This window comes from Equus caballus, chromosome 15, assembly GCF_041296265.1.
Source record: "Equus caballus isolate H_3958 breed thoroughbred chromosome 15, TB-T2T, whole genome shotgun sequence".
In the NCBI taxonomy this organism is placed as follows: Eukaryota; Metazoa; Chordata; class Mammalia; order Perissodactyla; family Equidae; genus Equus; species Equus caballus.
Window position 1 is genome coordinate 83,472,023 of NC_091698.1, and position 1,043,783 is coordinate 84,515,805.

The 1,043,783-nt window shown below is 42.5% G+C and overlaps 12 protein-coding genes and 7 long non-coding RNA genes across 52 annotated transcripts; 7 read left to right on the top strand and 12 right to left on the bottom strand.

The window, feature by feature from the left end:
- The first annotated feature begins 1,496 nt into the window (after positions 1 to 1,496).
- Positions 1,497 to 14,795, top strand: LOC102148679 (uncharacterized). 3 transcript variants are annotated; one of them, XR_288456.4, is made up of 5 exons: positions 1,497 to 1,588; positions 2,343 to 2,426; positions 2,722 to 2,892; positions 14,189 to 14,239; positions 14,564 to 14,795. It is a non-coding gene; the product is annotated as an uncharacterized lncRNA (long non-coding RNA). The 3 variants fall into 3 exon arrangements; XR_002800241.2 differs by having other exon boundaries at positions 1,512 to 1,607; XR_002800245.2 differs by lacking the exon at positions 2,343 to 2,426 and having other exon boundaries at positions 1,506 to 1,598.
- A 19,782-nt stretch (positions 14,796 to 34,577) lies between these two features.
- On the bottom strand, positions 34,578 to 163,789 carry PLB1 (phospholipase B1). The gene is made up of 59 exons (XM_014731235.3): positions 163,672 to 163,789; positions 158,435 to 158,644; positions 139,776 to 139,837; positions 138,433 to 138,496; positions 137,170 to 137,228; positions 133,713 to 133,753; positions 133,085 to 133,128; positions 130,070 to 130,160; positions 129,694 to 129,745; positions 127,854 to 127,940; positions 123,971 to 124,033; positions 123,106 to 123,185; positions 122,098 to 122,170; positions 121,093 to 121,188; positions 119,958 to 120,014; positions 114,105 to 114,176; positions 113,592 to 113,666; positions 111,436 to 111,499; positions 104,025 to 104,083; positions 101,926 to 101,999; positions 100,377 to 100,420; positions 96,197 to 96,305; positions 93,359 to 93,410; positions 92,671 to 92,751; positions 89,970 to 90,035; positions 89,530 to 89,630; positions 87,470 to 87,551; positions 84,776 to 84,880; positions 84,561 to 84,656; positions 84,256 to 84,327; positions 83,154 to 83,192; positions 82,296 to 82,356; positions 81,499 to 81,557; positions 80,504 to 80,577; positions 76,049 to 76,092; positions 75,387 to 75,495; positions 73,906 to 73,957; positions 73,442 to 73,522; positions 72,815 to 72,880; positions 71,898 to 71,998; positions 70,395 to 70,476; positions 69,589 to 69,693; positions 68,379 to 68,474; positions 67,766 to 67,837; positions 61,589 to 61,654; positions 58,501 to 58,561; positions 57,903 to 57,961; positions 55,588 to 55,655; positions 55,277 to 55,320; positions 54,962 to 55,061; positions 51,247 to 51,298; positions 50,185 to 50,265; positions 48,721 to 48,783; positions 48,127 to 48,221; positions 46,732 to 46,813; positions 45,579 to 45,683; positions 44,993 to 45,088; positions 38,784 to 38,858; positions 34,578 to 37,224 (listed from the first exon to the last, which is right to left on the bottom strand). The coding sequence occupies exons 2-59, from the start codon at positions 158,520 to 158,522 to the stop codon at positions 37,021 to 37,023; spliced, it is 4,401 nt and encodes a 1,466-aa protein (XP_014586721.2). The 5' UTR covers positions 158,523 to 158,644; positions 163,672 to 163,789; the 3' UTR covers positions 34,578 to 37,020.
- On the top strand, positions 36,335 to 43,280 carry LOC106781755 (uncharacterized). 2 transcript variants are annotated; one of them, XR_011426133.1, is made up of 6 exons: positions 36,335 to 37,212; positions 37,724 to 37,863; positions 38,414 to 38,674; positions 39,406 to 39,557; positions 41,162 to 41,247; positions 43,144 to 43,280. It is a non-coding gene; the product is annotated as an uncharacterized lncRNA (long non-coding RNA). The 2 variants fall into 2 exon arrangements; XR_011426134.1 differs by lacking the exon at positions 36,335 to 37,212 and having other exon boundaries at positions 38,414 to 38,716.
- A 13,698-nt stretch (positions 163,790 to 177,487) lies between the features above and the next one.
- LOC102148717 (uncharacterized) lies at positions 177,488 to 184,083 on the bottom strand. Of its 2 annotated transcripts, XR_002800247.2 has the most exons (4): positions 182,404 to 184,083; positions 180,595 to 180,719; positions 179,027 to 179,148; positions 177,488 to 178,203 (listed from the first exon to the last, which is right to left on the bottom strand). It is a non-coding gene; the product is annotated as an uncharacterized lncRNA (long non-coding RNA). The 2 variants fall into 2 exon arrangements; XR_011426135.1 differs by lacking the exon at positions 182,404 to 184,083 and having other exon boundaries at positions 180,595 to 182,338.
- Positions 184,084 to 223,473: 39,390 nt separating this feature from the next.
- On the bottom strand, positions 223,474 to 247,576 carry FOSL2 (FOS like 2, AP-1 transcription factor subunit). 2 transcript variants are annotated; one of them, XM_001501994.6, is made up of 4 exons: positions 246,632 to 247,576; positions 236,328 to 236,579; positions 231,241 to 231,348; positions 223,474 to 228,769 (listed from the first exon to the last, which is right to left on the bottom strand). In XM_001501994.6, the coding sequence occupies exons 1-4, from the start codon at positions 246,731 to 246,733 to the stop codon at positions 228,251 to 228,253; spliced, it is 981 nt and encodes a 326-aa protein (XP_001502044.1). In that variant the 5' UTR covers positions 246,734 to 247,576; the 3' UTR covers positions 223,474 to 228,250. The 2 variants fall into 2 exon arrangements, with proteins under 2 accessions (XP_001502044.1, XP_005600164.1); XM_005600107.4 differs by lacking the exon at positions 246,632 to 247,576 and adding an exon at positions 245,479 to 246,023.
- Positions 247,577 to 265,571: 17,995 nt separating this feature from the next.
- On the bottom strand, positions 265,572 to 278,371 carry LOC111768131 (uncharacterized). Its single transcript, XR_002800248.2, has 3 exons — positions 278,206 to 278,371; positions 277,716 to 277,922; positions 265,572 to 265,691 (listed from the first exon to the last, which is right to left on the bottom strand). It is a non-coding gene; the product is annotated as an uncharacterized lncRNA (long non-coding RNA).
- A 20,459-nt stretch (positions 278,372 to 298,830) lies between these two features.
- BABAM2 (BRISC and BRCA1 A complex member 2) lies at positions 298,831 to 719,345 on the bottom strand. Of its 3 annotated transcripts, none has more exons than XM_023619317.2 (12): positions 719,209 to 719,345; positions 715,232 to 715,383; positions 677,149 to 677,225; positions 632,930 to 633,024; positions 580,593 to 580,787; positions 558,409 to 558,483; positions 483,603 to 483,712; positions 389,801 to 389,900; positions 386,703 to 386,773; positions 383,792 to 383,874; positions 335,148 to 335,301; positions 298,831 to 299,212 (listed from the first exon to the last, which is right to left on the bottom strand). In XM_023619317.2, exons 2-12 carry the CDS (start codon positions 715,357 to 715,359, stop codon positions 299,149 to 299,151), a joined length of 1,152 nt encoding a protein of 383 aa, XP_023475085.1. In that variant the 5' UTR covers positions 715,360 to 715,383; positions 719,209 to 719,345; the 3' UTR covers positions 298,831 to 299,148. The 3 variants fall into 3 exon arrangements, with proteins under 3 accessions (XP_023475085.1, XP_001502067.1, XP_070091740.1); XM_001502017.6 differs by lacking the exon at positions 719,209 to 719,345 and adding an exon at positions 718,616 to 718,743; XM_070235639.1 differs by lacking the exons at positions 632,930 to 633,024; positions 677,149 to 677,225; positions 715,232 to 715,383; positions 719,209 to 719,345 and adding an exon at positions 622,751 to 623,436.
- On the top strand, positions 340,435 to 343,763 carry LOC138917706 (uncharacterized). The gene is made up of 3 exons (XR_011426140.1): positions 340,435 to 340,549; positions 341,083 to 341,143; positions 343,690 to 343,763. It is a non-coding gene; the product is annotated as an uncharacterized lncRNA (long non-coding RNA).
- Positions 375,885 to 376,664, top strand: LOC111768132 (uncharacterized). Its single transcript, XR_002800249.2, has 2 exons — positions 375,885 to 376,018; positions 376,457 to 376,664. It is a non-coding gene; the product is annotated as an uncharacterized lncRNA (long non-coding RNA).
- RBKS (ribokinase) lies at positions 718,222 to 808,474 on the top strand. Of its 6 annotated transcripts, none has more exons than XM_070235640.1 (8): positions 718,222 to 718,611; positions 743,129 to 743,261; positions 754,795 to 754,858; positions 755,800 to 755,862; positions 758,733 to 758,897; positions 765,843 to 765,934; positions 771,213 to 771,401; positions 806,559 to 806,771. In XM_070235640.1, the coding sequence occupies exons 2-8, from the start codon at positions 743,250 to 743,252 to the stop codon at positions 806,730 to 806,732; spliced, it is 759 nt and encodes a 252-aa protein (XP_070091741.1). In that variant the 5' UTR covers positions 718,222 to 718,611; positions 743,129 to 743,249; the 3' UTR covers positions 806,733 to 806,771. The 6 variants fall into 6 exon arrangements, with proteins under 6 accessions (XP_070091741.1, XP_001502121.2, XP_023475087.1 ...); XM_001502071.6 differs by lacking the exon at positions 718,222 to 718,611 and adding an exon at positions 718,764 to 719,216; XM_023619319.2 differs by lacking the exons at positions 718,222 to 718,611; positions 806,559 to 806,771 and adding exons at positions 718,950 to 719,216; positions 808,145 to 808,474.
- MRPL33 (mitochondrial ribosomal protein L33) lies at positions 808,396 to 816,901 on the bottom strand. 6 transcript variants are annotated; one of them, XR_011426136.1, is made up of 6 exons: positions 816,554 to 816,887; positions 815,911 to 815,929; positions 814,988 to 815,088; positions 814,478 to 814,609; positions 814,090 to 814,196; positions 808,396 to 808,696 (listed from the first exon to the last, which is right to left on the bottom strand). XR_011426136.1 is itself a non-coding variant. In XM_003363016.5 (4 exons), exons 1-4 carry the CDS (start codon positions 816,818 to 816,820, stop codon positions 808,647 to 808,649), a joined length of 198 nt encoding a protein of 65 aa, XP_003363064.1. In that variant the 5' UTR covers positions 816,821 to 816,864; the 3' UTR covers positions 808,396 to 808,646. The 6 variants fall into 6 exon arrangements, 2 of the variants coding, with proteins under 2 accessions (XP_003363064.1, XP_070091742.1); XR_011426138.1 differs by lacking the exon at positions 814,988 to 815,088 and having other exon boundaries at positions 816,554 to 816,884; XR_011426137.1 differs by lacking the exons at positions 814,478 to 814,609; positions 814,988 to 815,088 and having other exon boundaries at positions 812,644 to 814,196; positions 816,799 to 816,901.
- Positions 816,902 to 833,153: 16,252 nt separating this feature from the next.
- On the bottom strand, positions 833,154 to 840,289 carry LOC102149102 (uncharacterized). Its single transcript, XR_011426540.1, has 4 exons — positions 839,801 to 840,289; positions 836,386 to 836,520; positions 835,975 to 836,109; positions 833,154 to 835,753 (listed from the first exon to the last, which is right to left on the bottom strand). It is a non-coding gene; the product is annotated as an uncharacterized lncRNA (long non-coding RNA).
- Positions 840,290 to 886,371: 46,082 nt separating this feature from the next.
- SLC4A1AP (solute carrier family 4 member 1 adaptor protein) lies at positions 886,372 to 920,905 on the bottom strand. Of its 5 annotated transcripts, none has more exons than XR_011426141.1 (14): positions 920,230 to 920,883; positions 919,815 to 920,010; positions 917,965 to 918,087; positions 917,109 to 917,169; positions 916,642 to 916,781; positions 911,784 to 911,944; positions 910,938 to 911,007; positions 910,382 to 910,568; positions 899,742 to 899,853; positions 896,295 to 897,633; positions 895,510 to 895,596; positions 894,739 to 894,806; positions 892,739 to 892,808; positions 886,372 to 886,708 (listed from the first exon to the last, which is right to left on the bottom strand). XR_011426141.1 is itself a non-coding variant. In XM_005600110.4 (14 exons), exons 1-14 carry the CDS (start codon positions 920,881 to 920,883, stop codon positions 886,659 to 886,661), a joined length of 2,211 nt encoding a protein of 736 aa, XP_005600167.3. In that variant the 5' UTR covers positions 920,884 to 920,905; the 3' UTR covers positions 886,372 to 886,658. The 5 variants fall into 5 exon arrangements, 4 of the variants coding, with proteins under 4 accessions (XP_005600167.3, XP_070091743.1, XP_070091745.1 ...); XM_005600110.4 differs by having other exon boundaries at positions 897,402 to 897,633; positions 920,230 to 920,905; XM_070235642.1 differs by having other exon boundaries at positions 897,399 to 897,633; positions 920,230 to 920,903.
- On the top strand, positions 920,620 to 931,069 carry SUPT7L (SPT7 like, STAGA complex subunit gamma). 3 transcript variants are annotated; one of them, XM_005600113.4, is made up of 7 exons: positions 920,620 to 921,036; positions 921,318 to 921,461; positions 922,214 to 922,314; positions 922,925 to 923,543; positions 927,263 to 927,587; positions 928,572 to 928,809; positions 930,354 to 931,069. In XM_005600113.4, the coding sequence occupies exons 4-7, from the start codon at positions 923,131 to 923,133 to the stop codon at positions 930,614 to 930,616; spliced, it is 1,239 nt and encodes a 412-aa protein (XP_005600170.1). In that variant the 5' UTR covers positions 920,620 to 921,036; positions 921,318 to 921,461; positions 922,214 to 922,314; positions 922,925 to 923,130; the 3' UTR covers positions 930,617 to 931,069. The 3 variants fall into 3 exon arrangements, with proteins under 3 accessions (XP_005600170.1, XP_005600171.1, XP_023475093.1); XM_005600114.4 differs by having other exon boundaries at positions 920,638 to 921,036; positions 921,318 to 921,482; XM_023619325.2 differs by lacking the exon at positions 920,620 to 921,036 and having other exon boundaries at positions 921,329 to 921,461; positions 928,572 to 928,905.
- Positions 931,070 to 933,024: 1,955 nt separating this feature from the next.
- GPN1 (GPN-loop GTPase 1) lies at positions 933,025 to 950,702 on the bottom strand. Of its 2 annotated transcripts, none has more exons than XM_070235655.1 (14): positions 950,415 to 950,702; positions 949,223 to 949,316; positions 947,573 to 947,612; positions 946,699 to 946,765; positions 945,947 to 945,984; positions 944,176 to 944,254; positions 943,873 to 943,967; positions 942,890 to 942,935; positions 942,078 to 942,224; positions 941,274 to 941,356; positions 939,670 to 939,709; positions 938,961 to 939,051; positions 934,986 to 935,093; positions 933,025 to 933,737 (listed from the first exon to the last, which is right to left on the bottom strand). In XM_070235655.1, the coding sequence occupies exons 3-14, from the start codon at positions 947,578 to 947,580 to the stop codon at positions 933,652 to 933,654; spliced, it is 888 nt and encodes a 295-aa protein (XP_070091756.1). In that variant the 5' UTR covers positions 947,581 to 947,612; positions 949,223 to 949,316; positions 950,415 to 950,702; the 3' UTR covers positions 933,025 to 933,651. The 2 variants fall into 2 exon arrangements, with proteins under 2 accessions (XP_070091756.1, XP_001502194.3); XM_001502144.7 differs by lacking the exon at positions 950,415 to 950,702 and adding an exon at positions 950,058 to 950,251.
- CCDC121 (coiled-coil domain containing 121) lies at positions 950,177 to 953,591 on the top strand. 3 transcript variants are annotated; one of them, XM_014731238.3, is made up of 2 exons: positions 950,177 to 950,834; positions 951,293 to 953,591. In XM_014731238.3, the coding sequence occupies exons 1-2, from the start codon at positions 950,353 to 950,355 to the stop codon at positions 952,245 to 952,247; spliced, it is 1,437 nt and encodes a 478-aa protein (XP_014586724.1). In that variant the 5' UTR covers positions 950,177 to 950,352; the 3' UTR covers positions 952,248 to 953,591. The 3 variants fall into 3 exon arrangements, with proteins under 3 accessions (XP_014586724.1, XP_070091753.1, XP_005600168.1); XM_070235652.1 differs by having other exon boundaries at positions 950,213 to 950,472; XM_005600111.4 differs by having other exon boundaries at positions 950,214 to 950,838.
- A 2,724-nt stretch (positions 953,592 to 956,315) lies between these two features.
- Positions 956,316 to 986,759, bottom strand: ZNF512 (zinc finger protein 512). 2 transcript variants are annotated; one of them, XM_005600115.4, is made up of 14 exons: positions 986,517 to 986,759; positions 985,928 to 985,986; positions 975,964 to 976,148; positions 975,182 to 975,277; positions 974,814 to 974,897; positions 974,035 to 974,159; positions 973,428 to 973,514; positions 972,648 to 972,746; positions 971,879 to 972,046; positions 969,292 to 969,486; positions 964,024 to 964,125; positions 963,032 to 963,094; positions 961,795 to 961,893; positions 956,316 to 958,308 (listed from the first exon to the last, which is right to left on the bottom strand). In XM_005600115.4, exons 1-14 carry the CDS (start codon positions 986,544 to 986,546, stop codon positions 958,000 to 958,002), a joined length of 1,701 nt encoding a protein of 566 aa, XP_005600172.1. In that variant the 5' UTR covers positions 986,547 to 986,759; the 3' UTR covers positions 956,316 to 957,999. The 2 variants fall into 2 exon arrangements, with proteins under 2 accessions (XP_005600172.1, XP_005600173.1); XM_005600116.4 differs by having other exon boundaries at positions 975,964 to 976,145; positions 986,517 to 986,728.
- A 145-nt stretch (positions 986,760 to 986,904) lies between these two features.
- Positions 986,905 to 1,014,192, bottom strand: SPATA31H1 (SPATA31 subfamily H member 1). Its single transcript, XM_023618436.2, is given in 6 exon segments — positions 986,905 to 987,324; positions 987,327 to 1,004,125; positions 1,004,557 to 1,004,652; positions 1,004,862 to 1,004,916; positions 1,005,578 to 1,005,620; positions 1,013,983 to 1,014,192. Coding segments are annotated over 6 exon segments (17,535 nt in total). The 5' UTR covers positions 1,014,127 to 1,014,192; the 3' UTR covers positions 986,905 to 986,926.
- An 8,022-nt stretch (positions 1,014,193 to 1,022,214) lies between these two features.
- On the bottom strand, positions 1,022,215 to 1,043,113 carry GCKR (glucokinase regulator). Of its 7 annotated transcripts, none has more exons than XR_011426142.1 (20): positions 1,042,135 to 1,042,269; positions 1,041,685 to 1,041,840; positions 1,041,462 to 1,041,530; positions 1,040,765 to 1,040,833; positions 1,040,305 to 1,040,378; positions 1,039,890 to 1,039,956; positions 1,039,652 to 1,039,705; positions 1,038,568 to 1,038,662; positions 1,036,163 to 1,036,268; positions 1,034,845 to 1,034,963; positions 1,034,122 to 1,034,220; positions 1,033,789 to 1,033,886; positions 1,033,363 to 1,033,439; positions 1,032,888 to 1,032,984; positions 1,032,596 to 1,032,693; positions 1,032,418 to 1,032,501; positions 1,026,570 to 1,026,668; positions 1,025,865 to 1,026,014; positions 1,023,064 to 1,023,198; positions 1,022,215 to 1,022,611 (listed from the first exon to the last, which is right to left on the bottom strand). XR_011426142.1 is itself a non-coding variant. In XM_070235646.1 (20 exons), the coding sequence occupies exons 2-20, from the start codon at positions 1,042,192 to 1,042,194 to the stop codon at positions 1,022,441 to 1,022,443; spliced, it is 1,878 nt and encodes a 625-aa protein (XP_070091747.1). In that variant the 5' UTR covers positions 1,042,195 to 1,042,229; positions 1,043,007 to 1,043,113; the 3' UTR covers positions 1,022,215 to 1,022,440. The 7 variants fall into 7 exon arrangements, 6 of the variants coding, with proteins under 6 accessions (XP_070091747.1, XP_070091746.1, XP_070091748.1 ...); XM_070235646.1 differs by lacking the exon at positions 1,026,570 to 1,026,668 and adding an exon at positions 1,043,007 to 1,043,113 and having other exon boundaries at positions 1,042,135 to 1,042,229; XM_070235645.1 differs by lacking the exon at positions 1,026,570 to 1,026,668 and adding an exon at positions 1,043,007 to 1,043,086 and having other exon boundaries at positions 1,042,135 to 1,042,223.
- Between the last annotated feature and the right edge of the window lie 670 nt (positions 1,043,114 to 1,043,783).

A 1,043,783-nucleotide genomic window follows, 5' to 3' on the forward strand; every position in this document is an offset into this window, starting at 1 on the left:
TGTGTTGGAGAAGCGATGTATTGTGTTCGGAAAACATAATACACTGCATCAATATTTGACGAGGCTCAGGAGGTGCGGGGTGGTTGGCTGATCAGCTCTGCTGTGTGACTACAAGCTGTCCTGGGCCTCGTGTGACATGCCAAGGACCCATGTCCTCAGGGAAGGAATGGCACATTGTCCTTTAGGGAAAACCGCAGGCCTGATCTGCTTCAGATTGACTATCCTCTTTTTCTTGCTCTCCTATTTGAGAGGAAGGTGATACTAATACCTAGCAATTACTGACTGTTTATTCTGTGCCAGGCCCTTAGCAGATATTATCTCCTTTAGTCCTCAGAAGGCTCATTTTACAGCTGAGACCACTGAGGCCTGGAGAGTCAAGACACTTGCTCAAGGTCAAATAGTAAGTCGTGACATGAGGAGAGCCAACTAGCCAAGGAGAAGAGGTACAAGAGTCAGCCTGACCTCAAGAACAGGAGCCTTCAGAAGAGATGTTTTCACAAACTGGGGGCTGTGAACCTCTAGGAAATCTTAGGGAAACGGAAAAAGGATGGGAAGCCTTGTTCCCAAACACCTGCAGGCCCACCTTGGTCTTAACACAAGAATCATGAGATTGACCTTCATGCCTCCTTCAGTTAGCTTCCCTTCTCCCACGACTGCTCTCTTTGCCTAACCTGGACCTCTTCCTTTGAGAGCGAATATCATGACCCAGGAGCTTTCAGTTTTTTGTGAGAATGAAATAGTGTCTGAACTGCAGCCTGGAACAGCTCCCTCCTGGCCTGTAGACTAGGCAGGAGGCACTGATTCTCTCTTGGTCTGTTACAAAGTGTCCACCTCTCTGCCAGCTCCTCGTGATTGCTGCTGCTGGTGGACTGTGGGTTTGTTTGAATCTTGGATTTTCCCTCCTGGATGCCATTGGACTTACCAGTGCATCATTTTTAGTGTCCATCCCTGGAAGTCTTTGGGTCGTCCAGCCTGGGCACAGCGCTCTAAACTTATCTGGCTGGGAAGTAGATGTGGAGTGATGGAATCATGGATTAAACAAGATCATGTAGGCAAAAACACTCACCACAGTGCCTGGCCCACGGTAGGTACTCTATATGTGTTACTGGAATTTAATTTAAAATGGAAACATAGGATTTTAGTTCTGTAAAGGCACTTCAAAATTCTTGGCTCAAACTCTCCATTTTACAGGTGAAGAAATTGGACCCAGAGAGTTGAAGTAGATTGCCCAGAGTCATATGGGGCGTGATCTGGGTGAGCACTGAGTTCCTGGATTCAGACTTTATGTAACAATAATGCCCTTAGATGCCCTCTCCTACACTGGGCCCTGAACTTTATGGGACCCCCACTATGACCCTCCTCCAGCCATGCCTCTCCCTATGGGTCAGGAGTTTGCAGGGCCCAGGGATGCACCTGGAGCCCATGCACCTCTTCTAGAACATTCTCTGGCTACCTAAAGAATTCTAGAACATTGTCTAGGTACCTAGAGAATCTCTAGAGTACCTAGGATTCCCTGCCTGAATGGCCCCAAGCCTTTTTCCAGCTTTCTTCAGGCCTCTTTCCCTAGGCCATCCTACCAAAGGCAGAGGTCACAGCCAGTATGCCCAGTCTGTACAAAGAGTGGCATAGGGGTGGCTGTTAGTGGGGTGTGAGGATGGAGCTTGGGCATGTGGGTTGGGACACGGGCAGGTGGAGTAGGAGAGGGGAGGAGAAGTCCATGAACCCAGGGCTGAGCCTATGGGTGAGGGGGCTCTCTCTGTGTAGCAGAATTTAAGGAGGGTGAGAGTTCTAAATTTGAGCTTGGCCTTCTGAGTCATTGTGAATATGTATTTGTCAAGATAGGGTGGTATAACATATTTTGTTTGTTAGCTTGATCTATAACTTTTAAGTATTAGACCTATGTAAATGGGGCTCTGTTTGTACTCTTGTGCTGGGGTCCCACAAATGTTAGGGGTGGCCTGCTTCATGGTGATCTGTTATGAGAGCCCCAAGGAGAACTCCGTTTAAAAAGACAGAGAATCACTCACTGAGATGACTGGGAGAGCGAGGCTGCGTGTTTCTTGTTCCTAATGCCCCGTGGATGTTCAGACACATCAAAAAGTGCAGAAATAGCATGAGAAATGTGAATGGGCTGTAAACGGGGGTTAGAGGAATCAGCTGCACTGTCATATGAACATAATATCCATTCTTGAAAAGAGGCGACTCTTTGGCCTTCAGATCAATTTTGCCTTAAAATTGAAGGAACCTTTGAAAACGCTTTGAAGCATTCACTTCTAGGCCTTCATCCAGACCAACAAGGCCTCTTATAATAAGTAGCCTTTATTCTCCACTTCTCAAAACAGAGCTTCAGGGAGGGTGTGCAGTTTGACCCACATACATCTTCTTCCTCTTCCTTCTCTCTATGGATAATTTCCCAGACTCCAAAGGTGAGGAGATGGACTCCACAGGGAAGGGTTAGGTTAGAGCCTTCATTCTACCAGAAGGAAAGCCCTTGTCTGTGGCCCTTCTGCTTGTCTAGAAGGCTGGAGAAGCTGCCTGGCCACAGCTCTGCCCTCCTGCTGTGAGGTGAGCGTGCCCTTGGCTGTGAGGCTGAACTGGCAAGGTTTGTGGGAAGTGACACCCTGGGCTCTCTGTGCTCTCTGTGCTGTGCTCTCTGAAGGAAAACCTTCTTCCCTTCCCCTAACGGCACGTTCTGCTGTCTCTGTTTATTGTCTTGCCCAGAGTCCAGTTTCCAGAACTCCCTGGAGGATTCACGAGCCTCAGACAATGAAGTGCCTCATCTGGAGAGAAAGGAGGAGCACAGGGGTCACCAGAGTCCATCTGGCTGCAGTGACCTTGGAGTGACTATAGCTGCTTACTCCTGTTGACTGAAGCCACTCAGCAGGGCTCAAGGTCTGATCATGTTGCCAAAATGAGGAAGGGTGGAAAGAGCTCCAGCAAACCCTTTGGGGGAAGGCTGAGGGCTCATCTTAGAGGGTGGAGCCCGGTGACCCCTCACATAAGATCACACACTGCAGTTACTCCCCTTCAGCAAGAGAATGAGGTCAGGCAAGTTTGTGCCGGTCAAGCTACCCTCCATGATCTCTTCCCCCAAGAACCCAGATGGGTGCCTTGCTGTCCTGGTCTATTTCCAGCATTTGCCCATGTCTTCCAGCTCCCAGTGCCAACACTGGGCTTCCTGGATGGGTCCATCATACTACCCTCTCCTGCTACACCCTCAAGGACTAAGGTTTACACACACACAAACACACACACAATTCTCTGGTTGGCATTTCATTTTCCCAGAGTTCTATTTCCTAATCGGAGGCAGGAGAAGAGTGACCTTCCTGTTCCAGGGAACATGTGTTCACTTAAACGCTGATCCCTTGTTTCTTAACCTCCAGGTGAGGGATGTGCTGGTCCATATGGCAGGCCGTCCGTGAGAATTAGAGACAAGCACCTCTCCCTTGGAGAGGCTCGGGTCCTGCTATGTGGAGTTGAGTTTGGATTCTAGCTCCTACTTGCTCCTTGCTCGGGACACTCTTGAGCTTTAAGCTATCTCTCAACTGAATGTGCCCCACAGAAGTGATTCTAATGGGAAGGATTCTCGGCTGGGGAGGAGAGCAAGGTTTTGTGGGAGATGAAGCCTTGTAGTTACCCAGAAATCGTCTCATGCGGGAGCCTGTCTATTCTATCTACTCTGTTGCTGCAGGTGGGATGGGCCTCACTGGCTCAGACGGGTTAATTACTAGGAGCCCCTGCTAAGTGCCTGACACTCTCAGAAGCACTGACGCCCAGGGTGTGAGGGCCTTTACAGTGGGCCACATTTCTAGAAACAGGACCTTATTTGATCCAGTGACAACTTTGGGAAGTAGGCAGGGCAAGATGATTATACCCATTTTATAGATGAGAAAACTGAGACTCAAAGGAGGTGAAGTTATGTGCACACAGTCACTCAGCTCGTAAATGGCAATGTCGGAATTGTGATGCTCCAGTTTTACTCGTTCCACAGCTATGCCACAGTGCCTCTTACCAGACAGATTCACAAAGTCCAGCTTTCATCTTAATTTTCTAGAATGTACAAATATTTAAGGAGGGCTTTGTGTTTCCAAACTGTAGACTGTTTGCCTCACACATTCTCTCCTGTCTTACCAGCCGTTTGGACTGGATTCCCCTAACGATATTACACATCTGTTTAGCACTTAATGTTTTGGAGGGGCCTTTTCCCAACAGTCTAGTGAGGTTGGCAGGGCAGGCATTCTGTGCATGACAAATGGGCAAATGGGGCTCCAAAGAGGATGGCTGAACTGCCAAGCTCACACACCTGGTTTGGGACCAGCATCCAGGTCTTCTCATTTTCAAGTCCAATGAGCGTTCAGCTTTGTCATGCTGCCTCTTCCCCAGAGGGCTTAGGAAACATAAGCAGCTGCCTACAGGAAATATGCTTCACCTTCCTGCACAGACGCGGCGTTCCAGGAGAACTAGACTCCATGGAAACAGAACAGAGAGGGTGTGTGTGCGGCATTTCTTCCAGGCCCACTCCAGTTCTCAGTAAAAGCTGAGGCACTGCGTATTCTCATGGTGGGTCAATCCGCATCCATATCCTCTTGAGAACAGACCAGAATCATTGAATCATAGAATATCTAAAAAGAAGGGAAACCACAGAATCTTCTTTTTAGTCTAATGCCTTCATTCTACAGATGAGGATATAGTTTTTTGTCTTGTTTTTCAGCTTTATTGAGATATAATTGACAAAAATGGAAGATATTTAAAGTTACAGCATGGTGATTTGATATACAGGTCCATTGTGAAAGGATTCCCCCAGCAGTGAGTGAGTTAACACAACCATCACCTCACATATTGACCTTTGTTCTTGGTGAGAACATTTCAGTTCTTCTCTCTTAGCAAATTTCCATTATATAATACAGTGTTATCAACTATAGTTACCATGTTATGCATCAGAGCCTCAGACCTTATTCATCTTGTAACTGAAAGTTTGTACCCTTTTACCAACCTCTCCCTGTTTCCCCTACCCACAGCCCCTGACAACCACTTTCTGTTTCTGAATTCAACATTAAAATATTTTTTAGATTCTACATATAAGTGATACTATGCAATATATATCTTTCTCTGTCTCGTTCATTTTACTTAGCATAATGCCCTCTAGGTTCATCCATGTTGTTACAAATGACAGAATTTCCTTCCTTTTTTAAGGCTGAATAATACTCCATTGGATATATATACCACATCTTCTTAATCCATTCATCCATTGATGGACACTTAGGTTGGTTCCAGCTATTGTAAGTAATGCTGGAATGAACACGAGAGTACAGATAAGTCTTTGAGATAATGGTTTCATTTCCTTTTGATATACACCCAGAAGCGGGATTACTGGATCATAGTTCTATTTTTAATTTCTTCTTCTTTGTTGTTCTCAGGAAGATTCACCCTGAGCTAAGATCCATGCCAATCTTTCTCTATTTTTTAGTATGTGGCCTGCCAGCACAGCATGGCCACTGACAGAACAGTGTAGGTCTACGCCTGGGACCCACACCCAGACCACTGAAGCAGAGAGTGCCAAACTTAACCACTAGGCTATAGGGGCTGGCCCTATTTGTAATTTCTTGAGGAACCTCCATACAGTTTTCTCAGTGGCTGTACCAGTTTACATTGCCACCAGCAGTGTACAAGGGTTCCCTTTTCTCTACAACCTCACCAGCATTTGTTATCAGTTTGTCTTTGAAAATAGCCATCCTAACTGGTGTGAGGTGATATCACATTGCAGTTTTGATTTGCAGTTCCTTGATGATTAGTGATGTTGAGCACCTTTTCATGTACCTGTTGGCCATTTGTCTGTCTTCTTTGGAAAAATGTCTAATCAGATACTTTGCCCATTTTCTAATTGGGTTATTTGTTTTCTTGTTATTGAGTAGTGTGAGTTTCTTGCATAGTTTGGATATTAACCCCTTATTGGATATATGGTTTATAAATATTTTCTCCCATTCCATAGGTTGCCTTTTCATTTTGTTGATGATTTCCTTTAGATATTTTGTGCTCGTGGATTGGAAAAATTAATATTGTTAAAATGGCCAAATACCCAAAGCAATCTATAGATTCAATGCAATACCTATCAAGACTCCAATGGCATTTTTCACAGAAATAGAAAAAATCCTAAAATTTGTATGGAACCACAAAAGAGACCAAATAGCCAAAGCAACCTTAAGAAAGGAGAACAAACCTGGAGGCATCACACTTCCTGATTTCAGACTATATTACAAAGCTATGGTAATCAAAACGGTATGATACTGGCATAAACACAGGCACATAGACCAGCGGAACAGAACAGAGAGCTCAGAAATAAACCTACACATATATGGTCAATTAATTTTCAACAAAGGAGCCAAGAATATACAATGGAGAAAGGATAGTTGCTTCGATAAATGGTGATGGGAATACTGGATATCCACATGTGAAAGAATGAACTTAAACTATACACAGAAATCAACTCAAAATGGATTAAAAACCTGAACATAAAACCTGAAACTGTAACACCCCTAGAAGAAAACATAGGGAGTAAGCTCCTTGACATTGGTCTTGGCAATGACTTTTTGGATTTTACACCAAAAGCAAAGGCAACAAAAACAAAACTAAACAAGTGGGACTATATCAAACTGAAAACCTTCTGCTCAGTACAGATGAGGAAATAGTTTGAAGCTATAATAGAGACAGGTTAATGACTTGCTCAACGCCACCCACCTAGTGATGGGTAGAGGGCAGAGTTCATAGTCTCATGGTGAAGTTGTTAGCTTGCTTTCTTCTTACACATATCCACAGGCTGGAGATTAGGCCCTGGGAAAGGTGAATGGCTACTCTGAAGGAGGGCCAGGAGAGTGACGGGGTGAGGAACGTGGAATAGAAGGTTGGCCTCTTACTGCTTGCTCTCAGTCTGAAATCTGGACTCTGTTGGCTCCCCCTCATTCCCTACCACCTCGAAGAAAAAAAATCTCTACTTCTGTATTGACCTCTGCTCTCTGGGTGCTATCTGTGTTCCCCCCACCCCCTGCAGATTCCCACTTTTCTCTGGGAGAACTTTCCTCAACACATGTTTACTGAGCACCTATTTCATACCAGGCCCTGTGCCAGGCCGGGGGATACCCAATAAGCAAGATAGACATGGTTCAGACCTCAGTCTAACAGAAGCAAGAAGGCTGCTTAAAATGATTAATCCTGGCATTAATCAATTCTACAATTAATCCTGAGAATGCCCTGGAATCGGCATTCATAACTTGGTTGGGCTGTTAAGTGGCTCCACCCACCTGTTCTGGCTCCTGAGCTGCCTTTCCCAGCTTCTGAGTCTGAACACTATTCCTTGCTTTTTCCTGATGCCCAAGTTGGACCCCAAATCTTGACTTATGGGTGTCTACATGGATGACCACACCCTTGTGTTCTCCTGCTTCGCCTGAGCCTCTGAATTTATCACTGTGCCAGATATTGGGGATAGGATGCTGAACAAGTCAGACGTGGCCTCTCTTTGCAGGAATGGATGCTGGCTCCTGGCCTCTGCTCTCTGAACAGAACTAGCCATGTTTTCCCAGTTCACTCGGAACTGTTGAGCATTAGCCTTGGCTGTCTTACGTAGGTTCTGTCTTACGTGTGTCTTCCCTTTGATCTCATGTCAGTCTCTGCCCTTGACTTTGATATTTGGGTTCATGGTAACTGCACATCTCCTTCCCCAACGAACTGATCCCCAACTGAAATCTCTGGCAAGACAACTTCCTGCCACCATGCCCACCAGCTTGGCCTACCTCCTAATTCTGTTTCTTCCTGACCCACTTCATTTGAGGCAACCCATGGTCTGGAACTGACTCAACATCATAACAGGCCCTCAATAAATATTTATGAATTGAGTCAACTCCAGAGTGGTTCAGAAATTCCAAGAACCTCTAAAAGAATCCACAAGAGTTGGCTGTCGTCTAACAGTATGTTCCAAGTTGGGAATACGTCTCTTTCATCCCTGTGTTTCTCTGTACTCTAGAAGTTTAAAAGAAAGCATAGCACTTCTCATGGTGGGTGTGCGTCTGGGCGAGATCAGGGACAGCTCTCCACATAGGACTTGTGTATCTAGGGATAGTTGGCAGCCTCAAGTCCAGCTGTCTAGGGAGGCTGGACAGCCCCAGATATTGGAGGTGCTGGCATCAGGCACTGCTTGTTACTGGCTGATCTGGTGAGTTTTTCCTTCCCTTCACACTTCTGCATAACAGGTCTGCCCACACAGAAAGCAGAAACAAAACTGGCCTATGAGGCCCTTTGTTTTCTTTGAATCCCTCTTTCGATTTTTGCATGGGCTCTTCCTCTGCATTAGAAACCTTTGTTGGCATTCATGAACTTTCTTCATAACCACATGAGGTAGACGCAGACAACTCGCTTGGGCACCAAATCCAAAGCCCTTTGAAGCAGATGAGCAGGCTCCTGCTGAGGGGCAGCCAATGGCAATTATTTCTGCCATCTAGCTTGACTCAGCCACTGTGTCACTAACTGGAGCACACTCTGGTCCCTGCTTCAAATGAGCTTAGAACTTTTCCCCAATCCTGTTTGTGTCTTAGTAATTTCACACCTAGGATGAGAGAAAGATTTTGCCCTCTCTCTGAAAGAGTGGTTGAGCCTTTATATCCTGATAGGCGGCCTCTAAGATGGCCTCCAATGATCCCCATCTCCCACTATTCACCCTCTTGTGTAATCCCCTCCCTTTGAATGAGGGCTGGACTTATGGATATATTCTAAGAACAGAATACAGCAAAAAGGGTGGGCTGTCACTTCCGAGATTAGGTTATAAAATGACTGTGGCTTCTATATTGGACATCCACTTTTCCCTCTTCTCTTCTCCTCTCCTCTCGTCCCTTCCCTTCCCTTCCCCTCCCCTCTGTTTCCCTCCTCCCATTCCTTCCCCTCCCTTTCCCTCCTTTCCTTTACCTTCCTCATCTTTTTTCTCTTTATTTCTCTCTCTCAGCTCATTCACCTTGGGGGAAGCAAACTGCCATGCTGTGAGCAACTCTATGGAAAGGCCCACATGGCGTGGCAAGGAACTGAGACCCTCAGCCCATCAGCCTTGAGGAACTGAGGCGTGCTAACTTCCCCATGAGTAAACTTAGAAATGGATCCTTCAGCCCCAGTTAAGTCTTGAAATGACCACAACCCCAGCCAACAGCTTTACTGCAGCCTTATGAGAGACCCTGAGCCAGCATCCCTCAACTAAACTGCTCCTGGGTTCCTGACTTACAGAGCTGTGAGATAATGAATGTTTGTTGCTTTAAGCTGCTAAATTTTCAAGTAATTTATTATATGGCAATAGATAAAAATAATACATCCTACATAGGAGCTCCAATTACATGGCTTTCATTTCTTCACTAGCAACTCATTCATAACCTTCTTACCATCTGCCTTCTGTTCCCACCAAGGCTGCTGCTGGCCCATCAGGTGCTTTGTGCCAATTAAGAAAAGGAACTCATGGAGCTGGCCTGGTGGAGCAGCAGTTAAGTTCTCACATTCCGCTTCTTGGCGGCCCGAGGTTCGTTGGTTTGGATCCCCGGTGTGGACATGGCACCACTTGGCAAAAGCCATGCTATGGTGGACGCCCCATTTATAAAGTAGAGGAAGATGGGCACAAATGTTAGCTCCAGTCTTCCTCAGCAAGAAGAGGAGGATTGGCAGTAGTTAGCTCAGGGCTAAAAAAAAAAAAAAAAAGAAAAGAAGAAGAAGAAGAAAAGGGGTTCATTCCTCAAGGCACTTTTCTCCTTTTGGAAGGAAAATTGTCATGAACATCCATTCTATGGTGACTAGGAAGGCAGTAGTGCCCTGAAGATGGGTACCCTTTGTGCAGTGCACAATCTGCACCACTGCATGTAGTGACCTTGGCCCCACTCCTGCCAAAAATTCCCTGTCCAAGATCATCAGTGACTTGCTGTTTTGCAAATCTGATGACCTTTCCTTAGTTCTCTTTTTCTTTGATCTCTCAGTTTCACATGACACTGTGTACCACCCCCTCATCCTTGCAACTTGTAACATAGGATTGAAGGAGACAGAATAAGGACACAAGTGGTAAATTGCTAAGAAAGATTGTTTGGCTCCTACAACAGCCCCGAGCCTCAGCACAGCTATTTGTGAAGCCAGTCCTTTATAGTAATCTATACCAGATGTTGCCTGGGGTCTTCCCGCTCCCATTCTCGTGGTCACTCAGGTTCCAGCTTCCTGTCTCCAGGGAGTTCTTGTTCTTTGCTCTTGCCTTGGGCCTCTCCCTTTATTGCTACCGTGGTGTTGTGCCAACATGGAATTCATCCTTTATTCCTTTACTTTGTACTTAAGCCTCAAAAAGTTTGAGAAGACAGAAGGAGCAGACTTTCATTACAGATCACAGTGGACTAGAAGAGCCCTCTCTTCTCAGAAGTTGTCTGGGGACTCTGCAGTTCCTCCTCTCTGTTCTCTCACCCCTCCACTGACGCAGCTGTTTAACTTTCTCTTTTGTTAGCTTGTCTCCTACTGACCTCTGCCTCCAGCCATACCTGCTATCTGAAGGTTTATAAGGGTACTTTCCTATGGGAAAACAGTTTCCTCCCTAAGAGGAATTCTGCTCCCAGACATTAAGCTAAGGCTTTGTTTTAACACGCTTCAGTTCTTAAAGTGACCACAGATGGACCAAGTGTTAAAAGTCACCTCCCCAGACTGACTCAAAGAGGAGTGAGCAGTTTCACGTCAGTGACGATTCTTCTCTAGAATCCCTTCTCTCTGGGACCATTTATCGCCTTCCTCCTTGGCATTTCCCTTAGCCTGCTGCAGGCATTTTTTACTCTGCATTTCTCTGAATTTCTACCGTAGCTCAGAAACTGACTTCTGATTTGACGGATTCTCCATTGTGCTTCCTGTCAGGCAGTCTTTTGCTTTGAAAGTGATTACAGTGGCGTGGGCGCCTGAGTTGTTCTTCATGCACGCCCAGTCTTGCTGCACATGCCGTTTTCTTCGACCAGCTTTGGAAAATCCAATTTAGATGGTCACCACCTGCAGTTCCAGGCTTGAACTGAATGCTGGCTCAGAGACTCCTTTGTTAGCAAAACAGTTTGGCTAGACTTTGTTGAATAATCTCTCCTTCTCTCTCTCTGGCATTGCTACTTTCCAAAAGTTTCCTAATCATGTCACAAATTCTCTCCTTCTTTGGCTTTTGTAACACAGGGTCTTTCTTTCCTCTCCTCCCACCTTTCAGTCCAACTATCTCTCTTTCCTTTTTTAAAAAAATTATTTTATTGAGGTCATAATGATTTATAACATTGTGAAATTTCAGGTGTATGTTATTATTTATCAGTTTCTGTATAGACTACATCATGCTCACCACCAATAGTCTAATTTTTATCTGTCACCATATATTTGTGCCACTTTAGCCCTTTCGCCCACGCCCTTGTCTCTCTTTCTTTAGATCAGTTTCCTTCTTGTTCCTCAAAGGTCTGCCCTTGTTTCTCACTTTCCCCTCTTTCCTGGGAAACCTCATCTACTCTCGGGGTTTCAGCTATTACTTTTTAAAAAAAAGTTACTAGATATTTCCTTTATTTATTCATGTATGTATGTATGTATGTATGTATGTATATTTTACCATCTTAACCATTTTTATGAACCATGGTATGGTTCAGTGGTGTTAAATGCATTCACATTGTTGTACAACCCTTGCTACTATCCATCTCTAGAACTTTTTCATCTTCCCAAACTGAAACTCTCTTCCCATTAAACACTAACTCCCCATTTCCCCCTCCCCCAGCCCCGGCAACCGCCATTCTACATTCTGTCTCTATGAATCTGATGGCTCTCTGTACCTCATATAAGCAGAATCATTCAGTATTTGTCCTTTTGTGACCAGCTTATCTCACTTAGGATAACCTCCTCAGGTTTCATCCATGTTGTAGTATGTCAGCTATTACTTTTACGTGAGTGATTTCAAAGCTCTAGCTCTGGTCTTTACCTCTCTGTCAAGATTCACTTCTAACCGAGCTGCCTTTTGGATTCTTTAACATGGAATCGTTGCAGTTGCCTCAAAATCCACAAGTCTAAAACCGTGCTCATCACCCTTCCCTCTAAACTGGAGTTCCTAATTTCTATCAACAGAAATAAGTTTCCACAATCTCTTTACATCTTGGGTCATTTTTATTTTTTCTTCCTTTTTCTCTCCACATCAAGTTACTCCACAGTTTATAAACTGTCTATAGCTCTTTCTTGCCTATAAAATAAAGTCCAAGTCCTCAGGCCACTCACAATCTGGCCTTGAATTAGCTGGAATTAGGCTCAGTTGCATATGTCAGAAAAGCCAAAATAACGGTGCCTTAAAAATGAGACAGACATTTCCTTTCTCTCGTGTTAATGATTTCTGGAGATGGGCAGCCCAGGACTGGTACACAAAGCTGTTAGGGATCCAGATCCCTTCCAGTTCACTGCTCTCTCATCGCAAGAACATCCTTATCCTCGTGGTTTAAGATCCAGCTGGACTTCTAGCCAACACCTCTGCATTCCAGGCAACAGGATGGAGGAAGGGGTAAGGGGAAAGGGCACATGCCAATTGCTGTTTAAGGAAGTTTTCTAAAAGTATCCCCATACCATTCTCAATTACATTTCATTGGCAGGAACTTAGTCACATGGTCACATTTAGCTGCCTGGGAGAATGGAAAATATAGTCTTTACTCTGGGTGGTCCTATATCAAACTAAAAATTGGGAGTTCTGTTACTAAGAAAGAAGGAAGAACAAATACTGGGTGGGAACTGTCTCTGCCTCAGGCCTCACCTGTGCTTCAGAGCGCCCTCCGCCCTCTGCCCTCCCCACAGCCTCCTATCAACACATCCGCTGGAAGGGGGTTGTTTGACACTCGCGAGCACTCCCACCAGGCTGACAGCTCTTTAAGGCTGAGAATCTTGTCAGCTTCATTTTTGGAGTGCGGTATTTGGTGCAGGGCTTGGCAAGGAGAAGAGGCTCAAACAGTGTTTGATGAATAAACAGATACCATCGGACAAAAAATATAGGAGGGAGGGGCTCAGGAAAGTGTCCCAGAATAGTTGTGAAGCTGCTTTTGGGCAAATAATCCTGTCCTAGAAAAAAATAACAACAATACTAATAAAAATAAATAATGTCATACAGCATCATTATGCCATTTGTGATAACCTTATAAATTAGACAGGACGGATTCATTTTTTTCGCTTGACAGAAGAAATAACAGATTCAGTAATAGTGAGACACTCGCTGCTTGAGGTCACATATGCAGTTAGGGATGAGCAGGCCTGGAACCTGTGTTCCTTCACTCCAAGCCTAGTGTTCTCTGCCCCAGAATGCGGGAGGCCAGAGCAGACTGCTGAATCACGCTACCTCCAGTGTGTGGACCTCCACATTCCTTTGGCTTTGTAAATGAATGAAGTTCTGGAGGCCTGCTTCAGGAGGAAGCAGCAACTCGGGGAAGGCCCATAGAGGAACTTCAGAGCATGCCTTCCCCAGGTGGGGCTGCCCGACATCCGGCCACCACTCTGGCCCCTGTCAGTTGCCAGGCTAAGAACCTGGAATCTGCAGCTGCCTTGATTTCAGTGAGAGGTGTTGGGGCCCATCCCACATGGTGTGTTATTAAAGCGCCATAAAAGTCTCCTTTAATTGCTGATTGCCCCAAAACAAACTCAAGGACAATATTAGAGCCATGCGTCTGCCCAGGGTGAACAATGTCTCATATTGGGTGAGAGAGCAGAGCTGTTTACTTATTTTCCTGTCTGGTTGGTTCCGTCTTGGGCTCAGGATAGGCAAGTTTTGTAGGATGGGGAAGTGCTGGCTGTGCCTTCCACTGATTCAAAGCACTCTCAGCCACTCATTAGTGCAGTGGTTCACCAAAGGTGGTCCTGGGACCAGCAGCATCAGCGTCACCTGGGAATTGTTAGAAATGCAAATTCTTAGATTCCCTCCAAGCCTACTAAGTTAGGTGGATCCCAGCAATCTGTGTTTTAACAAGCTCTCCAGGTGATTCTGAGAAACACAGCTCTAGAAGGAGCCCAGGTGAACGTTGAAAAGGGTAGTAAGCAAGAGCTGGCAGTCTTTCTGGGTTGCAATGAGAGTCGTGGGGAGGCTGGGGAGGTATGTCCTGGCCTGTCTGGGGTATTGGCTTTGAAGAGGCCCTAAGGCATCTTTCCAGTGTATGTTGCATCCTAGGAGGAGAAGTCCCATCCAGAAAGAGGAGCCATGGCCAACCAAGGATAGCAGGTAAGGAAGCTGGTGGGGCCCCACTGAGGAGGAGGGTGGAGTAGCCAGCTGGGATAGGCAGGCCGGGTTAGGCATGCCAGTGCCTAATGTGCGGGCTGGGTCAGAGTCGATGCTGGTCTCAGCCAGGTGCTCTTATGCTCTTGGGTACAGGCCAAAGATTCTAAGCTGCTGGCTGTCAATGAGTTATCGCGTCCTGCCCCATTATTTGGTAATGCCCTTCATGGCTGCCTTGCATGAGCAAACACTGTCAATGAGCAATTTGAGTTCTCCATTCACTGTTCACTATGCCCGGCCCCTCTTATACTTCTCCTTCCCATCTTCCAGCACTCCTGACCATGGCGATGTGAGGGCATCACCTCCCATGAGGGGTACAGCTGGATGTTACGCCACACGCACTGTCAACCTCACTGGGCTTTCAGGCCATGTTTCACATGTCTGCCTCCCAGTGCTTTGTCATTTCAGCAACGGGAAGATAAATCAATACTACATGTGGTCAGGGACTGGAGTCCCTGAGTTAGATGTGTCATATTAAAATCAATAAATCATGTAATGAAAAGTTATTGGTGAAAAATCATTAATTGTCCCAGTGCTGTGATTAAATTCTGTAATTCTGTGTTTACTGTCAGGCAGTGAAAGTTCTACATGTTTTACACATTGATGCTAAATAATGTGTCAAGTCCTTGCAGCCACATCACCGTCACTGTCTGCACCTCTGAATAGTCGTGGCTCGATGGGCTGGGCTGGAAGGCAGGCTGGATTCTTAGCAATGGAAGTGGGGATGAGGTAGGTACTGGGACAAGGAGGAGTGACCCATTTGTGGAGGTGGATTCTGAGGAAGGTGGCCAAAAAATTCCTGTGTCCACATCGTAATTAGGTTTGGCAAATGATGAGGGTTTGCTAGGATCCAAGTATGGGACAAAGAAAGGGGAGTCTCTTGGCATAGACGAGAAGCAAGGGTAGGTGGGTAGCCACCCGAAAGTTCATCAGGGTTGGAACTGGGTGAAGCAAGGGCAAGGCTTCATATCAGGAACCAGCCAAATAGGCAGAGGCTCCAGGCCTAGAAACAGGCGCTACCTGAGAACCAGGGTGGTAACTGGATGGCTTAAAGAGGGCTAGTGGACGTGTGGGTGTCTGTTGCAACAGGTGTGTGGCTGGAAGCGTAACTTTATCCATGGCTGGTGAATGAGAGGCTGCACACCTGCCAGGATTGGGTCTGGATGATGAAAGTTATCACGTCCTGCAGGAGGCGGGACTGACAATGCCTGAGCCCCAATTCCACTGCTGGGAAACAAACTGGAGTGAGCTATCAGTTAGTTTCCGAGGATGTCATGGATTTTCCAAGCTTTAATTACCAGCCTCCGTTTCCCGTGCATGGCTCTGCTCCTGCCCTCCCTGGGGGAGGTTTCTGGAGCTTTGTTGGTTTCCTGAACTCAGTGGGTTGTAGACGAAAGTGCTTTGGAATCAGCCAGTGGGGCTCTGAGTTTTGGTTTTGCTCTGTGAATCTGGGTATTTCAAGGGAGTTTCTCTTCCTCTGGCTGAGCTTGTTTCCTCATCTCTAAAACGGTATTTATTCTGCTTTCTTCACAAATTGTATTGCGGTCATGAGAATGAAGGAGGTCAAGCACCACTTCATCACAGAGAAGGCTCTGAACCAACGTTAATTCCCTCTTGTTCTCCTCCCTGCTCCCCCATCTCAGCCTCTCTGTATTTTGAAAACCTGAGTGCCTTGGGTAAACACACGTTAGCCCATCTACGTCAACTTTGCTGTAAACAGGGGCTTGGAGAGAGGAAGTCTGTCTATATTTCTTCCAGTTGGAAAGCCGGAGGCAATTTTCTTTCTTTCCTTTCAGTAAGAGAGAATCTATGCTGGATATTCTATCCTAGAGATCAAGTTCAGTCCTCCTGGCATGGAGTCACACAACATCCATCGCAATTACAGGGAAGGTTGGGGTCTGGGCCTCTTCCAGGACGTTGATCACAGACAAGGAGTCTAGCTCTGGGTGTATGTTGGGGAGAACCGGGGTGGGGTATGGGCTCAGGCACTTGGATAGACCATCCGCTCTGTGCCACCAGTTTGGAACAACCCAATGCTGTATTCCCCTTGTAGGAATGAATTTCTAGAATCCGTGCCTCAGAGCTGGGATGTGAATTTGGATTATAGCACTTCAAACAGCCCTGCTTACTCTGTGTTCCCCTGTCCCCCCCGGAGTTTGAGCTGTGTTCGCTACTATTGGCAGAAAAGGAGAGGCCCCTTGGACCTTCAAAATGTCATGCAGCTGCAGAGCCACCGGCCCGTCAGCATTACAGCTGTGTTTAATCTTCCCAGAGCCTGGCGGCTGGAGGAGTCCCAGAGTCCTGGCGCCTGTGGGCGGGTGACTGACTTGCCCCAACTATGCAAAGAGGGTTCAAAAGGAAGAGTCACGTTACAAAGCTATAGATGTTCCTCAGTGCTGTGCGTCAGGGGGAGCTGATGTGTGTATGTCATCCTGGCTTAAAACAAACTTTTGAAATCTGTTGGATCCCAGTCTGTTGTTGTTCCATAGACTGGTAAAGTGCACATGGGAATTTGGGGAAGACAAGAGAAAATGGCAGGAAACAATAAAGGAGGCCTCTTCGGGATGATTCTGGAGGAAGAGGGAGGGAGGGGAAGAAGAAAAAGGGAGAATGGAGAAGGGCAGGAGGAAGGAGAGGCAGTCAGCCTCAGGTGAGCAATTCCGTTCTACCTACAAACAGTATGTCCCTACTGTATGCCAGGCTCTGATTCCAGCACCTGCAGTCATACTACGCTCTGCTGTCAACAGCAAGGTGAGGTGTCTATAGAGAAAATGGCACAGTGAATGTCCAGCGCTCTGGGCATCTCCCTGAGAGCAGCCAGGGAAGCATCTGCCCCGGCCTTTTCCATTCCTTTCGAGGCAATCACTCTTTCAGGACCTAGACTGTGCCGGTGGTGCTTACTGCCATTTCTTCAGAGTCTAGCTCGATGCTTGGCACAAGGTGAGTACATAGTAAATGTCCGTTGAATGAACAGGAATAAATACTTGGTTTCCTTCTGTGAAAGACAACACCAGAGACCATGGAAGGACTGTAAGCCCAGACGCAGCTCACCATATTGGTGCCTCTTAAATTCTTTTTAAATGATATGCTGCTGTCTTTGAAGATGGAGCAAGGGGTCTGGAGCCAAGGAATGCAGGCCTCTACAAGCTGGAAAAGGCAAGGAAGGGGATTCTCCCCTAGAGCCTCCAGAAGGAATGTGGCCCTGCTGACACCAGAAAAAAAAGGTGAATATTAATCGCCTAAGAATCTTGTTGCAATGCAGATTCTGTTTCTGTAGGTCGGGGGTGGAGCCTGAGACTGCATGTCTAACAAGCTCTCAGATGATGCCGGGCCTTGGGCCATGGTTAGGATCAGAGTGCTTCGTCTTTCCTAAGAGCTGGGCTGTCATCATTTACTGACTTAACCTAGCATCCTTCTGAGGTCAGAAGTAATGCCTCCCACATGGGCCTCATCAAATGGAGGTTAGAAAGGCTGAAGGCTACTTCACCAGAAAGTGAAAATTAGAAGGTTGGAACTAATAAGAATTTAGTTCCCAGCCTTGTCTGCAGCCTGCTGAGCTTGGAGTCCAGGACCAGACAGAAAGAGAAATCAAGCATGTCCACTTCTCCCTCTGCTGGCATCCTAGAACATCCCTACAGCAGGTGGGTCTGTGCCCTGAGGCCTCTGCAGAGCACCCCTTGTGACCAAAGCCTGCCTAGACTCCAGGAGGGTGGTCACTAGGATCCCATGGTCACCTGAGCTCAAGGGCCATTTTGTTAGGAGGTCTTTGCTGTGATCTGGGCCCTATGAGGTTCAAATTTCTTTTTCTAGCTTGGACATTACTTCTGGTAGTTTTTGGGCAGACCCAGTTATTCTCCTCTGGAATCCAAACCAGCTGTACACAATTACCATCACCTCTGTCTCCACCAACATTTGACCACCACCTCTGCCACTTCTGCTGCCGCCTCTGTCTCGTCTCCACCACCTCTAGTTGCAGTCATACAATATGTTAGTAGTTTTTACAGCACTATCACCATTGTCTCCAGGTAGAAGTATAAGGGCTGGAGAAACTAAGTTCTATATCTGAGGTCTCCTTGGAAGAGGCAAGGCTGGGACCCAGTGTCATCTGATTCCAGAGCAAGTGCCTTCACCCTGTGCCAGTGTCTCCTCCGAAGGGTCCTACATCCTTCTTCCATTCCAGTCTCATCAATAGGCCTGCGGCTTTTACCGAGGCAGGGAAGGCCTGCTCTGTGGAGAAGTGCAGATTCCTCCTTCCCTGGACACAGTGCTCGTCCAGCCAGAGAGGGAACTCAGATCTCCCTGATCCAGTGACCAACCCCATCAGGTTTATGGCCATGCTTCTGTGCCAAAGCAACAGGCTGAACGGGTCGCTTCACTCAAACCCTTAATCCAAGGGGGTGAAGTGGGGGAAGTGGGCAGCAATGTCACTGTTATTTCATAAGTTAAGTGTGTAGAGTGACCTTTGAAAGACATTTGTGTCTCAAACAAAACAAAACCTTCATTCCGCCCCCATCCTGAGCCTGTGATGTGGGCAGAATGACACTGTCATAAAATACTGATAATAATGCCTTACATTGTTATGGCGATGTGCACTTTCAAAGAGCTCATAGTACTTGATTTCGTCTTAATCCTCCTAATGCTATCTTTTAAGGTCGGCAGGACAGGTGGTATTCTCATTTTACAGACCAGAAAACTGGGTCTCAAAGAGGTCAAGGGACTTGTTCAAGGTCACAGATATAGGTGCAGAATGCAGATTGCCTGCCACCAATTTCGGTACTCTTTTGGTCACATCTACACACTGTGGTGGTCACTTGCCCCGGATACACAGTGTCACCATCCAGCAGAGACTTCAGATGGGGTACTCCATCCAAGCCCTGGCAGATTTATTACCAGCAACTGTCATTCCTTATTTTATTACCAAAAAACGCAACTCTTTAGAAAAACATCTGAAAATGAACAAAGTTCTCTGAGAGCTGAGTTGGCATCTGAGTAAGAACAAGACATGGAACACCCAGGGGAGGGGCAGGAATGCTTCTAGAGGGAAGGGCACAGGTACTGGAAACTGGCAGGTCTAAGGTCACACCCAGAGATAGCTGATGTAGGGAGCAGCAGGTAGGGGTGTGCCACCTGGCAGGCCAGGCTCAGGTCTGGAAGGGCTGGGGAGGAGGCGAGGCAAGCCCAGAGTGTGGATTTTAGGAAACCAGGCCCAGAATTCAGGAGAATTGTCAAGGACTTGTGTCTGGCAACAAATGGAGTCTGGGCAAAAAAATGGTGTGCAGGCAAGAGACCAAGGATATCAAGAGTGGAGCCTGACACTAACCAGGGTTGCATAAAGCAGAGGCTGTTTTCAGACTTCCTGTCCAAGACAGAACTAGGTTTAAGTGTTTAGGTTGGTCTGGATCCACAGGGGAAGGCAAGCAGGCCAGTGGACGGGAGGGGAGAACCCAGGAGGTGGAGGGTAAGGAAGTCTCCAACAATTTTTGTAGAGCTGTTTCCCAGCCTGACATTCTGCAGGACACTCTTTCATGTATTGCTTCTGAATGTGTCAAGATGGAAGGGTCTGTGCTCAATAAACATGGAAAATACTGGCTCAACTGAAGTTAAACAGGTTCCTTTCTTACAGGAGTTCTTGGCACCTTTAATTTGCAAATATGCAACACGAATTTCCAGGTGAGAACTGTTGAAAGCAGAGTTTTCCAAACTTTTTTGACCGTTCCTCTCCAACCATTTTTCTTTTTTCGTTTTTTGCCTTGGCAGACATGTTAACATCTCCTGGAACACAGTTTGGAAAACTCAGTCCAAATCTCCCTCATTTGGGCCAACAGCCACACCTGTAACACTTTCTGCTTCCCACACTAGGGCCCTGGCCTTTTCCCTCTTCATGAGTGTGCTGGAAGAAGCAGTGGTTAGAGTTAGAAACCTGAACAAGACAGCATTGTGATAAGCCCACCCTTTCATCTCTGATTTGGCATGTTTCCAGTCTTTTTAAAGCATGCTTATCACAGTCTAATATATTTTAAGGGGGTGTTTGTTGTCTTGTACACTGCGGTTGACAGCCTATTCCAACCGATGTGCCAAACTATACTGAAATTCAGAATGAAAGATCCACAAAGCCTGGGATCCCAGCCTTTCTCTGCCCCCCTTACTCACATAAGTGCTTAAGAACCAGGGACAAAGTGGAGTAGGTGTGGCCACACCCTGTTGTCCCTTTGGATTAGTCATTGTCCTACGTATAATCACAGCTATCTGGGCTGGACCTGGCAACGCTCTCTGATTTCTGTCTGGAATCCACTCCCTCCTTGTTTCTCCCGCTCTGGCCTCAGCCCCTCTGTGTGGGGAAGTCCTTAATGGTCACTGGTTCTCAAACTTGGACGTGCATCAGAATTACCCAGAGGGCTTTTAAAAATACAAATTGCTGGGTCCCACCTCCACAATTTTTTTTGTGTGTGTGTGAGGAAGATTGGCCTTGAGCTAACATGTGACAAATAGAAATGGCAAGCAACAGGATATATTGGAGTATATGAGGAAGCCATTTGGTGTAAACGTAATTCGGCCTGACCTTGTTTTTCCAAAAGGGCCTGACCGTGGCTGTTCAGCATGCGTTGTATATCTGCTTTCGACATTCCCTATGGCAAGAACAAAGGTCCTTGAGATAAAGGTGCAATTCCCTCCCCTTCCCAATGTTGGCATTCCCTTAAGGATTAAGCATCTTTCCTTAGGCTAGGAACTGATTGCTGTGCTGTGCCTACAGGGCAATCTTGTGACTATGGTGGGAGGGACATTTCAATGACATGTAAAGCACCCTCTTTGGGGGTATATAACCACTCTGTATACCTCACTTCTTTGGTGCCCTTTTTTCCTTCGGGAAGAAAGGCCCTGGGCCATGGTCCTCACATTTTAGCTCAGAATAAACTCACCCAAATTTTCATTTATGGATTGGTTATGGATTATTTTCGTTGACACATGGGTGCCCATCTTCCTCTATTTTGTATATGGGATGCCACAACAGCATGGCTTGATGAGTGGTATGTAGGTCCACATCTGGGATCTGAACCTGCAAACCCTGGGCCGCCGAAGCGAAGCACATGAACTTAACCACTATACCACCGGGCTGGCCCCCAGAATTTCTCATTGAATAGGTCTGGGGTGGAACGTGAGAGTTTGCATTTCTGTTAAGTTCCTATGCGATGCTGATGCTGTTGGTCAGAGGACCATGTTTGAGAACTACTGGTCTGTAGTTCCCAAACTCGTCAAAATCAAAATCAGCTGGGAAGCTTGGCTAAATGGAGATTCCTGGGGCTCACCTCAGCCCCACTGAATCAGAATTGCCAGGGGTCAATGTCTTGTCTGCCTGTCCCTGGCCTGGCCTCTGATAGCCTATTTCCCTCTCTCCCATGCTAGGTAGGGATACTGGGATGCTGGCCCCTCTTGCAGCAAACTTCCACAATTGCCCTTTGCTATAGAAACTCATCACCTCTAACATGGCTGGGAAAGTTGAAAAGGACTTCCATTTGCTATTGGATTAGTTTTAAGAAGGTTCCTATCTGGGTATATTCTTTTTTTTCTCTCTAGTGGAATTAAAACTATCATTTGCTTAGCACTTATAGTTTGTCAAATGTTGATCTACAAGAATAATCCTAGGAAGTAAGTATCGTTAAGCCCATTTTACATGTGAAAAGACTCTGGCTCAGAATGTTTAAGACACTAGCTAATGACTCCAAGTCCCATAATTTTCCCATTATCTAGTGCTGGAAAGAGAGCTCTAGGTGAGTGAGAACACTCAGATTTGGAGGGTAAGCTCGTCTCCTCTCTACCTGGGGGTAGGTGTGCAGGCAGAACTGATGGCTTTATCTGATGTTGGGCACCACTGTGGTGAGCCCATGGGCATCAGGCTGCACCTGAGATCAGGTAATTTACATACAAAGACGTCTTGATGGGGGTCTTAAAACGTCACGTCAGGGCTGGCCCCATGGCTGAGTGGTTACATTCGCGCACTCCAGTGCAGGCAGCCCAGTGTTTCGCTGGTTCGAATTCTGGGCATGGACATGGCACTGCTCATCGAGCCACACTGAGGCAGCGTCCCACATGCCACAACTGGAAGGAGCCACAGCTGGGAATATACAACTATGTGCTGAGGGTCTTTGGGGAGGAAAAAAAAAAATAAAATCTTTAAGAAAAAAAAAGTCACATCTTCAGAATTGAGACTAACAATGTGTGCAAGGTGGGCATAATTAGACATGCTGGACAACTGAACTGAACATACAGTTTTTAGTTGCACTTGCCACGTAAAACTTTGTTGGATGAATATCTTTGTTTTAAAAGTGAAGAAACTGGACTCAATAAGATTAGATAAGTTAACCAGGGTTATGGGGTTAGCAAATGGCAGAACTAGAATTTGAAGTCTATTGGACTTTAAAACCTGTGCTCTTGAAGTTAAAAAGATAAGCGTTGGTTAGGACGTGGAAGAACTGGGAAGCTCATACACTGCTGATGGGCATGCAAAATAGTACAACTACTTTGAAAAGCAGCCTGGCAGTTTCTCCTAAAGTTAAATGTGCCCCTATAAGATCCAGCAATCTCATTCCTAAGTATTTACCCAATAGAAAAGAAATATACACCTATACAAAGACGTGTACACAGTGTTGATGGCAGTTTTGTTTACAATAGTTCCAAATGGGAAACTAGCAAAATGTCCAACAACAGGTGAATGGGATAAATAAATGTGGTATATCCATACAATGGAATACTACGCAACAATGAAAAAGAACCATGAAAAATCACAAAATGGATGAATTTCAAAACACTAAAAAGGCCAGACATCAGGGTGCATACTCAATGATTCCATTTATATGAAATTCCAAAAGAGCTAAAACAAAACTATTTAGTGGTCCATGTACAAGGGTATAAAACAGGTTCCATTTTTTAATCTCTATTTTACAGCTGGATAAATGAGGCTCAAAGGCTAAATAGCTTGTCCAGGATTCCGCAGTCAGTAAGCTATCCTTCTCTTCTAGATCTTGGGCCACCCTGCTTGACCTCACTCGATTTGCTGGCTCCCTCTTCTCTTTGGGAGTGTTGGCTTGCTTTGCCCAGCACTTAAGCCTGGGCTTATTGCTTCCCTTTGCAAGTAACTCAATACCCTGGAAGGTGGGCCTCTCTGGGACTGTTCTGCCCCTGTTTTACATCTTTAATCTCATGTTATTTTCTTTCTTTTCCTACCTCTACGGTTCTCTCTCCCATCTCCTAGTGCTCCTGCTTGCTCTCCTCAAATCCCCTCTCCCTTGCTTCCTCCTATTTTCACTGTGTCTACACCCACATCTCACTGCTTGGGTGCGAGCTTTCTGCCAGCTTGTCATTCACAAACATTTTCTTTGGTAAAGAAACTTATCTGCCCCTCCTGAGTTTGACTGATTTAGGATGGCATGATGCCCAGTTAAACTTGAATTTCAGATAAGTAATGCATAAGTTTTTTTTAGTATAAGTATGTCCTGAATATAGCTTAGGACATACTTATACTAAAACAGTATTTATTTATCTGAAATTCAAATTTAACTGAGTGTCCTATATGTTATCTGGCAGCTCTAGCCCCTCCTGATATAGCCTCATTTTGTTAAGGAAGGACAGGGTTTTGACTAAATCATTAAGACTGTCTCTCAGGAAAGGGAAACAAGATGGCCCTTCTGGGTCTCTCCACCACTCATGCTCATCTTGTTTAAGCCTCCATCTCAAAGTGTCTCCTCATGGCCCCCTTTGCTCTCTGCCCTGTCCTTCATGAGCTCTGGACACCTTGCCTGTCTGTCTTACCCACTCACTGTTGTCTTTGTCATGTTGCTTGATCCAGCCTCTCCAGCCTTGCCCTCAGTATCTCTTCTGAACTCCAGCTTGCCTTTGATCTGGGTACATACCTTGCCCAGTCTGGCCATGCCCAGGACTCTACACTCCAGGATCAAAGTCACAGTACATTCAAGACATCAGTGCATTCCAGACCTCAGCTGGGGTCACAGCAGAAACACTAACTTGGACCCTTCACTCTTCCATCCTCTCTACCCATTACGTGTGAGTTACACGAGTAGATTCAAAATCATTGCCAGGGTTGAAACTGGGCAGCTCTCTGATCCACGAGGCTGTTTTCAAGTGGTTGCTGAATAAAAGGATTTACAAATATATTCTCAATTGACAAAGGGTAAAAAGTGGCTACATTTAGTTTGTCAATAAAATTCTGATGATTATTCCAGGAAAGAAACAAAGGAAATCTTATGTTAAGCTACCTGGTGAAATATTTTGCAATTCTTTCTATTCCCTTTGAGATTTTGCAGGTACAAAACATACACAAACCACATGGTCTATGGAAAACTAAATGAGATGCTGTCTATGGGATCAGTTGGTTCATTTATGGTTACAGCATCTTATTTTTCTTTCTGATTTATTGAGATATAACTGACAAAATTGTAAAATATTTAAAGTATATAATGTGATGATTTGATACACAGATACACTGTGAAAAGATTTCCCCCATTGAATTAATTAACATCCATCACCTCACATATTTACCTTTTTTTTTCCTCTTTTGGTGAGAACATTTAAGTTCTACTCTCAGCAAATTTCAATGATAAGATAGTCATCAGGTCATACATTACATCCTCAGACCTTATTTATCTTACAGGTAAAAGTTTGTACCCGTTTACCAACTTCTCGCTATTTCCCCCACCCCCAGGCCCTGGCAACCACATTTCTACTCTGTTTCTATGAGTTCAACCTTTAAAAAAATTTTTTCTTTAGATTTTACATATGAGTGATACCATGCAGTATTTGTCTTTGGCTTATTTCACTTAGCATAATGCCCTCCAGGTGCATCCATGTTGTTGTTTTAAGGCTGAATGATATTCCATTGTGTATATACACCACATTTGCTTGACTCATTCATCCATCGACGGATGCTTCCATTGTTTCCACACCTTGGCTACTATGACTAATGCTGTAATAAATATGGGAGTACAGATATCTCTTTGAGATAATGGTTTCATTTCCTTTGGATATATGTCCAGAAGTGGGATTGCTGGATCATATGATAGTTCTATTTTTAATTTCTTGAGGAGCCTCCATGCTATTTTGCATAGTGGCTGTACCAGTTTGCATTCCCACCAGCAGCACACAAGGGTTCCCTTTTCTCCACATCCTCTCCAGAATTTATCTCTTGTCTTTTTTGAGAATAGCTATCCCAACAGGTGTGAGGTGGTATCTCATTGTGGTTTTGATTTGCATTTCCCTGATGATTAGTGATGTTGAGCACCTCTTCATGTCCCATTGGTCATTTGTCTGTTGTTGGAAAAATGTCTATTCAGGTCCTTTGCCAGTTTTTTAATTGGGTTATTTGGTTTTGTGCTGAATTGTATGAGTTCCTTGTATATTTTGGATATGAACCTCTTATCAGATATGTGGTTTACAAATACTGTCTCCCATTTTGTAGGTTGCTTTTTCATTTTGTTAATGGTTTCCTTTATGTGCAAAAGCTTTTTAGTTTGATGTAGTCCCACTTGTTTATTTTTGCTTTTGGTGCCAAATCCAAAAAACCATTGCCAAGACCAGCGTCAAGGAGCTTACCCCCATGTTTTCTTTTAGGAGTTTTACGGTTTCAGGTCTTATGTTCAAGTCTTTAAATCGTTTTGAGTTAATTTTTGCGTATAGTGTAAGATAGGGGTCCAGTTTCATTCTTTTGCTTGTGGCAGTCCGATTTTCCCAAGACTATTCATTGAAGAGACTATCCTTTCCCCATTGTATATTCTTGACTCCATTGTAAATTAATTGACCATATATGCATGGGTTTATTTCTGTGCTCTCTATTCTGTTCCATTGATCTATAGGTCTGTTTTTATGTCAATACCACACTGTTTTGATTACTAGCTTTGTAATACAGTTTGAAATTAGGAAGTGTGATGCCCCCAGCTTTGTTCTTCTTTCTCAAGATTGCTTTTGCTATTTGAGGTCTTTTATGGTTCCTTACAAATTTTAGAATCATTTTTTCTATTTCTGTGGAAAATGCTGTTGAAATCTTGATAGGGAATTTATTGAATCTGTACATTGCTTTGGATAGTATTCACATTTTAACAGTATTAATTCTTCTAATCCATGAGCACAGAGAGTATCCTTCCACTTATTTGCGTCTTCAATTTTTTTCATTAATCTTATGTTTTCAGTGCACTGAGATCTTTTCTCTCCTTGGTTAAATTTATTCCTGAATATTTTATTCTTTTTGATGGTATTGTGAATGGGATTGTTTTCCTAATTTCTCTTTCTGGTAGATCATTGTTGTTGTATAGAAACACAATTGATTTTCATATATTGATTTTGTATCCTGCAACTTTACTGAATTTGTTTATCAGTTCTAACAGTTTTTTGGTGGAGTCTTTAGGATTTTTTATATATAAAATCATATCACCTGTGAATAAACAATTTTGCTTCTTCCTTTCCAATTTGGATGCCTTTTATTACTTTTTTTTCTTGCCTAATTGCTCTGGCCAGAACTTTTAGTATTAGGTTGAATGGAAATGGTGAGAGTGGGCATCCTTGTCTTGTTCCTGATCTTCGAGGAAAAGATTTCAGCTTTTTACAGTTGAATATGATGTTAGCTGTGAGCTTGTCCCATATGGCTTTTACTGTGTTGAGGTAAATCCTTTTATACCCAGTTTGTTGAGAGTTTTTATCATGAAAGAATGTTGAATTTTGCCAAACGCTTTTCTGCATCTATTGAGAGAATTATACGAAATTTGCCCTTTCATTTTGTTAATGTGGTGTATCATATTGATTTGCAGTTGTTGAAGGATTTTGCATCCCACTTGATCATGGTGTATGATCCCTTAAATGTATTGTCGAATTCAGTTTGCTGGTATTTTGTGGAGGATTTTCGCATATGTGTTCATTGGAGATATTGACCTGTAATTTTCTTTTCTTGTAGTGTCCTTGTCTGGCTTTGGTATCAGGATAATGCTGACCTTGAAAAAATGAGTTTGGAAGTATTCCTTCCTCTTCGACTTTTTGGAAGAGTTTAAAAAGGATTGGTATTAGTTCTTCTTTAAATGGTTGGTAGAATTCACTAGTGAAGCAATTGGGTCCTGGACATTTATTTGTTGGGAGCTTTTTGATTACTGATTCCATCTCCTTACTAGTAATTGGTCTGTCCAGATTTTTTCATGATTCAGTCTTGATAGGTTGTATGTTTCTATGAATTTGTCGGTTTCTTCTAGGTTGTCAAGTTTGTTGGCATACTCTTGTTCATAATAGTCTCTTCTGTGGTGTGGCTACAACATTTTAGAGGAGACAAAGCATTGATTGATTTTGAGCATTGGTCCAGAGGTAAAAGTGGGATCAGTCGATCAATCAGTACATCAATATAGCACCACTGCCTTGTGAGAACATCAGTAAAAAAAAAAAAACTGTCCTCTCAGAAATATAGTGAAGACACGCAAAGCAATGAGCAAACAATACAGTATCATATGTAGTGCAATTAAGCTGTTCATGTGCAGTCACGGTGATAAGCAAATTCAGAGGCTGGAAAGGGAGCAGAGGTCCTGGCTGGGAGAAGCGGAGGAGGAGTAAAGGAGAAGGCGTTCCCTGAAATTCCATCTTGATGACTGAAAAAGTGTTGAGTTCCAGGGAACAGAAGATGTGCCCTCCTCCTGTCTTCCAAAGGCCCTTCCCCAATCTGGGAGGTGCTTAGGAGGAAGCCAGGGTAGGGGACTGCTTTGCCATTGTCCCTAGCTTGGGCTCTCACTGGAAGGTTTCTTGGTAGGGCCTGGGGAAGGGCAAGGTAGCACATCTCTCTGAGGTGGCTGCCCTTCCAGCCCAGGGTGAAGCAGTTTCCAGGGGACCCTGCTTTTCAGTTCCTCGGCACAAGTAACACAGAAAGCAAGGCAGGCCAAACTACATTTAGAGGTCAACAAAGGAACAAACTCAGACTTTACTAAACGTGATTTCAGTGCAAGATCACCAGAGGCAGCTGTGCGGCCTCCCAGGCCTCCACTGTAGATGCCACAACACATCACACCATTCACTCAGCCTGTGGGTGAAGTGTGTGATTTAGGATAGAGCCGGGAAATAAGAGACACTGTGGTGTAGTGGAAAGAACATGAATTTGCGTGTGTGTGTGTGTGTGTGTGTGTGTGTTTTAAATCTACTTTATTGAGGAATAACATGATGCACTCATTTTCAATGTATAATCTAATGATATTTGACAAACTTAACCCCACCATAATCAAGATATAAAACAGTCCCATCGCCCAAAAGTTGCCTCCCTCATGCCCTTTTGCACTCCATACCCCCAGCGCAGGAAACCCACTCATCTGCTTTTTGTCACTATAGATCTGCTTTGTCTTTTCTAGAATTTCATATAAATGGAGTCACAGAGGACCTGCTCTTTGATATTTGGCTTCTTTAATGTTTTTGAGATCCATCCGTGTTGGTGAGCATCAGTAGTTCATCCTGTTTCATTGCTGAGTAGTATTCCATTGTGTGGATACACTATAATAGTTGATCCCATTCACCTGTTGGTGGACAGTTGGGTAGGTCCCAGTGTTGGACTATTATGAACAAAACTGCTATCAACATTTTTGTACAAGTCTTTGTGTAGATGTATGGTTCATTTCTTTTGGGCAATTACAGGAGTGTATTGTTGGGTCATATGGTAAGGGTACATTTAACTTTAGGAAAAACTGTCAAACTGCTTTCCCGGGTGGCTGTGCTATTTTTTTGTATGCCCATCAGCAGTGTCTGGGGTTTCCAATTCTTCCATATCCTTGGCAACATTTTTTGTCATTAGTCTTTTTAATTTGAAGAGCACAGGTTTTGAAGTCAGACGTTTCAAATTCTAGTTCTGCCACTTGATATCCCCTAACTTTGGATAAGTCATCTGATCTTAGAGTCCAGCTTCCAGTCTCATTTAAAAAATGAGAATAATATCTTCTTGAAGTGGTTGTGAGGATCAAAATATTAAAAGGTAAAGCATCTGGCTTTGACCACATGATTTATGCAAAACTTGGGATCCAGGCAAAGGAGAGGGAAAGAAGTTTGGGAGAGGGGAGTTAATTAACACGTGCCTCAATTTTTAACGTGTGCCTGAATCATTTGGCGTGGGGATGAGGCAGTGGGGTGATAATACTGGAAAAAAATTTAGCTGGAGACTTAGTTGAAATGCAAATTGCTGTCTGTGTGCATCCCTGGTAATTCTGACTTGGAAGATGTGGAGTGGGGCCCAGTAAGACGCACTTTTCGCAGGTTCTCCAGGTGATTCTGACGTCAGTGGAACTTGGAATGTATTTGTGCATATTCTCAAGAATGCTGTAGAAGGTATCTAATCACGCCATGCCTCTACTTAAAAAAAAATCCTTCCCTACTAAGTATAAGATACCATCAAATGCATCCTGGACTAAGTCCAACTCCTTAGCATGGCTTCCAAGTTTCTTCACAATTTCCCAGACTCAGATACTAAGGAGGCTAATACTAGGAGACATTGTTTCTCACCAAGGAAATTAAAAAAAAAAACTCCCATTCTCTTAAGAAAACATGGCACACATTAATGTGACACATGCACATCCTACGTCTTTAATAGAAACCAGTTTCGCATCCTGTTCCTTCTGATCAGTTCTGGATATCTCCACATTCCCCAAACATTTCACCATTTATCCCATGATGCTGTGTTGTGACAGATGCCATGACCTCCGCCCGCATTGCTCTGTCTCCCTCCCGTTGGAATTCCACCCTGCTTTCTAAGCTCACTCAAAGGTCCCATCACCTCTAGTGTGAAGTCTTCCCGAGCATCTCCTCGTTAGGTCTCAGGTGGGTCCTCGTATGCCCCTGTATCATAGCATTCACTACGTTCATTTATGTATCTGTTTCTCTATCTAGCTCAGTAGTTCTCACTGTTCATGTCCGCTAACCAGGACAAATAACAGAACTCCCCACCCCGCATGGGACACTCCGTGGTCATGCCCCATTCAGCAGGAGTCCAGAGACCAGGTTTAACATTGGACCATTCTCTCACTTAGGAAAGCACCTCCGGTGGCAGGAGTGTTAGAATGATGGATTGTAGTGATAACTGTGGTACTTTCATAATTGCTGCCTGGGACACAACACAGTTGAGGACCCATCCCCAAAGTAATGTATATAGGATGATCCATTAAAATGTCAGAAGAAAGTATTAAAATTTCTGCGTATATGCATTTTTAACCCAAAAATAAGGAAGCCATTAGCATTCCTAATATCTTATTTGTGGATTGACCCTGGCACTCTCACTCAAGTGTCACATGTCACATACTGTACAGGTGGTTTCCCAAGGATGGCAGGGTGGACCTGGCAGAGAGAGGCTGAAAGTGGCCCTTTGCTCAATCCTTCACTTTCAGTGAATGTGCTGTGATGACTGTCCTCCCAGGTCACAGAGTTAGCAAGGAACAGAACCAGAATTGAAATCTGACACCAAATTGTCAGACAAGTTAAAGCAACAAGAATAGCAGAGCTGACAGCCTTCTGACAGTAAGGGCTTTTCATAGCCACGTCATGTAATAAAAGCAATGATGCTCTAATCAGAGCTGACAAGAAGAGAAAACATTGAATTTATCAAGAAGTCGATATTGAACATGGATTTATACGCACCACTCCCTAGTGCTAATAAACCCTCCATAAGTGCATATGGTGCATTCAGATATGCGCTAGTGAAAGGAAGTCATATGGATTAGCAAGATGTTTAAAAACTAAGCATTCAGTACATGTCCACAAACCACTACACTTTTAAAATCAATGTTTGAAATCATGGGGCTCTGAATCCAACACCTCACAAAATTCACTAAACTTAATGATAGATAGTTAGAGGTATTTTTTTTCTCTTTTTTTTAGTTCTTTTACCAGCAGAGGCAAAGAGCCACATGCCATGATGGCTAAAATAAAACAAAGGAAGCCACACAGCACAAAAAAAATAGGTACTTGTTTGTGTACACTGTTGGAAGATGCAGAGAAAACATTGCCAAGTGTTATAACAAATTATGAAGCATTGGGAAATCTGGATAAAATATAGAGTAAAAAACACATCTTAGCCTATGTCATTTCTTGGATTGTTTCAATGATGAAATATACACACAGTTGCCATGTGTGTACCATTAAAAAAAGAAAAATGTACCAGTGCAGATTTATTTTCAACAGAAAATTACTTCTTTAATAAAAACAATGCTTTGAAAAATCGTGGAAGTGTGCTCACTAACAGAGTTACTGCTCTAACTGGAATTAGATTTCTTGCTAAGGATACAAATATCTGAAATTCTTTCATGCTATCACTTATTGGCAAGCTATTGTGGCAAAGCCAGGCATGCACAAAATGAGACAGGATATCATCAATGTGGCAACTGTAACAAAAACAAGACTTTTAAGTATAATACAATCCTCACAACATTTTTGTAATAAGATGGGGAGTCACCATGAAAGTGTTGTAAGAGCCATCAAGATTGAAGAAGAACTATGCATTTTTTAAACCAATAGACATCTGTTTCAAACTTGCTGACCTTTTCTATGATGACAATTGGCTGTCAGTATGTCACCTAGCAAATATTTTAGAAAAAAAAATAAACTCACTTCATGGAAAAGGAGAGGAAGCAATTGGTTTTTGAAGGTAACTTGTGGCGTGTGGTGTGCAAAGGAGCTTTTTAAAAACAAAGGGGATGGGAGTTGATTTTGAAAGCTGATGTTTGGACGTGTTACTACCGTTACGTGATTCTGCAGCTGATAATGATGAGCTTCATCTATAGAAACTCTCATATCTCTGTACATTTTTTTAAAAACTAGAAGGCAAACTTTTAAAACCTGTTTTTAAAATTTGAAGAGTATCAGTGGGGTTTGAACCCATTTGTGAAAAATGGGACACTTTCCATTTAGTTTGCTAAAGATGAAAAAGATTGCTATTAACGAGAAGAGTATTTAATGAGTGCTATTTAAACAAGAATATTTGCATAATTGAATGAGAATCATGATTGAGTCAGCACAGCCAACAAGGTACTTCTTCCATTTGGAGCTCGTGCATCCTTGTGAGGAATCTTTTTTCAGCTGTGAGAATCTTTGAAAGCAAGTTTAGAAATAAAATTAACCTAAAATGAGACCTTTAAATAGTTGTATCACAAAGCTTTAAATCAAGATTTTTAAAAGTAGTGAAACATAATCAAAATTCTCTCCTCCCTCCAAATATTACTACAGTCATGCGACGCCTAAGGATGTTTCAGTCAAAGCCGAACCTCATAGACAAGGGCAGTCCCATGAGATTAGTACCTTATGGCCCAGGCGTGTAGCAGGCTCTACCATCCAGGTTTGTGTACATGCACTCTATGACGTTCGCACAATGAGGAAATCGCTGCATTTCTCAAAATGTAACCCTGCCATTAAGTGATGCATGGCTGTATTTTAGCAAGAGCATAATGTTTATTTCATCATCCTGTTCTTTAAAAATTTTCTTTTCTTGAATGTTTTACAATTTATATAATACAGTAATGTATGTAATTTATAAATATTTCTGTATTGGGGTGCACTTCTAACATTTTTTGCAGGTACACAATCAAAAAATTGTGACAATCGCTACAGCAGTCTGTAAAACCCTTGGAGGCGACCTGTGTCTTCCTCATCGATGTTTGCTCATGGCCAGCCCAGGACATGTGAAATGAGGCTCTGTTCCGTAGGCTGCCCGGCTGATAGACTGAATAAATGAAGATACCTATTGGTAAAAGTGTTTCTGTCATAGGAAGAGCATAAATATCAACTCAGGGAAAAAAAGACAACAAATAATTGCTTGGCAGAGCGACAAAAGCAATCGAATAGAGTATGAAAACTGAGGAGGCTCCTATCAATAACACTAATAGTATCTAAATTTACGGAGCGTTTGCTCTGTGTCAGGCATCACTTTGTGCTTTACACCCAGGCTTTCCCCGAATTCTCACAGCCACCGTATGAGATAAAGTGCCAGCCCCGGGGTTGGTTTCACAGTCACCTGTGCTGCCTTCTAGAAGGAGGGCTGCCCTGGGGACCAGTCAGGAAACTGCGGCATTTCTTTGTCTCCCCAGGGCATCCCGGACCCAAAGAGATCCAGATCCTGGGCCCTGCTGTGTGAAATGAGTTACAAAAATAGAAGAGAAAGGTCGAAATTGAGCCTCCGTGTAAAATCACATTATCATTGATCTGGTGGTCACAGGAGATATGCTGTAAGCTATTTTTCCAGCAAGTGGAAAAAACCAAGCTGCCCTGTGGCCTCCCTTTGCGCAGGGCATCTCATGCCTGGGGCACCTTCCTCTCTAGGGGGTTGGCATCCCTTGGCCTCCTACTTTCCTCTCCCCACAGACGGGAACAGGGGTGTGGTGTGCTTGTCCCTCTGGTTTTGAGAGCACAGAGCACTAAATGGTCTGGGCAGGGCCAGCTCTGTGGGCATGTGACCTGTGAGTCACACAGAGCCCACGCTCAGAAGAGCCTATGCTTGGTTTAATGCCCTGCTGTCACTATCTTAAAATTCTCAATTTTTCAACAAGGGGCCTCGTATTTTAATTTTGCGCTGGACTTAATGCAACTGGTTCCGCATCTTGGTCAGGATGGGGTAGCCCTGGCTTGGGGGACTTGTCCAGCTGCACTGTGGTGGACCCAGGTCCATTTCAACCTTTGAAATCAAGTGTAGAACTCAACTTAAAAACAGACTTTGTTGTATTCCAGAGTCCCCTGGCAGAAAGGGCAGAGAAAGCAGCTGCCTCCCAGGTGATCCAGGGGCTAGGTGGTGAGAGCCTGCCCTCCTTTGTATCCTGGACCCTGAGATGTTCCCCAAGTTTAGGGCCCACTCAAGATGACAGCACCCGGAAGGAGATCGCACCATCAGTCTCTTTCCTAGGCCTTTTGGGATATCAGTAAAGACAGACAACTCAAAACTGAATTTAATGCTCAGAAAAGAATAGTCAGGCATGCCCTGTGGCCACCGTGTTCGCCTCTGAGTGTGGGACCCAGGGCTGCTGCCTCGGTTGTTCTGTCCAAGGGAGGGGTCTCCCCTTAGGTACCAGTATGACGTAGAAGCTGAGTGATTCTGAGCCTTTGCTAGAAGGCTGATAATTTTCTCTGAGACCGAGGTTGAAAACGTGTGGAGAACCAGAGGAGGTGACGCGGTGCAGAGGGCAGGACTCACGGACAAGCTTTCTACACAGATGAGAATAATTACAGCTCCCATTTATCAAGCCCCTCCTCTGCCAGACCCTTTCCATACGTTTTCTCATTTAATCTGCCAACAGTCTTTTAAGGTAGACATTATCCCTGTTTTATTACAGTTGAAGAAATAGGATCATTCATAAGAATTCAGGATTAGAATTCCTTTGCTCCTGTCTGATCCTCAACTCGCCTACGTCCTGTTCAGTGTGGATTCTTCAATCACTGAGCCTGACTGTGCCGGAGACTTGAACTGATCATGAAGAACGACGTTCAAATGACTGGAACATGGACCGTGTGGAATGCGTTTAGGCAAAGCCTCTATTTCTTCTCCTCCTCACTTTTATGTGCCTGCTCCCCCAGCACTGCGTGCAAGCATCCTGATGGCAGCGTGTTGTTGCTGGATGGTGCAGCCAGGGCCCAGTAGGGGTGGACTTGGGGCCTCTCCAGGAGGGCACATGTTCCCTTGGCGTACTGTAGTGCTAGCTGCCAGAACAGTGGATCAAGCTTATAGTGACAAGTCTTTGGACATCGCACAGAGATACGGGGGTGCACACTTGAGTGGTCTCCTTTTGCTGAAGCCTGGTGAGCCCTTGCTCCTACCTAACAGCGCCCTGTTGCTAGGGAGCTGGGCCCAAATTGGCCTGCTCCTGGGAGCCTGGTTCCAGGCCAGCTCGATCTGAGGCCTGCTTGGGAACAGCTTTTCCACCCTGGCCAGGAAAGCAGAGCTGGCACAAATGTTAGCTCAGTGACAATCTTCCTCAAGCGAAAAAGAGGAGGATTGGCAATAGGTGTTAGCCCAGGGCCAATCTTCCCCACCAAAAAAAAAAAAAAAAAAGCTGAACTCTTGGGTTTAACAGGTTATCTTTGTTGTGACACTGTGGTAAGCCAGGAACACAAGCTGGGATGTGGTGGTTCTTTAGGATATGTGTGATTCAGTCACTATGTTTTTTGGTCCATAGGAGGAAGTGGGAGTAGGTATGCTGTTCCTATCATACAGAAACAGAAATTGAAGCCCAGAAGAACACTGGGACTGGACCTCAATCCTCTGGGGACTCTCTCCTATTTTTCCAAAGAGAGATAAGATGATAAGCTTTCATGAGAGGAAGGCAGGCAGTCTTCATCCATACGTTACTGCCCAACTCCCAAACCTCTCTCTGCACCTCTCCACTTCCCTGACAGTCTGGACTCCATCTCAACTCTTCACGGGAGAGAAAACAACCCGCTTTCGTAGGTGCAGTATTTTAGAGTTAGAGCATTTTTATATACGTTTCTTGTTTTCCATCAGTGCCGTGAAGGAGGCGAGCTGGATGCTCTGATTCCAGTTTTACAGATGAGGTGTCTGAGAGACTGGGGTTCCGGCTGCTGGTGGGCTTTGCTCTGAAGGCCACATTCAAATGCTCTATCCTGTTCTTTGTCATCCCAAGCTTTGGGAACAGAGAGGTACTTAGAACGTAGGTAATGGATTCCTTTCGGTTTATTGAGGTGAAATTCACATGACATACAATTAGCCTTTTTAAAGTGAACAATTCAGTGGCATTTAGAGCATTCTCAATGTTGTGCAACCACTGCTTCTATTTTCAAAACTTTTCATCACGCTCTCCCTGAGTTTTTGTGCAGAATAAAAGAATCTGTAAGACATCGGCCCAGGGCCTGGCTCCTGGCAGGGGCTGAATGACTGCAGCCTGTGTTATCAGACTCTCTCTGGGTCTCTCTCAGAAACCTGGCAACATAGAAGGAGGAATTCTTTCCTAAATTCAGCACCTTGAGGAGACCAGGTTGAGGATATGTGAAGTATTCATGTCCCAATTCTTTTTTTGACGTTTCAAAATCGCTCTCTTCCAGGAAACTTTTCCCAAGAAATTCCTCTTATTCTCAAACAATCAGACACAGTGACCCACCGATGCCCCAGTACTGAATTACACTCTGTCGTGGAGCTTCTTGTTTTTCGAAGGAGTTTGTCTTTTCAGCCAGGCTGTGGCACGTGCAGCCTTGGAGGTACCACTGACTCAACGTTGTCGTGGGTACAAAACAGGTGCATAACAGGTATGTGTTGGATTATAGTGAGTGCTGGCCGGCCAGGTCCGTAATTCCAGCCACCACCTGGTGACCAGTGTTTTGCCCGTGTTTAAAATAGTAGGTTTGGTGACTGCAGGTATGCTCATTGGGTGCTGGGCTGGAGCCTGCCAGGTGCCGGTCTGGGCTCTGGTTGGCCATCACTTGGGCAGCTCTGGCTGAGCCAGAACCTGAAAGGCTCCAGCTCCCGCACCTGCGCTGGACAACAGATGCAAGGCGAGAGCTTCGACCAGGCTGACCCAAGAATAGAATGACTTTGGCCTTTATTTAAATTCGCTAATTACAGGAGCATAGGCCCCAGGCTCCAAGAAGTCGTGACTGTCCCTTTGGCTTCCTACATCACCCAGTGTCGAAGCAAGCGCTCTTCGTGTGGTGTCCAGGGGTGGCTGTGGTGGAGCGCTGGTGAGGAACATGGCTAGGAAATTTAGGATGAGCACCTGTACACGGCTGGGAGCCTAGAGGCCCATACTGTTCAGGCTCATTGGCAGATTTTCCCTCTGGCGACCTCGTATGGCTCTCCACACCATGACTGTGCCAACGCCAACTGTGAGGCCACCTCCTGCTGCTACTGGCACGGCCCAGGAGATCACCTGGGGGCCTGCTTCAGCCTGGTCTTGGAGTAGCCCGCTGTTCCTCAGGGTGTAGAGGTAAGGACTCTCCTGTGGAGGAGGAGAGGTCAGGGGTTAAGGGCTTCTGAAAACCATCCATCTGCCCACCTTAGGCTGGCTTCGTCCCCATCCCAGGAACGGTACATTTTCACATTTCACAGTTCATCCCTGTGTGTAAAGCTCCTTCCTCTACGCTGTGCCCAGACTTGCCGAGTGAGGGTGGGTGTCTAGAGTGGTCAACACCCAGCTATACCCTCCTGTGGGTTTCTCTCCAGCATCTCCTTTCTTATCAATCTGACTTTGAAAGATTGGGAACTGATAGGTGACCAGCGGACAAGACTCCTGGGAGCTGCCAGGGCCCCCACCTATGTTTCCTCTGGGCCACCAATGGACAGCTATTCACATCCTCCTGCCCCAGGAGGGCTGGGGGAGCAGGCAAGGTCAGTGTGGAAGGACAGCTGGTTCTGTAGGAGATTAGAGAACTCAAGTGGAAAGGGCCAGGAGAGGAGGCATCTGGGCCTGCCTCCCAGGATTCTTCCCTTCCTCTCAGGGAACATTAACAGAGTGTCGGCTGTGTGGACCCCTGTGCTAGGAGCTGTGACAGTACCTGCGGGTCAGACATAACATCTCTCATTGTCCAGCCAGAAGATAAGATGCGCTCAGAAACAATCGCATCACAAAGGAGCCTGGGTCAGTGTCTTATGAGAGGTGTAAACAGAAAAGAGAGACCAACGCAGGTGTGTGTCTGGGGGCGGGAACAGTAGCCCAGAGAGGGCAACATCAGGGCCTTGAAGGCTGTGAAGATTTTCCATTGTCGGAGCTGGGGGATGAGCTCCAGGAGGAGCAGATGGCAGAAGTAAAAGCACAGACACGGGCAATGGTGGAGCTTGTCTGGGAAGCGGCTCCATTTTCCGGGAGCAGAGCGTGTGTCTAAGGTGATAGAGGAAGGTGAGCCTCCCTCTGGACTCTTCAGGGGGCAGTGGGATCCAGGGAAAGGTTTCAGGCAGCCTTGACAAGACTGGAGTCACTTTCCAGGGAGGCAGCTCCACGTCTGGCCATGATTTTAGAAAGGATAGAGAAGAGAGAGAGGAGACCTGGGCAGCAAGTTAGGGGCTTTGTCAGTGGCCCAGGTAAGGGCAGTAAAGGCCTGGAAAATGGCAGTGGTGGAAAGGGAGGAAGAGGATTGCAGGCTCCTGGAGCAGACAAGGAGTCTTATTTCTCTTTGCCTCCCAACCCCCAGGTCCTACTAGTGTGCCCGGCATGGGAGAGCTCCCTGACGAGTGGTTAAGACAGAGGATGTGTCGGACCCCTCAGGGGTCATGGGTGACTCGGGTTCTGGCCAGTGCTCACTCATCTGCCTCCCCTGAGTGCTCTTCCCCGTCCACTCGGACCTGTTGCTTTCTCTTTCCCCTCACTCATGGCTGCCTACACCCTGAGGAGATGAGAAGTGTCAGGGGCAATGAAGAGAGGTGACATCTGAGAATGGTGGCAGTGAATGAAGGTGCGTGATGATCAAGCCTCCCAGGCGACCTTATGCCTCCAGGTAGCTATGTTACACCTCCCCCTCCCAGGCATCTGTTCCACACTGGACAGGCGGGACCCTTACTCACAGGAGAGGGGCACTTGAGTTTGGTCCTGCTGTGGGTGAAGTTGTTGGCTGTTGTCTTATGGCCTACTGGTTCCAGCTGAAGAGAGAAAAAGGAAAGCTTGATTCCTTCCAAAGCTGGAGAGACCTCCCTGTTGGAGGAAATCTTGTACCACATTCCCTCCCTTTGCAAGGTTGACACCAGCAAAGAGGCAAGAACCACAGCAGACACCAGCAGCCCTGGGGCAGGCGTTGGGCCTGACTTCTGACTCACTGAGTGACAGATCAGAGTCTTTCAGAGCAGGGTGGGACCCTGAGTCTGTGTCCTGGATTTGTTGAGGAGGACACTGAGGACCAGGAGAGAATGACCGGCCCACTGGCCACAGCGAGTGTGTGGAAGGGCAGGGCCCAGAACCTCCATCTCTTGCTTCCCTTGTGGGTGGCTGGGACCACAGACACTTGCATTTTCAATTTTATAAAATGGTAAAACTCATATTTAGCAACTTCCTGAAGTGCGTGAGGATAGTCAATTTCAGGAAAACTTTGAAAACATATTGGTTACCATGACATTGTTACTACACTTGGCTTGTCAACCTTAAGAAATTGGAGTTTTCTCACTTGAGCTACTTTGTATGTTTTTCACATAGATAAAAAGGTTTACTTGAAACATTTCTGGGAGCAATTGTTGTTCAGAGAGGTTCTGCTTAATACTTTCGATCCTGGGGCCCTCTGAGAATGAGCTGGAAGCTGGTTCCCAATGATATTCCGGGAACCCAGGAACTAACTGGCACAGAGGAAGGTAATGATCATGTGGGTATGATGACAGCATCAGTTTCTCCCTTTCTACTGGTTCCTTGCTGTCAGCGCACAACCTACTCTCTCTCCCAACCTTTAACTGCTCTCCCCTTCAGCCCACATCCCCTCTAGCTCCCTTTGCCCATCACTCCTAACTCTAGGAGGAGTTGTTTGTAGTTACTGTTTGCACTTCTCAACCGCTCATTCTAATGCCCATTCCAATTCGTCTCCAGTCTCTGTCACTTGACTAAAGCTCTGGTCAGGGTCACCAATGACCTCCATGTTTCCAGATCCAATGGTCACTTTTTTTGCTTGCTTGACTTCGTCTTGCTTAACTTTTCAGCATCATTTGTCAAAGTGATTGCCCTCCTCAAAATACTCACTTCCCTTGGTTCCCTGGACACAGCACTCTTCTTGTTTCCCCCTCCCTCCCCACTCTCTCCTTCTCTGTCGCTGGAGTCACAAGATGGAATGAATGGCCCGGGGCTCGGGAGTTGGTCCCACCCTCCTTTCCACTCAGTCTTTCTCCAGGAGCTCTCATTAATCCCATGATTTTGAATACCGCCTCTATGCTAACGACCCCCAGGTTTTTTCCTACATCTCCATCCCTGACCTACTCTGAGCTCCAGACTCGCGTATTGAACAGCTTACTGGATACCTCTGGGTGGATGTGTGAAAGGCAGCTCACACTCACCACATCCGAAATAGAGCCTTTATTCCCCCCATCCCAAGCCTATTTCTCACTACCACCTCAATCATCCACCCACTTTACTCAACCCCAAACTAAGGAGTCATCCTTTATTCCTCTTTTACCTCGTCCATCAGCCAGTCTAAAACATATCCCAAACCTGACCACTTCTCTCCTTCTCCATGCCATCACCCTGGTCCCAGTCACCTTCATCTCTCACCTGGACTCCAGAAGCTCTTTCCAATTCCATCTTTGCTTCCTTCCTTCCATCTCCACACAGCAGCCAAAGGGGAAACCCGATCATATGGCTCCCCTTTGAAAGCCATCCAAGGACCTGGCGCCTGCTCTTGCCCACCTCTTTGACCTTGCTCACTTCCCTCCAGTCACACTGGCCTTTATGTTCCTGAGACACTTCAAGCTCATTCCTGACTCCAGGCCCACACAGGTCCTATTTCCTCTGCCTGGAACATTCTGGCCCTAGACCTCTGCATGCCTGGCAGCCTCTTGACATTCAGTTCTCAGTTCATGTGTCACTTCTTCAGTGAGGCCTCCTTCTCCCCCACCACTACTCTCTTTCACATCACCTGCTTTATTATTTTCTTTTTTTGGTGAGGAAGATTCGCCCTGAGCTAACATCCATTGCCTATCTTCCTCTTGTTTTGCTTGAGGAAGACTAGCCCTGAGCTAACATCCTTGCCAATCCTCCTCTACTCTGCATGTGGGATGCCTCCACAGCATGGCCAATGAGTGGGGTAGGTCCACACCTGGGATCTGAACCTGTGAACCTGGGCTGGTAAAGCGGAGTGTATGGAACCTTAACCATTCGGCCATGGGGTCAGCCCCTCTTTTATTGTTTTTAAGCCCTGAATGTGGTCAGAAATTACCTTGTTGATTTTTTTTTCCTGTCTTTTCTCTCCTAGACTAGAAGTCCCATGAGAGCACGGATGTCTTGTCCCTAGCACCTGGAACAGCACCCACCACACAGTGGTGCTCAAGGAATAGTTGAGTGAGTGGATGGATGAACCTCAGTCATGGACGCCTGAATGGAGAAGCTCAGGGGGAGGGGCACGGGGCTAGCCACAGGAAGTGGAGTGGTTTTTCCTAGAACCCACCTTTCCTAAGGCAGACACGCCAACGATGTGGCAAATGACAAGACTAGGACAGGATGAGTGCCAAGGGTTCAGGTGGGCCTCTAGCCTACTCTGGGGATTCAGAGAAGACGTCCTGTGGGAGCTGGCACCTTTGAGTGTTGAGGTGGATAAGAGTGAGCCAGGAGAGGAAGGTCGGAAGGGCAGTCCAAGATGAGAGGATGAGCAAGAGCAGATGCACAGAGGCATGAGACAGCACAGGCGGCGCAGGGAACTTCAGTCCTTACTAGATTTCCAAGCGCAAATCAGAGGGTGGTGGGAGCGGCTGCCAGAGAGGTTAACTAGGGCCAAGTTCCAGAAGGCCTGGCGTGCTGTGCTAAGGGGCCTCCCTTTCTTCTCCAGGGAAGGGCGGGCCTTGGGAGTTTGAAGGCAGGAGTGTGACTTGGTCAGATTTTCATTTATACAGACCACTGTGGTGAAGAGATCTAAGGCAGCAGTCTGCAAACCCTGAGCAATAATATCAGCTGGGGAGCTTTTACAAGTCCTGAACCCTGGTGCTACCCCAGACTAGGTCAGAATTTCTGGGGATGAGACTCAGGCACTGATGTTTCTGTTTTTTGTGTTTTTTTTTTTTAAGTAAACTTTTTATGGAAACTGATGTACATAGAGAAACAAGTACAAATCATAAGTGAACAGCCGGTGGATTGTGATAACGTGAGCATACCCCTGTAACAACATCCAGACTGAGGAATAGAATATTACAGCACTCAGAAGCCCCCGGCTACCCTCTTCCCGTACAATCCACTCCCCAACTTGACTATTTATTAATTTGCTTAGTTTTGAAATTTATGTGTAACTTCATGTTGTTGAAGTTTGTTTATTCTCATTGCTGTAAGGTACTTCATTGTAAGAATGTGCCACAGTTTATTTATCCATTCTACTCTTGGTGGACATTCGGTGACTTTCCTGTTTGGGGATTATGAATAGTCTGCTATGAGAATTGTTGTATGTATCTTTTAGTGACCAGTGTGTACCTTTCCGTTGGGGATATATCAAGGAGCGGAATTCCTGGGTCACAGGGAATACATGTGTTCAGCTTTGGTGGCTATGCCAGAGTTTTTCAAAGTGATTGTAGGCACTAATTGTTTTTGAAAGTCCTTAGATGATTCTACGACACAGCCAGAGTTGAGAATTGCTATTCTAATGGCTGTCAACCTGGGGAGAGGGACACCAATCAGGATAATGTTGTCACCCAGCACCTGTTATGCAAATGTTAGCTGAGAGTGGGATTTTGACAGGAGGGAGCAAGCAAGCAGTGGAGGAATAGTTATCAGAAGAAGGAAGGAAGAATTTTATAAGAAGACAAAAGAAGAAAAAGGAAGAAAAAAAAATTCCCTAATGCTGCCGGTGTGTCTGGCTTTGGTTTTGCAAGTGTCTGGAGGAGGAGGCGTAATCTGTTTGCAGAGGAGGGGCAGAAGATGAAACGGTTTAAAGTGCGTCTGTTGCCGCGGTAGGGTACCCTGGGAGTGTCAGCCGAAGGCTGCAGACACTATGTCATGGGACTCTAATTATGAGACATGAATTCACTGGTTATATATGTGCTTCTCAGGGAGGGAGCAGGGAGGCAGGGTGCTGCTGTGACCAGGACACTAGGGGGTTAGACCAGGGTTCTAACACCTGCTGTGACACTAACTGGCTGTGTGATCCTGGGCAAACTGCTTCATGTCTCTGTGTTTTAGTTACAGAGCATTCTGGCTAGATGACTTCTAAGATCTTTTCTAGTTCTAACGGCCTATTATTTTACGTCACTCTAGGGGTGAGATTCCAGTAAGACGATGATCCCAAAATTTGGCATGATGCAACAGCTTTATATCTGAGATGGTTCTGGATGAAAACACTGGACTACATAATTATTTCCCCAAATTAAATAGCATAGGATAAGACTCTCTTAGATGATTTGTTTTGTTTTGTTTTTGTTGTTGTCTTTAAATTTGGGGTATGGCTGAGACAACGGCTGGGGGAGCCACGGACAGTCTCGTAGTGTTACCGATACGGCTCCATGGCAGTGTTCACCTTTTATTTTCAGATCTAAACCCCTCCCACTTGCCTTTATGTATAAAAGCCTCTCACCTGGGTCAATGGGGAGAACTACTGAGTTACTTTGGGAGAGAAGGCCAGAATCACATTAGTTCATGCGGAAAGAGACCAACAGGCCCTGTTGTGTTCATGTCATCAATACGGCCGTCAAACCCCAGGAGACTCCTGGAAGATCCTGGCATTGAGGCAGGCTTGGAATGCCACTAGAAGGAAGATCATACCTGATGGAAACGCTGGGAGGGAAAGGTTAAGGGCTTAGCGTTCCTGGCCCTTCTTGGAATGGGTGGAGTCCCCTGAGGTCTCTGGGGACAAGTGGGACTGTGCACAGATACCCATTCTTTGGGGGGATTTTGAAAGGAATGAAGTCACATGACTCGGCTACTGAAGGACAACTGGACTTCAAAACAAAAATTTACAAAGGAAACAACCGCTCTCAAGAATTATGAAGTGCAAAATTTGATTTAAAAAATTACTGTGGAGGTTGGGTGGGAGGGAATGCAAAGATTTTGACTGGAATTCAGAGTCCCGGGCTGAGGGAATTTGACAAAAGTTTTAGGAGTGGGCAGAATGTGATGTCAACAGGAGGAAACCACCAGAAAAACAAAATTAGAAGAAGGCTGAGTCTGCAATTAAAGGGGCCAAGGATAAAACCTGCTTACATGCTGTTCTGGGACAAAGAGGTTGCTAGAGAGGAGGAGGTAGTGTAGCTAAGGAGAGAGTCAATATTGTGAGTCAGCCGAGTAAGATACCGGACACGCTGGATGAGTTGACAGATTGGGAATATTTGCACAGTGGTGGTTGGCAGAGACACAGCAGGCCTGAAACCGCAATAAAAGGAGCAGGAGTGTAGGTTGTTTAGTCACTGTGGGAGAAATAAGGGAACACACAGGTTGGGGTGGGGACTGGTTACCTGCTGAGCCTAGATCAAGAGAAGGCATTGGATCAGAAAGGCATTTAGTTGCTCTCCGAAAAAGAATACAGCTATTGGGGTTACCGGTTGAGCTCTGCTCCAACGTAGCTGATTGTCCAGTCATAAAGGACAGAGGCGAGGCACAAGGCCAGGTGTCCTGTGTGTTCGTTTCATAAGGTCCCCTTTCCCCTCATCAGAAAGGACTGGAATAGGTGGCAGCCTGGGAAACAGGCTGGGTGGTTCTTTTCTTTTTGATGCTTAAAGAAATAATAGATGGGAAATTGTTGAAACTGGAGTAATGGGGCTGACATTTGTTGAATGCTAATTATTGTGCCGGGTAGTATGCACACATTATCTCAATTTTCTGAGATCTGTGTCAATTTCATTGTTTTTACAGATGTTGATAGAGAGCGCCAGAGAGTTCATTTGCCCAAAGTTACGTAGTAAGGGACTGCAGCTGATGTTTTCATTTAGTTTATCTGATTAAAGTTATCCCCCACCGTATGGGGGTATTACCAAAAGAATTGAATCTGTCAGGGCAAATAAGTTGTGCTGTTATTTTGAGCTTTGGGGAGAAAGGAGCTATGTCAGCCAGTAGGTTTTTCTTTGTGGGAAATAATATCTTTGGGTTGGCTCCTTGGCCCTCAGGCACTCACCATGTTGTTCCACAGAGCGATGGCCATTTCAGCATGACCACGTTCTGAGAAGTGGAAACAGTCCTCCGAGAAGAAGGTGAGGTCAGTGTCTCCTCTCTGTGACCAAAGGCAAGGGGGTTATCTTTCTGGGCAAAGGGAATGGCTGCCTGGCCCCCACATCCCTGAAGATACCCTGGGCATTTCTCCATTTGTCCTTTCAACTCTACTGCCCAACTGGCTTGGATATTGCAATTTTGGAATTTTTTTTTAAAACAGACATGAATTATAGCTACCCGCAGTCCATCCTTTTCCTTCAGCATCCCTTCCCCAATAGTTGAAAAAGAATAATATTTTTAGGAAACTTTCCATTCTATCCCAATCCACCAAATGGCAGGGCCATGCCTGGGGAGCTTGGTCGCTGTCGGTTTTCTCCTTATCTTTCCAAATTCCAATCATACCACAAAATAAAAAGAGGAAAAGCAGAAAAAGCAACCCCTTGGGAGCCCTCTCAGAGAGAGACGGTCAAAAAAAGCCCATGTAGAGAAGGAAATACATTGCCTAAGAATGACCTTTACACACGTGCCTCCCAGAACTGCCCACAGCTTACCTCGCTCAAGGGGACAAGAGTGTTCTGGAAGAAGGGCTGCACGACCACCGCGAAGTCCTCACGCTGCAGGTACTGGTGCTGGTAGGAGAACCTGGAAATGCCACTCTGGGGGTGAGGAGAGAGGCTGCTCAAACCTCTGGCAAGGCTGGACAGACAGCTTCTAGTCCTGCTGTTTTGGGGTGGATGTGCTAGGGCCAAACCACCCCAGACAAAGGCGACCTAAAGGGGCTACTCTAGTGCACACGTTTAGTCTGCACCCATGCATGACACCACCCGGTTCCATTCTGACATCTCTGTAAGACCAGACTGCTTGGGCCAAAGGCCGCCTCTGCTCCCACTGCACGAAGAGGTAAATTAGAACGCAGGGCTCCACTTCCAGCTCAAATGGGGAGCATCTCAACCTCAGCTCCCCTAAATGCCCATGAACTTGGGGATGAGTGTCTATGGTGGTTGGATTTACGGAGTCCCAAAATGCGGACCGTAAAAGGGATAGACAAGATGTGCTTATCCTCAAGGAGCTTATAATCAATCTGGGAAAATGAGACAAGATGTGAAAAACGTGAGAACCAGTGAAGCGCGGGAAGTTTAGTCGGGCGGAGCTTCTTAGAAGAGGGAAGATGACGTGCCCTGTGCATGAGATGGATAAGCTACAGAAGAGCTCAGGGTGGGCATGTCAAGGGAGGGGGCAGCAGGAGCAGAGATGGACCTGAGAAGGAGTGTGCTGGGGAAGCAGACACGAGAGGGTGAGGATATTTTGGGGTAGAGGTAAGTAGGGTGGGGCTAGGCCTTCTGTTCTGAAGGCTGGAGGGGACAAACTGGGCAGCGGACACTTCCCTCCCTCCACTGGGTGAGGGGGTATCTGGAACCATGGTTCTGCGGGACGGGTGGTGTCCACCACATGGAATCTACTCTGGGAACCAAGTCCTGCTCACCTGCTCACGCTGACCCTAGGCTGGGAGGTGGGGATTCTCCCAGCTTCCCCTCAGATTTCTCACTTGCCGCCCCCTCCCAGCCTTGGTGTTTGATACGCTTGGATAAATATTTCATGGGCAGTGATCTGTCTTTAGGGAGTGGCCTTCTTTCAGCTAAAGCCCTGCTCTGGGAGTAACAAGGACTCCCAGCTGGGACAGGAAGAAGAGGGGTGCAGGTTCACCTGGAAGTTCCAGTTCACTTTCTTCAGTTCTTGCATCTCTGAGGAGTTGTCCTGGGAGCGTCTGAGGCAAGTGCAGTTGCTCCTATGAGACAAGGAATCCTATGTAGGGGCTCCCCGGGGCGGCCTAGCTCAGTGCCCCAAGGAGGCTGATCACCCCTCTTCCCATCCCCTGCCAGGCCTGGACCCAGTGCTGCCTGATGTGGGAGGGCGGTAAGACACAGGTTCCTCCACCACACAGCCTTGGGTGACTCTTGGACCCAGGTCACAGACTCATAACTCGGCATAAGGTCCAACAGGTGCTTGTTGAGAGAAAAGGTGGAAGAGTTGGCGCCCGATGCCCAGGTCTCCTTGTGGACAGGCTGCCTATTCCCCTTCCCAAGCTAGTGGCTCCTGGAGTTTCTCCAGGGAAGGGATGGGAAGGGTGGAGTTTGGGGAAGGCTGCCACGATGGCCCAGTCTATCCTCATGTTCCTAAGGCCTTCCCATCTCTACCTCCAGCTGCTTAGGACTCTCCCTCAGGGCTCCAGAGTGGAGAGTTTCTTGGCAAGCTGGGGAAGGTCAACCAGCGTGAGATACCCTGATAAGGTGGAATGCAAGACCGGCCGACTCTGCAGGAGCCATTTCTATTCCCCAGCCAGTGGCTGCTCCACCTGGGAACCAGGTTCCTAGCAGAATGGCAACCTCCTGGTCACCTTCCCAGCAAATCCATTAACTCCTCAGCCCACTGCAGAATCTCCTCCCCCATAGCAGCCGCAGGAATTCTGGGTGACCCTCTGGCCTCAGAAGATGGCAACTTCCCGCCAGGGTCATGGCTGAGCTTTAATAAATTCCAGTCCCCAGCAGGAATTCTCAGATTGCACATCAGTACCTTAGCTCCAAGACTGGCTTTCAAGGAGAGTCCTATCAAGGATGTTATAAAAGCTATTTCCTGCGAGCCTACCCACTGGGGCCAGGCACCTCACATGCATTTTCTCTAGACCTCACACTTTCTTTGCAAGGAGGTATTACAGGTGAGGAGTAAGAGGCCCAGAGAGGTTATGTGGTTTGTGCAAGGTCCCACAGCTCCTAAGCTCATTGCACTTTGCTGCTTCTCAAACATGGAATAACTCGCTAAAGTTGGAGTTTGGAATCATAGACAACGTCAGGGAATCTTAAGGATCATTCAGTCTGTCCCATTTTATGGAAAAGCAAATTGGGGTCCAGAGAAATGAAGTGACTTGCATACAGAGGCATTCAATAATATAGAGGCATTTCCAAGTGGTTTTCCAAGCCCCTGGCCAGCTGCTGATGTCCAGCCCTCCTGACTGGTTCTGCCTGTGTCCGTCTCATCTGTTGGTGTCTGTGAGCCCTGTTCTCCCCAGCTGACCTCACCCCGGGACTGTGACCGCCAACTTACTGAGCTCCCAGTGACATGTAGCATTTCCCGCCTTGGCTCTGGTACAGGCCAGCCAGCTCCATGACCTTCACCACATTGACGAAAGCCCTTGGAAGCTGTGGGGAGCAGAGGGTGGGCTTCATTAGTTCCCAGCCAGTTGAGGGGGCGAACTGGCGCCTGCTGGAAGGAGCCTAGGGGATCATCTGCAGTGCAAATCCTCCCTCCCCAATTTTATCAATAGAGAAACTGAGTCCCAGAGGAGGGACGTGACTTGTATTATCTCACTGAATCTTCTTTCTCGCCCCCACTTTATAGATTGGGGAACAGACATGGAGAAGTCACATTGCTGGTAAGCCACAGTGCCGGGCTGCAAACCAGGCCAACTGGCTCTAGAGGCAAGCTCTTTGCCACCACTTAGAATTTCCCCCGCCGAGGAGCTCAGCAGCTGCCTCCACCCCATCCGGGTGCCCGCTGGCAGCGGGGCTCTGCTTGGCGTACATCTCACTGAATACAACTTGCCTAGATGCACCTGGAGAGGCACCTCCAGTGAGGGCGCAGACAGGCAGGTTGCTGGCAGGAAATGAGACCCAAGGACATGCAGCCGCTCTTTCCTACCTCATAGAGGATGTCCAGAGCCTGCTGGATGTGCTGAACATATTCCCCAGCTGAGTAGGCCTCCTGTGAAGAAAGAAGGGGGCTTTCCACACGCCCTGAGTTCCACTCTGTGAGGAGGACAAGAGTGGTCCAGTACCCAGCACAGGAGGGCCCTAGGGACTGGGATGGTGGCAGAGTGGGTACAGGGGCTTCGGTGGCACTGGATGTGCTGGGAAGCCCAGCCCTTGTTGCTGGTGGACATAGAGTCTTTGTAAGAAGTCATCCCTTGAGCCCTCCCTAGACAGCATGAGCAACCCCCGCCACAGCCCGCTCCACCGTCTCTCGAACCCAGAGGGATGCTGACAATGCTGGGCCCCACCACTTCTCCAGTCTAATCCATCACCGGCCTCAGCCTTCTTCACCCCCAATGGTGCCCCTGGGGACCATGCTGTCTCTTTCCTCGGGGCTTTGGCCCATGCCGGCCCCACCGCCTCCCTCTAACTGCCATCCCTTGTGACTCAGCTTGGGGGTCTCCTCCTCAGATCCATCTCCCGAGTGGAAGCTGCTTTAGCCCCTCCGAAACTGTGGCCTGAGTTAATCCTGGTTGTGACCTTCAGGTCCTTTTCACAGAAAGATGCTCTCAGGAGTGTAAACCTGACTGTTCGCATGAGGACAGATATTCGGTAGCAAGTAGGGGCATTTCCTGCACCAAGTGTCCACAGGTGGTTCTGGGGTCACTTTTGGCTTCCAGGCACTCCTGGAGTTCAGGACACAGTGACACTTAAATCCCCACGGGGTTTGGTGACTTCTGCCTCTGGAGTCTGGGCAGTAAGGGAGAGAACCCCTGTGCAGTGGAGGGTAATTCTCATCAGGAGAATTGGTTGGTTCTCTGAGCCACGAGGAGTGACGGATGCCTTCTCCCCTGCCTGTGACTGTCAGACATTCTACCTCCACCTCTGAGTCGGGGCAGCTGCCTTTTTCTGGCCAAATGAAACACAGGATGTCCCCAACTTAGAACAAGATGTATTCCAAACGTTACAACTTCCAAAGTTTGTAAGTCTGGACATATTGCCCCCTAGAAATGACGTTAGGAATGGGTTGGAGTCCCAGGCTGGCTGGCTGAGGATGGTTGACTGGTGGATGCCCCTGAATGGCTGCAAGCCATACTGTTGGGACCAGCTCACTTTTACCCAACCCCCTTTATGAACCTGTTTCAGCATCCCCCTGTGCACCCTCCCTCCCCCTGAAAAGCAGGGGCAGGGACTCCAAGCACCAGTCACCCATCTGGATACCAGACTGCACTGCTCTCCCAGGGGCCACTCAACAGTGGGAAAGGCCAGGTCTCACCTGGTGGGTGTGACCCTGGGGCTGCCTGGGAGAACAGGCCAGTGTGACTCCCCTGAGGGAGATTAGGCCTCTGGGCATGGACAATGACAGAGGTCAGTCACTCCTTTCTCAGGTTCCCAATGGGGTTGTCAGGCCTACCGGATTCTCGCAGTAATGACACAAGTCGCTGCTCCCGATGAAGAGTGTGATCAGCTTCCAGTCTTTCTCTAGGTTGATTTCCTGAGGGGACAGAAGACCCTGAGTTCAGGCATCACTAGGGCGCAAACGCAGGTGATGCTCACCAGACCACACAGCCCCCCAAGCGCCTTCCGCGTCTGGACCACAATGGAGAGAAGATGCCAGTGGAGCCTCCTTGCCCTCACCTTGGTGCTGGAGCAAGGGGCTCCACAGAGAATCCGTGTGTGTGTGTGTGTACATGTGTGTGGCTGCTCACACAGTGCGGAGGACTATTTTCCCTTCGAAATCCTCCTAGGAGAGCTGCAGCCTATACTGAAGTAGAGTGTGGTAACACACCCCTGAAATGTGATCTACAGGCCTTCAAAGGAGCCGAGGGCAAAAGATGCATCTACATAGAAGTGAAAGCCCAGAGCTGCCTCTTAGGGGAGCTCTTCAGGTCTGGGACAGTGCGGGGGAACAGGGAGGGGCCTGGAGGAAGAGCCCTGAGTGGACTGAGAGGTGGGTCGGGGCTGGGGGGCCCTCGGAGGAGCCCGCTTTCCCCTCAGCCACCACCATAATAGGAGTCCTGCCAGGAGCAGAATTCCAAGGTGTAAGCGTAGAGCGTTAAAAAAAAAAGTGCAAGTGAGAAGGGTTAGAGGGGCCGGTGAGTGGGAAGGAGGAAGGATTGGAATGAGAAACCTGTGTTTAGTAGCCAGCATTTACATAATAGGGCTCCAAGAAGCCAACTCTTGGGTAAAGTGGGAAACTGCCAGAGGCCAAGGCCAGCATCTCTGCCAACACCCCTCGGTGGTCTCTCCCTCCTGAGGCTGGCCCTCGGGGCAAGCATGCGGGAACTAGGGTCAGGGGGCAGCAAAGAGGGCATCTTTGTGGTAAGACCTGCTTCTTGTGGCTCATTTGGGCTCTCCTAAGGACAAGCCAAGAGCAGGAGCTGCTGAGGTGCACAGGGGCCTCTTTTGGGGCCGCTGCACCCACCCCAGCTGGAGACCCAGCTCCTTTCAGGGTGGCCCGGGGTCCTGTACTCACAGGACTGTTTTTCATTCGCTCCACCAGGTCCCGGGCCTGGGCCGGCATGTCCCTAGGCAGAGGGATGAGAAGGGACGTTAGAGCTGGCTCAGGAGCAAGGGCTCAAGCTGTAGGATGTTGGCCTGGCAAGCAGGTGCTTCAGGAAGAAAAATATCAAAAAGTTTATTCCTTCAGAGTGTATTGGAAGGCTTTTGATTCTCAAGAAATCCCAACCTAGTAATAAGGAGCTGCTGTGGACCTCAGAGCCACATGGATCCAGACCCTGGCAGGGGCTCGTCCAGCCACCTGCTTCTGCAGCCCATCCTCTGGCCACTTGGGGTGGGATCTGCTCGACCTTCCCACCAGGGATGTGCCCTTATGCCTCATCCAGCTCTTTGATTGCAAGCTGAGCCTGCTCAGCTCTTATTTGGCTTCCAGTTTTAAAAATAACCTTTTGTATACTTGACAAAAGTCATAGCCCTAAATTATCCCTCAGCTTTCTTCTTTCCAGACTTCCTGACTCCTCTGACCTTTACTTCTAAGTCCCACTCTCTGTTTCTTTAATCCTTTTGCTTTTCTTCTCTGTGGTTACTTTGGATTTCCACACCCTTCCCCATCTTCTCACTTTTTTCCCCTCCCAACAAAACAGGATGGGGAGACAAATATGGACAGGCTTAGTTCTCCCTTCATCTCCCAGATTCCTGCTGTGAATAAGGAAATGAACACTCTGGAGAAGAGTTGTGTGTCAATGGAATACTACTCAGCAATAAAAAGGAATGAGCAATTGATACAGGCAACAACACAGATGTATCTCAAAATAATTTTGCTGAGTGAAAGAAGCTAGACGAGGAAAGAGTAAATAGTCTATGATCCCATTTATATAAATATCTAGAAAGTTAAAACCAAACTACAGTGACAGAAAGCGGGTCAGTGGTTGCCTGGGGCCCAGGGAGTGGTGTAGAGACAGGAAGGGGCCGGAGGGAGAGACTGGTTACAAAGGGGCACAGGGAAACTTGTGGGTGTGATGTTTATAATCTTGACTGTGGTGATGATTTCACAAGCATATGCATGTGTCAAACCTATCAAATTATACACTTTTCATATGTGCACTATATTGCAAGTCAATTATACCTCAAAAAAGTATGTTTTTTTTAAAAAAAGCTGTGTATATGAGAATTTATGTCAGCAAAAGGATTCAGCCGTGGAGTCTTCTGTGGAAGAAGTTATAAAAGCAGTAACTGGTACAGGATGGGCATTTTAAATCTTTGTATGCCCATGACGAGCTGGGCACGTGGTCAAGCACACATAGTACCATCTTTGCCCTTGGTTCTCATTTACACACCAGGATTGTACCCCGTACACTATTGCTATTGATGGGTATATGAGAAAGCTAGAAAGAAAGCCTGTCCCCATTAAAGGCCACCACAGAAGTGCCTATAACGTTTTAATAGGTTTACTGTGTGACTAGGGGAATTCATGGGTGAGAAGCCCTCATGAGTACCGGGGAAGCTGGGAATGTCCACTTCCTCCCCTCTTCCCAGCCAGGTTCTTCCCACCCTTCAGGCTCAGAGCAAGTCCTATCTTCCTCAGGAGCCTTCTCTCCAAGTCATTTATCCACACCCCCGTCATTTCCTTTTCTAGTCCTGGTGCGAAGAGCTCTGCTCTGGGAGTTATGGGACCGGGGTTCTCCTTTCAGCTCTGCTACTAACTTGCTGTGTGAACTCACCCAAGTTACCAAAGCCTGCTAGGGTTGGATTTTTTCATCTTTTAAATGGAGAGTTTGGGCTGGATGATTTCTGGAGTCCCTTCCAGGTCTGCGTCTGTATTTGGACTGCCCAGTCTACACTTCACGCTTTTCTGTTCTCTCAGTTGTAGTCCAAGGTACAAAATCATTTCAGTCTACAATATTGCCATATGCAACACTGTTTTTTTTCCTAAAAGTTATATCCTGTTTGTTTAGTCTCCTTTCCCCTAGCATGGGACATCAGTAAGCTCTTTGTCTGGCTAAGGCAGGGAGTGCACCTTTTGATTCTTTAGTATCTTTTAGTAATAACACCTTGGGGTTCAGACCTTGGCAAGTGTTCAGTGAATTCTTGCTTAATGATTGATGGAAGGTAAATTAGATGTTGAATAAAACTTTGAAACGAATAATGGCAAACTTCTTTTTTTGCAAACACATTATATACTGTACTAAGTGCTTTCCATGGATTATGTCATTTAACCCTTACGACAACCCTGAGAAGTAGGCACTATTATTATCCCCATTCAGAGATGACAAAACTAAGACTCAGAGGTGCTAAGTGACTTGCCCAAGGTCACACAGCTAGCAAGTCTGGGAGCTGGGATCTGGACACAGATGGTCTGACCCCGGGCCTCATTATCTTCGTTGTTCTGCTGTGGTTTTATATTTCTCTTTAGGTGAACTCATCCTTACCCACACCGTACTAAAAGATAGAGTACAGATGAAGGAGTCAGAAGACAATTCTCCCACCTTGCTTACTTAAGTCAATGGCTGACTCTCCTTTCCCTGGCACCGGACATCAGAGACACCAACAAGAAGCTGCAGGTCTCAGCTACTTCCCCTGCCACTGATTCCGGTGGAAGCACCGAGCAACAGTAAAATAGAAGAGACAGCAAGAGAAGCAAAGCAAAGCAAGAAAGGGGAGAGGAGCTTGAATGTCAACAGACTAAGGAATCAACTCCCGGTTAATGAAGTCTGGGCTGTGAAATAATAATAAAACCATGATGATTACAATAATAATAATAATATTAATGGTAAGAACAGCAATTAGGTGTTGATACTACGCCCCCATGAAGCCGTTTTTTGCAGAAAAAATAGGTTCTTCCTGCTTATGACGTTGAGGAACTGACATTGCTTCCTGTGGCTCAGAGACTCCAGCGGAGCTGAGGGCCGGGTTACCGCGTCTGAAAGACCGCTCCCTGTAAACAAAGTGAGTCAAGCCGGTGTCGTTTCCCTGGTGATGTGAGCACAGCAATCCTTCTACAAAGCAGATACCCAGCACGCTCTGTGCTGAAAATCAATGAACGCCGTCAGGCATTTCAGCTTTAATTATCTGGGTTGTTGTCAACAACAGAAATCCAAGTGAAAACAAACAACCGCCAGGCTGTTTCAGGGGCCCTAACATCTAACTCCCTAGTGTCAAAATAGCTTTTTCAGAGTCAAGGACTCGATGTTCCAAGGCGAGGGGGAGAGAGGAAGGGCAGCCCTCTGCAGGGTCATGCCCTGAGTTCTCCTCCGGTGCTGAGAACCGCCCTGCACGATTGACCCCCTGGGCAGGGAGGTCGAGCTGAGGTCAGCAGGACGGCACCCGCAGCCTGGGGAGGACGTGCTTCCTGTCAAGCCACCTCAAGTGCTCCCTCCTGCTGCCCCAGAGAAGCAGTAACAGCTCGGTGGGCAGAGTGAAGGCTCTGATTCAGCCTGGTCTGAGGCTGGCTCCGCTGATAACTTGTTCTAATAACCTTAGGCCATTTAGGAAGTTGTCCAGCCTCAGGGCCTTCGTGCTAGTACCCATCTTGGAGGGCATGAGGATTCCATGAGATAATCTATGTAAGGGGTCGCCCAGGTCAGGCATGCACAAGTGCTCCATGCACAGCAGCTATTATTGCCCATGGCGGGCCAGGCTCCCAGACACCATGCTTCTCTCCTCCTCCTGTGTCCCACCCTGACCTCTCAGCCTTGCCTTCCACTCTCCCTCCCATATCCAGGTCAACTCACCGAGCTCTGGCCCCTTCCACTGCTACATTCAGTCCTGCCGTCTCCTCCTGTGTGCAGGTGGAGAACCCGAGGATGTGAGGGTTGAACTTCTTTAGAATGTCTTTTAAGAGAGAGGAAGCAGGGAACAGAGGTGAGAGGGAGATGGGCATGCAGTGTTGGGGCACAAGTGTGGGGCTGGGTGGTTCTGGGTCTCCAGGGCTGGCTGACTTCCCTCCTTGCAGATAACCTTCTCTTCCCTCACTCAGGGGAAGGCCCTGGCCTCAGCAAGGGGTTGTTATGGCCATAGTGATGGTGCTTCTCTGTGTTGCTACTTACTGGGCAGTGTGGTGTGGGTCTCCAAGATTCCATCCCCTCCAATGCTGGGGAAGAGAAAGTATATTTGTTAAGATCACCCTGACCTGCTGCTTCACATATCGTCATATTTATGAGTCACCACCAGAGAGTCTGCCCTGGTGAATCATTCCTATCACCCTTAGGACTGACATGAGCGTCAGGAGTCTCCTTGCATCTCAGCACTGGGGCCTGGGGATCCAGCCTTGTCTCTGAAGGAGTGACCCAGGAAACACACAACTTGTGCCTCTTCAGGGCAGTGTCATCAATTCAAACTGAGTGGAGAGCAGCCTCACCTCCAGGAAAGTCCCCTCCAGGACATGGGTAGCTCACTGGTGTTGCTTGGGCGGGCTCCCACGGCTGTCTGTGAAAGACAAAGAGAAGGCTCCAGACCTGTGCTCGGCCCAGGGGCAGGCGGACAGTGCTGGTGTAGCAGCCAGGACCTGGATTAACCTTTTCTGAAAATGGTACTGGCTTTTCTCCAGGCCGCCTCAATCTCTGAGTCGTGCTGACTCCCCAGTCCTCCACACACACCAGTAACCCAGTCCTGGGAGAACTAAGATTCTTCCTTCCCAACATCTCTAGCTCCCATCCCTTTCTTTTTGTTCCCTTTGCCGTATTCCCTGCTGAGACTCTCATCTCCTCACCATGGACAACACTGTGGCCTCCCACCTGAGCCCATCGTCTCCAGTGCCTGTTCCCGTCTCATCGGGCTGCTCACTGCTCTTCCCAGCACACCTCTTCCTTCACGCCTCCCCTTTCGGGGCGGGGGGGGGGGGGGGAACCTTCCAGTGAGTCTCCCTTACCTACAGGGTCAAAGTCAAACCCCTTCACCAACTTTCTGAGCTCACCATAATCTGGTTCCCACTGTTCTTCCCCTCGTTGATTCCCTCCTTTGCTGTCCACACGAACCTTCAGGTCTGAACAGATTGATCTGTCACCATTTCTGAAGCATGAGGGCCTTGGACCCACTACCCCATTACCACCCGCTCCATCCCTCCCAGGATGCTGAACTCTCACCTTTCCAGACCTTAAATCTCTAATTCATTCTCTAAGACCTTTGTCAGCTCCTACCTCCTCTATAAAGCTTTCTCTAAATGCCCTGTCTTTTTAACAAAAGAAATTCATCTTCAAACTTACAAGAATAACATATCTTCATCATAAGTAGTGAAATGATACAAAGATTTTTTAAAAAGTAATAATCTACCTCTACCTCCATCTTTTTATGTTTCTTTTTAAGATTGGCACCTGAGCTAACAACTGTTGCCAATCTTTTTTTTTCTGCTTTTTCTCCCCAACCCCCCGCCAGTACATAGTTGTATATTTTAGTTGTGGGTCCTTCTAGCTGTGGCATGTGGGACGCTGCCTCAGCATGGCCTGATGAGCAGTGCCATGTCCACGCCCAGGATCTGAACCAGTGAAACCAGGGGCTGCCGAAACAGAGCACACGAACTTAACCACTCAGCCACGGGGTTGGCCCCTACCTCCATCTTAATCTCACCTCCTGCCACAGGTTGTACATCCCCTCCTGGCCCCTTACGCACATATACACACCACCAGAGCTTATTAATGGTTAAGAATCTGGTGTATATCCTTCCACAGCTTTCACCAAAGCTTTCACGTTCACACCAAAATTAAAACACGTTCACACACGTATGGGGATATGGTATGTTTTTACAGAAACCAATGCCCTATTTTAAAAGCCCTGTATATCACCTATCTGATTATCTATCTACTTCTGTGTAAGTTTCTTGTTTTCCCGGCTGCACAAGTTTCTTGAGGGTTACAACTACGTCTCATACTCCTTTTCCCTCAGAATTGCTAGCAGAGTATCTGGCACACAGCAATCACTAAATAGTTGGCTAATACAATTCATTTAGTGAAACTGTACTATGTGCAGGAATTGGGTTCCTTCTGCCCCGAAGAACAGTTTTTTGTGTTTTTTTTTTTGAGGAAGATTAGTCCTGAGTTAATATCCACTGCCAATCCTCCTCTTTTTGCTGAGGAAGATTGGCCCAGAGGTAACATCTGTGCCCATTTTCCTCTACTTTAGGTGGGTCACCTGCCACAGCATGGCTTGACAGAGGTGAACAGGTCTGTTCCCGGGGTCCAAACCAGCAAACCCTGGGCCGCTGAATTGAAGTGCACAAACTTAACCACTACACCACCGGGCCAGCCCCAAGAACACATTTTAAATGGGATAGGGGGCGCTGGGCAACGTGTAGGTAAGACTCACCATACTATGAACCTGGGTAGACGGAAATGAGTTCTCTGATAGAGGCAGGCCGACTTGGGTGAGTGCCATACACACAGATGAACCGCCTGGGAGTGGCGGGAACGGGGATGGCTGGCTTCTATCTGGGGATGGAGGGGAGGCCTTGTGGAAGAGGTGGTGTTTGAGCGGGACTGTGGAGGGGCAGAGGGCAGGGCATTCTAGATTGCCTGGGGATGTCTTGTGGCTGCCTGGCTGTGTTTGGGTGCCTGACACTAGTAGGTTCTCAATAGAGTCAGCTCAGTGCTGAATGTGCAGCCAGTATGAAGAAAGAGGTGATTCTGCATAGGGCCCAGCTGGGTTCTGAGGTGCCCAGGCCTGGCTCAGCTCAGTACTCACAGTCAGGGAGTCACCCAGGGCGGCCACCACTTTGATGTCTGCTGGTTGGAGCTCATGGACTAGAGGAGAGAAGCAAAAAGATGGATGGTCACAGGGAGGTCTTCCTTTTAAAGTACAAACTTGACTAGGAGTCGAGATTCTGCTCTAGTCCCACAGGTCCCCATTATACTTATTTCCAGCCTAGGACTTTAGCAGATTTTCCCCTTTCATCCAAAGCAACCAAGGCACTGAAGGTAATAGGCTTGATGGCTATTGTCCATCTGAGAGGAGTCCAGTTCACACTGGAGGGGTCCAGGAAAGTTCCAGCTGTAGCAGTCATGAGCATAGGCAGATAGGACCTCAATCCCTGACTGTACCTACCTCACCAGGCAAGGAGGCATGAAGGGCTGCCATTGGGACTAAGTGGGGAGGCCCCTCCACATGGGAGCCCAGCAGTGGCTGCAGGCCAGCTTCTTGTGGGCAGCCCAGAATCTAGGTCTGCATAGCGTGGGAATAATCAAGGCCTACTGGAAGCTCTGGGGTGTATTTGTAGGGTCTCCCCCCAACCTGACACTTAGCAAGGCCCTCAAGTGAAGGAGGTGACGATGTTTTCACTCACCCGAGGTGGGAACACTGTTGGGAGGATTCCACTCGGTACACAGGAAGTCACTGCCCCAGTTCTAAATCAACAGGAGGAAAGATACGACGCCCAACACTCATTGTACAGGAAGGTTAGCTCCAGCCCAAGAAGGACTAGCTAAGGAATTTGTGATGGAGGCTAGAACTATGTCACTGTGGGGGATCTTGTTAGCATAAGACCTGTTAGTTGTAGATGGACTGAGAGGGAAATTAGAGGGGGGAGGATGGGTGTCTGCTTACCCCTATGCACAATACACGTAACGTGTGTGCACCCGTGTGCACACTCACATAGTCCTTCCCATCTCACCCTATCTCCACTCTTACACGGTGCCAGCAGGCATACCAAAGCAGGGGGGAAGCTGGGAATTCATGCTACAGGTGGTCTCCCAAAGGAACACAGATTTGGAAACCTAATAAGAGATTACAGATGGGTTTTGGTGGTGGTGTTTAACATTATGCTAATAGACACTAATTACAATGCTAGGACTGAAACAATAATTAGTTAAAATATTTTTAGGAAAATAACATGAAATTTTTACAATTGCAAAGTTCCTGGTTTCTGCATATCTTTTTATACGTGTGAATATCTTTTTGCATATTTAACTTAATAGCCAACAACTTCCTTATATGTGTATAAATAAATGTCTATACCTGGGCACCTTTAGTCAAATTTCCTGGTCCCTGGAATACAGAGCACCTTTCCAGATGCTGGAGGAAGGGATGGGGTAGGAAGCAGAGGGCACAGAAATGACCAGCACCAGCAAGTGGGGGAGAAAAAGAGCCTCTTTCCCAGAGTCCCAAACACCTGCATGTCCCCAGGAGGGCCTGAGGGACAAGGGCAGAGCTGGGTGCACAGTAGGGCTCCACAAACAGGTGTGGCCCAGTTGACTGATTCTCCAGGATTGTGACTGCCAGAGGTTTGGGAAGCTCCTCTCTTCTGTTTAGTGAGACAACAGCAGAGACAAGCCTTGGTAAAACACTCGCTTCACAAAGGAGCAAAAATGAAACTTCTTTTAAATATTATTGCTTAATCTGATGTAATTTAGTTTATCCCAAGGGATTGCTCAATTCCTCACACTGATGAATTCCTTCTTCTGTATGGAAGTTTTACTGAAATCAAGAACGTGCTTGTGTGCAGATGACAAATATCCGGGGAAAATGCAGTTAAAACAAAAAGTTCTATGGTTGTGAGCACTTTAGAAACATCCCTGATAGCTGGTGAGCCAGAGACAAGCACGTTCCAGGCAGATTAACAGACGCAGGTTGGAACTTAAGCACGCTCGTCTGTTACAAGGGGAGAACCACACGTGCCTCCTAAACCAGGGCACCCGAATCCCCTGGAGGTCTTGTTAAATGCTGATTCTGATTCTGAAGGACAGAGTTAACTCTCCTAGCAGCAGAAGCAAAGATACATGATTCTGTAAGACCCAAGAGGGCAGGCCCAGACCCACTTTGCTCACCACTGTATACCCAGCTCTTAGCACAGCACCTGCTCCATTTGGGCACCCAATACATAAATAATTAAACCAGCAAACAAATGCCTCATTGACCAGATGCAGCTGACATTTTGATTATAATGGATTTTGGTCAATGGTTTACCTGGGACCAGCCTCCATTGGGCTAACGTGAGCCTGAGAGAATCCAGAGAGGCTGGACAGTGGCATCAGCCCAGCCGTGGAGATGTTATGGTTTGTACCCCAGAGCCTAGCATCTGATAGTCTTCAGTAATTTCATATGGGTTAGTCTCAGCTCTTCAGCTGGCTTATAAAGGTCTTTCCTCAATCACTCCTGCTGTTCCCCAATCCATTTTCCGTACAGTACTCAGGGAGATCTTTTAAAAAGGCAAATCAGATCACTTCACTCTCTCCTGGGACTTCTAATGGCTTCCCACATCTCTCCAGCTGAAGTCCGACCATCTTACTCAGGGGTTCAGGTTCTATATGATCTGGCCCCCGACAACCCCTCTGATCTCATCATCTGGCTCTCCACCTCATTCACATGCCCTCACAGCCACTCTGACCTTCTTGCTCTTCCTCAGCCCCACTTCTGAGGCTTTGTCCTCCCTAGTCCAGCCTGGGATTCTGGCTCTGGCTCTCCACATAGCTGGCATTTTTTCATCATGCATGTCCCAGCTCAAATCTGCCCTCCTCAGAGAGGTGGGGCCTGGCCTGTACAGCTCATCAGAACTTGCCACTCCTCCCCTGCCCCATCACTCTTTCTTGCATCAGCTTCCTCAGAGCTGTCATCACTGTCTGAAATGATTATGTTTAGCTATTTATTCGATGTCTCCTCTAGTAGATTGTAAGCTCCATCCATCAGGGTGGACCCATCTGTCTGGTCTACTGCTCTGTCTCCCTGGCATGTAGTAGGTCCTCAGTATGGAGTAACCTCTAACTCCCCAAGGGCAGGACCACATCTGGTACTTCTCTGAATTCCCTCCAGCACCTAGCATGAGATTGGACATAGCATAGGTGCTCAAATGAAGCTCGCAGTTCAGCCCCAATCCTGGTGGCCAATAGACCTGGTCTGGACCAGATCCATTCTGCAAGGCCTGGTGTGGTCCAGGATCTGCCAGGCCATGTCTGGAGTAGCAGTCCCTAAAGCCATGAGTCCCAAATCCTTTGGAGTTCCTCAGAGCTAGAATGATTGACTTGAACCAAACAAGCCCTGGGGACCCAAATGGATATGTGTCAGCTTCCTGTTGGGCCCAGCCCCTGGAATTGAGGTTCTTCCCACTTGGCTTCCACCTTATAGGAACGTGATGGCACATCAAATTGCTGCCTCTCCTTCATGCCTTTTTGAAAGTCTAAGCTGCCTAATCAGAAATGATGTCTGTGCAAAGGCACTTCCTCTAGCTGGTTGCTGACATCAGGTAAGCACTTGAGAACATGTCAGGACAATCCTGGGACGTTCTGGTTCAGGAGTCCTTTCTTTACATTCCAATTTCTGGTATGTAAGGAGGGTACATTTGTGCCTAAGCTAACACTCTGAACCTGCACCACGCCCTGAGTCACTGGCAGGTGGAAATGGTTTCTCTCTGAGAGAGGCAGACATGCGTCAGGGGTTACCTCAATGGCTGGCTTGGTGGGGTATGTGTAGTTACTGTTCCGGGAAGTTCTCAGGAAGGAATCACTCTAAGAGAGAAAAGAAACCACAGGGAGAGGTCATCTAAAAGCATCAAAGACTGCTTAGGAAAGAAAGAATTAACAGTTCTGTCCTCATTTATCTAACAAGATTCTTCTGCATTTAAATAGAAAGAACTGTATAAACAGAATTTCATTCATTCCCTAGAGGGTTTTACATAACAGCTTTGGCAAGAGATGCACAATAAGAGGGCTTTGAAGGGTTCCACACACGTTCTACTCAGGGTCTATGCTTTCATTTTCCCCCCTCACGACTGAACATCTCCCTCGTCCTCAGAAGGATCTACTTTCTTTGCTTTGTAACTTCTCTGGCAAGAGGTTCACATCATAGCATTTTTTTTCTTTTCTGAAAAGTGTTATGCTTATCAATATATTTTCATATGTAATTTTTTCTTTTTGCCTCCTTTGAACTGTGTTGTCTTACCCCCTCAGGTTGGCTTCACACACTTTGGTCTTGTTCTTTCTCATGAAACACGATCTTCACTCCCTACTTGCCTATCTGTGTTACAACTGGCTTCCACACAAGCCTAGCCAGGAATCCGGGTCTCTTTAGTCGCAGGCGATGGGTCATCAAAGAAGGAAGAAGAAAGTAGATGAAGGATGAACAGGAGGAAAGCATGCTAATGAGAAAACGTAAAAATGATAGTGAAGCAAGAAGAAGTTAGTAAGACAGAGATCAGGAAGGTTAGTAAGACCGGGCCCAGGGCTGTAGACACGCTCACAAGATGTGCTCAGTGGATAGAAGGGCCGTGGTCTGAAAGTTCGGGAATAAAACGGGAATAAGAAGGAAGAACAAGAATGCTGGAGAAGGGGTCACTGGAGATCTGTTCCAGGGGTTGAAAACTGACTGCCCATGGGCTGGACTTAGTCAAGAGACATTTTGTTTTGCTTTGTTCTGTCCTGAATGATGGTTAAAAAAAAAAAAAAAAAAAAAAGGGAGGAGGACAAGGTAGAGGAAGAGGAATGGGGAGGCGGAGGGGGAGGGGGAGGGGAGGAGAAAGATCTGAATGCTCTCAGAAGAGGCCTGTTGTCTTGAGTTCTGGCCCCACCACGTCCCCTTGTCTTGTACAAGATCCCGTTTGTACAGTCGTGTTCCTGCCTGCCACTGCATCTGAATTTGCAACCCCTGAAAGGCCCCATTTTACAGATGAGCAGCAACTGAGCCCAGAGTAGGGAAGGGACCTGATGCAGGTAGAGAACAGGTAGTGAGAGCAGAGCTGGGGCCTGGCCTGACCTGATAGGCCTTCCTGACCAGGAATGGCCTGCTTCCATTCCTCACGCTGGGGTCAGGCTAACAAAAGACACTGCTGGTCAGACAGAGAGGAAGAGGAAGAGAGGGACTCTGAGGTCACCTTGGAGGACAAAATCTACACGTGTACAACTCCCAGCCCCCAGCGCAGACCTTGGCTCCCTGGAGCACCACACGTCTCTCCTTCCCTCTGAGTCGGGGTGTTCCTAGCTGAAACATGGACCAGAGGAGTAGTCAGGGCCCAGGGTGGGAAATGTGCCCTGGACCATATGTAACAGTGCAAGGCAAAAGAGGGCTCACAATGGCCTGTCGCCATGGTTAACTAGGCTCGTCTCTGGCTAACGTTATTTAGCATCCTCTGAGCATTCATCATCAGAAAAGACCAATCTGGGAGCATTCTCTAAACAACAGACCCACGTTTGCTAAGCACCCCATGTGTTCAGAGCACTTTTCTAGGTGTTAGGATGAGGGGAGGATACACAGAGGCTTACAACCCAGCCAGGCAGAGAGCATGAGAAGCCACGAGGCGGTGAAACACCAAAGAATAGTGTGTCCAGGTGGTGCAGTCATTGCTGAGGAGTGGTTGGAAGATCTGGGATGCGTGGTACTCAAAGATGAGACTCGGTGGGGATGGGTCGTTAATTATGGTTCTTCCCCCATTTCAAGGGAGCCCTGACTGAGCCTAGGGTCTGGGGGCTGAAGCTGGACCCAGAGTGGCCAACATAGGAAGAATCAGAGGACAAAGACCTACCCTGCCCTTCTGGAGTGCTGAGTCAAACTGGAGAGTCTGTTTAGTCATATGATCCAAGGGGTGGGGGAGGGGCCAGAGGAGGAGACTGAGTCAAAGGGGTCAGAGGTCAGGGAGACGCTGGAATGCAGCGGAGAGTGAGGCCAGGGCAGGGACAATGAGAGCAGGTCCAGGGCAGTGGCAGACGGGCGCCCTTGGGTGCCAAGGCTTGTTTTATTGACCACCGACCATGTGGTGTGTGCATGAGTCAGACTGGTTTAAAGGCCTGGAGTTGAGCAGACTCCATGGAAGAGGGATTCCGTTTAGTCAGACTGGCCCTCTTAGGCTAGGTTTGTGACACCAGTAGGGAGAAAGTGAAGCCAACTAAATGCCAGCACAAGGAAGTCTTCTTCTAGTTAGAGCCGTGCAAACACCGAGTGGCCTGCCTGAGGGGGCAGAGCCGGCAGCCACCTGATGTGAGTCACCAGTGTGAGTCAGTGGCTGCGGGAAAAGGTCATGTCATCTTGGCTGTGTTACAAGGTGTAGAGTTCCACAGGGAAGCGGTGGTGGTTTTCTTCTGCTCTGTGCTGCCCGGATCAAACTGGGAGTGTACAGTCAGTCCTGGGCACCAACTTACAGGGGGGCCATGTTCCAAGGAGTCATACCTACTCCATGAGACAAGGTTTGGAAGGCCCGTCTATGATAAAGGGTTGGGGGAACTGAGGAGACTCAGGGAAGGGCACGGTGGTGGGCAGGAGGAGGATGTAACAGTGCTACACGGAACAGCCTCTGATATTTCTTTCCAATTCCATTCCACTCCATGCCAAACGTGCTGGTTCACGATCTACTACGTTGATTTCACAACCTGTTAGTGGGCAGCCGCTTGGCAGTTTGAAAAGCACAGCCTTGAGAGGGTGGAAATTTAAGCCGAGGCTCTGGCGATGCCTTGGGAGGGATGTGCTGGGAGAATTCAGTTGTTCTGTGAGAGACTACATCAACAGAATGCCAAGGCCCTCCGCTCAGAGCCCAAGGTTGTATAATTCTCTGTAGTTTGGTGATGGGAAGGTAGGAGCAGACAACCTTCAACATACAAAGTGAGGAGGATCTGAACTGGGGTGGCAACAGTGGAAAGGGAAAGGGGACAGGTGGGAGGGAAGCCTGTCAGATGGGGAGCCTGACGTTTCACACCCATAGAACTGTGAAAACCGCACCAATCCTCACAGAACTCGGGAAGTCCTATGGCTCAGAGAGGTTGGGAAGACAAATATTTAGTTTCTACTTTGACACTCCTTGCTCAAAAGATTATTTTCTGAGTGAATGTTGGTTGGGTTTGAAGTGATGGTGAGGACAAGGCAGCACGAGGAGATTTAGAAGTTCAAGGCAGTAACAAGATAAGAGCGTCTGCCATACGTAATTCAAAATAGAAACACCTCCACACAGTAAAGTCAGTGGAAGGGAATCCAAAAAACCGCTGCTTTTTCTCAAAATAAAGGATTGAATGAAATACCCTGTGAAATTATTTCAGTTTCTCTCTCAGCCCCTCTCTCAGGTTCCCTCTCTTTGTTGACACCCTGATCAAACATTTAAGCTGCCTTCTGGGTAACCTTACACCATCTAGGGCAGCCAAGAGGGAACCATCTCTTCAGGGTTAGAAATACAGAGCCAGAGTTTGAGAAAGAAGTAAGAAATGAAGACAGATTGAGGAATCCTGGGCAAAGAGATTTAAACCCTGGAAATGGACAAATCTCAGAGAAAGGGGATGTGAAAAGAGAATAGGGCTCAGACATGAAAATTGCAGAATTTCCACATTTTCGAGGCTGGGAGAGGGAAGGAGGGTCATCAAAGGAGACTGAGAAGGGGAAGCAACTAGAAAAACGGAACAATCACAGTGGCTTTGTGTCCAAGAATGTAGTGATGAATGAATTTTGAGGAGGAGGAGGTGGTTAACTTCAACAAATGCTTAGAGAGGCCAAGAAGAGAGGTCAGGTCTTTCTACTGGTTTCTTCAGAGTCTGAGGAGCCACGGGCTACTGCCCCCAATTAGAGAAGGAGTGGACAGAGAGGTGATGAAAGCAGGAAGGGGACAACAGTCACAATCCACAGGGTGGCTAATGAAAAGTTGGCTGTAAAATAATTTGTCCAACTTGAAAGTCCAACAGAAATCCACAGAGCGCTGTCAAATGCCCAACCTTGCGCGCAGAATGCCCTTGCAGTTGCCTGGGGATGGGAGAGGAGCCGGGAGGAGGCTGAGAAAGCTTCCCAGTACTCACGTCCCTCTCGGCTTCCTCCTCCCTCCTGGGTCCTGCCTGTTGCGTCTATGTTTAGACACAGTTACAACTAAAATATGTGCCGCCTGGCCCCTGTCAGCTCACACTGAGACGCCGGTGGACTTTTATATAGCTCCAGGGACAAAGGAGGGAGCAGATGGGACCTAAGGAACGCAGAATACTACGTTGCCTGGTGCAGTGAACTTGGGCTGGCCAGCAGATGGATCCTGTTGGAATGGGCTCTGGGGTTGCCTAGCAACCGCTTCTCCCAGGCTAGCCCTCTAAGTTCCAGGAGCCTGGGTTTGCTCTCCTAGGCTCACTAAGGCTCAGTCAAGCTCTGTCCAGGGGGAGGAGCGGAGCCCACAGTGGCTTAAGCGCTGGGTTGAGCAGCACCCTTTCCGGGCTCCTTGCCTGGCCTGGGGCAGAGAGTGGCACAGGTTACCTTGAGTCCCATGGTGACAGGGCTCTCCCTGACCCAGTGCCTATGCTCCAACCTGGTACTTAATAAATGTTTGTGGGGAAGGAGAGCAAATGATGGCTCCCTGGTGTGGGTTGTCATTACTTTTACTATTTAATGAAAGGGAGTTGGCAAATTGGAGAGGGTTTTCTGTGGCTGATGTTCAGTATGACCATATGGGTTGTTAAAATATTGAAATGCTTACCTCCAGTATGGTTTGTAGCCACAACTCTGAGTCCCCAAACGCCCCCAGTATCCAGCTTGCCCTGGCTCCTCCCCTATCACTCACCCCCAGAAATGCTCAGGATCTAGCAATGAAAGGGCTTTCATCGGGCACAGTAGGGCCCTTTAGGACCTTGCCCCAGCCCTTCGGCCAGCAGCTGACCCTCTAGACAGGAGGCATCCAAGCTGCACTTGTCGTTCTATCATTTGACCATTTTCTTTGCTTCAAGCACTAGACCGGGTAACTGAGCCTTCTGCTACCACTGCCTGCACATCTGCACCCCTTCTTCCCGCTGCTCTTGCTCTCCCAATGGGGCTGAGGGTACACCAGGCCAAGACTGGGTGGGGAAGGCAGCAGACAGGGAGCATGGGTCCTGGCAGGGGTCCACTCTCTCTGGAGCCCTGGCGGACACATGGGGGAGCTGCAGGTCCATTCCCTGCCCTGCCAGGAGGGTGGGAGAGAGTGAAGCAGCCTGACCCAGGAGGGAAACCCAGCCTCCCAGATTGGGTCAGGCCCTCTGCTTTTATTGCCGCTGAGGGCTCCCTGGCCTCAGCCTTATTTGGTTAAAAAGCCATAAGACAGGGCCTAGAAAAGGGAGCCGAAGCAATGGGAATATGAACCTGCCCCCACCCCAGGCCTGAAGTCAAGTTTAACAACTGCTTACATTTTCCTCCTTAAAAGGAGCCCTGAGCTGAGTCTCACCCCAGTTATCGAGAGGCCAGTCCGCCTTGTCCCTCCTCCACACAGCTCCGGGGCTTTCCTCTTTGACCCTATCCCTGCTGGAAACTCTGCCACCACTAAGCACAGCTAGTGAGCCCAGCTGGGCTGGTTTCTCGCTGGGCCTCCAACCTGCTGTCAGGCTTCCCGTCTACACCAAGTGCGTCTGCTGGAGGAGCCTTCCTGTCAGCCTCTGGCTTCCTGACTCCCCTTCTCAAGAATCCACCTGTCTCACCTGATCCTCTCCTCTGCGTGGGCCCTGGCCCCCTCTCCCTGCTGCTTCTCCCATTCCTAAAGAAATAAGTGCTTCTGCGCTCTCTTCCCTCTTCATTCTCATCGACTTCCTTCCATCCTCCAAAGTCCGTCCACTCCTGGAGGAGGCTGTGGTGGAGGATGGAGGGGGCAGGGGGAGGTCTGAGCTCTGGGTTTCTGGAGAGAAACAAAGCAGGTCCTCCCTTATTACCTGAGTGGGGCAGGAGAGGGGGATGTCTGCTGGCAGGTCCAGCGTATCCATTTTCCTTCCTAGTGGTTCAAGCTGAGTGGGGAAGAAAAGGAGACACAGGTGTACTAATCTGTTTCTGCTGAAGCAAACACTCCCTGGCAGCATCCTGCTGTGGGGAAGCTCGGAACTTGATTTTAGGGGGTTTGGCTTCCACTCCTGGCTCTGCCAGTTGCCAGCTGTGGGATACTGGGCACGTCGCTTAGCTTCCCTAGGATTCAGCTTCCTCATAAACTCCTAACACCTCTCTTGCAGGGCTGTTGAGAGGCTTACATGAGACAATGTGGTGTAAACTGCCTGGCGCAGTTGCTGGCACATAAAAGAAAATGTTGAATAAATGTGAGCGCTCTGCCTCGTGTTCAAGTAGAGACGCTCATCACAGTTCAAAGCACGGAGAGGAGGGGCAGTTGATCCTGGGCCTTAAGGATTCCATATTTTCAATTCTATAGATTTCTACGGATGCGCCAGCCACCGCTCCTCTATTGCTTGCAAAGAGTCCGAAAACAAACTCCATTCTATAGGGGCTGTGCTTTTCTCTAGACTAGAACCCCAGAGAATGAGGGATGCCCCACTTTACCATGTTGACCCAGAGGGCTCTGGATAGCTGGGAGTGGAATTTCTGACTTGGGTGGATGCAGTCTGGGGCGAAGAAGGACAAATCCAGGTGCCCATCCTGAAGGAGAGAAACGTACGTCCTCAAGATCCTGTCGGCACAGAGGGTGGAGGGGGAGCCACAGCTGATCGGCCTGACCCCTGGGATTGACTACTCAATGCCCTCCTCCCCCGAGGGTGCTCCCCGCCATTGGCCTTCTACTGAGCCTGCTCACCTCAAGAGGGAGATCAGAGCAATCCCACAGACCAACAGCCTCAGGTGACCTCAAACCGCCACCCTCCTTTCTTGCCCCGCAATTCCCCTTATTTAATCAAAAAAGTGCCATATTTATTTTTAGGCACTTTTGTATAATGCCCTAGCCATGCCATGGTTGAGGGAAAGAGACCCGAGCCTCTGAGGAGGTCTTGGCTAGCCAGCTGGGAAAAGCTACTTCCCAGCCCTGAGCCAGCTGGTCCCAGTGGTCTTGGTGGGAAGAACAGGGCCGGGCCTTGGGGCAGACATGGGCAAAGCCAACGCCAGGGCAGCATGCCACCCTCCTCTCTCTTCAGGCACTCAGTGGCGCTCAAAGCTTCTTCAAGCTTCCCTCCAGGTAGGTGAGGCCCTTAGGACGGAGGCCCAGGTGCACAGAACCGAGTCCTCACCCTGGTCCACTCACAGAGTTCTTCTGCTCAGAGTGGAAGTGTCAGGTGGAGAGCACAGCGAGCGGAGAGACGGAATACCCGGCACCCTCCTTTATAACTGCAGTGTTGTGTGTGTGGCAGAAAGTGAATAATCTGGGGTTGGACACATTTAAATCTTGTGTCTCTGTCCCTTATTCCCTATACGATTTTTGGAAGGATATCTCACATCTCTGAGCCTCTGTTACGTGGGGATGCTAATGACCATCTCAAAAGGTAGTTGTGAAGATTTTATGTGTGGGAGGCACAGTGCCTGGCACGTAAGAGGTGCTCAATAAAACGGAGGCTGCTCCTGGCAGTAACCAGAACATCCCACGTCAGGCCGCCTCTGGAAATGCAGCTCAGATGCTCAAGGAGGCTGCACCCACTAGAACAGCATCTGGAGAACTGCCTGTGTCTTTCCTGTTTTATTCCTACTCTCATGGAAGCACTGTCCTGTCTGCCTTGAATTTCTGTTTCCCCCCAGGAGCCCCAACAGCGGGGGGCAGGGAGCATACCGCCAGGATGGGGAGCTGGATGTTGTGGAAGAAAGGCTGCAGGACCACAGAGAAGTCCTCCTGGGTGTCGTAGCGACCCGACTCCACCAGCTCACGCATGCTGCTCTGAGGACACACGCACGGGTGCCTTCAGCACAGGCCCTGGGCTGGCCAGGTGCCCAGTGGGGAAAGGGTGGGAGTGATGGGCAGGACCACTGCCCCCAGCTCCCTGGATGGAGTGGGGTTGGGGGGGGGGGGCTGACTCAGCCCCTCCCTTGAGAACACAAGTGCACTTGATTGCAAATCTCTTTCCAGAGAATTGAAAACAGGTTGTGTCACCTTTTTATTTTGGTTTTAAGTGAACTGCCAGCTCTCAAGGGCCAGGCAGGAAGTCCCACAAAGAAAAACCTGGGGTCTCTAGAGGGCCCCCAGGCTCGGGACACAACTGCCCTCCTCACAGCCTGCTTGTTGAGGAGGTGGGTGTGTGTGTGGGGGGCGGCTGGGCCCCCAAAGTGCCGGGAAGGGAAAGGGGTCCCTTGCGGAATCCAGGGCTACCGCCTTCTTCAGGCCAAGCATTGGGGTTAAGCCACCAAGGGCAGCTCAGCTATGAGGACTTTGCCGTCTGGAGTCCTTTGAGGTGACTCCAATCCCGGTATCTGAGACACCCCATCCAGGTGGGGCAGAGGAAGGGCCCAGGATGGCGAAGTCCCCCCTCAAACCCTGAACAGCTCTTCCCTTCCCTGGGTGCCTCCCCTAGGGGGCCCTGGGCTAGTGTGTTAGAGCAAGGGGGAGCAGAACACACAGAATGGTGCCCTTCCGGGTCTCACCTGGTAGGCTTGGGCGATGGCCTCCAACCTGGCCAGCTCTTGGGAGCTCTCCCGCGGGGTCAGAACACAGTTACACAGAACACTGCACAAAGAGGGGGAGGCAGGAGACCCAGAGCTGAAGCCCTGGTCAGGGCCTGGCTCTGCTGCACGGGGGCAGCTCCCAGGAGCCCTGGCTTAGGAGCACATGTGCCCTGCGGCCATGATGCACGTGCTGAGGGGCAGGTTTCAGGCCTGACCCGGGACCTGGAGAAAGTCCCAAGGGTGTATGAATGAGCACCCTCTCACATTAACGGAGTACAAGTATTGGGCTGCAGGCCCTGGGTCTGCAGAAAATTACGCTGAGCCAATGAATTTAGGCCATGAAAATTCAATGTCCAGTCTTTAAGAATTCATCCTTTGGTCCTGGAGCTGGTATTTTGGGGCCTCTGGTGCTCATGCCCTCAGACACCTCCTTGGTTCACACTAGTGCCCCACTGTGTCCTCTTTTGTTTTATTATGAGTTATTTGACATCCATAAAATACACTTAATGTTAAAATGATATCTCTAAAGTCCTCAAAACAGTCCCTGGTGCACAGTAAATTCTGTAAAAGTATTTGTTAAATAAATAAATGCACGTATAAGGTTGGTGGTCTGACGGTTAAGGTTCGGTGCTCTGACTGTGGTGGTCCACGGTCGTTCCTGGTCAGGCAACCACACTGTCTGTCAGTTGTCACACTGTGGTGGCTGCGTGTTGCTGTGATGTTGAAAGCTATGCCACCGGTATTTCAAATACCAGCAGGGTCACCTGTGGTGGACAGGTTTCAGTGGCGCTTCCAGACTAAGACAGACTAGGAAGAAGGACCTGGCCACCCACTTCTGAAAAAACTGGCCATGACAACCCTGTGAAGAGCAGCAGAGCACCGTCTGATGGAGCACCAGGAGGTGAGAAGATGGAGCCAAAAGACTGGGCAGGGTTCCGCTCTGCGGAACACAGGGTTGTGAGGAGTTGAAATGGACTCAACGGCACTAACAGCCACGTATAAGGTATGAAGAATAATAAAACACACACCTGTATACCTCTCACTCAGCTTCAGTAACAAAACACTCCCGATCTGGAGTTCCCTTGTGTCCCTCTCCAGTTCCATGCTTCCCCATAACGGTAACTGAACGTGTGCATCATTTCCCACTTGCTGTCGCGGGTCGACCACGAATGTACACATTCCTCTATGTACCCCCTTTTCACAGGCCGGGCTCCGCTGTCTCTTGAACACCAGCCTTGTCCCAGCCCTGGTCTCTCCCTCTGTGCTCCCCCACATCACAGAGGTTCCTGCTGGCACCCTGAGGTTGGGTAAGGGGGGCCACGGATCTGACCTCTGAGAAGACGGTGGTCCTGGGGCAAGACCCCCTTTCCAGACTTGGCTTCACGGACAGACCAAGTCACAAAGAACCCAAGGAGTCACCACCATGTGAGCCAGACCGGCGGTGAGCACTTCTCCGGCCAGGGGCAGCCAGCACCTGCCTACCTGGCCTGCTGTACCGGGCACTTGTCTGGGTTCCCCAGGAACACCTGCCGCACGACGCTGGGGCTCATGAAGTCCACGAGGTTGACCAGGGCTCTGGGCACCTGTGGGCAAGGCTGCAGATGAGAGAGGGGCCCCAGCGCCTCCTTCGTCAAGCTGCCTTAGGGCCCCAAGAAGGAGAACTGGCTCTAGGGTCCCTGTAGATCTCCAGCTGGTCATCCCTGAGTGGAGTTCTGGGGAGGCGTCTACACGGGGTTACCGCCTAGGGCCCTGCGCACCATGCCACTCACATGGGCTGCAGCGTGAACGGCGCCTCCTGGAGTGGGGACCACATGGCAGACCAGAGTCTAAATGCTGAGAGCTCAGCTGTGTTCAGCCATCAGTTAGTGAACTCAAAATTTGGTGAAATAGGTGCCCCGTCTGCCAGGACGTTAGCCCTCACCAGTTCCCTCTAGCCCAACCTGGACTAACTCTGCTGGGCGGGCTGGGGACTCCACCACTCAGAGAAGCATCTGGCAGTCAGAGTGCTCCCTCCTGGGCAGCCGGAGCAGCTTGTCCATGCTGGGTAATGGGGAGAGAACACGCTGCCGGGAGCAGGACCAGAGAGGGGCTTGCTCTCGACACACCCTATGGCTCAGAGTGCACAGTGCCCAGCCTGGGAGCCGACCAGCTGCTGCCACCAGGGAATGTCCCAGGTAGCGGTGGGGGGACAATTAGTGCACACAGTGCCTCCCCTTCTTCAAGCCTGAGGTCCTTCTGGGCTGATTCTGAATGGAGTGAGGCTTACCTTGACGGTAGAGCCCGAACTCCGGAAAGGGAAGGCGCCCATGCCCTTGGCTGTCTCCTTTACCATCTTCCCCCATCCACCTTGCCCGCACTGTGGGTGAGCTGTGTCCAGCTTGTGGGAGCCCCCCACCCACCTCTCTGTGCAGGATGTCCAAGGCGTTGCGGAGATGCTCAAAAAAATTGGCTGCAGAATACAGATTCTGGGAATAGACAGGAGGGCAGGGGAGGAGCTGGTTAGGGCAGAGGGCAGCTGGGCAGTTGTAGGCCCCCCAGCTGGCTCCTGCCCCAAGGACTTCTTCTCCCTCTCGCCTCCAGCTGTGACAATCTCAGCATGTTGAAATCTGAGGTGAACCATTGACTACTTGCTGTTGTCAAAGACGGGCCAGCCACAAGACTGGAGCTTTCAGCCACAGATTTAGTCCAGGAGCAGAAAGTGCAGAGTCCTCCTTCCAACCGCTTGGGGTTTGCAGCTGCTTCTCTTTCTGAATTCTCAGGAATTGTAAGAAAGGGGAGTAGAAGCACCATATATCTGCCACCTGCTGCCTCACACCACCTGGGATGTGGAGGTGGAGCCAGAACCCTGAGGCTCGTGGGGTAAGAAGTGTGTGAACATGTGTGCATGTGCGCGTGTATGAATTGTACGTGTGCAGGCACACACACGTAAGCGTGTTGGACAAGTCTAGGGACTGCTCTCAAGGAGGATCTCCCAGGCCTACAGGTCAAGGTCAGGGGCAGCGAGCAGCCTGGCCCACCCCTGTTACCGAGTCCGTGCAGTAGTCACACAAATCGCTGTTTCCAATCAGCACCGTGATGACCTTCCAGTCCTCATGGAAATTTACTCTCTACACAGAGGAGGAAAAGGCTGGATGATTCCAACAAATAAACAAAAATGCCACAGCTCTAGGAAATCCAATCAACCCTCTAAGGCTTCCTTGCCCACTTGAACTAGTAGAATCAATCTCAGAGCTGAAGGAATTTTAGAGGTTTATTTATAGACCACAGACTGTAAGGATGGGGAGGGACTTTCAAGGTCATTGTCACCGACAACAAACCTCCCATCATGGACATAATCTCCTCCAGCTGGCCTCACACAGGGGCTGCCCTACTGCTGCTTGAATGCGTCTAGTGACAGGGTGCTTACTACTTTTCATGGCAGTCCATTTCATTTGGGGACTTTAGTGGGTTAGAAAATCAGTGTTTAAAAATAACCATAAGTCTGACTCACATGGTCATCTTTCATCCTCTGCACCAGAGCCTGGACTTGGTTTGTAAGTTCCCTGAGAAGGAGAGAAACATCAGTCCTTCTGTTGAGGAACAGTGCCCAGATTTTTCCTCCTAAAGTGTCTGAACTGGAGGTTTCCATGGCATTATCCCCACTGCATGAGCTGGCAGAGGCTCAGGGACAAGAAGCGACTTGCCTGTTCTGGAGAGTTATTAACCCTTTGAAAAGCCAATTGTGTGTTAGTCCTAAAGCTGTAGTCACGGGTACTGCCAATTATATTTGTTGCTTATGGTCTCCCTTCTAGAACTGCACATGCAGAGTGTCTTTTAGGATTCCATGCTAGGAAACCATTTGTCACCTTTGAAGGACTGGTGTAGACGTTGAATTTAGACCTATGAAAGTTTTAGCATGCTTACCCTTTTCACCCCGGCTGCCAGGAAGCTGAGAATTTGATGTTCAGGCACAATAACCATAAAAATGCTTATATTGACCAGTTGCTTTCTCTTTTTCCCTCTTAGTGGCTGTGATTTTTATCTTCCTTGTTATTTGTATTTTTTTTTTTTTGTAAACTTATCTAAATGCTTCTTTTAGAAAGAGATGGGGAATAAATTTACACTGTCCATGTGCCTGGGTTTACAACCCCTAGAAGAACTAGATCTCAGGCACCCTGAGATCCCCTCTAACTCAGGCCGCTGTAGGGCCTGGGTGAGATGGATCCACAGCACAGTGTTCTCCCAGGACCTGGCAGTTGGACTACCTGTCCCCAGCTGTTTCTGTTACCAAGAAGGGTCTACCCAGACTGGGTGTACGGGTCTAGGGGCCATGCCCATCAACCAGAGGGTATGGGCCTGAGTAAGAAGATGACAGTTGTGACAGAGGCTCAGACGGCTGGGCCAGGGGCTGCACGGAGCAAGGAGACCCAGGCTGCTGGGGCCTCGAGGAGCAGGTGAGAGGTCTCATCGGGAGAGCATCCTAGAGGCTGAGCCATTCTGCTTCAGCTGCCTCTGGCTTTTTGCTTCTTGTTAGCATGAGAGTGGGCTAGGGACAGGACAGGACTTGTTGCCCCAGAGGCCCCCAGGACTGGAGATTCTGGCTTGTCCCTGCATTTGGTTGGCATATCAGGCTCTTTCTAAGGAATTGCCACTTGTGAGGCTTGGAGAGAGTGACTCTCTCCAGCACCATCATGCCATGGGAAGTTTGGAAACCTGGGGACGGCTGTCAGTTAGTCGAATGATTAGAACATGCTGCACAGGAAAGCAAGGCCAGGCGTTCAGCCTCCAGGGCCATGGCTCCTGTCCAGGCTCCAGCCTCCCAGCTGTGGCCTTGACCACAGGGGCGGCCAGGGGAGCGCACTGCAGAGAGCCCTGTAAATCACTGCTGCAAACAGAGAAATGGTCCCTTTGCACACAGTCAGTGCTACAAGCTTACAGGGACTACGTGCCTCCCACCCCCCACCCTGCAGACCCCCTCCCCAAATGCCGTACTCAGCCTTTGCTCCAGAAACAGCCTGATTGAGGAACGCATTTGTGGCATTGGCGTCACCCGTGCCTACCGCGTAGCCTGTGAGATTGCCGTTAAACTTTCGAAGGATATCTGGAAGAGGAGGGGGTGAACAGGGACAGGGGGCTTAGGACAGGAGGCCAGCATATCTCCTCTGGTCTAAGGTCCTGGGCAGAGGCAGGCCAGGGGAGGCAGGGAGGGGGGTGTGTGCCGATAGGAGTTGAGGCCTCTTGAGTTGAAATGACTCAATGACAGGACGGGCCAAGGCAGCAAGAGCCTCTCAATAGTATTCTTCTTCCTTTTTTTTTTTTTGCAATTCACAGTGCAGCTCATGCTCGCTGTCTCATTGGACTCTCTCTGCATCCTCTTGGCCAGTGGAAGAAACCTGAGGCTCAGAATGTTTGGTAACTTGCCCCAGATCACCTGGCAAGCACACAGAAAGGCCAGGGCTTGAACTCAGGTCTCCAGGCTCCAAATACAGCGTTTATTCCACCCCCTCCAGCCGCCTGTGCACCGGCCTCTTTTCCCATTTCGCGGTAGTCCATAAGGAAGATGTTATTCCCTCCTTTCTTAGCTGAGAGGCGCTCTCAGGAAGCCTGGGGGCCAGATGGGACGAGGGGACAGACTCAAGCCCCTGGCTACTTACTCGGTAAGGTGGTCACATTCTCCAGGGAGCCGTCCCCTCCTGAACTGTAGGGAGTGAGCAAGCCAGTGAGAGAGACTGAATCAATACAGAGTCTCTACGGAACAGCGCCCCCACTTTCCTTAGTGCCCACACCATCAGCGCCTGTAAGAGGTGCCGGACCCTTCTCTCCGTATTTGAGGGATACTGACAAAATTTGAATTCCCCAATGGGTTGGCTCCCCCCAAAGCCGGGATTTGAAGGCAAAAGAGAGCTGTTCCTTTTCTCCACCAAATCAGGAGGGAGAGCACTTAGCGGAGTACATACTTGGTGCCCAGCCATGAACTAGATTCTCTACTTTAGTTATCTCACATCTCCAAACAAGCGTACGACGTTGACGCACCTATCTCCATCTCACAGAGAAGGAAGCTGAGGGGCAGAGCGGTCAGTTAACTTTCTAAAGGAAACTAAAACCCAGAAAGGTAACTAAAAACCAGCTGGAGCCCGAAACCTTTAGAAAATGGATAAGCTCTTCTCTGCCCAGCGGTGAGGTCAGTTCCCCTGGAAGGTTCAGGGGTGGCCTCTCACTGCCTTCCACGCCCTAACTTCATCTAATCTAATCTAGTTTTACGGCCCTCAATCTAACGTCAAGACACACTCAAGAGTTCATTTACGTTCGTGCATTGAATTGAATACCTGTGGGAGACGAGGAGAGCAGTATTTCTGCTTTAATAAAGTCCAGTGTTCAGGTAAACTGTATTTACTGATGTTTTTTCTGTACTTCCCGCCCCCATGCCAGCATTTTACTCCAGGCCAACAGATTTTGAGAACGCAGCGTTAGCATTCACCCTCCAGGACATAGAGACTTCCAGAGGGCAGGCCTGGATCAAAGTCAGGGCTGTTCTTCACTCCAGGGAATGCTTGGAATGAAGGTGACTATTTCATACTAGAGTGGTCAAGGGCTTCCGTCCCAGGCTCAGCAGCGGCGAGAGGACACCGGGTGAGCCTGCCTCACTTCCTCACCCTGGTCTCTCTCCCCAACCTCCCATCAGAGGTCTGAACCTAACTGGGCTGGTGGTGCGGCATTTGTGCGAGCTTACGACTCTTTTCCAACTCTGCACGAAGCTGCTGCTTTAGCTGCTTCCTGATCCTTCTTTCTTTGGACTAAAAGCATTTAATCAACACTTTATACTTGAAAGGAAATTATAAATCCAATCACTGTGTTCTAACTCTGCCTCCTTTCCTCCTTCAATAAACATATAGAGATATACATAAACACACACTTACGCACATCAAGTACTTTCTACTGTGATTTCTCCTCTAAAAGTATCTTTGTTCTAGATGCCGGCCCTGTGGCATAGTGGTTAATGATACGCACTATGCTTTGGTGGCCCAGGGTTTGCCGGTTGGGATCCTGGGCATAGACCTATGCATCGCTTGTCAAGCCATGCTGTGGCAGGTGTCTCACATATAAAGTAGAGGAAGACGGGCACAGATGTTAGCTCAAGGCCAATCTTCCTCAGCAAAAAAGAGGAGGATAGGTGGCGAATGTTAGTTCAGGGTTAATCTTCCTCAAAAAGAAAAAGGAAAAAAGTATTTTTGTTCTAAAACCTGTGTGGTGGCTGATTAAACCAATAGTCTACAGACATCTCTCTCTGAACCCATTTTAAGTGAATAATTCCAGGAAAAAAGAGAGAATTATACAAATAAATATAAAGGGAACAAAAATATTTAAGTTCTTGTTTTGATCAGAACTACATGAAATGTGTTAGAAAACAGATCCATATGGAACATCTAATTTACATGAGACCCTTCAGATTAATGTAATTCATACTACACCATGAGCTCAAAGGCTGTCACCTGTTGTCATCCACAATGCACAGAGAAATACAGAGTAGATGCTCAACAACACTTGTTGAAGGAGTTTTGGTAATGTGAGATTGCACTCCTAGCGAATAACACAAAGAAATGCATTTTTTTGGTATGTAAATTTTATTTTGGTCCTTTGAATGATGCCAAACAAGCACACTTATTTCAACTGAAGAAGAAGCAACACACTAAGGACCCCTGGGCCTGCCACGCTCTTAAGCTGGCCAAAGCTGAAACCTTCCACTGGCACACGATCCTCACAGGCCAAGAGGCCTCAGAAACATTTGCAGCCAAACCTCCTTCTGCAGGTCCTGCTCACGGCCACCCACCTCCCAAGAATTCTGGGCCTACTCCCTCCCCCATCCGACTGTTTGAGGTCCTCTCCCTCCACTTCCTGTTTCCTTGGAGGAAGAGGCTCAAATTGCATTCTGAATTTACCAAAATCATTAATTGCCTAGTATTTCCAATCCAGAAGCTTTAACGGCTTCAGAAAACTGCTTTTCTCAGATCAGTCTACTACATGCCATTTTCTAGGGGATGCTAATAGGTATTAGGAACAAAGAGGGAGTTCTGGGATTAAGGGAAACACTGGATTAAACAGATATGGTTTAAACAGATTTCTTCATTGTAGGGCTTCAGCCTCTTTAACACGCTAACATGCGCATGAATTCCCCAGAGAAAAGACATGGTAGGTAATGTTTCCCCCCAAATACAAAGAATTTTACCCTCTTCAGGAACATGTCTGGGGCTAGTGTTCTATGGGACACACTTTGGGAAACACTAGTCTGTCTATTCCACCAAATGGGAAACTGTCTCTCAGACTCTGACCCAGAACTTCCATCTTCCATACAGGTGGGTCTTGGGACAAGTATTGAAACATTTAGAATAAAGGGTTTAAAGGGACAGCAGCCATTGAATATACAAAGCTTTGGAATTAGAACTAAAAGATTGAAACATTCGGTCTTACTGGACCTTACTTGTAGGAGAAACAGCAATGGCTCAAGGTTTCCATTGCTGCAGAGAGAAGGGTGAGCAGAAGATTGCCCGTTCAGATCTGGATACCAGGAACCTGTCGGGTTGAACTATTCGTGAAGCTGGGCGCATTACACCGCACAGCCCCGGACTGCAGCGCCAGGAGCAGCTCATCTCTCATCCGTGGGCTGGCTTGTCTACTTTATTTTCCGTTTCCCACTCTGTCATAGGAGGCCACCACCTTCTTTAGCTGAGACTAAGTGCGGCTGCCTCCACCTCAGGCTTTTTCTTGATTGTAATAAGTCTGCTTTCTCTCCCTCTGGCTTTTCTTTTGCTCGAAGCCTCAGTGGGGCAGAGTGGTCAGGAAGCGATGCTCTGTTTCCCTCACAGCCACTTAGAGACACTTGCCTGGCTGAGGGAAGGGGGAGGCCTGGGGGAGTGGGGGACCTGGGAGGCGTTCCCCTCAGCTCTCAGTGGGTACTGTCCTCGTGCTGCCCATACCCTGGGTCCTCTCCCGGGACAGCGAAGGCTGGGTGGGGACGCCTCTCTGCCAGCCGGGGAAGCCTTTCTCTCTGGGACTCTCCTCAGGGTTGACCCCAGAACCGTCCCTACATTGTTCCCTCTCACTTTCTTGGAAGAGACATTTCATCTGAATTCACTGTGAAGAAAAGGGAGAGGGCAAGGCCTCATTGGGCCACCCAACTTCTCATTAGCACTCTGCCCTCTGGTGGCTGGCTTTGTTCTAGTTGTTTTGAATTCTGAGCTAATCGCCAATGACTGTGAAGCATATATTAACACCAACTTTATTAGGAAAGAAAGAAACTTAAGAAAACCCACATCTACCCACTCACCTGACACACCGAGAGCTTTCTACTTCCAAGTCTGGGCTGCCTATTCTTGGCTATCTAATTGCTAATTTGTCAAGACGTAACTGGGGTACCCCATTCTCTGGGAGGCCCTCCTGTCCCTGCTGGCAGGGTTGGCTCCTCCCTCTTCTATATTCCTGCAGCACTCGGGCATCTTTGATTTTTAAGTAGCACTTCCCAGTTGAGCAGAAGCATTTGCCTGTGCTCCCCATACATCCCTCTCATCCACCGGCCCCAACGCCTAGGACCAAGTCGCCACATGAGAGAGCTTAGCAATGCCTGCTGGCTGTGATTTTTATCTTGGTTGTTTCCCCCTGAAGTGTGTGTTGCATTTCGGAGTTTTCTGGACAGATGTCAACATATACATAAAGGCAGAGGTGTGACTACAGAACGACATGAATAAATACAGATAGTAAACAGATGTAGGAGCATCTACATGTACACAGATACAAGCACACGGGCAGACGAAGACTCAGAGATTTGGTGATTTTCGGGTGCACTTCACATTGGATTTGTTGACCCAGGAGTCTGATAAGAACCCTGGTTTGCTTTTCTGCACAATTGAAAAAAAAGAAAAGGGTTGTCAACAGTAAAATATCCTATCTATTCACCATATTGTCATATCTTGCTGGAACATATAAATTTTCCTTCTGAAAGCCCCTTCAAGGCCTGCTCCTTGCTCCTTTGGTACCTACGCATTTGTAGGAGACAATCCCCCACCCAATCTCCATGGGTGAGCCTGCAGGGGGAGGGGGTCAAGGGTTAACATTACCTATATGACAGCCCCCGATACTGAGTGGTGACGTCAGGAAGGTCGTTTGGTTTGGAGCCAATTCCATTGCCAGCCTTTGAAAACACACCAAAATCCAGAGGAAAATCAGCAAGTCAGAGAAAAGGGAGGCTGTGCAGGCTCCCCACCCTCAGCGCCGCACGAGAGGCATGCTGAATCCGGAGGCAGAAGGCCCTGGGCTGGCCTTCCGAGACACTCCTTCTCAGCTGCGTGCCCTCTCCAAGCTCGGCGGCTTCCCTGCTGAACTGAGGCCACGCCCTGCGTATCTCACAGGATTGTTGTGATGACCAAATTGGATCATAGTTGTAAAAACCATTTTGAAAACTCTACAGTGCTTTGCAAACGTGCGACACTGTTATATTCTCACTACTAGCATTGTGCTCTTAAGTTCTTTCTGAGCACAAAGAAAGAGCGGATAGATGTGAGTGGACTGCAGTGGACAGATTTCTCATAAACGTCACATTTCTCCTCTTTCTCTCTGGGACATTCTGTAAGGCAATCTCATGGCCTTGGCGATCTGGGGGGTAAAAGGCCATATTTCTTGGAACTTAGGAGCAGAGCGTTAGCCACAACTGTGGAATCTTTGCTGCTTCCCGTGCAGATGCAAGAGGAAACAGACGTGAGGGTCTGAGCTGCTCATAGAGCATTATCCAAAGAGAGAAGAGCACCTACACAGGGATGTTTCGAAGACTTTTGGGGTCAACATGACATATTTTTGCAACTGTTAGGAAAGTTTTGTTAGATGTTCAAAGCCTCCAATATGTGAGATGATTCAGTTCACTCCTGAAAAAGATCTCCCCTTGCACACCTGATGGAGAAAGTGGCTGCAAAAGCAAATGATGGCAAGCTCTCGGACTGACAGAATCAGGATGGAGAGGGGATAAAGCAGAGGTCAGGAGTGCAGGCCCTGGAGTTAGGAGGCTGGGACCTGGAACTCACCGCCACCCCCATCCCACCTGGGGCCCAAGAGTCCTTACAGTCAGAGAATCCCCCAGAGCAGCCACAACTTGGATATCTGCAGGTCTCAGGGAGTGTACTGGAAAGACAATGGACACACTTGAGTCCCCAGGAAGGAAGAAAGAGGAGAGGTGCTGAGGGAGAGGAAGAAGAGGGGAGGAATGGATGGATGGTAGAGAGGGGAGAGTGGAGTCCCACCACCTTAGTGCCGGTGGCCACCTGGGATGCCATCTGTGACCTGAGTGCATGAGCGGGGGCACTAAACCATCTGCGATGATGCACAGCCCATTTAAAGCTGGGTTCTGGATTTCCACCAAGAATCTGAGAAATAATCATGTCGGGCCTTTCCCTGCCCCCACATCTCTTCTGAAGACTCCAGGGAACTTTCGAGCCCTACTGCAGGTGGCAGTGATTGCAGAATCTGGGGCCACAGGACAACCCACAGAGTTGGCTCCCTCTTGGGCCTCCCTGAACCCTCCCTCCCACCTCTCGGCCTCCCTGAGGTCACACCACAGGGCTGGGCCACTGAGCGGGGAGCTCATAGGGCTCCTCCACTTGTGTTCCCTTTAACGGGCTGAAGTGGGAGGACAGCACACAGTTCCTGGCCAGGCCACCTTGGGTCCTGCTGGGTAAGATGTCACTACAGCGTGGAGGGGGACAGAGCAGGGGCTTGTCACAGGCGACCACCAAGGCAGGAAGCAAGCACTGGCCATACCTGTGTCATTTAGTTACACATGAAAAACCTCGTCAGGGCACTCACTGGCCTGTAAGTCCTTGTGGTGGGACCCTGGATCCTGGTAGGTCCTCGGGGGCTTACCTGAGGTGGGCGTCGAGGGAGAAGGAGCTGTGTCCCTGCACGACAGCTGGCTCCCATGATCCTGAGGGCGTAGAATGAATCCCAGAATCTCAGAGGTGAAGGGACCAGAGAGAGTGGCTGAGCATCAGACTCACTCAGAGAGCTTTAATGCACAGACTCCTGGGCTCACCCTGCGGAGGGGCCTTGAAGAGCCTTTGAAGAAGGCCCCCGAGGTGATTCTGAATATCGGCCAGGTTGACATCCTCTAACCTAGTTCAGACTCCTCCACCATCCAGTGCAAGAATCAGGGCATCAACAAAATGACAACCCCCCGCCCCCGGCTTCTGCAGCAGCTTTATGAGGAGGATGGTTATCTGCATTTAGTCTTTTTTTTTTTTTAAAGATTGGCACCTGGGCTAACAACTGTTGCTAATCTTTTCTTTTTTTTTTCTGCTTTTATCTCCCCAAACCCCCCCTGTACACAGTTGTATATCTTAGTTGCACGTCCTTCTAGTTGTGGGATGTGGGACACCGTCTCAACGTGGCCTGACGAGCAGTGCCATGTCCGCGCCCAGGATCTGAACCCTGGGCCGCCGCAGCGGAGCGCGCGAACTTAACCACTTGGCCACGGAGCCGGCCCCTGCATTTAGTCTTTGAAGAGGCTGAGATTTGACTGGCCGGCCCTGTATCTGGCTGGTTACCAGTGGAGCTTACTCTGACATCCTCGCTGTCTGGGACTTTATAAAGAGTGTGAATCCCCTGTGGCTGCCCATGGGGAACTCTTGCCCAGATTCCCACCCCGCCCTTTTGGGCCAATCCCAGCTCAGGGGCTGCCCACTCCATTGGCTGCTGAGCCGAAAGGAAGCAACAAGTAGGTACCTGCACGCTGTTCTTGTAGGTGCTCAGAAATGGCCAGACCTGTGGGAAGAGTGGGGTGTGCAAGCACAGCAAAGTCAGCTTGCTTCCTGCACTGCTCTCCACTCCAACCCCCCAGAAGGGCTGCCCTCGGTATAAACACTTTCCACACTTTCAGCCTCCCCTGCTCCACGTTCACAAGCCCCTCCCTTCCAGGGTGACCACTGTGGGTTCCCTCCCAGCATGCACTGTGGCCTTCTCTGCAATAAACCCTGCAGAGGCTCCCAGGAACGAGCACGTCTGCTCTCCGCCTCCCACCCAGCTGGCTGTGTCACCTCTCTTTCTCAACCTTGCCCCCTCCCAATGGAGCACCACTTTCTGCTGATACAAGTCCGTGTCCCCTACTCCTTAGACTCTCTCAGAACTGCACGCCACTCCCACTCTGCAGCAGCCCGGGCCCCTTCCGGCTCAGGCAAGAAGAGTCAGCTGCTTTGAGGTCCTGCCCCAAGCACGCCCCGGCTTAGTGTTTCCCGGTCACAGGCCTGGACCCCTCTAGAAATACAGAGGAATTTGCAGAGGTCCAAGAATCTTTCTGACAATTTTTGAGTGAACACGAGGGTCTTGTTCTGATTTGCCTTCGCAGCTGACGTCTGCTTTCCTAGCTCCAGGTTCCAATTGACCCCCCTCCACCTCCATCCTGGCAGGTATTATTCCAGGTCTCAGTTCCTCGCTGTACCCATCCTGCCATGGAAGCAATGACTACATGAAGATGGGGTGTCCTCCTGTCCCATCCTGCCCTTGACATTCTCCCTGCCCCTAGCCTTCACAATGAGAGCTGGATGGTGCTGCCATGTCCCTCTTCCCAGCTGGAAAGAGCTGTGTGCAGCCCAGACTTGGGATTCTAGGGCCTCTTGGCCACTGGGGGGCTGTCATCCCCCGTAGTCCAACCAGACAGGGTACTGTGGATGGTTAACCAGAGTCTGGAATGGATGGGTAGGTGAACACAGCTGGGGGTGGGAGTGAGAACCTGTGATGAAATGAACTGAGAAGCCTTAATGAGAACCTTTAAAAGGCTGGAAAAGATGCTTTAGATAGACCCGTTGCACGGATGTGCTTTTCACTCTACCTGGTTTGGACATGCGATATTGATCTTGCTTTCAAAATTATGCTGTGTTGTCTTCTGGCCGACGGGTTCCAGCTAAACCAAGAAGCAGGAACATGGGGAGTGAGAAAGAGGTGGTGAGAATGGAAAAGTCAGGACGTAGGTCAGGGCTAAAGACGGGAGGGAGGGACAAAGGAAATGGACCTATCACTGCAGTGCTGGGGTGCTGGGGATCACACAGCCTGAGCAGTGGGCTTCTGAGGGCCCCCGAAAGCTTTCCAGAGTTTCTCTTATCAGAGGGAGAATGATGTCTCTTTCAGTCATCTTACCATGTTATTCCAGAGAGCACTGGCTGCATGGGCATGAGCCTTGCTACTGAAGTGGAAACAGTCAGGAGCGAAGAAAGAGCTGTCAGGCAACCCCTCCTGGTCACAGGGCAGAGAAGAGGGGCCATGTTAGAGACGTGGGACCACACAAGTGTCGCCCAGAAACAGCTGGGCCCGATCTGTGGCTCCCACTTCTCTGCGATGCTTGCTTTCCTTACCGAGGTCTTTGGCATGTCCACTTTTTCAAAGAACGGCTGCACGACCACTGTAAAATCTTCCCTCGTGTCGTATCGCCCACTCTCCACCAGCTCATGAGTCCCCTCCTGCAGGAGGAAAAGGGACAGGCTCAGGGGCTGTCTGCATCTGCTCAGTCTCTGTGCGACCTCTTCCTCCTCCACAGAATTAAACAGTCTGACCTCTGAGTGAAATCTGTGCAGCAAATCTCAACTGATAGGAGCCAGCTGGTACCTTTTTAGATCAGCCTTTATCTCTACCCCTGTCCCCACCCTCTGCTGCAATTGCACATCTTTGACCCAGGCTGTGGAAACGGGGAAGGTGAGGAAAAACCTAAGTCCATCAGCTTGATCCCCTTTTAAAATTTCTGATTAAAGACAGGGTTAGGGGGTTAAGTATTTTATTAAGTGACTTTTGGGGTAATCCTTACATTAATTTATTTCTGTCTTACATTTGTTCATAAACTCAATGGTGAATGAACAGCTATTTACATCGCCGGTGCATCGTGTGTGTGTGTATGTGAGTGTGTGAGCACGTGCTCCTGTGCACGCACACTTCTTTGAGACTCTCAGATCTGTTTAGGAGGGTCACAGAGCTGGCGCTCTCACAGCTCACACTTGGGCTCAGTTCCAGGAGACCAGTTATCTCAGGTCTGGCTCCCACTTCTGCCACCTCTGCCATTTCACTGTTTGCCACATTTCCACCATTCGGGGCCAGGACCCTGGCTGGAGAGCGAGCTCAGGCTTACATAGCCGGGAACATGAGTGTGGTCACTTCAGAAGACACCATGCATTTTTTTCCCAGGGTCAGCCAGAAAGAGAGCCCCTATACTGGGGATGCTCACCTCTGACCTCCCAGGAGAGTCTCCTCCAGTTACAGGCAGAGCCTTGAGTAAGGCAGAAGGTGCAATACCAGTAACTAGTTGTGTGACTTTCAGCAAGATGCTTTCCCTCTCTGGACCTCTATTTCCTCATCTGTAAATGGAGGATGTTCAGCAAGGCCCGGACTGTCCCTCAAATCCCTTCCAATGCTACTGGTTACTCTGTGGATCAGCCACAATGGCTCACAGCAGCACCAGGCACCTCTTGAGAAATGAAAGAAATAGTGTCTAGAATGCCTGGCACATGGTGGTTATTAATTGCAATGACCATCTCCAGGGAGAGTGATAGGAAGCACAGCTTTTACAGGAAGAAGGGCAAGAGCATTCTGAGAGAGGGCTTGATGGCCTCACGTAGCTGGGCTGTGAGCTTCTCCAGTACGCCAGATCAGGCTGTCAAGATCAGGCCTGGGAAGAGCTGGCCAATCTAGAGAGGTTGGGAAAGGCAATTTTGGTGAATAATTCTTCTTTTTGGCTGCCCAGCATCCGAACACACCTCCTATGTTCAAAAAACTCCACTGTATGAAGAGCAGCCTGCCTCCCACTATAGAAGGTGAGAAAGACAAATGCCGGCTTTCCCAATGCCCCTCACAGCTGGGGCATGGGCACATGCCCAAGGGTCTCCCAATTGATGCTCCCACCTCAGGCTTTGGGTTGGAAGCTAGTGTTAGAAAGATGGAGGGATGGCACAGAATCCATTCTGCTGAGGGTGAGAACTGCATCCAGTTCCTAGAAGCAGCAGTGACAGCGGTGTCCACGGTGTCTCCACTGGACTAGTTCTTTGGCCTGATTTTAATTCTTATGGCTTGGCCCCCTAGAATTCCATGATTCCACAATTTCTGGAGGGTTGGCCTCTGACCCCAGCTTTCCAGCTCTTCCAGATAGTCTGCTTAAATAACAAATTGGCTTACACTAACAAGAATTGCATAAGCTTTTGTTACTTGCACCCAAGAAGCTCACCTGGAACAGGTTTGCTCTCACGGCCATAACCTCGGCTTCCTTCCTTCCCTGCGTAGGGGCCTGGAGACACAGGCGCCTGCTCACAGCAGAAGGAAGTGCAGCAGGGGAGTCCCCAGAGGGCTGGGCAATGGGGTCTGAGGATTCCATTCCCCTGAGCCCTGATACCCTGGCAGCTAGGGCTGCCTGGAAAGTGTCTTCAGGGAAGCGGTTCCACTCCAAGGACTCCATGGGCTTGAAGCATGGACCCACCCTGGAAACTGTTTGCAACCCACTCCAGGAGAGCTGGAAGACTACCACCGTCCTCTCCAGTGACCAGACAGTTATGTGGGGGACACTCAAGATAGTCAAGGGAGTCAGCTGCTCTCGGCAAAGATTTGACGGGGAAAGTCCTAAAATGAATAACCCACAGCTGTCTAGAGATCATCCGCTGACTTTCTCTCTTCCTGTGCTCCCCAGTAACACCCATTCCCCTGGGGGTAGGGCAGAGGGAATGCAGGTTATCTCACTGAATCCTCCAGACCCTCTTGGGTGGACAGGCTTTCCCACCTGGGAGCTGGAAGCCGATCACACTCCCTATGGACAACTGGACATATTTGTTTCTGTGTGAGGCCAGGAACTGAGACGTGGTGAAGTGTGTTTAGCGCCTTGGCGCTACAGCCTGATTCAAATAAATTGAACCACGGTCCCTGCTGCCTCGAAGCGTGGCTTTAAATCTGCAAACTGGTCAGTGGCAACCTCACCCCCAGTCCGGGTCAAAATAACGTGAGCACGTACTCATTTCCCACCAGAACAATCAAACCACACAGCAGTTCCCGTGCGATCTGAGGACCTGCCCGCTTACCTGATACTTCTTATTCAGTTCCACGAGGGAGGCAAGTTCTGTGGAGTTGTCGTCAAACTTCAGGACACAGGGGCACAGAGACCTGTAGACCAAACCAAAGACATGCCCCCCACGCCACCCAAATCACCATCTGAACGCATGCTGCAGAAACGTCAGCTCGAGGTTCAGAAGATATTTGACTTGGAGGAATCAGAAGTCTGGGCTGCAGGGGGCCCTGGCTGGCTAGCCTGTCGACGGTACCACACGAAGCCAAAGAAAATTTCCCAGACCTGGATTTGCTCATGAAAATGATATAGCTACGTCTTCTGACATCTGCAGGAGTGACTTACGGAGCTGAGTTACCTTCTGACTTTCTGAGGACGATACTGCACAGTTATGGCACATCTCCTTCTACATCACAATGGTGACAACAATAATAACGGCTGACGCATAGTGAACATTTTCTGTGCCAAGAGCTTTATGGTATTAATCTGTTCAGTCCTCAGCTATTCTAGAAGTTGTATGATCGTTATCTCCATTTTATGGATGAGAAAGCTGAGGTCCAGCATGGTTAAGCAGCTTCTCAAGGTCACATGAATGCTGAGTATGGAGCCAGGACTTCAACTGAGTCTGTCTGTCTGAACCTGAGCTCTGAATCCCTATTTCTGTCCAGTCTGTGCCTCTGCCCTGGCTGGGCATCTTGTAGACCGGGCTTTTTGTCCAGGGGCATGAGATGGTAACAGTGTGGATGGCCCAGTGTAGCCTCAGCACTATCAAGGAAACCACGACCACTGAGACAGAAGCAGAGAGGTGAGGAGTGCAGAGCAGCAGAGAGGCAGCAGGACAAGGCGACCCTGAGTCTGCCTAGCTGGGCAGTGACTTGACCATTTCAGATCTGAAAACAGACCTGGCAAATACCTACTCTAAACCTTTAGCTTAATTGTCTAAAAACCCTGAAGTGATCGGCAGCAAGAGGCTTTTGAGTGAACTGCTCCGAAGTGGAATGAATACCCTGAACCCCCATGTGGCCCAGTGACTGGAGAAAGTGGGAGCCACAGGCTGAGTCAGCAGCTGAAAATAGCGTGCCCGACACCAGCTGCGTCAACAGGTATGTGTCATCCAGCAGCCGTCCTGCCTCTGCTCATAGCATCCTCAGGCTGTCCCCAGGGGACCTGTGCAGTCTGGGCCCCCCAGGTGAGGTTTGGTATGGATCTTTAGGGGAGCAGCCAAGATACCCCTTAATTTCCAAGAGCAACTCTGACCCTTGATAACCATTCATTCAGCAAATGAATGAAAACTCAGCACACAGCTGCTGGGCCCCTATGCTGTGCTGGCGTGACTCAGTTCAGGGCTATGGTGGAGAGGCACGTGAATAATTGCTACCTGATGTGCTCAGGGCTGTGGTGGGGTCTGTACAGAGCTACAGAGCTGGGGGACAGGGAGGGGGTGGGCACAGCCCCCTCGACCTGGGCTAATGGCACAGAGGAGGCCTTGCAGCAAAGAATGCCGTGAGAAATGTTCCTGCGTGCGTCAGAAGGACATCTGATTCCTGAAGGCCATGGAGATGTGTAATGGGAGAGAGGGAGCCACCTTGGTGTGGCTCTGGGGGTGGGGATGAAGAAGGCCTCTCAGGGGACTTCCCAGGACTGGGGTTCTCTGTTCTTGGGGAAAGAATCTGTCCTCTAGGCCCAGTGATTCTGACTTGGCCACCCTCTCCTCCAGCAAGTGACAACAGCCCTACATTTGTGAGTGTCCAGCCTGGAGCACCCACACCAAACAGAGGTTCCCTCTGTGCCTCACGCTCTACCCCTCCTTCCCTGGAGGACTGAAGGGTGTCCCAGGCCCCACGACAACAGAAGCTTGGTTGGGTTGTGAATGCATACTCGAAGGGTAGCTGTGACCCTATACTGGGGTCACAAAAACCCTGGATGTCCCCTCCGCTAGGCCTTGTCAGATTAGAAAATGGGGCGGTCTAAGCGCTCCTCCCACTTCCGCCTGGGTTTTCCAACCAATCAGAGTCACTTTCTGCTAAGAGTCCCATAGTAGCCCTTTCAGGAACAGGGGAGAAGCTTCCACCTCACCTGAGGATCAGCCTTGGGCAGCTGACACTACTCTCCTGGTACAGCTCCCTCAGGTTGAAAATCTGCAGCGTCTTTACCAGGTTCACAAATGCCCGAGGAACCTGAGCAAAGGCAGGATCAGTCCCCAAGAGGGTAGAGTCTGGGCAGCTCCAGTCTCTTATCTGGATCTGGGCCAGTTCCTCTGGCTGGATGTCAGGCCTACGGCCTTGATCTGTCGCCATCCGCCTCCTTCATCCCTCCCTCCCCTCTGCTCCCCATTGACCCCTATGTGTTCAGGCTACTGGGACCAGGACTGACAGCATGTTCAGTGCTGGTCTCCAGGGAAATGGGACCTTGCAGGGAGGTCTCAGCAGAAAGCCAGAGCCACCTCCAGGCTCGGTCTGAGGCCCAAGAAGGACTCAGTTAATCTGCTCAGAGGCTGCGTGACCCTGCCTCCGTACCTCAGCATGGAGGATGTCCAGAGCCTTCCCAATGTTGTCTGTGAAGTTCTGGAGAGAATAGCGGGCCTGCAAGAAGAGGAAACGTCTAACACCATTCATCACCCAATCTCTCTGCAGACCACGGTCGCTTCTTCCCTTGAGAGCCCTCCTTTCCGTATTTCAGCCAGAGTGGGCAACACTGAAACATAGGTTTGCCTTTGGGGCCTCAGCCTCCATACCCACCCCACGGTCCTCAGGCTTGTCTTGGCTGTAACCCTCAGGAAAACACCCTTTCTTCTGCATGGAGCTATGGAAAGCTCTGGATTCACTACATATCAACTACAAGCAGGGCCTTAGCTAAGACATATCACATCTCTGGGCCCCTCTAAAAGGGAGTGTCGGAGCAGTGGACCTCTAAGATCTCCTGCAGCTGAACATCTTCTGGTCCTATGGCCTGATCCCTTCTGTTTAGAGCCTTGAGTGCCTAGGGCCCATAGCCCAATCAGATCACTTAAGGAGATGAGACGCGCCCCATCCTAAACTTCACTCTGCTGGCCCCCTTTCGGCCAGATGTCCTTGTCTTCAAGTCCCATTGGAAAGTCTTCCTCTCTGTGTAAACCTCTCTGACACCCCCACCCCCACCACTCTGAATTCCCATGGCAGTTCTAACTTCAGACCTCTCTTCCATGTGCATCACTAGAACCACATCGCGCTGTTTTTCTCATCCTGCTATGGTGACTCTGTGCCTCCCTCCCCTGGTACTGGGAGTTCCTTAAGGATAGAGCTGCTTCATTCGTCTGCTTGGCTCCCAGCACAGTGCCTGGCATATAATACTTGCCAGCAAATGATACTAGAAATAAAAAATGTTCTGTTTATCAGAAAACACTGTAAACAATGTTAAATGGAAAACAACAAATAGACAACATATTTGACAAAGGGTTAGTATACTTAATATAAGGGGTTTTTACAAATCAATTTAAAAAAAGATAAACACTTTAACAGAAAATGGCCAATAGGCATAGTATGGGATTTAGTAAAAGGAAAAATTCAATTGAGCATTAAACAAGGGAAATGAAAGTTTATTCCTACCTAGTAATCAAATAAATGCCAATTTTGAAAACAAGATACAATTTTTCATTTACCAGATTAGCAGCTATTAAAACAAGTGATAACATACATTGCCAGCTGGAGTGTGGGGAAGTAAGTATAATTAGTACAAACATTCTGGGATCAATTTGCCATATGCAAAAGCATTAAAAATGTGCAGTCACCAAAAAATAAGATGGATGGACAGATAGATATGTGTTAAGGTAATAGAGCGAAATGTTAGCAACAGTGAAATCTAGGTGGTGGGTATGTGGGCATATACATACATATGCCAATTGAAAATTATTTCAATTTCTCAGTATATTCAGAAATTTTCATAATAAAACATTTTATTTTTTAATGTACATATGTACATATACATAATGTACATATTTTTTGCTTAAAAACGTTTCTACTTAGAATATATGCAAGGAAACAATTACGGATGTACATAAAGATGGATATTTAGCCAGTTATATTTATTATATGTTATTTATAATATGCAAAATTAGAAGTAATGTAAGCTAAGTATCCAATAATTGGAAACAGTTAAGTAAATTATGGTGGATCTATATTATGGGCTGCTTATACCATCTTTAAGAATTATTTTATAGAAGAATAAATATTGACATGGGAATATCTTCTCAATATATTGCTATTGAACAAAAGCAAGTTACCAAACAATAATTTCAGAATGATGCTACTTTTAGAAAATAATAAAGCCATTTCTCCATAGTCACAGAAAATGCTAGAGAGACATTTACCAAAATGTTACAGTGGCATTTCTGGATGTTGTAATTACAGAGAGTATCTTTTCCTCTGTACGTTGATGTGTTTCCTATGTGTCTTGCTTGTAAAATTTTTTTTAAAAACTATTATTTTTAAAGTCAACTGAATTGAATGTAAAAGGGATGCAGGTACGCCCAGCACAGGCAGAAGAGGTAGGAGTTACAAGGAGCTAGATTTGGGCTTAACACAAAGAAACACCACAAAACAATTTGCACCTGCTGCTAGTACTAATTAAGTCTACCTTGCAAATTAAAGAACTGCCCATTGGTGGGAATGTTCAAGACAAGAGCTGGGTTCTATGGAAGGGATTCCTGTCGTGGCTGGGAGACTGGTCAGTATGGCTCATGGGATTTCTTCCAACTCAGAGATTCCGGGGTTCCAGGAAGACGCACGACACCCACAGGGCAGCAGCCTGGCTCTTGGGTTCCCCATCAGCCCCAATGACTTGGCTCTGAACCTTGCTCAAGTGCTTGCGTTAGCAAATCCACTTTCCTTTACAAGTGACAGCATGAAGGTAGAGACAGCCAGTTCAACACTGGAGAAAGGAGCTGACTTAGTATCTATGAAGATGTGCCAGACTTTTCTAGATCATTGGAATGTTATCTTGCTTTCTAGAATGATATGGGCAGCCTCCCTTGATAGGAAACTTATTCAGGATCAATCTCATAATCAGTCCTGCTTGTCCTATCGAATCTCTCTCCAGAAGTGAAGGCCCTCTCCATCTCAGGGTTAATCCTGGGCTGGATCTAGGCCAGACCACAAGTCCCAACCCAGCTGTACTGCTCCAGCACCAGGGGTGGAAATCCTTCCCTGGGGGGAGTCTTGAGTTAAGGGCCTGGAAACCTACCGGGTCATTGCAGAAATCGCAGAGGTCATTGCTTCCTATAAACAAGGTTATTATCTTCCAATCTTCCTGAAAATTTATCTTCTGAAATGAAAAGGAAACAAACAAGTAAATGCCTTGCCCCAGAGTCAGGTCAAGGAAAATACAAAATGCTGAACACTAGCAGGGATGTATCTTCACACACCAGAGGATCTAGTGGACATTACTATTTTCCGTTCTTTGGTTTTGGGGTTCTGAGGTCATAGGTCACAGTCGTAGGTGCTAAATCATTTGTGTGTGGTTTTTTTTTCGTGAGGAAGATTTGCCCTGAGCTAACATCTGTTACCAATCGTCCTCTTCCCCCTCACCCCTCAAAGCCACAGTATATAGTTGTATGACCTAGTTGTAAGTCATTCTAGTTCTTCCACGTGGGACACCGCCTCAGCACGGCTTGATGAGCGGTGCTCGGTTGGCGCCCAAGATCCGACCCAGCAAACCTGGGCCGCCTAAGCAGAGCGCGCAAACTTAACCACTGGGCCACAGGGCTGGCCTCATTTATTGTTTTTTTTGAAGGTGGACTCTCTGGATTTGCATGTGGCCCCGTCCTCCCCACAAAGCTGACCCTCTCTGTCTCCATGGATTTCTCCTGGCCACTCCCTGTTCTGGGGCGTCTACCTCAAGTGGTCCCAGGTGGCACCTCCCCCAGACTCACCATGTCATTCTTCATCAGGTCCACCAGCCTTCTGGCCTGAGCAGGTAACCCCCTGCGGGCACACACAGGAAGAAGTCGTGTGAGGAGCAGGGACTGTGAAGCTGGGGCAGGGAGGGGACTCAGCAGAGAGGGTAGGAATCAAATATATAGCAGGAAAGTGGGACTGAACACCATGCCCTGTCCCAGAGCTCCCTCCCCATTCAGTCTCCACCGGGTGGGGCGTCCCGGCTGCTTTGGGAAGGGCAGAGCGCTCCACACATGACCAAGTGACTGTCAGTGGGATTGTCTTCTGATCGGCATATTGGATGATATACTTTTCTTGCTCTTCCAAGCCAGGCTCACTCAGGGCAAACAGAAGTCTGCATGTGTGTTTCATGCCTCAGCATGAGCTGTTTCTGCAGGTGCCATGAACACAGCCTCAAGGGTCCCCTTACTCTCAAGGTGACATGGTTGAGTCAGACACACTGGGTTCGACACTTAGTTGCCTCTTTCTAACTGTGGGAATGTGACTTAAATTCTCAGCCTAAAAAGACTGCAAACAGAGAGATAGACGCCCCTGGCTTAGAAGGTCAGTGGGAGCATAAATGAGACGGGCAAAGCAGCCCTGTGTAGTAAGAGCCACTGCTGGTGCTCAGGAGCAGGAGTTTCATCCCAGTTCCACCACTGATCAGCTCTGAGACCTTGGCAAAGTAACTTGCAAATCCTCTGATTTTTCCTTTGTAAAATGGGTGTGGTAAGCATACCTTCTTCATAGAGTTGTTGGGTAGATTAAATAAGGTGCTTGTTAAAAACTTAGAACAGTACCTGGCATATGGTAAGCATCCAGTTAGAAATAATCCTTTGAATTATTTCTACCATTCTCACCACCACCACCATCATCAATAGAGTCCCTGGCAGAGTGCCTAGCAGGAAACATTAGTTATCATTCTCTTAACTATTAGCCCAACTGACCTGGTCTTAGTCATAGTAGACTAGGTATCAGATAACCTGGGTGGGGACTTTGGGTAAGCCACTTAACCTCTTTGAACCTCAGTTTCCTCATCTGTGAATCTGAAGTTATCATGGCAGCTGCTCTTTCTATGGACCAGAGTTTCAGGATGATTATTCGACCTCTCTGAGCCTCAATATCATCGTTAAGAAAACATGGGTATCTGACCCTCTGCGTTGTCCATCTCACAGTTATTGTACGGAATACACAACGGATAATCAACACGAAGCTACTTTCTAAATTGCACACTGCTGTGTATGTGTGAGGGGTTATGACTGGACCTGGAGTAAAGCCTGCAGGGCACAAGGAAGGCAGACCACATGGTTGAGATGAAGAATTTGTTCAGGCCACTTCAGCTCTTTGTGCTAGTTTCTTCATCAGTAAAATGGGAATATTAATCCCTAACTCTTCCCTACAACCCTAGAGGACGTGCTTGGACCAATGGATGACTTGCACGAAAGGGCCCCAGGGCCTGGGAGAGAGCAGGGAAGAAGTCCAGGGCCATATTGATCACACTCCATGTTGGTTACTTGGTTACGCTCTCCTTCTTGGATGCCCTCCTGATCTAGTCATGCTTAGAGCTGCCTCCCCTCTTATACCAACAGCTGACATATGCTTGGAAAAAAGCCAAATTATGATAATATTAAAGTTAGCAAAGAATTGTAAGAAATAAATTGGCAGCCTTTCACCCTTCCCCCACAAAGGGAAACGAAGCCACGGAATTCGTTATAAAATCTGTTAGGTTTTGTATGATCTCTGCTTTGGATAATTTGTCACCTTTCCTGTCATGAATAAATGAGACAGTTACTCAGGCAGCTCGTAGCCTCAGGATGGTATTGAGAGCTAGAAAAATGATGTCAGGGAATTTAGGAAGCACAGGAATTCCCAGGAACTACATGGTAAAGTGAGGTTTGTGATTATTCTGGAAGGAAATTAGGATTAAGAAACAGAAAAGGTCTTTCCATTTATTTTTCCTAGATTGGGCAAGGCATTCACCTGTTCTCTGACTGGGCAGCAAACCCGCAGAAGCGCTCAAGGCTCTGGGATCGTGGAGAGAAATGGAACCGTAGGACCCAGGAGAGCCGACCCTGCTCTCGGGGACCTGCCACTCAGTGCCTACAGACCTGACACAGTGGTCCCTGGGCTCAGTAACAGTTTTCCCCAGGTGGGTCTTGCAGCCCTGCTGCCTTGTTGCTGGGACCACCATCCTAACCCAAGACGTGTGCGCCATTTACAGCTCACCAGGGCTTCACATTCAGCAGAGGACTGAGCCCCACACACGCCCTGCGGCAGAGGTTTGCAGCCAGCCCCATCTCCTAGGTGAAGCTCAGATGAGGCCGGGGGGCCAGGACTCAGGCTCAAGGCTTCCCCTCCCAGGACCAATGCTCTTCCCAGGACATAGGAAGGACACAAAGTCTAGAGCCTGAAGAGGCTGCCCAAAAAGCACGTCTGAGGAAGGGAAGGAGAGGAGCACACAAAAGAGAGCATTAACAAACACAGTGATAAGAACCGGGACTCCGATGAGCCCTCTGATGGCCATTGTCTTATATGGACACGAGAGTCCTGGACAAAGCAAGGTAATTTGCTCAAAACAGACACCTGGTATCACAATCAATTGTGACCAGTTCCTGGGGTAGGGATGGACGTGGGATAGCAGGTTTCTGTGTCCCACAGAAAGGGACACCCCCAAGAGAGCCCACCCTGTCCAGCCTCTGACCTTCAGACCCCTCCCTGGACCCCCCCACCCCCCCACCCCGCAGCCTTCAGCTATACACCCCTGTCTAGGCCAAGCCTCCCCCCCAGGTCCCCAGAGGATCTGTGCTCTTCACCCCCAGGGCTCCCCTGCTCACTCAGTTGTGGCTCCTGCCACGGCCTGGTTTAGGAAGGCTCCAGGACTGTTTTCGTTCCCAGTGCCAACAGAGAAGCCCATCAAGGAAGGGTTGAATTCCCGGAGGATGTCTGGAAATACAAGGAAGAGATGTGCTTAGTAACTACCCCAAAGCAATTTTCAAGTTCCTTTGATAAGCACCAGTGGGCACTGGGGATAAAGCAGAGCCCCACCCCAAAGCCCTTCCCCTTACTGTTCACTCAGCACAGAGAGAAAATGTGCAGCAGGCTGATGCTTAACCACCTGGCGGGACACACAGATGCTTAATGAATTATGGCTGAATGAATGTGAGTCTGGGTCAGGTGCTTCTCTCATGCATTTTCCTTTTTTTTCTTCTAAATACATAATAGCTTTATTGAGATATAATTCACAAACCATAAAATTCACCAAGTGAAAGTGTACAGTTTGATAGCTTTTAGTATATTCATACAGTTGTGCAACCATCGCCACAACCAACTTTAGAACATTTTCATCACCCCAAAAAGAAACGCTGTACCCATTAGCAGTCACTCCCCCTTCCCTCCAACCCCGTGGCAACCACTAATTTACTTTCTGTCTCCAAAGTTTAGCTTATTCTGGACATTTCCTATACACGGAATCATACAATTCCATGTCTTTTGTGTCTGGCTTCTTTCTCTTAGCATAATGTTTTCAACGTTCACTCACGTTGTAGCATCTAGCAGTACTTCATTCCTTTTCATTGCGGAATAATTGTCCATTGTATGGATAAACCACATTTTATTTATCCATTCACTAGTTGAAGGACATTTAGATTTTTCCCACTTTTTTTGGCTAGTATGAATAATGCTGCTATGAACACTTATGTACAAGTTTTTGTGTGGATTTCTCTTGGATATATACGTAGGAGTGGAACTGCTGGATCATCTGGTAACTCTGTTTAACCTTTTGAGGAACGTACAGACCTTTTTCCAAGGCAGCGGTACCATTTTATGTTCCTATCAGCAGTGTGTGAGGGTTTCAATTTCTCCGCATCTTCACCAACACTCGTTATCTGTTCGTCTGTTTTATCATAACCATTCCAACGGATGTGAAATGGCATCTCATTATGGTTTGATTTGCATTGATGGTGACTGATGTTGCGCATCTTTTCATGTGCTTATTTTCCATTTGTATCTCGTCTTTGGAGAAATGTCTATTCAGATCCTCTGCCCATTTTTATTTGGGTTGTTTGTCTTATTATTGAGTTGTAAGAGTTCTACTAGTCCTACTATTGCCTAGATACAAGTTTCCTGTCAGATACATGATTTGCAAATATTTTCTCCCACTCTGTGGGTTGCCTTCTTTCTTGATGGTATCCTTTAAAGCTCACTAGTGTTTAATTTTGTCCAACGTATTTTTTCTTATGTCACTTGTGCTTTTGGTGTCACATCTTAGGAGGCTTTGTTTAACCCAAGGTCATGAAGATTTGCTCCTATATTTTCTTTTAAGGGTGAGTTTTAGGTTTTAACTTTAGGTCTGTGATCTATTTTGAGTTAATTTTTATATATGGTATGAAGGAGGAGTCCAACTTTATTCTTTTGCATGCGGCTATCCAGTTATCCCAGGAACATTTATTGAAAGGACTATTCTTTCTCCACTGAATGGTCTTGGTGCCCATGTTGAAAATGAGTTAACCATAAATATGAGGATCTATTTGTAGATTCTCAATTCTATTCCATTAATCTATGTGGGCTATCCTAATGCCAAAACATGCCATCTTGATTGCTGTAGCTTTATAGGAAGTTTGGAAATTGGGGAGTGTGAGGCCCCTGAATTTGTTCTTTTTCAAGATTGTTTGCCTAGTCTGAGTCCCTTGAATTTCCACATGAATTTTAGAGTCAGCTTGTCAATTTCTACAAAGCAGCCGGCTAGAATTTTGATAGGGATTACTTTGAATCTGTAGATTAATTTTTTTGGGGGGGGCGGATATTGCCATCTTAACAATATTAAATCTTCTGATCCACGAATGTGGGATGTCTTTCCATTTATGTAGGTCTTCTTAAATTTATTTCAGCCATGTTTTGTGATCTTAAGAGGATAAAAGATGCACTTATTTTGTTAAATTTATTCCTAAGTACTTTTTTTATGCTATCGTACATGGAATTGTTTTCTTAATTTCATTTTTAGGTTGTTAATTGCTAGAGTATAGAAATACAATTGATTTTTGTATATCGATTTTGTGCCCTGCCATCTTGTTGAACTCATTTACTAGTTCTAATAATTTTTAGTGGATTCCTTAGGATTTTCTACATATAAGGTCATGTCTTCTACAAATAGAGGTAGTTTTACTCCTTCATTCCCAATCTTGATGCCTTTTCTTTCCTTTTCTTGTCTAACTGCCCTGACCAGAACCTCCAGTATAACGTTGAGTAAAAGTGGCAAGAGCATCATCCTGATCTCAGGGGAAGGCATTCTGCTTTTCCCATTAAGTGTGATGTTAGCTGAGGGATTTAGTAGATGCCCTCTATCAGAATGAGGAAGTTTCCTTCTATTCCTAGTTTGTTGGGTGTTTTTATTACAAAGAGGTGTCAGATTTTGTAAAATGATTTTTCCAGTCTATTGAGATAATCAGGTTGTATTTGTTCTTTGTTCTATTTGATATAGCGTATTAATTGATTTTTGGATTTTAAACTAACCTTGAATTCCTGGGGTAAATCCCACTTGGTCATAGGGTATAATCCTTTTTATATGTTGCTAGTATTTTGTTGAGGATTTCTGCATTTATATTCAAAAGAGATACTTGTCTGTAGTTTTCTTTCCTTGTGGTATCTTTGTCTTATTTTGGTTTCAGGATAATACTGGCCTCACAGAATGCGTTGGGAAGTATTCTCTCCTCTTCTATTTTTAGGAGGAGTTTGTGAAGAATTGATATTCTTTTCTTTGAATGTTTGATAGAATTCATCAGTGAAACCAGAAAGCCTCGGCTTTATTTGGTGGGATGTCTTAAAATTACTAATTCAATCTCTTTGCTTGTTATAAACCTATTCAGATTTTCTATTTCTTCTTGAATCATTTTCAATAATTTTTGTCTAGGAATTTTTCCATTTCATCTAAGTTATCTGATTTATCGGCATACACTTGTTCATAGTATTCTCTTATAATCCTTTATATTTCTGTAGTAATGTCCCCTCTTTCGTTCCTGATTTTGAGGCTCTCGTCTCCCCCATCCCCCTGGGTCGATATAACTAAAGCTTTGTCAATTTTGTTGATCTTTTCAATCTCATGCATTCTAACACCTTTACCACACTGGATCTACACTTGACTTTTCACTTTTTTACCTCCCCAACTTGGCTGAGAACTCTTGAGAGCAGGGTCAGTATATACCCCAGAGCCTCGCATATGCTCAACAAGTGTTTATGGACTAAATTACAATGGGATAATTACAAGAAAAGTAAATGAGAATGGGACCCATTAAATTCATCTCAGGCAAAACTACTAGCCAGAAGATTTTAACGGAAAAGAATGCAATTGTGACATTTACTGCATGTGTACTTTAAGAACAAGCACTGTGATGTGTATGCACGAAGAAGAATAGCAAGACGAACAAGGCAGGGCCCTTCAGAGAACGTGGGCTTTAAAACTCATTCCAAGCAGGTCCCTTGGTGAACTGATTGAAGGAAAATGTCGGGCCCCAAATATGGCTGGGTTTGCACCGCCTGAGCAAGGTAACGTCATCCCTTACTCCTGTAAGAGCAGCGTTTCGTAGAGCGACACACAGAAACTCAACGCCTTTGTATGCAGTGGTGCCTAATGCAGCCCGTGACCGGATCAATGCCTCCCAGAAAGGTGATGTGCGGAGAACGACAGGCCAAGCAGAGACAGGTGCCCTTCCCTTCTTTCTTGACTCATTTCTTAATAATGACTTGCACTAAGCTTTGGCGTGAGCTCTCCATTCCTTTCTTGCTCTCTTCTTTCGTTGGACACATACAATTTCTCTTAACCCCGCCCCCCCATCCCCCCCACAAAATTCTCCGTGGCTTCAACCTCTCAAGCAGCCGAGCAGGCCACGGCCTCGGAGAAGCAGCGCCCCCTGCCGGCCGCGGCGGTCCTCTGCCGCCCGGTTCCCTGCCACGCCCGCGGCCGCCGCCAGGGGGCGCTGCAGAAATGCGCGGGGCGGGGATGGGGGGGGCGCGCGTACTCACTGGGCAGGGTGGTGACGCTGCTCAGGTTCTGGTCGCCGCCGCAGCTGTGGCGGGAAGAAGACAGAAAGTGAAGGTCGACAGTGCCAGCGACGGCGAACACCCAGACACCACCAAGACAGACCTTTCTCCTGCTGAGAAACACCCTGGGGGCTTGGAGCTCGCCCTTTCCTCATTGTTTCAGGAGAAACATGGAAAACAAACCAGCATGCAGCAAGTCCTCTCCCCTCTCCCCACAAACGGCAGCATCCAGCAAGAAGCTGATTTAAACAGTCAGGGCTGACTTGGTTGATTTTTACTTTGACCCTCGGCATGGGGGCAGGGGAACTCAGTGGGCCCCCATCACCCCTGTCTTCCGAAGGACGAGGGACCCCTCCTTGGAGCGGAGCCCAGCCTTGCCCCACTGGCCACTGCGGCTGCGCATCGTCATCGTCTCTGAAGACGGTGAGGGGCTCTGCCCTCATCCTTCTCTTGAGAAAACCCGGTTTCTAAAGGGTGTCTTCTAGAGAGCATCTCATTTTCCCAGCCACTTCTAAAATTCCAAGGAAATCAAAGTTGGATGGGTTTCTAGACATGAAGACATGCAACATTCCAGAGTTCATTGGATTCCCTGCTTTTCCATATGCCCTCATTCTCTGCCAAGTATGTCTGGGAACATTTAGAAGGTTCTCAGAATGTTTGGAGTTTAACTCTGTGCAGCATCGCGAAGGACAATGCTGGGGATTCAACACTCGGGTTCCAGCTGGTGTCAGCGATGCCAGACGCCAGGCCGAGGGAACGCCACACCTGCCCTCTCATGTTTGGTGTGAGCCAGGAGTCAAAGCGCAGAGGTAAAGCAGAGTCCTGCTCCCTGCAGCTTGTGGCGGCCTGGGTTTGATTACAGAGCAGGAGCAAGCCTGCACGAAGCAATGCACCATGGGGGAATGCGCCGGAATAGGGGTCAGGAACCATCTGTTCTACTTCTTGTTCTTTTACCATCTGGCTGTGTGATCTTGGACAGGTTACTTGCCCTCTCTGAGCCTGGCTTTCTCATCTGTAAAATGAAGGCCCTTTAATAATGATGCCAGCTACCATTAATCCTACTTTAGGTCAGGCACCGTGCTGAGTGCTTAAATTGTCTACAATCCTCACAGCAGTGCTCAAGTAGTATTATTATCCCTGAATCAAAGATGAGGAGACAAGTTCAGAGAAGTTAAGTAACTTGCCCAAGGTCACACAGAGGTGGGCAGCTAGGATTCAGACACATCTCTGGTTCTAAAGGCCAGTGCCTCCCTCTGAGATTACTTCCCAGAGGGAGAAATGGAAGCTAGAGAAGCTTTTCCAACCCAAACATTTATGTAGTTTCTCCCCCAAACTCCTACTCAGGTCCCAGTTCTTGTTTGGGGGAATGTAGTGGTTTGGGGACATGGATAAATGTCTTCCTCAATTAAACCTAGAAGTTTCTCATGGAAAAGCTCATCCCTCTGCCAGAGGAGTTGTTATCTATGTGCTCAGGGGTCCCTCCTGCCCTGCGGTGAAGGTGTCTTCAGGGCCTTACCATGCCCTCACTCACCTCCAGGACAGGCCTCGATACTGAGTCAAGACGTCCAGCAAGTTCCCAGGTGTGGACCCGGCCCCGTTAGCTGCCTGAGAGGGAACAGCATGGGATGAGTGTCCCTTCCCGCCAGCCAGGAGGGCAGCGCTCTCGTCCTGGCTGGGGGGCCTGGGCACTGGAACCTGCAATCTAGAGAGTGCCCTGTCCTAATGTGCATCCTGCCTTTTCAGAGATGTGCGAGCTCTCCTGCTGGGGAGGTTGGAATCCTGGAGCCCTCCCCAGCTTGGCCTCACCTCGAGAAAACCCTGCCACAACCACGACCGAGTGACTCAGGGCTAGCAAAAGTGCTCTGAAAATTAGATTGCTGGGTCCATCTTTCAAAAGTACACTTTTCAGGGTCCCATTTTCCTCATTTAAAAAGTTCTTTTCTTTTTTTTTTTTGCTGAGGAAGATTGGCCCTGAGCTAACATCTGTGCCCATCTTCCTCTATTTTGTATGTGGGATGCAGCCACAGCATGGCTGATGAGTAATGTAGGTCCGCACCCAGGATCTGAACCTGTGAACCCTGGGCACCCGAAGTGGAGCGCCAGACTTAACCACTGGGCCAGCTCCTCCTCATTTTTTCTAAGTTGTGAAATATATCATAAAAGGAAGCATAGTGTAATCCTTTTATATTAATATATCTCCATATGTACAATTTAAAAAATAGTAATAAAATGAAATGCCTCGTACCCACCCCTCAGTTGAAGAAAGAGCAGCGTCTTTCAAAACCACAACCTGGACACACTCTGCAGGGGCATGTCCCTTGCCTAAAGCCTGTTCTTTCTGACCAGGGCTGGCCCAAAGGTCATGCTGAAGGCTGGCCTCCAGGCCGCCTGGGTGAAGGGCTGGCCTCCATGAAAGGCCCCAGGGTGTGATCCCTGCTCTCTGGTGCCCAGCGCCTCTGCTGCCTGCCTGGTATGTCACACTCAAAATGCAGCCTCCCCAGGAAGTCCTGACCAGCTGTGCTAATTCTCAATGACTCCTTATCCAGAGGGCATCAAGGAGACCTGGGCTTCTGGGAGGGGCGAGGGGGCCACACCCAGCAGGAAGTGGTAGGGATAAGCAGTGCTGAGGACCCGCCTGCCTGCCCTTTCCGGAAGCTTATGAGCAGTAGGGCCTTGGGGTGAAGAGTCGCCAAGAGGTCATGGGGCTACAGTACAAGGATAGACTTAGAGTCGGGACACGTGAGTTCTGGTCCTGGTCTGGCACTGCCAGCTATGCGGCGGTGGGAGCTCACTTCTCCCCCAGCTTCACTTTCTTTGTTGGTTGAGTTTAAGGAGAGTCACACTTGGCAGGATTTTGTCCAGGGGAGGATATCAAGTGAGATAATATCCGTGTGAATAGGCCACATGACATGAGAGTGTCAGCTGGTCTTTAGGGAGGTTCAGCTGGAGGCCCTGAATTCTGCTGACCCAGAGAACCGCAGCTGGACTGTGTGTAATGAGCCGCTACTGAACGGGAGCTTGTGTCTGGGACCCTCTGGGACCCTCCCCCCAGCTCTCTAAGGGCCCCCTTTTGCTTTTCACAGAGGGCTCTTTGCAGGGCCTGAGGCATCACCATGGAGCCGCTGCAGAGATGGGCTGGGATCGTTTTTAGTGGCTGCGTCTCTTCCGCTGACCCCTGTTCCCCCGGCCCCCCAGCACTTGTCCTGACTCATCATCTCTTCGCCCTCCCGTAACTTTCCTGCAGGGACGAACCAAAGTGCCAGATCTGTGAGGAGCCCACGCCTGTGGGTGGAGGGGGAACCTAGTTGCATTCCACCCCCGACAGGCGGTGTGATTTGGTGATTTGAGCTGGGTCCCTTCCACCACAGATGTTCCCTCTGGGGTTCCCCCACTTCCGGCTCTCTCCATGCCCTCGTTGGGAGAGGAATGACGAGGTTAGAATGGAGGTGGGAAAACACGGTGGGCGAGGAATGTGGGATTCCAGCATGGGCAGGGGGGTGGAGAGGGCCTGGGGATCAGGCCTGGAGAGGTGGCAGCCTTTAACGGGAGTGAGATTTTCTCTCTCCAGTTCTTATATTAGTCACAGTCTTTGCCTCTCCTGCCCCCGCCTTCTGTAGTCAGGTAACTCACCGTGAGAGAGTCGCCCAGTGCTCCGATTACCTTGATGTCCGCCAGCTTCAGCCTGTGAACTGAGAACACAAGCAGGAGTGAATGGAAGATCAGGGGTCCTAGCTCCTCTGAAAATAAGTGAAGACCTTCCAGAAAAACGGAAAGTTTTTAATAGCAATTCAGCTTTAGACAAAGATGTAAAGAGCCCGTCCTTGTCATAAGGCTCAGCCATAGCAGCCGTGGAGCCTGACAGCGGGGCTGCCCCTTGAGGGGCCTGGACTGGACGCAGGGTTAGGGAGCTGGAAGGTGGACCAGCCTTCAGAGCAGAGTCTGCTGGTGTTTGGTGAAACCTGATGCCACAAGGTGAGCAGTTACTCTCAGGGTGTGAAATAGCTCCCGGCAATGGGATTCGGGAGGAAGGAAGGAATTGCGGTGGAGATGCAACCAATACTTAATCTATTCTAGGATCTGTTGATATTTGGGATAAAATATTATATCATCCTATTAAAAAAATCAGCTCACTATTTGTAAAGTGAAAAGGGAAATGCTTTTATACTGCTATTTTTTTAAATCAAGGTGAAATTCACGTAACATGAAACTAACCGTTTTAAAGTCAACAATTCCATGGCATTTAGTACCTTCTCAATGTTGTGCAACCATGACCACTGTCTAGTTCCAGAACATTTTCATCATCCCCAGAGGAGACCCATGCCCATGAAGCAGCCACTCCCCACTCCCCTGGGCCCCTCACAACCACTAATCTGCTTTCTGTCATTGGAGTGACCTATTCTGGATATTTCATATAAATGGAATCATATAATACGTGACCTTTTGGGTCTAGCTTGTTCCACTAAGCATATTTTCAAGGTTCATCCATGTTGTATGATGAATCAACACTTCATTCCTTTTTATGGCTGAATAATATTCTATTGTATGGATACATCACGTTTTGTTTATCCATTCATCTGTTGGTGGACATTTGAGTTGTTTCCATCTTTTGGCTATTGTGAATAGTGCTGCTAGGAGCATCACGTACAAATATTTATTTGAATGTCTGTTTTCAGTTATTTTGGGTATATACTGAGGAGAGGAATTGGAGGGCCATATGATAATCCTATGTTTAGCTTTTTGAGGAACTGTTTTCCACAGCCTCATCCTATTTTTCAGCTCTTGAATTTAAGCACAGACTATGACGTAGCTAGGCAGCTGTGTACCCGTGTGACAAACATATTGACCACCAAGCAGTGACTGGATGCTCTGGGGTCTATGTAGTGATGGGAGATGGAGAACGCCCCCAAGAAGCTCACAGCTGATGGAGGAAATGAGAAACTTCCATGCTTGTAATAATTTATAGGCTGAGAACCTCTGAGAGCTATCAAGTGATATGAAATTTGGCAGCTGGAGCGATGAGTGACCCTTAGGGATGTGTCGGGGGGACGGTTCAGAGCAGGCTTCATGGAGAAGGTAGTGTTTGAACTCAGGATATGATGAGATAAGGTTGAAGGAGAGCAAGGCAGGGTGATGGAGAGAAAAGCATAAAGGAGGGGTACCATCTGGTAAACTGTGTGAGCTCTGTAAAACAGCTAGTCATACAGTTTGGCTTAAGTGAAGGGAATAGGAAGGAGACTAACAAAAAATAACATTGGAAAGGTAGGTCGGGGCCACAGGCCTTTTATGCCTGGCTGACAAGTGAGGAGATTAACATGAATATTGCTATATGTTTAATAACTTGCATCCATACACCTGTATCATATCTATCTAACCCTTTAGCTTATACACATATAAAAATGAATGAAAGTGCATTTGGGGACCACATCTAAAATTCCTTATGCCATATGTAGCTCTGTCCCCTCAAATCACAAGCTCACCTCCCGCTCCCCTGGAATACCTTAGTCCCATAGTTATCCTGACTTTGATGTAGCTCCATCTTTACTCAGATGTGCCTTCCATTGTCCCTGATGGTGCGATGCTGAACTAAATTGTCAAATAGCTTTCGTGCCTTGGAAGAAGTCTAATGCAGCATTTGTCCCAGGAGCAACCCACCCCCTCGGGGAGGAAGCCCATCATTTCAGCGGGTCATTGCTTAAGATGGGTAAACTGAATCTTGTCTGCAAGGAGGCTTTCTTGACAGCCATTCTTTGCCAAGTCGCTCTATAAAACATGCAGTGAAACAGAGAACAAGATGCTTTCAACACAACTGGACTACATTTAGCCCATTGTACCCATAAAGCATGGGTGTATAATTACACTTGCGTAGGAAGCTGTATTAACACTCAGTGGAAACAATGTTCAAAGGGACTGGAGATCCAGGTCTTGGCTCCTTCCGTGGAGACATCTTGTCTACCTGACTTCCATGCTGTCTGCAGATGGGGAACTGCCACCCCCACTCAGGATTTGCTCTCATTGGAAAAGTAAAAGTCCCTGACTTTTCCTATGACAGCATGCAAACTTACACATAGTTGTGAGTCTATGTACGCAAAATCTATACATTAGTGGTCCTCAAATTTGAGCATGCATCAAAATCATCTGGAGAGCTTGTTAAAACACAGATGGTTGGTCCCCAGCCTCAGAGTTTCTGATTTAGTAGAACTCGGGCGGGCCCAAGGATATATGTGGTTAGAAGAACAATATCAAATCACAAAGCCAGCTGCACACATTAGCACGCGTCCACGGGGCTGAGCCTGAGAACTTTAAAATGACCTCTTCTCAAAGAAAGCAGGCTGTGGGTAGGAAAAAAAAAAGCCAACAAAACAGAAAATAAGACCTCCTCCCCTCAACTCTAGAGGGTTTATTTTAGCTCCTGGTGATGACAGTCAATCACCATATTCTTGTTGCTGTAATGTGTGATACAGTGAATTTTGTGAACACTAGCTAGCGTGCAAAGGTGAGGGGGAATCTTTGGGGCTGATAAAATATGGAAGAGAGAGACAGATTTGCTTCAAAAGCACATTACTGTTTGATAAAGAGACAGCTGAAACTGGCCATTCTTGTCTCCTAAATTTGTAGTGGACAGAAAGGAAACACACACTCACTTATGTGCATGCATGTCTACATGCATGTGGTGTATATATGTGTAGACAGACAGATTGATGGGGTCGGGGTGCACGGGTTCTCATGTTGGTCATTCTGAAGGATTCCCTGCAAGAGATAATAAGTCAAATGAGCCAAGCCTGGATGGGAGGCATTTGACTTGTCTGGGGTTTTATTAACATAGAGCCCAACACGTTTCATTGGCTTAATATTCTGTAGATCTTGATTTGAGCTTTGTTAATGTCATCATGTATGACAAAGGCACAGCCTCGAAACACAGTAAAGCACTTTAGCAATTTCTCTCCTTGGGGAAAGAACTATTTAGAGATAAGATTAAATTTGTGTGGGCTGATTAGCTAAGCATTATCTGGTACAGACTGTCCACCACCTTGAAAGAAGTCGATAAACACACCATTAACTCATCAAGATTTCTAGAGAAGGGGCCTCTTATCAGAAGCCCATGCAAACTATGATGAAATATCAGAATAGCAAGGAAACAGTAGACTATAGAATTGGGGAAACTGCCCACTATACGTGAAAACTTACACCCAGGAGAAAGACTTGGCACTTTGGAGTTTTGTCTTATGTAACCCAGCAATGTAAACCCCCTGGGGCCTACTGAGAAACAACTTTCTTGCAATAGTCAGCTAGGGCTGCCCAACCCATTTGCTCTCTGGTTTGGGGGGCTCATGTGAAGACTCCTGCAATGGTGGTAAACTGCTGGCACAAGGTTGGAACCTTGTTTCTGCCTTTGAGTCCTTCAATGTGAGTTTATATGAAGAATTCTGTGCCTTGCACATGGTAGGAGCTCAAGAACGGTGTGAAGTTGAATGAAAAGCTAAGTGCGTGCCTCTGTATCAGGTACTTGACAGTTCTCAAAGCTGTGAACCATGGAAACTATGGGGAAGGGAAACACTTATTCATCCAGCCATCTTGGAGTGAGTTTGAACTTGCTCCGTAGGCTGGTCCTGCCTAGGGACAAGCAGGCTGTTACTCCCTGTGCTGAGTCATTACTTCCTGGTCACGGGCTAGGTTAAGTCACAAGACCCATAAGCAAGGGGTGACTATAGAAACAGCTTTGGGATCTACACTGGACATCACACTGCTGGCTCACAATGGAGTGAAACTCCTAATGATCACCCAGTGCTGTAACCTGGGTCTTTTTCAAATCAGCTTTTGAAAAGCTCATTTTAGCTAAATGGGTCAGATAATTGACATCAAGAGCTTAGAAAGGAGTCAATGGCTTCAAATAAATGAATGAGTTTTTCTGATTCATACTATTGGTGTCAGTGGCATATGATTATCTTTGTAGATCCCTATTTTCAACACTATGAATTTTTCCCTCTGCATGGAATTAGCAGCCTGACGTCAAGATAGCCATCTTCAATAGACAGCCCGCCGTGGCCCCTCTGGCTCCTTCTTGCCACTCTTATTTGTACAATGTTACTCCTTTTCTCACTGGGAAAACCTTAAGTCAGCTGCTAGACCCAATGTATTTTTCTTGGTTATCCCATCTATGTTAGGGCAGGACCATGTAGTAATATAAAATGATGCAAGTATTTATGAAGTTATAAAGCCCACAGGAGGCAGCACTTGGCAAATTGCATGTGTGCACTGACTGGGAGGAAAAAATTAGAAGCTTTTATTTTATTTTTTGGCTACCAAATACCAATGGTTATAAAAAACCCTATCTATCTCATACCAAAGGCATGGGAGTGAGGCACCAGGGCTGCCAGGGGCCATGGCCTGTTGATGGAGGTACTATCCTGTTTTGAAACATCTTTTGGTTAGCTATGAGTATCTGTGGATTGGCTTGAGAGAAACACCAGAAAAGGGGACTACAAGGAAGGCTTTTTTAAAAAAATAATTATGATGGCAAAATAGTTATTTTATAGATAGTCTTAGTGAAAAATTGTTTTAATGAAAGGCACTTTGGTCTAGTTGGTTTTTCAGATGTTTTTCAACCCTGAGAATTGTTGATTTGGTGAATTAGAATTACTCAATAATTCAGATTAGTTCAGCAGACATGTGCTGACCCAGCCCTGGGGGCCTAGTGGTTAAGACTCGACACTTTCACCGCCATGGCCCAGGTTTGTTCCCCGTCAGGGAACCACACCACCCGTCTGTCGGTTGTCGTACTTTGGTGGCTGCATGTTTCTGTGATACCGAAAGCTGTGCCACCGGTATTTCAAATACTAGCAGGGTCACCCATGGTGGACACGTTTCAGCGGAGCATCCAGACTAGGATAAGGGACTTGGCCACCCACTTCCAAAAAAATTGGCCATGAAAACCCTATGAATAGTAGCAGAGCAATGTCTGATATAGCACCGGAAGGTGGAAAGATGGAGCAAAAGACCAGGCAGGGTTCTGCTCTGTTGAACGTAAGAGTTGCTGGGAGTCGGAATCAACTCCATGGTACTAACAACAGCCATGTGAGTCATTGGTATAAAGATAAGAGTGACCCACTCTTATAACTATGTATCAGATGCCTTCATATTGATTAGAAATAGCAAACACCATCTCCAGAAGAGTGAACGACCTCACAGAAACATGACGATTATCAAGGAAAAATCATAATGTGGCCTTGTGCTGAGTCATTCTGCCTACCCTTGCTGTCACAAGTATGGTTAAAATGTCCAGTCATAGATCATGCACAGTAATGAAATGTGTTTTTCATTATTGTCCACTTATCTGGGGCCATTTTTCTGAATGACATTTTTCAAGTGAGACTCAGAAGTGCATCTGTGAGTGCTGCCACCCACCTGGAAGCGTGCGTGTCTTGGTCCCACGCCCACTTGGTTGGATCAAGGAGGCCTAAATCTACCCGTCTGCTTATTCTGACAGCTCCTATCACTAGAGTACCTCAGATCTCAAGGTCTTGAGATTTCTTGTGCTTACATCATCATGTGCTGATAAACACAGTAATCTTCAGGGTCAGGGAATAAAGAAGAGGTTCACATTTTATTTGGCTTTCAGATGTTGAGATACGCTCTCATGGATTGGTTGGTTATCATTGTTATGACAGGAACATAATCTAGAGAGATTGCAAAGCGCTTTATAGATCAGCCTTTCAGAATGATAAGATTAAAAAGGGGATGGATATTATTTCACTGTAAAGAGAATGGCTACAAAGACGTTAAGTTCTCTCTCTCTCTCTCTCTTTCTATAGACACGTACATATGTACCTACGTATACCTTTGAGTTTCTGCTGTAGGAGCGCCTACACATGAAGCTAATAATTTGTTTCTGCTGCTCACGTCCTGCTAGTAAACTAAGGACAGGAAGGAGCTCTCACCAAGCATGGGAGGAAAATGTCTGAAGACTGCATGTGTGAGATCTCTATCCCCTTTTTCATGCTGCAACTTAGAGCCAGAGTCAGTTATACAAACAAAGCTTTGGTGAGAAGATTTTGAACTTATTTGCCAGTAATTTGGCTTAATTTGAGGGTGTAGAGCTAGGATGTGTGTGGAGGGGTGGCTAACAGCCAAGGCAATTATTTGCTCTGCTGACACTCAGCAAAAGGAGACCATCCGACTGCAAAGATGTGCATCCCTGGAAGATTCCTTCTAGGCACTGTGACATCCCCAAACTTACTTTTCTCTCCTGGAAGGCACATAGGAGGCATTTGGCAATCACCTAATAAATGCATGATCAAGTGAACAAATCAACGAACACGAGTCACCCTCCAGAACCATGCACGGGCACCCATCACACTGTTGCAGAAATGCTCAGAGCTGATTTTTTGAGTCATGAGGGTCACCATACAGTCCTCCTGTGACCTCCCACGGTTATATGCACACAGCCCTCCAGGCTGGCCCGCCTGGAAGCAGAGGTTCGGCCTTTAGGCAGCCGTTCTTTGGGATGGTGTCCACTTAGAACATTCCAGGAGTCTCATTTTCATGACCCAGCAAGAGTCATTTTGGAAATACTGAGAATCAGTGAAAATGACACTTTCCTCAGACAGGGTGCTTTCCTGTTCTGTGTGGTGCTTGAGTGCATTCTGCATATGGGTCTGACGTGGAGTGTGGACTGGTTATTTTTGCTTCCTGCTTAAAGCTAGTTTTGCTTTTTGGAGAACAAATTCACTTCATCAAGGTTTAAAGGCAGGGACAGTGACATCAGCTCACTCAACTAACACTGGGCTCCTTGCAGAACATGGTGTGGCACACAGTTAATGCTTAGAAAATGTTTTCTGATAATGATGTATTTTGGTTAAAAAAATAATGAAACACAGGCATGAATTTACAAATGTAAATACAGAGCTACTTCTATTGTCCTTGAAACACCTCTCAGGTATGTCTCGGATTGTGTGGAAAGCCCTTGTCATCTTAAGGTTGCTCCGTACTTTGATGACTTGGGGCCTCAAATGAAATTAACAATTACTTGACTCAAGCCATGTACCTGAGGTGGGAATCGAGTCGGAGGGGTCCTTGTCAGGGCACTCGATTTCCGTTCCTTCTCTCACCTAAAATGAGACACACAAAGAAATAAGGAGAAATGGATCTTGCAATGTAGGTAACTGGGTAAAAAGCGGGGCCTCTATTTTGGAAAATATCACTTAATATAGAAACCAAAGTATCTTTTACGATTTCTTCCTCTCCTTCAACACTCATACCCAAGTATCCATGACATCCTTCCCAAATGCTCCCGATCCTGTCCCCTCTCCGGTCGTCCCTCTACCTCAGCCTAAGTTCAGGCCTTTGTTCTTTCTTGCCTGGAATATTGCAGGATTCACAGCATCACCGCTGTCAGTCCTGTGGCTTCCTCCCCAGCTTCTGAATCCATCTAGAGGACTCTTTCTCTCTCAACATAATATAACTAGGTCAAATTCTCAACTTGCCCAAATTCTCAGCCAAAAAAGGGATTTTTGTCTGTTTTGTTTATTGTATCTCCAGAGCCTAGAACCGTGCATGGTAGATGCTCATAAATCTTTGTTGGTTGAATCAGCACATTTCTAGTCTGTGTTAACATCAGCATACAGTCCACCCTCTTAGTGTGGCCTGAGAGGCCCCCGGACGTTCTGAACCATCAGCCCTTTTCTCTGCTCCCCATACTCTCCATACCTCTATCCTTTGCCTAAGCACTTCCCTCCACTCTCCCTTGCTCTTCCCCTCCCTCCATCTGCCCACACTCCCATCCGCCTGGCTCAACCTTACTTGTCCTTCAAGGGGGAGGCCGTGGGTACTCTTTGGGAAGCGTTCTCAACTCTCTCCTGTCTGTCAGTTGCTCTTCCTTGGGTGCCCAGAATACCCATGGAAAAGTCAATTATAGCACTTATTACATTGTGCTGTAATCGCTGGTTAACTCCACTACACCAAGTTCCTTGGGACAAGCAATGTATTTTATTTGTATTTTTATCTCCTATGACTGGTATCTATCCATTGTCCCACCCGCCCATTTAGTCATTCAACAAATAGTGATTAGGGACCTATTCTGAGTCCCTGCCCTCACGGAGCTTGCACTCTAGTAGTACACAGCAGGTATTCAATAAATGTTTCCTGAAGGAACGTATCACTCCTTAGATGATAATAACAGCAACACATACAGACCTCATGGCACGCCAGATACTATTATACATGCTTTATACTTATTAACTTATTACAATTTAATAGCAACTCCATGAGGTGGGACTATGAATATCACCATTTCCCAGATTAAAAAACCAAGGCAGAGAGGTTAAGTACCTTGCCCACTGACACAGAGCCAGTAAGTGGAAGAATCTGGATTTGAACCCAGAGCCAGTTCTCACTCACTGTGCCATGCTGCCTCTCAGGTGTATCCTCACTGCTGTGATATTAGTTAGAAAGTGTGGCACAAGTTGATAAATCAAGAATCTTTCACGCTGTGTTGCTCAGGCTTTGTGGTAAAGGCCCAGGTCTTCAGCTTTGCCTCTACCCCCTGGAGTAATCTCCCCCCTCTTTTATGCCATAGGGAGGCAGGGATGGCACTAGGACCGAATTTGTCTCTACCCATATCAGTTCCCAGTCCTCTGAGAACGAGGAAATGAGCCTTCAGGAGTTTCTTAGATCCTCAGAGGAAGGCAGGGTGCCCTATCTAACCTTGCCAGAAAGTATCAGAAAAATATTCATGAGATAAGCAATAAGCAAGACGTGAGTAAGTGTGAGGTGGCCTGGGTAGGTGTTGGCCAACTTCTGAGGCCTTTGGGCTCTATGCTGTCTGGTTTGAGGCTTCAACACATTTCTCTGCCTTTTCTTAACTTTCTCTTGGATTAAAGGCTCAGATGAGTTTAAAAGAACTTGTTAGAGATTTCGAAAAGGCCTGAAGAGTCCTGTCTTACATCAAAATAGATGGGGAGCTGGTAGTGCTGAGCACCCCAACACACCCCGTGAAGCAACAGGGTGCTGGTTACCAAGGCTGTTCTAAAGACGGAGCTTCAAGCACCAAGGGGACAGCCACACACTTGGTCCTTCACCCTCCCCAGCCTGCCCACGGGATTCCAGGACGTGAAGAACTGTGTGGAAGTTTCCAAAGACTCAGCAAGAGGATGGCCCCTGGTTCATTTGCATGTTTGTCAATCACAGAAAATCTCTCCATACCTCAAGCCTCTCATGGAGTTTTGGTGACATGGGCAGGTAGTTGCTGTTCCTGTAGGTGAACAGATAGGGATTCTCCTGCAGAGAAAGGTAACGTGTTGTAACCAAGACCCAGAAATCTATATCCTTTCATCCAGCAATGCCTTTGGCCAATTTGGAATATTCATACCTCTCATCCATTTATTTAGCAACATTAATTACACACCTACTACATATTAGGCACCCATCTTCACATTTGGGGCCAGATGAGCTGTGGCTTTGTCCCTACGTCCCTAGGCTACAGGTGTGGAGGGAGCCTCAGTTCTGCTAAAACAGCTTTCCTGGCCCACAGGTGTAAACCTTAGATGTGCCAAGTGTGCAAAGCTGTGCCCAGGCCCAGAAGAACAGCCCCAAGACTCCAATAGGGCTAATGTCTCAGCTGGGGAAGACCGCGCTTCACAGCCAAGCCCACGTGGTGATTCCATCTCTCTCCCCAGTTCAGCAAGCGATTCCCTCCCCTCCCTAGTCCTTGCCTACCTCAGAAGGACATTTCACCGGCCTCCTCTCTTTTGCGCTGAATGGCTCATCTTTCTGTCCTGCTGGCTCCATCTAGAAAAGAAAGTGATCTTTAGAACAGAAAAGCTTGCACAGGTGGCAGCATTCCAGGGTACCACTGAGAAAGAAGCGTTAGCCCAGCATTTCTCAGAGTTTGACTTTGGACCTGCAGCATCAGCATCGCCTGGGAACACATTAGAAATGCAAATTTCCAGCCCCGACCCCAGACCTACTGAGTCAGAAACTCGGGGGTGGGGTCCAGCTCTCTGTTTTAACAAGCCCTCCAGGGGAGTCTGATGCACGCTCTAACTGAGGCCCTCTGCACGAGAGCATCATTGATTCCTAGTCCACCTCCCCTGATGTTTTGGTGGTTGTTAGTGCCATGGAGTGGATTCCGACTCCTAGCGACCTTGCGTACAGCAGAGCAGAACCCTGCCTGGTCTTTCTGTTCCACCCTCTCTCCTTCCAGCGCTTTATTAGACAATGCTCTGCTTCTGTTCATAGGGTTTTCATGGCCAATTTTTTTGGTAGTGGGTGGCCAGGTCCTTCTTCCTAGTCTGTCTTAGTCTGGAAGTTCCGCTGAAACCTGTCCACCACAGGTAACCCTGATGGTATTTGAAATGCCAGTCCCATAGCTTTCAGCGTCACAGCAACACTCAGCTGCCACTGTATGATAACTGACAGATGGGTGGTGTGGTTTCCTGACCAGGAAATGAACCTGGGCTGTGGAGGGGAGAGTGCCGAATCTTAACCACTAGACACCAGGGCTGGCTTTCCTGAAGTACAGAAGGGGAAACTGAACACCAGAGAGGCTGAGCTGGGACTAGGACAGTGTCCTGGTTCCAACTAAATCTCCCTCAGTGGGTCACCAGCTTCCTGATCATCCAGTGGCCAGTTACTCAGCTTGACTTCTTATCCCCCTCCTGGCTGCCCAGCTGCTGGCTGGCCCACTGATCAAATTTCCCTCAGAGAGGAGAGCAGGGATGGGAGGGAGGGGCAAATACACAGCCCTTGTGTAAAGCTCCCCTTCCCTTTGTGGGTGTGAACCCATGGCTGGTCGGGAGTGAAACCCTCTGTTACCTGGGACCTGCTTAGACAGCCCTAAGTGAAGCCACTTATGGGTCCTGGGTCAAGTCCCATGTCTTAAACTAGGATGCAGGAACAGTGACATGGGACACAGCACAGCCCCCACACACAGACAACTAGAGTGTCCGGTGATTCCGGAATGAGTGACATGGTATCAGCTCTCATAAAGGCAGCTACTTTAGACGATAACTGAAGCCCATCTGGCAACCTAGGCAGAAAGTGTATGGTGCCCCGGCAGATGCTAAACTCAGGTGAAAGCATTGAAGGGAAGATGCAAAAATGAAGGCAGCTGAAGAATTCGATGGGGGAGGGTTTTATTTTAGTTCCTTTTGTGTTTTTAAATATTTATTATGTATATGTGAACACAAAAGAAAAATGCAGTGGCTTTGAGAGATCACAGATTTTCTTGTGCATGTGCCATTTTCCTGCCGCTTGGCACCCTCATGTTTGCTGTCAGTCCTAATGCCCACAGATGCTAGGCTCCCATGGCACCTTGGTCCCTCATGTCCCCTTCCAAGGACCTTGACAGGGGACAACAGGAGGAGGCTCCAGGATGGAGCACCCTGTCTGGCTCCGTGACAGGCTCTGCCATCCTCCACCAGGATTTTAGATTCTTCAGCAATATCTTATCCTGGCATTAGTGCCCAGTAAAGTAGAAGCAAGGAAAGAACTTTACCCTTCTCAGGATTGGCTTTTCAGCCAAATGGACAGCGTCAGATAAGAGGGTGTAATTAACCTTTTGGAAAAGGAGTGGCAACATTTTCGCTTAAGGCCTGGAGGAGGAACTGGGCTCCCCACCTTCTTTCAGTTTTATTCTGATGGTGGACGCTCCTAGAAATGGGAGGTCCCACCAGAATGTTCAGAGCTGCCTGAAAGGGAGCGTTTAGTGGGCCTGGGTTGGTGGCCCCATGTCGTCTGGCCTGCCTTCTTCTCTTCTCCCAATTTTCAAGAATTTAATCAATAATAGGGTCTGGAAAGAAACATTGAAAGAGCAACATCTTAATGGTTCTGGTAGAATGGACATAGCAAGGCCTATTTTTGAAGGACCTCACAGAAGGAAAATTCATAGATTTTCTCAACAAACTCATTAAGAACGTTGTCCTAAATGTCTCTTTATCAGTCACCCACATTTTTTCCTGCTGCCACTAATCCTCTTTACATTCACTCTGACCCTCTGTCCTCATCTATCTTCAGAGAGGATGGAGAATGATGCCACTACTTCAAATGATCCCTCGTGTGTCCCTCCTTCTCCTGCCACCCTGGGCTGCACACAAATGCACGTCCGCTCCAGGGTGGGGACGCCCAGAGCTGGTCTTTGTGCTGACTCGACTTTTCAGTCCTTTAATTGCTGACATCTCCTCTGCACAGCTGCCCTGCCACCCTGAAATTAACTGGACTATGGGAGGGATGACCTTAGACATTCTCTCCGGGGAGCAAATTCCCACTCGAATGTGAGCAATTGCTGAGTGTTCTCATCCTACTCACGGCTCTAGCACCTTGCACAGGGCTTGGCATAAGGTGGGGGTCAGTGATTGCTGGAAGGATCTGGCAATCAAGTTCCCCACAGGTGGGTCTGTTCAAAACTACTGCTGTATAAGAATTATCAGAAATTATTGAGGAAGAGTCAGAAAGGGCCTAGGGAATGAATTATGTCCCCAACACAAAATCCTCCTCAGCTTTGTGCCGGGAGCTCAGCTTCAGTCTGGGGCTCGTTCAGCTGGGATGGTTCCAAGTGTGTTTCAGAAACAGGGTGGTTCACCACCACTGCAGGCGGTGTGTGGGGTCTTCCTTTACTGGCCCTGGGAGCCTAACACACACTTTGAGGCTTGGTCAAGGGAGAGAAGAAGCTGGCATGGCCCCTGCACAGCCTCACCCACCATTGTGTCCTGGAGTGTGGTCAGGAGAGAAGCTGTTGTTAAAAAAAGAAATAACAGGCCCAAAATGGAGTCATGTGACCCCATGACAGCAAACCAAGACTTAATTATAGTTTCAATGCATCCTAGGAATGTGAAGTTTTTAACCGTCAGTCTGAAATGTCCTGATGAGCACTAGTGAGGTGATCTGCATAAAACCCCTGCCTTCCTTTCCCCCTCGAAGAAGGTATCCTGGCCTGAAACAATCCTTTCTTGTCTTTGCTAACAGCTTCCTTACCCCACCCTCCTTTTGCCTATAAAAACCTGCCATTTTGTACGCTTCTTCGGAGCATCCTTCGAATTGCTGGATGGGACGCTGCCCCATTCTTGAATCGTTGACTAAAGCCAATTAAACTTTCAAATTTACTCTGTTGGAATTTTGTTTTTTATCACAGTAGAACCTGGCCCCTGTGGTTGCAGCAATTCTGCTGTCCCCTCTGCTCCCACGCATGAGGGTGGCCCTCTGTTGGGGCTCTGTGTGTCTTTGAATGTGGGCATGGATGGACATATGTGGCTTTTACCTCTGTGGTCTCAGGTAAGCCCAACACAGCAGAGACTCACGGAGGTGGAGGCAGAGGCACGCCCGGCCTCCCTGTGTCCCTGGGAGGACACAGGAGTGAACCCAAGGGTGAGCCGCTCCTGTATTTTCCCAAGGCCCTCTGAGGCTGGCAAGCAGAGAATATGGAGGCCCAGAAAGACCATGGGACTTGCTATTCCATTCCCAATTTCTCATGGATTGACCCGTGCCTGCAGGAGCGGTCCATGTGTTCTGCTGCGCTCACTCTGGAGCTGTGGGATAGTCTGGATTTTGCCCATGAGGAAGCCAGGGGCAGACGCCTCTGGAGAGACCCCTCCCTCCTTGCTGGTCCCACTGCAGGACCCTTGAGGACTCTCACTGGGAAATGACTGGTGGTTGGTTGGGCAGGTAAATGCCCACCCAGGATAGCTGCCTCTTCCTCCTCAGAGCCCCTGTGACACCTACCGTGTCCCAGTCCTTTGGCCTCAAGTGTGACAGCTTCTGTTCCCCTCCGTGCACCTGCCCATCCTCACCCTCAAGTGGGTTAGGGGACACTGTGTGTGCTGTGTGCCCAATGAATGCACAGGACATCACTTGGGCTCAATACAGGCAGTTATCCCTGCTGCCACCACCACCTGTGACAGTCAGTAGCCAGAGGAAAGGAGAAAGAGAGGAAGAGGAGCCCTTTCCCTGGGGTCTGCTCTCTCCAGCGTCCTTCTGTCTGGCGTTCAAAGTGCTTCGTTTGTTCTCGGGGCCTCCTTATCCCCATGTTTCCTCTTGTATCAGACCAGCCTCCTACTGCCCCTTGCTAATGCATTTGGCTCCTTCTTTTCTCCAAGTCCTTTGCTCACAAAGGTCCTTTTGCCAGGGAAGGTCCACCCAACCTCCTCCGACACATCCCACAAAGCCAATTGGAATCCCATCCTCGTGGGGCTCTGACCTCTTGCCCCTGTTGCTTTTGGGTGCACAGTCCAGCACATTATCTTGTTCCTCTAGGTGACTGACCCTTCCACCTACACCCTAAGTTCATAAAACCAGAAGCCATTTGGTGTCTCCTGTATCTTGCTTGGACCTAGCATAGGGCAGAGCATATTGCAGGTGCCCGTGGCTTGCTTGGGAGAAAGCTGATGTAGGAGGAGGGGACAGGTTTGGCTGAGCTGGAATAATCAGCCCTTCCCGCTGGGGGGGGTGGGGGTGAAGGAAGGGCAGCCCCTGCAGGACAGGGCAGGTTCCTTTTCTCTGCCCTTCATAGGTGACCAGCAGAAAAGTGATTTTCTGGGGCAATATCCCACCCAAGGGTCAGGCTCACTAACAAGGGTCCTTGTTCAAAGAAATCCAATGCCTTCTCCAAAGGACAGTGTGATTCCATTGACCTGGCTATCTGGGGCCACTCCCTCCCCGCCCCCCTCCGCCCCTGCTCTCTGCCTTGGCTGGTGAGGGCTGAAAGGCAGCTGCTCATGGTCCTCAACTTAGCGCGTCAATTGAAGGTATGGAGAGAAATTTTTCTAATGCGAGGAAGAAGAAAACCAAGTTTCTGTCACTGGAATTCTAAAAATGGGACAGCTTGGACGGGGATAAAATAAATGGCAAAGTCAGGTCCCTGTCTGGTGCCCTGGAAATGTTCAGAGTTTTGACATTACATTCCATCCACTGACTAACCCCCAGAGCCCTGGGGGACCTTCGGAGTCTGGGAAAGCCTGTCATAGTTGCAGTAAGAAGGGCCAGTACATGCTGAGAACTCACTGTGGGTCAGGAGTGAGCTGCACGCTTGACATGTGTGGGGTCAGGCGTTATGATCTGGTTTTTGCAGAAAGGGAGTAGAGACCCTGAATTCACGCAGCTTGTGAGAAGTGGAATTAGGATTTGAACCCAGGTCTTCATCTCTCTAAAGTCCATCCTCATCCCAGGTACCACCCTGGGCCTTTGAAACCACACGAGGGCACTCGGTGTAAAGTAAGTGAAAGCTGGACCGGAATTGCAATGTGAGCCGGATCACCAGTGCCCCACTCCAAGTGAAGTCTCCCAGATGGACTCCCAGGGAACTTCCCTGCCTCCAGGAAGAGCAGGACTGAGGCTGCCCAGAGAGAGCCTGCCCTTGGGACCAGGAGGTGACACTCCCAGGCAGTGGCAGCTGGGCTGTCACAGGGCATGGGAGGATCCCTGGGCCCAGAGTCATCGGCCTGGGATCCTGCTGGTGCCCTGTGACCCCTCTGTCAGAGTAATGGGCAGGGCGGGCAGGGTGGTAGACGCCCTGCTCCTCCTTCTGTGGGCCAACGCCCAAGGCCAGCACGGTGGCCTCCTGGGACCCCAGACACTCACCATGTTGTTCCAGAGATTCAAGGCGAGTGTGGTGGGATCCTGGAGTGGCTGCTCCCCCTGAAAAAGAAGCAGATAAGGACCCCTGTGTGCCCCCAAGGATAGGCTGGACCTGCTGTGCACTTTGGGATGGGGTGGCCCTGATCCACGCAGACTCTTTCCCTCAGCCCCTCCCCACTAGTAATGACGGCACTTATAGGACTGCTGTTAGGGTCAGGCCTGCAGGAACACGTGAAATGTCTGGCTGCTCCTCATTTTCATGGGGTTCTCCATAAGGGAACCAAATAGCACAAGGAGTGGTGACAGGGAAGTGATTCGGCTGTGATCTGAGTAGGGGGAATGGGACCGAATATTCCTCCTCCCTTTAAACCACAATTTAAACATCGTTGGAGTCCTAGAGCGGCACGATGACTCCAACAGGGCCGGAGCCAGGAGCCGAGGGAGGGACTGTCCCAGACGCACAGCGCTGAAGCCCCAGAGGCGTCACAGAGACTTCAGTGAGCACATGTGGACCCCCACAGCGCTCGTGGTCTGAGTGGCCCCACTGGGGGGAGGGGCATGTGCCCAGTGACCTAGTGGGGAGGAATTCAAACTACCCTCCCTCCCAGGATGGATGTAGAGAGCATGCAGAGGGAGGAGTGTGGTGTGGTGTCCTAGAAATTCTATCCTGAATCATCACAACTAAGAGACACTGAGGGCTTCCCACGCACCAGGCGCTGCTCTGAGTTCCTCACATGTATTTATTCATGTGATCCTGACAACCACCCTAGAGGGATGGAATGTTGATAATAGACCTGATTTCACTGATGAGGAACCAGGGCACAGAGAGTTCAAGCAACTTGCTCAAGGTCACACAGCCAGCCCATTCCAGAGCCAGGAGTCTGGCTGGGTCCATGCTCTTTACCTCTAGGATTCTCTGCCTCTAAGAACCTGCCTCATGGGGATGTCCAACCCCCTGGGGAAATTGTCAGGAAAGTATAAGAATATTGCAGCATTTCCCTCCAGGACTATATATCCTGGGCTCAGTGAAGCCCAGCTGGGCTGGGGCTTCTGCAGTGGGGAGGGTGGGAGAGGGAGAGGGTATGGTTCAGGCTCCTTCTGATTCAGCTCCTGCGGCCTCACGGCAGCTTTCACTCACCAACAGGGCTGTCTCGTAGAAGAAGGGCTGGAAAACCACCGCGAAGGACCCCTGCTCGTTATACTTGCTGGAGGCCAGGAGACGTTCCCAGCTTTCCTGCAGAGGGGAACGAAGAGATGTGCACCCAGGAGCACGAGCAGAGCCCAGCCTGCCCATGCTCCACCCAGGGAGTCCTCAGCAGCCCTCTGTCAGGTTTACCCAGCACGTGCTGAATTCAGTGCTATTCGAAGCTCTTTGTGTCTTACACTTTGGGGCCCTTTGATTAAGTAAATTGGGTTTTCATCTTCCTCTGAAGCCCCAGCGTGACAGACCTGAAATACACCCTCTGGGAGGCAAAGGTGTGCACCAGCCCTGCACGTGGCCATGGCCACTTACTGTACTCTGTTCAGGGGTGAAGTTCTATAGAGAGGTGTGCCATTAACTACCTAAAAAATGTCATTTCTGATGTGGAAGAAGTGCCACGTAGATTAGTGTGTAACTTTCTTCTTAAACAAAAATCATGATGTTGATACTTAGGTAGGAACTGCACTTTGAGCTGTTTGCTGAGAGGGACGATGGCTTCCGCTGAGCCATCCTCACTCTCTTGGGGTCTCTTCTCTGAACTAGAAAGCACATCTGTGGGAGGCCTGAGTTGTCCTCGGACGGTAGTCTTGGGGACAAGCCTAGCTCAGCAGCCACAGATGCAGTGGTATGAGCAGTGATGACGACCAAAAACATTTCAGAACGAATCTTCAAGTTCTCCACTGTCTTTCACCTGGAGTACCAGCACTGTCCCCCACCCCACCCCTGCAGTAGTGTGGTCTCCACTTTACATGCAGAAAGTTGAATCATCACCCGGAAGTGAACTGAGAGCAGCTCCATGGTTCTTGACTCTTAGTCTTGAATTCAGTTGGAGAAGTTCTACATTAGCAAACTTGTACCCTAATTGTTCCTACCAGCCCCCCGTTCTCCTCCATGACCACCCGCCCCTGTGAGCCAACAGCCAGTCTCCCAGAACGGGCTCACCTGATAGGACCACTGTGCCACAGCCTTAGACAGCCTAGAGGTCTCTGAGCACCCATGGGGCTCTGCTGCAGGGCTGCAGGTGAAAACAGGCCGGAAGTGAGAGCGTGGATGCAGGGTAGGGCCATTCAGGCTGTCCCTTGGGGGAAGCAGGGGTCTGGGGGACCTGGCAGTTGCTTAGGGAGCGGAGAAGGAGAAGTTGGAAGTCTTAGAGGGTGTGAGTGAAGGAAGGAAAGAGAACAAAAGTTGAGGAGAATAAAGGGTAGAGTGGAGAGTTGGTACCTTGTGGAGATCTGGTTGCCCGGCTGTCCCTTCCTTGGGGTGGGGAAGGGATGTGGAGACAGCTCCCTCTCATCCATCTCCTGACACACCGCCTCCCCTCATTGCTCCTCACACCAGAAACCCACCCCCAGGTCCCCTCCCCTCCTCTGTGCTTCCTTCCTCCTCAAACCCTCCTCTCCTCTCAGCACTGGCCTCTCCTTTCTGTTGTCACTCCCTCCAGCTATCCCTGCCCTGACTTTTTCCATATGAATTTCTTTTCTGGGTGCAAAGCCAGAAATCCTAGGATTTGGGTTCAAGGAGTTTAAATTCTAGGAAAAATTTCAGAAATATATGAGAATCAAGTTCTGTGAAGATAACATACATTTAGGTTAATTTTTTTTCTTTCCAATTTCCAGAAGTATCGCTTCTTGGCTAAATAGATGTTGTGCCAAACCTGTTTTTAAAACTCTCTAATCATTCTGGTGGGGGTAGGCCATCTGGCACCACTTCAACCAGACTGAATATTTCATTCTTTAACTCAGTCCCCAAAACAAAACTTGGCAGAGGCCCTTCCCCCAGCCTGACTCTGCGCTCACTGGCCAAGATCTCGCACATGACGACTAATCTCTCTTGGCCTCTATCCTTTTTTGGCTCACCCTCATAGGACCAAAGCACATGAAGTACGCACACAGGGCCTGGTGCGTGGCAGCCAATCAACAAATGCTGGTCCCATTCCACTTCCCTTATTACCTGAGCTGGGTCCCCTGATGCCAGGGAGAGACCCCCATCGCCTCAGAGAGATCCACCAGGTTCACAAATGCTTTGGGGACCTAGGAGGATACAAGGGAGAAGATGAGCATTTGCAAAGTCACCATTGCTGTCCAGGGGCTACTCTGGAATCCCTGGTTTGAGCCCAGTCTGGGGGTCTCATTGAGCACAACAGGCCTCTCCTTGGTTAAACAGGTGGCCCCTTTGGGACATGTTTGGTTGGTGTCAGTCCAAAGCTGCCAGCTGTGTCATTCCAGAAATGCATCATTCACTGTCCCTCATGGTGGGCAGGGCACCTCCCCAGCACAGTGTCATCAGAGGAGCAGGACCACGGTGGCAATGGGACAGTAGACCCTCTCTGACTGAAAAGCCGACTCCCCAGGGAAGCCAAGGGGATGTGAGAGCCACAGAACTCCCCTTGGAGTCTCAGGACCTGCAGTGCTTATCATGGTCGCTCGAGAGAGGCCATCAGTGCCCCAGACTCAGTCAGAGAAAGGCCTCAGGAAAGAGGGGGCTCACCGAGTCCCCAGGGAGAACTGTGCTCCACTCCTTCTTCTCTCCAGAAGGCTCTCTCAGAAACATCCTTTGGAAGAGTGAAGAGCTCTATACCTGACCCGTTTTCATCAGAAAGGTGAGGAGACTGGCTCCTCCCGGGTTTCCCTTTCCCTAGGGTCTTGATCTCCCTCACAGGAGTCCACTTCCCCCATCCCAGTGGAGGCCATTCGAGAGAAAACCAGAACCTGCCCCACCCACCCTGGGAAGGGCAGCTTCCTTTTGGCTGCTGAAGGTGCCCGTGAGGAAGCTCTGGGTGTGTGTCCCACGGAGCTGGGGAAGCCGCAAGCCTCACCTCCTGGTGCAGGTAGTCCAGGGTTCTAGTCAGCTTGTCCATGCCACTCGTCACACGGCTTTCCTGTAAGAGGAGAGATGTGCAGAGTGCACATGGAGACCGGGGGGGGGGGGGGGGGGGTGGACACAGGGGTAAGGACGCCCAGGCTCACGGCCAGCCTGTCCCCCTCCCCCTCCCCTGGTCCCTCAGCTGAGGTGATGGTGGCAAAGGCCCCATCCAGACACCAGTTTCCCACAAACAAGTGTAGAGTTCCCAGAGCTTCCTGGGTTTTCTGTCCATTCTCTGATTTCCCCAACTATCACCCATCAGTAAAAACCAAACTCCCCCAGATGAGAAGTTCATTGTCAGGGAAGGGCAAACTCAAGGTCAAGGCAATTCTAAAGCCCACACAGAGGGATGGGAGATCCAACTTACTCCCAAAGGCTGAGGGAATCACTTTTATCTGAAGAAAATCTGTTCCAAAGGGGGAATACATTACCCCTGGATTTAAGGACCCAGAGGGGCTTCGAAACCTCTGCGTGGCATGATTTTAGCAGATCTCTCCCTGCCACATTCGCCCCAAGTAAGAAGAGGGCCCCCAAGACAGGCTGAGAGGGCTCCCGTCACTGGGTGGTGTTTCAAGACACCCCCTACCAACCCAATTCCTTGCAGGTAATGAAAATAAGCAAATGAGAGCACCCGAAAAGGTTTACCTTTTCAATGTAAACAAAAACACAAAAAACAAAAATAAACTTTACAACATGACAGACCCCTGAGCTGCCTGCAAACTGGCTGTCCCCCCAGGCGACTTGGCTCAGACAGGAAGACAGGAAGGCAGAGGAGCTGTTCTATTTCCTGGAGGGACGTAGGCAGTGTCTCTGGAGACAGCTGCCAATCACTGGGGCTGGGATTGCGCGGAGGGCAGCCCCCACCCCACGTCCCTGCCTCCGTGTGAGGTTGTCTCTAGAGGCCGGTGTAGCCGCTCTGTTGCGGTACCAGTGATAAAGCTTCAGACCAGTTTTCTTCAGTTAAGCGAGTCTCTGCCTGAGCATGACACTATGTGTCTCACTTTCCCTTCTGAAGAGCCTTGGGAAGTCCGTCTAGAAGCGTCCTCGCTGCCCACCTGCACCACATCCAGGGCACCCACCCTCCCCAGGGAAACCGGGGAAGCCCTGGGCGGTTCTCCCCTGAGGGCGCACCCTGCTTCAGAGGCTCCTCAGTCAGGGTGCTTATTCAGCACTGCAGAGTGAGTCGGGGCCACCCAGTCACCCCAGACACGGAATGGCTGTCCCGTGGGGCACCAGCTGTCCCTGTTCCTTAGTGGAAGACGTTATGCTCCTATAAAATGTCACTCCTGTATAGGGTCACGTATAATAAACACCTCCTTGAACCCAAAGTCAGGAAAAAGCTTAGTTCTCCAAATAACTTGCACAATTCTACTTATATTTTTTGACTCCAGATTCAGAAGAAGGCTGTGAAGCATGATGACTTTTGTCATACATTTATGACCAATTAAAAGTATGTGGTTGCAAGTGTGAATGAACTCAACCGATATATATCAACATGACTAGGTCTTGAGGGAATGTCACATATTGACAAAAATCATTAAGTTTGATAACGACAGATATTGGGAAGGTTGTAGGAAGCAGGTGCTCTCAGATGCTGGGGGGACACAAATGGGTTCAGCTACTCTGGAGGGCATCAGGCAGTCCCAACCAAGACTTAGAGGTGTATATATCCAATGAGCAGAAATGCCACGCTTAGGAACCTGCTCTAAGTACTTTTCTTCAAACTATTTTGACCACGACGACAGTGTGAGACATGTTTCACATTGCAACCTAGAACATGTATTTAAGTAGAAAATGAAGCAAAAATAATCACGAACCAACACTTGCTCTACTACATGCAATGAACTCTAATATTTTATAGTTTATAAATTTGGTTGTAATCTTTAAAACTGATTTTTGACCCACTAATATACTTCAATCTACAATCTGAAAATCACCGTATTTAAAAAAGCACACATCTTCAAGTAAATGAACAAGACTGTTTATAACAATGAGAAACTAGAAACACCTAAATGACCATCAATGGGATATGCAGAAATAAAATGTAGTGAATTTACACAATGGAATACTATGTAGCAAGTAAGAGGGATAAACTCAATCCATAGGTATTAACATGACTAGATCTGAAAAATAGTGAAAAAAATTGCTCAATAATACACATGATAGAATACTATTTATGTTAAATCTCTCTCTCTCATTCACACACACACGCAAAATAATATTAGGATTCATAGATATGTAAAAGGCTTGGAAATAAAAAGGGAGAGGATTGGAGGCGTTAGCCAAATGGTATTTTAGCTTTAATGGTAATGTTTTAGTTTTTCAAAAGAAGAAAACATTTGTACATTGCCTGTGTAACTAAAAGTTAATAAAAGTAAATAATGATAGATGCATGCACAGAGGAATGCATCACGTAGTCAAGAGTGCTTGAAGGCATATACATGAAAGAATGCAAGAATTCACACAGGAATGCTTGAATGTGAGATAAGGTATATGGAAGAACTCATGAATGAGTGTAGGCATCAATGAATGCATTCAAACGTTTAAAAAATCAAAGGAACGCTAGCAAGAACAAACGCATCATAAATACAATAGCATGTGCCTACACGTGAGAGAATGAATTTATGCATGAATATGATAATTTATGGACGGATGAATGGATGGATGGATGAGTAGATATAAGAGGAATGCAGCAATGCCTAAATACTTGTTTAAGCACTTCGTTCATGAATAAATGTTAGTATCCATCATGACCAGAACGAGGGCAGAGTGCATAATGACCAAAGTGGGGTGGGGCAGAGAATGAACACGGATTGTAAATTTCATTTGGCATGGGCAAAAACAGATGGTGAAGCAGAACAATAAACCTTCAATATCTGTATGCTACAAACCCAGGAGATCTGCAGGTATACTGTTCAACAAGAGCTGGTTAGGGAAGGTGGCCTTCCATCTGCATTTTCCCAGGGCCAAACATCACAAAAGGAATGGTATTTGATGGTGGGTCAGGAGTCAACGGAAGCATGGGGCATTTGGAGGAAGACAAGAGTGTATTTTGTGGGAAAGGGGTTCAGAAAAGAGGAGGACAGCATCTCAAGAAATTTCACCTATTCTTGTGCCACAGCCTGGCAGAGGTTCTGGAAGGTGGCTGAAAGGACAGTGGACAGGTAACTGGACGCCATGGCAGGACCACCTTGGTGGCAACCAGGCTTTAGTCTCCTGAAGGAGAGTCTGTGTGCCATTTATGTCATCACAGCCTAGATTTCTAAACCACTCCTTAGACTTTCAACTGATCCTAACCTGGACAATCTTCAAAAAAGACTTAAGTCATAGGTAGTCACCTACATAAATAATAAATAAAGCCACATTTTTCATGTCCTGTTCCCAGGAAAGCCAAAGTGCCTGGAAGACACAGTGGGCCTACAAAAACAGCAAGCTTCTCATTACAGCTAGAGTCTACAGGCCAAGAGGTTATGACCAGAGTACACAGCCTACTTTATTTCCAAAATTCGGTACTTACACGAAATCAGAGTTAAAACAGGTAAAATCATTTTTGACCGGGAAGCTGATTTTGCTCCGTTGCAGAATGATCTTTGACTCAGCTTATCTATACCTCAATTTCCTTTTCCTGACATGAAAGATGGTAGCTAAAAACACTGTCCCTGTATATGGTCCCTTGAGATCTTAGATGTCTATATCCATTTGTTTATCTTTCTGTCTATTTGCCTAATTCTGAAATAGGTGCCACCAGGCCCAGCCTGACAGGAGCAGATTTATTTCATTCACTCTGCTCCCATCCCCACATTTGCAACCCCTCTGCCTCCCAGCCTGCTGTTTACCTGTTGGGTGGAGGGACATAGGTGATCCTGGCTTGCATTACTGAAGAACACATTGATGAGCTTCCAGTCATTTTGAAAGTCAAGTTGCTGAAGAAAAGGGCAACAGCATGAAAAAGAGATAATGGTAAGACCTGACACCAAAAGAACATCTTTCTTTCTACGTCTTTCAATTTCGTAACCCACGGCCACAATATCATCTTTATGGGTTTTTCTTTTTAAAAGAGGAAGTGTATGGTAGGAATCTAAAGTTGTTTAACTCTCTGGAAGGAGATTTGGCAAAGTATATCGAAAACTTCTTTTTAAGGGCATACCTTTTGATCCAACAATTCCATTTCCTAAAATGTATTTTAAGGAAACAGGGATACGTGAAAGATTTACCTACAGTGAAGAAGCCTTGTTCATAAGAGTGAAAAATTGGAAACAACATAAATGGCTGAAATCGGGGACTGCTGTGTAAATTGTGGAACATTCTTAAGATGAAACACTGTAGCTATTAAAATGATGCTGGAAAATGTAATTATTGCCTTGGGAAATATTATATTGAGAAAAGCAGGTTATAAAAAGCATCTACATCTAGTAACATCCCTTTTTTATAAAATACATACAGATAAATGTGCTTAGAAAAAATATGGAAGAAAATATACACCAAGTGTTAGCAATTATCTCTGGGTATCAGGTTGAAGGATGGTTTTAATATTCATTTTGTTTATCTGTGTTTTCTGATTTTTCTACAATGAACATGTGTTACTTGTAGAACATTTAGGAGGCAGCCTGGTGTGCTTGAAGAGCACTGAACTGTGAATCACACTCTAGATTTTAGCTCCAACTAGCTGTGTGAAGTCGGACAGGTCACGTGACTTCTTGGGACTTCAGCCTCTTCCTCTGTAAAATTATGGGGCTGGATTCAGGACCTCCCAGTTATTCTCAGGAATGTTATGATTACTCCAGAAATTCTGGATTTCTCCTGTTACGGGGAAACCAACTCTTTACAGCATAGCTCCTGCACTTGTCACTGTCCCTGTATAACCTTGAATGACCCAGCTTTAATCCCTGAACCCTGGAATGAATGATGGTTGGCCAAGACAGTGTCTTCCCTCGGTTCCAGTGGTCCAAGCCCAGTGCCTGGTTAGAGCCAGCTTGGCAGCAAGGCTTGCCTTGATTTGATACTCGCCCAAGAGGAGAGTGTAAAAGATTGGAGGATGCTTGATACAAACTCATGTGAGTTACCAAGTAAAGAGTGTCTGAACTGCTAGGAGAGTGGGTATCAGGGCCCCAAGATGTATAGTACAGAGGCCTCCACCTAAGAACTAAAATGAGCATAGTAACCCATAATAACAGCAATCGCCACTTCAATGACAATGACAGCTATAGGCTTTCACTGAGCATTGCCTCTGTGCCAGGCACATCCAACACCTGGCTTAATCCTGAGTCTTGTGCTGCAGGCTCTTTTATTGCCCCCCTTTCATAGGTGGGGAAACTGAGGCTCAGAGAGGTTAAGCGCCTTACCCAACATCGTACAGCTAATAGGTGGAGAATTCAGGATTCACCCTCACACTCGTCTCCCTCTGGAAGCCAAGCTCTCAACCACCTCCCTAAGTGAGAAGTTATCTAGTCCACCGGCTGACTTTTGGCAGAACAGCATTGTGAACACAAGAAGAGGCCCTGTGTTAACGGCCTCCAGAGAATCCCAACAGGAAGAGCATTTTTGGTGCACCCAGGCCACACGGGTGCCGCGGTCAGGGCATGGTGGCCGCGGGGCCCCCACCGCCTGGTGTGTTTGGTCCAATTGCCCCACAGCAAAGCCAGGCAGCTCCAACCACAGCGCCAGCCGGATCCTTACCTGGTTCTCCTTCATGCTCCTCACCAGGTCTTTGGCCTGAATCCATAAGTCTCTGCATGGAGGGAGAGGGCAGAGAGAAAAACCAGTTAAATATAAGCTCGTTGAGGGCTGGAAGCTTGCCCCTCGCCCCAGCCCAGGTACAGTCTCTGAGCCTGAGGCTACACTGCACCACCCCTGGCTTCTGGAGGGCAGATAGTGACATGATTTTAAAATCAGGCCCATCAGGCAGACTGAAATCCACGCAGGAGACACATTTGACTTTCATTTAATCCAGATCTCTACTTTTAAGCCACTCTGATTTTGTCAGCACCCCCCAATTCTTCCTTCTAGATGCCTGGGACAGGATGAGCAGGAGAAAGCCAGAAAACGGACTTACTCAGCACCAGTGGAGGGTATCACTCTCTCCCTAGGGGCACACACGGGCCTCAGAACAGAGGGACTGAAGTGTCTGATGACGTCTGAAAGGACTAAAGAGAGAGCTGGTTTGAGGCTGTGGCCTTGAGAGCTCGAGGTCACCTGTGAAGACTGACCCCTCTAGGGTCAGGAGCCAGGGCTGCTGCCCCTTCCCCAAAGCACAGCCTTCACCCTGGTGGGGGGGGGGGGGTGGGGCGGCGGTGTTGGGAGGCCCCTGGAAGTGAATGGAGCTAAAAATGAGCATCTGTCAAGTGCTAGGCCAGGCCCACTGCTAAGTGTCTTATGGGGAAACTGAGGCTGAGAGAAGCTAAGCCACCTACCCAAGGCCTCAGGGCTAACCGAAGTCGCTGGGATCTGAACCAGAGCTCTCGGAGGCCAAAGCTCTTAACCGTCAGGCACTGCTGACTCCTTAGGGAAAGTGTGCTGGGACAGGGACCCGGCAGGCTGCCTCCTTGCCCCCTTCCTCCTGCAGAGAGTGACAGCGGGGCGGGAAAGCTCCGGGGAACACACATCCCAGAGCTGACAGCCAGAGGACCACTAAAAATAGCGCAGTCAGGAGCAGTTAAGTTGTATCTTGCTCCCAAGAGAGGAGAGGGCAGAACGGGAAGAGTGTCATGCGAGGGAGATGCCTCCGCCCCCGTCCCACTCCCCCTTTCCTTTCTCCCCCATCCGGAGTGCCTGGGGCTTTGTGGGTGCAGAATCCAGCTGACGCCACCGTGCAGGCAGCAGAGAGGGTAGTGTTGGGAGAGCTGGGCTGGAAGTCAGGAGATGGTCACTTGGCTTTGTCTCCTTGGGCAGCCACCTCAGTCACATGTGACTTGATCTTCATCCTCAACCCAAAGTAATGAGCTTCCTTTTCTGAGCCCTGACTGGCTTGCAGAAGGAGTCCATTCCCACATGTGGTGAGAGAACGGAATGTTCCAAAGCCGGTTGAAGACTGCAGGGGCAGCATGAGAGTGTGTGCGCTTGTGTGTGCACGTGAGGGGGCGGGGGTGCGGGAAGACCACGTTCCTTCCCTCACCTCAGGAGAGCCCATGAGGACAAATGACAAAACGCGAGTATCAGGTGGTAGGTTTTTGAAAGAGAATTGCTTTCCAAATTAAAAGTATTGGTATTGTATTGCTTCTTTGTGATCAAACATGACCTTGGATCTTTTCACACAAATCTGCCTGTCATTTTGTTTTAGGTCCGCTCTGTACTGGTCAGTCCTCGCTGCCTCTCTCTGAGTTCCCAGTGGGGTCAGAACAAAGGACACAGGCTGTGGGTCTGGACTACTTGGATTCTCTAGGGATCTGCCATATACTGACCATGTAACCTTGGGAAAGTCTGTTTACCTCCCCGAGACTCAGTTTTTCTATCTGCAAAATGGCCATGGTGGGCGAGGGCATGGCTAGATTGGAAGAGCTCTAAAGTTCTGGGATTGGGGGGGGGTGGGCTGAGCCAAATGGAGCTTGGGCCAACCCCACCATACAACTGCATGGACCTGATGTGCCTGGAGCACTTTCTCCTTGGAGGACCAGTTGCTCCTCTGCGGCTTGGCCACCCAGCTGGCTCCAGGTCTGGCACCCCATCCTCCCCCTTTCCCCTGCATTAGGGAGGCTGGATTCACCAGCAGCTACAAGTGAGTCCTGCCTTTGAGGACGTCCAGGCGCAAGATCTGCCCTCACTGCCCTGCCTTCCGCAGCGCCTCTGGCCAGGTGGGACTTCTGGTCACTCTGGGCTTAAAGAAGGGCAGTGAGGCCTTGTTGCCGGGGGAATGAAGAACCAAAAAATGGAGACAAATTGAGAAATCAGGCAAAGTAATAGCTGTATTTGTGGTTTCAGGGTCTAAAGTACATCTCCTCTTCCCAGACACCACAAATATATCACTTTCTTTCTTTCTTCCTACCATTTAAAGGTAAACAGGGCCAAGGCTGGGCAGAGCTGTGACCGTGAGTCACTCAGTCAGTAGGGGCCTCCTCTTTCAGAACCCGTTGACTGACCCTTTGCAAGGGGACTCCCTCACCTGTCAATCAGATCCTGGAGGGCTGCCTACCAGGCCTCAAGCCCCCCTGCTGGGTGGCGAGGGCTAAAGGCAGGGGCAGCATCTTATGCATCCCTGTTCTTGTGGAGAGCCTAATTGTGCCCAGGCCCTTGGTAAAATCAGTGGCTGAACTGACAGGGCCCTAGCCACCTCACTTACTAGTCTCAGCGGGAATGTCAGCTCAGCAGAGCATGGCATTGAGGTCTGAGTCTTCTCGCTCTAATTATGGAGTGAAAGGTGATTTCCTTGTTCTTGACTTGTGAGCACCAAGCATAGGCAACTCTACCATCCCACTAGGCTAATTCGGCCGGAGTTAAGGGCCACGGGGGTTTTGGGATTACTTAACAGAGTCACAGGGTATGTCTGATAGTAAACGAAGAAAAGAAAGCGACAGATAGCATATTCATAAGCACATTCACACATACAAAGGCCAAAATATTAACAATGATTATCTCTAGATAGTAGGATTACAATTGATTTTCATTTTCCTGAACCCAATTGATATGTTTCTTTCATAAGCAAGGGAGTTATTGCAAAATGAAGTAGGCTGAAAACCAGACCTGGGTCTTCTCCTTGAGGGTGTTGGGGGGAGTGAAGGGCGCACAGTTTCCCCAGATAAAGTGCTTCAAGTCCTGCCCGGGGTCCTGGGGGAGCAGGAGCCTCAGGACTCCGGCCCAGCCACCCCTGACCCCTCTCCCATGGCCCCTAACCTAACCCAATGTCTCCTGGCTTCTCTGCTCAGAGACCCTGGGGCACATTTCTCACCTTCTCCTTTGAAGTGTCCAACTTTTCACACCCTGGCCCCCTGTCTGTCCTCTCAGAACGCCTCCCCTTTCTCCTCAGGCTCTGTGAGGAAGGGGTCAATAGGGTACATTTTCTTCATTAACCCAAAGGCTGCTGTGTCAGGAGGGACAGGAATAATCCGGAATCTGACCACAAATGCACAGAACTCACCTGTCACCACTCCCAAGCACTCCTGCTGTGGCAGTTTGTCAGTCCTGTGAGCAGAAGCAAACAGGAGCGTCAGGCTGCATTTGTCGCCCACCAACCCTTTCCCTCTGCTGCCTGAGGTCTATTCATAACAAGCTTAGGCTCAGCCTTGCTCTGGTTCTGGAATTATCCTTCTTGGAGCCAGAGACACAACTTAGATGGCAATGAAATCACCAAAATGAGGTGAACAGCTCCGTCTGGATCCTCCTCCCCACTTTTCCACTCTGGCCCAAAGCTGGAAGGGGATGCAGGCCCCGGTGTAGAAGGGGCCTGCTCCTGGTCCAACCCCGCGCGCTTCCTCCAGAGCAGAGCAAGGAGACTGGTGGTGGGAACAGGAATGCCGCATTTGGCCTTTTCCACTTTTCTTCTCATTCACCCAGAGGAGCCAGGGGCATTCAGAGGCACAGGGAGGGTTGGATGGGGAGGCAGGAGGCTGGGTTCTTGTCCCTGCTCTGCCACATGTTCTAAGGGAGCCTGGAGTAAGGCATTGACTCCCTGGCCCTCAGGTTCCCCCATCAATGAAATACAGAGATGAAAGATCATCTCTGAGGCTCCTCTTGGCTCTATGGCTCTGTGGTTCTAGAATAGTTACCATTTTTGCTTCTCCACGTCAACTGTCCCTGAGTCTGGAGGCTGAAAAAGATACGAAGTGTGAACAACCCAGCCAGAGAAGGCGGCAGAGGCTACCCTGGGGAGACGCCGGCTGCCCGTCAGACACCCCCTCCCTCCAATAACAGGGGCCCTGTGGATGCAGAGAAAGGCCACACCTGCCCGCGTCAGCTCTGCAGGGAGGCAAGAATGCCAGACTTCCTCGGCAGTGTGCTGGTGGGAACTCAGATCAACAGAAAACGTGAACGTTTTCCAGAACAGAAAACAGGGGCAAGAGACTTATATTTAAACGCATCTTGAAACCTTATTAACATTCTACTTAGAAGCAAAAGAGATAGTTTTGTTGTGACCTTCCGTAATCTAAAATTTATTTTGTTTATTGTCTGTTTCTCCCGTCTAGAATGGAAATGCCATGAGGGCAGAATTTCTGTTTTGCTCTTGCCTGTGTTCCTTGGACATAGGACAGTGCTCGACACATCATAAGGACTCGATAAATATTTGTTCAACAAATATCTTTTGAATGAACAAAATAAGTTTCTGATTTTCCTCTTGGCAAAATGCTGGACAACACAGGACGCTCTCTGTTCCCTGGTTTAGGGCTGGGGGTGAGACATGGTCACCCTCCTGGGAATCGCGTCCTTTGCATGGTCCTAGGGATGCTTGGAGTCGTGCCCAGGACACAGAGAGCGTCCAATACCTATTAACTGTTGTCAGTAGTATTATTTTCACCGGTTCTGACACAAATTCTCTCTCTCACAAATCCTAGAAGATGGAGTCTCCAGGTGCGGTGGTGACAGGTGACAGCTGTGCCCTCCCTCCCTACACCCTGCCTGCTGCTGCTTCCCTTTAAAGAGCCTGCTTAGTCTTAACCACCCAGCTCAAAGGACAACCAGTCTTTAAAACTCGGTCACTCCTCTGGTGCCCTCTGGGGAGAGCAGGCTGACCGTGACTTTCCTCTGACTGGGATGGAGTCCTTTACTCCTCAATGAGAGGGAGTTTGAAAGGCAAAATTTCCAGGGAGGGGTAACAAGTTAAGCAACATACCATACTAAAATGCAAGTCAGGGATCACCAACAAAGACACAAGACAGGTGAAGTCATGAGGGCAGCTGGCCTCCTGGGGCGGCGACGAGGTGAACAGCCTGTGCCCAACCAAAGGGGATCTGACGGAAGGCAGAGCCCTTCCTCAGAACAAGCCCGATGTGGGGTGGGGAGGGGGTGTAGGGGGAGAGAACAAGAGCAACAAGGTGGGGAGGTGCGGGGAAGAGCTCAGGGAGAAGTCACAGAAAGGGAAGGCTGGGACAAACCCAGCAAACTCCTAGCTCTCCATTTTGCCTGCTGCCAGCCATTTTCTTTCCACACTTTTCATGGCCTGAATGTTCTGTGGCGCTGGAGACACAAAGCTGAATAAGACACAGGCCCTGCCTTCAAGGAATTTGATATAGTGGATTGTAAACTCCCTGGCATGGACAATGTCTGTGACTCTTAGTTAAGCAAAAAAAACCCCATAAAACAAGTCACAGATAGTCTATTGCAAAATGACCCTATTTAGGTTTCATATATGTGTGCACACACACTCTCTCTCACCCTACATATTGGAGCGTGTGTGTGTGCTGAGGCAGGAGAATCAGAGATGTGAAGGACATCTTTAATTTTTTATACTGTATATATGTATTTTGATTTTTTCTTATATTGAACATGCATCACGTGTGTTAGTTTGGAAATAATTTTTATGACCATTTACAAACCTGATCTTTAAAGTTCTCTGAGGAAAAGGGAGTCCAGAGCAATTAAACAAGTGTTCCTTATAGTCACAAGTGACTGTGCCTTCTTTACAGAAAGCTGCAGGAACTCAAGGCAAGACATCCGCATTATAGACTTTTTTCTTTTTAAATTCACCATCTTCCATTATTTTTCCTTGGCCTGATGTTTCTAATCTGCCAGGCGAAGTTCCTGACAGCCGTCTCTGGGGGGACAGAGGAAGGCAGCCTCCGAGGAACCGTGACTCCAGGATGGATCCTGAAGGCAAAGGTGCCTGTCAGCAATGAGCGCGATTCTGGGGCCGGGACAGCAGCATGGACTGGAGCTGTGTTCTGTGCCGTGGGCCTCAGGCTCATGCAGGAGAAAAGGGGAGCTGAGTGACAGGCAGGAGCTGTGGGCCTGAATAATTCATGAGCGAGAGAGCTCGTTCAGAGCTGGGACCAGAGTGGGAGTCATTGATTCGTTCAACTTTAGAAACCTGACTGGGGGTGGAGGTTTCCCTGCCGTGAATTTCCCCCCCAAGGTGGAAGAATGCGAGTCCTCCAGCGAGTGCCACACGTTCCGGGCCCTGGAATGTAACGATCAGCACGCAGAGACACACGGGCTGAGCAAAGTCAACGTGCTCCCCGTGACATGAAACCTCCTTTCTCATTTATTCCCATCTCCCCCTTCACATCTCTCCCACTAGGAAACCTCCACCTTCGCCGTCATCAGCACGCACAGACAGCACACGTGCAGTTTTACCACCCCCAGCACAGGTAGAATAAGACAAGGGTGGGAAGCCCCGCCTGCCAGATTTCTCTGGGCCCGAGGTCAGTTTTCTCATCTGAAGCTCGCACTTCACATACGACTGGCACTGTGCATGGGATGGTGGGCTGGGGTTGCGGTGAGGTGGCCGGCTGGGCCCAGGGGAAGGGGCTGAGGGTGCAGGGAGTACAGACTGCAGCTGGGATGCGGAGGGACAGTGGGAAGGAGACGTGGGGGGTGGGGAAGAGCACACTGGGGGGAGGGGATCGACCGGTTTAGGTAGGGGAGGTACAGCAGGGCTCGGGGGCAGAGCCCGGTCAGTGTTCTGTTCAGCTGGGACTCGGGGGGGGCGGGGCGGGGGGGAGGCAGCTGGCTGCAGATCTTTACTAAGACAAGGCCAGGCAGGATGGTGGGAAGCCAGGGCTGATCAGGGAATCACAGTGGCATGCTGCTCTGCTCTCCAACCCTCTTCTCTCCAGATGCCTCACTTTCTGCTCATCCCTCTCTCTTTCCCTCTTTCTCTTCTTATCGCTTTCTTTCTCCTTTACCTAACCATATAAAATACACCAATTAAAATTTATTAGCAAAGATGGGTGTATTTTTAAAAATTTACCATGTGAGTAAGGGCATTTTTTCTTTATCTCATAAATAGAGAGTTTAAGAGATTATTTTAAAAATTCTATGTGATCTTTGACTTAATTTATCAATGAGTTTAATTTATTAATGAGAAACTCCAAAAATTTCCTCATGCTAATATAAAGAGAGGCATTCATTTGATTAAAAAAAAAAAAGGACCCAGAACCCCCTAGATGTTAGGATTTCTCCCATTCAGAGAATGTTCTTCTCTCCCCAAATGAAACATTCTGCCTGGTTACTAGGCACTCATTCAGAGGGTCACTGTGCCTCCCACCTCCGTCTCTTTGAAATACTCACAGTTTCCACATCGCCAATGGCTGCCACAAATTTAATATCAGAAGGTCTCAGAGAGTGGACTGTGGAGACAGAACGCATGGAAGACGGTCAGATCTATATTCCCCATGGTGTGGGCCGAGGACACCAAATGGGAAGGGCAGACCCACATCCCCCAGCCTGACTCAGCTGCAGAGGTTGAGTCTGTCAGCCACGGGAGTGGAAAGCTGAAGACCAGGCAGTCGCTGGGAGCTCTCGGAACCCCACCCAAAAGAGGCTCCCTCCTCTCCGGAGGGCACAGTGTTAACTGGACTCACGATCTCCAAACGGGTGGCCCATGGAAGGTCACTCATGGACCTTGTTTTCCCTCTCACTTGCCCTCTTTCTGCCTTTCACTTCCCTCTGTCCCTTGGCTCTCCATTTCTGGGCCACTATTAATAAGTAAGAGGGCAACAAATTAAAATGAAAGCCACCTGGGTATAAAAGGGATCATGTTGGTGTGAAGATTTGCAGAGAACAGCACTCAAAGCCCATGAACACACACAAACATCAGATGCAAGCCTATGCAAATAGTCACCAGAAAGCCTCCATCACCCCCCAGGCCACCAGTATCTTTAGAATGAAGTCTCCCTAGAAACCACTGACAGCCTCCCTGGTCGTGCTATGGGGGCATTATAGGTAAACCTCTTAAAGAAGGTATTTCCTAAGAAGCACATCAATTTCTTTTTCCACCTACACTCTTTACAGAACAGAATAGTAAGAAGAGCACGCTTAGCTGGAGAGCCTGGTTGGTGCAACGCAAACATAAACAAAGCCATTAGACACAGTCTGCAACGCCGTCACTTAATGGGATAAAGCCTGAGAAGAGGACCAGCTCAACAGCAACATTCATGGCATCAACGGACTAGACAAATCTAGCCCATTATAGGAAAAAAATGTCTAGAGCAGCCACTGTGGCTACATTACAGGATCGGGGAAAGCATGTGGGGGATCAACCCACAACTTCTGTGACATTGTCCGCCCGCCTCAAGGTGAGCTCCCAGAGGTCACCTTCACCCAGGCAAGTCACTGTGGGGCCATGTTGGTTTTATCTCGGAGTGCTGTGTTGGGCTGTGTCCCTCCATAGAAATAACCGAGGGGGAAAAGGAGGAGGCGTGAAGGAGTAAAGATGAGGAAGAGGCAGGACTTGAGTGGCCAAAAGGTGAAGAGGAGTAGGGTTGGAGCCTCTGCCAGTCACATCAGAGAGAAGATGCTGGCCTTCCTGGTTCATGGCTCAGGGTCGTATACCTGACTTAGAAGGCACACTGGATCCTGACTTCTTTGGGTTGCATAACAGAAAATTCTTCAGGGTCTGCAACGAAACCAAACATCAGAAACATCAACTGCCTTGTATGGAAATATTGCAGATCTTGAAAGCTTGGTGTAGAAATGACCCTGTACTTGTTCTATCTAGGTTCGAAATCCAGAAATAACAATTGTGCTAGTCACGTTCTTCTAACCCTACCCAAGTCACCTGGTAAAAAGGGACATGTGTCTGTTGACAACGATTTTAGCAGGTTGCAAGTAAGGATGCCCCAAAACAGTGGGGTGGAGAAGGAGGGAAAATAAAAAAGAAGAATAAAAACCAATTGTTGGGATAATGAAAAAATTCTGGAGATAGATAGTGGTGATGGTTGCACAACATTGTGAGTGTACTTAACGTGATTGGATTGTACACTCAAAAATGGCTAAAATGGTAAATTGTATGTATATTTTACCACAATAAAAAAAGAAATTATTGAGAAGAGACTCAGTATATATAGACTAAAAAATTAAAAAGTCCATTCTATGCTATTATATTTTTTGTATTACCTACCTCCTCTCTTTTAATTTGATTATTTACACAAAAGCAGGTGTATGAGGCATTACGTTTATTTGCTGCTGGAAGCTGGGCAAACTTGAAAGTGGGAGACTCTCACATCCCCACTAGATGGGTGTGCCCTAAGCCCAGAGGGGCTGACAGCAGCAGAGGAGGGACTGGGTGAGCAGTGCCCGGTCCTCAAAACTACTCGGGCCACCTCAGATGCTCGTGAGTCCAGAGCAGCCTCTGCTTCTGTGAACCACATGGAAGGCTTTGGGAAGGGAGATCACATGTTTTCTCCCCAGAATTGAGAGTGGAAGGGGAAATGCTCCAACAGGGGAAAATGTGCAGTAAATCAGGAGCCTGACCACGTTCGCCATCATAAGAAGACACAAGTTAATTTCTCTTGAATTACTGATTGCAGACAGAGATAAAGCATTTACTCTCAACTCTTATCTTGTGGATGTTCTGGGAAGACCTCACCCAGATGCCTTCAGATAACTCACGGCATCTGCTTCAAGGTTCACAGAGATAATAAGCCCATTTATAACTCTCTTGGGACACTTCTGGGAACCGCCTGCTCGGTCTGCAGGGATGATGAGCCCCAAATTTCAGGAGACACGGTTATGCTGTCTCTGCCCTGCCAGGCAGCCAACAGTCCCTGGGGGAAGCTGTTCATTCAGACCATTCCCTCAAGGCCTCAGGGAGGGACCTGCCAACTTGCATCAAGACTTGGATTTACCCACTAGAAGAGAATCCCACCCTCCTCCCATGAGGGCAAAATCCTCACCTCTGGCCATAACTGCTCTTCCAATGTATTTTCTCCAGGAGAAGTATGGGCCTGGGTGGTCCCTAAAAGAAAGCAAAAATAGTTCAGGTTATTTAGCTGGAATTAACTCCCACCCAGATTTGTAGCTTTCATGCCCTTCCCCCCAGCCCTACCTATATGCCCAGCTCAATAACATCCTTTGTGTTAGGAAAGCCCAAATTCTATTCTTCCAACTATCACCTCCATTGTTTGGGACACTGTGCTTCCATTAATGCAGCCAATTAGGGCAGAATCCCCAGGCTCAGAAGCAAAAGTGTTATCTGGGAGGGGTCAGCAATAACCCTATATCATGCATAGGAACGTTGTCATAGATTCCTTTACTGTTTCCTTAGCAAAAGGCAGAACTCTTGAGGAAGGTAATGTTGGACAAAGAGCTGTTGTTGTTTGGCAAGGCAGGACAAAGCGGTGAAGACGCAGGACGTTCCAGGATAGTCTGAAGGGTGATGTGAGCTTAGGAGAAGAGCTAATCATTGGATTTCCGGCAGCCACGACCATTCACAATAGCTGGACAGGGATTGCGTTGAGGGGTCTCCCTGAATGTAGGCGAAGGGGAAGAGGAGGCAGGTAGAGAGACCACAAAGATACTATCCTCGTCCAGCTTACTTTAGGTCCACTTTTAAAACATTTAAATTTTTTTACTTTTTAAAAATATAATTTACATATGATAAATAGACTCATTTTAAGTATCCAAGTCAATGAGTTTTCCCATAACACATTTGGCCTTTTAAATATACAAATAATACCGTAGTACAATTAACAGCACTCTAAATAAAGAACCAAAAAATTGCCCACAGTGCCATTACCCCTACAACCCAAAGCGGTTTCATTTGTTCACGTTGTTCACAGTCTCATGTCCACCACCAGGCTCTGATGCGACACACTTCTGGTTCAGTTGAATCAATGTGGATGCAATTGTGTATCCTGTGAGCTCCCTTTAATGTTGTACTGTAAGCATTTTTCATATTGTTACGTAATCTTGATGCTTACTTCAACAGCTTCATGACACATTGATGAGACTGATATGTAATCAGAGATCCGAGTCCCTGGCTTCCTCTGGCTTCTCCCCGCCCAGTTCTCTGCCCAGGTGCACACTCCTTGTAAGGGCACACCATTCGAGAACCCCCAAACGGCATTAGGCAATGCAAAGGGAGGCTTGATTTCTCTTCTACCCCTGCCTTCTTTGGCAGCTTTAACTTGTTGACCCGGAAAAGAATTTATTGGGCATTTCAGGACGAGCAAGAATATATTTCCATTTCATACCCGCTGCGAGATCAGGCACTGATTTCCAGGTTGGAGCTCATAACAGGAATGATGGCTATGACCTCCTCCAGACCTCAGCGACCCTTCTGAAATTCCCAGCAGAAAGCTTTCTGGGCAGAAAGAGGCACATGATGGAAGGTGCAGAGGTGTGGACAAGAAGGAACACTGAAAAAGGCTGGAGCACAGGGTTTGTAACTGGAGGGCAGGGAGGGTTGGGCAAGGTAGATGAGGCTGCATGAACAGACAGCAGCTGGGTTGCGGGGCTGCAAATGCCAGGCTATCCCATGACCAACAGGGAGCCATGACCCATCTTTGAAGAGACGAGCATTAGGATGTGTTCTAAGATGATTGTCACTCTGAGAGTGGTGGGGTGGGTGAATCACCAGGGCAGAGATTTGATGCTATTATGGTATATTCTTTAACAAAAGAGCAAAGGCAATACAATGAAGCAAAGACAGTCTTTTCAACAAATAGCACTGGAACAACTGGACATGCACATAAAAAACTGAATCTAAAAATGCAAAAATCATTCTTAGCTTACAGATCATGCAAAAACAGGTGGCAGTCTGTATATGGCCCACGGGCGATAGTTTACCAGCCAGTCCCTGATCTAGACTGGTACCGAAGAGGTCATCAGGGTGAAATAGGAGGATGGCGTCTCTCAATAGCCCTCAGCCCCAAGAATGCCTGAGATTGACTTCTAGATTCCCAGGCTGGCTGCAGCTGCCATAGCTCCTCATGGGGCTTTGCTGGGACCTTCACAGGTAGAGGAACACAGCTGCTGGGTGCCAAATGTCCCCTCATTTTTGAGAAATGTCACCTTCAGAACATCTAGTCCTCCAGGCTCCAAGCCTGGGAGAAATATAAGATTGCTCCTCAAAGAAAGCCTTTGGTCCCCTGCTTTAAATAGCAGTTTTCTTAAAAAAGATTTTTATGACAGCAAATATACTCAGCATTCTATATTGTTTATAACATTTAAAAAATCAATACAGCAGAAGATCTAGCCCAGTGCCTGCACAAAATACATGTTGAAATATGTTAATTTTGATGAAAGGTACCGTCATTTCATTATCAAAACAATCCAGGGATACGGATGTCGTTACTAGTATAATTTTATAGCAGCAAAAGTTAAAATTTTTCTTTAGAGAGGTGGGGCTGGGTTGAGAGCTCCTATCTGCTGATTCTAGATCTAAAAGGTTTGAAAGGGGCTCAAAAGAGGCTGTTTTTTGAAGATTATCAATGGATTCCTACATCTTTTCCTGCCTCTGCTATGGAATCTTCAAGGCCTTATTTTTGATTCTACAGACATTCTATTATGCATTTCCACATTTGTGTGTGTGTGTGTGTGTGTGTGTGTGTATATATATCTGTTGAGAGCCTTAAAGTTAGCAAGAACTTGGGTGTCAAGAGCCGGAGACAAGAGAAGTGAAGAGAGTGAGCCCAACATTCGATGCTGTTTTTACTCTTGAAGCATTTGCCAAATCACGTTCAACAGAAATCAGCAGGAAAAAGGCTAATGTGCTGTGCAGACTTCAGGCAGTTCCATGGAGCTGGGGGAAAATACTGGAGTTCATGTCCATCCAAGAGGAGGGGCCCTGGTAAGCATCCCAGGCTTTCAGTTGGCACTTCAAAGAGCTAGTCCCTTGGCACATGGATAAACTTGAAACAGACCAGCTTCTAAAAGGACTGAAGCCCTGCTTTAATTGGTTTGATTCTTGCTTAGGTTAAGGTGATCTTCCCCAACCCAGCTGCCTGCCAAAAGCAAAAAAGTAAAGCCTTTAGGGAGGAAGATGGCACCATCCCAGAACATAAAATTATCTCTCAAATTTTTTATATATAATGACTGGATTTCAATTTAAAAAAATTATCAGGAGACAACACCAAATAATCAAAAACCAAGAGAGAGGAAAAAAACAAAACAGATAATAGACCAGTGAGAAGTGGTAGACTAATGTGGAATAAATGGGGAATATCCACAGCTTTGCTAGCCCGATGTTTGGTTTCCAGTTGGGGTGAGAGGTGAACCAATCAGATATTTAATGAGGCAATCCAGGAAATGAGAAGGGCTGAGGCATGCTCTTTACATCTTCCTGGCTGACTGGGAATCTATGCATGTGCTGCGAAGACCGGAAAGAGCCCCATGTCAGATTAAAGCTAAGAGAAAGTTGAGAATTGGCCGCAACTTCGTGTTCATTCCCCAGCCTACACACAGCTCAATCAACAGAGCCTTACAGGCTCACGGTGTTTGAGCACATCTTCTGCCCAAATCACTACTGATCACTAAACTGTGCAGATCCAGGGGTGACTCCTAGGAGGCCGGGTTAAAAAAATTAAAATAAGAATTAAAAAACTGAGCAAAGACCACAGTGGCTGCACACCATGAGAGAGACAGATTCCGCAGTTTAAGTGCAGGCAAGTTACTAAAAAACAAACCAACCACCCTCAGAAAAATAGGACAGAATTCAGAATTGCTAAATGTTATTAAACATGTCCAGTTTTCAACCAAAAGTTACTAGACATGCTGTGAGACTGAAAAGAGAGTCCCATACTCAGGAAAAAAGCAGTCAATGGAAACCAGTTCTGAGTCAGTCCAGATGTTGGATTTTGCAGGCAAAGTCTTCAAAGCAGCTGTTATATATGTTCAAATAATAAAAGAAAAACATGAAGACTAATGTTTCAATAAATAGAGGCTATATATACACATATTAAAAAAAGGAAATTCCAGAGTTGAAAAGTACAATAATTGAAATGGAATATTTGCTGGGTAGCTCAGAACCGACTTGACGTGACAGAAAAAAGAGTCAGTAAACTTAGAGATAGAGCTATAGAAAGCACATTCCTGAAAAATCCAGAGGAAAAAGATGGGAGGAAAATAAACAGAGGCTCAGAGATCTGTGGATACTGCCAAGCATACAAACATACAAGTAATATGAGTCCCGAAGAAGCAGAGAGAGAAAAAGGCAGAAGAAGATTTGAAGAAATAAGGACTGAAAACTTCCCATGTTTCATGAAAAATATTGAGTCACAGATCAAAGAAGCTAGGAAAAAAACCCAAAACTTTAGGTAGGGAAAACACAAAGAGAATTTTATCTAGACACATCAACTATAATAATTGACGTGTCTAGGTGTAGTTCTAAAGCCAAGGAAAAAATCTTGAAGACAGCAGGAGAAAAACAACTTTTCACATACAGGAAACCAACATAATGATTAACGACTGACTTATCATGGGAAACAAAGAAGGCAGTGGAGTGACACATTCAAAATGCTAAAAGGAAATGACCCCAGATGGAAGCATGGCAATATAAGAAGGGTGAAGTAGAGAAAGAATAGATATAAAGATAAATCCAAAATAATATTGACTCTATAAAACAGCCCACAGACTATTTTTGTATGGCTCTCTAGGTAGGAATGGTTTTCATGTTTTTAAAGGTTATTAAAACGAACAAACGAAGAATACATGATAGAGGTAACACATGACCCACAAAACCTAAAATATTTAGCAAATGGCCCTTTCCAGAAAAAGTTTGCCAACCCCAATATAAACAATAAAAATATGGCGTGGGGTTTAAAATATGTGTAACACCTTGCTGTGTGTGCAGACTTGGAGTAAATGGAGTTACACTGTTCTGAGAAGGTCTTTCCTTGATGTGGGAAGTGATAAAAGCACTGATTTATATTAGACTTTAGTAAGTCAAGGATGCATGTTACAATCTTAATGCCAAAATAACAAACAGCATATAATCAGCAAGCTAATGTTGGGCAGGGCAGGGTGGTAGAACTGAAACAATAAAACGGAATCCAAAAGAAGGCAAAAAAGGAGGAGAAAAGATCATAGAACAGGTAGGACACATTAAACAATAAATAGTCAGATATCATATTTAAACACAGTTGGGAAGATGAGAAAAGAGAACCTGAGGGGTGTATGAGAACCTCCTTCAGTATCTGAAGGCCTGGCCTTCTTCCATGTGGCCCCCAAACCAGGACTGGAACAGTGGAGACAGGTTGTCCCTTGGTAGAACAGTGGAGCTACTCAGACAAGAAAGGGCTGCCCAGGGCGCTGGTCCAAGCAGAGGCTGGGGATCATGGTGCCGTGTGGCACACACACTGGGCAGATGTTAGGACTTTGGACACTCCTGATCTTATCAATCTTGCCAAGCCTGTTTCCTCACCCATAAAGTGAGGTTGAACAACCAGAAGGACCTACAACTAGAATATACAACTATGTACTGGGGGGCTTTGGGGAGAAGAAGAAGAAGAAAAAAGATTGGCACCAGATGTTAGCTCAGGTGCCAATCTTTAAATAAATAAATAAATAAAATGAGGTTGATAATCTCTGCCTCATGGAGTCGCTGTGAGCGTTCAGTGCTCATACACGCAGCACAGCGTCCGATGTACGTGGTGAGGGTGCAGTAATTGGTAGTTACACTATTATGATTTCAGCATCAAGGAGGTAGTCGGCATAGACCGTCTTTCAGATCCTTCCAGTCTCAACATTCTGGGATTTCCTCATCTAACTAAATGCTCAGAAGTTCATGGTTTTAACTTGATGATAACTGCCTTGGGGTACCACAAAGAGGCTGTGCCTGGAATCTAAATGTGAAGTAGTTAGACCTGAAGACCCAGATGAAAACTTAGGACCCCTGGGTCCTGTCGCCACTGACTCCGGGAGTGACTTGGGCCCTCATTCCAGTTCTCTGCTTCCCCCCAGGTAAATGGGAAGAAAATTCTTGCTTATTCCCACAGCACCCCAAGGCGTTGTGGAAGAAATTGTCAAAGCACCTGTGGCATGATTAAGCCCCAACCACAGGATCCTAGGGGAATTCTTCCCTTTCGGAAGGTTGTTTTAGCCTCAAGCTCATGGATCTATGTACGGCCGAGAACTCCCTTAAAAAGTCCCAGCTCAGTAAGGGAGAAAAACCCTGTATTTTTCCATCCTGATGAGAATGAAGGAGAAAGACATCTGTGCACACTGTGAGAAACAGGTTTGGCTGAGATTAGTCATCCAAGTTGGACAGAGCTGTGACCACTTGGGTCCTGGAATCAACAAAAGGCCACCGGAGCATCAGGCCTTGGCTGGGTTGGGTCACACACAAGTCTCCCTTAGGGAAGCACCTTCTGCAGCAGTGCTTTCAACCCGTCACCTGCTGCCCAGCCCCCACACACAGACGCTCAGATTTGCTTGGGCTGGGCTGGGCTGGGGCTTGAGTACGCTGGGCACCAGCAGCTTTTAAACGCCCTTTGAGTGATGTTCATGTGCTTCCATGCTCCGAGGTCAAGAGCCCTGACTCTTCAAGAAAATTCAGCTGTGTTAGCCTAACAACTGGCCAGGGGTAGGTAGGGTGATTTCAAAAGCAAAATTAAAACAGCTCATGCACTATTAGTAGATTTCCTTTATGTTTTTCCAATTATACTGTGTCTGGAGCACAATTTTCCACCCCTGTCCCTGCCCTGAGGAAAGACAGCCATTTGTGACCTGGATCAAGCCTTAATCTCTCTGAACCTTGACTTCTTCATCTATAAAATGGGGATAAGACTGGCTTCCCTGCCTTCTTGATGGGGTTGTTGTGAGGATCAAAGAACAGGAAAGTGCTGTGTCACTAGGAGAGGGCTGTGCACACACTAGGGGTGACCTGTCTCCCTGGATGAAAGGCAGGAGCTTGCCCTGGGCAGTGGGGAGGACTGTCAAGGCCAACACATGTGGAATTGAGGCCACTCTTCAGCGTGCATTAAATTCTTGGGCTCTTTGAAAAGTGTAACATCCTCACAGCATCTCTAAAGGGTAACTAGAGGCAGGATTTATGACCCTGTTGGCATTTTCACAGGCTCAGAGAGGCTGGGCGACTTCCACCAGCTCAGACAGACCACATCAACAAGGGTAGGGCAGGCCTCGTGTCAGCACTGCCATCCACTCAGCAGGGGTGGTCCTGGTGAGCTGGGAAGGAGAGGCTCCAAGTCGGCCGGTGTTTGTCCCCTGTGCTCTTGGGGATTGTAAGCAAGTCTTTGGGGCTTTATCTGTCACTCATGCAGCACTTCATTCCCATTCACACCCAGGGCCTGTGGGACGCTGCTGTTGACCTGTGAGCAGGCACTGCACGTGACTATCTGTAGGTGCTGAGTCAGAAACCATGAGTCACGCTGGCTGCTGCTCCAGCACCAGAATTCCTGGTGCTCCAAGGAGCGTGTATGTTAGCGTCCCGTCAGTGTGATGCCTGGGCAGTCACATGCCACAGTCAGTGGAAAGTGACACTGAGGGCCAGAAAACTTTTCTGGGGTAGCTAGACTGACCTCTGAATGTTTGTCTTAGAATTCTAGAATGGCCCATGTGGGCGGATGTTTGAGGTCATCTCATTTAATACCTCAGGAAACTAAGACCCACAGAGGTTAGCACACTTGCCAAAGACCACTCAGCAAGTTACTAAAAGAGCCATGTGTGGAACTTGATTCTCCTTAACCTAGTCTGGAATGCTTTCCTTGGGACCAGTCTTTTTAGAAGAAAGTTACAAAAAGGCTTGTTATGTGCATTGTTCTATAGGCTGAATTCCCAGCACATGGAAACCTATTCTTTTGCCATGTCTACAAGACCAGTGTTTCCAGCTGCCCTTACCCATCAGTCAATCTAGAGTCATTATCAGAATGCCAATGAATGCTGTAGAATTAATACCATCATGACCTTTTGGTAGACATAACTTCTAGTCTGATGAGATTACAAAAATCATCAGAGACAATTTGGAAATTCCCAAACTACCATTCTCTAACTATTCCATGTCCTGTGCTGAGGACCACAGGGAGACACCAGCACCCATTACGGATTCCATTCCAAGCAGAGACCAGTGCGCCCTCCTGTCTCTATCCCGATGCTCTTCCAATATCAAGCATCATACACTCTGTGCCCCAAGAGAGGGAAGAAGGCTCTCAGGAGCATCCTAACAGGAGAGAGCATATTCAAAGTTTCTTGAGATTTTGCCCTTGGCTCATTGTATGACCTCAGACAAGGAATGCTCTGCTTTCAGATTGTATTTTCCTCAACTTCCTCATGGGGACAATCGAGGCAGAACCGGAGCCAAGAAGGAACAACCTAAAGAAGAGAGTCCCAGGATGAAGGCGAACAAGTGGTACCTCGGCGGTGGCAGGCCAGAGCCCTGATCCCTCTTATACTAGTATCTTCCACCATCACTCGCAGCTGCAGCTTTGCCTTGGCCACCATGGGCCAGAACTTTAAAGGGGACCAGGGAGCCCTAAAGCTGGATAGGGGCAGTAGCAACGATTAGTGAGCTCCAATAGGAGGGGAATCTCAGGGAACTGTGTGGAGGCCTCACAGTCTCCCCCATTAGGAAGGTTTCCTTCCAGAGACAACTGGAAGGTTCTGGCATGAAGAAGGGCGCATTGCCTGAGGACCACTATTTCTCACTGAGATGCAAGAATGAAGAGCAAATGGCTACCTAAGGCAGGAGAAAAGCACTCGGCCTTCCCAGAGCACAGCAAACTCCCTGCTGGGCCTCTTTCTAGGAGTGAGGCACACTGATTCACCAGTGTGTTGCCTCTTCCAACTCATGACTTTTCATGTCTGAAGCTAGCAGACTCACCTTGCCCAAAATACCACTTGTATTAGGCCACTCCTCTGCTGAAGAATCTTTAATAGCTCCCTACTTCCCACCACAGCAAACCCAAATTCTAGGCGTGCTGGGTGACCATGGGCCAGTCGCTTAACCTCTGTAGTGTTCAGTTTTTGTAAATGTAAAATAAAAGATTTGGAGTAAATCATTTTAGAAGTCTCTGTAAACCAAAAGACACTATGATAATCTCTATTCTTCTCGTTTGGGGATTTCAAAATTCCACTTTATCTAACTCGTCACCTCCCCCAACACCAACCCTGCACTCCAGTCCGGCAGGCCTGCTCCCAGCTCCTCAAACCCATCTTGTGGAGCCCCCACTTGACCTGTGGGCATGCTGCTCCCTGCCCTTGCATGCCCTCCTGCCTCCTCTGTGTTTCTCTCAACCCCACTCATCCTTCAGCACTCAATCGAGTTTCACCGCCCGCGTGAAACTTCCCAACCCACATTCATCTCTCAGTTCTCTGAATCCTATTGCTTTTCTTATAGCTACTTGCACCTATTTTGGTACTTAATTCTTCTCCAGTGATTTTATGCAGATCAGTTCTCTTTCCCCAGAGGGTTCCTTACATCTGGTTTATTATCTACCAGGCAGGCTCAGCCCACCTCGGTTCTTAGAAGGGTGCTCCGACAGTTAACTGACAGTAGCAAAAATGCAACTTGATGAAAATGATGATTGACAATAAAGTCCTAAAAATCTACAAGGTACAGATGACATGCCAAGAAAGTAGGACTCCGGAGCCCCCACAGAAAATCCCATACCTGTGCTTGCGGCTCCGAGTAGGAATTTGGAGGCATGTGCAAGTTGGAGTGGGGGTGGGATGGGGATTGAAGCATCTGACGTAGATGAGGGAGACTGCCACCAGAGTTCCAGGGGCGGCTCTGCCAGCAACTAGATATGCGACTCCAGCAACTCCCTGCCCTCTCTTGTCAATCACTGGAAGGACTTGGGCCCCCAGAAGTTCTCCAACATTGCTTTCTACTCTTATTTGGAAAGACAGTATTTCTAGAAGGCCAGACTGGCCACCTCCAGGAAGGACTCTAGGCCCTTGTAAAACAAACGCTGACTGACTTTACTTGTTCTGACACTGACAGAGGTATTCTTTTCCTCACACAGTGAGTTCACCCAGCTCCCACGTTTGCTTTGCAGTGACAGGCCTGGAATGGGAGCATTGCCAAGGCAACGAGTGTTCATTCATTAGCATGACGACCTCCTGGGGAACTTCTGACCCATTCCAGGAAAATCAAATTCTAGCGAAAATGGTATTTTTTTTTTTTAGAAACAGTGATTTATTGCCAATTTGCTTTTGCCAATTGCAGTTTGGAGATAATGATATTTTAGTGTTATAAACCCAAACTTTCAGAACAGGAATCTGTTTTCATATGTGTTGTTTGTTGAGCCCATTTTAAAGTGTAAATAAAAGCCCAGTGGTGATTCTTTCCTCCCTTGGGCTCGACTGTAATGCAGGGTGGTAGTAGAAGGCCCTGGCTCCGGACACAGACTCAGGACTGAATTTTGGCTCCTGTACTTATTAGCTGGATGACCTTGAGCAGGTTATTTTTGAGTCTCAGTTTTCTCATCTGTAAAATGGGGACAATAGTGCATCCTTCTTAAAGGGAAGTTGTTATATGTGTACAGTGCTTAGCATGGGGCTGGGCTGTTCTAGAGACCCTCACACTATGAGTCTAGTTTGAAGAGATCCTCGAATGGTAATGTCCCCAGTGCCTGACAGGATGACATTTATACAGTCTCTGAAGACAGATGTCTCCATCCTAGGCCTCAAAGAACCTCACAAATAATTTTTCAAGGAGTCTGAGCAGCACACAATAGAAAATAGCCGAGCACAGAAAGAAACAAGGTCTCCAGAAGCAAGAATTAGCAGGAAAAAATAGAGCAGAAACAGATCAAAGACTTCGGATACTGAAATTATCAGATAAAAATTATAAAACTACTATGTTTAAAAAAATTTTTTAAAAATGGAAGTAGACCATCATCTTACACCGTCACAAAAATTAACTCAAAATGGACTGAATGTAAGACTTGAAAGTAAGACCCAAAACCATAAAATTCTTAGAAGAAAACATAGGCAGTATGTTCTTTGATGCTGGTCTTAACAGTATCTTTTTGAATATCTTATCTCCTCAGGCAAGAGAAAGAAAAGAAAAATTAAACAAATGCGACTACATCAAACTAAAAACCTTCTGCAAGGCAAAGGAAACCATCAACAAAATGAAAAGACAACCTACCAATAGGGAGTTAATATACAAAATATATAAAGAACTTACACAACTCAACAACAACAAAAAACCCAATTAAAAACTGGGCAGAGGGGGCCCAGCCCTGTGGCCAAGTGGTTGGAGTTTCGTGTGCTCTGCTTCAGTGGCCTGAGTTCGTGGGTTAGGATCCCAGGCACGGACATACTCCACTCATCGGCCATGCTGTGGAGGCATCCCACATGCAAAGTAGAGGAAGATTGGCACAGATGTTAGCTCACGGCTACTCTTCCTCAAGCCAAAAAAAAAAAAAAGAGGAAAATTGGCAACCTTCCTCACCAAAAAAGAAAGAAGAGCAAAGGATCTGAACAGACATTTTTCCCAAGAAGATATATAGATGGCCAACAGGCACATGAAAAGATGTTCAACATCACTAATTATTAGGAAAATTCAAATCAAAACCACAAGGAGATATCACCTCATGCCTGTCAGAATGGCTGCTATTAAAAAGACAAGAAATAACAAGTGTTGGAGAAGACGTGGAGAAAATGGAACCCTCATACACTGCTGGTGGGAATGTAAACTGGTGTAGCTACTATGGAAACAGTATGGAGATACCTCACAAAGTTAAAAATAGAATAACCATCTGATCCAGCCATTCCACTTCTGGGTATTTATCCAAAGAACATGAAAACATAAATTCAGAAAGATATATGCACCCCTATGTTCATTGCAGCATTATTCACAATAGCCAAGACTTGGAAACAGCCTAAATGCCCATCGATGGATGAATGGATAAAGAAGATGTGGTATATATATTTGTATGGTATATATGGTACACATACACACACACACACACACACAGTGGAATACTACTCAGCTATAAAAAAGATGCAATCTTGCCATTTGTGACAACATGGATAGACCTTGAGGGTATTATGCTAAGTGAATAAGTCAGACACAGAAAGCCAAATACTGTATAATTTCACTCATATGTGGAAGATAAAACAACAACAACAAACAAATACATAGACACAGAGAATAGATTTGCAGTTACCAGAGGGGAAGAGGAGAGGGGAAGGGCGAAAGGGGTAAAAGGGGCACATATTTACAGTGATGGATGACAACAAGACTTTTGGTGGTGAACACAATGTAGTCTACACAGAAGTCAAAATATAATGGTGTACACGTGAAATTTACACAATGTTTTAAACCAATGTTACCTCAATAAAAAATTAATTAAAAAATAAAAGACAAATGTGAGGATATTTATAGGAACACAAAATTATTTTAAAAAGTAACATTGCAAATTTGGTAAAGAACTAAATATAAATTAAATTTGAAAAGTAAAACCAGTTTTCAAAATCTTCAATGATCAGGTTTGATAGCAAATGAGACACAAATGAAAGGATAAATGAGGACATGTCTCATAATAAATTATTAGAATGCAGCATGGAAAGACAAAAAGATGGTTAAATTGGAAGAGAAGCTAACGGGCATGGTATATAAAGTGAGAAAACCAAACAAACACTTAATTGGCACTCCAGAAGAAAAAGAAATGATGGAGAAGCAATTTTTCAAGAGATATTGGCTGAGAATTTTTTCAAAACTGATGAAAGATATTAGGATTCAAGATTGCTATAAATGCCCAGCAAGATTAATTCACAGGAATTAATGACATGGGAAACAAACCTACAACGTAGACTGTGGTGTACTTTTCCAACGACGGCCGTGGCATTTCCTCCCATCCTGGTTGCCCTTTTGAAACATGACTTTTACCACTCCTCCCCTCCAGAGGTGAAGTCTATTTCCTTTCGTTTGAATCTAGGCTATCCCCGAAACTTTCATTGACCAATGGAAGCAGCAGAATGACTCTTGGACCTAAGCATTAAATGGCCTTATTGCTTCTATTTTTGCTCTTTTGGGGCCCTGAGTCACCAGGTAAAGAATCTCAGGCTGTCCATATAGAGAAGGAGGCCATTGGAGGAGCACCAAGACACCCTTGTACCAAATCCCCAGACACTTTAGATCCTCCTAGTCGATCCTAGACAACATTATGTGGAACAGGAACAAGATGTCCCTTCTGAGCTCTTCCCAAATTGCAGATCCACTGAATTGTGAGTAAATAAAATAATTGCTGTTGTCAATAAGATTTAGAGTAATTTGCTATGCAGCAATAGATAACTATGACACAGAAGATCAGGAAAGTTGAAAATTAGTTCTTTGAAAAGACTAATAAGGTAGGCAAACTCTAGCAATATGAATCAAAGGAAAACAGAGAAGTCACAAATAACCAGTAATGGAAACAAAAAGGAGGCATGACTACTGCTACAGACATCAAAAAGATAATAACAGAAAATCATATATAAATTTATGCAAAAAACTTAAATTTACTTGAAATGGACACATTCCTAGAAAAATAAAACTTTCTAAAGTTTACTTAAGAAGAAATTAAAAATGCAAATAATTCTATAACCATTAAAAAATTTTCAGTAGGCAAAAATCTACCAAAAAATAATATCCCAGGCCCAGATGGCCTTATTAGTGAGTTCTACTACCAATTAAAGGAAAAAACATAATTCTATCCTTATTAAAAACCTATTCTAGAAAACAGCAAAATAGGAAAACTCCCAAATTCATTTTATGAGAATGTATAACATTGGTATCAAAATCCAACAAGGGCAGTGGAAGGAAAGAAAATTAAAGCTTAATCTCATTCATGAGCACATAATAAAAAAAAAATCCTAAAGAAATATTAGTAAACTAAATCTAGCAGTATATAAAAACAAAATGCACCATGACCAACTTGATTTTATTCCAGGAATGCATGGATGGTTCAACATTAGCAAATCTATTCATATAATTCAACATAATAATAAATCTAAGGGGAAAAATAATATGATTATTTCCAAGGATGCTGAAAAGACCTCAACAAACTTTAGCATTCATTCCTGATAAAAATAAAAACATTCCAGAAAATAGAAATTTGTGGATACTTCTTTAATGTGAAACACACGAACACACATATATATGTGTAAGTATGTATGATTCTCAAAGGCCATCATCTATGAATGGATATAGTGTAATTTCAGGATATATTGTTAAGTGAAAAAAATCAAAATGCAAAAAAAAGTGTATAGTAAATTATATTTTGTGCAAAAAGGAAGAAAACATAAGAATATATATTTTCAGAAAGAAATAGAGAAAGGATATGAAAATAGTGACATTAGTTACCAACAGGGCTAAGAATAAGGACTTCTCTGACTGTATCTTTTCACGTAGTTTTGACTCTTGAACCATGTTAGTGTTTTATATATTCAAAAAATAAAGTAAAATTAACGAGAATGGGAGAAACTCTATAACTGAGTACCAAAAGAGACAAACTCAGCTATATGTCAAATAACCACACAGAGAGAACAAAAGAAAAAGACCCAGTCCAAGTGATTTTAAACACAGCATTTTGATTATACACCCTGAGTGGATATATTCTAAGGACTAAAGAACAGCATAGAAATTGTGAGCTTCATTTGTTGATGGTGATGGTGGTGGTGTGGTAATTCCAATATTATGTTGAATGTATCATAGGATTCAGCAAATGAGTAAATTTATTGATGTTTTTGTGACCCTAATGTGTATTGTGGGAGAAGGACAATCCAAATCTGGAATGGGGGAAGGAGATAAAAGCCCAATTCTAAGAAAAATTAAAGATATTTATATAAATTCATTTTTTAAAAAAGAAAATTTTGTTTCTTAACTCTGTCCACTGAGAGGGCTTAGACAAAATGACACTCCAGCAGCAATGAACACCCTAGCACCCAGATCTTGGTTTCTAAACAAAATCCCCTACCAATTGGAACCTTGAAGAAAAAGCTAATTGCATGACTGAGACAGGGAAAATACAAGATTAGCCCAGAATAGCTTGTTCTGTAAAGTTAAAAAGTGCTTAAAAATCAGTGGGGACACAGGAGTCAGCTGGAAGGGTTTTTTCACTGGCCAAATCTGTAATAACTTGAGCATGAAAATGAATAATGACAGGACTAGATTATAACACACTGACTAATAAAAGAATCCAAGTGCATTTTATATTAAAAAGATAAAACGTAAAAAGAGTAGGGAAGAGAAGAGAATCTTCTTTTTATGGAGGGTTGTCAACTAATAACATTACAAGGAATGCTAGACATTTTAAAATCACCATTTTACGCTCACCATGGTAATAATCAGTTCAGGCAAGAATCGTCAGCGGATGCTCAAACCATTGGGTATAAGAATTGTCACATGATATCACAGTCTTTCCCTACAGATAACTTATAAATCACGTGGGGGAAGGTACCATTACAAGGGTGAAATCCAGCAGGCACCACCTTAACCAAATCATCAAATCTGATATCACCAATAGGGTATTCACCAACATCACGTGTATCCCCTAATGTGACACGTCAAGGACACAACAGGATCTCTGTTGTATTTCTGCCCAAAGAGTTTAATCTGATTCTAGCAGTAAAGACACAATTTGGCCAAATCCAAATTGAAGTGCCTACAACAAAAGCCAACCTAAATTTTTCAGTGACACAAAAGAAAGAAAAAGGCTAAAGAACTGTTCTAGATTAAAAAAGATTGAAGAGGCAGGACAAGTAAATGCAATGTCTTTGGTAAATCTAATAAGCTATGACTGAAAAAATGAACAACATAATAAAAAGCCAGTTAATTTAATTTATCACAATAGCAGATTAAAGTAATAAATCATACGATCATCTCAGTAAGTACAGAAAAAGTATTAGATAAAATTCATCATCCACTCATGACTAAAAAAAAACTCTTAGCAAATTAGGAATAAAATAGAACTTTCTTAGTCTCATAAAGAGTATCTACAGAAAAGTTTGTAGCAAACACCATACTTATTGATGAAACATTAAACACTTTCCTTTTGACCTTGGGAATAAGATAAGAATGCCTCCAACCATCACTTCTATGAAAAATTGTAGTGGAGGCAGCGGCCAGTACAATAAGGCAAAAGAAAGAAATGGTATAGAGATTGAAGAGAGCAACAAAACTGTCATTATTGGCAGGATTGTATATATAGAAAATTCAAAAGAATACACAAATAACTTATTAAAATTTGAGTTAATTGGGTTCAAAATCAATATATAAAATCAATTTTATTTCTATATACCAATAACAAACATTTTCAAAATAAAATTTTAAAAATCATTGTATCATACACAAAAATATCATATATCTAAGAATAAATTTAACAAAATACGTGCAAGACCTCAACAGAGAAAACTATAAAACTTCGGGAGGCATTAAAGAAGATCTAAGCACACGCTTATGGTTTGGAATGCTCAATGTTGTAAAGATGTCTATTTCCACCAACCTGATTCAGAGAATTCAAAGCAATTTCTATCAAAATTCTAATGGTTTTTTTTTGGGTAGAAATGGACAAACTGATAATAACATTTATATGGAAGTTCAAAGCCAAGTCACTTCCAAAGAAGAAGAAAAAATAGAAAGACTTGCTTTTCCCAAATAATAAAACTTACTACAAAGCTATAGAATTAAGACAATGTGCCATTGGCACAGGGATAGACAAATGGACTAAAAAAGGAGAATTTTGAAACAGATGCAAGCACACAGGAATCCTTAGATGTGAGCAGAGGTGTCTCCGCAGAGCTGTGAGGAAACAACTGACTTTTCAATAAATCATGCTGAGAAAACTACGTATCTACGAGACAAAATATATATAAAATTGGGTTCCTCGCTTATACTAATCATCAAAATCAACCCCACATCTATTAAAACAAGGTTCAAAGACCCGAATGAGAAAAGCAAATTTATAAAGCTTTTAGAAGGAAATATAGGATAATATCTTCATGACCTCAATGCAGGAGAGGAGTTCTTAAGAACAACACAAAGAGCACAAGCCATAAAGGACAATATTAAAAAGTTTAGAAATGGAGAGACCGAATATCAGACAGTGGCCAGACCATAGATGACAGTAGAGCTCTGACCCACACCTCTGCAGCGGCCCGTCCAGGAAGCTCCCCCACCACCCCTGCAGCAATCAGCCAGGCACAGTCGGGACCTGGTCCATGACAGCAGCTTCCAACTCAAGACCAACCAGAGGAAGCCAAATATGTTCCCCAAGTGAATCACTTAAGATGCCTCGCTTCTAGTTAGCCAGCCTCCAGCTTCTTCACGGCAACAGCCTCCAACCAGAGCACACCTGAGCCCCCGCTTTTTCACTATCTGGCTTTCCGACTCCCCTGCCTGCCTTGGAGTCTCTGTCAAATGCAGGTGACCGTGGCTGACTCCCTTGGTATAGCAACCTCTGAATAAATAGCCTCCATTTGTTCTCATCTGGGTGGTCTTCATTTATTTCCCCCAAATTAAGAACTGTGCTCATCTAAAGTCTCCATAAAGAGAATGGAAAGACAAGCTTCAGAGTAGAAGATATTTGCTGTACATTTTACCGAAAAAGAGCAAGTGCACAGCATGTATGAAAAACTCCTAAAAATCAATGGGAAAAAGAACAAACCCCTACAAAAATGGGAGACACACTTGAACAGGCACTTCACAGAAGAGGAATTCAAATGGTCACTAAACGTAAAGAAAAAAAGCCCCTCATTAGTAATTAGGAAAATGCAATCACCCTGTGCAGTCAGCATAGCAGCATTATCATTCTCCCCTACTGGCAACTCCCCATCTGGCACCACTCCCACCTTGCACCCTCCCCCTCAGGTTCAGAGAGGGCAAGTGACTTGTCCAAGGTAAGCAGCAGGGCTTGGACCCCAGCCAGGCCCAGGCCTCTGCCCCGCACCTACTTCTTTCCCTCTGGGGCCTCCAGGGGAAATGCTTCCCACTCTGGGCCCAGGCCTCTCATTTGGAGAGGGTGAAAGATTATCTTTAAGGCCCTTTTCTCTTTAAAAGATTCTGCCTTTCTAAGCAAAAGGAGGAAGGAAGAGCCAGGGGTCGAGAGAAGAGAGGCAGAGAGAGATTGTGGCCCAGACACAATCTTCTAATCATTAGCACCAGGAGAATCCAAAACCCTGGCTGGGAGCTCCCTCGTTTCAATCAGAGTCAACAGCACTAACGAGTGTGGGCAATCCTTTAGAATTTATCATCCTGAATTCTGCCTTCCTCTGTTCTTTTAGCAAAAACAAAACGAAGCCCATAAATAGTAATGATCAAAATGTGCTTATCATTAGTATATCCATTTCAAGGATGAGAAAAAACAAGGTTCAGGGAGGTAGACCATGCCCAAGGCCACACAGCACAAAGAACTAGAATCCAGGTCTTAGTGACTCCCGGCACCCACGCTGTTTCCCCCACCGTGGAGCTGTTGCCCTTCTTGAGAGCTGCCTCTCGCCCCACAGCCTTGGGCACTTAAACCTCAGCATTCCAGCCTGTTTGGGTCTGAACTGTGCAACTTGTGCTCATGGAAAGGACACGTTCCTCTCCCGAGCTCCGTGCCTAAGCAATGTGGGACACCAGCAGGGCTGACCCATCGGTTGTCCTCTGAGCAAATGGCAGACTTACCTTGGCCCAGAAGCAGGAGCAGCCCCAGGAGGAAAATGTGTGGTCGTAGCCCCATGCCAGAATCCTCCAGGTGTCTCGGGCCTTGCATGAACCGTTTCTGCAGATGGATGGGCTGTCACTCTCCCTCCTGCTTTTATGCTCCTCTATTGTCTGATTGTGCACTTGTCATAAATTTTACTGTGTTCACCTTTGAAACGGGGAAGTGGCTGGCTGTAAACGATAAATATTAACATTTAGGCAGAAGAGTTCTCGAGATAGATGGGTCAAAGATGGGTAGCGTGTGTTCTAGACAAAGGCACCAAAAGACCAGGACCACACAGCCCCCTTCATATGGCCTTCCAGGAGGGCAGGTGCCCAACAGATTGCCTGTGTCCAAGGACTGATCTGCTGGGAGGAACGTGGGATTGGAAGTTTGGAAGGGCCACAGCTGTGGGAACCAGGCGGGGCCACTCATACCAGGCTCTGTGGTGTGCTCTTTACATGTGTTAGCACTATTGGCACCTATTATCTACGTAACCTATTAGCAGCTGTGAAAATAACGGAAAAGGTAACCATCAAAAGTGAGAGATGAGGTCCATCGTTTGTTCTTAAATTTTGTTCTCTGATTTTTGCTTCTAAAATGTCCTAAGAGGAAATGTCCTAGAGGAGGGAAGATGCTCCATTTTAATTTTAGCAACAATCAGTAGAGGTGCCTTTTGGGAAAGGTACAGGCCCATGAACTAAAATCTTATAGGGATGCAGTCCATGCCTTACTCAGGAGGCATTTTGGTGACTGCAAAAGCTGAGTTCTTGCTATTGTCCGAGAATCCACAAGGGGGTGCTAGACTAAGCCTCAACCACAGGGCCTATGAGGATTAAAGCAGCACTGGCCTTGGAAGAGTATTTTCCCAGCTGGGGGTTACGACCCATCATTACACCATGAATTTAATTTGGTGGATGATCAGCCCATTTAAAAATATTAAATAGAATATAAAATATCTCAGGATATTGCATAGCATGAGCGTAAGTAATGTTTGGGAAACTTGTTTCAGCTACATGTGGTGATGTGATATGTATTTCTTAATATGGGTCACAGTTAAAAAAAATTGAAAACCACTACCCCAGAGAGTAGTAAATCAGGTCCACAAAGAAATCTATAGACTTTGAGGAAAAGATAACAGAGGTTTGTTTTTCCCTCTGGTTACAGATGCAGCTAGACCAAATTCCCTGGTGCTAGGAGCTAAAAGCAATGCCTGTGATTGATTTTGGGCTTTGCGAAGAAAAATAAGTATAAGTTAAACTTTCTAATGGTTCTGAACAGAGAGTGAGTCAACTTGTCCTCCTCTTTCAACAGGGAAAACCTAGTCCTTGGCTCTTGGGTGGGTTCTGCTAATATGATAGAAGTATGTGTTGTCGGTAGCCTGTCATCTAGGACAAGTACCCATTGGGGACAATTTTACTGAAGACACCCAACTGGCAGAGGAAGAGCCCCTGCCAGAACTGTGAGAGGAGTGGAACCAGAGTACTGTCTATCTCAGAATAATTTGCAGTGATACCAGTAATGCCCTGAGAATTGTCTGCCCCAAGTTTCAGCTTTTCTGAAATATCTCCTGGCCCTCACCACGATGGCCTTGTATGGCTCACTGCCGCATGGAAATAGTCCTGTGCTCCTCATGGGCTTCCTGAAGGAGAGGCTAGGCTTTTCTCTTCTGCCATCTTGGCACCCCCAAAACCCTTCCCTACTGGAGCGCCCAGCTCAGTGTCCTGCGCATACTGGGCCCTTATCAAATCTTCATTCGTTGGTTGAGTGTTCTCCAGGGGCAAAGAGATAACTGGTTTAACCAAGCCTGTATTCTCCAAGACCCTTCCCAGTCACAGAAGGAAAAGGAGGCATGGAGTAGGAATCTCTAAACCCAAATGTTATCCAGACGCCAGTGTTCTCATGTATTCAAAACAAAAGACCTGTGTACACACACACATTCAAAACATTGTCCAGTGCAAGTAACTGGGCTAATTTGATTTCCCATGGGCAGATGCTCTGCTTATGATCAAAACACTAAAGACAAGAAGAATTTAGTTAAGGAGTGAAAAACTGAGAGACAAAATGAAAAAGGGACCAGCAATTTGTATCCAGAAAAAATATAATTTTCAAATACTATAGACTTATTAATAAAAAGAGAAAGAACAATAGGGTCAATCCCAGCAGAACACACACTCGTGAGACCTGGCCTTCCTGTTCTTTGCCATCTCCCAGCAGATAGCACATTCCTGTCATAGCAGGCATTCGTTAAAAGTTGGATGAATAAATAAATAAATGAAAGAATAAAAGGAAAGAGACCAAGACTACTGTAAAAAGATCAGCTCAACAGAACAGAACAGAAAATATGAAAGGAATACAAATCATATTTTAGGACAGAAAACTGAGGAAAAAGAGAGAGGTATGTTGCCCAATGTCATGAAGCATGTTGGGAAGAAAGAATAGAGAAGCCACAGTGAGGTTTTCAGCTCATGGCTCTTTCCCAAGGTCACACTGTTATTCTCCCATGTAGTGACTTTCAATCCTGGCTGCACATTGGAACCACCTGGGGAGCTTTTGAGAAAAATACCTGTGCCTAGGCTTTACCCTTAGCGATTCTTTTCTTTTTTTTTTTGAGGAAGCCTGGCCCTGAGCTAACATGCATGCCCATCTTCCTCTACTTTATATGTGGGATGCCTGCCACAGCATGGTGTGCCAAGTGGAGCCATGTCCGCACCCAGGATCCGAACTGACAAACCCTGGGCCGCCGAGAAGTAGAACATGCACACTTAACCGTTGTGCCACCGGGCCGGCCCCTCCCTTAATGATTCTGATTTAACTCGTCTAGGGTGGGACTTGGGCATCAGTCCTTTTTAAAGTTCACTGATGGATTCTGATGTGCTGCCAGTGCTGAGGGACAAAGAGGGCTCCATCTCTGCTGTCACTGACAAGCGGAAGGTCCCCAGGACAAGGTCTGATGCCAGAACAGGCTATTGACAGTTGACAAAGTCAGACTGACGTGGCAGCCTCTCCAGAAAGAAAACCCATGGGAAAACACTGAATAGGACACTGGGACTTATCTCTCAGAGGTCAGGGAGTAGATGAGGAAAGGGTTGGATTCTAGCGCCTGGACAGCCCCAGTCATTGAGCACCAGGATGTGTAAGCTAAATTTCCAGATCGACCATGATTCCCCTCGTCACCTGCGGTCATTTCCCTTCGTCGTGTCTTGGTTTCCTGATCTGTGAGATTGACAGCGTGAAGTCCATTCTCTGATGTGCAGTGTGAAGAACAGACCCTTGGCAGTTGGGGAAGGAGTGAGATGAGCTGCCTGCTTCAAGCCCACAGGATACTCGCCCTCCTGCATCAGCCATTACTGCAGAGAAGGGCACTGTGACTTGCTCACCGCCATTTACAGAGGGAGCGTGAGACCCCCCCCCACAGCACGAGCCCTGACATCCTTCAAGTCACACAGCTACTCTGCCTGTTGGTCCCTCTCTTTTCTCTCCTTCCCACCATCTCCAGACCCTGAGCTCCCCAGACCCTCCAGTGCTTCCCAACCTCTATGCCTCCTAGCACATGGAAGATGGTGATATTCACACAGGGTGACCAGATGAGGCAATTTGTGGTTTGAGGTGATCAGCTGGGGGTCTTGGATAGCCCCAGGTACCTCCTGGCAGTCCTGAAGGGCCAGGGGATCAATGTCTTGGCCCATCTGTAGCCCTTAGTGCTCTGACAACCAAGTGAAGACTTCAATAGCATTCATTGAGCACCGACTAGGTGCCAGGCATCTCGCTAATCAAACTCATAGATGTTCCCTCATTTATACTAGCTATATTCCTCAGGGGTGAAAGGTCTCCACTAAGGTCCCTCCACTAATGAGTTGTAAAAGGAGCTTCTGGTCCAAGTCTTCTGCCTCCATATCCTTTAGTTTCTCCCCGGCGTGACTGAGAGATGGGCCTGGTGATATGGCCTTAAATGCCCTTCCAGAGGGAAGTCGGGGAAGGTTCTGGATTCTGCGTTGGTGGAGGGCAGCCTCTGGCTCATGCATCCAGTTTGGCAGGAAAGTCTGGCAATTTGACCATTCCCCTCTGGGTGCTGAGTCTGAGGGGACCACCCAGCCTAACCACAACACAGCCCCAGCCTGGGGCACTCGTTCACCTGCAGAGGAAATGTAGCTTCTCCTGGTGGGAGCACCAGAGGCATTGTCCTTGGTACCACCTCAGGAGGACAAGAGAACCAAACAGGAATGCTCTGCGACATCCCAGCTGGGTGAATGCCAGGCTATGACCTCCCCTCCCCTCCTAGGGAGAATCCCACCCAGAGGTAGGAAAGCAACAGCGACTGGGTCAGAACCGGGCAGAGAGCACCTTAACAGCCACCTAGTCAGTTCTCCTCCACCCCCACTGTACAAGAGGAAATTAAAGCAAAACAAGAGGCAGGGCTAGTCTGCAACTAAAGGCCTGAGCTAGGTTTTGGATTCCCTGATTCATGATCAGCGCTCTTTTGCACTCATCATGTAAGGCTGAATCACCTTGATCACCTGCTGCAGTGGTATTTTTAATCCAGTTTTACAGATAAGAAACTGAAAACTCAGAGAGGATTAATAACTTGCCCAAGGTTGCTCAACTACTAAGGGTAGAGCCCCGAGCATGTGCCTTCTCTACCACAGCCCAGGAGTGGACAAATTCAAGCCATAGAGACTCGGCACAGGCCTTGTCCTGGCACATACCAATATCAACATAAAGCCAGGGCACACCTGTCCATTTTGGGAAGAGGGTTCCCATGGAAACATGCTGGCATGGCCAGCAAGCACTGGCACAGAGGAGAAATTCTTCTCTGGACGTTCAAGAGCTGAAAGCCCATGTGGCAGGGCCAGTGGAGTGCTCTGGGGAGAGAATTGGGGAGAGAGTACCCTGCCCATCAAGGGAATCCTGCAGAAACTTCTACTGTGTGGCTCATCTTTCCCTTGCTCAAGTCCCTTTGCATCCCGTCTGTGAGAGCTGTGACCTGTTCTTCAAATCCAAAGGGAATAACCAAAGTCTCCCAGCCTTTCCTGGGAATCTCACGTGCTTCAGACCACGCTGGGAGGCTCCCAGTTCCCACAGCCCCAGCCATCGCCCGCAGACCCCACATGCCTCCTTGGCCTGCATTCAGAGCAGAGCACCTGCCCAGAAAGCTTCTCCTGGCCTAGGAATCCAGGAAAGAAAGAGTATCTCTCTACCACTGGCCAGGACAGCTTACCAGCTGGGGACATCCTCCATCCACACTGCCGCTCTGGAATGGGGCCTCTGGGCCTTCCGCTGTGAGGCAGGGGATTGCTGTGGTATGGTGTCATCAGCTTGCTCTATGGCTGGGCTGTCAGTACCCACCAGACACGTGGCGTTAATAGGTTTAGTAATGACGATGATGCACAAATGTGTTTGCTGTGCCAGCTCCAGGCCCACTGTTGACCTTTGATGGCACTACCTGGGGAGAGAGCTGTGCGAGTGGGTAGGGAGAGGGTGAAGGCTGGCCTCCGTCCCAGGGCCCTGAGGCAGATAGACCTGCCTAGACAGGTGGGGCCGGGCGGACAGATCTGCGCTAAGCTCCAGCCAACAGGACAGCCAGACTGGATCAGGCACAGCGCTGAGGAACCTTGTCACCTGAGGTTCTGTTTCCCAGTCACTCCATCCCGAGGGAGTGGCACTGCTGGCTGAGGCAGGCCAGCCTGTTGTTCTTTTCTTCCTTCACAGATTCAGGAAGGGCCTTATTCATAACTGGAGGGTTAGCATCCAGAAGAGAAAATCTAAGGAAAAGGGCTTTTCAATCTCATATTTTCTCCGTTCTAATCCACGCACATTTTCATACTATAACGTTTCTGAAAACAGACTTTGTCTTCTAACCCGCAGATATGTTTAGAAACTTGCTCTGGATGACACAGAGAGCAGGTGGTGATGCCAAAATTTTAATACAGGTTTTTCTGCTTCAAAGGCCAGTTCTCTTAACCCCCACACAATGCTTCCTTACTTTTGTTCATTTGGGTTTGTTCCTTAATTGACCCTTGGAGGCCTCCCAGGGGCCTATGTGGCCAGGAACCTGCAGGGATGTGGGTCTTAATCCCAGGCCCATGAGCACGGCTGGAAGCTCAGTGTGGTCGCTGCGGGACTCCGATGGCCCCTTCTCCTTCCCACACACTTTCTTCTTTGCTTCTGGGAGCCACCTGGAGCCAAGTTTCCAATTGTTCCTCCCTGTTGGCATTGAGATCCATGCTTTCTTAGCCAGTGTGAGACTCCAAACTCTCGAGTTCTGATATTTCTTCCCAGATTCCTATACCAGTCCCCGCAGGCTGGTCACCTCAACCCCTTCCCCCACCCAGGGTGACCTTTTAAAACACCTTCCACTTACTCATCCCCACCCTTCAATGTGGCTTCTGCTCCCAATGCTCTTCCAGAAATGCTCTAAGGTCAACAATTATTCAATCTTACTTGACATCGCAGCAGCATTTGACAGCTGACCTCATCCCTAGTCTCAGAAAACTCTGCCCTTGGCCTCCATGCTTCCGTTTCCTGTTTTCTTGTCTCCAGCTCTTCCTTCTCAGCCTCCTTTGCCAGCTCCTTCTCTGCTGCAGTACCTCCTCAGGACTCTGGCCTGGACCCTCCTCTCTCTCTCTGGCTTGTGTCTCAAGGTAATCTCGCAGCCCCTCTACGTATGGCTTCATTTAAAATCTATGTGTCAATGATTCCTACATTTCAATTCGAGCCAGCCCTCTCTTCTAACCTTCAAACCCCGTAAACTCATTCATTGACTCAACATTTCCACTTTGATGTTTCACAGGCATCTCAAACTGAAGGAGTTAAGAGCTGAACATATGCTCTTCCCCCACTCATTGGCATCCCCATGGGAAGTGGAAACAGTGGTATAGACAGACCCAGGACCCATTCCTGAAGAATCCCTCTGCTCAGCCCCAACAGACCATCAGTTGCTGAGTCCTATCAATCCTAAATCACCCTCATGAAACCCTCACGAAACCCTAAATCACCTCATGAAACCGCTGACCATTCTCCATCTTCACTGCCCCAACCAGGGCCCAGGCAGCCATCTGTGCTCCCGGAATGGCTGCGATAGCTGGCCCCATGTCTACTACTGCTTGTTCCAATCTAATTTCTTTTCCCACAGCAGCGTGAACGATCTTTCAGGTGCAAGCGTGATGTCATACCCTCGTATAAAATGCTTTCACAGCTTCCCACTGCTCTTTGGACACAGTCCAGCCATCTTAGTATGGTTTATAAGGCCTTGCATGTCCTCCTCCCCTCCAGCCTCAAGCCCACTCTCCCGTTCTTCTCTGACCCCAGGCTTATTGGGCTCTTTTCATTTCCTTGAACATGTCATCCTTTTTGCTACCTGGGAGCCTTAGCACGTGCTGTTCCCTCTGCCTGGAATTCTCAGGCTGCGCCAATCCCCTTCCCACCCCTTGGCCTCACTAACTCTCCTTCTGGGCTCCTTTAAATATCTTTTCCTAAAATGCTTCCTCTGGCCCAGTCAGGATAAGGCCCTGTCTCATGCTCCCTGGCCTTCTGTGCTTCTCCTCCACTGCTCAGCACACTTGGAACTGCTTCTTCAAAATCTGCCCTGTCTGTCTGATGAGAGCTCCAGGAAGGCAAGGACCAAATGGTTCGCAGATGTGTCTCCAGCACTTAGCACAGGGCCTGGCATCAGCAGCTGCTCAACACTGGCGACATGGAAGGAAATACCCAGACTCTCCAGTCGCTCCTCCAGAGGCCCTGGAGAACAAATCAAGTCCCACCTCTCAGAGGACTGACTACTCCTGCCCTCTCTGCAGTTCCATCACTTCACTTACTTCATCGCATCGAGTATCACAAAATTGGCCCGTTGGAGCTGTCTCTTTCGCTGTTGAGGGTGTGGCCAATGCTTCATTCATCTGTGCAACCCCCTGCACAGGCCCGAACATAGTGGCTTTGCACACAGAAGAAAACTGTGTCCCAAGAACGGCACTCGTGGGACTACAAAGAACACACTGCTGCACAAAAGAAGGGTGTCCCGCTTGGCCTCTGCCTGGCCCAGATAGCCTCCTACGGCCCCTAGACTTCAGAAACCTCTGAAAATAGTCCTCCTAAAAAAGCAGGAAAACCTGAGAATTTCCCAGTCTTGTAAATTATGGGTAGTGAACCAACCAAGGACTGCAAGTGTACTTGAAGGTCAGTCAGAGTCTCCCCATTTCCAACAATCCCCCCTAATAGGATGCTTGCCAATCAGAGACTGTCTCATCTTGCCTCCTTTTCTCTCTGTAAACCTCACTCTCCTCTCAGACGCCTTTGAGCCCCTGCTGGAATGAAAGTGACTGCAGATGGTTCCCTTGCGGCTGCAAGTTTATAAATAAACAGCCCAGGCTAATTTTGTCTCCGGTTTTGTTTGAGTTTTGACTGTCATCTTGGTGCTGTGACTCAGATCCAGCCTGACCTGCTTGCCACTGTGGACCTTGGCCCTTGCCCAGGTACACTGCCCCCCGGGCTGCTTGAGCCTCACGGCCCATGGAACACCATCCACATGGACAAGTCTCCACTGGACCTCAACTCTGCTGTCTTTGCGTAGAATTCCTCGGCTGTTTATTCACTTGTCAAATCCTGGTATTTGTGTTTGGTTAATGTTCCCCTTTGGGGCCGCGTCCTTGGTGATGTGCTTCCCTCTGTCCCTTTGTTCTGTGCTGTGTCCTTTAGTGTTATTTTGTCGTGAAGAGGAGGATCCTAGAGTGGAGCCAGTATCTTTCCTATCAGCTGGCTGTTTGAGGCGGGCTCACAGACCGAGAGTTGGTGGTTCTCTCCAGACCAGCACCCTCTGAGGACAGACTCTGCTATGGGTCACCAATAGAACCAAAGGAAATTGTCCTCCTAGCTGTTTGTCCTGAGAGCTTGGCTTTGATTCAGAGAGAGCGCATTCTCTCTCTCATGTATTCCACCTGTCGGGGTTCAGGTTGTTGGGTCTGTGTTTAGAGGTGACTGACCACTAGATCAGGGCCCAGACACACGGTTAGATGACTGTAGCTTTTGGCTGACAGTAACCAGGAGTCTTCTCAATCTAACCCGTGACCCCCTCTTGGAAAAATGGCTTCTGACAGGTGCCCCCAAAACTGCTATACCCCTGTACTTCTCTACACGGCAGAACTTCGCCAGGGATGATTTGGGCCTTCAGTGGATGCTTTTGGGGACACTTAATTTAACTGGAACTGCTCATTGGAGGGGTGCCTTAGAACAAAGCTGGAATAAAATTCCTCAGGCCCAAGGAGCAGCATTTTTTGATTGGTACCCTGATGATTCTAAACAGAATCCCAGTTCTTTAAAAAATTTTTTTGTCAAGGCTAAACAAGGAACTTGATGGCAAAGTATAAAATTATCTGGGCTAAAACAGCCTCCCTCATTAATCCCCCACCCTCTGGCACCCCCACTCTTCATCATCCCCTCTCTTCCACTTCCCCGCGGATCGGACCCTGATGCCTCTCCCCGTCTGTCTTTCTTCTCCTTGCCTGAAGCACTTGCCTTTTCTTAATAAGCCCCCTTACACTCCAAAACATCAGTTTCCTTTAAAAATACATCCTGTTTGAGAATCACACGTACCTTCTACCATAGAGTTTAAACCTTGGTCCCAGCAGAACTAAGAGCTATTGTCTGAAATTTCTGCAAACCCTGACAAGACAGACACCTCTTTATTGCAGAATTCAAAATCTGCCAGGGCTTGCCAGATCTCTGCTAAATTATCAATGAAAAAAGCTCACTAGACTAATCTGGGGTCAGACTTAAGGGATCTCAGTGTGCATGCTCAACCAGCAGGCTTCAAGAGAGCCCCCAAAACAGGTCAGAATTTACTAAGGGTGACTTCTGGGATCTTCCCTTTAAAAATTGATTGGAATCAAGGGAGTGAGAAGACAAAGTTTTATTTATCTTTTTAGCGTGGAGAATGTATTCCAGTGTTACCTCTATAACTAGAAATTATTTTTAAAGTGGAAAGGGAACAATCGGAACCTTCTAGGAGAGATACTGATTAACTTAGATTGACACCCAAATTCTGCTACTACACTATGAGCCATTTGCTTTTGGGAGCTTCAGTTTTCCTATTTCATCTCTAAAATGGGAATAATATCCTCCCCCAGGGTTTGGAAAGACTCAATGAAATGAATGAGACTCTTTGGAGGGCCCAACGGGCTGGACCTGTAAATATCAGGTTAGTGTCTTCTCCATGTCTTCCATCCACGCCTCTTCTCCTCCCAGCCTCTGTTTGTGCCTCTCCTGCTCTAGATTCTCCCTATACTTGTCTTACTCTCCTGCCCCAACTTTTTAACACATTCTTGCCTTTTATGATGCTCATGAAGTAGGATATAGGTGACTGTTCCTTTTGTCTTGGTGTTTGGGCTCCCAAAGGCCAAGAACAATTTAGTAGGTGCCAAACGTGCTGTACCTAACTCAGGTGCTGGACCACATCTGCTGTTTGAGGAAGAGTCTGGGAAATCAGTCGTGCTGCAATCAGCCCCACATCCAGGTCCTCAGGAGACTGCAGGCACACTGCCTTCAGTCCCTCCAGGGACATTTCCAGTGGGCTTTGTATCACCCCCACCCTCAGCCAAGGATTGAAGGTCTCAAAGAATTTGACAGATGTCCTGAGAACTTGAGGAGCACAAGAAGTGGTGTCTCAGGGCTGGCCCAGTGGCATAGCTGTTAAGTTCACAAACTCTGTTTCCATGGCCCAGGGTTTGCAGGTTCAGATCCCAGGTGCAGACCTGTACACCACTCATCAAGCCATGCTGTGGTGGCGTCCTACAGACAAAATAGAGGAAGATTGGCACAGATGTTATCTCAGGGACAATCTTCCTCAAGCAAAAACAGGAAGATTGACAATAGATGTCAGTTCAGGGACAATCTTCCTCACACATCCAAAAAAAAAGGAGTGGTGTCTGACCCCTGAAAAGTGTGAGAGGGAGTGGTAGGAGAAGAGAGAGCTGCCTGGAAGGGCCTGAGCTTCTGGGATGTTTGGAAAACCCCACTTTTCCTGTGTATCTCCTTTGCTGTCACGTCACTATCACGTGACACTTCTGACACCAGATGTGTAGGTTTTGTTCCCACACCAAGCAATTTTGTGACACCAGCTGAGTGTCCTACAATTCAACTCAATTCTGACACTATCTACCTGGAGATAGCATGAGATCCCACAGGTTAAGGGCTCAGTGCTACAGGACTGCCCCCCACACATACACTTCCGACACCCATCGCAAGTCCAAGTTGTCACCTGTGCTACAGAGGTTCTCTTGACTCCCTCCTGGGGTTGGACTAACATGCTAGAGCAGGTCACAGAACCCAGGGAAACAGTTCACTTACTGTTTACAAGCTTATTATAAAAGGATATAACTCAGGAGCAGCCAGATGGAAGAGATGCAGAGGGCAAGGTATGTGGGAAGGGGTGCACCACTCTCCCCAAATCTCTGCTTGTTCACTGACCCGGAAGCTCTCCGAAGGCCTTCCTTTGGGTTTTTATGGAGGCTTCATTACTCCCCTGTAGGGGTAGGGGAACTGAGAGTTCCAACCCCCTAATCGCAGGGTTGGTTCTCCGGCAACCAGCTCCCAGCCTTAGGTGACCTAGGGGCTTTCCAAAAGTCACCTTATTAACATAGCAAGAGACATCTTTATCGCTCTCATCACTTATGAAATTCCAAGGGCTTTAGGAGCCCTGTGCCAGGAACAGGGACGAAGATCAAATACATATTTCTTATTATAAATCACAATATCACACAGGGTTCGGTGGAGCAAGGATGGGTGTGAGGGCCAGATCCGAACCCCCCAGAAAAGGAACCTGAAAGGACAAGGTGAGGACTGATGGAGCCAGAGAAATCCCATGCGGGGACCCAGGAGCATGGCCTGTCAGAGCATCTGGTGAAAGAACCTCAGGAAGACAAGAGGCTCCAAGTGACTGCACACCCACCTCAAGAGAATCCAGCTGGGCAGTCTGCCGTGCCTGAGGACGGGAATGCTGGATGCAGCTGTACGAAGCCAGGCAGGCCCTGCCCTGCCCTCCCTCTCCTTTCTCACCTGCACCCTCCACCCTGCAGCAGCCTGGCTCTCCTAGAAGGGGGAAATCAGCAGAGAGAGCAGCCAGAGAAGACTCTTCTCCTCTGCCGCCTGCAGCTTCCCCAGCCTGACTGGGTGGGGAGACACTTCCAGTGGAACGAGCTGAGTTTGGTGTCCCAGGGGCCAGATGCTTCATTACATGAGCCTGACCAGACAAGCGATGGGAGCTGCCTGGGGGTCCCTGCGGGGGAGGATGGATCCAAAGACATGTTTGCAGGGGCTGATAAGAGAGAATGAAGGTTCTTTCTGTTTGTGCCATGTGTTCAGCACGTTCAGCAAAGCGGTCACCAGGGTTTTCACCAGCTTGCTTCGGTTAGCAGCCTACCTACGCTTCCACAGAGAGGAACCCAGCCTCCTCCGGGTGTCAGGCCTGCGCTTCTCTTTGCCTCCTTTGGTTTCATGCTGTGCAGCCCAGCTTGTCTGATCTGAAAATTTCCCCTGCCCTGTTTGAAAATTTCAAAACGCAGGTGACATGAAAGCTTTTCACCAGTGCCCCAGATCTTCCAGATACCAGACCCCGTGTGCCATGTGGGCCCTGCCTAGGAGCCCAGCCAGCCCACGGGCCTCTGGAATAGCAGCACCTGGCAACACTACGCCTCCCTGTGGGCCGCAGAGACCCTGCTGAGCACGGCCCGGAGGAGGAGCCTTCTCTCCCTTTGCCCCTCCTGGCTTCTTCTGCCAGTAAGACCCCACCTGCTGAAGGCCTCCTGGCTCCCTGTAATTGCCCCAGTGAGAAGGTGACTTGACAGAGGATGTGACTCAGTCTCCAACATGTGATAGTGATTTAAAGAGAACACAAGGGCTGCCACCTTGTGATAAAGGCTGGGAGTGGACTCGCCGTCCTCCTTTCTCATATTGCCAGGACATAAAACAATTCTTCCCCCAATTCAAGGCCAAGCCCCTTGGTCATTCTCTTTTCTGTCCCTGTGACCATCACCTCCCTGGAGCCTTATGCTCCAGGCCCTCTGGGCCCCCAGCAACTGCCCCCGTCCATTGCCCCCAGTGCTGGGCCCAGGTGCTTGCACTTTTCGCAGCACAGGGACAACACGAATCTGCCCCAAAGCTTGGTTACCAGAACCTGGAAGCGTCAGCCCTAAGAGAGCCTAAGGGTCAACAGGAGTTTCCTGAGCTCCTCCTATGTGCCAGGCGAGGCCCCTCACCTCGTGGAATTTATATTCTAGGCTGGTAGAGAGAGAAACATGAATTAAATGGTTTCACAAATGAATGTGAAATGTTGATATGGAAACACGTGACAGAGGGCCTCTCCCAGGCTTGTTTCGAGGCTCTGAGATTAGTGGGATTGTGGGGACTTCCAGGAAGGGAAAGGCCAGAGTGGCTGCAATGCAGAGTGAGGGGAGGCTGAGGCAGAGAGGTGCGCAGGCAGCAGTCAAGTCCTCATAGGCTCATAGGCCTCGGTAACATCTGGGCCTTTATCCTAAGAGAAACAAGAAGCCTAAACACATAGCATTGGAGATTGGACTGGTGGTTACCATTGGGGAATGGGGGTGGAGGGAGGGCAAAAGGGGCGATTAGGCTCACATGTGAGGGGATGCACTATAATTAGTGTTCGGGTGGTGAACATGATGTAATGTACACAGAATTCAAAATATGATGTACATCCGAAAAAAATAAAAATTTTAAAAGAAATAAAAAAAAAAAAAAGAAGCCAGTAAAGGGTTGTAAGTGGGGAAGAGACAGGATCTGCTTAAAGTTTTAAAAAGATGACAGACAGCTGTGTGGGGAACGGATATAGGGAGACACGGAAGGAAGCAGGGAGCCCAGGCAGGAGACTGTTCCCCCTGATCGGGTGACGGGGGAGGCCTGAAGCATGCTGGCGGTGGTGGAGATGGGAGAAGTGGCTAAAGAGATGTTCTGGAAACAAAACTGCTGGATTCTGCGTAAGAGGAAAGAAAGACGATGCCTCGATTTCTGACCTGTGCACGGCGTGGAGGGCGGTTCCTGCACTGAGTAGGGGTCACTGGGCAGGGATGAGGTTTTTTGAAAGAATGCTAAGGGAAGTCATAAACTCAGTTTCAGACACATTGAGTGTAAGGTGCCTTTAGGACAGACACACAAAAGTTGCTAAAGAGGCAGGAAGGTGGATGGATCGAAAACTCAAGAGAATTCTGGGCCAGAGCCAGGCGGGAGTTGGATGTGGTCATTCCAACTGTGGTGGGATGTCTGCCTAGGGAGAGAGGATAGAGGGGGGAAGAGAACAATCCACTGACTGAATCCTGAGGAACTCTGATATTTAGTGGCCGGATAGAGAAGAAAAAATGACAAAGGAGATAAAGAAAAGCTGGCCAGAGAAGTGTCATGGAGAGAAGAGCATTTTCCAAAATGGGGCAAAAATCTGAGGCTGGAAATCTGGGTTTTAGCAAAGGGGGTCATTGCTGATTTTAGTGGTGTTCCTCAGAGCCTTGTCTCAGGACCGGGCCCCTGGGCACCTATGCCCCACCTGGGATTTCTCTTTGCCCGTCAGTGGAGTAAGAGCGTTGGACCATCACCAAGGTCCCCCCAAGCTGAGCATCATTCTACAGAACCATCATGGTGGAGGTGTGCTTCAGCTCCTCCCTGGCTCTGCTCCCCCTGTGTCTCCCCACATCCTCTGGGTATGTTTTGGGGTGACATTCCTAGAGTCCCAGGGCCCATGTGTGGGTGGAAGGGAATTCCCACCCATTTGATGTTCTGTGAGTGTTGAGCCTTCTGCGAGCCAATTTTAGGCGGTATGTGGAAGACAAGAAAGACATAAGATTTGATCGCTACCCTCAAAGACCTTATCATCTCTTTGGGGAGACAAGATGAACATACAGGAAAAATAAAGTCTAGAGACTGTAAGTAAGAGGAAAGAACATACAAGTGTACACCAAGCTGCCGAGTGCAGCGTGAGGGCTTTTCCTGAGGGAAGGCTGCCTGGAGTAGGTAAACCTTGAGCCAGGTCTGGAAGAAGTAATGTGTGCTAACTGGAGGAGCTTGAGCAAAGCCATGGAGGTAAGCCACGTGCCAACAGACAAAGGGTTGACCTGGTAGGTCTGACTAGACGAGCTGGGGATTCCCAGAGATGGGATGGTGTGGGCATGGCTACTTCAGCCTGGGTCCAGGGCACACACCCTGGTCCCCTGTGCAGACCCTGGTCCAGCACATAGCCAGCACCACAGGTCCAATGCCACATGGGACAAGTGAAAGCAGATACCGTCCTGTAGGAACCTGCTCCCCCAAGAGTTGCCTCAGCTCTCACCAAGATACATGGACTCACAGACTCCCAGCACATCATAGCAAGATCAGGGTCTGAGGAAAATATTCGAGTATGGACAGTGTGCTTCTCACCAGGTGCTGTCCCTGCATCCCTCCAACCAAATCAACAGAGGGTCGTTTTCTCACCTTGACCATTCACAAGGCCCCTTTCTTCCTTTTCCCGTCAGCCTCACACCAGGCCCCTCGCGCTCCTCCCCAGGGTGGAGCGTGCTGCTGGGCTTCTCCCTGAGGTCTGCCTGCTGCACCTTCAGCCCAGGACAAGCTTCCCTGGGCTGCTTTTGTCTGAGAACACTCCACCGCCCACATGAGGGAGGCCACTCCTCCCCTCTTCCTCTTGCCTCCAGCCCACTCTCCAACATGCCCTCCTGCCTCCACAGTCTTAGTTTGCTTCTTCCCTTCTCTGTCATCACTTCCTCTCTTCATCATTGGGCTTTTCCTCAGTGCTGCCAGAATGGGCCTCTTCCCTCTTGCAGTGATTCCTGTGGCCTCTGGAAGGGGCACAAGCCCCTGGCCCTCGGCCCTCAAGGCCTTCCGCAATGAGCCTAAACTTTCTCTTCTGGCCTTATGTTAGAAGACTCCCTTTGAGCTAAACCACACATGTCTGGTACCACACTGTCTCTGCATCTTTGCTCAGGCCATACCTTCAGCATGGAATGCCCTCCTCCTGTCTTCATCTGACAAGTTCCTTCCCACCCTCCAGACTCATCTCAGACCCCACCTGTCTCATGGGGCAGCCACATAACATGCATATTAGTATGCACTTGGGGGTCGAAGACATCTGAGCTTAGTCTCTGCTTGGCCACTTTCCAGCTCTGTGCCCCTAGGAATGTCACTTCATGTCTTCTGAGCCTGTTCCCCAGTCTATAAAAGAAGAGGATGATCCATACCTCAGAGGGCGGAAGATTAAATGAAATCAGGGATATAAAGTACTCAGCACAGCACCTGGCTCCTGGCAGGGACTCAGGAATGTTTACTATTGGAGCTTGTTTCCAGTCCCTTCCCACTGCCTATGATCCTATGATCTCACTCTCCTTTGAAGCTCTAGAACATTTTTGGTCTCTCTGTCAGCACCCAAATTGGCCACCTATTATAAGTACCAAATTCCTCTAAAGCAGGAGCTCCTTTTGTACCCCTTTGGGTCTTATAGAAAAGGTATTTGTTGAATGGAAATGGAAATTGCTGATGGACCTTAATGACTCACCCTGGGAAAAACAACTTCCCTCTTGTTGGAGATGCCCCAAAGACAACAAAGGCCAGCACCTGTCTTCTGGCCACAAGGCCAGCTCACCATCTTGTCCCACACCTCATCTCAGTGCATTGGACCACTTTGGCCACTTCCTGGTGCCTCCTGTCCCTCCAGCACAATGACCTTGGGCAGGAATGGGCCTGGCTGAGCAGAGATGATCCCCAACAATGACCAAAGAACCTGTAGCCCATGGATCCTGCCTCACCAGCTTGGCCACTCAACATGGTCTCATCTCTTTGTACCATGAAGACTGAATGCCACACTAAGGGAGTTTCCTTCTCAAGGCCCCTGATGTTCTCTCCCACCAGTTGACCTCAGATGGAGCCACCTCCATCCATTAGAGATGTTAATGTTGAAGGGCCCCAATGAGCAGGAGGCAGGCTCCTGAGGCAGCTCAGGGACACTGAACAACCGCCCACCTCCTCCCAGTAAACTTCAAGCTCTGCCTACAAAGGAACATGTGAGGAGGATGGGGCCACACTGTCCTGTCACACTCTTCCTTGCCCCCAGACAATAGCTGTCTACTTCAGATGTCCATCCAACTCAAAGCAAAAAGACTCTGCTCAGGGTGGTGAAGCAGAGTCTCGCCTTCTTCAGCCCCCTTCCTCTGGAATGAGAGACTAAAATGATCAGACCAATCAAGGGTGCCATCCATACAAAGAGGCAAGGCTGAGCTCCTGTCCAAGGGGACGGGACCTTACTGGAAAGTTGAGTGGGGGATGAGTTAATCAGCAGGCCAGCAGCCTTCACAGCCTCGAGGATTCCCCAGAACCCCAAGATAAATTGCAATCTGTGTCCCTGAAAAACCACCCCGCCACTCCCCTTTCCCTCCTTGGTGACCCTCCTTTGGCCAAGCCAGGTGGCACTCCATGTCTCCCCCAGTAACAGCACTTATCTCCAGTCTTTGGATGATCACAGGTCTGCCTGAACACAGACGCAGAGCTCCTTGAGGGATGCCTCTCTATAACCCCATTTGCCAGTGGCTGCTGAATAAGAATGTGTTGAAATGGAGGAAGCCATGAATTCGAGGGTAGATTCATACCTAGAATGTGAACTTCCCCCATTGGCGTAAGGAAGAAGTAGGATGAAGGCTCCTTTTCCTGACATCCAAAACTCTGTCTGAGGGTCTCTGTTCTCCCTGTCTTCCGGGCCCCAAACCTCCAGCATCTGACTCCTTCGTCTTCTTGCCCTTCACCTCCATGAAGCCCTTCCTGACTGCCCAGGTCCCAGGGACAACTCCCCTCTCTGAACCGCCAAGCCTTGGCTGCCTGGTCCCTTCATCTGGTATGTGATTGGTCCTGCCTGGGTTCCTAATTATTTGCAGGCATGATTCCTCTCCCTATCCAGGACTGCAAGCTCCGAAGAGGCAGCAAGTCTGTGTTCTGCTTCTTTGCATCCTCTAAAGAAGAAGCACAAGGTGGGGCCCAAAGTCAGCATTTTGCAAATTTGTGAAATGACTGAGTGAATTGATGAATGGCTTAATTTCCAGGGCCGGGGCGGGGGGTTCACATTATCACAGAACTCCATACATTACCTGTGGGGCACAATGAACATCTTGTGTCTTCTCCAGAGCACATTTGTTGTGGTATGTGGCACATGTAGGACAGTCCCAAATGCTCCCCTCAGTGTGCACAGGACACTCTGGGCCCCTAACATCCCCACACCTTCTGAATGTCCTCTGCTCCCACTCCAAGTACATGTGTTTCTTTTACAAACCCAGCAAAGGAGAAAGAGCTCAGGGACTAAGAGTGGGAGCCTGATGTTGTTCCAGCTTTAGTCCTGACTTGCTGGGAGGTCTGGCTCTATATGCCTCATCTTTCTGTGCCTACGTCTTTTTCTTCTTTGTCTCTTTGTTATTGCCATGAAACACATGTTTCAACTTGCCATGTAGTAGGTGTTCTCTATCATTCTCTTTGCTTTCCCTTATGGTTGCAAAATGGCTGCCACACCTCCAAGCATCCCATTTTTACATAACAATGTCCAAAGGTAGAAAGAAATTGCAGCTTTTTTGGTGTATGTCTGTTTTTGTCACAGGCAATCTTTCCCAGAGGTCTCCAGCTGACTCCTCCTCATATCTCACTGGGTAGAACTGGGCCACATCATCACTACTCTTAAACTAATCATTGCCAAAGGAGATGAGATTATCATCACTGGCCTGGACCAAGCACAACTCACCTCTTAGGGCTCCTTGAACATATTGTGGACCAACAGCTAAACAAAATTGGGATTCTACTCACAAGGTAAAAAAGAGGAATGGCTGTTGAGAAGGCAGCCAGTGATGTTTCCCGCATCCCCAAGAGCTCTCAGGCCTCAGCAGCTTTGGTCCAATTGGGAGAACAGTAAGACCCGTTCAGTGGAGTACCAGGCAGTTCACTGGATGCGAAAGACGCATTTTGAAAACCTGCACATTTTAAAGCGCTTGTAAACTAAAATCACTCCGGACAACGTATGGTAGTAGTTTCTGTTTACCAGCTAAAGTTGTATTAACCATGTGGCAAAGCATAAACAGTTTACAATTCACTTGTAGGACCAGATTTCAGATTATGCAATTTGCGAAGAATTTTTAAACCTTTTGGAAACTCACATTATTTCATGTTTTGCATATAATACTTATTAAAATTTTATTACTATTTTAAAATAAAGTAATATAAAAAATTTTAGTAATATCTCTAAGGTGAGTTGCTCAGGCTGGCTTGAAGGGTGCGAGTGGGTGGGATGCTACAGTTCATTTTCCCAAGGCACTGGGAGAAGCCAGGGAACCAGCAGCAAGACTTTAGGCAAATTACTCTCTGCCTCAGTTTACCTGATTTGGTCAGCTAGCTGGTTGAAAGGTCCCCTTTTGCTCTAAAAGTCTATGAGTCTGTGGATCCCAAAATGAGCGTAAAATTTTATAAGCAACCACATTTTGACCCTGCCATTGCATGTTTTACATCTGAAAACACACAAACACTTCCTGGTTCACTGCTTTGCAAAGAGATCAGCAAACAGAGCCATCGGGAGGAGAGTCCGAAGTCACTCAGGAAGCCAGAGGCCAAGGAAAGCCTGATTTCCTCCTCCTCCAGCAAGCAGGTGGATTCTTCACAGGCAGTAGTGTTCCTGCCCCTGTGGTGGGGGTGGATGACGCCTTCCGCCAGGTGGTAATCCAGGCTCGATTGCTCTCTCCACCTGCCCAGAAAACACTGGTGTGAGACTCAGGTAAGCTCCCTCCGGCTGCCCAGATCACAGAGCAGCTGTTCCAAATTGGGCCCTGGCTGCTTGGAGAGACTGGAAGAAAAGGTGGGTGGGCCAGTGACCAGGGTCCACCCAGCCCCAGCCGCCCCAACTCTCCAGGTAGATGACAGAGGTCCAAAAGGAGAACAGAGGGTAGCAGTGGTTTGGTTTAGCCCAGATACTGCTGCCTCACACAACATTTTGAAAAAATTTTTGAATTAGTTGACATTTTAAAATAGGATGATTCTATATTTAAAACTTCCTATTTCTGGCTTCTTTTGAAAACGTGCGCGATCTTGAAACACGAGGGCCCACATTCCTGCGTGACAATAACTGGCCTGAGCAGAGCAACTGCTTCCCCCCTTAGCTGGAGCACGTGCTGCCCAGGCTCCTCTGGGCCCCAGTGCTGCCTCCTCTCCCTGTGGTATTGGAGTCTGAGATACCTGCTGCAGCCTGCAGATATTTAGCTCTTCCTGGGTGTCCATTCTCCTGCAGGCCTGGTTCCTCCCAGGATGCCAGCTTGTTGATTTCCCCAAGGGAATGTGCTCCGGAGGGAGGGGTGCCACCCCTCCTACTCCTCCATTATTTGTGCCTGCAGGCCACTCTCTGCTCTGAGGAGGGCTATTTGTAATCTTGGGCAGCATTGTTAGTCACCAAGCACTCAGGTCACAGGAGGTGAGAGCCTCTGTTCTCCGCCCTGGTGTCCTGCATGAGGAGGCTGGTGTCCAATTCTGAAGGCTTGTGTTTTCAGAGAAGCACCAACCTGTTAGAGACCCACCTGCATCAGGAGGACAGCGAGCTGGATGTGAAGGGTCAGGAAACCATGCCAAGCCAGGAAGGACGGACTGAACTGGGGATGTTTACAGAGGAGGGAGAAGACCCAGGCAACGTGATGCCCTCCTTTGAATATAAAAGGACAGTCATGTGAGCAAAGTTAGTTACTACTGTTAATGCACCTTAGTGCACAGAGACTATTAATAATACTAGGGAGAAATCTTTAGTGCTTACTCTGCCAGGCATTGTTCCAAGAATATGCATTGACTCACTAATTTTGAGACAAAAACTAAGAAATGGAAACCATTGGAAGACAAATCTTGGTTTAATTACTGTTGTCCAAAGATGGAAAGGGCTGCTTCAATAAGTTGTGAGCTCTCTGTCTCTGGAGGAATGCAAGCAGAGACTGGAGTCTGAGATGCATCAAAGGGGTGGTTGTATTAAATGAGTCTTCAGGTCTCTCTCACCTCTAACATTCTTTGATCCGAATACTTTAACTACCACAGGGACTAAGTGGAGCGCTGTCTGTAATGGATCAGAGAAGCAAAGAATGAAGTGGCAAGTTCAGCCTTGTGGCTCTCGGTTTGCAGAAAAGTTTGAGGTCAGGTTGAGGAGGATAAAGTGTACATTTACATAAATGTGCTCTGAAGTTCATGTATGCACAACTATGGGAATGGATAGATAGGCCCAGAAAATCAATTGTTATGAGACTTCTTGGGACCCTCCTGTGGCTCACCACCCTGTGAGAATCAGACAGACCAGACCTGATTAGTTTATATGGTTAAAGTGGTGTTTTCCAAACTACTGGTTAGAACCCATTTGAACTGAATTGAGTTATGAAATCAATTTGGTTGGTTGTAACTAGCATTAAAAAAAAAAAGAAAAATATCAAAGTACGTTACAAGTAATTCGTTCAAACTGTTTCATTAAAGTTTTTTTCAATAATGGGTGAGTACATATATAATATGTGTGAGCACTGAATTGTGATGTAAAATTGGTGAAAAATAGTTTGAAAGCTCCTAGTGGAGCTCTCCAGTGGGAGCACCCCTGTTCCGTGGGCCGAATCTTGTCTCAGATTAATTTTATCAGGTCAGGCTCAGAGCAAGATGCCAACCGAGTGCAGTCCTGATTGGAACAAGGTGACAGCCAGGTCCAGGATGAACCTCTGACGGGCTCTGTTCCCTGACTGAAGAAGCAGCAGCAGAAGGCACGGGCAGATCCCAGGCTTTCCTCAGGAAGATGCTGTCAGTCTTCTTGAATGAGATCATTCCCCTGAGTGTCCTGCCACTTGTAGACATGCCTCTCCGTGATGACAGCCACCATCTTGACACTTTCATATTGCCCACACTTCTCACCTCAGCTCAGGATTGAGCTGGCAGCGTCTGCACCCATGATGCCTCTGGAGTCTGCCCATGACCTGATCTGTTCCCTTGACCCTTCCATCTCAGCCCCTTCATTCCTTTCACCCAACACTGTGTAGGTGCCTGAGTTACGGCATAGAATTAGCTGCATAGTCCATACCCTCTCCCTCCAGGCTCCTGAATTACTTATCTGTTGAATAGAAATACTTACTATTATCTGCAAACTGAAGGAATGGACCTAAACAGGAACAATGGTGTGGCCTGTGGCAGAGCTGTGTTGGGCTGTTCTCCCTGTAGTAACTGGCCACCAGGAGCAGCTGCTCCTCAAGGACTCCCCTGGAAGACACCCCGGCCATCAGTTTCGTACGGCAGAAGTACTCTGCTGTCACTCACCTAAGGGCTGGACTAGGTGTAGATGTCATTTTACAAGAACTGGAGCTGGGGCAGAGTTATACAAAGACTTTTGCCTTTCATGCTGGAACTTGTTCTCTCACCTCCCATTTCTTTTGCCTTTCATGTTGGAGCTTGTTCTGTCACCTCCCATTTCTACCCACTCTGATTCATGGCAAGTGCCTTGAATGGGGATTAAAAGCCAGGATGCTGTATGGTTCATGCAGCTTGATCCCAGGATGAACTTGTCTTGAAGTCAAATGCCAAGAATAAATCAGCAAATGCTTCAAACACTCAAATTTTTCTACATTTTTTTTTTTTGGAATAGGTAATATATGGACATATTACAAAATTCAAAGGCACAAAAGAATGTAGACCCTTCTCAATGCAAGTGAAAAGCACATCTCCCTCCTGCCTCTTCCTCATTCAACCAACCCCCACCCACCCGCATGTGAAACGAAGGGCAGCAACAGTTCACCGTAGACCAGACACTTGTGTCTAAAGCCTAAATTATATTGATTGAAATAGGGAGACCCAGGCCTGTAGTGTATTGTGGAAAAACCTGGGTCCACAAAAACCTGGGTCCACAGGGTAAAGGGTTGCTCTTTGTGCAGACAGAGTAGACTATATTCTGGTTCATTCTGAACGAATAAACAAACATATTTCAAGCACCAGCTATTTGCTGAAACTAACCGTGACCGACATTTGTTGAACACCTACGAAGCCCTTACATATATTATCTCACTTCAACCTCATGATAACTTGGTTGGTGTGTGTGGATTGGCTTCCACAGCCCCCGTCCCATCCTCCTTCCAGGTGCCTTCCCACTGCAGAGGCTGGAAAGCAGCTTGCAGCCGAGGCTCTGGCTATGAATTAGGTTCCACCAATTAGAGGCACTTGCTTGAGTTTTGGAATGAGGAAGGAGGGCAGAAACTGTTTCTCTGATGCTTTCTGCACTAAACCCTGATTGATACAAAATCCGTTGGGCGGGTACTGTTATTACCTCTGTTTTATACTGAAATTGAGGTATAGAGAGGCTAAGTAACTTGCCTGGGGTCACACAGCTAGTATCCTCGAGCCAGGACTTGAACCTGAGCAAGATGATTCCTTTACTACAGGCTGCTGGGGGCTTTCCTAAACTTTCCCTTTTAATCTCGCAGGGTGGACTATGAATTACTATTATTTATAGATGAGGAAATTGCTTCTCAGATGAGTTTCTCATGCAAGGTTACATGGCTAACAAATGGAAGAGCCCAAACTGAGCCCTGTTTTCTGATTCCTAGTCCAGTTCTCACTCTACACTTCCAAACACTGCTTGAGCAGTTTCTTCAGAAGAACATAAAGTTTTCAGGAAAATTAGCAGTCGAAATGCCTGCCGGTCACTTTAGCTTAGCGGAAGATGCAGACGTGCTGTGAAAGATAAGCGAGAAGAGCAGGCCCTTCTGTGGCTCTCTCGCATCACACACGTCTGAGTGACGACCAGTGTCCCCACTGAGACTTTGAAATACAGCCTCCAAGTAGAAAATTTAACTTCCTGCGTGTCAGAAATGAAGTTCACATCGACCGTTTTCCTTGACATCAGTATGGTTTCTGCTGAAAATATTCCACAAAGTTGAACGGTCAGGCTTACCAAGAGGCATCCAAGAGATGCTTTTTACTCCAAAAGGACAGACTCTGCTTTCTTTTCCATGCTCAGGCTCCAGATTACACTGGACTTCTGTGAAACAAGTTTTAACCTAAAAAGGCATTTGTTAGACTCAATTCCAACTAGTTTTTATCTATTTCCAATACCAAATCCACCAACAAAAGGTCACAATTTGTCATCTTTGAGGGAATTCAAAACATGTAACTCAGATTTTAAAAGCAATTTAAAACAAAACAGAGTCCAAAGATATTTTGAGTTGTGGCAATACTCTTTGGAATAGCCTCCCAGAAGTTTTTGAAAGAATGGCAAAACCCATTTGGACTCAGAACTTATGATCTGTCTATTAAAATGAAAGTTAACTGCTTTGTAGTCATTTCTCATAAATAATAATGCTCCAGAGGGTCTATGACAATTCACTTTTGAAAGATTTATAACAACTGAATTTATCATTTAGGACGATTTTGGTTCTAAGCAACACAAAATCCAACACAAATTGGCTAAAAAAATAAAGGGGATTTCCTGGCCCGGTGGCGTAGTAGTGAAGCTCGTACACTCCACTTTGGTGGCCTGAGGTTTGCAGGTTCGGATCTCATGCACCGACCTACACACTGCTCATCAAGCCATGCTGTGGTGGTGTCCCACATATAAAATAGAGGAAGATTGGCACAGATGTTAGCTCAGAGACAATCTTCCTCAAGCAAAAAGAGGAAGATTGGGGGCCGGCCCTGTGGCCAAGTGGTTAAGTTCACATGCTCTGCTGCAGCGACCCAGGGTTCTGCTGGTTCAGATCCTGGGCACAGACACGGCACTGCTCATCAGGCCACAGTGAGGCGGCATCCCACATGCCACAACTAGAAGGACCTGCAACTAAGATATACAACTATGTACCAGGGGGGATTTGGGAAGATAAAGCAGAAAAAAAAAAGAAAGATTGGCCACAGTTGTTAGCTCAGGTGCCAATCTTTAAAAAAAATAAATAAAAAAACAAAAAAGAGGAAGATTGACAACAGATGTTAGGTCAGGGCCAATCTTCCTCACCAAAAATAAAGAAATAAATAAAATAAAGGAGATTTCCTTTGGCCTGCTGCTGCTTTGACTTCCCCCTATTCTGCATCCTCTCATGACAGTCCTCCCCACTCTCATCATATCTAATATGCAACAGCTTCTCTACTTGCCTCCAGTTGCTATGAATGAGCTGCTCGTGATTCTAAGGCCAACTCTCCCCTTTACACAGAGTCCTATCCCCTGTCTCTTGATACACCAATTATTCCTTCTCAACTATTCCATACTTTGGAATACAAACATGGGATAATTTTTCCTAATGTCAAAAATCAAAACAAAATTTCTCTTTATGTCATATCCCCCTCCAGCTTCAATCTCATTTTTCTTCTCTCTTTGATGGTAAAATTCCTTGAAAGATTTCTCCATGCTCCTGGACTCCAGTTCTTCATTTCAGTGAGTTCTGACTCAACCACTTGAACAAAACAGTTATTCTTCAATTCACCAATGACGTTTGTGTTCTTAAGTCCAGAAGCCAGTTCTTAATCTTCATCATTATCTGCAGCATTTGATACAGTTGACTACTCTGCCTTTTTTGAAATACTTTCTTCACTTGGACTTCAAGTCAACACTCTCCTGGTGGTTCTCTTTCCTCATTGTCCACTCTCACTTCACTTGCTTCGTTAATTCTTCCTCCTCATGCTGATCTTTGAGCACTACGGTACACCTGGGTTTCATTCTGGGCCTGTTTCTCTTCTGCAGGGAGACTCACATCTTGGTTGATTTCACCCACTCCCACGACTCCATACACCACCGAGATCATGCCAAACGTTAAGTGATTTCTCTCCGAAACCCAGGTGCATTTCCAACTGGCTAGTGAGCATCTCCATGTGGATGTCTAATGGACTTCTCAAACTTAAGCTGTCTAAAATGAAACTCCTGACATTTCCATTTCCAGGGCAGCTCAGTAAGCATCTGGAAAAACTCCTAGACAAACTCCTGAAGACAACTATGAAACAAAACTTGAAAACAACTACCTGAAGGCCCTGTAGAGTGAACAAAAGCAGGCAGTTTCTGGAGAGGAGTCAACATTTGGAAAAAGTGAATGCCTAGGTTGACTTTCCCATTTTGTTATGGCTTTTAGCCGGAAGATAGGCCAAAGTCAGGTCACACAGGGCAGATAAAATGATAGAAAATCTGCAGTCCTTCTGGCCTGAAGAATCAAAGAATAGAGTTTGAGCCCACCCCAGCCTTTGGAAAATGAGGGCCGGAATCCAGGAGAAGAGAGATTCAGAAAGGAAGAACCACACATTCTGTATATAAACTCTGTCCAATTCCCAAACCATGCATACATGACACAGGCTTAAGAGGCCCAGATAAAAATCAAAGAACTAAACTGAGACTTATACTGTGGCCCAAGAGACAGTTTACAGTTTGATTCAATTAAGTTAATTGCCTCCTGAAACAAACAAACAAATCAGCATTTTGGGGGAGCTATGTCACAGAATCCAGAGTCTCACAACTTAACAATCACAATGTCCAGAATACCCTAAAATTACTAGACACATAAAGAAAATGGAAAAGGTGACCCACACTCAAGAGAAAAGACAATCAACAGAGACTACTTGGAGATGACCCAGATGTTAGAATTAGCAGATCATAATTTTAAAGTAGCTGTTATAACTATGCTTCATGAGGTTAGAGATTATATGTTTGTAACAAATGAAAAGATAGGAAATCTCAGCAAAAGTAAACTCTATTTTTAAAAAAACTAAATGAAAATTCTAGAACTGAAGAAGACTATATTTGAAATAAAAAATTCACTGGATAGACTTAATAGGGGAAAGTCAATGACCTTGAAGTTAGATCAGTAGGAAGTATTCAATCTGAAGAACAAAGAGGAAAAGAGGTTGGAAAAAAGGGAACAGGGTCTCAGAGGCCTAAGAAATATCAAAATGTCCAACATGTGTAACTGGAATCCCAGAAGGAAAGGGGAGAGACTAGCAGACAGAAAAAAAAAATTGAAGAAATAGCCAAAATTTCCAACAAATTTGGTGGAAAACATGAATTTACATATTCAGGAAGCCCAGCATATCCCAAGAAGGACAAATACAAAGAAAACTTCCTTTAGGCACATTGTAGTCAAACTGCTGAAAACCAAAGATAAAGAGAAAATCTTGAAAGTAGTCATAAAAGAGATACATTACTTGTAGGAGAGAGAAAAAGAACTCAGATGACCCTGACTTCTCATCAGAAACAATGGAGGCCAATATTCAATAAGGGGTTAATATCCAAAATATACGAGGAATTTCATACAACTCAATAGAAAAAAACCCAAATAACCCAATTAAAATGAGCAGAGGACCTGAATAGACACTTTTCCAAAAAAGATATACAAACGGCCAAACATACATGACAAGATGCTAACATCACTAATCATGAGGGAAATGCAAATCAAAAGCACAGTGAGATACCCCCTTACACCTGTTAGAATGGCTATTATCAAAAAGACAAGAGAAAAACGCTGGTGAGGATGTGGAGAAAAGGGAACCCTTGTGCACTCTTGGTGGGAATGTAAACTAGTACAGCCACTGTGGAAAACAGTATGGAAGATCCTCAAGAAATTAAAAATAGAACTACCATATGATCCAGCAATTTCACTTCTGGTATATATCTGAAGGAAACGAAACCGTCATCTTGAAGTGATATCTGTACTCCTATGTTCATTGCAGAATTATTCACAATAGCCGAGGTATGAAAATAATGTAAGTATCCATCAACAGCTGAATAAAGAAAATGTGGTATCTAGATACGATGGAATATTGTTCAGCCTTAAAAAAGAAGGAAACCTATCTTTTGCAACAACATGGATGAACCTGGAGGGGATTATGCTAAGTGAAAGAAGCTGGACAAAGAAGGATAAATACTACATGGTATCACTTACATGTGGAACATAAAATAAAGAGTTGAACTCATAGAAACAGAGAGTAGAAAAGTGGTTGCCAGGGGTTGGGGAGTGGGGAAACAAGTTGGTAAAAGAGTACAAAGATGAGTAAGGTCTGAAAATCTACTGTACAGCAAGCTGACTAAAGCTGATAACACCACATTACATAATTGAAATTTTCTAAGAGAGGAGAACTTAAATGTTCTCACCTCGCCCCCCCCCCCCAAAAAAGGTAAATATGCAAGGTGATGGATATGTTAAATAACTTGATGGGGGAGTCCTTTCACCATGTATACATATGTCAAATCATCATGTTGTGCACTTTAAATATCTTACAATTTTGTCAATTATACCTTAATAAAGCCGGAAAAACAAAAAATGAAAAGAAAGCAGTGGACCAGTATCTCTAAAGAACTGAAAGTAAAAACTTTCAACCCAGAATTCTATATCCAGCAAAATTATCCTTCAAAAGTGAAGGTAAAATAAAGAAATTTCCAGATAAAGGAAAACTAAAAAAATTCACCATTAGCAAATCTTCACTACAAAAAATGCTAAAGAAAGTTCTCAGGCTTAAAGGAAACAATACAAAAGGGAAAATCAAATCATTAGACACTAATGAACAGCATGGGAAATGGTAAACACAAACCCAAATTCTTAGTTCCCGCTCCGCCCACCCAACCTGCTTTTCCCGTAGATTTGCTCATCTCAGTGATGGAAACTCCATCTTCACAGTTCCCCAGGCAAAACCCTTGTCATTAGCTCCTTCTCTCACACCCCAGTAAGTACTCTTGGCTCTACCTTCAAATCAATATATATTCAGAATCTGATCATTCTTTCTACCTCCATTGGCCTCTCTGGTCCAAGGCACGCAGTCTCTTGCCTCAATTACTGCAATAGCCTCCTAATCAATCTCCCTATTTCTACCCTGTGTACAGTCAATGGCACAGGACACAGCAGCCAAAGGGATCCTTTTAAAACCTATGTTAGTTCTTTCACTCTTCTGCTCAGCACTCTCCATTGTCTTCCCACCTCACCAAGAAACAAGAGTCCTTACCACAGTCTACAAAGGCCCCATGTGATGTGGCCCCTCCTATGGCTCTGCTCTCACTCCCTCCCTCTCTTGCTCGCTCTGATCTGACCACCTTGGCTTCCTTGCTGTTCCTCAAATACACCAGCATGTTCCTGCCTCAAGAACTGTGCTCATCCCCCAGTATTCTTCTCTGATATCTACAAGGCTAGCTCCCTCAGTTCTCTGCCTAAATAAGACCTTATCAGCGAAGTCTTTCCTAACCATCTTAAAGAAGCTAGCGATACAACACACACTCTTCCTCCCTTATCTTGCTTTAGTTTTCTTCATAACACTCATGGCCTTCATATTCAATTAAACATTTGTTGAATGAATGAATGAATGACACAGATACCTATAATGCAAGGCTGAAAGCTCAGACAAAGGGCTCTGAGAGTTCAAAGAAAGGAAACTATTATTTATTGAGCATCCTCCAAGTTCTAGCTCTGTTGGTTGTATCATCTAATCTTCATTACCATCCTGTTAAATAATGTATTGCTGTTAATTTACAGAGAGATCTTGAAGCCCAGAGAGGTGACGTGTTTGCCAAGGTCACATACATAGTAAATGATGGCAGTGGAATTCAAACCTAGGTCTTCATAATTTCACATATATTCATTGAATCATACAGCTCCCAAAACCCCATCCGGCTCAGGTGAGGGAAGGGGGAGGAAGTATCTGGAAAGGCTTTCTGGAGGAGGTGGTACCTTGTTCCTGTGAGATAATAGAAAATATATATATATTAGTCTCTGTTCCTGGTTCCTGGCACAGAGCTCCTGAAACCCTTGTAATTTCCTAAGTGATAAGAGCACTAGGAGCATCTTTTGTTATAATGTTTGGTCTTTGAGCCTGGTTTCTGACACAGAGTTCCTAAATCCCTTGGAATTTCCTGGGTGATAGGAGTGTCTCTTGTTCTGATGAGGTGACTCTTGGTGGGTTCCAGGATGGGGGTTGGTCACCAGAAAGACAAAGCCAAGATTAGAAGCCTGGAATTTTCAGACCCACCTCCTGTTCTCCAGAGAGGGGAGAGGGGCTGGAATTGGAGTTAATGATCGATCATGTCCACGTGATGAAGCCTCCCTAAAAATCCCAAAAGGACAGGTTTGGAGAGCTTCCAGGTGGTGGACACATGGAGGTTCTGGGAGAGTGGCGTACTCAGAGAGGGCATGGAAGCTCCTCACCCCTTCCCATATACTTTGCTCTATGCATCTCTTCCATCTTGCTGTGCCTGAGTTATATCCTTTTATAATCAACTGGTAAACAGTAAGTAAACAGTTTTCCTGAGTTCTGTGAGTCACCCTAGCAAATTACTCAAACCAAGGGAGGGAGTCATGGGAACCTCTGATTTATAGCCAATCGGTCAGCAGCATGGTGGACTTGCAACTGGCATCTGAAGTGGGGAGGTGGGCAATCTTGTGGGACTGAGCCCTTAACGTGTGGGAGCTGATGCTATCTCCAGGTAGGCAGTGTTAGAATTGACTTAAATTGTAGGATGCCCAGCCGGTGTGGCAGAATTGCTCAGTATGGGGGAAAAAACCACACACATCTGGTGCCAGAAGTGTTGCAAGTATGCTAGAAGTGTGAGAGAAAAGGAGACACACAGGAGAAGTGGGTTTTTCCTAACACAGTTTCCAAGGACAAGATATAGGCAGGAGGTTATCATTGCTCACGATAACAAGGGGTTGGGATGGAGTATGAAGTTGTTAAAAGGAGAGGGACATTGTAAAACATACGTAAGAGGTGAAGTGATAGTAAGAGCAACCTTTGCTGCTTCACAGTTCCGCCTGAACTTTCCAACAATTAGAGCTGTCCCCAAGTGGAGCCAATGATCTAGGGAGGCAATAAGAATGGTAACGCCAATGATCCCTCATCTAATAGAATGCTTTAGAGTTTACAAAGTACTCTCATACGTAATCGCTTCGTCGGTCCCTTGACAGCTCTGTAACGTAGGACAGGGCCAGTCTTATTATCCCATTTGATCTACGAGGATGCTGAGTCTCAGCTATGAGGCACCAACACACGTCTTTCCCCTTGGGGTTCAATGCTCTTTCAAGGTAGTGCGACTTCCATCCTTGAAGTGTTCGGTGGAAGCTGCAGGACCCCATGTCAGATTGTTGAAGAGGGGGGTTGTGTGGACAGCGGTGAAAGAACAAGATGGGCTCTGTGGACCTTATGATCCTGGTTCAATCTTTTCTTTTTATTAAGTTTTTTATGGTAGTAAAAAACACATAACATAAAATTTATCATTTTAACCATTTTAAGTGTACCTTTCAGTGGCATTAAGTGCATTCACAATGTTGTCCGCCATCCATCTCCAGGACTTTCTCAACATTCCAAACTGAAGCCCTGTCCCCATTCAACACTAACTCCCCGTCCCCCCCCCCCCCGACCCTGCCCCCGACAACCTCTATTCTACTTTCTGTCTCTATGGATTTCACTACTCCAGGTGCCTCATATAAGTGGAACCACACAATATTTGTCCTTTTGTGTCTGGCTTATTTCACTTGACAAAATGTTTTCAAGTTTCAGTCATATATAGCATTTATCAGAATTTCATTCCTTTTTAAGGCTGAATCATATTCCATTGTGCGTATATAGCAGGTTTTGTGTATCCATTCACTGTTGCTGCAGTCCAGTCTTGCTGACAAAAGGCAGAAGCCCCTTTACCAGAAACATTTTCCCCTTTAGGCTGCCAGCTGCAGGAGCAAATAGAGCAGCTTCCTTTCTCGCCACCCCGGGGGGCTCTCCCCAGGCAAACAGGGCTCTTTGCACAGAGAACTACCTGCTTGAGATCAGATTCCATTGTGAGGACCAGATTTCCCAGAAATTTCTAGTCTTCTAGAAGACAGGACTGTGTGAGGGCCACGCACTAGAACTTCTCTTTCCTTGAAGAACAGAAATGGCAGAATGCTCCAGGTCCTCTCCCTTCCCCAAACCAAGAAAATAGCTCAGCTGCTCAAGTTGCCTGGGGAGAGTGTGAGAGAGGTGGCTCACAGGGCACAGCCATCTTTTCTCTCTGCTTCCCTCATAACCCTCTCCCGGTCACACCCTGTCGGCTCAGTCATTGCCAGCAAGAAGCCAGCCAGAACAGGGTGGTGTGGCCACCTGTCGGGCACCGGGGGTAGTGCAGGCTTGGGGCCCAGAGAGGCCACAGCCTTCGCAGCTAGGCAAGCGGCAAGCACCACAGAACAACATTCCTCTTCCACCCCATCACTGGGGAATGGAAGGGCTTGCAGGCTCAAACTGCTGCAGGAAAAGCGAGATAAAAACCCAAACAAAAAAGCAAAAACAAAACAAAAGCAGCCCCTATATCCAGACAACGGAATTTTATTCAGCACTAAAAAGAAATGAGCTATCAAGCCATGAAAAGACATGAAGAAACTTCAATGCCAATTACTATGTGAAAGAAGCTAGTCTGAAAAGGCTACATACTGTATGACCCCAAATATCTGACATTCTGGAAAAGGTAAAACTATGGAGAGAGTAACAAGCTGAGTGGTTGCTCGGAGTTAGGAGGAGGTAGGAAGGGATGAACAGGTGGAACACAGAGGATTTTCAGGGCAGTGAAACTACTCTGCACAATACTGTAAGGGTGGATACAGGTCATTATACGTTTGTCCAAACCCAGAGACCGGATAACACGAGGAGTGAACCCCCATGTACTCTGTGGACTCTGGGTGACAACGAGGTGTCAGTGTAGGGTCACAGGAGGTAACAAATGTACCACTCTGGTGAGGGACGTTGATGGCAGGGGAGGCTGTGTGAGGAGAGGGCAGAGGTATGTGTGGGACCAGGGGGATTATGGGAACTCTGTACTTTCTGCTCAATTTAGCTGTGAACCTAAAACTGCTCTAGAAAATAAAGTCTATTAAAACCTACAAAAGTGCCTCAGACACCTGAGCTCTGTGTAGCAAGGAGGGCCACCTTCTCCGCACGCCGGTCACTCAGCTCTAGGCTCAGAAAGCCTTGCTCTCCCCAGGAGAGCTCACAGCCCCTTCTCTCTTCTGAGGAAGTTTCTTTTTCCCACCTGCAGGATGGAGAGGCTTCCGCTGCTTTTTAAGTGAGGAGTAGGGAGGGGCTCTCCGGCATCCTTCACGTCCTCCACTCAGTTCCTCGGCTCAAATGTCACCCCCTCACGAGGCCTCCCCTGACCACCCGAGCCCCAGTCACTCTCCCTTCTATTATCTTACCTGGTTTTCTGCCCAGCACTCATGACTCCCTGAAATTAGCTTACTTGCTTACATGTTTCTTTTACATCACCCCCTAACAGAATGTACACCCCACCAAGGCCGAGCCTTGTCCCGAGCCCAGAACAGTGGGTGGCACAGAGCAGGAGCTCAGTAACTGTTTGTTGACTGAATGAATGATTGTGTCACTGACCAGCTGCATAACCTAGGGCAAGGCAGTTAAACTTTTCTGGACCCCAATTTTCTCATCTGTAAGATGGGCAATTAGACAATCATTGAGCTCTCTTCTTGCTACAAAGCTCTGAGTGTTCTAGCAAGTATCAGAGTGACCTTGTTTTTCTACTCAAGGGCTCTGCCAGGCCGTCAGGTGACTGAGTTACTCAGGAAGAGAACTCCTAGTGGCCCAATGCTGCCTCACCTTTCAGGCTGGGTTTGTGGATGCAGGAGAGAGGTCAGAGTGTGTGCTGGGTAGGCTGGGGTGTGGGGCAGTTCCTGCCCTAGCACGTAAGCCCCAGACGGCAGGGATCTTGTGTTTACTTATCTGCATGGCCCGTGTGCCGAGAACAGTGCCAGGAGCACAGCATCCTCAATAGTTTCTGAATGAGCAAAGGAGCGGCGCCCAGAGCATGTGTTCCATTCTTGGGCGAGCGTTTGTTTGGGTTGTGTGGTATGAAAATAGCAGTAATAATCCCTCCCATTGGCGGAGCCCTTTGCAAAGTGTTTGCACAAGCATCATCTCATTTGACCCTCGTGACAACCTCCTGAGATAAGGACCATTAAGTGTTATTAGCCCCAGTCTACAGATGAGATAACTGAGGCTCAAAGAGTTTGACCTGCCCAAGGCCACATAGCTGGTAAATGGCACAGCTGATCTCAACCCCAGTTTTCTGCTCCAGACCCAAGGCTTGTGTGTGTGTGTTGCTGGCTGTGCAAAGCTCTGAGTGTGAGCAGGAGGAGGAAGCCTTATGTTAGAACAAGGCCCTAAGGAGAGAAAAGGTGAAGCACGAGGCTGAGCCTGTGGCCCGTACCTCGGGCTGGGGTTGGGTGGGGGGCTGAGTGAGGGGCAGGACAGTGGGCAGAGACGGACCCATCCTCCACCCCAACAGTGGCCGGTGACCCCGAGGCGGGAGCACCCAGAGAGACCGCTTGCCTCACGTAGGCCCAGACACGCACAGCTCCAAACAGGTCCTTCACGGGCACAGAGGCCAAGGATGTGGGCAAACTGGTTTGAGGACATAAAAACCAACACAAAGCTTTCTTCCCTTTCCCACACAAGGCCCCAGACCTGCCCTGTCATCCCTACACCACGGAGAACCCTTCAAAATGACATCTCCCCAGCCCCCAAATCTCCCTGACTTTGCCAGTCTCATATATGCCTCCTGAATCACACCTCCACACACACAGACACACAGAGTGCCCCCCAGATTTCTCCCCCTGGGAGCCCCCAAGCTGAGCCCTGTCAGGCCCTCACCTCACCTCACCTGTGGAATGCTTTGTTCCCATCCTGCAGGATCTTCTCTGTGCTCTCTGGTCCTGGGCACCTTCCCTCTTCCGCCCTCCAAAGCCAGCTTCAGTCCCTCTGCCCCGGCTCTGACCACACGGGCTTTCCACTAGATTTATCTGTCCGTGGGACTGCTTCCCCTGCAACTGCTGGCTCCCCGAAGGTAAGACTCAAGTCCCCCTACTGGGCCCCACCTGCTGCGGGGTCACAGATCCAGCCAACTTGCGTCAGCCCACCTCAAGAAGCCCTGGGGAGTCAGCACTTACCACACCTCCCTGAGGCCTGGCCCCCAGAAGCCACGAGGCCGTGATGAGGAAATGGAGGGGGCAGGGTGCGGTGGAAGCCTGGACAGGTGGCGGCCCACACACTTGCCTGTGTTAGTCACTGAGAGGGCCCAGCAGAGCAGAGGTCATCTCTAACCCTGGCGCAAGGGGGATGGACGGGTGGGGAGAGGGAGGGCCATCTGCAAAACCAGTGGGAAAAGGCACTGTGTCAAAACGTCCTTCTCTTGCTGGAAGGGTGGTTTTCCTTCCAGACTTCCCAACAACACTCAAAATCCCAAGGGGAGGGATGTCTTGATTAATCACGGGCTGATGTTTTGGGTTTGCTTTATCTGCCAACACACACTGAGCCCCACAACGCGCCCTCCTACCACGTGCCAGCCTCTAGAATTTAGAGTCCTCCTTCCCGCTTCACAAGGACCTTCGGATGCAGCTTCCTCTGATCACCCTGCTGGAAGTGGGCCCCCAGAGCTGGACCAAGTAGACCATTCTTACCACCAAGTGTAGCTAATGGTTATTGATCACATGTTCATTGATCACCTACTCTCCCAGGCCTCCTGCTAAGGACTTCACATGTTATCTCATTTACTTAACAGGACGGCTCTCGAAGATGGTTCTAGGATGTGGGCAGGGGGCACTTCTGACCTGGGTGGGGTGACCAGACGCCCCGATTGCCTGGGACAGTCCTATTTCATGTCTGTTGCCCCAGTATCATTATTATCAGAGCCCCTCCCTCTCTCAGAAGGGTCCTGATTCAGAAGATAAATGATAGCTTTGGGGGACTGTCCACGGGCCGCTGGGGGAGCTGTGTGTGCTGCGAGAGAAGGGCACGTGGGCTGTGAGAGGCAGACACTAGAGGGCGCCAGTGAGCTGCGCTCGGCTGGCGGGCTCCCTGCCGGCGCCCCGCGGGCAGCCAGCCACAAGGCCTCTCCGAGGGAGCGCCAGGTGGAGGCGGGGGTCAGGAGTGAGGTGGGACAGTGCCCAGCAGAGTCCTGGCTGAACTGTTTCCTGGTTTAGGCCCGGCCCGGCCCACCTCCTCTCACCACCCCCATCGGCCCAGCAGAGTCCCAGGGATCTGGGAATCCTTGAGGGAAGAGGAGTCCTCCTACTGCCTTCCCTCCTCCATTTCAGCCTGTCCAGGTCCCTGCCACTCTCTCCTCGGGCTCTCGGGTGTGGCATGGTCCACCCTGGGCTACAGACCTCAGACCACAGGGCCTGCTCTCCTGATGGGCTATGACTGGGCCGCAGATGGCCAGTCGGAAAAAATCGCCAGGGCAGGTATCAAGGAACCTCCACAGCGGTGGGTGTAGGAGTGGGGAGGGCAGGAGGCAGAAGGTGGAAGGCTGATAGCGCCTTGGGTTAGGAGTTGGGACCTGCCTTCTCCTCCTTGACCCACCCTCATTAGCTATAAGGGCTCAGGCGCAAGCTCAGGTCTCAGCATCCTCTCCGGTGGGGCTGGACCACTTGTAACCCACGAAGAGCCCACCATCCTGGCCCCACCACTGCCCATCCAGGACTCCTCCCTGCAATCGGATACGGGATTGGCCTCCAGGGGGGCAAACTCTCTGTTCCCGTTGGGACGGCGCCCTGGCCCCAGCGCCTATAACTCCTCTCCAGCTGCTGGACCTGAGATTACCGAGGCATGAAGCAGTGGGGAACAGCCCTGCTTCCTTCAATGGGATGCCCCAGGCCTCTGTTCTAAGTCCTCTCTCCCAGAGGAGGCCGCACAAAAGCAGGGTTAGGGACTATTAAAACCACACACTTTGGTGTCCAACAGACTGGGGCATGGGTTGCAGCTCTGATACTAGCTCTGTGACTTGGGGCACCTTATTTAACTTTTCTAAGCCCCAGCTGACTTACCTGCAAAAGGTAATAAGAGTATTTTGCAAGGCTACTGTGAGGATTAAGTGCAATAAAGAACATACAGTGCCTAGCTCGGTGCCTACCACCCCAGCAAGCAGGGCTGGGGGTGCAGGATGCTTTGAGCAGTGCCAGCAGGGCCTTCAGTCCCGACCCAGCTTTTCTCTTTGTAGTGAGGGGTCCTCATCTGCAAGAAAAGAACAAGATGGACTTTAAAACGCAATCTGGTACACACAGATGAATTTTCTGTTTGACAGTGACATCAATAGATGTAGGAAGTCATGGATGCCTCAGTGCCAACAATCTCAACGTTTTAAAGAGTCATTCATTTGTTCATTCAGATTACCATTCATTCATTCAATTTGTCTCAGATTACCACTGTTGTCCTGACAGAATAATTAATAGCCTCCTTTCACTCTTGAAGTGTCCCAGTTTGGATGATAAATTATATGGTCACCCTACCTACTGTGCCAGGACTGTGCCAGGTCCCATGCAGGCACTGGGGACCGAGAGAGTGATGATAATACAGCCTGTGCCCTCCAGGGTCACTGTCCAGTGAGGAAACAGACAAGGGGGTGCTGCTTTGTGGCCAACGAGCACCCCTCTGCCCCTTAAGAACTTATCAAGAAGCACCCTTTGATTTATCTACCCTTCTTGGGTTCATTTACTTTTACTTATTTAAAAACCAACTTTTTTGGGTCAATTCATCCTATACATTTTCCACTGGATACATGAGGTAACAGTCCTTTTATTCATTATAACATTATTTTTCTCCAGCCTTCTATTTTTCTCCAGAAGCTGCCTTCTATTTAGATATTTGTGGTATTTTTTTTTTAAAGAGTCACAAATATCCCATCTGTTCTCTTCATGATCCTATAAACATCAATTTTCCAGAAGCAGGGCCCTAATTTACTTTTTCATTCTCATGGAAAAGTACATAGCAGGAAAATGGCAGTGATCTAGAGGGATACTCTGAATGGCCAACTCTTCTTAACTTAAGCCAGAAACACCTCCATGACGTTTAATGAAATGGGAGGCGTCTTAGGGCAAAGGAAAGGAGGGCAAAAGAGGCAGGAGTGTCCCCTGGGGTTGGTGGGGGCTCATGGCTGGAGCAGTCACCTCTGGGCTCTGGCCTGATCATCTGAGTTGGGTTGGGAGAGGATGATCGTGGGCAGCCAAGCATGAGCGTGTGGGCGAAGGTGGTGCCCGCCCCACCCCCCACCGGACCCAGGGATGCCTCGGAATGTGGAGGCTTCAAGAGGCCAAATCCTTCTGCCAGGTTCCCACACCACATGCCCATTCTTGTCAGCCCAGGCCTTCTCAGTGAAACACCCTTCTCTTTCTCCCACCTACGTCCTCCCAGGTTCTTCCTGACTTAACTAGAGAGCACCACAGCCCCATGTTTGCAGCAGAGTCTCTGTGTCTGTCCAGTCCTGGGGATCTCACAGGAATCTTATCTGTCCCACCTTCTCATCTGGGGATCAGTCTCAGGATTCTACCTCATCATCACCTGAGAATCATAACTGGGTGAAAATCATGACAACACACCAGCCCTGGGGAGCATTGCCTTATTTAGATGTGCCACCCCCAGAGGAGGAAGAGAAGGAAGGAGGAGGAGGGGGATGAGAAGCAGATAGGAGCAAAAGGAGAAGAAAGAAGAAGGCATGGGTGATTCTGAGAATTAAGGGTAACTAGTGACGTCATCACGGGGAGTGTTTCACCCAGGTCAGTGGGTGGGGGTAAGGCACGGTGACTGGGGCCCTGTGACTCATTTATGAGACTGGCCCCCATATCTAGGAGAAGTCATTCATTTAGCAAGTCATTAATTCTTTCAACACACATTTATTGAGCTGTTATTATGTTGCAGACACTGGACTAGGCACCAGGTAGGGAGAGATAACTGACAGGACCCTGGGAACTCGTGGCCTGGAAGGGAAAGATGGTTCCACTGTAGAGTGTGGGTGTGCGGGGGTGGGGCAGAGGGAGATGTGACTGGAGGCCAGGGGCATGCCTCCACTCAGATGGAGTGGCCAGGAAAGACTGCCCCCCAGCAGGGAAGGGGAAGGTGGGGAGGGGATGTGTGGGATAAGTCGTGGGAGGAGTAGGCAGGAGCCAGACGAAGGGAGGGGAAGGGAGTTTTGGGCAGAGGAAGGAGCATCGTGCTTGAAGGCACGGAGGTTGGGGGTGGGGAGGTTTGGGGAACTGTAAGTAGTTCCTGAGAGGGTGAAGGGAGAGGTAGTGAGAAATAAGATGGAAGATGTAAAGGAAGGGAAATCCTAACAGAGTTAAGACGCTGTTCTCCAGGCAGTGAGGACCCCTGAACGTGTAAACCCAGGACAGCACGGTCAGATCCCCTCTTGGGAGAGGAGACCCTTCCTGTGCCTCTGACAGAAGGGTGACTGGCTCACTCAGGAGACAGGACTGGCTCCAGTTACGGAGCCCTTACAGGGGCCTGGCATGCGCTGGTGTTATCACACATCACCTCATGCCACCCCCCAGTGACCCACAGAGGTGCATCTGATTTCCCCCAGGAGACGGATGAAAAGGCTGAGGTGGGGGAGCCACTCGAACTTGCCCAGGCCCCCAGCCAATAGGTGACAAAGCCAGAATCAGAAGCCAGGGCTGTCTGAGCTCTCAGCTGCTTCCAAACCCAGCCACCAAAAGGCCTCCCTAGCACCTCCAGCCTGAACTCACTTTCCACGATATTTTACACCTCCTCCCTAGCCATGGCCAGTTTCAGGCGATGCCCTTAAAACAGCCAGGATTCACTGTGATGTGTGGCCTGCCCATCTCGACCCTCTTACCCAAGCCCTGTCTGATCCCATCATGGGATCGAGAGCTCCCAGAGTCAGGAGCTGGGGGGCTCCTACCTGTGTGGACCCCTATGCTCCTTGTCCCAAACCTCCACGTCTCTGGGGAAGCCACCAGGGCTCCCTCCTGGAGGAATTGGAGCCAGGTCCTCCTCTAGGCCACAGCCCACCAAGAGGATTGAGGGACCCTCACCCCTGGAATTCTCTTTGTTGAATAGGAAACACAGCTGAGAACCATGAGGATGAGCCCCTGGATACCAAGAGGTTGCTTCTGCATGAACCACAGCAGCATCAGCCTCGCCTAGGCCCACGGTGGCTGCAGTTCCACGTAGAAGGAAGGAAAGACCGTTTCCACCCGGCCTGGGGTGCTGCTATTGCCAATATTTCCTTGCTGGCAATAAATCCCTAAGCCTATTTTTGCTTCTCCCTCTCATGTTTAACCTTGGGTATATTTCAAGAGAAACGCCACTCTGCCTGCCTCCTTCTGATTCATACCCGCTGAGTTCATCAAAACCAGAATTATTTGGTAATAGCTGCTGGGTTTACTGGATGCCCTCCGGGATCTGTAAAAATCTCTGTTCCTCAGAAACAGGAAGTTTCAACAGGACGACAGAGGCTGGTTGCAAAAATCGCAATTTGAATTCTCTCTGCCTATTGGCGAGGCACGCTGTTCATGGCGCTTCCTCCCTGCAGCCCGGCAGCAAAGGTGGATTCAGCGCCTACTGTGTGCAGGGGCTAGGAACACAGACACGATTGCTAAAGTGGGCTCTGAATTAATTTGCTAGGGCTGCCATAACAAAGTACCAGAGGCTGGGTGACTTGACACAGAAATGTATTTTCTCACAGTTCTGGAGGCGAGAATTCCAAGATCGGATATCTGCAGGGTTGGGTTTTTTTTGAAGCCCCTCTTCTGTCTTGCAAACGACCACCTTCTCGGCTGTGTCTTCACATGGTCTTCCCTCTGTATGTTTCTGTGTCCTAATCTCCTCTTCTCCTAAGGACACCAGTCACCTTGCATTAGGGCCCACCCTAATGACCTTGTTTTAACTTAAAGACCCTCTTAAAGACACCCTCTCTCCAAATTCAATCACATTAGACTGCGACATATGAGTTTGGAGGGGACACATTTCAGCTGATAATAGGCTCTGGTCTCAAGAAGTCATTCCCCCATGACAACGTCATTCTCTCTGATCACGATCTGAGATTAGTCTGAGATGAGGTGGTCTAGGATATGTTTCCTATGCTGTTGGCGACTTTCTAAGGCAGGATGACTTGGTGGAATGAGCACTGAGCTGTCAGATCTGGATTCAAATTTTGCCTCCCTGGGTGATGTAGCCCGAGTTACGTAAGCTCTGAAGCCTCAGTTTCCTCATCGGTATAATGAAGATACTGCTACCCGCCTCACAGGGAATTTTTGTGAAGATCCAAAAAGTAATAGATGTAAAACAGCACAAGGTCCAGGAACCCAGCAGGTGCTCATGAAATGGGAGATCCGTTTCCAGGTGTGTTTCCTGCAAGATCTTCTTCCAAGGAACTAAGGATGCATTCCAACCTTTCTCTGGGGAGAAATGTAGCAGGAAACATAAGAAACTCAGGCACAGGGTTAAGACACCAGGTTCCTCGGCCAATCCGGAGCTGACATACCTATATGTAACTCCTAGGGCTCGGTCACCTCTCACGGTCTTGGCTGACCAGCTCACCAACTCTCCATTCTACATGTGGTCTCTTGGCTCTTCCCCCTGGTATTGCCTTGGAAGTTTCTACCCTGCAGACCGTCAAACCCCAGAGCACGAGGAGGGAAAAATGATCTGGAATTGAACCTCACCAGGAGCACCTACTGCTGGGACCTCTGTGAGAGCATGGTGCAGCAAAGGGTGGGGACAGCTGTCAGGTCCAGGCTGAGCCTAGCTTCGGGAAGCTGATCTTGCAGAGAAAAGAAGCCTAAAGGCTGGCAAAGCCTTCTGCTCAGAGGAAGCTCTCATGGTCCAGAGGTGCGGGGCTGGCCTCGTCCAGGGACCTGAGTTCTAATCCCAGCTCCCAGTGGTGGGACATTAGCAACTTGTGTGACCTGAGCTTTAGTTCCGCTGGCAAGGAGAAATGGGATAACATGCTAGACAAATGTAAGTTCATATCTTATTAATAAGTCTGAAAGGTACCTACTGGCATCCCTCCTCTGGGCGATGACACTTTCTCAGCTGACTAGGAATGAAGGGAGAAGTCCTATTACTTTGGTTTCCCATTTCCTTAAACTGCCAGCATTCTACAAACACACACACAGACTTACACACACCACACTTTGGACCAGATAAAGGATGTATCCTTTCTCAAAAAGAGTAGCATTTTCAGCTTTGGAGTAATAGGGATGAGGGCTCATTCTGGGCCACATTGCCTCTTCAACATCACCTCTCCCCTACCCTCCCCAAATTACTCATACTCCTGGAAACACGACCGATGACTTCGGGATGAGTAAGAGGCCCATGCGCGTCACAGCCCAACTGCTGGGAGGGTGAATGAGTTCAGTGCTCCCTTGAGCAGGGCTGCTTAGACATGTGCCGGGACCCTGTGCTAGGAGAAGGGGACCACAGGACCCTAGAGAGGAGCTAGGCTTTAATTAGCAATGAGCCAGAAGTCCTTTGACCTGTTCCCCTTATTGCAACCCCTGAGAGATGACGGCCTTCTCAGCATGGAGTGACAGCCCCAACACCTTTCTTGGCCTCCGGACAGTGGGTGCAGGGGCTCTCACTGAGCTCCAGGACACTGTGTTTCTCTGACCCAAGCACCCTGGGCCTCACCCCAGCACAGCCAGGCCTGGGGCAACCCTCAACTTGGCAGTTCAGCCTTGGCTGCTTTGAAAGGGCCTTAATCCAGGGCCCAACCTGCAGGGTGCGTGTGTGCAGTGGGTGTGTGTGTTTACTCTCTCCTGTACACCCTAGTCCATGGTGCCAGTCAAGCAACTATTTTTGGTCTATTTTCCATTTTCCATGTGTCCCATTTCTGAACACTTGGTGGAAATGGGATTACAGCAAAGGGATGTATTAACTCAAGGCATTTTGAAATGTCTATTTTACATTCCTGGAGTTAAGGTACAAGCTGAACATGCTAATATAAACCAAACAACATGCCAACAAGACTGCCCTGACACTTAATAAGAGGGCTGAAGCATCAGTTTCCCCATACCTACGATGGGCGTAGTCAGGACATGGATGGCATGGAAAATAACGCCAGGACTGTGAAGCACGAGGCAGCCCCACCTCAATGTTCTCTGCAACCAGGACAAGACGCTGCCCTCACTCTGAGCCTCAGCTCCCCAGACAGTCACTACCACGTGGGAAATGGAGCTCACCTCTAAGCTTTGCTCTACAATGATCTTGAGATATTGTTTGGGACCCACAGGGATGTCCTTTGAATTGCTCAAGACGAGAGTGATGCATTAAATGGAAGGACTTTATTAAGGCATTTCAGGACAGAGGAACTAGAACACAGAAGAACACATTATGAGGATGAATTGTTTGGTAGCATTTTGAGGTCCAATGAAGGGGCTGGAACATAAGTGGGGCAGGTAAACGGACCGGCCAGGGCGCCCCCTGATTACTCCCTGCCTGCTCCTCTCCCATCAGAAATGATGGGTCCTCTCCTCCATCATCCCTCTTTATTAACATTAACCTTAACCATATAAATGTAGTTTGTTACAATTTCCATATAAAGCCAGAATAAACCTTAAGCAATAAATTCAGATGTTTAAGAGATATTACTTTATTTCCTTTCCTATACTCAGCTGAGACACTTTTCCACCAGAGTGACAAAACATTTATCACAGTCAACTCATGACCCCCTTCCCCTTGTCTTATGGTCAGGACTGATTTTCTGGGAGGTTCACAGAGAGCCAATGCCTTGGGGGACTTTCTCAGGGCCGCCTGTCCATACCTCTGCTGGGAGGGTCATTGTTCCAACGCACAGCCCCGTCAGGGCACAGCTCTCCCTGGGCCACAGTGAGGGTCTAGGACTCATTCTGCTGCTCCTGGGCCTTTGGAGACTGGGGAGGCTCTGCAAGACTACCTCATGCCTCTCTGAGGTCTCAGTGACTCCTGAGATCCTAACCCCAGACACAGGGGTGCATAGTCACTCTCTCTAATTCCTTCCATCCAGCCTAGGGGATTTTTCTCTAGTCTTAGAAGGTTGTTGACTGGAAGTGGAGGGGGGAGCTGCTCTCTACCATGCTGTTTTCCCCAAACTTTTTGTCTCTATTCCCCTAAGGACTTGGGCTTTCAAAATCAAAGCCAGGAAGGCCCCCTTTTTTGTGTACCCTGCACCTTGGGATTGTTCTGTCAATCAGCACAGAACTGCTTGAGTGGTGAGAAGGGCAAAGGATACATACTGGAGGGAATGGGTTGGTATTTCAAAAACACGCTATCTCACAGAAGATTTTCACAGCCTGATATAAGACTGGCTGTAAAGCTACAGTACTCAAGACAATGTGGTATTGGCATAAGAATAGACAATGGGATCAAGGAAACAGAGTCCAGAAGTATATCATACACAGATGGTCAACTGATTATCAACAAAGGCACCAAGGTAATTCAATGAGGAAAGTCTTTTTAATTTTACGTGGTGTTAGAACAACCGAATATTCGTATATAAAAAAATGAGCATCGACCTTTACCTCACATCACACTCAAAAGTTATTTTAAGAAGGATTATAGACCTGAACACACAGCCTAAAACTATAACGCTTCTAAAGAGAACAGAAGAGAAAATTTTCATGACCTTGCAGAATGTAAGGTTTCTTAAACAGGTCACAAAAAGCACAAACCATTACAAAATATATATTGATAAATTGAACTTCATCAAAATTATTTTAAAAATCAAGACATTGTTAAGAAAATAGGCAAGCCAGTCTACAAAGAAGTATTCACAAAATATATATCTGACAACGTTCTGTTATCCAGAATATATAAAGAATACCAACAAATCAATAATAAAAGACAACAAAAAAAAGCAAACAGTAAATAAAAGAGAGAGAAAGATTTGCCCAGACATGTCACAAAAGATTACAAATGGCCAATAACAAGTGAAAATTGCTCAACATCACTGTGTTAATCAGGAGATGCAAATTAAAACCACTATGCAACAGCATTACACACCCACTGGAAAGGCTAAACCTAAAAAGACCAACAATACCAAATGTTGGTGAGGACATGGAATGACTGGAACTCAGACATTGTTGGTGGGGGCATAAAATGTTACAACCATTTTGGAAAACTGTTTGGCAGTTTCTTGTAAAGTTAAACGACACCTACCCTATGATTCACCAATTCCATTTCCAAGTATTTACCCGAGAGAAATGAAAACACATAGTCACAAAAAAACTTGTCCAAAAATGTTCACAGCAGTTTTATTCATAATAGCAAAAACTGGAAACAACCAAAATGTCCATCCACAGGTGAGTAAATAAGCAAATTGTGGTATCTTCATACAATGGAATACTACTCAGCAACAGAAATAAACAAACTACATGATGGTAGTTGCTACATGCTACATGACTGATAGTTGCTACGTGGCTGAATCTGAACAATAGTATGTTGAAAGAAAGAAGCCAGCACGAAAAAGTGCATGTGGTATGATTACATTTATGTGAGGTTCTAGAACAGGCAATACTAATCTATGATGATGGAAATCAGAACATTGGTTGCCTTGAGGTAGAGGATGGGGATTAAAGCATGGTGATTATAGTTAATAATACTGTAGAAACAAAGGGGGAATAAGACGACTTTGTGGGGGTGATGGAAATATACTATATCTTAACTGGTTTTGTGGTTACACGATGTACTCATTGAATCTTACACTTAAGATCTATGCATCTCACCATATGCAGAGTACACCTAAAAAAAAAAATGAAAGCAGTGGCCAGGGCTGGGGAGAGGGGAAATGAGGAGTTGTGTTTAATGAGTGCAGAGTTTCGGTTTTGCAAGATGAAAAAGTTCTGGAGATTGGTTGCACAACGTGAATATACTGAACACTTCTGAACTATACACTTAAAAATGGTTAAGAAGGTAAATTGTATGTTATGTGTATTTTACCACAACTTAAAGAAAAAACATATGCTACCACATACAACCTAACAAACCTTATGCATGAGGATTCAAATACAAACAACTTAATTTCTTAATACAATATTTATGTAGTATCTTGAAATAGAAGAGGCAAGGTAAATCATACGTTATGTATATTTTACCACAATACAGTATAAAAAAACCTAAAACATGCAAGCATTGCTGTGAGCCTGCTCTCAGGCACCCAAGCCCTAGCCCTCCCAGTGTTGGCAGTTAAAGGCTCCCAACAGTGTCACAACTTTCTATATTGCGCCATGACGGGTTTTGAAGGGGAGAAGTTCTCATTTGTTGATATGGCTTGTGTTACTGGGACAAAGAAGTTCCAGAACAACTTCCTGATGAAATCTGCCCTAAAGAGCCTGGTTTCTTGTGTCTCTGTATTGGGTCTTTTTCACTCTGGCTCTCCCCCATTCCCACCCCACTCCCTGGACCCGGACACCACCTTACACAGTCCATGGGTGGTGGTCAGCGTGACTGGGCCCCTCCCACATCTCTGGGCCCGGCAGACCTGGCTCAGTAAAGGGGCTGACCTGTATGGATACTGAGTCCTTTGGTCCACACCCACCACGTGAGTCTCCCTGACACGGGAGGCTGGGTCTGCCCACCTTCCCTTCTGTCCCAGGCAGAGGACAAGGTCATTCTGCAAGTCTGGCTATGACGCCCAACATCTTGCTTACTTTGCAGACATTCAGGAGAAAGTGGATTTTGGGGAGGGAGTCTTGAATTTTCCAGAGGTTGACCTTGCTCTCTATTTCCATCGTCGCTATACCTGTGCACTCAGACTGCATCTTCTCCACGCAGGCCAGCCCAGCGTCATGGTGGTGACTTATTAAGCAGTGAGCATGGAAGGTGGTGCTGGTGGCGGTGGAGCAGTAAGTGAGTGCCAGTGTGGACATGAAGGCCTCTCTGTAGGGCTGCCTCACTCTAGGGCTGAGGAACATCACGGACCCTTCAAACTTTGGTCTCTGCCCACCTTGGCTCCCCAGAGGACAGAGAGGGATGGAGCTGGAAGGTTCAGGAGACCTCTCCCATGAACCCATTTTCTGAGAACCTGGCCCCATAAGTCCAGCCAGTCCCCTAGAGATTTGTACATACAAGGAGAAGGCCCTGCCTCAGGTGTGTGTTGTGAGCAACAGGGCCGAAGAGAGGAAGTCGGTGAAGGGATCGTGATGAGCCCGTGAACCTGAACTCCACCGATGACACCATATATGGCCTTTGCCAAGTCTGTCATCTGTTAAAAAAACGTGTGTGTTGGGGGGACACTAGCTCAGGGCCTTCTTTCTAAGCTGAGTTCCTCAGCACTGGCGGGGCCTCTGCTCTGGCTATGCCAGTCCAGGAGCCAGACTGGGGCAGGGCTAGGGGGCGGGGGGCCAAGAGCTAACCCCCAACATGCGGCTGACTGCTAGGCGTGCTGCATGGCTGAGGGGTGATGCGGACGGTGGAATGGGGGTGGCAGCAGCTGTCAGGCCCAGGTGGGAGGAAGGCAAACAGAAAGGGCATCGTTGAGAAGCAGTGAATCATGAATCATGCTGTTCGTTAGCTCAGGCTAATTAAGAGACAAGCATCATGGCCACGGCGCTGGGCGATTCGTTAACACCCAGTTTTCACAGTCCCCATCACCCCTACTGATTAGGCTACCTCATCATTGGTCCTAAGAGTGCCCTGGGGGAAGTAAATGCTTTGGGGGTGCTAACAGACTCTCCTGGCCTTTGGAGTGGACTGCTGCCTTGTCAGAAAGGGAAAGAAAGCTGGTGTGTATTAAATGTCTTCCACGTGTCAGGTCTGTGTTAAAAGCTTTCTTAAGGGTTATATCATTTGGTCCTCACAGAACCCTGAGAGGTGGGATTCATCATTCCCATTTTGTAGATGGGGAAATTGAGGCTCAGCAGGAGGAAGGGACTTGCCTGAGGCCTCCTGTTGAATTAGGCGTAGCCTCTGTCCCCCTTCCCTCACTCCTTCTAAGACTGAAGAAACTATCCAGATTTTCTACTCTGATTTTCTGATTTTCCTCTAGACTTTCTACCCACACTTATGGCTGTCACCTACCCTAGCGATGAACCTCCAGGTCCTTCCCACAACCTGCTTCCCTTGCTGGAGATGGAAACTCCCTCCACTGAGACAGATGTAAAGGGATTGGCTGAAGAATGCTCCCCAGAAGAGGGAAGATGAGATTTCAATTTTTCTGAAATAAATTGGAAAAATAGGAGTATGAATAGCAATTAGAGTGTGTTGCAGAAGTAGATGGAAGAACGAGCTTAGCAAGTCCTAGAGCCTGAAGGGGCCATTGTGTCTGGAGCACAGGGACTGAGGCGGCTGGGGGGACAGGGAAGAGGTTTGCATTTTATTCCAAGGGCGTTTCCAGCAGAGGCGATGGTGTCCACCCACTGCCCCCTAAAGACTGGACGAGTGGTGTCAGGTGGGCAGCTCGACAGGGTCTGGGGCTCAGAAGAGAGACTGGGCTACAGCTAGACGGGAAGCTGTGCTGACAAGAGATCTCCCACTGATCACTTGATTCTTGGGATCCTCAGAGCCTGCCATAGTGAACCGCAAAACTGTCTGATGAAGGAAATGGCTGACTGACTATATTTATCAGATGCCCTCCCTGCGGCCTGGGTGCTTATGATATTTGGAAAAAGATTCTAGAGGAACAGTCTCTATTGCAGGCCCCATCCCACTGAGAAGTCTAGTGTTTCCAGTGTCTCACTATGTTGCTAGACCCAGCCGCATCCACCCGAGGTTCAGAAACATGTTTTTACCATCACTGTTTTCTTCTCGGGCCCACCTGCCATTTTCTTCTCCACAGCTTTCCTGTTGAGCCCTCTGATTCCACAATCCAGTTTCTAAACTCCCAGCCCACAGCAGGACCTGGAAGGCCGGGCCCCAGGTGCACATACAGCTATTTCGGCAATGGCTCTTGACTGACCCATGCCCACATACCAGCCAACCTCACCTCTACTTCAAGGCAGGGGATGCGGCTTCTTGAAAACAGAGAAATGTTCCCCCAAAGACACACGATGGTGAGTGGACAGCACCTTGCAGCTTCTTGGCCGTTAGTTGGAGGACTGATTTGGTCCAAATCTCCACGAGCTGCGGGAGATCTTAGTGACACCTTACACACGAAACCCCAGGAACCCCATCCTCCTGAGCGAAATTTTCAACACAGGAAAGGACAGCAGGCTGCTGAGCTGCAGGTAATACGTGTCCACAGAGAGCCAGAGAGCGGGGAACCCCTCCTGATAGAGGCGTGGAGGATGGCCAAGGTGTGAGGCCCCCTGCCCACAATTCCCCGTGATTGCAGAAGTCTCTTCCTTTTGAAAATCATGGGGAAGGGGTTTGCTGAGGGAGACAAGAACCCAGCTACAGTGTTGACATTCTACGGTCTTTGCAATTGGTGGAAATCCTAAAAACTTGCATCAGCTTTCCTGATACAATAAATTTGGGGATTTAAAAGTATTAGCATGATGTCGTTTAAATATTTAGAAACGTTCTCCACCCCCACCACCAAAGTTGAGTATTTGTTTTTTTAAAAATAAACACTTGGCAAGCATGCTGTGCCCCTGGCACAGGTGACTATTGTGCAAGCCGGTCCACCCACTGTTGTGGGTGGGGACCTGCCCACAGCTGTCGCGCTGCTCCTAACAACTCCTCGGGGCACACCCTGCTCATTAGGCCCCAGCCACGCCCAGCCGCCCAGACTCCTGGTTGAACCAGAATGCCAGGAGCGGGCGGAGGCTCCCTGAACCCTGAAAAGTGGGCTGTGAGGAGTTAATCCAGGCCTAGGGCCTCAGGCCCCAGAGAGCTGGGTGCTGGCCCTCAGGAGGTCCCTCAGCCATGCCTAGCACTGGCCTGTGGGGCCCGGGGTCTCTGTGGGGGCCAGGGAGCAGCAGGGGCCCCCCGACGGAGCCGGGCAGGGCTCTAGACAGTAAAAATAGCCACGTTTAGAGGCTGCCTCCCTCGGTGGAGAGCTGAGCTGTGTAGACATTATCTCACTCCTGCTCAATGTCCCCCCGGGCAGGTAAGGGATGGGACTTGTTCCTGCTTTATAGCTGGGAAGCCCAAGCAGAGAGGACGGGGCAGGCCGAGAGAGGAGGCCGCCAGCACAGCCCAGCACCTGCCCTGAGTCTGGCCACAGCTGGGCAAACACCCCTGCCAGCCCCTGCTGCTGTCCCCTGGGATGGGTGCTGGCACCTCGGGGTGGGCATGTGCTTCCAACGGAAAAAGGCTACCTGCCCCCGAGCCCCACCTCATCTCACACCCCCCTCAAGACAATCCAGACCTCACTCCCCTTCCTGCAGGGTCCCCCCTCGTTTGCAGCGCTGCCAGCCCCGGGGCACCATGTGGCATGAGGAAGGAAGGGGCTGCACAGCCCGGCCCCACCTGGGAAGTACGTCTCACAGGTGTTTCTGCTAACTCAGGATAAACCGGATTGGGGTTAGACGGGTGGCGACATGCTGCTATTTGTGGAAGCTCCCAGCATTTCTGCTCCCAGGACATGGGGAGGGTGAGGGTGGCAGCCATCTCTGCCCAGTCACAGGACTTGGGCCTGCCCAGAGAGCCAAGATGGAGTCACAGGCCACAGACTGGAGGCCCACAGTCTGCAGAGAGCCAAGGAAGCTTCCAGGAAAGAGCCCCGACTTGGGACATGGGAGGCCCCAAACCAGCAGACCCAGCCCAGCCACTATCTGGCTGGGATAGCCATCCCCTCCTGGGGCATCGTCTGTCCAATGAGGGGTTGGATTAGATGAGATCCTGTCACTTCATCATTCCTCCACTGTCATTAGGCTGGGTTCCCCTACTCCCAATCCCTCCATTGCTTCTCTCAATAAAATCCATTCTAATTGGAGCACTAGAATTAACCTCTGTCTAAATTGAAGGCTGGGCAGAGAGTGATGGTGGGCTGTGATGAGCAAAGGCTGTGCAGGTCCAGCTCTGGGTGGGCCGCCCCGGGGCCTCCCAAGAGGACAGAAGAACTGACTGATAGCCAGGGGGCCCCGCGTTTTACCTTCTGCCTGGCCCCCACCCCAAGCCCCGACCTTGTGAGTCTTATCCACTCTGTCCAGGTCTCCAAAGACAGGGCTAAGGCACTTGGGCCAGAGTCCTCTCCTGGAGACATGGGCACAGAGGGCCTATGGGGGTCATGTGGGATGGGGGAATGTGAGCCCCGCAATGGGGAGCCACTCAAGGTGCCAAGGACCAGCCACAGAGCTCGAGGAGGAGTCCGAAGTCCTCTTAAAGCCAGCTCTGCTCCAGACCTTCAACCACTGAGAAATCCCAGACCCAAGAAGCCCCAAGCTCCACAAGCCCCATTACTTACCACTTGAATTGGTTACTCATTCAAAGAGCATGTTTTGGTTAACAAAGCATTTTTCCATATGTGATGTCATTTGATCCTCATAACAACACAATAAGGTATTTCCCCATTTTATAGAGGAGAAAACTAAAGCTCAGAGAGTTTCAGCAACTTGTTTAAAGGATCCCAACCAGGAAGTGGTAAAACCAGGACAGGGAGACTGAAGGTCAAATCCCAAGGACAGTGCTCTCTCCAGGACACCACATCCCTCTCTCCAGGCCCTAGGGAACCAGAAACTCTCCACTGGGCCTCAGACAGTAGGATAAGACCCTCCTTAGCTAGCAAGGCTATGAATCTGCAGTCTAAAGGGTCCAGAGACCCACCATACTGTGCCCTGGGCCCATGTGCGGGTCCACAGAGGAGGATGGTAAAACAATGCCTCTCTGCAGCGAGCCTGGAACTCAGGGCAAACCTTCCCTGAGGATCCAAAGGGTTGGATTTCTTTCCTCTGCTAACCCCCACGATGTTCTTTCTTAGAAGAAGAGACTCATTAGCTGTCTTCTGATCTTGAAAAGCCATAGGGAACAGGCAATGGTCATCTTCTGTGGGGACCACGGATGGAAGGAGCAGGAAGCAGACAGGATGCAGTTTAAGGAAGGACCAGTGTAAGGATGAACTCTCCAGCTGTGAGAACTGCCTGAGGATGTTACTGGCTGCTTTGTAAGGTGATAAGCTCCCCGTTACTGGAGGAGTTCAAGCAAAGACTGGGTAACCATTCTTCCCTGGGAATGTTATAGAGGAAGTTCAACCACTGGGTTGCTGAGTGGGAAGAATGGACTACATGATACTCACATTTCTTCACACCAAGAACCTATGATCTGAAGTGGGAAGTATTTCAGCTTCTTTTGGGACCCTGGATTCCCCTTTTCACAAGTGCCATATTGGATCAAGATAGAGCTATTCAATTTCTCTACCTCTTGCTGTAACAGACTGGGATGGAGTTGGGAGATGGGATCAAGAAGCAGGGATGTAGGTGTATGGTAGCCCCCAGACAACAGCAAGCTGAGGGTGTGACATGAGAAGGTTCTTCTGGAGCTCCATGCTCTGAGGGCTGAGTGCTTTGAGGCCATCATTATCTGCCCTCCTTGAGAGGTAACTGGGATATTCCCATTAATTAGGGTAGCCAGCCAGAGTCCTGCCTGGGCCTCATGGGCAGCTGTCCCCTTTGCCACAGAGACCAAAATGAGTCAGGCCAGGTCAGGCAAGCTCCGCCCCGGCCATAGGTGTTGGACAGCCACCTGCATCCAGGAGACAGCTGGCCAAGTCACTGGCCATCTCTCCTTTGTAGCTGGCTGGGATCTTTCGTATTGAGGAGGAGCTCTCGTGGGACGTCTGAGTACCTGGAATCCAGGGTCTGCAACGGCAGGTGGAGAGCTTTGACACTAGTGTCCCAGCACTGTCCCTGGGGTACCCAAAGCTACAAAAGTGTCTGCCATAGTTCCCTAGGGGTTAGGAGAAACCAGGCCATCCTCCTCTTCCAGAAAGCCTCCCAGGATTGTGCTCAGTTGGTGAATAGAGGGCGGCACCTTTCCTCTACCACCGCCCCTCCTGGCCACCCACCTCCTGCTTGGTTTTTGGCTTTCTCCTGGAGGCATTCACCACCAACCTGAGGGGGAGAGGGCACAACCAGACTTCAGGCTTGGCTCAGCCTGGCCCACGTTCTTCTAGGAGCCCCAGGAGCTGCTCCCACTCATTCCTTCAATCAGTCAGTGCTTACTGAGCACCTGTGAACCCTGCAAACCAAAAAGAACAGACAACTCCCTCGTAGAAAAATGGACAAAGGACTGAACAGGCAGTTCTCAGTCCTGGCTGAGCCACCAACTTGCTGTGTAAATTTGAGCAAGTAACTTAACCACTCTGTGCCTGTTTGCTTATAGGTAAAGTTATGATAATAATGGTTCTAATTCACTGGGTTACTGTGGAGATTGAGCGAGATAATCCACATGTCATGGGGGAATTGTGTCCCCCTCAGATTCCTATATTGAAGCCCTAACCCCCCTTACCTCACAATGTGGCTGAATTTGGAGATAGGCCTTTTGAAGAGGTGATTAAGTTAAATGAGGCCAGTGGGGTGGGGCCCTAGTCCAATCTGACTGGTGTCCTCATAAGAAGATCCACCCTGTCCCCACCCTCCACCAGTCACCTGCTCCTGCCTGCTCCTATGCCCAAGGGGTGGCTCCGGCAGCAGGGCCCCCAGCACCAGGAAGGGGACCGAGTGATGCCCATGGGGGTGTGGTTATGGGTGTGGGGGTTCTGAATGGCAGTAGCCGTGGCCCCTGGGGTCGGGGGAAGGGAGAGGAGAGAGCAGAGGTTCCAGAGTAGCAGAGACGCCAGGAATCCCAGGCACCTGTGCTGGCTTTGGGTGTTGGAGACAGTTCTTGGGACCCAGAGCTCCCAGCTCTGTGTCACAGTGCCCAAGCGCCTGCCATTCCCTCCAGAGCTGTTGAGAAGTTCTCCATATGGAGTTACTCTCAATTCACTTCAATTGTACAAAAGATCTGCGTGCCGCGCTATACACTGGAGAAGGAGGGGATAGGTGTCACAAAGTCAGAGAAACATTGACGGGCCCGGTTCCCCTCGGTGGGGGGTAGGGGGAGGGTGCATCTGGATACTGATTCTGGCTGCAGGTCCAGCAGGCTGGGGGCTTTGGAACGCTCAAATCGCTCCTGGAGAGGGAGAGGTGTGCTGACGCCATTCATTCATTCATTTGGAGCCCAGACATCTCCCACAGGGAGGCCCATCTGCCATGAAGGGGGCCGGAACGTCCATGCAGGAAGCTCAACCAAACCAACCCAGTTTGCAGCAAATGAGCAACAGAGTTGGGAAATAGTAGCAGCCTGTGGTCTTCTGATTCCATTGCCGAATGAGGGTGGGGAGCAGCCGATTAGGGCGTGAAATGCAGGCTATCGATTCTTCTGATCAGAGAGGGATTCTCAGACAAGCTCTGACCAAGGCAGGGGTGGACACAATGGCCCCAAGGAAGCTCAGGCCTGCCGCGAGCTAGCTGTGTGGCCTTGAATGAGTTGCTTCCACTCTCTGGGCTCCACCTCCCTCATGTTGTAATAAGGAAGGATGGCTGAATAATGGTAGCATTAATCATTATCCAGGGCTTGCTACGTCTGAGTCACTTTAAGCCCATTATCTCACGTAATCCTTACAATAACTCTATGAAGTAGGTATTTGAATCCTCATTTTGCAGATGAGAAATTAGAAGTTCAAGAAGGTTAAGGAACTTGTGCAAGGTCTCTCAGCTAATGAGTGACACAGAGGGGATTTAAACCTGTGAATGGCCAGTTCCAAAGTCAGGGCTGTTCACCCCACACCGGGATCCCTTGGGGTCAGCTCTGTGCTCCATCTGCAGCACGAAGAATTGGGAAGAACTGCCTGGGTTCCTTTTCACTCCATCTCACTGCTGACTGAGGACTGGGCTCTGGGCCAGGTGTTCAGGGAATGGGGGGGGATGAACTCTGGCACCTCCACGACCCACACAACATCTCCTGCTCTCACAGGCCTGAGAAGGGCGACTGCTTTGAGTTTACACTGAACTCTTCTTTCCAAGAGCTTATTACACATAACCTTTACACGCTACCTTCCTAGTCTTCCACTCAATAACATAATAACTTCCATGAAAACCTCTACAAAGGACCTTTTCACCCAGGGCTCAGTTAATGCTCAGGACCACTCAGGCAAGGGATGTTATCATCATCATCATCATTTTGACAGTCACCTGAGGCAGCAAAGTGGCCAAGAGCTCACTGTGGAGTCGCCTGTGGCTCTTCAATGACCAACTGGGTGGCCTTGGACAAGTCACCCATCCTTCAGATCCTGAGCGTCCTCATCCGGAAGCTGGGGATGGTTGTGAGGACTAGACGCAGAGTGGCTGTGATGTTCGGCCAGTGCTCTGCTGGTGCAGAGTATGCACTCAACAGTGATAGCTTTTATTTTTATTTTTTTTCAAGTCCCATTTTTTTTAATAGACTTAATTTTTTTAGAGCAGTTTTAGGTTCACGGTAAAATTGAGAGGAAGGTACAGAGAGTTCCCATATCCCCCCTGCCCCACACATGAACAGCCTCCACCACTATCAACATCCTCCACCAGAGCGGTACCTCTGTTGGGACGGATGAACACGCATTCAATTGATAACACAACATGATCACCCAAAGTCCATGGTTTACATTAGGGTTCATGTCCTATCAGTTTTGACAAATGTATGATGACACGTGTCCACCATTATGGTGTCATACAAATAGCTTCACTGCCCTAAAAATCCCTATGCCCCACCTATTCATCCCTCTGCCCTCAACCCCTGGCAACTACTGACATTTTTACTGTCGCCATAGTTTTGCCTTTTCTAGAATGTCATACAGTTTGTAGCTTTTCAAATTGGCTTCCCTCACTTAGTAATAGACACTTAAGGTTCCTCCAGGTATTTTCATGGCTTGATAGCCCATGTCTTTTTAGTGCCGAATATTATATTCCATTAAATTCCACTAATTCTACTAAAATGTATTCCATTGTCTGGATGTGCCACAGTTTATGTATCCATTCATCTACTGAAGGACATCTTGGTTGCTTCTAAGTTTTGGCAATTATGAACAAAGCTGCTATAAACATCTGTGTGCAGTGTTTTGTGCAGACATAAGTTTTCACCTCATTTGGGTAAATACCTAGGACCACCATTGCCGGTTCCTAAAGAATATATTTAATTTTGCAAGAAGCTGTCAAACTGTCTTCCAAAGTGGCTGTACCATTTTGCATTCCCACCAGCAACAACTGTGGCTTTTATTTTTGTTCAGAAATGAAAAGTGACTTGCTTAAGATGACACAGCCATTAGTTGGCAGAGCAAGGACCCGAAGGCCACCCCTCTGGTCCCACGCTTTGGGTGGTTGACCGCACTGCCCCTCAAGCCAATGTCTTGCCCTCACAAACACACTCACACTCACGTGGCTTTGGAGACCTAGTTCTTGGCACAGATGTGTCCTGAAGCATTCCTCTTCTGCCCAGTCCAGGCAAGCCCGCCTTCTAGTCCCTGCATCTGAGAAACCTGTGATGCTCTTGCACAGTGCCTGGGTGCATAAGGGGCCAGTGCCCAGGTGTCCCAAGCTTACCTGTACCTGCAGGAGAACCAGGAGGTCCTTTCTCCTGTAGGAGCAGACCCAGCCAGCCCCAGCATCCAAGGAGTCACTATGAAATAGTAGGGAAAGAAATAGGGGGAAAGAAATAGCCCCCACACCCATCCCTCACTCCAACTCCAATTTCTTCCTTCCTCCCTCCCTCCTTCCTTCTTTTCTTGTTCTCTTTCCTTCTCTCTCTTTCTCTTTCTTTCTTATTGAGGTGAAATTCACATAACAAAATTAACCATTTTAAAAGTGTGCAGTTCAGTGGCATTCAGTACATTCACAATGTTGTGTAACCACCACCTCTACCTAGTTCTAAAACATTTTCATCACCCCAAAAGAAAACTCCGTACCTGCTAAACTATGGCTCCACCGTCCTCCCTCTTCGCAGCCCCCGGCGGTCACCAACCTGCACTCAGCGTCTCTGGGTTTACCTATTCTGGTAATAGAATAAACGGAATCACACATGTGGTCTTTTGTGTCTGTCTCAGACTACACTTTCTGTAACTCCTGAGGAACAGGAGGAGCAGGGGCCTCTTCTTCTGCCTTTGCCTCTGTCCCTGCCCTCTGGTCCACGTTGTCCTGTGACCCTGGCCCACAATGTCTATGGCCCAGCTCATCCGTTCTATGCCATTTCCTATCTCCTTTAACTACACAACCGGAAGACTTTGACGGTTCATAGATTCACTCAACAAATAGCTCATGGGCTAGCAGGGGAGACGGTAAAGCCCGTCATTACAACAGTGTGATAAGATACGGCTAGGGATTTTTCAGAGAGCAGGGAAGCCCAGAGGAGAGACGTGTAACCCCGATTCGGGGTGAGGATGGTCAGAGAAGATAACATGGAGGGGACTAGGGGCTCGGTCTATCTTGTTCACCCTGTTTTCTCAGCACTTAGCACAATTCCTGGCACCCAGAACAGGATGAATTAACTGGTAAACCAATCAATCAATACAGCTCTTGGCTAAGAGCTGAAGAATGAATAAGAGTTGTCTATACTGGAAATCAGGCATAGCGCATCTGCAGACTTGTAGGCAAGAGGATCAGCCCCTTTAGTACGCTGAAAGATGTTTCAGTCTAGATGATGTTGAGAGGGAGGAGGGACAGGTGGGAGGAGATGGGGCCAGATCATGCAGGGTCTTGGAAGCTCCATAAAGGAGATTAACTTTAACCTGAGTGCAAACAGGAACCACTGAAGGGTTTTAAGCAGATTTACAGTTTAGAAACTCATCTTTCTAATCTAGATTAGAGATTTTGATGACCTAAGGATGTGGCAGGCGGACAGAACAGACTGTTCTTGCTCTCCTGGAGCTGACGTTCCCATGGGGAACAGAGGAACTTACTGCAGTGCAAGGTGCTCTGAGGGAGGCCATGGGTCAGGGAGATCCTCCCCAAGACAGCGACCCTTAAATCAAGACCTGAGAAATGAACAGGAGTTAGTCAATTAAAGAGACAGGCAAACAGACTTCCAGACTTTTTTAGTGCTTTTACACCAAGCTTTTAGGAAGGTCTGAGCAAAATGAGTTGAAGAAGCTGAGGAAAAGAAAAGACCAGTGTGGTTGTTGTGAAAAGTGTGAGGCTAGGAGTTGATCAGATGAGGCTGGGGAGGTAGGCAGGAGTCAGACCCCAAAGAACACTCTTACACATTTTGGACTTACCCTGAGCAAAATAGGAAGTCTTCAATGATGTAAGCGGTATCCTATTTTGAAAAATAGGATTACTTGCATTTCTCTTTTGCATTTCTGAGCATGTGACCTTCTTTCTGGTCAGCACCATCATCTGCTTGCCTTGGAAGTGTAATTAGGATTATCAAAGAAAAAAACGCAGTAAGAGATAAGTAATATTTAGTTTCTGACATCCAAAATAAGATTTTTCAGCCAAACAATAGTCTTGAAAGACAGTGTTTGTTAAGGATATTCTGGAGGCCTTTAACTTCCTCTTTAAGACATTAAGAAGTGAGCCTGACAGAATTGATTGTAGAGTTTTACCTAAAGAAGAGAATGGAGGAGAAAGCCCTGATCTCTGGTCAGGAGGATATTGGGGAGGAGGCAGAGAGGAAGCAGGTGTGTCCTAATTGTCCATATTCCAGTTGAAGTCCCAGGGAGCGAACACTCTGAAGCTCCCTGGGGGGCATACTGGCCAATGCCCATTTCAAGGGTGGCCAGGGAGAATAATAAACCAGGAAGAACTTTCCAGAAGTAAAAGCCCAGAGACACAGACAACAAACAGAAGAATTCTTCCCAGATCGCTGAACAGGGTGCCAGATGGATTAACCAAGAATTTTACTCCACTGCCTGGAAGGGGGTCTTCGGTCCTCCAGGCCATTGGCACTGAACTTTTTAGTGTCTGATGTGTTCCCTATGCTTCTCTCTTCTGAATGGGAGTCTTTACTGCCCTTATCCTGTTCCTATTCCACCTGGTATATGGGGTAAGGGGTGGAGTCCTTTAGTTTATATGTCTTCAGACCATATGGAGCTACATCTGAAGCCAAAGGAGAGGACTGCACATTACCTGATGGTCCTGGGCCTTGATTGGCATGAGGCTTTGGGGTTGTCTCCCCTGGGGAGGGAAGGAGATGGTCCAATGTATGGGAAAAGGAGCACATGAATTTTTGGGTGGCCAAAGGGCAGACTATGGCAGAAACTGCTGGTTGCTTACCACAGTATCTATCTCTCCTTCTTTAATAATACAACCCCCAGGTCTATTACTAAGGTTGCATATTACTAAGGCTGTACTTAAGATTACACTTCTCAGACTCCCTTGCAGCTAGCTTGGGCCTTCCGAGTCAGTCTTAGCTAATAAAAAAATAAGCAGAAATATCATAAGGTTTTTCAGGGAGGTCTCCATAAAAGACAAGAAGTTAAAATAAACAGGGAGAGGGAAAGCGCCTCTCCCATTCCTCCATACTGCTTCTTGGAAAGCAAATATGATGGCTAGAGTTTGCTAGAACTTGAGCCATGGAAATTAGGGCCACATCTTGGGAATGGACAAGAAGGAAAAGCTGGAGGACAACTTCATGAAACCACCTGGTCCCTGAAACTTCATGGAACCATCAGACCAGCCCTCAACCTCTGGCTCCAGACTTTTATAAGAGAGAAGAAAACCTTGTGTGCTCGAGGTTCTGTTTATTTGGGTTTTCTGTCACAGGCAGCTGAAAGTAATCCTAATTGATATACCTCCATGACAGGCTTGTAGCAGATTTATATCATCAGTTTGGTGATGGGGCCCCAGAACCTGCAGCAGCAGGAAATAGACTGTGACCACACAAAATCAGCTTAGTGTTTTGGCTGCAGAGAGGGGATTAGAGGTGACTGCTTGTCCAGATGAGGGATGATAGGGCCTTGTATGAGGATAGTGGCAGCGAGGCTGGATAGAACATTCAGATCTGAAATATATCTAGGAGGTGAGACAGGGCTTGGTGGTGGTGAGAGAGAGAGATGAGCATTAAGGGCAGGAAGGAGGAAGCCAAAAAAATGGCATTTCAAAGAAGGAGTGGTTAGCAGTGCCGGCTGCTGGGTGGTGGTCAAGGAAGATGCAGGCTGAGGCGTGTCTGTAGGATTTGGTCACAAGGAAGTGGTCTCAGGGCAGTGGGCGTGGAAGCAGACTTCAGTGGGCGGATGCAAGAGAGGGAGGTGAGGAAGTGGGCCAGCAAGAAAAGATAACTCCTCTGAGACTCTGAGCTGGGAAGCTGAAACGGGAGGTGAGGTCAAGGAAGGGGCCCTTGGGGAGGTGAAGGTCAACAACAGAGTAAGAAGAGGAGGAATCTGATTGGCAATGGTCCCTGAGAAGAAAGAGCATGGGAGGACCCAGAGCTGGGTGGAGGAATGAGCCTTAGGGAGCAGGAGGGACCCTTCTCTGTTAAAGCAGGTGAAAGAAGGAAGGCAGGAGACAAGCTGATAGGTTTGTAGACTTAGTGGTGGCAGGATGAGGATCCCCTTCCAATGGCCTCTGTTTTCTGTGAAGTGGGAGATGACATCATCTGTGGAAAGTGAGGGGGTTTGGGGAAGGTTTGAGAGGCAGGAGGCAGTTTGAACACCCCTTCTGGAGGATGAGAGAGAGAACTGGCCAGGAAAACACAAAGGGCCGAGGCCCAGGCCAATTCATGGAGACATGAATTGATGGTGGCATCAGTCTGCAAAGTTGAGTGATTTTCTCCAGAAAGAAATTCCTAACCTGGGTCTACTCTCCTATCCAGGCTACAAGCTGCAGACCTGCCTCGAACCCATGCAAATCCTGCAAGCTGCTTGCGTTAATATTCTGAAAACTGATTTCAGAACTAGGCGTCCCTATCCCCACCGAGCTCCTCCTCTTGCCCCCCAGGTTTTATTCCTGGATCCAGACATCTTGGACTCCCCAGGAGTGCCTTTTTGCCCTCCCAACGCCGCTGCCAGCGCTGGCTCTCTCCTCGGCTGTCGGCAGGGCCTCCTCACAGACTCTCTGCCCCTGGCCTCCTTCCCCGCAACCTCCTCACCCCTGCCCCAGCCCCACCCCAGTCCTGCATGTCTGCTGCTGCATTAATCTTCCTGGAGTGTGACTGAGGCCGTGTCTCTCCCCCATTCATAACCCTTTGCAGCTCCCAATACCTCAAAATAAAGCTCTCATTTCCACTTACTTTTGGGGTCTCAGTTTAAACGCCACTAGTTCTGGGAAGCGCCCCCAGCCCGACTAGGGAAAATCCCGGTGGTGCCTGCACTCACGACACCTTACACATCTCTGAGACACTCAGTGAACGTGTAATCATTCGATCCTCCCCATTAGATGATGGCAGGGTGTGTATGCACATGTGTGTACGTGTGTGGGCTTGCTTCCGTGTCACCTCTACGGCTCAGAAGACACTGCCTGACACAAATAGGCACCACACTGGGCTGACTGACTGACAAAAAGACTCAAGCCTGTCATTAAGGCCCTCAAGAGCTCAGGTTAAAGTTCCATCATCCCCTAAATCAGCCCATGTCCAGATAGCCAATCCCCAAAGCTGCCCACACTTTCCTCCCACACGGAGTCTTCGCTCAGGCTGTTCCCTCTGCTGGGCATGCTTGCCCTCCACTCCATCTTGTACAGACGTCCACTCCTCCTTCCAGCAAAGGGCCCCTCCCATGGAGGAATCTTCTCTGAAACCCCCCACCTGCCATAGGCCAAACAATGAAAACATTTGACTATGAAGCAAAGAGGTATCTTATATAACACGTGTATAAATAGTGTCTCTTACAACTGTGTCCCCAATGGTGACTTCCATGGTGTCATGCACTTAGTAGGGACACAGAAATATTTTTGAACAAATGAGACATTTTCTCCCTCATACCTACAAGAATATGGCGGTGACAATCTCCATCTACACATTAACTTTTTAAATTAATTTAAATGCAATTCTCCTATGTTTATGACATGAAAAAGGTGTCTGTTTTCATCAGTCAACAAAGTCTGTCTTTTCAGGTCTATTCCATCTTTACTTGAGAAACAAATGCGTGCCTTATGCAGCAGGTCAAGGTAGCGACTGTATTTGCCAGTGTACCAGACATGCCACTGAGTCACGGGAAAGGAATTTCTCCTTGGAGCTGATAATTTCCACCACATTCAGCAACATTTGTCTCTTGAGCTTCTGAACAAGACCATGTATGTGAAGGCGTATGAAATCTGTGAAGCGCTAAAATTAAGAGGAAATTCTATCACTATTCATAGCTATTAGTTTATTTTCCATGCTAATGTCTCATGGTTGTTTTTAGTTCAGAAAATGGAGTCATTGGGATTCTCAAAAATGCTACCTAAATATAAATCCACAGAGACAGAAAGCAGATCACTAGTGGCCGGGGACTGGGGAGAGGGTCGAAGGGGGAGTTACTGATGATAGGTCAGGGTTTTCTTTGGGGTGATGAAAATGTCTTGGAACTGGATAGAAGTGGTAGGTGCAGAGCATTGTGAAGGTGCTAAATGTCGCTGAATTGTTCCCTTTAAAATGGTTACTTTTATATTATGTGAACTTTACCTCAATAAAAAAATTACATGTCACCTAAATAATGCTGAATACTTTCTACATGTCCTACAGGGCAAGGCAGCTACATTCCAAAACAGCCCCAGATCTAAGGTCCCACAGCACCCTGTAAACTTTGCCTTTGGCTAAGGAATGGGGTCCCCCATGTATAAGCAGAGCCTTGTCCTGCAAGTGTCCCCAGAGACGCTTGACTCAGCACCACGACAAACCAGGCCAAAATCGCTGAGTCTTGTATTTTGGGTTGTTTCCCCTTTGGCTGTCATAGGACTTGTGAAGATGTTCAGTGCGATTAAAGACTTTCTAGTTCCAGAGGTGGGGCCTGCAGTGGGTTTTATTTTTTTCCTTTAAACGAGTGGAAATTTCCAGAGACAACTTGCAGACTGTGGATAGAACCCCATACACTTCGCCAGGACTGTCTGTCCACCAGGGTCCAGCGGAGAGGAAGGAGGATCCTGGCTAAAGGGCAGAGTCATGGCTCCAGTGTCTCTTCACTCCAGGGAACTTCTGGGAAGGCAAGGGCTGACTGTAAAGAAGGGTGGGTGGACTTGTCCTAACAGCTCCAGCTTCTTGGGAAACAGTCGTTCTGTTGTCAGAGGAGGAACAGACTCTGTCAGCAAGAGCAAGGGCAGGTGCAAGAGCAGCGTCTCGGATCAGGTGTGTGGCTGGCCGGGCAGGGAGGCCACCAGCCCGCCTCCTCACTGGGGCCTGCTGCGTATGAACCTGGCAGGTCCCTGGGTTAGTGGGGGCTGGGCTGCCCACATATGAGCATCCCATCCATCCTTTAAACACACAGGGCCCAAAGGGAAATCACACCCTTCCGTTTCAAACATGGCATTGGAGCCCAGACCCCAGTGGCTATACTATAATCAAGTTGCATCCGTCAACTTTATGGCCAAAGTCTGTGGGTTTTAACTACTTAAGTTTCTTCCTTATTTTAGCACTCATACCTTTTCATATGCCTTCACCTACATGGTCCCATTCAGGAGCCCAAGAGACAAATGTTGCTGGATGTCTTGGAAAATATTGGCTCCAAAAGGAATTTCTTTTCCCTTATGCAGTGGCAGTCCAATGAACAAAAAATCCTAGTGATAAAGTTGTGTTCACTTGGGGAACTCTAGGTCCAGCAAAAGAGTCTAGTCCCAGGAATCCCTCACCAAGACATCTTTCCCGAGGGAGAGAACTCTGCTTAACCCTTGAAACTCCAACTCTGTTGGAAATATAATCAGTAGAGTTTACGATGAACCCAGGTCACTGAATGGGTTTGGACCAAGATAGACTAAACTTAGCAGTGACTGCAAAATTCCCCAACAGACCCTATTAGGTTTGGGAACCCAACAGAGGGGTCCCCTTATTGTTTCTTTTAAGACTGACAAGCTGTCTGGATCCTTTTAAGGAATTTACAGCTGCGCAAAGAAGCAGGCCTGCTTATGACTCCATCTAATAAGTGCTTGGCAATCATCAACCTCTCTAATTGCCACGTGGGTGAAGAGGTGGAAATTTAAACAAACGAAAGAGATTTTGAAGTGTTACTGGAAGAGGAAAAATGTTACGGAAGTGCCTAGGCATGAGAGGCAAGCACAGACACATGAGCACATAATTCTCTCTGGACAGCATAATCCCCAAGCCTGCAAAAGGCAACGGGGACATTCTGAGCATCTGCCTCCTTAACACTCAACACCACAAGGAGTTGATCAGTTGCTCAGGAAAATGCAGGTACTACCAAGACACCCCAGACTCTTTCTGTGCTGTCTACTCAGGCAGAAGAGGTCACTAGGAGGTACAGGGCTGAGACTTCTGAGTGCCCTGGGCCCTCTCAAGAGGGAAGGTAGGAAATAGTGTATTCCTTCCCATGTGGGGGCTCTTATAACGCCATCATTACTTTCCCCCTTCACAGACAAGGAAACCAAAGCTCAGAGAGGTTAAATGGCTTTCTCCAAACCTCAACAGTGGGGGCAGGCCTAAGATTCAGGGACCCTCCAAGTGTTCTTGGGTCCTCCAGAGAATGAGGTTTGCACGCTGAGCTTGTCTGAAGCAGATTTGGAGCAAGTGGTGCAATTTCAGGGCTAATTCTCACAGTTGCCAACTTCCACGAGCATTAGCTAATGACAGGTGTGCCTCTCTACCATTTACACTGCAAGGAAAGAGCCCCCAGCACAGATATTCCCACTCACTCCAGGTTTCCTGGTCTACGGGAGAACGGGGCCTGGGCTGACACTTCTGAGAGTTCCACACCTAACAACCTGGGTCTATTCCAAAAGGAAATCTGGAGATGTGATCATCCCTCTTATTGCACACTTTGGTTGTCTTCAGAGCCCTTTCCTGTGCATGATCTCATTTGACCACCTGGACAATCTGAGAGAGAAATTTAACTGGTTCTTTGAAGATTCTTGGGTTTCCAGAGTCAACCTATTCAAATAAAATACCCCAGGAAGGGCCAGTACCTTGTTTATTGGCTCACACCTTGGCAGCAGTTAACAGCTGGCCAAGAATCAGGCCCTGAGGAGTGGGAAACAGGACTGGGAGGAGGGGGAGAGGGTCAAGAGGAGGAAGCAGCACAAGAAGGGAGGTGGCCCCTCCCAATAGCCCACTCACAGCTTGGCAGAAAGAGGTTCCAGGAGAGCCATTCCCTGAGCCCCTCCCCCAACCCACCAGAGAGACCAACTCTCCCCACAAGGCCAAAGGTGGAAAAGACTAGAAGAAAAAGAGAAGTGACAGGAGAGATGGGAAGAAAAGACGGAACAAACCAACCATCAGAAGCTCTTCGATCTTAATTCATTTTATTCTACAAAATGCTACTCAATTAAAAGTGGAAAAGCTAACCAAAAAAAAAAAAACATCGCAAAGGAAAAAAACGTTTTAATATGTTCTTTCTTCCATAGCAGCGAGCTTTTTCTAACAAGCTTTCTTTAGTGCAAATACTGTAGGCTTGTATTACCGTAAAATAATGAAACAACAAAAAACACCACCAGAGATGCTTCAGAGCAGAGCAACTCCTCAATTTTCAAACCTGTACAAAGATTTTTGAACTCACGGTCCTGCCTGGAGAGGCGTATTTAGAAGCCTTTCCAATGCAACCATTTCACCAATACTTGAAAAAAAGAAAGAGGGTGCTCAGAAAGGTAATTCAATTCCCCATAGAGCGATAGGAATCTTGTACAACTTGTTTGCCTCCGGATCTTATAGCAGACTTGACGCCACATCATTGACATATCTCAAATACAGAAGCACGAAGCTTATGATTTTCCACTATATACCAAAATGCTATATATACATCTCCCACTGGAGGAAAGACACCCTGACACCTATTCTTTGTACAAAAGTGAATATTTTCTTCCTCGACATCAAGTAATCACAAACTAAAATAAATGGAATAAACTTTTAATCACACAGAGAAAATAGTTTTTGAGGAACAGTGTAGGATCTTTCGTTGTGTTCTCTTACAATGTAGACTTCTTGGTGACCACTGTCCCCAGAGGAATGACAATCCATCTTTAAAAACAACCATTTCATACAGTTTATACAGCACAAGTCACAAATCATTTTAGAAACAAAAAAGCATCATTAGCCTAAATTAAAAAAAATATAATAAAGAAGAAAGAGAGGGAGAGAGGAACTGGATATTTTAATGCTATCTGTTTCTATTCGGTCTTGGTACAACACAAAGATGTAAACATTTAAAATAAATAATAAAATAAACGTCAATTTCTTCTCCCCCTCGCCTTCCCATACCCCACTCAAAATTTGACCCAGCCCCTCCTGAACATGTGAGCACTGGAAAATTAAAACCCTTTATTGATGGATGGCTAAAACACTAGAAGCATGAGAAGATGTCAAATGAGTAGTGGGATGACTGGGCTTCCTTTTTAAAAGCAGCAGGAGGACGTGGGCACACCTGGAAATGTACACACCCACACACACCCACACACACACACCACACACACCCCAACCTGTCAATAAATAGTGAGATGCTAGCTTTTCAGATGAATGCCAAGAAGACTCAACAAGCAGAAAGTAGTAAGACCCCTCATGTTTTTAAAAGAAAGTTACACACACCACATCCTATTGGTCCACAAATTCTATAAGGACTGTGGTTACCCCTCCAACCATCTGAGAAGCGCAAAGGAGCACATCACAAGGTGGAGGGGAAAGAAGTTCCGAGGTGAGAGGAAATTGTAGGGGATGAGTTTTTGAAACAAACTTCGGAGTGAAGGCAATGTTGCCACAGATCTTTGAAGAAAGACATCTCACCTCCAGGTGTGTTTGTTTGCCCATTATTCAGGGACCTTTCATAAGGAATGCCCTCTACCCTTAGTCTCATCCTAAAGAGGGTAGACATATATAAAAGTGCCTGGCACATAGTAGGTGCTTAGTCTTTTCCTTCTTAAAGGGGCCACGCAGATGTCTGACCAGGAAAGGAAATCAACCTGAAAGTTAAAGGGTGAGATTGCAAGGGGCACTGTTGGTCCATCAAGGAAAGGGGAGAAAAGTCCCAATGCTTATAAAGTTCCACCCACCCTGAAGCTTGGAGCCTAGTGGTAGCAGAGAGAAGACTCCTTTCCCCAAAGCCTGAGAAAGGGAAGCAGCAGCCTCTGATGGCTCTTGGTTTTGAGACACTCGTGTGACTGGCCACCGTAGACACACCTGGCCTTTCATACAAGCAGAACAATGCTTTCTTTCCGAAGACCTCCCCAGTGAATTCTCTGCTTAGAGTTGGCTCCGGCAATTTCCCAAGCTTCACATGGGATCTCCTCTCTTTCCTGTGTCAGCAGCTGTCCCTATCCACCGGGCCAGGAAGAGGACTGTGCCCAGAGAGGCCAGCCAGGTGGCCAAGAGGACTGTGTGTTTCACACTAGCCTGTCAAGGAGTGCCTGCCCTATGCTGTCCCAGAGCTGCCTGCAGCCCAACTGGAGTCCACGCCAGCTGCCTAAAGGCTGGGGACACAGGGGAAGGACAGCAGCTCCCAGCCCAAGCACAGAGGCACCCCCACTGCAGCTGCTTCCTTAGCTGGAGCCACGGAGGAGGAAGCAGCGAGCCTGGTGTCCGGCGATTCCGGAGCAAGGGTGTGCGTGTGCCTGAGCTTGGAGAACAAGCCAGAAGGAAGTAACTGAGGATATGCACGTGATTTAGGTGTGGATATTCAGCCTTCCCCAAACCATCTCAGGCTCTGGAGAAGCCAAACCACCTTGGAAAACAAAGCCAGAGGGTCCTGAATGGGGACGTAGCTTGGAGACCTCCAAAGCCCTGGGGAGGGGCTGGGGTTTTGCCTTCTGCCGGTCCCAAAGCCAACACAGCTTGAAACCTGAACTAAAGCCAAACTCTGTCTCAGGAATGTCCAATCTGGCCCTAAGTCACAGATTGTGACCTGTCTTGGAATCAGCGCTGTGCAAAGTGGGGCATAAAGGGATTTTTAGAAATAAAACACCAGAAAGCAGCTTCATTTAAGAAATATATATATATATATATATATATATAGATGCACAAAGAAGCAAATCGCTCCCAATTGGCCACAAATACCTCTTGAGATGATTAAACCTTTCAGCGCTGAGCGCACCCGTTTTCTCTGCCCATCTCCTGCCACTCCTGGCTGACTTCTGCTTCTTTGATTAATCTGAAGCCAGAAACCCAACTACCCAGTCTTATTAGGTATGCCCCTCCCAGAACCTCTGGGAAACCAGGAAGAATGTGGGAAATAACACTTTTTAAGTATTTCTGGACAAAATCCTTTCTCTTTTTATCTCCTCTCTCTGCGTGGCCCATCCTTCCCCATGTCACTCCCAGTCATAGCGGGCTGTGTATTTAAGCACCCGCCGTCCCATTCCGTGTGTCTGGTGCATGGTAAGCGGAGGATGGACGTTAATAAGGACCAGCACTGGAGGCCTGGGTGTGTGCAGGGAACAGGTGAGCGAATGCATCACCACTCTCCCCGAGTCTGACTTTGCAACTTAAGCCCCACTGGGTTTGATTTAAATAACATCTATATAGTTTTAAGTTATCATACAATGATCTCTAGAGCTGAACCACAACAGCAGGGTCTCCCTCAGAGCACTAGCCCAACAGGGACCAGTTCTGGAAGGTCAGCGGGAGCCATGCCCTAGGGAGAAAAAGGCTCAGAGGGGTGGGAGGCAGGGACCACGCTGAGCTATGCTGAGCTCTCGAGGGAGGCCGGGAGGACCCCTTCCCCACCCTACTCCCACCCAGTGGGGAGGGGGCAACTCTCCTGCAGTGGGAAGCAACACATCTTATCTCCGACTTCAGCAGCCCCCAGGAATGGCGCATAAGCCAAAAGCCATGGCAACAGCTCTGGGCCAGCTGTTCACAGCTGGCTGACTGGACCCGAGGAGCACAATGGGATGAGGGGGTGCAGTACAAAAGAGAAAGCACTTGATCCATCAGGCAGCAGATGCCCACAGAGGGTAGAAAAGGCCCAGGCAGCCAGGGCAGGGCAAGCCAGGAGCCAGGGCTGTTGTGAGGCGGATCTCACTCCACTTGCCTTCCTCCTCGCTCCTCTGCCTCTCCATCCACAGCAAAGGCTCCTCTGAGGCTTGGGAAGGGGCCCCCGGGCAGCAATCTGGGGAGGGTCCAGGCCCACGCTCATTAAATCTCCATGGGTGGCATCACCCTGAGAGCCAGGGTGGGGGAGGGCGGAGCCAGCAGGGACTTGGAGTGATGCATGGTTCCTGGAGAGGGACGCCTCCCTGGTCTGGAGAGAAGGATCCAGGGGCAGAATGGCGAGGCAGTAATCACAGGAGACGTCCTGCTCAAGACACAGGGTGAAAGGAAGCTGCCTAGGACACCCATGTGGCTTGTTGCCACTATTTCTGGCCTGGTAATTAGGCATTTGGCAAACCCAACCCACGCCCCGGCTGTCTCACTCACACCCCATCTTCTGGCCAAGCCGCTCCTCCAAGAGCCGTCTCTGAGGATGGGGAGGAAGGGTCCTCTGAGCCTCCCAGTGATGGTGGCATCTCCTTGTGAGCTCAGGGAGCCCTGCTGGTGGTTCTGAAGATGGTGGTGGACCGGGGAGTGTCAGGGGAGGGAAGGTTCTGTATTGCACATTGACTGTCCCCTTCCGGACAAGTCAGCCCCAGTAGAAGAGTCACCTGCTGCGCCATCTCCAGAAATGAAGAGTTTTAATATGCAGACCACCCAGATGAAATGTCATGGCAAATTTGATAAAAACCAAGAAGCAGTGAAATTGACACTAGGGGAAGGAAGGGGCAAATAGAGGGAAGGTGAAACCAAAAGGCACTGAGCATGCTTGGTGGGGTGGGGAAGGACACCATCACTCCAGAGACATAGCGTAACAAACGGACAGGAACGGTCCACACCAGCTTTAGGCTCTTCAGAAGCCAGAGAGACGCCTGAGTCCACCAAACCAAGTCCTCCAAGCTTTTCAAGAAACAGGATTTGCTTTGCAAGATGAATGAGGGAAGAGGTCCCATGACTTCCAAGAGATATCCAAGTCCTCCGATGCCTCCCCGCCAAATCCCACCTGGGTCTCCCCAGAGCCAGGAAGCTCTCTGGCAGGGTCCCCCTCTTGCCCTCATGGTCCTGGAGCACTTGAAGGTGCTGGTCCCTGGGAAGGAGGCAGTGACGAGGACCCACTGGGAGCTGGGTTACAGAGCCAGCAGAGTGGGGGAGTTCAAGGAGTCTGATGACTGGTCCCCACTGCTACTGCTTCTTCGGTGAGCCTTGGAACAGGACTCAGAGGGCGACGCGGGCGACTCCTGCTCCAGGACGCTGGGGTAGGTGAAGACGAGGTTTGAGGTGCCCGGAGTGATGGCAGGCGTGGAGGTCACCACGATGGGGGTGTGCAGGGGCTCCTCCCCGTAGAAGCCCCCAGCGATGCTGATGGGCTTGATGACGGAGCGCTGGGCCTTGTCCAGCCCTGCTGATGAGGATGAGGGGCTGTCCTCCTCCAGGGGCTCCTGTTTCACCACCACGGCACCTACTCCGCCAACCCCACTGCGCGGGGGCTGCAGCCCAGAGGCTGGGGGCGATCGACGCTCCTCGGGGCTGATCTTGCACACAGGCCCATGGGCCACCAACATGAACTCCAGCTTCTCCTTCTCCTTCTGCAGCTCGGCAATCTCTTTCTGCAGGCCTGACTTCTCCTCCTCCAGCTCCTCCGTCTCCTACGGGGGGAAGAGAGGTGAGTAAGGGACAGCAACCTGCCAGGGACCTGCTAGGGAAAGGGCAGGGGGGCAGTTCAAATCCAGGCAAGAAAGGGAAAACCAGCAATGTCCTCAGGCCCAACCATGGAAGCAGCCAGCTCACACACCCGGCCAGAGCCCACCGGTTCTGAGTCATCTGGAGACTCAAAAGTCCTTTTATTTCTAAAGCTCAAGATGGAGAGAGGAGGAAAGCCGGCTTGGAGCAGACGTGAAATAAAAATCGTAGCCACCATGTTAGAGTGCGGACTTTGTGCCAGGCACCATGTTAAGCATTTCACAGGCAGGATCTCATTCGATCCTCTAGCAGTTTCTTGAAGCAGGTATTATCATTAACTCTTTTGCAGATGAGGAAATAGGTGCAGAGAGGTTTAGTAAATTGCCCAAAGTCACAGAGCAAGCAGGTGGGGTAGCCCAGATTTGACCCCAGTGTATCTGACTCCAGAATCCATATGCTACTATGCTTGACTGACTTGATGCCAGGATCCCCACCAGGCACCCTTGAAGGGGTGAGTAACAGTGAGATTTAGAGGCGGGTAGCACACATGAAGCCTGCCTGTGGATGCATACATGCTAAATTCTAAGCTGCACGACCGTGGAGACTGTCTGCACGCACAAGCCTGGGACCGTGCCTGGCTGGTAGGAAGTGCTCCGTCCGTCCTGGTTGGATCATCCCAGCCCCTCTTCCCTTTTCTGCTCTAGTGTCTGAAGCACATGTTTCAGGACTCACAGAACCCTGGGAGAACATTCAGTGCATCTGTACTTAACAGATGAGGAACCTGGCAGCCTGAGCAGGCATGTGAGGATGGCAGGGTCCCGCTGCAAGGACCTCAGCCCCCACCTTTCACACAAAGCCAGAGAAGCAGTGAATGCACGTGGAGGGAGTAGATATGGAAGATGAAAGGTGTGTGTCACCAGCCTCCTCGCAACTTTTTCCCTAACACAGATTCCTTTTCAAGAATGAGATGATACAGGCCGGAGCTTCACTAAGCAGAGTACAGCATATTCCGGAGTGAAAAAAAAGTTTCCATCTGTCTCAAGGGTCTGATGAACGTCATGAGCTTATGAGAGGTTTCCTGTGGAGGATGTGGCTCAGGGGCCTGGGTGGCTGGGCTGGGGGTGGGGAGGCGGGGGAGAAGGGTGTGAGGCTTCTGGAGGAGGGAGGGAGGAAAGCAGAGGGGCCTCGGAGGGCGGGGCTCTTCTGGGGCTGGTGGTAAGGAAGCACCCTGGGCAGACCCAGAGGGCCTGGCTCCTTGAAAGGTCAGCGGTGGGGCCGGCTTTCCTGGGGAGTCTCCCCGAGGAAAGCTCGTCACTAATGGAGCCACCTCTCTGGCATCAGAGAACTCCCACTCATCCTGCCCGTCTCTAACTAACATCTCCATGGCACATCCCTACAGGCATCACGGAATTCACACAGTGCACATTCAATACCCAAGAGCGAGGGCTCCAGGATGGACAAAGGGAAGCTGACACAGGTGCATGGCACCTGGGAGGATTAAATAAAGTGATGGGATGTGCAAGGTAATTTGTGCTTTCTAAAGCCACATCCTGCCTGGTCACTATAGGGATCACTGGCAGAGTCTCCCTCATCTCACTTTGAAAACATTCCACCCAGGAAAGTCAGTCCTGGCTTCAGGCTTCCTCCACATGGCATATGGCCCATCCTGGAAGGCTGGCTCTGGAGGGATTTATGTGACATCAGTCAGGTCAAGCTTTTGAGAGGGAAGGGCAGGGTCATGGGCCTCCAGGAATGGGCAATTAGGCAGCAGGGGAGAGGGACTCACAAGGGCAGAATGAGGTACCAAGGTCACAGCTTCAGGCTCAGCAGAGGTGAGGAACCCTCTGTCCTTAAAGGATATGAGAAAATCCCAAGACAGTACCACTCAGCTGGCACATGGCCCACCCCAAGAGACCCAGAGAGCATCAGGACGCCTGCAGAGGTGCGGGAGCCTAGACAGCAGGTCTTCCCCCTCCGCAGACCAGCTTGCTTAAGCTAGGCTGGCCCAGTACTGCTGGTGGCAGGCACAGGAGTGGCTGGAACCTTGGAAGTAGCCCCGGAGGGGACACATCGGGGCCTGCCCTGGCTCCTGCAGCCCGGTGATGTCCATACCCTCTGCCACCCCTCACCCAGGAGCCCCAGCAGGTCTGACAGCAGGGAACGCTCAGACCCTGAATGAGAAACAGTGCTGGCCCTGAAGAGGCTGTCCAGGTCTCTCTCTCTGGGCACAGGCTGGGGCCAAAGGCCACTTGCTCCCTCTCTTCTTTTCCTTACTCAGGGCAATGCTAAGCCATGTGCCCAAAGGAAGGAATGTTTCTGTCTCCACTGACTCATCTTAGGCCACTAGTGGGCAAGGAGAGAGGTGGGAGGGCCAGGAGCCCTGCGACTCTGCTCCAGCCCACCCAGAAGTGCTCCCACCCCACGCACAGCTCCTCACCGCCTGCAGCTTCTCCGTCAGCTCCCGACGGCGATTCCGGCACTTGGCTGCAGCCAGCTTGTTCCTCTCCCTCCGGATTCGACGCTTCTCTTCCTCTTCAGGGGACAGCTAAAGGCCAGGGTCAAGGATCACAATTAGGTTCAGGTAAATGGTTCACCAGCTTTTTGGGTTTTTTAACTGCATGTTAAGTAGGGCAAGAAGCCCTTGTGGGTCTGTGGAGGGAGGCAGGAAGACAAGAGGAGCGTGGCCAGGCTCAGAGGTCCCAGAACACGCAGCTCACTGCTGTCTGGCTTCCTGGGAGGGCACTCAGAGCTGAACCCACCCTGGAAGGTGATGTCTTGTGTTCGACGGGAGAAGAGGGCAGTGATGGGTCAGGGACTCACCAGCCCAAGCATGATGGCAGCATTTGTCATGTCAGCCCTGATTCAGCGCCAAGGTCAGAGAAGAGGAGCTGGGACTGCTTCCCCCAAAGTCCTCTTGTGTCAGCCAGGCCTGGCCCCACCCACTTAAGCAGCTTCTTCCAAACCCTGGCTAATTACTCCTCCCCATCACTCTGCCTGCTCTGCAAGCCTCACGATCCCCATTTGGTTAAGTAGCTGGGCCCAGAGTAAGAACCACCCGGGGGGAATGTTCTGCAGCCAGAGGGAGGTCCAAGCATGCCACCCCACTGCCGGCCTCCTCTGCCAGCCCTCAAGTGCCAGCTGCTCACGGTTGAACCTGAGGACTCACCAGTGTGCCTGGTAAAGCCTGAGGCAAGAGAGGATGGGAAAGAGGAGGAGGAGCCCTCAGACATGTTAAATCTTGCTGCCCACACATCCATTCACTCAACAACAGAGCACTTCTATGCACCAGGCAGGTTGGAGGGGTTTGAGATTTATCAGTGAACCAAACAAACAGAATCCCCGTGAGCTTACAATCCAGCTCCTTACACTGAGGCTGGTGAGGGGCCTGTGATTCATGCCCCAGGGCAAGAGTGCTGCTCCAGCAAGCAGGGCGGATGCTGTATCTACGTAGAGCCCTCCAGAGCTGGGACCCCAGTGCTCTTCACAGGCAGAGGAGACACAAGGAGATGGCTGTGGGCCAAGGCAGAAAACCACTCAAGCGCAAAGACCTTCCCATTCCGTTATCAGACATTAACGGCACATCTACTTTGTACCAAGTGCTGGGCTGGGGGCTTAGAAGATTCCAAGGGGAATAAGATCTGGGTCCTGCCTTCAAAGGATACATGGGAAAAAAGCCAAAGCCATTCTTTAGAGGAGATGACAGAAGCTGCCCCATCGAGGGAAGCTGCCTTGACTGCGGGCCACCCCATGATGGTGGGAGCCACTCCCCTGGCTGGGCCCAGGTCACAGTACCCAGGACGCTCCCTGCCGCCCTGTTGCTGTGACGTCTTGAACAGCAAAGCAAGGCAGAGCATCGGAGAAGACAATCTCATCCCTGTGAACACTGAGGTGACCCCATGGCCCCAAGGTGCCAGAACCCGCATCTAACGCTCCAAACACTGGCAGGAAAAACGTGTCAGTCGACTGCTCAGACCTGAAGTCTCTCTAAGGCATCAGGCCATCTGAGCACACAGAAGCTCATCACATCTTCTAGACTTTCAAATCCTCCTCCAACAATCAAGGCACGTAGCCCAGAGGGAGGCAGGAAGCCCCGCAGGCTGGGGAGACCTCCAGGGTCTCTTGGTATCTCAGATCTCTGCCTCCCAGGCTTTGGCTGAGCTGTGCTCCTGCTCATTTGCGTCTGCCTTGGGGACCTCCTTCACTCCAAGGACACCCTGATCATGCTCCATCACCTCCTCTACAGCGCCCCCCTCACTGGGATGAAGAGCAGGGCCCAGCTTCCCCTTTCCACGGGCTCCTCTCTCACTGTGTCCATTGCCCCCTGCAGCGGCCTCCAGGTGGGGCGCACGGAGCCTGTCCAGCCGTTAACATCCCTGTGAGTCTTCAGGTTGCTTCCAAAGACCTGATCTTAGGCTCCCAAATTTGAATCCTGGCTCCACTTCCCTTCTAAGCCCCATCCTCAGTCCCAGCCTCTGAAGTCTGCGGTCTCCCAGGGAGGGCCAAAGGCTCCACACCCTCTCTTCTGACAGACACCAGGCAGACAGAGAGCAACACTCAGATACAGTGGCTGTGCAGCCTTGGACAAATGACCGAACTCCTGAGCCTCAGATTCTCCATGTGTAAAATGGATTAATAAGACCTGCTTGGCCCTCCACAAAGTTTCTGTGATGATCAGCTGAGATGCAGTAGGAGAGCCCTCTCTAAACTAGAAAGTGCTAGAAAGAAGAAGATCCAATTCAGAGGTCTCCTCTCTGATGGTTTTTCTGAGTCCTGAGAGTCCAAGTGGACTGGAAACCCAGAGTCCACAGACTCAGGAACCTGCTCTGTGTGGGGATCAGCTGCCCAGCTGAGGTCATGAGGCCACTTGGCCAAGGTCCTGAATACTGGCTGCTCTTAAACCTGTCAACCCGAACTCACCAGAGTTACCAGGAGGGCCTGATGGCCTCGCTGCAGTCCTGGGTTCAGGCTCCCCTTGAGGCCCAGCCAGCCCCTCTCATCCCCCACTGATGAGGGGCAGAAAAGACAGAGAGCTGGCCGTGGTCCACCTTGGCCTCCCCTTCCCCCTTGGCAGCTTCTGGACAACTTCTGCCCTCCTGATCAGCCTAGAAGTCTCTCCCCTATCTGGTGAGGTGTGGGGCAACCTGAAGGAGCTGTCAGCATAGGAAGTGTTCAGGGGCAGTGACATCAACATGGTTACAGCTTGAGTGTGTCAGCACCACCACGTACTCACCCACAAGCCACACACCCTCCCCTCCTTGCCTCCTCAGTCACCGACACTGGCCTCAGAGGGAGCCTCCTCCGGCAGGAGGACGACAGTGAGGCACCAGGCTGGCTCCTGGTAACAGGCTCCTCCCCCTGGGGGAGGTCCCGAAGGCGGAAGTAAGCTTCAGAGAAAAGACCCGAGGCCTAGGAACCCAAAGAGTCCAGGTTCTAGGACGCTACCGCCCAGCTTCCTCCACGCTACCGGATGATCATCTGAACTTCTAACGTCAGTGGGATAAAATGCTCCTGGTTCTCTCCCTCCCTCTCAAAAAAAGGAAGGAAATTCTCCAGACGGATTGTCTTAGGGCACACCTAGGTGTTGTGATGGGAAAACCACAGGGCTGAAGGTCAGTGAGGCAGATTCCAGTCCTGGCTCTGCTACTAACTCACTGTGTGACTCTGGACAGGGCCCTCTCCTTTCTGGGCCTCAGTTTCCTCATCTGTAAAATGGGTGCAGAGGGAAAACTAGAAAAGCTGGTCTCCAACGTCTCTTCCAGATATAAACTTCTAAATTTGGTGTAAGTTAGGCCCAGAAAAGGAGGAAGAGTGTCCAGCACATCTTGCTTTGTTGTCCTGCTAGCCCAGAAGAGTCCCTCACGAGCCTGGCTCTCGCTCGGGGGTCACTCACATACAGGGAGAATCCAGCCCATCAGTGACTATAAAGTTAGGCACCTTGGACTCCCCGAAGGAAGCATATTTATAAAGGACATTATGGTCACTGCTCCTGCGATCGTTACAACTGCAGTCGTGGACAGCAACAGTGAGGGGAACACTGGCCCCCTGCCACAGCAGCAGAAGCTCCATGGCAGCCGTGAGCTGTAACCTGTGAGTGTCTGTTACCTACACTTCCCCATGTCACCCTGCACTGGGGCCTGCTGCTAACAGAACAAACCAGCACATAGCAGATACAAGGCCCAGCTTTGTCCTCAGAGGAACAGGGCTCCTGTGAAAGCTTCTGGTTCCTTGGAGCAGCAGTCCTTGTAACTCTAAGTATCCTGGGGACTACTGGCACTGGACCCCTGACTATCCACTGGGACCATGTTTGAAAGGTCCTTGTATTGGAACATTGTGGGCCAAGGGATGCCAGAGTGGAGGTGGACAGTGGTTGAAATGGGGAGGTTCCAATGCTGTAACTGGAGCAGTTCTCCAGGTAACATTTCATCTGAAAAAGGAATTCCATTACTAAAGTATTTTCCCTTCCCTTGGCATGGAATTGTAGAAAAAGCACGGCACAGGAAGTCCAGAGAACCGTGTTCTAGTCCAGACTTCCCCACTCACTTGCCAAATGGCCCCGGGCAGGCGTGTCTGGGCCTTGGCTGTGTCATCTGTGAAGGGGGACAGATGGGGCTCTTTGAAGGCTCATTCCCTCCTTTCTGGAATTATGCATGATTCCAGTTTCTTTCTCTGGAACCAGGGGGCCCATCGCTGCCCTGGCCTACTGTTGATATAGACAATGGGCCTTTTGAATATTGGGTAGATGCTGCTTAAAGAACAGAGGCCCCGCCACTTTCTGGCATCCTGCCCCGCCAGGCTGACTCCTTCTCAAAGCTGAGCCCCTTGAGGGAAAGAAGACTGATGCCTGACCTCCCACCCTCACCCCCCAGTCAGCTAAGCAGCTGAGCAGACTCCTCAGACCCCAGAGTCACTGCACTTGTGGAACGTGCATTTCAGGCACTTGAAATGGGCTCCTGCTTTGAGTTGGAGGCCTGGGACACTGAGAAGGAATGGCAAGGACCGCGGGCTTTACCGGCCTTGAGCATGACCCTCTAGGTCTGCTGGGTGTCTTGTCTGTACCAGATACCGCATGAGAGTTAAGGGTTAATCCAAAAGAGCTCCCAGCCAGGGTTCACTGGCTGCTCGTCACATAGCCCCTCTGCCAAGGGTCAGAGGACACCACCATACGCAGGTCCTGACAGTCCTTCACACTGACACCTTATCACTTACAACATGCTTTCCCACACGTGATCTCATTCAAGCAGCAGCAAGTCCTGGCTGGCAGGGACCATTATCCCCATTTTGCAGTTGAGGAAACTGAGACTCAGATTCTAAGGGACATGGGCAAGATGACTGAGCGAGGCCTGATCCTCAGGTCTCCAGCTCTGCCTCCAATGATGAGGGTCACATGCTCCTGGTCCCCAGCTCCCTGTTCTCCCAAGGGCTCCCAGAACATTAACCCTGATCCCCACCAGGGTGCATAAAAATGCTGTGTTCCAGGCCTTGAAAGCCACAAACGTGGTTCCTTCGCGCTAGTCTGAGCTATACCTGTTCATCTCTCCTCCTGCGGCCCACCGTGGTGCCAATGGTCTTGATCACGCCTGGTCTCGGGAGGGCCATGTGCCCGGGGACAGAAGCCAGGCCCGGCAGGGGGCTGTAGGGGTGCGAGCGAGGGTACGGGTTGGACATGGAGGTGATCACCGTGGGCTGCACCATCCACTGCAGGTCCTGGCTGGTCGTGATGGCGTTGATAGTGGGGATGAAGGCGCTGCCTGAGCCAGGCATATCTACCCGGAATTTCTGAAACGAGGAGAAAAATGTGATTGAGCCAATCAATACTGAGCAGAACAGGATGAGCAGAATAGGATAAGCGGAGCCAGGAGGCAAAAACCAGCAGAGAGTAGGGCCAGTGCTTGGGGGGCAAGGTCAGGACACCAGGTGAGCTTCTCTGGACAAGTCCAGGCAAGTCTTGCACATCCGAGACTCAGGGGAATCTTAACTGTTCCTGGAGCCTCAGATGGGATGCATCTCCTGACTGGTGTCCGGGGAACTCCATCCCCAGGTGGCTCAGGAGGATGCAGTCATATCCCAGTGACTTCTAGGACAGATGTGGTCCCTAGCAGCTCACACTCAGCAGGCCCTCTCTGCAGCCCTCCAGGCCAGCTATGCCCACATCTGCAGGAGGGCACCCACCTGAGCTCTCCCGAGCCCCTGAGCCATTTGTCAATTATCCCCCAGGTACCAGCTCAGGACACCTTGAGATTTGCACACCAATAGCTTTGGAGCAACAAAGACCACCAGGAAGCTTACTGTGCCCGCTTTTGTTACATTCCAAACAGGCTCAGGATGGGGCTGTGACCCCATTAGGGTGACATCAGGTCCATGAAAAAGTGTCCTCCAACCCATGAGACTGAAAAGTGGTAGCGTTTGTGGCTAGACTCCCCTTGCTGTCCTCGTCCCTCCTCCTTGCCCTTCACCTCTATCTTGCTTGGGACGGACACACTGCGTCTCTCTGTCTCTCTCCCTCTCTACGTAACTGTCTATCCAGGTTCACAGATGCGTCTGTGGGAAACTTCGGTGCTGCTAGCTCAGAGTTTTCTCCTTGTCTCTTAATTTATGCCCAGACCACTCTGCAGAGCTCTCTGGAACATGCTGCAGGAAGCATTCTATTTACAATATAGGATGATGACAGAGTACAAAAGCTAAAATGGGCCATGCTCCTCAGCAGTTGAGCTTGACCTTTCTTCAGGGCAGCTACTAGAAAGTGAGAAGAGGAGGGAGATGGCAAGGACCCCCACTTCCAGCTTTTCAGGGGAAAGCTCCCCTAACGGAAGCCTCCTCCGCAGATGACGATTCCTGTTTCCACAAAAACGTTCTGCAAGTCCTTTCTCCCCCAACCTGGCGGGTGAAGTGATGACAACCATCGTAACTCACGCTTACTGAGCACTTACTAATGACAGGCACCATGCTGGTGCTTAACCCGGATGATCTCACCAGTCCTCCCTCTGAGGTAAGAACCACCATTATCTCCATTTTTGAGGCAGAAATTTAGTCTTAGAGAGATTAAGTAACTTACCCGAGGCCACGTGGCTAATAAGCATTGGGGTCAGCATTCAAACTCAGTTCAGCCTGACAAGGAGGCCGGAGCTCTTAAGCACAGTGCTATAGAAGCCTCTGTAGCCCTGCTTCTCTCTTCTTCAAAATCCAGCCCCAAGTGCTGGTATCCACACCCACTTCCCCAGACAGAGCATCAGCTCATCCCTGCCGAGGGTCCCTAACATACCTTGCCTCTCACCCAGTAGACCCCAGCGGTCTGTTTGGCTCCAAATGAAATTCTGCTATAATCAGCATGGACGCTATAGCATCCCCTCTATTCTGGCTCAGTCGGACCAACCAGGATTAGAAGCATTAGCAGCAATGGCAGCTGCCACCACCACTGTCTTTACCCCAGTAACAACAGCTGGGTTCCTTTGTGTAATGTGAAGCTGAGAGTACCTCACTGTAGCTGACGGAGCTGGGGACCCTTCTCGCTCACTCCCCTGCCAGCTGTCTGCCCGCAGTCTGGGTGGTGGAATGCGGCTACCTCACCTCCCAGACTGCCCGGGCCCCCAGGCCAAGGGCACCCAGTGAAGAGAACCACCCAGCGCAGCGGATCCTGGGATCCCGTAAGGAACGCAGCCCAGTGCAGCAGATCCTGGGATCGCGTAAGTAACGCGGCCCAGCGCAGTGGATTCTGGGATTCTGTGAGAGGAGCTGCCCAGGGCAATGGATTCTGAGTTGCACCTCTGAAGGCAAAGACAACTGGGGTTTTTATCAAGAGCTGACTGAAAAGAAGCAAGTGTGGGGGCTGGCCCCGTGGCCGAGTGGTTAAGTTCGCGCGCTCCGCTGCAGGCGGCCCAGTGTTTTGTCGGTTCGAATCCTGGGCGCGGACATGGCACTGCTCGTCAGACCACGCTGAGGCAGCGTCCCACATGCCACAACTAGAAGAACCCACAACGAAGAATACACAACTATGTACCGGGGGGCTTTGGGGAGAAAAAGGAAAAAATAAAATCTTTAAAAAAAAAAAAAAAGAAGCAAGTGTGTACAGGTGTGCGTGTGTGAAGGCGAGAAGGGTGCAGTGAAGAAGGAAAGATCCAAGAGGGAAATGATCTTCAAGGAAAACAAAGGGACATCCAGGGATGGGCTGCGAGAAAGCAGAGTACTGAGAACATGCGGGTGCGGCCAGGGCGTGCAGAAGCACTAAGGCCCAGACAGCTGTTCCTCTCGGGCTGCTGGATGGCAGGGGCGGGATGGGGGGGTGCCTGGCTTTGAGGCCTGGCTCAGCCACTAAGTGCTTTGCCTTTGGCAAATGGCTGAAGACTCAGTTTACCTGTCTGTAAAGGGGAATAATAATACCAAACCCACTGCATTGTCCTGAGGATTAAATACGTAGTTACTTGGAATCACAAGCTATACAAGCACACTCATGGTTCTCAACCCTGGCTGTACATCAGAATATTCTAGGAGCTTTTTAAAAACACCAATGTTGGAGCCAGCCTTACCATTAGAGTTCTAAAATAACTGGTTTGGGGTGAGGTTCTGATACGGTATTTTTAAAAAATGCCTGAGGAGACTCTAATGTGCAGCCAGGGTTGAGAAACACTGCTCCAAACAAATGGAAGGTGGCGTCCTTATCATCACCACCATCATCACGCATCATTATTGTGTCTGCGCGCGCTGCACAGGGTGGTTCCAGGGAGAAGTGCCAGCTTCCCACTGCTGGGAAGCACCCAACATTTTTATTCCATTTCTCTCCCCAAGTCAGGTTCTGGGTTTGAAGAGCATGGGAGGCATTCAACATGATGGTTTAATGTGACCCTCCACCTCTGTGGGGGAACTGTCAGCTTTCCTTTCAGGAAAGCACCCAAGAAATTCACTCCTCATTCCAACAAACAAAAGGGCACCTGTTTCAGGCTAGGGGAAGCCAGCAAAAAACCTGAAGCAAAGTCTGGAGACTAAGGTTCCTTAGGAACAAGTGGACGACTCTCAGCCCCTCTCTGGGGGCCCTCCAGTCCACTCGCTCTGTGATGGCAGGTCCACAGAATGTGCTCCCCGGCCACCAGCCAGATTCCTTGCAGCAATGGCTTGGTCTAGACAAAACAAGACAGCAATAAAAACAAGGCAGTAGGTAATGACTGCCTCTAAATGCATGTACAACTTGTTTCAGAGGGAGGTAAAGCCATCTGGATAACACGCTGGCTCTAAACTGCAAGGAAAACAATGTCCCATCCCCAGAGGGGACTGGGGCTCTGATAAAGGAGGTTTCTGTCTCCCAGAGGAGCCTCTCTGAGACACACACACAAGTTTACGTGAGATCTGGCACATGTCTTGTCTCAACTCAGAAGGTATTATTCAGAAAGCGACACTGGGTAGGAGAGAAGAAGTGAGGTTAGGAGTTTGCGGTCCCAGAAGTTAGCCTGGCATTCTCCCAGGCCAACAGACCCAAGAACCAGTCCAATGTCATGTTGGGCATAAATCATGATTCTCTACGAACGGATTAGCGCTGAATAGAAACCAAGAGAGGGTTTCCCAGCTGCGGGTGAGGGCAGTCGGATCCCTACTTTGGCCCCAGGGTGTGCTGGGAGTGGGGGGATAGGGGAGGGGAGCCGGGACCTCACTTGACTCCCCTGGGGCTCTCCAGTACCCTTGGAAGCTCCTCCTCTAGGGACAGGATCGAAGATGCTAGATGGCTGTGTGGCATTCCAGCCTGGCAGAGCCTCCAAATGCCTCATTTAACTGTTGACTTCTGGGTGGGCAAGAATGCCTATAAAAGGACAAACCGGCCCCCACCGACCGCCTAGAGCAGAGTCGGGCAAACTTTTGCTGTAAAAGGCCAGATAATAAATATTTTAGGCTTTGTGGGCCATACGGTCTCTGTCTCAACTACTCAACTCTGCCATTGTAGCGTGAAAGCAGTCACAGACAATATATAAATAAATAGGCGTGCCTGTGTTCCATTAAACCTTATTTACAAAAATACTTAGGCCACAGTTTGGCAACCCCTGTCCTAGAGGATCTTTCTCATCTCCTATGCTCGGACTGGGGGAAAAAGAATAAAGAGTGAAAACGAGAAAGCAAAAATTCAGAACTGTTCCTCTAACTCAGGGGGCCAAAGAATGGACTCTCACCCATTAACTTCAATCTCCAGACCCGGAAACCAAAGTTCGAGCCCTTACAAGCCTTGTGGTGGGTCACTGGGCATCAGAAGTTCCTTTATCCTGCAGCACTCTGTATTTAAGGGTGCCATGGGGCTGTTCAGTAAGTGTGTGTGTGTTCTCCTCCCACTGCCTGTAAGAAAGACAGCTCAGAACACAAGGCCCTAGGGCCACTCAGCTTCATCAGGCCAGAGAGGGCCCTGCAGGCCCAGCAGTTGCTGATTTGGGAAAACGACCTCTCTGAACTCTGCAGCAGGGCCTTGGATTCAGAAATGAGGCTCACAACCATGGCCTTTTACAGAAGGGTCTAGGAAATAGAAGGAAGGGTCTAGGGTTCCCATTTCCTGCAGACATGGATGGGACATGGCTTATCCCAGGGACTCCTGAACTGCGCAGAAATGGCATTTGAGATGGAAGTTAGGGTTTGCATTCTTGGCCCATCCCCCTGGCCAGGCATTTCTCCATCAGACTGATTCTCGACTGGGCCAAGAAACACTCAAGCCATGAACCCCATGAACACCCGTGACCTGCCTCAGCAGGCAGGTAGGTACGCTTGTGCATGTCTGGGAGGAGACTCGGTTCTTTCTCTTAAGAACTACGTTTTTTAGATTCCCTGCAGGGGAAAAGGAAAATCCCAATGTCGCAGGAGACTGGCTCAGGGGAAGAGAAGGTAAGGGGAAATGCCACCTCATACGCCCCAGAATACCCCTGCTGAGGTCCAGTTTGACTCAAATGCTCTAGATTTTTACTGAATGAACTTGGGATATTCTCCAAAGCCTTCTATATGGATTTCAACCAGTCCTCACAGATTCTGCATTGGACATCACTTTCACCTTCCACCTTTCGTTCCTATCTGAGGAAAGCCACTTATGTCACAATGGAAATGGTTGCTAACAACTCATGATTTCTCCAAATTTTACAGTACACAAACACTATCTCTGGTGACCAGCCTGTCACCTTCTTCTCTTTCCCAGGTTCACTTGAAAGAACCACGCTATCCTCTGTCACCTAACTGCCAGGGTGAACAACAGCAGGGAAGAAAAGCAAAAGCAAGGTCAGGAAGGAAGTGGCCGATGTGGAGTTATCCCCAAGTTCTTTCCTCCCAGGACCCTTTTAGCCAGAAACCTACTCCAAAGCACTGGGGAACTCACTCCACCTTTCTGTGGACCCCTTGTGTACCCCCACCAGTCCCCGGACAGCTCTGCACTCGACGGGAAGGGCATACCTTCTCACTTTCCCAACACCACAGCACAGTGACTACGGCCATGGCACGGCTGACACGGCGCTGGGCGGGGGAACTCTTACATCTTCCCTCTCTGACCCAGTGAGTCAAAGAGGGATAGAGTTACCAAGTGGGGCTCGGAACAGATAGATTCACCTCAATCTGGGCAGCTGCCGTCATTCTGAAATGTTGTGGCCACCAAAACATACCACATACAACATGCATGAGACATAGCCACAAAATAATGATGCTACTTTCTTTTCTTACTTTCAACAAATAGACCAGAAAGTTAGCTTCCTGAATTCTCAGGAATTCGGTATCTTTATTCCTGTTTAACAGAGGAAGAAAATCTAAGGTATTGATGGCAAAGGTGCCTGCTTTGCTGTGCCCTGTCTTGGCAGCCGCTCTCCCAAGCAGACTCCTGGGACTGAGCCCAACAGGACTTGGGGTCGTGATCTGCTCTGGACCCAGCCGGCCCACCCAGACCTTCTATGTCAGACTTGGTTCTTTATGTGTCTGATCTTTTGATAATTTCCAAATATCAAATTCACCTTCAAAGGACAAAGATTTATTAGGGGAGGATTTCAAAAGAATTTGCTGAAGGCAAATCCAAAAGAGGGGTGTTGTAAAACCTTTTGAGTCTGACTAATAGCCACAGCATCCAAATAAGTATTTAGTCTCCTCAAGAGACAATTATGAAGGGGACAACAGTGATTTGGACGTATGAGTTCTGGTGGGTTTGGATTAAAATAGAAAAGAAAAATGAGGCTCCTAACTTGACACTCACCTTCAAAAATAAGGCGGGTAGAAATAAAGAAATGGAAATGCACTCAGGGTTTTGGTCAGGAAAATTCAACTGCCACTCAGACAATACATGATGGCTTTTTCACCCCGTTCACCATGATGAAAAAGTGAGGCTGTGTTCCACCATCAAGAATCAGTGGAACAGTCAAATTCCTGGGATAACCTTCTCTTTGATCGTAATCTACATCTTTAAGGTCAAGGCAAAAGAAAAAAGCACCAGAGCCTTAATATACACCTCCCACCTTCCCATAATTTCTGAAGACCGCCTCCCAACACACACCCAATTCCCAGTGTCCTAAAGAAACACATCAAGAAAACAAGTCTTGAGAATATGAAGAAATTGTGCTGGCAGCCTAATGAACAGACAGACACCAGAAGAGGGAAAGAAAAAAAGCACTCCTTTTTCAACCAGGTTTTATTCAAAACAAAACAAAATTTTAAAAGAAACTACATTTCGTAGTCAAGCAGTTCCTAGTTAACCACTGTTAAATATGTGGCATTTATTTGTCCTGAATTAAAAAGGAAAAATCCTAAGAATTCGGAAAACTCACCAAATTAACAGTCCCTGGGGCTGGAAAAATACATTTCCCGGCTAGTTCTTCTAAGAACGTCCCGTAGGGGGCACTAGAGAGATATGATTGGGGCTGACTTGGGAATCACAGTCATTTCTGGTAAAAGTTCTTTGATGTGAGGAATGTCCCAGCCTGGTACAGTTGGCAAAAGTTCACTCCGGGGAATTTTGTGTGTGCGTGTGTGTGTGTGTCTTGGGAAAGGGTGGTTGCCGAAGAGAAGGGCTAGTCTGGTATTCCTTTATTCTAAAAAGGAACTGTCTCCCTTGATTTATTTTCACAAGTTATCTGAGGAACAAATGGCAGCCTTGGAAAAGTTCTGGGTCTTGTTTTTGTTTTGTTTTTTCATTAAAAGGGGGCCCAGCTGATGAAAACAAGTTATGAAATGACCTATGTTTGTGTAACTGGCTGGATTGCGTAATGCTCAGGGCCTGAAACCGTAATAGTCCAGCAGCCAGGCAGGGCATCTATCTGGGAGGTGTTTTCCTAGGAAAGTTAGGAGAGACAGAAAACGACAACAACAACAAGAAAAAGCCAGGAGGGGGAGGTGTATGTAACTATTACTGACAAAACAGAATCACCAAAGACCAACCTTTGAGATTAAAACTATAACTGGAACAGGAAATATTTCTCATGCTTCAAGTTCCTGCCGTATACAAAAACAGAGGTTTTCACAAAGAGTTATCTGCCTGCCCCCCCAAGTCACTGGAACTCATGGCCATGTGTGAAGATCAAGCTTTATGAAGCGAGAGAGGGGAGGAAAGTTCTGGGTTGAGTAAAACTAGCAACAAACTTATCAGGAACATTGGACCCCACAAACAAAGAGATCAGGAAAAAATCATATCCACTTGCCCAAGGAAAAACCAGCGAGCACTCGTCCACTGATTGGCCCATTGAGACGCCACAAAGGAGGAGGGCCCATCACTAACTGCCGGAAAAGTAGCCCCGTAAAGGAAGCTGAGAGAAATAAAGTGATTACGGGTTTTATCGCATATGTAATAAAGTTACCTTGAGCCCGAGATCGGGTGGAGTCACAGCACAGACTTTTGAGGTAACAAAAGCCTCTCAGGTCAGTCCTTAGGACCACACAACAGCTTTGCTCAAAGTTGGAGAGATGATGGAAAAAACCACCCCCTCCCCCAGGACTGGACAACTTGTCTAAAGTGGCGTGACTTTGCCAGTCCCTCTGGCTTGGAAGCTGCTGGGCCGAACGGGCAGGCATATATTCGAGAACCCCATGCACTAGTTATTACTAATTGCAAAATCCTCATGTGTTACAGCATGCTAGGAATTAGCCAACAGCTGCTTTTTGCTTCGGTAATGAGGCCCCATTACACTCTGCTGGATGGAGTTCTCTTCCTTCTTCCTAGCACTGGTTTCCTGTCTGATTTTCTTCCAAAACAGGGAATTGCCTCCGCTCACATCCTGGGCTCAAAGCCCTAGTGACACAGATTATTGAATCGGGGCACTGATGTCCGGTCTGACTTCCCATCCAGGCCCCAGGGTCTGAGCAAAGACAGGCGGCGAGACTGCAATATTTCAATGATGACCGACACAGAAATGGCAATGAAAGGAAAAGACAAGAAATCAAACGATCCCTTTCTGATTCCAGGAGGAAGAGAGGGACATTTTGGGGTTTGTTGAATAGGAAAGTGAGGGAATGGGTATAAATGACTCCAATCCTTTGCCTAATGGTATTTGGATTCAATACAAACCACCAACGGGGCTGGAAAGCAAACAAAACCAAACACTTTCAGGACAAGATTTGAAACTCATCACCTTAGAGCTCATTATTAGGGGTGCACTGACTGCACCCGCAATGCACAGACTAGTCTCTCTAGAGTGGGTGCTTATGGGGACCAGGGGAGGTAGAGGGAAGACCCGGAGAAGCCATTTGGGGGACTCACCAGGTATGGGGAATCACTTTGGAACAAGGTGTCCCTCTTCAGATCCCGGAGAACTGTGTTTCCATTTTATTCTCCAGCAGAGTCCAGTCCTCCCTGGAAGCCCACCCCAGGCCCTCCTGGATGGCTGGCTTCTAGACGCCAAGGCCACCGCCTTACCAGAGCAGCTCCTGCTGCAGCCAACTTGGCCAGACACTCCGCAGATGGGACTGAGGAGGGCTTCAGGTTGTAGTGGCCCTGTGTGCTAAGCCGGCTCCCTCACAGACCTGGCGGGGCCCCGCTGCAGTAGGCAAGCACCCCAGCAGCACCTTTCTGGTATTTATAGACACACGGATCGCATGCACAACCCCTCCAGAGCAAACCAGTTCCACGGCTTTAGAAACAAGTTGTTTTTCTGCTTCCAGAACCACCCAGGAGCCCAAGCGAGATCTCTTCCCCCGACTTCTCTCTGCAGGCGTGCTTGCTCCAGATACCCTGGACCCTCAAGGCGCCCCTTTTGGTGTGAGTGCAGGCTCCTGCTCCGACCCTAACAGGAGACGTATGGGCGCGGGGCACCTAGGCGCCGCCCCAGCCAATCAAGGCTGACCTCCTCCTTCCTGACCTTCGCACCTGATTCCCAGAGCGGCAACCCTCGCCCTCACACTAGATTACTTGAAGGAGTCCAACAATGTTTCCTAGTCCCCAGCCTCTTTCAGAAATTAACTAAGACTGACGGAGAATACGAGAAGAGAGACGGCTTTCCCGCAGGAATAGGGTCCCTGGATGTCGGGAGCGGCCAGTGGATGCAAAGATTTTTTTGTCCACCACGGAGAGGGGAAGGGGGGGGGGGATTCCTGAGAGAGGCGGTAACAGGCTCCCGGGGACGGGGCCTCTAATTCCAGGAGCTTGTCTGGACGAGATGTAGTGTGAAGGAAAGGGTTTGTTGGCTCGTCAAGCCCACTGCCCGCTCCAGTTAAAAAAAAAAAAAAAAAAAAGTGGTGGCGTGGGATAGGAGGGGTGGGCAACACAAGACGAAAATCCAGAACTTCACAACGGTGGCCCGTGGGTATTTTCTCGCCAAGCCAAGAAAGGAGAAAAAAAGCAAAAGAAGCAGTGGCGGCGAGAGGAGGGCGGGGGTCCGCCCGCGCCGCCAGGTGCACTCGGGGCCCGCACCTACCTGCTGGCCGCCGCCGCCGCTGGAGTAGGACTCGGCGTGCGCAGGAGAACCGCTGCTGCCCCGGGATGAGGTGTCAAAGTTCCCGGGATAATCCTGGTACATGATCCGCGGTGGGGGCCCGAGAGGAAACAGGGTGTTTTTCTTCCCCCGCCCTCGCCGCGGCCGCGCACCGGCTGCTGCGCGCTCGCTCCCTGCCGGCCGTGCCTCCGGCTCTAGTCGTCGCTCCTGGACTTCTCCCCCTCGGCGGCGAGCGCGGACCGGGAGGCGACGACACCCCGGGAACAGTGCCCCCCGAGTGCCTCGCACTGCACTTCTTTCCTGCTCTACGAGCGCCGCGGGACCAGTTGTCCACCCAGTCCCTCCCTCTAAAAAGTCGGCGCGTCCCTCAGTCCCTCCCCTGCGCGCGCCCTCCCGCCCCCGCGCGCCGCCGGAGCCCAGCCGGGACCTCCGGCTCAATCAAAAACTGGAAATTAAAAAAGAATAGGAGCCTGGCAAGTCGCGTCTGCCAGATCTGGGGGCCCTCGATTTCAGACAGGGCAGAAAACGCGAAAAGAAAGGCTGCCCGCTGGGAGAAACTTCTATTTCCTCCTTTTAGAAAAGGAGCTGAGAATAAACTTCCTGTGGCCGACTCGCCGCCGGAGTTTCGGAGCGGCTCGGACACTTGTCTAGGGGAAGAAGGCAGCCTGCGCTCGTCCCGCGGCCCGCGGGGGTCACGCTGAGCCGGCGCTGAGAGGGACGTGGCCCCGCTCCCCGTGCCGTGGCTCCGGCGCCCGGACCTGCACCCCTTCGCCGGCGCCCGCTCCCGGACGGGCCTGCCTCGCCCGTCCGCGCCTCTCTCTCCCTCTCTCTGTCCCCGCCGAGCGCCGCTCGCTTGCTCGCTGCTTCGCTCCGAGCCCCTGCGCTCAGCCCGAGATGAGTCACTACAATGGCACGAGTTCAACTCACACTCTTTATTCTCCAGCCCCCACCATGTGGATTCACTCACGTCAACTCCAGACTCCACCTTGCGGGGAGGAGCGCGGGGGGGAGGGGGGCCGGGGAGAGGAGGAGGTGGAGGTGGAGGAGGAGGAAGAGGCGCGGGAGGAGGCGGGCGCAGAGCTCCCCTCCCTGCCCCGGCTCCCGGTCGCGCTGACGCCAGCCGCACACCCCGTGCGAGGAAGGAAGGCGGTGGCGGGGGTGGGAGCGGACCGCCAGCGCGTTTTGGGGGAGCCGAGGCAGCCCTGGGCCCTTCCTCACCCTCGCCCACCCCCCGGGCCCAGCGCCCTTGGTTTGTTCCATTGGCGCACGTTGCCAAAGATGGTCATTTGCGTTAGAGGATGCGAGTGCGGGTTCCCTTGCTTTCGGGTGACGTGGAGGGAGAGGGATTCCCTCGCCTGCTCCCGAGCGCGCCGCGGCCTCCCCTACCCACCTCCACCGCCCTGGGAAGGGGCGCGGGGCGGGGCCCCCGAGAGCGGCCGCGCGGGCCTCGGCGCCAGGTTTTAGAAATAATCACAGTCCTGAAGAGCGAGACAGGCGGTTCAGTGCGGCGCCACCGCCAGGCCGGGAGCCGGGCACGCAGAGCCGCTCGCAGGGAGGGCCCGGCCGCGCGCGGTCGTCGGCGCCCTCCGCGGCGCCGCCCGGTGCAGCAGGCGCCCCGGGCGCGCAGGGTTCCCGCGCCGCCCTGCGGCCGGGTCTTGGCGGGGCGCGGCGCCTCCGGGCGAGGTGGGCCAGCCTATTTTTCCCTCGGTGGCTGGCTGCCCACTGCTCCCCCTACTTTTTTTTCGGCTCTACAATTAATTTGTTAGGAGTAGTCTTGAAGACGAAATTAACCAGTCAAGACATTGCGGCCGCCCTCTATGCCGGACATTTGGGTCGCATCTAATAGGAGTAATCGGGCATTATAAGCAAACTCCAGGTTGTTATGTATTTTATTTAAAAAAACAGGGAAGGAGGGATGCCCGGGACAGGGTGTGCCCCAATGTTGTCTTCAGCTGTTTTGGAGCGAAGTTCAGGGAGCAAATAGTCCGGGCTCCTGGGTCTTCCCGCCTCGCTGGGCGGGGCGGGGCGAGGTGCGGGGTAAAGAGCACAGGCCTTGGAGTACGGACACCAGGCTGTGCTATTTGCGGACTGTGACTTTAGGCGAGTCCCTTAACTTCTCTGGGCCTCAGTTTCCTCCTATAAAATGAAGAGATTGGCACAGATGATGCTCTAAGGCCCTCGTCAGCTCTGGAACGTCAGTCCTGCAGAGATGACCCGGAGGAGCACTGTACCAGGAGTCAAGGAACTTGGGTTCTGGTCCAGGCTCTGCCTTAGTCTGAGTTTACCCAACTCTTAAGCGGCGTCATCTGTACGTCCACAAGGTCCTCGTGAGGACCCAACGGGAAGATGAGTGAAGACTGTGAAGAGCTATGCACTGTAACACATCACAGTTCCGGTCCTCAGTTTCCTTATCTATAAAGTGGGGGTGTTGCTAGGAAAGAAAAATAGAGCCAGGAACTCAACGCTTTCCCTGGGCTCTATATAAAGCGCTGGCGTTTCCGGGACGGCTGGCGGCATCTGGCCGCCCTAATGGCCCTAAAATACGGTAATCCCAAACAATACTCGGGGTCATTGTTTACAGCTATAAAACACATTCTGTCCCAAGCTCCATCCCCAAGGACGCGCGCGGCGAGGCGAGGCGAGGCGAGGCTGGCCAGACTCCTCGAACCTCCGCTGCTGCCCTCCGGGCAGAGTCTCCAACTTGCAGACCCAGGCGAGGGGTGCGGGGCAGGCGGATGCGCACACTGGCCGCGGTGCATGGGTTCTTTTTTTTTTTTTTCATCCCTGCGTCCAGCCTGCCGGGGTGTTTACACGCCTATTCCAGCAGGACTGAGTAAATGCAGTCCTTTGACGCAAAACCGATCAGCCCTTTCCCCAGCGGCAGCGGCAAAACCCAGAAAACTGGGGGTGGGGACTGTGTGGGGGGAGCACAGGAGAAGAAATCGTGACACTTTCTCACTCGCCTCTCCGTCTCCTGCGCCACACAGGCCCCTGGCCGACTTAGTAAGGTCTCGGGGGGCTGTAAAGGTTGGCACGGCCGGGGCGTCCAGGACCCTCCCGGGAGCAGGCGCGTGTCGAAGCGGCGCGAACATACGCGCTTTTGGTTTTCCTTTGAACACCAGTGACTACCTGGCCCTCCCCCACCCCGCGCTCGAAAATCTGGGTGCTTCTGGGTCTCTCCCACACAGTCCTTCCAGTAATGCGGGGGGAAAGGAGGAGGGGGAAAGGGAGCCGGAGCTTCCTCCGCGGCCTCAGCCGTCCCGGGCGCGCCCAGACCCAGGCAGGCGCCGCCGGGAGCGCGCGGGCGGGCGAGCGCACCCTCGCTCCCTCGTCAGCCCCCGCCCAGCCTGCTCCCCGGCCCTTTCCTTTCTTGTGGGTTCCCGTAAAGCCCAGCAGCCTCGAGACGTCTGCAGAGCATCACGGAATCTGTGCTGATGCAAGTCGCTAGCCTCCCTTTGGTGCGCCCCGGCCTGCCTCGGAGCGCTTTGATCCCGGCCTTCCCCTGCTCCAGAATTTGCGCTGGCTCCCTCTGCCCGCCGGGAGGCCTGCGTTCCGCAGTCGGCCCTCAGCTTTGTCCCCGAAGCGCCAGACACACGGAGCTGCGCCCTGGTGCTGCGGGGACTGACCGGCTGGTCCGGCTGGTGCCTCGGCCGAACTCTGGCTGCCAAACCAAGAGTTCAGCCTCCAAACAGAGCTCACTGCCCTCTACGTGGGGAATCATTCCAGGATCACTCACTTAGAAAGGGTCCTCTGGCTCCCCAGAATAACAGACTAAGAAGAATAGAGGCCCACTTTTACTGGGGGCTTACCAAAGTCAGGCACCAGCTGAGTCCTTTACAGGGATTGTCTCGTGCAATCCTCCCAACAAACGTTTGAGGTGGGTACTATTCCCAGGTTGCAGATGAAGAAAGTGAGAGTAAGGAACTTGTCCAGGAGAACTGGTTAGTGGGTTAGTGACCCAGTTGGAAGTGGAGCTGGGCCTCTGTGACACCAGGCTCTTCCTCTTACCCAGGACACTGCATGGCCAGCCTCCTACTGGAATGTCTTTGTTTCTCTCTTACTGGTCTCCAGAAAGCATGGACTTCATCTAGTGCATGACTTTGTCCTACACTTATAGGTGCTCCTTAATTCTCTGAGGAATCACTCAGCTAAGGCAAGGTCAACTGGAGTGAGAGCAGGGGAGGAGGTAAGCTGTGGTGGGGAAAAAAGTGTATCTTAGTCTGTCTTCTCATTGCCTCTCTGGGTCTCTGGGACCTCCCTGCCTTGCAGTTGCCAGTTTCCTCCTTTGTCCCTCCAGCTCAGTGTTTGGGCCCTGACTTGAATCCCAGAATGGCTGCCGGCTGTGGGCTGCGCTGGCCCGCACATCTGAGAGCTGGACAGTTCATGAAGCCCTTTCGCATACTTGGCCTCACTTGTCCTCACACAACATCCCTGCTAGGGATGTGACAGCAGTCGAGGTGACTCTGGGTTGCCCAAGAGAAGGCAAAGGAACAGAGAGGCAAGGCAGCCTCCTCAAGACTTCTCAGCCTGTGGGTGTCAGAGCCTGAACTCAAGCCTGTCTCACCTGACTTTGCGCTCAGCGCTCTGCCCTGACCCATGCTCCCAGCTGGACAGGTCAGAAGCAAACTCCATTCCTTAATGATAAACAGTCATCCATCCGTCATGCCTGGGCAAATCTGCCATCATTTCCCTAGAGGAAGTTCTACATTTTGATGATGTTTTAACATTTCTGAAAGCCAGCGCATCTTATAACCAATGACTATTTAATGTGGAAGCCTTTCTGTTTGTCTGTGGACCTCTGGATTAGTCAGGAGACCTTCAGGAAACAGACCAACCCGGATGGTTCAAAGGAAGAGGCCTTAATGGAGACTCTTGTAGAGAGGTGTGGGCAGGGCTAAGAGAACAAGAAGAAATCTTGTGACACCTAGTAACAGCTGGAAACTGCGACTGCTGCTAGGCTTGAAAAGGGGAGGAAATAGTGTTATTAGAGCCTAGTGTGCACTGGGGCCGTGGAAGAGCGCCACGCGGCAGGATGGAGAGAAGCAGCCACTGCCTAAGAGAGTGCTGAAGAGGTTGGGGGAAGGGATACCAGACCCATCTCCCCCATGTCCTCCCCACACCTCTGGCCAAAGGCAGTCCACCAACGTTGGCCTCCCGGGGCCCAGAGAAGGCCAAGGAAGGGTGGACGGTGGATCTGGTAGGGGTGGGGAAGCCACACTCAGCAGTGGGGAATAACCAGTGTAGATGCTGTTGAACCCAGACAAATCTGCTCATGGGTGGCATTTCAGGATGGGGGAAATACAGTCAATCTGTGAGTCTCACACCTCACCCTGAGTGGGGGTGAACGTCAGAATAACCTGCTTTTTCAAACCGCACCTCCCCTCCCTTTAAACTTCCCTGGTACACTGAGCCACTCATCTGGAAGAAATGGGTTGTATCCCTCAGGTGTGGGGGCAGAAGAAAGGTTGGGAACCACTGATCAAAAAAGATCAGCCTCTGGGGGAAAGAGACGGATGAATAAACAATGCTGACTCCCTCCTCGTGGCCTTCCATGACCTCCTTTAGATTCCAAGGGGACCCTCCCAGCTTCAGTATTCTGAGACATGACTTGTACTTTCATGCACCATGACTCCCATTTGATGTTTGGGATATACACCAAAGAGGAGAAATGAAAACAAGGGAGTCGAGAAACTCTGCCTCTTGAGGCAATTATAGTAGTAATATTAAAACTGAACATTCTGCATCTGGGGGGTGGTTACACCTATAAGCAAGGAAAAAATTCATCAGGATCAGCCCCATGGCCTCGTGGTTAAGCTCGGTGTGCTCTGCTTTAGCTCTTCTTCAGCAGCTCAGGTTTGGTTCCCAGGCGTGGACCTACACCACTTGTGGGTGGCCACGCTGTGGTGGTGACCCACATACAAAATTGAGGAAGATTGGCAGCTAACAGATGTTAGCTCAGGGAGAATCTTCCTCAGCAAAAATAAAGTAAAATTCATCAAGCTCTCCCCTAAGATTAGGGCAATCTGTTTACTTTACTGTATGTTACTTTTAATTAAAAAAAAAAAAAAAGCAGAGAACAACAACAACAAAACCTTTTCATTGCCTTAGACCACATTTAGAGTTGTGTTGAAGTTTGTGCAAGACTTCTCAGAAAGCATATGCAAATGAGGCCTTCCTGGCCACCTGCTCACAGCCCCTGGGAGACTGAGTAGTCACTGCCCTAGAAAGACTCTGCAGGAAAAGAGTACTTCCCCAGTTGTTTTTTTTTTTTTTTTTTTTTAAACCGGATACATTCCAGAGATAAAGTGAGCAGTGCTATTATTCAGAAATATCTTTATGAGTCAGAACAAAAGTTACCCCTGGTAGGAATGTTTGTCGGGTCCAGAGAGTATGAACAGGACAGCTTCCCTCACTTCTTCATCTGGGTCTAAGATCTGCCCAAGGAGAGGAGGCTCTGGGTTGGGCTTCAAGTTGGGAAACGGAGGTCCAAGGACGGCCCTGCTATGGCTGCCTCTGTGACCTGGGCCAAGTCCCTTGACATCTCCGGGCCCCTGCTTCCTTGTCTGCCACCAAGAGGCTGGACTGAACATAGGGTCTGTTGTAGGGCAAGGGAAGCACAGAGTCCTAAAGAAGGAAACTCGTTCCCACTGCTCCTCCTGCGGGGATGTCTCCTGCCAGGCGTCTTCACGTCCCACTTGGAAACACATCTCTCTCACCCTTGTCTTCTGAGGATCTAGAAGCAAAGGGGGAAGCAGCCATCCAGACCTCAGCATGAGCTTTCCTGCTCCTGCCCTACACCCAAGCCTAGGAGGCTCCATCACTTCTAACCTAGTCAGAGCCAGGGACCCTGCCAGCCTCTCATGCCATCTATCCGCCTGGCCCTGGGATTTGCCAGGCATGTACTGGGGAAGCAAGAGCATGAGAGAGGCCTGAGGCCTGGATGGGCCCTGCCCTCAGGCAGCTTACAACCCGGCTGAGAAGAATAAAGAGTAATGCACAAAATAGTAGGGTCATGAAGCAACAACAATGGTGACACCTATAAAAACCTTTTATAGGGCTTACCTTACCCCAGACAGTGGTGTAATTGAGTCATATATATGAACTCAGGTAATACTCACAACCACCCTATGAGGTAGTGACAATTATTATCCCCGGCCAACAGATGAGGAAAACTGAAGTCAAGAGAGGTGAACTCACCCAAGTTTCCAGAGCAAAAGAGAAACAGGGCTGGGATTTGAGCACGTACATTCAGGCCTCAAACTTCCAGTACGGAAGGTGTTAATGAATCTTCCTGTGAGCATGGCTCTGAACCGTTACAAACTGTCTCTATGCACACAGACACACCCCCCACCAGGATTTCCTCTGATCCTGTCCGCTGATGCAGTATCCTATGCAGTAGACAGGGCCCACATTACTGGCCCTATCTTCCAGATAAAGGAACTGAGGTTCAGGTGAGGTTAAGTCATGGGCTCAAGGTCACACCAGTTTGCATGTAGCACAGGGCTGGACCCCAGTGTCGTGACTCCCATGTGCCAGGCCTTCTGCTTTTCTCCTCTACACAGTGGGCCCACAAAGGAGCCCAGAGAAAGGCCAGGTGCTTGTTCCAGGGCTCCTTTCAGCTCTGTTGAATCTCTGTCATCTGGCTGGCCCACCACCTAGTCCCCCTTTTTCTGGTAAGAGTACCCTGATTTTCTTTTGGGGGACCTCCACTTCCCCATTCCACGTGCCATAGGTTGACCCTACTCTTGAGCTCTCGGGAAGACATAAGAACCCAAGATCCAGTGCTGGCCACATAGAGCACCCCTCTTCCCTGGCTGCACTTACTGATTGGTTCAGGATTGGGCAGGTGACCCATGACTGGCCTTTAAGAGTCAGACCTGAGGCTTTGGCTGAAGCCCTCGGAAAAGAAGCACTCTCTTTTCAACTGGGAGACTACATTCTTTACTACTGCTTGAGGGAGAGGTGGGAATAAAGCCAACCCAGAGGGCAGCAGGGCCATGTGATGGAGAACAAGTTTCTGATGACATTGTTTGATCACCTGAACATCGTTGTGCCTAAAGTGGTTGTACTCCTGGACTTTCCATTATACAGCAAGAAATTCCCTTTTTGGTTTAAGCCAGTTTGAGTTGGGTATCTGTCACCTGTAGCCTGGAGTCCTAACACACCAATGAGCACATAAAGAGCACCTACTGTTAGCACTTACTGTTGGCTCAACATTTCAAGAAAAACAAAGATAGGTGAAGAAGTGGCTGTCTTTAAAGACTTTGGAATCTAGTGAGGGATGAGAAAGATTCTCAAATAATTCTAAAACAAGTCAGGACATAATAAATGCTGCAAGGCAGCTGCCAAGGTTCTCTAGTTAATGCAGAGGATGAGAGCGCATCAGACGGAACCCATCAGAAAAGGCCTTGAAGATGGTGGCAGTGACACTGGTCTCAGGAGTCTGACGGGATGTTGACAGGTGAAGGTAGGGGAGGCTGCAGAGCAGACAGCATTAGGGAGGGTCCAGGTTCAGGAAAGTATGAGTATGCATGGGCAAGAATAAATTGATGAGATTGACTGAGACCAGGGGAACGGTCTAAAATTTGTAACCTGGGTGGGTGGGGGTTGAGGAGAGAATACCTGAAGGTATTCCCTGTGGAAAAAGAACTAGGCTTATGTGGTCTGGGTCCAGAGGACAAGGCTGGGGCTAATGGTGGATGCTGGTGTTGGGGGAGGAAGAGTTGACCTCAGCTAAGGAAGGTATTACTGCCTGAAAATATCCTGGGAAGTTTGAGGGAGATGTTCAAAAGGAGGCTGGGACTTGGTGTGTGTTCTAAAGGGGATTCAGAAACCAGATGGGAGTCTGAATCAGCTGACCTGACAGTTCTGTGAATTCTGCCCCAGACTTGGGAATCTCCTGTGGCCTGGATGTCATTCCAAAGGCAACGCTCATATGCACCAACTTGTGGAGTGAGGAGAGGAGGCAGGAGCATGATGGGGTCAGAGCTTCACCTGTAGCTGTGAATCTCTTTTATAAATACACAATTTGAGAATTTTCAATATGGACTGTATATTTATGATGCCCAGGAACTGTTTTTAATTTTCTCAGGTAGCATAATAGTATTCATTGTGCTTATGTAAGATAATATCCATGTTTTTTAGATGCATACTGAGGAACATAGGGATGAAATGACATAATGTTTGGGGTTTGATTTAAAATATTTCAGCAAGAAAAGGGGGGACAAATTATATATATATTTTTCACATGCATGTATGTGTACATGTATATATTCACACGTATACGTATACACATACATATTTATAAATGCATATATGTGCATGTATATATACTACACATATATACATAGTTGCCAAATGTAATGCTGAACAAAAGAAGCCAGACACAAAATGATACCTGTTGTATTGTTCCATTATATACATTTTTTTAAAAAAGACAAAAGGAATCTATGTTAGAAGTCAAGAGAGTAGCTGCCCTTGCAGGGTCAGGCAGACTGGAGGGGACACGTATATGTGTGTGTGTGTATGAGAGGGGGAGAGATCTGAATTGTGATATACATGTGAGAGGAAAAGCAGTCCGAAGCAAACATGACTCCTCCCTTGATAATTTCTTGAGAAGAGAGAGAAGACATGAGCTGAACTTTGCTTGTAAGCCTGTTTTCCGAACAGTTTTGAATGTTACCCTCAGGGGGGAGTTTTTTTTTTTTTAATGACTCAAGGGACATATATAATAGGCTGCAGCCTGAACTGGAAAAATCTAGCTTTAAGCTGATCACCCTGGTGGCAGGGTAGAGGAGGGAAGAGAGTGGGAAGAGCCCAGAGTGGAGACCGAGAGGAGAGAGGGAGCCAGGGACCGCAGTGGGCTGGGGGATGGGAAGAGGCCAAGTTCAATGCTCCCACTGGGGCAGTTCCTGCCACTCCAGCTGTCTGGGGTGTGCTCAGATGGAGAGGGCAGACCTGCACAGACTCAGCCAGACACCCCAAGGACGACACCCACAGAGTGGGGCCAAGTCTGCCAGTGCCCCTGCTGAACACCCCCTGGGTGTCAGCACACCCCGCCCTGACACCCTGTGGATCTGTTGCTGTGGGTCACTGGGCACATGGGCTGCTGCATGGGACCCGCACCCCCCCACGCCTCTAAAGACACACAGAGCCGGGAGCGGTGGCTCTGTTATCTGCACAAGCGAGCACATCATGCGATTTCCTGTGTGGGACACAGAAGCACTTGAGAGGGGAGGGGATGTTCCTGGAAAGAAGGAAGCAAGGAAGGAAGAAGAAAAGGAGGAAGGGACTCCACTGGTTTTTCTTTTGAGGTGGTTGTGATGTTTCTAGAAGCAGCCCTAGGTTTGTAGGCAAAAGACAGGGTTTGATTCCTGGCTCTGCCGCTCAGAGCTGCAAAACTTTGAGAAAGTCACTTCATCTCTACACGCCTAATTCATTCATTTGCAAAGTGGAGTGAAGGATGCTGATGTGTGCATAGTTCAACGTGCAGAAGAGGCCATGGGCTTAGATCAAAGAGCCCTGGGTTCCAGTCCTGATTCTGCTGCCTGAGAGCCAAGGGACGCTGGGAGGTTACTGCATCCCTCTGAGCCTCTCTTTCTTCCCTTGTGATGTGGTGACAGTAATAACATCAATCTCAGGGCCGTGGGGAGGATTATCATGTATGCATTTATCCAAATACCCATCCACCATCTATTTATTTATACTCTGCCTTATTCCCAAAAGGATTTCTGTAGTTATGGGGAAGAGTAAAGGAAGCAACGTGGGGAGGGCCTGGCACATGGTTAATGCTGAAAGCATTGCATTCCTTTCTCTGCCTCTCTTGCAAGGTCACGGTGAGGTTCAAATGGGAAAATGTTTCTGAAAATGTCTCACAAACTGGGAAATTCTGTACACATGAGAGCCACAGAAAGTGGGAAAGAAAGGAAGGGTTCAGGGAAGCTGAGGCAGGAATGGATGCCCAGCCACCTCACAAAGGAAGGGCTTGGGTTCTTGGAGCTCTGAGGTCTTCCACCCACCAGCTAGGGCTCCATATAATTAAAGCAGAAAGGGACTCTGGGAGGAGCCGTGGCCACAGGGTCCTGTAATGTCAGAGCTGGAAGGAACATGAGAGATCATTTAGTGCAACCTCACCACCGTTATACTGATATGGAAACTGAGGATCAGAGAGGGAAACAGGCTTGCCTCAGGTCACCCAGGGTGGAAGAGGCAGAGCTGGGACCAGACGTCAGTTTCCTGATGTCAAGAGCAGGGCACCATTTCCCCATGAACAGCAGAGCCCAGGGTGTTTTCCTCCCTCCGGTCTGCGGCACCCTGGAGCAGGTCTGCAGGAGCCTCACTTCCCAGGGTGAATTCTGGGAGCTTAAGGCAGGAAGCCTTGCTCCCCTCCCCTGGTAAGTGTGCCTGGGGCCCCACCCTGGCTGACGTGCCCAGGGGCTCTTGAGCAGTGACTACAGCCAGTGAATATAACCCACGGCCGAGAGCAAACACAGAGCCTTATTGTTAGGGACACCGATTACTGCACTGGGTTGGGCATTTATTTATTATCACATCTATTTCTTTTCATTAACAGAAGGCAAACATTCCCCACCCCAGTAACTGGAAGCCTACTACCTGTACCAGAGGATGGGTCATGTCTCTCCAGGCTGGGTTGAGAGGAGCTCCAACCTACTGACATGGTCCATCCATCAGATCCAACTCAGGTGAGGGTAGGAGCGACTCAGGTCAGACCTAAGGGAGAACTGCCCATGCCATCAAGATCCAGAGGCTGTGTGCATTACTACACAATGTTGAAAGCTGTGGGGTAGGATTGGGAGCCAGAGAGAGCTGGTCCTGTTCTTGCTTTGCCTCTTGACTTTTGGCAAGATACTAAACCTCCCTGACCCTGGTATCTTCACCTGTAAAATTGTAGAGGTTGTGAGGATTAAATACTGTCCGCGTGAAAGCCGCCAGCGCAGTAGCAACACCTGAGCGCTCCGTAATCAACAGACCCGAAGCTGCGTCTGTGAGCGCGGTGAGCCCGTAGCTGCAGACGAACTGTCAGGTAACAGGGACTCTGGACCAGGTGGATCTGAGCTGAGTGGCCCCTTCTGGGGTCTTAAAGACGGGAGAGGATAGTAGCCCAGGGGGAGTCTCACTTGGGGGCAGGGGAATAAACTTGGTGGCCTTTTCAGTCCACTCCATTCTCCTTATTTGGCTTCCATTTCAGCGTTTCTGGCTTTCTCTTGGGCCCAGGGTTGGAACCCCCACCCCCACCCATCCCATCCTCCTGCTTTCTGCCCTTTCCCCTTGAGACACACCCCTCAAGGCCTTCTCTTCCCCCACCAGCTCTGTCTTTCCCTCGGGAGGCCCAGCTATTCTTCTCCTCCCATTTCATAAAACCCAACTTCTTCGAGATTTGTTTTCCCCAGCAAAGGTAAAGCTAGAAGGGATTTAGTTGGGACCTTCAGCAAAAGCTTCAGGAAGAGTCAGGTTCAGAGGTGGTGTTACCTAACAAGGGAGGGGTTAGGGAGGGCTGAGCAGGTGGCGTCTGAGGGTGAGGTGAGGTCTGGACTCACGGGTGAGCGGGCCCTTCGGGGCAGAGTGGCGGAAATGCTCTTTCCTCCCCTGGCTTCCTCCCACAGGTGCCGGTGGGTTGGTGCCAGTCAGGGACCGCCTGGGGCCCCTGGGAGGAGAGCATCCCGCAACCTCACCCTGGCTGTCTGCAGCTTGGGGCAGGGGCTTCTCGTTTTCCAGATTCTTGACTCTCATCCTGTCATTGATCATTTGTTACCTCCAGCAAAAGGCTTCGCAACAACTCTGGGGATGGGAACCAAAGAGAATGAACTTGAATTCAACCATTTGGTTTGACCTCAACAGAGGCCTGGAAAAGACCCTCAGGCATCAGAGAGACCTTGTTTCCCAAAGCAGCACAGAAATTCTGCAGGGTGGTAAAAGAAGATGGTCATTGATAAAAAGACTCTGTGTCAAATAAGTCTGGAAAATACTGACTTAAATGGGTTCCTCTACTCAGGACTTCTCAGAGCCTTTAATTTGCCAGTGAGAATTGTGAATATTCAGGATGCATTTCCCAAAAGTGTCCATGGAAATGGTGATTCAGCCAGCTCTCTGGCATTATGGTGAGGAAACTGAGGCACAAGCTCCTAGGGACAGAGCCACCGTGAGTCAAGGTCTCCTGACCCCAGGGTCTGTGCACTATCCCTGACATCAGGACTAAGCTGGCTCATCCTTTTTCTTATTTTGTTTTTGCATTGTAACTGGGGGAGGGAGTAGTGGGAATAGAGAGTTTATTTATTTAGCTGTATTTTATGTGCTCTGAAGGCCAGAACTTGGGCCAATGGGCAGAGGTTCCTTTAAGTAGAATTTCAACTCCATGCAAGTAAGAACTTTACAATAATTAGACCTGTCTGAATGTGAACTGAGCCTACTGATGAGGTAGTGAGCTTCCCACTGCAGGAGGTGTCCCAGCCACAGCTGGCTGACCGCTGGGTGGTGTAGTGTGTTGAATGGTGACCCCCGAAAAGGGATGTCCACATTCGAATCGCCAGAACCTGTGAATGTGGCCTTATTTGGAAAAAGAGTCTCTGCAGATATAATGAAGTGAAGGCTGTCAACGTGAGGAGGTCATCCCAGATTATCTGGGTCGGCCCTAAATCCAATGACAAGTGTCCTTATAAGAGGGAGGCAAAGGGAGAGCACACACCCAGAGGGGAAGCTATGTGAAGATGGAGCAGACAGACGCTACCAAAGCTAAGAATGCTGTAGCCACCGGAAGCTGGAAGAGGCCCCGCCAACCCCTTCATTTTGGACTTTAGGTCTCCAGAACCGTGAAAGGATAAATTTCTGCTGTTTTAGGCCACCGAGTTTGTGGTAATTTGTTATGACAGCTACAGGAGACTGAAAGAGGCGAGGGTGCTGCCAAGGAGTGATAGGCATGGACGGGTGAGGGAGGCCTCACTTAATGACCTTTGGGGCCACTCCTGACCCTCTGCCCACCGGCCATCACCCCTCGATGACACCTTTGATTCAGGATTGGGAAAGCTGTGCCAGGATTGCCTGTCCCAGGAGGTGGAAGCCATCAGGGTATGAGACCAAGTTAGGAAGGGCAAATGGAAGCAGCTTAGTGGCCGAACCCTGGCTGGGGCTTCTCATAGCTGCCAGCAAAGGCACCACTTTGGTCTCTTTAGCAGAGTGTCCCTTAAAGTCAAAGAACCCCCAAGCAGCTTCCAGCCCCCAGTGGGTCAGGCCATCTCCACTGAGTGATCAGATGGCCTGTCAGGCAAGGCCATGAGAGGAGCTTCCGTGTCAACCAAGCTGGGTCCACCCTCTGTCCTCGGGTGCCCTGCCTCAGGGACAGAAATCAGCCCGATGCCACCCCCCACCCCCACAGATACACACAGGGAAGGAGGGCCAGACACTCACCCCTGCATACAGTCCGTTCTCTCACTCTGCCACACGCATGCACATTTACACGCACTCAGGGGCTCTGTCGAAACCGCCTCTCTGCCCCGAGACAAGCGATAACACGCCCGCCTGCCCGTCTCTTCTTGCCTTTAGTCCCTGGCACGGTACAGCCAAACCCAAGATGCAGGGCAAAGGAGGCACAGTTGCCAGGCAAAGGAGGAGGCTGTGCTTTGACTGTCTCAGCAGCAATCTGGGGAGACCTGGGGACAGGAGAGAGAGGGGCTGACGCCAATAACCCCCTCACAGCCACTGACTGCCCAAATGCCTGCAGCTGTTCGTAAAGCAAGTCTCTGCTGCTTTGTCCCTAAAGCCAAGAGCCCAGCCCATCGGGCACATCAGCGCCGGCTACTGCCTTCCTCCTCGGGGAGCAGCATGAGCTTTGCCCTCCGGGTCGAGCTAAGCGGGGAGCTGGGCAGGAGCCCCAAGCCTGGCACACCTGTGCGTGCTGTCTCACCGGCTCCCTGACAGCCCAGCTGGCCCTCAGGGTGGGGAAGACCCCCACCAGCCCCCCAGAGACCCTGGAGAGTCTTAGAGGTGGCGTCTCTTTACTTCCTCGTTCCTTCTTTCCACTTTCCAAATTCTCCACTGACCCCACCCAACGCACGAGTTCACGGGGAAGGGAACCATGGCACTATCCCCTTTCTGGGTCAGAAATGTTTTGTAACCAAGCCTTCGGGCTCTGTAAATGTTCGCTTGCAGGGCTGTTTTGCTTGGCTGGCGCAGGGTTGGGCTGAAGCCCCCCTGTCCTCGATTGCCTTCTTCCCCTCCCTTCACCACCCTAATTTCAGGCTCAACTGTGCATGTTTAGGGCTTAATTAAACTCTTGTCTTGCTTTCAGAATAGACATTTTCTGCCCCAGGGAGTTGCTACTGAGCTTTGTGAGGAGGGCAGGTCTGAGCAGGCTCTCCAGGGAAGATTTGCTGGGAGGGAGAAAGAACATCGCCTCCTGGAAGCTGCCAAGTGGTGGCCAAAGGAGAACCAGGAGGGCGGGAGGCAGGGAGGCCCCCAGCCTCAGCAAGGCCATCCCCAGGCACGGAGGGACCTCCCAGCCACTGCTGCCACTGCATGCCAGGCTCAATTATCGGGGGTCACACTGTCCAGGTCATGCTGTTCCCAGTGCCCGCCCTGCCCCGCCCTGCCCAGCCGCCAACAGCCTCCAGCACCTCCCACCTACTGCTGGCCGCGCCCTGGACTCATGATCTGAGATTCCTCCTGAAGACGCAGCCCCCACCCCAAGGGGCCTCTGGAGAAGGAAAAAGGGCCAAGGAAGTGGCCTCTGTGATCCAGGCCCTCAGTCCCTGGGACAGGCCTGCCTTGTACTGGTTCCAGGAGGGACTCTGTGGTGTGGAACTTTCTAGAGAAGCGTGCTCAGAGACACCTGGGTTGGGGGCCTTGATCTGCCTCTTACTATCTGTGTGTCCTTGAGCAGATTATTGCATCTTTCTGAGCCTCAGTTTCCTCATCTCTAAATTGGGAGAACTAGTATACCTCTCCCACAGGTGTGGAGGGGGACTGAAAGAGAAAGTAGGAGATAAAGCATTTTGCTAACTTAGGTAAAAGGCTAGACAAATATTAGAGAGTATTTCTATCAGGATTAAGCAGGCTGTGGGCAAAACCACTAATGGCGCTTTTAGCATTGTCCTCAAAAGATCCCTCCACCCTCCTCTCCCCACCCCACACCCTGCACCCCATCGCTCTGTGTGAGCACTGAGTTCCCTGAAGGCTTTCGCTCACCAAGACGGAGGCTGACACTCCATCCCCTGCATTTCTTTCCTTGGGCTTCAAAAGCCCCCTCAGGAGTTACTCCATTGGCATTCCCCACTGCTGTTTTTACCAACAGGGAAACTGAGTCAAGGAGCAAGAAACCCCTTATTGGGACCACACAGCATGTTTGTGGCAGGGGCTGGAGCCAGGTCTCCCGAAACCCTGCTCAGTCCCAAAGCTCCTGCCATTGTCATTGGGATAAATCTGCTTTCTAATGAAGTCTTTGAGCTCAGGCAGTGGCATCACTAAAAACAGACAAGATTCTGGAGAGTGTGGCTCTGAGTCAGGGTATTAGGGGCTGTCAGAGCTGGATGGGACCTCAGAGGTCTTCTAGGTCAACCCCTTGGAGCACTGGGCCCTGGAGAGGGGCAGTAGCTGCCCAGTCACATGGCCTGGCCTCAAACTCTCCCTGCCCTGTGCCGGTGGGGAGGTACCCCCTCAGCCTTCTGTCCCGGGAAGCACGGTCCTCCCCAGAAAGACCTCCAGTCTAGACATGGGAGGCTGCCCCAGAGGCCTGGAGGGAAGCCCACGGGGGCCACTGTCCCCAAGTGATCCCTGGTCAGCCCAGGTGCCCCTGCTGTTTCCATGCATCTGAGGACTTCCCTGTGGGATGACACAGAGCCCAGGACAGGAAGCTTCTCATCTTCCCCTGGGAGGACCTGAGCTGCTGCCTCCGAGCACTTCAAAGCCATTCCTCACATGATCTCATTCAGCCTCACTGGCTGTGGTTGGGAGGGTTTAGGGGGCTGGGGCCTCTGAGGACTTGGGGGTGGGGTGGAGGAAGGGAGAGGTTGTGGAAGAACATGGCTTGTCTAAGGTCACACCCTTAAGCAAGTCAGTTTCTCGCTGGAACCTCAGTTTCCCCACCTCTAAAATGATTGTGTTATGTATGAGTGACAATGAAGCAAAAGCAAGTTGCTTGGTCCACAGTAGGTTAGGATAAATGGTGGCTTCTTCTGTCAGCCACTTTCCTCATCTGTCAAATGGGAACATTATGCCCTACCTCACAGGTGGGACGAGACCAGGTAACAAAAGTCCCTTGTACGGAACCTTGGCGCACACAGTGCCCTAGAGATGTTATTTCTCTTCCAGATCACTAGACCAAGCCAGCAAAACCCATGCCTGTAGGCTTCCTCCTATCTCCCCAAATCTCCCCAGAGCCCAGTGGCCCAGACTCCCCTTGGCAGATCCCCTGGGGCCGGCGGGCTCGGAGGCTCCGTGCTGCCCCATCAGCCTGCTTGCCCACTGCCGCACTAGATGGAAGCCCACATAGTCTGAGCCTCTCCCGGGGGCCGGGGGCTGTGAGTTCTAACCCTCAAGGGGATTCCAACTTATTGTGTGGCCTCAAACCAATCTCCTGGCTTCTCTCAGTTTCCCCACCAGTAAAACAGGGCTAATGACCATCAGCCTCCTGACTGGGGTGTTGTGAGAATTAATTAAGGTTTGTAAAAGGCTTTGAGATCCATGGATGAAAGGCTCTGGGGAAGGACAGAGTATTATTATCCATTATTAGTACTGTTATTTCCATCCAAAGATCTTAAAGTCTCTTACAGACAGTAATTAGTACCTGGCAGGGATGTTTTCAGGGTGATTAGTCCCATTTCACATATGGGGAAACCAAGGCACAGAGAGGAGTTAAAGCAAGGCAGAGGGGATACAAGCCAGCCCTGTATTCCTAGAATCTGTTGCCGCCCTGGCTCTTGCACGCCCCCCCACCCACACCACCCCGGCCCCTAGGGTACACACGGCATCTTCCTTTGGACCAGTCCGCTGGGGTCCGTAGGGCTGGTGAAGGCCTCAGAGTCGGCACTTCATTACCTGTTCCCCTGACTTTTCCCCCCTCCATTTCGCTGTCCCCAGAGGGTGTGCCCAGGGGCAGCCCATCTCCAGTCTGGGTGGGCAGCAGAAGCTGGCACTGAGGGGACCAGAAGGAGGGCAGCAGCAAGAGATGGAAGCAGAGGGCATGAAGAGGCAGAGAGAGTCAAGACCCAGAGCAGCCCATTGCTGTGGGGCTCTGGGCACACTCTCTCCCTTTCTGTCTTAGTCCCCGAATTTCTCTTGTCACCTAGAGGGTGGGACCACTTTCAGGCTCTGGTGAGCCAAGGCCGTCTCTCTGAGCTATTTCTCCAGGGGTGTTCAACAGGGGAAGAAGCAAAGGCTCCGAGACTGATGAGGCAGGGGGTGCCAGGCTGCCAGCCCTACTGAGGGCTCAGGGGACAGGAGCGTCCTTGGTTGGCCTGTTCGGCAGGAGGCCCATTTGCTTCCTGGAGACAATCAGGAGCAACGGGTGCTTATGGCTGGCTCCCTGGTGCCCGATGTGGAAATGGTGATTATTAAAAAAAAAAAAAGTGTCCCAGAACTGGTATTTGAAGATAGGTTGCTCTCATTTGCATAATAAGCCATGAACCCAAGTACATAAAGTAAAATCAATGCATTAATGCAGCAAGCTGAAGAGGTATTCAACAGAAACCCAGCCCCAGAGCATGAATCCCCATCAGGGCTGCTGTGTCACACAACTCCAGGCACTTGTCCTGCTCCTCAACCCCATTCCCTAGGAACCAGAGCACTGAATCAGGGACACTGGTATTCAGCGGTGTGCTGGTAAATCTTTAATAACAAGCTCTCAACAAAACAAAACAAAACAAAAACCCTGATGTCTAGTGTTTGCCAATTTCCATGATGTAAATACTCTTACCATGGCTGACTTCAGGCTATCGATGTGGTATCAACCAGCTCATCAAATTCTTGAAACTCAAGCAGTTGGCTCTCTTAAGCTGGCTCAAGCAAGCTCTTGCACATTGCTGTCCCCTGAGACCTGTTTCCACAAGGAGAGAAGGGGTTTACCTGGTACCATAGAGAGGGAACTGGGGGGTCCTTTTCACCCAAAGTAGTTCCTTCATTGGTCTTTCTCAGTTACCAGAAATTCCTATGAAACCCTTGTTTCCAATAGAGCCCTGACACAGACAGAGAGGAGGGCTGAGGCCCCGCTCCCACAACTGTATTTGTAGGGCTCTTTCCCTAGATGTTTCCTTGAGAAGTGGCAGCAGGTTGCTAAGGACAACCTTAGATGGGTATTAGGTGGGTAGGTTTTGAGGAAGGGAAGGGAATATAAGAGGTGCAGGAGCTGGCGGAAAGAGAAGCCTCAGGATGGAGGCACTGGCTGGGAGCCTGAGCAGGGCATTCTGAGCCTGCCTCTGCCTCCAACTAACAAGAGAACAAACAGACTATTAAGGGAGCACAAGAAACCTTTTCAAAAATGACCTATAATATTCAGAGAAATGTGAGAAGCTACTGCATCCGTGAAATAAGAACAAGATGATATAAAAAAAAAAAGGTGCCATTGGAAAATAAAGGGCTCTTTGAAATTAGTGAGATAGAAAAACTAAAAAAAATCCAATAGAAAAATTGGAAGATAAACTTGAGAAACTTTCCCAGAAAATAGAATAAAAAGGCAAAAAAATTAGAAAAAAGGAAAAATAAAAAAGATAATTCCAGAAAAAGACAGTGGAGAAATTGGAGGAGAGAAGTCATCAAAGAAATAATAAATAATACAAGAAAAACTTCCCAGGACTAATGACATGGGTGACCAATATGTAAGGACCCACCAAGTGCCTAACACAATAAATTAAAAAAGACCTAGCCTGAGGAGCATCATTGTGAAATTTCAGAATGAAGATAAAGAGAAGAACCTAAAAACTTCCGGAGTGGAAAGAAAGAAGGTCAGAAGCAAGGAATCGGGAATTAGAATGAAATCAGACTTCTCAAGAGCGATGTGGAAAGCAAGAAGACAATGGAGCTATGTTTTTAAAAGTATGAAGGAAAATGATTTTCAATCTATACTCAAACTAATAACTAAGTGTGTCTGTAGAAAAATATATACAAAATCTCAGATATGTAAAATCTCAAAAAAAGTTTACCTCCTGTGAATCCTTTCACTGGAAGCTGTTATTTGATGTACTTTTCCCAAAACAAGGGTAAAAGGAGGAGAGCTAGGAAACCAGAAATCTAAACAGGTGAGTGTGAAGAGCAGTCTTAAATGACAGCTGTGTGGCAGTCACAGAGAGCACCCTATCCAGACTGGAGCCAAAGGATGGAGACCTCCAGGAGAGATGTCTCCGCGGGTGAAAAAGTCATGGACCTGACCTGGTACTCAGTGCACCATAGTGAGGGGAGTTTTACCCTCTGTCAGAAGGTTTGGGTTAAATGAACCATACTGCAGTGTGTTCAGAATAAATGTTAAGGAAGGGTGTAGAGGTAAGTTAGGGAAATTTGGAGAGGCCTTCATGATGGCCTGTATTTTCTCTGAAAAATAGGGGTTAGGTCATCTGACAAAAGCGGAGGGAGGGATAGACAGATGAGGGCCCGAAGCCTGTGGTACAAGTTTGGAAATTCTATCTCAGGGAAGAAAGGGGCAGTTAAGCTGACGTCAAAGACCTCGTGAGCGTTGGGCATCACACATTTGCAGTGGTGCCTGTTGGCAGAGCTGTGTGAAAGCCATCTGCAGGGGAACCTGGGATATTAGGTTTATTCACTAATAATTTATTTTGAAATAACTTCAAACTCATAGAAACATTTCAGGAACCGTACAAAGAACTTCTATATCCCCTTCACCCAGATTCTCTGATTAACATTTTACCACCTTTGGGCCGTGTCTCTTTATTTGTGTCTCTCTCCATATATATGTACAGATTGCCTTCTTTTTTTTCACTGAACCATTTGAGAACAAGTTGTAGACAGGATGCCTCATGACCCCAAAATGCTCCAGTTTGTATTTTCCTCAAACAACACCCTCTCCTCATTATCATCATTCAACCCTCCAAATTAGGAAATCAAATTAGTATAATGCCATCACTGAGCCCATGGACCCCATCCAATTTCTCCAACTGTCCCAACAATGCCTTCTCTGGTCCAGGGCCCAAGTCAGGATTCCGAGTCATATTTAGCTGGCATGCCTCATTAGTTTCCTTCCACCTGGAAGACGTCCTCAATATTTCCCTGTCTTTCATGACCTTGACGGTCTTAGAGAGTACAGGCCATTCACTCTGTAGGATGTCCCCCAGGATCCAGGAACCTGGATCTATCCATTGTTTCCTCGTGTCCACTCTCAAGCTGTGCATTCTTGGAAAGAACGCCACAGAAATGATGCTGTGGTCTACATAGGGCATCACATCAGAGGATGCGTTACTGACCTGTCCCACCCATAGTGATATTAACCTTGATCACCAGGTTAGGTTGGTGCCTGCCAAGTTTCTCCACCATGAACTCAACATCTTTTCCTTTGTCTTTTGTAAGTGTATGGTGGGGAGATACTCCAAGATGACACCAAAATCCTGTTCTTCATCAAATCTCTGCCCACCAAACTTTTCCCATTCCAGTCTTATTCAACCACAACTATGATGGTTGCCAAATGGTGAATATCTATTTCCATCACTTGTTCTACACTCTTTAGTTGGTATTCTACTGCAGGGAAGAATTTTCCTTTCTCCGTCATTTATTCACTCATTCATTTATATCAATATGGACTCATGGATTTTAATTTTAATCAAAAGGTTGTAATCTGTTGCCATAACTATTTAGGTTGATGCTCAAATTGTCCCAGATTTAGCCTTCAGGCATTCTGTGTCATTCTGACATGTCTTCATTATTCTTTGACTGTTTTCTGGCACAAAAAGATGTTTTAATTTCATCTTATATTTTCCCTGCTCTAGCCTTGGGATCAGCCATTAGCTCTTGTTCCTTTCAGTGGAGAATGCTATTTTAAAACTAAGATCTGGGCTCTAATGGCTTATTGCTCCTGGGGTATCATTGCCTCTAGGCAATTGCCTCCAACCAATAGCATTGGTTGTCAGTTCCAGAATAATATTAAAGAACAGTGGCAAATCCTGGCACCCTCCTCTTGTTCCTGACTTTAGTAGCAATATCCCTGGTGTTTCAGCGTCACACATGGTTCTGTTTATTAGTTTGATGTAGATATTTTAAAACCACATTAAAGAAGAATCCTTCTATTTCAGTTTTCAATAAATTTCCAGATTTCAATAAATTTAAGAGCTTATTTTTTTAAAGCAGGTATGGCTATTGAATTTTATAAAATACATTTTTTGGCATCCATCTAAATGGGCAAGTTGTTTTTCCTCTTTTGATAAATATTAATATGAGTTATAATATAGCATTTAACAGTGTTAAACCATATCACCTTCCGTGAATAAACTCTGTTTGATCAGGATGTACTTTTTATAATGTAATGCTCAGTTCAATGTGCTAATATTTTATTTAGAAATTGTTCATCAATATTCATAAATGAGAAGAGCCTGGAATTCCCTTTTCTTATTGTGTCGGTCGCATGCTGGCGGTGTAGGTGGGGTAGAAACAGAATGCAAGTAAGTGTACAACAGAAATGAGGGGTCCTGGAGCCATGGAGGGAAGGAAGGAGAAGAAGAGGGAGAAAAGCACGTGGAGGGGCTCCCTGTAAGGCACACAGGAGAGGTGGATGCGCAGCAAGTAGAGGTCTGAAGTGGGACTCTTAAGAATGGAGCCCTTCGAGGTAGGGTCAAGACTCAGACTTTGGCTGAGGGTGGCTTGCTGAAGGACAGCTGATAGCCATTGGGTTAGAGAGGTCAAGAAACTGTGAGGCAGGGCCGGCCCAGTGGCACAGCGGTTCAGTTCACATGTTCCGCTTTGGCGGCCTGGGGTTCGGCCACTTCGGATCCCGGGTACGGACATGGCACTGCTTGTCAAGGCATGCTGTGGCAGGCGTCCCATATATAAAGTACAGGAAGATGGGCACAGATGTTAGCTCAGGGCAGTCTTCATCAGCAAAAAGAGGAGGATTGGCAGCAGATGTTAGCTCAGGACTAATCTTCCTCAAAAAAAAAAAAAAGAAAGAAAGAAACTGTGAGGCAAGGATCTGGATGGACTGCCCACTTGGGTGTTGAAATCTCCACAGGTGGAGGCCAAGAAGTTGGCAAAGAGTCAGTGCCAAGGGCGTGGGGTCATAACCTGAAGGCCAGTGGAGATTGCAACAGCGGGGAGGGAGGATGGTGGTCTGGCTGGCTGAGAAGACCCCAAGGAGGAAGGCAGCTTCATTTTCTTGTTAATGAAGATGACATAGCCTGATACAGAACCAACGGTTCGGTGCTGCCCTGTCCTTTCCTGGGCTCAGGTGAAGAGGCGAGCCAGGGAAGGTGAAGGCCCTGCTCTGGGAGGCCAGGGTTGGGGAGGCAGTGATCAGGATGGCCAGAACTGCTACAGAGAAAGGGGCAGCTTTTTGAATCTCAACCCAAGGACCAGTTCAGTTCAGTGAGTTCAAAGATATGCCTGGCACAAAGTTAGCCTCGTGGACTCACTATTGTTATTATTTGTACTAAGTAATTAAATGTTCTTCAAGTGATGCTAAAAGGCATTTCCAGACACTGCACAAGAAATGTGACTGACACATTCTGCTCACAGGCAGACCTGGATATCTTTTTCCTCTTCCTCCCCTTTCCCATTTCCAGATCCTATAGGCAGCCTTTGGCATCAGCCAGTCCTGGGGCTCAAATCCCAGCGGCCCCACTGACAAGCTGCATGGACTTGGGCAAACTTGGGCCTCAACTGTAAAATGGGTAACGACGCCTCCTGGAGTCGGAAAAGGGCATCAGTGCTGGGACCCCCGGCCACTGAGTCCTGCCAGTGCCCTGAGCCCAGTACCGCCTAACATTGCAGGGTTGGTGGCCACTCAGAGCACAAGCAGATCCTGAGCAGATCCTGGGCAGAAAGGGGAAGAGAAAGAGGCCCCAGCCAGGGCCTCAATTCCTGCAGCCCAGACAGAGGAGCAGGAAGGGAAGGGGGGCCAAGGGTGGGTTTTTCAGTCCGTACAGGTGGTAATCCATCATGCCTTAGATCCAGGAACGTGATCCAGACACTGGGAACTCCATGGCAGAGGGGCAGTGAAAGGCGTGGGTCTTTTGCCTGTGGTTAGGGGGTGGGCTCTGTAGTTCCCCATTTAAGCCGGGAACTAACAACCAGACACTACCACAGGCCTCCATCCCACCCATTTCTGGCCATAGTCCTCATCCCAAAGGCTGTGCCAGGAGCTTTGTAAAGATGTTGGCCCTTCCTAGGGTCCCTACTGGGGTGCCCCTCCCCTGGGTAGGACCCTCATGCCTCAAGGGAGAGGGCATTTAGGAAAAGCCAGGGTGACCGTGGAGGCTTAAAAACACCTTATCACAGAGCCAGGGAGGGAAGGGAAAGGAGGGCAGGAAGGGTACAACTCCCTCAGCGGCACAAGCATCTCCCAGGGGAGGGTTTCTGTCCCAGGGCTCTGGTTGGTGAGTAGTAATGATGATGATATTAACACTCATTCAGCACCTAGCATGTGCCTGTATCAGAAGCCCCATTTCACAGATGAGGAAACTGACATTCAGAGAGTTTGACCTGCCTGAAGTAACAGAGTTGGTAAGTGTCAGAGCAGGATTCAAACCCAAATCTATGGAGCCCCAGGGTCTGTGCCCTTGTCCCCTCCGCATGCAGTGCACAAGTATTTAGTGAGCGTCTGGGGCGGGAGTGGGGTCAGGCAGAGGGTAGGGCAACTAGCACAAAGAGGCTGGACTCTGGGGCACGGACTGGATTCTCATTCCCAGTTTGACCACGAACTGTTGCGGGTCTCATGCAAGTTACTTAACCTCTCTGGGCCCCAGGTGCCTCTGGTGGAAAATGGGGAAAATAACAGTTCCCACAGAAAGGTGGAAAAGAGTAAATCAGAAAATGGAGGTGTAACCCAGAGGCAGCTGGGGTCTCCTGGGCCCCTGATGTCTACACAAGATCAGCATGAAAACCCCACACCAGGTTCCAAGGAATCCAGGGTGCTCCCCAGGATTTCTGCAGATCCCTCAGCATCGGGGTGAGGCAGAACCTTAGGTTGTGGGGGCCCCTCAGCCTCTGGGCCCCGCCTCTGCGTTTCTCTTTCCTTGCCATCCTGTGGGGAGCCAGGCATGGCATCTGTGCCCTCCTCTGTCTCCGTCAGAAGCCCTCTCCACTCCTGGAGGTGCGGAGGCGGTGTGTGGAGGTTTTTACTGAGGAGTGGACGGGGAGGACAGAGAGGCAAACAGCTTCCAACTGAGCAGAGTGCGCTCAGGTTCTTCCAATGCCCTGGGTCGCTTCACTGTGGGGACACTTGCAGCTGCCCTTCCCCCTGCACGGCCCCAAAGTCCCGGGCCTGGGCTTATCACAGGCTCCCCACCTCTGCCCTCACCCTCTCTCCCCCTAACCCCCCATTCCCTCCTGGTTGGGCCCTCTCCAGAGGCCTTTCCCTCTGTTAGGCAGCCCACTCAGCTTCCCCATCTCCTCCTGCCTGACTCCTTCCAGACCCTTCTCTGCACATCCAAGTCAGCCAGGTGCTCACAGAGCAAAATGACCTTCATCTGTCTCACAGAGCCACCTTCTTAGACAACAGTCTGGGTTGTCAAAAGGGGTGGGGGAGGCACAGGGGAAGTGATTTGCCTTTCCCATCATCTTTCCTGCTGGCAAACCAGCCTCAAGAAGTTTATGGTCTAGTTGGTGTAATAAAACCAATTCTTGTTCTCTGTTAAGACCGTTTGGAAATAAGATAAAATGAGCTAAGGGCTTTGCATGAACTCAGGGAGGGGAGCAATTTTAGGGAAAACAGGACAAGCGGTGGATTCTACCCCCACTGACGACTCAGTGTCTGGCCTCAGGAAGGTCTCACCTCGGGGACCTGGACTTTCAATTCACCTGTGATAGGGGAAGAGGGTGGGGGGCAGGACGAAGCGGCCTCAGAGGCCCTTCCTGGCTGCTCCCCCACTTCCTGGAGAAGCCGCGGGAGGGGTGATGAGCCCTACTTCACCCTCAGCCAAGGCACTGGGCTAACCCCTGTGGTGCATGCCACCTGGCAGCCCCTGCCTTTGGGACGCTGTGCTGAGGGGGCAGCCATGTGCACAAAGCAGCTGCAGGCAGAGGGGCTGGACACTCTTTAGACAGAGGAGTGTGGCTGGAGCTGTGGTTTGCACTGTGCACGAGGAAGGCCCAGGAGGGAGAAGTGGGACCTGCTTCCTGGCTCAACCACTGACTGTTGCTTTAAACAACTAGCTTCCTCTCTCTGTCTTGGTTTCTCATCTGATAAGAGGGGGGGCCTGGCTTCTCAGGAGGAGTAGGCTGGGGGCTGGCCCCGCCAGGGTGCTAGCCAGCACAGATCACCACGCCCTGGCTCTGTGGAGCATGCACAGGAGGCCCCTATTTGGGACTAGGACTTGGGAGACACCCCAGCTGTAGGAAGAGCTGCCTGGGGAGACAGGAGTGACTCAAGAAAGGAGCCTTTAAGGGCTTGGCCAGCCTCCAGACTCCACTCTACACGCAAAGAAACCAACATAAGAAAGGAAGAGAAATATCATAGCTCCAGGAGCCTAAAGTTCTAGAGAAGCAATTGAAATGGTTGCCCACAGCACCTTGAACATTCAGAGTGCACTTGGACCTACTCAGTGCCAGGCAAGGCCATACCACTCACCCTGATCACGCTCAACCTGACTTCATCCCCCCAAACCCCGTAGTGGTGTTTCAACCATGCACAACCACCACCAGGACCCCCCTCCTGAAGGACTCTGTTCACTCACACCACCAGGACACCTGACTTTGCCCCATCAACCTTGGGTTTTAAATGAATGAATGAATGAATGTTTTCAGCAATGAATAGTTATTTGTTGGCAGGCTCTGAGTTATGCCCCAAGTGAAGGTGCTGTGATGGCCTTCTCAGGTCCCCTTTGGTGAAGGACTGGTTGCCCCAGCTGCCGAGAGGGCTGATCAGCTGTCTGTCCCTGCAGGGATGGCCTCAGCTGCAGGGAGCTGCCTCTCCCGAGAACTCACCCTTTCCCAGGGCAGCGCAGCTTCAGACAGATGGACTCGAGCATATAAAGGCCCAACGCAGAAGGAGTCTGGAGGGCAGTTCTAGCTCTGGAACACGCATGGGGGTGGCTGAGGCTGTTGTTGGGGTTTCCTGCTCAGCACCCCTCTGCCCAGTCCTACGTCCTTGCCCCTTGTCCACAAGGCTTGATCCCAAGGGCACTCTCTAAGGAACATCCTACGCTCTAACTCCTTCTGCAACACAAACAAAAGAGAGTGGCCCTTGCTCTGGAGAGTGCTCAGTTTGAGAATAGAAACAACAACAACAACAGCAATAATAACTGTACAGACATTCCTAATGGCCAGGCCCTGTGCTGTGCGTTTTACATCCATTATTTCTGTATTAGGCAGGCCTCTCTCAGTTGAAAGAGACAGAAACTCAGCTGAAATGGTTTAAGTAAAATAGAGAACGTATTGGCTCATGTAACTGAAAAGTCCAGTAGACCTCTTGCTTCAGCCACTGGTGGATCCAAGTGTTGTCACAGTGCCAGGAGTCCGCATCCGCGGCCCTGATTTCCACGGTGTTGGCTTCAGTCTCGGGCACAGTTTCTCCATTTGGCAGCTGTGTTCGTTTCCTGCGGCTGCCGTAACAAATCACTACAAACTCAGGCGGCTTAACACGCAGAAGGCGATTCTCGCAGGGCCGTGGAGGCCCGAAGTCTGAAATCACGGCGTTGGCAGAGTCCGTCCCTCCTGGAGGCTCTGAGGGAGAAACTGGTCCGTGCCTCACTCCTAGCGTCCAGTGGTTACTGGCAAACTTTGGCATTCCTCGGCTTGGATAGGCATCGCTCCCATTGCTGCCTCTTATGCACCCTTTCCCAGTGTGTCTCTGTGCCCAGATTTCCCTTTTCTTATAAAGACACCACTCATTGGATTAGGGTCCACCCTAATCCAGTATGGCTTCATCCTAACTTACTTACATCTGCAAAGGCCCTGTTTCCAAATAAGATCACATTCAAGGGGCGTTAGGACTTGGGGGACATAATTCAACCCCCAACATTGGCTAAAGGCTCCAGCTTTCTTTTATCAGCCTAGCAAATCCGATGGAAAGAAAGTTTCAGTAACTCCAGAGAAAGTCCTAAGTATGATTCCCACTGGCCTGGTTGGGTCAACTGTCCAGCTCTGGAAATCTACCTCTGTGGCCAGGGCAACGGAAGAGTCTCATCAGCCAGGCCTGGGCCTTGTGCTCACGCTGGAACCAGGGAGTGAGGTCAGCCCCACCTGGACCACATATCCAACAGACACCCCAGGTGATACCACCAAAAGAGGAATTGACAATTAGGAAGGCCAAATTAGCAAATGCCTCTCAGCCTCCAGCACCCCCAGGCACCCTGCAGGGTGGGCCTTATTCCTATTGACTGAGTGGAAGATGGAAGCTCAGAAAAGTTAAGTGACTTGCAACTAGTTAATGAGATTAGAACTGAGCTGAGACTCTAACCCAGGCCTATCTGGCTCCCAAACTGGGTTTTCTCCCCAACGACTGAATGCCAAGAGTTCACAGAATGCTCTCCCTTGTGATGGGACAGTCAGGCAAATCCTCATGGAGGAGGTGGGTATTGGGCTGTGCCTTGAGGGGAGGGAGAGAAGGAGTGTCCAGGGGAGGGAGAGGCCTGGAGCCAGAAGAGCCCAAGACTTTCGGTTGAGGCAGAGGGTGCTCTCAGGGGTTGGGGGTGAAGGGGGGTCTGGAAATGTGTCTGAGGCCAACTGCAAGGCCTTGAGAGTCTTCTGTTTCCCATGGGCAATGGGGAGCCATTGAAGATTATGAGCCAGGAAGAGCCTTGGCCCTTGATCTGCTCACAGGGCATGGTCTACATGCTCCTTCAGGCAGCAAAATATGGGGCAAGGTTTAGGTAGGGAGGCCCGTGAGCAGGCTATCGTGGCAGTCCACTTAAGAGGTGATAAGGACCAAATGGGGCTGGAGAGGAGGGACTGGCAACTCCACCCACCACCCACCTAAGCCCCAAGCCTAAATCCAACACCGTCCCAGCCCAGCCCCCCAGCCCCTCCATTACCACCCTTCCCTGTGATACCAGCTTTATAGGATGGGTCCAAGGACCAGCTGGGACTTCCCTCACACTCATGTCTAGCATCAGCCCTCAAAAACCCCTCCAGCCAAACTGTTCTCATGACTGGTGTATGGGCAGACCTTGAAGTGGGCGAATCATCATGTCCTGGCCAGTTACATTCTGGCACCAAAGGCATTTCCACAACCAAGAGGGAGAGCTCTGAGGCCAGCTGCTGGGCCAGCTTCTCTGCTTCCTCCAGCCAACTGAGGGGAACAGGGATGGGGGACAGCTGTGCTCAGGGCCCCAGTGGACAGCGGCCCAAGGAGTGGGTACATTTGGCAATGGGCTCCTCTGCCTGCTCTCTGCAGAAAAGAACACAAACAAGGGGAGTCTCCCACTGCACAAAGGCCCACACCGAAGGGTGGGAGCCCACACGTTGCTGGGAAAACACCCTGGGGGCCTGGATTAGCAAGGAGAGTGGAGGGGTCACTCAGGTAGAGTCTATGAGCTAAGAGGTGGGTGAGAGTTGGGAGCTCCATGAGGCTCTGGCAGATGAGGCAGATTCCTATTGTCCTCCAAACTGGGCAGCAGTGCCCTCGTGAAGTGTGTGTGTGTTTGTCGTGTGCATGCATTTGCTCATGTGCATGCGTGCTCTGGAGGTTGGGGGTGAGGGCCAGGGGAGGGGGGTGCTTCAAAGCCTCCGTTCTCTGGAGCTGCCTAAGTCTGTGGAGATGGTCTCAGGCCACACCTAGAACCATACTCCCCTCAGGGGTCCTGGAGGAGACAGAGTGAGACACTTGCCCACCAGGTCCCCTAATCTTTCCAGTGACTCAGTGTGGGGTGCCTTGCTCACCTCTCCCCTTGCCTGCCAGAGAGATCCTCCTGGCATTTGAGAGAAGGGGAAGTGTGTGGGCAGCTCTGGGATTTCTCGGTGACCATTCCCAGGCCCCCTCCCTGGGGCACTTACTGCTCTGGCTGCTGGGAAGTGGCCCCTGGGAGGGGGCTCACGCAGCCTCAGAGGGAAGGCCCTTCATGTCTCAGCGACTTGGCTAATTCCAAGTTCCCACTGGTGCTGGAAGCTGCCAGCTCATGCTCCCCCGAGCACCATCTCCTGGGATGGCTGAGGGCTTAGCTTTAGGGCAGCAGCTCTGGGTCCCCAGTTCCCCGGTTTCCTCAGGTTCTGGAGGTGGGGAGCGGAATGGGATGAAGAGGAGACCCCAAGTTTCTCAAGGATTAATTCAAAATGGTGGAGAGGGAGGCGAAGGGGGGCCCTGCTCACTGCATTGTTTAATGCCATTTATGAAGTTTGAACCAGAAAAATATCCTATTCTCCTGAAAAGCTGACATGCTTCCTTTTATCAGAAAAGAAGAGCTTGACACCACCAGCAGTACATTTTGGACAAGACTGCCAGGAATTTGTGCGCAGATGCGGTAGCATGCTCAGCCCAAGGTTCTGGGACAACTCTCTCTTCCTCAACCCTAGCGTCGTATTCTTTTAACCTTACTTTAAAGGCCTATTATGTCTGTGTTTTCCATGGTGAGTCATCTCAAATCTATTTGGAAACAGGCAGGATAGAAGGAATGAATGAATGAGGGAATGAATGAATGAACGATAGCATTTACCGAGTATTCGTTACGTGCCAGGCCCTGTTCTAAGCATTACAGTATCGACTTACTTAAGCCTCCCAACAACCCTGTGAGAAGAGCTTATTAGCATCCCCATTTTACAGCCTAGGGACTAAGCGCAGTGAGAAAAAAGGCCTACTCAGGTCCCGCGGGCTGCCTGGCTCAGCATCCTCCTTCTTCCTGGCACTCTGCTGCCTCCGAGAATGAGTGCATGAAAAAGTCCATGAGTGCCAAGGAGGAGGAGGAGGATGACAGGCGACAGTGCAGGTGCTGGTAAGGATGGCAGTGGAGACGGTGGCACTAAGGGTCCTTCTTACCTGGCTGCGTCCTGCTCTCCCGTGAGAGGGTTCCTTCGGGCGCTACCATGGGGCAGCTGATGTGGTGGGAGGGTCCTGGTCCCCAGCTTGCTTGTGGCCTTGGATAAGTGCCTTCCCCTCTCTTGGCCTCATTATGCTCATTTGGGAAACGGTGGGATTCAGGGGTTTGGGAGGCCTTTCAGCTTAGACATGCCGCGGCTCTTCTTTCTGGTTGAGCCAAAGCAGAGGGTGAGCTCTGAGGGTGGGGCAGCCTGATCCCAGCGAGACCAGAGGGCATGAGATCAGGGTAGCAGGGCTCCAGCTCCGGCAGTGCTTGGGGCTAGGAGAAGGGCACAGGCCTCATGAGCAAATTGCCCTGTCCTCGCTGGGAACAGCTGAGCCAGAACCCAGCTGAGAAGGAGCTCAGAGAGCATCAGATCCAACCTTCCATTTTACGCACAGGGAAACACTCTGGGGAAGGGAAGAGAACTCCCAGGGCCCTGAGACTGACCCCCAGCATACGCAGGGCGGGCCCCCGGCTGCCTGCCTCTCAGTCCACTCTTCCCACTGCCCATGGATCTCTTTCTTTAAAGTTCCAGCCACCAGCCAAGAAGATTGCAGGCAAGAGAGACCCCAGAACATCTGGTTAGGCCAGTGGGATCTCCGGCTGATCCCTCAGGGCTTTGTGTGGTCCTGGGCCATGAGTCAGAAAAGCATCATTGTGACACCAACACAGTGAACTATGACTTCTGGGATCAAGCGGTTGCTTATGACTAATCCTCACACGTAAGGTGCCGAGTTGGCTCTGGGAAAGTAGCAGAAGAGGCTACGTCTCTTTTTGGTACCTCCCCTGGCTCCTGGTCCCCTGAGACCCTGTCTCAGCTCCGCACACACGTGGGTGTCCTCCACGCCAAGCTTGTCCTCTGCTTGCAGCTGGTGGTGTCTTGGGAAGGAGCTGATGGGTAATTCATATTGGGATGATGACAGCTGTGACAGGGGAGGGACAATCCCATAACAAAAGAGAGAACACCTGGGTTCTTGCTCCTGCACTGCCGTCAGCTAATTGTATGGTTGTGGACAAACCCTTTTCCCTCTCTGGTCTCAGTCTTCTCCTCTGTAAAATGAGAGGCTTGCGCTGGGCGGTCTGTACGCACTGACAGTGGGGGCTTATGAAGTGCTGCCTCCCCCATGGGGTATTTGCACTATAAAGGAAAAGAACTGAAAACGATGAGCCTTAGCCCAAACAACTGTGACCCCAATGAAGAAACGTTGGCATCAGGGGGCCCGTGAGAGGAGGGGTTGGGCCAACTCCCTGCGCTGAGTCCTCCCATCCCCTGCCTGAGACAGCAGTGTCTGTAGGCCCTCAGAGCAGGTCAAACCAGAGCTGTGGCCCCACTCTGAGGTAAACGGCCTGGGGTCTGGGACAGGTCAGTGCACGTGGACAGCCTGAGCTGCAGGATCAGGGATCTCACCCACCCTGAGCTTCCTGAGGAAAGCGAGGATCCTCCTGGTCATCTAGGCAGCTCCCTGTCCTCATTCAAGCTATCATTGACCCTCACTACATGGCCGGCTGCCCACCCGCCCACCAGGCTACCAGAACCAGGGCTCAGGCCTACTCTTTGAAGCCAATTTCCCCAGAGAAACCTGTTCAGAGCATTGACAGAGTAACAGAATGAGATTGAAGAATAGGGTTCATCTTAGGAAATCTCTTACCTATGAGGCAGGACACTGGACAGATGAAGAAACCCTGAGGCTCACAGAGGGTAAGGGGGCTCTTCCAGGTCACAGTTAGTGGGTGGGGGTTGCGACTTAAACCTGGGCCACAGGACAGATGGACACTCAGCCTGTCAGCCTTTGTGGTTTCGAGTTTGAAAGCCCAGAGCCGAGGCCCACCAGCCTCCTCTCCCTTGTCTGTGCATGGGGGTCATGTCTGCCTCATGGGGTCTCGTCTCCTGGGGTGTGGTTGAGGAGCTAACAGGATAATGGACCCCCATGAATGGTACTTCTTGTTGATACTATTATTATTATTATTATTATTGTCACTCATTCTGCCTACCATGGTAAACAGGATTCTGAGAACCTCAGAGGCCAAGCCCAGGACCTAGCGAGTGGCCCGCGGAGCCGCCCCACCCAGCGGGCCACCTTCCCGCAGCGCCCCAGGAAGCCGCTCTGCCCGCCTCTGACGCGCGGCCTCTCTGGAGGCCCTCTCCTTTCTTGTGGTTCCATGTTTGAAAATCTCCCTCTGTCCTCCTGGCCACGCTCTGACCAGAATGGCCCAGGCTCTCTGTCCCTCTGTGCACACGAGTGACTTTTGCTGAAAAGCAAATATCACTGGGGCACCCAGCCTCGTGGTTTCATGCTGTGCGGTTTACCTCATGACGTCATTTTCCTTCCTCCAGATAAACCAGAAGAGACTTTACTGCTCAAAGTTTCGGCTGGTCCTGGGGGAAATGGTGCCTGCACTGACTCCTTTGAAGGTTCAGAGAGGGCAGCTGGGCAGTGGCCCAGCCGGGGAAGGTGTCCCCAGGCTTGGCCCAGGGTCAGGGTGACCTGAGATGGCTGAAAGGGGTTTTCTAGCACTCTGGCAGGCCTTTGGTTGGCGTAGGCTCAGATGCAGTTCTCTGAAGGTGGGAATCAGGCTCAGGGCAGGAGCTGGGGCCCCTGAGGAAAGGCAGCGAGTGCCCCCTACCTCCTCCCCAGGGCTGGACCTCCTGGGCTCCAGGTGACAGAGCACCTGGCCCTGAGCCATCTTCCACGTGGGGCAAGAAGACAGCAGCAGCCTGAGCCCGGGGAGACCTCCCCTTCCTCAGACCAGGGCATACCCGTTCCCCAGTCTCCTTTGCTGCCAACCAGACAAGGGATGAGGTATGCCAGGCCCGGGGGATGAGGAAGGGGCTGCTCACATCTGGTGAATATCCACCTCATCCCACGCTCTGGGCTTTATTATCTCATTTAACGTTCCAACAACCCTTTGAAGTAGGTAATTTATAGAGTGCTCAGTTGACAGATGACAGACCCAGGGCTCAGAGAGGTTTAGGACTTGCCCGAGGCCCTAGTCAGCAATGGGCCTGGCACAGAGTGGATGTTCAGGAATGCATGTTGTGTAGAAAGGAGACAAGAAGCTACCTCTCCTCAGAGAAGCAGAGGTCTCCAGGGCTCACAGGACAAGACCATTTCTACTCGGAGTGCAGTGGCACTCCCAGCGTGAGGGGCCCTGACTGAGCTGGGGCCTCCTCACGAGAAGCTTGGATGTCAGGCTGGGGCTGGGGGCGGCCAGAGCAACAGAGAGCCATCTCCATTCAGATCCATCCACTGCTGGGGAATGTGATGGCCCTCTGCCTTCCCAGTGGGGCCGCACTCCCTTACACTTGATCCAGATTCTTACTGGGCCTCTACTCTGTGCCCAGCACACTCACTCTGCTGGGCCCTGCAGGGAACGTAGTGGATGGGTGGGAGGGGAGAGAATACAGAGACAAAAAGACTCAGGGAACCTATACTCTTCAAAGATAATGACAGGAACAATAGCCACTGCCACCGCCACCACAGTGTTCATAATCACTGTATTTACCCAGCATTACTATGTACCAAGGCCCACACAAAACATGTCACACACGTGTCATTTAATTCCTATTAAAAAAACAACCTGTGAAGTGGCCATCATTACCATTTTATAGATGAGCCAACTGAGCTTCAGTCTCTTGCCCAAGGTCACCCAGGTGGGAAGTCGCAGAGCTGGGATTTGAACCTGGGACTGTCAGACTGTAGCACCGTGGACCTGACCACAGCACACCAATAACCCAGACCCGAGGAAGAAGGACTTACGCTCCAGAAAGATGTGTTGAGCGTGCAGAGGAGGGGATACTGGGGAGCTGGCCCCATGAAGGGCAGGCAGGATTTAGACTGGCAGAGACAAAGTAAATGGCACTCCCAAGTGATGACCGCCATGAACCAACGTTCACGGTGCATGTGTGAGGAAGCTCAAATAGCTCCACTGGGACAGAGCCCAGGGCCTGGGAAGGTGGTGCTATTGGAAAGAGAGATTAGGGCCAGAGCAGGGCAAAACGGGTGCTGGGTGACAGCCCCCAACCTGGTTCAGGCCTGGGATCCTCTCAGAGGGTCAAAGGCCAGTCTAGGCGGGAGCTTCTCCAGCACCATGCCATCCTCCTCTACTCTACATCAACCTCCTGCATCCCTCCCTGTGGTCCAGATGCCTTCTCGGGTCAGCTGTTGGGATTAAGCAGTTCCAGAGAGGAAGGCCTGAGCAGCTCAGAGATTGTCAGTTTTGTGGGCTGAGCTCAAGATCTGGAGAATAATCCTAGCTGATAGAGCCCATGTGGGTGGTCTCCGGGAGAGCCTGGGAGGGAACCAGCAGGGCCAGCTCTGTCCTTGGCCTGGGCTCCCGGAGCTCAGCTGGAACAGGCGTGGTGTCCATGCTGCAGGCTGGGCTGGCTGCAGGGCCTCCAGACCCCCCAACACTGTCCCCAAAGTCATTGCTGGTCATCACAAATCACTCCTAGGTGGCCACAGCTGTCTGCCTGCCCCCTCTGCCTGCGGCTCCCAGTTGGGGTGGAGAGACCTTTCCTGCACTCCTGGGGTTCATTCCACAGCCAGAGCCCTGGACAGCTGCTCTCTGCCCCTGCCCTCGGCCACCCTCTTCTCTGGTCAGCCTGTCCTCTGCTCCTTTATCGTCAGGAGCTAGCCTCAGCTAAGTGGCTTTTGGGGCCCCAGAGTGGAAGCAGGCAGGACCCCAAGCTGGACTGCCAGGCCCAAGGGCAACTCGGAGGTGGAGAAGGAGCAGGGCCAAGGGCAGTGAGCCCTGAGTGAAGGCGCTGGGGACGGCGTCTGAGCCCAGCTCCCCCTTGCTCACGCTCCTGGCTGGAGGCCCAGGCTCAGAGCCGGCCTCACAGGCGGATTCGTGACTGAGAAACTGCCTCCTGGGCCCTGCTCTGGGTAGGAGGGGCCTGGGAAAGTCAAGTTGTTGGGCCTTCACAGCCCTGTGGGGCCTGCCCAAGCTGTGTGTGGCTGCTTGGGAGGCACGAAGAGCCATTTTCTTTATTAAGTGTCTGGGTGGAGATTGAAGGCATCAGCAGGAATGCTTTTCCATCATCCAGACTTGGGCTGGCGGCCGGGACCCAGGGGAAGAGGTTTGCCTCCTTCAGTCCTTCAGAATGCTCCTCACTCGCCCTCCTACCACCGTGATTAATCAGGGCCGCTCTGGGGGGTGGGTAGCTTTTTCCACACTGCCCTGCCATCCAGCTGCCCAGCTGCAGTGCCCGGCTCTGGAAACTGGGAAGAGCCAGGTCCCCAGGTCATAGTTGCCATCCCAGCAGTGGGCTGGGTGAGGCCTGCCCTGGGCCAACTCATAGACCAAATTTGGGTGACACAGGCCAGACATGTGGCCACTGCAGGCCCTCAGGCAACCTTGTGTGCACTGGCTGCCGTGGCCACAATGACCTCTCCAGTTGGCCAGCACGGTGAGGGTCAGCCACCAATGACCAGCCCCTTGACTCCTGTGGAAGCCATCCAACACAGCGCTCTGCATCCCGGCAGGACCGCTGCCCAAGGTCTGCTCTCAGAGAGCACGGCGCCCGTGTGGATCCCCATCCCTGGGCACTGCTGTCTGCGTCAGTGTCCCATCTCCCAACCTGGGCTCCCCAGGGGCTAGGGCCTTTTCAACTCATCAGCCTCCAGAGCGCCAAGCCCGCAGACAGGCTAAGCGTCCATCTGTTGACCTAACTGTCCCTTCCTCTCTACGCGCCCTGTGCACCCGCCTACTGAGTAGCCAAGCATGTCCCCTGGCCCAGAACACCCCTTCTTCTCCCTCCCTCAGGTTCCAACTCATCACCTCCTCTGTGAAGCCCTCCCTGACCAGCCTGGGGTCGCTCCTGTGTCCCCAGCATAAACCCTGGCCCTGCTGTGATGACTGTTCAGTGTGTCTGGGGCTTCCCAAAGGGTAGGACTATGTCCCTAGTCTTTCACACGCAGCCACCCCTCCACATCGAGGATGTTCTGTATGTTTGCTGTATGACTGCACGTGTGCAAATAAAGGAGCGAATTCGTGGGAGAACAAGTCAGTGGAGGGATAACGAAATGACTGGGAACATATGCGAATGGGGGAATGCTCTCCCAGAGTTCTCCATCCATCTTCAGAAACTGGGAAAAGAGATGGAGACAGCAAGAGTGTTGGGGACGCTTTTCTCCCAGCAGAGAAAAGGGTCTCCCACTCCTTCCCCTCCTGTCCCACCCAGTGTCCTGTATAGCTGGCCTCTCTGAACCCCCCGGGGCAGTTCTCCTCCCTGGCACAGGCTGGGAACAGACACGGGGAGCTCAGCACACGCCCAGACCCTGCGCCTGCTGGTGGGGTCTGTTTGCACAGGGTCATCTGGTTTTAATCCAGTGAAATCTTAAAACTTTCCACGGGAACATCTTCTATTTTAAGCTCCTCCCAGATGGGCTGGACAAACTCAGCCAAAGCAGGCTGTGAGCTCCTGGGCAGCAGCTGGGGGACTGACCACCCCTGGCTGGCCCCCAGTCACCACCACAGGCATGGCTGTGGGCTCCAGGACCTGGGCCCAGCTCCCCCTAGGCGTTGCAGGATGATCTTGTGCAAGTCCCTTCTTGCTTCAGGGCCTCAGTTTCCCCATCTATACAGCGTGGGGGGAAAAGCAGGGAGCCACATTGTCTGGACCCAAATGCTGGCACCACCCCTTAGTCAACGATGTGACTTTGGCAAAGTTACTGAACCTCCCAGCTTCCGTTTCTTCAGCTAGAAAACGGGACTATGCTGAGGAGTTGTTGGGATCACATGAGTCGATACCTGCGGAATGCTTAGCACAGTGTCCGGGGGATCGCGAAGCCTATGCTAAGTGCTGGTTATTACGGACCCACGATTTCTTATCTGGAAGCTTTGGTAGAGTTTATAGGTTTTTGGATTTTCAGAAAGGGAATATTAATACACATTCCAATACCGTACAGGATCCCGGAGCTCGGGGCAGCACCTGATGATCAAGCACGTCGGTATCTCCTTGTCAGCACCTGTGACCATTCACTGTAAGTGGGAAAAATGGAGACTACAGGCAGCCTCGTGTCTGATCAGGCCAGGTTTTACTGTAAAATAAGTTATGAGAAAAACTTTAGGTTTTCCGAGCTTTTGGAAGTTTGGAATTCTGGACAAAGAATTGGGGATCCTGTGCTGTTTTTATAATGATTTGTTTAGGAGGAAATGCTGAAATGATTTCCATTGCCCTGGGGTGGCTCTGGTGCCATGGGCAGAGGGGACAAGGGAAGCCCACTGGGGAGAGGGATAGTGGGCATCTTGCCCTACCCGGCTGGGCTGCCCACCCGTGGCCTGCCCTGGCAAGCGTCCCAGGCAGGCAAGGCCTCCACCAGACACCAACACTTTAGTGTGAATTAGAATGAAGCGCCCCTCCCTGCAGGCTGGGCACCCATGAGGATAAGGCTCAGCCAGCAGGCAGCAACCCTGTGTGCAGAAAATGCACCCTTCCTCGGGGCTGGCCAGCATCACACCAGCAAACCACACACCTGACAGGGTGGCCCTGGGGGCCAAACGGCACTAGCAGGGCTGACAGCATCCCTGCCCCACATGGACATGCTCTGAAGGCCCACCTGTGTCTGAGGGATCATGAATAATCTAGACTGCCTATGGCCTGGAGCTCTAGAAGGAGTCCCTGCAGGTCAGGCCGTCTATCTGGGGGCACCTGCAGCTGATTTCTCACCCACCTCTCTCCCCTGTCCTTCACTCTGGCCACTTGGGCCAAGGGGTGCAGGCTCAGGGCTCTGGGAGGAGGAGGGAATGGGCTTCTTTGATCTCAGAATCTGAGTGAGAACTCTGGGCTAATGTGCCCATGGGGCCATCTCCTCCAAGGCCCTGTCCTATAGGTGGGTGCAACGCCCTGGACGTTTACACGGAGCTTTATCGTACAGAGCACTTTCATAGACTCTGATTCGAATCTCTTCCTCTGTCATGTATTTCAATAAAACCAGGTTCAGAGGCAAAGTGACTTGCCCCAGGTCACACAGCAGCATTTGGCAGGGCCCAGTGTTCCCGCCCCCACATTTAGCGCTCTTCTCCCCACACCTCGCTGCCTTTCAGTCCAACACCTCATAGCTCATCAGTGGCTTCCCAGGGACATCTTCCTTGCTGGCTGTGCTGGGAGCTGGGGACAAATACCTGGCCAAAGGCAGATGCAGGAGAAGAAGAGTTGGGCACCAGCCCGGGGTTGATCTGGCCTCGGGTCCCAGCTGTGCTGGCAGGGAGGTGTCCTCTGCCTGCTCCACCTCTGGCTTGGGGAATTTCCCCTGGCTGGGGGAACACCTCAGCTAATAATAAAATATAAAGAGAAAACAAGACAACAGCCAGGGTGGATGAAGGAGATTAACGCTTATAAAACTGCTTTGAGCCCCTGGAAGAAAGGAGACACCAAACACAAAACACCATTCCCCAGCCTCTGGTCACCGCGGCCCTGAACCTCATAATGGAAGGGAGTGAAGGGGAGGAGGGGATGAAGGAGGAGATAGAGGGGGGAGAGGAGGTGTCTAGGCCCACCAGGCAGAAGGCAGTCACCTCTGTCAAGTCCACAGCTCATGGCATCCTTTGGGGAAGGGGGGTGGACACTGGCACCAGGACTCAAGGGGATGATCTTGCCCAAGGTCACATAGCTCACAAGGCAGAGGGAAGACAGCTCTGGCCCATGCTTGTATGTACTCACCGGCCTCGGGGCCCTGGGACACAGTGCACCACGGCATGGGCGGGGAGGCTGCCAGGCCCACTGCGGCTGGACTGATGCAGCAGCCCCCCTCCAGGGTAAGGGCAGGCCCAGTGGGGCTCTGGCAGCCAGGCTAGGGCCAGGGGCCTGGGTGGGAAGAGGCAGGGGCCAAAAGCAGGTGCCAGTGGCCCTTACAGGAATGGGCACAATGTGAGGAAACAGTCCTGGGGGCAGGACCAGCCTCTGGAAACAGAAGCAGAATCCCAGCTCCCAGGCCAGGCAGCAGGAAGGAGGAAATCGGCCCACGGCCTGGCCACTGCTCCCGGTGCCACAGCCCCCTCTTGCCCTCCCCGTGGGTGAACGGGCTCTCCAACAGTCGGAGGTGCAGGCACTGCCCAGAATGGGGCAGGTGACGCAAGTCAGGGCTGCAGGCGGTCCCTACAGGGTCTGTGGGAAAACCAGACAAAGGTGCTCCCTCTGGGCAGCTGCAGTCCCAGGCCCAGGTTTGCTGAGTAGATGGGGGGTTGGCCATGCGCTTGCCCCCTGCCCCTGCACAATGGTGCCCATGTCCATCCTCACTTCCTCACTGTACAAGGTGGTCCTGACCTGGAAGGTCCTCTGCAGATCCAGCACCCTACCCTGGGGCCTCCGAGGTCTTCCTTCCCACTGTGCTCCCACCCCTGCCCCGTGGTGATGGGGGCCATCCTGCTTGGTCCCTGCCTTGTCTGAGTCAAACAGGCAAGTGAAGAAGCACTGAACTGGGAGTTGGGCCTGACTGTATCCTCATTCTGGGTCCCTGTCTCTCTCTGGGCCTCAGTTTGTCCACTTATGTTAGCGTTGGACCAGACGGTCTCGATGGCCCTTAGGAGCCGGGACAGCAGGTGACCGTTGATAAATGCCAGAGTAAAGGCTGCCCACTGCGCCGGGTAAGGCTCCCTGCCACCCGCCTTTCCCACAGGGTGGCAGGAGCAGAGGCCCAGGGACCCAAGCACTGGTCAAGAGAAGCAGAGAAGGGGTTGAGGGTGTAAGGTGCACGGGGCGGGCTGGACGCCAGGCCTTTCCCCATTGCCGGCGTCTCTTGTGTCCCAGGGAGGTGACTTGGAAAGGGCTCCAGGTTGGGGGGGCACCATGACCCTTCCCAGAGTGGATGACAACCCGAAGGCCTCCCGACTCAGCTCCTTTCCTCCTCCACTCAGACCCCCTAACTCCCAGCCTGAGGCCTGTGAGAGGGAGCCTGGCATCATAGAGTTTCGGGGCTGACAGACAGAGCTCTAGTCTGGGCAATGCCCGTTATGAACATGCACTCACTCTTTGGGGCCTCCATTTTCTTGTCTGTAAAATCAGGATGAAAATGTTTACCTCTGAGGGTCATTTGAGGGCAAGAGATGATGTTGGTAAGGGTCCGACTGGGGCTGGCACAGGGTTTCTGTTTCTGCTCAGCAGATGGGAATCATCGCCATCAGCCAGCTGCTGGGCCAGGCACCATTCCTCCCGCCCAGCTGATTCCCCAGCATTCCCCCTCATCTGGGATGTTCTTTCCCCATTCCTGTCAGTCAAAGCCCCTAGGACGGACAAGTGCCATCTCTCCCAAATTAGGTTTTCTGATCCCCTAGCTAGAATCTATCCGAGTCTTTTTTACCTCAACACAGACTCTCCCTCTTCCAGAACTTCCTTGAAACATTGTTGCTTCTCTGTGTGGTATGGGAGGCAGGCCAGGTCTGATGCTTCTTGGAGGTGAGTTCTCAGTGTCCAGCACAGAGGCTGGCACATAGTAGGTGTTCTAGAAGAGGGTGTGGAGTGCCCCAATACTGAGGCCAGCAGCCAGGGCCTTCACGGGAGAAGCTCAGGGGAAGCTCAGGGAGACCTCAGCCATGTGCCGGGCCTGGGGATGGTACCTGGCCTTGAGTGAGCCAGGCTGGCACTGAGGTCCTGAGCTGCCCCCTGCAGCCTCCCAGGCTGGCCAGGTGTGGCTGGGCTGGTGGCAGGGGTGGGCTGAGGGCTCCTGACTGATAGTGATAATAGTAATAGCAGCTCCCATCCACGGGCTGCTTAATACATCCCAGGTATGTTATGTCCATTACCTTACCCAATCAGCACAACCAGCCTGTTAGGAGGTGCTGTTATCATCCCATTTTATAGACAAAGAAACTGAGGTTCAGAGAGGTGAAGGTCAGGTAGCCAGTGAGTGGCTTAGCAAGGATTTGCACCTCTTTGGCTCCGGACCTGGCCTCATAACCCTGACTGCTGGCTGCCTTCCCTCCTGGGGGTCTGGGCTATGTTCAAGCCAAGCCCTGTGTTCCCCCCATCGGCCCCGGCTGGCAAGAGGCTGGCAGAGGAGGGCATCCCCACCACTCTCGGAGGCTCCGAAGGCCTTCCCTTAGGTCTCGGAGCTCCTCCCACCTTCATGCCCACACCTGTCTGTACAGACCTGGGTTTCAGGGCACTCCCTGGTGCCCCCACCCAGGCCTGCCCCCAGGCCCGCTCTCCAGGCTGCTCCCACTGCCAGGGCATGAAGGGAGTCGGGAAGGCGGAGGGCCCAGGCTCCTCCCTGCTGCGGCCTCCAGGTGTGTGGCCTGGGCAGTGCCACCTTCGCCTGCTCATGCTCTGTGCCCATTGATCTCAGAGCTTGAGGAGCCGTCTCCAAGTGCTTCCTCATTTCCACTTCGTCCATTCACTCCTCTCCAGTACCCCGCCCCTGCTCAGTGCCCTCCCCTCACCCCCAGCCCCACCTCAAGTGCGATTCCCTCAGAAGTTGCCGGCCCAGCCTCCCTCTCCTCCTTCCTGGCTGACCTCCAGCCAACACACTGATGAACCTTCCTTAAGGATCACTTTGATCCTGTCCCTGCCCTGCTCACAAACCTTCAGGGGCTCCCTGTTTCCTCCTGCAGCAGCTGGACACCTCGGCCTTCCTGAGAAGGCCTTCATGAGCCAACCGTTCCAACGCCTGCCTCACATCTCCTCATTCCACACCCTCAGATCAGCCGGAGGCACAACACTCTCCTCATTGTCTCTCTGGAGGCACCTACCTCCGTGCTTCCTCCACCACCCTGCCAGAACCTTCCAGCACATTCTCCCACCTTCCCCTGCTCTGAAGTTTCTGAGGCATGAACTGGCCCAGCACCAAGCTCATTTCCCCCTGACATTTGTTATTTGATGGCTCTGCGTTAGTCTTGTCCAAGTGCCTTTCCTACAGTAGGTTTAAGTAATTATTCACGGAATATATTTGTAATAGGGAAAATCAAGAAATAAATCAAATGGCCAAAAATAAGGGAAGTGGTGTGAACTATGGAGAAATATGAAGTAGATATTCCAAAGATGGTGGTGAAGATTGTAGTGAGATGGCAAACACTTATGAAACAAGGTTAAGTAAAAATCAAAACAGGATACAAAATTGTGTTATATTGTTTTTAAACATGTTAAAAACGAATAGGAAGAAAGACTGGAAGGAAACTCCTTTTTCCCTCAGACCTCAGCTCGGATATCATTTCCTGCCACAGAATAGGTGTGAAATATTTGTTGCATACTGTCAAACACCTTCACGCTAAATGTGGTTATGTTAGGAGGACAGTTATGGGCGATTTCTGTTGTCTGCTCCTTTCATAATGGGAAAAAAGAAAGACATCAACACTCACAGTTGTGATGGGAATGACGTGGAGGGTTGGAAGCTTGTTGCTCTATGACACCTGTTCCCGTGCCCACCTTCCGGGTCACACCCACCTGGGGCTGATCCAGGGCCCAAGAAGCAGAGCTTTCAGGCAGGACTCATTGTGGGCCCTTCTCATGCACCCAGGGGACCCTGTCTGCCTGCCTCAGGTGCTCTAGAGCTGAGTGGGAGGAGAAGCTGGCCGACGGGGCACACCTGCTCTCTGTTCTCCCCTCCTCCTTGCAGGTCAGTGCCAGGGCAGTGCTAAGGGCGGCTGAGGGCTGGGGAGTGCCGGCAGGATGGGCGTTAGCACCCATTTCCTTTGAACTTTGTGGTATTTTCACCATGTCCTCAGGGCACCTCCGCCAGACCCCTGCCCCACCCTGGCAGCAGCGGGGACGCCGTGTTAAGTGGTGGCAGTGGCAAACTGCTTACACAGCTGTGACATTTCCTGGTTCCCTGAGCATCCCCAGGCCTTATCTGCCTTACTCTCAAAACCAGCCTGTGAAGAGGGCTCATTATTTTACAGACAAGGGACCCGAGGCTCAGAGAAGTTAGTGTCCTGCCCCGTGTGGTCTGAGCGGCCAGCCAGGACTCAGCCCAGTCCTCCTGCTTCTCTGCTCTTTGCCTGCCCCCTCTGGGGGTTCTGGATTCAGGGACTACTCTGCTGGTTGGGTTCTGGAGGGGTCCAAGGCAAGCCCACACTGGGCCTGGGAAAGGGGCAGGCTCCGGGAGGGGAAGTGGGGACCATGCCTTGCCCCTTTCACTTCCCTCCTTCAGGTCTTGGTCACCTCCTCTGTGAGGGCCTCCCTGACCACCTGGTGGAAAGTGCACTCCCACCCCTCCCTCTTTGTCTTTTCCACTCTTACCTTCTAACATCCCACACAGTTTACTATGTGTCTCATTCATGCTCTCTCCCCTGATGGGAATGGAAGCTCCACGAGGGCAGGATTGTTATGCTTTACCCACTGCTGTCTCCAGTGTCTAGAACAGTGAACGTCTGACATCAAGGAGATGCTCAATAAATCAATGAGTACGTGTGAACTAGGCATCCTGTACTCCTCACCCCAGTTGGAGAGGCCACCAGGATATGGAACCACCATAATGAGGAAAAGGGATAAAATATTTTGGGGGCCAAGAGGCTGAATCTGAGCCCAGCTGGCCCCTCCTCTAGGAAGCCGTCCCTGATTTGCCTGGGCTGGAAGTAAGCAGTGTGAATCTGCTGCTCTCCCCCGAGGCTTATCACTGCCTCTCTGTCAGTGGTGGGGGTGTGTACTTGTCTTATCTTCTCGGCTCTTCGGAGGCAGGGCTGGTCTTATTATCTGTATAGTCCCAGTGCCAGCAACAGAGGGGGGGCTCGACAGATGTCTGCCGAATGCATAAATAAGATTCAATTCCTGCTTCTCCCCGGAAGCAGCTCCCACCTCCGGAAACACAGAAAGTGCTCAGTAAATGTGTGGAAGGGATGGAGGCTTTCCTGGCGCAGCACCAGCTTTTCCGTTCTACTTTACGTCTGTTTATTCTACCCTAACCTGTCGGAGCCCAGACTCGTGGGCTCACCTGTGTCCTGCTCGCACTAGGCCCGTCTTGGTCAAGGCCCTTTGGCTCCGGGATGGCCCTGGGCCTCTCCCTACGGCCTCCGCAGGCCTGGCCACCCTTCCATGGGTGTGGGACACTCCTCAAAGTTTCTGGGGGCTGCTACTCTCTCTAGCCCTGGAAACCTGCTTCTCACTCTCGGGGCTGCCCATCAAGACCAGGACAGCTCACATGGGAGCGAGTGGGTGCCAGAGAGGGAGCGCCTCGTCTCCCCATAGCTGTGGGTACTTCTGTGGTACATCCACCCTCCTTCTCCAAGTAAACCGTGAACATTCCACGACCCTCTAGCCCAGGGCCTGGCCTGGGCAGACCAGGCTTTCCAATCTTTCCAACCTGGTCTGGAAAGCAGTAATGGGGGCCGTGACTGACAGTCAAGATTCTAAGGAAGGCTAATGTTTATTGTATGTTTACCAGCGAGAAGGAACCCCTGGCTAATACAGTGTTCTAGTTTTGACTGGAAACATGCCCCCTCAGTGAGGAAACTTCCAGTCTCATTGGAATCCCTAGCAAGCAAGTCCATAAGTCATTGGTTGAAAGGGGGGGAATAAATGATTACTTAATAAATGCACTTTAATAAAGAAAGCTTTTTGAAGCAAGGGGTGCTAGGAATTGGGATGGAAGGGAAGAGAGGAGAGGAGGGGACAGCGGGCCTGGTGGGGCCGGTGGAGGCGTGGCGGCTGGCAGACACCCCAGCAGGGAGTGGCATCTACATGACTGTCAGGCAGGGGAAAAAAGGATTTTTCTAATTGTCGCTTGAAGCTTAAGAGCAGCAACATGAAAGGAAAGGAAGGAGTAAAGAAGAGTCAAGGCATAAACTGTGCAAAACCTAAACAGCAATAACAATAAGAGAGTCTTCTCCGAGTACTTACTACATGCTGGCGCTGGTCTAAGCATGTCAGATGTCCAAACTCACTGAGCCCTTCGGCCAGCCCCATGACATAGTAGCCCCATTTTACAGAGGAAGAAACTGAGGTCAAGAGGCTTGTTCAAGTTCACGCCTCTAGTAAGTGGTTGAGGCAGGATTTGACTCAGGCAAGCTGGCTCCAGAGCCCACGGGCCTCATCTCCAACAACAAGCCAATTAGTCAAGGGCTTGGTTTCACTGAAGTGAGGCTCTAGTCTGGTTAGTTCCCCGAAGAAGTTACTCCCCCGCGGCTGCTGCCTGCTGAGTGCAGGCAGTTGGAGTGGGTGAGGTTGGGGGCCACTGCGCCTGGGTGGCTGGGGTGACAGCGGGCAAAGACAGAGGAGGTCCCGGAGAGGGCAGCCTGGGGTGTCAGCGCAGGCAGGAGGTCAGGAGAGACAGGCGGGGGCAGCTGGCTAGGTTGTGTAACCCGCAAGCCCACGCAGGCGGAGAGCTCCAGCGTGGAGTCAGGGCGAGGAGTCCTCCCCCGACGTGGGCCTGTGCTTGAGCCCTGGGGAGTGGGCACTGAGGCAGGATAAGGGGTATCAGAGTCATCTGAAGCCCTGGCTGTGTGCAAGAGTGGGTGTGTATGCGCTCTCAGCGAAGGAACCAGCGGGTGAGCAGTCTCCCCCAAGGGTGATCTGAACCTGGACCCCTCCCCAGGCATGACACCAGCCCCCAGCTGGGCTATGAAGTGAGTCCAAGGTAAAAATCTTTCCACAAACATACTTGAATTTATGTACCAAAATGACTACTTACTCCTTCAAAGTTGTACCCAGGGGAGGTGACACTCTTATTCTGCAGACATTGCCATACACAAACGATTTCTGGCCTAGCAGGAACTGCCATCAGAGCCCTGACGCCTTCCTTTGGCTCTCCGCTGTGGTGGCCTGCCCTAGTTCTCTGAAGGGTCAGAAGACCAAGAAGGCCGTGGGTATGAAGGACCCAAAACAGGACCTGGAATATTAAGCATGGTGCTCCAGAGGGCAGCTGTCACCATTAACACCCACCTACCACCTTGTTTCTAGAGGGTGCCTGGCACCCTCTTGGCTTCCACTCTGTAAGCACCTGCCCAGATCATTGGGAGCTAGGTAATTCCGTTTTGTAGCACAAGTGTGATCATGGAATTGAAAGGGATGGATTTTCTTGCGTGGCTCCTAAACTGGCTCAGAGGGCATATTCCAAAGAGAATCTTTGGAACGAGGAGACCTCTGTAGAGGGACTCTGCTCCCTGGGGGCTTAGAAGAAGGGATGATGGGCTGTTTCGGAGGAACGAGTGTCTGTCGCACCCTCCACACGCCACTTGGCTCATCCCAAGGTGGTGCAAAGGGAGCTGGCCCAGAGCAGAGGGTCATTTCGGTCATTCTTGGGTCGCTTGTGGGGCTACTTTATTGTCATAATTAGTCATAATTTATCATGACCCCAAGCATGACCTTGCAGGCTTGTAAAGTGTGGTTCTTCCAAAGGGATCAGAGAAGAATGAAGGAGCAAATGTGGGAAGCCTGATGAAGGGTAACACGAGCTATGTTAGGAAACAACCCTTGCAGATTTCATATTTAACCCGGAATAAGTTCATGAATCCTGCTGTCTTTGGTAATACCTTGGAAATTTTCCCTAATAATTGCAACAACTGTTTCCATCTTGTTTTCCTCGGATATTAGGCCATTATTTCAACCAAATATGTTCTGGACTTTTACCTGAGAATATGGCACAGGCTTTGAAGTCAGATTTTTTCCAGCTGTGGGCTGGTCCTGGCTTAGCTATCTGAAAGTCAGTTGGTATTTATATACATTTACACATCCATACAGTAGACCTAGCTGCGTATCCAGACTGCTTCAAGGTACATGTTAGTTGGATGCAGAGACACAGACCCCCTGTGGTGAAGTCTGGCCTGGGACCTGGCAGAGCTGGGCCTGACTCCTGCTTCCATCTGATCTCAGCCAGTCCCAACCACTCCAAGCCCCTCTCCTCATGGAGAAAATGGTGAAAACAAATACATGAATGTCTCATACAGGGCCTTGTACACAGTAGACGCTCAATAAATCTCTCTGCATTTAGGGAAGCTGGATAGGAAAAGTGGAAAGAAACAAAGACCTGGGTTCACTTCCTTTGTGTAGCAGGAAGGGGGATGGAAAGGGAGAGAAGGAGGGAGGCAAGGAGGCACAGAAAGAGGGGAGGCAGAGAAGGTAGGATAGATGAATGAATAAGTAAATATACCTGCTTGCTGTCCTTGGGTAAGTTATTTAACCTCTCTGAGGCTCAGTTCTTTATCTAGAAAATGGGGATAACAATACCTACCTCATTTAGTTGTTTTGAGGATTAAAAAAGACAACACATAGAAAGTAGCTAGTATAGAGTGTCAGGCAAGGCTCAGTAAAGGCAGCCACCACCATGACCATCCACCCAGCTCCCTATTTCTATTTGGCATCCGGTCTAGTCCCCTAATTTTCATTCTCCTTGCACTCCAGACAGGCACCATAGATGCATACAACAAAAAGGTGATGTTTCTTCTCTTGTTTTCATTTTATAAAGCACCAATTAATTATGATGCCACTAATGGACTTAGGTGCCACTTTACCATTAGCCGCTGTTCTTAACATTCATGTTAGGGAGAACTGTGGGCCGGGCCAGCCCCCAAGAACTGGGGCAGGTGCTAGGGCTAGTGCTATTTATAGGCCCAAGCAAGAGGCAAACCGAATGTGGTTGTTTCTCTGAAGGCTGTGACTTCAAAACAAGAGTCCATAGCCATCAGGAACCGAAACTGAGTCCGAAGCAAAAGTGACCTGCGCTGCTCTGATTTTCCTGCCTGTGGGAAAGCAGGGGCCGGGGCGAATAAGCAGGTCACTGGGTTGTCTGTGCTCAAGCACCGCCAAGCCTGAAGTCCCGTGGAGAGTTAAAGTAACACCCTGTGTGGGGATGGGGGTGGAGGGAACCCCCCCAGATACATGGAATCTCTCATAACTTACAATCAAGATGATTCATCATTTTGTCTTCCTAGTAATCTAGACGGGGTCACTCTTCCAAAGGCCACATTCATGGACAGGTTTTTTTGAACAGGGGCATTCTGTCTTTTTAGAGAAAGGCCAAAGTCAACACCAGAAATTCCTTTTTTCTGGTCGGCAATCATAACAGCCAATACTGCTCATTTTGGTGTGCCAAGCACTGTACTTGTTGCTTTATGTACTTTTTACATTTAATTCTCACAATCTGGGAGGCAGATATTATTTATTCCCATTTTATAGATGAGCAAAACAAAACTCAGAGAGATGAAGTAAACACCCACACGGGAGCCCACCCACCCCAGCAGAGGCTCCCAGCACCACCACCCTCCCTGCTCTTCCCCAGTCTGCGTCCCGTGGCCTCATGTTGAGCTTGAAATTGGTCATAGTGGGAATATTTACACCATGGAAACTGGCAAACAGCACAAATGAGGGCCCCCTCCTTTTTTTCCTTTTTTTTAATACCACTGAAGAACTGCGTGTTCACTGTTTGCCAGGCACTAAGTGGGGAGAGCCAGGATTCAAGTGCGTCTCTCCTCCTCAAGCTCAGATTCCTTCCAGTTTCTCCCCAGAAGAAAATGGGTCTTTTCTAATGGAGCACTGGCTGGCGGCGGGTGGTGGGTCCTGGGGAAGCCGGAAGGCTGGGAGGAGGCGACCTCTGGCTGCCTGGGTCTCTTGTGCCTCCTCCCGGGTCCCCCCAGGAGATGTGTTGTTCATATCCAGGTATTATTAGTAAACACATCTGAGTCCTTTTCTTTGTGCTGACCTAAAGACTCGACTGAAATTACAAGAGCTGAGTAAGCTGGAGACAGGATTTACGAGGTAATAATAATGTGCTCTCATATATGGCACTTTTCCTCTTCAAAGCCTTTTATAGCCATTTACTAATTAGTCCTCGGCTGCAGTCTGTGTGCGGGTACAATGCTCGATGCCCGGCTGAACTAGCAAGAAGTGCTTAAAAAACGTACAGTTGACTGTTGCCCATTCACAAGCACCACTTGCTTCAGTTGCTGTCAGGGAGAGAGAAAAATCTCGCAAACACTGGTTTTGAGTCCCTGGCACTTGAAACATGAAGTGGCTATTATCAATTTCTGTTGTTTGGTTCCCCCTAAGAAAATCAATCCAAACCCTCCCCCTGTGCTAAGAGGGCTGAAAGTCTTTCTAGAAACCACATACTCTCCATGCTCACAAACCTATACATAGTATATCATCCTTTACTGGGAAAGAAAAGCTCAGTCTCCATTTGTTTACTAGAGTCACGGATCTAAGTGAGATCTAAGTCAGGTTAAGTCCTGACTCTGGCACTGACTGGCTGGTGATTGCGGTCAACTCACTTAACCTCTCTGACCTTGTTTCCTCATCAGTGGAACAGGGACGACCCTACTCACTCTCTTACTTCACAGGTCTGCTGCACAGATGTGCTGAGATCCAGCATGTGACAGCACTTCCGAGTCAGACTGTGCCTGCTACGCAGACTCAGGGCGTATCATTGAGGATCAGGCCAGCCTGAGCATATGTGGACCCCTAGAGGTTGGCAGAGACACGGGGGCCATTCCCAGATCACACTGCCTACTACTGACTGCTGTCACCACTAACTGGCTATCTGAAACGTCAAGGGTCCAGGCTACGTGACCTCACCCCATCCCCCTACTGCCTCTGCTAGAACTGCAGCTGGACCTCCTACTTGGTCCAAAGCAAACCCTGACTCAGTCAACTCTTGGCTCTGCAGGCAGCGAGCCCAATCCATGTCCTTCCATGGTGGGGGCGTCGCACAGCAATTCTAAATGACAGTGTCATGCAGCAGAGAGTGGAGCTTGGCACACAACTGCCCTGAGGCAGAGGGCGCAGTCAGCTGGCCAGGGTCAGAAGAGACTCGAGCGGTCAGCTGGCTTGGGGGCCACGACCACCCGCTCATCAGAATCACCTGGGGAGCTCTGTCAGCCTCCAGAGGCCCAGGCCCGGGAGAGACTGTGAGTCAGCAGAAGTGCAGGGGGCCTGGAGCAGTGGTTCTTGAAAAAGCTCCCGGATGATTCTGACGAGGTGAGTCCTGCATTACACAGAGAGGGGACTTACTCAGTCACCCTGCCAGCTAACGGCAGAGCTGGGTGCAGACACAGGACACTGGCCTATTCTCTGTCATGGGAATTCCCAAGGTTTCAGGGCAGGGGGCAAAGTCCCCATGCGGTGAAAGAACCCAGAATTGGACAGATTCCAGCTGGTAGCCAAGCCGGGAGGTCTGTTCAAGCTGTTCTCCGAGCTCCTGAGAACATTCCTGGGTGCTGGAGAACACAGGAAGGAAAAGTGTCCCTCACCAGGCCTCACAGGGCCCCGAGCTGGTTCCCTTTCAGGCTCTCATGGGAAAATGGGGCTCCAAGAGAACAGTGCGGGCCAGGTGAAAGCCTGTGCAGGCCCTGCAGCAGGTGGAGCCGGGGCTTCACCTCCCCTGGGAAGGGAAGCAGGCTGAGGTTACAGCACAGGCAGCACAGGCCAGCTGCTTGTCTCTGTCACCTCTGTGCACAGTCCTACTTCCCTGTGATGAAAGCCTTTGGGATGGAATAAGGGTAAACTAAATGGCAACTCTCGTAAAGCAGTCAGGGTGGCTGTCACCTTGCGTGGAAGTTAAGGCAAGTGGTGTGATGGTCTGGAGAGGCCTGCCTCCCACTCCTAGGCTGGCTCCTCATTTGCTGTGTGTGGGGTGGAAACAAGATCCATAAATTTCGGAAAAACAGAGCTTGCTCAGGATATCTTCCCCAGCTCGTGCTGGATGGCTATGGATCCATCCTGAGGATGCCAGGATGGGCCCGGTTATCACATACACACCAGTGACAACCCATGAGAGCCAACCTGTGTCTTCTAGGTAAAATGTGCACAGTGATGCATAAGCCCAAAGAGCTCTCCCATCAGCCTAGGGAGGGGAGCCGGGAGGGGGTGGACTCACTGACACAGTCAGCAAACTTTAATGACTGCCTCCTGGGTCAGGATGAGCTGTGCAGACAGCACACACACGGAGGGAGGGTTGGCGGTGGAACCCAGTCGTTCCGTAGGCCAGCCTTGGGCCTGGCTGGCTGGGTGGCTGAAACCATGCAGGTTGGTCAGGTTCATTCAGGCAGCGCATTTTCCAATGGAGGACTGCCTCATTTGGGAAATGTTGGGGTGTAAAACACACACATACACACACACACACACACACACAGAGGACGCTAGTTTTAGGGGAAAAAAAGCAAAGAGGGGGTTTAATCTTAAAACTTAAAGGAGGTCTCAGAGACAAAGGCTTTGGAATAAGGGTGTGTGCATTTATGATGGCTTACTTTCCCTGGAAAAACACTGTCTCGTGATTTGTGATTTTATTTCTCCCAACTAAGAAATATACTGCAGGAAACAAGGAGGGAGGAACCAGAAGTGGGAAATTCAAGGATCCAGGTTACTGCCAGCCAGTTCAAGTTGAGGTTCCAGTTGGGGCGCACAAAGCTGCTGTGTGAGCAAAATGCTGCCATGAAGACATTCCAAGTGGCTTCCAGGAAGCGGCCATATGTGCTGACACGCATGTGGACAGAGCAGTCTGGCTGGCCACCTCTCAACACTGGTGTTTCCTAGAGCTTTCCATTGGCAAATGCTGCCTCCTGGAACTGAGGGACAAAGGTTTTGAAATAAGCCCTGGTGGGAAAGAGGGGGAGAAAAAAAATTGTGGTTAGCACAAACAACTTGAAAAAAAGTGCAACTCAAGAGCTTTCAACCTAACTCAGAACAGTTGTTATTTATTGTTCATGCATCTTGGGTTGGATTTTCCTTCCCTGCTGATGCAAAGCCCTGTGGATTTTTCCAAGGATTTTTCACTACTGTGCTATCTTGCATGGATACTTAGAGGGCCTGTATGCAGGCCTTCCTGCATGCCAGTTCTTAGTAGACATCAGTACTCAGGTTCTGTCTGTCCTTCCCCAGGCCAAAGACTAGGGCTTGATCCAAACTACAAGCCAGAGAGTGACCAAGCCAACCACCCAGTTGTTTTCATGATCTGAAATATCAAGAGGTTGCACTTTTCACTCTCTTGGATCTTTGACTCCATACAGACTAAGAGGGTCTAATAAATAGAATTTCCAAGTGATCCATGGTTTCCATTAATTTCCAAACCTATGTGTAGTCTAGTCTACTGGGAAGAAGGCCAGGCTGGGTATCAAGAGAACCTTCCATGGTCAGTCACAGACTAGTGACAGGATCTGGAGCAGACCATGTGGCCTTTCTGGTGCCCAGATTTGAATCTGTAGAAGAGGGCTCCACATTCTACTTCAGGAGAGGGGCATGTGCTGTGCCTGCTCTTAGAGGAGGAGACAGACACATAAGTGATACCAACTGAGGTAGTAAGGGCATTTCTGAAGGTCCCATGAGGCACTGGTCTGGGGCAGCCAGTGAAGGCAGACGTGGGGTAGGCATTACGGGTGTTTAGGCAAAGGATGGAGCAGGAGCAGAGGCTTGGGGGCATGGGACAGCTTGCTGTGAGCTGGGAACTACAAGCTCTGCCAGAAGACAAAGGGTGAGGTAGAAAGTAGAGGGCGAGGGAGCTGGAGAGGTCGGGGTGGGCACCCCGTGCCCCTGGTCACCCAGGCTTGCCTCCTAGTTCTTCCTCCCTCTCCCATATCCCATGAGATAGAGTAGTCACACCTTACTTCTCCAGAAGTGGCTGACTCAGAACTGTGACACGAACTAGGAAAGGCCACCAAGAAGACCTGTCACCAACAGTACTGCAAAGGCCTCAAACAGCGATCCTTCAGTGTAGGGGCAAGTAGCCCCACACAACTCAACAGGGTCACACAAGCAGTTATCAATGACACCCTCCCCCAACACCAAGTCAAGTGAAACCCCTTTCACGTCCCACCATGTTGCTCTGGCTTTCTCAGTCCTAGCCTCCACAGCCTCTCTGCAGCACCTAAATGTTGGCTCCCCTCTCTGGAAGCTCTCTTCCTGTGTCTTACACATCACAGACCTCGTTCTTCTCTCCTGCCCTCCCTGCCACTCCTTCCCCACTCCCAGAGGCACTCTCTCCTTGGGTCTCTTCCCATCCTGCTCTCCACTCCCCTCACACACAGTGTGGTTACTCTCAGGCTCAGATCATCTTTAGCAGAGAACCACCCAATCTGGGGCTCCAGTCCTCATTTCTCTCCCAAACTTCCAGTTCCACATTTCCAATCACCGGTGGGACATTCTGACCTGGATGTCTCTCTGAAATTCCACCAGTATGTTCCAAACGAAGTTTTCATCAATATTATGTATTTGAAAGTGCTCTGGCCCATTTGTACTTCTGTATCAGAACCCTCAGTTTCTACTTCTCCCTAAATCCCTGTGGTGAATTCATCCTGAAGGTTCTTCCTCTTCCTCTTCAATGTCCCTTTATCCGTCCTGACACTCCCTGGCTCCCAGGCTTGTTATTTTCAACAAACCACTGGAGGAGCCCATTTCTCCCCTGGACACAAGGCTTATTTCGCCTCCCTGCTGCAACTAGCTAAGGTTTCTTAGAGTGTGGGTCTGTCACGAACGCCAACCAAGATCACTCACGTTCCCTAGACTCGCAGAGAGGCACTCAATGATTTTCGCCATCTGCCTCCCATACGTAAAACATTTTTTTTGCTCTTTTCCTCCTTTATGTTTTTGGGATCATGCACCAATCCTCCGTCTTTGAGAAGCTAAGAAAGCTAAGATCCTCTCCCAGCAAAACTGCAAGTCAGTCTCCCCACTGCAACTGGGGGATGTCATAGTCCCCCTGAAGTGGTCCAGGATATGACCCTCACACCCCGCAATCTGGCCACTTGCTCTTCCTCACACATATTATTTTCCACCTCTGGGCTTTATTTATGGTCAGGCCAAATGCCCTTGCTCCCCTCCATCTTCCCTGGTCACCAGAAGTTTCTTTCCCTGCATGCAGATACTCTTTGTGCTTCTTCCAGGGCATGTGTCACATGTGCACGTGTCTTGCTGGCCAGGCTACACTGTGGGTCCTTGAAAGCAGGGAGTATATTCTCTTCTTGGTGACCCCAGAGCCTGCTCATAGAGAGCACTCCATGAGGCCTTTGTGGATGGAATTAAGGTAACTACTGATGGCTACTACTCTGTGAGAAGAAGTTAAAGCATGTCCATTACACACTGTTTAAGAAGGTGAGAAAGAGTAACCCTAGAAAGCAGACAAATGTAATATTTAGGTACTGAAGAAGAAAACGCAGTCCATTCTCAAACTTCAAAGTATGCCAACAATTAATGAAAAAGAAAGATAAAACACCTTCCTCCATCTACATCCTGCTCAACACGGTCCTGAGCCAGCCAAACCGTCACCTTCTCTGAGACTCATGACCTCAAAGCCCTGGCCCACCCACTGCGCCATGCCATAGCCGTCCTTATGGAAGGGGGACTGCGTGAGGTGGAAAGAGCCCTGGGCCCAGAGCGAGGCTGGAGGAAGAGAGAAGCCTGCGCTTTATTTCCCCATGGTGAGTAGGGGTGGGTCACCCACGCTGATATGACACTCACACAGGACAACCTGTGGGAAGGGACACTGTCAACTGTCCGCCGCCACCCAACATGAGGGATGTTCATTCCTCACTTACGTTTCACCTGCTGCTATTTCCCCAGCAATACGTGTGTGTTCCCTGAGGAGAGCCTGGTGGCCCTTCTCCAGAGGGTCAGAGACTGACAGGCTGCTGCCAGCCTCCACCGCATTTGCTTCACTGCTTGAAGTACACTGTGGAGTGTGACCCACCCCAACACCACTGGGCAGGATGGTGCCCCTTCCCCAAGTTACAGGTGAGGACACTAGGGGAGAGGCTGTGGGCCCTGTGATAGGCACCTGAGGAGTGAACGTGCTGGCCACTGATGAAACTGGCCCTGGGCACTGGGGCAGGGTGCTCTCTCCCTCTCTCTCTGTCCTCAGGCCCAGAGTCACACTATGTCCTAAAGCAAATCTTATCAGCTCAGTTTTTCCTTGGAAACTTCTGGGGGAAGGGGCTGCAACAGTACGAGTTCCTTAGACCAAAAGGTCTTGGCAAGAGCGAACATGCTTCACAGCGAGCTCTCTCCTTCTTCAGAAAGTTCTGAAGTTTCCTGTTCTCTCCTGGGCTTTCCCTGCCAGGGCAAACTGCGTGACGCCAAGGGGAAGCAGTGTGGAGAAGGGCTATTTAAAGGCCTGATGCCACCAGCTGTTGTCACTGAGTGCTCCACAGCTCAGAGCCTCATGGAGTTGGCTTAGAAGGGGGAGGAGGGCAAGGGGAAAGTGACAACTGGCTCCCCCCCATTTATAGATTTCAAGTGCTGTTTTAATTTATCTCACTTTTTATCAGAGAAAATGGAGAGCTGCCCAGAGTATAGCTTGCCAACAGCACTAGTTATCTGTAACCTTTTTAAAAACTCTGACCCACAGACCAAGTGTATGGTAAGCTTTAAAAGGGTAAGTGTGTTACACGGTGGGGGAGGGAAGGTCTCCCGTCTCCTTGTTAACTGGCCAAGAGGGCCCGCGGGGAGAGAGGCCCTGAGTCAGTCAAGCTCCTCATTCTGCTCGTGCTGGAAGGGAGTTTATTTTTAGACCAAATTAGAGCTAAATATGCCTCAGGACAACATGAGGTTCTGACCCTCTTCACTGATCCCAGTCCCTCTGCTCTGGGTTTTAAAAAATCACAACTCAGTCCAATTCCAGAGTCTCAAGTTAGGGGAATGAAACTTAAAGAACTGACCCCAGGCCGAGGCAGGGTAAGTTTTCCACGAATTCAGAGCAGGAGTGGCTCCGGGTCCAGGCCTCAGCTCACAGGCACGGCAGGGGGCCCAGCAGACAGACCCCTCAGACCAGGAGTCAGGGAACTGGGGCGCTCAGTGGGTCTACTTTTCTGGACGTTGGGTTCAGGGGTAAATCTCTTCCCTTCTCTGGGTGTCAGATCCCTCATCTACAAGGCAGGGAGCTGGGCCTGATGATCTTGAAGGCCCTGTAGCTGTGAAGGACAGGTGGTGTAGTGTGGGCTCTGCAGCCAGCCACACCCGGGCTCAAGGCCTGGCCCTGCTCCTTACTGGCTGTATTGCTTGGGCAAGTGACTCACTTCTTTAGCTTTAATTTCTCAACTAAAAAGGGGGAATAATGCTGCCTACCTTAAAGGGTAATCCCCATGAGGATTACATGAGATGGTCCAGCTAAGCACTTGGCCTGGCTCCTGGCATAGTAGATGATCAATAGATGTCAACCGTTACCATGGGGAGCAAGCTGGGTCTGAAGGGAGAGACTCTGAGTCTGTGGGAATAGCCAGAGCATGTGTGGCTGCAAAAGAGGGAACCCCTGTGTGGAAAGAGAGGTCCTAGGGTCCTTGCTCTCAGTTCATCCTTTCTCCTGTGGATTCTTGGATCACTTCTCACTTATCATATTAAACTGGCAGTTGGAGGCACAGAGATGACCAGTCTTGGGGTGGGACACCCAGCCAAAGTTGTTGGGATACTGTGCATCTCTTGAAACCAGTCCAGAGCTGCTAGTGGCATACGTGTGGTATCTAATGATGAGCTCAGCAGTGAGAGGCACACACATGCCTTGCTGTCTTCTGCCCAAGCCTGCTGGGTGTGATCCTGTGTGCAGCTCTGGTCAAAGGCTTGGTCAGGGAGAAGGTCAGCTGTGGGATCGAGAGGGATGTTTAAGAATCATGGGGCTCTGGCTCCCATGATGGGGGGTATTGAAGTTGGTCCAGTCCTCAAGTCCTTCTGTCCAGGATAACATGTACCACAAAGGGGAGAAAATGGGGCAGGTGGAAAGAGCATTGAACCATGAGGTGGAAGACACAGATTCTAGTCCAGAGCCTGGCCATTTTGTCAACTGGAAGTGGGACTCAGTTTCCTCTCCTGTAACAGGAAGATTTATACTTGATGATCTCTTAGTGACACCCAGTTATGGTTCTGAGATATCCATGTGACCTTGACAAAGTCACTTAATCTCTTTGTGACCTGATTCTTCCTCTGTTAAATTAGGACACTAGCCACACCCAGGGCCCAACACACCAGGGGCGGTGGTAGAGCCGTGAGGTGGTGGTGGGACGTATTGTTATTACCCGGGATACTTTTTCACAAACGGGGCAGGGCTAGTGATGAACACTGCAGGGCTCCGAGCAGACATTTAGTGGCTCCACAGGCAGTTGATGGAAGCTGTTCCTCTCAGCCATCCCTCTGCCCTCACACAGAGGGCAGGGCCCGTAAGAAGTTGTCAGGGGAAACAACGCCTGAAAAATTAAGTAATCTATGTGTTCTGGGGAAGGGGCACTGAAGAGAGTTCTGACAGGGCACCATCAGGGAAATCCTCAGCAGCCTTGGGCTGAAGGCAGTTAGGAGCCTTTGCTCAACAAGGTCTCGTCAACAGGGTTTCTCCATTCTTGAATTATTTATTCAATGGATCTTTTCAAAAGGATAAAAATCCATGAAATCAATATCTGAAAATCTGAATCAATACAACTTTAAGAAAATGAAAATAAAAACAAAGATAATAAAACCCAAAGAGGTTGGGGACTCTGTGGAAAGGGAAGGAACCACATAAAGCAGGTTAAGCTTTGCACAGCTGGCGCTCCTAACACTGTCGAGTGTGGCAGGAGTCATGCTCCCATTTTGCAGGTGAGAAAACAGAAGCTTAGTAAGTTTAGTCAAGACACCTGCCCAATGTTACCCTAATCCCAGTGCCACTGGAGCACATCTCCCCACTGGAGCACATCTCCCCACTAGCACACATCTTCCCACGGGAGCACATCTCCCCACTAGCACACATCTTCCCACGGGAGCACATCTCCCCACTGGAGCACATCTCCCCACTAGCACACATCTTCCCACGGGAGCACATCTCCCCACTAGCACACATCTTCCCACGGGAGCACGTCTCCCCACTAGCACACATCTTCCCACGGGAGCACATCTCCCCACTAGCACACATCTCCCCACTGGAGCACATCTCCCCACTAGCACACATCTTCCCACGGGAGCACATCTCCCCACTAGCACACATCTTCCCACGGGAGCACGTCTCCCCACTGGAGCACATCTCCCCACTAGCACACATCTTCCCACGGGAGCACGTCTCCCACTGGAGCACATTGTTCCATGGAAGCACATCATCCCACTGAGCACATCTTCCTACTGGAGCACATTGTTCCACTGAGCACGTCTCCCACTGGAGCACGTTTTCCCACTGGAGCTCATCTTCCCACTGCCGCATGACCACACAGAGGAGACCCTATGGTCTTGCTGCCTTTAGCCTTGTCTACTTGGGGCCTTTTATCTTGTAAGAGCCTAAATAATTGCCCTCTTCCAAAACAGGACTCAGTAATCTCTTTCTGGAATTTCAAGATGCTTTTCTTTGGGTAATCATAAGATGAGCCTTATGATGTTTGCTGGAGTTAGGCCAATCTAGTGGTGGGGTGGGATGGGGTGGGAGAAGTGGTTCAGGGACATGACTCTCATTGTCAGGAAATCAAGGACATATAAATCAAGTCAGAATTCATTTTTGCAAATAGAGGCAAGTTCCCAAACATCTAAGGCTCATTTCTTTTTCCAGTTTTCTTGTGCAGCTGTGACTTCAACTGGCACATGTTTTCAATCAGTCATATGAAAACCGATTGTGGTCTGAAAATCAAAGCAGCCCTGTAAATAGTGAAAGACCAGTCTCGCTAATCATTCCTCGTGGTCTTGCCTTGTCCTCATTGTCCTGAATGGCCACTGTAAATACTGACTCATTTGGGGTTACTCTCCTTGTGTCAAAAGGTCATCCTGATAATAGGATCTCTATAAAGAGACCCAGTTCTGCTTCAGTGCCCTTCACCCCAAACCTTCCAAAGGCCCCCGTGAAGACGGTGCATCCAACTCTGGGTGACTTGGTGAGCAAGTGACTGGCATGATGGAGCTTATTTTGTAGCTGTGACCTGGGCGAGGTCAGCATGGCTCTCTAGTGTGGTCTTTAGCAACAAACAAGAGGTTGTGACTGGTTCACGTACACAGCCTCCCTAAACGCGCCAACACTTGAGCAGGCCTGGTTTATTTTTAGGGGGTCTAAACTTGCAAAACAAGAAAATTAACACACTTGAGTGACACAAAGGCTTGTTATTACACTGAGAGCACAGTATCACACGCTCACAGCATCAGGCAGAGGCCCTGCCCTCAGCTAGAATCACTCTCCCCTCTGCTGGATTCCAGGGCACATGGGCCTCCAACCTCAGGTCCCGCCCTGGTCTTCCTTGAGTTTGATGTTGAGACAGGGTCAAGACTGTCTCCTTTGCAGCTCGGGCTCCTCGCCTGTGAGACGGCCGAGACCGTAGTCTCAGTGTGTGTTGAATTAAATCAACTGCTGTTTTAGGAGGACTTCAACAACCAACCAACTGGGATCCATTTCTAGACATCAAAGTATTGGGATGAAATCTGGCTCCTACTAAATCATAGGGTATTTTTAAACGCTTACTAAAACGATCAAAATTACCTAGTGGTTCTCTCCTTCTGAGGCCCTCTGAGGAAGCCCTCTGGAGCCTGGCCAGGTCCTCTGGGCTAAAGCAGCTTGCAGCTGGCTTCTGCAAATGCAGAGGCCAGACCTTGCTCCCTGGGGGCAGGCATCCCTGTTCCCTTGGCATCCCCTGGTGCAGTGTATGAGAAGGTGGAGGAGGACAGAAGATGCCAGCTGGCCAAATGAGAGGGAGGGACAGGATAGACCTCATGGGTTCCTGAGCTTCCCCCAGCCACAGAGCTGCCTCCTTCCTCTGGGCTCCATCTCTGCATGCATCTATCTATCATATTTCAGCCATTCTCCCCCATCCTACTATACGCTCCTTGACGGCAAGACCCACAGGTCACATTCATCCACTTCTGCATCCTAGCTTCTAGCATAGTGCCCAACACACAGCAGCCCAATATTTCTCAAACAAATGTAAACATTCGGCTTATTTAAAGATGTACTTTAGCATTATAAAATTTTGTAACAGAAAGAAACCTCAGAGGTCACATAGTCAAATCATTACAGGGAAGGGAAAACTGAGGGCCAGAGAAGTTGAGGGTCCCCCTAACACGGCACATAATTATAGCTGTTAGCACAGGTCTTCTTCTCTGTAAGCCCCTTGGGGGCAGAATTTGGGGATGGTTCATCCTTAGTGCCCCATGGGGCTCACTTTCCTTAAGGCCTCACAGCAGGTGAAGGTCAATTTGGTATATGAATGAATGAAGGAATGAATGCCCCAACGGGCTGACTTAAGGCCCCAGAGCTAGTAGGCAGAGTCTGAACCAGTCCTCCCTATCTCTACTCTCAGGCTGATGCTATTTTCACCATGAACCTACCTGATGAGAGGCTGGGGGGAGGGGTTGGCAGTGTGACCACTGAGAAAGGATGGGGGTACGCCTAGCTAGGTTGAGGCCAGATAGTGAGCGTAGGGCCCTAAGCACTGCGGTGCTGCCTGGGGCCTGGGACGCCAGAGCAGAGCTGTAGCCCTGTGGTCATCTTGTCTGCCTGTCTGCACCTGCCTGGTGTGCCTCAGATGGCAAGTGCCTCGGCAGCAGGCACTTCAAGTCCTCTGCTTGCTTTGCTTAGGGCTGCATGAGCAGGACCTCAGCACTGGCTGCTGCTGACGGCCATGCGGGGATCTCTCCACAGGCCCGGCCAGAAGGAGGGCTCTGGGGAGAAGCTGGTCGCCTGTCTGATGGCCGTGAGTCACTGCCAAGGTCACAGATTACCCTCCCCTTCTTAGTTAGCAAAAGGGGAAAAACCAAAGGACAGACCTTAAAGAGGAAATGCTTAGGGTCCCAGCCGAGCAGACCATGCAGAGTGTGGGTCCTGGCCAGTGTGGGGTCCAGGCCCCAAGTCTCAGCCCAGCGGGGATTGTGCTTCAAGGCTTCTGCTCAGCATTGCCAGGCATCAGCCTCCACAGGAAGGTGACAGACCTCCAAAGGACTGGGAGAACACTTAGAGATCAACTCTTTGGGGCCTAAAACCGTCTTCTCCTCCCAGAGAAGATCTCTGGGGCTTTTCAGTGTTGTTTGCCTGGTTGTCAATCTGGTTTCTCCCACTAGACTCTCAGGAGCTAGAGGCTGCAGCTCATGTCCCCACAGCTGCTCAGGTCCCAGCCTGCTCCTTTTGGGCACACCCTTTGGTCACTCCAGCACTGTGGTTGTCTGCCCTCCTCACTGGGTGTTCAGATATCCCTTGAAGATCTAGGGGAGGGGCAGCAAGGATGGCCATGACCCCTCTCCTTTTCAATCTAATCCCCCACCTGGCAGCTGAGATAATCTCCCCAGATGCCTGGCTCTCTGGGCTTACAGACGGAGAAGTAGCAATTCCAAAAGAAGAAACTGTTCAATGGGAGAGGGTGCCCAAGGCCTACCCTCCCTTCTGGGGTGCAGTGGGCTTAACAGGAACTTCAGGCGAGCTATGCTGGGCTGGAGTATGGGAAAGTTCCACGGCAGGCTGGCAGGAGGCAGAACTTTTGGCAGGTGGAGGGCCTTCTGGGTCCTCTCAAGCATGCTGAAGGGCGCTGCGAGGGTGCAGAGGAGCACAGGAGGAGGAGCTCACCTGCCTCCTTGGCTCACTCCATTCCGCAAGAGCCCAGGGCCCTGCACGTGCTGGTGACAGGTAGCTCTGTGGCCTTGTGTGCCAGTTACAGAGAGGGAGGGCAGGAAGGAAGGACTGGAAGGAAAGGAGGGACATACACACAACATGGATAAACGATACTCGCACCAAACAGGCTGGTTCAAGCGATGGGTGTAACCCATTAGTGGGTTGTGAAATCAATTTAGTGGGTCCTGATCATCATTAAAATAAAATGAAATAAAATCAGAGTGCATCATATGTGGCAAGGAGAAATATTTCTTCTTGAAAGTTTGTTTCAATTATATATGCTGGATTAGGATATAAAATAAATGTCTTATGTGGATTGTGGTTAAAATAGCCTGGAAGCCAGGAATATAGAGGAAGGGATGTGCCTACTACATGCTAGATGACATACTATTTGCTTTCATCTATATTATTTGAATTTACTCCTTCTAATAGGTATCAGGTAGCTATTATAATCTCTATTTTTGCCAGTGAGAAATCTATAATTCAAAGATGCAAAGTAACTTTTCTAAGATCACACAGCTAATAGGTGGCAATGCTATCTTTGAACCAAGAGCTACTTGACTCCAAAGTGCACATTCTTTCCACACCGCCACGATTTCCAGTGGAAAGAGTGCTGGCGACCGTGTGGGGAGGCCAGGGCTCCCCTCTGGGTCTGCTGTATGACACTGAGTCACTCCTCGGCTTCCTTCTCTACACCATGAGGGACTGAGATAGATGATTTCTAACTGTCTTCGATTTGGTGATCCTCCTCCTCCCAAACATCATTATAGCTATACTGTAGTCTCCTCCATTAAAACTGGAATTGCCAATAGCCCATAATGTATTTCAAGAGCTACTTGTTGCCAACTCCCATTACACTTACATTTGTTCTTACAATGCCCCCCCAAATGATCCTCCCTGTGTGTCCAGAGGTGTTGACTGGTATCTTTAACCCTCATCTAGGGACCTGCATTGAGTGGCTTTTCAGTAGAATTATGACTGTGATAACAAGGGGCAAAAGGGATGAACTTGACTTGCCTCTCGCTTGCCCATATGGTTCCTGGAAGTACTACTGCACCATAAAGAAGAATGAGGCCTACTCTGAGTGTCTGGGAGAAGGAAAGGAAAGCACAAGAAAGGCATTTGCAATCCACCTAAGTGTACATGGAAGACACCATAAATGCTCTCTAAATAATGGGCCCCAGAAGAGCAAAGGGTACCCCAGAAGGTTCCTTTAACATTAAAGTCATTTGGCATCTTAAAACTCTCCAGGTTGTTGAGAAGTACTAAGTTTGTAAAGTGCTATAAAACGGGAGGTATTATTACCCCAGTACAATCAAGCTGTGGACTAGGAATGGGGAGGCTTCAGCTGTGATCCTGGCTTGCTTCTCACTTGCTACGTGACCTTGGATGAGCACTTCACCTCTCTGTGTCCCAGATGCCTCATCTGTAAAGTGAAGGGATGGCTTCTAAGTTCACTTCCAGGTCTAATATACTATTATCCATTATTATTATTATTGCTTTGGTATCAGGCCAACCACTTTAGCCAGAGACAGTTTAAGTGGAAGCAGTAATTAATAAACGACCTCTCCCTGTGCTTTGCTAGAGGGGTTCCCTCAAGAGCTTTAATAAGCACGGTCAGAGGCAATGCATATGTCTGAGGTTTCTATATTATTTCCCTTTTGTCTCCAGATGTGACTTAGGACCCCAAGAATGGATGACCAGCATCCATCCTGGCCATCTTCCTTCCATCCTTCAGATCAACAGACAACCAAACATTCACTCATTCATGACTTGCTCCTATGCTAGTAAAGGGCTGGTTCCTGTGAGGATCAAGGAATGAACATGAGCAGGGCCTTGGCCCTAGGGGGACACACAGACATGACTCCTAGAGCAGAAAGCTGCATGCTAACCCTGGATGGGAGCTGGGTGGCTTCACTTTCACAGTTATGGGCCACGCCATCCTTGGCCTACTCCTTCTTACTGTTATTGCTCTGGAACAACCAAAGCAAACTTTCTGCCTGGAGTTTGCTTGCTTTTCTGCTCAGAGCTACGCCAGGGCATTATCCAGCAGGCCAGACGTCTAGCACCTTTAATGACTATAATAATAATAATAATTTGCATTTATACAGGTCTTTCATCGGGGGATCTTAAAGTGTATAGCAAACAATAATTAATTCTTCTTTGCAACTCTGGGAGCCAGCTAAGTAGGAGCCCATTTGCTCTGCAGGTAAAGGGTACTTTCCTGAACCATGCAACATGCTGGGGGTCTCCATACCTTCTCAAACGTACCCACCCTCAAGGCCTGGCATAAGCATCAGGCCCTCCACAGAGCCTGCTGCCGCCAACCCCAGCCCACAGCCATCTGTCCTACCCACAGCCATTTGTCCTGCCTCTGAAGCTCCATCGCACGAGCTGTTGAGCCAGTCATTTGGTTCTAATCAGAGAAACTCACAGTTGGAAGAGATCTCAGGATCCTGTCCAAGGCAGGACTTGCTCTTAACAGCACTTCTGAGGGGTGATGCTCCAGCCCCTGCCTGAACACCTTTCGTGAGCGAGAGCTCATGGCATAAAGGCATTTTTAACAGTTATAATGTTCTTCCTTCTCCTGAACTGAAATCTATCCCCTGGGAAACCCACTCATGGGTCCTACTTTTGCCTCCTAGAACAAAACAATCCTACATAAGTTGTCTGGGGCTGCTGGTTGATGTTTCCTGTATACACATGGTCTACTTCTGTGGTCATCCTTGGGCAGAGCTTGGTGGCTCATGCTCGCTGAGGTTCAGTGGCCTTACGAACTGAAGGATGGCCTTACGAACTGAGGCCTCCACCATGCACTCTGGGCCCCAAGGCCAGGCTGCATTCCTGAGCGCTGTGGGCAAGAGTTCCTTGAGTGTTGCTGGCTTGGGAGCCCTGGGTCTGCCCAGCTTTAAATGTAGCTCTTTAGATTTTTTTCTCCCTCTGGTGAAGACCCTAGAGACTTCTGTGTTCATTTTTGGGGGCTCTACCTCTATGACACAGAAATACTCTAGTTTTCTGTTGAATGAATGACTGACTGACTGGATGAATGAATATCCTTCTTTCCTAAATCTATTCTTAAGCTTAGGCAATAACTGTCAATTGCAGGGACTGTTTTTGGAGACCAAGGTGGACAATAACCTCTTTAGTTCTTTCTTTCTTTTTTCACCCTTCTTTATCAGAATAAATACTTGGTGCTAAATTTGAGAGAAGGATGCATCAAGTACTGAGCTGGGAAGTGTCATAAGGACAAGAGCTCCATGATCATCCTCCTCTCCAAGGAGTTAGAGACAAGGGAGGCTTCAGGACTGGGGCGGAGGCAGAGGAGCAAATGGGATCCTTTGCTAAGTTTATCTCAAAAAGCTATATCCAGGGCCGGCCCAGTGGCGCAGTGGTTAAGTGCGCACGTTCCGCTTTGGCAGCCCCGGGTTCGCCAGTTTGGATCCCAGGTGCGGACATGGCACCGCTTGTCAAGCCATGCTGTGGCAGGTGTCCCACATATAAAGTGGAGGAGGATGGGCATGGATGTTAGCTCAGGGCCAGTCTTCCTTGGAGAAAAGAGGAGGATTGGCAGTAGTTAGCTCAGGGCTAATCTTCCTCAAAAAAAAAAGCGCTAGATCTTCTGGGGAAACCGACAACTCCCTTGAATGATTACTGGGTCCTTGCTGGTAGCTCTGTGCCTGAAAAGACACTCACCCTCCCTCTGCCAAGAGTATATTGTTTGGGTGAGATTTTCCTCACAGTGGCCTACCATGGAAGGAATTTCGAGCATGCATCAAGGGCTGTTGTTTTCCTGAAACCTGTGCCCTGGTGAACATGAGGTCTGGCTTGTGGTGACAGAGCCTCATTCTGCTTTGATTTCACAGGAGTCCCGCTTTCTGCCTTAGAATCAGGGGTGAACATTTTTGGCTTGGATTTGGCCTCCTTCACTGAATTGGGGGATATTTGGGAGAAGAAAACTGGGTCAGAGAGGGAACCTGCCAGTGTCCCTCTGCGGCAAGAACACTCTGCAACCATTCCTATCTGATTTGGAGGGAAGAACATGGATTTCGGAGTCAGAGAGAACTGAATTCAAATACAGGTCTGTCACTTAGTACCTGTGTGTTTTGGGGAAGGTAATTAACCTCTCTGAGTCTCTGTGTACTTCTCTCCGATGGGCCCATAGGACTCGTGCAGTTGCTGTGAGGCAACAGTGCCAGACGCACCAGGAGAACTCACACCCTGTTAGGTTCCTCTCCTCCTTCCCTCCCCTCTCACAAGATAGCACACAAACACCCTCGGAGAAGCTCCTGTTTAATTCAACAAACATTTATTGAATAGCTCCTGTTTACAAGGGGGCCTGGGACACCTGGGACTACTGCCTAATAGTGCCTGCACCTAGCAGGCATTCAGAAGTTGTTGAGTAAGCAAATGAACTAACTTGGTACTTGGTATTTTACAGTTTATAATACACTTTTAAAACAACCACATTTTAATCCAAGCAACAATCATGTGTATGAAATAGATACCATTACTGTATTCCCACTAGATACATGAAGAAATGGGCTTGGAGAGAGTAGGTAATTTACCCAAGGTCAGGCACGTGGTAAAGGCAGAGTGGGGTCTGGATACCAGCCAGTGCTCTGCAACAGCCCACTGTCAGCCCTGAAGGGCCTCCTGTGCCTTCTGTGGCCACAGGCTTAGAGAAGGAAGGGCAAGCCTTTGGGCACCCACATCCCACTTGAAGGGCTCTGGCACCCTTGTCCCACTCGAAGGGTCCTGGGCACCCACATCCCACTAGAAGGTCTCTGGCACCCATGTCCCACTCGAAGGGCCCTGCTGAACTCTGCTCCCAGCCCCATGTCTGGCCATAGCCTCTGCAGCTAAAAGTGAGGGGCATCACCAGAAGCCTGGTGATTTGGAGTAGTAAGTTTTTTATCTATTTATTTATTTTTATTTATTTATTTTTGAGGAAGATTAGCCCTGAGCTAACATCTGCTGCCAATCGTCCTCTTTTTGCTGAGGAAGACTGGCCCTGAGTTAACATCCGTGCCCATCTTCCTCTACTTTATATGTGGGACGCCTACCACAGCATGGCTTGACAAGCGGTGCCATGTCTGTACCCGGGATCTGAACCGGCGAACCCCGGGATGCCAAAGCAGAATGTGCGCACTTAACCACTGTGTCACTGGGCGGGCCCCTGGAGTAGTAAGTTTTTAAAATTGGAAACATTTGCAGACTGGGAGATTTCCCTCTCTCAGGCTTGGGCCCCTGGTCCCATGCTAGAGTATGGGGCAATTCCCCAGTGTGGACTTCACAGGGTTACCCTCACCCTTCCCCACAGGGTGCAGCCCTGAGGCCTCCATCCCACTCTATCCCCCCTAGCACATCTTTCTAGGGTATAGAGAGAAGTGCTCTTGTCTACAAGGACACTAACCGTTCCCTAGCACAGTGCTCTGAACATTTTAGGGGCTCCAAACAGTGACAAACTACATTCCCTCTTGTTCCCAGTAGTCTTTCAGAACAAAGAAAAGAGAGAGGAAGCAGATATTGAGTCCTCAGCTACTGTGGGCTCCTAGCCTCTCTTTCTTCCTAATCCTCTAGCCTCTGAACTACTGGGAACCGCTGATAAATGCAGAATGAAAAGTGTGGGTTAAGAATCTTTCAAAATTTGCCCACATGGCTGGCCCAAATACAATCTCCAACGTGAGCTGAGAGGTGGAAATCAGATCTGACCGCAAAGCCGTCTCACCCATGCAGAGTTCATAACAGCCTTCTCAAAACCACTCTGACAACACACCCCGCAGAGGGGGGTGTCCTGGTGGAATGTCGTCACTGCACACACTGGGTAACGCGTAACCCAATGCCTCGGGAGTGAGGTCAGTTTCTACCACCATGAGCTTGTCTATTCTGGACCTCTTAACACATTTCTTTGTACTGTAGCATATTACCTTTGAGATATAACTGTGTGGAAAATCATGTGCATTCCTTAAGCTGAGCCAGTTTTAGGTCAGTAGTTGGCAAAGAAGAGCCAAGATGTGGGCTTTCCAAAATAAGCACCTAAACTAGATCAGGGCCTCTGGTGCCTGCTGGGAGAGGACCAAGTCTCTGTGCTCGTGGCCATGGGGCACCCATCTTTCAGTCCTGAGACTCTGAGCCACCCTTGAACTGCAGTGCTGCTGGTGGAGACAGGTATCAATGGGCATGCCAGGTCCAGCCCAGGCTGCTGTGGTCTCAAAAAACAAGGCCACGCAGAGTTAACCTGTTGTTGGCCAGCAAGGCCCCTGTGAGCAGACTCCACAGACTTCTAAGATACCAGGTATGAGGACTGGCTGCTGCATTTGGGGGCGCAGCTCGTGCCCTGCACACAGGCTTCTGGCCAAGGGAATAAGCAGGGGCTGAACTCTAGCCCCTGCTCCACTTGCTAAGCTGTGTGCTCTCCCAGGGTTATGTGCCCAGAGAAACAGATTTTTCTTCCCAAAGCTCCTTAGTTGAACTCTGCACCAACCCAACGGGGACAGTTTTCTCTAGTTTGCACAAAAGTTCTTTAAAGGCCAGTGTGGCCCTGATAAGAGGTCCCTTCACTTCTGTGCTTTGGCTTCTCTATTATGCATCTGGAAGGAACATGGGTATGGGCTGTACATCACTGGATGCAAAGTGTATAAATTAGAATGTTGTTTGTACTGGCATTGGGGGAAAAAGATTAGTTTTTGGTGCTGGCCCGGTGGCACAGTGGTTAAGTTTGCGTGGTCTGCTTCAGCAGCTTGGGGTTTGCAGGTTTTGATTCTGGGCACAGACCCATACACCACTCATCAAGCCATCCTGTGGTGGCATCCCCCATACAAAATAGAGGAAGATGGGAACAACTGTTAGCCCAGTGACAATCTTCCTCAAGCAAAAAGTGGAAGATTGGCAACAGATGTTAGCTTAGGGCCAATCTTCCTCACCAAAGGAAAAAAAAAAAAGGATTAGTTTTTTTCCCAGTCTCTGCATTTTTTAAGGCATCTTCAGGACCCATTACTGCTTTTCTCACCACAGCCACCAATCTACCCCATCACTTTGAGTTATTACTAGCCCATTCCACTGCTCAGACTTGGAGATCAAGGCAAACACAGACAGACCAGGGGTGGGGTGGGTTTGGGCAGCCGCACAGGTTCTCAAGGCAGCATTTGGCTCCCTTTCCTGCCATGGTTATCAAGCAGATGAATCAGCATTCTCTTCCATGTAGGTACAAAAGGGTGTCGCATTTTGAACAAGCCACTGAATGCAGTCAGACCTACACAGCTGGGGTGTCTTTTTTTCCAAAACTGGTAGACAGCATGGATGCCAGAGCCATCAGACCAATAAACAAACACAGACATACAGCAAAATAAGCCCCCACCCTTTGTAGATTTCAACAATCTCAAAGCCTGCTTTGTATTGTCACTACTACAGGGAAGACAGAGGCCCCGTTCTAATTAGCCCCTTATTAGTTACTACAGGAGCTCTTGCTGTAAAACAACTGCCACAAGTTCAAAAGTCATAGAAAGTTGGATTTGAAAATTCTAAAGATCATCTAGTCCAGGGATCAGCAAACTTTTTCTGTAAAGGGCCAGAAAGTATTTCCAGCTTTGCAGGCCATATACTCTGTCTCTACTCATATACTCATATATTCTACTCATATACTCAGCTCTGCGCTTGTAGTGAAAGCAGCCCCAGGCGATATGTAAATGAATGGGCGTGGCTGTGTTCCAATAAAACTTTATTTATAAAAACAGGCAGCTGGCTAGGTTTGCCTTCAGGCTATTGTTTGCTAATTCTTTATCTAGTCCAACCCCTCTATTTGCAGAGGAGCAGTGCAGTGACTCCTTCACCATCACAGGACTCACCCAAGACCATACAAGAACAAGACCTGCATGGCTTGGTGAGAATAAAAGAGATAACTGCTGCAGGCCTTAGAGCCACCAGTTTGGAAAGCCAAACTAGCCACTGGGATAACTGGAGACTTTGACTTATGTGGTTAATTTCACCAGTGAGAACCAAAATGCCAGTGGAAATCACAGGTTAAAATCTAACAGGAGGGGGCCGGGCCCAAGGCCGAGTGGTTAAGTTCGCAAGCTCTGCTTCAGTGGCCCACGGTTTCGCTGGTTCGGATCCTGGGTGCAGACATGGCACTGCTCATTAGGCCACGGTGAGGTGGTGTCCCACATGCCACAACTAGAAGGACCCACAACTAAAAAATATACAACTATGTACTAGGGGGATTTGGGGGAGAAAAAGCAGAAAAAAAAAAAAGATTGGCAACAGTTGTTAGCTCAGGTGCCAAGCTTTAAAAAAAAAATCTAATAGGATCAGGAAAGACAACCCACATATCAAGCTCAGCTTGCAGAGATGTAACCATCGCTTAGATCCTCATAAGTATATGTTGCGAACATTCATTCATCAGTTGCTTAAGGCAGTCTTAAAATGTCTCTGGTGAAGGGCTGGGAAAAAAGGGAAACAAAGACCTGGAGAACCACTGGCACTTGTCTGTGAACAATACGAGAAGAAAACAGCAAATTCATTTTTTCCAGTCAGCAGCTAGTCCAACATCTAACAGTGCATAAATGGTCAGAGAGGACAAACCCTCTCGTCCAGGGCTAAGAACAGGTTGTTTTGGCTGTCAAGCATTTTCAAAACAAGTTTTCTTGGTCTCATGACAGGTTGTGGCAAGAACAAGAAAATAAAAAGAGTGGAAGATCCCATGATCGCTGCTCCGGGCTTCCACGTGGGCTGGCTCTGCCTGCACGGTCAGGTTTGCTTTCAGAGTGTGCAGATAAAGCTGGTCTTAGGGCTAATACCACCTCACCAGTGGTACCATTTAATAAAGTGATTCCTCTAAGAACTCTCTGGCAGCCGGATAATCATCCCAGTCTGGGAGAATAGGTCAAAGTCACTCTTAAGCCCAAGGGTGCTGTTTTGCTCAAACCTACGCCCTGCTTTGTTTTAATTTTCACCTCATATTACGTGGACAAATTATTCCTCTGAAACTGAGGTTAAAAGCCATCTGCTCTGAAGTGGATTTTTCCATCTCAACCACAGAACACTTGGTCAGGGTGGGGCAAAGAGATCAGCAAGGAGGCACTGATGGGGAGGGCCACGATCAAGCTGGTCTTAGAAAGTGCCGTGAACTCCCCACCAGTAGTGATCTCGCTCTTAGGGGCTCAACAAACTGCCTGAAGGAGATGAAGAGTCAAGCATACAGCTGAGTGTGGCAGCGCCAGAGGACAATGCGGCCAAGGGGAGATCTAGACTACTGTTCTTAAGCAATCCAGAGAAAATGTTCAGAAATCAACCCAACAAGCGTGCTTGGAATTCTCAGATCCCCGAAATTATTACTGAATAACCCAAGGCAGCAGACCCAGACTTAAGTTCAGACTCCAGCTCTGAATAGCTGTGTGACCCGGGGCCAAGCACTTCTCTTCTCTGGGTCTTCTTTGTTTCTCTTCCAAAGTGAGGCAGTTGGATTGTCCTTCCAGGTCCAACACTGTGATCCTCGGACTCACCAGAGGAGGGGGCATTTTGTCAGTTACCACCACGCCTGCTAAGGCATCTCAAGTCACTCACACCACAAGAGACAGCTAAAGTGCCCACTTTTAGCGAGGTTCCTGGAAGAAACTCTGTGAAAGAGGGCTTGCTCTTATTCCATGAGATAAGTTATCAGACCACCAAGGCTGTCTTCATTCTACCAATTGTCTGGGGGAATGTTCTGGAGAAAGAGGGCCAAGGATATACGAGGACTGGTACAAGACATCCTTCCCCACTTTAGCCCTACTCCCACTCCCAAACACACACGGTGGGACCCATCAGTATTTAATGTCTCTCCCCAGGAATGATGTGAAGGCACTGATAAAGTCTGCTGCATGGAGCCTTTATCATCCAAGGGAGAAGACTAGAAGGCTGGTGAGTCCTTCTTCCCTAAATAGGCAGGCAGACTGTTCTGCCTAGTTCTTGAGCTGTCCCTCCATAGAGGATGCCCACATAAACTTAAATTTCAGATAAACAACAAATAACATTTTAGTATAAGTATGTCCTAAATAGTGCACAGAATATACGTTTACTAAATTATTTGTTGCTTATCTGAAATTCAAATTTAACTGGGTATCCTGCAAATTGTTTTTGCTGAGGAAGATTAGCCCTGAGCTAACATCTGTTGCCAATCTTCCTCTTTTCTTCGCTTGAGGAAGATTAGCCCTGAGCTAACAACTGTGCCAATCTTCCTCCACTTGATATGTGGGTCACTGTCACAGCATGGCAAGTGGTGTAGGTCAATGCCTGGGATCCAAACCTGTGAACCTGGGTTGCTGAAGCAGAATGTGCCAAACTCAACCACTATGCCACAGGGCCAGGCTTGGTATCCCGTATTTTTAATTGCTAAAAGTGACAACTTTAACTCTGGAGAACAAGCATGGGTCTCTGAAAGCCCTGGGCATTGAGGTGGTAAAGAGGGGATGAAAGGGCCCAAGACAATGTTCCTTTACAGTGTTCCATGAGCATGACCACAGAACTTAGTTTTTACTGCCTTTCTTAATATTTCGAAGGCCAAGACGGATCTATTATGATTTATATATCTATATCAAGGCAGATCATTGTATCAATATGTAATCTGTTAATTTAAGAAAAACCTTATTGCCTACAGAAAAAAAAGATCAAATGTCTGAGCACGGCAGTTAATAACAACAGCCACCCTTAACTGAATATCAACAATATGCCAGGCATTTAAAATCATTTTCCCCTTTCACACCCACAGTCCCCTGTGAGTGTGGATGGTTACCCTCATGTACAGAAGAGAAAACCAATGTCCACAGATGTAACAAAATAACACTAGAAAGTGGTAGAACCAGGATTTGAATTCTAGTTGGTCTGATTCCAGAGCATATGTTCCCTCCACCCTGCAGAACTCCGCTACCTGCCTTATGTGTTACTACCCTCTTCAATGTACACTCACCTACCTGGAACCCCTGTGCTTCCCGGCCTCTGGGCCTCTGAGCACTCTGTTCCCTCTGGCAGGAATGTCTTCCCTTCATCTCTACACATCAAATCCTACCCATTGCCAATGTCAGCTTCCTCGATCTCAGGCAACAGACATCATCTCCTTTCCTCAGGACTCCCACTGTGTTTCACCTGCACGTTGCACAGGTTGCTGCCTTATAAGAGAGTTATTTATGCAGAATTTTCATCCCACCTCTAGTTCAGTAAAGGCAGACCGTGTCCCACACATCACTTAATATGGGGCCTGATACCTACTTGGAATTCACTACATATGTACTGATGATCTGGACCTAATCAAAATGTCTGCCACTGTGAATCCACACTGGGGCATGCCAAAACCTGTGTGTCAACCAAGGCAGAGAGCCTAGAGACACTGCAGTTCTGAACAGACGGCTGAGCTTAGTTGCCTGGCGAATTTGGGATAACTCAGGCAATCAATCTGAGGAAGAGAGGCAGAGCATTATAAGAGCAGAATGCCAGTCTAAACATTGGGAAACACAAGGTATATTCTCAGTACCTATGCTAAATTAGTCTGTGACCTTGGACGAGTCACTTCACTTTGTGGGGCCTTAGTTTCATAATCTGTAAAATAAGTGTAATGGCAGGACCTAGCTCATAGGGTTTTTATGAGAATTACAGGAGTTAAAATATATAAAGCATTTACAGCTGTGCTAATGCAGTGTAAGATTTCAATATACATTTATTATTATTATCATTGATAAGATGATCAGGAAGGACTGGATGAACCATATCCTTTATTTTGAGAAAGCAACATAGTCTTGCCTTTACATATATGTTCCCATAAATTTCACTTTTCTGGATAACTGGAATGACAGTTTAAGGATTATCCAATTCCCAAAATGATTAATGATGGAAAATTCTGGTTTTCTAAATTTTGATTTTGATTTTTAGGAGAGCTGTAGAGCTTCTCCCTTTGCAATTCCAACTTCTACTCAGTGACTGAGTAGTTACTGCCATGGATGGCCCCATTGTCAGAATGGAATCTCAACCAGTGAGGGATTGTTCCAAAAATCAATTAGTAGGCTTTGTAGTTGGGGATTTTCAAAACAGGTGGATGAGTTTTAGCACCTGGAGGGCAGCAACCGTGTGTGTGTGTGTGTGTGTGTGTGTGTGTGCGTGCGTGGGCATGTGCGTGCGCACACGTGCTATGGTCCCCAGTGCTTGCACATACTCTGTATATAGTGTATATAGTGCTTAAGTGTTTGCTGAATGAATTACTAGCGATAACTGCAGAAACCATTGTTACGCTTGATTCTTAACATGATGGCTGCCCTAAAGCCTGCTCTTCTGATGGCCATGGCATCTCTACCTGGCAACTTAGCCCTGACCATCCAGGGCACACAAGCAGGCAAACCACTTTTTCTCCTCAGAAGTGATTTTGGATCATGGACTGGGCTAGATCACTCCTGCCTCATTTCTGCTTTTTTGGTTTCCATTTTCCATTAGGCATGACTAAGTGCCAGAGGTTCTGTCTGTCTGGGAAGACAATAGTCATTGGAATTTTTCGTCCTCTTCTCAATGCACAGCTCCCTCTGTTTTGGAGGCAGCTGTGAAGCAGTCTCTTTCCTTTGGCCTGCTCCATTACAATACCCCTTTACTTATTTTTCCCATTGATTCTAGTAATAAGTTTGGCCACAGGAATGTTTACCTTCCCTTAAAGGTACTCCATGTCATACTTTATAGTCTCAAAAGAGCTATTTCAGCTCCACACTACCCTGGGCTTTCCCCATGGCCACAGCAACCCTCAGCCTCCCAGGTGAGCCACTAGGAAGACAGTTCCTATGCCAGGCCACTCTATGGGCAGGTGGATGGGTACAGGCATGCAGGCATGCTAACCTCCACCCCTTGACTCCATTGTGCTGCTTCTGTGAGCAAGAGAGCAAGAAACATGCAGAGAAAAGGTGGGAAGTCAGAGGTGGCTTGGGCTGGATGCTGGACCAGTGATTGGAGCATAGGGTTCTAATCTCGGTTCTACATGGCCTTGAATAAGTTCTTCCAGGAAATACAAATGGTAAATTGAATGTCAAGTCTATGCCAATAACTGTGCTAAGAGTTTTATACCAAATAGTTCATTTAAATTAGACCATAATGGTTAATGCTTACCATACTTAATCTTGACTGTAGTAGATGATCTCTAAGGTTCCCTCCATGTTCCATGTCCTGAGACTGGCCCCCATTGTCATACTTACCTTCCTCGAAGAATTCCTGCTTGCTCATCCAGCTTAGCTCTGCTACTGGCCATGGAGTTTGCAGGTCACTGGAGTAGTGGTAACTGCCTCAGTACCTGCTCCCTGTTCCTGCTCACCTTTATAAAGCTTCTGTTTTTAACAAGGCATGAATCTAGTTCATTTTCACAGGTGGCCCCTGTGCTGAATGATCTGACAACAGACAAGACAGAATCCCATTTCTGCAGAAGCAAGGCCTCTGCTTGTCATTAATGATGTGCACAGACTGGACGGTTCTGATTGTTCTTTGATGCTTCCTTTTTTTCTAGAATTCATGCCTTAATGAGAAGTGATAGAAACAAGCGGCTTGGCCCTCCCGCCTTGGCTGGACTCCACATCACAAATGACAGCCCTGAGCAGCCCTGGCGGCACCTGTCAGAACCCAACATGCACATCTGAACAGTCAAGCCTGATTCCCAAGAAGCTGTTTTAACTTGACATCTGAAAATGTATTACATCTAGAATTATCTTACTGGGTGTGTGTTCAGGGCATATGTGTGCACGTTCTGCAACTGAAGTGTTCTATAAATATCAGATTCGGGTTGTACAAAAAACCATCACGTACATAGTGTACTTAATTCCATTTAGTAATGTTTTCAATTTGTGTCTGACCTCTGGCAACAGAGATGGAATTTTCTCAACATGAATAAAAAAGTATGCTAACTATCTTAAACACAATTTCACTCAAAATCCCAGAAATATATTAGAGCTTAGTGATCATCAGCTACTACTTTCAGATGAGGGTGCTGAGGCTCAGAAAGGTGAAGTGTCTCTCTCAAGATCACACAGGAAATTAATAATGGTCTCTAGATGAGTCCCAGGTCTCCTAACTGCCCAGCCATTATTCTTTGCTTTTTCTTTACTTACTGTATGTTTCTTCTTCCAACAGTTCAAAGGCAACTTTGGTTCCATTAATAAGCGTATGTTTCTACTTTGGTATCCAATAAAAGTCCAAAACCAACTGCTCTACCCTTTCCTTTCTGACTCTATAAGACATCTGTCTATTTTTCCAAGAAGGAAAACATAAGACTGCAAGTCACAAACAAGGAAGTAGGTGTACTTGGTTATCACGAGCATTTTCCCAATGGCTGGGAGGGATAATGGGAACCCAAGCCTGAGCTCTCAGTAGCTCTTACAAAGGCACAACTAAGTTCATTTCCCTGACAAAGACCTCTTGACCTTCCAGTTAGTCTTTCCACATGCAGCTCCTTCTAGCTTGCATGACTGAGCCCAAAAAGTAAACCCTAACCCTGTTTGCCACTGAGAAAGCAGGATGGACAGAAGGGGTTCAGGCCTTACAACAGCCCTCAAAGGGGCCAAAGAATGGAATCAAAGGAACCTCGGAACCCAGATGGTGGGTCTGGAAAAGATGGCCAGAGGGGTCCTGCTGAAGGGGAGCGAGGAGGCTGAGCTGGGCTGTAAACGCCCTGTGCCTGGTACAGCCTGGTCTGTGCGGGCTGAAAGGATGGTAAGCAGCTCAATCCAAGATGAGGGCTGTATTAGCAGTAATGGATGGCCAGGCTTTTTAGTGGAGCTTATCTTTTCACAGCAACAGATGTCAGGTTCTAATAAATAACATGTTCTCTCTGACCTACGCAATTTGGAGAGGATGCCTGGATGTCAGGCAGATCTGGATTCCTCCCCATCTCTGTTGCTCTCGCTTCTGAAAGGAAAAACAAACCTATTCCCTTGAAGATACTTTTCAAAATGATTCTTTTTGAGAGTTTGAGGATCCAATAATTCCATATGACTTATTTGCTTTATTTCTCTCTTCACAGCTTCTGTATTTCTAAAGCCAGGGGGAGAATGAGCTTGCCCACACAGCCCCGGGTTTGCGGCTGAGCGGAGGGCTTTGGCGAATTCGGCCGTCCTCAGTTCCTTGGTGGGCTCACCCCCACTGGTTCCTTTCCTGTCTTCTCAGGGTACTCGGATCAGGTCAGCCTGGGCCTGGAAAATTCCCTCTTCTCTCCTCAGGGGAGTTTAGCTAAGATGAGGTTGGGATTTTCTTAAAGGGAACTATTCCGAGGAAACTCAAGGCAAAACAAAAGAAAAAAGAAAACCCATGAATCATAGCAGACATTGGGCTCCCAGGTGCTGTCACTAAGGCCTGACCCAGAGGGGTCCCTGCGGCAGAGCGTCCTGGGAGCTCAACCCTAGCTGCTCTGCCTTCCTCAGTGCTCTCCCTGCTGCCAATGACCCTTCCTGCCCAGAGTGGCCCAGTTCTGCAGCTGCTCCCCCTTGCACAGGGGATGTAGGGGTGAGCAATCACAGCTGGTCACAATTCTTACCTTCCTGGTCGTCCCCATACCCTTGGGTGCCAGGTAGGAGCTCCAGAAATGCAGATGTCAAGGGGAGGGACGGGGTGAGCTGTGGGGTGGAGGAGAGACTAGTGGTCCAGGGAGAGGGAGAGGGTTACAAAGTCCCCACCGGGTTTTCCCTAACAATGAGTGGTGTCAGGATACCTGGGTTCCAAAGCTGGTTCAGCCAGGACTCCCTCCGGCCAGTTTACCAAGTACAGGGACTGCCTGACACCACGAAATCTCAGCAAAGACAAAGCATAATTTGAGCTGGCTTAAGGAGCTACCAACAAGGGAGCGAAGAAGTGAGTGATTAATTTCTGGGTAAACAAACACAAAAACAGCCTCACGTTATAACCGCTTACACTTCAGGAACACCCCTCCCCCAGCCTTACTCTAGCCCCAAAGAATTCTCAGGCCTCAGGGCCCCTGTGACTAGGAGGTGAAATACCTTCTTAGAACTGGGATTTCCTCACTGTGCTCTCTGGCATCCCAGGGGTCCAGAGGGGCCTCAGAGGCCACAGTAAGGTGTGAGGATGGGGAACAAATCAGCTGGGGAAATTTAACTCCTTCTCTTGAACCAAGGAGGGAAGATCTATTTTTATTTTTCTTATTTAAAGGACTAATGCATAAGATTGGATTGAAGCCTTTGGCAGTTAATGAGAAGTTGGAAGAAAACAGTGCCTTTGGGAATACTAAGGTATCAATAATGGAAAATAATTGATATAGTCCAGAATGTACCGTTTTTTTAAATTCTTGAAAGAGAAAGTTATTCTCCGAAGATAATTGGATGACAAATAATAAAAGTATGCATGGTGAAGTGTAACATATGGGAAATTATGGATTGCTTTCGGAGCATTCAGATGGGTTTCTAAATAAAAAAATAACATCTCTTTCTGACCTTGAGGAAAGAAGAGAAACAACAAATGGTTTGAGGAGGTTCAGGATGAATTACTCCCATGTGTTGACTGAGAAGCTATTTTTTGAAATATGTTTTAGTATTTCCATTTATATAATGGATTTAATGTGTGACAAGCCATTGCAGTAGGTAGTTTTGGGGTTAAATTCTATTCTAAGAACCTACTTAGGCCTCTAAAATCAATCTGATACTTTATACAATGAAATTCATGGAAAACTCACTCCGCATATTCATAGATTTGTCAGATTAGAAAGGATTATAAGAAATCATTTGATTCATTCTTCTAGACAGATGTAAAGTTATGTACAAGATACCAAGGTAGCTAACTGGTGGGTTCAGTTATTGTTTTTAAGTGATGGTTGGTTTTATGTAGATTAAACAACTGAAGGATGGATCTTTTCCCACTTTTCAAACTGGTTGTGCTGGCACCAAGTAGACACAACCACAGGGGAAAGCAGCCAGGAACAGCGCAGCCTAGAACTTAAGAATCTCTGGCCAAGTCACTGAGGCTTGGGGACTGTTCACCAGGGTGCATGTGGAGATAGCAATGCTGACTCTGCTATCTTTTAATGAAAAATCTTTTTTTTTTCCTCCAGGGATGATGCTGCTGATAGTTAACATTTACCGAATGCCCACCACATGCCAGACTCTATGTCAGACAATTCACCTACCTTACCATGTAGTGGGCAGAATTCTAAGATGACCCCCAAGATTCCTCATCCCCTGGTGTACACCTCCTGTATAATCCCCAGGGCTGTGAAAACGATGGATTTTGTCCCTGTAACTGGGTTATATTATGTGGAACAGATGACTTTAAAAAAGGGAGATTAACTGGTAGGCCTGACCTAAGCAAATGAACTTCAAATCTGGGGCTAGAGGTCAGCAACATGGAAGTCAGAGATTGGAAACATGAGAAGGATTTGATGCACCACTGCTGACTTGACAATGGAGGGGATCATGTGGCAGGGAATGGCCTCCAGTTGACAGCCAGTAAGGAAACAGGGACCTCAGTCCGATAACCGTAAGGAACTGTACTCTGCCAACAGTTTGAATGAACGTATAAGAGGCCATGGGCCTCAATGGAGATAGCAGCCCCAGCGGACACTGTGATTTTAGTTGTTTGGGACCCTGAACAGAGAACTTACGCATGTTGTCCCAGACTCCTGATCCATAGAAACTGTGAGATAGTAATTTGTGCTGTTTTAAGCTAAGTTTGTGGTAATTTGTTAATCAACAACAGAAAACCACACACCCCAGTTGATACTCATAATAACCCTCTAAACTAGCTTCACTATTTTATAAGGACACAGACTCAGGGAGATTATGAACTTGCCTAAAGTCACACAGCTAGTGAGTGGCAGAGACAGGTTGAAGCCCAGCTCTGTCTTGACTAGGGTCGGTGCTCTTAACTGCCACCTGCATTTCCTCTCTGTATTTATGTTACTTAAGGGCCAGGCCTCTGGGGAGGGAGGCTTGAAAAAGTGGTAAAGAAAATGGGGAACCCATGTCTTCTGGGTGTGGATGTGCAAAAAAGGTCAAGAGGCCGTATGCTGAGCTCTGACTCCACTAGAAGTTAGCTGTGTGACCTTAGGTAGGTCACTTAATCACTCTGAACCTCAGTTTCTTTATCTGCATGAAGGGCAGTGAGGGTTTCTGCACTACACCCCTCACAGGGCTGCAGTGATGATCCCATGAAGTGCGTGACGGCACACTGTAAAGGGTGCAGTGACAGTGCAGGCGGAGGTAGCTTTTTGTCCTGCAGGTGTAGCTCTCTTTCCTTGATGACTGTGAGTCTCGGGGTCCTCTACATACAGGTTGGATATGGTCTCTGATGGCTTGCTCTCAGGAAGACATTTAAAAATAAGTGTCTTTTTTGGAAAGGAAAAGATTCTCCACTACCTTTATTTGTAAATTACAGAATAAAATAAAATGTGATTTTTCTTTCTTTTCTTAAATTCTTTAAAAGTCAACTGACTGCTAAAAGCCAAAGTAATAACTATGTCTTGTGGGATTCATAAAATATGTAGAATGAAACACATGAGAATAAGATCACAAAGGCTAGTAGAAAGTATAAAGAGAATTACACTGTTTTAGGTTTCTACATTATTCTTGAAGTGTTATAATATTAATTCATGGAAGACTATGATAAGCTAAAGATGTATTTTAGTGTACTAATAACTAAAATATGATACAAAGAGCTATAGCTAAAAAGCCAACAGAAGAGAGAATGGTGTACTAAAAAAAATACTCAAATCAAAAGGAAGATTTGGAAAGGAAGAACAAAGGAATAAAAAATAAATATACAAATAGGGGAAATTAAACAACAAATAGAAAGACGGTAGACAAACTCAATTAGCTCATTAACTATATGAAATGTAAATGAACCAAATATTCTAATTAAGAGGCAGAAATTATCAGACTAGATTTAAAGAAAAACAACCTACAAAAGGTTTCCTTGAAATATAGACACAGATAGGATGGAAAAAAAGCATAAAGAAGAGATATACTATACAAAAAATAAGCATAAGAAATCTGGTACAACTATATTAATATCTGACAAAGCAGACTTCAAGTCAAAGAGTACTACCAGGAATAGAGAGTTATTTCATAATGGTAGAATGCCAATTTATCAAGATGACATAAGAATTCTAAATATATATATACCTAAATAACAAAACTTTAAAACACAAAAAAGCAAACATGTCAGAACTAAAAGGAGAAAGAGACAATCTAAAATCATAGGTGGAAATTTTAACCTCTCTTTTCAGTAACTGATATAATAAACACACACACACACAAACACAAATGTAAGGATATATAAGATTTGAATAACAATGGCAAGTAAGTTGACTTAATATGTATACAGAAGACCGTACATCAAAACTGCAGGACACACATTCTTTTTCTTTACCACGACAGAACATACGTTGGGGCATAAAATAACTCTAACAGATTTCAAAGGATCAAAATCAGAGATTATGATCTGCAACCAAAACCGAATTAAATTAGAAATCAATAACAAGATATCTAGAAAAATCCCCAACACTTGAATTTCAAACAGCACAATTATAAACAACCCATAGTTCAAAAAGAAATCACAAGGGATATTAGAAAATATTTCTAAAAAAATGACAATGAAAAACCACATATCAAAATTTGTGGGATGCAGCTAAAGCAAACCTCAGAGAGTAATTTGTAGCTTCAAAGGCTTATATTTAAAAAGAAGAAATAATTAAAATCAATAACCTACGCTTCTACTCTAAGAAGCTTGAAAAAAAATAAACTGAAAATAAGAAGGAAACAATAAAGATAAAAGCACAAATTAATAAAATAGAAAACAAACCATGGATAAAATCCAGAAGGTCAAAAGTTGCTTTTTGTAAAGATTAGTAAAATTCATAAACTCCTAGCTAGACTATTTTAAAAAACAGGGAGAGGAAAAAAATGCCAATTTTCACTATAAGGAATGAAAGAGGTTACATGACTATGGCTCTTACAGATATTAAAAGGAAAATGAGGGAATATCAGAAACAACCTTATGCCAATCAATTCAACAACTTAGACACGATGGATAAACTCCTTTAAAAAAACCCCACAACTTGCTAAAACTAACACAAGAAGAAATTTAAAAACCCTGAATATCCCTATATTTAGTAAAGACACTGAATTTCTCCCCACAAATAAAACTCGATCAAAATATTGAGGAAAAAAATAGTGCTGAACCTCTACAACTCTTCCAGAAGACAGACGAGAAAGGAAAACCTGCCAATTCATTTTATGAAGCGAGCTTAGTGCTATTAACAAAATCTGACAAGGACAACACAGGAAAAAAATTTCAGACTAATATCACTCATGAACATAGACATAAAAATCTTAATACAATTTTAGCAAAACAAATCTAATAATATAAAAAAGGATAAAACATGACAGAAGGGTTTATTTATCTCTGGAATGCAAGGTTGGTCCAACATTCAAAAACTAATTAATGTAATTCATTGCTTTAATAGAATAGAGCAAAACCATAGGATAATGTCAATAGCAGCAGAAAAAGTATTCTACAGAATTCAACCCCCATTCATGATAAAAACTCTTAGCAAAGTAGGAATACAAGGGAATTTCTTCAATCTGATAAATACATCACTATCAAACCTAATGCTAACATCAAACTTAATCTGGAAATACAAGGCCAGATGTCTGCTCTCACCACTTGCACACAACACTGTACTGAAGCTCCCAATCAGTGCAAATGGGTAAGAAAAAGAAATTAAAAAACATAAAGATCATAAAGATTTGAAAGAAGGATATAAAACTGTTAACAGATGATATGACAGTTTCGGTAAAAAATTCTAAGAAATCTATAAAAAAGCTATTAGAACAGTAGCAATAGTGAATTTAGCAATGTCACAGGACACTAGGTCAATACAGAAAAATCGTTTGTATTCCTATACACTAGCAACAACTGGAAAATAAAGTCTAAAGAAATCGTCAATTACAATAAAAGCAAAGACATTAAAAATATGCAAGGCTTCTACATTAAAATCTCAAAACATTTCTGAGACAAATTAAAGAAGACCTAAATAAAACCAGGTTCACTGACGGAAGATTCAACGTTGTTAAAATGTCAGTTCTTCCCTTGTTGATCTAATGATTCAATGCCACCCCAATCAAAATCTCAGCAGGGTTTTGTTTTTTTTTCTTTTTTGGTAAGGAAGATTGGCCCTGAGCTAACATCTGTTGCCAACCTTCCTCATTTTGCTTGAGGAAGATTGTTGCTGAGCTAACATCTGTTGCAATCCTCCTCCATTGTGTACGTGGGACGCCACCAGAGCACGGCTTGATGAGTGGTATGTAGGTCGGCACCTGCAATCCAAACCTGTGAACCTTGAGTCACCAAAGTGGAGCATACGAAACTAACCACTACGCCACAGGGCCAGCCCCTTAGCAGGCTTTTTTTTGGAGGGGGAGTTGGGGTTGGAATTGGCAAACTGATTTTAAAGGTTACATAGAAATGCAAAGGATTTAAAGTAGCCAAAAGAATCTTCAAAAAGAACAAAATTGGCAAATTTACATTTCCCGATTTTAGGAAATATTCGTGTTAGTATACAGATAGAAAAATAGATCAATGGAATAGAACAGAGTATCCAGAAACAGACCCACTCACACATGGTCAATTTATTTTGACAAAGGCATGAAGGTAATGCAACAGGGAAAGAAAAGTTTTTTTCAACAAATGTTGCTGGTACCTGGATATACATAAACAAAAAATGAACTTCAGCCTCTTGTTCATACCATACACAAGAATTAATTTGAGATGAATCATAGACCTAAACATCAAACCAAAACCAAAGCTTCTAGAAAAAACACATAGGAGGATCTCTTCATGACCTTGTGGTAGACAAATAATTAAGCATTAACATAAAAGGGAAACATTGATAAAAGTAGATTTCATTAAAAATAAAAATTTTCTGTTCATCAAAAGACACTGTTAAAATGAAAAAGGCAAGGCACAGATTGGGAGAAAATATCTGTAATATCTGATCAATATATAAAGAACTCTTAAAACTCAGTAATAAAAAGACCAACAACCCAATTAAAAACAGGCTAAATTTGGGGCTGGCCCCGTGGCATAGTGGTTAAGTTCCTGTGCTCCACTTCAGTGGCTGGGGATTTGCCGGTCTGGATCTCGGGTGTGGACCTAGCACCACTTACCAAGCCATGCTGTGGCAGCATCCCACACATAAAAGAGGAAGATGGGCACAGATGTTAGCTCAGGGCCACTTTCCCCGTGCAAAAAGAGGAGGATTGGCAGCAGATGTTAGCTCAGGGCTAATCTTCCTCAAGAAAAAAAAGGAAAAAGAAAGGCTAAATTTGAACAGACACTTCGCAAAAGAAGATATACCAATAAGCACATGAAAAGATGCTTAACATCATTAATCGTCAGGAAGTCAAAATTAAAAAACAGCGAGGTATCACTTTATCGCTTCTAGAATAGCCAAAATTAAAAAGACTCATGATACCAAGTGTGGGAAAGGTTATGGAACAACTGGAACCCTGCATACTGCCCGTGGAAGTGTAAACTGGTAATAATGACTTCGGAAAGTGTTTGTCAGCTTCCTATAAAGTTAATCATACACATACTCCCATTCTGTGGTTATTTACCCACAGAATTGAAAACATGTGGCTATAAAAAAGGCTTATATAAGACTGTTCATAGCAGCTCTATTAATAAAATCCCCAAAGTGGGAACAACCCAAATATCCATATACAGATGAATGGATTAATAAATTATGGTATATTCATATAATGAAATATTGCTCAGCAGTAAAAAAGGAATGCCATCACAGACAAATCTGAAATAATTTTGCTGAACACAAAAAACAGAAAAGAGTACAATCTGTATTATTCCATTTGTAAGAATTATCTAAAAGAGGAAAAACAGGGTGATAGAAATCAACAGCGGTTGTCTTGGGGGTGAGGAGACTAACTGGAAAAGGATAGAAGGTAACTTTGTCAAAACTCCATTCAAAGATACATTTAAAATCTGTCCACTTAATTGGATGTAAATTACATTGCATATAAATTACACTGCAATAAATATCCTTGAAAAGGTATGCAAAACCCCTGCCTTCAAAGAACTCACAATTTGATTAAGGAAATGAGACATATACAAAGATGTGAGAAATAAAAGAAAAATACGAAAGGGATTTCAAAGCAGCATATCACATATCACCAACAGTCAACCGAGACCAGGAAGAGGGAAAAGAGGTGCCTGCAAGTCAGCGCGGATGGGGAAAGCTATAAGGAAGAACGGTGAATGATGAGTAGATTTGAAGGGGCAGAAAGAGGGCAGGAGGAAAGGGGTGAGCAAAGGCACGGTGGGACAAAGCAGAAGCTAAACCCAAGGGTCTTCATATGTCCCCTCAGTGACTGACCCTTTAGATCAAGCCCATCCAATAGGGAGGAGTCATCTTGTTTTACACGATGAAGTTCACAGCCCTGCCCAAGGCCACAGAGCTTATAGGATTAGAACCTGCGAGAGGAACCGGGGCACGCATGACCCAAAAGCCTGTGCTCAGCGGTACAGGATATTTCACTTGTGAGGACAGAATCAGCCAAGAGCAAGAAGCACATGTTGTAGGAAACGCCCTGGTCATTGCCAGACCAGAAAGGGGCCTTTCTGAGTGCACATGTGCAGACTTTTGCTCTACAGGAGGGAATAAACAGCTGACTCCACTCAAAGGGCTGTACTGCTGTTCATAAACCGTGAGAGTGTTTATGTCATGGGCAGAGCTCTCCAAGTGAATTATAGCCTTTTACGCACTGTGTACATACAATATTTCACAGGACAAAGAAACAGGGCGTGTAAGGAATGCTGCAGTTGACCTTTCTCTCTTTCTGTCCTTTCTCTCCAACCTTCTGCCCCAATCTTGTCTGTACTGGAGGACAGTTCTCTGGGTGTGTTTATCCACCACCCGGCCTTCTGACACAGCCCAGGGAAGTTAGTTCGATTTAAGAAGGGAGCTTTTAAACTATTTCTTCTTCCAGTATGCGCTGCTGGCTTTCTCTTTTATTACATTTAAAATGGATCCATCTTCACTACAGTGGAAAGCAGATTTTTTTAACATTACTTCAGATGTTTTCTTTAGACTGGTGTTAACATAAAGCAAATGTCTCCTGCAACTCTGAACCAATCTGTTAAGATAAACAGGCTTCACTTACAATATTCTTATACTGAAATCACAGGCTCGTGGTCTGCAACTCCTTACAGACTCAATTCATACACGCTAAAATGTCTACTTAAGAAAAACACACACACACACACACACACACACACATCCAGACAGCTTTGCCATGGAAACCACAAAGACATGTCTGATTCAGACTCCATAGCACATACCACAAATAACAACCCATCTTCTGAGGGTAGATCCTATGTATACACAGGGAAAGCCCTGAAAATTAAACAACTGCAATATCTCAAACATAAAACTTACCTCATAATCCCTTTGTTCAAGTCTATTTCAAGATATATAAGTCTTAATCATTGTTACTAGTTATATTTGCATATGTTTGTTTTTTTCCTTAAACAGAATTTCAGACTTGGGCATCATGGATAAAGCAGGAGAAAGGGCACACTGAAGGTTCAGATAGCAACAGCTCTGGACTCCACATACGAATCTGGGGAGGTCTGGATTTCTAGAGAAACCACTCTGCCATTATTTAAAAGAGCCCCAATCCTGCTCTAGGTGGTCTTGCACCACAGAAAGAATAGGAGATGCCAGGAGGCAGCTGGGAGGGAAAGAGGTCTCATGGAGGAGGAGGCAAGAGCAAGAAGTCCTACGAATCAAGAGCTTCTAGGTCTGGAAGGCCAGGTTTTGTTAGCAGGTACTTTAAAACTGTCAGAAGTTTGATATGAGAAAGGCTTTGATCTCTCCTGTCAGGCTATAAATTCCATGAGGACATGGACAGTTTCTAATTTGTTTATCCCTGTATCCCCAGTGTGGAGCACAGTGCCTGGAACATGGTAGACGCTCAATAAATACTGGATGAGCGAATGAAGAGGATGTTTAACAGACATTCTTCATTTGTGTGATTCTTGGGATCTGATCATCTTTCAGTTGGGATCACAGGTGTGAGTGTATGGCTGTTCAGAGTGATAAAGTAATAACCACCTGCCACTCTAACTATGATTTATTTTTGGAAACTATGATTTTGATCCACTGTTGCTTCAATCTAGGAAGACTGGTGTTCTGGATACTAAAGTCTTACCTATAAAAAATACTGAGCATATTTCTACATTTACCTATTCCACATGACTGGTGAAAGCATTCCACAAAGAGGTTTGTGTGCAATAGCTGTATCTCTAAATTCTAAACTCTAGCTAACTGCAACTTCTGTCAAATTCCCAATCTACTTCCACAGAGATTTTAATAGTTCTAATCTATACGTGTAGCGATTTATTCAATTGAGGAAGATGAAGGCCCTATTTCGGGTAATGGCTGCAGAGATACAGTGAGGCATATAATTCACTGTGTACCTTCAAAGACATTACAGTTCCATATGAAACACTAGGCACTGCATCCATGTATTGACTACTAAGCAGAAATTCTATTTGCTTACTATCAGATGAAATTTTCCATTTTAAAAAATATGAAAGTAGCTGCCAACATTATCATTGATGCCATTTATCCACAATTCCAATTCTTATCTAGTATTTATTCTCTAATCTAAATAGAGAGGTAAATGTTAGATAAATCCTATCGCTCATCAAAAAAAAAAAAAGCAATCTATCTGATGAGGCTAGATTAAGGGTTGGCACACTTTTTCTGTAAAGGACCAAAACTTTGCAGGCCATATGTAGTCTGTTGCAACTACTCACTCTGCCATTGCAGCATGAAAGCAGCCATAGAAAATAAGCAAAGAAATGGGCGTGGCTGTGTTTCAATAAAACTTTACTTATAAAACCAGATGCATGGCAAGATTTAGCCTGTGGGCAGTAGCTTGCCAACCCCTGGACTAGATAAACAAAACGTTCCTGTTTGTAGGAAATAACAATGGTTTCACTTACTTTGCTCTTTTGGCCATTTCATTTCCATCCCATCTGGGGCTGTATGGATAATTTTTTTGGGCCTGGGAATAAAGCTGTCCACTGTTGGTAAAGTGATAGACGGACTGGAATGTGAGAGTCGGCTGGTCTCGAGGGAAAAACAGGGGCAGGTCAACTGCAAAGAAAGAAGAAAGGAAAAGAAAGTTAGGTCTTAAACGTATCTTACTACACTTTTTTGGCTAAATCTCAATGTTAGATACAAGATTCTATCAGAATCACAAACACTGGTTGAAGCTTAGGTAAAAGGTATGGAGAGAGGAACCAAGAAATACAAGGTGCCTCTCCTGCCTTCAAGGAGTTTACAACCTAGGTAGAGAGGCAAATGACACATAAATGAAAATTTAACTAATATGAGGCATAATGTGTAGGTGCTGAAGAATGCCATGAAACGGCTACAGAAGTTGGGCCCCTCTAGCCATCTGAACTTCTCCTGGCACTGACTCTGTCCAATATTCCATGCAGGAGTTAGTTATATGCCTATTTCAAGTCTCTGTTATAGCATAAACTCTTCAAAGGTTAGGCTGTGTCTTCCTCATCTAGAATTTGAGGGAAGAGGTGGGACACAGGCTGTCCTTAAAGAACAGATTTGGAAAGCGGATCAAGAGGGCAGGTGATAATCTTTCTATTTTTATAGGATATGGCAACTGGGCCACCAGAGAAGATAGAGTTATCGCTTAACTTCCAATCAAGCAGTGAATTTTGATATTCGGCAGTTTTACATTTTTTCATATGTGTTACCAGATGTATCTCCTAAACCAGTGGGAGCTCCTTAATGAAATGCAACAAGGACCAATCTGAGCACTACATATGTCTACTGTTAGAGTATTGACTGATTTTAATATTTGCTGTTAACAAGTATTATGTGCTTTATCTGTTCATTTTGGGGTTCTGTAACTCAATTTTTAAAAATGAAATGACTTCTGTTTTAAGTTGATGCAGACTCTCATTAAAAACATGAACTGTTGGGGCTAGCCCGGTGGCACAGTGGTTAAGTTTGCACGTCCCACTTCAGCGGCCTGGGGTTCACTGGTTCAGATCTCGGGTACGGACATGGAACCACTTGGCAAGCCATGCTGTGGCAGGCGTCCCACATATAAAGTAGAGGAAGATGGGGATGGTTGTTAGCTCAGGGCCAGTCTTCCTCAGCAAAAAGAGGAGGATTGGCAGCAGATGTTAGCTCAGGGCTAACCTTCCTCAAAAAAAAAACACACACACAAAAAACCCACGAACTGTTTCAATAGCACATTCCTCAAGACATATAACGTATATTTGTGTGAATGTTGTCCACTTCCAGGACAAAGAACAGGCATATTAATATATATAAAAAAAGAAGAAAAATGTGTATAGAATTTTCTAGCTTTACAGAATACTTTTACATACTTTACCTAATTTGATACTTATAATTCTGTGAAGCAGACATTATTTCTACCATCTGCATTTAACAGATGAACAAACTTGAGACTCCAAGAGGCGTATTAAACTGCTCATGCCGTAGCCGGGCAGAGGCAGGACTCAGATCGAGTCCAGGACTTAAATCCCAAGCTCCTTCTACTGGGCCATGTTGCCTCCTGCTCTTAAGCATACTGGTACAACCTGCTCACAACACACGCACTACGTCATAACTATAATTTAGTAAGCTAAAGTTTCTACTGTCAAGAATGTACAAGGTTCATCTGTTTGGCTACATGAGGCAAATATATGCAAAAAACCCCTCATACTACATAGTTACGCATCTATCACTATGCCAGTTGAGGGTGACATTTGACTTGGACTGGGCCCTCTAGGCACCCAAAATGATTTCTTGAAGGAAAAGTTAGGTTTGCAACAAACTTTAAAAGAAACAAGAAACAAACACTCGCCCAGTCGGCGAGGGCTCGCAGACCTCTGACTGTATGTGACTCTGACTCAGGGCTGCAGGGGGTTTCTATGCGTGAATCACAGCACCACCAAGGCAAAGCGGCAAGACTTTGAATGTCCACTCTTTAGTCACATTTTCCAATTGCCTCAGTGCATTTTCAATACATGTCTATTTGTGCCAAAACAGAGATTTAGTAATATATAGGAACAATACACAATATGAAAAACAGACTGACTCAAATTATAAATAATTCAATTCAAAAACCCTTTTGAATCTCTTCAGATTACAAAGCATGATCTATAACATCTTCAGTCATTTTGGATAAATATTGCTTTCTAAAATCAAGTTTATATCTTTTCTCATTACTTATTTCATTTCCTCCTCTTAATTTTAGAAAAAAATGTCTATTCGTGTATACTTTGACTTCAGTTATGATTATATTATACACAAATTTCCAAATATAAAACAAGACTCAGATGAACCCCCAAAGCAATCACCAATAGCAGTGGTAGAAAGTATTTATCATGTAACTTTCCCTTCAAAAAAGCAATAATTTTAAATAATAGAATTCAAAGGCAAAATTTACAAATTTAAAGTGAATATAGTCACCATTTAGTATCAAAGTAATACAGATAATACTGCAGGCTTCACGACTCTCAAGCTACTAGCCTTTTTAGGCTTTGAAATGCATTATATTTTTTTGTTCCTGTTATTTTGTTTTGTAGAAAATGAGTTGCTGGTTTGATATGCTAAAAAATGATTTTCTCACCTAGTTCTGAACCATCCACTCTGACCCCCTAACTGCTCAATTAAGATCAGAACAAATTCAAAATGTGAATGCAAATTTATTTACCTGGGCAATGAGTGGTTCTAATTTAAAAAAAAAATTGCCAGCCAGCTATATGCTATATGCTCATATGTACCAGGATTCCAAAAGAGCATTGATTACATGATTATTTCTCCATGGAGATTTTTCTAAAAAAGTGTAGCTGAAGCGAATATTAAAATTTGAACACAGTGGCTGAAATATTAGGGGAGCAGGAATGCTCAGAGTACTTCAGAGAGAAAATCAGTAATCCACATGTTAATTCACATATGAGAAAATAAAATTAGAAACATATAACTATCTGGCCCAATTAACTAAGCTGTATCCTATCAGTCAGAAGTCAACAAAAGGATGGCTTCTTTAAAAATGTTCTATGCATAAGAAAAAGTTAATAACTAAAATACTTACGAGAAATATTTTGCATTTTTCTTTTAAGAATGATTTGAATGGTACAAATTAGTCGGAATTAAAAAAAACCTAAACTTGTTTTCCTTATCCCCAAATGTTTTTGTCACCTAACATTTGCCTATAGGCTAACTCACAATTTTCTGATACAGAGTAACATAACGACTTTAGGCCTTCAAACAGCTGACTTCCTCTGAAGGGACCCTTGGAGTTCTAGGCAGTCTGGGCTCATAGTTTCAGCTATACCAAAACTGAAGATTTCAACCATTCGCTTCATTAGAACCCAATCCGCCTACTAGCTCAGGTTTGATTTCCGAAGTAGAATCATTCCCTTTGGTTCAAGTTATTCATTGTCAGTATTACTTTGACAGCTGCTCCCTATTTCCCTCCTCCTGTACACAGAGACTGGAATTCGGTCAGCCCTCCACCCACAGAAGGGATGGTCCTCACTTGTTCTGTATAATTTCAATAACCATTTCCGAAGCATTCCTTTCTTCAAGAACTTGTTGAAACAAGTCACACCCAAACACTTCTAATTCTGCACAACCTGGGCATTTCACAGGACTCATTCACAGGGCTCCGACGCCCTGGCAGAGGCAGGAATACTCAAGCTCTGCACCGGCTTGCCTCATGCTGGACAGTCGCTGCAGTGACGAGTTCCACTGGTCACAGCCCGGCAGCTGGTGGTGATCTCCAGGCAACCACCATCCCTTTGAGAGGGAGCAGAAAGCCCCTGTACACTTTGCTGCCTCTCTCTAAACCTTGCTGAGATTCAGATGGACAGACGCAGTTTTCCCTCCTCTAGTAAAGAAGCTTAACTGCCCCTAAATACAAATCCTTTCCCCATGAGAAGACTTCCCCATTAAAGTCGTATCTAAGTTCACAAGACTCTAGAAACTCCTCACTTCTCCAAAAACCTCCACAATGGAAAAATGACCCTGAACAGCCAAAAGAAACGCCACACTAAGTGTCTGATGCACAGGACAGCTGTCAGATACTCACTCAGAACATTTCAGGCACAGTTCTAACAACTTTGCTTATATGGTTTTTCCAGGAAAAAAATCTAATTATGGCAAGATGAGGACACGGCACATTAACAGCAAGTAGTGATAACTAGCAGTCTGACACAAAGGAAGGAGAGAGATTAATAACTAAAAGCAGACTCAGGAAATCAAAAAGAAGCCCAGTCTGGAGCCAGTGTGGGAAGAGAAAGCTCAGTCATCCCTCAGGCTATCGCTGTGCAGTAAGTTAGGTTCACCCCCAATCTTGGCAACCGTGGCAGACACTCCTGGTTGCCTCCCCAACAGCCATCCCTATCCTCGTTGTATATGGGCAGAGCCCTCCTTCCACTCCAGGATCTGAAAGTGCTGGATATTCACTCTCTCAGCCATTCTATAAAATCAAGGCATGGAAAAGTGACTCAGTTCTGCCAATGGGTCACAGGGGAAGGCGACTAGGGGTCTTCTGAGAAATATTTTCCTCTCTGATTAAAGACACGTGTAAGGAGAAGCCCCCATTTCATTCTTGCCTTAGATCTCATCACGTGAGATCTTGAGGCTTGGAGATATGCACCCATCTTGTGACCACGATAGGAAAGTCAGCCTGACATCACTGAGCTGCCGAATTCATCACCCCTGGAACTAGATTTCTTGTTAATGTGGGACGATTACAAGTCCTAACTATTTAAACCTCTTTTAATCAGGTCTTCCCAGACTTGCAGTCAAAGGCATCTAAGGAAATGTTGTTTCTTGCAGCTTCTAGTCAAGAAGGCAGGATAATTGTATAATCTATTTCAGAAATATTTCCACCAAGAATGGTTAAAAAACATTCAAGGCACATAAATAGGAAAGTTTTAGTTGTCTGGAAAATTCAGTTATGTGGGTCAGTTCAACCCTTGAAAATGCCAAACAAATGAGGGGTTAACCATAATTGCTTCCCTGGGAGTCACATCATCAAATATTTTCATCATTATTCACAAGTCAGCCATTATTTCATTTCTCTCAACCTTCCAAACTATATATTCCCGTGTTCTTGGGTTAGTAGGGAAGATATTCATGGATTCACTGTGTGGTGGTTATGGTTATGTCCCCATTTCCAATCCTCCCAGGCCTCTCCAGTTCCTCGAAGCCTCATTAGGATATAGTTTTAACCCCAGGTTGACTTGCTGTAAACCCTCCCTCCAACGGTGATTCCATCTGAGGTTGATTCTTCCTAAGAGCAGTTTGGACATATCTCATTCCCTGCTACTCCCAGAGTGGGCACACAACCAACTGGGTAAGTCTGCCATTTATTTACTAACCACCCCCAACCGTACTAACTACAACTAAACCTTTGAGACACAGGATTCTAACCACTAGAAAGTTAAACAGCACATATCCAAAATACTCACCTACAAGAAATATAAAAGTAAAGTTTTCCAATTCAGATGTATCCCTACTCAAGGCTTTAAAAATTAAATGATGTCTCCTTTTACCATAACTGCCTTTCATTTAAGTGACGGGGAGACTAAACTTCAACCAGATTTTGTTAAACTGGTTTCAAATTTTCACTATCTTTTGTGTGATTTGATCATGTAAACAGGTTACCTTTGGGGTTTTAATATTACCAAACTAAAGCCTGAAGTTTCTTGAATTTTGCTGTAAATTCTAAAAACTCTAATATGGGAGGAGATAGCATGGTAAGGCAGAAAAAAGCACAGTCTTTGGAGTCAGATAAAAATGGGTGCAAATGTAGCCCCACCATTTATTTGTGGTGAGACCATAGACAAAACATGTCATCTCTTTCAATCCTGACTTTCTCATCTGCAGAATGAGGACAAGAATTCTAATCTCACAGTGCTGCCTAAAGGACTGAATAAATACCAAGCAGGTACTAAACAAACATTTGTTTCCTTTCCTTACTCCTCTTCTTTTCCTGAGGTTTTCTTTTTCATCTGGCTTTACAGACTGTCCCATATATAGTGAAATTTTTGGTAACTACAGCATAAGCCTTCACAGTGCTTGACTTTTAACTATTTTGATGGAAATCTTCCTAAACTTTGTACATACCTTCACATCTCAGTAAAAATAATATACTGAAAATACTTTAGCCTTTTCTTGATGACAGAGAGCATATGAAAAAATCATTATAGGTGATGGCCTCAAGCGTTACGGAAGACTTAGCTTGCTCTTTCCAAATGCCTCCTACCTAAGAGCCACTCCTGCCACCCCCTACCCCTCATTGCCCACTGTTAAGAGCTGATGTGCCTTTAGTGTGGTATACGGAAGTCTCCAGGGCTCCCGGGGTGTGACGCGAAGCGTGCCCCCTGACTATAAACATCCTCTACTATGTTTCCTTTTTTATCCAGCTGCTTTTTCCTTTGCCACTTCTCACCAAGGCCAACCGTCTTAGTATTATCTCTCTCTCTTGCCTCTTCTCTTTTCTTTTGCCTACTTTATCCCACCTGTGTCTCAGGTCCCCAAGAGTCAGGTGCAGTGCCTCCCCACCCCTAGACCAGAACCTGGCTGGAGCAGGTGCTGGACTAATGGAGCGTGAGCTCTGGGTTGTGTGCCTCAGGCACGTTCAGACCGTCTCCTCCTTCTCCTGTTGTTGTTGTTTCCTTCCAGATTTTCAGCTGACTCAGAGAACTGAAGTTATAGGAAATCTGCCCCTGCTTATATTTTGTTTAGCAATTGCTTCTGAGGTACTTTATAGATACAAATTACTCATTCCAAGACTCAAGGGGACACACATAAAATTGTAAAAAGAATCTCAAGATGAAAGGGATGCCATAGAGTTGGCCAGTGAAGAGCCAGGTTCTCACCTTGCCCACATAAACGAACCCAGACTGAATCAGCTAGGCTTCTCCCCGACATCAGAGTTTCTCAATTCAAAGTGAGTATCGGCATCACCATGGAATGAAGATTGCTGATGCTTGGGCCTCACCTCAGACCTCTGATTTTTGAAAATAAACCTTGAGTGATTGTGATATGCCTCCCTAGATAGGAATCACTGCAAAGACTGTGAGCTCCTAAAGGCAGGGGCCATGAATTACTTATTCTAATACTGCCAGCACTTAGCACAGTGCATTGTACAGGACAGACACTCAAAGATGCTCGTTGAACTAAAGGAAAGGAGCATCTAAAGGAAATGCAATTAAAACTTCAGTGAGATTCCATTTCATACCCATTAGACTGACAAAAAATTTAAAACCCAATAATACTCAAGTGTTGTCAAGGCCGTGGAGCACTGGGAATTCTCATTCACTGATGAGAATGTAAATTTTTATAACTTCTTGTACAGAGAAAGTGAAGAAATATATACTTCATAACTCAGCAATTTCATTTCTAAAATACTGCCACATGTGCATAAGAAGATAGGTAGGAGAAGGTTTGCTGTCACATTGTTTGTGATAACAAAAACTGGAAAGTCCACCAAGGTGCGATTGGCTAACTGTACCATGGAATATTCAGTGGAGTGAGCTAAAGCTACGTGTACCGACATGGATGAATCTCGAGAACACAACGTTCAGTGAAAAAAGCAAGTTACAGATGAATACTGTTCAATACGTACTTACAAAGTTCAAAAACACACATGGATTATTACATACTGTTTGTAAATGTCTATGTAGGAAATGTATAAAAAGGTGCATAGGAACGATAAACACCAAATTAAGGACATCTAGGAGTAACAGGGTAGGAGAGAGGGACAGGAATGCACCCGGGACGGGCACTCAGGGGCTTCAATGAAAATGATGATGTGCTATTTCTTAAAAGCAAAGCAAAGCAAAAACCAGAAGCAATTAGCAAAATATTAAGATCTGACTAAGGGGGACACATGGGTATTTGTTTTGTACTCCTTACACTTGTATGAGCTTTAAGTATTTATAATTTTAAAAAGTTTTTAAAAAAACGAAGACATTGATATTCACAGCAACAGAAAACAATTTATATAAAGTTAAAAAAAAACCCCCCCAAAACAACAATATATTGCTTGTGGATACATAGTAGGTGTAAAGCTATTATAACATCAAGAATATGGCTCACAAAGTGCAGGGTAGTGGTTACTTGCGGGAGGGATATGCACAGGGCTGCTATGATACTGGCTCTATGCCCTATTTCTGAAGTCGAGTGGTTTTATTAGTCTTTAAAGTACATAGGTATGTTTTATATGATCTTTTTCAAATAAATACTACTTTTAAAAATGGGAGCAATTTCTACAACTAAGAGGGTCAGGAAAGCTGAATGGTCTTCAGGGGAAAAATGCCAAAGTGGTAAAGGAAATGAAAAACATAGAAGAAAAAGGTACATAAAACCCGGAATACAGCTTACAGATGTACCTAAGAAGAGGTAGACTGTCTTATGAGAATACTGTCAGGTTGGCAAAATCGGCAGGTCAGCTGGGTCCCTCCTGTCTGTCTCTTCTCTTCTCGCCAGATTTACTAACTGGAAGACAGAGTGCTGAGAAGAAGGAAGGTGTCCATGTCCTTGAGCTCTTGAGCTGCAAAGGGAGACCTGGAAAGGTAAACGCGCGACTGCAGCTCGGCATGTTCAGGCGATGGCTGAGGCATGCGCAGACGGTGTCTGTGCAAAGGAAGGGGGAACCCTGCTTGAGTGAAAGCTCTGCAGAGGAGATGGACTTCAAGTTGGTTCTAGAAGGTTAAAAGTGGATCAGAATTGAAGTCTGGGGAACATTCCATAGAGAGGGAAGCGATCAATAAAGCTTCGATATTGTGTAGACATAACAATTTCCCACTTTTTATTTGGCTCTTTTGTGATCACATATATTCAATTCAGAAAAGCCATAACCTGCCCTATTTTACCAATCTCACTTTCTTTCCTACCACTCCCCTCATTTTTGCATACGTGGAGAGGATTGGGTGATGCAAAGATGAGGGAAGCCTTCTGGCCTTGGGAAGCCCACAGACAAGATGGTCTCCCTACCTGGAGGGCCCTCCTTCCTTTTCTGAGTTTATCTGGGTTTCTGCTCATCAAGGCTCAGTTTGTAGGAAACACCTCTGTTCTAGAACTCTGAATGCTTACAACTTATACTCCCAAACAAGGCCCACTCAGGGCTGGCCCTCACCAGGCTGAAAGAAGGATATTAGTGGCTGAGGCCAGGACCAAGGGTCCCCCGCATGGGAACCCTTCCTTGTCCCTGTGCTTCTCTATCTGCTTCCCCTGGTCCATCTGTTCCCTCATCCATCACATGTTTAGTGAGCATACTCCATGTTGCAGGCCCCATGCTAGAAGTGAGGACCCACATTGCCTGGAAAGGGACAGCATGCTGCACTCTGCACTTCCTGCCTTGCCATGCCATCTGGTTTCTGTGTCCTCTGGGTACGCTTCCCATTTGGATCCTGGAACTTCCTCAGGCCTGGCTCCGTGTTCAGTCCCTTCAACCTGCTCTTGCTTCTGACTCTATGACACAGTCCAAGCCCCTCCTTCTTCCAGGAAGCCTCTCTTGCCTGCTCTGCCATTCAGTGATTCCTCTATCCTCCATGTCCACATAATCCAGTCTCAGTTGGACTGCTAACAGTTAAGTTTACCTGGTATTTTTTCATATCCTCCACATGTGTAATACTGGGCTAGACACTCAGCGGACAGTCTGTATATATCTAGCGACTGGCACAGATCATAAAAGTGAGGAAATGTTGACTGCACCAGACATGCAAGAAAAGAAACATGTTTTTATGAGATGCGGAAAGAAACTAGCAAGAGAGAATGCTATAAATAGCATTTAATACTGTTTTAACTTCTATCTTTAAAAGAATTTAGTCACAATAAATAAACTTTTGGCCTGGGAGGATTAAAAAAGAAATCTGGCTAAACTAGGGAAGAATTTGATTAAAAGAATCCTTAAATAAATTAAAATATAGCCAAATGCAAAACCCTTGACACTTAAAAACTGGGCAAAGTCTTTAAAGAATCATAAGCTTTTAATTTCAAAAATTCATGGACGATGTACCAAATGAAGATGAATAGAAGGAAAAGGACAAACGCAGTGTCTGTGGTTAAAGCAGGGGGACTGACACTGGTTAGTTTAAATTCCAGCATTGAAAAATTAGAACGTCCTGCCAGGTACAAATTTGCAAATATTATGACTACCCCAAAGAGAAGGTTGACTAACATGGCTTTATGAAGAAAAAGAATTCTGAAACTAACCTAGTTTTTTTTTTTTTTTTTTTTTAAGGATCTGGTTATGAGCTTTATATTCTAGAGAAAACAGCAACAAGTATCCGTTTTCACAAGCATTCCTGGAGCATCTACTACATGCTGGCTCTAGGGAGGCCAAGCTGAGAAAGGCCAGGTTCTCCTCCTCACGCTGCCAGCATACACTTGACCTTCATTGTTCTTGGGAAGGGAGATAAACATGAGGGTTATAATAGAGCTGGTAACCAGCACGGGGTATGAGGTGGAAGGATAATCCCTCTAAGGGCTTCCAGAAGGCTTATTAGATGAGCAGGGCTAAAAGGCAATTAGGCTTTTGACAGGCAGATGCAGAGGGAAGACTGTGACTGGGAAGGGAGGGAGGAAGGTGAGGGAATTCCGGGCAGAGGGAACAGCATTGAGCAGTCACAGCAGAGAGAGAGCGGGAATGAGGGGTGATCAGAGTAGAGGGAATACAGGATGAGAGGAGAGAACGCTGGTGCTGAGGGTCTCTGGACAAGATTTCAAAACTGTGGAGAGCTGTGAATAAAAGCAAAGGAATGTGGACATTTTTCTATGAGCAGTGTTACCCTTGCACATTTTTAGAGGAAATATCCCATACCACCCACTTCAGTGGATCAGATATTTTCCTAAAATTTAAATACTTCCAGCATAGTATAAATCCTCCACAATGGAGAATGCTTTAGAAAATATAATGCACAAATAAAAAATAAGTTAACGTTTATTATTAGTATTAGAGGAGAACCAGTCATTCATTTCTCAGTATGGGAACTTATTCCTCTTTATAAAACATCTCTTAAGACTTACTTGTTCATCCCTTATAGTCAAGGGAGGCTCTGAGCGGAGTCTGATAATGGACTGTTAGCAGTTTACAGGAGAAGTCCATTTTCTTTCAAACAACTCTAACTTCCCATGTGGACAATCCATACAGTAGGGCCCGAGATTTGAGATTGGGCATAAGACTGGGGTGGGACACAGTTTAAGTCAAATATCTGGCAGCGCTTGGAAACCATGCCCCTCAAGAGTGACTATGTGTTTCCTCATAAGACAGTGTTTGAAGCCCTGGTCACCATGTCATTCCCCTTCATGACATGCAGAAACCTTCACTGACCTATTTTTTATCTGCATGTTATACTTTCCAAGAATTCTCCATTCCAGATATACACTATGCTGGGGTATTAAAATTATAGGAAGATGATCCACGAGGTTAGGTGGAAATGCTCAAAGATAAGCCACTCCATTCTTTGGTTGCTTTAGGTTCAATTCCGTCTGGTGAGATGGACAGGAAATAGCTCATCTAGGTGAAGCTGAATGTTTAAGGGAAGAAGGCATGTACTCTGGAGGTGGCAACTCAGGTCCTACTCAGTAGTTGTATAACTTTGGCAGATTAACTGACCTTTCTCATCCATAAAACTGGACAAACTCTAACCTCCAAGTTGAAAATAAAGTATGTGGCGTAGTGTCTGCCACACAGAAAGTGCTCAATGAATGAAGGTTGGAGCCTAAAGGAATGCAACGGTATGGCGGAAAGAATATGATCTTCGGAATGTGACACATCTGCGCTTGATTCTTACTTTGCCAGCTACTACCTGGGTGACCTCAGGCAGTTTACTAAACTCTCTGAGTCTAGGTTTTCTCATCTTTAAAATGGGATAATACCTCCCTTGCAAGGCTGCTGGCTGGTTTACATGATATAATGAATATATGCAGAATACTTGGCACACAGCAGACATCCATAAATGATACCTGTTATTACTCACCTTCCCTTGGAAGCAATTACAAACACAAACAAACCTGGGTCTATATTATTTCTTTTTCCAGTCTGACTTCCAGATGAGAAAATACCACCCATAGATGAAAAGTAACCATGTTCTTTCAATTAAGCTTCTAATTTAGTTTTGCCCATGTTTTATTTGAGGCAAATTCAGGAGTCCTCAGGAACTCTTCAGTTTTAATTCTACAATCTTTTTCCTTCAAAAAATAAAAAAAATCATAGCTCTCAAGAATCGAAGGTCAAACGCCATTCTGCAGCAAAGTTGACCACAGACCAGCAAACACCGGAACAGAGAAACCTGAAGAAAACTTGGTCAGACAGCTTTCTTTGTGCTTTGATAATGCAGCAGTCTCCCCATTCTCACAGGTGCTTCTTTTAAGGTAAAGGCTTTTTTCTTTTTTCGCTCCACTACTTATTTGTGAGTGATTCTGTCCTCTGAAAAGACCAGAAATATAATCAATCTTCCTATATTTAAAGATTACTCTTTGGTCTGCGAATTATCCTGGTTTTGGTTTAGCTGCTGTTGTATCGGCCAGCTCCTGGGTCATTCTCTCTCCTGTGAGAATGGGTGGGAGGTACAGCAGGGAATGGAAATTCATCCTCTTCCTTGATAGCAATTCCAGTGAAAAATTTCATTTGAGATGAAGGTATAATTTGTTTAAAATGATGTTTTTAAACTGTCACATTCTCCTATCTAACTTGAATAAACTGTGTAAACATAACGTGATCATGTTGAGGGAAGCCCTTGACTTAAATGAGTTGGTTGACTTCTCCATCCAAACTTACAGGAATAAGATCATTTTCAAGCAAAGGTATTGGATAAGTGCTATCCTAAGGAAAGCATATTCATACCCTAAAACTGAGGATTTATTCTTGGGAACTCCAAAACTTTTTTCTTTTTTACTGTTTTTGATAGAAATATTTCTAAAGTAGATTTCACATTTACTGCTCCCATATCCTTTTTAAATGACTCAAAATCAAAATTATGAATAGTAACTCTTACAGTGGGCCACAGAGTCATGAAACTAGGCCTGAAACAGGCATGCTGGTCCGTACACTAAGTGTCCAGTGTCTGCTGTCTGTGGTTTCTTGGTTCCCTCCATTCTCACATCCCAGCCCAGGCTATGGGTTAAGCTATACCTTTACACCACATACCTTCTCTGGGAGGTTAAGCTGCCTGCTGGGGACTTGGGAACTAGTGGAGTAAGTTTACTAGAAGCTATGAGAGTCAGGCCTGGAGGGCTCCCTGTGAGTAAAACACACAGACTTTGTGACCCTTCTTTAGTCTACTCCCTTCTTCTTGGCTGCGTTTTCACAGGTTTGTTTATAGAGCAGAGCTAAGCTGCAGATAGGTGAGATATTTACTTAAAAATCTCCATGTGTATCACAACAGAGGACATGCTAGTTAAACCACAGTTCAGAAAGGGACCTTGGAAATCATCTGTCCATTCGGTAACTGAGAAGCCTGTGGTACAGAGCGGTGAACTGCTGAGCAGCCTCACAGAGGACCTGAGGGTCTTGACCTCATGCTCAGCGAGCTACACTGCACCAGGCCTTTGTAACCCAGTAAACCTCCCTGCAGGAGCAAAATAACCACGCTGCAACATACTTTACAGCATGACTTTGGGTTCTTCATTAACTCAAATTTGCAAAATCTCTTTCTATGGAAAACAGGCAAGGTGGTTTTTTGTTTTGCATTTCATTCTAAAAAACAATTTTTTTAAATGCTAATAAAAAGGAAGGAAATCAACATTTATTGAATGCCTACAGTGTGCTCGGTCCTTTCTGTCACACAATTCTCTCTTGCCCCTTTTTACTAGAGAGCAAGCCTGACCCTGGGGCCACCTGAGAACTTACTTGCAGCCATGAAGAGATGGGGCCAGGAAAGCCCTGGCCCATGGGGGTCTGGAGCCTATGTTCTTTCCACCACAAGCACTACAAATTAGATTTACTGCTTGTTTCTGACATCCTGGAAGGAGTTTCTACTCAGGGGCATTCTGGCTCATCTACCATCTCAGCCAGGGGTTATTATGGGCAAGTAAGTTCTCTGGCTGTTGATCAAGAAAGTGCATAAAACTCTAAGACTGACATGCACAGTCCTCACAGACCAGGAGGAGGAATATGAAGTGTTTGTCTTTCAGACTTAAGCTATGCTCAAGGGTACAATGAGCTCAGACTTCAAAAAATTTTTATTTTTGATGTTTCAATTTCCTTTTTTTCTTCCTTTTGATTGGGAAAATATTTTATGGCCACATCTAGGGGGTTTTAATGGCATTTGACACTGTTGCTCACTTCTGTTCTTCTCCCATGGTTTCCATAACACTGTATCGATCTGTACTTCCCTTCCTTTTAAAATGTTTACTGTCTTCTTTTCTCCGTCTGCTTAAGAGCCCCTCACTCCCAAAGCTCAGCTGAGGGACTTAACCTTGAAGGCTTGGCCCTCAGCCTTCCTCCTTTAGAAAGTCCCAGAAAGTCTCATCTATCAATATCCTCTGATGACTTTCATATCCTTCATATCCAAACCTCCGTATCCTTCTCTTACCGCTCACCTTTGATTCAGTCTGATAATTCCAGAGGCTCCATGAATGCCATAATACAAGCTGCATATTACGGCTTAAATACGTTTTTACACATATCGTCTCATCTGCAATCTTCAAGGTAGGCCTAATACCCATTTATAGGTAAGAACAGTGAAACAGGAACAGAAAATAGCTTGTTTAGAATTATAGTCATATGACAGAGCTGGACCTTGAATTCAGGTCTTCAGATTTTAAACCCAGGGGTTCTGAAGCCAAGTGGATGTTCTGCTGTCAACTAGGGAAGAATTATAGTACATGTCTGAAATAAAAGCCACAGCTTGCTCCTCCCATTCACTCACACACAGATTGGGTCTAATACTCTGCCAAGCTCAAAACCTTTGACTCCATTCTGCTATTTCCATCTCTGGAAAGGCTCACTGTTGACAGCACATCCTGGGAGGATTGTCCACAAGGCACTGTCCTACCGGGAGGGGACTGATGATGTTGGGGGGGCCACATTCACTTCCACCGTAAATAAACAGAAGTGGGAAGGTAGATTTTTAAAAATAGCAACCTACTTTACACAGCTGAATATACTCTTAGTTAAACCTAGGAACAAGTGCATTAGGTCTCCCACACCCACTTTAGGTCAGCCCCAAATACTAATCAATTCACACCTGAAGTAGTTCACAAAGCTTTCTCTGCCTCCAGGAATTGCTTTTCTATCTGTCCTACACACTGACGCCAGCTTAATTACCTTAATTCTACCCCTTGTTCTAGCCCGAGGGGACTAACCAAGGTCTCCCAGATAAAAATATCATTCTTGAATGCTGATGGGAGCAGCTCAGGGGAGGTCCTATCCAGCTTTTTCTTCTAAAGGTGTGGTACAGCCCATCAGGCTCTGGCTGAAAGACTAAAGTTTGAATAGAGAAGTTGAAGTTCACATATACAGAGCATTTAAGAACAGATGGAAAGAATCAGATAAGGAAGGAAAAAGAGAGGGAGGGACGTTCCAAAGGGCTTTAAAGTAAAGTACCTTAAACCTGGTTACACCTCAGCCAAGCCTGAGGTGGACTCAACAGTTAATCCCGTCTCATGCGGCCTGCTGCCCTTACCATCAAACAGCTATTCTCACCAGCCCCACCTTATTCATGACTGCTTACCAATACTCACTGTGATGGAAATTTCTTTGTTTCTATAAGCCAAATGGTTCACGTTAGGTATATTATTAATTGATTCCATGAAAAAACAGGTTTGATTCTTTAAATGTTTGACTTGTTAAGTCATCACTCGACCTTAGCTTATGGAACAATTAAACTGAAATCTGCAAAGGGGTGCCTAAGCAGGCACCAATACAGATCCAGAGGAGAGGTGTGGGAACCCCAAGTCTAGAGGAATGCTTTACCAAGTGGTGCCATATTTTTTCATGTATACACACATACACCTCTATATAAATACACATATGTGTATATACGTACGTATTTGGTTTAAGGAGCAGGGCAGTTTAATGTTTGTACAAAAAGAGAAGAGAGAGCTGCTTGTCTGAAACTCAAAGATGGTGACCATGAGCATTCCTGGGCATGGGGCTCTTGACTGGAGAGAGTTAAGGATTCTTTTAGCATAGTCATAGTATGACCTATGGGGTTTTAATTATTTAAAAGTCAATTATGATTTGGTATAAGAGTAGGACCAAATGCATTATTATAAGCCAAGTAAGAAAAGAGTATGTGAGTTTGTAAATTCATTATAAGCCTTTGAGTTGCCCTGTCTGCACTAAGCCCTGTGCTAAGGGGAGGGGATTCTGAGATGAAGCAAAAATTAACTCCACTCTAAAGGGCTCATCATTGGGGAAAGGCAGTAAACAAAATAATTACAGTATAGTGTGAGAAGTTCTAAAATAGGAGGATGGATTAAAGGCACTGGGGTTCAGGAGAAGAGACTGACTAGCTGCTGTCAGGCTTTGTTTTCTTTGTTTCATATGAGGCATTCTTCTTTAGCAGGTAATACAAAGTGAACAGTAAGATCCACGGCCTTGCTTTGCTGATGCACACGACTGCCGAACTGTCCTGAGGTGACTGGCGGACTAAACGTCAAGTCCAGGGACAACTCTGCTTTGCCTCCTAAGCTGCCTATTCACCTGGTGGTGGCAGAGAAAGCAAAGCTCAAACTCCACAGTGGCTCCCAGGGACCACTCAGTGGCACCCTGACGGTTTCACTCTCTTCCACATTTTGCTCAGGAGAGGCTGAACTCTAGGGCCAAGAAATATTGTGGTTGGACAGACTGTGCTGGTCACTGGGACCAGAGGACCAGAGCAGAGTGACAGGCCATTGGGCCTAATCTGAGGAGCAGGTGTTTCTGTGTTAGAGCCTCAGGCTGAAGTGGAAATGCTGTAGAGCTGTGCTTTGTAAATTCTCTGAGATGAGTAAGGCCTAGTTTGGTTTTGTTTTAATTTCCAATCTGTCACAGATTAATACAATAAAACTGAATGACTGAAAAAACCAGTTACGTGCTTGGATGTCACAGCAAGGTCAAACTGCTATACAAGGTTCTAAATGTTTACTCTCAATTTCTGTATGCCTCTTCACAGTCAGGTAATAAGCCCACGCTTTGAGAGGCACTGAAGTACAGCTTCTGATCAGAGTAGCCACAGATGTGCTGATGCATTCTGGAGCTGGGACAGGCCGGGCCTCTTTAGTAGCTCTCCTGGAACTCGTGTGCTTGTGGAGGTAGCCTACTGGGCAATCTGACCACCAGGTGAACTGTGGCTCTCTGAGGGTCTGGCAGAGTTCTGGACACTGACAAGTTCTCTACCGTGACTTTCTGTGCTGCCGAGGCTGCCTTCTCACTCACTGCCCCTGCGCAGACCCTAGAGACATCTTTTCTCATCCACCTCCTCCCTAGCTAACCAACCTCTCACTCTCAATGAGGCCCATCTTCCATTAAAAACAAAACAAAACTGTCCTCCTGACTCTTCCTAATGCCCTCTGTTACCCTGGATCCTCTTAAGACAGACATCCAGTCTACCACATGCTGGTTACCTCTGCTTTGACTCCAGGAGTCACCTTCTCATTCTCATCTCAGAATGTTCCTGCCACTGCCTTGTCTCAAGTGAAACCTGGCTTTCTCCCTTTGGCCACCCCCTTGAGTAGAAGCCACTCATTTTCCCATACCTGTCTACACACTCAGCCTTGCCCCTGCAAAAAAGCATCCCCTTTGAAGCTCCTACCATTTGGTTAGGTCACCTCTGTTGACTTCTTTGCTGTCATCTACTCAGTCTAGTGGTTACACACAAACGTTTCTGAGAATGTCTGCACCTGCTTCAAGCTTTCCTCTCCACTCTGATTTCTGTAATCATCTGGTATAACTTCAGCATTTACAAGGGCATCCTATCCAGTACCCACTTCCCTGTAGCCACAACCTGAACCTTCTCATCTATTTGTGCTCCAGCTGAAAAGTAATAACTTCTGAAACCCTACTCTCTGACCACAATTTAAAGAATTCATTCATTCAGAGACACTTTTGAGTGCTGACTATATTCCAGGCACTGTTAGGTGCTGATAATATAGAGATGAATTAAACAACTCTTGGTCTGCTGTGTCAGCTCTGATGACTATTCCAAAACTTCCTGTCTCTCTAAAAATCCTAATCCCATCCCTTTGCTCAGGAGACAATCCTGTTTAACTCAGAGAAAATGGACACTCAAGGCCAAATATCTCCATTTCCTGTCCCTTCCTCCCTCCCACACCTCTTCCCAATATCTGTCTGCATCCCTTTTCTTCTTTCTCAGAGGAGGTGGAGTTCCTTCTTGTCCAAAGCTTCTTCCTTGACCTTTGTTTCAAGTTCCATACTCTTAAGCCACTACTAGGGTTTTGCTATTTCAATGATCTCTCTAAATTTCAACCTCTCCTCCACTGGTTCTTTCTCATTATGCTGAAGAATCTCTTATCCCAAGAAGTACCCCTCTTGACCACTGCTCCTACAAGCTACAGCCCCTTCACTCTAATGCATGGATGTTTCTTTTACTACTCCAACAATGTGTACAATGACCACTAATTACCAAAGCAAATGCTTTTCATTCTTGTCTCTCTTGCCACTCCTGCCTTGCTGGTACCCCCTCTCCTGGTTCTCATTTTACCTCTCTGCTGATTCTTAGTCTCCATCCCAGAATCTCCTGCCTTCCACCAGCTGTTGCCTCCCTCAGCGTTCTTTTCAGTCCTCGCATTACAGATTCGCCCTGGGGCAGTTCCACCCATCCCGTGCTACGTGGATCACACACCTGCAGCAATCATGATGGCTCTTCCAAGCTTCTAGCCTCACAGTTTCGGCTACTCACCGAATACCTCCACCTGCTTATCACATGAACACCTCAAACTCAATATATTCAAACTCATTGCCTTCCCGCCAAATTCTGGTCCTCTTCTTAAATTTCCACTCTCCGCTCAGCTATCGTAGCCAGGAATTACATAGTAATCTGCAGTTTCTCCCTCTCCCTCACTCCCTAAATCTGAGTGTTCACTAAGTCCTGCTGATTCTACCTCTGCAGTATTTCTAGAATCTGTCCTTTGCCCTCCCTCTGACTCCCACTGTTGTAGTACCACATATTACCTTGCCTGGGCTAGTTATCCCAAGCGGTTTTCCAACCCCGGTTTCTTCCCATTTGAATTCATCCTCCACTCTGCCATTAGATCTATAGCGTAATTGAGATGTCACATCCTTTTTTTTTAATCAGCAGTGGAAACATTTATTTATTTATATTGAAGTATGGTTGACATACAATACTATGTTAGTTTCAGGTGTGCAACATAGTGATTCAACATGATACACATTACGAAATGATCACCACGATAAGTCTAGTAACCATCTCTCACCATACAAAGTTATTACAATATTATTGACTCTATTCACAGCCCTGTTTAAAACCCTTCCAAGGCTCTCCATCAGAAATAGGACATACTCTGAATTCCTTACATACAAGGATTTTCATAATCAGACACATTTCTTTCCTGTCTCATCTCCATTACTCCCTTAACTCACATACCCTAAAAATGCAATTTTATGAATTATTCCCAATCTTCTGAATGCATGACATCAGTCCATGAGCACATTGTTCTCTTTGCCTGGGACATCCTTTTCTTGTTATCTCCACAGCAAATTTCTATTTGCACTTAAGGTGCAGCTTTAGGATGTTTCTGTAAAACCCCCCAGTAGGGGTTTTATACACCTGTGTTATACTCCTGCGTATTTTCCACACAGTGGTTGTATTAGCGTATTTGCATATCAGGCTCCCCCACTGACTGCAGACATTTTAGTGCATCTCCCCATTTCTGTGACCACAGGGCCTAACACAGTCCACAGAGGTACTCGAATGTTTGCTGAGCTGACTCGAGTGTACACAAGGCTTTCTCTTTGACAACAGGACGAAATTTGTAACCTCTGCATGCCCTGACGTTCTTAGTAACGGTGCTACAGACGCAGCAGGTGAGGAATGAAGCAGTTGCAGAGGGAACTGCTGGTTGACAGGAGTGGTTAAAAGTGACTGTCAATGAGCAGGCGTGGGGCAGAGCACTCCCGCTTTTCCTTATATGTCTTTCTGCAATATTTGGTTTTGTAACCAAGTTTATGTTTCTTTGATAAAAAATAATAAATATAAAATTCTTTGTTGGTCGTGAATAATCTATTGAAATATCTACAAACTGCAAAGGACCATATTCTAGATGTTTGAAAGGACAGGTCATGTTCTGAGGGCTTAACTTGGAGCAGGCTGTGTAATCAGCACGTGCCAGTGGCAAGGGGGGGACCCCAGTGAGTGGCTGCACCCCCAGGGTCACCTGGCCAGCAGAGCCCTGCACCTGAGAACAAAGCAGCAGCCCCGCAGACAGAACAATGCATTTGCTTCACGAGTCTGCTTACACAGGGAGAATGCCTACCAGTGTGTATACACACGTGTGTGTGTGTGTGTTTTTCTTAAAAATATAAGAAACTACTTCAAGAAATATGAATTTTATTTCTTCTAATTCCTTACACAGGCACAGTGTAGGGGAGTAAGCCTTTGAAAGCTATTTCTGCCAGCTTTTGAAAACTAGAATTTTACTATGTCAGGCTGAAGATTTTCACACACAGACACACACACACAGACACATGCACACACTAAGATGGATGCCGGACATCTTAGTGCAGAAAGGGCGACTGAGAGGGCTACTGAGGACAGAGGTGCGCTCGGGTCAGGGACCCGGACAGGAAGAGGGTGGCACAGCACTGTACAACAGCAGATTGAATGAGCACATCAGCCAGCACGGATCACAGAGAGATTCTTCCAAAGGCCAGAGACGAAGATAAATCATCTCTGCTGGATAAATCCCGGCTAAAACACCAGACGGCTGTGGTACAAAGGCATATTTCGCTTTGGTATGTAACTTCCTCAGGACTTAACTACAAAGTGTATCAGAATTGAATTCTGGTGCTCTCTCTAAATGGGAGCTGAGTCACAGGGACCTCAATGCTGTGTCTGCAATCTAAAGTGGGTGACTCACGTCTGTAAAATTTTGAGAGAAAGTACCAACCGACCAGTTGCTTAGTCATCTTTTGCATGGATGCTGAGTTCATGAGTTCTGTAAACTATAATGAGCGATCTAGCCTTTTCCCATCTCTTTATTCTTTTCTAAACAGTACAAATTACATCTCTAAAAATAACTTCATCTATGCAAGTGCGTCACTCTGACCTGACAAGCTTCCACACGTTACCCAGCTAAACTGTAATGTTTACCTGTGAAGGTACAAACCTTACTGTCATATTAGCCCCTTTGCTTTTTTTGAGATCAAAATTTGGTGGACTTGGGGAAGGGAAGAGGGTTTCAGCAAATGCTTTAATGACAACAGGGTTTACTCCAAACCCTTGCCTTGGGCAGGGCTGTGAGGTAGGGTGAGGGAACGAATCCTTTGAAAACTATTTCTAAGAGTTTATGAAAAGTAGAATTTTAATATTTCAGGTTAAAGATGAATCAAAGACTCTGCAATTTTCTTTCAGTAAGGGGTGCTTATTGGTCACTGAAAGGGAAATATCAGCAATCTTATTCACTTTAAAATCCTGAACTGTGAAGTTAGGACATTTTTGACAAAAGACCCAGCCACGCTAATAAATGCATATGTATTAAACATTAATCTTTACTAGCCCTGTGGCTGATTCCCTCACCACGCCCTGGATTCCCCAGCCACACAACTAAGCTTTGGTACTCCACCCGTTTGCTGGTTAGCTGTCCAACCCTCAGGCCTGCCTGCTGGTCTTTAGCTTACCTTTCTGGGCCTGGTGTTGCCAGCTCTCACCAGCCCCACCCTAGGCCTGTCCCAGTTAGGCAATAAGTACAATGAATTTAATCGGAGGCAGGAACAGGTTACCTGCAAGGAGCTCATACCTTCAGAAATTAGGCAGCGATACTGAAATATCAAAGCGCTGTTAATCTACACTCTGGCTTCAGCAGAGCACACTAGAAAGGTTTCTCATCAGTGTTTGGTCAGGAAGGGAGTTACTGATACCTTTAGGTCTAGAATGTTTCCACTGCTGTTGCAGCTTCTCCTTTAAGAGACCAGACCACTTGGCCTCAATTGGATGGCCATGTGAACAGTCCCTCCCAGTACACACGGGTGCTCCTGAATAGAAAGATAAAATCACTGGCTCATTTGAAAATTCCCCAGGAAATGGACTGCAAAGCCCATTGCTTGGCTCTAACCAGGACAGAAGCTGAGTTACCTAAATCCCTCCTGAGTCTTGTTCACTTGACTTGTCCCAGGAAGGCCAGCTGGAGTCAGCTGGGCTCTGCTCTTCATCCTGGTGGCACTTACTGCAGCACGTCGAATCTAGCTGCTTCTGCTAGGTCTTCACTAATTCAGCCTTTGCCCCAAGGCCCAGTGTGGCCTGCACACCACCTGCAGGAGCTCTCCTTCACTCTGTACCCCACCTGTTGGGCTCTGTCACATTCTGGCTCCCCTCCAGCACAGTGTCCTCTTACTGCCCTTTCATCCCCACAAGTTTGACGTTACTTAACCTCTCTAAGCTTCTCTTCTCTCATTAGCAAATGGGGAGAATAACCATCTTCTCTCAGGGTTGTGATGATGTAAAGACACCCCGTAAATGTGAATGCTTTATAGGTCAAGTGTGCCCTGACCACCCAGCCCTCCCATCTCAGCACGTGGCTACTGGGCCACTGCCGAGCGCCTGACACTGCGCAGGGCACCATCCATAATAATAACTTAACTTAAAACATCATTGAGACATAGTTTTGGACCCTGGTGAGCAAATTAACCAGAAAAATAAAGCAAATACACATGACAATTAAAGAACCATCCAAGATAATATATGTTCAAGTCTCATTATTATGTTATTCAGATTGAGATGAGGGTGATCAGGTTAGAGAGAAAACTGGAGACAGATTTTAAGAAATGGTGCAAGGAAGATACGGAGGTCAGGAGAGACAGCAAAGAGGAGACTAAAAGTGGCTGAGGGAGAGCGAAAGCCTAATGGGTAAGGCAGGCCTGTTGACTGAGAGGGGCCAGTGGGTGCGTCTGAGCAGGAAAGAAACAAATGAAAGTGGTGTTTCAATCCGACTAATTTGGTGGCAGGGTACAGGGGCAACAGACAAACCAGCTGGCCAGTGAAATAATCCCGGAGTGAGGCGACTGGTTATAAACTAGGGTGGAGGCATGGGCATGGCAAACACAGGGATAAAGAGCACCTTATATTTCAACAGCACATCATGGTTTCCAATTTGCTTACATGTGATTTAATCCTCACAAAATCCTGCGAGGTAGGCAGCATAAGCATTAACCCCATTTTACAGATGAGGAAACAGTCTCAGGGTCAGTACGTGGTGAGGCTGGAACTCAACTCGGTTTTTCTGACTGTGAGGCTCTGTGTCATTCTCAAGACTAGCTGTGCATCAGACTTATCTAGGATGCTGTTTTTAAAACGTACAAGTTCAGCAACCAGCCCCCACCCCTGATTCTGACCCAGTAATGGAGAGGGGAGCGGGGAGGAGAAAGGCAAGGAGGTGTTCAGGTGTCAAAACTTTTCAAGGCTTTGAGGGGTTCTGATGTAGGGTAGGAACTGGAACCACACACTGCACTGCACTGCACCATGTGGGGCCCAAGTGGATAAAGAGGGTAAAAGAGAAGGAGAAATCACACACCGTTCCAAGGTTTGCAGCCTCAGTTCACAGAGTCCGGTCCTGCCGTTAAGAGCTGGGTGGAGCCAATGTTCAATCCAAGGAATCTGATAAAAACTGTCTCTTAGACCGGAATGTTGCATCAGCTCTCTGTGTTAGCTCCTATCTTTTATCTTCACCAGCCAGAGTAAAAGTCTTGTGGCATTCCAGAAGACGGAGTGAGAGCAGTGGCTGTGAAGATGACTTCCTGTGCTGAGGGGGCATTACGCTCTCCCAGTTCTGAGTGAGCACTGGTGCTGCTGGGCTCTCCTGGTCTCCCCATCTCCATAGCTTTCATCACTTCACATGCTACTTCAGCCTTGTCAGTCCCCAGTTCAAATGGCATCTTTGTGAAGCCTTCTCCAGCTTCCTCAGAACCTTCTTCAGTTCCACAGAACTCTGGAAGCCCCTATCCCACTGTGGGCTTTCTCGCTCTCACAGATTGCCTACTAGACAATGAGCAACTGGACGGCAGGCGCCATCTCCTATCACCTTGTACTGACAGGGGAGAGGCTCAGGAACTATTTGTTTACTCTGTGTGATGACCACTGACTCTGAACCAAACAGAATAAATCTCTGTCTAATTCTCAGCTTTTTGCTACACCTCCAACCACCCTTTGGAAGAAATGGACACTTCTATCAAGCCGCACCTTCATGTGCCTGTTCTCACTTACACTGAGGCCTGAATCCTTGAGTTGAGCCAAGTCAGCCTTCCCTTCTCTTTGAGCCTTTGCCTAAGCACTGTTGCCCCTTCTATTATATGGGATTCATCCTCCACTCCATTTCCCTCCCTAAAGCTACAAGCTTTAAAAGATTTTGCTTTAATGACCATTTTCCCAGGAGATATCCACATTATTAAACCAAGCTGACACAATTCTAAACCAAAGCAAAAAACTCGATATCTCATTTAGCTTGTATAACTTTATCATGAATAAGTGTTTGATATCTATTAGGCTTTCTGAATTACAGTTCTGAACATAGTTCAGTCATGGACCTCCATTGCTGCTTTTGTGAATAGTAACTGGTCTAAATACTAGAAGGAATCTCTTGTCTCCTGTTCATCGTACCATACCCCACCTTCAAAATGAAATCTTAAAATCTCTGGGATGTTCTCCCAAAAGAATTCTCCCAATTCTCTACCAGCTAACATAACTCTCCCTTCTCCTCCCCTCTTAAAATGCGTTTGTATTTGCTGTATCTGAACACTCTCTCTACACACATGCCAACCCAAAGTTAATGCCCTTGACAGTAGGAATCACCTTGAAAATCCACCATGTGCCTAGAACTAGATGAGTGATCATCTGAAATTATTAAATGTTACTGATTAGCATAAATGTCATAAGCTAAGGGTAATTACCAAGCTTGAGCATACATCCATGAAATTTGAAAACCCATGTTAAACCTGCCATTTTCAAACTGATAAAGTAGAGTCTTCTAATATTACATCATACAGTTAACCTGCATGGCTGGTTAACTAACGGTGCTCCCTTTTAACTAATAGCTCCAGAAAGGACAGACTTGGGCTGATACATGCTTTCTGTATTTATCTAAAATCCTTTCCAATACCATGGGATTGTCTCAGTTTCTACATGTCAATGGAACACTTGCTATAAAGAGCATGGACATTTACCATACTACCTGAAGTGACCTACAGATTCACCACAATTCCTATCGGCATCTCAATGGCATGATTTAAAGAAAGTTTTACAAATCCTAACATTCATATGAAACTACAAAAGACCCCAAATAACCAAAGAAATCTTGAGCAAGAAAAACAAAGCTGGAGGCATTACACTTCCAGATTTCAAAACATATTACAAAACTATGGTAATCAAAACAGTATGGTACTGGCATAAAAACATGCACATAGACCACTGGAATAGAATATAGAGCCCAGAAATAAATCCATGCATTTATGGCCAACTGATCTTTGACAAGGTTACCAAGAAAACATAAAGGGGAAAGGATAGTCTCTTCAATAAACGGTGCTGGGAAAATTGGATATCCACATGCAGAAGAATGAAATTGAACTCTTCTCTCACACCACATACAAAAATCAACTCAAAATGGACTAAAGACTTGAACATAAGACTTGAAACCATGAAACTACTAGAAGAAAGCATAGGGAAAAAGCTTCTTAACACTAGTGTGGGCAATGATTTTTTGGATATGACACAAAAAATACAGACAACAAAAACAAAAATAGACAAGTGTGATTGTATCAAACTAAAAAGTTGCTGCACAACAAAAGAGACAATCAACAGAGCAAAAAGGCAACCTATGGAATAGGAGAAAATATCTGCAAACCATATATCTGATAAGGGGTTAATATCCAAAATATATAAGGAACTCATATAATTCAACAGCAAAAAAACCAAATAACCCAACTAAAAACTTGGCAAAATTGGAGCTGGCCCTGTGGCCAAGTGGGTAAGTTCACATGCTCTGCTTCAGTGGCCCAGGGTTTTGCCAGTTTGGATCCTGGGCACAGACTTAGCACCGCTCATCAAGCCATGCTGAGGCAGCGTCCCACATAGCACAAGTAGAAGCACTTACAACTAGAATATACAACTATGTACTGGGGGGGGCTTTGGGGAGAAAGAAAGAAAGAAAAAAAAGAAGATTGGCAACAGATGTTAGCTCAGGTGCCAATCAATCTTTAAAAACTAAAAATCAAAATCAAAAAATAAAAAATGGGCAAAAGACTCAAATAGACATTTCTTAAAAGAAGACATACAGATGGCCAACAGGTATATGAAAAGGTACTCAACATCAATCATCAGGGAAATGCAAATCAAAACTACAGTGAGATTGGGGCCAGCCCGGTGACCTAGGTTAAGTTCAGCGTGCTCTACTTCAGTGGCCTGGGTTCAGTTCCCGGGGGTGGACCTACACCACTTGTCAGCAGCTATGCTGTGGTGATGACCCACGTACAAAATAGAGGAAGGCTGGCACAGATGTTACCTCAGGGCAAATCTTCCTCAAGCAAAAAGAGGAAGATTGGCAAGAGATGTTAGCTTAGGGTGAATCTTCTTCAGCAAAAAAAACAAACAACAAAACTACAATGAGATATCACATCATCCCTGTTACAATGGCTCTCAGCAAAAAGACAAGAGATAAGGGTTGGCAAGGATGTGGAGAAAAGAGAACCCTTGTGTACTGTTGGTGGGAATGTAAATTGGTACAGCCACTATGGAAAACAGTATGGCGGTTCCTCCAAAAAGTGAAAACAGAGCTACCATATGATCCAGCAACTCCACTTCTGGGTATATATCCGAAGGAAATGAAATCAGTATCTTGAAGAGACATCTGCACTTTCATGTTTGTTGTAGCATTATTTACAATAGCCAGAATAGGGAAACAATCTAAATATCTGTCAATGGTTGAATGGATCAAGAAAATGTGTGTATATATACACACACACAAACATATATACGCACACACAGTGGAATATTATTCAGCCTTTAAAAAGAAGAAAATCTTGCCATTTGTGATAAAATGGATGGACCTGGAGGATATCATGCTAAGTGAAGTAAGCAAGACACAGACAGACAAATACTGCATGATCCCACATATTTATATGCAGAATCTGAAACAGTCAAACTCACAGAGTCAGAGAATAGAATGGTGGTTGCCAGGAGCTGGGGAGGAGGGGGAAATGGGGAGACATTGGTCAAAGGGTACAAAGATTCAGTCATGTAAGATGAATACGTTCTGGAGATCTAATGTACAGCATGGAGACTATGGTTAACAATACTGTATTGTATACTTGAAATTTGCTAGAAGAGTAGACCTTAAGTGTTCTCACCACACACACACACACACACACAAAGAAAAGAAAAAAATGGTAACTATGTGAGGTGGTGGATATGTTAATTAGCTTGACTGTGATCATGTCATAGTGCATACATATATCAAGTTATATATCTTAAATATATACAATTTTTACTTCTCAATTATACCTCAATCAAGCTGAAAAAGAAGGGCATGGACATTTAAGAGGCTTGTTTCCTTCACAACGTGTTGACAGGTTGATCCCTCAAAATTTCTTTCTTTGAAAAAGAAAGCCAGGAACTATTTGAAGACTGTGACCACGTAACACTGCTGCAGTGGGAAGCGCAGCCGTCCCCTGAGGCCCAGCGTCATGAGGAAAGGAGGTTGGATCACTAAGGCGGGCAAGACCTTGAAGGAACAATCTCCCTGATGTGGCAGGAAGTGGCCCTGGTGGCAGGTGGTGGCTCTGGTCCAGCTTGAGGCTCAACCAGATCAAACACACCCAACCACCTTGCATTTACAAAAACCTCGTCACGTGGATGATAGGTTAAAACTCTAAGACCCTGGGCCTGTTTTCTTCTGAAGAATTCCATACATGTGAAGCAGCTGCCTCCTTTTATCTCAAACACTGCCAGACAAGTTAAGCATTCCACTGAGATCTAGCTGTCTTCTAAATTGGGAAAACCAAGTAAGATGCTCCACATCCTTTTTTATGTCCAAAGGGCTGGAACATAATCTGTATACGTCAACTTGGCATTCATGCACCCTGGGAAACAGGGCAAGAGCATACTACTATAAGAATCAAGAAATAATAGCACTACATCATTGTATGAGTAAGATACAGCAAGGCAGAGCAGAAACGGCTCAGAGTTGGAACATTTGAGACCTGATTTAATCGTTCTGCATTTACCACCTGCGGAATCTTACGCAAGTTACTATCCTCTCTGTTTCCTACCTTTCCATTTGCAGAACAGCAATCCTGATTTTTATCTGGCAAGACTGTTGTAAGGATTGCACAAGATAACACACATAAAATATCTAGCACAGTGATCATCTCGTAGTGAGTGTCCCATAAATGACAACTACTAGTGTGATTTGGAGTGAGGGCCAAGATACTTTCTCTTCCATGGAAACAGCAGACGATATCAAGAGATGGATGGAATATTCACGCTATCTGGGTGAACAGCAGGTTGACTCCTGGTTCAGGAGTGAGAAGACAAAGTTTAGGTACAATCACATACATGACCAATGGCAGCAGTGGCCAAAACCTTCTTCACAGCATAAAGGCCCCAAAGTAGGTGCCAGACACCACCACTTAAAGGGCTTGTTCCTAGATCTGGCCCTTTCTTAAGAGATAATTTTAATATTATTTTCTGGAACAGTGGGATATATTGATGATTTTCTAATTTTAAGTTCCATGAGGGAGGGATCATATCTTTTTTTTTTTTTAAAAGATTGGCACCTGGGCTAACAACTGTTGCCAATCTTTTTTTTTTTTTCTGCTTTATCTCCCCAAACCCCCCCGTACACAGTTGTATATCTTAGTTGCAGGTCCTTCTAGTTGTGGGATGTGGGACACCGCTTCAACGTGGCCTGACGAGCGGTGCCATGTCTGCGCCCAGGATCCGAACCCTGGGCCGCGGCAGCGGAGTACGCGAACTTAACCACTCGGCCACGGAGCCGGCCCCTAGGGGATCATATCTTACTTATGCACTTGATACAGTGCCTGGCCCAAGCAAGGGTTCAATAAATAATTTTTAATTGAATTAATGTAGTGAACTTAACCCTGTTTTCCAGGGCAAAGTAATGGAAAATAGCACCCTTGCAGCAAATAATGCCAAGGCAATATTCCTTCCAGCACTTTCATAATACGTATAGTTAGCCAAGTACTGCCAAGTACTATTAGTCAAGTACGGTCAGAGCCTCTGTAAAAAAAACAACAAGAAGAACAAAATCCAAAATATCTCAAGATGATTTTTACTGAATAGCCTAGGTTTGTTTTCAATCTTTCCACAGCCCATGTTCACATCTGTGGCCTCTCTTTTATGGGCTCTGGAGCTATAAATCTAAAAGAAGACAGATAAGGTAGGCACCTTGTTAAACAAAATCCCCACCAAAATGACAAACATTCAAACAGGAGTGGCCCGCCTTTATCTCGTCACCACCCAGTTTTGACGGAGTCTGTTTCTTTTTACAAAAGGTTTGCTGTCTGAGAAGTGAACATTTCACCCAGGAAACCAAAAGTCACTCCCCAGCTAGGTATTTCCCAAAGGAGTAGTACTGCCGGTTCCAGAGTGTGGCTGCTGAGCTAACCGGGTTGCTATAAAATGCCTTGATTTTTATCTGTGGTTGGACAGATTGGGTTTTTTGCTAACCTCAGTCCCTTTCCCTGGAAAGGTGGGTATGTATCCATATGCTGACTCATTCCGGGTGCAGAGAGCAGAGAATCCCCTACAGAGGGTGGAGAGTACAAATGCAGAAACTTGGGATGAAGAGAGGAGGAAGGGAGCGGGAAGGAGAAAACAACAACCCAGAGGACTGTTCTGGATTGATTATTTACAGACAGTTTGCCAGCAGCCAGATAACGGAGGGATCCTGGCTGGCAACTATCACCATGGTGCTTCCTTTAGGTCCTTCATTTTAAGATAAGAAGACTTGACATGTTTATTAAGTAATTTGGTTGCTGTGGAAGTTGGGCATGTACCTGTCGTGATAACTGTACAGCAATTACTCCTGTTTGTTACAAGCCTTAGCTTCTGTTTGCTGAATGCTGGATTTGGTTACATCTTTGTAGGTATGAGATACTTTGAAAGGGACTGCATTTAGTAAATTTACCTATATAAAACTTGCCTCTCATTGGGAAAGTTCACAATATAACTTTGCAGGATTTCTCTGCAGGGAACGATTTCTGCAGTAAACATCAAGACACGATACACATTCTGAAGATTCTGAAGATGACTGATTCAATGGATGAGGGTTACTGATTTAATGGAAACTGCAGGGGAAATTTAAGAAAACTGCACATGAACCCAATAAGATTTTTACCAGGGCACTGGGGCTGATCCAAACCATGGAGGCCAGCAACATTTGTGATCTCAGGTAGATCCAGTCCAAAGTGGGTCACTTTCACAGCATTAGGAACACTAATTAACATGAGTCACCTTTTCAAGTGATGGATCTGTTCCTTGTCACATTCTTATAACTAATAAAAATTTATTTTTACTACTACTAATTACAGTGTTCTAGTTCATTCTTTTAAAATTACCATAATATTTGACACGTATCAAAGATACTCGTAACACACACTCAAGTTCTGTAACATAGTGAAAAAACAGAACACGCATAAATCTCCACTCCTTCTCAGAACAAAGATACAACCTACAGGCTGAGGCCACCTGAGTGCTCCCTCTCTCTGTTCAATCTCCCTGCCTCACTCACAGAGAGAACCACTATCTTCAAATATCTATTTATCATTCCTTTGTTTTTAAAAATATGGTTTTAATGCATATTTCTGTATCCCTAAATAATATATTGTCTGGTTCTGCTTGTTTTTGACCTTTTTATGAAAAACTTCTATCATACTGTGACTTTTTCAGTCAATGTTAGGTTTCTAAGATTTCATCTTTATTGTATGTAGAGATAGTTTTATCATTTTCACAACTGTATAATATTCTATTGGGTGAGTTTAACACTATTTATTTATCCATTCCCCCATCAGCGAACATTTAGGTTTTTTCTAGTTTTTACCACAACTAACACCACCACCATGACTATTCCTGTACATGTGCTCCTCAAACGCTTTTCTTCCTGGGCATAGCCAAACAAATTTTTCAGCCATCCTGCAGTGAGGTGGAGACAAATGACTGGATTCTGACCAATGGATTATGGGTCAGAGGGATAAATGCCACTTCTAAACTTGGTCCCTACAACTCCTGACCTGTTGGCCTGAGGCAGAAGATGCAGTAGAGGACGCTGAGGCCATAGGGGATGGTGGAGTCACTAGACAGGTCCTAGAATGCCTTCATGAAACAGAGCCTTCCTCCCACTCCCTAAGGACCACCACTAAACTGATAGCACAAAAAATAAACCTTTACTGTGTTAGCCACAGCGATTGGGGTTGCTTGCTATAGCCATTAGACCTTCCTGACTAATACAACCTCCATTTCAAAATACATCAGTGTGTGTGTGTTTGTGCGCGCAGGCGCGTGCATGTGCGTGTACGATGGGGTCAAGTGTGGGGGAGGAAGGAAGGAAGGGAGGTAGGAAGGAAGGGAGGGACAGAAGGAGGGAGGGAGGAAGGGAGGGAGGGAGGGAGGTGTTGCTATAAAATGGCACCAGGGATCCTTATGGAGATGGAGATGTTCTGCATCTTGACCTTGTCCATGTGAATATCCCAGTTGTTGATACTGTACTATAGCTGTTCAAGATGTTACCACGTGAGGAAACTGGGTAAAAGATACACAGGATCTCTCTGATTATTTCTCACACTTACATGTAAATATATAATTATCTCAAAATAAAAAGTTTTTAAAAACCATAAAAGACTGTATGGTAACTATGGAGAAGTATTAATACAACTATGAAAAGCAGTTTCTCCAGTTTTTGGAAAACAGAAAAGTAAAGTGGCATTAGCTACAGAGGATGGCCCTTAGACCCAGATGTGTAACCCAATGCAAACCCTTTACCCTTGACTTCCTCACATTAAAAACAAGGACAATACCTGCCCCACCAACTTCATGGGGTTTTAGGAGATTCAAACTAAATGAGATGATAAGTGGGAAAGTACTCTGAAATATTGGAAAGTCTTACACTGGATAATGAAGAGACATTTCTAATAACAACTTGGGACTGACAGATGCATAACATAAACCCCACCTAGATTTATAAGAGCTGGAAAGCCACAGGTTCTGAGTCGATGTGTTAACTCAGTAACTAAGACTGAGGGGAGGGTAGGAGTTGTACATACATGGTAACAAGACATCAAAAATACCTGTTCCAGGTTCAGACAGGGTGTGTAATATGCTACTTCTCATGTAAGAAAGAAGAAAATTAAGAATATATACCTGTATTTATTTTAGTCATATAAAGAAACTCTGCAAGGCTGAATTAAAAAAACTAACAAGAGGAACAGGGTAGATTGAGCAGGGGTGAGGGTGAGACTTTTCACAGTGTGTATTTTTTTTAGCTAGGTGACTATATTGCCTATTCAAACAATAAGATAAAAAAATTTTAAAGGAATATTCTTAAAGAGGGTCCCTGTATTTTGGGTGTGTGTGTGAGGGACAGTTGCCTTAGTTGCAGGATCACGAAGTTAGCTGAGTGATATCACGGAGGTGTATGTGTGCCCACACACACGTGTGAAAGAACGAATGAGCCTGCATAAGCCAGAGAATTCTGGCCAAGCCCCACCTCCTTCCTGTGCCCCCCAAACTGGAAACACCCAGGAGTCATGGCGGTGGAATCAGCGCAGCATCTCCCCTGCTTCTCAATGTTCTGCCCCTTAGCTGACTTGTTTAAGAACACCAGCAGATTTCATTATATTAGGACCTTATATGGGGACGCTGAGGCGACCTAACTCACTCAACACGACAAAATGAGGTCAGAAACAGAAGCTGAGGTCTTTAGTCCCACTTCTGCACAATAATGACTAGTCAGTACCTCACTGGGTTACGCATGGCTTAAAAAACTAATGCTCTCAGAGTACCAAAGTTAAATCTGGGTGTTTCAAAAGACTTTCTAGCTGAAATCAAGAAGCAATTCTTTCTGATTGTGTTGGTTTTCTGTAGCCCCATGATCTCTGGAATAATGAAAACAATGAATGATGTTGGAGTAAACTGTCTTTGAACATTAGAGTGTATAGTCACTTTTTGTTTACTCTCTGTGGAGTCCACTGAGCCTGCAATCTTAGGCTGTTCACCTCCCAGAAGAATGAGTCTTTTGAAGTATTCTGTCCCCTTGGTTAGAGGCCAACTGAGCATGTTTTCATCTTCTTGTAAATACAGCGTTCAAGCCCTGTCCCATCAAAGTGGGTTCTACCTTCTCATTGACTGTGGTGGGACAGTTTGAACTGAGGGTTTTGGCCCACTCCATTCTTCCAGTATAAAACAAAGGCTGTGCCATTTGAAGACGCTTTGTTGAGACCACAATTCATTTCTGAGGTCTCAATCATACAAGAGTTTAAGGATAAACTTTGCAAATTCTTTTAATTTGTCTGACGCAGGAAAGAGTTTACAATACATATGAGGTTTCTAAGCTACAGTCAAATGAAAAATAAGAAATATTAGCACAGCCAAAGAGATAAAAAAAAAAAAAAGACAGTGCTCAGTGGCAAAAAGCCTCAGAGAATCTGACTATATTAGACTGTGAGCTCCTTTGGAAAAGGAACACGGCCCATTCAGCCCTATATCTTTAGTATTCAGCATGGTGCCTGGCACAAAGAATATGCTTAAATGTTCATGGAGTTAAATTCAGCTGTCACCTAGAAGTACATAAAAAAGCAAAACCCATTTCTACAAACGTTCAGGCTTACAAAGTTAAATAAGACTCTATGTCTAACCTGAAAGACTAACTGGAAAAATGCATGGAACTAAATCTATATCTTTACTGGGAAACAGAGTTGAGAGGAGACAATGGTTTAGGTCAAAGATTGCTGGGTGGTTGGCATTTAAAATGGGAATGTAATTGCTAGTTCCCTGGCCTCAATAACCCTGATAGATTCCCTTCTGCGATTATCTTCACTAGGCCCACCTGTATGCAAAGTTTGCTGATCACTGGCAGGTACTATGGTTTCCCTAGAGATAGGGAATCCTTAATCCACCTTTTCAACACTCGAGAAAGTTCAAAAGACTCACAGTACAAAGAGACAGATTCACAGTTGGGAGCATCAGAAGTTACACTGGGGCACCCTGTAGGACCTCATTTGCAGAAAGGATCTAGGAATTAGGATCCTTACCCATCATGCTTACTAGGGTTAGGATTCTCCTGATCACATATCTAGGGTTTGCTAATTGTTATAGAAGAGGCAGTGTCGTGTTGTACTGTGCTCCCCAACCTCTTTCAAATCACGGCATGTACTCAGAAAATGGCAGGATTTGTCACTGACCATGGGGTCCAGCTCCCCCAAGGACTGGAGTGATCAGTAGCCCATCCCCAACCCAGCAGTGCGCCCCAGCACGTGGACTGGGAAGCTTTAGTGAACTGTTGAGAATAAGAGTTCTAGAATCAAAAGGTGTTAACAACACATTCAAATGCTGTTTCCTTCAGCTACTAGCTATGGGACTTCCAGCAAGTTACTTTATTCCTAGGTGCTTTTGTTTCCTCTACTGTAAAATGGGCACAAGCAGCCATCTTAGAAGGTTGTTGAGAGATTTATATGGAATTACTAATGTAAAGTACTTAGCACAGTACTCTGCACAGAATGAGCATTCAATAAATAATATTATTTGCATATAACAATGGCATTATTATTATTATCATCTATCACTAGAGGTCACTTCTTATCTCAGTAAGCTCTGACTGAGAATGGATTAGATAGAGAAAAAAACGCCAGGTTGACTGAGACTGAAGAAAGGTTGCCAATAAGATGCCTACCTACTAATGAATTGTTTTTTTTTATGTGTTCAATTTTAAATTGTGATAAAATGTATGTAATATAAAACTTACCATTTTAACCATTTTTAAGTGTACAGTTCAGTGGCATTAAGTACATGCACATTGTTGTGCAACCATCACCTCCATCCATCTCCAGAACTGTTTTCATCTTCCCAAATAGAAACTCTGTACCTACTAAACAACAACTTCACGTTCTCTGTCTCCCCAGCCCCCAACAGCCTCTATTTTACTTTCTGTCTCTATGAATTTGACTGCTGTAGGTGCCTCATATAAGTGGAATATATAGTATTTGTCCTTTTATGAGATGAATTGTGCTGTGACATTCCCTTCACCTTCACCTGCCTGAAGGCAAAGGTTTAAATTTAGCCAAGGGTCGTTCTCAGTCCAGAAGCTACTCCCCAAAGCCTCTTTCAGTACATCCTAGGCCAGGCCATCTCAAGATTCTGGACCACCTCTACAGGAGGGAAAGTGTTTCAACAAGGTGTCAAGTTCCAAACCAGATCCCGTCTGGGGTGAATATGACTGAACCCCTTTGTTGAGAGTTTAGTCAGGGAAAATACCTCTGAATCTTCCTAACCGGGGATGCCCAGGGGTTCCAGACTGGAATGGACTCTAGGTTAAGCTGGTGAGAGCTTCCACCACACATTTGTTCTCTGTGAACATTCACTCATTCATTCTTCACCTGCATATCCAGTGGCTCATAAAACTCAACATATCCCAAATTGGGCTCAACATTTCTAAATCTGGTCCTCCTGATACAATCCCTGCTTCAAATGATGGCATCATCAGCTATCTAGATGCCTAAGGAAGAAATCTGGGGATCATCCTAATTCTTCTTAGTCCTTCACCTACTTGGGATTAATCACTAAGTTTTGCCAGTTTTACTTTAAAAATATTTCTTGAAACATTTTCTTCCCTTCCATCCCTACTACAGCTGCTCTAGTTTAGGTCTAATCATCTTTTGCCTAAACTATCTTTGTAGGTTCCCATTCCAAATCATCTTCTACATAATATCAAAATAATCTCTTTTTTTATGAGCAAATATATGCCACTTCTCTACTAAGCACTCTTCAATAATTCCTTGCCATCCTCAGCATAAAGTCCATTTCATCAGCCTGGTATATAACGCTCTCTGAGTTCTGGGCTCTGAATGCCTCTTTAGCTCAATCTCTCACCACTCCCCAGAATCCACTATGCATTTGAGAAATTCTAGACCACTCGCAGCTCCTCACGTCCACCATTTCTCCCCTCAGTGCCTTTGTTTATGCTGGCCTCTCTGCCTGAAACGCTCGTACAGCTCTCCTGTCCTACTGGGTTGGGACAGTCTTTCCAACAAATGGTGCAGGAACAAATGGATATTAGTATAGAAAAAAAAAGAACTATGTCCCTTACCTCACACTATATACAAAAATTAACTTGAAATGGATCACAGACCTACATTTAAGAGCTAAAACTATAAACTTTTTCGAAGAAAACAATGTAGGAATTCTTTTTGAACTAGATTAGGCAAGAATTTCTTTAGCAGGACACAAAAAGCACAGCCCATAAAATTAAAACATAATAAAATAGACCATCAAAATTTAAAATTTTTGCTCTTTGAAAGACACAGTTAAGAAAATGAAAAGGTAAGCCATAGATTGGGAAAAAAAATTGCCAACACGTGTAACTGACAAACGGCTTCTACCTAAAACATAGAAAGAGTTCATAACTCAAAAATAAGACAATCCAATTAAAAATAGGAAAAAGATTTGAACAGGCATTTCACAAAATAACTTACTTGGCAAATAAGCACATGAAAAGATGCTCAACATCACTAGTCATTAGGGAATAGTAAATTGAAACCACAATGAGATACTACTAGATACCCTATGATGGCTGAAATTAAAAAGACTGATAATAGCAAGTGCTAGAGATGATGTAGAGGAACTGGAATTCTCAGACACTGTTAGTGAGAATGTAACAAGTTACAGCCCTTTGGAAAACAGTGTGGCAGTTTATTACCAGGTTAAACGCACGTTTACCTTATGATTCAGTACTCCCACCCCTAGGTTTTTACCCAAGAGAAATAAAACACTATGTCTGCACAAAGACTTGTACTTGAATTATGTTCACAGGAGGATTATTCTTAATAGTCAGAAAATAGAAACAAATAAAATGTCCATCACTTGGTAAATAGATAAACAATGGAATGGAAAAATGGAATATGGTTCAACAATAAACAAGAATGAAATATTGCCACATACAACAACATGGATGGATCTCAGAAACATTACACTATGTGAAAGAAGTCAAATACAAATTACTATATACTCTTTGATACAATTTTTATGAAATTCTATACATTCTATAACAGAAAATGATCGGTAGCTACCTGGGGCTGGAAGTCAAGGGAGGGGATCAACTGCAAAGGCACACGAGAAACTTTCTAGGGTGATGAAAATGTTCTATGTCTTGATTGTGGTGCTGGTTTTATGACTGTAATTAGTCATCAAAATTCATTGAAGAATTCACTTAAAATAGGTAAATTTTACTATATGTAAATTACACCCCAAAAAAGATGGGAAAAAATATTCCCCATGCACTTACGAAAGTTGAACTTGTGAAATTAGGAAGCATAAGATATGCAAAGGGAAAAGTCCTTAAACCTTAAATCTGAGCACTATATTTTCTCATGTTTACCTTATGCTGAACATTACTCAGTTCTTCAGGCTAGTATGAAGATATCAGCAGTACAATACTGAACACACACTGTTGTAAAAGTATTTACCTTGTCTAGGAATCTTGGAACTGAGCCATTCAGACATAAGAAAAACAATTAATTGGATTCAAGAAACCCAGTTTCTAGTCTTACTCTTCTCCTAACATCACACATGGCCTCGGACGAGGGACTCGGCCACATCCCACCTCTGTAACACAAGGAGTTCTCAGAGATTCTCAATCTGAGGTCCATGCACTCCCTTCACCTCCTCCCACTCTGCAAGGGTCCTTGGATAAAATTCAGGGCATCTGGGAACTTGCATAGGAAAAATGTGTATCTTTATATTCACTATCTTTAACTGAAATTTAGCATTTCCTCCAATTATGAATGTGCAACAATCTGTAGCAGTATAAGCAGCACCTTGACTTTGTTACCAACAGAAATCACAGATATTTTTATATCACATTGCAGGTGCTACGCACACTTAAAATATTCTTTACACTCATCACTCTTCCAAATTGCAGTGGTTATTAGATTCGCCACTGGACATTGTTATTTAAGGTGCTATCAAAGGAGCTCTTCTACCACTGTATCATAATTTTTTAAAGATTTGATAGTAGCATTTTAATATAGTTTGCTTCCTTTGTAGTACTATATATTTTGCTTTATGCATTTTAAAACACTGTTGGAAGAATGGATCCACTCACCAAAGGGGTCTTTGGCACAGAAAACATTAAAACCCCTGGCATGGAGGACCTCTAACCATTCACTCTAGTGCTAAGAATTCTATTCAAAACTGGCATAGAGACTGGATGGTTCAACTTCTAAATGAGGTAATCAAAAACAGTTTGAAACTAAGGTGATATACAAATGTAACACGTTGCCTTCTATAGATCCATGGGTGAAGTAATGTTTTCAACAATTTCACTCCATATTTTCTTAACTAAATTATGGGGAAGGAAAATGGGTGGTGATATCCATTATTTGGGTCCATATCTCTTCTTTTCTAAAGAAAAATTTTCAAGATTCATGGGTCCTGATTTGTTTAGATCCTGACTTGAACAAACCCAGTGTAAAAAAACATGTTTGAGACAGAGGGAAATTTGAACACAGACTGGGTATTAGATGATATTAAAGAATTAGATCTAATAACGCTATTTTGGATACTTTTTAAAAAAAACAAACATTATCTATGAGAGATATATACTGAAGCTTTTATAGGTGAAGTGATGTTTCAAATTTGCTTCAAAGTATTCCATGGAAAAAAAAATTAAAAGGGAGGGAAGGATCAATGAAACAGTGCAGACAAAACCCCAGTATGGGTGATGGGCACACTGAGGTTCATTATATTTTTCTCTCTACTTTTATCTTTGTTAGAAATTTTTATAATAAAAAGTGTTTTTGTAAAAAGATTCATAGGCCATCAGGATAGATCCAGCCCATAGAAATGTTTGGACAGTACTCTGTTAAAAAAAATCAATATCATATAAAGGAGCATGCAGTTTGCCAGTTCCACCTCCTCTTGTCTTAGTACTGGGGCCTCTCCCACATCTACATTGCCTATTTGGCTCTGGTAGCATTTAACTTTGTAGGTCTGCATGGGGACCTTTGTGTAATGAACCATTATAACTGACCACATTCACTATGTCTAAACAGGTTAAATCTAGTTTTTGATAATCAGTAGCTGGTTAATTCTTTAATTAAGCCACTTAGTTTTGCTCTTTCTATGGCTACAGAGTGAGACCCCACTTGAGCCAGTATATTTGTTCCACTGGGCAGGGGATTATAGCTGGACAACCTGTCCCCACTACTGAGCAGCGACATCAGCCTGATGTCTTGCTGCCTTCATATCAGTAATGTCTTTGGTGAGACGTCCACTCATGTTCCTGAAAGATCAGACAGTCTACACGCATTTCCAACTAGTGCATGGTTGGTTCCTGGGGCTTACTGTGAAGCTCCAAAGGCTTTCCAGATTCATCATACACTCAGGGATACTGCCAACCAATGATCTGAAACAGTATAGCAACGTAGTTTAGCACATGGGCTCTGGAATCACTTCCTGGATTTAAATCCCAGCTCTGTCACAGTGAATATATTTACTCTTGCTGTGCCAGTTTTGTCATTTGCAAAATGGGGCACTACTAGGAATTACCCTCAGAAGGATGGTGTGAGGATTAAAGAACATAATATATGAAAAGTACTGAGAACATCGTCTGGAGCGTGGTATACACTCAATATCTGTTAACTGTTATTACTACATAACTATTATCTTCAACAACAGCAAAAGTTTACACCAAAATAATGCCCGTGTTTCATCAATGTCCATAATACTTTAAAATTAATTCTAAGAAAAGGTTATACGGAACTAGATCACTACTATAAAAGTTCCTCTGTGTAAACAGCTTCCTTTCACTGAATTAGATGCCTTCTTGAGTTACAAATTGTTAATTTCAAAGTAGCTGCAGATGTTTTTAAGTCAAAATCACTGAAAGAGTTTTCGTGACCTTTCTTTGATCAGATAAACTCACTTTAGCAATTACAATAATTATAGCTGAAAAGAATCATACAATGTATAGAAGAGGGTACAGGGAAAAAATCATTGCATGGTATTGTGCATCTGATTTACAACCTCCTTCCTCACAAGAAGTCCTTTAAGATCATTAAAAAGGTGTCACGTAAATTCAAGGTATTAGAATGAAGAGAATATTCTCAATGAAGATTAATGAAATACTTCTCAAATCAGCGCCAGAAATTACAAAAGACTTTCTGGAAGCAGACTCTAAAGACGAAACAGAAGTTTCAATTTGAATCAAAATAGCGACAGTGGTTGGCAAAGGACTAGAGCCATTTGAGTCGTAAACTGTGAATAGGGTGTGCTTGTGTGTGTAATCAAAAGACGAAAACCGCTTTGCCTAGCAGAGCTAACCGCGTTCAAGGAAGTCCAGGATAAAAATTAACCAAAATGTTTGAAGTATCTAAAGGACCCAATAGTTCTCATAATCAAAGCAAAAAGGCGTTTAGAAAGTAAGTCTTTTATCTTTTTCTATATTCTTTTATCATTTTGAACAATATAGAGAACTGGTTGGTTTCACTTTTTGTTTATAATTGATTTTAGTTCTTGCTGCTTTGATAGTTATTACTACTAGAAATGATAAGATTAAACCACAAATCTTTATATATGCCTGATCTGAGGCAAACACATTAATTCTAAAACAATATCACACTTTTTATAGATTTGGTTTGAAATGAAGTCTAATACATAACATTGTGGTTCCTAATCTTAATCATTTTACGGATTCTGATTTGCTCTTCTAATCTATTTATTTCTATAAAAATGTGATTTGTATCCAAAAAGCAAGAAAGTTTTGAGAAACCTCACAGTTTTGGTTTTATTGAATTATCTACTAGCTGTCTTGTTTGTTGTTGCTAAATAGTCTACAAAACATTGTTTCCGTGGCACAGAGATGAGTTCACCCCACTCTGCTCAGGAACTGAAAAAAAAAAATCAGAGCAAGAAACTCATCATCAGCTGGACCAGATAAACCCTGCCCCCTCCCTGTGCATCCACTGTAACAACTATGAAATGGAGGAACAGAGCAACCAAAGTGCTGTAAAGATACACTGGGAATAATGGACAGAGCAAAATACAAAGAAAATTTTTTCTGTTTTATTCTTTAGTTTCTTTTGAAAATTTAAGATTCTTTATAGCAATAACAGAAAAAGCTATATTGTTGTGTTTACATTATAACATATACAGATATAATAAAATGATAATAATAGCACAAAGGAGGGGGAGGAAAAGGAGCAACATTGTTATAGTTTACCAGAGTTCAGTCACTATTAATCTGAAGTAGACTCTGTTAAAAATGCATATTGCAGGGGGCCAGCCCCGTGGCTGAGTGGTTAAATTTGCATGCTCCACTGCAGGCAGCCCAGGGTTTCATTGGTTCAAATCCTGGGCGCAGACATACATGGCACCGCTCGTTGAGCCACACTGAGGCGGCATCCCACATACCACCACTAGAAGGACCCACAACTAAGAATATACAACTATGTACCTGGGGGCTTTGGGGAGAAAAAGGAAAAAAATAAAATCTTAAAAAAAAAATGCATATTGCAATCTCTAGAACAAACCACTAAGAAAACAATTCAGAAAAAGTAGGTAAAAAAAATCAACAGAAGAATTAAAATGGTACACTAAATACATCTGTTTAACACAAAATAAGGCAGTGAAGGAGGAACAAAGAAGGAATTTTTTCTTTGAGAAAAAAATTATCAAAATGGCAGACTCAAATCCAACCATACCAATAATTATATTAAATGTCAATGAATTAAATTCTCCAATAAAATAGCAGAGACTGTTAAAATGTATACAAAAGCAGAACTTAACAATATGCTGTCTGCATGAGGCACACTTTAGATTTAAAGACAAAAAAAAAAAAGGGTGAAGGCAGTGGGATGGAAAAAGATATACCAAGCCAATATTAAACATAAGAGAGAGCTGGGATGAGTATATTAACGTCAGATAAAACAGACTTTAAGACAAGAAATATCACTAGAGACAAAGAGAGACATTCCACAGTGATAAAAGGGTCAATACATCAGGAAGATATAACAATTAAAAATGTACATGTACCTAACAACAAAACCAATAAAACTGAAAGGAGACATAGCCCTTTCTGCACAGCTACAGGTTAGCAGAAGCTACATTCGTCTACCAAAGGCCCTCCCCAGCTCCTCTTAGGAAACTTTGTTTACAGCTACAGCTATAGCTCTGTCTAAGCTTCTGGTAACCATGCTCTCCTATTGGCCATGCAGGCCTAGGGGAGGTAACGACTCCCTGCTACTGCTAAGCATCCCCTTTTATTTTCTTTAACTCTGTCTACATGGTTGAATACAGTCCTTCCATTGAATTCTCCCCTAGTTACCGTGTGATATGCTGTTTCCTGATGGGATCTTGACCTAGATAAAAATCCAAACTCCTTGCCTTGGTCTGGCAGAGACTAGTAGTTGCTTACAAAAAATCCATTCTTTCTTTCTCATTGGAGTCAAAAGAACTCCAAATTTCAGTTGGACTTTTGCTGCCCCAGCTAAAAAACTACATTTCCCAGCCTGCCCTAGCTCACATGCTGAGGCAATATGAATACATTCTGGAAGAATGAGATGTAACTGGAAGTGGTACATGAGACTTCTTGGAAGCTTTAGTAAATAGGAAGGATTGTACCCTTCCAACTTTTTTTTCTATTCTGTTGCATGGATTGTGGATGTGATGGCTGGAGTTCCAACAGTTTTCTTGAACTGTGAGCAAGAAGGCCATACCCGATGGAGGGTTGAGTATAAAGCTGGAAGGAACCTGGGTACTTTGTGACCTTTGGATCTGTTATTCCAGCTCTGGACTGCCTACCTTTAGACTTCCTATACATGACAGAGAAATAAACTTCTATCTTGCTTAAACCATTGTTTTTCAAGTGTTTATTACTACTTAATCATAACTGATACAAATGGCCTATGAGGCACCAGCTGATCTGGCCCTGACTTTCCTTCTAACCTCATCTTACATGACTCTGTCCTCGCTTACTGTGCTTACTGAGCCACAGTGGCTCATGCAAAGCTCTTTGCTGCCTTTTGAAGCTCTTTGTACAAGCTGACTTCTTTCCTTGGAATCTCCACCCTTTACTTTCTGAATGGCTGCTCATTAAGGTCTCAGCTGAAATGTCACTTCCTACAAGAAGTCTTCCCTGACCATCCTAACAAAAGCTCCCTCTTAGTCTCTTTCATAGAGCTCTACTTTGTTCCATTATGGTATCTGTCACCATTTGAAATTTATTTATTTGTTAGTTTACTTCTTTATTGTCTATTTCTCTCATTGGATTCCATTAGGGAGAGTCTCTCTCTCTCTCTTTTTCTACATCTCTCTCTTACATAAATAACATATGAAGTTCTCTCTTGGTCATACATCACTTTGTGCCTTGCATATAGTAGGTAAGTTCACAAAATATTTGTTTTAAAAAATGCTTACCATTCTACTTCAGCTTTTTCTTTTTTGAGCAAGATTAGCCCTGAGCTAACATCTGCCACCAATCCTCCTCTTTTTTTGCTGAGGAAGATTGGCCCTGAGCTAACGCCCCTGTCCATCTTTCTCTACTTTCTCTACTTTATATGTGGGATGCTGCCACAGCATGGCTTGACAAGCAGTGTGTAGGTCTGCACCCAGGACCCAAACTGGTTAACTCCGGGCCACTGAAGTGGAATGCATGAACTTAACCACTGTGCCACTGGGCCAGCCCCCATACTTCAGCTTTATCTGATCTCCTTTCTCATCAACTAGACCAGGGGTTGGCAAACTTTTTTGTAAAGGGTCAAAGAGTAAATATGTTAGGCTTTACCATCTCTGTTGTCTATTCCTTTTTTTTTTTTTTCCCCCTAACAACCTTTTAAAACCATAAAAACCATTTTTAGCTCAAGGGCCATATAAAAAGAAGCTGAGGGTGGGATTTGGCCCAACGGCTGTAAGGTGCCAACCTTATGCTAGACTCCATGTGTCTTAAGGTCAAGCCTGAGTTATTTACTTATATCCCCTGGGACCTACCATAGTACCGAGCATTTAGTAGGTTCTCAGGAAACTCAGAACTCAGTTGAATTGGGTTAAACTGATTGGGTTAGGGGCAGAGAAGAGAAAAAAATGAAATGGAACAGCCAAAATGGTTACATTTGGTCTAACAAGTATTTTGCCAGGGAGATATGGCCTATGGTCCAAGCTGGATGACTCAAAGGGTCATTTACCAAGGATTTACAGGCAATGGGAAAGGAAAGTTTCTTGTACAATCACAGATTCTCTCCCTTGCCTTGAAGTCACAGATCCCAATACCCTCCCCTTCCAGACAGCAACCCTGCTACCTTAGGCAGTTGCCTCCTCTTGGATCTACTCTACTTTACTTGGATCTACGCACAGTGCAGCTGACTGGGCCCCATGAAAAACAGCTGATGTTTTCCCCAGTGGTTACTTTTGTTCTGTGTTACTGTACCTTGCTATCTGGTTCTCCTGTCACCCAGTACTCTGAAAAACTGCTAACTTAAAGATAATATCCACCTCCAGAGGTAAAACCAGCTTGGAAAATATGGAATTACCTGTACAGCCACTATTAATAATTCTTAGGTGATGGCCAGGAAACGTTCCTGAAAACAGCTTCTGGATGGGAGCAAGTCTCTGATCCTGCTGTGGTCCCCAGTCTTGTGATACATTGATAATGGGTGAATGAAGAAAGGAAAGGAGGAATAAATGGATGAAAAAACCCCATGGCCACAGTCCCCACTCCTGCAACTGCCAGAATGCCAGGAAGTTGTAGTGTCTCCTGAGAGATCCCAGAATATGCACAATATTTTCCCCTAAGGCATTCTTGCTTCCGCATGCTCTGGCAAAGTCTGAGGTCAGAGCTGTCTGCCTCAAGAGAGGAGTGCCTCTTTCCTCTAGCGTCCAAAATGCTTAGAATTATTACCAGCATCTGCCCTACAGACAGCCATATTCCTGGGCCTTGGCAGAACAGGGGGGGAGGGGAGAGCAGGGATGTTACTGGTGTCTTGCCAGGTCTTCAATCTCCATGGAGTAGTGGAGCCAGTCACAGAAGACTGGCTCCATCTCTAGGCACTTCCTTCTTTTTTTCATGTTCTTGAGATCTCAGAATAATTCATAGCAATCTTCTATCATTAAGTCTCTGCCACCCAACATTCACCTCCCCATCTTCATGGAAAGAAAAAAGAGAACAAGTGGTCCCGCGGGCATTGTAGCTGAACAAGCAGATGCTTCCAAAGGAAGGTAAGTGTCAGATGCATAACTGCATGACTGAATAAAACATATTATCTAACCAAGCTCACTCTGATGTAGCAAGTCCTACATTTTAGACATAAGAAAGAAGCAAAAGGGTGGAAATTATTTATTTAAAGACAGGCTGTGAGTTGACGGAGCAGGAAACGCATCCAGTCCCTTGATTCACTGACAGGTCTTATCTGCCAAAGAGCCAAGAGTGTAGGTAGTGATGCTAAGAGACAAGGAGACAGAGTAGCCTGGGGAGGAAAGGAAAGGAATAATAGCCTGAGGAAACACTTTGGAAAAAGTAATTAAATGAATCCCAAAGTCCCTGTAGCTGTTCTAATGAGCGTCTGGGGGCTCTAAGTTTCTGAAGAAGGTAATCAAAACTAAGTGAAAATATGACTTGAACTTAGGAAAAGCTACGATAGGAAGGTGGAGAAGGAGCTGCAAGAAATATTGGACATATGGTACCATGGAGAAGATATTTCTTGGAGAATAGACTTTCCAAAGGAACAAGAATTGCTATAACACTGAATGCATTGACAGAGAGCTGGCAGGAGTGGAAAGGTGAATGCTCTTCCATCCTTGCACGTCACTCTTGCTAGACACCAACAGAATAGTGATTCTTGAGTTGCATATGGAAAACAGGTTAGAAAGAACAATGCCAAGAAAATCTTTCTTCCCTTATATCTGACATGATCTGACACCAAGTTTTTTGAAAGTAGAACCATGGCTAGGAGACCAAAGTAATTTTGAGGAAAGAGCTGAGATATCATGCCACTTTGGGATGAAGAAACTAGTTGAAGCATTTATCTAACTTAATGTTTGCAATTGTCCTTCTATGTGTCCTTTCTCCTGTGTCCTTCTCCCACAGCCACTCTGAGAGGCCTCTGACTGTTGCTACCACACAGGCAACTGTCCACAGTCATGAGAGACAAACCAAGGATGCAATCAGGATCTGGGGCTGGGTACCAGGCTAGAAACAGAATCACTAGGATCAAGATTGTGGGGCAAATTGGATGTGGCAAATAGGAAGTGAGATCTCACAAAGGAATTAAGACTCAGAATGGAAAACCAAAACAGCGACACATAAAGTCAGAATCAAAAGTGGAGGCTAGAAGTACCAGTAAGCCCATAGAAGATGGTGAGCAAAGAGGAATGCCAGGAGGCCTTGATCGTAAGGCTTGCTCTTCTACCTGGCCCCGTATAACAGGTTAAGCTCCATATGCTGACGTCTCCAGAGGACTTAACAACCAGATCCCCAGTGTACGCGTGAGGGAACTAAAGCAGACGGAGGCTTTTCCTAGTGATTTGAACAAGGTCATGTGATTAGTTGGAGGCAGACCCAAGAATAAAAACTTTACCTCTCCAATTCTCTGTTTATCTGTACACATAATTAATACAAAGAGATATGCTTCCATTTTTCAGGTGCATTTGAAAGGATGGTGCCAATTAATGACTAGCTATACAGCAGAGCTCAGTATGAAGCACTGCACGACAAGGTGGTTTTCGTTGGGAAACACCTAAAGGGCAGGGAGAACCAACTCCTTAAAAGCACAGGCAACTCGGGGCTGGCCCCATGGCCGAGTGGTTAAGTTCGTGCGCTCCGCTGCAGGCGGCCCAGTGTTTCGTTAGTTCGAATCCTGGGCGCGGACATGGCACTGCTCGTCAGACCACGCTGAGGCAGCGTCCCACATGCCACAACTAGAAGAACCCACAACGAAGAATACACAACTATGTACTGGGGGGCTTTGGGGAGAAAAAGGAAAAAAAAAAAAAAATCTTAAAAAAAAAAAAAAAGCACAGGCAACTCCCAGTTCTCTCCATGTGGATTATACCACGGTAAATTCTGAATTAGAGGCTTTCTTCGCTCTGCCTCTATAGACATTTTTGGGTTTCTTCCTTTACTGTCTGTTGGTGTGAAATCAGGTAAGACAAATGAATTTAAGAACTATTTTAGTCTAAGCAAATCACAACCAAGAAGGTCAATCTGCTGGGGAAGAAAAATCCCCCCAAGTCAATATCTTTACACTACTGGGTAGCTTGGCTAAATAGGGCCAAAGTTAAACTATTCCTCTATTCTATTCAGGAAGAAATAGTTTATTAAGGTCTAGGGTAGTTCTATCTACTGAGTGAAGTCAATCTAAATCCACTGCTTTTCTGTAACTCGACTAGGGAGAGCTGGAACTTCTTTGCCTTCGGTTTGAAGACCGGCATTTTACATACCAAATGACTAAAGAATAAAGGTCTTGGTTGACTTGCAACTTGAATCTGGCACCATGGGTCAGTGGTTCTTATATAACAAAGAAATAAACAAAAGAGACTCTAAATTATCCATTAGGAGAAAGCTGGACCAAAGTTTACTGACTGACAGATTAACACAACAAACATTTAAATATGCCTACAATGTGGAATAAAACTGAAAAGTGATGTTAGGAATACATAAAAATATTGTCTCACCTTTGCAATATATATTATATATTTTCAAAGTTGTAGTCTTGTCACTTAATAAGGATGATACCCAAATGATCAAAGCAAGTATGTTTTGAGTAATCCTGAAAGTTATGATATTGGAAAGATGCTTTGAGAAATAGAAATCTGCCTAAGTTAGGGCTTCTTAAATTCAGCACTATTGACATTTTGCACTCAAGTTTTTTGTTGTGGGGGGCTGTCCTGTGCATTGTAGGATGTTTAACAACATCCCTGAGCTCTATCCACTAAATGCCACTAGCAACAACAACCCTCTCGACACCGCCCTGCCCAATCATGACAATCAAAAACATCTCCAGACATTGCCAAACAACTGCAGAGGGGCAAATGACACCTGGTCAAGAGCCACTGGTCTAGAGATAGAGGTAAGACCACGCAGTAAATGTACTAAAGTAAAAGGAACCAAGTCAGGACACTAAAGGCTCTCATACTCATTATTACATGTGGTTTAGTACATTTTCAAATGTATGCTGACATGCTAATAGCAAAAGTCTACTCACTGTGTACAAGAAAACAAAAATCTTTCCACATCAGCAGCAGAGTGAGTTTTGTAAAGCCTTCTGCATCATATTCCACGACACCTCTAGGTAATAAAAACATACACACACAAACAAAAAATCCTCATAAAAATAAGGTATAAAAGAAATGGAACCAAGTAAAGAATATATTCCAAAAGTCAGAGTTATTGTATCCGAGAGGCATCTAAGGTGAGTGAGTGTTACCACAGGAAGGACACGGAATTTGGAATGACAGCATTGAGGGGTTTAAGTTACAGCTTTGCCATTTACTATCTACTACGACCTCAAGCAAATCACTTAACCTGTGGAGCCTCAGTTTCCTCATCCGTAAAACAAATATAATAATATTTTCAAACTTCATTACAGGTTGTGAAAAATAATATAAACCATAAAATGCTATGTAAATATTAGTTACTAGTTAGGAGTAAAAGGACAAATTAAGAAATCAGGTCAGCAATGACACTACTGTCTGTACAGTGATTGTTAAGTCTCACTTTCACTTAGGCACTAAACAGTAAGGAGCAATGACAATATGACTAAGGTTAGGATTATATATTATTTTCTTCCTAAGTACTTGGAATCCTTTCACTTGTGCCCCTCTGTCCTCCTCACTGGGCTCAAGACAAAGTAGCAATGTTAGTTGGGTGGACGCTGGATTCAGATGGCAGATGCACACCTCATGTGTCAAGGGAGAACAGCTCCTAATGCTGAAGGGCCTGGGCAGAATTCTGGTTGGCTCACTTCCCCCATTTCCCTCAAGAGCTGAGTACTTTGAGGATGTCACCATAATGTGACAATAACTAACCTCACACTGCGGACAGGAATAATGTTCTCTCTCCTTCACACAGGGAGGCGTTTGCTATCCTTAAAGATGCCTTCTCCCTAGCTGAGTCAGGGCAATCAGACGGTTAGCACTGACAGCCTCCCAGTTTAAGTAGGGAGGAATAGTTGCACCCATTGTAAAGGTAAAGGAACTAAGACACCAAAGGCTGAGTGATTTGCTCAAAGACTACTGGTACATCATTCAGATCTTCTGACCTAAGTCAACAATTTTATTCATCAGTTTCTACTTCTTTTCATGATTTATAATTAACTCAATGTTACAATAGTGACATCCAAACTTTTTAGATCCTGCGTCCCATAAGCAAAAACAAGCACAGAATCCTTTTCAATTATGTATATAGTACAGTGATATAGTGCTTGTATATAATTTAGTGGTTGCATAAGGTATTATAGTCATGTGCTGCCTAACGATGTTTCAGTCAAAGACAGACTGCACACATGTCAGTCGTCCCATAAGATCAGTACCATACGGCCCAGATGTGCAGTAGGCTATACCATCTAGGTTTGTGTAAGTACACTCTGTTTTGTTTGCACAACAAAATTGCCTAGCGATGCACTTCTCAGAACGTATCCCTGTCGTTCAGCGGTGCGTGACTGTGCTATATTACCGCATTACATGCATAAGAAAACATACACAAAAAATGTACACTAAAAAAGAATTAAATTTAAAAACAAATGTGAATGCAATTTTCATATTTTCCTTGTATGCCAATGAAGTGATGTGAGGCACACACCGCTGGGGTGCGTGCACCCTACTTTGGAGTCACTGTGCTAGCCTCTTCATTTTCAATTATATATACTAAAGATAATCTTACTCAAAAGTTAGAAGACTAACGGTGTCATATATTAACCACTGTTTGTATCATAAGTACTTTCTTAAAATGTTCATAAACAAAGCTGAAAAAAATCTTAAGTATTAAAGACTCCTGTAAGAGGCAGTCATACTGTTTAGACTATGGATAATATGAAAATTTCTTGAAATTGTTTTGAGGGCTCAGAAATTTTGCTTACAATTATCTACAGTTTGTATAGTTATATCCCAGGGAATGGCCAATCTTATTTTTAATTTCACCTTTTCCTTTCTATACCCACTTTCCTTTTGCCCTAATTTTTTCATTTACTTATTTAAAATTTTAATTTTGTGTTGCTGTATGCATGTTTATATATTTATAAACTTTTTCTGGAATAAGGTGGGATATAACCAGACCACTAAACTCCTCAGGGCTTAGTTCCCCAAAGGGGTAGAATGCTCTACCTTCGAAAGAAGACTGTAAGGGAAATGCATTCCCTCTCCCACTGAGCTAAGCCCAGAGCAGATGCTAGATAACGCCTCCGACATCATTTCAGGAAACAGAGCTGCAGAGCAGCACAGCCACTGGCAACCTGAGGGAAGGGGTGAACGCCCAGGGACAGCAGCAGGCGCAGAGTCCGCCCTGTCACTGCAGTTACACACTTCCTTTTCCTTCTCGGTGCCTTCTTCCAGCTCCTGATCCCAAGTGTGAGTCATCGCTTTGGTGTCTAATGCTTGATTTCCTTCCCAAATCTGTGTGGCACTGTCTGGAGTGGGAGTCCTGTGAGGAGACCTGACTCCTGAGAACCGGGGTTCCCACTCTGGCGCGCTCTCTTCTAGGTATACGACGTCAACGGGGTTACTGAACTTCTCTGTTCAGGGCTTTCTTCAGTACAATGTGTCAATAATGCCCGCCTGGTTCACCTCACGGCTATTGTGACACGATGGAGGTGAATGCACCGTGCAAACTGTAAAGCTCTCTACAACAAGCAGGGATTGCTACCATTGTTACTGCTATGTGTGAGGCTACTCATGCGGCTGCGCCAGGGAAGAATCGGATTCTGCTATCTGCTAAAGAATGTTAAAAAAATGTTTTTCTGGGAGCTTTAGTGTAAGCAACATACCCAAAAGAATCAAAACGGCATTGAAAATGTATCATATGTAAGAACTAAGTGCTGTTTTCTTAATCAAGCCCTCACATTAGGGTCATCAGGAAGTGAGGGCACTGTTGATATATGGTTTAAACAAAAAAGAACTTACGTGCCAAAGTGACTGAGGAAAGCAGCAATATACTCTCTTCTTTTGTGATATCCTTGAATCACATACTGCACCTGGAATAGGAACCCAAAGCTGAAAAGTGGAGTAGGAAATTTTTAAATGCTTTACTATGAAAAATTTCAAAGATTCAGAGAAGTAGAAAGAATAGTAAAATGAACACCCATACTCCCTCCACCTAAATTCAACAACTGTGAATATTTTGCCTCGTTGGTTCATCCAGCCATCCGCCCACCTATCAACCTATCCATCAATCTTGCTGAAGCATTTAAAAGGAAATTAGAGACATCATGACAGTTCACCCTAAATACTTCACCATGCATCTCCAAAAAACAAGACATTTTCCTACATAACCACAATACCATCATCATACCCAACAATTTTAGCAATCATTCTTTGAATTTATCTAGTACCCTATTTTCAAAATTTCCCAATTGTCCCCAAAACATTTTTTAAAAAATCAGGGTATAATCAGGGATCAGGCATTTAATCTAGAAAGTCTTTTACTCTAGAATAATAGTACCTCCTGGGTGTGTGTACATGTGCCTATGTGTGTGCCGCATACACATACATGATATGGACTTTTCAAAGAGATTGGGCTAGTTGCTCAGAGAGTGTTCTGCATTCTAGATTCTCTGGTTGTTTCCTTCCTTTTTCCTCTACCCTCTGTATTTCCTATAAATTGAAAGTTAGAGCTACAGGAGTGATTAAATTCAGGTTAAATATTTTTGGCAAGAAAACTTCATAGGCGATACGGGGTTTGATGGTTGGTTAAGGTGATGACAGCAGACCACACCATTGTAAATGATGTTTCCCCTTTGTGATAGTGAGTAATCCACGGCTGTACCCCTTGAAGCACCTGAAAGTCTAGTTCCCCTCAACCTTTCCCTAATGGTTTCAGTATCTGTTAGAGATCCTTGTCTGAATCAGTTATTTCATTAGGGTCTGAAAAATGGTGATTTCTGAATTCTATCATTCCTTTTGCATTTATCAGCTAAAATTCTCTGTAAAGAAGAGCTCCCTCTCATCAAATGGGGCTATTAGGTTATTCTGAACTACAACTTCTATTGAAAAGCCACAATAATGCTCAATTCTTTCTTTTCAAATTCCTAATATTGAGAATAAGGAGTGTTACAATAGGAGATTTTATTTTACCTTTTTATATTTCCTTGTTATCACCAAATGAGTTTCTATTAAAAAAAAAAACCTGTGAACTCATTAAGCTAAGCATCTGAAAGTTAGTCATTTACCCATGAGCTTCTAATACAAAAATACATTTCTTATAATGTCCTCATAATGGCTGAAAGAAACAGCGGGAGAAAGAGACCCCCAAAATTGTTTATATTGGCTGTAGCCACAATGAGTTTCCATGGCTAACAAAAACTTGAGATAAAGAGCTTGAAATAACCTTGACACAATTGGTACTGATAGCCATGCTGTATGCTTTAAAAGTAAAACAATTCTATTTATATAATAGGGGTTTCTGTTGATTTATAAAAACAGTTCTTACTTTGCAGGCTTAATGCAGGATCAGAAATGTTATTTTGGGAAAAGAAAAACAGATGATAAGTTTGCTTAAGTGGTTTTGTTTAAAAAGGGGATGAAAACAGTTCTGTATACTTGATTTTAAAAACAGAAAACCATTTTAACAGAAACCCACAACAAAACTGGCTATAAAGATAGATTGCAATGTAATTATGGAAATTCATTTGAAGAGATTGTTTCTAAAAGCAGCCCATTCTGTCCTCGTTTGTAGCGAGCAGAAGAACAGCAATTTTAAAAGACAAGTAAAATTAATGAAAGGGAACCAGATAAGAAAAACTGATTCTTGTATTTCTGGGAAAACAGTATTACAATTTTTTTGATGAAAATGTATGACTAGAAATTAATCTCAATTGGAGAGCTTTAAAAAAGCCTTTTCTTCTCAGTTCTGGAAGATCATATTTGCATTTTTCTCTAAAATACTGGGACACAGATTTGAAGGCAGTGCAAAGTCCCACAATGTAAATAAGAATTATGTTCTCTGACCAGTTTTGTAGGAGGACAGAGGCTGGGGAATTTGGTCCAATGAGAAGCAACCACTCCATGAGAGTTAAATGCCCCAGAATCTGTGCCAAGCCCACAGACTGCAGAATTGCCAGATTTTAGTTTCTCTGACATTTAAAAAATAATACTGAAGCCTTTGAAATACTATTGTACTTTTAAAATATTTTCTATAGAGAGATGAGCTATCTTTTGAATGAAAGAGACAAAAGATTTATTTTCCAAACCAATGTGAACAAGTCAATAGGGGCTAAGAAAACAGCACTTTGGGAATTAAGCAAACTGAGTCAGTCCATGTGGGAGAGGAAAGAAAGTCAGTATTGCTTGTGGATTAATATCACCAATTTTCAGCTAAATACACTGGCTAGACATTAACAAGTACATTCTTATACTTTTTAGAACTGACAACAACCATTAATGTAAACTCATCTACTTGCCAATGTAATGGCTCATTAATGCAGCTAAGAGAAAGCTTCAGAGAATCTGATGTGCCTGACTATATGACCAGCTGACCTGGAAATCTTGCCCCTAGGAGCAGGACTCTGGCAAACTGCTAAGACATGACAGGGAGAATCAAGAACTGACTATTAAAAAGTGAGGTACAGAAAAGCAGAAAAAGATGAAGGCAGCTCTACAGAATTACCCTGATATTAACTAGTGGCAAACATACACACACACACACGCTCACACACGCCAGATACTTGGGAAATGAAGGAGCTCAAAAATTTAAAACCGTAAGAAGGTGCAAGATCTATCAAAAGCTTAGGGCACAAAGGAAATTCAAGAAAGAGTAGATATACATTTAAGAGATGAAGATAAGACTGGAAGAGGAGGTCAGAATCCTTAGGAAAGGAAGAAGGAGGGCAAAGAAATAGAGAAATGATGAACTGTAATTCAAAGTAGGAAAGGTTGCTGTTAGATGGAGGTTGAAACCAAGAAGATGGGGCACAGAGAATGGCGCCTGCACGATGATGCTGGGTACATGCTGTACTGGAGGAAGGAGCCTCACAAGGTTGGGGAGTCAGGGGGCTTGCTTTTACCTTGTTGGTGAGCAGGTGGCATACTTGAGGAACGTAATCAATGAGACATCCTCCTCCTGGAAAAGCTGGGATATGAAGGGCTGAGGAGCCTCCAAGTGCACTGAAAGGACAAGAGTACAATGAACACTTCTCTTAGGGCTCCAGGAACTTAAGAAGTGATACCTCAAATAGACTTGGCTTCTCTTATCAGTCTGCCCACCAATTGCCAGAACTGATGGTGCTGGAAATATGGGCTTCACTTATGATTACATTTCTATATTTTAATCCATTTTAAAACCAGCACGTTCACGCTATACATGACTAAAATATTAAATCAGCATGTTCATGTCACACACGACTAACAACCAATGATTAATAACAACTAATGATCCTATCATGCAACAGTACAAATTAGCAAATTTTGATTGGCACAGGTAAACGTCTTACCAACATTAATGGGTTGCACCTATTGTTGAAGCAGACTTTTATACTATTCATTATGCCCAATTCAGTGCTGGGCAAAGATAAGTCCTTCATTAAACACCTTAACTGAACTAAACTGAACTGATGCAACACTGTAACGGTGTACTGAAGGGCCCAGTTCTCAGCTAACCAGCTTTGGCTACCTCCTTGGGCTTTAGTTTCCTCATTTTCAGTGTGAGGCAGGTGGTCTAGGGCAGGGCTTGTAAACTCCACGGTCTACCCGGCCCAAGCAGGCGACGTAGAGACGTGGAGGGAACCGAGTGGGGACTCTAATGAACTGGAGATTCTATGCACAGTGGGAAGGGGTCTCCACTGCTCAGCTCTAGCTGATCTCTGACGTGTAGGAATGCAAGCCTGGTCTTACGGGATCCTAATTTTTCAAGTAAAGCCAGAATCTAGATTATTTAATCTCTCAATTTTTAAATGGTGGCAACTAAATCAAACACTTTCTGAAATACTGTGCTACCTGGTCCTATGTCTATGGGCCAACATGGGTAGGAAGTCTGCAACTAGTCCAAGCAGACATTGATATTCAATTCATCTAAACAAGAAGATACAGTCAAAAATCATCAATCTAAGCACTAAGACACAATATTGATCCAGAAATAGTTTCCAGAACTTTCATGGAGATTTCTTTTCCAGTTTAAATTAACCAGCATACGATTATTAAAAGAAATTGTTCAGAACCTTACAGCATGCATTTCGTATATCATCCTTAATCTTGATTTCATCTTCTTTCCTACTCTCACTTTCCTTTCGTCCTAATTTTCTTATTTGAATTTTATTTTAATGTATATATTTCCGTAAGCCCCTTAAAGCCTCTCTGAAATATTACAGGAAGTAAAAAGACCTCTAAAATCCCTGAATGCTGTGATCTTTCATTATCCAAGTCCCCACAGTTACAAGGTTGAAGCAGTTTTATCATTCCCAGACAGTTTAGAGCAGACAGACTCAGTCTGTAGTTTGTGATACAGGGAACAATATATATATATATCACTGAAAAGACTCCAGAGTCAGCCTGGATCCCTATTGACTACAGATTTCTGAAATTAATTTTTCTGGTAAAATGAATATTATGTTTTTATTTATTTATGAGAATGAAAAATCCGAAAAAACAAATAAAATCCCAGGTGATGTGAGGAAGCTGATATGGAGTGGAAATATTCTCTGTAGATGTTTTCTACTCGGAGGATACCTAAAAAGCACAACAACTGTGACAACTGAGAAAACTATAAGACAGCACTTGACTAAGTGTGACATTAATGAATCATCTGCACGCTGCAACTGCACAGCGTCAGCAAGAACATCATTTCCGTTTGCAGCTTTCAGAGTAGACATCGGATTAGGTTTAGCCTAAACTCTGAAGGAGGGTAGGAAAATTCCTATGACGTCTTGTGAACTGGAAGGTGGCTTTTTGTCCCCTCTTTTGTATGCAAAAGTAAACAGAAGGCATACATCTAACTGGAAAGGTTCTAATGGTTCCATTAGGATGGAAAACTGATTATGAAGAAAATTCTATAGTACAAGAAAAATAAATCCAATATTTATATCCTGTAGTTATTGGCGAAATATCTGTATAGCACAGAGAGGAGCAAGATCCAGTCTTCTCACAGCTTACTTCGAGAGATAAACCTTAGCCTAATAAAACTCCAAAAAATAAAATAATTTGGACAGTTCCCTGGAAATTATTGTAATAGGCTTTGGCCTGTATAAAACATTACAGGATAAGTTCTAAATCATTCATTAAATTTAACACAAGGAATAAAATAGTCTGTGGGTAATGCTCTAAACTTGAAATTCTCTCGGGTTCTGAAATATAGCCATTAAGCAAAAATGACCTATGATGGAGGACAGAAGCGGAGGTGTGAAGAAATCCAAAGACTGGCTGCTTTGTTGCCAGGCCCGCCTCTCTGTGCTCTGCTTCTGTGATTATCAAGAACCAACAATTGTTGCTAGGTGCTTTCCCATTATCTAATTTAATCCTCCCCACAATTCAATGAGAATTCTCACAGTAATTTTACAGTTGAAGAAATCAAGGCTCAGAGAGCAGAAGAAATCTGCTTGGGTTCACACAACCAGAATATGGCAAAGCCAAGATCTGCACTCAGGTCTGCCTGTCACCAGAGTCTATGCTGTTACTGCTGAATTATGTGGCTCCCCGAGAGCAGTGTTTTTTAATCTTGAAAGGGCTACAGGGATGGGAAGAAACAGCGAGTCTGCTACCATGAAGCTGTGTCAGGATTCCAATGATGGTTAGAGGGCTTCTAGAAGCACTCAGATCAGCACTGAAGCAGGCACTGTGATGTACAGCTCACCTTCCTTTATAATTTTCCACACAGCAACAGAGCAAGCATTTCCCTAAATTTTGCTCATACCTCAGTACTCTCCCATTCCAACCATCAAACAATCGGATTCACTGGATCTTGGATGTGAGGGACCAATCACTCTGTCATGTCTAATTGTGAATGACTTAGTTAGCTGTGCAGGCTAAGCCTCAAGGTGCGAAGCACTTCCGATACTATGAAGAATAGTTTTAAATGACAGTTTATTTTTAAAAAGATACTTCTTGCACCCTTTATTTAACTCAGTAGTTTCTTAGCTTGTGCTGATACTGAACCTGACTTCCAGAGTCACATACTGATAATGCTGCTGATTTATGTATAAATACCCGCCAATCGGGTAAATATTTAACAGGCTTGCTATAGCCTGAATGCTGCCCTGATCATGTTGAATAAACAAAGTCAAGTGCCATGAAATAAAAGAGCTATTATGTTTTTAAAGAGTGCAGGATGGAGGTAAGGCCTTGTGATCTCTAATTATTTAATATTCATGAATCAAAAAATATTGGGCTGAGCATGTACAACAGAACACTCATGCTGTGCAGAGATTCTGGGGCTCACTGAGCTATTCCCAGGAACCCGGGGCTGGCTGGAGAGAAGGCAGGGCCTGACTAACCAACTAAGTGACTGAGGTGGGGTGGGGGAAGGGGTGAGGAGGAGATGAAAGGGACCACCTGCAGTTGATTCTTCTGATCTCTAGAGCCACAGAGTGAGAAAGCAGGAGTAAAAGGGGAGAAAAAGTAAGTTGGTGCAGCAGGGTCTCAGGCTGAACTTGGGAGGAGAAAGGAATGAAAAGGGCTGTTTCGATGAGAAAGGACTTTCTATCTCTTTATGGACTGAAATGAAACACGAAATTGGCTGATAATACTTAGAACTGAAACAGAATCTGTGAACATAAATAAGAAGGACAAGGCCAGAGTTTGAGAAACCTTTCCAACAATGTAAACAGACCAAAAGGTAGCCAGAAAAGCATTTCCGGATCCGCCTCATTGGCTCTAAAAGTCCAATATAAGACATGTCTATGTTAAACGTATTAATAGTATTATCTTCCATGCAAATAAAACTAACAGAGCCCTTAGTGAACTTTGCTCTGTCTGCAAATACTCGGAGTATCTTTAATATTGAAGACTTGACTTGGCTATAGTGCAACAGCACAAAGGAAATATTTTTGAGCCTTTTGACACGGAAAAATGCAGGGAGTCAGCCTGTCTGAAAGCCTGACTTGGGACAATGGGGTTTTGATTTTAACCCATTACGGAACAGCAACTCCCCGTGTAGGGTTTTGCCTTACTGGCCAAATAAAATAAGCAAAACATGATTTGGCACTGGAGAAAAGCAGAAGGGCCAGTGATTTTCAATTATAATTCTTGCTTCTGCCAAGTTTGTTCTCTTTGGTTCTATTCAACTTTCTCATCAGTGCAGTGGGGATAACACTACTCTCAAAAAGATCCCTCTCTCAAGAGTTAAAGTAACAATTAGAGTTACACTGATCTTAAAATAGCATCAAGCACTCCAAGAGACTTTATTATGCTAGAATGCCTCTTGCTTGGGTGTTCTATGTCCAAGGGTCATGTCAACGTGCTGTCAGAGACACTTGGATCAGTCTTAGTGTTCTGCTTTGCCTCTGAATTGGGATCTGAGGGAGAGGAAGTTGACCTGGTTGCCTCCTCCACAGTATAATTCAGGGCAGTGTTGGAGGTTGAAGCATGGAAATGGGGAACTTCCAGGATGGTAGAGGGACACAAGCTGCCTCTAGCTCCCAAGCTAAAAGAAATCCTAAGGAAAGATGAGCTTTCAATTCAATTCAACCATCTCTAACTGTATACCTAACTCTGTTTCAGGACCTGAATTTCCCATTCTGAATACGCGACTAGGGTACCAGTGTTAATTCTCTTCAAGGTAGAGGAATGCTAGAGACCTCAGGAATCTGGGGCACTCTGTAATGTCAGAGTACACTTCCTGGTGCCCTGCCAGGAGAGCCATTACAATAAAACAAAAGTCACTGTAATTTATCGAGTATCCACTTTTGCTAGGCACTGTACTAGGCATTTCATTATCTTTAAACCTCACAACCACCCTGCCCACTAGACCTAATAAGCCTAATTTACAGATGAGGAAACTAAAGTTCTAAGAGTCTAAGTAACTTGTCCAAGATTACCCAGCAAGGAAGTTGCAGAAAAGGGCTTGAAGCCCCGTCTTTCTGGTTCCAAACATTATGTTCTTTTTCACCAGAAATTCTTTCATAGAAAGATGGTGTGAAATTTTTAAAACTCTAATCCCCCTATATACTCAAACAGTGGTATAAGTGACTGAAATTATCCTCAAAAAAGCTTTTATCCATAAAATTCATTACCCTGTCGTCTCACTTTTTCTTAAGATATCATATGTCACAACAAGGCAACTTGGTAGGAAAAAAGAAAAGTCATACATAGGTTCTGAAAACCCAGACATACACAAATACTACATTAAGGAGAGACTCTTTTTTTTTTTCTAACTGAATTTTCTTTTTCCTAGTAAAGCATTTTCTAGAACTGTTGTCAGCCTTGTCTCACCAGTTTACAGACTCAACTTTGAGCCATCTCAAGAGTCTCTCGATCCCTCAGTTAAACAAAATCAGTGTGTAATTTGATGTGGGAAAATCTCAATGAGTGTAACAGGAGAAGAAAATAAAAGATCAGAATGACCAGTTCAGAAGTAGGAGAAAGTTTGCAGAGTCACACTGGATGAGAGGTCACTGAAGCATCAATGTCGCCCTGGCCATATTACATTTGTGACTGATCTAATATTTCCACTAAACATATTTCACAGCATAAATCAGGCCTTTGTTAGAGCACTGTATGCCATTTCTTGTTTCCCATTTTTAGAGGGACATAAGAAAATGGAAATATTCTGAGACAACAATAAATACGATTAAACACTCGGAAAACGTTCCCCTGGAGCAAACTCTAAGGAAGCTGAAATTGCTAAGTTAAATTACTTAGAAGGTATGGATTTATGAAATAGAGTAAGTTAAAAATGTGAAGGCATTCTACATGGACAATTTGAATCAGCTGTTCTTTGCTTAGGCACAGTACGCATGAAGCAAGTTTAAAAGGCAATATGAGGGATTTAGTTGATAAAATGAATTCTCAACAGAATGGAATAGTGACTAATAGCTCCATTTACGAAGCACTATGTATCAGGCACTAAGCTAAGTGCTTTTTCTTCACAATATCGCCTCTCCTTCACACCAATCTACACGAGAGGTGTTATCCCATTTTACAGATGAGAAGACTGGAGCTTAGATAAGTGACATAACCTCTCTAAGGTCACAAAGGTGGTAAATGGCAGAGAGGCATCTAAATCTAGGTCTCTCTGACCTAAATATACCCCACTCTCAGGTCTTCAATTATCACTTTTGTGACTTCTGAATCCCTATGTGCGGACCTGCCAACTGGTTCCACACATGTCAGAGTCACTGGGCTCCTTCATGCTTGGGTGTTTCAGGGAGGTGCCTGGGCTGGCCGAGACCCTGAGGCTGTCTCCAGGAACATTTATCAAATTCTAGGTACCTGAACTGAAGTGATCAGGGCCTTCTTCATTCCAGGCAATGAACCCCTGGAAACCTGGAAGAACTCTGAGGGCCAGAGAACTTGATGGACACTTTCCAGCAGAGAGGAAGTGGAATGCAAGCAAGGAAACTTTACATTTAAAGAAATGCAAAAGATGGGATTATTTAATTGCAAACACAATATGTCTAATGACATGAATGCTAACCAAGTTTTTGTTTAGAAACATGTTTTTAAGTTTATTAACATCTCAAAAAAGCCTTTAAGGGACAGTAATCTTAACACATGTCCACCATCAGGATTTTGTTGGCATGTGGAAAAGCACTTAAGTACACCCCCCCAAAACAACAATGAACTCAGCAGATGTTCTATTAAGATCTGGTATGAACTACTTACAATGATGCCCGGCCACGCAAGACATGAACAGGCTAAGGGAGAGAAAAGCTTTTTTCCTCTTGTTGCATCTTGATTCCTGGCCTATTACCTGCAGCTGATTCCATCACAATTTCTTTAAGAACGCTTTTAAAATACCAGTCATCAGGAATGAGTGAATTTACTGTGTTTGTATAAATTTATAACTTTGAGGCTCCAGTGAATGGTTTTACTGCTCTATTATTCAAGTAGAGGTTATTTTTCCTATGAATTACCTTGAGAACATTTACTGAAAAAAAAATCAATACATACATATATCAAATCATCATGTTGTACACTTTAAATATCTTACAATTTTACTTGTCAATTATACTTCAATAAAGCTGGGAAAAAGAATCAATGCATACAATAGTTACCCTAGACTAAATCCATAAGCATTTTTATAACTCTTTCCTCCTCATTGCACACAGGTTTGAATGATGGTCAAAGGAAGCTGTGGAGAATTAGAAAAAAATCCCTCTGCCTGACCAGGGCAGAGAAGGGTATCCACCTGGTTCCTGTTTACAGGCATTTACTAAAGGCTCAGGCACATAAACAACATTAGGCAATCTCATGCACATGTTACTGGTCTCTGTGCTCAAAGAGCTAATCTGTAGGTAGCTGGTACTCGGCTTGCACACACATGAAAATGAAAAGACACCAGAAGATGAGATTAGCCAGGGCCCGTACGTAGCACTTTACAATTTGTTTCCAAAGTGCTCCTCATTTGTTTTTTTATAACAGCTTTACAAAGTAGGTAGCAAATGTTAATATGGTCACTGTAGAGATGAGAAGCCTGAGGCTTGAGATGGATGACTTTCCAAGGTCTTCAGACGGGAAACAGTAAAACTGAGATTGTCATCTTCTCTCTGAACTAGTGTTTTTCATGATTGTTTAAGAATAATCTGGGGAACCTGTTACCCAGCCCTCACCCCAGATAAGCTGATCTATTAGGTTCAGCAGGTCTGAGATGGGACCTGGGAATTTCCATTTTAACAGGTCCCCTAGTGAGTGCAAATGGTCCTCAAACTACTGCTTTGTAGCCCACTCTGAGGATGCACAACAGGGACTGGGAATGGGGAATGGTGTGGTAAAAGCAAATATGCCTCCCATCCCTGAGGCATTAGGTCACTGACTATTTGAAAGGCACTGTGGACCACAGGAAGGTGAAGAAAACATAGACATGTTGTATGGGAGATAAGATATTTATGGAAACACAACTAGAAAAGAAGTGATTACCACTAAGTGTATACACGGGCAAAATGAAGTGTAGTTACAGAAGGCAAGGCAAGGGAGTAGTCATATCAAGACTGGGGCTGGAAGTAAGGAGGACACAGATACTACTCAACAAGGCAGGGCACTGGATCAAAGGCTAGGAACTCTGCGGACGGCAGACCGTGGGTCCTGCACCACACTGAGCAGCTTTTGCCCCAATGAGAAAAGCATATTTCACACTTCAGGCTGCTCAGGATATCTACTGGTAAAAGGGCATCTGCCTGGAGAGGGAGTAAGAAGATATGATGGTAGATCCTGATGCATGCCAATGGTGAACTGGGTGGTAAACAAAATTAGAGGTTAAAAAAGTTCTGTTTAGTCACAGAAGGAGAGATGTCCTGGAGATAAAGAAAAGTCTGGGGTATGAGACTGAATCTCAGTCAGTCTCATTGCTTAACATATCTCTTTTACACTGGCAACTTCTAAATTTATACTCTAGCTCAGACTTTTGCTTAACTCAAGACTCATACAGCCAAGTGCCTACTCAACACCTCCACGTGGATGTCTAAAATGCACCTCAGACCTAACCTGCTTACAAGCAAATCCTGCCTGCAAAACCTACTGCTCCTCACTCATCCCATTTCAGTCAATGGCAGCTCCAACCTATTGGTTCCTCAGACCCAAACTCTCAGTCATTCTTGACTCTTCTCTCTCACATTCTGCATTCAAGCAGCCCAGTCCAACCTACCACAACTTCTCATCTGGATTATTGCCTCCATGGATAAACTGGGACTGCCTCAGGGCACTGCCCCAGTTCTTCTGCTATTCCCTCTGCCCGAACTTTCCTCCCAGCCATCTGCAGGGCTTGCTTCCTCACCTGCTCCAGGTCTTACTCAAATGTCACCTTCTCAGTAAGGCTTCCTGAACAACCTATTTAAAACAACCCACCTCCATCCTCGGTATCCCCTCTTCTTTGTTTTACTTTTTTATGGCATCTATCGCCATAAGACATTCTCCATATTGTACCTGTTCACTGTCTCACCCGCCCACCCTTCACTAGAATATAAACTCTTCCAGAATGGAGATCTTTGTCTGTTTTGTTTACTGCTATTACACCAGAAACAAGAATAATGCCAAGTTCTTGGTAGGCACTCAATAAATACTTGTGGTATTAAAGTCGGATGAATATAGGGAAAGATACGGGAGTCAAATTTCCAAAATGAACATTAAAAGTCAGTAAATGTATACATCTTTTCTGAAATAGTCAATGAGAAAGGAAGATTTTAAGGGTCTAGGACAGGGGTCAGCAAACCTTTTTGGTAAGGGGCCAGGTAGTAAACAGCGTCAGCTTTGCAGCCAGGTCTCTCTGTGGCAACTACGCAACTCTGATGCTGCAGTACGAAAGCAGCCACAGACAATGTGTAAAGGAACGAGCATGGCTGTGTTCCAATAAGATTTTATTTATGGATGCTGAAATGCAAATTTCATATAATTTTTTACGAGTCACAAATTATTCTTTAAATGTTTTTGTAACCATTTAAAAAATGTAAAAATCATTAGTCGCTCACAGGCCATAGAGCAGGCTGCAGGCCAGATTTGCCCAGTGGGCTGCAGTTTGCTGACTCTGATCTAGGATTATAGGATCACTTGGCAGTTCTACAGATGCTGAAGGCAGGAAAAACATCTAAGAAGAAATATAGGCAAGAAGACCTAGATTAGGTTAGCAAAAGTGAAAAGCAGGCCCTTTCTTTGATTAAACCTCTAAGAAACTATATTTGATCAGCAGGTAAACGACAAGCATTAGCCTTTTTTCAGGCAAGGATGAGGTGAACACTAGGCAATTTGTGGACTGTGGGAGTTCTCATGATACTGGATTGGAACTGTGCAAGAGAGAGCTATTTCTATGATTTCGAATGAAGCTTGAGGAATATTCTGGTGCTTTTTACTTCTATGCTAGGTGAAAAAGCTGCCTACAAAAGCCTTCCTGCCACCTAAAATACTAGCTGTTAGTTGGTGACTGATCCTCAGAAATATTAAGATGAATCATATAGGCTCTTTTCACAGTGCAAAAAGAGATAATTTTAAAACTCAGAAAATGTCACTTTGGGTAGTCACAAACCATACATAGAAAAGCTCCCCAGCCTGAAAATTGTAAATAAATAAAATCCTGTTCCTGCATGGAAACATTCTTCCTCCCGTAGATTCCAATGCTGTCTTAGGACTTGCCTCAAAGGTTGGCTGGTGTTAAAACGTGTTCAGTCCCATAATCTGATGATGGAAGGCAGCCTTTGTTCTCCACCCCTCTTCCCTGGGGCCCTCCCTGGTTAACCCTGCTGTTCTTGGTAACCCACGGCACTCAGCCTTGACTTCCTCAAGCTGCTGCTCTGCTCTTTGAGCAGCTTGTGGCCTCCTGTCTACTGCGCTGGGCCTGGGTTGGCCTAAAAGGCGTCAGCTGGGGCTCAAGCATGGGGAAAGGAATCCTGCATTTCTTTCTTCTTCCTGCTTGGAGAAACAGGTACTTTTGTCTTTGATCCCTAAGCTCTGTTTTCTTTCTCTTGTTACTAAACAGTGCACTCCCTATCTCCCCCTGGTCCCTCCCTCACGCTTTTTTGCAAGTTCATCACTTTTCCACATTGCACCGTTTGGCACAAGAGAAGGAGGGAACCACATCAAATAAAGGAATGTAACCACAAGAGCTGCCTTGAGAAGCAAGGCCCCCAATTTTTTTTTTTCAATTTACAGTTTTTGGACTTGTTCTCCCATAATCAAATCCTCCCTATCGTGTTAACAATGTGGCGGTGTGTCAATGCATTGGAATTCTGCTTCAATCAGCAACCCAGAGCTTAATAGGAAAATGAAGCAACAAAATGTTGGTCTTACTGTTAACCTTAGGCTAGGCCTGTACTTAGGATGGGATGTTGGCTCTTGATGGTGCGAGGGCCACACCTTCAAAGTTTTGTGACAGCTCAGAGTTGTCAGCAGAGGCCTAAAGCAGCGTCTTAAGCATTATGTAGCCGTGCTTCTGCCATCACAAGAGGGACAATCACTCCAGGTACCACAGAGTGAAGTACAAAGCACCCCAAATTTTAGTAAGCCATAGAAAGTTTAGACTGAATTCACTTGCAGAAATTTACAAGATACGTTTAGCTTACTGGCAGCGATTCCCGTGTCTGGCCCTTTGACACTCATGATGTCTGTAGTTATCACAAAAGGGCTTGTGAAAAGTTGAAGTGGTTTTCCTTTTTTTTAAACTAAAAACATGTGTCCAACATATAAACTACTTAGGGACAACACTAAGTGCTACAATTTCAAAATGTCTGGAAGTCACTATTGCATGTCCTCAGCCTATACATGTTATAGTTAATGTTTAACAACAGCTGGCTAATATTCATCATAAATGAAAACACCATTTAGAGGTTGAGCACTTTTAATGCAGTGATTTTATCTTTTGTGACTAACTTGGTAAACTAAACTTCATAACATGAAGGTAGGGTTTTTTTGTTGTTGTTTTGGTTTGATTCACATGGAATATGACATGTGATTGGCATGATTCACAGGCCATTTTGGTTAATGTTGGAAATTAGCCTGTTCTCGAACATCATCTGTAGCATAAATAAACAGTCAGGAGACAAGCCATTAGGCAGTGATTTTCCACCTTCATCTCTTTCAGCGCACCTAAGTAACGTGTTATCCCTCCAGAGAGTCTCCTGGGGAGAAGGGAAGGGGTAGAAGGGAAGGGAAGGGAAGGGGTCTCCTGCCCCTGTTCTAGGGTAGTATATTAGAATCTCAGGGTGGAGAAATGTGTAATTTTAAATAAACGAAAAACAAAACTCAGCAGTTGGTTCTGATATGGACTAAAAGGATAGATTTTTCAACTGCCCCCTGCCCAGCATGAGAATCCCTGCATCAAACCTACAGAAGGAGAAGTCTTCTATCCTTAGGAGTTAAAGACCTTCTCAGCTAATAGGTGAAATTGCTGGTCTTCCACTTTTGGCAACATTCAGCCTGGCCCCAGCTCCACCTTAAAAGCCAAATCATTCATGTCATTTCAGATGCCCATTGCTCTTCCTGCCCCTTTTCCAGCGCCTCCTCCCTACCACATCACCACGGCTGCCCAACAGGACAGAGAGTACGATAAATTTAAGGCAGTGGATAATGAAGGAAGTGGGGACAGCAGGCAGATGCTTGCTTAGAAGCACCCCCTTACTCCACATTCCACTGCTGCAGTTGAGGTGCCAGCTACTGCCCCAGGAAATGTCCCCTCCACAGAACCACCACCCCTCCAGCAGCATGCTCCAAAAGCCACCTGGAAAGCAGGAGGAGCCACTTTCTGGAGCATGCTGGGGAGAGGGAATTGAGGAAAAGGTGATGCAAAAGGACATCTGGGGGCGCCAGCCCAGTGGTGTAGTGATTAGGTTTGTGCACTCCACTTTGGTGGCCCAGGGCTCATGGGTTCGGATCCCAGACGCAGACTCGCACACTGCTCATTGGGCCATGCTGTGGCGGCATCCCCTGTACAAAATAGAGGAAGACTGGCACATATGTTAGCTCAGTGACAATCTTCCTCAAGTAAAAAAGAGGAAGACAGGAAACAGATGTTAGCTCAGGGCCAATATTCCTCACTAAAAAGGAAGGAAGGAAGGAAGGAAAGGAGGGAGGGAGTGAGGAAGGGAGGAAGGAAGAAAGAAAAAGAACAGCTGGGAATTCAAAGAGGTGAGGGATTGAGGAGGCCATAAGCAGAGTCAGAATTTTAACAAAAATAACATGTATTCAGTAGATTCTTGTCATTTAAAAAACATTTTATCTTACTAAATAACTTGTTTGCTTACTAATGGAGAAAGTGGGAGTTCAGTTCTATTAATATCCATCTGTGCAAAACTGGGAGCCTATTTCTGAATATCATAATTTATTTACCTGTATCTTTTATTTTAAAAAATATCCATTGGTTAAATACTATTTTTATCAAATTCTCTAAAATAGATGATTCAAAACAGCCATGGCCGTAAACAAGGGCCTCCATGCTCCCTGACAAAGCCTGCAGAGCGGGCCTGAGGAGAAGCAGCAGGAGGCCCAAGAGGAGGGGCCCTGTCCAGGGAGCTCAGGGAAATCTGTGTTTTGAGAGAACTTGATAACTCCAGAAGGCAGATGTGTTTGCCTTCTTTAACCCAGTGGCACAAAGTGCAACAGAAGCAGAAAGTTTTAGTCAGGAAGGGAACAGATTCTGGTAAGTGTAGACAAGGACAATGCCAGGGTAATTGGCCAAACATAATTGAGGTTGGCTGAATAACTTGTTCGCAACTTACTTCCTTGGTTGCTTCAGAGTTTTGATTACTACTATTTTCTTAAGCTTTCAAAACCAAAACACTCAAAATTTACTAACACAGCAATATTAACAGCATAGAGGGGAATGTGAACACGACTTATTTAAAAAGTTGTACAGCTGAGCCATGGCTACTGAATCCTGACTCTGCAGTATATGAACGTGTCAGTAGCACAGCAGAGGCATCAAAGGACTGAAGTAATTTCACCCAGATTCACACAGAAGAGCCAGCTGAATGGATCCCTGGTATAAGGATTCAGTTTAAGATACTCTCTAACTCTAGGAATCCTGAATACTCTCCAGAAATAACAATCCCATAGAAGTCTATGTGGATATTGATAGTCTTTGAGGAGAAAGGCAGAGAGGTATCCACAAGTTTGGGACCACTTGGCAAACCCTGAGTATCAAGGTATGCAGGTCTCAGCGGTCCAGCACAGAGATTCCAGCCACTCAGGAGGGGCCCAGCAGCCTCAGGCTCACATCAGCACCTCTTTCCCAATCAGACGAAGACTGCTTCTTAATATGGGCTGCAGTGAACTCAGGACAACTCACTTTTCTGGGTGCTTTCTCACTTCACTAGGAACTAACTTGGGATCAGGGTTGCTCCAGAGCAAGGAGAGCCCTTAAGCTCACTCTCATCACATCCTCCAACTATTAAGCTGCACCACGCTCATCACCTGAGCAGCAAACACACCAACTATGTCCTCTAGACTCAACATATGGATCCAGCATATTGTGAGAGACTGGAGCATCCTCAGAAGGGTGAGGACTGAAGCCAAATCCTGGAGAGAATAAATGACAAGTTCATGTGGGTAAGAGCAAACCACAAATGTAAACAATAAAATTCAAACAACTGAAATATCTGTCAGTTGAGGAGCTGAATACATTAGAGTGAAATCTTCCCATAGAATACCATGTAGCCACTAGAAAGAATGAGAGAGACCTACAGGTCCTGATTTAGGAAAATGGCCATGACATACTGTTAAAGGAAAAAGCAAGTTGCAGAATAGTGTGTAATATATCATTTTTGTGGCTAAAGTAAAGCAACAACAACAATAAGGAAAACTGAAACTGAGCTAACAGGGACAACATTGTGAAAACACTAAATCTACATACTTTTCATTTCCCAATAAATCATATTTTCCCTCTGCCTTTTCACTGGGGTGAAGACTTAAGGCTTACTGTCCTGAGGAAGAGTATGGTACCACCCAGGTCAAAGAAGCCCCCAGCATAAGGAAGGAGAAGGATATCCCCCAGCATAAGGAAGGAGAAGGATATGGCACTGAAGAGCCCATCCCCCAGATGGGAATGGAAAGAAACAGGCAGAAAGGGAGAGATTCAGAGAGAAAAGGGTTTGCCTAGGTATCTCAGAGACCTTCCTCAGGCTTCAGTGTGGGGCAGAGAACAGGGAGAGGGAGAGAGAGAGGGAGACAGAGAGAGTCAGTCGTGATGAAAGGATAGAAATTCTGGATTAACTGAGGGAAATCCAAATGGAAAGGGTTTTTATTCCATTTCCCACTTGGGGATGAGGAGATCATATTACAGAGTAACCTCCAGACTAAGGAGGAGCTACAGTAAGACACAATGATGACATTTTACCCTGTGAACTTTGTTCTCTGTTGGTATTAGAAAGTTATAATTTGCACATATTACCTTTGCAGTAGAGAGAAAGAGAGAAACTAAGGTATAAAAATAAGTGAATGTCAAGAATAGAAGGTATTGAACTTGGCAAGTGAGGGTGGAATGGGAAGGACAATGACCAAATGAAAGAAGTACCTGAGTGGCGCAGAAGATTTCATAGTTTGGTTCTGGGGTTGGGAACCTAAAATTCCCAAGGACTTTGGGACTCCGTATTATTCATCCAAATTCTACTACTATTCAGAAGACCAGTAATAACAGCTAACACATATTGAACACTTTCCATGAGCCAGGCATTGTACTGAGAACTTTCATTTATTATCTATATTTAATCCTTACAAAAGCCCTGAAGGGTTGATATATTTACAGATAAACAGTAAGACCTGGTAGGTTAAGTAAATGACTCAATTAACTCAGTCAGTAAATGATGGACACTGGATTGAACGAGGCCATTTAATTTCTAAAGCCACACCTTTCCCCAGTGCCCCACACTCTGCCTCCCACCACAGACCATCCGGCTGTGGGGGCTTGAGCAATCACTTAGCTTTTCTGGTGTCCAGTTTTCTTATCTGTACAATAAGGATGGGACAAACTAACTCCGAAATCTCTCTTAGTTCCATCATTCTACTCTGGTCTAATGCAATGGTGCAGGCAGTCAGGCAGATATTTGGATTTAGAAAGCTAGGAGTATGTCTTATTAAAGAAAGGTTTACAAGAAATCATATAATACCTGAAAGATCCAATCTTAATGTACAAACTTTCTGGAACAAAATTAAGAAATAGTGACTAGTTGGTGAAAGCACATTATTCAGAAGCAGAAGGCTAGGTGCTGTGAAAAAGGAAGATACTAAATTCAGGTAACAGGAACACTGAGCCATGACTGTCCAATAGGATTTTTCTCACCAGCCCCGGGTGCACTGAAGTCCCTGCAGCCTGCAGCCCCACAATTTCATTCTGCAACAGGGACACTTGGACATGAAGCCCTTCATGCTTGCTTGGCTCCTCAACAGTTTGCCCAACCCTCCAAGCAAAGGGTTGAGGCCTTGTCACTACTACATATTCTTCTCAGCTCCCACTATTGACCACCAGCCTACTCCTTTAACAAACATGAAACAATCTCTCACTGAACAGTTTCTCTGCTTGTAATCCTCTGCCTGAAGTTTTCTCTGATTAAGTAGAAGTAAGCTCCTAGCACAAGCCTTGCACAAGGGTAGGCGTTTACAGTAGGCAGAATAATGGTTCCCCAAAGGTGTCCGTGCCCTAATCTCTAGAACCTATGAACAGGTTACCTTACATGGCAAAAGAGACTTTGCAGATGTGATAAAGGGTAAGGACCTTGACATATTATCCTGGATCATCCGGATGGGCCCAATCTAATCACATTGAGTCCTTAACAGTAGAAGAGGAAAACAAAAGAGTAGGTAAGAGAGATGTGACAACAGAAGAGACAGGAAAGATTCCAAACGCAAGAGGGACTGAAACTGCTATTGCAACCCGAGTGAGCCCGGGAATAGATTCTCTACTGCGTGCTAGAGCCTCCAGAAAGAATGCCGCTGGCTCGCACCTTGACTTGAGCCAGTGCTAACTGTTCTGGACTTCTGACCTACAGAACTGTAAGGTAACAAATCTGTGTTGTTTTCAGCTGCTAAATTTGTGGTAATTTGTTACAGCAGCAACAGATATCTAATACAGCACTAAATACAACTGTTTTTGAAAGGAAATGAGACAAGGTTATCTTTCTTTATGCAACAAAATAAATAATGACAGTAATGGTACATGTCCCATTGAAAAAAAAAGAATCAATAAATCCTTTCTGATGCAAATAGATAAATGGATAAATAAATAAATGAGGAAAGCTCTTTTTTACAGTAGAAAGCCAACAAATAAATGTAGACAGAATGATGAAGCTAGAAAATCATCAATAAATGTTAAAACTAGTCAGTGAAAGTCTGATGAGGATATTTACATAGTCTCAACATATCTCTCCACAAACTTATTAATGACAGAGAGAAAATTAGTAATGTTAGAGTAAAGAATCTTTGTGGACATCACCTGAACCAAGCGATCCAAGTTAACATCACCAATTCTGGGACCAACTGACATGTGCATCTGTGTACGTTGCTCTCAGGACACATCATGTCTGCAGCACTGCTACCAAACATTCATAACCTGAATCTAATGAGGAAGCAACAAATGAACCCAAATTGAGGAACAGAATAATGGCCTGTACTCTTCAAAACTGTCAAGGTCAAGAAAGATAAAGAAAGACAGAAATCATTCCAGACTAAAGAAAAATAAAGAGACGTGACAACGAAAGGCAATGTGTGACCCTGGATTGGATCCTGGCCCAGGGTAAATAATAGCTAAAAGAGATATTATTGGAACAATGATAAAATTAGAATATGGATTACGGATAAGGCAAGAGTACTGTGTCAATGATATATTTTCTGATTGGATAGCTGCACTGTGGCTATGGAAGAGAATGTCCATGCTCTCAGGAAATATATTCTGAAGCATTTAGGGTAAAGTGGACGTCCCAAACTTACTCTTAAATGGCTGAGCAAAAAAATAATCATAATATATAAATATGAATGCATAGAATGATAAGACAAATGGGGCAAAATGTAAACAACTGGTGAAACTGGGTAAAAGACATAAGGCAGCTCCTCATTCTGTTCTTGAAACTCCTTCTCTTAAGTTTAAATATCAACATAAAAAGTTACCCAGAAAACCCTATAAACTATCCTTTCAATTCTTATATTAGATCCACTATTATATGATACACAAAGAGAATTTTAGGGAAAAAAAATAGGAGTTCAATGAGTTTTATTTTCTCTAATGTAATGCAATGTATAACTGGCTAAGTGATTTTTCAATTAACTTTGTTTATATGCTATATAATACCTTGAACATAGTAGGTAAGCAATAAGTATCTGTGGACCAAACAACAAGTAATTTATTTTTAGAAGGAAAATCAGCATCCCAAATAAAAACATGGAGATACATAACATGATATGAAATAAAAACTTTAAAAAAATTAGCTTAAATTGTGAACAAGCCAGAAGTATGAAGAGGTTAAAAGCCCTTGCTCTGGAATCAGGTGGGCCATGAGGATTTGAAATCCCATTTGGCCACTTAGTATAATGACCTTGGGCCAAGTTGTTTAAAACTTCCCTAAGCCTCAGTTTATTCATCTGTGAAATGGGGATAATAACAAAGCTCACTGGGCTACTGTGAAAAGCAAATTAAAGAACCAAGTAAGGTATTTAGCAAGTGCCTCATACATAGTTCTAAATGTTATTTATTATCATTGAGTTCCAATACTCATGTACTTTGTTTCTTTCATAAGAAAGAGAATCAACATTCAAACCAAACTGAAAAGTAAATTCGTTTAGTGGTATCTACTGTCAAATTCTTGAAAGCTCACACTTTTAATGAACTTAAAAAAATAATTTGGGGGTTGGCCCCGTGGCTGAATGGTTAAGTTCGTGTGCTCCACTTCGGCGGACCAGGGTTTTGCTGGTTCAGATCCTGGGCACGGACATGGCACAGCTCATCAGACCATGCTGAGGCGGCGTCCCACATAGCACAACCAGAAGGACCTACAACTAGAATATACAACTATGTACTGGGGGGCTTTGGCAAGGGGGCGGGGGTGGGGGGAGAAGGAGGCAGAGTAGGAGGGGGAGGAGGAGAAGAAGAAAAACCCAATTTGCCCTGGAGGAAGGTGCAGGTAAAGGGTTCTTTTCAAACTTTCTGGGTCACTAGTCTAACTGGCCCCTCCTCCTCCTGCCCCCAACCTTGAGATTCTACAACTTTAGACATGCTTCTGCAAATAGAGAATGGCTTAAGCATGTTAGGCTTTCTGCTCTTTCTACTTTAGACCCACTGTTTACTTTCTTGAATCTAGGATGGCCTCCTGCATCTCTCTGGTCAAACCGGAACTGCCTCCTTAACAACATGAATTCCATCTATCCAGCTTCCTTCATGCTCACTCTTCAAGCGATCCCTTCACTACAGGTCAGCTGGACACTCAAAAATGCTCTTATGGAACAAATGATTATTGACTTCCACACAGGACTCATGAATACAGATAACTCCTCACACACAAAAAGCCTCCTGGCCATTATTTCTGCCAAACCATATCCATGATCTTTTCCAAAACACTTAAATGAGTGCCAATCCATGAAGCCTTTTTTTTTCCTTTACTTTTTTCCCCTTTTTAATCACTTTATTATTTTTTTTTATTTTTCAGTAACACATTTATTTTTTGGCCTTTCTAGAGAATTCTACAACAAGCAAGTGATATGCTATTAATCTATTAAAAAAGAGGTTAATTGAAAAAAAATTATGATATTTCAATTGCAGAGCACCAAAGCTGATCTGAAGCCTTTCTGACCACTAAGAAAATTCAATCACTATTCTTCATTCATTCAACAAATATTAATAGACATGGTAGGAAACAAGACAAATACCACTCTTGGCTCTCATGGAATTTACATTCTAATGAGACAGACAATGCAATAAAAAATGATAAATAAAATAACTGAAGAGAATAGAAAGAAGTAAGAAGGAAACAAAATATCCTATGTCGAAGAGCATGACTATGAGAGTGGGAAGGTGTAGGAGGCAACTTTAGGGCCATCAGGGAAAGCCTCTCTGAGGAAAATAAATTTAAACAGACCCAAACGACAGAGTGGAGCCAAACAAGTAAACGTCTGGAGGAAAAGAGTCTTTCTGGTACAGGGAACAGCAAGTGCAAAAGCCTAACGGTGGTAATGAACCTGGAGTGCCTGAAGCACAGAGAGAGACCAATGTGGCCAAAGTGGGGGGACCAAGGGAAGGTGGAGGAGAAGGTCAGCTGTGCTGGGAGCGGCCAAGAGACGGAGGTGATGGTGAGGTGTTTGAATTTTATTCTATGTCCATGAGAGGGTTTTATACTGTTTCTTTCTTCTTATGGTAGATATTTCATGGGTTTATATAAGCTCTCCACTCAATAGGTGGTTAATACATGCTTGTTAGGGGCATAAATTAGTAAAGAAGCTAGAAGGGAAATGGAGCCAATACTCTAAGATCTTGGATGATGATTTCCATCACAACATGTACATGTGCTCCATCAATCTTAACTTCAGGTCAACAGGTCTGTATACTGTATGAAAACAGAGTTGTCATGGCAACTCTAATTAGATGCTTTTCTTTCCAAGGAGGATGAACCAAATACTGCACTTACAGGCTGGTTTGGTTCTCTCAAGCACCTGAAAGGATTGCAATCCTCTACAAGTTGGAACATTTAGTACAGGGAGTGCCCCATTTACCAACAAAGTGGGTTCCCAAAGTTGGCTTGTTTGTGACGAGTTAGGGAATGCATTTTCCTATAAAAATAGTGTTGTAAAGAAGGATAGACTCTTAGGCCAATCACTAAAGCTTTTAAAAATTCACAGTGGCAGAAATATTGTAAATTTGCATTGAGCAACAATAGAAATGAGTTCTTTTGAAATGTAGCAATTAAACAAAAATTAAGTTGGAGCTTTTAATTTATCTTGATCCTGTTATTTGAGGAAAAGAAGGTTTAATTAGAAGAAAACGGGGAGAGAAGAGGAAAAATTAGTGGAGATTCTATTAAGGAATTCTGGGCACAATCAAGTCTTTTAGAGGTTAATGTCACTATTTTTTTTTATTATTACTTTGGATTCAGGTGTCTCTCAGATAGCTTAGTCATGATCATGGTCATTTTTGGCTCAGAAACAGGAGAGTAACCATGAGGAGGGGTGGTCTTGAGGTTTCTGGGCTGTCCTGAGTTTCTCTAAAGAATTAGAAGAGATTAAAGAGAAAGATGGCCTAAAATATAGTTAGAAAAACTGAAAAAGTAAAATGAGGGAGAAAGAGAAAGAGGAAATTTCTATGAGAGTAGGCAAGAGTGGAGGGGTAGAAACTGGTTTGCCTAGGACAGCTTGATTGCTACCAAAAAACAAGGAAGTGAGGAGGAGAGGGAAAAGGAGAAAAAGAAAAAGAGAGGACAGGTTCAAAGGGAAGGAGTGGAAAGTTAAGGACGAAAGACTGACTGGTCTTGAACGGATGGAAGAGAAGAAAGTTTTCATTCATTTATTCAAACGTATGAGATGTTTGAAAATTAAATGGCACATTCTTCTAAGATTGAACCTGTACTTCATATAACTCTGCCTCATCCCAAATGCCCAGCACAGGGCTCTGAATGTAAGAGAGTTTAATAAATTATTGTTAAATATATGAATGCTGTAGCAATAACAGCAACAGCTAAACTTATTAAATGTCTATTATGTGTTAAGCATTTTATATATATTACCTCATTTAATCCTCACAACATGAGATAGTTATTAGCCCCAGTTTACAGACGAGAAAACTTAGACTTAGACATTAAGTGGTTTGCTTAAGGTCACACATAGCCAGTAAATGATGAAGGCCACATTAGATCCAAGTGATTCCAAAGTACATGCTCTTAACCTTTCTGCTCTATACCTGCCTCAATAAATATTACAGCAATGCTAAGAAAGGAAAGAACCTCAAAGGACAGAACTTCAACAGGCATCTGATCAATTCCTCTTGACATTTATCAATGCAGAATTAACAATAACAGGAATTCATACCCCAAACTGCTTTCTCTGGAATCTTCTTCCTCTTTAGATATTTTACCACTGGCAATGTGGGGCCTGCAATGAGTACTTGGGGAAGGCAGAAGTTACAGGATAGATTTCACTTGACAAATCTTATAAGTATATCAGTAGATACAGAAAAAACACTTGACAAAATCCAACAACGACTCATGATAAAACTCACAGCAAACTAGGAATAAAGGAGAACTTCCTCAACTTGATAAAGAATATCTACAAAAATCCTACAGCAAACATCATACTTAGTGGTAAAAGACTGAATGCTTCCCCAGCTAGGATCAGGAACAAAGTAAGAATGTCTGCTCTCACCACCCTTATTCAACACAGTACTGGAAGTCCTAGCCAATGCAATAAGGCAAGAAAATAAAATAAAAGGCTACAGATCAGAAAGAAAAAATAAAACTGTTCTTATTTGCAGACAATACAATTGTCTATGTAGAAAATCCCAAGGAATCTACAAAAAGCTCAGAGAACTAATACACGAATTCAACAAAGTTGTAGGATACAAAATTACCATGCAAAAATTATTCATATTACTATATATTAGCAATGAACATACAGAAACCAAAATTAAAAGCACAATACCATTTATAATTGCTCTTCAAACATAAACAAACAAATAAATACCTAAGTATAATGCAAATACAAAGAGATAGCACAAAAGGAGTTCTTTTGCAGTGATATAACTGCTCTGGATCATGAATGTGGTGGCGGTTACACAAAACTATACACTGGATAAAACTGCACAGAGCTACACACACATGTGTGTACATACAGACAAAGGAATTCAGGTTAAACAGATGATGAGGAGAGGACAGATAGATGAAGTATGACAAATGTTAAATATGGAGGATGACCATCTGGAGTCCATTATACTACGTTCTCTGGTTTTGTGTATGCTTGAAAACTTTCTTAAAGAAATTATTTTTAAGTCCCAACCTAACTTAACATAAAGACAGCAGGTGACCTCTTGGAGTTTCCAAAACCAAGCTGACTACTCTCTCTTTTGGTGACCAATAGGAAATTCAGACAACATTAGAATGAAATCCTGTGGTACCCTCTGAAGGTTTTGGCTACTATTTGCTCAGGGAATGCAAACTCATTTTATTATCAATCCAAGAAAAGTATCATGGTAAACTTGGAGAACCAAATCATACAGATATCATTCTGAAAACAGATTTAAAATATTAGAACCGTCTTTACCACTGTCCTTCATTTGCATAAGGAATTAAGAGTTAACACGGAGATGAAATCACTTTATAACTCTGTCCCAAAATCTCTGTTAGGTGTTCTGTTTAAAAGAAATAGAATCATTTCAAGAAATCTGCTCTGAAGAAGTACTTTTCTTCCTGTCCTTTTGGAGATTCATTTCTAAGGGACTGGCCAAAAGTATTTAATGACTAAGCTTTGCTACTGGTCTTCAGTTTCATGGAACACCTAATCCAGGAGCTTCTATTGGTGCTAACTATTAGGAGGAGGGACGCTTGCTTGCCCTTGCTTTTCCTCATGACTCTCTCTCTTTCTTAGGGGGGAAAAACAGAAAATAATTTCTTTTTCACTGAAAAAAAAGTCATGGAGCACATGCTTTTGGCATCTTCTCTTCTTGAGCTGTGAAGGTGAAATACTATCTCTTGCTACCACCTTTGCCACTTGGCAAACTCCATAGCCTCCTTGAATACCTAGCTCAACCATCACCAAACTTCAGTGAAAGGGTACTCCCTAGACTTTCAGGAAGTTACTAGCACTCTCTTCTATTCTTCTAGTGTACTTAGTTCATAACTCAAACACAGCACTTTCTACAGTGTAGCGTAATTTACTATTTCCTATGCTGTTCTCCCTCCCTAGCCTGTGAGCAGCTGAAGGGTGGAAACACATCTTTCTTATTTGTCTTTGTGCCTGGCTCCATCCAAGGCACGCAATAGGTACTGAATACTTATAAACCAATAAAAGACAGGAAAGTAGAGGAAGAGAACCAGAGAAGAGAGGCTTTCCGCTACCCCAGCTCCCCCTGCAGGCTTTTCTTTTTCTAGAGGCTAAAGTGTTAAAGATATGAAATGACATTATGGAAAGCCACAAAGGCCAATGAGCCATGTACAAACCCAGGGATTTCTACATTGAAAGACGGAAGTGTAAGAAAAGAATGGAGAGTTCCTCTTTCAGATACTATAGAAATGGAACCACAGGGTTAACAACTAGAACAGTTAAAGGTGTGTGAATAAAGACTTAATTATACCTAGACTTCTGCTTTCTTTGAGATTTCTCTCTGTATCAAATACTTTAAAATATAGATATCTAGCCTTAGAGTTTAAGGTTAATTATTTTATGAAATAATTTTATTTCTAAAAAGGAACATCATACTAGAATCTCTCTCAGGTAAAACACGTCTAAATCTCGATCCCCAGGGTTGCATTATGTAGCGTGGTCAAAAAAAATCACTGCCTCCCAAAGGCATGAAATCCTAACTGCAGGCCAAATGCCTGAGAAAAAACAAACAGTCCTCAGTCGTGGCCCTGAGGAGTAAAGAACCCTCAGTGGCTGAACAAGGATCTGACACATGGCTGTTCAGCGAACGCATGCTGAATGAACGAGTGAGTAATGTAACAACAATAACAACACAATTACAGCACATACATCATCTTCTACTCATCTGGCAGGCCTTCCTTCCTCCCTCTCAGTTAGCAATGCTTATAATTCAGTATCTAGAAACTTAAGAACTATTACTGCTCCTTATCAAGGTAATCCTTTTCCCTCAGGCCACACCTTTTACAGGGAATTTGAAGATCAGGCTAAAGTCCAAAGTTGCTATTATTGGCAAAGTCCCCACCTCCAATTTGTGGGATGCCAATCCTAGCAGATTGTTAATAGGTAATCATAACCTTCCCCACCCAATGCAGCTACTGCAGAAAACAACACTGCTTCAGAGATAAACAAAGTAATCGTCACCCCAACTCCACCTCCACTCTACGGAAGAATCAGGAGAGAGATGTTGACTTCTTGCTATGGACACACATACCCAGCTTGCCCATATTTAGCCTGTAAAGGATCTCTGAGCTGTGGGAATGGGGTGTGATAGCAACTGTGGCCAACTCAGCTGGCTGCGAATATCAAAACTCATTATTGCAAGTAACTTATGAGGGACCTCAGATCTAATTTAGCCTCACTGTACATTTCATGAAACCAAAACCCAGACACTTTAAACGGCTTGCCTGAGAACACAGAGCCAGTGAACCGCCTGCCCCTTGCTTCAGGTCTCCCAGCAGAAAAAGGGTACCGCGTAGGAAGGAAGAAAGAGGAGCGAAACCTGTGATTAGTTCACCAGGAACTGATGCAGCTAAACACACCTTGTTAGAAGTTGCTATCCCATCACCCCACTTGTCAACTTCAGAGCCCCTGCTCACCTGGGTAGGTTTGCCAAATCCTATGCAAATACCTAGAGGATAAAACTATTAGGATATAACTGCTTAGGAACTTACATAATGGTCTGAAGAATAGGAGAAAAGGATGAGGACTCAGGCAGGTACACAAGGGAAGAAAAAAGAAACTGAAATTGTAGGGAAGGTACAATAAAGGAAGAATTTGTTGGGTCCGGCCCGATGGTGGAGTGGTTAAGTTTGCATGCTCCACTTTAGCGGCCCAGGGTTTGCGGGCTCAGATCTTGGGCGTAGACCTACATACCACTCATCAAGCCATGCCCTGATGGTTGGTGTCCCACATACAAAATAGAGGAAGATTGGCACAGATGTTAACTCAGTGACAATCTTCCTCAAGCAAAAAGAGGAAGACTGGCAACAGATACTAGCTCAGGGCCAATTTTCCTCACCAAGAAAAACAGAATTTGTCTAGAAGGCAGAGCCTCAGGCACCCCTTTTGGATACTGAAAGACTGAGTAAGCAGACAAGAGTCCCACCATGCTGGATTCTGATTTGAGTTGTGCAAACTGGAGTTACAAAGGGGGAGTTTCTGCTAACTTAAAATTTTTTAAAAGGTCTCAAAACTGCTATATTATGAAATGTTCCATAAACATAAATGGCCTGTATAGACATAACATCTGATCTGGGCCCCCTCCCTCTGTCCCATCCTGAGTCTGTTCTGATCACAGCCAGTTGTTCTGGACCAGCATGAACTCTCGAGAGCAGTATCAGGAGCTAACTACCTGCTGGCAAGTATCTTCCTATCACAGCTCAGTGAAATCTGCTGCAGGTGAGCAAGCCCGTTCTCACACTTCTGTAGAACACACACACACACACACACACGCACGCACGCACGCACGCACGCACCCACGCACAGCCTTTCACACCTCCCCCTCTCACTTACAATTCTTGATGAATTGCCTCAGGAAAAGTGTATTCTCTTTCTTTGTTCCATTTGTGAAACAAAGAAACAAAACAAACAGAAATGAAAACAATAGCAGCAGCAACCAGGGACCTAAATCACAGAGGAGGAGCCTACTAGTAACTAGTAGTGAACCAGACATATACTCATATTATGGATAAGGAGGTGAAATTAGAACTGATTAACAGTCAGTCTCTCCCGCTAAACTTAAACTCTCTTGAAAGTGTCAAAAATCACCATCAGAATTTCCACAACAATCTTTAGCTACTGTCCTCTAACTTAATCTTAGTTTTTTCCTCAAGTGCCAGCATTCCAGATGGTTGTACGCACATCACGTTAAACATTTGTTCGGCACCTCCCAGGACAGAGTACCGGACTTACGCTGTCCTCTGCTCAAGTCTGCTGCTTTACAGTTTGTTATTGTTATTTTATTTGATTTCTAATAGTGCAGCAATTTTCTCTTCTGAGATACATCCTCCTTAAGTATTCAGGGCAGATACTAGAATAGTGGGTAACAGATGTGGAGTCAGAAAGATTGGCTTCAATCCCCATTCTGCAACTTAGAGAGCTAGTATCAGTACCTACCTCAGAGGGAGACTACGAAGTTCCAGTGGAAGTATGTATGTACATCCCTGAATACCGTGCTTGGCATACAGCGAGCACTCATGGAATGTCAGATGCTATTCTTTCCCTCTCCTCCCTCATAGCAGTAGTAGTAACAGTGGGGGTAGTTGTTGTAATAGTAGTAAATAGTGGTAAAGAGCGCTGTAATAGCAAATAGTGGCAAAATCACACAGGGTTTGTAGTTAGGTAGGCCTGGAGTCAAATCCTAGCACTGCCACTTAATCAGGGCTGCTGCGGGCATAAAACAATTCTTTATGCAAATTATAAAAAGATGTACTCCCCTCTCCCGTGAAGACTAATGACGAAAAGATGCCCTTTCCTCTGGATTGAGGAATGTGCCAAAAGGCATTGGCTTGGCAAGAAGAGCAGCTGGGCTAGTGAAACTGATGGGGTTTCAGGCCCCATTCACCAACTCATCGATCAGTATCCTCAGCAGCAGCAGCAGCAAGAGCCCAGGAGAAAAATGAAGACTCAGAAAAGATATCAACAATTCTGGTTACTCTTCATTCCTTATCTTTCTCATAGTCCTGAATTTGCCTGCCTAGTGGAGTCTTACTCCTCAGCTCTGATTAGGTTATGCTGATAGAAGACTCTTGGCTTTCTAATTCCAGCTGAATTATATACAAATTCCTCTGGCTGGCACTCGAGTTCCATAGGATACCTATCTACCTCTGCGATTTATTTCCTCTCTTGCAACCTGGCAGCTTTCTAAGTACCTGCCCTATTCTTTCCTACCTTTGCTAGAATACAAGCACTATGAGGACACAGATTTTTGTCTGTATTGCTCAATTATGTATCCCAAGTACCCAGAAGAGTAGCTGGTATATAGGAGGTGCTTGATAAATACTGAAAAATGAATATTTGCTCATTGCCAGACCCTTTCACCTGGAAATGCCTCCAGCCTTCAAAATTTCATGCTTCCTCCCATGTATGTCCTACTTGAAAGCTTTCCTGAGTCCTAATTTATTTTTCTATGGAATAATCTGAACAAACTGCCCAATATGGAAAGAAAGTCAGCAATATAATTGTTATAATTTTAAAAGTTGAAGTGTTGGTAAAAATATTTACTCTTCTGGAAGTAGCCAAATTATTCTAGTGCTCTTTTGGGGGAATAGATTTATATGCATACATAATCATTGTAAATCATGTGTAAATGCTGCAGATTGGTAATGTCTGTTTAATGAAAACAAGCAAATTTACTTAGCTTCACTCCATACTCTACAAAAGGGTTGGGACCTAACTCAGCTTAAACTTGAGATCACATTAATTTCAGAGGAAGAACTGCACTGAACTGGCAGGCGGGACTCTGGAGTCAGACTTACTATGTGAGAAACTTGGGCAAGTTAATCTCCCTATGCCTTCTTCAGCTATAAAGTGGTAGGTAATAACAGTACCTACTTTAATAGTTAGGACAGGTTAGGCAATGCTGCAGTAACAAATAATTGCCTACATGTCAGTGTCTTATCACAGCAAAGCTTATGGAAAGTTAGCTACATGCATGAGTGACTGTCCTGGGCAGTTGTCTTCTATTCAATGACTCAGTGATCCAGGTTGGCTGAAGAAGAGCGTGACTGGAGAATCTGATAAAAAAGAGGCTTTCACCAAGCCAACCTGGAAATGGCACTGTCAACTCTGCTCCTGTGTGACTGACAAGAAGTAGTTACATGGTCCAGGCCAAATAACATGAGATCTTTATACTCAAATATTTCCTACTGAGTGAAAGAAAATTCAGACTGAGTTAGAATTTAATGACTAATCTCTCTGTAATTATCTGGGCATTTGAAATGACCCTGTTCCTATGTAGGCTGAGCAAAGATATTCCAAGGAGCCAGTATGATCCCCACAGAAGACTCAAGCTCTGGTGTGTGCTGTGGATGACTGCTGAGCCCCCAGCACTTACGTCTCCCTGAAAGTTCCCGGGAAATGCATTCGACACACTGCTTCTGTCTCAGAGATCAGGCTGGTTCTTGAATTCTCTAAGGTCTGCCTAAACATCATAATTTTCATACCATCTACTGACAATCTGCTCAATGTAAATACAAAATTATATTTTTCTCAGAAAGCTATAAAAATTTAAGTAGGATAAATAAGGATTTCCATTCAAAGAAGGACATGACAGAGAAAATGAATAGATATGTAACTTACAGGGAGAAGATAATGGCAAAGACTAAAACAAGGGCTTAATATCTAAAATATATAAGGAACTCGAGCAAACCAATAAGACAAGAAATAAGATAAAGATAGGCAAAAAATATGAACAGGGCATTCACAGAAGGGGAAACCTAAATGGGTGAAAGCAAATAAAGAGATGATCAGCCTACTAGTAATCAGAGAAATAAAAATTAAAGATGTGATAAAGATTGGCAAAAATTAAAATTCATATAATACAAATTGCTGGCAAGGACATGGGAAGACAAGCATTCTCAAGCACTGCTGATGAGAGTCTAAACTGGCACAGCCTTTCTGGAAGGGCAATCTGGCAGCGCCGTAAGGATGTTCACCCCAGCGCTCTGAGACAGCTGAGCTGGTTATCACTACAGGGATGATAACAAAACTGTGGTGGATGCCTGGTATGGAACCTCATGTGGCAATCAGGTTCAATAACCTAGAAATAAAAGGAAAGATCTTAAAAGCATAAAGCCTAGTGAATTTAAGAAATAGAATGAGAACCTCAGTATGTAATCTATGTAAATGAAAAACATCATTTATGTAAAGTCCACAAAACAACACTATACATACATTTTTTTTTTTTTTTTGAGGAAGATTAACTCTGAGCTAACATCTGCTGCCAATCCTCCTCTTTTTGCTGAGGAAGATTGGCCCTCAGCTAACATCTGTGTGCATCTGCCTCTATTTTTTATGTGGGACATCTGTCACAGCATGGCTTGATAAGCAGTGCGTAGGCCCGCACCTGGGATCTGAACCGGCGAAACCTGGGCCACCAAAGCAGAACATGCAAACTTAACCACTGTGCCACTGGGCCAGCTCCAACACTATGTATATTTTTAAGGGCAGATGAAGAACATTATTAACGGGAATGGGAATAGAATGGAGATGGGGGTGAAGAAGTAAAAAAGAAAGCAAAAGCAGGGCCTTGCACAGAAGGTGGTGATGATAATGTGCTTTATTAACCAACCAAGGCAACAGATTCAATTCTTTACTCCAAGGTTCCACAGATACTCACACCTACACAAAAAACTAGAAAATCATTGTCAGGAACTAGTTAATACTCATCCATGAAGTTCTTCCTAAAACTACTGATTGATGTATGTAGACAAATGGAATAAAATAGGCTATGGGGTGATGGGGATCAGAACAGAAAAGACTTTAAAGCAAGTAAAAAATACTGATGTTGTTGCTTGTTTTTTAACAGCTGGAGTAGATCAAAATTGTTTCACAGCAGGTTTTAGAAGTGAATCATTTTCGTATAGAATTAACCGATAAATGTTTTGAAATGAAAAACCCAGATCCTAAAATATAAGGCAACCCTAGCAGAACACATTCAGAGACTTAAAAGAATAAAATTCAGTAAATTCATTATAAAGGTCAAAGTACAACCTGTCACCTTAGCTCACTCTGACGCTTCATTTTGACTTTCCTAATTCCGGTATTTGTTAATTTTGGCACATTGTTACCCCATACACAAGACACGATGTGTCCCACATGATTCATCAGGAAGAATGTATTCTTTCTACGGGGTGTGTAAGGACACAGGTGAGGTTAAGGTACAAAATGCATGCTGACACTTTCCCATAATCAACTGCGGTAAAAAAGAATGGGAGAAATTTTTTCCCACGTTTGAAGCACTAAAGGCACATATTCGCGTTGTGTTTTACAGGCTTTACTTTGTACTACCTGTGGAAGGTTTTTATTACATTTAAGACTTGTTTTCTTTTTTCTTCTCTTTTTTTGTTACATCTAAAGAAAGGATGAGATATTGATTTTCTGACTTATAGGTTCAATTTTTTTGATATTTAAAGATAACATTATGGACAAGTTACATAATGCCATGTCCTACTCTTTCCCCAGATGCATGTATTAAATTAACAAAAGCCCCAACTAAAACGTTCCCATCATAAAACTAGAGCAACATTACTAAGTCCAGCTTTGGCAAATCCATTCCACCCGCTGTTTCTGAAGCAACTAGATGATGGAGTTAAAGTAGAATTTTCTATCCTTTGAGAAACTTCTTACTCAACATTGTAAAAATATAAGCAGTCCTTGACAGAGCTACGGAGAGAAAAGTTACTTCTTAAACCAGAGGAGGAGGAGGGAGTGGGACAGGTAGGGGGAAGAAAGGGAGGCAGGGGGCACAAAAAGGGAAGGGAAGGAGGGAAGGGAGGCAACAGGAAGAGGGGACAGGTGGAGTGGTGGGAGGAGACAGGGAGGGGGAGAGGAGGGTCAGGGTTGAAGACTACTAACAGAGCAAGGCGAAAATAACCCTGTATTAGGAACACAGTAAGTACCCTGGTCATGAATTGTACTCCATAAAGTAGTACTTAGCCAAATCTTTCTGGTATCTTTTCCAGAATTTATTTTCATTCTCTGACCCAGTGGTGCTTTTCCAGCTGGTCTCACACTCTTTCTTAGAGCAGGGGTGTGAACTGCATCCAGAGATTGTTCGCAGACTTCTGAGCACACCCAGTTCTAAAAGCTTGTAACTTCCTCTGGCAAAGGGTGCCCCTGGCCTGCTGTTCCCAATTGTTCCCCTGGCCAACTGGGCCCGGTAGCTCACCCTGCATGACTCCCCAAATGGAGGAACATCTCGTCTCTGCATCTGTACAGTGATCTTTCACCACGTGGGGCTTCAGCTCTAGTCTGTGGCCTGGCCTCTATCAATCCTCCATGTCTTGCCAGAGGCTTTCTCTTCATTTTGCAACCTGTTCCTGCTGATGCAGTACAGTTTCTTGCCAGCATCTTTATAAGTCTCAAGACTTAAGAAATCCCTGGCAAGAAGCTGTGGAGGATTAGTTGAGGCCACAAAATGGAGATGAAACTCCTGATAGAGCCAAATCTTAAGCGTTTGGTCACACTTGTTCTTGACTTTTTTTCTTTCCCTTGATATTAAAAATCCACCTAAACACAACAGAAGAGCTTTTAAGCAAAACTAACAATGGTCTCTTGGTGACAACTAAAGCCACAAACCAAAGGCTGCTCCATATGCATACAGAGATTTAGAGCACCATGTAACACCTAAGCCAACATCATATCCTCTTTGAGTGGGCACTGGCTTCCTCAAAAATATCATTTCTGTTGGCATCCTCCTCAAAGCTCCATATACAAAAAAAGAAATATAAATGAAAATGTGTGCGTAAGGCAGCAAACAAATGTTGAGGAGATTGGGTCCACATTAGCCATATGGTATTTTTGGGTAAAAACAATCATTATGTGATATTAGGATCAAAGAATATGAAATTCAAATTCATCTCTAAAATCTGGCATCTTGTTTATTTCTGCTATCATCTTGTATACTAGGATTTCTTTCCTGATAGTTAAATCTGCAAGAAGAAAAAAAGACACTTTAATACAGAATGGTATAGTATTTTTTTTCCAGTGGAACATAGGACACAGCTTTTTGGTTACTATTGAAATTTATTCCCCCATAAAAAATCCACAAAAACTTGGTAAACTTGTATATAGCCTAGAGTTTTTAATAACAAAAGACAAACTTTGTAGTTTTGGCCTATTTTTAAAAAGGTCAATGATGCTATCTATTGTTTGAATTTGATTGGCTGTTTCAGTCAAGTGAGCAAGAAGAGGAAGTTATTTAAACTATTATTTATAGATGACAAGGCTGATTAATTGCTTCAGCAAACTCCCAGCTGCCTACTAATACGCACTTGACCCCTCAGGCTAATTGAGTGTGTACATAGTATGGATACAAGTGGATAGCTCACGGTCCTTTCTTCCATCTGGGATGATATACTGCTTTTATTAACAGGGAGTGAAGAAGAGGGTTAATATCTATAGATAACATTATATTTCATTCACTTCTCTAACAAATTAGCCTTTTTAGCCTTCCATTAGAGAAGGTAATAAGGTACAAACATATTCAACGGAGAGACACTTGTACTTAGCGAGAGGCAAATGGCGAATGATGATCCGTGAAAGATGAATGCAGAAGACTTGGCAATGACTAATGAGGCAAAGGAATTTAGTGAAGAGATCCAATGTTTTTCCCTGCCTTCTCCTTTTAGTATTGTTCACTGTCAATAGCCTAGTGGATAGGAAAGGTTGTTCAGAAAGTAGATTCTAAATCAACTATGAAGAAGGTAAACAAGAGTGCAATGTGTATTGTATTTCCCGAAAAGGCACATTTCACACGTTTAGTAGAGAAGGTAGCAGTGCTAACTGTGATTAGCAGTTCACTTTTATTAACACATACAGAACGAACAGGCGTTTCCTAATATCTACTTTACAAAATAAAAAGGTGTTAGGAACTGCCCAGCTCTACCCATACTCTGCTTTAGCATCAGTTCCTAGATAAGGAGCACTTAGGTCTAATTGTCCAGGGTATTTTGTTCTATACCTACTGACAATGGCTCCCAAACTTTGGCCAGAAACTCATCAGTCAGCAGGCTCTTCCAATTTTAATTGCTATACACTGCTACCTTCCTAGAACCCAAACAGTTGACCCTGATCCAGCACACCAGTTGGTTCTCTACTCCTCACCTATTTTACTGCCAACTAAAGGGACAACACAAGTCCTGAACTCCTCTCCAACCTTGGCTTACGACGCTAGTCCCTTATCTCCTTAGCTAATACCTAGTCTCAGTTTTAACTTCTGGACTTTAACTGCAGTCTATATAAAATAATAATTTGTTCAAAAAATTTACTGAATGCTTATTATTTGCCAAGCACAATTCTAGGAGTTGGGTGTCTAGTGGTGAACAACGTCATTTGTGAAATTTTAAAATGTAGAAATAAAGACTGTAATCTGCTAGAAGAAACCCACAGCTGCCCAAACAGCAAATACAGGCTGGGAACAGGAAGAGCTGGGTGGCACTTACTTGTGCCAGCCTAGCCAAGAATATGCACATAAAACATTGAACTTGCTACGAGCATGTAATGAAAGAGCAGAGGTTGTGTGTCGGCCAAAAAGTCAATTCAGCGTGTAATGTAACACATGCCACCTTGCTTCTGGGATTACACCAACTGGCACAATGCTTCCAAAATCAATTGTCTGCCCTCACTGCTGACCCAGCAAGGGGATTAGCACTGCATTACAAAAACGAATCCAAGAAGCACAAAAACAAGCAAGGCACTAAAAGATACGCTGGGACAGAACCATGGTGACAGGTACACAAATTTAAGCCAACAAACCCAAAATTCTACCTTTCAATAGTCTTACTTAAACAGTGGGCATTCCTGAGCCTGCACTCCCAGGGTGCTTGGTGGGACTGGCCTTTGGGGAACCCTAAGGTCGTGTCATCTACTTTCTCTTTTGGCTGCCCAAGGGGTCTCGCCCTGGTGAGAATGCTCCCCTCTCTGTCCTACTGCCAAAATTCTCACATTGTTAATCTGTACCCCCTGGCCTCCATCCCTAAAGCCCACAAAGGACCTTCTCTAGAGTTGTTTATTTTGGGGGGTTGTTATGGTTAGAACTGATTTTTAATACAGTTAGGCCATTAAAAAGCTCTCTTCTTTTCTGTCTTTTTTTCCCCCTTCCCACTTGTATCCTGCAGGTCAAGACCTAAGACTGTGGATGCCATAGTGGGTCTCTGCTTACCTAAAGGCCTGAGGTAAGACTGATATTAACGAAGAATATTTCAGCCAAATATAAACTCTAATATCTGAAGGTAGAAAGAAGACCAAGTCTCAGGCTTTCCTGGTATTTAGTCACTGAGCTAAAGACAAGGAAGGTAAGGAGGGGGTAGGCTCTTTGGAAGTGGAGCAGGAAGGCAGGTTGGGTACCAACGATCCAAAACTATGTTAAAGAAAATGCTGTGGTTGAAGGTTTTCAGACCTTCTGATGGTGTACACACAGGCTGCAAACCTGCCTGAAGGCTGCTGGTAGTTATGCATTCTCAGAAGAGAGCTTTGCTCCCTTCTAACCAACAGCAAGGTCAAGGCAGGCATGTTTCCTTGCTGTCCCCTTCTGTAGTACAGATTCCTTTCTAAATGATCCTTACATGGAGGGTACTGCACTTTAGGGTCCCAATTTTATATGGATCCCTCTTATTGGGCTCCTCACCTTGGGCAAAACCTTGGATTTGGCTCCTGTCCTTTACATTCAGTAAGTTATCAGAACTGAAGTCCAAGGACATCATGGTTAGGCAGCTGTCCTTGGGTTGAAAACTGACTTCAGTGCTAACCTACTCCACTGGGTTCCTGCCGAAACATTATTTCTGGCCTTTGAGGTTATGTCACTTTCTTTCAGTTTTTATTTTATCCTATTTTATGTCCAGAGTTTTTAGTCAAAGAGTTGTTCAAGTAGTTAATCTTATAGACTGGGAGAAACAAGGTGGAATGTACACTTTTCATCAGGAAGGTCCCCAAATGATCCAGACATGGAATCAGACTGGGTTACTAGTGCTTTCAACTACAGCTACGGTAGACATAATTTCCTGATTCCTTCCAACAAAAACAGCAATTATCTAGTCAATCTCTTTTATCCCATCTTTACCTCCCATCCAGGTTTAGGGTGGGACATGTAGATCATTGTAAAGAGGAAATGTTCTAGCCAATGCACATGCCCATTTTCCATAGTGAGTATTTTTGGTACTTGTAAAAGGGAGAAGCACATTCTGAGCACTTGCAAAGTACAAATTCCTCTGTTTTGTGATTTCACATACACTATTTCTTTTACTTCTTTCAAGCTAGTAAGTTAAGTACTATTAGCTATGTTTTTTACAGATAAAGGAATAAGCCCAGAGAGGCTAAATAAGTTGGTCAAAGACATATATGCATTGAAGCTGTGCTTTGAACCAAGAGTTAGTGCAACTCAGTGTTTTCTTCTCTCCCCACAAGGTTGTTTCTCGGAAGTATAAAATGTAGTCTCACATCCTCTTGGAGCTTACATTTCATTGGTAAACTGGTATACCAATTCAGGGATGAAGAAACAGAGGTTAAAAAAAGAGTCAGTGACAAGCTCACAAACACAGGTCAAATTAATCGCAGAGTGGACAGAGTAAGCATGCTTAACCTTAAAAAAAATTAAAATTTTTTTGTGAAAAAGTCTTAACTTTGGATTAATTATGCACTATTGTGAGAAGCACAGTGCTCACTATGGTGGAAGCTGACACTTGCTTATACAGTATGGCAGCTCACAGTATACCATCTTCCAAATTCTCAGGCACTAGTGATGGCCTCACAGTGTCTTTGGGATACACAGGGGATATTGTTTTTTGATTGCTCGAATTAATATTTTATGTGTGCATTAGACTTGCCCAAAGCTAGCTGCATATTAGGCAGACTTGAATTTTCAACTATTTTGGGTGAAAAATGTGTTATATTCAACTTGGCACTCATTTCTGCTGTGGCCTATGACTAATGGCCTATGCCAAATATAGTTACTGAGACCTTATGTCCAATGACAGCCACTTTTACAAAGACAGGCTGTTCACATCTGAATATATATATATATTCCAAATAGACATCAATATTTTGTTAAATAATGATATCTTAGTGTACCTGAACACTCTGGCCTTCTTGATAGACTCCCTTGACCCCAAAGGATGGAAACTGTGTTCCCTTGGTTGCTAATAAGGCCCATGCCCTTTGCCCCTTGGAATTCTCATGTCATAGGATTTTTTTCCCAGACAGAAATCTGAATATAAAAACAAACAATAAACTGGTGAAAATTCTGTAAAGATTATATGTTGTTACTATCTATAAGAGACCAAGGAATTTGAAAAGTATAGTATGAGACCCTGTCCAAAGAAATCTAAAGCTATAAAATAGAAAGATAAAAGGAAGACCAACACATGTACAAATAAGCAAAAACTGGAGACGCGTTCTTAACAGTATTCCTGAGGCCTGCAAAAGCTAGCACACCTTACCCAAGGTGTTTTAACAATGCCAATGTGATATTTGGGAAAAGGAAAACAGAAATTAATTATCCTGCTGTTTAAAAAAAAAACCCAATACCTCATTGCATTTGAGCTCAGAGAGCTTCCCCTGTATGCAAATCTTTCCAGCCTTCTCTGCTAGAGCACCATTTTCTCTCTGGTATAGGATTCCCATTTAAAATGTCTATGTTGCAATCATAAAACAAATTGTGAAGGAAACACTGAAAAGTATGGTTTCACTAACCAGCATAAGTAATAATCACCGTTTATTTGGAGAGGTTCTGTTTTCTTGGCAGAAAAGCAATATAAACAAAGTCAGTTTGGTCACCATAAGTTAAGTTCTATCCAAGAAAATCTCGCCTAGACAGAGGTCAGGAACCTTAATCTTGAGGATCAAAAGGACATCACAAAGAATGCTGAGAGCTGGGAGCGGGAAGCCTACTGCAGAGACAGGGACAGGCAAATCGATTCTGCTTAAACCCCCACATGGCTCCCCACTGCTCTTACCATGGCTTTCAAGGCCCCAATATGATCTTTCCCCGGAAAACATCCCCGTTCCATCCCCTTTCTACCTGCCTTCCACTCTAATCTCCAGTCATACTATGCTTGCCTCTTTGCCTTTGCACATGCTCTTCCTTTTGAGTGGAACACTCTTTCCCATTCTTTGCGTGGTTAATCCTTACTCGTCCTTAGGTCTCAGTTTCGATGTCTCCTTCCCTTGACTACTCAAATCTGGGTTAGGGGTCCTCTCAGGTGCTCCATAGCACCCCTTCTTTTCCCTCTCATAGCACTTACCAAAATGCACCACAATCTGCCTCGCCGCCCCCCACCCTTCCCCCGAACGTCAGCTTCTCCAAGGCAGTGACTCATCTGTTTTTTTCCTTGTCTTATTTCTATTGCCTACAGGACCTGACACCTGGCAGGTGCTTAGAAAATATCTGTTGATTAAATGAATGAAGCAAAATGAGGAAGCAGAGGAGGGAAGAGAAAAGGGGAAGAGAGAGAGAACTGCTTTTGAAGGAGCAGGGTGGGGTGTCCATGGCAATGGTGTTATACATTTTAGTGACATCATCTGTTTCTACACAGAAGTTATATCATGACATAGCCTTCTTTTCCTTCTCATAAATTGCAAAGATTATGTACCTTCAGTTTTCTTGAGCAATGGATAAGCAGACAATGAGATCCCTGGCAAGACAACAGAAGTAACAATAACCTCTTACATTTTTATGCCATTTTACAGCTTTAAGAGTGGTGATGTGACTCTCATATCAACTCTGAGAGGCAGGCAAGACAAATATTATTATTATTACTTTCATTTTACTCATGAGGAAACTGGGATTTTGTGACACATGTCTTCCCAATGTCACGAGTTTTGGTGGCAAAGTCAGAGCTGGAGACCAGGCCTTCAGATTCCTTGCTGAGGGTTAACTTGGGTCCACTTAGCACAGTGCATGAATCCAGCGCCCTGCCTAACAACTCAGGACCAGGGACTCACGAGTGCAGAATTATTAGCCTCTATATGGAACAAATTAAAATCTAATCAAATATAATTTTATACTGTGCCTAATTTATTCTCCATGGGTACCATAACCAGCACTATTGCTCAAGAGCAATTTCTTTGAAATAAATGCAAACACAAGCTAAAAACAGGAGCTAGAAACTCAGTCAAGTTAACAAAGACCCACAAATTGTGATTGACTTAGTTTTTCTATCTGGCTTAATGTATAATCTCCCACCAACATCAATGGGACACTAAGCTCCTGTTGGAAATATCTCTGATGTCAACAGTCAAAGGAAAATGACCATATTAAGCAATCAAAACCTTTTTTTATAGCTTTGCGCAGTAACTGACATAAAATAAACTGCACATTTTCAAAGTGTACAACGTTAATGACTTTTGGCATATGTATATACCCGAGAAACCATCTTCACAATCAAGATAATGAACATATCCATCATCTGCAAAAGTTTCCTCTCACGCTTTGTAATCTCTCCCTCCCGCAACTATACCATTCCTATCCCCAGGCAATCACCGATCTGCTTTCTGTCATTATAGATTAGTCTGCATGCTCTAAAATTTTATATAAATGGAATTACGCAGTATGTACTCTTCTTTGTCTAGTTTCTTTCACTCAGCATGATTACTCTGAGTCCATCCACTGTTGTATGTATTAACAGTACATTCATTTTTATTGCTGAGTAGTAAGTATTCCACTGTATACCACAATTTATTTATCCAATCACCTGTTGATGGACATTTGGGTTGTTTCCACATTTTGGCTATTATAAATAAAGCTGCTATGAAAATTCACCTGCAAATATCTGTGTGGACATATGCTTTCATTTCTTTTGACTAAGTACCTGAGAGTAGAATGACTAGGTCATATGGCAGGTGTATGTTTAACTTTATAAGAAACTGCCAAATAGTTTTTCAAAGTAGATGTACAATTTTATATCTTCATGAAAGTTCCAGTCCCCTGTATCCTTGCCAACACTTGGTTTGGTCAGTCGTCTTAATTTCAGCCATTATAATGCGTGTATAGCGTTATTTCATTGTGGTTTTAATTTGCATTTCCCTAACAACTGCGTATCTGTTCAAACCCTTTTTGCCTATATTTTATTGAGCTGTTGTCTTCTTATTCTTAAGTTGTAAGAGTTCTCTGCATACTCTGGATAAAAGTTCTTTGTCAGATATATGTTTTGAAATTTTTTCTCTCCAGTCTCATGGCTTGCCATTTTGTTTTTGGAACAGTATCTTTGAAAAGCAAACATTTTTATTTTGATGAAATCCAATTTATTTATTTTTTCTTATATATTTCATGTTCTTTTGTATTTCATACTTAAGAAATATTTGCCAAACCCAAAGGCACTAAGATTTTTTCCTGTAATTTCTTCTAGATGTTCTACAGTTTTACCTCTTACATTAAGGTCTACAATCTATTTTGAGTTAATTTTGTATATGGCATGGGGAAAGGACTGAGGTTCATCTTTTTGCTTATAGCTATTGAATCATTCCAGCATCATTTCTTGAAGTGATTGTCATTTCTCCGTTGAGTTAACTTAGGACATTTGTCAAAAGTCAATTGTCCATATATGTGTGGATTTATTTCCAGACTCAATATTCTGTTTCATTTATCTATTTTTATCTCCTTATATCAATACCACACTGCCTTGATTATTATAACATTATAGTAAGTCTTGAAATCAGGTAGTATAAGTCCTCCTTCCAACTATGCTCTTTTTAAAATTGTTACGTCTCTTCTTGATCCTTTGCATTTACATACATTTTAGGACCAGCTTGTCAGTTCCTACAAAGAAGTCTGCTGAGATTTTGACTAGGATTGCCTTGAATTTGTAGATCAATTTGAGAAGAACTGACATCTTAATATTGAACCTTATGATTCATCGACAATATATTTCCCACTTATGTAGGTCTTCTTTAATTTTTCTTTTAGAGTTTTCGGTATTTAGGTTTTAGACTTCTTTTGTCAAATTTATCCCTGAGTACTTCCTATTTCTGATGCTGTCATAAACAGAATTTAACAAAAACAATCCTTTTTCAAAGGAAAGATGTACACTTTTCCTTCTATTCTGCCTATCTCTAATCTCCTGTCCTTCTGTTCTACTAATATTTTCTATGTAACTACCATGTGCCAGGATCTGAAGACTCTGGTCCACACTAATCTCTCCCTTTTGCTCTCACCTCCTGTAATACTTAATCAGCACATTCACTCTAACTGCATCACACGACATTTGTTACATATGCTGCTGAGTTCTTTAATTGTTTCTTGTACATGTCTTATCTGTCTAACACAATCGCAACCCCTCAGGAGTAAAAACCATGATTTATACTTATTTGTAAATCCAAAATGCTTGGAATATTGACAGGCAAAGAGGAAATCCTTTTTTAATGAACGGACTCATAAAGTCCAGCAAAAGAAACCTGTCTGAAACTCTAGTCTATCTGTATTTAATACTAACTTACAATTAAGCAGATGAAAAACAAGTATGCAGATGTTTGTTGTGTTCAACTGTAGACTAGGCACTAACGGGTTCAAAGAACTGTGGATTTGCTTCCTTGTCTTTAGGGAGCTCACAAGGAAGAAAAGCACCACAGAGACCATCCCCGACATATCTAGATGGCAGTTCTCAAAGGGCCCCACAGCCTGTTGTTGGTGGAAGCCTAGTTCCATGATGGCTTCTGTACACTTTCCATTTCAGTCTCGGGTATGTGCAATTCTGACAAATAGCTGTTAGCATCTGACTGAACGTGTTTACTAGATATAGGCAGCTGTTTATAAGACACAGGCCAAATTCTACCCTTCGATATCCAAGAATTATTTTCAGTGATTTCAGGTCCATTATTGGATTCTGGATTCTGGCCCTAACCATTTCTCAGTATAGCTTAAGACTGTAACCAACTTGTTTCCAAGCCCTTGAACTGTAGGATTTCCCTCCTCGCCCAATAGTAAATCAGTTTCAAGCTTATTAACCACAAAGAATACAAGACAGTTTAAGGAAGTGTCTTCTAAGTGGCAAGCCAGTTAGATGGTTGGGACGTTATGTCACTGTCACATAGATGAATGTGTAGATAGAATGGAGAAAGTGATATATGCCCAGAAATGACAGCAGGAGAGAAAACAGGAGCAAATATATGAGGCAAGCATTGTGTTATAGATCATATAGTGGCGTATGTCTCAAGGTTCACCTAGTCTAGAGATTAAAACATCAAACTTGCAAATAAGATAACTAGGATCTAGTCTATGTTTACAATTTATCATCTTATGCAAGTCTCAATTTTTCTGAGTTTCTCCATGTCAACTATCTCAATCCATCTTGCAAGCTGTAGATAACAGAGACTAAGTGTGTAAGCAAATGCCTGTGACAGTTGTATGCAACACTGTATTTGACAAATAGCTGCTTAGCCCAAACTCACTACAGGGTGCTAGGGGTATCCCATCCAGTATTCTCTTAAAAATGAAAATAGGAATAATTAGTCATAGATAGATGTAAATGGGCAAAATATACCATGTCACTCTAGCACGGTTAATTAAGAAACATTAGTTCAAAATCCACCAGTCCGCATCATAAAATTTGCAGTTATTAATGGAACCACAACATGAACAATCAATGGAGGATTCGCATTTTATTTCTGATTCCAAGCAACCCTCAGGTTCAGTCCCAAAGAATTCGTACATATTTGCTGCCTGGGCCGGGGGTACGGTAGGGGGGTCAGGTAGGGGGAAGTGCGTCTTTTTAAATTAAATTAAAGTAGTAAAAAAGCATCTTTGAAAGTCCTATTACAGAAGAATCGTAATAACTATATTACGTATGTGTGCTTCCATTCTTTTGGCAAAAGCCAGAGGGTATTATGAAGAATTTTTTTTCAGATTTTGGAAAGACAGATGAATAAACAGATTAGATAAAATTTTACACTAAAAGACTCAAAGCCCAAAGAATCCCATGAACTGTCGCTGTGACTGCTTTGTCTTTAAAGCCAGTGGAGTGGACCTATATGTGGAAAGGCCTCTACAATTCTTCCTCCACTTACTCAAGTTGAGAGCTCCACAGATGGAAGAACTCACTTACTCAACAAATGTTTGCCAAGCACTGTGGAAGCCACAACGGTGTCACGCCAAACAAACATGGCTCCTGCCCTCAAGCTGCTCAGTCTGGCGGCCATTCTCTACAGGTCTCTAGGAGCTTAATTACCTTGCTACTGCCACTTTCCTAGGCAGGAAAGACCAGGGCTGAGTTACAGAGGTGCTCATGACAGACAGGTAAGTGCACCTGACAGAACTTAGTCAGTGATCAAGGCTCACATCCCACAGAGCCAGTCACGTGCACAAGCAAAACCTATTTCCCCATTATTAAACACGTTGAATTCCTTATGATCCACAATCTTACATTAAATTGTACAGAATAATGGGATAGGCTACCACCCTCCCTCACTACTGTTCCAATGTGATTTGCTTCTCTTCTCCTCTCCTCTGCTTTACTTTCTCCTTTAGAATGTACTTCTCGTCTCCCTTTTGCTCTCTATGTGTGACAATAATATCCTCTAAAATGTCCAGATAAAGATAGAAATTCTTACCGCATATTTTTGGGTTTGTTTCACAATAATCAAGTCGGGGGGCAGGGCTGGGACTGGGAAGTGAGTGGGGTACAAGACTGACCACAGATGAAAGAAGTGCAGTGATGGGCACCTGAGGTTCACTATACTATTGTATTTTTGTATATTTTTGAATATGCCCATTAACGAGTTAAAATAAAATAAATAATTTTAAAAAAACTTACCAAATCAACACTTTGCCCCGAAAATATGGTGGTAGGCCAAGGTAGGACTTAACCATGGATTTGGAGACATAATAGAAATGCATTAATTTGCATTCCTGAGTCACTCTCTTTTAAAATAAGAAGCCCTGTCTTCAACTCTCTCTCTTTTACTCCTTCTTACCATTTCCCACAGTAAATCGTACCTTTGGGTATGCATCAGCTTTAAAGGAAAGAAATCAGTGATATTTCGGATAAGACCAACTCTTTTAGCAGGCACTTTAAACTGTGACCTTTAAAACAACTTTTATGAAAAAGATATGTTAAAAAAGCAAGAAAAATTACTTCAAATATTTAAGATAAATACTGAAAATAAAAGGAATGTGGTGATCCAGCTAATCTGCTTTACTTTCTAAGTAGTGTGTTCCACTCTTCTTTATTAATAACTAGAAAGACCTCACACCCTGACCCCTGCCCAGAATTACTTGTGTACCAATACACATCAGACAAAAAGTCTCAGGTGTAAGACTGGAATCCGAGACCTAGTATGTTTTCAATATAACTGAAGTTTAATACTACAGGAGTCCAAATCAGTGCCAAAACAGTGCCCCACAATGTTTCTGGCAGATGTGCATTCTGGAGCATCCATGAAGCTATTTAAAACTGCTTGACATGTAACCCACGGCAGATTTGAAAGATCAAAACACAGGTGTGTATCAGTGTTGCACAATTCTGCGGTAAGGGCAGAACATGAGATCATTCCACCTAGAAACAGACCTAAACACAAACACTCACCTGGAGTTCAGGTGTATGGCTCTGTCTGCAGGCAGATGAATTTCTCTCTGGGGTTTTGTTATAATATAATTATGTTCTGATAAGAAATGAGGTTTTGATACATTACTATTACTCTAAACTGGGTGGGTCTTTTTAGCTGACAAGCATCTTCTACACCTGCCTTTATGTTCTTTTTAACCTATTCAAATACCCATTTCTCAACATAAAGGGCTTAACATCACCCATGATTTAAGTAGTTTTATTTACTCTTTTAAGCCTCAATAAACATGAAAGAGTAGTACAAAAGTTTCAGGACAGTAGAGGTATAAATCTTTTTTATCTCATTATGAACCAAAAAAGAAAATTATCAAAATAAAGTCCTAAGAAAATAAGTGACTCAAAGCCACCTCACAAAGTAGTGTGTGTACTTCATCCAATAATTCATTTCATAATAAATATCTCCTGTAGGTAAGGCATTACACATTAATTGTTTCATGAGTTTTAAAACTACTTAGAGGGAAAAGAGAAAAAGAGTTCAACAACTGAATAGAAAGAAGGTGGTCCAGGTAATCTCTGCAAGTCATGAGCCTGGATCTCTGGTTAAGGCTCACAGTAAGCCAGAGATTTATTTCATTTACAAAAGCAGGCTGATCCCGCTGAGCAAGTGCACGCTTATCTCCTGTGCCCAAACGCAAAGTTCAGTGCTCAACAGACTAGGAGTGAAGTTGTGTGTGAATAAGAGCATGAAGGAAAGAGTTGTGCGCATTTCTTTGTGAGCAAATAGCTATGCTGTGACTCTCTGATATTAGGGTTTCCCAAGAGAAATAAATCCTTTCTTAAAAAAAAAGTTATGAAAACACACACACACACACACAAACATAAACAGGAGATGCATTTTGTACACCACCACCATTTGGTTAACAGATGTTGGTGTCTGCCCTCAGCTCTCACAAACAAATCAATGCACTTTCTTTTTGTGTAACATCACCTATCCAAAAGTAACATGAAAAGCTGTGTGGCTGGTTTGACAGTGTGTCAGCAGAATCTGCATAAAAATTATAACGGAGTGAACACCTGTCAGGCTTGTTTAGATGCTGTCTGAAGAGGTGATTGGCTCCATGATAAAGTGGCTGCTGGGCTGGAGAAATGTTCAGTCTTTTCTAAAAGTAAACCCAGGCACCATCATTTGTCACAATGTGCTGCAATTGCTTGCTTACTTCATGCTTCATCAATATATGACCTTCACTTATATTGAAGGAAGAAGTGTATTTTGTGCATTTTCCTGATTCATAGGGATGTTTTGGATTAATGGGAACCATAAACGACATACTTAAAAAACAAATATCACTCCGTTTTGGATCCCAAAGAACCAGGATCTAGTCCTGACCTTATTACTGACAATCTCCACAACCTTAAGGCAGTCAGGTAACTGCTCTGGATTTCAATGCCCCAGGCTGTAGAGTAAGATGGAGAGTTGGACTAGATTTGTGTCTCCCAACCTTTTCAAGCATAAGGGACATTTTAACACATCAAAACCTCTCTCAGACTAATCAAATGACAGCAGTTATACTCTAAAAACCTGTGCAATTAGAAAATATATAATGATAAAAAGATACTTTTGATGCAGCGATAGTTGAAAATAAAATTCTAATTTATTAATCACAGCAGAATCTGCATTCATTTTTAAAGCAATGGTATGCAGATGTTAGACATTATTTATTTAGTCTGCAAACATCAGTTGGTGTACATATGAATTTGCAGAGTCTTTGCAAGAACTCCAGATCCCCACTCCAAGCTGGTGCTCTGTTTAAAGGCTGGGAACCCTGAACCACAGTACAGATGCTCCAAATCCTTTCTGACGTGGACCCTTGATAATCCTAGTCCTACCACTGCCATTTACTAGGCCATGTGACTCTGAACAAGAGAAGGATGTCTCTGTTCCACAGTTTCCTCACCTGGGGGTTTGAGGGGGTACCCTAGTGATGTTTCACCATAGCACTGTAGACTATGATTCTATGTGTGACACATTTTAGCAGAAACCTTGAGATCCTCAGGAGTGGAGGTCTACTAAAATGTAACAGAATCACCCAATGCTTCCGGTGCCCTGGAAATGTGCTTCTACACAGACCTTGCAATATCCTTTAAAAGAAGAACCCCTGTCCCCGTGTGGGAGGTCATCAGCTCTGACACATTTCCACACATCCCATCCTCTCCAAAAGCAAAGAGACAGAGATTCTCGGGGGACAATCTCTTTAAATCTGAGACAACAATTGGGGGTATCCACACTTGGCTTTCAGAAAACCTGTGGCTGTGGATAAAACAAAAAATGCTGAATGGAGGAGAGAGGAAGTCATTATGCAACACAAAGCAGGATTACAGTGGTTCTTTCTCCAATCTTTCAGAAGAGCTTCCAAGGTTCCCAGTATCACTGCATCTTTTTGGGCTCCAAAATAATGAGGCCAGAAGTAGAAGCCCAGATCAAGGCAGACGGTCCTCAGAGGCCTTGGGAACTTTATTACTGGCATCAGCATATCTAGATACTGTCAACAGATACGTATTTATTGCCTAGACAAGCAATACATAGTGATAAATTCAATTATGTTAGAGCCATCTTAATGGACTAATTTCCCAAAATGACACCAGATAAGGCTGCATATGCAGACTCTTTTTCTGAAGGATAAAAATCCTGATTCTTGCCTTTGGAAAACTTTTACTATCAACATCTGTTACTAAACTCCAAGTTTTTAGATGGTTACAAGGATCTTCTATACATCAGTGACAGTTCTTTGGAAGTACATTCCTAATCCTGCCCCCTAAACCAACCAACCAACCAACCAAGACCATCAACAGATAATTATACAAACAACCCAAATAAAAAACTGGGCCAAAGACCTTAATAGACACCTAACCAAAGAAGATATACAGATGGTAAATAGGCATATGAAAAGATGTTCCACGTTATACATCTCGGGGAAAGAGACAGCACTATACACCTATTAGAATGCCCCAGTTCTAGAACACTGACAATTCCAAATGCTGGCAAAGACGTGGAGCAACAAGAACTCTCGTTCACTGCTGGTGGGAATGCTAAATGGTACAGCCACTTTGGAAGACAGTTTAGCAGTTTCTTACAAAACTAAACATACTATTTATTACCATACAATCCAGCAATTGTGGTCCTTGGTATTTACCCAAAAGAGCTGAAAACTTATATCTACACAAAAACCTGCACATGGATATTTATAGCAGCTTTATTCATAATTGTCCAAACTTCGAAGTAACAAAGATGTCCTTCAGTAGGTGAAGGGATAAATAAACTGAGGTAAATCCAGACAACGAAATATTATTCAGTGCTAAAAAGAAATTACTAAGCAAATAGATAATTACAGTCAATGGTCAAAAAGAGAACTCAATGTCATGTATTTATGTCTTTGTCCTTAAACTATAAAATGCACACAAGTTACCCCAAAATTGTAGAAATAACCTTAAAAAACAGAAACAAAAGAAAACTAATATCTTTTAACAAATCAATGATGACATAAAGAAATGGAAAGATATTCCATGCACATGGATTGAAAGAATAAATACAGTTAAAATGTCCATATTCCCTAAAGCAATCTACAGATTCAATGCAATCCCAATCAGAATCGCAATGACATTCTTCATGGAAATAGAACAAAGGATCTTAAAGTTCATATTGGGCAACAAAAGACTCCAAAGAGCTAAAGCAATCCTGAGATAAAATAACAAAGCTGGAGGTGTCACAATCCCTGACTTCAAAACATACTACATAGCCATAGTAATCAAAACAGCATGGTACTGGTACAAAAACAGGCACACAGATCAATGGAACAGAACTGAAAGCCCAGAAATAAAACCACACATCTATGGACAGCTCATCTTCAACAAAGGAGTTAAGAACATACAATGGAGAAAGGAAAGTCTCTTCAATAAGTGGTGCTGGGAAAACTGGACAGCCACATGCAAAAGAATGAAAGCAGACCATTATCTCATGCCATACACAACAATTAATTCAAAATGGATTAAAGATATGAAGGTGAGACGTGAAACCATCAAACTTCTAGAAGAAAACATAGGCAGTACACTCTTTCACATTGGTCTTAGAAGCATATTTTCAAATACCAAGTCTATTCAGGCAAGGGAAATAAAAGAAAAAATAAACAAATGGGACTACATCAGACTAAAGAGCTTCTGCAAGGCAAAGGAAACTAGGAACAAAGTGAAAAGACAACCCACTAACTGGGAGAAAATATTTGCAGATAGTATATCTGATGAGGGTTTAATCTCCAAAATATATAAAGCACTCATACAACTCAACAATAAAAAACACCAAACAACCCAATCAAAAAATGGGCAGAGGATATGAACAGACATTTTTCCAAAGAAGATATACAGATGGCCAATCGGCACGTGAAAAGATGTTCAACATCACTAATCATAGGGAAATGCAAATCAAAACTACAACAAGATATCACCTTATACCTGTTAGAAAGGATATAATTACCAAGACAAAAAATAACAAATGTTGGAGAGGATGTGGAGAAAAGGAAACCCTCATACACTGCTGGTGGGAATGCAAACTGATACAGCCATGATAGAAACAATATGGAGATTTCTCAAAAAGCTAAAAATAGACATACCATAGGACCCAGCTATTGCACTACTAGGTATTTATCCAAAGAACTTGAAAGCAACAATTCAGAGACTCATGCACCCTTATGTTCACTGCAGCATTATTCACAAGAGCCAAGATGTAGAAGCAACCAAGTGCCCATGGACTGATGAATGGATAAAGAAGATGTGGTGTATACATACAATGGAATACTACTCAGCCATAAAAAAGACAGAATATCCCATTTGCAACAACATGGATGGACCCTGAGGGTATTATGTTAAGCAAAATAAGCCAGACAGAGAAAGACAAACACCGTATGATTTCACTCATATGTGGAAGATAAACAAACACATGGATAAAGAGAACAGATTAGTGATTATCAGAGGGGAAAGGGGTTTGAGGTGGGCATAAGGGGTAAAAGGGGCACATACATAGAGTGACTGACAAATAATAATGCACAACTGAAATTTCACAATGTGATAAACTATTAAGACCTCAAGAAAATAAAAAAAATTATCCTAATTTTGTTTAAAAGTGAATAAATGTATGCATATATGTGTTCAAATAAAAGTAACCAGAAGAAAATGAAAAAAAAAAAAGAGTAACATCAAGATAGTCTATGAGTTATCTTGGGTAAATTATAACAATCTTTACCATGAAAAAAATTATTACTTCTACGTAAGCTAAATGTCTTCTGCTGCAAATCTGCCTCCCTTTCTGTAACTGACCTCTGTTGGTTAGACATCTTCACATCTCCAGTAATTTTTATCTAATCTTCCTGATATAAGTGAATTAAAAAATAGTAAGGCACAGAACATAAAGCAAAATCTTGAAATTTAGACTCTTCTGGCTGGGTCAGGCCAGACCAATTTAATAATAAAGTGTAACATTACAGCCTGGCTCTGTTACACACTATGGCTATCTAATCAAAAGGGATGCCCAGAATAAAAGAAAGTCCTACATTCTAAGAAAGAAAGAAGAAAAATCCTGGCATAAAGGCAATTGCTGGGATGTACCAAGGGTTGACAAATTATGGCTCATGGGCCAAATCCAGGCTGCTGCCTGTTTCCATAGAGTTTCACTGGACACAGCCATGTTCGTTGGTTTGTATACTGCCTATGGTTGCTTCTGCACTACACTGGCACAATTGAAGAGCTGGCCCACAAAACATAAACTATTCAGTATATGGCCCTTTACAGAAAATGTTTGCTGACCCCTGACTTTGGCATTCACTTTTGCCCTGGGCTGCTTAATGCAGGAGCTCCAGGGCTCAGATTCGCTCTTTTCTTCTCCATCTCACACTTGCTTGCTACATGAGCTAATCTAGTTTCAAAACTTTAAATGCCACCTATCCACCAACAGTTCCGAAACACGTATCTCCAGGCCAGACCTCTCCCCTGAGCTCAAGATTCACATATCCAACTGCCTAACTGATGTATCCACGAATCTAATACACATCTCAAGCTTAACGCATCTGAAACCTAACTCCAAACCTGCTTTACCCACAGTGTTTTTTATTTCAGTAAAGGGCAACGCCATTCTTCTAGTTGAGCCAATAAAAATCAATCAACCAAACAAAAACCCTGGAATTATCCTCATTCCTCCCTTACTCCATATCCAATCTATCAGCAAATCTTCAACTGCCTGAATATATCCAGAAACCTGAGACTTATCTTGACTTCTACTGCTCTCACTCTGCTCAAGGCCACCATCACCTCTCACCTGTATTCTTGCAGGAGCCCCTCTCTCTATTTTTTTCTTTTTTTTTTTTGGTGAGGAGGATTGGCTCTGAGCTAACATCTGTGCCAATCTTCCTCTATTTTTTGTATGTAGGACACTGCCACCGCATGGCTTGATGAGCAGTGTGTAGGTCCATACCAGGGATCCAAACCCATGAACCCTAGGCTGGCGAAGTGAAGCACACAAACAACCACTGTGCCACCAGGCTGGCCCTTTGCAGGAGTCTTTTGTCTGGTCTCCTGTCTTCTGTCTACCCTAGCCCCTTTCATCTGTTTGTTTGACAGCAGTCAGAGTGATCTTGTTAAAATGATAATCAGAGCACATCATTCATCTTCCCCACTGCCCCCTGTCCCTACTCTGCTCCAGCCACACTGGCATCCGTGCTGATCCTTGATCACTCTCAGTGAGCTCCTATCCCAGGCCTTTGTGCCAGCTGACTCTCCTTCCTGGGGCACTCTTCCCCAGATAGATGCAGCCTCACCCTTGTACTTCTGCTCAAATGTCACTTGATTCTCAGGGAGGCTTTTCCCTGACCAGCCTATCCAAAACAGCAACTTCATCTTGAGCCTCCATGCCCACCCCACCCCCTAACCTCTTCCCTGCTTTATTTTTCTCCATATTTCTTGTTTATTTTATTGTCTGTCTCAACCAGCTAGAATGTAATCCTTGAGGACAGGACTTTTTGTCTGTTCTGTTTACTACTGTATCCCCCCAGTGCCTAGAGCACTGCATAGTGGGTGCCCAATATATAAATATATATATATACATATATATTTTTTTTTGGTGAAGAAGATTGGCCCTGGGCTAACATCTGTTGCCAATCTTCCTTTTTGCTGAGAATGACTGTGCCTGAGCTAACATCTGTGCCAATCTTCCTCTATTTTTGTATGTGGGACACCACCACAGCATGGCTTGATGAGCAGTGTGTAGGTCTGCACCCAGGATCTGAATCCATGAACCCCAGGCCGCCAAAGTGGAGCATGTGAACTTAACCACTATGCCACTGGGCTGGCCATTCAATAAATATTTTTTTAATGAATGAATGAATGGGTGAATAGGCCTTCCCGAAGGCGTATTTTCCACATTCCTATGGAAACAACACTTCTGATTCTATTATGAAGATTAATGGGAAAATTAAAACTCCTTAGTGAAATGTGCTTCACAGACAAATTGGTTGGAAGGTGCCACTCTAAAGCAAGGGATCCTGTTCCTCAATAATTTTGTTTGTTTTCACTCAGATACCTATATACTAAGGAAGTTTATGGTTAATCTTTACCTTTCTCTTCATCCTTCTAACTCTCTTAACCTTTATAAATCCTATTTCTCAATCCTGTCTTCATTTTCTGTTTTCTCCTGGATTACGTCCAAGGCTTGCAAACCTGAAGGTCATGTACCAACCTGTACCATAGAATGCTTTAAGCTGCCAGCAATTTTCATTGGCAATACAAAGCTGTCACTGATTTCTTGGCAGTACACCATCAAGTGATGCACTGACAGATCAAACAGAAATGACAATATCACATCAATGCAACAACAATTCAACAAAAATCTAAAAACAGCAAGGAACCAAAAAGGGTAAAAGGAGACATCAGTGCAGTGACAGATGGAAACTACACTTTTGATAGTGAATACAATGTAATCTATGCAGAAGTTGAAATATAATGGTGTACACCTGGAATTTATATGATGTTATAAACCAATGTTACCTCAATAAAAAATTAAACTTAAAGAAAACAGCAAGGAAAGATCTGGGATGCTGTGGCCCCAGCACGAGGTCAGTCTGCACACATTAAAACCACACTCAGTGTGATCAGAAGCTTGCCCCCTGCTGCACTCAATGACCTAGGAGCCAGATCGCTGGAGCTGTGCAGGTCCCTACAGTTGCTCCCAATGGTCTCGAGTACACCATCCTGGTGCTCTGAACCCTAGGACTTCCCAGATAGCTAGTTTTAAAAATCCCCTCTTTATACCTTCCCAGGGCTATTGGGATCTGGGGAATCTGGCAGCCTACTTGGTCCTGACCTGAAGTCTTGTGAGGCCTAGAGGCTTGAACTACATGGTAAATTGTATGCACCAAAGGGGGAAAAGTAAACAGAGTCACTTATTTATATATCATTAGTCAGTTTTTTGCTCATTTAGGGTTTTGCCAAAAGTAAGTGGTAACTTGCACCAGAACAGCCCCACAAAGCTAACTCAAGCAAGAAATGAATCTTGTGTCCCCCTCAAATTCATATGCTGAAGCTCTAACTCTCAATGAGATGGCCTTTGGGATGGGGCCTTTGATTGGGGATGGGGCCTTTGGGAGGTAAGTAGGGTGAGAAGAAGCCATGAAAGTAAGGCCCTGGTCCAATGGGATTAGTACCTTTATAAGAAGAGATGTGGTGAGCTTGCTATCTCTGCCATGTGAGGACACAGTGATAAGGCAGCTGTCTGCAAGCCAGGAAGAGAGCCCTCACCAGACACTGACCAGACTAGCACCTTGAGCTTGGACTGCCCAGCCTCCAGAATTGTGAGAAATAAATTTCGGTTGGCTAAGTCACCCATTCTATGGTATTTTGTTATGGCAGCCTGAACTGACTAATACACGAGATTTTCAATTTTAAAATTGCTTTAAATTGTCAAGTCCGAGAAAGCCCATTTGGAATGCTCTGTTGATTTCTTCTTCTAGTCAACAGGAGAGTACAGGAACACTTTGTCCATCCCCATTACATACACACACACACACACACAGAGTACTCAGAGCAGCCACACCTTGCTGAGACAAGGTTTTCCTTGAGGGAAGTACAAGCTGATAGAAAAAGCAGTTCCAAGATCTTCTGGGGAAAAAAAGACATGTCAGGGCAGAGTCCTGCAGCCCTGGACTTTGGGCCCAGGCCCTTGCCAGTGCTCTTCTTATCCAAAGGAGACGGACACTGAAGCAGAACAAGGAAGCAGATACACGCAGGGTGGGCACGCTCGGGCTAAATGTGGGCGGGTGGGGGATAAAACACAGTTTCATCTTCCCTGCTCTGTAACCATTCAGAGGAGATCCTCCAAACTCAGAAGAACCTGATCTTGTCTTTGTGATGAGAAAAGTAACACAAATGAATCTCAAACAATTAGAAATCAGGAGAACAGACCCACGCACATTATCGCAGACGTTCTCCAAAGCCCTGAGCAAATGCGCTTATCTGATCATGCTATCAGATGCCAGAAAAAAGGAATGGTCAATTCTATTTAGGATGGTATGCTGGCTAACATAAACACACACACACACTTCCAAACAAAACAAAACAAAACATAGAAGAGGCGGGCAATCTTTAGCAGGGTTACATTTCCTGAGTCCCTCTGACTTCTTTATTCCTTTCTGATTACACCCCTGGGCTAGACCCTGACTAGCATATAACACATTAAGAAAGTCCTTTGTTCTAAAATTATACACACCAAGAAATCAAGCAGCCACTGTTTCTAAGTTAGCTGAAGAGAAGAAAATGAAATTAATTTTAAAATCTGAAGAAAATAAGGTCTCAATCTATAACCTTCTCTGACACGTCTCTTAAAAATTGCTAAACATTCCAGGTACTACTACACCCTAGCAGAGCCAGGTCTGGTATCGATGACATAATTTATTAACTAATATGGAACTGGGAGGTGCCCCAAGCGAGGGGTAAATTAAATTCTCAATCACATCACACAGTCCAGTTAAAAATGAGGACAGGGCACTAAACATGAGAAACAATTAGAACACAATGAGATTCCCTCCTTTCCCCCGTTAGTATCTTCAGTTAGTGCTAGTAAAAAACACCAATTGCTAGAAAAATATGCCTCTATTATGGGAAAACCTATTGGACAGGAAAGCAAGAATGGACTGACTCACCTCTCCACTCCCTAGCCAGAGGCACCCCCAACCATTAAATGAATGGTCCTCTCTCCACAGCAACCTTGTAAAAGCACCTGCTGGTTGACCACCTCCAGCAGTGGAGAACTAACCATCTCTGAAGGCAAAACAAATGAGGCAAATAAGGTAATATCTAAGACAGTCTTTGAAAACTATCAAGTACAATAGGAAGATGAGAAGCCCACCACCATTTCTCATCATTTAACAGATGTGACTGTTAAAACAGTACTCCTCAGTGCACATACAAAGATATTCATTGTTAGTGATAATAGCAAAGGACTGAAAAATCAAAACAAAACAAAACAAAAACTCATGTCCGTCAACAAGGATTTGATACCTACCTGGCTTAATATGGAACAATCTCTACCATATACTTTTTTCTTTTTTTTTTTGGTGAGGAAGATTCGCCCTAAGCTAACATCTCTTGCCAATCTTCCTCTTTTTGCTTGACGAAGATTGTCCCTGAGCTAACATCTGTGGCAATCTTCCTCTATTTTGTATATGGGACACCATGATAGCATGGCTTAATGAGTGGTGTGTAGGTCCGCACCCAGGATCTGAACTTGTGAACCCCAGGCCACTGAAGTGGAGCATGTGAACTTAATCACTACACCACTGGGCCAGCCCTCTACCACATACTTTTAAGTTAAGAAAAAAAGAAGGCTGCAGCCTACCATGTATAGTATGATACTAAATAGGTGACAAAAAGTATACTTTCGTACCCATTTGTATACTTATGAAGGACACACCAACTTGTAACAGGCTATCTTTGGGGAGAGGAAACTGGAAGTCTAGGGCGCCTGGGGTTGTAGGAAATGTACTTTGCACTGTATATCCTTTTATATTGTTTTCTTCACTTAAAAATTTTTCAAAAAATTCATATATCCTTTTATGGATATGTTGTTTGATTTTTCTTTAAAAAATGCTTTAAAACTTGAGGGAGAAATGAATTTCTTGCAAAGTTGTATTCTTTCCCTTTATGGCTTCTACAAACAAATCTCTGTTTAATCTCTTAGAACCATAAAATACAAAATGATAATAACAAAAAAGTCCTCTAATCTCCCTTTTACAATTACATGATCTGTTGAAGTTTATATGATTCTGTTATAGTTCACAAACACCTAAAAATAACTTCAAAAAAATGTGATATTATCAATCAAACATAAAGATATGGAGCATAGCTTTCAGCTATTTTAGGGAGGAACATTTCTTGTATTTTAATTGGTCTTTATTTTCAGCATTAATAGCTAAGTTAATTACTTTAATGGCAATTGGTGGATGGAGTTAATATTCCTAGCTTTTTATACACACTAATTGTAATACTGTGGGTATTAGAGAAGTCAAAATATTGGCTCTATTCTTTAAAGTATTTAAATAATATTTTTCTGAATAGAAACTAGTGCATGTTCATCAAAGAAAACTTGAAAAACAGAGAAAAGCACAGAAGAAAATTAAAACAATTCATTATCCCACCACCCCGGAGAAAACCACTACTAATTTTCATGTATAGCCTTCCTTTTTCACTTCCAATGCATCAAATATATATATATTTTTACTTAATTGGAATCAGGTTGCACATATTATTTTAAAAGTCTGCTTTAGTAAATTCTCACACAACTTTTGTTTTATAATTTTCGTGCTTAAGATTATAAAATAGGGGCCGGCTCTGTGGCGGAGTGGTTAAGTTTGCGCGCTCCACTGCAGCGGCCCAGGGTTTCGATCCTGGGCGCGGACACGGCACCTCTCGTCAGGCCACGTTGAGGCAGCGTCCCACATCCCACAACTAGAAGGACCTGCAACTAAGATATACAACTGTGTACAGCTGGGGTTTGGGGAGATAAAGCAGAAAAAAAAAGAAAATCTTTGTAAAAAAAAAAAGATTATAAAATATTCATTACTTGTAAAATTTCAAGTAGATAAATTTTTAATTTTTTGTTTCAATCTCTCTAACAAATGTTAAGTGAAACAAAACATTAAAAATTACCCAAAATTCACAAAGTGAAATAAGTATAAAAGAAATTTAAATAATTAAACTTTCAAATAATGTTTTTTGAAAATTTGAAGCACGTATACTTCTGAAGTTATTAAAGCTTAAAATTGCACTAAGACTTTTGGAATACCCTGTATTATAAATCTACTTCCATGCCATTAGTTATTTCTTAAAATGGATGACAGGGGCCAGCCCAGTGGCATAGCGGTTAAGTTTGTGCACTCTGCTTTGACAGCCAGGGATTCGCCGATTCAGATCCCAGGCATGGACCTACACACTGCCTATCAAGCCATGCTGTGGCAGCATCCCCCATATAAAGTAGAGGAAGATGGGCATGGATGTTAGCTCAGGGCCAGTCTTCCTCAGCAAAAAGAAGAGGATTAGCGGCAGATATGCTCAGGGCTAATCGTCCTTAAAAAAAAAAAAAAGGATGACAGGATTCTGTTATACTGATATGCCATAATATACTTATCTAATCCCTTATTACTGGATATTTAGATTGTTTCTTTGAAGAGGTCATAAAGAACAGAAAGATAGGTGAATAAATGCTTGTAAGCTAAATTAAAGGCCCTGCCCAGGTTAGAATTATATTAATATACTGAAATCCTGGAATAGATATGTACTTTTTAAAAGTTTTTAACACGTGTTGTCAAGTTATCTTCCAGAATAGGTAACAAGCAACGATGTCATCAATATCAGGCATACGTGGAGTAAAATAAAAGGTCTTTAAAATATAAGTAGTTTTCTCCCTCCCTTAACCAAAGATACCTACAACAATAATTAAAGTAATATGTTTCCGGCTTACTTTGTCACCATAGCTTGAAACAAAATTCCAATATACAGCTCAAAAGGGCTCTTAAAAACTGACCCACAATGCTTCCTGGGGTATAAAAAGAAGTAAAGTTTTAAATAAACCCATAATAAAATACAGTTATACAGGTCTTTGACGTGAGTGGTAAGATAATAAGAAACCCACATATCAGAGCTAAGCTCTTTCTTTAGTTTGCTCAGAAGCCCCACCAATACCATGAAGAAGGAAAAAAGAGATTATTAGTGTCAAACCAATAAATGACTGAATAATAAGACTGAAGCCTTACCTAGTGTTGCTGTCTTTCTGAAAGTTTGATTAAATTAAGTGAGCAGGGGAGCAGAAGTGAGATTAACTATCCTGGACCATAGGAGAAGTTACTAGATCTGTGCCCAGACAGGACACAAAGGAAAAAAAATGTGAAGGTACTAGTATATTCTCATTTCAAGTTCAGGTCTGACTTGAAGCTATTCAACTTTTAGGCAGGTTCTTCATATCCATTTATGATACAAGTTTCAGAGATTAAAACTTGCTCAGAATTAAGCTTCTTGTCCTCTGAGAATCATAAATATACTGATCACCTTCAACAATGCATTGGACAGAAAAGGTAATACAGATCTTGGGCCATAAACCATTTTATTTTTGTATGTCCCCACCTTTCAAAACCTCAAAAGGGGGAGAAGTTGGGATAAATGAAAGGAAAAAATTCACAGCCACTTGGAGTGATCATTGCCCATACAAGCAGACTGGCAAACTCCCATGGTACCACACCAAGCCACATGCAGCCTTCCAGACGTTGTGTGCCACGGCTGACAAAACTACTCTGATTACACTACTTGAACCTATGAGCGACGGCCTTCCAAGAAAATTAGATTCTGGCTAAATTACTCAATTTGGTAACAAAGGATACAATTTTTATACTAACCAAAGATAGAAACAATATATTTTATCCATCTTACACAGGCAATTCTGGTCCTTTATAATAAAATGGTTCAACTCTGTACTGGACTTTCTTTAAAAGTATCTTCAGAGGCTAGACCACAGGAACATCTTTTGGGTGAAAGCGCGTTACATTGGGTTCCTTGAGTTCTTCTATAACAAAAAGCCCTTGGATGAGGTCCAGGAAAGTCTTTCCAAGTATTAATGAAAATCCTCTCAATAGAAGAATTTGGCTCTGACATTTATTAGCTGTGTGGTCTTGGGAAAATTATTAACTTCTCTAAGCCTCTGTTTCTTCATCAGCAGTGTGGAAGATATTAATGGTGCTCACTTCATGAGGTAGAATTGCAAATTAAATAAGACATTGTAGGAAAAACACTTAGCATCTGAACATTATTATTTTCTTGATTTTTATAGGTACTGTAGGTTAACTACTTTGGAATACATAGAGCAACTGAATCTCAGCCAACACACTGCTGTCTACCAAAGGGATTTACCAAACTGTTTTAACAAATAGATAAATAGATAAAAATGACCTGTCATTTAGTACATGGATCACTTATAAATAAACATATTTCTGAAATCCTTAAGGATACTTAAAAACGTTTTCCTTTGTCAAGCTACTTAAATACTCTCTTTGCATATTTGGCTTAAGGAGTTGGCTTAAAGTACAGAACTTTATGTCCTCACAGTTCTGGAGGCTAGACGTCCAGGACCAAGGTGCCGGCAGGGCCGGCTTCTGCTGAGGCCTCGCTCCTTGGCTTGCAGGTGGCCTTCTTTTCCCTGTGTGTTCACGTGTCCTCCCTCTGTGTGTGTCACGCCCTAACTTCCTCTTTTTATAAGGACACCAGTCATATTGGATTGGGGCCCACCCTAATGACTTCATTTTAACTTAATTACCTCTTTTAAAACCCTGTTTCCAAATACAGTCACATTCTCACATACTAGGGGTTAGGACTTCAACATATGGATTTTGGGGGAACATAATTCAGCCCATAACACTGAGTATGTATTTTCTCTGCCTAAGAGCCTCATTGCCACCCCCTCACACACACCATTTTCTACAAGACATACTCTAGATTTTTACACATGGCATGCAAAATGACTTTAACAACCTGGCTGCCCATCCTACTCTTGAAGCTTCATCTCCTGTATGTCCTGTTTCTGCACCCTAGATACTGATCCCACAGAACCAATTATCATTTTCCAAACATACTCTTTCATACCTCCTGTCTCTGGATATGCTGTTCTCTCTGTCTAGTATACTCTCACACGTCAGGTACTCTGTGAAGTTGTTTTTGATGCCTGAGGCAGAGCCAATTACATTCTTCCCACTCCTCAAAGAACCTTGAACACCCTACTATACTGGGAATTCCTTGAAGGCAAAGACCATGTCTGTTTTGGCTCATTACTGATTCCACTGCACCCAGTGCAGACATGGCACACAGTAGGAGCTAAAAAATTATTTCTTGAAGGAAATAAATAAGTAAATGAAAATAGGAACAAACCAGGGGCCAGCCCCACGGCTGAGTGGTTGAGTCTGCGTGCTTCGCTTTGGCGGCCCAGGGTTTTGCCGATTTGGATCCTGGGCGTGGACATGGCACCGCTCATCAGGCCATGCTGAGGCAGCGTCCCACATGCCACAACTAGAAGGACCTAGAACTACAATATACAACTATGTACTGCAGGGCTTTGGGGAGAAGGAAAAAAAAAAGAGGAAGATTGGCAACAGATGTTAGCTCAGGGCCAATCTTTAAAAAAAAAAAAAAAGAACAAACCAAGGAATGAGAAAAAGGTTTAATTTCTCTTTTAATACCTGGAACAGTAGTATGGTATTCACCAAAACTTAATATGTGCTTAACAAATGATTGCTAGATAAAATACTGACTGAACCATAGGAGAAAAACCTGAAATAATGAAGGGATCTGGAGTGATTTACTTTAAGAAAAGTTATGGAAGCTGATCATCTTTGGGGTAAAAAGGAAATGGATTTTTAAAAGCCTATAAACTCCAGGGAAGAAGCGCCAAGATACATGTGACAAGGCAATCTGAGCTCCACTCCGATCCAAGAACAAAGGGTTCCTGGTTAAGCTATGGAAGGGTCTGTTCCAGAAAGCAGCTGGGCAGAATTTCCTCACACGAATAGTCCTTAATGTATGGGAAAAAGAAAAGAGCAAAACAAAACAAGCAAAGGCAGCAAAAGGGAATAATTAGCGTAAACAGGGTTTTTTTAATGCACTGGACAAACCCCAAGAAGAAAAATGTTGTGGGATAAACATCTGTTCATTCGGAACACGACAGAGCCCTTGACGGGCTCTGCAGCCTGTGTGTGTCCTCATGTGCCCGAGATTTATATTTGTGCTTCCACTGCTCAGACAGCCCAGAAAGGGGCCCAGAAAGAGGCCTATTCGAGGCCAGGACACACTCCACTAATTCCACTTGGGAGTATGGGGGGTGACTCTCACTCAGTTGTGTTTGACACGACAAAAACCACACAGAAGGGAAGAGCAAATACTAGTCGTACGTACGTGCAGAACTGCCTTGCTCTATTTGTACAGGTTTCCACCAACACTATATTTTTACTGCCTGCATGCAAGTGACCAGACGTGTCACATTTAGAGGGATTAGCATTTATTTTCCATTCCTGTGATCCTAGGTATCAAGATATTAAGTACAGTAAGTTGAAAGAATCTGTTTCCTTGTACCAGATGTGCCCCTTGCAATCAGTCGGAGTCTAGGAGTTTCTGTTGAGAAAGGATCTCCAAGAGAAAATTGTTCTCCAATCTCGAGTATCCTCTGTTAAGTTTCTGCCTCCCTCACCGAGGAGAGGTGAGCAGCTGCGGGCCCAGAGATGAAGCTGGATGGGAATGATCTGGCAATCTTCAATGGGCAGTGCCTTGAGAGAATCAGCCCCAAGGGGTGAGTGCCTTTAATTCTCATTCTCATGACTCAAGATCACATCACCTTAGAGTCTTGGACCACATGGGTCCACTTCTGAGCCCTCTGACCCAGTTCTGTCAGCCCAGCCCATCTTACACAAGTTTCACTCTCAGGATTACACTGTGTCAAGATGGGGACAGACTTCATTTCTCTTTCTAGCTGTGGTCAAAACCTCTCTTGCTCTGCCATCTGATTTACTTCCCTTTTCTCTTTCTAAGGCCCAGTGATCTCAGTTTTTCATTATTCTCAAGGCATTAACGTCTAAATCTGGCATTTTGTCAAATACCAGGCAGGGCTGACTGCCTCGTCCTTCTTTCCTAGAGCTCTGTTCCCAGCTCTGTGTGATCTACACGAGTTTAAGTCATGGTAACTGTGGAGCCTGGATCATCTAAGTCATGTGATTTTTTTTCAGATGTACATTTTCTGTGACTTACCTCAAGTCCAGAAAAGTGCTCTTTTTTCCCTATAGGCATATACTTCTCCACATCTCTCAAGTCTCTCGGTATAGCCAGCTACTGACTTACCCCACATAACGCAAGAGGCCACATTTAACAGAATTATTTTGAGAGTAGCCAGTTGGGGCTGTTAAGAAAACTAATTATAAAACTTATCCTGGTCCACCTACTGAGTTGGCTGGAACAAGTACCAGCACTCAGAGCTTCACATTCAGAAGAAGGTCATAGAGAAAGGAGAGTAGCTACAGGGTGGGAAGGCATGTGGGGAAGAGCAAGGATTTCACCAGGGGGAAAATGCCAAAAGCTGGCAAAAAACCACAATTCAACATCTTTTCTTTGGGGCACCCCACTCTATCTGTCCATACACTCACAATAAACAAAAATGCTTATAAATAAAGATATTTGGTATCAGTTTTGATTTCCTACAGAATTGTGATCAAAAACCAATTTTATTCTTATGGATTGAACGGTTACTCCACAGTTTAATTTTATCTGAAAGAAAAAAAAAAGCTGACATCTAGCAGTTAAACAAGTCTTTGTCACCAGAGGCCTGTGACACAAATCTCAATGGTATTTCATGGGAACATGTATAGCTTTTCTTCATTTGTGGCTATAATTGCTGCTGGAGAAGCCCCAACATGTAAAGGTTGATGCTTCTGAATGTGCTGAAAGATGCTGGAACTAAACCATGCAATGACAGCTATCAAAATGTCACCAATGCAGTGTCATATTCAGTCAAGATGCTTATAAATTCAAATGTTCAACTCACACTGTTCTAGCCATGGAAGGAAGAGGATTACCTGGCTGCTTGGTGGGGGAAATGAAATGAGGTAATGTGCATAACAGCACCTAGCAAGGAGCCTGGTATGGAGCAGGCCAAGCCAGTAAGAGCTCTCATTCACCGGCGCTTCCGTGTGGTAGTGTAAGCCAGACACTACTCTCGGTGCTTCACATGCTTTAACTCAGCTAATCCTCCCAACTGTCCTTATGCCCAGTTCATAGGTGACAAAACTGACGCATAGAGAGGTTAAGGAACTTGTCGCCAGTAGGACCCAGCTAGTAAGTACTGAAGGTAGGATTCAAACCCAGCTCTGTCTGACTCTAGAGTCTATATTTTAACCATTATGCAAGTTCTAGTTTCTCACAAGTGTCCTTCTGCAGAAAAGTGGAATACATGTCAGGTGTCCTTTCTCTTTACTGCCCAGGTATGTCATGCAGTCAGAGCCTAAAGATGGTGCTTTCCTTATCTTGGCCTAAATACCTACTACAGGGAGCATGAAAAAAGCAAAAGTATGACATTTCAAATTTCTAAATAATTTCTATTTCAACAATTGCAACTCCTAGCCACTTGACATAAATTCAAAAGGCCTCATTTGAAACCACTGGTATTCCTTTTAGGCATTAGTAATAGGTCTGAAGAGATGGTTGCAAGAGCTAAAATTTAAACTTATGCTAATTAAGGGTGTAGGAAACAGTATCATCTAGTGAACCACGTTTGAAACTGAAAGCAAACAAAAGGATGTCCAAATGTCTGGTCCTAGATCTATCAGAGTTTATCTCTGGCTTTAAATCAAATAAGTAAAGATCTCATCCCTCAGTTTACCCCAGTTGCAAAATGGAAATAGTACCTCACTCAACAGATGAGTGGTTAAATTAGCTGCAGCTGTGCCAGCCTGGCATTGAGTAACTGCTGTGCAAGATTCTTTGACCGCAAAAGAACAAACGGGAGGGGGACAAGCGCCAAAACGGACACACCCACTTGTGTTCCTTTTTGTACTATAAATGCAAGGCTCAGCGCTGCTCAAGGGGTTTCAGGATAAGATCCTGGACAGATTTGCCACAGAGCTCTGGCCAACCTTTGCTTGAAAAATGGAAGGAGAGTTTGAGTTCTAAGCAGTGCCAGAACAAAACGAGTCATTTGTACTAGAAATGTGCTCATCGGCTTCTTCCAGCACCAACCTAGACCCCTGGAGCCACCCAAGAACCCTAGGGGTCACAGAACAGCCCTGGGATTCAGGCAACTCAAAACAAGAATGTGCCAACTAGTGTCCCTCCCCAAAAAAGGGCAATGGTTGGACAGGTGCTCTTTGCCCCACAAAGGTATTTTTCAAATGCTTTGTAAGCCACTTAAAAAGACAACTGCCTACCCATAATTCCCTGAAGATGTCTGCTGGTTTAAACACTTCCTGTTACGAGCCTTTCCTCTGATGGGAATGTGTTAGAAAGCTGGCTCTTCACAATTGGAAAACTTGGGATCATCATGATTACAAACTACCATTAATAAATTCACAGAGAACCACACCTAACAGTTTTAACTTTGTAGTGGTCTTCCGAAATTTAACTAAGTAACATTAAATTAAAAGAAAAAAAAATCATGGATAGTAGAAATCTTTCATGTACCAGATTCTGACAACTCTTAGACCACAAGTTTCTGTACTTTCCAAACTCTTCTATTCACCATTGTCACTTTCTAACACCCACCAAATCATGTCTTTGGCTCATTTGTCCAGATTCACTATTTCATTATGATGTCCCATCTAACTACTCTTTTTTTTTTTAAACAATTATTGTGTCCCTTTCCATGTTCACTTAATTCACTTCTCTGGATAAATGTGTACGTAATATTTGCATGTGCTAGATGCTACTGCTTGTGCCAAAAAAAAGCCAACAAATATTTAGAAAGTCTAGGGGCCCACTTTTTATTAGGAATAATGGAAGGGAACACAACAAAGCATATTTGTGCGACGGTGTGGGTGGTGATTATGCGTGGGTGCACATGTGTGGGCTCCTTTAAATTGCTGCCCCTATAGCCCAACACTGTGGCTGAGTGAATGGGCAAATGCTGTCAGCATAATGTGTAAAGAGAGACACTAACACAGCTGGCCAGATGGTTGAGGGATCCAGAGGGGCATCAGCTATAGCCTAAACACACAGTAAGCTCTGTGCATAGGACCCAGAAAGAAAGAATATACTAAACACCAATGCTTTTCAGGTTTTTTTTGAGGATGCGAACCCTTCTAGAGCATTACCTTTACCTAACTAAATTCTGACACATGCTGAGCCACAGCCAGGATCACTCAGGATTAAACACCCACATTGGTCCATTCACAATGCCCGAAAATGCCAGGCACATTCCTGCCTCTGGGCTTGGTTCATATGTCCCTTCTGCCTGGAATGCCCATCCTCTCCTTCAGCTCCTGGAAACATTTTTTTCTTCCTTCATTGTCCTAGTCAGAAGCCACCCTGGTGTGAGTCCTTGGATCCTCTAGCAGATAGAGCTCACTGTTCTCTCAGCTGGGCTCCTGTGGTTCTTTGTGTGCACTTTCTGTACAGAATTCACCTCACTGTTCCAGCTAGTTTCTTCTGAGCTGGTCTTGAGGGGTGGACATCTTCATCCTTATTCCACAACTCCCTACTCCCACCCAAACAGTGTTAGTAGAGGACCTGACATCTGATAGGGACTCAGTAAATGTTGGTTGAATGAAGGAAAGACTATACTTCACAGTTTTTCTTAAATGAACACCTGAAATGCTTTGACATAGATCAGTTCCCTCAGAACGTAGGAATTTCAGATCAAATGCTTTCTCTCGCAGCCATTCAAGTGAAAAGAGAATCTTGTTGATGATACTAAAGCTCCAAAATATGCTTGACATACCAATAAAATTTCCAGGCATGAACTAAAGTAGAACTGAGGCTGCCAGACAGCTAAAACCACTAGAGACAACTTGAAACAGAGAAAGAGAGGACAAACACTCTAATGAGAATAAAAAGAAATTTCCTATTCTGCCACCTTTAAATTTTTTTCTATTTAAAAAACTTCCCACAATCCCTATGTAAAAACCCAAAGTATAAATCGTGCAATAATAAATAACAATAATGCAGGCAAAAGCTGCATCAGGCAAGTAGGATCAAGAAGTGGGGTAGAAGTCTCAAGCTATGCTGCATTGCCTTTTCATAACGTTGAAAGAGTAACAATTTGGCTTCCAGATAATGAAGAAGACAGAGAGCAGAAGGGTCCAAGAAATGGAGAATACAAACATAAGTGTGAATATTTCCAATCCTAAGAGGTGAACACTCCTAGAAACTCTTACAGGGGACAAACGGTGGTACCACAGAGATCCCGAATGGTGAGAGGGAGTCCCTTTCCAGAAACCACCTTTTGCTACTGATGGTTTTAGGGCCACTGTGAGGCATAAAGTGGGAGCTGCCTTATTAAGAGATACCCGCATCTGTATCCACATTTTTTAACTTTCCTGTTACGGTGAGCATCATACAAGCAGTTGTTTAACTTTCCTGTTACGGTGAGCATCATACAAGCAGTTGTTTAACTTTCCTGTTACGGTGAGCATCATACAAGCAGTTGTTTAACTTTCCTGTTACGGTGAGCATCATACAAGCAGTTGTTTAACTTTCCTGTTACGGTGAGCATCATACAAGCAGTTGTTGTGTTCTTCCTCCGGATCTCTGTCTTTTCTCCCTGTGGGAGCTTCATTTAGAGCTTATGCGCATGTTTTACTGTCTTGCTAATTTACACCTGATGCAAGTATTTTGTTGTTTTTATTTGGAATTTTTGGATCATTAGGTGAGGGTGAACATTGCTCCATATTCATTAGTTGTCTTATTTCTTCTTTTGTAAACCGAATGACATTATTCTTTATCCTTTTACAAAGGGATCTTAAGTGATCTTCTGGTCAATTTATATAGAAATGATGTGAACTTTTGTTATATTTGTGATATCTTTCTGGTTTGTTTTTAAATTGTTCTCATGATATTTCTGACACAGAGAAAAGCTCAGTTTGAATAGTGGGTAAATTATTCATGATTATATCATTAGTAGGTAGTATATCTGAGATTAGAACTCAGGCCTGTCTGCCCCAGAGCTCACGTCCTTAAACAACCTGCTGAACAGAATTAACGAATTTCGGTACAAACTCTATTGATGATGGGGAGCCATCACTGACCATGTCAGTTAATATATTGTATTTTGGGTTTTTTTCCCCTGCTTTTTATAGCTGTCTTTTGGTTGTTATCAAAGCATGTCTATCCATACCAGCCTACCTACATTCTAATCTGTTGTTTCATATATGCTATGGGTGTAAAAATAGGCTAACCAAGTTTGCATATAAAACAAAATAGCTGAGTGCATTTTGAAAACAGCTTCTTTGGCTACTCAGACTCGCTTTCTCTGAGTCCAAGGATCAAGGCTCTTTTCCAGGGGGTTGCCAGGAGTCTCACCTTTGGATAAGTGGGTTTTTCCAAGTGACTGGTAATGCGACCTTCCCATAGCAGGCACTTGATAAATGTTTGCTGAAGATGATGAAATACTTTTCTTTAGTTTTCTAAACTGTCCAGGAGAAACTTTTTCAGTCAAGATCATAGAAATGGAAATTTTCCATACACAAGGAAATAACTGGGATGTTATTCTTATAAGTTAAAAAAGTCTTACAGTTTTCTTTAAGAGCTTATTATTTTCATTCTCATAGAAGTCTAAACTTTATAGACCAACACATTTGTGTTCTAAAGAGAAATACATAATTCACTTTAAAGAAAAGTTGGCTCTGAAAAATATTTCTATCAATTGAATTGAATGGAGTGAATCACACTTTCCCATTAGTTCCACTTAAAAGTTTATAATACAGAATCAAATTTGGCCTACTACTCAAAGATGTCCCTAGACTACTTAAACTCATTTAAGGAAAACTATTTTTTTTCTATTAAAGTAAAAAAAAAAAAAAGCTTTCCAAATAAGTCACAAAACTAAAATTTCAAATAAATCTTAAAATTCCATACATTTGTTGCACTAGGAGTAGACCTATAGTAAGATAAGATAAACTTTATGTATTGCATGGTCCTTGGAACTAATCCTATAACCCTTTCCCTCTTAAGATAAGTTCTTCTTTCTAAAAGTCTTCTAAAATCAATTATTTTGTAAGCTGACTCCTCATAGCTTATTTATAATCCTAGAGAAGACTGCTTAGTAACTATTAATAATTTAATATCCCTTAAATAGTCAATGAAGAACTATAACTCACAAATACTTAAAACGTGCTTATTCTGTGACTGATACTTTCCAGATTTTGTCCTCAGCAGTGTGTATAGAAATATAAATAATATATGGTCCAAGAATCTTCTAACTAGTGGCCAAAATATAGGTAAAAAAAAAAAGTTCAATTCAATGAGATAATTATTAGAGAGCATAAACAGCAATGTGGGAGTATGAAAGAGAGCATTCTCACAACACTGTATGGGAGAAGGTGCCAAGAAAGGTTTCGGAGAGGAGGTGACATCTGAGTTGAATTTTGAAGGGGGAGTAGAAATTAAGTAGGAAGGCAAGATTATAGGCAGAGAAAATAGGAAATAACTTTTCTCATGCTGTCTCAACTCTGGGTACATAATACTCAGAAAACTCTGTCTGTACTAGCCTCCAAAATAAATTTGTAAGCATCAGAAAAGGAAGCATTAATAATAAGTAGCATTATTTCATAAACAAATCTAATCAGATTAATTTTCTCCTCCGATAGAGGAGGTAAAAACTGTGAAGTGATGTATAGAATATAGGTAAATATTTTGCCTAACATACAGGTACCTCATGTTATGAATTACCCACACATACAACAAATAGTTTCACACTTCTTGCACCCCTTACTATCCAATAGGAAGGCCACTGGAACAGCAACTGAGCTGCCTATGGCTGACAGCCCCATCTGGTGGTTAGTAGGGGGAACTACACGGCTATTGTTTCAGGCTCTACTTTTTTCCTCGGAGGGAAAAATGAATATACTATATTCCCTCGCTGTCTCTACCTTTCTCCCTATAGCGCAGTATATCTCCAGCATCTGGCCCTTAGTACACAAATGTTTGTTTTTAAGCTTCTTAATAAATATTTATATAACTAAGCTGTTTTGAATAAGAAATCACTAACACAAGGCTTTTTGCATGGCCCTTTCAGTTTTTCCCAAGCACTTTTACATTGAATGAGTACCTTTAGTTCAATCATCTTAGTATTAAGATGAAGAACAACAGGGCATAAGTCACCAGAATTCTCATCAGCTTGCATTAAAATACAGTGTACTCTATAAGGAAATGGTCTCTATCAATCAATCATTTGATGAATAAATGAATAAATGTCCTATCTTCTCTTCAAATTCTTAATCTGTTATATTAGGACTGTTCTTCATTTTATTTGCAAGGCAAAAGTCACCATAAATCACTCATAAAGGCAATGCTGGTTATGCATACAGCTGCAGCTGAGCAAATGGAGGCTGAAGATTGTGATAATACAGGATTACCTGCTTCTACAGCCGTTGAAGTGCTTAAAAAACCAAACTCAAACATTCCAGAAGTCTCCCAGTACTTTTTCTTTTTTCTTTATCCTTTAATTGTCTGCTTTTTCTAAAGTGTTGATCTTTAGGATTTTTAAAAACTTATTCAATTTCATTTTTCTGGGATATTTAATTACTTAGGTTGCAACAGTATTAGATCATAAAAGCAAAGAGAGAGAAGAGAGAGGATGAATACAGAAAAAGCAAATGGGAGAAAATTTAAAAGGTAGTAACAGCATAGGATCAAAAGTTGAGCTTAAGAAAAGGAGATAAAAGAAATAAAAATGGGAAGGAAAAATGGTGATAACTAAACAGGATCTCTGAAAGACCTGAACTGATTCTCAACTCTAAACTGTATTCATTGAATATATACTCCAGCTCATTTGAGAAAAGATATGTAATAAAACACACAAATGTAAGAACTCTGGAAACAGTAGAGAAGGAGTTGTCAGGAGCTGCAGGGGTGGGGGAATAGGGAGGGAATGATGAAAGGATACAAACTTATGCTATAAGAGGAATAAAGTCTGAGGACCTAACGTAAAACATGGTGACTAGGGGTGATACTGTATGGTTTCCTCCGCAATCTGAAAGTTCGCTTTACGCCACTTCACCTTTACGAAAGACCCACATTAGTACATGTTTTCACCAACCGAAAAAAACCTGAAGAGGATTTTCACTTTTACGAAAAAAGGTGAAGAGGGAACACAGCAGTTTGCTTTGCAGTGAGCAGTCACAGAGGCTAAGCAGTCAAGCATGCTGTTGCATTTCAAGCCTTCCACAGCAGCCATAGCAGACGGCGAACCTCGACCTTCAACGTTGAGGCAGGAAGACACAGAAGGTGTGGACGTTAGTGACCTGCCTACTCTGACGGATTCAGACGAGGGTGAGATGTTAACAAATGACCCTCCTCCTCTGTCTGCTACACCCCCGTCTCCCTCACCTCCCACCACCCCAACCTCTGACGACTCAGCCTAACATCCCATCATCACCACCACCACCTCTCAGCCTTCCAGCATGCTCGCTGTCTCCCCGATTCTGGGAAGTGAAATTGCACTGTCCATGTATTATTTCTATTTTATATAGGCTGTGTATTTAAGATATGATTCCTGCTTTTACTATATGTTAGTGTTATTTTAGGCTTTATGTGCGATTTTGTAGGTTATTTTTTGGTATGGGAATGTTCAAAGATTTTTCTCATATAAATTAATAATAATTGCTTCTTTGCTTTAAGCCATTTTGGATTACGAAAGGTTTCACAGGCACACTCTACTTCGGGATAACAGGGGAAATCTGTATTGCATAGTTAAAATTTGCTAAGAGAGTATAACTTAAATGTTCATATGTCCCATATCTAAACTTTCTAGGACATTTTGGGTAAGTCTTTTACTTAACCTTTTCTAGTCTCCAAGTATCTTGTCCTGTAAAACAAAGGGGCTGATGATATGATCTTTAAGGTCCCTTCTAGAAGGTTCTGTTTTGTTTTGCTTTGTTTTTGAGCATTTTCTGACTCTATAAATGACTAAAAAATAAAGACGGCCAGGGAAAGGAAAGGCAGATGAAGTAAGCAGAAGGAATATGAGATTTATAAAATGCAGAGAAATGCTAATAAGAAAAATGATGGTGTTTTCCAGCTAAACATCTCTAGTTATTAAAGGCATTAACTAAAGTAACCAAAAATGGTTGTTTTCATTCAGGATATATACCCTAGAATGCCAAAATAGCTACCACCTTACCACCACCACTCCCCATTCTCCCAAATCACAAATGTTCCCTTTGAAATATTCCTGTTTCTCTAAGTTGAATGTGTCATTATCTAAGAGAAGTGTCCAAGCTAAACTTTTGTATTCAGCTTTGGGTTTTGAATCAATAAAATGAGGAACGTAACGCTGACCTCTCTTGCCAGGTGTTGCATACTATGTTTAATACGGCACTTTAAGGCCTTCAGTTTAAAGACACTTGAGAAACACAAAGTATCATTATGTTAATTACTATTATTATAAGACTCCAGAGCTTAGACTAGCTATAGTCTGGTGTCTAATGTACTAAGCAGTCCTCTGTGATCCAGAAAGTTCATTTCCAAGCGTCATGTGTAGGTCTGCTGCCCTTGTATACAAGCACCACACACAACAGGCCTAAGAGGGTCCAGTGACTCGGGCTTTGAAAATATTGTTGGAGTCTAATCTTCTCTGTAACTCTACTGAATACCAGGGAAAGTGTGACCCTATTCCTCCCTAAGAGTGTTCTTCGCAGAATTCAAATGAAAGACTGTAAGAAGGCCAAAACTCAATCATATATGTCCTGAAGAAAATTAGGCAATAAATCCCAAATAAACAAATGCTGGGCCAACTTCAAGACAGAAGTTCCCAAACTCTGTGTGCATACGACTACCTATGAAGCTTTTAAAAATGCAGATTTCCAAGCCCTCAAAATTCTGCTTTGGTAGGTCTGGGATGGATTCAAGGAATCTATACCACTAACAAGTCCCAAGGCTGGTGCAGGTGGTCTGCTGACATGCTTTCAAGAAGCACTGCTTTGGGGTTCCAGAAAGTCATCTAATAAAACAGCAAAATTCTGAATCAACATTCGGATTCAACAAAGATTTAGAGGTCTTAAAGACAGCAACACAAGTAGAACATATTAATTACTTTTTAATACAGTTTCAATTAAACAGCAACTTAAATGGCTAAGATTTGGACTACTCCTTCTGAAGTCTTGACCAAAAAAGAAGCTGCATTGAGAAACTGTTCCAAAAATACAATATCAAGAAATCCACATGTATATGAACAGAATAACGAAGAAAAGTCTTTTAGATAGCAAAAATGTTACATGCTTTGTATTTTCAAATACACCAACTAGCAGCTTAGATAACAGGTGTGACAAACAATGGACCAATTTAATGCCAATTAAAAGAAAAAGTATGAGCAAAAACAGCCATTTTTGAATAAGCCTCTGTAAGGAGGAGCGTCCAAGCAAAAGGATCCAAAATCCTAATGTGTCTTTACATCCTTAAATGCTAAAGTCACGGGGAGAAAAAAAACAACTCCAAGTGAAATGTTATGAGGTGTTAATGTATCAAAGTGTTACCCACTAAGAATAACACACAAAACTGCTCAAGTGATTACTGGGAGCTTTTATCACAGAGACAAGCAGGGGTAGAAGAGAGGAGCTGAACCAAGCAGAGGCCGGCTTTGCAGAACCACAGAACTATCTACACCCCTGAGCCCCCAACTAAAGCGCAGACTGAACCATCGGCAAGGAATGGCAGAGAAATTTTATGTAAAACTCCTGGTGTATCATAACCTTAATAAAAAAAAAAACAAAAAACAAAAAAACTCCTGGTGTAGTCACCAGGTAAATCAACTGGATCTGCAATTAGGGTTCAGTGCCTTGTAGCTGGTGACTGTCCTTTAAGACTCAGCTCAAATCACACCTCTTCTGTGAGGTCTTCCCTTCCTTACCCCAGCAAGAGAGATTTACCTGTGATTACAATACTGGTTTTGGTATTTTGGTATCGTACTATTTTTACAAACCAAAATACCAACATTTCTGTCGGTGTAATAGCATGATTTGAGAGTGGGTGAGCAGGTTCATTCATCCTGAGCTCTCCCTAATTGTTGGTTCTCTCCAATTCTTCCCCTGCTGCTATTTCTGCCTCCCCAAACAGTCACCCCAGACACCTTCCCTGTAAAGCAGGTGAAGCCTTCCAGCCCCTCCTTACCACCCAGCTCCTGCAATGCACCCGCCTCCCCCGCCCCCCCTCCCCCCCCCCCCCCCCCCCCCGCCAAAACCAAAAAGGACCCACGCTAGACTTGGGGAAGATCCCCTGTAGCAGGCGGACCTCTCCCCTGGGGAAGAGGAATCAAAGCTGGTATTGAGGCCAGTGGCCAGAGCTGAGACGCTGCCCAGTGTACACCAGGATCCCAAAAGCTCCACTCAGGGAAGGGTCTGAAATGTGGCAAGAAAGTTCCAAAGCCTTGTTGCCTAAGACTTGGCAGTTCCAGTATGCTGGGGCAGAGGGGCTGGGGTCAAAGCCCTTAGGGATCCATGCATGTCCATTCTAAATTGTTTAAAGCAGGAGTTTTAAACCTTTAAGAGATGGGTTGCTAAGTGTAAGTGTGGATCTTTTGAGCACGCAGAGGAATGATGCTATGGGCAGTTCGATACAGCCAAAATGCCTCAGGAAAATATATCTTATATATTCTAAGACGATAGATTCATTGGGATTACTCCTTCTAAACTCATTCTCTTAAAATAAAAACAGCTCCTGGAAGGATGAGGTTTATCACATACTTAAACTGCTGTGTAAATAGCCCGGTGGTCACACCATGCAGACCTGTCCACTCTCTGGTGAGGGGTTCAGTGTTCATGAGAAGGGAGGAAGAGCTGTGTGTGAAGACTGCCAGGACCTAAACAGGTCTGATGTCCCAAGAAAGGCCTGAACGCTCTCCTCTCCAAGAAAAGATTTCATCTGAATTTTCTATTCAGAGAAATCCAGAGATAGATTAAATAGCAAATGTTAAAAATTCTAGTTTATTAAGGAAGGGATCAAATTGTATCAAAGTATTTTGAACTATCTTACTCTAAATTATAGTTTTTCTCATATTTATTATATAAATAGTAGTAATTAGTTATTAGGTTTAGCTCACTATTTAAGAATTATTGTAGAAAAATCTGACTGTACAGGAAAAAAATATCCTTCTTTCTTAGTGATTTCATGCCTCAGGAGCAGTTGAACTGCCTGGAGCATGTAGGCGTAAAGGAGGCATCACAAGTCACCTGGAGTCAGTGAAGGGAGCTGCAGACATAGCGTCCACGAGAAATTCCAAAACCTCATATACGTTTACTTTAGAACCTACAAAGTAAAGCCAAAAATCACCTTTAAAAACCTTCAAGACTACTCACCAGTCATTCACTAACCAATCAGTATCTTACCTACAAATTTGATTAGAATACTACCTTCTATGGCCCCCCTTTTCCTTAAAAAGACTCAGACCTCTAGGAGCTGTCAACACTAGGCTCCTTTCAGAAACTGTAATTGGCCAGGACATTGAGTAGCAAGAGGTTTTTCATCATTGTCTCAGTCTTTTCTAAAGAGTCTCTTCCTACTAACATGATAAAGAAATTGCTATGGATGCCGATAAAACTGCAGGTGCTGGAGGGTCATCCAGTTCAGCTCCCAGGTTTTACAGGTGGGGGAATGGAACCCAGAGAGGTGAGGTGACTTAACAACCCAGGGGCACACAGCCAGAGGTAGAAACCAGGGCCAGAACACAGCACTCCTGCCTTCCAGGCTGGTCCTCTCCCCGGCATCCCTGCCTCTCCAAGAGACAAGCACTGCTCTTTAAGCAGCTTTCTAACTGCTCAGCACGGGTGATGTGTATGAACGGACCCTCCTTTAACAGCTACTAAAACACTTACAGATTGCTCTCGGTTAGTTTACCTTAGTTCAACTAAGTTACCAATTCAAACTTACGTTACAGCAATTGTCAACAGATCCATGATCTTTAGAGGAAAGACAAAGGAGTGAACGCGCTCCTTTCTGTTGGGTGTCAGAAAAAAGAAACGGCTGCACTCCAGCTTTCCTCCTTCCCCACTCTGAAACCAAGTGTCCAAGGCATTCGTATCTTTGTTTCCATAAGCCCCACAAATGGTGCTCTTTGCCCAAGGGGAAGGTGTATGCAATAGCAGATGGAATATGAGCCTTGGAAGCGGAGAAGGCTAGATTTTAATAATGTCTCTACTTTTTACTTGTAGTGTAATTTACTTAGCTTGTCTGAACTACAGTTTCTTGACTTGTAAAATATAAAACATCACCTAATTCATAGGTTTTTTTGCAAGGATGAAATGAGATCATATACTTAAAGCACCAGTGCAGTGTCTGGTTCTCATGAGCTCCTCAGAGAAATTAGTTCCCTTCTCCCCTCTTCTGTTGTTATTGTTAAGATTTTAGACAAGCAGTGTTACTAGTTAACCTCCTCTTTATAATGGAAGATAATATATGCTTCTGATGGAAAGACACTATATAAAACAAAAAGTGATTATTAATCATCAAGATGAATACCTGGAGGCATTAATTTGCTTTATAAAATACGCAAAGGTACCAATTCACTAATAAATATGCTACGGCAGGGGCTTGTCCTAAGGTGCCAATTTGCTGAAGTAAGAGGTATGCTAGGGCCAAAGTGCCAAGAACACTGACCAGAGCAGCCAGGAGGGGAAGCTTAGTCCCCTGCGAGAGATGGTCAGCACAGAAGTAAGGGTCCCAAGAGAGCTACCAGCCAGGAATAAGCAGAGCTAAAGGGAGCAGCACCCGTCCAGGCGTGCAGTGTGCTGCAGCGGAAAGAGCAAAGAAGACTGGCTTCTGGCCCCGGACCTGCCTGGAGTGGTTGAGAGAGTTGGGCAAGTCCTTTAAGGTATCTGAGTATTGATTTTAACTCTGGAAAACAGGGATGACAATACCTGCCCTATCTAGCTTGCAAAGATAATAGTGGAGAAGGCACTTCTCAAGTGGGAAGTGCAATATAAACATAAAGTTAAATCACTGTTACTAAGCCAGCATACAAATAGGAAATGAAAGACTAAAATAAAGAAGCCCAGAAGGGTGATGACAAGACAGGAGAATGGAAGCCATCACCCTGACTAGGAGGACACCAAGTGAAGACTCCAACGGCTGAGTACTGTGGACCCAGTGCTCGGCAGGCTGACTATAACCCACCAGGCCAGCGGACAGGGCAGGTGATAAATAGGCACAATAAATATTTAAGTTATACTCAGCTTAATTTCAAAAAAGACAATGAAAACACAACAATAATAATGCTGCTACCATTCCCGTCTTTAGAACAGTACAATGGGCCTAGTGTTCTCTCAATTCCTTTCTTTAACGTAATGAGTTACATATTACAGGGAAATGCCTTGCAATTAATACTCAAGAATCTAGATCACGAGTAATAAGCTTTTGTGGACAGGTCTCATGTCTGGTTTGGGCTGGTTGCCTTTCTCTGGGTAACGCAGGGTCAACCCAGATGACTTACAGAGACGATCATTTATTGCAAGGACATTCGAAACATGAGGAAGAAAGGAAAGTACTCCAGACGCTCTGTGCTCACTGTGGCTCCAGTTCTCCTGGCTCTGGGATGAGGAGTGGGTTTCATAAGCAATCAGGAAAAGTTGCTTAGCACTGCTCCAGATCACAATCCAGAACTGAGTGACAGCTCTGCTACTGTTCACCCTGCACTTACACTTTGAGGAGAGAAGATATGCCTGGGCATTGGCAGCCTTTTGGTATCTGGACTTCTATTGGTTGAACTGAGCCTGCCCAGTCGGCTGTGACTGGATCACTGCTTACTCCCTGCCATCCCCCAACAAGGCAAGCTATATAATGGACAGCCACTGATGAGAAGAAAAAGGGCTGTGTTTTATCCCTCAAAATGTGGTGATAAACATGGCAGGCACTATGGTTGGATGAACTCCTTCAGTACATCCAGTTTCCTTGGTAACCTAACTATGTACTGAATGGTTTCCATGGCAAAACATGTCCCAGAGTCCAAATAATCAGCATATGCACACAATTTGAAATGTAACTTATTCGTGGGGGGCTGCCCACACTTGAAAAATTAGTAAGCTTAAAAACAGTTCTGATAACCTTATTGTGGCACCAAAGCAGATGCCTCTGTGCAGCCCAATCCAAAGGGCACCATATCAGGGAAGGGCCAAGGAAGGGGAGAGCCAGACCTAAGTGTGGCAGCCTGAGCTATGTGACACTGTTTCTGCGGTATGCTCCGTTCCAAGAGACGAGAGCCTGCTCTGAAACTAAGAGGCCAGACAACCACAGAGTAAGAGCAAACTACTTCCTGGATTCCTAGAAATCCCTTCTAAGAATGGGAATAAGATTCTCAAATAAACAACCCAACAAGGTGTTCAGTTTATAATCTGGACCTCAAAGGAATAGAAGCTATTACTTTCTCTCTCAATTGGAGTGACAGCACCTCTTTTGGGGGCATATGGAAACGTCTGGGGACATATTAAGTGGTCTCAATTAATGAGGGGTTTTCATGTAGCAGGCAGGGGCCAAGGATGCCAAATGTCCTGCACTGCACAAGACAAGACCACACAACAAAATGAGCATGACATCCACTTGGAATGTTGGAAACATGTCGTATTACCAAAAGAATTTCCTAATGAGAAAAATTATCAATTTTTAACATATTTCTTGCAACTTATTCTTTCTTCTTTAAAAATAAAAGATAAAAAGGGAGGGATAAAAAATATAAATAATATTTTTAAAGTTCTTAATCTGTTTAACGAGGGTGTTATATCACAAAAACGTGAACTTAAGCAAATGATGCAAAAGAAAGTTAAAAATGATTTGTTAAAAGAAAGAAGGAAGCAACTTTAAACTCTACGAAAGGACAGTGTTCCAAAAAGTACGTGGGAGAGGAAGCTCCATGCCTAGTGCAGTCTTTGAGTTCAGAACCCTTCAGCCAAGGTCAGGGTCTACACAGCCACTCTTTTCACTCTGCAACTAACTGAGATGCTCTAGTTGTCTTGCAACTAGTGATTACGTAGAAAAAAGTCATTAAGTGCAAAATCTCTCCTCTCAGATCTCCAGAAAGGCTCCAAATGTTTAGGTCTGGGATGAGGAGATCCTACTTTGTTCTTTTTCTAGTCCAGTTTTGGGTCCAATCTACTGAAATTAGAAGACTTCCTTAATTCTATGACTCCCATTTGGAGTCCTGAACACCTTTAAGGTATGCTTTTTTTTTTTCTTTTTGGTGAGGAAGATTGGCCCTGAGCTAACATCTGTTGCCAATCTTCCTCTTTTTTTTTTCTCCCCACAGCCCCAGTACACAGTTGTGTACCCCAGTTGCAAGTCATTCGAGTTCTTCTACATGGAATGCCACCACAGCATAGTTTGATGAGCAGTGTAGGTCCGTGCCCAGGATCCGAACTGGCAAACCCTGGCCGCCGAAGTGGAGCATGCAAACTTAACCACTTGACCACGAAGCCAGGCCCCTGAACACCTTTAACTGTGGAGTGAATTAAAAAGTCCATACTGGCTTTTCTTAAAATTCCTAGAAATGCTGGGAATTTAATCCATGTAAGAGTTCTTAAGATTAGACCCCAAGCCAGAATCAGAAAGGATTCACTAGGGGGTTGAAGACTTCCCAGGCCTTCTAGTTTTGTTCAAAAGCTCAGTTCAGCCTTTAGATCTCAGAGGCTGAGCAGTATCCAGAGTCACTTTATAGTTCCAGCCACCTGAGTGTAAAGTGGCCAACTGATGGGATATCTGTTCATATTTTATTAGTCATTGATGTCTCTTTGTCTGTGAAGTGCCTGTTCATGCTTTTTGCCCATTTTTCTAAAACATTTTTTTTTTTTGCCATTTTCTTATTAATTTTAAGGAGTTCTTTATTCTGGATAGGAACCCTGTATCAGTTATTTTAGGTTTACGATTTGTATATTTAAATGCTATGAAACTAAGATATGGCAGTTTGGATCCTCAATCAGGGACATAAATGATCTAATGTAGGAAATATTTAATATGCACATGGGAAAACTTTAAAATACATTTATAGTAGAAGGTAGCCAGTAGGAACTCAAAAAGTGGCTGACTTCAAAGGGCATCATCAAGAAAGTGAAAAGATAACCCACAGAATGGGAGAAAATATTTGCAAATCATACATCTGATAAGGGTCTAATATCTAGAATATATAAAGAACTCTTACAACTCAATAATAAAAAGAAAAATAACCCAACTTAAAAATGTGTGAAAGATCCTAGTAGACATCCCTCTCAAGGGATTCGAAAAGATATGTCCACACAAAAACTTATAACATAAATGCTTGTAGCAGCACTAGTCATAATAGACAAAAAATGAAAACAGTCCAAAAGGGATGAAGTTCTAGTATACGATAAAAGACAGATGAACTGGGAAAACATTACGCTAAGTGAAAGATGTCAGTCACAAAAGACCACATATGTTATATGACTCCTTTATATGAAATGTCCAGAAAAGGCAAATCCACAGAGACAGAAAGTAGATTAGTAGTTGCTGGGGGCCAGGGGAGTAATTGCTAAGGGGCATGAGGTTTCTTCTTGGGGTGATGAAAATGTTCTAAAATTATAGTGATGGTTGTATAGCTCTACAAATATATTCAAAAACACTGAATTATATACCTTAAATAGGTGAACTGTATGTCATATAAATTATAAAGCTGTTATTAAAAAAAATAAAGGAATAGCAGGCTAAGGCAAATTAGTGAAGGAGAGGAAAAGAATGACAGAATGCCCTAAACTCAGGTTGACAATTTCAGGTTTCAGTCATAGTGCATTTCCCTGTGGGCCTTAGGAGGGGTAAATCTCATTAAAAAATTGGGCAGAAAACACAACTTGTAAGAAGCAGTGAAAGTCAGGAAGAGAGAGCCAGGATTCCATCAAGGGAAAGGTTGGACCAAATTAACTGAAAAATGTAAGGGTCCAGATGAAAGCTGCAAAGGTGGACATAAAGCAAAAGCAGTATGTCTTTAAAGATAAGAGCACACGCAGGGCATACTCTTAGCTCTTCTTTTCTGCCCTTCGTCTTTCTCCTCTGTTTCAGTTCTGTCAACACTCTCCATAAGCCATACGGCATTAGAACGACCAGTGACTCTCAAACATTTAGTGAGCATAAGAATCACTGGTACTTATTAAAATCACAGGTTCCTGAACCTGTCCCCAGACCTTAGATTCACAATGTGGGTGGCTTTAGGAATCCAATTTTAACCAACTCCCAAGCTCATGCTGATGCCAGTGTTCTGAGGACCATGCTCTGAAGCACAGCACTGCCCTCAGTGGTCTGTGGCCCTCTCCAGTGAAGCATTAGGGAGCATATAAGAGCAAAGGCTTTGGAAGCTAATGGATCTGGGTTTGAATCCTGTTACTGTCACAAACTCATGTTGACTTTTGATATTTACTTGACTCCTCTGTGCCTCAATAGCCCCACGTGTAATTGAGAGCCAGTAATTCCTGTTGTGCAGACTGAATAAAATAACATTTGTCAAGTGTTCGGCACAGTGTCACGGTCAGTGCTCAGTGCTTGCTGGATTGCTCTTGTCTGTGATTCTTGTCCTTGGCCAGCTCACGGACTGCAGTGGCCAGTGCACATGTCACCGGTATCTCAATAAGCAACTGTAGAGAAGAGGTTCTTATTTCAGGGGTTCTAAAGAGTCTGGCCTTGTATTTTAGGAAATCTATGAATCCTCTGAAGAACATGCAGAATTATCTGGGCTAGAAGGGCTGTGGGTTATCATAGTTATCATGGGATTCTCAAGTTTGGAATGGGGCTGTGACCCCAAAAAAGTCCAGAGCTGCTTCCTTATAGAAATCTTTAGTTGGTTTCTGTCCCTCACTTCAGATGTCTATTTTTCCATTTTCTCCGGTAGCTTACCCTAAATGAATTCAGGTGACTGATATTACCTAAGGTCCTGGTGTGTAGCATGAATGGAATTTTCAAAAATTGGGGTCCCTGAACATTTCAAGAGGAGGAGGAAGATGATGACGATGTTGATGACAATGACAGTAATAATATTAAGAACAGCAACCTACCAGGTATCAAGCATTTACGATGTGCCAGGCACTATGCTAAACACTTAATACACATTCTCTCATTCAATCTGACAAAAACTCTCTAAGGATTATAGATGAAGGAACTGAGTTATAGAGAAGTTAAGCAATTTACACTAGGTTCACATAACCAGAGTGGCAGTCAGGGTTCTCAAACCCAAATCTGTCTTATTGCAAAGCATTGCTCTTAACCAGTGCTGGCCTTTGTCTCACTAGAGACTTCCTCACAATGGGAGGGGCAGGTGGGCCAGGAAAGAAGATAAAGTGGCTGTCGAGAGCAGAGGCAAAGATTCTGCTTCTCACTGAACTACATTTATCTCCTGATGATTGATAATTTGGCTAAAAGGCAGAATTGGATTTTGTATCCTGTTGGTCTTTGAGCTGTTAGTCTTTCGAACTAAAATGTTGAGGGACTCTTCCAATAAGGCTATAAAAATCAGCCCAAAAATGTAAATATGCAAAACCGCTCTGATCAACAAAGTCTGTGAGGAAACTGAGAACTGACTAGGAAATATTTGTCTGTGGAATGGAAAGTAGGAAAAAGATCAATGATAGAAAGGGAGAAACACACTTTAAATATGGTACCCAGTAGAGAGCTGTGGCCTTCCTTCCTGAGAGTAGGGAGGATAGGAGGTAGACAGACTGTGAATTGGAGAAACTCTAAAAGCTGGCTGCCCAGCACACACGGCACATAAATCTGAGAGGCTTTGAGTTTAGGGGTAAGACAGGAACAGAGTAATAACTTGAGAGTACTGTAGGGTCCAAGATTTTACTCCAATTTTTAATTGTTTGGCATGACCTAGGCTTGACGACCTTTACATACACTGAAGTAAAACAGTTCAATACTGTGAATGAAAGACAATTCTAAAGCTTCGCACAGGTACCAACAGGCTCTTGAAGCCTCCAACAGGGTGATCAGAGGAGACTGGTGTTTCTCAACTGGGAATGATTTTGTGTGCTCTGCCATCCCTCACCCAGGGGACAGTATAGAAACTGCTGATGTCATGATTGGGGGGTTAGTGGGTGCTACTGACATCTAGTGTGTAGAGGTCAGAGATACTGCTAAACATCTTTCACTGATCAAGAGAGCCCCCAGCAAAAAAGAATTATCCAGCCCAAAATGTCAATAGTGCCAAGCTTGAGAAACCCTGCAGTAAATGAGAGGGATTATAGAATAGTACTTCAGCCAATTACCAAATGTTCAGAAGCCCCACAAAGAACAGCATTTATTATATGCAAAACACAGGCTACACCAAAAAGTGTGTAAGTCATCAAATATCCATTCAATTTCTTCCAATCTTAATTCTTCTCAATTTTTTTACACATTAATTTTAATTTCATAACTAAAATGCCTAGATTCACCCGGAAAAAAATTAAAACATTATCAAGAGTGCAAAGTTCCCTTTGATCTCTACCCTCAATCCCGTTAGAGTCAAACTGCCGAGATTCAAATGGTGATACTGCCACTTGTTAGGTATGTGACAAAGGCAAGTTTCTGACCCTCTCTGACTTTCAGTTTCATCATCTATAAAATGAAGACAATAGTAGTAAGTAAGCTTATAAGGTTGTTGTGAGGACTAAATGAGTTAAAACGTGACATAAGTGCTCACTAATTGTTAACTATTATTAGTATCCAGTATACACATACACACACACACATACATACTCCCGTGTAGAAAATATATACTATGGTTTTGACGTTTAGCCTTTTTATAAACATAAAAATGTACAATTCTGTTCATCTTTCTGATATTTGCTCTTTTTCTTCAACTCAAAAATCTCTCCACTTAAGTACATAGAAATCAACCTAATTCTTCCTCACTGCTTCATTCTATGTCAAAATATTTTAAGTGATTTCCCTACTGATGACCAGGTTCAGTTGTTTCTACCATCTGGACTCTTAACATTAAATTCTCCACTGACCAAGACCAAACAAGGCCAAGTTCATCTGTATTTTTAAGAAAGAGTATGCAAAAAGTAAATGAACAGTTGCTGGTTAATAACCCTAACAGAGTGGAAACAATAATGACCAATCACCAAAACAAATAATATCTACAAACAAATATTTTGAAGGGTTTCCTTATTGTATGAACAGAAAAACCTAAAATTTTAAAATAACAGTATGCTGTATAATCTGTTTTGTTTAAGAAATCATATATGATATTATAGTTAATGAATCCTTAGAAGCTTTCAAAATAATTTTCTTTGGCTTTAACACACATATTAGATTGGTCATGTTAACTCTGACAAAGCTGAAGTTAGGAAAAAAGTACTAGGACAGAGAAGGAAATGAAAACATGGAAGTGTTATCACCACTTGGTCATAAACTCCTTTTCTCAGAGAAACATGGCTATAAAAATCTGTGCAGGATGAAAAAACTTGGCACAAAACAACCCAATATTACACCATACTTTTTAAAGTCTGGGGTGGAGTAGGGAGGGGAGGGATTAAAAAGTGGGAGGGGAAAGTTCTTCGCATGTAGGGAAAAAAAGGATTGTTAGTAAAATAAATTTTCCACTGATGTATAACTTCTTCAAATTAATGGTTTGGTTTAGTTGAAATTTGGCAAGGTAGAAGATTTTAGTCTTTTTCAAGAATGACCTCTATTTTGTTGAAGCTGCCTACAAAAGATAATGTTCACAGACAGGATTGTTCATTCCCTGTTATGGTCCTATTTACAACATTATGTTAACTCATCATTTATTTTGTTTGAAACTGAAGGCTTCTCCATTTATTAAAGTCATTAGTGCTCCTAGTGAAAGACAGCGTGTCTGAATTTTAACAAGTACAGAAAAACTCCAATATAATTATTAGCCCTGTATTATGGGAATCAAAATCAGACATACTAGGATCAAATTACATGCTCTTTAATAAAACTTCACACAGTAAAATCTGACAACATTGGTATTAGACCTTTCACACAGTAAAATCTGACAACATTGGTATTAGACCTTTCTTCCAACAACAGTGTACAGGGTTCTACTTTATATGTGAATTTTACACATTTAGAGCCTTAGTCATTACCTACTTACAACAAACACCTGTAATCAAGAAGCATGCCATTACTTTTGGTACTAATAATTACCCTTTGAAACCATGTTGTGGACACAGCAAACCATATTGTTTTTTAGGGAGAAGATGAGGTAGAATGACTTTATTTTTAAAACCCAACTGACATAACCCCCTATGCATATCCACACTCTGCTCTGAAAACTAAGTAAAAAATATTATATTAACGTAACAGACCAATTCACAGATCATTGTGTAGATAGAAACATATTGAGAAACATGAGAAAATAGTGGACTATCTGAGAGCCAGGAGCCCTGGAAAAGAAGTGCTGTGAACCACGTGAGCTTCACGGAGGCCCGAACACCAGAGGAAAGCTCCACAGTGTTAGTTTCAATACCCTGGATCCTTGCTCCCTCTGGAGTTCCTCTGTCCCCACCATGAGCTAAATTAAGAAACCTCGGTGTTTACGTTGGGCAGAGAGGAGTGAAAGTGGCAGGGCTCTGCATGAATCTAATACTCCACTATGGGACATGACAATAAGGTTAAAAACTGCTTCCTAACATAGTAATTATGCTAGCTATTTTGAGACCAAGAAAGAAGTTAAAATGTGCTCTTAGGCAAATATCAATAAATATGAACAACAGAATTCTTAGAAAAATGGTCAATCATTATACATCCTTTATAACAAACGTTCCCAATCTGCTGGCTTCACAACACTATGGGGCCTTAGACTTGGTTTGCTAATTTACTGGACACCAAGCATCTGAAAACCGAACAAATATCGTGTGTGTGTGTGTAATATATCACATATATAAAAATATGTATATGCACATGTATATACACACATGCAAACACACACTTACATGTATATACACATGAGTTTATATCCATATACATACAGCACATTCAAGTGTACATATGTATCCGTTTTTCAAATATACACACCCGCTGCTGTGATTAATAAAACACAAGTTCATTTAAAAGGCATTTAATTCATCATTTGTTAACATGAAATACCGAAAAGTATTACTTCTATCTGTACGTGTCTATGAAACATTTTTAAAATTTATTTTTTACCCACAGTAAAATTCACTCTTTGTGATGCACGGTTCCATGAGTTTTGACAAATCCATCGAGCTATACATGCACCACCACAATCATGACACACATCAATTCCATCATCCTAAAAAGTTCCCCTGTGCTGTCTCTTTGTGGTCAAGCCCTCCTTCCACCTTTATTTAAAAGGTTTTGACATTAAAAATGGGTCCTCTTGAAAGGGATGGGACTAACTATCTTATAGCATTGATGACCATCTTTTTCATAATTTTATGCCACCTTTTTTAATAGTTTCTATTTCCACCCAGTGTTTGACAAAAAGGATTAAAGGGGAAGATAACTGAAATGATAGAACAGGAGGAAATAACGACTTGAAGGAGCTCAGACTTCAAGACAGAGTGAAGAAGAAATGCTAGAACTTGATGACAGACTAGATATAGGTAATTAAAAAGGAAACACTCCTGGGAGATACAGGGGAAAGCAGTGAGCTGGATAAAGCTGATGAGCGATCACTTACGAGGAAAGGTAATGAACTTTGTTTTTAAGCAAGAGAACGACGAGATCAGATTTGTTGTAGACAGCCCACTCTGCTTACAATGTGGTGACGGGAGGAGAGTGGGGAAAGGGTGGATGCAGGAGACCAGTTAAAAGAATATTTCAGTGATCCAGCTGAGAGATGACAGTAGCTCAGATAAGTTATCTCCAAGGATAGAGGTTTATTAAAAACCACAAGAAGTAAAGAAGAACAGGAAAGAGTTTCAACAGCTACACAGCAGAATATCACTGGAATATCATTCAGAGCACATTTACAGCCATAGTCAATCCTTGAAGAAAACTGAGACAATCAAGACAGTGCAGAATAACATCTCGCAATATGGCCAAATAGATAATATAGAGAGTCCTCCTGCTACAAAATACCTAAAGACGTTGGATAAAAAAACTCTAAACATAAGTATGCTTGTAAAAAATTAAGGAGACTCTCCAGAAGTATCTGCCCCCAGGTCCACCACCTGTGGCCCAGGTGTCTGGAGTACATGGTATACAAGGGGCTGTGAGTGTGGCGGGCACTGAGGCTTCTCAGACAGGACAATGTAACAAGCAGTTTGCTCGCCTGTCCAGTAAAGAGGCACTAAGAGTGTTTAAGCAAGGAGTACTACGGATGGAGCCTTGCTTTCAAACGATTAATCTGGCAAAGAGTAAGATACATGGTGGCAAAATCAACTGGCAGTTGTGTAGATATGGGAAACAATGGGCAAGAGGAAGGTCAAAAACAGGATGCCTAGCTTTCATGCTGGAGTCCCAGAAGGATAGTAAGGTCATTAATGAAAATAAAGAACGCAGGAGAAGCATAGATTTTGGGGAAGGGGAGATGGGTAGTGTCAGATGATAATTCACACTTTAGATATTAAATTTGAAGCTTCAGTGATTATTCGAGCATGAGACAGTATAGAAGGTATTAAAAATGCAGAACTGAAATCCAGAACAAGGATCTTAAATGAGGCTTATGAATTCGCTTCAGGGGCAGGCGTGTTCCTCTCAAAACTGTATTTAAACTTTTTGTGTCTGTATATTTTTCTGGGGCAAAGTCCATGGCTCTCATCAGATATTCAAAGAGGTCTGTGTCAATTTGCTATTCCTTTAAATATAATGTGTCCACTCTGGAAACTTTTAATCTTTGGTGTTCTGCAGTTTCAGATGATGTGTCTAGGTGTCAATTTCTTTTTATTTAGCCTATTGGAGATTCATTGTACTTCTTCTGAGAATTGGTGCCTTCCATCAGTTCTGGTACATTTTAGGCCATTTTCTCTTCCATTTTCTAATTTCTCTGCTCCTACCTATAATACAGCCTAATGTTTTTGCTAACTACCATGCTTCATCTCAGATCATCCACTGAGGAACACTTTCCTACTTATGAATAAATATAAATGAAGGCTGACTGCCTAAAGCAGCAGTGATCAGTGTTCAGAGATTTGCTGCTGAGATAAAGTGCTAAACTGAAAATCATGAACTTCTCATCTTCATTACAGAAAAAACTCTGCACAAAACCCTTGAGATATTTAGCAGAAAGGTGGCAGGCCTGATTTTTTTAAATGAAGACACATTATATCTAATAGTTTTAAGCTAATCATCATGCTGTAGAGAGGAGGATAGCATTTAAGAGAAACAAGGCACAGAACTGCCCAAAGACGCGAAATAAATCTAAGACAGAGCTTAAGAGTCAAAAAGTTTAAGAAACATATGCCCATGAGCTTTGAGTTGTCACAGACTTATATACATCTTTCTAAAGGTATATTTTCTGTCTAAAAAGAAAACTAGATAAAAACATTGCTATATCACTAACTTAGGTGGCTGGTGAGGTGGGAGTTCTACACCAGAATGTTTCCAAAAATATGATATTTTGGGGCTGACTGATTTTCTCCCCCAACTAAATTCTGTTCTAGTTCTTTTTTGCAATATTTCCAAGTGCAGGCTGAGCTCTTGATCTTTTAGGAGGCACAGGTAAGACAAAAGGCCAAATTCACTAATGAAAACTTGCTGAACTCACTTTTCAGAATTCCATTCTAAGTCACGAAGAAGCCTTTTGGCCTTGCTCCCAGACTAGTAAAACGAACATCTCAAGTCGCTAAAGGCTAAGATAGCTCACTCCACTAAAACCAAATACATATCTTCTCCTGACAGCTGGTTGTCTTAGCACACTCAGGACTGTATATTTATCAAAGGGGGAAAAAACCTCCAGGAGCACAATATTTATTATAGGATTATCTCAGTGACTCAAGTAAACATGAGTAAGGCTAAATTAAACTATGTTTACTATGATGTTCTATTACTTAAATCCTGACACAAAATCACCCCGAGTGATCTGGGGTCTCATTTCTTGAGACAATTGATGTAGGATTAAAAAAAAAAAAAGAAGGCAAGAATTATCTTTCCTTTCAAATATATCTGTGTTAGTTATACAATTTTTCTAAGTATTCTAAAACATAGTTTGAGCATCTCAAATGAAAATTTTCCATCCTGTTGTGATGCTGAATTCAGTATTAAATTTAAATATGATCACAAAATACTGAATTTTCTCATTGCTTTAAAAAATTATTTTATCTGATTTACCTGAATTTAATATCTATAATCTCAGTAAATCTCACTCATAATTCTAAGTAGTAGTATTTTAATTTTCAACTCCCCCCTTTAGTCGAGTTTCAGTTTATCCGTCTTTGTGGATTATAGGCTATCCAAATGTCCCAAGACATTTGGCCAGACACATTATGGGGTAAAGGCAGGGAAAAGGAGGCTGGAGAGGCCACATGAGATCAAAATCATATTTACCACCTCCAAGATTCAGCTGATAAACCCTCCTATGAAATAAAGCCTCATTTCCCAGAAGGAGGGCCAGGGGTCCATGGAGGAAACAATGCTGCTGGCTAGCCACAAGGCACACTATGAGAGTGACTACAGAGACCACTTGCCTTTGCAGGCACAGGGATCCAACAGGTTCAAAGCTTTCTCTCCCACCAGGAACTCCAATCAGTGGGGGCTGTGGCTGAGCTCAGGCAGGGCCCAAGGGCAGGGCCAGCTTGGCAAGAAATGGGCTGTGGCTCACCAGCCCTCAACTGATGGAAACAGAGGCCCACCCTTGAGGAGTGTATAGTCCAGGGAAACAATATGACAACAGAGGCACAAATACAGGAGGGGAAAATGCAGTCTTGTTGGGGAGGCAGATGGTAGTAGTCAGGAAAAGTTCCATGGAGAAGATGGTGATTGAGAAGATATAAAAGGATAGACAGAGCTCTGACAGACCCTATGGGAGATAAATTCAATGTTCTGATACAAGAAGCAGCCCAAGCAAAGGTATGGAAGTGAAAAAAATATAAGGTGAATTCATAAGAAATCACAAAAAAACACAATTTGGCTCAACAACAGGATACACACAGAACACCAATTGGGGTAGAAAGGTCAGTTGGGACTGAGAATATTTGGCATGCCAGACTGAGAGATATGTACTTAACTCAGCTGGTAATAGGGAGGCACTGATGGTGCTGAGCAAGGAAAGGACATTATATGACCGGAACTTACTTCAGGAAGATAGTGACAGTTCTGTGCTGGATAAACTAAAATAAGCAGAAATGTTAAAAGGCCATCAGGAGACATGGCAACCGAAGGACTGAACTAGGTAACGACAGTAGGAATGACAAGAATGAGATACTGTGGAGAGAGGATTTCTAGTACAAAACAATGCCTACGCTTTTGAGATGTAGCACGCAGGCTACATCAGAAAATGAGTGTCATGAATAGAAATAAGATTGTGAAGAAGAGGGCTGGCCCTGTGGCCGAGTGGTTAAGTTGGCGCATTCTGCTGCAGGCGGCCCAGTGTTTCATTGGTTCGAATCCTGGGCGCCAACATGGTACTGCTCATCAAACCATGCTGAGGTAGCATCCCACATGCCACAACTAGAAGGACCCACAACAAAGAATATACAACTATGTACCAGGGGGCTTTGGGGAGAAAAAGGAGAAAAAAAAATCTAAAGATTGTGAAGAAGAAACATTGCTTTGCTGGGGGAATGATGAGTTTGGTTTCAGACACTGTGAATTTGAGGTGTCAACTGAACACACAGACATGTCTATCAAGCGGCTAGAAAAGCAGATCTGGAAGCAGGAAAACTTGGGATTAGAAATGGAGATTTGGGGGTCATCCGCAAAGAGGTAAGGCCACAGAAGCAGTCTAGGGATGGAATCATGGGAAACATAATTTAGCATAATTTAGTGGGTTGAAAAAGGAAGTACAGGCTGGGAAGATGTAAGAATTCCAGATTATAGAGGGAAAAAGATGTATTATAAAACACACATTAGGAATACTATCACGAGGATGGGATGGGATGGTAAAGTGAAAAGCAATTTGAACATTTTTAAGTTCTAAACAAATACATTTTTACCATCGTTATAGTAATACATGTTTAATTTCCAGAAAAGCCACATTACACTGGAGGAGCCAGACTTCCCAAAATATTCCAAAGTCTCCTCTCCACCAAGTCAAATGGAAATCTGATCTCCATCTCCCTTGAATTCTTACAGTACTTAGTAAGTCTTTTCTTAGGTATTTATACAACTCAGGAAGCAGTAACTGAGCATCGACCATGTGCCAAACACTGGAGAAGACACTTTCATATGTATCTCCCCTTGGAGAAGGTGAAACTGAAACTTAAGATTTATTCCCCTTTATAGAAGAAGAAATGAGGCTCAAAAAGGTTAAGCATCTTGAGCCAAGATTGCCAGCTAAGTAGTGGAGGAACAGAGGGCTTCTGATGCCCAGTCTTATCGTGTCTTTTCTTCCTAAACACAAGTTGGAACTTGTCATATTTGTTCTTATCTCCCTTACTATATTACAAGCAAATTAAGGGCACAAGCTACATTTCATTTATCTTGATATCCTCTGAAGAACCCAGCAAAGGGCCTTTCACTTGGTCAGTTTTCATTGCATTTTTGTTGCCTGAAAGAATGAACACATGTATATTTGCAGGCACGCAGGCTCCACTAACGGTGAGCATTTGTGGGCTGGTAAGCTTTGAGTACTTATTTCTAAGGCGGACTGTAACTTAACAACAAAAAATTCTAAAAACAAATTCTGTACTTGTGAAAGATGCCACCTGGTCTGCCTCAGGGCTTAAGCCTTCTTTTTATGCACCGAGTGGGAACAGCACAGGGAGTGACGAGCTGGTTTTCTTCAAACCACTCCCACAAACTGCTCAAGCCAAGGAAAAGGCCCACACCTTTCAGAGAATTGTGCAGCCTCTGCTGCCCGTTTAACCTCTGGTGTCATTGCTAGAACTGCCAACAGTCTGAGAAGGAGGGAAAGGGAAAGGTAGAGCATGTTTAGTGCCAGCTGTGATGATGTAACCTCACAATTCCAGCTTTTCTGCCAGGACAAAAAGGCAACTGGTTTAGAAACTAGTTGTTTTTCCCCCCTTTCCTAATGTTCAACCAAACTCTGTTTTGCATAACTGACCACTAGGTTCCTTTGCGTACCTCACCACTACCTTTTTTTTTTTTTTTTTTTTAAATGAACAGAACTTAGTGTCTAATTCAACTGACTGGTCTGGGTTCCTTGGAAAACAAATGTATAGAGTCTGAAATATGCATATTTCATAAATGTCCCTTGTGTGAGAAGAACACAAAGTTCTCAGAAGCGTTTACTTTGCAAGCCATATATACACGCCCAGTAGGAGACCAGGAAACAACAGGCATCTAAACACCACAGAGGCGTGCAGTCATGAGTCCCAGCTACCAGAAACACCAGGCAACTATCCCAGGACCCTGGGCGAACAGACAGACTTCTGAAGTGGGATAGCATTTCAGAGCTTCATAAATTATAAGATATTTGGGAGTTTTCTACCCAATATATCTGACAAATGTTCCCTTTTGTGGGGATTATCTAATTTGGGGATATTTGGTATCCACATCTCTAGAAATCTTTAGGGTACAAAAATTGATCCCTTTTCTTACACGTGATGACAAGACCCCAAAGTAGTCTTTTCCTATTCCTGAGACTAGTCAACGTGAGCATAATATCCTTGCCGGCCGCATAGACAAGCTAGGGCAGAGAGACAATGGCCAGATTGAAATGGCGTATCTCTCTGGCTCAAGATATTGTTCCATGCCCACGGAGAGCAGATGGTGAGGATGCAAGCCTTTTCTTGCCAATTTTTACCTAATGTGGATCAGGCTACTGGTCTTGCCTAGGCCTCTGCCTGTGAAATGCACTGCATGGGGCTTGGGACTTCCTAGAAAGAGCCACAGCAGAAGCCAAAAAGAGCACAAGCCTCAGCTAGGGCAAGTGTCTGGCATCAGCTTTGGGTGGGTCCTCATGGGATGCTTTTCTCATGACTCCTGAAAGAACTCTCCAAGTCTGAGTCTATAATCAATGCCTAGATAATTAAGAGTTGACAGGATAGCATAAGACAAAAAACAAATGACAGCTTAACACGATATCAAAGATAGTACCAAGCCCTCTTCACTCAGTTCTTAAAATCTATCCTATAACCTTGGCCTTACTGAAATGACATTACTTCTTTTCTATGCTTTGAACTCTGCAAGAGTTAACCAAAGATATTAACTTCAGTAAATCTGTAAGGCCTTATAGAGTCACAAGTTCACCACTTTCCATTTTAACCTTTCTCTAAAACCTCATTTTTAAAACTTCTATTTCAGGATATAAGAACTTTTCATAGTTTTCTTTGGTATTACAAATACAGTTCTACTACGTCAATTTGTATCAACCGGGAAAAATGTAAAATCCCTCAGTGAAGCATTTTCAAATTTTCTTGTGAGAATTATTTATTAACCCAGAATACTGCTCATTAGGCTATTGTTTACTGTACATTGCATTTGTGCAAGGCATTAAAGAAAGGAAAATACTTATTCCTTGCCCTTGAGTAGCTTGCAATTTAGTGAAAGATTAAAAAAAAAAAAAAGCACATCACTAACTAATCTATGGTGGGAAGATGGGAAGAGTGATACAAATTCAGTAACATAAGAGTTCAGGGGAAGGCTAGACTAATTGTGCCCAGGGCGAATGGTTGGTAGAGATGGCATGTGAATAAGGCCTTAGCAAATTTATAATATTCCAGTAGGAAGAGGACATCAGAGGGCATTTTATACGGACGTAACAGCTTAGGCAAAGGCACAGACGCAAGAGAGTATGGGTGAATTAAGGAAACTTCAAGTGACGCAGTCTGGCTGAAGGAAAGGCTACATGAGGGGAAATAAGAGGAAGCTGATCTAGAAAAGTCAGCTGTGGCCAGTTCTTAACATAAAAAGAGGGGAAGAAATGAGGGCCAGTCAGGTGGTGTAGTGGTTAAGTTTGTGCATTCCGCTTCAGCAGCCTGGGGTTCGTGGGTTCAGATCCCGGGCACTGACCTAACACACCACTCATCGAGCCATGTTCTGATGACGTCCCAGATACAAAATAGAGGAAGACTGACACAGATGTTAGCTCAGGGCCAATCTTCCTCACAAAAAAAAAAAAAAAGAAGAAGAAGAAGAAGAAGGGAGCAATGTAGAAAGCTAGATTTTTAGAAACAGGAAATAATTTTTAAAACATATGCTTCACTAAGAATTTTTCACATCATATCTTAGATTTTAAGGCAAAAGTATTTTATTAGTAAGTTTATTTGCAAACTAGGTGTAGTAACTTCAAAGAAAATAACATGGGTGCTGGAAAAATTCTTTTTTTGAGCTGGCAAATTCTTGGCTATAGCTTAACTGATATATTCTTATTACCATCTTGTGATTGTTTCATTAATAATTCTCTTTTCTCACCACGAAAATACCTCCTTAATTTCTCATTACATACGTACTGAGTGGGTCCTCTAGAACAAGCATTTGCTCACTTATTTACTCATCTTCTCCTTTTCTGCCCCAACTTGTCCTGCTAACCACTCATTCTTTCTTCTCCTACGAACTAGATCAATAACGTTAATAACTACTACTTGCTATAGTGCCAGGCACTGCAATTAATGCTTTATGAAAAGTATTTAACATAATCCTCAAAACAACACTATGAGACAGGTATTACCCCTATTTTACGGATGAGGAAACAAGTTCAAAGATATTAAATATTTTGCCAGCTGGTAAGTTGCAGAACCCAGGTTTAAACCAGATATGCTTGACCCTAGAGCCCTTGCCTGTTACCACTTCACTGTACTGCCTCCCACACCCTTTGGCCTCTTACTGATATTGATTAGTATTTTCAAATGGAAATTAAAATATTCACTGAGCGCCTGCTTCTGTAAAATCCTGTTCTAGGTGCTGTCAGAGGTACATAAATAAATGGGAGAATGTATGTAGATTATTAATGCCCATCATCTTCCATGTTTGAGTATAAACAGCTACATCTTAGATCAGTGGTAAGATGGTATGTCCATGATTCACACACTAGAGCAACTAAGGTCAGAGAGAGTGAAAACGGCTTAGGATATGAATGTTGGATGGTGACCACATCTCACAGACACAAATCAGCCAAGCCTGACTAAATGCCTTGCAGAGAATTTTAATAATACACTTCAATCAGTCTGTAAAAACTCTCTCTGCTGATGAAAAATCTGTCCTGTCAGAAGTTCCCCACCAAATCTGCTTACAATCCATTTTCAATGCATCTCAGCTTCCTTTGAAGTAGGATAAGCTACTAAGGCATTTTAGCCAACAATAAGCACATTGTGAGGTTAGTTCTTATAAAATTCATTACCAATGAGTAACGTTATTTGGTTAAAACAGTGTGACATCAAACTACTTGTACCATGTAGTCTGAATATTGTGTAAAATTATATAGAGCTACTTAGACACAGAAAAATAATTAAAACATATCATCGTTTTAAGCTATCTGCTTTCAATATTACCTTTACTAACCTCTGAATAAGTTTTTGCTTAATATTTTTGGGAGACTACTTACATTTTTACAAATAACTATAATAGTTACAAATATATAAGAAATTGGGTGGGATGTTGTCCAGCTGTCCCTTTTAGGCTGTAACCATATGTACCCAGGGGACGTTTGGAAGGAGTCACAATTTTGGGCTCAGTCTGCCTACTCATCTCTCTCTACAAAGGTACAGTATTCGTATCACAAAGGGTGCAACTAGGACTCATCCACAGATTGCAGCGGCAGATACTAACCGCATAGCCTCTGCAGTCTAAACTCCTAATACAATTCATCTTTAAGAAAACAAAGTCAATAAAGAAAAATTGTTTTAAGAGTTCAAGAGCAGCAAAACAAACAGTGCGACATGTCTGCTTAACAAGGAGCAGTGCCAGGCCACAAAAAATTTATGACACTGATACTTACTGTTCAATTCGGGGTGACAAGTATAGCTTAGGGTACACCTGAGTGGCTTCAGTGTCCTCAAAACTGACAGAAAGCAGGGCCACATCTTCTCCAGGGTCTTCATTTACATCCTTAAACAGGAAGTGAAAAACACAATGTCATCAGTACCTGCTCTTGTAACGTCTTTTAGCTGATGAGCCTACAGTGCACTGGCATTGAGGCTGGAGGTGTGAGTTATGTGGATTTGAATTTAGCGGCTCCACACATCCTTTGCCACGTATCTAATCACTCCTCTAGAGTGATAGCTTTCAAACTTTCTGACCCAAGCTCACCACAGTAAGGGAAAAAACCCCTACCTATCTCACTTGTTCCCACATTCCAAGAGGGGAAAAGTGAATCTGGTGACGATACAGAATTAGATGAAAACACAGTTAACAAATTGCAGTAAACATATTGCTAGCAATATATGTAATGGCTTATAATTTATATAATATATACAAATCGCCTACAATTTACTTTTCGTAGGAAGAATATGTTATAAAATGACTTAAGTCATGAGAAAAAAACAAAATCTTAAAATACCCAGTAATTTTATTATACCTACCTTGACAGTATATTGTAAGTTATTTAAATAGAAAAATTCCCAAGAAACTAACACTATGAAGGGTGCCACCATATAAGCAAATGGCAAATGGCAGAGTTATGGGTAGTGTTATGTACACATCTACTTTAGCAAAATGATCATCGATGATTTATATATGAACCACAAGGCATATGTATCTTAAAAGTCTAGTTATAAGAATATTATAAGACAAAAACATTGCCAATCTAAATATGTATCAAGAAACATTGAGAGGTTAGCCAAACAACCCACAATAAACTAAACTCATAATGATAAAGCTAAACTTACTGTGATTTATAATTAAAAAGCAAGAACGGCAGCAATCAAATGTTGTAACCAACTCAAGCCAACACTGATGATACAATGATGAAGTGTCCTGAATCAAAATTGTGGGACTTACAACTACGTGCTTTACGATTATTGCCAAGCACCGAGTGTTTGCCAGACTTCTGAATAAAATAATGAATTAGAACAAATTCCAGTAGCATGTTGATTTTAATTTGCAAATACCAAATTTTAGTAACCCTTAATTTTTTTGGCTGGTAGTGGCTCCAAGTCAAACAGAAATTTTTTAAAATCTTAATAGAATTACACATCTTTCACTGACCTATATTTCCAGATTAGTTCATAGGTCCTCAAGAGGGCTCAGTGGCCATCCTACGAGGGTCCCAACCTAGACTTTAAGAATCACTGCCCGTGAGCATTGAGAACCTCAGAAATGATGTCCTTCCTTCTGTCTAAAATCAACCTCACCCCTCTTTTTCCTGCTTCCTGGGAAGCTGGTCATCAAACTTATCCTGCTCAGCTCTAACACTGTCAGTCTCCTTGCTCTGCCTTCTATCGCACCTACAGGATGCACAAGTGTGGCATGTATACAAAGGGACGAGGACCAGAAGTCTCCTCCATCTTAAAAAATAAATATTTGAAAAAGAAAGAAAAGAATCATACTGGTCTCTACATAGTCCCCTGTATTCTCTCTTACATCTCTCTGCCTCTTCATAGACTACTTGAGAGTTGTCTACACTCCTTGTCTCTACTCCCTTCCTTCCCACTTATCCCTTAGCCTACTTTAATAGTCTTCTGATCCTACTAGTTCATCAAGATTGCTTCTGCCAAAGGCATCCAGTAAACACAGCAAATGCTTCTCTGTCATTATCTTACTTGATCTCTAAACATTATTTGACATGGATGATCTCTCTCTGGGAACACTCTTTTCTTGCTTCTAAGAAACTATACTCTCCTGGTCTTCTCCTGTCTTTTTGACCACATCCCCCTTCCCTTTTCATTCCTTGTTTTTAACTTCTCAATTATTTTTTGGTTTTACATTAAAAAATTTAGGCTTGTTGTAACAAGTCAAACCATACAAAAGTTTATAAAGAAAAAGCTCTTCCACACTCACTTGGCAAGGTAACCAATGAGAACTGTGTGTGTAGCCTCAAACAGCTTTTTCTATGCTCATAAAAACACACACACATACACACACATTTGCATAGAAATAGTTCTTTAACTTTCTGTTTTGTATTCCCTAACGGAATCACATTATACATATCACTCTACCAACTGCTTTCTAAATAGCCACATAATATTCCATGGCATGCATTTATTTTTTATTAAACCATTCCCGAGCAATGGACATTCAGGTTGTTTGTAGTTCTTACCCACTTGATTATGCTACAATAAATATCCTTGTATATACATATCCTTTACTATTAGGACTTATATTTCTTAATAGACAACTAAAGCTCAGCTGCTTGGGTCAAAGGTTATGAGCATTTTACATTTTAATAGAATTTAATAGGTTATTTTTCTAAAAATTTTGCAACAATTCACATTTGGACCCATGAATTTGCATGAGTATGAGAGATGACCTGTTTCCGCTCATCCTGAGTAACTGGATAACACTGGCTGTTGTTACTCTTTAATACAATGTTGGCAATCTGACAGCTGGAAAATGGCATCTCAATTTAGACAATGAATGAAGCTGAGTAACTTTTTACTCTTTCATTGGTCATTTTCTTCTATACAATTTCTGATCAAATCCTTTGCCCATTTTGCTTAAAGGTTTTTGGACTTTTTTTGTTATTGTTGTTTATTAGGCTTATTAACCCTTATCTACCACATGTGTTATAAATATTTTCTCTCCGTCTAACTTTTGACTTTCTGCTTTGCTTGGAGGGCTCTTGTGACATCACAGAAAATTTAGCCTTCTATAGAGTTAAATCTGGTCAATAACTCTGAGGATATTTAACTATTTCCCTAGGTTTTCATCTAACACTGTCATAATTTTGTTTTTACATGCAGATTTGTAATACCTGTGGAATATGTACACTTCTAGGTGGTATGATATAGGAAGCATGTAAGAGGAGGACCTTAGTACAGTGCCTGGAACACAGAAACCACTCAATGTTTGTTGAATGAATAAATCAGTAAACAAATTAATGTTAATTCCAAACCTTTATTCTCCACACCCAGTGATTTTCAGGAACCTGCTTAACAAAGCTGCTGTCACCAGTGATATCTGGAAACTACGTACTGACTCCTTGCTCCTGCCTCCCATGATACACCAAGGTCCCTAGAACGAGTGGTTTTAAAAGAGCCAAGACTGGGAGTCTGAGTTTATCTATCACTTCTTGCTCTTTTACAGATGATAAAGCATTCAACCTTGAATATTCCTCTGTAAAATGAAGATGGAAAATTTTAAAAATACGGTCTCAACAAATGGAAACTATGTTATTATTTATAATAACATATAATAACATATAAATAATAATTATTTATGAGTTACTCTAAAACTCATAAAATATCTAAACTAAGGTTGAAGCTGAGCTGGAAAAACTTCACATTCAGAGGGACAAATTCAATTCATGATCCAAGTATAGAAGTAGTCCTCTTTAAAGTTAGATTGGTCACCTTAAGAAAGACAATTAAAAAAAAGAACTAACATTGACTTTCAGATACCTTCCCCCCTTGACTGAGTTTCCTTGTTAAAGGTCAAGGCTCTGACTAAAAGTCACAAAATCATGTGGAAAAAAAAAAACACTGCAAAAAACTAGGGGCCACTGAAAACCTTTCTAATTAGTAGCTTCATTCCAAACCTATGGGTAATTTATAATTATTTCCCTTTCCTACTTTTTACCCTCTCAGTTCACTGCTTCTAAAGCAAAGAACAGCAATGCTCAGAGACAGTCCTCCAGACAAACGGAAGGACCCTGGTTTATATAATCACCATTTATCATGTGGCATCCTGCAAAGAGCACGCGAAACATTAGTCTGAATATGAAAATAGTTGTTTCCAGGAGTTCCTTTTACGAACCACTTTAATATGATTTATTCTCCTTGAAGTAGCACATGAGTTTTCCCTGAATTGGTATTTTATTCCTAATGGATACCTAAGTTTGACTTCGAGTGCTTAAATAAGCCTAAAGAGTTCCAAAAATACAAATCCACACAGTGCTGTTTCCAGTTTCTGCAACTGTAACAGGCTTGTACGTGTGTTCCTTCCCATCTGGGAAATTATACAAGAAGCTCTTGTACCGTGATTCTTAGAAGCTAACATTACAGATGATTATTGTAACCGCTAATGGCAGCATTTTGAAAACAGAGGGTAGTTATAGTGTAGGAGGGGACATTTAAAATTGTACAAGTATACATTTTCAGGGCTTTCTATCTGTACCATTTGAAACTGCAGCAGGCTAAAATGGGGGGAAAGATGGTGAATCCGCTGAAGCTAAAAAAGAAAACTGCCTCCTACCGTGATAAAAGCGTGTCAGGCACTGTCATAGATATGGTGAGGCAAAGATGCCCATGGGATTTTGCTGAGATTTAACAATGGATTTGGCTTAGCACTTGGCTATAGCAGAAAGGGGTTTCTATGGCTTATAGAGAATATTCACTAGATGGTGAGTTCATTACAGGCTGGGAGCTTTTCCTGTTCACTTTTGCATCCCCAGTGTCTGTAACATAGGACATATATAGCAAATTGGTTGAAAAAATTGAATTAATGCAGGAATGACTATGAGTAAATGATGGAGTCAAATAAAAAATGCTTTCAGTTAGAAGGATTCTCATTATTTATGTTTCAGTTCCTCAAATCTATGACTACTTAAGATTTTATTAAAGAAAACTCAAATCTGAACCATCTATTAGCATATACATATATATATAGAGAGAGAGAGATACGGCTCTCTCTCTCTCTATATATATAACCATACATCCTTCCTATTATGTCTAAATAAGAGCTAGCATTCTGCTTAGGTCATAATGATTTATTTATATAACTATTCTCAATTGGGGCTTTTTGCAAATATCAAAAGAGTGCAGAAAAAAACAACAAATAGCCTTGGAAATGACAGAAAATGCAAGTACAATTTATCATTATGCTGTATCCCTTTGACATGCTAATTTTCCAGTGAAGATAGCAGCCATTAAACAAGCTCCTGTATGATGAGCGTCAATATAGGTACAAACTACCAGTTAACCAATTGCTGGTAGACATTAGCTGAACAATAAATATTATAAACCACAGGTCGCATAGGAAGACTTTAAAAAAGCCACTGTATTTCTCAATTCAAAAAGACTTACAACAAGGCTATATCATTACTAGCAAAACCAGTTTACGGACATGAGGACTATAAACAAGCTATTATACAGAATGTCAAAAATCAAGTAAAAACCATTTTGAGTTATATTTAAAATGGTATTAAACTAGACCCAGGATAAATCACGGTTCCTAGGGTGACTGAAAACTGGGTGTGGGCAAGAACCTCATTATACAAAAGCTATGAGTTTTTGAAAAACTGCAAGCAAATTAAAAATTTCCAAAACAGAATCTTATTTTAAAATATACTAAGTAAGATGTGTACTTTAGAGGCCCAGTATTTTGGCACTATAGGTTTGTCATCAAATTACATAAATTTAGATTTTTCAAAGTCAAGTTTTCTCAAATAAAAGAACAAGACTCCCGGGGCTGGCCCCGTGGCCGAGTGGTTAAGTTCGCGCGCTCCGCTGCAGGCGGCCCAGTGTTTCGTTGGTTCGAATCCTGGGCGCGGCCATGGCACTGCTCGTCAGACCACGCTGAGGCAGCGTCCCACATACCACAACTAGAAGAACCCACAACGAGAAATATACAACTATGTACTGGGGGGCTTTGGGGAGAAAAAGGAAAAAATAAAATCTTTAAAAAAAAAAAAAAAAAGAACAAGACTCCCATGGTGCTACCATTCATTCATACATTTCGCAAAGTAAGTAAAATATATAGTATGTTACAAATGCTATGGAAAAAAATTAAAGCAGAGAAAAGGGGCAAGGAGTAAGGAGGGAATGGAAGTTTAGAGAGGGTGGTCAAAGATGGCCTTACGGAGACCAATCAGGGGCCTCTCATGACTTAAGACAGGAGATTTAGGATAAAAAGTCCTCTTGACTCATCGCATTATATCAACAAAAACGGCCCCAATCAAAATTTGAATTAGGATTCTAGCGGCATTAAGATATAACAATGAATATGCTAGGAATGGAATTAAATCTAAGCAAAAGAAACATTGAAGAACAAGGAAAATGATATATGTAAGATAAGACCTTGGTCTCATTGCTAGGGGGTCTCTGTCCAATTATGACACTGCTCATTTTGGAAATAAGGTCATTTCTTCTTCATCTAAGTGCTAGGAAATACACAAATGCCAGGGAAAAAAGTATAGTCAGAAAGCAAAATGAATCCAAGAGTAAGGAAGTTGAGCCAAACAGATGAGGAAGAGCAATAAATGGGTCCTTGTCTGGCTCTTTTGCCTGCTGGTGTGGCTCCCAAGCCTGAGCCTCCTCCATTCCACGCAGCACAGTGCTGCAGTCCTGGGGTAAGTGTTCTGAGGGCGTGGTTACACATTATCTCCACCACACACTGAGTTCTTAGCTAAAAATTCTTTTGATATTTTGATATCTCTTATGAAGGCAGCATTTAAGAGAGTTACTTCTGATTCGGTTTCTCCGAACAGAAATGGGAGTAAAAAGATTCTCCCTCCATAGTCTAGGCAAACTGAGCCACTCTCCATGTATTTTACTAGATCTTGACTAAGAATTTTACACTTGTCTCTCCTTATCAAAAAGCTCTTCCTCTCCTTTTCTTAATTGGTGTGGTTTTATAATTTCTTTAACTCATTATAAATTCACTCGCTCATTAAGATTTTTTTCAACTACAATGTGATCTATGTCTGCCCTTAGCAGTTTTCACCATGTTGCTTCATGAGTTCCCCATGCTGTTTAAGCAGTATATATATTATGTTCCAAACAGATTGTGAATTTCTTGAGGCCAAGGTAGAGATCTCCTACTTCCTATTATGTCTAATAATAACAGCTGACTTTTATTCAGTGCTTACTCAATAATCACTTTGCTTAGTGTTTTATATGTATTATCTCAAAATCATAAGAACCTTACAATGTAGGTACTATTATTATTCTCATTTGCAGATGAAAAAACTGAAGCTGAGAGAGGTTAAATCGTGAAAATGAGTTTCAAACCCACATATGTTGACTCAAATCGGGACTCAATCGCGATGCTGTACCCACTAGCATGCTGTTGGGCAAAAAGAAGAGACGGAGTATCAATACTCAAAGAAAGGGATAAAAAAACTTGGAAACCCATGTGCAGAAAAGATATCAGAGATTTACTATCCATTTACTTGTTCTCCACTTAGTGTCTAAATCCTGTATGCTCCAAAAGACCATGAGCAACTTAAGGAACCATTTCTTATTCCCTTTTTATCCAGAATAGACTATCCTGCCTGTACCAGGCACATAATGGGTATTCAAAACAAACTGGGAAGTACGTGCTTTATGTGTTTTAATGTTTAATTTTAGAAATTACAGAGCAAGAAATTAAATTTTTTTTTTAAGATTGGAACCTGAGCTAACATCTGTTGCCAATCTTTTTTTTTTCTTCTTTTTCTCCCCAAAGCCCCCCAGTACATAGTTGTATACTGTAGTTGTAGGTCCTTCTGTTTGTGCTATGTGGGACGCCACTCCAGCATGGCCTGATGAGCAGTGCCATGTCTGTGCTCAGGATCTGAACTGGCGAAACCCTGGGCTGCCAAAGCCGAGCACGCAAACTTAATCACTTGGCCAAGGGACTAACCCCCTAAAATTCTTAAGTTTATAAAGACTAAAGGCTATAAAGGTCACCACGCCAAATAAAATGTATTCGTCTGATATCTTTACACAGACTCAGTTAAGAAAGGAGGATGGCTTCTCTAAGAAAACTGATGAGGACTGTGGAGTTCTAAGCCATAATGTCAACCTTCCTTCAGTAATGTGTGGTTAGGCATATTCTACGATTAACTAACTATACTCAGTGAAAATAAAAAGAGCTGAGTCTCAGGTCAGGAAAGGATAACTGCAATGTTCTTGAAATAGCCAGCTCTTAGAGGGTGAGGCCAGGATACCAGGACAGAGCTGTTGTCCTGTTTTCACCTGCCCATGTCTTCCAAAAGTGACATCTTGAGTTCATTACTAGTAGATGTCATGATACAGTATGGGGTTAGGGTTTACATATATGTGTGTGTGTGTGTGTGTGTGTGTGTATCTTGCTTATTATTTTCATAAACAAAGACCATTTCACTGCTCTCATTTATGCAGGAATCTGCTTGTGAAGCTGTACTTACCCTTAACATGTTGGTTATAGCTTCTGTTTATAAAGCTAAATTGAAACACATGTTGTACAAATAAACTTAGGGGGAAAAAAATCTTGGCTATTTTAAAACAATGATGATCAAGATTTTGTTGGTCAAATACTGTCCCATCAGTTATTATACCTAACAGACAGCCTTGAGAACTATCAACTATCTTTGAACAGTCACAGCATTACTCTAAAAGGTGTGTGAAATGGAGCTTTTTTTCCAGGAGGCCAGAGAGGGTGGGGGGAGCCTCTGCAGTACAGCCAGGGTCCTCTATGGGAAGGAAATGATGTTTCCTTGCTCCCACCACCTTCTCTACTCACCAACGTCTTCAGAGAAAGAATCTGGAGTGTGGAGTCTCCCCTGTTGCCCTAACAATGTGTTCTTAATGAGTCCAATGAGAAGCTGAGCTTAGTTAAATAAGCATCAATTTTTGTTTTGTTTTACAAGTCACACTGAACCACATCTTCAGACATCTCTGAGTTGTGATTTAATGCACACCTACTGACACACACCACATGCCAGACTTTTATCCAAGAGCCCAACAAAACAAGTTAAAACAATAGTGAGTTTTATTTAAGCACACATGGAACATGTATGAACACCATTTACCACATCCCCAGTATGTCTCCATAAATTAAAGATAAAGTTTTTACATAAATAGTTTACATAGCTTTTTGTAAAGGATAGAAAAATACAGATTTAAAGTGGTAATTGATACACTGGACATCTGTGATATGCTTGCCTGACACCCTCTCTTATCCTGGACAGCCCCTCTTCCTTCTAGTTCCCGCACCTAGCTGTGGATCCCTACAGCTTCTGACCGAGCTGCCTGTGCCTACTTCCTGGAAACAGCTCATGGGTCCAGGGAGAGGCTGGTCCTTTCCTTAAGATTTGTGAACTTGGGAGCCAAGTGTAGGCCAGTCCCTTTACAGAGGCAAAAGAAACAGTCAGTAGCCATATTTCCCATACATGGAAGAGGCCAGGCTGTAATGTGAGAGAATAAAGCCAACATGCTGAGTGAAGCAGAGATGAGAGAGAAGAGTCCTGGCAGTACTGACACCCTTAGTTCCCATGGTTCTTGGTCCAGCTGTGTCCTGCTCCTACTGTGGTTTGGCTATTCAAGCTTCTCCTGGCTTTGGAAAAGTAATAAATTGCCCTATTTGCTTAAACTGGTTTGAAGTGGTTTTCCTTCACTTATAACCAACATTTTCTCTTGTAAATTATTAAACTCACTAATATAGATGATAATGATGGCAAATCAAAATCTACAGAATTAAGTGCTAAAAAGAGACTTTCATCCCTGGGTCATTTGATTACTTGTTACATACTATGGAATGCCAGGCCCTAATGAGAACCAGAAAGGGCTTTTAGGACAGAGATGAGCTGTATGCCTCCACATGTGCCAGAAGAAAGCTCTGCTAGAGCAATCTGCCTGCAGCACTAGGCTCTGGCTGCAGCTCAGCTATTTTTCTGAGCTTACTGCTTCTCATCTGGTGGCCTTGAAACAGCACAGTAACCTACCCTGGGCCTTGGATGGAACACCATGCACTCCCTGCTCTACAGCCCCCCTAAACATCACGCAGTGAACATGAAAGTATTAGAGGCGCCAATGCTGAATCCAGAAAATCCATAGCAGCGTGCCATCTGAATACATGAAATGTTTTGCCATTCAGTTGAGGAACTGCAAAAAAAAAGGTGATTTTTTAATGTAGTGAAATCAAAATTTTTTACAAAGAATTTACATGTTTTTGTTTTTTCTACATGATATGGTAAATGTGGGCATTATGGGAAGCAATAGATTTGCCCAGCTTTGGTAAATGCACGTAAAAGTGCCAAGTACAGAACCAGGCTGAATAAATGTTGGTTTCACTTCTCTTACTCCTTCCAGACTCTTGGTCTGATTATCATTTCCATTACCATGCTATTCTTCCTACTATTAAAGCTACCCCCTATTCCTTTCCTCTCCAGGTTGCTTTGAGATACGGGGTTTAGAGATTCTTCCCAGGTGGTTCTGTGTAAAGACAGAAGGGAAAGGCACCCTAGAAACTCATAACACCTTTGCACCCACCCACCCACCAAGCAAGTCACTTGGCTCAGTCTGGTGCCCATGGCAACTAGGCAATTGGTTACTTCCAAGTTATTTCAGCCACCTGGCACCACACCCTCATTAAGAGGAGACATCACAAATCACAGGTGTTAAAACAAAGAATGGAGCCTACTAGACTCTCTTTGAAGTAATCAGAGATCTTTTGATTTGCATACTGATATTATTTGCAAAATGTAAAGGGCAGCTAGGAGCTCTAAAAAAACAAGAGGCTCAGAACTATATCCCTCTAGAACTGGCTGGAGGAATGCTTCCCTTGTAGAAAATGAGCTCTGAGAAGCACAGTAAATACTGCACCTTCTTCCAGCCTCAAAAGCTCTCCTCCTGACATTCAAGCCCCTCCAAGGGATCTTTCCAATCTCATTTTCCACCTGCCCTGTTGACACACCCTAACTGCAGCAGGTGCCCACCCTCCACCCTATCACTCCACCTTGTCTGTACTGTGCCACTCAATCCTGAATGGGGGAAGCCTTGCATCCCCCAACCCCAAATCTCTCAATTCTTTCAAGTCCCCTTCAGATGCCGTGTCTACTTATGAGACTTCTTGATCTCACCCTCTGTCGTAAGGGTTTCTCCTCTGAAATCTTACAGGTCTTTAACATCTTATTATTTCTTTTGTGTTTTAAAGTTATTTACATATGTGCTCTTAACATTTACCTGTTTGAGTTCCCTAAGAGCAGTGGCTGTGTTTCCTTCATTTTTGTGTTCCCAGTGCCTAGTATGGTGCCTACCACAAAAATAGGCACTCAATAAATATTTGATAAACAAATGTATGAATATATGTATGAAAGAATGACTACATATGCTTGCCAGTAAACTACTGATCCAAAAATGGTTTGCACAAACAGACTTCCCTACTAGAAACAGCAGAGGTCTAAATAAATTATTAACTTGACTTTCCAGTATAAATCTGTAGTGTAAGTTTGGGCAGAATGAGCCATTTTCCCCTGGGTTCAGATCATCCCCTGGATAAGAGGAAAATTCAAGTTCAAACATGTAACTGAGAGACCAAACCCTACAGTACAGAAAGGCAAGAGCAATCTTTGTCCATTTCTAATAAACTTCCAAACAACATACCATGTGCCATCACTAAGTCAATACTCATTTATGATTTACCTACCACGTGCAAGATACTCTGATAACCACAATAAGGAAGAAAAGAATTGCAAGGATCTGTCTCCCAACTCAGAGGCAGATGTAAACACACGGAGAAAAGTTTTTTCTCTTCTCCTTCAATGAGAGATCCCGTAAGACAGTACATGATTAATTGTCAAAGCCCTATAAGGAAAGGCTGAAAAACTCAACTGTTTCTATGTAATGAGAATCAATTCATCAGACTCTTTCCTGACACTAAGCTTTTACAAAGAGGAGGTAAAGAAAGCAGGAGAGTAATGGGTATCTTAAGAGGAAAAATGCAAAACTTCTAAAAGTGGTAAAAGGCCAGGAAAGAGGTTCTGGCTTTCCCAGGCCGCATGTTAAACAGCAAGCTTTGGACATTTTCCAGTGAAGCTAGTTCTACCTCTTCAATATTTCAGGCTATCTAGTTCAAAATGCATAGAGACAGAGGACCAGCAGCAGGCCCAAAATGCAGGTGTGGCATAACCTTTGCGAACAGCAGGCAGCTGAAGCCTGTATAAATGGAGCCTTGCTACTCAGACCAACAGCATCAGCCTCACCTGGGAGATACTTAACAAATTCCTAGGTGATTTGTAGAATATTAAAGTCTGAGAAGCACTGGCTTAGAGAACTAACTAGTATTTAAGGAAAAGAAAATGGGTCTAAAGATGGAGAGAGAATTGAAAAGCAATGGATTGAAATATCCATTCTATGATTAAACAGAAGAAAACAGATGAACTGTGATTTGCATGGGGCTAAGAGAGTGGAAGGTATCACCTTAATGATGAAAGATGAAGCTTAGACAAAAGTTAGGATTTAAAAATAAGTATCTATGGCATATTCCAAAAACTCAGAGTTAAATGGAGGAAAGAACCGTGGTAGAAGATGAAAACCACAATAAGGTATTTCTCAAATATTCTAAGTGGCCACATCCACATGCTATGGAGGAGCCAGAGAAAGGGGACAGACAGGTGGAGAGAGCTGACATCGCTGACACTATCCCCTTTGAGTCAATGATATTGGTGAAAATGTGCCATAGATAAAATGACATGAGTGAAGGGTAAATAAAATCAGAGAATGCTAAAGGTGAAAAGGACCCCTTAGGGATCTGGCCCAGTGGTTGCTACCCTGAGTTCTAAGAGAAGGAGGGATCATGTGTATCTTAAGAACATGTGTCTTAAGAGCAGCTACTATTCCGTTTTGTATACTGGGCACTGGCAGAAAGATTTTATTTGTAAAAAGGTTTCCGGTATATTAAAAATAAAGTTTGTAACCATTGATTCCAAAACCCACATTTCACAGATTTACAGATGGAGAAACTGAGATAAGGGAAGTGATTTGCCTAATGTGTAGAGCTAATTAGTCACAAAACCAAAACCCACGACTGCTGATTCCTACATCAATACTTTTTTTCACGACATCATTTTGCTATATCCAAACTTGCTTTGAAAATTCTTTGTCACTTACTAAATGAGGTCTGTGTGAATAAAAAAGGAAATATAAGATCCCAAAGAGAATGTAGTTATAAAAAGTAAAAAGATTCAAATGAGAAAGAACATATATTAAAAGCTCCAGAAATGGAAAACTGTAAATGTTGGACTGAGCCTAACTATTGAGTAGGTGGTTTTGTTATTTAGGTCTTTACTAATTATAGCAGTGCTGATGACCAGATTTAGAAGAACTATAAATTGAGTTAGATTTTATCATTGGTTTGGGTTAGTGAAGAATATTTCTTTAATTTCTAAACTAATAACAGGCTTAAGATAGACCAATTGACGAACATTTGCAGTTTTGTGCTTATGAACAGAAATTGTGACATTTCACGATGCATAAATGATGAAAGTACTGAGGCATCCTAGCACGATGCAATTCTCCAGGGAAGCTATTAACAGCTTAACATTTCTAATTCACACTGGAATGTCGATTCAACTTACTGAAAAAAGTTTATACTAAATAAGCATGAAAGAATTCAATTAAGATAGCAGACTAGGCTGAGCCTCCTTGGTTCCTTGGGTCTATTACTTACTGAATCAAATATTGCTAAGTGTACAAGAAAACCTGTATAACAATCCAAAGCAGGTTTCACGAACTATCTTAAAAAAAAAAAAAAAAAAAACACTATGTTAAAAAACAACACAAGAGCAAAAAACCTTCCCAATGCCTCAATATCCTAAACTGGGCTTTCCCCCCAGGTAAACTATGACTGGACTCATAGTGCCTATGCAGCCTGGGCAACATATGCAGCATATTTTTTCTATTTTCTTCTGTCTTCAATTATTTCCATTCTCCTCCTATACTGAGTATATCTTTGGGGCTGACCTCAGGATTCATTCATTCTACAAACATCTATTAATGTCCCACTATGTGCAAGGCACCACCTAAAAGGCACTAGGGACCCATGCCCTCAAAACTTTCACAGTCAAGTAGGAAAAACAAACAAATAAACTGACCATTAGGTTAAAACTGTTAGAACAAAGGTATGTTATAAGAGAGGTGTGCACCTGTGGCAGGACAAGGGAGGAGTGCTAAAGAGAAGGCAAAACTGGTTGTCACATAAGGCTTTTCAAGGAGGTGATAATGTTTTTAGTTGGGAGGAATCTAAGTGCTCTAAAGGAATAAAGAGTATAAGGGAGTGGAAGAAAGAGAGAATAGCACAGGAAAGACACTGGAGTAGAGAGGCACATGGCACACTCAGGGCAGTGCTCAGGAAGGCTGAAATAGTGGATACTAATGAGGAGTGGTGAAAGATGAGGCTGGACAAGTTGAAGGGCCTGATCATGAACACCGTGATGCATTTAAGCTAAGGAGTTTGTTTTAAGGTCAACACGAAAAAGGGATTACAAACAGGGTAATGAGATGATCAGATTGTTTTAGAAAGAATATTGTAACAGCTTAGGAAGGATGGATTGAAGGAAGGCAAGGCTGAATAAGAGGTGGGAAGGGAGGTCTATGGTGGTCCAGAGCAGAGTGAGAAGGATGTCCCCATAGAAAAGCAACTTGGTGCAGGGTGTCCGAGCCCAAGCAGAGTGAATAGGGTGCTCACAAGAGGGAGGGGCAGCAGCAACAATGAGAGATTGGTTATATATAGGGAGATGGATATGATATATATATTATGCATTATAATACACGTAACCTATATATTACAATAATATATTAAGGATAATGGGAATCAGATTTATCACTTTCAAAGAATGAAATCACAAATATGTATAAAGAGAAAAACAGAACAAACCCAGAATATTGAATTGGAATTAGAGGTATCAGTATGAACATGGTTGTTCAATATATACAGATAGATATAGGAATAATAGTGAACACCAAAATAAACAATGGTGGTACCTGACCATAATACATTAAATAAGATGGGAAATCATGAATCCATACTGCTATAAATAAGTAAATTTTAAAGTTTGATGAAAAAGGAGATATTTATATAGTTTCAAAGGACCTCTCCACAAAATGCTTACCAATTACAAAGGGAAAAAAATTGACTTTACAGTGGAGAGCCTTACAGACACCACCTTAAACAAGTGATCAAGGTGAACACATCATCAGTAATGAGTCAAACAGACTGTGCCCCCTGAGCGAGGGCAATGAGAAGAAAACAGCATCACTTCTATAACATTGCTGCCATGGATGCATAAATGGAATCCCATCACAATGGAATATCAGACAAATCCAAATTGAGAGACATTTATAAAACTGGCCTATAATCCTCAAAAATGTTGTGAATGTCAAGGAAAAACTGAGGAACTATTACAGATTGAAGAGACAAGTGAATGCAACATGTGGTTCTAAACAGAATTCTTGTTCTATAAGGAAATCACTGGGACAATTGGTAAATTTGAAGGGATCTTAGAATTGGATAGTAGTGCTATGTCAGTGTTAATTTCCTGATTGTTATGACTATACTGTAATTATGTAGGAGAATGTATTTATTTATAAAAAACACACTAAGGGCCGGCCCCGTGGCCGAGTGGTTAATTTCGCACACTCTGCTTCAGCAGCCCAGGGTTTCGCTGGTTCAGATCCTGGGTACGGATATGGCACTGCTCATTAGGCCACGCTGAGGCGGTGTCCCACATGCCACAACTAGAAGGACGCACTACTAAAATATACAACTATGTACTTGGGGGATTTGGGGAGAAAAAGCAGAAAAAAAATACACTAGAGCATTTGGAGGTGAAGGGCATCACATCAGTAACTTACTCTCAAATGGTTAAAAAAAGAGCTTTGTACTGTTCTTATATTTCTATTATAAATATGAGATTGTTTCAAAATTCAGAATAAAGAAAAGAATTAAAAGATGATAAAATCCAGACCAGACCATGCAAAGACATTATTCTCTTAGTCATGAATAAAAGAAAAGAGAGAAGCTGGAATTTTAAGTCAGAAAAAAATTACACATGATTTCAAGTTTTACGGGACATAGTTACACTTAACTGCATAATAAAATATGTTTAATTCTCAAATCATAACGTGGATTTAGTAATTTCCCCAAATATTGCTATTTTCCCCAAATTAAGGAATCTTGCTAAGTATGGTTATAGCTATCTACCTGTTATGGCCACCTCCACCTGATCCTGGAATCAAGACTTGATGTCTAGAGTAGTCAAACCTAAGTTGACGGTGCTTCTTATAGAAAATTGCTTAACGAAGCTTGCTTCCACCTGGGTGCTACATATCACCCCTGAACTTATCTTACCTATAACCTTTAAGATACATACTCTTCTCATCTCCATTTTTCAGACTTAAAAATTTCTCAAAGAGATTAAGCAAAATGTGCAGAGTCTTCAACTAGTAAATGGAGCATCAGAAAACAAATTCAGTCTTCCCTAACCCATAGCCCATGCTTTTCCCACTGTAATCCAGTAGCTAGCTCCATATAAGGCACCATGCTATTCACGGTGGGAGAAACAAAGATGAATGAGACATTCTCGGTGAACTATTTCTGCCTTCTCTCCCTTATGCTGTAGTCAGAGTCTTCTGCCTCTTACGTCTTGCCATGACTCTCCCACATCCCGGTTTTCATCAGTGGGTGAATTCAGGGACACTACTTACTTTATCTTTTCCATCACTGAAGAGATGCTACAGCAATTCTGAAGATTTACAAATATGCCTTAGAATATAAAGGTAAAAAAAATGCTCTCTTAATGTTCTGTGTTAAATGAGTTTATTGAGTATATAATGACCACTTAATCAGCTAAAAGTGGAAAGAACAAATGACACAGAAGGAGCATAAAGAAAATAGTATTACTTCTGAATAATTTGATGTTGGATAAGAAAGCCAAATGTTAGGAAAAGTTAGGAGTTCTGGACAAGCGAACTCTTTACTCCCAAACTTTTAATGTTTCGATTGGTGGAAGAGATCACCTAAGACGCTCTCAGAAATCAGAACCAGGCCCCTGGCTAGCGGAAATGGAACTGCTGCTTTCTGAAGAAGCAATGAGACCTTGAATTCTTAAACTATCTTTGTGAAGATTACAGTATTCTTCTCACTTAAATCATGTTTAAAAAGAAACTGACTGCTAGATAAAAGAGAGGGAGGAGAATAAATGCCACTTTACTAAGTCAATAATGAATTCCCTCAACCAAACTCATAATACGAAATATGTTATGTTTAATATCATTTCTATAATTCTGATTTATCCATCTGGAATGCTGGATATAAGGTTATGATAGAATTCTGAGAAGCTTACATGTATTGAGTAAATTTTCCCATAAAACAAATATTCTAAAATTCAAGATATCATATAAAGAAGCGTATAATTACTTTCAAAGTTTTATGGAAAAGGAAAAAGGAAATCCTCTCCATAAAACAAAACTATAGGCTTGTTTATAGATTATTCAAATTAACAGAATTTAGAAATGATTTGAACACAGGAACATATAGGAAAATTCAATGCAGTTATGTTTCTTGTCATTAGTACTATATCAGGAAGGTCAGTGGCTTTGGTTTACTTCCAATGGTCTCCGTTAAAAACACCAACTGACTGAGTCTATTCCTGGAATTGCTCTAACCTCCCCTAGTATTTCATCCTTTCACATACAGTAATGCACAGGGAACAGTGGTAATATGTAAAACAAGTTCAAAGATCCCAAAGTGGAAGACATTGTTTTTCTGCATCCTACCTACTGTAACTGAAAACTGGGAATTTACTGGAATTGAGGATTTATTATGAGTCAGATGGTTGATAGCCTTTCCAACCAAAACATCTGCTCTACAAAGGCACAACTGCTACAATCCATTTCCTCTTGGATCTGGAGAATGACCAAGTCGTAGTTTAGCCCTTTCCTTAAAGACACAGGGACTGGAAATGAGAAATGAAATAAAAGCAGACTTCCACATCACCTCCAGCTACCACTACCTTCTTTGATGGTGCTAAAAATACAATAGAATATGAGAATTAACATAATCTTTGAACATTAAAAAATTACAATCAGTTCAGTGGAATAACCAAGGACTTTATCAGATCATTCAAGTTTATAGCACCACAGCTGAAACCAATTCTTTCTTTGGTATTTGAGGAAAGAAGGGACATGTATTACCCAAACAAAGCAGGAAGAGGGTTTCATTATTTACTCATTCATTCAATATATATTTACTGAACACTCCTATGTGTCAGGGACTGCTCTAGGAACAAGTTCTGAACAAGCCAGATAATGGCCCACCTCTTGGAGCTTACCTTTCAACAGGCGATAATAAACTATACACAGGTAAGCCAATTCATAAACAGTCTTCAAAGCACTACAGGTTTCCAACAGTCTATTTGTTACAATTGGCACCAAGATTGTTTCCAGCAACTACAAGTAGTAACACAGTTTTTGGGGACCATACCCAGGAACAGCAGTTCAAATTCTGATGCTAGTTAAAAAGCACATTCCTGGACCCAACCCCTGGAGATAAGATGCAGTAAGCGTGGGCGACCAAGGAAATCTGAACTTTTTTTTTAACTTACCAGGAGCCCATCCAGGTTTAGAGCCTATTGTCCTAGAGCACTGACCTCCAAACATTTAAAATCATATCCAGATCATCAGTAAAAAATGTGTGAGCTCCACATCAATATGTCTATATGTATTTACCTATAAGCTATACACACGAACTGCTGTACTAATATATTATGAACATTATAAAACATGTACAAACAGTAGAAATTCTAAGAGGGTGAGATAAAAATAAATATAAACAAATATTTTTCCTCAACCCGAGTGGCAGCCTGCACAGGCTATAGCTTACTACATGGGGCACATCAGGAGGCCCAGAGGTTCCTCATATGGACCAGGGAGTAGGACCACCACAGGTGAGGCCCTTTGATTCACAGCCTAGGAAGGCAGTCTCTCAAGCCCTCACTCTGCTCCATAAACTTACAAAAACATCACTTCTATCACTGCTGAGAGAATTAGGCTGAGGAGCATTAGAATTATAATCATCTCAGTGACAGGAATTTGGGAGACCCTGCCTCACTCTACTGCCAACATACACCTGCTAGTTCTTGTTAACACACACTAAGTAAAGCGTGGAAAAACCAGACCTAGAAACAACCTCAGTCCTAGGTTCAGCAGCTCTAACCCTGTTGTGTCAGTCGTTTAAGTCATGTGTGAATGTGTCCGAGCATGTTAGATCCCAGGAAATGTGGTGCAGTAGAAAGATCACAGGCTTCGGAGTTAGATAGACTAGTGAGAATCATGGTTCCACTGCTCACTTGCTATGTCAAGTTGGCTGGGTAAGTTATTTAAAACCTGGATGAGCCCCTGTTTCCTCAACTGTAAAATGGGAACACTTACAAAACTGTTGTATCAATAACAACATGTGTAAAGCGTAGCCACCATTATGGCCACCATCATTGTCAATGTTATCCCAGATCATCTTGGAATATCTGACCCACCTATTTCCTGCTATCTGTGCACACTGAGCCTGGCCCATTCCCCTGGAAATGACACCTGTCTGTTGCCTTCTGTGTGTGTAAACTCTGTGTTGGCAAATCCTGGCCTGTCTGTGTAGAATCCATTTCTTGTTTGGTCCCTCCTGACCATGATTGAGTGGCAATACAACTGGTAGTGTCAGAAGCTACTCCCTGCTTGGCCAGGCCTACACACAGCCCCTTGACTTTGAATTCAGTGTTACACCTCATGGACCAACAGCATTCATCTGCCTTTTATTTGGCAACTAACTTCCTGGATGTCTTCTCTCTGCTGGCACAAAATCTCAACAGGTAATAGCTTCTCTCTTCTAATCAGAGTCTCTTCACCAGTGTCTTCTTGTTTGTGTTTCCTATTATTACTATCCAAAGACTTATCTGTAATGAAATTATCTGAGTTTGAAGATTAGAAGGCACTACTCAAACGATCTACTCAAGACTGCAGGAATGGCCACACACACATAACCATGAAGAGAGTATTTCAACTAACAGGACTTTCAAAAGTCAGGCAGACATCTTAAGGAAAATCAGGCCTCTTAAACAAAAGATTTTCCAACTGTCTAGATTACTAAGGAAACAAATAAAAACAATTAAGAATCTATCTAAAAGAATCTAGAAAAAGAGCAAAGAAACAATTTCAAACTAAAAGTAGAAAAGGCAAAAAATAAAACTAAGAGCAGAAAAAAACATAACAAACAAGCTAAGTCCCTGCAATCAATCCAAAGAAGAAAAATTCATATTATTAAATCAAGACTATTAGAAAAGTTTTTTAATTAATTAATTTTTATTTATTTATTTATTTATTTATTTATTTATTTTGAGGAAGATTAGTCCTGAGCTAACATCTGCTACCAATCCTCCACTTTTCACTGAGGAAGACTGGCTCTGAGCTAACATCCGTGCCCATCTTCCCCTACTTTATATGTGGGAAGCGGACCACAGCATGGCTTGCCAAGTGATGCCACATCCGCACCCGGGATCCGAACCAGCGAACCCTGGGCTGCCAAAGCGGAACGTGCACACTTAACCGCTGCACCACCGGGCTGGCCACCAGAAAACATTTTTTTAATTAGAACATTATAAATTTTATTTATATGCCAATAAATTTAGTAATAAAATGGAACTAGATTAAAATTCAAAATTACCACAGGATAAAAGAGAGATATCAGAAAATAAACTTGAATGGACAATTTACGACAAACATAAATGCTATTAGGAATTACTATTTTAAAAGATGCCTATAGTCAATGAGTTTGCTGTAGAATGTTTCTAAACTTTCCAAAAATAGATAAGAATGTTATGTTTTTCAATCTACTTCACAAGGAAAATATAGTTTTATTTTACATAAACAGACAAGATAGTCAAATTGTTTTTTATGAATATGGCTGTCATAACTAAATAAAAATAAATAAAACAAAGACCATATTAAAATAATTTTCCACTATAAACAAGCAGAGTTTATACTTGGACTGCATGACTAAACACAAGGAAAATAATATGTCACATGAAGAGGGGAAGTAGTAAGAATCATTATTTCATTAAGTGCTCACAGAAAACTAAAATACCCATTCTGAGCCCTTTGGCAATGCAAACACTACAACCAGGTTGTCAGGTTCTCTCCAAGAGGCCTCAGGAGTGCAGTTTATATTCTTGGTGAGCCTTCTGGGCTCAGAAACTCAATTCTGTTTGCACACCAACTGCAGAGCCATCGCCCAAGAGCAGGTAACATCTAACCAGAATGCTAACTCATTAGTTCACCATGGGAAATTAATTAGGTACTGAAATATTGGAAGTTCATATGATTACTGCATTCTTTCCCCATAGTATCAGTCTATTAATTTGTAATGATAAAGTACAGTTGCAGGGAGTGGAATACTCCAAGCCCCTATATCAGTGTATTTTCTTTCTCTGAGGAAGACTCACGTGGCTTTCTAGATGAGCAAGGGGTCAGAGGAAGGGGAGTGAGAGGAACTGCACGTTAGTAAAGCCTGCCCCAACCTCACCCTAAGGGTAACCTTGCCAGTGGGACCACTGAGTGCCTAAAGTCTGTAAGCTACATCCTCCTGCATCCATCTCCACTTTCAGATTATTCAAAATTCCCTGGCTAACTCATCCTTTATTTTGAATAATGCTGGAATAGTTACTGCCACATTTTGACTCTCCAACATTCTGCTTTCCTATTCTTTCCCTAGTTTTTGTTTGATACATTCTTTCTTCAGATACATGAACACATTCAAACAAGTCTACTACTACTTACCTGGGATCCATTTCACCTCCCCAAGACAGTATCACATGTTAATATCTTTATCTATTTACATGCTGGCTGCACCTTTCACAGGGTAATCTGATTCCATTATTTCCTAGTTCTTAGGGAAGTAAGGGTAGTTACTTCACTGAATGGGCAATTAGGTATTAGAGAGGAGAAGAATTAAAAAGTATAAACATAAGAAGGAAAACAATATGTTTTATATATGACATAGTTCTCTAGTATCAAATTATAAAGTTATATGATTATATAACTCAATAAGAATCAATTTAAAATAACTAGTGTTAACAAATGACTTCAGCGAAGCTGCAGGATAAAAATCCACTTGAAACTACTACAAACCTACGTACTCTGGGCCACAGCTAGAAAATGCAGGGGAAGAGATCCCATTTATAACGCTGACAAGAAATTTTAATAAGTGAGTATTAATTTAAACCAGAAAATTAGAGGCTTATTCAAAGATGACATAAAGTCTGATGGCAGAATTAAAGAAAGATGGATAAATAGAGAAATATAATTTGCTCCATGCTGGGAAAACTAAATATAGTAAAGATGACAACATTCTCTAAATTATTATGTAGATTAAATAAAACACTGATTTTATAGAACTTGATATTGGTACTAAAACACATGTTTGAAAAGTGGAGAGAATACCAAAGGAAAAACACTGACATTACGATAGTGGTTAACTATCAAATTTTAAATTGCTACCAAAAAAATTATTTCTTAAAAAAGATATGGTATTAGTTGAAATAGAAAAAAGTCAAAATAAAATTCATAAATAAATATAAAGGGTTAAGTACATGTTAAGTCAGAAACAATCCTATTAAAGAAGAAAAAGTGCTAGATAGCAGCCGAAGAACAAACAGAAGTGCAAAGAACGAAGTCAGAGCCTTAAGCTCGTACCATACGTGCAGGCGAAAGAGTGAAAATATATGTAGAAGAAAACAGAACAGCATATTTATTCCAACTATGCAAGAGAGAGATTTCTACAACTGCCAAAAAAGTAAAATATTATCACAGACATTTTCAAATATAAAAAAAATTTCTATCCCCTCAAATATATCAAATATCAAATATACCAATATAATACGAAATATATAAAGGGCAGAGAAAGCAGAATGGCTAAATGTGACAAATGTGATATATAAGGTTACTATCCATGGCATATAAATAAAAAGAGTCAATAACTAGATTTTACTCAAAGAAGTGGTCCAAGAACATGAACCCTGGAAAAATGCACAACTTGACAAAGCAAGGAAAGATCAGTTTAAGATATCATCATATAACTATTAACTTAAGAAAAATAAATAAAAATGACAGAAATCCAATTAGGCCAGAGTTGGAGTACACAAAGCTTTGCCTCCTGTTGCCATATTGCCACCCGCCACCCCAGCTAGTCCCAGATTTTCTGGTTGTTTTGTGGATCTTGCCTGGTTACATATGGTCAAGAACTTACTTTCTATGCACTCTAGTAAATGAATCTGAGTTGTCTTTTCCTGTCTCCGAGTGCTTTGCTGCCAGGCATGACAGATCTCCTACCACTATGGCCCCACCTTGCTCTTGCCTGTGCTCTTAGGGACTGAAATAAAACATCAATTATTTTAATCAGTCTCTCTTACCTTCCTAGATTGACCATCCTACCCAATGGATCAGGTTAGTTTCCAAGGCAGAGTCCTGGGCCTGACCCATCCCAGAGAAAACAGTTTAAATTAATCATGGAGATAATTTTCATTGTTGGGAATATTATAAATTGGTCTAATCTTTCCCGGATGCAACCTGGAAATATGTAACAAACTGTCCTTATCCTTTGACCCAACAATTCTATTTTGGGGAATTATTCCAAGGAAATAATCCAAAAGAAAATAAAAGGAATTAGTACAAGATGTTCATGGCAGTGCTATTAGAAATAAGAAGAGAAAGTGAGGAAGCAGGGACAGGAGGGAGGTGGGGGGGAGGGAAAAAAAAGGAGAAGGGAGGATGGGAAGAGAATTTAAATATCTAAGAGTATGAAAAAAATGGCTGATAAAATTATAAAATATTAACATAAAGGAATACTCTATAACTACTTAAAAATGACAACTATGTAAACAATTGGGGTGATAGTTCCGTGGTGTCAGAAGTGAAAGGATTTGGGAATTGTTTGCCTGAACCCCCATGCTCACCCCAAAGCTGAGACTACCTAGTATTCTTTCTTCACCTTCTCCCACACCCACACCCACAGGAGAAGAAGTTTTCCTTTATTTTTTCCATCATAGCTTAATTTTTCTTTTTCAGACGAACATTATCTAAAGATTGTTGTAACTTCCCTGCTTCTAAATGAGTGTCTAAACATATGTCAACAGGTTTCCAAACTCATGCACAATTCAGTTCTTAAAACAATGGCATTTTTGACAGATGTCAGACATTTAACCTTTGCTTTGCCTAAATACTTTCCTGTTAGGCCCCATTTACCCTGCTCACCCAGCTGCAGGGACGACTACTAGGTTCAAACCTATCCAGGCCTTGAATCAATGGAAGCCTGGCATGGCATATTAGAATTCCTTTCCCAATTAGTGAATAATGTAGGCAGAGGCAGTGAGTGCAGGGAGTAAGAGGAAGGACTCCAGTTTGAATCCAATCTGTGTTTGAATCCAAACTTCACTCTTAATGTCTGACTCTAACAAGTTATTTAAGTTTCTTGATCCTCAGATTTCTCATCTATAAAAAGGAGACAGTAATATCTACTTCTTTGGACTATTGGCAGCACTAAATCCCTAGCACATAGTAAGTGCTCAATAAGTGATATTATTTCTTAATTACTGCTCTTATTATTTGCATCCAGTATTCAGTATAGATTTATCCCTTGAACTACCCACATGAGCCTCAGACTGTACTCACTCTATGCAAACTTCAGCATATATGGCCAAGAGCATGACTGGTTTTCATACTAATTACCCACTGAAACTAAAACCTAGTTCTGAACCTCGGTCACTTAATAATGGTGCTGAATTCCTCATTCACAGGATCTGACACAACTTCCAAGATCTCTCACATTTCCTCAGAAACTCTTTCCTGACATTGCAACCCCTAGGAATGAACTCCACAGAAATCGACACTAGCTTCTGTGGTCTCTCCCTGGAAAAGAGGCCTCTCTCTGGAAGGGTAAAGTCCTTGTGTTAGCTGGGCTAGTTCCTACTCTACACAAGTCTTGACCTGCTTTGTCTTCCTCATGAAGAGAACTCAAAAGGCCAAACCATTTAGGACATTTCACAAGGCCATGCATTCATCTTTAGGCTCAAGTATATTGAGTTAAAATCTGCAAATCTGTAAGTTTGACTCAATAGTTCCAGTTCTCGCCTCTGAAACTAGAGAAAAATCCTTTGTATTATACAAAGCTCTTCAAAGCTTCTAAAAACAGAACTCTTCCTTAAGTTGTTTCTTTTCCTGCAATAAACAGCCCTAGTTCTTTAAACATACTTGGTAGAAATTCAGATTCCTCACATCCTAATCACCTTCTATTGTTAGTCCTCTTCTTCACCTACGTGCCTCTTAGGATGCAGTACCCAGAATTACACTACTTAAAACCCCAGAGACAGCTTTTGGAACTGTCACCTCCTTTGTTCTGGAAACAGCACTTTCATTAATGAAGTCTTGTATTACTTGAGATTTTTGACAGTTGATTCCCAAATTCTTTTCATGTGAATCCTAAATATAAAGAAAAAAAGAAAGAAAGAAAGAAAGTGCTACCCACTCTGTCAATTCTGACTCCTAGAGACCCTATGGACAGCAGAGCAGAACCCTGCCCAGTCTTTTTGCTCCATCTTCTCACCTTCCTGTGCTATATGAGACAATGCTCTGCTGCTGTTCTTAGGGTTGTCATGGCCAATTTTTTCAGAAGTGGGTGCCCAGGTCCTTCTTCCTAGTCTGTCTTACTCTGGAAGCTCCACTGAAACCCGTCCACCATGGATGACCCTGCTGTATTTGAAATACCAGTGCCATAGCTTTCAGCATCACAGCAACACACAGCTGCCACAGTATGACAACCAACAGAAGCATGGTATGGTTTCCTGACCAGGAAACGAACCTGCGCTGCGGCAGCGAGAGCGCCGAATCTTAACCACTAGACTACTAGGGCTGGCTGAATCCTAAATACCTGAAATCTTTTTCACATAAAGAGTTCTAAATACATCTCCCTATTTCCTGCATTTATTTGTACGTACAGCTGACGTTTTTTTTTCAGGTTGAGCGTAAGACTGTGAAATGGAATATAACAATCACTGGACTATGAATCAGAAGATCTAACTTGTTCCCATTCATTCATTCAACAAATAATTACTGAGCACCCACTCTGTATCAGGTCCTGTGCTAGGTATTAGAGCTATGATGATGAATGTGTAGACAGAAAGACAGGCAAATAAATCAACGATTACAATACATGTGATAAAGGCTTTGTTAGGGGACATAAAGGGTATTACAGGAGTATGGAGGAAATGCATCTGACCCAAATTTGGTCTGGAAAGGCCTCCTAGAGGTATGCCCTCGCTTTGCCAGTCTTAAGGAATAACTTAACTCCCAAAGCCTCAGTTTCCTCATCCATAAAATGAGAGCACTCCTATGGAGGAAACTTGGCAATGCCTATCAAAATTATAAATGCATTTATCCTTTAACCTAGCAGTCCTACTTCTGGGAATGTGTCCTACAAATATACCAGCAAACACAGGAAATAATACATATACAAGGTTATTCACCTGCAGCATGATTTGTAATACCCAAAGTTTGGAAACAACCCAAGCACCTGTAGAGGATGATTAAAGCAGCTATGGTACATCCACATAATAGACTACTAGGCATTTTTTTAAAAAGTAGAAAAGAAAGAGGGAGCTATATAGTGGCATGAAAAGATTTTCAAGATACATTTGTTAAGTAAAAGAAAACAAAATGCAGAGTAGTGTATACAGTATGCCACCTTCTGTATAAAGAAGAGGATAAATAAGAATATGTGTGTATATACATATGCGTGTGTGTGTGTGTATTTGCATAAAGAAATCCTAGAAGGATACATAAGAAAGTAACAAAAGTGATAACTGATAGGGGACTGGAAGGGGAATGGGATACATGGCAATGGGATGGGAGTGGGTTTTTTTCAATGTATACCTGTTTATATATTTTAATTTTTGAGTCATGTAAATGTATTACCTACTTATTTACATTAATTTTAAGGTTGGACTAGATTTCTAACGCTCTTCTACTCCTAACATTCTATAATTATATGACTTAACCTACATTTAACTTGTAATAATATAGTCAAATATTCATTAGATTCTTGTTTATCTGTAAGGATGCTAAGTTCATAATTTTAAAAAATTGAATACTGAGGTCAGACCAACATGAGTATCTTAAAACACCGCATTGTGTGGCTAACACAATCTTCTCTATCTATATTTAAATATTTTAAATGCCTCTGAATTTACTGACATTTAATAAAGATTTATTGAGCACCTACCCTGGGCCAGGCACAGCCATGAACAAGACCGAAAAGGTCTCTGAATTAATAAAGTGTTTATTGTAGGAACCCTATCTTCATTACAGATGTTAATACTGAATTTAAACATAACTTTATCACTTCTTTCTCTACATCTACATAGATATTTGTGCTTTTCAATCTTTTTATAGAAAACTTTCTCAAATCTGATTTAAAACCTTTAAATTAAATTTGAGAAGGGGCCAGCCCACTGTTCCGATAATCCAATCTGGGCCTACCCTGAACAGGCTAGAAAAAACTCCTGGCTATTTCAATACATCCCCCAATCTGGTTCAGGACAGATAAAAAATTGGCTATCATTTCATAAATTAGCTCCCTATCCCCTGGTTTCCCACATATTCATGCTACCAATCTCTCACAGCAGTATTCATGTTTGATTCTCATATTGGGTTCAAATATTTCACAAGGTAGTCTGTACTTTTGTCTTAATTATTATAATAATTGATTTCTTATCTGTTTCCCCACCAACTGTGAGTACTTTGAGGGTTCAGCCCCACTTATTCAGTGTCTGAAATACATAGTAGATGGTCAATAAATATTTGCTGGATGGATAAAAGAATGAACAAGTGAACAAACAAAGGAATGATTAAATCACAAGAAAACTAGATTAAGGCTAAATTAAAAATTAAAAAGGAACCAAGAAATCACAAGGAAGTTAATGTTTTATATTTATTCCTGTTACAGGAATACACGGTAGCTGGCTCTAGGCCCCAAAGGCAGGGTATGGCCATGCAGAGAATAAAGGTAGCTGAGTGCTGACACTATGCTGATGACACACTGTCTTCTTCAAAAGAGGGGCAAAACTCTCAACTAAGATGGTGGTGAGTGGTATGGCACAGTAAAGAGGACTTTGAAATAAAAAGACATGGGTTCACGCCCCAGCTTTACTCCTCACTAGCTATGAGACCCTGAGCAAGTGGCTTAACCTTTCTTACTTTCCACCTCTGAGAATGGAAAAAATAAGGATGAGCATATAAAACACTGTTAATGAGACTTTTGTGATGGTAAGATGTTATACAAATCTAAAGGACAAAGAATGATTACTCTTCAAATCTGGATCAAAATAATTCAAAGATTTGATAATGATTAAAACTCAATGAGACGAAATATAATAGGGAAAAACTATATCTTAGATCAAGTGTAAGTTCTTCAAAAGTTACCTTTTTCTTTTTTGACGGTAACCATAAAGAATGACCTGAAGACAAAGGGCAGCAAAAGGGCAGTGATCCTATATAGCTCACTCAGTGCCCATGTGCCAGAGACTATGCTAGATATATGATATCATATGTGATATGAGAATATGAGAACGAAGAAGACATGATCCTAAGATCCTCTCCCTATAAGACCTCACAGTCCAGTGAGGGTGGCAGAAATAAGCACAAGTGGTCAGGATACTGTGTGTGTGTGTGTGTGTGTGTGTGTGTGTGTGTGTGTGTAAAAGAAAGAGAGGAAGAGAACAAGAGAGGGAGGGAGGGAGAATGGACATAATTAAAATTGATTGGTTAGGTACAAAATACAAGAGAATTAAGACCTACTCCACCCTATTCTTTAACCAGGCAACTGTTTCAAGGCATCCAGGGGGTACTTTGAAGATTCCTGGGGCCCACCCCATGGTAAATCTTCCCCTTTTTTTTTGAGGAAGAGTAGCCCTGAGCTAACACCCACTGCCAATCCTCCTCTTTTTGCTGAGGAAGATTCGCCCTGAGCTAACATCTGTGCCCATCTTCCTCTACTTTATATGTGGGATGCCTGCCACAGCACGGCTTGAGGAGCAGTGCGTAGGTCTGCGCCTGGGATCTGATCCAGCAAACCTCAGGCAGCCAAAGAGGAGCGTGCGAACTTAACTGCTGCACCACCAGGCCAGCCCCTCCATTTATTTAGATCTATAATTTTCCTCAGTAATACTCTGTAGATTTCAGTGTAGAGATCTTTCACTTCTTTAATTAAATTCATTCCTAAGTATTTTATAGTTTTGATGTTATTTTAAATGGTATTGTTGTTAATTACATTTTCCAGTTTTTCTGCTAATAAGTACATTGTGCCCTTGCTAAATTCACCCTTTGTTCTAGCAGTCTTTTTGTAGATTTCATTGGATTTTTTTACATACACAATTATAACTGTCTACAAAGACAGTTTTATTTCTTCCTTTCCAATCATTATATCTTCTATTTAGTTTTCTTGCCTTACTATACTGGTTAGTACATCCAGTATAATGGTGAATATAAGCGGTAAGAGCAGACATCCTTGCCTTTTCCCTGATCTTAGAGAGAACATGTTCAACATTTCCTCATTAAGTATGATGTTAGTTATAGGTTTACTATAGGTGCCCTTAATTGGATTGAGAACATTCCCTTCTACGCACAGTTTGCTGAGTGTTTTTCTTTATTATGAATGAGTATTGAATTTTGTCAAACGTTTTTCCTGTTTCTACTTAGGTGATCTATCAGATAATTTTTCTTCTTTATTTTATTAATGTAGTTAATTACATTGATTTTTCAAAGTCAAACCAACCTTGTACTCCAGGAAAAATCTCCACTTGGTCATGATGTACTGTTACTTTTTTAAATATAACATTCAATTTTAATTGCTAATATTTTGTTAAAGCTTTCTGTATCTATGATCATACATGAAAAATAATGGTTTGTAACTTTCTCCCTGCAGTGTCCTAGATAGATTTTGGCATTAGACTTATTCAGACCTCATGATAACCAGTTCTACTGAACTACCCTGATTGGCTGAAATTTGTAGCTGATTTTAGCAATGTGTAGACTAAAAACGCCAAACCCAGAGAATGGTTGCTAAATTTTATGTGTGTAGACAATTAGAGAAACTATTATATAAACATATTACATCTATTGGCAAAATATTATTTTCCCAAGTTAGCATAAGGAGAAAACTAAACCATATTTCACTTTAACTCCATATTCCCTGGTTCTAATCATTTAACTTTCAAAACCACGGAGGTAATTTTGGATGGTGTTAAATATCAAAGACATGTATTTATTTACCTTTTATATCTTTATACATCCCTGACTCTGACAAAGAAAACTGCTTCAAGTTGTTATTTGCAGTTCAATTACAATTCTTCCACCTTCCCTTGATATTCAGACACAGACTCGCCAAAGTCTAAAGCTGAAAGGAGCTTTAAAGATCATCAATTTTAACATCTTCAACTTTTTAAAGATGAGTAAACAGTCCCAGAAGTGAGAAATGACTTTCCCAACCTCATCCAGGCCATTCACACCACAGGCAGAGACGGAACTGAGATCTCTACTCCTTCCCATCCCTACAATCATCGAAATACTCTACTCTCCTGCCCCTACATCCCACCCCTACCAGGAAGGGTGCCCCTACTTTCCGATGCAAGTTCAACAGAAAATACTGTGACACCCTCAGCCAGGAACACCTAAGTATCTCACGTGTCCATTTGGTTAAAAGACTCTCTATTAAAGGAGCTAGTATTTTTTTCACACCGTTTTTAATCAAAGCAACGTCCTGACTGACATAGGCTCCATTTTCATTGCTTGAGGGCTGGAAAACAAGAGTTCTGATGGATATTAGAGCTAATGAGAAAACAAACTGACTTTCCTATATAAAATCTGAAATTAAAAAATTAAATTTATAAAGGTGGTATAGCAAGGGGAAAATATATTATTAAGGCTTAGGAATAAGGAAAATATCATCATCGCGGTAGATTAAAAAAACAATGATATCCATTATTTATATAGATTTTGGCAGTTAAGAATATGTTTTACACATGTCTCATTTGATTCTCCCTAAATCCAGGAAAATAGAAAGATAAATAGCACTATCCTAATTTTCTTGGTGAGGCAACAGGTTCAGAAAGCTTTTAAGTAACTTGCTCAGGGATATACTAACAGCAAATGGCAAATCTGGGCTTTAAACCTTGTCCTCTAATTCCAGATAACAAAATCATTCTACTCTGCCATGGGCCATTTGGTTGGCTGTACATATAATTTACACATGAATATATCTAGAGGTAAACCAGAAGACAAATCTATCTCAAAGAACAGAGATCTTCAAAAAGTATAACCCCCTTGGAGTGATCCTGAGCTAGAAGCATACCTATCTATTTCGAGTCCAAAATTAAGTATTCTGATAGATGATACCTACAGGAAAAACAATAAGGACATAAAAATAACAGCTAGAATAGAAGCTACAAGAGGTAATTTACTTTTCTCAAGGACCTAAGCTCTTTGTGCCAGATGTAAGCACTCTGTCATTTGGCCATCTCTTGATTACTACCTTTTACTCATGCATTAGGAGTTAAGAAGTTATAAGTATAATTCCTGTTAACAAGGACAGGTAAAAATTATTCCAAGATTATCTGAACACTGGAGACAGAAAGCCCCTGCCTAATGTGTACTATCTGTGGCTCTGTCAGCTCATCTGAGGGCACCTTCAAATCCCCATATCTTTCTATAAAATAATGCTAACTCATTAAACACACACACAAACCAAAAAACCAAAAAAAACAAAGTACTACAGAGCTTAACAGTGTTAACTGCTAGGTAATTTCAAAACAAAGATTAATGGCATTTAAGCTAATTTATTGTGACTAAATTTGTTAACAGTATTTAACTTCAATGCAATAAGAATAAAATCAACCCAACCTGCCATGTAACAAGTGGAATACGAAGTATTCTTACCCATAAGATTTGAAGTCAGAGGACCTAGACTGAAGTTCTGAGCTACTACTGGTTATGAGCCTGAGCAAGTTACTCAAAGTGGATTAAAAGTGTTGCTTCGTCTATAAAACAAGGGTAATAAAAATAACTATCCATTTTTTTCTCATCAGGTTGTTTACTGTAAACTTCAAATGTAATTATGGATTTCATCATCTATTATAATACACAGAAATCTATCATTTGGCCTCTGGCCCAAAATCTGATCGTGAAAAGAATGAAAATCAGGCCCTAACGTTGTATCTTAAAATTACTTTGCAATATCAGAGAATTTGTTAAATTCACCTCAGGGCCTCCTGCATTTAGAACAGTGACTGAAGACAGAGACAGCCAAGACATACTTGTGAAATAGAAAAATTAATCTGGTTCACAGTGATTTTCACTTTTGTATTGAGATGTGTGTTATTTCTCCATAGGCTTAGCTCACCAAGCTTTATTTCTTCCTGGCCACAATGCCTGAGGTGCGGGTTTGGTCATAGCCTTCATAGCCCTGTGCAACCAGGGGTATTCAGTAGATACACATTATAGGAATAAAGGAGAGGTCTTTCCTCACTGAGTCCCGGACACTTGGGGCTGGTAGAGTTCTTAAAAATCAAGGAATGTGGAATGATGTTTTGACCATTTAACAGTCCTTGCCCTTTTCAGTAAAAAAAAAAGCTGAATTTATTTTACAAATATCTTTTTATAACCTACTAGGACACGGACTGTTCTAGGCACTTGAGACATAATGATAAACAGAAGAAAGAGATTGCCTTTCCTCTTAAGATTTGTCACATGAAGGCAGATACATATATACACACAGTCACACACACACACACATGAGCATGGCCTATTAGTTAAAGGCTATGAAGTGGCTACAGAATCCCATAAGGCCCATATTGAGACTACAGTGAGTACAGAGATTATTTTTCCAGGTGGGCTCTGAAGATTCAGAGGGTTACTGAGGAATAAAAACATTTAATTTGTCCTTTGGAGTAGTGACTCGCCATGCCAGCAGGGCCATCCTCCTCCACACCTGCAGCTCCAGAGCAGTTCGGCTTAAAGCCCTGGGGTTATGCAGGGGATCCTAACAGCGAGCTCTGAGGCATCCCTGGGGTCCTGCTTTTAGCATCTATTGCAGTTAACACTTTATGCCCCCAAATGGCAAGTTTTAGTGGAATACTAGTCATTTATTATCCTAAACACCCAGATGAGAACAAGCCGGAAGAAAACAAACAGAAAGAGAATCCTTTAAGTAGTAGTGAATAATTACAAGTACATATTTCTGTTTTCTGAGAATTCTATTAAACATTTTTTATTTGTAATATTACAGGAAAATTAGAAAATACAAATAGAAGAAAAACATCACCAACAACATATGACTTACATGTATGTAAGTGGTACTTTTTTTTGAGAGAGAGATTTATACTGTACATCATTTTTTTGTAACCGGTTATTTTCAGTTAGCAATATATTGTGATGGAGACTTCCAGTTAAGATGACAGATGAAGCTGCAGAAGGCAATACTGATGAGAAGTACATTGCTATTTGCTTCTTCACATGGAGAAAGCCCCTAGGGGCAAGACAGAGGTACTAGGTTCTATGGAAGCTGCGGTCAGAGGCAGGGCTGAAAAGAAGGGTGATTCAAAGTCTGTATAAGCTTGCAAAAGAGTGAGAGCCCCTTCGACGACAGGGAACCCCAGAAAATTCATATTCTCAACAGCCTTGGCTCCCAGCAATTCATCAAAATTTCTGGTTATATCTTCCTACAAGCATCCAGCGACTTCTGCCTCAGATAAGCAAATGCTTATGTCCTGGGTCTCACTGAAGGGCCCTGTCTCTTTCCAGATTTCAGGGTGGCCGTTTGTCTGTGACCGTAGCTCTCTGATGGGTTCATGAAAATTTGCCAGTCCAGCTTTTCTCTTTTGGTAAGAATGTGATTTATGTTGTTCCAGCTCTTTACATCATGGAGCTGAAACTAGAAATTCACTCCTAGAATGTCAGCAGCCAGTACTATATGATATTTTACCCCATCTCCATCCCCAGGCAAGAGACCTAAAACTTATTCTCTGGAGAAATTAAAAATTACCCCAGAAAAGACCTACCGATACTGGCATTTGAGGATCTCCCAATGAAAAAGATAGCTCACTGTCTGATCTTCCCAGAGTTAAGCCCTCAATTAACGAGTACTCACGACACCCCCCAAACACATAATCCCTCCTCTCCCTCTCCATCCTCCTCCTTCTCCCCTCCCCCACACACAGCTTCTGTTCAGACTTTCAGTACCCTACTCTTAAATATAAAAGAATACCAGGCTCTTGAGGAAAGCATCCAACACAAAAATAGGGAACTCAGAGAAAAGAGAAAAATTAAAATAAAAAAAACAAAACAGAATGTCCTAAAAATATAATACCAAAATTTAAAAATTCTATGGAAAAATTAAAGATAAAGTCAAAGAAATCTTCCAGAAAGCAGAATCAAAAAAGCAAAGAAAACCAGGGGAGACATAAAAAACGAAAGAAAAAAAATCAAATCCAGAAGTCCAATATCCAACAAACTAGAGTTCCAGAGAAAGAAAACAAAGAAAATGGAATGGAATAAATTTTCAAAGAAAAACTAATAGATAATTTCCTAGAACTGAAAGACGAGAATCTCCATATTGAAAGGGTCCAAAGCATCTACGCAGTCACCTTCTCTCTACCCACACTAAAGAAGAAAACAGTGACCAGGCAGACAAACTATAACGAATTATATGAGTAGGGGTTTTTTTGTTTTTGTTTTTTTTAACAGCAGGGTTGCTTCCCTGCTAATTAAGATTTGCTTAAACTGATATTAAAATTAACGTTGTATTCTCAAAACAAAAACAAACCTAAAGGCCGCTTAAATATGGTGGCAGAGTAAAGGAAAACCAAGTCAAGGGAAACATTTTTTCCTAATTCAGAAAGTAAGTGATTAAGAGTTGACCTACAGATATTTTGACGATATGTGAAGCCATCAGAAACAATTCGAGAAACTATGTTGGAATCAAGGAAGATGCATTTATTGGAGACTTATAGGAGCATTTTTGTGCTTATCATAAAAACTTTTTTGAAATTATTTATTTGAAGAGAAAAGTACACCTTAAATAAGGTCTTATATTGCTATGTCTGTCTAAGTAAAGTTTTACAGTAGTTAAATAACAGAATCACAGGACTAGAAAAATAGGTAGATATGAGCTTCACACAGATATATTCAAAATTCTTTCTTCTACTTGTCTAAGCTCTAAAATCATATTTTTTTCTGCACTTGGGCATATCCTATCTACAATTTACAGATGGACAAGCTCATTTGAAAATTGACTAATTAAAATATAGTGATCATAAAATATGTACTGTTATCTTTTTTCCTTAACACATCCTAAAGCTAATCTTAGTTGAAAACGTATATGTACTTATCCTTGTACAGCATAAGACAAGAATATAATTCAATGAAACCTTTACAAAATGTCAGATTAATTACATTTTTTCAGTGCAGATGGATTTAAGGAAATCATCTCTGAAAACAGTACTTCATTTAAAGTAAAATAAAGACATAATCTTCCCTGATAAGTCAATGTGTAGGAGATGCCAAAATATTAAAACTGCCATATATTAAAGATGTTATGATATGAATTTTTAACTACAAGTAGTTTGTGATGATCATGAGGCAATGTCCTAGAAACACTAAGGTTCTCTTTGGAAAGCCCAGTAGGAAGGATCAATAACATGATACACAAGAAATAAACGTTCAGTCATGGGGGCTAAAAGTCTCGAATGTTAGAGGGGTCATTAATACATAACTCAAGGGATATATTAAATTTCATTCATTTAACAAATATTTATTGAGTATCTGCAATATGTTAGTCTTCAACTACATCTGTAACTCTGAAAGCCAAGTTGGTAGGAGTTGATCACATAGGCAAATTTTACCTCTCCCTCAAAACAGGTCAGCATGACATTTCTCTAAAATGACTTCTTTATGAGGTTTTGAAATTCAGTGCCATAAAAGTCAGATGCATAAATCACTTCTGAGGAATACATTTATAACGTACCACGCATTGTGCAATGACTTCATGTTTTGGTGGACTTAAAAGATTTACTGTTACTTGAGTTAAACATTAACAAAGACAAAATATTTATCTCTTTGCCCAATAAAGCTTAATATGCACCTTAAAACAATTTGCATTTATGTAATTGTTAACACAATACACGTAATGTTCTATTCATCCCAAACTGAAATTTGGTATTTAAAACATCCCCTATGTTACGCCTGACTATATATGACATTTAAAAGCAGTACTCAAGTTAGGAAATGCACAAAGTAGAAAGGTTGAAAAGTGTTATTTCTTATAAAAATGGATTGGTAATGCTTTCCTTTTACTGTTTCTAGTAATATTACCCTTCATTCTGTAAGAGCAATCTTCTTTTTATTCTCTTAAATAAAAATAAAGAAGAAATTAGTTTCACTTGCTTCTAACACTACACTAAGTAAAATGACACTGGGGGTGACTGGATACACATTCTGTCTTTTTAAACAAATTACAGAGGACTGGGAAAGTGTCAAAAGTGGGGACACAAGTTACCTTAGGTGCCTCTCTTTATCACGGTTTCCTAACAGACTATGAGAAAGAAGAAGGGCTTCTCAGGCCATGGCCCCTAAACTACTGTCCCAGACCTGTCAGAGTCCACAACTTGGTTCCCTGGATTCCTCCAATGGATCAAATTTCTAGGATTACTCTCTCCAGCAACAGATTAAAATGCCAATAGCACATGTATAAGACATCAACACTATCTCTTCATGAAACTACCCCAAAGGAATACAGCCAGAGTATTTGCATGATAAACATCTCTCCTTTCACGTACTCCTTGGCTCCCTCAAGACCTATAACTCTAGAAAGGAGGAAAGGAATTGCCTGAGATATAGATCCCATCCAAGTTCTACTTTCAACTACAATTAAACACAAAAACATTGATGGGCAAATTCTATCCATAAGCTTCTACAATGGTTTACAGTTACATTTTCCTGTAGAGAAATGCCCTATCTGCACTCATTTCTCCTCAGAGTCAAGGCCTGCTCTCAAGCTGTTCCAGCCAAGATTGCCTGTCACTCACATCCCCGAGATGTCCTTTGCACACTGCCTCATCAAGTAACACTTCTCCCTTCCAAGCCTGGCTCTAATTTCCCTCTTAACACACCTTACAGAGTCCTTTCCAGGCCCACTATTCTAATCGATTTGGTAGTTTCTACTACTTTTCTGCCTTTAAATCCTCTCTAAGTCCTTAGCACTAGTATAAAAATTCTGTGTGGTTGCTACTGCGTCTCTATCACTCATGTGTATAATAACAGCTATCAAAGCCCTGGAATCAGAAGGAAAAGACAGCCATGCTACCCATCAAGTCCCATCTTGCTCCACCCCACACCACAAGAAAGGGCAGGACACCTCTAAGGTAAACAAATTCATGGTTAGAACCAAGTGCATAATAATGAAGTTTTACTTAAATTATGTAGGCATGTTTCCCTCATTATCAATTCAGGGAAAGGGAGCGGGGACTATGTGCTTTACTCTCTTTCTAATTTTTTTTACTACCTACCTAACACAGGACACTGTACTCAATAAATACAGATCACCGAAAGACTGAATATATATATATATATATATATATATATATATATATATATACACACACACACACAAGTAAAGAAACATCATCTATTTCAAAGATGGTCACTTTCTAAAGCTGGGACAAAAGCGAGAGTGATACCTGGCTACTTAAAGGCTCAATTGGACCTCAAAGAAACAATGCTGCCATGTAACATTTTGTTCATCCATCTCCCAGGGACCATGAGAGTACATGCACAACAGTAAAAAAATCAATAATCTCAGTAAAGTCAGAGGCAAGATCATCTCTCAAGAGAAAGGGTGGGCTGGTTAGGACTGGAACCATTGGGAGAATGGAAAATATTTATTAGTCATTGTAGAAAATATGCCAAAACATTGATAAGAAATTACCGTAAAGCTTTAATAAGGGCCTAAAATGAAATTAGAATCACAAATTTGTAGCGGACCAAATCAGTATGGTTCTGAGAATTTCTTACTACCATAAGACTGCAAAAAGGGGAAAAGTATGCGGTGACTAATGCAGTGGACCAAGCACACGGTAAGGAGGGCCATGGAGGCAGTACTGAAAAAAGGGGAGGTGAAGAGTAGAGATAGAGGTAGAAAGAATCTGGTAGGCTGAAGAATAATGAATGAATCATCATCTCTCATGCCAAAATTGGTCAGGAGGATAGCAGAGGATGGAGAAAAGGCATAACCAAGGCACTGAGGTCATCTAGAAAGGAGGTAATGAGTCCTAGGGTGGACAAAGTGAGCATGATCACTTGAAGAGAATGGTACAAGTGGACAAATGATTACACTTTAATACCTTTTCAACACTTCAGGAGAAGAGGGAAAAGGTGAAGCCTCCACAGAAGAGAGAAGAATCAATTTTCACTTAGGACAAGAGGGAAAGCTATCTATATAGAGGAGCAGAAAAATGACTTAAGAATGAGGGGTTATGTCTCCAGATGAAAGAATATTTCCAGTCACTGCAATGTTGACTGGATTAACCAAGCTTAGAGTCTATTAGTAAAATACCCTGAAAGTCTTTGAACTAATGAAGCACAAAAATAACAACTGTCCAATACCTCAACTGTTATCATTTTCTGAGGACTTATATGCTAGGCACTTTATGAAGTGGACATGCATTATTTCATTCCATCCTTACAACTAGACTATAAGAGAAGTATTACACTCATTTTAGAGAAGAGGCTACAAGACATGAATAAGTTAAATAACTTGCCCAAGGTCAGAGTCAGTGACAAAGATGGGACTGGAACCCAGGGGTGACTTAACAGCCCTTGCTATTCTTAACCACTAATAGAATTCAGATGGTATAAAGTATTCCCTCTTCTCATATTTCTGTTCTTCGTTCTTTTATCTTTAAAACATTTCTTTTAAAGCTATGCAATACCAATTCTCAACCACATCAGAGAACTAACACCACATATTTATTTGCATTGTACTGAGAACGCACTGTAACGTCTTCCCAGGAATGCAACACTTAGAACCTAAAACTGAAAAAGGCATTATGCTGAAGAACAACTGCTCTTTGCTTTCAAATTATTGATAGCAGAGTGAATGGGTTTGGTTTTTTCCCCCCGCATTAATATGCCACGGTCACATTATGAAATCTTAGGCAGCTATTATTGTTTGGTCTCACTATCTTTTTTCCTCACCTCCGAAGAAAAAAACAGAGTCTAGATTGTCTCCACTTTGTTACTATTAACTCATTACTAAAAAGCATAAAACATATTATGTATTATAACCTTAATTCTTATACATAGTAGAAAATTGTTTTAAAAATAAACCCTGCATGTAAAAACACCTTTAGAAGAGCATTTGATAAAACACAACCCTGTGCCTTTTTGATAGCTGTATCATTTCCACACCCAGAGAATGAAGTAGGTTTGGTTTACTGAAGGGTAATGAGTCTGGAACAAACTAAAGAAACTGTGAGTCTCTTCTAATCTAGCTTAAAAAGAAATTTAAAAGAGATTCATGGTCATTTCTCTTCAGCAACCTAAATTCCTTTAGGTATGGAATAAGGGAAATGGTAGGAAAAGAAGTGGGAGTAGATAGCGTTAAAAATGCAAGAAGGGGGGGCTGGCCCCGTGGCCGAGTGGTTAAGTTTGCGCGCTCCGCTGCAGGCGGCCCAGTGTTTCATCGGTTCGAATCCTGGGCGCGGACATGGCACTGCTCGTCAGACCACGCTGAGGCAGTGTCCCACATGCCACAACTAGAGGAACCCACAACGAAGAATACACAACTATGTACCAGGGGGCTTTGGGGAGAAAAAGGAAAAAAATAAAATCTTTAAAAAAAAAAAAATGCAAGAAGGGGCCAGCCTAGTGGCATGGTGGTGAAGTTTACACACTCCACTTCGGCAGCCTGGGGTTCACAGGTTCAGATCCCAGGCATGGACCTGGCACCACTTGTCAAGCCGTGCTGTGGTCGTGTCCCACATAAAATAGAGGAAGATTGGCACAGATGTTAGCTCAGTGACAACCTTCCTCAAGCAAAAAGAGGAAGATTGGCAACAGATGTTAGCTCAGAACCAATCTTCCTCACAAAAAAAAAAAAAGATGCAAGAGCGCCAATGTAAACTAGACTGGTGGGAAATGTGGCCTCTTAAGATGTGTTGAAGTGTGATAACCACTTTAGACTGGTTTCAAATCCAGTTCAGGTGCACGAATCTTATTTAATGGTGATGGTCTGCAATGTTTCAGTTACCACTAGGTACTCTAAAAGCAACATTTTCTGTATTGAGTAATTTGCCTCATAGAAAACATCTCAACACAATGGACACTTCTCTGGTCTTAGCCACAGATTGGCAATTAGGGAAGCGTCGCTCTAGCCAGTCTTCACCAATTATCTGCACCACAGACTTTGACAAGTTCCTCTTTTAGAAGAGAGGAAGCTACTGCTTGTCCTGCCTGTCTTAGAGGGCCGTGAGAAGGAGCACACGAAGGCTCTTTGCCCAGGGTGCAGCACTGTGCAGACAGGGAGAAGGGACCCTGGCTGGAGTCAGGAGCTTCGTGACCAGCCCGCGAGTCTGAGTGACTGCACCTCACTTCTCTGCCTTCCTCTCCCACTACTATATAAGATTGTTTTTTAGGCTCATTATTGCTTCACACACTGCTCGGAAGGAAATATTTCTATGCAATAAAAATTCTTTTGGTGTTTTTTACTCCCTTCTCATCCATGCAAAACAGGAAAGCATGACACATTGCCTTTTATGGTTACAAAAGATCCAGACTAAGGTTCTTAATGTTCTTAGACAATTGTACTCTCAATATTACCACAACACTTTCCTAACTTAACACTGTTTGAAGAGGAAAAGATGCCTTACATGCTCCAAGCTTAATATATCTTCAGGGAAGACATGTCCTGACAAACGTTTACTAAATCAGGTCACTAGTTAATCAAATAGGGAGTTCAACGAAATAATGCAATTAATACACTTGTAGAGGGCTACTTAAAATGAGAATGCCAAGGTAATTTTCCATGGTCTTAAAAGCAATTTTCTTTCTATTTGAACTATGCTCTAAACAATGTGGTCTATAGGGCACTGAACACCTGAGGACACAGATTGAGCTCTCATAACATGATTGCTTGTTTGGTTCACCGTTATTCAAGAACCATCACCACAAAAAGTGCTAGGAAAACTGGATATCCACATACAAAAGAACAAAGCTGGATGCTTACCTAACACACATACAAAAATTAACTCAAAATGAATCAAGGACCTAAATGTAAGACCTAAAACAATGAAACTCTTAGAAGAAAACACAGGACAAAAGTTTTATGACGTTAGATTTGGCAATGATTTCTTGGATATGATAGCAAAGACACAGGTAACAAAAGAAAAAACGGAGAAATTGGATTTCATGAAAATTTAAAAATTTTGTGCAGCAAAAGACAATATCAACTGACTAAAAAGGCAACCACAAAATGGGAGAAAATATTCACAAAGCATACATCTAATAAGAGATTAACGTCCAGAATATACAGAGAACTCGTAAAACTCAACAACAAAAAATAAACAACCCAATTCAAAAACAGGCAAAGTACTTGAATAGACATTTCTCCAAAGGAAATATACGAATGGTCAGTAAGCACATGAAAAGATGCTCAACATCACTAATCATTAGGGAAATGCAAATCAAAAGAGAGAGATACCACCTCACACCCAGTAGGATGGCTACTATCACAAAAACAGAAAGCAGGGGGCTGGCCTAGTAGTATAGCAGTTAAGTTCACGCGCTCCATTTTGGTGGCCCAGGGTTCACTGGTTCGGATCCCGGGCGTGGACTTATACACCACTTATCAAACCATGCTGTGGCAGCCGTTCCACATATAAAGTAAGCACAGAGTTTAGCTCACGGCCAATCTTCCTCAGCAAAAAGAGGAGATTTGGCGGCAGATGTTAGCTCAGGGCTAATCTTCCTCAAAAAAAAACCAAAAAAACAAAAAATAGAAAACAGCAAGTTGTTGACAAGGATATGGAGAAATTAGAACCCTTGTGCACCTTTGGTGTGAACGCAAAACAGTAAAGCTGCTGTGGAAAATAGTATGAAGTTTCCTCAAAAAATTAAAAATAGAATTACAACATAATTCAGCAATTCCACTTCTGGGTATATACTCACAAGAATTGAAAGGAGAGTCTTGAAGAGATATTTGTACATCTGTGTTCATAACAGCGTTATTCACAAAAGCTAAAACGTGGAAATAACACAAGTGTCCATCAACAGATGACTGGATAAGCAAAATGTGGTATATACATACAATGCAATATTATCCAGCCTTAAAAAGGAAGGAAATTCTGAAATATGTTACAACATGGATGAACCTTGAGAACATTATGCTTAGTGAAATAAGATAGTCACAAAAAGACAAATACTGTATGATTTCACTTAGAGTAGTCAAAATCATACAGACAAAGCATAATGGTGGTTTCCAGGGACTTGGGGGAGGGGAAAATGGGAAGTTACTGTTTAAGGGGCAGAGTTCTAGTTTTACAAGATAAAAAGAGTTATGAAGATGGAGAGTGGTGACAGTTACACAACAATGTGAATGTATTTAAACCAATGAACTGTATACTTAAAAATGGTTAAGATGATAAATTTTATGTTTATGTATTTTACCACAATTTAAAAAAAAAGCTATCAGCAGACAAACAGCTCATCTAAAGCAGTACCATCTCCCCCATTATTTCCGGGGGCTTTCTTCCCTTTAGGTTGAGGCAGGTGGTCTATGGATTCCTCTGCCTCATCCAAGTAGTCTCCCAACGACAAACCCACGTCACTGAGATCAAACGCACTCTCTTTCCTGATGCTTCAATACTGCCTTCATTTAAGGATACACAAGTCCTTAATAATGTTTTTAAATGCTGTGTGGTACAGTTATTTTTAAAATGAGCATCACAGAACTTTAAGGCTGAACCTCAGAGATGATCTAGTCTAATTCTGGAATTAGAAATAAGAAGGCTGAAACTCACAGAGGTTTCTTAACTTCCCCAGAGTCACAACATTAATTAAGGACAAATATGATAAAACGTACCCAATGTAAACTACTTTGAAAAATCTAATCTAAAAAGGTGAACTTACAAAAAGGTATTCATTTTATAAAAGGACTGGCTGAAGGGTTCCTTAAATAATGAGCTCCTGTAGTTTCTTTTTAAGAATTCGCTATGTGAAACACATGTACACTAAATCTGTAGAAATCTATCTACGGTATAAAGGTAACTATGAGCCTACGTTACCTAAAAATCAGGTAACAGATTTGTAAAATATTATAAAATAACTTTTATGTTTACACTTCTATCAATAAAACATTCGGATAATTCTGCCTTCTCCAAAAAGGGTCCATTTGAGAACAAAAAGGTAAAGAGTTTACCTTCTAATGTCTTTGACACTGTTTCAATCATTAAAATGAAATCTACCCACTATTACTTCAGAATAAAGAGAATTATATTCCTTAATAAGCACTGTAAATCCAAATAATGTAATTAGCCTCTGAAATTCCTATGAAAAGAATTATAAAGGAAGGATACCTGAACAAGGGCCTAGAGCTCAAATTTTTTTTTTTTCCTGAGGAAGATTGGCCCTGAGCTAACATCTGTGCCAGTCTTCCTCTATTTTGTATGTGGGATGCCAGCACAGCATGCCCACTGACAAGTGGTGTAGGTCTGTGCCCAGGAACTAAACCCAGGCCTCTGAAGCAGAGCGCCCCAAACTTAACCAGTAGACCACAAAATTTTATTTAAAAACATATACAACGGTCATACTTTAGCAACAGTGAAATAATATACTTATTTACTACATAGAATAAAGTTTACATAAATAATACTGCAATTCCATAATTAATCATAAAAGATTTCTTTAGTAAGCTACATTTCCTAATAAAGAAAGCAAAGAGCTTTTATTTTACCTCCTTCTAATTCCTGCCTTACTTGTACTACAACAAAAAGAAAATGAAGAAACACTGTCATTGGAGTCATCAAAATCTGAAGACCTTCTCTAGAGAAATGTGTAAGAGTTCTTTTCTCTTTAATGAAATAGTCCAGACAGATATAATTAATACCAATCTACCCACCATGCAGATAAAGAAATGCATTAAATACAACAGAAGTGCCTGTGTGTTCTCTACCGCCTTACGTCCCCTTCCCTGTCACCTTTCCCAATTAACCATCATCCTAAAATTTCTGTTTTGAAACTACTTCGGCACACTTGATGGCTTTTTGAGAAATGGTTTTTACTGTCACTTTTCTTTTTTCTCTCTACAAATTTCTCTTACTTCGAAAGTAAGTTTCTAGGGAAGTTGAGATCAATATTTCCCAATTTATCTGAGAGTATATATTAATTTGTATATTCAATTAACATAAAAATCAGAGATGAAAAACTGGTTCATGCTACAGATATGAATAACTGTAAGATCTAAGTTGGGAACCACTTGCTTAATAAATAGCTAATGAATGAATGAATGAATGACAAACAAGGAGGCTAGCCACCATAGTTTTAATATTGCTTTCCACTCAGTCAGTGCTCTCCAGCATTAGACACAGCTGACCATGTTCTCTTCTGGAACATCTCCTCGCTTAGCTTCTGCAATGCTACTCTCTCCTAGTTTTTCAACCATTTCAACAACTACCCTTGTCAGTCTCCTTTACTGACTGCTTCTCTTCAAGATGGCCTCTAAACATTCCTCAGGACTTGGGGCTCTTTGCTCCCTACACCTTCTCCTCAGGTGACCTAAGGCATTCTAATGAATATAAGTAATGTCTTCATGCTAAGCACTTCCAAGTTTATAGTTCCACCTTAACCTCTCTTCTGAACTCCAGACTCACATATCCTCTCTACTGGACATCTCCACATAGATGTCTACTAGGCAGCTCCAAATGAACATATCCAAACTGGAATTCTTGACCAACCCCTCACAACCTGCTCATCCCACCCTGAACTTGTACCCCGCTTCAGTCCCTATCCTCACATCTAAGTAAACAGCACCAACATTGCCCAGTTACTCAAGCCAGAAAGCTGGTGCTCATCCTTGAGTGCTCCCTGCTAATATTTCATTTTCTTGACATAATAACAGATTTCATGAAAAGTACATTTAACATCGTCCTACCTTCCCAAGATATTGGCATTCTAGAGAACTAAGGAAAGGAAGTCTGATAACATGATATGGTGCCTTTGTTATGTTTCCTGAGTATTTTCTTTGGGGAGGGGTTGAGGGACGGGGAGGGAGGTTAGGAAAGGAATCGAAGCGATACGATCAAATAAGGCACTACCCGATATTCAGGGCGTTCACAACAAACCATACTGAAGAATATTTGTTCTTCAAAACCAAAGACAGTCGTCCTTATAAAAAAACAAACAACAACTTAACCTTTCTATGAAATGACATTTATTTAGATTTAAAGTACCTCAAAAAGAACAGCCCTTGTTCTTAGAATGTAAGTTGTAGAATCTTATGAGAATTCTTTTGTGAGATAAACAGCTCTTCTATATACTACCTCTTCTAAAGTCTATAATCAAGGGTAATTATACTACAGAATAAAAGCCAAAAGTTACTACAACTTTAATAGCATCTTATATACTCTATAAAAATATTTTAAATTCATAAAACATATTGGAACAAAGAACAGCAGTCTTCTCTTAAAACTTTAGTCCTTAAAAAAAGCATACTTACATATGCTGTAAGAAGACATTCAAATACAGAAGGTTGTGCTTTGTTGTTACAAACATTTATGTACTTTTATAAATAACCAGTCTCTCCACCCCCATTAATTATATGGAATTCTATTGTCAGTAAGTAGGCAGAGCTCTGGGTAATCTTAGTGTTCATCTTCAAAACCCAAAGGGTGAAAGGTCTGCTCAGCCTCTTAAAATGAAAGATGATACTATATGAGAGAATATTCATAGATTTTCTAAGTCATTTACTCCCACTGCCAGTTTCCAATTAATGAAAGAATATGTCGAGTTGATAGAGATTGCTGATCATCTAAATTAGGTATTGATGATACAAAGATAAATAAGGCACAAAGTCTGCCTTTGAAGAGCTCATGGTACAGAAATACCTTCATATAAAGCAAGTATGTTATGTAATGTAATGTAATGTAAGTAATACTTCATACAAAGTAAAAAAAAATTAAGATGATAAAATTCTTAATTAAAAATATTAAGTGGTTATCTAGGATTTAAGTGATCTCGAATAAATGGTATGTTAAATTACTGAAACAGGAGTTATTTCCACAAACTTTTTTTTTTTTTTTTTTCAGGAAGACTAGCCCTGAGCTAACTACTGCCAGTCCTCCTCTTTTTGCTGAGGAAGCCTGGTGCTGAGCTAACATCCATGCCCATATTCCTCTACTTTATATGTGGGACGCCTACCAGAGCATGGCGTTTGCCAAGTGGTGCCATGTCCGCACCCGGGATCCGAACCTGCGAACCCTGGGCCGCTGAGAAGCGGAACGTGCAAAGTTAACCGCTGCGCCACTGGGCCAGCCCCTCCACAAACATTTTTAATCTAAAATTTTACAAACACAGGCTGAAATTTTCTACTTCAAAAAAATTTAATTAAGTCTAACAATCTATGTTATACAATTTATACAATATAAATTTATACAATAAATGAGAAAAAATACAAGACAATACGGAAGAAGAGAGTCTTATTCAAATGACGTGAAAATGACTCACTTATAGCTACAGGAATCATAAATGCTAAAGAACATTCACTCTGAGTTAGCTGCTGACCACAGTGACTTCTAAAGCACAAAAGGCAAATACTGTATACTGCATTTGAAGAATTAGTTAAAATTATTTTCCATATCTGTCAAAGGACACAGAGACTTGTATGGTAAACAAAAGCTGGTGACAGCCCCTAAAAAGATACCCTGTACCCACTCGTGTGTGCACATACAAACACACACATACGCATACACACAGTCTTTGTTTTTATAGCAGCTATGATTTGAAATGGTAGTAGGAAGGTATAATGCTCTTCAAATTTAACCTTACTTTCATCCTTTCTTAACTAAGTACAAATTTTCCTTGCCTATAAGGGAAGGCCATTATGTACTAGGGAGCCACTGTTTACTATAGGGGTGGGGCACCACTTCTACAGCTCCATCACTAACTTGTTGGGAGCCTGAAGGCCAAGTCAATCTGCATTAAAAAAAAAAAAAAAAGAAAGAAAGAAAAGCAGCCCTCTCAGCTTTTAAACAGAGGTGTAGTCCAATCCAGGCAACTGTGTGTCCTAGCATACTCTGCTAGAGCCAGTTTCAATTGTGATCAAGAAAAAGGCTTACTTGTTAGAACTTGTATGAGCTGTATCGGGTGCACTTTGTATTAAAAATAGAGGCAGGCAAAGACAACAGCTGGCTTCTTAACTTAGTTGTATAGAAAGCCTTCAGGGTTCAATGCAGATGTGGTCTCAAAGGTCCACGAAGTGGGAAAATCTTGACTATCTTAGGCATCTCCGAGGGGAGCTTCTTCAAAAACTGTCCTTTTACCGGGTCTATATCTAACCTCTCATTTCAAAAAATCCTGGCAGAAGCATGGTCTCAAATATCTATTTAGTTAAATGTACAGTAAAAGTATAAATAAAGTTTACTATTCTCAAGGAAAGTTTACATCTCAAATAAAAGCCTGAAATTCCAAATTCATCCAAATCAATGGAGAGTCTTTGGGTGGTAAACAGGTACCTTCCACTGGTCCTTGTCTGCTCAGGTGACCATTCCCTCCATTAAGTACTCTACACTTTTCATCTTCCCTCACCCCTACTAATACCACGGAGGGTAGTAAAGAAAAAAGAGAATGCAAAAGTCCACAGGAAGAGAAATCATTCTACTGAAGATTCACCAACTAAAATCCTATTTTATTCACAAACACACACACAAATCTACAAAGGGCTAAATTTAGGTTTTACTCCATAAGCATTGGTCCTGGCCCCTACTCTCAGAATTAAAGTACTGTGTATCTACTGAATGAAGAAATATAAATGATATCAGTGGCACCTCATATTAGAATAGAGATTAGAGAGAACCCAGTATGGCCCTAAGAGATGCTAACCTGAACAACAACAACAAAAAGTTCTCAATTTGAGTTTATACATAAATAAAGAAAGAGAAAGGAAAACTTCAAAGCACAGCTGACTAAGAAGTTTTTTTAAAGTGAGTGCAAGGAAGAATCTGAAGGTCAAGTGGGCTTGACCATTTGGTAATATCACCCTATCGGAGGGATGACATTTCATCCACTTCAGGCAAAGCACCTCCCAGAGTTTGTGATTAGCTCTTCATTAGAACAGGTATTTGCAATCCTAAATCTTAGGTAAGAACTGAGTTGAAGCAGAGGCTAGAGTCCTAGAGAAGAAATCAGAGTCAGAGAAGGACTTTGTTGTCATGGCTCCTGTCACAAAAGGAAAGCTGTGGTAACGAACGATTCTTACTTCTTTACACACCACTTCAGACAGACTGAAAAGTAAAATGACAAAATGCAGTCTGCTCTCTACAACATTCAAGATCTGGTCTCTATCAACTTTACCAGCTTCAACTCCAATGGAAACACCACATATGTAATTTTCTAGCTGAAATAAAATTCCAAGACAATGCTCTTTGAATTCATTTGTGATTTAGGGGGGTGAGGGGGGAGGGTGTTAAACTCTTAAGTGAAATCACGGCCAGATAAAGCAGCAGCAAAGAACCATCACTTCTGGAGGTCCTGAGATGCACTCAAGAAGACAAAGGGAGGACATTGACATGGCAGCCAGCTTCACACAGAGAAAGCACAGGCAGAACACAGCTGGACAACTTCGCCAAGTTTAAAGAATGTTAGGTTGAAAGTGAACAAAATTCAACAAAAAATACTGTGTTTCATAAACAAGTTTTCAATATATTCCATTTCCCACAGATTTTCTTTATTGTTAAAGGAATAAGGCAAGAACACTTATAGCTTTACCAAAGGAACTATATCCAGACTGTTTTCCCCTCAAATTACTGTAACATACAACAGAAAATACTTAACTACTTTATAGAAATTTAATCATTACATAAATTGGTATGAAGGGACTATGAATTAAATTTAACAAACAGATCTGCATTATAGAAACAAAAATAGGGGGAAAAATTCAGTGGTTTTCAACCTGGAGCAATTTTGCCCTCCAGGGGACATTTGGCAATGTCTAGAGAGAGTTTGGTTGTAACAAATAGAGGACAAGAGGAAAATTCTACTGGTACCTAGTGGATGGAGGCCAAGGATGCTACTAAACATCCTACAATGCACTGGACAGCCCCTCACAAAAAAAGAACTATCTCACAAAAATGTCAGTAGTGCTGGAGTTAAAAAACTTGGAATGGCAATCTGTCACAAATAAATCCATGTCTACTCTTTATGAATTGTCCACAACCCCAACTCCTAATGGTCCCAGCATTTTGCTCCCAAGTATAACCAAGCCTTAGAACACCAATCACAAAAATTAGAGGAAGTGTAAATTGATACAATTTTCTGGAAGAAAAACTATATATATATTATTTTATATATTATATATAGATCTCCCTCTCTCCTCTCTATATATACATATAGATATGTATGTTCATATAGATATACATGTTCATATATATACACATATGTAGAGTACAGATATAGAGAAATGTTCAAAATTTTTCATAACACAAGTTTCTCAAACATGTTGAATATATATTTCCTAGCTCTGTACCATAAAAAGGCCTAGAAACTATAATCATCCCAAAAGCAATGAGCATCCCAAAAGTCTAGACTGTGAAGTAAAATATTTCCCATTAAAAGAAACCAGGTTTCTTAGAAAAATGGTTGGCTTCAGATCTAGGTCAGGAAACACATAAGATGAGTTTCAAACATCTCGTCATTACAGACATCAAAGACTACTAGGGTCATGTCAAAAGGACCCAAGAACCCATGTGAAAAGGTTACTGCTGGCCAAAGGTAAGACAATTTGAATTTCAACCCATCAAATATATTTAAAATCATGAGTTCAAAATGAATTCGAATATATAAACAATTTTAATTGGTAAACTTCTAAGGGTGACAGACCAATTCAATATCTTGAAAACTGAGCAAATAACAGGAAAGAATGAAGAATTCACCCTGCCTTTCCTATATGAACTGTACCACTGCATAACTAGATGGTAGATAAGAGAAAGCATCTCCTTATAAAATCATCCCACCTGATAAATAGAGAATGACAATACTATAGTATTGCCATTTTGCAATCCCCGATGAATTAATGGATCTAAGCATTAAGCACCAATGGCTGCTAACATCACAAAAAGAGTGACAACCAGACATTTATATGCCTCTTGATAAAAGAACATAACCACCACCCATAGTCCTGCCAAAGGCATTCAACCCAGATCTGATTAAGCCTTTCGATTCAGCTGCCAATTTGCAGGAAATACACAAGAACATACCAAACTACACAATGAGTCTGCAATCAGCAAAATCTAGACTATGGGAAACTCCACAAGTAAATGACCTGAGTTCTTACAACAAAAAATTGTAAGGAACAAAAAAAAAAGGGAAAAAAGGAGAAATCTGTAGATGAAAAGAGACTTAAAAAGACATCAAATTTAAAACAACATGTAAGACTCAACTATAGTTGAGGGATACGCACTCGGGTGATGAAACCATAAAAGATCTCAAGGGTTTCTTTCTAAAATTCAGGGTAGTGGTTACTTTTAGAGGGAGGAAGTGGTTACTTTTGGGATAGGGCACATGGGGTCAAGGGAGAACTCTCTACCAAGGTGACATTTGGGATAGATGTTACTATTCTCATTTTATAATTAAGGAAACTGAGGCTTAGTGGGTTTGAGTAACTTGCCAAGGTTACCGGTAAGCAGTTGGCGTGTAGTTGCAGTTCAGACAAGGGCAATCTGAATACACGTTTGAGCTCTTGCCCAGGGCTTAACTGTTATTTAACACCTTTCCCTTTTTTTTTTAAGGTATAACTTAGAAAAGCTAAAGTGCACAAATCTTGAGTGTAACTTAACTTGAAAGTAAAGTTCAATAAACTTTACATATGAAACACTGTTTTGTTCTGATGGTTTTAAATGTCCATATAAAGAGAGGAATGCATAATCTCTTTAAGAAAATATCTTTTCCAGTGCAAAGCCAAGTTGTTGACAGTTTAAGACTGTTAAGGAGGGTACTTCAGAGACTGCAGTAGTAAGGGAGTTTTTTCTGGAACTGGGGATAGCACAGTCAGGATGACGCTTCCTATGTGATCTAACGTTGTAGTTTTCTTTTTTAGTGATCAAAATAAACACTTCCCTAGGGATTTCTGAAGAGAACCAAGCTATGGCCATTGCAGGTGGGAGATGACAAAGTGGCTTCTCTCCATAGAAAAAGAGACACGCATAGAGCATTAGAATAGGAGCTCTCATAGATAAAAACTTGGCAGGTTAGGTAACAAAGTGGAAAGTTTTCATAGCACCCCACAGCAGGCAGAAACGGACACCAGAAAGCTTTGTGCAAATTAAAAGATTTTCTTAAAGCAATAAAGAAAACTGGAGCGAAAAAGCAATTTGATTATAGTTAGGTTTAATGAAACTATTTGAAATTGTGCCCTAAAGTAGGTTTAACTTTTTAAGTTTATTCCATGTGATAAAGTTAATTCGTTTACTGGGACCCACAAAACGGAGGCCACCCAAGTGGCCCAGCCCATGGTCACAAATCTAACCCTAAATCAGCCTGCACTTACCAGAAACACAAGGAAACCTAATGTACACAAGTCACAATCCTCCAACTCAGCTTTAGCTGTCTCACCTGACCCTTGAAGGAAAACCTGCTGCCTTCTAAGGAAATGCCCCAGCTCCTAGCCAATGGTGCCCCGTTTCCACGGTGCTTCCTCTAACCTCTGTAGAACTCGCTCTTGCCCCGAATCCCTCGGGAAGAGTGCTCCTCGGCTTGTGAGGCCCTGTACTCCCCCAGTGCAGGGACTGTTCTCCCTTGGATAAAGGACATCAAACTCGTTACTAAATTGTTTTAGTTTCGTCATTTGACACGTAACATTTAGGCCTGGATGTATTGTGTAATGTAAACTACAAGTTTCTCTAGTACAGTGGTTGGCACATAGTAGGTATTCAATATTTACTGAATGAAATTGAAAACGAATACATGAGCTAACAATCACGGAACACTCAAACATACTGTATAATCGGCCTAACACCAAGAAGCAAACCAGACAATCTGCAGGGCCCCTTTCTGTTTAAGTGGTAGTTGAAAGGCTGAAGAAAAGAAAAGGATAAAAAGATCGATCCCTGGAGAGAAGAGAGGGGAAGAGAAGAACAAATGCATGGAGTATGCAGCTGAGAGAACCAATAATGAGGATAATGATGATGGAAATTTTCTCACTAGTGTATAAATTACATGGATATTTATCTTTATTTTCAGTTTGCTAGGAGTCTCTATTATCCTGAAAGGTGAAAATATAATTAAGATGTACCCCTTCATCACTCTCATCCACAGTTACACACTTGCTCCTAATTAAAAACATCCTGTGAAAAAAAATTAGAGCAGAATTTTTTAAATTCACGCTTTTTTTTTTTTTTTTTTTTGGTTTTTATAAACCCAGGTTTTTGGGTTGCTATTCACTAAAAACTATACAATATGTCAGTGTCGGGGCCATATGTTGAAAGTCAACGAGATTCTTTTTCTTCTAGCATTCTCTCTTTTATTGGCAGGTTTTCTTAGTAAGATCTGTCATCTGGAAGAGCTCATTCCACACAGTTGATGATTTTCCATAGGTTATGTTTTCAGGCTGAATCATAATTTTTTGTAGCCATAATCTGCTGTAAGTTCTCATCACATTCGTGCAATATTTAAAACATTTTTTTTTCAGAATGTAATGTATGAGTTTTTCCCCATCTTCACAACTAAACCAATATCAAAATTTCTTGGAAGAATTAATTATGAGGTGTGGGGGTAATTAAATTTTAGAACTTAAAATCCAGATCTACCACAGAGTTACAAACTTAGTATTTTATGCATTCTTAACAAAGGCTGTCTGCATCAGCCAAGCCAGTTCCCAAATGTTGCATTGCGGGACTCGATTCTGATTTACAGTGAACATTGTTAGAACTTGTATTCCGTGCCCTTGTTACACATACATCGTAAATATTGCATAAGAAGACTGGAATGCAACAGCCATAAAAATAATTGCGGCTATTACATAATCAGAAGTCTGCTTCTACTCTTTATTAGGCTAGTCTCATCATACCAAGGAAAATACATGTACTCAATAAAAACAGAATGACTTCTAGAATTCTATTTCGTTTTACATTTTCTTTAGATCTAAGATTTTAACTGCTATAATTTTAAATCACGTTTCTTTTTTAAAAATCAGTAGAAAAAGTAGAGTTCACTTGAATAAGAACTCATCTACATAACCAGTAAATCATTTTCTTTATACTATACACACATACATATATAGATTTTTTTAAAGCAAAGTCTTCCTGAATATATACTGTGTTCAGGGCACTGTTCTAGAATGCAGGGAAATACAAAGATGAATTAGACTACTTCCGCCGTAAGGAACTCTAACTCGTAAAGATCAGCCTTTCCCTCCTATCTGTACTGCTGTGAGTGTATCACTTCACTTCCAGGCTGTTCAGGGAAACAGCCCTTGACAGCGTGCTAATGAGTAAACGAACTGCAGTCTCCGCTAACCTGTGCTCCTTGCCTCCCTGTGCCAGCCCCAGTGAAATCTTAAGGCACCACTTTGATTATACCCTGCTTCTGTTTTAAAACCTTAAATGACTTTTTTAGCATGTGCGAAATGAAGTTCAAACCCTTTAATCTGGCATTCTACACTCAACAATCGTGTTTTTCCTTCAACAGAATTCAAACTTGTCCATTTCTAAGCCTTTCCTCAAACTTTCACTCCTCCTGGAGGCGACAGTGGTATAAAGCCACAGCTGATGGGTAAGATTTCAACAGGTAGAAATTGTAATGTAGAGTATTCCAGATTGAGGGAGACTCAAAAGCAAGACAGAATAGAAATGTTCAAGCTAATTTTTTAGTATGCCTGGAACATAAGGTTGATGTAAGTAAGTGGAGGGATACAGGGATAATATAATGCTCAGGAGCTTTTAGATCCTAGTATTTATCTATCTTTCTCTCTCTCTACCTATTTACCTACTTATGGTGGTTTTAAAATACGTCCACAAATCCTTTGATACTTCTACCTTCAAGAGGTAGAGGCTAATTCTCTTTCCCTTAAGTGTAGGCTGAACTTAAGCCACTTCTAATGAAGTGTGAGACTTCAGACACTAGGTCATAAAAGGCACTGCAGCTTCCTCCTTACTCACTCTCCCAGGTTGCTTGCTCTGATAGAAGTCAGGCGCCATGTTGTGAGGACGCTCAAGCATCCTATAGAGAGGTCCACGTGATGAGGAATTAAGCCCTCCTGCCAAGAACCATGTGAGTGAGCCTTCCTGGAGGCAGATCCTCCAGCCCCAGTTAAACCTACAGTCACCGCTAACATCCTGACAGCAACCACGCAAGAAACTCTGAGCTGGAGCCTCCCAGCTAAGCCACTCCCAAATTCCTAACCCAGAAAAACTATGACATGACAAATATTTATTGTTTTAAGCCACTACGTTTTGGAGTGATTTATTATGCAGCAGTAGAAAACTAGTATACTACCTATCAATAAACGTCTACCAAGAAGAATCTCAATGGCTTCAGATATAAATATAAATCATAACAATATTCCCAAACAGTATACTAAAGAATAATAGCCTTTTAACTTGTGCTATCACTGACATGATTGAAAAGCACAGTAAGGACACAGATCACATTTATCATGTTTTCCACCATACATATCCTCAGTGCCTGACTCACAGTAACAATTCAATAAATATTTGTTGAATGGATGAATGGACCCCTTTCCAAGGAAGGGTCTAAAGGAGATTTTCTTGCAATATTATAGATCTCACAGCCTTGGGTTTCTTAGCAAAAGACAAAACTAGGCGGAGCAAATGGAGAGAAGATATAATTCCTTAAAACTCTCTATGTTCAATATATTGTTTTTATTTTTATTATCTTACATTTTTTATCGTAAAACACAAATACAGAAACTTACTCAAAAAATGTCTATAGCTTAGTGAATTAGTAAAAAGACAAACCCCCTTGAAAGAACCACCCAGATCAAGAAATAGAACTTGCCAGCTACCCAAGAAGCCCCTCCAAACTAGGTCAGTGTGTGTAGATATAGTTTCCTTTCCTACATCCTACATCTAAGAAAGAAAAGAATCAGACTAGTCAGACTTAGAAAATAGAGAGGAGATTAAAGGAGAACCAGATCCAAGGGACGACACCTGTCATAGCCAAGATTTCATGAGCAGAATGCCTACGGCACTAAGAATTGGCCGCCAGCTGTAGTAACTGTGGGTCAGAAGCAAGAGCAGTATGACAGGATCATGAATGGGAAGACTCTCAATGTGACCTATTATTTTTATTTTATTTTTAACACATGGCATAAAAGAGGGATGGATGAACTTTTTGAATGAGAGATGTGATGGTGGTGGTAGGTTCAGACCTCAAATCTGTAAACAAGATAGCACTCCCACTAAAGTTAACTTGCCTTGAATTGTTATGTTATTGTCTAATAATAAAACATTTGATAGTGTGCTGATGAGTTAAATAAATTTAGTCGAACTTTTAGCTATGTGACATGAAGTACAAATTTTTTATTGTGATTATAGAATGTCTGGGTATTCTAGCATAAAACCTCAGCCTTATTCATGTTAATTTTCAGCATATAGGTTTATGACAATTTGCTAAAATGGATCAACTCTCAGCTGAAGAGCAGAATACTGTAATCATTCAAAATGATGATTCTGAAAAACCAAAAAGAATTGCCTCATGTTGATTTCCAGTTTTTCGCAACATCAGTTATGGTAACCAAAAAAGACTGAAGCATTCTAAAATTATTATGAGGACTTGCTTAACTTTATTCAGGGTGGAAAAACAGATCTCACACAGCCGTAACAGGGCTATAAGTCTTACTCTTTAATGACGTAATTTAGTTTAGAGATGCTAATAATGTTTCCTGGACAGGCTACAATTTATTTCTAATCAAACAAGGTTGGATTACTTCCCTAGTCTACAGGGCAGCACGTGTGCGACCACAGGATATGCAGGACTGAAGTAGGTTCCACTCACTGCCAAGTGACTTGCTGAAGTCACTCTTTAGAAAGGGATGGAGGTAGAATGTGTTGAGTACTACTATGCGTTCCCACCAAAAAATCCCTGTCAAAAACAGAAGTATTTTCATAATTCCATTATATCAGAGGCTAGAAAGAACTATGTTGGGCATTGAATGTGTAAGAATAATGTTCCATCCCTTTATGCAGAGAACAGGGCCTGCTCTAGCTTCCAGGACAATCTCTTGTGATGGAAAGAGTATGGGCTTGTGAGTGAGACAAACCTGGACTGAACCCCGGGCCCTGCGATACACAATTAAGATAACCCTGGGTATCCCACTTAACTTCTCTTAGCTTAAGTTCCCTCTTCTTAAACAAATAGAGATAATAATGCCTTCCTGTACGAGTCAAGATTTTCCTGATTATAAATGACAGAAACCCAAATCTTATGCACTTAAGCAAAAAAGATTATTTATTGGAAAACTATAGGAGAAACTCAAAGACTCCAAGGGACAGCTGGTTACAGAAGTTAAAGGCAAGACAGCTCCTCAAACCTCAAGGACTGAAACCAAAAACCTCACCACTGACAGTACTCTTTCTCTCTAAATCTCTATCTCTCATCTTTACTTCTTTTTCCGTTTCGCCTTCTTCACTCCCACTGTGTAGAGCTGCACTGTCCAGTATGGAAACATTAACCAACGTGGCTATTGAGCATTTGGAATATGACTAGTCTGAAGTGAGAGGGAGCAAAGAGTAGAATGCACACCAGATTTCAAAGACTTAGTACAAAATATATATAGAAAGTTATCTCATTAATAATTTTAATTTTGATTACATATTTAAATAATAGTTTGAATACAACAGGTTGAATAAAGCAAATTATTAAAACTAATTTCACCTGTTTCTTCTTAGTTCTTTTAATGTGGCTACCAGAAATTACGTACGTAGCTCACATTTATGGCTTGCATCATGTCTCTCCTGGGCAGTGCTGATCTAGGGGCTTTTCCACATGGTGAGGAACAAGGCTGCCAGCAGTCCCGGACTCAATTCATCCGCTTATAAACATCACAGCAAAGAGAAGTTTTCCTCTTCCTACTTCAATCTTCGAATGTTCTAGGAAAGACTCTGACTGCGCCAGCTTGGATGATATATCCAGCCCTGGACTAATCCCTTACAGACAGAAGAACTATAATGTACAGTCCTACCAGAATCACAGGGATGGTGGAGGGAAAAGAAAATGGGCATGGAATACTATTACAAGAACAAGAGGAAAAGAGATGCTAGGTAGACAAAAACAACAGATATCCACTGTGCCACCTTATAGTGTGGCTGTGAGGATTAAATAAAAACATACGCAGCACTGTCTTCTCTATCAATGGCAAGATTCCGACCAAAATCCCTCTATAAATGCTAGTTGTGACATTAAACCACATACTCTTTGAATAAATAGGTGCCTGCGAGTCATAACATGGAATGACAGACAGAAATTGGAGGGGACAAGCACTTCAGATTTCTGTGCTTGAGTTTTCATCAAATGTACCTAAACCGATGATACTTTTGCTAAACCTAGATGCCGGCAGCTTATGAACAGAATTAATTTTAAAGAGCAATTTTGAAGATCTCAGATTTACTCTACATTGGTATGAGCTGATAATACTTTTTTAACACAATTATCAGGAGTGGTGACGCAGAAGTTTTATTAAGCACATTACAATCCTGAACATGTTTATATTTTGCTATGAATCCACTAGGAAATACAACAAGCTATACAGTCTACAGCAGCAACTCTCAAACATTTTGGTTTCCGGACCCCTTTTTCACAAGTATTAAGAACCCCAAAGAGCTCAAGTTTATGTGTGTTATCTATGCTGATATTTTCGTTAGTGCCATTCAGTTGAATCCAACTTGCTGGTGATTCTGTGGACAGCAGAGTGGAACCCTGCCTAGGCTTTTTGCACAATCTTCTCACCTTTCAGCTCTGTATCAGACAAGCTCCACTGCTATTCATAGGGTTTTCAAGGCCAATTTTTTTGGAAGTGGGTGGCCAGGTCCTTCTTCTGTTCAATCTGGAAGCTCTGCTGAAACATGTCCACCATGGGTGACCCAGTATTTGAAATACCGGTGCCATAGCTTTCAGCATCACAGCAACATGCCACTGCCAAAGTATGACAACTGAGAGATGGGTAGTGTGGTTTCCCGACTAGCAAACAAACCGGGCCACAGCAGGGAAAGCACCAAACCTTGACCACTAGACCACAAGGGCTAGCTATGTCGATATTTAGTGCATTAGAAGTTAAAACTGAGACTAAAAATAAATAAATAAATAATAGCTTTATGGCAGTTTTATCATATGTCTTCTTGAAATATTATATTCTGAGCTAAATGTTATATGGTTCAAAGGTACGAACTGAAGTTCCGGTTTTTTGTTTTTTTGGTTCTAGCACCATTTGTTGAAAAGATCATACTTTCTCTTCTGACTTGTCTTTCCACATTTGTCAAAAATCAGTTGTCTGTGTATGTGTGGGTCTATTTCTGGATACTTCATTCTGTTCCATTGAAGTATATCTATCTGTCTTTGTAAGACCATTACCACCCTGTTTTAATTACTGTAGCTTTATAATAATAAGTCTTGAAATCAGGGAGTGTAGCTTCTCCAATTTTGTTCTTTTTCAAAATTGCTTCATCTCTTTTAGGCCCTTTGCATTTCAAAACAATTTTAGAATCAGATTGTCAGTCTCTACAAAAAAGCCATCTGGGTTTTGACCTGCTAGGATTTAGTCAGATCTATACAACCATTTGGGACGAAGTGATATCTTACAATGTTGAGTCTTCTGACATATGAACACGGTATATCTATTTGTTTAGGTCATCTTTAGTTTCCCTCAGCAATGTTTCGTAGTTTTTAGAATACAGGTCTTTCATATCTTTTGTAAGATTTATCCCTAAATATTTCATAGTTGTGATCCTATGGTAAACGACATTTTTAAAATTTCAATTTCAGATTATTTGTTGTTAGTATATAGAAATACAATTGATTTTTATATATTGATGTTGTATCCTGCAACATTACAAAATTCACTTATTATAGAAGCTTTTTTGTAGATTCTTAGGCTTTTCTACATAAATAATCATATCATCTGTGAGTAAAGACAGTTTTTGCTTCTCCCTTTCTACTCTGAGTGCCTTTTAATCCTTACTGCATGGTTAAAACCTCCAGTACTGAACAGAATGGATGAAACACTTTTGCTTTGCTACTAACCTTAGGGCAAAAGCATCTGGTCTTTCACCATTAAGTATAATACTAGCTATAGGATTTTCATAGACACCCTTTATCAAGTTGAGGAAGTCCCTTTCCATTCCTAGTTTACTGAGAGTTTTTATCAGGAACGGACGTTTGGTTTCCTCAAATGTTTTCTCTGTGTCTATTGAGATGATCATATGGTCTTTCTTTTTTAGTTTGCTAATATGGTGAATCATATAATTGATGTTTTAGTATTCAGCCTACCTTGCATCCCTGGGATAAACCCCACTTGGTCATGATGTATCATTCCTTTCATAGATTACTGTATTGAATTTGTTAAAATTTCATTTTGAATTTTAGATCTATATTCATGAAACAGATTCATTTATAGTTTCTTTTCTTGTAATATCCTTGTCTGGTTTTTGTTATCAGGTAATGCTGTCCTCATAGAATCAGTCAGAAAGTATTCCTTTCTTTTCAATTTTCCAAAAGAATGTGTGTAGAATTTGTGTATTATTTCTCCATTAAATGATTGGTAAAACCTACCAGTGAAGTAATCTGTGCCTGGAGTTTTCTTTACGGGAGGTATTTAACTATTTAACTATAACAGACATAAGACTATTCAAGTTATCTATCTTTTCTTGAATATGTTTTGGTAAAAACTGAGAAATTTTTAAAATAAAAGAATACACAAGCAAACAGGCCATTGGCCATCAGAATGATAATGACATGCTAACATACCGCACAGACTCTGGAAAACTCCACTATTCGTTCATGAAATAAATAGTTAATTTTACAGTAGTCCCCCGTTATCTGCAGGAGGATATGTTCCAAGACCCCCAGGTATCTGTGGATGCCTGAAACCACAGACAGTACCAAACTCTATATATACTACGTTTTTTCCTATACATACATACCTACAATAAAGTTTAATTTATAAATTAAGCTTAGTAAGAGATTAACAACAATCACTAATAATAATATAGAACAATTAAAACAATATACTGTACCAAAAGTTATGTGAATGTGGTCTCTTTCTCTCTCTCAAAATATCTTATTGTACTGTACTCAGCCTTCTTCTTGTGATAATGTGGAATGATACAATGCCTATGTGATGAGATGAAGTGAAGTAAATGATGTAGGCACTGTGACATAGCATCCTGGGCAGGATGGGGCAGGAGGGTACAAGATTTCATCACGCAACTCAGAATGGCGCACAATTTAAAACTTATGAATTGTGGGGCTGGCCCAGTGGCGCAGTGGTTAAGTTCGCACGTTCTGCTTCTCGGCGGCCCGGGTTCGCCGGTTCGGATCCCAGGTGCAGACATGGCACCGCTTGGCAAAAGCCATGCTGTGGTAGGCATCCCACGTATAAAGTAGAGGAAGATGGGCACGGACGTTAGCTCAGGGCCAGGCTTCCTCAGCAAAAACAGGAGGACTGGTAGTAGTTCCCTCAGGGCTAATCTTCCTCAAAATAAAATAAAAGTTATGAATTGTTTATTTCTGGAATTTTCCACTTAATATTTTTGGACTGTGGTTGACTATGGATAACTGAAGCTATGGAAAGCAAAACTGCAGTTAAGGAGGGAATACTGTATTCTGAAAATAGTTTTTACTTTGTGGAACCTCTGAAATGGTCTTGGGGATACCAGGAGTCCCAGGACCACACTTTGTGAAGTGTTGGTTTATGGGAGAGAGACAAGATACCATCACCATCAACAGTCCAGGATTTTATGCTAAGAAGTATTTTCATGAAGTATCCACATATTGAATAGATATTTAGAGCGTTATAGACTACTTTCTAGAGTTAGCACAAAGCTTGAAAAACCTAAATCAGTGTCTCATCCTGTTTCAAGAGAGCCGAAACCTTTTATAAGCAACCCTGAAACAAAGAATGACACCAACCTTGTTTCTGGGTGTCACCCATTCCAATAATACAGTCATAATATAAAACAAACCTGCAGTAAATCGACTCAAGAAAAGAAATGGATCTTCAGAAAAATGGGAGAGAGTGGATATCATTGTGACATTATTTTTCATGAAACTAGATCAAAATATAAATGTGCTGTTAAAATTTGTTTTAAAATATTTTATGAGGGGCCGGCTGGGTGGCGCAGTGGTTAAGTTTGCATGTTCTGCTTCTCGGTGGCCCGGGGTTTGCTGGTTCGGATCCCGGGTGCCTTGCTGTGGTAAGTGTCCCATGTATAAAGTAGAGGAAGATAGGCACGGATGTTAGCTCAGTGCCAGCCCTCCTCAGCAAAAAGAGGAGGATTGGCAGCAGATGTTAGCTCAGGGCTAATCTTACTCAAAAAAAAAAAAAGAAAAGAAAATACATTTCATGAAAGAAAAAATCCCTCTCTTTCAGTTTTATATTAAATGACATTCTAATCAAGGGCTGCAGGTTCCTACTCCAAATCCTGGGGATGCATTTATAAAGAAAAAAGGGGAGGGGAATATTAGGTGATAGTAAATACACTATCCAGCTCAGCAAAAACAACAAAACTGAAAAACCCCAAGGATACTTAAAAGACTGTCGTGTCTCAGGATAGGTCAGGCAATAGCAGCCAGGGGCCACAGAAGGCATAGTGGGGGCCAGAACAGTGCGTCTCCAACTATCTACATTGAAGGAGCAGTTATTGTTTGTTTTGTTTTATTTTGTTTTCCTAATCCTTCACAGATTGATGCCTTCATAAAATGCATTAAAAATGAGTTATTAGAAAAATAAAAAAATTTTTAAACATCAAAATGCAAACCCAATATTTTTATCGTTACAGTCAACAGACATATGATTACTCTGTCAAACTGCTTTATATGTTTCTAAAGACTCTCAATTCTGTACTTATCTCATCATGAACCAAAACAGACACACTTTGGGTAGCACTGACTAGAAGGTCTGACTGCATCCTTTGCTCTCCCTCATTTTCCCAGGGTGATCATTGAACTAGGTGAGCAAGCACCTCAGTTGTATGTGTGAATACTTCAGCAAGTACGATACGTGGGTCACCTGGAGCCTTGATATTCAGTTTCACATCCCTTGAACCCTGACCATCAGTCTCATTTCCCTCCTCCTCCTCCCCAATCATTTTATGTATTGTTTCCTGACAGATTTCTCTTCCTAAATACAATCCCAATCACAGTACTATTCAAAACAATCACTAAACTTCTTAGTTGAATATTTAAGGCTTTTCCTATATCATTATATTTTTAAAATGCTTTCCTTTCTTATCTCCCACTACTCTGTGCACATGTTCTATGATTTAGCCAAACTGGACTGCTGTACTGTTCTCCACACAGGCTGTTTTGCCGCCTGACATCATATTCATTCATTCTCTCTGGCTTCTCTCTACCAATACGCACAGTCTTTCAGGCCCATCCCAAACGTCACCTCCTTCATAACGATTTTTCCCAACCAGCTAGAATCTCTCACCAATCCACTAAAGAACGCTGTAGTTCTACTTTAATTATTATGATTTGCATCACTGTTGTTATATAGTCATCTTATGCCCCTAACCAGATTTTACTCTTGAGTTGTAGGTCTGCTGATTGATGAAAATGGTTTAGTGATAACAGATGACAGACATAAACTGACACTACCCCGGTCAGGTGCCAGGTGGTGCCTCTATGATGTCGGTAGAGAGAAAGTCATCACAGAGAAAGCAGCTACTGACAAAAAAAGGTCCATTGCAATGATCACGTCCCATAATTCCTGTTATTCTCACTGTGCTACTTGGTTCTAATCTATACTTCCCTTTCTGGATTATAGGTGGCAATACCTCCTACATAAACAGGCTGAAAAAATAGAGAAACTTAAAAAAGACAATATGAAGGTATTAGTCTACACTTTGCCTTAAAAAACCAACTGCAGGGGCTGGCCCCGTGGCCAAGTGGTTAAGCTCACGCACTCCGCTGCAGGTGGCCCAGTGTTTCGTTGGTTCAAATCCTGGGCGCAGACACGGCACTGCTCATCGGGCCACGCTGAGGCAGCATCCCACATGTCACAACTAGAAGGACCCACAACGAAGAATACACAACTATCTACTGGGGGGCTTTGGGGAGAAAAAGGAAAAAAATAAAAATCTTAAAAAAAAAAAACAACTGCATAAAATAGAATTACTAAGACAAGGAGGTTTGGTTTTTAACAAGCACTAATTAATGTTGAAGTTCAGAGTTCTGATGAACATTCACCTGATCAAACCTATCTGAAGTTTTGTGCTTATTTCTGGTCACCACAGTTTAAGAGAAATGCCCGCAATCTAGAAAACTTCCTGAATGGAAGCATGAGGAGAGAGAAAGATTTAAAAACTTATGACATATATTGAAAGTGTAAAAGACTAAGGATGCTCAGCCTATAAAAGAAGAGAATCTCTGGTTGTGCTAAAGTGTTTCTGTTGTAATGTGATATATGCATTCCTTTAAAAAAAACTGCATTCTAGTAAATTATACATTAAGAATAAGAGGCTCATGAGAAAAACATGGTAAGGGCAGACCTTATCTTACAGTTGCCTGTACAACTTTGTAACAAGAGCATTAACAAAATCCAACATAATCCCAGTAAAAATACAAACATACTTAAAATGACACACTATATTCCTACTAAATAAAGAGCTATTTTAGTAAACATAGGGCTTTTAAAAAAGGTAAAGGTAATTTAATGAAAGGGGCTCCAGGGAAGATTCAAACTGCTGAGTTCTGGAAAGAGTAGAGGGATATCATCATCAGAAGTTACAGTGGAGACATAGATGTTGGACAAAATGTCACGATGCCAGAAAAGGAGAGTTCTAGCTCATTGTCTTGTATTTGTTTCTTTGCCACAAAGATATGGAGAAACAACGCAATAAATACTTAAATACAGAGGGTATGGCAAAACTGAGCCAAGCGGAAGGATACGGAGTGAATGGACACTGTGCAGTTACAACATAACTCCATGGCTCACTATCTTCATCTGTATCAGCGTACTGTGCATTCAGCTGTTGTTATTTACTGATGAAAATATTAATGTGCCAGGAAAAATCAACTAGAAACCACTGCAACTTCTGCATTACACTGACAGGCTTCCACTATTTTCCAATCATATATGAACTAATTCACGTTACTAAAGCATGCTCTGTAGCAGAATAGACTGTACTTGAAGGACCAGCACTATATATGGGGACAGGGTAGCAAAGCAGGTCAACTCATAATCATGGAGATACAGCTAGATACTAAAATTACAATTTGAAAGACAAAAACACAAGCACACCATGAAACATAAAAGCAAAATAAAATAATAAAAGAAAACCAAAAGGAGAAAGTTCACAGAAGCTAGCTATTACTGTTCTTCATTTTTAGTAGGAAAATATACTACTGTCAGAATTACCATAAGTTATATCTGGAAATTTGGGGCAAGAGAAAATTTGAGTTTTGAATTCCAGATGGGGGAAATCAGAAAAGAGGAAACCAGAAATAATAAACATAACTCTATCTTAAATTCAATAAAATACTTTCTTCCTAGTCTACAATAAATTCAACACTTTGAAATATAAATTAAATGACTAAATAAGATCAAAACCATTTCTATTCTGCATCTACTCTAAGCTCAGAAGTGTATTAGTACCATCATATTCATTATCTCATTAATATTCCCAACAACCAGGTGTTGTGGTACCTGACCACATTTTAACAGCTGGGGAAACTGAGACGGAAGAGAATTTAGTACACTATATGTTACTAACAGATCATTTAAAAATAAGAAAGAAGATGGAACAAAAGCAGGAAGGAAAGGAAGAAAGAGGGAGGGAGACTTCAACCAAGTTGAAGATGCTGGTAACATATAAACTAAGAAAGCACGGTATTAAAAACCACTCACACTCATTGGACCAAATCCCTTTTCACTTATCTTTCTATGATGCCCCAGGTGCCTCTGTGAAGAAATACTCCCCTCCATAATCTAGAAAACAGATGGGAAACAACTGCCCACAGGCCAAATCCAGCCCCATGCCTGTTTTTGAAAATAAAGTTTTATTGGAACCCAGCCACACTCGTTCATTTACATACTGTCTGTAGCTGCTTTCATGCTATGACAGCACAGTTGAGTAGTTGTGACAGAGACCATATGGCCTACAAGCCTAAAATTTCACTATCTTGCCCTTTAGAGAAAATGTTTGGGGCCCCTGCTCTCCAGTGTATTTTTCTCCAAGCTCTGCTTCTCTCTCTAGAGAAGGGAAGTGGTACAAGGACAATGAACTGAAAGCAGTCGTGGGTCCCCTACTTAATGAAAGAATAAAGGGAAGCTCCCTACAGAGTAAGTTTTCAGATCATCTCACTACTTTCTTTGTGATTAAGTCTCAAATAGAAATTTTGGCTCAATTTAGCAATGACAAGTCAGACTTATTACAGGAATAAACAGCACCCCACTTTTACAGCACCTGCTTCCAGGTACACATTCCTACTTTTATAAAAATATGTCCACTCCTATTTAATTACACAGAAACTTTCCTTCAAGATAGGATGAAGGTTCTCTGTGAATTCTTTATGGTCTTTCAAGCAACAGACAACTGTTTTTGCTTTAAAGCCAGATTTCAGAAGAGTGAGTTATAATAGTCTTTAGTTCCAAAAGCTCCTTATTAAGTGTGACTTTACTGGATCCAAAAAATTCCCTAAACTAAAAAATCTCAAATTCTGAGACATCATTTAATCTGTGGTCCAGAGAAAAATCTTTGTGAGGTCAGCCTTTGAATTTATAGTCATTTATCTGGATCAGAGGGCTTTTTAATGTTTGCTATCTTATGCTTGCTAAGAAACAACTATAATCGATATATATCACCCTAAGAAGCTTGCTTGATTTTAAATAAAGAGAATATTTGGGGGAAATTATCAGTTTCCTTCCTAGTAAATATGTGAAAGTAAGCGGACTTTCAAACAATTCCAAATAACAAAAGACAATGCAAGAATTCAGCCAAAAAAAAAAAAAAAAATTCCAGGGAGATTAATTAGCCTAATTCTCTTCTTCTGGGTGCAGAGAACGCAAAATTCTCCTGTTCCTAAAGGAAAGTGAGAAGAATGAGAAATTTCAAAACTGCAAATTTACTATAACTTTATCTTTGATGACAAGTCACAAAATGTGACTGTCATACACACTTTTTTTAACACACGCCATTACCTATTTTCCTAACTGTATGAAAGAATGATAGCACCACTTGAAATGAGTTTTCCCCAGCAACATTTCCTTTAAATTTTTCAAAGAGAGAAATATCAGTAAGAATATCATATTCAAGGATATCATGAATTAAAACTACTTCTTAAAAAGCCTCCTCTGTGGGGCTGGCCCCGTGGCCGAGTGGTTAAGTTCGCGCGCTCCGCTGCAGGCGGCCCAGTGTTTCGTTAGTTCGAATCCTGGGCGCGGATATGGCACTGCTCATCAGACCACGCTGAGGCAGCGTCCCACATGCCACAACTAGAAGAACCCACAACGAAGAATACACAACTATGTACCGGGGGGCTTTGGGGAGAAAAAGGAAAAAATAAAATCTTTAAAAAAAAAAAAAAAAGCCTCCTCTGTGATTGTTTTGGCCAGGATGCTATAATTTGAGTTGTTTCTTCTCAACAATTTCACTTCAGTGTTTCAATTTTTCAAGTTTCCATCCCATTTCTACAACTCATTTTGTCAAATACCCACTGAGTATATTTCCTATTCATTCACATCCTCGTTAACACCAATAATCTGATCTCTATCCTGACCATTACACTGAAGTGTTCTCTCAACATCCCTGTGGCCCCAGCAAATCAAATGTCTTTCCTTGGGTATATTATATTCTTGTTCATGCAATGGCATCTGATCCTTCCCTTCTTAATATGTTAAAACTTTTGGCTTATACAACTCTGGGTTCCCATAGACCTTTCACCCACTCCCTAAATCAAATATGCCCAGACGGTCCCACCACTTGATCATCCACAACTTAGCTGTCCCTTTTCCCTCTCCTATCTTTAAAAGTTATGCCCCACTAGAGGTCTAGTTTATGGCTAAACTTGGTCACACAGGTTTCTCGAACCATTCCAATCCACAACAAGCTTTACATTTTTAAAGGTCTACTATACATGTAGCATACAAATTAGAGAACTATTTTTTAATTAATGTTAACTATATTTAATTGACTATATTATAAGGTATTTGGGGACAATGATTATCCTTGTGCTTCTTTTTTTGCTTATCTAATCCCCTATAGATTCTAGCACCACTTTAAGTCAAAATCAATATTTCGGGGTTCTGCATGGTAGTGCACTCAAGAACCAAGCCTGTTGTGGGCACTCTGTTGCAGTTACTATAAGCAGCTCAGAATCCTGGGCACGGGGTACAGGCACCATCCCTGTTCAAGGTTCTCTTTCTGCCATCCACTGGGTCCTAGCTACTAAGATCCCCCTTAATACCACTCTATAGTGTAAATCAAGGAAAGAGAAGAGCCTGGATCCCATCTTTTCCTCCTCAGCCTCTAACTTCTCCAGAGGCATTCCCATTCCAAGCCTAGCCTGACCTCCTCACTTAAGTTAAAGCGAAATGATTTCATGTATTAATACAATCAAATTTTCCTACCGTAGGAGGGAGTTTCAGCATCACTGCAGGTCAGTGCAGTGGCATACTTCTCATTGTCTTAACGTGGAATTAAAAATCACAAAAGGCCATCTTTGGCTCCCCATGTCTCCTTCTTTCACCTCTTTTCCATTTTCACCACTAACTCCTCTTCTTGCTGCCCACTTTCTCTCTTCTTTGTGCTGGCCCTGGAATCCCTGTGGACTGCATCTCCCACTTTCCCCTGATTCAGTGACACACATTACATTCCATCTTTGCTCTACCCATTTCAGGGTTTCAGAGAGCCCATCTACATCTCACCTCTGAAAAACACTCCAGACGGATTTATATTGGAACACAGACCACTGTAGCTCTCAATTTAAGGTCTTTTCTCAAATTCACTTATTCTCTCTACTTCAAGACAGATCTAAAGAGACTTAGCTTCCCATTTGGACTACTAAAGGTAAAATAACCTAGCAGTACAGAGTATTTCTTGCTGCAGTTTGGTGTGTCAGAAAGACCACTGGCCTTGGAGCCAGGAAGATCTGCATACAAATTTCACTTCCACAAACTGCTACCTGGACCACTTACATAGCTGAGCCTCCAGAGTCCTTATCTATTTAAAAAAATGGTGGGGAAAAAATTACGTTGCAGAGTTGTTAAGAATATTAAATAAGATGATGTATATAAAGCACCTAGTCCAGTTCCTACAGACAGCATTTATTCAATACAGATTAGTTCTCTTCCTTCACTGTCACCCTTCAAAGCTTGTCAGCACTAGTACCCACTGATAAATGAGGCTAGAGGCACTAGAGAGGGCTGCAGTCACGCCATCACTGTGCCAATAAATCCATTTACATCTGAGTTTATTAAGCCAAAGTAGAAATCCATAGCTTCTACTTAAAGCAGTACTTCTTAACACTGGCTGCACATTAGAATTACCTGGGGAACTTGTAAAATATAAGGATACTTGGGCCTCATCTCCAAAGATTCCAATTTGATTGACCTGAGTAGGGCGAGGGTATCAGTGCAGCCCAGGTTGAGAACCACTGACTTAAAGGTAACTGAGATCATTTAGAGTTAAATGGGACCCCCGGGGCCCTTGGAACTTTTTGCCCACTTTTACAAGTTTCCCTAGACAAGACTATGCAGAATAGATGCAATCTCCCCAAATTTACTTTCCACAGACTCCTAAAATAATATCAGGGAACCAAGCCACTTCAGACAGATCTCTATCATATAATAAGACAGCAATCAAGGTAGAAAAGTATCCAATAAGCGTCCAATAGAATTCTAGTGTATCATACATCATCATGCAAACACAAGAACATATACCTTAGGAGATAATTTCAAAATTATCTGTCATACTTTCTATGCCCTAGGATACCTGAAAATCTAGGCCTAAACTGCTCTTTCTATTAAATTATACATGTGTTATCTTTCAGTTAGTGGCTCCAATCACAAATTTAGTAGGCTTATAAAGAGAATGTGTGACGGTTAATTTTATGTGTCAACTTGACAGGGCTAAGGGATGCCCAGAAAGCTGACAAAACACTATTTCTGGGTGTGTCTGTGAGGGTGTTTCAGGAAGAGACTAGCATCTTTATCAATAGACTCAGTAAAGAAGATCCAGCCTCACCAACTGAGGTGGGCATCATCCACTTCTTGAGGGCCCAAATACAACAAAAAGGCTGAGAAAAGGTGCATTCTCTATCTCCACCCCCCCACCCCCTTCAGCTGTGGCATCCATCTTCTCCTGCCCTTGAACGTAAGAACCCCTTGGTCTCCAGCCTTCAGACTTCATGACTTACACCAGTGTTCCCCACCTCCCCTGGTTCTCAGGCCTTTGGATTTGGACTGAATTACACCACCAGCTTTCCTGGTTCTCCAGCTCGCAGACAACACATTGTGGGACTTCTTGCCCTCCATAATCATGTGAACCAAATCTCATAATAAATCTCTTCTTATATACATCCTACTGCTTCTGTTTCTCTGGAGAACTCTGACTAATACAGAATGGTTCCCTAGTTCAGAATCAGTGTCTCCACACCTGAAGGTGAAATGTGGTGTCAATCCATTTACTGCTGTCATATTCCAGCAATCAATGACCGCCCTGTACTACGGGGAGTTGTACCTTATCTACCTGAGATGCTCTTCAGAACACCCTTCTGCAGCTCACCTGGCTATCAGACTGCCATGGCCAACACACAGAGGTATTCCATTTGGCCTGCAGTATTTTTTAAAAATATTTATCCATTGCCATCACTTACAAAGCAGACTTTTTTTTCATGTAAAAAAAAAACCACCCTGAGATTCTGGGCTCCTTTTAATAACATCTGCATATCTGGCAACATTAGGCCCATACTCTCACATGGAAACAACTCTGTAGCTGAGTAACAGCTGCTGTCTTAGATGAAGCACACACTTGCTAGTTCACTACAGTTCTCATCCTTTCCTATGCTATCATATCAAGCCAGATTCACTCCTTTTCAGTACCTGCCTGGCCTGTGAGTATCTGCATTTGCTAACCTAGGTTTGATTACAAAGCAGATTGATTAAGCAGATGAACCTGCTGGCCAATGTCAGACTGAGGAGGTAGATCCCACACAGAATAACCTCAGCACATGCGGACGCTTGGATGCTCTCCTCCACGTTAATGACCTTCTTAGACCACGTATGATTCCAATCTGGCTATCTCCCTAAGACTCTCTGCCTATCCTACGCCCCTGAACCTGTCTTGATAACCTGACCTTAATTCCTGCTTTCTGCCTCTGTTTGATGCAGTGACCTCTGTTCCACCATCCTGCACTGAGTGTGCCCTGACTGATCAATACAGCCACAGTGGCTTCCAAAGAAAGATAAGAAGAATGAGAACCTCATTTCCTGACATAGATGGCCTATTTTAGCTTTTTACCCTCAGTTCATTTCCATATAGTATCATGATTCAGATACCACAGTGGGACTAAATAGCAGCAAGCAATCCATCAGGATGAATGAGCTCATTATGTGATGTTAAATGTTCCCAATAAGACTAATGTAGAAACTAGAAGTCCAAGTACTTCAGCCATAGTAAATTGGTCACAGTCCTGCTTCTGGGCTGGGCTAGGGCTCAAAAGTTCCCAGTTCAGAGACACTCCAGCAACTATTTAGACTATTGCTATGGACTGAATGCTCAGTGTCCCCATTCATATGTTGAGGCTTAATCCCCAATATGATGATATTTGGAGGAAGGGCCTTTGGGAGGTAATCAGATCATGTGAGTAGAGCCCTCATGAATGGGATTAGTGGCCTTATAAGAAGAGACACCAGAGAGACGCTCTCTCTCTTGGCCATACAAGGACACTTTGAGAAGATGGCTGTCTATAAGCCAAGAAGTGGGCCCTCACCAGACAATGGATGTGCTAGTGGTTTGATATTGGAGTTCCCAGCCTCCAGAAATGTGAGAAATAAATATCAGTTGTTTGAGCCACCCAGTCTATGGTGTTATTGTTATAACAGCCTGAAATGACTAAGACAACTATATAAACAATTATGGTCTCATCAAACAAAATTAACACCCACTTTTTTTGAAGGTTATTTTTGTCATATATGTTATCAGCAGGGAATAATTACTATTTAGACTTCTAGTTCAGTGAGATCCATCAATTTTCCTAGAAATTTCCGTACGATGCTGCTGAAGGGTGTCCTAACTACAGGATTTTAACTTCACTATATTCTGAATAAAACTGGCTCATTATTTTAAGAGGCTAATTCAAACACATATCATGTTTACAAGTAAGCTTCTCTCCTCCCCAAAATACCATATTCTTAGTTTCTGAGTACTTCTTGTTCAGATAATAAAAATTTTAGTCGAAAACTAGAACCTTTCCTTAGTTATCTCACTATGGAGTATGGTTTTCCCAAAAAAAACACAATGCTTTCTTAGCATCATATTAATTGGGTTTAATAATTCTCAAAACAAGAATATACATAAGTCAATTTTCACCACATCCTAAAAAAATTAAGAACAGCATCTTCTAATGACTAGCTCTTCCTTAAAAGAAAATATATATACAAGTATAAAACAATCTTTCTTTGGTTTAGTTACCGTGGTGAATACATACATTTTTATCATATCACTAATTCCCCCTTATTCTGCGGACCACGATTTCTCCCCATTAACACACCAGTAGAGAACTTCATGGGTGCACACCTGGGCCCAAGTGGGACAGACATGGGAAAATTGGTCTATGCCTATCTGTAGACTGTCCAACATGGGATCTGTTTCCTGCAATGTAGGCTACGGAGGCAGAAGACTTGTACTACATTTCCCATTTAATTTATACTAATCTGTGCTGGATTTCTAACACCCATAATTAAAGAATCCTAACTAATACAGAAGTATGTTTTAACAACTGAGTTTTTATGTAAATGATTCATCTAACCCTGTGATTTACCTCAACCAAGAATAAAATTCAGATGTTGAAGTCAGGATTCATTTTGAGAATAAATTCACTCTATCCCATGTAAGAACCATATACGCTTAGAGTACAATATTAAGCAAAATGGTATCGCTGAATATTTAATGGCTTTTTCATCCTAATGTCAAAGAATTCTATTAGTGGATAAAATAGGTACACTTGGAAATAGAAATTTATGAGTGGATGATGGCTTCATCATAGTGTAATGAATTTCACTGTAGTAAATCAGTAGGGTATGTAGTCAAATTCCATGCTTTCTCAATATTTACAACTTCTACTTTACCCTTCATTTCTTTGGGATGGTGAGGTAAAACTAAGTTGAGGCCTCTGAAGACCATCCCAACCCTAGGAATTGAGGAGTTTATTTTGAGACTTAGACCATCAGATATAAGCCTGGTCATTAGATTAGGAGCATCTAAATGTAAATGATATATAAGGCAGCTCCTAACGAAAACTCTGTTTTAAGAATAAGCCAAATGTTCCAAGGTTACGTATGATTCAACAACTCTAGGAACTTATAATATCTTAAAACCATCCACAGGTATTCTGGATTACTTCCAGTATGCAGGTAATTTTTTTTTTTTTTTTTTTTTTTTGCTGCTGTTTTGTGTTATATAAGAGTTTCTCTTTTTTTGTCCTTGTTGTCATTTTATTCTCTTTTTTGTCCTTGTTGCTGCAGTTGCATGAACTAAAGATCCAGAAAGACATTAGTTTTGCATTGTAGGCATTTCACCTATAGGAGAAAAATCATTTCAAAGTACTTTGGAGAGGGGAAGGTGGAAAGCTTTCCAATTTTGCCAGATAGGTTCCACCTTTCTCCTGTCTGACTGGCAATGGAAATAAGGGCATAATAATATAAAGTTAGAACTCTTAGAATAGAAAATATGAAAATTTGATTTTGAAGAGAAAAATATTAGATATATCGTGATCCAAGAGGCATTTTTTTTCTTCTGACCCTCAAGAACATGAGCAGAGGCAATATCAAGTTCAAATAAACAGGACAACCATTCAAACTGATAAGGCCCAATAAATCAAAACAAAGATATTGTAACTGTAAATTACGGATTTAAGTGATTACACGAATAATATTGAATTTGGCTTTAAATCAGCTGAAGGAGAATTTTAACTGGAATATATGGAGGTCAATGAGTCTGTGATCTAAGAGTTTCCAAGGAGACTGCTTGCTGTTCTAATTAAGCACAGTAACTGCTGACAGCTAGGCTTGGTAATCACAGATCCAATATGTATAATTTCCACAACAAGAGTATAGAGAAACTAATATAAACTGTTGACTTCCATTCTTACTCAGACTTCACAACCCCTGGATTCAGTGTGGAAAACCAGTCAATTAGAAACTAAAAATGAAAGTTTAATGAAGCACAAAAATCCCACATTTTACTAAGGGGAAAAGAAAATAATTTTTCCCCCTTGGGTGGAACATATTTAAAAAGAGTCTTCCCTAATCTCTTCTATGGTCTACAGTTTATATTCCACCAGACCACACTCCCAATCATTATCTAGATTAATATCTAATATTATTTATTGACCACTACAATACGCGGGAAAACTTGTACAAGGATTCTGTCTTCTCTCCACACTGCTAAAACCACCATTAACTCTTTAAACAACATCAAATTAGAAAGGCAGAAATTTTTCTTACACTAGACTAAAGCTATATAACCACAGCTTGAAATATGGGGCTGAGAGCAGCCAGTCAAATCTTAAATCACAACCCAAATCCTCATTTCTGATGAACCCAGGCCTTTGTCCTAAGGCTTCCTGTTCAGAACTTGCTCCATGGTCCATTTAGTTTCTTTCACACTAACCACAGCCTAGTCACTTGGATTCCACCTCTTCCTGGCAAAGCATTTGCAAATTAGCTGCTCCTCAAGCCACACCTTGCCTGCATCACATTTTAAAAGATGACATATACACTGGCCTAACCCCATTCTGGGTCTCTCCAGGACAGCCCAATTTTGAAGGTGCCTGAGATCAACCGCTGACATAAAGAAAGAAAATGAAATGCACTTTAGCACAGCATAGTTAACATGCAATCTTACCTAAAGACAGAATGTATATTAGACAATTTCTATGAGAGTCTTTCATCCCAATAAGATTATTAACTAAAGGTGATTTTTCACACCAAAGTTTAATTTACTTAAACTAATTTTATCTTATAAGGAAAATTCATTTTGAAATTACTTTTAGGGTTACTATTTTAGCTTTTAGGTAACAAAGTAACTCAGTGGATCTTCATGCAGTAAATATTTTTAATAGAATTTATCACCTGAACAAAATGCTGGCAAACCAGTCACACAAATATTCATAGTTAAATAATTACTTAAAAAGCTCATTTATATTCTCATATTAATAATCATATATTTTTACCTTGAGAAGGTATGTGGGAATATTGCTAAAATCCACTGGCAACTTCAAAAGGAAACGAGCTGAAAATTCACCAGTCTGTAGAAAGAAAGGTATAATAATAAGATTAAAATCAAAAATCGATTATGAAGTGACAATTATAGCCAAGGCCACAAGTTCAACCTGTTCAAAATGCAGGCATCTTTAATTTGGGTTTCCTAACATGAAGCAAGAGAAGAAGGTTGGAGAAGGAGGGGAGGATCAAAAAGAAGTGTTAAATTATTAGTTACAAAAAAGCACAATTAGAATTTTTAAAATCTGCATTTTAAATGTGCAATAAAATCATGCAGTAGTATTACCCTTTGTTTCTCAAAAATATAAAAAGAATACATGAATGTATGATTTTTTTAATCCAAACAATAGAGATAGACCTGCCCCTTCAATTCATTTGTTTTTACTAAAGCATTCAGACCACTTTGCCAATATTTATAACCCACAGGCTAATGACACATGTCACGATCCTTCATAGCGTGTCTCGAAGTACATATAAAGGTCAAACTTCTACCCACATAAAGCAGTACATCAGTGGGTACCCCAATAAGATTCTAACCTCCTGACAATCTGCTAACATCATTATCATCAACTAATATTTTTCAGTAATTCTCCCCATGAACTAGCCTCTGTAGGAGAAATGTACAGAGGCTTGGTGATTGAAAACATTTAACTAAGCCATAAATAACAGTTTCTATTTTTTTAAAATAGAAAACTCACGTAAAATAAGAAAGTTTCCCTCTAAATTTTTATGATGAGAAAAGCTAAGGAATCACATGAAAAACCCCCAACTTTGTCATAGTGTAGAGGAGAGGTTTTCCAGTTAGGCTATGCAGACACCTAGGGGTTCCAAGCAACGTGTGCAAAGGCAACAAAGATGGGTGCTGAGCTAGTAGGGTCCCAGGTCTTCCGGCCTCTCTCATTGCAAGCCTGCAGCTCAGCTTGGGATTTTGAAATATTGTGTTTCACTATGATAGGTCTGAACACAAACTCTGGGGATGACCCAGAACTACTCTAAAGAGTGGATTTCTATCCTTTTCACACTGCGACCACTCAAGAGCTCCCGAGATCACCACTGCCCCTCCCTCTGTAAAAAAAACAAGCACTTCAAATTCCTTAAAACACATCTTTAAACATAGCAAGCATTTACAAATATTTTTTATGGATGGGTGGATGAACACACATAGGCAAATATGCACACCTCTTACAGAAGATTCCACAACAGTCACCACTCTTTTCTACAAACACCCTAGCAACTGGCTTCAAGATTCTGGCCCTAATTTTAAAACTCTGACCTAAAACTTTGAAAATGCAAACAGAAATATAAACTTTGAGCTCAAAAGATAAAAATGATAACTACCATCTGCATAGCTGTTTGTTGTTTGTTTTACAGCTTACAACATCTTTTAATTTACATCGACCTCTGGCTCAGGACAGAGCACTTCTCCATCGCCACAAGACTAACCCTGTGACAGAAAAGGCAGAAATGAGAGAACTAAATGGACAGAATCAAAGTTGAGGCAAGCCCGATAGAGTCACAGAAGCCACCATGGCACCAGGAAGGCCATGGTGAGAAAGAGGACTAATCCTTAGAGCTGAACAGCTGTACTCAGTATGGAACACCAATGTGTGCAGGCTTCTCGCAACTCGACACTTGAGACAATAGTTTAAGAGCCCCCTAAGGATCTACAAACAGCTCACCAAGGTGGGTGGGAAGAGAAGGTTTGTGAAAGATGATAAACAATTCTTACCTTCCATTAGAGTCCAAGATTACTAGAAAGGTATAGTTTTGGTGTTACGTTAAGCTCCTCAAGGACTCTAGAACTAACATACCCTGTTAAGTGTGATTCTTTAGACCTAAGTCCAAAGGGTCACACTTTGAAAGGGGTAAGTACAAGGACAACATGTAACAGTACAGAGTTATATAGGCACTTATAAGAGGGGCATCTAGCCCAGTGTGGGTTTGGGATTTGGGGAAGAAAAACAGAAAACTCTCTCTTTAGTGCTGCATACAGTGCTACAGAGGAAAGAACACTGACCAAAGAATACATGTTTCCAACAACAGTCCCCATTCTTTTTCTGCTATATAATCAATTTTTTCCCCTTTACCCACTTACTCCCATCAGCATGCAAACATCATTTAAAAAGTCTTTCTTGACTTCACACCCCTCTTCAGGCCCCATCTCATGTCTCTGTTCTACTTTCCAAAAAAAATAATCTCCTGCAAAGAATTAGTCTATTTGAGGTCTACATTTCGTCTTTTATTTACATTTTGTCTCTTGAACCCTCTCAGTCAGACTTTCCTTCCCACCACTCTACCAAAACATATCATCAAGGTCACCAATGACCACCCCACTGCCAAATCCAATTGGTCAATTCTCAGTCCTCATCTTATTCTCTATAAGAAGCATTTTGACATAGCTGATCAATCCTTTCCTGGAAGATTCTTCACTTGGTTTCCAGGATCCCGCTCTCTCTTGGCTCTTCTCTACCTCACTGGCCTTCCCTCTGGTCTCCACAACCTCTGAACACTGAGGTACACCTGGGCTTAATCCCAAGCCCTCTTTCATTTATTTACGCTCCCCAGGTGATCTCATCCAGGCTCACAACTTGAAATACCATTTATATGCTGATGATTCCCCAATGTTCTATCTCCATTCCAGACCTTCTCCTAATACAAGTTTCATTTATCCAACTACCAAGACTAAAACCAAAATTCTGATTTTGCGCTCTTCCTTTGATATTTATTCCTCATCTAAGTAGACGGCAATTCCATTCTTTCAGTCTCTCAGACCAAAAACCTCAGAATCATCCTTGACTCCTATCTTTTTCTCTCATCCCACACAGCAGCAAATCCTGCTGACTCTACCTTCAAAATATATCCTCAGCCCAACCACTTCTCACCACCTCCACAACCACCTGATCTGAGCCATTATTATCTCTAGCCTGGAAAACCGCAATCACCCCCAACCGCTTCAGCCCTTCTTCACCCGCAGTTTATTCCCGTCACTGCAGGCAGAGCAATCCTTTCAACACCTTAGTCGGATTATGATCCTCCTTTGCTCAAAACTCTTAGATGGTAGGGATTTAGCTCCTTTATAGAGAAATGTGACACGGTAACAATTGAGCAGTGATGTGAAAGAGGTGGGAAAGTAAACCATGTGGAATGAGGAGGAAAAATATCCTAGGCAAAGAGAACAACGAGTGTGAAAAGGGTTGATGCAGGACTAAGCCTGGATGTTCAAGAAAGAGCAAGAAGGTCAGCATTACTGGAGCAAACTAATTAGTACTAAACTAAGCACTAATACTGATCAAAGGTCACCCAAACTCTCTTCTCCATAGTGTGAGCAATTTCTAAACCCCTGTAGGATATGCAACAATCATTCATAAAACCAGTGAACACTAAAATGGCTACTACACCTATGTGGAACATTTGTTAAATTATTTCTGGGAATGTTGAGATAGGTCTTTAAAAAGTACCATGGGAATAGAAGAGCTTGGGGAAGGGAGCTGGTTAGACAGACAATCAAAAATCAAACTCATTTCTTCTTCATTTTCAATTTTAAGGCAAACCACCTACCAATCAATAAATAGCCACTTCTATTTACCAGGATAAAATGTCAATCTGTAAGTTAAAATGGCAATCTCAAAACTTTTACTTTGTTAGACTCAATGGCTCTTATATATATTTTTTGAAAACAACAACAAAAAGAGTGAAATGTGGGATTTAAAAAATTAAGAGAACTCTTGTACATATAAGGTAATAGGAAAGATAATTACATATTTAGCACTTGGACTCATTTGAACTGCTGGTTATTTTAGTCCATGCACTGCATTTTAGCTCTTTCTGCCCTATTTTAGTTTGTACAATATATTTTTATTCTACCAGCTATTTTAGACCAACATTCTTTTAAAAATGCTCAGACAATCCTGACTTTATCCCTTCTCAAAATGTTGATCCTACAACTAATATAAATTTGTGTTTATTGGCAACAGACTGATTTACACAACTAAACTCACAAAAAAAAACATGGTGATCCCAGGACTAATATAAATTTGTGTTTATCAGCAATAGGCTGCCTTACACAACCAAACTCATAATAAAAGAAACAAGATTGTGAAAAGGAATTTGGCCCACTGGAAACCATAAAAAGTGCTTATGATCTCTAACTTTCAAGTCTACTATACATTCTATATTTTGCCATTGAAAGAATAAAGAAAACTTAGCATTTGTTTCTAACAGCACTGGAAACTAAGACTCGAGAATTCAGATTTCAGTTCTGCCACTGATTTTCCTGGTGACCTGTAAGCTAATCCTCTGTGAAACTGACCAAATGATGATTTAGAAGACATCTTAATGTACAATTTGAGTTATAAACATTATATGAGGAGAAAAACACAAGTGAAAAATCCTTTCCGAGTTCTACCTCAGACAATGACTTTTCCTGTGTTTTTATATTTGAAGTTCCAACAGCTATTAAAAGCAATTTACAGTCACTCTGTTGTAACGTCAAAGATTGCTTCCATAGCAATCTTTCCTGTAAGCTGAAAATGAGACATTTAGATGCAGCCAAGTGAACAGAATAATTTGATTTTTTTGTCACTCCTTGGTCAAATCTTTTCTTGGATAGATGTAAAAAATTATCTGACCTATGACTGTTAAAATGTCAGCCGTTCTGCCAACTGCCTTAATGGCAATTTCCCCAGCATTAGCAATAAATATGCGCATCCTTCCTTTTTTCAAGTTATAGTACATTGGCAAGTAGTAACTTAAACTAACAAGACTCAGTTTTGGCAATTTATTAGGTCTAAGCTTTTCTTCTGGTCACAGCAGCTGTGTAATAGTTCTCTTCTCCTTTTGGAAGTGACAGGTAGACATCCTGTGCAGAATGGATTCCAAACCCAGGTTGCTCTGTAAAGGGAAACTTTACTTACTTGCTTAGAGACTGTTCCCTTATCAACTAACAAACTTTCATCTGAACTCGATTGCTCTGACCACTTAGATAGCTAAAAGCTAAGAAACACTCAAGAATGACTATAACTTTCGCTGGTGACAGTCTGGTAAGGGTGATTCTTCAACTGGACTCTGACGACCAACAGCCTAAGTCTGAAGATTGTTCCTTGGCAAATGCATAATTACCTACTACATGTGAAAAGGGAAGCCAAAGTTAGTCTAATTAGAATTTCATAACATCTCATACTTTACAAAATATTTTCTAAGACATATTATTTAATTATTCCCAAAACTCTGTTCAGTAGATAGAATTCATTTATACCTATTTTAGAAAGGAGAAAATGGAGGCTTAGAACAGTCAAGAAACGTGCCTACAGTCATTGAGAGAGAAATAAAGAGTCAGAGCTCAACCTCAAGGCTCAAGGTTTATTCATTCATTCATTGCTATGGACTAAGGGCCTAGAATGTGTCAGGCCCTATACTAGGCACTGCAAGTATAACAAGTAAAAGAGACACAATCCCTGCTCTCCCAGAGCTTAGAGTCTAGTGACTGAGGGAGACAGTAATCAAAACAATACTCCTATACATTACAACCTATGAAAAATGCTGTCAAAGAAGGGGCAAAGGGCTTTAAGAGCGCATTTCAGAACACCTGACCCGTCTAGGTTTGGGGGCTCCTTACTTCGAGGGAAGCTTTAAAAAGCTGAGTCAAAGGACTATATGGAAAAATAAACAATTAATACGAGCAAGAAAAATTCTGAAGAAGAAAAGCACTGAGAGGGGGATAGCCACACCAGATAGTAAACATAATATAAAGATACAATAATTACAGCAGGGTAGTACTGGTGTTAAATCAACAGACAGATGAATGGAACAGAAGGTAAGCCCAAATACATTTAATGTATGATTGATGCTGTGGGACAACTGGGTAGACATCTAGGAAAAAACTAAAGTCAAATGCCTAATTCACATCATATATCAGGAGAAAGTCCAAGTGGATTAAGGATTTCAGTGTAAAAAGTGAAACCATAAAGAAGAAAACATTGATGAGTATCTTTATAACTTTGCAACAGAGAATGCCTCTCTAATATGACTCCAAATTCAGAAGCCATAAAGGAAAAGATAAACTTGACTACCTGAAAATAAAAATTTTCTACATGGCAAAAAAACCACCATCAGCAAAGTCAAAAGACAATGGACAAACTGAGAAAAATGTATTTTCAAGTCTAATACAAAGAGCTAATGTCCTTAATGAAAAGAAAGATGCAAAACAGGCAAAGGATATACATAAAAGAACTACAAATAACTCAGACATATGAAAAAATGCTTAACCTCATTCATAACAAAAGGAATACAAATTAAAACTAAACTGAATATGATTTTTTACCAAACAGACTGGCAGAATTCTATCAGCACTTTAAAGATATCATTGCACTGTCTTCTCAACTCCATTGTTTTTTTTCTGATTTTGGGGGGTTTTTTTGAGGAAGATTATCCGTGAGCTAACATCTGCTGCCAATCCTCCTCTTTTTGCTGAGGAAGACTGGCCGTGAGCTAACATCCATGCCCATCTTCCTCCACTTTTTTTTATATGTGGGACGCCTACCACAGCATGGCTTGTCAAGTGGTGCCATGTCTGCACCTGGGATCCAAACTGACGAACCCCAGGCCGCCGAAGCGGAACGCGCGCACCTAACTGCTGTGCCTCCAGGCCAGCCCCTCAACTCCATTGTTTTTGATAAGCCAGTGGTGACTCAATTGTTCAACTACATATAAAGTGTCATTTTTCTGTGGTCGCTTAAGATTTTCTCTTTATGTCTGGTTTTCAGTATTTTGACTACGATGTGCCCTGTTTGTTTTCTCCTTGCATTTATCTTGGTTGGGATCTGCTGAGATTTTTGAATCTGTAAATTTATGTTTCTCACCATACTTGGAAATATCCGGGCATTATTTCATCAAATATTCTCCTGCTCCCATTCCCCTCTCTTCTCCTTCTAGGACTCCACTTTCGTGCACACTAGCTGTTTTGATTTTGTCCCCTAGGTCCTTGAAGCTCTGCTCTCCCTTCTTGCAAGTATCAAGCCCCATCCAGTACCTGCCTGCTTTACGTCACTCTCCAGGACCTTCAGGCACATGGCTTTATATTTTGTCCAGAGCTTACAGTTGATATTCATGGACGGGTTAGTCCAGCAGGAGTTACCTGGCCATTATGCAAAGTAAAACCTGACAGAAACCTACAAATATGTTAATATACTGTTGACAATACCGTGGAGAAACAACCACTCTCCTATATGGCTGCTGGGTTAATAAACTGGTACAAACTTTATGGAAGGCATTTTGGTGATAAAATTATAAACACATATAATCATTGATCCAGCAATTCTACTTCTAGTTATCTTACAGTCATACTTGAATACATACAAAATGACATGTATAAGATTATTTATTACAGTATTATTTGTAACAGCAAAAGATTTAAAACAACTTAATGTCCAACAATAGAGTTCAGATTAAATAAATTATGGTTGAATTATACAATGTAATAATATATGATTAGTAAAAAGAAGAATAAAGGAGGGGCTGGCCCGGTGGCACAGTGGTTAAGTTCACACATTCCACTTCAGTGGCCTGGGGTTCAGTAGGTCCTGCATGTGGACTTACACACCGCTTGGCACGCCATGCTGTAGTAGGCGTCCCACATATAAAGCAGAGGAAGATGGGCACGGATGTTAGCTCAGGGCCAGTCTTCCTCAGCAAAAAGAGGAGGATTGGCAGCAGACGTTAGCTCAGGGCTAATCTTCCTCAAAAAAAAAAAGAAAAGAATAAAGGAATTTTCTATGTGCATACATGGGAAAAAACTTTGACCTAAGTCAAAAGCAAGGTGAAAAACAGAGTATATAATATATGTTACCATTTGCATAAAAGGGAGGAAATATATGTATTTATATTTGCTTATATGTGCATAAAGAAAATCTGAAAAGCTATACTAGAAAAAAACTATGCCAGTGCTTACATGTGGTGGGTTGGAGAAGGAAAGGAGGGTAGAATGATTTGGGTGGGTACAGGACAATGATGGGAGAGAGACTTTTCACTACATATCTTTTAACAGATCTTGATTTTTGAACAATATGAATATATCACCCATTCAAAAATTTTTAAAAATAGACTTGAAAATTAAAATTAAAAGCATTATAATGAGATGCTCATAATTTATCCATTCACTCATTCATTCAACAAACATTTACTTAGTACCTACTGTGCCAAGTACTAGACTAGGTAATGGAGATCTAAAGACCAACAAAATACAGTCTTTGTCCTCATGAAGGTTAAAGTCTATTTTGACTAGACAAACAAAATATTACAATGTGATGCTTTAACAGAGATATTCACATGATGCTTTGGAAGCAATTCAGTTAGAACTCTTAGTTTAGGGTGACCGAATTCCAGTTCAAACTAACTTGAACAAATAGATTATTAAAAGGATACGAGGTATCTTATGGAATCTAAGATTAAAAATGCAGCCCGGCCTCAGTTCAAAGAATTCTAATACCCTTAGAATTTCCTCTTTGTCTCTTATCTCTTATCTCTCTGTATTTCATCTTACTCTCTATTTACCACTTTCTGATTCTTTTGACTAGATAATATGAGAAAAAAAAGCTCCCAGATTTACATGTTACAGACCAGGTACTCATGAGGAGACCAAGCACACTGTCTCAGTACTAACCCCAAATTCCCAGGCAAGAATTCTGGTTGGCTTACATGCCTCCTGCTGTAACCAACACTATTTCCAAGTCTTTACAGTAAATAAGTGAGTGGTACCAAAAATTCATTGAAAATAACCAAAAAACTAGGAAACTCTTGGGGGGGGGAAGGGGGGGACCTGAGTCAGGGGCTGGCCCAGTGGCGCAGCAGTTAAGTTCACACATTCTGCTTCAGTGGCTCGGAGTTCGCCAGTTCGAGTCCCGGGTGTGGATGTATGCACTGCTTGTCAAGCCATGCTGTGGCAGGCGTCCCATATATAAAGTAGAGGAAGATGGGCATGGATGTTAGCTCAGGGCCAGTCTTCCTCATCAAAAAGAAGAGGATTTGCAGCAGATGTTAGTTCAGGGCTAATCTTCCTCAAAGAAAAAAAAAAAACCCGAGTCAACTGGTCCTTTGAAGACACTTGCAGATTCCCCTCATGCTGAGAAAACTGTGCAAAGGATGCTCACTACATCTAAATGACCATCTAGGAAATGCAGCAAAGCACCCAAGATTGCAGAACAAACAAGTGGCCTCACAGATACAAGTAGTTGGCACAATTCCAGTCCTTCCTCACACGCTACTCTGTGAGGTGTAGGGAAAGGATTTCTTCTGTGTTTCATATGCTTTCATAAAAAAAGGTCTTTTCTACTTGATGCATCCTGCTGCTACAGGAAACTTGAATTTTCTGATACTTCTATTATTTAAACAACGATAATAAAATTCCTTTTAAATGTTAGTAAGATTGACAAAGCTATCATCCTTACCTTTAATGTCTTGAGGTAAAGTAATTTAGGTATATACACACACTAGTTTTTATGAATAAAGTAAAACCCTGAGATATAAACTATTTCCTAAGTACTCTTACCTACATATGGATCAAAATTCAAAATAACAAATTCTATCACAAAAACAATAAAAATGTGAGGCCCTGTCATGGGTTCATTTATTGTAAATAATGTTCAACTCATAATAGTTCCATGTGGCTAAAAACAAAAACAAACCTGGTCAGCTCCTAGGCGTGTGCTGTTACACAGCTGACCACCACACTACACCCTTTGCAAAGGAGCAACCACAAGTCTATCCCTATGTCCAAGTCACATGCCATTAGGGCATAACTCCCAAGTAGCAGAAACTGAAGGGGGATTAGGAGAGAAGCCCCTTGTGTCCCCTGCTACATTCGGCTGACTGGCGTCACCAGAACAACTGCTCCATCCTGATGGCCAGTGGTGAAGAAACCACCCACTTCCAGACCATCCGGATATTTCGATCCCTCTCTTAGCACTCCCGCCCTCCTATCCCACCATTCTAGACCACTGCTGTGTAAGAAAAGATAATGCAATACACAAGCGTGAGCCACAGAGACATGTAATTTAAGACTCTTTAACATTTTCTAATAGCTACATTTAAAAAGATGAGAGAAACAATTGAAATTAATTTTAATAAAATCTCCCAATATATCCAAAAATATTATCATTTCCACACCTAATCAGTGTAAAAATTATTAGTGAGATGATTTTTTGGTACTAATTCTTTGAACTCTGGTATGTATTTTACATTCACACACATCTCAGTTCAGACTAGTCATGTGTCAAGTGCTCAACAGCCACAGACGTATGCTTAGTGGCTCCTGTATTGGACAGCACAGTTCTAGACATTTTTCCATGAATACTAATTCCCACATTAAGTTAGATACTCCCTGTCATAAATGCCTGAAGACCTACCTAAGTTACTAAATACTATGAACCTGCAACACTCCCGACAGGAAGGCTGATAAGGCTCACCAGGTTAGTGGGAATGACCCTGGGGCTCCACTGCCTCTTCCAGACAATACGCTTTTCCTAATACTGTCTTTCCTTCGTCTTCTCCACCTCCCTTCCTGTTAGCCTGCAATCTGTTCTCCCATCCTCACAACTCCATCAAAACTGCTCCCGGAAAAAAAGGCTCTCTCTTATCTCACACTCTCGTTCCTAAGAAAACTTGCCCTTTCACCTTGCTTTCCACACTTTACCTGCACCTTGGTGATGTCAGCTTCTACTGATCCACATACGGTACCTGACGACTAACAGCATCTTTGGAGATAATACAGGAACAATCGCTGAACTAGAATTTATTGAGCACTTATTACAATAATTTACTTCAAGTATCTACAAAAGAAGGCTAATAATAATAATAATAATAATAATAATAATAATAATACTTTGTATTATATAACTCCATGTTTGCTTAATTCTGTTTGCTCCCCACATGCGAGACCTAATTTAATCTTTATGTCAAGGTTGAGGTGACAATAGTTATTTCCAGAAAAGTGACACATGGAAAACCTATAGTCACACACACACACACACACACACACACAACTAATGACAGAATCAGAATCTGAAGCTCTGGGGCCAGCCCCGTGGCCGAGTGGTTAAGCTCGTGCACTCTGCTTTGGCGGCTCAGGGTTTCACCAGTTCGAATGCTGGGCGCGGACATGGCACCGCTCATCAAGTCATGCCGAGGTGGCATCCCTCATGCCACAACTAGAAGGACCCACAACTAAAAATACACAACTATGTACCCGGGGCCTTTGGGGAGAAAAAGAAAAAATAAAATCTTTAAAAAATAAAAGAATCCGAAGCTCCTAGCGCCCAGATCACTCTCCTCTGCAACACGTTTCCAACCAGCCTCTACCTAGAGGCGCTTACACTCCACCACACACTGCTGTACAGTAATCAAACGGGAGGCCCTCAGACTGAAGTAGCTCTAATGCCCTGGTAGCTGACTTAAGCAAACGGAAACCTAAGCCAGTCAATTCCTGTAACTGCCTCAAGATTAAGAAGAACCACCAGCCACAAACAGCCAACTAGGCTTTCCCAAGTAAGATGCAACCATTTAAACTACAGCCAATCAAGTAAGTTCCTTGTTTTGCTTCCGTGTCTCCTCTGGAGAAACCTCGCCCCAGCTCCTGCTGGTAGAACGCTCCTAACCTCTCCGAATCAATATTTACTCAAATAAACTCTTAAAAATTTTAACATGCCTAGTTTATTTTTTAACCATGCCATATACTTTCCCTTCAAAAGTAGTATCACAGCAACATGAGATGACAGAAGCATAAAGCATTAACTCAAGTGCGGAATTATCATGAAATAGCTCCTTTCTTTTTCTGCACAATATTTTTAAATGTTGCTAGCGTTTAACTTACAAGCCATAGACTCTTAAAATCTTATTGGGATTTGGGGTCAAATACAACAACAAAAAAAGGGAAATTGCTTCACATTCTCCATTATACAAGTATATCTCACTATTAAGGAAATACCCACAAAAGGAAAAAATATGCTGTTAAAAAACAATTTTATCTCCCAGATCACCCACTGGTGAGCCTTAATATGTAAAATATGTGAAAATACGTCATTTTAGAACATCTCAAAACATTCATTTCATAGCAGGAAAGAAAAGTGCCTCTGATCAAAATATGAGGTGATGGGGCCAGCCACATGGCCAAGGGGGTAAAGTTCCACAGGCTCTGCTTCAGAGGCCCAGGAGTGCAGGTTTGGATCCTGGGCGTGGACCTGCTCCACTCATCAGCCATGCTGTGGCGGCATCCCACATACAAAGCAGAGGAAGACTGGCACAGACGTTAGCTCAGGGCGAATCTTCCTCACCAAAAAAAAGAAAATTAGGTTATCAACTAACTTTGAGTTCTGGGAATTAAAACAAAAGCCAAAAAAAATTCATAAATTTGCTTACTATCCTTTGTTGCAACAATTATTGGTTCTCAGAAAGCACAGACCCATACATGAAATGCTAACAAGGCAGCTGGTATATATAATATGAAATAAGACCTTAGGCTTTACTCATTGAGAAAGCTTAAAATGTACCTTTATTTTGATATAGTGTATCCAAACAAGACATATAATTTTAATACCTGTAGCTTATGTTGTGGCATCATCAAAATTAAAGTTCTTCTGGGGGCTGGCCCTGTGGCCTAGTGGTTGAGTTTGGCATGCTCTGCTTTGGCGGCCCAGGTTCATGGGTTCAGATCCTGGGCACAGACTTATAACACTCCTCAGCCATGCTGTGGTGGTGACCCACATATAAAAAATAGAGGAAGACTGGCTTAGATGTTAGCTCAGGGCTAATCTTCCTCAAGCAAAAAAAGAGGAGGATTGGCAACAGATGTTAGCTCAGGGCTAACCTTCCTTAGCAAAAAACAAAAATTCTAATCTTAAAAATAACTCTGCTCAAAGAGGTAGCAAGAGGGAGAGCTTTGTGGTGATGGAATAGTTTTGTGTCTTGATTGCAGCAGTAGTTACAGGAAACTACACATGTGATAAAATGGCATACACACACATTGTACCAATGACAATTTCTTGGTTTTGATAGTGTACCATAGTTATGTAAAATGTAACCAGTGGAGGAAACTGGGCAAAGGTATGCAAGACTTCTCCGTACTATTTTGTCACTTCTTGTGAATCTATAATTATTTCAAAATAAAAAGGTTTTTTTTTTTTTTTTAAAGATTTTATTATTTCCTTTTTCTCCCCAAAGCCCCCCGGTACATAGTTGTATATTCTTCGCTGTGGGTTCTTCTAGTTGTGGCATGTGGGACGCTGCCTCAGCGTGGTCTGATGAGCAGTGCCATGTCCGTGCCCAGGATTCGAACCAACGAAACACTGGGCTGCCTGCAGCGGAGTGCGCGAACTTAACCACTCGGCCACGGGGCCAGCCCCCAAAATAAAAAGGTTTTAAAAAATAAATAAACCTTAAAAAAATACCTCTGATCATGCAGGCACATAATAAGTGTTGTTCATTCTGAACATGCAAGCATGCATCTCAATGTATCATATTTTTTCCTGATGAAAAAAATCTTAGTCTTCACTAAAAATTATAAAACCATCATAGACGAACACAATGTTCAAAACTCTTATCTACTCATTCAAGGAGATGGGCAAAGCAATAAAAGAAATGACTTCATAAAAAGACAAAGGCAAAGAATTAATAAAGAGGTTTTTTGGTTTTTGCAATATTTACTTTTGTTTTTTTTTAAAGATTTTATTTTTTTCCTTTTTCTCCCCAAAGCCCCCCTGGTACATAGTTGTTTATTCTTCGTTGTGGGTCCTTCTAGTTGCAGTATGTGGGATGCTGCCTCAGCGTGATTTGATGAGCAGTGCCATGTCCGTGCCCAGGATTCGAACCAACGAAACACTGGGCCGCCTGCAGTGGAGCGCAAGAACTTAACCACTCGGGGCCAGCCCCTAATATTTACTTTCAAATGTGCACTTACTGAAATCCTCTAAATAAAAGTTTGGCTGAAAACAGAAGTGTCTTTGCGGGGTTATGGAGGGAACACTGTATTTCAGAGTGGCAGGCTTATCAGAAGGCCAGGAGATCAGAGCCCTCTCCCTCTTCTACACGGCTTTTACAACTTCCCTTTTGCCAGTTGATGGTAAAATGGAAGAGGTATTTCAGGTTTTTAAGAGCCTCATACTTTTAGAGTAGAAATTGAAGGTTAAGAATGTAAACAAGTGGCAGAAAGAAAAATTCAATAATGATGAAGATGAAGAGAAGTGGTCACCATCCCCTCAAATGAATACAAGATTTTGTAATCCAAAGGTATTAAATAATTATGCTCAGTCTTGGATTCATTATAGAAAGTATTTATCAGATGGACTAGTCAGATCAGGAGAAGTGAAAAACCTGGATTTACATTTAGACCAGGAAGAACATTGATTCTTACAATGTTATATCTGGAGGGTATATTAATTTTCATGTTTTAATTAACAAACAGCAATTTATTTCATATAAAAATGTCCTCACACTTCAATACTCCAATAAGACATAACAGACGTGATTTACTGATCAGCAAACCCATCATATGTGTGCTTACAATTCTTGTTCCCCACATACACCATACTTCTAAATTTTTCTCCAACCACATAACCCATCGACCTCCTCTACCTATAGTGCTATGTCCACCTTCCTTTAGAGCCTAGGTGATTTCCAGTTCATCATCCTTAGTCCCTCCATACCTTAGTGCTTGGGTCTTCTTCTGTGTTCTCAGACAGTCTGAGTATTCCATTGCAGATTTAATCTATACAGCACTGCTATTTCATTTTTTACAAATACGTACTGAGTCTTCTCAACTGGATTTTAACATCCTGAAGAGCAAAAGCCATGACTGATATACTGCTTTATTTACCCAAAACCTAGCATAGGAGACTTTCCATATATGTACATCAGGCCCACACTGGCTTAGCCCTATGAAATTGCATCTTATGAGTTTGGCGCAGCATTCCAGCACATGAAAAATACAAAAATAATTTTAAACGTTGAGTCTGTAGTCTTTCACAATAACTATCTTTCCAAGCTCTGTTATCAGAAAAATTGAAAAGCATGTGTTTCAAGTCCCTAATAAAACAGTGAACAAGATAGGGTCAAAGGAAAAGCCCTGTGACATTCCACAAGACACCTGATGGCTGACAAGAATTATACCCAATCTTTTAGGTGTAGTTCTTCCACTGAGTCAAACAGCTAAGAAAGAAGCATACAGTAAGTAGAATACTAAAGGAGAATGACCGAATTCTTTATTAAAAATGAAACAATCTAAGTCTATGATATTCACCTTCCTTAAAAGGGTAAAATAAGTTTGCCATGACTATTTCTCGGTTACCCAGCTGTTGTTCCAACTGACTACTGCATTCTCATTCAAATGTTTGCAAATCATCCCCTTAAAGACCTGAGTGTAATTTCTTAAAAATCTCTAGTATGTTTTTACTTTCTACAGTCTTCTAGAATCTTTCTGCTTCTCTATAATTTCTCACAGCTAATATCTCTGAGAGCACATCTGCCAGTTTCTTCGGCACCCTGACACAGTCTCCCCAAGAACCTTGACGGGACACAGCCTTGCCGACACCTTGATTCCAGCTCAGGGAGGCCCAGTTCGGACTTCTGACCTTCAAAACTATACCACAACAAATTTGTGTTGTTGTAAGCTACCAAGTTTGTGGTAATTTTTTGCAGCAGCAATAGGAAACTAATACAGTCCCTGATTCAAAAGATCTTGGCTCAAAATCAAGCTCCTTTCTTTCTGCCAGGATCCTGTGTTTATCGTCCAGATTCTTGGTCTGGATTTGGATTCCATTAGCAGGCCGTCCCTCAACATATTCCTGAACCCACATGCCAAGCCCAAATGTGCTTCATCTCTCAAGACTAACCTTTAAATCCTGTTTCTTGACCAGTAACTAACGCATATGCCTATATTTTTACTTCTATAGTCTCAGCTCCCACTTATACTAGGCTCTCCCTACACTTGGTCTGCTGCAAGCTTATCCTCTAATTGTCCACCTTGCCTTATTATGGGATTCTCAGCTTCTTTACTTCCCCTGAATCCATAACCATTGTCCTAATGCTTACAAACTACTCAAAATAAACTGGGGAAAGTAAAGAATGGAGAATCAATACTATTAAATACAAAGTTTTAAAAATACTATAAATTCAAACTGTCTAGCTGCTTTAAACAAGCTTAAACTCTACACTGAGATGAATTACAATTCAAATATTAGCTGAACCAACGAATATAATTTTAAAAATTCTTAGATCATAAAAGGTACCATGAAACTGGACATATATAAATTCAGCCTTAATATTAAAAAGGGGAATTGGATGGGAAGGAAAATCCTAAAACCTAAAGACCAACTAGTTTGACAGTGATTCCTGTTTTCAAATGAGTCTATCAGGACTAAAGACAACACAGGTTCACCAAGAGGTCATGCCAAATTAACCTAACACACTTTTTTGAGAGGACAATTAAGTTGATTATTTAATAAGGGAAATGCTGGGATGAGAGGATAAACTAAATTCAATAAAGTTTTCCCTACTATCTATGTGAACGGATTCAAGTTTCAAAATAATCAACAGTTTAAAACCTTGAACTCCACATTGTTGGTGGAAATGTAAAATGGTGCAGCCATTATGGAAAATAGTATGGAGGTTCCTCAAAAAATTAAAAACAGAATTAACAATATGATCCAGCAATCCCATTCTTGAAGATATATTCAAAAGAATTCAAAGCAGGATCTCAAAGAGATAGTAGCACATCCATATACATTGCAGCATCATTCACAACAGACAAGAGGTGAAAGAACCCAACTGTCCATTGACAGATGAATGGATAAACAAAATGTGGTGCATACATACAAAGGAATGTTATGCAGCGGTAAAAAGGAAGGAAATCCTGTCACATGCTACAACATGGATGAACTTCAAAGACATTATGCTAAGCAAAATAAGCCAGTCACAAAAGGACAAATGCTATATGACTCCATTTACATGATGCATCTAAAAAAGTCAAAATCGGAGAAACAGAAAGTAGAGAAATCTCCATACTATTTTCTACAGTGGCTACACCATTTTACATTCCCACCAGCAGTGTATGAGGGTTCCCCTCCGCCCGTCCTTTCCAACACTTGTTATTTCTTGTCTTTTTAATAAGAGACATTCTGACAGGCATGAGGTGATATTTCATTGTGGTTTTGATTTGCATTTCCCTAATAATTAATGCTGTTGAACATCTTTTCATGTGACTGTTGGCCATCTGCATATCTTCTTTGGAAAAATGTCTCTTCAGATCCTCTGCCCATTTTTTTTTTTTTAAAGATTTTATTTTTTTTCCCTTTTTCTCCCCAAAGCCCCCTGGTACATAGTTATATATTCTTCGTTGTAGGTCCCTCCACTTGTGGCATGCGGGACGCTGCCCCAGCGTGGCTCGATGAGCAGTGCCATGCCCACGCCCAGGATTCGAACCAACGAAACACTGGGCTGCCTGCAGTGGAGCATGCGAACTCAACCACTCAGCCACGGGGCCAGCCCCTCTCTGCCCATTTTTTAATTGGGCTGCTTGTTTTTGTTGTTGAGTTGTATGAGTTCTTTATACATTTTGGATATTAGATACATGATTTGCAAATATCTTCTCCCAAGTGGTAGTCTTTTCACTTTGTTGATGGTTTCTTTGCCATGCAGAAGGCTTTTAGTTTGATACAATCTCATTTGCTTTTTTCTTTTGTTTCCCTTGCCTGAGGAGACATTCAAAAAGATACTGCTGGGGCCAGCCCCGTGGCATAGTGATTAAGTTCGTGCACTCCGCTTCGGCAGCCCGGGTTTTGCGAGTTCAGATCCCAGGTGCAGACCTACACACCACTCATCAAGCCATGCTGTGGTGGCATCCCACATACAAAATAGAGGAAGATTTGGGGCAAGCTTGGGTGGTGTAGTGGTTAAGTTCACGCACTCCACTTTGGTGGCCCAGCGTTTGCCAGTTTGGATCCTGGGCAAAGACCTGCGCACCACTTATCAATCCATGCTGTGGCAAGTGTCCCACATATACAGTAGAGAAAGATGGGGATGGATGTTAGCTGAGGGCCAATCTTCCTCAGCAAAAAGAGGATGGGCAGCAGATATTAGCTCAGAGCTAATCTTCCTCAAAAAGAAAAAAAAAGAAACAAAACAAAAAAACGAAAAATAGAAGAAGTGAAAATCTTCCTCAAGCAAAAAGAGGAAGATTGGCAACAGATATCAGCTCAGGGTCAATCTTCCTCACCAAAAAAATAAAGATACTGCTAAGACCAAGGTCAAAGAGCATACTGCCTATATTTTCTTCTAAGAGTTTTATGGTTTCAGGTCTTACATTCAAGTCTTTAATCCATTTTGAGTTAATTTTTGTGTATGGTGTAAGATAACAGTCTACTTTTGTTCTTTTGCATGTGGTTGTCAAATTTTTCCAACACCATTTATTGAAGAGACTTTCCTTTCGCCATTGCATGTTCTTGGCTCCTTTGTCAAAAACTAGCTGTCCATAAAAGAGAACAGTTCAGTGGTTACTTGGGGGAGGGGGCTGGGGGAGGACACAGGGGGTGAAGGGGAGCACTTACATGGTTATGGACAAGTAATAACGTACAACTGAAATCTCACAATGTTGTAAACTACTATGAACTCAATAAACAAAAAGTTAGCTGTCCATAAATGTGTGGGTTTATTTCTGGGCTTTCAAGTATGTTCCACTGATCTGTGTGTAACACGTGTTTTTCTGCCAGTACCACGCTGTTTTGATTACTATAGCTTCGTAGTATGTTTTGAAATCAGAGGGTGTGATGCCTCCAGCTTCATTCTTTTTTCTCAGGATTGCTTTGGCTATTTGGGGTCTTTTGTTGTTCTATATAAATTTTAGAATTCTTTGTTCTATTTCTGTGAAAAATGTCAAGAGGACTTTGATAGGGATTCCATTAAATCTGTAGGTTGCTTTAGGTAATATGGACATTTTATATTGCTTCTACCAGTCCACGAGTATGGAAAATCTTTCCATTTCTTTGCATATTCTTCTATTTCTTTCAAAAATGTCTTATAGTTTTCAGTGTACAGGTCTTTCACCTCGTTAGTTAAATTTATTCCTAGGTATTTTATTCTTTACGTTGCAACTGTAAATGGGATTGTATTCTTGATTTCGCTTTCTGCTATTTTGTTGTTAGTGTATAGAAATGCAACTAATTTTTGAATGTTGATTTTGTACCCTGCTCTACTTTGTACCAACTTTACTGTATTCACTTATCATTTCTAATACTTTTTTGGTGGATTCCTTAGGGTTTTCTATGGAAAACAGTATACAGATCCCTCAAAAAATAAAACTACCATATGATCCAGAAATTTCACTTCTGGGTATTTATCCAAAGAACACAAAAACACTAATTCGAAAAGATATATGCAGAGAAGGAGCACATTTGCACAGTGACAGATGGCAACTAGACTTTTGGTGGTAAACACAATGTAGTCTATACAGAAATCCAAATATAATGATGTACACCTGAAATTTATATAATGTTATAAACCAATGCTACCTCAATTAAAAAAAAAGAAAAGAAAGTAGAAAGGTAGTTGCCAAGGACTGGAGGAAAGAGGAATTAGCATTTAACGGGTATAGAGTTTCAGTTTTGCAAGACGAAAAAGTTCTAGCGATCTGCTGCACAACAATGTGAACGTACTTAATGCTACCAAGTGTAAACTTAGAGACGGTTAAGACGGTAAATTTAATTTTATGTGTCTTTTATGAAAATAAAACAAACAAAATAAATTTACAAAAAAACCCTTAAAAATCCTGAACTGAACAAACAAGATGATTTGTAACCAGGATAAATTTTAGTCATACTGATTCCAAGGCACTAATCATGCATAAGACCTTGGAAACCAAGTCGTTTAAGAAAAAGCTTAAGACTAAAAGAGGGGGAGGCATATTTAACCTAAGAAAAGGAAGATTAAGCAAAACCTAAAAGAATTAATAGAGAGAAGGGAACCTAAACTTATTCTGTGCTTAACTATGCTGGAGTTCATTCATTCATTCATTCATTCAGCAAATGTTTACAGCATGTCAACAAGGTGGCAGGCATTGTTCTAGGTGGTTATGATGTATCAGTGAACAGAACACAGAGCGCTGCCTTCATGGAATTTTACACTCCAGTGGGAAGACACAAACAATAAACATAACAAATAAGTGTGGTAGGCTGCTTCTAAGTGACTCCCAATGATCCCTGGTATTCACACACTTATGTACTTCTTCCCCTGTGTGTAGACTGGACTTAACAGACTACAGTAAAAATGATGAGATGTCACTTCCGAGACTACATTATAAAGATTGTGACTTCTGTCTTGCTCATATACTCTCACTCTCTCCTGCTTACTTGCTCTGGTGAAACCAGCTGCCATCTTACAAGCTGGCCCATGAAGATGCAAGGGATTTAGGGCAGCCTCTAGCCAACAGCTAGCACTGACTGAGACCCTCAGTTCAATAGCCCACAAGGAACTGAACGACACCAACAACCACATGAATGAACTTAGAATGGATCCACCTCCAGTGAGCCTTGAGATGACTGCAGCCCTGGCCGCTATCTTGAGTGCAGCCTGTGAGAGACCCTGAAACAGAAAGTCTGCACAGATTTCTGACAAACAAAAGCTATGATGATAAATGTTATTCTTTTAATCCACTAAATTCTGGAATGATTATTTTACGCAGAAATATATAACTAATACAACATGTTAATTATATGACGTGTTAAAAAGAAGAAAAAAGGATAACATAGAGCAGGGTAAAGGTAGGGGTGTGCAAGTTACAATTTTAAAAAGGAGTGTTACAAAGAATGTACATGAACGTTTATAGTAGCATTATTCATAATAGTCAAAAACTGGAAACAACCCAAATGTCCATCAATTAGTGAATGGATAAACAAAATGTGGTATGTCTATAAAATGAGGTATTATCCAGCCACAGAAAGAAATGAAGTACTGACACATGCTACAACATGGATGAACCTCAAACATATTATGCTAAATGAAAGAGGCCAGTCACAAAAGACCACATATTGTATGATTCCATTATATGAAAAAAATCTATACAGAGAGAAAGTAGTTTAGTGGTTGCCTGGGGCCAGGGTGGGATTAACTGTAAATGTGCATGCAGGGTCTTATTGGGGTCATGGAGCCATTCTAAAACTGGATTGTGGTAGCGGTTGCTCAACTTAGCAAATATATTAAGAATCATTGAACTGTACACTTAAAACAGGTGAATTTGTGGTATGTAAATTATACTTCAAAAAAGTTATTTAAAAACAGGGTGTTAACACAGGCATTGCTGAGAAGATAACACATGAGTAAAAACTTTAAGGAGGAAGGGTATTAGGCATGCAGATATCTAGGGGAAATACGACAACAGAGGGAAAGCTACATACAAAGAACGTAGGGCAGGAGCACAGCTGGTGGGTCTGTAGCACAGCAGGGTGGCTGGAGCCGAATATTTGTAGACAGAAACTAGGAGATGAAGTGAGAGAAGCATGATGGATGGAGGACAGTGGTGACGGGAATCACCTAGAGCTTTTTATGCTACTAGAAGGACTTCGGCTTTTACCATGAGAGAAAAAGAGGTATATGAAAGTTCTGAGCAGAGGAGTGCTATGATCTGACATACATTTTAAAAGGATCATTCAATGTAAAGAAATTATAAAAGGGTCGGTATAAGCTAGCTACCTCCAGAGTTACTGATCTCTCTTATCTGACCGGGATACTGGAGAAGTTCTGCACTGAAAAGCAGGGGAAACCTGTCAGTGTCTCAAAATGTGGCCTGTGAGCCACCGGCATCAGAACCTCCATGGGGGCTTCTTATACATGCAGGTCCTCAGGCTCCGGCACAGAACTCTGAGTATCTGGGGCTGGGGATGTGAGACTCCACATTTTACCAACTTCCCAGATGATACCTTTGAGAAACACAATGAGCCAGATAAACATTAAGGTTCCTTCAAACTCTAAATTATGAGAAAAGATATAGGCAACCTAAACCCTGTTTATTTAAGGAAATGGCTAGGGTTTACTATAAATGGACATCTGAATTGATTATTTTAATTTATTACAGATGAAGTGATTTTCCATTCTCGAAAAACCTTACCCAGTTGTTTTTCTTCCCAGCATAAATTTCCATGTTCTCCCCATACTGTGGCTCTTCCAGTAATGTCTGGTATTCAAACATGAGGCGGGAGCTCTCGCGGAGCCGGCTGCATTGAAATTGGTGATATTGTTGCACAAGTTCCTTCACCACAAGTAACAGACATTCAGGATTTGAAGGATTCCAGGAGGCAAGGTTCTGCAGGAGCCAAAAATAAAAGACAGTTAAAAAGGAATGTACACACAAACCCAGTATCACATTAGTACATCCATATAAAGGAAAAGAGTGATGAAAATCTAAGAGGAACAGACTACTCTCAATTAGCGACAAACTCAGGGCTGAAGTCGGAAGGGTCTTTTAAGCTTGGTGATTTCTCCTGCCTCCTAAAAATCATCGCAGAAAATCAAGGAGGAATTCCATCCTGAGTAGGCAGCAACAGTGAAGTGTAAAGTAGGGTAGTAATAAAACAAGAAACCTAAATATCCTAGAACACCATAATTTTAGCCCTGGAAGACTTAATTTGTTTCTCATTCTTCTATAATTTTAATGTTTTTCTATCTGCACCTAAATTCAGCATTATATGCTAACATCACTCAACTCAGATCCACAGACCATCTGCATCTGTAATACCAGATATAAATAAATGCTCTGTAAACGCTAGAGCCCCACAGAAACATAAGCACAGTAGTGATGGTTCAGCCTGAAAAGGATAGGAATGGAGTTGAGATAAGGAAAAATACAATTAGGAAATGCAAGGTTCAGAGAAAAAGAGGAAGGAAATGGCTGTGTTAGCTTATGACCAGGAAAGGAGCTGGGAATGGGGGAAGGTCTGACAAGTATACAGTAGTTATTAAGCTCATGTTCATTCATTCAACAGATACTTATCACATCTTATTATGTATGAGACCCTGTTCTGGGCGGTGATGAGAACAAGCCAAGTCCTTGCTCTCAAGGAACTTACATTCTAGCGGGCCAAAGTAAATAATAAACAAACAATGAAATATATCCGATGGTGATAAATGCTACTGAGAAAAATACAGCATGCATCCAAGAAGCCTAGTGAAGGAAATGCTTCAAGGAGAAAGAAGTGATCAGCTGTGTCAAATGGCGTTGATGAGTAAGAGGAGGCCTGAGAATTGACTGCTGGGTCTAGCGACATGAAGGTCAATAGTGTCCTCAACAGGTGCTATTCTGGTGAAGTAAAGCCTTATTGTTGAGAGTTTAAGAGAGAATAGGTAGAAAGAAATTGCACATAGCTAGTACAGACAATTCCAAGTGATAACTAGAGGGGAATGTAGAGTCAAGGGAAAGTTTTGCTCAAATGTTTGTAGCCTGATGGAATGTGTACGTAGAGGGGGGGAAATAATAATGATGGGGGAAGGGGGACAGAATACCAGGAGAGAAGATAACAAATGGATAGACGGGGATGGGATCTCCTAGAGGGTTGATCTTAGAAATGAGCACACAGGGGCCATCCATAGGAACAGGAGGAAAGGCCAACTAAATGAGTAGGAATGCAGGTCGTTCCATGTGGTGATAGGAGCTTGTGGTGGTTCTCTCCTGAGAGCTTATATCTTTCTGAAATACGAAGGAAAGTCATCAGCTAAGAGTGAGGAAGAAGAAGAGGATATGAGAAGTTTGAGAAGAAAGAGTGAAATAGTCATTCAGAAAACTCATTTAGAAGAATTCTTTATTTTTTTTGGTGAGGAAGCTTGGCCCTGAGCTAACATCGGTGCCAATCTTCCTTTACTTTGTATGTGAGATGCCAGGACAGCATGGTTTGATGAGTGGTGTGTAGGTCCGCGCCTAGGATCCCAACCAGTGAACCCTGGGCCACCAAAGCAGAGCACATGAACTTAACCACTACGCCACTGCACCAGCCCTAAACGGACCAAACAGCACTAAAAGCCCCACTGTGGTTAGAAGTATGATTTTTAAGGGAAACCAATTAGCATAAATTCCATTGCCTGGGTAAAATGTGGAGTAGGAGGCATTTGGATTTAACAAAGGCGGGATTTTGCCAAACAAGTACAACCGAAAGAAAGAGAGCAAGAGATCTTAGAGGGTAATACCGGATATAGATAAATGCTCTGTAAACACTAGAGTCCCAGAGAAACCTAAGCATAATGGTGATGGTTCAGCCTGAAAAAGTTAGGAATGGAATGATTCTAATTATGGACCATGGACTTTTTTTTTTTCTTTGAGGAAGATTAGCCCTGAGCTAACATCTGCTGACAATCCTCCTCTTTTTTCTGAGGAAGACTGGCCCTGAGCTAACATCTATGCCCATCTTCCTCTACTTTATATGTGGGACACCTACCACAGCATGGCTTGCCAAGCGGTGCCACGTCCACATCCGGGATCCAAAGCGGCGAACCCCAGCCCGCCAAAGTAGAATGTACGAACTTAACCTCTGTGCCACTGGGCCAGCCCCTGGACCATGGACTTTAAGCCAGGAAAAAGCCAAATAAGTTCATAAAGGAAGTGAGAATTAGTGAAAAGGTGGAAGGATTAATGGTCCTGGTGACCCGGAAGAATTGCTGGAGTTGAGATACTAACAAGAATGAATTAAAAAGACAGGAGGTGTGGTCAGAGAATGGGATGTTTGCAACTGAGATGACGGAGGTGATCTGTAATTGGTACTGACAAGGTTGAGGTGGAGTGGAGGACAAGATCACTGAAGGAGAGGAAGTCAGGGACTGAGAGACCAGGGTGCCGGAAGGATCGTTTATATGAATATTAAATCACCTGGAATCATGACAAGAGCAATAATGCTGAGCGAGTAACAAGCCATGTGCTAAAATCTTCAAAGAATGAAGGTTTCTAGATAACAACAAGGAGGGAGTGGTGGGTTCTACAGGGTGTTGGCATGAGTTTCAAAGCTGGGGATGGGAGAGGTTAGGGAAAGGGAATAATAATTTCCTCAGTAGCAAGAAAGAGCAGGGCAAACACCTACCACAACTCCAGGCATAGTGGTATAAGGAGTGTGAGAGAGAGTCAGCTACAATTAATGTGAGAACAGGGAGGGAAAGACAATCTCAGGGCAGAGGGTCAGGCTTCAGAGTAGTGGTTATCAGTGCTTACAGTGGAATCGCCTAGAGAGCTTTAGAAATACTAATGCTTGGGTCCTATCACCCACTCCAGATTCTGGTTTACTTGGGTTAATCAGAAGTGTGTCTTGGGCATTGGGGTGTTTTTTTAATTAAAGCTCCTCAGGTGATTCTAATGTACAGCAAACGTTGAGAACCACTGACTTGGAGGAAAAATGGTTGGAGAAGTTGAGGCTATTAGGGGACTTTATTGATAACAGACCACGTTAACACCCAATCTCTAGAAACCTAGAAAGTTAGCATCCATACAGGAAAACACCAACACATTCCAAAGGTTCAACAGGTGATAATTATACAGCTTGCTGACTGCTATACAAGTTCTCAGAATTTTTCATACATTCAAGTTAATCCTTATAACCACCTCATAAATTATATTATTACACCATTTTATAGATGAGGATACTAAGGCAAAAAGTAGTTCAATATCTTGCTCAAGGTCATAGAGCCATTAAACAATAAAGGTGGGTTTTGAATTTAAGCAATTTGGTTCCAAGTCCCCACTTAATCACTACACCAGAGGTTCTTACACATTTTGGTGTCAGGAAACTTACACTCTTAAAAAGTATTGAGGACCCCAAAGAGCTTCTGCATGTATGAACTATACGGATTAAACTGACTATATTAGGAGATCTCGTCAAGATGGGGGCATAAGCAGATTCTGAACTCATCTTCTTCCATGAACACAACCAGGTTACAACTATTTTTGGAAAAATTACCCTGGATAGAAAACTGAAAACTGGATAAAAAGAAACCCCACAACAAGGGACAGTCCTGACTAAGGCAGAAGAGGCAGAAATTCCTGCTGGAGAGGAAACAATCCACCTTTGGGAGCAGTGGAGCTTCTCAGCTAGCCAGGCAGGAGACACCCTAAGGTACACGGCCCTCCCTGGAGGAGTGAGGTCCGGAGCGGGGGCGCTACTGCTATAAGCATCCTTGAGACTCAGCCTAACTGAGACAGGGGTCTTACTGTCTGGCTTTGCTGCCTATTAACTGCAGCGAGGACACCCCAGAAAAGCTATTGGCCAAAAGCCGAAAAGACCCGGGTCTTAAAGGGCCCACACAAACTCACTCATTGCAGCAACCTAAAATCACCAGAGAGGAGGCTGACAGTTCTTTGGTGAAATGAGACTCACCTGGAGGGCTCTGGGGACATCTTGGTGAGAGGAGGGACCTCTCTAGAGACTGAGACATTGGTGGGGGCCACTGTTCTGATCTGGTCCAGGCGTGCTGACACTGACCCCGGTGGGAGGCATTGAGGTTCTTTCCTTGGCCTGTTAGCTCAGGGGTCTGCCTCACGCACTAGAGCATAGATTTAATCCAGTTCAGCCAGGGCAGGCAGCCCATCCTAGGGACCGGCCTCACCTAACAGCAAGCCCTCAGGCTACTTTTCCCACCTGCATTGACTGGGTGCCTTGATCCTCTACAGACAGGTGAGTGTGTCTGCCTCTGTTGGGCAGGGCCTGTGTGAGGACCAGGTGAACTGTGGGGGGCATTGGTGGAGAGGTGGGGGCCTCTGCAGTGCAGCGTTGGGGTACGCTCCAGGGGGATGGGAAGTGTGCATGGACCAGGACTGTGTTGATGGTGCATGTGGTCCATTGGGGGGTGAGGCTTATCAGCGGCAGAAAACCTGTGCTTCACAAATAGCCATAAAAAGGATCAGCCCCACCTTCCAAAGCCTGAAACAATTGAGTGCTACAGTGCCTAGGGCCAGACCCACTTAGCTGCACTCCTAAGAGAACTGACAACAGCCTTGTAGGCCTGAGGCCTATCAACTGTAAGCCCCTGAGCCTAGTAACCAGCTACACCGGGTACCAACCCAATTAAGAGGAAAATTGCAATAGGAGTGTGCTGATAGACTTTGTAGCCAACTGTGCTGAGGCTCCCCAAGCCAGATTTACAAACAGCTGGCCAGGGAAGGAAAGACTAGACTCCCTGGGTACCTGCAGTAAGAGTAACCCTGTCACAGCAGAAAGACACAAGTAGCCCACAAAGGGGTCACTCCTAGATCATTTGGACTGATGATAAGAGGGAAGCACACTGCTGGGCCTGGTAAGGCATCTCTTACATAAGACTACTTCTCCAAGATCAGGAGACATAGCCAACTCACCTAATACATAGAAATAAGCACAGAGAAAGAGGCATAATGAGGAGACAAAGCAATACTTTCGAAGCAAGGGAACAAGGAAAAAAAGAACAGAAAAAGGACTAAACGAAACGGAAATAAGCAACCTACTTGACAAAGAGTTCAAACAAAATATCATAAGGATGCTCACAGATATTGGGAGAAGACTGGATGAACACAGTGAGCTTATCAGCAAAGAACTGGAAAATATAAAAAAGAACAAATCAGAAATGAAGAATACAATACTGGAAATGAAAAATTCACTAGAGGGACTCAATAGCAGAGTAAAGGATGCAGAAGAACGGATCAGTGAGCTAGACAAAAGACTACAGGAAATCACCCAAGCTAAACAGAAAAAATAATTAGACAGAATGAGAACAGTCTAAGGGAACTCTGGGACAATATCAAGCATGCCAACATTTGGATTATAGGAGTCCCAGAAGAAGAGAGAGACAAAGGGGCAGAAAATTTATTTGAAGAAATAATAGATGAAAATTTTCCTAACCTAAAGAAGGAAACAGACATCCAAGTACAGGAAGCACAGAGAGCTCCAAACAAGATAAGCCCAAAGAGGCCCACACCAAGATATCTTATAAGTAAAATGTCCAAAATTAAAGTTAAAGAGAGAATCCTAAAAACAGCAAAAGAAAGGCCACAAGTGACATACAAAGGAAAGCCCATAAGGCTGTCAGCAGACTTCTCAGCCAAGAAAATACAAGCAAGAAGAGAATGGCATGATGTATTTAAAGTGCTAAAAGGAAAAAATGTACAGCCAAGAATACCCTATCCATCAAGGTTGTCATTCAGAATGGAAGGAGAGATAAAGAGCTTCCCAGATGAGCAAAAGTTAAAGGAGTTTATTACCAAGAAACCAGTTCTACAAGAAATGCTGAAGGGATTTATTTAAGTCGGAAAGCAATGATCACAAATAGAGATAAAAAAAATAATCAAAAAAAAAAAAAAAGGCGATAAAATCACTTGTAAAGGTAGAAATATAGTAAAGGTAGCAGATCAACTACCTGTGAAGATAATATGAAGGTTAAAAGACAAATGTACTAAACTCACCTATTTCAATGATAAGAGGGTAAGGGATAGACACACGCTAAACAAGAGACTATATATGATTTGAAAAACATAAAATGTGGGAGGAGGGGAGTGAAAACATAGAGCTTTTAGAAAGAGGTCAAGCTAAAGAGTCTATCAACTCGATATAGACTGTTATATACATAGAATATTAAATAGGATTCTCATGGTAATCACAAATCAGAAACCTATAGTAAGTAAGCAAAAAAGTAAGACAAAAGAAATCAAACATATTACTAAAGAAAGCCACCAAACCACAAGGGAAGAGAGCAAGGGAAAAAGAAAGGAACAGAGAAGAACTACTAAAACACCCAGAAAAAGTAACAAAATGGCAATAAATACATATTTATCAATAGCTACTTTAAACGTCAATGGACTAAATGCTCCAATCAAATGCCAAAGGGTGGCCAATTGGATAAAAAAACAAGACCCATATATATGCTGCATACAAGAGACACACTTCAGACCTAAAGACACTCACAAACTGAAAGTGAAAGGATGGAAAAAGATATTCCATACAAATGGCAAAGAAAAGAAAGCAGGGGTAGCAACACTTATATCAGACAAAATAGACTTTAAAAACAAAAACTGTAACAAGAGATAAAGACGGGCACTACATAATGATAAAGGGAACAATCCAACAAGAAAATATAACACTTGTAAATATCTATGCACCCAACATAGCAACTAAACATATAAAGCAATTATTAACAGACATAAAAGAAGAAACACAAAGTAACACAATAATAGTAGGGGACTTTAACACTCCACTTACACCAATGGATAGATCATCCAAACAGAAGATCGATAAGGAAACACTGGCCTTAAAGGACACATTAGACCAGTTGGACTTAGTACATATATAGAGAACATCCATCCAAAAACCACAGAATACACATTCTTTTCAAATGCACATGGAACATTCTCCAGGACTGATCAGATATTAGGCCACAAAACAAGTCTCAATAAATTTAAGAAGATCGAAATAATACCATGCATCTTTTCTGACCACAAAGGTATGAAACTAAAAATCAACTACAGGAGGAAAACCAGAAAAGCCACAAAAATGTGGAGATTAAATAAAAGGCTACTGAACAACGATTGGGTCAATGAAGAAATCAAAGGAGAAAGCAAAAAATTCCTGGAGACAAATGGAAATGAAAATGAAAATAAGACATGCCAAAATCCGTGGGATACAGCAAAAGCGGTTCTAAGAGGGAAGTTTATAGCACTTCAGGCCTATCTCAACAAACAAGAAAAATCCCAAATAAACAATCTAATAGCACATCTAAAGGTATTGGAAAAAGAAGAACAAACAAAGCCCAAAATCAGCAGAAGGAAGGAAATAATAAAAATCAGAGCAGAAATAAACAAAATAGAGACTAAAAAAAATAGAAAAAATTAATGAAACCAAGACCTGGTTCTTTGAAAAGATAAACAAAATTGACAAACCCTTAGCTAGACTCACCAAGAGAAAAAGAGAAAAGGCTCAAATAAATAAAATCAGAAATGAAAGAGGAGAGATTACAACAGATACCTCAGAAATACAAAAGACAGGGAATACTATGAAAAGCTATACACCAACAAATTGGATAATCTAGAAGAAATGGATAAATTCTTAGAAACATACAACCTTCCAAAACTGGACCAAGAAGAATTAGAGAATTTGAATAGACCAATCACAAGTAAGGAGATTGAAATAGCAATCAAAAACCTCCCAAAAAATAAAAGTCCAGGACCAGATGGCTTCCCTGGTGAATTCTACCAAACATCCAAAGAAGAGAATACCTATCCTTCTCAAACTCTTCCAAAAAATTGAAGGGGGCGGGGGGGAGGCTTCCTAATTCATTCTATGAAGCCAACATCATCCTGATACCAAAACCAGACAAGGACAACACAAAAAAAGAAAATTACAGGACAATATCACTGATGAACATCGATGCAAAAATCCTCAACAAAATACTAGCAAATCGAATACAATAATACATTAAAAAGATCATACATCATGATCAAGTGGGTTTCATTCCAGGGATGCAGGGCTGGGTCAACATCTGCAAATCTATCAACATGATACACTATATTAACAAAATGAAGAATAAACATCACATGATCATCTCAATAGATGCAGAGAAAGCATTTGACAAGATACAGCATCCATTATGATAAAAACTCTAAATAAAATGGGTATAGAAGGAAAACACCTGAACATAATAAAAGCCACATATGACAAAACCACAGCAAATATCATCCTCAATGGAGAAAAACTGAAAGCTATGCCTCTAAGAACAGGAACCAGACAAGGATGCCCACTGTCACCACTCTTATTTAACATAGTATTGGAAGTCCTAGCCAGAGTAATTAGGCAAGAAAAAGAAATAAAAGGGATCCATATTGGAAAAGAAGAAGTGAAACTGTCACTATTTGCAGATGACATGATTTTGTATATAGAAAACCCCAAAGAATCCACTAAAAAACTTTTCGAAACCAAAAATGAATACAGTCAAGTCACGGGATACAAAATCAACATACTAAAATCAGTTGTGTTTCTATACACTAAAAATAAGGTAGCAGAAAGAGAAATTAAGAATATAATCCCATTTACAATTGCAACAAAAGGAATAAAATACCTAGGAATAAACTTAACCAAAGAGGTGAAAGATCTGTACACCAAAAACTATAAAACATTGTTGAAAGAAATCGAAGAAAACACAAAGAAATGGAAAGGTATTACGCGCTCTTGGATTGGAAGAATTAACATAGGTAAAATGTCCATACTTCCTAAAGCAATCTATAGATTCAACGCAATCCCTATCAAAGTTCCAATAACACTTTTCACAGAAATAGAACAAAAAATCCTAAAATTTATATGGAACAACAAAAGACCCCAAATAGCCAAAGGATTCCTGAGAAAAAAGAACAAAGCTTTTACGATGTACATCTGAAAGCTATATATTGTTATAATCCAATGTTACTGCAATTAAAAATAATAATAATAATTTTTTTAAAAAAAGAGACTGTGATTCTGGGATCCTTTGATTCTATCAATTTTGCTTAAGGAAGGTAAAAAGGTTATGGTACCTTAATCATAAAGAAACACATAGAACTTGAAATTAGATTAACTAATCTCAAATTAGACTCTGACCCTGAGATTAAATGTATTATTCAACTTTTATGATTTTCTACTAAAGAAATAGAATTAATCTATAATTTATTTTTAAAATTGACTATATTAAAAATAAAAACAGAAACTTTTTAAATGTTTATTTATTAATTCATTTTATTTTTCTTGAGAACAATTCATTCTATTTTTCCATTAAAGTGATCATTAAATGTATAGTTAAATTTTAATGTAATCTTCAAAACTTGAAAGGTTTTTATTTATTTTTAGGGTTTTTTTAATTGCAGTAACATTGGTTTACAACATTGTATAAATTTCAGGTGTACATCATGATGTATTTTGATTTCTGTGTGGATTACATCATGTTCACCACCCAAACATAAATCTACTATATCACAGCATTGTTTTATAGTCGTGAAAATTTCTTTAATATTTGGCTTAATAAAAGAGCTAGATTCTCATAGCTGCTTTTATACCCAACATTGCAATATGTTATTTTGACTGAAGTATATGAAAGTAATCCAGCCTTACTCAAGAGGAGAGTATTTACAGTTTTTTCAAATAATTCTGGATATTCTTCTTTGATACTACCCCAAAACTCAGCAAGTGGTAGTTTCTTAAAGGTTAGTTGCAATATGGAATCTGAAGCTATATTAATAAATGTTTCACACTCTTACATTAAATTTTATTCATTTATCCTGCACTTTACTTGTTATTTATCATTATTATTATTATATTATTATTATTATTGGTGAGAAAGATTGTCCCTGAGCTAACATCCATTGCCAATCTTCCTATTTTAGGAAGATTGTCACTGAGCTAACATCTGTGCCAATCTTCCTCTATTTTTTTTCTTTATATATAGGATGCCACCACAGCATGGCTTGATGAGCAGTGTCTAGGTCCGAGCCTGGGATCCAGTATCCAAACCCACAAACCTCAGGCCATCAAAGCAGAGTACACAAACCTAACCTACACCACCAGGCTGGCCCCTATTTATTTAATTTTTTTTGAGGTAACATTGGTTTATAAGATTATATAAATTTCAGGTGTACATCATTATATGTCAACTTCTGTATAGCCTACATTGTGTTCACCACCAAAAGTATAGTTGCCAACTGGCACTGTTCAAATTTGCCCCTTTATCCCTTTCACCCTCCCCCCAGCCCTTTCCCCTCTGATAACCACCCATCTGTTCTCTGTATCTATGTGTATGGTCGTTGTTGTGTTCTCATTCTTCTTTTACCTTCCACACCTACGTGAAATCATGCAGATATTTGGCTTTCTCTGTCTGACTCATTTTGTTTAGCATAATACCCTCAAGGTCTATCCAGGCTGTTGCAAATGGCAAGATTTCATCTTTTTTATGGCCGAGTAGTATTCCACTGCGTGTGTGTGTGTGCATGTGCGCATGCATGTGGATACACACTACATCTTCTCTATCCATTCATCCATTGATGGGCACTTAGGTTGCTTCCAAGTCTTAGCTATTGTGAATAATGCTGCAATGAACATACAGTTGCATGTATCTTTTTGCATTAGTGTTTTCATGTTCTTTGGATAAATATCCAGAAGCGGAATAGCTGGATCATACAGTAGTTCTATTTTTAACTTTTTGAGAAATCTCCATTCTGTTTTCGATTTTACATTCCCACCAGCAGTGTACAAGGGTTCTCTTTTCTCCACATCCTCTCCAACATTTGTTATTTCTTATCTTTTTAATAATAGTCATTCTGACGGGCATGAGGTGATATCTCATTGTAGTTTTGATTTGCATTTCTCTAATAATTAGGGATGTTGAACATCTTTTCACATGCCTGCTGGCCATCTGTATATCTTCGTCGGAAAAATGTTCAGATACTCTGCCCATTTTTAATCGGGTTGTTTGCTTTTTTGTTGTTAAGTTGTATGAGTTCTTTATATATTTTGGATATTAACCCTTATCAGAAATATCATTTGCAAATATCTTCTCCAAATTGGTAGGTTGTCTTTTCACTTTGCTGACGGTTTCTTTTGCCATGCAGAAGCTTTTCAGTTTGATGTAGTCCCATTTGCTTATTTTTTCCTTTGTTCCCCTCATCTGAGGAGCCATTCAAAAAGATACTGCTAAGACTGATGTCAAAGAGTATACTGCCTACGTTTTCCGCTAGGGGTTTTATGGTTTCAGGTCTTACCATCAAGGCTTTAATCCATTTTGAGTTAATTTTTGTGTGTGGTATAAGATAGTTGTCTACTCTCATTCTTTTGCATGTCGCTGTCCAGTTTTCCCCAATATCATTTATTAAAGAGACTTTCCTTTCTCCATTGTATGTCATTGGCTCCTTTGTCAAAAATTAGCTGTCCACAGATGTGTGGCTTTATTTCTAGGCTCTCAATTCTATTCCATTGATTTGTGCGTCTGTTTTTATGCCAGTACCAGGTTGTTTTGATTATGATAGCTTTGTATTATGCTTTGAAATCAGTATCCTGTACTTTAAATGTATTATTTACTCAAGTATGATTTTTGTGACACCATGTTTGGCCATTTAGAAAATACTGATTCACTGAGTTACACAGATCTTCCAAATGTTGACACATTTCATTTATATAGTATCAAAACATCACATTCATTAATATCATGACCAATCTTACCAGAAAAGTCTTCTATCAAAAGAAAACAAACAAAAGGTAAAGAAATGCATCCTTTAAAAGGATAATAATTACTTTCCTCTACTGAGAGGGTTGATTTAAAGAGACCAACTGACAATGAGGAAATCACTAAATGCTCTTTTACTTATAGGAAAGATAGGTTTTAAGAGATGTTTAAATCAAGACAATGAACAGAGAAGAAAGAGCTTCAGCATCCTTTGTTGTTGTTAGTGCTGTGGAGCTGACTCAGACTCCCAGAGACCGTGTGTACAGCAGAGCAGAACCCTGCCTAGTCTTCTTGTGCCATCCTCTCACCTTCTGACACTATATTAAACAATGCTCCCGCTGCTATTCACAGGCTTTTCGTAGCCAACTTTTTTGGAAGTGGGTGGCCAGGTCCTTCCTCCTAGTCTGTTTAGTGGGGATGCGCCGCTGAAATGTGTCCACCATGGGTGATGCTGCTGGTATTTGAAATATTAGTGGTATAGTTTTCAGCAACACAGCAACACGCAGCGGCCACAGTATGACAACCAACAGACGGGTGGTGTGGTTCCCTGACCAGGAAATGAATCTGGGCCCCAGCAGCGAGAACAACAAATCTTAACCACTAGACCACGAGGGCTGGCTATCATTAAACATCAGTAAACAGGAAAAATATACAATCTTCCATTTCTTGGTGAAGTATTCCTTTCAAGTCCTTGTTTCAGTAGAAAAAGAAAAAACTTTAGTTGCCTCAATTTATAATTTTTAAATTCCAGCATTTCTCTTTAGCTATTTGGCAAGTTATGAGCCTACAGCGACACAATAAAAAATATATATATATGAAAGCATATAAGCTGGCAAACATCTCTTACCAATTTGAATTCATTTCAAGTGATTCAACCTAATTGTTAAATACATAGTAAAGACTTGCCAACTAGTCCCTTTCCATTAAAATACAACCTCCCAATCATAGAAATGCATTTGACCTCTTTGGCCATTCAACGCACACTTCACTGGGAAATGACATAGCTGAAAAACATCCCCAACAAAAGAAGTAAAGATATGCTCATCAAGATAAAAATTCTTCTACTATTTCTACGTGACCACTTTTACTTATTAAGTAATTTGCAGTCTGAACCACTTTGCCCAGAAGGGGAGAACACAGAAGATAGGCGAGGTTTTGGTCCATTCCTAAGACCAGGACATATTTTAAAAACAGGTCTAACAATGCAGAACATTAGAACTTTTCATTTTTTGAGTAAGAGAGAGAGAGAAAAGTGTCAAAAACATCTTGAGGTTGGGGGGGGCGTAAATTAACAGTCCTCATTACAAAAAAGAGAAAAACAAGTATTCTTCTCTCTATTCACAAAATTCTTATTCTACTTATTTTGGGTTTTGCATGAAAGAAGAAATCTGAAATGAGGATGACCATGAAGAGAAGGCATAGGACACATCATATGCTAATATAGAAAAGAGATTTCAAAAATGAGGAATGAAAAATGCATTAGAAGAAAGTGATCAAATACAATAACAGAAAACAGACAAAAGCAAAAGAATTTACTACTACTATGAAACTTTACCCATTTTCACTAAACACCTATGAAGCAGTTCAGGGAAGGTATTACACCAGTTCTTTTTAAAGATTGGTAAACGAGAGGTTGAATAACTCTGCTGATACTCAAGTGTGGATAAGTGATAGTATAGAATGTAAATCTGCCAACCCTCCCCCTATTCAGCTCATCAAAATAGCAGTTTTTTTTTTTTTTAAAGATTGGCACCTGAGCGAACTGTTGCCAATCTTTTTTTTTTCTTTCTGCTTTTTCTCCCCAAATCCCTCCACTATATATAGTTGTATATTTTAGTTGTGGGTCCCTCTAGTTGTGGCATGTGGGACACCACCTCAATGTGGCCTGATAAGTGGTGCCATGTGCGTGCTCAGGATCCGAACCAGCAAAACCCTGGGCCCCCGCAGCGGAGCACGCAAACTTAACCACTTGGCCACAGGGCCGGCCCCAAAATAGCAGTTTCTAACCAAAGAATTGGCACCTGCCTCTTTGCGGTCACGACATGGCTTCTGGATTCCTTACTTTGGATCCCCCGTGCAGGCTGCCTAACTTGACAGATGTGCCTGCTGATGTGACCCTCAACCTTCCCACATTTCTCTCTCATCGGTACACTTCCCACACGTGTTATACTTCCAAATCACTGGCCCCACAGACTTGAACAAGTCTGAGCAATCCTCAGTTCCTTATCTGAGCCCTTACGTCAGAAACACAGTGAGGGATGAAGTCTTCAGAGCCCTAGATCACCCCCAATTCACACCTCAATTATTGAAAACATGGATTCTCAGCCATACGGAAGCAAATTTAGACATGCACAAGGACACTAGTAAATGAAAGAAGTTGGGAAACAGCGTACTAGGTTCACATCTTTTGGCAGATGGACGAGGATAATAAAGAAACTAGCAAATGAGTCCTGGGCTCATCACCGCCTAATAGTGGGGGGAAAGATTTTCCAAGGAAAAAAATGTTCTTTAAAAGAAGAATAAATCTTAAAAGAAAAATTTTCAATTATTCAAAAGATAAAGTACAGGAATAAATTTGAAATACTACCAAACAATTATCTGAAACTTCACACTAAAAATGTTTGCATGACTGTCTGGCATTCGGATAAAATAAAAGGAAATCAAAACTGACGAATAATATATGAAAAGTATGCAACTTTACTAATAATCAAAGAAATGTAATTGTTCTGGTTTCTTCTTTTTCATAAACTAATTTTTCATTGAAAAAGTAAGATACACACATGGTAAAAGAAACAGCATGTTTCCCAACAGCATAGAGTATAAAGAACCAAAGAAAGTCTCCCTCACAACCCGTCCTATCAGATCCCTCTACTCCCCAAGACGACTACATCTACCCCACAGAAGGAGCCACACTGGGACCGTGCAAGGCACCAGCGTTTGACCTTCCTTGGGTATTCCTGCCGTTCACCTCTGGTTTTGCTCACTCTGCACCTTCTCCCCAATTCTTTGAAGCTCCATACCCTACTCCCATGGTTCAACTACTCCCCCTTGAATCAGGTCTTAGTTTGAACTCATTAGCCTGACTTTTACTCCAAGACAGGGCCTCAGCCCCACAAACTGCTTCTTGCTCTCATGAGACTCACTGATTTGGCCTGCGCCTCACCCAGCATTCCCCACGAGAAGAGAAAACTCAGCAATAATTATGAGAAATAAAGTTTATATCTTAAATTAGCTAAGTTGCTTTTTTAAGCAAATAGTTAATGCTACTGAGGAAGTAGTTTAATGGACACTTTTACACGTGACAGTGCAAACTGGCTCATGCAGTTTATACATATTTTGTCAAGAATCTTCAAAAATGTTCATTCTCAATACCCCTAGAAATCCTATTTCTGAGAATCTATCTAAGAAAACAACAAAAATAAGAGGTGAAAAAGCTTCATAGACAAAAATGCACTGAGTCATTTATAATGTCATGAAACTGCAAATAACCTAAATGCCTGATAATAATAGTTGAAACACTGTTATAGCCATTCAAAGGAACTGCAGCCAATATGTTTACAAACACTGTGCAAGAGCATAGAAAACACTTTAATCAAAATTTTAAATAAAGACAGATATAAAACTACATACACATCATGATCACAACTTCCATTATCCCCATCCCCTCCCAATACTCCACAGCAAAAAATCTATGCATTTAAAAAAGTACTAAAAGAAATGTTAACAACTGAAGTCTATAGTTGCAAGCTGTTTAGAAGAGCTATTTTTTTCTTCTTCCTATTTTTCTATATTTTCCAAATTTCCTGATTGGATCTTATATATATATATGTGTATATGCACAAACATAATACATGTACACACTTTCATAACAGAAAAATATAAATTAAAAAAATAGAATAGCATACCTCAGATATTTCATTTCAAGCCAATCCAGAGGACAAGTCTTGCATCAGTCAACCCTAAATAAATATGCTTTAAGTAACCTTGAACTTGGAATCCTAAATTCCAAGCCTCACAGAACATTTCCAGAAAGCTCATGCAATATGCTATAATGCAATCGTCACAATCGCAGGAATTTATTACGCTTCTCTCAACCAAAACTCTTTTGTGTTACATTCTTCTGAATGGAAGTCTTAGGAAATGACCAATGACATTTTACATTTCTAACAGAACTGTAACTGGACAGCATGAATTTTTTAAATGTCACTTCATGTAGAGAATACAAAATATAACAAAAATAAACTTGCTATTTGACCTATTTGTAAGAGGACCAATTATTCTCAAAAATGAATGTCTACACTGTACATTAAGACAGGGATGTTGGGGCTGGCCCGGTGATGCAGCGGTTAAGTTCACACGTTCTGCTTCTCGGCGGCGCAGGTTTTGCCGGTTCGGATCCCGGGTGTGGACATGGCACCGCCTGGCAAGCCATGCTGTGGTTGGTGTCCCACGTATAAAGAAGAGGAAGATGGGCATGGATGTTAGCTCACGGCCAGTCTTCCCCAGCAAAAAGAGGAGAATTGGCAGTAGTTAACTTAGGGCTAATCTTCCTCAAAAAAAAAAACAGACAGAGATGTATATGTAGAAATCCTCTAATATATCATCTAAAATAATTTAAATGAAATTATTTTTAAACATTTTTTTCATACTTTCTTAAAATACAGCAACTTCTTAAAGTAGAATTAACATAACATGAATTTAGGGGTGATGAAAGGGAAGTTGGATTAAGAAAAACTCACTTTGGGACTACACAGAGCAAGTCTACTCCCACTTCCATATAACTATCCTTCACATATTTATAGTCATGTGGTTAACAAAAAAGACAACCACTCCCAATCATATCCCTTACAGTTATACCTAACTTGTAGTTAATGTTTTGGGATTTTATTTTTGAGAAGATTCAACTATTAAGAACAGAATGGGGTGTGGAGAAGGGGAGACAACACCATAGTTGTATTCTGCTCCACTACAATTTGTATGTTACTCACAGAAATAAATACTCGTAAGGGAAAAAAATAAATAGAGTCATTTTGTATTCTTCAGTGGCCTTATTTTCAAATATTTTAATAATTCTCTGTATCCTTCTAAGCAGAGCCTATTGAGTCTGAGATCCAAGATTGTTGCCATGATGTTTGAAGCTCTTGTTAATTACAGTTTTTGAAACTCAGTGGGTTCTGGTAAGCACTGAAGCTAACTAGAAAGAGATACAAATCTCTGACATCCAAATGAATAGCTAAAGAGACAACCAACATAAGGCCATTTCTGGAATTAATATGGCTATTAAAGGTATTCCTAAAAGTAGTTAGATTAAATTCTCACACCCACTTAGGAACTGTGTCTGACAAGCAAATTGAATTACTCCAGTGAAACGTGGTGATTTGCAACCTGTGTTGAGTGGCTACTGCTGGAGCCAGGAGTAATCTAAGTAGAAGGTGCTCCAGACCTCTTAAATGCTGCTTTAACCAGATCACTTCTGCCATTCTGTATTTGTTTTGATTTGGTTTGGTTTGGTTTTTGTTTTTGTTTTGTTCAAGTTTTACCTAAGACATCATTTGAAAAACCAAAATTTTGGAAAAATGGTTCTAATCCAATACATAGTGAACACTTCAGTGAAATCTTATGTTCCTTCTGCCCTTCCCATTTGTGAACATCTTCATCTTGATCCCAGAAGCTCTGTTAAGAGGAATCTAGAATCATAAAATGGTCTGGAGGACATACAAGGCGTGCTGAAGAAAATCATTCTCTCTAGTTTTTAAGACTTTAGCCCTAAGTTGCCAAATTAGTCTACAAATATACAGTCCATGCTTAGAGTAAAAGGGATTTGTCTCCTTAAATCATATATATCTTGACAATAAGCAAAGTGGAATTGGCATCTCCTCAAAAAAATCTAGTCTGGGGCCAGCCATGGAAGCTTCTAGCTGCGGTTTTGTACCAACTTTCTCTAGAGCTCTCCAAGGTTCTGACTTGACTCTCAACTAACAACCAACTTATCTGGATTTTTTTTTTTTAATTTTTTGTGACCTAGGATCTTCCTAAAAGGGCTTTTTTATTGCCTTGCAGGATAAAATATAGCAGTTCATTCCCTGGCTTACAATCAATAAAATCTTCTGGCCACTAATGGTAATGTGATCCTGATTCAATGTCAATATAGAACATGACAATTACATATCCTTGAGAAGGAAAAAAGGTAATGCCTTGGGCAAAATACACAGATACCTTAGTAGCTGAAAGATCACTTTCCCATATGATTTTCCCAGTGCTAGAACTGACAGACTCATAACAGAGAAAAAGCAAAATAAGGAATCTTAAATCTGAACTTTCTAAAATGCCATTCAGTAGGCAGCCTCATCCACAGTTGTTAGCTAGGCTAAACTTCCAATTAACAGGAGTTCTGGAGAATCTTCAAATTATCTACCAAGGGATGCCCTACTGGTGCACCACACCAGAATTTCTCTATCATCCCAATTTTGTGCTAGGTTGTCAGAATCATGGGAACTGGTATACTTTACTTATTTAGTTTCTTCTACAGGTAAGCATGCTTTTAATCTAAATGTACAAAAACTATCTCAAAATTATACCTTTGGCTCCATTTAGAAAATTCAAAAAATTACAATATCTCTTCTTGCCCATCAGAAGTTGCTGTAAGATTACCTTCTGGTTCCTCTTAAAAGGCGATCAGCACATAATCCCCCATGATGTTGAATTACCACTTCAAATAGGTCTCTAGGATTACCCAGCACATTTCTAAGTTCTGTTTCTTTCTTTGGAATTGGGGCGTAGATAGATGGGAGGAAACAACAGTGGGAGGGAGCAGGGGAAGGAAGGAATCTCAAGCCACATCTCTTGGACCAACCTTCCGTGTTTATTAAGAGGAAGAAAGTAGAGAGCAGATTCCTTCCTATCTTGGAAACCCCCTCAAGCAGAACAGGGTTGAAAAGAACGGAAAGAGTACCTTCCACAGAACCTCTACTAGCCTTTCTTCTCTTAACAGTATAACCACTTAGAGAATAGGAATGGTATCTTTTCCACAATACATATAAATGGAACTAAGACTGGGAACACTAAAACCCCTGAGTATAAGCACTCTGGAGAGTGATGGATTGAATAATAACTAAACCCACTCTATTTCTTCTTTATCCACACAACTTTAAGGTGCTACCATTTAAATACAAAATCAAATCTATTTGGGGCCAAAATGCTCAAGTTTTTAGACTATTTCTCAAAAAAGTATGAATAAGTAATATTATTATTAAGTTCAATTTTGCAGAAAATGCCAGTGTAAATTAAAATTTGATTAATGAACCCTGAACATTAAAAATCCTTTTGTGTGGCCAACAAAGTGTTTTATAGAAATTTAAACTTAAATTCCTTTAAGTTGAGCATGCATCCAGTTCACCAAGAATCCAACAATTGCTGAAAAAGAAAAAATCCTTTTGTGGTCCAGATTAGCTGTACCTCTGAAATGACTTGCTATTTACCTGAGTCACTGAGACTACACACCTTCTCAATCAACGCTACTCAGACTCTGAGAATAAAAGGCAACAGTGCAATGGTAGAAAGGAAACTAGCAAATATGATTTCTAGCTTAATCCAAATTGTTTTTCCTGGGGATGTATTTAAATTGTCCAGGTTGCTCGAATATCATCCAGGGATGCGATTTTGAAGGAGACAGCTTGTTACTGGTTTTCCTGGCTGTACTACAAGAAACAACAGTGTGAGCTTATTTTAAGTTAATGTGTGCTTCTGTGTTTCTTTACAAGAAATTAACTGCAATCATTTAGTTAAAGAAAATATTTTGTTAGGGTTTTGATTTTCATTAGAAAATGTCTTCAGGAGTCTTTTAAACTTAGAAGGTTAAGAATCCCAATTTCAGCCTATAGATTTTAAGCTTGGAGCAAATCATTTAAATCACAGTGAAAGATCATTCAAGCTTAGTGATCCTTTGCTGGCAATGAATGTTTCATAGCCATAGGCGAATCACAACATCATAGGAGCCCTATCCATTCTCCTGTATCAAGACAGTAACTCTTTTCCTGCCTCAGCCAGGACCAGAACTGAGAGTAGATTCTCCTTTCTTTCTGACTATGATAATCACAAAGAGACCCATAGGAACGGGCAATATGGAACAAGACAGAGAACAAACAGCTTCAACCAAGTTGGTATCTTTAACTAGAGAAACACCCGCAGGCTCTGACATCTGTTATCTGACCCTTGCCCTAGATTATTTCATAGTTAGACTGGGCCCCCTGGGCTACGATGATTTATACTATATAACTGCTTCTCCTCACTTTAGCTGAGCTCCCTGGACTTAATTCCAGACCTGCGGTATTTGCCAGACTCTCTTCCTCTTAGTCAAAATTCCAGTCTTGAGTCTTCACGGCCAGTAGTCTTAAAACTACCAACATCTAGTAACACAATTTGTGAGTAAACGATTAGGGGAAACTCCATCTGAAGAAGAGGCTACCCCAAGCTCTTCCTGTTATACGAGCCACAGGTAGCTGTAAGAGCAAGAAAGAAAAAGCAATGGAAAGTAGACCATCAACTAAGGGAAAAGATATTCACAAAGTACAGTGCATGGGATAGTAAGAGCTTTCAGTGTCTTTATCCTCCCTTTAAAAACTCTACCTCCTAGCTCCAGGTCTATAAAATGTCCTTGGCCTAAACTCATATTTAGGAGACATTTATTGTTGGATGTCCAACATCCACTGCCCTCCTTCTGATAATACAAACCCAAATTTCCTTTGGGAAACCACCCTCCCCTTTCTCAGGCATGGATTTTGAGTAAAAACCTCCACTTTAAGCTCCATTGGTCCTATCTGCTTAATCCCATCAGCATTTCCTATGCACCTAGCATCAACGATTGAGTCAGCTATGGGCATATACCCAATCAAACCCAAGGAGATAAATAAAGGTATCAATTGGGGGGCCAGCCTGGTGGTGCAGCAGTTAAGTTTGTACATTCCACTTCTCAGTGTCCCAGGGTTCGCCAGTTCAGATCCCAGGTGCAGACATGGCACCACTTGACAAAAGCCATGCTGTGGTAGGCGTCCCATGTATAAAGTAGATGAAGATGGGCATGGATGTTAGCTCAGGGCCAGTCTTCCTCAGAAAAAAGAGGAGGATTGGAAGTAGTTAGCTCAGGGCTAATCTTCCTCAAAAAAAAAAATCAATTGGGAATTCTGAGGAATAAAAGCATTCTTTCTTCCCATGGTAGGAGAATATAAAGTCTGAAGTGGAGTAACAATTTTGTATTCACAGGGTAAGGGACTAAGCTGCTGGGTAGATATGAAGACTAAGAATAAAATCAACCTAGTGGAAGGCAGAGCAGAGAAGAAAAGAAATAGAAAGAAACTAGGTCTTTAAATTACATGATTTCAGCCACTGGACCAAGCCTTATCTGAAACCTACCTCTGGTCTTTTAAATTTTGTAAGCCAATTAATTTCCTTTATTGTTTAAGCCAGTTTGAATCAAATTTTCTGTCACTTAAAAAAAAGAAGAAGAAGAAGAAAAACAAATGAGAGCGCTAATGTACCATAACACATCACCATTTTATCTTCTCTAGGAGAAAGAATAGAGGAAGAGATGCACGAACTCTTAACAGGCCACAGAACTATTCAGGAGCCCTTTAATCCAAAATAGAGATTCAGTTGCAGTCCGTATGTTTTCTGCCAGAGAAAAAAGTTAAGTACATTCTTACCTTATCTCCAGGAAAATCTACATAGAGTGTTAATCTATTTTCACTAACCCAACAATGATTACAATAATTTCTCTTAAGGAAAAAATTAAAAGGAAGGAAGGAAAGAACAATGGAAGATTCTGCTCTTGTATCTTACAACTCATTCAATGAATTTAAGTTAAAATAGATCTAAAATAGGTGTCTGAGATGTTCCCCATACCAGACCTTTTCAAACACCAGTAAGGTATTTGATTCAGTGGGTAATAAAGTGAGACCTCTTGTAAAGGAGAAAAGTGAACAACCGTTCCAGACCGGATAAGGACACTCTGATTATTGACATCTGTACTGGGGCTGTAGAAAACTAGCAGCGTGCCAGTCCTTCATTACCACTGAACTCAGAGAAGAGGGCTTCAAGGTCCTGTAAACGAGATATTTTTACCTTTCCTCCACTTGACTGAAGCATAATCAGCACGTACAAACTGTCTTGTGGAATCTTATGCAGGCTGGCTCCATGCCAAGCTTGAAATTCTCTCTTCAGAGAGGCTGAAAATGGGCCCCTGCAAAGCAGCCATAGTAACTGCCTTCAAACCATTTGCCAACTTAGCAATACAGGGTGATTGCTCAGTTTCATCAGTTTTCACTTCCTTAAACTCACCATCCCTCTCCAGCCCCCAGCCCCATTACTTACTAGTTCTTTCAAAACCGTGGTGCCCCTCACAGCCACCTGAAGAAAAGCATCTGTTCCAAACTCTACCATTCAAACAGCCTTCCCTGGGTCTCAGGGTGAATAATCATGAACACATTCTCCCCCAGTGAAATGCCTCAAGAAACTTGCCAAAGCCCTTTGGTAAATTACCACTTTCTATTGCCATCCACTCACTATCATCAAACAGGATGGAGTTCTTTTTATCAATAATATCACTTTCTTTAAAAAATCCCTTAATAGAGAGCTGTCAATACACAACTTTCACTGACCAAGGAAGTCTGATATCTTACAGCAAGTATAAGAAATCTTCTCTACCTACAGCTGTAGTTCCCATCCTGGCTATCATCAAAGACCTGTGGAAGAATCTTAAAAAGACAGATTCTCACGTCCTACCCTCTGAAGCACCGATTCAGTAGGCCTGGAGTGACAACTACTCTTGGCCCTGGAGAATCTGTTTTGTGAATTTCTTTTATAGTTGTTTTTCCTTTTTTCTTTTGGTGAGGAAGATTGGCCCTAAGCTAACATCTATGCCAATCTTCCTCTATTTTTCTGTGTGTGGGATGCCACCACAGCATGGCTTGATAAACAGCTGGTAGGTCTACACCCGGGTTCTGAACCTGTGAACCCCAGGCCACCGAAGCAGAGCACGCAAACTTAACCACTACGCCACCAGGCCAGCCCCCTGTTCTGTGATTTCTGAAGTCATGTTCGGGCTTTCCAATAGCAAGGCAGAAACCCACAAAATATGATCTTCTTTCTGACAAATACTCTCATTGTGATCAAAGGCCCAAATAATTTCACATAAACTCATTAGGTTTTCACATAAGATCCACTGTCTAAATGATGGCTAAAGGCTCCATCCACTAGAGTTTTCCACTAGAACTGGCCCATACATCTCCCAGGAAGTAACAGAATGTGTCTCCAGGCCCTGACCTAGTTCTAACAATAATTAACACTCGGAATCCAGGGCTATTCATACCCAGAAAAAAAAAAAAAACTTCAATGATGGGAGAGCCAACATCATTCTTGCTAATTCCTGTTTCACCTACAGTAGTGGATTCTACTAAACTTGATCCTCTCATGTGCCTAGAGCTATAATATCTTCCACACTCCTCCTAGGATCCCATCATCCCTTATTTAATGTCACCTATGCCTCAGAAAAAAAGCATCAAATAGCTTACTAAATGGTGTGATCATTCTTAATTGCATGTATTTATCTGCATTTAATTTTAAATCGTCATCTTTTCTATCAAATGTTTTTGTGATGCTTCCATTAGTAATAAGGAATTACAGAGGGGCTGCAAATTGGCAGCCTCAACCTGCAGACCTGCTTTCCTTGACCCACACTAATTTTTTACTGGAATATCTTTAGACAAAGCATACATACTTCAGTAGATCATAATCCCCACCAATTACAACTGTTTTATATCTGCCTTTTTCACTCATTTGTGTTACTTGGCTAGCTCCTTTTGGCATCTGAGTTTGCAATGCATGAACTCAGATTTCAGAACATTTCCTGAAGATACGTTTTAGTTCCTCCCATGGTTCCTTCATTTATGGTAGATACATAAGGTGTTTATTGGTGTCACATAAGCAAAATACAGCAGAATGAATGGCTAAAGTTCCTAGGGCATTGAAATTTAAAGATAAAAAGATAAAATTGAAAATTAAAGATAAAAACAAAGTTCTCCTATTCAATGCACCCACTAATGTTCACAAAGAACGACTGATTGTCTGGGTGATATAGTTACTTCATATTACCTTCCCTCGAGCAGACTGTAAAGTAACCGAGAGCAGGGACAGTATCTTATCCATCTTTGTTCAAGGGCTGTGCGAGACATCATGGACTATTTAACGCAGGCACTTAAATTATTTGTCAAGTGAATGATCGCTACTATTTAATTAATTATAAACTAAGTTAAATAAATTCAAGGATCTAAAATTTTTCCAAGGTCAATAAAGATACTGGCTTCTGGGAGCCAAGCTAATCTGCGGTTATGAGCAGAAGGAGACAAAAGAAAACTGGACAGCAATTCTGAAAATACAATATTGCAACATGACTAATTATAGTCATCAATCATTAAAAGTTTGAACAGTCTGAAAAATATTATCTTAAAAGCATTTTAAGATCTAATTTCTTTCCAAAGGCTAGCACACTGAAAAGAAGAACGCAAAAAAAAAAAAAAAAAACTAGTTATAAAAACAAAATCAAATTCTCATGGCTCAATAGACAAGGTCTATGGGGTGCAAAATAGCACATTAAATCAGTTCCCAGTTCAAAAAACCTGCATGAGATGTTGATCTTCCTGTTTTTCATAAACCTTATAATTGTGCTTCCAGAAAACTACCAAGCATCTGCCTCTATGTAGCTAATTCTTTTAATCTTGGAGCTCTCACAAGGAAATAGGGAGTATACTGTGCCAGGATCACTATCTCCTCCAGCCAAAATCATTATGCCTTGGAGCCAATTTCCTCTTGGTAAATTTTGATCAAATTCCTTCAATTTGCAGCTTCCTTAGTAGTGGTAATGGCTGCACATGTCACAAGTTGGTATATATGTGTATATGTTTAACAATATACATTATAAATTTAACAGTAATTTGTAGACATGTACACACAGGTAAACATATATCTCTGTATGCAGCCGCACCTATACATCTATGCATACTGCTTCCTGTAAGCCTGTTTATTTGACTCTGTGTATACCACAGTTACAAAACTCCTTTGGGCTTTCTTAATCCAGTGATAATTCTCTGATAACTAACATTAGTTTTGAACTCTGCATTAATCAACTCTACTACACACTTAGAAAACAATGACAAGCAAGGTTAATAACAATTCTGATGTTGTCAACAGTTCCTTAAAAGCTTCTAAATCACCAAAGAAAGATCAAATTAGGTTCTACTTTTAGTGTAAAGGGCATTTTATAAAAAGTCAATTATTTTAAGAGAACTGGTGATCTATATACAGCTTATACAGTAAATGTTTACGAGTCTGAGTATTTTGTTAACCAGTATAGCTTATTTCCCAGTTATTCTTGTTAAAGTAGAATTTCTGTAATTTTTATATGACTGATTAATATGTACATGTTACATATATTATTAACAAGGATTGCAGATTACCACACCACATTTTACAATTATGATACATAATTCTTCAATACTTGAAGTGCCAAACTGTTGATTCTCTAGTTGGTGCTACTATTCTTTAAAATAAGCCATATTAAACATAATTCACTTTTCCTGATGAAGGTCATTATTATGAGAACATAATATATTGCAGCTTTTTAAAAACAGTGATATCATTAGGGGTTTTTAAGTGAATAGAGGTATGTGTCCTTAAAATGAATGACTCCAGGATACTGTACTTTTATAATCTTTCTGTTGCTTTTGGTAGTTCTTTTTACTTACTATACATACATTTGTCTCAGATGGCTATAACCAGTGTCATTGTAAATTCTAATCTTCAGCCATGCACTATACAGAATTATCTAAATAAAAACTAAAGTTGCCTCTGTATCTCACATATACATAAAGCACACAGTTCCTAAGACAGCTATCATCACAAAATTCAGAACCTCTTTTTTTTGAGGGGTAGGGGCTATTTTTGGTTTGTGACTGTGTACCAGGTGGTTGAAGGTGCACTAAATCTGGGACATATATCCACCCACCAATTTATAGGAAATGCAGAGGAACAAAGAAACATGCTAAACAATGCCATGGGAATACAATCAGCAAAATTCACTCCGTGGTAATTTTATAGGACAAATGGCCCTGCTTCTTTAACTATAAATTACAAATGGTGGGGGGGAGATGAAGAAAACTTAAAAGTTAAAAGAGACTTAAAAGACATAATTAATCACAATGCATAGCTTTTGACTCGGACAATTTTAAATTTGAACACTGACTGGTTATTTGATGATGCGAGAGAATTACTGTTAATTTTTTTGGACAAGATAATGGTATTTTGGTTATGCTTTTAAAAAGATTTATCTTTTTTAGTAACATACCAAAATACTTACAGAATAAATGACATAATGTATAGGATTTGCTTCAAAATAATATCCTAGGGAGTAAGTGGATGGGGTACAGATGAAACAAGATTGACTATAAGTTGACAATTATGGCAGCTGGGTGATAGAACCCTGAGGATTCATGATATAATACTTTCTACTTTGTATATGTTTGAAATTCTCCATAATACAAAGTTCTTAAAAATAAGGCAATTCTATAGTTATAAAAAAATTTGTTTGGCTTTGATTTCTAAAAATTATTTGATTTCTAAAAACTATAAGAATTTCTTTGATTTCTAAAACTGGACAGTTACCAATTTATAGTCATGAAATGATGCTAAAAGTTAAAGAATTTATATCATAAAACTAATCTTAAATTGTTAATCTGGCTAAAAGAGTTTCTCAATTTTCAAAAAGTTCATTAATCCTTTATCTTAAATGTTACAAACATCTTATATTGCATTATTTTCTTAGAAAATAAAAATTCTCACAAGGCATGTTTTAAAATACCACAAAATTTTACATCACAATTTTAATAGTTATAAACAAAAATGTCCAAAAAGTACTAACAAAAAGTAAGCAATACCTCCTAGTCTCTCTTCAGGAAGTTAAAGTCATTAAGTTAATGGATAGTATTCCAATGTTTATTTTCAGTCTTAAAACTTTGAAAATTACTATTACAGATTTACTGATTCAGTAACACATTAAGGCTACCGATTTTATTCAATATGAACTAAAAAAGATTCATTTATAACATAAATCTATAGCTAATCCCAAAATATTCAGTTCTATTCATGTATCAATTCAAACATACAAATTCAAACATTTGAAATAGTTATTTCACCTTTTCCTGACTCAAATGCTTTTAATTTAATGAGTGCATTTCGTGAATTTGGGTTTAGGAGTAATACCTAGGTAGGGGTAGAAAGTAAAACAAATGGTTAACTTACACTTTTAATATAATAAATTAGTTTTCATTAAATCAAACTACATTGAAACAAATCTGGCAATTTTTAAATAATTTCCATAGAGGCTGACTGATGTGAAGTTCATACGAACCTTGCAAACATCTCCAAATTTAAAAAATAAATAAATCCTTTAAATACACAAATCGTATGTAATTGTTGTATTAATCACTATTCTTACCAATTAACTTTTTCAAATCTCTTAAAGGACTCCTCTGATTTAAAAATGTGACTGATGATTTAAAAATGTGACTGATGATCTCTGGTAGACTATTTTACACACTATAAGTAATCAGTTACCACTTCCTTCAAAAAATCCATAATAATCCAGACTTTTTACTTTTCAATCTGGCTTCTTTATAAATTTTCTTGAAACATATTCAAGAAACTATATTAAATGTGTTGAATGTTTTGCTTATAATAATATTATGCTTCGATGGTATTTTCATAATCTCAATAACTTAAAAATATTTTTTAAATGTATACAAGGTTTACTGAGTCACTGTCAACTCAAGGCTACAAACCGTTCTGTGGTTAAATGATTACATCAGACCAGTATAAGGGTTGAGCTGGCACTTTACTTTGCAGGTTTAAATATCTTGGCTCTCCAAAGCTTGTGTGGGGGCTGCAGTTTGGCATAAAATTCTCAGCCGGATGCAGATAATTTCTCTGAAAAATGTTTTTAAATGGCTAAGGTTCTTTTGCTTTTAAAAAATGTTGGAGAAAGCATACATTAGAACCAGGTTCAAAATTTATAAGATTTTTTCCCTTTTTAATCTGCCCATTTCTGCACAGATAACCCAAGTACAGCAAAATAATCCCAAACCCAAAGACTTCCAGTAAGCACCAAGCCTCACTTCTATGAGGATTTGAATAAGCTCAAAAGTCAGAATAAGCTGCTTTGAATTATAAAGGGAAACCAGAGGACTTCTTTGAAAACATCAACATTTGCTAAGCCCTCTATAGTTATAATTACATGTTGCCCTTGGTCATTTTGGCTTCTGTACCTCCAGTTTTATTTCCATTTTCCCATTCAAATGTTACTTTCTTTATTTCTCACAACAGCCTTGTCAGATGGGTACTAATTTTAGCAGTTTTATCAATAAATAAATGCAGAGATGCTAAGTATCCTGGCCAGCATAATCCACCTAGTAATTAATAAAGCTGAGACTAGAATTCAGATCTGTCTCACCCATACTCGTTTTCAGCACCTGTAGTTCTCAAGCCCTTGTCGTACACTAGAAAAGGCTTTCTAAAACCACTGATACAGCGGCTCTACCCTAGACTAATAACTAAATTAGAATCTTTGGGAGCTTGGACTCAGGCTCAGTATATCTCCAGTCATCCCCAGGAAAGGACCACAGTATTACACAAAGCAAAAGAAGAATATAAGAGTAGAAAGAAGGATGGCAGACATGGTCAACAGGAAGTTATCCACTCACAAAGCCAAGCTTTAATGCCATTTTATTTTTTCAACCTATAGTCACCCACTTCCCTACTGCCAAATCAGTAAAGACCAAGAAAAAGTCACTTAATTTTAATATTTGCCCAAATGACGTGCATTGGGAACATAAATCCCAACACCCATCAAAATGTATAAAACAATTCTAGTTAAAATACCCTCTGGATGATTTACAATTTTATACCCTCTTTACTGCTATCCCCCTTTAGTAAATTTTGTTGCTCTTCATTCCTTTCTGCATCTCTAACCTTCTAACAGAGATTTTTTCCTTCTCCCTGAAGAATTATAAAGGTTTGCTGATGATGAACTCTCTGTTTTTGTTTACCTGAAAATGTATTTACTTCACTTAAATTCTTGAAGGCTATTTTTACTAGATACAAAATTTTAAATTGTCACTGTATTCTTTCATTATATTAAAGATATGATTCAACTGTCTTCTATCTTCCCTTGTTGCTATAAGAAGTCAACTAACAGCCTAATAGTTGCACTTTTGTTTTCTGTCTGTTTTCAGATTTTTCTCATTGTCCTTGATTTTCTGTAATTTTGCCATGATATGTCTAGAAGTGGATTTCTTTATATATATACCTGCTTAGGATTAACTGGACTTCCTGAATCTGAGGAATTATGCTGATTAATTTTTGTATGCTGAATATATTCAGTTCTTTAAAAAAATTTTTATTGTAAAATATAAGAAATATATAGACAAGCTCACAAAAGAAAAATGTATAGGTCAACTAATAATCACAAAACCAACACCTGTGAAAGGGATGGAGCACATGCACAAAGCTAAGCTAACCAGCACATTCTATCCCCCAGAGCAATAATGTTCTTGGATATGATGACTCAAGTGAGGCTCATCAAGCCTAACAAGTCCCCATTCTAAGACTTTTGTTCCTGACGTCAGACCTTTTCTTCTTCTGGTGTTGTGATGTTGGCCTAGAGGTATTGGGAGATGCTATGAAGGGCCTGAGAACAATGCCAGCAGAGCAGAAGGCAGAGCAAAGTCCTGATGACATTGTTTAAGCCCTAAAAACAGTCATGCCTGAAGCTACCTTTACCCCTGGTCTTCTCTGTCATGTGAACCAATAAATTCTCTTTTTACTTAAGCCAGTTTGGTTAGGTTTCCCTCTCTTGAATGCTATCAGGTCCTAACTCCTACAATTCATCATGTGACTTCCCTTCCTGAGGTATTTCTCCTTCATCTGAATTTTGTTGTTACTTTTCTTGTCAACCTTATATCACAATTACATTCTGCCTTATATCATAGTTATCTGTGTCCAGATTTTCTCCACTACTGAACACAGTGCCTAACATTAGAGGTATTCGATAAACATGTATTGAAGGAACCATGACTACACCAATCAATCATTCATCTTTGTATCCCTAACACCTAGTACAAAGGTTTAAATATAGTACAGACTCAATGCAGTTTCTAGAAGGGATTAACCAACAAACAAGCAGATAGGAATAATATTACAAAAGGGCAGAGAAAAGAACATACACAAATGAGACCTTAAAATAACCCTTTTGGGAGGCTAGAATGATCCACGTGGTAGTAGATTAGAATTGGAGACATCAGTTTAAACTCATGTTTTCCTTAATGCAGCTACAAATGGTTAATATATACAAGTATTTCTAGATATGTATGTTTCCTTGCTCTGTTACCTGAGAGGACCTGAAAGCAATGATAGCTCGGTAGCAACAAACACATTTAGCACTCAGATCTTGGTTGCTAATACCCTTCCTCAATAAAAAAAGAACCAGGGCTTCTTGGAGAAATGGCTGATTCTAGGACAAGAGCAGGAAATACATAAGATGAGCCTAAAGCATCTTGTAGTGCCATAAAGTAAGAAAATGCTCCAAAAAACAAAAAAATTACAAAGGTGGGAGCATAGCAAAGGGATACCGGAACCCACTTAAGAGTTTGCAATGGCCAATTTGAGCAAAAAAATAAATACTATAGTATTGGATTGTAACCCAAAGTGTAAAAAAGATAGTAAGTCAATACTTACAAAAATAAATGACTGAATAAATAAATAATGGGGGAGAACAGACAAATCATCCATGCAGAAGAATTCCAAATAATTTATGTAGATACTTCGCCTTCAAAGAGGTGGAGGATGGGGGCCGGCCCCATGGCTGAGTGGTTAAAGGTTTGTGCTCTGCTTCAGTGACCCAGGCTTGCAGGTTTGGATCCCAGGCACAGACCTGCTCTACTCATCAGCCATGCTGTGGAGACATCCAACATACAAAAAAATAGAGGAAAATCAGCACAGATGTTGGCTCAGGGATAATCTTCCTCAAGCAAAAAAAAGGGAAAAAGAGAGAGAGAGAAAGATGGGAAATGGATGTTAGCTCAAGGCAAATCTTCCTCACCAAAAAAAAAAAAAAGAAAAAAAAAAAAGAGGTAGAGCATAACTCTCCACTCCTTAAGCAAGGGCTGTACACAGTGATCCCCTTCCAAAGAGGACAGTATGCAAAGAGAGAAGAAAGAGTAACTTTACAGCAGAGAAACCTGACAAACAATCCCTCAAGCCAAGTGATCAAGGTTAATATCAACAGTGGTAAATCAAATTGATAGCACAACTGTACCCTTATATATAGTGATGAAAATTGCACTTTACTTCTGAAGTCTTCCTACCAAAAGCCCATGACCACAGTCTAATAATGAGAAAAAACAATAGAGAAATCCCAATTGAGGGATGTTCTATAAAATACCTGACTAGTACTCCTCAAAACTGTCAAGATCATCAAAAACAAGGAAAGTCTGAGAAAGTGTCACAACTTACAGGTGCCTAAACAGACAAGAGGACTAAATATAATGTGGTATCTTGGATGAGATCCTGGACAGAAAAAGGACATTAGGGAAAAACTAAGGAAATCTGAATAAAGTATGGATTTTAGTTAATACACAATAATGTATTAGGAAGAGTGATGTCACCATCATGGTGGACTGAGTTGTTCCCTTTGTCTCTCCCCTCTAAGTTACAACTAAACAGACATTCATTAACCAACAGAGGATTCCCTACACAGCACAAGAGGATGACTGAGAGATCCATGCAGCCATACATCTGAAGGTGGGTGAACTGGATTCTGGGGAAGCAGTGGAACTAGGTGAGCAAACCCCTCCCCAGTGGCAGCAATCCAGGTCATGAGTCCTCACACAGCAGCCAGCACATCTGTAAGAGGAGGTGGGAGCAGCCCAGCCTGCACACAAACACTTTTGGAGTGGTAGCCCAACCCATGGGAGCACCCACCATGCCACAGCAGCCCCAACAGTGGGAATACTCCCCACTGAGTGGCAGCAGCTCAGCCCCCGTGAAGGAGCCCCTCCCACCAAGTGAAGGTGCAGCAGCTCAGCAGGTCCCCTGCTGAACATGGCAGCCCCACCTGCATGAGAGTAAAGCCCCCAGTGGAGCACACAGGCCCCACCTGTGCACCTGTGCATGCCTATGGGATTGCCCAAGCAGCTGAAGCCAGCCCATGCACACAAAGAGCAGCCTTACCAGCACAATATCCAGCAGGTGGGGCAGATCAGAAAACACAGCTCCTGACCCACCTCCCAGCAAGGGCAGGTGGAATCTGTGACCTGATACTACCACAACCATGCCAGCAAAAGGGTCAATTTATCAAACACCATGAAGAACTACAGTAACGCTTCAGAACAGAAGGAAAATGACACAAAATGAAACCAATCCTGAAGTCACAGAAATTTACAATCTAAATGACAGAGAATTCAAAATAGTTATCATAAAGAAACTCAATGAGTTACAAGAAAACTCAGATAGTTCAATTAGATCAGGAATAAAATTATTGAGCAGAAGGAATACTTCACCAAAGACTGAAGCCCTTAAAAAAAACTATATGAAAATTCTGGATATGAAGAACACAATCAATGAGATAAAAAATAATCTAGAAAACATAAAAAATAGAGCTGACCTTATGGAGGAGAGAATAAGTAGCCTAGAGGCTAGAAATCTAGAAATGCTTCAGGTGGAAGAGGAGAGAGAACTAAGATTTTTAAAAAACGAAAAAGTCTTTGAGGAGTATCAGACTCAATTAGGAAAAGCAACGCAAAAAGACTTCTCCAAGGCATATCATATTGAACCTAGCAAAAGTTAATGACAAAGAAAAAATATTAAGGGCAGCAAGGGAGAAGAAAATAACCTACAAAGGAACCCCTATATCAGACTTTCAATGGATTTCTCAGCAGAAACCTTACATGCTGGGAGAGAATGGAATAATATATTCAAAACACTGAATGACAAAAACTTCCAGCCAAGAATGCTCTATTCAGTGAAACTATCCTTCAGATACAATGGAGATATAAAAGCTTTCCCAGATAAACAAAAGCTAAGGGAGGTCATCGCCACTAGGCCTGCCTTACAAGAAACATTGAATGGAGCCCTCTCATCTGAAACAAAAAAGCAAAAGTTTACAAAACCTTGAGCAAGGAGATAGACAGAATCAGAAAATTGCAGCTCTATGTCGCAATAGGTTAGTAAAGACTTAACGATAACATAACAGATAAAGGGAAGGAAAATATCAAAAATAACTATAAACATTTCAATTTAGTCACAAACTCACAAGACAAAAAAGAATAATTTGTGACTCAGAACGGGAAGAGGAAAGAGATGGAACTTGCTTAGGCTAATGGACATAAAAGTCTATCAGAAAATGGACTACCTCATCTACGAGATCTTTTACACAAACCTCATGGTAACCACTAAACAAAAAACCAGAGCAGAGCCAGAAATCATAAATAAAGAGAAAACCAGCACAGAAAACCACCAAACTGAAATGGCAATCAGAAATACAAAGGGAAAGAAACAATGGAAATATAGAACAACCAGAAAACAAGAGATAAAATGGCAGTATTAAGCCTTCATACATCAATAATCACTCTAAATGTAAATAGATTGAATTCTCCAATCAAAAGATACAGAGTGGTTGGATGGATTAAAAAACAAGACCCAACATTATGCTGCCTCCAGGAAACATATCTCAGCTCTAAAGACAAACATAGGCTCAGAGTGAAGAGATGCAAGATGATACTCCAAGCAAATGGCAAGCAAAAGAAAGCAGGTGTTGCCATACTTATATCAGACAAAGCAGACTTTAAGATAAAAAAGACAATGAGAGACAAAGAGGGGCAGTATATAATGATAAAAGGGAGATTCCACCAAGACGACATAACACTTATGAATATCTATGAACCTAAAACAGGAGCACCAAAGTATATAAAGCAACTATTAACAGACCTAAAGGGAGAAACTGAGAGCAACACAATCATAGTAGGGGACCTCAATACCCCACTTACATCAAAATACAGATCATCCAGACAGAAAGTCAACAAGGAAATAGTGGCCTTAAATGAAGTACTAGACCAGATGGACTTAATAGATATACATAGAACATTCTATCCAAAAACAGCAGAATATACATTCTTCTCAAGTGCACATGGAACATTCTCAAAGACAGACCATATGTCGGGAAACAAGGGAAGCCTCAATGAATTTAAGAAGATTGAAATCATATCAAGCATCTTTTCTGACCACAATGCTATGAAACTAGAAATCAACTACAAGGAAAAGGCTACAGAAGTCACAGATATGTGGACACTAAACAACATGCTCCTGAACAACCACTGGATCAATGAAATCAAAGGAGAAATCAAAAAATATCTGAAGACAAATGAAAATGAAAACACAACATACCAACTCTTATGGGATGCAGCAAAAGTGGTACTAAGAGGGAAATATATGGCAATACAAGTGTACCTCAACAACCAAGGAAAACCTCAAGTAAGTAATCTAAAACTACACCTAACAGAAATAGAAAAAGAAGAACAAACCAAGCCCAAAGTCAGCAGAAGGAGGGAAGTACTAAGTCAGAGCAGAATAAATGAAATAGAGCCCTAAAAAATAGTAGAAAAGATGAATGAAACTAAGCGCTGGTTCTTTGAGAAGATAAACAAAATTGACAAACCTTTAGCCAGACTCACTGAGAAAAAAAGAGAGAAGGCTCAAATAAATACAATTAGAAACAAAAGAAGAGAAATTACAATAGATACCACAAAAATACAAAGGATTATAAGAGAATATCATGAAAAACTATATGCCAACAAATTGGATAACCTATAAAAAATGGATAAATTCTCAGACTTACTAAACCTCCCGAAACTTCATTAAGAAGAAATATAGAATCTGAACAGACAAATAACAAGTAAAGAGACTGAAACAATAACCAAAAACCTCTAAAAAAAAAAATAAAAGTCCAGGACCAGATGGCTTCTCCAGAGAATTCTACCAAACATTCAAAGATTTAATACCTATCCTTCTCAAACTATCCCAAAAAGTTGAAGAAGACACAAGGCTTCCTAACTCATTCTATGAGGCCAACATTACACTGATACCAAAACAAGACAAGGATAACACAAAGAAGAAAAATTACAGGCCAATATCGCTGACGAATATAGATGCAAAGATCCTCAACAAAATATTGGCAAACCGACTACAGCAATACATTAAAAAGATCATACACCACAATCAAGTGGGATTTATACCAGGGACACAGGTATGCTTCAACATCCACAAATCAATCAATGTCATACACCACATTAACAAAATGAGGAATAAAAATTACATGATAATCTCAATAGATGCAGAGAAAGCATTTGACAAAATCCAACATCCATTTATGATGAAAACTCTCAATAAAATGGGTATAGAAGGAAAGTACCTCAACATAACAAAGGCCATATATGGCAAACCCACAGCCAACATCATACTTAAAGGTGAAAAACTGAAAGCCATCCCTCTGACAACACAAACAAGACAAGAGTGCCTACTACTCTCACTACTCCTATTCAAAACAGTACTGGAGATTTTGGCCAGAGCAATTAGGTGAGAAGAAACAAAAGGCATCCAAATTGGAAAAGAAGTAAAATACTCACTGCTTGTGGATGACATGATTCTATATATAGAAAACCCTGAAGAATTCACCAGAAAACTATTAGAAATAATTAACCACTACACAAAGTTGTGGGGTACAAAATGAACATACAAAAATCAGTTGCATTTCTATACACCAATAACAAACTAGCAGAAAGAAAAGACAAGAATAAAAACCCATTTACAATCAGAACAAAAAGAATAAAATTCTAGGAATAAATTTAACCAAGGAGGTTGAAGATTTATACAATGAAAACTACAAGACATTATTGAAAGAAATACAAGAAGTCCTAAAGAAATGGAAGGATATTTCATGCTCATGGATTGGAAGAACACATATAGTTTAAATGTCCATATTACCTAAAGCAATCTACAGATTCAATGCAATCCCAATCAGAATCCCAATGACATTCTTTACAGAAATAGAACAAAGAATCCTAAAATTTATGTGGAACAACAAAACACCGTGAATAGCCAACACAATCCTGAGAAATAAGAACAAAGCTGGAAGCATCACAATCCCTGATTTCAGAATATACTACAAAGCTATAGTAATCAAAACAGCATGGTACTGGCACAAAAACAGAAACACAGATCAATGGAACAGAATCGAAAGCCCAGAAATAAAACCACACCTCTATGGACAGCTAATCTTTGACAAAGGAGCTAAGAACATACAATGGAGAAAGGGAAGTCTCTTCAATAAATGGTGTTGAGAAAACTGGACAGCCATGTGCAAACGAATGAAAGTAGACCATTACCTTACACCATACACAAAAATTAACTAACTGAAAATGGATTAAAGACTTGAAGGTAAAACCTGAAACCATAAAACTTCTAGAAGAAAATATAGGCAGTACACTCTTTGACATCAGTCTTAGCAGCATCTTTTCGAATACCATGTCTATTCAGGCAAGGGAAACAAAAGGAAAAATAAACAAATGGGACTACATCAGACTACAGAGCTTCTGCAAGGCAAAGGAAACCAGGAAGAAAACAAAAAGACAACTCACCAACTGGGAGAAAATATTTGCAAATCATATATCTGACAAGGGGTTAATTTCCAAAATTATAAGAACTCACACAACTCAACAACAACGAAAACAAACCTGATCAAAAAATGGCAGAGGATATGAACAGACATTTTTCCAAAGGAGATATACAGACGGCCAACAGGCACATGAAAAGATGTTCAACATAAGTAATTATTAGGGAAATGCAAATCAAAACTACAATGAGATATCACCTTACACCTGTCAAAATGGCTATAATTAACAAGACAAAAAATAACAAAAGTTGGAGAGGATGTGGAGAAAAGGGAACCCTCATACACTAGTGGTGGGAATGCAAACTGATGCAGTCACTATGGAAAACAGTATGGAGATTTCTCACAAAATTAAAAACAGAAGGCTAGCCCCAGTGGCCTAGTGCTTAAGTTCAGTGTACTCGGCTCCAGCAGCCTGGGTTCAGTTCCCAGGCGTGGACCCAAACCATTCGTCTGTCAGAGACCATGCTGTCGTAGTGGCTCACATACAAAAAGAGGAAGATTGGCAACAGATATTAGCTCAGGGCGTATCTTCCCTAGCAAAGAAAATAATAATAATAATTAAAAATAGGAATACCATACAATCCAGCTATCCCACTGCTATTCAAAGAACATGAAATCAACAATATATACAAAGAGATCTATGCATCCCTTTGTTTACTGCAGCATTATTCACAACAGCCAAGACATAGAAGCAACCCAAGTGGCCATCAACTGATGAATGGATAAAGAAGATGTGGTATACAGATACACAATGGAATACTACTCAACCATAAAAAAAACAAAATCATCCCAATTGCAACAACCTGGTTGGACCTTGAGGTTATTATGTTCAGCAAAATAAGCCAGAAAGAGAAAGACAAACAGAGTATGATTTCACTCATATGTGGAAGATAAACACATGGATACAGAGAACAAATTAGTGGTTACTGGGGGGGTAGGGGGGCGAAAGGGGTAAAGGGGCACATATGTATGGTGACGGACAAAAACTGGACTATTGGTCTATACAGATGCAGTCTATACAGAAACTGATATATAATATTGTACACCTGAAATTATACAACATTATAAACCAATATGACCTCAATAAAATAATTATTAAAATAATAATAACAATAATGTAGCAATATTGATTCATTAATGGTCACAAATGTATCATAGCGATGTAAGATGTTAACAATAGGGGAAACTCGCCCTCCGTATCTGCCGGTTCTGCATCTGTGGATTCAACCAACTGTAGATTGAAAGGCCTGTGATGGTTTCATCTGTATTGAACATGTACAGACTTTTTCTGTCATTATTCCCTAAACAATACAGTATAAAAACTATTTACATAGCATTTACATCGTATTAGGTATTATTAGTAATCTAGAGATGATTTAAAGTACAGTGGCATAACAACGTTTTGGTCAACAACGGAGCGCATAATCAATGGTGGTTCCATAAGATTAGAACCATATAGCCCAGGTGTGTAGTAGGCTATGCCATCTAGGTTTGAGTAAATACACTCTATGATGTTGGCACAATGACAAAATCACCTAACGACACATTTCTCAGAACACACACCTATCATTAAGCGACGCATGACTGCATACTAAAGGATGTGCATAGTTTGTATGCAAACATTACACCATCTTGTAAGAGACTCGAGCACCCGGGGATTTTGGTATCTGCAGGCATTCTGGAACCAATCCCCCACGGACACCGAAGGATACCTGTACTATCTTTGCAATAATTCCATAAATCTAAAAGTTCTAAAATTAAAAGTTTATTAAAAAATAAATAGCCCTTTTCTCATATGGCCCTGTATAGCAAAAGCACACAAAGTAAGCCAGTTGTAAGACCAACCTTTGAAAGAAGTGGAGAATGAGAAGCGATCAATTTAGAGATTCTGAGAGAATATAATCAACAATCAACTACACATTTTTCTTTTAAAATGTACAATAAAAATCTGACTCCTCTGGAAAACTAATGTATACACATGAAGTTCATAACTATTTCCAGAAGTGTACTTAACATCAGGTGGCTAAAAAGTAAAGGCTTCAAAAATTTCTGGAATCCTCAATACCACAGGGGGAAAAATACCTTCTTCAGATCATAAACATCTCACAAAAGCTTCAATGTCTGTGTAAACCATATTTTTAAAAAAGCAAAATAAAACCTAAGGCTGCAGTAGTTTCTTAAAATCACAGCCTAAACTAGTAACAAATAATCTTTAACTATGTATTCTAAACCCTTCACAATTTTGCTTCAATCTACCTCTGTAACTGTACTTTCTACTATTTGCATATGCAAATTCTCCTCCAAGGAAACTGGTTTGCTCAGTGCTTCCAATATGCCACCCTTGGTTTCTGATGATTCCCTGTAGCTTTGTCTCCGCGCCTACAGTGCCATCCCCTCTGTTCATCTTGTAAATCCTGCTCCTGCTTGAAGACCCAGCTAAAATCCTTCCTCCTCCATAAAGCCTCAGATCAGCATAGGTTCACTAATCACTACTTCATCAGAACTCCTACACCATTAATGTGATACTTACCATATTCATTCATTAAAAAACACCTAAGTGTGTACTTACTAAGTACCTGTACCACAAATAAGTGTTAGGCAAATTAAAGATGAATAAGATATAGTCTCTACCTTCAAGGTGCTCTTGGAATGGCAGAGAAGACAAAAATGTAAACAAACAATTACTGGACCAAGGAGTAGTGCTACAGAGGAACGTATAACATGCTGTGACAACACACTGCAATTTGCTACAATATTTCTCTTTTGATGTTTAAATCTTATTGCTCCAATTAAACCAAAGTCCTCTTGAAAGGTAGAGTTCTCAGTCTCCTATTCAATGTTGTACATATGTTCGTCAAAAACAATTTTGATGTTATTTTGCTAAAACCTTTATTTCACCCTTATTTTCTTAAGAGAACCATAGGTAGAATCCTTGTTCATAGACTTTAGATGTATGATGATGAATTAATAGACTTTTTTTAAAGATTTTTTTTTTATTTTTTCCTTTTTCTCCCCAAAGCCCTCCAGTCCATAGTTGTATATTCTTCGTTGTGGGTCCTTCTAGTTGTGGCATGTGGGACGCTGCCTCAGCGTGGCTCGATAAGCAGTGCCATGTCCGCGCCCAGGATATGAACCAACGAAACACTGGGCCACCTGCAGCAGAGTGCACAAACTTAACCACTCGGCCACAGGGTCGGCCCCTTAATAGACTTTTTTAGTAAGTTATTAACCATAACCAACTATTACTTATTAAGAATTCACAAATTGTAACCACTTCACTTAGTTAACAGCCTTAAGTGGCTGTTTTCTATGAGAAACAAACTTAAAGAAATAGGGGTAATAAAGCACATTGACGATATGGTGACGAATGGTAATTAGTCTTTGGGCGTTAAACATGATGGATTCTACACAGAATTCAAAATAGAACAATGTATACCTGAGATTTATATAATGTTATAAGCCAATGTTACCTCAATAAAAAAATAAATAAAATTTTAAAAAGAAAAAGAAAAAAAGTTCGAGATACATCTTGTATTTTCCTGGGGAGGCACTAACCAACAGGGACAGGTCAAAATAATAGAAGCCAATTTTAAAAGATACTTCAGATGAATCTGTAATGTCACAGGAGAAATGCTTACAATAATATATAGAGTGAAAAAATTATTGAGACTGTAAAGGACATATGCACATGTGACATAGATAACATAAAAACACTGGGTAACGTGTTAATAACATGTTAATAATACTCATCTCTAAATTGTGCGGGATTGTAGATTTGTTTTTCTTGGTACTTACCTGTATTTTATACATTATTAATAATAAAAATACATTCTCATAATTCAAAAATCCAACACTTTGAGGAGAGAGCAGGAGAGGACAGGAGATGATAAAGAGAGGATGACAAACAGAGACAACCAACACAATACAATAAATAATCTTCAAAAGTAATCATTAAATAATTCCTCTAGATAAGCAAATTCTTGAGCTGAAATGCTTCACACTCAACTCAGTACCTCATTTTCCCAAAAGCATTTTTACAAATTCAATCAAGTAAATCAAAACTGACATCTGCTAAATGTTGTATTTGCCACTGGATTTTAAAAAATAACTTGGTTTACCTCTTTTTCATTTGTCTTATGAGAGTGAACATTTTAAATGAACCTTGTTTGTACTTTCAAGATGTTCTGTTTTCCTACAACTGTGCTTTTAAAACCTTGTTTATAACACACGCCTTCAAAATTATGTGTGTATGCATATTTGTATATATCAATATTCCTCTTCTTAATCCACAATTGGTTATAATAGCAACACCTTTGGAAAAATAGATGAAATCATAAATCACCATTTTTAAACCAGAGGCCTTCCACTATCTCCCCTTAGGAAGTACATTTTAAAAAGAATAACAACATCAACACTCTTCCTACCTCATAAAATGTTTCCAATGGCTGATAAGTAAAAATAGATAATGGTAGAAGTATAAACAGAGTCTTGGGCTGGCCCTGTGTCTGAGTGGTTAAGTTTGCGTGCTCCGCTTCGGCGGCCCAGGGTTTTGCCGGTTCGGATCCTGGGCGCAGACATGGCACCGCTCATCAAGCCATGTTGAGGCGGCATCCCACATGCCACAACTAGAATGACCCACAACTAAAAATACACAACCATGTACCAGGGGGCTTTGGGAAGAAAAAGGAAAAATAAAATCTTAAAAACAAAAAAAAAGAAGTATAAATAGAGTCTTTAATTCATCAGCACATAAACCAATTTCATATTGAAATTTCTAGTAATTTTTTCACATTAACTTGGATCATAGATTGATGTATCCTTTGAATCCAAACTGCATTCAACTCAAGAGAACTAGAGATGCCATCTCTAAATAATGTTTACCCTAATTTTTACCTTAGGAAAATCTACTGGAACTTAAAATCTAGGTTTTTCATAAAAAAGGAAGAAGTACTGTTTTCAAACATTTTATTAATTTTTATTAACTAATGTTCCTGAACATTTTTGTTAAAATCAAACATTTTTACTAATTATTAATAAACTTTATTAAGTGTGTATTCCTGCCAACAAGGTGAGTGGTATTTTATGGTCCACTAAAGTTTTTTGTACTTTTGCTTTAAAAGTAAAGGGTAAAATTATACGTTCTCAAAATATAAGACAATTAACTTATGTTTCCAGGTAGGACGGAGTAGCTTTGTACAAACCAGCACTCTCAGTAAGAACAACTAGAAAGTCAGATAAAATATAGATACTTATTTAAAGGCATTTGATACCTGCTGAAGCAGTGAGACCTGGAGGGCCTGAAAATTCAGATAAGAGAGAACATCAGGGAGAAGAGCTGACTTCTGCTTTCGCCTCGGGAACATCTGCAAATTCCAGGCACCACAGGGAGCCTGAGAATTCAGACTCTGCACAGTCACAAAGCTGCTGCTGGACTAAGAAAAGCCATCAGAACTCTTGGCAGAGGCTTGAGAGACCTCAAACATGCAGGCAGTTCCCCACAAGACATTCTGGGGAGCCCAAGGGCAAGCAGCTAAAATTAAGAAACTACTGTGAAAAGCAGAGTGGAGTCATCAGCAGTCTTACAAGACAAAATTTAGAATTTGGGATCCATCAGGGCAAAGACTCACACTGTTTGGGTATTTGAATATTTGCTAAATAACATGGCATTCTATTTTCATACATTTTATAGGCCAAGGCACTTAAAAGTGTATATAAACACTGACCACTGAAGGCTCTCAGATGAAAATCCTGAAGAGCTCTACCTGAGGAACAGTAGTAAACCAAAGGTAGACAGACCCTTACCAAAGCCATGAACCAGCCCCAACTCAGCACAGTCCCTGTCTGGATTAAGGTGACCAATTGACATCTATCTACCTATGAGAGGGGACAACGAACTCTCTTTCTAGAAGAAAATGGCATCATCTGGAGCCTCTGAAGTTTTTTAACTGGAATGTCCGACATTCATTCAAAACTACCAGAAACATTAAATACAGAACCACATGATTGATAACCAAAGAAAAAAGCAGGCAAAACAAACAGACTCAAGGATACTCCAGATATGTGAATTGGCTCATGGGACTTGAAAATGAATATGATTAGCATGTGTAAGACAAAGGAGAAAACTATGGGGGAAAAGATAAATCCACCAAAGAATTTATAGAAAAGAATCAAATAGAATTACAAAATTGAAGAATACGTTACCTATAATTAAGAACTCATTAGACAGGTTTAACAACAGATGAGATACAGCAGAAAACAATCAACTGGAAGATAAGTTTGGCATTATCTAGTTGTGCGAGTCATTTATTGCCTCTCATCTCCCAAATCTACTCTTCTTTGTCCTGTTTATGAAACTGGGGCTGAATCCTGTAAACATTTTTCCTTTGCCAGTTGGTGCAATGTTTAGCTTGCCAATAGAAAGTGACGGAGGGACAGTGCAAGGCATAACAGAGGGAGGAGCTTCTTATCCTGTTCTGGTGTACTTTTCATAGCTGCTCCCATGGTGCAGCCGCCAGAGGCAGGCAGGAGACCCAGTAGTGCTTTCCAGTCGATTTAAGTGGCCCCCAGCCCATTTCTGCTCACCAGACTTGGCCTACCAGTACCCAGTAGGCCACACCACAGTTCTGGCCTGCAGCACCCCCAAGTGAAGGGTCTCCATCAGCCAATGGGCTGCAGCCACACCGTCTCCAATGAGGAGGTCAGAGTCTCAGCCTCAGGAGGTGATGCGGAGACGTGAGCCAAGGGTCTTCCAAGTTTGCTCCTTCTTGAGTATTCTCCCTCAGCCCTAGAATAGCTGCTCTCTAGAACTACTATTCTTGCACTCTTTATAGTTCTCTTTCACTCCTTTAAGTAGTTAATAATTCTCTACATTCAATTTTCCCTATTCAAATTACTGGTACGGTTTCTGTCTCCTGATTGAACTCAGACTAATAAATTGTTCAAGTTTCATTTTCAATGTACCTTGTTTATACTTTCAAGATGTTCAGTTTTTCTACAACTCTTCTTTTAAAGCCTTGTTCATAACACATGCCTTCAAAATTATATATGTGTATATATTATTAGTCCTCTCCTTAATCTTCTATACCACGTGACCCAGCAAGTCTACCCTTCAGAATACACCCATTGGAAATGCACACGTGTATTCAATGAGACATGTACAAGAATGTTCATAGTAGCACTATTCATAACAGCAAAAAATTGAAAATAATCTATACGTCGATCAATAGCAGAATGGAAAAATAAACTGTGGTATGCTCATACAATGGAACACTATGAGCGACGAGCATACAACAACAACAAACTACACGGGTGAGGCTCACAAATAAACGTTGAGTGAAAGAAGTCAGACACACAAGTACAAACTATTTTGATTCCATTTGTATAAAGATCAAAAAGAGGCAAAATTAATAATGGTGATATAAGTCAGCATACTGTTTACTTTTGGGCAAGGTGGTCACAGAGAGACAAGGGGACATGAATGGGTCTTCCGGATACAGGATATGTTCCATTTTTTGATCTAGGTGCTGGTTACCTAGTGTGTTTATTTTTTGGAAATTCGCCATGCTATACTCTTGTGATCTGTACCCTCTTCTGTAGGTATGCTCTTCTTCAATAAGTTACATAAAAATGTAAATTATTTACAAACAATCAAATAATGTTTCTAAGTCCCTGACACTTACCGTACATGGATCTGGTAAAGTGTTCCTCTTATATGTCCCCACAGCACCCCATGCACATACCTCTATCCCTGCTCTTATCATCTGAGGCGGCGAGGCTGTCTACTTATCTGTCTTGAGCACTATATTCAGCTTCAGCACTAAAGATGAGTCTTTTATAGGTCTCAAATGAGGCATTAATTAGATATTTGAAAAATGACAGAACATTCTATTTTAAAATATGTTGTACATGGAAGTATCTAGGAATAGCAGCACCACATTTTTTGATAGTGGGCCACGCAGTCCATCTTAGTGCATTCTTAGCATACACTTCATGTCTGCAGGGGATGGGCACTATTTTGCAAGGGCACATTCAAAAGACGTCTTTCTGTAGGTAGCACAGTGAAGAGCAAGGGAGAAGTGACAAGGCGTTAGTCCAAAACTTCTTTCTACACTTACATTCTACACAAGCAGAAAGGTCAGTGAAGGAATTATACAACCAGTGGGCAGTATCTGCGGTAGCATTAGGTTATTTCCTACTCTGAAGATGCTTGTCCCCTACACAAAATCACCTTCACCTCTTCAAACTGCGAAGTCAGATATCAGTGCTTTCCAATCTTGCTATAATTGCAACATCTTCTCCTCACTTAAATTTATGATCCACCCTTCCTCATTTACGCAAGTTTATCTTAAATTAAAATGAATTATCATTATTTCTTTTTGGTGGGAGAATTTTACAATATGCTTTGAGGTGGCTGAACATACCACATGGTGTTGCAAAAGTGAGGCTGAAAATCACTGCTTCAGAGATTATGTTAGCTGATTTTTATCCCCCAAATTTCTCTAAAACTGAATCTTTTTCTTGTATTTTGAAATTTTTGTCTTAAACATACTTCTAGTCTCAGAAACCAAAAAGTTCCTTTAGGAATACAGAACCTTAAAGGAAACCTGTTCATCTAACAAACACGTATTGTGCACCTCTACACACCAGGCACGCTTCCAGATCTTAGGATACAGCAGGGAACAGAACAAATTCCATTCTTTCCTGAAAAAACATGGTGACCTTCTATCCCAGTTTGCCTGGGACTTTCCCATCTTAGCAGCAAAGGTACTACATCTCAGAAAACCCCTCAGTCCTGGGAAATTGGTCACCCTAGCAGAGACTGACACCAAACAAATAAGTAACCAAAAGTTTATCAAATGATGATAAGTGCAATGAAGAAAATAAAGCATGATAAAGATAAGAGAGTAAAGGGAAGAGTGTTATTACTATTTTGTATAGGGAAGGCCTCTCTGATATAATGACATTTGAAGACAGAAGGAGGGCAAGCCATTCAGAGAAGTGAGGAAAGAGTTCCAGGCAGAAGTGCAGGAAAACGGTGAACAGCAAATAAAAAGGTCCTAAGGTGGGAGTGTCCTCAAATACTTAAGGAATAGCCAGGAGGCAAGTGTGGCTGGAGAGCAGTGAGCAAAGAATAGAATGGAAGGAGAGGAGGTTAGAGAAGCAATTGAATAACACCTATTGTATACCCATCACATAGGGTTCAGCACAAGTTCCAACTTCTGATTTTAATCCCATAACTCCAGCCTATAATAATTTTCCCTTTTCATTATAATGGAATCTGTCTTAATTTATTGATCATCCTCTCTTCTCACACTATATAATGCATGTGAAAACACTATGTAACTATCCCTTAGCACTCCTTTGTGCCAATTATTCCATCATTTAATTATATACCTGTGTATACTTCTTTTCATGTATCTTTGTCTCCCTAAAATTTAGCCTCCTTGAGGTCCAGTTCCAAATAACACAGTGCTGGTCAGATGTGTGCAGTCAATAAATACCCATGGATAGGATTTTCCTCAATTTGTCTTTTGTTCATTTTTATGCTTTTTCCTTAGTAGAGGAGGGCACCAATAAGTCAACGCCTTATTCATAATGACACATGAAAACAGTATGGCAAATACATAGGACAGAATACAGTAAAAGTAGAGCCACTGACAAATTAACTTACATTGCAGGGACAGGTCTTTTATCAGCAAATGCTTAGGATTTGAGGCTCAGAGCAAAAGTGCAAACAGCAAAAAGCTCTAGTAATAACAACCACTCAAATCAAGAATCAACTCTTCTAAGTGTCCCTGAAAAATACTTCTAGACACAGATTATCTGAGTGATCATCATTGGTGTATAAAAAACTTGCCACAACCACTCCTAAACCAAATTAACTGCTCCCTCTGCTATGTACTATGTTGTATTTACGTGATCTTCTCACACTGTCTATTAAATAAAGTCATGTATCTGTCTCCCCCTACTAGCCAGGAAACACATCAAGAGTAGAACTCAGGCTTTATCTCCATTGCGTAGGCCCTAAGTCATAACACTCAATTAATGTTGACTTAAACGGTTTGGTTAATTAATTATTAGCATATATAATGTAAAGCAAAGGAGCAAATTTTTAACAAATCTACTAGAATTTATGAGTATTGACCTTAAAAATCGCTCCCAGAAATACTATAAGCTTATTGCAATGCTACTTCCACTCTACGTTAGGAAATGATTTAAGTTCAGTTTATGAGATCAAAAGAAAAGTAACGTCACTATTTTATAATCACACCTCAGTATCAAAATACATAATCATCCAGCTTCTGCAACAAATTGATTTACTTCAAAAACGTAGAAAAAGATAAAGAACATAAGTCTGTAAAGAGGTTTTTGCTCAGTAGAAAGAAAAACTTTACATTAAAAGTTAGAGCTGTTAGGTTGTAGGGTATGAGATGAATATACAAGAATCAATTGTATTTCTATACAGTAACAACTGTATTGTGAAACAACTGAAAATGAAATTGAACTACCATTTAGAACAGCATCAAAAAAATAAAATACTTAGGAATAAACTTAACAAAAGAAGTACAAAATTTGTACTCTAAAAATTACAAAACATTATTAAAAGACATTAAAGAAGGACTAAAAAAAAAAGAAAGACATTTCATGTTCCTGGATGAAAAGACTTAATATCGTTAAGATGGCAATAATTTTTAGCTTGATCTACAGATTCAATGCAATGTCTATGAAAATCCCAGCTGGATTCTTTGCAGAAATTGACAAGCTGATCCCAAAACTAATACAGAAATGTGAGGAACCCAAAACAGTCAAAGCAATCTTGGAAAAGAAGAACAAAGTTGGAAAACTCATACTTCCCAATTCCAAATCATATTACAAAGTCACAGCAATCAAGATAGCGTGGTACTGGTATAAGTTTAAAATATATATCAAGGCAATAAAATTGAGAGTCCAAAAATAAACCCTCACATTTATAATTAATTGAGTTTCAATAAGAAAGCCAAAACAATTCAATAAGGAAAAAACAGTCTTTCCAATAAATTGTGCTGGACCATCTGGATCTCTGCTTGTAAAACAATAAAGCAAGACCCCTACCTCACACCATATACAAAAACTAACTCAAAATGGATCAAAGACCTAAATGAAAGAGCAAACATTTTAAAACTCTTCAAGGAAAAGATAAGAGTAAATCTTCAAAACCTTGGACTAAGCAATGGTTTCTTAGATATGAAACCAGAAACACAAGCAACAAAAGAAAATATATATAAGTTGGATTTCATAAAAATGTAAAACTGTCCCCTTCAAAGAATAGTACCTGGAAAATGAAAAGACAATCCACAGAATGGGGGAAAATTGTGGCAAGTTATATATTGGATAAAGCACTTGTACCCAAAGTACTCTTACACCTCAACAATAAAAAGTCAACCTAATTTAAAAATGGGCAAAGGATTTGAATAGACATTTCTCCAAAAAAGATATACAAAGGGCCAATAGGCACATGAAAAGATACAAAACATCATTAGCTATCAGGGAAATACAAATCAAAAACACAATGAGACACCACTTCATATCCACTAGGATGGCTATATATAAAGACAGATATTAACATGTGTTGGTGAGGATGTGGAGAACCTGGAACACTCACACCCTGCTGGTAAGGATGCAAAATGTACAGCCACTCTGGAAAAAGTCTTGGAGTTCTTCAAAAAGTTAACTTGCGTTACCATTTGACACTGCAATTCCACTCCTAGGGATATATCCAAAAGAAATAAAAATATGTCCACACAACAGCCGTATTGATAATAGCCAAAACATGGAAACAACCCAATTGTCCATCAACTGACAACGGATAAATAAAATGTGATATATGCATAAAACAGAATATTATTTGGTAATAAAAAAATTAAGTAGTGATACATACTACATTGAAAACAGAATACTAAGTGAAAGGAGTCAGTCACAAAGGACTACATATTGTATGATTCCATTTATACGAGATGTCCAGAACAGGCAAATCCATAGAGACAGAATGTAGATTAGTTATTGCCTAGAGTTGACATGGGAAGGGGTGGGGAAATAGGGAAATGATTGCTAATAGTTTTGGGGTTATTTGCTAATAGAAGGGGTGAGGACAATGTTCTAAATTTGACTGTGGTGACGATTGAACAACTCTGTGAATACACTAAAAACCATTGAATTACACACTTTCAATGGATGAATTTTATGGCATATAAATTATGTCTCAATAAAGCTGTTATTAAAAAAAATTAGAGCTGTCCCCAAAATGAAAAATGCTACCTCACTGGAAATAATATTAAATGCTAAATGGTCTTCTGTTGGAGATATTACTGTAAAAGAAGGATTCAATTAGTGGTTCCCAATAGCAGTTCACAAACTACATAAAAATCACCCAGGGAATTTACTGACTCTTTGACTTCCTAAAGCCTCTAATTTGGTATGTCCAGGTGGGGTCCAGGAATCTGTATTTTTAACAGGCTTCCTAAATTATCCTAAAGTATAGCCGCAGTGGGAACCACAGGACCACTGAGACCCTAACTCACTGATTTTATGATTCTCTGGTATCAATGAGATACCTATCTCTAGATCTGGTAGCTATCTAATATTTTCCATTCATCTAAGAATCTCAAAGTCCTTTTTGGAACTCACCTCTCTGAATAAAGAATTTGAGCTAAGAAAGAGGCAACCTAGGATCTGACCGATTAGAGTACCTCACATATTTTTATTAACCTATGTATATCCTTTATTTAAGCTACTTCAAATCCTTTTTTGGAAAAGAGCAGGTTTAAATAAATTGAATAAATAAAAGATCACATATATTCTTTAAAATTACATTTCTCAAACTGGGACACATTGGAGAGTCCATCTTTTTCTCAGATATTTACAATTTAATAGACTTTTATATTAAAAAATACAGGTATTGTAATATCAAATGTAAAATTTTCATGAAGTTTTAAGATAAAACCCAGAAACTTCCAGCAAATTCGTACTTGCCATAGGAGCTACTGTGAACTATACTCCCAGATTCCAAGGGTACACATTCATTCCCTTCCACAATTAGTACTTCAGTGGAAAAATTCAAGAAGTCTAGGCATTCTGTTTTCCACTCTGCGGGTGATGAAATATGTAATCCCCCCCTCATTTGGAACCATATACAAACTAATCAGGTTATTAGTGACTGTGCTCTGAGCACTTCAAGAAGGGAGGAAAAAGTCTAAAGTGAATCTAAGAATTAAACCAGAATCTGTTAACAATTGAGTGAAAAGTCCTTCAGAGGCATGCTGCGCTCAGGCAAATGTCTGCTGAAGATCAGGCCTTGTCGTTTATTCTGTCCTAGTGTGTCAGCCAGATGACAGTGAACATCAAGGGCACCCTCCAGGGCTCTGTGGACGTCACCCAGCTAGTGGAGGGTATACCCTGCTTGCTTATCTAGGCTTTCCCAGCCCATTGGTCCATGAAGAAACTCTGGGTAGCCTGCCTGAGGCCTCAGATTAACTACAGCTAAAGAGAAGGTGGTTCCCCTAGATTTGTAATCTTTCTCTCAGATATAATGCTTTGATTTGGGGGCACTTCTTTTTCAGCTAATTTCTCAAAAACATTTGTGATAACTTCACTCAGGGACTAAATATCAGAAGGGTAGAGTTATAATATCAACTCCAAAACAATTATATAAATCTAGGTCAATTTCCTCAATACTAAAATAGAAAAGTGGAATAAGATGAACCTTTCTAGCTTTTAAAGTCTATACTCTCACTTTACTTGCCAATATTGAAGACATGACTTGCAAATTTTAAAGACAATTCCAAAAACAGCTGTAAACATATGTATACTTCTTACCCGTCATAGTGTTCCCTCTTGCATCATCTAGCTCAAAGCCCCTTCTTTTCCCCTCTGGATTTTTGCAAGAGTCCTCAATCTCTCCTTAATCCCTCATATTGATCACATTGCTGTTACATGATTCTTCAATTATCATTTCCTTCAACGGCTCTTAACCTAGCATTCAATGCACTCCACAATCTCATCCCAATTTATCTTGCTAAGCTTTTCTAGCCTTCCTTTACGTTAACTTAGATTTCAGCAAACCTGGCAGTAGTACCTTCGTCTACAATATATTATACACATCATTGGTTTATGTCCTCTCCCCTACTTGAAATCTCGCTGCCATGCTCCCGACTTTTGTTCCATTCTTCAAGCATGAGTACCAGTCTCACCTATACTACAAAGGCCTTTCTGACAACCTTCTTTAAATAACTGGAGCACTTGGCCTGTGATACATCTTTGGTATTTAACACGTGCCACCCTCACTGGGCAGATTTAATAAAGTCCGTAGGGATACTTCTGCCTCATTTTCTCCAGGGAAGCCCCTCAGCTCCAATATGGGGTGAATAGAGAACAGACAGCATCTAAAGGGGCCAGACTTAAACTACAAGTTTTTTAAAAATCAACTCAAGTAACAGTGTATGTGTAATTATTAGAAATTTTGCAAAAAACCTATGCTACTCTTACCAACTTTTGTTTTTTTTACAGCTGTGTTCTAAAATTTAAGGTAATTCTTTAGGTTTGAATTAATACTTCCTGTTTAATATCTCCCTTTTAAAAAAGGGACAGATCAAGATTTCAAAGTAATTCATCAAAACTTTTAATTACAAAACTTTAATATGACAAAAAATTTCCAAAAAAATAAAACTAAGAACCTAGTTTTGAACAACAATAAAACCTCTTCTAGTCTAGGCATCATAGCAAAATTGAACTTGAGAAGGGAAAAAAAGAGACATTTTGTCTGGTCAGAACTTTTAAACAAAGTGGCACATGTTTTTCTCCACCAGCCATGCAAAACACATAATTTTTATATAAACCGCATGTGCTCTGACAAGTACCACCAACCCTTTCCCTGCTTTAAATCCAGAAACATTTCACTTCAACTACAAAGTTTTTGGTCTTGCTTCATAAAGAACACTTAATCTGATCTTTACCTTTCTGATAATAATACTGAGATAAAGCCAATACAAGTCCAAATTTGCCACTTTCACTTCTATACAAAAAAGGCCTCAAAGAGCCAAGAAACACTTCCCTAACAAGCGCTGTGATGAAGTGTTAGTAAACATTAGAAAATTGATTGCAGGCATGAAATACGAAGTTAAAACAAAGAAAATGTTTTCAACATGTCTCTTTAAGCTGAAGTAAAAATATTTTAACCAATGTGTTAGAGACTTTCATTAAGTCAAAATAGTCTGAAAGTAAAACTGCATTTTAAAAAATCTCTTATTTAAACTGTTTTGGCACAGAAAGTGTTGTACTTATTTCAGAGGACAGAAAAAAAAGGGGTGGAAAAAATCCACATGTTTGGCAATTTTATCTGTTAAGCAACTGTCAAAAGCTAATTTTATTTTCCTTTCAACAAATGAAGATCATCCGAATGAACTTGCAATACTCACGTGCAGAGCCGAGGGATCTGGCAGGAATTCAGCATCTTCTCCAAAGATAAAATCAGGGGGCAGCTCTGGGTATTGGGCATTAAAAATGATATCCCCTGAAACAAAAGAAAACATCAGGCCCTTCTTATTTCCTTTCTAATGTATGAATGTTCTGAGGAACGCAGCAGAAAAACTTCTAAAAGAAGTTTGTATGAGTTTAACAAAAAAATTTGAAAAGCTCTTTCTGAATGATTAATTCTTCAATAAAAGAACTGATATCCTCTTTTAAATTAATATCTACAACATGCAACCAAAAAAAGTTTTATGTCCTGACACACTATAAATATAAATACCCAAGTATAAAGTAGTAGCAGCCACATCCAAAGTACGCACAGATTTTTTTCACAGGAAATGCTACTGTCCGATCACCACCTGCTACGTAATAAGCCTTTACTGGGGACTGATTCTCTAATGATAAAGTCCTTGCCTTGAAGAAATTAAACTTACAAACCTTTGGTATATTGGAAAGAACATTTGGCTTGGAGTCAAAAAAGTCATAATTATATCCACAAGGTCTCCTAATTATTTATTAGCTCAAGCGATCTTGGGCAAGTTTTAACTTCTTTAGACTTCAGTTTCTACATCAGTAAAAGGGGGATATAATAGTACTGACATCACAGATTTGTTGTGAGGATAAAGAGAGACAGCAGGCTTAGCATCGTGTCTGGCATATAGTAAGCACTCAATAAGTGACATGGGAGGACTACTGTTGTTATCACTAGTATATTTTGAAACATAAGACAAATTACAAAGTCTCCCTAGCAAATTTGTGTTGTAAATTCTTCTACCTCTCTGTTCCTTTCCTATCTCCTTTAGCTCCTTTTTTTTCCCTCTGCTCTCCCCAAGAATCAGTCCTCATCATTCTGCTAATACCAACAAATAGATTAGTATGTCAACAATCTAACACCCATGTTGGGTTCCAGTATACAAGAGTGTGTATACTTGTGTACATGCTCATAAGCTCTGCACCCATGCATACACATACAGTTAGATGAGTCCAATCATTTTACTGTTCAAACAATACCATCTTGATAGTCATACCCAAATTTAAACATTCGGACTTCAGTTCTCATTTGAACCTTTCTGTAACTATGTACTATGCATTTCAATGTCAAACTCAGCAAGTCTAAAAACATGATCGTGACTGTCCCTTTTCTTTACTCTCCTCTTCCCCTGGAGGACTTTCCTATTTCTTGGGATGGCACTGCTATTCCTAATCACCCACGCTGAAACTTGAGTGTCATCTTCCACCATACCCATATCCTTTATACTCTTAGAAAACAAGGCATCTCAACTTTTCCTCCAAAATGTCTCTCATATGAACACTTCCTACTGCTAACAGCTCTATCCAGGCCCAGATGACATAGTCTGTACATTCATGCGTGTATTGAACAAATATTGGAACTCTGCTATAGGCACTATGCTAGGCACTAAAAATCAAAGAACTCTGCTCTTAAAGAGTCAACAGACTAGAAGAATTCAATTATTACCATGCCTTCTTAAATGGTCTCCTGATAACAATTTCCCTCCAGCCCATAATACATACTATCACCAAGCACATCTTTCTTAAAGTACTGCTTTTGCCCCAAAACTTCTAGCTTAAAAAATTTCAGGGGCTGGCCCCATGGCCGAGTGATTAAGTTCCACTGGCTGCAGGCAGCCCAGTGTTTCATTGGTTCGAGTCCTGGGCGCGGACATGGCACTGCTCATCAAACCATGCTGACACAGCATCCCACATGCCACAACTAGAAGGACCCACAACGAAGAATATACAACTATGTACCAGGGTGCTTTGGGGATAAAAAGGAAAAAAAATAAACAAAATAAAATCTTTAAAAAAAAATTCAATTATTCTCTAATGTCAAATGGAGTAAGAGCAAACTTTTCAAACTGGCATTTAATGCCTCCAAAATATAATATTCCTATTTATTTATCCACCCTTCTCTCTATCCACAAGCCAATACCAATCTTCTATTCCAGTCCATATGATCCACTTGCTGACCTCCAAATACTATGACACCTAGTTGAAATGCTCTCTCTCCTTGCTCAGTTCTTACCTATCCTCTACGAGCCCACTTAATCACCTTTTCTTGCATGAAGTCTTCCCTAATAAATCTGGCACACACTGATCATTGTTACTTCTGAAATTCAACAATACTGATTGGTTATGCCATTCACAGGAGTATTTAATTGTAGTCTTATATTGTTTTTGTTATTCCATTAATTTTTAAAATTCATACTAAACATATGCTACATGTGAGGCACTGTGATACACACCGTGTCAATATAAAGATGGTTATCCTCAAGGAGCTTACATTTAGTGAAGGAGACAAGACATATACACAGAACCACAAATACACAGCAGTACAAGGTAAGTACACCCACTTCATCTTCCTAAATATCTTATAAGCATTCAAAGACTAAACATACTCATAGTTATTTCATGTCTCCAACAGGGCAAAGTGCAACACATACAGAACATATTCAAGAAATGCTCAGTATGTGAAAGAAATTCTAATCTCTGAATTGGATATAAGTACTGACAAAATCAACAGTAAAGAATAAAGTATGGAAGAGTTACTTCTGCCACTTTCTGTAGGGAATAAATTTGAGCAAAAATACCCAGCATGCACAGCTCCTTAGGAAGATATATACTTTATAGATATGTTTTTAAAAGTCTTACAGGTAGGTTACTTTAGTGACTTTTAGAAAAAAATTTCATAAAGTTAATAGAGCAGAGGCATCAAAGATTTGGAAAAAGTCAAGCTAGAATTTATTGTGCCTTGATGTTTGAAAAATAAATAGCATGCTAAATTCCAACAGAAAAAAATTATTACTTTTGTTACTATAGGAGGACAGAAAGCTAGATTTTCAAGTTCTCAAAGGCATATTGTCAGTAATGCATATTTCCAAACCACTAAACATTAAAAATCTGATCCAAGGATATCCACTCTTACCAATTCTATTCAACACTGTACTGGAGGTTCTAACCAGGGCAATTAAGCAAGAAAAAGAAATGAATGGTATCTAGATTGGAAAGAAAAAGTAAAATTATCTCTATCCACAGATGACATGATCTTCCATATAGAAAATCCTAAGTAATCCACACACAAAAGCTATGAGAACTAATAAACAAGTTCAACAAGGTTGCAAGATACAAAATAAATGTATAGAATCAACTGCATTTCTATACACTACCAATGAACAATCCAAAAATTAAATTAAGAAAATAATTCCATTTACAACAGCATCAAAAAGAATAAAATACTTAGGAATAAACTTAACAAAAGAAGTCTAAGACTTTTACATCGAAAACCACAAAACATTGTTGAAAGACATTAAAGAAGGCCTACATAAATGGGAAGACATCTCATGTTCACAGATCACAAGACAATATTGTTAAGATGGCAATACTACCTAAATTAATCTACAGATTTCATGCAATCCCTATCAAAACCTCTGCTTGGCTTTTTTTGCAGAAATTGACAAGCCAATCCTAAAAGTCATATGGAAATGCAAGGAATTCAGAATGACCAAAAAACAGTCATGAAAAAGGGCAAAGTTGGAGGACTCACAGTTCCTAATTTCAAAACCCAACACAAAGTCACAGTAATGAAGACAGTGTGGTAGTGGCACAAGGACAGATATACAGATCAATGGAATAGAACTGAAAGTCTGAAAATAAACTTTCACATTTATAGTCAATTGATTTTTGACAAGGGTGCCAAGACAGTGCCAAGACAATTCAACAGGGCAAAAAGAGTTCTTTCACCACCTCACACCCATTAGGATGACTACTACTAAAAGGAGAGAGAGGGGCCAGCCTGGTGGCATAGTGGTTAAGTTTGTGCACTCCGCTTCAGCAGCCCAGGGTTTACAAGTTCAGATCCCAGCCACAGACCTAGCACTGCTCCTCAAGCCATGCTGTGGTGGCGTCCCACATAAAATAGAGGAAGACTGGCACAGATGTTAGCTCAGTGACAATCTTCCTCACAAGAAAAAGAAAAACAGAGAGAGACAGAGAATATAACAAGGTTGCAGAGAAACTGGAACCCCTATGCACCATTGTTGGGAATGTAAAATGGTACAGCCACTATGGAAAACAAATGGCAGGCCAGCCTGATGGCCTAATGGTTAAGTTCAGCGTGCTCTGCTTCAGTGGTCTGGATTCAGTTACTGGGTACAGACCTACACCACTCATCAGTGGCCATGCTATGGTGGCAGCCCACATACAAAATAGAGGAAGATTGGCAACAGATGTTAGCTCAGGGCAAATATTCCTCAGTAAAAAAGAAGAAGATTGGCAACAGATGTTAGCTCAGAGTGAATATTCCTCAGCAAAAAAAAAAAAGAAAACAAGATGGTATTACCTCAAAAATTTAAAAAGAATTACCATATGATTCACTGATTCCACTCTGGGTATATACTCAATATAAGTAAAATCAGCGTTTCAAAGAGATATTTCTATACCCATATTCACAACAGCATTATTCACAACAGCCTAACGGAAACAACTCAACCCAAGTGTCCACTGACAGATTAATGAATAAACAAAATGTGGTATACACAAACAATGGGAATATTATTTAGCCTTAAAAAAGAACATTCTGATACACGCTATAATATGCATAAACCTTGAGGATGGCACATTAAGTAAAATAAGTTAGTCACAAAAAAGACAAATATGTATGATTCCATTTATATGAGATACCTAGAGTAGTCAAATTCATGGAGACAGAAAGAATGGTGGTTAGCAGGAGCTGGGGGAAGAAGAGAAAGAGGAGTTGTTGTTTAATGGGTACAGAGTTTCAGTTTTTCAAGGTGAAAAGAGTAATGGAGATTGGTTGTACAACAATGTGAATGTATTTAACACAACTGAAATGTATACTTAAAAATTATTAAGGTGGTAAATGTTATTATCTATATTTTACCATCATTAAACATTTTTTTAAGTAAAACAGTCTGCTATAGATTGAATGCTTGTATCCCCTTAAAATTCATATGTTGAAACCTAATCCCCACTGTGATGGTATTTGGAGGTGGGACCTTTGGTAGGTGATTAGGTCATAAGCGTAGAGCTCTAATGAATGGCATTAGTATCCTTACAAAGGAGACCGAGAGCTCCCTTGCCCACTTCTGCCATGTACGGTTACAATGAAAAGACAGACTGTCTATAAACCAGAGAGCAGATCCTCACCAGACACTGAGTCTGCCAGCACCTTGATCTCAGATTTCCCCGGCTCCAGAACTGTGAGAAATAAACATTTGTTGTTTAAGCCACCCAGTGTATTACTATTTGTTTTAGCAGCTAACACGGAATTTTTTCAACAAATGGTACTGGGAAAACTGGAGAGCCAAATGCAAAAGAATGAAGTTGAGTCCCTAACTCACACCCATAATACACAAAAATTAACCGAAAATGGATCAAAGACCTAAAGGTAAGAGCAAAAATTATAAAACACTTTAAGGAAAACATAAGAGTAAATCTTCATAACTAGGCAGTGTTTCTTAGATATGAAATCAAAAGCATAAGGAACAAAAGAAAAACTAGGTAACTGGACTTCACAAAAATTTAAAACCTTTGTTCTTCAAAGGACATTATTTAGAAAGTGAAAAGACAACCCACAGAATGGGAGAAAATATATGATTTGTCAAATCATACATCTGATAAAGAACTTGTACCCAGAATATATAAAGAACACACGCATCAACAATGAAAAGACAAATAACTCAATTTAAAAATGGGCAAATGATTTTGAATAGACATTTCTCAACAGAAAATACAGAAACGTCCAATAAGCATATGAAAAGATGCTCAACATCATTAGTTGTTAAGGAAATGAAAATCAAAATCACAATGAGATACTACTTCACACCCACTATGATGGTTACAATTAAAAAGACAATAACAAATGTTGGTGAGGATCTGGAGAAAATGGAATCCTCTTACACTGCTGGTGGGAATACAAAATGGTGCCACTACTTTGGAAAACAGTTTGGCAGTTCCTCGAAATGTTAAACACATAGGTACCTCATGACCTACCAATTCTACTTCTAGGTACATACCCAAGAAAAAGGAAAAACATCTACACAAAAACTTGCACATCAATGTTTGCAGCAGCATTATTCACAATAGCCAAAAAGTACAAACAACCCAATGTCCACCAACGGATGAATGCATAAATAAAATGCGGTATATACATACAAAGGAATATTAATCAGCTATTTAAAAAAAAAACTGATACATGCTACAGTGTGGATGAACCTTGAAAACTTTATACTAAGTGCAAACAGTCTGACACAAAGGCCATGTATTGTTGATTACTGTATAATTCTATTTACATGAAATGTCCAGAATATATAAATCCACAGAGACAGAAAGCAGCTAGGGACTGGGAAAGGGAGGGAAGAGAAGTGACTGCTAGCAAGTACAAGGTTTCTTTAAGTGGTGATGAAAATATTCTGGAATTAGTGTTGATGGCGGCACAACTTTGCGAATGTATTAAAAACCACTGAATTGTCCACTTTCAAAGAGTGAAGTGGCATGCTATGTAAATTACACCTCAATAAAGCTGTTGTTTTTTGTTTTAATCTGATGCAAAAATCTGTCCCAGTTTAATCTGAATTTAAACACAAGTTAGAAAGTGTTTACTCAATGGTTATGAGTAAATTTATCTTTTATAAATAAAATCATCTTGAAAATGCAGTTGGGGAGTTCTCCATTTAAAGGAACTCTGCAATGAACCCTTTTTAAAAACAAAGACTATTTTTATAAGATGAATACTTATAAAGATCTTTATTTTTCAAGAAGTTCCCCAAATAGGTCCTTTTAAAAGAGAGTACCAGGGAATGTTAATTTTTTAAAAATTTCAGTTGATTTAAAAAAATTTTTAAACCATCTGAAAGCATTAGAATATAGAATAAATTTTTCAAAAAAAAAAAACAACATATACCAAATTATCACACCCTCAACTGAAAGGATCGTTTTAGAAACAGAGATTACCAGATTACATATAGTAAAAACAGTATACAAGTATTTTTCAAAACAAAGAAGCAAATTTAAATATCTTTCAGAACCTCACACTCTCATATTTGAGAATTTCTCAAACTCTTACCTTCAACCTTAAAGAACTCCTGAAGCACTTTGCCTCAATACTCTATATCCTCTTTGGAATAAAACGTCGCATTGTTTTCTTGCTATAGAGAACAGTCAGTAAATCAGTCAAGAACATTTATTAAAAACTCACCATGCACAGATGCACATATTGGACACCTGGGGAGTTATATGGGAAGAAGAAAACATAGCACCTGACCTCAGGGCAGAGATGGTGCAGAAAAGACCAACACAAATCATAAAGAAGAGCAATAACATCGCACTTCCTTTATTTCACCCCGGAGAAGATGATACAAACACAGAGGACAGATTACTTGGATACTGCTTACTTCAATTTTTCATAAAAAGGAAGAGTAGGCAAGAGAACAAAGAAACAAAAATAGGATCAGAGGTGATACAAGGTAAGGTTAAAAAAAAGTAAAGAAATGAAACACCTAGAATGGCTAGAAGTGTCACGACTACCTTTTCAAGTCTTCATGTTCATGACTTCCTAAAAATTGCCAGGCTACAATAGTGGAACCAAAGAGGGCACATGTTCCTCTGTTAGAAAATACACATCTACAATGCTTCATAATATAACACATACATGAAATCGCAGAAATTCTAGGTGCAAGACAGTTTTTATTTACACTCTTGTGCCTCAGCAGCTGCCAATCTTTAGAAGGTACCAGCACCATCTCAGGAAGGCCCAGTCACCAGATCTGCAGAGTAGACCGTACATCCTGCTGCCCAGTTACTGAAGGAACAGAGCTTGTCCACAGGCTCCTTTCCTTCTTACTAGTGAAATTGTATCGTGCTATTTTGTCCATCTTGAAGTTTAAATAACTGCCAGGAAAACATAGTTTCAAAGAAACAATTCAAGTGGTAAATAATCAGAATTTTGCCAATGACAGAAGAATTATTCCTATCAATGGCTACATAAAATGATTATTTACTGAAACTCCAAGCATGAGAAGAGTCAGACAATAACGTTGTGGAAATGCCAGGCTGAAGGAGATTATCAAAGGAAAGGTAGGCTCAAACCATAGTGTCACAGAAGACTTTGGAGAGGTGATTCACTTCCAAGACTTCACTCTAACTCTTGATAGTGTTTCCTTACACTGAAATTTAATCTCTCTCTCTCTCCCTCTCTCTCTTTCTCTCTCTCTCCATCTCTGTCTGAAAATTTCATCCGCTGGTTCTTAGGAACTTATGGAACAATTCTAGTTTCACTTTAACATCATAGCCCTTCAATTATTTGCAGGCAGTTCTCGTGACCTCTCTTTGAACCCCACCATGAGTCACCTCTTGACCAGACTAAATATCCCAGTTTCTTTCACTATTCATCATCTGACTTGGTCTCAATGTCCTTTAGCATCCTGCTCTCTCCTCTGTGAAATGTACTAGTTTGTCTATAGCCTTCCTAGAGGATAATACCCAAAACTAAACATAAGATTCCAGGTGTGCTCTAAAGAACACAGAATAAAATAAGAAAAGCCAGGCCTTCATTTTAGATACTAAACTTCTGTTAATACATAACATTGCAAATTGAAATAGCCTTTTTGGCAGCCACACCAGTGGTGACTTGTATGATGTTTCCCATCAACTAAAAGCCCCAAGACTTTTATATATACACTACTGCTAAGCCCATATCCCTCATTCTTAAGCTGAATTTCAGAATCCATTTCAGAATTTTAAATTTATCCCTATTATATTTCAATCTTGTTAGATTTACCTCTCTATTTAACATCATAATATTCTTGGATTCCATTCCAAGTTTGGGTTGGCACTCCCAGTTTCAAGTTATAAACAGATTTGCTGAACATGCTTCTGGAAAACTCTCTGGCAGCCACAGTTCAATTAATCAGTACCTATTGGGTACAATCATTTAAACATTAATATCTACCCAATAATACTACAAACTTTAACATTTATCACAAGGATATCATAAAGAAACTTATCAAGTGTCTCAAAGAAATACTCTGTTTTGCTTACAAATTCAGATACCACCAATGATTCCATCATACATCACACTTTTGTCTTGAAAGACAGAATTTCTTTTCCTGTATCAAGGAAAAGAGACTATAAAAAATTATCATATCTGAGAGTTGGCATAATTTGCATGAATCAGGCCCTCAAAAAATATCTGCTGGAAAAAGGATGGGAAGCGAGGAAGACTGAAGTTAAGTCATTTAAGTTTGCCTCCTTTCCTTGTAAGACTTGCTTCTTTCAGATCCCTATCTCTAGACTGAGACCACATCTAATCTTTCTTTGCATTGCTAGTATCAAAAGCTGTGCCACGTAATAGAAATATAATATGAGCCATATACATAATTATAAACTTATCAGTAGCCACATTAAGAGAGCAAAATGAAAAGGGTGAAATTAAATTTTTAACTATTTTTTAAATTTTTATATACAGTAAAATTTACCTTTTTTGGGTAAAGTTATGCGATTTTTAATCATATGCATATATTTGTGTAAACACCACCAAAATTAGGATATACAACAATTCTATCACCCTTCAAAATTTCCTCATACTATCCCTTTGTAGTTAAACTTTCCCACCATCCCTCATTCTTGACAACCTCTGATCTATTCTCTGTCCCTTCAGTTTGGCATTTTCCAGAATGTCACACAAATGGAATCATGCAGCATGTAACCTTTTGAAACTGGCTCCTTTCACTTAGCATAAGGCATCTGAGATTAAGCCAAATGAACTGATACATTTAAGGGCCCATATCAACAGTTTGTTCCTTTTTATAGCCAACTAGTATTCCATTAGAGGGATGTACCACAGTTTGCTTATCCATTTACTCAATAAAGGACCTTTGGGTTATTTCCAGTTTTTGACAATTATGAATAATGCTGCTTGCTACAAACATCCATGTACAGGTTTTTGTGCGACCATAAAATTTCCGTTTCTAGAGAAATGGTTATCATTTCTAGATAAATAATACTTAAGAGTGGAATTGCTACGTCATAGGAAAAAGTGTATCTTTAATCTTAAAACAAACTGAGAAACTGCTTTCCAGAATGGCTGTTCCATTTAACAGTCACACAAGCAATGCCATGAGAGTTCCAGTTGCTACACATTCTCGCCAACACTTGATGTGGTCAGTTTGTTGTTGTTATCATTGTCCTTGCTGTTTTTAGTCATTCTAACAGGTGTGTTGTGGCATCTCAATATGGTTTAATTTGCATTTCCTTAAAGACTAAGGAAGTCTTTCATGGAATTTGTCCATTTCATTTTAAGTTGCCAAATGAACTGGCATAAATTTAGGTTCAGACTGAAAGTGGTCAACCATCTTCTGGGGACTTGGTTCAAATGTCAGTATAGTTTTCAAAGTCTTATTGCTATTCCAACTTTCCCCCAAGTATATGCCACCTAGAGATCAGACTGGAATCTGAACACTGGTCTACACTATAGTTCAATTCTCAAAGCCTTTGCTACATCAGTTCTGTCCAGCTCCATACATGTGCAGCCGGAAGATAAGCCTGAGACTTCATACACAAATTGAAGGATTCTTTTCTCTGGCTCCCTCCTCCCTGTGATTTTCCCCATACTCTCTGGCTCCCAGGGCTGCCTTTTCCTGGTGCTCTGTCTAGAAATGGGAGTTTTGCCTCCCCATGTTCCTGCGCACTTCCCATGACTGTGTCCACTTGGAGGTGAAGCAGCAAAGGAAAAGAGTCTGAGAGGCTGCTGAGGGAGTCCAGTTTCATCACTGGAGCTTGCCTGAGTTGCGGCCAAGGGAGTTTTTAAAACTCCATCCTGTTTGGTATTCTGACCTGAGAGAGGGGGTTTTCATTAGAACTTTTTCTGTCCACGCCTGCTGCATAGTTCCAGGACGTGGGGTGCCCTAGGGTTTAAACTAGGACATATGAAAGAAAAAAGGGGGAAGGGAGGAAACAAACCTCTATATGGATTATTCCTTGAGTTTTGATTTCTCTTCTTAGTATTTCTGCTATTATTTACTTTTCAGAGTCTTCAGGTAATTGCTGTATGTATTCCTTAGGCATTCTAGAGTTTTTCATTGTAACCAGTGAGAGAGATAGGGTGGACACTGTTTACTCCTTATTTTCCAGAACTAATTATTAATCTTAACAATTAAATAAATAATAACCATAAATAAAAATTAATTAAAATTAATCTTCATATGTTTTATTTAGTCAATATATACAAAACAGTGTCGTTTCGACACGTAATCAATATAAAAGTTATTAGTGAGCTATTTTACATTATTTGTAGTACTAAGATTTTAGAATCTAATGTGTCACACTTACAGCACATCTCAATTCAGAAGAGCCAGATTTCAAGTGCAGTCATCCCTTGGTATCTGCGGTGGATTGGTCCCAGGACTCCAGGGATTTTAGCAAAATCCATGGATGCTCAACTCCCTTCTATAAAATGCTGTAGTATTTGCACCTAACCTAGACACATCCTCCCATAGACTTTAAATCATCTCTAGATTACTTACAATACCTACTATAATGTAAACACTACGTAAAGAGTTGTTATACTGTATTGTTTAGGGAATAATGACAAAGAAAAAAGTGTGTACATATTCAGTACAGATGCAACCATCATAGGCCTTTCAATCCTTGATTGGTTGAATCTGCGGATGCAGAACCCACTGACACGGAGGGCCAACTGTACTCCACAGCCACAGGAGGCTAGGAGCGACCATACTGGGCAGCATAGATATAGAGGAACAAATGATTCAGAAAGAAGAGAAGGAAGGGAATGACAGGAAGGTAAGTAGGAAAAGTCATCCAACTTTCCATGACCACTTTCAGGTACAATGTGGCTCATTACTTCATTAAGCAGCACATTCTGTTTCTGGGCAGTTATTAGTTGCTGGAAAAAGTTCTTTCTTATACTGAAAAAAAAATGCCTACAAATCATTTTTACCTATTAATGCTAGTTCTACCCTAAGCAGTATTCTAAATCATCTGCAAATGACTTCTTCTTTTAGTCTTCTCTTCTCCAGGTTAAACATGCCCTTTCATCATTATTTCATTGGTTTATAATAAAAGACAGTTCTCATGAAATTAAGCTACATGATTTTTAGGTATATCAGAGGGAATCTGCTATGTTGCTGATTCTTAGAGATTTTGACTAATTAGCAAATGGATATAGTGTCTCATCTTTAGCTGTTATAATATGTTTTAAATGAACCTTTAACCTTGTATTTTTGTATACTTGTTTCAGCACATAAAATAACAATATTTTAAGCCAAATGCTATGAATTAGCATTACCTTATTGAGTAATACATATTCTACTGCAGAAAATTTTAGTCTTAATAATTTTCTAATGCATATTCACAAACTGTTTCATTAATACAATTTATTACCAGTTCTTTTTTTAATGACTACAATGTATCTGACACCATAAAAATAAAGTAAGCTTTCTCAACCTTTCTATGATTTTGTTCATAGTTTTAAAAAGTAGTTAGGAACGAAATATAATTTCAAAACAAATCAATAACGATCTTTATCATGAAATAGTGAAAAACTGAGAAAACAATAATAAAGGAAAACTTAGGAAATAAGCTTGACTTTTATATACACACACAGCATTGATTTAGGTGTAGCCTCTAGAATACTATGCATTTACATTTCATTTTCTGTGAACTAAATATCACAGTAAGCTAAATAAAAAGATTGGTTTAAATGTACAGAGTAAGTAGCTTTGCATTTACAGAAAAGAAAAGGAGACATTGTCATTTGGAGGACACCATGAAAAAAATCCTGAAATGTCAAACAATATAAAAAATGGTAACTGATTATTCTATACTTGAGGAAGCTTAAAAAAAAGAAGTATATAAATGAATATTTGGATTAAACTGGCAGGATAAAAGAAGACTTTTTTCTCATTTTCTAGAGAGATAATCTTCACTTATTAATTCATTCAATCCCTCAAGAAATATTAGGCATATACTATACTCTAGATAGTGTGAGTAACAGAAAAAGAGTTAAGAGATTCTGCTTAATAAAGCTTGCAATCTAGGAGATATGATCTTAGAGGTAAGACATCTATAAAAATAATTATAAACAATAAGTTATTGATTTAAGATAGGATCACAGATGGATACTAAAAACCATTAGGTAAAAGGTTGTCAGGGAACAGGACACAGTCTCAAAGTATCACCCCATAGATTACTAACAAATTGCAATAAAAGAAGGTATCTTTATAAGGGAGAAATTTGGTAGATACCACCTTAATTTAACTACATAGTCAAATTTAGCAGCACCAATAATAGAAAAAATGGACATGGTGGACTTTGTGATGACTGCACTGAGGACATAACATCACCTATCAAGAAAGTCTGATAAAAATGTTTAACCTAAATACAATCATGAAGAGATAATCAGACAAACCAAATTATGACATTCTACAAAACAATAGGCCTGGACTCTCCAAAATTGTTGATATCAGGAATGACAGAAAAAAAAAAGTAAAAGAACTGTTCTAGATTAAAGAAATTAAAGAAATATAAGCAGTAAATACAGTGTATGATCGTTCACTGTATCACAGATAAGGGGAAAAAAGCGAAAAGGACACTAATAGACAACAGTGGAAATATGAATATGGACCACATAGTAGATAATATTACCGTATCAATGTTAAATGTCTTGAGTATGATAAGGGTATTCAGATTCTATAGAAGAAAAATGTCTTTTTTTTAGAAGATATATAGAAATATTAGGGGCCGGCTCCGTGGCCGAGCGGTTAAGTTCGCACGCTCTGCTGCGGCGGCCCAGGGTTCGGATCCTGGGCGTGGACATGGCACCTCTCATCAGGCCACATTGAGGCGGCGTCCCACATCCCACAACTAGAAGGACCTGCAACTAAGATATACAACTGTGTATGGGGCGGGTTGGGGAGATAAAGCAGAAAAAAAAAATTGGCAACAGTTGTTAGCCCAGGTGCCAATCTTTAAAAAAGTAAATAAATAAAATATTAGAGGTAAAGTATCAAAATGTTTGCAACTTAACTTAAAATAGTTCAGCAAAAAGATTTAGATATATAAACATACATCTATATCTGCAGAGATACGCATACATGTGTGTGAGTAGAGAAAAAGATAAATAAATATGGCAAAATGTTTACAACTGATTAATTAGATAAAGGATTTATCCTTGTCTCAGACTCTGCTGTTTTGGGAATCCAAACTAAGGCAGAAAATTTGGCTGTTCAATGAAGACATATATGTTCCTCCTAGAGAAATGAAACGTTTAATATCTAACCATGGTTGTGTGTGATTTTTCCATAAATCCTATCTCTGACAGCTCTGCTCATTCAATGATGACCCCACAAGAAGGCACACTCAGTCTGGGTCACTAAAGTTCATGAGACAGGGTTTCCGTACTTCCATTTCTAGCCCACAACCAGCAAAGGAAGGCAGCATGCTTGTGCCCAAAAGGCAAAGAAAGGAACAAAAGACTGAACAAACAAAGTTACTTACAACAGAGGAGAATGGCTCAAGCTATTAAAGCTGCCTGATGTACCAACTTAATCAAACCAAAGCATAGCTTGAGCCCCCAGGAGAATCTGGCTCAGCAACTCACTACAGACAGACACACAATTTTGCAAAGTGCAGCAATTTCTTATAAGAACTCTAAGAGAATTATAAGAAATTTCTTATAAGAAATTGCTTTCCCAGTTGTTCCCTGGAGGAAGAGGAAGAGTGAAAAGGCTGGCCTGAGGTCCAGAGTAAAAAACCTGCAAGATGAGGGTAGAATATGCCATCATGACAGAAAGTGAGAGCTATCAAAGGCTTCTGGGGTCATATCAACCAGACTCGGGAACATAATGAGGAGGCTCTCACTAGCCAAAGATGCATCACTTTAAGCATCAATAACAAATGTAATGGACTGTTTAAATACATCGAATTTTAAGCCCATGAGTTAATGATTCTTTTAAAAATCAATAGGTATCTATAAAAGATGCAAAGGAACTTACTCATTTTGAAAACCAGAAAAGAAGAGAGTCAAGCATTTGTTCTATCCTTCTAAAGGAATTGTACTGAGGATTACCAAACAGTCGATCAGGAAAAACTTCTCTTTATAGAATTATTTCAACTAATAAATGAAGAGATGATAGCATATCACCATTTTGTAACTCTTAACAAATTAATGGATCCAAGCAAAGACCACTAAAGGCTGTTACATCAAAAGACAACCAGACACACAGGCCCTAATCGAAGAATATGTTACCCTGTGAAACACTTTTGCCCCAAAATAAATCTGAGTCTGATTAAGCCTCTAGATCAAACCACCAATTCATACAGGATATACAGGAGCAAAGGAACATGTTAAGTGACTCCACAGGGCTGAAATCATCAAAATTCAGACTGAGGGAAACTATGAGACAAACAGCCCAGTTTCTTCACAAATAAATTGAAAACAATGAAGAATAGAGAAAAAAATTGAAGGACGAAGAAGAGAAAGGAGAACAGGAAGAAAAAGGCTATAAGGGGGAAATGGAAGAAGAGAAGTAGAAGGAAGGGTAAAAGGAAAAAACAGAGCAAAGAAGGGGAGACGCAGGATGAGATGACTGTAAATAAGACACCTAAGTAACAGAGCAACCTATTGCAATCTGTCAGTATCCAAACAAATTGTAAAACACACACACATTTTACATATGTATGTGTGTTTATGTGTTTGTGTGTATATATCAACCAGGGAAATCTGAATACTAATTGGTAATGAAAGATTTGAGAATTAATGTTGATTTTTTAAAGTGATGATGAAAAAAAGTTATGTTTAAAGTTATGTTTTAAAAGAAGAGACATTATCTTGTAGAGATGCATAGTGAAATATTTCTGGAAGATGTGATATGACACTTCTGATTTTCTTCAAAATTATCTAGGAAAAAGTTGATGGAAGACCCACAAAACATGACTGACCATAAGCTGACCATTGTGAAGCTGGGTGACAGGTACATGGAAAAGAGTTCATTATACCATTCTCTCTACTTTTATAAGTTTGAAATTTTCCATTAAAAAATTTTTAAGTGACTTTCTCAAAGACTCCACATCCTGCCACTAGGACTTGATCTGAGATGGTAAACCAACATATTTTATGTTGAAATAATTTTCATTCAGCAGATTTAAACAGCTGGAAGAGACCTTATGGCAAAAGCAACCATACAATTTATTATCCAAAGTGGAACACCCTAGAGTGGGAAAGAAGGCATTATTAATAATTAACCAGGACAAGAAATGTAAAGAGGAATGTGGTTGACTGTCCCAGCTCAGTTTCTGACAGCTCAAAAATATCCCTTAAAACATACAATATCTCTAGTAAAGAAGTTACATGGTATCTATTTCAATTCTTCTAATAACAAAGAACTCATTATTTCCCAAAGCAGTTCTTTACATTAGGGAACAACACCAATTATTAAAAACTCTTGTGCAGAGTCAAAATCTGCTTCCTCATAACTCCTCCCTGGTGGTATAGTCAGGCGCTGCCTAATGATGTTTCAGTCAATGATGAACTGCTTATATGACAATGGTCCCATGAGATTAGTACCATATGACTTAGATGTGTAGTAGGTTACACCATCTAGGTTTGTTTAAGTACACTCTGATGTTCTCACAATGACAAAATGGCCTAACGACATGTTTCTCAGGACACATCCCTATCATTAAGCGACGTATGACTGTATCGGTTTTACTTTCTGGAAGAACAAAATGTGATGGGTAAAAAGAACCCTGAACTAAGTGTAGAGAACTGGATCTGCCATTAACTAACGATATCATTTTGGACCATTTACTTAACTTCTCTGAGCCTATATTTCTAGTCCTTTCTATCTCTGAAAACTAGTAGTCCCAGTTTCTTCAAGCATTGTCTGTGTGTGATGATTTCTATCCAGCACACACTAGTCGGATAATGTTCCTCCTACACCATGGTGCCCAAATGTCAACACAGGACTCATGTATGGTCTACTACATTACAGGCACAGCACAAGGACCTCATTCCAAGCTGCAGACCCAGTGCTTCTGTTAACGCAGCACAAGATTGTATTCACTTTTTCAGTAGTCACATCATATTTTTGGTTCATACTATATATCCTAGATCATTTTTCATGTAACTGCTTTCCTCTACCTATTCAACTAATTTCTAGAACGTAAGCAAGGGACTTTACACTTAACCCCACTGAATTCCATCCTTTTGTTTCTGATCCAACATACTAGCCTATGGAGATAAATTCAAATTTTGTTTGTCATACCTCATAGTATCGGTCTCTTTAAACTTGTGTCCTCCAAAGGTTAGCCAAGTATGTCCACATCATTTACAAATATGTTGAACAAAACATAATCAAAAATATGACCCTGGAGTATTTCATTAGAGACTTTCGAATGATTGCTCAATTTACTGCAAATCTACTTAACTATTCTTTTGGTTCAATAATATAAAATATCCAGAAAGACATCACAGGGAAATGGTTAAATTTTCTGCTGAAATGATTTGCTATGTCAGCTGATCTACCATCAAAAAAGAAATACAGCTAATTTGGCATAACTTGCTTCTAAGTACACCTATGTTGGCTACTAAAGATATAACATGTTTTAAATACTCTCAAACCATTTATTTAATAATTAGCTCTTGAATCTTACCCAACCTCAATACAAAAATTAAACTGTAATTTTAAGAATCTATCTCTTCCTTTTCTTTAAATATTGGGACCATGTTTTTCTTTATCTATAGTCTGCTGCCATTATCCACAATTTCTCCATTCTGATGATTATTTGGTAATTCTAGTAATTCTCTTTTTCAAAAAAATCACCACTATAAAAGGAATATCGGTATGGCTAATTAATTCAAACAAGAATTCTGCTGAGTGCTCCTTTCAGTACCATAAAACTGTCACGCAGATGAGGAAATAAAGTTGTTTTGTCCCTAGGACAAAAATATTTTTTGAATGAGCATTGTAATGCTGTCTCATGAATAATAAGATTCCTATTAATGATAGTAGCTATGTATCTACTTACCAAGGATACTACTAAAGAAACTGCTACCATAGGTAGTAGATTAGATGACATCAAAGGGTCTCTTTAGCTCTGAAAGTATAGTTCTTTCACTTCCGTTAATTATTAGGATGACGTAAGTTCTAACAAATCCATGTCACTTAAGAGGAATCGTAGTAAGACTAATACGTTGAGGGGAGAATATTCTATTTTAACTAAATTTGCTTTTGATCATATCTAATTTCTTTCAGATCCCTTCTGTTTCATAAAATAAAACTGGGTACTTAATATTTAAAGCATATGCTAAGGTTAACGTCTTTGGATAATTTCATTTCTACACAAATTTTAAGTACATTTTAAAATAAAAACCCAATTTTTTCACTCACAAATGCCCAAAGAGTTTAACTATACATATCTGGTCCATCTTATTATCTTGACCTTTAAGTTTTCTTCCCTCATCTTTCCCACATTAAAGAAAAACCACCCAAGTGATTTTAGAAAGTGGTTAAAAACTGTTGTTTAATTTACAATCAGATTGAAAATTAAACAACAGTTTTTGCTGTATCAAAAATATACAATTAAGACAATTAAAGATGTATCAGGTCAGATAACAGACCTGAATCATAAAGCCATGTTACTAGGTCAGGACCTGCAAAATAAGATCACAGGCTAACCAGTCTTAAAGACACACACAGAAAAATAGAGCATTGAAGACAATTCTCTACATCTCAAAGCTGAAACTGAGCTTTTCTTTCTCATAAACCTGATTAACTTCTGACTCTATTTTCACCAATTTCTGCTTGTAATTTCTGCCCTCGAGCAAAAAACAAAACAAAAACAACCAACCACAAGCTTTTACTCCTCAAGCGTCCAAGAGATCCACACAAGTGGAAGTTTATCAGTTAATTTCTCAATCAGATATTAGTCAACTGACCACCACCTTTCCTAGCTGATGCATGGCAGAAGGCATTAGCGTTCGATGCTGCGTTTACTTCCTATCAGCAATGCTGTTGCCTGTTCTTATTTCCTGCATAACTTTCTTACTGTGAGCAACTGATTATTCACATTGATTTGCTCTTATCTGCTTTTACTGAGAAGCAGATTGTTACTGTGTGGTAATAAAGACCACATTTCCCAGCAGGTTGTGGTGAGAAAAGAACGGGGCTTGTACTTGGAAGTCTTGGATTTGAGTTCTGGGTCCCTGACTTCCCAGTTATGTGACCTCAGGTTAGTCACTTAAACCCTGTGAGCCTCTCTTATACGTAAAGCAGGGTAACTGGCCCTCAGAAAGTTGTTGGGAGATTAGAGTGAGATTTAAGTAAAAACACTTTGGAAAATAGGGAATGCTACATGATTGTAAATACTTTCTAATTCCTAGCTGAATTATACAAAGCAGAAATTAGGGCTGATGTGGCACAGATTTATACAGACAAGCATCACTTGCCAAAAAATCAGGAGAAATAACCAGACGATGCTAGATGGGGGAAAAAAACCACACCAATCTTTCTTTCAATTCAGAGTTCACTGTTTAACAATGTGTCTTTTGCTGACTGCATCCACAGGCACAAACCAGAGCACCAGCACAGAAGCAAACTAGCATACAAAGAACAATCTCCGACTGGACCTTGTGCTTCGTCTCCCACAAAACAGTGCTTGGAAGAGCGTGCAAAAGCCCACTCATGAGCTTTCAGAAACTTTGTGAAAACCAAGAATTAGCCTGTGGAATTCATGGAAAAAAAAAAAGAATAATACTTCCTACTGTCAAATAACTCTGAAATGCCCAGCAGCTGGACCAAGAAAGATGTAAAAAAGCGATATGAAGGATCCTTTGAGTTCACACACGACAGAGCTAAACAACAAGTCGAACAATGAACAAAAGCAAGTCCCGTAATCCACGGAAGCTAAGGCAGGGAAAATCTACTGAAATGCATGAAAATTTAGGATTCTGAAAAATCAGGATGAATAAATTAAAATTCTTCAAAAGTAGTTATAGGAAAATGTTTTTTGGAAACAATGAATGATTAAAAAAAAAACAAACATAAAACTACTACCAAAGTAAGAACAGTTAAAGATACATAAACTCTAGCCAAAATTCGCTGAAAGTATTTTTTTAAAAAATACAGCAATAGAAAATGAACAGTTCTTTAAAAGTAATGGTATCACAATGACAATTTTTCTGTTTGATAATTTAAATTTAAGTTGATGATAACAAAGGACAAAGATAGTCACGCTCTTGCCAGGAAAATTACGCAAGACAGAGAGAAACAAATCAAGCAGAGTCTCTAAGAGCAAGTTATCTACATGCACGGCAATTTTCAGGGAAGAGGTGGAGAAATAAGCAAAACACAAGTCACAACATCTCAGAAGTGCCAAGGTCACTTCAACACAGTAGATAAAAAATAAAACATTAAGCAATGGTGAAATGAAAGCATCTGACAGAGACTAACTGAAACATAGTAGAGTTGCTTATAACACAGGGGCAAATTCTATCTTCTAACTATAATACATGAGGCAAAGGTTTGCTACATCATGGTTGCCCCATCACGAACACAGTGTTCTTTTATCCAGTAATAGCACTTCAATGAGGTTCTCCAGCATCTCTCTTCACACAACATTAATTAAAAGACTTCAACAACAAATTAGATATTTTACTCAGAAGAAAACCATCTAAAACTTGCAGGATTTCGAGACTCTTAAGAGTACAGTGAGACGTAGAGCATGTAATCCTTCACAGAAACAAACTGACTTGCATGTGGCTGGTGGCCAGATCGCTGGATGCCACAGAAAACATTCTTTTATAGAAGCAATTCTACTACTCAATTAACAACACTTGCTGAGTCCTCAATGTGGACAAAAGCCCTCAGAAGTTCCATAACTAAAACTGTAGATTTGTTCCCCTCTCCTCTCAAGAAACCTGCTACTTAAAATCAAAGTCCCCACTCTAAAGGTGGGATCCCTTCCATTCCCCAAAACCACAAGCAGCTTTGGGTTATCTGAAATCCTAAAGAGTCACGTTGAGGTTCCGAATTCATGAACAGAGCCACAGTGGTCCATGGCACTCCTCTGGGGAGAATCACCTTTACTTCTTCTGAAGAGCTCAACGTACTTCACACTGACAGTATATGCTGTGCACAAAGCTCTCCCGAGGAAGGCAGACCATAGCGGCCTAATGCCAAGCCTTGTCTTTCCTCACAAGAGTATTTGTTAAAGGCCAGGAGCTCAATGAAGGCTGGTAATCTGTACTGTCTTCAATACTCTCCACCAGGCAGCCAGGCCCTCTCCAGACCTTCCATGTCTTGGCAGCTGACCTCAATTCCAACTTCATTCAAATATAAATAGAAATACATATATATTCAAATATATAGTCTCATATATACATATACAATTAATAATAATAGGTCAGTGTGAATTCCCCACCCTTTCTCCTCACAATTTACCCATTTCTTTCCTAATCCTTATGTCTCTTCCTCCTCCCTCTGGAGACTTCACCTCTGTACCTCTGCTTTTAGTCCCATCCCGTCCACCCTCCTACGGGCTCTTGTTCTGCTCCTGTTCTTCAGTGTTTATATTCTAATTACTAATGCTACCTAAAAACCCCAAAACTCACAGGTTTAAAATAACAACCATTTGATTATGCTCACAGATTCTGTGGGTTAGAAATATGGGCAGAATGTAGATGGGTGACACTTTTGCTCCTCACAGCATTGACTGAGATCACTCAGGGGTATTTAGCCAGTGGACAGGCTAGTTTGAAGGGTCCAGTACAGTTCCACTCACATGTCTGCTGCCTGGGCTAGGATAACTCCAGGGAAAGAACTGCCAACTGCAGTGCCTTCACGTGACCTCTTCATGTGGTTTGGCTACCTGACAGCATGGCAATCTCAAAGTAGTCAGACTTCTTATGCAGTGTGGCGTTGGGCTCCAAGCACAAGTGTTCCTGCTAATAAGACGGAAGCTGTCTTGCCTTTTATGACCCAGCCTCAGGAGTCATACAACATTATTTGCATCATAGCCTATTGGTCAAAACAGTCACAAGCCCACCCAGATTCAAAGGGAGGAAAATTATACTCCAACTCTTGAAGGAGGATTAGTAAGGTCACACACAGTATAGAAGAGCATGTGGGACAGGAGATACTGTTGTGGCCATCTACAGACAATCTGCCAGTCTCCTACTACGCTGAATACTTCCTTTCAGTCTAAAATCATGCTCAGTCTAATCAACTTTTTCTTAAAATGTCCACTCTTAGTGCTGCCCATAGTAGGCTTAGGTAAAGAAATATGAGGTAACTTAAGGTAAGGGTGAAAGAATTAGCAAAAGTTAGGGGGTATAAGGCAAATTATGTGCCCAAGGAACGATGAGTAGATGACACTGGCAGGAACAAGATGTTCAGAAGGGAGAGCAGCACATAGAGTTGAAAATGAAGGTGGGAGACAAGACTGTCAAAGTCCTCTGGTTTAGTAGAGAAGGGGGTAAGGAGAAGAGAGAATGCTGGAAAGGTTACGATGGTGCCAAACAATGGAGACCCTCAAATTCTGTGCTTCAGAATTTGGACTAAGTAGGTACTCAGTAATGACTGGGTACATGGTCGGGTGAAAGCACTTTGAGATTTGTGGGGGTTTTCTTTTCTTTCTAGAGGACATGGCCAGCCCTGCTAAAGCTGGTTAAAAAATAATAATAATAATAATAATAATTTGATGTTTGAGTGCAACTGCCTGTAACTTGTCTTACCCAAATGTAGTGAAATTACACTTAGAAAAAAAACAAAAAAGGAAAAACAGGAAGATAAGAACAATAAAAAAAATTAACTGGAAAAGAATCAATTTTGCAATTCGCTCTACATTAAGATGACCAAATTGTCTGATTTCAACATTTAGTAGCATTCATTCTTTAGTTACGACAGACCTTAGGCATACTGTCAAGCAACACATTTTACGTCTTACTAATCATTTCATGATCTGCTTATCAGATCCATCCCAAGGACAGAATGAAAAGCCCTGCTAGTCTCAGGACAAATTCAGCTGACTCTTTTCTTTTCTTCCCAATGTACTATACTTATCTTTCTATAATAAGAGATTAATCTATTAAGAGTTGTTCTTTAAAACAAAGTTGTTCTTTAAGTAAAACCGGTTAGTCCTATTCTAGCCCAAGTGTTGGCAAACTACTTGTGTGAGTCTTTTTCCAGGTTCTTTCTAAATATGCATGGCAACCTTGTAGATGTATATAACCTTTCATAGTTTTCTTTCCCTTTCTTCGGTGAGAAACTATGCTGTCCTTCCTCAAATCTTTAGATGCTCCCTTGTCCCACTGACAATCCCAAAAGTAGTATCCTTCCAGTAAAGACTATCCACATAAGACATATTCTTTTAGTGCCCAGATTTCACTCATTTAATAAACATTTCCTGATCTGCTACCATGTGGGTCATCTAGACCTTAGAGATCACAGAGGTTCCCACCCCTAGAGTTTAACAATATATTATTTCACAAACTACAGATTTTATTTTATATAAATAATCTGGACACAAAATTCTCCCATGTCTTGAATCCAAATTTCTTCCTTCATGCCATTCTTAGTGCATTATCAGGATCTGGGCTGTTTCTATGATGATACTGCCTGATGTCCATAAATCTGACTAAAATCCACCTTCAGAAAGCTCACTTTCTTTGGGTAGAGCAGCAGAATTTTTATCTTTCCTTTCTCTTCATTCATCTTAAGAACCAGAACACAAAAGAAACCATGAGCTACACTAATGATATTGTCAAACCTTACAGAACACGGGTTTTCATAAAGATGAAAAGAATCAGAAGTAGAAATGATCTGTGCCACGACAGATTGTTAAGGACACTATTTAAAACAACTCATGCTTGAATCTGTATTCTCCTTATAATATAACAGGTTCTTAGATGAACTGAGCTAAAGGCAATTCCCATTCTACATTAAAAAAATCAAGTTGTCAAATGTGACCTCTGAGTCATAAGAAAGGAGGAAAATTGCTCACTTTTCTAAATTCTACAACATAGTTCACCCACTATGGCATGATAAATAGGAACAACGAAAATGATACTTTCAACTTAACATGAAATAGTGAAGAAATATGCTTTAAATATCTGTGTTCCGTAGTGTCTGAAAATCAAAGCCCAAAACAAAACAAATCACCCTCATGTAACTCTGAAGACTTACGCACGACTTCATTTGCAATGAGGGTGAAGACGGGACTTCCACTAATGCACATATCTGTGTTATGGAAAAACCAGACAAGATTGACAAGTGTTGTCAAAGATCATTCCAGTTTTTGCCCTAGATCAATAAAATGGAAAAGGTAATTTCAAACTACTACCCAGCGCTTTTAGAATATGCCAAAGTTTGAAGACTTTTTGTTCTTTCAAAGGAAGAAAGCAGTGACAAGTAACAATAGTGTACTTCCTGACATTAGGAAGAGGGAGACAGGAGCTCTCCAGCTGCACTTCCTAGAGAAACATGCCAGCTGCCTTCTGCAAACTGAGATCAAATCAACAAGAATTTACAGGATAGCAGTTTATGATAGATGACCTAAAATACTGATCTGTTGCAAAGAGGATGTAGTGCAAACCACACAGGAACTGACAGGAAATCAGCCCTCAGGCTGGCACTTACACATTCAAGAAGGCTAGAAATCCTGAACCTTTGACAGGCAAATTTCATTAACTTCCTTTGTAGGAAGAGTTAGCCTTCAGAGAGAACAGTTAGAAAAATCTTGTTCACAGGTTTCTGGTACCTACTCCTCTTTAATAACACTGCCCCCCTGCCTGAATCAGGGATTTCCTCACATGTGTTAAAAATCCATCTAAGGTCTTATAGCACTACTTGACCAAAAAGCACATGTTTGCTGGCACACACCTTCATTCCCTCAGTCATGAGCCCACTGAATGCTATAAATGATTCACAGGCTGTGACGATGGCAAGAAGAAAAACTAATATTTGGAGTTCACCAAATAATGAGTCATACTCCTGGAAGAAAAGAAATCCTTATAATTGGCAGCCTTATGAAATGAAATTTTAAAAATTGTTTTGAACATTAATATTAATTCCATAAAAGTTGGCAAAAAGAAAACGATTGAGAAACATGTGATATTTGGTTTGCTTACCCCTTATAAAAGTCCAGTTCACGCTCCAAGAAAAAGAACGAGTAGGATATCTACTACCTATTCCTAGACTTGCCTTCTGGACTCACTGCTGCCAAGTTACTCATTCTCCCACACAACATTTTCCATACTAATTTTGACCCTTAAGAATCAAAAAGAAGTCTTGCCTTCTTTGCACCCAAATGCCAAAATGGAATCTTTTAGTATTTCACCTTCATAAATGGAATGTTTGAAAACAGGCCTCTTTGGCTGTGACATCAGTGAGTTACTGAGGCCTCCAAGGGCCGGAGGAAGCATTCCCAGTCCCTCGCAGTGCTGCTGTACTCCTACGGTGCAATCTGGCAATGGCCAGGGACCAAGTCTTTAAAGCTGTTTTATGGTATTTAACATATGGTCATAAATTGCTCAGTGCTCTAAAGAGGGGCTAAATTTGCCACCCCTATTGATGAGAAATGTTCTTATTTATTTAAATTTAGTGGCAAATTGGCATTTCTCCAGATGGAGACGTTTAGGCATTAAATACAAAGGAAGAACTAGCAGGAGAAGTTGTAACTTTTCTATACACTGAATGCAACCACATCGACTTAGGCTTACAGCACCACTATCAAACAGGGTTTACTACACAGAACAATAAAAATATGAAAAGATTCTAATTTCTAAGGCCCAGAAGTGGGGAAAATATAAATGTTATTCAGACTGCATAAGAACTTTAAAAAAAACTCCTTTCTCCTCTCCGCTAACCTATTCCCATTCAGCTCTCTCTCTCCTTGTCCCTTCATACCCCTCACAAGTTAGATGTATGTGGTCAGCATCTGAAATCTACAAAACTCCCTGGAACTTCCTAAATCCCCTAGCATCCACCTTTCTATTTTGCCATATTTTTGGTTAAGTTGTTTATTTCTTTAATGGCTCTAAATTCCCCATCACTAAAGACATGATCCTACTAAAACATTTTGTTCCCTTACTTTTACAACCTAGCTCTGTAGCCAAAGGCAGAAGAAAAACAAGGATTTTTTTTTTTTTTTTGGAAGAGTTGTTACTAATGGTATTAATGTGAAGGGTATCAAAAGGGAAATGTAAAGAGTAAAGCCATTACTGGTTTTCTTTTTTATGTGCTAATACAGAACTGGCTGAATAATACAAGATTATCTTGCCCAACTCTGAAAATGTGAAGAAGGATTTCAATAAACTGGAGGTTTGATGGCAGCCTGGGAACAGTATTAAAGAACTGTTCTTTGAAGAATTAGGCTGTTTATAACACACATCAGTATCACTTTTTAATTTCAATAGAAACAGAAGAGTCATATCTGCCATATAAACAAACATTTACATATAGATGGATAGATAGATAAACATAGAGAGATATTACTAAGTATCAATATATACAAGTTAACATGACTGACATCATATCCTGGAAATTAAGACACGGCTCAGATCTTTTGGGAGAATGGAAATATGAAATCTCATACTTCCCCTAAATCAGACTAATGACTCAGTGAAAATCAACAAAGATCAGCAATCAGATAACACCACATAAAGCCTGCCATGCAGCCTGAAGTGATCAAGAGTTCCCATGCTATCTCAAATGGTCATCAAATGCCCCAAAAGGTCTTAGGCCAATTTCTGTCTGACATATTCTAGTGATGAGGGCAGTTCAATGTCTTTAAGGGCCAAAATAATAAAGAAAAAGGGCTAGTTCAAAACAAATAGAAGCAAATCTGGGCCCACTATATGCTTCATTAAGGACCTAGTTTCCTAAGTACCCTTTATTCTGAAATCAGACCAGAATTTAAAAATCTCTGCTTTACCTGCTCTGAAAAAGTATGAGTCCCTCTTTTCTGATATGAAGATGCTATTGCCAGTGCCATAATCTTGCAAAAAAGGGAATCACCCTGGGATACAAAGATAGTTAATAGCAATGTAGGCATCTATTGTTACCAATTATGTACCCTCACAAGATGCTATACACTCACTAAGATAGTCCATATTTTAGGCCATAAAACAAGTCTCAACAAATTTAAAAGGATGTAAGTCATACAAAGTATGTTCTCTGTCTATAATGAAATTAAATTCAAAAATCAATAAAAGAAAGATATCTGAAAAATTCATAAAATTCTGGAAACTAAATAACACGTTTCTAAATGACACACAGGTCAAAAAAGAAGTCAAAAGGAAAATTAGAAAATATGATGAATTAAAATGAAAATACAACATATCAAGACTTATGGGATACAGCTAAAGCAGTACTTAGATAGAAATTTATAGCACTAAACACTGAAATTAGAAAAGAAGAAAGATCTTGGGGCTGGCCCCGTGGCCGAGTGGTTAAGTCTGTGCGCTCCGCTGCAGGCGGCCCAGTGTTTCGTTGGTTCCAATCCTGGGCACGGACATGGCACTGCTCATCAAACCACGCTGAGGCAGCGTCCCACATGCTACAACTAGAAGGACCCACAACGAAGAATATACAACTATGTACTTGGGGGCTTTGGGGAGAAAAAGGAAAAAATAAAATCTTTAAAAAAAATAAAAGAAAAAAAAGTTTAAAAAAAGAAAAAGAAAAGAAGAAAGATCTCAAATCAATGACATAAGCTTCTACCTCAATAAGTTAGAAAAATTAGAGCAAGTAAACCCAAAGTAAGGGAAAAAGAAATATTAAAGATCAGAATGGAAATTAATGAAATAGAAAACAGAAACACAACAGAGAAGATGGATAAAACCAAAAGCTGGTTCTTTATGAAGACGAATAAATTGAAAAATAAGCCAAACTGGTAAAGAGAAAAAAGAAAGAAGAAACAAATTACCAATATCAGGAAAAGCAGAGGTGGCATCACTACAGATTTTACATATTTTTCTTTAAATAAGAGAATATTATGAAAAACTTTAAGCCAATAAACTCAGCAACCTAGAGGAAACAGACAAATTCCTTTAAAGACAAAAACCAACACTTACTCAAGATGAAGCACATAATCTGAATAGTTCCATAGGTACTAAGGAAATTTAATCAGTGCAGTCATGTACAGCATAACATTTCGATCAGTGACAGACAGCATATCCAATGGTGGTCCCATAAGATTAGTACCACAAAGCCTAGGTGTGTAATAGGCTATACCGTCTAGATGGTTTAATGTCAGTACACTCTATGATGTTCGCACAACCATGAAATCGTCTAACAACGCATTTCCCGGAACATATCCCTGTCGCTGAGCATCGCATGACTATATTTTAAAACTTTCCCACAGAGGAAACTCCAGGCCCACATGGTTCCCATAGTGAATTCCACCAAACATTTAAGGAAGAAATAATATGAATTCTTCACAAACTATTCCCAAAAAATGAAGAAAGGAGTTCACTTCACAACTCATTCTATTGTGAAGCCAGATTTGTTATGATGCCAAAACTAGCAAAAAGCATTAAAAGAATACTACAAACCAACATCATTCATGAACATAAGTGCAAAATTCTAAATAAAATTTTAGCAAATTGAATCCAACAATATATAAAAGGGATAAATACATCATGACCAACTGGAGCTTATACCAGGAATGCAAGGTAAGTTGAATATTTAAAAATCAATCAATGAAATCCACCATATTAATAACATTTTTTTTAAAACTCCACATGATCATCTCAATAGATGAAGAAAAGTATTTGTCAAAATCCAACATCCATTCCTGATTTTAAAATAAAACAAAACAAAAACTCTCAACTAACTAGGAATAAAAGGGAACTTCCCCAAACTGATAAAGGGCGCCTGTGAAAAATACACAGACAACATTACTTAATGGTGAAAGATTAAATGCTTTTCTCCTAAAACCTGGAAAAAGGCGAGAATGTCAGGTCTCAATACTTGTATTCAACAATATGTAAGAGATTCTATGTAGCGGACAAAGGCAAGAAAAAGAAATAAAAGGCATTCAGATTGGATAGGTAGAAAGAAAACCGTCATTATGCACAGATGACACAATTTTCTACATGGAAATCCTATAGAATCTACATACAAGCTGCTATAACTCATACATGAGCTTAGCAAGGCTGCAGGATCCAAGATCAACAGACAAAAAATCAATTGTATCTCTATATACCAGCAATGAACAATCAAAAACTGAAACTTAAAAACAATACAATTTACAATTGTATCAAAATATATTAAATACTTAGGAATAAACATGACAAAAGAAGTGCAACACGTATACAGGCAATACTAAAAAACACGGAAAACTGACAAGCTGATTCCAAATTTTATTCAAAAATGTAAATGGACCTAGAATTTTTTAAACCATTTTGAAAAAAAGAACAAAATTAGAGTATTTATACTACTTAATTTCAAGACTTATTATAAAACTAGAGTAATCCAAAACAGTGTAGTATCACATAAAGTTAGACATATAAATCAACAGAACAAACCAGAAAGTCCAGAAAGAGCCTCACACATATATGGGCAATTAGTTTTTGACAAAGGTAAAAAGGCAATTCAGAAAAGAAAGAATATTCTTTTCAACAAATAGTACTAAAACAGATGGGTATCCATATACCAAAAATAAAAAAAAGAAAAATCCATACTTTGAAACATATACAAAAATTAACTCAAAATGCATCACAGACTTAAATCTATAAAATGATTAGAAATAAACAGTATAAAAATCTTTGTGACTTGGGTTAGGCAAAATTTCTTACATGACACCAAAAGTATGATCCAAAAAAGGGTAAACTGGACATCATCAAAACTCACGCTCTTTGGAAGAGTGAAGACAATGAAAAAGACAGACAAACAGGGAGAAAATATTCGTAAATAATATATCTGATAAAGGACTTATACTCAAAATATATGAAGAACTCTCAAAATTTGATTATAAGAAAAATAATCCAGTTTAAAAAAATTGGCGAAATATTTCAACACTTTACTAAAGACAAAGCACTGTGAGGTTTATAATATATGAAGAAATAAAATGTATGACAACGATAGCACAAAGGACGGTGGCGGGGACGGGTGTTAGGGGAAAAAGAAGTATATACTATTGTTAGGTTCTTACATTATAAATGAAGAACTATAATATTTTTAACTTTAACTGTGAAAAGTTAAAGATGCATATTCTAAACACTAGAGCAGCCATGGAAAAAAAATAAAGCTAAGAAGCCAAGAGTAGAGACAAAATGGAATCCTAAAATATTAATTAATCCAAAAGGAAGGAAGGAAAGGAGAAAAAAGGAACGAAAAGCACATGCAACAAATAGAAAATAAATCGCAAGATGGTAAACTTAAATCCAACCATAGCAGTAATTACATTAAGTTAAATGATCTAAAAAGCAGAGATTCTCAAAAATAACAGAGTATAAATCAATGAAATATAAACCAGAATAACAGAGAAAAATCTACAAAACCAAAGCTAGTTATTTGAAAAGATTGATAAAATGGTTAATCCTCTAGCTAGACTAATCAAGAAAAGCAGAGGAAAGACACAATTTATCAATGTCAGGAATGAAAGAGGGGACATTAATATAGATCACACAGGTAGCAAAAGAGTAATAAGGGAATGCTATGAATAACATTATGCCAATACATTCAACAAGTTGGAGGTAATGGACAAATTGTTTGAAAGACAAGACTCCAAAAGCTCACTTAAGAATAAGTAAATAACCTGATAGCCCTACAGATACTAAAGAAATTACATTCATCATTAAAAACATTCACACACTCACACTCATTCTCCAGGCATAGATGGCTTCCCTGGTGAATTCTATCAAACATTTAAGGAAGAAATAAAATCAGTTCTTCACAAACTTTCAGAAAACAGAGGAGGACTGAACACTTCCCAACTCATTTTATGAGGCCAGCATTACTTTGATACCAAAATCAAGCACAGAACTACAAGAAAAATACAGAAATACAGCATCAAATATAGATGTACACATCCTTAAAAGAATATGAATGAATCAAATACAGCATTATATAAAAAGGATAATACATAATGATCAAGTGGGATTAATCTCAGGAATGCGACATTGGTTCAACATTTGAAAATCAGTTTACTCATCATATTAACAAATGAGAGAGAGAAACCACTACAGACAGAGAAAAAAAAGCACCTAAAATATTAAAATTAAACTCTCAGCAAGTCAAAATAGATGGGAACTTTCTCAAATTGATAAACGGCACCTAAAATTGACAATTATACTTAATGATGAAAGACTAAACACCGTCCCCTTAAGATTGAAAATAAGGCAAAGATGTCTGATCTCATCACTTCTACTCAACACTGTGCTAGAGGGCCAATTCAGTTCAATAAAGCAAGAATAAGAAATATAAATCATACAGATTGGAAAGGAAGAAGCAAAACCATCTTCTTCACAAGAGATGTGATTGCTTTTTAAGAAAATACCTAAGGAATCTACAAAAAAGTTACTAGAACTATTAAGTGGATATAAGGACTTAGCCACATAGAAAGTCAATATACCAAAATCAATTGTATTGCTGACCTTAAATAAAACAGTTATTTTACCAACAAAATGGGCTTATTTGAGAATAGCAGAGAACTGCAATTTGGGACAAGCAAGCTATGGCAACCACAGGAAAGTCTGGCAAACAAAGGAAAGAAAATGTTACTTTATACAGAAAAAGAAGGAAGTTAGAAGGGACAGGTATGAGCAAAGTCCGCCGGAAGAGAGCAGGAATCTGGGATTGTGATGGTTTCTCATTGGCTGAGTTGTGGTGTTTTCCCACTGGCTGGGCTTGTTGGGGGGCAAGGAGAAAGGGTACTAAAGTAGGCCACTTCCTGTTGGAGACTCAAGGTACACCTCTCACTGTTTGGGGTCTGTGGAGGGCAATGAGTGGGGGTACATGAGAGCTCCCTCTTCTGGCCTCCCGACTCCATTTTAAATGAGGTTTCCTTTTATTAATTTTCACAGTATCAACAGATTAGCAACAAAGAATTAGAAAAAGAAAGTTAAAAAAACATATACTATAAATTAGCATTACAAAATGAAATATTTACAGGAAAATTTAACAAAACTTGTACAAGACTTGTTCACCAAAAACTTAAAAATACTGAAAGAAATTAAAGAAGACCTAAATAGAGAAGTTATCATTTCTATCGGTTGGAAGACTCAATGTTATTAAGATGCTAATTCTCCACAAATTGATCTCCAGATTTAATGCAATCGCAGCAGGATTTTTGTAGACATTTAATAAGCTGATTCTAAAATTTCTATGAAAATACAAAGCACCTAGGATAGCCAAAACAGTTTTGGAAAAAAAGTTGCCTGATTGAGACTTACTATAAAGCTATAGTAATCAAGTCAGTGTTGTACTCACATACATATCATGAGAATACAATGTAAATACACGTTTGACATATCATGGACTATGATAGATGGACATATGATAGGCATATCAATGGAATACAACGTAAAGTCCAGAAATGAACCGACACTTACATGGTTAATTAACATATGTATGGTCAAAATTAAGTAAAATAGATCAAAAGCCAAAATGTCAAAGGTAAAAATATAAAACTTCTAGGAGAAAATCTTTAAGACCTTCAGATAGGCAAAGACTTTAAACAAGAAGCCAAAAGCATAAACCATAAAAAAAAATTGTTAAATTGGACTTCATCGATATTAATGTAGGGGAGGAAGACATTTCCTCTTCCCAAATGTGGGTTCGTCTGGCCAGAGAACGAATTAAATTCACATGAGACAGAATAGCAAGAGAAAATTAAACAGAGCTTTATGAGGAACCATGGCCTGGGGCCTTTCTTCCCGAAGGAAGAAAGGGCACGAAGAAGTGGGGTGCACAGAGTGGTTATATAGCCCCCAAACGGGGTGTTTCACATGTGATTGAACAGTCCCTTTGACAATAGTCACGAGGCTGCTCTGTCAGCACAGCGCTTGATGGAGACGGCAGATAGGTCTGCTGTCTCAGTGAGCGCCGCAGGGTGGCAGGTGTGTTACCTCGGCTGAGGGGTCACAGATGAGCGCTGCAATCGGTTCCCAGCCTAAAGAAAGATGCTTAATCTTTAAGGAGATGCCAACGTTGGGAGAGGGAGGGAAGTCAGTTACAGGAGGTTACCAGAGAAGCACAATAAAATGCAGATTTTAAGTCCTTGCCTTTGGTATGGATTAAGAGTTTCTAGAGAGAAGGTCATCGCCTTTCTTCTTCCTGGTACAGAGAGGGAGGCACCTTTCACAGATAGAGACTTACCTTACAAATGTAAATGTGTCCTAAGAAAGGGCAAGTTCCATTCCTCAGAGCCTCCTTCCCTGTCCCAATTTATCAAAAGCAATCAGCCTCAAATAATCCTGATGCCAAAGAGACATATCTCGGGGTGGCCAATTTCAGGTCCCTACATTAAAAACGTCTGCTCTTGGATACCATTAAAAAGATGAAAAGGGAAGCCACAGACTGGAAGAAAATAGCGACAAACTGACAACTTCTTTCTAAACTATATAGAGAACACTTATAACTCAACAAGAAAATGAACAATTCAATCAAAACATTGAGCAAAAGATTTGGACACTTCACAATAAAAGATATGTGAATAGCCAATAAGTACATTAAAATGCAAATTAAAGCCATAATGAGGTACCACTACATATCCATTAGCATGGACATAATTAAAAAGACCAACAATATCAAATCCTGGCAAGAACATGGAATAACTAGATTGCTCATAAATTGCTGGCAGGAATGTAAAATAGTACAACCACGTTGGAAAACAGTTTAGCAGTTACTTATATAGTTAAGCACACACTTAGCTTATAACACAGCAATACCACACCTAGGTATTTACCCAAGAAAATGAAAACACATCTCCACAGAAAAACATGTATGAAAATATAATAGCAGATTTATTCATAACAGTCAAAAACTGGAAACCCAAATGTCCTTCAATAAATGAATGAATAAAAAAAACCTGTGATATATCCACACAATGTTATACCATTCAGCAATAAAAGGAACAAAAGTCTGATACAAGGAATAATATGGCTGAATCTTAAAAGCGTTATGCTGAATGAAAGAAGCCATACACCAAAACTACATAGTATATGATTCCATTTAGTACATGAAATTCTAAAAGAGGCAAAACAGTTTTAGAGCCTCAGAGAAAAGATAAGGCTCAGGGATTAGGGGCATGGTGGTGGAGGTGACTGACTTGTGGAGGGAAAGAAATGTTCTCTATCTACGGAGAATGGAAATGTTCTATGTTCTTGACTGCAGCGCAGTTACACATGTGTTTACAACTGCCAAAATGTATAGAACGGTACACTTAAAATGAGTACATTTTATATTAACTGTAAATTATGCTTCAATAAAGTTAATAGTAAAAAGTGGGATATAAATTTCTATTTCAGCACTACTGTGTGATTAAATGAGATCACGTATATAAACAAGCCTAACTCTCTATAAAATAAATGCTCAGTAAGTTAGTTTAGCAATTATCTCAGTCATTTTTTAATAAACTATAATCAGCATCAAAGCCAGATTATATCTATAGTTAGCTATAACTGACTTTACAAATTTAAATTAATAATAATAAGTCGCTATTCTTCAAATTTTTCTAACATTCCATGAATTCCAAGAAAATAAAATATTCTGAAATCCTAGGACAAAGAATCCTCAAAATCTGAGGGAGAGATAACGTCTAATCCACAAAATTAGCACTTCTTACTTGCCTTTCAATGAGCATTTTTTTAGAACATTCACTAAATCAAAGGTGACCTGCCTCCCTAATTAGCCTCTAAAAATACCTTGAATGCTAGATAATAATAATCTTTAAGTAAATGAATCTTTTAAAAAGATAAAAAGTAAAATGAACTACGCTACCAAGGAAAATTATGCCTCTCAGCATGATGCAAAGCACTAAGTCCCTGGACATCGTGTCCAACTTTTTACTCAGCTCAACTGTTATGAATTATAGTAAAAATGGTTCACTCCTACTCTCCTTGCAGGTGATCTTAGAAACTAGAAGAGAGCTGGCCAAGGAGCCTCCTAGAGAGCACATCCAGTAGAATGGCAGATTTGTGAGCGCAAATGAAGAACCAAATATGTCACAAATCAGTCAGGCTACTTTATTATTTCCTTGGTCCATCGTTCTGAAGCCAAAACAATGTAAACAAAAGCAGAAACAGGAAAAGCAGGGTATTTGAGAAGTACAATGAGCAATCGGTTGTGTAGGCTTATGACTTGGATTGTTGTCAGCTGAGCCCGACTAGGGGGACTGGAAGGAGGGAGTGGCAGACTGTGAGAGGCTTGAATGCTAGGCTGAGGGATTCAGTCCTCAGATATTGAAGGGGAGAGAGGAGGGGTTATAGCAGAAGGATTACTCGGTTAACATTTCCCAAACAGGTTACTTTAAACAATACAAGAAATTTTACACAAAACAACATTGTCATCCCAACAAAATTGCCCACAGCTAGAGCCACGGTAGCCAGCTTTTGGACCTACTGGCCAAAGTTCAAAATATAAGGTATAAGAACAAACCAAAGTGCAAAATTCTCATAGATATGATTAAATCAACAGAACCTTAATCTCTCTTTCAGCTGATGCAACAAACGTCACAACGCCACTTGGGTCCTTCAGGTGCTACCAGTTTGGTATCCAGTTTCTGTTTGACAGCCATCAGTGCCCAGCCCCAGTGTCTCTCTATCTCTACAATGCTGCATAAGAAAGATTTTAGAGGAATAGAGCAGGGAAAAAAAGAGCATTCTGAGCTTACTATGCTGATTGTCTAAGACACAGTAATATGTAACAGACTTGAGATGCAGGAAGCACTGTGTTAACTCACACACACGCACACACGCACACACACACAGCAGTCAAACCACTTGAGACAGGATCAAAGATGAAGTTGAATTTCAAGATTCAGTGAAGTAGAACTTCTAGAACCCTATTTGCAATATGTCTGTAAAAAATCTTTGCGTATGTCTGACCGCTGTTCAATTAAATAGTCCCATTTAATAGCAGTTCTCAGATTAGCTACATTTTGCTGTAATCATTCCCCCAAAAATAAAAATTTAAATTTAGTGATGTAGTATTGAAGCCTGGAAATAAACAGTAATTTTATACGGCTCCTCTGCAAACATGGGAGAAAATCTATTATCCCAATCATAATCTATTTTTTTCGTTTTCCCCTAAAAAAAAGACTTTTCCTCGGAGAAAGTCTTTCAACTTTTGAAAAGTCTTTCAAAACCTTTGGAGATAATTCTTTGGCATGACTTCTTCACTCTGTTGCAAACGGCTTTGAAATATTCATCATTCCTCAGACTATAAACAACGGTATTGCTTCTATTGTTAAAGACAAAGGGAAAATGTCTATAGTTTCATTTGGAAGCTCTTTAGAAAGAATTCCTGAAACAGTGGAATAGATACCTCTCTGGGCACCTGCCCAGCCCATGCTTACCTTGTGCTAAAACTGGCCTCTAGTAACCAGGTTGATAATACACGACCCAGAATTCCTGGCCGTTTGACTGAATCACAAGTGGACACCCAGCCCAAGCTGCCAATCAGACCCTCCCTCCCAGGAATTTAGGCTCAAAGACCTTAGACTGTCTCTGGTGGCCTTGAACTGAGTTACCACAGAGTGGGTTCAGGAAGCCATTTCTACTCTATGTGAGGAGAAACAGAAATCTGGAGAATATAGTGACAATAGAATACGCTGCAGGAGAAAGAGACAAACAAGGACACAGATGCTGACTGGCTACTATGGTGTCTACCATCCTTGCAGTCCCTGGTTCCAGCCCCTGTGAGGCCTGGCTATATTTCCTGCCCTTAGGCACCATGGAATTCATTTAATTCCTTATAAAGACAAACACACTCTTTAATTTATGTTTGTTCCAATGGGTTTCTTATAACCAAACAATCTCTGATTAAAATAAATTGTTAGTATGAAAAATAGAAATTTTAAACAAAAGATAATTTCATATTTGAAACGAATGTTAGCAAACCATTTGATTTACCAGCCACAGACTTGCTTGATATAACTTAAAATATTTCAATAATCTCTCTTTATAGTTACATAAATAGTGTTATTCAAAGAACTTGCAAAACTGAGAATACTTCAGAGTTCTGTCACTTCTATCATTGCTAGATCCACAGAATGAACATGGTTCATTCACTCCATAAACACTTATTGAGCCACTCTAAATGCCAGGTAATAAGCTAAAGATTGGAAATAAAATATAAGCAAAAGAGTCTCACTCCCTCCCCTATTAAATAGGGCACACAAAAACACAAACAGTAATTTCTTCAAGAGCTAAGCACTGTAGAGCGTGACGAGGGTGGCTATTTTTACAAATACGCATTTATATGAAGCTCACTGATCTTCCTCTCTGATTTTTGCTATAATTGGTCAATGTTTTTAGTGGCACCATCCTAGATATTAACATGTATTTTATCTAAATCAATCTTTATCACTGTAGATTGACTTTTCCAATCCTGTTTAAGTAAGTACTAGCTGTCTCTTCTACAATCGTGAAATTCAAGAACTTCTCTTTAATTCAGATATCCTTTGATATTTTCCATGAGAATCTTACACAGACTAGCAACTCTTTCACTGCTCAACAGTGTCTCTTCACATTAAAAGAGCTGAGGAAACAATAACGTCATTCCTAATGTACTGTAATCTTCTGGTCTTTTTTATTTCAGTTATTTAATTTTGGATGTGGGTAATTCTGTAGGCATCAATTCATGAATTCATGGGTAGAAATATGCCCTCTTCTTTGTCTTTCACTCTCATTCTCAGTAACTGCACAAAGTTTCCTTTATTCACAGATGAAACATTTATAGAACTGTTTTCTAACATATAAAATATTCTGAAATATAAAATTTAATTACACACTATTTTCATTTATCTGCTTCAAGAGGGCAGAGTAAAATATATAAATATAAAGACAAAATTGAAACAGACTCCAAATCTGCAAAGTACTATATATCCTTCCTGTTTTCTGAATTGTTAAGAGCAATGTTCCAATTACAAATTCTTTGTATAGTAAATAACTTCTAAAGACTGAATTTCTGTTGGCAAGGGACTGATACAGTAACAGAATGCCACATTCTTTATAACACTACACTTAACCAACAAAAATCTGAACACTGATTCATTAATTCACGCATGCATTCATTCCATTCCTTCAACAAATTTTCTTTTTTTTGAGGAAGAATAGCCCTGAGCTAACATCTGCTGCCAATCCTCCTCTTTTTTCTGAGGAAGACTGGCCCTGAGCTAACATCCATGCCCATCTTCCTCTACTTTATATGTGGGACACCTGCCACAGCATGGCTTGCCAAGCAGTGCCATGTCCGCACCCGGGATCTGAACCAGCGAACCCTGGGCTGCCGAAGCAGAACATGCGAACTTAACTGCTGTGCCACTGGCCGGTCCCTTTCAGCAAATATTTAATTGAAAATCTTTACTATGCCAGAGACTCCATCTCTAACTTCACTGAGCTTAAAGTTATAAAATAAAATTACTTTAAACACCAAATACTTTGATTCAGCCTTGGTTAAAATTATAGTTTAAACCACGCACCACAAGTTTTCAATGGGATTTAATGAGAAACGTTAGATAAAGAAGTTGTTTACATAAACCATTATGAGATTGTAATGCATTGAGTTAGCAATTACTCTTTGCTTAGAAAGATAAAGGCAAAAGAGAATATTTATCTAGTAGTTACCATAGAATATAATTTAAATCTGTACTTATTCAGTTTCTTATTACCATAAGTTAGGTTTCACTCTAGGTCTGTTTCCTAAAGAGGGCAAAGAGCTTTTCTATTTGCTGTGATAGTTATTTTCCAAGGATTATTAAACTATGTAACCTTTCAATTATGTATATTTGTTTTAGAAAACTACATTTGTTAAAACATTTCTTGTAAAGAATTGTATTTGTTTAAAGACGAAATATTATGTTAGTTATAGGAGGTTGAACTCAATCACCAATCTTGTGATAATTAACCACGATAACCTTATTGATAGACCAAAGGTTATAAAACTTGACGGAGTAGAAACATGTAAAAGTCTTTGTCCTTGCAAGATTTTTTTTAAATAAAATAGAGTAAAAAAAAAAAAAAGAAGTGAGTCTAACATTAATTTTACAGCAATGCAAAATCTTGCTGTTCTCTAAGAGAGAAAAACAGATTCTTTACAAATTCCTAATTTGCCACAAAAGATTTATTCCTTTACAATAATTTCGTTGATACAGTAAATTATCTACTTCCATGAACTTTAAACCATGCAGAGTGAAGCTACACTAATTACTGAGGTTAATAAAATGTCAAAGTGCTGTACATTACTCCTACTATCAACACATCATGACTCAAGAGACTCCTCTTAGAAACATTTATTAAAAAACTGTAAACAGAATTATTTTTTTTTTTTTAGGAAGATTAGCCCTGAGCTAACACCCGCCGCCAATCCTCCTCTTTTTGCTGAAGAAGCCCGCCACAGCATGGCTTGATAAGTGGTCCGTAAGTCCGCACCCAGGATCCGAACCAGTGAACCCTGGGCTGCCAAAGTAGAGCACGTGAACTTAAATGCTGCGCCACCAGGCCGGCCCCTAAACAGAATCAATTTTGAAATAATTTTAAAATAAGTACAGTTAAAAAGAAAGAAACTTTAAATAATCATGGCCTAAACATTATACAAATTAAGAAAAATAAAATAGCCTTGCTATATAATCACTGATATGAACAAATTTATGTAGGCAGATTCGTAAAACACCAGGTCTAATAAAAATGGTTTAATTGATCTTGACTTGAGTTTTAACTATGTCTTTGTTTGTTTTTATTTTCTTTATGTAAATTTTTCAATTTTTACACTGTCAGAGAATAAGGACATGTTTCATAATTTATCTAATTTCATTTATTTTTGAGGATTCTATCGCATTTTCAACAGACATTAAAAGCAATTTCCATCTGGAAATTTAAAGACGTTTATAGTTTGGCCTCCATACTGAAGCACTGGGGTACCTCAAAGGGTACCAATCTAAGAGTTTTTCAGAAAATTTTTTAAAGCAAGAGGTGAAATGTTACCTTAAACACTATACTTTCCCAAAGCCCAGAAAGAATTTGTTCATAACATCACTTTGCTCTAGTCTGTTAAACCAAATCTTTCCCGGCTCTGCACTCCCTGTCATACCTTGGTTCCAACACTAAACTTAATCATATGACCTACACCCTTCAGAAAGCCTTCCTAAATAACGTCAAGAATTTCAGAAAGAAAGAAATAATAAAAACTCCTTCTTCCGATTCAATGAACTTTTGTAAATATAGTGTCCATAATCATTGCCTTTTCCTTTTATTTGGTTGAGGAATGCTTAAGGCTAGGATCTTGACTCAACTTAATGTGCAAGAGCTTCAGTATACAAAGTTCACTTATTATTCAATTATAGAGCATTCTATGGGCTAAATTAAGGCCCTAGTACATAATGATGATATCAAGCAATAGCTTGATAAGACATAATTAACTTACAATGTGAATATCAGTCCAAATACCCTAATCGCTAATGTTATAAGAGGATTCCCATGAAAATCTTATAGTAATGAGAAGATATAGGATATTAGTAAATGCTTACTAACATAAACTCATACAGCTCGAAAGATCCTTGTGAAGTCACATTATTTTTGGCTCAAGGCTGTGGACTGACCACACACATGTATTTCTTCTCTCTTCTAAGACCCACTCTTCCATTAAATGATAGTGAAGAAACAGAAAGATAAAAATCCAAAACAACAGGAGAGTAAAGAGGAAGGAAAGAGAGTAGCAACCAGGAGATGAGACATTTCAACAAATTCCTAGAAGGCAGCTGCAGGTGGAACAGTAATACTCAATGAGACAGGGCAAAGAAAGCTTTGGCTGCAATAAAGTGAAAAAGAGGCTACTGATGAGGAGGAAGCCATCTGTCCTGGTAAAGTCATAAAAACTTGCAGTCATCTAGTGTACAGAGATGCAAGAAGGAGACACAGAGATAAGAACAGGGAGTTTTAACTAAAAGCTCCATGGGGACTAATCTATATACCCATCCCCCTAAAATGGCATGGTGGCCAGATATATATCCCCAAGAAAAACATACAGAGGATTTTCTAAAGAAATAGAACAACCTATTTGAGGAAGAGCTAGAACAGTTGAACTCCAAAATAAGACACACAGAGGTTCCTCATACTAATAGCTGGCCCACCAGTAACCCACACACTCAATAAGCCCTGATGACCTATACAGAAGACCCAACAAGAGATTTTTTGGGGTGGGTTGTTTTTTTGGTCTTTTTTTTTTGTGAGGAAGAGTGGCCCTGAGCTAACATCTGTGCCAATCTTCCTCTATTCTGTATGTGGGATGCTGCCACAGCACAGCTTGATGAGCAGTGCATAGGTCCAGACCCAGGATCTGAACCCATGAACCCCAGGCCACCGAAGCAGAGTGTGCAAACTTAACCACTACACCACTGGGCCAGCCCACCAAATCAGAGTTTTATTGTCTGTCTTAACATAAATGGACAACCAAAAACCACCTTTTACTTAATGCATGGCTATAGAATAACAGGGGGGGGGAAAAAAGAGGATAAACAAAAACACAACCCCTGGGGAAAATTTAAAATAATTCGGAAAACAGAAGAAAATTTTTTAAAAAAACTCTATATCCTTTTAAAGCTTTTAAGATATTGTACTTGAAAAATAAGAACAAGATGTTGTGAAACAGAGAGCAAGAGCAAGAAAGAGCTCTTAGAAATTAAGATATGTAATTATGACTGTGGTAATAAAAAATTAGTAGAAGGGCAACAGGAAAGGTGGAAGGGGGGAGGGAGGAGAGGAATCTGAGCAAGTTATTCGAGACAGTATTCCAGCAAGATAAAGGGATACCTGTTTACCAAGACATACTTCTACAAAACAGAATTTTCAATACATAGATTCTAAAAACCAAGGTCAAATCCAAGAAAATAACAAAGGTAAATTCCATAGTGATAACCAGGAAGGGGCAGGCCTGCAGAGCAATCATTCAAGCAATTCGTTTTAGAAGACAATCACAGATTTAGAACAGACAATAAGTTATCAATCCAAAGGAAATAATAGAAGACAAAAGTTGGGAGGTGAAGGAGCTCATCTTATAAATTAAGAAGCCAAAAGACACTATCCAATAGTTTCTTAATGGGAAACTAAATCGAAGCATAAAGGGTTCATCATCATTGCATAGAGATTGTGCTTAAGTAATCACAGTGCTAATGGTGTGCCAGGGACTTACTAAGAATTTTTAGGGACTGCTCATTTGACTGTACAATACAATGCCTAAAGTGATCTTATAACAATTTTAAAGGTACAGGGTAACCAACACAGGAACCAACAGCAGTGAAATAACTGCATTACAGAAGAGGAGAGAAAGACAGAGGGTGCAGTGAAAACAGGCTGATGCCTCATGAATCTGAGCAGGAAGTCAAAAGATAATAATATCTAAAATTGATAAGTCAAGAAACAGAGGCATGAGCATATTATTTAGATATATGGAGATCATCCCCAGAGAACTAAACACTAAAACAATTTAAAAAAATTTTAAGTGATTCCCTTGGGAAACAGGACTAGGACTGGGGAGAAATGGGACAAAGAACTACTACTTTCATACATAAAAAAATCTCTGAACTATTTATATACTTAACCATGTTAATGATTAACTTTGATATTTCTTTTAAATTTAGTTAATTTTTTTTCAAAAAAGCAGTAATCTAATCTATCCTACTACCCTCAGGCAGCTGAAATTCTTCTCTATTTTAATGGTTTCCAGAGAATGACCTAATAATTCAAGGTTAACAAGTTAGCATGTCACAAATTTTCACTCCATGTTGCATATGGTAATCTAATATAAAGTGATTCTACAGAATAATAAGATGTGGCCCCACCTGGCCTACAATGATAAAACACAGTCTATGGTCTGAAAGGCACTGTTGACTCATCTGTCCCATCTTTAACATCTATGTTCTTTTTCTTCTTTTTAAGAATAGAGATATTTTAATAGCCTGTTCACCACAAGTATAGGTTCAAGAAAGAAAATTCCCGATGAGATTATTGATACTAACCAATCAAAGCTATCATCATTTCCACACTAAGCTAGAGCTTCCGTACAGGTATAATGGCAGAGAAGGCCTGATGCAGCCTAGACAAAGGCTATAGATGGTGGACTAAACACAACACTAGGTCTTGCATACTATTCATGAAGATCACAAACCAGCGGTCCAAGAGCTCAATTTGAGGCAGCCCACAAACACATTTGGTTTGGCCTGCATAATGGTGGCCCACACTACGTTTTTAATTTTTAAAAAGTGGCCAACATCTAAAACTGACAGATTCATATAAAAGTTCAGATTTCCATCTTCTCTCAATAAATCAATAGAGGCAGTCCCCTGGAGACAGGGTAGGTGTGCCTCAACTTGGCACATCTAGCCCGCTTCCCTCATTTATGTTACTGGTCTGGCCCCTGCAGCCATTTACATTTCTGATCCTTGCTATAAGAGAGATAACAGGTTGACACTCCTAACCTGTGCCAAGAGTCTTTGAGGTAGGACTCTCATACTCAGTGGCAGTCAGGAGTACATCAGTGACAATGGTGCTTGGCAACAGTGGTTCCAGAAGGGGGTTATCAGTAGTCATGGACAGCGGCCATTCTTACCTAAACAATGTTTCTAAATGGTCAGGTATTTTAAAGCAATGGACTCTCTTTATTGAGGTATTACCTAAGATCTCCCTATGGAGAAAAAAATATATAAGAATTACTGCACAGGCCTAAAAATTAAGAATTTCTGTGTATGTCTATTTGACCACAATTTATTTCTTGCCAACTGCCTTACTTTGACTAGACCTAGGATTGAAAGACATATTTTTTAAAAAAGGTAAATCCTAGTGATCAAAGTATCCTAGGAGATAACACTTAACAGCCAGAAACAAAAACTAAAGCACAAAGTCCAATAAGTAGCACTGTAATCTACATTTTCAGTAAAATAGTCATCATTTACTTACATTTTAATGTCTCTCCAGCATATGGTATGTGCAGTTTAAATCGGTCACAGTTGGGTCCAGGAGTCAATGACGTGCAGCTTTAAAAAGAGAGAAGAAAAGATTTTCTTTACCCCCCAAATATTTATGATATTTAATAAAGTAAATTAAAAGTGATCCTTATAGATAAAAGATTAAAACACTGGCTTATAGAACAAAATAAAAGCCCTTAAAGGGCATGGAGGCCAAGACAATAAGACTTGCCCTAAAACAAATAATTCATTTGTCTCACAACAAAACTTACATGCCTTCTAACAACAAACACCAGCACTGCTTCAACTACTTCTCTCAAAGAAGGGCATCGCGATTTTCAAAACAGGTATATCATTCAAAACAGGTCTGTAGTCTCTGATGCCAAGAATTGTAAAAGAAGAGTAGTTTTATGGTCATATTTTAAATATAGACTCTTAGCTTTCACTCCGTTAGTACTAAAAAGAGCCCACTTTGGGCCTTTTTCTGGTACCAGACGATTTTCTCTCTTTCCATGTAGGTAAGCCGCTTCCTCTAGATTTGGCACCTAGTAACTTACATCTGCAGGAGAGCACAAGGCACTGCACTCAGTTTCAGATAAAATGCAAATTTAAAAGAGAGGGTGAGTTAGTCACTCAGGTCTCAACAGCTTGTTGGGTTTTTTTTAATCTATTACTTCACCAAGTTATACATGTTCTTTGTTCTTTACACAGATTTACTTTACGATGTATCTTTCATGATCTTACAAGTCATAACTTCAACTGCATAACAGCAGTATTGGCTTCACAAATTAATAAAATATTAATATGAAGTCAAATGAGTAAGTTATATGTCTTAATTTAGTTTTAAAAAATGAGGTTTTTAATTCATAAAGTAAACAAGGAGGCTAATTTTCTTTCATAATTCCAAAAGCGGCTCTGAAGCATTTCTGAAAAAGAACCTACGAAAGTAGTTTAATGGATGGAAGCACTGCTGGAATAAACGTACAGCTTCCCTGGGTGACCTCTGAAGGTCAATAGCCATTCGAAAATAAATCTGAGAACTGTGGGCTCCAAAAAACAAACTCAGACTTCATATTAGATTTACTATTGCTTTTTCCCAAAACTATTTGAATGTAAAGAGAAAAGAACCAGAAAGAAACTTTAACTCAGACGTATTTAACATAAATCACTAGGTTGATGATTCTTCTTTTTCTTTAGGGGCCAACAAAAACATCAGTTGATAAACTAAAAAACAAAGTCCTGGCAGTAACTGCATCGTAACCTATTTTAATTTTTCACAGGTTTTAAGAAAACATTCTCCTTTACCTTTCAAAACAAAAAATTCTTCAAGACACATTTTATTAAAGGTACTAAAATATTTCCCTTATAGTATAATCTTTTCTAGCCCACAGCACAGTGAAAACACTTATGGAAACACACAAATTACGGCATTACAAAACATAAAGCATAATCTAATGACAGTAATGACCCTACAAAGAACACTAAGAATTTTTTCTCTTACGTTATATTTAACCAATAATGCTTTAAAATGATTTTTTTTAAAAACTATTCACTTGATTGTGTCTTTTGGGGCTTAAAGATCAAATAATCTATGTATATAGCTTAATGACTGAAGTTATCAATTGTACAGGAAATCCTCAAGATTAATCAGATTCTAGTTTGTGTGAATAAGTAACTCGGCCTTCTTCAATGTGAAATTAGTTCTGAATTGTTACATTCACTGTTGAGCCATATTTTGCATTATCTACTTTATGCTTTAACCAGAACTCGAAAAGACTTTTTGCGCTCTGCCCCTTCACGTTCCTCCCTTACAAGTACAGCTGGTTCCAGCCACCTTAGGATGTTAAAAAGTACATTTCTCCATCTGAGTGATTCATTCACTGATTTTTTTCACTTAGATAAGATTTATTGAGCATTGTTCTAGCATTAGGAATACAGGGTGGACAAGAAAGACAAGACCTACAGTCTCATGGAGCTTCAATTCTGGCAAGGAAGAAGAAATGATAAACAAGAGACAAATATATAAAGATGGTTTAAGATCGCTAAAAGTTATAAAGAAAATTAAATGGCGTGCTGCACTAAAACAGGAGCTACATTACACCGGAAGACTGGGGAAGACCTCTGGAGGAGGTGAAACCCGAAGCCTGAATAACACGATGGGGCCAACCAGGCACAGTTCTGGGGAAGAGCATTCCAGGCAGAGGAAACAGCTGGTGCAAAGGCGTGAAGGCAGGAACAAGTCTGATATATCTGGGCAAAACAGCTACAGCAGAGTGAATGAGGAAGAGAACAGCAAAAGATTAGGACAAAGGGGAAGCAAGGGACAGATCACGCGGAGCCTGTAGGTGGTGGCAATTAATTCAGGTTTTATTCCAAGCACAAAGGAAGGATTTAAGAAGAGTAATATTATCTGGTTCTATGCTTTTAAAAGATCACCCTGTCTACTCTATGGAAAGAGAGACTGCAAAGTGGTAAAACGGAAACAGGGAGCCCAGATAGGAATCCATTTCAGGCAAGAAAGATGATGGATACTTGGACTGGGGGAGCAGCAGTGGCGATGGTGACAAATGCATTTACTGGATAGGGATGACTCGCAGAAGAGCAAGACTAGGGAGAAGGGAAATCAAGAGTGTAAAGTGTGAGAGGCACCCAAATCTTATACGGAAACACAGCCAGATTAATGGGTGGGCTTGCCAATCTATAAGGGCCACTAAAACATCACAGAAAAGATAGAGGAAAAGTTTACCAAAATTTACCTTAGAGAAAGTATGTTGTTGGAAAGATCACTTACATGGAGTGGGGAAGTGGGGGGAGGTAACACTCCCCAAAGAGCATGCCCACATTAAAATGGCTACTCTCCAATTAACCGCAGGGCTTCTGTTTTGCAATATACAAACTCGGGGCCAGGAGCTGGACTGTTCAAGGCAACAGAGGAAAGGCTAAGCAGCCATCAGCAAGTCTCTCTCCTATACAGCACTGCTTCTCCTTCAGTGAAATGCTGAGCAAATTATTTAAAACATCTGTCATGTTCTATCTTCTGTATTACCTAGGATAAACAGATTTATGGGAAACAAGCCAATGTCGTGTTACCTAAAGGTTCTTTTAAGATTAAACTAAAATGTGCCCCCTTCTTAAATTTCCTCCGTCTAAAATTGGTTTTGGTCACATTATTTAATTTACAGTGAAATTTCAAGTCACATCTGTAAAGGAGAATATTAGTTTTTCTGTTAATCCAAAAAGGGCATGGGTTAAAAAGAATGAAAAATACATACGAATAGTATGATTCCACTTAAGGAAAACATCTGTGTGTGTGTGTGTGTGTGTCTATGTACATAAATAGATTTCAAAAAGGAGAGTCACCAAAATGCAGCAAGATTTTGAGTGATTTTTACCTTTCTTCAATTACCTCTCAGCATTGTTTTGATTTTTATAATAAACATGAAGTATTTTACAATTACATAAATATTTTAAGGCTAAATACATCCTTTTTATATCTGACTAAAGAAACTTGGCTATGATGGCTTGATTTATCTTTTTCTTCTAAAGTGCTTTACTCCTTTTCAGAAGGAAAGAATGCAGAGTGATTTACTGAGGAACAGTCTTCAAGCAAAGCATATAAAACTCTTTATATTGTGGTATCACAAAACTTCACATTTCTAACATTTACTATCTCTCAAAGTTTCTTTGTGTCAGAATTTGGGAGTGGCTCAGCTGGGCGCTTCTTGGGTGAGGGCTCCCACCAAGTTGAAATCACAAGTCAGCAACAGATAACTAATGTAGTAGGAAAGTTCGCTCATCTAGAAAGACATTTCCTTAACCAAAAATGAAAAACCTACTAAATAAAAAGCTACAGTCTTGATTAAAATTATATTTAACAATAATTTGTCCTAACACATACTTAGATCTAAGGTTTAAAAAACCCACATTCCAAACTGAATATCTTTTAATAATAAACTAATTTTAAATGACTTGAAAATTGCTGACAATTCAAATGTAATTTCAAATCTGTCCCTCAACTGTACTTCCTGAGTGCTTGCTATATTTCAGGCACTGTGCTAGGTAACGGGAACACAGCAGCAACAAGACCAAAAGACATATCCCAGCATCATAACATAAAAAGAGTTTGGGGATGAAGAACTATGCTCTAAAATATATCTTTTACTAAATTCTGATTATCTCAATATACTAGGAATGCACTATTTTAAAACTTAACACTTGGGAGAACAAAGGAAGATAAACTATCACATCTGCAAATTATGCAAGTGGGAATTCTTGATGGCATCAATCAGGTAGTTTACTCTAGTACTTTATCACCGAAATTGCAGCTAACCATTACTACAGTAAAATGCTAAGCACAATGACCTTCATATACTCTCATCCCTACAATCTCCTATTTTACATCTAATCACATGGTTCCCAATATTATTATTTACCTGTTTTCTAATTGTGGTTTGTTTTCCCAACCAGATCCTAAGATTCTCCATGCCAAGACTGTTTTATAGTTTTTTAAACGTCCCAGTTCAGCATCTACCGCAGTGCTAAGCATCCAGCACTGATAAAATTTTAGCATATACTTATAACCATAAACTAAACTAAAAAATTGTCATTTGACAGATGATGATGGTGAAGGCCAGAGGGTCTCACAGGCACTCAGTGGGAGCACTGGCATCAGAACCCACTTTCAAGGCACTCTGGCCACATCTCAGTCTCCCTGATGTAGGCACCTTTCAATCATCTTCAAAACTCCAGCATCTAGCATTGGTGTCCAGGGTGAGGATACTTCAACAACTATGTATAGAGATAAAGTTTTGCTGAACGAGCAAATAAACCTTGACTCCCAGGCCTGTGCACTTTTTGTGACAAAAACTGATGATTTAGCTGGAATTGGGAAGACGCTCTCCTCCTTACCTCTGAGAAAGACAAAAATGTGATTATTTGTGGAAGGTCCTCCCTTTGAAGAACTGTACATGTGACCCAGAATTTACATTTAAAGACATCACCTAAAATTACTCTATTTTCACAATAAATAATAACAGCAAGAGCTAACATTTGTTGAGCATTTACTACGTGGCAGATTCTAAATTCTTTAATTAAACTATTTAAACCCACAGCAACCTTCAGAGATGCATGCTATTATTACCTCCATTTTATAGATGAGGAAACAGAGGCACAGAGAAGCAATGTATCCTGCTAGTTGGTGACAGAGCTGGGATTCAAACCCAGGATGTCTGGCTCCATGGCCCATTTGCTTAACTACCACACTAAATCATCTCTCAATAATTAAAGAGGAAACCATCAGAATCAGTGAAAAATGTGAATTATAAACTTTTTCAACAAATGCTATTTTATTAAGTACCTATAATAACAAAAAGTAAAAGCTGACAAAACACTGCCAAAAAGAGTGTTCTACCACATGTGCTTTAGTGAAAAGAAAACGATTTATCAGTAATAACAAAAGAACTGTTTACATGTAAGTCAATGATGCAAAAGAGGGAACAGGACCTCATAACTTGCTTAAACAGGCTCTACAATGTTGACACTTTTAATTTATTTAGCAAACTCTTTAAATAAATAGCGAAAGGTAAATTGGATGTGAATCCTCTTTAAATTAGTACTTGTGCCTAGTTATTGAGATCTGAATTAAATTATTAAAGTATCACTATAAAGAGGAAAAGTTGGCAATTTCACTACACTTTATATGATTTTAGTGACAGCTAAGAATCTGAATTAACAAAGTTATACAAAGATATGCTACAATCTTTAAGACATTAGCATCTCTTAAACAATGCAAAATACATGCTTTCTAACTTAATGTTAAACCTATTATTTCATATACTTTCTGGAAAAAATAATGATTTAAACCATTTCTACTCTTCATGCCACCTAAAAAGAACAAAGTAGATGAGTCCAGGGTTCCTTCCCCAAGTCTACGTCAGCTTCCTTTAACCTGACTGTTAATTTACCATTTGGCATGTTCTCCTACATAGCTTCCTGTTTTCTTGATAATGACGTTTGTGCTTAACTAACAATATTCAACATTAGCTGAGAAGGAAGTCTTCAGCTTTGGCAACCTAAAATAACAGGTGACTATGTAATAAAATAGGCTCAAAGACCAATAAATGCCTGTTAAATAACTATTAAGCCACAAATTAGAGTGAATTATTGTTAGCTAATATTCACCACTTTTTCATTTTACAGAATTAATTTATTTTCTCTGAATTAACTCTATCTTCACTCAGACTAAATCAGTTTGAAAATTATCATAGTTTTCTAGACTGAACTGCAGCAGTAAAGAAGCAAGAAGGCTATCTTCTTAGTCTATCTAAAATAAGCTATCTTAACAGCTATCTAAATAACCTATAAAATGGGCATTTTATCTGCAAAGACATTTGAACTTCTGATTCACAGAATCTTATACTCTCAGCCTTAGAAAAAAATTATGGCCCATCTGGTTGACTATATCAAAACTCACTAGGTCAACTTTAGGACTTTCTACAAAGATATCCAAGAATTAAAATTGGTAAAAGGCGGCAGCAAAATTGCACTGAGGTAGATTTTTTACATCATTTTCCAGGAGAAAGCAACTTTCTACTTGATGACATATGATGTTCCTGATACACCAAATATATCCTCTACATCTCTAAAATCTGAAATCTATTTCTAGGCCCTACTAGAAAGTGATGGATTCAATTCTTAGCATAGGATTCCAAAATGCCATTACCAAAATAAGTGACTCAGCTCAGAATGCTTTAAAAATTATAAAATTAAAATATTCCAAAAAAATGTGTTTGCTAGTTCATGTGACATCAACTGTTATTCCCAGTTTCTATGCTATATCTCCACTTATAAATGACAGATTTCAACTCTACTTTAGGGAGTATTTTTAAATGTTAGTAGGTGTTCCTATAACAAAAACAGGGTTTAAATTACAATATGGTTTCAGTAGATGATGGGCTCAAATACTATTTTTAAGTTAACTAGGAGGAAAAAAATACTTTAACTTTTTGAGATAGCTCTTTAGTTCATTAATGTTCCACCTTTCATCTTTTCTAATATATGCATTTAATTCACTCTGTTAACAGAATAAAAGAGAAAATTAATAGGCTTATCTCAATAAGTCCAGAATAGGGTGTTTGATAAAATTAAACATCCATTCATGACTTTAAAATCTCTTTGCAAACGAGGATAAAAAAAGGAACTTCCTTAATATGATAAAGGCGATCTATAAAAAAAAACCTACAGCAACATCATATTTAATAACAAAATGCTAATTTTTCCCCTTGAGATAGAGAATGAGATAAGGATAGCCACTCTTATCACTTTTATTCAACATTGTACTAGAGGTCCTAGCAAGATCCACATATATCTGGACACTTAATTTATGACAAAGGTGTCCCTGCACAGCCATAGGGAAAGGAAATTGTTTTCAATAAGCAGTGCTGAGTCAACCAGACATACTTCTAGGGAAAAATATGAAACTTGATCCCCACCTGATACCATTCACAAAAAACAAGTCCAAGTGGATTGAAGGTCTGAAGTTGAAAAGCAAAAGAAAAATATTTTCAGAAGATAACTTGGGGAGGGGAGTTAGAAGAATATCTTCAAGAACTTGGGATGAACAAAAATTCGCATAAAGCATTAACTATAAAGGAAAAGATGAGTAAACTGGATTACATTAGTATTAGATCTTCTGTTCATCAAAAAACACCATTAGAGAGTGAAAAGACAAGCCACTTTTAAGAAAGAAGAAGATATTTGCAACATACGAAATTGATAAAGGGTTTGTATCTAGAATATGTAAAGAATGCCTATAAATTGATAAGAAAAAGACAACACAGTAGACCTGAAAGAGCACTTAGTAACAGGCCCATAAACATATGAAAAAGTGCTTAACCTAATCAGTCATTAGAGAAATGCAATTTAAATCTACAATGAGGTCCCGCAACATATCCATCAGGGTAGTTAAAATTAAACTGACAATACCAAGTGTGGACAAGGATGCAGAAGAAAGGGAACTCATAAACTGTTGGTAGAAGTATAAATTGGTATAAGCATTTGGAGAATCACTGGATAGTATTTATTAAAGCTAAATATATGCAGACCCTATGATCTAGCAATCTTACTCCTAAAATAACCCCAAACGTAGCATGTGCACATATGCTCACCAAAGATACACACAAAAATGTTAATAAGAGCAGCATTCTTTGAAATAGCCCCAAACTGAACAATTAAAATGTAATTTCAAGTGGAACATCCAAATGTCCATTAGCCATAGGACAAGGAAATAAATTGGGATATAATCATAAAATAATATATAGCAACAAAGTAAATAAACTACACCTACATGCAACAACATAGATGAATCTCACAAACATATCGATGAACGAAAGAATACATACTATATGATTCCATTTATTTGAAGTTCAAAACCAATAAAAACTACAGTGTTTGTGTACTAATAAAAATATTAAAAAGTAAAGTGATGACTAGAAAAGTCAGAATAGTGGTTTATCTACAGGGGAAGAAGGCAGTGGTGACTGAGAAAAGGCACACAGGCAGCTCCTGGGGCAATGCCAACATTTTATTTCTTGACCTGGGCAGTGGTAACACAGATGTTCTTATATTTATTAAGATGTAAGAATATGTTCTATGCCATCTGTGTTTTAACAAGCCATCCAGGTGACTCTGACACACACTCAAGTTTGAGAACCTCTGCTTTAAATGTGTACTATGTCTGGGCTTAGTAATAATCACAGTAATTTGAGTAGGCTTTTCTATCGCCAGTGGATCAACACAGCCACCTGCATATTCAAATTCACATTTTCCTTTCCCATGATAGTAAATCATTTTGAAACAGCCTGTTTTCATGATTTTTATTTCTTCTTTAATAGAATTCTTTTTAACTCTTATGGAGCTAGAAAGTTTTCCAGAAATTTCTGATTGGGGATACATATTTATTTTCTCAAAATGAAAATTATAAGTATTTGCTGAACACTACTGTGATGGGTACATTAAGTGCTATACATAATAGTTCAATGGTCTGTATTCAAGAGAGTATGTAAGACAATCCACCGGGGATCAGGAGGAAAATTTTAGGGGAAAAAAGTACATATATGTGTGTGTGCATGTGTGTGTGTGTGTATGTATGTATATATACATAGAGAGAGAAATTAATCCTTTCAATATATAATATACAGATTGACTCTAACACCTCTTTTGGTTCTCACACAGTTGTTCAAGTATCCTGAGAGAAGAGTGGGAGTTCCACAATCCAGAGGGGTTAATGGTACTACTTTCAATTATTCAGTTGCCTTCAGCATACTCTGATGTGCTTCATGGATAAAAGGAATCCACTGTCCAGTTTTAACTATACTAAAACCCTTAAAAAATAGACAAGTGGCTTAAACCAATTCTTGTAAAGAATCTGGCTAGAAAATAATACCAGTAATGCAAACACAGGCAAATGTTCAACAAAATTTTTCACATAACTGGTGGATGGGATTGAAAATTAGTCTTATGGCATAGTGTATGCAGCCAACATTGCATTTCTTCCACTAGTATCTATACATTTTTTTCAGATTTCTTTTTCAGGTATGATAGATGAAAATACCATATTATAAATAATATAAATTATTTTTACAGTGTTGCTTATTTCATCTCATATCATTCTTTTTAATTCATATTCAACATATGTTTTACAGTGTATAAATATATTTTTATAATTAAATAAATATAATTTATTGGTGGTTCATAACTGAATTATTTGAGGTGCATAATCAAAAAAGTTTAGAGATCACTACCATAAGAGTTACAGAAAGGAGTGTCTATTCTCAAGAACCTTGAACTGGTTCAGAAGACAAAAATCAAACCTATGAAAGTCAAACAAGGCATAATTTAAATAACAATTCAAGACAACAATAGATACAAGTCACAAAGCAATTACCATGATTAATTGCCAAATTAGTGGTTAAAGAAAATAAGCACAAAAGAAGTTGAGAGAGGGGAGAAACCACTTTAGCTGGGGTAATCAAGGAAGGTTCACTGGAATATGACTGGCCTCTAAGAATGAGTTGGATCTGGTCAAGCTAAGGGAAGGAAAAATATTTACCTGAAATTGTCCTTAAATAGAGGCAAAACCAAGGAGACAGATACTCTGCTATATTGAAAGTTCCAAAAGAAACAGAGTGCATTAAATCTTGGATCCCTAGTGCCCAGCAGCATACCTGCTGGCACAGGAGGCACCTGATAACTACTGAATAAATAGTGCAGGTGAACAAATGGAGGAGGAGAGGATAAGCACACTCCAAGGTCATGTCAAAGTCAAAACAAGTCACATAAACGTCCTGGACTGATTCCTATTCCAACCGTGGGAATGCTGGTAATTCTTACATTAATAAATATTCTAAGATCCCCAGGGACAAGGCCAGCTTACACACTATTACTATATATTTAAGGTACAATATAATTCTATAAAAAATAATTTTTATACTGAACATTTTTAATTTGTTCAGTAAAAATATTTCTGTAACCTTTTTAGGCCACCATTTTCATTCCCTGACCCAAAACATGTTCTAAATGGCTGTATCTCCTATTCTCTGAATTCTGGGGGCTCTGCATTTTATATCATTTGTATCTATGTATCTCAATCCCAATCTCAACTCCTGCTCCTTCAGGGAAGGACTGGAGAGTACTGACCTTGACGCAGAGCTCAGGTTCTCAAGGGAATGAACGAGCAGAGCTTTGATCTCCTTCCTTTCTTGGCTTTCATGATATTTGTTTGATTAAGGTTTCTATCTCCACAGTCTCTCACACTTACTAGGTGCTCAAAGTATGCTTTTCTCATAAAATATAAATTTGAGTGAATATGAACAGTACCAAGGCAGGGTACAGAAAAGAACAGACAGAAACCTGGTGGGGTGCAGGGGAAGGAAAAGAAAAAAAAAAGAAAGAAAAAGTAAAGAGTGAACTGTAGTGGAAACAGATGAGAAGGTGGAGGTAAAAATAGAGAATGAGAGGGAGAATGGAAGAGTGGAGAAGAAGGCAAGAGGGAGAATTAGGATTCTGAAGTGTCATTAAAGGATTCCCTTTCCTGTTTGTGAAAGGTACTTTCTAAAGAGGGAAGAAACATTTCTTAAATCTTCAAATTCTTCTACTTAAGTGATTATGAAAAGTCTTAGCACGTGCTTTACAAGCCTGTCTGGAATTAAGGGTAAGAGGACAAATGTGCCATCCACATATTTTTTCGCTGTTAGGTGGTTTGGGAGGATTTTTTTCTTAGATTGCTCCTTGAGACTCTGTTACTATACACTATGAATTTTAACGCCTTGTGAAAGTTAAATAATCTGTCTCCTTCTTTGTTTCCTCATCTGCAAAATGGGGGTAACAGTCACACTCCATGGAGTTGTTATGGGGATCCAGTGAGTTGGTACATATAAAGTATTCAGAACAGTGCCTGGCACATAACAACTACTGTGAGTATTCAAAAGCCCAAAATGAAAAGTCAAAAATATGGAGCAGGAGAGTCTATCCCAAACGCTACTTTCATTAAACCCTTAATTTCACTTGGCAATAATTTTCAGAATTACAAAAAAAATAAAGACTTCAATTGACCCCCTCCCCTCATTACTATGCCTTCTTCATTCCACGGACAAAAATTCTCAGAGAGGGCCCAACCATGATGAGATTAAATCAGAGCAGTAAAATAATTTTCCTAGGTCCTATAGCAAACCTAATGGAGCCCATATGGCCTCTCATATTGCACAACAGGAAATCCCCAAGGGAACAAAGAGAAGCATATCAATACGGGGCTTCTAAATGGTAGGCAGAGCAAGAAGAGACTAGGAGTTGCCAGAGAAAAATGAGGGGAAACCTCTAGTCTAGACCAGAAGATTTCAAACTTTTTTGACACTCTGTAAGAAACATTCAAATCACCATTTTATATCACCATTTGATATACATATATGTATTGCGTATGTATGTACATATACATACGTGTATACATATAAATTGAAACAAAAATTTTACACGATACTAAACTTTATTAGATGAAATGCACTGATATTTCTTATTCAATTCTATTCTATTTCATATTTTTTTAAATGCGAATCAAGACCCACTAAAACGATTTCATAACACACCAAAGTGTTACAACCTACCAACGGTTTGCAACACACAGCTCCACCCGATACAACCCCAGGGAACGTGGCTTCCAGAAAAATGAAGATAACAGTACTCTACCCCACACTGGTCAAAACCATTCTCTGAACACTTTATTCAGTTCCAGGTGTTATACATTTTTTTTTTTAAAAGAGAAGGTAACTGTTGTACACATTTTGTTAGATTTAAGATTCATGTATTTCCCGCCTAGAGGTGATATGTAAAGAAAATTTTTTTAAATCCAGGGTTGAGCTATTGACCCATAAAGGGAAAATAACTATGTATATATGTATGTGTGTATATATACACTGTATACAAGTAGGAAATAGCTTTTCTTTTTTTATGCCTTTTTTTCACTGGTCAGGATTTTTTTAAACGTATTTTAATTTATTACTTTTTGTTTTATGGCTTTTAGGTATGTGATATACTTAGAATGATCTTCCTGATTCTAATATTTTAAAAACTACCATATTTTCTTCTTACAACTAAATGAAATTTTATTTTATTTATTTATTTATTTTGAGGAAGATTAGCCCTGAGCTAACCACTGTCAATCCTCCTCTTTTTGTTGAAGAAGACTGGCCCTGAGCTAACATCCATGCCCATCTTCCTCTACTTTATACATGGGACGCCTACCACAGCATAGCTTGCCAAGCAGTGCCATGGATCCAAACCGGCGAACCCTGGGCCGCCGAGAAGTGGAAGGTGCGCACTTAACCGCTGCGCCACTGGACTGGCCCTAAATGAAATTTTAAAAACATTGCATGTCAAATAAATGATGCAATTTAATCATGAAGACTTTTAAATAAATATCATTATTGTACATGTAAATAAGCATGGCCATTGCCAAAAACTGAAAACTTACAGTTTTTAAGGATTCAAAATGCATTCTAAAAAACTGGCATTTTATGAGAAAATACCTAATAAATTCTTTATATATATTCTATTTTTAAAGTAACTAGGACAATTAAATAATATCCTCTTGAAAATGTATATATATCTTTTTTACATAATTCCTGACACATCTCTGAGTAAACTCTCATAGGGTATTAACCATAGAAGAAATAATTTGCTGGTGTATTTCATCAGCCTGATAGACACAAGTCACCTTTGGATTTGAATCACATAATATTTTCTATTCAGCAGGTCTATGTTTTGTGATGGTGAGCTAGCAAAAAGCTTACTGTTCCTTAAAATGATATTCTCAATGTAATTTGTTCTTAGGATCTTCTACAAAATATGGAGAATTCTAGATCTTTTTGTTGTGTGTGCATGTAATGGGAAATGTTCTTTATTCTTTTTTCCTCCAAAATTTACACATTAGCCTGCTGCTTGCTTTTCTAATTACTGACATTTCTCCAAGTAAACCATATAAGACATCTCCTTTTTTATTCATTTATTTTTTTTTCTTTTCACTTCGTTCAGTTCCAGGTGTTACACTTTAAGAAGGACAGAGACTAACTGGATCACATTCAGAAGAAGCCAGCAAGGATGGTAAAAGGACACAAATCACGTGGTATAAGCAAAGGCTACATGTTAGCCTGCAGAAGAGAAAAATACAAAACATGACAGCTGTCTTCACTTATTTGAAGTGTTGTCACAGGGAGGATCGAGTAAGCTTGCTCTATATTGTGCCACGAGGTAGAAGTGACACAAAAAAGGGTTTCAGTTCAACATAGGAAAGGACTTTCTAACAGTATCAGCTGCCCAGTGAGCAGCCTTGGGCCTCAGAGAGTTTCTCCATGACTTGAGATACTAGGCACAGCCTGGACAGTCACTTGGCAAGGAAGCTGAGAAGAGGCTCATATACCACATGATGGTCATTAGAGTTTAATGCCTTCCAATTCTAAAATTCTGTAATTCTAAGACTAGATTAAGACAATATTATACCATAATATGACTTCTAAAGTCAATACCAGTGCTTTATTAAGTTTTTAAAAAGAAATGAAATCTAATATGAACTACATAAAATAAACTTGAAACGGCAAATGATAATATTTTAACAAAAACTAATAAAAATTGACCTACTGTGCCTAGCACAGTCATTATAAATCTTCATCAGTTACAATTAGAGAAAATTGAAATGCCACCCAAGTCACTGACATAGTGTTAGATGTTCAGTAACTTATAAATTGTAAATCCATATATAGCTTTAACAAGTAAATAGCCAAAAATGTTTGATTTTTAAAATGTGCAAGAATAAAGGAAGAGTGTTTACCAAAAAAAGACTGTATTGTACACATTCTCTCCTTATTCAAAAGTCATGCTTTTTTAAGGGGCCGGACACACAGCCGAGTGGTTAGGTTTGTAGGCACCCCTTCAGCAGCCCAAGGTTTGCTGGTTCGCATCCTGGGCACAGACCTGCACACCATTCACCAAGCCATGCTGTGGCAGCATCCCACATAGAAGAACTCGAACGACTTACAACTAGATATACAACTATGTACTGGGGCTTTGGGGAGGGGGAAAAAAAAGTCAGACTTCTTTGGTATATTGCAGAATACATAAACAAAGTAACACTTTCTCTGAGTTTTTACTGACCCAACTAACTGAAAATGTTAGTAATTTGAGAGAAGTCTTCATTCTTAGAACCATCTACCATATTTCTTTTAAAAGAAAAAAAAGCAGTATCTCAGATTATCCAATGTGTAGTTATGAATTACTTATCACTAATGTACTATTGTCTCACCTCTGAGATAGAATTCTAAAAAGGCGAACTCCTGGATGGTTGGAATCCAAAAACCCTTTTAGAATACTGCTACTCAAAGTAGGGTCCATGGACCAGTGCTGAACTATAAATTGTTACTAATCTGTGATGAGATAAGCACAGAAATTGAAAGTAAGAATTTAGAAACTTTTACAGCAATTTGTAAGAGTAGTTTTAAGTCTGACGAATCTAATATAAAAAAGGCTGGCCTTATATTTCATACATCTTTTTTATTTCACTTTTCTAGTAACTCATTTTTATTATATTTTACAAAAGTATTAGTTGGTGACACACTGGAAATTTTTTAAAACTCTGGTCTTTCACAAAAGACAGTCTGAAAAACAGTTCTCTAAAGATCCGTTAAACACTGAAGGTCCTTGGATATGAAGATAAACTGCTTTACTTTGATGTCCCCCAATCTCCCTATTCACCTTGGTTTCCCCACTACAATAACAAACACTATTAATTTATTTCTTTTCAAGTGTTCTTTTGGTATCTCTGCTAAATTGTCAGTAATATCAATATAGATAACTGCTTAAAATTTATACTCAGATTATCCATTTGACTGCTCAGAATTTGTAACACTACTTCATTTGCATCCAGATGTAGCTCCAAAATATTCTTGGATTCATTCCTTATAAGAAGATATTAACAAATCTGATGATGCAATTTGGAGGGATCACCCAATCTTGCAACACGACTGCTGGCATAATCCGTGGCAGTCAGTCATAATGTTTTAGAAAGTCTAAAGATAGTATAGCCAGTTTTAAATCCCAGGCCTCCACACCTAAAGTAATGGCCTGCTGCATCCAGAATTCATGCTCAAAGACCCATTGTCTCTGCAATTCTGCCCATCTACCTGGACTCTCAAGTCTCCATGTGAACTATTTTGGTCCCCAGGATCCTATTCTGACTTACACATTCTTTTATTTCTTACATAAATATGCAAAAAGATGGATTTAATGAATCTATTTATTAAAAACCTGTCAATAAATAATTCCTAAAGATATTTTTATTACCCAAAGTATAATGAGTCCTATCCTTAGAAAAATTAAACAAATACACAGTGCTATGCTATAAGAAATTATTCTACAATGCCAATAATTACATACTTTTAGTTAAGATTTGCAACATCATTCAAGCTTCCCACTCTTCAATAACTTAAATAATGGGGGGAAAAACAAAATAAAATGAAGGAGTATGAGAATTTAGGTCAAAGAGTCAATCAGTAACAGATAAAAAAAGAACTGCATGGATTTAATTTCTGCCCCAGTACTAACCATGAAACCGTATTACCTCCCATAGTCTTTGATTTGTTGACATCTATAAACCCTTGACAAATTATCTACTGCTCTGAGATCCAGCCCATTTGTAGTAAACTATTGCCTAGAAAATACGGCCATTTTAGACAGCTACTGAATGAGTTCTAATACTGAATTATTCCTGATATTTAAGTTTTAGTCTCACCTAACAAATTTCTATCTGAATTCTATCCAGTAATTGGGGTTTTTTTATGTTCATATTTAAAGATGTTTCACAAATGCAGATGGTTGGAAAGCCCACTTTACAGTATACTATATTAATAAGTGATTCCTATCTTTTCCTGGCCAATGGTTTCTTGAAAAAATAATAACGTCTGGTAGAGAAGACCTGGAATCTAGTCCTGGGACCTAGTCCAGGGCTCCAACACTTCGCAGCTAAGTAATCCTAAATGAGTTTCTTAACCTCTCTGAGATTTACAACCTCACACGTTTAAAAGAATTCTTTAAGAGGGTTATAAAAATTCTCCTCATAGATTTACTGAGGGCAAAGACAGTCTGTGAAAAAAGTTTTATACTATTCACAAATGCTAAATTCATTCACTGTTCATTTCTTTATAGAAAAAAATACACATAACAGACAGTGTCTACTTAGAGATCTGAATCCACGCTGGCCTTCATCAGTGTCTACTATATGATTCGCAGTAAAATCAATTTTATATTCTTTCCAGGAATGCTATTGAAAGTTCTATCATTTCTTCAATATAAATTATACATTCACACAAAGAGTCCCGATGACAAACCTATACTGGGAAGAGCGCAAAGAAGTGACAAAGCTGCTTTCCTTTGCATTTCATTCTTCCTCAGTCCATCTCTTCTGTCTTCTACCCCAATGTCTGTCTTTTCTCCTAATACCAAAACAAGTTTCCCCTTCTGCTGTCTCACCCCATTGGACTCCTATAGCAGAAACTGATTCAAGCCATATTCACTTTTTTTCTTTAACAAATTACACAAGCAAAAATTTTTCACTGTAAAAAATGCTAGTAATACATAAATGAAAGTACTAAGTAGCTCTTCCCTCTCACGTGTTAACTGCTGTATTGAGCTTGTTAAATATCCTTCCAATTCTTTCTCTGTACATCTAGATATACATATGTGTGCATATGTAGAAGAATTTCTTACACAAATACAATCACTACACAAACACAATACAATGTTCTTCTGTAGATTGACTCTTCACTTGCCATTCAGTCCTGATCAATACTGTTCTACCTTGGCACTTTGGAAGTCCAGACCATACATCCAAGTGATGGGTCACTGAGATCATTCCATTCAGAGCACAGTTTCTTAGAGCTTTGACAAATACTCAGTGCTAACTATGTGTCATCTACAGGGTGTACCATGTTGAACAAAACAGGCATGGTGCCTGCCCTCACGGAGCTGAAAGTCTAGTGTAAGCACAGCATTAAATAAATAATCAGCTGTAAACATAATTTCAAACTGCAGTAAGTGCTAAAATAGACTGTACAAGAGAACGCAGTCAGGAGATCTAACTTAGATAGGGGCTGGGGGTGCCCTCCGAAACTCTGAAAAAGTTACATTCAAGCTAAATCTGAAGCATTGAAGAAATTAGGAAATTGATTAACAGGAGGGGAAGAATGATCCAGGAAAAGGAAGAAGGTGAGCAAAAGCCTCAAGTTGGAAAAGGGCTTGGGGCCTTCTGGGAATGGAGAGAAGGTCAGTGAGACCAGAAGGAAGTGAACAGCGGGGAAAGCAACACAAGATACGCTCAATAGGAGAGAAGAGCCCAAGCACACAGTAAATCATTAAGCTTTTGGGGATTTTATTCTAAGAGTAAAGGTAAGCCATCCAAGGATTCTGAACAAGGCACATGATCTGATTTATTTTTTTATTTTTAATTTAAAACAAATTTATTAGATTTACTAAAAATAATATAAATGGCTTCTGAGTGGAAAACAGATTAGAGAAGAGCTAAAATACTTATGAAGAGACTAGGCTAGTTTAGATAAGAGTTGGTGGTGCTCAAAGTGCAGATGGAGGGAAATGGGTGGTTTAGAGGCCAAAGAGCCTCTGAGAGAAGCTAACGAGGCTTAAAAAGGGAGATGCACATTTCAAGAAGAAATGATACCTTCAAGTCCACACTCAGGATTGGGACAGGGTTTCAGTTTCAGTACCTCACCGTATTCAGGAGCCCCTCTCAATGGCTGTATGCTTGCCTCCAGTTTTCTTCATTCTTTCTTCTCTATATTCTTTTCCTCTCCCCTGATTTTATCTCCCCCTCATATTGTCCTTCTGCCTCCCTTCTATCCCTCTCTATCTACCCCCTTCTTTCTTCCCTCCCTTCTGCCTTAATAGATACAACATGGAACTGAAATAATTTTTAAATATATATTCTATTTAATGAGGAGCTCTTAATTTAAAATCCTGAGGGTTCAATCATGTATATTATATTCACCGAAAGATATATACTAGAAAGTTCACAGCAGCACTATTCATAATAGACAGAAACTAGGAACTACCCAACTGCCCTTCAATAGCAGAACACATAAACTCTGTGTTCACATAATGGAATACTCCTTGCTCAGTCAGAAAGAGGACTATATCTGCAGCAATATAGAATCTCATAAACATAATGCTGACAAAAGAAGCCAGACATAAGATGCCATTTTGTGGAATACAAATTCCACTTATATTAAGTTAAAAAAGAAAAAAGGCAGGGCTGGCCCCGTGGCCGAGTGGTTAAGTTCGCGTGCTCCGCTGCAGGCAGCCCAGTGTTTCGTTGGTTCCAATCCTGGGCGTGGACATGGCACTGCTCATCAAACCACGCTGAGGCGGCGTCCCACATGCCACAACTAGAAGGACCCACAACGAAGAATACACAACTATGTACCGGGGGGGCTTTGGGGAGAAAAAGGAAAAAAATAAAAATCTTTAAAAAATATAAAAAGAAGAAAAGAAAAAAAAGAAGAAAGAAAAAAGGCAAAACTAACCTATGCTTTTAGAAGGCAAGGGAGTGGATATCCTTGTGCGTGTGATGGCGGAGGGAGAGCACAAGGAGGACGTGTGAGGTTCTGGGGATGTTCTGGTTTTTTGAGCGCTGATTACACCAACACGTCCAGTTTGTGAAAACTCACTGAGTTACATACCCATGATTAGGTGCACTTTTCTGAATATATACTATACTTCAATAAAAAGTTTTTAAAAATCTATGAGTTTTCCCAAAGAATCCATCGGAAAACTATTAGAAATAATCAACAACTACAGCAAAGTCGCAGGGTACAAAATCAACTTACAAAAATCAGCTGCATTTCTATACTCTAACAATGAACTAATAGAGAACTCAAGAGTATAATCCCATTTACAATCACAATAAAAAGAATAAAATATCTTGGAACAATTTAACCAATAAGGTGAAAGACCTATACAATGAAAACTATAAGACATTTTGAAAGAAATGAAAGACATTTTGAAAGACAATTTTGAAAGACATTTTGACATAAAGAAATGAAAAGATATTCCATGCACATGGATTAGAAGAATAAACATAGTTAAAATGTCCATACCACCTAAAGCAATCTACAGATTCAATGCAATCCCAATCAGAATCCCAATGACATTCTTCATGGAAATAGAACAAAGAATCCTAAAATTCATATGGGGTGACAAAAGATCCCGAATAGCCAAAGCAACCCTGAGAAATAAGAACAAAGCTGGAGGCATCACAATACCTGACTTGAAAATGAACTGCAAAGCTATAGTAATCAAAACAGCTTAGTACTGGCACAAAAACAGAAACACAAATCAATGGAACAGAATTGAAAGCCCAGAAATAAAACCACACATCTACAGAGAGCTAATCTTCGACAAAGGAGCTAAGAACAGATAACAGAGAAAGGAAAGTCTCTTCAACAAATGGTGCTGGGAAAACTGGACAGCCACATGCAAAAAAATGAAAGTAGACCATTATCTTACACCACACACAAAAATTAACTCAAAATGGATTAAAGACTTGAAAGTAAGATATGAAATCATAAAACTCCTAGAAGAAAATATAGGCAGTATACTCTTTGACATGTCTTAGAAGGATCTTTGCAAATACCATGTCTACTCAGGCAAGGGAAACAAGAAGAAAAAATAAACAAATGAGACTCATCCGACTAAAGAGCTTCTGCAAGGCAAAGGAAAACAGGAACAAAACGAAAAGAGAACCCACCAACTGGGAGAAAATATTTGCAAATCATATATCTGACAAATCTCCAAAATATATAAAAAACTCACACAACTCAACAACAAAAAACAAGCAACCTGATCAAAAAATGTGCAGAGGATATGAACAGATATTTTTCCAAAGAAGATATACAGATGGCCAATAGGCACACAAAAAGATGTTCAACATCACTGATCATTGGGGAAATACAACTCTAAACTACAATGAGATATCACCTTACACCCATTAGAATGGCTATAATCACCAAGACAAAAAATACCAACGTGGAGAAAAGGGAACCCTCATACACTGCCAGTGGGAACGCATACTGGTGCATTCACTAAGGAAAACAGTATGGAGATTTCTCAAAAAATTAAAAGTAGAAAGACCATATGACCCAGCTATCCCACTACTGGGTATTTATCCAAAGAACTTGAAAGCAACAATTCAAAGAGACTTTTGCACCCTTATGTTCATTGCAGCATTATTCACAATAGCTAAGATGTGGAAGCACCCCAAGTGCCCATCAACTGATGAATGGATAAAGAAGACGTGGCATATATATACAAGGGAATACTACTCATCTATGAAAAAAGACAAAATCATCCCATTTGCAATAACATGGACGGACCTTGAGGGTATTATGTTAAGCAAAATAAGCCAGACAGAGAAAGACGAACACCATATGATTTCACTCATATGTGGAAGATAAACACATGGACAAAGAGAACAGATTAGTGGTTACCCGAGGGGAAGGGGGTTGGGAGGTGGGCATAAGGGATAAAGGGGCACATACATATGGTGACTGGCAAATAATAATGTACAACTGAAATTTCACAATGTTATAAACTATTACGACCTCAATAAAATTAATTAATTAATTAATTTAAAAATCTATGAGATTAAACCTTTACTGTCCAGGGGAGGGAAGTAGCAACAACTAATCACTTTTTTGTTTCCCTAATATCCTTTAATAATATTTCTTACCCCTGGAGACAACTGTGATATAGCCCTGAATTTGGAATCATGAAATCTACTTTCAGATTTCCAGCTTTATACTTATTGTACTTCTACTATGTGCCAGGTTCTATGCTAGGCACTGAGGATCCAGCTGTATGCTCACATGCTGGATGAGAACCCTGCCTTCTTTAAGGCAAAAACAAACAAACAAATACATATCTACATACACATATAAATAAAAGCTTGAGATTGATGAGAGGGCAGATCCTGGGACGGAGAAAAACAGGGGAGCCCTGCTTTTGATGGCATGGTCTAGAGAGGCAACCCTGAACAAGTCACTTATCTTACTTGAGTCACAGTTACCATATCTGCCTTAAGAGATTATTACAAGGATTAAATGTGATAATATCTTTCAAAGCACTTACATTACAATGATAGCATTATTAATGATAACAGCTCTTACTATATCATTGTCCTTACTGCTCAATATAGAGTTGCTTGAGTTAAGCAATGTCAGCATGGTCTATGTGCTAATACAGCAAATTCTTTTTTTTTTTTCTTAAAGATTTTATTTTTTCCTTTTTCTCCCCAAAGCCCCCGGTGCATAGTTGTATATTCTTTGTTGTGGGTCCTTCTAGTTGTGGCATGTGGGACACTGCCTCAGCGTGGTTTGATGAGCAGTGCCATGTCCGCGCCCAGGATTCGAACCAACGAAACACTGGGCCACCTGCAGCGGAGCGCGCGAACTTAACCACTCGGCCACAGGGCCAGCCCCTGGGTTGCTAATTCTTAATTAAAAGGCTTCTACTCTGGATAGAAGCAGGTGTATCAATAAATGGCTCTCTTCTCTGTCTAAAGTAGTGCTAACGATACAAAGGCCTGGCTCAATTTCTGCACAGCCCTTTACAGCCTTTAAAGAGAATCAAGCACAGAAAGCGCTAAGAGAGGGGCAGGCTACAGAAGTGATATCAGCCTCTCAGAAATCAAATTAATCAACCAAAGAATATATATGAAGTAACTTTATTTATGATCAGGACTTTCTTGATTCCACAATGAGTCAAGATCCATATTTTTAAAAGCTTAAATATAGTTGCCGAATTAAAATGCAACAAACAAAACAAAGACAACAAATTCAGGGGAAAGCAGAAGGTGTGTGGAATCAGACTTGGTTTCAAATCCTGGTACTGCCATATACTATCTTGGGACCCTCACCTTGACCTCTCAGGACTGTTTCCTCATCTGTAACAAGATGCTAACATCTAAACCTCATATGGTGATGTCAGGTTTCAAGAGGTAATGTACCTAGTGTTCCTAGGACAGGATCTGGTGAGGTAGCTGCTATTATTGCTACCATTATTGTGATTATTTGATAGGCAGAACTCCACTAAAAGCCACTAGTATACAGCCCAAACTGTCAACAGATGTTGGTTTCTCTCTTTTCTTCCCAATGGCTTTCCCTGAGTCCTACACTGAACACTATGTATTCAGATACATTTACACTACAAGGGTAAAGATATGATGTGAATGCAAATCTGCTTTCACGGACTGAAAAGGTCAAAAAGCCTCCTTGAGTTTTAAGAACCTCAGCTGCTTCTAAAACTATGAGGGTGGTCCCCCACCCCCATATATTCTGACTTGAATCTCAGGGCAGCCTCCTTTAGAGAAGCTATTTTCCTAAGAATTTACAGCTCAAAAATAGGTTCACGATTTCAGCACTGTTTTAACTTTCTTCACTGTACTTAATTCAATTTGCCTTCCCAGCCAAAGGCTTGAACAAAGCATGAATTGAAAAAAAAAAACCTCAATGGTGAAAGACTGACAGCCTTTCTTTAAGGTCAGGAACAAGACAAGAATGCCTGCTTTTACCACATTTATTCAAAACAGTACTGGAAGTCCTAACCAGAGCAATTGGGCAAGAAAAAGAAAGAAAAGGCATCCAAATTGGAAAGGAAAAAGTAAAAGTATCTCTGTTTGCAGATGACATGATCTTACATGTAGAAAACCCTAAAGATTCCACCAAAAACACTGTTAGAACTAATAAACGAATTCAGCATAGTTGCAGCGTACATAATGAACACACAAAAATCAATTGTATTTCTATACACTAACAACGAACAATCTGGAAAGGAAATTATGGAAACAATCCTATTTACAATAATATCAAAAAGAATAAAATACTTAGGAATAAACTTAACCAAGCAGGCAGAAGGCTCAAATACTCAAAACTAGAAAACATTGCTAAAAGAAATTAAAGAAGGCACAGATAAACGGAAAGACATTCAGCATTCACTGCATACTTAATATCGTTAAAAAGTTGATACTACCTAAAGTGATCTACAGATTCTATGTGATCCTATCAAAATCTCAATGCCTTTTTTTCCAGAAATAGAAAATGCCATTATAAAATTCAAGTGGAAGCTCAAGGGATCACGAATAGCCAAAACAATCTTGAAAAAGAAGAACAAAGTTGAAGGTCTCACACTTTCCAATTTCAAAACTTACTACAAAGCTATGGTAATCAAAAGAGTATGATACTGGTATAAAGACAGGCATATAGACCAATTGCATAGAATAGAGAACCCAAAAATAAACCTTCTCATATATGGTCAAATGATTTCCAACAAGGGTGCCAAAACCACTTAATGGGGAAACGACTGTCTTTTCAACAAGTAGTGTTGGGAAAACTGGATATCCGCATTAAAAAGATGAAGTTGGACCCTTATCTTATACCATACACAAAAATTTTGAATTCAAAATTCAAAATAGGGGCTGGCCCAGTAGACACAGTGGTTAAGTTCTCGCACTCTGCTTCGGCGGCCCAGGGTTCACAGGTTCGGATCCGAGGCGCAGTGGTTAAGTTCTCACACTCTACTTTGGCAGCCCAGGGTTCACAGGTTCGTATCCTGGGCACGGACCTACACATACATCATCAAGTCATGCAGCATCCCACATACAAAACAGAGGGAGACATTAGCTCAGGGACAATCTTCCTCAAGCAAAAAGAGGAAGATTTGTAACAGACGTTAGCTTAGGGACAATTTTCTTCACCAAAAAAAAAAATCAAAATGGATGAAAGATCTAACCAGAGGAGCTAAATGATAAAGCTCTTAGAAGAAAACATAGGGGAAAAGCTTTACAACTTGGGATTTGGCAATAATTTCTTGTATATGACACAAAAAGGATAGGCAACAAAAGAAAAAATAGATAAGTTGGACTTCATCAAAAGGAAAAACTTCGTGCATCAAAGGATACTACCAACAGAGTAAAAAGGCAACCAATGGAATGGGAGAAGATATTTGCAAATCATATATCTGAAAAGGGATTGATATCTAGAATATTTAAAGAACTCCTACAACTCGAAAGCAAAAAAAAAAAAAAAAAAACAGTTAAAATATGGTCAAAGGACTTGAATAGACATTTCTCCAAAGAAGATATACAAACGTCCAATAAGCACATGAAAAGATATTCAACATCACTTGTCATTAGGGAAACACAAATCAAAACCACAATGAGATACCACTTCACACGCATTAGGATGACTATTATTTTTTTTATTATTTTTATAAAACAAGAAAAAATTTAAAAAGCAACAAGTGTTGGTGAGGATGTGAATAAATTGGAAGCCGTGTGCATTGCTGTAGCAATGTAAAATGGTGCAGCCACTGTGGAAAACAATATGGTGATGCCTCAAAAAATTAAACAAACATAGAATTACCATACGATCTAGCAATTCCATTTCTGGGTACACCCCTAAAAGAATTAAAAATAGGGACTCAAACAGATATTTATACACTCATATTTACAGCAGCATTATTTACAAGAGCTAAAAGGTGGAAGCAACCTATGCGTCCATCAATAGATGAACGGATAAACAAAATGTGGTATATATACACATACAATGGATATTAGCCTTAAAAAGGAAGGAAATTTGACACATGCTACAACATGGATAAACCTTGAAGACATTATGCTAAGTGAAATAAGCCAGTCACAAAAGGACAAATACTACATCATCCCACTCATATAAAAGACTTAAAGAAGTCAGATTCACAGACAGAAAATAAATGGTGATTTTCAGGGGCTGGGGGAACGGAGGAATGGGGAGTTTAACGGACAGAGTTTCAGTTTTGCAAGATTAAAAAGGTTCTGGAAATGGATGGTGGTGATGGCTGCACAACAATGTGAACATACTTAATGCCACTGAACTGTACACTTAAAAATGGTGAAAACAGTAAATTTATGGCAGGTTTATTTTACCACATTAAAAAAAATGTGCTAAGCACCAAATTGAATCTGCATGTTAATAATTAACTGAAACACAAAAATAAAAAATAATGTTTTTTAAATGAAAAAATCTTAGGAGTCACAGATGAAAAAAAACATCATCCTGAGGGTATTATACCTACTTAACAGTGAAACATCAAAATGTTCTCCAAAACTTCCACTTGATTCAAGATCTCTTATCAATAAGTTGTCAAGAGCAAAGGTTGAGATAAAAACCTTTTCAAAAAAACAAAAAGGACACATTTTTCAAAAAGTCAAGAGAAGCAAGGTCAATGGGAAAAACAACTTTCATAACATGCCATTAGAAAGATAACCAAATTACTCAGGAAATATGGCCCTGGAAAGGAAGATTACAAAATTATTTCTCAAGAACATGACACCAAAAAGCAAGATTATTCACGCACCACAGAAGCTGAAAAGGAGGCTGTTCTACTTGAGCATAAGGAGTCCTTTATTATACAAGTGATGGCATAGGAATAGTTAATTTGGAGTCCTAACACAAATTTATATGCCTATTAACATGTACTAAAAGAGCCTCGCTGATCTAATCCTAAAGAACTGCGCAAATTTGTCATTCTAATGAAATAAAAACCAGTCAAAAAACACTACCTTAAAATTGCGCAGAATAGAGGGGACAAAGATAACAGTGGAGTGACTTTTGTTCCCTTGAACAATGCAAAGTAGAGCTGGGAACAGGCTAAACGACCCTTCGACTCCCTTCCCTCTCCATGTTAGACTGGCCACTTCCCGCTACCTCTTCCCCTAGCCCAACTTCCATACCAAATGAGGTCACCCTGAAACGCAGTCACTGCAGGACAGGAAAAGCCCAAGATTCATAACCATCTAAAACTGCAGACCCAGATTTATCCTAGCACTCACCACCCTAGTCTCTGTGGGAAGACTGTGGAATCCTAGCAAGGTCAGTGATTTCAGAGTTCACTGAGTCAAAGCCAATACCACCACTGTGATTTTTTTCCCCAAAAATCCTATGTACAAAACATACAATAAGTAACAGCCCTTTGAAATGTTAAAAGACCCATTAACTGTTAGATTAACATTATATTACTGTAATATACTATTATAATCAGAAGGCAGCTGGCCAGGCAGCTACCCAGGTTAAAGATTTAAGAGAAGAAAAGAGAAATGGGCTGGGACATGAGGAGTAGGAAGAACTTGTGTTTCTTCTGGGTAAAACAAATCCAAGAAGTAATTCCTAGAGGACAACCTGGATGTAGTAATAGCACTCAAAATATCAATATCATGCACTGTTCACTGGGTTTCTAGATGTTCTGGCACCTAGATAAGCACCCTAAGCCCTAGCCAAAATTCTGCCCTGTAACGTCCACAACCCCACCCACTGCTCACACTAGCTCTCCACCCAGCAACAGAGCTCTCTACTCCTGTCTGCACACCATCTTACAAGGCCTTGGCAGACAGGCTTCTTTAACCCCCTGTCGAGAACTGTTGCATGCCTCTGCTCAAGACAATCAGTGTCCAATCTCTACTAATTGCTGAAAACTGTTAGGTTCTATCTGCTAAAAAAAGTTGGCATCTCTATGCCCATTTATTCTTCAATATAATCAAATATTCCAAATTACATCCACCTGCAGGGTCTAAGTGAGCCACACTGATATTTTTTTCTGCCTCTGTGGATTTCCAAAAAGCAATGAAGAGGAATAGAAAGTTAGCCTAGAAACAAAAGTCCCTGGCTCTCCTGTCCTTTTCTGCTCTATGATTTCTGACTTTTGTTATACACGCAAGCTCTTACCTTGCTCTGCTTGCATGGGTCTTACTAGACAGCTCCTTTAAACCACTTACATGGACACTCACTCTTTATAAAGGACCTGAATCTGAAATTCCACTGTGATTCTACCCACTGCCTAACAATAATAATACAGTGATATAATAATGATACATATAACAAGATGTGTAACATATATGATATATAATAAATAATAGCAGCTACCATTTATTAAGCACTATGACCAAGCTATTCTAAGCACTTTATATGAGTTATTTCATTTTACCCTCATAACTACTCAATAAGATAATTATTAATATCATCCCCATTTAAAACAAAACTGAGGCATAGAAAGCGCATGTAACTTGCCAAAGGTCATTAAGCTAATAAGTGGTAAAATCAGGACTCAAACTCAGACCTCATTGACTGAAAAACCTACATGCTTACCACTACATCATGCTGCCATCCAACACCTCTAAAACGGCTCACTGGGTTCCAGCTTCTGCCTACCTTGACTTCTGGCTTTTGCTGCCCCCAGTCCCTCCTCCCAGTCTTGCTTTAGCTCTTCTGGGCTTGACTATTTTTCCTTTCTCCAAACTCTTAAGTATTCTTAAGTATTCTGATAACAAATTATTGAATCATTAAATTTTCCAGCTTCAATCTAACTTCTATACTAGCTTTCACATATGCCAATAAACCACTAAGAATTTCCACGTCACAGCAGACAAAGAATAAAACACCTAGAAATAAAGTTAACAGTAAATGTGCAGGAACAAAATGAAGAAAACACAAACTTTTATTTATAGACATGAAAGTGGACATGAATAAGAGAGACTGACCATATTCCTGAAGAGGTATACTCAACATTACAAAGCAGGTATACTCAATATTGTAAAACTAGGACGCAAGGGCCATTCAGCTATTTTTGGAAATAAACTTTTCATTTGTGTATTATGTATGTATGTATTATGTATTATGTATGTACTTATTAATTTGTGTATTGTCATAGATTCTGTGCTACAATGGCAGAGGTGAGTAGTTGCAACATAAAGTTCACATGCCTAAAATATTTATTATCTGATCCTTTACAGAAATTTGCTGACTCCTGTTGTAAGAACATCCACTCTCTCTAAATAAATAAAATGGTTTTATCCAATGCCCGTCAAAATCCCAGCAGCTGAGACCACAAGTATTCAAACATATTACAAAGCTACAACAATTGAAAGCTGTGTAACTGCATAAGGCAAATACAGACAGATCACTAAAAGGAAATAGAAAGTCAGAAAAAAATATAAGAATTTAGTATATAAGATGGCATTTCATAATAGTGAATAAGTAAAAGATTTATTTTATAAATGGTGCTGGGACTAGATGATTATTTATAAAAATAATAAAATCCCATTCCTACAGTATATTATAAACCAAAATAAATTCTAGATTAATTAATTTCAAGTAAAAATGAAACTGTAATGGAAGAAAATATAAGTGGTCTCAAAGTGGTAAAGGCATTAACTATGCAAAATATTAAAAGAATCCATGAAGGAAATAGATTTGATAACAACATAAGTAAAAGTTTTGGCAAATCAAAGATAAACATAAAAGGAAATTCTTTAGAACTCCATGTTACAGCAAAAGACAAATATGTCTATAAATTATAGCTGATTAAACTCTAGTACATTCATACACTGGAATATTACGCAGGCATTAAAAATAAGGCAGCAGCCCCAGACATACTAATATGGAACAATCTTCAAAATATACAGTTAATATGAATATATAATATGCTACTATACCATTATCTATTGGTGCATAACAAACCACCCGAAAACTTAGTGGCTTAAGGAAACAAGTTATGATTTCTCATCCATCTGTGGCTTGGATGGTCAGTTCTCCTGGTCTCTCCTTGGCTCACTCATGCAGCTGCATTCAGTTGGCAGTGAGGCTGAGCACAGCTAGAACAGCTAGGGTACTTGAGCCATTCTCTCTCAAGGAGACTAGACCAGGAGACTCCTGACCATGGTGACAGTGGCATTCCATGAGCGTGAACACAGAACTGAAAGGCCCCTTGAGGCCTAGACTCAGAAGTCACACATCACTTTCACCACATTTGACGGTAAAAGCAAGTCACAAAGGCAGCCCAGATTTAAGGGATGAAGAAAGAGACTCTACCTGTTGATGAAAGGAAGGGCAAAATCCTTTTCAAAGAAGAATAGAGAAAGAAAGGCACGGTTTATCAGGTGCCATTACTACAACAATCTACCATGGCTACTGCTCAGATAGAAATGAAAAGAGAGGGCTTTCATCTACAAAGAATCTCTCTAGAAAGAAATTAAAGAAACTAGTAAGAGCAGCGACCTCCAAAGAAGAAAATTAGGGAAAAGGAATGGAAGGGAGACTTATTTTCTACTTAATACCTTTTTGAATCTTTTTTTTATATGCTATACATTTATTACTGCTTCAAAAGTGAATAATATTTAAGAGCTTCTGCATATTGAATAATTAACTCAATTGAAAGACATTGAAAACCTGGGGAAAAAACATCTGTAATACCTATGATGACAAAGGGTTAATCCTCATAACATACAAAAAGCTTTATAAATCATTAAGAAAAAGACAAATACCCCACCAGAAAAATGGACAAATGTCATGAATTGGTAATTTTCACACACACACCCCCCCCAATAAATCAAATCAAATAAAAGAGCAATTAAATACCATTTCTATCTATTGAATTAGCAAGTAATTGTACAAAATTTATAATACTGATATTATCAAAACTGTAGAGGAACTAGTATCCTCATTTACTTTTGGTGGGAGTGTAAATTAATACATTTCTGGAAAGAAACATAATTATATGTATATTCATATATCCTTACATATACCAATATAGTAAATATATCAAAAGTCTTAAAATTTACATACTCTTTGGCCCAATAATTGGAATTTTGCTGACACAAAGGAACATATGCACCCATATAGGCACTTTTATTTTTTATAGCCCCAGAGAAAAGACCTCCAAATAATGAATCTAACAATCACCTCGTAAAAAGGTGCCTGCTCACACTACAGTGAGGTAGTAGTCGACAAGCCCACCTACACACAAAGAGCTTGAAACACATTTTGGAGCCTCACTCTTTAATAAACATGGATAGCCAATAACCCTCAGTTTGAGAAAAGCCACCAACATGAAAGAGAGTACAACAGAGATAATGCAAGGTATAAAAGACATGTTTTTCAAAACTATAGTCAATTATACTTCAATTCTTAAAAAAACTACAATTAATATCCTTACAGAGAAGAGAAGATACTGCATCCATGAACCTACAACAGTATGTGTGTTAGGGGTCCCCAAGACTACAGATCAAGGCCTACAAAATTCAAAGGGAAGATGATGCACAACCTAGACTTCCATACCTGCCCAAATTATCAATCAAGTTTAAAAGTAGAATAAAGATATTTTCAGATTTTCAGGAACTCAAAAGATGAACTTCCTCTTCTCCCTTTCTTAGGATGCTATTGGAGTACATGCTCCAACAAAGCAAGAGGATAAAACAAGAAAGTAAAATATGAGATTCAACACAGAAAAGAGGCAAAGGGAAACAAACCTACAATGACAGCTGCACGGCAGACCTGGACAACAATAAATCCAGACTAAAGCAGTTTCTCCACCAGTCCTCCCCATCTCAGCAGATAGCATGACCATCTACCTACTCACTCAAGCTAAGAAAAAGTAAGTCATTCTTTTTTGTGTATGTGCAAGAAGATTGGCTCTGAGCTAACATCTGTGCCAATCTTCCTCTATTTTATGTAGGATGCCGCCACAGCATGGCTTGAGGAGCAGTACTAGGTCCATGCCCAGGATGTGAATCTGCAAACCTGGGTGACGGAAGCAGACTGCACGAACTTAACCACTACCCCACTAGGCTTCCCAGAAAGAGTAAGTCATTCTTGATTCTCTCAAACCCCAAATTCAACATCCTCATGATTCTACCTTCTAAATAGCTTATAATCTATTCACTTTTTTCCATCTCCATTGCCACCACCATACAAACTCTATTGTTTGTATTGTAATGGACAGCTACCTACTCTACTTTATCCCGCATAAGCCATTTTCCATATAACAACCAGAGATTTTTTTTTAATATAAGTAACATCATGTCACTGAGCTTGAAATCCTTCAATAGTCTCTCATTCCACCCAGAATAAAACCCAAGTTTCCAAATATAGCCCACCAGACTCTGCATAATCTGGCCCCTGCCTATCTTTAGACTCTCATCTCATTTCCCTCTCACACTCTCTCACTACATTCCAACCACAGTGGCCTTGCAGATCCTTGAACATGTGAAGCCTTCTCCTGCCTTTTCACATGGAATTCCCTTTTTACATCAAATTCCCCAGCTCTTCACAGTGAATTATGCTCATCTTTCATGATTCAACGTAAATGTCATTTCCTCAGAAAGAGCTTTACCGACCATCAGCTCTCAATTAGCCCCTCACCAGGTCAGTTTCCCTTCATTTCCTTTTCTCAATGAGTTAAAAAGAAGGGTTTTTGTTAACTGAATTATGGCATGTCCTAACAGAACAGTATGTAACTATTTAAATGAGGTTATCAAAAAGTATTTAGAATATATGTTTAAGTAAGACAATTTTTAAGAATTAGAATAAGATGGAGGAGGAGAATTTTTGCTACTAGCTATCAGGAAATACTATAACATTATAACAGTTAAGACAGCACACAGGGGCTGGCCTCACGGCCGAGTGGTTAAGATCACACACTCCGTTTCGGTGGCGCAGGGTTTTCAGATCCTGGGCACAAACACGCCACCGCTCATCAGGCCATGCTGAGGCAGCACCCCACATAGCACAACCAGAGGCACTCACAACTAGAATATACAACTATGTACTGGGGGGTTTTGGGGAGAAGACGAAAGGAAAAAAAGAAAGAAAGAAAGAAGATTGGCAACAGATGTTAGCTTGGTGTGAATATTTTTTAAAAAGACAGTGTGGACTGGCACAAGGACAATGAGGCTGACAGATCAGGACAGAAAGCCTAGAAACAGATGCATGTGTGATGTAAACGTGACATTATAACAGAGGTAATACTGCAGATCCACAGGCAAAGGATGACCTTTTCAATTAATGATGCTGGGATAACCAATTATCCATATGGGGGGAAAATAACTATATTCCTATCTCATAACATATTTTATAGAAAAAATAAATTTCTATTTAAAGACCAAAAAAGGAAAACTTTAGAATTCTTAGAGGAAGATGTATGACTTTGAGTAGGACAGAATTTCTTCAAATGCTCCCTTTCTCTCTCTTGCAAACACACACACACAAGCACAAATCTAAAAAGGAAAATACTGATGAATTTGACTTCACTAAATTTAAAACTTCTAGACATCAGTAGCACCAAATTAAAAATATAAGCCACAGACTGAATGCAGATATTTGTAATACACATAACTGCCTAAAGATAAGTATCCAAAATATGTAAAGAATGTTTTAAAATTTATACAAAAATACAAACAACCCACTTAAAAGATAGGCAAAGGATCCCAAAAGAAGAAATCTGAATTGGCAATAAGGATATCATAAAATTCTTCACTACACTAATAATCAGGGAAATACAAATTAAAACTATAACAAAATACCATTTTGCACCCATCAGCTTGGCAAAAATTTAAGTCTAACAACACAGGGAATTGTTGAGGCTACAGAATAATGAGCACTCTCATTTATTTCTGGTAGAAAGAAATTGATACAATCTGGTGATATCCAAGAAAATAGAAGATGCATGTACCCTAAGAGCCAGCAATTCTCTTCCTAGGAACATACCCTAGAGGGGTAGCTTTCAAATCTTTTTGATTATCAGATACATATTTTTCATTGTGACCTAGCACACACATACTTATATAAGAAACAAAAGTTCACAAAACAGAGTTTAGTCTTCTGATGCGTGCCACATTCTGATAGTTTCCATTCTATTCTCATTCATTTTTTTTAACGTCGGAGTGACTTAACTGATTTTACAACCACTAATGGGTAAACATACCCAATTCAAAAAACTCCACCCCAGAAAACATTCTCACATGTATCTTCTTGCGCAAAGGCGGGAGAATGTTCATTATGGCATTCTTTGTCAAAATAAATTTAAAACAACATAAAAGTCAATCAGTAGGAGAGTGAATAAAAATTAGAGGCATAGTCATACAATGGAATATGATACAGCAGTGCTAATGAAAGAACTAGAACCCTAAGTATTAACATAGCTAAATCTCATTAACTTAATACTAAGTTTTGCTTAATACTAAGCAAAACGAGCAAGTTCCAGAAGAATACATATAATATGATATCATTTGTATAAACTATTTAAACATGTAAAATAATACTATATATTGTTTAGGGATACATCTATACCTAATGAATACATAAAGAGTTGCACAGTAGGGAAAACATCAGGGAAGAGTACAGGAAAGAAAGTGAAATGGAAAAGCCAAATGAGCAACTAGATACTCAATTATTAAAAGTCACCCATCTTCAAAATTAAACTATTGCCTCCCAGGCAGCAGCTTCCTTCTACGCACAAGGCTGTAAAGAAAGGTTCAGCCTGCCAGCTAGAGAGACTGACGCAGCCAAAGTGAGATCAGTCTTCAAAGCCTACAACACTCCTCTTTTAAAACTGTTCTATTTAGTAATCAAATACACTGGGCATCTATTTTTAGCTAAGTAATGAAATTCAGAACATAGACAAAAATGCAACAGGTAGTTGTGTGTGGATGAGATGTCACAGCAGACGCCCCAAACACAGCCATGTGCCACTAAGGTTGAGTCACTGACATGCTGAAAAAGATATTAAAGCTCAGCTGCCACAGGCTGCAGTAAGCCCTCTCTGCTTTCCTGTCTGCTATATTTGCCAGGCCTCATTCCAGAATGCTGAACTCTTAGACATCTTCAAGATGAGTAAATCACTAAAAATGACAATATACGGCATCTTACAAACAGCACATGCTTGTGATCAAATTAACACAGAGCAGAGAGCTAATAAACAGTAAACTCATGGAATAATTCTCTAAAATTAAAAATTCGACCCCTCTAGGTCTCAATATATATTCCACCTAGAAGAATAACCCAGTACACTTTACTGCAATTTCAAAAATGTCAACTCATTTGTCAGGGAATGTCATTTAAAAGGATTATGTGTAACAGAATTTAAGCAATAAACTACCAGACCAATAAACATGCTTCCAAGCCATAAGTCCAAACCACTCTTATTCCCAAACTAAGCAACATCTTTAGGAAAATATCTAATCCATTCATTCATTCAACCCTTACATACTACTACGTGTGAAAGGTACCATGGTAGACCTTAAGGAGGCATAAAAATAAATTAAACAGAAACCTTGTCCTTAAGATACTGATAGCCTAGCAATGGAGTTTTAGAAACACACATACTCCTAGACAAGGCAGAAAGACATAGGTGTCACATGAGAAATAAAGATGAATTGCTATTAAAAAAAAAATCTCACTTTGAAGAGACCCTTGCCTATCTATTCCTCCAGTGGGCCAAATCTAGAATATAGATACTTTGATCTCATCTCCTCAAAGGCAAGTAGCTACCTATAGCAACAAGACTGGTTCTTAGGACCACTAAAAATCAGTCTCCTCTTTTCATACCTTCCGTGTACATTGTGTCCTATAGGGTATGCCCCTTTGAGTTAACAGATTTCACAAATGCGGATCCCAATTCTCATAACCGTGAATTCTGCTGATCTAAGAGAAACGGAAATGCCAACAGTGACACGGGAAAAGAAGCCATCCTATTCCCTAATTCTGTCACTGCCTTGCTATAGAAATTTGAGGAATTCACACCTTGGCTGATGGAAGGATTGAAGAAAGAACTCTTCACGGCTTCTAAAGAACTTTTAGGGCTTGCCGGGTGGCGTAGTGGTTAAGTTCTCTCTTGGCTTTGGTGGCCTGGAGTTTGCAGGTTCGGATCCCGGGCACCGACCTAACACAGCTTGTCAAGCCATGCTGTGGCTGTACCCCACATAAAACAGAGGAAGACTGGCACAGATGTTAGCTCAGCAACAATCTTCCTCAAGCAAAAACAGGAAGACTGGCAACAGATGTTAGCTCAGACCCAATCTTCCTTCCAAAAAAAAGAAAATAAAAAACAAAGAACTTTCATGAATCTTTCAAAAAAGTACTACATAAAAGGCATCAATATGGTCTAGATTAAGAAGGCTTTTCACATGATTTTATGTGTAGCAACTTTGTTAATGTAGGTAGAGGTATTTTTATTCCTTTTTCAAATCTAAAGAAAGTAAATTCCATAAACACAAAATGTCATTAAATGCTACTTCAAATATTTTTCACAGAGCTACTCCAGACATTGCCAGGTCTAGTGGATTCATTTCAAATTTATCATCAGATCTACTGTTTGCACTTAAACACTCAACTAAACATTCAGGAATTTGGGAGCACTGAAAAGGGGAGTCTGCAGAAAAGAAGTAAAGTGACTTTATGTTGATGAACCCAACTGTTCTCTCACAATACTGATAAAAGGAGTAAGAAGTTCAGGTTTATATCTTCTTATACAAACCAGTCACCAGTCCTCCGGCCATCAGCCCCCTGTCATGTCTTCAATGTCTCTGAAAAGAACGTGACAAACTAAAGAAAGAAAGAGCTTTCTTTATGTTCTATCCATTCAGGCCAGTAAACATCCCTGGTTCACACGTTTGGGTTTTTTAATGACAGCTTTACTGACATACAATTTACATATTGTAAAATTCACCCTTATTCATGCACAATTCAGTCATTTTTAGTATATTCACAGAGTTGTATAACCATCATCACTATGTAACGTTAGATCATTTTCATCCCCCCAAAAAGAAACCCCATACCCATTGATTAATTAAATTGAAGGCAATACCAGATCTTTTAAAAAGCATCTTACTGTTCCAATGAAGTGTCCAACTGAGTCTTCTTTATCCCACTACTAAAGAACATAAGTCTACATTCTCATATCCAAGTCTCTAGCTTAGTCAAAAAACAGCAAGAGTTGTAGACGGCAAAAGAGCCTAAAAAGAGGGGCTGGCCCCGTGGCTGAGTGGTTAAGTTTGCGCGCTCCGCTGCAGGCGGCCCAGTGTTTCATTGGTTCGAATCCTGGGCGCGGACATGGCACTGCTCATCAAGCCACGCTGAGGCAGCATCCCACATGCCACAACTAGAAGGACCCACAACAAAGAATATACAACTATGTACTGGGGGGCTTTGGGGAAAAAAAGAAAAAAATTAAATCTTTAAAAAAAAAAAAAAGAGACATAAAAGAGCCTAAAGAGAAAAGCCAAAAGAGAACAAGAATGCAACATTTCTCGTAAAAAAGTACTCAAAAAATGATGAGGATATGTCAAAAGGACACAAAAGCCACCTGACAGAGCTCCCAATGACAAAAGTTAGAACTGAGCAACAAAATAAATGATGATAGTATTTAGATTACAACCCATAGAATAAATACCTAAAAATTAATACTGACATGAATAAATAAATAATTTGGGGAGAAGGGATAGTGCTTCTTTTCAGTAGAATTCAAATTAATAAATGTGGGAGGAATAAGGAAAGTAGAAAAGCACTCTCAGACAAGCACCACAGTAACAGCTACAGGCAACAGCCATTAATGGATGCTGAAATTAGTGGACAAAAGTATAATGAGAAAACAGAACATCTGCACAGTCTCAAAGCATCACTCCATAAGACACTTACTAATTACAAAGGGAAAACCAGTTAACTTTACTGTGGAGAAACCTGGTAGACACAATCTTAACCAAGTGGTCAAAGTTAACATAGCAAGACATATGAAGGTCACGTACTCCCTGATCTGAGGCACCGAAAATGGTACAACATCACTTCTGTAGTATTCTTGGGAAAAAATGTGTTTCTCAGTCTAATAAAAGGAAAACATTAGACAAATCCATATTGAGTGACATTTTACAAAATAACTAACCAGTGCTATCTTTAAAAGTGTCAGAATCATGAAAGACAAAGAAGACAGGAACTGTCACAGATGGGGAAGACTAAGAAGATATGACAACTAAAATCAATTTGTATCCTAGATTGGATTCTAAACCAAAAAAGGACATTAATGGGAAAACTGGTAAAATTCAAGTAAGGCTTATAGAACAACTAATAGTATTGTAAGAATGTTAATTTTCTGCAGTGTTTTTGCAAATTTTCTGTAAATGTAAATTTATTTCAAAATAAAAACTTAGGTTATTTTAATGCAACATTTCTAGACATGAGATCTTACCATTTCAACCCTGTTGTGAAAAATGACTCATTTTGGCTATTATAATTTTCCTATGAGGAGAGATTATCAAATGATGTCAGATTCATTATCTCAAAACCAACTCTTATAGTACACGCTGGATTGCAGAAGACATAACAAGAAAACAAGTCAATGAATGAAAAACACACTTGCTAAAAACCACATGGCACACTGTTAACAAAGAGATATGCCCCAAAAAAGACAAGAACATTCTGATCATAAAGCAATGGCCCACAACACAAATAAAACCACCTGAAACATAAAATGTCAAGAACTGGACAAAACCAACTGAACCATCATGCCAAGTCATGAAGGTCACGACTTGACGAATTTCTGTGGTGTTCAATTTTTACACGTCTGGTAAGCAAGGTTTATTATTAGGTAAAGGTTGGATTGGCTCTGGTACATACCCAGATTTCAAGTCAGTTATCCTCAAACAGTTTGTAGCATCCAGTCCCACTTTTCCATTGCGGACCACACTAGATATGAATGGGGAGAGCATTGGAGAAATTCGGTTCAAGGCGACTTCTGGGGACATTTTAACTTGACTTGCAAATCACCACTGAAAGCAGAAGGAAAGAATGGTGATCAGAGTATCCAAAGGAACTAGATATAACAAGCTTCCTGAAAACTGGCACAGCACACTGAAGTTTCTCTTGCATGAATAAACACCTCATTTCCTGTCTTATAGCAGCCTCTTCCAGTGATCCTCCAGAACAAACTGACTCCCTGCTGCTCACCACTCAGGACACAGACTACACTGCTGCTTTTCAGGAACAGAGGCAACCGTTGAAATCCAATTCTCTCCTCCTTTCCAAAGCTGATTTCTGCACTCTGTTTAAAGTTGTCCCATTCTGTCTTACAACTGGCAGGTTCTACTTTAGTTGAGACCTTAAGAATCCTTCGCTGACAATCCTTTCCCCAACACACAAAATGCAGAGAGTAAGAACTTGATTGAAAGTACTATATAAAATCCTAGAACAAGCATAACTTGCTCGCAATTTTTACTTACTAGAAACTACTCCTGAGATACCTCTCTTAATAACTATCCCTCCTCAGTGTATTATAACTACCTGCTTAGTGATCTCTCCCCCGGAGAGAGATAAACGAAACATCCAATAAACAGTTTTTAATAAATACATGAATAAAAGGAAATATTTCGGTATGGAGAGGAGATAATATGCCCTCAAAAAACTTGGTAGAGGATAGTGTATTTGAGGAATAGATGTAGCAAAACTCAACTTAATTAAATCATGAAAACATACACCAATCCAGATATTAAGCAACACAAACTAACATGGATCTAAAAGTCTTTGACGGTAAAGCACTAGGACGTTCTTACACTTGAAAACGCAAAAGTAAAACCAATAAATCATATCTAAATTACTTGGAAACCCACAGGGCTGGGGGAGGGGGTACATGAATTCCTCTTAATAGATTTCTAAATGAAAGCCTCTACTTTCAGAGGTGAATAAGTCAATTTAAATCATCATTTCTTGCTCAATCTGAAAGGATAATCCCACATCAAAAGCAAATTAATTTCCTGAAAGTTACAATTACAAGTAAATGATGTTCTGGTTCTCATTTTCATATATTATACCGTATGAGGACTTACTGTTTCCTGCTACGATAAATGTTGAAAACTAGTACCTGTTTTAATCATTTCAGATAGTAATAAAGGGAAGGACTGCAGTGATCTTTCCAAAAATAATAACACTGAGACCCTATGTAGTGATGACACCCAGAAGTACCCTTGAGGCAGTAAAAGCTATCCTTTCTGCAAAAATAAAACAGGCCCCTCTTCCAACCACTGAACAGACGACCCCCCTCCATCACTCCAATATGTCATTATAAAGTAAGAATAAACATCTCATGCACTGTATTATCAATCATAAAAATCATGTACATTTTCATAATACTTTATCACTTATAAAGAGCTTCCATATACATTACTGCCATTGATCTTCACAACCCTGGGCAGTAAGGAAGTTATTAGAATTTCCACTTTACAGGAGATACGGATAACTTCTGTAATTTGTCTTTGAACAGTATACTAATCCCTATTATCATTTTGAAGCCTATTTTTTTCTATTCTGCAACATTTCCACCTTTATTTCTACCCACTGATGTCACACTTCTTGAAAGGATGCTTATCTAGATCGCATGCAAATACAGAAATACTCATCTCGGAAAAAAGCAAAAGGATCTCACTTACATTACAAAAGTATTCTTCCATGCTTTTTCCCATAAGACCTATTATTATCTTATCTCTCATTTCTATGAAAAAGGGAAACACAACCAACACACTCCGAACATCTACTCAGTATCAGACACTATATTACCCATCTCCATCTGTAATTCCATTTACTTCCCCCCAACAGCCCTGTTCTCTGGTTAATATTATTGTTCCCATTTCACAGATAAGAAAACTAAAGCTCAGCAAGACTAAGTAACTTGTTCAAAGTCAAAAACCTAGCAAGCAGAAGGATCAGAATTCAAATCCAGATCTCCCTCAAAGTCCACTATACTCATCTTCCTCGCAAATAAACATTTAAAACTTCCATTATCAAAGAGAAAAACATCAAAGTGAATTTTTTAAGTGTACGTTTGTAAACTTTGGGCAAAAAGTCAAACATTTAGACTAATGGTTGCTTTACAACTAGAAACAAATTAGACTACTGCTGGCCTCCTGCTGAAACTGGCCTGAGTGATTCACTAGTCAAATACTAAAGGGAAAAAACCTGCTGCAGAAGCCAAATTATACTTAAGGTTACAACAATCCATTCCAATTCAGTAACTCTCATGACCTTAGAATGACACCTGAAAGAATGAATTTCTCTCTTTGTTTCCAGCACATTCATAACACTATTTTTTGACAGTTTAAGATTTCATGCAGCGTTAAAATCTGTTTCAACCGTGAGGTGTTGTGACTTCTCTGAGACAGGGGAAAAAAAATACCAACTCCAAAACCAGAGGTCACGGAATAGACAAAGATGATGGTCCTTTGGCGCGGTTCTTTTGAGCTAGGGACATGGCTGGGAGATCATCCCCCAGTAGGAGCTTTTACTCATCACAGCACTATAACAGATCCTGGATAGGCAAAAATTTACAGAGGCCAGCTTCCCTTGAATGCTAGTTGAGCAATCAGTATTCCCTGATTTTTACGTGTTACAGAAAAAAAAAATGCAGAAATAACAATTTTACTGCTGCCCAACAGGGTCACACAAGGTCCTGTGACACGCGGCCTGGGGAATACAAAGACGTCTAAAGCATCGTCTAGTTTTTTGCAATTAAGATGGGATGACAAACACGGAAGCATGTGCCCTGCTGACGTCATGGAACGGAAAGGGGTGGCGTCCTGCTGCGTCACGTCGACGTCATATAGCGCAAGAGGGAAGTTACACTGGGGAAGCAATTTCTCTAAGGAGCAACATTCGAGAAAAACAAGCAGCTCAGACCCAAGGAGTGACCACCCCAACTCTAGGGGGCATCTAAAAGGGGACACTCTCCTTTCTCCCAAATTGTATCATCCCCTCATGAGGCGGCAAGGAAGAAAGAGTCTGAGCGTTATCAGGGACCAGGGCGCGGGCTAAATATGGAGAAGGAGCAGCCTCTGGCCTCGGGGGCTTGTTCTTGAGGGGACCAGCGTGATGGGGATGAGCAGGGCATCTTTGGAACGAGGGCCTTCTCTATAGGAAGAGGAGGCGAGCCCTGGGCAAATTTAAACCACGGTCCTCAGCGCCACCTGTGCGACTCGGGATCCAACCTCCCCGCACCAGCCCCAGTCCAGGTACCTGGAACTTAGTCCGATCGGTAACCGGCGACTACGTGGGGTACAGGTTACCCGAGCGCGCCCCCGACCGACGCACCGACCTGCGCGCGCACCGCGGGCCGGATGCGTGCGCGCCCCCGGACGTCCTGCCCCGCCCCGCCCCTTCCCCTGTGCAGCCCAGCAGTGGGGCGGCGTGCGCGCCCCCGGCCGCGCCGAGCTGGGCGCTCGGAAGGGCGTCCCCGCAGTGCCTGAAAAGTTCTTTCTTCGACCCGTGCCTCGTGCGTGGCGAGCAGCGCGGAGTCTGGAACTATCGAGAGGGCTCAGTAACGAGAGGCGGTGCAGGGAGACAATCCCTGAAAGAACCGGGACAGTTGGTGGGCGGGGTTATTTCGGGCATTCAGGTGGGCGACCCGCCGAGGCGGTTGGAAGGCCCGCGTTGTTAGGGAGCGTAGGAACGGCGTCTGTGGTTACGGGGTCGGGCAAAGGGTAAAGGGCAAGTTTGGGGTTGGAGAGCACCTCGTTTTAGCCATGGCCGCGGCTGGGGACCCAGGAAGGCAGTGGCCGGAGGAGGAGGAGGCGGCGGCGGTGGTGGTGGTGGGCTCCTGCATGACCGACCTGGTCAGGTTAGTCCGGGGCCGAGCCTGCGGCTCGTGGAGGGGCGGCCGGGGCTCTTCGCTCTGGCTGGGCTCCGGGGCTCGGGGGCGGGCGAGTGTGAGCTACAGGTTTCCCCAGCCCGCGGTGTGCCTTGATGGGGTGGAAGAGGCAGAATTTGAGCGTGTCAAGGTAAGTGACTGGTGAAGGAACAGAGAGGCCGGGGTGTGGAGGAAGCTCTAATCTTCCTAGAAACGCCCCCAAAGACCTGCTCCTGTTTTCTTGACCAGGCTACTGAGCCTCTCCCCTAAATAGCCGAGTGACTTTGGCTAAGCCCTTTTACCTCTGAAGATGTGCCTACCTCACAGGGTTGTTGTGAGGACTCAATGAAGTGTTTTGTGAACCCTAAAACTATATTCTGGTTGGATATTATTCGTCTGATGCTGTAAAAATTGAGTGGAGTAGGGGTCAAAAAGGTGCTCAGAGACCTTTCACCATATAGATTGTTGGCATTCCTGCGGTATTTCATTTCAGCTTATTTTTCGGTAGTATTATAGTTGGCATGGGTTACCTGTAGCAACCCAAATGTGAGTCAAAATAAAACCCATAAACACAATATTTACAACCATTAAAAAACGTGATCAGATAATGAAAGAAAACATGCTAAATGAAACAAGTCGTTGAGATTGAATGGAGAGATCCTTTCCATTTCTTTTTTTTTTTTTAATGAAAATAGCTTTTCTGATATATAACTTTTATTATGTTCATTGAGGGAAAAAATCAGATATTCCAAGAAAATCCTGCCACTCCGAGTGCTTCAGTTTAATATTATGGTGAATAGCTTTTCAGATATAATGCTATTTTTACATTATAAAAATAAAAAGTGATCAGGCATGTTGCAGTAAGACCTCATCTGTCCTGCAACCTTGCTTTTCCAAAGGATAGCAGAGAACCTGGAAATAAGTAAAAAGGCCTTAGGACAATTAAAATAAGTCACCAAATTCCTGCACCAACCACCTGTGTCTTACTTAGAAAATAGTTCCAGGGTCTACACATAACCAATTTAAGCTTACATTGCTCAAAATGTTTATAAGCTAGGTTATCAAACTTCCAGACCAAGATTAGAAAGAGGGAGAGACTGCTAGGGGCCTGTATGTGATTACCAAAAACCTGAGAGTGAGTAGGAGAGTGGAACAAGAACAAAAGAATTTTAAATGCCAGTAGCCTTTATTTTTCTGCAGATATTTGAGCTACCTTGTCAGACACTGTGCCAAGATGGATGTGCTTCCTGTAGTGACAGAGCATAATGTTCAATCTAGTTGTGGAAATTTCATGAAGAGGCGTACAAATCTTTTTCTAGAGCAAGAGTCAGCAAACCTTTCTGTAAAGGGCCAGATAGTAAATATTTTAGGCTTTTCAGGCCACATAGAGTCTAGGTCACTCTTTTTTTTCCTCTTTTTTTTTGGTGAGGAAGATTCATCCTAAGCTAACATCTGTGCTAGCCTTCCTCTGTTTTGTATGTGGGATGCTGCCACAGCATGGCTTGATGAGCATTGTAAAGGTCTACGAGCGGGATCTGAACCCTCAAACCCCAGCCGGCTGCTGAAGCAGAGCACACGAATTTAACCACTTTGCCACTGGGCCCGCCCCAAGGTCACATTGTTTTTGGGTTTTTTTAACAACCCTTTAAAAATGTAACAACTTTCTTATCTCCCAGGCCTTAGAAAAACAGCCTCTAGGCCATAGTTTGCTGACTGCTGTCTAGAGCATCACTGTAGTACAGCCCACTATGGTAATTGATGTTAGTAGTAATGACTCTTCAAGAAAACATAATATGGTACTCATTAAATTTTATTTAAAAATAGGGCATGCAGGAGCCGGCCCAGTGGTGCAGCGGTTAAGTGCACACGTTCCGCTTCGGTGGCCCAGGGGTCGCTAGTTTGGATTCCAGGTGCGGACATGGCACCACTTGGCAAGCCATGCTGTAGTAGATGTCCCACATATAAAGTAGAGGAAGATGGGCATGGATGTTGGCTCAGGGCCAGTCTTCCTCAGAAAAAAGAAGAGGATTGGCAACAGATGTTAGCTCAAGGCTAATCTTCCCACAAAAAAAAAAAAATAGGGCATGTGTTTCATTTTAGAAAATAGTTCCATCAAATATATTTAAAGTTTAGTTACACAAAGGAATAAACTTTTAGTAAACCTTCAGATCTAAAATAATTCTTTCCTTAGAAAATCCATCTAACCAAATTTTTACCATACTTTTATAGGTGAAGTGGCAGAAGAGTTAGAAAGCTAAACAATTTTCCCATGCACCCTACCTGAATAAGAGTGTCCAGGTTAAAATTCAGAGCCACAGGGCTGGCCCCATGGCCAAGTGGTTAAGTGGTTAAGTTTGCTTGCTCCACTTCAGCAGCCCAGGGTTTTACTGGTTCACATCCTGGGTGCAGACATACCACCATTCATCAAGCCATGCTGAGGTGGCGTCCCACATAGCAGAACTAGAAAGACCTACAACTAGAATATACAAGTATGTACTGGCGGGCTTTGGGGAGAAGAAGGGGAAAAAAAAAAAGAAAAGGAGGATTGGCAACAGGTGTTAGCACAGGGCCAATCAAAAAAAAAATCAGAACCACTTTGGTATTAAAGTGAGTCAGAGCTTTCTGTGAAGCTTGACCATCAGATATTGAAGATGATTATACTGCTTTCCAAAATGAGTACTCTTCAGACTTTGGGAAGGGAGGGTGTCAAAGGCCCATGTCAGGATTTTAAAATCTTGTTTCAGTGCTAGAGGAATTTAGAGATTATTTATCCCAGCCCTTTAGTTTATAGATGAGTAAACTGAGGTCCAGAGAAGTAAGAAGCTCTTCCGTTGTAGATAACCTTCCTAATATCTCTTCTGCTGCCATTTTCTTTCCTTCATAAAATGTCCAGGTTTCTACTCTTCACGTGAATCACTAGTAAAAGTTTTATCCCCCTATAGACTCTCTCCCAACTTTTCACAGTTTCTGATTACTTCTGCTTCTCAAGATCTTTACAAAATGCTTGAGTTTAGAATTTTTATTAAAACCCTGCATCTGTGATAAATTTGGGTCCAACTTTGCTAGTGATGGTACATATCATGATTGTATTCGTTTCTTATTGCTCCTGTAACAAATTACCACACACTTAATGGCTTAAACAATATAAATTTAATACTTAACAGTTCTGGAGGTCAGAAGTCTGGCACAGGTTTCACTGAGCTAAAATCAAGGTGTCTGAAAGGCTGCATTTTTTCTGGAAGGTCTAGAGGAAACCTGTTTTCTTGCCTTTTTCAGCTTCTAGAGGCTGCCCACATTCCTTGGCTCATGGCCCCTTCCCCCATCTTCAAAGCCAGCTATGGTTGGTCAAGTCTTTCTCACATGGCATCACTCTGACGCACACTCTTCTGCCTCCCTCTTTAACATTATAAAAACCCTTGTGATTATATTAGGCCCAACTGCGTAATTCAGCATAATCTCCTTATTTTAAGGTAGTTTATTAGCAACCTCAATTCCCCCTTGCCATGTAACAGATGCCAAGGATTAAGATGTGGACATCTTTGGCATGGGGTGCATTATTCTGCCTCCCACAGTGGTTGAGCTTATAGTAAAAAAATCATAGACCTTGGAGGATCTTTGAAGCCTATCAGTCCATCCTCCACATTTTACAGATGAAGTAACTGAGAAAGATTAAATGACTCTCCCCAAATCACACAGCCAGTTAGTGGCATAGTGAAAGCTGGAATCCAGGCTCCCCAACCTTTGTCTTTATCATTCTACGTCTAACTCGGCTAGTGTTTATTGCCTTTTCTTGTCTACAGTTTATTTGAGAGCGTGTAGTCTGTGCATTCAGTAATTGTTGTCTTAGTGAGCTGATAAAGAATAACAACTAAGGATTTATAATTTTCAGGTCTAAAGATAGAAATAAAATAAGGAACAGTAATGAAGATACTAAGTTTAACTGTAAGTAGCCTGGACACTCATGCCTGTACTATAGAATCACTTTAGAAATAAAACTACTTCAGTAGCTAAGCCCTCTTGGACCACATCCAAGTCCAAATCACTTTTTATATTACATTACTATGTGCCAGACACTGCTAATTCAATCAATGAGCAACTTTTTTTTCCTCATTTCTATTTTCAGTCAGCTATGAATAGTAAGTTCTATGTACTAATAATTTTTTAAAATCATTAGCTCATCCAACATAGCAAACAATAAATATTATTTAATACCCACCTGTATTTATCATTTTTCTCTTCCTTCTTGAATACTCGCCTCTGAAGTTCCTCATCACAAAGATAAGAGAAATCAAGACTGTCCTTGTGGAAAATAAAGTCAAACTTCCTCCAAAGGTAGATTTCCATGAAAACTCAACAGCAAATGAACTTTTTTAGACATAAGGTTCATAAACCTTGATTAATCATGCTTTCACCAATAATCTTTTCTTAAGACACGTATCACCCAGTTTTTCAGTTATTCATTCAACAAATATTTATTGAGTTTATACTATGTGCCAGGCACTTCCCTAAGTACAAAGAATACAGCAATGAAAAACACAGCCAAACCCCCCTGCCTCATGGAGCTTACATTCAAGTGGAAGAGGCAGACAGTATCAGAAATAAGTAAAATACATAGTATGTTGGATAAATGCTTCTTAAGGAAAATAAAGCACAAAAGGAGGATGGGAGGAGTAATTTTAGATCATTGGCCACAGAAAGCCTCACTGAGAAGGCAATTTTCAGTAAAGGCCTAAACGAAGAAAAGAAGCAAGCCATACAGATACTTAAGGGAAGGGAATCTGCAAAGGCCCTCAGGTAGGAGCATGCCTTTTATGGTCAGTGAACAAGGAGGCCAGTGTGGGAGGTCAGGGAGGCAGGAGAGCAAGTGATGATTAAAGGATGTTGGGACATACCTGGGATGAGATGAAAAGCTATCCGAGGGTTTGAGCAGAGGTGTGACATAATCTGACTTCCATTTTAATATGATCACTCTGGGTCTATGAGAGAATAGACTGAAGAAAAAGCAAGGGCAGAAACAGGGAGACCAGTCAGAGTCAATCACAATAATCCAGGCAAGAAATGATGGTAACTTGAAAGCAGAGCAAGTGGGGAGAAGTAAATCTTGATAATATTTTGAAGGTGGAGCTGACAGGATTTGCTGAGGAGTTCGTGGTAGGTCAAAGATTACTCCAAGTTCTATGGGCTCTGCAAATGGGAAAGGAAGTTGACCTTTGCTGAGATGCAGATTATGAACAGAGCAAATTGGGTAGGGAGAGGGCAGTATCAGGAGCTCCGGGCAGACATGTGAGACTGGAGGTGCCTATTAGACATCCAACTCAGGCAGTCAGGAAGACAGTTAGATATATGAGTGAAGAGTTCAGAGGAGAGGTCCAGCTGGAGATGTAAATTTGAGAGTCGTCAGTGTATAGATGGTATTTAAAGCCATGAGGCAGGATGAGATCACTGAGGGGCCGAGCTTCTAGGGCAATCCAACATTTAGAGGATACATTTTTTTACATAATTTATCTCCTGTCTCCCAGTCTCTCTCTACCCCTAAAACTTGCTTTGAGACAAGCTTAATACAAAGCCATGTTTACATTTCCATGACAATAGACTATGATGTCACTAAAACCCTATGTTATCCTTTCATATGCTCCAATTAAAAGTGATGGCTTGAGACATAAGGCTCAGGTTCAACCAAGCACCTAAATTTAATCCTTGGCAAGTCAGGAAATGATTAATTCTCAAAAGATTTTAATTGGATAGTGGAATAAGTGAATTTAGAAACTTTTACATCTAAATGGATGAAACATTGGACATAGATTACTGAAAGAAAAGAAAAAGCCAAAATTTTATACTGTACCTAGAAAAGGTTATATGTGTTTGACATATTACAGTACCCTCTAACCTGTATTCCACTGGAAGCCTCTTGACTTGTCATATTTAGAACAGAAAAATCTCTTTTGCAGTCACATTTTCAGGAAAGAAAAAGCCAAAGAAATGTTGGTCCAAAAAATATCGTGCTGGGGCCGGCCCTGTGGCCGAGTGGTTAAGTTTGCGTGCTTCACTTAGGCAGCCCAGGGTTTCTCCAGTTCAGATCCTGGGCACGGACATGGCACCGCTCATTAGGCCACATTGAGGCAGCGTCCCACATGCCACAACTAGAAGGACCCACAACTAAAATATACGACTGTGTACTGGGGGGATTTGGGGAGAAAAAGCAGGAAAAAAAAGTATCATCATTTCCCAATGTTAGAAGAATATCATCCTTCATCATTCTTTCTGCTCCTTAAATTGGTCTTGAAAGTTGCTTATCAGTTACCAATCAGTTTTTAAATTTGTATTTTGTTAAACATGGTTCTGTCAACTGAATTCCCTACTATCAAAAGAAATCATTCATGGGAAATTTGCTAATTTGGGTCACTTCAAAGAAAATATATGTTAAAAAGTAAATTACATATGACAAAGAAAGAGCACCTACTGTGTGGTATTACTAAGCAGTCCCTTTAAGAATCCATTCCTTTGCCAGTTCTTTCTGCCCTACTGTCTGTATTCTAGGGAGAGCAAGGTAAGGAGGGCTTTGTAATGAATGTTGCTTCAGTGTTTTGATTACTTATATATAATGTTGAAATACTAAGACTGTGCTAAGTGCTAGGAATGCTGCAGTTAGTAAAACATAGTCCTTGCTCTCGAGGAACTTACAGTCCAAAGAAGAAGGCAAACACAAAGATAGATCATTGTAGCGTGATATGGTAAGTGCCTGCAGGTTCTGTGGGAGCACAGGGAAAACTTCCTGGATGAGATGCCTCCTGAGCCAAGTCTTGAAAAATAAGGAGGTGCTAGCCCGGCAAAAAAGAGGAGGGAGTACATTCTGGCCCGCTGGGATAAACAAAGGAGCAAAGTTAAGGATGTGGGTATGCACCGGGTATGCCAAGGACAGCAACCACTGGGTCTGTAGAGCATCAGCTGTAAGGTGTTCATGAAAGGCCTCCTCAGCTATGTTAAGGTGCTTAGGTTTTATTCTGTAGACCCTGGAAGCCATTGAAGGGCTCAAAGTACAGGAATGACATGGTCAGATTTGTATTTCACATGGCTCACTTGGTGCCAAAGGCACAATGTTTTGAAGACATCAAAGGTGTTCTTGAAGACGGGGAGACCCATTTGAAAGGTAAAGCGATAGTCTTCACAAGAGTTGATGAGGCCTGAACTAGGACAGTAGCGATGGGGATAAAGAAGAAGAAAGAATATTTAGGGGATAAAATAGTTGAAAACAGCTGTTAAGTAAAATGGGCATAAATCAGGCATTTACTCTGGTCCTTTTTGAGCAAACCCTAATGCTGGCAGTTAGCTTTCCCAAATTGACCAGACCTAGAAAGTGGAATTCTTCGAAAGAATCTCATCTTATGGATCAAAAAAATTCCTTGCTTCTTTTTAGGAAGGAAAAACTATTATATTCCTTAAAAATCAAAATAAATAAATGTTATCAGGTAATTAAAAGATAGTCAAATCTCCTCTTGATGAAAAAAACCTAAATTTGATTTTGATTTCAAGATTTAAGAAAATATGTTGATGTGCTTTCATAATTATAATGGAAAAACTAATGACAAATTTAGCTCAGGAAATTCACAACTATTTATTGAAGATAATGAAACTAAGATAGAAGATAAACATAAAATAGAATGCTAAAATACAAAACAGATGTTTCTCTACACCAATACTCAAAAAACAGAAACTACACAAACTCAACCACCCATGTAACAAAGATATTTATAATGTAGTAAAGGTGTGGTGGGGGAATATAAACACCGTGAAACTAGAGATTTTTAAAGTAGGAAAGAACCTTGAATTCGTTTCTGTATTGCACCCTGTTTGTTTTAATTAGTGGAAGCAAAACTAGGAAGAGTTAAGTGATTTGCCCCTAGCAAATGCCTAGTTGAGGCTGGAGCCAGGATTAAAACTTACATCTCTTGACCCTCAAATACTAACAGATTATTGTGAAGTTTTGAGGAGCATTTCAAAAGTTTGACATATATTGGCAACAGATAAGAAGGTGTTCAAAAGTGCTACTAGGGAACAGTTTCCCTGGGGAAAAAAGCAAATAATGCAATTATATGTATTGAAGGACTAATATTGTCCTTAGAATTTTTTTCAGATCTATTTTTTTTATCGTGGTAAAATACGCTTAACATAAAGTTTACTATTTTAACCATTTTTAAGTGTACAGTTCATTGGCACTAAGTATATTCACAATGGCGGTCACATAAGATTAAAATGGAGCTGAAAAATTCCTAGGGAATTTTTGTCAAATATTTTTTAAATTTACCCATGTTTCTGCTATAAACATTCTATTGTGTAAATGTACAACAATGTATTTATTCTACTGGGGATAAACTTTTTCCCCCAGTTATTTTGCTATTATAAATAAGGTTACTGGGAATATTCTTGTGTGTTTCTCCTACTAGGTAATTCCAAAGTGTTTTCTGAATGGTGGTACCAATTCATAATTTGATATCCACATCCTCCCCAGTATTTGATATTATCAGACTTTTTAATTTTTTCCAACTTGATGCTTGTGAAATTATTTCTCCAGGACTGCTGCCAGTCATACAAAATTTTGTGCAAATGACAAAAAATGCCCCTTCTAGGCAGATGCAGCAAGAGGAGCAAAGTCCAGATTTTGACTCCTCCCGCTCCGTCAACCAGGTACCCTATTGCATGAATAATCTGCACTTCCAAATTTGGCAGCCCTGGTTATCTCCAATATTGAAATTTCAGTCTGCAATTTTTAAATACTAAAGAAGTTAACATTGAGTCATATTTTTGGGCTATCAGTGTTTCCTCTTCTATGAAATATGTGTTCATATCATTTGCCCATTTTTCTATTGTTTGAATTTTTCTTATTGATCCAAATGATTTTTTTAACAGCTTTATTGAGATATAATTCATTTACTGTATAACTCTCCCATTTAAGGTATATAATTCAATGACTTTTAGTATATTCACAAAATTGGCAACCATTACCACAATCAATTTTAGAACATTTTCATCTCCCCAAGAAGAAACTTGTACCCCTTAGCCATCACCCCCAACTCCCACCCCTCCATCTCTCCCAGCCCTAGGCAACCATTAGTCTACTTTCCATCTCTACAGATTTGCCTATTTGGGACATTTCATAAAAATGGCATCATATAATATGCAGTCCTATGTGACTGGCTTCTTTCAGTTAGCATAATGTTTTTAAGTTTCAACCATGTTGCATATTTCAGGCTTTTTGTTTTTGTTTTGTTTTTTTGCTTATATTGCATTGTGCTGGTATACCACATTTCAGTTATACATTCATCAGTTGATAGACCTTTGGGTTGTTTCCAGTTTTGCGCCATTATGAATAATGCTGCTATAAGCATTCATATACAGGTATTTTTGTGGACATAAGTTTTCATTTCTCCTCAATCAAATGACTTTTTAATATAATGTAGGTGTATTTCTTTCATGGTTATTTGTGTCACAACTTGATGTTTTATTTTATTGTCAAATTTTTGTGTCTGATAAGTCCTTCAAGTTCATAAAGATGTTCTTTGTATTTTCTTATAAACATTTTTAAGTTTGCCTTTTAAAACCTTTACCTATCTGTTACTTTACATATGGTGTGAGATAGGGATTCACTCTTTTTTGTGTGTGTGTTGTCCCAGCATTGTTCACTGAATAATCTCTGTGAATTTGCATTTCTAGCTCTGTCATATATTACGTTTACATATATGTGTGAGTCTGACTCTGGACTCTTTATTCTAAGCCGTTAGTCTATGTCTATTTCTGCACTGACACCATACTATCTCCTACTAAGAAAATTTATAATAAGTTAATGGACCAATACCATACACTTTCCTAGTAAGTAACTTTATAGTAAGTCCTGTTATCTAGTATACAGTGTCCCCTCTCTGCCCCCTAAACTGGTTCTTTTTCTGGAATGGTCTTGACTATACTTGGCTCTTTGCTCTTCTACGTGAATTTTAGAATCAGCTTATCAAGTTCCATGGAAAACCCTGTTTGGATTTTTATTGTAAATAGATTAAATCTGTTGTTCACTCTGGGGGAAATGTTTTTGGCATTGAGACTTCTTAACCACTTATTTAAGTCTTCTTTAATCACTTTCAATTATGTTTTGTTCATTTCTCAATAAAAGTATGGTAGAGCTTTTGTTAAACTTATTCCGAATTCCCTTTTACATTTTGTGGCTGTTGTAAATGGTATATTTGTTATTGCTTTTTCTAACTCTTTGTTGCTGGTGTATAAAAATGAAAGTGACATTTGTGTATGTTTATCATATCTGGCAACTTTGTCAAATCTAATCTATGGATTTTCTGTGTCGATTGCCACATTATTTGTAAACAAGCCTGTTTTTTATCAGTTCTTATGGTTTTACCTCCTTTTCTTGTCTTATGCACAGCTAGGGACCGCCAATACGATGTTAAATTGAAACACTGATAGTTAACATCCTTGCCTTGTCCTGATTTTATAGGGAATTCTTTTAAAGTTTGATGATTCTATTATATTTCATATAGGTTTTGTAGAGATACCTGCTATGGATTGAATGTTTGTGTCCCCCCAAAATTCCTGTGTTAAAACCCTAACTCCCAATTTGATGGTACTTGGAGCAGGGGCCTTTGGGAGGTAATTAGACTTGGATTAGGTCATAAGTATGCTGCCCTCATGCTGGGATTAATGTGCTTATAATAAGAGGAGGAGTCTCTCTCTCTGTGTACCACGTAAGACCCTGTGAGGACATAACCAGGAAGAGAGCCCTCACCAAGAACTCAACAATACTGGCACCTTGGATCTCAGACTTCGAGCCTCCAGAACTGTGAAAAATAAATTTTTGTTGTTTAAGCCATTTAGTTTATAGTATTTTGTTACAGCAGCATTAGCACACTAAGACAATACCCTTTATCAGATTAGGAAATTTCTCTTTTATTCCTAATTTGTTAGAGATTTTTACTATCACTAGAATCTAAGCTCCATGAGGTCAGGGATTTTTGTCTGCTTTAACCCCAGCACCCAGAATAGTGCCTGTTATGTGATAGGTACTCAATAAATATTTATTGAATAATTTAATGAATGAATGGATGTTGAATTTTATCTACTGCTTTTCTTATATTTTTTCTCCTTTAATCTGTTCATGTATTAGATATTAGTAAATTTCTAATGTAAAACCATCCTTGCACTCCTGAAGTGAACCCAACTTGGTCATGGTATATTATCTTTTTTATTCATTGCATGATTTGATTTGCTAATATTTTGTTCATTATTTTTGCGTCAGGATTCATGAGTGATTCATCCTTGTCTGGACTTAGTATCAAGGTTATACTAGTCTCATCAAATGTAGGGAGTGCTTTCCCCTTTTCTGTTCTCTGAACAGGTTTGTGTAAGATTGGTGATATCTATCTCTTGATTGTTTGGTAGAACTCACCTGCAAAACCAGCTAGGCTTGGTATTTTCTTAGCAGGAAGTTTTTAACTACTGATTCAGTTTCCCTCAAGAACCTTTCATATTTTCTGTTTCTTATGAAGTCGATGCTACATTTATATTTTTTAGGAAGAAGTTTTCACCTAGGCTTTCAGATTTGTTGGCATAAAGTAGTTTACAGTACAGTCTCGTTATATTTTCAATCTGTACTGTCTCTATACGTATGTTTCCTTCTTTAGTGTTAATATTGTTTATGATTTTTTCAAATCAGTCTTGCCAGATGTTTCCATTTTATTATATGTTTTAAAGATATCACTTTGGACTTTGTTGATCCTCTCCTTTGTCTTTTCTAGTTCATTAATTTCTGCTATTATCTTTGTTACTTGATTTTTCTACTTTCTTTGGATTTATTCTGTGGTACTTCTAATTTCCTAAGTTTGATGCTTAATTCATAACATAAGGTACATTTTGTTGTTGTAATTTAGTTTTCACTACTTCTGAAATACCATTATTATGTCTTTTGTGATCCATCAGTTATTTAAAAGCATTTTTTAAATCTCTTCACATATGGAGGCTTTTTTTAAACTATTAACTTCTAATTTAACCTGTGAAGGTCAGAAAATATTTTATAAATATATTATTGTTTGAAATTTGAAGAGACTTTATGTATGGTCTAGTACTTGGTCAATTTTTGTAAATGTTCAATGTATTTATGAGAAAAATTATTATTTGTTAGGTGTTAGCCATGGTATTTTCTATATAGTCATTAGGCCGGTCGGACTTTTTGTCTACAGCTTGATCTGTCGATTACTTAGGGAATTGCGATAAAATCACCTACTATGATTATAGATTTGTCAATTTCTTGTACTTATGTTTATTTATATATACATACATATACACATATACATACATACATATATCTGCTATTTTATTAGTTGTATTAGAATTGTTACCTTTTCCTGCTGAATTTAACCTTTTGGATAAAGGTAGTAACCATCTTTATCTCTTTTTGCTCTAACCTTTTACTTTGGCTGATATAGACAAAGCTGTCCAAGGGTTTTTTTAGTTGATATTTGCCTGGTCTATCTTTTCCCATCTTTTTGTTTTAAACTTTCTCTGCCTTTTTGTTTTGGGTGTGTCTCTTATAAACAGCATATAACTGGATTTTAGTCTTTATATTGGTTGTTTTGGTTTTTCATGACTGTGATATATTTTGTTTTTTATCTGGAGAATGTATCCATTCACTTTTAATATGAGTTCTGATGTATTTGGATTAATTTCAAATGTTATTTTACAATAAACTACTCTTTAGAATACTGTTTCTCAAACTTATTAAGGTTGTAGAGCACAAACAAGTCATGATGGTTTTTGTGGAATACCATGGAATATTAAGCTTAAGTCAACTATATTCATATTTCACATGAAATTATATTCTATTTAATTGTAGTTTACACAAAGTTTGGTATACCCAAAGGTTTAAGAAGAAAAAGTTAAATTTGAGAACATTCTGTCCATTAACTTAATTCCTTTTGAACTCTGGGAAAAGGAGCACCATTATTTGATCTTTCCGTCTTAGCATCTTGGTTCAGCTTGCAAAACTCCAGTGCTGTTCAGAAGCACAGCTACCAGAAATTCCACAAGAAATTATAAAAACATGAAATATAAACAGGTCCAAGGGTCTTTCAGACCAACCTTGGTTTGAATCCTGGCCCTGCCATCTTCTACTGGGTGAACGTGGGTATGTTTTTTAATCTAATTCTCATTCTTCTTATCTCTGAAATGGAAATTAAAATAATAACTTTCTCACTGGATTATTCCAAGGATTAAGTGATTTAGTGGTCATAAAGTGCTTAGTGCAGTATTTATCTATGGTAAGCACTCAAGAAATGGTATCTGGCACTATTACGTATTATATGTTTTAACAAATGTTTATTGGACACATGGTGTGTATAAGCACAGTCTTAGGCCGTAGTGATATAGAAGTGAATGTGAAACATGCATAGATTGCTAGAGAGCAGAGGCAGGCCAGCTAACCCACACCGTTACATTAGGACTCCTAGAGGAGGTAATATCTGAGTTGAATTTTAAAGGACGCATGTGGATTAGCTCAGCAAATAAACAGTGGAAAGAACTTTCCAGGCATAGGGAATATGATATGCAAAGAGATTTGAAATACAAGTAAAATTTTAGGAGTGAACACTAATTTATTATGACATTGTAGTGAAGGCTACCACTTTTTCCCCTGTAACATCACTTAGTGCCACATTCAAAAGAAGAAGTAGAGGAATGGAATGAACTACAGGTCTTTTTTAGTATAGATTTTGTTATTTTTTATGCTCAAATAATATTAAACAAATATCTGTTATTTCTACTGAATGTCCAGTATTATAGTCAAACTTGAGAGAAAAAAATATCCAAAATATATAAAGAACTCATACAACGCAGTAGCGAAAAAGAAGATCTCAATAGACGTTTTTCAAAAGAAGACATACAGATGGCCAACAGGTACATGTAAAAATGCTCAACATCACTAGTCATCAGAGAAATACAAATCAAAACCTCAAAGTGATATCATCTCACATCTGTTAGAATGGCTATTATCAAAAAGACAAGAAATAACAAGTGTTGGTGAGGATATGGAGAAAAGGGAACCCTTGTCCACTGTTGGTGGGAATGTAAATTGGTGCAGCCACTAGGGAAAACAATACAGAGGTTCCTCAAAAAATTAAAAATAGAACATTCATATGATCCAGCAATTCCACACCAATTCGAAATGATATATGCACGCCCATGTTCATTGCAGCATTGTTTATAATAGCCAAGATATGGAAACAACCTAAGTATTCATTCATCTATAGATGAATGGATAAAGAAAATATATATGTACAACGGAGCATCATTCAGCCATAAAAAAAGAAAGAAATCTTGCCATTTGCAACAACATGGATGGACCTTGAGGGTATTATGCTAAGTGAAACAAGTCAGACAGAAAAAGACAAATACCTTGTGATCTCACTTATATGTGGAATTAAGAAAAAAAAAACAAGCTGATAGATATAATGACATATTGGTGGTTGCCAGAGGTGGGGCATAGGCAAAATGAATAAAGGGGGTCAAAAGGTACAAACTTACAGTTATAAAATAAATAAGTTATGGGGATGTAATGTACAGCATTAACAATACTGTATTGCATTTTGAAAGTTGCTAAGAGAACAGATCTTAAAAATTCTCATAAAAAAATTGAGAGAAAGCTGATTGTCAAAGAAAGTAGCACAGTGTGGTTTAAAGACAATAGAAGTGGAATCAGAAGACTTGAATTAAAATTTAGGCTCAACCACCTAACATCTACGTGCATTTTGATACACCATTACTTTTTTGAATTGTCACTTTCTCTCTAAAACAGAAATGATGATAATGCCTACCCTAACCCATCTTATAAGCCTATTGTGAAGCTCAAATATATATATTCAGCTCTTGATTATTCATGATGGGAGTGTGAAAGAAGCATGAGCACCAAAAACCAAAAATAGTAGATAAATTAAAATTTTTAATAATTTATTCCAGAATACATTATTTTTTTGTATGCTGATTTATCCCCCTAATTATATTTTGCTTAGGATGAAATTAATTCCGTTTCTATTTCTTTAACCTACACCAGCAGATGGCAGGAAGAAGTGGCCTAGATAATTACAATGTGGTGACAGAAGTCGTTTTGGAATTTAAAATTTACTATAATTAATTGGCAAAATAGAAAATAAAATATTAGTTTTGTAGTTACTTAAACTATTCATACTTTGCTTATCTTCAATGAATTAAAAAGCTTATCATCAGGAACTTTGATAAATGCTTTAGTCTCACCAATTCCCTTTCTGCTCTGTTTTTCTGCATCCTGATTTTCCCACATACGCAATGCCATCCTGTCGTTATCCAATCCCCACTCCCTCATCCCCTATACACACATTTATGTTTCTCCTGCCCTTTCCTCCTACAGCTTCTAATCCTGAAATTAGCTCATTCTGTATCTCCCTTTCCAAGCTTCTATTCTTTCTCCAGGACTTTTCTCAGGGGGGAGTAAGAAAGTATATATAATTACTCAAAAAGATTAGTTGACATTAGATAGTATTTTAATTTTTAAATGTATTTTTAATATTTTTACCTATATGCCTCTCTCGGCACTTCTGTACTCAGTCCTCTATCCCGCATTGGAAGAATGAAGAAGAATGTGACTCCTTTTTGTCCCCGTTATCCTTACCATATTCCTGTTTAATAACCAGTTTACTTTTCTCCTTGGCTACAGTTATATACAGTACTTTTGCCCTGCTCTCACCTCATTGTATGATTAATTATGTACGTAGGCATTTGTCATCCCAACTATCTATATAAGTATCTTTTAAGGCGTAGACCATTCACAAATATTTACTTCTGACTATGTTGGAGTAACTACTACTAGACTTACCTTCCCACCATAAATAATTAGAAAATGGGACATATATGGGACAAAATATATGAAGCAGCTGTTTCAGTTATTGGACAACAGGAGTGTTATCCAGAAGAAAAAGGAAACAAAGTGAGTTCTGGAGACACGTTACTGACCATGGCACAGAGAGGAAAAACTCAAGGAAAGCATGACAGTATCAGTGAGTTGAGAAGACCAAGTTCATACCTTAGGGAGACTAAGGTGGCTAGAATTTGTGGGAATGTGTACTGGAAAGGAAGGAGCTCATCAGAGAAAGGTCCAGAAATATGCATAGGAGTCCTCTTCAGTCTAGACATACATAGAGAGAAACTCCCCAAAGCTGGGCAACTACTTGAGCTCTAAGCTGAACATTTCCCAGAAATTATACAGGAATGAAAAGTGTTGAGTTCTCTCCAGCCAGAGATATCATTGAACCCCTGGAAGATTAAGTAGAAATCTTAGAAGGACCACAACTTAGTAGAAGGGGTAAACTTGCCCTAAAATAAAGCCTACTCTAAATTCACCCTAACGATTCTCAAAAGGATCTAACAGATCCATAAATTACTTCACTACCTGAAGAAACTAAGTTCAACCCTTTGGAAAAACACAACAAATAAAGAGACTCAACAGTGTAACATTTGCAATATTGAGCATCTAATCAAAAATCATTACTCATCCAAAGAATCACATTTTGATCCATAACCAAGAAAAAAAATCAAAACCAACACAGAAATGACAGGGATGGTGGAATTAGCAGAAAGGGATTTTAAAAGCACCATTATAAATATGCTCAGTGATTTAAAGAAAAACGTGAATATAGTAAGGAGAAAAGTGGAAGATGTATAAAAGAACCAAATAGAGGTTTAAGAAATGAAAACTGCAGTATCTGAAATGAAAAATTCACTTGACAGGCTCATCAGCAGAGTAGACATTACAGAAGAAAGGATCACTGTACTTGAAGACAGTATTAAATTGAAGCATAGAGAAAAAATGGCTGAACTAAATGCACAGAGCCTCTGTGATATGAGACAAGCAGTCCAGCATATGTGTAATTGGAGTCTAAGAAGGAAAAGTAGGAGAGACACAAAAAATATTTGAAGAAATATGGCTGAAAGCGTTTCAAATTTTATGAAAACTAAAAATGTATAGATCTAAGAATTTCAATGAACCCCAAGCAGAATAAGCACAATGTAAACTACATCAAAGCACATTATAATCAAATTCCTGCAAACCAATTACAAACACAAACTCTTAAAAGCATGGGGGAGGGGAACACATTACATGTAGGGGAACAAAGATCGATTGCAGAGTTCTTGTCAGAAACAATGCAAGCCAGAAAAAAATGAAATCTTTAAAATGCTTGAAAAATAAACTGTCAACATAGAATTCTGTATCCTTCAAATAGCCAAACAATAACCAAGAGAATTTATCACCAGAAACTTGCACTGCAATAAATATTGAAGGAGTTTCTTTAGGTGGAACCAGAATGATGTAATAACAGTGTTGTAAGGTTTATATCATTTCAGAAGTAAAATGTATGACAATAATAACACAAAGGTTAGGAAGGGGAAATGGAAGAATCCTACTGTAAAGAAAATTACATTTATAAGTAAAGTGGTATAGTAATGTTTGAAAATTATGATAAAGATGCTTATTGTAACCCTAGATCAACCAGTTGTTAGAAGAAAGGGGTAGCATTAATAACACACCAATAGTGAAGATGAAATGGTGTACCATTAACCCAAAAGAAGGTAGGGAAAGAGGAAAGAAATGAGTATTGTAATGTCAGACAGTGATACTGCTATGAAGAAAATTGTTGGGAAGCAGTGCTCCATGAATGTTCTCACATTTCTGCATGTCAGGGCTTTCTGTGCAAAGATTGCTAGCACCTGGATTAAAGAATGTTTGAATGGCAAACAGACCTTGAAAGTCAGAGACCTCTGGAGAGATTTAGTGACTTCTCCCTTAGACACATTTATTTACACTTTAGGGGTTGTAAACCCAGAGACCTTCCCTCCTCTCCCCTGAGAGGTATTGTTTACATTACAAAGCAAAGGTCAGTAGGTCATGTTAGTTCTGTTCTCTCTCCTCTTTCTCCCTCCCCACCATCCCTACTCAGGAGGGGAGGAGGAGCAGCAGCTGTGTCAGCTGTCCTGTATAAACTCCAAAAATTCATTATTTAGAGGTTTCTCCCATCATGTCACCCTGTGGGGGATTGGGACATGGAGAATTAACACAATTATGAGTAATTAAAAGGCTGTCTCTGATCCAGAAACCTAGTGCTTCTTGTCAGAGTGAATGAATGAATACTTAACAAAAATTAAATTAAGAAGCAGATATCTCCTATAAGGTGGTCTGGACCACCTTAAGGCCTCTCTGAGGAGGTCACTTTTGAGCAGAGAGGTGAATGAAGTAAGCCATGTAAGACTATAACATGGGAGAAGACCATAACATACTCATCTTTATTGGCTCTCCCAGTGCCTAGCACATTTTTTCACACATATGCAAAATTTAAATAAATAAGGGTCACAGATGTGACACTGAAAGGCTGGCTACTTCTGACTAGAGTATTGTTTATCTATTCTATGAATTTAAGAGTAGCTGCATCTTCAAACAAAACGACTTTTTAGCCACAGACTTGTTAGCTAGGAAAAGATAGGGGTTAGAAATCAAAATCAGTTAAGAACTGTTTAAAGCATAATTCATGTTTCATTCCCTTCAATAAATCATGTATATGTCTGCAAATTTAGGTTTAGGAACCACAGAATGAAGTTTTTGTAGGGAAGCTAAGTTCTTTTTACAGAGGTAGAATTAGATATTACTAACTTGGTTTGGAAATTACTCTCATCCTTGTAAATGTGACATACACAAATGCTGAGGAGAACAGACATGGGTGAAGAATACAGGCAGTAGGAATAATAAATGAGAGTAATGAATTTTAATTAGCTAATAACTAATAGTACAATATCCTCTTATAAAGGCATGCAGGGTGTCAAGAAGCTTGTGGCCAGAAGAAGAAAGTATGGAATGCAAAAGCCAAAATAACATATTCCTTGACTTTTGGCTGGAGTCAGTATTAGCGTGACCTCTTTGGTCAAAAGACTTAACGTCCCTGTTTCACCAGGTCATTCCTTCCTTTGGTATGAATCATCTCTGAGAATCTGTAACGAGCACATCATTGTCAAGAAGTTAAAAGCAATTGATAAATTGTTCTGATAACACCTGTCAGTGAAATAACTCAGAGCACAAAACCCAGGCATTTAAGGAGTTGACAAGTATTATTAGACCTGTTTTGCAAGAGAAGAAGCTAGTTCAAAGAGGGAAAAGCTGTCAAAGGTAATGCGATCACTAAGTAGCTCAGGCCTCCTGCCTCACACAAGCGGGCTGTAACTTACATCTGGTGGCCTCGAAGACTGGGGCCATGAACGTTTATGGGTGTTTTTGTCCAGCTTTAAAATGTCGTGACATTTTTAAAGCTACGAATTTGTTTTAAATTCAAACATATTTCCTATAACTGGTTTTCTCTGAGTTTTCCCTCATTCAGAAATTTACACTATTCTAAATTTTTAAATGGTAGCAACAGTGTATTTCTACCAGTACTGCGTCTTTTTTTCTTGGAGCCCTCTAATTTGTCTGTCTTTGGCACCCTGCTAAATTTCATGTTTGATTGGAGAGAATCATAGCAGTGCTTTCATCCAGGGGATGGTGCTTCATGCAGGTCCTTTCTTGAAACTGACCTTAATTTCATGATTTTAATAAGAAAAAAATAGGAAAACCTAATTCAAAGTAAATTAGGATTTATGATTCAGAAATGCTTCTGCCTATTTGTAACTAACTTTCCAGTTGCTCTCCACTCCACTTTCCACTCTCCAGTTCGTTTAATTTTCAAGAAAACAAATAAGCAATAAACTGTCTTAGTCTGCGTTCAACAGAAAGCAGAGCATAAGCAAAGCCTTAAGTGCACATACTCTATTCAGGACTGTAATCCAGGGAAGAAGAGCAAAGGACAGGGAAAGGGAAACAAGAAGAGCCCATACAAAGATGCTTGATGTGCTCAAGTTGGCCACCCCTACTGGCAGCTCATTGCTCAGTCCTACAGAACAGCCTGAAGAATCATAAAGAAACAGAAACTCTGGAATGGGAGGAAATGGCATTGGGCAAGGCTCTGTTAGGGTGCACCTGCAAGAAGCCAGCTGGAGCCCAGGAAGAACTGGTGACTGGGAAAGATGCAGGGAGTCCTGATGAATCTAAAATAGTAACAAGTGGCTTCCCATAATACGTAAATATGTTCCTGTTGCATATATCTCCATACATAAGTATATAAAGTAAAACGTGAACTTTTGCTCCCCACTCCCACCATTCTCATGGATACTTGTCATTAACTTTTCATTTTTTATGCATTTACATATCATGAGACTATATACATAGGTCTTTTTCCTTTTAAAAAACATAAATTGGATCATACTAATCTCCTTGTTCTGTGGCATGTTTTTTCTCTCATGTATCACTCGCATCAGGGTTAGATTTTATTGTATTGTCAGCAAGTTTATTTTGCCTTGTAGGAGGTAAATTGGAAAACACTGATTTAACATTTGTTGAATTAATGCGTGAATGAAGGAATGATACTATGAGTTCTGGTTACAGTTCTTATAAAAGAGGAATGCTGTTAATATTGGGAATACAGTGGGCAAGGTCTGATAAAACATGGAATTGTTGCCAGACAATTAACAGTCATCCCTGCCGGTCTCCTCCTTCTCATTCATCAACACCCCCTCATCCTCAGTTTAGAAGTAAGAATAGAGGCTATACAGGAGATACATGGAAAAGAGATGCAGGGGAGGAAAAATAATTTCCCCTCTCCCCTTCTGAGTTCTTGGCTGAGACCCCTGTAATAAAAGACAGATTAACAAAAGAAAAACAAACACAAATTTATTAACCTGTATCTCTCAGGCATACAGGGAGATACCCAGGGAACTTAGAATTCAGGATTAAATATCATTTTAATAGGGAGGGGAGAGAGGAAGGTAGGCCTGTTAGAGAGGATTAAATGATTTTTAGGAAAGATGGATGGGCCCTTAGAAGAATAGATGGGAGGTATGATAGTTTGTGACGAAGTTTGTCTGTGTGTGGTATTAACTTCTGCTTTCCTCTCCTGTGACAAGAGTCAGTCCTCTGGTTGATGAGACTCCTGGCGAGGGGATTTATGACCCCTGAGTTCCTCTAGGAGAACTTATCTTTAGGCAGATAAGTGGAGTTCAGAAAAAGCCTCTCCCTGCATTTGCTGGTTTTCAAGTTCCTACAGTTCAAAATCATCAATATATCAAAGCAGGATATTTTGGGGTGGCATATTCTGCTACCCTTCAGAGACAAGTGGAGACTCTTACAAAGACTCCCTCAGTCAGCAAACTGTTAACCCCATGCGAAGTGACAGGCACTATGGATAAAATGGAGAATAATACACTTGGTCCCTGTGCTTATGCAGGGCAAGTCTACAATTGAGGGAAGACAGAGATAAGGGCAGGGAAAAGATGCAGAAGGAAAAGAATAGAGTAGAATTCCAAAGGAGTGAGGAATTTCGGTGAAGGCTAAATAAGCACAGTGCTTGCGTTAATATAAGTTATTTAGAAATGAGTTTAAATCCCAGCCATCTGCTCCCACATCAGACACACACACACTGTGCCTCTGATTTCACCCCCACACACACATGCCCCCCGGTGATCATCTGATGGTGTATTTTTCATGATTTCCCACAGTTGATAATAAAAATACACTTGATTCAAACCAGTGAATTGTGACCCACATCCAAGTATTAATATAGTGGAAGTCATAAGTTTCTTTAGTGACAGTCTTACTAATTATTTGGCCTGTTTTTAGCCACATTGGATATTTTTTTCTTTTTGAGGTTGTTATGAATGTTGTTTGTAGCAGCATCAATAAGCCAAGAATTCACATAGTTACTCAATCACACAGATTACTCATCATTGCCTGTTCATAACAGAATCCTAAAATGTTTAAGATTTCTGATGCAAATCAAAATCTCATCATCACTTGTCATTGCTAAATTAAATGACAGGATAATAACATTACATTAAAACCATTTTTCTCTTGATTGAGTACCTTTTTCATAAGTGAACCTTGTAGATGTATATTTTTTTCATCAGTACTATAAATGCATTTGGAATCCGAGATAAAAATAGAATTGAAAAGGGGAGGAGTGGAGTGGGATGTTTTCAAATTATTGATGAGTCTCTTGAATTTCAACTAACCATATTTGACAGTGCATTGCTAGGGAATAGAGTAGTTTAGCCAAGTTTATTGAGTCTTTTAGAACTAAATAAAGGAAGTTCACAGGTCAAACTTGGTCTTTATTGAAACAATCATATTTTTTTGTTTTTTGGGAGGATTTTTTTTGTGAGGAAGATTTGCCGTGAGCTAACATCAGTTGCCAGTCCTCCTCTTTTTTTTTTGCTGAGGAAGATTAGTCCTGAGCTAACATCTGTGCCAGTCTTCCTCTACTATGTATCTGAGATGCCTCCACAGTATGGCTGATGAGTGGAGCAGGTCCACACCAGGATCCGAACCTGTGAACCCCAGGCCGCTGAAGCAGAGCACGCAGAACTTTAATCCCTCGGCCACAGGGCCAGCCCTCCACAATCATGTTTTTGACGTCAGTCATATGTCATCCCATTGCAAACAGGCTGTTAGTAACCTGTCGGAATTGGCATTTTTCTGTTACTCTAATATAAAAAGATACTGGTTTCAGGTAGATCACAGCCTTTGTGGGAAATGAATATAAATTTCTAATCCGCTGAAACAGAGTAGAGTCTCAGTTGACTTACTATTGTCAACTGCTTTCTTGGCCTTTTTTTCCTGTCTAAAGCTAATTAACCTTTCTGGTCATACCTGCCATCTCTCCATCTGTTCCCTCCAGCTCTTGGCCCACTTCTTTGTGGCCAACCAGTCCTCATGCTGGTTGAGCCCATCTTCTTCACTTGCCCCTCTACCTAGAACTCCTTTTCCATTTTAAAGTTTTCTCTCCTTCAAAGGTTTTGTTTCCTCACATCTTCTACTTTTAATGTTATGAGAATCATACCCTGGAATAAACCTTTTACTTTTTGCCTCATTTAATACTATCCTCATTAGGCAGTAACATACCAGTAAAAATCCTTAGCTCTTGGAGAAGTCGATGAAAGTATAGACTGAAACAAGATTGGCTATGAGTTGACAATAGTTGAATCTGGATGATGGGTGCATGGGCGTAGAGGAAGTCAATATTTTCTCTAGTTTTGTATGTTTGAATTGTCTGTAGTAAAATTTTGAAACTTTTACTCTTTAAAAATTTTAGCTCTTTAGAATCCATTTTTTAAAATAGATGCTCTTTTTGATTCAGTACATGAAATGGGTGGTATACAGAGTGCACTAGGACCGAAACCTGATCCTGCTATCTAAATACCACTTCCACCCCACCCTCAAGGAAACATGAGATTCTTTAGTGCCTGGAATTGCAACTTCCCTCTTCTTTTTAGATCCTGAACATGATTACCAGAATCATGGTATACTTCCTGCTTCTTATTAAAGTGACCACATAAACCCATACAGAAACACACATTAACTTGGTCCCATTTATTAAGTCTCGCTGTGAATGAAGCTCTGTGCTGGGCATTGGGAAGGGGGAATATGAAGTTACTTCCCTCCAAGAGTTTCCCGAGATGGAAAACAGAGGCACCCATGGACAACCCTGATGCAGTGCAGACACTAAGAACTGTCATCTGAAGTAGAGCTACAATAGTGCAGCTGTGGGGCAGTGAGGGAGAGAGGAGTTCTGTCAAGCAGATGCATTCTCGATAGTGATGCAACCGTGGTCTTAAAGGAAAAGGTCATCTTCCCTGCTTCTGATTGCTAAGACTAGAGCTCCATCAGATAACCTTCCCTGTCTCTTCTGAAGAACTTAAATTGTTCGCAGTTACCAATGTGCTTTTTTTCCCCTTCTCTTTTTAAATTATGATAGTCTTACTTCTCGTTTGCCAAAAACTGGAGAAACCATCCACGGACATAAGTTTTTTATCGGCTTTGGAGGGAAAGGTGCCAACCAGTGTGTCCAGGCTGCTAGGCTTGGAGCAAAGACGTCCATGGTGTGCAAGGTAAGTGTAAAGTACAATGGAGAGGATTCTAGAGGCAAGGAACTAGCTTAAGACTTGAGTTCATTGTTTTTATTTTTTATAATTATTTTAAAATGAACAATTTAGTACATTTACAATGTTGTACAACCACCATTTCTATCTAGTTCCAGAACATTTCCATCATTCCAAAGTAAAACTCCTTACCCATTAAGCACTTTCTCCCTGTTCCCTCCTCCCCTCAGTCCCTGGCAACCACCAATCTGCATTCTGTCTCTAAGGATTTATCTATTCTGGATATTTCCTATAAATGGAATCATATGATATTTGACATTTTGTGTCTGGCTTCTTTCACTTAGCATAACATTTTCAAGGTTCATTTACCTTATAGCATGTATCAGTACTTTTTTCCTTTTGTGGCTGAATAATATTCCATTGTATATACCACAATTTGTTTATCCATTTATCTATTGATGGCCACTTGGGCTCTTTCCACCTTTTGGCTATTGTGAACAGTGCTGCTATAAACATGCATGTACATGTATGTGTTTGAGTACCTGTTTTCAATTGGTTTGGAAGTTCATTGTTTTTAAAGATTTTAAGTAGGAGAGAGTAATCTTCCTTGTCCTTTATGTTAGTTTCTACCTCACTGAATCCCCTGGGAAGTAGCAGTCCTCAAATAACTTAATGCTGCATTCCTTGAATTTAATGAGTGTATAACTGGAGTGTGAGAAGTGAGGGGAATTAGCCTACTCCAATGGGTTTCTGTAGTCCAGCTTCTAAACAACAGCATGAGTCATCCTGTTTCTAGCAGGTTTCACTGCAGCAACAGAGCTTTTGGAAACTCGCTCTAATAACTGGTGATTTTCTCATCTCTAAGTTATTTTCCTCTAATGCTATGTCTTGGATCAGAAAGGAATCTGGGCCTTAATGAACTACACATAACTGATCTTTAGGCATAGTTCTATTTTCAGGTATATAAAGAAATGACCTGTAAAATACAGTAATCCTATTTCTATCCATCCTACTGAAATTATTGGAAAATAAATCAATACTGGCTGCCAAAGGTTCAACTTTTGCATCTTTAATGAAACTTTAAGATGTTAGCATTACTGGTACATCAAAAAAGATAGTCTATTTATTTGTTTTAGGAAAGCTATACTGGTTCCGCACAACAGAAGATAAGAAAAATATGAGAAATTTAAAAGAATGAGCCCTCTCCTGTGAACTGGAGTGATTTTACCAAAATTTCTCTGAAATGTCATTTCCCATTGCATACAGCACTCTTCTCTCCACAGGAATCTTTGAATGATGTAGAAACTATATAATTATCACTTCATCTACTAATGAACTGTAGATTTCTAATTTATGATTAACGTGATATAATTCTCATCTGGCTGTTTGGTCAAAAACCTCGCATGAAGCACAAGATTCAAAGTAAGAAATCTTTGTTTGCTAAGGTTGAGTTCTTGATAGATTTAAAATAATTAATCAGCAATAACTATTGATTACCTATTATGTGCTAGGAATTATGGGGCCACGAGAGGGAGCTGATTAAAAATGTTAGGGCTGACCCATCCTATACTTGATTAGAAATGAAGAGTTTGGGGAGTAATCAGATGGTGCTGACTTACGGGGGCTTGGGAACTGGAAAGAGGATGATATCATTTCCTGGCTGGGAAAACCTAGACAGAGAATTGCTTTTGGAAGCAAGGTACCAAAAATGGCTGCCCTGAGCAGAGGGGAGTTCCCCAGAGCTGGGGCTGTTAAAGGAGAGATTAGAGAACCCCTTCTTGGAAGCTTTATAAAAGCTGTTCACGTAGCCATTAAAGTCAAAATGGATGTCCCCTGGGATCTCATCCAACTTGAAGATTTTGAGATTGGTTTTATTTTAGGTCTTTTGAATTTGAGGCAAAGAGAGAAATGCAAAATAGAAATATTTGAATTGTGGAACTGAACTTGAGAAATGAATCATGAACCCATAGGAGTGTATGTGAGAGGAATAGAAGGCAGGGGGCTGTATTTTGGGAAATGCTCCACTTGGGAGGTTGATTAAAGCAGAGGTGCTATTTGTTTTATTCTGGTCTGTGTGTGATGGTTCATGTTCTCACCAGCACAATTTTGAAAGTTCTTTATATCTACTGTACCCCCGATCTAGTCATCTGATGTTTAGCTACACAGTGGAATTTAGCCTGGGTGTCTACACAGAGGAAAAGAAAACGTGGCTGCAGCTAAAACCTATACAGATTGCCAAGATTATCTGGAACCTTTAGACATGGATTCATTTAAGCTTAAACAAATTACATAATGTTCTTAGACTTCTTAGGAAGAAAAGTAAAATCTCTTTTATAATAGATATTATCCATTAATCATGATGTTTCTTTCCATGTGAAATATATTTTATTAGGCAAATTAGCCAAACTGCTTTATAGCAGTTTTTTTTAAAGATGACAAGTTCCAAGTAGAAACCAAAATCACGAAATTACTCAAGATACAAATGAACAGATGGAGCAAAAGAAAAATAGGTAGAAAATTTCCTATAGTTTTCTTAGCAACATTAACTTACCTACTACTGCCTTGCAACAAACTAAAATTCAAGCTCTGATGAAGTAAGCCTGTTTGATGGCACATGCAAAACATCTTATATTAAGCTGAGGAGAAGTATTTGTCAAGATATTGTGACAAGGATGATTAAGCAAGAGTCTATCAATATGTGTACAGTGAAACATGTATAATGAAACTCTTCAAGTAGTTAAGAGTTGTGTGGTCAATATTCAGCTGAGTCATGGGCCAAAACTACATTCCAAGGATAATTGAAGATGATGTTTGGAGATTAAACATCCAGGCAGATATCATAGAAAATCATCAAAACTACAATGAGATATCACCTCACTCCGGTCAGAATGGCTATATTAACAAGATGGGAAACAACAAATGTTGGAGAGGATGTGGAGAGAATGGAACCCTCAAACTGCTGGTGGGAGTGCAAACTGGTGCAGCCACTATGGAAAGCAGTATGGAGTATCCTCAGAAAATTAAGAATAAATCTACCATATGATCCAGCTATTCCACTGCTGGGTATTTATCCAAAGAACTTGAAAACACAAATGCATAAAGATAAATGATGCACCCCTATGTTCATTGCAGTATTATTCACAATAGCCAAGACTTGTAAGCAACCTAGGTGCCCATCAAGGGACGAATGGATAATGAAGATGTGGTATACATACATAATGGAATACTACTCAGCCATAAGAAATGATGAAATCCAGCCATTTGTGACAACATGGATGGACCTTGAGGGTATTATGCTAAGTGAAATATGTCACAGGGAGAAAGTCAAATACCACATGATCTCACTCATAAGTAAAAGATAAAAACAACGACAAACACATCGCAACGGAGATTGGATTGGTGGTTACCGAAGGGGGAAGGGGGAGGGCAAAAGGGGCAATTAGGCACACATGTGTGGTGATGGACTATAATTAGTTTTTGGGTGGTGAACATCATGTAATCTACACAGAATTCGAAATACATTATGATGTACATCTGAAAGCTATATAATGTTATAATCCAATGTTACGGCAATAAAAAAAGAAAGAAAGAAAGAAAAAGAAAATCAAAGTCTTCTTGGCAGGGCAAAGAGCCTGTTAGGACACCTTTCATAAGACCTCATCTGATTTGTTTAAGCATTTGTTCCTCCTCCATTCCACTCATGCTAAATGTTAGAGAAAAAGAAGTTGTTTCTAAACATCAAAAACTGGCAGCTCAGGAGGACCATGGTAGAATAAAGAGCTCAATATGCAGTGGCCCAAGATGAGCCCAGAGACCCTGCTTCCTTCCATTGCAGGTGGAAGAAGCCATGAGCAGGCATGGACCCAAATGACCCAGATCAGAAATCAGCAAACTGGAAGGACCTTCAAGAGATTACCTGGTTTTACTTCCTTCAGACAGGAGACTATCTAAACTCTCTAATACAAGTAGCTTTCTGTTTCCCTTTCAGAATGGTCAGGTCTGAAGTTCTGTAACAGAGGCAGTATGTTAGAGCAATGCTACTCAAAATCTAGTCATCAGGTGCAAACTGATGCTGGTCTGGACAGTACAGAAATTGAGAGTAAATGGTTAGAAGCAGTTATAGCAATTTGACAGTAATTCTATCACTGTTGAATATAATAGTAATAATAAATTAGGCCTTGTATTTTGTGTAACTTTTTTGTTTTCATTTCATTGTTGTTGTATTTTACAAAATTATTAGTCTACAATGGATTTAAAATGAAGGGGGGAAGAAACCTGAGCCTTCACCCCAGCTTGAAAAGCAGTGTATTGGAGTACCCATCATCTTAACCAAAAAGGTAAATGTTTTGTTAGATTCCTGTAGGACAATCAACTGATCGTACGTTGAGATTTTAATTTTCAAAGATCAAAAATTAGTCACTGGGCCTTTCCAGGTAATATATAATGAAGTGAAATCTGTTTGCTGAACTCTGTTGAAAGATGACTGGCTACAACTAGTTGGCTGTGTTGACTGGAATGCCTGCCCATATATCCACACTCAGGGGTTCAATGACCCTAATCAAATAAGTAAAAGGTGCCTTATATAGGAAGAATGGAAGAAATAATTGGATTACCACAAACTCACCACCACTCTCAGAAAAGGAGGCCTGATAATAGTGATTGTAACATTAACTTTGTATATTAAAGGCCATTATTAAGGTAAACATCCATTTATCTAGGATATAAACAACCAGCAAGCTTAAAGTAGAATTTTATGTATTCTTCTTTCATCTTTTATGATAAAGCCACAAATGACAAGTTAAAAAGCTAATATGAGAGATTTATTCAAAAAAACTACTGCTGGGTTTTGTTATATGAAAACAAATGCGGCTTAGTCTTCTAAACCTGCTATTCATTATGATCCTCAGGCACTGAAAAGTCACAAATGTCTTGAATCACAAAAATTAAATTATACTCAGTTTTAGTGTTAATTATATTTTCATGTATTCTAACTTTGAAAATGGGAAACCTATTTTAATATATGTGATAACCTTTTTAGCAGAATATTCAATTTCGTGTGACCTTGGGTAAGATATCTTGGTCCTCTATGTTTTATTTACCTCAAATATATGTTGATGGCTGGAATTCTAGATGTTTTCTGCCATTCAAGGATTCCAAGCAGCCCATTCAACCATTTTGAAATATAGAAGTTTGTTATGATATGCTAACTGAAGTTACCCTCCTCAGCATCAGGTCATAGTTCTGGACTGTGGAAGCCGCTGACTGGCTATCCCTTAATGCAAAGAGAGCCTTCCTAGGGAAAAAGTAAAGAAAGCACCTTAGTTGAAGGAAATGCTCTTGCTCCTGATAAACCCAGCCCTTTTGTTTTCCATGATCCTAATTCACATCTCTCTATAGCTGCATTGTCCAATATGGTAGCCACTAGCGACATGTGGCTGTTTAGATTTAATTGTAATTAAAATAAAAACGAGTTCCTCAATCACACTGACTGTATTTCAAGTGTCAATATTGGGCAGCACAGATACAGAACATTTTATCATTGCAGAAAGTTCCATTCAACAGTGCTGCTGTGTAATATTCAGGGTAGAGCTGAGCCCAGGATTTCCTTAAGAGCATCTGGGGTTCTGTGAGTTGCCTTATCTTAAGTGTAAGTGATTGTCCAGAGATGCTGAAGACCTGGCTTCTTTCACCCAGAACAGGCTCACACAGCCTACCTCAGACTATGTGGTTTTGCCAGAATCTTTCTGCCCGAAACTATTTCACTGCTGCAGCCAAAAGAGTGTGAGAGTGCTTTCAAGAGGGCTGTTAGAAGCAAAACCTTGGATAGACCTTTCTGCAGCCACAACTAGAATAGTATGGGTGCTTGCAGTCATGTCTCTTTAAGAATGATAAATAGACCCAAGTAAAAAGAACAGGCAACTAAGATGATCAAATACTTTAGAACATTTAACGCACAGGGCTTAGGGACAGATAAGTAGATGCTAAGCTAAAGTTTCCAGTAAGCTTTTAGGAAGACTAGACTTGAAGGAAGATTGTTTAGGCAAACAATATAAGATGGTATCCAATTAAATGTTTAATTATATGGCATCCATTAGGAATGCTTTAGGAATTCTGGAAATGAGAGAATTAACAAGGGCTAGAATAAAGACGTTAGGCCGTAAGATGAAGTTTTTATTCAAGAAAAAAAAAATGCTGCATGAGGTTTGATTAGGTGGAGGAGAGAGGAAAGGACTTCTGTGTTCTCATAAGGCAACGACATAGAATGAATATATTGTATTCACATAGTGTTTGGACCCAGTCAAAAGATAATATCAAATTAATAGTGCCTCTACTGACCACTTTGAAAAACAGAGAAATCCATTTTTGCCAAATATGAGTTTTAGAAAGATAGAAGCAAGAGAAGCAAGCGTGGGCCACGTCAAAATGAGATTGGAGTCAGCAAACACAAGCCAAGAAAATCTTTTGGTCTTTACAATACCTTGATCCCAGTGTTGGACACTGGTAGGGCCCTCGGCCCCAGCAGATTCTGCAGGTCACATTTCTCTGTGCTCCCACTTAGTTGACTTACCAACGCATTACCAAGGGGGACTGTGCTCTCCCTCTTCATTTCTTCCACACAAAGCTTCACAGTCACTCTTCCAGCTTTAATCCTGCAATCAATGGTTCTCAACTGGAAGCCACACAGTGTAATCATCTGGGGAGCTTGCCATGGTCCCACCTGCGGAGGGTCTGATTTAATTGGTCTGGGGTGTAACCTGGGCATCAAGATGTTAATAAGCTCCTCAGGAGATACTAACGTGCAGCCAAGGTTGAGAACTATTGGTTTCATGCCTGCCAGAGATATCTCACACCAGTCCCACTCTAGAGCCTGGCTCAGATGGAACAATTTGCAGCAAAGAATTTTAATTAGCTTGATAGTGGCAGAACTGAAATTAGATTCTATGTTTCCTGACTTCCATATGCACCATTTTGCCTCATGGCCAAGATACTTACATTTAAAGTTTTCATATCAATTTGATAGCCAAAGTGTGACCAGAAAAATAAGGAAGCCTCCAAAGATACCTATGAAGTTTCCTTTATAACAGTCCTTATTTCAAGGGGCTTTCATTTGTTTCCTTTTCATTTTCAAGATACTTTTGACTCAGCTCTCAATGGCAAGCAACGAATGACACCTTTCCTTGGGTTCTACTCTTCTGACTTCTGCTTGTCAATTTCCACTTGCTGGGGAAGAGGCTTCCATTTGAATTCAGAAGTAAGCAAAGGGGACTGGAAGGTGTTCACTTCTCTCAACCTCTTTTGAAGTAAGTCCAGAAGAATAAATGAATGTGTAAGAGGTTTTGAGGGTGAGAAAATAGAGAAGATGGCATTCTTTTAGTATTACATCACACATGTCATCTGTGCAACTCTAATTTCTTTCTTTCCTCAGAAAGAAAAAGAGGATTGTTTGAAATAGGACTCAGATCTCTGATGCTTTTTGTCCACATTTTAATGTGTGATTTAGATCCACTTGAAGCTTAACTGTTACTCCCAAGGCATAGATACCCTCCGAGTTGGCTGTATTATTGTCAGGAAAGTAACAGCACACGTGATTACATTGAACAGCATTAGTTACAGCAAGCCATTAATGGAGATATGTTTTTATTAGAATAATTGTAGTAATACAGTCTCATTTTAAAAATAATTTAATGCACCCACATGCTTTCTTCCATGATCAAGTGCTCTTCTGTTTGAAAATAGGGAGCAGCAGGAAGAATAGAAGCAGCAGGAAGAACCAGATGTGCAGGAAAGTTTGTAAGATTGAATCCAAGCAGCAGTAGCCCTGCCCCTTCCCCCAAGAGAAGCAGCCTGATGATGACGATGATGATGATGGTGATGATAGCACCAAACCCTTACTTAATCCTTTACAGTTTTAAACATGCTTTCATGCGTAATTATTTTATTTTATCTTCACAGCAAACTTGCTGTGACTTTCCAGGTAAGGAAACTGAGGCCTACAGATAGTTAAAGTGGCTTGCCCCAAATCACACAAGCTAGTGTGAAGGGGCTTCCATGACACAAATGAAAATATTGTCTTCCTATTCTTAGGCTTTTTATCACTTCTTTTACTTTGTAATGTATCACAACAACCTAGATGTAAAATAATGGAGCTGGAGTTGACTTCTCTTCATCCTCAGCAGTGTTGTTACTTTTCCATTACTTTTCAGTTACCAGATTTTTATTTTTGACAAAAGAATAGCAAAGGTAAAAGCAAAGTATTTTGTTCCACTCCTCACATAGAGTTTAGAAGACCAGACAACAGACTTGCCAGGAAATCACTATTAGAATAAACCTGGAACCATAACCATCACAGAGGGATATAGCCAGTGAGGTGATTCTCTGAGCAACTGCAGCAAGCTTGCAAAATGCAATTACCCTGAGCATGAGATCCCTGCCTAGTTATGCCTCTGATGCACGTGATATTCTACCTGGTATTATAGTTGCCTCTCTGTGTCTTATTTTCCTTCCAATATGATAAGTTTCTTGAGGGTAAAGCTGCATGTTTTTCGGTTCCTCCTCCCTACCAACGATTCCTCCTAACCCCTGCACTTCCTAATGTTTGTATTATCACCACCATTTATCACCTGCCCTTGACATCCACCTTAAACAGATTTCGCCTGTATAAAACTGATAGGAAAGGTTAGAGAAGTTTCTTCACTCTAATTTGTATCAGGCCCCACACTTCTAGGGATGGCCTTTTTTCTTAGTCTCTACAACTTTCTTATAACGATACTTTCCCAACTATATAACCTCTTAATTGCCCATGGGAGAGAGTTAAATAATGAAAAAAAGAGATGAGAGAACAAAGAATTTGTTTCTGGTATGATCTCTGACCTAAGAAATAGGATGCTTTGGCACTTACCTGGTAGATAAGTGGCCAGCCTCCCATGAAGGAAACCTCTAGTAAATGACCTCCTTCCATCAGGGAACTCTCCCCACAGCAACGCTTTGCAGTGGACACTCATCATTGTAGAGATAGAAATTATGCCAATAAGAAATTATTATATATTTTTTCAGTATGGAGATTTCTCAAAAAAATTAAAAATAGAAATACCATATGATCCAGCTATTCTACTACTGTTTATCCAAAGAACATGAAATCAATAATTCAAAAAGATGTATGCACCCTTGTGTTCATCACAGCATTATTCACAATAGCCAAGACATGGAAGCAACCCAAGTGCCCATCAATGGATGAATGGATAAAGAAGATGTGATATATATAAACAATGGAACACTACTCAGCCATAAAAAAAGATAAAATTGTGCCATTTGTGACAACATGGATGGACCTTGAAGGTATGCTGAGCGAAATAAGTCAGAGACAAATACTGTATGATTTCACTCATATGTGGAAGATAAACAAACAAAACACATAAATAAAGAGAATAGATTAGTAGTTACCAGAGGAGAAGAAGGTGGGAGGAGGGCAAAAGGAGTAAAGGGGCACATATGTATGGTGATGGATGAAAACTGGACTGTTGGTGATGAACACAATGCAATCTATACAGAAGCTGAAACACAGTGATGTACACCTGAAATTTACACAATGTTGTAAGCCAATATGACCCCAATAAAATAATTTTTAAAAGAATTTTTTATGTTGTTTTTGAGATTATTACCTAATCAGTATTTTATCCAGAAAAGGAGCACAAGGAAAAGTGTTCTTTGAGCAAGAAAGTATCAGAAGTGGCATTTAATCATGGGTCAGCAAACTATGGCCCAGGGGGAAAATCTTGCCTACTACATATTTTTGAAATAAAGTTTTATTGGAACACAGCCACATCCATTGGTTTACAGATTTTCTTTGGCTGCTTTCATACTACAACAGCAGAGTTGAATTGTTGCAAAAGAGACCATATGGCCTGCAATGTCAAAAATATTATTTAACTGGCCCTTTACAGGAAAAAATTTTTCAACCCTGATCTAGACAATCCAGAAGCTTACCAGAAAATATTATCTTCACTTATTAAGGATCTTGACCCAAGTGCATCTCTAGGTTTCTTTCTATTGATATATCCAGAGAAACAATTTTCTGCAGAAGAGCAGACACATCAGGAGTGGCTGAGACCTGGGTAAAGACATAATCCATTGACAAAGTGCTCACCTGCAGGATAGAAAAGTAGAAGTAGAGTTCAGAGGTGGCAAGCCTGAAAGCCTACAGGGGCCAAGCAGGCAAGATAAATTGCAGTAGGCCAGGTGGGGGCTGTGGTAAACTAGAGAGCGTGTGCTCACCTTTGGGGCAGTTCTAGCTGGGTTGCTTTGCAGGAATGTGGGCCCAATGTTTATAGAAGCTCTAATTTTCAGAATCTCCTGGAAATTGGTTTGTTTTTGTGAAGTGTCCTAATATTTAAATGGTGACAGCTGATTAAAAACAAAAATAGGAGGGCAAGCACACAAAACCCTCCACATGGATGTTTACAGCAGCTTAATTCATAATTGCCAAAACTTGGAAGCATCCAAGATGTCCTTCAGTGGGTGAATGGACAAATAAACTGCAGTGCTTTCATACCATGGAATATTATTCGGTGCTAAAAAGAAATGAGTGATCAAGCCGTGAAAAGATGTGGAGGAACTTTAGATGCATGTTACTAAGTGAAAGAAGCCAGTCTGAAAAAGCTAAACTGTGTCATTCCAACTACTATATGACATTCTGGAAAAGACAAAACTATGGAGACAGCAAAAAGATCAGTAGTTGGTAGGGGATGGAAGGGAGGGGGGGATGAATAGGCAGATCACAGAGGATTTTTAGGGCAGCGAAACTATTCTGTATGATACTATAAGGGTGGATACATGTCTACATATATATTTGTCAAAACCTATGGAATATACACCACCAGAGTGAACCCTAATGTAAACTATGGAGTTTGGGTGATAATGATGTGTCAACATAGGTTCACTGATTGTAACAAATGTGCCACCTTAATAATGTATATGAATTGAAGAGGAATGGGTATCCAAAGGAAAAATCGAAGTATCATTACTAGATCGGATACTAGGAATGCAAAAGCAGCAGAATTCCACTACACCCAGTTACCCGAGTTAGCTAGGGCTCTTTAAATTCCCTCCTCTTTGCCCCTCATGTCAGGGTCAGGGGAGAAAATAAGATTCTAAAACGCCAGGCAAGTGATTACTAAGATGCCCTCATTTATAGTGAAGTACAAACAACTGAGATTCTTAATAAATACTGAGGATTGTCGATAGTGGACAGCTCTGTCTCGGTGGGAATTTCCACTTGAAAAGATCAAAATGAGACTGAAGCTATAGAACTTGTGACAGTCATTAAATGCTTCACATTTTAGGCAGGATATAAGTGGAACATTAATATATAACAATTCTTTGGGCTGAAATCAAGTCTAGCATCTTACATTAAGAAGATTAATTAGTTGGTGTTTATAAAGTACTGTGCAGATATGCCCTTTTAAAATGCTAAGTATTGCAAAAGCTACATTGTAGCATTTTACTAAATGTAAGAGATCTAACGTTCATCATTTCTTTGGTACAGGTTGGCAAAGATTCTTTTGGCAACGATTATATAGAAAACTTAAAACAGAATGATATTTCTACAGGTAAAATTTCATCTTTTTTTCAGTTCGTTTTTATAACTTTCATCTGGGATCTGGTTACAAGAAAAGTTGAATATAGAATAGAATCATTAGATCCTCCCCTAGTGACCAGAGAATTTTTATGCACGACACAGACAAAGCTTGCTTAAATGTCTTCTGGTTAATTCTTGCCTGTACATTCCTCCAGATGGGAATAAAATGATAGGAGGTTACAAAACTTTATCTCGTAGAAATGTTTCCAAAGCAGGTGACAAGAGAAAACAGGTGCTCCATTCACAAAAGATACTTTAAGAAAAGTCATCAAATGTCATAGCTGGAAATGATCTTAGAAACCATTGAGGCAGATACCATCATTTCACAAAAGAGAAAACTGAAGGCCAGATTGGTTCTGAATTTGTCCAAGAGCACACAGCTAGTTGGAGCTAGAGCCAGGACTAGAATGCAGGTCTTTGGCTCCAGTTCAAGGCTCTTTGCTGCTGCCAAAGGCTGCCTGATCAACATTTCCATTTACATACCAGCCCACAATTCTTGATGAGATGCAAAGTTTATGAGAATGAAGAAAATCAAACAAGTTCATTTCATAGGTTTAACCTTTAATCTTTCATCTCAAGTCTGTCATTTCTTTCACTGAAGAAATGAAATATGGTGGTCTAGAAAAATGCATATGTATACAACTATGAATAATTTGGGGGAATTGGAAGTGGGGTGGTTTGCCAGGTTGTTACTAATGTAGAGAAAAGGTACAACTAAGTGTAAAGACTTCTGTTTTCCTTATTGTTTAGGTGCTGGGTATAAATTAGCACTAAATACTTATTTCTTTTTTATCATTCCAGATGGTTAAAGGTTCAAAGTTTTCCCAAGGATTAGTAGTGCATTGAAATTGATAAAATAGATTATCCATGCCAGGCTGTATATATGTGATTGTAATTCCTTTTTTCTTTTAGAATTTACATATCAAACTAAAGATGCTGCAACAGGAGCTGCTTCAATAATTGTCGATAATGAAGGTATGTGTTTCACATATTGGAGTGTCATTTCATAAAACAGTTCATTTCCAGAACTAGAGCAGAAGCATCAGTTTTTACCCTAATCCTATGTATGGATCTCTTACCAAACCCACCACTCCAAGGCCTAAAGCATGGTCTTTCTGATCTAAATATAAATGTTTTGCTTTTTTCATACTTCCCAGGTTGATCATTCAAATATGAAATCGTCCATCTAAACATATGAAGTATTATAGTTGCCTCAAAATAATATTTATATCCTGTAAATAATATTTATATCCTGTAATGTCTCATTACCCTTCATGTGAACTCAGAATTGGCATTTGTCTCTAAAACAGTTAAGTATTCATCTGTCATTTCAGTTACACTAGGTAAATAAATGTAAATAGATAGGTGCACAAGAAAGTTGATGAATCATATTTATAGAATATTTACTAAGCGAGCAGCAACTAATTACTTCTAACTTATTGTTAGTGTTCAATTTTGTCTGCTCTTTAAACAGCAATGAAATCTCAAAGTCTATATATACAACTATGTCTGTCACAAGGCTTTGTGATAGTTGAAACATTTGTCTTTAAAAACAGCAACTTCCAGGGCAGCCCCAGTGGCCTAGTGGTTAAGTTCGGCACACTCTGCTTCAGCGGCCCGGGTTTGGTTCCTGGGTCAGGGCCTACACCACTCTGTTAGTGGCCATGCTGTGCTGGCAGCCCACATACTAAAAAATAGAGGAAGATTGGCATGGATGTTAGCTCAGGGCGAATCTTCTTCAACCAAGAAAAAAGAAAAAAACCCAGCAACTTCCCTTTACCCTCAAGTAAAGTTTTCATAATTTCTGCCAACTATTTAAAGCATAAAAACACCTACATACGATTTTTTAAATCAGAATTAATATTCAAAAGGAATTTCATGGGCACCAAGGACAGAACCTAGTACATGATGGATAGTCAGCGTGCCTTGTATTAAATTAGGATTTGTCACAAGATGTCTTTTACTTATAATGCAGTTATCCAAGATCATTTCTCATAGAAGATATGGTATTTTTAGCTCTACTTGGTGATCCCACAGTTGCAATAACAACAAAATGTATTCCACTTAAAGACAGTAGATAAAAGTTTTCCTTCTAACAATAGACAATCTGTGTTCATTACTTTAAACTCTATCTTGAGTAATTATTGCTGCCAGCAGCAGCTCATTCCCTGTCTTAAACCTCTTTTTTGTGTTCTAAGGATATCTTTGAGTTCTGTTTCTTCCTCATCTCTGTAACAAAATACTGCATTTTCCATGCAAAGATATAATTTAATATTGTGTATTGAGCACCTATTATGGAAGACTTTGTCTGGTTTATAGCATATTGTAATACCCTCCTTGAGCGTTTAGATCATAGTAGAAGAGCTAATGCAAATATCCAGAGAGGGGACAATCAGCTCCTTTAAATGAAGGAGTGAGTGGCAAAGTAAAGAGTTTAGTTTTGACAAGTTAAATTTGAGGTCTGAAATGAGCTAGCCATATGGCAGTGTCCACCAGACAGCTGTAGTCTTGGGCTTGTTGCTCATCAGACAGGGCCAGGCCAGAAATGTAGATTTGGGAGTCAGCAACACAGAAGCAGCAGTTGACTCTAGCAGAGAGAATGAGGTCACTGAAGGAGAAAAGGAAGGAGGTAAGCTGTCTTTCAGTGTGTGGGTACTTTGAATTTTTCCAGTAATGAGGTTGGGTTTATGCCGAACCATCCCACTTTATTCAGTCCTCCTTGTGGCCAACCAGCACATCTGTGGTAAGATGATAGGCTAGCATGTGTTCTGTGTTCAGAGGTAATTTTAGGTCATGTCTATACAAGATCAGCACAAGCAGCCTGGAGCACAAAAAATAACTGCTGCAACTCATTCCTCTAGATCAGTGCTGCCCAATAGAAATATAATGCAAGCCACATATATAATTTTAAATTTTCCATTGGCCACATTTTAAAAAGTAAAAAGCAACTTAATCTAATATATTCACTTAACTCAATATATCCAAAATATTATCCTTTCAACATGTAATCAAAATGTTCTTAAAAATTAATGAGATATTTTACCTTGTTTTCTTTGTACTCTGTCTTTGAAATCTGCTATGTATTGTACAATTAAAGCACATCTCAATTTCAAGTGCTCAATAGCCACATGTGGCATGTGCTCATGACTATCATGTTGGACAGCACAGCTCTTGAGTTCACCCGACAGATAAAATGCCCCATTTTGGTTGAGCTGTAGAGAGTGGGCCCAAGTGATGAGTATTTGAGTATTTAAGATTCCTCGGTACTGCTTCTGTTTGATCCGGTACAGTATATGCCATATATCCCTCTCTCTACCTTAAGTTATCTGGTATAATTTTCCATCTGTTAGATATTATAAAATGTGTTTTTATTTAAAAAATTACTTTTTAAAATACCCTAGAGCACACACATGAACTGATTGCATACTACAGAGCATTATGTTTTAGCATTAGGCAAGTTTATTCCTAATTATACTCATCATTATGACATCTATCATTTAGGATTCGGAATCTTTAACACATACATTGTACCAGCTATTTCCCATAAAAGAAAATATTAAAGTATGTTATATATCATTTCTAAGCTAATATTCTTTGTATGTAAGAATATTGATAGAAATCTTTTTTAGACTTTGCTCAAAATAATCAGAATGATCTGAATCTTACAGAGATATTATAAAAGAAGATACATTAGGAACACAAAATTTAACTGAATGACCTAGAAATGTTAAAATTAATACAACACATTTTTTATAATGACTTTGTAAGGGTGATTGTAACACTGCAGAATATCATTGCTTGGCTCTGCTTGGTTTTTAATATAAATCTGTAGAAATTCTTTATAGGCCAGAATATCATCGTTATTGTGGCTGGAGCAAATTTACTTTTGAATACTGAAGACCTGAGGGAAGCAGCCAATGCCATTAGCAGAGCCAAAGTCATGATCTGCCAGCTAGAAGTAACTCCAGCAACTTCTTTGGAAGCCCTGACAATGGCCCACAGCAATGGAGGTGATTTTACATATTTGTCATTCTTTCTATAAAAGCTTTTATCGCTGTCTTAATGAAAGTTAACCCTTCAAGTTAAGCAAAGCAATACTTTTTCTGTAGTAAAATATTCTTTCTCCCATCTGTGAGATTCACTGTCTTCTGGTGGTTCTTGATAATGTTAGAAAAACCTTCCAAATAGGGTAAAAATAATGAGTAGCATTTCTGATATCCCACGATCTAAATCTTCAATCCAGTTAGCAGAAATACTACGTGTAGTAACTAGATTCTTTGAAGCAGCCCGTTGTCCAAGATACACTCTAAGTAGTGGAATGATTTCCATTCTGAGAAGCAGAGGTTAAGCTGCATGTCATGTACAATCACTGCCCAGGTACATTTTGATAAACACGTGTAAGAATTGAAGATTAGTTCTTTCTCCTTTTTGTAAAATTTTATCTTTTCTATAAACAGCAAAAGATTATTTATATGTAATATTTTCTATGTTGTCAACATCCTTTAAGCAGCTCTTTTGTTTTGTTTAACCTTTGATTTTGGAAATCTTCAAATATACAAAAGCAGATAGAATTGTATAATGAAACCCATTACCCAGCTTCAACAATTATCAACCCATGTCTAATCTTGATTCATCTCTTCTCCTACCCACTCCCCTTCTCTAACCCCCAGCAAATAACAAACTTTTAAAAACTCCAGATACTTTCTTTTTATTTGCTTCTTTTTCACCATTGACTATTGGGGAAAGCATCTCCTGAGTTAAAATCTCATTTCTATTCCTTTTAAGCTTTGTGGTCTTAGCAGAATTATCTAATTTTTCTGAGCCTTGTCTGTTAAATGCATATAGAAATACTCCCCTACAGAATTGTTCTAAGAATGAAATAAAATAAAATATGATGCCAAGCATGGTGTATTAAGCCTCAGTAAATCCCAATTTTCTTCTCCCTTTCACTTCTTTTTTTAAAATTAGGATAATATACTGATCTCAGCACCATTTGGTCAAAAAAAGTAAAAAGTAGCACTCTAAGACAATGGCTTCTTCTTGATATCGTGGCCATAGTTCTGTGATTTATATTAAGAAGAAAACAGAGAGAGAACCACACTGACTTTTCCAGATAAAACTCTCACAACCAGATACAAAACTAAAAAACAAAAAAGAAGAAAAAGAACAGTAAATGTATGTGTGTGTGTGTGTGCGCGCATGTGTGTGTATAAGCGATTTCTCCCAAAGCGTATAGTGTTCTACATAGCAATAAATGGAAAATAAGTTACTGAAGTGATTTTGTAGAGAATTTTAAAATGTATTTCCTGATTTAACAAATTTTCCTCTTGGCAAAACAACATGCTGTGGCAAATTCTCACTGACATTTAATGTATTTTTAATGGTCTCGAAGCTGTCAGAAAGAATTCTAAGCCAAAAACCATTTGGTTACGTTTTCTCAGAGTGTCACAGATAAAGTCTAATGCTTGTGATAAGCATTCTCTGCACTGCACTCATCTTAATCAGGTGATATGAATACAACATGCCACTTCATTCATGCTCCTGTCTTTCTTTATATAGGTCAAAGCATATTCTCACATAACTTCTCTTTTTTTCCTATTATCCCTTGCTTCTCAGAGATCACTGTTTCTTCTGTCCTAGTCTAATGACCTGTTACCTACCCAGCTTGTGGAGGAGAGAAAGGTACAGCCACCACAGTTGAGGATCTAACCTTTCACAGGTGAGGCTAGAGTTACCCGCATGGGCAGGCACCCTGACCTGGGGCTGTCATTTAGGTGGAGTCCAAAAATGCTTCCTCCATCACTTGCCTGGTAGCTCTTCCAGTTGAGTAGCTGAAGGACCCTGGGCATCAGAAATGGTCGGGAGTAGGTGAGGGTGGGCCAAAGACCACCTAGCCTACCTCAAATTTTTACTAAGAACCAACATGTCTAACTATTAATTCTTCATGAGCTTTCTTAAATAGTAATTTTGGAAGTGGTGATACCTTGTATTTATATGCACTTTACAGCTTATAAAGCACTTTCATTTATATTTGATGCTCAGGAAAACCTTATGACAAAGATATGGCAGGCATTATTCTCCTAGATTGAAGGAGAAGACAGAGTCAGAGAGGTTAAGTAATTAGCTCAACCAAGGTCAGTGTAGAAACCAGGATTTCAGACTCTAAGACCCAAGGTCTGTATCCTAGACCACACTGCCACATCTCAGTGATTTCAAGGAACTGAGCCTTTACGAAGAGCATCTCTAGAAAAGTAAAGTCCAAGAATTGTCCAACATGTAGCCTAAGCTTTGAGTGTTTTTCTGCTCAAGTCACAGAGACGAGACCCTAGAGCGTTTTCAGCAACATGTCCCCTACTCACCCCCATAAAACACACACACACAAGCACACATGCAGACACTCTCCTCTGTCCAGAACTCAGCCGTTCCCTATTTGATAGTTACCAGTTAGATTTGGTAGTTAGGCAGCTTAGATTCTATACCATGAGTGTGTGTGTTAGTGAGTGAATTTAATGAATTTAATATATCTTCATTCTCACATGAGAGAAGAGTGGTACAATGAAAAGAGCGCTGGATTGGGAGTCATGAAGTATGGCTTTAAATTCAGAGTCAATGACCTAGCAAGTGGGGGACCTCATGCAAGTAAATCAGTTCTTGCTCTGGGCCTCAGTTTCTTCTGCTATAGAAACAAGAGAATTGGGCTGAGAGCTCTCACAGTTCTTTAATGTCACGATGTGTGAATAGACTGATCACAGAGCAGAGCAGGCAAAGCTTAAAGTTCTGTTGAGTGCTGAGTGTCCTGTCCATTTTCCCAGGAGGCTGCATATATGCTATTCAGCATTATTCCATCTACAAGAAAGATGGTAAAATCATCATCGTCATCATCATCATCTGTGGGTTTGTTATCACAACTCCCTTCTCTGTCCTACATACTTACAAGGAGTGAAGTTTGAATTAAACGCACTGTATAACTAGATTATATATCAATTGTTAAAATACAGAGGAAAAAGACCCCTGTCTGTTTGAATATACTGTCTCAGAAATCTCTGTCTTTCCCAAAATGAAAGCATTGGTTTTAAACAGACAGCACCTGCCACAGCAAAAATGAATCTGTAGCCCTCTGCAGCCCTGCTCCTCTAGGTCATGATGCTGTGAGGTAGGCCCACGGCAGAGCTGGTGCTGCAGCTGCTTGTGATGAAATTATGCATGTTGGTTCTGGTCTTTATATCTATTTCAAAGCAAATGGAACATTACAGGAACAATTATCAATAATTGAGATTGTAAGATCGCCAAGATTAAATTCTAGGTAGGGTACAAAGTATCTTTGAGTGCCACTTTAGTCCTTTTCCATTTGGCAAACAAAACTTCTTGGCTAGCCACCTTGACTTTCACAATAACACTGTCTAGCACATAGCCCAAGCTTTGAGTGTTTTTGCTGCTCAGGTCACAGAAAAGAACCCCCAGAGTGAGAGACTGCCAAGCCAGTGTTTTGGGTACTCCAGCCTTCCCACGGTTTCTTTAACTTAGGGTGATTTTCTTCCTTGTTTCTCTTTGTTGGTTATTAGGGCCTTTTTAACTCTCCAGCCCCTGCCCTCCACGTGTGACATCATTAAGAGCTTCCCCATCATTTTCCTGTCTTTGCACCTATACAACTGCCTCACTAGTTCCTCACTGACATTGTTGTGCCAGCCATTGACATGCTGTTAAGACAACCAGGAGTTTAGTCCATCTTACGTTGTAATGAATAATAATTACAGTTGGGTGCTGTCAGTCACCTCTGCAGCTCCAAGTTATTCCATGGTACATCCTGTGCTCTCTAGTTTTACATGGTTCCAGGATGACATCATTTTTTTTCCATCATGTCTATTACAAATTTGCATTCTTCTTTGATTAACTCCATCTACTAATTCTTCACTTTTCTTTCATCACAGTAAGTATTTATGCTTATTTATGGTAGCGTGGAGCCGAAGAGAGTCCTTTCTTTATGGCATTTTCACTTTTCCCCTAAATTCAGTTGCTAGTCAGACTCTAACCCTATGTATCCTGTTAGTATTGGTAAGAATGCTTTCCCTTAGTAAAATACCCTCAGCAAATAAGATTTGATTGATTTTTATACAATATTTATGGTCAAATTAAATTGAAGTCCTCATTCCAGCAATTGTTGCTTAAAATTCAATGTAATTGTTTCTTTAAAATTTGTTTTTATTGTGGAAAATTTCAAATATATATGTGGTCTATAAAAAATAATATGGTAAACCCATATATACTATCATTTAGCTTCAACAGTTGTCAACACATGGCCAATCTTGTTTCATGTGTACCTCATCTCATTACTCCCCCCGCCCCCACTGTAGCCTTGGACTATTCTGAAGCAAAACCCAGACATTATATCATTTCATTCACAGTACACTTGTTTTTTGCTGTAAGATATAGATGTTTTAAGAATGATGTTTTTGCATAGTATACAGAAGTTAATATGTGGTCAAATTTATTCCCATCAGCCTTTTGTAACTAATCACTTATTAGTTTAGTGAGTAACCTCTCAGAATTTTTTCTCTTCTATGTAAGTGTATAAATGTAAACATACATATAGTTATGTTTTGTTTGTTTTGTTAAAAAAGAGGGGGGTCATACTATAAATTTTATTACAAAACTGACTTTTTTCACTTATAAATAAATATAGAAAACTTTCTGTGACAAAACAGAGATCTACTTCATTCTTTTTAACAACAGTAGAGTATTCCATTGAACGTATATGTCGTAATTTTTTTTAACCAATCCTCTCTGATAGATGCCTAGGTTTCTTTTTGTTTTTTCTGTTACAAACAGAGCTGAATGAACTTAATTGTACCTCATCTTTGCATGCCTGTGTATTTCTGTGGGATAGGTTTAGAAAAGGAGTTACTGGATCAGGGATCTCTTGAGATAAAATAGAACTTTCATAAGAAGAATGGCTCTACTGTGTTGTTCCATACTGGTAGCTTGCTCTAACCTGTGATCAAATGCTGCTAAGTGCAGATTTGAGATCTTTTTAGGTGGGCAATAGTGTTTCAATTTAATGCTTGAGGAAAATAGGGAACAATATATTCATTCTGAAAACCTAAAAAGTAAATGGATATGTTAGATTGCTGTGTAGTGAGGGCCTTTATGCATAATTGGCATCTATAAGGCCTTGCAGAAGTGGCAAAACCAGTGAGATTGTTGCCAGGCTACAAACTCCAAAAGAGTACAGAAGAAATGGGTGGACAGGCGGGGGTGTTGGGCTATGTGTAAAGGACAATATAATGACAATAATAATCCGTTACATTTGTGCAACACTTTACAGTTTACACAGGGCTTTTACGTCTGTTTTCTAATTTAAGCTGCACAATAACCCTGTGCAAAAATATGAGCAGCCAAAAATATACCATAGAATTTCTGTGGGTGGACATTCTGGATTCTAAAATAATGAAAATGTGGGAATAGTGTTAGTCTATAAACCACTGGACAAGATCCACTGACCGAAACAGAATGCCGAAAAAGACCAAGCAAAGTACAGGAGTACACTAGCTGGCCTCAGCAGGCGGAAGTAGTGGACAGCTTCTGTTAGCCAAGTGTTGATAACATCTCCCCAAGAATGTGAAATGGATCAGTGCCAAGCTAGCCATGGGGGAGCCACTTGGAGAACTTGTCAATGTGCATATTCCCTGATCTTACCCCTCAGAGACTCTGATTCAGTGGGTTTGAGGTGGAGCCCAGAAATCATGCATTTTAATAAGCTCTCCTCGTGATGCTGATGTGCAGCCAAGTTTGTGAACCACTGTTCTGAGTCTCTGAGAACTGCAGCTAGAGGATTTAACTCTATGGGTCTATAGTAAATTGGGGTTACCAAACACATAAGTCAGTGGACCTGGGTAGAGGAAAAGAAGACCAACCAATCTATCTGGGTACTCTGGTGGATAAAATCTTCATGTGAATGTAATTTCTCAAGATTTTCAAAAAAATATCTACAAAGTTCCACACCAAAGGCTGTTTTAAAATGTGAATTGGGATTCCGGGCTTGTGTTGCTATGGACGGAGTCCTGACTTAGAGAGGCAACTGTTTTAGAGATGACCAAACACTGAACTTGAAGCTAGAGGACCCCAGGTAGGGACCCAGCTGAACTGTGTCCCAGTGCATGACCCTAGACCATGACCTCACCTCTCTGAGGCTCACTTTCCTCCTCTGAAAAATGTACTTCTTTGACACTGTAATGGCTGTGACATTCTCATTTTCCTTGTTTCTGCTATCCCCATCCATCTTCCTCTTGTAGTCTCCTACTCTGAGCTAGCTCTCAGCCTCTGATTGAATGTCTCCCCCTTTCTCAATTTTTCCTTTATGTTCCCAGATTGCTCACAGAAGCCAATGAGCTTTTGTGTGTGTATGTTTGCATGAGTGATTGTGATACATTTGGAAAACATACATGTGGGTGTTCAAAATATGCAGATGTACATGAACTTCCTACTTACTGTTCTTACCAGGAAAATTTTAAGCTCTTCATTGTTTCTTTCCTATTATCTCTTTTTTCTTTCCTGGAAAATGGATTTATGAACTAGCCTTGCAACTAAGCACTTAAAGTAACTCACAAAAATGTTCACCAGCTTGAATGTTGACATTCATACATGTCTTTTCATGCCACAACATTTACAATATTCTTTAATGTTCTCGTTGCCCCTTGCCATAACTTTGTAATCACCTTGGATGTAAATATTGATGCTTGCCCTTGAAGCTGAAATGTTTTAAAGTGAAAAGTAGGGCAAATGGAAATAAGAAGGAGTTGGTACTAAGCTATTATGGAGATTGAGATTTCAGACTTTTCTAGGTTATTTTTAATCTAATGGGAAAAATGGTTGCACTTGGGGATTTTCCTTACTGAATGTTTGTAAATGTACCATGTTAACAATGATAACCACTGAACCCCTTTTCCGTTCCTTTGTAGTGAAAACATTGTTCAATCCAGCACCTGCCATTGCAGACCTGGACCCCCGGTTCTACACGCTCTCAGATGTGTTCTGCTGCAATGAGACTGAGGTAAGGATGGAAGGTTTTGCTCATTTCATGGGAAACCAAAGACTCTCATGCAGGTGGATAAAGCAAAGAGGCAAGACTAACCACATCAATTTGATTGCATGTCAATTCTTGAGCCCAGTAAAAACAGATTTTTCAGTTGACTAGGGTGTGAGGAAAAGGAAATTAGTGAGTTCTAGAGAAAAGAAAGGATTCCCTGAGTCATCCCCAGAATGTGACACTTATCAAACCTCAGCTAATTTTAGTCCCCTCCCTACCCTCACACAACTGCTGTGTTGTTTTCTTTTTTAATTACTCCATATTCTATGGACTACTTAGTATGAAAGTTGCCAGATTTAGCAAATAAAAATCCAGATTGCCCAGTTAAATTTGAATTTCAGATAAACAACAAATAGTATACTAAATGTACTTACACTATAAAATTGTTGTTTATCTGAAATTCTAATTTAACTGGGTATCCTGTGTTTTATCTAGCAACCCTAATTACTTTACAACCCCTGGAGCATTCGCTACATTCTATTGTGAAGACCCTGTGACTGCATTGGTGGGCAGATATAGGTTCTCCATTGATGCCATGGGAAAGACCTTGGAGGCCCCTCCAAGGGAAGTGGGAAGCCCACTCTTAGTCTATCCGAGGGTTGTAATGCGTAGATCTGCATAAAATATATACCAATGTATTCATATTGTACCAGTCATTGTAAAGCACTTTAAAAAATTTTCAGTATTTCTCTCTATTATGGACAAGTTTTAGACCAGAGCTCTCTCCCAACGTTGGAAGAGAGGACATATTATACAATGCATCATGCAGAGAGAGAAAGTTAGTGATTAATGAACTATAATAGAAATTTTCCATTTGATTCAAAGACTGAATGAATGTTCCTAGGGTTTCCCAACCTGCCTTTTTGTTAATTTCATCTCTTAGAACATAAAATAAACAAGAAAGAAGACTGCCACAAGGAAACTAATTTTAACAAACCACAATAGGTTATGCAATATTTTTGAGCAACCACCATGGCCAGGCATTGTGCTAGGAAAAAGGAATTGTGGGAGATAGTGACCATTTCACAATAAGAGGTTAGATTACCCTCAACTGCCAAACCGGCTTAGATTCCCCTGCTAGATACTTACAGAGCACTGTATTTATTCTTAAAACACTCATCACAGCTCAAATTACTTGTTCAATACTTCTGTCTTCTCCGTTAAATTACTTAACCTGTGAGGGCAGAGACAGCTGTCGTTTTCACTATTGTATCTCCATGGCTATCCCTATGTGTAGAGTTATCCGCTGCTACATAATAAATTACCTCCAAATGTAGTGACTTACATCAACAATAATTATTTATTGTTCCTCCCTGCTTCTTTGCATCAGGAGTTGAGACAGGGCACAGCGTGGCTTGTCTCTCCTCCACACTGTCTGGGGTCTGGAAGACTCAAAGGCTGAGAACGGGAATCCTCTGAAGCCTCGTTCACTTACATACTTGCTAGTTGATACTGGCTGTTGGCCAGAGCACTTATCCATGGCCTCTCTTTGTGGCCTGGGCTTCCTCACAACATGGAAGCTGGGTTCCAAGATCCAGTACTGAGAGAGAGAATCAGGCAGAAGACATGTTGGCTTTTATGACAGCTTGGGAAGTTACACAGCATCTCTTCCAGCCCATTGTATTGATTGAGGTAGGAAAGTCCACCCTGGTATTCCAACTCTCAATAGAAGATTGTCATTGTCACAATGTGAAGAGAGCATATACAATGTGAAATATATTAAAACAGTTATCTTTGGAAATTACCATCATTATACTGTACCTGGCACATAGTTGGCCCCTAGTAAATGCTTATTGAATGAATGAATGAATTAACAAATGAACAAACTCTGGTCTTTAAGAAAATTGATCTCAAAAACTTAGTGGAAAAAAGAAAAACTGTTATGAGTTTAACATTCTTATGGATGACTTCTAATCACAATAATAATGTAAATTCATGCTTTAAAATACTCCTCAGCTCCACGCACAAACCATTGATATATAAATATAAAAGAGACAACGAAAAGATACTCGCAAGCTCAAAAACAAATAAAAACTCCACAGATGAGAAATGGCACAGAATCTCAGAGCATTCAGCCCTGGGTGTGCTATACTCCATTCCCAGAAGCAGGCATAGATGGTAGGAAGTTTGCCTCTTATAGGTAATGGGCACTAAAAGTGTGCCATTCATGGGAGCCTGGAGCAGTGCCCACTGCAAGAGACCAGAGGTGCAGGGCAAAGGCTCCCATGCTAACAGAAAAAGGTGGAGGAAGCTGCTAGGCCTGCTGCCCGAGTCTACAACATAGATAAGGCTCCCAACCTGAGGAGATAGGAGGACAGAGATACTGCCTCTGATCAGGAAGGAAACCAAACCGACTGCTGACTTAGTGGCTGGATAGGCAGTATCACCAGTAACACCAGAGCAGGAACTCCGTATTGCCAATATAACACCTGGCTCTGGTTTAGAGACCCTCAGGGGCTGATAGATACAACTATAAAACCAATGGAAAGACAGGGATAAGCCTGGTGGGAGCTGAAGTGTGAAGACTCTCCAAGTGAGCAAAGTGAGCTTGCAAATGAAGAGATCAATTTGCCAGAGATGAAATTCAAATAATAAAACAGTGCAAAAAAGACTGTAAAATAACTATGATTAAGTCTCTCATTCATGAAAAAAGGAGAAGAAATTGTGAAAGAAAAACAGAATTGAGGGGGCAGGCCCCAAGGCCGATAGTTAAGTTTGCGTGCTCTGCTTCAGTGGCCCAGGGTTTCACCTGTTCGGATCCTGGGTACGGACATGGCACCGCTCATCAGGCCATGCTGACGGAGCGTCCCACATAGCACAACCAGAAAGACCTACAACTAGAGCATACAACTATATACTGGGGGGCTTTGGGGAGAAAAAGAAAAGAAAAGAAAAGATTAGCAACAGATGTTAGCTCAGGTGCCAATCTTTAAGAAAAAATAAATAGAATCAAAGCAACAACATGTGAAGATGAAAACCAATCAGTTAGAAGTCTTTAAAATGAAAAATAGCCATTGAAATTTTTTTTAAATCACTCATTAGAGAGATAAACTTTAGGCTAGAATGAAGAATTAGTGAATTGAAAGAGAATCTTGATCAATTCACCTAGAAGTGGAAAACTCAATTCACCTAGAAAGTAACACAGAAAGAAAACTATTTTGAAATATGAAAGAGGAATTTAGAGAAATGAAAGATATCTTGAGAGGCTGCAACAAACATCTAATCAGAGTCAAAGAAGAAAAGAATGGAGGGAACTGAAGAGAAGCAATAGTAGAGGGAAAACTGCAAGGTGATTTCTAGAACTGAAAAAAGGCATGAGTCCTCAGATCAGCAGTGTATTAAAAGTACCGTGTGAGGTAAATAGATGTAACTCTCTACATTTAGCAGAACAGCATAAAGCCAAAGGTAGAGACAAAAATATTTTTAAACAGCCAGGGAAAAAAGACTGATTGCATATAAATGATAAGAATATCCAATACTTCATTGTTTGTAAAAGGGGAAAATGGAAAAGCCAAAGTGTCCATGTAAAGGACAATAGATTTTGTTTAAACTGTAATATATTTGCTATATGGAATACTGTGCAGTTAAAAAAAAAGAAATAGAGCTACGTATGTCAACACAAATTAAGTAACCTTAAAGGAAAAAAGCACATTGCTAAATAGTAGATATGGAAGATATCATTTACCTTCTTTAAAGGAAAATATCTTAAGCAAATAAAGTAAAATGTTAAGATTTGTTAAAGGTAGATGGTAAGAACATGAGGCTTTGTTGCATTATTTTTTATGTTCAAGATATTTCATTAAAGAATAGTTTTTAAAAGGTTTTTAGAAACCACAAGAAGTCAGTGTTTCTGAAAGTAGACCATCAACTCAACAGACATGTGATCCCAGTAATGAAGATCAATGAAAAACTTAGGAAAAAAAAAAAGAAAGTGGCCTCAAAGCACAACCAACTCAGACTGAAAGGGTTTGTGAAAAAGATGATAAGGGAGGATACGTGGTCAAGTTCATTAAACTGAAGTCCAGAATGAGCAGACACTGTGGGGTGATTTATAAAAGGCAGCAAAAAGGGTTAATCTGGGCACATTCAGGGCAAGCACAGGAAAGGATAGCCCCATTCTTGGTAAGAGAGAGTATATGGTTAAACCATAATACAGAAAAGACAGAATTTGGTTATACACTTCTTGAGTCAAAAGTATTAGGTAATTCATCTAGTCCAGTGACTTTTCAACCACCTATTTCAGAACCATAGAGGTTCCCCAGAGATGCTGGAGGGGTACCCAGGGGATGAGGAAGCAGGGCTGCAGCCCTTCAGCCCTACTTCTGCCAGAGACCTTTTTATATTCCAGGAGACCTACTGATCTTGTGCAAGCCCTTCATTTCACAAGTTGTCCAGGACTTCGGAAAGATCAGAGTTAGTAAGTGGTGGAGGGCTCCTGAAGGTCAGCACGTTGCTGCTTCTGCTCCATATCAGTGCCTCTCCTACTCTGCTTCCATCTTCTCTAGCAAAAACAAGCAAACAAAAGAAATGGATGGTGTGCACATAGAAAGCTATAACTAGCAATGTGAGAAAGGCATTATGGCCCAAGAGAGGCCTAGAAGAATTAGGTCATTAGGTGTGAAATTTACAAGTATGATTTATGTCAAAACCATTGGCAGTGGCCCCTTCCTTTGTGCTTTCCTCCGCTTCCTTTCTTTCTTTTGAAGAATTCTCTTTGTTCCCCCTAAGTGTCTATTAAGAAAATTACCATACATACACACAAAAAAGCTGAAAGAGCCATACAATGAATACTCACATACTCTCCACCTAAACAGTTGTTAACATTTTGCTATATTGCTTCCCCTCTCCCGTATGTATTTGTTTTTGTTGAATCATTTGAGAGTAAGTTGCAGATAAGATGATACCTCACCCCTAAATACTTCAACTTGCATCTCCTAAGAGGAGCCAGAATACCATTATCACACCTAAGAAAATTATCAATAATTCTATTCTGTCATCAAATATCCAGGCCATATTCACATTTCCCCAGTTGTCCCAAGAATGTCTTTTATAGCTAGTTTTTGTTGTAGTTGTTGTTATTGTTTTTTTAATTTATTTCCCTGAGCCAGTATCCATCAAAGTTCCCCGTTGTATTGGTTGTTACACAATGAAGGGAGAGATTTTCTAGAAAAACAAATCTAATCTGGAAGTGGACCACGTTACTTTTCTCACCACTGTTTCCTTTCCCTTTTGTTTGTTCCAGGCTGAGATTCTAACTGGCCTCACAGTCGGCAGCCCTGCGGATGCTGGGAAGGCTGCACTGGTGCTTGTGGAAAGGGGCTGCCAGGTCGTAATCATCACTTTGGGTGCCGACGGATGTGTGATGCTGTCACAGACACAACTTGTCCCAAAGCACATTCCCACAGAGAAAGTCAAGGCTGTGGATACCACGGTAGGTTTTAAAATTTCAGAATCATTTTTGGCCGTGAAAATCATCATTTAGTAACTAAGATACTGAGTTTTTGGATCATGTAATAAAGGCCCTAGCAGTTGATATAGTAGAAGAGAAGAAGAACCAGGCAGGAAAATTGTATCTTAATCCACCTCTAACACACTGTGGAACTTTATACAAGTCACTTAACCTCAGTGAGCCTCAGTTTCCTCATCCTTAAAATCGGAATAGCAGTAAAATTATACCTATATTACCTATTCATTCATTCAGTAAATAATATATTTTAAGGAGGAGGGGGAGAGGAGGAGGAGTAGGAAAAGAATGGCAACAGATGTTAGCTCAGGTGCCAATCTTTAAAAAAAAAGAAAGAAACTTGCTCAAGATCATAATGCTAGTAAGTAACAGAGCTAGGAGTTCAAAACTAGGCCTGTGGACTCCACAGACACTTCTTGTGCAAAGTGCTGCTAAGGACAAGTGGATTAAGTGGACAAGTCACGGCCACAGGGCAGGGATGAAAAGGAAGCAAGTTAGAAAAAAGGCTCAGAGTTCCTCTAAAGCAGAGAAAACAAAAATTATTTGTTTAAGGCCTAGAATTCAGTAGAGCTAACTATAAAAGTGAGTAAACATCAGGGACACAAAACTATAGTTGAGGAAGAATTAAAATTTTAGGGTTTTTATTTATAAGAAGTTGATATATAATTATTTATAAAATTACGTTCTGGTTTTTAGGTTTAGAAAAGACTTTAGAATATAGGTCACTTATCAAAAAAAGAAGCCTAAGGGGATTTGATGAAGTTTTGGAAACGAATATGCTTTAAAAAATAGATAAGTGCTGGGAATGGTTTTATAACATGAAATTATATCCTGATTGCCTTTCAAATTGTGCTTTATCAGGCATTTGATAAATTGTACTTGTGTTGTTATTCTCTTCATATTGAGACATTTCTGAAACCACTCGTTTTTTTCTATTTGTCAAGGACAGTAACCTGAATTTGAGAAGTTCCTTATTAGTTCTGAAATTGTTCCTGCATTAGACTAAAACTATTCCAGGTCCTGAACTAAAGCAGAAGAGTTTGTTCTTCTCTCGCTAAAAATGAAATGAAGGGTCCTTGTGAAGATGTTGGACTATGGGGCTACCCAGAAGTGGCTCAGCCTCTGCCTTCAGTATCTGTGTCAGTCACGACTCCTTTTGCTCATAAGCATCAGAAGCACAACTCAAACAGGCTTACCCAGAAAAGGGGATTTATTTGGTGTACATAGGTAGGGCAGAATGCAGAGGCTAAACTGTGTCCTCGGGACTCACTCGCTCGTTCTTTCCCTGTCAGCCCTGCTTGCCTTGTAGTGGACTTTGAGCTGAGGCAGGGTCCCTGGCAGCTTCCTGCCCACACTCTGTCCCACGTCGTGTCCCCATCTCTGGTGTCAAATTAAAATCAAAGAACTCTTATCGTAAGATGGGAAGTGGATGCTGGTCAGACAAAAACAACCCATGCCCACCACAGAACATTCGTGTGGAAATGAACAGCTTGGGCATGGGACTAAATGATGAAGAAACTTGCCTTGGAAATGTTCGAATTCAAATCAGTAGTAATAATCCTCAGAGTAATTTCATGTTGAAGGATCAGATTTCATAAATCATAATGGATTATAACCGTGAGCCTCTTAAATACAGCAGTGTTCACGAAGAAGGTTTTCACATGTTATTGATACTGGTTTCTGCCCTTTCATTTGGTTTCTTAGCACTCGTAGTTAATTTTTACATTTCAGAAAAGGTAGAACACAGTGAACGTTCAGAGGAGGAACAGATCACTTAGTGCTTGGAGGCAGAAGATAGAGAATGGGATCAGGAAGTTCATGGCACTGGATCAGGATTGGCAAGTTTTTTCTGTAAAGGGCCAGATAGTAAAGTTTTAGGCTTCATGGGCCATATGCATACATGCTCTGTCACAACTACTCAGCTCTGCCATGTGGCATGAAAGCATCCATAAACAACTGTGTGTGCTACTGAAATTAAGCTGGTATTAATCTAAACTAGATTGTTTTAAATTTAGGTGTTGATTGGAATCACCAGTGCAGTTACTCAGACAAGAACTCAAAAAAAAAAAAAACTAAAAGGAACAAGGGAATTAAAATGGTACACTAGAAAATATCTACTTAACACAAAAGAAGAAGGCAGTAATGGAGGAGTAGAGGAATAAAGAAGCTACTAGAAGATATGCTGTTGTAAACTGAGGGATAAAACTAAGACAGAGGAAGATATGGGATCCAGGAAACAGGCAGTGCAACATGGAGAGAAGTCAGGGGGATGAGGGAAAGTTCTAGGACAACAGCTCTGCAGCCAGCCCATAACCAGTCAGTCCAGATGAGAGTAGGAGAATGGAGGGCTCTGGAAGGAATGTCTCCCAGACACAAAAAAAAAAGGAAAAGGAGGGAAATAGTGGAATGTCCAGTGTGTTTGACTACCCCCAGAGATTTTTAGTTTTCTTGCAGAATTTGAGGCTGAAGTAGTAATTAATATGTAGAAAACTGAGGAAATGAAAAAAAATGAAGCAAATATTTTTCTCTAGGTCATCTGGAATCTAAGGGGAAAAAGTATGATTACGTAAATGTATCTTTGTATGTCACATGGCTATGACTGCATAGTCATAACAATGTAAGTGCCAATTATTGATTTAACCAAAAATGGAGATTATAATCATATTGTGAAGATGGAAGGATAAAGTGAGTATATATTTGTGCGCACATGACAGAAGAGAACTAAATGCTCATCTTCCATAGTTGGAAGTCAAGAGATAATATCTAAAACTGATTTTTAAAAAGTAGCAGTATATTGGGGCTGGCCCCGTGGCCGAGTGGTTAAGTTCGCACGCTCCGCTGCAGGCGGCCCAGTGTTTCGTTGGTTCGAATCCTGGGCGCAGACATGGCACTGCTCATCAAACGACACTGAGGCAGCGTCCCACATGCCACAACTAGAAGGACCCACAAAGAATAATATACAACTATGTACTGGGGAGCTTTGGGGAGAAAAGGGAAAAAAATAAAATCTTTAAAAAATAAAGTAGCAGTATAAGCATATTATCAGAAATAGAAGATAAATACCAGAAGAAACTGCTAAAAGAATTTAAAGTATTTGCCTCATGGAAATGGTTGTGGAGAGAAGTGGGGCATTTACACTTTAAGCTTTGTCTTTTTAAACTATGGATATGGATGGCTTTGATTTTTTTTTAAATGACAAAACTCAATGAGATACTATTTCACACTCACTAGGATCGCTGTAATCAAAAACAGCTAACAAGTGTTGGCTAGGATATGGAGAAATTGGAACTCTCAAACAATGCTGGTAGGAATGTAAAACGGTGTAGCCACTTTGCAAAGCAGTCTCAAAGTGCTTCAAAAAGTTAAATTTAGAGTTACCATATAACCCAGTAATTCTACTTGTAGGTGTATACCCAAGAGAAATGAAAGCATATGTCCGCACAAAAACTTATACACAAATGTTCATAGCAGCATTATTCATAATAGCCCCAAATTGGAGACAACCCAAATTTTCATTAACAGATGAATAGATAAACAAATTGTGGTATATACATATGATAGAATATTATTCGGCCATAAAAAGGAATACTGATAGATGATACTAAGTGAAAGAAGCCAGACATAAAAGGTCATATACTTTATCTTCCATGTACATGAAATATCCAGAATAGGTAAATCCATGAAAACAGGGAGTAGATTGACAGTTGCCAGCGGCTGGGGAAAAGGGAGAACAGGGAGTGACTGCTCATGGGTACAGGGTTCCTCTTTGGGGTGATGAAAATGTCCTGGAACTAGATAGTGGTGATGGTTGCACAACCTTGTGGATATACTAAAAACCACTGAATTGTCCCCTTTACAGAGTGAATTTTAGGGAATTTGAATTATATCTCAATTTAGAAAACAAAGGTCAAACAACAATAACAAAAAGATCCATCTAGGCACTTCACTAAGGTTTGGATACTCTTGTGATAAAGAATCTTCCACTTAATTGCTCTACTGAATCTACTGAATGGGCTCTCAGTGTCCTCCCAGTGGAGCAGAGGTGACACAGGAAACAAGAGTAGTTATCTTCTGGGTGTGGAATCTCCCTCAGCTTTTTTTATGCTATCTTTGTCCCTTATCCAGCACTCTCTCTATGAAAATTCTTTCCTGTTCTGCACACAACTGTTCAGCCTCTTCATAAGTCTAGTGAAGAGGAGATCATTCACATGGTGAGGTGAGGAACTCCCGGGGAGGCATTTTCTTCTGTACAAATAGGCTCCTTCACTTTTCTGTCAGGAGGGTATGACTTACTCTCAGTTGATTTGTAACCTTCTCGCTTTTGTCTTCCTTCTAATCTCTTACGATGTACACCTTTAAAAAAAATCATGTTGTGCAACCTAAATATACACAATTTTTATTTGGCAGTCATACCTCAATAAAGCTGGGGGGAAAATAAATAAATCAGGGATGGCATGGATGGTGGAAACATCTTTAGTTAGTTGGCACATTGTCCACTTGAGACAGATAGCCTGCCCTGGAGGGAGCCATTTCCTATTCTACGTCAATGCTTCTGCAGACTGCTATATTCCGTTTTGCCTCAGTGTTAATAGTTGGATATATCACTTCTATTTTTACATCCATTTTTCCCGTTGTACTAGAGTGAGATGGTGGCAGTAGCTGCAGATGTCCCTCAGCTCAGTTTGGAAGACATGACAGATGTGTCTCTTTTCCCATCTCTATATGTTATCTGAATCTCAGCCTCAAAATGACACAGTGCTGATGTTCTCACTCCAGTCCTTCCAACCTGAGGGTTAGGGCCTTGCCTTCTTGTGTTCACGATTGCGCTGAGTAATCACTCCATAATTTATATACCTTTAAGCATGGTAATATTTTAGGATTATTGTGCTAGTTTGATATAATATATTGTAACATTAATTTTTCTTGGCCTATAAGCTCTGTGAAATTCTTAATATATAAATTGCTTTTCTACATGTAAATAGTTTCTATGATTTAACAATCTACATTGACACTTTAATTTCAGGAATTCAGCCCATAGGCTAAACCTGTCTTCTCAAGAATCACTCACTTTATAATAAGTCATCATAATTTGGAGTATATAAATAAGCTGAGAGTAATCCAAAGCCAGGGGCATGGGGGATCCCCTTACCTATTCTTTATGCCCGTTTCTTTCTATCCATTATCTTTGAGCCCTGTGGTATTCACAGTTGCTGGTGAGGCACTTGGCAGCATCAGCCCAGCTGCATAGATGCCCCTAAGGGATAACTCAGGCCTTGAGAATCAGCTCTAAACTGGAGATTGCACCAGCAGGAAGTGGAGATAGTTTCTGTTAAAGTTTGCATGAAAGTACTCATGAGGGTAGGGCGATTGCTGGGGCTGGGGGTTATCCACAGCTTTCTAAGGTAACCTCTCCATGGTGTGTTCCCCTCATCCTGGAGTCTGGCCTTCAGCAATCCAGGCTGCTCTTAAGGATAGGTTCCCATTAGTCCAATTCTGAGGTACCATCCAGAATGACAGTTCAGTCTTTGAAAACCCACCATCTGAAGGGCCATTATTCCCATCCTGGTGTGACCTTCCCCCGCAACCTAACACCCTTCCCACTCCCTGGCCAGTGGAAAACCAAACTAATATTGCCAGATGTAATTAGAACCAATGAATTTAGGTGCTCTTAAGAGGTGTTTCTCAACTCAGACAAAACTAAGGTGCTATTTCCTGCTTATCCATAGTCTTGCTGAGAAGACCGAATGCTCACCAGTTCTTACATGGGCACTGCCATGTTAGTCTTTGTGACCCTCCTTAGACTGTGCTACCCCAGCAAACCACTCTTTCTTCCTGCCACCTCCATCTTTCTGATAAACACATACGTTCTTTGCATTTGTTAATTATTAGTAGGGTTTCTGAAGGGTCTTTGTAGTTCCCAAGCCATTTTGTCCTTGAATAGAGCCTTTGAACATTTTTGTCCAGAGACTTCTGTTACAGCCAAGATGTTTGAGTGCCCCTCACTGTTAACTGCCAATACCTGAAAAAGGGTTGGGAGAGTAAGATACTGTACATAAAATGTGACAGAATCTTGGGTGCTGAAGAGCTAAATGTAAAATAATAATGCTAACTTTAACTGCCATATCAATTTATTATCCAGGAAGTGACTGGTTTCCTTCAAATTTGACCTTAGGAAAATTAAGAGAATTAATTAAGAGAATTAGGAGAATTAAGACTCTATTGAGACTGTCACTACTCAAAGAACCTTGGGAAAACCTCTTTTAGAATTGCCTTGAGAGGCTTCATCACCTTTACCCCACTAATCACTCCATTGGTTTTTTTTCTTTCTACTCATAAAATGAATACATGCTTATCAAGCAGAGAAAAATAGAAAGGTATAAAGAAGAAAATCAGATACCCATGATCCTACCACTTAGATGTAACCACTGTTATCCTTTTAGTGTAAATCCTTCCAGATGTTTTTTCATGCACATTCATTCACTTTTGAATATCTATTAACAGAGAATTTGAATATTTGCAACAGCAGAGATTCATATGTATAATTATGGGAAGCCTCTACAACTCAAAAAGAATCAAACATTTCTCTAGAATAATGTAAATAGGCAATTCACTGAAGAAGAAATAAAAAAAGTAAAGAAATGAGACATTGTTCAACCTCACAAGAAATCAAGAATATGCAAATCAAAATAACAGTGAGGTCCCCTTTATTGCCTATAAGGTCAGCAAAAAATAAAGATTGATAATGTCAAAGTCCAAATAAATTGGAGAAAACATCCTCTCATACAATCCTAGTGGGAATGTAAATTCACACAATATTTTCAGAGGGTAATCTGACAACCAATTTTTTTAAATATGCTTTCCCTTTGACCCAGTAAATCTCCTTCTAAGAGTCTGTCCTACAGAAATGCTCCTACGTACAAATATTTGTATGAGAATGTTTATTTCTGCTTTGTTTGTAATAACCAAAAATTGATCAATCTACGTAATCATCAGTAAGGAAAAGTCAAATTATAATAGTATGGTGCCATTTATTTAAAAATAACTGTAGCTGTCTGTAAGTAAAAGTATATTTTAAAATCTGGAAAAAAACTCCACCAAACTGTTTTGATCATTACTCATGGGAAGGGGAGGGAGTTGGGAGGAGGTGTTATGAAAGAGGACTTCTATGTTATACTCTTTATTCTTCTGAATTGTTTGAGTTATTCCATAAGCCTATATTTTTCATGAATTACTTTGAAATTTGGAGTAAATATGACTTTGGGACATAGCAAAAAACTATTTAGAGCCACATCTAGCAAGTAAGATAGGTGATATCATTTCTCAAAGGGCGTGCTGGGCATCGTTCTCACAAAGGAGCAAGTAATTGGCCACAGTTCACTCCTGGTCTCATAAAGAACCTCTCAAGCATCCCAAGATCTCCATATAAGTAGGCTGAGCAGCCCTTTGGCTTAAGATGACTTCTGAATGGATAGACTCCTGATGCCAAAGAAATAGATCTACATTACTTTCAGGTCCAGGGCACTTGAGCTTCCTGGATATTTCTGGATATTTTACTACACATTTTTGCCAGTTTTTTTCTTAAACTTTCCAAAGAAGCAATTTCCCTCAAAATATGTGACTTTATACAGTTTCCTTTGGAAGTATCAGAATAAATGTCAAAGCTGCACTGTTTCTGTTTGTTACTCAAATGCACGGCAGATCTTCAAAGAAACTTTACCCACGTTCAAGTTTTCTTTCTGAATGAATCTGCTTATATATCTCAGTTAACTCTTCAACCCTCATTCTCACAATTAATAATATAATGAATGATCCAGACTTTGGATTTGCCACATTTCTTGGTCTTTGGTTAATGGATCACCTGGAGGAGTTGTAAAAGGGGCCAGGCTATAGGTGCTGTCTCATATTTAGCTACTTAATAGTTCACAAACTTCATTGTTCATCTACCTACTATTTGAAACAGGCCTGAATGGAATGGCTGATGAGGGATGGAGAAACATGTAACACAGTCCTTTGGACACATCCTTCATATGTTGAAGCCCTAACCCCTAAAGTGACTGTAATTGGAGATACGGCCTATAACGAGGTAATTAAGATTAAATGAAGTCGTAAGGGTGGAGCCCTGAAACCGTAGGATTAGTGTCCTTATAAGAAGAGGCACCAAAAAGCTTGCTCCGTCTCCATGTGCACTCAAAGAAGAGGTCTTGTGAGCATGCAGCAAGATGGTGGCCTGCCAGGAGAAGAGGGCTCCGAAGGAAACCTATGTTGTCAGCACCTTGATCTTGGACTTCTAGCCTCCAGAACTGAGAGGAATAAATTTCTGTTAGTTAAGCCACTCAGTCTGTGGTATTTTGTCATGGTGGCCCGAGCAGACTAACACAAACAAGAAAGCAAATGAAGGTGCTTCAGAAGTGAGCTAAAGCCAATGCTGAAAAATCAGCTGTTCTGTGGGGAGAAAATAATCTGGAGTGAACAGGATCAGCTTAAATGAGCTTTCTGGTGAAATATCTCGAGAGTTTTGCATATCCTTCAACTGTAATCATCAGTCCCATTGGCTAAGGACAGATGATGTCCTGAGTTCTAATCCTGTTTAGTTATTAACTAGCAGACAGCTTTGGGCAAATGACTCATCATATTTAGGGCTCAGGTTGTTCATCCAATCATGAAGTGTCTGGAGTGGGGGATCTCTGAGGCATCTTCGACCTCTGAAATTCTTTGATTCTTACAGATTCTTGGGAACATGAGGATTCTTTGGCTAATAATGAAAAGCAGGCACTACTCTGTGCTAGGCATTGTGCTGGACTCTTTATTGCATTATCTCATATGATCAGAACAACCCTGCAAAACAGGGTTAATGCCCATTTTAGAGAGGAGGGAACTATGCTCCCAAAGGTAAACAACCTGCCCAGAGCCATACAGCTGGTAAATTGGCGGAGCCAGGAATTAATTCTAGATCTGTCTGTCTGCCTGACTCTAACATCCATGTACTCCTACCCCACCACTCTGCCTCTTGATTTGGTGGCAGTCTGCCTAGCCTTTAATCTCTCCTATTTGGCATTCCAGCACTGACTTTCCTTGTCACTTGTCATGATACAGTCTTCTGTAATTGCTCCATTTCTCTAGATCTTCAGAAGCTGCCAGATCTTGCAAATGCACTGCCTGCTTTGTGCAGTACAGTGCAGCCTCACTTAAATGCAATAACACATATATAGCCCTACGAACAGTGCCTGGCACCTGTAAGCACTCAGAACAGACTTAGCGCTCATTAGTAGGTCCTTTTGTGTCTGATTGTTCACTTTACCTGGATCATTTGGGGGTACTAGGTAGCACATACCAGGAGCTTGCATCATTCAGTATTATGCAGAGTGGGTTTGACCTTGGCTTTGTACATCACTGGAGAGAAGCCTAGGTCCCACTGCTATTCAACTCCAGCATCTTCCTATACTGGGCAAGGAGCTGGACTGCACGGATAGCGGTGTGACAGGATCATGCCAGTCCAGATATCAAACGTTTGGGTACAGATCACTGCTATTCATTCTTGTCATTGAATGAGCAAACCTAGAAGAGAGGTGCACCACTCTTAGAGACCATAATCAAATCATCTTTTCATTAACCTTCTTTAAATAGAGGCCTGAACTGCTAACTAAAGGAGCTAGGGAAAATGTAATTCCTCTTTTTTAACATTCCCAAACTAGCTCTCTAGTTTAAGGAAAGGAAAAACACTCCTCGTTCCCTGCCTAGCAAACTCCTACCCATCCTCAAGCCCAGAGAGTTCTTTTGGAGCACCCCAATGCTTAATACAATGCTTGGCATATGATAACAGGACCTCCTGAAATAGCAAAAGCGTTCTAGTTCCTTCTGGGAAAGTAGTGTAAGAGTCACTTAGCTTCACTGAGCCCCAGTGTTCTCAGGGGCCTGGAGGATCTACAGAATCCCTTACATTCCTTAAATTCTACATTGAGCATGCCAAAGGAGAGAGTAAATTTCAGATTAAATGTTCTTTTTTAATGATTTGAAAACAAAATAATTACCCATGTTAAAACATGTCCTTAGATTGTTTTATCTGCAGTTATAGAAAGGCCAGGCCAAAAAAATTAAGTTATAGAGGGTAAATGGCATCTCTGAAAGAAAACCCAAATGAAGCTCTGAAATAGCCATCTTAACCTTAGGAATGATATCAATAAATGGTTATGATATCTGCAAACTCTGCTGACTCTGGCTGCCAGAAAAGATGAAGATGACAAAAAGTTCACTGACTATATTGAAAGGACAGAGGACAGGTAATTGCTAAAGAGACTGATTGACAAGGCACAAGACATCTGTCATGCCCAGGGGGCCATATTAGCTCTATTACATTACTTCCACATCAGCAGGTCACCTCATTCACTAGCTAATCAGGCAGAATTAAATATTTTAAATTATCTTTCTTAATCCTGCATGTGATCAGTTGAAAACCCTGGCTCTAAAAATCTAATTGTAACTGCTTACCAGAAATGTCATCTTCACTTTGAGGAATTGAACCAGGGCCAAATGTGAGGCTGTTTTTTCCATTTTCCTAAAGTACTGTCTCACAGCCAGAACTGGACATGCATGTACATGTGCCCAGTGCCAGACATCTTAGGGGCTCCCAAGGGGACCTGGGATCCCTGGCCTTGCTTCAGAACTCAAATATGGCCAGAGACTAAAAAAAGAGCAATAGAAGTGGAGAAGAGGGGCCTGGAGGTGGAGGTAGGATGTACAGGAAGAAACGACTGTTAAAACCTTACCAAAGTCAGGAGAGCAAAATCTAAATCTAGATCTAGAGTGTTCTGTGGGCCTGAATGGTACGTAATTGGAGGGAAAGGACATAGTTCCCTCCCAGTAAGAAGGGATGGTGTGATGTTATGGGAGCTTGTTCACCCATCTACGATTAGGACTTCTCAGCTTCCTACACCTAAGCCCCACTTCTCCCTGCTCCTTGAGTGTCCTGGATATCAGTGTGATAACAAGGCAGTGAGCCAGTAGCCTGCTCCTTGCCCATTTTCCTAAGCTGCTGCGGTAGCGTTCTTGAGGGCAGACCTGCCAGGACTATAGTGTAGGTCTTCTAAGTGGTTTCCGTTGTGTGGTAATTCTTCTTGAGTAGACCTGAAATTATGAGGAGGTGAAAAAACCATTTGGAGCCAAACTGTAGAGCCCAGTGAGTTGAAACTGTGCCCATTGCCCTCAGTGCCCATTGCTTCTGACAGAGGTGGACAAAGAAATGAAAAAACAGGTGTGTGGTTCATAGCTTGCTGAACATCTGTCTGTCCTTTGTATGAAAGTATGTGTATGTTGTAGGTTAGTTGTGTGTATACTTTGTATGTTCTCAAGGTTGATGACGTGTGCTCTGTGTGAATGACCTGTTAGTGGCATGAATTCCATGTGTTTATGTGTGCATGTGTGTGTGAGTAAAATGTACTACAGTAAGACAGAGTCTAAAGGGGCAACTACTCACTCTCACTTTCCTCCTCCTACTTCCATTCCTTTAAAAGCCATGGGAGTGCTCTACACTATAGCACAACCCCTGAAAAAGCTACGTGATTTGGGGATAGAGAGAGTCCAGAGGTTAGGTGAATTACGTCTCCCCTGAAAGATTCTTTAAAAACTGAAAGTTTTATATCCTTTGCCTTCCTTCGTCAAAACAAACCAAAATCGGGAAAAGAATGTTCATAGTTATATAGTCTTCTCTGTAACTTTTAGTTTTAGCATATGGGAATCTAATTGTGTAGATTAAGTTGTAAGTGAATCTAATTTGCACCAAATAACTTACAACCCTTAGTAGTCCCAAGGCCAATCAGATTTCCTACCTTCTTTCCCTCTTTCCTTCTATCCTCCCTTCCTTCCTTCCTTCTCTCCTTTCTTCTTTCTCCCTTTCCTCCCTCCCTCTCCTTCTTTCTTTATAAATTATGAAATATTTCAGTTATACTGAAAAGTATAGAAAATAATATGAACACCCATGGACCTACCACCCAGCTTTGTTAATTCTTAACAGTTTGCTATTTTTGCTTCAGGTAGGTTTAAAGAAATAAAACATTATAAACGCAATGTGACCTCTTTGCTTAAGATGCTTAGTGCTATGAAGATTCAGCCTATATCACAACATGGCTCTTTGAAACACACTTGAACAGAAGGATAGTATTATTTTGTAAGAATTTCTCTTGATCTTTTCCATTCTGCAGTTTTACTACAATGAGTCCAGATCAGAATTTATTTTTATTTATACTGCTCACAATTCTTTGTTCTTCCTGAATCTCAGCATTTATGTTTTTCATCACTTCTGAAAAATTCTCAACCTTTCTGTCTTTTATTTTGCTTCTCCCCTGTTTTCTCAATTCTCTCCTTCTGGAACCCCTATAAGGTATATCTTTTCTATTCTTCATGTGTTTGAAAACTGCTGGAAAGAGAAGCTTAAATAGGGTTTCTTCACAGTCAGGATCCTCAGGCTGCCTGTCACCTTATTCTTGGAGCATCCTGGGAATTCCAGGGTTGATGAAACAAAAGTGACCTCTAGAAGTGAAAACAGTCCTTTAAGAAATGGAAAAGACCCCCGTGGGAAATTATGGCAAAATGGGGTGAGGAGCACCCCACTGTGTACTCATTTATTCAGCACACTTTATTTGAATTTTCTGCATGCCACGCAGCAGGTGTGCGCTGGTGTAATAGGGTGTCACTGGTGTAATAAGACAGTCCCTGGGCACAAAGAGCTTAAGTCTAGAAGAGTATGTAGCCCACACAGTCAGAATAAGTGCCGTGATAGGGATGCACCTGAGGTGCTGGGGAATGCAGTTGACGGGCCCACCTGGCCTGAGGAGCCCAGGGAGCTTGCTTTGAGAGGGCAAGGGAAGGAGGTGAGCTGAAGGATAAGTCAGCTTGGTGAAGGGTAACCCAGGCAGAGGCAGCAGCTCATGAAACGACCCTGGGCCAAGAGAACATGTCATGTTTGTGCCTTTTTAAGTAGCTCTGTTTGGAAAGAGCTTAGAGTACAAGAAAGAGTGAAAAAGGATGAGGTGCAACCATAAGAGGGATAGGTTGTGAACAGCTTCATTTGCCACAAGTGGGAATTCACACTTTCTCTTTAGGGCAATGGGGAGCCATTGAAGAGTTTAAGCAGGGGATGGATTCGCTCCGATTTTTGCTTTATAAAAAGATTAACATGGCACTGTGTGAAGAATACATTGGTAATTATAACACTAGAAGTTGGGCGAACCATCCAAAGACTGTTGCGTGGATCTAGTGAGAGATTATGGCAGCCTGGGCTGGGGAGGTGGCAACAGGGATATTGAGAAGTGGGTTTAAGAACTCTTAAGAATTCAAAGGACATAATGGTAGTTCATTTTCTTTAAAAAAAAAAAAAAGGGGGGGGTGGAGAGGACTAAGTCAGATGCTTATTTCATGGTCAAAACAAATATAGCATTCTGCCAGTCTCTATGGTTCTCAACATTTTTTTGAGCCCTGACTCACCAAGGGCTAAGACCTACTCTCATTAGAAACAGTTCATATCATGAGTGATTCTCTTCAGATGGCACAGGAAGATGCCTGTGTAATTTACAAAAAAAAAAATGAAATGCTCAGGTGACTCCTATGTGCCCTTCCATTGGGTGTGCCTGGCTGCCTGCCACCCCCATTTTTGAGAATGACTGATCTATGCAACAGAGAGCATTTGGAGCAGAAATTTATCTTTCATTTAAAGTAAATCACATTTGAAGGAAACTCTTTTGCAACATAATGCTGGTTCAGATATCTCGCCCCACCACCTGTGCCTTACACACTAGCTTACACCTGATAGAAACACGGCCTTCAGGTAACTACACACTCTCCTCCTGACGAAGTGACAAATCAGCCAGTATGTGATGAATCTGGATTGTGTAGACAAAAATACCAGGTATTCCAGCCAAGACATACACAGTGTAGTGTGAATCACCCACACCAGCTTTCAGCACACTTAGATTCACAGAACAATTGCTCAGTTCCTTCCTTTGCTTTCAGAGTGTAGACCTGGCCCAAGACCCAAGAGTAAAGCAGGAACTATAAGGAAGCAGAAACATTATAAATAACCCAGAGAACCCTCTTATAACAGCAACTGCCTGCTGATTTTGTGGCCTAACAGCTCAAGCAAAAAAAGGATATAAATACAATATTGTGCAATGACTAATTACTCAAAATTTTGTGCATCAGCAGAAGTGGAACCTGTGGTTGGTGCTAATATTATCAGATGCCTGTGCTATTTAATAATCTGGTAGCTCTATATTATTTAGCATGCAATTTTCACAGAGAACAATGATTTTATTTCAAGTACCTCTCACTGAAATAAAAAAGCAGCTGTTAGAAGATGAACATTTGGCAGAAAATGTTTCAGCAGAGTCTTTTGTGAGATACTAAGTCATATTGGATTAACTGTTTTCTGTCTAGAATAGTGGAACCACAAAGAAATAAGATCACTGACCAGAGAAGGCAAGGCCAATCTTTAGAACCCAGTGAATCACTAAAAGATATTTTAGTTTTAAGTGCCGTTTATTCACCAGTATATAAAGTTATTTATATACAAAGCTTCCATTAATATTGCCTGAAGAATGGGCCTTTTCTATACCAGTTTTAGCTCGCAGTCAGGATTCCTCTTCTCTTTCATTAATACTGGAATTCTTTAAATTATAGAATAAATTAATCAACCCAGACATTTTGGCCAGAATGGGGTTTTTAACCAGTTTTCAGTCTCCACAGGCCATTCTCTGTGGCTAGCCAGACAGAGGAGCAGGGAGGGCTGTGACCAAGCACGGCGCCTGCTGAGCACCTGCTGGCCCTGCCCCTGAACCTGAAGAGGGCCCTGGCAGCCTGCTGGGCTCCTGGCCTCATGGCGCACCCACTCCCAGATGACCGCGCAGGGCTGAATCCCAGACTGACAGTAGACCCTCACTTGTTCTTCAAGCTGGCCAACCACTGGTCAAACGAGGGCTATACTGGAGAGGAAGTGACATCATGACATGGCTGCTGAGCACAGCCAGTTTCAGCCAAAGAACATTATGGTTGAGCTGCTTTCGTGTGGCCATATTGATTCAGGAACATTTTTCATATTAAATTTTTATAATTATCAATAAAACAATTTCTCCTCTTTTCTAAACTATCATGCAAGGTACAAAGTAAACAGCTTCACCCTATCCCCATTTCCCACTCCTGGGGTGGAGTGAGTGATGGGTAAAGATAAAAAGTGGAGGAAGAGTTTTCAGAGATGGCTGAGGATTGCTTATAGTGTAAAGTCTAGGCTTGGGCTGAGGGTGGCATGAGCTTGCAGAACAGGGGTGGGGTCAGGGGTGTCTGTTTTGTATGTTATTTGGTGATGTGAGACAGTATGCCTGCATTTTTTACATAGTTTTTTTTTTTTTTTATGCAAGTGATAGATCAAAACAGCTTCATAAAAATGCCCCATTTCAATACTGGTGTGACTGGCCAACCCAAAGCCCATCAACTGGAAGCTGAGAGTGGCCCCTAGGCCCTGAGTCAGGCCCCACATGGAGCCAGCAATGGCCTCTGTCAATATGATCCATTGGCTGACTTAGACCAGGAGCCATTTGTCACCAATAATGGAGCCAGATCAGCCCGTGGTGCTGACCTCGGAGGTAGCCAGAACCACAGCCATGTCCAGTCACGTGGGAAGGTTAGGATGGGTGAAACACGTGGCATCAGGCAGGTGATATCTTGCCTTTGACTCAATTTTAGATCAAATTGAAGTGATACAGTTATTATGATCTGTTACAAATAGTTACTAAATACTTGTAGGGTACCTATAAATGAAGAATCTGTCAGTTCTGGGATGCAGGTTTGGTAGAGTTTTTCTTATTCTCTAGTAGTTGACTTTTAATTAATATGCTGAAAATTGAAAGACCAGAGTGATTCTCTAATACCGCTGACATTCTTTTTGGGGAATGAAATGCTGCCTTGAACGATACATCAGCCCCACCTTACTTTGATTTTGCTCTCAACCCCTCATTGATCCTTCTCTGTTTTCATCCATCTAATTGAAAGAAGGCTCTAGCCCCATAAACCTCATTCCAGGTGGAAATGCATAATTCAAGAGAAATACTGATGTCAAAGAAGAGAAGGCACACCAATTTGTGTCAGCAGTTGCTGTAAATTAGAGAGGAGTACAAGGAGAGTTTAATGTAATGTAGAATTGAAAATAAAATTAGAACCAATATTTAGGCAGTCCTCCGCCCCTTTTTTCCCTGCTGTGACATGAAGGATTGACTCCCAGTGTTAAGTACCTAATGTAGTTCATTTTCTTTTCTGCTGGAATTTTTTCCCCCATAAAATGTAGCATGCTTATCTTTGGCATCCAAAATTAGATCTTTTCACCTTTTCCATTCTAATCTCAACAGAAAAGTCAGGGTAGGAAGAGTCAAAGTTTTTCTCTCATATTCCATATCCATTATGTTGGCAGCGTAGAAAGGACCCCTGCTATACCAGTCTGACTAGTTCAGCTGCTGTAAATAGCTATTAACTCTTCCTTAACAGTGATTCTCTCTAATATGAATGTCACCTCCATGGTTTCTTTTCTTTTTCTAAAGCTGGAAAATAAAAGGTTGATAATGAACATCTCACACATGTACTACTATGCAAGGTGTCCCTAAACACTCAGGAGAAGAATTCTTCAGCACACATCCAAAAGACTGTTCTCCCCTTTAAGCTAGTTACATTTAGTCCAATCAAACTGCCATTGCTCAGAACCTTTTTGGTACTCTTTATTCGAATTTCCTTTAGAGCTGGTATTGTTCTTTATAGTTGCACATTGTTTTTGGCCAGTGGTGGAATTCTCTAGCTTGATCCTCCACCTTAATCACTAGACTTGGTTTTAAATGATTCACTCTTTCCAGAAATAAATTCCTTAGGATAGTGGTTCTCAAAGTGCAGCCTTAGACCAGCAACATCAGTATCACCTGGGAACACATTAGAAACACAAATCCCGGGCCTCACCCCAGATTTAATGGATCAGAAACTTTGGGGGTGGAGCCCAGCAATATGTGTTTGAACAAGCCCTCCACACAATTCTGAGGCATACTCTAGTTTGAGAACCACCTACTTAGAAGACAAAATATTGCCTTCAGTGAGGATATTCAAAGATATCCTACAGATTTTGAAGGTATTCCAAAGAAGTTTCAAAATCTTTTTAAGCCAAGTTGAGTACGTGTATAGCCTCTCCAGAGGAGTGTTTTAATGGAGACTGACCTTCAACTGAGGTGTCCCAGTTCTGCCACCTAGCCATTTGATTTTGAGCAAGTTCTTATACTTGGTTTCTCATCTGAAAAATGAAAGACCCACCCTAACTCCCTCACACACTGTGATGAGATTCAACTTGAATCGCATCTGCAAACATGCTCCGTAAACCAGAAAGTACTACGTGAAAGTGAAAGTTATGTCATTCTGCAGACAGGATTCTGGTAGTCTGAGCATTTTGTCAGGGCAAAGAGTTGGGGAAAGGCCAATACTATATTTATAATGTCCTTGGCGAGATCCACCTTTTTGTCTTTATAATGACTGATTTATCACCTTGGTGGATGTGTCTCAGATTCTGCCATTTCAGCCCAGCAAATTGTCTGGTGTTAAGAGAGGAAAAACTTGTAGCCTGATTAGTGGCTACAAGGGGCTAGAAAAATATATCCATTTTCAGACATGCTGTTTTCTATGGAAAGCTTTGTGATGATCGGTAAGGACTGACTGTATCTGTGGGCACTGAAGCTCTCATGACCAGAACTTCTCACACGCTAGCGGTTAAAGGGTCTGTACTGAAACCACCCATTTCCCCACCGTGCAAGGGAGTCATGACCTTCAAGGAAGAAGCTAAGTGTCCATTGCCACATATTAATCATTGCAGAGAAGACCAAAAGGAAAATCCCTCAAGCAAATCAAATCTATAGAAACCGAGATTTAAAAACCAGACCAGTTAATGTGTCTGTGCTTGAGAAGAATGTGGGCGGATTTTACCTTAGAGGTTAGCTTTTACAAACAACTCCACAGACGAATTCTTAAACAGCAAGTTCCTGGTGCATTTATAATTTAACTTAAAAACTTTACAGACTGTTTAGTGAACATATCTGGGCAGGAAGGAAGCTAAATCTGTTGCCTTAGTACTTATTGGGAATGCAGTTTGAGTAACAGAACAGTTCCCACTAGGCCAACATCAACTTCACTTTTCACACAAAGTGCCAGCTCAGATCAAGAGATTAGGTATGAATCTAATTGGTTAAATGTGATTAAACTTTTGGTTAATTATAGAATAAGCTATTGGTTAATGATTGAATTAGAATATGAAATTATTTTGCTCAAAAATGTGTGCCTATTTAACAACTCTATAGAGACAGAAAGTAGATTAGTGCTTGCTAGGCCTGGGGTAGTGGGGAAGAATGAAGAGTGACTGTTAATGGGTACAAGGTTTCTTTTAGGGGGGACAAAAATTTCTAAAATTAGACTGTGGTGACGGTTGCTCAATCCTGTCAATATACGAAAGAACATTGAATTGTATACTTTAAATGGGCAGATTATATAGTACGTGAATTATATCTCAATAAAGCTGTTTAAAAAAGAAAATCAAATAGCTAATAAATTGTAAAGCCAGGGGAAACACTGTGCCTATTTAAAAGACAGAAATAAAAATCACTCAAAACTGCTGCATGCAATTTCAAACATGATTAATATGAAATAGTGATCATTTGAACTATATTAAGGCACAAAATATTTGCTCTTTCTTTTAATCACAGAGTATTTTAAAAGCAGTCTATCTCAGCGTAATAATTAAAATTTAAATGTAATAAATTAAGGTAGTTAATAGTAGAAAGCAAAGTCATGGACATTTATGACATAATGATTTGTCCATGTTCCTTACAGATTAATTTAGAATAAAAATCAGCAGCACTTACACAATAATGATAAGAAAACTAGATTCTCAATGTCCATCTCGATGTTCCTAAACTGATCTGTTTAGGGAAGGCTGGAAGGTCGAGGGTGGAAAGGATGTGACCTCATCCTTATGATGTAAATATGCACTGATAAGAGAAGATAAAAATATTCAGATTTGAGCTGTGAAACAGGGCTCTTGTGTAAGCAGCATCGTACCTCATGGTGTGTTTATCAGACAGACCGCTCAGTCTCGTCTGCCTAGGGGAGAACCTTTGCACTTTCCTGCCTTGGGAAGAAGACAGGTCAGGCCACACTAGTTTAATCTCCTTGTTAAACTCCTCCCTCCAGGGCTTGGGGCTTGCCCAGGCTCACTGGTGGCCATGGAGACTGTAGATTGAGGTAAACAGGAGAAGAACTGGCTGGGAGATGTAGGAATTTCTGGCTCAGTGGAAAGAAAGCAGGGAGCTACCAACACCTGCCTAGTGTGCCTGCAATTGAGAGATTGCCGGTGAGGGCTTCTTAATGTGCTGGAAGACCCTGGCTGGGCCACTGGCAGTTCTTTGGGGTGAGAGGCCCTACTTCAGTGTTTCTCAAACATTTTTTCATTAATCACCACCCACCTACCCCAAAGAGACTTTTAAGATTTTCTTTTTCCTAATTGCTGTCTTTCCCTATGAAATTTTAGTATCACTATATATATTTGTTTACATACTGTGGCCCTTTAGAGAGCCACACATCATTGTAATATCTAAGTTTTATTTACTACAACCCCCTCCCTTCCATGCAAGAATGAATTTTCACCCCATGGAGGAGATACTGCCCCAGCTGAGAATGCATGCCCTGGATGGAGTGAAGGGTCTAGGAAGGGCCTTTCTCTTTCTGCTCACCTGAGTGGGTGGTGAAGTCAATCACACGGAGGAGGCGAATCAGGTGGCCCAGTGTCCATCACTAACCAGGATAGGCCCCAACTTCAGGTTCCAGCACAGCTAGAGGAATGTCCTCTAAAATCACATTGTCCCTGCACCATCTGTTTAGCCTGCCTGCTGTCCTCTGGGCTCTGCCAGCACCTCCTCTCCCTGGGCAGCAACCCTCTGCCCAGTGGCTGGCTGCTGTGATGGAAAATGGGGTCCTCCATCAAAGCAACAGTGCAGGTGGAGGTGCGCAGCCTTCCTTGCCAGCAGGTCACCCTCTTCCCATTCTGTCTTCCAGCCCATCCCAGCTCTTGGCCTACCCCAGAAGCCTCACTCATTGTTCCCTCTCTGTTCATTCACCCCAAATGAAAGCATGAAATTTACCAGGTTTCTCCAGTCTTGCACTGACTAGAGGGACCTTTATACTCTTCACTTTACATTTCTTTAATCTCCTACTCCTGACCTCTTTAAAGGTCTCATTAAGTATCTCCCCTGCCTCCACAGAGGAATAGATTTCAGAGACCTCAGCACATACAGATGGCCACTGCTAGAACTCTCTGAAGCCTGGCCTCCTTTGTAACCAAGAACTACAGCACACTGGCTTCTGCCTCTTCCTGCCTGCAAGAGCATTCCTGGATGCCCTCATCCTTCTACTCTGAGCCGGGAACATAAAGCCAGTCACAGCATAAACCCCTTGCCCTAGGATCTATAGGATCATGACCCTCTTTATTCCTTAGAACCCTTGTCTAGCTCCTTCTGACCTGGGTCATGGGCTGTCATTTCCAAAAAACATTATCAAATTAAGGGACCTCTGAGGGGCCAGCCCTGTGGCCGAGTGGTTAAGTTCGCGCGCTCCGCTTTGGAGGCCCAGGGTTTTACCAGTTCGGATCCTGGGTGCAGACATGGCACCGCTCATCAGGCCATGTTGAGGTGGCGTCCCACATGCCACAACTAGAAGGACCCACAACTAAAAAAAAAAAAAAAAATATATATATATATATATATATACACACACACACACACACACAGACAACTATATACTGGGGGGATTTGGAGAGAAAAAGCAGGGAAAAAAAAGATTGGCAACAGTTGTTAGCTCAGGTGCCAATCTTTAAAAAAAAAAAAAAAAAAAAGATGGAAACAAAAGCATTACAAAAAAAAAAAGGGACCTCTGAGATGACACCATCAAGTCTATCCCACCCTTGTTGAATACCATTCTGCTCCAGGCACTGTGCTAGGCCTTTTCACATACATTATCTGATTCAGTATTTACAGTAGCCTTATGAGGTCGCTTCCCAATTTACAGATAAATAGTCAGAGAAACATTGAGTGACTTGCCAGAGTGGTGAAATCAGGACTTAAACCCAGGTCTGTCTGACTCCAAACCATTTACTACATTGTTCCAGTTGAGAAAACATGTTCCCAGTTGAGAGAAACATTTTGCCCAGTATGTACAGAGGGGCTTCACTGTAGGTGTAAAGCTAATGAATTTACCATCTTAAAAGATGACACAGCTAACAAAAAGGGGAGAAGGCAGGTTTTAAAGCCAGGTTTGTTTGTTTCCTCTGTGCTGCTCCCCCAAGGTTCATGACACCATGTCTCCTGCCAGTCCATGATTAGCTCTTTAAGGACAAAGAATGACTTTCACTTTCCCAGGCCCAACCAGATGTTCATGCCTCAACATCCTGCAAACAGGAACAAGGCAGAAGCCCCATTCTTAGAACTTAGAAGCAAGAGCAAAGCAGGACTTGCAACCAAGCTAGCCTAAGGGTGAGCCACCTCAGCAATTGGTGCAGCCCTCCTGCATGGAGGTGGAAGGTAGCAGTGGCCCGGGGGTGTACATTGTTCTCTCCCTTCCTGAACCCCTTGCAGTATTCTTTATTAGTGAGAAGAAATAGTGCATTGACTTGGGATTTAGTCATGTTATATCCCATTTGCCTTTTCCCTGGCCTCTAAAACCACAAGCCTGGCTGAGGAATTCAGGTCCACAGCGTAGGCTTTGAATAGTTTTGTGTAGGGAGAGGTTTTGAAAAGAAAGGAAAGTGGTATCTACTTGTCAGATGGAATGTGTTAAGACATCAAGGAGGAATGCAAGAGCTTTAACTGTTAGGGTCCCTCGGCAGTTTGGTTGATGAATCACCCAGCGTGGGTACAGATTCCTAACAAATGAAGCCTCATGCTGACATCATTCTTGCAAGATCGTCTGGGATCTGTTGTAGCCGCCTGACAAGTTCTTACCTTGGGGATTTTCATCACATGGGTTTTTTTCCCAACCCCTCATGCCTTCCAACTCACCCACTTTTTTATCAACTAGACTTTAGCAAACTAGAGCTTTCATAAGTCTGTCTCACTGTCATCCCTCCTACAGGGCATTCTTGGGACAGTGTGTGCTCCTTACCTGATCACTCAGCACCCATCCTCCTTAGAGTCTTTGATTCAGTCAGCTTGTATTTTGACAGTAAGCCAGGCATTGCACTAGTCTGAGGTGTGGAAGTGATGAAGACCAAGGAGGAAGGCAGGAGTATCTGGGAGGGCACCTAACCCAGACTCATAGAATCAGGGAAAACACAGTGCTTTGAATATAGTGCCCCAGATTTTCACTGAGGAGGTACCACAAGCTGAAAAGATAAGAAGAAGCCCATGTTTAGGCAGAGTTATGAGCTCAATTCCGGCATGTTGAGTTAGAGTTGCCTGCAAGAGACATGAGGCTGGTCGAGCATACTCACAAGTAGTTAGATATATGAATCCAAAGACAGAGGAGAATCTGGGCTAAAGATATTGACTTAAGACTCATGGTATTCATAGCAGTTGACACTATAACTGCATAGTAGTTGAGACACCCAGGAAATTATAGGGAATAAGAAGGGCAGTGAGCCAAGGGCAGAACCCAAGGGAATACCAACATCAGCAGTGCAGGCAGAGGAAGAAGGACCCATGATAGTGACAAAGAAGGAGGGTCAGAGAGACACAGGGACCCAGGAGAGTCCCTTCCTGCTCTGGGCTTCTTCCTGATCAACTTTGCAATGCTTCTCTCCCTCCTAAACCTTCCACCTAAGCCCTCTGGCTGTCCTATTCCTCATAAGTCAGCTCTTTTATGTCCTTAACTCTCCATACAGCCCTCCCAGGTGAAAGCTGCTCCTGATCCCAAAGCACATTCATTGCAGCTTCCAGCCATCCTTCTTCTACCCTCCTGTAGATATTCCTGCATCTTTGAGACTCATGCAATTCGCTTATATAGCTTTGACCTCCTTTCCTGATCATTTTCTGTTTATCTAAGACTCTGACATCTACGTTGCCATTTTTCTTTCCACCCCAATGCTACTATCATATAGGATGACTTCAGTCCCATGAGGATGAACCATCACCAAGTCTCATAGTTCCTAGATGCCCTCACCTTCAGTGACTCTCCACCTCTAATCCAGCCTCCCACTCCTGTGATGACTCCCAGGAAAGGGTTAATACCTGTCACCGCTTCAGTTCTGCAGGAATAAACTCACATCCTACTCTCTGACCAGCTCTCTCACCTCTTCTCCTACACTTGTTCTCACTTTTCCTTAGTTCCCTCCATTTTCTTCTGACCTGTCAACCTCATCCTGACCTCTCTTCCTTCTTCACTCAGGTTACACTCTCTGGTTGTTCATATGAAGTATTCTTTCCTGAAACCTTTGCTTCCTTTTCACCCCGACTCTTCCCCAACACCTGCCCCAAGCATACAGAGGGAAATGGGACACCATATGGAGGGGCAGCATTAGAGATTCACGGTCTTCACTCTCTCATCCCTGTCATTCTTTATCACTATAGAAAACATAAGCTCTTCCCATGAGGAAATAGGAAAATTTGAGGAGTAGCCAAAAGCCCAATCTCTCTCTCCCAAAATAGCTCCTCCACCTGCTCTTTGCTGGATTTCCACACCGATGTCCTTGGTACAACTCTGGACTGCCATTTACCACCTTTATTTTTACCTTGGGCAAGTTTTTTAACCTCCTTGAATCTTAGTTTCCTCAGTTTTAAAATAAGGGTCCCCCAGGGTTGCTGCCAGCCTCTGTGGCTCTTTGTGCAAATTAGAAGGTGCCCCTCTGAATAGGCACACAGCTTGGTGAGCCGAGCCTGGCCTGCAGACCCTCAGTCGCCCCCTCACCTGGGTGCCCTTGTGCAGTGCCACCTTATATAACCATACACTGCAGCCCAACTACGCCAACCTCCACAGGTTTCTTGTGAAATAAAGGCAAAAGCATGCACAGCAGGGAGCCTGACTCTGGCAGAACCTCAGCCAAAAGAGCTAACGTAGACCACTGTGACTTGGATTAATGTGTAGCGGGCTCCACTGGAGTGGCACCTTCAGCCATTTTCAAGCATTTACTGCCAGCTCCATGAGGTCTATCAGTGTGCTCCTATCTCTCATCAGACAGCAGAGCCCTGAGAGACTAGGGTGTGAGCTGGTAAGTGCAGTGAGGGAGCAGACCCGTGGTCATAGTCAAGAGCTTCAGGTGGGCCAGGGGCAGTGGGAGGGAATAGGGAATGAGGCAGTTGGGCAGAGAGGATGATCTGAAAAGGAGGAAAAAGGCAACCAGCCTCCCCAGGGCATCATTGCCTCAGGTCCTGGCGGCAGAGGCTGCCCACGCCAACCCCACACCCTAGTAGTGGGTGCTGCCCTCAGGAGCTCCCGCCTCTCAGATTCTTCTCTTGGGGTCCTCTCACCAGCTGCTCATGAGTGTCATCGCTACCGCACCAGCCTTGCAGAGCGCCTGGACCCCTCCACCCACCCACCTGACTAGAAGGCTCAAGTATTCCATGGGGCAGGTTTTGCCGTCATTTTACTTCACTGATACTCCAACTGCCTCCTCAGGTACCAGAGACCATAGCTTCTCAGAACCCAACTGTGTGAAGGCCCTCGGGAAAGCAGGACTTTCAGATTCTGTAAGAACAGCTCTTCCTCGAGAGGAAATCATTGTGAGAAGGCAGTGGATAGTAGCCACATGGGGATTTTTATTGAAGAAAGATGAATTATGCCTCACCCCTTTTGGCACAAAAATAATTTTCAGTAAAAGGTTAAAACCATCATGTTGTATCAATGAGAACCACTCCATTATTCCAAGAATGATTGATTGGGAAGTACTTCACTTACAGGAAAATCACAGTGATACAATACAGCTTCCACTTTTAAAGCACTTTCCATTAAAAAAAAAATCATAGCAATGTATAAAAATAGTTATACTGAATATGCGAATCAACAGCAGAGTAATTTATTGGCACTTGAAAGCCTTGTGGTATAAACAGATTCAACAATGAGAATATCAAGTAACTGGGCCGTGGCGACCTAAGCTCCATTTCACTAACACAACAGAAAGTCACATGTGGTTCATCTGGCCACCTTGGAGGAGATCACGGGAAGAGCAGCACACGATGGAACTAGGGCCAATAGCTCAGGAAAGCCCACAGCACTGGGTAAGGCAGTGAGAAAGGCGAAGGGGACAGAGATGTGGTGTAAGCCCCCGAAGAGTTTTCAAATTGTCTCAGACTGTAGGCCTGTACACAAAATAGTACAATGTCTTAAGTGTCCTAAGAGAAGTGCAAAGGATTATGAGATATCAAAAGGGACAGAGATTCTTTTTAGCTTAGTGGTTTCCTTCCTTCTCTCCTCCCTCCCTGCCTGCCTGCCTTCCACAAACATTTACTGGTGTAATGTGAACAAAGCCTGGGATCAACCGGGTCTGGATGCAGATTGCAGCTCTGCCATTTACTAGCCGTGCGACCCTGAACAAGTTATTTAATGTCTCTAAGACTTGGTTCCCTCAAGTTTCAGGGGGAGTCATTGTACAGCTGAAATGAGATTAGTATTGTTGTGTGTATATAAAGTACCCAGCTTTGCTCCCTCCTGATGCAGAGCAAACAGTAAAAGTTCACTTCCTTCCTTACCCTTCCATTCCTCTGTGAAGATTAAGTAGTACTTTTCCACCCTTTCATGCTTAAATTTCAAAGAGCTTTTCCACTGTTGGATCTAATATGACTTTTAAGATCCTATTTACTGGTCTTCATGTCTTTGAACTGATGGCCCCTGTCAACCAGGAGCCTCCCTACTTCATGTTTTTGGACTCAGAGGCCCGACTGCTGCCCTCTTTGTGAAGAAGACCATGGAACACCACCTCTTCCCCCGCCATCTCACGTCTGGTGCAAAGGTCAAGACTGGGGCAGCTGAGAGCTGATCCATCAGCAGTCATTAACTGAGCATATACTACTTTTAAGGATTGCATAACTCTGGGGAGTCACCAAGGAAAGAACTAGACAAGATTTATGACCTCTCATAAGACTTTAACTCATGGGGATTGCTTCATTCAAGGTTCTTGGTTAAAAACAAAAGTGACCAGTTGTGGTACTGGCATGGGCACTGGATGCCATCACAACAGTGCTGCCACTAACATCCAGACTTCAATTTTTCTGTAATCACTGTCACAGCCAGAAAATTTTCCTCCCAGTCCCCTCAGCTTTCAGGTGGGTGTCACTGCCTAGTCCCTAGTTGCAAAGGAAATTGCTTCGATGAGATGGGGTATTCCCAAATACAAGAAAGAGCATCTCTCAGTTCATTTCACCCCAACTTGTAGTAGATGTCCCCTTAATTGAATTAAGAAAAAGAGGGAAATCATTCAGAGGCTGAAATTGGCTCATTTGCAAATTCACGAGTGACTGAGGTTGATTTTTAAAACTTCTTTAGTAAAATTTCTTTTGTTAAAACTTACTTTAATAAAATTTTTGATTTTTTATTTGAAAAAAGTGAAACAGGGGGCCAGCACTCTGGCCTAGTGGTTAAGTTTGGCACATTCGGCTTCAGTGGCCCAGGTTCAGTTCCCAGGCACAGACCTACACCACTCGGCAGCAGCCATGCAGTGGCAGTGACCCACATACAAAATAGAGGAAGGTTGGCACAGATGTTAGCTCAGGGCCAATCTTCCTCACCACACACACACACACACACACACAAAAAGTAAAACAGTAAAGTTGCAGTAGTCCCATATACTCTTCACATAGTTTCACCAGTTATTAGCATTTTGCCACATTTCTTTTATTGCTGTCTCTCAAAATACATAAACATACATTTTTTGATGAACCATTTGAGAATAAGTTGCAGACATTGTGACTCTTTATCCCTTAATACTTCAGGATATATCTCCTGAGAACAGGGACATAACAAAACTACAATATAATTTATCAAATTCAGGAAATTTAACACTAAATAAAATAATCTTATCTTATATGCACAGGTCAATAATGTCCCAATAGTGTTCTTCATAGTTTTTTTTGCCCAGGAGCAAGCCAAGAGTATGTTTTACATTCAATTGTCCTGTTGCTTTAGTCTTCTTTAATACAAAACAAGTCCTCAACCTTTTTTGTCTTTCTTGAGATTGATATTTTTTGAAAAGCACAAGCTCATTGTTTTATAGAATTTTTCTCAATTTAGGTTTGTCTGATGCTTCTGCATGATCCAAGTTAGGTTATGCTTTTGGGGCAGGAATACTACACAAGTGATGTTATGTCTTTCTCAAGGCCCCACATCAGGGAGCATGTGATGTTAATTTGTCTCATTATTGGTATGTTGATCACTTGGTCAAGGTGATGTCCACCAGGTTTCTCCCCTGTACAGTTACTCCTGTTCCCTTTGTAATTAATAGATCATCTGTGGGGAGCTACTTTGAGATTTGTAAATATCCTGCCCTTATCCAACTTTCATTCAGTTTTAATGCATCCATTGATGATCCTTATCTGAATCATTTATTACTATGATGGTTGCAAAGCAGTGATTTTTCAAACTTCTCTATTTACTAGTTGGCATTCTACTTTAGGGAAGAATTTTCCCTTCTCCATTATTTATTTCTTCATTTATTTATTTAATATCAGTATAGACCCATGGATTCTTAATAAATTTTAATATGACTGTTAACAACTATTTTTGGAATCCATCTCTTAGATAAATTACTTTTGCATTTTGTGGATGGGTCGACTTAATTGCAAACAGCTCTCTTTCTTGATGTGGACTGGAACATTTAATCTATACCCTGCTGTCTACAAAGGCAAACAGGAAATAGAAAGAGATTGTTAGGTTGAACACATAGGTTATTGAAGTATTTTTAGTAGCAGTGGCAAAATGGGGTGCTCTGGAAGACATAAGGGAGCAAGACCTTCTAAAGAAAGGAAGGAAAGAGGTTTTGCAGATTGGCGAGAGAAGGTAAAGATGACTGGCACAATCAGCAGCTTTCAGACTAGACACAGAGCAAAGGGGACTTGGCAGAACAAGGTGGGGTGGGGGAAGGACAGAGAGAAAGACATGATGGAATGAACATGCCCAGTCTGTGTGCAGGGTGTACAGAAGAGCAAGGAGGTCAAGGGAATATGGGGGAAAGGTAAGTGTGGGAGCAACATGTGTTAAGAGTTCTGTGCATTGATTTTGGGTAAGAATACTGAGAAGCATGGAATGACAGATTCACAAAATCCCTATGAGGAAGACGTTAATAGTTTCCTTTTATTTCTAGGAAAACTAAGTCATAGAGAATTTACGTTAATTTTCCCAATGTCACAAAGCTAGTAAGTGGCAAAGCCAAGATTCAAATACAAATCTATCTGACTTCAAAGCCACACTGCCAGAAAAAAGAGAAATATTTATGGTGGAAGAACAGAGGTAGAGTCAGGGCTCTCAGCATAAGGACAGCTAGGTTCCAATATGTCAATCATAACACTTCATTAAGCCTGGCCCACAGTAAGTCTCAATAATTATCCCAACCAGGCACTTGAGAGAAAATCAGTAGTAAGCCCAGGGCACTTAAGAAATACTGCCAAGGTTTTCAAACATTACACTCCTGCACGATTCAATGACCCCTCCCTCTGCCTTTTTAAAACATCAGCTTTATTGAGATATAATTTTCATGCCTAATAAGATTTCACTCATTTTAAGTGTATGATTTGATGAGTTTTGACAAATGTATATAGTCATTTAACCACCAATCATAATATAAAACTTGCTCTCACCCCAGAAATTTCCCTGTGCAGCCCCTTTGCAGTTGATACTCTCTAACCCCTGGCTTGCTTTGTCACTTTTGCCTTCTCCAGAATTTCCTATGAATGAAATCATACAGTATGGTATGGAGTCTTCTGTGTCTGGCTTCTTTCACTTAGGATGCTTTTGAGATTTACCCATATTGTTGTATTAGCAGTTCATTCCTTTCTGTGGCTAAGCAGTATTCCATTATATGGATGTACCACAGACTGTTTTTCCATTCATCAGTTCAAAGACATTTGGATTATTTCCAACTTGGAGCAATTATAAATAATGCTGCATAAACATTCACATATAGGTATTTATATGGATATATGTTTTCAATTTTCCGAGATAAATACTTAAGAGTAGAGCTGCTGGGCTAGATGATAAGTGTATTTGAATGTATAAGGAACTGTCAAACTTTTCCAAGTGTCATATTTTGCATCCCCACGATGTATAAAAGTTCCAGTTGTTCCACATCTACTCCAAAATTTGGTATTTTCAGTCTTTTTAATTTTAGGCTTTCTAATGTATATGTAGTGTTATCTCATTGTTTTAAATTTGTGTTTCCTTAGTCTCTAATGATGTCGAGCACCTTTAGTATATTTACTTGCCATCTGTATATCTTCTTTGATGGAATCTCTGTTCAAATCCTTTGCCCATTTTTATTGTTGGTTTCTTTCTTTTTTTTTTTTTTTTTTTTGTCTTATTGGGCTGTATTATTGAGGTGTAAGAGTCTTTTATCAAATATATGTTTTGCAAATATTTTCTCCCAGTCTGTGGCTTGTCTTTTTATATTCTTTTGAAGGACAAAGTTTTGAATTTCGATAAAGTCCAATTTATCAGTTTTTTCAATGTTTCTTCCTTTTGGTGTCCTAAGAAATCTGCCTAATCAGAGTTACAAAGATTTTCTCCTATATTTTCTTCTATTTTGTTGCTTTAATGCTTACATTTAGGTCTATGGCCCACTTGGAGTTAATTTTTGTGTATGGTGTGAGGTAAAATTACATGTTTTTGCATATGAATATCCATTTGTTCCAGCACCATTTGTTGAAAAGACTATCCTTTCCTCCACTGAATTACCCTATTACAAATAAAGTGACCATACATCTGTGGGTCTATTTTTGGACTCTGTTTTCTGTTCAAGTGATCTACATGTCTATCCTTACATTGATACCTCACTATCTGATTACTCTAACTTATGGTAAGTCTTGAAATCAGATAGTTTAATCCTCCAACTTTGTTCTTTTTCAAAATTATTTTGTCTATTCTAGGTCCTTTGCATTTCCACATAAATTTTAGAATCAGTTTGCCAATTTCTAAAATTTGCCAGCTGAGATTTTTATTGGATGCACTGAATCTCTAGATCAGATTAAGGAGAACTGACATCTTAACAATATTGAGTTTTCCAATTCATGAACACGGTTTATCTCACTATTTATTTATGTTTTCTTTAATTTCTCTTTCTTTCCATAGTAAGAGTGTTTAAATCTTGCACATATTCAGTTAAATTTAACCCTAAATACTTCCTATTTTTGAGGCTATTGTAAATGGCACTGTTTTGATATTTAAATTTCTTACTGTTCATTGCTAGTATATAGAAATACAATAGATTTTTTTATATTAACCTTATGTCCTGTTACCTTGCTAAACGTTTACTACTATTTCTAGTAGCTCTTTTTGCTGGATTTCTTAGGATTTCCTCCATAGGTGATTATGCCATCTACAAAGAAAAAGAGTTTTACTTCCTTTCAAGTTTATATGCCTTTTCTTTCTTTTTCTTGTCTTACTGCACTGGCTAGGCAATCCAGTATGATGTTGAATAGAAGTAGTGAGAATAGATATCCTTGATTTGTTCCCAATATTAGGGGAAAAGCATTCAGTCTTTCTCATTAAGTATGATGTTAACTGTAGATTTTTCATAAATGTTCCTTATCAAGAAGATCAAGTTATACCTTCTATTCCAAATCTGCTGAATTTTTTAAATATTTTTATTATTTGCTGAATGTATTATTATTCAATTTGCTAACATCTTTTCAGATTTTTGCATCTACGTTCATGAGGGATATTGATCTGGGTTTTTTTTTTCTTGTAATGTCATTCTCTAGTTTTGGTATCACAGTAATGCTGGCCCTATTAAGTGATTTATAGGTGTTCCCTTGACTCTTCTATTTTCTGGAAGACTTTGAGTAGAATTAATATTATTTCTTATTTAAACATTTGCTAGAATTTTCCAATGAAGCCATCTGGTTTAGTTTTCTTTGTGGGGAAACTCCCTATTTTTAATACAGGAAAGACTAACCTTTGCTGTCTCTATCAACACAGTGTGTTGTAGTACTAAGAATGAAGGGAAATCAAGTTGTGAAATCATTGTTGCCTAAATAATGCTTCCAACACACACAGTTCTACCAGGCACTGTGTTTCTGTGGCTTTGGCTATAATGGGAAGCAGTGTAAATGATTTCAATAGAGTCTTTTCAGATATGAGTATGCCTTTTAAACTTTCTTAAAGATCTTGTCTGCAGCCAAATACCCCACTAGCCAACAGGAGTATATAAAACTGATGTCTGTCAGTGATGCAAGAAGGTTTGCTTTCAGCCCTGTGTCTTTGCTCTGGTCAGGCTGCAAGTTAAAAGTGAGGGAGGCAAGCCAGCCCTGATGGCCTAGTGGTTAAAGTTCAGTGTGCTCCACTTCAGTGGCCCAGGTTCAGTTCCTGGGTGCAGAACCACACCACTCATCTGTCAGTAGCCATGCTGTGGTGGCAGCTCACATAGAAGAACTAGAAAGACCCACAACTAGAATATACAACTATGTACTGGGGCTTTGGGGAGGAGAAAAGAAAAAGGTAAGGGAGGCACAGAAGCATGGCTTACCTATTCATGAAATATTTTTATTCTGTTAAATTTTTTTGGAAAAATATTATAAGCTTATAACAATCAGCTTAAATAATAATGTAAAAGTACATAAAGAAAAAAAATCATCCCCATTCCTTGCAAATAATAAGTCCAAATATTAACAATTTGATACATATCCTTCCTCATTTTTCTCTGTATTCTTAGGGAAAAAAAACCACATACACATACTGGTATACATAGGTGTTTTTCTTTTTTCTCTCTTCTGTTTTTTCCCCCCAAATGGGATCGTGATGCTGAAATGTCCTTTTTTGGCTTACATAATTGGCATTTCTTCAGATATGTGCATATATTTCTAACCTTTTCTTATTAATAGCTGCATACTTTTCCATGATAAGAATGTACCAAATTTTATTCGTCCATTCTCCCATTTCCTAGACAATCAGTTTCCAGTGTTTTGCCTTTGGAAACAAGACAGCAGTAGGCATCTTTGTACATATATGTATCCCTGTATTATAGGAGCTTTTACTTCTGTACGAGATTTCCAGAGGTAGGATTGCTGAATCAAAGGACATACTCATCTTTTATTTTAACAAATACTGCCACATTCCTAATATTATTTTAATTTGCATTTTATTTGCTAAAATTGAGCATCTTTTCATATGTTTATTGTTTATTGACCATTTACATTTCCTTTTCTGAAACTGCAGACCCATATCTGTTGTCCATTTTTATCCTGGATTTGCCTTTTTCTTAGCAATTTGAGGGTATTCTCTGACTATTAGGAATATGTCATATGTATTGCAAGAATTTTCACCAAATCTGTGCTTTTTCATTTGGCTTTATATACAGTGTCTTTGTACATATAATTTTTTTAATTTTTATAAAATTAAAATCTTTTCCTTTTTCATTATGGCTTTTGGGTCTAGTGACTTGCTTGTGGTTTCCCTGGTTGGGGTTATACAAATATTCATCTAAATTTTCATCTTACTATGTTACTGTTTTATTTTTTACATTCAAGCCTTAAATCTACATGGAATTTAATTTTGTATATGATGTAAGTAGGAATCAAGACTTGGAATCTTAGAGGTTGCCATAACTCTTCATATCTCGTGGCATTTTCCATGTTTTCATAATACACCCTCCACCCAGTTCATAATTTCTCTGGTTTCAGACCTTTCTCTTGTTGCCTTGCTATGAGGGAAAGCAGGAACCCCGTCTGTCTCTTTCTCCATTGTTTACGTCAGGAAAGACTGATAAACAATTGCAAAGCACCTAGCATAGTGCCTGACACATTTTAGGCACTTGGAAAACATTTATGGGAGGAAGGAAAGTGTTGAATTCACACCTGCGTTACTATGACTCCTGGAGGGGGTGGGGGTAATATTGACGGCTTTATCTGTGTAAACAAGGGGAAATGTCATTCTCCTTAAAGCCATTCACTGTCCCATGAGCTCACTCTGTTCCTTCCTCTTCCTGTGTCTTTGTTCTTTGAGGCCTTCCTTCTCTCTATAAATCTGTCTCATTCTGTAAGGACTCCCTTTTCAGGGAAGCTTTCTTCAAACCCTTTCTTAAAATCCAACAGCATTTATAAACTCTGCCACATTATTTAGCATTTAATCCACAATAGATTTTTCTTTTTTTACTTTTTATTGAGATTATAATAGTTTACAACACAATAGATTTTATTCCTTTTCTTGTGCCCAGCACTATATGCTGGGCACATAGCTCATTAAATGCTTTAATTGCAACTGAAACAATCTTGCATGCTAAGGCTCTTTATAAAGGCTGAAGTATCACCTCAAGATTTGTTAGGAAGGCTCTTGGGTCTAAGGAACCAGCAAACTGGGAAAAACTGGAAAATAACCCTGAAACTTGCTAAATACCAGAATGATTTTTAGGTAAAATTGTGTGACCATATTTAAATTATTTTAAATACATTTGTTAGATGAACACATTACTAGGTATTGCTCTGCCTGAAGGCAGAGATCAACAGACTTTCTTTGGTGTTCTGCATTTCCAAGGGTTCCTATATGGCCTTCACCAACTCGGACCTTTGGAGCTTCGGAGAAAATGGAAAGAAACCTGTTTTGTCCTTATATTTAGTTTAAAAATAACATCTGAATGGCTCTCACCACTTTCTGCATGCATTTTTATTTATTTATTTTAAAGATTGGCCCTGAGCTAACATCTGTTGCCAATCTTTTTTTCTTCTTCTCCCCAAAGCTCCCAGCACATAGATGTATATTCTAGGACCTTCTAGTTCTGCTATGTGGGACACCACCTCAGCTTGGCTTCATGAGCAGTGCTAGGTCCGTGCCTAGGATCCAAACCCGTGAAACCCTTGGCCACCAAAGCAGAGCACCCGAACTTAACCACTCGGCCATGGGGCCAGCCCCCTGCATGCATTTTTAATGGAGAAATGGCTCATTCTAGGGCTATGGCAGAGAATATATAAAATTAGCCTGGAGCATCTCAAAATTCAGAAAGCACTCAAAAACCAAAATGATGGGAGTATGTCAAAGGGACACAGGAGCCAAAAGAAAGAGCTCCCAATGGCCAAAGCTGGAACAATTTGAGCAAGAAAATAAATAATGTAGTATTGGATTATAGCCCAAAGAATAAAATAAATATCCCTGAGTTCATACTGATATAAATAAGTAACTGAATAAATAAATGGGGGCAAGGTGAGAGACAAATCTCCCACAGAGAAGAATTCCAAATAATTTATGTAGGAACTCCTTAATTGTGGACTACACTTAGTGACTTGCTTCCAACGAATACAGTGTGAAAAGAGGGATGAAAGTAACTTTACAGTGGAGACACCTGGCAAAGACTACCTTAGCCAAGTGACTGACATTAACATCATCAGTGATAAGTCATGTTGGTAGTGTGTACCTTTGAGATAATGAGTAAGAGAATGACACTTTGCCTCTGTGGTCTTCCTCCCAAAAACCATAATCACAGTCTAACCATGAGGAAAACAAACATATCCCAATTGAGGTACATTGTACAAAATACCTGACCAGTCCTCCTCAAAACCATCAAGGTCATCAAAAATAAAAAATGTCTTAAGAAACTGTCAGGGCCTGCAGGAGTCCAAGGAGACATGGCAACTAAATATAATATGGCATCCTGGATGAGATCCTGGGAAAGAAAAGGACATTAAGCAAAACTAGTGAAATCCAAATAAAGTATGGAGTCCCAGTTAATAATATATCGGTATTATTTCATTAGTTGTGACAAATGACCACAGTAATGTGAGAGGTTAACAAAACTAGGTGTGGAGTACATGGAAACTCTCTGTACTATCCTTTTACCTTTTCTGTAGATCTAAAACTATCCTAAAATATAAAGTGTGTTTAAATATTTTAAAAATACAGTTTGGGCAACAGAAGACTACATGCTTATCTCCACACCTGTGCTTTTAATTATAGGGTGCTGGTGACAGTTTTGTGGGAGCTTTGGCCTTCTACCTGGCTTACTACCCAAATCTGTCCTTGGAAGAAATGCTCAAGAGATCCAATTTCATCGCAGCGGTCAGCGTCCAGGCTGCAGGGACACAGTCATCTTATCCATACAAAAAAGACCTGCCACTTCATCTGTTCTGATTGCTATTAACCCTAAAATAAATATACCTGTAAATAAAATGTACTTGGGGGTGGCCACTCTTAGCTAGCATCTTACTATAAAATGTCCTCTTCTCCTTTCTTTGCAAATATTACGTTCATTTACTAAGTCATCCTCAAGCTTTCATTTATTTACAATGATGACTTCTTTGCTTTTCATGCATTTTCAAGAGCCAACCAGAATTAAGGATTCCCCGACCAGGATCTGTACAAACATTACCACAGTTTACAAACCAGCAAATTCTACTGCCAACAGATTATGAATTCTCTGTGTACACCACAGAGCAGGGGTTGTGGACAAGTGTCTAGAGTGAGAGCAGAGACTGCTAAATAAGGGGAGAGAACACATGAACTGGACTGCTCAAGCAGTTTCTAAGAGAGGCAGCTGATATTCAGCTTTAGCTGAGTGTTATCAAAGCTGGTTTTGCAAGAGAAGCCAGAAGTTTGGATATTTATTGAAATTTTTCAGTGTTTAAGTATCAGCAAGTGATTTTTTTTAATGTACACACCACCTGTGGGCCACATTCAACCCATGTGCTGAATAGACAAGTCATTTGTTAAGCTAGATGTTAATTTTTTTTTTCTCAAAGATAGTTCATGCATGTCACAGACCCCTTACACCAGGCTTAGCTAGGATCAGGTGAAGGATTCTTCCTGTAACCCAAGACCGTTATGTACAGTTTCAACCTAAAACTAGGCAAGATCTCACCTATTATTGCTTTGAACCAGAGCTTCAACAAAAGATGCCAGAAAACGGCTGACTGACTATAAAGCCATAAGCCTCTAAGACTCAACAGCTATCGACATCTAATTCCATTTCCAGAGAGCTGCGCTTGCATTTCCTCCGGAGACACAGATTGAGCCACGGGGAGGGAACACCTGTTATTTTGGAACAGCATTGGTTTCTTAACGCTTGTGGCCATCGTGGGCACTCTATCATTCTCCTATTTAAATACTTTAAATGAGTTAGGACATGAACAAACAGAGCTCAAAATATGAGCTGATCGATCCTTCTTAACTTCAGGCAGAAATTTGATGAGAAAACTGAGCAATTTTGAAGATTTGTGGGAAACAGCTTGAGTGAGAAAGTGTATAGCTCTGGGTAGGGCAGGAGTCCTTACCAGAACATTAGGGATTATCAGTGGAATTTCCAAGCTAGTTAGCTATGTGGTAACACCATGCCCTAGAAGCCCTAGCCAGGGCTCTATGAAAATACACTATAGCTCCTCTTACTTAAAATAAAAAAATCTAGGAGACAGTGGAGTCCAAAGCATTCCTAGAAAATCCTAAATACTGCTTTGGTGACCTGAGTTTGAGAGGATGGACCAATAGCATGGTTCCTAATTATATAAGCAAGAAACAAAATGTGCTCATGTTTTCTTTTGTGTTTTAAGGCTGGCTCCCTTCTTTTCCCTGTTGACCCTTGCCATCTCTGTTACTACACGGAAGTTTTTTCAAGATCACTCTGGAGTGTGACTCTCCCTTTTCTATGAAGAACAAGGAGGAGCAAACTGGAAACTCTTGCACAAGTCTCATTATGGAAAAACTTCTTTTATATGAAACAATGGTTATTTTTTAGTAATGTACTTATTTTTCCAATTTCAAATAGTGGGGGAAAACATCACTAAGAGACAATGGCACAGGCTATTTTAATATTTTTTTATTAAGGGCTATAAAAATATCCAGAAAGATAAATAAATGTGATGCAATGATATATGTCCTAATATGAAGAACTTTCTTTCACTGCATTGTTTTCCTTCACAATGGCTTTCAAATCACAGGAGGCAGTGATTCCGTGCCATTTCCTCTTCTTTTATTACACGCTGCAGAATTTTGAATCAGTGTCCCGCCCTCAGTCTTCTCATTTATAAATCAAATTCATTTTCAATCCATTGTTTAGAGGGAGCGTATCTTTTTCTGTTCCACAAAGAGGACTTTTTTTCTCACTGTAGGAGGAGAAAAATGGGTTGTAGCAGAAAACTAAAAAGTATCATCACCATTTTTTTAAAAAAAATACATGAGACCATGAGCCCTGTCCCTTCCTTCTCTTATTCTACTATTCCTTTGACATGAGGATGGAGCTGATTTGCAAACTCAGTTCTTCAATCCCAGAGGCCAGAGAAAATGAGAAGGAAAACAAGGAAGGGTCCACCAGCCAATCAATGGCACCCTTGGTACCCACAAGGTCATATTTCAACCAATGTGAAATATTCAAATTCAAAAAGAAAATTAGGAGCAAAAAATGGAAAACTGTCTTCACCCAGTTAATGTCCACTCTGTTAGGAGGTAAGCAAGGACACACTGGGAGCTGGACTCTAGAAAAAGAGCAGTAAGAACTGAGCAGACCACAGAGGAAAAGGCAGCCTGGCTGAAAGAGTAAGTACACATTAAACCCTGCACTTTCCAGAGAAGGTTTAACATAACCAAATATGCATTTTCTAGTTTGGTAATAGAATGACTATTATAACCAAAATCTCATTATTGTAAATGTAACAGAGTATAGTTATAAAACAAAACCAAAACAAAAGTGCTAACTGCCTGGATGAAAGATTGGAGACTAACTGCTGGGCCCTAAGGTTTTCATAGTTCCTCTAACGCCTTACAGCACTCCCTAACTTCCAACATCTCTCTCTCTCTCTCACATACACACACTACCTACTTCTTTGCCAAAAAAACAAACAATGCACCCAGGAAGATCCAGGTACTCAAAGGACTATGACATAACAACCTCTCACTTATCCCTATCATATAAAGAGATTTTGGCTATGTTTTTTTTTCTTCTTCTACAATCAATATAGACATTGTGTATACAAGATTGCCAAACTGTCTATGATTAAGAATTAGCTAGGGAACTTACTTAAATCCATTCCGACTTCTCACCTCCACCCCACCCTAATTCTAGTTCAGCAGATCGAGAGTGGGACTGGAAGTCTACATTTTTAAAAACCTCCAGATGATGCTGATGGGCAACTGGATTTAAGAACCATTAATCAGTCAAAAGAATTTTATCTATAATATGAATAAAAATAAAATATACATTACATTGCACATGATTTTTTAATACACTTCAAATCATCCAGGACTAAATATAAGTAGGACTGATGCGCCTTCAAAGTCCAAGGAGAACTACAAAGCATTAGAAAATGCTAGTGAAGAATCAAAACGGCTTCCCATCAATGTTACTCATTGCAAGAAATATTTCCCCTATATTTTTCTAAAATATATTTTAGAAAATATATTTTCTAAAAAAATTTATATTTTTTTTTATATTTTTCTAAAAAAATGGGTAAACGAGAACTTGTGTCACTAACAACCAATCGGGAGACTATTTAAATGATCCTGAACAGGAGTCACTAAGATTAGCAAAGTAAGGCTTTATTCATGAAAATTCTGATTCATTCACTGCATGAATTCTCTTAATTCAAAGAATGTTTAAGTCCACAGAACTGTTAGGCAATGTGGAGTTTACAAAACTGTCAGAACAGTCTGACTTAATCCATCAGTATTTCATGAGGGACATGTATGAATATCTGGTGAGCCCCATAGGAACCTAAAGATCAAAGTGGACAGGAATGGTGAGGGAACACCTCAAAGAGGGTAAAATTTGGCCCCTAAGGAGGAGCGGCATTTGGATGAACTAAAACCGGAATGGGCATCTGGTGTAGAGGAATGGTGCAAGGAGGTAGGCATGATAGTGGGGTTCCATGGCCTTGAATGTTAGGCTGACCATAGGGGAAGGTCCTGATTGAAAAAGAAAAATTAGGAAGACTAATTTGGCTCCATGTAATAGAAAGAATAGGGCGCTTGGAGTCAGAAACACTGGGTTCAAACCTTGGCTCTGCCATTTATCTGCTCTGAGTCCCTGGCTAATTTCTCAAAATACGCTACCTTCAGTTTCCTTTCCTATGAGAGGGATAACTCCTCCCTCCCAGGGTTGTTGCCAGATACACAGTGAACACTCAATATGTGTCAGTTGAGTTGAGATGACACACTGCTATCCACAATCATAAACAAATTAATTTTCTGTCAAAATATTTGCTGCTTAATTCATAGAAGAATGAATCTGTCAAGTTCTTTCCCTACATCTAACCTGAATCTACTCTGCTTCAATTAAGTCTATATTGTCTTGTTTAGTCATCCAAGGAATTAAAACTGACAAGTTTTCATTTTCTTTATGAAAAATCTTCACATATTTAACAAAGTTGAATAAGTTTATGCCTCGGCCTTGAATCTTTCCTCCTTGGAAATTAGCATCTAGTTTTATATGAGGAAAAGGAGTTTGAAAGGACAGAGGTTGATTCTAGCCATAGATTATACTATGAAATGCTCAAATAATTGGGAATTTTCCCATTTCCTTACCTGATTTCCTTCATAAAGCAGACTAACAAAACATTACCCTTAAACTAACCATTTAGTCAGAGCAGTGAGATACACTGGGAGAACTGCCAAACCTTTCGGAAGCCTGGGCAATGGAGCAGGCCCCGAGGCAAACATCATCACGCAAGCCTGCAGGGCATTCAGCAGGTGGGCAGAAAGCCAAGCAGTCTGCCGTTCCAGAACATTCTCTTCCTCAGAAAAGACAAAGTTGTGCTGTCAAGGCTCAGAACATTCCTTATCAGAAAAGTTCTAATCATGTGTTTGAAATTTATATATGACTATTTCTCCCACTTTCAACTTACGATCAGAACTGTTCATGGTTGTATCCTTTCCCAATCTCAAAACTTAAATCAATCTGACAAATAATAAGTTCCTAATGTCTCCATACTAAGGATGAAAATCCCAAATCATCATAGAAAGTTATTCAATCGACATTTATCCATGTTGTACAAGTTCCTAAAAATAAACTCCAAAGGAGCTAAAATGCTAGGAAAACAATTACTTTATTGTAAAGTTCATCACTTGGAGTTTTCACCAGCCGATACAAAGAAATCAGAGGGAGAAAAACACCACACCAATCCACTATCATATTGGTAAGGTCTGAAAGTTTGTGTCCCCCCAAATTCATGTTGAAATCCTGACCCTCAAAGATGGAGGCATTAGGCAGTGGGGCTTTGGGAAGTGCTCTGGTCATGAGAGTGGGGCCTTCACGAATGGGAGCAATGCTCTTATAAAACAGAACTTGCTCGCCCTTCCAGCACGTGAGGATCTGCGGGAAGGCGTTAGCTGTGAGCCAGGAAGAGGGCCCTCAGCAGAAAGCAACCATGCTGGCACCCTGATTATGGACTTCCCAAGCCCCAGATCTCTGAGAAATAAATCTATGTTGTTTATAAACCACCCAGTCTGTGGTATTTTGTTATAGCAACCCAGAGACTAGACACATACCTTATCACTCTAGTGATTTTTCCACCATATGAGGTATCATTGTGAAATTCAGACTCCTAATCATCAGGTACAAACCTAGAATTCCATTTTTATTATGATAAAGAATGACCAGGAATTTTAACACCATTAAAACAGCGGGGAACTTTATTTCCGTTAAAAAATGGAACTCACACAATTTTAAGCTGACAACTATGCTTCTTAGAGCCTTTTTTAAATGCCTTCTCAGGCTGGTACAACCCTTGTTTTTTTTTGGAAGGTGGTATTTTTATTTTTCTTAGACACCGATGAATGCAGCACAATGAATGGTGATTTGAGACCTTCTCTACAAATTCTGACGGCAGCTACGAATGTAGCTGTCAGCCAGGATTCACGCACTAATGCCCAACCAGAGGTCATGTACCAGTAAGGAAGCTTCAGCCTCCTGTGAAATCGCTCAGTAACAGGTCCCCACTTAGACTGGTTCATGACCCAAACTTTGGAATCACACAGTCCTGAGTTCAAACCTTTGTTTTGTCACATATTTTAGCTATGATGTGTCCTTGATTAAAATCCTTGGCATCAGATTCCTCACCTATAAGATAGGGTTCAGACCTCCTGGAGAGTACAGGTGCTTGTGTTATGATGGATTCATGGCATCTGAAGACATGACGACTTGTGTAGGTAGGCAAAGAAGACAGAACTTTCCATTTTGTCTGGTTATTCACAAGCACTAGTTTTGTTTCCTTTCTCTCAGGAATCACTGTCTTTTGTTGCCTATATTGTCCTTTCGTTGCTGTTGTTTCAGGTGGGAAGGTAAATTCAGTCCCTATTACTCCATCTTGGCCAGAAGCGAGAGTCTGAGTTCTTGTTCTTAATTAATGAAACAGCTGATTATGAGGTTAAGTGCCTGTCTTTCATTATATATTGGATTAATTTTGGAAAATAAGATTCTGGTACCAAATCCAGTTCTGCTCACCAACTGGGTGTCTTACAATTGAATTCAATTTTGACACTATCTACCTAGAGACAGTAACTCGGGAATAGCCAGATGGAAGTGATGCATAGGGCAAGGTATGGGGAAGGGGCGTGGAGCTTCCAGGCCACCCTCCCCAAATCGCCACATGTTCACCAACCCAGAAGCTCCAGTACAGAACTTATTAAGAAGCAACTATAAAGGGACTGTTTAGAAGCAAGGGCACAAAAATAAAATGAATGGCTTGGAGTTTTAAAATAATTTGTTTCCTAGTTTATTTATTTATTGCATAAATCTGCTCATGAAATCCAAAAACAGGATGAGCTCCCACCAATGGCAATCAGGTGCTGACTCTCTTGTTTGTGAGCAGGCAATCTGGCCTTGGGAACACCTGTCTCTTTTGGACAACTACTTCTATCTACTGAGACCATTTGCAGATACTACTTATTGCGGCATTTTAGCAGATGGTACAAAATGGACAATCAAATTCCTAGCCTCCAGCACTACTACACAGACACCATACTCCTTTAACTCACATCTAGACCTAATTACTCCCACTGTTGGACAAATGGTCCCAGAAGAGTATCCCTTTCTCAGGATACTCTTCTGTTTCCAGAACAGTATCACTTATTCTCTTTATGTAGCTGGTTTCTCATCTTCAGAGCATTGGTTAACTATCTCCTACAGAGAGGCTTTCTCGATCTTTTCTATCTAAAGGATAGGATAAGGTGGGATCCACCTCCCCCAACTTCATCCTACATCTCAGCATCCTATTTGTTTCTCTCATAGCACTTAGCATAATCTGTCATTTTTCCTTTCTCCCCCTTCCAAACCAGACTGTAAGGGCCAAGAGTGGAGGGACTGAGTCTGTCTTGTGTCCTGGTGTATCCCAGCACCTGGGACAGTAACTGCACCTTAACAAACACTCAATACATACTCGCTGAATGAATGCTGCAGTGTCAAAGGGGCCACAAAACTGCCAGACATGTTCAGCATCAGTCTGGAAAGGGCAACAGGCCTTGAAAGCATCTGAATTTATTGTGGAGTAACTTCTCTGAATCTTACCAACTGGATCATAATGCAACAGAGTCAGTTTCTCCCGCAGTCGGCTTCTCTTAGTGTTGAAGGAGAAACCTGTCCCAGCTTGGCTCACCATTTTCACCAGAATCGTTCTAAAATTAAAAAGTAGGCCATTACAAGCTGAAGAAACAGACTAAAATCAGTGATGGGGGGATGGCACATTCTGAGAATCCTATGCAGCAGTATTAGTCGTGGGATATCACTTGGGCTTGAAAAGATTCAGTTCTAAGACAGCCTATGTTTGCCATAAACCACAATTTCAAAGGGTTTGATGCCCAAGGTCTGTTCCATTACACAGAGTACTCTGGTAATGACCTAACCAAAGTGGCAAGAACAAGAAAACCACATTGTGGGACTAAACTCAGACACCCACCTCTCAGAAGGAGAAGTCAGGAGCGGGAAAAATACAAAAGTACTGGTAACCCTAGGTGGCCAGTCAGGAAATCATAAAGATGGCTGTCTCAGAAGAGCCCTATCTTCCACGGACAAACAGTAAGAGTAAAATCTGGAAAGGATAAAATAAAGGGATTGGAACTTTAACAATGCTAATGTGCAAAACCTTGTTCACCTTCATATTCTCTTTAAGTTATAGTCATCAAAAGCATAAAGTTCATGTTTGCTTCATGGACATTTTAATACATTGTACTGCTTGTTACTTTTTCATGTGTCTCATCTCCCTTTGTAGACCATGCTAGTTTATTTCTCTTCCAATTCCAAAAAGAATCGGAAGCATCTAAGATATATTACACATCTTTGCATCCCTTTCAATGTTCAGCACACTGTCTCATACATAAGAGGCATACAATATTTGTTGATTAATTATGACAGACAATAATTAGTCATTCATTCAAAAAGATTTAACAAATACCTATTAAATGCTTACTCTGTGGAAAGCACTATGGAAATGCAAAGCTCTAAACAGCTGCACCTGTGTCCTGGTGGAACTAACAGTATGGTATAGAAGGTGAGTTGTGTACCCAAGGTCTGTAAGGCAAGATGTATATGATAAGTGTCAGGATACAAAGAACATGACAGACAGGGAGTTCTTCTAAAGAAACCAAAGCCACAGGAGACTGCTACAGAACCTGGGGGTGGGAAATCCTAACATAAATGAATTGTGGGAAAAGCTATGTGAATCAAAACATATTGGGGAAAAACACTAACATACATATTTTTCATTAACTTTAATCCAAAAAACCTAGTTTTACGGATTTGTGATGTATCTGGGGTTTCAACCAAAGGCTGCTTTAGAATTTTCCTATTTTTAACACAGAAAATCTTACTTCAGTTATTGTCTACAAAATTTACTATGAGATACTGGTTTAGTCTCTATGGTATAGCATGAAATCTTTATCTTTTGCTATTTTTGAATGCTTATAACATGGATGCTAAGGATTACAAAACTCATTAAAACAGGCTCTATAGTTTAATCAAATCACACTTGTTCTGCTAGATTCCAGTAGCAGGCTCAAGACAAATGGCCCATGGTCCTCAATTTGAGGAAACAGAAATATGGTGGTAGTCCAAAGAAAGCACAGGGACTCTAATGCTTTGTTTAGGAACCAGACAACAAGAGCTCCTTTAAGTAAATTATTTGAATATTCACTTAAGTAGGTCAGTAGAGCAGGAGGAAAAATCTTTTTTCAAAGAGTTCATAGAGCCAAAATAATTCATCACGTAAGTAATCCTCAAACCAATTTTTGGAAAATCAACGCCAAACGCTTAGTTTAATATAAGGATGTATTGGCAGGGGATGAACTAACGAATCTGACAAGCAAAGTTTAAAAAAGAAAAACCTTTACTTACTTTGACTTGCTCTTGGCAACTTTTTGTAGAGAGGAAAGGTTGGAAAAGAAAAGAAAAATATCAATTTATTATCTTTCTCATGCAAAGTTCATAAAAATATCAGTAATAACCAAAAACATTTAAGTCATTAAGTATGCCAACTACTCCCTAGCTATTAGGGATCCCCTTAGGATTTTATAGAAGGAAGATAAAAAGATCCAATCAGACCAACACAATTCTGGGTGCAATGCTTTGCATAACCTCTTTTCAGTTGGACTGGTTACCCTTTAAATCCTTCTAAAGTAAGATCGGCTCCTTTTGTCTCTCTTCTAAGGTGTAAATATTTGCATTGCAACAAGCCTCTTGTTTGACAAGTTAACCTATGCAAACTGCAACAACCATCACCTCAGATGGAGAAGGGAAGTTACATCTAACCGGGAAGTCAGCCTAGTGCGAGGAAAAGCAGGTCTTGGGGGCGAGAGAACTTCCTTCCCAACCCAGCTATAGGACCTAGGGTAAATCACTGCCCCTCGGAAGCCGCCGCATCTTTGGAGTTCGAAACGAGTGGACTAGAAATTCTGAGGTTTTTCCCAGTTCGGATGTGCGGTGAGTCTGCTAATACATCCCTAGGGAGGGCAGGGGAAAGCGCCCCACTCCTGCTAACCTGACTCCACAGCCCCTGCGAACCGCAACTGAATCCAGAACCAGCACCGCAGACCCCCAGGACCCACTCGCCCCGCACAGAAGAGGGCCGCGGGGCATGCCGGACGCTGTAGTCCTGAAGGCGTGAAGAGGCCGCAGCTTCCCGGCCAGCGCGCACACCCCGCCCCACACGGTCCCGGGGCCTGCCTGTCGCAGCCTCCCGCCCTCGCCGTACGCCCTGCTGCTGGGGCCTCCAGCCCCACTTACAGGAGACAGCGGACAGGAACATGGCGACGGGACCCCCACAGTCTCCGTAGAAAGACCAAAATCCCTCAACTAACAACTGCTTCCGGGGCACAGACCTGTTCCGGAAGAGGACATCCGGGAGTCGCCTGCAGCCACGCCCCCGCCCCGCGGCCCCTGTATCAACCTCGGCTCTTGAGCCCGCCTCTCTCCTGTGTTCTTCACGCGCTGGGTGTTTTGCTTTCGTGGCGCTGGAGGTTGGAGTCTCCTTCCGTTTCGGAGATGGACTTTGTTAGTACTGAGGGTTCGCGCCCCAGGCCCTGACTCCTACTTCTGGGTCACAATTAGGTCCTTTTCATACTTGTTTCACTAAATAATCGCAACCACCTACATTAAAGCCGCAGGAACTGTATGTATTCCTCATACATACCTCTCTAGGCTATCAGGCTGCCGCATGTTTCCTTCAAATGTTGCCTAATTTTGCTTCCCCCGACACTACTCCATCTCCACCTGGTTAAGATCTACTCTCAGGTCCTTCAGAGTTAAGAACCCCGCCTGAATATCCCTGTTCCTTAATCCTGTATTGGATCTAGTAGGGCAGGACCCTGTGCATCTTAACTGCTGTATCTAAGCACCTAGCACAGTCTGGCAATATTGGCCGAATGACTTAGATTGGGAGCGCTCACATAACTTGCTTTATGTGACAAAACTAGTAAATGGCAGAGTCGGAATTTGAAACCAGATCTTGTCTGATTGCAAAGACTCCTGCGCTTCCCACTAGACACTGGGACCTATCACTTTGCCGTCTTAAATTCTTGATGTCTCTGCAAGGAACCTGGGCCCCTTCAACACCAGGGACTTCTTCAGTAACCTCGTTTCCCAACTAATAATCAGGACTTTTGGATTTTTTTTCTAACCTGTGGTTTTATTTGTATATTAAATCTTACAAATGTGTGAAATAAGATTCAATCTTAAGGATTAACCTAATTGAAAGTAACAAAATTATTTAAAAGAGAAAATTTAGCTCTCCAATGCAATACAACCCAATTTTTTAAATTAGGACCGTCCTTGCCTTTGTTAACTTTAATGGTTTTTTTCCGCCTCTAATGATTTTTTTTATTGAGGTTATGATAGTTTACAACCTTGTGAAATTTCAGTTGTACGTTATTGTTGTCAGTCATAGTATAGGTGCACCACTTCACCCTTTGTGCCCACCCGCCACCCCCCTTTCCCTGGTAACCACTAATCTGTTCTCTTTGTCCATGTGTTTATCTTCCACCTATGAGTGGAGTCATACAGAGTTCGTCTTTCTCTGTCTGGCTTATTTCACTTAACATAATACCCTCAAGGTCCATCCATGTTGCTGTGAATGGGATGATTTTATCCTTTTTTACGGCTGAGTAGTATCATATTGTATATACATACTCTATCTTCTTTATCCAATCATCAGTCGATGGGCACTTAGGTTGCTTCCACGTCTTGGCTACTGTGAATAATACTGCAGTGAACATAGGGGTGCCTGGGTCTCTTTGAATTGCTGATTTCAAGTTCTCTGGATAGATACCCAGTAGTGGGATGGCTGGGTCATATGGTATTTCTATTTTTAATTTTTTGAGAACCCTCTAATAATTTTTGATTCCAATAACCTGACTCCAACAACTGGGCACCCTCTAGCTGCCCAAATCCTTCCTTACCTTATGCAGTTCAGCTGCTGGCAAACAAGAGCTTCTGGTGTTCAAGAGGGTAAGGTTTCTTATCTAGGAAATCCCTTTAGAGGATTTATAAGAAAAGAACACAGGACTGGAAGCCAAAGAACATGAATTCTAGTGTTTGATCTGCCCCTTGGAAAGTCATTTCAACTCTTCAGACCTCAGTTTCATGCTGAATGTGGACACTGGGTCAGTGGTTCTCATCCCTGAGGGTGCACCAGTCACCAGTGGTCTTTTAAAAGACCCAGATGCCAGGGGTGAGCCAGAGTCTGTACAGTATTTTCTCCCCAGTTTTCCATAAAGAAACATTTCAAAGATAGACAAAAAGTTGAAAGAATAGTATAATGAACAAACAATATGCCCAAGTCAACAAATGTTAACATTCTGCTATCTGTGTATATTGATATATATTGAATGAAAAAAATATATATATATAATAATATATAGGGTTTTTGCTAAGCTGTGTGCAAGTAAATTCCAGACATCACAACCTTTCACCCCTAAGTATTTAAGTATATATCTCTCAAGAACGAGATCATTTTAACCACAATACTATTTTAATTCCTTAAAAAATTAATGTTTCCTAATATCTAAACCATATTCAAATGGTCTTTTATAGCTTTTTTTTTTTTTTCAAAAACAGTATCCAGTCAAGGTTCGTACATTACCTTTAGTTGTCATAAATCTTTAATCTCTTTCAAGTCTAAAACAAAACACCTCACTTATTTTTTTCTGACACTGAATTTTTAAAAAGACTGAGCTAGTTTCTTGTGGAGTGTCCCATATTCTGGATTTGTCTGATTTTTTTTTTATGGTATCATTTTATTTGTTCTTCTATTCCCTGTATTTCCTGTAAATTAAAAGGTAAACCTAAAGGCTTGAGTAGATTCCACTTAAAACATTTTTGACAAAAGGATGTCATAGATGATGCTCTCACCTTCCTATTGCAACATGTCAGGAAGTCCAGAATGGCAGGTTGTCCTACCGATAGTGTTAAGTTAGACGATCTCTAGATCTCTCCATTGTGCAAGTAGGTTATTTTTCTCTTTGCAGTTTTCTGTAGGGTGTTACTTTGCCGTATGAGAATAACCTGTTCCCCAACAACCTATCCTCCTTGTTTTAACATCCATTGATGATCTTTTTTTTACTCAGTAATTACATTTGAAGGTGCACAATGGTGATTTTCTAACTTATATCATTCCTTCTTCATTTATTAGCTAGTTTTCTTCTGTAAAGAAGAGATTTCTATCATCAACTGAAGCTGAATTATAGTTCCTCCTAAAAAGGCAGGATAAATGTTAATTTCGTTTTCTTTAATTACCAATATTCAGAGTGAGAAACTGGCTTAAGAGTCAGTTCCAATAGTCACAAAGAAGTTTTTCCCTTTTATGTAATTTTCTTTAATTTTTTAGTATCACTATAATGGATTTTTATTTACTGTTTTGTCAAATAAAAATGGCAAGCAATAGGATATATTGGAGAATATGAGGAAGCCATTTGATATAAACCTAATTTGGCCTGACCTTGTCTTTCCAAAAGGGCCTGACTGGGGCCGTTGAGCATGCATTGTATATCTGCTTTAGATTTTCCCTACGGCAAGAACAAAGGCCCTTCAGGTAAAGGTGCAACTTCCCTCCCGCTCCCAATGTTGGCGTCTCCTTAAGGATTAAGTATCTTTCCTTAGGCTAGAAGCTGATTGCTCTGCTCACCTGTGACCGCCCAGCTGGAGACAATAGACTTGCCTCCTTCTACGCCCACCAAGATAGCAGACCCACTACCTGCTGTGTCCATCAAGTGCTGTGCCAACATGGCAATCTTGTGACTATTGTGGGAGGGACATTTCAAGCATATGTGAAACACCCTCTTTGAGGGTATATAACCGCCCTGTGTACCCCCACTTCTTTGGAGTGCTCTGTTCCTTTGTGGAAAGACTCTCCCGGGTTATAATCCTAAAATTTAAGCTCAGAATAAACTCACCCAAATTTTCATTTATAGATTGGTTATGGATTATTTTCGTCAACAGTTTTATAGTCAGCCATGGTCATTGATGCGGGGTCGGTGAGCCGAGGAGTCGAAAGAAAGATTTCTTGGACTCTCAAGATCTGGCAGTAGTGCTCTTTCATTTAGAGAATAGAATAGCATGGGGACAGGGCCCATGGGCAGTCAGAGCTTCTGCTGCCAGCATGGCGACAGGACCCACGGGCAGTCAGAGCTTCTGCTGCCAGCATGGCGACAGGACCCACGGGCAGTCAGGCTGCTGCATGGGGACAGGGCCCACGGGCAGGAGGAGCTGCTGCTGCCCCGAGTTGAGGGTTAGGGTTAATTTTATAAGTCATGGGTATGTGAGTCATCTCTTTACAAGACAAAGGAAGGAACATGAAAAAATGGTTAAAATGGTATCAGTGCAGGTGGGGTCTGGTCATTGGGTGATCCCATGACTTTTAGACAAGAATCAACTCGGATTAAGTAAAGGTCAGAAGCCACCACCCTAAATCAGCTACGTGAGATTGCCAGACAGCAACCAACTTAAGTTCTTGCCTTCCCCATTAAGAGTTTCTAGGGACAAGGTCATCTCTCTTCTTCCTGGTACAGAGAGGGAGGCACCTTTAAAAGACAGAGATTTACCTTACAAATGTAAATGTGTCCCAACAAGGGCAAGTTCCATTCCCCAGAGCCTCCCTCCCTGTCCCAGTTTATCAAAAGCAATCAGCCCCAAACAATCCTGATGCCAAAGGGACATATCCTGGGGTGGCCAATTTCAGGTCCCTACAAGGTCATCCCCCCTTCCTTCACAAATGCAAATATCTCTCAAAGAGCAAGCAAATTCCAGTCCTCGGAGCCTGCTTCTCATCTGCAGTTTTAAAAGTAAGCAGCCTAAAATCCTCATCAGTCATTATTAGTTTTCATGGTCGAATTTCCCCAAACTTGGCCATTGGGAGCCCCTTCAAGGTTGTCCAATGTTATTTTGACACACTTCCTTCTTTGCTTTCTGTCACCAGCTGTCTCAGGTTAACTTTGTACTTTCCCTGGCCCAGACCTGGAATCTGCCATTTCTCCAAGGTACTCTGGTTCCTTTTTATAGGGGATGATATGTAGAAGCCACTGTCTAATGCACAGCCACTGGACTAGACTTTAGCGGATTTAAAGGTTCATTTTAAACCATGGAATCTTCATTCAAATGAAATCTGTCTCAGGAGCTCACAATGTAAATAAAGTTTCATCTCTCGAGGGATGTCCTCAGAACCTTGGACTCCACAGGTCACAGAAGCTCTGGACAATGGAACAGCCACATTTTCTTTCAGCCCCATTGCTCTGTATTCCAGGTTGAAGTTTCAGACCCCACCCACAGGCCTCTGGAGCCTTCTGCCATACTTCTCACTATGTACTTCCTTCCCAGGCTGTCTGACCATGCAGAGGCCTGGTCCTAGCAGGAGAAACCCCTACAGGCACCTTCTTATCAGTAGCAGGAACAGCCTGGAGCAGAAGACCACTCAAGACCTGGGCTGCCTCAGAGATAAGAAACAGCCCTTCAGAAATAATTCAGGACAAAGGTTACAGAGTATCTGCCATAGACTGAATGTTTGTGTCCTCGCCAAAATTCATATGTTGAAACCCAATCCCCCATGTGATGGTATTTGGAAGTGGGGCTTTGGAAGTGATTAGAATGAACTTAGTGCTCTTATAAAAGGAACCCCAGAGAGCTCTCTGATCTCTTCCCCAATGTGAAGATACAAGAAGTCGGCGGTCTGCCACCTAGAAGGGGACCTTCACCGGAACCTTGGAACATGCTGGCATTCTGACTTCCAGCCTCCAGACTGTGAGAAATACATTTGTGTTGTTTATGGTCCACCCAGTTTATGGTATGTTGTTATAGCAGCCCGAACAGACTACAGACAGTATCTCTCTCAGTCTATCATCAAACTTTTGCCCCCTCCCCTTCCTCCTCTCCATAGAATCCCCTCTAGTGAGGGCCCCAGTGACTTCCATGATATCAAATCCCATTGTCGATTCTCAGACCTCATTTTACTCAGCATCTATCAGTATCGTTTGACACAGTTATTCACTCTGTCCTCCTTGAAACATTTTCTTCACTTGGTGTCCAGGCATCCACTATCTTGGTTCTCCTCCCACCACACCAACAATTCTTTGTTTTCACCTCACCCACCTCTCAATGGAGGCATGCCCGGGGCTCAGTCCTTTGCTCTCTTCTCTCCTCTGTTCACACTCATTCCCTTAATGGTCACACCTAATTTTAGTTTTAAAAATATCTATGGGTTGAAGACTTCCAAATTTGTATTTCCAGTGCCAACGTTTCCTCTGAATTCCAGGCTGGTGTGTTTAACTGCCTACTTGACGTCACATGTCCAAAATCAAATTCCCAATCTTGCTCCACATCCCCCAGGCTTCTCCCATGTCAGTATGTGGCAATTCCATTTTTCCAGTTGCTCAAGTAAAAAACCTGGGAGCCAGCTTTACACCTCTTTGTCTCGTGTGCTATATCTAGTCCATGAGTAAATCCTGTCACTCAAATGTCTGCCTAACCAGTGGGGCCTTCCTTGGCCACCCTATGTAAAAAAGCAACACACACACACACACATATACACACATACACTCCCTATTCTCCTTACGCTGCTTTATATTTTCCTATAGCATTCATCACCATTTAATATTTTTTGTGTGCTTGTTGATGTCCTTATTCTCTCTTTGTCCACCAGAATGTAAACTTCTTAAGCTCAGGAACTTAAGATTCACTCACTGCTATATCTTGGTGCTTAGATCAATGCCTCCTGCATCTATTAACTATCTGCTGAGTGAATGAGTGAATGAATGAGTGATCTGAGAGGCATCATACAAATGTTAAATTATTAATAAATATTTATGTTTAAATAGCAAACAATGATAAGTATTTGTGTAGAGTCGATAGTTTCAGGGTTCAGGAGAATTTATAAGCTTTCTTTTAAAAGGAGATACCATATGAACTGTTTCTTGAAATTCTTGAATGGAGTAGAAAAGCAGCAGTGGCTTTTTAGTCTCATTACTTCAACCTGCATTCACCTGCTATTTACACCTAACACATTGTTGGTAGTTTGTAAGTGTTAATTAAAATGTTTATTAATACAGAAGTAATTCATGATTTGGAGTCTGTTTTTTTGCCTGAATTTACATAATGAGCCCTCTGTGGCTTATTAAAGTGCAGAACGATTAGAGCATCCTGGCAGCCCAAGTGGAAAGGGTGTGGTCCTTAGGGGACGGGGCAGACATCCTCTTTTGTCCGGGGTGTAGAAGGGAGGAGAAGGTTCCGCTATTTAACCTGGATTCTCAGCCCAGGGAAGTAGATGGAGGAAAAGAACAACATTTATTGCATATCTATTCTTGAAGGGCTTTAGACACAGTGTCTGTGTTGCATTGGTCACCACCACATTCCCAGTGGCTAGCACTGGGATTCAAACCTGAGGATCTGGAGGCTGTTCCCCTCCTCCTGAGTTGTGCTGAGATGTCCCTGACTGCCCATTGTCCAGCACACTGACATACCTATGTCTTGCCTGATTTGTGTTTGGGAAGTACAGCCACCGTTCTTGTCTACAGGGTCAGTGATCCTGGCTCCCTGACGTGTCCCAGGGGCCTGCGAACGTGGGCAGTGGGGGCAGGGAGACTCTGCAGGAGAAAGCTGGGGCTCCCTCCAAAAAGCTGACACGTTCACAAGCTCAGACACCTCCAGATGGATGGGACAGCTTCAAAATTGGGTCCTCTGCCTCAACAGGTTAGTATTACAGCAAAGACTTCCTGAGCAAGTGAGACTAAAAGCTGGGAAGACCTGGGGGCACAAACCAGGTTCAGTCTGTGTGCAGTGGGTATCCTCAGGTTGGCATTCAATGCCCTCCATAATTTGGCCTCACCCTCCTAATTCAGCCCCATCTCTCTTCACTGGAGCCTGCTGGGTAGCAGTCCCTTTCTGGACTCAGTCTCTCCTGACCCTCCACTCTGCATCCTACCACACAACTCCCCTCCACAGATTCCTCTCAGAGCATCTATGATGCTTCCTGCGCTCCTCAGATCACTGTCTGCCTCCTCCCCAGCATCTAAGTCCCTTGAGGGCCAGAGCTCCTGAATCTCTGTATATCATCCCCCTAGTCCTCCAGGCAGGAGCTCCTAACACAAGGTGGCCGCCCCACTCACTTTGACAAAAATGAACTGAGCATCTTCCATACTCAGGGAACTCTACCTCCAACCACTCTCTGTCTCTTCAATCCTACCTCCCCTCCGAGCTCCACCTGAGACAGGGCGAGTGGGAGGAACCAGGGGAAGAATGAAGCAAAGGCACAAAGGTGTCGAAAAACATGAACGGTGAGCATCCTCCTGGGGCCAGAGTGGGTGAAGAAATGATGGAGGAGAGTTAGAAAGGATGACTGGGGCTAGAGAATGAAGGAACCAGGATGTTATAGCTGGGGGTGAGGCCTTGGTTCTGTGGGCAGGGAGGAAGTTAGTGATGTGATCAAGTCTCTGTAGTGGCAGCAACTGAAATCACATCGTTTTCCTGGCTAATTGGGAGAGAGGCAGGGACAGTCCCATCCCACCAAACACAACATTCCCAAAGCCCCCCTTCACTTGTGAAGCAACGATAGACATTTCCTCTGGTCTGCATGTTAATGCCTAGTTATTTAGTTTACACATGTATTTGGTGTTTCCTTTGACAAATAAAAATGGCAAGTAATAGGATATATTGGAATATATGAGGAAGCCATTTGGTGTAAACCTAATTCGGCCTGACCTTGTCTTTCCAAAAGGGCCTGAGCGAGGCCGTTGAGCATGCATTGTATATCTGCTTTAGAGATTCCCTATGGCAAGAACAAAGGCCCTTGAGATAAAGGTGCAACTTCTTAAGGATTATGTATCTTTCCTTAGGCTAGAAGCTGATTGCTGCGCTCACCTGTGACCACTCAGCTGGAGACAATAGACTTGCCTCCTGCTACGCCCACGAAAATAGCAGACCCACTACCTGCTGTGTCCATCAAGTGCTGTGCCAACAGGGCAATCTTGTGACTATTGTGGGAGGGACATTTCAATCATATGTGAAACACCCTCTTTGAGGGTATATAACCGCCCTGTGTACCCCCACTTCTTTGGAGTGCTCTGTTCCTTTGTGGAAAGACTCTCCCGGGTTATAATCCTAAGATTTAAGCTCAGAATAAATGCACCCAAATTTTCATTTATAGATTGGTTATGGATTATTTTCGTCGACACCTTAATAATTGGTAAGTTCATCTTCCTTATTAATGATCTTGGATCGTCTCTGAGCCTTCTTGGAGAGGGAGAAAGGAGAAAGTTGTCACAGAAGCCTTTGAGGATCTGCTAAAAGCCATGGCCTCACCTTTCCAGGAAATGCACGTGCACCCATCCAGAAACAATTTTACCTCATCTTTCCAGTGGTTCTCAACCTTGGCTGCACATTGGGATCACCCAGGGAGCTTTATAAACTATTGATGCCTGCCTCCCACCTCCAAAGTTGTTAATTTAACTGATCTAAGTGTAGTCTGGACACGGGGTTTTTTAAACTCCCTAGGAGATTCTAGTGTACCCTCAAGATTGAAAAGTATTGTGCTAGGGAATTGTGGATTCCAAGTTAAGACCCCTAGCTTAGACCATAAGTTCCAGGTGTGTCCATTTAACTTCGCATGGTGAGCAGCACCTACCTGGGTAGGGAGGGGAGGAAAGAAAATGGCCAGTTTGAAAGAGTGAGGAAGTCTTGAAGCTGCAAGCAAAGAGAGGTGGTGTTCTCATACATTCCAGAAGGTTGCAGAACACTTAGTGAAAGGGATGCTGAAAGAGAAGACAAAGAGCAAGAAGTTTAATTGCCTTCCTGAAAGATGGATGGAAGTCCAGCAGACAACACCCTTCCCCCCCACATACTTCACCTGCCCCAAGGAGAGCCGCAAACATTATCAAAAGGCTGACAGAATCGATCTTTGGGGAAAGTCAACCAATTAAACATGTGGTTTGGTTGGTGGGTGACGTGGGTGGAGAGAGGATGGCATCTGTGGGGCTGAAGGAAAGCAGCTGTGAGGGTGTGGAGGTTTGGAGATAATGGACTAAAACCCTCGGCTGGAGGAAGAGAAGATTTAGGTCATGGTCAAGGAGAGGCATTCCTGAGGTGGGTGGGAAGCTGGGCGGCATCGCAGCAGCAGGAGAGGCAGCTGTGGTGGAAGAAGAACTTCGAAGAAGCCGAAGGCCCGACTCCGCCAGTCACCACCCATGAGACCCTAGTCAAGAACCTGGCCCTGGTTTCTTATCTGGGACTGGTGTGATGATAACATCAGAGGAGCACACCATCTCAGATGATTACCAGATCATCTCCAAGGTTTTTTTCCATTGTAAAGTCCCACAAACCTAGGAAAGTGACCTCCAAAAATGCCTTTAAGGTTTTCAAACCTGTATCCATCGGAATCACTGGGGTGCTCACCACCAGATGATATGATTCAGTGGGTGGGGGATGGAGACCCGCAGGTACTTTATAATTCTCCTCTTGTGCTTCTGATGTTGCGTGTGCTTTGAGAATCATTGTTCTAGGTCATTGTTTCTCAACTCCAGGGCATCTTGTCAGAGGGCAGATTCTGAGCCAGTAGCTCTGAAATGAGGCCTGGGATTCTGCACTTCTAACAAACTCGCAGATGGTGCCAATGCTGCTAGCTGTATATCCTTGCTGCTCAAAGTGTAACCCAGGCAACATCCCTAGCAGCAGCAGCAGTAGCATTTGGGAGCTTCTTAGGAATTCAGAATCTCAGGGCCCACCCTAGACCCACTGAATCAGAATCTGAACTTTAACAAGATCCCCAGGTGATCTGTATGCACGTTAAAGTTTGAGAAACATTGTTCTAGAAGAAGTGACTTACTGATCAGGGAACCAGGTTGAAACTTGGGAATGAAAGGACAAAACTCAGTTCCTTAAAACAGAGTTGAAGTTAGGGAAGCGCAGGGGTTTCCATGTGTTTTAGTTACTGCCATACTTGTGGTCCTGCCACATAATAGGTGCTCAACAAATATTTGTCAAGCAAATGGGTGAGGTAAGAGTCCAGTTTCTGGAGCCAGAGCATGAGGCTAGAGTGAGGCCAGTAACCATCATTACTTGATGCTGCCTACTAGGGCCAAGGTCTTTCTAGCCCTCTGCCCAGGACAAGATTGATCCTGATGCTGGCAGAGAGAAGAATTCACTGCCATGTGAGACAGAAGTGTGTCAAGTTGTCTCATCTGTGAAGATTAAAAGGCTATGTGGAAATACAGCCAAGAAAATACACTGGCCTTCTCAGGTAGGTCTGCGATAAGAACCAGGGACTGAGCCAACCAGTGGGGACGTGGGTGACAGAGAAGTCCCAGCTCCAAAAAGAACTCATCTGTTCTATAGGAGTGATTTCATGAAGCTGCCTCAAACATGTTTAAAATGGGCAGAATTTAATACATTCAGGATCAATTCTAGCACTCTTCTCTCTCCTCCATTTAAAACAGATGTCAGTAAGACATATCCTGCAGTCAAAGGTAACCAGTATGGCTCTTGTAGATAAAGTCCAAAATCCATGTGATATAAGCAGTTGGGGAAACATTAAATCCTACAAAGAACAAACACTGTTTGTTATTAACTAGCCTTAGAGGAAGGGATCAATAACTCATATTTGTAGTGATTTTATTCCTCGTCTTCAGGGGAGCCAGCCTAGAAAAGAAAATGTTTCTTTTGTTTTTCCTGTGTGTAGCATTATCCAGACTTTCTGGATAACCTTGACAGTAGAAGTTAGGATTTCAGCCTAAATAAATCCATTCTCATCCTGCCCTAGGAACAAGTTAGGCTGAAGATTTCTGACAGATTCTTCAAAACGCCGGGCCCTTTCTCCTAGCAATTATTTTAAACATACTGTGAACATGGGAGAGTGCCTTCTAAAGCAGTGTCTTTTTCTCATCAGGCAGTAGCATTTTCTTGATTCCCGCAAATGAACTGAGTAAACAGTAAGTGTGCATTCCCAAGGGCTCGCCTACCTCTGCCTTGGGCTGGCTTCCACGTCTGGTAAAATGACATGTTAATGGCCATACCAGCCATGGCGAAGTTCCCCTGAATAACTATTTTCAAAGGAATAATAATTTTCCCTCACTGCTTCCTCCCCGCTAACCTCATCCTCAACCTAATTCTAACTGTCCCAGAGAGCCCGGTCCCACAGAGGGACAATCCTGTGAGTGTCTCTGCAACTTCTCCAGAGGCTTTGAAAGATGGTTCCTGCCCAGCACGCAGTCCCCCAAGCTGCCAGGTGCATCTGAGGAGGGAAAAAGAAATCAGACATGGTACTCATTGACTACCAGACAAGTGATTTAAATTTCTGCACTCAAATGTCCTGCCATAAGTTAGTGTGAATGTGCCATTGCACCTTTCTTGGCTTGTGAAAAAGAATGGCTAATTAACTTTCTCGGTTGCTTGGAATAGCATTCAATGGATGGCAAGTCACCATCGCATGCAAATCATCAGTCTCTTAAAGCCGTGTTTGAATGGGTCCATGTCTCTTTTTGTTGACCGAGAGAGACAGCGAGCGAGTTGTCATGTTCACAAGGATGACCTAATTCGAGCTTCTGTGGTTTGGGATCCTGCCTGCCTGTGTTTCACCCTGTTTTGCCTTCAAGGCAGGAGGCTACATCTCATAGCCGGGAGATTGTGGTTAGTTTCCTGGCCTTGGACCGAGGTGGGGACACACCTGCACCCCTGAGGGAGGGAGAGCCTGTGGAGGGTCCATGAGGCCAGGGCTGAGTCACTCAGCTGGGAGACATGTCAAATGGCATTAGAACATCAGTTTGGCACTGAAGGAGCAAGAACCCACACCAAAAATTCTTAAATATGCTAACAATCTAGTCCATTTTCAAACTAAACCAAGGAAAGAAATGAAAGTTTGGTGTCACCTTACACCAGCACTGGGATTTGCTATTCATGTGAAATCACCCCAAAAGAAACCTCAACTTCACCCACACATCCAAGGGAGGTGAAGGGCCCCCATCCGATAACATTTCATCCCACAGGCCCCTCTCTACCACTCCCTACGCATCACAGTCCTGTTCCAAGACCATGCAAATTTGGAAAACCCTACTGTAAGTCGTCTTTGATTTTTCTACCCAAATCACTTTCCTCTCTCAGAAAATTGTTTGAATGTGGTGTCCTAGTCAAAAGAAACATAAGTTGAACTCCAAATGCCTTAAAAATAATGTAAATCTTTACTAATTTTCTTGAAACAGTGGCCATTTTTCTCACCTAATCTCCCACTCTACAGCCGCACCCAGCCCAGTCTCTCTCCAGAGAGTAGCTTCACACTCTTTCATAGTAAATTAATTTAGCCTGTTTAATTTCTATCATCCTTCCATCCCAGCCCATCACCTTAATCCAACTGCAAGGAACGGAGGGCCAAGCAGCTCAGAAGCCTCCTCCAGAAGACTGGAAGGGAAGAAAGGCTGTAACTACTTATGCCTCAGGGTCTTGGTCCCAGAAACAAGAACAGGAAAAGGGAAGCAAAAGGATGCCTGTCGTGCTGTTAGTACCCAAGGGACCTTCTCCATCCTCAAGATGGCAGCCTCCTGAACAGGACTGGGTTCCGACATGGCGACCCTGATGCTCACCAGCAGGCAGAAGGCAGGCAGCAAGATCCTCAGGATGCTCCACAGGGTCCTGGGACAACTTTACCCAGACAGGGAGAATCACAACAATCTGCACATGTTTCTTTCTCTCTGAAGCTAGAGCTTCTGAAGGATTCAAATGGTTTTGATGTAATATGGTGTGCGGCTAAAAGAGAAAATCAGAATCCACATCAGGTTTGATTTTCATTCCAGGGAGCCATTTCAGATGAAGGAGGCAAAGCCTTTCAAAAACGTCTTCTATGATTCGGAATAATTGGGTCCAATTTAATTTGGTGGAGGGTGGAGTTGAAGAGGTATGCAATTGCTTCGAGTGTGTTTTGCAGTTTCCAGAGTCACTAATTAGCTCCACGACATAAAGGTTAATGAGATAAAACATCTATAAATCAAGTTGATGGCTGATTCAAGAAGAAAACCCCCAACTCCCGCTCTGCTATGATAACTCTAGAATTTCACTCTTTCAGCGTATCCATTTGATTAAATTCAATTCTGTGTGAATATATACAAACAAATGTATAACTATAAAATTCATACTTAAATTTTAAACTATCTTGCTCAAAGCTCCTTTCTAAATTTAGTTATTCAGTACTAATAAGTCAATAGTTAACTATTAACAGAATTAATCATATCAGAATTAACTGACGTGATGGAAGGCTTAGGCGTCACCCTTCCCAGAGAGCAAAAGTCTATATTTTACATTTAAAAACGAGCTCCTTATATTTGGACATAAAACAAACTCCGTAAAATAAAATTACAGATTTTATTGACTGAAGCTATAGAGGAATTTGGGATTTAGAGAACGTTCTGGTGAATCCTTTTGTAACTTGAAGGGTTCTATCCCACTTAAATCTTCTGTTTGTATATGAGTTTTCCAGATGGTTACGAGCATAGGCTCCAGACTCAGGTGAACCACATCGACCCCTTGGCTCTACCACTTACTAGCTCTGTAACCTTGGGCAATTTTCTTAAGGTTTTGTGCCTCAGTTTCTGCATCTGTAAAATAGGGATAATAAGAGACTCTATGTCATAGGGTTTTTGTGAGGATGAAATGTGGTAATTCATGTTAATCACATAGCACAGGGCCCGGCGCATAGTAAGTACAAAGTAAATTATGATGATTACAATAATGAGTGCCGTAGGGCCCACCTGGACTAGACTTTTCTTCCAGAGCCTCTGGCAAGGAATGTGCAGCCTTGAAGCATGGATTTGATAAGACAACTTCTTTGCAATTTATGATGGAAGTGTAGTTGTTCATTGTTAAGGTAGCTTGAGTGCAATATTTAGCAATTTTCCTTTTATCAAGGTCTGGATGCACCTACTCTTTTTTTCCCCCTCACAGACTCTTTATTATTATTTTTTTTAACTTAAAAGATTAAAAGTTATTGTGTTCTGGGCATCCAGATCCCCGGGAGATGGGAAACTAGCCTGGAGTCTCATTCATATTTGATCGATGGGGCCTTGCATAGAAATGGCATACCCTACGGGATATTTTGAAGCTTTGGCTATACAAAGGAAATTTCCAGATCTTCTGATGCTCTCTGATCCTCTGATTGGATCCGCTTCCTCCTGGAAGATCTCGTGGGGAAAACGGTCTGGTGGGAGCAGATTCTCAGAACAACCATCCCATTTCTGAGTGCCTCCACTGTGTGTGTGTGTGTGGTGTGGGTGTGTTTGGGGTGTGTGTGGTGTGTGCAGCATGTGTGTGTCCATACATGTGAACATGTGCATTCCTAGTAGGCAAGGATATTCTCTTCCACTAGAGGTTAAAGAGCACAAGTGAATGGCTGTGTGTAAATCCTAACACAAAGTATCAATTACTCGCTCTGACGACCAGAGAGTGAACCCTACTTAAGTTAAAAGGGGAAAGAGTCAAGGAGAGAAGAGGAAGATGAAACTCTGCAAAGTGCAGGGCCTTGCAGCTGCAGCCCAGTTGGCCAGACCCAGCCCAGCTGACCTTTGCTTCGTCTTCGAAGAACAACACAGGCTTGCGTCTGCCTATTGCATCAGCGGCTCCCATCTGCCCTTCCCTGCCCCACCCTGGAAAGTGGTAAGGAGAGTTAAGTAACAGCCTCTGAGGCAACCGCTCAGGCAGGGGGAGGTCTGAGGGAGACTGTCTCACTCCTTCCAGCCAGGCCCCACCCAACAGGCGCTTCTCAAATCCAAGTCCATGAAGGGAAAGTACTCATCTGGCCGAGTCCTCTCCTCTGTCCTGATACTGCACGTACTCCCCGTCTACCTCTCCCTGGGCATGTGTGGGGTGATGCACAGGACCTCTGAGCCTTCTGTTTTGGCCAAGATGGGCTCTAGAATTTTAGAATGTTAGAGGTGGAAGACCACAGAGGGTAGCTGAAACAACACTCCCATTTTAAAGATGATAAAATTGAGGCCCAGAGAAGCACAACGACCTGCCAAAGGCCCAGAGCTAGACTGCATCAGCTTGTTCAGACTACAGCCCACGTCTCCTCTCTCCTGCACAACCTCAGGGACAGCTAGAGGACCAATGTGTTCAGACTTGGCCAGTCTTTGGATGGAAGACAGCCTCAGAAATGAGTGCTCAGTGGTCTGTGAAGTCGTATAAGCTAGAGAGTAGGCTGCTTAGGAGACTCTAAGGAGCGAGGTTGAAACCCATCCTGAACATATGCAGAATCCAAGTCTTTAATCCAAGTCTTTCAGGAGAGCAGGCCCATTTCAGGCCGAGCTGGGAGAGGAGCAGACTGAGGGAGAGAGAGCCCTTCTGGAGCAGTCCCAGGAAGCCTGACTTATGCCTCCATCTTCCCTAGGCCTTCAAGCCCTGCTGATCCCGGGAAGTCCAGGGCCACTGAGGCAGGTCCCAGGTTCCAGGCTGAACTCAACCACCAGGCCCACCGTGGGAGGCTCAGAACGGGCAAAGAGAGCAGCCATCCACCGAAGGTGTTAACACGAGGCTCCACGGCACTGGGTTGAGATCAATAACTGTTGAGAATGTGAGTTGATAGAAAGGGTATATTAGAAGCCATAACCACACACAAATTCACACACATATTCTTTCTTTTAAAACCACTTTATTGAGACATGATTGATACAAAAGCTGAAGATATTTAATGTACACAGTTCGATAAGTTTGGAGTGCAGACATATTCTTCATTAATGTGGAGCTTCATTGATGCTCTATCCAGGACGTAGGCAGCCTCTCCGAGAGGGTCACTTGCAGCTGAAAGAGCAGCCTCAGTGAGTTTCAGCTGATGACCAGTCTACGCTGGCTCCAGCTCTTCCAGGGGCCTTGTTTAATAACCACTTTCTTTGGCTTTTAACCCAAGGCTGCTGGCAACACCTCTGTCCTGCGTTTTAAGGCTTTTCCTGGACTCTGGAAACCATCCCGAAAGTCTCTCTCTGAGCGTGATACTGATTTGACAGACACTCGGGCTGTTTATCGGGCATGTGTGGTTTTGCTGAAGGGGACAGGTTCTTTGACCAACTTCTAAAACTGCCGCTGAGGACTTGAGAGTTTAGCCATGTTCTCTTGCTGACACCCGGGTCCTGAGTGGTTAAAATTCTTCTACCCACCTTTCTGATTCAGGTCTCTACTTTTACGATGCCATTACTTGTCTCAAATTTTCATAATCATCTCAAAGGGGCAAGAAGCATTCTTCCTTCTTTCCAGCCCGATGTGGACAGGTTTTCCAGCTGCCAGTCCAATGCTGGGCCCACCGGGTACCCTGTGGGTACAGCCCTACCTCATCTGAGGTGCGCCCTGGGGAGGGCCCTCAGGTCCACACGAAACCAGTAGGATAGGGCTTCAGTGTGTCCGTGGGGCTCCTCATCAGGCCACCAAGCCCCTAGCACACCTAGTAAGTCACCCTGACACATCACCCCTCTCCCTCCTCTGAAGAATGTTGGGGAAGCAAGAGCCTATGAATCGGGCAACCCCATAGAAAGGAGCAGGGAAAGGACGTGAGTTCTGGGGTGACAGGGAGATGGTCTGTGGGCAAAGGGGTCTGGCAGAGTCACAGTGGGGAAGCAGGTGACTGTTGAGGGATCAGGGAAAAGGCCCACATGAAGGAGCCCCAGGTAGCGGAGGGAAGTCCCAACCAACACCATCAAATGCTTTTCTATTTTTTGCTTAATGGTTTCACCAGTCAACTCCAACGTTTGCTCTCACTTTCTGCCCCTAAGGAAGGAGGTAGAGGATAGCTGGTCTGAGGATTTGGAATTGGGGGCTATTAATTTCCAAGTATGGGAAAAATCCATTAAAAATGAGCACTCATACTGTCTTCATTCCATTCCTGGCAGAGACACCAAATTCCAAAGGAGAGCTGGACAACATAATGTAAAGGGAAATCAGAGATGAGATCATTTAATCAACATCTCATTTTACAGATGAGAAAACTGAGTCCCAGAGAGGTGCTCAAAATCACTCAGCCAATAACTGCAAAACTGGTGGGACTAGAACTCTGGCTTCTAACTCCCAGTCCAGGCGTTTTCTTCCCTTCCACCCCAACCTGCTACCCCTGCCCCTCCCAGATGCCACGACTGTTTAAGGGTGAAAGTTGGCCTTGGAGCGCCCTCCTCTGGCTCCAGGGAAGCCGCTGGAGCAGCTACAGTGTAGGCTGGTGTTCTCTAACTCGAGCGTGCAGCGGAATCCCCTGCAAGGCTGGTTAACGCACAGACTGCTGGGCCTACCCTCGTCTGATTCAGCAGGTCTGGGGTGGGGCCCGACAATCTGCATTTCTATCAGGTTCCCAGGTGATGCTGATCTGCAGAGTCAAAGGACATTTACTGCGAATCTCTGGTGTGGTCAGATCTTGTGGATTTCGCAGCCAGAACATCTGGGTTCAGGTCCCAGCTTTGCCGCGCATGTACTGTAACCTCGAACACGATGTTGCTCAATCTCTTGGCGTCTCAGTCTCTTCATTTGATGATGGTAACAGAAACCCAGTGGGTTAATATGTAAAATAAATCAATCAGACGTCAAATTACCTGAGGAGTGCCGTACTGATGCTGTACTAATACAGAGATGTCACTGTGGGCCAGGGGACGTCCATGGTGACAGAAATTCTCTTAATGCTGCTCAAAAAATACTCCAAATCCAGCAGAAATGGTGTTTAGCCTTACACAAATATTGCCTGAGTAATTATTAGGGCCTGGCATCAGGTTTACAAAGATGAATGACACAGTCCCTGCCCTGGGGGAGCAACTAGGAAGAAAATAAACATGCAAATCCTAATAATTATCCTACTGGGTGAGGAACAAGGGAAGGAATGCTAGGCCTTGGAGCACAGAGCAACCAACCCTGTCTGGGGAGTCAAGCAAGGCTTTGAAGAGGCGTCTGATTTTTTAGTAGGGTCCTGAAGAGTGAATAGGAGTTCTTTAAGAAGACATGCCGCAGCAGGCACTTCAGGCAGAGGAAACAGTACATGCAAAGAAGTCACAGAGGTGTCAAAATGCATGTTCAGGGAAATAGTAATAGTTCTATGTAGCTAGAGCTCAGTGGGTCTGGGGAGAGAGAGCAGAAGAGGGGATTGGCAAGGAAGGCTGAGGCAAGATTCTGCAGAATCCTGGATGCCATGCTAAGAAGTGTGGACCTGATCGTGAGTCTGGTGAGAAGCCGCTGGAAGACACTCACCGCTTCCCTGGAGGATTCCCTGGGAAAAAAAAAAAAAAAAAAAAAAACCCTAATGAATGCCCAAGATGAAGATTTATGAGCCCAGGGCCTTCACCTCCCTCCTCAGCACCCCCGCCCCTTCAATGCCTTCAAGCCTCCCCTGCCAGGAAGCCAAGCCCCAAAACGCCTCCTGACCTGGGCGGGGAACCTTGGGAACAGGCTCCCCTGGAAGGCACAGCAGCGTGCAGGGCAGCCTCTTACCTTCATCAGATAGGTGGCACTTCCCCGAAGGTTTCCTCATTCCCTCTCCCCATGGGTGTGGAGTCACAAGGAGAACAAAAGGGTGTTATCTGAAGCTAAGAAGTTTTAGGTGGGGGCGGAGGGAGGTGTAGGCACCTGTGGGGTGGGAGAACGAGTGAACACTCTGGCAGCACTGATGCAATCCGGGAAGAGGCCTGTGGAAACCTACACCTGGGGAGCCAGCCCCTTGCCTCCCTGACCTCCTTGAGGTGTGGAGAGTTTGGAGCTGGAAGAGGCCTGAGAAGTGGTCTATGCCAGGCGCCTCCTTTAAAGAAGAAATAATGAACACTCACCCTGCCCTCTCCCCATACCTGACTCTGAAGGTGTAAAGCCCCAGTCTCGAGAAAACGTGCATTTTCTGTGTCCACTGACCTCTGTCCCTCCTCTTGAGTCTTTCCCATAGTCCCCGGCCAGCCAAGTCCTTGCCCCTCTTTCAGACTCCGCCTTTTGTTTCCAGATAGGTATCCGCTGGAGGGTGCAGAAAGTGGGCTCTGCTATTTTTGAAAACTGCAATGTGAGAACAGGGGACAAACTGCTAATCTAAACTGCGCGGGTTGGGGGTTTTATCCCCGTTCCTCCATCTCCTGTGGAGGTGGAAGCAAATTGCTCTTGTGGGAATAATCCTTTTTGTTTTTAGGAAAATATTTTAATAGGTCTTTGGATTATGCAAGGATAAAACTTAAACCTATTCTGGAAAAGAGACAATGCAGTTCAGAACAATGTAAAGCTACAGGGCCTGCATCGTCGTTGTATTTGTAAACGGTGGTTTTCATTTGGAATGAATGGCATTTTCAGGGTTTATGGGGAGTTTTGCTGTGTGCTGCAGCCGGGCCTCCGCTGTGCTTTGGGGAGTTGAGGGAGGGGCCTGTGTCCACAGTGGGAGAGAGCAGGACTGAGCTGGTGACCGGCAGGGAGAACATCCCGGTCCGTGTAGAATCCCCAGGAGTCCTCGCAGACACTGGAGGAGGGAACCCAGGAAATGGCTTTACTGGGCCTGGGGTTGTTCCTCTTTCGGTGGGGCTTGCCATCTGTTCTCTCTCAGGAGGGGCTACTGAGAGCATCAAAGCCAGTGCAAACCCCACTGAGCTCTTTCTAAAAGGACTACAAAGTCAGGTAAAAGCGGGGCATCTGCCCCTGGTGTGTGTGTCATTGTTGTGTGTCCCTCCCCTCCCCGCCTCGTCCCCATGTCCCCCCTCACCCCCACCCCAGCCAGCCTGGGAGTGAGAGCGCCCTGTGAGAGCAGAGCCTCTCTCCACTCTGTTCTTTGAGGAGGCCTAGGATCTGACGGGATATCACAAAACCAGTAGAGAGCCTCTCAGTTCCTAAATGTTTTACTTTGAAATTTTTCTTTTTCCCAAATACTTTGAAAAGGTAAAATACTTTATTTTGAGAAAGTTGTTCTAGGATGCTGGATCATCCTGGGGTTAAGGAGGCATGTTCTGCCAGGCATAGGGAACTGGGTTTGAGACAGTCACCAAGGGAAGGAATAAATGGGCATGAGGGGGTTAAAGCACTTCTGCCTTATATTAGAGTAAAAATTGCATGAATCTATTATTTATATAATAGTATATGATAAACATATTATAAATATATTACCATATATGTATATTATTTTATAACATAAATATAAAATAATTAAAAATAATTTATAACAGAAAAATTTATGTTAATGTAATGTGATACACTATAGAAAACATAAATAATACATAAATGTGTAAAAACCATAAATATCATCAATTATACTACCAAAAATTAATTGATGCTAACATTTCGGGATACTTCCTTCAGCTCTTCCTCCACGCACATAAACAAACGAGCAAACAAGTAACTAGATACAGTGAACATCCACCCCCACTTATTCTACAGTCCCAACAGAAAGAGAACATGGTTCTTTCCCACTAGTTTTAGCAATAATCCCAGGGCCAATTCTTATTGGCCCAGCTTGGGTCACATGCCTATGCCCGAATCTAGAACCCACAAAAGCCAATTTAACCTATAAAATAGTTTAAATGAAGAAAAACGTATACTTTTTTGAGTTGTTAGACTTAATGAACTAAATGAGACCATTCATGTGGAAGTTCTTTGCAAATGTAAATAATTGTTAATCATTAATTATAAATATTATTATTAATATTATCACCAACTCTTTCCTCATTGCCCTTCTGCCTCTCCTCTTCTTGGTCGATCTGTTTTTCTGCTTTCTTGTCTTCCCACCGAGTCTCCATCACTTGGTTAACCAGGCTGAGGTGGACTGGGGAGGAGACCAAATGCTATTTATAGCAGTGTTTCCTTGGGCAATGTGGCGTGTGGTGACATGAGAACACATCATTTAAGGGATACTTCTATCTCTCATTGCAGCCAACGTGGTTTCTGAGAACTTTGTCTACAGGGAGGAAGAATGTAGAGAACACTCCCCTCTCCCAGCAAAGGCAAACCCTGCCTTTTACACGGCCTGGTCGACCATTTAGGGTGTGGATTTTGGTAGACCAGGAGTTTGTTACTCAGGGGGTGCCTGGGATGGGTGCACTTGTCAGTAGACCTCCAGAAGGACATTTCAACGGGAGAGGCCAGAGAATAACAACCAACCCAAAGCCTGAAGACGACATCAAATGAAAATTGGCATTTTAGTTTGGCAAATTGAAGGCTGGGAACCCATCAGGGACTGTGAGGACCAAAAGTCCTTTATGGAATCTTGGACATGTCAAATAAGTAGTTTTGGAACAATTAAAACAAATTCCTACTTTTAAAAAGTGAGTGGTTGACAATACATGTATGCTGGAATTGAATATTTAAGTAAATGGATGGCAGATGGTGGGAGCCAGGTTTCTTATTGTTGAAGTAGATGTTTACAGATAAACAAGAGGAGAAGGCTAGAATGATCCATGCAGTAGTGAATTAGAGTTGAAGACATTAGTGGAAACTCATGTTTAACTTAATGTAGGTACAGGTGGTTACACATGGAAATATTTATAGATATATGTACCCCTATCCATTTCCTTGCTATGTCAGCTGAGAGGATCTAGAAGCAATGACATCCCAGTAGCAATAAGCACACCTAGCACCCAGATCTTGGTTTCTAATACCACTCTCCAACAAAAGGACTAGGTCACCTTGGAGAAATGCTTGATTTTAGAACTGGGAGAGGAAATACGCAGGATGATCCAGGAGCTTTTTGTTTGTTTGTTTTCTGCTGAAAATTTACCCTAAGCTAACATCTGTGCCAATAGTCCTCTATTTTGTGTGTGGGTCACTGCCACAGCCTGACCGCCAACGAGTAGTGTAGGTCCTCACCTGGGAACTGAACCTGGGCTACCGAAGCAGAACACACTGAACTTAACCACTAGGCAACAGGGCCGGTCCCCAGGAACATGTTATAGAGCCAGACAATAAGAGAGTGCTCAAAAACTGCACAATGATGGGCGGAGAGAACATGAAGGGACATAGGAGCCAACTGAAAGAGTTCCCAATGGCTAAAGCTGGAACAATTTGAGCAAAAAATAAGTAAATTATTATTGTAGTATAACCCAAAGGACAAAATAAATATCCATGAGTCCATTCTGATATGAATAAATAATTGAATAAACAGATAACTGAGGAAGAATAGATAAATCTCCCATGCAGAAGAATTCCAAATAGTTTGTGTAGATACTCTGCCTTCAAGGAGGTGGAGCATAGCTCCCCAATCCCTAAGTGTGGGGTGCCCATAGTAACTTCCTTCCACAGAGGAAGTATGGACAGGGGTGTGGGGGGAAGTAACTTTACAGTGCAGAAACTTGTCAAATACTACCTTAGCCAGGTGATCAAGGTCAGCATCAACAGTAGTAGGTCATATCGATAGGATGTACCCTTGATCTGATGTGATGAGAATGGTGCTTCACCTCTGTGGTCTTCCTCCTGCAAAAATCCATAACCCAAGGCTAATCATAAGAAAACCATCAGACAAGTCCCAAGTGAGGGACATTCTACAAAATATCTGACCAGTACTCCCCCAAACTGTTAAAGTCATCAAAAACGAGAAAAGTCTGAGAAACTGTCACAGCCAAGAGGAACCTAAGGAGATATGACAACTAAATAATGTAGTATCCTGAATGTGATCCTGCAACAGAAAAAGGACATTGGGGGAAAACTAAGGAAATATGAATAAAGTTTGGATTTAGTTAATAATGGTGTATCAATATTGGTTCATTAATTGTGACAAATGTACCCAGATCTTGGTTTCCAGTACCACTCTCCAATAAAATGACAAGGTCATCTTGGAGAAATGCTTGATTTTAGAACTGGGACAGGAAATATACACAGTTTGAGAACTCCATACCAGCCTTGTGATTTTTCTATTGTAGGGGAGGAAGACATTTCCTCTTCCCAAATGGGGGTTCGTCTGGCTGGAGAACAAATTAAATTCACATGAGACAGAGTAGCAAGAGAAAATTAAACAAAGCTTTATGAGGAACCATGGCCCGGGGCCTTTCTTCCTGAAGGAAGAAAGGGCACCGAAGAAGTGGGGTGCACAGAGTGGTTATATACCCCCAAACGGGGTGTTTCACATGTGATTGAAATGTCCCTCCCACAATAGTCACAAGATTGCCCTGTCAGCACGTTGCTTGATGGACACAGCAGGTAATGGTCTGCTATCTCGGTGGGCTTAGCAGGAGGCAAGTCTATCATCTGGAGCTGGGCAGTCACAGGTGAGCGCAGCAATCAGTTCCTAGCCTAAGGAAAGATGCTTAATCCTTAAAGAAATGCCAATGTTGGGAGGGGGAGGGAAGTCAGTTACAGGAGGTTACCAGAGAAGCACAATAAAATGCAGATTTAAGTCCTTGCCTTTGGTATTGATTAAGAGTTCCTAGAGAGAAGGTCATCTCCTTTCTTCTTCCTGGTACAGAGAGGGAGGCACCTTTTACAGGTAGAGATTTACCTTACAAATGTACAAGTGTCCTAACAAAGGGCAAGTTCCATTCCTCAGAGCCTCCTTGCCTGTCACAGTTTATCAAAAGCAATGAGCCTCAAATAATCCTGACGCCAAAGAGACATATCTTGGGGTGGCCAATTCCAGGTCCCCACACTATAAATCTAAAACTATTAAAATAAAAAGTTTACTTTTTAAAAAGTGGGTAATTGTATCATAACCAAAATGCTAATATTGATTATTTCTGGATGGTAGGATCATAAGCATTTGCTTTAATGTATGCTCAAATTTTCTATAAAGTATGTACTATTAATAAAATCTGGAAACACTTCTTTTAAGTAGGTATGAACTTTCAGTTAGAGATAACAAATTAATCATATGCCTTTCTCTCCTCTCCCTCCATAGACAACCCCCCCGCCCCAGCAATTTTTTTTAAAGTATACAGCCATGAGAATACATTGAATGGAAATGAGGACATCAGTGGACCAGAGAGTTCAGTAATTTGGGGATGACCGAAAGGGCTGGAGGAATGGTAACTGAATTAGTGGAGTAGAGAAAACTAAGAGTTGGAAGGACCTGGAGAAGGAACCTATGGTGAGAAGTGAGCAGATTCTTCCCACAGAGCCCGGAGAGGCAGGGGCCTTAAAGGCAGCAGGTCCTGCAAGAAGTGAGATTGAGGCATTGGCTAAACTCTAGGGAACTGGTTGAGAGACATACATGGAGAAATTACAACTCTAGATCCCCTCCCAATCTCACACAGTTGGGCAACTATGTCCCTGCCAGAGACTGGAGGATTTTTCTCTAGAGAAATTGAACCAGAGTATCCCCAAACTCAGAGATCCCACCAACAGTAGAGGGCAGCTGCCTGGCTGAAAACAGAAGGATTAAGTGTAGATCCACAAGTTAATAGTAAGGCCCTCTGCCAGACTCCTTCCCTTACCCCACCCAACAAAGGACTGTCAGGGACATATCCCCTGGGTAGAAGAGTGGAGGATAGTTTACTGAGAAGATTTACTAGCCCCAGAGAGAAGGCCTCTAAGTAGCGACTTTTCATGGTCTCCCAATGAAATAGCCTGAGTGAGGACCGCCAGTTAAATCCTTGCCCACAGGCACTGCTGCCTCTCACGCTGACACTCGCTGTTACGCGGGACTGGACAGCCCGGGATCACCAGGAATTCGCAGAAAGTATCCCAAGTGAGAGACAGAGACCAAAGCAAACAGACGTTGAAAAAAGAAAACGGACTCAGAGGAAACAGAGATGGCGTAAGGAGAAGAAAAGATTTTTAAAATTTTTATGTATACATTTAATGAATAGCCTCAGAGATCTAAAAGAAGATGCATATTCATGAAAAAGAATAGGGTGATATGAAAAAGGAATAATCAGAGAATGAGCAAGAGCAATTCGAAATTTAAAACGTGATAGCTAAAATAAAAGCTTCAACAAAAGAGTAGGGAAAAAAAGTTGAAATTTCTCAGAAAGCAGAAGAGAAAGCTAGATGAAAATCAGGAGAGAAAAGAGTGTTAGAGGATTATTCAAGGAGTCCCGATATCTGTTTGAAGTTTCAGAAGACAGAGAAAACAAAGGATAGAAAACTATTTTTAAAATAATAATAGTGTAAGAAGATTTCCCAGACGTGAAAGAAATAAATCTCCCAGTTGAAAGTGCCCACTAAGTGTCCAGTAGAATGGCGGGAAAATACCAAGGCAATAATTTTGAATTTCAGAATGCCAGGATAAAAGAAATAACCTCATAGCTTCACATCATGTGTGACGGAGTAGGAAGCTGTGGCATCAGGCATCTCAACAGCAGTACAGGGCGCTGTGGGACAGTAGTGTCGGGCACCCAAAGTTCTGAGGGAAAATTATTTTTATCCTAGAACTCTGTACTTATCCAAATAAAGGATAAGTGTGGAATAAAGATATCTTCAGATATGTAAGAACTCAAAATTTTTCCTTCCCACACACCTTTTCTTAGTAGATAGTGAAGGATATGATTCAGTGAAATGAAAGACTAAGCCAAGAACAAGGAACAAAGGGACTCTAGAAAACAGAGGAGCAATACAAAGGAGAAGATTGATAAGAGGATGTCCTAAGATGACACCTGAGCCCCAGGTGTAGAGAGCAACCCATCCAAACTGAAGCAAGATAACAGAGGGTATGGGAAGGAGGAGGTGGGGGAAGGGAAGATACTGATAGATTACTGGATACATTTGGATATTTGGAAAAAACATAGCTAGATGTTTAACAGATACATGGAGAACATTTTGAACATATTAGCAATACTTATTAAAAAGAAACTAACCAAAAAAGTATGGCAACTGTTAACTGCAGGAAAAACAAAGTTGGAGCGAATGTAATGATGCAATACCATCGCTCAGCAGTAAACAATATTTACAGAGTCATAATAAAATAAACATTGACTATTGATTTAATTTTTAAAAATCATACTACACTTCTATGGGAACATGAGAGAAGAGAAATGTAAGAAAACTAAAATCTCGATTACCATGGAGAAAATCAACAGACAGTATCTGCCAAGCTCATGCATATGAGACAAAGCAAGGGCAAGGCTTGACTGATTCAACCAGTAAAGATAAAATGAGGCACTTTTCGATTTAGGCAATTTTTCACTCACAGAGATAGCAAGAAGAAGAAGCCAAAGGTGCTGGCTCCCTGTGATCCTGGTCCCATACAACAAAAAGGATGACACTGAAACAAAAGGGGCTGGATAACTGAAACATGACTTGTGGGATACCTGTTGCTGAGGAGCCAGTTCTAGATGGTGACTAAGCGGTTTTATATTCTGCAGCTCTATTCTGAGGCATGCAGCTTTAGTGAGTTGGAAAATAGAAGTAAGAAAGTCTCCGAGATCATAGCCAGGAACATAAAAGAGATGGGATAAAAAAGAAGTGGGAAGATTCCTATAATAAGAATGCTGGGAGAAAGTGGAGAGGATGACAAAAAAGTAATTTTTTCAAAGAATATTTGAGAATTTCCCAGAAATGAGATAATAGAAAAATGTTATAACCAAACTAGAGAACATCAAGAATAAATTTTAAAGCCAAGAGAGAAAAAGAATTGATTACCTATAGCCCTGGAGAGGAGGGCAGGGCAGAGAGCCCCATATCTCATCAGAACTCAAGGCAATAAGAAGCTGTCTTGTGACAGCCTTCTGAGGAAGATAGGGAAGATAGCTTCCACCCTCTCATGCTGGGGGAGGATCACAAGGCATTCCACCAAGACTCAGATTAGCGGTGGTTCAGCCCTTTGCTCTAGTAGCCTGTTTGGAAATGTGCAAGCTGACCAGGGTGCCATGGCAGAGCAGTTCCCGCGCAGAACATGGTTCCCATGCAGGTGCCGTGGCAGAGCTGTATCAAGAAATAACAGAATAAACATATTGTTTTTTAAGCAGAAATTATCAGAAGAAAACAGCTGAAACAGTGGAAAGTGTCTCCAGGGAAGAAGAATGCAAACAGGGAAGGAGGGGCAGAGGGCTGATGATTTTATATAAAAGTTTTTTTATTTAAAAAGTTCTATTTGATTATTTTAATATATTTTGGTAAAAATAGAAATTAGCTTTTCTAAAAGAGGTAGTGGGTATAGAGATTGGTCACTGGCCCCTTGAATCTTTGGCCTATCATCTGGTAAGTGATGCTGGAAGCCTCAAGCTGCAGGTCATAAAGCATCATATCCATCTCATCCTCCTCCCTTTCCAAAGCTGAAAGCCCACCTTCCTGGAAGGGAAGTCCTGAGACTCCAGACTGAAAGGATTGTTAAGTGCCTGGCAACGCAAAGGATGGAAGACACTCAGTGAAGTCTCAGGAAGTCTCCTAACAACAGGGAAAAGAGGAGATTCTAAAACCTTGAGAAAGAAAAAAAAAACAAGAGTTGAAAAACAGTCCTGGGAATCACAGTGAACATCTCAAAGCAGTACTGGATCCTGGAAGACAACGGCTCCAAAATTCTGTGGGAAGATGATTTCACCCCAAAATTCTACTCCCATTCAAACTATGAAATAAATGCAACAGAAGAAGGAAGACATTTTCAATATTTGCAAATATTCAAAATATTTCCCTCCCAAGCACTTTCTCTTAGGAAGCTAATGTCTTTGCATAAAGGCAGGAGCCAGGAGCACATGATCCATCCATGAATTGGGACCACAATATCTCCTCCCGCAGCTTGGGGTAGAATCAGAGTTGCTTGTAGTAGAATGAAACCTGCAGTCTGTGCTGTGTGCACAGATGTGGGGTCTAAATTTGGACTTTCCAAATAGTGTAAAACTATAAACCTAAACAATACTGTAAGACATAGTTTCCAGAATCAGTGTATCCAATAGTATTAGGGAAAAGATAATGATTAAATTGTCTATAAGAAGGCCTCTCCAATCCAGAGCATTTTCAGAAGAAAATTCCCATAGAAACAATTTCTAGAGAATATGAACTAAAACACAAGAATCACAGAATGTATAAAGAAGTACAGCACCATGAATGACCATCACTACCTCAAAAGTTGGAGGACACACACCCAGGAATTAGATAAAGAACATTATAAAAGGGGCTTTAAAATAGCTATGTTTAAAACCCTTAAAGAAGTAATTGAATACTGTACGTGAAACAAGAATAGGTGACTATAGAATGAGAATACACATAGGTAAAGAGAATTAGTGATTTGGAAGATAGAAGTGAGGAAGTCTCAAACAAAACCACAGTGAGACATCACCTCACACCTGTCAGAATGGCTATTATCAAAAAGACAACAAATAACAGTTGTTGGCAAGGATGTGGAGAAAAGCAAACCCTCATACATTGGTGGTGGGAATGTAAATTGGTGGTGCAGCCACTGTGGAAAACAGTATGGAGTTTCCTCAAAAAATTAAAAAACTACCATACAATCCAGCAATTCCACTTCTGGGTATTTATCCAAAGAAAATGAAGACACTAATTTGAAGAGATATATGCACCCCTATGTTCACAGCAGCATTATTTACAATAGGCAAGATATGGAAGCAACCTAAGTGTCCATTGGTAGATGAGTGGATAAAGAAGATGTGAATACTTCAGTGGAATTCACATCTTCAGTGGAATACTACTCAGCCATAAAAAATAATGAAATCTTGCCATTTGTGACAACATGGATAGACCTAGAGAATATTATACTAAGTGAAATAAGTCAGACAGAGGAAGACAAATACCATATGATTTCACTTATATGTAGAATCTAAAAAACAAAACAAAACAACAAAGAAAACAAAACAGAAATAGAATCATAGATACAGGAAACAACCTGGTGGTTACCAGAGTAGGGAGGGGTTGGTGGGTGGGCAAAATAGGTAAAGTAGATTAAGAGGTACAAATTTCCAGTTATAAAATAAGTAAGTCATGAGGATGTAACATACAGGATAGGGAATATAGTCAATAACGTTGTACTAACTCTATACGGTGACAGATTATAACTGGACTTATCATGGTGATCATTTTGTAATGTATACAAATATCCAATAACTATGAGGTACACCTGAAAATAATGGAATATTGTATGTCAATTATGCTTCAATTAAAAAAGTCAGGAAGTCTCAGATCACAGCTAGAGATACAAGAAATGGAATAAAAAAAGATGCCAACATTCTTATAATAAGAATTCTGGGGAAAGTGAAGAGGATAGTCAAAAAGGCATTTTTCTAAAAGATAATGGTTGAGAATTTTTCAGGAATGAGGAAATACAGAAGCATTGTAGTGAAACCAGAGAACATCAGTGAAGAACAAATTCTTAAAGCCACGAGAAAGAACAGAGTACCTAAAGAAGAACAACGATCAACCTGATAATGGGCTTCTCATCTACCACGACAGAGACAGGAGAGAGACAATGAGGTACAGCATCGATGTTCTAATGGAAAGCACTGTGAGCCTGGAGTTGTATACCCAGCTAAACTATAATTCAAGAGTGGGGGGTGAAACAAGGATAATTTTAGACATACAAGCACTTAGAAATTGTACTACTCATAGACACTTTTTTTGAAAAAAGAAAAATGGACCCAGACGGGAGAAATGAGACGTAAGAAGCTCTGATGAGAAAAAGAAACACTCAAATAGTGTGGTAAATATAATTAAGTATTGACTATAAATAACAAGAATCAACAGGTTAATAATTGTGTGTTTAAAGTAAGATGGAGAATTCTGAGGGAGGGTAAAGCAAGCTGGGGTCCTCGTCTTACTGGAGAGCAGGATAGAATTGGGGATTAGTTTAGGCTTTGTTACAAGAACATAAATTTGCTTTTATGTTAGAAAATGTAAGGCTAGCCATTAAACAGTAGAAATAGAATATATAATTTCAATACTAGTAGAGTAAAATAAAGGGAATAAAACAATCTTAATCTAACAGAAAAGGAAAAAGAAGCAAAGAGAATGCATGGCAAATAGAAAATATACATATATATGTATATAAATGGCAGGAAAAAAGCAGATACAGATTTAATACATTAATTTACATTTATACATTAATTTAAATACGGATTTAATATATTAAATAAAAATAAATACTTTCCAGGGCCGGCTCCGTGGCCAAGTGCTTAAGTTTGCACGCTCTGCTGTGGCGGCCCAGGGTTTGGATTCTGGGCGCGGACATGGCCTTGCTCGTCAGGCCACGTTGAGGTGGCGTCCCACATCCCACAACTAGAAGGACCTGCAACTAAGATATACAACTATGTACTGGGGGGGTTGGGGAGATGAAGCAGGAGAGAAAAAAAAAAAAAGATTGGCAACAGTTGTTAGCTCAGGTGCCAATCTTTAAAAAATAAATAAATAAATACTTTCCAACTAGATCTTTTAATCAAAATTCAGCTAGATACTGTGTCAGAGAGGAACAAGTTTTAAAGCAACAATAGAAAACAGGTGAAAATAAAGGTATAGAAAAAGACACACCAAGGAAATATTAACCAATATTTTTAAAAGCTGGTTTTAATTCAATGTTAATGTCATTTAAAATACAATTTTTAGCTTTCTTTAATTTTTTATTATGTGTGGTATGTTTATTACACCAACAAAGCTATTACAGAAATTGCTACATAGAATTGAGGTGCTGCCATACCAAAAGAAAAAAGAAAAGGAAAAACAACTACAATATGTGGTATTGGCTTCAGAGTTGGGCAAAGGATGGTGAGGAAAGTTTTACTGGAGGCTGGAAAAATGGTGACGTACGAGTTGCAGTGGTGCAATATTTGAAAAGCTGTCATTTGTGATCATTTGGAAGGCTTAGGTGTCAAAGTGAAAAGCTGTGAAACGATGTTTAATAGTGTGTCCTGATTATTACGATCTGATTTGACAGTGTTCTACTCAAGAAAAGGTTTAGAAAACAGTTGGCTGGTTTTCAAGAAAAGATGAAAGATAACAATGAATCCAGAATTTAGGGACTTGCAGGGTTGAAAGATCAGTAAAAAATAAAGCAGAGAAATGCTGCATGCAACAAGGCCAATTAAGACGCAGCTTTTGGGCAAAGATTTTTGTTAAAATTGCTAAATAGAACTAGACCAAGAGCCCACCCCACCAATGAGAAGCGGACCCAGCTCTTCTCTCATGCTTGCTCCCGCACGCATGGGACAGAAGAGCTCCAGCTGCCACAGGAGTCACCCGCACAATTGATGCCACTGCACAGGAGTGTGTGTGCAGACCCATCCTCCTACCTTCTGATTTCAACCTCAGCTCAAGGCCACATCTGGGCCCAACAGGCCAAGAAGGAGAATGAGGAAGACCATTAGACCAGTTCATGGTCTGCTTTGCCTGTTCCACAGTGAGAGTGTGCGGCCCCCATCAGGACTGGAGGCAATGCCAGAAATAGATGTGGACCTTTAGAGAGAACATGAGTGAATACAGTAGGCAGTGGGAGAAGCTGTGACACAGACCTCAAACCACCTATTCACATAGGAACTCTCTGTAGAAAACAGCACCCAGAGAGATGAGTGGGTGGACGAAATCCTAGCATTACCCTACATCGTCTCATCCTGTAATCAGCCATTTCCCCCAAGAAGCCCTAGTCCTTTTAGTGGGGCATGTCATGGTATTTAGAAAGCACACTCTGGGGGCTAGAGGTGCTCATTGTTACAGGGTTGGTTATTGTTTCTAGGACTTCTCAGTTGACCCTACTAGGAAATAGATTATTTTAAATTGATTTTAAGTCCATACTTATATTTCCAATTCAAACTTTAGATGTTTGCTTAATTTATTTGATTTTTATATTTGCATCTCTTTTACACTGAAAATTTTAGATCCTAATGATGTTAACGTAATTGTTTATTTGCTTCATCCTACCTATATATAATAGTTTCAGAATACTAATGTTAATAGTACTAACAGTACGATTACCAAAAGAAGTTTAATCTTTTTCCAGGGTTTTTTGTGATTGTACTAAAGGGTATGTTTCTCTATCATCACAGCCACAAATTACTGTGTTTTAAGTCTCCTGAAATAATTCCATGAGTTTTGCCACCAATTTGATACATAGTCATTTCTTTTTTTTTAAGAATTGCTTTTTTCTATTTTAATATAATTGTTTTATAATTATGTATAATATTTATACGGCTCCAAAGTCAAGTCCATCAGATCGTCTATTCAGAGAAGTCTAGCTTCTATCAACGACCCCTCTGCTTGGTCTCTTCTCTCTCTCCCAGAGAGAACCATTTTATTTTTTAATTTATTTTTGATGTCACAGTTTATTCTTCTACTTTTTAAAAGATAAGCAAACACATACACGTAGATGAATAATATTTTTAGATAAACAGCAACACAGACATATTTTCTCCACTCTGCTTTTTCATCCTAACACTATATGCTAGAAATCACTTTATACGAGCATATGGAGATGGCCTTCATTCTTTTCCACAAGTGTGTAGTACTCCACTGTGTAGATATACTATGATTGATTCAGCTAATCCTTTATTGATGGACAAAATAAAATAGAATTTAAGGTAAAAAGCATTATAAGGGCCAAAGTGGGACATTTCAGACTGATGAAAGGAACACTTCACCAAGAAGATACAATAACTGGGAATTTGAATGTACTTAACAACAGAGCTTTGAAATATGTAAAGCAAAATCCAAAAGGGTTAGAGAAAATTTTATACATCCATCAAGATATTTTGTTCGTTTCATAAAAAATGGTTAGCGATATCTGACACAGAGTCTCAGAATAATTTTTATTTTTATATATTTATTTATTTATTTTTTTTTTTTGCTGAGGAAGATTCACCATGAGCTAACTTCTGTGCCAATCTTCCTCTGTTTTGTATGTGGGTTGCTGCCACAGCATGGCTGATGACGAGTGGTGTAGGTCTGCACCTGGGAACCAAACCCCAGGCAGCTGAAATGGAGCATGCTGAACTTAACCACAGAGCCATGGGGCCGGCCCCTTGGAATACTTTTTAGATCAAGCTATTGCACAGCAGACCTTTCTACTTCCAGTCTTAACCCTGTCCAATTGATTCTCCACATTGCGGCCACAGTGACTTCTCTATAACACACATTGGACCATGCTTAGAACCCCACAATAATTTCTTAAGACACTAAAAGGCCTTTGCTGCTCTGGCCCCACCTTTGTCCAGCCGCCTTTCTCAGCACTCCTGCTCCCACTGTCCTCCGGCCAGTCACACTGCGCTGGTTTGCAGACCCTCAGTAGGAACCATGGTTTCTCCCGCCTTAGGGCTTTTTCGTAAACTGTTTCCTCTCTCTGGAACACTGCTCATCTTTTCTTCTTCCCCTTCTCTTCCTCCTCTTTCTTCTTCTTCTTCAAGATAACTCCTAATCCTTTAGGATTCAGCTCAGGCATCATCTTCTCCAGGGAGCCTTTCCTGGAAAACCACCAGACTGGGTGCTCCCCTGGCCCCCTGACCTTCCCTAATGCAGCATGTACCAGCCTGCGGGCCTCGGGCCTTTTCTTTCTCCACTCCAGACTGTGAGTGGAGTTCTTGAAGGACCAGGACTGTGGCGCTTTGTTGCCACTGTACCTCAAGTCCCTAGCACATGATTGACATACAGAGAGGCTCCATAAATGTTTATTAAATAAACAAATAGTGGGCAGGGGCAGAAATTATGTCAGCTTTATGTTACCGGGGAAGAACAGAGGCCCAAAGATGGTCAAGAAACAAGTCAGAATCCAATGGAGGTAAACTCACGAAACTTCTGGCCTCAAGGTCTCATGGACCCAGAATGAGCTGTCTAAAACAAACAAAACTGACCATGTTGCTCACAGGCACAAAACAGATGATCTTTGGGAGTTTTATAAGCAAAGCAGCACAAATGGGGGCTTCTCGGAGTTCTTCATCAAGGAGTGTCAGTCAGACCTGGGCTGGGGGGCCAAAGCACGTGGATGGTGGGAGATAAGTGTGCCACTGCCACTAGCCCTTCCCTCCTGGGCTTCTACCCCAAAATTCCTCACTCAGCATGTGCTCAGGTGACCCTGGAAAGGGATCTGTGCTCCCCACCACTCTCTGCTATGCCCTGCAGAGAGAGAGCCACTTTCTGGAGCAGAAAGTTCCATCCTGGGGCAGCGGTGGTCGTTAGGGGGAGGGGCAGTGTAGAAGGGCAGGGGGATAACAGATGAGGCTAAATTAATTTTGGAAACCATTAAATCTTTGAAAAGAGAGCGTGTTTTCAGCAGGGACAGTGAATCACTGTGATTTGCAGAAACAGGCACAAAGCAATTAGCCATCTGGATGCAGTGGCTTCCAGCCCCCCAGCGGAAACTTCAAGTGAGCGGAAGGCTGGTCATTACCCAGCCCAGGCCCAGCTCTCCAGGCCCCACAGATAAGTCTGTGCTTCCAGCCGGCTGGGAGCCCAGAGGCCTAAAACAAAGGGCAACTTGGCAAGAGACACAGAAAAATGGGCAGGAAATGCAACACCAGCCACAGGGCGCAAATACTACTTCCTTCTTCCTGTGAGCTCCCCTCAAAATCCATCATGAGTGAGTGAGCAGTTCATTCACTCGACAAGCATTTGTTAGTCACCTACTAATTCCCAAGCCTTGTGCTAGCACATAAATTGTGTCACTTAATCCTCTCAACATGCATATGAGGAGTTCCACAATTCCGAGGGGACCCATCACGTGCTATTCTAAGTGAACAGAACTCCCTGGGATTAGAAAAGCAAAGTAGCCTTGACTGGGAGAGATTATAATCTTTTTTAATCAATGAGGAAACAAAAGCTAAAACAGATGAACTTGCTCAAGGTGAGAGTGAAACTCAGAATTCTGTGCCGTTTCCTACATGATTCACATTTGCCAATTGCTGCTCTGTCTGGCTCATAAAGCTGTGAGAACCAAATAATATACCCAGATGTGAAAGGGTTTTGTAAACTGTAGAGTGCCCTACACAGATGACCTATTCTTATAAAGCAGTCTCCCCGCTTTCTCTGACGCCCTGTGACCCTAAGGTACTGCCCCTCCATTTACCCCTAGAACTGCCAGGGAGTCCTGGAGAGGCCCATCCAGCAGCCTTTCCAGGAGGAGAATGTACAACTGACCAGAAAGAGGGCTTTGCTGGGGGAAGCCTGACTGGATTGGACTGTGCTGTGAGTTACAGACTCCGACAGTTCTGGCACTGTTGTGCCATCAGTTTGCACCATCTGTGGCAGAAAGGCCAAACGGAGCAACACGCTACCACCGGGAGCCTGCTTCCAGCAAAGCGAGAGAAGCCAGGAGGGGGACACCCCTAGACTGACCAGAGGTCGGTGCCGCCACATGGAAGTGCTGGGTCCTCCCGCCTGCCTGAGTTTGCTGTGGGACCGTGGACCAGGCACCTCCTGCTCCACACTTTGGTAAAGTGCTGCCTCTGCAGAGCCTCAGCAGAGAGCTATTTAGCCCAGCTCAGGACTCTGCTGTGGCCTGGGAGGCCCTGGACCTGGGTGGCCAGAGGGTTTTCATTTGCTATCTGCATCTGCAGCCCATCCAACTGGTGCTGGGAGGACCAGCTCTCTGACCAGGACAGAGCTGAGGGGATGCAAAGAGCATGGACCTCGGAGGCAGATAATCTGGGTGAGGCTCCCGGCTCTGCCTCTCCCTGGCCATGACCTTGGGCAAGCCTATTGACGTCTCTTCTTGTTTTCTTCATGTATAAAATGAGGTGAACGGCCCTGGCCTCATAGGGTGGTGGTGAGGCCTGAAGGAGCTCCCAGGTGCCCTCGGAACTAGTGAGGAGAGCCTCAACGGTAAGGTTTCCTGACTCGGCCACGGCTGCCGCATGGAACGCAGGCTCAGGGTGGCCAGATCATTTTATTTGTTGAGAAAAATCAGAAATCTGGACTTTGATGTGAACTTTCCCAATTTTCAAAAGCCTGTGAGGACAGAACAGAGCATGTCTGCAGGCCATCAGAGTGTGAACTTCGATGACTGTGACATTCCTGCTGGTCTCTTGGCACACCACGTCCTCACAGTATTAGTTTCCCTCCTCCTCTCCCTGTTTACTCCCTTCTGGCTGGCTCCCTCAGGATCTGCCTTTCCCCTGGTGGTGTCTGTCACCCACATTGTAAACTGGGCCGAGGTCAGCTCAGCCCTGGGGTGGCCGGAACCCAAGGCCCTGGGGCTGAGGGAAGGCAGGTCGTCTGGCGCTCTGAAGACAGGTGCTCTCAACAGAAGCAGATGGGTCACAGGACCACCACCTGGAAACCTTGGGGCCTCTTCCCCAAGAGGGCGAGGGAAGGGTGAGAACAGGGATCTTCAGCCGCAAAATGAAGGAATGAATGAGCCACTGCTGCCTCAAGTAGAACTTTGCTTGGCAGCTGTGGGGCAGGATTGAAGACTCTGCTCTTCTCCGTAATGTTGACAGGGCCTCTGGCAAAGGTTTGTGGGGCCGTTGGCTGGGAGTCCTTGCGGAACAAACAGGCTCAGGGCCAAGCGAAGCAAGCCGCCTTGCAGCTCCCGGTCTCCATCTCATGCCTCTGATTAGAATCAGGCTGCAGTCTCCTCCCCAGGGCCTTCCAGAGAATCAGGCTGGGGCTGCCGGAAGCAGGAGTGCAGGGGCAGGAGAGGGGGGGTTAGGAGGTGGGCTCTTGCATCAAAGTCCTTCCCAGAAAGGGGCAGCTCCTTCCTAGCACTGGGCCTGCTGGTCTCCCCCACCCTCCCTTTCCCGGACATCCTGATGTCTCTCTGCAGCCTTTCCCAGGCGGGGCCAAGCCTGGTCGAGGCCTTAGGAGCCCTCAGCGAAGCCGCACCGGGAAGCACTTGGCCCCGAGACACACCCTCTCACTCTCTCTTAGCTGTTCCTGAGAAAGGGTGTGGAAGGAGCCCCCAGAGAGCCTCTTTCTTTCTTGTGGCACTTCCCAGGAAATCCTCCAGGTGAGGAATTTTCCACCGTTCCCTGTCCCTGGGTCCAGGTCTGACTTGGTTCCTTCAGCTTCGGAGCATGCCCCTCAGCCCTCCCTGGGGTTGGAAGGAGCTGCAGTTTGGGCCCAGCCAGTCTCCTCCAGTCTGCAGCCGCACAGCTTGACCTTCCTTAGTGCCCACCAAATGGACAATGGCAACTCAGCCATCCAAACCTCAGATAAACCGAAACTGAGGCGCAGTTTCTAACACAACGGAAAGATCAAGAAGGGCTGAGGAAGTGTTCCAGACTGGAAGACAGTAAAGAGAATGACAACTAAGTGCAATGCGCGGTCCTGGATTGGATTTCCTGATCTTGGATCAGGAAAAACAATTGCTGTACAGGACATAATTTGGCAGAATTCAAATATGGACTATATAATAGAAGTGATATTGTATCAACGTTACATTTCCTAAATTTGATCATTGAAATGTAGTTGTAAAAAAGAATGTCCTCGGTTTGTTTTCTCTAAAGTATTTAGGGATAAAGAGGCAAGTCTGCAACTTATTCTCAAATGGTTCACAAATAATAATAATAATATGTACATTATTATTCCTCAGTTAAGCACACAGCTACCAGACACTCAGCAATTCCACTCCTAGGTGTATGCCCAAGAGGAATGGAAACATGTCCACACAGACACTTGCCCAGTAACGTTCACAGCAGCATTATTCATAACAGCCAAAATGTGGAAGCAACTCAAATGTCCATCAGCTGATGAATGGATCAATAAAATGCAACATATGTCTATATACTGAAATGTTATTTGGCTATAAAAAGGTGTGAAGTACTGATGAATCTTGAAAATATTATGCTAAGGGAAAGAAGCAAATCACAAAAAAGGACATACTATATGACGCTATATATATGTGATGTCCAGAAAAGGCAAATCTACAGAGACAAAGAGTAGATTCATGGTTCTCAGGGCTCAGGCAAGTGGGGCAGAGGGGAGAGAGAGCTGAAGGGCACATTCTTTTCTGAGATGATGAAAATGTTTTAAAATTGACTGTGGTGATCGTTGCACATACCTGTTAATACACTAAAAACCATTGAATTGTACTCCTTAAATGGATGAATTGTACAGGCTGTGAATTATACCTCAATAAAGCTGTTATAAAAATAATAATATATATATATGGAGAGAGAGAGAAAGCGAGTGACAAAGTGAATGTGGCAAAATATTAATGACTGTTGACTCTGGGAGAAGGATATTCAGGAGTTTATTGTACTATTCTTGTATCTGTTCTGAGTTTGAAAATATTTTAAAATAAAAGGTTTGGGACCCGCCCCGTGGCCGAGTGGTTCGGTTCACGCACTCCGCTTCAGCAGCCCAGGGTTTCGCCGGTTCGCATCCTGGGCACAGACATGGCACCCCTCATCCAGCCATGCTGAGGTGGCATCCCACATGCCACAACTGGAAGGACCCACAACTAAAATATACAACTATGTACCAGGGGGATTTGGGGAGAAGAAGAAGGAAAAAACAGAAGATTGGCAACAGTTGTTAGCTCAAGAGCCAATCTTTGAAAAAAAAAAAAGGTTAACATTTTAAAAAGAGAGATTTAGCCCTCTACTCATCATCCCTCTAGGGACTGGCTGCAGAGAGGCCACAGTTCAGGCTCTGGGATCGGGCAAGCCGGGCTCCTGGTTCAGCTCCACTATTTACTGATTGTATCACCCTGAGTTACTTGACGTCTCTGGATCTCAGGTTTCTCATCTGTAAAACGGTAATGATGCCAAAAGTCTTCCCAGAGAGAACTGTTGTGAGAATTAGAGACAGTATACAGAAAGCTTTTAATTTTTCTATGTGGTAAGTGCTTAATAAATATTAGCTATTATTATTCAGTCAAAAACAATTTTTTTTTTAATTTAAAGATTTTATTTTTTTCCTTTTTCTCCCCAAAGCCCCCTGGTACATAGTTGTATATTCTTCGTTGTGGGTCCTTCTAGTTGTGGCATGTGGGATGCCGCCTCAGCGTGGTCAGATGAGCGGTGCCATGTCCGCGCCCAGGATCCAAACCAAAGAAACACTGGGCCACCTGCAGCGGAGCGCGCGAACTTAACCACTCGGCTACAGGGCCAGCCCCAAAAGCAATTTTTAAATAATTTATTTTTTCTTTCATATTACAAAAGTAATACGTGTTCATTATGAAACTTTTGGAAAATGCAGATATATAAACAAAGAAGTTAAAATCACCTGTAACCCCCAAATTCTGTGAAAATCACTTTTAACATTTGGGGATGTACCTGGTTTGTGATATATTCACAGAACACATGATACAATACTTAGCATAACGTACATATTCCCTTGTAACACACTTTGTTCACTGTACATAATGACGTCTGCTGAGTCTTTACCACATATCGGGTGCTGGGTTTAGTGCTGAGGATTCTGAAAATAAGACAGACACCCAGCCCTTAGGAGCAAAATCTAGACATGGGAGAGACTTATTAGACAATAATTAGAGGACAATTTGATGAGAGTGACATTGAAAAAAAGAAAAAAGGGCCTGCCTGCTGCCTGACTCAGCCTGCCGGCGTTGGAACGGCTTGTCGGAGGTTCTCAGTGGATAAGGAGACATTTCAGACAGAAAAACGGGGAAGCGCTGTCTGGGCAGAGGAAAGAGTACGTGCAGACCGGTTCTGGCATGTTCGTGGACTGTTTCAGTACTGGATCACGGTAGGAGGTAGGCAGGGATAGCAGCGTGGCTGAGACCAGATCATAAGGGGCCTCGAATGCCATGCCAATGTTTCTGGACTACAGCACAGCCTTCAAGGGTTAGAATAGACCTCCAACCTTCTAATGCTCCCTCTTAATACACAGTATTTAAAGTCTCAACTTAGGAGGAAGATTGGCTAAATTCAAATCCTGGCTGTGTAGCTTACCAGCTGTGTGACCTTGGGCAAGTTACTTAACCTCTCTGAACCTTGATTGCTCATGTAGACATTGGAAAAAAATAATAGAACCAAGCTCACCTATGTTGTTGTGAGGATTACATAACTTTACAGTAAACTGCTTAGAGCAATGTCTGGCACACAGCAAATACTAAGCATGTATTATTTTTCACCTAACATCACCTCAAGCCTCTCTTCTAGCAGCTGAATCTTCATAATTTAACTCCAAGAAAGTGTAATAAAGAGCAAGGGAGATGCCCAGGGCCCTGGGAATCCCAGGAGTGGGTTATTTACCAGAGCTAAGCCCCCTTCCAGTCAAGCCCTGCGAGTGGGGAGAGATCAAGAAAGCAGCCTCCTTGCTTCCAGAAGCCCTCACTAACGTCTGATTCCCCCATCAGGAAGTTGTCCCTGGGCGAAGGCTGGGCCCACACAGCTGCCTCCTCCCCGGGGGGGAGCTGTGATGGGAACACTTTTCTCTAGGGAGGAAATGGGCAGGGAATGACATTTGTGTCCCCACCAGTATGCAAATCATCTTGTGAGACAAGTGATTTTGCAGCAAAACACATCCTGTTCCCTCCAGAACATTTCCCTTGACGTCTGGGGGAACCAGTTGGGGTGGTCAGGGTCAGAGCAACCGACTAGGGAGCTCCTGACCACTGGTCCACACCCCCAAGGAGCCAGAGGGGTCGTGGAGGGGGGAGGCCTGGAGGCTTGGCAGCTGAACATGGAACTGGCCCAGGACCCCTCTCCAGCCAGGGTCTCCCAGCCAGCAGGGAAGGGAGAGGAGGCCTGGGGGAGCTGTGTCTGGGGAGCCAGAAGTCCTGGCATCAAGGGCCAGCTCAGCCCCAACCCACTGTATGACCTTGGACAAGTCATTTCTCTCTCTAGCGTTTCCTGAGCTATAAAATGAGAGGGTCAAATTAGATCAAGTGTTTGCAATTTGGGGAACACAGACCCTTAAATCATAAAAGGACTTCAGGAGGGACCAGCCCTGGTGGCCTAGTGATTAAGTTCAGCACACTCCACTTCAGAGGCCCGTGTTCGGTTCCTGGGCACAGACCTACACTGTTCTGTTAGCAGCCATGCTGTGCTGGCAGCCCACACACTAAAAAATGGAGGAAGACTGGCACAGATGTTAGCTCAGGGTGAATCTTCCTCAGCAAAAAAAAAAAAAGAAATGAAAATAAAATAAATAAATGGGCTTCAGGAGATTGGTGTGCTCTCAATTGTATGCAAATTTCTGTGCATGTGTGTATTTTTCAGGGGAGGTTTATGCAAAGCTGTCATCAGTTCACAGAAGGGTCTATTACCCATGCAAAAGTTTCAGTGATTTCTGCAGTCCCTTGAGCAGGCTGCTGGGTAGATGGAAGCTTCTTGAGAACAAGAATGTGTCTTATAACAACAGCAAAACATAGTATCTGGCACACAGTAGATGCTCGATAAATATTTGTTTTTTTGGGAGTTTTTTTTAGGAAGATTAGCCCTGAGCTAACACCTGCTGCCAATCCTCCTCTTTTTGCTGAGGAAGACTGGCCCTGAGCTAACATCCCTGCCCATCTTCCTCTACTTTATATGTGGGATGCCTACCACAGCATGGCTTGACAAGTGGTGCCATGTCCACACCCGGGATCTGAACCAGTGAATCCCGGGCCACCAAAGCAGAATGTGCGAACTCAACCGCTGCACCACCGGGCCAGCCCCTCGATAAATATTTGTTGAATGAATGAATGACACTCATCAAATGCTGGGTAATGACCACAGCAAGGGTGGAGGTGTCCGTTGGTGCAGAATCGCAGCTGTGGGAGTCAAGATGGTCAGAGACAACAGGACTGGTGAGGGGACAGGGTGGTGGGGAGTGAAGGAAAGGTGTCTGGAAATGCATCCTGGGATCTGCTTGGTTCATGGGCCATCTGGCTTGGGTTTCTAGTCTCCACCAGGCACACACACCTCTAGCTCCCCTGGCTCCTCAAGTTAGACTCAGCCAAGCCACTCAGCCAAGTCAAACACAGCCCAATCTTCAGCAGCTAAGTCGGTTTGGTTGCAACAATTAAAATTCTCAAGTTTCTCCAACCAGAAAATCCATTGAACCTGAAGAATGTGGACTCACTGCCTGGTCACTGTCTGGGGGTCAGTGGGGCAAGCGCAGGAGAGACAGTAAAAGCAGGGGCAGTCTGCCTCCTCATCCAGGACACCTCCAGCCCAGCCCATCTTGGCGCCCTCCCTTCTGGCCCCACCCTACCTGGACTCTTGGCTGAACTCCTTCACCCTGGGGCACCTAGGAGCTCCCTCTCTCCCTCACACCTTCTCCTTTGCCTACAAATATACATTGGTCTCTCCCGTCCTTAATTAAAATGCCTTCACAAGTCTTTTATGGCCTGGAAAAGTGCTTGCGATTTGCTGTTACATGAAAAAAAAAAATGGGGGAGATACAAAATTGTGTATCTATGGTAAAGCCTCAACCTCAAAATATAGAACATACAGAAATGTGTATATTATATATTATAACACTATACTATTTATAAATTATATATTTATGTATATGTTTATATAATATTATAATACTTTAATCTCTGTCTGAAGACCATCCTAGAACCAGCCCTGATGGCCTAGTGGCTAAAGTTTGGCATGCTCCACTTCAGCAGCCTGGGTTCAGCACCCGGGCGTGGAACCACACTACTTGTATGTCAGTAGCCATGGTGTGGCAGTGGCTCACGTAGAAGAACTAGAAGGACTTATAACTAGAATATACAAACTAGGTACTGGGGCTTTGGGGAGAAAAAAAATGACAATCCTATTTCTCCACTCAGGAAATGTGCCCAGGTGAGAAGCATTCTGGGAATTCAGTAGCAGAGGAGGCTAGGAGTGTCAGCACAGCAGGAGAGAACCCAGGGAGGATGACCACATGGTCAAAGACACAGAGAACCTGGGGCATACATGCTCTGGACCTGTCTAAGGGAAGCTCATCTTGCCATCATGCCCTGGGGAGGCCAGGCCTGGGAAGAAAGGTGCCAGCTGTTCAGGCCCTTCCAGGCAGGACCTCAACCCATTGGGAGTAGGGGGTTGGAGTGGGTGCAAGACCCAGCAGGATCAGGTTCCTTGCAGAGAAGGTGACAAGGGCTGGGGACAGGCCTGGGGCTTGGACTGAGCCTTCCATGGCTGGAGACCTGGGACAGGCCAGCTGTTCCCCTAGCGACCCAAGAGAGGGGTGGAAAAGAGAAGGACTCCCGGTCAGTCTTCCCAGGGCCCACGCCGCAGGCTAGGTACGGCTGGGAGAGTCAAGGACGAGGGAAATGCCTTCTCTCACTTCTCAAAGGAGAACTGGAAGCCATTTTCCTCTTTCTCCGCTGCAGACTGTCTTCCAGCCTCACCTGTTTTCTGGAACAATTCTCTTTCCAGGGCCCCAGAGGGCTCCTTCCAACAGCACCAGTGTCAACACTATCGGTATCCTTGGCTTTCCTGACCTTGAGCTCCTGGTTTTCTTCCCCTTGGAGCACGTCTTTTTCCTTCACTGTGCCCTTTACAAATCCTTCCTTCCCTTCTGGGGTACCCACCACGGCTCAGTCCCTGGGACTCTGCTCTTCTTTCTCCATGGTGGGCTCCCTCAGAAGAATGAGCCCTCTCAGGGTCTCGGTTGATGCGTCTACGTCTATAACACAACGGATAACAGAGGGACGCGTTCCGCACCAGCTAAGGGAGAGATTTTTAGGAGATCCTCCTCACTCTGCGGATGAGGAAAGGCTTCAGGTGAGTTAGGTGACTCCCACAAGGGTCACCCACTCTAGGTGACCCGGCCCTTTTTGCCATCTTCTCTTCCCTTGTGGCCCCATCTCCCAGAGCTGATCTGCGAGAATATCATCAGCTGAGGGAACATTTGCAAACTCAGTATCCTGAAGAGGAAACACCACTTAATCATGAGACGTGTAAGTGACTGAGGACACACTCCCCCTACCCAACCCACACCTCACCCAGCTCATTGTCAAACTGTCCCAGGTGTGTGTCATGGTGACTCCTTGGCCTTGGGAGGAGTCCTGAGTGGGCAATTTGACCTCCTCTTCCTTTCTCCCTTCTGCCCCTGCCGAGAGCATTGGAAGGAGTTGCCTTTGTCAGCTAGTCCATTTGCGGATTATTAAAATAATCATAGACTACAGTAGTGGTGTCTCCATTTAACCAATATCTATTAAGCTGAGCACCTACTATGCATCCAGAAGTTTTGTGGGTTCTGGGGATATAGCGGTGAGCAGAACAAATCCTTATTCTATACAGTAATAGAAATATACTGAACAAAGTGTTTCAGCCTCGGATGACACACGCAACCCCGTTTGCTGGCCCAAATGCTTTCACTATAGAGGAGATTTACCATTTTGTCTGCCCCAGCACAGCACCTCCCTTCTTTGGGGTAATTGCTCCCTCCCCACTACAACACGTAATGATAGTAGGAGCTGCCGATCATGGGTATTGCTCCAGTGTTCACAGGGGTGAGTGGGTAATCCAGATGGGGCCAGTCATAGAATCCTAGAGGCCCCTTGGCCACATGGATTGGGCTAGGAACAGTCACGTGACCCAAGTTGAACCAATCAGAATGCTTCCATAGCTTTTTCCTTTTAAATTCTAATTCTAAATACAGAAACTATACATAAATATGTCATCACTGAAAAAATTCACACCTGATAGTCTCCTTCAATCCTCACTCCTAATCTTAGTCCCTCACCAGACCGTCTTCTACGCATTTGGAGACATTTAGAAATATACGTTATAAACATACATGTAGACATATCTATTATTATTTCAAGCTTTTGTTTTTGTTTTCATTTACGCTTGAGTGATACCATATTGCATGTATCATTCTGCAAATTATTTTTTTCATTTATCAAGACAGCTTCGGGGTTTATGTCAGTAGACATTTCATTCTTTTTAACAGTTTCCATATTTTCAGAGTGTGAAATATACCATAAAAATGGACATTAGTTATTTCTAATTTTGTGCTTCAAATAACATCCTTGCCTATATTTCCTTATGCACATGTGTGAGAGTTACTGGTCTGGATTTTGAGAAGTGGCATCATCAAATCAATAGTACCCACATTTAAAATCATAATAGGTAGTCAAATTTCTCCCCAAAGTGGTTGGGACCATTTGTACCCCCTCCAGCAGTATATTAGAGCATTAGGGTCTCTGTTTTCCCATTCCTTCACCAATGGTTGAGAGTATCAAGGTTTAACATTTCTGAAACCTGACAACGGAAAAATGGTGTCGCTGTTTGCCAGAACCTTCTACCTGGAGCTGGCGGGCAGAGCTCCCTCCTCTGGCACAGCCCTGAGAGCTGTGGGGGAACCAACAGCCAAGAGGAGAGGATGAGTCCCCAGGGTATCCACTCCCTGAACCCAGTTGTTCCCTCTCTGCTGTCCCCATGGTCAGCTTCTGTGAGCCAACATTGTCCCCTTTGAGGCTCAAGCTAATTACAGTTGTGTTTCTATTACTTTCAGCCGAAAGATTGAACTCCTGATTAAAATGTATAAATGACCATTTTTTCTGTTATCCTTGTTCCTGAGTTCACAAGGGACCTGATTCTCTAGTCTCTCTCATTGTTCCTTTTCTTTTCTCTTTCCTTGCTCTCCTCCTTCACACATCTCTCATCCTAGGCACCATATTCTAGGGTCCAGATCACACAGGAGGTCCTTTCGGAGAGGGCAGAGCAGAGCAGCAAGCCAGGCCCTGGGCACAGCAGACAGAAGGAGCATTTGCCTGACTCCCAGGTTGGAGTCTTCACAGAGTCAACATAGACACTCTTAGGACGGGTTTCTCTGCCTTGTCCTTGTCACAGATGGCCAAGGTCTATGTTAACAGATAGGTCAACGTCTCTCTTTTAAGGGAGAAAGGAAAAAGAAAGAAAAGGAAGAGAAAGAAGGCATGAATGAAAAGACCACACAGTAGAAGAATCATCCTCCTTTTTGTTTTTTAATTATCCTACCCCCCCAACAGCGAGTGAAAACTCATTTTGTTAAAAATCTACATTGCAGTTGCAGCTTCTTAGAGACAGACACACCATAAACACGTAAACACAGTCTGTCAATGTTCTTTTGATGGTAAAGATGGTAGTGTGTGTTTACTGTTTTATTTTATTAACAAAAGAGAACGAGGTGCTAAATTACACCCAATCTAAAATGAAAGAGTTGCAGCTCAGCCTTTACTCCCATAGGGACATCATCTCCCGAGTTTGTAAAACACTGGGGCCTCGTCTTCCCCTGGCTCATCTAACACTGAGAGAAAGACTCCCGTTGAGCGCGTCTCTGGTTGACACGATCGCGGTGCTAGAGAGTTTTGAGGACAACGCTTTTCAGATAAGAGCTGATTTCACCCTGGAATAATTCTGAGAAGCAGAAATGGGGAAGGGACAACATCCCTACCTCAGAAAGAGACTGTGTCCTTCAAAGCCAAACAGGGAGAGAGGAACAAGACAAAAGTCTTCCTTCCCAAGATTGGATGTCCGTAAGCAAATGCTGGAGAAAGGCTGCCCAGGCTGGGAGCTCAGGGGTGGGAGGTGGAGGGAGGGAGCTGCGCCCTGGGACGGCTGCAGAGCCAAAGTGAGACTTGGCAGAAGGGTCACTTAGACCGAGGATTCACAGGCCAGCGGCTGTGAGAGGAGCCACATGGCCTCTCACCATGACCCGGTAAATCCACAGGAAAATTAACCCTCCCACGCCCCTATCCTCCACCCCATGTTTGGTGAGAAAGTTTTTTCTGGAAGCTGGTAGAGGGGCTGAATTTTGCATTACATTTGCTGGGGTCAAAATAATCAACTCACCAGCAAGAAAGGACAATCTGACAAGAAAGGCATCTGCGTGTGCATATTTGTTCTATCCTGTGGTATCCCCAGTGTCTAGCATGGTGTCTGGCATGTAGTGGATGCTCAGGAAATATTTGTAGAATAAATACATGCAACTTCGCCCATGCAATTTTGGCCACACACACAGTGGCTGTCTTCCTCCTTCAAAGTCTGGTTCAACATTCACCAAGACTCTACTGTGATCTACCCAGCACCTCGCTCACAGCACTCAAACCCTGTCTTGCTGCCCCAAGGAGGTCCTCACTGAGATCTCTGCTGCCCTCTCCATGAGAGGGAAGGGGTAGAGATAAGATGCATCCTGAGGAAGCTCTCCAAGCTCCATCAGTGAGAGCTGCTGGCCTGTCTTCTTTGCCTACGGCCAGGGCAGGGTTGTGGACTTATCCACCCGGTTCTCAAAGCAAGGCCTCAGGTCTGCCCCCTACTGTTGAGATGGAGGAACTTCACCCAGAGCATCACCTCTGGGCTCCTTGGAGTTGGAGCATCGTTGATCACTTTGTTTTGTGCTAGGGTGAAGCCTCAACTCTCACATGTTGGGTATGTGACTCTGGGGAAAGACTGAACCGCTCTCAGCCCCAGTGCATTCATCCACAAAGGAGAGGCAGCTAAAAATACCCTTCCTGCTCACCTGACAACAATATGGTGAGGATCAAAAGAGGTTAGACATGGGAAAGCGCCTTGAACTCTATAAAGCCCAGGCCAGGTGTGGCACTGCGGCTTTCCAACAGTAGGCCTCCGAACACCCCCCTCCCACTACCTTCATTCCCTAGACCCAGGGCAGACCTTACAGCCCCCTTTTCCTCCAGTCCTTAGCCCTGGCCCCTCAATGCAAGCTGCCAGCTGGCTGAGGGCTGCAGGCTCCTGGGTTACCTACTGTTCCTGAATGCAGCACCTTGGCAGATGCTGTTGGCCAGAGCGGAAGAGCCCTGGTTCCCTCATCTGTTAGGCTTCACGATCAGAGGCACAGATGGGGAGCCACTGTCATGTGGAAGGCCACAGTAGCTTGGATTAGATGCTTGCTGGGCTGAGCCAGAGGCTGGAAGGCCATCATGGACAGAGCTTGTCTACCCATGCGACTCTGAGCCCCACACGAGGTACCAAGCCAGGCTGAGGGATGCAGAGGCTGGGTCTTACCATGGCCTTCGACAAAGGAAAATCCCCAAGGTCCTGGTACGCAGGGGCAGTGAGGCACCCTCTATGGGTTGCCAAATTGAGGAAATAAAAATACAGGACAGATACCCAGTTAGACTTGAATTTTAGATAAGCATCAAATACCTTTTGAATATAAGTATGTCTCACGGAATGTTTGGGATATACTTATACTAAAAATTGTTGTTCATCTGAAATTCAAATTTAACTGGACATCCCATATTTTATCTGGAAACTCTACCCCTTCTATACCCCGGCCCCCACAAGGGCTAAAAGGGCTGAGGGAGTCCAGCCCCTTCCCAGAGCCTGCAGCCACAGCCCACTGGAGGTTCCGGGAACTCTCCCAAGAGGCCACTTGCTGGCTGCCTGCCAAGGCTGTGTCCTCAGTTCCGGGGTGGTGACTTGTGCAGCCCAGCTTTCAGTGGCAGGAGAAGAGGGACCAGGACAGAGAGAAGAACCAGGGGTCCCCTCAGGTCATTTCACCCTTGAGCCTCTGTGAGGCACGAATAAAATGTCTCTTCGTAGGGCCTTGTCCACATCGATGGAGGTCACGGTGGGGCAGGGGCTTTAACGTTAGGACATGTCCTCCTCCTGTGAAGGCCCTGTCGCAGGGACCACACCTGCCTTTGCTCAGCTCGTACATGTCGGTGTCCCTAGCGCCCCTCCCTGGTCCCTCTCACCCACTGCCTGGCACCAGTCACCGTCTACAGAGAGCTCCAGTCCCCTTCACAGTGGACTAAACATATACAGTTCACTATGGACTGACACCAGTCCAGGAGCCGTTGCCCACAGGCGGACCATCTGCTTTCATCTGAACCACAGAGACAGCCTCTGCTCAGCCCTGTTCAGGCTCCCTGCCACGCCACACCCAGGGTCTCCTGCTGAAACCCCTCAACGGCTTCCCACAGGTCCAGGGATCAAATCAAAACACTTGTCTGTCTTCCACCCCCATCAGGCATATTGCTTATCATGTCACAAACCAGCCAGCACCATCCCTCTTCCCCAGTCGACTGTCCAACCAAACGCCTTACAGTTCCCTGATAGCCCTGCCCTTTCCCTGGCAAGCCTCCGTCCACCCCAGCCCTCAACGCCCTTCACGAATCCCTTTACTATTTCTTTGACCTCCCTTCCTCGACCTTCCCTGTAGAATGGTGATAACCACCGCCCTGCCAGGCTTCCTTGGGTCTCAGGAAAAATCAAACGAGAAAAAGAATGTAAAACTATTTTGTAAACTGGAAAGTTTCATGAGAGGTGAAGAGCAAAATAGCAGTTAGGTGGTCCCAGAAAGCCTCACAGCCTCCTTCTGAGCTGACCTCAGATGCCCACAAGAAGTACAGGAAACAACCATGTGAAGGGACCGAGGAAATTACGGTAATTTGGGCAGGGCAGTGTGGGTGGGTGGGCAGAGCCTAGGTGGGGGGCCTTTAGTGGAGCAGCCATAAGCTCACATGAGGTCTGGGGCTGCATGGGAACCCCTGAGGGGGGTGGGGGGGATTGGAGGTGCAGGATAGTGGGGCTTTGGCCCCTTCCTTCCAGCTCAGCAGGGTGAGTCATCCGTAGCTGCCGGCACAAATCTCGCCTCCTCCACTCCAAGCTGAGCTGAAATGGTCCAGAGGATGTGCCCAGAGCATGGAGACGACAACGCAGAGAGTGAGTCACAGAGCTGAGTCAGAGCCCACTCAGCCCTTTCCAGGGCTCTGACGAAGGTTGTGCCGGCAGAGTGGCATTCTTCCAGCCTTGCCCCTCCTTCCCAAAACACACACACACACACACACACACACACACTTCCAGATCAGTGAAGTCATGACATGCTTCCCCGGACTGCTAGCCTCCCTTATTTCACAGGTTAAGTGAAATCCTACTGGGTCCCCCACATCACAGGGTTTCTTGCCTCACTTACTCCCTGTTGAGGTACTGGGGATAAAAACCCAGTCCTTGTCTTCAAGCTGCTCTCCACCTGGCAGAGGAAACACAGTCTCCACGCAGGCCCTGCACTGCAGAGGAGCGGGCCAGTATGGCCTTGGGAGAGCTGCACATGCCATCAGCATCCTGGCTCACAGAAGGGAGAATGAGGGAGCCAGTAGGGGACTCAGCCCCTCAACACTGGGATGGGCCAGGAAGTCACTGCTCAAACATGCAGTCCCAGGACTCCCACGTCTGGGGCCCTTCCAGGGGGGACACTGAGCCTAGAGTTACATCTGTGAGTTACTCAAACAACATTCCATTTTCTTCTTCATCGAATTAACATGGAGACTTCGACACATGTAAGCATAGCCTGAGCTAATGGTCACAAACCACAGTCTAGTCTGATCTGTCCATTTTCAGTGTGAAGACCGAATGTGGCTTTGAATCTGTAACAGAAAGAGCCACCTGCTTGTATCAGAGAATAAATAATATCAGAACAGGGATCACTTAAAAGTCGTCAACTTCCAGTCTAACTGCTTCTTTTATAGAAGTAGAAACTCAAATCCAGAGAGGAGAAATGAAGCAGACTCCTTTGATAATTTCCATCTATTTTCCAGTCTTTAAACAAATATAATTTTTACTACAAAAACAAACCACATGACAGAAAGAATGAAAAAGAAAACCACATTAATCCCAACACTCTGATATAATCATTGATTTCATTTTGCTACTATTTCTTTACAGTGTCTTGTTACACAATTGTAATCATATGTGCATATCATTTTGTGTATTACTTTTTTCCTTCGACTTTACATTCCAAGCATTTCTACCATGTTATTAGAGTCTTCATAACTGTCATTTTTAATGACTATATAGTATTCCAGCAAGAAGATGGTCATAATTTTTTTTCATGACTTATTTAATCATTCCCCTATTTAAGGACATTTAAGTTATGCCCAAATTTTGGCTATCATAATGCTAAATATTACTTATTCATTTATTTATTTCTTGGTGTTAGACAGATGCCCAAAAGTGGAACTGCTCTGAGGTAAAAAGTGTGAACATTTTTAAAAGTCTCTCTATATATGTCAACAAATTGCTTTCTCTAAGATTATACTAACTAAACTGTCACCAGCAATACAAGGACCTAGCGGCACCTTTCCTCTCATTGTATACCATGTCCAGTTGAACAAGTGACCACAACATAAATGTTTATACTTTCTGACCCACCAATTCCCCTTCGAGAATTTTGGAAATAATCACCAAGTGTACTGATAGATGTAAAGATGTCCACTGGAGAGTACGATAATGTGATACCAGTTACCTTAAAATGCATAAGAGTGTCAAAGTCTACGCAGAGGGGTATCGTGGGGAAGGACGTCTATATTTTACTTTATATACTTCTGCGTTTAGTTCTTCACAGTGAGCATGTATTACTTTTATAATTAGCAAGATGACAAAGATATTTCCACATTGGAGAAAAAAACTTGCAGAAACCAGCAGCCCCTAATCGTTTGCAGTTAGAGTGCTGGTTCGGTCATCAGAAGCCCAGCCCTAAGCTTTGCATGACCTCGAGTCTTCTGTTAAACGGTCATGATACTACTAATGTCACAGGGTTACCGTCACTTAAATGAGATCATTCCTGTAAAATGCTTAGCACAAAGCCTTGCATTTAGTCAGTACTAAAAAATGTTAACTATATTATTATTTTATTCTGACATTTCTCTTAGTCCCCACCCACAACCTCAGCCACTATTTCTTACCACTTATTCCAATAACTCCCAGCCTCCAGGGAACAAAGCCTGTGTGAAGCCACATACCTTTCCTGAGAATTCCATGCAAATTGGCAAATCATAAGCCATTAACCCCAGAGCAAGCCAAGGGCATGATGCAGGAGGGAACCATAGGCACACGCATGTGTGGGGGCTGCGTGCTCGAGCACAAATGAATGCCCGTTCCATTCCAGATGGCGATGAGGACGCACAGCATTTGAAACTGGCAAAAATGAGAATGCTTGTTTGCAGTAGAGCAACAGCTGGGGGAAAAACACCCTGAGAAGTAAAAATAAGAATATCTGATTTTTTAAAAACTGAAATCTCCAAGCACCCATAATGCTTAGCATCTCAAATATGTTATGCTTACATTCAGGAAAAAACCACACAAAAAACCATAAACAAAAATCACTTTTTAGAAAGAAAAGGTGAGCAGAAGGGCACTAAGCTGAGAAGCAACGGCGGCATGTGAAATTAGCAGGAGTAGGACCCTGCAGTCAGACCTCTGGGGCCAAATTCTGGCTCTTCCCCCTGACCAGCTCTGCAAACATGGCCAAGTTAATTCATCTTTTTATGTCTCAGTTTTGTCATCTGTAAAATGCGGATAATAAAAGTACCCACCTTAGGGGCTTGTTATGAAGACTGTGAGTTAATGGGGAGGTATAAATGCTCCCTAAGTACTTGCCAATTACTATTTCTGTATATGGCTGTTGGGTCTCAGCGACATGTGCAGCACCAGGGCCCTTGCTTGGCAGACCTCACAGCCAGTCAGTCACCTTTCTGAGGAGCCTTCCTGTGGACATGGTCGGGAAAGGAGGGTCAGCCCAGTGTCAGGCAGAGCTTCTGCTCCTCTCAACCGCTACAGAGGCAGGGGCCCAGGTGCTGCCGGCCCTTCCTCAGGCACAGGCTCGGGCAGGCTCACAGAGGCAGGATGGTGCGGGGGTCGGGACGGCAAGGGGTTCTGAAGTCGGGAAGGTGGAGGCTGACCTTGAGGGTTCCTGCTCCTAGAATGACCTCTGATTGGATTGCCCAGGAAGGCACCAAGGGCCTCCAGGTAGCTTCCCGTCTGGAGGCCAAGGTGATTTCGATTCAGAAACTAGGAGGTGAGGGAGCAGGGGCTGGGGAGAGGGAGTAGAAATGAAGGGGCTGGTGTGGGTGAAAACAGAGGAGGGGGCTTTAGGGGAGGGAGAGGGGAGGGAAGGGTGGTAGAGAAGTACAGGGTGGGGTGGGGGGGCGGAGGGGGAGGCCAGAGGCAGTGAGGAAGGTGGGAGACCAAAGAGGAGAAGGGAGGGGAATCTGTGGGGGAGGGGGAAGAAGGAGGGAGGCGAAGGGGGATGGCACCGGGGACAAGTAGGGCCCCTGGCCAGAATAGGCAGCCCCTCCTTCCCCTCCGAGGGTGGCTGTTTACTGAGCAAACGGCCCTCCCTTCTCACCCTCCCCCACCCCGACTTCCCCAGCAAAAATGCAGCCTCTGCCTTTCTGGCCTATTCTGGCCCGGTTGCATCCACACGCCTCCGACGCTGGGGAGGACTCGGCAGGAGCCTCAAATGGCACCCACTCGCCAGCCTCCCTCCCAGTGGATGCTTCTATTTTAGGCACCGCATTATTTCCTGCTGTGATTTTTTCAGCCTTCTAATTCGGGCTCTGAGGTAAGCCGTGACATCCGCTCCGGCTCCCGCAGCCTCCCCCTCCCGCCCCCTGGCAGCGGCGGCTCAACCCTCCTGGGGCGCTGCTCCCTCCCGGGATTCAGGGATTCAGACGGCCGGACCGGCCCCTAAAGAGGCTTTTAGGAGGAGAGGTTTTCCCCCTGTGCAGGGTGAACGTCTAGCTAGAATATATTTCTAGGCAAGGATTTAGAAGAAATGACAAGGACCGGGTATAAATTATACCATTATGTCCCAGATCGACCAAGGGGGCTGTAGATGCTTCCAAATCAGTGGTTTTCAACTTTTTTGGGGGGGGTGGGGACGACAAGGGCCCTTTTCAGAATCTGATGAAAGCTATGCACCCTCTCTCTGGAAAGTGTCCACTTGCAAACCCATGCACACACAAATAGACACTGCCTATTTGCTTATAATGCTTATAATTTTGCTTATAATGTCAGGGTTGAGCGTGGAACCCTAGGGGTCCCAGGACCCAGGTCAAAAGCCCCAGCTCACACGCCATGAGTATCCCATAGCTCACCATGAGTATCCCATAGCTCGGGGCTCCTCTTGCCAGTTTCCTCCCCATGACACTCACTGGTCCCTTCCTCTCCCTCACCCCACCCCCGTAATTGGCCTCATTATATTTACTCTATGTGTGTTTTCACGTGTCTTTTTATGTGCAAGGATTTCACCCCCAAATGGGCAAAAGAAAGTTAGGAGGTCGGGTTGTAAAGCTCTTACTTGGGGTGGTGGGCCTGCCCCTGGATCTCCCGTCTGGTTCATGACCTGGCTCCTGCCTGAGTCTGGTGCGGAGAGGATACTGCACACGGATTCGGGGAGACTCGGGTTATAGTCAACGCTTAGTAGCTTTGGTACCCCGACTTTCATGAGCCTCCATTTCGTTTGCACCAAGGGAACTCATAATAAAGTTTCTCACACAGGACTACGTGAGGCGATGCAAGGGGAGGCATGTTTCAAAGGGACTTCTCTGTCACGGGAGAGGCCAGTTTACTTCTGAATCACTCAGATCTCATGTGTTGCCCCTCAGAATGGGCAGCACCCAATAAAGTTTTGTTTTTTAAAACGCAGTTAGGTAAAATGAGTCCAAAATTAGGAAGTGATGTGAGATGAGATACCTCCAGAATGATGAGTGAGAAGTCAAGAGCTGGTCTCCAGGCAAATACGGAGCAGCTAATACGGCAATTAGCCTTTGGAATCTGATCTCTATTAAGGATCTTCCCTGTTCCCCCAGGTGTTAAAAAGGGACCCCCCATCTCCTCCTCTCCGTGGCCACCTTCCCTACCACCTCAGAGTTGCCTCCCTTTCACCTTGCATCTCCTCTGGGGTTCCCTCTGCTTCTCGTCTCAGTTCTTTCTCCCAGCCTGGTCAGATGTCTCCAGAATGTCAGAGTCGCCTCCACTTCTAAATATGCATTCTGTGTGTGACGCCCTCCTACTTGTCCATTCAGGGACCTTTTCTCAGCCCTTGCCCTCTTGACTTCAGGGACACACGTTCTGACCCTGTAGAGGGCTGTTCTTCTCAAGCTCAAGCTTCCTGCCTCTTCGCTCCTTCTCTATCGTTGGCTCCTCTTCCTCCTCCGAGCCTTTTTAAGGGTGGCTGTTACCCAGGGTTCATCATGTTACCCTCGGTTCCCGGTCCTCTGCCCTTTGGGATCTCATTGATTCTGGTGGCTCCAGCTATCTCCTCTAGGCTGCCAGCTCTGACCTCTCTTGAGTTCCAGTCCCCAATTTCAACTGCCCATTATAATGGGCAACTCTCTATATAAAAGTAACTCTAAATGTAAGCCCTGTTGTCATCTCAAATTCAACATATCTAGAAATGAATTCATCTTCCCCCAAACCAGCTTCCTTCCTGGCTTCCCTTTTCTGTTTGGGGTTTGACATTCTCTTGGTTGCCCAGGCACGAAGGCTCCATCAACTTTGACTCTTCTCTTTCCCTCTCCTTCCATCTCCTTGAAGGCACCAAATCCTGTCCATCCTCCATTTGGGGTCTCTCTCTGGCATCCGTCTCTTCCTTCCCTTTCCCACTTCCATTCACCAACCCTAGCTTTCATCTCTGATGGTCACAGTAGCTTCCTGGTTGGTTTTTCTGCCCAGATTCTCTCCATCTTTTAAAACAGGTTAACTTCACGGGGGCCGGCCCAGTGGCTCAGCAGTTAAGTGCGCACGTTCTGCTTCGGCGGCCTAGGGTTCACTGGTTCAGATCCTGGGTGCGAACATGGCATCACTTGGCAAGCCATGCTGTGGTAGGCATCCCACATATAAAGTAGAGGAAGATGGGCAGGGATGTTAGCTCAGGGCCAGTCTTCCTCAGTAAAAGGAGGAGGATGGGCAGCAGATCTTAGCTCAGGGCTAATCTTCTTCACAAAAATAAAAAACAAAACAGGTTAACTTCTGAATCAAGGCCCACGTCCACTATAACTTTCTTGACTATCCAAACTGCTTTAGCACATCTTGCCTGCTCCATACACTTTGCCAGTGCATTTTATTTTGCCAAGTGATATCTCTCCTATTGTTATTAGCTTTTCACATTTTTCACTTAAATGGGAAGTTCCTGGAGCTCTTTCCCAGCCCCTGATCTGAGCTTGCCCAGGGCCAGCCGGGCCCCCTGGCGCTGCCCCCTGGCATTTAACACAAATGCTTCTGATTCCTCATTGTATCCCGTATTTTTCATTCTGGCTCACTTAAGCCCTCTTTTTTATTAGCCAGGGAGCACCCTTCACCAGAAAGCAGAGACCCCAAATTCCAATGCCTAGAGGGCCCGGGAGGTCATGAAATGGGCGAGGTGGGCCCGGTGTGCCGTGACAAGGAGTGGTGGGACGTGGCATCTAGCTTCCTCGTCCCCAGTCTAGAGGGGCTGCTGCTCCTCAGCCCCTTTCATTGCCGTTGGGCCCAGTGTGGCCAGATTTTCCAGTTTTTCAAAAGAAACACCAAATTTGGATTTTTATGGGAAATTTCTCAACTTTTAAAACACTGTGCAGAACCACCACACACAGCTGCAGGCTAAATTCAGCCTGCAGGTAACCCTGGACAGGAAGGTTTCCTGCGCTGTCATTATTCCTGGTGTGGCAGAAATCACTTTGGACTGGCAGCTTCTGGTTACCGTTGCAGTAGTCCCACCTCATCCATGGTTTCAGTTACCCTCGGTCAACTGCTGTCCAAAAATATTAAATGGAAAATTCCAGAAATCAATAATTCATAAGTTTTGAATTGTGAGCCGTTCTGAGTGGCATGATGAAATCTCGCACCATCCGGCCCGGGATGTGAATCATCCCTTTGTCCAGTGGATCCCGCTGATACACTACCCGCCTCTTAGTCACTTAGCAGCCCGCGTAGTTATCAGATCAACTGTCCTGGTGTGGCAGTGCTTGTGTTCAAGTACTCTTATTTTACTTAATAATGGCCCCAAAGCACATGAGTACTGATGCTGGCAATTTGGATATGCCAAAGAGAAGCAGTAAAGTGCTTCCTTTAAGTGAAAAGGTCAAAGTTCTCGACTTAATAGGGAAAGAAAAAAATTGTATGCTGAGGTTGCAAAGATCTACAGTCACTTTTGTTTCAGTATATTGTTATAATGGTTCTATTCTATTAGTAGTTATTGTTTTTAATCTCTTACCGTGCCTAATTTACAAATTAAACTTTGTCATAGGTATGTATGTATAGAAAAAAACATAGTATATGTAGGGTGTGGTACTATCTGTGGTTTCAGGCATCCACTGAGGTCTTGGAATGTATCCCCCTAGATAAGGGAGGACTACTGTATGTCAGTAATGAGCTGTGTAACCTTGAGTAAGTTACATCCCCTCTCTGGGCCTCAGTTTCCTCATCTGTACAATGATAGATCTTATTAAAAGATCCCTATAGACTTCTCACCTCAGTGATTCTGTGGTCCTATGGCTTATCCTAAATGGTGGGGAAATCCTGTTTAACAAATCGTCTGGTCTGTTTAACAAGATTTACCATAAATACACATCGAACATAGATTACCACATTTCAAAGAACTAGAATACAATAAGGCATTGGTTAATTGAAATTCTCCAGGGTTAACTGGAAAATCCCTTTTTAATCAAGCTTATTGTTGAAAGACTTTCTAAACTACCGGAGTTCAGTTTCCTGCCTTTTTAAGCACAGGAGACGCAGCAATGCTGGGCGAGGGGAACTGATGAGTCAATGTCTGGGGATGGCTCTGCCACCTGGGCTGAAGGGGGTGGCAGCAGAGCACGCGGGAGATCCTGCCAGGCCGCTCCCAGCCAGGGGGCTGCTCATAGTCCAGGACCACTGGCTGGTGCCAGAAGATGACTACCCTGGGCTCACTAGCCTCTTTGCAGGACTCAGATCCCCAGTTTAACATCCACTTTGGGAGGATTCCTCACTCGTAAGCTGGGAATTAGTTGAAAACTGGCACTGCCTGGAATGTGTGTCGATACTGAATGTCATGACACGACCCAGAGCTCCTTCCCATGGAAAAGAACAAGAGCTGTGGAGCCCAACAGATCTTAGTGGGAATCCAGGCTCTTCCAGTTCCTAGCTGTATGACTTTAGGCAAATGCCTTAACTTTTCTCAGTCTTAGTTTCCTCATCTATAAATTTTAGATAACACTATCTCATAGAGTTGTTATGAGGACTAAATGGAATCATGTCTACTAAATGGCTCGTGTGGTGTTTGGGATTTAGTTAAGTGCTAGGTAAGTGGAAATCATTCTTCCATTAGGAAGTAACACCTATTATCATTTAAAATCCAGTCTGATTCTTCTGTTTTTTTCTTAGTAAGGTTAGAAAGTCAGTACCACTCGCTTTCTACTTTCCGTGATAGACATTTGAGAAACCAACTATTTACAGAACTAAATGTTGTCTCTTGCCCCCTCTTCCTTTCCATCCTACCCTATTGTCCTGCAATAAAGACACCAGCCTTAAAATCAGAACCAAGGTCTCGATTTTGAAACTGTAATGCTAATAATTGATTCAGTCAAGAATCATCAATGGATGGAAAAGTTTGATGAGGACAGCATATTCACAGGCTTAAAGTATCTCACCCTAAATTACTTATTTATTACAAAGGGAAAAAACAGTAACTTTATGATGGAGAAACCTGACAGACATCTCCTTACCCAAGTGATCAAAGTTAACACCAACAAGACTGGAGCAAACAGACATCATGTGGCTCCTGATATGATACACTGAGAAGGACACAGCATCACTTCTGTGAGGTTCCTGCAAACAAATGCCTAACCTGAATCTAATTGTGAGCAAGCACCAGACTAACCCAAGCTGAGGAACATTCTACAAAACGACTGGCCTGTACTCTTGAAAAATATCGATGTCGTGAAAGAGAAGGAAAGGCTGAGGAACCATTCTAGATTAAAAACTAAAGAGATATGACAATTAAATGGAACGTATGATCCTGGATTGGATCCTGGACTAGAAAAAAAATCATTATAAAGAAATTATTGGAACAACTGGATAAATTTTAATATGCATTGCACATTAAATAATAGCATTATATCAATGTTAAGTTCCCTGATTTTGATTGTATGTAAAAGAATGTCACTGTTCTCGAGAAATTAACACTGAAGTATTTAAGGGTAAAGAGGTATAGTGTCTGCAATCCTCTAAAATAGTTCAAGAAAAGAAAATAAGTATAAACATGTAAAAACAGGCAGAGAGTGAGAGAGAGAATATTAAAACAAATGTAGCAAAATGTTTTCATTTGGTGAACTTGAGTGAAGGGTACACAGGAGTTCTTTGTACTAGTCTTGCAGCTTTTTGGTAAATTGAAATTATTTCAAAATAAAAAGTGCAAAGAAAAAAATGGAGCCAGGGGTCAGGTAGAGCCAGGCACAGAGCATCACGTCATTTGCCCCTGCAGTGTGGTGAAGTGGAAAGAGCCCTGACTTGGACACGGGGTTCAACCCAGCTCTGCCAACTGCAAGCCCCTTAACATCCCTAGACTTCTGTCTCTTTGCTCTGAAATGTGGATAATAACCCCTCTCCCTTAGGGTTGTCAAGAGGGCTAAATGAGGTAGACTACGTGAAAAGTCTGGCACATGCCAACATATAATTCACGTATCCCACATGCATCTGCTGCTAAGAGTCCAGAAGTGATAAATACAAACAGAATTCTTGCCCTCACCTAGCTTAAACACTAGTCAAAAGGATGGGAAATAAATGACTAAATGAACAGGCAGACATGCAATGACAAACTGCCATAAATTCTACATGAGTAATGGAGGGCGGCAGAAGAGATGGGGAGCCCTATCACATATAGGGTGGTCAGGGGAAGCCTTACTGAAGAAATGACATTTAACCTGAGACTGAAGAACAAAAAGCAGGGAGAGGTTGGCAATCTAGGTGGTGGAAGAGCAGGAGCAAAGGCCCTGAGGTGGGCAAGATCCTGGTGCATGCAGGGAACTGTGACATTCTCTCCTCTGCTGGTGCATTTCTAACTCGATGTGGCTCCTTGAGGGAAGGGGCAGCACAGCACCCAGCATGGAGTGGACAATAGGGTTTCATGAGTGAACAAGTGAATGGGTGTCCCTTGGTTTCAATATTTGCCATGAGGAGATTTCCCCTCTCCCAGCCCTTAGCTGCACTACGTAGTGAAAAGGAAGCAGGCTACTTCTGAACTGGCAGCTCTGGAGTTTTCCCCTCTGTGGGCAGCTTGTTTAGATCACAGAGCTGGAAGGGACCCCCAAAATCCCATGCTCTTCCCTCTCATGTTTGAAGGAAGAAGCAGAGGCCCAGGCTCAGGACAGACATGCCAGAATCCATGGACCTGGTCGGGGCTCCCTGTCTAGTGCTTTCCCCAGCCCTGCAGCCTGCCTTGTTTATTTGTTCAACACGTTTGTTTCAGCCATGGCACAGCCTGTTCTGACTCTGGAACATTTATAAGATGAGCCAAAAAATCACAGAAAAATCGTTTGCTCTTGGAGCTAAGGGGTGGGGCAGCCAGGGTGGGAGACAGGTTTCAGGCCAGCTCTGGGGCAGAGTTTTGGCTTGTTCTTTGCTGTCTTTTCCTTCTGCCTTTGGGAATCAAAGGGACTCCACTGGGGTTTCCTGCCTCGGTTTCTCCAGGTCTGTGATGTGGAAAGACAAGAACATTCAACCATAAAATTTCTAGTTCTTATCTCCACCCTCATTAGCTGTATTCCAAACCTCCGCTTCCACCCACTGATTTCAAGCCACAGCCCGATCCACTTGATCAGCCCAGGGATGGAGGTGTTGGGCCCAGCACCAGGCTCATCCTGCCCCCTCTGCCTGCAGCATCATTCTCTCTCTGCTTGTGAACTCTTGCTTATCCTTCAAAACCCAGCAGTTACATCACCACCTCTAAAACCTTGAACTGACTGCCAGGTAGTCTATCAGATACTTTTTAAATTTAAAAAACCCAACCAGGATAAATGGCATAGCTAAAATGCTGAATTTCTTGGCTTTTGTCTGACTGGATACTAATTCAGTGTAGTAATGCTAATTATCACCTTGTGTTGATCAGAAGCACTTGTTTGCAGTTACATAAATATTTGATTACCAAAAACTTAGAAATGAATACTTAATAACTGCAATTTTTGTGGCCAACAAAATAATTTATTTAAACGTTAATTAAGCCCAGGGTGGTAGAGGGGATGGGGTAAGGATGACAAAAGGGAATCCTGGTGACTAAAAGGCGACTCTAAGGTCCTACGCAGGCTCTTGATACACATGGCTGCCTTGCTTCTCCAAAAGGCCTGGTACATAGTAGGTGCTCAGAAAACATTCACTGAATACTACAAGTGTGTGAGGATGTAGGAGTGTGTGACAATGACACTCTGGCCCCTGGGGTCATTGAAGTCTGTGTCAACCCTAGTTGGCTGTCCCATGGGTACCAGGCTAAGAACCAATTCAGGAGCTGTCCTAGCCTGAGGCTCTTTTTCCCTAACTGGGCAACATGCCAGCTCTCAGCACTGACCCAAATAGCGCTAAGATTGCTCAGAACCTGGGGACAAGACCGTGTATTCTGGAGGCTCTCCAGGGATCAGGGGCAACTGCCTGGATTCTGATACCCATTGTAGCCCCTCTGCCCCTTTACACCAGGCAGCTCCCCAAGAAGCAGAGCCTGGCCAGCAGTGGGAGGTGCTCTTCTCCTTCACTTCCAAGATTAGCTCAGACCTTAAAAATCACAGCCCAGCGCCTGCTCCTCTCATGCCAAGGAAAACAGTAGATGTCAGAAGCCTCCTTAGGTATCTGGATGAGAACAGCTCCTTCTGCTCCCTCCCTTCCTTGTATGAGGTCATTGAATCAGGATGACAAAGCAAACAGTGACATGTGTTGGGACTTGTTGCCCGACTATTTCCAGGCTTTCTCCAGCCCCTCCCTCGTCTCCATCCTCAGAATGGCAGACCTGGGAATGGACAAGAAACTGAACTGAACTCAGTCCTTGGGATTTTGGGAGGCATCCTCTGTGGCAGTAGAGGAGGTCCTGGACAGACCTTAGTAAATGAGGGAACTGGGATATTCGCACCACCGGACATTTGCACAGAGGTTTCCCAGGCTTCCGTGTGCTTTCATTTATTCTCATTTGAGTTAAGCAGGGAAAGAATTCTCTTCCAGCTTCACAGATGAAAAAAGTAAGGCTCATTTAAGGTCAGCAACTTCATCAGGGTTACATGGCTTAAGGGTCAAAGAGCTAGACTTGAAATTTGTTTTGTGACTCTACTTACAACATCTTTCCACCTCATCACGGCTCCCTGAATTTCAGTCCTTGGTACACCTGCTTCATGCTTTTTGCTTTGTCGCATACCACCATACTATTATTTACTTAATGTTTTTCTTTAAATAAACTCACTTAAAAAAATGACCTCAATCTAAGCAACAATACACCTGTGTATATGTATAAATAATACATGTATGTATTTATACGTGTAATCGCTAAAATTAAACATTTCATCCTCCTCCCCTAAAGTCAACTGTCATAACACCAGAGATTCTAGTGCACACTTTGAGAAACTGTCCCACTGTCTTACACCCACCCTGCATTACTAAGAATGGATCGTCACAGGCTGGCAGCCAAGTGGCTGCCCTTGGTGAAGTGCTCAGCCACTAGCATTGTTCAGGGCCAGTACTGTCGTTGGTAGGGCTGTGCCTCAAAATCACAGAATTACTGAGTCATGGAGGATAAGAGAGAGATCACGGAATCCAACTCCTAAGGGGCAGGGCCTTCTACAACACACCCAGTCATAGTCCTGAAGGTTCAGGGGACACCATTCAGAGATATAAAGATAAATAAGATGTAGTCCTTCCTCTTTAAAAACTCATAAAGCTACAAACATAAACAACTGAAAGCTAGAAGGAATAAGCAAAGGACCTGGAATCAGAGAAACTCTAGACTTCGTTCCACCGCAAACTCGCACACCTTTAAGCAAGTCACTTCATGTTTCTGGGCCCCAATTTCCTCAAACAGAAGTGATAGCATCTCTTCTTTTTACTTTTTAAGACTAATAGGAGATTCAGATTTTTAAAATGGGTATGACATATCAAACATTGAGTTGTACACCTTAATTATATACAATTTTTGTCAATTATACCTCAATAAAAGTGGGGCGAAGATGGGTGTGAAAAATCCTCTGTAAAAAATGACAAAGCTCTAATGGAGTGTGTGAGTACTAAGTAGGCAATGCCCAAACCCCTCCATAGAACACTGGCTTTATGACTTTCTCCAGGTGGAACTAAGCACCAGAAATAGGTAGGGAAGAGATTTGGGGAGCACTATTTGGGCCTTACCAGGGTCCCTGACTAAAACTGCTTCCAGGTCTTAGGCCTGGGAAGATGTTGATGAGCTGAACCAGCTTGCCGCCTTTAACTATTTCAGAATCCTGCGTTTCTTCTCTGATTCTTACTCTTTTTTTCTGCTTTAAAACATCTGTCTTCTTGCTTTCGGCCCCAAGTGCAAGTTACTGCATAGTGATGGATCTTTACTGCCCTCTTGTGGTCACTTCCTGCCATAATCGCATTGACTTTTGAGAGGGTGTGCGTGACAGCCTGAGGAAACCAGAGCCAACCCTCAAGATGGAGATTTCCAGGGCCAGCAGAGGACTTAAAGCCCAAATTAAAGCCAGCTGCTGGAAACCAAAGCTCCCTGCTGGGAAGGGGTAGCTCCACCTGGTTTTACCCCAACTAGGACAGGAAGCCAGGCCTTTGTGTGCTTTAACCTTGCTAAATTGTCCAGCTTGTTTGCAGAAAGGTCTGGAAATGAAGGTGGCCTGAGGTGTCCCTTCTCTGCCCAGAAAACTCAAGGGTAGGAAGGGCCAGGACTAGGACCTGCCCTCCAACCCCCACTCACTGAAAGCAACAGTTAACCGGGCATCTGTTTTGTGAACTGGCAGGCGCCATGGGGTAAGGGTGGGGGTACAAAATAAGATATATATTTCCTGTCCTCAAGAACTCATAAAGCTTACAAACATAAATAACCCAAGCACACATATAATTAACAGACGCCAGGCTCCTGGAGTAAGGGCTATAATAGTAGAAATAAAGTGCTATAGGGCTGGTGGGGAAGGAGAGGTTAGTGACAATCACAGGAATTGGGTTTCCTGAAGGTAGTGAGACTTAAGCTGGACTTTCAAAAAATGAGTAGGCCCTTACCTAGCAGACATGAGCAAGGAAGACCACAACGATACTAATAATAACTACACTTTGGGGGAGCCGATTGTATGTCAAGCGTGGCTAAGGGTTTTATAGATATCTCAGCTATTCAATCTCCCTAACAATACTAGGAGGTAGGTAGTATTTTCTCTATTTAATAGACAAGGAAACCAACGCTCGAGGCCATGGACAGCAAAGCTTGATAGAAAATACAGGAAGAAGTAAAAGCAAAAGGTGTGTTTGGGGCAAATAATCTATTATTACTAGGGTGTCAGGTACACCTGGTCAGGTGGCAGAAAGGAAGAGACCAGGGCATGGGAGGAGGGGTTTATAACGATCAAAAAGTACAAGAATCCTATGATAAGGGATTTTAAAGCCTCAAGTGAATTTGGACCTCACCCTTTGGACATGGATAACCTTTTGAGATTTCAGAGCAAAGGGGATGCATTTTAGGATAACTCACAGGCGTGGAGGAGAGCTTGATGAGGCAGAGACAAGAGGAAAGGAGATCTGGGAGGAGTCATGAAGTGAGGGGAGCTTGAGTCAGGGCAGTGGGCAATGCAGAGGGACGAATCTTAAAACCTCTACATGGAAAAATAAGATTGACACGCGGGATAAGGAAGGTGGAGCTGCCCTTAGTGGGAACCACTGTCCCCTCACGTGCTGAACCCCCAACCTGCCTCACCACAGCCAGGTCCAACTGAGGCGGGGGGAGGAGATTTCTGGTCTCCCACGGAATAGAAGTCTCAGTCCCGCCCTGGACTGTGGTTGTGCCAAACCTCCAAAAGCAAAGCCAGGCGAAGTCTGCTCAGCAAGCAGAGAAGAAACGAAAATTGTTTTCAATGCCCACATCAAGTGAGGAATCTCAGGATCAAAGAGCTGCCTGTCACAAGAAGAGACCATACCAGTTTGATGCTGTGACCTACCCCCCAAAGGTCAAGGAGAGTTTTAGGTCATTTCCCAGCAGTCTGGCAAACCTGGTTTGGTCCAAACCATGTATGGGAACTCCGCGCCCCAACCCAGGGGCTTTGATTCCTGCTTTTGATTGCCACAGGGCTGGGAGGCTTCCCTCTGGCTCCCACTCTCAGGAAGCCGTCCACAGCTGCTGGCCACTTGTTACACCCTATCTGGGAGGTGGCAGCATTTCAATAGTAAAGCAACAGATCCCAAGGCTGTGGCTAACAGCTTCAAAGTTTGTTGGGAATTACCTCATATTTCCCCAAAGGGCTAACTCCATCCAGTTCCAGTGGAGAAGTAACGGGTAAAGAAGGGCTACAAGGAGATAGTGAGGTTTCATACTTCCTATCCTAGTTTGGGACAATTCCAGGGAAATTTTTTTCTTTTTTTTTTGAGGAAGATTAGCCCTGAGCTAACATCTGTGCCCATCTTCTCCTATTTTATACGTGGGACACCTGCCACAGCATGGCTTGATAAGCAGTGCTAGGTCCACGCCCAGAATCCAAACCAGTGAACCCCAGGCCGCCAAAGCGGAGCGTGTGAACTTAACCGCTGCTGGGCTGGCCCCAGGGAAAATTTTATAGCAGGCACTCAACAAACATTTATTCAATGCACCAGGCACTGTGCAAAATTCTTAGAAATTTCCTAAAGTGGACAAAAACACTTGTTTTAATGTTAAATACACACCCCCGACTTTTTCCGTCCAAAATGCTGCTCACTGTGGCACTTAATTTACCTTTTTCCCCCAGTAAATGAAATCATAACCTAGAAAAACTTGGTTCCCAATACCCAAAATAGGGGGATCAGCTGTCGAAGACTGGAGTCTGCCTAAAAAATCCCTGCCTGCCACCTGGTCTTAACCTCACCTGCTGGTTCTCCCAACTCTTTGCTTTGTCTAGTGGGAGACTGCAGCTCGTCTCCAGCCCTCTCTTCTGAGATCCAGACCTCTATATCCAACTGCTTTCTGAACATTGTCACTTAAATGTCTCAAAGAGACATCAAGCTCAACTTGTCCAAAATGAAACTTAGGATCTCCTTCACCTCCACTCCATCCTCCTCCAGTGTCCCCTTATCTCAATGAATAATGCCATCCCCCATTCAGAAGTACAAGCCAGCAATCTAGGAATCACCCTCCAGCCTTCCTTCCCCTTCACTCCCGGACAACCCGTCAGTCAGTCTCAGCCATTCTACTTTTTAAAATATTGCTAGGACCCATTTACCTCTTTCCATCTAGAATCTCCACTAGTTCAAGCTGCCATCATCTTCCACCAGGACTTCTGCAGCAGACTTGTAACTCATCTCCCTGCACTGTCGCCCTCTTCTATCCTTCCTCCACACTGTAGCTTGAGTGTTCTTTCAAAAGCCCAAATCTGATTATTTCACCATCACTAACACTCCAATGGCTCTTTAAATATAGAGGCAGATATGATACAGAACTCTGCAGAGACCAGGACAACTCACCTGGGACACCTTGCTTACAGTTAACCTACTGTGTTCTTGCTGTAACAGTATTGTTTGTAATGACTAATAACCTTATTTTTGTTTCTGAGAAAAGGAGACTGGATTACCTTGATTTCTGGTAACCATAAAACTGCAACCCATATAGTTCAGGAAGGGATAATTAGCCTTTTGAATAGAACTTTTCATATATCCATGAACTGGGACACACATTACTTCCTAAAGGTGTTATGAGGAACATCTTGAGCCAGATGAGACCTTGAAGATAAATTAGCCCAGAGCAGGGGTTGGCCAACTATAGGCTGTGCACCAAATCCAGCCTGCCACACATCTTTATAAATAAATATTTATTGGAACACAGCCATACTGATTTGTTTGTGTATTGTCTATGCTGTTTGCACTCCAACAGCAGAGTGGTTGTGACAGAGATTGTATGTCCTACAAAGCCTAAAATATCTGGCCCTTAACAGAAAGTTTGCCAACCATGCTCTAGAGTTTCTCCACTATGGGCTAAAAATTCAAATCACCTGGAGTGCTTTTAAAAGGGATCACCTCAGAGATTCTGGTTAAACTGATCTGAGGTGGGGTCCAAGCATTGGAATTAAGAACTTAAAAAGTTCCCCTAGTGATTGTAATGTGCAGCCACGGTTGAGAATCACTGATCTAATATCACCTCCTCGCTCCCAGACGAGGAGTCAGGCCCAGGTGCTGGGATTCGTCTCCTGTCTGTAACGAGTAACATCTGCAAAGCCCTGTGAAGCACATCCTCTGCATTATCTCATTTGATTCTTAGAACAAACCTGAGGTTCAAAGAGCCGGAAACATTACTGTCCCTGCTTCACAGATGACAGAATTGAGGTTCATGGAATGCAGGTCATGTCCCCAAAGTCTCCAGCTCAGTCAAAGAGAGCTAACACTCACATGCAGGTCTCTTCAATCAAGTGCACCAACCACTCATTTGTGACAAGATGGATGGACCTTGAGGGTATTATGCTACACAAAGTAAGTCAGAGGGAGAAAGTCAAAACCGTATGATCTCACTCATAAGTAAAAGATAAAAACAACAACAATCAGGGGCTGGCCCCGTGGCCGAGTGGTTAAGTTCGCGCGCTCCGCTGCAGGCGGCCCAGTGTTTCGTCGGTTCGAATCCTGGGCGCGGACATGGCACTGCTCGTCAGACCACGCTGAGGCAGCGTCCCACATGCCACAACTAGAGGAACCCACAACGAAGAATACACAACTATGTACTGGGGAGCTTTGGGGAGAAAAAGGAAAAAATAAAATCTTTAAAAAAAAAAAAAAAAAACAACAACAATCACATAGAGACAGAGATTAGATTGGTGGTTACCAGAGGGGAAGGGGGGTGGAGGCTGAAAGGGGTGATTAGGCACATGTGTGCGCTCATGGATTGTAATTAGTCTTTGGGTGGTGAACATGATGCAATCTACACAGGAATTGAAATAAAATGATGTACATATGAAATTTATATAATGTTATAAACCAATGTTATAGCAATAAAAAGTCCACTGACTACTGGATGTTAATTGTACAAGTTACATACTTATATTTTATTTTGGTATATGGAGTCCTATTTGCTTTCAGGGTTTCTAAACATGGTACCATACCTACCATCCCCAGAATATTTAGAAATCTGCCTTCCTGAGGCAGGCCATGCTCTGAGGGGCCCCTAGGATTCCTCAGGGTCATCGTGAGACAGAGTGAGGAGGACAGGATGCATGCAAGTGTGTGTGCATATGTCTGTGTTGTGTGCAGATCCAATCTCTGTGCCCTCACTTCAACCAAAGCAGGTATACGTTTACCTATTCAAGTATTAGGATCCCAGATACCATTTTGTTTGATTAAGGAGTTTTGTCTTTGAACATACTAATCTGGCTCAGAACTTTGTCCACTGTTTTGATCCAAGATGGCACAGTCACTGCCCCCAAATTCCTGTTACTTCTTACCTCATCAAGTTCTGCCCTGTTGGTTTAAATGAAGTCCAAAATAAGTTTCTCATAATACCAATACCAGTATTGTCTTTTGAGAAATGAAAGATGTCACTTTTAGTGAACCAGACTTCCCACATCTGTCAGGGTAACTGAAGTTCCTCATTACTGATTCCTGCCTATCTCGCGCATAGTGTACAATTCATATTAGGAAAGCACCATTCTCACCCACTCCTCAGCTGGGTGACAGCGTTTCTCCTCCCTGTTCATCATGACTGCCTTCAGCCTAATCCACATGCTTTCTGCCTTGCGTTTACTCTTAGGCTTTCCTTTCCTATGGAAGTGAGGCATTAACGATGAGGGGGATGGGTGGGAGAATGGTAAGACAACTTTTTGCATTTTTTCATGTTTCCAGAGAAGATGGAACTTTTATTCCCCTCTCCATAGAGTTGAGAAGCCCCACACTGGGCAGAACACATCCAGCTTTTCATTCTATGACCTTATTGGAACCCTTCCACAGGAGGAGGAGTGACTAATCTGACTGGTCAGAATCCAGGGCATTCACAGGGCTGAGTTTTTATTAGGACTGATGCCTGAGTGCAAGAGGTGTGCTAGGGTCCTGAACTGTGTACTGATAAGTCAGGGTCTGTTCTCAAACTTGGCAGGAGGACTATAGTGGGAGGGAGCAGGAAGTCCCCACTATGTATCTATTTTTATTTCCAAGAATGACAGGGATACCCAGGGTCACACACACGGCATGACCTCATATTTCAACACTTATTTGAGGAGATAGTATCAGTGAATCCTAGAGCCTAACTGCCAGAAGCACCCTATTGCTCAGGAAAAGCATAGTCCCTAAAGCTTAATGAAAGACGTTGTGGCCTTAAATAAACATAAGAGACGTCACCACATCACCTTCTCATTTTAATAGTCATGTCTCTCACTATACTAATTCTCGAAATATATGGTTCCTTTTTATATACATATACAAACAATTTGAAACATAAATACCAAATTCAAGAGAATCAGATGGGTAGATAAATTTAGGAAGTCAAGAAGAGCACAGAGGAAAAGGCCAGTCATCAGATGTTAGAAATGATCATCTAAACACCTTTCTCTGGACATTCAATTTGATATATTATCCCAAATATCCCATGTCACATGGTCCACAAGGTCTTCATTTAGGATTCTGCAGCAATCAATAGCCATACTTGTCATTAAGATGGGTCCTGCCATCTCCACTTTGGCCTAGATCAGAGTATAAAAAAAGAAAGAAAAACATTCACTCTTCTAAAATCAGGAGGAAAAGATATCTAGACATCAGTGGGACAAAAAGTAAAACAAATAAAGAGGTTTCTTCTATGACAGAAATTTACTTTTTGTGTACAATTTCAAAATACGGTCTTTCATTTCGACCCTAGCATTTATGAGCAGATAAAAAGCAAACATTTCCAGTAACTTAATTTCTATTAATCAGTAGTATATAAGGAACCCATTCCATAGAAAAAGCAACCTGTGATGAGCATATGGGGAAATAAGCATCTCACAAATTGCCTGAAGGGTGTATGTATGAGCATAAACTCTACAATCTTTGTAGAATGCAATTGATAATATCCTAAAAATCTTCATAGCCTTTGATCCAGCCTGTTAGTTTCTATGAATTTTTTTCTACCCATGTACCTCTACTCTTGCAAAATTACATATGTTAGAGGTTACTTACTGCAGAGTTGTTTGTAATGGCAAAAGACTAGAACCACAGCAAATATCCATTGAGGGAACTGGTTAAATAAATAAAAGTATATCCACACCATAAAAAAGAACTTTGCTGCCACAAAAAAAGAACAAGAAATCTATAAATTTGGCCTTAAATAACACATTAGACCAGATGAACTTAACCGATATATACAGAACATTCCATGTAAAAGCAACAGAATATACATTCTTCTCAAGTGCACATGGAACATTCTCCAGGAAAGATCATATGTTAGGCACAAAACAAGTCTCAATAAATTTAAGAAGACTGAAATCAGATCTTTTCTGATCTGATCTTTTCTGACCACAGTGGCATGAAAGTAGTAATTAATTACAAGAAGAAAACTGGAAAGTTCACAAATATATGGAGATTAAACAAGATGCTACTGAACAACCAATGGGTCAAAATGGAAATTAAAAGAGAAATCAAAAAATGCCTTGAGACAAATGAAAATGGAAATACAACACAGCAAAATTTATGGGATGCAGCAAAAGCAATTCTAAGAAAGAAGTTCATAGTGATAGACCCTACATCAAGAAACAAGAAAAATCTCAAATAACCTAACTTTACATCTCAAGGATCTAGAAAAAGAAGAACAAATGAAGCTCAAAATTAGTTGAAGGAAAGAAATAAAGATCAGAGCGGGAATAAATGAAACGACTAAAAAGACAATAGAAAAGATCAATGGAACTAAGAGCTGGTTCTTTGAAAAGATAAACAAAATTGACAAATCTTTAGCTAGACACACCAAGAAAAAAAGAAAGGCCTCTAATAAATAAAGTCAAAAATCAAAGAGGAGACATTACAACTGATACCACAGAAATACAAAGGATCATAAGAGAATACTATGAATAATTATACACCAACAACTTAGATAACCTAGAAGAAATGGATAAATTCCTAGAAACATACAACCTACCAAGACTAAATCATGAAGAAATAGAAAATTTGAACAGATCGATTACTAGTAAGGAAATTGAAACAGTAATCAAAAACCTCCTAACAAACAAAAGTCCTGGACCAGACGGCTTCACTGATGAATTCTACCAGACATTCAAATAAGCATTAACACCGATCCTTATCAAACTCTTCGAAAAAACAGAAGAGGAGGGAACATTTCAAACTCATTTTACAAGGCTAGCGGTACCCCGATACCTAAACCAGAAAAGGATGCCACAATAAAAGAAAATTACAGACCAATATCCCTGATCAACAAAGATGCAAAAATCCTCAACAAAATATTAGTAAATTCAATTCCACAATACATTAAAAGGATCACACACTATAATCAAGTGGGATTTACTCCAGGGATGCAAGGATGATACAATATCCACAAATCAATTAATATGATACACCACACTAACAAAATCATATGATCATCTCAACAGATGCAGAAAAAACCTTTGACAAACTTCAACATCCATTAATGATAAGAACTCTCAACAAAGTGGGTATAAAGGTAACCTACCGCAACATAATAAAGGCCATACATGACAAGTCCACAGCTAACATCATACTCAATGGTAAAAAGCTGAAAGCTTTTCCTCTAAGATCAGGCATAAGACAGGGATGCTCACTCTCATCACTTTTATTCAACATAGTACTGAAAGTCCTAGCCAGAGCTATTAGGCGAGAAAAAGAAATAAAAGCCATCCAAATTGGAAAGGAAGAATAAAACTGTCACTATTTGCAGATGACATGATATTATATATAGAAATATATATGTAAAGACTAAAAACTCCACCAAAAAACTGTTAGAAGTAATAAGCGAATTCAGTAAAGTTGCAGGATACAAAATCATATTCAAAAATTGGTTGCATTTCTATAAACTAATAACAAACTATCAGAAAGAGAAATTAAGAAGTAATCCCATTTATAATTGCATCAAAAAGAATAAAATATCTAGGAATAAATTTAACCAAAGAGGTGAAAGATCTATACACTGAAAACTGTAAGACATTCATGAAAGAAATTTAAGAAGACACAAATAAACAGAAAGATACATCAAGCTCATGGACTGGAAGAATTAATACTGTTAAAATGTCCATGCTACCTAAAGCGATCTACAGATTCAATACAATCCCTATGAAAATTCCAATGGCATTTTTCACAGAAATAGAACAAACAATCCTAAAATTTGTATGGAACCACAAAAGACCCCAAATAGCCAAAGCAATCTTGAGAAAGAACAAAGCTGGAGGCATCACGTTCTCTGATTTCAAACTACATTACAAAGCTATGGTAATCAAAACAGTTTAGTATAAAAACAGACATGTAGATCAATGGAACAGAATAGAGAGCCCAGAAATAAACCTATACATATATGGTCATATATTTACAACAAAGGAGGCAAGAATATACAATCGGAAAAGAACAGCCTCTTCAACAAATAGAGTTGGGAAAACTGGACAGTCACATGAAAAAGAATGAAACTGGACCACTATCTTACATCGTAGACAAAATTAACTCAAAATGGATTAAACACTTAAATGTAAGACCTGAAACAATAAACTCCTAGAGGAAAACATAGATGGTAAGCTCCTAGACAACAGTTTTGGTGATAATCTTTTTGTATTTAACACTAAAAGCAAAGGCAAAAAAAGTAAAAATAAACAAGTAGGAATACATCAAACTAAAAAGCTTCTGCACAGCAAAGGAAACCATCAACAAAATGAACAGGCAACTACTGAATGGCAGAAAATATTTGCAAATCATATATCTGTTAAGGGGCTAATATCCAAAATAGATAAAGAACTCATACAACTCGATAGCAAAAAACCCAAACAATCTGATTAAAAGATGGGCAGAGGATCTGAATAGATATCTTTCCAAGAAAACATACAGATGGCCAACAGGTACATGAAAAGATGCTCAGCATCACTGATCATCAGGGAAATGCAAACCAAAGCCACAATGAAATATCACCTCACACCTTTTAGAATGGCTGTTATCAAAAAGATAAGAAATACGTGTTGGCAAGGATGAGGAAAAGGAACCCTGGTGTACTGTTGGTGGGAATGTAAACTGGTACAACCACTATGGAAAACAGTACAGAGGTTCCTCAAAAAATTAAAAATAGAACTACCATAAGATCCAGCAATTCCACTTCTGGGTATTTATCCAAAGAAAACAAAAAGACTAATTCAAAAAGATATATGCACCCCCATGTATGCTGCAGCACTATTTACAATAGTCAAGACGTGGAAAAAACCTAACTGTCCACCAATGGATGAATGGATAAAGAAAATTTGGTGTATATATATATATATATATATATAACGGAATATTATTCAGCCATAAAAAAGAATGAAATCTTGCCATTTGAGACAACACAAATGGACCTTGAGGGCATTATGCTAAGCGAAATAAGTCAGACAGGAAAAGACAAATACTGTATGGTATCACTTATACGTAGAATCTAAAACAAACAAACAAAAATCCAAGCTCACAGATAGAGCAGATTGGTGGCTGCCAGAGGTTGGGGGTCAGGGGTGGGAGAAATGAGTGAAGGGAGTCAGAGAGTACAAATTTTCAGTTATAAAATATATGTCATGGGGATGTAATCTACAGCATGGTGACTATAGTTAATAATACTGTATTGCCTACTTTAAAGTCACTAAGAGAGCAAATCTTAAAAGCCCTCATCATACACAAAAACATTTTGTAACTATGTATGATGATGGATGCTAACTAGACTTATCATGGTGATCATTTCACAATACACACAAATATCAAATCATTATGTCATACACCTGAAACTAATATAATGTTTATGTCAATTATATCACAATTTTAAAAATTAATTTTAAAAAATCTATAGTTATGAAAGGATCTCCATATAGTGTTAAGTACAAAATAGCAAGGTGTAGAATGTGCTTCCATTTGTGTAAAAAAAGTCATGAAATATTATGTATTTTATTGCCTACATAGGAATTTTATATAATATACAGAAAAAATCCTAAGAAACTGATATATGGTTGTCTTTAGAGGAAAAAAACTGGGTACCTGACACACAGCCACAAGACTTTTTCTGTCACTTTAAAGAAAACTTAAAATACAGTAGTTCCCTCTTATCTGCAGTTTCGCTTTCCACAGTTTCAGTTACCTGTGGTCAACTGCAGTCCAAAAGTATTAAATGGAAAATTCCAGAAATAAACAACTCATAAGTTCTAAATTGCATGCCGTTCTGAGTAGCATGATGAAATCTCTCATCATCCTGCTGCGTCTCACTTGGGACATGACTTACCCCTTTGTCCAGTATGCTACCTGCCCGTCAATCATTTAGTAGTCAGGTTGGTTATCAGATCGACTGTGTCAGTATCACAGTGCTTGTATTCAAGTAACCCTTATTTTACTTAATAATGGCCCCAAAGCACATAAGAGTGATGTTGGCAATTTGGATATGCCAAAGAGAAGCAGTATGCGGCTGGCCCGGTGGCACAGCAGTTAAGCTCGCATGTTCTGCTTCTAGGCGGCCTGGCGTTTGCTGGTTCAGATCCCTGGTGCAGACATGGCACCACTTAGCAGGCCATGCTGTGGTAGGCGTCCCACATATAAAGTAGAGGAAGATGGGCACGGATGGTAGCTCAGGGCCAGCATTCCTCAGCAAAAAGAGGACTGGCAGTAATTAGCTCAGGGCTAATGTTCCTCAAAAAAAAAAAAGAGAGAGAAGCAGTAAAGTGCTTCCTTTAAGTGAAAAGGTGAAAGTTCTTGACTTAATAAGAAAAGAAAAAAAATCGTATGCTGAGGTTGCAAAGATCTATGGTAACTTTTACTATAGTATTTTGTTACAGTTCTATTTTATTATTAGTTATTGTTTTTAATCTCTTACTGTGGCTAATTTATGAATTAAACTGTATCATATGTATATAATGTATAGAAAAAAAAACAGTATATATAGGGTTCAGTACTATCTGTGGTTTCAGGCATCCACTGGGGGTCTTGGAACATATCCCCCATGGACAAGATGGGGGCTACTGAATATGCAAAAGCAAAGAGAAAAATATAATGAACCTCCATGTACCCAGCACCCAGCTTTAACAATTATCAGTATGTGGCAAATCCTGCTTTGTCTAGTACTCCTCCCCTATCTTCCCTGAGCCTCCACCACTGGATTATTTTAAGGCACCTCTCATCTTTGGGATATCATTCCGTCTTGAACATTTCTGTAACATGTTCCTAGAAGACAAGGACATTTTCTAAAAATTTAACTCAAAGTCACTCACAGTTAATAAAAGTTAAACATTTCTTAGTATCATCAAGTTTCTAGCTAGTGGTCAAAATTATCTGACTGGATTATAATCTTTTTAACAGTTGTTTGTTTGAATAAGGATCCAAACATGGTCCAGAAATTATATTTTCTTGATATGTCTCTTCAGATCTTTTAATCTACCTATTCCCCTAGAATGGAGACTTTTAACCACATACTCTTATAACTTTCTTATTTTGAACCTTAAATATACATTACCTATTCAAAAACATAGATAAATAAATCTTAAAGGAAAAGAAAAATAAAAACAATCTACCTTCAGGTGGGACCCACACACAGTAGTCTGGATCATCTTCTGGATATTTGGATGAAAGTGTCAGTGGAAGCTGCAAAAACAACACAGGTTATTTTACTCAAAAGAATTTTAACTCAGTAATTACTGTCCCTATGCCTGTCAGAAAACAAAAACTAAGAATAGTTTCCATTAATGATTTTGACATAAGTAACCTATTTGGGAGAGCATTCTCTCTCTCTGAACCTTGATTCTTTTCTGTAAAGCCTCAACAAGCTGATTTTCAGTCAATGTGAGTGATGTGATGTTTTTTAAAAGGGCCAGTTAACACAGGTCTAAGTTCTAAATGGTATAACCCCAATAGAAGGAAATGTGGCATTTGCCTTTTGATCTAGGTGCAGAAAAGAGTTAACACAGCAAGTCTGACTGCTCTCCTTTGAAAGGCCTGTTTGCAAGGTTGGCCCTTGGCTGGCATCTGGGAACGTGGATTTTGGGAAGGTTCCTACTACCCTAACTGATAAGAATGGCTCACTGTGCCTAAACTGTTTGTAAAAACAGTGTGGTTTATGCTGAACACCTGCTTTCCTTCTTGAATTTGGGTACACGCCAGGCAGCAAGTGCCTATGTGATCAGTCTCCACTAAAAATCCTGGATGCTCAGTCTCTACTGAGCTTCGCTGGCTAGCAACATTTTACAAGTTGTCACAACTTGTTGCTTGGGGAAAGCACATCTTGTCTGACTCCACTGGGAAAAAACTCCCTGGAAACTTGTGCTTGGTTTCTCCCAGACTTCACCCCATGTGCCTTTTCCCTTCACTGACTGTGCTTGGTATCCTTGTGCTGTAGTACATCATAGCTGGGAGTACAGCCATATGCTGAGTCCCGTAAGGCCTCTTGTGAATTACTAGACCTGAAGGTGGTCTTGGGTACCTCCTGACAAAACCTAGCAATCCCACCTCTGGGAACTTACTGTATCCATACAAAATTATGTATACACAAGTTTATTCATTATAGCACTGTTGTAATAAAAAACTAGAGGGGCTGGCCCTGTGGCTGAGTGGTTAAGTTCAAGCACTCTGCTTCGGTGGCCCAGGGTTTCACCAGTTTGGATCCTGGGCGTGGACATGGCACTGCTCATCAGGCCATGCTGAGGTGGTGTCCCACACAGCACAACCAGAGGCACTCATGACTAGAATCTACAACTATGTACTAGGGGGCTTTGGGGAGAAGAATGAAAAAAAAAAAAGAAGATTGGCAACAGTTGTTAGGCGCCAATCTTAAAAAAAAAAAGAAAAACTAGAAACAACCCAAGTATCCGTCTGTAGGCAACTGGCTAAATAGAGTACATCCAAACAGTAGGAAGCTCAGTGTACTGATACACAATGATTTCCATGATAGGTAAAAAAAATCAAGAGGTAAAATGCAGTATATTACATTCTACCTTTTGTGTAATAAAAGGAGGAAAATAAAGGGGGCTGGGCCGGTGGCACTGTAGTTAAGTTCACACTTTCTGCGTCGGCGGCCTGGGGTTCACTGGTTTGGATCCTGGGCGCAGACCTATGCACTGCTTGTCAAGCCATGCTGTGGAAGGCATCCCACATACAAAGTAGAGGAAGATGGGCACAGATGTTAGCTCAGGGCCAGTCTTCCTCAGTGAAAGAGGAGGAATGGTGGCAGATGTTAGCTCAGGGCTAATCTTTCTCAAAAAAAAAAAAAGGAAGAAAATAAGAATATATTATTCAAGTGTCTTTGTATGGCATACGAGGATACGAAGAAAGATTCACAAATTAGTAAAAGAGGTATGTAAACAGGGAATAAGGTGGATGGAGACAAGAATAAAGAATTCAAAAAATAAAAATTCAAAAATAAAAATAAAAGAGAGCCCAGACTTCTGGAAGATGGGGTAAAAGGCAGTTGGGAACTCTACTAAGACAATTCCTAAAGATTCACTCTTCTGGATGTGGTCTACGACAAGGAGATCTGTTTTTACTTTCAGAAAGTAAAGATTATGACTAAAGTACTTACTTTGCCTGGACCGGGAGCTTTCTTTTTCTTCAATTCATCTCTGCTTTTCTCATATTCATTCTTTGATGCTAATTTAAGAAAAAGAAAAAAAAGAGGCAATAGCTATTTCAGAATAAGTAAAATAGAAAGGAAAAATTCCTCTTAAGAGAACATCTTAATTATTGAAGAAAACATGTAACAATCGAATTCTCAAAAGTTCCTTCTACTACTGTAAAGATTATATTAAGAAAGAATTTTCCCTCACTATAACCCTAGTTTTCAAATCCTAAGGCTATTCTACAAGCTTGAATATGATCACACGATTTGAAAAGGTATAGGAAAATGGGGCTGACTTTACTATTCTACAGTTTAACCATTACAATTAAAGGCAACAGAAAACCAGAAAAACACAGTCCTTTTAATAGGCCAACCTTTCAACTAATTTCTTTTAACAGTTTTGGAATCACTGCCATGAGAGGCACATATTCAACTCTAGATGTAAAACTGTGGAGGCCTTTGTACAGCCAGAGGAAGCATGAAGGCATTAGGTGCTTTGTGGTTCAGAGACAGGGAACCCCAGAAGGCAGAACAGGAGTCAAGAAAGGCAAACGGAATGGCACCAAACATAAACTTCTCATAGTTCCCAATTTTGTCCAGGGCCCTGGCAGCAGCATCTATCCAGTGTCTGAAAGGCCCTTCTCTGGGCTGCTCCAGGTCAGCCATCAGCCCCTCCTCCATGCACCAGTCGGCTGCTGGTGTGCAGAGCAGCAATGGAGTCGGCTCTACACTTGCCTGAGGCTTCCTCACATGGTGCAGCTGTTCCACTAATCTCCTGATAATCTTTATTCTGTTCCACTTGGCTGAGTTGAGACATGTTTTCTATAAAAGGCAGAACCAAAGCATATGGTTATTATTTAATTCATGGTAGGGAACCAAGAAAACAAAAACAAAAGCAAGAAAAGCTAACTACATACATAATCATCCAGTTTTACTATCATTCGCTTCAACTAACCTTAATTAGGTTTTCAATAAATGTGCCTATGGACGACTAACAGAGAACCACCAATTTTCCACTTTAAAAACTGGCCAACTCTGAGGTAAAAGTTTTTAGCAATATTTACCAAAAGCCTTAAAAATGTATATTCCTTGGCCTAGAAATTCTACTTCTAGGAACATGTTCAAAGAAAATAATCAGAGATCAGAACCAAGATTTACTATATACAAATATGTTTATAATAGCAAAAACTAATAAATAACTTACACGTCTAATGATAGGGTGTTGATTAAATAAATAATGGGATATGCATGTGATGGACCACTATGCCCCTTATTAAAACCACATTTTAAAAGAATGTTTTAAGACAGAAAAAAATAGGTCATAAAATAGCATGTACAATATGATCCCAATGTTGTTAAAAAAAAAAGAAAAGGCCTGGAGTAAGCCCTAACCAGCTGCAGATTTACTAATGAATGTACTTATAAACCAAATTTTAAAATCTGCTATTTTTACACACACATATTTACTTTGGTCCCTTAAACAAAAAAATACAATACTTACTGCTCCCCTTTCTACTGACCTGTTCATATGCCACCCTCACAACACATGGATCAAAGACCAGACTCAGAAAAAAGTATGGAAAAGTACTTTTCTTTGAAAAGGCCAAGCATCTTGCCAATAACTAAACAAAGGAGAATGCAAAAACAAAAGATTTACCTCTCGCAGATGAGGAAACAGTAACTTTTCTGTTTCTCAACAACTGGAGGTGATTCAAGAGAAGGTCTAGATCCCAGGCCTGAGGTTTTATGTCGACAAGCCCGGTTTGTTCAGAAATACACACGCATGCATTCTCACACACATTTAATGCCAGTTTTTTTGTTTTTCTCATGCTCCCTATTTTCTGTGCAGTCTTAGTCTTGCTAAGGAATCTGGCCAACCTGCAGGAAAATAACCCCTGCAGGTGACATGGGATAAGAGGATACTAAAAAGATAATCATCCTTGGGGGTATGATTGAGGGAGATTTCTCTTTACTTCTTTGGACTTTTACATATAATCTAAAGTTTCTAAAACGAACATACATTCCTTTTACAATCAGAAGAAAATACATTTAAAAACCAATCAATTCTCTCTTTCGTCAATTTTCATCAAACCTTTGCTGAGGTGGGTGAATACTACATGCTCTCTGCTGGGTACCATGAACTTCTCTGCTGGGTACCATGGACAACGGGACATCATGCTTCCTGAGAGGTATGTCTAGTGGGTATAATTATGCTCAGCCTCTGCTTTAGGGATGGGGAAAAAAATAAGTAAGGGGAGGCTTATCCTGAGACCACCTGATCAGGCCCCATCCTCTGCCCTATTCCACCGCCCTCCAGTCATACAGTAACAGCAGCTCAGAACTGGTCCACAGCAGCTGTGGTTTCAGATTCCACAGTTTTTAATTTTCCATAATTCTGGACTAGACTGGAAATATCTGCCTTGTTTTACAATGAGGATAAATAATGATGTGCAGTCAAAGAAAGACTAAGAAAGTATGTTCCCAAAGAGTCAGCTATATCACATATCACAAAATATCAAAAAGTCTAAATGCACAGGCAAGAACTGGTTTTGCTTTTTCAAACCAATCCACAATTAACGCCAATGCCCCACTGAATAGCACAAGAAGGAGAAGAAAGATAGTACCACGGTTTTTTGTTTCTCCAGAACATGTGCTATCGGTGGGAGGACTTGTTCCCTGTACTGCTGCTTCTGGCTCTATCTCCTGCTGTAGTCTGCTGCTTCCAGACTCCAGTTTTTTCTTTTCATGTTCCTCCTTTTCTTTCTCCTCTTCCTCTTCCTCTTCCTCCTCTTCTACTTCAGGCTCATCCTTCATTCTCATTAGAGTTGGAGGGAGCTCTGGACGCTTAGGGGGTAACTTCTACGAGGAAACAAAACCATGAACAAATACTTCTACATAATGACAAAGAGACAAATCTCTTCAAGGGAGTTAAGCTAAATGTGTAGCATGTAACCTCTCTAGGTTGATAAATCCTGCATGAGTGTGCTGAAAGTAGGACTTTAACCTGAAATTTTACTCATCTATGGACCTTTAACACGTATCTTTATTACTTTTTAGGGTCAAAAGAATATTAAACATGAAACACTTAAAACAGTTTGTGGGGAACCAAGACATTTATTCCAAGTGAGTACCAGCTACAGGAATTCTGTCCTATTACCCTTAATGATGTTAAAAGATCTTAATTCATTACAAAATCTTCTAGAGAGTAAATCAGACGCACATTCCTAAGAAATAAATCATTAGTGCAGCTTTTTCATTTTAGATTTCACACAGTTTCAAGGGAACACCACACGTAAATCAGTAAAATAGATCCTGAAGAAAAGGAAGACATTTCTTGAAGAATAAGGCCAAGCATCCAAGACCTTTCAATAAAAGTAATTATTAGGAAAGATTGATCACAGCTTAAGGAATAGAGAGAAGGTACCAAAGTATATCATTTTTTAAATACAGGATTTAGTTCAGTAATCCTCTAAGGAGAGCTTTTTAGTAGTTTTTCTTCTAACTAAAACGTCAGTACCTCCTCCCTCCACCACCCTCACAGAGAAGCCTCCACCTCAGGTAAACCACACAGCCACTCAGAACATTTGGCTGGCACTTCAGACTTCTGCCACCACAGGGAAGTTTACCCTAATTCAGTGTTGTGGACTGAACTGTGTCCCCCCAAATTCATATGTTTAGGTCCCAACACCCAGTACCTCAGAATGTAACTGTATTTGGAAATAAGGTCTTTAAAGAGGTGATTAAGTTTAAAAAAAAAGGCTGTTAGAGAGGGGCCCTAATCCAATATGACTGATGTCCTTATAACAACAGGGACAGAGGCACCAGGGATACAAGTGGACAGAGGGATAACCATCTGAAGAGGCAACAAGAGGGCAGCCACCTGCAAGCCAAGGAAAGAGGCCTCAGAGGAAACCAACTCTGCTGACACATTGATCTTGGACGCCTAGCCTTCAGAACTGTGAGAAAATAAATTTCTGTTGCTTAAGCCACACAGTCTTTGGCATTTTTTTATGGCGGCCCTAGCACCCTAATACACAAGGTTCAGCATTTTGGGGTGATGAAAACCTTTTAAAAGCGGAATCTATAAATAAGGATGTACATAAAGCAAAAACATATATCAGTGAAGTATTAGAGGATAGCAGAAAGATCACAAAACTCAGGAGACAGAAGACCTGGATTTGCCAGTCTAGTTACTTAATGATGGTGTGATCTTGTATTTAACCTCTGTGACTCTGTTTCCTCACCTGTGAGAGGCAATAATCCCCACACATCATAAGGTGTTGGAAGGATTAAATGAAGTAAGGAAAACCATATGGCAGAGCCAGGTGTACTGACTATGTTACTAACAAATGTTGGTTGAGTCTGAATATTACAACATCTACCCACCAGGAAAAAGCATTTAACACAGGAGACCCTTTCTTAAGTGCAATATTCATCACAAATTAATAAATTAGTATTCTAATTTACAAATCAGTTACATGCAAATTGACTGGCATGAAATGATTCATCAATTTTTTTTTAAATTTTTTTCTGGTGAGGAAGATTGGCCCTGAGCTAACATCTATAGCGAATCTTCCTCTTTTTGCTTGAGGAAGATTGTCACTGAGCTAACATCTGTGCCAATCTCCCTCTATTTTGTATGTGGGGAGCCACCACAGCATAGCTTGCTGAGCAGTATGTAGGTCTCCACCTGGGATCTGAACCCACAAACCCTGGGCCACCAAGGTGGAGTGCGTGAACTTAACCACTATGCCACCAGACCAGCCCTGATTCATCTATTCTTGATAACCCTAAGCTGAAGAGAAAAATCCAAGTACCAAGTCATGGGATAGATGTGATCATACCAAGCCAACAGCCCTTTTTCACATTACTATGGAACAAGTCATCTGAGCTTCGAAAAAAAAGAGGAAAACTAGCTCAGGATAACTCAACAACAAAAAGTTTAACATCTTAGACCCACAACTTACCCCTACTGTTCCAGTTTTTAATTTGAATTTGCTTCCTCCTTTCATGGCACCAAACAGAGGCAATGTAAGCTTTTTAGCTTTGTTTTGTGCATCTGCAGTCTGACTTTCAGCCCTAGGAAGAAAGAATAATTATATATATCTATTCCAGTAAGGCCAAGGTTTTATCTAAAAACATCATGACACAGTCAAAGAAACTTCTGGCAAAACAAAAATTGCCACAAGATGAACATCTAAGCATACACCAATAAGAAAGAGATATTCAGGCCAACAAAGCGTTGTCAGAGACAGAGAGCTATTAAGGGTAAGCTGAGGCTGCTACCTTGGTCTAGTAATTTGCAACATGCTATATGACTTCACATTCAGAAAATGATGCCCACAGTACAAAGGGCCCTGGCAAAGGAGAAAATATAAGCATGACCCCATCCCCACTAAGAGGCAGGAGATGGATTCATGGTTTAAAGCCCCATTTTCCACCAACCTCTGAAGAGGACTCACAGTGCCTTACTTACCTGGAGTACACACTTACCACAACCACACAAAACAGCTCTGAGCACAGAAGTTAAAAAAAAAAAAAAAAGTGGTGTGTGGGTAGGGGGCAGGAGGCAGGATATCCTGTATGGTGAGTAATAATAAAGACATAATGGAAGACCCTGCAACTGGTGAGCTTGTCAACAGTCTCATTGGCTGGACATAGTTATGAAAGCTAAGCCCACTAGGGTCAAGCTGAGAAAGAGCAAAAAGAGACTGTAGAAATTAGAAAAGGATGGGGAAAAAGAGCAGAGCAAAAACAAAAAGGATGGCAGTTGAGCTGACAAGAAACTCAGAGAGTAGTCAGAGGTAACAATGACAAAGTAGCATGAGGAGACAGAGGGAAGAAAGCCCTATGCTTTCTTCACACTGACCACAGGACAGCCCTGCATTCTGGAATATAAGGACAGCACCAGCACTCCTGACTCACAGTGACCATCAGCAAAGTGACTATCCTTTTCCACCCTGAAGCCCCAGTTGCCACTACCGCCTTCTTTCACTTAAATTGTACCCTTCAGTGGGGCTCTTGGGCTTATCCTCACCTCCTTTCTCTCTACCAGAGACAGACCCATCGCCTTGCTAAGGCCACCAGAAGAATGCTGGTTGCCTGGCCTTAAAGACTCTTTGCCAAATTATGATGCTTCACAGCCCCTCCCCACAGGCCTCATGAAGGTTCTAGCATAGAAAGACAAAGGTAACAGCAGCACGGATATTTTTCAACTCCACTAAACCGCTTGGCTGGCCTGGAGGATATGCAAAGACACCCAAAGGAGATGAAAAAGCAGAAGATGGGATCAAAATCAAGAGGTGCTCGTGGTTGACAGAGGAGATGTTAGGTGGAAAGTTCAGAAGTTCAACACTCAAGCGAGCAGAGGAGGAATAAGATACATGGCATCTGAAGGCCAATATCTAAAGTAGGAAAGGGAGGAGAAACTAGGCAGATCCAGAGAGAGCAGGAGGGGAGGCTCTGGAGGAAACTGATAGATGTGGTCTAGCTCAGAACACCCCACCAGGCTGACTTATCAAGTTAAAGGATTACAGAGCTGGAATTAAAACTCACTTTTACCCTGGACTATGCCTCCTGAGTATTACCTATTCTCCCCGAAAAAGATGTTTCAAATAGTTGCTCATGTAATAACGGAAACAGTAAAAATTATGACAATGATGACAACAATAATACATATATGCCATCACTTTGTTAAACACTGTTCATTTAATCTTTGCAACATCATTACTTTTAATTTATAGATGAAGAAAGCAAAGATCAAAGAGGTTACATAACTTGCCTCAAAATGCCCAAAAAGTAATTGATGGAGCCGAGAATGAAACCCATGAAGTCTAACTCCAGTGCTAACCTGCCTCCTCACTATTGGTAAGGTAACTCAAATATCACTTGGGCTGAACAGACTTTTGTGGACTGATCACTATATTAAATATCCAAACTACACATAAATCTTTGAGTAAACCTGCTAGTAATTTGGGGATAAATTTTCTGTACAGATGATCAACGGCTCCAGAAACATTTTCTCTCTACATTTCTATAAGAAGTGCCTCTCAGTACCTAGAAACTCTTCTCTGCAATGCCTCCAGCATCAAGTTACAGGTTTTGTACACAGGGGTGAGGGGCTGAATAAAAGCTTACTGACAAACTAAAGCAGCACTGTCTTCAGAATTTCCTGAAATGACAGAAATGTTCTGTATCTGCACTGTCCAATACAGGAGCCATGAGCCACATGTGGCTATTGAGCACTTGAAATGTGGCTAGTGTGACTGAGGAACTGAATTTTTAATTTTATTTAATTTTAACATCACATGTGACTCCTGGGTGCTGTACTAGACAGCACAGATCTAAAGAAAATAAGAAACTTTTTATAGTTAACTACCTTCATAAGGGAGTGAACCCACCTAGGCAGTACCACTTTTTGAGATGCCCACCTGGATTGTGCTCATTGGGGGTTACTTATTTCTACAACAACCTACTCAACCTTTTCAAAGGTTTCAAACTTGCTGAGATGATACAGAACAAAATTTTAAAATATTGTCAAAATGGAAAGATTGGCACTCCCTCTCTTTCTCTCTCTCTCACAAACATACACACGCTCACAAATACTAGCCAAGTCTGGGAAAAATTATTCTCAAAATCTTATTTGCAAATTACTCAAAAATCTTCTGGATGTCTGCAATGGATTTGGGTTAATCTCTTCCAATAACTTCCCCAAAATCAAAGTTAACAATAAAATCAACCTCAGAGATTACACTTTCTCCCCCTTTAAAGGAAGAAATTACACTTTTAAAAAAGTACTTAAAGGGGAGAAGATCCAAGATGGCGCCGTGAGTAGTCCTCTTTGTCTCTCCCCCTTCGAGTCTACAATTATTTGGACACTTATCGCTTGACAAAGGATATCCAGACAGCATCTCAGGACGTCTGAGAGACCCACGCGACTATACATCGGAAGGCGGACGGACTTTCCTCCGGGAGGATGTGGAAATAGGTGAAAACTCTCCGACCCCGACGAGCAGCCTAGTACCCGCAAGCGGCTTTCTTCCAACAGACGCCCCCAGAGGATCTACACACATCTAGGGCAGGAGCGAGCACACAACAGAGGAGCGACGGTGGAAACAGGTGACCAGAACCCTACCTAAACCCCCCGCAATTACTCCTAAATGCAGAGGGAAACTTTGGAGTTGCACACCTGAGCCCGCGGGGAGAGTCTCTCCCCGCCATTGGCGGGGAGACCCCGCCTGGTGTTCGCGGCACCCGGAGGGTCCCAGAGAGAGTCGCTGAGGGTACGGAGGTCTCCCAGCTGCCGTTGCCCACCCCGTGGGACTAGGGATTGCCAGAGATCTCGGAGAGGACCGGGGCTGGGGGAACTTTCAAAGGCCGGTTCTGTGACCCGGAGGGGAAGCGCGGGAGTTCCGCCCGGGCAGCAGACAAAACTCTCTGTCTGCCATTAGCAGAGGGGCCACGCCGAGCATTCACGGCTCCGGGAGAGGCCCAGAGAGAATCCCAGAGGGCGGGGCGACCCCCAGCTGCCGTTGCCCGCCCCGTGGGACTAGGGATAGCCGGAGATCTCGGAGAGGACTGGGGCTGGGGGGAGTTCCAGAGACCCAGCTTCGTAGTCTAGGGGGAAACCCTACAGGCTCACAGCAGCCTTAGGGAAAGCCTCTGCACAGCACCAGTAGAAGGCACCCAGCCACCAGCCACAAGGCTGGAAGACCCCAGGGCAAAAGCAGCATAGCTAGGTGAACTAACCACAGACTGTAGAAGATGCCAATAGCTCTCCTGCGACCCATAGAGGACAAGTGAGATTTTGTGGGTGCCGACAGCAACGGAGCGACAAATATAAGTGATCCCACCCCTGGCCGCTGGAAAAGCCCATAACACTGTTGCAGACCCCAAGGAGAGAGCACATCTAGGTGGGCTGCAACAGTAGGCACCAGCAGCCTGAAGCCCCCCTGTGACGGCCCCCACAGCAGAGGAGGGAATCCAAAGGGCCACTGTGGCTACGAGGAGGGGCCCAGGCCCAGTTAGCAACTGCGGACAGGGTTCCTGGTTGGTGCAGTATAAACAGCTGCTCCCCCACCGCAGCAGCTGAAACAAGTGAAAGGAGTAACTAAACTCTATCTCCATGCGGAGGCACAAATCAACAACATCAAGCAATATGAAAAAATACATTAAATCTCCAGAACAGAAAGAAAGCAACAAATACACAGAAAACAATCCCAAAGAAAATGAGATATATAACCTAAATGATGATGACTTCAAAACAGCCATCATTAAAATTCTCAATGAGTTAAGAGAGAGTTCTGACCGTCAACTCAACGAGTTCAGGAGCTATGTCACAAAAGAGTTTGATACGATAAAGAAGAACCAAACAGAAATATTGGAAATGAAGAACACAATAGAGGAGATTAAGAAAAATCTAGATGCTCTGAACAGTAGGGCCGATAACATGGAGGAAAGAATTAGCAATTTGGAAGATGGCAATATAGAATTGCTGCAGGCAGAGGAGGAGAGAGAAGCAAGACTAAAAAGAAATGAAGAAACTCTCCGAGAATTATCAGATACAATTAGGAGATGCAACGTAAGGATTATAGGTATACCAGAGGGAGAAGAGAAGGAGAAAGGGGCAGAAAGCCTATTCAAAGAAATAATGGCTGAGAACTTCCCAAATCTGGTGAGGGAGATGGATCTTCAGGTGACAGAAGCCAATAGATCTCCAAACTTTATCAATGCAAGGAGACCAACTCCACGCCATATAGTAGTGAAGCTAGCAAAAGTCAACGACAAGGAGAAAATACTAAGGACAGCCAGGCAAAAGAAACTAACCTACAAAGGAACCCCCATCAGGCTATCAGCAGATTTCTCAGCAGAAACTTTACAGGCTAGAAGAGAGTGGAATGATATATTCAAAAATCTGAAGGACAAAAATCTACAGCCGAGAATTCTCTACCCAGTGAAAATATCCTTCAAATACGATGGAGAAATAAAAACTTTCGCAGATAAACAAAAATTAAGGGAGTTCATTGCCACAAAACCTCCTCTTCAGGAAATCCTCAGGAAAACCCTCATTCCTGAAAAATCCAAAAAAGGAAAGGGGCTACAAAACCAAGAGCAGAGGAGATAAGTAGAAGGACAACAACAGAGAGTAGCAGCTCTACATCAGAACAGATTAAACCATGGGACGAGAAACAAAGGAAACTGAAGAAAAGCGGAAAACAAGACACAAAATGGTAGCGGTAGGCCCCCACATCTCAATAATCACTCTAAATGTAAATGGATTGAACTCCCCAATCAAAAGACACAGAGTGGCAGGATGGATCAAAGAACAAGATCCAACAATATGCTGCCTCCAGGAAACACACCTCAGCCCCAAAGACAAACACAGACTCAGAGTGAAGGGATGGAGAACAATACTCCAAGCTAATAATGAACAAAAGAAAGCAGGTGTCGCTATACTAATATCAGACAAGGTAGATTTCAAAGCAAAACAGATAAAGAAAGATAAAGAGGGACAGTATATAATGATAAAAGGGACTCTCCACCAAGAAGACATAACACTTATAAATATATACGCACCCAACACAGGAGCACCAAAATTTGTAAAGCAACTCTTAATAGAACTAAAAGAAGACATCAACAACAATACAATAATAGTAGGGGACCTCAACACACCATTAACACCAATGGACAGAACATCCAGACAGAAAATCAACAAGGAAATAATAGAATTAAATGAAAAATTAGACCAGATGGACTTAATAGATATATATAGAACACTTCATCCAAAAACAGCAGGTTACACATTCTTCTCAAGTGCACATGGAACATTCTCAAGGATTGACCATATTTTGGGAACCAAAGCAAACATCAATAAATACAAGAGAGTTGAAATAATATCAAGCATCTTTTCTGATCATAACGCTATTAAACTAGAAATCAACTACAAGAAAAAAGCAGAGAAAGGTGCAAAAATGTGGAGACTAAACAACACGCTTCTCAACAAACAATGGATCATTGAAGAAATTAAAGAAGAAATCAAATTTTATCTGGAGACTAATGAAAATGAGAACACGACATACCAAAACATTTGGGATGCAGCAAAAGCAGTCCTAAGAGGGAAATTCATCGCAATACAGGCCCACCTCACTAAACAAGAAAAAGCTCACATAAGCAACCTCAAACGACACCTAACAGAACTAGAAAAAGAAGAACAAACAAAGCCCAGAGTCAGTAGAAGGAGGGAAATAATAAAAAATAAGAGCAGAAATAAACGATATTGAAACAAAAAAGACAAGAGAAAGGATCAATGAAACAAAGAGTTGGTTCTTCGAAAGAATTAACAAAATTGACAAACCCCTAGCCAGACTCACCAAGAAAAGAAGAGAGAAATCGCAAATTAATAAAATTAGGAATGACAGAGGAGAAATCACAACAGATACCAATGAAATACAAGAGATCATAAGAGAATACTATGAAAAACTATATGCCAACAAATTGAACAACCTGGAAGAAATGGACAAATTCCTAGACTCCTACAATCTCCCCAAACTGAATCAGGAAGAAATGGAGAATCTGAATAGGCCAATCACAAGTAAGGAAATAGAAACGGTAATCAAAAACCTCCCCAAAAATAAGAGTCCAGGACCAGACGGCTTCTCTGGAGAATTCTACCAAACATTCAAAGAAGACTTAATACCTATTCTCCTCAAACTGTTCCAGAAAATTGAGAAAGATGGAGAACTCCCTAACACATTCTATGAAGCCAACATCACCCTGATCCCCAAACCTGACAAGGACAACACAAAGAAGGAGAACTACAGGCCGATATCACTGATGAACATAGATGCAAAAATCCTCAACAAAATTTTGGCAAACCGATTACAGCAATACATCAAAAAGATTATACACCATGATCAAGTGGGATTTATACCAGGGACACAGGGATGGTTCAACATCCGCAAGTCAATCAACGTGATACACTACATCAACAAAATGAAAAACAAAAACCACATGATCATCTCAATAGATGCAGAGAAAGCATTCGACAAGATCCAACACCCATTTATGATAAAAACCCTCAGTAAAATGGGTATAGAAGGAAAGTACCTCAACATAATAAAGGCCATATATGATAGACCCACAGCCAACATCATACTCAATGGACAAAAACTGAAAGCCATCCCTCTGAGGACAGGAACAAGACAAGGGTGCCCACTTTCACCACTCCTATTCAACATAGTACTGGAGGTGCTGGCCAGAGCAATTCGGCAGGAAAAAGAAATAAAAGGAATCCAAATAGGTAACGAAGAAGTAAAACTCTCGTTGTTTGCAGACGACATGATCTTATATATAGAAAACCCCAAAGAATCCACAGGAAAACTATTAGAAATAATCAACAACTACAGCAAAGTAGCAGGGTATAAAATTAACGTGCATAAATCAGTAGCATTTCTATACACTAACAATGAACTAACAGAAAAAGAACTCAAGAACTCAATCCCATTCACAATCACAACGAAAAGAATAAAATAGCTTGGGATAAATTTAACCAAGGAAGTGAAGGATCTATACAATGAAAACTACAAGACTTTCTTGAAAGAAATTGACGATGACATAAAGAGATGGAAAGACATTCCTTGCACATGGATTGGAAGAATAAACATAGTTAAAATGTCCATACCACCTAAAGCAATATACAGATTCAATGCTATCCCAATCAGAATCCCAAGAACATTCTTCACAGATATTGAACAAACAATCCTAAAATTCATATGGGGCAACAAAAGACCGCGAATTGCTAAAGCAATCCTGAGCAAGAAAAACAAAGCCAGCGGAATCACAATCCCCGATTTCAAAACATACTACAAAGCTACAGTGATCAAAACAGCATGGTACTGGTACAAAAACAGGTCCACAGATCAATGGAACAGAATTGAAAGCCCAGAGATAAAACCACACATCTATGGACAGCTAATCTTCGACAAAGGAGCAGAGGGCCTATAATGGAGAAAAGAAAGTCTCTTCAACAAATGGTGCTGGGTAAACTGGACAGCCACATGCAAAAGATTGAAAATTGACCAGTCTTTTTCACCACACACCAAAATAAACTCAAAATGGATCAAAGACCTAAAGATTAGGCCTGAGACAATAAGTCTTTTGGAAGAGAATATAGGCAGTACACTCTTTGACATCAGTTTCAAAAGAATCTTCTCGGACACTGTAACTCCTCAGTTGAGGGAAACAATAGAAAGAATAAACAAATGGGACTTCATCAGACTAAAGAGCTTCTTCAAGGCAAGGGAAAACAGGATTGAAACAAAAAAACAGCTCACTAATTGGGAAAAAATATTCACAAGCCACTTATCCGACAAAGGGTTAATCTCCATAATATACAAAGAACTCACACTGCTTAACAACAAAAAAACAAACAACCCGATCAAAAAATGGGCAGAGGACATGAACAGACATTTCTCAAAAGAAGATATGAATATGGCCAATAGACACATGAAAAGATGTTCATCATCGCTAATCATCAGGGAAATGCAAATCAAAACTACACTAAGATATCACCTTACACCCGTTAGATTGGCAAAAACATCCAAAACCAAGAGTGACAAATGTTGGAGAGGTTGTGGAGAAAAAGGAACCCTCATACACTGTTGGTGGGAATGCAAACTGGTACAGCCACTATGGAAAACAGTATGGAGATTTCTCAAAAAGTTAAAAATAGAAATACCCTATGACCCAGCCATCCCATTACTGGGTATCTATCCTAAGTACCTGATATCAGAAATCTCAAGGGTCCGTTGCACCCCTATGTTCATCACAGCATTATTTACAATAGCCAAGACGTGGAACCAGCCTACACGCCCAGAAACTGATGATTGGATAAAGAAGATGTGGTATATATACACAATGGAATACTACTCAGCCATAAAAAAAGACAAAATTGGCCCATTCACAACAACGTGGATGGACCTCGAGGGTATTATGTTAAGCAAAATAAGCCAGTCAGAGAAAGACGAACTCTATATGACTCCACTCATAGGTGGAATTTAGTATATTGATAAGGAGATCTGATCGGTGGTTACCAGGGAAAAGGGGGGGTGGGGGGAGGGCACAGAGGGGGAAGTGGTGTACCCACAACATGACTAACAAAAATGTACCACTGAAATCTCACAAGGTTGTAATCTATCATAACATTAATAAAAAAAAAAAAAAAAAAGTACTTAAAGGGCTGGCCTGGTGGCCTAGTGGTTAAGTTCAGCACGCTCTGCTTCAGCAGCCTGGCTTCAGTTCCTGGGCACGGAGCTACACCACTTGTTGGCAGCCATGCTGTGGTGGCGACCCACATACAAAATAGAGGAAGACTGGCACAGATTGTTAGCTCAGGGCGAATCTTCCTCAAGCCAAAAGAGGAAGACTGGTAACAGATGTTAGCTCAGGGCAAATCTTCCTCAGAAAAAAAAAAAAAGGAAAGAAAAAAGTATTTAAATATATTATTGTCAACTGGTTCTTAGGAATGACAGATACAAGCATTAAAATGACAATCTGCGTTCATATCTTTTCATCTGTGGTTTTAAAATCATAGATAAAAAATGGTATACATTGTAGTATTTGTATTTCTCTTATTATGAGCGACACTGAGTATCTTTTTATATAGTTAAGAGCTATTTGTACTTCTTTTTCAGTGGCCTGTCAGTTGATATCCTTTGCCCATTTTTCTCTTTGGTGGATGGTTGTCTACTTATCATTTACAGGTCTTTACATATTAGGGAAATTAGCCTTTTGTGCATGTTGCTCTTTCGAAAAGTTTATTTTGCACTAAAAGATTAAGTAAAAAATTCAGGGCTGGCCCCACGGCACAGTGGTTAATTTTGGCATGCTCCACTTCAGCAGCCTGGGTTCATGGGTCTGGATCCCAGGTGTGGACCTATACCACTCATCAGCCATGCTGTGGTGGCAACCCACATACAAAATAGAGGAAGACTGGCACAAACGTTAGCTCAGCGTGAATCTTCCTCAAGCAAAAAGAGGAAGATCAGCAACAGATATTAGCTCAGGGCAAATCTTCCTCAACAACAACAACAAAAGGTTGATTTTGGGGCCAGCCTGGTGGTGTAGTGGTTGGGTCAGCATGTTCTGCTTTGGCAGCCTGGGTTCACAGGTTCGGATCCCAGGTGCAGACCTACACTGCTTATCCAGCCATGCTGTGGCAGTGACCCACGTACAAAATAGAGGAAGACTGGCACAAATGTTAGCTCAGGGCTAATCTTCCTCAAGCAAAAAGAGGAAGATTAGCAACAGGTGTTACCTCAGGGCCAATCTTCCTCACCAAAAACAAAAAAAAAATTTCAGAGCCTTCCAGTGAAACAGAAATCAATATAGTTTTCTCTAAAAATCCTGTAGCAGTCTATACTTCACAAATGAAATGGGTTTTTAGTCACAAATGAAATGGGTTTAGTTATGAAACCACTGCCTTCTGTGCTTTAAAGCATTTCTTATATTCTATTTTTATTCAAAAATGATTAAGAAAACAAAGATAGAATTCAAAATGTGATCTATGCAAAAATGCTTTTTTAAAATTCCAAGTATAACTAAGACTTACTTTTTTAGTTCTGGAATCTCTGCTGGCTTTACAATTTTTATCAACCCTTTAAGTCTCTGTTGTTCTTTCCTCAGTTCAAAAGTTCTCAGGTGAAGTTTCTTCCGGGACACACCATCTAACGCACTCCCTGATTTCATTTCTGACATGAACGCATCTAAAGAGTCCTGAGATGACGACTCTGATAGAGCTGCCCAAGAAAGGGATAATACATGTTTAGAAAGATGGCCCTAAATATTCTAAAATTCAGCCAAAGTTTCCATAGAAAAGTCACTAACACAAAGCTAGACAGAGGACATTTACTGATATTAGGAATAAGGACGGGTTATAGCTGGGAGACTTTGCCTCAATGGCTTCACTCCCCTCATCTATTAAAAAAGAGGTTACATCAAACAATTTATAAAGTTCTTTCTAGTTCGAAAACGCTTTGTTGCTCCTTAGAAAGGCTCCATATTCCGCATGATACATCTTATTAACCAATGTAGCCTCAGTGCCTAGCATAGTGCACTAGATATGGCAGATGCTCAATAAATATTTGTTTAATGATTCATTACATTACCTTTGCTTGAGGCTTTCAGTCTCTCAGAAATTTCAGAGAGTTCCCTTTCAGCATCATTTAACTTTGCAACCTGTAACACCCGAATTAACAGAGTTAGCAAATGCTTTTCTTCTTTCAAAATATGGTAGTTTTCCTTATCTTCCTTCTCTTATTTTCACTATTGTTACAAGTTTTAAGAGGATTAATTCAGAAGTCCAGTTAAACCTGCTCCTTATGGAGTTAATATTTTTCATTTGTTTATTTCATTCTAATTGAACTAATTTCTGATTAAAGAACTCAGAATTACACAGAATGAATGTACAGAATACAGACTTTATTTTACTCAAAAGAAAGACCTCAAGGCATTTGTTTTCAGTGACGAATCGAAAGGATTAATGTTGGGTAGGTTTAAGCTCTGAATACTACTTAATATAGTGAAAACACATGCCACCTTACGATAATTTCATGAAGGATTTACAGTTTAAGAGCACCACCAAACTATACTCCTCAAAATTCCTTTCATGATTCCTGATGCAAGAAGCCTAAAGTCAATTTCACCTCAGAATGTCCCAATTTGGAGCTTTTTCCTTTTTTGAGGGGGTAACATCATATCCAATGAATGCTCACTAAGGGATCAATATCCACCTAAAGGTGCTTAGAGTCTCCAGCAGCAAGCCAAACTTTTCTCCAACTTGGATAAGACTAGTTGTTTGTTACCACCAAATTTACAGATCACAAAAGTTATACTTCAGTACCAGATTTCAATGCCACTGCTTTTAAATTTTTAATTGTAACACAAATTTAAACAATACATTATTTTATTAAAAATATTAAACCACTCCTGCTACTTCTATAAATAAAACTTGCCAATGATTCAAAGGTCTCTGGCTTCTCTTCAATCTTTCCAGCCTTCTTCATTCGGTTCAGACGCTTCTTTTCAACCAGGCCAGTCCGATCAAGAAACGTGTCATCATCACTATCATAAAAGTCTTCATCTTCCCAGTTCTTGGCTTTCCTTTTCCGAGATACTAGAGGTAGATAAAATAAGTGATAATGAAGTATGTTTAAAAAAAAAGAAAGAAGGCAAGTAGGCAAGCAGCTTAAAATATCATCAATTACTGAAAGAGAGAATCAACAAGCTGCCAAACTACATATAAAAATAAAGGGCTAAACCTTGAAGACATTACGCTAAGTGAAATAAGCCAGACACAAAAGGACACATATTGCATGATTCCACTTATATCAGGTACCTAGAGTAGTCCAATTCATGGAGACAGAAAGTAGAACAGTGGTTACCAGTGACTAGGAGGAGGAAGAATGGGAAGTTAGTGTTTATTGGATACAAAGGTTCAGTATGGGATGATGAAAAAGTTCCGAGATGGATGATAGTTATGGTTGCTCAACAATGTGAACGTATTTAATGCCACCGAACAGCACACTTAAAAATGCTTACAATGGTAAATTTTATGTTATGTGTATTTTACCAAAATAGAAAATTTAAAACAAGGGGTTAATTTATTTAATGAACAAAAACCTCTCAAAAATCAATGAGCAAAAAAGGAGAAAGATAGATGATGAAAAGGCCAATAATCCAAAAGAAAATTTAAGAAAGAATAATAAAAAGTTACAGAAAAAGAAATACAAATGCCCACAAACATTTGAAAAGATGTTTAACTTTTTTAACAATTAAAAAAATACAAATTAAAATAATGAGATATCACTTCTCGCCTATTAGACTAGAAAAACCATTAAAAGATTAACAATGCCCAATTTGGCAAGGGTATGGGGAAAGGAACTGTCAAACAACTGGTGAGAATGTACATTGATACAATCTTTTTGATGCTCAATCTTACAACATCTGTCAACATGTAATTGATCCAACAAAATGTAATTGATCCAACAAGCTACTTATAGTAATTTATCCTACAGATATCAATGCAACATTGTTCGTAACAGTGAAAATCTGGAAAACCTATCAACAGGGGACTATGGTAGCCATTACTTTTTTGTCTACCCTACACCATCTTATTCCCCTTCTTCTGGTAAAAGTACCCCCTTTCCTCTAGAGAACTCCTCCCCACTTCCATCTGAATTAGGGGTAATCGTGTGACCAAGACCAGATCAATCCTTCCCTCATATTTATATTCAGATACAGGGGAAAAGAGGCTCTGTTTCCGAGGAGGTTATTCAAGAGGGAAGATATAAATCCAGGCCTGTAAGCAGCCAGCTTTTCTGCATGGGGTAAAATGTGTCTGCAAAATAAAACCATGCCCTGATGAGACAAGCTCACTCACAGATACACACACAGCTTATCTGAGCTTATATGTGCCCTGGTGGTACTGAGTTCTGGTTTGGTAGCACTAAGTTCTGATTCCAGAACTTGAGGCCCTGGTTCATGCAGTTCTTCCTTCAATCCTGTGAGCTACTCTTCCCACCTTCCAGAGCCAATAACCTTTCCCCCTAAGCTAGTTTGAATTTGGTTTCTATTATTTGCAACCAAAATATTCCTTATTAATATAAACCTGATAATTTCCAGTTAAGATGCTACACTGAACATACATATCTAATTTTGACTCTCTTCCCATACCCCACTAAAACTGCAGGAAAGCGATCTTTTTTAAAAGACACTAATCTAGAAGGACAAGGAGAATAGGAGAGGTGACACAACACCAAATTTTTGGAAAGTAGAAAGCAGATAGACGAGTTGAAATTAACATAGCAGAACTAAAAAAGATGAATCCTAAAACAACAGTGGGGAAAGCTGAGAACCACTCTGATTAGACTACAGAATCCTCAAAAGGATGTGGAAGCAGAGATAGATAGCCACGATTAAAAAAAAGGAAAACTGAGTAAAAGCTGTTGAGAAACAGATCCTCCCCCCTACTCACTTCATTCCCACCCCTAGAAAAAATAGAGGGGTTAATCTCTAGAAAAGGTAACAAAGAAAGTCTTTGGACTGTGGGTTGACCAGTACGGCTGAGGGCATGGGTACTATATGCTAAAACCAGCAGGGTCCTGAGAGAGCAGGGTGCTGACACCCCGTTCAGCCATCTTCCACCACTTAGCTCTATGAGTGCTGGCAGCCAGTCCCCTCCTTTCATGCAGGGGACTGAAAGAGTCCTTTCTAGGGAATCTTGCCAGCAGAAGAGGAAAAACCTAAGGATACCTGCATGAGGAGTCACCCAACAAAAGGCCACCCACATCATTCTATAGCATTGCTCAAAGTTAACAAGCCTCACCTATATATTCCAAGCTGTCAATCACCTTTTGTGTCCCGAGATAAGAATATACAACCAAGGACTACACAACACCTAAGAAAAATCTCTAACATGCAGGATAGAGACCAAACAAACAAAAAGAAAAAGCAACCTGGAGAAAACAGATTAGCAAAGAGACGAGAATCCATTAAACAATAACAAGATATTATGTTTTAAAAAGAAATACTCAAAGTACAAAAATGAGCTTTGGAAATTAAAATCTCAATAGCAAAATAGAAAGATAAAGTTGCAGAAATCTCCCAGAAAGAACAAAAAGGCAAGAGATAGAAAAGAGAAGGAAAAAAAAGACAGGAAACTTAGATGGTCAATCCAAGAGGTTCAATATCTAAATAACAAAATTCCAGAGAGAAGAGAGAAAACAGAGGGATGAAATGCTTAATGGCATAATTCCAGAAATGTTCCTGTACTGTCAAGATTTCCAGATCAAAAGGATCCAACAAATACCAGAAAATGAGTGAAAACAGACCCACAGAAAGGTACATGATAGTTAAGTTTCAGAAACTTGGGAACAAACGGACATTCTTACAAACTTCTAATGAGCATTGGAGAAAAAAGATGACATACAATAGATCAGGAATCTGAACAGTTAAGGAGGCCAAAGCAACACTAGATGTAAGATGATAAGAGCAATACCTTCAAAGTTGTGAAGGAAAATTATTTCCAATTTAGAATTCTATTCCCAGCCAAACATTAACCAAGAGTAAAGCAAGAATAATTATGCTTTTAGAATGGAGGGTTTAATAAAGTTTACTTATTATACAGCCTTTCTCAGAATCCACGAGAGCACGTCCACCAAAACGAGACAGTAGACCAAGAAAGACGAAAGATGTGAAATCCATTGAAAACTATCATCATCCATGCCCTCTATTGTTGTGTCAGCTTTTAACCTGCTCAAACTACAGAAGGTGTGCTCTACTAAAACAATGGAATAAATCAAGAAATAGGAGAATCGAGAAACAGAAAATCCAACCCTGGAGAAACACAAAGGAAATCTCAAGAATGACAGCAAAATGAAGTCCCGGATGACAGTTCTGCAGCAGGTTAGAGCGCAGGAAGCCCTAAAAAAAAAAGAATAGTGGGGGCCAGCCCAGTGGTGCAGTGGTTAAGTGCGCACATTCTGCTTCGGCGTCCTGGGGTTCGAGGGTTTGGATGCCAGGTGTGGACAGGGCACTGCCTGGCAAGCCATGCTGTGGTAGGCGTCCTACATATAAAGTAGAGGAGGATGAGCAGAGATGTTAGCTCAGGGCCAGCCTTCCTCAGCAAAAAGAGGAGGATTGGCAGATGTTAGCTCAGGGCTGGTCTTCCTCAAAAAAAAAAAAAAAAAAAAAAGAGAGAGAGAATAGTGCTCCTTGGAGAAGTGTCTCCCAAAAAATCACAAGTGATAAATTACCTAACGTGAATGACCGTATAGAAAAATACACTGAAAGGCTATTGAAAGGTGTGGGAAGAACGAGCAAGAGGGACCAAAAAAAATACCCCAAAAAAATCAAACATATAAAAAACAAACAGTTATTAACTTTAGGAAAAACAAGGAGATAAAACTGCTCAGTTGTGACCAACATTCTGCATAAGCATAATCATGTAAATACTAAATAACTAATTTAACAGAGTCAATAGATAACATTTAAAATAAATGACACAAGAGGCTGGCTCAGTGGCATAGTGGTTAAGTTTGCACACTCTGCTTTGGCGGCCTTGAGTTCACAGGTTTGGATCCCAGGCCCAGACCCACACACTGCTCATAAGGCCATGCTGTGGCAGCATCCAATATATAAAATGGAGGAAGACTGGCACAGATGTTAGCTCAGGGACAATCTTCCTCACCAAACAAAACAAAAAACAAAACAAAAAAAACCCAGGAGGGCTCAAAATACAATAGTATACTCTTGTTTTTTAGAAATATGGATTTTTTTAAAAGCTGGAAAAAATAATTGAAAGAGTTAAAAGCCTTCTAAGGATGAAGACTGGGGAGGAGCAGCATAAGGAACAAGTATATTTAGTGTTAAGCCTTTAGTAATTTTAAACTACACATAAATTACTTTGCTATAATAAAAATTAATTTTAGAGTAAATAAAAACATAAGCCTTATTAATAAATGATGGCATAACCAGAGTTTTTTTTAAATGCAACGATATGGATAATATCCATGATAGAGTCTCATGTTAAATAAGTCACAAAACAGTCTAAGTAATATAACTGCCTTTGTATACGCGTATCTGTTTTTTGTTAAAGGATCTAGTTCTGAACACACATCCACATGCACAGAAAATGTCTGTTTATAAATAAACAATAGCTACCTTAGGGTATTGAGATAGGGAATTTTTTCTTGTCACTTCATAGAATTTTGTACAATTCACATTTCCCCCTAAAAAAGATCTTGTTACCTTTTGTACTAAATTTTCCTTCTTTCTTTCTTTCTTTTTTTTTTAATGAAAAAACATACTCACCTGCCTCCTGCCGCAGCAATCCCAAAGTATCTAGGATTCGACAAGCTTCCAGTGAGCACTGGATCATTGCTTCTTTTTTCTTTCCTGAGTGAATGGCCTCAGCCACCAGCTGTTTTCCAGTTGAATCATCCACAGGTAATCTGCATCAGTTTGGAGGGAATTATAGCACAGCACTAAGCTCCAATTCTCATGAAAAAAACTAACATGCTGTGACAATAGTCATGTTTTTTAATCTCTCAGTTCATTTTGTTCCATCTTGCCAAGGTGAGACGTCAAATCTTTTCCTTCCCTCTTACTGATCCCACCCCACCCCTCAACAATATGTGTTACTAAACCATCAAGGCCCAAATTCAGGAATAGTCTAAAATTAAGGCTAAAGTTACTCTTTGGGTCATTGTCTATAATCGTAAATTAAACCTGAAATTGGCCACTTTCCAGAAATGGACATTTATGAGAAAAGAACATACCTCACCCTACAGAGCCAAGTGCTATGTCCCTGTTCATCAAATTCATACTCTAACTCTTCTCCTGTGGGAGGAAGAAAGACCAAACAATATTAATAGCATCTGAAAATTATTAAGTGATACAAAGAAAAAAGAAAGCAGAGGTTAAATAAGAATATCAAGTTTCCATACCAAATTGAATACTAAATTTCAAAGCATTTCACTTCTCATTCCTAGGGATTATGATCTGATAATAAAATTAGGATGAGCTTGAGGCAAAGAAAAGCAAACTCAGATCAAAACAATCAACTCTCTACTCAGAGCTTTGACCTCTGTACAGTAGCTTTCACACTTTTTCTAAGTTGTAGACTTAAGTTGTTAATTCGTCACAGTTGCCTGGTATTTAGAAATATAAATGTTAAGTGCAGAATACAACCAGTTCATATATATATTCACACACACACACACACACACACACACACACAGATGCTCTCTCAAAATATCTCTACTAAAACTATTCTCTGTGGAAACATTGTTTAATCATATAAAATGAAAATCCATGTCAAGAATTACAAAAGATCAAGTGAATTAGAAACAAAAAATTACAAGAAGTTGGGTCAATCTCTCCACTACCCAAGTCTAGGATCTTCTGAGAAGAATGAGACAAGTCAGGAAAAAGTACTTCCTTTTTTCCAAAATGGGGAGAAAGACTGACAAGATTTTTACTACTTTCAAAATAAACCTGAAGCAACTGACCACAAGGGCATGAACTAAACAAGGAGGAGAGCAGATAAAATACAGTATTTGCGTATCTGAAGATCTAGAAAACAACACTGCTGTGGATACATTTTACTGGCAGCATCAGAATCTATTTACATACCTTCTCGGTCAAAAAAACCTTGGAGAGCCTTTTTGGGATCCTTTATATAAAAGGCCTCTCTTTCCTGCTGAAACTCTAAGACAATGGGGTTCTCTTCAGCCTCATCCTCTACAGCATCTTCTCCTACAGGATATGGGAAAGAAAGAAAAGACAATCAGACACAAGAAGAGCCTTTCTGAAAGACACCCATTATTCTTTCAGGCTGCATAAAGAAAGTTATCGGTCATGAAAACAAAGGGATGGGGCTGGAAAGGTCAACCACAAAACCACCAACCAGTTAGAACATCTTCAGGTTTTCTCAATTGTGTGACAAGTTAAAACTTGTTTTCATGGACCTTATTTTTTTTCCATCACTATATTTTAAAAGCAAAATTACCTACCATACTCCCTACAGAAAAAAATCTAAGCTCTCAGTCTGGCACTTTTGTTCTCTCACACCCAGGTCTAATACTTCACCTCCAACAGAATTTCCTAATGCTTGTTATAGCTGCCAAATGGACTGGTCTACTCATTACTCCCTTAAAATCATTGATCCCTACCCCAAATACCACTCCCAATACTCAGCTTCCCAAGGGCTACTTTTCTTTTCCTTCAAGTCCCAGCTCAAAACCCTTCTGTTTAAAAACTTAGAAGCTTTCCCAAAGATCTAAGTCAGTGCTGACCAACAGAAATATAATGAAAGCCATACGTATAATCTTACATTTTCTAGTAGCCACATTAAAAAAGAGAAACAGGTGAAATTATCATGTAATCAATATAACAATATTATGAATATTTCACATTCTTTTTTCATACTAGGTCTTTGAAAGCCAGTTGTAGTTTACATTTACAGCACATGTCAATTCGGACTAGCCAGTCTGCAAGTGCCCAAGAACCACATGTGGCTAGTGGCTGCCATATTGGACAGTGCAGGTCTAAGCCCTCAGTGGTGGCTCCCTTCTCTGAACTATTACTCTAGCATACTTACAGTTCTAGCTTTTGTCTGGCACTTACCACAAGTAATTTCATAATACTTATCCTGTCTTCCCAACAACATATTAAGGCCATTTTCTATCTTTTTATATTCCTAGCTCCTAAAGACCCATCTTCCAAAATGTCTGGTGTTATGGAAAATTCAATTTATTCCTTTGGCTAAAGAACCAGCTTTCCCTAACTCATTATTTCACATTTCAGGGTATTTACACAAAGTACAAAAAGTTCAAGGTAATATCCTATATGGAATGACATTCCATTTTATTTGATTGAATGTAACACAGTTCCATCCCCTCCAGAGATAATAAAGGCCAGCACTTATTTTTTAAAATTGTAAAAATAAATTGTATGCGGAGGAAGAGTTTTGAACAATGGAGAGTATTGTAAGACACATGAAAAGAAAGCCATAGTGCCCATAATTCAATTTTCCTAATAATTGTTTTTAAAGATGGGCACTTGTGCTAACATCTGTTGCCAATCGTTTTTTTCCTTTTTCTTCTTCTCCCCAAAGCCCCCCAGTACATAGTTGTATATTCTAGTTGTAGGTCCCTCTGGCTGTGCTATGTGGGATGCTGCCTCAGCACGGCTTGATGAGTGGCGCCATGTCGGTGCCCAGGATCCAAAGCGGGGAAACCCTGGGCCACGGAAGGGAAGTCCCCAACTTAACCACTGGCCGGAGCGGCCCTCATAATTCAATTTTTTGACATCAAAAAAGTTAATGAATCTCTCTGGGATTTGATAATTTCATATGCAAACGGTATTTGGCTTATATATCTCATAGAATCATGAAAACCTGTATGATAAAAAAGAAAAATTTAAGGATACCACTAGTAATGAATTTAAAATATTAACCTCTGGCAGCAATTGTAATGTCTTACCCATTCCCCAGGTGCAGCCCATTTCATCATCCTGACTACTAGTATTACTCTTCCTTTCAGTGGTGTCCATTTCCTCTTCTTCATCTGAGTCTTCTCCTAGCATCTTCTTCTCTAACAGCATTTGCTGCTGCTTGCGCAATTCCTTCAACTGGGTTACTGTCAACTCGGATTCTGCCTCTCGGTCTTCCTCTGGTCCCTGATGAACCAAGTGAAAGAGTTCTTTTAGAGTTCAGGATTGTTGAACTCGCTTTCAGAAACATAGCAATGTGTATAGGGGTCTGGAGATGAAAGGCCACATTCCTCCACTTTTGTAATCGCTACCTGGGAGAATCTCCTCCCTCAGCGAAAGCTTCAAGAGCTCAGGAACCCAGCCTGGCGCACGCCAGAGATTTCAATTCTAGGTTTTTCTACTTACCTGAAGAAGAAAGAGCCGGGTGCTGCCTCCAAAGCGAAGAACATGCCCGACGTGGACGCGACAATAGGTGCGGGGTGGGATGCGGGTTTTGTTAAGAAAAGTGCCGTGGGTGCTTCCCAGATCGTAGAGGTAGAAACCGGGCCCGTGGCCGTCGCATTCTCCCTCATGGCCGGACGCCCTGTGCTGCAGCACGGCGTGATACCGAGATACCGAAGGGTGCTCCAGGCATACGTCGCAGCTAGACAGTCTCCCGAAAAGGCAGCAACTCGTCCCTTTCAAGTTCCGGGTGCCAAGGATGGTGCCACCCTTCAGGGTCTCTAGGCTGTAGGGGGCTGTGGCAGGGCCTCCCCACGGCGGCTCTCGGTAAGGGGGGGCCCGGGCCGGGCCGCCAGGGGGAGGAGCCGCTGCGACGGGCCGCGGCTGCTCCTCGGGTGGACTCCTCGTCTCCCCGCTGTCCGGGGGAACATCAGGCTTCCCGGAATCGGGGTCCAGCAGAGGCGTGGGCCTTTCCTTCTTCACTTCCTCAGGGTTTGAAGGATTGGTGTCCGCGGCCTTGCCCCGCACAGCTGGGGGCACCGGCAGGGCTGGCTTCTTGAAGTCACTATTGAGTTCTTGCGAAGCCAGCGGCTCCGACTGAGCGGAACCATCAGCCATCCTCACCGGGTGCAGCCTCAAAATCTGTTCCTGGGAAACCTCACCCCTCGGTCTCTACGTTCCTCTCCGCGCCTCCCTATCCCCAGCTCCCAGCGGCCTCTCTGGCCAGCGCTTGTGGAGTTGCTCCTTCGCGACCCACAGCGTTGTGAAGAGGTGAGTATCACGGGAAGATCATAAGAAGAGAAAAACAGAAAAAGGCGGTTGGGCTGCTGTCAGAATGGGGACATCTTTAGAGGTTGCAACCGGATTGTAATAACTTCCTGTGGCTTACCTGATTGAGAAGAAGCGCTTCCGTCAGGCTTGGCCCACTAATCAACAAACCAGCCTTCCGGGCCGGACGCGTCTCTGGCCTCCGGCCTTTCGGAGTCGTACGGCCGCCCAGTGCCGTCCTGCGACACGGCAGTGAATAGTGGCGCCTCCGTGCCTCCATCCAGGTCCAGACCTGCCGGCTGCTCCGAGTGTCAGGAGACCCCAGGGACGCTGTGGTTGGCGCCTGCACCTGCCGACCGTGACCGAGGACCCCCTCGAGCGACTTGGGCGTTGCTTCGGCTTGGTGCCTGCCCTTCGTGCTCCTTTCGGTGAAGTTAGGGAAGAGGGCGGTTGGTTTTTTTCTGTCATTTTGTTCATTCATTTGTTCGTTCATTCTTTTCTTCTTTCCGAAACCAGTTAATGAGGTGGCATAGTGTAGTTTTTAAGAGTGCAGACTCGAGGCTATTTTGATTTTCCCTCTCAGCCGTTCCCGACATTAGGCAAGACAGTGGGCCTCAGCTTCTATATCTGAAAAATGGGAGAATAATAGCGTCTACTTCATAGGGTAGTTGGGAGAATTGAATTAAACAGTAAAGGCAAAGCCTGGTATATAGTAGGTGCTCAGTAAATGCCAGATATCACTGTGTGCCAGACGTGTACCAAGATCATGGTTGTGAGGGACAGATGAGAGAATAAAATTGAGATAAGTACCAGTTTAAATCCAGGGATATATGCTATGACAGAGACACGCAAAGTGCGGTGAGAATATAATGAAGGGAGAGGTACTGGGCAGGTGATGGAAGGTGGTGAGTTAAGCTATACTTAAGAATGAATACAAGTCTGCCAGGCATGTGGTGGGTGGCAGGGCATTTCTGACAGGGATTGCAGCTTAAAGGGTCAACTGTGGAAATGCATGGCATTCTTAAAGTGAGTGGTATGATACCATTAGAACTAAGGTGGTCATTTTCTCCAGGAAGCACCTCCTTTGTGCTCCCAGTGCACCAGGTCTGCCCCTCTAGAACAGCGCTTACCACACACTTTCATACTGAAATGTTCTGTTTGTTTTCCTCCCTCACCTCAGGTGAAGGATCCTGCCTGAGTCTTTGTCTCCTCACATAATACCTGGCATTCGGTAAATGTTTGTTGAATTTGAAGAGACGTATGGGCAATGAATCTGGAAAGGTGAGTTGAGGCCAGTTTGTAAAATTTGTTGAATGGTAAGGCAAAGAATTTTGACTGACTTTTTCCAAAGACAACGGGAAGCCATTAGATCTGAGTTAAAAGCATTAAGTCTAGCAGCACTGTAGAGAATAGATTAGATATAAGGAGAGACTAAAAGAAGGAATACCAGTTAAGAGGCGGCAGAAATCTCTCAGCTTCTTCCCTCTGTATGTCAGAAGTTGAACACATAAGACTATTTAGATTAGTGGTTTATAATTTTTTCACCAGGACCAGTTAAAAGGCCTGATATACACAGATTAAGAACCACCCGTGCCTATCTTTAGCTCTAGTCCCCATTCTCCTGCTGATCCAGGACAGGTGTGTCGAAATACTGGGAAATATTCCAGGTTTCACTTAGGTATCTTTCCTTGCAAATTGTTCAGGATTGGGCATGATGGCAGTTCTAGTAATGAGGTAGGGGGGTGAGATGGAAAACGTGGACACTACAGCCCCAAATGTTAGTCTACTAACGAGGCAAATTCCACCTTGTGGTTCAGTCTAATATGAATTGTCATTGTGTGTGATTGTGGTGACTGGCATCTAACAGTTATATTTCTCTTAATTTCTTCAGGGAGTACATCTTTGGTCCTACAGTATTGCTGACACTGACACTTTTCTAAGTCATCTTGAACAGCCTACTTTTTAAGTAAATAACTGGTTAGACTTCATATTTTTTCACTACAGAAACCTATAACCTACAGTTGCCAGAGATTTAAAAATACTAGTTTGGGGTATCATCTACATTTAACTTGAAAGCTTTTCCTTTCTTATCCCAAAATGTTGAGATACTGGGGAGAGATACCAATCTCATCAAGCCAGACCAACAGAAGTTCCTTTGATTTGCTCCCACGGGAGTTCCGTCTGGTGGAAGTCCATGACCCACCCCTGCACCAACCCTCAGCCAACAAGCCTAAGCCCCCCACTATGCTGGACATCCCCTCAGAGCCATGCAGCCTCACCATCCATACCATTCAGCTTATCCAGCACAACCGACGTCTGCGCAACCTCATTGCCACAGCTCAGGCCCAGAATCAGCAACAGACGGAAGGTGTAAAGACTGAAGAGAGTGAACCTCTCCCCTCCTGCCCTGGGTCACCTCCTCTTCCTGATGACCTCCTTCCTTTAGATTGTAAGAATCCCAATGCACCATTCCAGATCCGGCACAGTGACCCAGAGAGTGACTTTTATCGGTAAGGCAAGGCTTTGCTATATCTTACTTTTCTCAAAAAATCTTCCCAACAACCCTATTAAGCATGTAATAATATGTCCATGAAGAAACTGAGGATAAGAATAATTGACTTAGCCAAAGTTGCTCAGGTAGTTAGTGGGAAGTCTAAGACTTGAACCCTGATTTTCCAAATCTAGAGTCTGTATTTTTTTATTTTCTGATGCAACAAATATTTTTTGAGTGCCTGCTGTGTGCCAAGTACTTTACTAAGAGCAAGGTACTACACTGGTATGTAAATAGGCCATGGCCTCATAATCCTCAGAGTCTGGTCTTTCTGTTTAACTTAAAATGTATATTATGGGTTTAGCTCAGTGTCCTCAAACTGAAATTCATGGACTTATTCTCATATTATTAGAAATCTACAACTTCTATATAAGAATTTTTTAATTGTGTCTTTTCATTTTGATAACGCAATTTAAGAAATAAGGATATAAAAATGTTCTTGATCCTTACTACTCAAAATCTGGTCCAAGACCAGCAGCATCATCATCACCTGGGAGTTTGTTAGAAATGCAGAGTCTCAGGCCCCACCCATACCTGCTAAATCAGAATCTTCATTTTAATAAGATCTCCAGGAGATTCATATGTGTATTTAAGTTTGAGAAGCCCTGCTTCAGATCCTCTGAATGACTGCATTATAACCTAGTGCTATTACTAGATTTCAGTGGGTAAGTTTGCGTTTGGTGCCAAATTACTTTTTTTCTTTTTGTTTTGAAATTTGTCAGACCTATAGAAAAGTTTAAATAATAATACAATGAACACTCAAATACCCTTCACCTGCATTCACCCATTTTTAACATTTTGCCACATTTACTTTCTCTCACATGTGTGTATACACACATATACACACAAATATACAAATGTATATAAACATACATATACACTTTTTTGCCAAATATTTTAAAGTGGCAGATATTACAATATTTCACCCCTAAATTCTTCCCCTTATGATAAGAATAATTTTATTTTCCTACATAAAATTTCCTACATAATCCCAATACCGTTATCATACCAAATTAAGTGAACACTAATTAAATAGTATCATGCAATAAGTCTATATTCAGATTTATCCAGTTATCCCCAAAATATCTTTTTGTGTGTTTATGTGAGGAAGATTTGCCCTGAGCTACCATACGTTGCAAGTCCTCCTCTTTTTTTGCTTGAGGAAGATTTGCCCTAAGCTAACATCTGTGCTGATCCTCCCTATGTTGTACATGGGATGCCTCCACAGCATGGCTGATGAGTGGAGTAGGTCCACACTCGGGATCCGAACCCACGAACCCCAAGCTGCCAAAGCAGAGCACATGCAACTTTAACCACTCAGCCACAGGGCCTGCCCCCCAAAATAACTTTTTTAGATGTATTTTCCCCCAATCCAGGACCTAACAAAAATTCATGCATTGCATTTGGTTGTTATGCCTCTTTAGTGTCTTTTAAGCCAGAATAGCTTCCTCCTCTTTAAAAAACATGGTAGTAATCTTTTTTTTAAGAGTTCAGGTCATTTGTCTTGTAGAATGTTCCACTTACTGGATTTGCTGATTATTTTCTCAAGATTAGATTCAGATTTAAATATGTTGGCAAAAATACTACATAAGTAATATTGTATATCACTTATTGCATCTGGCTATTGATGATAATAATTACTACTATTTTAATTTTCCCAAACTAATGAGGAAAGAGCAGAAATAGACTTATACATAAAGGTTCCAGCTGGCCTAGCTGAAGGCCAGATGATGTCATTGTGCATTGCATAATCAAAGATTCTGAAGTTGGAGTAGTGAAAGCAGGAGGGATAACTGTGTGATTACATGCATGGCACATATTAGTACAGATATGCCCAACTTCAAAAAACTTGCTCTGTAGCAGTCAGTACCATATTTACATTTTGAGGGCAATTTAGTTTTAACAAAATAACATCATCCTTCATATTAAATGGATGCTGTTATTTAGAATTTTGTAGTTTTGTGTCAAATTTCCAATTTTAATTGTTAGGAGGAGCTATGGATATCAAAAGTTTATGCCTGGTTTGTTTTATACATATTTTAAGAACTGTGGAGCCAGCCTCGGTAGCCTAGTGGTTAAGTTCAGTGTGCTCTGCTTCAGTGGCCCAGGTTCAGCTCCCAGGCGCAGACCTACACCACTAGTCTGTCAGTGGCCATGCTGTGGTGGCAGCTCACATATAAAAAGAGGAAGATTGGCAACAGATGTGAGGTCAGGGTGAATCTCCCTCAGAAAGAAAAAAAAAAAGAAACCTTTACCTTTAAAGAAAAAAAAGGTAACAAAAATAATTTATATCAATTGTGGAGGTGCTTATTAGGCACTTCTGAGGCCTTTAGCTTTTGGCCCAGGGAGGCTGGCTATGGGAAATGATAATGGAAATAGTAAATGAAAAGTTATTTGGCAGTTGATTTTCTTATTTTTCAACTATTATGTGAATGGCAGTAGTTGCAGCTGAGCAGATAATAGTAAAGTAGGTGGATAGCTCCTCAAGCATTCTCGTACAGCACATGGTAACGCATACCAAGTATGGACCAGGGAAGAGTAATTTTCTGTACGCTATTTTATTTTTATCTATGTACTTCTTTTGTCAGAGGGAGGCAGAAGATAGGAGATTTCAGGAGACAGGTAAATTATTAGAAGCTTACTAAAAGTTATTTTTGGGGTCAGCCTGGTGGCATAATGGTTAAGTTCACACAATCTGCTTCAGCAGCCCGGGGTTCACAGCTTCAGATCCTTGCACAGACCGAGCACTGCTCATCAAGCCATGCTGTGGTGGCATCCCATATACAAAATAGTGGATGATGGGCACAGATGTTAGGTCAGGGCTGACCTTCCTCAGCAAAAGAGAAAGATTAGCAACGGATGTTAGCTCGGGGCGAATCTTCCTCACACACACACACACAAGTTATTTTTATGAAGTCAGACAGCTTCTTGAGGTGTTTTTTTCTTGCAGAGATTAGGATTTCTACAGTAGTGATTAGGTGCAAAATGGTGTGTTAGGAAGAACATGGGATCTGGAGTCAGAAGCTCCACCGCTTATTACTAATATCTAAACAACTGGCAAGTCAGCCCCTCTGAACCTCAATTTCCTCACCTGCCAAATAGAATAATTTGGACTCTACCATTTTACAGCAGAGGATAGGATAAAAATGCTTTGTACACTGTATATGTTTTAAATTGCTTTTATAAAATTAAGTTGCTTTCCCAGTTTTACAAATAGTCTGTTGTAGTTATATAAGAATCTCCTCATTTGGACCATGTATTTCTGAAAGTTCATACATGGCCCGGCATGTGAGGAAACTATATCTGATGAAATAATTAGAGCACCACTGAGCTGTATTTGAGGTGTACTCTTAAAATTAATCAGATCCTAAGAGTGATCAAAACTGAGCAGTTGGTACAAGGAAACTTCCTTTTCACTATATACCCCTTTATACTGTTTATTATAGACATGTATTGCCTATTCAACCTTTATGTAATCAGAGGAGCTCAGAGATATGTCTGTGGGTTGTTGAGACATGCCCTGACAGCAGCAAGATGAAACTGGGCTATGTAACCTGCTCAGAATTCCCCTGGAAAGCTGGGCCAGTGGTTTGATTGGAATTGTAAAACTCCTAGGGAGACAGGACAGGTCACCCCTTTGCAAGAGCACTAATAACACTACCATGTCTCCACTTTCAGTGGGAAAGGGGAACCTGTGACTGAACTCAGCTGGCACTCCTGCCGGCAGCTCCTCTACCAGGCAGTAGCCACAATCCTGGCCCATGCAGGCTTTGAGTGTGCTAATGAAAGTGTCCTGGAGACCCTAACTGATGTGGCACATGAGTATTGCCTGAAGTTCACCAAGTTGCTGCGCTTTGCCGTGGATCGGGAGGCTCGGCTGGGGCAGACTCCTTTCCCCGACATTATGGAGCAGGTATTCCATGAAGTGGGCATTGGCAGTGTGCTCTCCCTCCAGAAGTTCTGGCAGCACCGCATCAAGGACTATCACAGTTACATGCTACAGGTGAGGCGACCCTGAGGGGAAGTGGATAAAGATGTGTAGTCTAAGGGTTCAGCAGGATCCCACACTTGCTCTAGAGCACAGAGCACAGGTCTTGGAACAGAGTGGACTTCACCTGCTTTCCTTATGGCCCTAGCTGTGTTCCATTGACCCCATCACTGACCTGATCAGACCCACCGGCCTCCTTTAGTCAATGAATGGCCTCATTTATTGATAATACTTCCTCTGGAAGAAATTATAGACAGGTAGGTATATGGAGTCTGAGAAAATGTGGTTAGCATGCTTCTATTCACCAGATATTTATTGAGGGCCTGTTGTGGGTGAGGGAACAGGATACAGCAGTTAATAAGTTCCTCAGGTTTGCATTCCTGAGAGGGAAACAAAAACAAGTAAACAAATAATGATCACAACAGTTTCAGATGGTGTTAAGTGCTATGAAAAGCAAAACAAAACAGAGTGAAGTGATATTGTGCCCAAGGGTGGAGGAGTGGGGAGAGACACCATTTTTGGTTAGAACCAGAAATAATCTAATCTCTTCAACCCTGTGGCCTTAAGCAAGTCATTTGTTCAGTTTTGGTTTCCCCAAATCTAAACTATCATAAGAAATTTTAACACCCAACAAAAGAGTCTTTGCTAAGTGATCCAGATTTCCTGCACCATTCATTATCCACCTAGGGTACATATGTCAGCTGTTAGTTTTTATAGCCAAAAATGTGATCTTTTGTCCCAGTTCTGCTTTATCTTTAACATAGTCTATTTTTCACCTTTATGTAACTTTTAATTACACACTCTGCCAAACAAATTTTCTTTATGTATCTCTTATCATTTGCAAATGCAAATTCAATACCTTAAACAAAGTCCTTCTATTGGCAGTGGATGCTTTATTCATATTCATATTCTGTTGGCTTTTCCATGGGATGTCATAATTGGACTATCCAACTTGCTTTTAACATTTCCTTGGAAAATCTGACTCTTGCTTGCCAACAGATTAGTAAGCAACTCTCTGAAGAGTATGAAAGGATTGTCAATCCTGAGAAGGCCACAGAGGACACTAAGCCTGTAAAGATCAAGGAGGAACCTGTGAGCGACATCGCCTTCCCTGTCAGTGAGGAACTGGAGGTTGACCTTGCTTCTGGAGACCAGTCACTGCCCATGGGAGTGCTTGGGGCTCAGAGTGAGCGCTTCCCATCCAACCTGGAGGTCGAGGCTTCGCCGCAGGCTTCAAGTAAAAGAATCAACTTACTCACTTTGGTTCTGGGAGATCTGACATCTCAGTACTTTTTGTGTTTTGGAATCAAGCTCTGAAGATGGAGGAATAAAAGTGAGGGTGGGCAGGAGAATGGAAAGTCTAAAAACAAATATAGCTTCACTGAACTCGAGATACCAGCATTCTCTTTGTAATTAGTAAAGAGAGGATTAGCACAGCTTTACCAGCATTCTTTAAAATAACTCCTAGTTAGGATGTAGATGCATTATGTGTTATCCTATTGATTACCAGAGTTAATTCAGCTGACCCAGCTGGGTGGGCAGATGTTCCCTTCTTCCCTTAGTATTCTGTATTGGTCTTTCCTGATGCTTATACTCAAATGATTAAGACAACTTCCAGATAGATTAATTGCTCTAGGATGTTTGAGTAGTTGGGCTTCCTGGCTAGAGTACCCCCAACAAATTGGAGCTGAAAGGGATTGAAATAGAGCTACCCAGTTAGAGGCAGCTGGCCTCTTTTTGTAGATAGACTCTCTGATTACTTTAGGAACCACGATGACTCGATCCTTAAGTAGGTCAGGTTGCAAACTAGTCTAGACACAGTTCTTTTTTTTACAAAGTTTTTAAATTTTTTTTTTTCTTTGAGGAATATTAGCCCTGAGCTAACATCTGCTGCCTATCCTCCTCTTTTTGCTGAGGAAGACTGGCCCTGAGCTCACATCCATGCCCATCTTCTTCTACTTTATATGTGGGACACCTGCGACAGTATGGCTTGACAAGCAGTGCAATGTCCATACCCAGGATCCGAACTGGCAAACCCCAGGCTGCCAGCGCAGAACGTGCGCACTTAACTTGCGCCACCGGGCCAACCCCTAGACACTCAGTTCTTTACAAGTATAAATTGTCATTTCATTAATGCACAAATGATACAAATAGCAAATCCTCAAGTATGACCTAAAACAGGATTAGGCCACATTTTTACAGGTGTTGGACAGAAAGCCTTTCACCATGGAAGCAGCAATAACCACATAACAATATTGCTAGAACACAGACAGGAGGGCCAAAGAGAAACTATTGCAGACAAAGGGGCCATGTCTCTTTTTAGCAGCCTGGAAACTGCTGCCAGCATTTTGTAGTGATCATTAACTTTTCATAATGGAAGAGAGGATCAGGGACCCAAACAAAAGACTGGAAAACAAGACAGCTGCGTAAAAGGAATGAAGGAAGGTCAAGCATTCTTAACGACTGAACAAGAGCCCCATAGCCGTGCCTGCCTTTGGGCCAGGAGACAGGGAATCTTTCTCCTGCATAGTTTTACTTCCCTGGTTTAGGAAAATGGCGGTGGGTGAAGTGGGGTAAAGGAAGGTGGAAGAAGTGAAAAGGAAGATATTCAGAATTGGTAACTTTTTGAAGCAGAGAATAACAACCATATTCTACAGCCAAGTGGAGAGTCAGAGTGAAAACTGAGCTCAAGGGCCATCAGTCTGCCCTGGGTGGTCTATTCATTCTCCTTTGTTCTATCCTTGGCTTAACATTAGTTATTTGTTGTTCTTCCATTTCTAGGTACAGAGGTAAATGCTTCCCCTCTTTGGAATCTGGCCCATGTGAAAATGGAGCCTCAAGAGAGTGAAGAAGGCAATGTCTCTGGGCATGGCGTGCTGGGCAGTGATGTGTTCGAGGAGCCCATGTCAGGCATGAGTGAAGCTGGGATTCCCCAGAGCCCTGATGACTCAGACAGCAGCTATGGTTCCCACTCCACTGATAGCCTTATGGGGTCCTCCCCTGTTTTCAACCAGCGCTGCAAGAAGAGGATGAGGAAAATATAAAAGGAAAAGAGATTTTCTGTCCAGACCTGTACGACCCAACAGAAAACCATGATATATTTAAATTTGTTTCCATAAACAGTGATTTGACTCTTATTCTTAAACACAGTGGATTTTCCTGATTTCAGTGGAACTGGATTTAACCAAACAAGTTTGCATTTTACTTTTACATCCATTTTATGTAGTTTTCCACACCAACCAAGCCACCTTTCACAGACAGATCATGATGCTGGGACGGTAATCAGGAAACCAAAGCACTGTCCCTGACCGTTGTCTTTACTGTGTGGCTAGACAAGTTACTTAGCTTCTCTAGAGCTGTTTCTCATGCACAACTGAGAAGAATCATACCGCTTTGACCTACCTTGCAGGGATGTTGTGAAGATTGAGATGTTAATAAACCTCAAACCTGTGCCTGAACAGACTCACAAGTAAATATATGCTGATATCAAATGTCAATTTTTTCTTTTAACTTGCTTCATTTTTGGTCCAAGTCATTAGAAATCCAGTACTAATACCTAACAGGAAATAGCCAAACACTGCACAACTTAAACCTATCAGTAGTCTTTTTAAAACTGTTTTTGCTGCCCATGAAGTCTCATAAAATCAGATCTGTGGTGACAGAATAAGCCATTTTGCTTATTCAGACAGCCCTCTCCTATCTCATCCCCAATTTTTCTTCTTCTCTAGACTTACTCCATCTATGCCTAGCCTTTTTATTTCCACTCAGATATTTTATATTATTACCACGTACATTTTTTCAGTTGTTTCTTTCATTTTCTCCTTTGTGAATGAAGCAAAAGGACCTGTCCAAGGACAGATTTGTGCTTATCTCATTTGTTGCATCTGCTTAGCCATCACAGAACACCGGTCCATTCCTTTGTCAGGATTCTACATCTGCACATTGTGCTTCTCCTGGATTCGCAGCCTCTAAAATGATAACAATACGCAGCTTTCTACTTTACATCATGTCCTGAACAACTTTACTCTTATTACTCATGCACCACAGTATCTGCCCTGCTTGGCATCTGATAGTCTCAAACAGTATTTATTAAGAAAATGATGTAGCACTGGAATAATTATGAGTAATTAGCAAATGTGTGCCTTATTCCTTGGTAATGGATGTCAGCATGTTAAACACTATTTAAGTTTTGGTGGTTTTTGGGTGCAAAATACAAGTCTTGTGAAATTTAGTGTACCCTTTTAATAGAGACCAAGAATTAAGGCACAGCTTTAACTAGTACATTATTGAGTGCCTGAAATGTCCCAGGCATTGAGAATAAAGGTGAATGCAACAGCAACAAAATGAAGTTATAATTTAAATTATCAGATCATTTATAAATTTCCTAATGGTACATACTTAGCACACTTAACCAGACCCTTCCTGTTCCAGGCTTAGCTTCATTTTCCCTTTTTTATTTATGTAAGTAGCCATCTAGTATTTAATCCATTCAGTTAGCAAACATTTATTGAGTACCTATTATGAACTAGGTCCTGTACAAGGGATACAAAGATGAGTAAAACTTTGTCCCTGCCCTTATGGAGCTTATAGCATAAGCTAGACAAGTTATTCTTTAAGGAAAAAGTATTCAAAGGCACTAAGGGGAAAAACCAGGTGTGTTCAGAGTTTTGCTGTGCAAAGAGTTTCCTCTTCAAGAAAAGGTTCAAACTTTTAGACTTGTGGTTCTTGCCAGTTACAGAATATCGAAATTAATAATTCATGGTAAAATAAAATACTTATTTTTAGAATGTTTAAATTGGAGAAAAGGCACCAAATGGTCACGGTTAGGATACTCTGGTAAAGCAGGTCATGTGAGGAACAATACCTGAGATTCATCTGGCCTGGGATTATGTCACAGGCTGAGTTAGTGCACTGGTTCTCAAAATTAGCATGCACCAGTCCCCTGGGGGGATTATTAAAACAGATTGCCAGCCCCCACCCCTACAGTTTCTGATTCAGTTTCTGAGTGTACCATTTCTAACAATTTCCCAGAGATGCTGATGCTTCTGGTCCAGAGACCACACTTTGAGAACCACTGAATTAGAATACAGATTAGGCAGGGATAAAACTCCTTAAGAGAAATGTATTATGTTTTAAGATACTGTGAGGACTCTGGGGGCAAGGCAAACCCTCACCATGGCTGTTATGTATGGAATGTGCACCTGACCCAAATCTACGGCCTTTGAGTAAATCACCAAGGATACTTTGCATTAAGTTCAAAGTACAATACAAACAGGGCCTGGCTCTGTACCTGGTTACTAGGTATGTGTACATGGGAAACTTGAGTAACCATCACCTCCTTATTGAGACCGGTCTGGACATGTGGCTTTAAACCTCTGTTGAAAAGAAGTGAAGCTATTTGCAATGATTAATTTTCTTATTTGAAATTATGACAAGCAGGCTTACAACAAAGTTAAAATAAAAAACTCTTTATCCAAGTCATCATTGAAAGCAGGACTCTTACTCATTAATTATGTTTTGCTCACTTTCTTCGACAAAGCTGGTGTTCTATAATGAGCTACCCAGTGTGAGGCACATTTCATACCAACATTGATTGGTTGCCAAGGAGACTGCACTGCCACTCTGGACAAGCTCATATTTCCCCTCTGCCTTTCTGCTGAAAGGAGGGGAACTTGTGGAGCAGGCTCAAGGGCAAGATGCTGGGGCAGTAGAGGCTATAGATCCAGCCTATTAACAGAGATGTGACGTGAACACTAAGTTCTCTCTCTCTTCTATCCATCAGCAGCAAAAATATTTGACTTCAAATGATAAAACTTGAAGTTTTAGACTTGAAGGGATATCAGCATCCAAAAACAGTCAGAATATCCTTCCTTGCATAAATCCAAGGGAAAGGCCAAGGGGAAGTGGCATCTACCTGCCAGGTCCAAATGTCTCCTATCCTTGGCTTCATCCAAGTCAGGAGATTTCCCTACTAAGAGAAACTCTGCTATTCTGAACAAACTCGTCCTTTATATTAGCTCCCAGTCAGAGGTAAGGATAATTCCTTCACACAGTGTTCCAAAATTTTGTCTTCTAGAAACTATTTGTTGTTTCTCTTCCAGTACTGTGCCATTGATTCTTGCATAAAATTCTGGAATGCTGGCTCTTCATGGCTCTCCTCTGTAACTGCAAGGAAAAAAGAAAGTCAATTCTTTTTAAACTCTCCCAGTAGATAGGTGGATAAGAGTTGTTGTCACCAATCCATCAGATACAGTATTTCTAAAAAACTGTTCAATTGTCCCAATAAGGAATTATCTCCCAAAAGCATGTTCTATGTATCATGTTGCCCAAAATATAAGTGGGGAGAATACCTCCCTTATAAAATAACTAAAATGAAGTCCCTCTCCTACATATTTTTAACCATGAGAAATGAAATGAAAACGTGTCCACAGACCTATGAATGAAATAGCAGCTTGATTCACAATAGCCAAAATCTAGAAACAATTCAAATGCCAATCAGCTAGTGAATGGATGAACAAATTGTGGTACATCCACATAATGGAGTATTACTCAGCAATAAAAAAAGAACATACTACTGATGACACATGCAACAACATGGATGGATCACAAAAGCATTAGACTGAGTGAAAAGAAATGCAAGTTAAATAATGTGATTCCAATTATGACATTCTGGAAAAGGCAAAATTATAAGAACAGAAATCACATCAGTGGTTGCCAGGAACTAGGTATGCAGGAAGGGACTGACTAAAACTGGGCATCAGGGAACTTCTGAGATGATGCAAGTGTTCTGTATCTTGATTATGATGGTGATTACAAGACTACATATATGTGTTAAAACTCATCAAATTATACACTTTAAAAGGGTGGGTTTTACTATTTGTAAATTTACCACAATAAATCTGATTAAATGAGGCAATTTACATGTTAGCATCCAGCACACTGGAGTAAAGAGAAGTTTGCTCTTGGTCATATCTAGGACATTTTTTAGGGCTGTCTCAAGAAAGAGATTCTGCTCATAGGCCTTAAAACTATGCTCAGTGGAAGGAAGACTTTTGGGTTTCCAGAGCATTCTATCCTCAATGTTACAGTCACTTCTGACGGATTTAGCTCTGCTGAGGCCTCCTTACGTGTTCTTGAAACAATAATTATAATAAACAAAAAGCCTGGATTCTTCAAACTGAGTTAGGACCCAAAGATGAGAAGACACGAGACTAATAAAAGGCCTGTAATCAGCTTAATATTAACCATTCAGTAGGAAGGCCAGGAACTCTCAATATATCTTTACCATCTCCTCTCTCCCCTGTTACTGGTTGTGTGCTTAAGGTCTTCTCTCAACAAGAAGATGCTCCTAAGCAAACAATGTGAGGATAAGCAGCTATTCTGTTTTCAAGAGCCACCTCAGCCACCTCTTACCTCTGTGGTCAATATCATCAGTATCACTGTCTGCTTCCTCATCCTCTTCATCCAAGGTTCCCCGAGTCAAGATCAAGTCAGAAGGGTCCAGCACAGGAGATAAACTGTCTACAGAGAAAACACCTATCAGTAGCATGTCAGGAACATATGCCTCCTCAAAAAGGTGATTATGAACCAATAAGTAACTATGATTATCAATTGGCAGGATGAAAGTGGTCATGATAAAAGGCAGGATCCCACCTCTTCTAAATGTAATGTTAATACCACTTAATATTTCTACACTAGTTTCGTTCACAAAGTGTTATCATGATCCCCAAAATCCAAAAGGTCATTTTTAACTTGAGGAAAATAATTCTCAAGTAGTTGTCTTGATAGTAACGTCATTCATTTTTACTAGCTGACAGGTTGGAAGAGGCTATGGTGTTTCCTATGAAGGCTAAAGACATTTGAGCAGATCCAGTGGGCTGGTCAGTCAAGGGTAAAAGTATGGAGAACTAAGGAAGCTTCCTGGTGGAAATTTAAGTTGAGAGAGAGCCTGAAAAGAATACACGGTGAAATGATCTAGAGTAGAGGAGCCAGGGCATTATTCAAGAAAAAGAGAGAGGGGAAAAAAATGGAAAATCGAATGTACTAGTAGAGGTGAAATTCCCAACCCAGGGAAACCAAATAAGGGCTGAGTCCCGATTATCAAGAAAAAGTCTAATCAAGTAATTACTGGGCAGGAGATTCAGCGGGAGGTGGTCTCTACTAGAACCTCGACCTATGCCAAGTATTCTAAAGACATGGGAGCATGACCGCTCTCTTCAGCAGCCTAAGAGGTTTGAGAGTGCTCAGCTAGAGAAAAAGGGTGGCCAACAGCAGCAACATCAAGGGACGCAAACCTCAAGGGGCCTGTGGGCCTGAAACAGGATGATGACATGGTGTGCTGACAGTCAATGCCTCATTCTGTGCCTAACTAAGAATTATGCAACTATACTTGTGACATTCCTCAAATAATTTACTGAAATTCCCCCAATCTTGAACAGGCTATCTGAGGAGAGCAGATCCTTTGCAAGCAGTAAATTTAACATTTGCCATTTCACATATTCATGAGTTTTTCCAAAGGACCATGGCAGATAGAAATTTATTTTGCTGAGGTGTGCAACAAGGATGGCACAGGCAAGATCACTTAACTGGTAAACCCAGCCAGTATCCAGTATCTCCTCCTCCAAGTGGTTCTGCTGTTCTCTACTAGATGTATAGCAATATCTTTCATGAAGAGAACTTCACTCCTTTAAAGATCAGTTCATCAATAAGCATGCATGGGTGGGGTGTATATATTTAAATATGAGCACCAACTGAGAAGCCTCTAGAGAATCAATGACAAAACTAACTTGAACAATTAAAAAAGTCAGTAAAGTGGCAGGATAAAAAGACTAATATACAGAAATTAAGAGCCTTTAAATACACCAATATAACCAGTTAGAAGATATAATCGTTCAGAAAATCCCATTTTCATCACTAACAGAAGATAAAATCCTTAAAATAAATGTAACAAAAAATATGCAAAATGTACACAAGGAAACACTCCTAAAAGACACAAAAGTAGACTTGACAAATATAAATACATTCCTTGTTCTTGGATAGGAAAACTCAGCATCATAGAGATGTCACTTCTCCCTACATTAATTCATGAAAATAACACAATCCCAATAAAAATACCCAAGAGCTTTTTTAGCAAACTAGATAAATTGATACTTAGGTTCATGTGGAAAAATAGACATGCAAGAATACCCAGGGAAACAGTAAAAAAGAAAAGTATGAAGGGGACTAGCCCTAGCAGATATTAAAACATACCATAGAGCCTCTACATAATTAAAACAGCATGCTGCAAGCACACAGACAGTCCAGAAGAATAAAACTGGTAGTCCAGAAATATACCCAAGTACACATGGAAATTTAGTATATGTTACAGGTAGCATCTGAGATCATTGGGGCAAAGGCAGACTTTTTAATAAATAGTGCGGGTACAACTCTTTATGAAAAAGATAACAGAGATCATATGTACCTCACACCATACCTAGGAATAAACTCTAAATGGGTCAGGGATCTAAATGCAGAAAATGAAACCATTTTACAAATTCTCTAATAAAACACAAGTGAATTCCTCTTTAACAGAGGTGTAAGTAAAGGATTCCCAATTATGACTCAAAATCCAGTTGTAATAATAAATAAATTTGACTTTATCAAAACAAAACAAAATAAAAACTTTTGCATGGCAAAATAATACCACGAACAAAGTCAAAGGACAGCTGACAAACAGGGAGAAAATATCTGCAACATGTATGACACAAAAATGGATACTGTCCCTAGTACATTAATGGATATTAAGACCAGTGGGTGAGCATTTTAAAATTAAAAGGATATTTATATAATCTCAAAGCATCACCCCATAAAATACTTATTACGAAGGAAAAAATAATAAATTTATGATGAAAAATCTGGCAGATATCACTTCAAGCAAATGATCAAAGTTATCATCACCAGTAATGGGACAAATCAACACTGTGTGCCTCCTGATATGACATATGGAAAAAACACAACTTCATTTCTGTAAAGTTCTGCCAAAAATGTGCCACCTGATCAAATCATGAGGAAACATCAGACAAACCCACATCAAGGAACATTCCATAAAATAACTGTCCTGTACACTTCGAAAATGTCAGTGTCATGGAATACAAAGAAAGAATAAGGAATCATTCCAGATTAAAGGAGAATAAGAGACATGACAACTAAATGCACTGCAGATCCAGGATTTTCTCCTGTTATAAAGGGCAAATGGCTAACTCCAAATAATGTCTATACATTAGATAACTAATGCATCAATGTTAATTTCCTGATTTTTGATAACTGCAATGAGGTTATATAAAATAATGCCCTTGTTTTTAGGAAACAGACTGAAGTATTCAAGGGTAAAGGCTCACTGTGTCTGCAACTTACTCCTAAATGATTTAGAAAGAAATTATATATGATACATATATCTATATAAAATATAAAGTCATACATATATGAGAAAGAGAATATAGTAAATGTGATAGAATATTAACATTGTGGGAATCTGGTTGAAGGGTTATATGGCAATTCTTTGTACTATTCATTGCAACTTTTCTGTTAATATGAAATTAAGTCAAAATAAACAGTAAAAAATATATATATTTTTTAAAAAATAAAGTAGATATCAAGTACCTTGCCAAAGTAAAAGAAAAACTACCTGACAAGGAATAACCCAAAGTGATGCAACTGTATACAACTTTCAGGGGTTTGCCTTCCCAAATCATATAGATATATATATATGAAAAGTAAATATGGATAAAGTGAATGTGATATGATAGATAGATAGAGATATATGGTGAATTCCTCTTTTTTTTCTTTTTAAAGATTTTTTATTTTTTTCCTTTTTCTCCCCAAAGCCCCCCGGCACATAGCTGTATATTCTTCGTTGAGGGTCCTTCTAGTTGTGGCATGTGGGACGCTGCCTCAGCGTGGTTTGATGAGCAGTGCCATGTCTGCGCCCAGGATTCGAACCAACGAAACACTGGGCCGCCTACAGCAGAGTGCAAGAACTTAACCCCTTGGCCACAGGGCCAGCCCCATGAATTCCTCTTTAACACAGGTGTTAGATATAGGTATACCACTGTGTCTGTCTGCACACTTCAAAAATGTCAATGTCATGAGATACAAGGAAAGACTAAGGAACCATTCCAGACCAAAGAAGACTAAGAGACATTTTAAGTAAATACAATGCAGACCCAGGATTTACACAGACAGATAGATAAATAGATAGATAGATAGACAGACAGATTTAGATATAGACAGATCAATTGATCGATTGATCAATCGATAGAAAATACCACATTTACTTTATCCTTTTCTCTTTCTCTCTCTTAAATAAGTGTACCCTCCTTTTAGTTCCTAACACCGATAGACCCTCCATACCTGTGGCTGTCCCTGCGTCCAAGGCTACAGAGCCCATATCTTTCTGAAGGCGTTCCAGCTGTTCCTTCTGCTGCTGGCTCTGTGCACTGGCCTGTAGAGAGAAAAATGTCAGATTAAAAAAGGAGTCCCAGTTAGATGTCAGACTTCTAACTGGAGATGACCCATTATACAAATACTACAGGCTATTTAAACTCTGAGGCAGCTAATGGATGGCTGATATGGGAACAGAAACACTGAACAGTGTGGACCCAGATTAGCAGGAATTCAGACCAGAGGGCTCTGCAAACTGAATTAAGTTTCAGAAACTGGACACAAAAGCAAATCAAAAGAACCCTCAAATAGACATGATGGGAAGGCCCAATGAAGCCAATGGGGGCAGGAAACCTGAAAATTTGGGATAAGAGTTGTGAACCACAAGTTCTTAAACAAAATTCTACAACTAACCTTAAAGTGGACATTGGAGTAGGGGGTGGGGGTGGGGCACAAGGGCTTAGCATATATGACAGGAAAAATCAAATAAAAAGAAGAAAAATAATTAAGGGGCCTTTCTGCATCGAGACAGCACACACACAAATTTACAAATTTAAATTAACACACATCTAAAAGATATGACAGCCAAAACAAAAGCATTTATGGCAGGAGGATCAGTACATGGTTTGAGGTGGTTTTTTAAGTGGCCCTAAAATACACAAATAGCCCCCTCTCTTACCAGTGATTTCTTCAGACGTTCATATTCAGGACGATACTCCCTGGAAACAGAAACACTTTCTAAATTCCTCTGCTTAATAATTTGTCCTGCTCACCTCCACATCACTTCCATTTTCCTACGATTCTGACAATAACAGTAGATCTTACCTCACTGAACATCAGATGTAACAAGTCGGAGTCACTGAGGTTCTACCCCTGTGGAATTAAAGCCAAGGTGCCTGCCCCACCCTGAAACCAGCAAAGAGACAACAGACTGACTGCTGAGCTGGAAAGATTAATTCTGGAGACCATGACTGATGAGCTCATCATTCATTTGGAAAAACATGTGAGATGAGTAAAAGAACCTAGGCCTGTTGGGCTCAGGAAGTCCACTATATAATTATGTGGTTTATCTGGGCATCAATGAAAGGATACAGAAAAGAGTCTATCCTGAGGCTTTGACCACACACAAAAAAAACCCTTGTCTAATGAATCAAAATCAGAATACGTGTCTGAAAACCACAGTGAGGTTGTTAGGATCTTGTTAAGTATGAAGCCAAAGGAACATGCTAGTAAGCAGCCAATTATCAGGCCACGGGCCTAAGGAAAGTGTATAGGTGCTCTGACTCCACTTTCCTTTAGGTAAAGGGAATTCCAGTATTAACCATGACAACAGTTCTAACCATCATTTATTATGATACGTGTTTACTATGTGTCAGCAATTGTGCTGGTACTTTAGATATATTTTCTCAAATGATCCTACCAATGACCTTAGCAATAAATGCTATTATTCCTGATCTACAAATGATGAAAACTTGCTAAGGTCACTCATTTATTAAGCGGAAGAAACAGAAATCTAACCCATGCCTGTCTCACTCCAAACTCTATGTTCTTTTTTTTTTTTTTTTTGCAGGGAAAGAGTCACCTTGAGCTAACCTCTATTGCCAATCTTCCTCTTTTTTTTTTTTCCTTCCTCCCCAAAGCCCCGGTGCATGATTGTATATCCTAGTTGTAAGTCATTCTGGTTCTTCTATGTGAGCTGCTGCCACAGCATGGCAACTGACAGATGGGTGACGTGGTTCCACAACCAGGAAGTGAACCAGGGCCAGCAAAGTGGTAAGCACTGAACTTTAAGCACTAGGCCATTAGGGCTGGTTCTCCAAAGTCCATGTTCTTAATTGGGAATCAGTCAGTGGGGCAAACAGGCCAAAGCCAGCCCACTGCCTGTTTTTGTAAACAAATTTTTATGGAATACAGCCATACCCATTTGTTTACAAATCATCTCTAGGTGCTTTTGCATGACAAAGACAGAGTTGAGTAGTTGCAACAGAGACCATATGGCGCACAAAACCCAAAATATTTATTTACTATCTGGCTTTGTACAAAAAAAGTCTGATGATTCCTGCTCTTAATCATTCAATACAGTGAAGATTTTATACTCTTATTTTTTAGAAAAAAAGGTACTGGAAAATTGTTACCCCTAAGAGTGGTCAGATCCAGTAGACATATGCAGGACAAATAATACATACAACTGAAAACCGAAATGCTTTGCCTGGCAAAACTGCTGTCAGATCAGAACTGTGTATTAGTAAGAATGTCAGCAATAAGATTTTCCTTTATCCTCACCTTTCATACTCTTCTGCAGCACTGGTGACTTGCACAAAGAATTCATCTAAGCCTGTACCCAGAACAGCAGACACACCCACCACCTGCCAAAAGTATCATTAATGCCACTGAGGAAACAACAGTATATTTTTAAATGGTGTACGTTATTTTGTCCAAATGTTATAAAATCTTCATAAAAGAGGCGTAGATACTTTAAAAAGCCTCTGACAAACAGACAAGCTAACACAAAACAAAACAGCATGCCTAGTCAAAAGTCATGGAAATAAGTCTATGAAAAATAGAGAACTGAAAAAGCAAGATAATTAGGACTGAATAAGTAGCAGGACTTTTTATCTATTCCCTATCAAATCAAACCACTGACTATTCTCTACAAAAATTACTATCTCAATGCCTTTGCTTGGGCAAGTAACATACTCCCTGCCGCCCATACCTACTTTTGCTTACATAAATCTTATCCTTCCTTCAAAGCATACCTCTAATGTCATATGCTCCAAAATCCCCCACATAAAAAGTGATCTGCCCCTCCCCACCATCAGGCCCAACTTACAATCTTTCTCAAGGTATTTACCACAATATATCACGTCTCAATTCTGTGTGTAGCCTTCTCTCCCAACTAGACCATAAACTCTCTGAGGGTAGGGTCTATCTTATTTATCTTTTAGACCTCCAGTTATAAATAAGCAACGCTTTAAAAGTTACTTTTCAGAATGTAAGGAACTTTCTTTCTAAGACACTTGCAAAGCCAGCCCTATGGGTTAAAAGGTTATTTGGAGAGACTGTCAGTATGAGCAAGAGAAAGTTTACCCTGAGCGAGCTGTAAAACTCATCTAACACCAGGCTCATGGAACGAGTCAGGTTACTGACATATGTAGTCTCTTGATTCAAGGCATCTTGGAAAGCCTCAAAATCCTGCATCCATTCCACTGCAAAGCTGTGATCAATGATGTCAGTCTGTACCAGAGAGAAGTCAACTATCAGCAACCAGACATGAGGTTAGACACCAAATAATGGCAAAAAAAATTTTTTTTTAATTAACTGGTGACAGCAAAAAGCAATCATTCATATATTTTCTTCTCTGCTTCCCCCATTTCCTTCTCCACTGCAACAAACCACAAAGAGCCAAGACTGCTGAATAGCGTAAATAATTAAATTAAGATACGTGTTCTCTTGGTTGATGCAGACCCTTCACTATTCACTACCAAGTGACCATGGCTGCAGTGGACGCCACCACATTCCAGGCTCTAAAGTCAAGTAGTCTCTTGCATCTTCGCCATCAACGAACGACAGGGAAGTTTTGTTTTTGTATGTTTTAATTGCCACTTCCAACAGACTAGCAGTCCCTCCCTGATTTACACAGCCTGGATTCTGTGGGGTAACCTATACGCCATGGTTGAGGGGCTACTCTACCTAGCCTAAAATAACTCTGGGTGGGAGACAGTGATAAATATTCTTTCAACTTGATTGAAACTTTTTCCTAGAAGTGCTCATGGCTTTGGTTCAGTTAAGCTTAAATCTGCTCTCTAGCATCTGAAATAATCCTCACCTACCCAAACCTTCTGATAACACAAGGTTCTAATGAAAAGAAATGTTGAATCATAACAGGAGGATCCACTTACTTTATTCATAACCACAATGAAAGGCAGCTTGGTTTTGTACAAGATGCTGAAAATCAAACATCAAGACATATTATTAGCAAAAGCACTTAAGCTCTTGTTTGCCCAGTGTCAGTGTGAGAACTGAGGAAAGAGGAGGGGAATGGGTTGATTCTAAATATAGGTCTCCCTTCTGATGCGGCACGCACCTATTTTCCTCTCTCAAGAGGGAAACCACCGTCACCATCAAGCAAGCAACACACACACACTCTCTCTCTCTCCTTCTTTCTTGGAGTAATATTTTGATACTGATCCTTTTTCTCTGTGTATCTGTTTGCTTGTTTTCACCAAATAATTGTCTTTTAAATAATTAACATGAAAATAAAATAATGTGAAGGTCATCAGATTTTTATCTGGATTAGGATTTTTTGCATCTAATAAGAAGAGACATCCCTAATCATATTAGAGGAGACAAATGTCGGTGATGGCTTTTGTGTATCCCCCAGATCAAATTCTCTCAGCTTTAATAATGGTCTGCCTTGCTCCTAGGTTTAATGCACTAACATAGCCCAGTGACGCATGTCCTTCCTCTCTTATTTGCACTACGCTTGGGGCAAACCCATGCATTTCAGAATTATGAACAAATCTTTTTATTCATAATCTCTCCTCATGTTATAATCTCACTCTACCTATCATAACACAGAAAAGGAACACTTAGACCAGAGGGTTCTGTTCTTTTTAGACTTGGATTTCATTAAACCAGGAGCAACTACCAGAAGGTTAATATTCATACACCACCTATTTCTATAACAAGCAAGGGAGGAAGATGAGAAGTTGCTGACAGAGAATGCCAACAACACATGTGCCTCTTCCCCAACTCACTGCCGCTAAACTGAGTGGCAAATCTGAATGAGCAGAAGTCTAGGGGTAAGCACTCAGGACTCAAAAGAAAAGAAGAGGAGGCCTCATACCTTGATGTAATACCATGCCCACCGATAATCAATTACCTGCAAGCATAGAGCATATTGGACATGAAGGTCACTGGGTTGGTACTTCGTGATGTGTCCATGACATAAATGACAATCGTTGGAAATGAGGATGCCTAAAGCCACAAAATAATCAAAGTTTTAGTAAGACGGCTCATGACCTGTCCCCAAACTTTTCCTACCTTCCTTAGCAAGGGAGAACCACTTTAGGCAGGGTATGAAGAGCTCTGTAACTCCCTTCCATATAAGGTGTCAGGCAATAAAAAGATCCGTACCCAGTCTAGCTCTCTAGTTATTCTTAGTAACAAGTCCTAGAAAACTTACCAGGGCCTCGGTGATGATTGTCCCAGAAGCTGACCAGGTGAATACCTCAATCTGTCCAGGTGTGTCAATCAAGACATATCTGTGTCAAGAAAAACAATTAAATAAGTATTATACTTGTGCAATGCTAAAAGATATTCCATCACACAAAACATTAAACATCTGGTTATCCAAGATTAGAATAACCTCTTCATACTGCTAAGTCTAACTTCCTCCCATTGCTCTTAAAATGCATACCACATTCACCTAGACTATGTTTAATGTCCAAAATTCATGCTAATAGGCATGAGCAGCAGTCCATAAATTGCTGCAAATGATCAGAGGGAAAATTGTGATAGTTATAGAAATACATTGCGTTAAAAATGAGGGATAAGCAAAACCAGAACGTACATCTCTGGGGAAACTATCCAGTTGCTTTGGGGTGGGGGTTGAGGAAGGTGGAGGGGAGAGAGAAATGGAGGAATAGACAAGTGATAACTAAAGAATACAGGGTTTCTTCTTGAGGTGATGAAAATGTTCTAAAATTGATCATGGTGATGGTTGCATAAGTCTGTGACTATACTAAAAGTCACTGAATTGAACACTTTAAATGGGTGAACTGTATATGAATTATATCTCAATAAAGCTGCTTTTAAAAATGAGCAAAGAATTTGAATAGACATTTCTCCAAACGTATAGCAATGGCCAATAAGTACATGAAAAGATGCTCAACATCATTAATCATTGAGGAAAAATAAATCAAAATCACCGTGCGATACCACTTTATACTCACTAAGATAGCTACAATGAAAAACAAGGACAATAACAAGCACTGGAGAGGATGTGGAGAAACTGGAACCCTCACACTTCGCTAGTGGGAATATAAAATGGTGCAGCCAAGAGCCGAGAGAAAGGGGGAAGAGGGAATAATCACCAATGCATACGGGGTTTCTTTTGGGAATGAGGAAAATGTTCTGAAATTAGATATTGGTGATCAATGCACAATTTCGTAAATATACTAAAAACCACTAAATAGTATACTTTAAAGGACTGCACTTTATGGTATGTGAATTTATATCTCAATAAAGCTATTATTTTAAAAAACTACCTCTAGTATGATCCCAATTTTGTGAAACACCCCATCCATCCATCCTTCTATCTATGCATAGAAACGTGGAATGACAGTCACTGATAGTAATAATAATGATAGTTATTTCTAGTGGGAATCTAGTGAAGGATAATTTCATCTTTTAAATGTTATATGTGGTTTGAATTCTTTACAATGAGCATATATCCTTTTTTACAAAAATTAATTATCTTTCTTTTTTGGAAAAAAGCAAACCTGTTAAAGATTTAACAACAGTTAATTGTGGATAATAAGAACATATTTTATTTTATATTTTGATACTTTTTAAATTAAAAAATAATTATTCTCTCTGAATCATGTAAATTATATTCATTTAAACAAGGGTTAGAAAGGTGTTTCAGAGACTTTAATGCCAACAAGGATGGTTTCCCAAGAGAAGGCAGGTAGACAACCGAATTTGGACTAAGTCTCAAAATATTTCCTAAGAAGCCATGGGCATATACCACAGTGACTGGGGGTGGGATACTATTAAATTTAGCTCTACACCATATAGCATCTTAATGATTTTCTTGCCCATTTTTTTTTTCATTTCTAATGGTTTCATCTCAAGCTACATCCTTTCAGAGCTTGATGGTATCCCAAAATCCTTCAAAAAACCTAGTGTCAACTAAAGAGCAATAAATATTAGCATTAACTGAAATCACTTACTTAGAAATGTTCTGGGCCTTCTCAATAAATTTCATCACCTAAAAGAAAAAGATGCCAATTCCAGTAGGATCCAATTTCAACACAAAAATCACACAACCCTCTCCAAGGTGGCCTGCCTCCAAGGCACCATTAATTATTGAATCTCTATATTCTCATTCTTAGGACACTAATAAACTCACTGAACCAAAGAAACACAGCCACATCAGCAGCACTACAACACCCTAGGGCACAGTGCAAGGACCTGAGAAGCTGAGGACTTGATCTGTCACTGGCAAGTCATTTCTCTTAGTGCTTCAGTAAAATGTTAATAGCCTGTCTCATAGAATAACATCAGGGTAAAAAATTAATGATTACAAAACACTCACAGAAGAAGGGACAAAGAAAACCCAACTGATGACAACTGTTTGTCAAAAGTTAAAAGCCCCATTATCTTTCCATCCCATGCCTGTTAGCCCATCCCACTCCCTCACCCACCATTCTATCCACAGGGTAACACTGAAAGCCAATAACAGATCAAGAAAAGAACCCAGATTTCCTGGATTTCTGTTTTATTGGCTGTCACAAATATTAAATGTGAAGTGTCTCACAACGTTGATCGTCCTCTCACAGCCTACTTCTCTGTCTCCCAAAATGCCTACTTATTTTCTATATTTACATCCTGGTTTATTGCTCTTCTTTCCCAATGTGATGAAGCTAAAGCATTTAAGAGTCTCAGGTTTTAGCCATGCTTATGTAAGTAAAGACAGACATACCTGATCAAATCTTGTAGCGAAGAGATTGAGTGAGGTCACTATGCCACCATTGGGCCCAAGTCCATATCTAGACACTTAGCTGAGGATTTAAATTGCTTATAGATCAATTTAGATGATAAAATTCATACATAAGCTATCACTCACATAAACAGAATTATAACATTAGCATTCCATGAATGGATATTGGCAAGCTAATCCTTGACTACCTTAAGGTATGTACCACACAACCTTAACCTCATAGGAAAACATTTATTATCAAGGTCTTCCTCATTTTAGGGATGGTCAGTCAAAATGAAGAAACTAAAGTGACCAAAATGTAATAGACAGATCCATCAGGCAGTGACAGCCTGCTGGCATTAGCCATTAAGATCATCTATATAACACTCCTTGCTCTGATCCTCACTAATCAAGCAACATGCTGATTATAATTAGTGTTCCTACCTAGACTTACTTACAGGGAAAGTACACATTTCACACAGCAATGTAGTAAGAGTTGATCATACTAAACCTACTCACTTCTGAGTTTCCTAGTCTGAAGATGTGGTGACCAACAGATGTATCCTCCAAGGGAATACTACCCTGTGGGATCCAGACACATCATCAGCTTGCCTCTCTTTCTCTGTGCTAATTACAACAGCCCAGGGAAGATGGTAAGAAAACTGAAATCACAAGCTGAAATAGTATTTCTAATCATCTACAATATCTCTCCCCACATTCACCTTCCATCCTCTTACCAAAATTATCTTAAAGCAATCAAATGCTTTTGCTTGTATATTTCACAAGGAAACACAAAAACATTCTTTCAAAGCCATAAAATACAGACAGTAACTGGCCAAAGACGAGTGAACACTGCAGTAGGTGAGGAAAAGGATACTGTTTCATGACTTCTTTATACCTCACAGTGTCACGAATATCTGGAGGGAAAAAAATTAACTGGAATTTAATATATAAAAAGAATACAGTGTGAGATCTTCCATCTGTAATAGCCTAAGCCAACAGGCCGCTCAAGCCATGTCTGCTTCCTCTGAGGAAAAAAAATAAGTTTCTCTCTTGGCATCTAAGTCACTTTTAAATTTGTTTTCTAAATTTTTAAGCTAAGATCATTGAACTGTGATAGCAAAAGAAACAAGACTGTGAGGAGAAGAACAGAAGGGCAAAAGATGCCCTGTAAGTACTTTCCCTATCAGCAAAAAACTGAAACTAGTCTTTTAGGCTTCTCTTGTCAGCATTCTCTTCCACTAATTTCTCCAGCTTCACACTGGTTTCCTTTCTTAAAAGGATAACTGCCATGTAACCCATGAAAAATGTTAGGTTAGGAGATCTCAAGTTATGGTAGAGATGATCTGAGACAAGGAGAAAAGCTTTATAGAACTTAAATGCATTATCAGTGACCATACACATAGAAAAAGGGAGCTAAGTCAAGAAAAAAGACTTATTTCTTACTAATTGCTTACTGGTAACAAAGGTAATGCAGACATGATTTTCTTTTTTTTTTACTCCCCAAAGCCCCAGTACATAGTTGTACATTCTAGTTACAGGTCATTCTAGTTCTTCTATGTGGGATGCCACCACAGCATGGCCTGATGAGCAGTGTGTAGGTCCGCACCAAGGATCCAAACCAGGGAATCCTCAGCTGCCACAGCAGAGCATGAGAATCCAACCACTTGGTCACACGGCTGGCCCCCCGAGACATGATTTTTAGAAAACAATTAATACGTCCAGTAACATCTAACTAAACCTATCTACTAATTTGTAGACCTACTCCATCAAGTATTAGAATTCCATCCTTTAAGTGAGAAGATGGGCAATTTTTTCCCAAACTCTTACCAAAATGATCTCTGCTTCTTAATACAAGGTCTTCCTTTATTATTATGTTTAGGGTACAAGCAGCTTAACAGGATTAAGAAGAGATAAGGAGGGAGATGATTAGCATACAGAGATAGCCTGGAAATCAGGAAGCCCAGATTCTATTAAGAATCATGACACTGGATCACATCCATTCTAATTCTTTTTTATAGTCACAGATTCCTTTTAAAGTCTGATGATAACTAGGAACCCCACATGTGCATAATCACACACATTCTCCCACGTAACTTTAGGAGTGGAAGCAAGGTTCCTACAGATGAATACGTGAAGTACCAAACAAGAACCCTTACACTCTAATTAAACTTTCAGAAAAGAAACTAAATAAAAAAGGTTTATGTATCAGAGCCTGCTGAAGGGTTTATGGCCTAGAAGTGAAAGGACCTTCTATCACTTCATTTTCCCAAATAACATTAGCCTGACAACATAGTGTCAGAAAGAAGGAAGAGAGAAAGGTGAATGGTAAGGAAATAAAGAAATTTAGGAAAGAAGAGGGAGTAAACAAAGAGAAGATGTGAATAAGGGAGAAGGCTATTTATGGATTCTAGCAAATCCAAGGGAAGTAAAGGTAGTTCAGAAAAAATGAAAGCATTGAAGACTGGCAGTCTGGAGGCTCTCCATTCTGTGAGGCACTGCACACAGTTCTGTACAGTTTACTTACCAATGTTGGCAGGAAAGGGAACTTCATGCACAGCTGGGTCCAGGTTGATCACATAAGGTGGAGAGCCTTGGCTATGCAGGTGTCCCGTGAGCCTCTGCAGAGATATGAGGAGAGTGATGGTGCGACATAATGGGGGCATGATAAGGGGACAAAAGAGAACTTCCATTCCTTTATCGACCATACCTGAAGACTTTTGCACTTAATTTCCCTCCACCTGAAATATTCGCCCCCGATGTCCACCTCCAACATTCAAGTCTTAGTTGAAATGTTACCTTTATCACCCATCTAACAGAGCCTCCCCTACTCTTATTATTTTATAATTATATTACATATTATATATATAATTATATATTGATCACATTATTTTGCGTGGGGTTTTCTTCTATCTCCTCCACTAAAACGTTAGTTCTATTTAAGCGGGAACCTTGTCAATCTCGTTTTCGCTGTATCCCCAGTCCCTGAAACATGGTAGGCGCGCAAAAAATAATTCTTTAGCCAATCTACACCTGTGTGCTAGCACTGTATTAACTGCCAGAGTTACTTGCAAGCCTCTCCCTTTCAGGAGTTGGCAATTTTATCGGTAAGACAATTCCAGTACAACGCGGTAAGTTGTACCAAGTATGCACTGAGGGTGCACAGAAGAGAGACTTAATACACCCAGGCTAGCGTCCGAGAAGGCTTCGCCGAGGAAGGAACTGGAGTTACTGGCAAGTTCCTGAAAGCCACGCGCTGGTACCCTCCAACTCCCCGGAGAGACCTCCCTTTCTCCCTGGCCTTCCGCCCGCCACAGATCACCTCTTGCGCGCCCCCAGTACGCCCGTGCCGTGTATGTCACCTGTACAAAGGTGGTTTTCCCAGATCCCGCCATTCCCAACACCAACAGACACACTGGGGGCCGAGGACCCCCGGAAGCCTGAGGCTCAGCTGCAGCTGCGGGCGCCGCCATCTTTCCCCTGGCTCCGCCCACTTTACCATAGAGACATGCGTGGCTAGAGAGACGACCACAATTCTCTGGGCTGCGAAGGATAGAACCCAGCCAACCGAATCTACCCGATAGTGAAGGACGAAGGGGCGGGCTTGGCGCCGGAGTACCTTCTGTCCTGACCCGGCTTTGGGGCCAACTAGTGATAATGTCGGGGAAGTGGAGACGCTTGGAGGAATGGTGGAGGGGGGCAGAAAAAGGGGCGCTCACCGTAGTAGGGTATGGCCTGGGAAGAGCCAAGTTCCGGTGCCCAGGAGAGCCAGACCAGGTGGGATCCCGAGGGCAGGGCTCCCGCAGTACGAAAACGAGCAGCGTGTGTTTCACTTTCGGCCCCCAAGGAGCGAGGAACCGAGCCGTCAGAGAATCGGCTGCTAGCGCTTATTCGGCAGCAGCGGAGATTAAGCAGCTCAGAGCCGGGCGGGCCAGGCCTGGGGCGACGTGCGACCCCGGAGGTTGCTGGGCAACCCCGAGACCCGTTGAGCACAGAAAGGAGAAACTGCGAGAACTTTCCGCACGGGGACGCCGTTTCCGCGTGTCGCCGGCCCCTGACACTAGCGCTAGCTCCTTGGCGGTCACCCTCGGTGAACCACACTATGACCTTGGAGATGAACGCTCGGATTCCCCGCTCAAGTAGGTACTGAAGAGAGGCTTGCCTCCACGGTAGTGCCCTCGGCAACCGGAAAGGTGGTGAAAGAGCCCAGAAATTTATTCCTACTCCCGAGCACTCAAGTCTGTTCCTGTGGCCCTTCGTAGCTGCTGTAGTGTTCAGTAAAAGTCAGAACAGCTGGGTTTCACACCCGGGCTTTGCCACTTGCTAGTGGTGTAAATCGTGGCCAAGTCACTTAAATTTTCTGAACCTGTTTTCTCTTTAAAATTGAAATAATTCTTAACAGGATTGTAGTGAATGCATGTTGTAAATTGTAAACTGCACTCTGGTCATTTTTGCCCCTAGTTGTAGCCCCCTTGCCTTGCACACCGTCAGGAACATAATAGGTGCTCAAAAATATTTTCTTGTATGAATTAAAGTACACTTGGGCATTTCTTTTATTTCCTAAATTTTCGTTAAGAACTGCTTGTTCTTCCTTCAGGTTTGCTGAGGATTCTGGTAGTTCTCTCCCACCGTATCATAATTTAATTAATAACTTTGTCAAGCCAGAGAAACTAACAAAGGCAGAGATGAAGTTTAAAGAAAAGGCAGTGGTGGAAATGATGAAGTTGAACAAGCAAATAAAGCAAGCTCAAATCCAACAGGAACCGCTGAAGGAGAAAACCAGGCAGCTATGCACTGAAAAGTTACTTGTCCAGGCTGAAAACAAATTCTTTCTGGAATACCTGACCAAGAAAACTGAGGAGTATGGAAAGCAACCTGACAAGCTGTGGAACAACTATTTACAAAAACGTGGGGAGATTGAACGAAGGAGACAGGAATCAGCCTCCAAATATGCCAAGCAAACTTCACTGCTTAAAAGAGAGCTCTTGCAGAAGGCAAAGATCCAATCCAATTTGAAGCAGCAGTTGCAGGCAATGAGTAATATTTCGATAGTAAAGGAGAAACAGGAGAGAGAAATGCAGACATTACTGGAGGAGAAAAAGAAAGCCCAAGCTGAGACAGCAGCAAGGAAACAGGAAATCCAGGTCCAGCTCCTCCAGGAAAAAGCATTACTGGAGCAACAACTGAGTGAGCCAGAAATGAGGCAGTTGGGAAAAAGAGAAAGAAAGGAGCTTAAAAGGAAGACCCAGCACTTGGAGTTGGCAGCCAAGCGGTATGGTTTTGAGTTCTGCCATGACATCCACAGAGAGAACCAGCAGTTACAGAAGGAGCTCCTGCAGCTAAACCAGCAATACCAGGAGCTGCAGGCTACTCAAAGCCAGTTAAAAAATCAGAAGCAGCAGCTGCAGCAGGAGCAGTGGTATGTGGAGTGCTTAATTAGGGGGAGGCAACGACTGCAAGGAAGGCACAGTTGGTGCCCAAAAGGACAGGGAGCTCCAAAGACCACACTGACCCCTCCCCTAGGCACCAAATCAAGGATTAATCCAAAGTAATTCCTAAAATAACACTGATTAAGGACTGAAGCAGGTATTCTTAGGTGCCACATAAACCTGGTTAGGAAGACTTTTGGATCTCAGGTTCCTATGGTAAAATATCCATCATGATGTGTTAGTGTGAAGGATTAGGTGTTTTCCAGCAGTGCTAGATTTGTGCGACTGGCTACACTTAACTAGGTTTTTCTTTAATTAGCTCTTGTTAATAAACAGGATGTTCTTCAAACCTCCAGATAACCTAATACCATTTGCCAAATATCCATACGTTAAACTAGCTCAAGAAAACCACCTTGAGGAAGTGAAAGAACAATTGGGTGATTTATTTCATCTAGCTAAGTTAGATCTCTTTATAGAAAAAGCACCATTGAGAGATAGCATTTCAGATTGACTATGCAGTGCTTTCTGCTCTGTAAACAACCAATATCAGTTTATCCTCATTCCTTTAGGCCAACTCAGCACACAAAGGCAAAGTGTTTTTAAGCTCTTTATAAGTTCATGCCAGCGACAAGGTAGCTCCTTCTGTAGTTTTCTCAGGAGTGAAAAAGTACTCTAATAACAGCAAGTTCAATAAGCACTAGGCAGAATGGCCTTTTGTCTGATGCAGCCCCTACAATTCCAGCTCTGAGTAAATTGAGAAGGGAAAAGAAGATAAAGGGATGTATATTAGGTCAACTCTTACTTTTGAAAATGTTTTCTGTAAAGAAATATTTCCAGTATTAATGGGGTGACTGAGTGCCTCTGTTTCAGAAAATGTATCAAAAGGAAGTTTAAAAATATTTGGACAACTTTTTAAAGAGTTCTGTACCTTCTATTTCCCTAGCAACATCCTAAATTCTAAGATGACAAGTAAGATTACATAATGTTAAATATAGTACTTTAGTTTTATTAATTTTCTTACTATATGTGCACTTAATAGTACATGAAATGCCTTTTGTAATTAACATGTGCCATATATTTGTGCCTATTTAATAGAACTGGGAATAGTATTTTAAATTAGTATAGACTTTTAGGGTAGTTATATTTTTTGCACTTATGACCTATTGATGGTTAGACTAGTGATTTATCCTAGTATAGGAATATAACCCCATATTTTAACATTGCTCCTCTATGGGAAAATATAATCAACTTTGTCTTCCTGAAATAGTCTTTGACAAAAAACTTCAAAATAATTTTCCTGAATTTCCAGTTTTATCTGTATGTAAAGTGAATTCCTTTAAAATTAGATTAAAAAATGATTCTCCCTCAATGTACCTTTAACTTCTAGCTTTAACAATTTTTCTGTTAAATGTATACTTTGTTATTAAGCACTTTTTATTAAAAATAAAAACTTTAAATTATAACTTATCCATTGATTTTATTATTGTTCCAATGTATTTTCTACTTATCACTTTTCTCATTACCGCTTCTGCATGTCTTATTCATACTAGAGTGCAAATAATAAAACGGCTGTTTTAACGCAGAAAGTAGAACTTCAGACAGGATGCAGACACCTTAACCTGAATACTTAACTTCATGAGCTGAAAATACAGAAAGATTGAACTTGAAAAACATAGTATCCAAGACAAATTTGAAGCCCTATTCTCTGCGGATGCAAAAAACCATAGGGAAGTATATACCTAAGGCTACGAGAGTTGGAAAGAAGGATCGAGAATCTTATTACTCTATTAAGTCCCTTCCTGCCATTGCTGTCCCAATTAATTCAGGAGTGGGTAACTTCCATCTGTCTCAGTTTATTTTTAATTCCTGTTATCTTAGATAATGGATCTGGTGTACTGCTTGTGGCTGTCCCTTTCAGAGTGAGGCCCTGGGGGCTCCAAGATTTTAAAAGGAGAATCTGCTAAAGGTACTCTGAAATCCATACCAGAAGTGAGCAGTAGGTTGGCCAACTGAGATCTCAATCTACTTTTTGTCTGCTTTACTATGAAGAAAATTAAACAGGGTGATGTTACATAAAGTGCATTTAGATGGAAAAGACCTGAGGTGAAACTTAGGTTAAGACTTAAACGATAAAATGAAGCCTACAGTGAAAAACTGAGTCAGAAACTATTCCAGGCAGAGGGAACAGTGAATGCAAAGGCTCTAAGACAGGAATGAACTTGGTAGGTTCAAGGAACAGCAAGGTCAGTGTTGCTAAAGTGTAGTTGGGGAACGGTTAGAGAACACGGGTGGAGCAGAGGAAGACAAGGCTAAACAGGTCAGCAGTAGGAGCACAGAGGGCCCTGTAGGAGAAGGTAAAGGGAGTGACGTTTATTCTAAGTGAGCTAGGAAACCATCAGGCTTTCAGCAAGTGAATGAGGTCTGATATACAATTTTAAAAATTCACTACAGCTGTCCGTCTATCCAAGCCAGTAAAAAGCAGAAGGAAACCAATTAGGAAGCTGTTGTCTAGGCAAGAGGTGGTGATGGTTCAGACTGGGACAGTAGGAACAGAAAGACGTGAACAGAAGACATGGGGGAGAGCAGACTACATGGTGAAGGGAAAATCAAATTAAGATGAAGCTGAAATAAAATTTCCCAGGGCTGGCCCCATGGCTGAGTGGTTAAACTTGTGGGCTCCACTTTGGCAGCCTGGGGTTTGCTGGTTCGGATCCTGGGCACAGACCTACACACCACTCATTAAGCCATGCTGTGGTGGCATGCCACAAAAAAGAACTAGAATGACCTACAACTAGGATATACTGCTATGTCCTGGGGATTTGGGAAGAAAAAAAAAGCGGGGGAAGATTGGCAACAGCTGTTGTTACCTCAGGGCCAATCTTCCTCAATAAAAAAAAAGTGTCAAAGAAAATTTCTCATGTTCCCTTTTAGAAGGGGGTGAGCAAAATATGTTTTTCTTTTTTGTTTGTGTAAACTGCTTTTTAAAATACTTCAGACATACAAAAAAACAGAAACTATAACAAACTCACTATCCACCTTAACAAATAAGAACTTACAAATTCCCTTATAGTCCCTCTGGATCCCAGAAGCACTATCCTAAATTTGGTGTTTATCATTCCTGGGCATGTTTTCATGCTATTCTTAAATATATTAAAATATATTTATATATACTCAAAAACAATAGAGCATTGTTTTTGCATGTTTTTAAGCCTTATATAAAAGGTACACTTGATGTATTCTGTAATTTGCTTTTCCCAGACACTGGTTTTGCGATGTATGCATGATGATACAAGCAACTCTAGTTAATTTTATAGCTGTATAGTTCCACTGTATAACTATTTCACAGTTTAATCCATTCTCCTGATGATGAGCAATTAGGTTATGTGTTAGAGTAGACTAACAAAGAGACCCAAGAATGTATAATGTCTCAAACACCATTTATTTCTTGCTCATATAATAGTCTCAGATGTTCCTGGTAGGCAAGTGGTCCTTCATAGGGTGATTCAGGGACTCAGCTATCTTCCACTGTGCTCTACCATCCGCTAGAACCGCCTCATCATCTGCATCTAGCCTGAGGAAGTGGAAAGCAGGCATGGAAGTATCTGGAAGTGACATACATCACTTCCAGTCACATTCCACTGGAGAGAAATTAGTTGGCTACTCCTTCACTACAGGAGAAGGGCGGGGGAGGGCCAGGAAATGCAGTCTAGCCATTTGTCCCTATGATCTTCTAGCTTTGCAAGGTGAGAGCACATTTTGGTGGAAAGAGGTAGGAGTTTCTGCTACACGTTGTTTCCAGTATCTCTCTACTATAAAAATAATGCAGTAATCATTCTTGTTTTTGTCTCTTGGTATTTTCATTGTTCTAATGAAAAAAACCTTTAAAACTCATAGTATGATTAGGATAGTCTATACCGAGTCCTGCTGATCCCTGGCCTCAGGAAGGAACAACAGAAGGAGTGCCTACAAGGGCCCTGGATGAGATTGGGCAAGTTTCCGATACTAATTCACTTTAGTCTCAAATTATTCATTTTAACCAGCAGATCTTAGAAGCTAAAGAACTACTGAGACAAATGCACTTGGTACTTATTTCAAATTCAGTCCCATCTCTAGCCATCTTCTTACCCCCATATGCCGTGTCAGCAAAGAGTCAAGTAACAGGTCAGAGTCAATGAACAACTGGCAACATCATTCTAACCAAGAGTCATTTATTTCTTTTGTCATTGCCAAACATTCCCCAAATCTTACTCACCAGAAATTAACATAGCTTCTTCATTTCTCCTGCCTGACAATCCTCATCTACTGAAAGGGCTTTAAGGGTGCAACTGCCAATGAGAATGTAGAGTGTATATACCACATCCTTCACTTGTTTCAAAACTACCTATTCTGGCAGTATCCAAATCAGGTTTCAATGCTCCCTTATCTGAAAGTGGTCTTCACAAAAGCCCACAATTTAAAGCTATACAGAGGAGCACAGAGAACAGAGTTAAAGAGTGGTAATAGTCTTTCAGAATTTGAAAAGGTAGTACTTGTCCATATCAGGGTTAAGGGTCCCTTGCTTTTTATGTGGCATATGCCAAAAAAATTGGCAAGAATATGTAAGACCATTATTTATGGAAAAGAGAAAGAGAATCTAGAAACACAACAACAGAGCTGCTCTAACCAATGCTCCAGAGAAAGCTAGCCTCAATGAGAAATAGCCCATTAGACATTATCAAGTAGGCATGAGGTACAGAAAAAGAAATTTTCTTTCCAACTCCAGATAAATAGCTACATCTGGTGTTGAAGTCTCAGGATATAAAGAGGACAGAACTCCATATATAAAAGATGATGAAGGACAATATTCTAAGAAAATTCAGAGGTTGGCTAAAGGGAAGGATGAGGACTTAGTGGAGTGCAGAGTAACTAGTGAGGTCAAGTCCAGGGGAAGAATGTGCACCTTGGCTACCAATCTTAGGGGCATTACCAGGAAGAGGATTTTGTTTCAAAACATGAGAGGCAATGTGATATTTCTCAGTCCTTGAAATTGAGGGAGCAAAACAAGCTTCAAGAGGGCACTGGATCACAGCAACAGAGGAGGCCTCAAGAAAGTTGAGGCAGTATTTATTGCTTCTTCTACTTGCTTCTTTCCCAGTCATTTTAATGTTTGGGACACATTACTCCTCAGGCTGCTTTTCATGCCTGTGGGTCTTGTTAGTCACTGCTACTTCAAACAAACAAAGCATTTCCCAGTAAAACCAGTGTAGGGATGTTCTAGTTTTTTCATTCTAAGTCCATTTTCTTACTTTCAATCCTAAAACCATATTGAGAGAACAAACAGCCTCCACAAAGTTAGTTTCCCAAGGAGACAGAATAATCTTATTACATGAGTGACAAGAGTACTACCTTCTAGGCTTGTTATATCACAAATACAAAATGATAAATCAGCATGGCTTTAAAAAATTAGTTTGGAATTGTTTTATAAGCTACATGATGGAGTGACTACTAAATCAATGGAGTTTCCAAGAACATTCTACACCCCAGGAAGGAAAGGACAACCAAACAGATTTCTTAGTCTTGTACAGGGCAAGAGGGGCCTATAGTTGGCCTTAGAGGGAGTTCTTTGGACAAGATAAGAGAAAAACAAGAGGACTCCAATAAGGAACAGCAGGAAAACCTACCAAAAGGGAAGGCCGGGGAGTGAAAGTGAATTAGGAGGGAAAACAGTGAAATTTACACAGGAGGAAGGAGCTGAGAAAGTCACAGCCTCACACAACAAACAGCTGCAAGAGTAAATTTCTCTTCACTCAGCACCCATGACTCAGTCCTCCCAGCACAGGTCCCCGTGACAATAGCATCACATCCACTCTCCTAGGAGCGCTTTTACGCTGCCTGCCTACTTCCTTCCTCGTTTGTGATTCGTCTTTGGGGGCTTTACTTTCTGGAGCTGTGCTGGCACTGGCTCCTGCTCTGGCTCCTTACAGGAGGCTGACACTAGCAGTTCCTCGTCATTCCTCCTCTGATCCTTCCCTACTCTAAGACTCAGCTCTGCCTCAGGAAGCTCAATGCCAGGCTGCTGCCGCCTTCTTAGAGACCTTCTGCTCCTGTGCTGCTGTCTTCGCTTTTCTTCTTCTTGCTGCCGCTGCTTTATCTTCATCAGCTTTTCAAAGCTTTTAGTTGTTGTTGGGTTTACAACAAACCAGTCCTACAGAGGCAAAAGACAAACATCATCCAATCAAAACACGATGGAGAGCATAAAGGGGTGTGGTGAGAACTGAAAAGAGGCATGGTTAGGGCAAAACAAAGTAAGGAGGAAAGAGATATGGAACCATAGCCTAGAACTCTGTATTTTATTTTATTTATTTTTTTGGAGGAAGATTAGCCCTGAGCTAACTACTGCCAATCCTCTTTTTGCTGAGGAAGACTGACCCTGAGCTAACATCCATGCCCATCTTCCTCTACTTTACACATGGGACGCCTACCACAGCATGGCTTTGTCAATCGGTGCCATGTCCGCACTCGGGATCCAAACTGGCGAACCCCGGGCCACCAAGAAGCGGAATGTGTGAACTTAACCGCTGCGCCACCGGGCCGGCCCCAGAACTCTGTATTTTAAACTGGAGAAATTGAATACAGAGCAAGTCATGATAAGCATTTATTGTGTAAGACATGATTTTGAGTACTTCACTAAGTGATCTACTAAGTCTGTTTACTTAGCATTATCCCACCCATTTATCTCCTTTGTAAAAATCTCCTCATGAGATGTAAAAGCACTGGGCCATAGATTTTTATTTCATGACAGCGTAGTGGTTAAGAGCATGAATTTTGCAGCCAGACTGCCTTTGCACAAGTCCCAGCTCTGTTTCTAGCTCTCTGACGATGGGAAAATTAATTAACCTCTCTGAACCTCAGTTTAAAAAAATTAAGGGTTGGGGGGCACATAATCCAATTTATGAAATTTTTTTTTTTTTTTTAAAGATTTTACTTTTCCTTTTTCTCCCCAAAGCCCCCTGGTACACAGTTGTGTATTTTTAGTCGGGGGTCCTTCTAGTTGTGGCATGTGGGACACCGCCTCAGCATGGCCTGATGAGCGGTGCCATGTCTGCACCCAGGATCCAAACCAGCGAAACCCTGGGCTGCCGAAGCAGAGTGCACGAACTTAACCACTCGGCCACGGGGCCAGCCCCTAAAATATACTTGAAGAAAAAAAAAACTTCAGTCTAAATCAGGTGATCTGATTAGTCTTCTAGGTCTAATAATTACTGTGTAGGAAATATCCAGGATAGAGGACCACCACTACAGGAATGCAATGAGCAAAATCCAGAATGTGGGTAAATGTATGTGACAAATGACCTGGTTTCTTCAACAAATAAATTTTGTTTAAAAAAAGGAAGGGGAGGGGCCGGCCCATTGGCGTAGTGGTGAAGGTTGTGCATTCTACTTTGGCGGCCCAAGGTTTGCAGGATCGGATACGAGGCACAGACACCACTCATCAAGCCATGTTGTGGTGGCATCCCACATACAAAACAGAGGAAGGTCAGCACAGATGTTAGCTCAAGGACAATCTTCCTCAAGCAAAAAGAGGAAGACTGGCAACAGATGCTAGCTCAGGGCCAATCTTCCTCACCAAAAATAAAACATTAAATAAAACAAAAAAGGGGAAACTTTTAGACCTACAATGTCCAGTGAGACACTAGCCACATGTGGCTAATGAGATCCTAAAATGTGGTTACTCTAAATTGAGATATGCTTTCAATGTAAAATACACACCAAGTTTCAAAGACTTAGTATGAACAAAAAGTGCCCCATTAACAATTTTTTATTAACTACATGTTAAAAAGATAATATTTTAGATACATTGGGTTAAATAAAATAATTACTAAGTTAATTTCACCTGTTTTATTTATACTTTTTAAAATGTAGTTACTAGAAAATTTTTAAATTATGTACACAGTTCACATTACATTTCTATTAGATAGTGCACTCTAGATTAAAATAGACAAATGCAGTATATTGGACTTTATTTGGGTCCTGATTTGAATAAACCAACTCCGAAAAAGAATTATGAGACAATCAGGAAAATTTAAATAATGACTGGATATATGGCATTAAAGAATCACTGTTAATTTTTTTAAGTGTAATGATGGTTGTGGTTACGTATTTTTAGAAGTCCTTATATTTTTAGACACATATATTGAAAGAAGCATGTACAGCTAACATGGTATGTGGCCTTTGTTTTAAAATAAGCCTCTACGGGACAAGAAAAGTGAGTGTGGTTATAAATGAAAGAAGATTGGCCATACACTGTAACTGTTAAACCTATTCATTATAGTATTCTGTCATTTTCATGTGTTTGAAAATTTCTGTTAAAAAAAAGTAGTGTAAGAAAATGTGACACAGAGGAGGAGGAACAGAGTAAAGATGTTTTACCACTACATATAATTCATAAATACAGGCCTAAATCATTGAACAAGTGCTTGGTTGCTTTCAACTTTTTAGGAAGAAACTGGAGAATAAGTTAACTATACAAAGGCCAGATTTTGTAAGGAGATAATTATCTTCCAAATACTTTCTGAAGCATAAAAAGGTACACTATTACTATAAAAAAGATATGACTGCCTAGAAGAAATCTCAGATATGGAAAGGGATTCCCAAAGCCTAAACCAGTAAAGCAAGAGGAAGCACATTTGATGACACTACCTAAAGCCCGCATTGTTAAGAACTACTACATCTGAGGGCAGAGAACAGCTGAAGACGCTCACTGTTTCTCCTCATCAGGCAACAACAGTGTCTGCAGTAAGACATTCCATAAGGACGTAGACACTACTCCTTGAGCTTCTGCAATAATGCTATTTAACTACACAGGAAACAATTTCTCTGTCCACCTGTACTACTACTAAACGTTCCCCAAGAGAAAACCCTTAACCTTCTGAACTTTAAATCATTTTTATACGGAATTTTTTATTTTTTAATTTAGAAAATTTACAAACCTTCAGAAAAGTTACAATAGTCCAATGAACACCTGGATTTACCATTGCTAATCTCTCTCTTCCCTTTATTTCTTCCTTCTTTTCTTTCTTCCTTCCTTCATTTCTTCTGCTGAGCCATTTGCAAGTACTTGCAGACAACACGATACTTCATCCCTACCTACTTCAGCATGTATCTGCCTAAGAACAAGGGCATTCTCCTGCTTAACTACAAAACAATTATCACATTTGGGAGTATTAACACTGACACATTACTATTATTGAATAGTCAGTATTCAAATTTCCCCAATTGTCTCAACAATGTCATTTATAGTTCTTTCTATGCAGTATTTTAAACAGCATTAAAAACAGGTTGCTCAAATATGTCAGAATACTAGAAAACAGAAATATAGAGATTGCTGTGAAATAAGAATTCCAAAGGTGTAAATTCAGCCTGGTTCCCAAACACGTGATTCAATTGGAATATCAGAATTAGAAGAGCTCAGGGATGCTGACACACTGATTTCAAATGCTTTCATAGAAAAATACAATCATGCATCTAATTTTAGAAAGTATTTTAACTCCAACGTCTCCGGTACCCACTTTAGAGTTACTTTCGTTGACAGTCCTAGCCCATAAAAACAGGCAGAAAATTCACCTCTCTTGTGGCGCATGTATAGGGTCCACAGGATTACAAAAGCACTGTGGGAAAGCAGGGACCTCACCTCAGCATGGACAGAGTTGATGTGATACTTGACACCACTCTCTGAAACAAATTCTTTTTGACAGAGAAGACACTTATATTTTCCAGCCACAAAGTTCCCCTATTTTCAAGAGAGAAAGAAAAAAGAATTATTGGTAAATTAAAAAACACACACCTGGGCCATGTGTAGGGATTGTTAGAGATGAAGAGAGGGGATTCTACTTCAGCAAAGGTAAGAAGGAAGAAAATCCTAAACAGCAATATATTTAAGAAAACCAGCATATAAATCTATCCTAATACAATTCTATTCCAAACACTCACCCCTCCCCCTCAACATGACCCGAAGTTCTCCTACTTTTATTTTATAATACGTCACATTTTTCTATCTTCCCTTGCTTCTTTCACTTCACTTCCAGATTCCCTTGGTTCTTCACCCAATATGATCAAACTCCTGAAGTTCACCAGAGGCACCAATGTGTAATTCTTCCCACTATAATCCACTGCTGCAAAGAGTGCCTTGGAAATTCAGAATTAGAACAGTACCATCCATTACACCTAGTTTAAGGACTCAGAAACGCAAATCAAGATGACAAACTCCTAACCATTCCTGGACAGATCTGGTTGGGATGCCTACAACTCCCTTGTTGCCTTGAACTGAGACCTCTCTCCCCTCCTGAAGCTTCAGGTTTCCAGGGTGCTCACTTTGTGTGAGGAGATACTTCTGAATGGGATTGGAAAGTGGCAGTAATCCCCATGGCTGGTGGGTTGCAGGGAACCTGGGTCAACATGGAAAAGATTCAGTGAGGTGAATGGCTGTTAGCCTGACACCCAGGGATTCCAGCTCCTATCCCCAGAGGCCAGTATAGTTTAGATGGGTTTAGAGGATCTTCACCCATCCAGACAGGCACATGTAAGCTGATTCTAGAAAGTTAAGGGCCCAATAAGCCAGGCCAGGCCCAGTGTGGGAGAGGCTCAGGTGAAGAAGTTAAATCCCTGGTAGGGACTCAGAACTAATACATTTTTCTCCAAATTCTTTCACTGATACGACTTATAGTACATTGGGATTTTCTACATTTTGGACATAACCTGGCATATCCCACCCAATAACAAACCAAGAATCTTTTGAACATAAAAAACTAAACCAGCCTCTGAAGATAATAGCAAACAGGACAATTAGCTGTTCACCTAAACTGAATCCTCTTCCACATCAGACTACTTTAGAGGTCATGTTAAAATAAATACGTCAGAAAGTTACAAACCAATGTACAAGAGCCCAGGTGAGCTTTAAGGCCAGATACACTACTGTAGACAGCCTCGCAACCCTGAAAAAGAAACAGAAATAATGTGAACACTACACAAAATGGCATCCTTCTCTTAGCAATCTGGCTATTTACACTGACCTACTCTACATTTGGAGGAAGAAGCCCAATAAATTGCACCACAAACCAAGCAGAAAAAGAATTCACATGCAAGACACAAAAACAAGAAGGAAAATGAAGGAAAGGTAAAAGAAAAAGAGGTGAACAAGCTGTTTGGAAAAGCTTAAAACATTCCCTTCCCTGGTACTTTTTCTGACAGAGAAACACAGAAAATTGCATGGTTAGATTTTTTTTAATCTGCTTTCTTTAGTGCAAATGTTTCCTGTTTTTTGTGTATCTACTCCTCTCCAAAGTACTGCACATACCGCTGTGGTAGATTAAAGACGGCTGCAAATTCTCTGCCACTCTTCCCATCAAGAAGTGGAGCTATTTACCCTCCCTTTGAATCTGGGTTAGCTCTGTGATTTCTTTGTCCAACAAATGCTATGGAAATGATGCTGAACAAATTCTGAAGCTAAGCGTTAAGCAATTTGCAGTTTCTGCTTTCATGCACTCAGAATACTCTCTCTGAGAAGTCAGCTGCCATGTACCCTGCTGGTAATCCAACTACATCGGCTACAAAGAGAGGCCATGTGGAGAGCCAACGTCCCAGTGAATTAGCCGCAGAGGAGCCATCTTGGACATTCAGGTGCCATCTGAGCTTCCAGCTGAATGCAACCCATGAGCAGATCCCAGCTGATGCCATGTACAACAGGAGAACTGCCTTCTGAATGCTGAGAGAATTACTGATTTACAGAATTGTGAACAAATAAAATAATTGATGTTTTAAGCCACTAAGGTCTTCAGGTGCTTTGTCATGAAGGAATAAATAACTGAAACAATAGCAGATCCTTGATAAACATTTACTGAATAAATGAATGAGAAAGAACCACCTGGTTAGGACACTGAATGCGATGATACTTCTTGATATCTGACTTCCATTTGTGTAGTACTTCCTGGCTGAAGGTAGGTAGCCCAGGGCGAGTATATTTTAACTACAAGACAAGAAAGATCTTATTGGAGGAATTCAACTTCCAACCAAAATACCCTAAAAGTTTCACACACAACTCTGCAGATTATGCAATTCTGGAGTTCCACAAGTATGTTTTCATATACAAAAAAATTATAACATGTAAAACCTTTGAAAAGTTCCTGAAACTGGTAAGTATAGTTGTCTATTGTTTAGTCTTAAATAGTTTGAATTGTAACAGAGGACAGGAGACTTTCAGATATAATACTTCATCTACTGTTTTTTTAAGAAAAAGCTAGTGACAGTTAAAATATCTGCTACAAAAAAGAGAGGGATACAAATATGCACTATATATAGTATATATAAATATAACATGTATATATATACAGGGTATGTATATATACACATACACACACACACACACACACATAATATATTCAATAGAAATATATGTACATGGGTAAAAGGCTAGAAGCCTATAAATCAAAATGTTCTAGTCTCTAGGTGGTAGAATTTTGAGAGGTTTTACTGTCTTTTCCCCTGTTTGTCTGCATTTCTCATTTTTCTTCAATGATATCATGGTAATTTTTGATATTTTAAAAATTCTAACACAAAAAAACTAAGATTCAACCTAAACAAGGATGTGAGGACCTTAGGGAACAGAATTATAATCTGACTTAGACTGCAAAAGTAGAATTATTCTAGCACTTCCTTTCACATGCTTTGACACAAGTTAGTCATACAACTACTATAACTGTAGTTTCCAGAAAATAGCACCTGTAGAGACAGTTCTTACAAAGTCCATCATGGGCAACAGCTGTACTTCTGGTGAATAAACAATCCTCCTGCTTGAAAAATGAAGTATCTGAAAAGAAGCTGATTCTTTGCGACAGAAAAACAGAACCAAAGCCCATAGAGGTAAGGGAGAAACTAAGGAAGGTAGTCGCCTAAAGAACCTCTGGTAAACCATAAAAGAAACCAGAGCACAGGGCTGGCTCTATTTATAAGCATTTCCTCTCCTCTGCAGTTAGTGTATGTGGGTCCATCTAAACTCCTTTCACGGTGATAGGGGACTATTTATATAAACCATTATATTCATATAATAAACTATCATATTTATGCAGCCATAAAAAAGAAATGAGGATATTCTCTATGAACACATTTAGACTGATTTCCAGGATACATTTTTAAGCGAAATAAAGCAAAGTGAAAAAGGTATCTAGAAAGAAGGGGATATAAGAAAATACTCATGTGTTTGATCATCCATCCCATAAAAATCCAGGAAGGACAAACCAGAAACTACTGAGTTTGGTAATCTTTGGGGGGAGCAGGGTGGGAATAGGGTGGAAATAAAAGGGGACTGGGAACAGGATAGTTGGGAAGAGGGGCAGTGACACTTCTCTGAGACCCTTTTGTATAGGTCTGACTTTTAGAACTATGATAATGCTGCACAGACCCCACAAATAAATCAACAGTTTAAATAGGATGCAGGAGGAACCCCAAATGTAGTAGTAGTGACATGTGAAACCTATTTATGACAAGTGAGAAACATAATGAAGGGGGTAGGAAAAAGAACCCCAACCTAAGTTAACTTTTGAAAATAGTACTTTGACTATATACAACTCTAAGACTAAAGATAAAAAGAACTACACACAAATATTGTTCTCTAGTTAGTAAATGTGTTTTTTACAGGGGTATGGGTTAACAATTTTGAAATAATATTTTATGTTACACTAGGACTGAGCAAAGTAAACACAGACAATGAGAGCCAGGTTTCTCGTTGATGGAGAAAGGAGTTAAAATAAGGAAAGAGGAAGGCAAGAATGAAACTTGTGGTACTAGATTGGAATTGAAGGTACCATGGCTTTAAATATATGTAGATAGAAAGACAGAGAAATAGAGGGTGTGTGTATGTGTGTATGAACATGCATACACATGTATCCTAGCTCTCTCCACCAAGAGGGCCCAGAAGCTATGACACTCCAGGAGGAATGAGTATACCTGGCGCTCAAATCTTGGTTTCTAAATATACTCTCCAACAAAAGGGACCAGAATTCCTTAAAGAAATAGTTTCCAGAGCTGGGGCAAGAAAAATGTGAGATGAACCTCAAGTATCTCATGGTGTCAGAATTAAAAAGTGCTCAAAAAATGATAGGGTCACAGCAAAAAGATACAGAAGCCCACCAGAAAGAGCTCTTGATGGCCAAATCGGACAATTTGAGCAGCAAAATAAATAATAATAGAATTGGATTATAACCCATAGAGTAAACACCCATGAGTCCATACTGATATAAACTAACAGAAGAAAAGGACAGATCTTTCTCACAATAGAATTCCAATTAATAATTGCAGAAAAAAATGATGGAAACAGAAAAGCATCTTAAGCCAACATGACAGTGATAATTGTAGCAGGCCACTGATGGATCCTAAGGTCAGTGAACAGAAGTATGGTAAGAAAAGGTTGGCTGCACAGTCTCAATCTCCCTGTGAAATAGTCACTAAATTCAAAGGGAAAAGTATAATTTTGCCATGGAGAAAACTGAACAACACAACCCTAATCAAGTGGTCAAAGTTAATTATCAGTAAAAAGACACATCAACATCATATACCTCCTGATGTGATACACTGAGAAGGGCCGACATTGCTTCAGTGCATTCTTACCAAAAACATACAACCCACAACCTAACTATGAGAAAACACCACTTATTAGCGACATTCTACAAAATAACCAGCCAATCCTCTTCAAGTGTCAACGATAAAAGACAAAGAAAACCAGAAGAACTGTCGCAGATTGGAGGAGACTAGGGAGACACAGTAAAGAAAATTAAATGTGGGCTCCTGATGGCATCCTATGATGGTATCCTGAGTTATGGTTATGTAAGATATTGGCATTAGGGGAAGGGAAGCTGGGTAAAGAGCATATGGAAATTCTTGTACTAATTCTGCAACTGTTCTGTAAGTCTAAAATTATTTCAAGTAAAAAGTTTTTTTAACGAGGAATATGTATTTGTGAAATGGTGAGAAATATATATTGGTCTCTGCCCCCAGTTCCTGCTAATACTTGGTCTTTGACCCCGGCTCCTGACACAGAGCTCCTAAATCCTTAAATCCCTTGGAGTTTCCTGGTAACAGGAGCGTCTTTTGTAGTAATGAGGTGATTCTTGGTGGGCTTCTAGAAGGAAGCTGTCACCAGAAAGACCAAGCCATGATTAGAAACTTGGAACTTTCAGCGCCATCCCCTCTTCTCTGCAAAGGGAGAGGGGCTGGAAATGAAGTTAATAATCAATCATGCCTACATGATAAAGCCTCCATAAAAATCCCAAAATTACAGGGTTTGGAGAGCTTCTGGGCTAGTGAACACATTTAGGTGCCAAGAGGGTAGTGTACCCCAACTCCACAGGGACAGGAGCTCCTGTGCTCAGGACTCTTCCAGACCTCACCCTATGTATCTCTTCATCTGGTTGTTCATCTGTATCCTTGATTATATCCTTCATAATAAACCAGTAAACATAAGTGTTTTCCTGAGTTCTGTGAGCCATTTTCACAAATTATGAAACTCAATAAGGAGGTCATGGGAACCAGTGCCTCAGAAGTACAGGTAACAACCTGGGACATGTGATTAGCATCTAAAGTTGGGGCAGTCTTGTGGGACTGAGCCCTTAACTTGTAGGATCTGAAGCTAACTCCAGATGGATAGTGTCAGAACTGAACTAAATTGCAGGACATCCAACTAGTGTCAGAAAATTCGTCAGTGTGGGAAAAACCCACACATCTGGTGTCAGAAGTGCTGTGAGTGTGGTGGTAATGTGAGAGAAAAGGAAAACACAAGAGGTTTTCCTAGACAATACTGCTTATATTTGCATCAAGAAACACTAAAAGGACACAAAAGAAACTAAAAAGAATGGTTAACTGTGGAGACAGAATAGAACAATGATGGGGTGAGAGTGAGATATCTCAATGTTTATCATCATTCTGACTTTTGAACCATGGGAATATATTATCTATTCAAAAAAATAAATTTTATGTTTAAAAAATAAAATAATGCCTTTAACCCTAGACTGTAAAAATATAAAACTGATGATTTTAGGAAAGTATATGCTAGATAAGACTACAAAACCTATCCATGAGCCAACAAATATTTATTTCAAATTCCCTACTACATACCACGCACAGTAAAAGCAATTTGACTGCAGTATCACAAGATACACATCACTGTGCAAAATTCACATTTAAACTGTATTTAGATAAACATGTACTTTAGCCTACGGCAGGAAAAAAGCAGCAATAAGTCTGAAACAATAAAGGATGCTCTGATATTAAAAAATAGGATTCAACTCCTTGTACACCAATAAGACTGATTTTTAGGCCAAATGAGAAGTGGTAACTTCTAGGATTTGACCTGTTTTGTTATAACACATAACATTCCTCTCACATGGGTCAAAGCCCGAGGCCAAATCTAAGCTATTCTTCTTGACATCCTAGAGAGTAACTGGTCCTTAGCTCTGATCTTAGTTCTTACTTTATATCCCCCAACCCCTTCCCATGACTACCGTATAGTCATATATCCCTTTACTCCTCTTGGCCAAATAATGCTCCTTCCCTTTACGACCTATTCTAAACCAAAGGCTTCCAAGCTGGGTTCTGCACCCCTCAGAAGTACACCTGGGGCCATGGCGAGGAATGACAAAGTATCAAGGCCAAGGCCAAGTAGACAAGGCTTTGGGCTCACTACTCCCAGTTACTCAGAGGAACCCTGGTTTTAGTTATTTTATATACTGGTGTTTTACATAAGCTTTTAGATGGAAAAAAAGTAGATGGGAAGAGGAACTCTGTTGCTACAAAAACAAACTGAAAGCACTTACCTAAACTAAATATAAACTACTGCATATGAACTAGCAAAGTGGAAATACAGTGGGCAAAGATGAAGCAAAACACTAACCTGGGAATTTAAGTTCCCTCTGGTAGTGGTCGAAAATTAAGGGGGCTCCTTAAGGAACTTCTGAAACAGACTGTCTCTTTAGGACCCACCTGAATCCAAACACTGAAGCTGGATCAGACATACTCCATCTCCAAGGACAAAGAAGCAAGATACTGTTTATCTTGTACTCACTCGAATGCAGTGACCTCTCTGTATGTAGTCAGCATAGTATTAGACATAGTGATTCAAAATTAATAGAAGTTTCTACCTTACCTTCCGATCATCAGGTACCAGATCTTGAAGCACCTTCCTCTTAGGCCATTCCTTGGCCAGTTCAGCAGAGGCCAGCTCCTGCAGGTGGTATACAGCTATCTTGGCAGAACGCCTCTGAACTCGGCCTCCACTCTTTGGCTCCAGGCTCATCTCCTTTAAGCATTCTGGCTGTCCTGACTCTGGAAAGAAGGAGATCTGCAAGAATGAGACATAGCAAACACAGGCCTGAGAAGTGGCTTCCATCAGAGCCAAGGAATAAAGGCTGTTTTCCCTGCTTTAAATATCAAGAGCTATTTACTAGCTTGCCAACCACTAGCATAAAGCTCCACCATCTTAATGCATATTTTACTGGTAATAAAGCTTTTTAGCAGGATAAAATCTGTTCTGTTGTAATAAGTGAAACTGGTTAAAAGTCAAGACATATCCATATACAATGAAATGAATATCAACCCATACCTCATACTACACAGAAAAATTAACTCAAAATGGATCATAGCCCTAAGTGTTAAACCTAAAACTATAAAACTTCTGGAAGAAACCAACAGAGAAAATTTTTGTGATCCTGGGTGTGATGGGTTTTTTGATATGTCAACTTGGCTGAGCTACAGTATTCACCTATTCAATCAAACACTAATCTAGGTGCTGATGTGATGATATTTTACAGATCTAATTGAAGTCCATAATTAGTTGACTTTAAGTAAGAAAGAGGTGACCGAAGAAGAGGCAGGAGAGAGTCAAAGCATGAGAGAGACTCAATACTGTTGCTGATGTGAAGACAAAGGAACTCTGAGCCATGGAATGCAGGTGGCCGTTAGAAACTAAGATCAACTCCTGGCCTACAGCAAGTAAGTAAATGAGTTCCTACATCTGTAAGGAACTGAATTCCTGAACAATCTGAATGCGTCTGGAAATAGTCTCCCCTCAAGCCTCCAGAAAGGAACGGCCCTACTGACACTTTGATTCCAGCCTGGTGATGCTTGACGCAGGGGAGCCAGCTAAGCCATGCTCTACGTGGACTTCTGACCGAAGGAACTGTGAGATAATACAGTTGTGTTGTTGAAGCCATTAATTTTGTGGTGATTTTTTACAGTGGTACTAGAAAACGGCATGTAGGGTTTGGCAAAGATATCACAGATATCACAACAAAAATATTATCCATAAAAGAACAAAAAAGGAATTGAATTTTCTCAAAATTAAGAACTCTGCTCTTTGAAAAACACTATAAAAAATGAAAAGACAAGCCACAAGCTGGGAAAAAATATCTGCAAAACATATATATGTGAGATAAAGGACTTGTGTCCAGAATATATGAAAAACCCAGAATATATTCAAAATGTAATAGTAAGACAACAAAACTCCAATAATAAAATGAACAAAGGATTGCAACAGACACTTCACTAAAGATTGACATTGCCAATAAGCACATGAAAAGATGGCCAACATCATTAGTCATTAGGGAAATGCAAATTTAAACCACAGTAAAATACCACTACATACCTATAAGAATGAATTTAAAAATTAAACCAACACTAGCAAGAGCTGACAAGGTTGCAAAACAAGCGGAATTCTCATACTTTGCTAGTGAGAATCCAAAAATGGCACAGCCACTTTGGAAAACAGTTTGGCGGTTTCTTATAAAGTTAAACATCCATTTATCATATGTCCTGGCAATCCTATTCCTAAGTATTTACCCAAAGAAATTAAAACTTATTTTCACACAAAACGCTTTATGTGAATGTTTATAGCAGCTTTATTTATAATTGCCCAAAACTGGAAACAACCCAAATGTTCTTCAACTGGTGAATGGATAAACAAATTGTCAAACATCTATACAATGGAATTTTAGACAAAAACAAAAAGGAATAAGTTAATAATACATGTAACACATGGATGAATCTTAAATGCATTATGCTCAGTGAAAGAAGCCAGACTCAAAAAGCTACATACTGTAGGATTCCACTTACGACATTCTGAAAAAGGCAAAACTATAGGGACAGAAAATAGATCAGCGGTTGCCAGGGGCTGGGGGTGGGGAGAAGAGCTGATTACCAAGGGACACATGGGAATTTTAGGGGGATGATCAAATTGTTCTATATCTTGATGGTTGTGGTTACATGACTGTAGGTATTTGTCAAAACTCTTATAATTGTACACTAAAAAGACTGAATATTAATTACCATATGTAAATTATACCTTGAAACTTAACTCTATAAAAAACACAAGGTGGGGGAGCCTGGAAATGTAATCAGGGGAAAAAAAAGTGAAGACAAAAAAATTGGAATAGAGGAACCAGCTGGACAGATTCCCACAAAATTTCTAGCTAAGGAGGAATGTCTTTAGATTTAATAATATAATAATGAGTTTACTTCTGCCCAGACTACACACTGAACTTCAATTTCTCTAATGTAAAAATGTTCAAAGGGCAGAAATAAGAGAACAAAGGAAGCACAAGGAAGAGAGAACTAAAGCATTCAAAGATTAAAAGGGGATACCAATGAGGAAACAAGGAAGTATGGGAAGATGTAGGGGTAAGCAGTCACCACAGAACAGATCCCCAAACAGGGTCGGGAAAGTAATCAGTACTCACAGGCCCATGCTCTGACCTCAGGTGATACGCAAGTCCAGCCTTCGATCTATATGGCTTTCCACAGTGGTGACATTTTAGGGTCATCTTCTCCAGCTCTGCAGCCCCTTTGCCACATTTTCTGACATGGTACAGATATCCCATGATGCTGGTGAAGCTACTAGAGCAACTCTGAACATAGGAGAGAGGCCTAAACTATAATCTTACATCTTTTGACATGATCTTTAAATTTCTAAACAGCCACAAAGCACTCAACCACACCATACAAATAGACCCTCTAATACCACTAGACGCTCTCCAACATTTCCCATTCGCATAACCCTTCCTTGTCCCTGGCCCAATGGCTATCCTATCTACCCCCAAGGGTGGTAGTCAAACAGTTTAGTCAACATTCAATAAACCAGAACTGTGGACCTCCTCTGTGTCAGAGCTTCCTCCTTGGTCTATGATCCAACTCCACCCAACACCAAATACCCAGCAATATCAAAGTTTCTCACAGTGTGATTACTAGGATCCTCTTCATCACACTAAAGAAAGGATGGTAAAGAAACACCTTTGAACAAAGGGAAAGGGGGGAAAAATAAATTTTTGGAGATGAGAAAGAAAATAAAGAACTATTAATGAGTACAGGAGACCTGAAAAAGCAGGAGCCACTCTCATGCTGGAAGATGACACAGAATCAAGTCTACAAGGGAGAAGGAGGAGAAATAGAAAAGAATAACAGACAGACACAGACTCCAGACAGAAGGTGCTGCTGTCCTTGGGCTCTTACCTCACGCATGCACCTAAGCTTTCCCAGTCTCTTTAGAACTGTTCGAAGCCGTTCCCTCTCACTTGGCTCATCTATTTCATCTCCGGCCTTCAAAATGGGCTAAAAAGCCAGAGAAGCAAAGAAGCAGATGATTCATGGAAAAGACAGATACAGAAAAAAAATTATTTCATAGGAGAATCAAGGACTGGACCAGCACCTAAGCTGATGCCCATGAAGTCTAAGCTATCTGACTCCTGGCTTCCTCTATCTTCTAGACAGACAAGGAAGTGAATGTAACGGAAAGAAGAGTTCTAAGCCTCTGTCTCCCAGCATATGAACCTTTGGGGCTAACCTAAACCCCAAAATACCTATGTATTCTCCACAAAGGTTTCATTGTGCATAACTCTTCTATCAAAAGGGTCTTCTTGGGGCTGGCCCCATGGCCGAGTGGCTAACTTCGCGCGCTCAGCTGCAGGCGGCCCAGTGTTTCATTGGTTCGAATCCTGGGCGCGGACATGGCACTGCTCATCAAACCACGCTGAGGCAGCGTCCCACATGCAACAACTAGAAGGACCCACAACGAAGAATATACAACTATGTACGGGGGGGCTTTGGGGAGAAAAAGGAAAAAAATAAAAATAAATAAAATAAATAAATAAAAATTAAAAAAAAAAAGGTCTTCTTATTCACACCCCTATAAAATCTCAGAGCCTTAGACATCTCCACTCAGCTACCTATACTCACCTAAGCAAAGACATCCAAATACCACATAGGCTCATACACGACAGAAGGCACACTTACCAAACTATTATGATTTGCCATGACGTGATACTTCATCCCTGCCAGTGAACGAAGTTGTTTCCCACAATGATGACAAGTAAACATTTCCTATAAGGAAAAAATATTACTCAGTGTCAGGCTGTTCAAGAGAGAAACAGAATGTCACAAAATCCTACCCAAATGCTCTCATCTGTATCTCCTTTATTTTCTAAATTCAATAGTCAATGAATCTCAACACCCCACAAGCTCACTGTCACATCCTCAAGAGCAAAGAAGTAAAGGCAACTCATTTATAAAATAATAAGAACTACCATTTACTGACTGCCAGTATCTGCCAAGTAAGGGGTAAGTACTTAGCATGTATTCTTTCTTTCTTATCCTCGCACAAACTACACAAGGTAGTAATTATTTTATAAATGAGGAAACCAAGCTGTACACAGAAAAAGCTAAATGACAGAACTAGTAAGTGGCTGAGTGAAGATTCAAACCCAAGTCTGGCCAAAGTCTGTTCTCCCTATGACACAATGCTGCCGCTTCTCCATGGTGATCAGCGCATCCACCACAGTGCCAGAGGTGTAAAGTTGGGTAAAGGACCGTCACAGTTATGAAATGCCACAAAACATCTAACCTGCTTGCAGTTTTCCATGTGCTTCTTTAAGCCCTCTATGGTCTTCCTCCCCACCGCCTGGCAGGTAGGGCAGGAGACACTGCCTTTATCCACGATTTCTAAGTACCATTGCTCCTCCAAACTGCCTACAAAGAAGAAAAAGGAACACCTTATAATCTGCAGTATTCTCCACAAACAAAAAGCACAATCCCAGAACTTAGGAAAAGTATCATAAAATGGTTTTTCCTCTTCCTGGGGAAGAGGCTCTTGCTGTGTACAACTTGTAGAAATAATTTTTTTCAGACAGTGAGGAGCTTCTTAAACTCCTCAATCCCTCATGATAAAAACCATCTGAGAACCACTCCAACGCCCAGTGGCTTAAAAAACTGGGCACTATTTTCTTCTCAGCTTTATCGAGGTATAACTAACAGTGGGTGAGTTTTCATACAGCATACAGTAATGCGATACTGAGACATGTAACAGCCAGGTGCTGAGTGTTTCCTATGTGCCTGAGACTTTGTTAAATGTTTTTATCCCATTTAATTTTCACAACTCTGACTGCCTTTATTATCCCTATTTAGAGACAGGAAACTGAAGCTTGCAGAACTGAAATAAATAGAAGCAGGTCAGAAAATTAATGAAGGGCCAAAACTTGAACGAATATCTGACTGACCTCCAAACTCATGCCCTTAATAACTGCCTCCTTAAAGAAACGCTTTGGTACATCATTCCTTTACCAACAACAACAAAACACAGAGTGAGAGCACTAGATCCCACAAAGTTCCCAGCAGAAGGCATACCTGCCGCATAAGCTGGTGGTTCCTTCCGAATACGACGAGCCTGGGATTTGGGATTCGGCTGAGTTTTAGGCCGCTGCTTCCTCCCTGATGCAAGACAGAGACTTGAAGCCCAACAGCGCACCTTTGCTAACCCCTCTCTAGTACCCAAATCTCTTCCCTCCTACTCTCAACACCCTCTGCCCCACTCCCTCAAACGACTGACAGAGCAAAGGGTAAAATAAGACAGGACGGAGGCCAAACCTTGTCAGAAAATTCAAAAGGTTCAAAAGTGCTTCAAGGGCCAAAACCTAGGGTCTCTCTCCCGTTTACCCTCAAAGAATAAAGCCCAGGCACACAGGAAAAAAGAATCAGCAAAGTGAGTCCCTTACCATAAAGCTTATGCTTCTTCTGAGGAAATTCTCGATAGTCCTCATCTTCTTCCTGCCTGGGTTTCCTTTTTCCTTTGGTTGATACTCCACCTGACCCTGAAATATACAAAAACAAACAAACAAAAGAACTCAGTATGGTTTATAAGTGAACATCTAGGCCTGTCTTCAAAACATCATTCACAAGACTATCAACGGGTAAGATCATCAGCAAGAACAGGCCTCACAGAAGTATTTGTGACATTTTTAAGGAAGTTGGTATAACTTTTCATTAACTGAATCAACTTCCCCTTTTCCTTTTATATTGTTCTCCATTCCAAGTGATCAATTGTTCCCTATAAATAATAAGGGCCTTCAGGCAGTGTGCTTTGTTTGCTCTTATCCGAGGCTAACACTGAAGTAGGAGAATTGTTCAAGATAAAGGGCTACTAAGGATCCTTATGACTATGAGACTATGATCATCAAGAAAATTCTACCCAGAATAATCCTTACACCAGCCCCTACACCCTCAACAGAGGATAAAACTAGAACAATGGGAAAGAAGTTCAAATCATGTGAAGAGGAAAAGCTGATACCAGTATAAACTAGAGAAGATCAGCAGAAGTTCACCCTGTAAAATACAAAGTTCACGAAGCTAACAGAATGCGATAGCCTAACACCTTAAAAATTTTAATCACTACTGAGAAATACATATGTAGTACCTAATACTTTAAAAGCCATTTACAACAGCTACCTCAAAATATAACTTCAGCGAGTACTCTGCCTTTGGATTAAGACACCGATACCTTCAACATGGGAAGTAGCAGATGGTTTGATCCTTCTCATCTTCATCCAGTAGGTAGATTTTCGGAAGGATGCCGGAAAATCACTCACTGGTTCACATGAAGAGGCAGATGATGAGCCGCTTAAGGAGTCATCGTGAGGGATAGTGTACTGGAAACTATTATCCTTTATGGAGCATTGGGTCCTGCTAGTAACACGACAAAAGATATATACCACAAAGGAGGGTCTGGAGTAAAGTTCTTATTAGTTATTTTACATCATTAAAGATAAGCAAGTTGGTTACCTGTGCAAAAAAACTAAGGAGCCTGATAATATTTTTTTTTTAGGAAATTTAGTATTTTTATTTTTATTTACTTTTTATTGCAGTAACATTGGATTATAACATTATATAGCTTTCATATGCGCATCGTAATATATTTCAAATTCTGTGTAGATTACATCATGTTCAGAAGCGTGATAATAAAAACAGCATTTGGATTGAATCTTCTAACAATTACAATGGTTGATCTAACACAACATATACAATTATTATTACACTTCATTGTAATCAGAAAGAGTAAGCAGTCCATGTAAATGATCACTCTGCAGCCCAAGCAGGCAATCCCTCCTAGATTCATTAAAGAAAAGAAAGTAGTCAAAGTAATAGGGCGTTCTGTGACCCTTCAGAAGATCCCCCAGATCTGTAATCAAGTATGTTCAGGCCTCCCTATTTCTGACAGAAAAGACAATAACTAAATAGTATCCCCAAGAATAAAGAAGGAAAAAAACAGTTTGTAGGCTCCAGTCTGATCCATCTTCCTTCTCCCTTAGCCTCTTCCCTAAATCCTGATAACAGGGCTGCCCTATCTTACTGAGACAACATGATACTTTGCTCCCATAGCTAAAGTAAGGGTGCTATCTTGTATGAGTGAAGGTGGACACAGAAGTCTGGTATACAGCTGGACCCAAATCCCCAAATCTAAGACTAGTCAGTACATAGTTAAACATTACTGAGTAACTACAAAGTATCTTCTAGGCAGATGAGGACACAATAGAGCAGCAGTTCTCAAAGTGTGGTCCAAGTGAAGCGGTAGGACATTAACTATAAATAGACTGTGAAAGGACAGGTATGTATATTGTCAAAACCAGCTTAGCAAAGGCTTTGAAAAATAAAATAATATTTGAAAAAACTGCACAAGTCTCAGACTAAGCCCTGAGCTGCTACTGTGAGACAGACCCAAACTAATCTATCAAAAGCTTGGAGAACTAAAATAAGATTTGAAACACCTGAAAAAGTCTCAGACTAACCCCTGAGCTAGGTTACAGACCTGGCGTACAAGACAAGACTTAAACCATCCTAGCAAAGACTCAAAGAATAAAATTGAGATTGAACCAATGCCCTCAGAGGGTAAGACTGAACTTATGATCTGAACTTAAACAGGTTTCCCACTAAAATAAAAAAAGCAACATACTCCAGAAGATTCTAAAAAGACAGAATCTATACAAATAATACAATCGTGAGAATAAATTCCAAAATTATGCAATACACAAAGAACTAGGAACATGTGAGAAATTCTCAAAGGAACAGATGCTAAACAGGTATCAACCCCAAGATAATCCAGATGATGGAACTATCAAAGACTTTAAAGCAGCTATTATAACTAAGTTCCATGAAATAAAGGAAAACACAAGTGAAATAAAGGAAAAAGTAGGAGTTATCAGCAGAAAACTAGATACCATAACAAACAACCAAATAAAATTTATAACTGAAAAATACAATATCTGAAATAAAAACTCACTGGATAGGCTCAGTAATAGAATAGAGATGACAGAGGAAAGAATCTATGAACTGGAAGACAGATCAACAGAAATTATCCAATCCGAAGAAGAGAAAAAAATTGAAAAACAGTCAACAGAGCCCCAAAACCTGTGGGTCAATATCGAAAGGTCTAATTTAAGTGTTATAATCCCAGAAGGAGAGGAAAAAGAGATTGAGGCACAAAAATATATTTGGAAAAAAAATAATGGCAGAAAATGCCCCAAATTTAATGAAAGACATAAATTTACCGATTCAAGGAGCTCAACAAACACTCAATAGGATAAACTCAAAGAAAAATACACTTAGACACATCTTAATGAAACTATTCTAAACCAAAGATTTAAAAAAATCTAGGAAGCAGCTAGAAAAAATTGACATATTACGTACAGGAACAATGATTCAAATAATCATGGATTTCTCAACAGAAACCAAGGAGGACAGAAGACAATGTAACAATATCTTTAAAATCCTGATAGAAAAGATTTGTCAGTCCAAAATTCTATACTCAGTGAAAACATCCTTTAGGAATATTTCTTCAGATGAAGAAAAACTAAGAAAATTTGTTGTCAGTAGACCTGCTCTAACGAGAAATGCTAAAGAAAATTATTCCAGGAAGGAATGATTCCGTGAAGGAAAATGATTACCTGAGAGAAATCTGAGTTTTTAAGAATGAAGAAAAAGCAACAAAAATGGTAAATAGCTGGGTAAATATAAAAAACTCTTTAAAGCAAAATTTTAACATTATCAGGTAAGATTTTCAATATATGTAGATGTAACAGATACGACAGCTATAATTTAATGGTTGGAAGGCAGAGGGTTAAAGGAATCTGTATGGTTATGAGGCTTCTACATTTAAGTGAAGCGGTAGGATATTAACTATAAATAGACTGTGAAAGGAAAGGTATGTATATTGCAACTCCTAAAGCAACCACTAAAAGAGAGAGAGAGAGCACTAAAAATCAAATAGATATATTAAAATGGGACACTAAACATTCAAATAATCCAAAACAAGGTATAGAGGAACAAAATACAGGATACAAAGAACAAATAATAAAACAGTAGACCTAAATCTAACCATATCATAATTAATTTAAATGTGTATAGTCTAAACACTTCAGTTAAAAGTCCAGATTGACAGAGTGAATAAAAAGGCAATATGCTAGTATATACTGCCTATAAGAGGCACACTTTAAATATAAAAACATATATAGATTAGAAGTAAATGGATGGAAAAATTACACCATGCAGTCAGCAAAGACAAGAAGGCTGGAGGCTATTTTAATATCAAATAAAATAGACTTCAAGACAAAGAGTACTGATAGAGATAAAAAGGGATACTTCATAATGATAAAAGTAAGAAATCATCAGGAAGACATAATTACTGGATGTGTCTAATAATAGAGGCTCAGAGTATACAAAGCAAACCTGATACAACTGAAGCAAAAAATAGACAATTTTACATTCTTAGTAGAAAATTTTAAGACCTCCTCCTCTCAAGAATTTATAGAACTAGACAAAACTTCAGTGAAGACACAGAACATGTGAACTACACTATTACCACTTTGCTCTAGCTGACATTTACAGAACACTACATTCAACAACTACAGAATATACATTTTTTTCAAGTGCACGTTATGCATTCACCAAGGAAGATCATATGGTGGGCCATGAACTTTAAACTTAAAAAGATGAAAATCATACACATATTCTCTGACCACATCAGAATTAAATTAGAAATCAAGAATAGTAAGATATATAAAATAAAAAATAAATCTGGAAATTCAATGATCTACTTCTAAAAAATTCACCAATCAAAAATGAAATCACAAGGGAAATTCAAAAATATTTTGAAGTGAACAACAACAAAAAACACATATCAAAATTTGTGGGATGCAAGTAAAGCAGTACTTAGAAGGAAACTTAAAGCTCTAAATGCTTATATTGGAAAGAAGATCTAAAATCAATGACTTAAGATTCCATCTTAAGATACCTTAAAAAGAAGAGCAAAGTAAACCCAAAGTAAAAAAAAGGAAAAATCCAAGAAAGAGGAGAAATTCATGAATTTTAAAACAGACAACAAAGAAAATCTAGTTCTTTGAAAAGATCAACAAAATTGACAACCCTGTAGCTAGACTGATCAAGAAAAAAAAATGCCAGAAATGAAAGAAGGGTTGTTATCATAGATCACACAGACATTAAAATAAGAGAATACTTTCAACAACTTTATGCCAATAAATTGACAAGATGAACAAATTTCTTGAGAAATACAACTTACCAAAATTGACATAAGAAACTGAAAATCTGAAAAGCTCTGTATCTATTAAAGAAAGTGAATTTATAAAAATCTTCTCAAAAACAAAACTCCAGACCTAGATGGTTCCATTATTGAATGTCATTGCAGTGAGGTTTTTTACAAAAAGAAGGGGAGGCATAAAAATCAAAAGGAAAAAAGTAAAACTACTTGCAGATTATATGTTTGTTTACAAAGAAAATCTCAGGGAATTACAAAACAATTACTAGAACTAAAAATGAATTTAGCAAGTGGCAGGATATAAGGTTAACACATAAAATCAATTGTATTCTTAGATGCTAGCAAAAAGCAACTAGAAAACAAAATTATAAAAATAATACCATTTACAATAACATAAAGAACACATAAAATATCTAGGAACAAATCTAACAGAAGACATCCAAGACTTTTTTTTTGGTGAGGAAGATGAGCCCTGAGCTAACATCTGTACCAATCTTTCTCTATTTTATGTGGGATGCTGCCACAGCATGGCTTGACGAGCAGTGCTAGGTCCACGCCAGGGATCCAAACCTGCAAACCCCAGCCACCGAAGCAGAGCATGGTTAAGCATGAACTTAAGCACTAGGCACTGGGCCAGCCCCTATCCAAGACTTTTACAATGAAAACTACAACACATTGGTGAGAGAAATTAAAGAAGATCTAAATAAATGGAAAAATATTGCATGCTTATAAATTAGACAACTCACTATTGTTAAAATGGCAATTCTCCCCAAATTGATCTATAGATTCAATACCAATCAATACTCCAGCATGCTTCTTTCTATAGAAACTGACAAACTGATTCTAGAATTTATATAAGAAGGCAAAGAACTTAGAATAGCTGAAACAATTCTGAAAAAGAACAAAGTTAGATGACTTACCCTATCTGATTTCAAGACCTGCTCTAATGATACAGTATTAAGACAATTCGGACTGGCAAAAAGATAGATACATGTACATCAATGGATGTACATCAATGGAATAGAATAGGGAACAGACCCACACATATATATGTTCAATTGATTTTTGACACAGATACCAAGGCAACTGAAAAAGGAAAGGAAAGATTTTTCAACAATGGATATATAAATGGAAAGAAATTAACAATGATCCTTACTACACACCATACACAAAAATTAACTCTAAATGAGTCATAGACCTAAATATAAAACTTATAAAACTTCTACAAGAAAACACAGGAGAGGGACTGGCTCCGTGTCCAAGTGGTTAAGTTCATGAACACTTTGGCAGCCAAGTTTTCGCCGGTTCAGATCCTGGACATAGACCCACACATCACTCATCAGGCTACACTGTGGTGGCATCCCACATAGAAGAACTAGAATGACCTACAACTAGGATATACAACTATGTACTGGGGCTTTGGGGAGAAAAAAAAAGAAAGAGGAAGATTGGGGCAGATGTTAGCTCAGGACCAATATTCCTAACCAAAAAGAAAAAAAGTTAAGACAAAGGTGATATCCAAAGAAATGTGGGGAAAAGGGACAGAATTGGAAATAAAAAAAAAAAATAGGAGAAAATCTTTGCAATTAGGGATGGCAAAGTTTTTTTTAACAGAATACAGTGATTAATTTAAAACTTTTGCTCTTCAAAAGACACCGCTAAGGGGCTTGCCTAGTGGTGTAGTAGTTAAGTTTGCACACTCCACTTTGGCAGCCCAGGTTCACAGGTTCAGATCCTGGGTGTGGACCTACACACCGCTCATCAGGGAAAGCTGTGGCGGCATTCCACATACAAAATAGAGGAAGATTGGCACAGATATTAGTTTAGGGACAATCTTCCTCAAGCCAAAAGATGAAGACTGGCAATGGATGTTAGCTCAGGGCCAATCTTCCTCACCAAAAAAAAAAAGACACCATTAAGAAAATGAAATGCAGAACTAGACCTGATGGCCTAGTGGTTAAAGTTTGGCAAGCTCCACTTTGGCAGCCTAGGCTGGTTCCCAGGCACAGAACCACACCATTCATCTGTCAGTAGCCATGCTGTGGTGGCAGCTCACATAGAAGAACCAGAAGGACTTACAACTAGAATATACAACTATTCACTGGGGCTACGGAGAGGGAAAAAAAAAGAGAGGAAGATTGGCAACAGATGTTAGCTCAGGGTGAATCTTTCCCAGAAAAAAAAAAAAAGAAATACAAACCATTACATGTAGAATATATTTTTTAAAAATACTACAATTCAACAAGACAACAAACAATTTTTAAAAATGGGCAAAAGATACTAACGGACACTTCACAAAAGAAAATACATGAATAGCCAATAAGCACTTAACAGATGTTCTACATCATTATTCATCAGAAAAATGCAAATTAAAACCACAATGAAATACCACTATACACCCAGTAAATTAGCTAAAATTAAAGACTTACTCTCAGACACTGCTGGCAGGAATGTAAACTACTACTACCAATTTGGAAAATGGGAAATTTCTTTTTTTCTTCTTCTTTTTGTTTTTTATTGAGTTAACGATAGGTTACAATCTTGTGAAATTTCAGTTGTACATTAATGTTTGCCATTCGTGTTGTAGGTGCACCACTTCACCCTTTGTGCCCACCCCCCACCCCACCTTTCCCCTGGTAGCCACTAATCTGTTCTCTTTGTCCACATTTTTAAATTCCTCATATGAGTGGAGTCATACAGAGATTATCCTTCTCTAACTGGCTTATTTCACTTAACATAATTCCCTCAAGGTCCATCCATGTTATTGCAAATGGAATGATTTTGTTCTGTTTTGCAGCTGAGTAGTATTCCATTGTATACATATACCACATCTTCTTTATCCATTCATCTGTTGATGGGCACTTAGGTTGCTTCCATGTCTTGGCTATTGTAAATAATGCTGCAATGAACATTGGGGTGCATAGGACTTTTGGAATTGCTGACTTCAAGCTCTTTGGGAAGACACCCAGTAGTGGGATGGCTGGATCGTATGGTAGTTCTAGTTTTAATTTTTTGAGGAATCTCCATACTGTTTTCCATAGTGGCTGCACCAGCTTGCATTCCCACCAGCAGTGTATGAGAGTTCCTTTTTCTCCACACCTCTCCAACATTTGTTACTATTAGTTTTAGATATTTTTGTCATTCTAATGGGTGTAAGGTGATATCTTAGTGTAGTTTTGATTTGCATTTCCCTGATGATCAGCGATGATGAGCATCTTTTCATGTGCCTATTGGCCATCCGTATATCTTCTTTGGAGAAATGTCTGTTCATGTCTCCAGGAAAATGGGAAATTTCTTAAAAAGTTAAACATACTCCTGACATATGACCCAACCAACCTAAGATGGTAAATACCATCTCACTAAATAAATACCATCTTAGGTATTTATCCAGAGAAATGAGAGCATTTTTCCACACAGAGACTTGCACATAAATGTTCAAAACAGTTTTATTGCAAGTAAGGACCTCAAAATGAGAATAACCCAAATGTCTACCAAGGTAGATGTCTACACAAATTCAGCAATAAAAACTATTTTTCATTCAAAATCATTATTCTGAGTGAAAGAAATCACACAAAAAGAAAACATACTGTATTATTTCATTTATATAAAATCCTAGAACATGCAAACCACTGTACAGCGACAGAAAACAGGCCAGTGGTGTCTGGGGACAAAAGTAGAGGGAAAAATGAATTGTAAGGGAACACGAAAAAACTTTTGGGAGAGATGGAAATGTTACCTTGATTGTGGTGACGGGTTCAGGGGTACTTACATGTCAAAGCTGATCATAGCGTATACTTTAAATATGTGCAGTCTATTGTACTTCAATTATATCTCAAAAAAAGTATTAAAAATTTTTAAACGAGAATTGGCAGTCCTCTAGGGACAAAACCCACCATCCCAAACAATGAGAACAAACTCTACTAGAAAGATTTGATAGTATCACCAGGCCATTAACAGTCAAGTTGCAGGAGACTCCTCTTAGGAAAGTGTCTTTATAGGAACTTCTTTACTGTCAGTGTAGGACTCAGATATATCCATATCCCCTCTCATGAATAAGCATGAGCATAGTAAAAAAATCAATACTTCAGATCATCAGCATGATTAACATCTTGGGGATTCATTCAACGTAGTTAGGGAATCCCTCCCTCCAGGTCTCTGTCTTTTATTTTTCAAGGACTCAACAGAAACAATTCTCAAGTATTTTATACTATCTACCTATCAAGCCAAGGCATTTGATTATTTGTTAAAAAGCAGATTAATCTCAAACTTCCCTTTCCATAAATATGACAAGAAAAAGCTTTTGGTTCAAACAATGATTATCGTAATTGCAGTGACTTTATAATTTGCTGTCTGTAGCACTACCTTTCACTCTCAGCATCTGATCACAAAGATGAAAAGTTTAACCCATTTTCAACTCCTTTCTGATCTACCAAGAATTTTTAAGAACCTCTAGTTCATTCTATAGGCGCAAATATTTCGATTTCATTAGAAGAGTATTTTAGTTCATCTCAGTATCCTTTACAGCCTTCTTTTATTCTACCCAATCCTTAAAAGGTGATATTCTCCATGGTTTGATCTTCTACTCTCTACTAGTCTCATTTCTCAGCAATATTCTCAAATTTCACAATCTTCTGGGAAGCCAGTTAAAAAGAAGGATTCCGGGGCTGGCCCGGTGGCACAGTGGTTGAGTTCTCATGCTCTGCTTTGGTGGTGGCCTGGGGTTTGTGGTTTGGATCCCAGGCATGGACCTATGCACTGCTGGTCAAGCCACGCTGTGGCAGCATCCCACATACAAAATAGAGGCAGACCGGCAGGGATGTTAGCTCAAGGACAATCTTCCTCAAGCAAAAAGAGGCAGATTGGCAACAGGTGTTAGTTTAGGGCCACTCTTCCTCACCAAAAAAAAATAATCCCAACACTCTAACTTCAATGATTCTGATTCAAATTAACAGGTGAAGGTTCATTAATCTTCATATTTTTTTACCAATTACACACTTGCTATCTCATTAAACTCTTTTACCTGTTCACATTCTGTTCTCTCTTCTGAAAAAATACCTTTTCCTTCGGCTAACTGAATTATTCCTTGACTTTCAAGTCTGTTTAGGAGTGACTTGCACTGGCAAGCCTTCCCTTCCAAACTATCATTCTCCTTCCCCAAAGACTATACTAAATTCCGGTTGAAAAATACTTAATTACACCATATTGTGTTGATCTACTTGCCTATCTCCCCTTTAGACTGTTAGTTCTGTTTTTCATATCTCTGTATCTAACCTACTACATAGCTGGCAAATAGTCGATACTCAGTAAATGCTATCTGAATGAATTAATCCCTTCCAACGAGTATCTAGTTAACAAAAATCTTTTCTGTATTAACAAAAATGGAAAAGATTAGCTCATTCAGTATACAAAATAACACACCACTGTTGAAGCCAAGTAGTTTAAAAACACAAGGATTTCTTACAGCCACTTTTATCAGTTTTTCCCATGTATTTTTCATGGGTCTTTTCATCAGTCTTTTCCCACGTATCAGTCTTTCCCATTTATCATCAATGTATTCGTGAGTACATATTTGATGTCCGAAGAAATGCAGGACTACTGAGTCATTTTTACTATAACTAGTATTTTTTTTTTTGCAAGCTAGATTTTTCTCCCCCACACTAGGTTTAGCCTTGCACTGTCCAATCAGGTAGACACTAGCTACAGGTGGCTATTTCAATTTAAATTAATTAAAATTAAGCACAATTTAAAATTCAGTTCCTCAGTCACATTAGCCACATTTCAAGTGCTCAAAATCCATACATGGCTAGTGGCTACAGTACTGGACGGGCGGATACAGAACATTTTCATCATCATAGGAAGTTCTATCGGACGGCGCTGGCGACACAATTATAAAAGGACCTCACAAAACCTCACTTACTTCTTAGCTCCCACGATCCTCGTGCTCCTCTGCTGCTTAAAGGACGTGGGTCCCGGAGTCTAGCAAATCGCAAGCACATAAGTGAATGATAGGGACTTCTGAACCTTGGCCACAAAAAGACAAATGCCCCGTGCCCAGAAGAAATGAAGCTCTCCCGGGGCAACTACCTCAAACGGAAGGCGGCAAGACTTTTTAGGAAAAGTATGCCGTCCTATCTTCCTAGAGAGTCAAGGCAGGTGACAACACCAGAGCCTTCACCTCTTCCATTCTCAAACCCCTGTCCCAGATAAGAGGCTCTAAAAGGGAGGCGAAAAGAGAGAACAACGGATATGGAAGGTACTGGGATAGCAAAAGGAACAGAAACCAATGGCAATCTGGCGAGGAACTGAGTCCAAGTAGGAGAGGAAGAGGCAGCCGAAAGTGGGGATTTGGGGAAATAAGGGGGGACAGGTAGATCTGACCCACAAGGGTGGGGCCTACGATGGCTCTGATAAAACCAGTTGTGAGCCTGGGACAAAAGCGAGGTACCGCGTGTCGCGGGCTCGACAGCGCTACCCCTAAAGCATAACGGTCAAACCGAGAAACTCACGGCGGGCACTGCACCGAGTCTGGAAGACATCACTGCCTCTCCACGCCTAACCAATTCACCCAAGGGCTCCGGCCAGACCAACGCCACTTCCGCTCTCCTCTCCTCTCCCGGATGTGGAGTCGGCGCCGCCGAGCCCGGTTCGGAACATCTACTTCCGCCTGGCTGCTTCCGAGGGGGCTGCAGCCCGAGTGAGTCACGTGACGAGCCCCCCCTCCGATGCCTCTGAGACCCCGCCCCGGGATTGCGTTGTAGGACCCGGGAAAAAGTGGGTGGGGTTTATCTGACCCCAGGACCCCTCCCTCTCGGTCCAGTCGTTTGCGCGACGAAGTCCCTCCACCCTCCATCTCCCCCAAGTCTTAAGACTGGTGGTCCTAGATGCACAAGGAGATCAATGATTGCCCCTTTATTTATCATGGAGAAATTACAGACCCATTCCCGCCCCGCTCCCCCCAGGTAGAGAGACGTGGAAGCTCTTTCATTGTTGAGGGCGCGGAAAGTGGAGGCAGTGGCTGAGCGGGAAAGAAGCCAGGAAAGGGCACTCGGTGGAGACCGGAGCGAGTCGGTGAATAATGGGGGCGGATCTCTTCTCGTCTCCTAGCTTCAGGCCTCCAAACTTGCCCTGCTTTGGGGGGGTTTCTTATGTTTGAGTAACTCCTGAAATCTTTAAACAAACTATGTCTGGGCCTCTCCCTTGGGGAGCTGTGCTTGAGTCTTTCCTTAGGGGGACTGTGACCGATTCTCTCGGAATGACTGTGTCCACTCCTCTCAGAGGGACTCCGACGGGTTTCCTCAAAGAGACTGCAGTTGGCCTTTCAGAGGGACTGCGAGGGCTTCCCCCAGAGGGACAAGGATGACTCCTCTCAGAGGGACTGCGACATCTCCTCCCAGAGGGACTGCGACATCTCCTCTCAGAGGGGCTGCGACATCTCCTCTCAGAGGGGCTGCGATGGCTCCTCTCAGAGGGACGGTGACGGCTCCTCTCAGAGGGACTGCGACATCTCCTCTCAGAGGAGCTGCGACATCTCCTCTCAGAGAGACGGTGATGGCTCCTCTCAGAGGGGCTGCGATGGCTCCTCTCAGAGGGACGGTGATGGCTCCTCTCAGAGGGGCGGTGATGGCTCCTCTCAGAGGGGCTGCGATGGCTCCTCTCAGAGGGGCTGCGATGGCTCCTCTCAGAGGGACGGTGATGGCTCCTCTCAGAGGGACGGTGCTGGCTCCTCTCAGAGGGGCGGTGCTGGCTCCTCTCAGAGGGGCTGCGATGGCTTCTCTCAGAGGGACGGTGATGGCTCCTCTCAGAGAGGCTGCGACCAGTTCTCTCAGAGGGACTGCATTGGCTCCTTTCGGAGGAATTATATGGGGTTCTTTCCTTGTAGATGCTGTGATGGTTTCGTTCCTCGTGTGTGGGTTTCTCTTTAAGGTGACCATGTGAGGTTTTCTTCATGGGAAAACCACGGAGGATTCTCCCTTGGGCCTGAACTCTGGTTCTTGTTTTGGAGTTCCTGGACTCCTGGCTAGAGATTTCATTTCTGTAGAAATTTTTCTTAGCTCTGCTGCTCTTGTCATTTTGAACGGCACCCAAAGGTGGTCTGATTGAGGTGGTTTTGAAAGTGGTATTTCTTTGGGAAACTGTGGGCTTGGGCACTTGGATAGACCTGTGTCGGAAAGACCTATCTCTTTTTGGTTGTTGAGCTGATCTGGATTGGTCTGTTTCTCCCCACAATATGCTCTCTTGCTTAGTGGCTGAGTCAGTTGGCTGTCGCTTGACAACTGGCGTCCTGTCTCTTTTGATATCTCTTGATAAACAATAGTCTCTGGCTTTTTGTTTTGGATGGTAGTTTTTCCTTGACTGCAAATAATCTGGTCTTGTCCTTTTCTCAGGCTTTTGCTCAAAAAAAGCCACCATTCTATGTGCTGTTTGGAATGCCTGGTTTAGGCCCTGAAAAAGCAGCTGAATGAATTTGGGTTTCGAGGATTTCTTAGGTTGTCTATGTAAAGAGGCAGTAGTTGTCTGAGAGGCAGTAGTTGTCTGAGATGCTCCATTCTGCTTCCTTCTTAACTGGGCTGGTAATTCCCTGAAGGGACTCTGTATTAGGGTTCTACTGTTTGTGCAGAACTTTGTGTTTTGCTTTCTAACTCTCTTGGTGATTCTTTTCATTGGATATTTTGAATCATGGGTCTTTTTGGTTCTTACTGTAGCCCATCTTTCATCCTGATCGCTTTCAGAGTCACTTGCTGGTAGAGAGTGAACTCGAGTGAATTCATAATGCCCAAGATCTCTAATTTCTGTCTTTCCTGCTAGGTCAGGGCTGCCCCATTGCCTTCGCCTGATGTGGACTTGTACAGGAGTAGGAGACTGAGAAGACCCAGACTGGAAATCTCTTGTAGAAGTAGAATTCTTGGAGACTCGAGCATAGATTTTGGCTTTCCTTAGTGATGGTGATATAGGACTCCTTGGTGTGATGGATCTGTCTTTTCTATGATACTTTGGGATTTGGGGTCTTTTCCCAGTTCTCAACCTAAAGCCAAGATGCAACCTAATCTCTCCATGGCCTTCAGGAGTGCTTACAAGGTGGAGCTGTGGATAGATAAGAAGATAAGGCCCAAAAGTAGCCTGTAATTTATGACAGCAATTAAATCCTGAACATCGGCCGCACTGTAGGCAGATAGGGTATTGTAGGACCAGACCTGAAGCTAGAGGTGGAGGTACATTGGGGGGTATTTGACTCCTTAACATTTTTGCTGCTATTTTTAGCTGCAGATCTTGTAACAGCTGGAACCGTTCTGAGAAGTCAGTCTTGTCCTGGGAAAGATAACTTGGCTTGAGGGAGTGTTGGGACTCAAAAATCCTCACCTGTGAATCACTCTGTGAGTTCTCACTCTCTTTCACTGGAACAGGATCTTTCCTAGTGAAAAATATATTGAAGGTAGATTCTGACATTACTGGGGTAGGAAACTGGCCCTTTGTACATGAAACAGGCATGTGCTGAATGACTTCCTGGGATATATCACTGAGCTTTGAGTTTGTTTTCTTTATTCTCACTCTAGTCCCAGAGTATTGCTGTATTATAGAGGACATGGAGCCACGTGTCCACATCCTTAAGGCCATTCTTTTCTCATGACCTTGGCATGAAGTATGCCTCTGAATATAGTTTTTGACCACTGAAGGCCAAGAAATAGTACCTTGACCCTTCTCTAGCAGACTCTGGGAAAATTCCATCAGTTCAGCTGGAACCCCAAATAAATTCTGAATAGATTGACGGGTATCTGCAATGGGTTTTTCTGTTAAAGATGTTTGAGAACGAAGCTTCCTTTCCATAATGGTCCCCAAGACATTCCCTAGCATTAGCATATTGGAGAGATATTTTCTAGGTAGTCGCTGCCTCCAGGAGTGATTCTCCCAGACATTCCGTTGTCTGCCCAGGACAGACCAGGTAAGGCTTCTTCGAGCCCTTGATCCTGCCTGGAAGGTCCTAGATGGTGATTTCCAGCTTTGTGGTGGATGTTGGGAGAGGGCTTGGAGAAAGTTCTCTAGCTCCTCCACCTGCTTACTCTTAGTCTTCTCCTGAGATGTGACATCTACTCCTGGGATCTCAGAATGTGGGGTTTCTACAGTGTTAGCTGTCTTATCAGAGGGTTGATTACAAAAAAACAAGGGAAGTGTTGAAGATTGTATCATAGCAGGGTCTATAAAGGACTCTTCAGGCTGCAAAATATCTCTCCCAGGGTTTTTTATATCCAAGGTTCTTGATACTTCTGGCATCTCAGAATCCCAAAGGCCTCCTAAATCAGATGTTGTTTTGATAGAGCTTGAGATGAGTGAGTTAGAAGAGTTGTATAGAAACCTAGAGAAATAGTTCCTTACTTGTAACTCTTCCCCTAATGTCAACTCCTCAGATTCCCTATTCTGATACACTTGTCCTAGATTCAAATCCTCAGATCCCATGACTTGAGGAGGCCCTGCTTTTATCCCTATAGATTTCATACGCTGAAACCCTTGTTCATGGGTCAATACTGTAGGTTTCTCAAATGGAGATGTTGGCCGTGAGGTTAATTCTGCAGATTTCACTTCAGCCTTTGGCCTTGGAGTTAATTCTACAGGTTTTATCAGTTCTTGAAGATGTGGCCTTGGGAGTAAATCCAAACAATCCATTACTTCAAGCCCCAATCCTAGGGCTACTCCTGTTGGTTCTACAACCTGAGGCATTGGTCCTGGTGCTAATTCCTCAGATTTTACAATTTGAAGTGGTGGCCCTGGGATTAACATAGTCTTTACAATTTGAAACCCTGTCAACTCCATTATTTCCAAAATTTGGTGTCTTGGCTCTGTGATTTTCTTAGATTTCATATTTTGCAACCATAGCCTTGAAGTAAACTCTGAAGGTCTCATATCTTGCAGTTTTGGCATCAACTCAACATAGTCTCTCATTTGAGAGGTTGGCCCTGGCGTTAATGTTACAGACTTCACAACTTGAAGTGGTGGCCCAGGAGTCACTGTCACAGATTCAGCAACTTTTGGGGGGGCTACTGGGGTTACTCCTATTGATTGAGCAACTTGGAGCTGTGTCTTTGTAGATTCTGTGACTTGATCCAGTGGCTTTGGACTAATCCTCATAAATTCTGTAATTTGACCCAGTGGTTCTGGGGCTATCTCTGAATGTTTCATACTTTGATTCTGTGACTGTGTTAGTCCCATTGATAGCTCCCCTTGCTGCCATGTGTCAGAGGTGAGCTCTACAGATTCTGCATGTCCTGCAACTTGATTTGTTTGCTTTGGGGGCAACTCTAAAGATTCCTCCCTTTGAAGCAATTGCTTAGAGGTCAAACCTACAAATTCTGGAATTTGATGTCCTGACCCTAATATTATCTCTGAAGATCCCACATGATGCCATGGCTTTGGAATCAATTCCATAGGTCCCTCCACTTGTAGCCCTATCTCAGAAGTCGACTCCACAGATTCAGGAACTTGGTATCCTAGCCCTGGTGTCATCTCTGAAAATTCTGGGACATGATGTAATGACTTTGTTATCAATACTACAGATTTTTCCCTTTGCAGTCTTTTCTCAGAGGTCACCTCCACAGAGTCTAGAGCTTGAGTATCGGGCCTTGGAGTTCTCTCTGGATATCCAGTTGCTTTACTTTTTGGCTTTGGAGTCATTCCAAGGAATTCCTCCCTTTGCAGCCTAGCCTTGGAAGTCAACCCTGTAGTTTCTGTAATGTGATACTTGGGCTCTTGGGTCATCCCTTCAGATTCCACAACTTGCTGTAGTGACCTTGTATATAATTCCCCCAAATCCTTGACTTGAGGCCGTGACTGAGTGAGCAACTCCAGAGTTTCTGGGATTTGGTAGCTTTTATCTGGAGTTAACTCTAAGGATTTAGAACCTTGATCCCTTAGTACTGGAGACAGATCAATAAATTCTGGTACTTGAAGATCCAGCTCCAGAGGCATCCCTGAAGATTCCATGGCTTTACCTGTTGGCTTTGGGTTCAACCCTACAGATTTCTCTACAGTTTCTGTGCCTTGATGTGCCAACTTTTGTGCCATTTCTGAAGGTTCTGTGACTTGATAAATTGGCATTGAATTCAAATTCTCAGATTTAGGGACTTCATGCCTTTGCTTTGGGATCGTCTCTGCATATTTTACAAACTGATGCCCTGGCCTAGGGATTATCTCAGAGGAGTCAGTCATTTGATAGCTTGTTCTCGGAGTTAGCTTCTCAAATTTCACTCTTTGAAGCAATGACCCTGGTGCTAACTCCACAGATTTTGTATCTTGCTGTAGAGACACTGAAGACAATTTCACATGTTTTATAGTCTGCAACTTTGCTTTTGGAGTAAACTCCATCGATTTCACACCTTGTTGCTGTGATTCTGGAGACAAATTTGAAAATTTGACACTAGTCAACCTTGGTCCTGGTATGAACTTCTTAGTTGGTTCTGATGCCGACACCACTGATTTCATACCTTGCCCTCCTGAAATCACCTCTCGGCAATTCATACCTTGCTGTTGGAACCCTGGTATCAATTCTACAGATTTTACATCTTGAAAACATGGCTCTGGTACAAAGACCTCAGCTTTAACACTTTGTGAGCTGAGGCACGATGACAACCCTGAAGAATTCGCACTTCGAGGTTGTGGCAATAGGTTTGACTTCATAGATTTCATTTCTTGAGAACATGGCTCTGATACAAACATCATAGATTTCTGCCTAGGGCAAGAAATCAAATTCTTACAATTCACATCTTGAGGTTGTGGCCCTGGTTTCAACTCCAGAGATTTCACATCTTGAAAACACAGCTCTGGTGCAAACACCCCACATTTCAAGTCCTGTAGCTCAGAGCCTGAAATCGATTTCACAGAATTTGCACCACAAAGCAATGGCTCTTTCTTCATCTTAACAGACTTTACATCTTCAAGTAGTGGCTCTGGTAAAAATAGCACAGATTTCACGCCATTTAACTGAGGGCCCAAAGTGAACATAGATTGTATAACTTGTTGCTGTGACCCAAGGTGGTTGTCCAAAAATTGGACTTCTGGAAACTTTGTCCCTGGAGTTAACTCAGCAGATTTTACACCTTGGAAATATGGTCCAGGGTTGAACAAGATAGATTTTGTACCTTGAGATTCTGAGCCAGGGTTCAATCCAGAGGGTTTCATGCCTTGCAACTGTGGCCCTGGATTAAACTTTATAGAATTTGTGCATTGAAGGTCTGACCCTGAATTCAACTGAGAAGAATTCATACCTTGCATCTCTGCACCACAGTTGAACTTAGTTGATGTTATACCTTCAAAATTTGTCCCTGCAGTCAATTCACATTTTACATCTTGTAAATGTTGCACAGGGTTGAACATAACAGATTTTTTACCTTGAAGTTCTGGCCCTGGGTTCAAATCAGAACATGTCATACCTTGACATTTTGTCTCTGAAGTCAATGTAAAAGATTTTACACCTTGCAGGGGTGGTCCAAGTTTGCACTTCATAGAACCTACATATTGCAATTTTGGCCCTGGATTCAACTCAGAAGAATTTACGCACTGCATCTGTGGCCCAGGGTTGCAGTCCATGGGTGCTATACCCAGACACTTTGACCTTGGAATCAATTCAGATTTCAGACATTGTAAATGTGGTCCATGGTTGAATACCATAGATGTTTCACCTTGAATCTCTGTCCCTGGATTCACCTCAGAGCCCATATCTTGACATTTTGTCCCTGAAGTCAATTCAAAAGATTTTACGCCTTGCAAGGGTAGTCCAAGTTTGCACTCCATAGGATCTACACATTGTAATTTTGGCCCTGGATTCAGTTCAGAAGAATTTACACAGTGCATCTGTGGCCCAGGGTTGCAGTCCAAAGGTGCTACGCCCAGAAACTTTGACCCTAGAATCAATTCAGATTTCAAACTTTGCAAATATGGTTCATAATTGAATACCATAGATGTCTCACATTGAATCTCTGTCCCTGGATTCACCTCAGAGCCCATATCTTGACATTTTGTCCCTGAAGTCAACTCAAAGGATTTTACTTGCAAGCGTGGTCCATGTTTGTATTTCATAGAATTTGTACACTGTAATTTTGGCTCTGGATTCAACTCTGAAGAATTTACACTCTGTATCTGTGGCCCAGGGTTACATTCCAGAGGTGCTACACCTAGAAACTTTGACCCTGGAATCAATTCAGATTTCAGACATTGCCAGTGTGGTCTAGGGTTGAACACTATACATGTCTCATTTTGAATCTCTGTCCCTGGATTCAACTCACAAGACTTCCTTTCTTGAAGTTTTGAAACTGAAGTTGATTCAGAAGAGTTAACACCTTGGAAATGTGGTCCCGGGTTACATCCAATGGAATTTACACACTGAAGTTTTGGTTCTGAAATGAATGCAGAAGAATTCACACCTTGGAAATGTGGCCCAAGGCAGAACACCTTAGATTTTATACCTTGACACTCTGGCCCAGGATTCAACTCAGAAGATTTTACACCTTGCAATTCTGGCCCAGTGTTGAATGCCATAAAATTTGTACACTCATGCAGTGGCCCTGGATTCAGCTCAGAGGATTTCCCACCTTTCAATTTAGGTTCCTGGTTGAATTCCAGAAATTGCTCATCTGGAAGCTTCATCTCCATGCTCAACTCAGATTTCATCTCTTGCAACTGTGGTCCAGTATTGAACTGCATACCTTGAAGCCTTGTTCCTAGGCACAACTCAGAAGATTTTGCACTTTGCACGTTTGCCCCAGGGTTGAATTCCATAGATTTCACACCTTGAAGGTGTGCCCCTTGTGTCAACATAGACAGTTTCCTATCTTGTAACTGTGGGGCTGAGTTGAACCCTGAAGATTTCACATCTTGTACCTTTGTACCTAGAGTCAACTCAGAAGATTTCATATCTTGCCACATTGGTGTGGTGATGGACTTCACAGATTCTCTGCTTTGAAGTTTTGTCTCTGGTGTTAACTCAGCAGATGTCACACCTTGTAACTGTAGAACAGGCTTTAATTCCACAGATTTCAAATCTTGAGGCCTCCACTTTAGTGTCAAGTCAGATTTCTCACCTTGTCTCTGTGGTTCAGGGTTGAACTCCACACATTTCACTCCTTGAAGCTTCCTCCCCTGGGTTAAATCAGAAGATTTCCCACCTTGTAACTTTGCACCATGGTTGAACCCTAAGGATTTCACATCTTGAAGCTTTGTCTCTTGAGTCAACTCAGAAGATTTTTTACTTTGTATTTGTGGTCCAGCGTTGAACACTGATTTCACTTCTCGAAGCTTTGTCCCTGGGATCACCTCAGAAGATTTTATACCTTGAAAGTGTGGTCTAGAACTGCACCCCATAGATTTTACGTCTTGAAGCTTTATACCCATGATCAGCTCAGAACACTTCATATCTTGTAACTGTGGGCCTGAGTCCAACTCTACAGATTTCACACCTGAAAACTTCCTCCCTAGGTTCAAATTGGAAGATTTCTCACCTTGTAACTTTGGACCAGATTTCAATTCTACAGATTTCACACCTTGAAGCTTTTCCCCTGAGATCACTTTAGAAGATTTCACACTCTGCAAGTGTGGTCCAGACCTGGAATTCATAGATTTTTCATCTTGAAGCTTTATACCCATGATCAAGCTAGAAGACTTCATATCTTGCAACTGTAGGCCTGACTTGAATTCCACTGGTTTCACTTTTTGAAACTTTGTCCCCAGTATTGACTCAGAAGGTTTCACACCTTGCAACTGGGGACTGGGGCTCAATTCATTATGTTTTACATATTGAAGCTTTGTCTTTGAGGTCCCTTCAGAAGATTTGATACCTTGAAACAATGGCCCAGAGTTGAAATCTGTAGATTTGACACCTCGAATCTTTGTCCCTACAGTCAATTTAGAAAATGTTATACCTTGCAACGGTGAGCTGTTGTTTAACTCAGTAAATTTCATATCTTGGGACTTCATCTCAGGTGGCAACTTAGAAGATTTTAGACCTTGCACCTGTGGCTTAGAGTTGAAATCCTCAGATTTCATACCTTGAAGCTTTGTCTGAAGAGTCAACTCAGATGACATCATACTTTTCAAGTGTAGTGGGGAATTCAACTCTATACTTTTATCACATTGTAATTGTGACCCTTGGCTGAATACCCCAAATTTCACCTCAGGAAGCTGTGGTTCTTGGGTAAGCACTGGAGACTTCGCACCTTGAAGCTGTGTTCCTGGGAAAGACTGTAAGGGTTTCACTTGAAGCTGTGGTCCTGGGGTCAACTTAGGAGATTTCCCAGCATGCAAGTGAAGCCTAGATTTGGATAACAGAGATTTTATATCACAGAGCTTAGACCTCGAAGTCAGGTCATGTGATTTTATACTTCTAACCTGAAGACAAGGTTTCAAATCAAAATTTTGCGGCTGATGTTCCTGGGGTATACCTTGGAGCTTTGGCCTTGGGGTCAGTGTGGATGACTTCACATCTCTTAACTGTATCAAAGGTTTCAGTTCTGCTGGTTTGACACACTGAGATTGTAACCCAAGATTTAGCAGAGATTTTATGCCTTGAAACTCTGGTACAGGTATCCACTGAACAGATTTCATACTTCTAAGCTGTGGCTCTTGGTTTAACTCCACAGTTTTCACACCTTGAAGCTGTGGCTCTGAGGTTGACACCAACAATTTCCCTTTTTGTGGCTGTGATCCTGGGGGCAACTCAGGGGTTTTCACACTCTGCAACTGTGACCCAAGGTTGAACTCCATATATGTTGCACCTTGAATTTTTGGCCCTAGAGTCAACTCAGATGACTTCACGTTTCTTAACTGTATCAAAGATTTCAACTCTGCAGATTTGACACTTTGAGATTGTGACCCAAGATTTAACCTTACAGAGTTCACATCCTGGAAGTTAGGTCCTGGTATCCACTGAACACATCTCATACTTTCAAGCTGTGGCTCTTGTTTTAACTCAACGGTTTTCACACCTTGAAGCTGTGGCTCTGAAGTTGACTCTGAGGTTTTCACTGGGTGCAACAGTGGGCCTGGGGTCAACTTGGGGGATTTTATGCTTTGCAACTGTGATTTAAGTTTGAACTCCTTAGGTATTATACCTTGAATATTTGATTCTGGAGTCAATTCAAATGATTTCATACCTTTTGAGTGTAACTCAAAGTTGAGGTCTACTAATTTTTCACCTTTAGATTTTAAGTCTGGAATTAACCCCAAAGACATCGCATCTTCTGACCTAGACCCTCTCCTCAATTGCTGTGAATTCACACATTGCTGCTCTGGTGAGATTACAGATATCTCACCATCCTGTTCTGGTCCAGGAGTTAAATTCACAAGTGCCATCCCTTGAAAATGTTGCCTTGAGGCTAAATCCACAAATTTTGCTCCTTGAAATTTTTGTCTTCTGGTTACATTTACAGATTTAGCTACCTGCTTGTTTGGCCTTGGGGTCAACTTCACAGATTCACAATCCAAAGATTGCAGCTCTGGATCTGGAGTCTTCTCTACCGATTTTAAGCTTTGAAGCTTTACACAGGAGGTAACCTCCACAAATTTCATATCTTGCATTTGTGACTCTGAAGTCAGTTCCTCAGGTTTCACACCTTGCAGTTGAGGCCTTTGGAGCAATGACTTAGGTGCAAAAGGCACAGAATTTTCACCTTGCACCTTTGGCCCAAGTTTCAATTCCACAGCTGTCACATCTTGCACTTGTGTTCTTGGGACTAACTCCACAGTTTTGAATTCTTGAATTCTTGAATGGAGAGTCAATTCAACAGACTTAACACCTTGAAGCTTGGAATCTGAGGTGATTTTCACAGATTTGATGTCTTCTATCTGTGGCCCTGAGGTTATCTCCACAGATTTCTCATCTTCCATCTGTGGACTTGGAGTTAGCAACACAGATTTCATACCTCTTAGACATTGTCTTGGAGTTGAGGCCACAGATTTCACATCTTCTATCTCTAACTCTGAGGTCGACAACTCAGATTTTAAACCTTGAACTTTTGAGCCTGGGGTCAGCTCCACCACTTTCACACCTCTCTTCTGTGGCCCAGGGGTTAACACCATAGATTTGACATCTCCTAGTTGTGGCTTTGGTGTTAATTTCATACCTCCCAACTTTGGCCCTGGGGTTATCTCCACAGATTTCATATCTTCCAGCTGTAGTTCTTGGGTTAGCACCTCGGATTTTAAACCTTGAAGCTTTGAGGTCGGGGTCTGCTCCACAGGTTTTACATCTTGCAACTGTGGTCCCTGGACCAATTCAGAAAATTTTATACCTTGTAACTGTAGTCTTCTGGTCAACTCAGAATCATTAACACTTGGCACCTGTAGCCTAGAAGTCATAGTCATAGATTTTATAAATGGTGTTTGTAGCTCTGAGACTAATTTAGAAGAAATGTCCCCTTTGAGGCTTGACATTTTGTCTACTGCTACACATTTCATACCTTGAAACACTGGCTCTGGTACTAACATCTCAGGCTTAACCCCTTGTTGCTCAGGTCCTGGGGTCAACTTCCTAGATCTTCCTCCTTGCGTCTTTAGCTCTGGGGTCAACTCAAAAAATTTCACACATTGTAGTTGTGGCCCTGAGTTTAACTCTGAGGATGTCACACCTTGAGGTTGAGTTCCTGATGTCAGATCACAAAATTTTACATCTTCTAGCCATGGCCCTGGGTTAAGCCCCACCTGTTTCCTGACTTGAAGCTCTGGAGACATCTTTGCTAATTTAGAATCTTGAAGCCCTAACTCTGGAGTCATCTCCACAGAATTTAGACCATAAAACATTGATCCTGGGGTTTGTTCCCCAAATTTGACACCTTGAAGCTTTGGTCCTGAAGTCGATTCAGAAGATTTGACATCTTGCTGTGTTGGTCCTAGCTTCAGTTCCTCAGATTTCATACCTTGAAATTGTAATTCTGAGGTCAATTTCACGGATTTCACACTGTGAAACTGTGATCCGTCTATAGACAAAATAGCTTTCATATTTTCAACTGGGAGCCCTTGGCTTACCTGCAAAGATGACTCTGTTACAAACCCTACAGACTTTGTATCTTGAAGGTGTGTTCCTTGTATAAACTGCACATGTTTGAAATCTTGATGCTTTGGTTCTGGGGTCAAATCAGAAAATCTGACATCCTGCAAGCATGGTCCTGAGTTTAGTTCCACAAATGTCATACCTTGAGGTTGTGGTTCTGGAGTCAACTGTGCAGATATAATACTTTGATGCTTTGGCCCTGGAGTAAAATCTGACAATTTGATTTCTTGCATTGGGAAACCTGGGGTCAACTCATGTGGGGACTCTGAGATTAAATCTGCAGGTTTTTCTCCTTGAAGAAGTGGCCCTGGAGGTAACTTGGGAAGTCTGATACTTTGCAGCTGTGGCCCTAGGGTCAATTTCACACCTTGGAGCTGTGCTCCCTTAGCCAATTCCTCTGATATTATACTTTGTGGCGCTGGCTCTTGTATCAGCTTCTCAGATTCTACCACTCCAGTAGTAGTTGACTGTTGAATTAAATTAACATAGTTCACATCTTTTAATTGTGGCTCTGGGTCCAACTGCCTGGACTTTACTCCCCAGAGCTGTGGCTCTGAGGTCAACTCCGCAGTATGTGGTTTTGGTCCTGTAATAAACTGTTTAGGTCCTACCACTAATGGGGATGACTCAGAGGTTAACTTCACAGATTTCAAATTTTGCGGTAGTAGCTCTGATTTCTCACATTGCATCCTTGGTCCTAAAGTCAACTCCAGAGCTTCTTTTTCCAAATATGGTCGTACTGGCATTGCCTCCTGGATGTTTTTAGCTTGAAACAATGCCAACCCCACAGTTTCTGTGTTTTCATATTCTGACGTTAGGGGTATCTCTGACAACTCGGTAACTTGAAGATGGGGCCTTAAAGTCATTCTTGCTGATTCTATAACTTGACCTGTTGGTTTTTGTGTTAATACCACTTGGAGCAAATCTTCTGAAGTTGGCCTCACAGTTTCCATGTCTTGGTAGCCTAGCTCTGGAGTCATGTCTAAAAACTTTTGAAAATGTGGCCTAGGCATCATCCCAGAAGTTTCCATGACTTGCTGTGGGATCAGCTTCACAGATTCCTCCTCTTGTGGCCAAATCTCAGAAGCTAACTCTGCGGGTGCTGTGCCTTGATGCCTTGGTCTGGAAGTTAGACCCACAGATTTCATTACTTGTAAATATGGTTCCATGGTCAGTTTCCTTGATTCAATGTGTAGTAACGGTGTCTCAGGAATTAACCTCCTAGATTCTTCCAGTGGTGCAGTTAAATTCACAAATTTATTATCATGCGTTAACGGCCCTAGAGTCAACTCCTCAGATTTTACACTTCTGGGCTGTGGTTTTGAGGTCAATGGCACAGATTTCACACTTTGAAATTGTGGTTCTGAGATCAACTCCTCATGGTTCACAATGTCTGAATACGGTCCTAGCTTCAGATGAACAGACTTCATATCTTGGAACTCTGGAGTCAACACCTCTGATTTCATACCTTGCCACTCTGATCCTGGTACCAATTCCAGAGGTTCTTGTATTTTGTGTTGTGACACTGGAGTTTTCCCCAAGGCTTTTACAGTTTGGAGCATTGTCTCAAGAGTACCTTGGGATGACATTGAGTTCATCTGCAGAGATTGTGAAGCTTGGCTTAATGGCCCTGGGGTATTTCCTAAAGATGGTTGTATCCACCCCATAGATTCTTTCACGTGGTGACAAGTGTCAGAGGTCAACTTTGCTTCTGCTTCTTGATATCCTGCCTCTGAGACCATCCCTAAAGATTCTGAAGCTTGATGCCATGCGGTCAATCCTTCAGGTTTTGTGCTTTGATGATTTGATTTGGGGTTCAACTCTACAGATTTTACTGCTTGAATGTGTGCCCCTGGGATTGGCTCCTTATATTCTATACCTTCTGCTTGTGTCTCAGGGATTAACCTCCTACATTCTGCTATTTGGAGAGTTTTCGCATCTTTAAGCAGTACTACTGGGGCTATCTCCTCAGATCTTTTATCTTGTAAACATGGCTTTGGGGCCAACTCCACAGATTTCATATCTTCCTGTAGGGGTCTTAGGTTCAACTCCACAGTTTTTATACATGGCAACTCTGGTGGTGGGGCCAAACGAACATATTCCATACCTTGAAACCGTGAACTAGGAGTCAAATCTATAGATTTCTTACTGTGCAACTGTGACGCTGGGGCTAAATCAGCAGATTTTTCACTTTGCTGTTGTGGTCCTAGGGTTAATTGGACAGATTTCACACCTTGAAGCTGAGACCCTGGGGCTGGTTGCACAGATTTCCCACTTTGCAGCCGTGGTGTGGGGGCCAACTCATTAGACTTTATACTCTGCAGTTGGAGTTCTGGGGCCAGTTCTATTGAGTTCACAGTTGGGATCAGCTGTCCACATTTTACCATTTGTGAGACTGAACCTGTGATTATATCTGCAGATTTTGTACTTTGCAACTCTGGTCCCAAGGTCAGTTTCTCAGATTTTGCATTTTGCAGTCTTGGGGATAACTTCATAGAATCCGTAACTTTAAGTTGTGGCATTGGCTTCGCCCCCATATGTTTCACACCTTGAAGCAGTGATGTAGTAGTCATTACTGCAGATTCTTTGACTCGATGCAGTGGCTTTTGGCTCATTCCCATATATTCTGTACCTTGACCCATTGACTGTGGGATTGTCCCTAAAGATTCCATCATTTGATGATTTGACTGTGTGGACTCTACAGATTTCTTCATTTGTAGCCATGTGTCAGAGGTCAATCCCATAGTTTCTATAACTTGATGGCTTTGCCTTGGGCTCATCTCTGAATATTCCAGGGTTTGATGCCATGAGGTCAACCTTGAAGATTCCATGACTTGATGAGGTGGCCCTGGGGGTAATGCCATAGATTCTGTGCCTTGATGATGTGGTTGTGGAGTCATCCCTACAGAGCCTAGCATTTGAATCCATGACCCAGGAGTTGACAACTCCAGAGATTCTTTGACTTGAGATATTGGCCTTGGGGTCAAATCTTGAGTTTCTACAACTTGTGACTGTGGTGCTGTGGTCATTCCCATGGGTAACTCCACTGATATTGGGATTACCTTTAGAGAATGTATGGATTTATGTGATGGCGTTGGAATCGTCCCTACTGATTCCATGACTTTAGATGATGTCTTTGGCAGTAAGCCCACAGATTCTACAACTCCAAGTGGACCAGTAGTAGTTGGAAAGCTAGAAGAAGTCAAACCATCTGGTTGAGTTGCCCTTGGGGTTAAATTTGCAATTTGAGACTGTGCATTTTGGATCAAACCCCCAGATTCTATAACATGTGCTGGTGGAATTATTCCCATGCAATCCATGGTTTGTAATAGTGCCACTGGAGTTACTTTCATGTAACCCACGACTTGATGCAATGGCCTGGAGATAATTTCCAATGATTTTGTGTTTTGGCTTATTGGCCCTGGAGTAATCTTCAGTGGATCTATGACTTGACTTTGTGGCCTTGAGGTTGTGCCCGCTGATTGCATAACTTTGTGCTGTGGCCCTGGTGTTATAGTTTCCATGACTGCACGTTGTGGCCTTGGACTCATCTTTTCTCGTTGTATGACTTGATGGCCCAACAATGTCTTCATTTTCACTGACTCCATGACTTGAGATTGTGGCCTTGGGGTCATTCCCACTGACTCTGTGATGTGTGGATGTGATTTTTTAATCATCCCCATAGAATCCATGACTTGAAGTAATCCCACAGGAGTTACCTTCACATTATCTATGACTTGATTCGGTGACCTTGAGGTCATCTTCTTTGATTTCATAATTTGATGCTGAGGTCTTGGGGTTACCTCCACTGATTCAATAACTTGATTTGGTGGTTTGGGGCTTACACTCACTGTTTCCATGGCTTCCATTGGTTTCACAACTTCATTTGGTGACCATGGGAACAAACCTATAGATTCTATCACTTCTGTATGTGATTCTGGGATCATCCCCATTGAATCCATGACTTGAAGTAATGCCAATGGAGTTATTTTTATGCTATCTGTGACTTGGTATGGTACCCTTGGGGTTAATTCCACATTAGTCACTTGGGTCTTATGCTGCTGTATCCTTTTTTCTGGAAGACCTATGACCCTCTGCTCTATACTAAGCTCTAGCACATGTTTTGGGTCCTTTTGCAGTAAAGTGGTTTCCTTTTGAATTTTGTCAACTCCTAAACTTTTGGGAGGTGGAGTGCCCATTGGTGTAACTGAGGGCCTGGATCCAAGGATTTGGGGGCCATCCCCAGGTTGTGACTGCTTACCTGGGTTAACTGACTGTGAAATTTTTGTTTCTGTTCTATTTAATCCAGATTCCACTCCAGTGTCCACATGAAGCTGAAATGATGGAAGGCCTGGGGATTTATTGTTGATATTTTGCTCAGTGCGTTGATGAATGGGCATAGATAACTGGATTTGGGGTTTCTCTGGTTCAGGGACTCTTCCTTGTACCTCAATTAAATAATTCAGCATTGCCCATGATTCCTTCACAGGCGGAGGAACTGTTTGTTCCTGCAAAGTACAAACCTTCCAAGCCATATGTCCCTCTAACTCCAACCTAGCCAAAGGAGAGAGCTGGATTGGAGCCCACTCTGGGAACTGCGGTCTCTCCTTGAAAATAGAATTTGGCCCATGATCTGATGTCAAATGACTCTTGCTCCTTCTCTCATCTTTTGTTTTCTCTTGTTGTTTGCAGAGATCTGGGGATTCAAAAACAGAGTTGATAAAAGAGCTTTGAGGTCTTAAGAGTGAAAGAGTTGCCAAATTCTGAGATAGTTTTGACTTCTCAAGCTCTGAGAGTTGAAAAGGAGGCAGGGATGTGCCTAGGTTCCTGAACACAGAAGGTTGCTTTTGGGGGAAAATAGGTAAACTATGTCTCCGGAATTGCCAGGTTGTTCTTTCAGAAAAAACAGAACGGTGAGACAGCCTGGAGTTGTTGCATGATGATCCAGAAGAGATGCTGTGGTCAGTAGAATGTTTTGCCTTCTTACAGTCACAACAGGTTAGAGCAGGCTCCTGAGCCACAAAAATGGAGGAGAAGGAAGAAGTAATCATATCCTGTGATTCAGGCAAACACAGTTCCATAAGACTTGATCTAAGAAATAAAGAGAAAAATTTCCATTTGCTTTGAAGCAGGAAAAGGTAGGAAAAGGGAAAGATAATGGCCAATTCAAGTGCAAAATATTTTGACCTGGGAAAACAACAACAACAACAAAAAAGGTTGCTTCTCCCAACATCAATTACTTATGGAAAGAATTTCCTCCGCCTGCACAAAGGGAGGCTTCTGTCCCCCCATTCCAATCAGAAATGATCCATAGACCAGTGGTTCTTAAACTTCCTCTGAACCCAGAACTTTTCCCCACTGTCAAAACTAACTAGCTAACTAAGTGATTGACTAACTAACTCTCTTCTCCCTCTCCCTCCCTCCATTAATCTCTCCCTTCTGTTCCTTCTTCAATTCCCGCCTTCCTCCCTCATTAGAGCTCTACAACCTTCAATCCCCACCTAGAAACTACATCCCCTGACCTTGCACTTTCCAGGTATTGGAAGATGTGTTGAAAACTCCTGTCCATTGACCAGAGTATGTATTCCTGGGCCCATCTCACAGGGAGTCCTGAAAAGCTGGAGGCAACAGAGTATGTCAGTGTAATTGAAGTGATATTAAAGTACTGGTAAGGAAATCAATAAGAGGAGAGACTTAACTTAGAAAGGAGACAGTGAGGGAAGTAAAACAGAGTCCGAGACGTCTTACTCCTAACTTTTACAGAGTTTATCAATAGGACAGGCTGAAGAGAGAAAGAATAGACACAGTGAAGATCAATTTGACTTACCATGTCAGGTTAGAATCAGTGCAATCCATCCTGAGATTTTCTTCCCACTGAGGAGCTGGGTGTAGGGGTGAAGAATCTATTAGCATCATGACTATTGACATCACCTAGTCCAACCCCCTTATTTTGCAATAAGGAAACAAAGGTGAAGTCATGCCTAGATCATAAATCTAATTAGTGGTACAGCTCAGACTTAACCTAGGTCTCAAGGTTTTGTTTTGTTTTGTTTTTTAACTAACTATGCTGCCTTCACCATGTAGTAGATGTAAGCCATTGGGAAGAGCAGGAATAATCATGGTAGTAGGGAGTTGGAGTAGGGGAAACAGAGGTCACAATACATATCTTTTCCTCCAAAGCAGTCTATCCAGTGTCTATGGTAGGGGAAAAAAGTACTGAAACTTCCCACATCAAACTCTTGGTGGTTACCCCTTCTTCATTCTCCAATCTCACCAAGTTTCTCTCCTGATACTTTGAACTTTGTACAAAAGGAGATTAGGAAAGGAAGCATGGGGAAAGGAAGCATAGAAAGAATGACGGAGCTGTTGACATCTCTTTGGAAGTGGAGATGCTAGAATGAATAGGCACATTTCTTGCATTTACATAATCTTTTTCAACCTCCCTCCTTCCACCTGCTATTAAAGTCTAGAGTCTTAAAGCAGACCTACAGTTGATCTGTCATTAGCATAGAGCTGAAGAATAAAAAATAGGGTCTTTCTGACCTGTAAATTTCTGGATCTTTTTCAATTTATGCTGCTTTGAAGTCTAGAGAGGCACAAAAAGAAAAAATAAAATCAGGTGATGTTCTAGGTTAGAGAGTTTATTGACAGTTCGTTTCATCTTATAAACACAAGTATTAATACTGTTGGCATCCATACCCACAGTAACAATTACCTCATTCATTTATTCATGAATCATTTATTGAGTACTTACTAAGTTCTAGGTATTGCATAGGGTGGTGAGACCACAAAGATGAATACGATCCCTGTAGTCTAAAAACTTACACTAGTAGGAAAACAGATGTCTAAATAGGTAAGTTACACTACCATGTGGTAAGTGCTGTAACAGAAATATATGTGTTAGGGAATACAGAGGACGGTGATCAACTGCCTGGGAGAGAAGGAAAGAATTACTCAAGAAGTGGCCGTTTGTACTGGAGTTTGAAGAATCAGCAGAAAGTTTTTAGGTGAAGAAAGAGCATTCCAGGCAAGTGGGAACATCACCAAGATTAGAAAGTTATGATTGTCAGGTGTACTTTTGCCAAGTAGTGAAAGATGAAGTTGAAAAGGTAGGTGGAAGCCAGATTATGCCAAATTGTGGAATTTTTATTTTGTCCTATAGGTCAGAATTTCCCAACTAGTAGTTAGTATAAACTCCTGGGTTTTTTGCAAAGGTGTTCCAGGTCATTTTAAAGGCAAAAATTACGTTTGTTACAATTTCAATAAAACTATTTTTTATTTCTTCCCTTTAAATCAGGACATCAGTTTCTAAGAGTGTTTTACAAAAGCCTACATACACAATTACCAGGTATTCAGGAATGTGCTCATGATTCACTCACTCAGTTGAATAGCCCTAGCTGCAGCGGAAGTTTTAACTTTTAGACAGTTTTAAAGATTGGCAACTGTTGCCAATCTTCTTTTTTTTTTCCTGCTTTTTCTCCCCAAATCCCCCCAGTACATAGTTGCATATTTTTTAGTTGTGGGTCCTTCTGGTTGTGCTATGTGGGATGCCGCCTCAGCATGGCCTGACAAGCGGTGCCATGTCCATACCCAGTATCCAAACCAGCGAAACCCCGGCCACCGAAGCAGAGCGTGCAAACTTAACCACTCGGCCACGGGGCCAGCCCCTAGACAGTTTTAAATTGATTTTATGCTTAGTCATGTATTATTTAATTTATGTCCATCATGTGCCATTGATTAAAAACAAGCAAGGAAAAACTGATGTTGAAATATAGTCAGCTGATACTTCAATTCTCAAATTACCACACATTCAGTAAACAGGTGGCTAAAAAAAAAATCTGCCCACCAGACAAGGAAGCTTGAGAGCTCTGGGTGGGGGAAAAAAGCCTTCTCTGAGAATTTTAACCAAGAGTCTATTCTCATACTAATTTGGAATACTAATTTATACTCACTGTGTAGCCAGGAACCCTCAAACTGAAAATAAAAGGGGTCCTGGGCTGATAATGCCCCTAAGGCAAAAGGCAAACTTAGTCCAACAATATTTAAACAGGATCATGAACAACATCACAAACATGTTATATTTATTCTAGGAATTCGTGATTGGTTTAGTATTTTAAAAATTCATTGTAATTCAGCAGATTAATAGGATAAACAAGAAAAACCATGAGCATCTCAATAGAGGCAGAGAAAGCACTTGATAAAATTCAACATCCATTCATGCTATTCATGCTAAAATTCTTAGCAAACTAGAAATAGAAGGAAATCTACTTAATCTGATAAAGAATATTTACAAAAACTATGTAGCAAACATTCCACGTAACTGGTGAGTTAATGAAAACTTTCCTCTCCATAAAAAAAAAAAAAGATAAAGATCTCCATTATCACCACTTCTATTGAGTATTGTACTGGAAGTCCTAGTCAATAAAAGGCATAAGGATTGGAACGGAAGAAATAACATTTGCAGACAATATGATTGTGTAAAATATCACAATATGTTTTTGGAAAAGCGTCTAGAGATAAATTTTTAGGATTGATAAGCAAATTTAGCAAAGTCTTTAGGTAAAAGGTAAATATAGAAATATCTATTTTATTTCCAAGTATCAGTATCATTTAGAAAATGACATTTAAAATACGATACCAAACTAGACCGTATGTGCCTCCTGATGATCATCATCACCTATGAAATAATCTTTCCCCCAAAAAAACAAACTTAATTCTGTTATGTCGTACATCCAACTTCCCCATTTACAGGAAATACAAAGACAATGGAACGTGTTAAATGTCAACCTGGGCATTTAATCAGCAAAGTCCTGCCTGCCAAACTCCAGACAACAAATGATCCATTTCTTCAATACATAAATGGAAAGGATATAAGAAAGAAATGGAGGTGGGGAATCTGCAAATTAAAAGGGACTTAAGAAACACAACACATAATCTCAGTGTGTGGACCTTATTTAGATCTTGAGTCAAACAAACAGACTGTAAATAATAATTTCTATCATTTATGAGACAGTTGGAATTTGAAATGATGTATATTTGATAGTATTAAAGAATCATTGTTAAATTTTTAAGTGTAATAATGATATTGCACTTAAGTACTTTCTTTGTAAAGAGTCTTTATCTTTTAGAGATATATATATATTTATTTATGACTGTAATTATATTATCTGAGATTTGCTTCACAATAATCTGGTAAGTGAGTTGAAGCTAGGTGATGGATTCACGAAGATTCATTATATGCTTCTATGTGCTTTTGATTTGTTTGAAATTTTCTCTAATAAAAAAGAAAAAATCATTTTTAATAGCTTCAAGAGACCCTCTTTATTGTAAACTAAATATTATTGAAAAAATTAAAAAGGCCTAAATAAAAGGAGAAACAAATATATTCATAGATCAGAAGACTCATTATTTTTAGGATGTCAATTATCCTCAATCTGAACTGCAAATTCAATGAAATTATAATTAAAATCCTACATGTGTTTGTGTGAGAATTAACAGCATGGTTCAAGAATTTATATGGAAATGACAAGAACCTAGAATAGCTAAGACACCTTAGAAGATCACAGTTGGAAAATTTTTGCGACCAAATTTCAAGACTTAGTACAAAGCTACATTAATAAAGACAGTGAATATAGGTGCAAAGATAGACAAATAGACCAATGTAATAGAATAGGGAGTCCTGAAATAGACGCACACATATAATTATGACAGCATCACCAGGGCAATTCAATGAGTTATGACAGCATCACCAGGGCAATTCAATGAAAAAATGATGTTCTTTTCAATAAATGGTGCTAGAAGAAAGGCCTAGGGTTAGGGTGAGGTAGTGAGGCAGAGTCATGCAAGTGCGAGGTCAGATTTAAAATTTTAATATTTGGTCATTATAGATTTTCCACATTTATTTTGATTTTTTAATAGTAGCATGTTAAATATTATCTTGATTACTAAGTTTTTTGGTGTCCCTTAAATTTTGTGCCCAAAATGACTGCCTCACTCATCTCACCCTAGTTTTTGCCCTACTAGAGGAATTGGATATCTATATGGAAAAAAAAGAGAGAGAGAGAACTCTGATCCTTAGCTCACTCCATACACAAAAAGTAATAAGAGGTGGATTATACATCTAAATGTGAAAGAAAAAAGTCTTCCAGAAGAAACATAGAAGAGTATCATCACAGCCTGGGAGTAGGTAAAGATTTCTTACATTGGAAACATTAAAAAAAAGCACTAACCATAAAAGCAAAAATTGATAAATTGTATTTCATTAAAATTAAGAACTTCTGTTCGTTAACACACCATTGTGAGTAAAAAGGTAAGCCACAGAACGGGAGCATTTATTTTTAATACTTTTATCTAGCAAAAGACTCATATCCATAATATTTAAAGAATTCCTACAAATCCATAAGTAAAAGGCTGACACCCCAATCACTAAAAATTGGCAAAAGAACTGAGCAGGCAGTTCACAAAAGAGAATTTCCAAATGGTCAGTAAACACAAGTTTCTCAATATCATTAATCATCAGGGAAATAAATGCACATTAACACTGTAATGCAATACCAAATATACTCACCAGAGTGACTAAAATGAGAAAGGTGGACAATGCCAAGTGTGGTCAAGAATATGGAGAAACTAGAACTCTCATACTCTACTTGTGGAAGTGTAAATTGGTATAATTACTTTAGAAAACTGGCATCATCTACTAAAATTAAACATACATACCATATGGCCAAGCAGTTCCTCTCCTATTGGCAATTGGATTCCACATCAGCAATATGTCATGTGCAATTAACATCCTGAAACCTTCTTTATCATATAATATAGGTATTTTTTTTAATTAACCTCTTAAGTCGTTTTTTTTTTAAAGATTTTATTTTTTTCCTTTTTCTCCCCAAAGCCCCCAGTACATAGTTGTATATTCTTCGTTGTGGGTTCTTCTAGTTGTGGTATGTGGGACGCTGCCTCAGCGTGGTCTGATGAGCAGTGCCATGTCCGCGCCCAGGATTCGAACCAACGAAACACTGGGCCGCCTGCAGCGGAGCGCGCGAACTTAACCACTCGGCCACGGGGCCAGCCCCAATATAGGTATATTTTAATTATAAAAAATAATCAACTGACTTTTAAAATGCAGTATGCAAGAGGTCCAGACACTGGGTCACGAAAGCAAATTTTTTGTCTATTTATGCCACAACACGTAGTTAAATTTTATTCTACATTTCAGTATACATTGGGTCTCCAAACCAACAAGCATGATATAATGTCACTTTAAAATTTGTTTTCAACAACGTGTGTCAATCTCAAAAATATTATGCTCATCAAAAGAAGCCAGACACAAAAGAATATATACTGTATGATTCTATTTTTACAAGGTTCAAGAATAGGCAAAACTAATCCATGATGGTAGAAATCAGAATAGAGTTTGCCTTTGAGTGGGAGGACAGACTAGAGAGGGACAGGAGGGAACTTTCCGGGATTATGGCAGTGTCTTAGATAATGGGTGTATAAATTTACCAAAACTGTGCACTGTGCATCAAACTGTGCACTTAATATCTGTGCATCTTAGGGTCCGGCCCAGTGGCGCAGCGGTTAAGTGCGCACCTTCTGCTTTGGCGGCCCGGGGTTCGCCGGGTTGGATCCCGGGGGCAGACATGGCACCACTTGGCATGCCATGCTGTGGTAAGTGTCCCATGTATAAAGTGGAGGACGATGGGCACGGATGTTTGCTCAGGACCAGTCTTCCTTGGAAAAAAGAGGAGGATTGGCAGCAGTTAGCTCAGGGCTGATCTTCCTCAAAAAAAAAAAAAAAAAAATCTGTGCATTTTACTGTATATAATTGTACCTCAATAAGAAGTATATTTGTTGGCAAAAAAAAGTTTTTCTTACATAAATATGTAGTAGGAAATTTTATTAATTATTTTATGTAGAAGAGTGATTTGAGTAATTTATGCTATACTTTGTTTTTATTACTGCCTCCTTCTGAGAAAGAAACTAATGTTTTCCCTCACCAAAGAAAGTAGCCAGGCCTTTGTTCTTACAGTCTTGGTTCTCCTAATCCACAGCAGGGAGTTTCAGTGCTGAAAAAATTGGCAGGAATCTAAGAGACAACCCTCACGTAAAGACTAGACCTGTGGAGGATTTTGACCCGAATTGTCCCTGAGGTTTAGTGTTTAGTGCCTCCACGGGTGAGAGAAGGAAGCTGGCTCCCTGGAACTGGGAAACAACAGTGAAAGCTGCAGGTTCACCAGGTAGTGAGGCCAAGAGCCCCATCGAATGTAGCCCTCCTGGTGTTAAGAGCTGAGATGTAGTTGACTGGAAGCCTTAGCAAAGGTCTCTGTGACCAAGCTTGGCACACAGGAGTTGAGGCATGGTTTTTGCCTTCAGATGGCAAAGAAGAAATGCAATAGCTATTCCCATGGCTTAAGGACCTGGCCTTCTGCTATTCTGGATAAACTGCACAAAATCCAGAGTTTTTACACAACACAAAGATTGAGGAGGAAGAACATACTGGACTTTTTGCCAACCTCGGTGATAGGAGGCTTAAGCGAGACTACATTTGATGTAGACAAAGAAATATATTTGCCGTTTCTTACCCCTAACTGTTGTGGAACAATTCATACCCGTTACAGTTAATTTCAGGTCAAATATCATGCATCACTTGTTACATGGGAAAAAGTGGACATCTGTTGCTTACTCTTAAAGATGATATTAAAATGAACTTTGCCATTTTAAAAAACATGCTATTGTAAAATGAAATATTATTTACTTAACATCACTTATATATTGTGAAAAAAAGGACAAAATGATTTTTAAATTCCTAAGGGAGTTGACAAATTTTGACAGTGAAAGAAGTTTGAGAGTCAAAAAGGTTAGGGAATGCTGCTGCCAGCAGTGGGATGCTGAGAGATTTTATTCGTTTAGTTGCTTTTAGCCGAGCGACACAGTCAGCTCTGGGAGGTTTTGTGTTTGTGGGTTTTTTTGCAGAGCCAGAGTCTATGCTCTAGGCTGGAAAAAGTTTGAAGGAGACCAGTTAGGAGACTAAATAGTTCAAGAGATAAAGTCCTAGTTAAGACAATGACACTGATTCTGGATTGCTGCGTTTGAGAGATGATTCTGAGAAAAAAATTGAAGGACTTTGTGGCCAAACATATCAATAGCCGTATCTATTTCCAAGATCTAGAGCCTAGGCTGGTGCCGTCCAATAGAATTTTCTATGATGAGGGCTCTATATCGGCTGTGTCCAATACGCTATGGCCTCTAGCCTTGTGTGAGCACTCAAAATGTAGGTAGTGCAATTAGGGAACTGAATTTTAAATTTTATTTAATTTTGATTCATTTAAATTTAAATGGCTGCTTGTGGCCAGTGGATACCAGATCGGGCTGCACAGATCTAGACCATTAATTTGAGCTGCTTGATGAATCTCCACATACATTTTGTAAGCACTTCAAATGTAATAGTTCACTTTCTGCCTCCTACAACACTCACAGCTTCTCCGGTCTGATGTTTCCTATGTTGTTTAAAATGCCATCATCTTGTCAGTCATTCAAGGTTAAAATTGAGAAGTCATTCATTTCACAAGCACATGGAGCACTTATGACATGCCAGGCAGTGCACTAGACACAAGGATGAGTATAGTCCTCATAGGAAAACGATGATAATTTTTATAATTAACTCTTCGTGTTTGAGATTCAATCAGGAAAAAAAAGTCAGCCCCTTCCCTCTCTTTCTGCCTCACTTTCCACATCCAAACTTTCACCACAGTACCCTCCTCCTCTTTCACATCCCCGAGGGCAGAGATTTTTAGTCTCTTCCATTTACTGCTGTATCCATAGCGGTGTGAGGAGTGCCTTGCACATGGTGGGGGTGGGTGATAAACATTTGGGGGAATGAATCCATGTCTTCTTTCTCCACCTTACTGCTCTGATTCATTTCCTTTTCCCGCCTTCCCACTAAATCATTAATATAGCCTCCTATTGGCTTAGCTACACGAGAGAACTACCATATACACTTGCTGGAGTCGTTTAAAGCCTCACTTTCAAAGTGTGGTCCTTAGTCCAACAGCAGTAGCATCACATGGGAGCTTGTTAGAGATGCAGAATCTCAATCCCTACCCCACACCTACTGAATCAGAATCTGCTTTGTAACAAGAATCAGCAGGTGATTCATATGCACGTTAAAGTTTGAGAAGCACTGCACTAAAGCACAGATCTAAGCACATTTTTATCTGGCTTGAAAATCTTTGATGTCTTTCGATTCCATACAGAATAATATTGATATAAAGTTTTCAGCCTAGCATTCAAAGCCCTTGACGGTATGACCTCTATCAGTTTTCCAACCTTTTCTCTCACTGAGTTCTCTACACTTCTACACTCCATCCAGATAGGTGCCTTCACCTCTCCTCAAACACATCCAACACTCTTCTGCTTCCCATGCTTTTTCCCAATCTATTCCTTCTGTCTGCGAAGTCTTCCACTACTCTCTTCCACCCACTCTGTCCACCTTCAAAATCCTACCCGTCCTCTGAAGCACTGCTCAAACCTGAGCTCTCCCAGAAGGCATTTTATAGATCCCCCTAGTTCCAAATACTCTCTTTACCTCCCATCTCTACAGCAATGTTTATACCTCTGTTAACTCTTATCACTTTCTCTTTCCTTGAGTTATATAAATATGTGTCTGACTGTCTCCCCCACTTCACCTCGAGCTCTTGGAAGGTGGGGATGGTGTTTTATTCTTCCTCAATGTCTAGTATGCTTCCATATATAATAGTTGCTCAAGGTTTGTTGAAATGAATTGAAGGGAAAAAGATTGAGAGTGACTTATAGGAACATATCCATAGGCACTATGCTAACTCCCCTCTTCCCCCACATCCAGCTCCTCCCATGGCCCAAGATGTAGGAGCTTCTATGGCTGCAGGGGCAGGGAGCAGTGAGTTTCAAGGGAGTGTTACATCACATACCTCCGAGTCTGGATTGGCTGCCACCTGCTCCCTGCTCTGTTTCCTGGAAAACAGTACCCAAAGCCCCCAAACAAGGAAACCAAATAATAGTAGAAAACTGACATATGGTGTCAGTGGGATTGCCAGCCCCCAAATCAGCGCCATTACTCAACCCCATGCCCCTTTCAGCCAAACAGTCTTCTCCCTTAAGGCTGTGTCTCCATATGACATCACAATGGGTATTCCAAGGTGAACCTGAAAGGATTCAGCCAATGTGCATGTAGCTTGAGTCTCTTCTCTGAGCCATGCCCATTTTGCTGCTCCTTCCTGCAGCTGCCCATGGGCTCTGCTCTGACAATCAACGCTCTGGGAAGAGCTCCTTTACAACTCTCCTAGGATCAGGCTGGACACCTCATCCTAAAGGAGATAAGGTGGGGAGGCCAGGTTTCAAAGGAGGAGGCCTTCCAAGTGATCTATTGTGCCCTATAAGCATCTTCTCTGGAGCCAGTCATTTCCTACAGGTCCAGGTATGGTATCATATGTTCCAAATCACAAATTAGAATACAGGGTCAATTACCTTTAAGAAAGCTGGGATATTTTAAACTGGTACTCACAGAAAATGTGAGATATATGGCTTCCTAATTCCAAGGCTTGACACACTTCCCAGTTGCTGTTACATTGAGACAGAAAAGAGATGTCATGTAGGGAAATTAAATGACCTTAGAGGATCACTCTACTCCAGAATCTATGGTCTCATTTTCCAAGTCTAGAATATTTATTTTGTTGTTACACCCAGAGTTGACTGGATTCCCTAGGGTTAATTCACTGTAGACAAAATTTACAAGGAATAAATTTCTGTATAACAAAGATAAATAAAACTGGCCAGGGTTTTTTTTTCTTATTGGGAAGTTAATCTGGAAAATCAATTAAGTAACTATTGAAGAGCAGACACTGTCTTAGGAGAAGACAGACATGGTCTCTCACCTCATAGAATTTTCAGTCTATTGGGGCAGCCAAAGTAATATTCTTGAAAAGTCCATCAACAAGGAAGTGGTTAAATGAATATGGTATATTCTGAAATACTCTCCAGTCACTGCAAAAATTATAAAGCATGAAACCTGTCATACTGAGCACACATTATGTGGCAGGTGCTAATTATATGCCAGCACGGAGTTCTAACAAAAGATTAGGGCTGGAGGTACAGTTTTGGTTCTTGAAACATGTATGTACAGTTTGACAAGATCCTTTTTCTATATATATATAAAAATGTATTCTTTGTGTCTTAAACATTTACTCACCATTATATTTGAGAATCATCCATGCTATTTTGTATAGCTGAGATTCATTTATTTTTATTTCATTACATTATATAGCCATCCATAACTTACTTATCTATTATGATATTCATGGACATTTGGCTTGTTTTCCATGTTTGACTCTTATAAACAATGCTGCTAAAAACATGCTTGTCCATGTATCTTGGTGGACATATATTCCTATTTCTCAGTGGCAGTGGTTTTCAAGATTTAACATGCATCAGAATCATTTGGAGGGCTTCTTAAAACACAAATCACTAAGCCCTATACTTAGAGTTGCTGACTGAGTGAGTTTGGGGTAAAGCCTAGGAATTCAGCATTTCTAATAAGTTTCCAGGTGACGCTGATGCTCTTGGTCCAGGGGCCACACTTTGAGCATCCCTGCTCTACAGTATCTACCTAGGAGGGAACTGCTAGGTTACAGAGTATGTGTAACTTTAGTAGGCAGTGCCAAACTGTTCTTCTTAAGTGTTACATCAATTAATACTTTCAGTGGTGAATGGCAGTTTTTCTTGCTCCCTTTTCACGTCAACATGTGGTGTTGTCAGGCTGTTTAATTTTAGCCAATCTAGTGTATGTGGTAATGGTATTTCATTGTGGTTTTAACTTAAATTTCTCTGATTACTAATAATTATTAACTTGTGAACACATTTTCAGAAGTTACTTTGGCACTTGGTCTTTAAATATATTGCTGCATTCCAGTTGCTAATATTTTGTTTAGGATTTTTATCTATTTTCATGAGTGAGACCAGCATGTGATTTTCCCCTCGTTCTGTCCTTGTCGGGTTTTTGGTATCAAGCTTATGCCAGACTCGTGAGTTGGGAAATGTTTTCTCTTTTTTAATGCTCTGAAAGAGTTTGTATAAGATTGGAACTACTTGATCCTTCAACATTTGGTACAACTTTTCGGCAAAGCCATACAAATCTAGAGTTTTCTTTGAGTGAAGATTTTTGACTACAAATTCAACTTATTTGAAAGTTATAATACTATTGAGAATTTGTATTTTTTGAGTCAGCTTTGGAGAATTATATTTTCCAGTAATTTTTCCATTTAATCTACATTTTCCAATATATTGACATAAATTTATTCAATTGTAGTAGTGTCTCCTTGGTTTTTATGACACTGGTTATTTGTGTCTTCTCTCTCTCTCTCTTTTTTTTTCCTTTTCTTTGATCTATCTTGTTAGCGATTTGTCAATTTTAATTAATTCTTTCAAAGAGCCGACTTTCTGTATGTTTGTTTTCTTCTTTTTTTTTAGGTGTGCTTTTTGGTGAGGAAGATTGGCCCTGAGCTAAGATCTGTGGCCAATCTTTCTCTTTTTTTTTTCTTCCTAAAGCCCCAGTACATAGTTGTATATCCTAGTTGTATGTCCTTCTAGTTCTTCTGTGTGGCACGCCACCTCAGCGTGGCCTGACGAGCGGTGCTGGGCTTGTACTTAGGAGCCGAACCTGCAAACCCCGGCCCCCAAGTGGAGCTCACGAATTTGACCACTATGACACTGGGCCGGCCCCTGTATGTTTGTTTTCTATTTCAATAATTTCTCCCTTTGTCTTTATTTCCTTACTTCTACTTCCTTTTTTCCTCCCCAGCTTTATAAAGTATAATTGACATACCTACTTCTACTTTCTTTGGATTTATTTTGCTGGTTTTTTTCCTAACTTACTTCTTGAGATGAATGTCTAGATCGTTCACTTTTAGCCCTTTCTCCCTAATACTATGCATGCATTTGAGGATATAAATTTCCTCCTAATTACTAATATAGCTTCGTTCCACAGGTAATGATACAGAGAATTTTTGTTATCGTTCTTTTCCAACTATTTTCTAATTTCCCATTATTTCCCATAATGATTTCTTCTTTGATCCATAGGTTATTTAGTAGTTCATTTTTAAATTTCTAGACATATGAGGATTTTCTAGTTATCTAACAAAGTTGGATTGTGCTCCAAATATATACTTTAATTTAAATCCTTTGAAATGTTTTAAGACTTTATTCCCAATTTATGGTCAATTTTAAAAAGTCTATGCATTCTTAAAAATAAGATGTATCCTGCAGGTGTTAAACATAGTGTCTGTCTGTGTCCACTTGGTCAAGTCTTCTAATCTTGATGTTCAAATCTATATTACTCCTAAGCTTTTGTCTGCTTTTTTCCATCAATTACTAAGACAAGTGTGTAAAATTTCCCTCTATGATTGTGGATTTGTTTAGTTCTCCTTTGAGTACTATGGATTTTTGCTTCATATAATTTTAATTATTTAAAATCATAATTTATTCTGGGTAAATTAAATTTTTTTTTTTAAAGATTGGCACCTGAGCTAACAACTGTTGCCAATCTTTTTTTTTTTCTTCTGATTTTTCTCCCCAAATTCCCTCAGTATATAGTTGTATATTTTAGTTGTGGGTACTTCTAGTTGCGGCATGTGGGACACCATCTTAATGTGGCCTGACGAGTGGTGTCATGTCTGCGCCCAGGATCCGAAACAGCGAAACCCTGGGCCGCTGAAGCAGAGCGCGCGAACTTAACCACTTGGCCACAGGGCCAGCCCTCAGAATTAAATCGTTGATCATTATGAAGACCCTCTATCTCCAGTAATACTTTTTGCCTTAAGTTATTTTATCTGATATTAATATTGCTATAGCAATTTTTTTTGGTCAGTATTAGGATGGTCTATCTTTTCCCATTCTTTTACTTTTGACCTTTTTTATGCCTTTAATATTGGATAGAAAACAAAACCTAAATATATACTATTTACAAGAGACACATCTAAAACAGATTTTAACTGTATTATGTATTCCATTTACATTTAATGTAATTACTAAATTATTTGGATCAAAATCTACTCGTTTATTTTGTAGTTTCTATTTTGTTTTGTTTCATATTTCTTTTTCTGTCCTTTCTTTCCTTTTATTTAGATAACTAAAGTCTTTTTTAATGAATTGCTCCATTTTCCACTTTACTAATTGGAAGTTGTACTCTCTCTTTTTCTTTTAGTGCAGGGGTTGGCAAACTATGACCTGTGGGCCAAATCTAGCCTGAAGCCTGTTTTTGTAAATAAAGACTTATTGGGGGGGCCAGCCCCATGGCCAAGTGGTTAAGTGCCTGCGTTCTGCTTTAGCCACCCAGGGTTTCGCAGATTTGGATCCTAGGCATGGATCTAGCACCACTCATCAAGCCATGCTGAGCACCACTCACAAGCCACAACTAGAAGGACCCACAACTAAAAAAATATACAACTAGGTATGGGGGGGCTTTAGGGAGAAGAAGGAAAAATTTTAAAAATTAAAAAAAAAAGATTTATTGGAACACAGCCATACTCACGTCACGTATTGTCTATGTGTGCTTTCACACTACAATCATAGAGTTGAGTTGTTACAATGGAGACCACAGGGTTTGCAAAGACTAAAATATTTACTATTTATCCCTTTACAGAAAATGTTTGCCAGCCCCATTTTTAGTGGATACCTTTTAAAATGCAATACGCATACTTAATATATCAAATTCTTAAAGTAATCAAAACCTTTATCCTCTTTATGGATAAATCAAGGTCCTTGGAATATTTTAACTCTATTTACCCCTTCCCACATATATGGAATATTAATTTTATTTTTTAATAAACTTTATTTTTGAATAATTTTCGATTTACAGAAAAGTTGCAAAGATAATACAGCGAGTTGCCATACACCCATCACCCAGTTTGGCCTAATGTTAATATCTTACACAACTTTGGTACATCTGTCAAATCTATATGATTAACACTGGTACATTTACTTTTAACTAAACTCCAAACTTCATTCAGATTCCATCAGTTTTTCCACTGATGTCCTTTTTCTGTACAGGATCCAACCCAGGTACCATGTTGTATTTAGTTGCCATGCCTCCTTAGTCTCCTCTGGTCTGTGACAGTTTCTCAGTCTTTCCTTGCTTTCTATGACCTTGACAGTTTTGAGAAATACTGGGAAGATCTTTTGTAAAATCTTCTTAAATTTGGGTTTTGCTGATGTTTTCCTTATGCTTAGACTAAGGACGTGTTTTGGGAAGAATATCACAGAAGTGACATGCCCGTCTCATTATATCATATCAGGTGGTACATGATATCAACTGGTGATGGTATTCTCCACTACCTGATTAAGGGAATGTTTGCCAGGTTTCTCCACTATGAAGCTACTATTTTGCTTTTTCCATACTCTGTTCTTTGGAAACAGGCCCCTAAGTCTAGCCCCACTGGGGTTCTAGGGAGTGAGGGGTTATTAATCTCCATCTCTTGGAGGGGGTTTGTCTACGTACATATATTTTTCAAAATTCTTGTGTGGGGAAGATTTGTCTCCTCTTCTTATTTATTTATTCAATTATTTTGTTATATCAGTATGAACTCATGTATACTTATTTTGTACTTTGTGTTATAGTCCAACACTATATAATTTATTTTGTTGCTCAAATTTTTCCAAATTTGGTCATTGGGAGCTTTTTCAGGTTGGCTCCTGTGTCCTTTTAACACGACCCTATCCTTTTGTTTTTATGAGCATTTCTTCACTTTCTGGCACTACAAGATGCTCCAGGCTCCTCTTCCTATCTCTTTCTCCCATGCCATACCACCCCAGCCATCAGTTTACAGGTAAGCCCAATTCTTCTCTCTTCCAGGATGGAAGCACTTTACACTGCTGAAATGCAGTGCCTGTCCTCTCAGCCCTAGGATTTGACACATATATCCAAACCATACCTGAGTTTGGATTGGATCTTAAACATTTTGTTGTGCTTGTAGGGCCCATCCCTGAAACCACGTTGGTGCCCCTTTGTCTTCTATCTGGTCCCAACATCCTCCTTCAACCTTACTCTCCCATGTGACCTAGAATCATCCTGTCTAATATTCAAGACCACCTAAGTTATGAAAAGAATAGCTGATCTGGAGGAGAAATCATGGGTTCCACTTTTTTATATATTAAGTTTGAAGTATATGTCGTATCCAAATATCTTCTGCCCCTTCACCTCTTATTTTTGATCCAGCAAATAGGTGTAGCAAGAAATTGTTTCCTTCATCTTCCACAATCCAACCAGTCTCCTAGGATAGACCCTTTAGTCATCTCAGCATAATTACTGCCCTGTGTTGACAACAGACTACTCTCTAGTTGTTCTTGCCTTCAGATGTTTGCTTTCTCCAAATAACGGCAAAAGTTGTTACCCTACCATTTGTCTCTGGATAGTTCTAAAAAATCTTTGAATCTCTTTAGCTCTGCTTAGAGCTCAGGTTCCACTGACAATGACCTGACTCTCTGTTATTGGATCCACACACCAGTGCAAGCCTCCAAAGATTCCCAGATTTTCTTTGGATATTCTCTCACCTGACCCCAACCTCCTTTCTTCCAAAATTTTCCTTGATTCTTGGCCTACCCTGTAATCTCCCAAAACAACTCTGGCAGCTCTCTGTAGCTAGCCTGCTGTTCCAATCCACTTCAGCTCTCTCTGTCTTGTATTGGAATTGGACATATGTGCTTGTGAGTTCCTAGGGGGTAGGGATCAGATCTCAGTCACCTTTGTCTCCTCCACAAGCCAGAGAGCGTATCCAGCCTCTAAAGTCCCCCAAGGTGAGCACTACTCCACCTTGTTCATAACACCTGAATCTCATATGAAAGTGTATAAGAATTGAATTCACTTGATGTCTTTGTACCATCCAACTACTTGGCAAGGAAAAAGAAAAACTCTGGGCTTCTAGAGTCCTTCTGCATCCAGCCTTGGGGAAATCAGACCCATATCCATTCCACATGTGGGAGTGGTGCTACTGCACATGTTGGCATCATCAACAGGATCAAAGGATGCTGTGCTTTCCTGGACCCTGGAAAGCTGAGTGTCTTCTCTGACTTGATCCTGCCCATGATGCCAAGATGAGAGAGGAATTTACCCAGTGAAAGCATATGGAAGAGAGTTGTGGGTAAGGAGAAACATAGAGCTTTTGCAGGATCCTTTCCTAACTTCACCCATCTTGAGTTGTAGAGTTAGGAACAGGTGTTTGTGGAGGATGAAAACCAAAGGGATGCCACTAAGAAGGCACTGAGAGAGTGATGGCTGAGGAAAGGGATGTTGGTTAAAGATCCAAGTTAGCAACGTAAATGTAGACGTAGAACAGGAAAAAGGAGGCTCACAGATATATGGAGGGCCCTATGGAGGCCTTTAAAATGTTGGTCACTCTATCCTCAAAAAACCAAAATCTATTTGGCTCCTTAGTCACCCTCCTGCCTAAAGGTTCAAGTGAGCTTCACAGAGGCTTTGTCCTCAGCGAGTGCCTGGGTGTCTATTACCGGGGTATTTCTCGCACACAAGGGGGCGCCAGTCCTCTACCATCAGAGTCATACGTCATAGGCGCTGAAGAGATGGCATGGGTCTGGGATGAGCAAGGGTGCCTTTGATTTGTCAAAACAGGTAACAGCTGAAGTCTAAAATGTACAGACTGGGGTTCCTAGTGCTTATTGGGTCCCACCACCAAAGGGTGTTCAGCACCCCCAGAGTCCCTTACGTTCCCCTTACAAACACTGGGCAGGGGATGCAACTCTCACTTCATAGTCTAATGTGTGGATGTAGCGTTCATTCTAGTAAGAAGGATCCTGTCATGATAAATGGGGATTGTCTTTTTTCTGGGTATCCTATGTTGGGGGTACAACTTCTTCCCTCTTCCCCTGGAATTACCTAAGTTCCCGCCTCTCCTTGTTTGTGTGATTCTGTGTAGGAGTGGAGCGTGTGTGCATGCGCATGCACACGCACACCTACATGTTGGAGATGGGAGATGTAGAGATGCTGGAATAAGGTTTGGGTCAGTGGCCAATTTAATGTGGTTAGGGGACGGGGGGAGAAGTAAAGAAACAAACTTGCTATTGGGACCAACCCATCCCACCCATCTTGTCCCATGTCTGATCTATTGACTCTGATTTACTGAGTGTGGAAGTTTAACTTTCCAAAACAAGCCTTTTAGTTTTATTTCTGAAATCAGAATATGCCAGTGAAAGTGGAGATCACTGAGTCAGGAGCAAGAACTCCTCCAAAGTAGATTCTTTCTCTCCACCCTGGGCTGCTGGTTCCCCTGGGTGACCTCTCCTCCCACCACATGTGCTGCTGGCCCAGCAAGCCCCCATGGGCTGGGCTGGGCTGGTCCCCTTCACACACACGGAAACACCGGTTCACTGCAGGGCAGGCTCAAGAGTCTCAAGGGGCTCCGCACTGCGCTTCCGACCTGGCCCAGTGAGGGCGCTCCTGACAGCCTCACAGACGGAGGGAGCTGCAGCCAAGTGTGCCTGTGCTTCAGGGATGGAGCACCGGAATAGGAGGCTCAGCAAGGCTATGGGGATCACCTGCAAGGAAGAGGCAGGGAGAACTGAAGCCTGAGAAAGTGAGGTCATCTGAGGAAGAAGCCTGGAGCAGCTAGAGCATTTGGTCTGGGAGTCAAACAACCAGGTTGGATGCAAGAATGGAAGGGAGCTATCAAGACCAGAAATTGTAATGAGCTGGGTCAAGAGCAGAGAGAAACCTTCTCTCGGGCCCAGAAAACTCCTATTCATCCTTCAAACCCCAGTTCAAAGACCTCTTCCCTCTCTTTTCTGACTCCTCTCCTAGGCAGAACTGAAGACCCCTTTTCTGCATCCCAGTAGTACCCCTTCACACCTACAATCATGTCTCCCCCATGAACAGGGAGCTCCTTGGCACAGTGTCACTGAACTTTGTAAAACCGTTGCCAAGCAAAGTTCCCGACACACTGAAAGTACTCAATAAGTGTTTGCCAAATGACTAGCAGTCAGCAGGGTACCTGTTCCTTCTCATGTGCAACCTGGATGTGGAAGGAGATGGGAGCAGCCCGAATATCATCCGACAGTGGCTGAGGGAAGTGGATCACCTGGAGGAGGCTCTCGATACATGGAGCCTTAGGCTGTCCAGAGAACCGCTGTGGAAGAAGTGGTAAGGTCAGTGTTGAGCTAGAAGGCCAGGGGAGCTGAGAATGGGGTTCAGGGAGGAGAAAGAAGCGGGAGAGTGGGAGGCTGGGATCCCAAAGACTGGCTAAAGAGGCTGTAGAGAATTCATCCCTGTAGGCAATCCCAAACTCACAATCCCCAGGTAGAAAGAAAAATTGGGGTAGAGGGGTTAGTGGTGGGTCTTGATTGGCTGGGTTAAACTGAGGATTAATAGCAAATTTGTCACATTTTCAGCCATTTCCCACCAACCCCATTGGTTGGTAATCTTAATCTGAACTCCTCTCTCTGGTTTCCTCCCTAACTGTGTCCATCCTTTACACCGCTGTCAAGACTGTGCATCTGCAAACACTGCTTCTATTTTGTCACCACCCTCCCCTCTGTCTAGCTTAGCACTGTCCAATAGAAATATAATGTGAGCCACATATGTAATTTTAAATTTTCCAGTACTGCATTTAAAAAGAAACAGGTAAAATACATTTTAATCATGTTTTAATCTAATATATCCAAAATATTATTTCAACATGTAAACAATATTAAAAATTATTAGTGAGATATTTTACGATATTTTTGTACTACGTCTTTGAAATCCAGTGTGTATTTTACAGTTATAGCACATCTCAATTCAGGTGCTGAATTTCAATGAAGAAGTGAAATATAGTTCTACCAACACCATACAGTTGCATTTAATTTTTTAAAAAATTACACTGCTTCAATTTTTAAATAAAATTTTTCAGTTCAGTTCCTCAGTCACACTTGCCACATTTCAAGTACTCAATAGCCACATGTGGCCGGTGGCTACCATTTTGGACAGTACAGGTCTGGCTAAATTTGGCAAGTCCAAATTCCTGTCCGGCTTTCAATCTTCCACAATCTCTCCCCTTCCTGCTCCCTCATAATCCCTCACTACTCTGTAAATTGACTCTCCACTGTGGTCAGACCTGTGTCCCCGACATATTGTGCCTTCTGGGCCTTGGTAAATGTTCTTTTTAACAAAAATGCCCTTCTGTCCTTCACCTATTCAAGGCATAACCACTAGGCCCAGCTCAAATACCAGCTCTTCCATGGAACCTTCTCTTCTGCTATCGTGCATATGGACTCTACCTTCTTTGAAGTTCTTTGGACTTCAGTAAGGATCATGCAATGTGACACTTAATTGTTCTCTGTTTCAAATGTTGGTTTTGTCTTTCCTCCATTTTCCTCCAAGGCCACTCCGGGATGGCAAGAACTGGATTATATGTACCTCTGGCTCCTCCTACCCACCTCAACCCCAGCAACTAGAAGAGCATTTTTTCCTGGTGGTTGGTTGGTTCTACTCATTTGAGAAGGTTGTTTTAGGGACCTGGCGGGTGTTCATTAAGCGCTCATTGTTGGATTCCTTTCAAGTAGGGTTGCCAGATTTAGCAAATAAAAATAGAAGACACTAGGGGCCGGCCGGTGGTGTAGGGGTTAAGTTCGTGCACTCCACTTCAGCGGCCCCGAGTTCATGGGTTAGGATCCTGGGCGCGGACCTGCACACTGCTCATCAAGTCATGCTGTGGCAGCATCCCACATACAAAACAGAGGGAGATTGGCACAGATGTTAGCTCAGGGCCTCTTCCTCAAGCAAAAAGAGGAAGATTGGCTATGGATGTTAGCTCACAGCCAATCTTCCTCACACACACACAAAAATACAAGACACCCAGTTAAATAGGAATTTTAGATGAATAATGAAAAAAATAGTATAAGTATGTCTCAAATAGTTCATGGGACATACTTATGCTAAAAAGTTATTCTTCATTTATCTGAAATTCAAATTTAACTGGTGTCCTATATTTTTATTTGCTAAATCTAGCAACCCTACTTTCATGATCATCTGTTGTGCTATCTGCTCTGTATCCATTCCTCCTCCTTCTGGTATCAGTACCCTGATTTTCCTCTGGGGAACTATTGCTCTCCCATCCTCAGGCCATGCTGTTTGATTGTGGCTCACTTCCCACCCCTTCCTCCACTGCCATCTTGAAGGGAGAGCATATGAACCAAGCCTGGGCAGAAAGCTGCTTTCCCCTGGAGAGCAGTGACTGGCTCTCCAGCAGGGACGGGCATGTGACCCAACATGAGCCAATGAGAGCACTCCTCCAGGCATCTGCTGGAACCAGAGGGACAGATAAACTCTCCGTCTACTCGGGTTGCTAAATTGGTAGGATGTTAGGCTGGCACTGCTGCTGGCAAATTTGCCACCTAATGGAGAAAACCTGCCTGAGAATGAGAGCAACACAGAGGAAAGCAGGGCCAAGGGCTGAAAGTTCTGGAGCACATCGTTTTGAGTATCTGGATCTAGCTACCCTGCAACCGTTCAGTCACATGAGCCAATCATTTATCTTGTTTAGCTTAAATCAGTATGAACTGGATTTCTGTCACATACTTATAACTGAAAGAATCTTGTCTAATAGTTATAATTTCACAAACACCCACCCACATGTGCACAAACACTCCTTAGAGGGGAGGATGAGCCTGATCGAAGGAGGAGGAGAAACACAAGAGAAAAGTCAGCCCTTGCCCCCACACATCTCCATACCTCTGCAAAATGCCCCCCTATGACAGCCTGACAGCCTAGGCCTTGAGGCCAGGCCCCAAACAGCCCTGTCCCATCATGTCCTACCTGAAGCATGGCCAGTGCCCGCCAGAAGAGCTTGGAGTTGCGAATGCGGAGGTCCGACATGTGGTTTTGGAGGATCTTCCCAAGAAGTACATGGGCCCCCGTACTCACTGTATTTAGCACCCACTTGGTGCTGAGCTCATGCTGGAACTTCTAAATAGGGCAGACACATGGGGTATTGAAAATTAGAGGATAGTAGGGCAGCAGGGAGAACAAGGCCCTAGTATCAGACAGGAATCCAGAGATCAAAAATCAGGGGTCAAAATGCAGACATAATTTGTTTGACCAGCCCAGATTTTAGGTGTTAGGACAGTTATCGTAAACCAGGACTGTCCCAGGCAACACTGGTTGCTTCACACATTTTTGGTTTTGACCCCTAGTAGACAGATATCTTCTCTGAATCCTTCCACAGTAGGATTTTGCTCTTACCAGAACTTCCCTTTTGCTCCCCAGTCACCAGACAGGGGAAGAAATGGAAGTTCTGGGATTCATTCTGCTAAACCAAAGGCTGCTTGAACGCAGAGATGGTATCTTATTCTGCTCCAGAGCCTCAGTCTTTTTGAGAATGGCTGACACATGGTTACTGATCAATATGTGTTTGTTGAAAAATGAATTCAATTTAATCCTTATAACAACCTTACGAAATAGGTTTTTCTAACCCCATTTCTACGTATATGGAAACTAGAGGTTTGAAGTAAATTAACTTGCATAAGCTCATCATGTGACTGTGAGACGCAGAATCAGGACCTCCAGACAGGCTTCCTGAGTCAGTGATGAGGGCATTTCCTGCTTTGCCACAACCATCTCCTGGATGAACGAGATAATGTACGTGAAAGCACGTTGAAAACTAAGACGTTGTACAAACACACAGAACTGTGAGTCTAATTATCACCTGTCCTTAGCCCTTATATCTTGCACTTATAACGTCTATTACTGCACTTTGAGGACAATAGGAGTCCAGTAAAGAAATTGAGGGAATTAATTACTTGGTCCTAACTAGGCTGAGGAAACAGGCTATTGCTACTTCTACCTCCTTATTCTGGAACTCCAGAAATAGCTGGTCATACAAACCCCTGGCAGGGGGTATATTGAAAATACTTAACAAGTGATTGACAAAGGCACTGAGTATCAGAGCAGAAATCTGACCCAGCAGAATGAAGCTGGCTAGTATGCAGTACTGATGCTGTAGGCTGCATGTCAGACTGCCCTGCAGGAGAGAAAGCAATCACATCTGAGTTATATCGTTAACCATTTATATCACTCACCATTTATACCATTAACTGCCATTAACACAAAAATATTTTAAAGTTTACATAATTTGAAGCTGGACACCTGCATTTTCAAGTTCATATATTAAAAAGGCAGCAATTCTACCTAGGAAAATCATTAAAAAGAAGAATAATGAAGGGAGGACTAACCTTATCAGATATTAAACAAACCATAAAGCCTATATAATTAAACAGTATGGTACCAGCACATCAATAGACAGACCCGTAGAACAGGACAGAAAGTCCAGAAATAAAACAGTGCACATGGGAACTGAGTATCTGATACAGGTAACATCTCAAATCTCTCAGAAAAAGATGAACTTAAAAAATATATATTGGGTCAATTGGAGAGTCATTTAGAAAAATACAAAATTGGGTTCATATCTCATCCCACACACGAGAATAAACTCCTAATGAATTGAAGATCTAAATGCAAAAAAAGAAGTCATTTTTACTAGAAGAAAACACAGGTGGAGTTCCTTCACAATCTGGGGGAGCTTTCTGTGTCTCAAGATCTAGATTCAGTAAAAGATGGATTGATAAGTTATACACCGGAAAAATTAAAATAAAGACTTCTGCATGGTTAAAACCAAAAGAAAATATTTATAATACATATCAGAAATAAAGGACTAATGTCTCTAATTTATAAAGAACTCAAAATCAAGGGATCATAAAGATTATAATGCCATTAGAAAACGAGTATATCTCATGTATTTACATGAACACACAATTCACAAAGAAAAAGATTTGCTCAAGACTGTTAAGCATATGAAAAGATGCTCAACTTCACACATGATAAGCAAAATACAAATGAAAACTACACAGAAATAGAATTTCTCATCTATCAGATTGGCAAAAATTCAAAAGCTTGAACTCTCAAAGAGGCTGTAGGGAAGCAGGCATTCTCATATTGCTGGCACAAGAAGCAAAATGGTACAACACCTATGGAGGGAATTTTGCAATATCTAACAAAATTACGTATGTATTTATCCTTGACCCAGTTCTAATACTTCTAGGAATTTACTCCAGAGATACACTTCTAATGTTACAACAATACATGCACATTCATTGCATCATTATTGGTGATAGCAAAATATTGGAAACAACCAAATGCCCTATATAACTCTTACACGTGTACAATCGCACATGAATGTAAAAACAATGAGGAAGAGCTCTACAAACCAAAATGGAGTTATTTTTAGATTATCTAGTTAAAGCGCAAAAGCATATCTAGTATGCTACCTCTTGTACAAGAAAGAAATGCCAAATACATACATATGTATACATATACATGAATATGATCAAACGCGGCGTCAGCAATAAGAGGACAAACTGACATCAGGGGCCTCCTGATGCGATTCACTGATGGAGGCCTCATCTATGCAGTACTCCTGCCCAAAAATTTAAACTGAATATAATGAAGAAACAATCAGGGAAATCCAAATGATGTATATTTTGGAAAACAATTGGTCTAGTCTTCTAAAATATCAATGTCCTGAAAGACGTAAAAAATGGCTGAGGAACTCATCCAGATTAAAGGAAACTATAAAGACCTGATAATTAAATTCAATGCATTATCCTTGGTTGGATCTTGGATCTGAAAACTACAAACAATACAGGAGGGGCCGACCGGATGGCATAGGGGTTAATTTCCCACATTCTGCTTCAGCGGCCCGGGATTCACCGGTTCAGATCCCAGGTGCGGACATGGCACCGCTTGGCAAGTCATGCTGTGGTAGGCGTCCCACGTATAAAGTAGAGGAAGATGGGCACGGATGTTAGCTCAGAGCCAGTCTTCCTCAGCAAAAAGAGGAGGATTGGCGGCAGATGTTAGCTCAGGGCTAATCTTCCTCAAAAAAAAATAAAAACATACAGGAATAATTGGGGAAATTTGAATACGGTCTGTATATTAGACAATAGTATTAATTGTCATTTCCCTGAGTGTGATGATTACATTGTAGTTATGTAGGCAAATGCCCTTGTTCTTAGTGGACACAGTAATTTGTGTCGTGTCATGATATCTCCAATTATTTCTCAAATGATTCCGGGGAAAAGAGAGATGAAGCAGATATGGCAAAATGTTAACGATTGGTGACTCTAGGGGAAAGTATGTGGGTGTTCATTGCACTATTCTTGCAAATCTTCTGTAGGTTTGAAATTTTTCAAAAAGTGTGGATGGAGTTTACATCAAAAAAATTTCTACAACAAAAGATTTACAAGCCCAAATGGAAGCCTCCTTATTTCAAGCAATTTCAATACATTTAGAAAGATAACAAAATCAAGCGAAAGACAAAAACCATGCACAAAAAGATCAACTACATACAAATGTAAATAAAACATCCCTACACCAAAAATACAGAAATAAAAAGGGGCTGGCCCAGTGGAACAGCGGTTAAGTTCACACGTTCCACTTCTCGGCAGCGCAGGGTTCGCCGGTTCGGATCCCGGGTGCGGACATGGCACCGCTTGGCACACCATGCTGTGGTAGGCGTCCCACATATAAAGTAGAGAAAGATGGGCACAGATGTTAGCTCAGGGCCAGGCTTCCTCAGGAAAACAGAGGAGGACTGGTAGTAGTTAGCTCAGGGCTAATCTTCCTCAAAAAAAAAATATGTATATATATATATACATATATATAAAATAAATAAAAAATAATAATAAGCTGGGGCAAAGTATAGAGCAGGAAAAGAGGCTACTGTTCTTGCTATATACCCTCTCTCTTATAAATTAGTAAGAAAAATAAATACTCCAAAAAAGAGTGTGTGAATACACCCAAAAGATGTGAAGCAGCAAAATAAAGAAAAAAATTCAATGGCCAATTTATCTTTAAGTAGTCAAACTCCATAGTAATTAAAGAAATAGAAATTAAAACAGCATTGAAATGGGAAGCCAGCCCCAGTGGTCTAGTGGCTAAATTCAGCATGCTCCACTTTGGCAGCCTGGGTTCAGTTCCTGGGGGTGGACCCACACCACTCTGTTAGTGGCCATGCTGTGCTGGAGGCCTGCATACTAAAAAATATAAGAAGATTGGCACAAATGTTGGCTCAGGGCAAATATTCCTCAGCAAAAAACCACAAAAACAAAAAAACATATTTGTATGTATTTATGAAAAAATGCCTTTTGCTTTGCCTTTTTTTTTGCTTTGCTGACTAGTGAAGATTAAAAAGAACAATACTACCCAATATTTGAAGGATGTGGAGGAACAAGCAATTTTACACTTCATCTGTTTATAAACCTCTTTGGAGGTCAACTTGACCATATGTATCAAAAAGCCTTAGAATTTTACATACCCTTTGACCCAGTGATTCTATTTTTGGAGGTTTATCCTAATGAAATAGTCAAATGTGTGATTAAGAATGTTCAGCGCAGCATTATAACAAAAGCCATAATGTTGAAACTACCTACAATGTCTGACATTTGGGGTTAGAGTAAACAAATTATGGTATATCCACACAGTAGAATACTACACTGACATTAAGAATGATAATGAAGATATCTTAGTATAGAAAGGTGTTCATGATGTTAAATGAAGAGAAGCAAGTAAAAGACAGCATGTCAAGTAGGGTTTTTGTACAAATACATACAAAAGAAGTCTAGAGGGACATGAGACATTCTCCAAAATTTGTCTAAGAGTGATTTTTTAGAAGAAGGTGGATTATGGATGACTTTTTTCTTCTTTGGATTTCTGTATTTTCTAAAGTTTTCACAAGAAAAATATTTGTTATATAATTACAATTTTCTTTAAAAATACAGGTTTTGGGGGGGTTTTTTGCTTGAGGAAGATTAGCCCTGAGCTAACACCTGTGCCAATCTTCCTCTATTTTGTATGTGGATCACTGCCATGGCATGGCTGATGAGTGGAGGGAGGTCCATGCCTGGGATCTGAACCCAAGAACCCAGGCTGCTGAAGTGGAGTGTGCCGAACTTAACCACTGCAACGCAGGGCCAGCCCCTAAAAATACAGTTTTTTAAAAGAGCACAGATTAATATTCCACAGTATATACCCTATCCCTGGAACAGTACCTGGCATTTGATAGGTGCTTAAAAATATTTGTTGAGTGAATGAATAAAATAATCTGGCTCAACTTATGGATATGTTTGAAATTTATATTTTATGGTGAAATAAACCATGGACTTAGGGTCGCAAGACCTCAGTTCAAGTCCTGACTCCTGTCTTAGCTGTGTTGGCCATGATTACAATCCCATAATCTCTTAGTTGCAGCTTCTTCACCTGGGAAATGGGGACATTAAACACACATTCCTTAGGAGATTGTTATGAGAACTAGATAATATATATGATATATTTTATAAAGTACAAAGGCCTATATGTGTATTAGGTATTAGGGCTGTACAATGAAACTTGTAAGTGTGGAGAGGAATATAACATAAAGGAGGGGTCTAGATGACGTGGGTTTAATTGGAGAAGACTTCCTAGAAGATGTGAGATCTCAAAGGAGACAGTGAATGTGGAAAGCATGCCAAGAAGTAAGGATGTGACAAATGAGCACCACTTGGAAGGGAAGACAAAAATGTACATTGGAAGGAGCATGGATCCCCCGCTCATGGGGAGAGGGACTTCCGATGAGTTCTGAGTGCAGGTAAGGCAGAATGCCAGCTGTTGTCTGGTCAAGTCAGGAACTTCCCGGAGGAGGTGGTTTCAATAATGGATGGGACGACATCTCTCCAGGGCAACCCTTCAGGGCCTTGGTTCTGCCCCATGGATCCTGGACAGGTGTCATGTGAGAAAACTGAGGACCAGAGATGTAAAACTGGTTTTTTTCCTTGGGCCACAAAGTAGAGCTGAACTGGCACCTAGACATCCTGAGGCCCACTCCAAACCCTAAACTGCAAAGTGCACCCAAACTGATGATTATTTCTATAATTATTATTAGTGCTTGTACTGGATTATAATTTCGTTAGTAAGCAGGAACTATATTAGCGTAACATTATGTGCAGTGAATTCAGTATAGGGCAACTTGCAAAAAATCTGCCTTAAAGGATCTTGGATAATGAGGATGACTATAGTATGACAATTAACTTGTGATAAAGTACAAATGAGTATCTATCAGGTGATTGGTAGCCTATCTTATACTTTTTGCATATTCTTAGAACTGAATGCCATAGCCTTGGAAATTCTGACTAGTGACCTGGTGACATAAGAACTTGCCCAGCTGGCTTTGTGGAAGTCAGACAAAGCTTTCTACTCTCCAGCCTTGGGTTTTCTAATTTCTGGAACCCCTCCTCCTCTGACCACCTCACTTCAGATATTACCTTCTCATTCCCCATACCTGGATGAAGTTCCCTTCATATTCAAAGAAAAGCAGTGGCCATGTGATGCTGATGATGGAGGGAAAGAGCTTCTTCAGAGTGGTCTGAAGAGAGAGAAAGAGGAGCAGGAGCGGCATCTCCAGGGAGGCCTTGCTGTGACTGCCGCCCAGGGTCCCTTCCTCAAGGCTGGACCCTCACCGGCAGGGACTGCCCCACAGTGCTGTGTGCCAAGGCCTGGATGTGGGAGGTCTTCTCTTTCACCTGCTCCACCAGTGTCTGCACCTCCGTGAGGTTGTCTAGGAGAGGGGGAGGGCATTGGAGTTGAAAAGCTGGCTGTTCAGCCCTTCTTCCTGCTCCTCTGGGGTCCATAAGGACACATACCCGTCTCTCCCTCTGAGAAGGTGTCCTAAGACCCAGAAAAATGACAGTTCCTCTGAGTCACTGTACTCCCTCCATCCCCTCACTCCACCACTCCCATCATCCCTCTCACCGTCCAGGGTAAAAATGAAGACCACAGTGTCAATTTCCTTGAGGGACGGCAGGATGGAGGTTAGGAAGTCCTCCTGGGAGAAGGAGAACTGGGGACCCTGGAGCAGAAGAAGATGAGAGTCCCTCCTATGAAAAACTCCAGTGCACAGACTTGGAGACTAAAGAGAGCCTTAGAGAACATCTAATGCAGCACTTTTGTCTACAGATGAAAAAAATGAGATTCAAAGGGGTAAAGCATTTTGCCCAAGATTATACAGCAAGTTGATGGAAGAGCACTAGACTAGAGCCAGGTTTGGGCGTGAATCCAGAGCTTTCCACACTGTGCTGCCCCAAAGCTTCATGACCTCTAAGCCACATTCCCTTCTCTAGACTGTCTGTTCTATCGTGCTGCCCACCTAACTCCACTTTCCCTTTTCCTCCCACCTTCTGCACACCAGTCATCTTCACAACTTCCCCAGGTCCCACCATCCTCCCACCTGGTTGATGAGATCAGCCTTCTGGTTAAAAATGTCACTGTGATCACCAATGAGAAAGCCACGGACATCTTGGAAATCTGGGAAGTTTAAGAAAAGGGAGAGAGGAGTGATGGGCTTTATTGGAAAGGAAGGTTCTAGGCTTGAGGGGATGTCAATGGGGCTGGGAAGAAAGTGTCAGGTGGGAATTAGGGTGAGGAGTAACACACATGTGAGGCCACAGCTAAGTACAAGGCTGGGAGTTAAGGGATCAAGGACTGAGTGGGGGTTCAAAGGAAGGAGCGTTTGACTGAAATGACTATTTAGATAGGGCAGGGTGGACATTGAATGAGGAACTCCCATGAGGTGGGAGTAGGAAACTGTTTGGATAACGGACCATTTGGTTTGGTTCAGGAGGAATCAGGAAGAAAGTCTCAACTGGGTTCTCACCAGCACCGAAGGTGTGGATGCACTCTACCCCATCCATGATGGCAATGATGCCGAGGGTCTGCCAGCCAACCAGGTACACTTGGCCTTTTTTCTCTAGGCTGAGAATGGGTCAGAGATCAGGACGTGAAAGGAGAGATCACAGTCAAAAAGGCCAGCGATCAGAGAAAGATGCACATGGAAGAACACGGTAGTAAACTAACAAAAAGCCTACTGTGAGCCTTCAACATGCAGGCCCGTTCCCCTCACCATGTTAACATGTCTCGTAGAGTCTCCTCTGCTCTCAGGACATTCCCTTCTAGGCCACTTCCCCCCTCCAAATATGTTTCCACATACCTAGTGCTGGCTTGCTTCACCAGGGCGGCAATCTTGGGGCTTTGACTATAGGTCACCTGATGAGCCCGCTCAAATGTCCGCAGGATTTCCAGAAGGCACCTGGGAGAAAGGCTACCAGCTCCCAGGGCAGGCCCAGGGCCCCCTCAGACAGCCTCCCACCCCAGGAAAGGCATAATTCCCTTAAAACTAAGTTCTGCTGGTCCCTGGTGGAGACACAGTGAGTAGAGCCAGACTGTGTTCAGGAGGGGCAGAAAGCGCTTCAGTGGGCAGAGCACCAAAGAGCAGAAGGAAGGATAGGTTATCAAGAGAGCACTGGGAGGATGATGGGCTCTGAGGTTTGATGAGGAGGTAAGGGAGCAGTCTGGAAGCTAGGCTAGAGACCCTGGTAAGGGAAGAAGGCAGGATGAACTCTACCCTGTATGACCTGAACCATCCCCATATCAAAGACTCTCAGAAGCTAGGTTAGCTTTGGATGGTCCAGGTAGACTTAGGGATTAGGTCTGGCCCTGAGGAATCCAGGGTCCACTGGAAATAATCCAAACCCTGTGACAGCATGGTGAGAACAGCAGCATCCCCCTGCCAGCTCATTTCCCAGGGGAAGAGTGGCAGGGCCTCAGTCTTGTTGCCACCAGCCCAATCTCTGGATCAGGACCTGCCATTTCCCCACAAACACTATCCCATCCCCTGCCTGACTCTTATCTCTCTCATCCAGATCCTCCCTACCTCTGAGATGTTGCAATACCCCGGTCCACAGTCTTGTGGGCTGCCAGTAACAGGGTTTCCAGCAGGATCTTGGTCGCGCTTCCACCTTTCATCCGGGAGGAGCCACTGAGACCCTCAGGCTGAGGAGGTGACAACACCAGGAGGAATTGGGAGAGGAAGGAGAACCCTGGAGTTCACTCGTTAGTGACCACTGGGCACACAGGCTGGTTAGTGGTTCTTGGACATGCACTCTGGTTAGTGGACATGCACTCTGGTTAGTGGCCACCGAGCACGCATTTGATGGTGCTAGTGATCCCAGTGTGCTGGGAGGAGGACTGCTGGGTTGAGGGTTTAACTGAGAGAAGAAGAAGGGGGGAAAAGGCCACCTCTGGTCATTTCTATGGTACATTCAGGACTCTAAGGAGGAAGCCCCAGTGATTGGGTCTCCTGTTAGCTGGGGATAAGGGTTTTTCAGAGAGAGATTTTTTCCTGAGAACTTTCTCCTCCCATAGCCCCCCATTTTTTTAATAGCAGTTTGTCAATCCAAACACCACCTTTCATGTTCTTTGGACAGACCAATGAGGCAGCCATTGTAATGATTCACATACATAACACATCAAACAGATAAGGAGATGACAGCAAAAAAGGATGATAAAAGCAGTGTCTGAGAAAAGGAGAGTAAAAGTAAACACTTGCAAAGTGGAGGGGAGATGAGCATGTGGAAGATGAAAGATATGGAACTCCTGCCATCCTATCTCACAAAAGGGAGATAAAGGAGAATGCCGCAGACATGTCCACAACTGGCAGAGAGGGGCGGGGGCAGGGATCTGGTTAAGACCCTTGTAAAGTCAAAGGGCAGAGGATGCTAGTGAGATGCAGATCCAGAGAAATCCAGAGAAAAAAGGAGCAAGAGCACTCGAGGCTTAGAAGGCCCGCCCCAATTTTGGAGAGGATTAGAAAGGCAGAAGAAGAAAATTGCATCTCATTTTTTTTAAAGCTCATATCTGAAATTTAAACCTATAAAAGAGACATAAAGCAATTCACCATTCTATTCAATACTTTCTACACACAGATGCCAAAGAGCTTCTTTAAACAGAAAATGCCCTAGACTATGTAAGTGTTTAATGCTTACTGATTTAAGAAACAAGGTCAGGATAGAAATAAAACATCTTAAGGTGAAAAAGGAAATGAGAAAATAGGATTTGATTTAGAATATTTTGGTTGACACACAATGCCAGGAATTTAGACAAGCTATAAGAGAACCTAAAATCAGAGGCCCTAAGGAAGCGGCAGGCCATCCCGAGGTGAGGGCAGGGCCAAGTGTAGGGGGAGATCCTACCCCAATTGCAGGATTGAGCACAAAACCTTCCTGTTTCTCTTGCAGTTTCTGCATCCGCTCTGCTATCTGTCGAAATGTTGAACTCCAGTCTTCAATGGGGTCATTTCTGGGGCCCACAGAGAGACAGAGGTAGGGGGATTGTCTTTGAGGATCTAAAGGAAGGGCCTCAGATTGGAGTCAGGATCAAAGACCACATTGGGATTGGGGTCAGAGGTCAACAGCTTCCTGGGGAGATGTGCTTTGATGCTCACAGGGGCACTGTCTCCCTGAACCCCAAGGATGAGAGTAAACCATTCAGCAATTTAAGCCCAGAGCAAAGCCAACACTCAAGTTTACAGTTCTAGCCTGAGACCAGAATTTCTTGTATCCTGGTGCTTGCACGTGTCCCACTGTCATGGCCACACTAGCCACACCCTCTATAGACCCCCAGGGGAATGCTTGCCATCTGAATGTCAAAATTGCCACCTTATTTTGAGTCTTAGAGTCCATTAGAAGCCCTTCCCATTCCTGTAAATATATTCTGGAAATCTCCCCAAATAATGAACCCCTCACTACATCAGGGAGGGATAATAGTTCCTACTGAGGGAATCAAGCTGCAAGGTATGAAGCATAGCATCTAACAGCTGGCAAACATTTCTTGAATAAATTAACCAGGAGCAAAACAATGTGCTAATGAGACAAGAGAGCAACAGGCTTGTTGTCTGCTTAGGTGCAACCATGGTATCTCAAAGAATGATGATCTTCTGTAGTTACCTCTGCTGGCTTTGGTAGTGGATAATCTGTTAACCATCCTTTGTGGCAGGACCTCAAAGAGTTACCTCTATACATGGCCTCCCTAGCTTCCCCTTATCAGTCCATCTCTACAAAGTTTCCATCCCTTCTTGAACCATTTTTATCTGTATTACTTCTAGGGCAAACAAGTTTCACATATTACATCCCTACTGCGTAAAGTGTTTCCTATCATTTGTCCTCAAACCACTTCCAAGGGACCTAAGACAGAGGAGACTTCAGCAGAGAGAGGAGACAGTGTTTTTCGCATGGTTTAAAACTGAGATTCCCAAACTTGGCTGGTCATCAAAATCACCTGTGGAGTTTTATTTTTCAACATTACCCATTTCTGGGTACCACACCAACCCTGAGTGGCAGCTTCAGTAGTTCTGGAGTGGAGGCCCAAAATCTGTGTTTTTAAAAAGCTTCCCAGACAACTCTGAAGATCAGCCAAGATTGGGAGCCACTGATTTAAGGAACAACTGGAAGATCTCCACGCCTACATTGTTTGAAATCCTTCATTTCTCTTAGTCACAGAGCCTGAAATTAGCATCCACTGCAGCAGATACATTTTTGGTGAAGGAGAATCCTCCATGAAAAGGATCAGGGTTAAGAGTATTTCAGACTCATTTATACTTTCGTATGAATTACACTACAAGCCTAGAATCTAGGAGTTGAAAAAGTACCTCAGAAACAACCTGGCCGTCCCTCTCCACAACACAACCACTAAATACAAAAATCTGCTCTTGACTAATCAACAAGCCTTTTCGGGAACACTCCAGTGACAGGAAGCCCGCAGCTTCATCAGGTGGCCCACTCCAATGGTTTATTTAGCGGAGTTCTCCAAGCCTGGCTGTGCATCAGAATCTCCAGGAATGCCTTCAAAAAATAGAGGTTTCAGGGCCTTACCCCAAACCTACAACATCAGAGTTCTCACACAAAGGACTAGGAATCTGCTTTCTTATTTTTTTAACACTTTGAAGGCAATGCATCCACAGAACCACACCTGAGCACTATTGGTTTAATGTGCTGACCTTCTCTGAGATCAAAGTGACTATTTAGATAGAGAATAAGAGGGAGACGAATTGAAGGCACAGGGCTCTCAGGAAAGGGGAACAGTGGGGTAGGGGGGAGATTTGAGCAGCCAGAGGGGACCAAAGTGGTGCCTGGAAGGATGGAGGAGAGTGGGCACTAAAATAAGGGAGCTGGGCAAAGGAGAGTAGGAGGCTGCTCAGCCCTCACTACTCCTGGTGTGAAAAGATGCTTGGGTCCCACCTCAAATGAAAGTACAAATCTTTGTGGTACACATTTTCCTGACCCCATTCTATCCTCTGGCCCCTGAATTCCTAGCCTCTCCAATCCCTGTTTTGAATGTACGTTTTCTTGCATTTCACGTATCCTGTGTAAGCTGCCTACAATCTTTTCTGAAACAAGAGAATAAATAAACCAATCAGTGAAAAAAAAACTCTCCTAAGCTTAGGGACACCCCATATTCACCTTAATACTCTGAGATTTGGTGAATAAGACCATACTTACCCTGCCCTCTCCTTTGTGATTGTGCTATGGATTTCAACAGTTCCCTCCCAGCTTCCCCCAGGGGGCTGGCCAGTCACCACCTTTCAATACAGAAGGCTCACCTGGCCATGCTCACTGGATTGAAACCAACCAAAACTGGCAAGAAGACAGCTGGGTTATCCATGCAGTAGTCCATCTGGCCTGCTACAAAGGGAGCCTGATGGTAAGGAGAGAGAGGAGGGCATGATGAGGGGGCTACTCTAGCATTGCCTGAGAACCATGTGCATCAGAATCCCCTAGAATGCTTGTTAGAAATGCAGATTCCAGGGCCAAGTTCAGACATACTGGATCTAAATTTGAAGGAGAGAGCCCATGGACCTATGTTTTTAACAAGTTCCCCCAAAGAAATCTTCTGCATGGTAAAGTTTGAAAACTACTGAACCAAATTGTAAGCTTCTTGAGGTCAATGTCCTGCTCTCCTTGTGTGCCTCCTTCCATATCTAGCACTGTTGGAATCTAGTTTCCGCCCAATGAACTCTTAGAATCAGAGAGCTACAAAGTTGAGAGAAATCTTCAGGTCATCTAGTCCACCACTTCTCAAACAAACTACCTGGGAATCTTGTTAAAATGAAGATTCAGATTCAGTAGGTCTGAGAAGCCTGAAATTCTGCATTTCTAACAAATCCCAAGTGACATTGATGTTGCTGGTGTGAGCACCACACTCTAAGTAGCAAGGGACTAGTCCAGGGGTCAGTTTTTCTGTAAAGAGCCAGAGAGTAAATATTTTAGGCTTTGTGGACCCTATGATCTCTGTCCAACTACTCAACTCTACCGTTGTAGCGTGAAAGTGACCATAGACAATATGTAAACACAAATGGCTAGGTTCTAATAAATCTTTATTTATAAAAACAGGCATTGGCTGGATTGACCTGCCAGCAAAGTTTGCTGACCCCTGAACAAGTCCATCTATCTTGGTTGTTGAACCTATCGATACATGGTTATTCTGAGATAGGATCCCTTCTCTCTCAGCCCACATTCATACAACTGGATCCTAATGAAAGTAAAATCAAAATTCCTTGTGCAAACCCTTTCTGTTTTCTACCACCCACCTTGTCAAACTGTCTTCCATGCTATTCCACTCCCATCCCTTCTTCCCTGTAAAATTGATCCACCCAGCCTGTCCACCCAGCCTGTCTTCACACTCACAGAAAGTCCCACCGAAATGCCAATGACTATCACCCTCTTCTTCCCAGCAGCCACCTAGGAGAAGAGGATGGGTAAAGTAGAGCCACCAGGAGGATTCTAGGACACAAACTATTGTGTGGGGATGTCAGGGCCAGGGCCAGGGGAGGGAATGGGCTTTGGCTAGATGTTGGGGTTTTTATATGCCCATGAGGAGAAACAAACAGAGGTCTCTGGTTGAGTGTCAGTGGAAAACACATACCTTCTTCAGTTCCTCAATCCCATGCAGGGCACTATCTTCTGTCCCCTCCCTAGAGGCCACCACAGACCTAAGAAGACAGACTCAAGATCAGGGGCACTGGTTGGGAAGCAGAAGCCTATGGTTTGTTAGGGCAGGCTGCTTTGAGAGAAGTGAATGAAAAGAGAAAACTATCATTGAATGAGCATCTACTATTTGTTGAGCACCATGATAGACACTCTATAGGGTGAAAAATTCAAATACCTACAAAGGCTAGTCAGGCAACATTAGGTATGAGAAGTGGGCCAAGTGTAAGGCAATAAGGAATGGTGGGGACCAAAGAAAACTGGACACAATCTCCATCTAAAAGCATTTAAATTCAATTTCTGAAAAACACTATTCAGGTCAAACAAAATATGCATAGGCCAACTTGGCTTACCTGTCACCTCCTGCAACGAGGTAGGTGTAAAGAGGTTTCTGTCCTAGCCCTTTCATCAGCTGGTTAAAGGAGACCTGTCAAGGGAGAGAGGATATGAAGTAGTAACAGCAGTGAAGGAACAATTATCTTGGATTTTCAACACCTAGAGGATAGAGGCTGTATGATGATTCTCCTAGGCCAGTGCTTAAGCCAGTACTGCTTGGAATCTGGCACTTAAAGATGCTACTTAGAGATGATTAATTGGGGGTGCTTTGGATGTACATACAGATGTCAGCAACAGACTGGTGGGGCTCAGATGAGCTCAGAAAAAATGGGACTCCATGGTGAGATCAGCTTTTGATGGAGAAAGAGAGTCAGGGTTGGAGGGGTTCAACTAGGAGCTTAGCTATGATGAGCATTATGGTTCTGAGGGTCACCCCAAGAAGGCAGAGGGAGGAAAACCAGCGATCAGAGTACTTACCGACATGAGGAATGCCATCCTGCCAGAGGTGCCCCCTCCACTCAGCACCACCAGGCCCCCCTCAGGGTCCTGAGAAAGGAAAATGCCTAGGTTGCTAGGGCCCAGCTCAGGTTGGGAGAAGCATATTTTTTCTCTGCCAGTAAGAGAAGAGGAATTGGACAGACTCCTCAACCCTCCTCTTATCACAAAAGTGAACAGAACATAGGCAGGTTGGTGTAGCAGAAAGAACATTGGATTTGAGAAAGAAACTTCAGTCTGACTCCCAACTCTGGCTTAGCTACTTATTCAAACTCTTACTGATCTCGGAAAGGACTGAAAGCAGCTTTGTCATCTAAAAATTAATTAGTTAATTAATAAAAGCAGTGTTACCCAGCAATTAGCTGAGTGTACTTGGTTATCCTACTCTGATTATCCTAAGTCTTTGTTTTCCCATCTGAAAAAAAATGGAGACAATAACACTAACTTCACAGGTTTGTGTGAAGGTAATGAGTGTGAAAGTGCATTGTCAATTATAAAGTATTATGCAAATAATAGTCATTATAATTACTATTGATTAATAAGATGACAATAAGGATGCAGGAGGGAGGACTGGGAGAAAGAGGAACTGAGATCTCTAAGTGCAAGAAATGGAGACCAAGAAAAGAGAAACGTAGAGAGACACAGATGTTTAGGCAGGGAGCAGAAGGAGAATTAGTACCTTCAGCACCTCCTGAATTTTTCCAGCCACTTGTACCATGGTGGTCAGAATTGAGTCACTGTAGAGTCGCTGTAGGGAAAAGGCAGGAATCAGAAGTCAAGAAAAGGATAGTGGATTGGGGGCGAGGGGTGGGCTGGAGGGGCTCTCAGGTTTTCAAAAATTAGGGACTCTGGTCTGAGAGGGCATCTAAATTTGCAATGTCCTGGAGATGGGTCTGGGTCACCTGGTATGTGGGCATGGCTTGCCCCTCCTCCTGGAAGATCTCAGCATCACATTGCCCCAGTAATTGAACAATCTGCTTGGCATCTGCTTTGTCCAGGTCCCGGGTCAGTGGGTTTGACTTCTCTGTGATTGGCAGGGCTGCCTCATACCCAGACAACTAGAGGGAAGGGGGGACAAGGATACAGGCAGAAAGTCAAAGCCTCATTCATGCCTGCTGAACTGGAGGTGGGAGTGTCAGCAGGCAGTGTTTGGACTCATACGCCCACATGCAAACACATACATACCAAGGATTTAGCCTGCACTTGGTACTCTGGGCCCATTAGGGAAAGAAGATCAGGAAGGAAGATGGGAAGCAGGAGAGGCAGAGCAGAAACCCAGGGTGGAGGGAAGTCCAGATGAGAAATGACTCTAGGAATCAGTGCAGAAGGCCGACATGGAAAAGGGGCCTCACCTCCCACTTGCCGGGCTCTGGGGTCTCAATCACATGTTGAAATCGTTTTGTGCCTGGCATGGTCCCACCCTGTGGACACACTGTTGTGCCTGTTTCTTCAGCCACACAAACCCTTCTGTCACACTAACTCTGCTTCCAGCTGGCAGAGCCTTATCTGAGCCACAGTGATGATTAACCCAAGTACCCTGGCCTCTCTGAGCACCACCCCCTCTGAGCACCTCTGCTTGCACCCTTTCTTAGTCACTAGGCCCTCAGCCCTCTGGTCACCCCGAGGGGAGCTCTAGAGGTCCCTCTTTGCATGCCCCCAGACTCCCCAGACTCTGCTTTGCCCCTGAAGAGGAAGAGCCTAGGTTCATTACTCTTGCTCCTGTGGGGGATTAGAATTGGCCACCTCAAAATATATCTCTTTGCCTTGATTATTTTCAAGAACAAAAGACTCTGAAAGAAACTTTGACCTCCCCTCCTAACTGCCTAAAAGAAATTTAAGATAAAAGGCTGTCCCCAGGACAGGCCATCACCATAGATAACTCTGGATATCTGTAACCTGTGAGGGCCCTTGCTAAGCCCATTCTTATTAAAGTTCTGTTCACCAAACATTAGCTTTTCCATCTCCATGTGAATTGCCTGCCTCCCCTTTGAAGTCCCAAACCACTACCTACAACATCCTCCTTTGTCTTTAGCTGAAGATGCTATTTAAGATGACAACCCTGGACATTCTGACAAGCTACACAGTTTCCTGGGGTTTCTCCCATACACGTCTTATAAAGCTTTGTTTGATTTTCTCCTGTTATTCTGTCTCATGTCAATTAATTCGTAGACCAGCCAGAAGGACCTAGAGTGAGTAGAGGAAATGTTCTTCCTTCCCTACCCACCTCGGACACAATTCCGTCTTCTCAGGAGGGGCTACAGCCTGAAAGTGCAGGACAATAACCAGGCCCAGTGTCAGGGCAGCAAGAATCCCTGGGCACCAGTGCTCTGGGACCAGGATGCATCAGGAGGCCAGAGATCAGGGTGCTCAGGGTCAGCAGAGGTCAGAGGACCTGGGCCATGGCTTGATCACATGCTCAGCACACACAGTTCTCCCTGCCCCACTTGCCCCATTTCACTCTCTCCTCTCAGAAGGAAGGCAACAGAAGCTTCAGATCCCCAGGGGTGCACACACTGAACTGGATATTACAGGAGAAAAGTGTCACAGAAATAGAAATACTGCAATGAGAATTAGAAACCAAAGTATCTGTCCTAAATATACAAGCCACCATTTATTTACACTGAACAACACATTTTTCACATACAGTATCTCATTAGATACATTAACACTAAGAAGACGATATTGACACTCATTTTTCAGATGATGAAACTGAGGCTCAGGGAAGTTAGTTGCTGAAGATCACACAGCTGACAGAATTGGAACTCACACCTAGGTTCTGACTCCAGATTTCATGCTCAGCCAAAGCATTAAAAAACTTGAGGATTTATTACATGGTTATTGAATGAATGAAGTAACTAACAAGTTGGTGCAAATTAATAATAATCTCTCACTCACACAGTGTTGTAAGATTTATAACCACCTTGCTCCAACATTGTCTCATTTGATCCTCACAACAGCCCTAAGAGGTTCTGGACCCTGATTTACAGATGGGAAACTTGAG

Coding starts and splice junctions, on each gene's coding strand:
- FOSL2 (XM_001501994.6), bottom strand. CDS start 246,733: ATGTACCAGGATTATCCCGGGAACTTTGACACCTCATCCCGGGGCAGC. Junction 236,580..246,631: donor GCGGCGGCGGCGGCCAGCAG/GTAGGTGCGGGC, acceptor TCCTCGTTTCAG/AAATTCCGGGTAGATATGCC. Junction 228,770..231,240: donor TGACGGAGAAGCTGCAGGCG/GTGAGGAGCTGT, acceptor TTCCCCCCGTAG/GAGACGGAGGAGCTGGAGGA.
- PLB1 (XM_014731235.3), bottom strand. CDS start 158,522: ATGCAAGGCCCGAGACACCTGGAGGATTCTGGCATGGGGCTACGACCA. Junction 104,084..111,435: donor CGACTCGATTCCCACCTCAG/GTACATGGCTTG, acceptor TTGTGTTCTCAG/TTCACAGGCTGAAGCTGGCG. Junction 68,475..69,588: donor TCCAGCTCCCCATCCTGGCG/GTATGCTCCCTG, acceptor TCTCTCCTTCAG/GATGGGCACCTGGATTTGTC.
- SLC4A1AP (XM_070235642.1), bottom strand. CDS start 920,883: ATGGCTGATGGTTCCGCTCAGTCGGAGCCGCTGGCTTCGCAAGAACTC. Junction 918,088..919,814: donor GGGCTGCACCTGGGGAATGG/GTAAGACATTAC, acceptor CATATCCTGTAG/GAGAAGATGCTGTAGAGGAT. Junction 892,809..894,738: donor AAGCTCCCGGTCCAGGCAAA/GTAAGTACTTTA, acceptor TTGTTTTTGCAG/CTTCCACTGACACTTTCATC.
- GPN1 (XM_001502144.7), bottom strand. CDS start 950,168: ATGGCGGCGCCCGCAGCTGCAGCTGAGCCTCAGGCTTCCGGGGGTCCT. Junction 939,710..941,273: donor GCTGCAGAAGAGTATGAAAG/GTGAGGATAAAG, acceptor TTCTGTTTCCAG/GGAGTATCGTCCTGAATATG. Junction 935,094..938,960: donor GGACGCAGGGACAGCCACAG/GTATGGAGGGTC, acceptor TTTTCTCTGTAG/ACAGTTTATCTCCTGTGCTG.
- GCKR (XM_070235646.1), bottom strand. CDS start 1,042,194: ATGCCAGGCACAAAACGATTTCAACATGTGATTGAGACCCCAGAGCCC. Junction 1,034,221..1,034,844: donor GGTATTGCAACATCTCAGAG/GTAGGGAGGATC, acceptor CCTTTCTCCCAG/GTGCCTTCTGGAAATCCTGC. Junction 1,033,440..1,033,788: donor CATCCACACCTTCGGTGCTG/GTGAGAACCCAG, acceptor TAAACTTCCCAG/ATTTCCAAGATGTCCGTGGC.
- RBKS (XM_001502071.6), top strand. CDS start 719,122: ATGGCCGCGGCTGGGGACCCAGGAAGGCAGTGGCCGGAGGAGGAGGAG. Junction 743,262..754,794: donor AGACGTCCATGGTGTGCAAG/GTAAGTGTAAAG, acceptor TCTTTGGTACAG/GTTGGCAAAGATTCTTTTGG. Junction 755,863..758,732: donor AATAATTGTCGATAATGAAG/GTATGTGTTTCA, acceptor AATTCTTTATAG/GCCAGAATATCATCGTTATT.
- SUPT7L (XM_005600113.4), top strand. CDS start 923,131: ATGTTGAGATACTGGGGAGAGATACCAATCTCATCAAGCCAGACCAAC. Junction 927,588..928,571: donor ATCACAGTTACATGCTACAG/GTGAGGCGACCC, acceptor GCTTGCCAACAG/ATTAGTAAGCAACTCTCTGA. Junction 928,810..930,353: donor GGCTTCGCCGCAGGCTTCAA/GTAAAAGAATCA, acceptor TTCCATTTCTAG/GTACAGAGGTAAATGCTTCC.
- MRPL33 (XM_070235641.1), bottom strand. CDS start 816,820: ATGTTCCTGTCCGCTGTCTCCTGTAAGTGGGGCTGGAGGCCCCAGCAG.
- BABAM2 (XM_023619317.2), bottom strand. CDS start 715,359: ATGTCCCCAGAAGTCGCCTTGAACCGAATTTCTCCAATGCTCTCCCCA. Junction 677,226..715,231: donor ATAACTGACTTGAAATCTGG/GTATGTACCAGA, acceptor CTCTTTTTAAAG/CTGCACGTCATTGACTCCTG. Junction 580,788..632,929: donor CAGATCCCTCGGCTCTGCAC/GTGAGTATTGCA, acceptor TGGCTCCTGCAG/AACCTTGCCTCCTGGAATCC.
- ZNF512 (XM_005600115.4), bottom strand. CDS start 986,546: ATGTCTTCCAGACTCGGTGCAGTGCCCGCC. Junction 972,047..972,647: donor AGCTTAGGTGCATGCGTGAG/GTAAGAGCCCAA, acceptor TCCTATGTTCAG/AGTTGCTCTAGTAGCTTCAC. Junction 969,487..971,878: donor TGAGGTCAGAGCATGGGCCT/GTGAGTACTGAT, acceptor TCATTCTTGCAG/ATCTCCTTCTTTCCAGAGTC.
- CCDC121 (XM_014731238.3), top strand. CDS start 950,353: ATGTCGGGGAAGTGGAGACGCTTGGAGGAATGGTGGAGGGGGGCAGAA. Junction 950,835..951,292: donor CGCTCGGATTCCCCGCTCAA/GTAGGTACTGAA, acceptor TTCTTCCTTCAG/GTTTGCTGAGGATTCTGGTA.